Genomic DNA, 1,140,109 nt, shown 5'->3' on the forward strand with positions numbered 1-1,140,109 from the left:
AATAAAAATGCTTTTTGGAAAAAAAATATCATGGTTTATATTGAAATTAAAATGTTAATTAAAAAGTACTGGTAATTCTTCAATGTCAGGCTAAATACAACAGTGGTATCAGGTTCAGATATTTAGTGCCAACGTCATAATTAAACTATTACGCGTAAAGATTTTCAGTGGAAAACCACTTATTAAAAGAACTTGTGGTATGTCGCTGTAATAAAGTGCGTATATGGAACGGGATTTTTTTTTAACTTTTTCTACAGCACCCTTAACCGGAAGGTGAAGGCAGCGAACGTGAATGCGCACTTTGCATGACAAAATTAGAGTCCTTTCTTTCTTCCCGCAATCAGCAAAATCTGCAATTTGTCACTGCCGAAGTCACAAAACTGGAGCGACAATATTTCAAGCAGAACGTGAAATATGCTAGTGGTTTTAATTACAAAGTGACCGTTATCTGGCAACTACCCACCGTCAACTAAGAATGATGGATATCACTCACGATTGTTTTCTCAAGTAATTACTTTCGCTTTCCCTGTTTCGAACGCTCACTAAATGGCAAGGTCGCATAGCTACATTTTTTTCGAGAATTCTTTCTGTAGTGCAAGTTACAGGAAAACATTTTCCTCCTGTGGGCAGAGCTAACTGCACCCGAATTCTTAAGTAAACAGCTTTGTTAGTCTTTCGCCTCTTTTGCTTCTTTTATCCAGCGTTTCTTTACTTCACAGGTCTTTGGTAAGATCACACAACCATCCGTTGGAAATTTCATTTTCTTTCTTTTGTTGCTGGGGCTAACATTTTCTGTTGTCGTGCACACCACCGAATCCTGCCATTCAGGATTTCTTTTACTCGTTTTCTATTAAATTCGCATGTTATTATTATATTGCTTCTCTTCTATCCTAAACCATCACTAATGGCTGCACGTGCATTTGCATACCTCATTCCCGGCCGAAGTGGCCGTGCGGTTAAAGGCGCTGCAGTCTGGAACCGCGAGACCGCTACGGTCGCAGGTTCTAATCCTGCCTCGGGCATGGATGTTTGTGATGTCCTTAGGTTAGTTAGGTTTAACTAGTTCTAAGTTCTAGGGGATTAATGATCTCAGCAGTTGAGTCCCATAGTGCTCAGAGCCATTTGAACCATACCTCATTGACTACGAAAAAAGAGCACAACAGATGTCTTAAACGACTTCCTAAATTGGAAGCAGAGTTAGTTGTACTACACACAAGTCACAGGCACCTATTGGAATAGGAGACATAACTCATTCCAATAACCAGTTCTATAAAAACGTACACTACAGGAAAGGAGGTTCAACTCAGTAGCAATAGTTCACTATCGATAAATCTAGAAACCACTCAACTATAGGACTGTGTTCCGTAAATCAGTAATTAGAACGAGTTGGGACGAATGAAAATTTCTGAATAATTGTTCGAATCATTTGTAATTTATTAACATCACATATCACAAGAAAACTAATTTTTCTCATCAAAAACCAATTACATAAAAATTACCACGGTCAGTAACGTCACAAAACAAGTCACTATTATTGGAATGTTGTTAGCAATAAAAAGACTCACAGCAAAGGGCGACGCAGATAATCGTGTTCAGAAGGTTTTACTCTCTGACACACGCATGAATTTGGTGTAATTTTTGGCAATATTAATGCCACATTGCAATTAAGACACCTTCATTAATTACACCGCAGTGGTCATGGTTACTCATAGATTTGTGTGCACTAAAAACACTGGTACTCTAGGCAAAAATCTACGTGTGATTACACAAATACGGAGCCCATGCTTGGACAAAATTAAAACTGGCAAGGCGTAATGCCTTCTACATCGAAACCGGTTGTGAGCTGAGATCGATACAAACAGGTTTCAGCGACATATGCGAAGTGCTTTTACTAGAAACGCCAACAAGTCGGGAAATGCGCCCAGGAAGCGGACGAATAAATCACTGAGGTGCTCAAAAAAGGAAATCTCAACAAAATACGTTTATGTATAACGTCCTGCCGTGCGTGAGATGAAACCGAAAAGAATACAATGTTTCGGCACGTTGCAGGAGAAAATGGTAATTTAAAACAAACAATAAAAAAACTCCATGCATAGTAGCTACAGTAGAACTGTACTGTTTGTGGTCGTCCTCTTTTTAATTTTCTTTATTTCTACGAAGACATCTTTTTCGGCGTCTGTCTTCAACCTTCTGTCTCTCATTTAGTTTTTACTATGTTGTGTTTTACCATATTGAACAAAGAGAAGATTCCAACAGTAACAGGAAAAAATACCTGCAATCCTGCCAACTAATGAGAAAGAATGAGGCATTTGATTGTCTCCTACAGGCGTGAAGTTACTTCTCGTTTCTGCATAAAACGAAAAATTTTTCACTCTACAAAATACGCCGTGTCCATAATTTTCCACTAGCAGTGCTATCGACGTTTTCAGAGTTTTTGGCATTTTGACTGAGTCATGCGTCTGAATAGGATGCCCACAGACTGCGTGTTTCAAATCTTGGAGCTTTACGTTTTCAGTAATTAATTTATGTTAGTCTGCACCATTGTGTGTGTCACATATTTAAATATCTCATTTATTTCTTTATTTCGATGTCATGGGAATACATTCTTATCTGGCACACAGAGCACAAGAACAAACACATTGCCATCACTTCACACTTTGTCAGTTGTCTGCATGTGAACAACTCTATGAGAGAGTATGAAGTGATGGTGTAGTCATCTGTGTGTAAATACGGATATCAGGCACACAAATAAATATATCTATGAGATGAATTTCCGGCCTAAACTTCGCACTGGAGTTCTTTTTTGTTTAATATTCCGCGATCGTCGGTCTTAGAAATATGTTTTCACTTCCGTTACGTACTTCGGCGCGAAAGTTCCATCGGCAAGGTTTCCAAGATTCAATCGAAGTTTTTCATCGTAACCTGGTGAAGAAGTGCCACGTGCATATTGCGAGAACCTGCTTCTCTGCTTCTATAAAACCATGACGATGGAGCTTTCACTCCGAAATAACGCTTCGGGAATAAAAATCTAAAAAACCGAAATAAAGACAATCGACAGTTATTTGTAATATATATATATATATATATATATATATATATATATATATATATATATATATATATATATATATATATATATATATATTTTTTCAGTGTCTGTGTGCCAAGACCGTAACGGTTTCGTGTGGCACACAGACACTGAAAATATATATATATATATATATATATATATATATATATATATATATATATATTCAGTGTCTGTGTGCCACACGAAACCGTTACGGTCTTGTTTTAAAAAAACTAAATTTTTGTTCGAGAGCATCAGAGTTAAAGATTACGGAAAGAGCCTAAAATTCCAAAATAAAATGATTACTATTGAAAAATAAGAGGTATGTCCAAAAGTAACGACTATTCTTAATTCAACGTATTGTATTAGTCCGATTCGCGAGATTTTTTCGTGTTCGTTTTGGTAAGCATGTAAAAGTGTTTGTACACTGGTAGCAATTTCGGATATTTAGTCTGTTGTCAGGTATCGATCCCAGGCGTGGTATGGTTCACTTCTTAACAGGTCATGGCTCTTGTCCCACGCACTTCAGCCGCGTGAGTCTGAGGCAGACACCAACATGCACATGTGGGGAAGAAGATTTCCAGGACAAGTTGTTTTTTTTTTTTTTTTCTGCGGACGATACACCATCAGATACACAGTACACTTAAACCCCAACAATATTCAAGACATCATACACGCAATGCTTGGACACGAAGACGGATGGACCATGATAAACACACTAACGATATATCCAAAGCGACCTGTAGAGAGTATGTCCGAGCCAGACAACGAGCCTATATGCAAAGACAGGAAGTTATTCACAAGTTGGAAAATAGCACTGATTCCGATATGGAAGTAGGTGATGACACTGATCCCGACATGACCGTAAATGAAAATGAAGAAATACCGTAAATACACAACAGCAAGAAAATCTAGAGTAGATGTTAGATTTAGATGAAGAGCTTTGATTGGCGGTCGGTTGCTTGGTGGACAGTTCCAAGACATTCACCGTCATAACACTTGGTGAAGGGACGTTCTTCAGCTATCATCTTTCCTATCGTCTGTTTTCACTCTTCTTAAAAATATGGTTATGGTTTATAATTCGATTTTCCAAAATTTTGTAAATTTCATAAATGTTTATTACCTTTTATCTATCTATCTTAAATGTAAGAATCTTGTTTATTTTAGAGACAATTTTCTGAATTTATAACACGTATTAACGTTATGTCATAACCTCTTCTCTGTCTTCATTAATGCCTATCTTCCATTCATAAACGCTAATTTTAATATTTTAGTTTCTTAATTACTTTTAAATTTATAAGTATTTAAAGTTGCACTATTACTAATCCTTTTTAAAAATAGGAAATAACAAAATAAGTATCACGTTCAAATGGTTCAAATGGCTCTGAGCACTATGGGACTCAACATCTTAGGTCATAAGTCCCCTAGAACTTAGAACTACTTAAACCTAACTAACCTAAGGACATCACACACCCCCATGCCCGAGGCAGGATTCGAACCTGCGACCGTAGCAGTCCCGCGGTTCCGGACTGCAGCGCCAGAAGTATCACGTTCTGTACATGTACAATTTCGTATTATGAAAGTGCGAGCTGTCTTAGTAACAAGGTGCAGGTCATTCGTAAATGGAAGCAAATAAATAAATAAATAATATCAAGGTGGTTACATATGTTTTAATAGTATCACTGATTATTTACTTTGTATAAAAAAATCAGAATATTTGCCTTACATTTTGCTACGATTATGAAATAAAGCGCTGAATGTTTTATAAATATTAAATATGTCTTCTACGAACAAAAATAAGGCTTACGCATAGATAAGCGTTTCGACAAGGCAGTAAAGAGGTTGAATATGACGAGTGCCCTCGACGCCTCAACATATATCAGCTGAAGAAATCGTCGAGTGAAAGAAATGGCGACCTACCGCCAGTCACAGTTCAGGAACTCGCTACTGATGCTGACATATCAACTGGCTCACAGCATGAAATTCTTTCGAATGTTTAGGGTTTGAACTGTGTGACCGCACTACTTGTTACATATTTGTAGAATTCAGAACAAAAACAGCGGCGAATACAAGTCGCTCAGCCTCGCTAGATGAATTCAACAACGATGCAGCATTAATGAAACACGTCATAGCCGGTGATGAAACATAAGTTTACGGATATGACGTCGAAACTAAGGTTCAGTCGTCTCAATGGAAGCATTCCGTCTAGCCATGCAGGAAACAAGTCGGGCAAGTGCGGTCAAATGTCAACGTTGTGCTTACTGTGTTCTACGATTTTTCCTGTATCGCGCATTGTGAGTTCTTGCCACAAGGTCGAACTATTAATAAGGAGTTCTACTTACAAGTTCAACGCTCGAAGCGGTACGAAAAACAAAACCGCCAAATTTGTGACAAAATAAAAATCGTTGTTTTCGTGCTTTGTTTATAATGTACCTGCTCGCACTTCGTCGTTTATTCGTGAACTTGTGGCCTAAGACAAGGCTACACAGTCTCCATAACCAGCAGACATGGCCCCATGAGAATTTTTTGTTCTAAAAACTTAAGTATATCTTAAAGGGCCATCGTTTCAAAAGTATAGATGAGATTAGAAACGCATCGCTGAGAGAGCTAACAGGTATTTCAAGGAACGATTTCAAGACGTGATTCGGAGATTTGAAAACACGCTGGCATAAGTGAATCATATTGAATGAGAACTGCTTTGAAGGCGGAGAACACTAATGTAGGGGAATATATCAAATTCTTTTAAAAACACAAAAATTCTCTAATTTTTATCCTTTTTTTATCCACCGTGTAGCGAAGCAGCTTAAATCACTTGAAAATGGCAACGCCTCCGGTCGAGATTGATTTGGTAGACTAATGCGAAGAACTGCTACGAAATAGGAGTAGTGAAGCAGCTTAAATCACTCAATAATACCACGTCTTCCGGTCCAGATTGTGTACCAGTTAGGTTCCTTTCACAGTATGGTGATGCAATAGCCGATACTTGACACTCATATTCAGCCGCTCGCTCGACGAAAGATCCGTAACCCAGGACTGGAAAGCTGAACAGGTCACAGCAACATTCAATAAAGGTAATAGGAGGAAGCCACGAAATTACAGGTCCATAGCATTAACGTCGATATGCGGCAGAAATTTGGAACATATACTGTATTCGAACATTATGAATTGCCTCAAAGAGAACGGTCTATTGACACGTAGTCAACACGGACTTAGAAAACATCGTTCTTGTGAAATACAACTAGTTCTAATGAAATAATGAGTGCTGTTGAGAGGAGACGTCAAATTATTTCCATATTTTTAGATTTTAAGAAGGTTTTTGACAGAGTACCTCGCAAGCGACTTGCAGTCAAATTGCGCGCCTATAGGGTATTGTCACAGTTGTGAGACTGGATTAGTGATTTCCTTTAAGAAAGGCGACTGTAAGTAGTAATCGACGTAAAATAATCGACTAAAACAGAAGTAGTATCAGGCGTTCCCGAGGAAGTGTTATAGGTTCTCTTCTGTTCCTGATCTACATGAACACTTAGGAGGCAATCTCAGCAGCTCTCTTGGGTTGTTTGCAGATCATGCTAACAAAAAAAGAAAAAAAAATGGTTCAAATGGCTCTGAGCACTATGGGAGTTAACATCTGAGGTCATCAGCCCCCTAGACTTAAAACTACTTAAACCTAACTAACCTGACATCACACACATTCATGCCCGAGACAGGACTCGAACCAGCGCGGTTCCAGACTGAAGCGCCTAGAACTGCTCGGTCACAAAGGTCGGCTGCTAATATTTAACGTGTTATAAAGTCATAAGGTGATAAAAGAATTGCAAAATGATTTAGACATATATCGGTAAGGTGCGAATAGTGTCAATTGACTCTCAGTAATGGGAAGTGTTAAGTGATCTATATGGCTACTAAAAGGAATACGCCAAATTTCAGTTACACGATAAATCACACAAATCTGAAGGCTGTAAACTCAACTAAATATTTAGGGATTACTATTGCAAATAACTTAAATCGGAACGATCACGTTATTAATGTTGTGGTGAAAGCAAATCAAAGACTGTGATTTACTGGCAGAACACTAAGAAAATGTGACAGGTCTACTAAAGAGGCTGCTTGCACTAGGCTTGTACGCCCTCTTCTGGAGTATTGCTGTGAGGTGTGGGATCCATACTAGATACGATTGGCGGAGGACATCGAAACAGTTTAAAGGAGGGCATCTCTTTTGCATTATCGTGAAGAAGGGAGAGAGTACCATGGATATGATACGCGAATTGGGGTGGCAATCAGTAAAACAAAGATGTTTTTTCGCTGCAGCAGGACCTTCTCGCTCATGAAATTTCACTGAATTTTCTCATTAGGAGAGTACTGAAGGGCGATCTGTTTTAATTGTTAAAAACCATTCAAAAGCCAAGATCGTACAAACTGTTTTTTATTCAAGACAACCGATTTCACACTCTTAGCTGTCATCTTCAGGTGTTAAACATTTTTCTGCAGTAAAACACGTACATTTTACGCTGGACCAGGTCATGTACATGAGGTCCAGCGTATGATGAACATATTTTACTACAAAAAAGAATGTCTACGACCTGAAGATGAGAGCTAAGACTGTTGAAATCAGTTGTCTTGAACACAAAAAAGCATTTTGTGCGATCTTGGCTTTTGAATGGTTTTTAACATGAAATTTCAATCACCAAATTTGTTCTCAAGTATGAACATATGTTGTTGGTGCCCACGTACGTAGGGAGAAATGATCTTGATAATGAAGTAAGAGAAATCGGAGCTCGCAAGGACAGATTTAAGTGTTCGTTTTTCGCGTGCGCAATTGGAGCGTGGAAGAGTAGAGCAACAGCTTGAAGGTGGTTCGATGAACACACTTTGTAGTATTTCTGGCTTAGTCAACCATCATATTAGGCTCCAAGTAGTTGTTCCCAGAGTAGTGGAGATGCAAGAAGTATATAGATGACGAAATGTGGTGTGGGGTACCTGTGACAGATGTTAGATTCGGTACCATTCCAGTGAGCAAGACCGCCTGCAAATGATACTGCTCTGTGATTGGCTGCTGTTTTCGGAGCAAGCGCCACTCTCAACAGCTGACTATCAATCAGTCATTTTAGAATTATTAAAAACAATTTAAATCAAACACAAGAGGCTGACGAAATTGTAGACGAAGCACTTCGGAAGCGTTCGGGTCACGCCTTTTCTGGTATGGGGCGCGAAGTGTTTCGGGCTGCTCGTCACTCTGGATTAGGCAGTCGAGAAGAACAGACATGTTTTCTGTGGTAGGATGTGTTTCCAATTTTTATGTAAGTTCCTGTCGTCACTCTGGATTTGCCAGTCGAGATGTACAGTCATGTTGTCTGTGGCAGGATGTGTCTGTCAGTATTCAGTATTAAAAGATTCACTCCGGTAGTTATGGGGCACAGACACGTGCCACAAATAGTGTAAAGATACATTTTCGTATACATTGTGTTAGATCATGTACTTTGCTGTATCATAAGGTGTTGTATTAAGATCATGTAGTCTTCTCGTATGGTTATATTAAAATACGCGAGTGGCATCCAAAATAAGTGATACATTATTTCAGAACAAAACCTCGCTAAAAGTCAGTTTCAGCCTCAAGATACAGAATCTACGACCTACGTGCTGTTTTCAGCGCTGGCGACATCAACTTGAAGAGAGCAGGTTAGTGAACTATAACAGAACCTTCGTATTCCACACACTGCAGTGGAAACAACTAGGCGCCTCACGTGTACTGCATGCACAGACCAAATGTGCTCAGTGGCACGTCATCTGCAGTAATGCAGAGGAGGTAAAGGAGGATGATCGTTATTAACATCAACAATCAATTCATTCTTCCTTTCTTGCCGCAACTTCCACGCACTATGAACTGCAGAGTAATCATGTAGATATACCTCGCCGTATACTTGATCAACGGGAATATATTTAGAGTAGAAGCTTGTCACTATTCTGACATACGGTGTGTCGTGACCAGTGAAAGAACAGTGTTTGGGTGCAGTGCGGGCACCTGTGCGTGCCCCACAAATAGACCCACTTTATGAATGGGGGTTGGCGGCTTGCGGGTCGGCGGCCCTTGACTTCCCCGGCTGTGGGGCAGCGTGCGCGCTACGGCTGCGCTACGCCTCGGAGGGAATCGCTCGCCCCGTAGGCGAGGGCGGAGGGTAAAGGCGGCAGGGAAAAAAGAAAAATATAAAAGGAAGGCCGCGGCGCGGCGCTGCGCTGAGGAGGCGAAAGCCTGTTGAATGGCCCCGCGCTAGTACGGCCAGGCCGGGGCGCGCGCGCTCCTTCGCTATCCGGCAGCGACCATAGTGCGCGAGGTGGGCGCCGAGCGCCTTGCTCCCTCCCTCCTTCCCCCACCTCCTCACTCCCACCCCGTTCTCCACTCACGATACCTCCGTCCGGGGTTCGATACTTCAATCAACATTCTCACAACAGTGCAGGATTTTGTAACCAAAAGTTGCTACAGTCCGATCGAAATCATTTGACAGTTGACACTACATGCGCTGGAGCTGCTTATATATATATATATATATATATATATATATATATATATATATATATTATTTTGAGCTTTTCCTCATTACAGAGGCTTATCTCCAACATAATAAATTACTTGGAAATTGCAATACAAACAATAAACGTTCTTAAACTATAACCTCAAAATATTTCTCCAGGTGTTTCGATCTTGTGTGTCTTCTTCCTCTGCGCCCATTCTCCTCATTGTGTGCTGTACATTTTGGAGCCATACAACGATGCTAATGATATAGACGCGTTTCATAGACAGCACTAGCCAAACACTACTGCATCCTTTCACACAAGACGCAATTCAGTGTCACATAAGTCCGCCCCTGGTAGCTGAGTGGTCAGCGTGATGGAATGTCATACCTAACGGCCCGGGTTCGATTCCCGGCAGGGTCGGAGATTTTCTCTGCTCAGTGACTGGGTGTTGTGTTGTCCTTATCATCATCATTTCATCCCCATCGACACGCACGTCGCCGAAGTGGCGTCAACTCGAAAGACTTGCACCAGGCGAACGGTCTACCCGCCGGGAGGCCCTAGCCACACGGCATTTCCAGTGTCTCATATAAAGTTATTATAATCAAAGAGAGCGGTTTACTTCAGATAAGCTTCACACTACATTACGGAAGCTGCATACTTGAAGGCTGCAATTCACAGTTGCTAATGGGGCGTCATAGTCGTAAATGATGGTGTTGGATGATGATTGTTTGGATTGTGGGGCGCTCAACTGCGCGGTTATCAGCGCCCGTACAAATTCCCAACCCAACTTTTGCTCAGTCAAGTCTCACCACTTGCATGAATGATGATGAAATGATGAGGACAACACAAAGACCGAGTCATCTCGAGGCAGGTGAAAATCCCTGACCCCGCCGGGGTCGTAAATGCAACAACCTGACACAGCATACGAGGTGTGGCTAGAAAAAAACCGGACTAGTACTGGTGAAACAATAAAACGAATGCAATAAGGCTGAAAGTCGCGTGGCCTGTCACGTGACTCTCGCTCCGCCTACTGCTCGAGTTTCATCTGCCTCCTGCACTCAGTCTGCCCGTGGCGTCTGTTTTAAGTAGTTGACGTTTTGTCTGTGCGTCGGAAAATGTTGAGTGTACAGAAAGAACAGCGTGTTAACATCAAATTTTGTTTCAAACTAGGAAAATCTGCAAGTGAAACGTTTGTAATGTTACAACAAGTGTACGGCGATGATTGTTTATCGCGAACACAAGTGTTTGAGTGGTTTAAACGATTTAAAGATGGCCGCGAAGACACCAGTGATGACACTCGCACTGGCAGACCATTGTCAGCAAAAACTGATGCAAACATTGAAAAAATCGGTAAACCTGTTCGACAAGATCGCCGTTTAACAATCAGAGCAGTGTCTGAGTTAACAGGAGTTGACAAGGAAAGTGTCGAACAAGTTTACCGATTTTTTCAATGTTTGCATCAGTTTTTGCTGACAATGGTCTGCCAGTGCGAGTGTCATCACTGGTGTCTTCGCGGCCATCTTTAAATCGTTTAAACCACTCAAACACTTGTGTTCGCGATAAACAATCATCGCCGTACACTTGTTGTAACATTACAAACGTTTCACTTGCAGATTTTCCTAGTTTGAAACAAAATTTGATGTTAACACGCTGTTCTTTCTGTACACTCAACATTTTCCGACGCACAGACAAAACGTCAACTACTTAAAACAGACGCCACGGGCAGACTGAGTGCAGGAGGCAGATGAAACTCGAGCAGTAGGCGGAGCGAGAGTCACGTGACAGGCCACGCGACTTTCAGCCTTATTGCATTCGTTTTATTGTTTCACCAGTACTAGTCAGGTTTTTTTCTAGCCACACCTCGTACTGCCATAGAGCAGTGGTTAGCGTATAAACCTGTAGAGAAGAAGGTCGCAGATTCGAAACTCTTTAAATAAACCTAAATCCTTTTATTTCTAAATCAAACAAAAAACTTACGTTATCACTTTTATTCGATTAATTGGTTTAAATTTAATTTTTTTATTTATAATATTTTGCCGCATCGTTCTTACATCGTATTGACTTTGACTGTTTATCGATTGGTAACTCGCGTGTAGCCAGTGTGAGGATAGTTTCCGGTAACCAATGACAGCGAGAAATTACAATTTACTTTTAGCGAGGAAGCTCATATGTTTCTGTCTGGAGCTCGCTCTTGGAGATTAGCTTCAATCAGTGTGAACAAAGCGACCGTGATTTTAGTTCTGCCGCAGACTGTTCGCCACCGTTTGCACATTGCACATCACGTCGTTAGTGTAGGACATGAGTTTAAATTCAGGGTTACAAAACGCGTCGCCTGCCGCAATTCTCTTAAAATCAGCTGTCCACAGAGCATCTTGCATTTCCGTCACACATCGCGGTGCGCTATTTCCAACACTGTTCCGCGTTATACATTAACAGCATTTGTGAAGTGACCCGCTGTGTAGGTGTGTCGCCTGTTGGCAAGCGATAGCCGGCAGCCGATGTGGCAACACTACAGCGGCAAGTGACAGACGTTAACTGTAAAGTACTTTTAGTCGGATTAAAGTCATCGGGTTGGCACTGCAGCTTGCCCGTAAAAAAAATGTATGACACTGAGTTTTATTTTCAACATTTCAGTACTAGTCTACAGAATTTAAAAATTAATCTACTCATTATCAGGTTTAAACTTTCGTTGATGGTTTAACACAATACGCCAAGCACTACAATTACAAATTGTGTGTATGCCTTGATGTAGCGTAATTCACGAGGCGTAAAAAATGGTTCAAATGGCTCTGAGCACTATGGGACTCAACTGCTGTGGTTATCAGTCCCCTAGAACTTAGAACTACTTAAACCTAACTAACCTAAGGACATCACACACATCTATGCCCGAGGCAGGATTCGAACCTGCGACCGTAGCAGTCGCACGGTTCCGGACTGCGCGCCTAGAACCGCGAGACCACCGCGGCCGGCAAACGATGCGTAAATCACACATCCAGTATTTGAGAATGATAGCCTTAGCGACTTCCAATGAACTTTAAAAATAAATTTAAAAACTTTTCGAAACTTTTTCTCTCTGACTCCACACACAAAATAAAGAAAAGTTATAAAGTTTGTCGCTTACTACCGGATTGTTATAATTACAGTGCAACTACTACAGAGGTCCAGTGTTGGCTGCAATTATCGTACGACAGCGAAACTAGTTAGATATTCTGATGTGTTAATGCGAAACAGATTTACGCTGGAAAAAATGTAGTCCCAACTTTGGCCACCAGGGGCAAATATGGTGCTATGAATGTTAGAAAGACGTATAGAAAATATGGTTTGATATGTAATGGGTTAGTGAGAAACGCAGAATGTTGATTTTATTATTAACCGCCGCTTACACAGTGTGTTCAATATCAACACGAGAGAAGTCGACGAGATACTGAATAGCGCCAGATTTGCACCTGGTGGCCAGAATTGAAACCAATTTTTTTGGCGTAAATCGGTCCCGCATTATCGCATTGTGATATCTACCAAGTTCCGCTGCCACAGACCTCACTGGAACTCCGTGAGTAGCTTCCTTTTAATTGTAATCACCCGCTACGTTTTCACTGTTCATACATTAAAACTTTGGCATCAGGCATGACGTTTAAATTTATTACTTCTTCACTACTCCGTTCGCAACAGATTTTGCAGATGGTACCCACATATACTACTTAACGCACAAGTAAAATTATATCATTGTACGACATGTAGTTCCTTAGATATGGCATCATAAATGTTGAGATGCCTCAAAAACTATTTGAGTATCTATAACCTTTCTTTTTAATAAAGAAGAAGGAAGCATAAAGAAATGGTCATTATATTACTAATTCAGCCAGCCGGAGTGGCCGACCGGTTCTTGGCGCTACAGTCTGGAACTGCGCGACCGCTACGGCCACAGATTCGAATCCTGCCTAGGGCATGGATGTGTGTGATGTCCTTAGGTTAGTTAGGTTTAAGTAGTTCTAAGTTCTAGGGGACTGATGACCTCAGAAGTCTCAGAAGTTAAGTCCCATAGTGCTCAGAGCCATTTTTTTTTTTTACTAATTCAGCAAAGCAACATAATTAGGGTTTTGCATCTTCAGCCATAAATGTTTTACATGCTTAACGTGAAATACTTAACACATTCACTCATTTGTGAAGTAGTAAGACGTTTGCAGCTATTTTACTCAAGAAAGTTCCATTCTTTAAAGAATCGCGGTTTGGGTGGAGAGGGAGGAGGTGGGGAGGGGTTACTGGCTGGGAGAGAATAAAGAAAATCAGCTGTGCGCTTTCGAGCAATCCAGCACGGCATTCGCTTTTAGTGATTTAGGGAAATCAGGGAAAACTTACATACAGATTAGTGGGCCGGGATTTGAAGTGGCGTCCTCCCGAATACGAGTCGAGTTGTTTATCGCTGCTCCATCTGGCTCGAAGTGAACTGTTGGATGGACGTCACATTGCGAATAACAAGTAGAAAACATCGGTCTCCTTGAATTTGCTGTCTGTGAGTTTCTATTGCCAGACTTAACACGCAATTCAAAAGAACTTTCGAAATAATTATAGCGATAATTCCGATGTCCTGGAGCTTCTGCTGAATAGGTAATCAAATGAACATTGCAAAGAGCGTGCATGTAAAGAAAAAAAGTAGCTCTAGTGTGTCACAATTGTAAGTAGGCTGGTTAGGTTTTTTTATTGGTAACGCCACGTAGCGCTCTGTATGAAAATCACTGGCTGTGCTGTGTGCAGTCTGTGGCTGGTTTGCATTGTTGTTCGCTATTGTAGTGTTGGGCAGCTGGATGTTAACAGCACGTAGCGTTGCGCAGTTGGAGGTGAGCCGCCAGCAGTGGTGGATGGGGGGAGAGAAATGGCGGAGTCTTGAAATTTGTAAGACTGGATGTCATGAACTGCTATGTATATTATGATTTTTCAACGCTATTAAGGTAAATACATTGTTTGTTCTCTATTAAAATCTTTCATTTGCTAACTATGCCTATCAGTAGTTAGTGCCTTCTGTAGTTTGAATCTTTTATTTAGCTGGCAGTAGTGGCGCTCGCTGTATTGCAGTAGTTCGAGTAACGAAGATTTTTGTGAGGTAAGTGATTTGTGAAAGGTATAGGTTAATGTTAGTCAGGGCCATTCTTTTGTAGGGATTATTGAAAGTCAGATTGCGTTGCGCTAAAAAAATATTGTGTGTCAGTTTAACCACAGTCATGTATAAATTTTTCAAAGGGGACGTTTCACAATGAAACAAACATACGCTAGAATATAGGTGCATATGTCATTAAACGCTGTGCGTGTGGAGGCCAAAATGCTTTAGTGACGAGCAATTTCTGTCATTTTAATTTCAAACCGATAAACCGTTTAAAAATAGGCACACCTCGAAAATTTATCATCGTTTCGTATTAGGGAGGGAGTTTGCGCCAGTATCGTTCTCACATTCGTGACGACCGAACGTAGCGAACTGTTCACACTCCGAGTGAGGCCTATGATTCTCGAATTTACGGTTATTTTATTTATTTTTTATTTCTGTTATCGTACGGTGCCTCGCACGCTGCTAAGGCGTTGGTTCTGTGTTACCGATTTCTGTTTCCCGACGCTAACAAAGCGAATTATCTTCTCTTCATATATATTTTGTATTAGTAAACTTAGCTTTAAAACAGTAGAAATCGTGAGATCACATCGCCTCAACCAAGGGTCAAAAGTCTTACTATCCTTAAAAATCGTACCCTTAATGTTTTAACCAAAATATTGTTATAGTTTAACCTATGCAGAGCAGAACTAGGAGAGAAGTGTCAACCACGGCGTTACTTGCGTATTTAATTTTCAAATATATGAGGCCAAAGAGCAAGTTGTATAAGTACCCAACGGGCCGTTAACGTGTAGCAGAAACTCAGATGACAAAGGACATCATTTCATCAACAACACTTTGTGAAATCAAAGAATACGTGGCTATGGAGGTAATCACGACTGTGATGGAGGACATGGTATCCAAGAACGTTGATGGAAGACATGGTATCCAAGAACGTTGATGGAAGACATGGTATCCAAGAACGTTGATGGAAGACATGGTATCCAAGAACGTGTAACAAATTAGCTAACGGACAACCAAGTTGTTACTTTTGCTAGTGCATCTGTTTTACGTTTTGGTGTTTGCACATTAGAATCGCATTTGTTCAGGTCTTAATAATTTGATTTTTCGGTGTATACTGCCAGTTTTTTAAAGTATTTTTCTGTGAAATTGTTTTATCATTTGTTAATATTCTATGGATGGTTAACCAGCCGCCCGCATCTCGTGGTCGTGCGGTAGCGTTCTCGCTTCCCACGCCCGGGTTCCCGGGTTCGATTCCCGGCGGGGTCAGGGATTTTCTCTGCCTCGTGATGGCTGGGTGTTGTGTGCTGTCCTTAGGTTAGTTAGGTTTAAGTAGTTCTAAGTTCTAGGGGACTTATGACCACAGCAGTTGAGTCCCATAGTGCTCAGAGCCATTTTTTTGTTAACCAGCCCAGCATTCGCTTGGACGAGTGATACCGCAAATAAACCACTGTCAGATTGGCAGGCGGAACCGACAAAAAGACTACACAATGATTTCACCTGAAAATAAAGATTGTATAATTCAGTCAATGTGCAAAACTAGATCCGACTGTATCGACTGCTTTCGTTTGGTTGCTATTATGGGGTAAAATGACGAGAAAGGCATCAAGAAATAACAATGCAACCCATACGTGAAACAACAACCGAAGCAGTCAATTGTTTTATAATGACTGACTGAATCGATTGTTTTCATTCGATAGTTCCCATCACTACCAGCTCCAGACAGTATTTGCAGGGATAATATGACACGATCAATGTGCAGAGACATTTCCGTCATTTATGCCGAGTGTTTTAGAAAAACAATGGGAAATGCGAAAGAAGATATCGCGCAGGTGCGGCAACCTGGTTCACGCCGCTCAGTAGGTAATCCATCGCCCACTGTACTAGAGCAAAGCACAGCGCAGGCGCCGATATGTCACTACTCGCGTGCCGTACGCTCCCGCCGACTAACTAATTTTTAGTCCACACGCTTTTACGGCTAATTAAATATCTCCCGAACAATTAGTCACGGAACACTTAGGAAATCGTTAATTTACGTCCAGGTATTAGTCTCCGCGAGGTCCCGGAACCAGAAGAAAGATGATAATGAAAGTTTAAGCACGCTACTGACGGCAGTAACAGAATCCCCGGCTGGCGCGCGGCGCGGCCGGCGGCAAAAAAATGAAAGAATAAAAAAACGAAGCGTGGCCCATCACCTGGCCGTGATGGCGTGAATACAGATTGAGACGGGGTCAGGACCTGACCCGCTCGCCGGGGAATAACCACACTGCCACAATGGATCAGTCTATTACCCTGACATAATGGAGGAAAACTCCTTCCTCGTAAAACGTGACCACGTCGCAACTGCCCTCTAAACGTTTCCCAAAAAAGTGCGCCCGCCGACGAAAATTCGGTCCCACGGGTGGCGCAAGACTCTGTGCGTGAAAGGAAACGTCTCTAAATGCGCCATATTTCTGTCACGCTAGAATGTAACGACGCACGGCAGCAGCTGCGCTCGCCATCCCTGCAAGGCCGCATGCGGGGTACAGCTTGATACTGGTTAACGTTAAGAAAAAGAAGAGGAAAATTGCTAGGTATCTAAGATCGTAAGTTATGCTGTTATCCCGAGTCGGTGGAAGCATCTCCAACGGGTGTAACACATTTCAAACAACATTTATGTATAAAAATAAGGGAGATACAAGTGGCATCTAGAGTGTGTCTAATGACATACAACAGATCTGACGAAATACCTGAAATGTGTGTACGAGGAAGCGATCACTTTGCACTTTTTATTGATGAATTAAGTCAAAATTTTAATTTTTATTGCTTCACAGGTTACTACTTTCACCATATTACCCCGTATGTTGATATGTGATCAAGTAACTACATGTGACAAAATACACTGCATCAGATGACGACCTATAAGAAGACGAGATCACGGCAAATGCCGAAAATAGTAACGCGGGAAATACGTACAGGTAAGATCTCGACTGAACTTATTAGTCAATAGACTCGAATAATAACAACTGCAATTTTATCACGTATACAGATCCCAAAGCTACAAAAATGCTCTGAAGGCTGACTTGCGACATCGTTTTCATTTACTGTAATACCAGTCTCCAATGGAAACACATGTACAGCGAGACACGGGCAAAAAAACTGAAAAAATCATTCACACGATTTGTATCTTCAATATGAGCATGTGATCAAGTATACCTCAGTTCATAGTTACCGGTGAAATGGTGTTGTGGACATGACAAGTTCCTTCTTATAAGGGGCGTTCTTTTTAGAAGATTGGTTTCATTCAGGATTCCAATAACACACTTTCTTCCCAATTCTTTTGGCCACAAAACCCTATTTTTCAACATAATCTCAGTTCAACGCGACGGCCTTACGTCACCTTATTGGGAGGGCTTGTATGCCTCCATGGTACCAGTCTACTAGTTGACGTCGGAGCTAATGTCTTTCCGCACCAATTACCACTCCACCAAGCATATAGTGCTTCCAGTGGAGTGCATCCTTTATTGGCCTTTTATGATCTTCTGTTAGGCGGCGAGGAACTTAAAGGGAGCCGGCCAGAGTGGCCGAGCGATTCTAGGCGCTACAATCCGGAATCGCGCGACCGCTACGGTCGCAGGTTCGAATCCTGCCTCGGGCATGGATGTGTGTGATGTCCTTAGGTTAGTTAGGTTTAAGTAGTCCTAAGTTCAGGGCGACTGATGACCTCAGAAGTTAAGTCTCATAGTGCTCAGAGCCGTTTGAACCACTGTTTACGAACGGCTGTGCGAGTCAGTGTATACCATAAGAATTCTAGCAAAATAATGCAAAAGTACCTAACGAGCGGATAGTTACAGAAGCGATTTTGGAAAGCAGAGGGTCTTTGAAGGTGAAGAGGAAACAAAAAATATCGTTAAAAAAATTAAAAATGGTGACTACACTGTTTCCGAGAAATACGGGAAATACTTGACAGATCTGTTGCTTTTAAAGTAGGAAATATACTGGAGTAGGACAAAAATTGACCATCGTACACGCTGTGGAGATAGATGGCGGTCTTTTGTGGAGCCGGAGATGTCGAGAGGAAGGCAGCATGTACAACTGCAGGAGGCTTCCCGTTCTCAGGAGGTGCTTCGAGAGCCTTTTCCCGACAGTGAACCGCGCAAGGCTCTGACCGACAGCCCGGCCCGGCGTGGCAGCTCCCAACACGTGTCCGAAAAGCGATTCGAGGAGGAATCGACGACCCCGGCGATAGCGCGCCTCGGACGCCGCGGCCAGCCGTCGCGCTCGCGTCGCCGGCCGAAGACGTATTTGTTGGCGTCGGTGGACAGGTCGGATGCGCGTGCGGCCCATACGCAAGCGGCGCTGGCGCCAGGGAGGCGTGCGTGCCAATCAGACCCCCCACCCCGCCGCGCGCCGCCGGGGACGGCCTACCCAGTGGCGCCTCCTCCCGCACGCTTCCGCACCTCCCGTTCCAGCGCGCAAGTTCCTGATTGACAAAGGAATACCAATTCTGAAGTCCAATTCCTGCTTTTTCAGCCCTGCATTTTCCCTGTCACGTTCGCACCTGATTTTAATTCCCGGCTTATACTTTATCACTGGACACTGCATTCAACGAGCCGTACTGCTTAATCCTTTGAGTATCAGTAGTCTGCCTGAAACCATAGAGTAGAAATATCTCTGGAGTGAGCATTGCGTCCTGCGCATGTTGTCAACATTAAACTGGAATTGTCACGTGATCTAGGGACGACGTCGATTGTTTAACGCCAATTCGCGTCCGTCATCAGGTAACGTCACGTCTCGTCACATAACACCAAAACATTCTACAATACCTTTCGAATGGAGGTATTCGCACAGGTCGTCAACGGAACGTCACGTCATTTCACGGTACGTCAAGGTTTCTCGGGAAGTTAACCTATTTTCGCCGCGCTCATTCTCCTTATAATAGTGGATTTTGTACTGTTGTACCTTCATAATCTTTATTTTATAATAGCGCTTTGTTTTAGTGACAGATTGGAGATGTTCCATGACGACTCGGATATTTTATCCACTTTCTTACACAACTGAGATCGTATATCTGAAGGCGAAAAGTTATTTAGGTTTTACAATAACACAACAGCGCTGACGCCCACAATGTATGTGTATAAGAACATAAGTAGACGAAGCAAACACCACCATATGACATTTTAAGCAAAACAGTCAGCTTTAATGAAGGAGTAAAATAAAGTTGTTTATGACGTTATTAATTACGTAAGAAAAAAACATAAGGGATAAGTTTAACAGGCTTCATTAATTCGTTTGAAGCTTTCTTTGATGTCTATGAATGTACATATTTTCCCTAGTAAATAATTGTCGATGTTTTGAAACGTTGTCTCACTTCTCAGTAATTTACCAAACATAATTGATCAAGAACATAGGTTATAAAGTTTGCTTCGGCCATTGACAAATTTTGTCGTTGTTAGCTCCTCAGTTCTGATACTATACTCTAACATTTTATGCATATTAGGGATGGTGACTCAAAACCCCAATTTCAGTACTGTGTTGAGCGACTTGACGAGATGTGACATGAAAGACGTTGTAAATACATGCTGACGTGAAGCGTCTGTGACGTCATGCTCGTTCATTTTGCTCTTCAAAGCTAAGAGCCCAATTTATTTCAAATATCAGACGTAAACTGCTATGGTGCCTGTAAGACGTCTATGCTAAGTCCACAGCACTTACGAAGGGAATCTGTCTTTACTAGCGATATGACAACATTCAAAATTTATAGGACAAATGTCGGACAAATCTACGGCGTCCCGAGATCACGTGACCATTGTGGCAACGTATGTTGATAACACAAAATCAATTCTGCGCTTCTGAATGCTCACTCCAGAGATATTTCTAATTTATGCCTGAAACCATAGAGTAAATCTCTCTGGAATGAGCATTGCGTTCGGTGCATGTTGTCAATATTAAACCAGGATTGTCACGTGTTTTCGGGGCTTCGCTGTGCGTGTGTGATTTTTGCAGCGTTTGAAGTTTATAACAGCAAGAGTTTTTGTTATATTTCACCGTTTGTTGATAGTGTAATAGCGATGGTGAATTACTGTTGTTGCTACGGATGCAAAGAAAAATATGTGAATGGAGGGATAGTAACTTTTCATGGGTACATACCATGTAGCTCGAATTATAGTTATCATATTAGTAAGAGACACTATATATGTTCAAAAATTTCGAGACGCATTATAATTAAGGCTTGATTCTGTAGACCTATTTTTCTACGATTTTATGACTATATAATAGATATTACGGCTCGTACAAAAGCTTACAAACAATCGCTTCCTCTCGTAAATTTGATAGTGGAACAGGAAAGGGAATGGTTAGTTGTTGCTGCAAATACTATCATCCATGCATTTCTCAGTGACTTGTCGATTATGTATATAGATTACTCAGTCTACTATTTATTTAATAAACCGGGAACAAGTACGTAAAATGCGTTAAATAAATACTTCAAAGTGTCACCAGTAAGAAAAATTCCTTTATGTCGCAAAAACGAGAAAATAAGTATGCAGAAATAGCAGAAAAAAAGGACGAATTAGCAGGGATATAATCGCTAATGTGTGGCAAATTCGGTGTTTTTCGGACACTTGCAAAAGTACTAGCGTACTGTCAAGACGTTTTGCAAGACTATCACTGCAAAAATGTACTTCAGGCTATGTAATATTATAAAGTGCCGTATAATACCGAACACTACCAAAAATCGAGTGGATTTGAACTGTGCACCTATCGCAAAGAAGCAGAATGTAATATCACTTGCCCTTAAAAGTTACGTAGCTGGTTTATCCCCGGTATCAAATGGATATTGTTAAAATGTCTGCGCAACATATGTAAATAATCCACGACACGTACGAAAAGAATCCGTCTGAACTAGGGATGTAGTGACATTCTAAATATACAGGGCGCTATACGGACAAACACACGACGTCCCGAGAACACGTGACCAGGCCGGCAATGTATGTTGACAACACAAAATCTGTTCTGTGCATGTGAATGCTCACTCCAGAGATATTTACTCTATGCCTGAAACTACCATTTCATCAATTTTTTAAAGTACTAGCGCTCTTAGCATGTGGTTGCAAGACAGAGACATCTAGTGCTACGCTGAGGTACTTCTACGAATGTAGTGCATTGTAGCAGGCACTACAGGCGTTCAAAGCAACAGTCTACGCGGACATAGTGCTACGCGACTGTAGGAAACTGTGACATACGGTTTATTTTTACAGCGACCATATTGAGATCACAAATAGTGAAACTAAGTATATCTAATGCTGTATCGTTGGTCGGTCTGGTACACTGGTCAGCATGAATGTATGTGATTTTCCACGTTCATGTAGACAAATGCAGGGATAGTTCCCATCTCCACCTCATAAAATACGGTAGACAAACAGTTCAAACACCAGAACACCCATTTCAAGAAATTATGTATATGATGGGAGGAGAGATTTCTGAAACATATTATCATAAAATTTTCGAACGCTTCAATAGTCCTCCAACTCTTCAAACCATTTCATCGTTTATAATGAGTTTAGCACAATCTCCTCTACAGCGGTTGAACTCCATTGCTCCTTTCTTACCTTTGGCCAAGTGTGTTAGGTCGTTAGCATTGCTAACTGTTTCCTTCCAACTTTTAACAGCCTCCTGGTAATGTTGTTCTCTTCCTTTCCTATACGCGAACGACAAACAGCAGTACTGCCTCGATCTTTCTTAATATGAACTTTTTTTTTGTCCTCCACAAGTACTGTATAAAAGTTCCTAGCAGTTGTGTAATACCAACTGTTGTGATCTGCAATTTATTTTATATATTACTGCCAATTTTTGTTCTCGTGTTTATGATTATTTTACCACCATTAAGTGAACTACGCAGTAATTGTTCCGCAACAGAGTAGAAATGGTGACATTTAAAATGAGAAGAAAAGTTTAAAAAATAGCTGGAACTAAAGCGATAACGTGTAATGAAAAAAAGGAAAGCGACAATTTAAACGTCCATTTATGGAAGACAAAGAAGTGAAATTATCCTAACCAAGGAATCTGTAGTAGACAACGTTTCCAATCACAAATGTATTTTTGTTAATAAATTCGACAAGGAAAGAAGAATGAGGCCTACGTCTTGTTAATGACATTGTCATTAAGGGAGGTGCACCAGCATGCACCAGGCAGCGTTAGGGAAGGAAAGTGACTGTGTCCTTTTGAAAGAAGTCATATCTACAGCCCCTTTAAAGCAATAAAGAAAACGTAGAGCCGGGTAGTTGTGACCGAGCGGTTCTAGGCGCTACAGTCTGCAACCGCGCGACCGCTGCGGTCGCACGTTCGAATCCTGCCTCGGGCATGGATGTGTGTGATGTCTTTAGGTTAGTTAGGTTAAAGTAGTTCTAAGTTCTAGGGGACTGATGAACTCAGATGTTAAGTCCCATACTGCTCAGAGCCATTTGAACCATATTTGAAAACTTAGAAAAGATAGAATCGGGATGGTCTGGATAGAGCTTATTTTTTTTATCCTTGACTGTCATGTGCGATTACAAAATAAAAGTTTATTACCCATAAGTGAAGCAAAATACAACTAACTATGCAGTCTTCATTACTGTATGTCAATGAAGAAAGAGGAGAGAGAGAGAGGGGGGGGGGGGAGAAAGAGTATTGTACATGAGGTTGGTTGTTGTGAAAATCCCACTATGTAATCCTTCACGCATTTCTTGCTTGCCATTGTTTTATAGCTACTGTAAACGTATTCTCTCTAAATACAAATTTTTCATACTGGACAGACCAGTTTAACAGTTTGAATTATCGCTGAGATGCTGTCTGGCATGCAATCCTTCAGGCGTAACAGAAGGCTCCCCCATTCTGGCATCGCCGTCACGTATCCTGAAATTACTTTCGCGAAGTCGAGTCGCATCTATCACCCATAAATCAGGCCCTCGCGGTCTGAATGACAACAACGGTAGAATTACAAAACCAGTGGATAGAACGTGAACACAGTTCTTCTCAAGTCTAAAACTACAATTGACTGTAATATTTCGGAGATCAATACTTCAAAGTATACTTAGTGCGCAGCACGGAGAGACATTTGTTGTAACACAAAATAGAAATGGATTAAATACTTACAAAGCTAAAACGATTTCATGGCCGACAGAAATATCGCCTTCACTTCAGATGCAGATAGTTAATAGGAAAGTTCCTTGCGTCTTTAGAACCCTTGCAAACCTTGCATGGTCTTGTTCTAGCAAACTGTCTACTGCTGGAATGGGAAGCACAGACAAGTATTTCAACATAAATTATGCCTCTGTAAATTAGTCTACGCTACTCGTGACCCCAACAGAGAGCCATGAGGTGTAATATTCCTCTGCCTGTCTTCAAACAATCAATCAAATTCCCGGGGAAACGTCTATGCGACGTAAGAACTGGACATATATTACAGATATCTATCTCGAGTTAGCAATTTCATGTTGTCGGACTGTTCACAACTGGAAAGTTGCTAATCATGTTAGTACATACAGTTAACACATCATTCCCAATTTTTTTGGGCAATATTACTCTGCGCTGATTCTATAAATGTGATCTATCAACCCCTCTCCAATATTCCTTTCTACATGAGAGTCCTTACCAGTGTCGAAAGGATTCTAATCGTCCACTGATGTATTGCGATATTTACATAGAAAAGGCCTTTTAAAATTTCCAAAATTTCCATCGGATACGGTACAAAATCCACCCAGTCTTCATGTGGTTACCTTTTTGAAAATCACTGAGAAATTAATCTTGTTATTCCACAGAATGCTCCTTCTGGAAAAAAAACTAATGCAGGGTACGCCACGAAAGACTTCCCATTTAGCTACTACACTGTAACGTTTCTTGTAGAAGACTTCTCTTTCTGTTTCTGCATACAGCCACCTCACTTCCAATCATATCCCCAAGTATCTTCATCCCCACATTTTTCTTGTTATCTTCCATAGAGCTTAGTTCCCAAATGTGTCATAAGGCTACCGCAGCGATTCTCCAACTCCATTTCTGTTTTGGCCATTCTGCCGTAACCTTTATGATTTCCCGAAAAATTCAGGTGATATAGGTTTCAACACTAATGTTGTAGACGAGTTATACCTCCGCCATTACCTAATTAATGACCTAGGATGTGATTAAGTAGCTTCCCCCACCACATCTTTATTTCTTTCGTCGATAATCTTCAAAAGTGGTCACAAATGCATCTGCAGAGAGTGGATGAGAACTGAAGAGATGGAGTATAGTGGAAGTGATCCGTAAGGCGTGTTCGAAACGCTAAACTGGAAGAATGGCAAGCAAAGATCTGATTTAAATCACTGTTCTAGCACACATATGTAACAAAGAAATTTGATAGCAACAATTTATGATAATACCCTGACACATGCTGAGTCTTTTAACGGGTAACCGATGTGTTTATAGTCATCCAGTTTGGTCACTGGTTTCAGTCATATTGACAACCGCCCGAGTATTCACTGGTGGGTGCTGAGAGCAATAAAATTGCAATGTTTTTTCCAAAATGTAGACCCGTTTTATATGTAATCGAGACAGTATATTCCAACACTGATTTTCACATCAAACGAAGATAACATTTAAGGTAAGAATTAAATAATTATGGCAGAACTAAATTCCAAACTAGCATTTTTTTCCTTCATTCACCTTTGGCAATGCATCGTTAATGTCAAAAATGCCATTATTAATTTGTTTGGTTCTCAATTTAAACTGTAGGCACCACTCTCAACTGGATGGACTTGAGAAGGAAGAATGATGATTATGCTTTAATTTCCCGTAAGAGACGATGATCTTAGAGGAGGAAAACAAGCTCAGATTGCGGAAGAAAATCGACCGTGACTTTCTCGAAGGAACCATCTCGACCTTAGACTTAAACAATTTAGCCAAATTACGGAAAACGCAACTCTGGGTGGGTGGACGTGTGTTAGCGCCGCCCTCAGTTTGAATAAAATCCCTTTGAATGGCAGGTCGCGTCGTTATGAAACACTAAAATAACTGCAGCCAGCGTTTCGATCGTCTACGCAGTGGTCGTCTTCAGGGCAACTTAATTATAGTTTATTTTAAGAGGTTCACCAATAACCCCCGCCCCTCTCCCTCCGGCACACATACAGTTCTTTAAAGATTCGAATTCCCATGAACAGCGAAAATGTAGCGAACGATAAACTTTCTTCCTTTCATTATTTTTTTAATGGTTTCATAAAAGTTGGGAATTACATGTAAAATTTGTTAAGTCTCTAAGTCTTCTCAAATACTGCATGAATATAATCTGGAGTCGGCCGGGGTGGTTCAAATGGCTCTGAGCACTATGCGACTTAACTTCTGAGGTCATCAGTCGCCTAGAACTTAGAACTAATTAAACTTAACTAACCTAAGGACACCACACACATCCATGCCCGAGGCAGGGTTCGAACCTGCGACCGTAGCGGTCGCTCGGCTCCAGACTGCAGCGCTAGGTCGAGCGGTTCTAGGCGCTACAGTCTGGAACCGCGCGACCGCTACGGTCGCAGGTTCGAATCCTGCCTCGGGCATGGATGTGTGTGATATCCTTAGGTTAGTTAGATTTAAGTAGTTCTACGTTCTAGGGGACTGATGACCTCAGAAGTTAAGTCCCATAGTGCTCAGAGCCATTTTTTTAATATAATCTGGGTAATTTGCGCCCCGTGAGTTACGCTCCCTGAAATTTTAATACTTGTACTGGATGGTTATAATTAAAGTGCCGCTACTCAAGGAGGTCTAGTATGGACTGTAATTATCGTATGGCAGCGACACTTGGTAGAAATGCTAAAGCGTTAATGTGGACTCTGTTTACGCTGGAAAAAAAATCAGTTCCAATTTTGGCCACTAGGTGTAAATCTCGTCGTTGTCTCCGTTGCTCATGTCGAAAAAACTGTGTAAGCGACAATTAATAATAAAATCAATATTATACCTTTTCCATTTCTTTCAGTTTTGTGCTCACGTTCACTCCTAATCAATTGCATTTAAAGCGCCAGATATGCACCTGTTGGCTAAATTTGGAACTAATTTTTTCCAGTGTAAATCTGTTCAGCATTAACGCATCAGAATATCTACCACGTTTCGCTGCCATAAGATAGTTACAGCCCACACTGAGTCTCTATGAGTAGGTGCACTTTAAATATAACCACCTGGTACTTTACTTATTGTGATAAGCCTTTAACGTAAGATTATACCGCTTAATGAGTTGATTATGACATATTTTAAATTTTTAAAACTGGTCAATAATTACATGAATTATTCGAAATCAAATATTTCTTGCCCCTAGAAGCACTTAGATAGGCAGCCTTAAATTGGCCGTTCAGTAATAAAACACGTAAAGGTATTTTATTCAAATGTGTCGGTCGCGTTGACTGCAGCGCCAGCTCGCTGTATATGCCAGAAGAAGGCAAGTGTGTACGCCTCCGGTTCGATCGTAACTAGTAAAGCACAGTGGCGTTAAACTATCTTATGGCATACGATCGCTTTATGTGAACGCCCGTAAGGGCGAAAAAAAAGTCAGCTCTTGCTCAGAACTCAAAGAGAGCACATTCTGAAAAAGCTACAGAATTTATGTCGAATTCGTCATTATCCCAGCGCGGCGTGCGTTGAGGGAAATCCGAAGCGAAGCGGAACTGTTGCGGCGGTGCGTCCACGCTGGCACAAAGCGACCGCCGATCGGAGGTGAGAAAGCTGGGCTAGAGTAAACCCGGATTTATTGCCTCAGTTCTGTACGCCTGAAGGGCCCCTCTGACAATGGCGCCAAGGTGGGGACATATTTTGTGCCGCTTTGTGCCGCCGCGCTGAACTATGAGCTACAGATGTCGAGCACTATTTCACTGTCTTGCCTCCCCTCGCGCCGAATGCAGCTGTGTGTCAGCGGCGGAGATACGGCGCGAGCGACAGCCGATGGGTCGTCGCCGCGGAGAACCGCGAGCCAACTTCGAAAACTCGGGATGGACGCCACAGTTAAGTCAGACAGTTCCGGGCTCTATCTAGCAGAAGTGGTCCACGGAGGAAGTATAATAACGTCTGACATATATGCAAGTTTCAATGATGATGCAGGCGAATAGGTTGACTCAGTCTTTCTAGATGTCCAGTGGGCGTTCGACACTGTGTTACAATCAAAGACACGATCTTACTGTGTATTTTAGCACACACGTGATTTGTTCGATGACTGACTGACTAAAATAACCCAGTATTCTACACTGGACGCAGAATGTTTTACATAAACAAAAAGTATGTCAGCTGTGCAGCAAAAGAGCATACAGGAACAATCTTTTTACAGATCAGTGCAAAATCTCGCCTCTGCCCATAACATCCTTATAAAGAATGTTGCGCAAACCAAGTTACACACTTCTAGGGGTAATAGAGGGGACTTAGCAGATCAAGTTTTGCGTAGGAACCCTTGTCCGGGAACGTCATCCAACGGCGCTACACAGCGTCGAAGTTATAAGCGCCGGCGCAAGTAAATGTACATATACCGGGTGATCCAAAGGTCAGTATAAATTTGAAAACTGAATAAATCACAGAATAATGTAGATACAGAGGTACAAATTGACACATATGTTTGGAATGACATGGGGTTTTATTAGAACCAAAAAATACAAAAGTTCAAAAAATGTCCGACAGATGGCGCTTCATCTGATCAGAATAGCAATAATTACCATAACAAAGTAAGACAAAGCAAAGATGATGTTCTTTACAGGAAATGCTCAATATGTCCACCATCATTCCTCAACAATAGCTGTAGTTGAGGAATAATGTTGTAAACAGCACTGTAAAGCATGTCCGGAGTTATGGTGAGGCACTGGCGTCGGATGTTGTCTTTCAGCATCCCTAGAGATGTCAGTCGATCACGATACACTTGCGACTTCAGGTAACCCTAAAGCCAATAATCGCACGTACTGAGGTCTGGGGACCTGGGACGCCAAGTATGACGAAAGTGGTGGCTGAGCACACGAGCATCACTAAACGACGCGCGCAAGAGATCTTTCACGCGTCTAGCAATATGGGGTGGAGCGCCATCCTGCATAAACATCGTACGTTCCAGCAGGTGTTTATCAGCCAGGCTGGGGATGATGCGATTCTGTAACATATCGGCGTACCTCTCACCCGTCACGGTAGCAGTCACTGACGTTTCGCTGCCCAGCGCCATCTGTCGTAGATTTTGTGAACTTTGTTTTTTTTTTTTTGTTCTAATAAAACCCCATGTCATTCCAAGCATGTGTGTCAATTTTTACCTCTCTATCTACATTATTCCGTGGTTTATTAAGTTTTCAAATTTATACTGACGTTTTGATCACCCAGTATATAGGGTGATTCCGTGATGACGTTACAAACTTTCTAGGACGGTGGAAAAGGATAAATGTATCAATTTGAGTTACGAGTCCCTGTACCGGAAACGAACAAGACAAAAGTTATAAGCGTAAACCGTTCTGATATCTCTGGCAGTGGATTATATCTGCCGGTACTGTTGTTACTAAGATTGTAGGGTAGCCAACTTTCAGAGGTGGTAGTATGGACCAAAACAAGAAAAAAGTCCAGTAAACATGGGAGCTAAGATGTTGTCCCCTCTGCAAGCTCTGAAACTGTGTATTAGTTCCAATGGCTCTGAGCACTATGGGACTTAACTTCTGAGGTCATCAGTCCCCTAGAACTTAGAACTACTTAAACCTAACTAACCTAAGGACATCACACACATCCATGCCCGAGGCAGGATTCGAACCTGCGACCGTAGCAGTCGCGCGGTTCTGGACTGCGCGCCTAGAACCGCTAGACCACCGCGGCCGGCTGAAACTGTGTAACTTGAATTGTTAAACACAATGTAAATATAGTTGTAAGAACTCGGAAGACAATGGAGAAGGCATTCATCACAAGCGGGATACATGGGACTCAATAAAACCAAAAGAAAACAAAATATATGCTGCCGGGAAATCACGCAAGGAGAAAATGTCACCCTCAATAACACTGGACAACTAACCTTTTGAGAGAGCTGAGCAACCTACATATCTGGGTCGAGAATCTAGTCAAATGGCTTCTCTTATGAAATTAAACAGAGATTAATAGCAGCCAATAGAGTCTATTTCGCTAAAAAGAAGACTATTTTCCTCAAGGATCTTACCTGGCATCTCCAAATTAACGATTTAAAAAATACGTATAGTACCAATGCTTACGTATTAACATCAAAAGATACTGGAATGCTAGATATCTTTTAGAGAACGGTTCTACGAAGAATCATGATCCGAGGCTGTGAAAGAGAAAGATGGAGGATGAGGTATAATTATGAGGTGTACATTGTAACAGCGATTTCTTTCTTTTATTTTTTTTACTTTTTCAAAAGTCGATCGCTTGCGAAATGGAAATCATAATGAAGATCAAAAATGTTTTATGTGCAACATAATCTTCCAACTACTTCTCTACATAACTGCCGCTCCAACTTAAACATTTTCAGAGCGTGCTATTAACTTTCCAATATCCTTGTCATAGAAGACAGCTGCCTGTGCTTTGCGCCAATTCCCTACGCCTGCCTGCTGTTCTTGACTGTGCCAAAATACTGTCATAGACAGTAGTTCATGTTTCATGTGACCAAAGGGATGAAAACCAGAGTGAGCCAAATCCGGGGTGTATTGTGGGTGATCAAACACTTCCCATCGAAAACGCTGCTGGAACATTTTCACTGCCCCTGCAGAACGCGATCGCGAGTTACGTTATGGAGGCTGCATGAAATCAAGCTGACACCATCCGTCCCCGGCAAGAAGAAATCGAATGACAGCACTTGGCGGAAGATTCTATTGTTCTAGGCATCTTAATGTGCTCCATGTGTGATTAAAACTGTAAAATGTGACGTGAAGCGTTCGACGCGCGTACTAGAGACACCGCGCAAAGCTTCATCTGATTTTCAGTATGGTTTTAACTTGACGAGCGATCGGAGCTTGAAAAAAATGTTCCCTTGGTACAATGCTACGAAGCTGTACCTATTAGAAGAATAGCGAAATCAGCCTGATTCAGATGGGCGGAGCACGTGGCAAAGTGAGTGATACGGAAAAAACTAAAAGGATGTTAGATGAAAACCCAAGGGATCAGAGTGGACGGTGTCAATTGATACCCAGCTAGACAGATGGAGTCACAGAGGACCTGCAGAAAATAGGCTGTACAGAATGGAAAGCTGTAGCGTTGGAGCATGATAACTGGTGGAGAGGCTAACGATCACAATCAACTGTACAACTATGGGAGAAGAATAATGTTTTCATGCCGTATACATGAACGATTTGTCGGACAGGGTCAGCACCACCATAAGAATGTTGTGTACGAAAAGTATAACCGTTGGACATCTAAAAGAAATGCAGAAAGATTTGCACAAAATTTTCACTTGCTGTAATAAATGGTAGCTGACTATAAATGTGTATAAATTCAAGAGACTGCCTACAATGAAGAGTCCGATTGCAAGATGAGTGGTGAACATCTTGAGCACGTCACATAGTGTATATAGTGCCAATGCTAAGAAGCGATATGAGATGTGTCTAGTACGTAATATCAGTAGTAAAGAAGGAAAATGTAAGGCTTAGATTCGTCGCAAAAAAAAGTTCTGGGAAAATGCAATGCTCCTGTGCAAAATATCGATTCCAAGACGTTAGTGCGATTAATTATTGAGTATTATTCCAACGTATGGAGGCCTTATGAGGTAGATATGACAAAAGGCATAGAATGAGTTCAAAGACGTGCTGCTGTGGTTTTTTCAAGTCGGTGCAGCCCAGACGAAAGCCACCGTCGTATTTCTCAGTCTTAGAAAAGAAATATCTCAATTACAGTCTAGGGGTGTTCCGTTGGACTATAACTACTGAAATTCACTAGCTATTGCAAGGCAAATACCTCTAAAGGTAATAAAAAAAAAAACGGAGCACACAGACTATTCAGAAAAATAGACGAGAACCACCACAATATGTGACAACTCGAAACTACTACAAGGTCAATAGTTCCTAGGAGATGGTACAGGTACAAAGTGACTAGATCAATAGCAACAAATGGCAACATATAAGATAATATCAAAGTAAAACAGACTCACCATACACCCCTACAGTAGGTAAACCTAAACAATACAGAGGAGACAATGACCCACCTGTGTGGCCAAACTACCTTTGAAACTAGAAATAAAACACGCCTCCGCCCATCAGCCTAGCCTCATATATTTCCCGTAGGGGGCTTGAGGATAACGGTAAGAGAGATGGTCTTCAGGTTGCAATGTACTGACACGAGACTGTCAATGTGCAGAATTATTTAGCAATCGAGGACCGCAGTTAGCCCGCGCAATCGCTGCCTCCCCGCGACTACATCCTTCGATTCGTCCGCTGCGGGCAGTAGGAGGCACTAGTGAACTTTCGTGCAGAATGCAGGGGAATTAGAGAAGCGTGCTCTTGGGCTATGCAGATTAGCCCTAGACAGTAGGCGGAGGCTCACGACGTCTGGGGTCGCGCGTCAATGAACCGCGGAAAGGTGACGGCCGGCACCAAAGATCATTCATCCTCAGCATCCGGCTCAAGAAATTTTATTATTTCCGCAGTCCACGCAACAGTGAAAACAACAACTGTGCCCGATCGTCATACACATATCTTTTCAACTGGCGAAATATGCGACTATTAGCGCTACATTCCGCAGGTCCCCCCCGCCCCCTTCTTCTGGAGTTGCAGAGGAACGCCTCAAGCGGTGCAGGAACACACGACATTTTGCAAACATTGAACATGTAACAAGGTAACTAACCATTTGACGGTGAGCATAGTTGCCACAAACCAATTATGACGATAATATAAAACTTGTTCATGAGTATTTCTGGCCGGTTGCGGTCTTCCACGGTAATATTTAAGTTAACTACGGCCATGCAGTTCAACAAAATTCACCGGGAGTAAGATAATTGTTTTTCCACTAGAGTGACGAGGAACAATAAAAGGAACCAGCTACTATTACTAACACTCAAGCATGTTTCAAAGATTTGCAATCTCGTCTGAATTTCTACATGTCAGGTGACATCAGCACATGTATTTCCGGCAAAAGCTATTCGTCTGGCAAATACAAAAATTGAAGCGAGTTACTGAGCTACTTCGCTATCTCCTCAAGTCCAACGTGGACGAAACAAAGTGAGCAGAAAACTATGTTTCATCATCACCGCGAAGGGAAGGATGCACCCAACCCGCTAGCAATTTTGCCCATTTTCCACACGATTGCAGTGCACACTTAGATGACATAAATACTGCTCTACTGCGATCCGCTTCTCAATCGTTTTCCAGAAATCGAAATTTCACCGACCTGTTAAATACCGTATGGGAGCACCAGCCATCGGAAAGAGACTTTAGCACAACTAGCCAAGGAGACAGACCGGAATTCTGCACGTACTGAGTCCAAATCCCGTCCCTTTTTTTTTCTAATATTCTACCAGAGCCTTGTATCACTATAACGAATCATGTTTTTTTTTCGGAAAGGAGCAATAATAATGACAACGATAATCACAGGCAACGTACACTGAGGTGAGAAAAGTCACGGGATACCTCGTAATATCGTGTTGGACTTCTTTTTGCCCGGCATAGTGCAGCAACTCAACGTTACACGGACTCAACAAGCCGCTGGAAGTCCCTGCGGAAATAATGAGACATGCTGTCTCCATAGGCGTCAATAACTGCGGGAGTGTTCCCGGTGCATGATTTTGTGCACAAACTGACAAGTTCCATGTCAGTCGATCTGGGTGGCCAGATCTTTCTCTCGAACTGTGCAGAATGTTCTTCAAACCAACTGCGAACAGTTGTTTCCAATCTTGTTTGGAAAGATTTTTATTTTATTCGTTCGGCATGTACTAGGCAAATATTACAGTGTCATTACAATCCACCAGGAAATTACAACACTACACAATGCTACTTATAGTTTTGAGCCAATCTATGGCTAGGTCAGGCAAGTAATGTATGTCCTTCAGTTCGCCACTATATCCTACCACTTCACACACCAGTAGGTGGTCCATTGTCTGGATTTCACCACATTCACACGCGGGACTCTCCGCAAGTCCCCACTTATTCATTAGATGTTTGCATCTTCCCACGCGTATTCTAAGGTGATTTAAGGCAACCCAGAGCTTCCGAGGGAGATCAAAACCATTTATCTTCTTGCTGGGGTCATCGATAAGCTTTTGGTTCTTGTGTGTCCCTTTGCGCCATGATTTCCCCCCCCCCCCCCTCCAGGCTAGCTTTGGGTCGAAATCCTGTAATTCCCTGCCAATCTTCCAAAAGGGGGACCTAGATTTTAGCCTGTTGATGGGTGATAAGTCTTGGTGTATAGGGAGTTCTGGATTGTGTACGATCTTCCTATATATTCTTGAGGTCGCCATGGAGCGCCTTATATCAGGGGGTTCTATGTTGGCAAGGACTGGGAGCCAGTCACATGGGGTAGCCCGAAGTGTGCCTGAGATAATTCTCATCGTCTCTTTCAATTGGGTGTCTACTTTATTTACATGCGCACTTTTCGCCCAGACTGGTGAACAATATTCAGCCACGCTGTACACGAGGGCTAATGCTGACGTCCTTAGTGTATTAGCTCCGCACCCCCATGATGTTCCGGCCAGTTTAGACATAACGGCATTTCGAGATTTTAATTTCTGTTTGGTGTCTTCCAGATGGGAGCTAAACGTTAGTGTACGGTCTAATTTTACTCCCAGATATTTGAGCTTATCTTCATGTCTGATATGCCGGTCATTCTGGGAAAGCTGTAGTTTCCTGCTTGAAGCTCTGTTATTAAGGTGCATTATGGTACTGGTCGTTTTATTGGGGTTGGGACGCAAATGCCACTTAAGGTAGTAGGTGTTCAGCGCTTCAAGGTCCGCATTCAATGTTTTTTCAAGATCTTCGAAATTTTTGCTTTCGTATGCGATGGCCAGATCATCCGCATACGCAAATTTACGCGACCTGGTGCTCGGCATATCAGATATGTATAAATTAAAAAGGGTCGGCGCCAGGGCTGACCCCTGAGGCAGGCCATTGTTTATGACCATGCTTTTGCTGCTCTTTCCATGGAGATAGACCTTGATCTTCCTGCCTGCCAGCATATTTTTTAGTAATGTGTACGTCTCCAGAATGAGATTTTCACTCTGCAGCGGAGTGTGCGCTGATATGAAACTTCCTGGCAGATTAAAACTGTGTGCCCGACCGAGACTCGAACTCGGGACCTTTGCCTTTCGCGGGCAAGTGCTCTACCACTGAGCTTCGGTAGCTCAGTGGTAGAGCACTTGCCCGCGAAAGGCAAAGGTCCCGAGTTCGAGTCTCGGTCGGGCACACAGTTTTAATCTGCCAGGAAGTTTCATATCAGCGCACACTCCGCTGCAGAGTGAAAATCTCATTCTGGAAACATCCCCCAGGCTGTGGCTAAGCCATGTCTCCGCAATATCCTTTCTTTCAGGAGTGCTAGTTCTGCAAGGTTCGCAGGAGAGCTTCTGTAAAGTTTGGAAGGTAGGAGACGAGGTACTGGCAGAAGTAAACCTGTGAGTACCGGTCGTGAGTCGTGCTTCGGTAGCTCAGTGGTAGAGCACTTGCCCGCGAAAGGCAAGGTCCCGAGTTCGAGTCTCGGTCGGGCACACAGTTTTAATCTGCCAGGAAGTTTCAATGTGTACGTCTGATTGCATTTGATAATTCGAGTAAGCTTGAGCAGTAGTCCTTCGGTCCAGACAGTGTCATAGACTGATGTAAGATCTATTAATACCAAGCCCGTTTTCAGCTTGTTCTGATAGCCTTTCTCTATATATGTTGTAAGGGACAAAACTTGTTCACAGTTTGGAAAGATGAAGTCCGTGAATGGTTGCAAATGGTCTCCAAGTTGCCGAACATGACTATTTCCAGTCACTTATCCATCTAAACATAGCTCACACCATTATGGAGCGACCACCAACTTGCACAGTAACTTGTTCACAACGCGAGTCCAGTGGTCTAGGGTCCAACCGACATGGCCACGAGCCTAGGAGAGGCGCTGCAGGCGGTGTCGTCCTCTTAGCAAAGGCATTCGCGTCGGTCGTCGGCTGCCATAGATCATAACCGCAAATTTCACCTCACTTTGCTAACGGATACCTTCGTCGTACGTTCCACATTGATTTCTGCACTTAGTTCACGCAGTGTTGCTTGTCTGTTAGCACTAACTTCTCTACGCAAACGCCACTACTTTCGACCGTTAAGTGAAGGCCGTCGGCCATTGTGTTGCTCGTAATGAGAGGTAATGCCTGAAAGTTCTACATCTACATATATACTCCGCTAGCCACCAAGCAGTGTGTGGCGAAGGGCACATTTCGCGCCAAAGTCATATTCCCCCCCCCCCCCTCCCACTCGCGCATCGCGCGAGGGAAAAACGACTGTCTGAACGCCTCAGTACGAGCTCTTATTTCTCTTAGCATTGAATGATGATCATTAGGCGATCTGAAAGTTGGTGGTAATAATATGTGCTCTACATCCTCGGCGAAGATTAAATTTTGGAATTTAGTGAGCAGCCCCTTCCGTTTAGCGCGTCGTCTATCTGCAAGTGTGTCCCACTTCAAACTTTCTATGAGATTTGTAACGCTCTCGCGATGGCTAAGTGTACCAGTCACGAATCTTGCCGCTCTTCTTTGGACCTTCTCAACCTCTTGAATCAGACCCAACTGGTAAGGCTCCCATACAGACGAACAATAAGACTGGGCGAACTAACGTATTGTAAGCTGTTTCCTTTGTTGAAGGACTGCATCGCTTCAGGATTCTACCAATAAACCGCAATCTAGAGTTCGCGTTACCCGTTACTTGTGTAATCTGATCATTCCATTTGAGATCATTTCGAATAGTCACACCCAGATACTTGACTGATGTTACCGCTTCCAAAGACTGATCATTTATTATGTACTCATACATTAATGGGGATTTTCACCTTGTTATACGCAGTAGGTTACACTTACTAATATTGAGAAATAACTGCCAGCCATTACACCACGCATTTATTTTCTGCAAATCCTCATTGATTTGTTCACAACTTTCGTGTGATACTACTTTCCTGTAGACTACAACATCGTCGGCAAACAGTCAAAGGCCGCTGTCAATACCATCAACCAGATCGTTTATGTAAATCGTAAAAGGCAGCGGACCCATTACGCTGCTCTGGGGCACACCTGAAGTTGGTATTCTCGGCACACTCTTGACATTGTGGGTCTCGAAATATTGAAGTCCTTAACAATTTCCCAAATGGAATGTCCCATTCGACTATCTGCAACTACCATTCCGCGTTCGAAGTCTGTTTGTTCTCATCGTGCAGTCGTAATCGCGCAGGAAACCTTTTCACGTGAATGACCTGAGTATAAACGACAGCTCTGCCAATGAACTGCCATTTTATACCTCATGTGTGCGATAGTACCCCCATATGGGTATGTGCAAATCGGTATCCCATGACTTGGTCATCTCAGTGTATGTACACTACTGTCCATTAAAATTTCTACACCTCGAAGATGACGTGCTACAGACGCGAAATGTAACCGACGGGAAGATGATGCTGTGATATGCAAATGGTTAGCTTTTCAGAGCATTCACACAAGGTTGGCGCCGGTGGTGACACCTACAACGTGCTGACATGAGGAAAGTTTCCAACCGACTTCCCATACAAAAACAGCAGTTGACCGGCGCTGCCTGGAAAAACGTTGTTGTGATGCCTCGTGTAAGGAGGAGAAATGCGTACCATCACGTTTCCGGCTTTGCTAAAGGTCGGATTGTAGCCTACCGCGATTGCGGTTTATCGTATCGCGACATTGCTGCTCGCGTTGGGCGAGATCCAATGACTGTTAGCAGAATATGGAGTCGGTGGGTTCAGGATGGTAATACGGAACACTGTGCTGGATCCAAACGGCCTCGGATCACTAGCAGTCGAGATGACAAGCATCTTATACGCATCGCTGTAACGAATCGTGCAGCCACGTCTCGATCCCTGAGTCAACAGATGTGGACGTTTGCAAGACAACAAACATTTGCACTAACAGTTCGACGACGTTTGCAGCAGTATGGACTATCAGCTCGGAGACCGTGGCTGCGGTCACCCTTGACGCTGCACCACAGACAGGTGCGCCTGCGATGGTGTACTCAACAACGAACCTGGGTGCACGAATGGCAAAACGTCATTTTTTCGGATGAATCCAGGTTCTTTTATAGCATCATGATGGTCGCATCCGTGATTGGCGACATCGCGGTGAAGGCACATTGGATGCGTGTATTCGTCATTATACTGGCGTATCACCCGGCGTGATGGTATGGTGTGCCATTGGTTACACGTCACGGCCACCTCTTGTTCGCATTGACGGCACTTTGAACAGTGGACGTTCCATTTGAGATGTGTTACGACCCGTGACTCTAGCCTTCATTCGATCCCTGCGAAACCCTACATTTCAGCAGGATAATGCACGACCGCATGTTGCATGTCCTGTACGGGCCTTTCTGGATACAGAAAATGCTCGACTGCTGCCCTAGCCAGCACATTCTCCAGATCTCTCACCAATTGAAAACGTCTGGTCAATGGTGGGCGAGCAGCTGGCTCGTCACAATACGCCAGTCACTACTCTTGATGAACTGTGGTATCGTGTTGCAGCTGCATGGGCAGCTGTACCTGTACACGCCATCCAAGCTCTGTTTGAGTCAATGCCGAGGCGTATCAAGGCCGGTATTACGGCCAGAGGTGGTTGTCTGGGTACTGATTTGTCAGAATCTATGCACCCAAATTGCGTGAAAATGTAATCACATGTCAGTTCTAGTATAATGTATTTGTCCAATGAATACTCGTTTATCATCTGCATTTCTTCTTGGTGTAGCAATTTTAATGGAGAGTAATGTACTACGACCGTGAAAAAGATGCTTTCCTTGTACGTTTCTAACGGTGCCATGGGAAATCTGTTAGAGAAATTTTGGTTCGCTTCCTTGACGGAGCCAGGTCCCTGTTTCGGCTTTCTAGGAAACTGGGGTGCGACCTCCCTCGCTGGGTGGTCTGGACTCAGCGGTCCGGCCCCTTCAATGGCGCGAAACAGTGCAACGCTGGAAAACGGCGCGGTGCACTAACAAAAGGGAGACAGTGTGTCCACTTGACTCGGCTCGCACCATTGTCACCCTCGGCCGCCGCTTCCCCCGCCTCGCAGTAAATTAGTCTGGCCGTTGTTCGAGCGACGCGTCGCGACGCAGGAGCCGATGGCGCCGGGGGACGCCGCGCCGCTGCAGACGACATTTCTTTCCTCGGGCTTAAAAAGAACCTGGCCGTAATAATTCTTACTAAGTATAATGGCCGCCGGCTGACAGTGACGCGGGTGAAACGCGGGCTGCAGTGACAGAAGGACAGCTGTCCCGGCGTGAGGGGTGCGGGGGCGTGATGGATAGGACAGCACCGCCGAGCCGCGCCACGCCACGTCTGGCGTCGGAGACAGACACCACCTCCCGGGGGAGGCGGGCGGCGGGGGCGGGCGGCCAGCGCAAATCCTCGCACCGGCGTTTCTGACGTGGTCTCACGCACCAGCCAGCCCCCGCTCCTACTTCAACGATACGTATACAGACGCTGTCATTGATATTCGGTCAGCTGCTGTGTTCAATAGTTTACACGTCAGTAAAGACACATGTTTTTCCTGATGATGATGATGATGAGGTCCCATACTCCGAGGAGCGTAGGGGACGATGCGGGAGACCGCACCGCCGACAAGGCAAGGTCCTAGTGGAGGTGCTTTGCCATTGCCTTCCTCCGACCGTAATGGGGATGAATGATGATGAAGACGACACAACAACACCCAGTCATCTCGAGGCAGGAAAAATCCCTGACCCCGCCGGGAATCGAACCCGGGACCGCGTGCGCGGGAAGCGAGAACGCTATTCCTAGTGCGCGAAACTGCAAAATTTCAATACTTTTGCTCAAAATGCGAAACTATTTATCTCAAAGCAAAATAGCGAAATAATGGAGGAAATTGTGTGGAATAACATCATTTGAAGTAAACGCCGGAAATTCGATTCGTGTTATGGCAATCAAATCTGAATATCGACGTCAATCGATTCTTCACCTCATCGATATTGGAGAACAAGAGATCATCAATTCATGTTCTACAATCAAAGATTAGTAACTTTTCGAAGAGCTTTACATTTCTACAGGATACAATTTTTCAGTTTATTTATTTATTTTTTGAGACAGCCTCGGATAAACTTAGTAAACAGCCGAATCAAAGTCAGCTACATTTAAGATCTCGGTTCCAATCTATAGGTAGCGCAAGCCTGATAAAGCTGAACCACTTAATGGAATGTAACACACGAAAGAAATAAACACTAAGAAATATTACATATATAAGGTTGAAATCTCGCAGCTAATGGAGCAAATTCCCATTCTACTGGAACTTTTAACATCAGACTATCTGAAACACACACAGTGTTTAGGGATTTAGTTGCTAGTTCTTGTAGAGAATGTAAAGATGTTTATGTGATTGCTATTCTTCTTTCTCTGAAATCAGAGAATGGGCATTTTGAGTAGTTGCACTGAAGGCTTTGCGGCTCCCAGTCGGTTATGTTGATAGTGAGATCTCATTTTCAACACATTGTAAAACTGTCTGACACGAGAAAAACTCAGATTCCCGCTAATATGGAATTCACGGTACTCCAGTTGGTTTGTTTGTTTTTTTTTTTCCAGACTGATTCGGGCAATATGTACTTGGCACTACTTATTAATGTGGCAGGGTTAATATTTTCGAAAGATTCATGCTTTGCTGCGTATGTTTTCGTTGGATGTTTAATTTCAAAGCTTTTTAAATTTATGTAAAAACAAAAGATGTTTCACCGCAGATGTGCTATCAATAATTTTTGCTTTAGATTTTGTTGCTGGAAATAAAATGTAGTGAAATTATTAACACAATGATATAAAAACAACGAAAAATATTCCGAAAAAGTTTTTTTTAATGACCAAATCAGACAAAAATTTCACCACAAACAGGTGCCTCTGTTCATCAGACTTGCCGAAAAATTCTTGGGACTAGTAGAGAGATAATTGCCACAGTACAAACCGTCACTGAATCACTGTAAAGCCGCGCGGTTAGAGGAACCACGTCACGCATTGCACGGCCCGTCCCGCCGGAGGTTCGAGACCTCCCACGGGCATGGGTGTGTGTGTGTGTTGTCCTTAACACAAGTTATTTTAAGTAGTGTGTGGGTGTAGGGACCGATGACCTCCGCGGTTTGGTCTCTCAGGAATTCACATAGGCTACATTTTTTGGAATCTCCGTAAAGTGTTAAAAACACAGATTAAAACTGTGTGCCCGACCGAGACTCGAACTCGGGACCTTTGCCTTTCGCGGGCAAGTGCTCTACCATCTGAGCTACCGAAGCACGACTCACGCCCGGTCCTCACAGCTTTACTTCTGCCAGTGACTCATCTCCTACCTTCCAAACTTTACAGAAGCTCTCCTGCGAACCTTGCAGAACTTGCACTCCAGAAAGAAAGGGTACTGCGGAGAGATGGCTTAGCCACAGCCTGGGGGATGTTTCCAGAATGAGATTTTCACTCTGCAGCGGAGTGTGCGCTGATACGAAACTTCCTGGCAGATTAAAACTGTGTTCGCAGCAGAGCTTCTGTAAAGTTTGGAAGGTAGGAGATGAGATACTGACAGAAGTAAAGCTGTGAGGACCGGGCACTAGTCGTGCTTCGGTAGCTCAGATGGTAGAGCACTTGCCCGCGAAAGGCAAAGGTCCCGAGTTCGAGTCTCGGTCGGGCACAGAGTTTTAATCTGCCAGGAAGTTTCATATCAGCGCACACTCCGCTGCAGAGTGAAAATCTCATTCCGTTAAAAACACAGCTTTAAAGTAATTAATTTGGAAGGCCTGCGAAGTATTAATCTATAATTCTCGATAATGTAAGAACAGGACTTCATATCACTTCTATAAATGCGCATTTTGCATGATCTAATACAGTCTGTTTCCTCATATCCAATCGCTTGTCAATATTCCGTCCTGCCGCGTGGTCTACGGGGTCGCAACCACACGTAGGGAAACTGAAGCGACGTTCTAATAGCGACAACTCATCTTTCACTGTGCGAAGGATGACGGTCACAGAGATATTGCTAGTTTGTTGAATACACCCAGAAAGTACAGTTGCAGATGTTGTAACCCTCTGTCCCATAAAAAGGGCAGCCAAAGAAGCTGAAATAAAGACAAGGATGGTTGTTAATCATAAGAAATATTAAGTGTAATCATCGATTAAGTGTACCTAAAATAGTCATCTAGCTGCTGTGAGAATTTGGTGAGATAGCAAGTGAAGCAACTGGCTGGAGGATTATTAGAGAGGAGGCGGATGGAGGAGTGGCGATGAAAAAGCCGTTCATGAACAAAATAGACCGAGGAAATAGGTGTCTGTGGGCAAGGGTCCGCGTGAACAAATGGCCAGAATGGTGGAAGTATGTTATACTTAAGAATTGCGTTGTAGAATATACAGTTGCACTACCTTATTTTTATTGAAGACAATCGATTACGCTCCTGCGTCAGACCATCTTCTGACCTCAAAATGCAAATTAGCCATGCACTGTCTAGTTGCAATGTGAAATATAGCTTTCAGAATGTTCCGTTATTATCATTATTAATCGTTTATGGGTAACGGCTATATCCTGACAACATTGTGACCAGTCCGTTTTCTCACTTTGAATTGCTCAGGGCTGAAATCGATTGTCTTTAATAGAAATATAATAGTACAGTGTATATTGTAGAATTCAGTTCTTGAGCTTTCCAACAGCAGTCCTACACAAAATGTTACATTTGTTGATAACAGCATATGCAATGTCTGTCGTACCAAAAGCCAAATGTCGAGGTGCAAGCAAAACGTCTGCTAGCTACTGCAAAATACGGTGGGGGAAATATTTTAGTATGGGGATGTATTTTGTCATCTGGTGGGAGACAAATTACTTTCAACGACAGCACGTTGAACCAGGATTTATATCTCAACATTCTGAAGCAGAATTTGCGCAGAAATGCAAAACAGAATTGGAGATAAGAGCTACATTTTTTCCAACGAAAGACCCGAAATACCTTGTAAAACAATGAAATAACTGCCCCACAGTCACTTAGACAACACGTCGGTCGCCAGTCGATCAACCCGAGCAAAAATCGTCGTTAACTTGCAAGACCGTTTGAAAGCAGCTATAAAGCAGAAGGTGGAACCAACAAAGTATGGGCTTTGCCCCTGCGACGACGATGGAGACAATCATCGGAAGCTTGGGATGTTATCCTTGTTTGATGCGACATGTCAACCGAGAACGTTTTATCCAAGGACCCAGTCGCGAAAGATGTCGTTTCCATATATTATGTGAGACGCGCGCATCGCTGAAATCTTATCACACGATGAAAACTTTTTATTTAAATTTCAGTCAGAGGTTCCTCTAATACTGATAACAATCTTATTTACTTTACCAAACATAATTTAGTTTTCTAGAAACCTCGCAGCAGGTCAAGCAAACCAATCGCCTTCCTAAAACTGGTTTCACGTCTTCATCTATCTCACAACGTTATATCTGCACATTTAAACGCGTGGAGAGCCACCTCAAAAGTGTCTTCGGAGTGGAGGCCACATCTGAAAGTACACAAACTTTATTTTCTCGTATTGTAACGCTGAAACCACAATTTAAATTAAGCAAAATCTGACAAATTGTCAAAAAAGAGTGAAGTCGGGAAACATATACTACTGTAAGCATATATTTCAGTACGATGAAAGACGTCCAAACGTTAATTCATATCGCTATTACTGCAGCACAAACGGCTTATTTCTGTTTCTTTCTTGCAACGTCGAAACTAGTAAACAATATTCATTAGAACTGAAGAGAGTTACGCCCGCAGTGACGGAAATGAATTCTGCGGATTTAGGAGGAACGGCCAGGGAATTCCCAGCCACAAAGTTGGCAGCGCAAGGCACGTTGTAGTTTTACGGCGCGCTGGAAGAACTGCCTCCGTGCGACACTTTATCCCTCCTCCCTGCCCCCTGCCCCTCCCCCCCCCCTCCCTACAACCCAAGCCAATATAAACGATCGCCACGGACGAGTAACGTAGACTTTCCCCCCTCCAAGTCGTATCCCTCTCCTCCGAAATGTCGAGGATCAGAGATGTGCGCGCCGCATGTCCTATACGCGGCCACAAAAGGCTCCTCAAAGACGATGTATTAATGAAAGGAAGAAAATACCGATAACATTATTTTATTTTCAGTGATGCAGATTGTTACAATCATCCACAACCTATCACAATCAACCAATCGTGTCCAATCGTTTGTTTAATCGTAGGGGCATTGTGGCAGTGACAGTCATGATTCACACATCCACGGTAATACTGAAACCAACCCTACTATACTAAGGGGAGTGGGGGGGGGGGACAGAATGTTATATTGTTACTAAACACCCGTAAGTTTTATTGTTGCATGTTTTATTCAGTATAAGATTTCAGTAGAATCCGATCTCGGGGAGGATGAATTTGGATTCCGGAGAAATGTAGAGACAATACTGACGCGAGACAATACTGAGACTACAACTTACCTCAGAACATAGGTTAAGGTTCAAATGGCTCCGAGCACTATGGGACTTAACTTCTAAGGTCAACAGTCCCCTAGAACTTAGAACTACTTAAACCTGACTAACCTAAGGACATCACCCACATCCATGCCCGAGGCAGGATTCGAACCTGCGACCGTAGCGGTCGCGCGGTTCCAGACTGTACTGCCTAGAACCGCTCGGCCACCCCGGCCGGCCATAGGTCAAGGGAAGGCAAACCTACGCTTATACTATTTATTGACTTATAGCAATCTGTGTTGACTGCAATTCTCTCTTTGAAACAATGAACTTAGCAAAGGTAAAATACAGGGAGCGAAATGCTCGTTACAAATTGTAAAAAAACAGCAACTATTATTCAAAATGGCTGTGAGCACTATGGGACTTAACACATGAGGACATCAGTCCCCTAGAACTTAGAACTACTTAAACCTAACTAACCTAAGGACATCACACACATCTATGCCCGAGGCAGGATTCGAACCTGCGACCGTAGCACTCGCGCGGTTCCGGACTGAAGCGCTTAGAACCGCTTGACCGTGGCCACCGCGGCCGGCATCGATGTTATTGTCTGTACGTTGAGCAAGCAGTAAAGGAAACCAAAGAAAAATTTGGAGTAGGAATTAACGTTCAGTGAGAAAACATAAAAACTTCGAGGTTTGCCGATGACATTGTAATTCTGTCAGAGACTGTAATGGGTTCGGAAGGACAGTTGAACGGAATAGACAGTATTTTCAAAGGTGTAAGATAAATATAAACAAAAGCAAAACAAGAGAAATGGAATGAAGTCGAATTAAATAAGACGATGCTGAGCAAATCAGCTTAGGAAATGAGAAAGTAAAGATGAGTTTTGCTATTTGGGCAGTAAAATAACTGTTGATGGCCAAAGTAGAGACGGTATAAAATATAGGCTGGCAATGGCAAGAAAAGCGATTCTGTAAAAGAGAAGTCTGTTATCATCGAATATAGATTTAAGTGGTTCAAATGGTTCAAATGGCTCTGAGCACTATGGGACTCAACTGCTGAGGTCATCAGTCCCCTAGAACTTAGAACTAGTTAAACCTAACTAACCTAAGAACATCACAAACATCCATGCCCGAGGCAGGATTCGAACCTGCGACCGTAGCGGTCTTGCGGTTCCAGACTGCAGCGCCTTTAACCGCACGGCCACTTCGGCCGGCCGTATAGATTTAAGTGTTAGGAAGTCTTTTCTGGAAGTATTTGTTAGGAGTGTAGGCATGTATGGAACTGAAAAGCGGACGATAAGAAGTAAAGGGGAGGTGCTGAATAGCATTGTGGAGAAAAGAAAATTGTGGCACAACCTGACTAGAAAAAGGGATCGGTTGGTAGGACACATTCTGAGACGTCAAAGGACCAGCAGTTAAGTGTGAGGGGTAAAAAATCGTAAAGGAAAACCAAAAGAAGAATACAGTAAGCAGATTCAGAAGGATGTACGTTGCAGTAGTTATTTGGAGATGAAGAGACTCGCATAGGATAGAGTGGCATGGAAAGCAGTATCCAAACAAATGTTTGGACTGAAGATCACATCAACATTTTATTCCAATTAGATCATAATCTACAGTTTATGCACTAGTTAATTACAATTATAAGGTCTCCAATGACATGTCACATCCAGAATAAGTACAAAATGCCGTATTAAACCGTGCACTACAGTATGAAATTGGCGGGACCTGCGAATTTGTACCAACTGCAATCGTAAATTTTTCCACGGTTTAGTATCGCAGGGTTAAGTAACGTTTTCAAAATCTTAAAGTTTCTACAATCTCTACCTGTTTCAATCAGCTGTTGAAAGTTTTGTCTGTAGTTTTGCAGAATGTCGGAATGTTCTCATTTTCCTGAAGAAGCGAAACATAATTTACTTCTTAGATCTGTAACTGTACTGGCTGCCAAAATCGTCGTATTTGCACAGTCTTGGCAACACATCGACACAGTAACTGCTTAAAAGCGTATGGACAGCGCAGCACTTAATAAGAAAGTTGATGTTGATTTTTCGTGGAAACTCCGTCTAGGTGCCGGACGGGTTTCAAAAGAATGTTCGAGGCAAAATAATTCATGCGTAGGCAAACGGCAGTACCGCCAAAGCTTTGCCGTGAAATCTTAGCTTCATCTGCAGAAACTGCAAAACTATGACAGTGTCCCAGGAGCTTAACCACACATACATTTTCAATTCCTTCCCATGTTCTAAACATAGCTGCTTGTCTTAGACGGTAGTGCTGTGCAGGGGCGCCATCGTCCTTGATTTTCGGCGGAGTGCCAGTACATAACGATATAATGAACTGCTCGTCCACTACCACTCTGATGAATACATTTACATTATTTTACGCTTTTATTTTTCGAATAGCACAATGTATCCCGATATTTTGGTTTGTGCTGTTGTATTTCTACAAATAGTGTCAAAGTTAATTTTGTAGAGGACAGATACGTTGGGATAACTGAAACAGAATACCGTCGAGAACAACAGGTTTTCTCAGCCGTATCCTTCCTTGTCACTCACAAGCAGCGAGAAGACGCCACACTGAAAAATGCAAGCGAATGCTGCAGCGTCGCAGCTGCGCTCAAGTTATTTTAGGACACAAAGGTCCATATTACTCGGAAATGCTATAAAATGTGATGGATGTGAAGAATCTCAACGGCTGCCGGCAAGTGGCTCCCTTGCTGAGGAGTAGCTCTCACATCCTGTGTTCCTCGTTCTCCACGTCGTCTCGCGTCTCCGTCCCTTCAAGGGTGGCAAGTCCTTCCTGCGGCAGGCACTCGAGGTAGGGGTGGGGGTAAAGGACGGAGTACTCGCTGAGTCATCGTACAAAGTCCTTTTCTCCACCCGGAAATTTCATAAGCGTAGGGTTTCGGCCGAATTCGCAAATTTGGAAGGTACTAAACGCAGCTGGTGCATGCTAAGCGTCCCATATGAATTACTAAACCGTTGGTTGCATTTTAAGCACTCAACCATAGTCACTTAGTACATAGCTAACAATTTCAATGACATTTCTTGTGCCATTCTATTGCGCATAAAGGACAGAAGAACCACATATGAGTGGAAGTACAAAAGCCTCCATCGATATAGTGTAATGGCGAAATCCCTACACGGACATTCACATTGTTTTCCATCTTCTCTTCAAATCATTTATGGCCAAAAATGACCTTCGAATAGGTCACACGTATCGTCCAGTCCTGCTCGAATGGCCAAACCGTCGATGAGATTTCAAATACTAATTTGCTGTTTTTGTTTGTACGAAATGCCTTAACTGGACCTGCTTAAGACAATGAATTGTGCTGTTGTAAACGTGCGACAAATACGTAATCCTTTGACGATGTCACTTCTTGAAGGACGATTTCTCCTTCGGCTATCGGCCTTATTTCAGATACGTAATGGAATATCGCTGAAATTCAGGGTGGTCCGAAACAGTCTGAAAAGCTTATAAGGGTGCTGCAGGATATATTTTGCTGGGAAACAACTGTTAAGAAAAAACTTCGATATGTTGCGCCTTTTCCGAGTTAATGAACATTGAAGTTAGCCAGTCAACAGCTGCGTGCGCAGAATTCAAACGGCCCACCAGAGACGGTGTAGCCAAACATGTCCTTCACAGGTTCTCTAAAAGCGAACAAGATGCCGATACAAAAACTGAACGTGGGACGGTAGCAAGCGTCGAACCCGAGCCAAAAGCTGAGCAGTCTACGAGAAAAATTGCCACTAAATTTATCTGGCGGTCCGCTTGAATGTGCACACTAAAGGGCCTGATTGGCTAACTACAGTGCTAGTGAACTCGGAAACGGCGCAACTTATCTAACTTTTTTCTCAACGGTTATTTCTCCGCACAGCCTACCCTGCAAAACCCTTACAAGTTTGTCAAACCGTTTCTGACCACTTTGGACATCAAGTAACGGCGAGTGAATTAGATTAGGAAACGAGATACTCAAAGCAGTAGATGAGTTTTGCTATTTTGGCATCACAGTAACTGATGGTGGGCGCAACAGTGAGGGTATAAAATGTGGACTGGATATACCAGTAAAAGTATTCCTGAAACAAAGGAACTTATTAACCTCTACATCAATTTAAGTTTTCTGAAGTCTTTTCTGAAGGTCTGGAGTGTAACCATGAGCGAAAGGGAAATGTGGACGACAAGCATCTCAGACAAGAAGAGAATAGAAGCTTTTGAAATGTGGTGCTGTTGAAGAATGCTGAAGATAATATGGGTAGATCGAGTAACAAATGAGAAGGTACTCAACCAGACTGGCGTAAAAAGAAGTTTATGGCGCAGCTTGACCGTAAGAATGGATCGGATGATACTACACATCCTGAGGCGAGAAGGTATTGTCAGTTAGTTAATGGAAGAAAGTGTGAGAGGTACAAATTGGAGACCAAGGATTGGATACAGCAAACAGGTTCAAATGGGTGTAGGTTGCGGTACTTATGCGCAGAAGTAGAGGCATGCACAGGACAGACTAGAGGAGAGCTTCATCAAACCAGTTGTCTAGCTGACGACCATAACAGCAACAGTGAACCTGGAAAAGGTGGAAAACCAGTGACAAAGTTTGTAACCGGCCTGGAGACGTACTGAGGTAAACTAGCGGTTAAGGCGACTGCTCACCAAAGCAAGAAACCCGGGTTGGAGTTCCAGTATAGCACACATCTGCAATTGTCAATTTGCAATTTTGACATAGGGTGATTTTCAGGTGAAAGATTTCGTGTCTACGCACACATAAAAAAATTTAAAAATTGTGTGGCACACAGAAAAACATTACGTGCCATAGTGAACACGGTTCAAACAGCAGAATCCAACAGCATTACCGCAGCAACTTTACAAATCTCATCAAGCTGCTTTCGTGAGATTTGTTAAGTTGGATTCTCCTGCTCCAGTTGTGTTGACTGTGTGTTTACCTGAAGTCGTACGTCGGCGAGACACCAGCAGAAACTGAAGGGTGGATCCTTGACAGGGTCCCACAACACATAGCATTTGCGAGTTGTTTAAATGATAAAGACTTTTACTGTTTGTTCTCTTACTTTCTTTGGGACCTCATTTCAAGTTCGCTTCTATAGCCTTTTCAAATATTTCATTGTTATACCACGGTAATTAACCACATTGATTGCTGTAGCACACAAGAGTGATTACCATAGAATTATAACGAAATACCTGAAAATGGGTATAGAATCGGAATTGCACCAATGTGCAATAGGCAATAAAAGAACAGTCGAAAGGCGAAAATACTACCATTTAGAGAATTCTATACGACTGTGGCTCCCAAAAATGGGAAAATCATATTCGAGCGAATGTTGGAAAATTTTTTGCACCGTCATAATGGTTGTTTGAACACTTACGGTCGTCATCCTGAATAGTTTCTATGAGCTTAAGTTGTTGCTATGAACTGTACGTTGTTTTAAGTCAGCAAAAAACTAAATATTGATTTCCCACCATTCGTATCAAATTATTCAGTGTTGGACCCGATATCGTTAGTCTAATTTTGACCTTGTATATTAATTCAGATTTACGTAATACTAGCTCTAGTGTCCAGTGTTGCCCGGGATGTTTCATGTCTACAGCACAAAGCGATTGGTCCTATGTCCTTTAGACACACAGACACACACACACACACACACACACACACATATATATATATATATATATATATATATATATATATATATATATATATATATATATATATATATATATATACTCCTGGAAATGGAAAAAAGAACACATTGACACCGGTGTGTCAGACCCACCATACTTGCTCCAGACACTGCGAGAGGGCTGTACAAGCAATGATCACACGCACGGCACAGCGGACACACCAGGAACCGCGGTGTTGGCCGTCGAATGGCGCTAGCTGCGCAGCATTTGTGCACCGCCGCCGTCAGTGTCAGCCAGTTTGCCGTGGCATACAGAGCTCCATCGCAGTCTTTAACACTGGTAGCATGCCGCGACAGCGTGGACATGACCCGTATGTGCAGTTGACGGACTTTGAGCGAGGGCGTATAGTGGGCATGCGGGAGGCCGGGTGGACGTACCGCCGAATTGCTCAACACGTGGGGCGTGGGGTCTCCACAGTACATTGATGTTGTCGCCAGTGGTCGGCGGAAGGTGCAAGTGCCCGTCGACCTGGGACCGGACCGCAGCGACGCACGGATGCAAGCCAAGACCGTAGGATCCTACGCAGTGCCGTAGGGGACCGCACCGCCACTTCCCAGCAAATTAGGGACACTGTTGCTCCTGGGGTATCGGCGAGGACCATTCGCAACCGTCTCCATGAAGCTGGGCTACGGTCCCGCACACCGTTAGGCCATCTTCCGCTCACGCCCCAACATCGTGCAGCCCGCCTCCAGTGGTGTCGCGACAGGCGTGAATGGAGGGACGAATGGAGACGTGTCGTCTTCAGCGATGAGAGTCGCTTCTGCCTTGGTGCCAATGATGGTCGTATGCGTGTTTGGCACCGTGCAGGTGAGCGCCACAATCAGGACTGCATACGACCGAGGCACACAGGGCCAACACCCGGCATCATGGTGTGGGGAGCGATCTCCTACACTGGCCGTACACCACTGGTGATCGTCGAGGGGACACTGAATAGTGCACGGTACATCCAAACCGTCATCGAACCCATCGTTCTACCATTCCTAGACCGGCAAGGGAACTTGCTGTTCCAACAGGACAATGCACGTCCGCATGTATCCCGTGCCACCCAACGTGCTCTAGAAGGTGTAAGTCAACTACCCTGGCCAGCAAGATCTCCGGATCTGTCCCCCATTGAGCATGTTTGGGACTGGATGAAGCGTCGTCTCACGCGGTCTGCACGTCCAGCACGAACGCTGGTCCAACTGAGGCGCCAGGTGGAAATGGCATGGCAAGCCGTTCCACAGGACTACATCCAGCATCTCTACGATCGTCTCCATGGGAGAATAGCAGCCTGCATTGCTGCGAAAGGTGGATATACACTGTACTAGTGCCGACATTGTGCATGCTCTGTTGCCTGTGTCTATGTGCCTGTGGTTCTGTCAGTGTGATCATGTGATGTATCTGACCCCAGGAATGTGTCAATAAAGTTTCCCCTTCCTGGGACAATGAATTCACGGTGTTCTTATTTCAATTTCCAGGAGTGTATATATATATTAGAGGATCGTGTAGAGCTACGAAGTAAGTCGGCCAAGAACTTTTACAGACTTTTGGTAACAATATTTCCTCTTTATATATTACAAACACATATATGATTACGGAATCTTATGCAGGCAGTGTTCTTTCTCTTTTCTTGAAGGTAACGTGCAAAATTTCGTCAAGACTGGAATAAAATTGCAGATTTTTATGAATTTCAAACTAACAAACAAATGGGTGCTCTTATCGCCATATCATTATGTGAGGAGTATGTGGAACGTAGCTGGTTAGTAGCAAGTACAATGACTACTTTCGTAATGTATATTTTCGGAATTTTAATTTTGAGAGTAGTCCTTTTTGCGACACTCAACACCATAATCTACTCCTAGCCTAGACCATAAGAATGCGCTGAGCGCACCAGTGAGACATTAAGCGCAGGTCTTCTTTGAACGTTGCGTGAATCTCGCTAAATAGGAGATGGCGCTCTTCGCGCAGTGTAATCCAAGCACCTACCGCTCTTCTGTGCGTCCTCTGCTATTAGGCCGCGTCTGTTGATGGCAGTGGTGGGAGGAATTAGGCTGGGTGGAGGGGAGGGGGGGGGGTAGGTGCCATGTGGGAAGGACGCCGCCAAGGACGCCTGAAAAGAGCACCGCTGGTAGTGGGGTCGGTGGTGGTGGTGGGGGGGGGGGGAGCTGTGGCGCTGCTGGATGCGGAGAGACGGAGAGGAGGCGTCGGTTTCAAACACATCACGTAAAGAAGACGACAACGATAGTGGCCATCTAATAAATCCTGGTTAGAATGGGAGTGAAGCGGCCGTGGCCGCGGCCGGGGTAGGAGGCCAGATAAACAGAGCGAGAGGGCTGCGCCGATAAGGGCTGCCCCAGACCAGGCGGGGCAGGGCAGGGCGAAGCAGCGAAGGCAGGCGAGGACCGCCGCTAAAAACCTCCACGGGAATTGACGGCCGCTGCGTCGCGTCGCGGTACCTAGCCTAGGCGCCGCGCACCAGAAATGCACGCCTTTATTCCTGGAACGTATCCAAAAGAACACGCGGGCGTCACGGTTTCTCTCTGTTACACACACACACACACACACACACACACACACACATCACACATACACGCGCTCGAGAACAACAGCAAGAAAACTGGCTAAAAGAGGAAGCAACTCGAGGTCCGCCTTCCGTAAATTAAGCGGAGAGCGCAGATGACTGTTTCGACAGAGCCCGTAGGGAAGTGCACTATGTTTCTTAATTTTCTCAACATATAATAAGCGAAATATCAGACAAGGCCAGTACCACACAGATGGTTAGCTGCTAACTAAAAGAGAGTATGGTCACTGGACGACTTTAGGAAATTGCTGTACTGAAAGGCAGGTCGACTTAAATGTGGATCTTTTAGTTATGGTATCTCATCAAAAGAGTGGCCTGATGCAGCTCTCCACGCTAGTCTATGCTGTGCAAGCCTCTTCATATCTGCATAACTACTGCAACCTGCATCCACTCGAGCATGCTTCCTGTAATCAGGCCTTCGTCTCCCCACGCAATTTTCAGTCTCACACTCTTCGCTTCATGACATAATTAACTATTCTTTGATGCATCAGAATTTATCCCATCAACCTGTAACTTTTTTTACGTTCTCATTAAAGCATACTGCTCTTTACTTCCCAGTTTGTTGCTGCATTCCTTCATTAGTTACCCTAACTATCCAACTAGTCTACAGCATTCCTGTAACACTACATTTCAAAAGCTCGTCCTCTGCTCACGTCTGTACTTATAACAGATCACATTTAAGTATATGCACATATGATAAAGGATGTATGCGTGTATGTGTGTTTTCGGCATGTTCTCCAAGAGCACTGGACTGATTCCAACCACATTTGGTGAACACAATACTTATTATCTGGGAAGAAGTACTGCGAGGGTAACAGCCACCTAGCTCCAACAAGGCTAGGGTTAAATGGGTTGGTAATCCCTGACATCTAAGCTGTCCTAAAAGGCAGTCTTGTTATACAGGTAGTATCAGACTGCATTCCAGGGGGTATGGCTGCCCTACAAGGCAGATGTGTTACACAGGGAGTATCAAAATGTTTTCCAGGAGGAATACGTGTGGATGGAATGAGTGAGCAGGGAGAGTGGGGAGGGTAGTGAGAATGGGATGGTGAGATGGGCAAAGAAAAGGGAATGAAGGGGATGTGTAAGAGGCAGGTTGAAGATGGAGAGGGGTGGTGGTCAAGTGGAAAAGAAAAAGGTGGGAGAAGAAAAGGGATGGAGTGGGGGGGGGGGGGATGGACGAGAGAGGGGAGGGTGAGATGGACAGAGAGATGGGGAGGAGGAGATAGGCAGAGAGATGTGGAAAGAAGGAAATGGAAAGAGAGATGGAGGAGGAGGAGATTGAAAGGTCTCTGTTGGATTCCTTTCATGTTAATTTCTTAAATCTGTTGTCATTTACAGCATAAATTCAATTTTACTGTGGTGTTTCTGATTATCTGGGAGGAGACTGAGCAGTGAAACGTGTTACTTTTACACATAAACAAGAACGATCTGTCACACTACTACACTTTAAAACACAGTTTATATGTAATTCATGTCACACAGTCTCATACGGAACCCACATCCGCTTTCTTTTATATACTGTATATGATAAGATACAGTCACCCCCCTTCCCTTCTGTGTGAAAGAATGAATGAGCAAATTATTTCTAAGTGCATGCTTGATGGTAGCATACAAGCCTGTCTGCTAGAGAACAGCAGGACCAACGTCGGAACAGGTAGCTACGCTTTATAAAAGCAGAGAGGTTTCTATTCTTAGTATGGTCCTATCCGTCCCTTGTCACGTTGGTATAGGAAGCTGCCTCTCTGGTCACTTCCGTTCGTATTTGTGAGGCACCCCTCAGGAAGGGACCAGAGCAGTCTGTCCGCGGCGAGCGTCTGAAGTGGTATGATCTCCGGCTAAGCGCGTGTCTGCTAAATCCGTAGGACAATGAATTTCTTAAGTTCAGCCTAACTGAAAATTTAATCACCTTTATTTCAGGTTTAGCTCTAAAATATCTAATGTTATCTTAAATTGCAACGCAGTGTAATTCGAGTGTGAAATTCAGAATATATTCCGGTAGTTGCTTTGTCACTACTTTGTGAGTAAAGTGGAACCACGTGTTGATAAGTAACTCTAACTAGCATCATCAATCTTAAATGCGAATGTGCGTGAGATTATAACGTCTCGTCTTGACAATATTTTTCAATATAGAAACTTTTATTTATGTTCAACCCACGTGGGGTGTACTTTGTGAGACCAGTACCACGTGCTTATACAATTGTTTGACCCATGAGGTTAATAGTAAGACGATAGTAACCAGTTCGAGGTTTTTCTTTTGTAAATTGCGTTTCGATGTAATTTATTTTAATTATCAAAATTATTGTGGAGTTACGCTCTTTGTGTAAACCAAGTTGACCACGTGTAGCATGTGGTGTAATCATCAAAGCAGCCCTCAGCTATTCTTTTCGGGAAGATTTCACAGAGAGTTAGTATGAATTTAGTATACCAGTGTGTGGTAATTTCATGACGGACAGGATTGCGCTATGCACGTAATTTCTTGGGGTGAAAATTGAATCGGTTGGTTGTGATTAATTTCCTCTTGCATATGTTTCAACGTTCTTCGTGTTTTATTTTATGAATGCAGTGTTGTATGTAGTCTCCCAATCTTGGCTCCCTATTTTATGTGTTCCGTAAGATTACAAACACACATTTTCACAATCCTAAATAAGGCACAGCTTAGTTATGATTCAAGTTTAATATGCTGAAATTTCAATGATCAATGTTAAAATAAATTTCCAAATGTAAACTTTTTATTTAAATTCTCGTATATATATATATATATATATATATATATATATATATATATATATATATATGCAGAGAGGCAGGGAGGAGGAAAGGTCAGAGAGATGTGGAAAGAAGGAGGTGGAAAAAGAGATGGACGAGAGAGGGTAGGGTGAGATGGACAGAGAGACAGGGAGGAGGAGAATGGCAGAGAGATATGGAAAGAAGGAGATGGAAAGAGGGATGGAAGAGGAGGAGGAGATGGAAAGAGAGAAGAGGGAGGAGGAGACGTGTGCTATATGTCCTGTTCGCGTCCACAAGCAAAGATATGAGTAAAAGGCGAGTTTCCATATAAAGCTACACTCCATGCAGACTCTTTCAAAAAAAAAAAAAATGGTTCAAATGGCTCTGAGCACTATGGGACTCAACTGCTATGGTCGTCTGACCCCTAGAACTTAGAACTACTTAAACCTAACTAACCTAAGGACATCACACACATCCATGCCCGTGGCAGGATTCGAACCTGCGTCCGTAGCGGTCGCGCAGTTCCAGACTGTAGCGCCTAGCACCCCGCGGCCACTCCGGCTTCAAGAATACACTTTACATTTATATTCGAAAATTTAAATGCTTCAGAAATGTTAACACATTATATCATATGCACATACTACACACATGAAAATGGCCAAAATCAGTTGACTGTGTGTGGCAGGTACAGCCAAAAAAGGATCAATGACTTTGCCTTACAACTTTGCACAGGCTGTGCAGTCCACAAGGAAGAAAATAATTCAGATATCACTTGCATAGATGTGGTCAGTTGCTTCGACATCACAGAAACAGGCAGGAGAAATAATGTTCTTAGTGATTTCGTAGCCCATCGAATATCCTGTATTCAGTCGGCAGAAAAATAATGGAAGAAGACAAAAATAAAAGACAGAAAAAGACAAGCGGAAAGCAGAGACATGTTAATGGCAAGATTAGTAACGTCATTGAGAGCAACTAGAGCTTAGCATTTTCTTTCTGGCTGAAGTTACACAAAAAGGTACAACAAGAAAGCGTAGTAAATCTGCAGCAGTTGACATATTAGCGTGGCCATTATTTCCTCAAGAGGCCATAGAAACGATCTTTTCTGTAGGCAATCGAAACGATTGTGCCGGAGCTCAGGTGTGTCGCCCAGTGGTGACCTAGTCCTTGTGTTGTTTCCGGGTAAAGTAGAGCGCATACCACCTTTTTTTTTTTTTTTTTTTTTTTTAATCTGAGCTACTCGATGCGAGTGAAAGCACTGCAGCTCCTAAACCGTATCGTTATGGCTCAAGCGGCGGGCATAACAATGGAAGGATAAATCAGGTCATAAAACACGTACAGACGTCATGTCGCAGGCCGGTGGTGGGACGTCGGCGCTACGCTGACGGAGAAGTAGGCCGCCGTCGCATAGCTCATCGGGATCAGGCACGCGCGCGCGCTGAGTCATTGCGCGGCTCTATTCCTAGCGCAGGTTCTTAATTACGCGCATTCGTTAGGGCGTCGGTGCGCCTTGTTATTGTGTTTATGTAACGGCGCGGGCGATCGCGGGGCGCTGTGCTGGGACGCTGCCAGGCGTCGCTTGTCCCCCGCCTTTGACACCGGCCGCCGCGACGCCGCGAGCCGTCCGTCACTGTCCGCAGGCTCAGAGCCGCTCTGTGCGCCGCGCCCGAGCTGCGGTGGAGCCGCCGCACACAGACAACCGAGCCTTATGTGCTCCCAGCCCTGTGTGCACCTGCCCAGACGCCGCTCGACAAATCCGTCGAGAAACATCAGTTGTCCAACAAATCTAAATTTTCCTAACTCGGTTCGTACACAGATAACATTTTTAAGTGAGTTTAATAAGTCACCGCTGCAAAATACTAACGCGAATTCTTTACAGAGGAGTGGAAAAACTGGTAGACGCCGATGTCGGGGAAGATCAGTTTGGATTCCGTAGAAATACTGGAACACGCGAGGCAATACTGACCTTACGACTTATCTTAAAAAAAAAAAAAAGATTAACGAAAGGTAAACCTACGTTTCTAGCATTTGTAGACTTAGAGAAAGCTTTTGACAACGTTAACTGGAATACTCTCTTTCAAATTCTGAAGGTGGCAGGGGTAAAATACAGGGAGCGAAAGGCTATTTACAATTTGTACAGGAACCAGATGGCAGTTATAAGAGTCGAGGGGCATGAAAGGGAAGCAGTGGTTGGGAAGGGGGTGGGACAGGGTTGTAGCCTATCCCCGATGTTATTCAATCTGTATAATTGAGCAAGCAGTAAAGGAAACAAAAGAAACATTCGGAGTAGGTATTAAAATCCATGGAGAAGAAATAAAAACTTTGAGGTTCGCCGATGACATTGTAATTCCGTCACAGACAGCAAAGGACTTGGAAGAGCAGTTGAACGGAATGGACAGTGTGTTGAAAGGAGGATATAAGATGAACATCAAAAAAAGCAGAACGAGGATAATGGAACCTAGTCGAATTAAGTCGGGTGATGCTGAGGAAATTAGATTCGGAAATGAGACACTTAAAGTAGTAAAGGAGTTTTGCTATTTGGGGAGCAAAATAACTGATGATGGTCGAAGTAGAGAGGATATAAAATGTAGACTGGCAATGATAAGGAAAGCGTTTCTGAAGAAGAGAAATTTTCTAACATCGAGTATAGATTTAAGTGTCAGGAAGTCGTTTCTGAAAGTATTTGTATGGACTGTAGCCATGTATGGAAGTGAAACATGGACGATAACTAGGTTGGACAAGAAGAGATTAGAAGCTTTCGAAATGTGGTGCTACAGAAGAATGCTGAAGATTAGATGGGTAGAACATATTACTAATGAGGAGGTATTGAATAGGATTGGGGAGAAGGGAAGTTTGTGGCACAACTTGACTAGAAGAAGGGATCGCTTGATAGGACATATTCTGAGGCATCAAGGGATCACCAATTTAGTACCGGAGGGCAGCGTGGAGGGTAAAAATCGTAGGGGGAGACCAAGAGATGAATACACTAAGCAGATTCAGAAGGATGTAGGTTGCAGTAAGTACTGGGAGATGAAGAAGCTTGCACAGGATAGAGTAGCATGGAGAGCTGCATCAAACCAGTCTCAGGACTGGAGACCACAACAACAACAAGCGACTGCAAAACTGTAAGGAGCAATCAAAAAGTTTCTGTTCGAAGACCGTACAGTCCGGAATCAGTACGGCAATCGGGCAAAATCGCCGTGAGCTCTGAGACAATCAACGTACAGATGCACCACGCCAAAGTACCCATTTTGTGTTGTCACTTATTGAAACCACCCCATAGACTTCCGGAAGGCGTTCGATACAGTTCCGCACTGTCGCCTGATAAAGTAAGAGGCTACGGAATATCAGACTAGCTGTGTGGCTGGATTGAAGAGTTTTTAGCAAACAGAACACAGCATGTTGTTCTCAATGGAGAGACGTCTACAGACGTTAAAGGAATCTCTGGCGTGCCACAGGGGAGTGTTATGGGACCATTGCTTTTCACAATATATATAAATGACCTAGTAGATAGTGTCGGAAGTTCCATGCGGCTTTTCGCGGATGATGCTGTAGTATACAGAGAAGTTGCAGCATTAGAAAATTGTAGCGAAATGCAGGAAGATCTGCAGCGGATAGGCACTTGGTGCAGCGAGTGGCAGCTGATCCTTAACATAGACAAATGTAATGTATTGAGAATACATAGAAAGAAGGATCCTTTATTGTATGACTATATTATAGCGGAACAAACACTGGTAGCAGTTACTTCTTTAAAATATCTGGGAGTATGCGTGCGGAACGATTTGAAGTTGAATGATCATATACAATTAATTGTTGGTAAGGCGGGAACCAGGTTGAGATTCATTGGGAGAGTCCTTAGTAAATGTAGTCCATCAACAAAGGAGGTGACTTACGAAACACTCGTTCGACCTATACTTGAGTATTGATCATCAGTGTGGGATGCGTACCAGGTCGGGTTGACGGAGGAGATAGAGAAGATCCAAAGAAGAGCGGCGCGTTTCGTCATAGGGTTATTTGGTAAGCCTGATAGCGGAGATGTTTAGCAAACTCAAGTGGCAGACTCTGCAAGAGAGGCGCTCTGCATCGCGGTGTAGCTTGTTGTCCAGGTTTCGAGAGGGTGCGTTTCTGGATGAGGTATCGAATACTACTTATACCTCCCGAGGAGGTCACGAATGTAAAATTAGAGAGATTCGAGCGCGCACGGAGGCTTTACGGCAGTCGTTCTTCCCGCGAACCATACGCAACTGGAACAGGAAAGGGAGGTAATGACAGTGGCACGTAAAGTGCCCTCCGCCACACACCGTTGGGTGGCTTGCGGAGTATAAATGTCGATGTAGATAGGCATCGTAGCAACGGAATTGCAAGTTTCCATCTGACTCTGGCAGCCGTCACGCGGGGTCTGGTGGACCCAATGGTGCACGCCCACTGAGCCACACCTCAAATGGCTCCGTACCACGGGCGTCCTCTGCCGCCGTGGTATAGGATGGTCGGCAGCAGCGACACAATCCACTTGCTCTTGAAGCCTCTTCACTAAGGGACGCTACGCTGACGCCTCGTAGTAGCTCATCCGTGTTGACACTGACAGCTGACTTTCTTGCTTCAATATTTCTAATAAGTCTTCGATAACAGAATGAGATTTTCACTCTGCAGTGGAGTGTGCGCTGATATGAAACTTCCTGGAAGATTAAAACTGTGTGCCGGACCGAGACTCGAACTCGGGACCTTTGCCTTTCGCGGGCAAGTGCTCTACCAACTGAGCTACCGAAGCACGACTCACGCCCCGTCCTCACAGCTTTACTTCTGCCAGTACCTCGTCTCCTACCTTCTAAAGTTTACAGAAGCTCTCCTGCGAACCTTCCTTTCAGGAGTCCTAGTTCTGCAGAACTAGGAATCCTGAAAGGAAGGTTCGCAGGAGAGCTTCTGTAAACTTTAGAAGGTAGGAGACGAGGTACTGGCAGAAGTAAAGCTGTGAGGACGGGGCGTGAGTCGTGCTTGGGTAGCTCAGTTGGTAGAGCACTTGCCCGCGAAAGGCAAAGGTCCCGAGTTCGAGTCACGAATCTTCGACTGTTTGGAAAAATGCAGGTTAAATAAATCTTCTGTGCACTGTGATTTCTTTGCTAATAACTTCTGCTACGGAACAGCTTTCCAGCGATGACTGTTACTACACCACTACTTAGCCCACTTCTCCTTACTGTTGTGTACGAAGTGATACACAACATGTTTGGTAAAACACCGTGCCCTGTTGTGTGAAGAAGTCCCTAAATGTTGCTGCAAATTCTTGTCTTGACAGGAATCGTCGACCCTTCAAGGCCTTTTCTGACTCAAAGCTTCATAATCGCAGGGGAAGAGATCAGAACTATAGGCAGGTTCTCGAGTATGTTTTACTTGAGTTGGTGTTGTCCGTATTGGATGACGCGGCCTGCATCGAATCGCGACCAGCACGACACTTAGTTGTACTACTCCACAGTTGCTCCACACACATTCTTCATTCTAAAATGCATGTCTATCACAGTTTGTTGTTCGGCAGCCAGTAAAAGAAGAACAGTGTGCTGATCCTGTTTTGACGTATTTGGTAATAACGTCGCCGTAGTTCATGTTTCCACATTTACCACATATACATCAGAGAGACACAAATGCTACACTAATCCCTTGCTTAAATGTCGCTGCTTATATACCTGCAGATTGTGGTATCGGTAACTACGATGCCACGCCATAGGTACAGGTTCTTAGGTTGGCACTACGACACCGACACCGACGACAGCGCCCTCTAGCCAGAGCTGTGCAGCTCTACGAGCGCCGCTCCAGATTCTACCCATTTGATTCCGAGCCGACGACCAAGCAACTTAGCTTCTACTTCATAGGGAGCTACACATTACAGACTTTGTTACTTCAGTTACTTCAATGATAGTTTGTCCAACTACTAGTAGCTGTTAGCATTGATACCTGTACGGCCGCCGCGCGGGATTAGCCGAGCGGTCTATGGCCGCTGCAGTCATGGACTGTGCGGCTGGTCCCGGCGGAGGTTCGAGTCCTCCCTCGGGCATGGGTGTGTGTGTTTGTCCTTAGGATAATTTAGGTTCAGTGGTGTGTAAGCTTAGGGACTGAAGACCTTAGCATTTAAGTCCCATAAGATTTCATACACATTTGAACATTTTGAACCCGTACGGCTTCGCACCTACGTGCTCATCTCAGCCAAAGTTAAGTAACCATTATGCAATCATAATTTTGACCACAGTAAGCTTGTAAAATCTACAAGCAGTACCGAAGTACTTCATCTTTTCCTGCTCCTATTCGCTTCCTATATCCGGCCTACCTTTCAGTTTACAGGAGCGGACCCACCCGCCGCCTATCCAGGCGGGACACAAAACAGATGAGTCGTGCAATGTTGCATATACGCTATAGCAATGCGCTCAGACCAAAACTTTTTGAACACTTCTTACATTTCCTCATACAATCCACTATTGCAGCCGGCCGGGGTGGCTGAGCGGTTCTAGACGCTACAGTCTGGAACAGCGCGACCGCTACGGTCGAAGGTTCGAATCCTTCATCGGGCATGGATGTGTGTGATGTCCTTAGGTTAGTTAGGTGTAAGTAGTTGTAAGTTCTAGGGGACTGATGACCTCAGGAGTTAAGTGCCATAGTACTCAGAGCCATTTGAACCACTATTGCAAGTTCCAGCCCAATGTTCACAAGAAGTGGACAACTGGGAAAACTTCACTTCACTATGTGTCACTGCTTTAATGTGTGAATCTTAATTTTCACAGTACCCCATTCGATTATTACTACATGGCCAAAATTTTAATAGTGGATTTGGCCATTATTCACTTAAGAATTGTTCGTACATGAAGTAAACAGTTAAAAAGTTTTATTTCATTTATCATCCATCAAGGATTCTTATGAATAAATAGTTTTACAGTGAAAGCCTTCAATGTTTTCGTTAAAAAGACATTTAGTTTCCTACATTTAGCTGTCCCACAAAAAAAAAAAAATTGAAAAAATCGTACTCTGGCATTTGGGACTTAGGAAGCTGTCTAGTAGAAATTTCAACCACTCATAATTGTGCGATTACTCTTTCTGAGACAACAAACTTGGCGAGGCTCAGCTATGGCGGTGTAACACTCGATGACAGCAGATTGTGTAGCGTTCATCTTTTATGTGATACTTAAAGCAGAGAGAAAGTGCACATATCTGGGCTCTCCTCCCAAACCCCTAGATCTGCTTCAACCAAATTTGGCACGCCAACAGCCAGCCTCACAAGTATCACCAGGGTGGGTTTATAACCTCCTAGCTCCAATACAGACAGAGACATGGGCTAAATGTGTTTTTCTTGCCTCTGGCGTATAGGCAGTCCTGCACAACAGACATGTTGCGTAGTAGCAGTATTGGCCCGCCTTATCGACCTGCTTTGAAGGGCAGGCTACAGTCAGCGGCAAAAAAAAATTGGAAATTTTTGGTAAGGTCTTATGGGACCAAACTGCTGAGGTCATCAGTCCCTAAGCTTACGCACTACTTAATCTAATTTACACTAAGGACAACACACACACACACACACACACACACACACACATGCCCAAGGGAGGACTCGAACCTCCGACGAGGGGGGAGCCGCCCGGACAGTGACAAGACGCCCTAGACCTCGCGGCTACCCCGCGCGGCCAATCAGGGGCAAACAACAATTTTCGAGCCCCTGATGTGCAGGCTGCCCTGCGCAACAGATGAGTTGTGGGAGTACCACTGGCCTGCTATCTGTTGTGAATGGGTTCAGTGTGCAGTTGGGCATGGTTAGCGAAAGACTGAGATGGAGAGATGAGAGAATGAACAGAGGAAGGGGCTAGTGAGGTGCCAGACAGGGAGAAATGGGGCAGGAAGTGATGGACAGAAATAGAGGATGAGGAGAAAGATAGTGAGAGACAGGGAGAACGAGGCGAGGAAAGAGAGAGGGGAGAATGTGTGGACAGAGAGAGGTGGGTAAGAGGGGATCAACAGAGAGTGGGGGAGTATGACACATATACAGATAGTGGGTTGAAAGAGATTGACAGAGAGTGTGGAGGAGGATGAGGAGATGGGCACAGTGGTGGAAGGCTGATGTAGACAGACAGGGGTAGGAAGACGGGGAAGGAGGAGATGTGTGCAATATATGTGTATAATGAGTATGAGGGCCAAGCCACAGAAAAGTGTGCTTCGTCGACAATTTTAGCAAGTTTCTTCCATTTAAGTTGGTCCTATATGTTATTCGCCATCTGTTGGATTCTCCCTCGGGTCGTCTCGAACACAGACGATCCACTTCTTCACTCTTCCGGCTTCTTTGGAGATGTCTGCTGCCATCACCATCACCCTTCTTTAAATGCGAGTACTCTTATTGTCCCATGTACACCTAAAAAGTGTCATCTTGACCTCCGAAAGCTGCTAAGTTGAATCACTTTATCTTACTGCCATTTTCGATCACAAACTATTGTCGGCATGGAGAGCATTCATCAGAACTTCGGCTACGAGTTAATGTCGATGCACGTCGCACCACAGTGCTGAAACGTGTATGGTCAATAGGTTCAAATGGCTCTGAGCACTATGGGACTTAACTTCTCAGGTCGTCAGTCGCCTAGAACTTAGAACTAATTAAAGCTAACTAACCTAAGGACATCACACACATCCACGCCCGAGGCAGGATTCGGACCTGCGACCGTAGTGGTCACACGGTTCCAGACTGCAGCGCCTAGAACCGCACGGCCACTCCGGCCGGCCTGGTCAATAGGGAAATAAATGAACCGTGCCTTGAATAATGTGGAAATTTTCACCAGCCAATGCATTATTTAATGATTTAGGAAGAAGACTCCACGAGGATTAATAAGTAACGTTACAGTGTAAACAGATAATAAAGAGAACTTGCACATAGGCTCTGTTGTTAGTAAAGCTAATGGGAACTTTTCTGTTACTCGCTCATGTGAACGGGAACGCGTTATGCAGATCTTGGCGTCACTCGCGTCCATCTAGAAAAGTTTTTACTGAGTTTAACGAAGTCGATGTTGGCCTGATATATTCGACAATGCCCTTTGGCTACACTGACTAAAGGATCCTTGTAAGAAATACCAAATTAAGATAACCTGAAGATACCTAAATAAGGCGAAACGCGTAGTTAAAAATTGAAAACTAAAATTGCAACCAAGATTGTTTTCAACCAATACTGTTAAGCACTGGTTTGCTGTATGCCACACATGGATTGGAAGGACGAAATAGTGCACGCTAATGTACTAATCATTGTGGAGAGGGGCAACCGTATTTCGGAACCTCTGTAGCACATGTAGTCCTTGTTTAAGATCTGATGGGTAAGTAACAGTATGATACAACGCATCTGATCGTGGCACAATGCCGCTGAAACGCGTATTGGAAAACAAACGTCACTCAAGCTGAAAATTTTTATTTTATAAATTTGGTACTGCACCTGCAGATCTCAAAGAACTCCATTGATCCTGGACAAACTTAAAAAATAATAATAATATTTTCGTGACATATCCAGCTCCTGATTCAATATTTGGCTCCTACCCGCCTTCGTCTTTTCGCGGCATTTCTGAGCTACGTAGTGACAGCAGCTGGCAGGCCCTTCAGCTCGACACGCTTGCAGACTGCGAACATTTTCGGGGAGCCCCTCCACGCCACGCCGCGAGGCGGCAGACTGGCCGACCTGGCAACCTCCGGGCGGCGGCAGCAGCCATCACGGCCGGCGGCCGGCGCGGCCCCCACGATCAGTTTCCGAGCCGGCTCACAAATCAGCGCATCTCGACAGCGCGCCGCGGCTTAACAGAATTTTCCTTTTCCCCACTCCCCGCGGACGAGAAAAGAAAGATACTACAGGCGCGCCCCGGACGGGACGACGGACGGCCAGACACGACAGAAGAGAATCGAGGTCTAGGACGTTTCTCACGGAGAGGAGGGCAGAAATGAGCATTAAGACGGGGGCTGCTGCTTTGTGTCTAGGACCACAAATCAAGCCGGCGGCCGATAACAGCGGCAGGCAGCGAGGCCCGGCGTGGCCGCGCCGCGGAGGGAGGAGAGAGAGAGACTGGCGTGCTTTATGACGCCTGTTCATCACGTCGTCATAAATTAGAAACCCGAATCTCGCTCCGCCCTCTGTAGCCGCACTTCCCCTCCTGCGGCCGAGAGCGCACTCTGCCGACAGCCGCAGTAGCCGCGCCAGCGACGCTCTTTTCTCTATTCCTGGCCGCCGAGCTGCGGCTTCGGTGAAAGACGGCCACGCAAAGGGCCACTCACCGGTCACCGATCTGACGTATCACACATCCAAGCTACTCTGAAGAGTTAAAGACCACTACGTTTTCAAAGTCTCCCTTCTACGGTCTCATCGAGGTTCCAGTCACGTACTGAGTGTCTAGTATCCGATGAAATGCCTTCCGTTGTCTAGCGGTTAGCGCTATTACCTAATGACGCGATGGTGCCGAGTTCGATTCCTGGTAAGCTAAAGGCCAGCATGTTTTCATATTTCCCAGTACTATGACGTCACCGAAATGGTGAATACAGGTTCCAGCCACGCACCGAGTGTCTAAAACGATACCGGAGAGTATCAGTATTTTTTGTCTCCGTAGTCAAGTGGTAAACGTTATTGCAAGGCCCACTAGAAAGACAGCGTACGTCGCGAAGGTAGGCCTGAGGGCGCTCGCTCGCTCAACTCAGCAGACAAACTATGTTTCTACGTCTGTTAACTCGTAACTAAGTGTGTACGGACAATCGAGAATTGCATCTTCTACTGGAATCCTCTATTATGGACTCTTGCTGTTATCCTACAATGATCGAGAGTCCATAGGCCTACATATAATTTGTTACGGCTGTACTGGGGTACAATAAACTTATAAAGAATGTCAAAATGATAATCAGTTGAGTAAGACACCACTTCTTGTATGAAATGAGGACTTTTAAGCAGAAGAGACTAAATGCTGTAAACCAGCCGTTATACCATTCATATCGAGTACTGATCTTAAATTAAATTTTGTTGTAATACTGTTATCAGTAAGACTTCACAATAGCAGATTCCAGTAGAAGATGCAGTTCTCGTTAGCACGTACACGCCCATCTGCGAACTGACAGGTTTAGAAACGCATTTTGTCTGCTGACCTGAGCAAGCGAGCGAGTTCAGGCCTATCTTCGTGACGGACGCGCCGCGGCCTGTCTTACTCGTGGTTAAAATGGTTCATATGGCTCTGAGCACTACGGCACTTAACATCTGAGGTCATCAGTCCCCTATGACTTAGAACTACTTAAACCAAACGAACCTAAGGACATCACACATATCCATGCCCGAGGCAGGATTCGAACCTGCGACTGTAGCAGTCTCGCGGTTCCAGACTGAAGCGCCTAGAACCGCTCGGCCACAACAGCCGGCTGTCTTTCTCGTGGGCCTCGGTTATTGGCTAGTGACGTGATGCTCCCGGATTCGGTTGCCGATACCAATACAGATTTTTTTGCGATGGTTAAGTTGTGGAATAAGATCTGCTTATTCTCTCGACGCCAAATCGGTAGCTACTTGAATAATAATAATAAACCACCAACGAAACTGACATGCAAGTCGCCATAGTGTCGTCGATCGAAAGGTACGCATATTACGATCTTCCTCGTGTCTCACAGACTTAATATTAGCTTTCCATTTAGGAACATTGGGAATTTCTTCCACTGTCCAACCGCTCGTCGTCTCAGCTTCCGTAAGTATACGAATTCGTTAAGTAGTCTATTAATTTACAGTGTCTTCCTTCCAGCAACTTTAAAGTGCCAAGTCGATATATAGTGAATGCCATATCTACAATGTCTCGTTCGAAACATTTGGCCGGCCGAAGTGGCCGTGCGGTTAAAGGCGCTGCAGTCTGGAACCGCAAGACCGCTACGGTCGCAGGTTCGAATCCTGCCTCGGGCATGGATGTTTGTGATGTCCTTAGGTTAGTTAGGTTTAACTAGTTCTAAGTTCTAGGGGACTAATGACCTCAGCAGTTGAGTCCCATAGTGCTCAGAGCCATTTGAACCATTTTTTCGAAACATTTGATTTACAGAAAAGATTTTATTTCTTTCGGTCCCTGTTGCTGGTTTTCGGAGTATTCTCTGAGCGGTTCTTTTCTTCATCGAAAGCGAAGTCACTTTAGAATAATATATTACTCCATCGACAAGCAGCGTACTTTTGTGAAAAATATGAACCTCTTTGATAACAATACTTTTTCTGGTAATGTTTAATGTCTTGGATTATATCTAAATCAAACTATTTATTCACGATGCAAATAAGTAAAATAAAAAATACTCACGAAATCTTCAGAACATGCCAACGGAGGCAGAGACATATTTTTGCTTCTCCCTCTAATCTTCAGACGCATAATTTAGAGAAATAACGTGTTATCTAAGAATGGATTCGAAGCTAACATATAGTTTCAAGCAAGCCTTCCCTATTGCTGCAGTTGTACGCACATTAAACTATGCGTATAGCGTATATTTCTGAATAATGTTGGCCAAGATAACGTGGTGCAACATGCAATTAATTTGCATGACTGGGTAAAATCATGGAATTACTACATGGAACTAAACAAGTAAAGTATACACGTCAACATTTTGACCGCAGATATGGGTAGGAAATATGTGTTAATGAACTTGGGTAGGAAATATGTGTTAATGACCTTGGGATTACACTGAGCGATAAAAAAACACTGCAAAAGCCAAATCAACATGACTCCCACAAAAATGTAAGCTGAATCTAATAAAACATAACAGATTCACTTATCTACAAACATCTCATTTTAAAGAAATAGAATCTGTCACAAAAGTATTTTCTGGTCTTGAGTCAATCAAGGGTCGTGTAGCTTCTCCCGTAATACCACTCGCAGAAAAATGCGCCGATGCCTATGACTCAGCACTGTTGACTGCCACACTGCACAGCAATTCTTCGGCGAGCGGCGCGGCCTGCTCCAGAGGCTACTATTGTTTGCGGCAGAAGAAATATTGGCATATGGTTACTCATTAATACTTCCAGGTGTCAGTTTGCTCAAGTAGATCAGTTGTGTTCTGTGATCAACTTTTATCGCAGTCGACTTTTTTAAATGATTACCCATTAGAGCCTAGAACGCTACTAGAGACGTAACTACGAACATTGGTCAGCAGAGACAAGATCGATGATAGCAGAAGGCATCTTATTCTTCTTTAGAAAAACATCTCATCAGAAAAAAAACATCAAGATCTCATTTACCTCCATATTTCACAGCTACAAGAGTTGTGTCTGTAAGGGCCAGGCACCCCATTAACTACGATAATTCTGGAATAATGCCGTCTAACTTTATTTGGGATAACTGTAAATCTACCTTCAACTACAAACCTTAAAAGCAACTGTGAAAGTTTCAGCGCACATGGATACTACATTAATCTACATTTCTGATGTTTTCGGCTCTTCCAGAATTCCATTTATCAATAAACCAGCAGGATAAATAACTGGGATTTGAAATATTTGTCAGATGATAACGACTTCTCTTCATTCCAGAGGAATGTTCGGCAGTAGTGCCACTATGGATTCCTATAGTACTCATTAGCTCTTTATCTTGCGCGTATGGCATCTATATCCGAATGCCGTAGCCTGTATAACGGAATGGCATTGACAACTGAGTACACAAAAACTCACTTCCATTCTGGTCACGCCTTATGTAGGACAACTTGCGTATTAATATCTAGGTTCTTGTATACGGCGTCAATGCTCTCTCTCTCTCTCTCTCTCTCTCTCTCTCTCTCTAGTACCTGCTTTTGGACTGCATTGTATGGAGCCAGTTTCTGTACAAAATTTCTGTTCCGGCACTCATCGGTAAAATAACGTGTTATTTAGGTCACAGGATTGCTGGAAAAGATTTGTGATGGTAACATTGTACTCATAATCTGCAAACCTTCGTTGTGCATTAGTCCTAACAAGTAGCACCCTTCCCCCTTTTCCTTCCACTTCCGATTCTTTAAGGAATTGAACTCCCATGTATAAAATATCCATGTCACGCATCTCAATGTTTATTGCGTAATATCTCTTAAATTATGTGTCGTATAATGATATATTTTTGCTTATACTTCAGTGGTATGTGTGGATACAGTATACAAAATATATGTTGCGAACAGAGTTAGCAGTTAAGACGTAATAAACTAAAACGTCATACCCGATGCTGAAGTTCAACTGCATGAACATCGAAAATGTAGCAAGCGCTAAACTTTTTTCCTTTCAGTATTTTGCGTCCGTGTGTTGGGAAGTGGGGAGGGGGCGGGGAGGCTGTGCCACCGAGAAAAAGTCGCCTACTCCACTAATTCTCAAATACTGTATGAATATCGTCTGGTTAATTTGCGCGCCATGAGTTACTGTCCTCAAGACACATATACTGTTTCTAACTTAATACTTGACTTATTATCATAAGCCTTTAAGGTAAGAGTAATCCTCTTAACGAGTGGATTCTGGCAGCATTTTAAATTTTTAAATGCGGTCAATAATTATATAAAATACTGGGAATTAAATTTTTTGTGTCTAGAAGCCGATAGATAAGCAACCTGCAACTGGTGATATCTGACCGTTTTAGCCGTTTAGTAACATAGAGTATGATAGAGTACAACAGTATTTGCTGCTGCCAGCTAAGAACTTACGTCAGGTTGCACTGTGTCCTGGTGTTAGCATTAAATTGAGGTTACCATTGTAACTGGCTGGGTAAGCCAGTTCAAGGATCAAAGGAATGCCTGAGCATTCCATGGTCCATGCCTGTTGCAGTGCCTTGGTGGTTGAACCAATCCTTAGGTTAAGGTGGACTTCAGTTTTCATCTCTCGACGCCAGTTTGTACCTCGCTTAGAAGGACAAAAGGTGTAGAAATATACGCCATTCAGCGATGAACTTCTAAAGGCACATTCGAGTTCAGCGCTTCGGCGTCAATTGCATAATTAATTATGGGAAATTAGCTCAATGGAGTAGGATGAGGAAGTGCTGTTGCCTTTATCGAAGCATCAGCTCAAGTGACAGCAGAACCAAGGGAAGTCTCTACCGCAGTAAATGGAGTGGGATACGAACCGTGATCCGGTGAATCCAGTGCTGTGACTGCAGCGGCACTTAGCTCTGTACAAATGTTGCAGATACAGGATGTAACAGATATAAGACAGATACTTCTACTGGTAACTGAGTACAGTGTACTGAACAACTTCAGATCGTCATTTACACCATTTCCAGGCTAGCTGTTACAAGTCGTGTGTTTTTATGTCGGTTAGCAGCTCCAAGTACAAGTGGAAAGTGGAAGCCTTTAATGTTTACTTTCCCCTGGGCAGCGGGTCAGGTGTCGAACTATGGACACGTGGACGCAAAACAGTTAGCACATACTGCCAGACGTCGTTCACTTGGTGGCCCCGGGACAACATTGAAGAATACACCAGGTCATACAGTTAGCGACGTATTTATGGGAAAACTGTTAGACGCAGAGAAAAACAACCGACGCACTGTTATCTCTACATACACTACTGACCATTAAAATTGCTACACCACGAAGATGACGTGCTACAGACGCGAAATTTAACTGACAGAAAGATGATGCTGTGATATGCAAATGATTAGCTTTTCAGAGCATTCACACAACGTTGGCGCCGGTGGCTACACCTACAACGTGCTGACATGAGGAAAGTTTCCAAACGATTTCTCATACACAAACAGCATTTGACCGGCGTTGCCTGGTGAAACGTTGTTGTGATACCTGTGAAACATTGTTGTGATACCTCGTGTAAGGAGGAGAAATGCGTACCATCACATTTTCGACTTCGATAAAGGTCGGATCGCAGCCTATCGCGACTGCGGTTTATCGTATCGCGACACTGCTGCTCGCGTTGGTCGAGATCCAATGACTGTTAGCAGAATATGGAATCGAAATGTTCAGGAAGATAATACGGAACGCCGTGCTGGATCGCAACGACCTCGTATCACTAGCGGTCGAGATGACAGGCATCTTATCCGCATAGCTGTAACGGATCGTGCAGCCACGTCTCGATCCCTGAGTCAACAGATGGGGACGTTTGCAAGACAACAACCATCTGCACGAACAGTTCGACGACGTTTGCAGCAGCGTGGACTATCAGCTCGGAGACCGTGGCTGCGGTTACCCTTGACGCTGCATCACAGACAGGAGCGCCTGCGATGGTGTACTCAGCGACGAACCTCGGTGCACGAATGGCAAAACGTCATTTTCTCGGATGAATCCAGGTTCTGTTTACAGCATCATGATGGTCGCATCCGTGTTTGGCGACATCGCGGTGAACGCACATTGGAAGCGTGTATTCATCATTATACTGGCGTATCACCCGGCGTGATGGTATGGGGTGCCATTGGTTAAACGTCTCGGTTACCTCTTGTTCGCATTGACGGCACTTTAAACAGCGGACGTTACATTTCAGATGTGTTACGACCCGTGGCTCTACCCTTCATTCGATCCCTGCGAAACCCTACATTTCAGCAGGATAATGCACGACCGCATGTTGCAGGTCCTGTACGGGCCTTTCTGGATACAGAAAATGTTCGACTGCTGCCCTGGCCAGCACATTCTCCAGACTTCTCACCAACTGAAAACGTCTGGTCAATGGTGGCCGAGTAACTGGCTCGTCACAATACGCCAGTCACTACTCTTGATGAATGTTGAAGCTACATGGGGAGCTGTACCTGTACACGCCATCCAAGCTCTGTTCGACTCAATGCCCAGGCATATCAAGGCCGTTATTACGGCCAGAGGTGGTTGTTCAGGGTACTGTTTTCTCAGAATCTATGCACCCAAATTGCGTGAAAATGTAATCACATGTCAGTTCTAGTATACTATATTTGTCCATTGAATACCCGTTTATTATCTACATTTCTTCTTGGTGTAGCAATTTTAATGGCCAGTAGTGTATTAAAGTACCACATGTACAAATATCAACATTTATACCCGTTACATACTCTACGGTTCACTAAGTGTCATACGGTGTCCCGTCGACACAACGTTGTCATTAGTGATGCAGCACAAACTCGAGTGGGGGAAGAATGGGAAAGGGAATCAAACGAATCATGCCGTCATTTCTATAGAGCGATTTGTTGGAACCACGGAAAGCCTCAATCTGTATGACCGGGCGAGGATTCAACCAGCCGTCCTTCAGTGTCTTCACCACAGGTTGCGTGGTAGAAGCTCTAGCAGACACTTGCGGAGTGCTGGCGCGGTAGGGTGGGGGCAGGCAGGTGACGGCCAGGCTCGGCCAGTGGTCGCGATGCGAAGCCGGCCCCAGGCCCCAGGCCGGCCGAGGTGAACGATCTGGGGCCATAAAGTCGCTAACGGAACCCAGCCGCCAGCTACTCTCACTGGACGCCGGACGGGCCAGCACCAAGGCCGCCGCGCCGGTCGCCGCCTCTGCTGCCCTTGCCGCATTCCTGGCAATGCCTCCCCCTCGTAGAATTCGTAAAAATTACACACTTTGATTATCAGAAAGATACACCACAATAGCTGCTTATAATAATTAATCTGTTACACTTTGATTATCAGAAAGATACACCAGAATAGCTGCTTATAATAATTAATCAAATAAAAACTTTGAGGTTCGCTGGTGACATTGTAATTCTGTCAGAGACAGCAAAGGACCTTGAAGAGCAGTTGAACGGAATGGACAGTGTCTTGAAAGGAGGATATAAGATGAACATCAACAAAAGCAAAACGAGGATAATGGAATGTAGTCGGATTAAGTCGGGTGATGCTGAGGGAATTAGATTAGCAAATGAGACAAAGTAGTAAAGGAGTTTTGCTATTTGGGGAGCAAAATAACTGATGATGGTCGAAGTAGAGAGGATATAAAATGTAGACTGGCAATGGCAAGGAAAGCGTTTCTGAAGAAGAGAAATTTGTTAACATCGAGTATAGATTCAAGTGTCAGGAAGTCGTTTGTGAAAGAATTCGTATGGAGTGTAGCCGTGTATGGAAGTGAAACGTGGACGATAAATAGTTTAGACAAGAAGAGAATAGAAGCTTTCGAAATGTGGTGCTACAAAGGAATGCTGAAGATTAGATGGGTAGATCACATAACTAATGAGGAGATTGAATAGAATTGGGGAGAAGAGGAGCTTGTGGCACAACTTGACTATAACAAGGAATCGGTTGGTAGGACATGTTCTGTGACATCGAGGGATCACCAATTTGTTATTCGAGGGCAGCGTGGAGGGTAAAAATCGTAGAGGGAGACCAAGAGATGAATACACTAAGCAGATTCAGAAGCATGTAGGCTGCAGTAGGTACTGGGAGATGAAGAACCTTGCACAGGATAGAGTAGCATCGAGAGACGCATCAAACCAGTCTCAGGACTGAAGACCACAACAACAACAACATAACGACAAATCAAAAGAGGAGTTTAGAGGAGAAATTTCGGAACCATTAATCATAAATACAGGCTTAAGACAAGGTGACTGCCTATCACCATTACTGTTCAACTGTGCACTGGAATACGTAATGAGAGAATGGTACAAGGACAATCCAAAGATGATAAGAATTGGAAGTGCAAAAGATGATATTAGCTTAAACTGCCTGGGATTCGCTGATGATCTTGCTCTCCTAGCCAACACCGTTCAAGAATCCAGGCAACAATTGAACTCACTACAAGAAATAGCAGAGAAAGTAGGCCTCATTTGAAAAAACGGAGATTATGCTAACTGATCCATCACTTGCAAACAAAATTACAATAGGAGAACAGGAAATCAAAATTTTTGATAAATTTAAATATTTAGGTGAAATAATAACATACAATCTAATGGCAGAATAGAATAAAAAAGCTGAACTACGCAAATTACATTACCAAAACTACATACAACAAAAAAGCCTATCTATAGATGCAAAATTAAAACACTATAAAACAGTTACACAACCAGAAATAATGTATGCAGCTGAAACTATCTTCAAAAAAACTAATAAATCAGAAATTGACAGAATGCTAAAAATAGAAAGAAGAATAATTAGGACATGTATAAATAAACAGTATAAAATAAATGGACATTGGAGAATAGCATCAAATGAAACAGTATATACGAAAATAGAACCAGTCATGAGCACAATCGGGAAGAAACGCATCTCATTCTTTGGACATCTGATGAGAACTCCAGAACACAGAATTAGTAAAAAAATAATACAAAAATTGTGGAATAGTAAGAGTGACATTAAATGGATCACAGAAATTAAGCAAGATATAAAAGAACTCCAAATTACAGTAGACGACCTAAAAAACAAGACAGAGAAAACCAGAATACTGCAAGACCCGCAAACCAGACTAGAAATGAAAATCAATAAAAGGAGTACAGGAAGAGTGGTCTCAGATGAAGAAAGAAAGAAAATATCTGAAGGAATGAAGAAATATTGGGCAGACAGAAGAGCAAAACACCTTTCATATAAGAACAGACTCTAGTAATTATATTACCTAAATATCATATTAAGTTACTGCTGAGCCAAATTGTATCCCTGTGTAACAACTTGTTTACAACTTTGCATTTTTGACTAGAGTGGTCCAATGAAGGCCATAAAATAAGTAATAATAATAACGACAGACTGTATCGACGCTTATCGACATTGTCAAGTACTTATGAACACAATTCTGGTGAGACTGTGTATAAATGTGACCGACACTTATCTTTTTCCACCTCCATGGTGAACTGAATATGACTGTTGATGCCACTGAGGTGTTCCAAAAACTCGTTTAGTTTCTCGCGTCCGTGTGGCCAAATGACGAACGTGTCGTTAACGTATCGAAAGAAACACTTCGGCTTCAATGGCGCAGTATCTGCCCATACGGACGCGAGAAACTACACGAGTTTTTGGGACACCTCAATGGCATCAACAGTAATATCCAGTTTACCATGGAAGTGGAAGAAGATAATGCATTGCACTTCCTCGACGTCCTTGTCCACCGTAGACGAAATGGGTGCCTTGGCCACAGCGTCTACAGAAAACCCACCCACACAGACCTGTACCTGCACGCCACCAGCCATCATCGTCCAGCACAGAAGCGCACAGTATTACAAACATTGGTGCATCGTGCAAGAGTAATACGAGAGGACGATAACCTGCCCCACGAACTGAGCCACCTACGCAAGATTTTCAGGAATAACGGGTACAGCACCCATCAAGTGAAAGAAGTGATTTCTCGGAAATATCAGAATAAGGCCACCGACGAAGAGCAGGAAAAGAAACTTGCTTTGCAGCCATTCTGTGGCTCTGTGTTCAAATGGTTCAAATGGCTCTGAGCACTATGGGACTTAACATCTATGGTCATCAGTCCCCTAGAACTTAGAACTACTTAAACCTAACTAACCTAAGGACATCACACAACACCCAGTGGCTCTGTGTCGGGTGACATAAGCCGCCTGTTGAAAAGACACAAGATCAAATCATCTTCAGGCCTCCAACGAAAATCCGTCAATTACTGAGACCAGTTAAAGACGCAGTAGGTCTCAGAACACCTAGAATCTACGAAATACCTTATGAGTGTGGCCAGAAGTACATCGGACAAACAGTGCGCACTAAGGAACAACGCAGCAAAGAACATGAGAGGTATTATCGCCTACACTATCCAGAGAAATTTGCGTTAGCTGAGCATGCATTAGAAAACGGTCACCACATAAAATTTGACGATACCTCCGTCGTGGCTCGCACTGACGGCTTCTGGGACAGTTTAATAAAGGAAGCTATTGAAATGAAAATTACCGCAAACACCCTGAATAGAGACGGTGGCTTGCAGATCAACGCTGCGTGGGATCCAGCGATCGCGCGGTTGAAGAGGGCACAACGAACGCCGACTCAAAACATGCCCATATATGGCAATGTCACGGGCAACAGTGACGTCACAGCCGGCAGCTAGCGTATATAAGGGCGCACCAACAGACCACTGGCAGTCATACCACATGACAATAGCCAAGGAGTGCTTGGCCGAAAGCTCGTGTAGTTTTAAGCAATTGACGCGGTTGGAAACCCGAGAACATTTTATTCAATGTCATCGCCGCGAGACTCTGCATTCATACATGTTTTGCCGGCCGCGGTGGTCTCGCGGTTCTAGGCGCGCAGTCCGGAACCGTGCGACTGCTACGGTCGCCGGTTCGAATCCTGCCTCGGGCATGGATGTGTGTGATGTCCTTAGGTTAGTTAGGTTTAAGTAGTTCTAAGTTCTAGGGGACTAATGACCACAGCAGTTGAGTCCCATAGTGCTCAGAGCCATTTGAACCATTTCATACATGTTTTGACAGTAGTTTCACTCCTTCGACCTTATATATTTATAATGATTATACAGATGGAACATTGATAGTAAATTTTGTCACGATTATCTTTACATGTTGCATATGTTATTTATCACTTAAACTTTCTCGTGTTCTAAAAGTTCAATAACGTTTTTGAGGTAGTATCTCTGTCTAAATTCTATACTGTATGTTCGTTTAATACGATACCTCAAATGCTTTAGTTAACTTTTTAGAAAACAAAAAAGCAAAATCGGAACTAACATCTACAACGACCAAAGATACTCGTAACAAGATTTAGTTAATAAAATAATAATGCTGTTCAATAACGACGTAAAAGCAGAACTGTCAGACTACCGTTAAACCGTAAGTAACGAATTATTTTCAATATATGCACATCATTGACCATGCGACGGAAACACTTGACAGTTAAAGACAGTTCACTAACGCCATAATATGCACGTCACATCATTCTACACGTGAGTACAATATAGTCACTTATATATAAATGATCTTCACAGCTATACACGGTCTCACCAAAATTGTATTCGCAGGTACTTGACAATGGAAATAAATGCCGAAAATTCTCACGTCAATAAGTAGCTATTCTGGAGCATCTTTCAAGAAATCATAGCATTATCTGACATATTATGCTGCTGGCCCTAAAGAAGAAAACATACACTTTGATTATTTCTGTCGTAGTCTTTAGTCCGAAAACTGGTTTGATGCAGATCTGCGCGTCATTCTACGCAAGTTTCTTCGTCCCTGCTAACTACTGCAACTTACATCCTTTAAGTACGCTTACTGTCCTCATGCCCTTGTCGCCTTTTGCAGTTTTTACCCTCCCACACTTCGTTCATAACCAAATGAACCATTCCCTGGTCCCTCAGAAAGTGCCGTTTCAATCGACTTCTGCTATTAAGCTCTTTTCTTCCCGATTCCACTCATTACCTCCTAATTAGTCATTCGATCTACTTATCTAATCTTCAGCATTCTTCTGTGGCGCCACATTTCAGAGCGTTGTCTTACCTTCTTGCTTGTATTGTTTATCGTCCACATTTCACTTCCAAGTAAGGATACTCTCCAGACAAATATTCCCTTAAAATATTTCCTAACAGTTAATTTTATTTTAAAATCATGAACACAGCTGTAACGTACCCTTCCTACAGCAGAAGGTGGGGAAAAAAAGCAGCCAAATCAGTTGCAATAGTACAAGGTTTATTAAAACCACTTGACTTAGGTTTCGACGTCTTTAAAAACGTTTTCTTCAGACCACCAGTTGACATCACAGCAGCTGAGAAGAGTGCTCCACCCACCATCTTCGAAGGATGCCATGGGTCTGATGATGGTCATGTGATATGACCGAAACCGGTCACCTATGTTCTTGTATCATACGTGGTGTGATCAAGACTGAATTTTAAAAAGAAAAATTAAAAAAATTTTTGATCACTGTTCCAAAAATGTTTATTAAAATTATCCATTTATCATTAGCAACGAGGACATAACATTTGGTTCTTCGGAACATAACTGTGGCCGACTCACATCATAACAAATAGCATTTTTATTTTCCTTAGCCCTGCTGTTGCAATAATTGCGTGTGGATTCGAGCAGCGGCACATGTAAGCCAATTAACAAGTTCTTGCTTGAATTACTTGTGATTTTTTTTAAATGTAAAGTAGCGTGGTACAACAAGGTGATAAACGCAGCATGCAGAGTAACAAAGAAGTAACAATCCAGGGATCAGAAAAACAACTACAACATAACAATGATAAATAGTCACATGCAGCACTAAGGTGTAACCAAATTAGATACATTTCTAGAGGTCGTTTCAGCAAAAGCTCTACATTTCACCGTTTCTATATCGAATACACGTCTCGCATATATCAAAGACCACAATATGTAATTGCACGGCCGGCCGGAGTGGCCGAGCGGTTCTAGGCACTACAGTCTGGAACCGCGAGACCGCTGCGGTCGCAGGTTCGAATCCTGCCTCGGGCATGGATGTGTATGATGTCCCTAGGTTAGTTAGGTTTAAGTAGTTCTAAGTCTAGGGGACTGATGATCTCAGATGATAAGTCCCATAGTCCTCAGAGCCATTTTGTAATTGCACGAATATCCTTATGAAATAAAAATGAGAACAGAATTTCACTTCGCCCAGAGATGAGTTTTATTAGCGTTCGCTATTGTTCGATAATCTCACATTCTTGTCAGACACCAGCGATGTCCTCTGATGCTCGCGAGGTGCCTCATCTTTAATTTAATGCGTCACTAACAGATTTTTGCTCGAGTTCATAAGTCGTTTAGTTTGCACATCTTCATGTAAATACCTGTTTGTACTTCACACTTAATTTTATTTAACCGAATACTCGCTCCACGGTTCGATTTAAATGAGTGGAACCTATGCTGTTAACATTTTAAGAATATCACCTACACGTCGCACAACAGTAAAATCGTGTTTGAGCTTCACCTGAATTCAGCTCACATGTGTAGCTTCATTAAAAACCTGTAGATAGACACCGTAATTATTGGCAGAATCACACATTGAAACTGCTGTAGTTAGTTTCACCACCTGCATGTTTATTGTTGCTTAGTGAAGAGGGTGTGATTACAATAACAACAAAACACAGCGAGAAAGGTCGAGGGTCACTTTGAAGCGTTACAGTAAGAGGAAGAAAGAAATGGGAGAGAAGAGAGATTTTCCTTTGTCACCTGTCGACAAGTCACCATTATCAAGCATGAGATATCCTTAGTAGCAACTACTTCAGTGAAAAGAGATGAGTTTTATTAACGTTCGCTATTGTTCGATAATCTCGCATTCTTGTCAGGCAGCAGCGATGTCCTCTGATGCTCGCGAGGTGCCTCATCTTTAATTTAAAGCGCACGTGTTTTCGCTAAAAAGAATGTGACATTGACACAATGCGACAATGGCAGGTGGGGATTTTGTCAAGTCACGGTATGTTGGCATACAGGCCGCACTGTCTCTGACCGCAGGTGTTTCTAATTACGGATGCTCCGGGCGGCGACCATGCTTATAGCAGGGGCTGCGTTGTGGGAGACAAAATACTCTTTAATACTCTTCTCTGAACGAACGTACAACATTATATTTCAAAGTCACGTTTGCGCTAAATTATTTATGACGCCTGAAGGAAGTAAGAATCCGTGTTCCCGATATGCTCTTAGCAATAAGAAACTAAAGGCTGATCCAGCAGCAAGTTCCACTGCTGTGTCAGTACACTTTTCACAGAACTATTGCTATGATGTCGTTTGTAATTGGCGTCGCTATAAGTCCACAGTACGATAACTGATTCACAGTTTATTGTGTTAGTTTGGACAGCAGGATATAATCCCTTTTTCCCGCGCCTGGGTTCCCGGGTTCGATTCCCGGCGGGGTCAGGGATTTTCTCTGCCTCGTGATGACTGGGTGTTGTGTGATGTCCTTAGGTTAGTTAGGTTTAAGTAGTTCTAAGTTCTAGGGGACTGATGACCATAGATGTTAAGTCCCATAGTGCTCAGAACCATTTGAACCATAATCCCTTTTAACGATTCCAGTAACATAACTTCATTATTTTTGGCATCGAGAACTCAGTTGTGCAACTTTTCATATAATGTTTACTTGTATGTTATGGATATACATACGTAGACTGAATATGGTCTGAGAGATCCATAATTATTTCGTCGTGGTGAGGACTGCGATTGTTATTTAAATATCAATAATACAGTTTAGTGCGACATTCACATTTTGATTGTACCATTATGCATTTAGATGGTTCACACCATCACCCTTAGGTCGAAAATTACGTATTTACGGTATTCATGTTAACAAAGAGCACTGACGTCTCTTCACAGCACACTGCTGCCGCTGCTATGAAAAGGCGTCTGTGGTCTATACTAATTCCAAGAAAGTTAACACGAAACCAAGATAATATACCCCGACTGAACGGACGCACACGAAAGGTTGCAGTCTGATGGATCAGATAAGAAACGAAGATATCAGAGCTGAGTTGGGAATTTATTTCGTTAACGAATTAATAAAACAAAAGAGAGTAAAATGAACAGAACATTTCGAAGGATGCCAGAAGGAAGGACGACAAAACAGATACTGAACTACAAAACACAAGGGAAACGAAATCCTGGAAAACCACGGGAGAGTGTCTGAGCCGAACGTCAAAATATGTTTGGCCATTATTTTATAAAATTTTATTGTTGTTCCTTTCTGCACTTTGTTGCCTCGCGTTCTTAGTAACGTACGACACATCACCAGATATTTATTTCATTGCTTATGTAGGTCTCTTTTAATTTACTAGTTTACATCGTCATCTAAGAAGTTGAAACGAGGAACTTGTTCTATTGCATAACCATTTAATTTTGTGACGTACAGGGCCTGTTCCTTTAAAACACTCAATCTTTGTCGTTCTATGAGGAATATTGAAACCGTAGAGCTGGATAACTAGTCCAAGCACTATATTGCCATCAGCAGATAATCCTCACTCTTATTTGGTCGTCGGGGAATATCATGGTGTTTAACCATTTGCCTGGTTCTGTTTTAATGCTTCGTTTTGTATTGGTTTCCCAACGTCTAACAATATCGTCAACACAAATATTAAAAAGTGTGGGCGACAATATACGCCTCTGTTTAATACACCTATTTAATTTTGTGGTTCCAGTAATCTACGCGAGCGTATTTTTCGTGTTTTACTTGTCACATTTTATAAATTTTCTAATCAGCACAATGTGAAGTATATTATCAGATCAAAAGTATCTGGATACCGCTCTGTAATGTGGAATTGACCACTAGATATCACGATAGGCGGATCCACCACTATAAAAGGAAGTGGGGAGTATCACGTTGTCAGCAGAAAAGCAGTAACAGCAAACAGCAAAATGGATCGGCAAGGAGAGGTCAGTGACTCCGAATGTTAACTAGTCACTGGGTGTCGCCTGAGTAACAAATCCATCAGGGAGATTCCAACCCTTCTAATACTGGCCAAGTCGACTGTTGGCGATATGATTGCTGAAGTGGAAACGCGGGGGAACAACCACAGCTAAAACAAGAGCAGGCAAGCCTCGTGTACTAGCGCACAGGGACCGCCGAGCAATGCGCAGTCTACTTGTAAAAAAACAGCATGAACTCGGCGGAAGGAATCATTAGTGAGTTCCAAAGTGCTAGCAAAAACCCAGCTAGCACAATGGCTGCGCGTAGGGTGTGAAGATGAATCGGGTATGATGGTCAAGCAAAGTCGCACATTCCTGTAGTCATTGTTAAATGACACTTGAGGCCGGCCGCTGTGACCGAGCGGTTCTACGTGCTTCAGTCCGGAACCGCACTGCTGCTACGGTCGCAGGTTCCAATCCTGCCTCGGGCATGGATGTGTGTGATGTCCTTAGGTTAGTTAGATTTAAGTAGTTCTAAGTTCTATGTGACTGATGACCTCAGATGTTAAGTTCCATAGTGCTCAGAGCCATTTGGACCATTTGACACTTAAGGTAGTGGATAGCTGGAAACGAGTGATTCGGATTGATTAATCACACTGTGACGATCTGACGTAAAATTCTGGGTTTCACGTACACCTGTCAGAGTCCCGACCTGAACCCAGTGGAGAACATTTGGGATGAGTTATAACGTCGACTACGCTCCAGATTGCATGGTCCAACATCACTGCCTTCTCTGGTTTGAGCTCTTGAAGAAGAATAGGCTGTCATTCCTCCACTGAGAGTCAGAAACCTCAGTGAGAGTGTCCCCAGCACAGTTCAAGCCTTGGTAATGGCGAATGATGGACATAACTCCTATTAGCTTCCAGATACTTTTAATGAGTAGTGTATGTACTGACTCATTCCGTGGTCAAGTAGCCTTAGCTCGGATTGACACACAGAACGTGATAAATAAACAAATAAACAGAAGAAGAAACATATGTAACAGCTTTCACATTTAGGAATAAAAGGAAATGAAACGTTTGTTGTGGTCGCGACTTCGCCCACCTGGCGCACGCGGAACTTCACAGGAGTGGACTGCACAGTCGTCGCCCGCGGGCTCCGCGTCACAACAGTGCAGTTGGCTACAAACGCTGTGTATGGCTGGTGGGCGCGTGGCGTTCAGGTTTCATCAGAGGTGGGCCGAGCGCGCTAGCTGGCCGGTGTTTGCGGGCCGCGCTGTAGATTGGTATCTGCGCCGGTAGCAACGACACGGTTATTAGCGTCACGCCGACGCGGCTGGGGGAAGGGTGTCGCGCGCTTCCATGTCCGGGCCGCGCCAGCCGCGTTTCATTAAGTCCTCGGGAATCTAATTACACAAAGTGCCGAAAACTGCTGACTGCCATCTACTAATACCGGTCTGATCTTAGTGGGCAAAACTGGCCATTCTGTGACACGCCAAATAGGCCGGATGCATAGGTCTAATTCTATGGTACATATTTCGCGTACACTACAGAAAACTGAGGATGTGTCAGATGATGCTCAGCTTGGCTTTAAGAAAGGTAAAGGCACCAGAGAGGCAGTTCTGACACTGCCGTTGATAACGAAAGCAAGACTGAAGAAATATCAAGTCACGTTCACAGGTTTTGTTGATTGGGAAAAGCATTCGACAGTGTCAAATGGGGCAAGCCGTTCGAAATTGACAGAAAAATGAGGGTGAGGTTAGGGAAAGACGGGTAATACAGGGTGTTACAAAAAGGTACGGCCAAACTTTCAGGAAACATTCCTCACACACAAAGAAAGAAAATATGTTATGTGGACATGTGTCCGGAAACGCTTACTTTCCATGTTAGAGCTCATTTTATTACTTCTCTTCAAATCACATTAATCATGGAATGGAAACACAACAGAGCGTACCAGCGTGACTTCAAACACTTTGTTACAGGAAATGTTCAAAATGTCCTCCGTTAGCGAGGATACATGCATCCACCCTCCGTCGCATGGAACCCCTGATGCGCTGATGCAGCCCTGGAGAATGGCGTATTGTATCACAGCCGTCCACAATACGAGCACGAAGAGTCTCTACATTTGGTACCGGGGTTGCGCAGACAAGAAATGGTTCAAATGGCTCTGAGCACTATGGGACTTAACATCTGTGGTCATCAGTCCCTTAGAACTTAGAACTACTTAAACCTAACTGACCTAAGGGCATCACACACATCCATGCCCGAGGCTGGATTCGAACCTGCGACCGTAGCGGTCACGCGGTTCCAGACTGAAGCGCCTAGAACCGCACGGCCACAACGGCCGGCTTGCGTAGACAAGAGCTTTCAAATGCCCCCATAAATGAAAGTCAAGAGGATTGAGGTCAGGAGAGCGTGGAGGCCATGGAATTGGTCCGCCTCTACCAATCCATCGGTCACCGAATCTGTTGTTGAGAAGCGTACGAACACTTCGACAGAAATGTGCAGGAGCTCCATCGTTCATGAACCACATGTTGTGTCGTACTTATAAAGGCACATGTTCTAGCAGCACAGGTAGAGTATCCCGTATGAAATCATGATAACGTGCTCCATTGAGCGTAGGTGGACGAAACTAAAATGAGCTCTAACATAGAAATTAAGCGTTTCCGGACACATGTCCACATAACATCTTTTCTTTATTTGTGTGTGAGGAATGTTTCGTGAAAGTTTAGCCGTACCTTTTTGTAACATCCTGTATACAATATGTACAAGAACCAAGAGGGAACGGGACTTATGACCACAGCAGTTGAGTCCCATAGTGCTCAGAGCCATTTGAACCAGCCAAGAGGGAACAATAAGAGTGGAAGGTCATGAACGAAGTGCTTGGATTAAAAAGGGTGTAAGACAGGGATGCAGTATTTCTCCCCTGCTGTTCAATTTTACGGACGGAGCAAGGGGGACATAAGAAGCAGACTAGCACTAGCAAAAAGGACATTCCTGGCCAAAAGAGATCTACCAGTATCGTACGTATGTCTGAATTTGAGGAAGAAATTTCTGAGAATGTACGTTTGGAGCACAGCATTGTATGGTAGTGAGACATGGACTGTGAGAAAACCGGAACAGAAGAGAACAAAAGCACCTCAGATGTGGTGCTACGGAAGAATGTTTGAAATTGGGTGGACTAATGAGGTTAGTAATGAGGCCATTCTTCGTAGAATCAGCGAGGAATGTAATATATGGAAAACTCTGACAATAAGAAGGGACAGGATTATAAGACATCTGTTAAGACATCAGGAAATAATTTCCATGGTACTAGAGAGAGGTGTAGAAGGTAAAAACTGTAGAGGAGCAAAGAGATTGTGATACATCCATCAAATAACTGAGGGCGTGGGTTGCAGGTAGTACTCTGAGATGAAACAGCTGGCACATGAGAGGAATTCGTGGGAGGCTATATCAAACTAGTCACAAAACTGATGACTCAAAAAAAAAAAAAAAAGCATTGCAGAAATAGACCATGGTCCCCTCATATGATTAGCTGCTCCAGTGTTTGTGGCCTTCATCATTTGAGCCTCACCATATTCCTGCCTATTCATTTGAGGCTTATACTTGAGTGTTATAGGATGAAAATCAAAAAAAGCATCATGATATCGTTAGTTGAGAGACTCTGAATGGTAGGTTCAGATCCCTAATGGGAAAGAGTTTTCTGTCTTTGCGCCAATGACACCTTCCCTACACAAAGTGTGAGAGTTGTGCGTTAAGAATATCTGTCGAATATAGATAACTGTAATGTGTGTGTGGTTTAGAGCTGTAAAACTACCATAGGCTTCCATAGATTACCATAAGTGCAGACTACAGCAGTTTTCCTAGCATCTTTGGTCGGTTAATGCCGTACCCGTGTTACGAGTATGTTGGGTGTGTTGCATACCTATCGGGCGTTACCTCATAACGATTGCTTTCTTCATGTATACGATCAGTGTCTTACCAGATTGCCATAAAAATCGAAAGTAGTGAACGGCCTAGAAACTGTATGAGGATATATAACTGGCCACGTAATCTATGGAACATTTTTGTTCTGCATAATTATCCTCCTATCCGTTATTTGAGAATAAACAATATTTATAGTAAAACTGAAATTGTTAATGTTTAACTCACATTTTATTCGAAAATTCTTGTTTTGTAATGTGAAACAGAGGGATGCTGTAAAAAAATAAAGGAAACAATGCAGATTTATAATATAGTGCTTGCAAACGAAATTTCCTCAGTAAAAAGGTAAAATAAAACATCATAAAACAAAACTATATAAAACATCACTTCAGTACTTTCTAGAACTTATATAAACATGTTCCCGTTATTAGTGAAACACTTTTACGTTTATCAGTTATAATAGAAAATTCTTCCCTTTGACCATGATGAAGAACATTGTATTGAATAAAAAATAACAACAATAATTACAAATACTCTTTATATTTGTGCATGTAAACTGTAGTTGCATCAAAAGTAATTGTTTTAGTTCCATAAAAGCGCAGAAGTTACGGGATCAATTAATTTTTGTTACTTATAATACGCAATTCAATAAAAACACAATTCAATTACTTATAAAACGCAATTCTGTAAGGACATAAAATGCACAATGGACTGAATGATGTGCGGTTCTAATTATGTGCTAAACAAACGACCAAACAAACAAATAAATAAAGAGAAGTCGTCGGCTCCCATTTTCTCTCACACACATTCATTTATGTTTCTTTCCCTTCAAATTCTACCTATTCTAATGGTAATCCTACTATTTACTACATCATTTACACCGTAGAGTACGAAAACTGCCGAACCACAGTTTTAGTAGGTTGGTTGGTTTTGGGAAAGGAGACCAGACAGCGAGGTCATCGGTCTCATCGGATTAGGGAAGGATGGGGAAGGAAGTCGGCCGTGCCCTTTCAAAGGAACCATCCCGGCATTTGCCTGGAGCGATTTAGGGAAATCACGGAAAACCTAAATCAGGATGGCCGGACGCGGGATTGAACCGTCGTCCTCCCGAATGCAAGTCCAGTGTTTAACCACTGCGCCACCTCGCTCGGTACAGTTTTAGCAGAACGTGTCTCTGTCGAAATCAATATTTCGTTGAGTAATATCTGCGAACGATCGATGTTTAGCGCAGAATGGAAGTTGGTTATCAGCCAAAGTACATACTGCGCTCAAGTAAGAGAGAAGAGCCGTTATTGTTTGATTACACTATTAGCGAAAAATCACTCGAAAAATGACAGCAGTAAAATACCTGCGTAAACGTCCAGAATGATCTGAAACAGAACAACCACACAAAACTAGCCTTCGTAAAAGGTGATAGACTGAGATTCACTGGAACAATTCTAACGAAATTTAATTTACCCACGAAATCCGTAGCTTGCAAAAACCTCGTTCGATCGGTTATTGAGTACTGCTCCTTGGTCTGGGACTTTTACCAGGTAGAATTGGTACTAGACATAGAAAAAAATCCGAAGAAGAGCAGCACTTTTCGTACGGGTTCATTTAGAAAGCGAGAGAGCATCACGCACTTCAATGACAGCAGCTACAAGTGGGGCGTTGCCCATAGTGGAGAGCTTTTCAGGTAAAGTTTAGAGAGTTTACGTTCCAAGATGAATCCGACAACTGTTTACTTCGTCCCACATGCGACTTGCGTAATTGCTATGACGGGAAAATACGGAAGTCGTCCACCATTCGCCAACGGAGCAGGGAGGCGGTCGGTACAAGTCCCTTCCGCCACAAACTGTAAAGTGGTTTGAGAACTGTCGATGTAGCTGCAAATAAAAATGAGATAGGAACTAATACTTATAAAAAAATGGTACGATCAACATTAATCTAAAGGGCTTTTTGTTTCACAACTGCAACCCAGAATCCTATATATGACGTACATTACTTAATATCACTTGCTCCCTTTATTGCTTCATACCGGATATCTCGCAGGAAAAACTGAGTTTGTAAGCACATTGTCTAAGGAAAATTGAAAAGCATGTATGCAGCTGGATGTTACTCATTTCGTGTAGTACTGCTATGCTTATCCTTTGAACACCAGAAGGGCGTTTAATTTTGAGCCCAGTCAGTTTATTTAGGAACTTTATATTTTTGAGGTACAGTATCAGACGCGAGGTACTATCTTTTAAGCAAAACTTATTTCTGAACGGTATTACAAGTGTTTTGGACACAGTGCAGCCATGTGGCCAAGGAAATTTAATTCAGATTATGGCTACGTGCTACGAATACTGTCAGATGATTATCGAACTGGAATAGGTAATATCGAAGTGCAGCTAGTTGAAAGGTGGCAAAGTAGGATACTCAGTACATAAGCCTTTAAAAAATTATCAAGCCATATATTCCTTCCCTAAGGAGGCTACAATCTACTACGCGGAAGCCATTGCAGTTAAAGTAGCAGTAAAGTATGGAGCTGTATAGTGGTATTAACCGACTCACTAAGTCTACTGAAGAGCCCCAAAAAACCAAACGGAACAGAAGTGTGTGGCCTATAATTATAGACACTATTAAAGAAGTCGCTACAACTAAGCAAGCCAGAATAGTAATTAAGTAATTGTGGATTCCAGAGCACAGTGGTATCTTTCATCAGGATAGAGTAGACAGAATAGTGAAGCGAACAATGAACATATAAGAAAACTTAAATGATAATTCTATTTTGTCGAAAACAGACATTCTGAGCCCGTGGCTGTGTACAAAATACAGGTTGACTCTCACAGAGAAGACAACAGCAACCAGCCAGTGGCTGACGGACTTCCTTACCAAGAAAGGCTGAGATTAATCAAGGAAGAACTGAGAAACGACAGACAGACGCAACAATGAGATTCGAGAAATATTTCTAAAGTTTTGCTTTCGGCCGGCTGCAACTTAAAATAATATTATCTCTTCGATTTATCGATTGGAATAGAAGCAGAAGATTCGTAACAACGATTACGCGTGTGCGCTTAAACCGAGGTAACTTTCCAACCCACCTGTTCCGAATAGGATTGAAGGAATATCCATTGCGTGATATATGCAATGAATAGGAAGACGTGAATCGTCTTCCATTCTCGTGTACCAGGTACAAGACACAAAATTCTTTTATCCGAGCACTGAGTAACGCAAAGGTTCCCCTTTCAACATCAGCTACAATACTGCTGTCAACCCAAAACACTGAACTAGTATTAAATGTAATGATAAAGAATTTAAATGTGTGTGTTTGTCTAGATATACAGTGCACAAGACGTCTCGATATGCTATGTTGTTTCTTTCTATGGTATAATTACTTTGTTCGTAGTTTCTAGTGGTATAATATCTCAACACTTATCCATGCCCCATTTTGTGTAAATATCAGTTATACATAACATAATAACCGTCTAAGAGTGATGCTTTCTAAATGTGATGCATGGTTGCAGGACAATGACGAAATGGCAATGAAGAACAAAATCTACCTGTAAGCAGATTTATGCACAAAAACAGAGTATATTTAGTCTTCTATAGATGAAACACACGTTCATAGGATCTGTCGACCTGGAAAAAGCGTTCGACAATGTCAAATGTTGCAATATGTTCGGAATCCTGAGAAAACTAGAAGTAAGGGATAAAGAAAGACATGTGATGTACAATATGTGCAAGAACCAAGAGCGAAAATAAGAGTGGAAGACCAAGAACGAAGTGCACGGATTAAAGAGGGTATAAGTCTTTCTATACATTGAAGACGAGACCAGGGAAACAAAAGAAAGGTCCAAGAGCGGGGTTAAACTTCAACATGAAAGGATATCAATGACAAGATTCGTTGGTGACTTTGTTATCCTCAGTGAAAGTGAAGAAGAATTACAGAACCTGTTGAATGGAATGAACAGTCTAATGAATACAGAATATGGAATGAGGGTAAATCGATGAAAGACAAAAGTAATAAAGAAGTATCAGAAAATGAGAATAGCGAGAAATTTAACATCATAATTGGTGATTACAAAGTAGATGAAGTTAAGGAATTCTGCTACCTAGGTAGCAAAATAACCCATTACGGACGGAGCAAGGAGGGCATAAAAAACAGACTAGCACTGGCAGAAAGGGCATGTCTGGCCAACAGAAGTCTACTGGTATCAAACAAAGATCTTAATTTGAGGAAAAAATTGCTGAGAATGTACATTTGGAGCACAGCATTGTACGGCAATGAGACATGGACTATGGGAAAACCGGAACAGAATAGATCGAAGCATTTGAGATGTGGCGCTACAGAAGAATGTAGAAAATAGGTGGACTGATAAGGCAAAGAATGAGAAAAAGGAATATATAGAAAATACTGAGAAGAAGCAGGGACAGAATGGTAGGACATCTCTTAAGACATCAGGGAATAACTCCTATGGTACTAGAGGGAGCCGTAGAGGTTAAAAACTATAGAGGAAGACAGAGATAGGAATACTTTCAGCACATAATTTAGGACGAAGCTTGAAAGTGCTACTCTGAGATGAAAGTGTTGACACAGGAGAGTGAAATGTTATGTGTGCCTCACTGCTTTTTTTTCTTTTAACTAATTTGTGCGCGATTTTATTCTGAGAAGCTCAGTAATGTATGTAAATACCGCAAATGTGAATGTGATTCAAAAAGTACTTGAAGTGAAGTGATGCGCATCTGGACAGCAAGAAATTCTTTAGCGCGCAATCCCCGCAGCCATAGTAGTTGTGAATCTTTGAGTATGGACTCTAAAGAAAATATTTTAAAAAAAGGAGGACTGTTAATCTGTATCTTGTGGAAAGAGGACGTGTTGCTAGGCCGTCGCTCAGAACGTATTGTTACATTTAATGAAAATTGATATTTTAGTGATAAAACCGAGTAAAGTATGTGTAGGAGTTGCCAAACATTTATGTATACAAAATTTCTGGAAGTGAAGAATAGAAATACCTTCTTTTTGGAAAAGAAGGTGAACTTCATTGTCGTCGCCGTCTGTCAATCGACAGAATGGTAAGTGTACAAAGTTCACTAAAATACAGGAAAAGAAATGCATTCTCTATAGTTTTCATTCAACAAAAACAACCTCTCATAATTTCTTAATTACAGTAATTGGATTATGTTCTTGTACAATAGTATGGTGCTGAACTCCACTGACCAATTTTGATGTAGTAGGACGTGTAGTTTGAAGGAAGTTTGTCTGCCAAGCAATCTCCTTTTCTCACGAAAAGCAGATTGCTGTTTGATCTTATTTACTTGCAACAGTGGTCCCTTAGGTATGAAAAGCTATGAAAACTTGGGTTCAAATGGCTCTGAACACTATGGCACTTAACTGCTGAGGTCATCAGTCCCCTAGAACTTAGAACTACTTAAACCTAACTAACCTAAGGACATCACACACATCCAAGCCCGAGGCAGGATTCGAACCTACGACCGTAGCGGTTGCGCGGTTCCAGACTGCAGCGCCTAGAACCGCTCGGCCACTTCGGCCGGCTACGAAAACTTGGGCTCAAAGCTATCCGCAATACGGCCAAGCAACTAACAGAGTCGTATTTTAAACCTTAAAGAACAATAACTTCTTCCAAATTGTAATACGTCACCAACTGGTGCAAAAGCTGATCATTCAAGGAGGCAGCAATCAAAATTCAGGTACCAATTACGACTTAAAGTAAAAATCTCAATCAAAAATCAATCTCTCTCTCTCTCTGTCCAAACACATACATAAATGAAACTTCCTGGCAGATTAAATCTGTGTGCCCGACCGAGACTCGAACTCGGGACCTTTGCCTTTCGCGGGCAAGTGCTCTACCAACTGAGCTACCGAAGCACGACTCACGCCCGGTACTCACAGCTTTACTTCTGCCAGTACCTCCTCTCCTACCTTCCAAACTTTACAGAAGCTCTCCTGCGAACCTTGCACAACTAGCACTCCTGAAAGAAAGGATATTGCGGAGACATGGCTTAGCCACAGCCTGGGGGATGTTTCCAGAATGAGATTTTCACTCTGCAGCGGAGTGTGCGCTGATATGAAACTTCCTGGCAGATTAAAACTCGGTCGGGCACTCAGTTTTAATCTGCCAGGAAGTTTCATATCAGCGCACACTCCGCTGCAGAGTGAAAATCTCATTCTGGACATACATAAATATTCATATTATTAAGATAAGTCATTTTATAAGAGGAATTCGTGTCCGACCGCTTCGAACCAGTCAGGAGACTGAAAGAGGAAAATTCGTTCACTACCAATACATCGACTATAATGAAGAGTGTTTACATGAGGCGAGGCGGTATCCAACAGTGTTGGCATGACATCTCCTGGGGCATGACTAATTTTTTGTCCGGTGAGCTTTTCGGAGTAGCAGAGGCGAAGCTGGAAGCCCTGACTAGGTTGAGGCGGTGCGAGTGTGTGCGACGGCGATCTTGCGAGCGGCAGGGACAGCCAGCCGAGCCCTGCTCCCTGCTCTGCTCTGGAGGGGCGAGCGTCCGGCGCACTTGGCCCTATCTCTTAGCGCCGATCCTTCTATCGAGCTGTCCGTCACCCACAGTGCTCCCATTGTGCCTGCCGGATGATTGAAATCGTCCCTGCCGGACCGACCCGCCGACGACGTCCGTGCTGTGCTGCGCTGTGAAAACACGCCGCCTACAAACAAGTGCTCGGCAGAGCGTAAACAGTGGGCGCGCCACAAAGGTGTCTGTGGAGGGCCAACTCGATCTGATAACTTGCGCGAGCGTACGAGATGCGACCCACAGTGCTTAGTCCCAAAAGTATCACCATTCCGAGTCATAACGTCTTCAATACATTTCAAGAAGTAGAAAGCCGCATATCAACAATATAAAGCATCTCAGTACGCTAGTGACGTCAAAGAGGCTATACACATTTAAGCATGCTTGACCAGCACGCTTGCACAAGCATGCTTGAGCATATGTAGGATAAAGTTGTTCAATCATCAAACTTGTGCAAGCATTCAAGAGTGAGTCTGCGCAATGTGTCTTGTGCCATAGCCAGCGCACTGTCGACTGAGATCGACATTTTCCAGCCTACATACACAGCTCCTTGTGCAAGCATACTTGAGCCATATGGAGGCGAGCGGATTTTGTGCATGCTTGCGCAAGCACGCTTGCCCGAGCGTGTTTGTCAAGCATGCAGTTATGTGCGTAGCCGCTTTAATATCCTTCATTTCCTTCGGCACGGAAGCAACCAGCTCTGACAAATATTGCAGGTATCAAATCAAATGGTTCAAATTACTCTAAGCACTATGGCACGTAACATATGAGGTCATCAGACTTAGAACTACTTAAACCTGTGACCGTAGCAGCAGCGCGGTTCCGCACTGAAGCGCCTAGAACCGCTAGGCCACAGCGGCCGGCTCGCAGGTATCCACAAAGGCGATAGGATGATAGGTTGCCTACAGCGTTGTTGATATGATCACGACGTCGACTACAGAGTCACACTCATTAAAATGTTATCATACCGTGGTCGGATGAATTCTTATTGAAGCGAAGCGAGCCAGGGTGTGCGTCGTTTGTTGTCCGCAGAACTAGATCTCCCGCAGAAGTTGGTACGACACCACAAGCAAAGGCAGTCGCTGCCAGACGCATCAACGAATCGGCGACGTCGGAGTACGCACGCCCTCATCGTCTTTGCACAGATCTGGCTGTGTGCCAGTAAAAGAGTTATTCAGAACTTTATAAAGAGAATTGTACTCTGATGTGAATTTTCATTCTGCAGTGACGAAGTGTTAAATGTTATAAGTGTCAGCAACAGCCTCACATACATGTCATCTGTGTGGACACCAGTTGTTATCAAAGGTAAGTCTTTACCACGTAGAAGTTTTAATGTATTACTAATAATTTGTGTATGTGTGTTGTAGTATCTGGTCGACCTCCTACTGAAGTACTTTAGTTGCTACAATACACCACAGCTCGGACCGTCTAAAAAGCTAAATCCCCCGCTTGAAGATATCCTCCACAGGGGGGGACGAAATGTTCGGTTTCAACAAGAAATTCGTCCGACCACGACATAAAAGCCTGAAAAATTATAATAAAAACTGACGTTTTACAGACTTCAGGGTGAATCCTATTTGACAAGACTAATCTTCTACCTGAATGAAGATAAAAAATTGGGATTGATTTTAAGTTACGAATCGGAACTAAAAGTCTACATTGGCGCCAGTAAACTGCCAGTTCATGTTGTTGCTCGTAGTGGTCTCCCCTAGTGTACCTAGCTCGCTGGCTTTTATACAGGTCACGTACTCAGTTATGCTTGTTAGAAAGGCCATTTCTTAACAATGGCGTACCGTAAGAGGTGTACGGCTCTCTTCTTACACCACTGGCCTGAAAGTTCATTTTTTGTGCGGGTTCGTAGAAGACTGAATGCACTAACTCAGCTTCCAATAACTGAATGAACTGCTCCTCCACATACCAACAGGAGTTCAAATGTGTGTGAATTCCTAAGACACCAAACTGCTGAGGTTCAAAATGATTCAAATGGCTCTGAGCACTATGGGACTTAACTGCTGAGATCATCAGTCCCCTAGAACAAAGAAGTACTTAAACCTAACTAACCTAAGGACATCACACACGTCCATTCCTGAGGCAAGATTCGAACCTGCGACCGTAGTGGTTGCGTGGTTCCAGACTGTAGCGCCTAGAACCGCTAGGCCACCCCGGCCGGCTAAACTGCTGAGGTCATCGGTCCCTAGACTTACGCGCTACTTGACTTATGCTAAGAACAACACACACACCCATGCCCGAGGCAGGACCGGAACCTCCGGCGGGAGGGGCAGCGCAAACCGTGACACGGTGCCTTTAACAGCGCGGCCACTCCGCGCAGCCCAACAGTAGTGAATGCATTATTTCCAGACGTGCTCCAAAAGGGTGACACGAGATTGATAATCGCCTGTATGTTTATCGTGCATCAAGTGGAAGGTACATTGAACATATTTTGAAAAGTATGTGAGCACTTTGATCCTGAGTGTAATTGTAAGTGCCGGCCGAAGTGGCCGTGCGGTTAAAGGCGCTGCAGTCTGGAACCGCAAGACCGCTACGGTCGCAGGTTCGAATCCTGCCTCGGGCATGGATGTTTGTGATGTCCTTAGGTTAGTTAGGTTTAACTAGTTCTAAGTTCTAGGGGACTAATAACCTCAGCAGTTGAGTCCCATAGTGCTCAGAGCCATTTGAACCATTTGTAATTGTAAGTGTAGACACAAGTAAGGGCTGTAACATTCTGAAATCGAATGGTTCTTTTGAAAAATAAAGCCTTGTAGTTCTATGTGTAAGCCAACGGCCTTGCCGCTGTGGTAACATCGGTCCCCGGCAGATCACCGAAGCTTAGCGCTGTCGGGATTGGCTAACATTTGGATGCGCTGTTGGCAAGCGGGGTGCACTCAGCCCTTGGGAGGCAAACTGAGGAGCCACTTGATTAAGAATCAGCGGTTCCGGTCATGAGAACTGACAACGGCCGGTACAGAGGTGTGCTGACCAAGCACCCCTCCATACCTGCATGCAGTGACGCCTATAGGCTGAGGATGACACGGCGGTCGGTCAGTACCGTTAGGGTCTTCCGAGACCTGTTCGGACTGACTTTACATTCAGTTTGGTTCTATACGTAAGCTAAAATTCATCCAAAGTCACTATCTTCATTCATGTAGAAGACACAGTCTTGTGAAACCGGATGAGTCTTTTTGAAACACGATGTAGTTCTTTGTATCCCCTCTGTGCCGAGCACCCACTACCGCACGTTACTGAGTAAGAAGCCCTACAACTATTATGTTTGGTGACGTACAGTCTGACTTCCATAGCCTCAATAACTGCTGAACGGTAATAACTTGGAAGTGTGTGCCGGAATTCGTCTCTCCTCAACTAAGATCTACACTATCTGATCAAAACTAGCTGCGCAGCCTTATGTAACGTGGAAGTGACCGCTGGATGTCAGAGAAGGCCGACCCGCCAATATAAAAGGAGTCTGTGAGTTCAAATGGTTCAAATGGCTCTGAGCACTATGGGACTTAACATCTATGGTCATCAGTCCCCTAGAACTTAGAACTACTTAAACCTAACTAACCTAAGGACATCACACAACACCCAGTCATCACGAGGCAGAGAAAATCCCTGGCCCCGCCGGGAATCGAACCCGGGAACCCGGGCGTGGGAAGCGAGAACGCTACCGCAGTCTGTGAGTCAGTAGAGAACCAGTAATAGCAGAATTGGTCAGTCAGTTAATTAGTCACTGGACGTGAAACGAGTAACAAATTCGTCAGGGGCATTTCCACCCTCCTAAAGTTCACCAAGTCGACTTTGGTGATGTGACTGTGAAGTGGAAATACGAAGGAACAACTACAGCAAGACTAGACCTTATTTACTAGCGGACACGAATCGTCCAGTATCACGGACGGCGACTGTAAAAAATCGCATAAAATCAGCGGAAGAAATCACTTCCGCAAAATGCAACCAGCAGACCAGTTAGCAGGACGAATACGCCTAAGAGTTAAAAATAATGTAGTATTGTGGCTGAGCAGCTCGTAAAAACCCACTCATTTCTGTAGTCAGTGCTAAGGAAAGGATGAGTTGATGTACAGAGCGACATCATTGGACAGTGGGTGACTAGACATGTGTGATTAGGAGTGATGAATCGTGCTGTACCCTGTGGCGATCTGATGGAGCGGTTTGGGTTTGAGGAATAAATGAGAAACGTTACCTGCCAACATGTTTAGTGCTCACAGTGAAATACAGAGAAGGTGACATTACAGCATGGGGGTGATTTTCGAGGTTGTGGTGTGCTCCCCTTATTGCGCTTAAGAAATCGCTGAATGCGGAAGGGTGTAAACACATTTTACAGCACTGTGTACTGCGTACAATAGAGGAACAGTTCGGAGACGGTGAGTGTTTGCATCAGCATGACAGTACACTGTTCATAATGCAGCATCTATCTGGCAATCGTTTGTCGACAATTATAAACCTAAAACGACCTAGCCTGCCCTTAATTCCAATCTGAACCCAGTGGAATATTTTTGGGATGAGTTACAACCTCGACTTCGCTCCAGACCCCAACGCTGAACATAACTACCTTCTCTGGTTCCGGCTCTTGAGAAAGAATGGACTGCCATTGCTCCACAGATATACGGATACCTGACTGAAAGTGTTCTCGGTAGAGTTCAGGCAGCTAAAGATGAAGAGTGGAGGCACTCCATACTAAACGTATCCGAATACTTCTGATCATGTAGTGTAGTAATTATTCCTAAGCATCTGTCTGGGCATCACAGATTTTTCCCAGTTGTCTGTACAATGTGTCCTGCTGGTGTCTGATGCAACGCAGGGAAGCGGTTCGACTAGCCTGTTTCATGTAACTACTGTAACATTCATACGGAGCATTATAAATACTTAGGGCTCTATAGGCAAGATTGCCATTCAGTATTTTCTTCTACTTTTTGTAGGAGGCTATTCATAACACAGAACATTTCCATATCTTACATAATTCTTTATTAATGTCTCAACATGAATATTTATGAAGATTTCAGAAGAAATATGTACATATTTATTTGAAAGTTTGTGAGCAAATACTTGTTTTGATATGAGTAGCAAATTTGGCACTGAATTGTCATCAAATAAAAATATTTATTTTACAACGAACGACATACCGGCAAGCTGTTTACTGTTATAATGGCAACTGCAAATCCGTTAACTGAATTGACAAATGGAAATTCTGCATATAATCCAATATTGTATTCATTTTACCACAATGGATCGGTAAGCTGTTTATTCACTGCTATAATGGTGAGTGTAAAATGATTACTGCAAGATATTCCTTAGCAGTCTGTAATAACAATTCTTGACGTATTCGTATCAATCTGCTTAAAGTATCTTTATAAAAACGTGAGGATGTGGCACTTATTCCCAAAAGTCATACAGAGCTTGTGTGTTACTTGGCGTTCAAGTTTTAGTTCCTACTGTCCTCGATAGTCGTATTAAAACTCGTTACTAAATGGCTGATCATCTCTGAAGTTTTAAGTTTAATGTCATAATGCTATTCTATCTCCTAATTCTATGTTCTGATACATGTTAAAACAAAACAGTAAACAAATGAGGAAGTAATCTGTTCGACTGGGCTGTCAAATGTCTCTGGATATCATACGCCACAAATAAGAATACTCAGGAAGACAATAGACAGTATTCGCCACAATGTAGACTCCCGTAATTTTCTCACAATAGAAATAAAAACTGGTTAACAGCTTGACATTGTGTGCAAATAAACGTCAGGCAAGTATTTCCATCTAGACTTAGTTCGCTCAAGTAAAAAATATCCATTTTCTCAGCTATGAGACGGTAAATATTAGAGGCAGTGCGTCGGAGGAAAGTGAGCCAATCACACGTAGTGCAATTGTTAGATCTTGTACCTAAATTGAGGCGAATAGAAACAATATATTAACTAAAAGAATATTTTAAATACATGTATGTAATTAGGGTGGTGTAACAAAATCCATTTCGACAACCATACAATGGCGGGCAACCGATTATAAGGCGATGTACCCCTCGCAGACCATATGTCACAGACTAGGGCTTGACAAAACATTTGTCAAAAGCGACACAGGTCATTGTAAAAGGCTCGCCTGATTTATTTGGATTGCCGTACCAATAGCAATAAATAATCAGCCGCTACGAAACGAATATACTAATTAATAGCACGGAGAGACATTGCTCATAGTTATTTGACAGCCGAAAAGCGCGGTCGATACGGCACACCGTAATCAGTTGGCTCCAAAATATTTTGTTATTGCCGCTAAAATGCACTTATTCAAGCAACATTGCATTACACGAATACTTTCATTTGAATATTCCAATTAGGCCGTTATTTGCCCGCGTGACATCGAAGTGAAGACCACCCACGTCGGTGAGGTACGCCTGTTGCCGTATGCAAGACAGTAATTACGGGAACCACTAACGAGCCAACAGCGACCATCGATGAACTGCAGAAGTAATATCACTATGTTTGCTGAAGACTCGTGTAAAAACAGCCTCCTGTTGGCTGGCTGGTAACCCTTATCAAAGCACAGAACAATGCAGAGGTTCTTAGCGCAAGTTAACAAGGAATTACGTTTGAAATGAAAAAACAACACTATTCGCGGATTTAAGGCAGTCGCCCTGTTTGAAGTTCAGAGATTACATAAATTTCCCCCGCTTTACATCGAGTCGCGCTCCCGGTGTTTTTATTTGCACGAATCCTGGTGCGCTGTTTGCCGGAGGATATTTATCTGAAGAATATACGGGATCTTGCATTACATTATTGCGCACACACGGGCTCCAAAATCCCGCCCGTCGCCACCGCTGGGATTTCCGCCCGGGGGGAAAATAATTCATACGCTCTTTGTCTGCCTGGCCGTCAGCATATGAGGCCTTATTTAACAAGGAACTATAATTTGCCTCCCGTATGCTCGTGTCCTACTGAACTCGTACATCCGAATTAGCGAGCTCAAACAATATAACAATTGTATATTCAGCAAATGGATTTCGTGACGCAATGTCTGCGCAACTTTACGTAGATGAATTCTGCAAACAGACGTAGCTACAAAGCCGTTCTTCAGCTCCTGCGAATTAATTTCCCTGTAAACAGGAGATGTGTGCCCCAAAATTAACTCTGAATTCGTGTAATTACAGTTCTGTTCCGCAATTACCGAGGTACGACACCAGATGAAACCAGTTAACAACAAGTCATGACAAACTTGGCACAAGAATTGCATTCATTTGACGCTAATCACTTATTTGTCGTGGCTCCTACAAATCCGTGATAGCACTAAAGTACTCTACAACGCCTCACTTTTCACACTGTAAGTTCGGTACACATGTTGGCAAAAGAAATATGACGGTCCCCTCGTCACCAATAGGCAATGTACAGTCGACCAGCAGGTTTCATTTTGTTCGAAGTTAAGCACAGAGGACGATACAATTCAATACGTGACCTCTCAATTATTCTTACATTTTACTTGGTCCCCAACTGCCTCAATTTGTATTACTTTACAATCAAATTTTTGTTTGCAAGTTAACGTTCGGTAGATTCATGTGCAAATGATTATAATTTGATTTAAGATTATGCCACGTGAATAAAGTGACAAATTTTTCTCCAGAACACATTAAACGAGTACCGAAACTGTGCCTTATTGAAGATTATGATCTTTTTGTTCTCCAAGCTTTAATAAAACTAATAGACAAGCTGCTTTGAAAATATAGTTACGAACAACATCAGGAAACAAAAAGCCTGGAAGTCGTACCTTTTCAAATGAAATGCTGAAGGCTACTTGGTAGTACCTTGTCAGCATTTCGTTCCATTGTATTCCATCATCATGCTAGAACACGTTTCTAATGGAGTTTTTCTTCTGCAGAGTACATAGAACAAACGGGAAAATCTGCTCATGAGAAGAAAATAATTATTAATATCATGGCGATGTTAAGAATCAGCACGTACGGTTTGGTGTTATAAAAAAAATGCTGCTATGTTACAACGCAGTCACATACACCTTTATAAGCATGCCAGCACGAGAATGGTGACTGGAATATCTAGTCGCGTTTCCAACGCAATGGTTACTCTTAAGAACAGCACTCATGCACTGTGGAGACGTGCCGGATTCAAATCGAATGATTCTTTTCACTTATGTTTTGCTTAGAGAACAGCTGATACTTGTATTTTCCGTTTTGACCTCGGTAACGCCTGAATACGAGGAGATCCGAAAAGCACTCTACAACATGTTGACAAGAAAATATTGACTGTTCATTTATAAAAAGACCGACCTCTACTGGCAGTGTATGAAAGTATTATCTGGGATCTAGGATATGAATCAGACGGAGAATATGCGACGTAACAAATGCAGAACACTCTCGCGTGCACGCAGAAATATATCAAACGTCTCATAAGACGGAAAACATCGGAGATTTTGCATTAAAAAATCGAGACAAAGATGTGGACATAAAGAATAGTTACGGCGAAGGAGACAGAAATTATTCAGTTAAAAGCAAATCTCTGAAAATTTTCACCAGCGTTGCAGTTTTCTTCTTTCGCTGCCTAAATCTCCTATAGACAGTCTCTCGAAAATGCAATAATACTTAGAAGACATTCATTATGAAATCCATGTTTTCGAAAAGCTGAACTGCAGAAGACAGAAGCACTGTCTTTGGTCTCCCTGGAGAGCAGCATTCTTAGTTAATATAAATTACGAAAAAAATTGTTTGGCTTGCAAACTAACGCATCTCGTTTACAACAAGAATCAATATCCACCATCTAAGTAAGGCACTAGAACACAATGAGGATGCCAGAGGCACATGACGCATCCAAATGTCTTAATTTATAATAAGTAAAAGAAACCATGGAGCTAAGAAAGGTCTAGAGGTGAACACTAAGGAGGTTATTTGGCCCCTTAAAGGAGGGCGATTTTTGGATGAAAGGGCAAAATAAGAGGCTTTACACATGTACCAATGAACTAAAAAACGAAATATTTTTTTTTAAAAGGAATGAAATCTGCAGGGCATATCTATATGACGCACAACAGCAGATTGACCACGAGGATCTGGGAACAAAGCAAGAAATGCAAGACCTACAGGATATGGATGAAAGAAGTTATAGAACAATTGGAAGAATTAGGCTTAAGGACAGGTAACATAATAGATAAATGCGTGTACATAAAAGTGACAGACGTTCATCAAGAGTTAAAAAAAAAGAACCAAGAAACACCACGGTAACTAAAGGACCGAACGAGGAAGGGTAGAAGACAGATGAAGAGGTTTTTGGAGTGAAAATGGTATAAAAATGGAAACCATAGGCTAAACGTGGATTGAAGAAACGGACCTATAAAATGTATGACTGATCAATGATCATGTCAGTTTGCAACGGCGGCCAAGAAAGAGATGTGACTGTGACGTAACGCAGAAGCAGATTTGCCTTATTATCAATGACGCCACAATTATTCCGTCACCGGCCGCAAAAGAAGAATACGACACCGTTAACAAATGGGAAATCTTTCCAAAAAATATGTTCTAAGATTCGCTGCAACGTGTACAGTGTATTAAGGAGGACTTTACAAGCAGGGGTCATGTACGGGCAATGGTAGACAATGTAAAATACCTATCACTTTTTTTATGGTCACGCATGGATGATTAGCAAGTAATATTTTCTACATTAGCATGGAGTTCTTTTATTAAGACAACCCATCATAAAACTGTGCAGCTTCGCTTCGCTACAGCGAGTGCTCAATAACTCTTGGGTATCTGGTTTCTTTTTACAAAATAGATAGTCCGATGGGAAGATGCAAATCCTTTGTATTTCTAGCATTGCCTGGTGGGTTGTACAACAAGACAAAACATGAAAGAGGAATTGTAAATGTGTCAGAAATATTATTTTCAAAGTATCTGTCGACCATCTGTTACTCAGACAGGTCGCTTAAATTGTAGTTAAGTATCTCTCCGACAGCTAGAACATAGAGCCAACATCAGGTTCCAGTAATTAAAGGCTTCTGCACTTTGCTATTTTGTCAGTTTTCTGTGAACACTGGCAGTTGAAGCTTTACTTTTTCTTTCTCTATTGGAAAAACCTTTTAGATATGTTCCGCTGAAAGTGTTAGATATGGCCTAAAAGATGCTGTAGCAGTTAAGTGCATCAGTGAATTGGTAATTAAGATGTGACGAATGTTGAAGGAACGAAAGTAACGTGTCATGAGCAACAGTTCTCTTACCATTTCTATAATTTGCCTCTTACTACTGTGCTTCAGTTCCGCAACGAATTTTGCACATTCTTAACGAATCCGACTAGCCTACGAGTTTTGCACACATTTTTTTAAAAAATGACTTAAACCTATGAGTCAGCAAACTGAAGTGGAATATTATTATTGAAAATAATTAGTATTCCACTATCACACGTCAGCCCTGAAAAATTAAGTCCATAGTTTAAAAAGTTTTGTCTCTGAGCAACTCTGGTCAAAAAAGAGTATTTGTGAAATTTTGAATTTACAAAAAATGTCATTATTATTATTATTGCCTGAAGATTACCAAACAGCAAAAATATATATTTAAAATCCACAACCTGAGTATCAGAGCTGAGAAAACATAAAGGTTGCAATTCGCTTCTGACGTATTTACTTTTACTATCGTATTTACTCAATTATTCCATAAGTCAATCATAATTTTACCTGAAGCGCTACCTTATAGAAGGTGAACAGTCAAGAGGAGTCCACAAGAGTCTTGTAAGTTAACGTGTTGAGCCGCCAAAATGTAATGCTCCTATCGGTATTTTACAAAACCATAACTTGCGAGATATTAGGTACGTGCTGAGCGAAGTGACTTGCGATCCTGCCCCGTTGTAAGAGGTCTGTAGGGTTTTAAAAGCACTGACTGGTCCTGTAGGATGTTACTATTTTCTAGGGTTTTTGGAAAAACCATATGAAATAGCGAATCCTGGTGCAGTCACGCGTTTGTAGAAACTTAGAAACTTGTAAACAAAAACTGTGCTCGGATGTTTCTTAAAGCGGAATAATAAAACAATGTCTTCATTTTGAACCTGATTCGGAAAACCAGGAAATTTCATGGCTAGAAACCAAATTTGCTTTGACGTAGCCAGAACGATACTTGGAAATGTGCATGGCAGAACAGGACTGTTTTTGATAAGCAATGTTTTGAGCTAGGGAACGCCATTTTCAACATGTCTTAACAATACTGAAAAGACCCTAGTTCTTATATATAGATTTCCAATTATCATTCTGGCGGTGTTGTTTCCAAAAAAGTTTATTAATTCTAGTTCATAGTTTTCCATAAGCTGAGAAAAGAAAATGTATTGGTATGAAGAAATTTTGTTGACTCTGTACCAACACAGTTAATAGTTTTCCACGATCTGAAAGGAGGAATTTAATGTCAGAGTGGGCGAACAACTTTGCATGATGGCCTGTCCCTCTTCCTCTTCCAGCGACAGGATCCAGAAGTATGTAGTGATCGTTGATTTCATCATACAGCTGTGCTCCACATTTTAGGAGAATGACTGCTAACGACAGGGCAAAATATAGTTTCGTTAAGCGCATCTTCTATATTTTGAGCTATGGTAATGAAAAAACCTAATTTTGGGAGTTTCTTTCCATTTCATACCTAAAGTGTTAGGGACTGATATGTACTGATATTCAATCAGTGAACCTACCAGTATATTCCGTTTTGGGAATTTTTAATAACAGTTGTCCAATATTTCTACACTGCCCATTCGATTTATAGAACATTTCCTGATCTCCTCTTACTACTACTACTACTACTAGCACCACCACCACCACCACCACCACTGCTGGTATTATAATAAACTGAAAGTCTCATTTTAATGGACCTTGTTAATGCCCGAGTCATTCTGCATTTGTCCCAACAACAGCAACTACTGCAAACTTTGCTTTTCGAGTTCCGCTGAATATGTAATGGTATGGATCACGCACATTATGTGCAAAATGATTGTCTGTTCCATCATCTACCAGAGGCTGAGCACCATACAAAGCTTGTTACATCAAGCAGAGCGCTGTCCCCTGTACGATCTACTCGCTGTGGTAGTTCAAATGGTTCAAATGGCAATGAGCACTATGGGACTTAACATCTGAGGTCATCAGTCCCCTAGAACTTAGAACTACTTAAACCTAACTAACCTAAGGACATCACACACATCCATGCCCGAGGCAGAATTCGAACCTGCGACCGTAGCGGTCTGTGGTAGTTCTCACTATGGTTAGTAAGGCACTGTCATACTCAAACCTACCTCAGCGACAATGCACTTTTCTTATAATTGAATACGGATAGGCATAATCTTACAATTTTGGTTATTTCTCCTCCTCTTCTTAGAGGCAGCCTTCAACTAGAAAGCAAGTACCTCCAGTGTCTTTGTATCCCAGAGGGGCTATGTTGCATGTTTACATATACAACAAAGGTTATGGGTACTGGAAAAAAAATCGCGTCTGTAACCAGCAGTTCCTTGTAGGCAGTGGTTTACTTTCCATTTCAGTTGATGGTATTTCAGTTGTGACGATGAGAGTACAGCGGTCCACGTTTTCCAAAAGTTGCTGATGGTCGCGACTGCCAGAAAGGCCAGAGCCTGTAAAGCAAAGGCGCTAGGGCAGCAGAGGCGGCAACTGCAGCCTTCGGCGAGGATCTTGCCGGCCGCAGTCTGCAGGCTGTCGCGCCTAAGTGGCGCTGTGACCGATAAGGAACGGCGTGATTGATAGCGAGCGCGCCTGTCAGATACGTCAGTGTCGTGAGCGCCAGGCCACGACCAGCCCTCGCCTGCCAAGCTCTTCCCCAAATTTCTAGGAAACACCGCTGTACATAATTATACACACTACTTCCCTGAACCGCCGCCGTAAGATCTCGATTCTTTCGAAAGACAGTCTTACCAAGAAAGAATTATTTCTTTGACAGATTATGCGGAACGCCTTGCAGCCATTACAGCTTAGGAATGTAATTTATTGCTACGGTATAAGGAACTACAGCCACCAGAAAGCAAACCATAAAAAGAAGACAGTTATCGCAATGCAATGGAGACTGTCCATTTATGGTCACGCTCTGTTAGTCTTATACGCCTAACATCACCCATACCATACAAAACTAAAAGAAAACCTCCCTGTAAGTGTTATTTAAATAACTACGTTGTTGCTGTTTACAGCGTCTTTCTATGTGACTAGTTTCATCTTAGTCCTGGCAGGGCATACTAAATATTTATCGTATATGGTACAATTCACTGGCTCTTACTATACTGTGCTAACGTTACATCAAAATAAAATGTCTTCGGAACGCAATGCAATCGTTACAAGGAGTATTGTCTTGAAATTTTCAGGTGCCAATTCACTGCTATATCCACGTGTTCTAGAAGTAAACGCAAGTATCTTTGGAGTTACTTGAGTGTTTTAGTTGCTCATTTTAATGTTAGGGATTGCACTAAAATATACGATTAAGATTTTTTTTATTTATCCACGCATTTATTTCCCTTGACAAAGATTACGGCCTTCAGGTCCTCTCTTATTACATCTAAGCAGACTTCCTCAGTGAGTTAACATTACAGTTTGTATGGTACCTGGGCAATATATAATAATAATAATAATAATAATAGTGACAATATGGTGTAGTAATGAATACCAGTGGCTTAAGAAATGTCGATCTTAATAATATTACGGAATTTATTCATTACGTTCTTGTCGAATGTAAATAGTCTGTCCGCAGCTCGTGGTCGTGAGGTAGCGTTCTCCGTTCCCGCGCCCGGGTTCCCGGGTTCGATTCCCGGCGCGGTCAGGTATTTTTTCTGCCTCGTGATGACTGAGTGTTCTGTGATGTCCTTAGGTTAGTTAGGTTTAAGTAGTTCTAGGAGACTTATGACCAAAGATGTTAAGTCACATAATGCTCAGAGCCATTTGAACCATTTTGTAAATAGTCACATCAGACGCGTGTAACAGCAGTGCAGAAGGAATCACTGTGGAACAGTTGATTGGTCAGACGAAAAGTGAGAAATAATAAGGTAAGTTTAGCAAATGAATAAAATAGAAACAGAAACGAAGATAAAGTTTTAATCTTCTCTTATTGCGCAGCGGTTGTCAATAAGCTGCATGTTAAAGGGAAATTTGTTTCATAGTCGTAGGATTGAAATGCAGAAGGAGACGAAGAAAAATTGCCTGTTGTGCTAAGGTACAGCCAAGTTCAAAATGGTTCAAGTGGCTCGGAGTACTATGGGACTTAACATCTGTGGTCATCAGTCCCTTAGAACTTAGAACTACTTAAACCTAACTAACCTAAGGACATCACACACATCCATGCCCGAGGCAGGATTCGAACCTGCGACCGTAGCAGTCGCGCGGTTCCGGACTGAGCGCCTAGAACCGCGAGACCACCGCGGCCGGCTACAGCCAAGTTGCTACGCATATCAGATATAGTCTATCTATAAAATTAGACGGTCAATATCACGGTTCGATCGCGTCCGCATTGTTACTTAGTGCCAGGAAGGGCTCTCAACAATGGAAGTGTCCAGGCATCTCGGAGTGACCAAAGCTACGTTGTTCGGATTTGGAGAAGGTACAGAGAGACAGGAACTGTGGATGACAAACCTCGCTCAGGCCACCCGAGGGCTACTACTGCAGTGGATGGCAGCTGCCTACGGATTATGGCTCGGAGGAACCGTGACAGCAACGCCACCATGTTGAATACTGCTTTTCGTGCAGCCACAGGACGTCGTGTTACGACTGAAACTGTGCGCAATAGGCTGCATGATGCGCAACTTCACACTCCCGACGACCATGGCGAGGTCCGTCTTGCAACCATGACACCATGTAGCTCGTCGGTACAGGTGGGCCCAACAACATGCCGAATGGGCCGCTCAGGATTGGCATCACGTTCTGTTCACCGATGAGTGTCGCATATGCCTTCAACCAGACAATCGTCGGAGACGTGTGTGAAGGTAACCCGGTCAGGCTGAACGCATTAGACACACTGTCCGGCGAGTGCAGCAAGGTGGAGGTTCCCTGCTGTTTTGGGGTGGCATTATGTGGAGCCGACGTACGCTGCTGGTGGTCATGGAAGACGGCGTAACGGCTGTACGATACGTGAATGCCATCCCCCGACCGATAGTGCAACTATATCGGCAGTATATTGGCGAGGCATTTGTTTTCATGGACGACAATTCGCGCCCCCATCGTGCACATTTTGTGAATGACTTCCTTCAGGATAACGACATTGCTCGACTAGAGTGGCCAGCATGTTATCCAGACATGAACCCTATCGAACATGCCTGCGACAGATTGAAAAGGGCTGTATATGGACGACGTGACCCACCAACCACTCTGAGGGATCTACGCCGAATCGCCGTTGAGGAATGGGACAATCTCGACGAACAGCGCCTTGATGGACTAGTGGATAGTATGCTGCGACGAATACAGGTATGCATCAATGCAAGAAGAGGTGCTGCTGGGTACTAGATGTACCAGTGTATACAGCAATCTGGACCACCATCTCTGAAGGTCTCACTGTACGGTGGTACAACATGTAATGTGTTTTTCATGAGCAATAAAAAGGGCGAAAATGATGTTTATGTTGATCTCTACACCAATTTTCTCTACAGGTTTCGGAACTCTCGGAACCGACGCGATGCAAAACTTTTTTTTGATGTGTGTATCTTCAAGACACCTTTTTAAGTAATATATACAATTGCTTGTACAACAATATGTATCTCAGCTTCGGTATTACTAAACTGAAAATTTACAGTACTGTATATAAAACGGCAGTTGTAGCCTATACCCTGTTTTCAAGTTACTACCGCGATTCCATACCTGCCAACGCAAATGGCACAAAGCGTACAATGATCACTCTTTCCCATAAGATGATGCGTATAATTACGTGCAAAACAGCTTTTGTTACTGTGGTTCCAGTGCGATGAGGCAAAATTTAGATGTAAAATGCGTGACTACCATAAAAATACCAATGATTCTTTAATGGAATTATAATGAGCTTCAATCAAGGTGTATTTTTGGAGTAGAGGTACGAAGAAAACACGTTAGAGCTGATCGCGTAGTTCTCGAGGAGATCTTGAAATTTACTACAGGGGGGGGGGGGGGGGGTGAAACAAGTCAGTGGAATCACTTAGGATTAAGAAGATTTGCAACGCAAAACAAACAGGAATATATCCAGTCGGAGTTACAGCTGGACTGACATGCGTAAGAGGATAGGCTATTTTTGGCTGGTGGGGAAAGCTGGAATATACCTCCCTCAACCCCCACCCTCCACCCCACCCCCGCCCGCCCGCAAACTACAAAAATCGAATATGTAAGCAGCGAAATCAGTGAGCCTGTAAAAGCCTTGTTGATATGCCCACAGCAACCATCGCGATAGATCATATGTCACTTACAGTAAATGAAGCACGTGGAACAAAAGTGACAAAGTAGGTGTAACCTTCTCGCCATACCACAACAATTTCCATGATACCACCCTATCCAGCTTTCACTCCAACTGTACCACTTGTCCTCCCCTCCATCCCCTCCAAACACACACTCTCAGTTTGAACTAAAATAGACAGCTGCATGACAGCCGACACTATTTCTGAAAACATGGGTGACGTGAAATTTAGTACATCAGTTGAGATCTGTTTCATGTCATACAAATACTACGGGTAACATGACAGGGGAAAACGATTTCAGTAGTGGCTGAGACAAGTAGCAGTGCTAGGTCCAATGGTTGGACAGTGGAAAACCCAAGTTCCTCAGCGAAATACGTTTTTTAATGAAATTAACGTTCCATCTTAGTATCGCTGGAAACAGTCACAGAGGTAAACGAGACGGTCAAATACCGACGGGAGTCTGTCCGGAGCTAATTGGTGTGAAACAACCCTATCAATCTATGTATCCAGAAGGCAAGTATCAAACTGAGATCCGTTGAAAGTATACATCCATCCTATACGCAACTCTTGTCCGACTAATTCTCGAGCATTGTTAGTCAGGGTGTTCCTCCGTTAACTCAACAAAATGTAGAAAATTCAAAGAAGAGTTGGAAGACTGGTGAAGGTTTGTTTCGTCACTTAGTCTCCAGTGGGAGTTTCAGCTGGAAGTAGACCATCTGAACGTTTTTTCTTTTTTTTTTTTTCAATTGAATGGGCAGACATTCCAGAATTAGTTAAGAAACAGATACTTTCCTCTCACATACACGTCGTTAAATGACCATGCCTTAAAATTCGAAACAACAGTCTTGTTAACATGAAGGACTATCCAAAGTCGAACTTGCCTCGTCTCCGTGAACGGCATAAGAAGGAGGGGATGGAAGACGATTTCACTACGTACACGAGTGAGAACAATAAAAGCGGAAGGTCAAGAGAAACAAGTTCGTGTTGAGAAAGATACATTTGGGGTACAGATGCCCTACGGATTTCTGTTTTCAGCAATATCCCCACCTCCTGTTCCAAGATCAGAGCTCTCCTGTATGTCTAGAATAAAATTCTGAAGAACGCTCAGCCATCCATTCATCAAGATATTGCGTAAGCAGAACACGAACGCTTGACATAACGGAAATCATCGTGGCTCACAGTAAACTATCTTGTTGTGTCCTCTTCCAGTACCAAACATTCATGGAAAATCCAGTGTGAGCAGTCATCAGAAATCAACGAATATCTAGTTCAGAGCTGGACTTGATCGCCCCAGGCGTCAATCGAGGATCATGAACTGTATTCAAACAAGGTAGATGTGGTTACCTAATGCACAAGTAAGAATGGAATGGCTTTGCAGACTATGACTGTGGTGCCTTCTTACAGCCCGTCCACCACTTCGTTGATGGCTGTCATTTTCCAGCGTAAATAGAACGATAATGGACAATCACCACGCATCGGATGAAGCCATCGAATGGATCAGAAAGCTTGGTTTGGAGATGTACGATTCTACGAGCATTTGATTGTATACATTTGTCTGTACATTTTGTGTATCTATATTTGTTTTCGTCGTACGATAAATAAGTAACCAATGTTGTTCAATTGTACGTCGAAGAAGCACAGAAGAAAGTCAAAATTTCAGAAGTCGAAAAAATTTGTAAGTAGCACATCTGCAGCCATAAAGTAAAGCTGACATAGCACTTCTAGCTGGATCTAAGAATGACTTATATTTAAAAAAGATTTGACAGCATACGTATCAAAGAATATGGTTTACGGATAAACGAAGCAAAGATGAAGGTAATGAAGAGTACAGTAACGACTTGTTTAACATCAAAATTGGGAAAGAAACAATAGAAGCAGTGGAGTAATCGTCATGTCTGGTGAGTAAAATTACACAGATTGGCGGAAATAAGGGAGATATCAGACGCCGACTGATACAGTCGAAGAAAGTTTTCATAATTTAAGGGAGCTACTGGTACCAGGTTTTGATATGGAAATGAGGAAGAAGCTGCTAAAACTGTACATCTGGAGTACAGTACTGTATGGAAGTGATACCAGAACCACAGGAAATCTGGAGAAGAATAAGCTGAAAGCATTTGACATACGACGCATTCGAAGGATGGCAGATAAAGTATTAAACGAAAAAGCAAAAGAAACAACTGGATAGCGAAGAAATCTGTTGAACGCTTTTGTCAGGAGGTGGATTAGATTTGTGGAACATATGCTTCGGCATCCAAAAGCCGTGCACGACACTGCCATCAAAATTTCTTATTACTTACCCAGGGGCATAAAATGTTTGGCAGATGGCAATGTTAAATTTGAAAATAAACTGAAAAAAATTCTCCTCACTAACTTGTACTACGTAGGTCTACTTTTGTAATCTGTAGTAGGTGGTGGGTACGAATTGTCAACATCGGCACAGATTTACACAGAGTTGTTCTAGTCTGGTAGATTATCAAAAAAAAAAAAAAAAAAAAAAATGGTTCAAATGGCTCTGAGCACTATGGGACTTAACAGCTATGGTCATCAGTCCCCTAGAACTTAGAACTACTTAAACCTAACTAACCTAAGGACAGCACACAACACCCAGTCATCACGAGGCAGAGAAAATCCCTGACCCCGCCGGGAATCGAACCCGGGAACCCGGGCGTGGGAAGCGAGAACGCTACCGCACGACCACGAGCTGCGGACGGTAGATTATCGCAGAAATGATTAAAAGTTGACATTACCTTGCAATAACTTCCAAGGAAATATTTCCAGAGCCAGTTTTGATATGGAGGACAAGCCTGACACAATAACACCTGTAGCAACATGAAGATAAGGTTAGACTAATTACACATACACGTAGGCATATTAACAATGTCGGCCGGGGTGGCCGAGCGGTTATAGGCGCTACAGTCTGGAACCGCGCGACCGCTACGGTCGCACGTTCGAATCCTGCCTCGGGCATGGATGTTTGTGATGTCCTTAGGTTATTTGGGTTTAAGTAGTTCTTTTAAGTTCTAGGGGACTGATGACCTCAGAAGTTAAGTCCCATAGCGCTCAGAGTCATTTGAAGAATATTAACAATGTTTCCTTGCACGCTGCATCCGTGATAGTATGGGAGCACGTCTTAACACGAAATTAAAAAAAAAAAAATTCCCTCTGCAACACACTTTATTGAGTCAGCTGTGGACATATGGGCCAAAAATAGAAAAAAAACATTGGATTTTAATCAGATAAGGGAGTAAGCTGGCATTAGAAGTGCATAAAGCACAACAGGCCAAAATCTGTACCAGCAACATTTTAGAAACGAGGTATTCATTCAACTTATGTTTGTATACTGGAGAATGTTTACATAAATGTCACAGCTTCCACTACACTTCATCTGGATAATGAGGAATTCAGAAGTCAGGCTACAAGATGCAGTATCACCAAAACTTTTCTTGGCAGCCCTAGATGAAGTTTAAATTGGGGAAACTAAGAAGAAATATATTTTAATGGAAAACATCTCAACCTTTTTTCGTTTTGCCCATGACATTGTACTGTTTACCTCCATTTCAAGTGAGCTCCAATAACCTAACCTAACCTAGAATATCTTGACGGAGAGAGTTTGAAAGTTGGCTTGAAAAACCGAGTTCATTTAGACTAAAATAATGCATAGTGAATATACTGAAAAGAAATGTATGGTCCGCAGCTCGTGGTCGTGCGGTAGCGTTCTCGCTTCCCACGCCCGGGTTCCCGGGTTCGATTCCCGGCGGGGTCAGGGATTTTCTCTGCCTCGTGATGACTGGGTGTTGTGTGATGTCCTTAGGTTAGTTAGGCTTAAGTAGTTCTAAGTTCTAGGGGACTGATGACCATAGATGTTAAGTCCCATAGTGCTCAGAGCCATTTGAACTATTTTTTTGAAAAGAAATTACTACAATTTAAGAATGAAGTTATAAGAGCACTGGAGACCCTTTCCTAATCGGGGCACACCAAGGCAGCGACTGGGTGGACTGGGAAAGAGGTAAACAGGTGAATAAACATGTATCGGAATTGGTTTTGGTAAAGTAAACACGATTTTCAGAACGAAGCCTCCGATTTTCTGGAAAGGAAAGCTTACGACGAATTTGAGTTGCCGATTTTGATTGATGCCGGTGGGGATTATTCAGCGAGCAATGGTGACATGTTTGTTGAGAATTATTAATAGAGACAGGGAAACAGACAAATGGCGCAAGCAACAAACTGGAGTGTAAGGCATAATTAGGGCCGTAATGCAAATCAAATGAAGGTGGACGGTGGATGTAACAGAGCGACATGGTGGTAAATAGACCGAGATTGGTAGGGAAGACGCAGTATTTTATCCTGCGTGGACAGTCATCACAGATGTAGGAGTGCCACAGAGAAGTTTGTTGAGACAGTACTGTTCATGCTGTGTAGATCTGGCAGACAATATTAATTGTAACTCTAGACCTTTTGCAGATAATTCATATAATAAACTTCGGTCTGAAAAAACAGCATAAAGAGGCAGATATTGACAGAATTTCACACAGGTGCAAAGATTGGCAACTTGCTTTAAACGTAAAGAAGCATAAAACTGTGCACTAAACAAAAATCAGAAACATAGTGTCCTATACAATACCAATGAGTTACAATTGAAATCGCTCAGTTCATGACAACTTGCTTTAAACGTACAGAAGCACAAAACCGTGCACTGGATGAAAATCAGAAATGTAGTGTCCTATACAATATCAGTGAGTTACGATTGGAATCACTCAGTTCATACATTGGATGGGTATATTGAATCAAAAATGAGGAGGAGTTTATGGCTCAATCTGACTAAAAGAGCGGATCGGTTGCGAGGACAGTTTCTAAGGCTACAACAAATTGTCAAACTTGTAATGGAACGATGTGTTGTGGGTAACAATCGAAGAGGGTTTGAGTACAGTAAGCAGGTTCAAGTGGAAGTAGATTGCGGCAGTTACGCAGAGATAAAAAGGCTTGCCCAAATTCGTCTAACATGGAGAACTGCTTCACACCATTCTTCCGACCGAGGATCACAACAATTCGCACAAATACCTGGGGTTTTCAGTTTTCATTGGTATGAAATGGAATCGTAACATAGACTCAGTCGTAGGTAAAACAGGTGGCAGGTTTCAGTTCACTGGTGGGAAAATGCATTCACTCTATAAAGGAGACTGTTTGCAGATAACTTGTGCTTGCTGTGTGGGATTAATACCAAATAGGATCAAGAGAGTACGGTCAGCGTATTCGAAGGAGGACAACATGTATGATTACGTTACATTATTGTTCGACTAATGGGAGAAAGTCACAGAAATGCCGAAAAACTTGAAATTGGCTATCGCATTCGTTACTATGTTTCGATGTGCGTGGTACAGCGCGAAATAGTGTGACGACCCAGAACCGCTTATGAATGTAAACCAATTTTGTTTTGCAATAGGCACATTGAAAAAACCAAGAACAAGCAAAAAGCGGGCGTCATTATTTGTGCTGTATGTCGCATAATGATTGTTTTCCGTGCTTTGCGATCAGTATCATCCTGATTTGCGCAGTGCTCCGTAGATTACACATTCTACTTGTCACAAGGGTAGATACAATAATATAAATAAAATGACTATACGGATTTGATTGAAAGTTCTCGTGTATTCTTTTTCATTTCCAAACTCCTTGAGAAAAAAAACTCTCTCTCCCTTTTTCATGTCAAAGATTAGGAAAATAGTAAATGAATGATTAACTATTCATACTTTGCGCGGTCATAATAAATCTATTCTTAGAATTACGTGGGGTGAAAAAAAAATTAATGGCAGCGAGATTCAATACAGAGACCTCGCACGTATTAAACCAAACCCTTGCTCTCTCGGCTCCGGACTCCTCGAATAACAGCGGTCCCACAAAGTATACAGCATAAGCACGATTACAGTTTTCAAACTCTATTTTCTCGAAAACAGTTGAGACTTGTCTCTTCCTGTTTACATATATTTAAATCCTAGTCGTGCCCCGTCCACACTGTCAATAGGAATCAAATCAATGACGGGAAGTTCGTATTGTGCCCTCGTAAGTACTTTGTGCCATGCACTTCACACTGACCTGCATAGTATGGATGTAGGTGTAGAAGCTCACTGTTAGATTCCAAGAGAAGTTCGAGAAGACGATCTAGAGTGGTTGGATGACGTCAGAAAACATTGGATTTTACAACTGACACTGTGACCAGTCACTTTATAACACTTCTTTAAAAAAAAATACCTTCACTCTTCCATTAGCTACCTTTTCAGCCATATCAGACCATCCTCAAATGGTAGGTATTTACAAAAACTATGTTTTATACCATGAACCGTGGAATCGTGGCACTAGGTGAAAATATTTCAAGTTTATATATATTGTGCCATTTTATGCAAATAAATGAAGGACTTTGGTGTGAACTTATTACTTATACGTTATGTAATTTAATAAGTTGTAAGTTCAGGAATTCAAGGCGTCGCAGTATTCACCAGCGCAGAAAAAACAGCACTTAGATGCACATGGTTTCATAGCTTCTGTACAAACAATCGACTTAAGCGCCAAGGATCACAAGATGTGAGACTTAGCAACATTAAGTTCTTTGGCATGTCAGAGTCACCTGTCGAAAGATATTCAGCATAGTTACGCCGACGTCGTCTCTTGTGTGCTAAAATGAAAAAAGTATATGATGTGTTACCCTAAATGTACGGACAGATACAGTTGGCTTAAGTACTATAATAATGTTCTGGATAAATAAATAGTAAGTGCGAGTTTCAACTAGGTGATCGTGATCAGTACATTGTACTCCATCTCAGGCAGAGATATTCAGGAATGTAAATCCAAGTAATCCACTTTGCTCTTAATACTAATTTTTTTAATATTTACTTTTTAGTGTTAAGGTGTGACATAACATACTTTTTTTTTGCCAACACATAGGTAAAGAAATAATGGGTCACATAAAGGTACAAGATACATTGCAGATATAACAATTGTCATGTGTTTGTAAACTTGATAAGAAGGTAAAAGTAGGTAGCTATGAGCTGATACAACAGGGATCATTTTCTACAGCAGGGGTGTCCAACCCGCGTGTCACAGGCCGCGTGTGGCCCAAAGCAAGTATCAGTGTGGCCCAAGAAGTGTGCATCTGCCAATAAACATAAATAAAATTTCGTTTATGTACAGTAGTGAAAGTAATTTAATGAAAACTCACATATAAGATGTCAAATTAATAGCGTCTTGCTTTTCTAGAACACTTTTTTTTTGTTCAGCTGTTATTGTGAGTTTTAATTACATTACATGCGGCCCAAAAATACTCGTCTTTTTCGAGTGTGACCCAGATAATGTGAAAGGTTCGACACTCCTGCTCTAATGAAATAGTTGTAGAACGAGAGGGAATGACGTACCTTGCAATATATTGACTGTATATTCATCATTAGTTCCACGAGATTTAATGCAATTAAATTGGGACTACTATCGCTGCACTACTGCTTTTATTGGTGCTTCTTTTTGTTTCAGGATCTTAGCCCTATTCTCAACCAACCAATCCTGCCCCCAGCCAGTCCAACTGGCTGTGACCCGGCATCAGCACTGGTCGCAGCCAACGGTGGCCCCTGACGTCTTGACTGCTGACAATGAAAATCAAGTTACAACCACGAAACTAAACTACGAAAGATAAAAAAAATGCAAGAGATACAATAATGTTTCTTACGTGTGTAAACATTCACTAACGGGTCATGCCTTTTAACTTTCTTTTTTTTTTTAGCATCACTATTCCAGCCAGTAGGTTCGCATGGTATAAAACAAAGTTTTGGAAAGAGCCACGTTTTAGTCGAGCTGGAGACGCACAGTAACTGGTGATTTAACGGGTAGCACGACCACAATAATTTCAGAAGAAATTACGAGTTTCGCTATTGTCAATAGTCAAAGTGGTTTCAGCAGTGATGGGAATGAACCATGGCGTGTGTTTTATGAACTGCGAATAGTCGATGACGGCCGAACAGATAATTTCTTTTGAAATTACTGTCGTTGCGCCGGATAATAAATTATTTATAAAATAAAACGTCTTCAGAGTCCTCTTCTGGAATATTTCTGCGCGATATGGGACCCTTACCAGGTAGTATTGACGGAGCACGTCCAGAAAGTTCAAAGCTGGGATGCTCGTTTTATACTATCGAGAAATAGGGAAGAGGGTGACACGGACATGATATGCGACGCTGGGTGGCTATAATTAAAACAAAGACATCTTTCGTCGCGGCGAGATATTTTCACGAAATTTCAATCACCTGATTTCTCCTCCGTACGCGAAAATATTTTGCTGGCGCCCATCCATATAGGGATAAATGACCATCGCAATAAAATGAAAGCAATCAGAGCTGGCACGGAAAAAGTTAAGTTTTGGTTTTTCGAGCGTGCTGTTCGAGAGTGGAAAGGAACAAAATCACTATGAAGTGACAGCACTATCAATACAAAGCATCCGACATATGATCCATAGTCGCAAGTTCACTATGGAAGTAGCATGCGTATAGCTGAAGAAATGAGTGGAAGTGTCTAGAGAAGACCTTTATCCAGCAATGTAACATAGCTAATTATGGCGATGGTGATGGTGGTGGCGGAGGTGACGCCATTGAAATTTGCAGCCCCGGATGTGACACTGGAGACGCAATAACCCTGTTGCTGCTACTGATGTGCTCTCTGCGTTCCGTGCTGAGGGTGGCTTTTGTTGTGGCTGTCCTACTCACCATTTCCTGGCGCCTGTGCTAAGAGATGGAGTTCCAGCCGAAGTGAAATACTTAGCATCCGCTTTAAAGAAAACTGCAGGTATCAACTAAAAAAATTATTTTTGCACATTTTACAGTCCTCTTCTCTCGATGAGTGACAGAATTTATTTCCGTTATCTGCCATAGTTACTGTTCAAATGTGTGTAAATTTCTAAGGGACCAAACTGCTGAAGTCATCGGTCCCTGGACGTACTCACTACTTTAACTAACTTATGCTAAGAACAACACACACACCCATGCCCGAGGGAGGACTCGAACCTCCGGCGGAAGGGGCTGCGCAGTCCGTGACATGGCGTCTCAAACCGCTCGGCCACTCCGCGCGGCTCATAGTTATTGTACTGCATCAAATTAAGCGAAACGTTGCGGGAAATTTTAAAGATCTTCCAGAGATAAAAATGCATTTTGTAAACTTTGCGTATAGTTGACTTTAGCTCATAGATTTCTGTAAATGAGATGTAGATAAAATACCGACATTTTGTTTAAATTTGAAAGCAGAGCGACAGCTTATTTAGTTCTCGAGTTACTGGATTTTATATCCGACGGAGGGTCGCGCGAAACGCCCCCATTCACCTCCTTGCGGACTGCAAATCATGTGGTCATAACAATCGTCATATTTCGTAAACGATTAAAGATATCGAAACGAGGTTTTTTGCAAATGGTAGCACGCAATGTATGGAATCTATAGCTAGGATGCCACGGCGTAGCTGCCAGTTAAGTTGGCACTACGACAGACAACGACGACAGCGCCCTCTAGCAGGCGCTGTTTAGCTCTACGAGCACCACTGTAGATTCACCCCATTTCATCAAGAGCAGACGGCCTGGAACATCGCTTAAACTACAGTGTGTGTTGACTTGCTATTGAGACTTTGTACTACTCAAGACGGGATGTACGCAAAGTTATGTAACCATTTATTAACTTGTTTTTGCCTATAGTAAACATCTAATATTTTAATCGCAATACCGAAGTGCTTGTCCCCTCCTGCTCCTACTCGCGTTCTTCATTCTGCCTACCCTTCAGTTTGCAGGAGCAGATCCACGCGCCGCCTTGCACGCGGGATACAAGACAATTAGGTACATGTCTTGTACGATAAATATTCGAAACTTTCTGATTCGCCGAGATATGGGACTCGCCTGCAGCAGTGAGACATCGACGGTTCTGGATGCTTACAGACGTCCATAGCACTACAGGGAAACCCAGAGGCGCGCATATACAGGTCCACAGCACTTGGGGAACGGGGTTGCAGGATCGACAACAACGAAAGGGTTAAGACTGTCGACGTGGAGACAGGTTGTGCCCACTGGACGTGAGCAAGTAGCGAGGCGAGTGAAGCGCCCGGGTAGACTTGGGCCGGGCCGGCAGGTCGCGTCCTCGGCTGGGCGACGCGCCTCGCTTCCCACCTGCGGGTGGGGCCCCTCGCTCCGCGGCTAAAATTAGGCGCCCTCCGCCGCCCGCCGCCCCCACTCGCTGCCGGCTCCTTTTGATGACACAAATTGTGCCGAACGCGCCAATTTACATCGCACACGCACTCGCCATCGAGATCTTATCTCACGGCGGGGACAACCGGCGCGCGTGTGTTCCTATTAAAATAATTTCCAGCGATGGTATCGGTAGTCAGTTACAGCTAGACTTTCTGACGCGACTGCGAATTACCATTTGACATAGGAAATTTGCTGAACGGCCGTTACGTCTACATTGCTATCGTAGTAAGTTACGTATATTATCACCGAGGTGGTGTGTCCAGGCCCTATGCACGGCGCCTTACACCATTTTGGATGAGATCACTGATCGCTTTCGCTACTCAGTTTCATCGTACGTGAACTTCATATCGTCATGAAAATTAAGCATGCGTTCACAGCCCCTTGCAGGAAGGTTTGATCGAAACTTCACGATCGGTGGGTCCAGCTCTGAATAGACGCTAACGAAGTTAAGAGGTATAACTCTGTAATTTGGGATTTTCGAGTAACTGTTCTTCCATCAGAATAAAATGAAATAATATAGTATCCAGTTCCTGCTTATCCCGTTCATAACATTGCATTTGTGAATTTAACTTCATCTTATGTTAATCTGTTATGTACTAGGTCGGGTCTGTGACTTCACGTGTGTCTCTGTTCTGTTGTGAAACTGAAATTGTGACGTTTCATTTGTGAAGTTTTACCTTTATCTAATGTTGTACGTATGTATGTCGGATGAGCAATAACCCGTGAACTTTTACTTTGTAATAAAAATGGACATGTATTTTTGTGGTTACATAGCCCATTTCCACTGTGACAGATTTCAACTGGTCATATCTTGATAATTTGATGTATGTATATAAACAAAAAACCTTGTATGGAATTTTATATGCTGGTTTCATTGTAACATGTCACTTGGATTTTTGTAAGTTGGGATTGTTGCCTGCGCGTGGGCAAGCAATTTTTAAGTGTTCGTACACTGATACGCACTTTCTGCAACTCTTTCTTAAAAATTTAAATGTAATACTTTCATTGGCCATGAAACTGTATGGTGATCTTTAAACGTGCACCGACACAGTTACGCCACCTAACGTGACTGAGCCTTCATCCCAGGACAAGCGGTGGCACTGAACTTCTGAGGTCATCAGTCCCCTAGAACTTAGAACAACTTAAACCTAACTAACCTAAGGACATCACACACATCCATGCCCGAGGCAGGATTCGAACCTGCGACGGTAGCGGTCGTGCGGTTCCAGACTGTAGCGCCTAGAACCGCTCGGCTACTCCGGCCGGCGAACGGTGCAACTAATGGTACCGCCTATCATTCTGCATATTAGCACTGACGGTATTAGACGTCTACCTCAAATTCTCATATATTAGTATCTAATATGATACATATATCTGTATCAAAAGGGCTTTTGTTTTTGAATATCGTTCTCTTAGAACAGACTTTTATAAAAAAAAATTGCGTTTCTGTAAAATTTGTGACATAGCCTCTGTTACTTTTGACTGTTTATAGTAGGTCATCAGATGATGGGCTACACCAGAAAGGCGTCATTACAGTTAATATAAAATTCAAAGAATACCAGTGGCTGTTTTTAAGCAACCACACAGCTTTTTTAAATTCTTTCCAGTAATTATATCGATGGTAGGCAATGAAGGCCTAGTAACTCCTTTTCGTTAAATTTTGCAGGGGAAACAAAAATAGCTTCTTAAAAGATAATGTTAAGCGATACAGGAAGTTGCTACCTGTGGAACTGTTTAGTAGAAGCCTAGTTATTGACAGATTACATAAATCCACGCACTTTCAAATCTCCCTTTGATTATGGAGTTACTGGTTACCGTAATTACGAGTTTTCACAGACAGATGGAGTTACGAGGTTTTCATTGGCTACCATTGATATTCCTAATGGTTGCATGCGTCTACAAGGATTTTCAGTCTGATTAACGTGTAATTCTCCACATCCTCCAACATACGAATGCCGCCAGAAACCAAAATCAAAACTTTACCATACATCTACACAGTTCCAGGTCACTATCGGTATCACACAAATTGTTTACAAACTTTTCAAAACGTTGCCCAAAATCCAAAAGAATATCTGAGTAGTATTGATGCGTTTTCTGTAGTTTTTGCCAATACTACGAAGAAACATTACCCATTTCATACCGAAACAACAATGTCGGAAGGCAACTTCGTTTAATAAGAATATCAACACGATGGGTACTTTAGTGAATAAGTACAGTGAGGAAGTTACAGGAGCAACACATCTGAATTAGAGGATATGCACAGGTAATCAGCATACGCGGGCTGTTAAGACTAACTAGCAGCACACTATCAGACGAAAGAAGGTTATACACTGATATGATTAGCATACAGCACAAAAAAGAACGGAAAAAGCAATTTATGTAGCGATAAAACCTAGAATGTACATCATTACTGTAATGTCAGGAAACTGCTACGTACTTAACACGTATTTGTTAAATTCCTACATACTAAAATCCTCAAGAATGTCATAGGCGTCTTAATAGCTTAAGAACCGTCCCATCACGGAAGCTGCTAATCGACATGCAGTCTCTTGTACAACGCATGAGGCTGTGACTTCTGTACTTGCACACGTATTCGCCTTTGGCTTTCCAGCATCTACCTTAGGAGAAAATAAAATCTAAGTCGATTCTATGCCTGATTTAGAACGCCGGCGTATAGGTAAACGGCGTTATCGCTAAAATCTGCATAACTCTCGATACGGAGTTAATTAAGTCTTGATCCGTGTTCCTATCGACGCAGAATAAGACATGTGGGGAAAAGCATGGTATGCTTGTAACTTCAGTGACAACCTCAGATCGGTTGTACGATCAGTAGTATTTTCGCAGCTGTTAGCACTACCGCTCGAAGAGGAAAGTTGGCGCCTTCCAAGAGGCAGAAGCGTGAATCTACCAGCGATTGCTTCAGAGACGGGTTTTGCGAAGGCCGTGCATCTGAGTGTCTTTTTCTCTAACTTATCTTTAAGAGACGTGTTGTAAGGTGACTTCCAACGAGATCGATGACATTTCAGTGTAGTGGCAGCCAAGGGCAACCGAAACATAACTTTATCAGAATGTACGAAACCCAGCACTCCAGCTGCTGGTAGTTCAGACAATTAAAACGTTCATTCATACGACTTTTTTGACAGAGCGATGTTGCTATGGAAACAAAGAGTAAGCCAGTTTAGTTACTAGTAGTTTTCTAGTCACAATAATGACAAATGCGTACTTGGTTCCATACAGTTTTCGCATGTGGACCAGACTATAAATTTCCTCTCCAGGACATGTTGCATAATCATGCGAAACACGATATACATACAGGAATAACACCGCGCAACGCATGCACACACTGCACCCACGCATTGGCACCATGTTGAACGAACTTCTCCTTTCGTGGAAATTTGTCAAAATAAATTCAGAAAGAAACAAAATATGAACTTTAAAATAATCTACAAGCTTGAGCGACTTTCTTTGTCCAAGTTGTGGACAGAGATATATGCAAAAGACATTTTTATGTTTCCCGTTATCGTCAAATAAGACAGCATATTTTTAAAAAAATAAATAAATAAAAAAAGATAACTTGCAAACGGTGCACTGCAGATGTAACATTGTCAGCGACTGTCAATGTAAACGTAATGTGGCAGTTTACTATTTACTAAATTGGAAAACTGGTGTTCGGAGAGACCGTACGGTAATACTGCTGTCTTCTACGTAGTTCCTGAATAGAAATAGCAAGAATAAAGTGAGAGAGGGCAGAGGTAAGTCATTCCTTCCTCGCCTTACACACGAATGAAATAGTAGAACAAATCACTAGTACTGGTAGGAATTACCATTCGTCAAGCACTGTGGAGTGACTTGCGGAGTCTGTTTGTAGATGTATGGCAGGAAAAATGTTACCTACTCGCAGTACTCAAAGTAGTCTAGGAAAGAGAAGTCTTAAGCTACTGAAGTAAGCTTTTGTTACTAATTTCTGGCTAATATGCTAATTACTATGATGAATGCAAAGCTACAAAACTTAATAAAAAGGGACAGCGGATACAAAAACGCAGCGTGAATTATAGTCATTGTGAGTTTCACTCTTAAATAAGAAGTTGTTTTACGACAGAATGATGCAAGAAAATATCAACAAATCTGTAGAAAGTGGTGAAGAAGACGACAAAACAGCAATGTAGTCTATGAACAGACGCTTTGATAACACTGATATAAGTATTGCTAGGAAGCTTTTGATAATTTCATAGTTTTGAAAGAAATATCAGAATAGTGTGCGAGGAACAGTAACATGACACTATATTGATGAGAATTAAAATGTATATAGCATCTATGTAATATATAGGGCACAAGTGCAATAGTGAAGTCTGCATGAGATAAGCAGCTCATTGCGAATGTATCAGACTTCAGCAACAATACCGGCAATATGAAGAACACACCCATTAGCTTAGAAAATTAGTTCGAGTACTCAAATGTATTGATGTACTCAAGATGGCAAGTTCAAATCCACTGTCGTGTGTACATCTTTTCTCGCAATTTGGAGCCACAGTCCTTGATCACAGTATTCACCTTCCTGGCAAACACCTAGAAAAGTTAGTATTTAGGCAGCTTATAAGAGAAAAGAAGAATTCAAGTAAACGTGACATTTTATTGCAAAAATAGTTTTGATTGTAGTAACGGTACATGGGTGTAGCATAAAATTCAAAGTATGGCCTGTTTTATAGCCCCTGTTTGGAATGTCTCTTTTTTAATGCTTACGGTTGCGGAAAACAAAACAAAAACCGTAGTGTCCTATGAACATAATTTCAGTGAATCGCAGTTGGAACTGGCCAACTCATAGGAATACCTGATTGTAACATTTTGTGGGGATATTAAATGGAATGATCACATAGTCTCAATCGTGGGTAAGGCAGGTGGTAGACTTCGGTTTATTGTTAGAGTACTGGACAAGTGCAATCAACCTACACAGAAGATTGCCAACAAATCACTCTTGCGATCGGTTCTAAAGTACTGCTGAAGAGTGTGGGATCCGTACCAGGTAGGGCTAACAGGAGATATTGAACGTACACAGAGAAGGGCAGGTTTGTCTGATCTGTGGGAGAGTGTCACAGAGCTACCGAAGGAACTGATCTGGAAAACTCTTCAAGGTAGACGTAAAGTATCGCGAGAAATTATATTAACAAAGTTCGAAGAACTGACTTTAAATGATGTCTCTCTAGAAATATTTTAGAACCGCCTACGTATCGCTCTCATAAGGATCGTGAAGATAAGATTAGAATAATTATTCCACGCACAGAGGCATTCAAACAATCATTCTTCCCGCGTTCCATACGTGAATGGATCAGGAAGAAACCCTAGTAACTGGTAAAATGGGACGTACCCTCTCCCGTGCACATCACGGTGGTTTGCAGAATATGGATGTAGATGTAGATTTGTTTTTGTAGTCTAAATAAGAACTTTTGCGCCAAACCAAGTTCAGAAATATGTAAAAAGGCAAGCAGTATCTTGCAATACTGTCGATATCGACACTTTTGTTCCGATATTATCGAGGTATGGATAGAAAGTTATGCATTACTGTCGATACCAAATATCGTTCCCAATCAGGTACTGTAGCGTCCTTATTAGTGAGGGTCGATTGTCGCGTTGTGAAGGTCTGTAGCCCTGAAGCAAGAAGTAGCGTTTCATTCAGCGACAGAATTACGAAACAGGGCGTCCTCTGCATTCCGCCCCCGCGCTAGGAGGGCGCCGCCACCGTTTGGTGGGTCACTGTGTTTTGACGTCTTTATTCAGTGAAGCCAGCCTGCTTCCAGACGGGGGGAGAATATGCAGCGGGAGAGGGCGAGGAGAAAAGAGTGAGAGCTCTTTGGACAGAGAGAGGCGGAAGGGGAGGAGGCGGAGGCAGAGCGGGAGGGAAACGTCGGCGTGTCCAGCGGGCTGGAAGTGAGGCCCTCGGCGTGCCGGGACGCAGGAATGTCGCCTGGAGCCAGCGGCGCGCCAGGTATGACAGACAGGAAAGGGACGTCGGAGGTGATCGATCCGCGATACCATCTCCGTACTGCACACGTCACCGCCCACTATTTTTTTCTCTTCCTCCTCCTCCCGTTTCTTACCATTTTCTTCCCCCCGCTCTCCCATTCTCGCACCCTCCTCCCCGCGGCTCGGCGGCGGTCTCAATGAGGGAGTCCTCTGGTCTCGGTAGCCGCCGGCCTGCCCACGCACACTTTTTGGTCGATAAGGCACAGCGTGGCGGGCGCTTGTTGAATGAGTGTGCCGCCGCCGTCGAAGAAGAAGAAGTAGAAGAAGAAGACGGCGGCGGCACGGGCCGGCCACAGGACAGTGGGTGGGGGAGCACGCGAAGAAAGGAGGCGAAAGGGAGTCGCCGAGGAGAGGAGAGGACTTTGGGCTTTCAAAGAGCGGCGCGCGCGCCTGCACAGACGGCTCCGGCTGCAGCGTGCACCGCACCGCACCGGCCCCTGTGAGGGCCGAAGGGGGGCGCGATCCGGGCTGCAGGCTGCGTGCACCCTTCTGGTCAGGTACACGGACGCCGCGCGCCATTCACCCACCGGCGCCGGTCTTTAAAAATATATTACGCGGGAACGCCGCGCCACGGGCTGCCACCGGGGAGGGGGGGAAACTGTAAAAAGGCGCGAGGCTTGTCGCTGCCGGGACCCACTTCTTCACCGGGCTAATACACTCGCTGCGACAACACTTTTATAACCGTGAAATGATTCTGCTCCCGCAGCATGCATGCCCCCGCCCCAACCCCCTCCCCACGGAAACTTCTTCACACTTGCTAATCCGTACTGACAAAGGACTCGTCCGAATATCATAACACTATTTCTTTCTTCCCGCACGTAATTTATTTATTTACTGGTTTGCTATTACAAATGCACCCATACATTTTGCAGAGCATACAATGTAGCATAAAATGCACATTGAGCGAGCAGTAAAGGAAATCAAACTGATAGAAGCCGACTTCGGGGAAGACCAGTTTGGATTCCGGAGAAATGTAGGAACACGCGAGGCAATACTGGCCCTGTGACTTCTCGTAGAAGATAGGTTAAGGAGAGGTAAACCTACTTCTCAAATGTTCAAATGTGTGTGAAATCGTATGGGACTTAACTGCTAAGGTCATCAGTCTCTAAGCTTACACACTACTTAACCTAAATTATCCTAAGGACAAACACACACACCCATGCCCGAGGGAGGACTCGAACCTCCACCGGAACCAGCCGCACAGTCCATGACTGCAACGCCTTAGACCGCTCGGCTAATCCCGCGCGGCAAAAACCTACTTTTGTAGCATTTGTAGACTTAGAGAAAGAGCTTTTGACAACTTTGACTGGAATACTGTCTTTGAAATTCTGAGGATGGCAGAGCTGAAAAATAGGGAGCGAAAGGCTATTCACAACTTGTGCAGAAAACATATGGCAGTTATAAGAGTTGAGGGGCATGAAAGGGAAACAGTGGTTGAGAAGTGAGTGAGACAGCATTGTAACTACCCCGATGTAATTCAATCTGTACATTGAAGAAGCAGCCAAGGAAACGAAAGAAAAATTGGAGTAAGAATTGAAGTTCAGGGAGGAGAAATAAAAATCTTGAGGTTTGCTGATGACATTGTAATTCTGTCAGAGACAGCAAAAGACTTGGAAGAGCAGTTGAACGGAATGGGCAGTGTCTTGATTGGACGATACAAGATGAAATGGGCAAAAGCAAAGCAAGGATAATGGAATGCAATCGAATTAAATCTGGTGATGCTGAGGGAATCAGATTAGGAAGCGAGACACGTAAAGTAGGTTTGCTATTTAGGAAGCAAAATAAATAACGGCCGAAGCAGAGAGGATATGAAATGTAGACTGGCAATGGCAAGAAAAGCGTTTCTGAAGAAGAGAACTTTGCTAACGTTACACATAGATTTAAGTGTTAGGAAGTCTTTTCTGGAGGTATTTGTCTGGAGTGTAGCCATATATGGAAGTGAAACACGGACGATAAAGAGCTTAGGCAAGAAAAGAATCGAAGCTTTTGAAACGTGGTGCTACAGAAGAATGCTGATGATTAGATGGTTAGACCACGTAATTGAGTGCTGGTTATACCATTATTTCTATAAATTTGAAGATGCTGGCGCTGATTTTATGTTTAGCACTTGACGATGCCACTACGGCTCCAGTATATTAGGACATGTTTTTATAAAACAGATCTGAAGATGGTCATTACAGACCAAAACAGGTAGTCTGATGACAAAAAAATTGGAACAGTAGATGTAAAGTAAAGGAAATTTATTCTCTATTCGGGTCCTTGTTCAATTCGCGACTATGTCGCACCGTGTGAGACCACGTAATTAATGATTAGGTACTGAATAGAAATGGTCAGACAAGCAGTCAGTGGCACAACTTGACTAAAAGAAGGTATCGGTTGACAGGACACATTCTGAAACATCAACAGTTCACCAATTTATTATTGGAGGGAAGTGTTGGGGGTAAAAATTGTAAAGGGAAACAGTACGCAGATTCAGAAAGAAGTAGGTTGCAGTAGTTATACGGAGATGAAGAGACTTGCACAGGATTTAGTAGCATGGAGAAGTCAAAGCAGTCTTTGGACTGAAGACCATAACAACAACAAAATGTAACAAAACGACGATCCAGTTATTCTACAGTATTGCACCCGTTTTCTCCAGCCAGCACGCTAGTAATATCCGATGTCCCATCCACTGCAGTCATACAAATAGTCGTTTTGTAAGCTCCACACCACCATCATCTGCATCCACCGCCATCTTTATTCGGTTCGTCAACGCCCGTAGCTCTCTATTGAGTTTCGTGCTTTCTCTTTTACAATTTAGGCCACGCTACATGTTAGGTTATGTTTCTTAGGACCGTTTTGTGCCTTGCTAACATCTTCCAATCGCATACGAACAATACACCAAAGAATGAAGAAATTGCTGGACCAAGCCAGACAGTTAAAGCAAACTCAAACTACATTACATGAATATAAATGCTCTTCCGCGATGTTCGACAAAAATGGTATCAATTGGGGCCATTTTTATGCTCACATTCAATTTTAACAATAGCCTATTAGTAAAAACTTATCAGTGCCATAATAGGAATTATTGGAGTAAGGATCGACGTCAAAATCATTGGAGAGGGGATGTAAGCTCAGTTAAAAAAGATGGCAAAAATCGCGGTCGTGACAAACTATTCAGTCATTCGCAGAAGTTACTTGGGGAAACACCGTAAAATAAAATAGTATGATCAGACGGGCTGGCAACTTGCCGTAAAATAATAGCGTTTTGGGTGGCTGTTGAGCTATGTTCGGGAACAATGATACAAAGCACACACACACACACACACACACACACACACACACACGCGCGCGCGCGGAACGCTGAGAAAGCAAACAGACTCTTGGATTTCTGGAGTAAAATCCCACAATACTCCGTATCTCTTACCACTTAAAGCTTAACAAGAAGTATTATTCAAATATTCTTCGTTATTTACATGGAGTAGCATCACAAGAAAACGTTAAATTTTGCAATGTCTACGAGCTTAATAATGAATGCATTCCACCGTCAGCATCATACTGGAACTGAAGTCTTTATGGAAAGTACATTGAAATACGTACACACGATGAGCGGAAAATGATTACTCAAAACAAAGGAGTGTTAGCGTAATATACTGAAGAAGTACAAGAGTAGCATTTTGCGGGGCTTAAAATTGTCTTTCTTTCTTCGAGTAGAATAAATAATTGCGTCAGTTTTGAGCTAATTATAAACTGCTTGCTGTCGTCGACTAAGAAAATCGGAAACAGACTGATGTATCAACCTCTAATATTTCGTTACTTATTACTAGTTTCGAAAGTAAGAAGTACATACGCAAGGGGAAATTTTTGTTTACGTCAAATGGGTCTTCGATACTTTCAATGTACATTTCTGCAAACACTGAATCGCTTGTATTGTGCCCCACATAATGGTTATGTATAACCCTAAATAACTGAAAACGAGGTCAAAATAATTATCTTCAAACATTAACAAATTTACATATTTATTTGCTATGATGTTCTTCTATTTTTTAAATAAATTTACCTTTCTTACGCGATCAATAATGATTAGCAGCGCATCGAAATTATTGTACCAATTCGCTACAAAAAAAAGTAATAATTATGAGTGGGCAAATTCAAAATTTTGTATCCCACTGAAGAACAAGACTTGATCTGTACTCTAGAACAGGGTTTCCCAAACTGTGTTCTGAAGTTCTGAGAGAGGTGAATAAACTCTCCTCGAAAAACTATAAATAACTTGGCGTTTTTTTTCTTTGACATTTGGCCGATACTATTTATTATTTAAAATTTCATTATGGTTTCTGTGTTATTTGCTATGATATAAACTGAAGTAATCATTGCATAAAACTAGTTTTTCTTATTTTTTAAAATTTTATTAACCTTCAAAATAAAAAAAGGTAAGCAACTCATTATAGGAGTGTTCTCAAAGTATTCCGTCAATAGAAAAGTTTGGGAACCCCTGCTCTAGACTTAAGCGGGCTGTGATGTCAGAAATGTCTTCAGATTATTTATTTAAGTTGCTTTTTATTGTTACGATTTGTATGTCATTTTTCTGAGATCTGGACTGTAAGCTGACACGAGGGTTTCGAAACCAATCTCTAGGTACAATTTTTTCACCTTCTGTTCAATATTTTTCGCTTCCTGGTAAAGAGCAAGCAACATGTTTGGAATGCGGTGTAAATCCTTCTGGACGCTGCACAACGTATTTGAACGAGCGTACAAAGAAATATCTGCCACAATTGTCTTAAATTATGACTTTTCCACAGCTTACCAAAGATTCATTGTACACTGTAATCTTGATAACTTCGTCATTAAATCCTTGAGCATTAGCAACGAATTGTAGTTTTAATTGTTTGTCTGTTTTACGATATATATATATATATATATATATATATATATATATATATATATGTATATTAACCACACATTAAATTCTCTGCAAGTGTTACGTTTCTACAAAATTATGTCTGCGCACGACGCTCCCAAAGCTTAAATCCTTAGAAGTTCTGAACTAACAATATTATTTCCATTCTCTCGTAACTGACGATAGCCGGCCGCAGTGGCCAAGCAGTTCTAGGCGCTTCAGTCTGGAACCGCGCGACCGCTACGGTCGCAGGTTCGAATCCTGCCTCGGGCATGGATGTGTGATGTCCTTAGGTTAGTTAGGTTTAAGTAGTTCTAAGTTCTAGGGGACTGATGACCTCAGATGTTAAGTCCCATAGTGCTCAGAGCCATTTGAACCATTTGAACTGACGATAGTAGTGAAATATTTCAGTCCTATTCTGACTCTCCAGAAGAAGCCGAATAATCATAGAAATACCTGACGAACTTCCAAGACGAAATGAAGACGCTGATGTTCGAAATGACAGTGGTGAAATATTTAAACGAAACATCATTTGGTATATTACATGACAGGTTTGCAAACAGTGGTAATGAACCTTACTGTGCGATAATTGAAACCCAAAATATAAATGCCGTTCGAAATTCTGGTCAGACTTACAAACCAGAAACATAAGATGAACAATTACAAGAGGATCTCAGTATATGAAATATTATTTGCAGTTAAAACTAATGGGTCTAATATAGTACGATTTCCACAAAAATAAACTAATCAATAAAGGTGATGAATATACCAGTTGTAAAAGAGACAATGGTGACATGCAAAGTAAAGAAAATCGAGGAAGAGCTACACAGAAAAAATAAAATAGGAATATTTGTTAAACTTTACCGAAGCACTATTTAACACGACCTACAAACGGGAAGATTAGGAAGATTGTACACAATAGCTTCGAGCAGCATTCGCTAAAATAAAGAGTTACTGTACGTTTGAGGTGACTCAATGAATAAGACGAACGTAACCGCTGTATTGTACAGCGCCAATGAAGCTTCAAAACAAAATCAAGAAAATAATAAATAACAGTTTTTGAGAAAAGCTTGTGAAGTTGAATATTTGGGGCTTAGAAAATGTTCGACATTAGCTTATTCATTGAACAGGTTGTTGAATGATGTAATTTGAGTATAATTCTTGATGAAATAAAAATCGTGCTTGCTTTTATGCTGGAAATGTTAGCTTGTTTTAAAAATTCGGAAGACTCATCAACTGATGGTGTTATCCGCAGTAGATTAAAATGTAAAGGTTTGAAAAAAGCTGCAGTACTTTGTAAAATACGTTCAGATGGAGCCTGGTACCAAAATAACAACGTAAAATTTGGATCGGAATCATTCTAGTCATAGCAGTGACAAGGAAGTGCGAAACTCATAAAGTCAGAATAATCGCTACAAAAATGTAATATTTTAAATCTTCGAAAGTTTTCTAATGTTGTTCTTGTTTCTATAAGGCGTAATGAGAAATAATACTTCTGATCGGATCCTTCCGTGATTGTTTCGGTAGCTGTTTTAAAAATCACAATTTTTGCCCTGATTTACTTGTTGTCTACTCTGTAGTTTACTCTTAATTGTCATCATCTGATGATGAAGAAAAAAGCATTTGGAGAGAAAAGTCGACACTGGTCTCGATTTCTTTTCGAATTATGCTCAAATGTTGAATTTTATTGCCTAATACGGAGCTGTTGAGCTGCCTTTTATATTAAACTGCCTTAAAAATCTAATGAGAAAAGATATATCACTAGATATTGCGTTATTAGTCCTACGAGGATGATTTTGTAACCAATATTTTCAAGATTGTCAAGTTCCAGCTTCACAGGTATTAGCCTCAATTTAATTTTATTACTTGAATGGCAATCTGCACCTGCGACTTGTCTTAGTAGATCGACTGAAGAAAGGAAAATACACGTTTATAGCATCTGCAAATTAAGAAAAACTTTTCGACAATATTGACTGGAATACACTTTTCTGGATGTGGCAGGGATAAAACACATGGAGTGGAAGATTGTTTACAGCTTGTAAAAAAAAGAATAGAGTAGCTGAGAAGGGAGTGAGAGAGGGCTGTAGCCTGTCCCTATCTAACATCTGCCGTGAGCAACCAGTAAAGCAGACCAAGGAGAAATTTGAAAAAGGAATTAAAATTCGGTGGGAAAAATTGTATAAAAAGTTATTCTGTCATGGACGGCAAAAGTACGGGGAAGATCAGTTGAAGGAGACGGTTAGTGGCTTGAAAAAAATGTTATAAGATGTACGTCAGCAAAAGTGAATGAGGGTAATGGAATGTAGACAAATGTAATAAGATGGTGGTGGCAGAATTAGGTTAGGAAATTGAAACTCTAGAAGTGATTGATGAGGGTTGGTAGCTGGACAGAAGAAAACTGACGATAGCCCAACTATAGCGGATATCAAATGCTGATTATCAATGGCAAGAAAAGCGTTTCTAAACGAGAGAAATTTATAATATGAATGGAAGTGGAACTTTGACGATAACAGTTTACATAAGCCGAGAATAGAAGCTTTTGAGATGTGGTGCTACAGTTAGATGGGATGCTGAAGATTAGATGTGAGAACAGAAATTAATTGCACAGTTTGACGAAAAAAAAGGGATCTTTATGTCCAACGTTCCACAGATGGTTGTGGGACCTCGACTGTTCAGTACAGGATGTCAAATCGAACATTTTGCAGTCGTCTAAATTTCGAAATTGTTATTTTACTGGACGACCAGTTTCGGCGATACATTAGCCCATCTTCAGGCCCCATGACAGATGTGTAAAAAGATTCACACCTTTGGTCCAGTCAAAGTAGGGGCCCGCTTTCCAAGACCGGTATCCATAGATTTTTGAAACAGTGATCACTTCAAAATCACCTGCCGACAACGGTCTAAAGGTGGTTAACTTGACATTCTGAAAAGAAGGTGTCGGTGATGGGACAGCCCGCATCTCGTGGTCGTGCGGTAGCGTTCTCGCTTCCCACGCCCGGGTTCCCGGGTTCGATTCCCGGCGGGGTCAGGGATTTTCTCTGCCTCGTGATGGCTGGGTGTTGTGTGCTGTCCTTAGGTTAGTTAGGTTTAAGTAGTTCTAAGTTCTAGGGGACTGATGACCATAGCTGTTAAGTCCCATAGTGCTCAGAGCCATTTGAACCATTTGGTGATGGGACAGATTTTGAAACAAAACGGAATAGTTAATTCCTTTATGGAGGGGTAAACATTGTAGAGGGAGACAACCGCCTGACTTCACTACCCAGGTATAAATAGATGTAGGTTGCGGTAGTTATTCTGAGATGCTTGCACAGAAATGGGTAGCGTGGCGTGTTGCATAAAACCAGTCCTACGACTGAAAACCACAACTTGAGCAAACACAAATTCATCATGTTTAACAACAAACGTGTTTCGATGAAGTTTCTCAATCGTCAGTGGCTTCTTTTATCTTCTTAAAAGCCGGCCGAAGTGGCCGCGCGGTTCTGGCGCTGCAGTCTGGAGCCGCGAGACCGCTACGGTCGCAGGTTCGAATCCTGCCTCGGGCATGGATGTGTATCTTAAAAAATCCTCTCTAAAACTCGTGGTCAGACCGCGTTCAGCACGTATTAGTGCCTCTCAGCGATCTCTTCTGCTGTATGACTGTCATAACACTGTAAAGGATACACAAGAGGGACTCCCAATAGCCTGGTGCAAGAACTCACCACCGAATGACCACTCCAAACTTCCTTCAGCAATGTTTTAGCACAGTTTGACTGGTAAGTGTCCAAAAAGCTTTTTCTTATCACTGCTTCTCGGTCTTATTAGATTGCGCTTGCTGCCCCATTTTTTCCTATTTGTGCTCGCCTACGATCATTTAAAAAGAAAATCGGTTCATGTTTGTCTGTAGGTGATTTACAAGAACTCTAGTTTTATGCACGCGGCGGAGATCTTGTGTGTTCTAACTGCACTCCTCTTCTGTCGCGGACCGCATTTTAGCTCTGCATTTAATAAGGAGTCAACATTTTACTCCTCGAGTCTGTCACAACACAGTCTTGGGTGAGTGACATGTTTCACTACACGGCGTTCATTACCACTGTTTCTGCTCTGTATGTTTTAATGTTCAGTGATTTGCTCTTGTTCCTTATGCATTTTTACTGGAGTATGAGTCTCCAATGCCACTGTTTTCGCCTTATATGCTCTTATTTGCAGTGCTTTTCTCTCGTTCCCTAGGTATTTTATTGACGCTTTCGACGTTCGTCTTAGAATAGTGCAAATTCCAAGTTTAGCCATTCGATGATTAGCCTTTTGAGGTTAGGCAATTAATCGATATACAACTTTAATGTTGGGACATCACATATTCTCTCTAGCCTTATGAAGTGAAAGGTTGTCAGTAAAAACCTGTTCCTTTTTCACGCTGTTATATACCAGCAAATTTATAAAAGCACTTTTTGTATTCAATACAGATTATAACCTGAAGATGCACCTGTAATGGTCTGGAACAGGTTGTGTTGCCTAATGAAGGAACATGTATGGAGCAAATGAGGCCTTGAAGAATTTTCATTCATTTTTTTTTAAAGGATGTTTTAATATTGTTTTGGAGAATCAACGGGAATTTATTCACAGTACCAATTTGCAGTACAGTTGATATTTTGTTCTAGTATGTCATATTCTGTGGACTCTGCAATTTCATCCACTACAGGGTATGTAAAACGTGCGTTCAAACACGCACTGTCACTGTTTATCAGTTATTCACTTGCGACGTCTCAAGATAGGACCGTATCTCTATAATTATATGTTAAATCAGACACGGGCAAGCCACAAGATGAAGAGGAGAACAGCTGTTCTACCTACGTATTTTTATACGTTCACGATTTTTCCTAGCGATTTCTATTTTATTATCTTCGCGTCTTAGAAGGTACTAAGAGTGGAGATTGAAATCAGAGGGTGAGAAAGGGAATGACAACAAATGATCTAGGGTGCGGACATGGAAGAAAGCAAAGAGGAGAAGGCAAGAACAGTCGTGTTTTACCGTGGTCGCCGTTTGTCCTAGGACGGCGCTCCCTTTTCCTAAGTCGGTGGCCAACACGAGCGGGGGCGGGCTTGGCCCGTGCTACTAGCCGTGCCGAAAACATGCGGCGGCGCGGTCCATTTCACTTGGCGTGGCGCCTCCGCCTCCACTCCACCTCTCCGGCATTCCTGCCGCCGCTCCATGTAACACAGGCGCCGCTGCACCGCCACGCACCTGCGTGTCGCATCGCTCGCTTCCCCCGCACAGATTTCGGAAAGCCTACGGGCCTTATCTGACTGCCCCGCTCTCCGCCTCTACGCAAACTCCTTGCGCCTCGCCTGCATCGCTACACCAGCATTTTTCCTGCTGGGCTGCGCATCATTCCAAGATTCCTCGTTGAGATTCAAGTTCTTTTATCTGAGCGTGGCAGTGCTTCATGCCCTAAGTGTTAACTGTCAGAGGAAAAATATAAAATTTTACCATGTAAATCAGGGATGTCCAACCTTTTAGCTTATCTGGGTCGCCCTGGATGGTGACGAGTATTTTTGTGCCGCTCATAATATACTTAACTCTATCAATAACCGCTAACACGGAGAAAAAAAATATATCGACCAATGAGAGAAATGCACCGTGTGGCTGGAGTTTCAGACTGAAATTATTCAATTCGTGATAACTTTAGATTACCGGAATTTCATGGAATTTTTTTCCCCTGACGGATTGTGTGATAGATGCTCACTTCTTGGGCCGCATGCTGTCCACGGGCTGCGGGTTGGACACCCCTGATCTAGATGAACTAGACATGAAAGGAAAGTTGGAAAAACGCAGAAGCAAGCAATTTTGCGAACTAGATCAACTGCACATGCTAGGAAGGGACTACAAAAATTGTGCGTGACACAACAGTTTCTTCACGTGTATGTCTCTTTCATTTCAAGACCAAAATATTTCCGCAGATTCTTTCCCTCTGCTTTGCGTTTTATACTTCAGTGACTACTTTCCGTTTTATACTTCAGTGACTAATTTTCTTGTCAAACCTATTAACGTAATACTGTGTTGTTCGTCGAAATGTTACCGCGGCTTCACTTTTACACTATACTATGTGTTATGCTGTAACTGCCGAGAGAGCTGATTCACAGCTCAAAAGAAAGGAAGGGTATACCAATCCAAAATGACCAAAGTAGAAGGTTACATAGTGGCTGACGATTATTTTTCCATTTTCTAATATAATAATGTAATTATGATCGGAAAAGATAAGCAACGAGTGTGGCTTCGAAGGTACATATCTAAGACGCTTTGAAAATGAGACACACGTTTGGCGGAAATTTTACAGTCTACAGCCGTACACTATAAATTTTAAGTGCATGGAATCAAGCGGCATAATCGTAATAGCCTTCATTAAATAATTATTTTTTATTCTGTGGACCTCCGTTGATAAGTTACGTATATTTTAGAAAAAAGCATTACAGATAATTTTTACTTGCTAGCATCTTTTCGTGAACCACGAAAAAATTGTAAGTAATTATAATATCAGAAGTTATCTGCAGAAGTCTGTCGGTCAAGTGATGTTTCATGACGTACCGTTTCATAGCGATATTTCGACTGACAATATGCCAACAGCGCAACAATAGGAGCAGTTTTGTTTGCTTAATATTACTGATTACTTTCGTAAACCACCTACCTGCCATGTAATTCTATGTCATCAGTAAACTAGCAAAATTCCTTGTTGACTACTTTTTGAAAGCCTAAAAAAAGGACACTTCGGTATAGACATGTACGTAATGCATAGTTTTACTGATACACGTTTTGGCGATATTAATTACATTTAAAAATGTAATAGATGCAGTTGTCCACAAAAATTAGTTGCTATAGATATCAGACATTGTTAATTATGACGAAGTTGAAAAGCAACAAATTAAAATACAAACGTAGTGTAAGAAAAATATTTTAAAATGTAATATGCCATATAAATATCTTGTTTTAAATTTTTATTCCCATTTCAAATATGTAGTTTGAATGACAAAAATTATTTCATTAACTTATCTCTAAAAAAGTACATTTGTTTGTACAGTACTTCTCTTCACGACGCATATTGTCAGATATGTTATTTTTAGTGTTAAGAATTATGGAAAAGTCAAATAACATTCGTGAAAACAGAAACAATTGCAGTTATAAGAAGATTAAGAATACATTTTGCATGCCTCTAAGGCTCCACAATTGTTATTGCTAAGAGACTTTGCTGTTTTAAAACAGTAAGTCGCAACGCTGAATTTACCACCGTTGTAAATGTTTGACGTATTTTAATCAAGAAAAGTTCCTTATACGATCCAGCGAGGCTGTCTGTCGTCTAATAATGCTCTGTCAGGTAGTGTGCAAATAAATAACCCCCCCCCCCCCCAATTGCAACCAGTAAATTGCATTTTTTGGAAGAACACGCGTTCTCCGTAAGGCGTTGGCTATGATTTGCATTGTAATGGGAGAATACTTTTTCTAACGTCGAAATATTGAAAATTTCATCAGCGACGTGACGCATAGAGTTCAAATGGTTCAAATGGCTCTGAGCACTATGGGACTCAACATCTATGGTCATAAGTCCCCTAGAACTTAGAACTACTTAAACCTAACTAACCTAAAGACAGCACACAACACCCAGCCATCACGAGGCAGAGAAAATCCCTGACCCCGCCGGGAATCGAACCCGGGAACCCGGGCGTGGGAAGCTAGAACGCTACCGCACGACCACGAGATGCGGGCACGCATAGAGTATTGTCGTATATACGTACTAATAGAACAGTTCACTGAAGAGCGTGTCAAGTAGTGTTGTCTGTAGCATTTACGTCATTACTTGTTTTTCTGTTCTCCTGACGATTCTGGGACAGGACAGAAACGTTACAAAATAACGTCGTTATTGTGCTTTATGTACCACCAATATTGCCAATAAAATAGTATTACTAAACTATGCCACTAATGAGCTTAAAATGGCATTTGCGCCCTTGCGAAACTAAGCGAAAAACCTGCCACTCTACCGCGGCTAGATCCATGCAAAAGCATCAGAATTCCACAGTACTTTTTTACAGAAATTTCCACAGGAAGCTAGTGTCTGTGCAAAACAATTTCTTTCGTCTCCACTCAGCTTACCATTCTTGTACTTTATAATGGATTTGTATAAAGATTATGTTGCCTTAGGTGGCGCGAAGAGACTGAGATATTTGTTTCAAAGCGTTTCTCTCCAGTCTTGGCGATATTTATTAGGCGTGATCGACGTCATAGAGAAGTCACTTGTGACTTATGTGGGCAGGCTAGAATCGATTGCTTCTCTTGAACAAACGTATGTAGTCAATATAGTGTGTTAGAGATATAATCCCTGTCAAGTCTCTGTTGGTGCTACGTCAGAGCAAATAATCTCAATGTGACAAACAGTCGTTACAAACATTTCTCTAAATTCTATTTCACATAACGCACAAATTTACCGTATATTGGCGCTTAAGCACATTCAAGCTGTACGCGAATACGGAAGACAACTTCTCTCTTTCGCACTTGCACGCTTCTTTCCCAGTACAGTTGTGATTTCCCATTAAGCACCGCTTTCTGCGCAGCTGAACAAGGCATCAGTAATTTTATTTGTTCTTAAACGACACTAAAACCTAAAATTTGCTCACAATGCCTGTCTGGAGATTCCTTCAGCACTCTACAATAGTTCCCAGAGTTTCGTTGTACCGGTTCAGAGTACTGACAAAGTGAAACAGTTTCTGTAGCTACTGCTGTAACGACAGCTACACAGATTAGTAAAGGCAGCATTGATAGTCTTTCTACATAATTTCTTTCAAATTTTGGATGAACAGTGGTAAATCACAGACGCGCTTAGGGCTACGATAAGTTGCCTCATTCGTTTCTACTAAGTGCGACATATATCAGTACTTGAGAGGTGACAGCGATGGAAAATTAAGAGCTTCCTCCTATCGCTACTGCGTAGAGTTTACTATAATTAATAATTAATTTCTGTCGTGGGTACAATGGCAAAAATAAACGTGTCAAATTGTATTTTAGATGGTTGCTACTGCTTTATATCGCATCGCGGACGATTTATACTGAAAATGAGTGATATCTTACAGGTTTTAACCATTTTAAGTTGGTATAGATGCGACGAAGTCTTCCACACATTGTGAATATTTCTTCTTTTTCGTCCGGTGTAGCAGTAACTTCACATAACAGTAATGCTCGACCAGCGTTCATGGAATCCGCCAGTACCTTGACTGGTCCTATAAGGTGTAGTACTGATTCAACGTACTGACGATGTAAACGGTTTGCGTAGCTATTGGTGTAATGACATCCAGATAGCAGACAACATTTGCAGTCTCTCTACTTGATTTATATTTAATTATGGATAACGCAGCTGTGAATCAGACGCTCTGGCGGCTGCGAAAAGCTGCCTCTTCGTCTCCATTATGTGCGACGTATACACGGTGATTGGGAGATGACAACGAGGAAAAATTAAGAACTTCGTCCTGAGACCAGTGTGTATGGGGTTTACTGTAATTAAGGTCTGAATTCTGTTTTCGCTACAATGGCAAAAGTACACAAAGTGTCAGATTGCATTTTAGATGGTTGCTGCGCTTTTGTATCGTATCGCAGACGATGAAAGTGAATGATACCTTAAGGGTCTTATCCATTTCACGTTGATAGAAATGTGATCTGTCACACATGGTGATTATTTCTTCTTTCTCGTCCAGTTTATCGATAATTTCACGTAACAGAGTAATCCTCGACCGGGGTCCACCGGAGTCTGCCGGTAGCTTTTGACATTGGCCCTATACGGCGCAGTTGTCACGTATCGCCGGTGTTTCGAACGTCTTGAGCGGGGTCGCCGCGAGGCCCGGGGTTTTTCGCGGCAGCTGGAGCCGTGTTAATTCGGAGCGGCGACAAGAGATGGATGAGGAGCGCCCGCCACAAAGACAGCGGCTGACACCTGATTGGCAGGCGGGCGCGTCTGATGGATGGACATGTGCGGCGCTTATCTGGCGCGGCCTTTTGTCCACGAGGGCCTCCAATTTCACGGCGCGCGTCTTCTCCGGGGGCGAGCAAACAGCCGCCTTCCCGGAACCGACGAGTGGAATGCGTCGCGACCCGCACTAAGTTCTCCGAGTGGCAGGAACAGACCAACTAACAAGGCACTCGCCTCCTCTATTCCACGCCGTGGCCTCCTCAGAAAACGGCAATATTCAACGTGGCATAAGTGGCATTCAGGACGACACGGGAATGAAATAACCATTATCACCTCCTCTCCAAACTGAAAGGAAAATGAACGCGATAATGTTACTTGTTCAAAGACTAGAGCATTATTAGCGGTATCTACGTTATCTTGAAGAGGCAGTCTTCGTGATACAACACAGGAATGCACAGTAGTGGGTAAAAAATATGCGTTTCATGAGGTAAATTATACAGCGATTTGACTGTAGAAAAAGTTGCTGGTAAAGGTATTTATTCCGCAGCAGAAGACGAACTGTACATCAGCGTGAAAGATGAATACCAAAAATTTTAAAAAAAAATCCTGTTTCTTCCAACAATAATCGCTACAGTTTATTTGGCGATGCACTGTAATGGACCAACGATGCTAAAACCCTTGATCTCTTTGAAAGAGCACAAAACTAATATGCAATGACTTGCAGTAAATACAAGCACCAGGAGAAAAGTGTACTTTCATCTGGAAAGCGGAATCATGTATACACTGCGACTTTTTCTTGTGCTCTCAAGAAATCTTACAGTTCTCAATAAAGCACGTATCTGTCCACAATGTAGGTATGATCTGCCTGGAAATATTTTAGGACGCCATAAAATGAAAAGCAGAAGAAAAAAAACTGGTTGAAGTATTCAGCATGAAAAGACGACTGTTTCAGCAGTGACAGAAAACTGAAATTTCCCAGAGATTCACTGGGCCGATGTAGTCACAGGTGTTGGCCTAAAATGCGACAGATGTTGACGGTGCAAGGAAATTCACGAGCAGTTTGAGGCTTTCTTTGCAAGTATTTGCGATCTTAAAGGAGGAAAGGGTGGTGAAAATTTATATAGTGTGGAAATGAGATTTAGTACGTAGTCGTGACGATTTCTTTAGCTACGCACGTTCGAGAATTTTTTGGCATTTCCTCCTAAACTATGTTTGTATTACTACGTATACAGATAGAGGCGGTGGTGAGGTTGCCAAAACTACCTACGAAATCCACGTGGTAAACTTGAGATGATGTACAAACATGAAGGGACAAGGTTGATGACACTTTTTATTTTTATTGTACTCTCACCACGAGGGCGATCACGTGAAGATTCCAATACCTACAGTAAAAAGTAAAATTTTTCCAGAAATATTTTGGTATAAACAAAGGTGAGGTTGCCAATATTGAAACACGACGAAATACGAAATGGGTAACTAAATCTTTTTTTGTTTTTTTTTCTTTTTTTTTAAGGTAAGACTTAAATTGTTAAAATTTTTTGGGATGCTCTATATGTAGTAGGAGCGAAAGTACGAACTTCAACAAAAGAGGACTGGCAAACATTTGTTTAGCTTTTTTTCTGGAAAAAGAGTGTGTATTCACGACGCTGGTTGTGTATCGTAGCTACAGAAAAGGAAAATGCCTTCTGTACGGTGAAACCGTCTCACGTGGCGCGGTTTATTCTGTCGCACTCACATAGTGTAAATTTCCGTCTCGTTGCGGTTATTGCCACCTTTACCTAAGAAAGGAAGTTGTCACGCGTTTTGCATTGGATTAGGGGTTATCTGCTTAAGATCGCAGACGGTAATCGGCAGTTTACGGCAAAGCGAAGCGGTCCCCAACAAATAAATGCGTTCCATTCCCGACTTTATTTTTTGCTATTTGACTAAAACTAATAAGCATATCGCGAGAGTTGCCAGGCATGTTGAGGCGGAATTGGCAATATTGCTAAAATTATTAGTATGTCAGAAAAACAACGATGTAAAAATATTTCGCTTATGAAGAGTAGAGGCGCATTTTTTATAGTTCTTTTTTGTTTGCTTGAAAACGGGAGTATATTCACGATGCTGATTATAAATATCAGTAGCTATAGAAAAGCAAAAAGTCTGTATACAGTAAAACGCCTCATGTGCTACAATTTATTCTGGCCGGTCTCTCACAGCCTAAAATTCTTAGTTGTGGCGGTTATGAAAATGATTGCAATGACGCTTATATCGAATAGACAACGATGTCACGAGGTTTGTGTTGAATTAGGGTTAATTGTGTTACGCAATCCATCACCCTTGCACCTTTTTAGTTTACGGATATGAACTTAGTATATATCAAAATTATTGTTTAAGACTTCTCCATTATCTAATATATGTTTCCTGGAATTTACCTTGCTGTTTCAGTTTTTATAACGAAAAGTGCGTTAAATATGGCGCAAACGTAAACGTTAGGTTACGCTATCGGTCAATCTGTTACAACAACCTATGTTTGGTGATAACATTCGTTGGCTTTGCCAACTCAGAAGTCAGAGCTAACGTAAGCATCGGGCTATGCCACAGACGAGACTGTCATCACAACCGAGATTTCAGGGGGGATCCAATATCAGTATCACCTTCTAGCCGAAACGATGGCAGTGGTAGGGAGCAACAGAAAAGCGAAGCGGTCTACGAAAATAGAACGGGTATATTTATTTTTAATTTGCGAAGTGCATCTTTACAGTAAAACTACCTCACGTGGCTCAGTTTACCCTGGTTGGTTTCATACGACCTAAAATTCTAGGTTGTGACGGCTGCTGAAAGCTTTGCAGCGCCTCAGACGTCCAACAATCAACGACATTATGGGACTTGCTTGCAAATTACCGCGGTTGTCAGCGGTGTACAGAAAACCGAAGAGGTCTTCGACAAGTAAATTGCTCCGTACTCGAATTTATTTTTAGGAATTTGATGGAAATTGCAGGGCGTGTGTAGTGGAGTGCTGGTAAACGTTAGGCTACGCTACAGACCGGTCTTTCTTTGGCATCACAATCGTTGGCTTTGTCAACTAACAAGTCAGAGCTAATCCAGATCTCGGACTATGCTACATATCAGACTATCACCACAACCGAGATTTGAGGGTGGATCCAATATCGCACTCTAGCCAAAACGACGGCTATGATGCAGCTACAGAAAAGCGAAGCGGCCTCCGAAACCGAGAGTACTTTGCTGACTGTATATCGCTGGCAACAGTAATGCCAAATGCGTTTACACAGTAAAACTGCCTCGCATGGCACGTTTCATTCTGGTCGGTTTCGTACAATCTACAATTCTTGGTTGTCACGCTACTGAAAGCTTTGCAGTGCCATAAATGCCCAATAAGAGACGATATCACTCGGTTTGCTTGAAAAGTACCAAGGTGGTCAGCGGTCTACAGAAAATCGAAGCAGTCTACAACAAGTGAATCGCTCCGTATCCGAATTTACAGAAACTGGAGGGCGTGTGTAGTGGAGCGCTGGTAAGCATGCGGCGTGTGGCGTGGCGTTATCGCCGGCGCTGCGCCGCGTCTCCACGTGAGCGGCGGTCCGCACGTGTGCGCGCGCGCTACATTGCATCGACCTGCGCGACCTACAGCTCCCAGCCATGTGCTCGGCGCGCGACAACAAAAGGGCCCGCCCGGTTCTCCCCCGTGGCCCCGTCACTCAAGTGTCACTCACAGCACAAAGAGGAAGCCGGCGGGCGCGCCGCGCCGGGCCGGCGCAAAAATCGAAACTCCGCGCCGGGGAAGGAACACGGGGCCGCGTACTTACATTTCATGCGTTTCGGACAGTCCTGCTTCCTCCTCGGCATGGCTGCAGCGGCGGCGAAGACGACGACCTCCGGCACTCGGGCGGCTGACGGCTGTCGGCGAGCCAGTTGTGACGGCAAGTGTCAGTTTCAGCAGCGCTTCATCACCATGACGACGGACGCCCGCGACAAACACTGAGCTGTGTAATTACTCTTCCACTCTCCCCTACACTATTCGTTTCTCTCTCTCTCTCGCTCTATTTTTGCCCCTTTTCCCTGCCTCTCCTCTAGTTTTCACCGATTTGTCATAGTGACGCCACACATCACGCGTCGCTTCTCACTCGCGCGGGGAAACCCCCCCACTCCGCAGAGAGCGCGGCACGCAACAATCACATTAAAGCACAGAGCGCGCCGGTGGTGGTGGTAGTAGCTCCTCCTCGGTCACCTGCGCGCCGACAACTGAGCGGCGTGGCGTGGCGACGCAACGCTGGCCGGCTGTGGCGGCGGCGGCGGTGGCGACGGCGGGGCGAAGCGGTCAGCCAGCCTCGACAGACACTGACTGACTGACTGACACGGCTCCGCTACAGTAGACAGGCGGCCGGCGGGCGGACAGATAGACCCAGGCCGGCCGACCGGGCGGCGCAATCACCAGCCACTCCGTAGTCCGCGCGCGCGCTGTCTCTCTCTCTCTCCCTCCCCCTTTCTTTCTCTCTTTCTCACTCGCACGCCCTCCCCTCTCCCTCTCTCTCACTCTCGACACTTTCCCCCCTCTCTCGCTCACTTCGTGCTCCCTCACGCTCCGCGCGGCTCCCGCTGTCAACTCCTCGTCACCGAGTATTCCGAAAATCTAAACGTCGTCGCGTAGCAAACACCGCCACCGCGCGCTGCCGCGGTGCGAGTAACCTCATGGGTCTGCTGGTGACGTCACGCGTGCTGGGCGGAGCCTGCGCCAGTCACCGCCCATCCCTTCCCCTCCGCTCCCCACCACTGCGCGGCCAGTCCATTCGATCACAGCGAGAGGGGGTTAATACAGTGCTACGAGAAGCATTTCCCCGACTTTTTCCTGACCTCGAAATCACAGGTAAGTGATACTACATTATTTCTGGTGTCACAGTGATCGTAGTTAGCGTATTTCCTTCCTGTGAATCTTTCTGCTGCTGACATACGTCGTGTGAAACGTTACTCGTGTCATTTCACTCGCTAGCGGGCGTCCATGTTGGGCACCGTATATTGCTCCGCAAGCGAAACAGAAAGCTTCTGATAACCGGTGTTTATCATTTATTCCGACAACAGCAGATCATCAACTGACTTCAATTTTTGCTCGTTTGCCTTGAAAGATGATGGTATCTCTTTTTACGAAGCAGTTAGAGGCAACATAACCTCAACTCGTAGCAGCTTGGGTTGGTCGGAGCGGCGGTAGGCGGCGCTGAGAATACCCGAGCTCCCGCTCGCGAGGCTAGCGCTAAGATTTATGTTGTGTTTGCCGCGCCCGGTGCCAGGTGGCAGCAGCGTCCGAGACAGAAGAACATTTAGAGGCGGGCCCGGGCCAATAGCGGCGCGACGCTCCAGCGGTGCATTGATTGGCGCACGTTTAGATTACGATTGCCTTTTTTTTTTGTTAAGTGCACATGTGTTTTACTGTCACAACAATACACATCTTTCACCAGTATGATTACGATACTGCAGCGAAAGAAATAATTCGTGAATGTCGGAACTGACGTAGTTTCATGTGTAAAAGAAAGTGTGAAAGTTACTACAAATGTGCTTTTAAGCGAAGTGACGTTAATAGTGAGCACGGTGTCGAACTTGTTGGACACTTTCCGAGTATTTCTTCAGTTTTTGTCATTCAGATACAGTTTTCCGTGTGCGATCGGAATGACGTGATCGTTTTTGCGTGTTATTCATATGGTGTATTTTGTAATGTTTTGATTTTCGTTGTCTCTAGTTGTTTAAAATGCGTCGTTATCAGGATGTAGTAATCTGTAAGCTTCGGATTTAATATTTTCGTCACACACGAAATCACTGCAATAATTAAAATCTCTCTTTTAAGAAAAGTGAATCACGCTGCGTCTGTTTGCATTATTTTTGTGTTTTAGTACGTTTGAAAATATCCGCTATTAAGAAAATTTGACTTGGATACAGAGCTTTACCACAATTAAGAAATAAATTCGAATTTATAGTTTCGCGCAGCATCTTCACGTGAGCAAACTTAATACTAATAATATTTTTGTTTTGTTTTCAGAAACTTTTATAGAACAAAACGGGATATGAATCAGATTATTTGTCATGCATTGTAGTGTTCATCGCATTATTTCGTGTAGAAACTGTTTGTATTTTTAATATATCATGATTAGTTTCGCTTCATAGTCATTCTCACATATTAAACGTATGGGGTTTTCCCTTTCCTAACGTTTTTCGTTAAATTTGGATACCAATAGACGTCTAATCAGAATCCTTGACGTGTCATAAATTTAGAAGCATTGCCAACATGCGATAATCGAATCCAAAATATTCAGAGAATGAACCAGTCCTTGTTTGTGAATTATGTTGGTCGATCTTTCGCAGTATAACGTACGGCTAAGAATAAATTATTTGTTACAGCCTAGTTTCCCAAAACCACATGCTCGTGCATGGACCTTGATTAGTACTTAGTCCTTCACGAAAAGAAGTTCTTTCACTGTAAAAAATAAATAATAACATAGCGCGTCAACAGCGAATGCCAACAAGGCAGGTGAAGTTTTTCTTGGAATATTTTGTGGTAAATCACGTACAGATGTGGTTATTAACGCCTTCTGTGAGAACAAACGCCTCAAATTGTAGTGTATATTTATGCAGGATAATCTTGTGGGTAAACTGTATTTTATCAGCGGTACGCGACACTGGTCACGTGTGGAGCGCTTATGTTGAAATTTATATTCTAAGGCTCATAGGGGAGATCTTAATTTTTCTTTACGAACTCTAATTTTTTGCCGTTAGCTTCTTTTGGATTGTAATGTGTTCCTTTTGTTGCCAAACAAAAGGACGTGATTGAAAACTTTAGTATAAAATCTGATGCAGCTCGCTAATTATTATGATTTTTTGTTTGTATATTACTTTGTCTCCCAATAAGGAAACTGAAGCTTTTTCTCAACAGTGCTTTCAATAGAGAGCGCTTGCACGCACTTTTCTATTTCTCAGAAAACTAGACTCTACACGCTTTCTCTCCTTAAATTTTTCTAAATGGTATGGTTGTGTTACAACAAATGTTGCAGATAATTATAACTGCCACTAGACTGTTGTCGAACAGTTCTACGATGGAGGTGGAAATAAAAATATTGAAACAATTTACCGTCTGCATCGAGATCACGCTTGAAGTGAATGCTTACTTCAATCGGTGGAGTTCTTTGCTTCTCAACAGGGGAAGAGCACCACATAGTTGATATCGGAAGAGTGTGTATGATATAAAGATACACTGTTGGTGACAACTCTCAGTAGTCCGTATACATACGGCGATTTTTACTTTTCTAATTAAGCATCGGTTGAATTTTCTTGGTGCAGTATTGCACAGAGAGAATGTTGGGTTATCCGAGTTACACAATTTTATCTCCTGTGCTATTTGAATCATATCTTGGCACCGTCATCGGGCATGGACAGCAAACCAGATGGCTTTCATACCAGAAAAGCAGTTATTTTTAGTGGTAAGAAAATACGGTCGTTTCCCTCTCTGAAGGCACCTCCAGAGGAGTCAGAATAGTATCACATGCAGAAAGTATAGCCTTACTTTTGATATTAAGTATTTACTGCTGAATTAGTCTACGTGGGCTGCACGTACGAAAACAAATTGACAAATTTATCAGTGAAACGGGAATATTACAACAATATATGGTGTTACAAAAATTACAGCTGTGCAGTGAACAGCTGAAATAAATCCAGTTTTTGGTTTACAACGTCGAAGTTTTGTAATAACGATTTCTAATGGGAGGCTGTGTCCGAATTCTTCCATTACAAATGACTCAACATCTGCATAATTCATTTTAATAATGATAAATAGGAAAGCAGTGAATTTTAACTTAAACTGCCGAGTATTTATCTCGCTGCTTATCGTGAAGTCGATGTTTGTCAACAGTTCGGAAGCATTACTGTATTGCTTGCAAAGGGAAACAATTGATACCACTGAGCATTTTATTTTTCACGACTGCGGCAACATTTTTGTTTTCGGTTTGAAATTTGTGGCATCAGTTTCCTGTAGTTTCAAAATAAAATAATATGATTTCTCATTGTTTGAATATGTCGACAAAAATGACTCTGTACCAGGTTTCAGCAAACATATCTGTGAAGAAGAAAGTAAGCTTCCACCAAGACAATTTAGCATGCAGCTACTTCAATAAGCGGCGAGGAAAATATTAAAGGTCTTCGATTTGTTAATTCTGATTTATGTACCTTAAATTAAATTCGAAGAACAAAATATCATCAACAGCCCTTTTTTGTCGGAAGTGTACGGTAACAATGCAAATCATTGGGACAAATCGAAGAGACCGACTTCGTGGGCGAAGATCGACATAATTACGATAAAAATACGCTGTTTTGCGACGAGATTTCTCTAGACGTAAGCATGTTTTTTATGAATGTAGTGCGTGACTTAAACCCGTAATTGTTTAGTGAGAATAGAAACAATAACCAATACAGTCGCCGTATCTTTTATTCATACTGTGTTTCGAATCCATGCTCCATTGTCAAGCCATCATAAGTATACGTAGCAGCATGTAACAGAAGCGGACGACGATGAATAGAATTCTACTTTCATGATCTGTCGACGCGCTATCAATACAAAGCGATATCAAAATTATTTTTATCTCAGTAATAAGCACGAGTCTTACGATGAAATATTTTATTCAGTGTAGTACACACTCTTTCAAATTTCAGATAAGAAGCCCCAGATCTTTATCAACATTCCCTCGACAGGAGGATTGTTCTCCACCATTCATTTCACGCTGCAAACCACCTTGCTGTTATTGTAACGCGAAGTGCGTTTGAGCAAAGGATGTTAGGAAACTGGAAGTCATCGCTGGACAGTATTTCTAGGAAATCACCAACTATACTTTTATGTGGCGAGAGGTACCTGTTTCACAATTTCTGTAAGACCATAGCCAGTTTTTGCGATCGACGTACTGTTTTCCACATTTGCATGTTTTTTGCGGGGTGGGGCGCGCATGCGAGGCACATATCTTGAAGGAGGTGGGAGCTAGTACCGATGCCTTGTGAATTCTTATCTTTCAGTAAAGACTGGAATGCAGTCCTCTCTTCATAGACCTAATTCAGTTGCTATATTTAACAATCGATCAATGAAGAACGGAATAACAACTTAGGTTACATACCAGTTCCGATACTTGCCTAAGTTTTTTTATGTTTAGGCTAGGCTCAGGCCGACACTTCTGCTCCAGATTTTAGCAAGTCTTCACTGTTCAATTCATAACAGAAACTCTCCATCTAGAACTGGTATTGGCATAAAAATGTGCTAATACACAGACTCAAATCTGGTTTTATTAATAATAAAATACATAACTGCCTTATGCTCTACGTTGCTGTGCGCTATATTTTTCCGATCCAAATGTTGTTCTTCTGGTTTTCAGTCCGAATACTGATTTGATGCAGCTGTAGACGTCAAGATGTTCAGTGCAATTCTCCTACATAGCCCGGTGCAACCTACATCAACTTGACCTGCTTACTGCAGTAAAGCGTTGGTCTCCCTCACACTTCCCTCCATACTTCCTTCCATCTATTCTTTGACGCATCAGTATGTATCCTGTCAACCGATCCATTATTTCAATGAAGCTGTACCATAAATTTCTTTTCTCCCCGCCTCGATTCAGTATCTCTTTAATTAGTTATCCGATCTACCCTTCTAATCTTCAACATACGCCTGTGTCACCGTATTCAAAACGCTGTATTCTCTTCCAGTCTGTTTTGTTTACCGCCGAGGTTTCACTTTTGCTTAAGGTACTGTCTAGACAAACACTTTCAGGAAAGACTTTCTAACACTTAAATTTATGTTATTTAATTCTTTGGAATGTCGTTCTGGAAACGTCAGTAATTGTTAAAATGGTTGTTTTGAAACTGACAAATATTTATTTCATCTGTAAAAGCATTCTTACTACTGTCAGCCCGCATTTTACTTCTGGTACTGTCACTTTATTTTGCTCCCCAAATAGCAGTACTTGTCTTCTACTTCCAGTGTCTCATTTCTTAATTTTACTTCCTCAGCACTGTCCGATTTAGCTCGAATACATTTAATTACCTTTGTTTTATTGAAATTCATCTTATTACCCATTTCTAGACTCTCACCATTCCCTAAGTCTTTTGTGGACACTGACAGAATTACAGTGTCATCGCTAAACTAGTTTTTTTCTTTTTCTCCTTGAACTTTAATTCCCCTTCCAAACTGCTCCTTAGCTCCCATTACTGCTCTCTTTCGTGTTCTTCGCATCTTATATCCGCAGTTTGGTTTCTGTACAAGTAGATACTGTTCCGCTCTCTGTATTTCATCTTTAATACCCTTAGGATTTGAAAGAGTGTGTTGCAGTCAACATAGATAAAAATTCTCTTAATTTAGAAATGCTGTAAATGTGTGTACCGAGGGTCAGTACTGCCTTACATGTTACTACATTTCTGCGGAGTACAAATTTTTCCCGAGATCGGTTTCTGTTAGTTTTTCCACTCGTCTGAAAAAAATTTGTGTTAGTATTTCGCAACCATGATGTATTAAATTGACGGTTCAATAACATTCACACTTGCCAGTACCTGGCTTTTTAGGAATTTGTGCTATTACATTCTTGTTGAAGTCTTAAGCTATTTCTCCAGCCCAAGTATTTGTGGTGTTAGTTTGCCGTATTCTGCGTTAGTGTGGGACCCTGAGTCACCTGAATGCAACTCACTACCATCTGCGCATTTCCCTTACATGGCGTGTCTCAGCACCTTTATCTGAAACCATCTGTCCGGTTTGCGCCGGTACTACTGCTGTTGTTTTTGACATAACATTTTTGTAGGTTTAAGCTCTTAATTACATTTTCTCTCCGCAGTGTGTGAAAAGCTTTCCGTGTTGGTACTGTAATTCTGACAGACTGAAGTTGGATAGCATGGAGTTAAAGAAAGTTCCAGCTTTGTAAGCTTATAAGTTTAATTCTACCATACTGCTCACATCCAGTCATTCTTTAATTTATTTGCTCTTATTTGTTTTCAGAAAGTGTTCTAACATTTTAGCCTTTGCAAACAGGTGCCCTCCTGGTGAATGACTTTTCTAAATTGCAGTATCAGTCATAACTGCCCCTTCCCAATTAACCCTACTTGTCGTATTTCCAGCTGCCACTCTTGTTTTCGTGCTCTGCTGGGACAGCAGAGAGGCTCGTAATTAACTGGCATTAAGGTAGGTTCCGGATTAGCTTTTTTTGAGCATTAGTGGGAGTTTTGAGCAAACACGCTATATACACCTCGCAAAAAGTGTCTGCACTCCGTGATTGGCAGGGATTGTCATGACGTGCAGTCCCGCCAAGGCTTACTGTCTTCTGCCCGCCACTACAAGCCGGATTCCGACGTGAGGGAGATGTTCACTGTGCGACGTATGTTTACATTCGTTTTTGGCGTAATCACGTTAAGACATCTTGGATGCTTAGTTTTCAAACATGAGCGTTATTTGGTTCTTCATCAAACGCTTAAACATGCGGGTGGCGTGTATAGTAAACGTTTGATATATATTTAAAGTGATTTTCAGCACGTTTTGATCTACTCCTTATCGAATGATGCTTAACTGAGCTTCTACGTTTAATACTAACTTGATGAGAAGGGACTACGTAAAGAAGACTGGCTAATACAACTGTTTTCTTTTTCTTCCCGTTAACCGATGACATTCAATTATCAAGAGAGATAACGCTGTAGTCTGCACAATGATTTCATTGGGTTTAAATCCCATTTTGCCCTACCGACTACACACAGCCCGAGCTCTACTGATAAAATTTCGGCGGTAGTATAGGGATGTTTTCTGAATATTTTGGTATATGGGACCCGTGGTGTCTGGTGGCTCGTTACACAGTAATAATGTATGGCCAAGTTATGATTTATTGGGTCTTCTGCCCCAGTTACGAAAATTTCTGTGAGAATACTTTCAAAACAGTTAAAAAGCCTGTAGTATGCAGTTACCAAAACATACGACCCAAAATACAGAGTAATGCAACAACCTACAGGCGAAACACACACTTTTATCACAGTATGTTCAATCAGCACCGCAAATGTGCAGTACAGTCGAGACAAATGCAGACCGGTTCCCTTAGAAATATTGTTCACCAGTTGACCTGTCCATACTACCATTCGCTTGTCTGATGAGTTGGGGACCCCTATTTATCTCGAAGGATCGCATCTATTTACATCCATGCATTTTATCTAATAAGCGGGGGCGCGAAAATGATTTTATGGTAGGGTTATGATTATACGAGGGTGGGAACTTTAATAGTGGCGACTATTTATTTACAGCTTGTACAAAATAGACGTGTTTTAAAGTTTAACTGACCTTCAGAGTAGTCACCAGCATTGTGCATAACCCGTTGCCAGCGATGTGGAAGTCGTAGGATACTCTTAGCAGTGCCAGTTGTGTTGACAGTTCGAGCGGCGCGCGCTATTGCCCGGCGAATTTGTAGCAGGTCTGAAGCGAATGCCGTGAAGTGTTTCCTTCAGATTAGAAATCGAGTTGAACTCACGAGGGGTTAACTCAGAGGAGTGCAGTAGGTGGCATAGCACTTAGCAGCCCCATCAGTCAAACAAATCAGTAACAGCTTGCACTGTACGTGCTTGAGCATTGTCTTGCAAAAAGATGGTCAGGTCCTGCAGAAAGTTTCATCACTTCTGTCTCTAAGCTGGTCGTAGGTTGTGTCCCAAAAATGAACAGGATAGAGACAGAAGTGATGACACTTTCTGCAGGACCTGACCATCATTTTGCAGGACAAAGCTCAAGCACGTACAGTGCAAGCTGTTACTGATTTGTTTGACTGATGGGTTGCTAAGTCCTACACCAGCTACTGCACTCCTCTGACTTAAGCCCTCGTAAGTTCAACTCGATTTCTAAACTGCAGGAAACACTTCACGGCATTCGCTTCAGACCTGCTACAAATTCGTCAGGCAATAGACCGCGCCGCTCGAACTGTCAACACAACTGGCACTGCTAAGAGTAGCCTACGACTTCCACATCTCTGGCAACGGGTTATACACAATGTTGGTGACTACTTTGAAGATCAGTAAAACTTTGAAACACTTATCTATTTTGTATGAGCTGTAAATAAATAGTCGCCACTATTTAAGTTCCAACCCTCTTATATTCCTGGCATTGTTTCAGCGTGGGGCGATTTGCAGTAGTGTGGACTCGGAAGAAACTTTCAAACGCCAAGATCGCTACTAAAGCATTTATTAGGCCTAGATAACCGGTTTCGGCAAGGCTATTTCGCCGTCTTCGGATCTTATGTTTTATAACATTACATCATCTGTTTCATCGGCACCTCAGGTGGTGTTACAACACGTACATACGTGTCAGTGTATTACTTTTGCGTTTGACAAGCCGATTTCTAGTGAAGTTCTCCGCACTGACACGCGTATACGTCGTGTAAAACACCTGCAGTACAGATGAAAAAGATGATGTAGTTTTATAAAACATTAAGACCCGAAGATGGTAGTACAGCCTTCCAGAAACCGGTTATCGAAATCTAATAAATAAGTGCTTTACTAGCGATCCTTACATTTGAAAGTTCCTTCAGACTCTATACGGTCGTGAGTGTTACGTACTGTGTTGCTTATTGCTTCATTTGCGGAATATGAAAGATGCTGGTTGGCGTCATTTTGGGAAATTTTGCCGTGGGGTCTGGTGGATTGATTCCATTGTTACGCTTGAGGGTAAGAGGACGGTAAGGGAGTTGTGTTGAAAACTTTTCGTCGCTATGCCTGAATGATGTGAGGGATTTTGTCAGTGTTTACTGTTTTTCATTGCTGTCAACGTACAACTAATGCTTCAGGAAAAACAAAACCCTATGCGGAACCTAGCTGTACTGAATGAACGCTTGAGGTCGAAGAGTAAAGTGACTGGAACAAACTGGTGGTTAAACAAGAGACATAGCGTTTACATTCGACACTTGTACTGTTGTGTAGAAATTTTGAGCGCAGTACGCTTACAAAGGTAAATGGCGTAAGAAATCAAAGGAAATGCAATGGGTCTGAAACGAGCTGCAGGAGACGCGTATTCCTTACGCCAAATTTCTCTGCCTCGTGATGACTGGGTGTTGTGTGTTGACCTTAGGTTAGTTAGGTTTAAGTAGTTCTAAGTTCTAGGAGACTGATGACCATAGATTTTAAGTCCCATAGTGCTCAGAGCCATTTGAACCTTACGCCAAAATAGTCTGAAGATATCACTGAACTACCTCTGAAATTGTATCGGTGGAGTTCGGGCCACACACAAGACCCGTACATACAAAACAACACATCTACAATAACACGTACCGAAAACAAACAGAATAGATACAAAGTAAAACACCAAAATAATTCACGTCAGTATTGCGTACTAGTTTTTGGTGAAGGTCGTGCATGTAGCTTCCCGTCAGATGAGCAATGGAAATGCCACCCTGGCGGCGCTACAAATTACGCTTATGAAGGAAAAAATGTTTTTATCTAAAGCATCGAATAAAATTCTACAGTCCTCCAACGAAACCTTATCGATCCATTATTTTACATCTATTGGGACTAAGCCACGATTCCTATGCTGGTGAGATAGCTATTGACGGGAAAATGCATCAGGTAACAGCAAGTAATTGTAGTAGACCTGTACAATGTCAATAATGGGTCTTGTACTGTCAGTCTCAGTGAGGTAAATGTTTAATGAACAAATGTCGTCGTCATCGTCTCCTTTTCAAGAATTATGCTATTGCCCGTTCCGATCTCACAAACAAACTGTAAAACGTAAAATATAACCAGCCATTTTATAATGTACTGACTGTTGAAATAAACGACTTATGGACTGAAAGTATAAATGTTTCACGAATATTCGATACTTTGTGCTTCATGTTTGGATAACCCTATTATAAAAAATTAAGCTGTAACACTTCGAACTGGAGCTTGAAATTGTGTCTTCGTGTATTAGAAGAATGTAAGGTAAAGTTGTTTTCAACTCCAACGATGGTTTGGTCACCGTAGTACTTTACAAAAGATTGTCTTTTACGAGGTGGTAGGCCCGGAGCCGTTTGGAAGTCCAAGTGACACAAACCGCCGCTTGGGGCGCAAAGTTGGGACGGAGTGACCAAGTACAAGATTTGTGTACAGTGCGTATGGTGATTAGCAGCGAAAACTGGCACAGCTTTAAGTGTAGGAGGGAAAAGGGGGACGGGGGGAACGCCAAATGATAAATCGTTTTTCTGGAAAGACTTCCCGAACCGGCCTTGATTATGCTCTTCTCTTCAAGCGACCTTTGATCTTATTTACTCTGGGGGACCTACAGTTTAACGTGGAGTCAGACCCGTAATGTTACTTTTCATACGTACCAGACATTGGCAGTAGTCAAATAAGTGGTAAGTGATGTAAGGTAATCCCCGGATCGACCGACGACTGAACCGCAAACCTTCCTTATAGAAGTTACACTCACACTCGATTTCTTTCCTACTCATATCTAGATATGACAATCTCCGTAGTGGCTTATGGCTCTCACTGCCAGTGGGGTGTTGAATCTTAATATAATAAATAGTACCTTATGCAAATTGAGTGTTGGTTGTATTAAGTTGAGGAATAAGCTGAGCTAATTCAGTAACATATTGAGGGGATTAACCGATTTTCTCGATAAACAACCAGTTGTAGATTATTCTTACAGTGGAAAAATGTACGCCTACACCGAATAAATGACGGCGTATTCTTGTAACTACTCACTGCGCCTTGTCGGGCAATGTGTATGCTTGTGTGTGTTACGTACAGTCTTGCAGATCGAGAAGGGGCTGCGTTTAAAACGCTGGGTCGGTGTAGGAGACAAGCGCGACTGAAATAACCTTTATTCATCCAGATATACTCGTAATTTTTCCATAATTTCCCTAAATCAATCGAGGCGAATGTCGTTGGGATGGTCTCTGTGAAAATGAAACCGCTGATTTCTTATATCATCCCTTTCCTAACCGAGGTAATGTTCTAACTCTAATGATCTTGATGACGACGGTACTTTAACCCTAATCTTCCTTCCCTCCTCTTTTCAGTATATACAGTAAACCATTCAAACGGCCGGATTTATAAGAAAATTGCCGGCCGGGGTGGCCGAGCGGTTCTAGGTTTCACAGTCTGGAACCGCGCGACCGCTACGGTCGCAGGTTCGAATCCTGCCTCGGGCATGGATGTGTGTGATGTCCTTAGGTTAGTTAGGTTTAAGTAGTTCTAAGTTCTAGGGGACTGATGACCATAGATGTTAAGTCCCATAGTGCTCAGAGCCATTTGAACCATTCTAGGGGACTGATGACCTCAGAAGTTAAGTCCCATAGTGATCAGAGCCATTTGAACCATTTTTTTGTAAGAAAATTTTTGTAGTGCCATTGGGCGCTGTCCCCAATGCGCGAGACAGTGGAAGGAACGGGAAAAGCGCAGTTACGGTATACTGTGGAGGTGTTCTTGCTTACAACACTTGGACGAGTTCACACTGGTTACGTTTTTCGGGAAACGGGAAGAAGGATGAAGTGTGACGACTGAAGCGCATGAGAATAGATTCAGTCTGAGGAATGATTCTGGGCGTGACCTCGTATGCACCCAGGAGCATTGCCGTACGGGATCGTTTTGGTGGTCCAGGTGCTGCTTTATGGCGAGGCATAATGTTCCATGGCTAACGACCTCCAGATGTTTAAACACTGCACATTCACCGGTCAACGTTATTGTCACACTGTGCTCCTTTCCCGTGTGCGTCTTTTCAGGGATGCACTTGGCCTTGACGTCATTTTTATTCATGACAATGCGCGGCCGCAGCGAAGAGCCCAATTCGAGGAGCTCTTGGAACGATACAATACTCTGCGAATGGGCTGACCTACCTTTTCCCCCGACTTAAAGCACATCGGGGGCTTGTGAGGTGCGTTCGGGAGACGGAATGCAGCACGTTCGCCTGCACAAACGACCATCCAGCATTGCCAACCGAGCTGGTGGAGAAATGAAACTCCCTGCCACAAAAACTCCTTACCAACCTTGTGCCCAGTATGAGAGCTCGTTTCAGAGCATGCATTGCTGCCTGTGGTGACCACACAACCTGTTAAGAACCATGACCTGCCTTTCGTAATGTCAAGGGGACCATCATGAATCGCAGTCACTTCAGTGCACTTTTTGTCTTCGAATAACAGTCTCATTTCTGTTCGTTTCATTGCGTATTTTTTGCAGTTACCTTCTGTACTATTCTGTAGCACGTATTTCTATGTATGGTCCAAGCTTAATCGAGCTATATTATTTGGCAGTTGACACATCATGTGAAAGTTCCTTTTGTCCTCAAGTTTTGCACACCTGAGTAATTAAACCTTACTTTTTAGCTCATGTTCGCACACGCCAGCGCAGTCCGACAGAAATATCAATAATTTTAAGTGGTTGTCACTTATTCCATTGTTCTCGTGTGTCAGTAGCTAGCTGCAGATATGCAAACTTACGTGCTAAGCATGCTTAATCATTGAATTTTGCATGTGTATCGACTCTGTAGCAACAACATACTTAACAGTACCAGGATTTTCTACCATACAATAATTGTGTTACTGCAGAGACAGGATAGGGGGCTCTGTAAGAAGAACTACTGCTGTTTGCTCCAAGGTAACTTATGGCAATATGAATTTTTAATTTGTGGTAAGGTCTTATGGGACCAAACTGCTGAAGTCATCGGTTCCTAAGCTTACACACTACTTAATCTAACTGAAACTAACTTACGCTAAGGACAACACACACACACACACCCATGCCCGAGGGAGGACTCGAACCTCCGACGGGGGGAGCCGCGCGTACCGTGACAAGGCGCGTCAGAGCGCTCTTATACCCCGCGCGGAAATATGAAGTTTAACAGATCGCTAATGCGGTAACGCTCTACCGGAAAGCAACCTGCTTTAATGCCATCATGGAAGAAATCCTCATCGCAGATTTTTGAGTCGCATCGAGCAGGGACTGGGAAGTACAGCTGCTTTTCGCAAAAGGAAGTCTGTCAAAATCCTCGGTGAAGCACAAGATTCTTCGCTGTATCTCACGGAGTGAGGGTAGGTGACGAGCCGGCCGGAGTGGCCGTGCGGTTCTAGGCGCTACAGTCTGGAGCCGAGCGATCGCTACGGTCGCAGGTTCGAATCCTGCCGCGGGCTCGGATGTGTATGTGTTGTCCGTAGGTTAGTTATCTTTAATTAGTTCTAAGTTCTAGGCGACTGATGACCTCAGAAGTTAAGTCCCATAGTGCTCAGAGCCATTTTGTAATCAATTACTACTAAACCGGAGACCGCAACTGGTGGTCTGGCGGCCGGGTCGGACATCATCTCCGCTCTGATACTGGGTGTTCGTGTCGCCCTACGGGCCAACAATGTCAGACCACCAGTTTCATTTTCACTGAATCGTATTTAATCAATTTATTTGATCACCTCCACTCCCCCAAGACTCTCCCGCACCCCTCCCCCTACCTCCTCCTGCATCCCACACACCGACATGCGCATACACACATTTCGTCCCGTAACCGAACGGACTATTCCTTGATGGCTGAGGGTGTCAAGAAAGAAAGCCAGACAAGGAAGTGAACTGACCAGTCGCAGCAGTCTGGCAAAGCCGAATGGTTCGGGCGCGTCGTTGACCGTTCTGACTGGAGGAAACCAGCTCCAACGTGTTGTGTGTCAGCTATGAAGTAATTTTAAGCGCCTACATCAACACATTCATTTGCCCGAAGTTAGAACCGAATTGTATTGAACACTGAAGTGAAGAGAAGCTGCTCAAATACATCAGAGTCATCCACTAAATTAATTGATATTATATGCCTGAAATTCTGTGTAGCTAGTGCCCTTAGTAGAGACATTATTACCACGAAGATCTATAAAGAATTAATACATCACCTACCCCTTAACAAGTGAATTTAGTTGATAGAACATCAATAATTATCTGAATATGTGATTGCCGCACCAAGAAACTACGCATGTTTTTTTTTCTACTTTCAGAAATTTTCTCTCAAAACAACAACTGTGTTTTTTACCAGTCATATGTCTTGGTAGTGCTGTGCACTACACACCTTAAATAAAAATTCCTCTGTGCACACATTTCATCTCATCCTTGTGTTGAAAATTATTGATAGACATAATCGGAGCTACAAATTTGTGCATGGCAATAGGACTTGAGGTAGTAATGACTAGAAATTATATGTCAAAGATACCTTTTGGTAAATGTCAGGTATTATCTCTCTTTTTTTTAACTGTTTCATGTTGAATTAAAAAATTCCTGTCAACACTGGAAAGAAGATGAAAGATAAAAACGGGGGAAGAAGTCTGGAACCCTGTCGCATTGGTATGGTTGAGGTAGCTTTTAAATGACTGTTCATCACAAAAAAGTACCAGCTTGGAATTTTAATCGCGGTATTTGAATCATGAGAGTCATAACTGGTTCAGGTTTAATTAAGAAAGATGTCTACATATCTCATTCCGTTCGTCGCAGGCACTAGCTGCTAGAAAATGGTAATTAGACACTCCGAGTTGGAAAGAATTTTAACATAATCTCTGATGTCTTCCAATGCAAGTTTAATCTGTGTGCGCACACTGGGTTTCGGCAGAACCGGTTAGCACAGCGGAGAACATTCTCGCGGCTGCGTTGCGTAGCTTTCGTAGGGGCATGACTTAATGTGCCGCATGTTCAGAAAAATGTTAGGCGACCTTGCTAGTAGCGTAGGGCAACTATTCATATTACTCCATGTGTGCTGATTAGAGGTACAGGGTTTTAAGAGATGATGATTTACCTGTGAAATCTTATTTCTTGACTTCCATACGAAAATAACAGTTTTGTCTGACGTACGGAAAGGGTCATATAATTAGCTTCAGTAGCGAGGTTTTTGCCTTAGAACACTCAGTGATATAACCAGGCTAATTGGTGCCGAGGGCAAACTTATACACTGCACCCCTTCTTTCCTATTTTTTGTTTAATATTCATCGCTGCTTCACCTATTTATTCGCTAATTGAGATCAATGCAATTGTACAACGAATTAAGAGGTACACATTTTAGCAATTCTTTTTTGTGTGATACAGTTTAGGTGCTGACGGCGTTAATATTACAGAACCATAAGTTTAATAAATGAAGATAACAAAATACTAATTCGAAGTGTTTGCAGAAGACTTGTAGAAGTCGACCTCACGGAAGATTAGTTTTGGCTCCGAAGAAAAGGAACACACGAGGCAATACTGGCCCTACAGTTTATCTTCATAAAAGATAAATTGAAGAAAAGCAAAGGTAGCAGGGATAAAATAATAGGAAGCTAAAGGTTGTCTACAGCTTATGCAGAAACCATATTGCAGTTACAAGAATGGACCGACGTAAAAAGTGTAAGTAGGCTGTTGGTAGCGCCATGTAGCGTTCTGTATGAGAATCACTGACTGCTGTGTGCAGTCTGGCTGGTTGGCATAGTTGGAATATTCGCTATTTTAGTGTTGGGCAGTTGGATGGGAACAGCGCGTAGCGTTGCAGTTGGAGGTGAGCCGCCACCAGTGGTGGATGTGAGAAGAGAGATGCCAGAGTTCTGAGAGCGGACGATCTGGACGTATATCCATCAGAAAGAGTAAACTTGTAATACTGTATATCATGTACTGATATATATATGATGACTTTTGAATATTATTAAGGTAAATACATTGTTTGTTCTCTATCAAAATCTTTCATTTGCTAACTACGCTTATCAGTAGTTAGTGCCTTCAGTAGTTATAATCTTTTATTTAGCTGGCAGTATTGGTGCTCGCTGTATTGCTATAGTTCGAATAACGAAGATTTTTGTGAGGTAAGTGATTCATGAAAGGTATAGGTTATTGTTAGTCAGGGCCATTCTTTTGTAGGGATTATTGAAAGTCAGATTGCGTTGCGCTAAAAATATTGTGTGTCAGTTTAGCGATGATCAGAATAAGTAAAGAGAAAACTGTTTGAGTACGTTGAGTTTTGCTCAGCTGTTTGAAAATCGAATAACGTAGAAGTTTACCAGCACAGTCATGCTTAATTTTTCGAAGGGGACGTTTCAAAAGGAAGCAGCAGTTGAGAAGGGATTGAGACATTGTATCTCCAGTGTTATTCAGTTTGCACATTGAGCAAGCGGTAAAGGTAACCAAGGATAAATTTGGAAAGATAATTTGAGTTGAGGGAGAAGGAAGTTGTGGTGTCACCGCCAGACACCACACTTGCTAGGTGGTAGCTTTAAATCGGCCGCGGTCCATTAGTACATGTCGGATTCGCGTGTCGCCACTGACAGTGATCGCAGACCGAGCGCCACCACACGGCAGGTCTCGAGAGACTTACTAGCACTCGCCCCAGTTGTACGGACGACGTAGCTAGCGATGCACACTGACGAAGCCTCGCTCATTTGCAGAGCCGATAGTTAGAATAGCCTTCAGCTAAGTCAATGGCTACGACCTAGCAAGGCGCCATTAGCATTACATAGCAATTGATAGTTATCGTATGAAGCATGTCTCATCAAGAGCGATGTACCACAAGGATGGATTGAAGTTAAGTATTCCAGCAGCTACGTACTTTTCTTTATAGCATTCATTACGTATCCTGTTTCAGACCTATCTCTAGCCTGCGTGAGTTTAACGCGTGCTAATTCTGTCAGAGATAGCACTAAAGTTAGGTGTTCTGTCGAACGGCATGGAAAGAGATTATGAGATGAACATGAATAAAAGAATACCAGAGATACTGGTATGGAACTGAATCAATCTATTCTGAGGGACTTAGAGACGCTGGAAGTAGTCGATACGGTTTTGCTGCTTGGGCAGCAAAGTAATGATGGTAGAAGCAGAAACGACATAAAATGCAGATTTGCAATAGGAAGAGCAGAATTTCTAAAAGATATAAATTTGTTGGTATCGAACATAAATTTAAGTGGTAGGAAGTCTTTGCTGAAGGTATTTTCCTGGAGTGTTGCCTTGTAGGAAATGAAACGTGGATGATAAGCAGATAACAGAAGCTTTTGAAATGTGGTGCTACAGAAGAAAGCTGAGGATTGGATGAATAGATCGAAGTGTAATGAAGCGATACTTAGCTATATTGAGGAAAAAATAAATTTATGTCACAAGCTGACTAGAGGAATCAGTTGATAGGACATATCCTGAGGCATCAATGGGTCGTCAGTTTCGTAATGGAGGGAAATGTGTGCGTGTGTGTTTGGGAGAGGATTCTAGATGAGAGGCACGAAACTTGATACACTTTATACAGTTTGAAACGGACGTAGATTGCATTAGTTACGCGGAGATGTAGAGGCATATACGGAATAAATTAGTAGGGACAGCTGCATAAAACCAATCTTCGAACTAAACACCACAACAACAAATTAAAACACGGAGCAGCACCCAGTTCATTGTCGTAGTGTTTCCAACAACAAGTTCGATTTTCATTGTTCGTTAACGATCAGTGCGAAGCCTTTTTCCGTAAAATCCTTCCGTGTTGTAGGTCGTGTGAAGCGTCATGCGGCCAAACGTTTCAACTTTTCGGCCCCTATGGCAGGTACCCTTCAGCATGATAATATGCAATAATGGGCGAATCGAATAATTGGTACATTTTTGACGCATGACGAAATCTACGGCCCAGATATTTTTAACGGAATTGGTTCCGTCCCTCAAAGTATTGGCCCACCTGGAATAATGAGAGTGACTCCTTCTGAAAACCGAAAAAAGAAACAAGTGTCTCCGTATCGGGGACAACTATGTCTATTGAAACTGTTCTTCAGCACAGTCCACTCCGTATTTCTTCATAATTTTATTTCCCTGCCTTCCTTTCCCTTCTTTTTGTACTTATTCTTCCTTCTCGCTCTCATACTTCTTCCTCCCCATTTTCTTTTGCCCTCCCTCATTTTTTCGCCTCTCACAAAACTACGCTCCCACGCAGGAAGTACACAGGGCGTGTGTACTGGTTGCCATATGCCAGTTATGCTGTTGAGTACACCATATTGCTCCAAAAGAGCCCTCTTCATTTCTGTGATTGTGTACATCTTGTATTGCTTTGACAATATACACTAACATGAAAGATATTTCGCAAGGATTACGATCTTTCCTGAAATCTTCATAATAAATCGAGAAAATGACGAGAGAGTTCTTTCTTGGTCATTATGGTCCACACTTCGGTTATAGACGGGTTTTCAGTATTTGGTCATAGAGCGCAAGATTAAAGACATAGTCCTTCTGTTTGGATGTACCGTACAGTACGGACACGTTGAGGGAAATAACCCACCGTTAACTTTTTAACCTCCCCCTCCGCTCTTCCTTACAGAGGTTATCGCTTTTTTAACGTATTTGCTGTTTCTGATAGTTTGGATATGCTTTCAGTGACGTAACGCCAGAAAGCATTCCTCACCTGCTTTGGAACTAGCTGCTACCTTCTACGCATTTTCTGCGTACTTGTAAAACCCTGTATTGTAAAAACCAGACAGCGATAATTTCCGGACAAACCCATCAAGTCAGAGGTGAAAATGTACAGAATTCGCAGTATTTTCATGCTGATGCCACAATGTCAGGCGCAAGACGTGTACATTCGATTTTAGTTCACTTCTCCAGAAGGACAAATTACTCAATATGTGTACCTTGTTAAATAAACGGAAAATTGTTTTTTCAGTCTACAACAGCAAAGAAGTACTTGTAACATGGTATCTGTATGTAATCACTGTCAGTAATGAAAATTTTCAGAGCCGACTGTTGATAATGGGTTTTTCCAGACGCGACTCACTCAGTTTTATCAGGTTAGGTTCCACATTCAACTGAAATTTTTTGAAAGACATCAATTCTCCCAGGACTCGCATGTATATAGAATAGTATTTACTGAAACCTTGACTTGCCAATTTCGCTAATACAGCCGTTTGCAAGTGGACAAATCCACGAATGCATTCTATCTGATCAAAAGTATTCGAACACATAATAGTGGACATTATTATGGGGTGTGTCCACCCTTCGTCATTATAGCAGCTTGAACTCATTATTAATGAGGTGTCTGAATATCTGTGGAAGAATGGCAACCTATTCTTCCTCGAGAGCGAAGTCGACCTTCAACCTCATCCCAAAGGTGTTCTATAGGATTCAAGTCACGACTCTGGGCAGCCCAGTCCACTTCAGGAACGTTGTCGTCCACAAGCCATTGCTGCTTTATGACAGGGCGCTTTGTCATGCTGATGCAATCACTGTCTTCGAAGTGTTCCTCTACTCTATGCAGCACACGATGGTGTTCATACCCTTCAGCATTTATTGTTTTGTTTGGCACAATAAGGGGACTACACGCTAACCATAAAAACATCACCATATTTTAACACAACGTCCTTCGTGTTTCCCTGTTGGCGCTACACATGGACGGCAGGAATCGTTCTCAGAGCTTTCATCAAATCCAGGCTCTTTCGTCTGATTTCCACAGAGCTTAGCGGAATTCATCGCTCCAAATCTCTCGCTTCCAGTCATTCATTATCCCGTGCCGTTGCTCTTTACACCACCTCAAGCGTAACTTAGCCTTGACTGCCGAAATGTTTGGCTTATGAGGAGCTACTTACCCATTGTACTCCATTCTTTTTAATTCCCTATGCACAATTATTGTGCTAGCTGGTAATTAGTAACGCATGTGATTCATTCCGCCTATTTCATGCGTTTTTTTACAATGACCCTCCACAACGATCGAAGGTTCCTTTCCGTCAGTACATGAGGTCTGAGTGGTCTTGGTGTAGTTGTTGTTTATTCGCCTTTCCGCTTCACGATCCCATCATCAACAATCGACTCGGGCAGCTTCAGAAGGGCTGAAACGTCCCTGATGGATTTCTTAGTCAGATGGCACCAAATGGTCCACGTTCGAAATCACTGTACACTCCTGACCAACACAGCACTCCCCGTGTCCTTTTATACTGGCGCGTACGCCTTTCGTGACACCCAGCGGTCAATTCCACATTACATAGGAGTGTCCAGATATTTTTGATCAGATAATATATATCATACACACCCGTCCATGTAGCAACCAAGCCATCTAATCATTCGATACATTACACAGTATCAATTGCACGTCAAATCATAGGACAATAGCTACCACACATTCCGTAAACGTGTAAGTATTTATATTGCAGTTAGCTCAAGGCAGATAACGTGTAATAACAGATGTAAGTATTTGTTTTGCAAAACTGAATTAGCACAAGTTTTTGGATCTTTCCGGATTTTATAGGTAGGATTTCTGTTTGTTGTTCCTCACGTTGCTTATAATTTGTGCAGTTTTACATCTATATCATTCCCAGAATCATATCTCGTGTCGCAGCCCAAATATTTATAAGGTGACACATATTCAGTTACTTTGTTGTTAATTAGTAATGCATGCTATAGAGTGATGGAACCGATACTATATAAAACAACAATCATCCGGAATATTTCCACCATCAATATGTCCTTTATCAGGAACGATTTATAAACTGCTCGATCTGGTAATTAAATACACTACTTGTTGAATATCATAATCCTCACAAACGCCATACTGAAGCACCACTATTATGTGGAAAAACTGCACAGCGCACCTCCATTTTATCAGTGTACCGCGCTACTTATCTTTGGTTACCCGAGCGGTATGCTACGTACTATGTCGCGGGGTTTCACTGCCCACCAGGATTGCAGACATAACCTGGAAACAAACAAAAATTAATTCCGTGGCTTTTCGAGTTGATAAAATTTTTTGACTGTCTTCCGTATGCAAGTACACTGACGGAAAAAAACCGCAAGACCAAAAAGGTGCAAGTACACTGGCGGAAAAAAACCTCAAGACCAAAAAGGAGATGTCCGAAGTAAACGGAAGTTGGTATGCGTGTCTCTATATTTGAAAGGTGATGTCTATTCAGATTCGCGCCAGTCGCGTAAGAGTGGCGCTGGTAACTCCATTATGAAGATGCAGATCAGGTTTGCTTTAAATACACGGAGTAACGGTCGTGGACATTGGACGTGATCACCTGATGTTAGACAAGAATGCCTTTAAGACGACAAAGACGCTATAATCAACGCTTCACAATTTGAACGAGGTCGTCTAATAGGTCTACGAGAAGCTGGATGTTCCTTCTGCGATACTGCTGAAATACGAGGCAGGAATGTAGCCACTGTACATGATTGTTGGCAGTGGTGGTCACGGGAATGTACGAGTACAGTCGCACTCTGGGCAGCCACGTGGTACTACCTAGAGGGAAATTTGGAAATTTGTGGAAATGTCTTATGGGACCAAACTGTTGAGGTCATCGGTCCCTAAACTTACACACTAAACAGAAATTAACTTACGCTAATGACGACACACACACACCCATGCCCGAGGGAGGACTCGAACCTCCGGCGGTGGGGAGCCGCGCGGACCGTGACAAGATGCCTTAGACCGCGCGTCCTTAAAGGGAAGATCGTTGTTTTCGAGGTGTGGGACTGCTCATAGAATTGCACCTGCAGCAGCAATTTGAGCAGCAGTTGTCAATACCGTAACACAATGAACTGTTACTAATTGGTTACTTCAAGGACAACTCCTAGCCAGACGTCCTGTTGCGTGAATTCCGTTGGTATTCACAATATACATAAATGACCTTGTGGATAACATCGGAAGTTCACTGAGGCTCTTTGCGGATGATGCTGTGGTATATCGAGAGGTTGTAACAATGGAAAATTGTACTGAAATGCCGGAGAATCTGCAACGAATTGACGCATGGTGCAGGGAATGGCAATTGAATCTCAATGTAGACAAGTGTAATGTGCTGCGAATACATAGAAAGAAAGATCCTGTATCATTTAGCTACAATATAGCAGGTCAGCAATTGGAAGCAGTTATTCCATAAATTATCTGCGAGTACGCATTAGGAGTGATTTAAAATGGAATGATCATATAAAGTTGATCGTCGGTAAAGCAGATGCCAGACTGAGATTCATTGGAAGAATCCTAAGGAAATGCAATCCGAAAACAAAGGAAATAGGTTACAGTACACTTGTTCGCCCACTGCTTCAATATTGCTCACCAGTGTGGGATCCGTACCAGATAGCGTTGATAGAAGAGATAGAGAAGATCCAACGGTGAGCAGCGCGCTTCGTTACAAGATCATTCAGTAATCGTGAAAGCGTTACGGAGATGATAAACTCCAGTGGAAGACTCTGCAGGAGAGACGCTCAGTAGCTCGGTACGGGCTTTTGTTGAAGTTTCAAGAACATACCTTCTCCGAGGAGTCAAGCAGTATATTGCTCCCTCCTACGTATATCTCGCGAAGAGACCATGAGGATAAAATCAGAGAGATTAGAACCCACACAGAAGCATACCGACAATCCTTCTTTCCACGAACAATATGAGACTGGAATAGAAGGGAGAACCGATAGAGGTGCTCGAAGTACCCTCCGCTTGCGGAGTATGGATGTAGATATAGATGTAGACACCAAACCACCGCCATCTGCGACTTCAGTCGTATCAAGCGAAAGCTCGTTGGAGGGTAAGGTGGAGGTCTGTTGTTTTTTCTAATGAAAGCTGGTTATGCCTCGGTACCAGTGATGGTTTTGTGTTGGTTAGAACGAACCTGCAACTAACCTGTCTGCGTGCTAGGCGTACTGGACCTACACCTGGGGTTATGGTCTGGGGTGTGATTTCGTATGACAGTAGGCTCATTCTCGTGGTTATCCCACGTGGTCTAACGGCAAATCTGTACATCAGTCTAGTTATTCGACCTGTTGTGCTGCCATTCATGAACAGCATTCCAGGGAGTGTTTTTCAACAGGATAACGCTCACCCACATACCGCTGTTGTAATCCATACGCCCTACAGAGTGTCGACTTGTCCTGGCCGCGTGGAGTAGCAACGTGGTTAGAGCTGCCATGTCACGGAATGCGCCCCCCCCCCCCCCCTCCTCGAAGGTTCGAGTCCTCTCTCGGGCAAGGGTATCTGTGTTGTTCTTAACATAAGTTAGTTTAAGTGGTGTTTAAGTCTTAGGGACCGATGACCTCAGCAGTTTGGTCCCTTAGGAATTGGCACACATTTGTTGTCTTGGCCTGCTTGATCGCCAGATATGTCTCCAGTCGAACACATATGGAACATCAGACGACAACTGCAGCGTCGTCCGCAAACAGCATTAACCGTCCCTGTATAGTTCGACCAAAAGCAAGAGGCATGGAACTCCAGCCTACAAACTGACATACGGCACCTCACAACACAATGCAGGCATGCTTGCGTACTTGAATTCAACATTCTGGCGGTTAGATCAGTTATTAATGTACGAGCGTTTCACATTTGCGATGGCTTATCTGGGGGTTGCTTTAACTTGTGATCTTGCAATGTTAATTATTGAAAAATGTTTCTTAAACAAATGTATTCCTGAAATTTCATTACACTACATTAATAATTTTTTCGTGTCGCTGTTTTTTTCCGTCCGTATAGTATTTGCGAAGATGTCACTCAATAACTACTTTATTAATTACCACTTCGTGCAGGTTATAAATAGATGCTGATTGAAGGCGTACGGAAACAGGAAGGACCACCTGAATACAGTTGGCGAGCGGGATTTAATCAGTGAAGTGCGCGTGTGATACGCGGCTGAAGTGTCTGATAATGAGCAGGTGCTTTATGTAACACGTACGTTGTTGGAACGCGCATGTCTGCAGATCGCGCGCGCGTCATTCCGCGCAGCGAGTCGTGCAAAGCGGGCGCGCCCGTAGGCAGGTAATTAACTCGCGACAACAAGTGCCTTACAGGCGCCACGAATAACATGTTTTTCAATCATCAGCGCGCAATATATTGGTTGGATTTCACCGCAAAGGGAGTCGACATTTTGTTAGACCGTGTTCGCCGTAGCAGTAATCAAAGTGTTCGGCAAATGTGTAACTTGTGATTAATTTTTTACGACCAGCTGAAACAAAAAGCCTCAGTGTTATTGCCAGTAGAACAATCCAATGACCTCCGGTGTATTTCTTTCATCAAAGGGACGAAATTTGATACATTTTAGAGCTTTGAACGTGTATATGTGTTTCCACGTGTCGATATGTCCCCCTCCTCTTTTTTTTTTTTTACTTTTTTTACACCCATACGCGCAAACGCTGTTTGGGACCGAGCTGCGTCTGTTTTGGTACTGACGGCGTTTAATGCATCTGACGCTGAAATTCACAGAGTTTCAGCCACGGGGCATCATATGCTGCCAGTAGCGGCAACATGTTTCTTTCTTGCTTGGTTCTATGGGTTCTTGGTCACAGCTAGCACCAAATATCTGATCATAGGAAGCCGAGTGTCTTTTAACGAAAAAACAACCTATTATTTTAAAGATAAGTGGACCAAAACAATGTATAACGCTTAAAGATAACTTGTACACCGGTGACATATTATTGTTAATATACTGTGAACTTCTCAGTACATAATTTTTTATTGTCCTTCACCGACACTTCGAAAATGGTTAATTCAATATAGAGAGGGCTCGTATTCTTGATTCTGCCATATCTATACAATCTGAAGGCTTGTCTTCTCGTTACTATTATCCTATGCGATCCAGCCGACGAGCAACTGAGTATTATTTGCATTAGCTTCATTAAGTACTGAAAGGTTCTTCCGTATTTACTTACCACAACAAAACGAAATTTAGATACAAACTATGCAAAATAGAAATGTGTTTAAGGTTAAACAGATTTTCGAGACTGCTGTGGCATTATCTCTTTTTTACATCAATCCTATATCAAAGCTCTTTTTACATCAGCTTTACATGAAAGTGATTCTTGCTAGTTGTTACTGCGTTAGTTGATATTTTCGAGCTAATTAATTTACGCGAAGCTGCACCTGCGTAATTAAATAGCAGTATCTCAGAAAATAGTAACTACATCAAACAGTGCTGAAACAGTTAAAGCGAATAACTATGATGTAAATTTGCGGGCGACGGTCAGGTTATATCCCAGCGCTGTCTGGCGCGCCTCCAGACAAATCTTCGCCGGTTATCGGGGTTCAGTTCCCAGCGGGTCTCATCAGTGAAGACAGTGCTACTCCAGTCAATGAGATTCCAGGTCGAAGACGTGTCTCGAGAGGCTCCGGGTGTCAGTGGGGTATGAACCTGACTGTCGCCTGCCATACAGCCGACAACCAGGAATTGGGTTCGATTTGATTTCATTTCATAGCGGGACGCCTTTGGTTGCCATCCGGGACACCCTTACAGCACAGCGGTACGTCGAGCATATTCAACGTCCCGTTTTGTTGTCCTCCATTGCGAGCCATCCTAGCTTACCTTTCAGCAACATAATGTCCGCCTGCGCAAGGCGATTGTCTCTATTGATTAACCTCCTGCTTGCCAGACCCTACCGTGGCCAGAAAGGTCTCCGGATCTAATTGAGGACATTTGGAGCATAATGAGCAGGGCCCTACAACCAGCTCGGGATTTTAACGTTCTAACGCGCCATTTGGACGGAATCTGGCGTGATGTCCCTGAGTAGCACATCCAACAACTTTTTCAATCAACGCCAACTGCTTGTGTAAGGACCAGAGTTTGACTAACGCGTCATTGACTTGCATAATTTTTGAAGCTTTTTCTCTTGAATAAATCATCCAATTTTTGTGATATTATTTATCTGTAAATGTACGTCACATTTACCGACTCCCGTCCCATTGGGATAATTCCTTTCTTTTGCGTCGTTTTTTTCTATCTTTCTTTTTTTAGCGTAGTTCTTAGAATTCAGCAGAGAGGGGAGGGCTGTTTATCGAGTCGGAAGGTAATGGCAATTTTTTTGGGATTGTTATGACGTAATCCTGATAGAATGTTTGAATCAGAAGTAGGCTAAAAACAGTCTAAATTGACGCGGAATAAAATACTCTTTCATCAGAGTTTTCAATTTGCCATTCTAATTTGTATATCAGTCTAGTTGCTCCCAAATTTCTTGCGCGAGCCTTATATGACAAACTCACGTTATAAAAAAAGCCATAAAAGATCAGTAAGATATAAAACCTACATCTGCATCTACGTGACTACCCTGCAAGACACAGATTAAGTCCTGGCAAAGCGTTCATCGAACAACTTTCGAGCTGTTTCTGTACCGTGCCACTCTCGCGCAGCACGCGGGAAAAACGAACACTTAAGTGTTTCTGTGCGAGGTCTCTTATTTTGTTACAGTTATTACTTCGCCATATGTAGCTGGGTGCCAAAAAAATATTTTTGCATTAAGAGGAGAAAGTTGGTTACTGATGTTTCGTGAAAAGATCCTGCCGCGACGAAAACGGCCTTTGTTTTCATGATTACCACCCCATCTCGCGTATCATTTCTGGTGATGGAAACAACCGAATGAAAACAATCGATTCATTTGATTGTTGGAAAACAATCGACTCATTCGGTTGTAGTTACATGTATCGGTTGAATTATTCATTCATTCTGTTGGGTGAAACTGGTCAGTGGGAGCAACCGAATGAAAACTATCCATTCAGTCATATATATTTAAAAAATGGGGAAAGGTAGAAAAGCGCGCTTTGCGGCATGATGTTCATACATACCTAAGGTTCTAGTAGCCGCTTAACAGTGTTCAGTGTGTAAGGTGACCAGATTATCTAGAGCCAAATTCGGGACACATTAAAAAAATGTATATTTAAAAAAGTCTTAATTGAATGTAATAAATGCAAACTATCACTTTAATTGGTTACAAAAATTACATTAATTTATATCTTATTAGTATCTTCTAAGATGAAGGGGTGCGAACAGACATACAGTATTCATCAGGGCTGTCAATTTTCTTCAGCTTGTCTGTATCCTTTAACAGCGTTATGAAAACATTAAACTCAAGTTTCATCATAATACACTCTAGTCATTGACATGACTGTCGTAGTTTCTACAACAATTTGTGTTTTGTCACTGCTTCAGACATTACTCATTTGGGAAAATAACCTTTCAGTAACAGTATACCAATACAGATGAAATGAGCACATAATTCGGGATAAGTCTTTTGATGATTGTTAAATCCAGGACAAATAGGTGTCCCAAATTACTTTCGAAAAAAATCAGGACAGAGCTAGGAAAATCGCGACTGTCACGAAAAATGGGGATACGGAGGGACGGATAGCCACCTCAACTGTGTGCAGCGTCTGTAGCACACAGGTTAGCGAAGCGATACTCCAGTTCCATGTCTGGCCTAGGACGGCCTCATAAAAGTGTGCTATTGCTGAGCAGAAGCGTGTACTGACGAAGAATTAGAAGATTTCTGTGAGAAACTAGATGACACCTTAGAGAGATGGTTATCACCAATAAACCTAATAATTCAACAGTAAAGTCGGCCCTCGCAGTAACGATGACGAAGACCCAGTCGGACCACACGGCTTTGGAACAAGGAACAGGAGAGGAGAAAGAATGCTACAATTTGCTCAAGAACACAAACTGAAAAGAACTAACACCTTCTTCAGCAAAAATCAAAACCAAAGATTGACTTGGCGTTTTTCAGCAAAAATCAAAACCAAAATTGATTTCGCGTTCGCCAGATCGCAAGACGAAAAACGAAATAGATTACTTTCTCACGGACAAACAAAACATAATAAAGAACATCCAAGTAATCTCTCAATTAAAATTTAGCACATAACATAGGATGGTGAGAGCAAAAATAAAAATTCTAAAGAAACGTAGGAAAAGCAAGCAAACCAGAAATAGAAAAACTGAACCGAGGCAATTTATACAAGAACTACAGAAGCAATTACAGCAAGCAAAGATCAGTACAAATTAAAGCACTCAAGAAATGTAAAACGCACTAGAAAAATGCAAATACCAAGCTCACAAGGATACAAGCAAAGACGAGCAAATGAAGAAAAGTCGAGGCAAATTAAGTCAGAGTATCATACAGCTAATCGACCACAGATCGATAATGTTAAAAACTAGAGATATTTCAGAGAGGAATGAAGAAGAATACGCATAGCTGGACAAAATTACGAAAATGTAAATACGGAAAGATATCCGCTAGTACCGATCAGCAACAACGAGACAAATACTGGAAACAAACAAATCAATTAGAAAAGCGAGGATAAGCGCCCAGGGCGGGAAACAATGGATACTAGGAACGAAGAATCAGGCGCGAGAAAATCTAAATACAAGAGAGGATATAATCAAATCAGCAACGGAATTCTACAAGGTAATATACGCAAGTTCTCTACCATACAACGCCACAGACCGCAACCCTGTCGATCCAGACCCAAATACTAAAATCATACCCGCTATAATACACAGCGAGGTTATAACAGTCATGACTGAACTGAAAAATGGAAAGTCACCTGAGGAAGACACCGTATGCAATTAACTCTTAAAAGAAACCCAAGATCTCCTAACACCAATCATCACAGAAGTGTTCAAAAAATCACACAAGCCGAAGACATTCCCGATCAATGGAAAACAAGTACGATTGTACTTTTGCACAGAAAAGGTACGAAAGATTAAATGGACAGTTACAGACCCATAAGCCTGATGTCTGACCTATATAAACTGTTCACGAAAATACTAACAAGGCGATTAGGCGAGAACCAACCCTCAGATCAAGCAGGATTCCGTAAAGGATTCAGCACAGTGGACCATATTAAAACCATTAAACATATAATAGAAAAATTGGAAAATCGCCACCTCAAAATATACCTTGCTTTTGTCGATTACAGCAAAGCATCCGATACCATCGAACACCCAAACATACTTCGAGCACTAAGAAATCAAGGAGTAGAAGCAAAATACATCCAATTACTAAACCACGGCTTCGCTAGAGTTAAAACCGAAAAGGCAGGCCAACCTTTCCGCGTGGAAAGAGTAGTTACTCAGGGGGATCCCATCTCCCCGAACTATTTACCTGCATACTGGAGCACATATTCAGGAAACTAAAACGGGATAAGAAAGACGGACTATGCCTCAACTTCAAGAGACTAACAAATTTTAGGTTCGTTGACGACATAGTCCTCTTCGCCAAAACTGCAAGGGAACTGCGACAATGCTCCAGGAGCTTAACACACAAAGCAAGATGGCAGGACTCACAACGAACAAATCTAAAACGCAAGTAATGACAAATGGACTAGAAACCCCAATATATCTTGAAGGAACGGAACTAATGAATGCATCACAATAGATATACCTATACCAAATAATTTCCTTTAACAACAAAATGGAAAAAGAAATAAAACGAAGAGTTTCTTTAGCTTGGAAAGCTTTCTGGGCCTTAAAGTTCATATCGCTAGACAGAACCCTGAATAGGAGGCTCAAAATGGAGGCATTCGAAAGCTGCATTTTTCCAGTGTTATTATATGGATGTCAGACATGGGCTCTTAAAGCCAAAGAGAGAAACACTCTACAGGTATGCCAAACGAAAATGCAGAGGAAGATCCTTGGCATCTCTCTGAAAGACAGAATATCGAACACCTCGATACACAAGATGTCAATAACAATAGACATAGCAAAACAGGCTACGAAGATCAAATGGAAATGGGGCGGCCACGTAGCGGGGCTACAAGACGACACATGGACAGCACGAGCTACCACATGGGCCCCCTACATCGGCAAGAGACCCCCAGGAAGACCAAGACGCAAATGGTCGGACTTATTCAGAAAACAAGTAGGAAGACAGTGGACCAGCATAGCCAGAGACAGAAAGGAGTGGAAAAAACTAGAACTACAACTAAAAAGTGATCATTTATTCATTGCTGTTGTGATGTGAGCTCACAGTTCGTGCAAGTTTCAAAAAAATTCAAATGGCTCTGAGCACTATGGGACTTAACTTCTGTAGCGCCTAGAACCGCTCGGCCACTCCGGCCGGCGTGCAAGTTTCGCCCGAAGAAAAAAATGTTATGGGATTCCGCAGGACCTGGGTGTCAAATCTGGTCTGTAACAACCATTCCACACTTTGTGCTAACTGCTGGAGGGTAGCCAGTCAGTAATGAACATGGGAAAATAAGGAAAAAAATCAGCTTTAGGTGTGTGTGAATATTATGCCATAAGCCGCACCTTTCTACCTATTGCCATATACGCATCTAAGCGTGCTTGGCGCTGCGTTTGTAACAGATTGAAACGAAGAAACTATCTCCGGTTCGGTCCTCCTTTAATGAATTTTACTTAAAGTTTATTACCATCTATTTTCAATCAATCGAATTTCCACAGACACGGAAGAAGGTCCAGCTTTACCTGGTCAGTTGTATTAAAATTCCTACAGCACGCTTCTGGTCGCCCACAAAATTAGGACCAATCCGGGGAAATCCGCACGTATTGCAGCCCTAACTTGGGATTCAAAGATGAGCGCAATGGTTCTCTGAATAAGAAAGAAATCTTGCCTCGTTTTAGCGACAGTTTGCATTCCTTTTTATAGGCAGTGTTTAACGATGTCGACGAATGCTAAAAAATCATTTGAATATTCAGCCAGTTATTTGTGTGGAAGGTAAATATTTTGTACAGGAAATCATGTCACCAGCTACATACGCGTCCCCGACGTTTTCGGGTTCACAGATAGTGTCATAGCTATTAAAAATTCATAAGCACAAATCTTCAGTGCTACCTGTTCGACGTTATGAATCTGTACGGGGCTAGGAGTGATTGCTTAATATTTATTAGTCCGTTTTAAAATAAACTTCAGGTTTATTTCTTTTCTTTCCAACTGAGTCAACCAATATATTGCTTCCTCATAGGCATGTCGCCAAAAGACCGCGAATGTAACAATGAGAGAGATCGAGCTCCCAGGGAAGCTTAGCAGCAGTCGTTCTTAACTGCGAAACATTCCAGACTGGAACAAGAAAACAGGGAAATCGCAGTGGTACACCAAGTACCTACTCTCCGCCACACACAAGAAGAGAAGGCGTGTTAATATTACATTGTCATCCACTTCTGAGCTAATCTGTAAGTTTTAGTCTATAGCTGATCAGGGAGTTAGTTTAAGATCAATTGTAAAATTTGTACCGAACAGACAGGTAAACAGACAAATAGACCGAAAAATAAGGTACGCTCCGCAACACACCAGAAAGCGATTTAACATTCCAGTGTCATCCAGTTCTCACACCAAGTACCTAGTGTCAAAAATGGTTCAAATGGCTCTGAGCACTATGGGACTTAACATCTGTGGTCATCAGTCCCCTAGAACTTAGAACTACTTAAACCTAACTAACCTAAGGACATCACACACATCCATGCCCGAGGCAGGATTCGAACCTGCGACCGTAGCAGTCGCGCCTCCGGAGTGAGCGCCTAGAACCGCGAGACCACCGCGGCCGGCACCTACTGTCCGCCGCACACCAGAAAAGAAAGCGAGTTAATATTGCATTATCATCCAGTTCTTGGTTAATTTGAAAGTTTCAAGTCTGTAGCTTATCAGGAAGCTAGTTTAAACTCAATTGCAAAATTTGTAGCGAAAAAAAAAAACAGAGAAGAAACCGACCTAATAAAAACGTATTAAACTGGTTAAATCGCATTCTGGTGTGTTGCGGAGCGTACCTTATTTTTCGGTCTATTTGTCTGTCTACCTGTCTCTTCGGTACAAATTTTACAATTGATCATAAACTGCACGCTCCGCAACACACCAAAAAGCGATTTAACCAGAGTTTAATACGTTTTTATTAGGTCGGTTTCTTCTCTATTTTTTTTCGCTACAAATTTTATTATATATATATATATGGTTCAAATGGCTCTGAGCACTATGGGACTCAACTGCTGTGGTCATTAGTCCCCTAGAACTTAGAACTAATTAAACCTAACTAACCTAAGGACATCACACACATCCATGCCCGAGGCAGGATTCGAACCTGCGACCGTAGCAGTCGCACGGTTCCGGACTGCGCGCCTAGAACCGCGAGACCACCGCGGCCGGCTATATATATATATATATATATATATATATATATATATATATATATATATATATATATATATATATATATATATATATATACTGCAGCACCAGATATTAAATTTTTATTTTTAAAACCAACAAAAATTGCTATTTAATGCCACAAGTACGAAAATCTGTATTTCACTAAGTTGATACATACATTTTAAATATACTTTGTTTTAAAAATATACTTTTCTTTCGTACCTCCTTGGAAGAAAATACTTTACTTGTCCCTAACAGGTTGTCAAACCTAGTCGTGGTTCATGTATAACCGAAATGGCTGAAAAGATGTAAGTAAAATCACTAAAACACGATGAGTGGGTGAAAACATTCACATAGCTGACATGGTCGCAGGACTAGTTTCTTTCGGATGTTTCATTCGAGTGAAGAAACCGACCGAACGATAAAACAATCGACTGACCAATCAATTGTTGTAAACAGTAGAACCAAAAAGAATCGACTGGCGAGTCGTCGTTATAAACGATCGATTTTCCCATCACTGATCATATCCGTGGCATCTCTCCTCTATTTCGCAATAATACAAAACGAGCTGGACTTCTTTGAACTTTTTCGCTGTCTCCGTCAATGATATATGACGCGGATCCCACACTACGCAGCAATACTCTAGCAGAGGACGGACAAGCGTAGTGCACGCAGTCTCTTTAATAGACATGTTGCACGTTTTAAGCGTTCTGCCGGTAAATCTGTGTTTGGTTAGCTTTCTCTCACATCATTATCTATACGATCGATACAATTTAAGTTACCAGTAACTGTAATCCCTAAGTATTTAATTGAATTCAGAGCCGTTAGATTTATGTGATCTATTTAGCGGATTCCTTTTGATACTCATGTGTATGACTTCAAACTTTTCATTATTTAGAGTTAATTTTCACTTTTCACGCCGCACACAAATGCCGTTTAAATTAATTTGAAACTCGTTTTGATCTTGTGATGACTTTACGAGACGGTAAATGACAGCATCATCTACAAACAGTCTAAGAGCCCAGGTTGTCTTCTAAATAGTTTATAATAGATTAGGAACAGACAGTACGTAAAACACGTGCTTGGGGAACGTTAGATATCGTTTCTATTTCTCTCGATGGTTTTCCGTCAGTTACGACGAACTTTAGATTAGGGTTAAGAGAGTGCCTATAACACTTGCCTGGGGAACGCCAAATATCATTTATGTTTTTCTCGACGACTTTCCGTCAGTTACTACGAACTGTGACCTTTCTGACAGGAAATCACGAATGCAGTTGGCTGTAGGCACGCTCGTTGTGGTTCTAGACGCTGCAGTCCGTAACCGCGCTGCTGCTGCGGTCGTAGGTTCGAATCCTGCCGCGGGCATGGATGTGTTTGATTTCCTTAGGTTAGTTAGGTTTAAGTAGTTCTAAGTTCTAGGGGACTGATGACCACAGCAGTTGAGTCCCATAGTGCTCAGAGCCATTTGAACCATTTAGTAGGCACGCAATTTGATTAGTAGTCGCTTATGAGGAACGGTGTCAAAAGACTTCTGGAAATAAACAAAATATGGAATCAGTTTGGGATATCCTGTCGATAGAACCCACTGCTTCGTGTGAATGAGGAGCTAGGTTTGTCGAGGAAACTATTGTCTTATTTCTGTGCCTTCGTGTTTGACAGGTTTCCAAGTCGTTCTAGGTTAAACAGTAGTTCTCAAGCAAGACAGGAGCCCACTGAAGCTACATCCGAAAACACTTGTGCTGCCTGTTGCCACATCGTTTTGTACGGAACGCTAACTTCCTGTGCGCAGCTTGTCATTTGCTCACCATTTGTGTATCTCAGAACACAGTGGTCGCACGCGGCGTCTCGTATTTCCTTTCCGCTTCACGCTCCCAGTGCTGGACAATGCACACGGTACATCGCAACAAACGCCAACGGACAAGGCGGCACGATCGCTCGAAAGAAACTACTACACTCCGTAGTTGGTGCATATTTATTAGTCCCGTTGTCACCGCGGCGCTGGCGCACGCAAATGAACATAATACCGTACGCTGTTACCGACTCTCCACATCGGTTCTACTACTGTTTTATGACATTATTTGCGCCTCTACAGTCGCCCGTTGACAGGATCTTTCCCTTCAGTATACAATACGGAGTCCTACTGCAAGCAGTCTGCTTTGTTTCTGTGGCATAATGAGATAGTACACTGCTCTGGTATGCTGGCTTATCTCCGTAACGGACAGAGCTCAACACTGTGAAACCATCACAGAAATGAGAATTCAGTTGCAAAGTAATTAGCATACGAGGAGAAATCAATGAGCAAGGGCAGTTTTTTTCTGTGCTCTCTACGTTGAAACAACTGACTCAACCTTTCTGTTGTTCCTGTGCATTGGTTGCATTGATTCAGTGAATTTCTCCAATCTAATTTCGGAGTTTTTTTTTTTTTATTTTTTATTATGGGGCCCCCGTTGTCCGTGCGCACCACAGGAGAAATGATGGAGTGTTTCCTCTTCTGTACGCTGAACGGACTAAAGTTCGGATATTATTCGGAGAAAGTTCAAATTAAAAAAAAAAAGGTTCAAATGGCTCTGAGCACTATGGGATTTAACATCTTAGGTCATCAGTCCCCTAGAACTTAGAACTACTTAAACCTAACTAACCTAAGGACATTACACAAATCCATGCCCGAGGCAGGATTCGAACCTGCGACCGTAGCAGTCCCGCGGTTCCGGACTGAGCGCCTAGAACCGCTAGACCACCGCGGCCGGCTATTCGGAGAAATCAGCTATAATAATTGTAGTGGTAGCTGTCTTGGTGAGCGAAAAAAAGTGCTGGTGGATAAATCACTTTAAAACTGGACGAGTACCTGTCTTCGACGAAAAGCGTTCGGATAGGTCATCCATTTCGAAAACCGGCCACATCATCGAGACAGTTAAGTGAATGATTCGTGGCCGCGCCAGGATTGATTATATTGACAGGAGTTCAGCAGTAGCTAAAGTTTCCATTTGCTAGCTCCAAAGATATCGAAACTATCATTTTTTGTACTTGTTAGGGGCGGTTTGAGGAAAAAGGCGGATAGTTCATAGTCCATTTCTACTAATGACACAATAACTATACATCTTGGATAATAACCGCTCGACTGCTCTTATAATAATTTATTAACGACCGGTTTCGTAGCCTAGGAACCACATCACAGGTTAAACCGTTAAATTACAAAAAGTGTTCGCTACAGTTTGGGTCGAATTAAAGTTACAATCACTAGTGAGAAATCGAGCAAATTACTTACATGGTCAATCATGAGATTAATGTTGCAACATGGACGGCACTGAACATTCCATGTCTATGCATAAATGATGCAATTAGCAGATCGTCAGATAAGCGGGAAGTATGGGTCCACGATTCCTCCAGCGTACCTAATTTTTTTTAAACTATAAAAACCGATATGAAATATGTGTTTTTAATTTTTGACTGAGTGTTCTATTCTAGAATTGGTTTTTTTGCCGCGTTAGGTTGAGAGGATACTTCATGACGGTTCTTATACCTTTTTTTGTAATTTAACCGATTTAACCTGTTGATGTGATTTCTAGGCTACAAAAACGGTCGTTAAATAAATTATTTACAAGAGCAGCCAAGCAGTTATTATTCAAGGTGTCTGCTTACGACTGTCGTTGTCCCTCACACAAGCCAGTGTGTGGTAGAGCGTGTTGAGGAAAGATCCATCTTCGTCTACAGCATTCAGACTCAAAAGTCAAACTTCTGCAAGAAAGTTGGTGACCATAGTGCGTATTTTGGGGTGTAAAATGTCACACTGCTGATTCATTACACCCCTAATGGTCAAACAATAGTGACAGTTGGTGTGAGCTGCTGCGATATCTGAAACCCAGAATCTGAACGAAGGTATGATTTTGCTTCAGGATAGTGCCCACACCCACACTGATGGGAAAACAATCCAGTGGATTCAGAATCTTGGTTCTGAGCTACTGGAACACACACCATACAGTACTAATCTAGCTGGAAGTGAGTTTCACATTTTCGGTCCGATGAAGGAGCAACGCGTGAATCCAAGTTTTCGTCGCATGACGACGTTGTGGAGGCAGTGCAGGATTGGGTATGACGATGCGACAAGGCCTCTTCCAGGACGGAGTTACGAAGCTTGTCAAGATATCAACCAAGTGCTGGTCCATTGATAGTGACCGGGCCAAATATTTCACGAAATATGCATCAAACGAAAAAACTACAAAGGACGAAACTTGTCTAGCTTGAAGGGGGAAACCAAACCGATATCAACTGCGTTTTTTTAAAAATAAGAACCGTCATTTTTATTACAAATTCGTGTAGTACGTAAAGAAATATGAATGTTTTAGTTGGACCACTTTTTTCGCTTTGTGATAGATGGCGCTGAAATAGTCGCAAACGTATGAGTACGTGGTATCACGTAACAGTCCGCCAGTGCGGCCGGTATTTGCTTCGTGACACATTACCCGTGTTAAAATGGACCGTTTACCAATTGCGGAAAAGGTCGATATCGTGTTGATGTATGACTATTGTGATCAAAATGCCCAACGGGCGTGTGCTATGTATGCTGCTCGATATTCTGGACGACGTCATCCAAGTGTCCCGACCGTTCGCCGGATAGTTACGTTATTTAAGGAAACAGGAAGTGTTCAGCCACATGTGAAACGTCAACCACGACCTGCAACAAGTGATGATGCACAAGTAAGTGTTTTAGCTGCTGTCGCGGCTAATCCGCACATCAGTAGCAGACAAACTGCGCGAGAATCGGGAATCTCAAAAACGTCGGTGTTGAGAATGCTACATCAACATCGATTGCACCCGTACCATATTTCTATGCACCAGAAATTGCATTGCGACGACTTTGAACGTCGTGTACAGTTCTGCCACTGGGCAACGGGACGATGACAGATTTTTTGCACGCGTTCTATTTAGCGACGAAGCGTCATTCACTAACAGCGGTAACGTAAACCGGCATAATATGCACTATTGGGCCGGCCGAAGTGGCCGCGCGGTTCTGGCGCTGCAGTCTGGAACCGCGAGACCGCTACGGTCGCAGGTTCGAATCCTGCCACGGGCATGGATGTGTGTGATGTCCTTAGGTTAGTTAGGTTTAACTAGTTCTAAGTTCTAGGGGACTAATGACCTCAGCAGTTGAGTCCCATAGTGCTCAGAGCCATTTGAACCATTTTTGCACTATTGGGCAACGGAAAATCCACGATGGCTGTGAAAAGTGGAACATCAGCGACCTTGGCGGGTTAAGGTATGGTGCGGCATTATGGGAGGAAGGATAATTGGCCCCCATTTTATAGATGGCAATCTAAATGGCCCCCCCATGAACCATGGACCTTGCCGTTGGTGGGGAGGCTTGCGTGCCTCAGCGATACAGATAGCCGTACCGTAGGTACAACCACAACGGAGGGGTATCTGTTGAGAGGCCAGACAAACGTGTGGTTCCTGAAGAGGGGCAGCAGCCTTTTCAGTAGTTGCAAGGGCAACAGTCTGGATGATTGACTGATGTGGCCTTGTAACAATAACCAAAACGGCCTTGCTGTGCTGGTACTGCGAACGGCTGAAAGCAAGGGGAAACTACGGCCGTAATTTTTCCCGAGGGCATGCAGCTTTATTGGGAGAGCTGCATCAAACCAGTCTCAGGACTGAAGACCACAACAACAACAACAATCTAAATGGTGCAATGTATGCTGATTTCCTACGTAATGTTCTACCGATGTTACTACAAGATGTTTCACTGCATGACAGAATGGCGATGTACTTCCAACAAGAGGGGTGTCCGGCACATAGCTCGCGTGCGGTTGAAGCGGTACTGAATAGCATATTTCATGATAGGTGGAGTGGTCGTCGAAGTACAATACCATGGCCCGCACGTTCACCGGATCTGACGTCCCCATATTTCTTTCTGTGGGGAAAGTTGAAGGATATTTGCTATCGTGATCCACCGACAACGCCTGACAACATGGGTCAGCGCATTGTCAATGCATGTGCGAACATTACGGAAGGCGAACTACTCGCTGTTGTGAGGAATGTCGTTACACGTATTGCCAAATGCATTGAGGTTGGCGGACGTCATTTTGAGCATTTATTGCATTAATGTGGTATTTACAGGTAATCACGCTGTAACAGCATGCGTTCTTAGAAATGGTAAGTTTACAATGGTACATGTAACACATTGGAAAAACCGAAATAACATATTCAAACGTACCTACTTTCTGTATTTTAATTTAAAAAATCTATCTGTTATCAACTGTTCGTCTAAAATTGTGAGCCATATGTTTGTGACTATTACTGCGCCATCTATCACAAAGCGAAAAAGTGGTCCAACTAAAACATTCATATTTCTTTACGTACTACACGAATATGTGATAAAAAATAGGGGTTTCTATTTTAAAAAAACGCAGTTGATATCCGTTTGACCTACGGCAGCGCCATCTAACGGGCCAACCATAGCGCCATCTGGTTTCCCCCTTCAAGCTAGACAAGTTTCGTTCTTTGTAGTTTTTTCGTTTGACGCTTATTTCGTGAGATATTTTTGCCCAGTCACTATCAATGGACCAACCTGTATAGAAGCTGAGGGAGATTGTGTAAAGAAATGTTATTTATAATGCTGTTTTCCTAATAAAAAGCTTTTTTCAAAAAAAAATTTGTTTACTTTCTAACTTGCCGTGTTGCCCTCTTGCTATGCTAATACTCATTCCTTTCGTAATATCATTATTTCTAACCCTGACTGTGCTTTTGAGCTTTTGATTCCACTTAAATATTATTAAATATGGCCGTTTCGTTCCAAAAGTTTCAAACTGAACTACTAACTTCCCAAAACACAAACTTCAGAGCGCAGTCTTTTACGAAACCTTAATCATTCTACATTTTAAGCGCAATGTATCATACAGAATCTGTCGACAGTGTTTTGTGTGTTAGTGTGTAATGTGTTTCTGGTAGCTACAGACATAGACAAGCCGCGTATTCAGTTTATCATTAATCTCCCGTAGTGGCGCTCGGGAACGCGATGCGTGCCGACACAGTTACACATATACGGATATGTGGCAACATTCACTCTATGCGCGGGCCGTTTTCGAGTTGAGTGGGGTAAAGTGACACAGGCGCATTGTACTCACTTCGCCGCAAACTGTTCAGCGGCTTGCAGAATTCAATGTAGGTGTACTAGTCCTTAATTTGAGCGTCGTAGCCGGCCGCTGTGGCCGAGTGGTTCTAGGCGCTTCAGTCCGGAACCACGCTGCTGCTACGGTAGCAGGTTCGAATCCTACCTCGGGCATGGATGTGTGTGATGTCCTTAAGTTAGTTAGGCTTAAGTAGTTCTAAGTCTAGGGGATTGATGTAAAGTCCCATAGGGCTTGGAGCCATTTGAACCATTTTTTGAGCGTCGTAAGTTTGAGAGCAGAGCAGTCGCGTGAATTTTATTTTGTGTCTTTCATCTGTCACTTGTTCTGCCAACTATGAGTGCTGCCACAAAGGCCCACGTTGTCTTCAAGCTGTGACGTCTAGAAATATACTGGGATATGAAAACACAGATAGATAACTAGACAGATAGAGTTGACGGATATTAGAACTTAATTCTCGGTGTCACTGTTATGTCTCAGGCCCTGGAAATAAACTTAGTTAAGAACTTCAGAAGGTAAGTTTCACATGTCAACCCATGCTAAGACAATTGCGCACAAGAATGGTTCATTGTCAGAAAATTGTGCGCGTTCCATGTTTCCTGCAACCAGAGTTATGCTGCGGTACGGATAACGGGTGCATCACAATGTGTGATAAAAATGGCGCTGGAAATGGAAACAGCTGAAAAATGCGGACAGGACGATTCTTGTGAGCAAAACGTCTAAATTTCAAACAGATTCGCTGCGAAAATCTGGCTGTGTATGGACCAAATGCAATGTCGCATCCAGCGTAGTGAAATGCTGCCGACAGTCTGACCAATGTCACACGGCTGATCGGTCCAGATCTTCCACTATGTGATTTCTATCTTTTAGGCAAACCGAAAGAACACCTAGTACGCAGCGGACAGGGGGGGGGGGGGCAGATTTTTCAGTGATGACAACATTCACATAGCTGTGGTCGAATGGCTCCGTCACCAAGAGGCGAATTTTTCCCGTCAACGAACTGGACGACCGATAGCATGTTGCCGGCCGCGGTGGTCTAGCGGTTCTAGGCGCTCAGTCCGGAACCCCGCGGCTGCTACGGTCGCAGGTTCGAATCCTGCCTCGGGCAAGGATGTATGTGATGTCCTTAGGTTAGTTAGGTTTAAGTAGTTCTAAGTTCTAGGGGACTGATGACCTCAGATGTTAAGTCCCATAGTGCTCAGAGCCATTTGAACCATTTGATATCGTGCCAAATTCTGCATAACTGGCGCGTTACATCGTCAAAATCCCGAGCTGGTTGGAGGGCCCTGTACATAATGCTCCGAGCGTTCTCAGTTGGTGAGAGACGTGGCGGGCGACCTTGTTGGCCAAAGTAGGGTTTGGCAGACACAGAGAAAAGCAGTAGATTGACGTATGCGTGAAGGCATTATCTTGCTGAAATGTAATCTTGGAGTGAAGGGCAACAAAATGGCACGTAGGATGTCGTGGGGGTACCGCTGTCTTGTAAGGGTGCCGCACATGAAAACCAAAGGTTCCTGCTATGAAAAGAAATGGCACCCGAAACCATCACTCCTGCTTGTCGGACTGTATGGGGACGGCAGCAGGATGGTATCCCACCGCCGTTCGGGTCGCCTTCAGAGACGTCTTCGGTCTGGAATGTCGCTGACGGGAGTAGAATTGTCTTCACTGATGAGTCCCCCTTCGAAATGAGCCCCGAATACCAGCGAAGACGCATCTCGAGACACCCCGGACCAGTGGGATACCGTCCTGGTGTCTCCCGTGATATGGCGGTATCTGGGGCGTCATTTCTTTTCATAGGAGGACCCTTCTGTTTGTGATCAGCTGTATACCGGTACGTCGACGATATTCTACCCCGTTTTGTTTCCCTTCATTGCAAGCCATCATTGGCTTAACTTTCAGCAAGATAAAGCCCGCTCACACACGTCGTGAGTTTCTACTGCTTGTCTTCGTGCTTGTCAAACCATACCTTGGCCAGCAAAGTCACCGGATCTCTTATCAAGTTGAGAACATTTGGAGCATTATGGGCAAGATCTAGAAACCAGCTGGCTATTGTGAAGATATAACATGCCAGTTACACAGAATTTGGCACGATATCCCTCAGACGACATACAACAATCTCACTGAATACCAAGGCGAATAACTGCTTGCATGAGAACCAGAGGGGCAACAACTTGTTACTAACTTGCTCAATCTGTGAAACTCTCTCTTTTGAATATACACTACTGGCCATTAAAATTGCTACACCACAAAAATGACGAGCTACAGACGCGAAACTTAACCGACGGGAAGAAGATGCTGTGATATGCAAATGTTTAGCTTTTCAGAGCATTCACGCAAGATTGGCGCCGGTGACGACACCTATAACGTGCTGACATGAGGTAAGTTTCCAACCGATTTTTCATACACAAACAGCAGTTGAACGGCGTTGCCTGGTGAAACGTTGAGATGCCTCATGTAAGGAGGAAAAATGCGTACCATCACGTTTCCGCCTTTGATACAGGTCGAACTGTAGCCTATCGCGATTGCGGTTTATCGTATCGCGACATTGCTGCTCGCGTTGGTCGAGATCCAATGACTGTTAGCAGAATATGGAATCGGTGGGTTCAGGAGGGTAAAACGGAACGCCGTGCTGGATCCCAACGGTCTCGTATCACTAGCAGTCGAGATGACAGGCATCTTATCCGCAAGGCTGTAAGCGATCGTGCAGTCACGTCTCGATCCCTGGGTCAACAGATGGCGACGTTTGCGAGACAACAACCATCTGCACGAACAGTTCGTCGACGTTTGCAGCAGCATGGACTATCAGCTCGGAGACCATAGCTGCGGTTATCCTTGACGCTGCATCACAGACAGGAGCGCCTGCGATGGTGTACTCAACGACGAACCTGGGTGCACGAATGGCAAAACGTCATTTTTTCGGATGAATCCAGGTTCTGTTTACAGCTTCAAGATGGTCGCATCCGTGCTTGGCGACATCGCAGTGAACGCACATGCGAAGCTTGTATTCGTCATCGCCATACCGGTGTATCACCCGGCGTGATGTATGGGGTGCCATTGGTTACACGTCTCGGTCACCTCTTGTTCGCATTGACGGCACTTCGAACAGTGGACGTTACATTTCAGATGTGTTACGACCCGCGGCACTACCCTTCAGTCGATCCCTGCGAAACTCTACATTTCAGCAGGATAATGCACGACCGCATGTTGCAGGTCCTGTACGGGCCTGTCTGGATATAGAAAATGTTCGACTGCTGCCCTGGCCAGCACATTCTCCAGATCTCTCTCCAATTGAAAACGTCTGGTCAATGGTGGCCGAGCAACTGGCTCGTCACAATACTCCAGTCATTACTCTTGATGAACTGTGGTATCGTGTTGAAGCTACATGGGCAGCTGTACCTGTACACGCCATGCAAGCTCTGTTTGACTCAATGCCCAGGCGTATCAAGGCCGTTATTACTGCCAGAAGTGGTTGTTCTGAGTACTGATTTCTCAGGATCTATACACCCAAATTGCGTGAAAATGTAATCAGTCGTCAGTTCTAGTATAATACATTTGCCCAATGAGTACCCGTTTATCATCTGCATTTGTTCTTGGTGTAGCAATTTTAATGGCCAGTAGTGTGTTTGTTTGTGTGGAGATGTACGTCACGACTATTGCTTTCTGTCCCATTCGGATAATCACTTCGTGGTTCGTTTATTTTGTCTTAGAGTGTATTCAAGTTGGCATGACTGAAGTGGCTGTTAGGATGCCAGGTACTCTACGAAAGTGGTACCGAACCTCTGGCGGACACAGACGCGGTTTCGACAGGCGGGGCCGAAAAAATAGGAGCCGTCCCTGAGATGAGATAAGGCGAGCGCTGTGTGGGCTGTTGTGTAAGAGCGGCCCTTAATTCTGCCGTTGGCAGGGGCGAGGTAAGGGACCGGCGGCAGCCCCCGGCCAGGCCGATGGCTATCTCCGGCGCGGACGCCTCGCACACCGCCGCGGCCGCCGCCGCCGCCGCCGCCGCCGCTGCCGGCATTTGGCGAGCGGCTCGCACTTTCCCGGCACGCCTCACCTGGTCACGACCGCCCCAGCCCGCCCACGCCCCCATCCCCCGCCTGCCGCTTCACTTCTTGCGACGTCCGCCTGCTCGCCTTGCCTCATTCCTCGCCTCGTCGTACCACCCTTGTCTCCTACAAAGCTGTCCTCACACCGAACGAAGCAGCTAACGTTGACGTCGATGCGAACGTGACATCCGACTTCACGAGCGATAGCGCCGTCGGTACTCTGGACGAGCTGGGTAATGTGATTGGCACTCTGCGGCGGCCGTTAACGGCTTTATTTGGTTCGCAAGCCACGCAGTTTTCTTACGACAATGGGCGCCCGTAAAATAGCTGCGTTAACTCTATTAGCGATTGTCGAAGAAGAGTGGAGAAAATAGCGAAGCAGATTCTAGACTAGTCGATGGCTTGAACAGCGAACTGCTGGCTCATTGTTCAAATGGCTCTGAGCACTATGGGACTTAACATCTGAGGTCATCAGTCCCCTACAACTTAGAACTACTTAAACCTTACTAACCTAAGGACATCACACACATCCATGCCCGAGGCAGAATTCGAGCCTGCGAACGTAGCGGTCGCGCGGTTCAAGACTGAAGTGCGTAGAACCGCTCGGCCACAGCGGCCGGCTGCTGGCTGAGGAACACTACATAATGCTGCAGAGACATCTGAGATACATACTAATAGAAGCTATTCGCTAACTCCACTGAATTTTGATCCCAATTTAGGAAATTCTTATCACATTTTCGGCGAACTGTGTCTGTCAGTTTGCGCATACATAATATCCTTATTTGAGACGTTTTATTGACTACCCACACTCTGAAGTAACATACTTTACCAAATATATCTGAAGATCGAGATTCGTTTCGTTGGTTGGTTGGTTTATGTGGGGGAGGGGAGCAAACAGCGATGTCATCGGTCCCATTGGATTAGGCAAGGATGTTGGCCGTGCCATTTCAAAGAAACCAACCTGGCATTTGCCTCAGGCGATTTAGGGAAATCACCGAAAACCTAAATCAGGATTTCCGGACGCCGTCCTCCCGAATGTGAGTCCAGTGGGCTAACCACTGCGCCACCTCGCTCGGTGATTCGTTTCGTAATTGTATTCGAACGGGAGAGGAGATTTTTCGAACCTGCTCAGCATGATTGAAAAAGATATTCACCGGAAAGATACAAACAAGAGGCAGCGCATAAACCCAAACGTAAGTACATATATTTCACAGAACGTTTCATAAGAACCACTAGGAAAACATTCCAGTCGTTGGCCTTTGTAACGATAATTGCAGCAGATACATTATTCAAATGGTTCAAATGGCTCTGAGCACTATGGGACTCAACTGCTGAGGTCATTAGTCCCCTAGAACTTAGAACTAGTTAAACCTAACTAACCTAAGGACATCACAAACATCCATGCCCGAGGCAGGATTCGAACCTGCGACCGTAGCGGTCTTGCGGTTCCAGACTGCAGCGCCTTTAACCGCACGGCCACTTCGGCCGGCCTACATTATTCACAATAAATAACATCCATTTTTGAGATAATTTTTCTGGTAAATGAGTAAGAAAGACATAGAATCTCTTAGAAAAGGAGAGTTGGAATTTTTTTTTTTTTTTTGGTAGACGGCGCACACGAACTTGCAACGCTGCGCTCTTCAACGCAGTGCTCACGATTCTACCCACTGCGCTACAACAGCAATATTGCAATAGCATCTTCATCTATGATTTACAGCTTGCAAATAGTGTACTGTATCTAGAAATGGCATTATGTTATATTTAATATGCAAATTGTACCAGAAAGACGCGCTTGTAATTGATCATTATTGTGCCGTAGCCTTGCAACGGTATATTTTCGTAGACACAAGTTATAACACTAAAAACAACTAGGAAGTCTATGAAGTTTTCCTTCATTTTATTATGATAAATCATACCTAAAAGGACGCGTTGTCGAAAGATCCTCAATTTGACAATGCTTTGAAACGGCTTATATCCGTACCACAAATTGTGAGAGAAAGAAAATCCGTGAAATATGATGTTTAACGCCATACAGTTTGGCGGTTCCTGTGTTGTACTTGTAACGTAAAACAATGTCGCATCTCATTTGGCAACGTTATTCTCCACGAGGCAAAAATCTGACAAACCAGAGTCTTTATTTCAAGCTCCACAGTGCACTGGAACGTGGAATTCCACGCTGTGACGTCACCAGCTCCTCGTCCACGTGCGTTTTCACGTCCCGTGAGAAGGCGGCTAAAGTCCGTTTGTACACGGTAGGTGATACATCTCGATATATCCCTGCCTGCTTGTATGTTTTAATTTTTTTAGGAAAAAACAATGAAACAGTTTGCTATGTTGTTACTGTTTAGGTATGATGCTATTCTATTGCAGATTTTATCAGGCGAAAAAACCATTTAAATAAACATGAAATTTGACATCTAGCCCTGTTATAAATACATTGAAAAATTTCACATGCACTAAACAGAAAAGCGGAAAATAATTACTGAAATAAAGATTAATTTCAAATATACCATGATTTTAATGTGGACCAAAAGTATAAAATAATTTCTTCTAGCCCCATACAGATTCTGAAACACAGGCAGAGAGTCCTGAAAATTTGTAATTTTGGATTTTTAATAGCTATGAAAACACTTTTAAGAATTAAAATGTGGGACGCTTGCAGTACATACTTGATGCAGCAGTAGTTCACATCCTTACTATTATTTACTGCAAGCACTTCACGTTTTTCGTTTTAAATATTAGAAGTCTTTTCACAACTATTACAAAATTTGTTAAAATTTCACAGTAATCTTTTAATGCCTTAAACGCATTTACAAAAGACGATTTGTTGTGATTAGCTAGTTTTGCTTGTAATTAACAACCATCTTCAGATTTGTAAACAAGCAAAATTAGAAAATCGCCGTAGGGAAACCTCTTTACAGCTTAATATTGAAGATAAAAATGTTTCAAGAAAATACAAAATCCAAAGGTTAAACTTACTACTCTAGTAAAAAATGGCACTCTGTAATATCGTATGTAAAAAACCATCATATATAAAAAAATGAACGGATATCACAACGACTATACAGTGTTACATCGATAAAAGATTTTACAGGTTTTTGATAACACGATGCACATATTTAATACGGGTTGAATACAAACTGGATGTACCAGTAATAATCATCATGCATTTGTGTGGAAAGCAACATGAATAAGAAATTTGTTGTTCAGAGCAACAAGAAAACTGAGATAGGCTGTACACCGGTTTTCTCCATACCACATAATTTTAAATTAAAAAAAAATGCTGTTAAAAACGACTGAAGAATACATCATCTCAGAGCTAAAGTTAATTTTTTTTATTTTTAAAGGAATTCCGCAAAGATGGACAGACTACCTGTGTGGGGCTAGGAGTCTGTATGGGGCTAGGAGACTGTAAGTGGCTAGGAGAAATTATTTTATATTTTTTAGACCAATTTAAAATGTGGTATGTTAAAAATTTATTTTTATTCATATAATTGGTCCCGCAGTACTAGCCTACATTGTACTTCGACAAGGAAACTCTACAACGAATAAAGTCACTGTTTACCACATCGTCAGACACACACACACAAAACCTTTAGTACGCAGTATGCTAGTGATAAACAGTGGACATTGCGTGAAAGCAATACAAATGGAGACTCGATAATGAGACGAAACGTCGCGCGAAGGGCGCCCCACTGCCTTCAAGCGGCCGGCTCACCGCCCCCCCCCCCCCCCCACCACGCCTCACCCAGCCCACCACGTGATGGGTCCCATTTGTTGACTGCGTGTAAATCGAAGAGCAGCGACTCACTTGAAAGCAAAGCTGCATGACGGCCACAGAGGCAGGGAGACGAAGTTTTGCGACTCTTTTGTGAAAGGCCCTATGAGGTTCTATGCACATCTAATCGCTTCGGAGCCCAGAATCAGGCTGCACGGCATCCTGTGTGAACGAGCCCTAAGCCGAGAGGTTGCTTGTTTCCAGTACAGTTGGCTTTAAAAGTCTAGACGAATTTTGCGGAATTGGTAACCTCTCGAAAATATCAAAGTATTTAAAATTTATCATTATCATCATCACTATCGCCATCAGTCGTGGGTCGCATATGCTGTAAAGACTAACTGCGCACCATTTTGTATCTTCCCATTTTTTTCTCACCCTTCACCACTTTTCATTTCGTTCCCTTCCTCTTTAGACTTTACTGTACTCCTTCCGATCCTCTATCCCTCCGTCTTCCTCTCGATCTCATCTTTGACGCTCCATTTCGAACATCCTTATTGATATCTTTTCTCTTTCCACTCTTCTCATGTGTTCATATCACTCCAATATTAATCCTTCTCTTTTGTCTTGTAGGGGTTATCTTCTAATGTGTTCAAGTTCGCCACGATACTGGCAGAGAGCTTTAGTGAGCACATGACTTTTATAAGGCGCGATCAAAAAGCTTCCGTTTGAGGGTGTTGATACAGCCTATGTGCAATGTAGCGCGACTCCGATGCGAGTATATAAGCTCCGACATGTAGGCAAGGGATTAGTGTGGCATTCGCGTCTTTCCAACGTGCATGCGGTAAATGCGGAAACACGAACTTGACGACGTTATTACCATATGCGTCCAATTAGGACCAACGTGCTTTTATTCTTTTGTTAGCTGAAAGACAAACACCGATAGACATCTATCGGAGAGTGGTGAACGTGCATATCTGTCGAAAACCACCGTTGTAGAATGGTGCACCAAGTTTCGTGCTGCTTCATGATAACGTACGTCCCTATAATTGCAGAATGTGGTGCCACACAACGTGGCACTACATAAAACTGGCGCTAATAGCATAGGCACATAGGGAACACACACGACACAGATCTGTAAGTCCACGGCATTGGTGATAACTTAAGAAAACAGTCCCGAAACACAAGTGCTACAAAACGCCACTGTTTCCTGCGCATGTACCCCGACAACAATATGGGATATGATCACCATGCACACATACACAGGCCGCACAACGGGTTGGCATACTCTGGATCAGGTGGTCGAGCAGCTGCTGGGGTATAGCCTCCCATTCTTGAACCAGTGCATGTCGGAGCTCCTAAATTGTCGTAGGGGTTTGAAGACGTTAAGCGATAGGTCGACCATCCCAGACGTGCTCGATGGGGTTTAGGTCTGGAGAACAGGCAGGCCACTGCATTCGCCTGGTATCTTCTGTTTCAAGGTACTCCTCCACGATGGCAGCTCGGTGGGGCCGTGCGTTGTCATCCATCAGGAGGAAGGTGAGACCCACTGCATCCCTGAAAAGGCGGACATACTAGTGCAAAATGACCTGTTACAGTTCCTCTGTCGAAGACATGCAGGGGTGTACGTGCACCAATCATAATCCCACCCCGCACCATCAAACGACAACCTCCATACAGGCCCTTTTCAAGGACATTAAAGGGTTGATATCTGGTTTCTGGTTCACGCCAGATGAAAACCCGGCGAGAATCACTGTTCAGACTATACCTGGACTCGTCCGTGAACATAACCTGGGACCACTCTTCCAATGACCATGTACTGTGTTCTTGACACCAGAATTTACGGGCGCTCTTGTGACCAGAGCTCAGTGGAATGCACCTTGCAGGTCTCCAGGCGAATAAACCGTGTCTGTTCAGTCGTCTGTAGACGGTGTGTCTGAAGACAACTGTTCCAGTGGCTGCGGTAAGGGTCCCGAGCAATGCTACCTGCAGTACTCCGTTACCGTCTGCGGCCACTAATGGTGAGATATCGGTCTTCTTGTGGTGTTGTACACTGTGGACGTCCCGTACTGTAGCGACTGGACACGTTTCCTGTCTGCTGGAATCGTTGCCATAATCTTGAGATCACACTTTGTGGCACATAAGGGCACGTGCTACGACCTGTTGTGTTTTGACCAGCCACCTTTTGCCATAGTATTCTACCCCATTTTCAACATACAGTCACGATTAGCACGTCTGAAAACGTCTGCACACTTAACTCGCTACACCGTACTCTGATATGCACCAAGACACCTCTGCGTATGTGGACTGCTGCCAGCGCCACCGTGCGACGACTGCAGGTCAAATGTACCGCATGGTCATACCCCGAGGTGATGTAAACCGGCAAACCGCCCACCAGAGCGTTGTTTCACCATGTATCAGCATTATCCTTAAATTATGAGCATGAATGCAAATTGCGCATCCTGTAAACTTCTAAATCATCTACAAGTTTAAACATGTATTCTTCAGAACGGCAAACCGCCCACCAGAGCGTTGTTTCACCATTTATCAGCATTATCCTTAAATTATGAGCATGAATGCAAATTGCGCATCCTGTAAACTTCTAAATCATCTACAAGTTTAAACATGTATTCTTCAGAATACGCATCAGAAGAAAAGTTCGTTACTGCAATTTTAACACAGTGAACAGTGGTATCTTTTAACACATTCAATACTGCTATTTTTCCTTCTCGACTGCGGAGGTGAACTGACGATTTTCTACCAAACTAAAACAATATTAACACAATAGTGAAGCATCTTAACCCTATACATTACAGATGAAGAAATGCGCTAGCATATATATGTTCGCGCGTAGTGCTGGTGTATTAGCGTTGCCAATAACATGAATAAACTCCCCCTGAAAAAAGTTTAAAACTTCATAGGTGCATATTTATTTCATTTTTATGGCAAAAAATGATTGCATGTAAATTATACAAAATTTAGTTCCAAGTTGTCAGCTTGAAAACATTTTGATATACAAAGCCCAATGTTGCAGTCTTTGTATACCCTTCTGTTGCCTGTCTTTTTTGCTCCTGCCAGTTTCTTTCTGTTTTCTGTCAAAGCAAACTTTACAGTAGCGCTAGCGATAGCACTAGAGCTATCTTTTGCTTGGTGATATCTTTGTACAAAATGAAACCATTCACAGTAGACTTGGAAAAAGAGAAAGATAAGTTTTTTTTCCGCCGGCTCATTGTTTTCTTGACAATGGATCATAGCTGTAAAGTTGATTGACACTGTCTATACCATTCTTGTTCATGTTAGATTATGAAAATGTTTGGCTTTATTATCCTTGTAAAACCTCCTTTAGAACGTGTTTTGCGAGGACCATATATATCGCGTCTACTTTTCCATTTGATCGCTAGACTAGGATCCTTGATTAAAAGAAATAAGTTAGTAAAAACTGCATTTTTAAAGCCAGTACATTTTGCTTCAGCTTTCTTGTTTTGAAGCTTATTGGTAGGCTCTTTCGGTTCTCAATGACACTCCTACAGCTAGTCTCTGACGCTCTCACAGCATGTTCAATAAAGGCACACTTGTAAATCGACTCTTTCTGCATCTAGCAGACAAAATACACCGCTCTCCCACAGCCGGCAATCGTGTAGCATGCGAAGAAACACATTTAGGCGAATGGAAAAGCTGCGCCCGTAAGTGATACGGGCGCCGTCCACACATCCCATACATGTTGTTCTTGTTGTGGTCTTCAGTCCTGTGACTGGTTTGATGCAGCTCTCCATGCTACTCTATCCTGTGCAAGCTTCTTCATCTCCCAGTACCTACTGCAATCTACATCCTTCTGAATCTGTTTAGTATATTCGTCTCTTGGTCTCCGTCTACGATTTTTACCCTCCACGCCGCCCTCCAATACTAACTTGGTGATCGCTTGATGCCTCAGAATATGCCCTACCAACCGGTCCCTTCTGCTAGTCAAGTTGTGCCACAAATTTCTCTTCTCCCCAATTCTGTTCAATACCTCCTCATTATTTATGTGATCTACCCATCTAATCTTCAGCATTCTTCTGTAGCACCACATTTCGAAAGCTTCTCTTCTCTTCTTGTCCAAACTATTTATTGTCCATGTTTCACTTCCATACATGGCTACACTCCATACAAATACTTTCAGAAACGACTTCCTGACACTTAAATCTACTCGATGTTAACAAATTTCTCTTCTTCAGAAACGCTTTCCTTGCCATTGCCAGTCTACATTTTATATCCTCTCTACTTCGACCATCATCAGTTATTTTGCTCCCCAAATAGCAAAACTCATTTACTGCTTTAAGTGTCTCATTTCCTAATCAAATTCCCGCAGCATCACCCGATTTAATTCAACTACATTCTATTATCCTCGTTTTGCTTTTGTTGATGTTCATCTTATATCCTCCTTTCAAGACAATGTCAATTACGTTCAGCTGCTCTTCCAGGTCCATTGCTGTCTCTGGCACAATTACAATGTCATCGGCGAACCTCAACGTTTTTATTTCTTTTCCGTGGATTTTAATTCCTACTCCAAATTTTTTCTTTTGTTTCCTTTACTGCTTGCTCAATATACAGATTGAATAACATCGGGGAGAGGCTACAACCCTGTCTCACTCCTTTCCCAACCACTGCTTCCTTTTCATGCCCCTCGACTCTTATAACTGCCATCTGGTTTCTGTACAAATTGTAAATAGCCTTCCGCTCCCTGTACTTTACCCCTGCCACCTTCAGAATTTGAAAGAGAGTATTCCAGTTAACATTGTCAAAAGCTTTCTCTAAGTCTACAAATGCTAGAAACGTACGTTTGCCTTTTCTTAATCTAGCTTCTAAGATAAGTCGTAGGGTCAGTATTGCCTCACGTTTTCCAACATTTCTACGGAATCCAAACTGATCTTCCCCGCGGTCGGCTTCTATCAGTTTTTCCATTCGTCTGTAAAGAATTCGTGTTAGTATTTGGCAGCTGTGGCTTATTAAACTGACAGCGGTAATTTTCACATCTGTCAACACCTGCTTTCTTTGGGATTGGAGTTATTATATTCGTCTTGAAGTCTGAGGATATTTCGCCTGTCTCATACATCTTGCTCACTAGCCCATACAGACGCGCCCGTAATGCGTACGGGCATAGTGCCGAAAGTGTTAATGACCAGCAGCGGAGGAAACAATGAGATTTGGGCGTTACGACTCCATCCCCTAGTGTAACGATACATAATTATATTTTGCCATCCAGTTGAGTCGAGAATCCCGAGTGGCATTTGCGGGCTGCACGCAGTGGCGAAGATTCCCGTCAGATACGACTGTCTATACTCTATGTGGTCCGGAGGCTGCTTGTGCAGCTGTGTCTGGCATCCGGCACGTGCGGGGAATGAGCATAGCTTCCGTCTGGCTGGGGCGTGACTGCCCACAGAAAACGCGCTCATCAGACGCCGCGGGCCACGGCAGGCGCCGACCGCTTCGTCTCAAGGCCGGCGGCACATCGCCACGCCTCGCCACACCTCACTTCTGGTCTCCTATCCCTCCTCACCGGCCTCCCACCCCTCCTGGAAGGGTTGCTTCCAGTGTTCCCTCCTATGTGGAATTATCGTATACGACCACCAGCATAGGTTTGTCAGTGTGACCATACTGCTCGAATCAGTTGACGCAGAGAAGGGCGTCAATAGTCATAAAGCTGCTGAGAGGCTCCTATACTCTTACGCTTCATAAATGTCGCTTTTGTCATTTTACTGTTGAGTTCATTCTGCGTATATAGTTATGTCTCTCTAATCGCGCAGCACAGATGGTTAAGATGCGCCGAGTGCTAAAATTACATTGAAGTTTTTATTGGTATTTTTTTGGCGAAATTATAATTATCTGAAAAATGGCCATTTTTGGACCCCTCTTTTTTTTGGCAGAAAAAACTAGACAACATCATAAAAACAAATCGGCTGCGACAAACCGAAGAGAATTCAGTTTGCTTCAAGGGCGACCAAAATCATTAAAATCGGATGAAAATTGTAACGTCGGCGAGGACAATCATGCCGAAAAGCATAGTTTAGAGCGAAACGCGTTTAAAGTCTGACAAGTATTTTTCGTATAAAAAAAGGGCAAAGCTTTAAACTTGCGGGATATTACTGATGTCTCGTCATACAGCCATCGCCCCGGATACTGGATGGCTGCTTTCTACTGCTTTGACCTGACAAGCCCTCATTTTCATCCTCAAAGCCCCTTTCATCGCTGAGCGCGTCGCCGCTGGCGTGCCTATTTTCACTGAATCGGTGCATTTCATTGCCGATTGTGATTTGAAGGGCATTTGCCCCGTGCATTAAATGTAAAAAATACCAAGCAAAATTGATTTTCACTTTACGCCGAACAATAAAAAAAACACACGTCTCTGAATGACGTCGACTGACGCTAACTCGGCCACGAAACAGCTGTCTCAGCGTCTGCCAGGGGCCAACGAGAAAAAAGTAAAAGTTGACTATGTGTTCGTGAGATTAGTAAACATTTGCACCATTGGAATCAGCCCTAAAAATCTCACGGACGCAACGAAGGGAGCGTGAGGGCGGAACCCGTTCTCTAACGCCGAGGCATGCCGTGCATGCGCGGCTTCAAACGCTATAACGCTTTTTGGAGTTCATACATAATATTTTGGGGAATATTTCTTCAATATATGTACATTCAAAATCCGTAATTAAAAAAATTCGAATTTTTGCGACCGTCATCCTGTCGTTCCCCGTTAATCGTTGTTGTTAGCGCTGTCCGCATTATAGGAGTCTGTAGCGAGCTGGGAGTCGTAACTTGCAGTTTATTGCATTCGTGACATGTGGACCCGTCGATGTGTGTCGTGGCACCTTATACTATCGATTATTACTCCAGATAAAATACTCGATAGTAAATCAATTAACTGCGACCGAATTTTGGTCTGAGTTGGTGTTTCAATGTGAAAAATTATCTGGGATTTCGTGACGTTTTGGCAGTTTTCAGACATTTCATACTTCCGTTATTGGTGTTCGTATAACAAACGAGAAAAATAAACTCGAAGTTTTTTATCCGTAATTGGTTATTTAAAATTACGTTTTCTAAAATCTACGTCGTCATCCGATCCTAACTTCAAAATTCGTAGCATTACTGAAGCAATATAATCATATACAGCAAAATACGGACTTTGACCTACTATTTGAGAAAGGATGAGATAAGGTAGGAATAGGGGAAGAGACGTGTGGGAGCGGATGTTACATTTTGATAGCATTATTAAGCTCAGGTGTTATAAGGCATGTTAAGAAAGAGAGGAAAATAATTTGTTTACAATAGTGACAGTACACAAATTGCACAGTATGTAAGTAGTCCACATCCAATATTTAGCTGCGAAGACGAAGATGTAGAGCACATACGTTAAGCATTCGAAAGCATTGATCAATACGCCTCAGAGCAGTATGTGTCCAGCAGGTTTGTGAGGGCTGGGAGAGACCCTCCGTGTGTGAATAGCCGTGTCAGAAAGTTGCTACGAAAGCAAAGACAGCTCCGTCACAGATATGCGTGAAGTCAATGCCAACCTGACAAGCCAACGATGAACGACGACAGAGTGTGTAAGACGAGCAATATGCGAAGCCTTTGACGAACTCGAAATTTTCTCATTAAATTCACGTTTTTCATAAAAGAATAGTTGAAGTTTTATTAAAGTATAATTCCAAAGAAACGATTTGAAGTATTCAGCCTTGAAGTTTGTTCTTAATGAAATCTCAGTACAGTATTACAGCTATGTGCAAAAACTGTCATAATTCTTAATAGTTACTGGCTAGTAGACTTCGAGGGCCAACTTAAGGATTAATTATTGTGCAGATTTGGAATTAACTTTGTTTACATCAGTATTTACATTCCTGTCAATGAAATGTTTTTCTGATAACTGATTACTGTTTGTATCCTCAAGGAGCATTCACTTATTTGTACTATATAATTCAAATAGGACATGTGATACCTGGATCCAGTGTTTGAATATTTCTAGCTGGCAAATGCACTTTATTAATGCTGCAGTTGTACTGTGACATTGAAATCTAGCTCAACAATTAGCATGGGGACCCAGAATCTAATCTGTCAGTACTATAATAAGCAAATAGCTACAACTGTTCAAACTATGCTAGATCTAGGTATCGCATGACCCATTTGAGTTATATAGCAAAAATAAGTGAATGCTCCTTGAGGATACAAATAATAAGCATAACAGAGAAATTTATTATCAGGAAACTATTTCAGTGACAGTGTTTTCCAATAATTAAACTGGTAAAAGAACCTTTTGTCCAAGTTCGTACTTCCCCACCATCAGTAAATCATTTACTTGTAATGATCGTCAGTATGCTGCTTTAATATACAGATAGTAAGTGTTATTGAGAGCTAGTTGTTGCCAAAACGTATTAATACTTCTCCTGTGTAGTTCATTTCACTGGTACATTCCTTTTAAATTGCGCTACTGCGTTATATAATACTTGCAAAACAAAATTTCAATATCAAGTAAAGTCAGTCTTAAAAGTTAACTATCTTCATGAACAGTGTTAGTACTTGACACAACTTTGCCTAAATCGGCTGGCAACTGTTTCCTTCTGCGTAGTTACGGTTACAGGGTGAGTCAAATGAAAACCTTAAATTTGTAATAACAAATCGAAATTTCGCCCCGTTATCCTGTAAGTTGGTAAGCGTGCTACAAACAGCGTGCAGAATGGCCTGCAGGTGGCAGCAGTGTTCTGTTATTCGGTTTTTGCGTAGTGAAGGTGTGAAACCTATTGAAATTCATCGACGAATGAAGGTTCAGTACGGTGATGCATGTTTGTCACAGCAGCAAGTCTACTAATGGAGTAGGAAGTTCGCAAATGGTGTGACTTCAGTGGAAGATGCTCCTCGTCCAGGTCATGCACAACGAGTTTGACTCCACAGAACATTGCAGCAGTTGAAGCCATACTGAAGGAAAACCGCCAAGTAACAATGAATGACATTGCAGCACGTTTACAGATTAGTCATGGTTCAGCACACCACTTTGTGCATGATTTGCTCCAGTTTCACAAAGTGTCTGCAAGATGGGTGCCACGGCAGCTGACTCCTGAACTGAGAGAACGACGTGTTGATGCTTGTGGAGAACTTCTTCTGCGCTTTGAACGAGAAGGTGATGGCTTCCTTGCAAGAATCGTTACTGGGGACGAAACCTGGGTTCACTTCCATCAACCGGAAACGAAGAGAGCGAGCAAGGAATGGCGTCATTCTTCATCACCAAAAATCAGAGAAGTTTCGAACGGAACCGTCAGCAGGGAAGGCTATGCTGACTCTCTTTTCGGACGAAAAAGGCGTCATTTTGGAGCATTACATGAGTAGAGGGACCACTGGCACCAGTATATCATACACAGTTCTCCTAATAAATCATCTGCGGCCGGCAATCAATTCAAAGCGACGTGGATTGCTGTTAGCAGGTGCCCTTTTGCAACATGACGATGCAAGGCCCCACACTGCCCGTATAACAGTTGCAACAATCACAGACCTGCATTTTGAGTGTCTTTCTCATCCACCATACTCACCATATCTTGCCCCAAGTGATTTCCATATGTCTGGACCACTCAAAGACGCAATGGGAGGAAAGAAGTTCCGTTCTGAAGAGGTACGCCACGCGGTGCGTGAGCGGTTGCGAGGAATACAAAAATAATTTTTTCTTAAGTAATTTATGCACTTTGTAAGCGCTGGAGGACTTGCATTGAGCGTGGGGGAGATTATGTTGAAAAGTGATACAGCTTTGTACCACTTCTGCACAATAAATAATATTTAAAATAATATTTAAGGTTTTCATTTGTCTCACCCTCGTAATAGAATCTTCGTTCGATTCCCGTTAGTTTTATTATTGATTTCTTTCAACAGAAATCGTTAGAGAGACTTAAAATAGTCCAATACCTTTCCATTACATACCATCACTGTCAAAAATTAAAATACTTTCACAGGAGGGACATTATCGGTGTATTGCTAAGTCTGTACTAACCGATAATGTTATATATCCAATGAACTCCAGTGGTAGACACTAGAAGAGAAGCGTTGTGCACCCAGAAGAAGTTAATAGTTTAAACTCCTGGAGTGTACATCTCTCGCGAAACGACCACGACGAGAAAATCAGAGAATTTGAGTTCATACGGAGGTTTTCTCGCAATCATTCTTCCCAAGCACCATTCGCGAGTGGAACAGGGGAAGGGGAGGGGGAGGGCAAGATAGGGCCAGTCGAAGTATCCCCCGCCACACACCACAAGGTGCCTTGCAGAATATGGACGTAGGTGTAGCAAAGAATTTTGTATCAGTACAAGAATCTTGCATAGACCAGGCAGCCTTACATAGACTAAGCAGTGAATTATGTCTGACAAGGATATGGTGATCGTCTTATTAACAGAATTATTTTAGTATATTTTTCCAGCCACAGAGTGTATAAATTTTATCATATCCGATTTCGATGTCTTAGAAACTCATTATCAGATGATCTGTTCAAAAAGAAAGAGAAAGGAGTGTAGTAAACTACTAAGAATACGAAGTAACATAGTAATAAAACAACTTTATGAAAAAAAATCGTGAACGTAATGTAGGACGCATAAATCTGTCACTGTGTCCTCAAGGACACATTTGAACAACTGAATTTTTACTGAATTAAAAGGAGAGAGAGATAGTCACGCCAGTTGCTAAATGAACAGAATGCCTTCAGAAATATTTTCTCATCTGTTATGACATCTGTTCTGCCTGTTCATTGCATTTTTCCTCTGTTGCCGTTCTTACGCCGTTTTAGCCTATTTTTGTAGCAGTTTGACTAACAGATGTTTCATTTTGACTGTTTCGTGCACTTGCGAACGCCGGTGGTCACTTTCCCACTCCTGGGTTGTGTCTATAGGCGGGAATTATCTATCACGCTTCCAATGAACGTCTAGCTTACCTACATCAGTTATAACTAATTTCTGTTAATTCATACTTTAAGAAGTATGTATCTGACAACCAGTCTTATATTTTAAATATTTTAATCTTATATTTACGATTTAAGACTTACACTGCTTACGCTATTATATAGTTAAATGTACCCTTCAGTTCATTCAGGGCGCAGATATTTTTCCTTAGTGAGCGCTTCTCTAGCTGTACGTCTTCCATCGTGCTGTACCCATTTTTACACTTTGCAGTTCAACGTATTCATGTGCGTGTTGGTTTAAGCTGTAGTTTAATTTGTTATTATCATTATTCTTTTATTTCATTTAGGCCTTCAGTCGACCACGTCATTGCTAATTCTTGTGAGCTTTCTTCAACTTGGGGAATGAGTGTTTTTACAGTCCTACATCCGTAATTCTCCATTTCGGGAACGCAATTTTACTACTGTTAATGACTGGCGAGAATCTGATGTCCTGATAAATATACTACACTACAGCCTGAATGGTCAACTTTTAGCTGATAAAGGTCTTTCCTAAATAGTCCTGTCCACTTATCGTTAGCCACTTCCCCTCTAGAAACGGTGGTCATAACGTGAGTCTCGGCTTGTCCATCCTGACCTCATGACCGTACAAAATTAGCCTGTTCTTTCTTGTTGCAGTTGTAACGCACTCTAGGTGTTAGTAGAGTTCTGATTCTGTATACCCATCGTCTTTGATGAGACCCATAACTTCTCTCAGAGTCTTTTCTGTTCTGAAATTCTAGTTTCTGAGTTGTCCTTTTTGACCATGTTCAAGCCTTCTCAGGCGTATTGTAATGACGCCTTTAATACGATGTTATAGTTCCGAAGATGAGGCGACAGCAACTGAAACAATAATATCATATTGGCTTTTTTATATTTATTTGTGTATGTTTGCTGTGTATGCCACTTAATTACATAGCTGGTACATTTGATAACAAACACTTTTGTACGGACTTGTGGGGCACATAACAACTATCAATAGATCTTACTAACACATCTTGGTAACGTATAAAACAAATGCATTTCTTTTAGATTATTGCACAACAAAGATACAAAAAAAGTACAAATACACGAGCGGTTCTAGGCGCTACAGTCTGGAACCGCGCGGCTGCTACGGTCGCAGGTTCGAGTCCTGCGTCGGGCATGGATCTGTGTGATGTCCTTAGGTTAGTTAGGTTTAAGTAGTTCTAAGTCCTAGGGGACTGATGACCTCAGAAGTTAAGTCCCATAGTGCTCAAACAGATCCATTTGCTCAGAGCCAAGTACAAATACACTACGTCGCCACGTAATCTCTTAGTCATACGATGGATTATCTAAGCTATGGATTAAACAATATGCAGATATGGCTTTAAATATTCGAAACCTGTTTGTGGAATACATTGTGAAAATGTCAAGCTGCGACGCAATAACGCATGTGAGATGCCGAGAAGATACCACGAGAGCATTTGTTATTTGTCATTGTCTTGCCTGACGTCGCTTCCAATACTGCACGTACGTTTAAGCTCGTGAACCCGGAAATACTTACAGCATATATGTTTCATAGTTTATGAAGACAAGCTCGCTATTAATAATGTGTGTACGTCGACAGTTATGGAGGAGGCTTGTTAGTAAGAGACTATTGATTGAAGCCAATTCGCTTTACAATCTTAACTATTGTCAAGCTGTGTCGTAAATCACCTTTACGTAACGTAAGGAGAAGACGACAGTGCTGATAAAATAACTCTACCCAGACATAACACAGTGCTATTGCATTGTTGGTTAGACACCGCAGAAATTGTTGTTTTCATAGAATATGCCTTTTTGTCTTCACAGAGTGAACACCTGCGGCTACGAGGAAAGCTAATATATTGTCATACATGAGCGTAAGATGTTTTATGTAAGTATGTTTACTGTATCCTGCCACGGCTTCTCATATAGTGGTAAATGAATAAACAGCTGTTTGGGTCTCTACAAGTCGACGCTAAGACACTGAACCAGCATTCGAGAATACGACTGTTCAAATCCCCGTGCGATCATCCAGATCTAGGTTTCCCGTGATTTCCCTAAGTGCCAGGATTGTTCCTTTGAAAGGCCACGGCCCATTACTTGCCTCATAGTTTCCTTATCCGAGTTAGTGCTCTGTATCCAACAATCATGTCATCGACAGGACCTTAAACCATTATTTTCTTTCCTCCTTCGTACCATTCCAAACAAGTTAGGCACGACAAACACACATTGGAAGAAAAAAATCTAGCCCTTCAGTTCTCTGTAGAGCGCGGAACAAGACAACGCCCTGACGTCGATTTAGTAGTCTTTCGTCCACTTAAGCCACAATGATGTCGCCTTCGATGTATCACGCTCCCCAAATAATGAGGCACATAAGCCACTTCGCATATTTCAGCCTGCTGTATGTTAATAGAATGAAACTGGTTATGCCAATGAAATAACGCCACCACTTCCCAACTCGATCTCTGCAGTAGATCTGGAGGCTGTGTTCTGGTTATGAACTGATATACGTTTTTAATTCAGCTTTAGTTAGTTAGTAGCAAGGATATCCACATCAGCAATCATAGGTCGCTACTTTACGGTGTATGGCGGAGAGTGCATGGTACAAGCGTTACTTATCCGTTTCGTCCATTCGTGGAAGCTGTAAATACGGTATATTTGTGAAATACGGTGTATCTCCTACAGTGACGTCACACCTCAACGATTAATTTTACTTGTAATGAACGTAATATCAACATTTACTGCTGAAAACGTCGAGGCTGTTTGGTACAGAACGCGTTATTGGGAGCAGTGGGATACAAAGCTTGCATTGACTTAAGTTTCCGTGTTTTCCCTAAATAATTACAAGGTGACGCCGAGGTGGTTCCTTCTACCGGCCATGGCCGAGTGGTTGCTTTGTAAACCACGCGGTTAGTATCCTTTCACTACCTATCCAATTCAAGCATGCGTTACGGCCTCGCCTTAAATGGTCCATTGGATCTTAACCCGCTCCTTCCCTGCTACTCAAAACCGTAAAAAATATTTTTTTTTAAATATGCAGGTAGCTTCCTATAGCAAGTAAAAAAAATGCAAAAAGCTACCATTGGATTATCTTTTCATTGAAAAAAAAAGCACCGTTACCGATTTAGAACCGGCAAGGTCATCTTCGGACGCTTGTTCACATTTATCTTATGTCATTTATGTAGTGATGACGATATATAGTATCTGTTTCCAGATATGCTGGTGCCTTATAGCGAGCAACAAAATTCGAAAAAGGATTATTTTTATATTTGATTTTTAAAAGGCCAGTTAACCCGTTCGGTTACTTCTTTTGCGCTTATTTCGAAAACGTTGCAATGTTTTTGCGAGGGTGATGTCTGCTGTAGCAAGGCTTCATATTATGCCGAATAGTAGTCCATAGTATAAACAAGCATTATCTCCCTTCAAATCATTTACTTCATCAGTTTCCATATACAATACGGAAGCAGACGAAGAAGTAAATTTCTTAATTAGCTGTACCTGTCTATTTGAAGCAGGTGTACATTAACACATAATTCCGTGAATGATGGAAACACTTAAGAAAATGTTTGCAGATGCGTTGTACGTCATATATAAAGAAGTTTATGTGCAGCATTGCATACAGGCAGCATTATGAATGGTATCTGACTCTTAAAGAAGAGAATACAGCAATCCACTCCTAATTTCCTATTTATTAAGAAGTAGAGCCCTTATAAATACAATAATTTGCAGCAGCTGCTTGCTGTTTTTCCTTTCTGGATCTGTTCCTTGCTTCGTCCTGTGAGTCAACGAGCATTTCGCTCTCATTTAAGTATATGGCCGTAAGAGTCAGCCTTCAGGAAGTGTGAAACGAACCTTGTCGTCCAGGAGTGCGTGCCACAAAGGGCGCAATTCACCACGAGATGGTGAAATTCACAGGCGTCTATTGTCTATTGACGCGTAAGCGCTGTAGTGTGCGAGTAAGACAGATGAGAACCTACGTCATAGGAAAACCCAGTAGAAGAAAAAAATGGTTCAAATGGCTCTGAGCACTATGGGACTTAACATCTTAGGTCATCAGTCCCCTAGAACTTAGAACTACTTAAACCTAACTAACCTAAAGACATCACACACATCCATGCCCGAGGCAGGATTCGAACCTGCGACCGTAGCAGTCCCGCGGTTCCGGACTGTAGCGCCGAGAACCGCACGGCCACCGCGGCCGGCACCCAGTAGAAGGCTTTTGTGGCCAGGGATACGTAGCAGTGTTAAATATGGCGGACGTAAGATCGGCCATAAAGGGAAATATTTATGGAAACTATTTAATTCTGTAGTAATTCAGGGAATCAAGCCGCAGTAATTTTAACCTGCCATCCTCCATAAAAAAATCATGGTGATCCCAATAAAACTTGAATATTGATGATATCTATAATAATATAGGATTTACTGTTAAAGTGTAATTAACAAGTTTTGTAACAAAGACCTGAATACTAAAATCTGAACGCTTTGGTCGATCTTAAGGATCGACATTTCATATAGAAGCGCGCCATTGAAATGACAAACGTTCTAAATATCAACTCTGTAGCTTTATTTGTTTAAAAGATATAGTACATTTAAATTACCAATATTTTCAGTTAAACATCAGATCATCATTTCCTCCACACAAAACACATTGAACGATGACAGCATAACATCTTATTGAATCAATAGTTAATAGAATATGCGTTGCAAAGTTTAGTGCATAATAGTTACTTTTGTTCTTTATTTATTTATCAGAAAGCACATTGGTGCAAGGGTACTGGCCGTGACATTCAAAGTTTTATCTAAAAGAATTTAACGTTTATTAGGTAATGGATATTATTGTTACTTTATTTAGAACGCGAAAGTGATCAAGCTTTGATTATTTAAATATGTTAAAATGTAAAGTAATGCAGAATAAGCTGTAGCCAGTCAGATGGAGGGCTTCAGGAAAGGGAACTGCGCTAGTCAGTTGAGCGAGGATATTCGACGCGCGGGAAACGGGACCGGAGACGGACAGAGAGGGACAGTTCTGGTCTAGACACCAAAGAGTACAGTTCTGGTCGAGAAGCCAAAGGGGACAGTTCGGATGGAGACACCAAAGGGTACTGTTCGGATTGAGACGCGAAAGCGGACAGTCGGTCTTTAGGCAGCTAGGAAGTGAAACGACTTAGAAAATTTCGCGTTGCGTGGTATCGCGGCACGTAGTTTCTGAGCGGTGAGCAGCCGTGCGCCTGGTGTGAACTCTTTCACTTTTCGTGTAAATATCGAGGTGGAGTGCTTGTACTTCGCGATGAGATTGTGAACGATGGAACTGTGTGAAATTGATATGCGCTCGAGTGTAATAGTAACTCTAAATACGACCACTTTCGCTATTAGTTTGCTTTTTGAATAAACATTATTCTAATCAAATCGCAACTGTGTGTCCTACATCATTTACGGGTCGTTAATTTAGCTCCCGATGTTATTATTACTGTTGTTTTATGTTATATTAACGTTGTATGTTTCATAAAATTTCGCAAACTTGCCATCCGCCAGACAATTTAAGCAAAGGGTAACAAGTGTCTAATTTAGGGCGTGTAATGTGACACTTGCGGTTCAGCCCCTAGACGAGTTTGAGCCAAGACAATTCGACGAAGGGGAACCGCATGTTGACCGAAGATGTATGGGATGTTAGCTCGCAGTCCGTCATGGACTATTTTACTTCCAAGGCAGCAGCATTCCTCATCTCTTGCAGGATCCCTTAATTTCACGTTTGACGCTATTTTCATTTCAGATGCTCGTCATTACTTTCCTCTTTCTTCGATTTAATGTCATCCGTGTTACTGTGCTCCTTAGACCATTCACTCCATATAAAATGTCGGGTAATTCTTCCTCACTTTGCCAGCCCGTGGTAGCTGAGTGGTCAGCGCGACGGAATGTCATACTTAACGGCCCGGGTTCGTTTCCCGGCTGGGTCGGAGATTTTCTCCGTTCAAGGACTGGGTGTTGGGTTGTCCTTATCATCATCATTTCATCCCCATCGTCAGGCAAGTCGCCGAAGTGGCGTCATCTCGAAAGTCTTGCACCAGGGTCCGCAGCTCGTGGTCGTGCGGTAGCGTTCTCGCTTCCCACGCCCGGGTTCCCGGGTTCGATTCCCGGCGGGTTCAGGGATTTTATCTGCCTCGTGATGACTGGGTGTTGTGTGATGTCCTTAGGTTAGTTAGGTTTAAGTAGTTCTAAGTTCTAGGGGACTGATGACCATAGATGTTAAGTCCCATAGTGCTCAGAGCCATTTGAACCATCTTGCACCAGGCGAACGGTCTACCCGATGGGAGGCCCTAGCCAAACGGCATTTGCATTTTTCCTTACTTTCACCGAGGTTAGCGATGTCATCAAATACTGTATCTTTTTAAAATGTGGCCGTCGAGTCCCTTTCACCCTCCGAATTCTCCTCGCCTATAATTCATTATACGAGGGGCGATCAATAAGTAATGCGACATTTTTTTTGCATGTTGGTTTTATACAGGAATGCAATACACCATAATATTCTCCACTCTACTGGCCACAAACCCTATTTTTCAACATCACCTCCGTTGAATGCGGAGCCTGTAAGCCCACATGGTACCACTCTACTGGTCGACGTCCTACCGCATCAAAAATATCGTCCACGTACTGTCTCTCGCCGAGTTCTTCCTTCATTCGGCCAAACAGATGGTAATCGGAAGGTGCGAGCTCTGGGCTGTAGGGTCAATAAGGAAGTACAGTCCAATGAAGTTTTGTGGGGTCCTCTCGTATGCGCAGAGTTTTGTGAGGCCTTGGGTTGTCAAGTTCTAAGGAGGAGTTCGTTTGCATTTTTGTGGCGACAAACATACTGAAGTTGTTCCTTCAGTTTCCTGATGGTAGCGCAACACACTTCAGACCACGTCGTTTCGATAACACAGCTGGCCGTTGTGGCCCTGAGGTTCTAGGCACTTCAGTCCGAAACCGCACTGCTGCTATGGTCGCAGGTTCGAATCCTGCCTCGGGCATGGATGTGTGTGATCTTCTTTGGTTAGTTAGGTATAAATAGTTCGAAGTCTAGAGGACTGATGACCTCAGATATTAACTCCCATAATGCTCAGAGCCATTTGAACCATTTTTCGATAACACACTCGAGCTTACAGGAGCCAACCACAGCGAAAGACGCCGAGGACAGTGCTCTTCAAAGTTGATCACTGCATCATGAGGGATGACGTCAAACAGAATAACCGATTCAGAGTCCCAGAAGACAGTCGCCATGACTTTACCGTCGGACGTTGCGGCTTTGAACTTTTTCTTCGGAGGAGAAATTGTATGGCAACATTCCATGAATTGCCGTTTTGTTTCCGGTCCGAAGTGATGAACCCAAGTTCATCGACTGCGAAGATGTTCGACGAAAAACTGTCACGATCAGCTTCGTAACATGCAAGCAATTCCCCACGCATGGTACTTCGTTACTCTTTACAGGCTCCTGTTAGGCAGTGAGAAACCAGTGGGCACACACCTTTGAGTTCCCCAGCTGTTGGACGAGTGTGGCAGCGCAACGAACAGAGACGTCCATTTGAGTAGCGAGGTATTTGATTGTGATACGACCCGTGTGCGGCCGGCCGGCACGTGGGAGATCGGGCGGGTTTGCGCGACCTTGTTGGGATGATGACAGGTGCCTCGCCTAACGACTCACCGTGGTTTTGTTCAGTGACAAGTCTCTGTAGACACTCTACAAGTGTCTGTGAATATCTACGATGCTCTGGTTTTCCGTGAAAAGGAACTCGGAGACAGCTATCTTCTTGGGAGGCACCTCCGTTATTGACGCTATTTGGAAGGCTATGTATAGCACCGCTACCTTTCGGAACATCATGAAGCTGTAGGGGCTGAAGCGGGAATATTCCACCATGTTCCACAGCAAATTTCGCATTTTTTCATTCGAACCTGGCTGAGAACAATACGTGTTGCAAAACTTATTCAACGCCCCTTGCATCTACCCTCCATCTCTCTCTCTCTCTCTCTCTCTCTCTCTCCTCCTCCTCCTCCTCCTCCTCCTCCTCCTCCTCATCTCTCTCTCCTCTCTTCCCCCTCCCCCTCCCCCTCCCCCTCTTCCTGCTTCTCTCCTCCTGCGACCTCCGTTACTGACTTTACTTGCATTTTTAATCAGTTTTCTATAAAGAACAAAGCAGATCGCAGAAACGCTACTGCAGTGAAGCGTGAATTTCTCAGTACGCCCCACCGTGGTCACCGTTCTGTCGACACCCACACGCAATGTAAATGTCCGTGAGGACCTCCAGCAGCGTGTTAGGCATTACGAATAAGCGAAACTCCTCAGTCGTTACTGCAGGAATGATGCTCACGGACGTTTGCGCAATGACGCAAGAAACCTTTTGGAGATCTGATGGTCTTGTCTTATACTGTTCCCTGACTTGTGTTAATGGCAATTTGCCAGTCGTGGCTCGAGAAGAGCCCTTCTACCGAGTGTAAGAATTCGTTTCCGTTCCATCTGCGATAAAAAGTCTGAATATATTGTCGGAACTGAGAACTCGCAACGATCAAATTTATTAAATGCCAAAGCAAACTTCGTAGCTGATATTCTTGATTTGTTGATAAATTGCTGAGAAGTGAAAAACCGTTTCAAAACGTCGACATTGATTTGATAGCGAATATAAATTTACATACTAAGACAACAAGCACTATTTATAAGAAAATACTTACAGCCTGCTTACCTCCTCATTAATTATGTTTTTTCCCACGTAGCAAATAACGTCATAAACGACTGTATTTTTATCTGTCAATAGGAATGACTTTTCCACTTAATAAAAGGTTATTTAATGAGAAGTACTTCATTAATCCGAGTCTAATTGGTTACACTATGATAAAACACTCTGGGCGGATGTGCAAGATACACAGGTGATTCTGTCTGAAGCCGTTAGGAATGTAGACTTGCTACAGGATGCAGTACGTCAAGAAAAAACAGGAAGATTTCATGATATGATAAAACTTATACAGAACTGATAAAATTTGCATCAAATATTGCGAAGATAAGAAAACCCGATGTCGTGAATATGTACTGGCAAAGTGCTCATATACCTGCAGAGTGGAATTTATCCCAGATATGCCCAATTTATATGAAAGTAAACAGATATGAATGTCAACTATAGAGGTATTAGCCTTCTGAATTCATGGTATAAACTGTATGCTAGAGTTTTAACAAAACGACTGTCGCCAATTGCTGAAACTGTACTGTCTGATGCCCAGCATTGTTTTCGAAAAGTTGGATCATGTTCGGACTGTATCTTCACCATGACACAACTAACAGAAAAAAATCGTGAATTCAATGTACCAATTTTTCTTGCATTCATTGACTACGAAAAGGCATTTGATAAAGTAAATCGGAACAAGTTGTGGGCTATTTTAAGAAACCGATGGATTTTATGTCATCTTGTAAGACCTGTACAGAGTTTATATAGGAATGACAAAATACAAATAAAAATAGCTGGCAGCGACATAATACGCCTGAAATAAACCAAGAATTTAGACAAGGGTGTCTCCTCTCACCCACTCTTTTTTAATATGTATATCGACAATGTAACCAGAACCTTGGTAGACAGTACAACATTTTCAAATTAACAATGTGGGTTTTAGTAACCTACTTTTTGCTTACGACCAGTTAATTATTAGTCGGAGTGAAGATGACGAACCAGAAGCTGCCTTTAATTTAAGTAAAATAGCCAGAGAATACAATCTGAACGTCTCCATCACAATGACAAACTCAATTTCACTTTTAGGACGCCAGCCGCTGCGATTTAAGATTGAGGTTGACAGGCAGATCATAGAACAAGTTAACACATTTAAATATTTTTGGTGCATTATTACATACAGGACAAACAATGAAATACAAAATAAGTTAGACCTATTTAACAATTTCTGTGGAACTATTCGCAGAACATTGGAAAAGAAAGTCCACAGAGATACTCTACTAAAGTTCTGTAAGGTTATTGCTCTACCACCACAGCTCTATGGATGCGAAAACTGGACTCTTAAGAAGAGAGGTGGAAAGAGAATAGGACCGTGTGAAATGAATTTCCTTAGGCACATGGCCGGATATACTTTGATGGATAGAAAGAGAAATGTTGGCATCCAAGCTGAACTGAATATGGAAAACACAATTGACATAATAAAACAATATCACTTAGGATGGAAAGAACATATAGATCATATGCCAGATGCAAGAATCACTAAAGCCATAAAACAATACAAACCAAGAGGCAAAAGATCTCTGGGAAGTCATATGAATAGATGGCCAGACCAATTCTGATCAGACCAGAAGGTCCAATTTGTGATGCTGATGTGTAAATTTTTTCGCCTGTTTGTGTTCTTATTTATACACGTTCTAGGTATCAGTTCTGTTCTGTAGTTATAAAACCTACAACATTTTTCGCTCTCAGATTGCTGGCCTCGTGTATGGAAGAATGCTCAATGGGAAAAAAAAAAATCAAACTCATCACTGAAAATGTGAAATTTGATTCGAAAACAGGGTAAAATGATAAAAAAAAGATCAAGAAAAATAAAAGTACGAAATCCAATACTACAACATTGGTAAGTGCGGCGAAATATGTTCAATTCCGATGTTAACAGACATCGACACTGTTCCTCTCACCAACGTCCAAGACAAAACTTCTTTCCCGAGAAACGATGGCGATGTTGTGACGTGACGGATGTGACGCGACGTGACGTTCTGTGCCGTTGGCGTCTTATGTTTGTGACGCCATTCGAAATGCACTGAGCAATGGTTTCATGTGACGTAACGTGGCATGACATTCCGTTCCATCGAGTGTGAATCGACCTTAATTGTGTCCTCAAAAGTACTACATACATTACGGTCTTGATGAATACATGTAAATGTTCCTTAACGTCAACTTTTGAATTCTCCTTGTGTCATTGTCCCGGTGTTTTCTTAGCCCTTCGAATCCGCAAAATAACTTTTTTGATTCCTCTGTCAGACATGTTCTGCTTGGCGCCATTTTCTTTCTATTATGGTCATAATTACGTCTTCTGTAGAAGCCTGTTCCGTGAATCAGTTGTTGGTTTTCTCTGCTTCGTTTAGTACTTGCCAATATTCGTATCTTCGTCTCTGGCCGAGTGTCATAACTCAAAATTAATAATGCATAGTAACTGTATACTTTCTCTCTCTAAATACATTGTTAGATATCTTTGGTCCTTCCTGTATTTTTCAATATTTTACTGTTGTATGTTTGCAAGGAAACTGTTAGTTATATGGAGTATTATTCGAGAGTCAGAACATTCCCTGCCTCTTTTTGGCTTAGGTCGCAGAATATTTTGAAAGCATTCACTTTCTGGTTACAGGGCCGACGTGAAAAGAAAAAACAAATTGAGGTAGGGGTAACAGTATTGCACAGACCCACTGGTCGCCACGTATCGCGGGAAACGCCGAGTTTCCTGCGGGTGCTCCACGTCATACGCGCTAATCATTGCGCGGGGGACACGATTGCCTTTTGTGCTGGCCGAGTAGCTAACAGCACCGGAGCGCGGTGCGCATCGGTAGACTTGGAATTACAAGACTGGCCAGGGTACGGGGGAACTATAAACAGTATCGGATAAGCTGAGTCGTTCTTTATTATTTCCTCCCCCCACCCGTCCCTCTCTCGCCCGTTCTTTTTATTGTACCTGCCGGGTTTCTCCTTTTCACATTGCTCGCCGGCTCGCATACAGACGTCAGGTGCGCCGAATAACGTACGCAGTTCGGCGGGCGATAATGTGCCGGACGCGAGGGCCGTCCGCGCTGTCGCGTTGTCGCCTAAAGTCGAAGAAATACGGCGTCGGCCGCGCCTGGAAAAAGGCGCGAATACCGACCGCTACCCGTTCCGACCTCCGATGCGCTCGCCGTCTTTGTTCTTTCGAGTAATTTTCGCAAACAGGTAGTGCTGTATCGAGGGATAGAGTCGCGGGGGAGGGGGGGGGGAGATTGGAAAAGAGCGGGGGGGGGGGGGCAGGGCGAGCTGTGCCGAGGGGGCAGGGAGGGGGGGGGGGCTGGAGAAGCGAAAAAACCTTTTAGCATGTTTTGTTATCAGCGCGTATAAATCGGCGACGGTGGCGTTGACGCGCGCTCTTAAATCGCGCGCGAGTGGGGGGACCGAGGTAATGAGCTGGCCAGCGGCCGGCTCCCGGTAAATCAGTCGCCAGTCGTTAGCCGGCCGGTCGGTCGTTGTCCGGAGGAAGCTCGCGGCTCAGCCGGCCTCAGCGCCGCGCCCTGGAGCTTCTGTCCGCCGGATAGTTGCTTCCGCTCTCATTACCACAGGCTGCGGAACACGCGCCGAGCCAGGGTTCTGTTCTGTTCGTCATTTGTGATGCTTTTCCGAATATGGTTTTCTTCGCCGTTTCTTTTGGAAGAGTGTGTGTGTCTGGAGAGGGGGGGGGGTCATGTGAGTCTGCTTTTGTTGTTGATCAATATGCAGTCAACTTTTGCTGTCTGTCACCCTCCCCAGTTCACAGATGCCTAGGATTTTTATAATAACAATAATGACTTCCGAGGCCACTGTCACAGTCAATAAATTTTTTCTGGGTTTGTGATCGCATACTCAATATGTAAAACTGTCGACGTTTCGGTCTCTGTTGCAGGTGACATTCAGGGTCACACGTCGGTAGTGTGTGTGAATTTCTAAGGGACCAAACTGCTTAGGTCATCGGTTCCTAGACTTACACACTACTTAAACTAACTTATGCTAAGAACATCACGCACACCCATGCCCCAGGGAGGACTCGAACCTCCGGCGGGAGAGGCCGCGCAGTCAGTGACATGGTGTCTCTAACCGCGCGGCCTCTCCGCGCGGCACGTCGGTAGTTTCACATATTGACAATGCGGTCACAAACCCAAAAAAATTTTATTGGCAAAAATGTAAATATATACTAAGATGGTATCTGTTCTTTTGGACATGTCCGAAAGAACAGATACCATCGGTGACCATGCAGCTCGTTAGAATGAAATTACAATGAAATGAACACCCTTAGCTGCTTACAGGCGTTGACATACGTCAACGGGGACAGATGAAAATGTGTGCCCCGACCGGGACTCGAACCCGGCATCTCCTGCTTACATGGCAGACACTCTATCTATCTGAGCCACCGAGGACACATAAGCGCGACTGCAGGGATTTATCTCTGGCACGCCTCCCGCGAATCCCACATTCTCAACGTATTGTCCCGCACTACATTCGTAATGCCCCCGCCCATTACGCGCTATCCTCTGTGTCCTCGGTGGCTCAGATGTATAGAGTGTCTGCCTTGTAAGCAGGAGATGCCGGGTTCGAGTTCCGGTCGGGGCACACATTTTCATCTGTCCCCGTTGACGTATCTCAACGCCTGTAAGCAGCTAAGGGTGTTCATTTCATTGTAAAAATGTAAATGTTAATTTGTTCAGAATCGTTGCTCTGTAAGTTCTCGAACAATTCCTTTGAAATTTTGACACAATGTTGAATTAAACACAGTCATGTTTTTAGGTGCTTAATTCTAAAGGAAAACGTAGTTACCAAAAATTTCAAAATGTAACTTGCCGATTTACTTCAGATTTTTACACCTTACTGTATTAAACTTTCAGACACATATAAACTACGTGCTTTTTAGAGAAACGTTGTTAGCAAACGGGATTGTTGTATTTATGGCTTATTGGTTTATGAGTAGAATACTGTTACAGAATCTGAATTTGCAATGACAACAAACAAGGCTCAAGATCAGGGAGAGTGGGGAAGAGGAGATGGACAGAGAGATGGGAGGAAATGGACGTGGAAAGGAAGACATGGAGAGGGAGGGCAGGAGCAGATGGAGAGAGAACGGGGGAAGGAGAAGATGGACTTAGAGAGGGGGAGAGAGGGGCCAGAAGGAGATCGAGAGAGAGTGGGGAGGAGGAAATAGAGAAAGATGGGAGGGAATGATGGACTGAAAGAGGGGGAGAAAATGGTTCAAATGGCTCTGAGCACCATGGGACTTAACATCTATGGTCATCAGTCCCCTAGAACTTAGAACTACTTAAACCTAACTAACCTATGGACATCACACAACACCCATTCATCACGAGTCAGAGAAAAATCCCTGAACCCGCCTGGAATCGAACCCGGGAACCCGGACGCGGGAAGCGAGAACGCTACCGCACGACCAAAGAGGTGGAGAGAGAGGGGCAGGAAGAGATGGAGAGAGAGACGCGAGGAGGTGTTGCACTTTAAGAGGGGTAAGGAGGAGGGGATGGACAAAGAAAGGAGGAGAGGAAGGTGGACAGAGACAGGGGAAAGAAGGAGATTAGGACATACATCTAATTCCCATATATATTAGAAACATATGCTTTCTCCTTTCTTTTCCATTTGAGCAGACTGAGCCACAGAAAAGTGTGGCCAGGTATAGCTAGTAAATAAATAAATACATAATAATAATAATAATAATAATAATAATAACAGTCTCTACAGAGTATCAATCAGATTATAGAGAACGTATGGGAAACAGAGGCCTTAACAGAAAGATGTACCTCAGCTGTGACCCATCCTCTTCACAAGTGGGATAGTAAGACCGACCTGGACAATTTACAGAGCCCTATCTCTGATATCAGTCACCTACAAGATTTATTGTAGAGACCTGATAACTAGATCCGCCAACGAACGAGACTCCCAGCTAGGTGAATATCAGGCTGGCTTTCGGATTGGTAGATCTTGCACAGAGCAAATACAAAACCCCAAGATCATCCTTACATACTGAAGTCATGGTGGATAGCCATCGTAGCGAACTTTCAAAAGGCATATTGTTCGGTAGACAGGAAGGCCCTGATCTCCGTCGTACGACAAATGGGCCAAGGTAAGTAGACCATCAGACTAGTCCAGGTCATTCTGAGAAACACCACCTCCAAAGTCAAATTTAGAGGTAAGCACTCTAAAGCTTTCGCCATTCAAACGCAAGTTAGAGAGTGTGATGGCCTTGGCGTGCATGCTCTTCAATTGCGGACTGGAGAAATTATCAGGGAATGGACTCATACGCTACCATCAGGAACTGGAATGAAGAGTGGATACAATAAAAAATGTACATCTATATACACACTCCACAACCTACCGAATGATGCGTGGCGGAGGGCACCATGTACCACAACTAATCATTTCATTTCTTGTTCCACTCCCAAATAGAGCGAGAGAAAAATGACACACTCTATGTATCACAGCCAGAAAACGGATACTTTCTGGTTTAACAAAAAAGACACGAAAAACCCGTGTAAATAGTCAAAACGAACACTATCGTCTAAGTAGGTCCAAACGAGAAGAAGAAGAAAAAGAAGAAGAAAAATAATAAATAACAAAACATACACAAAACTGAGACGTTACAACACATTCTTTAAACCAGTGTGTGTATATAGTGCAGAAACACTCAGAAACGTAAAGAGAGGTATCGAAGAAACCCAGAAGATATATCTACAACTAATTAGAAAAATTTTAGGGCCAAATTATAGGAAAGAAGCAACTTTAGACCAACAGCAAGTAATGAAATCAAAAAGTGTACCTACATTTATTCGGATACAGAAAAAAAGCTAGCTAAAATTGTATGTGTATGTTAAAAGAATGGAAACAAGCAGATTAACTAAGCAGGACGTGGCATTCTGTGAAAGTTACAGTAAAGCGAAAACTGAAACACAAAAATGGATCGATGCAGTAACAGGAGACGTGATTGAAGCAGGAATACCACAACTTGATATACAAGACAGAAAAAATTTTAGGCAGAAAATCCACGACTAGACCTGGCAGAAAAGCCCAAGAAGACCGGAACAACTTGACCTGACGAGTGGAAAAGAGCCCTTTCTAAGAGAATGAATGGAAGGTGGGCACAAAGAAAAAATGTAACAGATCTCTGAGAACATTTTAATGTAATAATAATAAATTATTAATTTGTTCACGTCAATGCCTATTAAATCACTGTAACGTAACTTCGAGGAGTTTTCAAATCAGAGGAATACAGCACTTGGAATTTTGAGACATATGTGAGTCACGCAACTGGTGTAAGAACCATGAACTTTCACAACAGTTACAACATCATAATTTACATGATGTAAAAATCAAAGTGTGCACTCACCGTTATCAGTACTTCACTTAGCGCTACGATAGTGAATACTAGTCTGCGTACATCGGTTTTTAAAGTGTGTGCCTGGGGGAATACTGCTTGTTTCCGTCGTCTCTGATCTCTTTTCGTAGCGGTCAATTTTTATCTTTCCCCCCCCCCCCCCCCCAGTGTAAGGTCTTTCCCTTCAGGTCCTGGTCTGCTCAACATTTTGGTCTCACGAACATATCGCATATGTTCTGGGCTGTAAGTATCGTGAGCTCGCAAATGGGCACCTTCAGCTGGCTGGAACGTCATCTGCAGCCCGTCACGCTGAAAGCCCAACCTCGGGAGCTAGCCCCCAGGGAAGTAACTACAGTGTAACAATTCCCTCTGATTTTCTAGACCTTTAGTTTTCATGGTGCATCATAGTCCATAAGTCGGCTAAAAATTTGGAAAATGTATATGTGAAAATATAAATTGTTTTGGTTGGTTGGTTGATTTGGGGGGAAAGGGGACCAAACACAAAGGTCGTCGGTTCCATCGGGTTAGGGAGGGAAGCCGGCCGTGCCCTTTCAAAGGAACCATCCCGACATTTGCCTGAAGCGATTTAGGGAAATCACGGAAAATCTAAATCAGGATGGTGGGACGTAGGTTTCAACCGTCGTCCTCCGAATGCGAGTCTAATTTCATAACCACTGCGCTACCTCGCTCGGTAATGGTTTTGGTAAATTGTCTATAGGGTGAGGCGGGTTGGCGGTCATCACCACCATAACCTACGTTTCTAGCATTTGCAGACTTAAAGAAAGTTTTTGACAATGTTGACTGGAATACTCTTTCAAAATCTGAAGGTGGCAGGGTAAAATACAGGGAGCGAAAGGCTATTTACAATTTGTACAGAAACCAGATGGCAGTTATAAGAATTGTGGGGCACGAAAAGGAAGCAGTGGTTGAGAAGGAAGTGAGACAAAAAAAATGGTTCAAATGGCTCTGAGCACTATGGGACTTAACATGTGAGGTCATCAGTCCACTAGAACTTAGAACTACTTAAACCTAACTAACCTAAGGACATCACACACATCCATGCCCAAGGCAGGATTCGAACCTGCAACCGTAGCAGTCGCGCGGTTCCAGACTGAAGCGCCTAGAACCGCTCGGCCACACAGGCCGGCGAAGTGAGACAGGGTTGTAGCCTATCCCCGATGCTATTCAATCTGTATATTGAGCAAGCAGTAAAGGAAACCAAAGAAAAATTTGGAGTAGGAATTAAATCCATGGAGAAGAAATAAAAACTTTGAGGTTCGCTGGTGACATTGTAATTCTGTCAGGGACAGCAAAGGACATGAAAGAGTAGCTGAACGGTATGGACTGTGTCTTGGAAAGAGGATATAAGATGAACATTAACAAAAGCAAAACGAGGATAATGGAATGTAGTTGTATTAAATCAGGTGATGCTGAGGGAAGTAGATTAAGAAATGAGACACTTAAAGTAGTAAATGAGTTTGCAATTTGGGGAACAAAATAACTGATGATGGTCGAAGTAGAGAGGATATAATATGTAGACTGGCAAGGAATGTGTGTCTGAAGAAGAGAAATTTGTTAACATCGAGTATAGATTAACATGTCAGGAATTCTTTTCTAAAAGTATTTGTAACGAGTGTAGCCATGTATGGAATTGAAACATGGACGATAAATAGTGTAGACAAGAAGAGAATAGAAGCTTTCTAAATGTGGTGCTACAGAAGAATGCTGAAGATTGGATGGGTAGATCACGTAACTAATGAGGAGGTACTGAATATAAATGAGGAGAAGAGGAATTTGTGGCACAATTTGGCTAGAAGAAGGGATCGGTTGGTAGGTCACATTCTGAGGCATCAAGGGATTACCGCTTTGGTATTGGAGGGGAGCGAGGAGGATAAAAATCGTAGAGGGAGACGAAGAGATGAATACACTAAGCAGATTCAGAAGGATGGACTAGTTACTGGACATAAAGAGATTTGCACAGGATAGAGTAGCAAGGAGAGCTGCATGAAACAAGTCTCTGAACTGAAGCCCACAACAACAATAACAACAACAACACTCCAAGCGAAATATCAGTGACACAGTATCCCTCTTTTATTCTATTAATCCAACCTTTTCTTGTCCTATCTCATACTATAGTCGCTAGTTTGCTGCACATAATTGTATTACTTTAGTAGAGTTGCGAAACTTTTAGTTCGACAATGAGGCGGCAGGGAATGAAGCCTGTATATTAGAATGGTCAGTTACTGTTAGCAAAGTTTGTCTTTAATATCCCGTTTCTTTCACGAACACGTATAATCGACTATACGTAACGTCTGAAAATGCCTACTTCAGTTTCGAGAAATTTTTTCGGACTGAAAATTTACCTCAGGTAAAAAGTCAGACATGAATGAGTAACTGAACATACTGTCTAAAACAATAATCTGATACTGTACTATGACACCCACATCTCATAAGTACTGTCGACCAATTTAAGGTAAGGTCTTATGGGACCAAACTGCTGAGGTCATCGGTCACTGTCGACCAATTGGAACTATGAATTGTAACTCTTACATATCTTCTCCCAGCGCGACCAACAACGATGAACCACGAAACACTGTCGGCAGGCAAATGTTATTCTTTTCACAGTTGAGAAAAGCTTAAGCAAGTGTTGCTGCGTGACTATCGAAACATAACGATAGATGCCACCACAGGACGCAATGAAGTTAATAAGCAACATACCAAAATATAATTATAAATATCTGTGACGTGTGTGGATATAGTACCGTCATAAAGTGTGAACACACTTTCAAGTGGAGAAATTCGCGACTAGAAATTTTGGGGTCAGGTTTGACGGTTCATCAATCTTCAGACTGGTTTGAAGCGGCCTGCCACGACTTGTCCCGCGCCCCCTCTTCAGGTCAGAGGAACACTTAACACCGGACACCCTCGATTGTTTGTTATAGTATTATTTTTATGTATACCAATATCCGTCTACCCCAGCGTTTTCGCCCTCTACGGCTTCCTCTTGTGCCATGGCCTATTATTCATCCTGTCCCCTCTTTTAGTGTTTTCCACATCCTTCGTTCTTCGCAGGTTCCGTGGAGGGCCTCCGCACTTCTATCAGTTTCTGTAATTTTCAGCATCCAGGTGTAACACCACATCTCAAAAGCGTCGATTCTCTTTTGTTACGTTTTTTTTCACAATATACGTACGATTGTCTTCTGTACGGTGCTTTCCTCCAGGTGCACATTCTCAGAAATTTCTTGCTTAAATTGAGGCCTTTGCTTCATTCCTGTAGCCTCAGCGAGGCTCTTTCTCTTTATCTGTTCAAGTATCCTTCTTATACCCTTCTTTCTCTGTGCATCATACGTTATTTTGTTTCTAAGGTAGGCCTAGCACAAGTTCTCGATTTTGTGGGCCCCAATATTTGTGTTAAATTTATGATGAAGCTCACTTATGCTGCCCTGTATTACTTTCTCCATTCTTTGATCTACTCTCAGTGATTATTCTGTGACCATTAGGCTCTTCATTCAATTTATCCAGTAATTTATCCTTATTATTCCTGAGGATAGCAATCTTATCAGCTAATGGTTAAAAAAAAAATGGCTCTGAGCACTATGGGACTTAACGTCTGAGGTCATCAGTCCCCTAGAACTTAGAACTACTTAAACCTAACTAACCTAAGGACATCACAGACACCCATGCCCGAGGCAGGATTCGAACCTGCGACCGTAGCGGTTGCGCGGTTCCAGACTGTAGAGCCTAGAACCGCTCGGCCACCACGGCCGGCGCCTATCAGCTAATGGTATCATTGATACTATTTCACTATGGATTTTAATCCCACTCCTGAAACTTTCCTTTATTTCCATCATGTCTTTTTATTATAGTTCAACGTCGTAGTTGTTGTTCGGAGTGATAACCGATTTCGCTCAGTTACAGAACACCTCCAGATAAGAGCATGGAACACACCCTAACTTCGGGGCGGGGGCGGGGGTGGGGCAACTCGTTAGTTTCATGGAAGGGGCAAGGGAGGAAGAAAATGATGCACTATTTCTTACAAATTGAAAGTCCGCCCCCTTAGCTGAGTGGTCAGCGCGACAGACTGTCAATCCTAAGGGCCCGGGTTCGATTCCCGGCTGGGTCGGAGATTTTCTCCGCTCAGGGACTGGGTGTTGTGTTGTCCTAATCATCATCATTTCATCCCCATCGACGCGCAAGTTGCCGAAGTGGCGTCAAATCGAAAGACTTGCACCAGGCGAGCGGTCTACCCGACGGGAGGCCCTCGTCACACGACATTTCATTTCACAAATTGAAATTCAGAATTATTATAGAGCTGTATTTACTAATCACCGAACATATTAATGTTACCACTTTATAATAAGCCCAGTACTCCCTACAATGAACTTAACCGACAGGCAAGTTTCTACGGCAGTATCCTCCTGGCTTTCTTCATACTGATACTGAAATGATACGCCTTCTTTTGTGGAGGGCAACGTGAATTTGTTTTATGAAAGTAATTTTTTTTCCTGTGGACGACGTGATGGGGCAATAGCGTTCCCGTGGCCCTTGCTAGGTACCCCCTGTCTTATGATAATAGTAACTGCAGAGCAACAAATCATTTTCAGGTGCTGTGTGCAGCTTCCATGACTCACACAGGTCACTTAGGTGGTTCGTGAAAGCTGTACACAGCACCTGAAAATGACTAGCCGCTCTGCACTTACTACAATCTTAAGATATTCTGCGGTTCATGGAAATCGGTTATCACTATGAAGAAGCGTTACTTTCGACTTAATAAACCACATTTCAGTTGTTCTCTATTAATTGGGTTATATCTACAAGATTCGATGTAAGCTTTCACATCGCCCCGGCGGCGAATTAATCGCAAGAATCAAGAATGAAACAACAATGATAAAGCTTGAAAGTGTCAACTGGAGTCCCCAGCCGAGACAGTGCACTAGTTTCCGTAAACATTCAAAAAAGCCACATAAGTAGCGATAAATTACAGTAGTGGTATGCTTAATATGCTACAGGTTAGCCAAAGCGAAAATATAACACAGTACTAATAAAGAAAAAAAAATATTTTGTATGGAAGATAGTCTTCCATCAGACGACACTTCTCTGGTCATTGTGTAGAATGAAATCGTTATCCACGGCACAGCCGTAATGACATACGTAAGTATCTCAATAGATCTGAGGAAATACATATATAGGAACATGTGGAAGCTTGTCACCCATGTCGAGATATTCCACCACTCACAAAGACACTACTTCATCCGAAAAGTATCCCTAAAATTACTTGAACTGTGTCCAGACTCCCACAGATGTGGCGCAAATGTTTTCCGGTATAAGAGTACAAAAGCTGCACCTACTGACCTATCTGATTCTCCTACACATTAACCTAAATGTGATACATAAGATTATCATTGATAGTTCAACATTTCTTTCTCTTGTAGCTGTTTTTGTTCTATCAACATTCTACTCAGTTTAGTACAAACGTGAAAACTAGGCAAACATTTTTGAGATGTTTCTATATGTGGTTCAAAAATGGCTCTGAGCACTATGGGACTCAACTGCTGAGGTCATTAGTCCCCTAGAACTTAGAACTAGTTAAACCTAACTAACCTAATGACATCACAAACATCCATGCCCGAGGCAGGATTCGAACCTGCGACCGTAGCGGTCTTGCGGTTCCAGACTGCAGCGCCTTTAACCGCACGGCCACTTCGGCCGGCATTTCTATATGTATTGAAAGTATTTTATGTACATTCTACATCATATTATAAGATGATGATGTTTGATGAAGTGTAGTGTACCAAGGATAGCTGCACGGTATGCATAATACCAAATGACAAAGAACGGTAACTAAATTCTTGCTCTAGTTACAGTTTGTTTACTTTGTAGGGGCTCCGGCATTTCAGAATTTGTGATGGTGTGCCCATAAGAAGAATTAAGAAACTTATATTTTATTCCAGCAGAAGATATAGACTACCATCGAGCACTGCAGTTGTATTGTGGCGTTATAAAAGTTCCTTTTTTTCGACTACGTTGCAATTTTTATTTGGGAAAAATTAATTATAGAAATTAATCAGTAGTATGCTCTATATTATCTGAGAGCGTCTCCCCAGCCGGGTATGGACAAATTTTCAGTTTTACAAATAAAAACGCTATTGAGCCAGATGGAAAAACAGATTCCTTATCGAAAGATTTCCTTCAATACGTTTTACGCAGAAAACCAAAAGACGGAAACCTAGGGACTGAAGTATAGGAAATGAAGAATCACACGTTAACTAAGCTCTTGGGTACCTGATTTCGCCGTGATAATCGCGTACAAATGTGTAATATTGTACGAGTATTATGGTTTGCGACATTCTCAGTCCAGTGGCCACTCATAGTTGCTTCGCGCCCACGTTAACAACTCAGTCGAGTTTCTTTCAGTGGCGTTGCTACGTATACCTTGTTGCAGGTTCTCAGTTACGTTATTTACAGTTGCTCACTGAGAAGTTTAATTGATTGCTCCAAATAACAGGACCGTTATGTTATGGTCGATTAACTAAGAAAATATACACGCCGCACTGTACATAATGTGTTGGCAGAAGAGCCAACACCGTGTTGCTAGAGGAGGCCGAAATGCACGCGTTTAAGCCCACGCAGACTGGCGTGAGGTCTGGAACAGTTAAAGTAGTTGAGTCTAATAAATAAAGTACGAAGCTCTTGGAATACTTAACTTTAATCCACAATTGGAGAACATCGCTCTTGTTGATACATGAATTATAATCTCAATATAAACTGGTAATGGCGCCTTGCTAGGTCGTAGCAAATGACGTAGCTGAAGGCTATGCTAACTATCGTCTCGGCAAATGAGAGCGTATTTGTCAGTGCTCCATTGCTAGCAAAGTCGGCTGTACAACTGGGACGAGTGCTAGGAAGTCTCTCTAGACCTGCCGTGTGGCGGCGCTCGGTCTGCAATCACTGACAGTGGCGACACGCGGCTCCGACGTATACTAACGGACCGCGGCCGATTTAAAGGCTACCACCTAATAAGTGTGGTGTCTGGCGGTGACACCACATTCCTCCCCCGCAAATCGGCGTACAGTTGTGTTATAAGGCTTCCGCCCGCCGTGGGGAGGACCCCATGTTGACGTATGCGACGAGGTGGGGAGCCTAAGACAGGCGAGGCTGTGCCACCCGCACCCTGCCATTCGGTCCGAGGGGAGCTAGGAAACGCCTGAAAACCTAGTCCAGGGTGCACGCCAACATGCGGTGTATGCGCCCTTAGAGAGACTGGAGGGGCCGAAGGGTCGACCTCCATCGGGTCAGGGCACCCGACGGGCGAAGACGACATCTGGTCCGGAGCGGGCAAGAGTTCCATGTCGGAGGACAGCTGGTCACGGGAAGCGATCGGCGGCACGTGACCCAGGGAAGCACCCGGCGGTTGCAGCGACACGTCCACTTCGGGCGTCGCCGGCGGGAGAACAGGCGGCGGCGGCGGCGGCGGCGGCAAAATGGAAGGCAGCGTCGGTAACACCTGGGGCTGAGGCGAGCCAGTAGATGGGTCCCCAGGGCGCTGACCGGACGGCACCGTCGCTGAAAGCAGACGGGGAGCGTCAGAACCCAGGCGACGACAGAGGCGCAGCTGATTGAGATGCCGACGCACCTCACCAGAGGCCCCCAAAACCAGATACATAGCGCAGCGAAGAATGCGCCCTGCGAGCCAACGCCGTGAACCTCGATAGTTGCGGTAGTATACAACGTCGCCTGGAACAAAAGCAGGTGTCTGCCGCTGCACAGGAACCTGATGCGGCGGATGTAGCAAAGACATCAAGGTTCGAGGAGGACGACCGTGGAGCAACTCAGCCGGCGAGCGACCATCTCGGGGCTGAGAGCGATACGAGGACAAAAAGAGCAATAACGCGTCCTCCCGAGAATGCGACTCTTTCAACTTCAACATCAGTGACTTGAAAGTCCGGACCAAGCGTTCAGCGGCACCGTTTGACTGAGGCTAAAAACGGCGCGGATGTCAGATGTTGAATACCATTGGCCTTGCAGAATGACTGAAATTCTGCGGACATGAATTGTGGGCCATTGTCGGAAACAATAGTCTGTGGAAGACCTTCAATGCAAAAGATAGCGGATAACGCTTGGATGGTGGCAGATGACGTCGTGGAAGACATCCTGACAACAAAAGGAAAATTACTAAATGAATCTACCACAACCAACCATCGAGCATTCCAGTATGGACCAGCAAAATCGATGTGTAAGCGTTGCCAAGGGGAAGTGGCTTTCGGCCATGCAAAGAATTTCCGCGGTGGGGCGGATTGTTGTTCGGCACACGCCATGCAATAAGAGCACATATTCGTAATCGCAGCATCGATTCCGAACCAAGTACAGTGCTGACGAGCAAGTTGTTTCGTTCGCACTATACCCCAATGTCCTTGGTGGAGAAGCCGTAAGACAGAGGACTGTAACGAACGTGGGACCACGACCCTGGACTGATCATTATCAGAACGCAACAGCAAAACACCATGTCGTACAAAAAGTCTCTCCTTGTGAGCAAAAAATCGGCGAACCAACGGATCCTCGATCCGTGACTTTGACAAGGGCCATTGAGTAGCAACAAAACGCAAAACGGTAGCAAGGACCGGGTCAGCAGCTGTGACTGTAGCTACACGACGAAAATCAATCGGAAACGATTCGACCACGTCATCGGTTTCCGCATCAATGAACATGCAAGCAAGTTCGGAAGAATCGAATGCTCTATCCTCAGCAACAGGCAAACGGGACAACGCATCGGCGTTTCCGAGCTTAGCAGTGGACAGATACAAGATATCGTAGCGGTACTGCGAGAGGAAAATAGACCAGCGAATGAATTTCTGCGCTGTACGTGGAGGTACAGGCTTGTTCGGATGAAAAAGCGATGTCAAAGGTTTGTGGTCTGTGATGATGGTAAAGTGACGACCATACAAGAAACCATGAAACTTAGTAACACCAAATACGAGAGCCAAAGCTTCTTTCTCTATCTGTGAGTAATTTCTTTGCGCAGACGAGAGCAATTTGGACGCAAAGGCAATAGGGCGATCATGCGATCCATCTTTGTGCGCAAGCACAGCACCGATCCCGAAATCCGATGCATCTACCAGCAACAAAAGGGGTTTCTGGGGATCGAATGGCGTAAGGCAAGTATTGGAAAGCAACGCCGATTTCAACTGGCGAAAGGCGCGTTCGCATTCCGTCGTCCAGACGAACGGAACACCTTTACGGCTTAAGCGATGAAGCGGAGCTGAAATGGAAGAGGCATGGGGAACATAACGATGATAATAGTTAATTGTACCCAAAACACTCTGTAGCTGCTTCAAATTCTGCGGCAAAGGCAAGTCCTGTATGGCACGGAGGTGCTCTGGACTCGGATGTATGCCTTGTGCATTGATTACATGTCCCAGATAGGGTAAGTCACGAGCAAAAAACACACATTTGTCCTTCCGCAAGCGAAGACCATTTTGTCGCAAGACCTGAAATAATGTTCTGAGATTGGCTAAATGTTCTTCTTCCGTCTTTCCAGAGATCACAATATCGTCCAGATAGTTTTCTGCAGTAGGAACCGACGCACAAAAAGTTTGCAGATATTGCTGAAACAATGCAGGGGCGGATATACACCCGAATGGCAGTCCTTTGAATCGGTACAAACCAAGATGCGTGTTAACCACCAAAACGCGCTGGGAGTCTTCGTCCACCGGTATTTGTAAGTACGCATCTGCGAGGTCCAACTTCGAAAAATATTGACCCGGGCACAGTTTGTCAAAAAGATCTTCCGGGCGGGGTAAAGGAAAAGGTGCAATCACTAGTTGTGGATTCACTGTTGCCTTCAAGTCCACACAAAGTCTCAATTTTCCGGAAGGTTTTGGCAAAATTACTAAGGGTGATGCCCAGAGAGAAGCCTGCACACGTTCAATCACACCTTGTGATTCCAAATCGTGTAATGTTCTTGCGACCTCATCACGCAATGCGTGGGGAACAGTGCGCGCTCTGAAAAATTTCGGTTGCGCGTTTACTTTCAGTGCCAAATGTGCTTTATAGTTCTTAGCGCAACCGAGGCCCGGTGCAAAAACGTCTGCAAATTCTTCACATAGACGAGAAACACTGTCTGAAGGCACAGTCTGGTTCACTGATAGGACCCTTATTTACTATAGACAAGTTAAACAACTGAAATAAATCTAAACCAAACAAGTTCACTGCAGAAGAAGAACGAAGAACGTAAAATGACACAAGTTTTGTTTGTCCCTTGTATGTTGCAAGAAGGCTGCACTGTCCTAACACAGGGATGGCTCGTCCTGAATAACTAGTTAACTTAACATTTGCGGCACTCAACGGAGGAGTGCCCAATTGTTTGTACGTGTCTTTATTGATCAGTGAAACTGCAGCTCTGGTATGGAGCTGGAATGGGATCACGTTGCCATTAATGACGAAATCTACAAAACGTTTATTGTCCTGCTGACGACAAGAGCGACTGTCTTGTGCAACGTGAACAGGCACTGGTACAGAAGCACCTGCGACTTGACGCGATTTCCGGCGATGTCGACGCACACTATTTGTGGGACGAACACAGTCACTGTTAGAAAGAATGGCACTGGGTGGAGTGGAATGAACTACATGAATGTCCATGGGCGAAGGTTCACGAGCCTGAGTATTCTTGGTTCGATTCCGGCGCGAAGCAAAGGGCCTGGAATGGTTGGGAGTGTCCGATCTGAGCTTTTTCTGGCAAACACTTTGAACATGTCCTTTTTTATTACAGAAAAAGCAAAGAGCTTGGCGTGACAGGCAATTCTCACGCGAATGTCTAGTAGCACACCGCAGGCATGACTTTAGCACTGCATTTGCTTGCTGGCGCGGCACACGTTTTGGAGAGCTTGGCGGCAGCTGCGCGGACGGGCGCGAGGGCTGTTTACTGTTCCGTGCTGCTCGCCCGGCGGGCCGGTTAATGTGACACAGAGCTGGCGAAGTTTCAAATGATTCCTGAGCAAAGTCAAGTGTGTCTTGCCTATCCAATATGTCCATCACTTGTTGAAGGGAGGGATTGACTAGTTTCACAATCTGTTCCCTTATACGAACATAGAAACATTCTGTGCAATTGCATCACGTACCATAGTATCTGAAGAAGGGAGTCCACATTCACACTCAAAAGCACAATCCCTAGTAAGGCCTTGCAAAGTGGCAACCCACTCCCTATTAGTCTGACCGGCCGTACGTTTTGTACGATAGAAAGTATACCTTTTTGCAACTACATTGACTGATTCTTTGAAATATGCATCTAATGCAGACAGAATTTCTTCGTAGGACAGAGTTGCTACGTCTCGTCGGGGAAACAATTTCACTATCACACGGTAGGTGGACACTCCTACACAAGAACGCAAAAAAGGCTGCCGCTCAATACCTTGAATTCTGTAGGCGGCGAGATGGAATCCAAATTGGCGTGACCACTCCGTCCAGCTTTCCAGTGCAGCATCAAAAGGACGAAAAGGTGGTGCAACAGCGTGTTGTGGCTATGGTAGCGGTGGAGCGGCGGCTGCCGCATCGTGTTGTATTGCACGTTGACCCTGGACGAGCTGTCCAAGGGCATCCAATAAGGCCTGCGTCTGCTGATTCTTCAAGCGATAAAATTCGGACAGTACATCTGGAGATTGTGGCGAAGCCATGACACAAGTAAATTAGTGCAATGTAAAGAAGAAGACCGTTTTTACACTCGTCGCCATATGATGTGTTGGCAGAAGAGCCAACACCGTGTTGCTAGAGGAGGCCGAAATGCACGCGTTTAAGCCCACGCAGACTGGCGTGAGGTCTGGAGCAGTTAAAGTAGTTGAGTCTAATAAATAAAGTACGAAGCTCTTGGAATACTTAACTTTAATCCACAATTGGAGAACATCGCTCTTGTTGATACATGAATTATAATCTCAATATAAACTGGTAATGGCGCCTTGCTAGGTCGTAGCAAACGACGTAGCTGAAGGCTATGCTAACTATCGTCTCGGCAAATGAGAGCGTATTTGTTAGTGCTCCATTGCTAGCAAAGTCGGCTGTACAACTGGGACGCGAGTGCTAGGAAGTCTCTCTAGACATACCGTGTGGCGGCGCTCGGTCTGCAATCACTGACAGTGGCGACACGCGGGTCCGACGTATACTAACGGACCGCGGCCGATTTAAAGGCTACCACCTAGCAAGTGTGGTGTCTGGCGGTGACACCACAGTACAGATGAGGTCTATCACCCGCCACTACAGATTCTCTCACACCTGATCCAAATAGCTGACACGCAAGTAGCCAACATCAAAATTGCTAAAGAGTATTCCTCTAACAGTCGGTGACAAATATCACAAGCAGCTTGTGATCTAGTTTTCCCGGTCGTTTCTTCTCTACTGCGGCTGAAAGGCATTTGGGTTGGTAAGAATATGACACTGCTTCTCCGATTATCTGTTCGTAGAACTTGGCACGTTTTTTTTCATGCCAAATGCATAACACCATCTTTTATCAACAGAGGGAATGTTTTGTAGGGAAATGTTGTCTTTTTGGCACTGCTCTGTGGTATTTCCTGTTTTTGAAATTTATAAATGATACCATTATTTGTCGCCCGCATCTCGTGGTCGTGCGGTAGCGTTCTCGCTTCCCACGCCCGGGTTCCCGGGTTCGATTCCCGGCGGGGTCAGGGATTTTCTCTGCCTCGTGATGGCTGGGTGTTGTGTGCTGTCCTTAGGTTAGTTAGGTTTAAGTAGTTCTAAGTTCTAGGGGACTTATGACCACAGCAGTCGAGTCCCATAGTGCTCAGAGCCATTTGAACCATTTTTTTTGTCACTGGTAATGTTCTCCGATACACAGAGTCGATGTTGGCTTTTGGCAACAATAGTCATTGCTATACATGAACTAATAACCGATGAAAAACAAGTAGAGACTTACAAAGATACCGCAGATTTTTTATTTTGTCCTTAAAGGACGTGAGACATATAAACGAGTATTTTAACCTTGACCATGAAATGACTGATCAAAATTAGTCATATCAACTAAATAATGGCTTGACCAGCATGAGTCATGATGGTTTGAAATGTTAGGAATGCCTCCTACCAAAAGTGACTATATGCCCGAACGTGGCGTACCTTGCGTTAAAAGCAATCCTTTTAAAAACGATGAAATAATTTTCTTGCTTTTTCCGAAATAGTTATCTCTACAGCCGTCGCAAATGTTTTCAGCGACTTTCTCTATTTTTGTTTACTAATTGCGACAAAACGAAGAATTTGTCAAGAGATTTCAGTTTTCCCTCAAAATACAAATTGCATATATTTTCTTCAGATTTTCAAAATCCATGGTATATTTCTGTGTACTGTGCTCCAAATACCAAATGAGAGACAGTAAACTCTAGGCAATGTGCTACCAACGCTTAACTGTCTAACGGAAATAAGCTTCGAATGTATGCAGCAACCTAATAGTCCAAAATCAACCACAGAAGGCTCGAAATATTGCCCTTTATTACATCGTTTTAAACGAAAGACGTATCGAGACAGACTATACATGGTCTGTATCGGAGATACAGCGTTTGCTGTTACCAACGTAAACAGTAACGGTAAGGGGGTAGAAAATACTATTTAGATTAAATCATAGCGGGGTGCAACTCTTACGAATACGTGGAATTTTGAGCAGAAAGGAAAATCTACAAAACGCTTACCTCCGTTGTGCAAAGCGACAATAAGGTATAGTCAAGGTCGCTGGCGACGTGTGTAAGACAGTCTCGGGGCATTATGAGCCATAACTTCGAGGTAATAGCAAACTTACAGCTCTACATGTTGAGTGGAAACAGCGACGACAACCCACTGAAACATATCGTCCAGTCCCAGTCTATCGGATTTTACGGAAATTTTTGATCGTTCTTCTGGAAAACACTAAGCCTGGGCCTTTGTGAGAGGGCGTGCTGCGGGTGGATGGTTTCCCAGTCGTAACTGGAATGACCTATAGACTGATAAACGGATTAACTTAGTGGACCACTGAGCAGGCCGTTCATCGCAAGTCGTAACAGTTGCGAACGTTTTTCGGCAGCCTGTTTCCAGTAATGATAAGTTGTTTAATGTTAAAAAGGCTACAGATCGAGACACTTTGCAACTTAGTTGTATAACCAGTTTTCCTCACGATTTACAACCCATACGGCATTAATGACACGAGCGTGATCCTATCTCCAGAAAGCGCTCTGTTTTAGCGTAAATCTGTTTGAGAACAGTTTTCGATAAGGAACTGCGCCCAAGTTCTTATGCACACCTACAAAAAGAGCTCTCTCCGTTGAACAGTAAAATACGCAACAAATACCACTTAAACTTTTACCCAAGGATTCCCGATTACGTATATCTCAGTATAGCTTGTTCATCTGAGGCACTGGATATATTGTTCACGACATTACGGAATATTGGGCCAGCTTTGTGACTGGATTTAGGACTTCGCAGCAGAGAGAAGTCCACGCGTCATGCGTAATGGAGCGACATAATCCGGTAAAAGCAATTTAGGTGCCTGCTATGGATCGATGTAGGGCCCTTACTCTTCATCATACACAACGGTGGCAAACGTTAGAAGCTGTCGTCGTCGAGAGGACATCGAATCCTAAGCTACCTTCCCTAGTGAGGCTGAAGCTTCTAAAAAGTAGGAAGTCCTAACACCAGGAAATTGGAGCAAAATGTAGAAAAACATGCAGAGGATCAATGCCTTGTTCGGAAACTGGCAGTTAATTTTCAACGACTTAACTGTAACACATTGCGCAAAAATACGCGTAAAATGCTTGATTGGTCGATTACACTAATGGCGTTCCATCATTGGAAACAGTCAACAACCGTTAAATACAGGGTGACAATTATTGAACTGTTTGAAAAATGACTAAATTATTTACAAACTACGGCGTGCACACACTTTATTCAACATGTAAACGTCACTACAGATATTCGGATTTAGGTTATGACATGTTCAATATGCCTGCCATCATTGGCGATGATGTGGCGCAGAGGAATAGTGAAATTCTGCATGACCCGCTGAAGTGTCGGAACGTCGATGCTGTTGGTGACCGCCTGAATGGCTGTTTTCAACTCAACAATGGTTTTGGGGCTATTGCTGTACACCTTGTCTTTAATATAGCCTCACAAAAAGGAGTCGCATGCGTTCAGACCCGGAGAATATTGCGACCAATAGAGGCCCTTTCCAGTGGCCTCTGGGTACCCCAGAGCCAGAATGCGGTCCTCAAAGTGCTCCTCCACGGCATCAACCACTCTCCTGCTTGGATGGGGTCCAGCTCCGTCTTGGATGAACCACATCTTGTCGAAATCGAAGTCACTTTGGATAATGGGGATAAAATTATCTTTCAAACCTTTCATGTGACGTTCGGTACTCACCATGCCATCAAGTAATATCGCACCGATTATTCCGTGACTGAACACTGCAACCCCACAGAGTCACCCATTGAGGGTGAAGAGACTTCTCGACCGCGAAATGCGGATTCTCAGTCCCCCAAATGCACCAATTTTCCAATTTTCACGTGCACCTGGCTGACAGGAAAGAGGCGTGTGGGCATGCGCAAACTAATTCCCATCATGACCCGCGGCATGTTATGGATAGTCACGTTTCTTCCTTCTTAGCGCAGTATTAATCTGATGTGTGGAGTAACCGTTATCAGAAGTTATGACGATTTTATTTCAAATAAAAATGGTTCAAATGGCTCTGAGCACTATGGGACTCAACTGCTGTGGTCATCAGTCCCCTAGAACTTAGAACTACTTAAACCCAACTAACCTAAGGACATCACACACATCCATGCCCGAGGCAGGATTCGAACCTGCGACCGTAGCAGTCAAACGGTTCCGGACGATTTTATTTCATATAGTTCAATAATTGTCACCGTGTATGTCTATGAAGGATTTCACGGAGCGTGAATACAGTGTAATCTTCGAGAGTGTCTTACTCCATAATATCGCAGTGTGTGCGCGGAGTTTCCGGAAGGCTACTCCTTCTCTTTCCATCTTCCATTTTCGCCAGAAAATGGAAGAACAGTTATCGCCACGCTATGTTCGACGGTCCCTGTCAGTCAGTACATGAGATCTGCCTGATCTTGCAGTAGTTTTGGTTGTTTCTTCGCGTTTCCACTTCACAGTCACATCACCGACAGGCGAACTGGGCAACTTTAGAAGATTCTATAACGTTTCGGAATTGTAGCCGGCTCATGTTGACTTCTTGCCACAGTATTTCGGCTGGCAACCGTCTAGACATCTTCAGGTTAGTGTCCGCCAGAGCAGACTACTAGTTCACGATATTGGCTTTTTAGCAAAAATTTGTGCGGAAATGTATGCGCAATGGCGACTGTCACAGGAGCGTCCTCTATCGAAATCCGCGCCCTCTGCAAATACTGTGCACCCTCTTTCAGTATGCGCCGTCGCATCGCTAAAAAGAAACGCAGTGTCATTATGAATAAAATATTTTCTCTTAGAAGAAATTAGAGACATCACGGGTCCCAAGCATTGTCCAGCTGAAAACCACCGTCACGATGTATCGGATTTTGTACTGGACGTATTTCCATAGATTCTTTAATTAGTGAATCCCAAAAAATCTCGCAGAGGCCAAGATTTTTATGGCTGAATAATCCCCAGTGTGATGATGATGTTTGGTTTGCGGGGCGTTCAACTGCACGGTTATCAGCGCCCCTACAAATTCCCAACCTTTGCTCAGTCTAATGTTTTTTTTTTATCCATCTCATTATGCTGTATATTGGTCGATGAATTTGTTCGTGGCGGACGTCCGATGACAGCCGTTGAGGTTCTTTGTTGATCCGTTCACTCAGTTTTTTTTATTACAGAGGGTAGCTAACCCTCTGGCCGAGAACGCTGAGCTACCGTGCCGGCGCCACTTTGATGAATGATGATGAAAGCACAAACACCCAGTCATCTCGAAGCAGGTGAAAATCCCTGACCCCGCCGGGAATCGAACCCGGGACCCCGTGCTCGAGAAGCGAGAACGCGACCGCGAGACCATGAGCCGCGGACAATCCCCAGTGTGTCCTGTGGTAGTACAGTGCTCAGGTATGGCCGACTTACTGGGCGCCAAAGGGGAGTGTGGCGTTCATGTTCAACGCACCTTTAATGTGATGTGCGTATCGTCTGACCTATGCCACACTGGCAAGGAATTTTGTAAAAAGCTGTATTAATCTTCGCCGGTGACCGGAACATTACGTTAACTTGATGTTTCCTTGGGATCCTGCCTACTTTAGACGAATGGTTGCCGACGTATGGAAGGAACGCCCTGGACTTGAACAGCTCCTTATCTTCTTGATGTTGTGGGTGGTTACGTTTCTTCCTCCTTAGCGCAGTACTAATCTGATATGGGGAGTAACCATTATCTTTGAACGCCGACTGTAGATGTTTTAGCTCCTTTATAAGGCCGGCACCATCAGAAACAACATGAGCCCGATGCACGAACGTTCTAAGGACGCCTGTAGCTTCTGAAGGGTGATGGCAGCTCGACCTTGCAGATAAAGGTTCGTATGTGTGGGCTTACGGTAGGCAGAATGCTGTAATGTCACACCCACTCTCCTTGTGAACAAAAAGTCCAAAAACGGTAAACAACCATCCTTCTCTGTTTCCATCCTAAACTGGATGTTCTTGTGGACTGAATTCAGATGTTGCAAGAAGCGTGACAGTTCTTCATCGCCATGAATCCACACTACAAAAGTGTCATCCACACATCGCCTGAAGACGCCTGGTTTACGTATTGCCGAATCAAGTGTCCTTTCCTCAGAGTCTTCCATAAAGAAGTTTGCTGCCAGAGGGGAGAGAGTGCTGCCCATGGCGACACCGTCAGTCTGCTCAAAATATTAGTTGTTGAATAAAAAGTAGGATGAGGAAATGACATGATGAAAAAGTGCTGTTATATCGGCCGTGAAATTATTGCTGATGAGTGACAAAAAGTCCATAAGAGGAACTTTAGTGAAAAGTGAGATGACATCGAAGCTCACCAGTAAGTCAGTTTCACTGAGTTGAAATGACTTCAGTCTATTGATTAAGTCAGCAGAGTTGCGAGAACCAGCTGTAGACGAGTTGAAATGTACCTGATGGATTTGTTACTCAGGTTGCATCCAATTGAAATGAAATGTCGTGTGGCTAAGGCCTCCCGTCGGGTAGACCGTTCGCCTGGTGCAGGTCTTTCGATTTGACGCCACTTGGGCGACCTGCACGTCGATGGGGATGAAATGATGATGATTAGGACAACACAACACCCAGTCCCTGAGCGGAGAAAATCTCCGACCCAGCCGGGAACCGAACCCGGGACCTTAGGATTGACATTCCGTCACGCTGACCACTCAGCTACCGGGGCCGGACTGCATCCAATTAATAGTCCACGTTCGGAGCTGCGGAGCTCTCCTGACCGACCTACTTCTCTGCTTACGGCAGAATGCTCTTCATGCTGGCGGTCCCGCCTCTCGTCACGCCTAAGGATCAGTTCTGTATTGCAAGGATGCCCGGACACTTAATCAGATAGCGTATATTGCGTGTTGGCTGTTCCAGAAAATTGACAAAAGTGAGTGTGTGTATCCTACGGGTTCAAATGGTTCAAATGGCTCTAAGCACTATGGGACTTAACATCTGAGGTCATCAGTCCCCTAGTCTTAGAAACTACTTAAACCTAACTAACCTAAGGACATCACACACATCCATGCCCGAAGCAGGATTCGAAGTTGCGACCGTAGCAGGCGCGCGGTTCCGGACTGAAACGGGTAGAACCGCTCGCTCACAACGTCCGGCCCTACGGGTTCCTTTTTGAAAGCTGCTTTCCACGAGGAAACAGCGTAATGTAGCGATTGGCACTGTTTTCTATTGCCTCTCTAAATGGATGTTCGTAATAGGTCACTTTTACAAGCTAGTTATGAGGAAGCATAATGGGTCTGTTAGGTGTGCATTACTTGAAGCGTCCTGCAGGTAACTCCTATGTTCCAATTTCCACATCTCTCTTGTTTCGGGAAGGCGTGGAAAACATTTTTCAAGATTTTTTATTAGAGGACATCTTCCACACTCCGTGAATTGCACTAGAAATGTTTATTTGCGAAAACCGGTTTTCGGGTTTATAACCCATCATCCGTGGAATCTGATATACAGTTTACATGTTGTTCTTGTTGTGGTCTTCAGTCCAGAGACTGGTTTGATTCAGCTCTCCATGCTACTCTATCCTGTGCAAGCTTCTTCATCTCCCAGTACCTACTGCCACCTACATCCTTCTGAATCTACTTAGTGTATTCATCTCTTGGTCTCCCTCTACGATTTTTACCCTCCACGCTTCCCTCCAATACTAAATTGGTGATCCCTTGATGTCTCAGAATATGCCCTACCAACCGATTCCTTCTTCTTGTCAAGTTGTGCCACAAACTCATATTCTCCCCAATTCTATTCAATACGTCCTCATTAGTTATGTGATCTACCCATCTAATCTTCAGCATTCTTCTATAGCACCACATTTCGAAAGCCTCTATTCTCTTCTTGTCCAAACTAGTTATCGTCCACGTTTCACTTCCATACAAGGCTACACTCCATACAAATACTTTCAGAAACGACTCCCTGGCACTTAAATCTATACTCGATGCTAACAAATTTCTCTTCTTCAGGAACACTTTCCTTGCCATTCCCAGTCTAGATTTTATATCCTCTCTACTTCGACCATCATCAGTTATTTTGATCCCCAAATAGCAAAACTCATTTACTACTTTAAGCGTCTCATTTGCTAATCTAATTCCCGTAGCGTCACCCGATTTAATTCGACTACATTCCATTATCCCCGTTTTGCTTTTGTGAATGTACATCTTATATCCTCCTTTCAAGACACTGTCCATTCCGTTCAGCTTCTCTAAGAGGTCCTTTGCTGTCTCTGACAGAATTACAATGTCATCGTCGAACCTCAAAGTTTTTATTTCTTCTCCATGGATTTTAATACCTACTCCGAACTTTTCTTTTGTTGCCTTTACTGCTTGCTCAATATACAGATTGAATAACATCGGGGAGAGGCTACAACCCTGTGTCACCCCTTCCCAACCACTGCTTCCCTTTCATGCCCCTCGACTCTTATAACTGCCATCTGGTTTCTGTAAAAATTGTAAATAGCCTTTCGTCCCATGTATTTTACCCCTGCCACCTTCATAATTTGAAAAAGAGTATTCCAGGCAACGCTGTCAAATGCTTACTTTAAGTCTATAAATGCTAGAAACGTAAGTTTGCCTTTCCTTAATCTATTTTCTAAGATAAGTCGTAGGGTCAGTATTGCCTCACGTGTTCCAACATTTCTACGGAATCCAAACTGACCTTCCCCGTTGCCGGCTTCTACCAGTTTTTCCATTCGTCTGTAAAGAATTCGTGTTAGTATTTTGCAGCCGTGGCTTATTAAACTGATAGTTCGGTAATTTTCACATCTGTCGACACCTGCTTTCTTTGGGATTGGAATTATTATATTCTTCTTGAAGTCTGAGGGTATTTCGTCTGTGTCATACATCTTGCTCACCAGATGGTAGAATTTTGTCAGGACTGGCTCTCCCAAAATGGAATGTTGTGTACTCCCGGGGCCTTGTTTCGACTCATGTCTTTCAGTGCTCTGTCAAACTCTTCACGCAGTATCGCATCTCCCATTTCATCTTCATCTACATCCTCTTCCATTTCCATAATATTGTCCTCAAGTACATCGCCCTTGTATAGACCCTCTATGTACTCCTTCCACCTTTCAGCTTTCCCTTCTTTGCTTAGAATTGGGTTTCCATCTGAGCTCTTGATATTTACACAGGTGACTCTCTTTTCTCCAAGGTCTCTTTAATTTTCCTGTAGGCAGTATCTATCTTGCCCCTAGTGATATAAGCCTCTACATCCTTACATTTGTCCTCTAGCCATCTCTGCTTAGCCATTTTTCACTTCCTGTCGATCTCATTTTTGAGACGTTTGTATTCCTTTCTGCCTGCTTCATTTACTGCATTTTTATATTTTCTCCTTTTACCAATTAAATTCAATATCTCTTCTGTTACCCAAGGATTTCTATTAGCCCTCCTCTTTTTACCTACATGATCCTCTGCTGCCTTCACTATTTCATCCCTCAGAGCTAACCATTCTTCTTCTATTGTATTTCTTTCCCCCCATTCCTGTCAATTGTTCCCTTATGCTCTCCCTGAAACTCTGAACAACCTCTGGTTCTGTCAGTTTATCCAGGTCCCATCTCCTTAAATTCCCACCTTTTTGCAGTTTCTTCAGTTTTAATCTACAGTTCATAACCAATAGATTGTGGTCAGAGTCCACATCTGCCCCTGGAAATGTGTTACACTTTAAAACCTGGTTCCTGTATCTCTGTCTTACCATTGTATAATCTATCTGAGACCTTCCAGGATCTCCAGGCTTCTTCCATGTATACAACCTTCTTTTATGATTCTTGAACCAAGTGTTAGCTATGATTAAGTTATGCTCTGTGCAAAATTCTACCAGGCGGCTTCCTCTTTCATTCCTTAATCCCATTCCGCATTCACCTACCACGTTTCCTTCTCTTCCTTTTCCTACTATCGAGTTCCAGTCACCCATGACAATTAAAGTTTCGTCTCCCTTCACTATCTGAATAATTTCTTTTATCTCATCATACATTTCACCAATCTCTTCGTCATCTGCGGAGCAAATTGGCATATAAACTTGTACTACTGTGGTAGGCGTGGGCTTCGTATCTACCTTGGCCACAATAATGCGTTCACTATGCTGTTTGAAGTAGCTTACCCGCATTCCTATTTCCCTATTCATTATTAAACCTACTCCTGCATTACCCCTATTTGATTTTGTATTTGTAACACTGTATTCACCTGACCAGAAGTCTTGTTCCTCCTGCCACCGAACTTCACTGATTTCCACTATATCTAACTTTAACCTATCCATTTCCCTTTTTAAATTTTGTAACCTACCAGCTCGATTAAGGGATCTGACATTCCACGCTCCGATCCGTAGAACGCCAGTTTTCTTTCTCCTGATAACGACGTCCTCCTGAGTAGTCCCCGCCCGGAGATCCGAATGGGGGACTATTTTACCTCCGGAATATTTTACCCAAGAGGACGCCATCATCATTTATCCATACAGTAAAGCTGCATGCCCTCGGGAAAAATTACGGCCGTAGTTACCTCTTGCTTTCAGCCGTTCGCAGTACCAGCACAGCATGGCCGTTTTGGTTAGTGTTACAAGGCCAGATCAGTCAATCATCCAGACTGTTGCCCCTGCAACTACTGAAAAGGCTGCTGCCCCTCTTCAGGAACCACACGTTTATCTGGCCTCTCAACAGATACCTCTCCGTTGTGGTTGTACCGCCGGCCGGAGTGGCCGAGCGGTTATAGGCGCTTCAGTGTGGAACTTCGCGACCGCTGCGGTAGCAGGTTCGAATCCTGCCTCGGGCATGGATGTGTGTGATGTCCTTAGGTTAGTTAGGTTTAAGTAGTTCTAAGTTCTAGGAGACTGATGACCTCAGCAGTTAAGTCTCATAGTGCTCAGAGCCATTTGAACCACTTTTTGTGGTTGCACCTACGGCACGGCTATCTGTATCGCTTAGGCACGCAAGCATCCCCACCAACGCCAAGGTCCATGGTTCATGGGGGGGGGGGATAATTTACACATATGAATGCATGTCACAGCTCTATATTAATATGATCTCAGAAATAACGAAAGATAGGTAATGTATACTGTTCGACCTATCAGTTGCATGTTTACACTATATGATAGTTAAATAAAACGTGATCAAGGATTTTCACTGCCTAAGATTTGACAGCAGTAACATACATGACAACCTGTGTACTGTGTGATAGGACAGATTTCATATCCTATGGTATTAACTGACACGCATGTCATGCTGTAGAGGTACATAAAGTAAATAGACAGCCGTCTGCTACTGAATATGAGGTGCGACAATAAAGTAATGAAACTGATTTTCTTTGCAAGATGTGGCAACCCTGCAGGCTTACGTACGCACAATATCTTTGATCTTGATCTGTAAGCTACTTCTAATCCAAGCAGCACATCGATGCAACTGCTTAGTCCTCAGTTGTGCTGTAATAAGCTAACACGTGTTTGTGTCTCTCGTCACGGAAATGAAACCGCATAATATTGCGCAACGGTATGCCATTTCTTTCGCGTTAAATTGGGTGAAAACGCGACGAAAACGTACGGTAAGCTTCAGAAGGCTTTTGGAGAGGAGGTTATGCCAAGAGCTCAAGTTTATCGTTGGCATAAAATGTTTGGTGAAGACAGAACGAATGTTGAAGATGAAGACCCCAGTGGACGACCATCAACTTCACAGACGAATGTCAACTTGGCTAACGTGCGTGAAAATGATGGCAGAAGAACTGAATATCAATCGAGAAACGGTTCGTCTAATAATAACGGAAGATCTTGGTATGAGAAAGATTTGTGGAAAAATGGTCTCCAAAAACCTCACACTACATAAGCGAGAAACACAGAAAAATGTGGCAGTTGATCTGTTAGAGCAAACGGAAATCAATCCAGAATTGTTGAGCTGTGTTATCACTGGTCATGAAAGTTGTTTTTTTTTTCAGTTCGATCCAGAGACAGAATGCCAAAGTTCGCAAAGGTGCTCAAAAGGAACACCCAGGCCAAAGAAAGCTCGCATGTCAAAGACATAAATGAAATGCATGCTTGTGTGCTTCTTTGATTCCAAGGGAATTGTTCATAAAGAGTGGGTGTCTCCTGGACAAACAGTTAACCAATATTACTACAAAGAAATTTTAGAAAGACTTCGTAAAAAAGTTCTTCGTGTCCATGCCAACATTGCTGATAATAGGATTCTGCATCACGATAATGCACCATCCCATACTGCTCTCTCAGTACAGAAATTTTTAACCTCAAAACAAATTTCAGTACTACCACACCCACCTTATTCACCAGATATCGCTCTATGCGACTTTTTTCTATTTCCAAGAGTCAAAACGGCGGTCGGGGGACACCATTTTCAAACAACACAAGATGTCCAAAAAGCTGTGACGAGGGTCTTGGAGGATATTACAGAAGATGAGTTCCAGAAATGTTACCATCAATGGCAGAAGATCTGAAAAAGTGTGTGCAATCAGAAGGGAACTACTTTAAAGGAGACAACACTAAACTTGACTAAAACGGTAAGCAACATTTTTTTCACATCCGTCACATTACTTTATTGTCGCACCTTGCGTACAGTTGACGTTTTGCAGAAATCGATGTACATAGAATTGTTCGTTTATCAGATGCCGCTAATGATCTGTTGTCAGCCCGAAAACCGGCTTTGACAAATAAACTTTTCTAGTGCAGCTCTATCCTTCAATACATATCTTAAAGCTGCGAATCACCAAATATTCAAGATTTTTATGTTTCGAGATTGAGAACGTCTTAGTTATAACACCTCAGTGAAGTTAAGTGGCCTTGAATTTTCACCTCGCAGTTGCTTTGCAGTGTAGATTCCCTTGGATGTCAGAGAACGAAATAGCTTACAAACGCCTCTACAACCGATTGTAGAGTATATTTCCGTCAGTTTGTCACCCGTAATAGGTAAGTTTGTAAGAGCAGATGCAAAGAAAAGTGGCACGTTTCGTCGCGGTATCATTTTGTAAACACGAAATAGTATTTCAGAGGTGCTCATCACGCTCCAGTGATAAAAGGAGAGGCACCGGGTTTCACAGAAAGTTTGTCGAGAACGTGCATTATAAGAAGAGCCAGGCAACATTGGTTCCTCCCACATACACCTTGCGAAATGACCTGGACGGTAAAAATCAGAAAAATCTGAGCTCGTATAGACTCTTAAACGTCGTTCTTCCTTCGCGCTATACTCAAGTGGAGCTGAAAATGGGAAAAAACAATAATGGTATCACGAGCACTTTCCGAGCCACACACCGTGGCTTCTGGAATAAGGTGTAGATTGTACTCAGAAAAATTCGAGCTCATACGGAGTCTTAACATAGTTCTCTGTTTGCGCTCTTCAGAAGTGGGGGAGAAAAAGGACAAAAAATGATGGTAGTATCAGAAAGACTCTCCGCCACACACTTTGGCTTGCGGAGGAAGAAGCAGATTTGGATGTAGACTCCCCTAAAAACAGAAGACAGAAGCAGTGGAGTAATATTTGTTCGTTATAAAACGCACTGCGTATACGAATATAATTTCGGATACTACTCACAGTATAGGAAGTTACAAACTAAAGACAAAAGACGTAAGTTACGGAAATTTTTTTTACAATTAAAAACTACATAAATGCTTACATGTTGACCTTGACAGGTTTCTACTATTTAGCGGAGTGCATGTTGCGACGAAGTCTTCTGACAACTTAACTTTCGAACCGAGATCGCTGCCTTTCTTGCGCTATCAGTCTCACGGACTGCGTCAAAAAATGATGATATCTTCTAGTTCCTCTCCATATCACCTAAACTTCAAAGAGGCTCTCCCATTATTCCTCAGGATTAACACTAAAGCAAATAGATTAGCCTTAGGCTTGCCATATATCTATTTTTGCCCTTGCAAATTTACGTTCACAGGTACAGTAAGATCTAGAGCAAAATTGGGCTTGGCTCAGCCTGACTGTAAAGCCATGTCGCAAATATCAGCTTCGCATATGCAGCTGGGAATGCAGGCTGGTACTTGCTGGCACACACATGTACTGTGATCTACGGCGACGTTCGTACGTCGTGCTTAACGTAGCAAGGTCCTTAGAATTACCACAGATGCAAGCGTATGTAATGTAATTTGTCTGGCTGCCAGTCTTGGAGGGATAATTACGAGTATATCACGAGGATAGCAGAGAGCACTAAGTCCTTGTCTTCTGCGACGGGAATGCGGGCCAGAGCTGTTTCGATTCGGCTAACCCGAGTAACAATCGATATCTGTCTGGCCGCCGAGGTTGATTGCATTTATTATGCAGTTGTCGATGCGTCTTAGGCAGCTGTGATCTGTTTCTGCCCCAACCCGTGCTACAAATCCTCAGACAGCATGAGAGAAGCAGAGAACAACTCTACGTGTTCGCAGGCCGATGCAGTTAACGCTCATCCCCATCGACAGAGGAAAACGAACATAGGAAAAACGTGGTGAACATTAAAAGCAGGTTACTTTAAATCACGCGAATTAGACAATTTTATGCAGCCGCAGTCGTAAGACGAGCTCTTGTTCAATGAGAATGGCGGTTCCGGAAACCCTTTGGCTACCCAGATTTAGGTTTTCCGTGGTTTTCCTAAGTTGCTAAAGGCAAATGCTGGGATGGTTCCTTTGGAAACAACACAGCCGCACGCTTTCCACGTCCCCCCCCCCCCCCCGCGCATCCTGATCTTGTACTCCGTTTTTAATGACCTCGTTATCGATTTAATATTAACTTAACTCCTCCCGAACAGACCACGAAGGCCCAATGGAACCGACCGGCCGCCGTGTCGTCCTCAGATACAGGCTTTACTGGATGCGGATATGGAGGGGCATGTGGTCAGCACACCGCTCTCCCGGCCGTACGTCGGTTTACGAGACCGTCGACATGATATTAAATCCTAGTTTTCCTTCCTTTCTGTTACATACGTTATGCAAGCTCGGACTGCCGCTTTACAGGCGACGCACCGTGACTGCTTAGCTGATAGCTCGTCAACAATGAGGGTGGAAGTAGCTGCCGAACATGAACTGCAAGTAAGATGGCACTTTCTGTATGGGTAAATATTCAGATGACACTGCAAATTACTGAAGGCGTGAAACACGGGTAAACAATTTTTTTTCGAATTCTCAGTTGCTTGAGATTTTTTTTTACTGATTCTTATTTTTTTTTTATCTGTTGATTTCAAATATGAAATCGGTTTTGCTCTACATGCTCTGGTTTTCATGCAATTCGAACTTTTCCATTCCAGCTGTCTGCGGTTAGATTAATTACTTAGAAGGGAGATGGAACAAACATATGATGGTACACCGTTGCTGGAGTATTAGACGAGATCTCCCAGAAGTTGTTCACAACAGAAGAGTTTGAAACGAAACTGGGTCTTTCCCCATACTTGCAGTTGAAGTGTCAGCTTCTGTCACATTATGTCATAACTCTGTTTATTGCCATAACGTCTGAGGTCTTCTCCAGGAATTATAGATTACATTGTACAGTCCTGATGACGCGTTTATTTATAGACAGTTCAAAAAGCAGTTCATTACATAATGGAAATGTCTGTGCACCTGTTCCGATTAGTCATTTTGTTTATTAATGACATTAAGACTTTGATTACCCCACTAAAATACCAAGAGCACTACTGGACAATATTCGTGGACCTCAAAGTGGTTAATTGGCAGCAAGTCTAACAGAACGGGTTTGCAAAGTATTCCTGCTTTATTTGCACGTAGGAAAGCGACGGACGAGTTAGGCACTGGAGCTAGAAGGAGTAGCCTAGACCTGAAACTCTGCAAGCCGATACACCAAATGCTGTGAATGATCCAATTCTCAGCTGAGAAAAATAAATTTTCCGTCCACTCCATATCGTATTGGGTTTGATTAAAGAGTTTGTTTAAGCATTTGATGGCGACGGTGAGTGCTTACAAAACATGGTCTGTGTTCTTATTGCTTTGTCCATTGAGAAAATCAAGGCAGGAGTGTTTAATGGACGCCAGATTCAGGCACTTGTTCCTCATGAAGAATTTACATCAAGGAAAGGGCACCATCGGTGTCATCGTGGCGCTAATGGAAAACTTTCTTGGTAGCAAAAAAGCTGCTAACCGTGAAAGTCTCATAGCTGATTTGTTTTCAACTTTTCGTCCTACGATGTAATGAGTGTCAAACGCCAGTTCATGTACAGTCATGTAGATAAATTCCCTGATAGGTTAGGAGTCGTCGGTGACGACCAAGGGGAACTGTTCCCTCATGACCTCGCGACAATGGAATGAAAGTATCGTGGGAGTTAGGACCAACATATGAAGGCAGACTATAGCTGGAGTGTTAAACCAGATCTCCTTGTAGTAGTCCACAAACGGAAGAGCTTGAAACGAAACTTCCTCCGTCAATGGAATGTCTTAGTTATAAGTCACTGTTATCTGACTGTAACTTTCTTCATGGTGGTATGCTTTGCAGTTTGTATCACTGAATACATTTAGACTGTGTTTCTATTCGATTTTTATTTAATTTGTGTTACCTATCTACGTTCAAGACAGTTAAATATTTATCCGCCCACATTATGATTTAATGATAGAAATAAAAAATATTGGCATTTGGCGATTGGGAAAAAAGGAGCTTTCAGCAGAAAACCGACCTCAGATCTGAAATAACCACCCTTAAATGTAGTAAGAACAATTACTGATAGCAATGCAACAAAAATGTTGTCTAGTGTAACCCATTGGTATTGCCTCATCTACATCTACATCTACATTTATACTCCGCTAGCCACCAAGCGGTGTGTGACGGAGGGCACAATTCGCGCCAAAGTCATATTTCCCCACGTCTGTTCCACTCGCCGATCGCGCGAAGGAATGACTGTCTGAACGCCTCAGTACGAGCTCTAATTTCCCTTATCTTTGAAAGGTGATCATTGCGCGATTTGAAATTTGGTGGTAATAATATATACTCTACATCCTCAGCGAAGATCAGATTTCGGAATTTAGTGAGCAGCCCCTTCCGCTTAGCGCGCCGTCTGTCTGCTAGTGTGTCCCACTTCAAACTTTCTATGAGATTTGTAACGCTCTCGCGATGGCTAAATGAACCAGTCACGAATCTTACCGCTCTTCTTTGGACCTTCTCAATCTCTTGACTAAGATCCAAAAGGTAAGGGTCCCATAAAGACGAACAATACTCTAAGACTGGATGAACTAACGTATGGTAAGCTATTTCCTCTGTTGAAGGACTGCATCGCTTCAGGATTCTACCAAATAAACCGCAAACTAGAGTTCGCCTTGCCCGTTACTTGTGTAATCTGATCATTCCATTTGAGATCATTTCGAATAGTCACACCCAGATACTTGACGGATATTACCGCTTCCAAAGACTAGGCATTTATTTGGTACTCGTTCATCAACAGGGATTTTGGCCTGGTTATAAGTTGTAGGTTACACTTACTAATATTGGGAGATAACTGCCAGTCATTACTCCACGCATTTATTTTCTTCAAATCCTCATTGATTTGCTCACAACTTTCATGTGATACTACTTTCCTGTAGACTACAGCATCATCGTCAGTCTAATGCCACTGTCAATACCATCAACCAGATCTTTTATGTAAATCGTATTAAGCAGCGAACTTACTACACTGCCCTGGGGCACACCTGAAATTACGCTTGTTTCTGTTGAAGTCACTCCGTTCATGACGACATACTGTTCCCTGTCTGTTAGAAAACTATCTATCCAACCCCATATGTCATCGGATAGGCCGTAAGCGCGCGATTTTTGGAGTAAGCGACAGTGCGGAACTGAGTCGAACGCCTTTCTAAAGTCGAGAATATGGCATCAACCTGGGAGCCGGTATCTAGAGCCTGTTGTATATCATGCACAAAGAGGGCCAACTGTGACTCGCATGACCGCTGTTTCCTGAAAAAGTGCTGGTTTCTACAGATGAGCTTCTCAGAGTCTAGTAAGGTCACTATGTCTGAACACAAAATACACTCCTGGAAATTGAAATAAGAACACCGTGAATTCATTGTCCCAGGAAGGGGAAACTTTATTGACACATTCCTGGGGTCAGATACATCACATGATCACACTGACAGAACCACAGGCACATAGACACAGGCAACAGAGCATGCACAATGTCGGCACTAGTACAGTGTATATCCACCTTTCGCAGCAATGCAGGCTGCTATTCTCCCATGGAGACGATCGTACAGATGCTGGATGTAGTCCTGTGGAACGGCTTGCCATGCCATTTCCACCTGGCGCCTCAGTTGGACCAGCGTTCGTGCTGGACGTGCAGACCGCGTGAGACGACGCTTCATCCAGTCCCAAACATGCTCAATGGGGGACAGATCCGGAGATCTTGCTGGCCAGGGTAGTTGACTTACACCTTCTAGAGCACGTTGGGTGACACGGGATACATGCGGACGTGCATTGTCCTGTTGGAACAGCAAGTTCCCTTGCCGGTCTAGGAATGGTAGAACGATGGGTTCGATGACGGTTTGTATGTACCGTGCACTATTCAGTGTCCCCTCGACGATCACCAGTGGTGTACGGCCAGTGTAGGAGATCGCTCCCCACACCATGATGCCGGGTGTTGGCCCTGTGTGCCTCGGTCGTATGCAGTCCTGATTGTGGCGCTCACCTGCACGGCGCCAAACACGCATACGACCATCATTGGCACCAAGGCAGAAGCGACTCTCATCGCTGAAGACGACACGTCTCCATTCGTCCCTCCATTCACGCCTGTCGCGACACCACTGGAGGCGGGCTGCACGATGTTGGGGCGTGAGCGGAAGACGGCCTAACGGTGTGCGGGACCGTAGCCCAGCTTCATGGAGACGGTTGCGAATGGTCCTCGCCGATACCCCAGGAGCAACAGTGTCCCTAATTTGCTGGGAAGTGGCGGTGCGGTCCCCTACGGCACTGCGTAGGTTCCTACGGTCTTGGCGTGCATCCGTGCGTCGCTGCGGTCCGGTCCCAGGTCGACGGGCACATGCACCTTCCGCCGACCACTGGCGACAACATCGATGTACTGTGGAGACCTCACGCCCCACGTGTTGAGCAATTCGGCGGTACGTCCACACGGCCTCCCGCATGCCCACTATACGCCCTCGCTCAAAGTCCGTCAACTGCACATACGGTTCACGTCCACGCTGTCGCGGCATGCTACCAGTGTTAAAGACTGCGATGGAGCTCCGTATGCCACGGCAAACTGGCTGACACTGACGGCGGCGGTGCACAAATGCTGCGCAGCTAGCGCCATTCGACGGATAACACCGCGGTTCCTGGTGTGTCCGCTGTGCCGTGCGTGTGATCATTGCTTGTACAGCCCTCTCGCAGTGTCCGGAGCAAGTATGGTGGGTCTGACACACCGGTGTCAATGTGTTCTTTTTTCCATTTCCAGGAGTGTATGTTCCATGATTCTACAACAAATCGATGTCAGTGAAATTGGCGGTAAGTATGTGCATCCAATTTTCTGCCCTTTTTATAGATTGCTATGACCTGGGCCTTCTTCCAGTCCCGTGGAACTTTCCGCTATTCCAATGATGTCTGATCAATGATGGATAAGAATGGTGCTATATTTTTAGGTAAGATACAGGGTAGGTAAGATAAGTAAAGAAGAAGTATTGGATCGAATCGGGGAAAAAGTAATAAATTGACTAAAAGATGATAGAACACGGGGGGGGGGGGGGGGGGTTGCAATGCTTGACTACAGTAATTTGCTTCAGGGTGGTGTAGGTTGCAGTAGTTATGAAGAGAGAGAGAGAGAGAGATGCTTGCATAGAACAGAAGAGCTTGGAGAGGTACATCAGACCAGTCTTCCCACTGAAGACCACAACTACAACGTACTCTTTGATTTTGAATGTACCGTGGACTTTGATGGTAGGACGTACTGGTTTATCAAAATGTTCAAATGTATGTAAAATCTTATGGGACTTAACTGCTAAGTCATCAGTCCCTAAGCTTACACACTACTTAACCTAAATTATTCTAAGGACAAACACACACATCCATGCCCAAGGTAGGACTCGAACCTCCGCCGGAACCAGCCGGCTAATTCCGCGCGGCACTGGTTTATCAAAGCTCAGGAGCTACAGTCTTCGACCATAAAGATACTGTGATACGTAAGGGCTTGCTGAGTATGGTACGATTTGTTCGTATTGAGTGACAACTCACATGCTCCACAATTTTGTCTTCTAACTCGGCAATGTTATTTTAAAATGTGCAGGGCGGAATAAATTGAAGTCAAAATCAATTTTTGTTGTTGTGCCAAATATGCTAATGAATTCAGGGTAGGAAAATGGTTACATCTTGGTCTTTTCTGCTTCTAATGCTTTTGTACTGGTTTTCAAGGGTATTGGAACGTATGCAGCGTCCTCTCCTGCCGGAGTTGTTCAACCTACGATGTATTTATCTAGTTTTAAACTTTGACACTTTGTTGAATCTTCGATTACGGGCTGACACCGCTGTGTTTTAAATTTCATGCTGCTGTGTTACTTTGTTAGAAGCATGTGCAGATTGTTTAATACGGACTTTCCGGGTGTTCAGCCGAACTGTCGTTTCCATTTTCTGCGCAATATTTCTACGACCGGCGCAGCTGTCTTCTTCACGTGCTGCGAGTTTTGCTATTATGTGTAACATCTGCGTGGACTCCAACCAGACTGTCAGCTATTGTTGGTCTCGCGCCGCTGTTTATAGCCGAGTTCGATTCCCGACGTCGACTGCGCCCTTTGATGTTCTTTTGTTGGACAGATCGCACGCTGATACTCTGTGAAACGCAAATTTCCTCAGCGTTTTCCGACTCTGATGGATGTGATGGTCAGCGAGCTTTTAATAAACTGAGTGCCAGACCCCGAGAGTTATTTAAACTGAAACCTCTATCCCTGTTTATTAGGTTTACTGACATTTATTTTGATAGACTCCTTAGTTCTGGTGCCCCAGAAAATTGGCGTTTGCGCCACGATGCTGGTCTCATCATATTTCGTGATTACACTCAAGGCAGTGCTCGGCGACAGCTGATTTGTACGGTTGTTTTAGTCGTTTGTGCCGCTACTGTTCCTTGTACCTCTCCTGTTCTGATAGTCTGCCCCAAGTAAGATACGCCACATTGAGACCTAGATCACCTTTAACGTTACAGACAACAGTCTTTATCTTAGTTGACGGGAGCGAAATACACCGGATGCCATGTTCCCGTATGAGTTTCCTTATCTTTCCGGATATTGGGCCAGCATAAGGCAGATATACAGATAATTGAAAATGAGGAAAGTAGGAAAGGATCGAGCCCCTCAGTTACGGTGTAGGAAGGAGAATTAACAGTAACGAAGAAATTATAGTAAGCCGCTTTTCACTACTGACAAGGAGCATCTTGCGCATGCAGACAGAGGGTTGCTCTCCAGCTGAAAAAAATAGAAGCTACAACTGAGAAGGGAGCAAAGAAACGAAAGAGGAAGATCACTTAGAACGAAGAAAACAATTTCGCCGATGCGTTATGATTCCTTATAAATTATTAATTTTTCACTTCTATATAAAGTGCTTTAGTTTCAGTGTACCTAACTTTGATTTTCAGTACTTCACGTGCAGATTACACTATAACTACTCGTGATAGGCTACTATAACTTGTGTACTGCTTCATCAATTGACAGACTTTGAAATGAGCGGAACACTTTTCCGCAACTGTTTCTAAAACTGAATCCGAAAGTATAATGAGTATTTGCGCTTCACATATTTTGTCTCCTTTTCATCGTGTCCTCTTAAATGATTGGATGTAATATCGTTCCTTTTGTCGTTTCTTATGTTGTTATTATTTTGTGTAAATTTCTTTATTCTAATTCTGCAATTTCTCCCGTACAGCTAAATATGATCAATTCAATCAAAGTTATAGGTTTGGGAGCAATGTGAGCTAGATAAGTCATAACTGTTTCTTGTGAGTGCAGTATCCTCTGTTAGTTACAAGTGGAAAAGTTTGTTTTATGCAAATCCCTCAAAAGCAATGATATAAACTTCCCGGTGCCCATGCTCATGTGTGTGTGTGTGTGTGTGTGTGTGTGTGTGTGTGTGTGTGTGTGTATGTGTCTGCGCGCGTTCGTGCTTGCACGTTCTTTTATATTTGCAGAGAGAGGCGATTTACAACTTTAACAGGGAGTCGAGATAGAAGTAGTTCCAGTAACGATTTTTCAGTGCCAAGGTACAGCAAATGTTGGAGCCCTCAAATAAAATTTCTGGTTGTGAAATGGCTGTTAATCTGTTATTATCGCATTCAACCCACATAAGAACGTCTGGAACACAACTCGAAGTTTTGTTCTTCGCAGTAAAAACATGATTGCAGATCGTTACGTTTCTTTTCGTCTCCAGTGCCTTGATTTGATGTTAGTCGTAACTCCAGGACTCTCTTAGCGGCTGCAGTGTCAATGACGGTCCTTAAGCCAGTTAAAATGTATACGGAAATGCCTATTGCAGCTTGATAACAGCGGCGCCTTACATAGGGTCAAATCGTCTATTACATTGAAGATACATGACGTGTCTTCTTGACCCATAGTGAAACATGTCTTCCGGAGTAGCGTAGAAGGTGCAGTATACTCGTACATAATATTGCTGTAGTGTTACGTCAGCGGACTGCGTTCTGTGACACCTTTTGCCAAGGTCATCCTGAGAACTGTAGGTCGGCCGTTGACCGCGATCTTCTGTACTGATGATGTATAACTGTTTCTGTTTTATCCTCTTGTTAGACTTATGTGGCAGTGGTCCACCATTGGTCCAATTTTTTTTTACAAGATCCGACCAAAAATTTTTATGACACCTGAAGTAAAGGAGTCCATTTTACGGGAAAAATATTTGTAGAATGAGTCCGTTACTACCAGTAGGACACCTTTTAATAAAAAGGTAAACATCTTAAACGTGGGCATATACTCGTGACAGTATCATACTAGTTCATATTTCCAACTTGCCATGTGTTGCGTATTACTTGAAGTTTCTGCAAAGTAAACGAGTGCCAACTAATGATTGCAAGGGATAACAAAACATATTTACGCGTTTAAGATCCACTGCTGGATCGATGTTTCATTGAAACATGTTTAGGTATTTATGCAACAAGAAAAACATCTTAAATCAGTCGGAAGATTTTTCTTTTCTTATGTAACTCAGTTTTCAGAAAGTACGACTTGAATGTTAAGCAGAATCGAGACGCTAGAAAAGTTAGATGTTTTCCAAATACCTTGTTATCGTAACTGCAAAAATTTAACAAAAAGGATGTTATCGTATATAATTTACAAAATTAAATGTTACTGTACTTTTCATATCTTGGTTAGATACTTTTCAACAAGCAGAGAAAGAAGCTTTGCCGGCCGGTGTGGCCTAGGGGTTCTAGGCGCTTCAGTCTGGAACCGCGCGGCCGCCACGGTCGCAGATTCGAATCCTGCCTCGGGCATGGATGTGTGTGATGTTAGTTAAGTTTAATTAGTTCTTAGTTCTGGGGATTGATGACCTGAGATGTTAAGTCCCATAGTGCTCAGAACCATTTCAACCAAAGAAGCTTTGGTACCGAGTGCATAACACTATCGAGAAAGAAAGCAAGCCCGCATCTCGTGGTCGTGTGGTAGCGTTCTCGCTTCCCACGCCCGGGTTCCCGGATTCGATTCCCGGCGGGGTCAGGGATTTTCTCTGCCTCGTGATGGCTGGGTGTTGTGTGATGTCCTTAGGTTAGTTAGGTTTAAGTAGTTCTAAGTTCTAGGGGACTGATGACCATGGCTGTTAAGTCCCATAGTGCTCAGAGCCATTTGAACCAAAGAAAGCAAATCAAAGAAAAGCGAATGTGCTGTGACGATCAACAAGTCAATATGTAATTTTAAATGGGGGCATTTTAGGCTAGGCTTTATCGTGACTGTTATTGATATCGAATGAAACAACCAGTTTACTGATACCAGCCACTGTTATTTGTATCCACGACGCGTTTCGAAGGTTCAAATCTCCATCATCATGTAGATTTTCATGTGTTAGAGTTTCATGTGTGTGTGTTGTGTTACGACTTTGGGGTAACTTGTAGCACTGTGTACAGTGGTCACATGTTCGTTTCACTTTCTTAACACATTATCTGCAAAATATATTTTGTAAGCAAAGGTCGATACTGGTTGTTATTTTCAAGTTACCGCATAAATGAAGAATCAAGTAACAATCGGAGGATGAATTCCTCAGTGTTGTGGTACAGGTCTTTGAAGCACACTGCGTTGTCGGTAAAGTAAGAACTGAAGGTCTACGAAGTGCTTGGTAGGGAGCACATACGTTATGAAACGAACATACCGTTATTTGACGCACAGAGCTGAAACTTGTCGCCGAGGAAATCTCTCTCGAGTTTCTTGCCCGTGCGAGTCATTTAAACTCTGTGAAATATGACAACTTCAAATAAAATGAAATGATGGTGTGGCATTGATGGCTGGGAGGCCCCATACTGGGAGATACGGCCGCCGGGTCGCAAGTCTTATTTCAGGTGACGCCACATTGGGCGACTTGCGAGTCGATGATGATGAGATGGTGATGACGACAACACAACATGGTAATCAATTACGTCATCAATCAGTTAAGCAGGTGGAAATGACAGCTTCAAATTTAAATAGCCTGATGAGATCCCATGGGCAAAAGACGGAATAATTTTTTTGAGGTTGGATTCCGTTGGGAACCATCTGCTCAACGACCCCAATATTAGTATTGTAAACAAGAAAATTGGTAGCATGGTCGTAAGACGTTTGGAATCATTTATTATGTCTGACTTTATGTCTTACAGTTTTTTTAACACTGAAGATGGTCATACAGTGACTGAAATCGATTTGCTGTAATAAATAATTTCATACCTCTTACGACCGATGTTGCCAATTTTCCCAATTCTCTCGCTTACAAGAAAGATCATTGTTTTGTCCTGTAGAAGATGCGGTGGAAAAGATCGGAATGCAAGATATGAAGCAGGAAACTGGACGTGACCTCTTCAGGGTATTCATATTAATTTAAACAAACAGCGGAAAATCTAAATCTGAGTGGTCGGACGAGGTCGTAAATCTGCTTCTCCTAGACGCAGTTCCGTTGCCTTCATCAGTGCATTACCCCACGTGGTCAAGCCCTTTGAATTAACGTCATTTTGTGGCTTCAGAAATGCGACTGATGTTTCATTACAGAATAGTCGTTTTAGGGGCCAAGTTTTGCCCGTTATTACCTAGAGAGTAGAGAGAGATTTTTTTTCTCTTACGGCACCTTTTATTTCATTGTTTTATTGTAGTTTTTGTTACTTGGGATTTTTCTTCTTACAGGACTGAAATTTCCTCCTTGGTGTGATGGAGTGGTGAATTGCCCTGACAAAAGCCTGCCAGCTGAGAGAAGTGCACCTTAAAAACCACAGTTCAGGTATTTCATGAGTTGCTTTATTAATACCTTTGTGTTCACAGTGCTCTGGTAACATTCCTTTTTTCATCTTTCTTTCCTGAAGCATGAGAACAGATCTTTGTTCTTCTTAATACGACGCTACCGAGCGTCGAAGTTACAGGAGCCGGTGTCGGACACTAGGCCATCCCTTTGGCAGCAAACGTGACTGTGTATATCAACCGACTGTAGGGGAAACATCTGGCAATGCTGTTTATTATTCAGTGACTGCGAATGAATGCTACGATCGGCAGTGGAGTAGCTGTTGCGTTGACAGGCCGTATCTCCTATGAATTTTGTGCTTCTGTGACTTGATGGGTGACTGTTTAGGACACGGGTTTCCATCTGTAGTTTATTTTTCTCCTGTGTAGCAAAAAACACAGGAGATTTTTAGAGTGAACGATGAAACAATCGACTGGCCTCCAGTTGTTGAAATGAGTCTGTTACCCCATCTCTAACCAATCGCCCTACGACTAAACAAACAGCCTATTCATCAACAGTATCGGGGTAGCCACACGGGGAGAAGGGTTTGCTAGGTAGACGCGTAATGGACCCCTTAGGGAAGCAGCGTTCAGGATTGTGCACTCGGTACATCTGCCGGGTGCCTCATCCGAGATGTGGAAGAGGCCCTGCATGCAGCTACTGAAGATACAGGGTGCAGTCATCTTCAAATTATGGCTCATGTCGGTATCAGTGACTGTTATCGCTTGCTTTCTTAGGTCATCCTCAGTTCGTACAGGAGGCAGGCGGATTGGTAAAGACTTTGGTCCTTGCTCGCAAGCTTAAGTAGAGCTTGCAGTTTGCGGTATTGTGTGTGTGTGTGTGTGTGTGCGTGTGCGTGTGCGTGTGCGTGTGCGTGTGCGTGTGTGTGTGAGTATATAAAGGGTGAACGTACGTTGTATTTAGCAAAAACATCCTAAAGTACTTGACCGATTTACTTCAATTTTTTACACAATACTCTAATAAACATTCAGACGGGCATAGGCCATATATTATGTATGAGTGTAATATTCGAAGGGGGAACCGTTGTTAGCAAAACCCTCGGAGAGTTTTTGACCGATTTACTTCAAAATTTTCACACGATTCTCTAAAAAACTGTCGGACGGACATAGGTGGTATAATTTTTTATACAATGTGCAGGTTTTCTGCTAAAACCGACTGCGGGAGGGAGACTGCAATACTGTGAAAATATGCAGCTTCGCTCTCTTTCATGTAGTTACAAAAACTGTGTACACAACAATGTGCTATTTTGTTTTGCTCCTCGCAGTCAGTTTTAACAGAGTACCTGTATATTATGAAAATTATATGTGTGTCTGATACTAATGCGTATTCTGAATCTTCAGAAACTTTGTGATTCTATCCGTTCGCGGATTGAAACTTGAAGTAATGTCGTTGAAGCTACAATATTGACAGACCCAGCAGCTGGAGAGGTCTCTCTCATACCCCCTATTCTAGTCACTCCTACCGATTTACCCATTCAGTTTAACCGAATCAAGATTTTGGTTTCAGTAACAATAAAGAAGGATCATGGTCGGCCATTCAGATTCGTTGGAATCGATTTACGATAAGAGTGTTTTTATCGTGGCCAGTTTTACGCTGCCGTTTCACTGGTTCGTTGTCCGCCTGCATAGCTGGGTGGTAACGTGCTTATGCAAGCGGGCCCGGGTTCGATTCCCGGCCGGGTTGGAGATTTTCTCCTTTCGGGGACTGGGTGTTGTGTTGTACTCATAATCATTTCATCCTCGTCATCGGCGCTCAAGTCGCCCAATGTGGCGTCGGATGAAATAAGACTTGCATTTGGCGGGCGAACTTCCCCGGAGGGAGCCTCCCGGCCAGCCACGCCATACGCTCATTTCATTTCACTGGTTCACTGGTTGTCACACCGTATCTAAAGCGGAAAAATTGACTGTGTACAAAAAATTTAAAAAACCTTAAAGAGGAAATTAAATATAGTTTGTCTGGAAATACAGGGTGTCCATAAAGTCCCTTTACAACTTCAAAATTTTATTACAACGGCAGTTGTTGAAATTTTTAACAACATTTCTTTTATTGTAATAAGTGTTTATAAAAGTTTTTTTGACAGTGTTTAATGGACCTCTATATGGGCGCCTTTAGTTGCACGAAGCACGTCACGACGATACTCGATTTCTTGCCATGTTCGCTGTAGCATAGCGTCATCAGTGGTGGCAATGACATTACGAATCCTTTGCTTCAAGTCAGCAATGTTCCGTATCTGTGTTTGATACACGATATCTTTTACATACCCCCATAAAAAAAGTCCAAGAGAGTGATATCTGGCGAACGCCGTGGCCAAGGAATTGGCTCATCCCTCACAATCCATCCGCCTGGAAATGTTTCATTGAGGAACCGACGAACATGCATTCCCCAATGTGGTGGTGCACCATATCCTGGAAAATGATATGGTGCTACATATTCGGTCAGAAGGTCAAGGTAACATCTGCACTAATTGTTGACTCATTGAAGAAAAATGGACCACTTATTCGGCTGCACATGATTCCACACCACATGATTCCACACCACACATTCACTTTTGGACTATCCCGGTGAAGGTCCCTAGTGACATGGGAGTGTTCACATCCCCAGTTTCTCATATTGTGTCTGTTTGATGTCCCAGAAACATGAAAAGTTTCCTCGTCTTTGAAACAAACTTGCTGGAGGAATTCTTCATCCTCCGAAAGGCTTCCCAGCATGTTGAGTGCAAACTCTGTCCGTTTTGGCTTGTCATTTGTCTCAAGTGCCTTTAACAGTTGCAGTTTGTAAGCGTACAACCGTAAGTTCTTGTGGAGGACCTTAGGCACAGTTGAACGTGGCAGCAGTGCGGATGGACTTCGTAGGTCAACGAGTGAAAAGGTTTAAAACGAGATCGATATTTTCCTCGGACGTTCTTTTCACCCTCTCCTTCCTTTATCCAACACTGCCCCTGTCTCCATAAATTTTTTGTGCCATGCATGTATTGAAGGGCGCGATGGTGGATCTCTTCGATACTTCGTTCTGAAGTTTCGTTGATATGAACATCCGATTTTTCCTCAATAAACCAGGACACGCATTGTGCCTTCCCTTGAGGAGTTGCCATTTCATAGAGGTTCAGTTCCTTCCATCAACAGAGTGTCTGAAACACAAAAATGTAGTATATATAAAAACTTTTTTAAACAGTGATTACAATGAAAGAAATTTTGTTTAAATATTTCAACTGCCGTTGTAATAAAATTTTGAAGTTGTAAAGGGACTTTATGGACATTCTGTATGTTCTCGAAGCGGCCCTGCCCTGTTTATTATAATTTCGAGTTCCATACCTCAAAATGAGCCAAGTCGCAAGGAGGAGCCGAAATGTATGTCCTGACACAATTCCCACGGATACTCTAGATTAAATCGTATATCCAATTCCCACACATATTTAGCAATTAGCCAAACATTACTGGGTTCGCTAGTGTGCTGTATGACTCAGTCATTATAAAAGCTTTGGAAATTACCACCGCACTGCGTGTACACAGAACTAAGCCGAGTGATCAAAGTCACGTTCCACTTGAAGATGCGTATGACGCGAGCATACACATGGCAGGAAGGCCAGTGCCTTCATGAAAAAATGTTTGCGGTTCGTACGAAATCGTAATTGTAACCGGGCGTGCACCTCTTCGTCTGCAGTAAATCGACGCCCACTAATTCGGAGCATCAAAATTATGGAAATGAAAGGGGGAGAAATCGATTCTGTATGGTTTCCCAGCGAAACTTCAGCAGCGTAGTCGAAGAAACCTTAACAACATGTGGGCGGGCATTGCCTTGCAACAGCATGACGCCGTCCCTCAACATTCTACATCTACATCCATACTCCGCAAGCCACCTGCCGGTGTGTGGCGGAGGGTACCTTGAGTACCTCTATCGGTTCTGCCTTCTATTCCAGTCTCGTATTGTTCGTGGAAAGAAAGATTGTGTGGGCTCTAATCTCTCTGATTTTATCCTCATGGTATCTTCGACACTGGACTCGCATTCGGGAGGACGACGGATCAATCCCACGTCCTGCCATCCCGATTTAGCTTTTCCGTGATTTTCCTAAATCGCTAATCGCTCCAGGCAAATGCCGGGATGGTTCCTTTGAAAGGGCACGGCCGACTTCCTTCCCCGTCCTTCCCTAATCCGATGAGACCGATGACCTCGCTGTCTGGTCTCCTTCCCCAAAGACCCCCCCCCCCTCCTCCCTCGTGGTCTCTTCGCGAGATTTACGTAGGAGGTAGCAATATAGTGCTTGATTCATCGGTGAAGGTATGTTCTCGAAACTTCAACAAAAGCCCGCTCCGAGCTACTGAGCGTCTCTCCTGCAGAGTCTTCCACTGGAGTTTATCATCTCCGTAACGCTTTCACGATTACTAAATGATCCTGTAACGAAGCGCTGTGATCTCCGTTGGATCTTCTCTATCTCTTCTATCAATCCTATCTGGTACGGATTCCCCACCGGTGAGCAGTATTCAAGCAGTGGGCGAACAAGTGTACTGTAATCTACTTGGCGTTTGGATTTTGTGGTGCGCTTCAATTTTTGCGAAGTGTCCGCGTACCGCTGAACGTTAATTATGCCGCCGTGTTCCAGAAAGCCAATTAGCAGCGGTCCCTTTCAGCCAGAGAAAAAGGTCATCTTGATTTTGGCAGAGTTGCATCAGTTTCGCTGTGAAGCCCGTACACGTCCTCCATACACTCCCTATATCTCCCCAAGCGATTTCATTCTTTTTGGTGTCCTGAGGAAAGACATTCGCGGCGATCTATTTCCTCCGGACAAAAAGGTGCACGCACGCCTGTACATAATCACGGTTCCGTAGACAACTGCAAACATTTTTCCATGAAGGCATTGACCGTTCTGTCTCACACTGGGATAAATGTGTCAACGGTTATGGTGGCTACATTTGAAATAATACACAGCTTACTTACTTTTTCCATATATCTCGTTTTCATTTGAATGTCCCTTACAGTACGAGACGATACAGGAAATGTTTATTTAGACATGTAACAGGTTTCAGTACTAGACGGTGCTGTAGAGGACAATAAAATGAAGAGAAATATGTACTATTTGAAGTTTCCAGAGTGAGCGCGCCAAGTTTCCATCACTTCCGACGGATAGCGTAGCTGCAGGACAGTTTCAAAATGGCGTCTGTTCGTGATATACGTTACAAGCAACGTACCGTCATTGAATTTCTCACTGCAAGGAAAGAAATTGTGGGGAATAGTCAGAAACGCTTGTGCGAAGTCTATGGAGCATCTGCTGTCGACAGTACAGTTAGTCGCTGGGCACGGAGGGTGAGGTCATCAAAAGGCGGTTCGGCGGAGCTCCACGATTTGCAGCGGTCGGGGAGACCATCCATGGCTGTCACACGTCACATGTTGCAGCGAGCTGATGCTGTCATTCGCGAGGACAGACGCATTGTGACACGGCAGTTGGCGCTGCATCTGTCAATTAGCAAAGGAAGTATGGATGCAATTATCCATCAGGACAAGGATTGGTACCGACGGGGCTTACACGCCCTTGTTTCGCGCTGGAGGAACGCCATAGAACGGGATGGAGATTACGTGGAAAAATAGGATGTGTAGATAAAACACTGTTCTTTCGTGTGTGTAGATCTCATTATGTTCAATAAAGAATTGTGGGAGAAAAAATGCGGTGCTCTACTTTCTGGGAAACTCTTGTACATTCAACGAATATATGAGGATGTAGAGTGCAAGTGCTGCTGTGAAACGAAGAGGTTGACACAAGAGAGGAATACGTGGTGGACCACACCAGAGCAGTCAGAAGGCCGACGAGTCGAAAAAAAAGTGTCTTAGTAGACAGCATTCACTGTAACCATACAATTGTTGTATATGTTCTTTAAACATTTCCATTAACACTACAAGGCGTTAGTGAGTGGAAGACATCGAGCAATTCTTGCTTCTCAATATTGAGAGACGTTGTAGCCCTACATATAGATACATGGTTTCTCCAGCGTTATGAACGATAATGACTCTAAATACGTGTCGCAGAAGAACTGCTACTTTCCTCTTTTTACTACAGCATTATTTCCAAATCCTGCGTGCAGGGACTTTGTAACGGCCCCTTTGGAAAATTATAAATAACAGTGCTGGAAAACCTCTAAGTTACTTGATTTTCAAACAGCTGAGCAAAACAGAACGTACTCAGACATTTATCTCTTTACTTATTCTGATCATCGCTAAACTGACGCACAATAATTTTAGCCCAACGCAATCTGACTTTTAATAATCCCTACAAAAGAATGGCCCTGACTAACGATAACCTATACCTTTCATGAATCACTTACCTCACAAAAATCTTCGTTACTCGAACTACTGCAATACAGCGAGCGCCAATACTGCCAGCTAAATAAAAGATTCTAACTACTGAAGGCACTACCTACTGATAGGCACAGTTAGCAAATGAAAGATTTTAATGGAGGACAAACAATGTATTTTAAAAAAATGGCTTTGAGCACTAGGGGACTTAACTTCTGAGGTCATCAGTCCCCTAGAACTTAGAACTACTTATACCTAACTAACCTAAGGACATCACACACACCCATGCCCGAGGCAGGATTCGAACCTACGACCGTAGTGGTCACGCGGTTCCAAACTGTAGCGCCTAGAACCGCTCGGGAACCCCGGCCGGCCAATGTATTTACCTTCATAGTGTTCAAAACTCATATACACTCCTGGAAATTGAAATAAGAACACCGTGAATTCATTGTCCCAGGAAGGGGAAACTTTATTGACACATTCCTGGGGTCAGATACATCACATGATCACACTGACAGAACCACAGGCACATAGACACAGGCAACAGAGCATGCACAATGTCGGCACTAGTACAGTGTATATCCACCTTTCGCAGCAATGCGGGCTGCTATTTTCCCATGGAGACGATCGTAGAGATGCTGGATGTAGTCCTGTGGAACGGCTTGCCATGCCATTTGCACCTGGCGCCTCAGTTGGACCAGCGTTCGTGCTGGACGTGCAGACCGCGTGACACGACGCTTCATCCAGTCCCAAACATGCTCAATGGGGGACAGATCCGGAGATCTTGCTGGCCAGGGTAGTTGACTTACACCTTCTAGAGCACGTTGGGTGGCACGGGATACATGCGGACGTGCATTGTCCAGTTGGAACAGCAGGTTGCCTTGCCGGTCTAGGAATGGTAGAACGATGGGTTCCATGACGGTTTGGATGTACCGTGCACTATTCAGTGTCCCCTCGACGATCACCAGTGGTGTACGGCCAGTGTAGGAGATCGCTCCCCACACCATGATGCCGGGTGTTGGCCCTGTGTGCCTCGGTCGTATGCAGTCCTGATTGTGGCGCTCACCTGCACGGCGCCAAACACGCATACGACCATCATTGGCACCAAGGCAGAAGCGACTCTCATCGCTGAAGACGACACGTCTCCATTCGTCCCTCCATTCACGCCTGTCGCGACACCACTGGAGGCGGGCTGCACGATGTTGGGGCGTGAGCGGAAGACGGCCTAACGGTGTGCGGGACCGTAGCCCAGCTTCATGAAGACGGTTGCGAATGGTCCTCGCCGATACCCCAGGAGCAACAGTGTCCCTAATTTGCTGGGAAGTGGCGGTGCGGTCCCCTACGGCACTGCGTAGGATCCTACGGTCTTGGCGTGCATCCGTGCGTCGCTGCGGTCCGGTCCCAGGTCGACGGGCACGTGCACCTTCCGCCGACCACTGGCGACAACATCGATGTACTGTGGAGACCTCCCGCCCCACGTGTTGAGCAATTCGGCGGTACGTCCACCCGGCCTCCCGCATGCCCACTATACGCCCTCGCTCAAAGTCCGTCGACTGCACATACGGTTCACGTCCACGCTGTCGCGGCATGCTACCAGTGTTAAAGACTGAGATGGAGCTCCGTATGCTACGGCAAACTGGCTGACACTGACGGCGGCGGTGCACAAATGCTGCGCAGCTAGCGCCATTCGACGGCCAACACCGCGGTTCCTGGTGTGTCCGCTGTGCCGTGCGTGTGATCATTGCTTGTACAGCCCTCTCGCAGTGTCCGGAGCAAGTATGGTGGGTCTGACACACCGGTGTCAATGTGTTCTTTTTTCCATTTCCAGGAGTATATATATATATATAACATCCAGTCTTACAAATTTCCTTTTTCTGACGGACACACGTCCAGATCACCCGCTCTCAAAACTCTGCCATCTCTCTCCCCACATGCACCACTGCCGGCGGCTCACCTCCAACTGCGCAACGCTACGCGCTGTTCACATCCAACTGCCCAACACTACATTAGCAAATATTCCAAGAATGCAAACCAGCCACAGACTGCACACAGTACAGTCAGTGATTTTCATACAGAGCGCTACGTGGTGTTACCAACATAAAAACCTAAACAGCCTACTTACAACTTTTAACACTCAGCATTTTTAATATACCCTACGACAATATTGAATGAAGCAGTATGTTCTCATTAATTTACAAACGCTAATAAAATCGTTTTGTCGTTGTTAAGACACGTAACTCAACTGTATGCTGTAAACCGGGAACACAAGAGGAAATTTAGAAAAGTGTTGCGATTAATCGAACGAGTCAAATGACGATCTTTCACTTATCTATACTCTAATGTTATAAGATCTAACCGTATGATATCGAACAACTTCGACCTCCGCGTGATTTCTAGTTGAAATTTGAGATGAATACCTCGTGTCGTTAACATAGGGAACTCGGAGTTTAGAACGAAAAACATTTACGTTACCCTGTTAATCGTGTTAGATGGTTTTGCGTCAACATAATATTCATAAAGATGGCATGAGGATTCCAGAAAATAATGGCTTGCTTCTTAACAACACGAGAAACATGTAATTTGAGTTAAATTTTACGCCGGTACTGATAAACATTTCTCGAGCGAATTCGCAGAAAACTGCTAGTGCATTTGAGTACAAAATTACTCGTCATTGCTGCTTTCCCGTAGGTTCAAAGTTTCCTGCGGGCAGCCATAACACGTGTGACTGCGGGTTCCGTTTTCGGCTGCACTGTTTACGATCTAAACAGGAGCAGTAAAATAGTCAATTCCCTCTTGCCGACAGCGGTCGAGCAGTAATTTACACGCGCAACATCAGGTTTGAAACTCGTTTATCCCTTAGCTCATGTGTTCTCTCTGGGACATAAAATGTGTAAGAGTCCATTGGAAGACGGAAATCCAGTGTAGCCAACGTTGTACAATGAAATCCGGCATCGATGTTTAGAGCTCTCTTGTTGGCCGAGACACCCACACTGCTGGTCTGCTCATTTTGAGAGGCAGCATAATATCTGGCACTAAATTATCTGCTGCCCTCATTCACAAGGGGAAAAAAGAGAATGACGCTAAGCACCAGGATTCATTGATCACGATGGCGGAGGACACCACTGAAACGGCAGTCCTGGGCTGCTTGCTGTAGGGTAATGTAATTCAGGCGACAGTTAAAACAGTTATATGAACTTCCTTTCTTCCAGAATCGTGTAATGAACTTAAATTATGTGCATCATATGTCAACTGCGTATTTCACTCACTACTGGTCATTGCCGTTGTAATGCCAGCACTGAAAGTGGTCGCAGAAGAGTATACTGTCCCCTGTGAACGATGTGTGTGTGTGTGTGTGTGTGTGTGTTCCCCTGTGAACGATGTGTGTGTGTGTGTGTGTGTGTGTGTGTGTGTGTGTGTGTGTGTGTGTGTGCAAGCGCGCGCGCGCGTGGGTGCGTCTGTGTGTTCAACTTACAATACCTACTCATTTACGGCGAGGAAAGTGGTACAGTTGTAATTAGAAGATGATATTCTCCACGTAGTAACTCGAAATTTTAAAAATACGTTGGAGTTTCTCCAATCGTGCCTTCGTCTTAGTTCAAAGTATTCGTCTTCTAACGACGTCCCTCTCAATTGTACTTTAACTACTATGAAGACAGAATTGAAAATTCAGTTTTTTCTGTACTCATCCGATAAGCATCTTTGTTCTTTGGATGTTGACGCCCCACGTTTCATTCCATGCCGTGTTCCAGTAGTACGCCGCACCAGAAAGGTCAGAAACGTTCTGTTACGTGCACAGACAAGTCAAAAATCAGTCCTGACAAGGTTAACTGCTATACATAAATGATTATTTCCCGACAGACCGAGAAAAGAATTAAGTGAAAAATTGTTACAAAATGGTATGTAATGTTAAAAAATCGCTTTGCAACAAATATTTTTTGAAATATTTTCCTTTATTTTTATTTCCGTTATCCACAGTGAAGGCATAAAGTGAAAGTCAAACATTAAAAAAATGAAAAATACGTACACTCCTGGAAATGGAAAAAAGAACACATTGACACCGGTGTGTCAGACCCACCATACTTGCTCCGGACACTGCGAGAGGGCTGTACAAGCAATGATCACACGCACGGCACAGCGGACACACCAGGAACCGCGGTGTTGGCCGTCGAATGGCGCTAGCTGCGCAGCATTTGTGCACCGCCGCCGTCAGTGTCAGCCAGTTTGCCGTGGCATACGGAGCTCCATCGCAGTCTTTAACACAGGTACCATGCCGCGACAGCGTGGACGTGAACCGTATGTGCAGTTGACGGACTTTGAGCGAGGGCGTATAGTGGGCATGCGGGAGGCCGGGTGGACGTACCGCCGAATTGCTCAACACGTGGGGCGTGAGGTCTCCACAGTACATCGATGTTGTCGCCAGTGGTCGGCGGAAGGTGCACGTGCCCGTCGACCTGGGACCGGACCGCAGCGACGCACGGATGCACGCCAAGACCGTAGGATCCTACGCAGTGCCGTAGGGGACCGCACCGCCACTTCCCAGCAAATTAGGGACACTGTTGCTCCTGGGGTATCGGCGAGGACCATTCGCAACCGTCTCCATGAAGCTGGGCTACGGTCCCGCACACCGTTAGGCCGTCTTCCGCTCACGCCCCAACATCGTGCAGCCCGCCTCCAGTGGTGTCGCGACAGGCGTGAATGGAGGGACGAATGGAGACGTGTCGTCTTCAGCGATGAGAGTCGCTTCTGCCTTGGTGCCAATGATGGTCGTATGCGTGTTTGGCGCCGTGCAGGTGAGCGCCACAATCAGGACTGCATACGTCCGAGGCACACAGGGCCAACACCCGGCATCATGGTGTGGGGAGCGATCTCCTACACTGGCCGTACACCACTGGTGATCGTCGAGGGGACACTGAATAGTGCACGGTACATCCAAACCGTCATCGAACCCATCGTTCTACCATTCCTAGACCGGCAAGGGAACTTGCTGTTCCAACTGGACAATGCACGTCCGCATGTATCCCGTGCCACCCAACGTGCTCTAGAAGGTGTAAGTCAACTACCCTGGCCAGCAAGATCTCCGGATCTGTCCCCCATTGAGCATGTTTGGGACTGGATGAAGCGTTGTCTCACGCGGTCTGCACGTCCAGCACGAACGCTGGTCCAACTGAGGCGCCAGGTGGAAATGGCATGGCAAGCCGTTCCACAGGACTACATCCAGCATCTCTACGATCGTCTCCATGGGAGAATAGCAGCCTGCATTGCTGCGAAAGGTGGATATACACTGTACTAGTGCCGACATTGTGCATGCTCTGTTGCCTGTGTCTATGTGCCTGTGGTTCTGTCAGTGTGATCATGTGATGTATCTGACCCCAGGAATGTGTCAATAAAGTTTCCCCTTCCTGGGACAATGAATTCACGGTGTTCTTATTTCAATTTCCAGGAGTGTATTTCGGTTGCCTTTTGGTGTACATAATTTAAATACGATGTTGTAATGAGCGAATTTCGAAATAGCAGCGTTTATATTTCACGGTCAGCTACTTCTTCCACATATAATGTGAGGGCTGGAAATCAGGGATAAACTCGAGTCGACGACTACGTCACTAGAGACCAGCACGAGCTCGCCTTGCGAAGTGATGGGTAGGGAAATCGTCTGCGTTCTTGAACCATACCGACTTCAGCCTAAATCTGGATGGTATATTTATCCTTTATGGTATATTTATCCTTTACTCAGTTTGTTTCAGTGAAGTGATGGGACATATTTCACAAAAAATCGAGTTTATTTTCCCATTTTTATATCCTTCAAGATGATTTGCGACGTGAAATTCTGCAATGGTTGGTGTGCAACCTGGAGGGCGTACTGATTGTGCAGAGTCTGTCTCACCCGTTCGCTTTCAACTGTTACTCTTTATCCAGTCAAAAGATTTCACAGAATAGAAATGAGGATTTTTTACTTTGGTGTTAGGTTTATCAAATCAATACCAAACTAAAAATAAAATGTAGAAGCTCTCAATCTGTTAAGATAGCATCTTGTTGCTGTATCATATTAATCACAAAACCAATTTCTATTTGCAGCACATACAGTATAAACAGAGTTGTCGTTTGGAACTTCACACTCCTTCCCACACTCCCACACAATCGCTGTCAGTTTTGCAGATTTTACTTCAAAAACTGCAGTACACCTTACGATGATATTTTCAATATTACTATCTCTCTTCCTTTTGTCTTTTCTAAACCGTCCACTGTCACACTTACACATCTGCGACAGTAAGGAAAGGTTGCAGTAGTTGGGATACCGAACGAGAGCGGTAGATAGATCTTTTTTGGCGATGCAAGTGTTGTAGAATCTGAACTTTAGCTTTTGTTTAGTGGTCCTTGAGTACATCAAAGAGCTACTTCAAAATTACAATGCTGCCTTTCCACAGAAGTCATTAATCCTTAATCCTCATCCATTGTTCCCTCCAGTTGCAAATTTTTAATTAGATTACATGTTTCGATCACTGTGGGTCATATTATGATCCAAGTAGTGGCGTCAGCAACCCGTCTTATCTACACAGAACCATATGTCAGAATACCTGATATATAGTCCTCAGTAGACTTAGATCTGAAGATGTTTCAGAGTGGTAGACACATTTAATCTAATTAAAAATTTGTACAGTGAGAACAAAATACCAACACAGTTACTGAAACTCGCAAGACGATTATGTCAACTGTAATCGTTAGTCTGTCTTTTCCGTAAATAAGTGAGTAATTTAAAACACAATTTTCAGTAAAATTAACGCTAACACTCGTAGTTCAATAAGTTTATTGACTAAAACGTCTCTGCCTCTTAGATTGTTCAAATGTGTGTGAAATCTTATGGGACTTAACTGCTAAGGTCATCAGTCCCTAAGCTTACACACTACTTAACCTAAATTATCCTAAGGACAAACACACACACACTCATGCCCGAGGGAGGACTCGAACCTCCGCAGGGACCAGCCGCACAGTCACTTCTTAGATTAACAAACTACTTTCTAAATATTTGTGATTACCATAGGCATACATCACACACACACACACACACACACACACACACACACACACACACACAAATGAATTACTATTTAATTCCAACGTCTAACAGGAATTTCACGATCAGTTTAAAAATGTCTATTATTCTCTGTGCCAAGAGTATCATGACACTGGAGCGAAACTCTTGTCTTATATTAACCAGCACCGTAAGTGGCCAGTCAGACCCCTTTCTGTGTCTAGAGCAACCATTGTTTATAAATGAGATGATAATTAAATAAAGACCCTAAGTTGCCGACAGGCGTTGATATACACCAACGGGGACAGTTGAAAATGTGTGCCCCGAACAGGGCTCGAACCCAGGATCTCCTGCTTACATGGCAGATGCTCTATCCATCTGAGCCACCGAGGGCACGGAGGATAGTGCGACTGCAGGGATTTATCCCTTACACGTTCCCCGTGAGACCCACATTCCAAACTTAATGTCTACACACTACATTCGTAGTGCCCCTGCCCATTACACTCATTACTCGCGGCAGACAATCTTACCGAGTCCCGTAAGAGTTTGAGCAATGCGTGTGCATCTGCACAGAAGAAGAAGGTCAACGGCCAGTTATCTTTAACTATATGGAAATGGTATCTGTTCTGTCCGAAAGAACAGATACCATCGCAATATTGTATATAAATGGTTGACGTCCTGGATCTTCCCACAGTCACGGTTTGGCGATGGTATTCCGTGGGCTGTAGCGATTTGTTGTCGGGAGCGGGTGCGTTTGAATTTCAATGTGGGTATGGTTAACAGTTCTTACGAACCGTCTCTTGTATCCCTTGCCTGTGCGGTTATCTCACTTTTCAGCGCACCACTGTGCCTTCGGTGTATGTGAGTGGGTTTGTCTGTACCAGGTGCTGTTGTGTAAATGTCTCCCGAGCCTTGTTCCGTTCGCTTTTGGCCATGTCTCTGAATACAGCTACTGATATAGTCGCGGTAAGCGCTGACCACTGTCGGAGAGGCGAGGAGCACGGTAAGAAGAAACGCGGATAGAGATGGCCTTGCAGCACACGTCTCATTGTTAGCGAGCTAAAGTAGACCCATGCTGGTAGGTCAGGCTGTAACATCGGCGTCAATGACCAGCCCAAGCTGCTGCGCGCGCATAATAGATTCCAGCTGGGATTCATCTGTGTTGTACCTCGTTCTTTGCAATGTCCTTTGCCACCTGGTCGGCCTCTCATTCCCGACAATCCCAACATGACTCTTGGTCCATGAATAAGTCATGTTTGTTGACATAGTCAGCATTGGAGACGAGCAATGTGTCATAATTTTTTGTGATACATTAAGGATTAAAACTCCTCGAAGCAACATCGCAAACTAATTTTATTGTCATTGTTAGTTTCACCTACACACGAGCCATTTTCAAATCATAAAAAACCAGTCTTGATCAGTAAAACTGCCATAACGAGTTAACACATCGTCATAAAATTTTAAGTCACAGTATTCATACAGAATGTACAGCTCGAATAATTTGACATATCGTTCATGTACAATCAATTAGAACAAAGATCATAAAATTACGGCATTATTTCGCTAAAGCTTAATAACTGACACACATAATCAGTATTTGTGTTCTAAAAAAAATGGTTCAAATGGCTCTGAACACTATGGGACTTAACATCTACTGTCATCAGTCCCCTAGAACTTAGAACTACTTAAAGCTAACTAACCTAAGGACATCATACACATCCATGCCCGAGGCAGGATTCGAAACTGCGACCGTAGCGGTCACGCGGTTCCAGACTGAAGCGCCTAGAACCACACGGCCACACCAGCCGGCTATTTGTGTTCTCTCGTTGCAGAGATCATTGTGAGTGCGTTATTACAACGTGGTACTGCAGTTGACGGCCAATACAGCGGTCAAGTAATTTATTTATTTGTTCTTCATAACTGCACCTCATTATCTGAAAAGCTAAAATAGGCCATACGAATCACATTTTCTGGGATGGTGTTAAGTGATGTATTAATTATTTATTTCTAATACTCTTCAGGTACTTTCCATATTTTTGATACATACATTCATGTAATATATATATATACTACAACTATTTCTTCTACTACAAAACTACATTAAACACTTGAACAATTACCCAGGTATTAATCTACTACAACAGACATTACATGATTTGTTCTCTGCTTGTTCATGCGTAGTGTGGTACATTTAACTTGTAAATGGTTGTCTCCGCTACTGGATCCCTCTCTCACGCAAGCCCAGTCAACACCCGTAGTCTGCAGGATTCCTTGGGCATCGTGCAGCAGGTCAGCAGCGATTACACTGCAGCGAGTAATTCCACCCATCGGTGTTGCTTCGTAAAGTCCACGCTTCCATGATAACTTGCACCAAAGCAATGTAGATCCTTGGGACAGTATTTCACTCGATGGTCGCCGACTTCAGTTATCTTCTCTCCATCTGCAGAGTATGTTGTCTAGCCTGGATGGCAGCATGATGACTTATGCTTGAAAATACCTCGTGAAGTCTTCCTGTATACACGTGCTGCAGTATCGTTCAAGGTGCGTCAGGTAGACTCGCTCCCTAGTACCTTTGCGATCCAATATCCTCAATACATGACAACCATTACCCGCGGCATCTTCCTAGAACGTGCAGTCCCACAATGCGTATTCTGATGTGCCCACACTGCTGTCATTCATTTGTCTTCTGATTTCGTATAGATACGTGGCGTAAGGGGCATGTCCAGTCAAATGATGTATCAGTCCACTCGATGGCTTAAGAAATCTCATTTTTAAGCTCTCCCTGATGTTAGGGAGATATTCGTATGTTCTCCTGCCTGTGCCTTAAGTGCCCTATTCAAGCCATCAAGTGGTATAACATTTGTAGTACACATCATGTAAAAGTATATCGCCAGGTCTGCAGTGAACAGGAGTTCCATATCTTGGCGCTCTCCAATGGCCGACATCAACCGTGTAAACTGACACCTCTTTCGGTAGATGTAGCTTGGGCAGTGGGCAAAGAAAGATGACCGTTGTGTGTTTCTGTCGCCGCCATGCAAAAGCCGCGTGGTCCGTACCCTTTTATTCTCCCCACTTGTGGTTAAATTGCAATATATAACGTCCTTTCGAAAGCAAGCTACTCATAAGATAAAGCACAGCTCCAGAGTGAAGACTGTGGCAGAAAATTTGCTTTCGTCTTGTTTGAAGAAGCGTCTAGGTGTTCACCAACCCGAATAGGAAAACCACATAAAATTCCACAATAATGCTATCCACTGTCTCAACTTAACTACTACTCAGTATCGGTCATGCATATGCACTGCGTCACGTCTCACTACTAGCTCGGTCATTCAGACACATATTTAGGTAATTTCAAACTGTGAATTACCCTCCAGTATTACAGGGCAGTTCCGACAAAAGTGATACGAGGGAATATCTAAGCTAATTTCGTGAGTACCTCAAAGGGGGCCCGCCTGGTTGGCCGTGCGGTCTAACGCACGGCTTTCCGGGCGGGAAGGAGCGCCTGGTCCCCGGCACGAATCCACCCGGCGGATGTGTCTCGAGGTCCGGTGAGCCGGGCAATCTGTGGATGGTTTTTAGGCTGTTTTCCATCTGCCTCGGCGAATGCGGGCTGGTTCCCCTTATTCCGCCTCAGCTACACTATGTCGGCGATTGCTGCGCAAACAAGTTCTCCACGTACGCATACACCACCATTACTCTACCACGCAAACATAGGGGTTACACTCGTCTGGTGTGAGACGTTCCCAAGGGGGGTCCACCGGGGGCCGAACCGCACAATAACCCTGGGTTCGGTGTGGGGCGGCGGAGGGGTGAAGGCCGGCCGCTGGTGGCCAAGCGGTTCTAGACGCTTCAGTCTGAAACCGCGCGACCGCTACGGTCGCAGGTTCGAATCCTGCCTCGGGCATGGATGTGTGTGATGTCCTTAGGTTAGTTAAGTTTAAGTAATTCTAAGCTCTAGGGGACTGATGACCTGAGATGTTAAGTCCCATAGTGCTCAGAGTCATTTGAACCGTTTGGAGGGGTGAAGTGGAGTGCGGTAGTCGTCGTGGGGTTGCGGACCACTGCGGCTGCGGCGGGTACGGAGCCTCTGCGTCGTTTCTAGGTCCTCGGTTAACATAACATAACATAACATAACCTCAAATGGGTCGATACTGTTTACAGTATACGAAATGATCTAGTATAATAATTATAACGTCTAAAGCTCCATTAAGCTGTTGTCTATTGGAAATTTGTGTCTCCAGAATATTGGAGCGAAATGCAGGAAGACATGCGGAGGATCAATGATTGATGTGCGGACTGGCATTTGATACTGGAGGTAAAAAAAAGTAACATAACCGCGTAAATCGGCGAACAGATCCATTATTATTTTATTACGCTATTGATGGAAAATGCCTGGAAACGGCAATTACCGTATCATACCTACGAGTAGCCGTCGGAAGCGACCTAAAGTGGACTGATCACATAAAATTAATAGTAGGGAAAGGACATGTTAGGCTGACATTAATTGGAACAATGTGAAGGAAAGAAGTGGGTTACGAAAGACTTGTTCGACCGAATCTTGAATATTGTTCATCATTCTGGGACCTTTACCAAGTTGTCAATAGAAGAGTTCCAGAAGATGATACTAAGAGCGGAACATTTCATCAATGGTCCGTTTAGTAAGCTCAAAAGCGTGAAGGAGATGCTTACGAACTTAGTGGCAGACGCTATAAGATAGGCGAAGAGTACCACAGACAAGTTTATAGTTCAAATTCTGATAGCATGCGTTTCAAGAAGAGGCGGGTAACATAGTACTCCACATACGGGTCCAAAGTAACCGCGATCAGTACGGCAAAGAATTCAGAGCTCATACGGAGGTTCATGGATAGCTGTTCTTCCTATCGTCCAGTGATGAGATGGGGAAGGAGGAAAGGGTAGTGTTACCACAAGTACCTCATTATTACTATTAAATGTTAGTGGGAAATGGCATGTTATTTATGAGATTTATGAGGGGGGTGGGAGACTAACTGTGAACCTCTACCAGAACCAAACCCAGGACTCACGATTGATGGTAATGTACCACCCTTATGAACCTAAATCAGTTTGTTGGCTTTCTACTTCTACATCTACATAAATATTCCGCAAGGCACCATAAATAGCGTGGCTGATGGTACCCTGTACCACTTCTATTCATTTCCTTTCCTGTTCCGCTGACAAATAGAGCGAGAGAAGAACGGCTATCTATATGCCTCCGTATGAGCCCTAGTTTTTCGCATCTTATCTTCTTGGTCCTTCAGTATAATGTGCGTTGCGGCAGTAGAATCGTTCAGCAGTTAGCTTCAAATGTTGGTTTTCTGAATTTTCTCAATAGTGTTCCTCAAACAGAAAGTCGCGTTCCGTCCAGGGACTCCCCTTTGAGCTCCCAAAGCATCTCCGTAACACTTGCCTGTTGTTCGAGCCTACCGGTAACAAATGTAGCAGCCAGCCTTAGAGTTTCTGCGATGGTTCAAATGTTCAGATGTGTGTCAAATCTTATGGGACTTAACTGCTAAGGTCATCAGTCCCTAAGCTTACACACTACTTAACCCAAACTATCCTAAGGACAAACACACACACCCATGCCCGAGGGAGGTCTCGAACCTCCGCCGGGACCAGCCGCACAGTCCATGACTGCAGCGCCTTATACCGCTCGGCTAATCCCGCGCCGCGCTTCGATGGTTCCCGCGGACGTCACCTGATAGGGATCCCAAACATCCGAGTGGCAATCTAGAATAGATCGCATCAGCATCCTATATGCAGTCTCCTTTACAGATGAACCACATTTTCCCAAACTTCTCTCAATAAATCGGAGTCAACTATTCGCTATCCCTACCACACGCTCGTTCCATTTCATATCGCTTTGCAACTGTATCAAGTAGGACACTGCTAACGCTGTATCCGAAAATTATGAGTTTGTTTTTCCTACTCATCCCGATTAACTTACATTTTTCTACATTAAGTGCTAGCTGTCATTCATCACACCAACTACGAATTTTATCTAGGTCATCTTGTACCCTCCTATGGTCACTAAACTTTGACACCTTACTGTACAGCACAGCATCATTGCCCGTCCGTTTCGCCAAATCATTTATACAGGGTGGTCCATTGATCGTGACCGGGCCAAATATCTCACGAAATAAGCGTCAAACGAAAAAACTACAAAGAACGAAACTTGTCTAGTTTGAAAGGGGAAACCAGATGGAGCTATGGTAGGCACGCTAGATGACGCTGCCATTGGTCAAACGGATATCAACTGCGTTATTTAAAAAGGAACCCCCATTTGTATTACATATTCGTGTAGTACGTAAAGAAATATGAATGTTTTAGTTGGAACACTTTTTTCGCTTTTTGATAGATGGCGCTGTAATAGTCACAAACATATGGCTCACAATGTTGGACAAACAGTTGGTAACAGGTAGGTTTTTTAAATTAAAATACAGAACGTAGGTACGTCTGAACATTTTATTTCGGTTGTTCCAATGTGATACATGTACCTTTGTAAACTTATCATTTCTGAGAACGCATGCTGTTACAGCGTGATTACCTGTAAATACCACATTAATGCAATAAATGCTCAAAATGATGTCCATCAACCTCAATGCATTTGGCAATACGTGTAACGACATTCCTCTCAACAGCGAGTAGTTCACCTTCCGTCATGTTCGCACATGCATTGACAACGCGCTGACGCATGTTGTCAGACGTTGTCGGTGGATCACGATAGCAAATATCCTTCAACTTTCCGCACAGAAAGAAATCCGGGGACGTCAGATCCGGTGAACGTGCAGGCCATGGTATGGTGCTTCGACGACCAATCCACCTGTCACGTAATATGCTATTCAATACCGCTTCAACCGCACGCGAGCTATGTGCCGGACATCCATCATGTTGTAAGTACATCGCCATTCTGTCATGCAGTGAAACATCTTCTAGTAACATCTGTAGAACATTACATAGGAAATCAGCGTACATTGAACCATTTAGATTGCCATCGATAAAATGGGGGCCAATTATCCTTCCTCCCGTAATGCCGCACCATACATTAATCCACCAAGGTCGCTGATGTTCCACGTGTCGTAGCCATCGTGGATTTTCCATTGCCCAATAGTGCGTATTATGCCGGTTTACGTTACCGCTGTTAGTGAATGACGCTTCGTCGTTAAATAGAAGGCGTGCAAAAATCTGTCATCGTCCCGTAATTTCTCTTGTGCCCAGTGGCAGAACTGTACACGACGTTCAAAGTCGTCGCCATGCAATTCCTGGTGCATAGAAATATGGTAGGGTGCAATCGATGTTGATGTAGCATTCTCAACACTGATTGAGATTCCCGATTCTCGCACAATTTGTCTGCTACTGATGGGTGGATTAGCCGCGACAGTAGCTAAAACACCTACTTGGGCGTCATCATTTATTGCAGGTCGTGGCTGACGTTTCACATCTGGCTGAACACTTCCTGTTTCGTTAAATAACGTAACTATCCGGCGAACGGTCCGGACACTTGGATGATGTCGTCCAGGATACCGAGCAGCATACATAGCACATGCCCGTTGGGCATTTTGATCACAATAGCCATACATCAACACGATATCGACCTTTTCCGCAATTGGTAAACGGTCCATTTTAACACGGGTAATGTATCATGAAGCAAATACCGTCAGCACTGGCGGAATGTTGCGTGATACCACGTACTCATACGTTTGTGACTAATACAGCGCCATCTGTCACAAAGCGAAAAAAGTGGTCCAACTAAAACATTCATATTTCTTTACGTACTACACGAATATGTAATAAAAATGGGGGTTCCTATTTTTAAAAAACGCAGTTGATATCCGTTTGACCTATGGCAGCGCCATCTAGCGGGCCAACCATAGTGCCGTCTGGTTTCCTCCTTCAAGCTAGACGAGTTTCGTTCATTGTAGTTTTTCGGTTTGATGCTTATTTCGTGAAATATTTGGCCCGGTCACTATCAATGGACCACACTGTATATAGAAACAATAACAAACATAAGTGAAATCTCGGTCCGTGTGTGAATTCTATGCGTTGTAACACAGCGAGCGATGAACGCTGCTGACGACGACGGATCCTGGGAGCAGGGCGCAGAAGCGGCGGAGACTGCGTGGGTTCGGCGGCTGGCGGCATCCGATTTAATTGCCAGCTGACGCGCCGCGAGACGAATAAACAGCGTTGCGAAAGCGCCGTCCCGCTGGCCGCCGCTGACTGATGCGCCGCTCACCTGTTGGCGCGTGACGTCACACGGCCGGCGCTGCGCAGACGCGCTATATATAGCCGCGCGACGGCAGCGCCACCGAGGCGGGGGCGTCCGCAAACTCCGATCCTCACTGTTTTCATCCACAAACTGTGGACAAGAAGGGGAAAGATATTTGTAAATTTATCCCGACACTCTGAGCTGCTATTCCTTGCGACACGCGAATTTATGCTTCAGACTAAATACTGGAAGACGAAATGTTCACGTTGTGGAATCAATTTTTATAGCGCCTTCAATTGATAAATCAACAAATAAACAGCTCTCCATTAAAGCCATTTGTAGCAAACGCGCAAAGTACGAGGGACGTTTACTAAAGCCGTCGGCACACGGACCGTGCTGTCGAACGTCAACGTTGAGCGTGCCCAGTTCAACGTGCTGCTGAACGCTCAGGAACGATGCGACTTGTGCATACGGTACGTGGGCCCCAACGTGGTATACGCGGTCGCAACGCACTCCAGCGGCAGTTGAGGGATGTTAGTAGTCCGTAAATCACAGTATTTACTCAACGGGCGCGCGTAAAATTCCCATGTTAGCTCTGTTAAAACGCACATTTCCATATTGTCCACAAAAAGGAAAGTACCATGTCCAGTCAGTAAGGAGACAGGCTTATAAAAGTTCAATTACAAACTGTGCGGTACAAATTTGGAATACTTCTCCGCATAAAATAAACATTATTTTATCATTCCCACATTTTAGTAAAACGCCAAGGTCAGTCTAACTTGATCACTGTTCCTACCTACCATGTGAATTACGAAGCGTAAAAGAAAAAGGAGCAAAATATCTTTATACAAGTAGCGCAAGCTGTCCTGTAGATTAAGCCAATCGAACAAAGTCATCCCCTCAAAAAAAGGTGAACTTATATTTACGTAGCCGGCCGGTGTGGCCTTGCGGTTCTAGGCGCTTCAGTCTGGAACCGCGTGACCGCTACGGTCGCAGGTTCGAATCCTGCCTCGGGCATGGATGTGTGTGATGTCCTTAGGTCAGTTAGGTTTGAGGAGTTCTAAGTTCTAGGGGACTGATGACCACAGATGTTAAGTCCCATAGTGCTCAGAGCCATTTGAATCATATATTTACGTAACATTAAATATAGTATATTCCTGTATTAAACTAATAATAAAGTTTCAAAATCTAATAAAAACGCTAATGTTAGGAAAAAAAATTGGAAGTGTTACGACGCGAACCAACGCCCCAACAAAAACTCATTATTAATCAGAGACGCTACTCACAACGCTTTTTTTTTTTTTTAATCTCATTTTGTTCGTTCGTTGTATGTGCTCTGGGCGGACGTCGAAAGACACTCGTTTCAGTTCGTTGTTGATCCATTAACCGAACACGCTGAGCTACCGTGCAGGCAACGCAAAATCAACAACACTCTCCGTGTACTTAATCATTTTATCTTACTCCTTGCTAAAAACTTTAATCGTAGATAATTATGTTACTAATTGAAATTTAATTATAACAAATTGTACCAAGAACAATGCGTTTTGGGTGGATCTTCAGTGTGTCGCTGCCATCAAATAGCCTACTCTCATAATACACAACTAGGCGCGCAGTCCGGAACCGCGCGACTGCTACGGTCGCAGGTTCGAATCCTGCCTCGGGCATGGATGTGTGTGATGTCCTTAGGTTAGTTAGGTTTAAGTAGTTCTAAGTTCTAGGGGACTGATGACCACGGCTGTTAAGTCCCATAGTGCTCAGAGTCATTTGAACCATTTTAATACACAAGTTACAATAATTGTTTGGCTTCGAATATGATGTTTCTCATTATTTTATTGGATCGAATCACAAAATTAACAACGGGTTTTCCAGTGATTCTCAATTTGCTGGTGCTCAGAAACGGCATATATACACTCCTGGAAATTGAAATAAGAACACCGTGAATTCATTGTCCCAGGAAGGGGAAACTTTATTGACACATTCCTGGGGTCAGATACATCACATGATCACACTGACAGAACCACAGGCACATAGACACAGGCAACAGAGCATGCACAATGTCGGCACTAGTACAGTGTATATCCACCTTTCGCAGCAATGCAGGCTGCTATTCTCCCATGGAGACGATCGTAGAGATGCTGGATGTAGTCCTGTGGAACGGCTTGCCATGCCATTTGCACCTGGCGCCTCAGTTGGACCAGCGTTCGTGCTGGACGTGCAGACCGCGTGAGACGACGCTTCATCCAGTCCCAAACATGCTCAATGGGGGACAGATCCGGAGATCTTGCTGGCCAGGGTAGTTGACTTACACCTTCTAGAGCACGTTGGGTGGCACGGGATACATGCGGACGTGCATTGTCCTGTTGGAACAGCAAGTTCCCTTGCCGGTCTAGGAATGGTAGAACGATGGGTTCGATGACGGTTTGGATGTACCGTGCACTATTCAGTGTCCCCTCGACGATCACCAGTGGTGTACGGCCAGTGTAGGAGATCGCTCCCCACACCATGATGCCGGGTGTTGGCCCTGTGTGCCTCGGTCGTATGCAGTCCTGATTGTGGCGCTCACCTGCACGGCGCCAAACACGCATACGACCATCATTGGCACCAAGGCAGAAGCGACTCTCATCGCTGAAGACGACACGTCTCCATTCGTCCCTCCATTCACGCCCGTCGCGACACCACTGGAGGTGGGCTGCACGATGTTGGGGCGTTAGCGGAAGACGGCCTAACGGTGTGCGGGACCGTAGCCCAGCTTCATGGAGACGGTTGCGAATGGTCCTCGCCGATACCCCAGGAGCAACAGTGTCCCTAATTTGCTGGGAAGTGGCGGTGCGGTCCCCTACGGCACTGCGTAGGATCCTACGGTCTTGGCGTGCATCCGTGCGTCGCTGCGGTCCGGTCCCAGGTCGACGGGCACGTGCACCTTCCGCCGACCACTGGCGACAACATCGATGTACTGTGGAGACCTCACGCCCCACGTGTTGAGCAATTCGGCGGTACGTCCACCCGGCCTCCCGCATGCCCACTATACGCCCTCGCTCAAAGTCCGTCAACTGCACATACGGTTCACGTCCACGCTGTCGCGGCATGCTACCTGTGTTAAAGACTGCGATGGAGCTCCGTATGCCACGGCAAACTGGCTGACACTGACGGCGGCGGTGCACAAACGCTGCGCAGCTAGCGCCATTCGACGGCCAACACCGCGGTTCCTGGTGTGTCCGCTGTGCCGTGCGTGTGATCATTGCTTGTACAGCCCTCTCGCAGTGTCTGGAGCAAGTATGGTGGGTCTGACACACCGGTGTCAATGTGTTCTTTTTTCCATTTCCAGGAGTGTACATATAGGCTTGAAATGAATGCCAATATGGCGCGTCACAGCTCTGTACTGAAGGTAGACGGCGTGCGTGTGACGTAGGTGGCGTTGTTCCATCTCATTGGTCAACGCTCAGACGGACGCTCAGAATATCTGAGATGCCAGATATTGCTCTGCACGTTCGGAAAGACTCCCGAACTTGCTGTTCCACGCTGTCACGTCAGAACTCGGCACGCTCAACGTTCGGATGCACGGTCCGTGTGCCGACGGCTTAAGTAATAGCTATCTCCGTCCGAACAGGTCTCGGAAGGCCCAACGGTACCGATCGGCCGCAGTGTCACCTTCAGCTGTGGAGGGGCATGTAGTCAGCATGCTGCTCTTCCGGTCGTTGTCGGTCTTCGCCACTACTGGGTCCAGTAGGTCCTCAGTTAGCCTCACAAGGGCTGAGTGCACCCGGGTTGCCAACAGCTCTCGGCAGACCCGGACAGTCACCCATCCAGATGGTAGCTGACAGCGCTTAAATTCGGTGATTTGGCGGGAACCTGTGTTACCACTGCGGCAAGGCCATTGGCGTTCAATAAGTATAGCGAAACGTTTTTTTCTGATAGCATATAGGTTTTACTCAGGATTCCCATACACCATACTGTTCCCTCTCATTTGGCTACAAAAACCTATTTCTAAACATAATCTCCGTTCAATGCGACTGCCACGCATGCGCCACATTACTGGGAGGGCCTGTATGCCCGCATAGTTAACTCTGTTGGTCGACGTTAGAGCCAATATCTTATTGCTTCAATACCGTCTCCATCACCCACGTACTGCTCCCCGCAGAGTGCATCCTTCATTAGGTTTCGAACTTTTTCTTCGGAGGAGAGGTGATGTGACGCAACTCCGTGGATTACCGATTTATGTGGTTCTAGGCGCTTCAGTCCGGAACCGCACTGCTGCTACGGTCGAAGGTTCGAATCCTGCTTAGAGCCATTTGAACCATTACCGATTTATTTCTGGTTCTAAGTGATGAATCCATGCCGCATCGCCTGTAACGATGTTCGAAAAAAGGCTGTCGCTTTCAGCCTCGTAACGCACAATCGTTTCCGCACAGATAATTCTTCGTTGTTCTTTGTGGTCTCCTGTTTGGCAGCGAGGAACCGAGCAGGCAAACACCTTTGAGTATCCCTACTGGTGAACGAGTGTGTCAGCATTACCAGCTCTGACGTCCAGTTGTGCAGCGAGTTATTTGACTGTAGTCCGTCGATCGTGCCGGCCAGGGTGGCCGAGCGGTTCTAGGCGCTACAGTCTGCAACCGCGCGACCTCTACGGTCGCAGATTCGAATCCTGCCTCGGGCATGGATGTGTGTGATGTCCTTAGGTTAGTTAGGTTTAAGTAGTTCTAAGTTCTAGGGGACTAATGACCTGAGAAGTTGAGTCCCATAGTGCTCAGAGCCATTTGAACCATTGAACACCCCTCGTAGGTTCAAGTAACGGCATGTACATTCTGTACCGGCTGTTTCACTATTCCTATTACAGGCGTCTAGGAGCTATAGAAGGGACTTAGTAGATAAAGTTTTGACAAGGGACCATCATTACTTAATTGTGATCTGACTCTATATCCGCTCCTGAGCATATCAGAGTTCAAAAATCGCTGAGGGAAATGGGAAGCAAACGACTATTCAACTTGGTGTGTAGATTCAGTGAGACTGGCGAAGCGCTTTCGGAAAAACAGCAACCATACAATTCTGAAGATTATAAGGGTACATAGGTGCGAAAACTATTGCACTATCGGGTTACTATCTCACGCATCCAAGCTGCTGACAAGAACAATATATACATGAATGGAAAATAAAATTCAGGATCTGTTAGATGGCGATCAGTGCGGCTTTAGGAAAGGTAAAGGCACAAGAGGGCGGTTCTGGCCTTGCGCTTCATCTTGGAACCAAGAGTGAAGGAAAATTAAGATATGTTCGTAGGATTTGTCGACTTAGAGAAAGCGTTCGATAATGTGAAATGGTGCAATATGTTCGAAATTCTGAGAAAAAGTGAAGTAAAGCTACCAGGAAAGACGGGTGGTATGAAATATGTACAAGAACCAGGAAGGAACAATAAGATGGAAGACCAAGAACGAAGTGCTTGGATTGAAAATGGAGTAAGACTGTTCAGTCTATACATCGAAGAAGCAATGGTGGAAATAAAACAAAGGTTCAAGAGTGGGATTAAAACTCGAGATGAAAGGCTATCTTCAGCGAAAGTGATGAGGCATTACATAATCTCTTAAATGGGTGAACAGTCTAATGGTTACAGACCATGAACTGAGAGTAAATCGGAGAAAGACAAAAGTCATGAGAAGTAGCAGAAAGGAGAAGACCAAGAAAAACTGGTGGTCACAGAGTGGAGGAAGTTGATGAATTCCAATACCCAGGAAGCAAAATAACCCACGATGAACGAAATATGGCATGGACAATGTTTCAAGTATTAGTCGTGAGGTTCACTTCTATGAGAGGAAGAACGTCTTCTTCAAAGTCGAGACTGCAGCGCGTCCGTGGAGCATTACAGTCAACCGTCCTGGTTGCGAACGTACCGATTCTCGCAGGCATTGTTGTAGTGGAACGAAAATGGTATATTATGTCATGACTGTCTGTTATGATATAATCAGTAATTTTCGCATGCTGAGTGATGGTGAGAAAGTCAGCTGTTGTATGTACAACAACGTCAGCTGCTATCAAGTATGCCGGCCGGAGTGGCCGAGCGGTTCTAGGCGCTACAGTCTGGAACCGTGCGACCGCTACGGTCGCAGGTTCGAATCCTGCCTCGGGCATAGATGTGTGTGATGTCCTTAGGTTAGTTAGGTTTAAGTAGTTCTAAATTCTAGGGGACTGATGACCTCAGATGTTAAGTCCCATAGTGCTCAGAACCATTTGAACCATTTTTTTGCTATCAAGTATCTGGCTGTTTGGGTAAGCATAGCTCGTGATTTGTGCCATTCCCCTACTGCCCCAACGCCCGACGACGCAACACTTACAGCATCGCTGCCGATCGGCCCGTGCAGAGTGGCGTGGGGATCTATACATTATACGATGTGTACATAATGCAACAAATTTAATAATTTTTAACGAAGTCTGTGTTCACTGTTGTAAAAAAAAGATGCCCCATTTGTTACGCCTCCCTATTGGGTTACACTTTTTTTCTGAAGTGAACTATATTCTTCTTGATTGTTCAAGCTATATCCATCTATATTTCATCGAAATCAGTTCAGCTGTTTAGCCGTGAAAACATGACAGAGTTACTTTCGCATTTATAATATTAGTATGGGTTACAGCGCCCGCACGGTTGGCCGTGAGGTCTAACGCACGGCTTTCCGGGCGGGAAGGAGCGCCTGGTCCCAGGCACGAATCCGCCCGGCGGATTTGTGTCGAGGTCTGGTGAACCGGCCAGTCTGTGGATGGTTTTTAGGTGGTTTTCCATCTGCCTCGGCGAATGCGGGCTGGTTCCCCTTATTCCGCCTCAATTACACTATGTCGGCGATTGCTGCGCAAACAAGTTCTCCACGTACGCGTACACCAGCATTACTCTACCACGCAAACATAGAGGTTACACTCGTCTGGTGTGAGACGTTCCCTGGGGGGCGGGGAGGGGGGGGGTCCACCGGGGGCCGAACAGCACAATAATCCTGGGTTCGGTGTGGGGCGTCGGAGGGGTGAAGTGGACTGCGGTAGTCGTCGTGGGGTTGTGGACCACTGCGGCTGCACCGGGGACGGAGCCTCTCCGTCGTTTCTAGGTCCCCGGTTAACATACAATACAGGGTGATTCAAAAAGAATACCACAACTTTAAAAATGTGTATTTAATGAAAGAAACATAATATAACCTTCTGTTATACATCATTACAAAGAGTATTTAAAAAGGTGTTTTTCACTCAAAAACAAGTTCAGAGATGTTCAATATGGCCCCCTCCAGACACTCGAGCAATATCAACCCGATACTCCAACTCGTTCCACACTCTCTGTAGCATATCAGGCGTAACAGTTTGGATAGCTGCTGTTATTTCTCGTTTCAAATCATCAATGGTGGCTGGGAGAGGTGGCCGAAACACCATATCCTTAACATACCCCCATAAGAAAAAATCGCAGGCTGCCTGGCGGCCGATCCATCGCCTCAGGTAGTTGACGTTCAGGTAGTTACGGACAGATAAGTGCCAATGTGGTGGCGCTCCATCCTGCTGAAATATGAATTGTTGTGCTTCTTGTTCGAGCTGAGGGAACAGCCAACAAATGCTTGCTGGATGCGTGCTACATTTTCATCACTCGTTCTCGGCCGTCCAGAACTTTTCCCTTTGCACAAACACCCATCCTCTGTAAACTGTTTATACCAACGTTTAATACACCACCTATCAGGAGGTTTAACACCATACTTCGTTCGAAATGCACGCTGAACAACTGTCGTCGATTCACTTCTGCCGTACTCAATAACACAAAAAGCTTTCTGTTGAGCGGTCGCCATCTTAGCATCAACTGACGCTGACGCCTAGTCAGCAGCGCCTCAAGCGAACAAATGTACAACTAAATGAAACTTTATAGCTCCCTTAATTCGCCGACAGATAGTGCTTAGCTCTGCCTTTTGTCGTTGCAGAGTTTTAAATTCCTAAAGTTGTGGTATTCTTTTTGAATCACCCTGTATAATACATACAATAGGTTACAGCGGAGAGTGATGACGGCGCTTTCTTCTCAGAGTGTCTTCTCAGAGTGGGAGATTTGAAAGTAGTCTGATCTTCCAACTTATTTTAAATCCAGATGGTAAGTTTCTACTAAGTTCCTAAGTCCCCTCTACGACCCTTACACGCCTATAATTGGAAATGTGAAACACTCTATGTATGAGGAAAGATTACGAATAGGGTTTCTCATCTGGGGATCACATTTGAATGTTAGTTTTTTGTGAGAAGATCGTGGTATGGATCGTTTAAGGAGAGAAGTCGTCTGCCAGCACATGGTAGGATTCGATATCGGCACGATCGTTGCCTATCGGCACTGTGGTTTGTCGTTTCACGACATTGCTGCTTGCGTTGGGTGGAATTCCACTACCGTTATGCGTATATGGAATCGATAGGTTCCAGGGGGTAATACTCATAGCCATGCAGCGTATTAATGGCCCTGTGCCTCTAGCGCCAAAGAGGACGGACATTATTGATTGCTCGGCCATGCTGGGTAGCAGCCACGACATGTTCCTCGAATCAGCAATTGGGGTTGTCTGAAGCACAAGTACCCATCCAGACAGCCCGTCCGGCTAGCTGTGCGATCTAACGCGCTGCTTCTCGAGCGGGAAGGCGTGCCGGTCCCCGACACGAATCTGCCTGGCGGATTAGTGTAGAAGTCCGGTGTGCCGGCCAGCCTTTGGATGGTTTTTAAGGTGGTTTTCCATCTGCTTCGGCGAACGCGGGCTGGTTCACCTTATTCCGCCTCTATTACACTACGTTGGGGATTGCTGAGCAAACACTGACTCACTCTCTCCACGCACACTTACGCCATAATAACTTTACCACAGAAGCATTTGGGGTTACACTCATCTGGTATGAGACGTTCCCGGGGAGGGAGGGGGGGGGCACTGGGGGCCCAACCGCACCCTGGGTTCGATGTGGGGCGGCGGTGGGGTGAGTGGACTGCTGTAGCCTGTTGTGGGGTTGTGAACCACTGAGGCTACGGCGGGGACGAAGCCTCTCCGGCGTTTCTAGGTCCCCGGTTCGATACGCAATACACAATACACACCCATCCAGACAGTAAATAAAATGTGGAACAACTGTAGACTGTCAGTAGTGGACACAGGAACTGCTCCATGTATTTTTTTCTCGACACGTCCCCGTTCTGTTTACAGGATCACGATGAATACACCTATGTGTGGAGTTTCCGAGGAGAACGCGTGTTACAAGCTCCCTCTCCTCATCGACGTGATGGCCCAGCACCTGGTGTAACGAGGTGGGATGCCACTGGATACACAAGACGATTACATCTGGTTGGCACAGCCAGTAATTTGGACAGCTGGCGTTACAATTTTGGCGTGACGCAATCTTTCAGAAGGATAACCCAGTACCCACTGATACACATGCCCGTCGTGTCCAACACCCATACAGAGGGTTTGCAGCTGTTTTTCTATCCAAAACTTTCTCCAGATCTCTCCCCCATTGAAAACATCTGGTCATGGGATGGTGAGAGACTAGAATGCCATGACACACCAGCCACTACGACTGATGAACTGTGGCGTTTAATAATGTATCCATATCTGCCATTAAGGCTTAGTTCGACTCTAGAGTGAATTTTCACTCTGGCGGTGATCTGAAAGTTCCTGGCAGGTTAAAATGAGATGCCACACCGGGACTCGAACCTTGGACGTTTGCTTTCCGCAGGCAATTGTTCGACCGATTTTTTAAAATCTCATTTTGTTCGTTATTGTTCATTCTGTTTATTCGGGGCGGACGTCCTATGGCGCTTGTTGAAGTTCATCCATTAACACAGTTTTTTTAATTACGGAGGGCTGCTAACCCTCTGACCGAAAGCGCTGAGCTACTGTGCTGACCGATTCAGCTATCCAAGCACGAGTTATGACCCTTCCTCCGAGCTTTATTTCCGCGGGAACATCATCTACATCCTTCCAAACTTAACAGACGTCCTCCTGTGTACATTGCGAGAGCAGCGCTCCTGTAAGAAAGGATTTAATCTGCCAGGAAGTTTCGATTCAGAGCACACACCGCTGCAGAGTGAAACTTCATTCTGGAAGCATCCCCCTGCTGTGGCTAAGCCATGCCTCCGCAATATCCTTTCTTCCAAGAGTGCTGATCACTCGAGGTATGCGGGAGAAATTCTTTTAGTTTGGAAGGTAGGAGATGCGATAGTAACGGAAGTAAAGCTGTGAGGGCGGGTTGTTTGTCGATAACTTAGTCGGTAGAACATAGAAAGGCAAAGGGCCCATGCTCGTGTCCTGATCCGGCACATCGTTTTAATCTATCATTTCGACTCAATTGCCAGCTGGGTGAGAGCCGTTTCTGCTTCCAGAGGTGACAGCTCTGTGTAGTAAATTCCGCGCCCCCTATACGTTCAGAGCACCTACAAATGTAGTCATGTATTCTTCCTACTGTACTGAACTTAATACATGCACGTAGGTACAATTTCGTTATTTGCTGTCCTTCCTGGCGTTGCATTGTTAATGGGCAGCAGTTTATTTTGTTTAGACCATAGGCAAAATAATTAGATACAGATAAAAATAGGTGGCACATATGAGACGGATGAAAAGTACAGATTACCGCTAAGGATAAAAACGTATCACAGGGTAAAAATAAAATCGAAGGCCGGGGACTACGTAGAATTTAATAAATCTAAAATGTAATCTGTGACTGATGATGGTGGTAGTTGTGGTGGTGGGGGTGGTGCGTCATCACCTTCACTATCATTACCATGATCATCAATATTACTTTACAAGATGGCCAAGACAAGTTGGCGGCGGCAAGTTTTTTCGGCATTTCCCTACAACGTAACCTTAACAGGAAAGAGATCATTAGAAAACTATTCCGAACTGATGTAGAATACAGGAAAGCATTGCGTAAGTGGAAGCACGTAGAGAAATTGAAACGTCTGTTAACTGTGCAAGTCGGAACTGAAAGTGCTAATCTTCAGTTTAGTACGGATTAGTCTGATCACGTTATCTATTGTATATTCAGATGCATCACATGCAGTTAATAAGTAATGCAACGTGTAACTCTAGAAAGTACTGTTTTCTCTGCAGTATGTATTGTCTTACTATATTAATGTCTGTGAATTAAACCAAGCATATAACATGAAGTCACTCCAGATACGCTCGTGTGGGTTCAGAACTTTTTTCACGGGCCCCTTCAACTTACAATATAGTTATGCCAGAGCGCTATCAAAAAGAATCAGCGCGTTACTGTTGTGCATGTGTTTAAATTTCGAGACCAGCCTGCGCGTGTTGAATTCTACTACTGGTTTCTGGATGGATTGGGGCATTTGGACCCGCAGTCTTCTTCAGACCCAAAATCTCATGAATGGATTGTTGCTCTCTGTGATTATAATACAACATATTCCACTCTTAGGGAGTTTACACCATCTAGTCATTATTTAGGTTTTGATGTTCAATTTTCTATTCTTCGACGGTATCAGATTCTTTCGACTTCCGTCTTCGAAATGGTTCAAATGGCTCTGAGCACTATGGGACTTAACATCTCAGGTCATCAGTCCCCTAGAACTTAGAACTACTTAACCTAACTAACCTAAGGACATCACACACATCCATGCCCGAGGCAGGATTCGAACCTGCGACCGTAGCGGTCGCGCGGTTCCAGACTGAAGCTCCTAGAACCGCTCGGCCACCAACGGCCGGCTCCGTCTTCGAAAGGTTCGTTATCATGTAATGTACTATCCAGAAGAACTCTGATGTCTGCTGTCAATGCAAAACGCAATTATACATTATTTGCAGTTAGATGCTGTATGTTGATCTCCATCACTGAACCATAAAGAGAACTCGACTGCTACGGTCGCAGGTTCGAATCCTGCCTCGGGCATGGATGTGTGTGATGTCCTTAGGTTAGTTAGGTTTAAGTAGTTCTAAGTTCTAGGGGACTGATGACCACAGATGTTAAGTCCCATAGTGCTCAGAGCCATAAAGAGAACTATATCGAATTTATGATTGCATAGTATGCTTTCTCTTACGAATTCAGTGGCCAAACAAACGCAGAATAGTAACATAAGAGAAAGCGACGACAAAAATTTCAGCTGTCATGTAAAGGTTACATTAAATAAATCAGCACCTCTCCATAATAAATATGATAACGTCCAAAACCAGTGAAGGAAATAAGGTGAAGATTAAGTACGACGTTGTGTCTGCTTCTTGTAATCCTCTCATAAAAAAACAATAGAAAAAAAATAGCAATTAGCCTACGTACATAACAAAGAATGTTGTCTCAGTTGATACCACTTTCCGCTGACGATCTCCACCACATTGTGGACCAACGTGATTGGTAATGGGCACCAGCACGTTTCCGAAAGTCACATAGAGTTTTTGGAACGAAACTGGACAATTTTTGGAGCATATAATTACGTATACCGCATTGTGGACGGGAAACTGCTTAATAGTTGCCCAAGGGAAACCCCGAAGAACTAGGCTCTAGAATCGGTGGAACTAGGAATTTCAAGCAGCCTCCTTCGTGAAGCAGTTACATTTTCCGAAGATTCTTTCAAAGAATCGCAATAAATTAGGCGCTTCACATGCATACTGATAAATATTTTACGTTGATACTCTTTCCAGTGATTGATTGTCAGTCGTGTAATCGAGCAAGAATGGCTATTTTAGCTTACTTAGCCGATTTTTTTAAAAAAATTTAGGTCATCATTCGTTCGACTAGATCGGTGCTGTCTTCCACCTTTTCCTGCTTTCTGTTGATCTTGTGATCTCTGCGTATCTGTTACACCCAACATCTATATTACTAAACGGGTAAAACGGTCACCAAGAGTCTGTTGCATGTTGCCTATATAATGGTTTCCAGGGACAACAAGAAGTAGATTTTCAGTATTTCACATAATCATTTATCGAAATATTTCAAATGGTGGCATAATCTGTTCATTAACAGGTATAATCTTACTTTAAAGGTTTACAACAGTAGGTTAGGTATTACATCTACATCTACGTGATTACACAGTAATTCACCGTTAAGTGATTGGCATAGGGTTAATTTTATTAAGCCGGTCGGTGTGGCCGTGCGATTCTAGGCGCTTCAGTCTGGAACCGCGTGACCGCTACGGTCGCAGGTTCGAATCTGCCTCGGGCATGGATGTGTGTGATGTCCTTAGGTTAGTTAGGTTTAAGTAGCTCTAAGTTCTATGGGACTGATGACCACAGATGTTAAGTCCCATAGTGCTCAGAGCAATTTTTTTAATTTTATTATGATTATCATTTTTCCCTATATAGGTGGGCTCCAAAAAATATTTTCACATTTTGGGGAGAGAGAAGGCGATTGCTCCTGCCCCAAGGAAAAACGCCTTTCTTTTAATGATTGCCACCCAATTCGGGTATCAGATCCGCGGAACGCTCTCCCCTATTTCGTGATAATACAAAACGAGCTGCCCTTCTCTCAACTTTTTCGATGTCCTCCGTCAGTCCTATCTGATGCGAATCCCATAGCAACAGCGGTACTCCAGAAGAGAGCGGTCAAGCGTAGTTTTAAATAATTTCTTTTGTAGATCTGTTACGTTTTATAAGTGTTCTGCCGTTAAATCGCAGTCTTTGGTTTGCTCTCCCCGCAACATTATCTGTGTGATTGTTCCAACTTAAGTCTTTCGTAGCTGTAGTCCCTAAGTATGTAGTTGAATACTCAGCCTTTAGATCTATCGTGTAACCGAAATTTAGCAGATTCCTTTTAGTACTCATGTGTATGACTGCGCACATTTCATTATTTAGAGCCAGTTATCACTTTTCGCACCATACAGTTTGCAACTGGTTTTTACTCGTATTGTGTGTTGACTCTAGAAGACGGTAGATGACGGCATCATCTGGAAACGAAATAAGAGGTCTACTCAGATTGTCTTCTGAATAGTTTGTGTAGATCAGGAAGAATAGAGAGCCCATAACACTTTCCTAGGGAACACCAGATACTACTTCTATTTTCCTCGATGACTTTCCCTCAGTTCCTGTGAACTGTGACCTTACTGGCAGGAAGTCATAAATCCAGTCGCACATCTTAGACGGTACTCCATAGGCATGCAATGTTATTAGGAACCGCGCGGGGTAGCCGCTCGGTCAGGGCGCCTTGTCACGGTCCGTGCGGCTCCCCCGTCGAAGGTTCGAGTCCTCCCTTGGGCATGGGTGTGTGTATTGTCCATAGAGTAAGTTAGTTTAAGTAGTGTGTAGGCTTAGGGACTGATGACCTCAGCAGTGTGGTCCTACAAGACCTTACCACAAATTTCCAAATTTCCACTTTTATTAGGAGCCGCTTGCGAGGAACGGGATCAAAAGCCTTCTGGAAGTCTAAAAGTATAGAATCATTCCCTATCGATAGCATTTATTACTTCGTGAGAATAAAGAACCAGTAGTGTTTCACAAGAGCGATATTTTCTGAATCCGTGTTGGCTGTTTGTCGATAAATCGTTTTGAAAATGTGTACATGTCTGGAGACATCTAACTCAAGGGGCAAAATTTCCCATATTTAATCATCCAGTCCGCCGCTCGTGGTCTCGCGGGGTCCCGGCTTCGATTCCCGGCGGAGTCAGGGATTTTCACCTGCCCCGAGATGGCTGGGTGTTTTTGTGTCGTCTTCGTCTTCATCATTCATCCCCATTACGGTCGGAGGAAGGCAACGGCAAACCACCTCCGTAGGGCCTTGCCTAGTACGGCGGTGCGGGTCTCACGCATCGTTCCCCTACGCTCTCACAAGCATGGGACTCCATTTCCATATTCATCCAGTATTTGCGAATGAGAGCACTTAGCCACTTCCAACAAACTTTACACATAGTTTAAAATCTTTACGGAACTTTTTCACTCTGTCACCCAGCACAAAAAATGAAAGGGAAAAAGTAACTGGTTGCTTCGTAATAGGAGAATTTCCTCACTTCTTCCAGTACTATGTGGTTCCAATTTTTATATTAAACAGGACTTCTTCTTTCTTTCTTCCTCGATTGAAACCTTTGTTCTTCACTACTCGTCAGTCTGTTTTGAGGTTGTCATTCTTCACTACTGCTCAGTCTGTTTTGAGGTTGTCATTCCACTTTTTCCTTAGATGGCTTATATTTCTTTCACCGACTGGTGATTTATTTCTGACGTTTTTCACACTCTTCCGTTCATCCATCCTGTCTATGTTAGACCCATTTATGCTTTCTCTTATGCACCTAGTCATTAAAGGGGCCCACTTTACATCCTTTTCTAATGCTTTGACATCTCTCTCTATCCCTCAATGTCTTCCCTGCAGCCCTCCGCAGAATTTTCATTTCCATGGTTACCAACAGTTTCAGTTTTTCTTTGAGCTGTGTATGTCATAATTGGTCTCACTATTGTTTTGTATATTCTTTCCTGTGCATCCTTTTTCTTATGGTTCATGTCTTGTCTCTGCTGTGTATATCTTAAGTGGTTTCACTATTGTTTTTTATATTCTTGCCTTTGCATCTTTTCCTATACGCTGTATTTCCAAATGGCTCATTTAAATACCCCGTGACTTTGTTCGCTTTTGCTGCTTGTTCGCTAACCATTGCAGGACAATTCAGTAACAAGGTTTTTAAACGTCATTTCGTACTGAATACTTCTTTAAATTTTTTAAGCGTTCGTTATTGTTCTTTCTACTATCTATCATCGCCTTTGTCTTTGCCCTGTTTATTCTTAAGCGCAGACGGAAGGCAATTTTTATCCCTATTCTGCCAATGCTATTTTACCATTTGAATAGGTACACTTTCTAAAAGAACTATGAGTGATAATACAACGAAATTTTTACTGCATGTATGTAACATATATGCCTCAATTTACAAGTAAAATGCACATAATACTTCTTATGGTTTTGAAGAAAAAAATTATTCTTTCACTAATAAAATTTAACTTTTTATGTACATTAATTATTATAAAGCAGTTTCTGATTGTTTGGTGGTTCTCAGTTTACTTTAAATAATTTATTACCATCTGCATTACAAATTGACCAAATTTCATGTTTCTAATCCCATTAGTTTATCAAATAATGGTACCTGACAGTAAAAAAATGTAGTTTTGTGAAAAATCCATTTAAAGTTTAATATTGCAATTCTGGTATAGTTATTTATGAGAATTACTTACCACTAATATTTTCCTGCACCATATTGAGCATCATCTGAATCATATTGATCTTCTTTTCTCCTCTTGGTCCCTCTTCTTTTCTGTCTGGCTTCTTTTGTGAATTTTAAATTAGCAATATCTGCTTTGCGGATTCTCTCTTTATCTATTTGCACAAAGGATTTTCAGTATTTCCACTAGATTTTATGTCCAAAAATTCCAAAACATCCAGTTTTCTAATTACAGAATCATTGAAGCATAAAATAGCATCATAAACACCAAATTTGAGGGTTGTAAGCTGAACAATACAGTTTTCGGTAACCGGTTCCAAATGACAGTATTCACACATTCGTTTAAATTTTGGGTTTTCCCATGAAGATATTTCTTCAACAAGGTAACTCTACAAAGGTCTCTAAATAAAGGTTTAATTTCATTCATTACTGATGCAGGTAAAGAATGTTTGTGGTCATATCGGGCACTTCTCCTGTACTTGCACCAAGTGTCAGGATCATTCGGGCAAAGACTGTGCATTGGATTTTCATTTGTGGAAAGCTCATGGAAAAAGATAGGCCATACAGCTTTTTTCGTGTTTTCTAAATTCCCTACATTTATTCTTATGGCCAAGCCACAATAATTCTGTAATCTGTCTAATTCAACGTTTGTCAGGCAACGTTAACCACCTATATTCTTACCATCTTCCAGTACTATTTTTGACTTTTCTTGCAGTAATCTTCTCAACCTGGATCCCATTCTCTTCTGGACATGCCCAATGTCCCCTAATTTAGAAACTGTGACAGTAGGACAATACGGTTGTTCTGCACATACCCGGTCATAAGCCTTGCTGTCACCGTCCCCAGATTGCACAGAGCATCAGGAAAACCATCATATCCCACGAAAAAATTGTCTTATTTATGTAGAACAAAAACTGTTTCACGCAGGAAACACCAGGTGTTTCAAATATGCTAAAATCTAAAAATCGAATTTTTGAAGCCCACTTTCCTTCCGTCTCGCCTTAAGCCACACTCCGTGCTAAATATGTTGTCCACTCCTCTCAAAAGTCCTCTGAAAGTCCTTTATATCCAGTCAGAAGCGCTAGCTCATGTGCAAATCTTAGCATTGCTTTCTGTTTCCTTTAGGTTTTTATTCCACTTACAAAATTTTCAACTCTTCGTATTGCTTCTTCGATGTACAGGTAGAACAGCAGTGGTATCTGCGATCATGCCCTCTAGCCTTATTAACGCGACCTATCTTTACGTTACATTTGTTTATGTTGAGGGACCTTCAGTGAAAGTCATTAGCCACTCCATGTTCCATGCTTCGATCCACTGCAGATTCTTGTTCTTTGTACAACAACATCACGTTTCATGAGCTGCTGTTCTGGCTCTGGTACCCTCTATGTTGATTGGGTGTGAAATCTAACATATTTTTTCCGTTCCAGTCACATATGAGGTAGTTTTCATTCTTTGAGGTTGCAATCTTACTACTGTGGTCTTCACAAACATAATAGTAGTCTAGCTGCCCTTGTGCCGTAGTGTGGAGCATATGAGCATCTTGTTGATTGGCTATCACATTAATAGTAAGTTTATCCTTGCAGATCAAGCGAAATGCTGAACCGAAGATGGGAATGTATTGGTCAGATAACTTGCTTCTACTGTTAAAAATTTTAAAATTTATGTATCGTTGGCCATTGCGCAAAAAGGCTCATTCATGAAGGCTTTCATAAGACCATCGACGGCGTGTTATCGGCAGAAATATCTCCATCTGGCATCGGTACTGAGCAGCGGTACTCACTGCAACACAATGGCAAATATCTCCTCTTAGAGCGTACACGTGTGCCAGTCTATGGACGGAGATGTGTACTTGGGCGTTCCGAAGTGACAGTTACGAGTTATAAATTACTGCCCACTCAATTACTCCGATGAGTTGGACAGCCTGAGCAGTGACTGCTGCAGCATACTCCAATTAACTATGAGCGTTCCCTCTTCTTGTGGCGCTCCCACATCGGCCGTCAAAAAACCATTCTACGGAGCGTGTAATTCTTCTGGCGGTGCTAGTGTTATCTTGAAGTCGCTACAACATTTGCTTTCTTTGAAATAAAACATAGTATATCACGATTTACCGCTTACGCGGTGTCAACTGTTGCTCGTAAAACAGCGGCTCATATTTATGAATCGAGACCTAAACGACTAAACTCGAAAATGACGGAAAGGTTTACCGTATCTCAACTACAGCTGTTTTAAGGCTGTTGTCTCTGTTCGCCGGCTAAGAATAATTTTTGACTACTTCTATGCCTTGAGACTGCTTAACGAAGAAATAAACATCCACCGTTTACTTTTATTGTGAAGTCATATCCGTTTCAAATAAAGCAGAGGAGAGAAACACTCATAAACGCTTTATTTCTTGAGGAACAAAGCACTGCTTTAACAACAATGCATTAAGCAGCAAGAAAGAATAGATTTGTGATTGATAGCGTAGTTCATTTCGTCAAAGAAAATGCAGTTTTATGTTCGCTTCTAAACCGAGTGGCGAGTTAGCCATTGGTTTAGTATTTGGGGAACTCATCAGGTTGTCCGCCGTTGGTTTTATTTCTGTTTTCCATAAATTACAGGGTGAAGCCTGATGCTTCCTTCAATAAAGGCAAAGAAGATTGCGGTATCTGACTGTGCCGTTGTTCTTGGTAGAATATTTTATATATTCTCAATGAAGAAACACACGACACAAATGTAAAGATCTACAACATTACTATTTTAAAAACCGGTGTGTGATTGCGAAATTTTTGTGGGATCCAAGATTTTAAACTAGTGCGTCTACAGAGTATCTCAGATCGTTGCCAACGATGACTAGTTACTTTTGGATTTAGGGCTAAAACGAGAGGAATTATTACAGTAAAAATGCGATTTAGAACTATTTATCTTGGATAAAACGCATTAAATATTAAACTACACGAGAAATTACATTTATTCTGAGAAGAGAAATAAGTTTAACGACACATGATAAACTGATATTCCACAGATCCAATATTACAAAGAGGTAAAATATTACAAGTGAGAGGGGCGACTTTTCGAGAAACATCTCTGTAACAATAATCATCACTCAAAAGTTTGAACATCGTCTCTGATTATCAGTAGCGTCAAAATCTTCATTGATCCTTAGAGGGAAAATGTTGCACCTGTGACCTTTTTATCACATGAGAAACTTTCTTTTTATCTCCGCTCAACACTTTAAATTTTCTATATGTAATTTTTTTACACCCTATATGTGGGTCACTTGAAATGTGCGTTCAGTAGAATTCGGAACTTAAGAATAATAAGAATATGGAACTAAACGTAGTTAGTGGTTTACTGTTCTGACAGTATGTGAATAATCTTACACAGCGCTAAATTTGGAACTGTTAAAAGTTATAGGAAGAGAATAAGCAGTTTACTCAAACAATAAGCGGTGTGATGGGCAAAAATTAAGTATGACGTGCATGAAGACTTGTCTTGCGTGGACTGTTATTCGCAGTTGATGGACGAGTAAACCAACGTTTAAAAACGAATCGTTCATACTTTATTTAAAGCGAATGACAAGCTTTTCTAATGAAATCTTTCGGTATGGTACCAACATAGATTCTTTTATGTATTCTGTATTTTATAATTTCATTTTTCTTCTTCATCCAGTTTTCTGTTGCTCATGTCCACAGTTATATCAATCTGCATAGTACGGCAGAGTAAGCTAAATTTAGTGTTTCCACTCTTGACTGATGTTGCCTTTGTATCTTATCATATTTCCGTGTATCAGGAACCACGATTCACATTATGCCTAAAAGCAATGTGCATCTTATTTTGCATTTCAGTTTCGTAAAGCAACTTCGTTTCATACCTAGTAACCTATCAGCAGTTTCTCCTATGAAGTAAAAATATCGTTTTCATGTCAGGAGCTTGCACTAGTATTTTTTTGACTTCCTGCACATGTCTCGTTGACAGAACTTCACTGCACATTAATAACTCAAATCAAATATGGCTGTCAAAGAACATGTCACGTCAGCAAAGGACGTATGCAAGGAAAAATGTCGTGGAAATTATTTGTCGTTGTAGACAGTGCAAGAAATCAGGACAGTCGTATCATTTAACATTCATAATTCCTGGTTTGGGTACTCGAATTTATTTGGCTGGTTCAAATGGCTCTGAGCACTATGCGACTTAACTTCTGAGGTCATTAGTCACCTAGAACTTAGAACTAATTAAACCTAACTAACCTAAGGACATCACACACATCCATGCTCGAGGCAGGATTCGAACCTGCGACCGTAGCGGTCGCTCGGCTCCAGACTGTAGTGTCGAATTTATTTCCATAGTTAATTTATATACAGCGCACGACCTACAGTCAGACTGATCGAACTGTCAGATATCGATGTCGAGCCTTTCGCTGATAAAATAGTCTGGTGCTATCTTAAAACGACCTGATATGCAATAAATTCAGAAAATATGTTTTCTCAAATTACAATAAGCTACAACGAAACGTTCACAGGACACTTTCGCAGTTAATGTCTTTCTTCGTACTTGGTTACGTTCATGTTTCGATCTGCTTGTAAATTCTGATGCGTTAAGCGATTTTTTTTAGGCGAGGCAATTATCTGTACAAAAAAGCAAACTCTTAGCAAACTTCTATATAATTACAGTTGTGCATACTGCCTAACATCAGTGAGGATATTAAAGGGAATCCATGAACACGTTATCGATGCGGGGTGGTTCTCTATTTCCGTTTCGGACGCAAACCGCGCAGAGATTTTACGTAAGAATCCTTAGAATACCTGTTAGATGGGTCAAGTACATAATCCCCAAACTAATTTTATTTATAAATCTGTGGACGCTACATATTAACTGCCTAGTCGTTATATCAGCACGTATCATATGGACCGTTATTCAAAGTTATTCAGATGTTGAGACTGAAAAAAGTAGTTAATTCAATTTTGTGATAAAATATGAAACGCATAGTTACGTAATAAATTGCCCTGTGTAGATAATGTGATTAATATAACATAAATCTCAAATGTCTTGTACGGAGGATTTTTATAGTGAAACATCAACCAGTCACAAATTAGTTGCAAATCCCTTAATTAAAAAATAGCACCGTCACCAATTTTGAATTGCTACGGTTCTTCTTTAAACGACATAAATGCCTTAAGTTAAAAGCTTCATGGTGCTTATTTTTCGCGGTAAACAGAACTATAGGATTTCAAATTTTAATCCAAAAAAGGACGTGCTTGCTTTTGAACAATATATTTTAAAAATATTTCGTTTCGCACTCAAGAATATGACACAGCTTCGTCCTTTTCCTTATTAATTCGTAAATTTTTCTAGATTTGGCGTGTAAATCTCGATATGCTCCAGGATATTGATTGTGTGAAATGTCACACTAGAAGGCAAACAGGCGTGCAAGGAAACCTAAACCAGTTATGACTCTTCGAAACTGATAGTGATAGTTTTTTAAATAAATGATGTAAAACCTTTGAATAGATGATTTTTTTACAATACAAACACTTTGTATAGGACATGAGCGCGCACACCTACACACACTCATATACTACCTCAGCATTTCTTCAGCCTTTGTTTGTGAATATAAAACTTAGTTTTGAGAACAGCCGGCCGGGGTGGCCGAGCGGTTCTAGGCGCTACAGCCTGGAACCGCGCGACCGCTACGGTTGCAGGTTCGAATCCTGCCTCGGGCATAGATGTGTGTGATGTCCTTAGCTTACTTAGGTTTAGGTAGTTCTAAGTTCTAGGAGACTGATGACCTTAGAAGTTAAGTCCCATAGAGCTCAGAGCCATTTTTTGCGAACAATTTATATCAAGTGTTTAACGGCAGCACTCCGCAACTTAGAGGACTGATCGTCAGCTACGTCAGCATCAAAAAGTCATGGCGATGGCCGAATGCTTTATGTACGATGCTCGAGACCTATATAGCGACAAGAAGATATTGTAAATGCATACGCCGTTTTTTCACTGATGGGCCAAAGGCTAATGAGCAAGTTCCAGTTCCGCCTGGACTCGCATTCGGGAGGACGACGGTTCAATCCCGTCTCCGGCCATCCTGATTTAGGTTTTCCGTGATTTCCCTAAATCGCTTCAGGCAAATGCCGGGATGGTTCCTTTGAAAGGGCACGACCGATTTCCTTCCCCATCCTTCCCTCACCCGAGCTTGCGCTCCGTCTCTAATGACCTCGTTGTCGACGGGACGTTAAACACTAATCTCCTCCTCCCTCCTCCTCCAGTTCCGCGATCCTTAAATTTCTTCCTTAAACCTCACTTTGGGGAAGAGTTTGCGCGTTTACGGACCAACGTAAAAGGTCTTACCAATGCTGAAACTAGAAAAGACGAGTTTTAAGTACGAGTGTGCGTCCAGACAATTTCCATTCAGCGTCCGTGTGTGCGACTTGACGCCTCGGTAACTGTCGGCTGATGGTGCCCCTACTGCTTGTTCAATAGCCTCTGGAAGGCATGTCAGGGGCCAGGGCAGCAGCGGCCGAGAAAACGACCGATCGAGGCGGCCGTGAACTGCCGGGTGGGATATAAACACCTGACGGGAACACCAGCACACGCCTGCGTGCCTACATACCGTCTTCTCTGCTTCCGTGGCTGCTCACCTTGTCTTCCCGCTTACTTCCCATGAAAATTACGATACCCCTATTGGCACCGTTCGAAATATTTAGTTCCTTTATTAACCAGTTCGTACGATCAAAAATGTAGACTAGTTTTGGTAGTAATGCTGTAGTTGTGACCTTATGTCCGAAGGATGTTCTGTTCTGTGTAAGTCTTTTCATTTCTGTATAGCTACTGCAACAGACATCCACTGGAAACTGCTTTCTGTAGTCAAGCTTTCGTCTTTCAGACGCCCGCTAAACCCGCTGGGCAGAACAGATGATTAAAGTTGTGGAAAGGGCCAAATAAAGTTGGGGTAAATTTCACCTTAAAATTGTAATTTACAACCAAAGCGGCACATAGCCGAACTTCTACAACTACGAGTTTCAATCTCCAAATCTTTCACGGCTGAAGGCCTCCAAATAAGAAATCTTAAAAATCAACAAGGTGAATTTCAAGTGACTGAAAATAGGCAGTTACAATTACAAATAAAATAATTTATATATGTATCACCACTAGGCTGAAAGCCTCAAGGCAAGGGTGGATAGACAAACATAAACAAGATGCAATACAAACTGCTGAAGGCCCACAGTAAAATTTTCAAGATTTTAAAATAAATTACCATAACCTTTCAAAGGCAGAAGGTCGCAATGTTCAAGCTTGGAATCTAATTTTAAGAATAAGGTTGCAAAGAGCAATGTTTAAGTTTGAAAGTCAATTTTAAGAATAAGGTTCCAAGGCTGAAGGTCCACAATTAATTTTCCAAAATTTTTTTAAAAATATAACCGTAAGCCTTAAGTTTTAAGTAGCTGAAGCCGGACTAAAAGAAAAGACAACACAACGGCAATAACCTTTTAGCAAATATCCACTTCCCGGAATTCAAACTTACATAAAACAAAGTAAAACCAAGAATTTTTCTTTTATCATTGGCTATGATAGATTATAAACAGACAATTAAACACCGCTGAGAAAAACAGTAAAGACGACAGCACTCAGAAGCCTCCAGGGGGTTGGTTTGCCCTCATTCACTTAGGTGAAACAGGTGGTGAGCCCAACTACACTAGATCCGTCGGAACCCAACCAACGGACAGCCACCAATCGGTACATGAGAATTCAAACACAAAATGTTACGGGCGTGATTATTCACTGTCAAATATGTATATGTATTAAGCTGTCAAAACAACACACCGTGTTGGACAGCGACAACAGGTGAGGAAAGGACACTGCCTGAAATCATGTTAGTAGCCAGGGCAGGTAACCGGAACACTAACGGCCACAAGGCAGAAAATTCCGCTGGTGCACTTGAATTGTAGTCAACCAATAATTCCACCGCTTGGTGGCTAAATTTCAGCAATACAAACACTCGGTGTTGCTCACAGGAAAACCTCCTCTACAGCGAACCACCGAAACGAACCGCACAACATGAATGGACGTGGCTTAGGTGCTTGAAACCACTACTCAATTTTGACGTCCTGGGTCGGTGAACCACGAAGCTCGGAGCGGCACCGCTCGGGGATAGCTTCCCTTGTCCGCAGCAACCGACCGATTACCCGAATAACTGTATGCACAAAAGCAAAGATGGTACACGGTGCAAATATCGATACACATCGCTGCTGTCGCACGTAGAAGGAAGAAGAACCATGGCGTAACCGGAACAAGGGCGGGAAACCAAACAATGATAGCCAAGTTCACGATAACGTATAGTTGGGAGTGAGCATGGCTAAGTCTTCCTCTACAATTTTTAATCTCTGTATTTCGTTCCATTATCAAATTTACTATTCCTTGATGCCTCAAGATGTGCCCTATAAGCCACACTCTCGTTTTTGTCAACTTGTGCTATAAAGCTCTTTTTTTCTCTCCAATACAATGAATTACGTCTTCATTAGTAGCTGGGTCTGCCGATACAATGTTCAGCATTCTTCTATCGTACTTCAGTTCAAAAGCTTTTTTCTTCTTGTCTGTAATATTCATCGTCCACGTTTCACTTCCGTATAAGGCTACACTACAGACTAATTTGTTTGTTTCAGAAACGTTTTTCTTACTATTGGCGCTCTGAATTTTATATCTTCTTTATTATTTGCTATCGTTACTTATTCTGCTGCTCAAGTAACAAAACTTATCTACTACTTTTAGCGTTTTATTTCGTAACTTAAATCCCTCAATATGACTTTATGTAACTGGACTATAGTCCAGTACCCTTGCCTTAATTTTGTTGATGCTCACCTAGAACTTCTCTCCAAGACACTATCCGTCCTTGATCAGATTGAGTAACATCGGGGATAAGCTGCGAACCTATCTTATTTTCCTGTCTACTACTGTCTCCCTTCTATGTTCTTTGACTCATATCTGCAGTCTGATTTTAGTTCAAGTTACACCTCAACTTTTCCTCCCTCTATTTTTTCTCTAACAGTATATTCCACTCAGCATTCCCAAAAGCGTGTCTAAATCTAAATGCTATACATTTGTGCCTTTCTTCCTTCAACCTATCTTTCAAAATAAGTGTAGGGTCGTTATTACTTCGCGTCTTACTACAGGTTTACGGAATGCAGATCTTCTTCTACCAGTAGCTCTGTTATTCCTTAGATAATCCAGTAATCGTGTAGAACCAATAACTTGAAATTTGGTATTCATAATACTGGTTCGAAATGTCGCAATAGATATCCAGGAATAACCGGCAACTAAGCCCCAAAATGCATGGTTTGCTTCTGATTTCAGAGGAAATATGTGAGGAAATTCTAGCGTTTGACTCGCACACTGAAACTGATAACCTGAAGTTGGGTTTAGCGAGATTTTCATCTACTCTCCTTCTCAGTTATTTAACCGTCCAACGATTTATTGATCACTCTACAGTAGTAAAATTTCGCTTTTACGGAATTTCCGCGTTAGAAACTATTTGACCTGTGTTTATTGTAGTTAACCCTTTCCTGCCCAAACGATGAAACTCTGCACCAAAGGATTTATTTGGAGAGTGCATTACGAATACAGCTAAAAAGAGAATAGTGCATTGTAATACATTTTTTTGTTTTAATTTACGGACAGAACACAAGTTGAACTTCTGATTTCCGCCAGGATATATTCATCGTATGTGATCGAGTTATACACTTATTGCATTAGTAATATCTGTTTATATTAACTGAAACAATATAAAACCAGATTATAAATCTCAAAACACAATAATGTCCTTTCATGTCAGCAGGACCCGTAAACTCTTATGACGGAAAGCAATACAGCGGTACGACAGTCTATCATTTTTTTTCTATCCTCTGTGGGCAGAGATACTGAATGATCACAGCCAAATAATTTAGTGTGCTACAGTAGAAGTACACAGATGTCCTGATAGGATTCCAGTGTAAGTATTGATCTCCGTGCTGTTTTATGACTCTAGAAAGTGGATGGGATGCTAAGCACTGTCGGGCATGAAAGAATCTTTGCCCCGTAAATAGCGAGAACTGATGTTTTCTGAGCGACTTCGTTCGTGTTGGATTACATTTCCTTATAATTTTTCCATTGAATCTCAGACTGACAGCTTTTTTTCCTGCTACTGGTTTTACGTGGTAGTTCACCTTTAGGCCGCTCCGGACGGATACTCCTTGGTATTTTGCAGTTAATGATTTGAAAAATAAAGCGTTGCGTGAGTTACGTTTTTTCGTGCGTAGCACAACTTGCGTCGGTAAATTGTTTCCATTTTCAAGTACTATGGGAGTGTAGTTGCTTAACTGGTGCAGTACCGACATTCTTCCCCAATATGAGCTTGTGCTTTGTCTTTGAGGACTTCATCGTTGGTGGTATATTTAATCAAAATCATTTTTCATACTCAGCATCGTTTGATGCGTAGCTGCGGGGAATTGTAATGGCTCAAATGGTTCAAATGGCTCTGAGCCTATGGGACTTAACATCTGACGTCATCAGTCCCATAAAACTTAGAACTACTTAAACCTAACTAACCTAAGGACATCACACACATCCATGCCCGAGGCAGGATTCGAATCTGCGACCATAGCGGTCGCACGGTTCCAGACTGTAGCGCCTTGAACCGCTCGGCCACTCCGGCCGGCGAATTGTACTGGAAATGGCTTTCCATGTAAAGCGATTCGAACAGCACTTGGAGGATTTAAAGTGGACATTTAGCTAAATGCTGCTCGAGCAGGAATTCGGCGCAATCAGAAATTTCCGGGCGCTGATGAGCACAATTTGAATAACTACAGTAACTGTGGATGTCATAGGGAACTGTTATAATTTTTGCTGTTTGCGCATGAATCCAGTAGCACTTGAAAATAGAAAATAAATTCTTGGAACACGTTGTCGTGCACATATGAAACGGAACTGGTGATGTACTTCATTATTTCAATTATTAGTGACACCCTCGCACGCTTTCGAAAAAAACCGCGTATGATAGACAAAATTAAATATTTTATTGTTCTTATTATTACCAGTGAATTAAAGCCAGTAGTGTTATCGACCTAGAAAAATAATTTCACAGTGTGAAATGGTGCGAGGTGTCAAAAAGACAGGTCATATGCAATATGTACAAGAACTAATAGGGAACAATAAGAATGGAAGGTGAGAAAGAAGTGCTTGGATTAAAAAGGGTGTAAGGGAGGGATTCAATATCTCTCCCCTAATGTGCTTCGAAGAATCAATGACGAAATTAAAAGAAGGGTTCAGTGATAACATATGCTGATGACATCGCTGTCTTCAGTGAAAATGATAAAGAATTACAAGAGCTGTAGAATGGAATCAACAATTTAATGAACTCGGAATATGAATGGAGAGTAAACCAAAGAAAGACTGAAGTAATGAGGAAAAGCAGGAATGAGTTTAGCGACAAAATTAACGGCAAAATTGGCTACCAAAAAGTAAACGTAGTGAAGGAATTATGCTACCTTGGAAGTTAAACAACGCTTGACATGCATCAGTACTACTCACGGTAAAGCCTAACGTGTTCGCTTTTAGCCTTGGTTTTTCTGAAGGATGCCGAAAATTAGATGGACTGATAATATAACAGATTGGGAGGTGGGGATTCTGCGCAGAATAGACGAAGAGAGGAACCTGTGGAAAACAAGATAAGAAGAAGGAACACGATGATAGAACGTGTTTAAACTCAGGGAGTAACTTCCACGGTAGTAGAGGCAGCTTTAAAGGATAAAAACTGTGCGGGAAGAGAGAGATTGGAATAACTGAGGACGAAAGGTGTTACTCTGAGCTACAACTCAGAGAAGTCATTTTCACGAGATACTTAACCATATGTGATGTACGTGGGTCAGTTTTATTGTGATAGATACATGGTACGAAGTATGTATTTAGCGAGTGGACTATGTGGGGAAGATTATTGTGCTGGACGGAAGTACACTCGCTGGCACAACGGTGGGTTCTTTGGTTTGCTCTGTAAGGAGACGGACTGGAACTATAACATGTAAAATATTAGTTCACTTTTTTACAGTATAGATATGAAGATTTACTTAACTTTGTATAACGCATTTCCACGGGAATGCTCTGGGTATTTACAACTGTAATTGAATATTAAAGTCTCACTTGATGCAGCAATTTTACGACTCTTTTTGGTCATTGAACAACTGACATAATGGTCACATAAATACTGCTTAAGACACTTAATACTCTGGTGGCGTATCTAAGACGATTCTGGCGTCTCGATCGTTGACTGTGAAGACGGGCGAATGCTCCTCTGCTCAGCCGTAAGTAGACCATTATGTGTATTGTACCTGGGACCTAGAAACGACGGAGAGGCTTCGTCCCCGCTGTAGCCCTCAGTGGTTCACAACCCCACAACAGGCTACAGCAGCCCACTCACCCGACCACCGCCACACACCGAACCCCCCCCCCCCCCCCCCAGGAACGTCTCATACCAGACTAGTGTCACCCCAAAAGTAATTATGGTGTACGCATACGTGGAGACAGTGAGTCAGTGTTTGCGCAGCAATCGCTGGCATAGTGTAACTGCGGCGGAATGAAGGGAACCATCTCGCATTCCCCGAGGCAAATAGAAATCCGGATTAAAAACCATCCACAGGCTGGCCGGTACGCCGCCTCTCGACATTAATCCGCCTGGCGGATTCGTGCCGGGGTCCGGCACACCTTCCCGCTGGGCAAGAAGCGCGTTAGACCGCGCGGCTAGCCGAGCGGGCTAAGTAGATCATTGGGTTGCGGTGGCTTTAGCGAAGTTCTAGAAGGCGTGGCAACACCGGTATGTCTCATTCGTCGGTGCGGCATGCAGCGAATATACCTTTATGTGGTTTCCTTGCGAGTTGCCAACCTTGCTTTCGCACTCTGCTTACCATTCGATTACGTTTTACCCCTCATGGTGTAATTAAGCCTAGTTTGGGAAAACTGGCCTAGACGATGAGTGATAACACGTCAGATATCGCCAGAACGACGTGTAGTAAGTCCGTAAACTACGGAGGAAGCGAGAGACGGCATTACCTGTAAATAAAATGGCTCAAATGGCTCTGAGCACTATGGGACTTAACATCTGTGGTCATCAGTCCCCTAGAACGTAGAACTACTTAATCCTAACTAACCTAAGGACATCACACACATCCATGCCCGAGGCAGGATTCGAACCTGCGTCCGTAGCAGTCACGCGGTTCCGGACTGAGCGCCTAGAACCGCGAGACCACCGCCGCCGGCACCTGTAAATACACTGCTCAAAAGAATTAGTGTAACATAAATTTAGCTTCTGCGGTACTCCACTCAACAATAGTTGAGGACTGGATATGTTAACCAAATTATATCTTTATCTTTCACAAATTAATAACGTGATTATATCCTAGTTCATTCGCGTAATGTTCGAAATGTGTCGAAAACAAGATGGAAACAATCATTCAACCCGTCATCCTGGGTGCTTTTCGTTGGAGTTTGAGAGCTTCAGTAACGTGTTTGCCCTTCGTGAGCTTTTATCACCACCTGACACTTGCGTGCCATGCTCCGTATAAGTCTACAGAGGTCACCCTGTAGTACCTGTCCCCCTTCTTAAATGAGAGTCCATGAGAGTTCCTGGAGATCTGTGGCGGAATTAGACGACCACGAAAACGTCCGTCAGGCATGTCCCACACATACGCGGTGAACTTTAGGTCAGGACTCACCGCTGGCCATTCCATCACTTCAATGTGCAGGCTCCGCAAGACATCCCTGGTGAGGCCCGCCACATAAGCCCTAGCATTAAAAGGAAATCAGCGGCACCTCCGTACCCCAATAGGATCTGTCTGATGTATTGCCTTGTGGTAAGGCGACCGCGGACAACGACAAGATCCGCACCGCTGTCAATAACGGTGCCTCCCACGCCATCACAGAACCGTGGCCGAATCTGTCGATTTCCCGGACAACATTCGGCAGGTAACACTCAGCACGGGGTCTCCACACACGAGCACGGCCGTCACCTTGTATCAGAAGAACTCTGGACTCGCCTGCGAATAACTCGTTTCGCCACTGACCAAGTTGCCATTTAACGTGGGGAGGGTGGAACTAAAGACGAGCTGCTACATGTCGTATCAAGCAGGGTACTCGAACAGGACGTCTGGGTTTTAAGGTCCTTTCTTGTAACCTGTTCCTTACAATATGATCGGATACAGCTGCTACAGTGGACCTTCCGTCTAGCAGTGCAGGGTAGTAGCCGTACGACACCACAACCCAGCGATGGCCAGTATGAGTCTTCACGTGGGTGATAATGGGTCGGCGACCTTCTGTACTCACTTGTCTCCCGTAGTGTGTCCGCAATCTGTGGATGACAGACGGAGAGACATTGGCAACTGCAGCAACGTGACGGATGTCCGTCCTGTCTTGGATCAAACAAAATGCCCTTACAACTTGCACTGCATTAAGGTGTCTCATTGCGTGTGTTTGACTGAATACAGTGTCCACAAATGAGAGCTACCGTCCGTGTGCCTCACTAGAGAATCCTGGGGCATCGATGATTCCTTCCTTCTGAGGAGTCACCTGATACTGTAATGCTTAGCACGGACAAATAGATGGCGAATGATATGAATGTGCGGTGCACGCAGAATCCACAGCTGTGATCCATCGTATGTGAACTGAAGGCGGATAGCGGGGAGAAAGGAAAGGAAACGGAGGGGATCATTCCTGTCAACTGCATTTGGACATCACGCGGAACCACAGGCGACGAGTGAAAATGTGCAGCGGACTGGGATTCGAAACCGGGATCTCTTGCTTACCATGCAGGTGCGTTAACCACAGCACCATCTGGGACACAGTGCTGTCGCAACTGCGCGGACTATCTCGGCACGTCACTGCCGGTCGACACTCCCATAGAGCGCCACTTATCCGCAGCCCCTGTCCATATAATTAATTAGCCTAGCTACCCTCAGACTTCAAGAAGAATATATAAATCCAATCCCAAAGAAATCAGGTGTTGAAAGATGTGAAAATTACCGAACAATCAGTTTAATAAGCCACAGCTGCAAAATACTAACGCGAATTCTTTACAGACGAATGGAAAAACTAGTAGAAGCCGGCAACGGGGAAGGTCAGTTTGGATTCCGTAGAAATGTTGGAACAAGTGAGGCAATACTGACCCTACGACTTATCTTAGAAAATAGATTAAGGAAAGGCAAACTTACGTTTCTAGCATTTGTAGACTTAGAGAAAGCTTTTGACAATGTTGACTAGAATACTCTCTTTCAAATTCTAAAGGTGGCAGGGGTAAAATACAGGGAGCGAAAGGCTATTTACAATTTGTACAATAACCAGATGGCAGTTATAAGAGTCGAGGGACATGAAAGGGAAGCAGCGGTTGGGAAGGGAGTGAGACAGGGTTGTAGCCTCTCCCCGATGTTACTCAATCTGTATATTGAGCAAGCAGTAAAGGAAACAAAAGAATAATTCGGAGTAGGTATTAAAATCCATGGAGAAGAAATAAAAACTTTGAGGTTCGCCGATGACATTGTAATTCTATCAGAGACAGCAAATGAGCTGGAAGAGTAGTTGAACGGAACGGACATGGTCTTGAGAGGAGGGTATAAGATGAACATCAACAAAAGCAAAACGAGGATAATAGAATGTAGTCGAATTAAGTCGGGTGATGCTGAGGGAATTAGATTAGGAAATGAGACACTTAAAGTAGTAAAGGAGTTTTGCTATTTGGGGAGCAAAATAACTGATGATGGTAGAAGTACAGAGGATATAAAATGTAGACTGCCAATGGCAAGGAAAGCGTTTCTGAAGAAGAGAAATTCGTTAACATCGAGTATAGATTTAAGTGTCAGGAAGTCGTTTCTGAAAGTATTTGTATGGAACGTAGCCATGTATGGAAGTGAAACATGGACGATAAATAGTTTGGACAAGAAGAAAATAGAAGCTTTCGAAATGTGGTGCTACAGAGGAATGCTGAAGATTAGATGGGTAGATCACATAACTAATGAGGAGGTATTGAATAGAATTGGGGAGAAGAGGAGTTTGTGACACAACTTGACAAGAAGAAGGGACCGGTTGGTAGGACATGTTCTGAGGCATCAAGGGATCACAAATTTAGCATTGGAGGGCAGCGTGGAGTGTAAAAATCGTAGAGGGAGACCAAGAGGTGAATACACTAAGCAGATTCAGAAGGATGTAGGTTGCAGTAGGTACTGGGAGATAAAGAAGCTTGCACAGGGTAAAGTAGCATGGAGAGCTGAACCCAACCAGTCTCAGGACTGAAGACCACAACAACAACAGCTGGCCGACGGATCTACCTTCTTCTGTGCGGTTGCACAAACACGCCCGACCTCCTGTGGGAATCTCAGACCAGCGATCTTGGAGGGAATGGACAGGGGCGGCGTATAGGTGGCGCTAGATGAGAGTGTGCATCGGCCGTGAGGCGGGTCGAGATAGTTCGCGCAGGTGCGATAACGCCGTTTTCCGCGTGGCACATGGTTAATGCACGTGCCTAGTAGACAGGAGATCCCGGGTTCGAATCCTGGTCCGGTACACATTTTCACTCGTCGGCATTGATTCCGCGTAACGTCCCAATGCAGCTGGCAGCAATGGTCCTCTCTCTTTCCTTTCCTTCCTCCCCCCCCCCCTCATCCACCTTCAGTTTACATAACATTGGCGAAAGCTTGTAATTGTTGCCTACATTGAAAGCGAAGATCTCAAGCTATGCAATAAGACAGGTACCGCCTGCACCAAAATAGATTTAACATACCGGACGTTGATATTTGCGTTCCCCTAATTCTTTTGAGCAGTGTATACAAATTTGCCATCTAGTATGAAAAGATGGCGAGGGCTATTTATCGGAGCTCGCGAGCGAGCACCGAGAGGCGCTTTCGCAAACGTGAGCGACCAGCTTAGGCCTGCGCGCTTTAAAGCCGGAAAGCCCACAGCGCGCGGCATTTCCCCCGCAAAAACGGGAGGACTCGAGCCAGCGTGACGGACTGGGACGGCGGACAGCTGAAATAAAAACAAAGGCCGCGTCCTTGGTGCTTTAGCACTTAATTAAAATGTACAAAAGGCAGGTGGCGTGCCGGGGTCAGCTTGTTTAGCGGGCGGCGCGCCGCGGGCTGCGGCCCGCCGACGTGGGGGCGCGCCGCGACAATCTGGCCTGCCTCTGCCGCTGCCCGGCGCGCCACTTGTGAAGGATTAACGTCAAGTCCGGCCGCGGTATTCTTCCGCCTCCTTCCTGGCCGCGGGCGACCCGCCCGCTCCCAGATTGCTGCGCCTGCCGCCAAATAAAGCGGACCGTCTTGAATACACCCGTCCGTCACTTCGTGATGAAGCTCCAGCTCGTCGCCGGGACTTTTACTTTTTTTTCCCTTTTTTTTCTTTCCAGATTCACGTGTGGGGGAAAAAAGTACTATTCTGCTGCTAGCCGTAGTGGCTGTTCTCGGCAAAACTGAGATTGTTAACTGACCAGAAAGCTTAATAATAAACTCCACCTGCTGTCTTTCCAGTAGCGATTTCATTTCGCCAACGCACATTTTGAAGTCACAGCTTCAGGGGTTCATTCACTGTGTAAGGACTTTACTTGTCAACTCAGCATGCCAGGAGCGAGAATCTGCATGTTTTGATAACAACAAGATGTAGTATCGACCTTGAAAACTTTGTAAACACCATGGTGAAATTACTTCATTTGATGTCTTGCGCGACAGAAATCAGCAAAATTTGCAGATACGCATTTGGGGGCTTTAAAAATCGTTATGAAGCATCCTACAAAGGAACTCGGGCCGTGATGAGTTTGACATGTACACTGACGAAGTTAAAACTCTATTGATAAGGCAGCAGGCGCCTTTTTATTATTGAATTTTCTGAAAAAAGTACTGTTAAAAACGACTATGACTACCCATTTTCCTGAGAAATTAAGTGTTTGTTGATTTGAGGAAATTTGTACATGAGCAGGTAATATTTTCACCCTACAGTTTGAGAATATCTTACGCCTATTATTTTTTATTTGTATTTTTGCTACCAGTCACTTTTATTTGTTTTGTGTTTAACATTAACGCGTTTAGAGCACCTTATGACCATTTTTTTATGCGTAGAGAAAATTTTTACTAAAAAGTAAATTGTCTTAAACTAGAGTAACATATAACTTTTTATTACTGGTTGCTGCTGGAGATGTGCAACTGTTCCCGTTGTGTATTACGACTGACGCCACAGCCTGACCTACTAAACAACGAGATTCATCTCCATAACAGCAGAAGATATCTCTGGTCACCAGTTTGAGGCCAGCCACTGTCATCCCTTCTCTCCCTCCATATATCCCAACAGTCCCTGCAACAGCGATGCTACGGTCGCAGGTTCGAATCCTACCTCGGGCATGGATATGTGTGAAGTCCTTAGGTTAGTTAGGTTTAAGTAGTTCTAAGTTCTAGGGGACTGATGACCACAGATGTTAAGTCCCATAGTGCTGCCCGCATCTCGTGGTCGTGCGGTAGCGTTCTCGCTTCCCACGTCCGGGTTCGATTCCCGGCGGGGTCAGGGATCTTCTCTGCCTCGTGATGGCTGGGTGTTGTGTGCTGTCCTTAGGTTAGTTAGGTTTAAGTAGTTCTAAGTTCTAGGGGACTTATGACCACAGCAGTTGAGTCCCATAGTGCTCAGAGCCATTTGAACCATTTTTGAACCCATAGTGCTCAGAGCCATTTTTTGCAACAGCGAACAGTAAATAAAAAGTTCCTTGTTAATTTAGTTCAAGGTCACTTATTTTTAAGTAACATTTTTTTGTATGCATAAAAGCCCGAAGATAGGCAGAACATTCCCGAAACGCGTTGCCGTTTGTTATAAAACAAGCATACGCCACGTAAACTGGATGACGTAGAGTTGCTTCATGAAGCGAGTAAGGGTTACAGCCGGCCGGAGTGGCCGAGCGGTTCTAGGCGCTACAGTCTGGAACCGCGCGACCGTTACGGCCACAGGTTCGAATCCTGCCTCGAGCATAGATGTGTGTGATGTCCTTAGGTTAGTTAGGTTTAAGTAGTTCTAAGTTCTAGGGGACTTATGACCTCAGCAGTTGAGTCCCATAGTTCTCAGAGCCATTTGAACCATTTAAGGGTTACAAACTGGACCTGCTCGAAGAATTAGAGATTTTCAAGCACCTGTCTGAAAAAGATGGTTTTGCTCTTAACGAACAGGTGCAGCTTAGAAACAAATTTTTTTTAAATAGTTTCAAACCCCTCCTTGCTTTAATGTGTTATAGACTGGCTGACTAGAACTTAGTTTTCTTGCACTTTGATGCCGGTGAGATGCGCTTTTCCTGTCTTGTTGGGATTTTACGTATTTTTGATGCTTGCTGTTTGTGGTTTTCGATGTGTACGTGTGGTTAATTGACTGTCACAACGACAGATGGTTTCGTTTTACTTTAACATTTTGGCAGTTTTCGCTAGTATGTATTTTACCGTTTAAGTTACGCGAGGTTCTCGCGCATAACACTAGTGCCCTCTCCGTTAGATATGTTCCGTAGCGCAAGCTTCATCTGCTTGACACTAGGACACAGGTAAATTGGTTTCATATTTTGTATTTTACGTAGATTTTTTTAAATGGTTCTGACATGTTTTATTTATTAAGACAGAAGGTTTGAATTGCACAACTTTTAATAATTTTGATGCGCATGTGTATGTATCCATGGATTTTAATGTGCGCGAGTGTCTAGCACATACCACAAGTGCCCTCTCTCGGCGAAACTATCTGCCCTAGGCCTTTCACACTCTCGTCACGGTAGTTCATAGGCGAAGTACTGATGCTAAGCTGTGTTCGCATCGACCCTCTGTTCATAATCATGTTGTATAAATGGAGATGATGTTTTAACAACTGACGACGCCTTTGGAACAATTGTTTTATTAATCTCCTTTGCAGGATGTAATTTTAGTAAGTGACTAAAAGTTTTTGTGCCTTTAATACTCTGGTAATTTTACGGTTACTTAAGCTATAGTGTTTTTTCTTTCCTCCTTGTTTCCCCCCTCATCTGTCCAGGTCCCCCCACCCCCAACTGCCCTTGGCTATGGTGTGTCATCTTTGTGCCGACATTTTAGTGCAGTGTTTACAGTGAGTGTTCAGTGTTGTGTGTCTTTTCCGAAGTGTTGCGAACGGAAATCATACTGTCGCTGGGTGTGATTTTTATATCTCTTGCGAACAGAAACCAGACTGTCGCCATGTTTCTTTTAATTGTCTGTCTACTATTTTACCTGTTTGCTTCGTGTATTTTATTAGCATTGCCAACCCTTTGTTTTATGTTCTAACTTTCCACAATTTTCCGCCGTTTTACAATTTACGTCACCGTTTTATCGCCTGCTTTTATTGTTTCTTATCTTCTTCTTACGTTTTAAGAAGTCTGTAGGCTGAAGAGCAGCGTACTAAGCTGCTGCCAGCCCGCCCCCTTAGGGGGGAATCGAAATTCAATAAAGGAAAAAACAATTCTTTCTCATTTCCGATGCTAAGTTTTTGCTAATGAAAGTGTCTTCCTGTTAAGGGTATTTTACTTCTGATGAAGGTATATTTATATATACCGAAACCGTGGTCAAGAATTTTAATAAATTTTTATCCTGCAACTGTTTTGGCTGTCATCATTTACCGTGAGTAAATGACCGTGTTTATCGATATGACCACGTCTCATACGAAAATTTATTTGTAGATCATTCGTATCTTGTTTAAAGCCACATTATATTCCTATTTGTTGTTCCCTTGTAGATATCAAATTCGTGTAGTCAGCCTGTTTTTTAAATTCATAATAAATTATTTTCGTCGTGTAAGTATTGCTTTATCGCTTCGCTAAAACAATGGCACATCAACTTGACGACATTCGATCGACCACAGATATTCTTTAACAGTTCTGCTGCGGACCGTTAAAATAGATCACTTTCGATTACTGTCTTCTTATATGTCGATCGATAACTGTTTAGAAACAGTAAGAATTATTCCTCCTCTAAATTTCTGTGTTGACTTTCCCACCACACACCTCTTTAATCACCAAGGTCAAATTTGAAATTGAGTAATCAAACGAAACTATTTAGCTCATTGTTTAGAGTTTGTCACTTTACAGTAACCGAACCTAATTGCTCCGCTTTTCACAAATCTTGCTCTTTGTTCCATCGTGCATTAATTTACAAACTAGTTTTGCCTGTTAAAAATGTCCTTGCAAGAAGTTCAAATTGAATAACGTCATTATGTTTAAGAGATACAATTACTATGCTAATCAGTAGACGTAGTTGACATAAATGTAGTTAACATTCGTTTATATTACCAACGTTGATTATGTGGTATGGTCATACAAGGTCAAGACTTTCATCTAAACTGAAAAATTTTCATATATTCATTTCAGACATCAGTTTTTAACCATGTAGAAAGGCGATGCTGACAATGGTGATCCTATGTTCTCACCATCGCGGACCGTCGGCGCTCGTGTGATTGATGACCCGCACTGCCAATTTGCTGCGTCGGTGCAGCACCTATGAATTACCTGCCGCGATCTCTTCCGTGCAACATGAAACAGACAGAAAACGCCAACATTTCAGTACACACATCGTACATATAAATTTACATAACTAAAGCACACAACTTACCTGATGTCGCTCAAGCGAAAAACAAGGGCGCTGCTGCTCATTATATTTGGAGCACCACAATGATCAGTGAACATGAATAAGTGGGCTCAATACAAGATACGAGCAACACCCCTACAACGTCACAGAACCACCTCCATACAATGTGGTTTAAAACACCTCATTGGCTCGTCCGTGAATCGACCCTTTACGTCATTTGAAAAGAGGCAAAGTCGCGATTAGTTGGGCCGCACTATGTTTCCGTTAAACTACTGTCCAGTTTCTGTGTTATTTGGCCCGTTGAAGACGTGCAATTTTATGTACCGCTGCCATTTAAGAGGTATTCGATTCCAAATATTAATTTCAAGCAAATGTTCTCCCGGAAATGGTTGAGATGGATCTGCATTCACTGTCGGTAGCATTCCTGTTGAGTTTGGAAGCGACTGTTATCAACTAATCGGTTAGGACCTTTTTGCGACCATTTTTCATATGCCACGTTACAGTGTTGCGAGTGAACACCAGTCCTTGCAGGTACATTGGACATTCACGTTGAGGAATTTATTTATGTTGTCGTCAATGACACGTCCATACCTGACAGCGATCTTCTGCTATTCTGTCACGTTTCCACGTATGAGTTTGGCGAGTCCACACATTCGACTGTCACATGTACGGTATTTCACTGCCATGACTTGCGTTAGACTTGGCGGGTCACATGATCACCAAATCAACACTGTTAGGGGAACCATTTTTGCGATTTTAATGTGCTGACTAGTGTTTTGTCTGGTGAGCTAACCATATCGATCGTTGCGTTCATCGACACAGAAAGGGAGATAATTTCTTCAATGACTCATCAGAATTGACAACCATTTCGGCGAAGCAAATAGATTACAAATAAATGCACGTGTTCCGAGATCGGTAAACTGTATAAACATACAGCCCCTAGCTATGTTATTAGACGTACCCGATCTTTTGGCAAATTCATTTATTTATGGAGTTTGATTTTGTAAGCTGGCTCACCAATCACTGTTTCTAGGTCGAATATTGATAAAGCACTATTATTGAATGAAATGAGCGCATTCCTTGTGCTGCAGCATTCTTGTGAGAGCTGATAGTTGATGAACGCTTGCCGGTTACAGTTTGAGGACAGAAAGAAAATGGTTCAAATGGCTCTGAGCACAATGGGACTTAACAGCTAAGGTCATCAGTCCCCTAGAACGTAGAACTACTTAAACCTAGGACATGACACACATCCATACTCGAGGCAGGATTCGAACCTGCGACCGTAGCGGTCGCGCGGTTCCAGACTGAAGCGCCTAGAACCGCTCGGCCACTACGGTCGGCGACGACAGAAAGAACTGACGTCTTTAAAGTGTGAATGCATTATTAACATTTAATATTGTTGGTTTCCTGGTGTATTTACCATCTGTAGCCTCTAATGACAAGGTCTTCTGATAAACGAATGATTTTACATACAATAAGATACGAAAATAATGGGTAAAGTAAGTGATTTGACTCTTCGAAACAATGCAGAGTGAAGGCTGTGATGGCACTAATATGGATTCAAATCGGCAGATTTCTCGAATATTGGGCATATCAGAATCATCCATAAGGCGTGTAAAGAAGAAACTTGATTTTGGTGAAGAATTAATTCCTTAAAGGAAGAACAGCTGTGACAGAAGACCAGTACTCGTATTTTCATTGAGGTCTGAGCACTCCTTGAAAAAGTTATGACGTGAGAACCGGTGTGTTCGTACAAAATAAGTTAAAACGAAACTGGAACACAGCGACGTTACTGCATCTGAAAGAATTCTAAAATGCAGAATTTCACAAATGAACTTACAGGCTAGTAGACCTGCGTGCTAGCCAAAATTAACTACTGCTACGATCACAAAATGTCTTGCATGGACAAAGAAGCACAAGTATCAAGATTTGAACTTCTGTAAATCGGTGAGTATCATTAAACTACACAGTATTTGCCTTCATACGGTAGTGATAAATAAGTTTTCTGAGTTCAAGGGCAATCCTAATGCAAATCTTAATGGTCCTTTTCATTTCGTTTCAGGTTTGCTTTGGTGATGAGTGTACATTTGAAATTTTTGTAAATAAATATCAGTTCGTATGAAGACACGTGGTGAAAAGTACAATCTCGAGTGTATTGTGCAGACTGAAAGCCGGCCGGTGTGGCCGTGCGGTTCTAGGCGCTTCAGTCTGTAACCTCGCGACCGCTGCGGTCGCAGATTCGAATCCTGCCTCGGGCATGGATGTGTGTGTTGTCCTTAGGTTAGTTAGGTTTTAATAGTTCTAGATTGTAGGGGACTGATGACCTCCGATGTTAAGTCCCATAGTGCTCAGAGTCATTTGAACCACTCTCTCTCTCTCTCTCTCTCTCTCTCTCTCTTTTCCAGACTGAAATATGTCACCAAGGTTATACTGGTCGTCTGTACTTGGTTCAGGGAATTGTTCATTAAAGGACAGCCTTTTGTATTTATACAGGACGTAGCTCCTTGCCACACAGCATTGTAAGTAAAAACCTTTTTGCAGCAAGAAAACGTCCCTTTGGTACCCTGGCCAGGAAATCCGCCCTACTTAAACCCAAATGAAAATGTTTGGAAGCTGGTGAAAAGGGAAGATGCAAAGGAAACAAGCACTACAGAAATTCGACTTATTGAAAAGAGAATTCAAATATGGTATCATCACCCACTATGCAGAACACTGTACAAGCCTGTATTAACAGTAGGCTAACGCGAACTGAACCATTAATAGCTGCAAAAGGCGGCGAGACAAAGCTTTAAGCAGATAGGCATCGTTCCGCTTATTGGACATTTTTTAAAAACATCAACACTTACTATTAAAACTGTGTGGTTTATCTGTTATTAATAATCTGTAATATTCAAAGACCTTAAATCCATTTAGACTGCTCAAAATAATCTTTGCAGCATTTTCCCTCCTGAGCTCGTATTATGTTAAAAACTCAAGATGCACCTAATAGTGTGACCAGAGACTGTACATTAATTTCAGTTCGCCACCTTTTCTCAATAAAGCTTCCACCGTTCCGTTTACACTGAGGTGACACAACTCATGGGAAAACCATTAATTAAAATTTCCTCTTGGGCCTTGGCCGAACAGTAGAAATTCTTGCTCTTTAGGTTTCGTTGCCAACTGCGGGTAACATCTTCCCGCAGTTGGCAACGAAACGTCAAGAGGAAGAATTTCTACTGTTCGACCAAGGCCTCTTAGCCCGTAAATTTTAATTAATGAAGACGCCGGCCGTGAGAGCCTAACGTTTTGATCATGGGATATCGTGTTGGAGCTCCTACTGCCCGGGGTAGTGCAGCAACTCGACGTGGCATCAACTCAGCAAGTCGCTGGAAGCCCCAGCAGAAATATAGAGCCATGCTGCCCCTATAGCCGCCAGTAACTGCGAAAATGTTGCCGGTACAGGAATCTGTACACGAACTGACCTCTCGTTTATATCCAGTAATGTTCGATGATAATCATGATGATAATCTGGGTGGCCAAACCATTCGCTCGAACTGCCCAGAATGTATTTCAAACCAACCGCGAGCAGTTGTGGCATCGTGACGTGGCACATCGTCATCCATAAAAATTCCATCATTGTTTGGGAACACAAAGTCCACGAATAGCTGCAAACGGTCTCCAAATAGGCGAACATAACTATTCCCAGTCAATGATCCATGAAAACACAGCCCATGCCATTATGCAGCACCACCAGCTTGCGCAGTGCCTTGTTGACAACTTGAGTCCATGATTTCTCGGGGTCTGCATCACACACGAACCCTGCCATCTCTTACCAATTGAAATTGGGGGCTTACCTACCCAGGCCACGGTTTTCCAGTACACCGATAGGGTCACGAGCCCAAGAGAAGCCCTGCAGGCGATGTCGTGCTGTTAGCAAAGGCACTCACGACGGTTGTCTGCTGCCCTAGCCCATTGACACTAAATTTCGCCACATTGTCCTAACGGATACGTTCGTCGAACGTCCCACATTGATTTCTGCGTTTATTTCACGCAGTGTTATTTTACTGTTAGCACTGACAGCTCTACGCAAATGCCGCTGCTCTTGGCCGTTAGGTGAAGGCCGTTGGCCACTGCGTTGTCCATGGTGAGAGGTGGTGACTGAAATTTGGTATTCTCGGACACTCTTGACACGGTGGATCTCGGAAAATAGAATTCCCTGCCGATTTCCGAAATGGAATGCCCCTTGCGTGAAGCCCCAACTACCATTCCATGTTCAAAGTCTGTTGATCCCCGTCGCGCGGCCATTAGCACGTCGGAAAGCCTTTCACATGAAGCCCCTGAGTACAAATGACAGTTTTGGCAACGCACTGCCCTTTTATATCTTGTGTACACCGCCATCTGTATATGTGTGTATCACTATCACATGACTTCACTGTACATGGTCTTGACGAAAATTCAACCGCCGCCATCTGGGAGAACACTGGGACCGCGGGAGGGGGAGTAAGGGCTCAGACAGAATGCTTGGCGCGTGACGGGTCGTGATGCAAGGTACAGCGGGACCCTGGCCGGCGCAGGGCAGCATTCGGTGGCTAATACGCACCTTGATTTACGCCGCATTCCTGCGCCGCGGGCGGCCACAGTAAAATGTTGAAATATCGTCGGCTGGCAGCTGGGCCTCTGGGAACACGAACCTCTCTCGTCACACGGGCCGCTCCTCTCTCCCTGCATCACACACCGGCGTGTCCTGCGTCGTCCGCTGCTTCTTGTACTCTCCATCACTCCGAAACAGAAACAGTCAAGCTCACTGACAAGGGAAGCATGCACCCAACGTGTCGCGGATTCTGGTCTTCTTTTGCAGAATTGTAGTAAATTTTTTATTTTGTTTATCGTATGACGTACAACATAATACACGTATCGAGTGTGTCTATTAAGAGACATCAGGCTTATTTTCTCCAGTGTAGACATCAGGCTTATTTTCTCCAGCGTTTCGGTAGATATTCGCAGTTTCGTTATTGAAATGTGTAGTTGGAATCAGTTCGTCCAAATACTCCTCATCATGTTTTTCATGCGACGCTCAATGCCGTCGCAAAGCGTCGGTTTGTTCCCGTTACGAACAAAATAATTTTTAACGCGGAATTTTACGCTCCTTTCGATAGACGCCCGAGATTTTTATCGATATGTACTAAGAGGGACAGCAAACCAGGTTACACCAGCAACGACTGAGTGGCGCTGCTGCAAGGCGGTAGCGGACTGCGGGGCAGGGCGTCACACGTGTGTCTACTGGAGTACTGGTAATTCTTCTAGTTTTACTGTCCCTGTTAATATGAATCGACAAAACAAACGTCGCATAAGAGTGTTCCGGGAGCGCTCTATCGAAAGGGAATGAAAAATTCACCTTTAAAAATCATTTTGTTTGTAACGGGAAACAAACCGAAGGTTTCCTTTGATCGCCCGTCTTGTCTACCTCTGCCAGTGGCATCGCTGGATGCGATTGGAGGAGCATGAGGTCAGCCGTTTTGGCGTTCTTGACTTCGGAGACGCTACTTCTCACTCGGTTAGCATCTCAACTGGCATTAAGAGGCTGACTGCACACCATTCCACTCTCCCCACCGTGGAAAAATCCTTGGCAGTACATGGAATCGAACTGGGGACCTCCTGATAGCAGCCAGACCCACTGACCACAGAGCTACAGAGACGGTCGCTCATAGGAGAGATGCCCTGTATATCCATATAACAACGAACTCAACATAGATCACGTGCACGTGTACGCATTATGTACCAAACTTAATTACAAATTCAATCCAAGCATCGGATGTAATCAGTTGCTGCAAGCCATTTTACCTACTTCGGCTTTCACTATCGAAAATATTTCGCATTGAACGGAATCAATTTTTAAATTTACGTCAACCATATCGGTTTTAACAGAGTCAATTTTTGAATTTACTTCACCCGTATTGGTTCTAACACAATCAATTTTGGACCCCATATCTTTTTTAACAGAATCAATTTTTGATCCCAATCCATCATCATTTGCTTTAATTGAGACATCATGTCTCCCCCAAATTCATCCGCCTTGTCTGATTTCGGACTATTTGCCCTACTAAATTCACCGCCGATCACGCTCTCCCGCTCCGACTTCGGGCTAAGCGGCTCGCTACTATTTTCGGACCCACACAAACTGGCCGACTGCTTAAAATTAGCGACGTCTGTTATTGGCGATTGAACTACAGAATCATAAATAATCTCGCTATCAGCGCAGGTACTTAGCTTTGTCGTGCTGGATCTTTCTGCCACGGTATGGCTGCCGATGTTGCAGTTGAACCCGACGCTGAAGATCTCGTAGTCTCTGTTGTGGTACTGCAACCGCCGCTGCGCGATGAATCGCCGTTGAAGATGCCGCTGCTGGCTGGAACCACGTGCTTTCGATGTCGCCTCTTCTTCTGCGTTACTTTTTAATCACTAACTACTGCTAAAACTCGGTGCACACAACTGTTGCAAAATTCGTAGCTCAGAGCCCCCACACAAAGTGCCTAAACTGCCACAGACGTGTGACCTACGTCACAGAATGTCGTTAACCGTCAGAATTACAATTGTAATTTCACAACTATTAAAGAAATCTAATGTTCAGTCTTGAACCGATCTCACACTTAACTTTTGCGACAGGTTCTGCCTATAGAAGTTCAGATAATACTTTTGGAAACACTTTGCGGACATCAAAGCCAATTCTAAGCTTTCCAGAGTTCATATTCCGCAACTAACACTTTCCAAAATCCAATCCTGTCCCAACACTTTGCAGGGTTCTTATCCCTCAACTAGCACTTTCCAAATTCCTATCCCGTACGATCCCCCAATTGCGAGCTAATATTCCAAAGATGTTCGGGCTCACATGCGGTTCCCCTTCGTCGAAATGTCTTGGCTCAAACTCGTGTAGGGGTTGGGCTGCACGTGTCGTATTACACGCCCTAGTTTAGACACTTGTGACCCTTTAGTTATATTGTCTGGCTGATGGCAAGTTTACGAAATACGAAGTTAACATAACATATAATAACAGTAATAATAATATCGGGACCATAAGTGATGTTGCCCACACACTTGCGATTTCCTTAGGATAATGTTTATTCAGAAAGAAAACTAATAGCGAAAGTGGTCGTATTTACAATTACTATTACACTCGAGAGCATATCCATTTGACACAGTTCGATCATTCACATTCTCATCGCGAAACACAATACTCCACCTCGATATTTAAACGATGAGTTCACTCCCGACTCGCGGCTGCTCACCGCTCAGAGAAGTCACCCGATACCACGCAACGCGAAACTTTAGAAGTCGTTTCACATTCTAGCTGACCGATGACCGTCGCAGTCTGGTCCCTTTAATCCCCCAAACCAACCAACCAACATTCTAGCTGCCTAAAGACTGACTGTCCGCTTTCGCGTCTCCAGCCGAACTGTCCCTCTGCCCGTCCGCGGCCGCATTTCCCGCGCGCCGAATATCCTCGCTCAGCTGACTAGGGCAGTTCCCTTTCCTGAAGCCGTCCATCTGTTTGGCTACGGCTTATTCTACATTATTTTGCATTCTAACATATTTAAATAATCGAAGCTTGACCACTTTCACGTTCTGAATAATGTAACAATAATATCCATTACATAATAAACGTTAAATTCTTGTACATAAAACCAATACAATTTCAGTTTAATTTTATCGATATTTTCTTCTTAACTTTGAATCTCATGGCTAGTAGCCTTGCACCAATGTGCTTTCTAATAAATAAATAGAGAACAAAAGTAACTTTACAACAAATATTCTATTACCTAATGGTTCAATGAGGTGTCGTGCTGTCATCGTTCAATGAGCTTTGTGTGGAGGAAATGATGTGATGCTTAACTGAAAATACTGATAATTTAAATTTACTATATCTTTTAAACAAATGAAGTTACAGAGTTCATATTTACAAAATTCGTCATTTTAATGATGCTCTTCTATATAAATGTCGATCGTACTTATTTTCTGATAGCGGCTATCGAGACGAATCCAGTCATGTGTAACAGTAAGGTCTTTGAAGGTCAACGAAGGTCAAAAAGGTGGCATGAACTTCCATTTAGAGAAGGTGTTAAAAGTGATGACCAATGGTGTCAACGCAATGCTGCAATCTTCTTATCAAGGATTGAGTGGTATTCCTTATCACTTAGGCACTTACCGAATACATGCTCGTACATCGTGCAAATAGTAAATATTCGCTGAATACGGAGAATCCATCTAACGTGCCATTGATATGTAAACACCATTCGACGGTTTCGCAATACAACACTAATAGGAACTGTAAGACTAGTATCGTCGAATCAAGCGAATGTGAACAATGTATTTCTTCGAAGAACAAGTGGATATGCTTCCCATTTACGGAGAATGCCAACGAAATTCAGTGAGAGCTAGGGACTTATACGCTGAAAGATATCCTCAACGTACTCACGCTACACGTCGCACATTTAAACATGTGTATGATAAATTGAGAACAACTGGGTATTTAACGCATCGGAAACATATCCGGCAAAGGAAATATACTAACGAGGAAACGGGAATTAGTACTCTTGCCACTATAGTTCGAGATCCTTGTGTTAGTTCGCGTGAAATCGCAATGGAATCTGGAATGAGCCAGAGTAATTTTGTTCGTGTTCTGCATCTCCAAAAATATCACCCGTACCATATCAGTCTCCACCAAGAATTAACTGGTACGGACTGTATGCGTCGCATTGAATTCTGCCGATGGGCTCAACTTAAAATTCAGAGGCAGGACACATTTATTAATTTGATTTTATTTACTGACGAGGCTACATTCACGAACCATGAAAATGTTAATTTGCATAACATGCATTATTGGGCAACTGATAATCCATGTTGGCTGCGGCAAGTTGCACATCAAAAACCGTGGTCGGTGAATGTATGGTGTGAGATTCTGGAGGACACAATCATAGGCCCCTATTTCATCGAAGGAAATCTTAATGGTAGGAAGTATACCACATTCCTGCAAGAAACATTAGGTCTGTTATTGGACGAAATACGTTTAGGAACAAGGAACAGAATGTGGCATCAACACGATGAATGTCCGGCACACTTTACGCTGATGGCTAGAAATGAGTTGCAGAGACAGTTCCCAAATCGTTGGATTGGACGCGGAGGAGATGTGACGAGGCCGGCTCGTTCGCCAGACTTGACGCCTCTGGATTTTCTCATGTGGTAATTCGTAAAAGACATTGTTTATGAAGATGTTCCAACTACACCTGAAGATACGCGAGAGAGAATTGTCAGAGCAAGTGCTTCGATAAGTGTCCATGTGATAAGGAATACCACTCAATGCATAATAAGAAGATTGCAACACTGTATTGATACCAATGGTCATCACTTCGAACACCTTCTCTAAATGGTCGTTCATGCCACCTTTTGGACCTTCGTTGACCTTCAAAGACCTTACTGTTACGCATCATTGGATTCTTCTCGATAGCCGCTATCAGAAAATAAGTACCAAACTATAGCATTCCATTTAAAAAAATAAAATTTACCTTCATATCTCTGACAGGCCCCACCTAGCAACAAAAAACCAACGTCACATTATGGCCTCCGTTGTCCCATGCAACTTTTGTCCTACAAACTTTTCAGCTCCTATCATACTTTCGGAGTTATTCTTGGTGGTAGTAGTTAGTGATTCTCACCGTATAGGAGCTGCTGGCCGCAGCGCCGTATTCTGCCTGTTTACATATCTCTGGATTTGAATACGGATGCCTATACCAGTTTATTTAGCTCTTCCCTGTAAATACTGAATTGCTATCGAGTAAGGTAGCAGTGTAGACAACAATCTCTAAGTTTATTGGTCGATTTTCCTAGGTTAGTCTCGCTCCTGAACAGAGAGCGCACTTCTACAGCTTAATATCGAATATCACAGATCATATTTTTCTCAAACTTACGAGAGTGTCCTAGAATCTGAAAGAAAAGATGAATGTGACAAAAATATGTTTGGGAAGCAGGGTGCTAACCAGCAATCTTTCACCCCGCAGTGCACGCCTCTGTCCAGTACGCCGCAGTTTACGTATGTCAGTTTTAGTCTCTGTGATCTTGCCATGTCCTCAAGGCTTTAATCACCGTTTACTATTAATAGACGTTTGAGTACAGCAAATCGTACCAAAAATGACGAGTTTAGAGTGCTGATATCTTACAGCGGCATACTTTCATACCTCGGAAGTTACAGAACTAAAAGTATCAAAGACGAAAAGACTTTACCACCATTACGCGGTTTCCCTTCACTCTGTTATAACAAACCGTGCCAGAAAAGAAGCGTTTTCAGAGATCCTCAATGTGCTGATTCTTTGAAACGACAGATATTCATAAGATGTAAGTTACAGCATAAACCCAACCAGTTGCAAAAGGCGTAATCAGTACGGCGTCTCTTAAGTTCTGATTATCGTTGACCACTTTTCTCTCAAAGAAACTAAAAACTATTGTGTCTCATTCTGCTTTCCAAGCTTGAAAATGCTCTGAAATATGAAATTATTCGCTTTGACGTCACCATATTCTACAATTTCCTCGACCGCGTTGGTCTCACGTTTCGGGTGAGGACAGCATAACACTTGCATCGCTAAAATGAATCATGTTTCTTCGGAAGGAGCAATAATAATAATAATGAGTTACTCAAATGATTTCATGCCCCCTTCGACTGTTAATTTTTAATAATAATGGTACATTCTTGACGAGAAAATAATAAGGAATCATGAGATTGATACATTCATGCACGTATTAAAAAGTTATCGCCGTGAAGTCTTTGCACATATGAGTCTTCGTCGTCATTGGAAAGTCGACTGCGTTTGGCAGTGTATCTATAATAAAAACATGAAAAAAGTAGTACTGACTTGCACCGAGAGCTGTTTATAAATTTCACTTTCTGACTCAGACACTTGAGTTTTGAATACCGGGGCTGTCAACTGCTGCAGCACCAGAGAGTGAGGAGAAAAGTGCAGTCTTCACGAAAAGATCGTTAGCTTTGGCCCTGCAAGAATGTAGAAGCGTTCTGCAAACGCTTAAGGAAATTTGTGACCGGTTGTGCTAACGCTGATGCTCGACGCTTAACTCTCTCGTATGGTGTTCAACAGGCTCGTAAAACTTTGAACCTTCGAAAGACTTGAAAATCACATCACACCAGAGCAACATTTGTCAAACTAAGAACTGTGTGTATTACAAATGAAGTAAACATATGTAAAACACTCAGCAACATAAGTTTCCTTGACATTTAACAAAATGTACATGAAATAGTCTGATTTTACTTTTATTATTTGGCAACATCTGAACTCAAAAGGCAAGTGTTCAACCATTTTCAAATGCAAGAACAAGGTTAAGTTATAGATAGTTTTGTTCCGAGTGTTAAATTTATGAAATCTTCTCTTACTTTTTAATTGTGTCTGATTCATCACAACAAACTTGTGTAGGGAGTAATTGTATTATGAGGCTGCTGTTAGCATTCCTAATTTTTTAAATAGTTGCCGAAGATGGATACCAGATATTATCCTTCCAGCACATTCCTGTCAACGAATGCGTTATGTCTTTGTCTGGAATTCCCCTAGAAAGTTATTCCATATGTAACCAGTAAATGGAAGAATGCATCGTAAGATAAATTTCTAATACTTTCGTCACAAAAAGCAGCAATTACGCCTATATGTACAACAAATATTGCTGAATTCAAACGTTTGATAACGCCCATAGTAAGTGATTTCCGATTCAACTTCTGATCAATATTCCATACAATACTGTCACACGGATCATCTCGATCATTGAGTACCAAATCAGCTGATCACTTGGCGTTTCTCAGTTACGTGTTTACCACACTGTTGTTCTAAATATGAAAAGGAATGAAATATGTCTCTAGAGTAAGATGTGTCTTATCCAAATAATTTATTTGTATCGGTACTGAATCATGTACACCTCAAATTTTGTTGAAAGTGCTCCAGGATTATTCTTACAAGTCAAAATGTTATCATCATCGCCTCGACTCCCACAAGATAGGTGTGCTAGAAGCGTCTTACCCCTAAAGTATTATTTTCCTAGATAGTAAGCCAGTATGTACTAAGTTTTGTTGAAAGTCCTCCAAGTGTTCTGGAGGTATCCTTACACTTCATCCCCTTACGTTCATCCCCATCCCTTGGAGTTCTGGGTACATTCTAGCCCACACTATGTTTTTTTCTGGGTGGTAAGTCATATGTGTAGCAGGTTTGGCTGAAATTGCTCTAAGCTTTTCAGAGTTGTGCTGGTCCTCGAAATCTATGGACTAGGCAGTAATATTCGTTTCCATTAATTCTACATTTCACTTGTTTCACACATTTTGCTACTATTATGGCTGCACACACACACACACACACACACACACACACACACACACACAGTCTTCACATTTATTTTTAATTCATTTTCCCAACACATTGCACGCGGAATTTCATCGGAACAAAACATCAAAGAACACGTTCGTTAGTGTCACACATCTAGGTAACTACTGCACAAGGAAAGAGTAATTCAATAATCCAATATGCCTGCAGATCTATGGAGTTTCTGCCCTCGCTATCATTTCGTGTTTGTATACTGAAGCAGCTGCTGGAAAACTGTTGTTCTATTTAGACTCTGGCATGAAGTACTTACTTCTGTCTTTCCCGCTTATAGGTAGATAAAGAACGTCAAGCTCAATAATTCCATGAATTCTGGACAGAAATGCAGCACTTCTTTTTCCCTTACTTTCTAAATTTATGGTTAAAGCGCAAAGCAGTAAAGTAAACTTCTACAGTTTAAATCGTATTACTCACGTACCCACTGCTTCCGATGACAAACCCGTTTGAGTGTAGGAAAGGAGCACTAAAAGTCTGCATGTTGATAGAGGCATTGACGAACTAGTGCTTCATAAAGACTTCAATATTCACTTACACAGAGATAGTGATGAGTACTCTGTAAACAATAGCGCTCTTTTTTTTTTAATTTTCAGATAGCATCGCATCTTTGGCGCCGGAAGTCATAATCTCTGATGCTAGCACTGTTTACAGATTTCACTTAATGAAAGCTTGTTAGTCTGTAATATTAGTTTTCAATAGATGCTCTTATGATATCATTAGTTTAATTATTAGCGATACGCTGTTTTGTTAGTACACAATATAATTATCTGTATCCCATGATAGTTAAGCAGTTAAAAATTGTTTTATTAATTATTTCTCTGCAGCAGAAGACTCCTTTTTATAAGCGATGGAAAAAGCTTTCAGCGATAGTCAGAAATTCATTTTGCACTCCGTTTATGACTCATCGCAACGCTTAGTCCTCACATTTTTGCAGAATATGAAGCCTAAAACTAGGCAACTAGGACGCTTGCATGTTACATTTTTATAATAATGCACTCGGTGTTAAATACGTAACATGTGGTTTATAAGACCCGATGACGTCGGTTCATTCACATTCTATTTATCATACCTGTTAATTGGTTCAAATGGCTCTGAGCACTATGGGACTCAACTGCTGTGGTTATCAGTCCCCTAGAACTTAGAACTACTTAAACCTAACTAACCTAAGGACATCACACACATCCATGCCCGAGGCAGGATTCGAACCTGCGACCGTAGCAGTCGCACGGTTCCGGACTGCGCGCCTAGAACCGCGAGACCACCGCGGCCGGCATACCTGTTAATTCTTAGTAGCTTCACATGTACATTCCATACATATTTACAGCAGTAACAAAGAAACATCGGGGGGAGGGGGGAGATGCGAGTGTTCGAGGAATAACATTTCATAAAACATTTTACGCAGTTTTAGCTTATTCTCAGAAAAATCTTCTTACAGTCTGCTTTAAACCGAAGGAAAAAGATGTCTGATATTTTTGCAAGCCTTTACTGCAAGCCGACCACTGTGGCCGAGCGGTTTTAGGCACTTCAGTCCGGAACCGCGCAGCTGATACGGTCGCAGGTTCGAATCCTGCCTCGGGCATGGATGTATGTGATGTCCTTAGGTTAGTTAGGTTTAAGTAGTTCTAAGTCTAGGGGGCTGATGACCTCAGATGTTAAGTCCCATAGTGCTTAGAGCCATTTGAACCTTACTGCAATTACGCAGCGGGTTTGGTTGTGTTTCCGACTGCACCAAGAATCTGACAACGCTATTATTTGTTGTTTATCGGTTCCACAGTCGCTGGATTTGTACATAGCCTAGCATCCTTCGATGCCAGCGGGACGCAAGATATACTTAACACATGCGCCAGCACTGCTAGTAGCAGAGTGAAGGTGCTTGCCTCCTCTCCCCTCCCCTGCCACCCTCCTTTCTCCCTTTCCCTTCCCCCGCTTTTCCACTTCACCTCACAACTCAACACCTCATGTGCTAGGCAGCGATCGCGCGCGTACAAACCCAGAATCCCCCGCGGAATGCGCCGTGTTATATTGTGCGCATAGTAAGTGTCTTTGGTGAACCGAAAATATCTGTGCATGACGCATCCTTCCAGTGAGCGCGGTAGCGCAATGGATTCACATTTCGCAGGAGAGACGTGCAAATGCCCACCTGGCTATCCACGTGTGGGTTTTCCGTGATTTCCCTAAAGCAGTTGCCACACGAGCCGTGGCATCCAAGTGTAACGCGCTAACCTGATCTCTACCGTGCTGCTAAGCGCTCAGACAAAGATTAGCTTTTGCTTATGTTACGTGTGCTTCAAAGTGATATACACAATGGCAGCACGTTCGAGCGACAGGTGTCGCTGTATCTGGCTCGCAAATCGCACAGTTTGTTTACGAAATGGATTCGCTAGCTGTGTGAAGCACACATATCCCGCCTTGTCCATATGCTAGTCATGTTGTTCTGTCTGTAGTACACATAAATATGGACTTCAGTATCCATGACTATGTTATAAGGCAAAAAGGGAGGTTCCATATCCAGTCAGCAAGCACATCAGCTTCTGAAAGTACCATTACAGATAGTGCGATACAAACTTACAATAGTATTCCACACAGGATAAAATTCTTTCATCATTCTCAAATTTTAGTAATACCCGAAGCTTTATAACTGTTTCTATTCAGTATCAGAATCTTTAGAACATGCGAAATACTAGACTTTAAACCAGAAAGTGCAAAATATCCTGTGCAAGCACTGCGAACTCTCTTCTTGATAAAGCCAGTCGATGAAAGACACTGCTGACACCCCCCTCAGATTTAGTTATAAGTTGGCACAGTGGATAGACCTTGAAAAACTGAACACAGATCAATCGAGGAAACAGGAAGAAGTTGTGTGGAACTATAAAAATCTAAGCAAAATATACAAACTGAGTAGTCCATGTGTAAGATAAGCAACATCTAGGAGAGTTCGAGTTCAGGAGCGCCGTGGTCCCGTGGTTAGCGTGAGCAACTGCGGAGCGAGAGGTCCTTGGTTCAAATCTTCCCTGGAGTGAAAAGTTTACTTTCTTTATTTTTGCAAAGTTATGATCTTTCCGTTCGTTCATTGACGTCTCTGTTCAGTGTGATAAGTTTAGTGTGTGTGTTTTGCGACCGGACCGCAAAACCGTGCGATTAGTAGCCGAAAGGACGTGCCTGTCCAATGGAAACCGAAAACATTTGATTGCAAGGTCATAGGTCAACCGCTTCCTCCACAGGAAAACATGTCTGATATATTCTATACGACACTGGTGACGGCATGTGCGTCACATGACAGGAATATGTAGTCGACCCACCTAAGTTGTACACTTGGTGAATGGGCAAAAAGATTCTTCTACCTTGCCCAATTTAGGTTTTCTTGTGGATGTGATAACCACTCCCAAAAAAGTGTGAAAACATAAGAGTTTGTCACATAAACTGCAACAAATGAATGCAACAGTTTCACAGTCGCACAGTTTTGTCTGTGCTCTGTCAAAACATGTTTTTAACCTTTTCAAATTTTTCCGTATGTAGACCGTCAAATCCTGCATATGTCCAAGCAAATCTGAACATGTCCTGGAATTTTGGAGAGCGAAATTGATTTTATGTGAGTGCCTGAACTTTGATAATTGTCTGAAAATAAAAAATTAAAATTTTCTCCCGAGGGAAGACTTGAACCAAAGACCTATCGTTCCGAAGCTGCACACGCTAACCACGGGACCACGGCGCTCATGGGTTTACACCCACCTGGATGTTGCCTATCTTACACATGGACTACTCAGTTTGTATATTTTGCTTGTTTTTTCATAGTTCCACACAACTTCTTCCTGTTTTCTCGATTGATCTGTGTTCAATTTTTCAAGGCCTATCCATTGTAACAACTTATAACTAATTCTGAGAGGGGTTCGATGGGGAGGTTCCCTTGTGAGAGAGAGCGCACTTACATTTACATAATATCGAATATTATTGAATACGCTTCTATTAAATTAGTGAGAAAGTCTCCGAATCTGTTGAAAAATGCGAAGACAAGTAAAAATAAGTTGATATACTGCGATGCGAACCAGCTACACATCATACAACACTTTGTAACTCTATGTCTTATTAATTGCTCTACCCTGAACTTCATTATTATATGACCTTGTCTTGTGCGTTACTGTCTTCTAAAGGCTTTACTCGCAGGTATGTTATTAACTGGAATTTAATCATCACAAATAGTACCAAGAAGAAGGTGTTTTTGATGTATCTTCAATGTGCGTTAGGCTGGAACGGCATTTTTTCCGAATATGCAAGTAACGATTCAAAAGTTCTTTAACATTGATATGACGTTTCCAGTCCTTTGATTACAGCAAATAGTACCAATTACGGACCGGATTTCGCGAGGTCCTCAATCTGCTGGCGCTCTGAAACAGCATAATTCATAGAACGTAAATTATAACATAAAAACCACCAATAATTGGCTTTAACTGAAAGCCAGTCGGCGTCTCCTGTCTCCGCAGTGGAAAAGAAATGGCATGTATGTGGCTTAGGTAGCGTTCTTTGCTCACATTGGTCTATCTTTCATGCTTGATATTCCCTAAGCCAGTGCTCGTCAAACTGTGGCCCAAATCAGTTGTTGTAAGTCGTATTTTATAATAATATGTATCTAGAAACTAAAAGTCGAATCCCAAAAACGTCAACTAACGTTAAGAGCTTCTGAAGAATGCGTAACAAACAATAATACTTACAGCGACCGTAATATTTCATGATTGACTTAATTGTAATTGACGTTGGTGAATCCGGCCATGAGATAAGTGAAGTTCGCCGCTTACCTTAGGTGCAGAATGATAAGTAGCTCGGGCACTGTGAGGTTACAGGATATGACAAGGGGAATGTGTTATTGTTTGTCTTCCAGTGCTGACAATTCGCGGTCGTGTGCGCCTCGTATCTATCAGGTGTTATAGTATAAATTGGAAATGGAAGGAACATACACTACTGGCCCTTAAAATTGCTACACCAAGAAGAAATGCAGATGATAAACGGGTATTCATTGGCCTTGATACGCCTGGGCATTGAGTCAAACAGAGCTTGGATGGCGTGCACAGGAACAGCTGCCCATGCTGCTTTAACACGATACCACAGTTCATCGAGAGTAGTGACTGGCGTATTGTGACGAGGCAGTTGCTCGGCCACCATTGACCAGACGCTTTCAGTTGGTGAGAGATCTGGAGAATGTGCTGGCCAGGGCAGCAGTCGAACATTTTCTGTATCCAGAAAGGCCCGTACAGGACCTGCAACATGCTGATATGTAGGGTTTCGCAGGGATCTAATGAAGGGTAGAACCACGGGTCGTAACACATCTGAAATGTAACGTCCACTGTTCAAAGTGCCGTCAGTGCGAACAACAGGTGACCGAGACGTGTAACCAATGGCACCCCGTACCATTACGCCGGGTGATACGCCAGTATGGCGATGACGAATACACGCTTCCAACGTGCGTTCACCGCGATGTCGCCAAACACGGATGCGACCATCATGATGCTGTAAACAGAACCTGGATTCATCCGAAAAAATGACGTTTTGCCATTCGTGCACCCAGGTTCGTCGTTGCATAAACTATCGCAGGCGCTCCTGTCTATGATGCAGCGTCAAGGGTAACGCAGCCATGGTCTCCGAGCTGATAGTCCATGCTGCTGCAAACGCCGTCAAACTGTTCGTGCAGATGATTGTTGTCTTGCAAACGTCCCCATCAGTTGACTCAAGGATCGAGACGTGGCTGCACAATCTGTTACAGGAAGAAAACCAGCAGAAGACATCACTGATTTCGATTTCTAGCCATACACTGCCCCCCCCCCCCACCCCCACCCCAAATGCTACACCAGCCGCTACAGTAACAAACAATGGACAAAGAGTTCTAGATTAATCTAGTTTAAGACTGTTTCTTTTTAAGTAACATTTCTCTGTATGTATGTATGTAAAAACGCCTGAAGATGAACAGAACATGTTCGAAACGCGTTGTATTATGTTAAATTAAACATAAAATAAAAAGTGACTGGTAGCAGAAATTAGTAATAAATGTATACTCACTAAGTCTCTCTCTGGACGTCTCGCGCTGCGAAAGGTAGTTATTTATACAGACTTTTGACAGGAGGTTGCACGAATTTGATAGATTTTCGCGACGTGCCGACGGAATAAAGTCTTCTCGGGATACTTCAGTAAAACACGGGAAGAGAGACTGTGCGTACCAGGAAATTGAGGATATCCCAAAGATTAACGCGGTAAAAATACCAAAATGTTTTTGCTTCATCAGACAGATAGCCGTTGTTGTGTACGGCGTGAAACGGTACTGGAGTTGCCACTGCTCCACATCTTTGTCGGTATCTTCCGGAACCTCACCGACGCACTTCCTGTACGTCTCGAGCTGCAAAAGGTAGCTATTCAGGCTTTTGGCAGGTCGTCACATTAATTTGATAGATTTTCGCGACGTCCCGACGGAATAACGCCTTCTCGGAATACTTCAGTAAAACACGGAAGGAGAGGCTGTGCAACCCAGAAAACTGAGGACATCCCAAAGATTAATACGGTAAACACCTCAAAAGATTTCATTTATGAAGGTGTTATTATCTTATATTTTCATTGACATTTTGAGAGTAAGGGGAAAAATTCATATTTTTACCGTTAGATTTGACTTTTTATTTGAAAAATTACCACGTTATTTATTTAGTGAAATCAATATAAAAATTAGTGCGCTAAGGGCTGCTATTGTATTTAGTTTTGCGTGGTGCCACCTAGCAGATACAAACCACTCATGACAATAACTTAATCTCTACGGCAATTCTTTATGTGTCCGTATCTACACTCCTGGAAATGGAAAAAAGAACACATTGACACCGGTGTGTCAGACCCACCATACTTGCTCCGGACACTGCGAGAGGGCTGTACAAGCAATGATCACACGCACGGCACAGCGGACACACCAGGAACCGCGGCGTTGGCCGTCGAATGGCGCTAGCTGCGCAGCATTTGTGCACCGCCGCCGTCAGTGTCAGCCAGTTTGCCGTGGCATACGGAGCTCCATCGCAGTCTTTAACACTGTTAGCATGCCGCGGCAGCGTGGACGTGAACCGTATGTGCAGTTGACGGACTTTGAGCGAGGGCGTATAGTGGGCATGCGGGAGGCCGGGTGGACGTACCGCCGAATTGCTCAACACGTGGGGCGTGAGGTCTCCACAGTACATCGATGTTGTCGCCAGTGGTCGGCGGAAGGTGCACGTGCCCGTCCACCTGGGACCGGACCGCAGCGACGCACGGATGCACGCCAAGACCGTAGGATCCTACGCAGTGCCGTAGGGGACCGCACCGCCACTTCCCAGCAAATTAGGGACACTGTTGCTCCTGGGGTATCGGCGAGGACCATTCGCAACCGTCTCCATGAAGCTGGGCTACGGTCCCGCACACCGTTAGGCCGTCTTCCGCTCACGCCCCAACATCGTGCAGCCCGCCTCCAGTGGTGTCGCGACAGGCGTGAATGGAGGGACGAATGGAGACGTGTCGTCTTCAGCGATGAGAGTCGCTTCTGCCTTGGTGCCAATGATGGTCGTATGCGTGTTTGGCGCCGTGCAGGTGAGCGCCACAATCAGGACTGCATACGACCGAAGCACACAGGGCCAACACCCGGCATCATGGTGTGGGGAGCGATCTCCTACACTGGCCGTACACCACTGGTGATCGTCGAGGGGACACTGAATAGTGCACGGTACATCCAAACCGTCATCGAACCCATCGTTCTACCATTCCTAGACCGGCAAGGGAACGTGCTGTTCCAACAGGACAATGCACGTCCGCATGTATCCCGTGCCACCCAACGTGCTCTAGAAGGTGTAAGTCAACTACCCTGGCCAGCAAGATCTCCGGATCTGTCCCCCATTGAGCATGTTTGGACTGGATGAAGCGTCGTCTCACGCGGTCTGCACGTCCAGCACGAACGCTGGTCCAACTGAGGCGCCAGGTGGAAACGGCATGGCAAGCCGTTCCACAGGACTACATCCAGCATCTCTACGATCGTCTCCATGGGAGAATAGCAGCCTGCATTGCTGCGAAAGGTGGATATACACTGTACTAGTGCCGACATTGTGCATGCTCTGTTGCCTGTGTCTATGTGCCTGTGGTTCTGTCAGTGTGATCATGTGATGTATCTGACCCCAGGAATGTGTCAATAAAGTTTCCCATTCCTGGGACAATGAATTCACGGTGTTCTTATTTCAATTTCCAGGAGTGTATTTGACACTTAAGGTCGATAGGGATAATCAGTGTACAATTTACTTAGGCAGGTGTTGAAAACCAGCACTAACACGTATCTAAACTTACTGTCTCAAATAATCGATCACGGATGCAGAACGATTTTTTCATCCAACTCTGATTCGCTCTACTTTCACGAAAACAAGTACTAACTTGTGATTTTAACCAATCTGAAAAGGAGTCTTTGAAATTACGTCTACGACGTCTGTCTTTACGACACCGAAAACTGCGCCTCGAAGTATTCAATCAATCATGACCTTCATTTCAAAGAGGACCAGGGCATAACCTTGTGAAATACCGATAAGACACTTTCACAGTAATGTAAATTTCTGTTTTGAAATTCAATTTATGTGACAGTTTGAGTCTAATGCAACTCGATATCCTTCGTCACACTCTGTGAAATGTTACCATACTGGTCTCTTGCGGGCGAGGCCGATTATTAAGAGCTAGAAGTAGTGAAGCAGGATAAGGATTAGTTTTTTTTAGAACCTGAGCACAACATTAGTGTTGCAAATGCATGTTCATATGATAGGAAATGCTAAATTATCTAAAGAAGTCCGCTACAAACAGAGCCCTGGATATATATCTGGTTACGTCAGTAACGGCTCATTTGGTTTTCTCTTCTGACATATCTAGTGGTCGGGGCGCATAACTTCTCGTTAAATGCAATAGAAATGACTGGGGAATGTGTCAGTTACAGCATGGCTTCACGTCACTTGCCTTCCTTGTTCCTCTGGTCTGCTCACTCTCTCTCTCGCTCCTTCCTAACCTTCCCATCCCCTTCTCTCTCTCTCTCTCTCTCTCTCTCTCTCTCTCTCTCTCTCTCTCTCTCTTTTCCTCTCCCCTTCCCTCCTCTCCTCTCCTCCCATTCACCCACCTACACACACACACACACACACACACACACACACAACACACAACACACACTGATGACGCTGTAGTATACAGAGAAGTTGCAGCATTAGAAAATTGCAGCGAAATGCAGGAAGATCTGCAGCGGATAGGCACTTGGTGCACGGAGTGGCAACTGTCCCTTAACATAGACAAATGTAATGAATTGCGAATACACAGAAAGAAGGATCCTTTATTATATGATAGCGGAACAAACACTGGTAGCAGTTACTTGCGTAAAATATCTGGGAGTTTGCGTACGGAACGATTTGAAGTGGAATGATCATATAAAATTAATTGTTGATAAGGCGGGTGCCAGGTTGAGATTCATTGGGAGAGTCCTTAGAAAATGTAGTCCATCAACAAAGGAGGTGGCTTACAAAACACTCGTTCGACCTATACTTGAGTATTGCTGATCGGTGTGGGATCCGTACCAGATCGGGTTGACGGAGGAGATAGAGAAGATCCAAAGAAGAGCGGCGCGTTTCGTCACAGGCTTATTTGGTAAGCGTGATAGCGTTACGGAGATGTTTAGAAAACTCAAGTGGCAGACTCTGCAAGAGAGGCGCTCTGCGTCGCGGTGTAGCTTTCTGTCCAGGTTTCGAGAGGGTGCGTTTCTGGATGAGGTATCGAATATATTGCTTCCCCCTACTTATACCTCCCGAGGAGATCACGAATGTAAAATTAGAGAGATTCGAGCGCGCACGGAGGTTTTCCGGCAGTCGTTCTTCCCGCGAACCATACGCGACTGGAACAGGAAAGGGAGGTAATGACAGTGGCACGTTAAGTGCCCTGCGCCACACACCATTGGGTGGCTTGCGGAGTATAAATGTAGATGTAGATGTAGACAAGAAACGAGAGGCATACGAGGAAATATGTTACAGTAATAGGCAGTTACATTTCTCTCTCTCTCTGTCTTTCAGAGCTCACAGTCGGGAGTAAGACGGTTCAAATCCTCCTCCGGGCATCCAGATTTTTGTTTTCCATGATTTCCGTATATCGCTCCTTGCAAATTTTGGGATAGCTCCTTTGTAAGGGCAAGACCGATTTTTTTCCTGATCCTTAACAAAAAAGAAACCGCCCTTCTGCTCCAGCGGGACGTTAAACCGTACTCTTCATTCCTTCTCTCTCTCTTTCTGTTCTTATTCTCCCTCCCCCATACCCCACTCTCTCCCTCTCGGGATGGGAAAAACCTATCGGTTAAAACCAGTACCAGTATTTTAGTTCTGAATAATCGGTATTTTTTGATATTTGTTTGGTCTCGGTTATAACAGTTTTTTTTTCATTTTGTACTAATAACCGTGTAGAAAACAGGTATATCAGTTTGCCGCAGCAGCAGTGCTAAAATATTTGGTTTTCAAATCAAACCTTTTTACAACCGAGGTATATAGTATATTCGTAAAGTTTTCATTGCTTCGAAATATTGGGTTATTATAGGAAATGGGTAAAGCGACCAGTGCTATTTTAGTAACGACTCCAACAGTCAGAACCTAGCAATAAGCACATGACTTAAGGATCGGTACAGCATTGCTGAGACAATGATGTACATGTTGCTATGTGACGTGGCCTATCAGACGGTACGTGCAGGGAGCAAGCGCTGTTTCTTACTGTCGTTCTCGGACATCAGTTGCGTTGCAGAGTCGTACCATCCCTAGGTTGGAACCATGAAGTACATTGCTCCCTTTACTCTAAAATATTTAAAACCGGAGGAAGCACAATAAACTTGCGACACATTATAAGGAGAACCCATCCGCAAAATTCATTGCAAGTGAAGGCAAATTTGATCGATGTAACTGTAATTTTACTGCCATGCTATAAACTTCGAATAATAAGTGAACTCTTATTTTGTGGTTGCTTCAGGGCGAAAAATTGATACCGTTCAAAAGTGGTGAAGCAGGAAGGTCACCAACGTGTGTCCTTTCGCTCTCGCTATCGCCTCACCCGTCTCCTTCGTCTTCGCCATCTTTACTGGAGACACTGAGAACGATTTCTGCTACAGCCTCAACCTCATATCGATCCTTCACCTTCATTAGAATTTTCCAATCTTCGTAGGAAGCATATGTGTAATGCTGGAAATAATAGCAATAAAAATAAATCGAAAATCGGTTGTTTCAGAAACCGGTAATTCTGATCCGTTTTAACAGTCAGGTCAAATCGGTGATGAAAAAAATTCTATATAATCGAAAACTCGCTGTTTCAGCTGTAACTGCCACCCCTATCTCCTTCCCTTTGTTAAGACTATCGGTTAACCTTCCGGTGATAATGAAGATATTAGGGTCGCAAACTAGCTTAGTTGGAAACGTATAAGGAAGAAATTGGAGCCAGTGCGGAGTTCGCCTGACGTATTTAAAAGGAATCATGGAATAATTACATAACCGTGGCTATAAAGAACTGTTGAAAGAAACGGAAGGCACAGGAGTACTTAACACACAGTCATGTTTAAGGACCAACAAAACAAAGACGAAAGTGACGAAATACGGTAGAAACGAGAATAACGACGCAGAAGTTAGGCATGAAACCGTGGTGGAAGAATTAGTCCCTCAGAAAGAGATTGGCGTAGACAAATAAATTTTTCTTCAACAAAAATATTCCTCAGATACTGAAACAGAAATGAGGCAGATATTGAAACAGACATGAGGCAGAAGCCCCTGACGGAATACGTTTGGAGCACAGCGTCGTACGGAAGTGAAACATGGAGCGTCGATCATCTGGAGAAGTAACTGGAAATATTTGAAATCTGGCGCTACTGAAAAATGATAAAAATTAACTGTATATACACTCCTGGAAATTGAAATAAGAACACCGTGAATTCATTGTCCCAGGAAGGGGAAACTTTATTGACACATTCCTGGGGTCAGGTACATCACATGATCACACTGACAGAACCACAGGCACATAGACACAGGCAACAGAGCATGCACAATGTCGGCACTAGTACAGTGTATATCCACCTTTCGCAGCAATGCAGGCTGCTGTTCTCCCATGGAGACGATCGTAGAGATGCTGGATGTAGTCCTGTGGAACGGCTTGCCATGCCATTTCCACCTGGCGCCTCAGTTGGACCAGCGTTCGTGCTGGACGTGCAGACCGCGTGAGACGACGCTTCATCCAGTCCCAAACATGCTCAATGGGGGACAGATCCGGAGATCTTGCTGGCCAGGGTAGTTGACTTACACCTTCTAGAGCACGTTGGGTGGCACGGGATACATGCGGACGTGCATTGTCCTGTTGGAACAGCAAGTTCCCTTGCCGGTCTAGGAATGGTAGAACGATGGGTTCGATGACGGTTTGGATGTACCGTGCACTATTCAGTGTCCCCTCGACGATCACCAGTGGTGTACGGCCAGTGTAGGAGATCGCTCCCCACACCATGATGCCGGGTGTTGGCCCTGTGTGCCTCAGTCGTATGCAGTCCTGATTGTGGCGCTCACCTGCACGGCGCCAAACACGCATACGACCATCATTGGCACCAAGGCAGAAGCGACTCTCATCGCTGAAGACGACACGTCTCCATTCGTCCCTCCATTCACGCCTGTCGCGACACCACTGGAGGCGGGCTGCACGATGTTGGGGCGTGAGCGGAAGACGGCCTAACGGTGTGCGGGACCGTAGCCCAGCTTCATGGAGACGGTTGCGAATGGTCCTCGCCGATATCCCAGGAGCAACAGTGTCCCTAATTTGCTGGGAAGTGGCGGTGCGGTCCCCTACGGCACTGCGTAGGATCCTACGGTCTTGGCGTGCATCCGTGCGTCGCTGCGGTCCGGTCCCAGGTGGACGGGCACGTGCACCTTCCGCCGACCACTGGCGACAACATCGATGTACTGTGGAGACCTCACGCCCCACGTGTTGAGCAATTCGGCGGTACGTCCACCCGGCCTCCCGCATGCCCACTATACGCCCTCGCTCAAAGTCCGTCAACTGCACATACGGTTCACGTCCACGCTGTCGCGGCATGCTACCAGTGTTAAAGACTGCGATGGAGCTCCGTATGCCACGGCAAACTGGCTGACACTGACGGCGGCGGTGCACAAATGCTGCGCAGCTAGCGCCATTCGACGGCCAACACCGCGGTTCCTGGTGTGTCCGCTGTGCCGTGCGTGTGATCATTGCTTGTACAGCCCTCTCGCAGTGTCCGGAGCAAGTATGGTGGGTCTGACACACCGGTGTCAATGTGTTCTTTTTTCCATTTCCTGGAGTGTATAAATTTCTAAATGGAGAAGTGCTAAAAAGAGTAGGTGAAGAGAAACTGTAATCAGAAGAAGGACCACGTTAGTGGGGCATGTGCTACCGTATGCAGAAACAGTTAGCGGGCGATGGAAGGTAGTGTCGAGGCTAGAATGCATAACACAAATTATACAGGATGTTGGTCTTAGTAATCACGTTGAGATGAAGATATTAGCACGAGATGGGAAAAGATGGACGACGCTTCAGTCAAGTCGAAAGACTGGTAACTCAAAAAATTACGCCGGCCGGAGTGGCCAGCCGGTTCTAGGCGCTGCAGTCTGGAACCGAGCGACCGCTACGGTCGCAGGTTCGAATCCTGCCTCGGGCATGGATGTGTGTGATGTCCTTAGGTTAGTTAGGTTTAATTAGTTCTAAGTTCTAGGCGACTGATCACCTCAGAAGTTAAGTCGCATAGTGCTCAGAGCCATTTGAACCAAAAAATTAACCAATGAATCTTACCTTCGAACTCGACTGAATGCGAGTAAAATTCATTAGGGCCAAATTGATGAAGGAATTATGGTTCAGTCTCCAGAGTAACTACGTGCGTTGTAATTGTGGAGCGAGAGACAACGGAACTCAGTGGGAAGAAGGAAATCATCGGCTGGGATTTCCAAAAGAGATGCCGAACTGCACACAGTTCCGGGGATACTCCTTGTCTACGTCTACATTTAGATGGACACTCTGCAAATCTTACATTAGTTCTGTATTATTCCACTCTCGATCAGCGCGTGGAAGAATCAACACCTATATCTTAGCGTGCGACCTCTGATTTCCCCTTTTTTCTTATGATGATCGTTTCTCCCTATATAGATGGGCGTCAACAATATATTCGGAGGAGAAAGCTGGTGTCTGAAATTTTATGAGAAGAAACCGCCGCAACGAAAAACACCTTTGTTTTAATGGGTGTCCATCCGAAATCCTGTGTCATGTCCGTGACACTCTCTCCCATATTTCATAGTAATACAAAAAGTGATGCCCTTCTTTGAAATTTCTCGATGTAATCCGTGAATCCTATCTGGTAAGCATCCCAGACCGCGCAGCGGTAGTCCAAAAGAGGATGGACAAGCGTAGTGTAGGCCGCCTCTCTAAAAGATCTGTTACATTTTCCAAGTGTTCTGCAAATAAAACGCAGTCTTTGTTTAGCCTTCCCCACAACATTTTTTGTGCGTTCTTTCCAATTTAACTTGTTCGTAAGTGTAATTCCTAGGTACTTAGTTGAATTTGATTTGATTAGACTTATTTATCGCGTAACGGAAGTTTAACGGATTCCTTTTAGCACTCATGTGGATGGCTTAACACTTTTCATTATTTAGGGCCAATTGCCAGTTTTCGCACCATACAGATATCTGTTTTAAATCGTTTTGCAATTTGTTTTGATCTTCTAATGACGTTTACTAGACGATAAACGACTGCATCTGGTATCTGTTCTTTCGGACACGTCCGAAAGAACAGATATCATCTTCGTGGATAGTTGAGGCTAACTAGTCATTGAACTCTTTCTTCTGTGCTGGATGCACGCGCATTGCCCGAACTCTTACGGGACTCGGTAAGATTGTCTGCCGCGAGTAATGAGTGTAATGGGCAGGGGCACTACGAATGTAGTGTGTGGTCATTAAGTTGGGTATGTGCGTCTCACGGGGAGCGTGCAAGGGATAAATCCCCGCAGTCGCACTGTTACCTGTGGCCTCTGTCGCTCAGATGGATAGAGCTTAAGCAGGAGATCCCGGGTTCAAGTACCGGTCGGAGCACATATTTTCAACTGTCTCCGTTGATGTATATCAACATCCGTCAGCAGCTAATGGTATTGATTTAACTGTAATTTCCCTGTCGTAGGATGTCAGCAGTTGAAAGGCGTGCTAATGAATGAGAAAGAAACGCACGACCTTTCTCATTCACTAGCACGTCTTTCACAGTGTCAAAGATTGTGAAGAAAGTCGTCCTGACTGAAATGTTTTCCTCGGCCACCCACAAGAAACCTGCGTGATTTCAACGCTACGCGTCGCTGATCTGACCTGTGTCGCAGAGGCGTAAAAAGAAGTGGTGAAATGTGGGTAAAAGGGGGTATGACGACCTTCCCATCGTGTGACGCGTCCACGGTGGTGCTGGACTGAATTGTGGTGACGTATGGTGCCAGTGTGACTTCATTGATGCTCGTTACACCTCACATGAGTTTCTGTGCTGTGGTCTTTTTTCCGGATGTGTTGAAGCCTTGCTGTTTGAAGCGTCGCAACGGGAGAAAATCACAGAGTTTCGAAAATGTGACAATTTTATTGTGCTGCGCAGTGTAATTCTGTCAGACACGCCTTGTGTTCGAATACCAGCCACTAGCTTGTAGAGTAAATAGCTGAACAAGTAGCAGAATTTCCGCAAGTACACCTACTCGTGTATGTGCGGCTGCAAAATAGACACCGTCGGAACAGCACATTGCATCTTTCATTTCGGTATCAGGGACAGTACAAAGCGAAATAGATCTGACCATTCTGTTGCCGCCGCGACGTGACTGTGGCGTGTGTCACAGGAAGTTTCCGTGACAGTGCTCCGCAGCCGCTTCAGTCACGGAATGTCTGGACGGCACATTCATCGGCTGTAACGGACTGAATCACCCCTGCGCGTACAGCGTGGAGTAGGACAACAGCCACGTCATCACAGGCTGCCGTCTGCCACCGCAAGGGAAATCGTTTGCTTCAGAATGTAGTGAAATCAGTAGAGCAGTAATGCGCTGGTATAAATTCGCAGATTGAATTAGCAACTGGACAAATGATATAATTTTAACGTCTTTTTTACCTTAGGTCAAATGTTTTGTGATATCTATAGACACTGCCTTACAAAAAAAAAAAATGAAGCACCCAGAAGACACGGTCGGGTGTCAATGTAACCTTCGTGCGCGTACACGTCATCAGTGGGTAAGTAGATTTATAGAGCTGCAGTTTTCTGTGACAGAAAGTTCGACAAAGTGCGTTAGCGTTTTTCGGCTTTAGTATTGTTTTCACGCCTGGTGGGGTATATAAGGGATGTGAACGGTGTTACATGTCGAGTAGTCACTGTGAAGGACACGGAGACATTGCGTACTTGTATGAGACCGCATTACTAGCGTCTGACGGTATCTGAGAGGGGGCCTCATTGTGGGACATCATTTGGCCAGGTGGTCGAGTCGTGCAATATCCAGGCTTGTGGATTGGACAGTTGATATTTGTAAAAATATCGGGAATTCGGTACATCGATATTTATAATCATTATCGGCTCGCGATACATCGAAAAAATTGTCGATACGATACATCGGCGGAAAAAGATTGACGTAGCGTACTACAAAAATATAGGCCGCACATTGTAAATATACTACCAGTTTTAGAGCTGTATATTTAAGTATCGATTTATTATTAGATGTTCTGTACATCAACAAGATGTAGCCTGCCTTTCCCCTTTAGAGCCAGAATAGAAAGGAAAATGATGGACGTTCACTCTTGGCGGTAACCACTTTGCTAACTGTAGTAACTGTATATGAGTGACACGTTAAGAGGTGTCCTACGGGTCCGTCGTTCGGTTTCGCCACATATCGGATTTGTCGGGAACACTTCGTATCGATAACGTTGGAAGCTGAAGAAGTGAATTAAAATTTGTGCTGCGGCCGGGACTGGAACGCGGGTTATCTTGCTTAGTAAGGCAGATATGCTGACCATTACACCACCGCAGCATTATGATTAACATAGCTATGCGAACTACCCAAGTCAAATATCCTCCCCAGCATAACCTCCGGTTCACATCTCTCCTTATATTGTCAATATTATCAGGGCTTTCCGACATTGGAATAGCACTGCAGCATTGGACGTAATGGGGAAGTGCTGTACTACATGTGATCGTATAGATCTTAAATTAAATTTTCCCTGAGCTATTGAAGTTTCCAATTTATCTCCGATAACGTTGGAAGCTGAAGAAGTGAATTAAAATTTATGCTGCGGCCGGGACTCGAACTCGGGTCGTCTTCTTTAGTAGGCAGATATGCTGACCATTACACCACCACGGCATTTCTGTTGCTTCGAACGCCAGTGACGTAGGAGCTGTAGTGTCAAAATTACGTGGTGAAGCTAAACGTTGCAGTCTCTGTTAGTAGCGCGAGCACCGATTACATCAGCGTTTCACCTCATACGTCTCCGCCAACCAGAAAGACCAATCTTATCATTTACAGTTTTGTTCATCATTTTCGGCAACTGTTTTTGGAGAATGCCGATGTGAAGAAATAGCACACTAGTTGCGTTGAAATTGTTTTTTAACGCCACTGGTGCGCTGTTTTGTCACATCGGAAATATCTTTATTCCATTCAGACCGCCAGCCCCCAGGACAATCGGAGTTCTTCCTCTTTTGTACCACATATACTTGCTTCAAATGGCTCTGAGCTCTATGGGAATTAACATCTGTGGTCATCAGTCCCCTAGAACTTAGAACTACTCAAACCTAACCAACCCAAGGACATCACACACATCCATGCCCGAGGCAGGACTCGAACCTGCGATATACTTGCTTCACTCAGTCAAAGTGAAAGATTGGACGTGATGAAAGCTCAAAAAGTAGTAAGACTCCTTCACACAGTGACAGTAAAATTATGTTCTACTACAATTTCTTAAGGAACAACTTCAAATATTTACTGAAGACTGTGAAAAAATATAATGTAAAATAAAAATATTGGCACTCAGTATTTCTATTTTGATATCGATATATACGTGGGCAACAGAGTCGTCGCCATGTTTATTTATTTTCATAGAAAATATCGATATGTCGATATTTTGTCTACAGCCCTTGTTGTGGGGCATTCGGATGCGATAGCGGCTCGAATTTGGGCTAAATGGAGCGCGAGCGCAGGCATATTCGTCGTCAAGATGCATGTCAACTACATTTGACCACCGCCGAATTGTTCACTAGGCAAGTCGTAACTCCTTCACATTGAAATTTCCTACCGATGCAAAAAATTCTGGACTGACGTAAAAAAAGCTAATCATGTATTAGGTAGTAACATTATCCATTTATGAACAATTCTGTTCACTGAACAGTCACTGTTTTCAAACAAAATGTTGACAGTGTTATTTGGGAAGCTTGCTGCACTTAGTCTGTATGCCATGTGCGGCAGTACATCATTTTGTGCTTCTTACTAAAGGCGCCAACGGACGCAGCGAAAGGGGCTCTTTCTACTGCAACTGACGCACTGTTTCCAGTTATTCTCCATTGTAGGCGTCTAAAGAGAAATGTCTCATTTTTAGTTTTAATTTTTGGGTTCTTGGGAAGCCCAGGGATGCGAGTAAGGATTCGACGAGGAATAGATGGTACTCATTATACAACGAAAGAAAATTAGCTTTCAGATGCAAATTTCTATCTCTTCAGTTGACTAGTCTGGGGTTTCACAAAGTCTTAATCTTCAAATTATTGTATTGGGTAACTCCGAAACGCGTATCTGAAGAAATAAAAATTCGCACCCGAAAGCTGACCTTCATTTTTGTGTAATGCTGAAACAAAGCAGGTGCATGATAAGCGCTGAAACCAGTACCACTGCCAATATTCTCAAGATGTTCCGTAGTCCTAATAACTTATACACCTCATGATTCTTACCGAACTCTTGCTCTGATTGAAATGACGCATAGAAGTGTCAGTGTTTCATAAAAGTATGTTACAGAGACGTTCATGCACATCTGTGAGGTAAATAAGAACGCGGCAGCTGCTTTATGTAGACCATTTTACATTTTAACACCATCGGTCTTGAGTCCAAACTTACGCCCTCCACTAACGTACAGCTCGTGGTCAAACACTAAGCACTTGACAAAGTAAAGGTGTGTCCACACGAAGCGTCTTTCGTCGTGAGGAACAAAAGGGCATGCACAAAAATTAGCACGCTGAAAATTTCTAAGTCCGAATCAAGGTCACGCGCAGTAACAACAGTACAGCGCCAAGCGTTGAGACGCGTAAACAGCGACGCGTACAAAACGCGACTCCCGCCCACCGTCCCCACGCCTAAAGTAGATAGACCACCCAATAACACATATACTTCTTTAAGAACTTCTTTATTTGCCTACTTAAGTCACCCTGACAAGGAGACCTCACTTACCGTGAGGCCATTTCATAGGATGGCCTACGGCTGTGCGTCTGAGCAGGACTTTGAGGTTCTTATTCTATTGAGGTCATAACATCTTAACCTAAAAATATACAAACGTTACCTACTTTAAATTAAAAAAAAAAATTTCACTAGCGGTCTGGCGCGACCAATAACCACCACAATCAAACTATAAAGATAAGAATATTTAATAAAGGACAACTATAATACAGAGAGAACAAAAAATCAGAAAACTAAACAATCAGCTCCCCCCCCCCCCCATATTCTTAAAATAAATTTCAGACACTCTCAATAACTCGGCTCTTCCGTTGCCACCTGTGGCTCTATCTCAGTGCTTCCCAACCTAGGATTAATTACCCCGTAAGAGGTAGAATTAAACTTTCTGAGGGAAACAACCAAAATGGGTTCATTGATGATTTAATAACCACTCAGAATGATTTTTTGAAAATAATCGCTGTTGTCACTATAAAGGTACACTCTGATATGTAACGGAGGATGATCATCAGCCATTTGACATCCACTGCTGCATAAGGCTTCCTCTAGATATTTCCATGCACTGCGATTTTGAGCGATACGAATCCTTGCGTCTCCTGATTATTTTCTGTTCCCGACTACCTACCTACCTACCTACCCTCCTACCTACTTACCTTCCGTTTGTTGTTCTCAGTCTTCGGTTATTTTCTTGGAAACCATAAGAGAATTTCGTTTGGCCGTGCACCATCCACCTTCCTGTCTGCTGTCCACCCCACATTTTTCTATCTCTATCATAATTACATCTTCGACTTTAGTCTGTTCTCTAACCCATTTTTCTGCTTTCCTCTCTTTCCCAGAAATAAGCAACGTGCATCTGTCCATGTGTCACTGAGTAGCCCTTGAAGTTTTAATGGTTTTCATATTAAAAGGCTAGGCCTCACTGTAAAGAGTCATTTGCATTCGAGACCATTTTAAATTTCTGTTTATTTCTTTTGCTGTCCATCCAGCGGTAGTAGTTATTGCTCGCCATCATTAATGAATTCTAATAGCAACTAGTTTTTCTAATAGGGAGAACTAGTAAGGAAATATCTGGGTTTTTAGGTCGAATACTGTGACTGACGGAATATTTTCAGACAATGAAATTCGTGCGAAAGCACTATTTCTTGCACCTCGAAAAGGCAATACAAATCTAACAGGTTTCCTTGAAACGGAACAGGTATTAATTTAGCGAAAGTTCGGTTATTAGTAACTATTATTACCGGATGAACTCTGAAGAACACCGATTCCGTTCGCAACATGCATGTGTGAACGTACGTACACCTTCGGCTACGGTAGCAATGGAAACAAAAGCGTAGAACTGAACTAACGTAATTTCTTTGTGCAGTGAAAAATTTAGACAGCATGAGAGTTTCAGTTATTTGAACATTAGCCAGGAATTGAAAATCATTTGTGATTTTCAAAGACGAGTGTTAATTATTTACAATTTAATGTTCATTTACGTCCCAAACTTTGCTCAGGGTATTGGATATCATCTGATCTTGTTCAGGGGTAATGGTCCCAGAAAGATGGGGAAACCACTGCTCTATCTAGTAACATAGAATTTATTCCCTGATGCTATAATACCTAAAGTAAATGCGAGCCACTTCTGTAGCTTACGACTAATAAGAGCGGTCGGAAGTCGCAGCAATGCTTCAACAACCCTACCACAACAAAGGTCAAAAATTAATTATGATTGTAGTGTTGCTCACGCTGCTAAATATTGCATTTTCGGGCAACAACAAAGTTATATTATGTGGCAGATGTCATTAGAGCACAGTTAATAAAGTCATATCTTGAAATAATGTATAAACTACGCACTTATCTTTTCGTGTTTCCCAAGCTGGTCTCGTTGTGAACTCATGGCTCAATCGTCGAAAATCTAGGTAGTGATGATTCCAAGCTCGGATGCAAAGAGGCCTAGGTGTTCTGCGATATTCAAAAGTTTTATAGATGTGTTTCATAAACCATTCTTGAAGATTAAACTTTTGCAAGTTAGGACAATGGTGATGTAAAAAAGTAATCAGCACTCCGAATTTAAGTTACACTTCTTTTTTATTACTTTTGTTGCAATATCACGTAACTCGTTCCAAAACATCACTTCACAATATAAAACATACTTGAAAATATGTCCCTCTCTGTTAAAGTTCACGTTTCATAAACTGACTACAATTTGCGTCTTTTTAACGTGGCGACCAAAGCTTGACTCTAATAACCGCTTACGTGCCCAAAAATCAGAGTTACGTCAAAGATCATAGTGACAAAAGAAAGAATACACATAAGAATAATATCATTGCAATATATACATATCGATGTATCGAAGTACCTCTACATTAATGAAATCAAATCTGAATGTTGTCACAGAAATATGTTAGCTATTTACAGAAACACAGTAGAACATTGCTGGTATCGAGAGATTGAGGTGAGGTGCCGTAATGGTTACGTAACTCAAGTACCATTACATGCTGGAGTACCCTTTATTGTCTTATAATTTTCATTTCATAACGTATCTTCATGTCACCCTCATTCTTGCTTAGTGCTGCTGTTGTTTTCACGAACTACGCTAGATTTGCGGATGAGTAGTGACAGGCCGGAGGAACTCTCTTTCAGTTAAAGTGAACGTGTCGTGTACTGCCTCCTGAATTTCATCAGCATGTGATGTGCCGCGCTCCGATGGCGGGGGAGAATCTCATTAAAAATGGCGGTGTGCTGCCGTGAGGGTCACATCGCGATTAGTGTCTGTTTCCGAAGAGATTAACGCCGAAAGAGATTCGCACTGGCAGGCGGAAAATATTGCGGGACATTGATCCACATTACACTACGTTACGTCGAGCTGGTAGGTGGCTGATTTCGAAAGCTGACAGCTCGCGATACAACCTGCGACGCAAGTTGCGGCGGACGTGGAATCATTATCACGAAAAGCGTCAGCTGCGCCGACCTGACACCACAACAGTTATTTACCAACACATTTCGCATCCTACTACCAGTGTTGCCGCCTCCTGAGATCTGCGAGGTGTAGTTCGTTATTGTAAACGACTGTGATAATAACTACTGACATCTGAATTTTCTGGTTTTCACCTCACTGACGAAGTGGTGTTTATTAGTTTTCAATATAACATTATTGGTTTACAATATAACTTTGTTATTCTCCTTTCGAACAGATTGCACGGACATAGTGAAACCAATCGGTAGTTAGGTCAGTAGATGTGCTGTTTCGAAAATGATGTTCAAAACGAATGGAAACCTGTTGCAAAGATTGAAACCAATATTGTACGCAGCGGGGTTGGTAGAGACGCAGGCGATGGAGTAAGGCAAGGGAGTGGTCACGTGACCAGAACCGTAATTCTAGTATCTACATACAGAAGGGCTCGATGCACCATATACAGCCCACATTACTACAGTTTTAGTATTTACTTCACATTTTAAGACTGTTATAGTGTTTAGTAAGATGAATTATTGGCTCAAATGGCTCTGAGCACTATGGGACTTAACATCTGAGGTCATCAGTCCCCTAGACTTAGAACTACTTAAACCTAACTAACCTAAGGACATCACACACACCCATGCCCGAGGCTGGATTCGAACCTGCGACCGTAGCAACAGCGCTGTTCCGGACTGAAGAACCTAGAACCGCTCGGTCACAACGGCCGGCGATGGATTATTAATGGCTAACTAAACGGTCGAGTCACATTAATGTGGCCGTCGCCCTTGTTCCGTTAAATAACCATTAACAGACGCAGGTGGCAGCACTGACAGTAGAGCGTATATAAAGCTGGTAGGGGGAGGATGTGGAAAACAGTGCAGTCCTCGCTATATTGCTGGTACGGAGTGCGTTATCTGACGTCCAAATGAGCAAAATCATTTCCTTTCTGGCCATGGAAATGTTTCCGAAATGGTAAGTTTGTAAAATGTACTCTTGGCGCCATGGCTGAACTACACTGTTCATGACAAAGTGGCTCTATCCAAAACCGACGCAGGGACGACTGTGGTGTACCACAAGCCATAGATGACATGGGTGAACGACCGCTGCGGAGATGTGTGCGGGTGAATAGACGTGTAACTGATGAGTAACTGACCGCCCACATGAACCTAGAGGCTACCAACAGTGTCTCCTCAACGACCGTTCAGCGGTTGTTGCTGCGTATGGGCCTTCGCAACAGGTGCCTTGTCTTCATGCACCCATGCTGATTGCAGTTCACAGGGACGAAAACTGGAAGTTGCACGCCAGTACCTTATGTAGGCGTCCACTCCATTACCAGAGGTAACCTTTTCAGATGAATCACGTTTTATTCTCCATGGGCGTTAAACGTTCGAAAACAAACAGTCTGCAACAATCTTCTAAAGGCCCCGGGAGGAGGGAGCGTTATGGTTTGGGGAATGTTTTCGTGGCATTCCCTACACGATCTCGTCATTTGAGGAGTCACAATGGATCAACACAAGTATGCATCTATTCAGTGGGACCATGTTCATCCCTTCGTGCAGTTAATATTTTCTTGGCATGATGGGCACCAAACTCTTCGGGATTAAATCCAATCGAATGAGACTACATCTATCGGGCTGTTTGTACCATGGACACTCAACCGAGAATCCTAGCATAGCTGTCCATGGCATTGGGGTTGGTATGGTTCCACATCCTTTTCGGTACCTTCGCTCACTGACTCTCTTCCCTATTTTAACTGTAATTATGCAGCCTTTGTGGACTTGCATTTTAATATGCAACTGAAGATGGGAAACCGAGTGGTGCTTTCCTTTTTAGAATAATTTTTATGACTTAAGCGGATTTTATCGCTGACAATGAATAACAGTTGCGGATGTCCCGTGAAGAGAAGCGTGTGCTACAAACGTGTGGTACATTTTCATTTCTTCGTTTATGCTGTTCTATGCCAAGTTAGGTCAGTATTAATGAAAGTACAATTTTTCCCACAAATCCTCACAGATGATTAAAAAACTGTAATTTGGCGAGCAACCAAGATACCAAAGACCAGCATGTACACTAAACTGACGTTGCAGATAACAACACAAATGCAGTAATCGAAAATGTAACACCCGAGGTTGAAGGTTCCATTAAGATTTGCATCGTGAAACTACAAAGCAAGGTTTTTCTTTGTGTATAAAATTGACTTACTTTCAGTGTTCATATTTATTCATAAAGATGAATTATGGCCGTAATGCTCAGACACATATGGGCCCGTGAGTTACCACTTTTCAAAAACTCATTATCAGTTAAAATGTGCCTTTTTCGGAAGTGATGAATTTACGTTAGTTAAGAAAAAGCGGCGTTTCTTCAGTTTGATGCAACCAAACGAAAAACCAGTTTAGGGACACGGTCTCTGACAGGCGCGCGTTGACTTGATTGGCTAACAACAATGCTAAATGGCTCGGAAAGGGCGCAACCTATCGATTCTTTTCGTTGGCGATTATTTCTTAGCACAGTCTCTCCTGCAACACCCTTCCAAGCTTTTCAGACTGTTTCTGACTGCGCTGTATACAGGCGGCTATACACACTTTGCAGCCAGTACCTTATTAGTTGGTTCAAATGGCTCTAAGCATTATGGGACTTAACATCTGAGGTCATCAGTCCCCTAGACTTAGAACTACTTAAACCTAACTACCCTAAGGACATCCCACACATCCATGCCCGAGGCAGGATTCGAACCTGCGACCGCAGCAGCAGCGCGGTTCCAGACTGAAGCGCCTAGAACCGCTTATTAGTTGCGACGGTAAAAAAAAAAAAAATACTTCGTAAAGAGTTATAGAGCAAATAATAGCTGATGATATCACATTATTGTCGCCGGTAGTAAATGATATTTTTTAAACAAATGGGGACAAAAAGTTCTGAAATCAAATGCTACATAATGTTTTTGTTATTCGATGACTTTTTAAGACGAAGATCGAACAAAAATAGACGAGACATCATCGCCTTTAGACAGTTCATAAGATTGTACGAAAACTGCCCTTGGGAATATGCACTTCATACATGTGCAGCTTGCAATATCTTGTAAATTCCGCGACGATTCTGTAACCTGTCGTATTCCCTGTTGCTGCTGATAACAAACTTTTAAGAAACTAATTATGATTCTGTATGTTTTTATTTTGCGACAGTACTGGTGATGCTAGTGGAAAATTGGTGTTTCAGCTTGGCTAGTATCCAGTTGAGAGTAGCACCACCGCTCAACCGAAAAGATGTGATGATTTAATCAACTATTATTGATGTTGGGTTGCATGACAAGTCGGGGGTCTATGATAACTAACCTGCGGATCTGACTGGGGAAGCTGTTGCTGTGGAAACGTATACTGGTGCTGGATTGGAGTGCAGGTTGCTGATTATGGTACTATCGATCTTCGTGCCGTCGTTTTTCTTCCCATTCTTACAATGCATGCCCTCGCGTTAAGATCACGGATGAAGTTGGATGCATTGAAACCAGAGATGAACGAGAACCGGTTGTGCATTGCATGCTTTGCGAAGAGGCCAAATTATATTTTTTCTTGGGTGCCTTGGCGTGCCTGAATCTGGAGAAAGTTACATTTAGTTGTAGACTGCTGCAGCCGGACTACAATTTGCATTAAGATCTTTTTCAGTGATTTGTTGCCGACAGCATAATCGAATAGAAATGAATCTCTTCTCTTGTTAGTACATAATATACATTTGTTGACATACCGGGTCAATTGCCAGTCCTAACAATATTCATCGATCTTTTGCAGATCTTCCTGCATTTTGCCACAGCTTTCGTACGTTGCAATCTTACAGCTCGATCTGTTTGTCAACGAGAGCCAGAAAGTAATCAATACGGGAGCCCAAGTAAATGCCTCTTCCTTGACCTTCGGAAGGTGTTTGATAAGGTTCCGCGTTGCCTCCTGATGAAGAAAATACGAGCGTACAGAATATCAGACCAACTCGGTGATTCCACTCAAGAGTTTATAGTAAACAGACCACAATATGTCATTCTCAACTGAGAAATCGTCAAACGTAAAAGTAACTTCGGGCGTGTACCAGGGGAGTGTTATAGGACCATTACTTTTCACAGTATACATAAATGACCTAGCAGATAACGTCGAAAGTTCTAGGAGGCTTTTCGAGGATAATACTGTTGTATACAGGGTACTCGTGACGCTAGAAAATTGTTACGAAATTCTGGAAGACTTGCCGAGGATTGACATTTGGTGTAGGGAGTGGCAACTGACGCTTAACATAAACAAATCTAACGTACTGCGGATACAGAAATACCCATTGTTATATGATTACACGATAGCAGAAGAATTACTAGAAGCAGTTATTCCATAAAGTATGGAGCGATCTCAGATGGGAAATTAAACGTAGGTAAAGGAGAAGAATTCTCAGGAACTGTAATCCATCAAGAAAGGAACTGGCATATAAAACACACGTTCGAGCGGTACTTGAATATTGCTCGTCGGTATGGGATCCGTACCAGATAGGACTGATACAGAAAATAGAGACGCACCAAAGAAGAGCCGCGCGTTTCGTTACAGGTTCATTTAATAAGCACGAAAGTGTCACAGGGATGACCAACCAACTCCTTCGGCAGAAGGTGCAAGAGAGGCGTTCAGCATCACAATATGGTTCCGAGAGCGTACGTTCCAGAAGAGTCAACAAATGCTTCACTTCCTCTTACGTATATCTCGCGAGAAGCACATGAAAATAAGGATAAAAATGGGTATTTCTGTATCCGCAGTACGTTAGATTTGTTTATGTTAAGAGTCAGTTGCCACGGAGGCTAACTGGCAATCGTTCTTCCCGCCAACTATTCCCGACTGGAACAGGAAAGGAGGAACTGACAGTGGCACACAAAATAGTCTCTAGAGTATAGATGTAGAGGACAGTATCGCTGCGAATGCCTCACGAAGTTCCGACGACATCTACCAGCTCATTTATATGGTGGGACTTCAAAAAGTAAGTTACACTTTATTATGACAACTCAGCTAACTTTAACTGAATGATGCACTGCACTTCAAAGTGACACGCAGATACATGACTGTATTTTTCTACAAGGTTACCATGTCTGCGCAAACAACGGTCGAAATGAAATTTTCACTCTGCAGCTTAGTGTGCACTAGTATGGAACTTCCTAGCAGACGTTTGGAACATGAGACATGAGGTACTGGCGGAAGTGAAGCTGTGAGAACAGCCCGTGAGTCGTACTTGAGTACCTCAGTCGGTAGCGTACTTGACCGCGAAAGACAAAAGTCCCGAGTACGAGTCTCGGTCCTGCACACAGTTTTAAGCTCCCAGGAAATTTGAACGGTCGGATGTTCAGCCGATCGCTCAGTTTCTCGAAGATGGAAATCCGCTCCACTGCACGGAGACATTGGAGAAGTTTGAAACTTCTTAGTTTAATATTTTTTTATTAAACTACAATAACTGAGAAGGTGAAACTTCTACATTATTTAATTCTGAAACTGCTGAGTGAAACTGGCGTACTGTCACTTTGCTTGTGTTTATCGTTTCATTTCAACACTGACCTACAGAATTTTCTCTGACACAAATACAACTCAAACTTCTCCTATTCATTAATTACCCACAATATTCAAGGATAACGCGATCTGACTGCTTTGAAATTAACTCAAAAGAATAGCCCTGAATTAGAAGAAATCCTAACAATAACCCATACACTTCATAAGTCACTTACCTGACAGAAAAGCACCAATACATCCAGCTAAATAAAAGGTTCAAATGGTTCAAATGCCTCTGAGCGCTATGGGACTTAACATCTGAGGTCATCAGTCCCCTAGAACTTGGAACTACTTAAACCTAACTAACCTAAGGACATCATACACATCCATGCCCAAGGCAGGATTCGAACCTGCGACCGTAGCGGTCTCGCTGTTCCAGACTGCAGCGCCTAGAACCGCTCGGCCACAGCGGCCGGCTAAATAAAAGGCTCTGCTGTAGGCTCTAACTACTAATATGCATGTGGTTAGCAAAGGAAAGATTTTGTGGCAGAGCAAACAATGTATTTAGCAGATTTTACCGTAATCATGTGACATCCAGTGCAGAAATTATATAATCGTCCGTGACGTCCAGTTCCAAAAATTATATAATCGTCAACAAAATTAAATCTACATGACGGATACACGTCCAGACCGTCCGCTCGCGCTAACACTTCAGACCTCTAACTTCCATCACTGCTAACTATTAACTTCCAACTTCCATCACTGCTGGTTATTCACCTCAAACTGAGAGTCCGACCAGCCACAGAGTCTCTTACAGAGGGTGCACAGCGCTGTCAGAATTATTAATGCAGTCTGTTGCGCTGCATAGCGCTGCGATCATGCAAACACATAAATACGCTACTCACGTGTTGTTTCAGCTTGCCGAAAAGATGAAAATCGAATGCTGCAAGGTGTGGGCTGAATAGTGGATCAACATCACCTTTTCTCCCGGACTTACCCGGCCATTTGTGGCCGTGCGGTTCTAGGCGCTTCAGTCGGGAACCGCGTGACCGCTACGGTCGCAGGTTCGAATCCTGCTTCGGGCACGGATGTGTGTGATGTCCTTAGGTTAGTTATGTTTAAATAGTTCTAAGTTCTATGGGACTGATGACCACAGATGTTAAGTCCCATAGTGCTCAGAGCCATTTGAACCATTTTTTTTCTCCCGGACTATTCCAGGGTGGGATGGGATTCGTATCAGATGCGACTGACGGAAGTCACCGAAGAAGTTCAAAGAAGGACAGCTCGTTTTATAGTATCGCAAATTAGGTGAGAGAGTGCCACGGATATGATACGAGAATCTGGGTGACAATTATTAAAACAAAGGTGAGTTTCGTTGCGGCGAGACTTTTCCAAAAGTTTCGCTCACCAAGTTTCTTCTCTGAACGCGAAAATATTTATTGGCGTTCGCCTAAACAGGGAGAAATAATCATCGTAGTAAAATAAGATAAATCAGAGCTCGCACGGGAGGATTTTTCATTTTTGCCGTGCGCTGTTCGAGAGTGGAACGGCAGAGAAACAGCTTGAAGGTGGTTCATTGAACCCTATGCCAGGCACTTATTTCTGAACCGCAGAATAGTCACATAGATATTGATGTAGATGTCTGTCCGGCTATGGTGGAATTGTTGGTACCATTTCACTATTGTTGGCCGTGTCACTGCATTTAGTGCGTAAACCGCGAGAATTTTACGGTGAATCTTACTATTTAGACGTTTTGCTCAGAAGGATGTACTGTTCCGCGTGCTTCAGCCTGAAAGTTTCCAGCAGCCACGCCATTTCAATTGCGCACTCTGATGCACCTGTTATCCGCACCGGAGCAGAGCTGTATCTCTAGGGAATTCGTTACGTGCAGTCTCTTCTGGCAATGCGCCGCTCTTTGTTTTCAGTGGTCTCAGCTTGGAACCACATGTGTAACTTATTTTATAAAGTTGCTGCGTGTACATGGTATCCCAGAAGGAATGGTCACTGTTCATGGATATGATAGGAACGATCATTCGAAGCACTAAAATACATACCTTAAGAGCTGTCAACACTCGTTCATCGACATTCCAATAAACATGAGAGGCACCCACATGCCTTGCTCATACTGTGGCATCAAGCAGTCAGGCCTGCAAGATGAGTGCTCTGCCAAGCGAGTGGATTCATTCTTATTTATCGAGTAACATGAACTCTCGTACTCACAATTAAGTTACAAATTATCCTCCTGTAAAAAATAATACGCAACGGAAACGCACATCTGACTATCAGTAATTTACAGAACTCTGAGTGTTCACTACGCACTGGCAATACCACATTTTCTTTTTTTATTTAACGGCTTTTATCAACACGTGGCCATCGCACTGAATATGAGTGGCGCACACATTATAAATTCTGGATATCATGACAACATACAATTCGAAGGAAAAGGCCACCAATCTTTTTCTTTCCACTATCTTATTTATTCCGATAAATTCTATAACCTAAACACACAAATTCTATAACCTACAACAATAACACATGAGAAATTCCGCCCAGTGGGCATGGCTTTACATTGGTGAATCTCTATCTTATGGTCTCGTAATTATTTAACGCTACAGTGCACTTTCTGGATAGGATGGTGGATCTTTTATTATTTCTCACATTTCGACTCTCACAATCATCATCACGAAACTTTCCTCCAGACCGAGCAGTACAAAAGGAACAAGCATAACCCACTACCTCTGAAACTACCTTGCTACTCTCACATGCAAACCACACATACTTAAATTACATGACATACACCACACTACAACATGAAATACAACACAGGGAATAGTCGCAACATTATCACTTTCAGCTTTCCCACTTCAATTAATATTTATCCCAGTTTCACACGACACTGCCCCACTTCGTAATTCTACTTTCCTACTATGAACTCTGGAGATATATGCACGTCTTCCTGTGCAATGCAAGCCAAGTGGCGTTGCTGGATAGACGGTTGACTCACCTTGTTTCTCTCTCAGAGTATTATAGTTTGAATCAAGCGTCACACGGAAACATATCTCGCAAAGTAATATTAAGAACATATTCATCACACACACGAGTCCTCAACTGATACCATGGACGAGTACTTCTCTTTATCCTTTGTCTCATACACAGATTGAGACTCACACAGTACTCACCACGTGGAAGTACTCGCCTCTAATTTCAAGTCCTGCACACGCTATTTCTTAAATATTTCAACTTATAGTACACACACTAGTAATTCAGCTTAACTTAAGCACACGGAAGTATTTCAACTTATTGCTACACATGGTTTCATTGTGACCGTTGGTCACTTCCGAAGATTACTACGATCCCATTAATATTATCTGCCTGACATTTAATTCTCCCCACAAAAGTTCCTGAAATAGAGAAATTATTATTTCAAACTACTCTTAAATATTCCACAAGCGTACCATGTCTCCACTCTTTTGTCTTTACGGAGCACACCTAAGACGGGTCTTAACAACACAAGATCCAGCGGCAGAGTGCCAAAACATGGCCGTTCTTCAGGTTCTCTCGCACCTCTGCCGAAGTGGGGGAGCACCTCGCTACCGTATTGGTCAGCCACATTTCAGGCACTCAAAGCTCAGGTAAATTTCATCTCTTTGGTCCCACCAAAGGTGGCCAAAGGATCGTCTCAAAGATGATCATATGTTCACATTCACTATCTGCCGTTAGCAGACGACCATACATTCATTCATTTCACAGATCTCACCAAACTGGATGCAGGGATTTATTTTGTGGGAGTGCACATGTGATCAATTAAATAAATAAATTGTCATTCTTTCCCACACTGGTATCCGGCTTCACTGTATTAATTGAAATTGAATTATTTTACAAAAAAATGTGTTGTTCTGACAAAAATAATGAAGTATGTTGTACCTATTTTCAATGTCGGGCGGTACTGTACCCTTTCAAACACATCCCTTCTACTGAACAAGTGCTCACTGCTCTTAAGGTATTTATTTTAGGACCCATGTTTGCTACATATTTATTTATTTTTTATTTTTTTCTTGTCCATACTACCTCCTCCCAAAATATGGAAAGCTAAGAGCTTGTAGCAAAAGAGATTTGTTTCATAGTACGGCAGATAATGAAGTGCTCGTAGGTTTTGAGGTATGCATTTTAGAGCGGAAATTTAATAGTTCTTTTTTGATTCGAATTATCGTCCATGTCATATCTGTGGATACAGATCATTCCTCCAAGGTCGCCCTATACACTGTAAACCAGCGGTACTCAACCTTTCAGTACTCGTGACCCAATTTCCAAATTTTCATTGCGCTTTCCCCACTCGTCCCTCTCGACATCGCTCGTCCACTCAATTACCCCCCCCCCCCCAAGCCCCCGACCACCGCCTCTCGACACCCTCCTCCCCTGCACGAGTCCCCCCCCCCCCCATTAACAGCGGGTACCGTAACAATATAAACATAATAAAGTATTGTGAATATCTTGACGCTAAAGCTATGCAGGCACAAACCTTACATACTACCAGTGACCAAGAATCAGTAAATTTACTATTATTTGGCAACGTCCACCCGCTACATTGACAAACCCAGAATCGATGGCTCTCTATTGCCCTCAGTCTTGGAGGCAGCGCGCAAAATGATGATGGAATGCATCAGGGGAGTACAGGGTTTACAGAGAAGATAGCACGACAGCTGCCTTCGGAAAAGTTTGCTTTGCGAACCAGACCCAAAGGAATCACCAGTAATTACTAAAATAGTTTTGAATGCCGTATTGAAAAGTTAATTACTGAATGCATTGTGTGGCCCTATTTGTCAATGCACTAGCCTAGCGCTCGCGTGAACTGTACTCCATGCAGAGGATTCTTTTGTTTTTACTTAATCGAATTTTTATGTTGTTCACAAATTGCAATACTTCCTAAGCTTTACATTCTAATTAAGGCCATATAATCATGGTCTTCTCCGAATGTACTTGTGACCAAAAAGCGATTCTGGTAGCTTTCGTCCAAAGCTTTCATTAATCATGCCTTTTGAGTTCTGTTGCAAATATTTCCACAGCAACTTTCATCCCCTAACCGAGAAGTGAAACATCAGTTTTTATAAATTTAGCTTTAAATTTTTTTTTACGTAACGAAATATTTACTTAAAAATTTTCTTTCCCAACATCACTCACTTAGGGGTTGAATTTCCAGAAACATTGAAACACGTATTTTTTAAATCTTTAACCGAGAAATAAAATATCAGTTGTCATAAATATAGTCTTGAAAATCCTTTAGTAGTTCTTTACTAATTGTTTATTTTCAAATAAGCTTTCACCCACTATTTTACTTCCTTATTGGTTGAATTCCAAAAATGCCGAAACACGCATTTATTTTCTGACTGAGAAACCAAATACCAGTTTTCGTAGTTCTAGCTTCAAAATTCCGTTAATAGCGACAAAATTTCAAAAAGTCTTTCAGCCCCTATTTGCCCCCCCCCCCCCCCAAATTAGGAGTGGAATTTCGGACAAACCTTTCTGAAACTATGCCTGCAGTATAAGATCCGCACCCTCTCCAAACTTTAAGTTTCTATCCTTAGCGGTTTTAGCTGGGCGGTGATGAGTCAGTGAATCACTCTATTTCACTCCCTTAGGGATTGGATTTCCAAAAACTGTGAAACATGTATTTTTTCGTGTCTATCGGAGAAGCCAAACACCAATTTTCATAAATTTACCTTTAATATTGCTTTTGCAGTGAAATGTTTTCATAAAATGTTTCATCCTCTGTGGGTGGAATTTCCAAAAACAGTGACATGTGTATGTTTTATTTCTATCAGAAAAGCCAAATGCAAATTTTCATACATTTAGCTTAAAATGCATACACAATGAAATACACACAAAACACTTTCCACCCCCATATGGGTTAAATTTCCAGAAGCAGTGAGACATGTACTTTTTTATTTCTAACTGAGAAGCCAAATTTAAATTGTCACAGATTCAGTTTTAAAAATGCTTTCATAATAAAATATTTTCATAAAAAAATCTCATCCCGTATCTCAGCCGCTTCGATGTTCGATTTCCACATACAGTGAACACGTATTTTTTTAATTTGTAACCAAGAAGTCAAATACCATTGTTCATAGATGCAGTTTTTAAAATGCTTTAGTAGTTCCTTAGTAATTATATATTTTTTTAAAAAAAAGCTCTCACCCACAATTTCACCCCCATAGGGTTAAATTTTCAAAAATGTTGAAACACGTATTTGTTTATTTTCGACCGAGAAACCAAATGCCAATTTTTATAGGTCTAGCCTCAAAATTACCTTAATAACGATCTTTTTTTTACAAAAAAACACCTCATTCCCCGCTGCACCCCGTTAGAGAAGGAATTTCGAAAAATCCCTTCTTAAACAACGCCTTCTTAAACAACAGTATAAGATCCACACCTTCTCCAGATCTATCCTTAGTGATTTGAGCTGGACGATGTTGTGTCAGTAGTGAGTCATTCAGGACATTGCCTTTTATAGATGTGCTCTACTTCCCCCCCTACGGCCGGCCGCGGTGGTCTAGCGGTTCTAGGCGCTCAGTCCGGAACCGCGCGACTGCTACGCAGGTTGGAATCCTGCCTCGGGCATGGATGTGTGTGATGTCCTTAGGTTAGTTAGGTTTAAGTACTTCTAAGTTCTAGGGGACTGATGACCAGAGCCATTTGAACCATTTGAACTCCCCCCCTCCGAATTGAGTGTCATTACGCCCCATTAGCGAGGCGCTGTAACACCCCTTTGGCGTACTCCCGAAAATACGTCATCTTCTCGATGCTATCAGTACTAGTTCATTAGTTACCTGATCAAGCAGTCCAGTCTTCAGAATTCTTTTGTAGCACGCCACTTCAAAGACTTTTAGTCTCCTATTACCTGTACTTTTTATCGCCCACGATTCACTTCCGTATAAGGGCCACAATCATAAGATATACTTTCATGAGAGGGTTACCAACACTTAAATTTGTATTTTTCTTTGCCAGAATCGTTTTTCTTCTTATTGTCAGTCTGCACTACTTACTTCTAGCATCGTCGGTTTTACAAGTATGCCTGTAGAGATTACAAAACTCGTATACCAGTTTAGCGTCCCTTTTTCTAATATAATTACTGCAGCATCACCGGACTTAATTCGACACCAGTCCATTACCCTTATTATAATTTTTTTTAAATCTTTAACGTCTTTTCAAGAAATTGTCCATTTCATTGAACTGAATTTGGAATGTCTTTGTCGCCTCTAATAAAATTAGAATGAAAACTGAAACTATTAACATGGCAGACTAAATTTTAATAAGACAAATGATGAAACTTCCTGGCAGATGAAAACTGTGCGCCGGACCGAGACTCGAAATCGGGACCGTTGCCTTTCGCGGGCAAGTTCTCTACCAACTGAACTATCCAAGCACGACTCACGCCTCGTCCTCACAGCTTTACTTCCGCCAGTACCTCGTCTCCTACCTTCCAAAGACGAGGTACTGGCAGGTACTGGCAGAAGTAAAGCTGTGAGGACGGGGCGTGAGTCGTGCTTGGGTAGCTCAGTTGGTAGAGCACTTGCCCGCGAAAGGCAAAGGTCCCGAGTTCGAGTCTCGGTCCGGCACACATTTTGAATCTGCCAGGAAGTTTCATATCAGCGCACACTCCGCTGCAGAGTGAAAATCTCATTCTGAAAAAAAATGGTTCAAATGGCTCTGAGCACTATGGGACAACTTCTGAGGTCATCAGTCCCCTAGAACTTAGAACTACTTAAACCTAACTAACCTAAGGACACCACACACATCCATGCCCGAGGCACATCGGCCGGCCTCATTCTGAAGACAAATGATATTTCCTGTGGGGCTGTCGTGATGGAAGCGTATCAGTACGTTGCAGTCTAGGTGCGTATTCAGTTCCCAAACCCCTAACTTCTGAAAGAGGTTATGTAGACCAAGCTGCCAGTGTAAGTTTTTATGTTACCGGCCTTCGGAACGCACCCATACATCCACCTCAATAGTGAAATGAGAAATACGATGGTACGAACGTGAAGACAACACAACACCCATTCCCCGGGCGGATAAAAATCTCCAACCTGGCCGGGAATCGAACCCGGGTCCCTTTGGCTAGCAATCCGCAGTGTGGACGATGCCAATACCGAGACGGACAGTGTAAGATAATCGCAGGTTTGCGCCGAGTAATTCTGACGAACGTTACCGGAGGATCACCGGACTTAACACCAGTCCATTACCCTTATTATAATTTTTTTTTAATCTTTAACGTCTTTTCAGGAAATTGTCCATTTCGTTGAACTGAATTTGGAATATCTTTGTTGCCTCTAACAAAATTAGAATGAAAAAAGGAACTATTAACATGGAAGACTAAATTTTAATAAGACAAATGATATTTTCTGCGAATCCTGCCTCGGGCATGGATGTGTGTGATGTCCTTAGGTTAGTTAGGTTTAAGTAGTTCTAAGTTCTAGGGGACTGATGACCACAGATGTTGAGTCCCATAGTGCTCAGAGCCATTTGAACCATTTGATATTTTCTGTGGGATTGTCGTGATGGAAGCGTATCAGTACGTTGCAGTCCAGGTGCGTATTCAATTCCCAAACAACTAGCTTCTGAAGGAGGTCATGTAGACCAAGTTGACAGTGTAAGTTTTTATGTTACTGGCCTTCGGGACGTACCCGTACATCCATCACAATAGTGAAATGAGAATTACGTCGATACCAACGTGAAGACAACACAACACCCATTCCCCGAGCGGAGAAAAATATCCAACCTGGCGCACCGAGCGAGGTGGCGCAGTGGTTAAACACTGGACTCACATTCGGGAGGACGACGGTTCAATCCCGCGTCCGGCCATCCTGATTTAGGTTTTCCGTGATTTCCCTAAATCGCTCCAGGCAAATGCCGGGATGGTTCCTTTCAAAGGACACGGCCGACTTCCTTCCCCGTCCTTCCCTAATCCGATGAGACCAATGACCTCGCTGTCTGGTCTCCTTCGCCAAAACAACCCAACCGCAATCCAACCTGGCCGGAAATCGAACGCGGGTCCCTTCGGTTAGCAATCCGCTGTGCGGACGACGCCGCTACCGAGGCGGACAGTGTAAGTTAATCGCAGGTTTGCGCCGAGTAATTCTGATGAACGTTAACAACGAGGCGAACCCGTGCAGGAATTTAATAGGACGCGCAGTAACGCAGACTGCGGAAAGACTAATGCCGATTCGGCCGATCGACGCGGGGCATTCGCGCTTAAAACAAACAGCGGGATACGCGCCGGAGCGCCGCGCGGGTTGACACGGCGCAGATAGAGGGCGCCGCGGTGCGCTAACGACCGAGCAGTCGAGCGTAACCCCGGCCGCGATAAATCGCAGGTGGCGGCGCCGGCGTCGCGACGCGTCCGACGGACAGGCCGACAGGCAGGGCGCGCGCGACGCCAGGCATTATGTCAGCCGTCGTGAATTAATCCCGGCCGCCGTTTTCGCTCTCTCGCCGCCGCCGCTGCGGTTTATTTGTGCGGCTATCCTTGTGATGTCTCCGGAGACTAATTGAAACCGGATTGACTCGTATGCCGCGAAGCCGTTAAAAAAATAACACACACACACACACACACACACACACACACACAGTGCCGTATAAAAAAAAGTGAGGTGAGTGCGGGGGTGGAGAGACTCGAGCCCCGCGTATCAAACGTAATTGATTTATCTCTCTCTTTCGCACTGACGCGGCTCGCGGTGTTGTTTTTAGCGATTCCGCACCCTAATGTCTCGTTAACATGCGAAAATGTATCCTTCCGCGCGCCGAAGCCGCCGGCGGACAATTTCAGGTGGAACTGTTTTACAGTGCGCGTATAATAACTGTAACGACGTATGGCGTTTTATGTCGGAGCAGTTTCCAGCCGTAATGTCCTGACGCGGCGTGGAAAACAAGAACAGAAAATCCGCTGCTGCTGAAATCAGTTGCTGCCGTAGCGGTCGCAGTTCTGAGGACGGCTATACACTTTGCTACTCTCAGCGGGAACGTAGCTTTTTTTTTTTTTTTTTGAAAAGTCCATTACGACCTCGAACTGTTTCCTGGATCTGATAAACGCGCGATAAATAGAATCAACTTTGTAAGAACATCGCGCACTCAGTTTCGTGTTTGTGAGGCGCTGCATGTCCATTTCTCGCATCATAGTGGTCACTGAATCATCCTCTAAATTTCGGCCCACTCTCTTTTTCAGTTCTTTAAAAATGAAATAACTTACGACCTTAAAAATGCTATCCTTGAATATAAGTGTTTTTAATTATTTGCGGTCTTATTAACAAATTGCAAAATTACTTACACATTTTACGGTTACCAGAGAATATCAGTCAACTGCCTCTTTCAAATCTTTGAAAACAGAATATCGTTAATTCGTAGAAAAGAATGTCCAGTTTTTTTTTTATATACATATTCACGATGTCACTGAGAAAGTGCAATAACACTTATCAACGCATTTCAAAATTGACGACGCCACAAAATACTTTTCGCAAATAATTTTGTCTCGTCTGTCAATTTGGTTCTAAACTATTTCCACTAACATAGACTGCAGTGATAATTAACTACTTTCTGCTGCGTCTACTGAATCGTAACCTTTTATGTATTCTGAATTCTTCCTCATATCCCTACCTTTTACTGTTAAAAAAATCAACGATGCTTGCAATTCTATGTATAAACAGTAAAAGTCGTCTTTCGTAATTGTAACTGTACACGCAGTTTTCCCGTAGCTGGGCATCAACATTTCCGGAAACAAAGTTTTTGTTATTTAATACAGAATTTTGCTTTATCTTCACCAACCACGTCCTAACATTGCTGTACCGTCATCATTACATTTTTACACACTGATTACAAAATATACACTGTAAGACAAAAAAAAAAAGCGCGCACCAAGAAGGAATTATCCGAATGCGACGGAAATCGGAAGATTTGATGTACACATAGGTACAAACAAATGACCGTAATTTCAGAATTTCACTCCAGTTGAGAACTTTTGGAGCATTATGGGCAGGTTTCTCCAGCCATCGCAGGATTCTGACGATTAAACGCGCCAGTTGGACAGAATTTGGCGCGATACTCCTCAGGAGAAAGTCCAAGAACTCTTGCAAACTTATAAATCATCCAGTTTTTCTGAAACTATAAAAAAAATGGTTCAAATGACTCTGAGCACTATGGGACTTAACATCGGAGGTCATGAGTCCCCTAGAACTTAGAACTACTTAAACCTAACTAACCTAAGGACATCACACACATCCATGCCCAAGGCAGGATTCGAACCTGCGACCGTAGCGGTCACGCGGTTCCAAACTGAAGCGCTTAGAACCGCACAGCCACACCGGCCGGCTGAAACTATAATTATTTGTTTGTCTGTGCATGCACATCGCATCTGCCGATTTCCGTCGCCTTCGGATATTTCCATTTTTTTCTTAAAATATATTATAAAAATGATCCGATGGTGATACCACAGCATTGACCAACTATGCTTGGTGGAGATGATACGAAACTGTACCAAATGTAACAGACAGCAATTTACAAAATTGCAGTGAGAAACTCTGAAATTATATTGGTCTTCCGTAAAGTTCACGGTCAACATTGACGCGCGGCTGGAGTTCTCGACGTAAACCACACGATATCGCTGATTTAGTGGTGAGCTGTGAACGGCAGGTGACTTATTTGTAAACATGAACAGAATCAAGACAGGTAGCACATACAGGCACTCGTTGATCGTTTTGGAATGAGTTAACGGAAGCAGCAGATAGTCGCTGTCAACTCTTAGAAGTGAAGTAAGACGAGGCCATGTCTGAATAAATCATTCGTAGCTAGGTGCTGTTGAATCGTTGAGAATAACGGGACGGTATGCGAAGCGGACAACTGTGAAACGCATCTGAGGAACCTATGGGATGGTTAGGCCGATGGACCAGGGACTGTAGGTATTCTTATGCCTACATACATACTCCGAAGCTCATTGAGCGAGACGTTGCGGGGGGGGGGGACTTTGTCCTGCGTCCTCCATTATTCAACAAATCAAAGAGCAAGTCGAATATCCGAATTTACTTCATATAGTGGTATCTCGGTTATAAGTCGATCTGCAGTTACTACATACTCCGCAAACCATTCAATGGTGCATGGTGGAGCGAGTCTTGTACCACTACTAGTTATTTCCTTTCCTTTTCCACTCGCAGATCCATCGATGATCGAACCTGCCGATAACAAATCTACTAGCGCACCTCTGAATTCTTTCGATATCTTCCTTTAATCCAAACCGGTACGGATCCCAAATACTCGAGTAATAGTCAAGAATGGATCGCACTACTGTTCTACACACATCAAAAAAAGTTTTGCATCAACCCGGTTCCCAGAACTTCTGAAGATAGACGTTGACTGTGGATATTGTATCATAGACACAGACACAGTCCCTTTGACTGTTCACAGATGTCGCTAAACCCGCCCAAAGATGTACACAGCCGTGCATGAGCAGCGCCTACTAGACAGAGGCGGTCCGACAGCCGATCAGTTCCAGTCATTCCACCAGGAAGGAGCTACACGGCTCGTATTGTCTGTAGTTCAACCAAGCCTAGACGGTCAATATCGCGGTTCGATCGCGTCCGCATTTTTACTTTGTGCCAGGAAGGGCTCTCAACAAGGGAAGTTTCCAAGCGTCTCGGACTGAAACAAAGCGATATTGTTCGGATATGGAGGAGATACAGGGAAACAGGAACTGTCGATGACATGCCTCGCTCAGGCCGCCCAAGAGCTACTACTGCAGTGGATGACCGCTATCTAAGGGTTATGGCTGAAAGCAACGCCACCATGTTGAATAATACTTTTCGTGCAGCCACAGGACGTCGTGTTACGACTCAGACTGTGCGCAATAGGCTTCATGATGCGCAACTTCACTCCCGACTTCCATGGCGAGGTCCATCTTTGCAGCCACGAAACCATGCAGCGCGGTGCAGATGGCCCCAACATGCCGAATGGATCGGTCAGGATTGGCATCACGTTCTCTTCGCCGATGAGTGTCGCATACGCCTTCAACCAGACAGTCGTCGGAGACGTGTTTGGAGGCAACCCGGTCAGGGTGAACGCCTTAGACACACTGTCCAGCGAGTGCATGAAGGTGGGGGTTCCCTGCTGTTTTGGGGTGGCATTATGTGGGGGCGACGTACGTCGCTGGTGGCCATGAAAGACGCCGTAACGGCTGTACGATAAGTAAATGCCATCCTCCGATCAATAGTGCAACTCTATCGACAACATATTGGCGAGGCATTCGTCTTCGTGGACGACAATTTGCGCCCCCATCCTGCACATCTTGTGAATGACTTCCTTCAGGATAACGACATCGCTCGACTATAGTGGCAAGCATGTTCTCCATACATGAACCTTAGCGAACATACCTGGAATAGATTGAAAAGGGCTGTTTATGGACGACGTGACCCACCTCTGAGGGATCTACGCCGAATCGCCGGTGAAGAGTGGGACAATCTGGACAAACAGTGCATTGATGAACTTGTGGATAGTATGCCACGACGAATACAGGCATTCATCAATGCAAGATGACGTGCTGCTGGTGTGTACAGCAATCTGTACCACCACCTCTGAAGGTCTCGCTGTATGGTGGTACAACATACAATGTGTAGTTTTTATGAGCAATAAAAAGGGCAGAAATGATGTTTATGTTGAGTGTTAGAGCAACCTGGCTGAGTACACGTCCTCAGAACACACAGGTATGATCCAATTTTCTGTACAGGTTCCGGAACTCTCGAAACTAAGGTGATGCAAAACATTTTTTCATGTGTGTATATGCGGTCTCCTTCATAGATGTGTCACACTTTCCTAAATTCTCCCAATAAATCGAAGTCGATCATTCGCCTTCGCTAACGTTACACCTACATATTTAGTCGGTGTGAGTCTGTCAAGCTGTACACTACTGATGCTGTATTCTTACATTACGGGCTTGTTTTTCGTTTTCATCTGAACTGACTTACATTTTTCTGCATTTAGAGCAGGTTGCCATTTATCACACCAACTAGAATTTTGTGTAAGTAATCTTGTATCCTCCTATAATCACTCGACGACAACGGTGGCAATGTGCAGTGTCGAACGACTTTCAGAAACTGAAGAAGACGATGCCTGCCTGTTAGCCTACGGCTCGCAAGGTATCATGTAAGAACGATAACACTGGGGCTTCCATGATTAGGATGAAATGGAAGTTATAAAAGGAGGAACACAAATGCATTCAGAACAAATTTTCTCTGGAAGATGATTGGACTTTCACTTTCTATTGAGCTTTTGTTCCTTCTCTAATGACGTCGATATCGACAGGACGTGAAACTCTAACGTACCTTCCTTCTGATTTTTTTATTGATATCACGCAGTCACATCAAGCGAATGCTGGGATGATTCCCTAGTCTTGTCCAGTCAGAGCTTGTGCTTCGTCTCTGATGAGCTGAACGTGGAAGGCAAACTATAATATTCCTTTCCTGTGCATCACAGTAAATATCATTTTTAATATTGCTTTGTTTCATCAAGTCAGATAGCATTAAATTGAAGTTATTTCATATATAGGACATGAAAATTCTGAAATTTGTGAAGTATTTTCTGCACGCTTCATTGTCATGAACACATGAAGATATTATATTATTCAAAGTTACGAGTTGTTGCACTTTTTTTTTTTCAAGCTGACAAGCGCGTTAGTTGCCCATTATGTGAATCTGACCCGGTATCCACTAGAAAGAGATCGATGTATGGAGAGCTTTAGATATCGTAAGACATCTTTGGATGTCGTGCGATATTTTGCAGTTTTCCCCGAAGCAAAGGACAATAGAACATTTACGGAGTCTGCACATATCAGGTCTCTGCCGAGCGAGCTGTGTTGTTTATGGTATGGCCTGTAAAACAGCAAATAACTCAGCTGTTAGCACGGACGTTTCTCTGGGTAGCGAGAAGAATCGATTAGAACCATCTGCTTCGTGAAATTTTTGCTGCAAGTCAAAACTATGTGGCGCATGGGGATTCGATCTCGGGCCTCCTGCCTCTGGCCGTCAGTGCGCTACTAAATGACGCCTACGAGCACGCCTCAAAGACCAGCTGAAATCAGGTGATCCTTTCAATTCGTTCCAAACTCACCAGACTATCTCCCACAATGCTGTCAGATTAACTCACGAGGGAAAGTGTGTTGCTGTGAGGTGGCAGGCTGAAGCTTGGGGTCCGTCCGTGCGATGTATTGTGATGACGCACTGCCAGGGGAAAGTGGGAAATTCGGGTTACAGTCCTGGCCCAACACATAGTTTCAGTTTCGCGTATGCAGTCAGTTTGATTTATATTACGAATAAAGTAAAATATGTTATCTCGCCATCGTTGTTATTATTTCTGAATGCTTTTGAACAACTCGTGCGGATTTATTTACCTACTGACCCTCTTAAAGAAAAATTTTTGTCTGTGAAAGATTACAAACTTTCTCAGGAAGCACTTAACTGATGTTGCTTATTCATACACCATATATGCATTCCATCATCAGACGTATCTGGGAATCCCCTCTTGTTTATATCGAATTATGTACATTGTTTCAATAATTTACTTCAGTAAGTACTGCTTGACTTAACCAAATACATTGCGGTTGCTTGCCTCATACATGTAATGGTCAACAAGGATGGAGAAAGTAAAATAAGGATTCTCGTATTCTGTGAGCACATTTATCCTTGCGCTTATGCGACAAGTAACACATTGTGGGAAGTCGAGGCTGCACGCGACCCAAGTCTTCCGCACAGATATGTGAATGCTCGGATGTCTGCACGACAGAGTGATATTCTACGTAACCAGCAGTATGCTGTGCGCGTGATGTATGCGAACTGCCCAGGTTGGTGATGTGATTTTCATGTGGAAACGCGAAGGAACAACGACAGCTAAACAATGACCAGGTAGACTTCACGAACTAGCGGACAGAGACCGTGGGGCATTGCGCGGAGGGTGATAGTAAAATAATCACATGAAATCAACGGAAGGAATTACTCGTCAGTTCCAAAGTGCTACCAGCACTCCATTTAGCACAACAACGACTGTGTGTAGGGAGTTCAAAAGAATGGGTTACAATGGTCAAGCAGCTCTCATAAGCGTCACACTTCTACAGTCATTCCCAAGTGAGGCTTGAGGCGGTGCCAAGACCGATGCTGCTGGACAGTGAACTGCTGGAAACCTGTGGTCTGGAGTTATGAATCACGGTATACTCTGCGGCAATCCGATGGAAGGTCTGAGTTTGGTGACTTCCTGGAGAACTTCACCTGTTTAAAATTGTTCAAATGTGTGTGAAATCTTATGGGACTTAACTGCTAAGGTCATCAGTCCCTAAGCTTACACACTACTTAACTTAAATTATCCTAAGGACAAACACACAGACCCATGCCCCAGGGAGGCCTCGAACCTCTGCCAGGACCAGCCACACAGTCCATGACTGCAGCGCCTGAGACCGCTCGGCTAATCCCGCGCACTTCGCCTGTCATCATGTGTAGTGCCAACAGTGGACTACAAGTGACGTTTTTGTATCCTGCCTGGAAGGCGGCGCGTGGGTGTGCTCCTGTAAACTGAAGGGTAGGCCGAATGTAGGAAGTGAGTAGGAGCAGGAAAAGGTAAAACACATCAGTACTGCGTGTCAAATTATAGATGTTTACTATAGGCAAAAACTAGTTAATAAATGGTTACATAACTTTGCAATGATGAGCAAGTCATAGACCCGTCGTAAGCAGTGTAAAGGCTCTATCTATATGAATCGAGGGTCCCGGCCGTCTGCTCTTGATCAAATGGTCTGAATCTGGAGCGGAGCTCGTAGAGCTGGACGGCGCCGGCTAGAGGGCGCTGTCGTCGGTGCCGGTGTCGTAGTGCCAACCTAAGAACCTCACCTACGCCGTGGCATCGTAGCTATCGATACCATAGACGTGGCGCTAGAGTACAGTTTGTTTTTCGTCGTAAGGTTGTATTCTCTTTATTGCGCATAAGGAAACGCTAAATACGAAAGAATATGAACACATTTTACAGCACTGTCTACTGCGTGCAACAGGGAAACAGTTCGGAGATGAAGATTGTTTGTATCAACATGACAAAGAGCCCTGCCATAAAGCAGCAGTTGCGAGACAACGGTTTGTGGACAATATCATTCCCCAAAGAGATTGGCCTGTGCATGAACCAAAAGGGACACCTTCTGGATCAATTAGAATGTCATCTTCGGTCCAACATCACTACCTTCTCTGATTTGGGCCCTTGAGGAAGAATGAGCTGCCATTCCTCCACAGAGATTCATACACCTCACTGAAAGGGTCACCAGCACTGTCCAAGCCGTCATAAAGGCAAAGGGTGGAGCCAGCCCATATTACTGTACACTAATAGGGGTCCGGATCCTTTGACTAGGCGGCGTAATATTGTCACTGCTCCCTTTTGTGCAAACGTTACTTACTTTCTGAGTAATGAGTGACCTCAGAAAATTATTCCATAAGGCATTACTGAGTGGAAATAGACACAGCATGTTAGGAGGTTGTAGTAAAGACTAACAATCACACGAAGAGCAAAATTAGCTGAACTCAACTCTCCCACGATTAAAATGTATTTAGCACGTACTTGAAAAATAAAAGGTTATTACTTGTCTTCCTTTGTGATAATTCACTACCAAAAAATTTTTAAGCTGGCCAATTTTGAAAATCGGTGAAGTGGGACAGTCGTGTCTCATGAACCTAACTAGATCCATGTTTTCATGTGAAACTGGCATTTTCACAGTTTAATTTTTGAAAGGTTTTATCAGAATGACGATTAAGGAAAAAACATATAAAAACAGAACCAAAACACATTTATTCTCCTGACAATGAAAAACATGAAGCATCCCACACAGGTTTTCAACATAACAGTTGAAGATAGTTTTGACACACCACACACCAATGTTTTCTACGTTCTATAAAGTTTTCTTGGTGATATATGCGCCGATACATACAAATTATGTACAGTCCAGCAGGATTACTGTGGTATGTAGTAATGTTTCACAACAATGTGTATAATGTACAGGCTGTTTCACATTTTGTTTCTCACTTCGAGAGGTTGTAGAGGGATTTAGTAAGTCAAGTTTTACATAGGAACCGATGTCCAGAAATAGCCGATGCCTGTAAATGTGTGTATAAGCAGCGTGATTCCGTGACGATCTTACAAACTTTAAAGGATGATGGAGAAGGTTAAATACGAGGGTTGTTTTTTAAGTAAGGGCCGTTCGCGCGTATAGTCCCGTAGTTGGCGCGGACGCCGCAACAAGCCACCGCGCCACTTGCCGGCATCCTTCCCGTTCACACTGATGCAAGTTGCAGCTCTGTAGCTGACGTGTACGCATCGCTGTGTTACTTTATAATGTTTACGATTATTGAATCGCCCGCCGCGTGTGAGATACGGTCAGTGATACGTTTTTTGACCGCGAGAAGCCTATCAGCTGCAGAAATTCATCGTCAGTTAACAGAAGTTTATGGCTTGAATGCAATGAGTGGCGTCAATGGGTTAGAGAGTTTAAAAATGGCCGTCAAAACGTCCATGACGAAGAACGCTCAGGCCGGCCCTCTGGTGATCACTGATGATTTGGTGGCTGCAGTCGAAACAAAGATTCGTGAGGACAGAAGATTCACAATTTCCACTCTTTCCTTGGAATTTCCACAAGTTTCAGGATCGGAAAACCTAAACTTTAAGAAACTGTGTTCTCGGTTGGTACCCAGACTCCTCACAGAGGAACAAAGGGAATAGATTTGCCACTTCATTGGACTTTTTGATTCGTTACGAGGAAGAAGGGGATGACATGTTGAGTCAAATTGTCACTGGAGATGAAACGTGGGTATCCCATATCACTCCCGAAAGCAAGCGACAAGCGATGGAATGGCGACACACAACCTCACCCGTCAAGGTCAAAGCCAAACAGATGCTGTCAAAGCGCAAGATTATGGCAACTGTGTTCTGGGACCGGCGCGGTGTTTTGCTAGTGGACTTTATGCCACGAGAAACGACAATGAACTCAGATGCCTACTGTGCAACTCTAAAAGAAGCTCCGCGGAGCAATTCAAAACAAAAGGCGCGGCATGCTGACAAAAGGAGTTTTGCTCCTGCACGATAACGCTAGGCCTCACACCTCTCAAAAGACTCGGGATTTGATTGATTCTTTTGGCTGGGAAGTTTTGGACCATGAACCATACAGCCCCGACCTTGCTCCTAGCGATTTTCACCTTTTCCGGTACCTGAAACACCATCTTGGCGGGCAGCGCTTCAATGACGATGATGAAGTGAAAGCGGCCGTGAACTCTTGGCTGTCGGAGCAGGCGGCCGAATTCTTTGAAGAGGGAATTAAAAACTTAGTTGTACGGTATGACAAGTGCTTAAATAATCAAGCCAAAGTAAAAGGTAAAAGTGTGTAGAATCAGAAAATAAAAGTTTTTTTACAAAAGTATTTGTATCTTTTTTAAAAAATAAAAACGGCCCTTACTTAAAAAACAACCCTCGTATATCCATTTCAGGTAAGGGTCCCTGGTTCAGAAACGAACGAGTGCAAAGTTAAAAGAGAAAATAGTTCTAGTACATCTGACAATACATGTACCGGTACTGTTGTTGCTAAGATTCTACGGTAAGCACCTTTCAGAGATGCCAGAATGGACCAAAACAAGATACATGTTTAGTAAACATGGGCTCTAAAATGTGTACATGAAGAGCAATGGAAACTTTTTCAAGCTCCTCAAGCATGCATTTTGGAGCCCATGTTTACTAGACGTTTCGTCTTGTCTTGGTCCCTACCACCACCTCTGAAAGTTTCCTACAACATTCTTCGGAAATTTGGAAATTTGTGGTAAGTTCTTATGGGACCAAAATGCTGAGGTCATCGGTCCCTAGGCTTACACACTATTTAATCTAACTTACGCTAAGGACAACACACACACCCCTTGGACCTCCGACGGGAGGAGCCGCGCGAACCATGGCAAGGCGCCTGAGACCACGCGGCTACAACATTCTTAACAAAAACAGTATCGTTACATGTATTCCACCGTCTGATGTATCAGAATGATTTTCACTTGTAACTTTCGACTCGTTCGTTTCTGAATTAGGTACCGTCTCTCAAATTGATAGATTTATTCCTCTCCATCAACTTTGAAAGTTTGTAACGTCATCACGGTACCACCCTGTATACAGTATGATTTTTTTCCCACCATGTACAAATTATAGGGATTGATCGTTGAGAGGATACGGAACAAAGAAAGTCTATCCGGAAATTCATGCTAGAAATCATTTATTCAGTCATACATCGTTACAGAGACTGCGGTCGAATACGCACTGTACCAAGTAGCCACAGTTACAGTGTGTGTTAAAAATGATTTCCATGCCCCTCAACGTGTGCGTCTTCGCGCCGTAGTATGTTCTGCCTCACACGTTGACATCGGCCAGGCTACATCCGAACAGTATCAAAGGCAACATGAATACGCTGCTCCAGTGTCTCGGCATCTGGAATGGACTCTGCATACTCGATACTTTTCAGACAAGGGAAGATACTATTGAGATGCGTCCGTACCTTAACGGCGAAGCACTTATCACGTAGCAGCCACATAACCCATCGAATCATCAAAGACACTTCTTCCAGCAGGGGAGGTAAAGTCACTTGCAAGAAACGGCGATAGTTCCGGCTTCTTAGGCGATGTGAAAGGAAGACTGGTCCCAAAATACGATCGTCAGTTATCACGGCCCACACATTCCGGCTACACCGATGCTGATGATTCGCTATCATCATACCATGGCAGTCCTGCGTACTGTCCCAAAGATGACTGTTATGAAAGTTGATGATACCACTCCTCTAAAGGTGGTCTCATCTGTGAACAGGATGGACGACACAAATACCGGAATCGTGGTTGCCTGGTGAAGAAATCAGTGACAAAACTGCTACCGATGTGGCAATTCTATCGCTAGTAAGCCCTGTTGTAAGTGATAGGGTAGTAACAATTGTGAAGGAGAATGTTTCACATGTCGTCTGACTTACCCTGTAGTGGCGGGCCAACTGCCTAGTACTGACACGGTGATCGTCTTCCACCGTGTTAACCACATTTTCGTTCAAGTCTGGTGTCCTGGTACGCACTTCATGATTTCCTGCTCCCTGAAACTACCCTCTCTCAGACAAACGGCGAAACGCTTTTGCAAACATTGAACGCTGTGGTTGTCGGCGGGAATAAGTAAACACCATGTCGGGAAGCTCTCGAATCGATAACGGAATCACTGTATACGATGCTATGTCACATCCACTACAAGGTAAATCGGCAAGAGAAGTGAATTGGACACAACATTACCAGTTGCTATGGTAGGACAGGGTGCTATGTCGTGACGTATGTGAACGGTATCACCCTCTAAGAGGAAACCATTCATACTGTAATTGCGGCTGCATGGTACAGCGCGTATTAGACCGCAGTCCCTGCAGCAGAGTATGATCGAATAAATGGTATCTAGAATGGAAACCATGCATTTCCGGACGTAATTTCGATTAGATCTTTTTTGTTTCGTATCATCTTAACGATCAATCCCTAGAGCTTGGAAAAAATAACCCTGTATACATACACTTACAGGCGCCGGCGCCTATAATGCTGACATTGTATGACGTTTCAGGACAGGGGTTTCTACGTAAAACATGATCTACTAAGACGCCTCTACAGCTTCTAAAAATGTGTAGCATGAATTGTGAAACCTCCAGTATAAGAAAACAAAATGAGTGACTTCAGAAATTCTTGGAATGATCAAGATAGGGATTTGAAGTGATTTCCGTAAAAAAGACACACTACAAACACTCACCGTCCCATTTGATCGCTCACAGCCTTCTATACGTCCACCCCATGGTACCTATTTTTCTCCAATTTCTGACTGCACCTCGCTACATGCTGTCACTAAACGGATATGAGATGTAGACTTCTCAACGCTGAAAACTGCTCATTACTTTAGTGCAGTGGTTCCCCACCCGAGGTAATTACCCTCACAGGGGTAAAATGAAATTTTATAAGGAGTGAAAACTAAACGATTCGGTTCTGTTTCAGTCACGAAACTAAATTATTTTCAAAAGATCATTACTATTATCACAATTTAGAGACTCTAAAATTGATTATATGAGTTATCAATATTTACATTTTCTCAATTAGTAGCATTAATGCGGTGGAGGCCACAGGTTCCTCACATAGTCCACACACCACACACACATGTTGTGCTTTGTCTGGTACATCGCTGATGATAAAAGTGAGACTTGCACGTGACAAGCGCTAAATATGTCAAGAAAATGTCTGCTCCAAGTTGTAGATAGTCCCTGCAGTAGGTAAGAAAATGCTTCATTACTCGATGCGAAACAGGTAAATGAATTAATCGACAGCTTGACACAGCAGTAACTTTGTAAGTACTACTATAGTGCTGTACACACTGTTGTTATTATTATTATTAAGGTTCTTGGACTGGTTATCCACAAAGCATTAACAGCCTGAAGTCGTCCAATTTCTGCCAGTTCAGATGTAACGAGTGCAGCCATCAATTGATTTGCAAACAGAAAGTATTGTACACACATCTGAACTTTTTTTTTGAAATTTTAAATGCAGTTGCAGTGTGCAGGTCAAGCAAGTGCCGCAGTGGACAGGATTAATGCAGGGAAAGTATGTCTTAAAACAAATATCTACCCTCTCTGTGGATAGTTAGCTTTCTGATCTGAGAAAGAGTCACGGGTAGCACTTGCGCTGCACCAAGATTTCCTTTGTCATTCATTCTGACACACACACACACACACACACACACACACACACACACACACACACACAAAATTTCACTCATCTTCCATTATTTTAAAAATAAAAGTGTTCCTAGAAAAGTCTTTATTTCTACAGTGTAGTTAGGTGCTGTAATTGGTGACAATGTGGGGGAGAGGGACGCAACAGACGGTAGGGGGTGGAGGGGGTGGGTGTGGGTACTGACTAATATTTGATTACACTCAGAGTAATGGTCTAAGAAAGTTTGGGAACCACTGCTGTAATGGGACATATGCATTCCATCAACCACGAAAGAGATAATTGTTTGAGCAGCTAATATAGTTTCCGTACACTGAAACACCAAAGAAACTAGTATAGGCAAGTGCATATTCCAATACAGAGATATGTTAACAGGCAGAATACGGCACTGTGTTCGGAGACGCCTATATAAGACAACAAGTGTCTGGCGCAGTTGTTAGATCGGTTATTGCTGCTACAATGAAAGGTTATCAAGATTTAAGTGAGTTTGAATGTGGTGTTATAGTCGGCGCAAGAGCGATGGGACACAGCATCTCCGAGGTAGCGATGAAGTGTGGATTTTCCCGTACAACTATTTCACGAGTGTACCGTGAATATCAGGAATCCAGGTAAACATCAAATCTCTGACAACGGTGCGGCCGGAATAAGATCCTGCAAGAACTTGACCAACGACTACTGAAAAGAATCGTTCAATGTGACAAAAGTGCAACCCTTACGCAAATTGCTGCAGATTTCTATGCTGGGCCATCAGTAAGTGTCAGCGTGCAAACTATTCAACGAAACCTCATTGATATGGGCTTTCGGAGCCGAAGGCCCACTCGTGTTCCCTTACGGATTGCACGACACAGCCGCGCGGGATTAACCGAGCGGTCTTAGGCGCTGTAGTAATGGACTGTGCGGCTGGTCCCAGCGGAGGTTCGAGTCCTCCCTCGAGCATGGGTGTGTGTGTGTGTGTGTGTGTGTGTTGGTCCTTAGGATAATTTAGGTTAAGTAGTGTGTAAGCTTAGGGACTGATGACCTTAGCAGTTAAGGCCCATAAGATTTCACACATGTTTGTGAACTGCATGACACAAAGCTTTACGCCTCGCCTGGGCTCGACAACACCGGCAGTGGACTGTTGATGACTGGAAACATGTTGCCTCGTCGGACGAGTCTCGTTTCAAATTGCATCGAGCGGATGGACGTGTACGGGTATGAAGATAACGGCATGGGTCCACGGACCCTGCATGTCAGCAGGTGGGGGCTCTGTAGTGGTGCTGTTGGAGTGATATGGGACCCCTGATACGTCTAGATAGGACTCAGGCAGGTGACACGTACGTTAGCATCCTCTCTGATCACTTGCATCCATTCATCTCCATTGTGCATTCCGACGGACTTCGGCAATTCCAGCAGGACAATGCGATACCCCACACGTCGAGAATTGCTACGAAGTTTCTCCAGGAACACACTTCTGAGTTTAAACACCTCCGCTGGCCACCAAAATCCCCACACGAAAACATTACGTAGCATATCTGGGATGCGTTGCAACGTGCTGTTCAGAAGAGATCACCACCCCGTCGTACTCTTACTGATTTAGGGACAGCCCTGCAGGATTCATGGTGTCAATTCCCTCCCGAGTCCATGCCACTTCGCGTTGCGGCACTCCTGCGTGCTCGCGGGGGCCTTTTTAGGCAGGTGTACCATTTTCTTTGGCTCTTCAGTGTAGTTCAAGTTTTCATCTGTGTGTTCACTGCACCCAAGGATTAGGGAAGTTTAATACGAAACTTAATATGTGTGATGCGGTAGGTGGGGAGAGGGTTTGCCGAGAATTGTGTGGTGGAGGGTGGCGCCGTCTGTATATCTGTCTCCAATGCTCGTCGGCCTGCTACTGTGACGCAGCGCGAGCCGGGCCTTGCCAAGGCAATGCGGCTCGGGGCCGCACGGCCATTATCGCAGCGGCGTCTCGTCATCCGAGCGCGGGCACGCAAACGCGGCCGTTACTTACGTCCGCTCTGACGTCGCTCTGACTTGTACTAACTTGGCGCTGCTGCCGCCGCCGCCGCCGCTATTTAAAACTTTGTTCTTGCGGACACCGATCCAGACATGCAATAAACCCCGGGCGCGTTCGCAAACCGGCGTCCGGGCCGGTACTTTCATTACGTGCATGCGGGCATTAACTAATCCGACTTCGCCACAGCGGGCGGTCGAACTTTGCGTCACTTGTACCGTATACATTATACGACCGGGCGCTTCCGACCGGAGTACGGTGTTCCAGATCCATCTGCGCGTTTAGGTCGTGTAAACGCGAGAGCGCCAGCGAATGGATTTTTATCGAACGTGTAACTCGTTAATGACTGCCGCAGTATTCTGCGCCTACATTTCGCTGCGTGCGATACCAACTTCGCTCCCGTCTCTTCCGTTACCGATATTACCTCGTCCACTGTTAAGGGGTGTACCTTTGCGTGTCGCTGTGAAACGAAGCGTGTATGAACATCTGAAACGGCGCTACCGCCTGATTCCAGGTCAGTCCTTAAAGAGAACAATAAGGAAAAAGTTAATTTTTACGCAAAAGGATCGCAACACTGTAAGAAGGAGCAGAAAATTAAAAAATTATGCAAGAAATGTCGTGTCGTGTGGGATCTTTTGTTTCGATGCACAATGGTTTTAGAAAATAGTGATTTTGAGGCAACGATTTAGTCATTCTCGCCTTAGAATGTACGAGGGGCGTTCAGTATACGTGGGGGACTTGGAAAATAAGTTTTCCCTGTCGACTGTGGTCAGAGATGTGTGTGAAAGTAAAAAAAAGAGAATTAGACATTAAAGATGAGACATGTCTTTATTTTTCTACATAATTTCCAAGCTCATTGAGACATTTGTCGTACCGCTTTATAAGCTTCAAAAAGCCTTCCAGGAAAAAATCAGGGCGTTGCATACGTAAGAAGCGTTGAACGGCTTGTTTGACGTCAGCATTGCTGCCAAAGCACCTTCCGCCGAGAGTTTTCTTCAAAGCAGGAAACAGATGGAAGTCACTTGGTGCGAGATCCGGACTGTAAGGCGGATGGTGTAGCCGCTCCCAACCAAGAGTTTCAATCTGGTTTTGCGTTGCCGTCGCCGTGTGTGGTCTCGCATTGTTATCCAACAGCAGAACGCCAGATCTGAGAAGGCCAGGCCGCTTTTTCCGAATCACCTCTTTCAGTTTCGACAGACTGGCACAGTACCGCGCAGCACTGATGGTTTCATCCTCCAGAGAGTCCAGCAGCAAAACTCCTTTAGCGTCCCAGAAAACGGTGAGTAGCACTTTATCTGCAGACGGAGTGCTTTTGAACTTCTTTCGGACAGGTGATGACGGTTGTTTCCATTCCATGGATGCGGTCTTCGATTCGGGCATGTAATGGTGGATCCACGTATCATCCCCAATCATAATCCGAAACAGAAGGTCAGTGCCAGATTAGTGGTAACGCACGAGCTGTTCCAGGCTGAACGCCATGCGTTGTTCCACGTGTGTCGGTGTCAGTTGGCGGGGCACCCATGTTGCTGACACCTTCCTGTATCGAAGAATGTCGTGGATGATCTTGTGAGCTCGCTCATGTCCGATTCCAAATTATGCCGCTACTCCATCGATGGTGATACGCCGCTTCGCTTTAATCATGTCATCCACCTTCCTGACATTTGCATCTGTAGTGGCCGTGCGCGTCCGTCCAGGTCTCGGTATGTCCTACACTTGCTGACGTCCATCACTGAATTGCTGGCACCATCTCCGCACCATTTGCCTCGACATCACACCTGACCCATACACCTCAACAAGGCGGTTATGAATTTCTGTACCAGATAATTCACGTGCCCATTCATAGCGGATAACAGCTCTCACTTCCGCCTTTGACCACGACTCCAAAACGCACCTTCTCTGCACAGCTCCGGGAAAAGACTGGGCGGCTGGCCTCCGCTTTGCTTGATCGCAGTCGAGCTGTACCCAGTGGTGTATCGGTGTCTTGCACGTGCGCGTTCACCTGCCGTATCGTCTTTCGCCCATATCATACAACTCTGCCCATAGTCGACAGGGGAAACTTATATTCTAACACCCCCTCGTATAATGCAACATTTTTTAAAAATTAGGTTCGCTTTATTCACGATTCCACTACACCATACTAGTTCCCACGCTTTTGGTTACAGAACCGTGTTTTTCAACATTATTTCTGTTCAGTTCAAAAATGGCTCTGAGCACTATGGGACTTAACATATGTGGTCATCAGTCCCCTAGAACTTAGAACTACTTAAACATAACTAACCTAAGGACATCACACACATCCATGCCCGAGGCAGGATTCGAACCTGCGACCGTAGATTTCTGTTCAGTGCGACGGCCGTACGCCACCTTATTGGAACGGTTTGTATGCCTGCTCTACTACTCGACGTCGGAGCCAACGTTTTGCCGCATCAATAACCTCCCATCATCCGCGGTGTGCATCCCTTATTGGGCCAAACAGATAGAATGTGCGCTATCCGAGCTGTAGGGTTGGTGAGGAAGGACAGCCCAATGAAGTTCAAAATGGTTCAAATGGCTCTAAGTGCTATGAGACTTAACATCTAATGTCATCAGTCCCCTAGACTTAGAACTACTTAAACCTAACTAACCTAAGGAGGTCACACACATCCTTGCCCGAGGCAGGATTCGAACTTGCGACCTTAGCAGCAGCGCGGTGCCGGACTGAAGCGCCTGGAACCGCTCGGCCACAGCGGCCGGCTATGAAGTTCTGTGAGCTCCTCTCGGGTGCGCAGATTCGCTTTTTCATGGAGAAGGAGAAGTTCGTTTGCATTTATGTTGCGACGCACACGCTGAAGTCGTTTCTTCAGTGTCCTGAGGGTAGCACGATACATTTCAGAACTGATCGTTGCACTATGAGGGAGGACATCAAACGGAATAACCCCATCAGAGTCTCAGAAGACCGTCGCCATGACTTGGCCGATGGTGCGGCTTTGAACTTTTACTCCGGAGGAGAGGTGGTATGGCGCAACTCCATGGACTGTCGTTTTGTGTCAAGTTCGAAGTGATGAACCCATATTCATGGCCAGAATATTCTCTCGATCAGCCTCGTAACGTGCAAGCAATTTCTGCACAGATGCCCCGTCGTTGCTCTTTATGATCTTCTGTTAGGTGGCAAGGAATCCAGCGGCACACGCCTTCCTGTACCCCAACTGGTCATCGAGTTTATCGACGCTTCCAAGAGAGACGTCCAGTTGAGCAACAAGGTCTTTTATTGTGATACATCGGTCAGCTCGAATGAGAGTGTCCGCAAGTTCCAACGTTGCAGGAGTCACAGCTGTGTGCAGCCGGTCGGCAAGTGGGAAATCGAACAGGTTTGCGACAAATGCCTCGCCCGACGACTAACTGTGCTTTTGTTCACTGCCAGATCTCCGTAGACATTCTGCAAGCGCCTACGAATACCAGCGGTGGTCGGGTTTGCCGTCAAAAGATACTCAATGGTAGCTGTCTGCTTTGAACCATAGACTTACTAAATAAAAACTAGGCCGCACATTGGCGCTAGTGTCGCGTCCCCGCATTGAACGTGATAGAAACCGCCATTTGCAGGGAAACAGTGCGTAAACATGGTTCGTTCGTGTGCTGCGTTTAGTTGTAACAGTAAGAATGGAAGCAAAGACGAAGACGAAACAATGTTACATTTCACAGGTCACTACTCATTTCTTGTTGTTTGTTACTTTCTGTTACTTGTATATAGTGAAATGAAATGTCGTGTGACGAGGGCCTCCCGTCGGGTAGACCGCTCGCCTGGTGCAAGTCTTTCGATTTGACGCCACTTCGGCGACTTGCGTGTCGATGGGGATGAAATGATGATGATTAGGACAACACAACACCCAGTCTCTGAGCGGAGAAAATCTCCGACCCAGCCGGGAATCGAACCCGGGCCCTTAGGATTGACAGTCTGTCGCGCTGACCACTCAGCTACCTGGGGCGGTTGTATATAGTATTTTCATGGAGAAATAATACATCATGAGCGTTTGCTTTGGTTGAAGTTTCCCCTTACAAATGATTTTCTAAATCGGAAATGGATGGTTGTTACTCGGAGAGAGAACTTCCAACCGACAGCAAATCATTTGCTGTGCTCACTTCATTTTGAAGAGAATTGTTACATGGGAAATTATGTAAATAGACGTCAACTGAAGGACGATACTATACCGACAGTATTTGGATTTCCACCTCATTTGGAAAAGGTATAGTGTTTGCAAAGCCAATCAATGCAAATGCTAAAGGTAGGTGACAGCAGATTGTTCTATACCCTAACCTGATGTCTATATTTACACCTTATACTGTATCTAATAAACTATCTGCTACAAAAATTGCAAGTTACATAGGGAAAAAGTTGCAGTGTTAGATTACAGACAAAGGTACTTTGTTGCATGTCAAGTACTTATATTGTATTTGCATACAAATTACTAAAAATACTAACAGGGTTAATGTACTAAGTTGAACTGAATGAAGAACTAGGCACATGATAGGTATTTAGATTTTTAATCAAATATATATTACGTATGAATCAGAGGTAGGTCGAATAACTGCGTTTAGATACTAAACATGTGTTGTCAGGTGGTGTTTATACTTAGTAAATGGTCAAATATTTGATCAAATGTTGCAAACTCAACCACTTGCAGAGGTGCTATCAGTGTTAAAAACTAATGTGCGGATGAAATTCCTACGGTATTTAAAGTCATATGGGTTATTACAATTAATTATACCAAAATTCGAGTGTAGACAATACTGTGCTAAACAAAAGTAAGCGTGCAAAATGTACACAGTAGTCGGCAAAAAGCAAACAGGACCTGACAGGAAAATTATGTGAATTAAATAATAATCATACTGTCTGCTACTTTCAAAATTTCATGTAATTATCTAATGCAAATAGCTCTATGTAAACTCGCTGCACCTTGTCAGGAAAGAGCCTTACATTCTTAAATTTCGCGTCTCTATGCAGACGTATTTCGGAAATTAGGAAACTGCATTCATTTAAGTATACTTTTAAAATAGACTCGAATACTCAGTATTTTCTTAGACAAACATGTGTTTAAGTTATGCTTCAATTTGCTCTTGTTTCATCTCGTATACTTCAAATCACAACCCGAGTACTAGGATTCATCCCTGCAAATGGCGGCGATCAGCTGCTTCAATTGAGGGACAGTTGCCTCGCTTCTCCGCTACGGCGTGGTAGGGGCGTGGTTTGAACACACCTTCGTTACATATGCTTGCGTCATATGGCTGGGAGGCGTACTTATGCATGGAGAGGCCTGCACGGGGTCTACTTCCTTGGAGAACTGCATCAAACCCCTTTCCTTCTGCCTGTACACCGATAAAGTAGTATGGTGACATGAACTGCTGTGAGTTTGTAGGATTATAACTCACTCAAATGCGCTGCAGATGACTGTTTATAACTGAAATATGGACACGCAAGAATAATTTAAAAAACCATTGGGATTGATACTGACTGCTGTGTTCCTATCCTTCCTTGTAATATACAGTGCTGTGCACGGCGGGTCGGTATGGAATCAAAACCGGTGCATCAAACCAGTTTTTGGACAGGAGACCACAACAGCCACTTCTGTGGTATTATGCAGAATCATGAAGAAATACAGGATTTTAATTAGCACTCTGCGCTCTTGAATCTCAGACTGATAAATTAAAAGCTGCATTGACAGATCGAGTCTCCAATTTCCTTTCCAAGGAGCCTGCACCTTGCATGAGGAAGAAGAGCGACATATTTTATTTTAAGTACAAGTTTTTACTGCACTATTTATTTATTCACACGTAGTGATACAAGTCGCACGAAGAGCTCGTTTTGGTGTTTTGTCCTTATCAAGTGTACCTTCGATGATGGTATAATAGATCCAATATTATCCGTTACGTCTATGGTAGTTTGTCTGTACATATCGCACCTTATGCTTACGACTTTAGGGTATGACGTGGTCCGTATGACATCTTGGAGCATAAATGTCGGTTGTCTTGTTGTTACGAAATGATCATGTCATTTGTATGTTTACATTTTTATTTGGGTGATTTTGTAAAGTTATTTTTGACAGATTCGGCTGCAGCGATGCCGTATGTTTCAGTGGAATTTCTATTTCGCGGAAAGCAAGTGATTACATTTAACTTTTCATAGATAGTATTTTGTAGTTTTCACGCAAATGATGAGCGTTCTATGTTTTCTGTTCATTTATTTACCCTTTCTTGTTTTATAATTCCATTAAAATTTTAGAGTTGATTTAAAAATACCTCGAAAATTTTATCTGCATTATAAAAGCAAAAGGTAAATTATTTGCGATAAACACAAAAAATAGAATGGACATAAAAAAGGAGATGGCACTATAGACCATGGAAGTTTAAAAAAGAAGGGAGAGAGCACTATAGACATATGCTGTGCGTTGTTTTGGAGCCAGAGCGGGCGAAGCCTGCCGCTATCTCAAACAGCCCAAAACATTAGCAGACTACTGTTTACGATTGCTTCTTGTTCATTATTTCTGTCGCGTTCACGCAACAACTCTTTTATACACTAAAACTTACAGTGCTTACACGAATAACGTAGTGTCAGGAATACAATTTCGAACGTTTTACTGTTCTAAAATGAGTATTTGCTCTAGTAATACAACACATTTGGTCTCGTTAATGTAACTTGTTTTTTGTTGATATTTTTCGAACATCCTGGAAGAGAAGGAGGTAATGTGAAACTCATGCTTTCATAATCCATTTAATTCCAATTTGATGTCTTTGAGACGAAAGCAAATGAAGCTGAAACTCCAAAACCAAGCTTGTTTGCTTGATGGTACTGCCTCTTGTTCATAACATTTTCAGCTATCAGCTCTTTCGTACAACAGTTTTAATGTTCCATTTGCAGAACACATACCTACGTGTTCTTTACTAGCCCATAAACGTGTGCAATGAGGAAAGAAGCAAGGTATACTATCGTGTCTCGTGCATGTCAACAAAGAGAACGATTATTGTAAAGTCAGACAAACAAAACTGCTTAGAGGTATGCCTCCATGCAGAATAGAGTTCCTGTTTTATTAGATTGTGAGTGCATTATTTCCACTGTAGTTTACGCATCTTCTCACTTTCAAATCTTACTTACGATGTGTCATTCAGAATCTGACCAATAATAGTGATTTACCAGGTAAAACAGCGATATAATTTTTTAAAACATTTTCCAGTATACTAGAAATATGATTAGGGAAATTGTCTCAAACGCTTAGAGCCCGTAAAATGTATATTTTTCTTTGACAAGTACGCAAATCATTTTTAAAGTAATGATAGCCTAACCCTTGTAACATATAGGCCTACCTTTTCAGCAGTAGACTATTTACTTTTTTGCTGGAATTCTTCTGGCCAGTAAGTCTGTCAGTTTCACAGGAATAACTAAACATATCAAAATTGGAATGTGCGTCTATTTTGATCATCTGCTTCGTTTTACTTTTGGATTTCATTTTGAGGTTCTCTAAGTATATAAATATGTACCACGCTTCATGGTACCAGTAATTACTTAGTAAGTTTGATGTTCCACGTATCATTTGCACGATAACTAGTAACGATGTGGAACGAACCGTTTTATAATAACATCAATTTTTTTTGTAAATATGCCTTCATACTGATCTTTTATTAGTACTTTTGTTTTTTTTAATTAAAGATAGACATGTTAGTCAGGGATTCCTCACCATCCCCATTCATACATTACAGTAACAGTTAGTCTATTGCGGAATAGGAGGAGTTGTAAAGACAAATGTTTTCCGTTTAGTTTCAACTTTTACTTTGCTGTCTGTTAGGGATTTAATGTTACTGGGTAGTGATAAAAACTTTTGATTGCAGCATTGTGAACCCCTCTTTGTGCTACAGAAAACCTTAATGTGGCGTAATGAATGTCACTTTTTTCTTCTGACACTGCAGTAATGTACATCATTGTTCCTGTTGAAGTGCAGTGGACTATTTACAACAGACTTCATGAGGGAATAAATATACTGTGAAGCGGACAGGTTGCTACTCACACGCCGAGCAGCAGGCAGGCACGACGAAGAGAGTGTTCACGTAAGTCTTTGGCCAAACCATTTTCTCAAGGAAACAAAGCACAAACACAAACAAACACACACACACACACACACACACACACACACACACAAAAAATCATGATCACGAAACTCACACACACACATGGCTGCTGTTCTAGCCAGAATACAGTAGTTTTTAAAGATGGAGGAAATGTGAACAATGAATAACTATCGGCCGGAGGAATGAAGGGCATGGATGCTGCACCGACAATCAGCGCGGTAACGCGGTGTTGTGAGGGGACGAGACCGTTACTACAGCGTGACTCGGATTCAGAGGGCTTGCTGTTTTGAAGGTAATGAAAAACACAGGAACGAATAAAACGGCGTAACTGTACTTCATTTATACACGGTGTGTCCGTGCGGTTCTAGGCGCTTCAGTCTGAAACCGCGTGACCGCTACGGTCGCAGGTTCGAATCCTGCCTCGGGCATGGATGTGTGTGATGTCCTTAGGTTAGTTAGGTTTAAGTAGTTCTAAGTTCTAGGGGACTGATGACCACAGCTGTTAAGTCCCATAGTGCTCAGAGCCATTTGAACATTTTGCTTGAATGGCTCCACTTATGAATGAAATGTGATTCCTTTTTAACTGAATGGACTGTGAGTTCTTGGTGAAACATTGTAAACTAACTAAACACACACTATTTCTTGCCTTGTTTCACAAATTGTATTATGATTACTGCGCAACCTAGGTTTCGGGTTATAATGTATAGTACTGCTTTCAAAGATGATTAAGCAAAGATAAACATGATAATAAGGCAAAAATACTCGTCTCAACTTCTTAATGTATCGATCCTTGGCTTAATATAAAATTACTTCAATGACCGTTTTTGACAAATTACATATTTAATTACACAATTCAGTAATTACAATAACATCACTTAAAGTACCTAGGAATAAAGTTTTCATCAACAAAGAACTTTTTTTATCTACTAGTGGACTGAGACCCCAAGTTTTACTTCAGTCTAGGAGTTGTGATATCTAGAAGAGGTGTATAACTGAATAGGGTTTGCTCATTTGATAATATGTGTGGAGATACTTTTTTTTTATTTCTAGAATTTCTAACATTGAGTTTTGGCCTCTTTTCCTCTGTGTTTAAGCATTGTACATCTGTTATTTACCGTATTTGTTATTTTGGTTAAGGCAATGTTCCGCAAAGGCTGAATCAAGCTTCTTCAATCTGCAGCCTCTATGTTGTTCTTTAACCCCAGTCGGTCCAATACAGCAAGACTGACTCTCCCAGCGTATGATATTATAAACCCCACTTTTGCGTTGGCTGCCTATTTGTCTTTTGCATTGAACAACCAACTACCGAAATTCTGAGCGGCATAGAAAAGCGCTGAGAAACCCTTTGCCTTCAAAATGTTAGTTACCCAGTTTGGCGTTTTCCCTATAAAAGATAATCTGCACCGTTTCATTTCCAGTTTGGCTGTGTTGTTCATTGGGAACAGTAGACACCTTGCTTGCTTCTTCATCTTTTTACTTAGAATTTTGTCTATGATGTTGGGCTCAAACTCACTATTTGTGGCTTTTATTTTATTATATTAAGTTCCTGGTCAAATTCTTCCTGGAACATGGGGATAGAAAGGAGACGGTTGATCATGTGGTGGAATGCCGCATATTTATAGTCTGTAGAATGTTGGGAGGGAGCCAGAATGAATGTGTCAGTGAAAGAGTCGTTCCAATAAATTTCAAAGTTATGGCTGCTGTCTATCTTTAAGCTAATGTCCAGGAAATTAAGCTAGGTCACCCTAACTCCACACTGACCTTTATGTTATTGTGCCACTGGTTCATATTTTCCACAAATTTGTGGAGTTGTCTATTGAAGCCTTTCAACATACCAAGAATATCATCAACATATCTGCATCAACATACAATACGTTTTGCCGATGGCTCCTTCTTAAAAATCAGTCTCCCACTTGCCCATGAACATTTCTGCTAGTAAGGGGAATGAAGGTGAGACCATTGCCAGACCACCTGCTTGCTTACAATAGCTCCTTTGAAAGCAGAAATAATTTTGATTTAAACAACATTCCACTGTACTAAACATGCTCAGCTGTTCTTCTGTATTAATGTATTGCGGCTACAATGACTGTGACACAATATCTACACAGTCTTTCGGTGGAATACTTGTCACCAAGCTGTGTACATCAAAAGAGAATAATTTTGCATTTGTTGGAGACTTAACATCTGTTAACTTATTAAGTAAGTCTAAGCTAATCTTAATGCTATATTTCGATTTGAAGTTCAGTTTCTTCTTCAAGATGTTGTTGATCCTTCTGTCAATACTGTGTACCAGAGCTTGTATTGCAGATACCACTGGACGGATTGGCACTTCTGGTTTGTGGAGCTCGGGTAAACCATACAACTAGGGTTCATCTGCAAAATGATCTTACAGGCTGAATAGAAAAGATGTTGGAGCACTTGCTTACTGTCTGCTTAGCCTGATCATTGTAACTAGCTGTTGGATATTGCTGTGGTCTTTGTAGCTGCACTGACTGGAAAAAAATCTTCTACCTCACTTGTGTAATATGTTTTATTTAACAACACTACAGTCCCTCCTTTATCTGCCTTATTCACAATGACATTATTGCTTTCAGTACTAAGTTTCTTCATGGCTAGGAACTCGTTCTTCCCATATTGTGCTTGTTGTTGTTGTTGTTTCTGTGCTTGCTTAATTTCTTGTATACATTGCACTTTCGTAACTATACCTTTCTGTACGGCTAATTCCAGATCTACACGTAGATGGTCTACTAACACTTGGGGTTTTGTTATCACGTCTGGAGCCTTTTGACAATAACTTTTCTTCTGATTCTGAAAGGGTTAATGCTGATAAGTTCGCGATTCTCTCTGCAAACTGGATCGGCATTTCTGGGGTTAGGGTTCTCTTCTTAATAGATAGCAACTGTTCTAACTTCTTCTTTCGACACAAAAACATGTTATAAATGATGTTTGACACTGTTTCTCTGACAGTATTGCCCAACCACATAAATTCACGTGGATCTAGCAAGTGACTAAGCTACATATGTACTAATTTGAGATGCATAGTCACATTATCACGAACACTGTGCTAATTCGACATTTATTGTTTTATCCATAGTTTTCTGCTGCCTTTTCCACATGTCTTATGGATGCTGAGGTCTCTTTGATCTTGCTGAGAGCGTATTTGGCATAATTTCGTAATTTAGGCACTGCTTATTAAACCATATACGAGGGCTATTCGGAAAGTAAGTTCCGATTGGTCGCGACACGGAAACCACTGCGAAAATCAAAAATGTTTTAATTGCAAAAGTTAGCTACACCTTACAGCTGCTTTTCTACATAGCCGCCGCTCCGACTTAGGCATTTGTCATAGCGTTGTACCAACTTTCTAATACCCTCGTGATAGTAGGTAGCCGCCTGTGTTTTCCACCAATCCTCTACGCTCGTCTACAGCTCGTTGTCTGTACCAAAATGTGATGCTCATAGCTAGCGGTTCATTTGAGCAGAGCTGAAACTCAGGAAGACCAAATTACGGGCTGTATTGTGGATGATCAAACACTTCCCATCGTAAAGCTGCAGGAGGATCTATATTGCCCCTGCAGAGTATGGGTGAGAATTGGTATGAAGAACGAAACGCATGACAGTTATGTCATGTGGGCTGCAGGACATCAGGCGAAATCTCTCACCAGGCCCTCATACTTGGCGGGAGACATTATTTTCTATGTATCTTTACATGCTCACTGTGCTCTCAGAATTGAAAAAATGGTTCAAATGGCTCTGAGCACTATGGGACTTAACAGCTGAGGTTATCAGTCCCCTAGAACTTAGAACTACTTAAACCTAACTAACCTAAGGACATCACACACATCCATGCCCGAGGCAGGATTCGAACCTGCGACCGTAGCAGTCGCGCGGTTCCGGACTGAGCGCCTTAACCGCGAGACCACCGCGGCCGGCGCTCTCAGAATTGAAAAGAGCGACGTGCTGCGGTCGACAGGCTTACTAGAGACACGACTAAACACATCTGTGTAAAACTTCGTCAGATTTTCACAGTGATTTCCAGTTTGCCACCGTTCGTAACTTACTTTCCAAACAGCCCTCGTATATTGACATTTTTTCGCCTTCTTAGCTTGGAATCATCTATAAAGCACCGTTAATGTTGATTGGCTTTCTCTCAAAATAATTTTAATGGAATCAACCGCATGTGTTTGTGAAACATTGTAAACCACCTGAACAAACACTCTTTTTGTCGCGTTGCACAAATTTTATTATGATTACTGCACAACCTAGGTTGGGCTTATAAGCCCACTTTCAAGTACATTACTGATTCCAAAGATGGTATGGCAAGAATAAATATGATGATAAGGCACAGATATGTTTCTAAAATAAACATGTCTACTTCTTACTGTATCGATCTTTGGCTTAATCTAAAAGTACTTCAATGACCATTTCTTTTTGATAAATTATACATGGAATTATGCAATTCAGCAATTACGCTAACATGACTAAACATACCTAGGAATAAAGTTATACATCAGCTTAGAACTTTTTTATCTACTGATGGACTGAAGGCTCAAGTTTTACTACTGTCTAGGAGTTGTGATATCATCTAAAAGAAGTGAATAATTGAATTGGGTTTGCTCATTTAATCTCCACATTTATCTCCACATCTGTTATTAAGTGAGCAAACTCAATTCAATTATTCACCTCTTTTAGAGGATATGAGAACTACTAGAGAGATGTAAAACTTGGCGCCTGAGTCGATCAGTAGATGAAGTCCCACGCTGATGATAACTTTATTCCTAGGTATGTTTTAGATATATCTGTGTAATTGTTGAATTGTGTAATTCCATATGTAATTTGTCAAAAATATGATCGTTGAAGTAATTTCACATTAAGCCAAGGATCGATACATTAAGAAGCTGAGATGTTAATCTTTGCTTTATCATCATGTTTATCTTTGCTTTATCACGTTTTGAATCAGTAACGTACTTGAAAATGGGGTTCTGACCTGAAATCTAAGTTGTGCAGCAATCATAATAAGTTATGTGAAACAAGGCAAAAATGAGTGTTTTGTTTAGTTAAATATGATTCCTTTAAACCTTAAATTACGATCGGACCGATTATGATACCCATAAACGACGCAAGCTGGCATTTTTGATGAAACAGCTACGTTTACGTCTCCACACAATCAGAGCACCAGATTCTATTTTAGGATACGACCACAAAAGTCGATAGGTATCCCCAACTGGAGAAACTGGACACATACACGTTAGAGTGACATCGCGGGGAAGTATGACTGCGGTGAGCCATGTAAGTATAAATGCTGTGAACCTAATATTTTGGGCTATGTAAGATTCTGGACGTCGGCTTCAAGTTTGTGACATAATGACAACTCCCTCTTCTTTTACCTCCATGTGTAAAAGCGACAAAATACTGTCTCTGGAAAACTAAATATAATTACTGACTTCCCGTGATATAGAAATTCCATAGTAAACATTTAGTTTCGCTGGAGGCGAAGAAGCTGTCAAAAATAATTTTACAAGCTACGCATGCTTCTAACCAACAGACGACCATCTCTGGCGCCGAGGTAGATCAAGCTTACATCAGAAAACACAACAGATCCCCACTGTCCCCTCCAATGAGCTCTCGCTTGACACCACTGAAGTGGCAAATGGCGGTGGTTTGCACGCTACAGGGCGTCTGGCTCGAAGCTGCTCTTGAAGTAACCAATCTGTAAGAATTCGTTGCGTGACTATGGCGCCAATTGCTGTTCACATTACTGCTGCAGATGGAGGAGGACGCGCCAGAGCTATACCCCGAAGACGGTGGTCTTCCCTCTCGGTAGTGCCATGTGAGCGTCTGGAGCCCAGTCTTCTTGCGACGATACTTTGTCGTGAACACCGATGCCAACAATCAGGTACATTGGCTACTTTCCTGCCAAGTCATCCCGCAGTATTGCAGAAGGAATATCCAGCTTCTCGTAACCCTGTTACTCGAGCTCGTCTAAACTCACTGAGGTGTTTATAATGACGTTTTTTTTCGCCTTAGAGGCATTCTTGGCCAACATCAAATCACCACGTCCAGTCTCAAAGGTACACTACTGGCCATTAAAATTGCTACACCACGAAGATGACGTGCTACAGACGCGAAATTTAACCGACTGGAAGAAGATGCTGTGGTATGCAAATGATTAGCTTTTCAGAGCATTCACACAAGGTTGGCGCCGGTGGCGACACCTACAACGTGCTGACATGAGGAAAGTTTCGAACCGATTTCTCATACACAAACACCAGTTGACCGGCGTTGCCTGGTGAAACGTTGTTGTGATGCCTCGTGTAAGGAGGAGAAATGAGTACCATCACGTTTCCGACTTTGATAAAGGCAGGATTGTAGCCTATCGCCATTGCGGTTTATCGTATCGCGACATTGCTGCTCGCGTTGGTCGAGATCCAATGAATGTTAGCAGAATATGGAATCGGTGGGTTCAGGAGGGTAATACGGAACGCCGTGCTGGATCCCAACGGCCTCGTATCACTAGCAGTCGAGATGACAGGCATCTTATCCGCATGGCTGTAACGGATCGTAGGGCCACATCTCGATCCCTGAGTCAACTCATGCGGACGTCTGCAAGACAACAACAATCTGCACGAACAGTTCGACGACGTTTGCAACAGCATGGACTATCATCTCGGAGACCGTGGCTGCGGTTACCCTTGACGCTGCATCACAGAGAGGAACGCCTGAGATGGTGTACTCAACAACGAACCTGGGTGCACGAATGGCAAAACGTCATTTTTCGGATGAATCCAGATTCTGTTTACAGCATCATGATGGTCGCATCCGTGTTTGGCGACATCGCGGTGAACGCACATTGGAAGCGTGTATTCGTCATCGCCATACTGGCGTATGAGCCGGCGTGATGGTATGGGGTGCCGTTGGTTACACGTCTCGGTCACCTCTCGCTCGCATTGGCGGCACTTTGAACAGTGGACGTTACATTTCAGATGTATTACGTCCCGTGGCTCTACCCTTCATTCGATCCCTGCGAAACCCTACACTTCAGCAGGATAATGCACGACCTTATGTTGCTGGTCCTGTACGGGCCTTTCTGGATACAGAAAATGTTGGACTGCTGCCCTGGCCAGCACATTCTCCAGATCTCTCACCAACTGAAAACGTCTGGTCATTGGTGGCCGAGCAACTGGCTCAATACGCCAGTCACTACTCTTGATGAACTGTGGTATGGTGTTAAAGCTCCTTGGGCAGCTGTACCTGTACACGCCATCGAAGCTCTGTTTGACTCAATGCCCAGGCGTATCAAGGCCGTTATTACGGCCAGAGGTGGTTGTTCTGGATACTGATTTCTCAGGATCTATGCACCCAAATAGTGTGAAAATGTAATCACATATCAGTTCTAGTATAATATATTTGTCCAGTGAATACCCGTTTATCATCTGCATTTCTTCTTGGTGCAGCAATTTTACTGGCCAGTAGTGTAACTAACGGTCACGACCGTCACAGCGTGTATTTAAAGTAGACGTGATTTCCTGATTTGCATTCACATAGTGGCGCTAGTAGCGCCACTCTTATGCAAGTGGCGTGAAATTTTTAGAGACATCATCTTTCAGATGTAGAAACACGCCTACCAACTTCGTGGCACAACTTCTTCATGGTTCTGCGATTTTTGTTCCCGCCAATGTAAATCGGCTTATACAAAAATGTCTACCCGTTGTAAACGTTGTGTATGATCATTATGTTGGTCTCGATACAAATAAATAAGCTGTGGCAGGATATCGCTGTTTTGGCGGCAGAGCGTGGCTTTTCGTGCCTCGGACGCTTTGGAGAGCCAGGGGCCCGGTGTCCGGCGAGGCTCGGACGCATTCCCTTGAACGCAATCCTACTTTTATCGAGTGGCGGGGGCAGCGGCGGCGTCGCAGCGCGGCGCCCCCACTCCGCCGCCTCCGCCGCCCCCGGCGCTCCTCCGCCTCCGCCGCCCCCGCGCCGCCCCTCCCCATTGTATTGCGAGGCGGGCGCGGCCGGGTCTCCCCCTTACAGGAAAGCTATTAAGGTGCGTAATGGGTGGCGAGTGGTAAGGCAAAGCGGCGCAGACACCGCATCGATTAGACGGCGGGCCTCGGCGCGCCGCGCCGCTCACAGCCGAGCAGCGCGGGTCGAGCCGCTGGTCCTCGCGGCCTGACCTAGCGTAGCCGAGCCGGCATCCGCGCGCCCACACCACGCTACACCTGCTGTCTTAAAAATGTACATACCCTAACTTCAGGGTCGCCTTTCCTACCGAGATGCCACCAAGCAGGCGACAGCGGTCGATTAGACTTTTTTATGTTTATTTATTTTATTTATTGATTTACTATAGCAGGGATGGAGGTTGCCGCTGAAACAACGGGTTTTCGGTTATATCGGTTTTGTACCACATCAGTTTTACCTGAATGTTAAAACCGCTCAAGAAAACCAGTTTCTGAAATAACAGACTTTTTTTTTGTTACATTATTTCGTGCAATAAACGCAGAAATCGAATAAATACTGAAAAATCTTGACTTTCAGTTTCAAGATACACAGAATCAAAGTATTAAATTAAACAAACAAATAAAGGAACACTTATTCAATCGTTTACTGCTTTTCTCCCGCGTCCGGCCATCCTGATTTACGTTTTCCATGATTTCCCGAAATCGCTCGAGGCAAATGCCGGGATGATTCCTTCGAAAGGGCACGGCCGACTTCCTTCCCCGTCCTTCCCTAATCCGATGAGACCGATGACCTCACTGTTTGGTCTCTTCCCCCAAACAATCAAATCCAATCCAATCCACTGCTTTCCTCGAAAAAATGGTAAGTGGGTCAATATTACTAACAAGGGAACCTCCCCATCGCACCCCCCTCAGATTTAGTTATAAGTTGGCACAGGGATAGGCCTCGAAAAACTGAACACAGATCAATCGAGAAAACAGGAAGAAGTTGTGTGGAACTATGAAAAAAATAAGCAACATATACAAACTGAGTAGTCCTTGCCCAAGATAGGCAACATAAAGGAGAGTGTGAGCTGACGAGCGCCGTGGTCCCGTGGTTAGCGTGAGCAGCTGCGGAACGAGAGGTCCTTGGTTCAAATCTTCTCTCGGGTGAAAATTTTTAATTTTTTATTTTCAGATAATTATCAAAGTTCAGGCACTCACACATAACCAACTTCACTCTCCAAAATTCCAGGACATGTTCAGATTTGCTTGGACATATACAGAATTTGACGGTCTACGCACGGAAACACTTGAAAACGTAAAAAACATATGTTTTGACAGAGCACAGGGAAAACTGTGCGACTCTGAAACTGTTGCATTCATTTGATGCAGTTTATGTGACAAACTCTTATGTTTTCATCACTTTTTTTGGAGTGATTATCACATCCACAAGAAAACCTAAATCGGGCAAGGTAGAAGAATCTTTTTACCCATTCGCCAAGTGTGCAAGTTAGGTGGGTCGACAACATATTCCTGTCATGTGACGCACATGCCGTCACCAGTATCGTAAAGAATATATCAGACGTGTTTTCCTGTGGAGGAATCGGTTGACCTATGACCTTGCGATCAAATGTTCTCGGTTCCTATTGGAGAGGTACGTCCTTTCGTCTACTAATCGCACGGTTTTGCGGTGCGGTCGCAAAACACAGACACTAAACTTATTACAGTGAACAGAGACGTCAATGAATGAACGGACAGATCGTAACTTTGCGAAAAGTAAAATTTTCACTCGAGGGAGGATTCGAACCAAGGACCTTTCGCTCCGCAGTTGCTGACTCTAACCACGAGACCACGGCGCTCATCAGGTATTATTGTCCTTTATGTTGCCTATCTTCCACATGGACTACTCAGTTTGTATATTTTGCTTATTTTTTCATAGTTCCACACAACTTCTTCCTGTTTTCTCGATTGATCTGTGTTCAGTTTTTCAAGAGCTATCCACTGTGTCAATTTATAACCAAATCTGAGGGGGGTGCGATGGGGAGGTTCCCTTGTAAGAATCATTAGTATCTTCCTATTGATTCTAACTTTTTGAAACACTGTTCAAAACCGATGCTGTAATCGAGCATCTTACTACTATTTGGCCATTACGAATAGTCAGTGCTAAAGGGTGAGAACTTAGGCTGAAGACCTCTGTTTTTCGTGTTAATTTGTCCATTTTCGAGGGCTACAGGTAGATAAAGGCGTTTATGTAGACACAGGCAACAGATTAGCTACTTTCTATTTTTATCGTTACTTCATTGACACGACACTTCGTAAAATACTTCCAAGAGTAGGGGTGGTGCCGTTCTATATTACAAGTAATGTCCGACGACGACAGTGAAAAACTACCGTATAGACCCGACGGGGCAAATCTTCCACACTGTGTGTACACATCTACCATCAAATATACCATGGTACAACGTAACAGGTACATTACTCTCACAGCAACGCTGTACCAAATCTTACGTCATGTGTTTGCTTGTATTAGTATTGTTACTAAAATAACACTGATCGATTTTCCCATTTTCTATTATAACGCAATATTTAAACATTGTTAATTTACGAGTAAAAATTACCCGCTTTTTAAAAATATGTTTATTTAAAAACAAAAATTTTTAACACTGTTGCTGTGAGTAATTGATGTTTCGTTTTTTACGCGTTATTATCGTCGTAAAAAAACAAAAAAAACATTTCTTACTACCGAGGGCAAACAAATACCGAAAAATATTGATCTTCAAAACTAAAATATTTGTTTCGATATTAATCGATCAGTTTTTCGTGTCCCTATACTATAGTCTGATTATAATTACTTTATGATTGACGCATCACACGTTGCAACTGGTTTCCTCCAATTACAGCCTGTGCGTCACGTCTGAACCGACCACTGCCACACAGTTTACTTCCAATTCGTTGTCCGGCTTTTTTTTTTTTCCTTTATGTGTTTGGATCCGAAATCCTGGGTCTGGCCCCTTTATTTCGTATTTCACCGCACATGATAACCACACCAAAAACAACACACGCACACACACACACACACACACACACACACACACACACACACACACACACTATCGCTGCTTACGAAATACACACGTTTCACAAGAGGGATTCAGCGTCACATATACGGTTACCATAATCACAAAGACCGTCTGACGTCAGGTAAGTTCCGCATGACACTGCGTGAAGCCGAATTTTTGAAGGCTGCAGTCAGTCACAAATGCAACTATCTTCTGCTATATAAGGGCGCATCGCAAATGTTAGCGTATAAACGTGACGTGTGGGAGGTCGTTGTTCAAATTTCGTCACATACAATGAAATTTTTAATTTTATAAATCTAGCTAATTGACTTTATTACATGTATTCAATCAATTTGTCTAAATGTAGTTTCTTCTTTCTTACTTTGTCTAGTCATTTTTATCATAGTACTGACTTGATTATTTACTCTTGTCTTTCTTCCTGCCTTCTTTTTTCGTTTGGAATTCGCTTGTGTCGCCTATCATCTACAACTAGATACTATCCAGGACTGTCCATCGGTTGGTAACGCGGCAGCCTGTGTAGTCAGCGTGAGGATAGCTTCAGGTAACCAATGACAGCGAGGAATTACAGTTTGCTTTTACCGTTGAAATGCTCGTAGAGGTTAGCATTAAACGCCGTGAACAAAGAGATCGTGATTTTACTTCTGCCGCAGACTCTAGATCGACGCCTTCTCGGATACGTTGCATAACACGAGGTTGTGCTTAGTTTAGGGCTACAAAAAGCGACGTAAGCCGCAGTTCAATCATTGGTCACCTAAAGTCAGCTGTCGACAGAGGATCTCTCATTTCTGTCATAAATCGCGGTGACCGCTTCCAGCATTGCTCCGGTTACACGTTAAGAGCATTTGTGAAATGAAGTGCTTGTGTGTCGCTTATAACCGAACTACAGCCGACAGCCGAAGTGGCAACACTGTAGTGGCAAGGACAGTCTTCAGCTGTCAAGTAATTTTAATCGGACTATAGCTAACGCTCTACATGAATTACAGTCCCTCTTTCAAATGTTATGCGTTTTATTGGAAGCAGATGCACATACATACGTGTAGGAAATAAATAAAATAATGATTTTTTTCTTCTTTACGTTGTATCTAAATAAATTTATTCAAATGCTTCTGGATATGCGATACATGATTATTATCGTAAATTCACTGTAGCTACGTTAACTGAGATGTTGTCACAAAACTCATGACACACATGTGGAAAAACTCAAAATGTTTTGTATTGTGACAGACGCATATCAGATTAATGCCACAATTCTGGAACAAAATACTTTTCTGGGGGGGGGGGGGGGGGGAACTTTTGGAGAAACGGACACTTTAGGGAACTTGTTGGGGGAAGACAATGTCGGTACTGGGGAAACTGGGGAAGTATCTTTTGTGCAGCCTTACTGCTACTGCCATATTTTAGTTCAAACAGCACATACTCCGTTCTCTAGACATCCACTAGATTCTTCAAATTCATCGGTACACCTTTCGTTTCATGGGAGGCGGTAGGTTCACCGCAGTTATACCTCTCCATGACATAGCTATGCCGTGTACAGGCCCAGTTTCGATCTTTTGAGATGTGTATCGACCTTCGTGGTTGAGGAGACGACATACTGGACATCGTCGTTTGACCTGAAGCTTTTATTTGATGAGTTTTATATTATAGAGTACGCCCTATAAATATATGCTGTTTCAAATGCTGAGTATCTCTCGCAAACGCTTTCATATTTTGTTGCTATAAAATGTAAGTAACGATAGATTGGCGGTTAAGAGACTCCAGAAGATGTAAATAAAAATCATGGACACACTTTTTTTTTGCTTACAGTAGTGCAATGGATACAGCTGTCGAGTTGCGAAGTGAGATCTAGGTGGTGGCTAATGGTAAATCAATAGAATAATGAAAAACCTACGAAGAAAGCAAATGTGGCGTTCCTAGAGCACGTTTTTCTTAATTTTCTGGTCAGACTATATCTTTTTATTTACAAATTAAAAAAGATATAGTTTATGTACTATAATGTTTACGATAATTTTAAGGCTCTGAACACGCAACTACACTTCTTCAAGCTGCCAACACTGTTAACAAATAATAATTTAAAGGAATAGGCAGGTATAAGATATTTCGTGAAAAGTTACTGAAATGGTATAATTTTGGAGAATTCTTTTGTCTGCTGTGGGAAATTTCGAGAACTCAGTCTGAAACGCTGAGCGGAGGAGTAAGCAGTTTGGGAAGATGGTGACAATGTAAGTAGGCTGTTTAGGTTTTTATGTTGGTAACGCCATGTAGCGCTCTATATGAAAATCACTGACTGTGCTCTGTGCAGTCTGTGGCTGGTTTGCGTTGTTGGAATTTGCCATTGTAGTGTTGGGCAGTTGGCTGTTAACAGCGCGTTGCGTTGTGCAGTTGGAGGTGAGCCGCCAGCAGTGGTGGATGTGGGGAGAGAGATGCCGGAGTTTTGAGAGCCGATGATCTGGACGTGTGTCCATCAGAGACAGTAAATTTGTAAGACTGGATATCATGAACTGATATATATATATATATATATATATATATATATATATATATATATATATATATATATATATATATAAAACTAACTCCGTCTACAGGCCGCAAGCGACCCATCGGGACCATCCGACCGCCGTATCATCCTCAGGTGAGGATGCGGATAGGAGGGGCATGGGGTCAGCACACCGCTCTCCCGGTCGTTTATGACGGTTTTCTTTGACCGGAGCCGCTACTATTCGGTCGAGTAGCTCCTCAATTGGCATCACGAGGCTGAGTGCACCCCGAAAAATGGCAACAGCACGTGGCGGCGGGATGGTGACCCATCCAAGCGCCGGCCACGCCCGACAGCGCTTAACTTCGGTGATCTCACGGGAACCGGTGTATCCACTGTGGCAAGGCCGTTGCATATATATATATATATATATATATATATATATATATATATATATATATATATATATATATATATATATAATGACTTTTGAACATTGTTTGTTCTCTATCAAAATCTTTCATTTGCTAACTATGCCTATCAGTAGTTAGTGCTTTCAGTAGTTAGAATCTTTTATTCAGCTGGCAGTATCGGCGCACGCTGTATTGCAGTAGTTTGAGTAACGAAGATTTTTGTGAAGTAAGTGATTCATGAAAGGTATAGGTTATTGTTTGTCAGGGCCATTCTTTTGTAGGGATTTTTGAAAGTCAGATTGCGTTGCGCTAAAAATATTGTGTATCAGTTTAAGCACAGTCATTTATAATTTTTCTAAGGGGACGTTTCAAAAGGTGCAGAGAAATCATATGCTGTGCTTGAAATGCTGATGTGAAAACATCAGTCTGCCGTAACAGTGCGATGACACTTCAGAATAAACTTCAACAAAAATCCATCAACTGCCAACTCCATTCGGCGATGGTATGCACAATTTAAAGCTTGAGGATGCCTCTGCAAGGGAAATCAACGGATGAGGAAACGGTTGATCGCGTGTGGGCGAGCTTCGCACATAGCCCATAGAAGTCGACGAGCAGAGCAAGCAGGTACCTGAACATACCACAACCGACCGTGTGGAAGTCCTTAAAAAAACTACTCAAGCTGAAACCTTACCGCCTGCAATTGCTGCAAGCCCTGACTCCCGATGACAAAGTCACACGTTTTGAATTTTCGGCGTAGTTGCAACAGCTTATGGAAGAGGATGGATTTTGTGAACAACTCATCTGCAGTGACGAGGCAACATTTTTTGTGAATGGCACAGTAAACAGGCACAGTGCGAACATCTGGGAGACAGAGAATCTCCATGTCATCGTGCAGTACGTTCGAGATTCACCAAAAGTTAATGTATAGTCTCTTTTTTTTGTTTTGTTTTATTGTCCCGTTACAGGACACGTATATCTGAACATGCTGGAAAATTGGCGCATGCCACAACTGGAGACCGATAATGTGGGCTTCGTCTACCAATAGGACGGTGCTCCACCCTACTTCCATCGTGATGTTCCTGAATTCTTAAACAGAAAATTGAGAACCAAGGTAAGGGGATCGACGATCACCAATTCACATCATGACTGCACGCTCTACTGACATAACCCCATGCGATTTTTTTTGTGTGGTGTTATGTCAAAGATTGAATGTGTAGGCTCCATCTAACAATAAAGCTACCAGAACTGCGAACTCACATCAAAAGTGCTTTTGAATAGATCGATAGGGATATGCTGCACCAAACGTGGAAAGATCTGGTTTATGAAGTTGATGTCTGAAGAATCAGTAGAGGAAAGAAAGTCAACAAAGTTTCTGAGCTTTTCTATGTGTGTGAAAATCCCTGTGTCAATATGTCAAATAATTAGATACAGCAAATCTGTGAAATCACCTCAATCGTTTATAATAACCCGTATATTTTTGGTTTTTCTGTCTTGTGCAAATTGAGCATGCAACATATAACTGACAATGTAAAAAGCATAGCTTTTCCGGATTTATTCCACTCACCTGAAGCGATTGAAACTTTGCGCTTTGTTCATGGTCATTGAAAATGCTCACGAAGAGGGAACTGTAGTTGTGTGAAATGAAATGGCATGTTGGTGGGAACGATAGGACTACGTGGAATGAGAACATCTTCACCGTTTGACGTACTGTTCATAAGTACTGCTTCAATGAAGTTTGACACAAGTTTCTTGACGGCGAGCCTAGTTCCATTGCACAATCCAGGTGGATTAATGTTAAGCGAAATAAATACCGATGCCCGCAGTTTCGAATGACAATGTATTTGGTGGAACACCAGGAAGATCCAGAGAATACAAATCTCAACTGGATAACTTAAAATACTGTCTGCCTTCAGGACGATGTCAATCGACATGGAAAGAAGATTCGCCAGCACTTCGTTCATGGTGGCCCAATTGATTGCAATGTCATCGGTGTTTGCTTTTGCCAAAATAGTGTGTTCGCAAAACCATCGACACTTTTTAAACTGTCGAGAATTGCAGCATTGTCATTCTCGCAGTTCGTTTTAACGGAACACCGATACATTAATGCTGGAAAATATGCAATTATGTTGATCTTTCCAAGATATTAGGAAGGCGGTATCGCGAAGTCATGTCTGTTTTACAAACACCAGTTTAACCTTACAATAAACAACCGTTTATCGGTTATATCTTTTTTTTTTGTAATCTAGTCAGTTTAATTTGAATTGTAAAACCGATCAAAATAACCGACTTTCGGTGTTTTATTCTCACTATTTCCTGTATAACCGCATAAATCAATCAGATTGAAAAATATTGATTCTCAGTTTCAAGATAGACAGAATCAAAATATTAAATTAAATAGACAAATAAAAGAAAACTTAGCCCGTCTACTGTTCGCCGCTTTTCTCGAAAGAATGATAAGTGACTCAGTATTACAAATAATCACCAGTATTCTGCTATTGATTCTAAATTTTTGAAACTCCGCTCAAAAATCTTGTTGTAATCGAGTAACGCACCACTGTATTGCCGTTACGGATAGTCAGTGCTGAAGGGTGAAAACTGATGTTGAAGACCTCTGTTTTTAATGGTAATATGTCCGTTTTCAAGGGCTACAAGTAGATACAGGCGTATTATGTATAGACAGACAGCAGATCAGCCACTTCCTATTTTTATCGATAAGTGTGAATGAATTGTTAATTTTTACGTTTTTTAAAATCGTTTATTTAAAAACCAAAAATTTTAGCTCTGCTTCTGTGGCTAATTGATATTTAGGTATTTTACCGGTTGTTAGTTGCCGGCCGGAGTGGGCGAGTGGTTTTAGGCGCTACAGTCTGGAACCGCGCGACCGCTACGGTCGCAGGTTCGAATCCTGCCTCGGGCATGGATGTGTGTGATGTCCTTAGGTTAGTTAGGTTTAAGTAGTTCTAAGTTCTAGGGGACTGATGACCTCAGAAGTTTTGTCCCATAGTGGTCAGAGACATTTTTGGTTGTTAGTTACAACGGAGGCCAAACAAATACCGAAAAATACCGGTTACTGAGAACTAAATACTGGTATCGGTTTAACTGGTAGGTTTTTCCTATCCCTACTGTGAAACAACTGCGCTTAAATCGAACCATTGCTATTTGAGATTGTGCGTTCCGAACATACAGACAAACATATATTGTGTGTAGATAAGAATTTACCCTGGTAAGATCCAGGCCAACGGTCCCTCTCTTACATCCAACCAGACATTCTACGTAATTTGTATTAGGTCATGCAGACGCACTCGTAAAGAGACCACAACATGTAGCAATATTTATAACATAAGTAGTGCAAAATTGTAGTATATTTTGAAATTTCCGTCTGCAGAGGAATGTGTACCGATCTGTAACTTCCTGGTAAATTAAAACTGTATGCTAGATCGGTTCTCGAAAAGAACTCCTTTAAACAGCGTGCTCTGTGTAATCTTACCCTCCCACACATCACTAGTAAGGGGAAGAGGAAACAAAATGAAATTTCGCAAGTTGAGAGGCTATGTCATGTTACTTGAGTGATCACAAAATGAAATCAAATTTACAAAGAAATTAGGAGTATGACCACACTTATCAGTGTGACTTTGCACCCGCTCTGCCCTGGCTGCAAGCACCGATTTGGTTGGGTAGGGTGTCATAAAGCTGTCGTACTCTCTCCTGGGGCAAGCTTGCCCACAACTGTTGTAACTGGTCTTTTTCCTGGGTACTAGCACTGAAACTGAGTTGTCATCCGAGCTGGTCGCACATGTGTTCTATCAAAGGCAGATCTGGGGACCACGGGAATACCACAGCATCACGCAGACAGTTCGTAGGCACATGCACCATGGGTGGACGAGCATTGCCCTGTTGAATAATGACAGCACGTTACTGTCGCGTTAGAGGTAACACACAAGAACGCAGGAACTCCATGACACACCGTTGTACCCTCAGAATTCTCTCGGTCACTACCAGCCGTGATCTGAGTTGTACCCGATAGTTGCCCATATCATGACGCCAGGAGTAACAATCGACTCGCGTTCGGGAGGACGACGGATCAAACCCGCGTCCGGCCATCCTGATTTAGGTTTTCCGTGATTTCCCTAAATCACTTAAGGTAAATGCTGGGCTGGTTTCTTTGAAAGGGCATGGCCGATTTCCCTCCCCATCCTTCCCTAGTCCGATGAGGCCGATGACCTCGCTGTATGGTCCCCTCCCCCAAGTCAACCAACCAACCAGTAGTAACACTGCTGTGCCTCTCCAGAACATTCGAAGACTGGAGCTTCTCTCCAGGTCGCCGCCATACTCATCGACGATCGTCATCCTCTGTAGTGCAGAACCGTGAGCCACCACTGAACACAATGCGTTATCATTTATATGCAGTCCATACTTCCTGCAACCATTTGTGTTGTGGTGTTAACAGCGTACTACACATGGGACGGTAATTCGCGATGACCAGCTGCTGCTGGCGTACGGCGATTGGCGTGGGATGACACAGAAGCAGGGAGTATGGCAGGCGCAGATGTGAATGGGTTGGGATACAATTGATGCACAGTACGGCAATACTCTGTTATGGTGGTCGGGAGTGGTCGACAGAAACCTTGGCGATGAGTACGTGTGCTATCACGTTTCCGGTCAGTCCGAGGGCATGATTGGACTAGCCAGCCAAATGGAGATCTACAATGACGCCCCATTCAATTCCTGTCAGGTGTTGATAACGCTGTCTCACAAGAATACGTGGCATTTCAGTGTCCTTCATAGTGATCACTTCACATCTGACGCTTTTCACGCCCTTTATGTACCCTATCAGACGTCGTAACAACACTAAACACAAACAACACTGATGCACTCTGGCGGCCGTTCTACCTGTCACAGAGAACTGCAACTCTAATCATTTACATTCCCGCGATGGTTTGTTCGTATACGAAATTACATTGACATCTGACTATGTCTTCCGGGTGCTTAAGTTCTTTTTATTTCAGACATTTTATGTTTCGAAACTTTTCGAGATCATAGAGGCAAACGAAAGTCTTGCTGCTCCTGGATACTGTATTATCTGCTCAGCTGATATGTAAATCCAAATTTACATCCAAGTTCTTCACAATGTTCTGATGTAGCAATGCGATACCATCGCGAATAATAGGGGGCAATTTTTCGAGGAAGTGATAACTAATTAATGTTTCACAGGATGCTAAAATAACTTGAAACTTCTTCGAATTTAGTTTAAGTCCTAGGTTTTGCTCCCATCTGACCACTGAAGACTGATCTGTATTTATCTGAATAGTGGTAGTATTGGTATGTTCAGTTCTGATACATAAGTAAAGATGCAGGTAATCGGCAAAGAAATGATACAAGAGGACAGAATCGACGAGGTGTCCTTGACGTACGAGAAGAACAATAGTGGACACAGGACTGACCCCTGGGGCACTACAGAGAAAATATGCTTCAGGACGACCTTTCATTCCTACAGACAATACGCTGTTGTATGATTCTCGAGTACTTTTCAAACAATATCAGCGGGATATATACAGATGTAAGCTGTACATTTCTCGGAGCAATATGTCAGAATTGGCAGTATCGGATGCTTTTGTTGAAATCTAGTAGAGTCATTATATAGCCTCACGGTTATCAGTGACATATATCAGTTAAGCGTTCTTAATGAGAGCAATGTTAGCGCTATGGTGTTTCTGAAGACCGGACGATAACTGTCGTATAAGTTTAATTAGCATATGTGTTCAGTAATTTAGTTGTGAACATCGTATTCTAAGCCTTTGGATACAGCCAGTAAGATCACAAGGCGATTGTGGGTTTTCGTTCTTAGAAATAGCTCGAACTATACTTCTTTTCCGTTAATGAGATACTTCCCATTTACAAGGGAAAAATTAAATGAGTCTCTCAAGACTGTCACTAAGCAATCTCCAATATTCTTTATCATGGTAATGCTGATCTCGTCCCAGTCTATCGCTTCAGAAGAGCATACTGACGAAGTGCAGCGTGTGTTAGGTGAGTAGTGGAATGGTTAGATAAGTGATGTGGGTATACTTCTGGTGATGGCGGGGGAAGGGGGGTTTGAGTAACGCGGAAAAAAATTAATGCAGTTTGTCGGCTGAGACCTGAAAATTAGTTTCTAATTTCATCTCACTCATTTACAAACAGCTGAGATACTTAGAATTGCAGACTTGTAGCGCTGTACACAGCGGAAGGAGAGAGCCTGATTTTGAGTGACAAAGCTCAGTTTTCAGCCAAACAGGAGGAGTTTTTCTTACTCGGATTGTATCTATGGCTTTCGGATTAGGATTACCCAAACAAGGCTTAAATATTTAGTCACCGAGTAAATCTATTAACTACGTGTAGTGCTGAGCATTTTTAGTAGATTTCTGACTATTGTTATCGGTAAACTGTCTTAATACATAGCTAAGTAAAATAAAGGCAAGCTACAAATAAGGGCAGCTTTTAACGTATTATTTGTGGAAATAGAAAGGAAGTCTTTTCGCCGCGTACACCCCATCTCCTCCACACACACACACACACACACACACACACACACACACACACACACACACACAGGCAGAAGAGCAGACATTTTTATAAACATCTTGAACTGCGATTTTTTGCATATATTTTTTTACATGTTTTGTTTGCTGTGACACTTGAAGTTAATTGTCGTGGGCCGGGGTACAATGGAATTAATCTAAAAATAGCAAACAAAGGCAGATTCATTTAGTGTTTGACGCTCATAGGAACTACTTGACTTCTCGTATTTTTGGCTGTTCCTGTGTAATACTAAATGTCTCCATCTCCTTCTCTATTTCAGCCATACGACTGTGGAACACACTACCCTATAACTTTAGTCTTATTCAGGAGCAATCTTTGTTCAAGACGTGGTTCAGGTTTTATTTGTTATCACCGGCGTAGCTACCCTGTCAGCAAATCCCAGCTGTTTTCCTTCTAACAGGGTGCCTATGTCACTGTCGCGTTGTAAACTACCTATGCTTTCCTGATGCCCCTGTATGTTTTTTTTAATCCTTCCATCGATTCCGCTAATCTTACCATATTACCTGTCGCAATTCTGACGAGCCACGTTCTTTCCCACATTAATTCCTTGTGTACCTTTGGTACACGTTTCTGTTAACTGTCACTACTCACACTCGACAAGAACATAATGAAGAAATGCTTAATTTTAGTAAGACTAAAATTTTAAAATTCCCTGTATACTCATTACTAATACATTGTTTCATTGTAATAATAATATTTTTATTGTTACTGTAATACTCATGTACTAAACAAATTGTAATTTTGACTCATTAAGCATGTCTGGTTAGATGTGAGAGTGGGGCTGAAGCCCTTACTTTTGATTAGGTGAAAAAAGTGTATAAATAAATAAATACAATGCCTGACAAAAAAGTGAAGCTCCCAGAAAAAGAGAAACAACTGAATGAAACTTTACAGCCTGAGAGGGTATACTACGTTATTTCAATGATTAAACAATCGAGTCCGGTTTACAAAGAACTTTGCAGTATGAGCCCCGTTATCTCTATGATGTTGCATCCCCTATGGTCTGGATGAATATACTGATTCGGTTTTACTGATTCGCCTTTGTACCTGTAATGAGACTAACGGGCCCACAACTGTTCTAACTGATTGTTTATATCCTGCGCACTAGCATTAGAACGAAGTTGACATCCGAGCTGTCCCACACATGCTGTGATGGAGAGCGATGTGGGGATCTCGGTGGCTACGTGAGCACCACAACATCAGACAGACTGGTCATAGAGACACGTGACATGTGCCGACGAGGATTGTGCTGTTGAAAAATGGTACCTCACTACTGCCAGTTGAGAGGTATCACATAAGGGCAGGACGTCCGTGACGTACTACGGTGCCACCAGAGTTCTCTCAATCGCTACCAGCCGTGACCTGAAGTCACATCCGATCGCTCCCCGTACCACGATCCCAGAAGTAACACCGCTGTGCTTCTCGAAAGCATTGGAAGATATTCGCCGACGATGGTCATTCGGGATAGTACAGAATCGCGATTTATCTCTGAACACAATGCGATATCATTCATAAGCAATCCATGCTACATCTACATAGATACTCTGCAAATCACATTTAAGTGCTTGGCTTTCTCCAGCCGTTTGTGTTGTGGTGTCAACAGCGTACCTCGCATGGGACGGTAGTTTGACTTTCAGTGTCAGGCTAACATTGCTTATGAAAAACTTTATTTTCTTATACGAATGTTTTCTATCTCCGTTACTCAAAGCTTTCGGGATGTGAGATCGTGGTCCAAGAAAATCTTCTGTTCCTGTCGTTTCGTCCAGAACTGCGTTGGACATCTTCAGAGGCGCTCCTCCGCTGAGTTTTGCAGACTGACTGGTACGACGTCCGAGAGCGACATATATACTGTAAGAAAGGGGGCGTTGTCGAAGAAACACATGATAAGCAGAGATAATCCTTTTATCTTTGACAAGACGACAATCGATAGTTAAGTTTTATCTTTGACAAGGATTATCTCTGCCTATCACGTGTTACTTCGACCACGCCCCCTTTCTTACAGTATGTATGTCGCTCTCGGACGTCCGACCAGTCAGTCGGCAAGACGCAGCGGAGGAGCGGCTCTGAAGATGTCCAGCGCAGTTCTGGACGAAACGTCAGGAACAGAAGAGTTTATTGGACCACGACATCACATCCCGAAAGGTTAACCAGCAACTATGTCATCCGGTCGTGAAAGCCTTCATTCTATGATCCGTTACTTAAACTTGTTGCATACGTTTGATACGACGGGTGTTCAATAGGTAATACAATACACAACACAGTTTTTTCCCCTGCCACTTTCAAAAAAAATGGCTTTGAGCACTATGGGACTTAACTGCTGAGGTCATCAGTCCCCTAGAACTTAGAACTACTTAAACCTAACTAACCTAAGGACATCACACACATCCATCCCTGAGGCACCGTAGCGGTCGCGCGGTTCCAGACTGTAGCGCCCAGAACCGCTCGGCCACTCCGGCCGGTCCTGCCACTTTCAGTTGAAAAAAAAAAAAAGCCACAGTATTTGTTGTGGAACATCGCGGAATATTTCTGCTTCAGCCTCTATTGTTTCATGAAGTCCGATAGGTGGCGGTGCCATATGTACGCTCCAACTTGGCGTCTGTAACGCAGGTGCGTCGCAAGCAGGGAGCTGTCATTCAGTTTCTTTTGGCGGAATACCAGAGCATGGTAGATATTCATAGTGAGTCGTTGTGCGAGACATCTGTCATGATCGCAAGGTCTCGGAAACCTGACCGATCTTCCGCGTGCCAGCTTGCCGCACACAGGTGTGAGGTGTGACTCCTGCAGTGTTGGAACGTGCGGACAGTCTCATTCGAGGTGTTGCAAACCAACTGTTCCTTCTCCACGACAACGCAAGTCTGCGTATCCGATAAGAGCTCGCAAACTTTAATGGGGCTGTTTCTCATCCACCCTACAGCCCTGACCTCTCACTTACTGAATTCCACCTGTTTGGCCCAATGAAGAATACACTCTGCGAGAAGCAGTGTGTGGATGATGGGCAGGTTGTTGATGCAGCAAAATGTTGGCTCCGGTGTCAGCCTGTTGTGTGGAACCATGCAGACATACAGGCCCTCCCAGTAAAGTATCGTAAGGCCGCTGCATTGAACAGAGTTTATGTTGAAAAACAAGGTTTCGTAGCCAAACGAGTCGGGAATAATATGGTGTATGGGAATCACGAATAAAACCAACCTGCTTTCATAAAAAAGTGTTGCATCACTTATTGAATGTCCCTCATATAATAATATAAGTATGTGATTAAAGACTTAAATTAAAAAACGTAAGATCTCTCGTTTAAAAAGCAATAGGCCTGTGATTTATGTACTTCCAAATTTAATTTTTGAGGCACGAGATGTTCACCTCATCGAATCAGTTGTACAAACAATATCAATGTTAGTAAGTAGTCTCCTCTGCGACAAATTTCTTTGTACGCATGTGAGTACAAAATTTATCAAATCAAATGTGTGTGAAAATCTTATGGGACTTGACTGCTAAGGTCATCAGTCCCTAGGCTGACACACTGCTTAACCTAAATTGTCCTAAAGACAAGCGCACATGCCCATGCTCGAGGGGGGACTCCAGCCTCCGCCGGGACCAGCGGCACAGTCCATGACTGCAGCGCCTTAGACCTCTCGGCTAGTCTCGCGCGGCACAAAATTTATCGACCTGCACTGTCTGTTACACATGCGGGAGGCAGGAATAAGGTTTTAAATATCACCTCAAAAAGGTAAAAATACTTAATTCATCTTTTGTTCGTTTCTTCAGTTCTAGCACACATTGAAATAGGAAGCCGCTAGATGAGGGAATCCAAAATTTTACATCCCAGTTAACGAAGTCCTCTGGCGCGGACTGAAACTGCTGCAACATTTCTGCTGCTGCTGAAAGCCAACTAACACGCGATATACCACTGTACCAATGGACTACGCCATTCCTCATCAGCTGCTATGGTACGGTGACGTGAGTTTTTCTATGTACACTGAGATGACAAAAGTCGTGGGACATTGGGACAGCGTTATGCACATGTAAAGTAAGTGGAAGTATCGCACAGGGCAGTTCATTGGTCGTGTCATTTATACTCAAGTGATTCACGTGAAAGGGTTGCCAACGTACTTGTGGCCACACTAAAGGAATTAACAGATTTTGAGCGTGGAATGGTAGTTAGAACTGGACACGTGGGACATTCCGCTTCGGAAATCGTTAGGAAATTCAGCATTCGAAGATCACAGAGTTAAGAGTGTACCGAGAATACCACATTGCAGGTGTTACTTCTCACCACGGACAATGCAGTGGCCTGCAGCTCTCACTGAACGACCGAAAACAGGGGCGTTTCCGTAGATTTGTCAGTGCTAACAGACAAGGATCACTGCGTGAAATAACCGCAAAAAATTAATGTGGGACATACGACAAACGTATCCATGAGAAGAGAGCAGCGAAGCATTGCCTTTGTTAAGTGCACGACATCGCCTGCAGGCACTTCTCCTTGGCTCGTGACCATATCGGTTGGATCCTAGACGACTGGAAAAACTTCGGCCTGGTCAGGTGAGTCCCCATTTCATTTGGTAAGTCTTGATGTTAGGATTCGAGTGTGGTGCAGACCCCACGAAGCCTTGGACCTAAGTTGTCAAGAAGGCACTGTGCAAGCTGGTGGTGGCTCCATAATGGCGTGGGCTGTGCTTACATGGAAAGGACTGGGTCCTTTGGTCCAATTGAACCGATCACTGACTGGAAATGGTTGCGTTGGGCTACTTCGAGACCACTTGAAGCTATTCGTGGACTTCATGTTTTTATGCATGACAACGCTCCATGTCACCAAGCCACAATTGTTCACGACTGGTGCGAAAAACGTTCTGGAGGATTCGAGCAAATTACTTGGCCACTCAGATTGCCCGACACGAATACAATCGATCATTTATTGGACATAATCGAGAGGTCCTGCAGGAGCAACACTATCGCAATAATGGACGTCTATGAAGGCAGCACGGTTCAATATTTCTGCAAGGGTGTTTCAACGACTTGTGGAGTCCATGCCACGTCGGGTTGCTGTACTACGCTGGGCAAAAGGCGGTCTGATATGATATTAGGATCTGTCTCATGACTTTCGTCACTTCAGTGTATACCAAGACTGAAGACAATTACCTGAAAAAACATTACGTAGCTTTGATTTTTGGAAGTGTACGACTTCTACAGGTAGGTGTAGAATAGAGATGGACAAACTCGTTCACCCTTGGGAACTAGTTCACTGCTGATCGTTCTTTTATGGGAACCGTTCATTTTTACTCGTTCACCGTTCATTTGTGCTTGGTATATGGTTCTTATGAAAAACTGAAAACTAGTGGTGTAGGTGACTGAAGGATGGAGGACACTAAGAGGGGACACTTGCCTCCCTCCTGGAGTATAGAGTTTTTATTCATTACAGAATTCTTACACACTTTTAGAAGTAATTTTTATGATTGTGCAGAATCTTTCGTGTAGCCAACTGTAGCGTTGTGTGGCTGATCGCAGGGAAATAATATAGGGTGGCGCACGGAAAACCGGCGCCGAGTACAGACTGCTCGACAATTACGGACAATGTGTTGCCCGTTACGAGCAGATACAACAAACAGACAAACATGTAATAATTAGGCAGCGAAGAAATAACAAGCTAATGGAAGCAAATGGCTCTGAGCACTATGGGACTTATCATCTGTGGTCATCAGTCCCCTAGAACTTAGAACTACTTAAACCTAACTAACCTACGGACATCACACACATCCATGCCCGAGGCAGGATTCGAACCTGCGACCGTAGCGGTCACGCGGTTCCAGACTGAAGCGCCTAGAACCCGCACAGCCACACCGGCCGGCTAATGGAAGCAACAATGGCGAAACAATCGATGGCGATGTGGAGAGAGCTGGAGAAGAGAACATGAAAATCTCACGCGACGTGCATGGGCTATAGCTCATGTAGTCTTGTAAACCTGTTGGTGGCTGTTTCCCAACTTAATAGACCACATGTGTCTTGTATAAAATTCTTCGTTTCGACTTCCACTACATATCTATGCTACGTTGTAAACAATAATCGTTTACACCCTATATTTACTTCGCGTTGTCTCTGAGTTCGTAGGCGAAGTAGACTTTATGGAAGCATAAAATAAAATGTGGTTTTCTCATCATACTTGCGTAACACGCTTAGTAAAAATTAGGTTTTTATGTTGCATTATTAAAGTTAATGCAGCAATAATAATAATAATAATAAAGTTCGCAGTAGTAAAGTTTTTGGTTTGAAAGCTCCTTCTGAACAAATGTTTTTGAGATAATAAGTAAATACGATTTTATGGCAATCTATGTCTTTTCAAATGGAGAGGCACCGCTTTTCCTACTGAGCCAAAATGACCCACAACCCACTTTTCTTTTTTTTCCCAAAGAAATCAAACTAGCAGGTAACGAAAATTGGAAACAACCAAACTTAAAAATGATTAGAGCCTTCCTAAATATGTTTTGTATATGAAAGATACACGAAAATCGTTTTATATGAATTTTATTACACTAAAAATTAAGGAAATTATTGAAAGCTAGTTGCTACATCAAGTCGATGAAACCAAAAAATATATGAATAACAAAAAAGCTTGCCTTATTATGTCTTCTGCTGTTCATCGATATAATGAAGTGAGCTGATATGCCCTTTTGTTACCTGAAAAGACGTACCTATTAGATACAACGTAATTTTTATGTAATTTATGTAACTATAAAATAATATTTGATTACCGGTCGTGGACGCTGAATAGCCAGAACCAAGTGCAAGAACACTTTGGAACACATGTAAGATGGGCGAGCGAAGTGAACGAAACGAACACCTGGATACTGAACTAACTAGGAGCAGTCGGCAGTGGAACTGAGCCAGGTGGTCGTGTGAAGAACGACGAGTGCGGCCGAGGGAGACCGAGACTGAGACGAGTACGCGACCGAGGCTGGAACGAGAACTGCCGAAGTGACCGCCGCGACCGAAGTGAACTAGTGAACAATGAAACGATCATTCCTCGTTCCCGGGCACAATAAGTAGACCGCCGCGACCGAAGTGAACTATGAACCGATCGTTCGTCGTTACCGGGAACTATAAGTAGACCGCCGCGACCGAAGTGAACTATGAACCGATCGTTCCTTGGAATTCGTTCCTCGGTCCTTTCGTTCATCTTGGTGAGCCGTTCCTTTGCACCCGTTCTTTCGCGAACTACCCATCTCTAGAGTAGAAGTCGTTTTAGGTGTAATTCCTCATCGCCCCAGCACTCGCAGAAGAGGGAGGAGTTGAAACCAGCAGCCCGAGCCACACATGGGCTGGGAGCGGGTGTTTAGCAGGTGGCAGTGGAGGCTGTGTGTGTGTGTGAGGTGCCCCAAGGAGGGGCGGGCAGCTCGGCGTCGCCCGCGGCCAATCGATACACTGAGAGCGGGGCGCGCTGACCCTCCCAGGTGACACGTCGGCGAGGAGCCTCCTTAGCGGCAGGCCACGCCGCAACACGCCGCTGGCCGGGGCGTCGCCACCGGTCCGCGTCGACAGGCGGGCGGCTGGCCGCACCTGTTATAGGCACGGACTGGAGGCGCAGGACGGTGCCACAATTTGGATCATTCTATAGGCCCCCGTAAACGATCAAACAGTTTGTCAAATTTTCTATGTTTGTCAGTTTTTTGACTATGTGGCGCAGTTTTAAATGTTTGTCAGACACAGAGCGTGTTTGAGGAAAATTATGGCTGACGGGAAATTTGACAAGATGGCAGGTGTTGTTTGTGGCGATGTTTCGCTGCATATGTCTAATTAAAGAGAATTCTGTTCCGTTACCTGCTAAAGGCGTGTTTTTTCTATGTTTGTCAGTTTTTTGACCGCATGTGGCGCTGTTTTAAATGTTTGTCAGGCACAGAGAGTGTTTGATGTGTCTGAGGGAAATTATGGCTGACGATACATTTGACAAGATGGCAGGTGTTGTTTGTGGCGATGTTTCGCTGCATATGTTTAATTAAAGAGAGTTCTGTTCCGCTATCTGTTAAAGGCGTGTTTTTTCTATGTTTGTCAGCTTTTTGACCGCATGTGGCGCTGTTTTAAATGTCAGACACAGACATGTTTGATGTGTTTGAGGGAAATTGTGGTTGATGGGAAATTTGACAAGATGGCAGGTGTTGTTGGTGGCGATGTTTCGCTGCATATGTTTAATTAAAGAGAGTTCTGTTCCGCTACCTGTTAAAGGCGTATTTTTTCTATGTTTGTCAGCTTTTTGACCGCATGTGGCGCTGTTTTAAATGTCAGACACAGACGTGTTTGATGTGTTTGAGGGAAATTGTGGTTGATGAGAAATTTGACAAGATGGCAGGTGTTGTTTGTGGCGATGTTTCGCTGCATATGTTTAATTAAAGAGAGTTCTGTTCCGCTACCTGTTAAAGGCGTGTTCTAGAGGTGCAGGACGGTGGGACAATTTGGAACATTCGAAAGACCCTCATAAATGATCAGTTTATCGAATTTTTGTAGGTTTGTCAACTATTTGACCATATCCAGAGCTGCTCGAAATGTTTGTGAAACACAGAGTGTCTTTGAGAGAAATTCTGACTGATGTAAAATTTGACGAAATGGCAGACGTTGTTTGTGGCGATGTTTCGCTGCATATGTTTACTGAAGAAGTTTTTATTCCAATTTATCTCAATGTATCGTAAATTTCCACAACTGTTCAAATGGTTCAAATGGCTCTGAGCACTATGGGGCTTAACTGCTGAGGTCATCAGTCCCCTAGAACTTAGAACTACTTAAACCTAACTAATCTAAGCACATCACACACATCCATGCTCGAGGCAGGATTCGAACCTGAGACCGTATCAGCAGTGCGGGGTCGGACTGAAGTGCCTAAAGCGCTCGGCCTGGCTTGAACTGTGCAGCGGATACTTTCAGTGAGGTGTCTGAATGTCGAGGAATGACAGTCGTTTCTTCCTCGAGAGGGCAAACCAGAGAAGATACTAATGTTGGACGCTGGGATCTCTAGCTTTCTTTGTATGTAGTATTATAGTGGGTGCACATAGGAGGACGCATGGGGGGGGGGGGGGGCGATGTAGAGTATCAAGGAAATAGTGTATCACGTGACAAACCAGCTTAAAGCGTCACTACCGCATATTCCTTCTGCCTGTGCTTCGGGATGTACGTAGAGCGTTTAGCGTTGGTCTATGTACTAGCGTAGGTATGGCGAGGCTGGTTAGGCACTGTGCTGTTGACTCTTGATGGGCCCGGACTTAACTAGTATTAGCGAGAGCGATGGTTTTCGATAGAGTAAGAAGTAGACGAAATATTCCATTGTGGATCACAATCCAGTCATGTTCGAAGCAACAGACATCACGTATATAATTTAGGCGAGGTTGGCCAATGATCCCTTCAGGGCGGTGCACATCACGCTCGAACGCGGGAATCAGCGGAACGCCGCGAGTAATGAGGGTAATGAGAAGGGTCATTACGTCAGTAGTATGTGGATAAGTTGAAAATTAGTGTCTGCCGGGTGGCGTGCTAGGATAGTCCGTTCAGTTGCAATGATCATTGTGTCTGGACGGCATAGCGGTCAGAGCGTCTACCTAGTAAGCAAAAGACTGGCGTTAGACGCCCGGTTCCGCACAAATTTTCAGCTTCCTCATTGATGTAAATCAATGCCCACTAGAAGCTAAATGTAATTAATTTCTCTGGGTCTGCCTCATTGCGTCAGTGAACTGAATGACATTTCCGACTTCACAAGACATTTAATAACATGTTTAGTGAAGCAACAATAATATTTCTCTTTTTCCCTGTTCACAGAGGTTATTCCGTTACAGCCTTCTTTCCAACCCGATATTCTTCATTCCAGTGGTCTTAGCTGGTGTAGTCTACCTAAATTGCTTTCCATTAGAACCCTCCATGGGTATCACTTTTGTACATCCATCAACACCTTTTGTGTCTGCCACTGTTATTATTATTGTTATTAATACAGCAGCGATAGCAGCAGTACTGCTGACTTTAACATTATTAGTTCTTAGAACTATTTATTCACGTTCTCTCGCCATGCATTCAAATCATTTGCAACTGTATTGCTACAAATTTATTACTATATATCATATTATAATTACTGTGGCTGCTGATCGTGCTGCAAGAGGAGAACATTTTCTAAGCGAGGCGGACGTAGTTACTAGCCCGGTATTCACCTAGTCGCATGTGGGAAACCACCTAAAAACCACATCGAGGCTGATCGGGACACCGCCCCTCGTTGGTAATACTCCGGGCGGATTCGAATCGTGGCCGGGGCACCTCCCCGTCCCGGAAGCGAGTGTCTTTTTTTCCCTTCATTTTCATCGTCGTTGTTCTAATTATTTGGCTCGTCCTCAGCTCAGCGTTGTTCTTCAAGTTGAGCGTTGTATTTTTTTTGTACTACTTAATGCTCACGCGTAGCCGGTTGGGTGAAATTACTGTTACTTCTTAGATAACTATGAGGTGAAAAAAGTAGTGTACGTGTGAAACCGTGGCCAGATGTAAAATAAAGGCCCGATGGCCCTAATCTGATCAGGTTAACTAAAACAATCAATCAATCAATTAATTAATCTCTGCGCTACATCGCGCGGTAGAAGTACAGTGAGACCCTAACAAGGTCCGAACTGGACGGACAGAATATTAGGTGTAATTGATCGTCCGCCTCCGGCCTGAATCTACAGGCAAAGTGACAGACAGGTCTTTCACACTTAGCTGAGGTCCTCCCACGCTCAGAGAGCCACTGCCCCTTCGTGCGGAAACAGCAGGTGGGAGGCGCACAGACAGAATGTGCCGGCAGCCGCCTTGTTACCTGCCTGTTTTAATATTAGAGCGAGTCCACAAGTCCGCGGGCGGCTGCTTAATCAAGTCGCACTTAAGTTTCACGGCGTCTCATCGCTTCAAACTTTAATGAAATGGCACTCTCCGAACACGAGTTCGTCTGGAGCCCTACAAAAATTATTAATAAATGTGACTTCCATAATACACTTCAAAAGAAAGTTGCCAGCATTGCGTGTTTACTTATTGCGAGAGAGTGGCCAATATCGGGGAAAAACTGTCAGGGATCCAAAAGCTGTTACCCTTCTGTTTTCATCTCAGATTATTATTGCGAATGGAGTTTGTTTAGTAGTGTTAGATCGCAATTTCAAAATTCGCACATAGTAATAAAATTTTCAAGTTATATACCAACTGTGTTTCAGCTTCTTAGTTTCAAAAAAACATGACGCTTTTCCCAGGGTTACATCGCTGATGGGTGGGCATGAGTCGTATGGACACTTTGGCTCGTGAAAGCATGATTTATAACCGCATCAGTGACAGCATACGAGTGCGTAACTTACGTCATAGCCAACGAACATCACCATATACCATTGCACAACTTCGAGGCACAGCAAACAAGACAGATTCTAATTTCCGGTAACGCGCACTCGTCTACATTGTTTAGTTGGGAAAGTTAATTTCTTCCGACTATTTTTCAGGATGCGCCAGTGATATGTTTCATTTAAAAATACTTAATGCGATGTCAGCGGATTTATTAAACCCACAGTGACCTGAAAGGAATCTTACGGGAATTAGGTACAAATAAATTGAAAACACCTTTTGGCAACTTTTCTGTTACGTGCAAATAAAAATTGTAGCACTTGTCCTGTAGATATTATACGCACTCATGAGCAATTTAATTAGACATTATCATCTTGAGTTTGAAACTCTTCTGTCCTTGCCGGCCGGTGTGGCCGAGCGGTTCTAGGCGCTTCAGTCTGGAAACGCGCGACCGTTACGGTCGCAGGTTCGGATCCTGCCTTGGGCATGGATGTGTGTGATGTCCTTAGGCTGGTTAGGTTTAAGTAGTTCTACGTTCTAGGGGACTGATGACCTCAGATGTTAAGTCCCATAGTGCTCAGAGCCATTTGAACCATCTTCTGTCCTTGTTTGCTTGTAAATAGCTTTGTCTTTTGAGAGGGTCCGCCTTGAGCAAAAGACAATTTCTATTTTTCCTTATATTCCACGGACATGTTTCGCTGAAGTTTCAGCATCATCAGCGGTTTTTTTTTTTACTACTGTCTATAAAACAGGATTGGCTTGTTTTTGGGGAAGGAGACCAGACAGCGAAGTCATCGGTCTCATCGGATTAGGGAAGGACAGGGAAGGGAGTCGGCTGTGTCCTTTCAAAGGAACCATCCCGGCATTTGCCTGGAGCGATTTAGGGAAATCACGGAAAACCTAAACCAGGGTGGCCGGAAGCGGGATTGAACCGTCGTCCTCCCAAATGCGAGTCTAGTGTGTTAGCCACTGCGCCATCTCGCTCGGTATTTGAAACAGGAAAAATGCTTTTTGCTACTTGCACACATGGAAAATTGAGTTTTTTCCGAATTTTTATGTAATTTAATGCATTTTTTTTCTCAATTTGTGCTCTGCAATCATACAGAACTGAATATAGAACAGTTATTTACTTCGACAATTCATGACTGTGCATGTTACGCTCATGCCTACTATTAACTAATACTTGTAGAAGACTCAGTGTGTTTGTGTGTTTTATAATATATTTCACTTACTCTTGCTGGTTTCCCCATTATCTTCACTGTGAAGGCCTGCGCTAAGCAACTTATTATGTCACTGTTTACAAATTGCAGTAGGAAGATGGCGGAGAGCTGTACAGTTGAATGGTTTTTGTGCGGGAGTTTTGTATCTTTATGAGGTGTGTCGTTTAATGCTTTGTGTGTGTGTGTGTGTGTGTGTGTGTGTGTGTGTGTACAGGTGAATGGGTGTGAGTTCATTCAATTTTTTTAAATTTTTATTTCATTATTTATTTATCTGTTGTGTGTGTGTGTGTGTGTGTGTGTGTGTGTGTGTTACTCTGTAGTAGAGCGAGCGTTCCTGCTGCCATGTCGAATACATCAGCCCTCCGTGTAAAGGGAGTAATAAGTCTGCGTGTCAGTAGAGCGTAGGAGAGGCAAGACGGAGATGGGCCACACAAGAGCGTCTGAAGGCGGCTGGATCATGTCCGCCTATATACATGGAATTATCCATCTACGAGGCCGAACATCTATAAGGGGCGTTCAAAAAGAAACGAGCCGGAGGAATAATTACAGAAACTAGTACCTGTGTGTTAGAAGTATTGACCCTGGCTGTTGAGACACTTGTCCCACTGTGACACTAGGCTGTGAATGGGCTGTCGCGTAAAATTCCCGGGTCTGTGATGTTAACCATTACCGCACGTACAGCTGGACGTCGTCGTCCGAGGTGAATCGTTTGCCCCTCAGAGGCTTCTTAAGGGGACCAAAAACGGCGTAATCACAGGTAGAGAGGTCCGAACTCTATGGAGGGTGGCCGATAACGTCCCATTTGAATTTCTGCAGGAGTGCCGCGACTGTGTTGGCCGTATGAGGCTTTGCATTGTCGTCGAGCGGAATGACCCCATGGGTGAGATTGCCTGGTCGTTTTGATTTGATGGCTTGGCGAGGCTGTGGTCAGGGTTTGCGAGTAACGCTGGACATTCACTGTTGTCCCGTGCTACAGGAAGCGAATCAGAAGGGTCCATCTTGGTCAAAGAAGAACGTCAGCATAACCTTTCCTTCACTCGTGTGGACGACGAGGTCCAGCTCTACGTGCGGAACTGGTTAACATCGCAGCCCCGGGAATTTTATGAGACAGCCATTCACCGTGGGACAAGTGTCTCAAAAACCAGGGTCAATACTTCTAACATACAGGTACTGGTTTCTGTAATTATGCCTCCGACTCGTTTCATTTTGAACGCCCCTTATGCATACATTGGATGTCCCATGAGAAATGGTCAATATCCAGGGATACGACAGGAACGATTATTCGAAGCAAAAACGGTCTAGTAATATGGGCTATAAAATGCATACCTTAATAGCTATGAGCAATTCTTCGTCTTCGATACTTTAAGACAAATCTCTTCTACTGCGAGGTCTTTGCTTTCCATGTTTTGGGAGGTGACAGTATGGACCAAAACAAGAAAAAAGGTCTGGTAAACATGGACTCGAAAGTGCATACCTTAAGAGCTATGAGTATCTGTTCATCTTCGCTAGTATGAAACCCACCTCTTCTACTGAACAAAGGCTTATCGCTCGTATGCAAAAGCTAAGCATTTTAGAGCCCATGGTTACTACACCATTTTCTCTTGTTTTGATCCATGCTATCTCCTTCCAAAATATGGCAAAACAAAGAGCTGGCAGTAGAAGAGATTTTTTTTTTTTTTTCGCTGTATCGAAGCCGAAGTAGTGCTCCAGCTCTTATACATTTTAGAGCTCATGTTTACTAGACCTTTCTGCTTCGAATGATCGTTCGTATCATATCCTTTAATACTGAGCATTTCTCCTGGTACACTATGTATACTCCGCAAGGCACCATATGGTGTACGGGAAGGAATACTTTCTATTCCACTTCTCTTGCCCCTGTCTTGTTTGATAAGCGAATGGTCTGCATTGGGTTCAATCTCTCAACCTTACTTCATGGCCTCTTCGCGAGATGTATACAGGAGTAAGAACTATATTGGTTGACTCTTCTAAGAACGTACGCTCTCAGAATTTTGACAGTGAGCTACACCGTGATGCAGAACTCGTCTGTAGTAGCACTGGAGTTGGCTGAGCATTTGTGTGACGCTTTCTCGCTTACTAAACGATCGGTGACGAAACGTGCTGCTCCTTTTTTTACCTTCTCTATTTCCGTTATCAACCTTTTCTAGAACGGGTGCCAGAATGATGAGTAGCATTCATGTATCGGTCAAATGACCCTTCATGTGTGGACTACTTTTTATGATAATTCTTTCAATGAATCTCATTACCTACTATTCGTTTTATATGCTCCTTCTACTTTAAACTGGTCCGTACTCATACTCCCTGAGATTTAGTGGATCTGATTGCTTTCTGTGACTGTTCGGCAACCATGAAATCATACAATTACGGGGATTTCCGCCTATTTATGCGCAATATGTTACTTTCCTTTACGCTGAAGGTCAACTGCCAATCCGATCACCAAGCATCGGTCCTCTGCAGTCTCCCCACATTTAACTACAATTTCCTAGTGTTGCGAGTTACGTATCTGTACACAACAGCATCATCTGCAAAAAGCCTCCTGGAGCTTCCATCAGTATCCGCCAGGTCATTTTTATGAACAGTAACGATGATGTAACACTCCCTTGGGATACGCCCGAAGATACGCTTAAATACTGCAACGGGATAGCCTCCTCTCGCATTACTATTCCTCAACAGTGGTAGTCGATACCAGTATCATATTTCAAAAATGGTTCAGATGACTCTGAGCACTATGGGACTTAATTTCTGAGGTCATCAGTCGCCTAGAACTTAGAACTAGTTAAACCTAACTAACCTAAGGACATCACACACATCCATGCCCGAGGCAGTATTGGAACCTGCGACCGTAGCGGTCGCGCGGTTCCAGACTGAAGCGCCTAGAACCGCTCGGTCACCCCGGCCGGCTATATTTCGAATTTTGGACAGGTCAGTATTATCTCAGCTGCTTTTCTGAAAATTTATGTAATTTTATACACACTACGTTATATTTCAAGCAAAAATTTATGAAAAGGAATTACTTTATTTTAGATGTTGCAATCGATAAGTAAGAGCTTTGAATGTACAGTTAAAATTTTTTTTTTTGGAAACATTTGAAATTACGAATTATTTGGGACATCTCAAATTTCTTTTACTAATTACGCAAACTAGTACTGTTTACTACGTTTATTTCTGTATTAATTTATTAAATAATAATCTACATTAATAGAAATTCATTTGTCAAGAAAAACTGTAAACTCTTTGGAATATGGTTGTTACTGTAGAGTGAGGTAGTAGTAAGCATGCTTCTGATGTGATCTGACGTTTTTTTCGAATTTTGGGCGAACAATATAATTTCGGCTTTGTTAATGTGAAAATACAATAGTCTGTATGATATACTAAAAAGGGACAAAATATAGTAACGTGACAACAAAAATTCTGCAGCAACAATCTTCAAATTTATTTAGATCAATTCAACCATGAGGACCTAAAATGTGAGAATTTCAGCTTCAAGAATCAGACCCCTAGACAAAAGGAACTGGAGCCAACTCTACACGAAAAGCCAAGTAAACTAGAACGTTTATTGAAACTTTTCTGCCAGAAACTCTTTAGGAACTCGTAAATTCAATATGTAAAACTTGTTAGATATTATGTACGCTCGTGTTTTTATTTTATTTTATTTTTTTTAACTCGACGACAGCAATGAAATGCATCTAACAATCTCCAGATGTTAAGGAAAACCATCGATTTCAGCGCCGTTTTCTACTGCCTTCTTGCAGAGTGAGCTTGGTATTATACGATGTTTGCGGAAATCTCATTGGTTACCAAAGAGGTTATAATACGCGAGCATAAAACGTGTCCCAAAAGTGCAGTCTGTCCCGCAACCCCTCTCGAAAACTGGAAATACGTGAACGTTTTTACAGTCAGTAGGAACGCTTCGTTCTTCCATTGACCTACAATAAACTACAAGAAGAGGAACAAGTAACCTCGTGTCAAGGGTGTACCGTGAGTTCTTCGACTCGGGGAAATTCGCCATTACCATAGTCGTGCAGAAGAGCCTGATGCTGACAGGTGTCGCCGCGGCAGTTGAAAGAACGAATACCTTGGAAACTACATGATACAGTGGACTCCGCTTCCCAGAAGCATACCGTTCAGGAAAAAGATGAAATACTCTCGTGTGGACAACGTTTTGTGTGTGATGATATGGAGCAAGTGAGTCTTCTGCATCCTATCTCACCAGTGAACAATACAGGAATTCAATGTACGATCACCTAAAGCTCGCCATAGGCGGCCTATACTTTAGGAAGAAATTACACCACTCCGTAATTCCTGAAGTGTCTCAGAATGGTCTGATGTGTACATAATGAGGCGTGCCTATGACTTGATATGAACTTGGATTCAGTCGTATTAAGTTCACTTAGGTCGCATTCGGACGATATGGGCTCATCTTCGAACTAGCATCGACCAGAACGTGTGGATTGTGTGCGGTGGTTGAGGTTAATCCCAAATGCTATGAATGTCTTCTGAAGTCCGTGCCGCCAAGCCACTGCCACCGCACTCAGCAGAGGGAAAACGGGTGCTACACGGTTCTGGGTAGGTGTCTCCAATTCAGTAACTGAGAAATGAACAACTTTGCATAATTTACGGGAGTTTATAGATAAGAAACAGCTCACAGACCTCTCTCACGAAGATCCAAAACAATAGTCCGTATGGCGAGAGAAGATCCCTGACGGTGAACGTGGCTAGTGACGGCTGCTTCTCGTGTCCGTCGTAACCAATTTTGTGATGCGATTTTGTTTGCGTATCTATGGTAACGTGTCAGTGTTGCGAGGCTCCATGCGACTGTGGTTTACATCGAGTACTGACGGCAGCCTTTTGCGCCTCGCAGCTGAAAGCTGGCGACAGCGCTGCCACCTGTCACGAATAATTCTGCCACTATCCGGAATAACGTCAAGGTACTATTCATTCTGGAAACTGTTTTTTCTTGTTTTCGGTGTCAATCTGATACTCTCCAATTCTTATATTTTCTCTAATTACACACGACACGTACCAGTTTCACTGAAGACCCAAAGAAACTGGTACACCTACCTAATATCGTGTAGGGCTCCCGCGAGCACGCAGAAGTGCCGCAGCACGACCTGGCATAGACTCGACTAATGTCTGAAGTACTGCTGGAGGGAACTGACACCATTAATCTTGCAGGGCTGTCCATAAATCCAAGAGTACGGGTTGTGGAGATCTCACTTTGCAAAGCATCCCAGGTATACTCAATAATGTTCCTTCTCTAGATTGTCGCACAGATGACAAAATGGTAGATATCGAAATAGACGACAGAGGGATAGAGAAACAATTAAAATCGCTCAAAAGAGGAAAGGCCGCTGGACCTGATGGGATACCAGTTCGATTTTACACAGACTACGCGAAGGAACTTGCCCCCCTTCTTGCAACGGTGTACCGCAGGTCTCTACAAGAGCGTAGCGTTCCAAAGCATTGGAAAAGGGCACAGGTCATCCCCGTTTTCAAGAAGGGACGTCGAACAGAAGTGCAGAACTATAGACCTATATCTCTAACGTCGATCAGTTGTAGAATTTTGGAACACGTATTATGTTCGAGTATAATGACTTTTCTGGAGACTAGAAATCTACTCTGTAGGATTCAGCATGGGTTTCGAAAAAGACGGTCGTGTGAAACCCAGCTCGCGCTATTCGTCCACGAGACTCAGAGGGGCATAGACACGGGTTCCCAGGTAGATGCCGTGTTTCTTGACTTCCGCAAGGCGTTCGATACAGTTCCCCACAGTCGTTTAATGAACAAAAAAGAGCATATGGACTGTCAGACCAATTGTGTGATTGGATTGAACAGTTCCTAGATAACAGAACGCAGCATGTCATTCTCAATGTCCAAAGTAAGAGTGATTTCAGGTGTGCCGCAGGGCAGTGTCATAGGACCGTTGCTATTCACAATATACATAAATGACCTTGTGGATGACATCGGAGGCTTTTTGCAGATGATGCTGTGGTGTATCGAGACGTTGTAACAATGGAAAATTGTACTGAAATGCAGGAGGATCTGCAGCGAATAGACGCTTGGTGCAGGGAGTGACAATTGAGTCTCAATGTAGACAAGTGTAATGTGCTGCGAATACATAGAAAGATAGTTCCCTTATTATTTAACTACAAAATAGCAGGTCAGCAACTGGAAGCAGTTAATTCCATAAATTATCTGGGAGTACGCATTAGGAGTGATTTAAAATGGAATATATAGTTGATCGTCGGTAAAGCAGATGACAGACTGAGATTCATTGGAAGAATCCTAAGGAAATGCAATCCGAAAACAAAGGAAGTAGGTTACAGTACGCTTGTTCGCCCACTGCTTGAATACTGCTCAACAGTGTGGGATCCGTACCAGATAGGATTGATAGAAGAGATAGAGAAGATCCAACGGAGAGCAGCGCGCTTCGTTACAGGATCATTTAATAATCGCGAAAGCGTTACGGAGATGATAGATAAACTCCAGTGGAAGACTCTGCAGGAGAGACGCTCAGTAGCTCGGTACGGGCTTTTGTTAAAGTTTCGAGAACATACCTTCACCGAAGAGTCAAGCAGTATATTGCTCCCTCCTACGTATATCTCGCGAAGAGACAATGAGGATAAAATCAGAGAGATTAGAGCCCACACAGAAGCATACCGACAATCCTTCTTTCCACGAACAATACGAGACTGGAATAGAAGGGAGAACCGATAGAGGTACTCAGGGTACCCTCCGCCACACACCGTCAGGTGGCTTGCGGAGTATGGATGTAGATGTAGATGTAGAATGTTCATGTCTAGGGAGTTTGGTGGCCAACGCAAGTTTTCCTGCGAAGGTCATTTGCGTCATTGATGAGTGATTTTGGAGTTCCAGCTCGCCCTGCAATTGCCTCCTTATGGGGCTTTCTTGGCGTTAAACTCACCCGGTATTCACCTAGGCATTGTTTTCAGCTTCGATACGGTGCCTCTCGAAACACCAAATACTTCAGCTCCCTTTGTTACGGAAGCACCCACCATACGAGCACCGAAAATTTGCCTACTTTCGAATTCACTTTGCTCCGACATAATTGAGCCAGATCGCTGGTCGATCATCAACGATCGGTTTGTTATCTTTGGCGCGTCCCCGGGCATGAGCATCTTTGCGTTCTCGGCTGGGGCGCGCGGGACGGCGAGAGGCAGTCGGTTTGAGGCGACCGGTGGGACTGGCGGAGTTGTGGCTCGGGCGTAAGCACATGTGTGATGTCTGTTACGCTGGGGCTGTTTGCTAATCGTGAAACTCCTGCGGCGGTTACTGGTTGCCTGGAAGGCATTTCCTATAAACTGTGCCACGCCTCGCAGTGAGAGGGGAGTACGGAGTTGGTATTGGCCTAGATGTTTGTACAAATTGAGGTACCTGTGTGAGAAGCACGGCGTTGGCCTGTTGGTTGCTTCGTCCTTCTGGCAGCCACCGCAAGCTGATGTCTACAGTCTGTAGTGAGCATAGTGTGAACAAGTTCTCGTAGGATGTGCTCCCAGCCTGACTCTTAGCCTGTGTTATTTGTGGGTGCCGACGCCTTGTCTGTTACTGCTTCCGGGTGTCCTGTAAGATTTCACAGCAAAACTGTGTTTTTGTGGCATTCTGTGTTTCTGGCTCAGCCTCCACCTAGAAAGGGGAAATATTTGTGCCTCAACTGAAAGGGGGGGGGGGGGGGGGGAGTTCGATTGGACATCTTTTGGAATTCCTTAATGCTGTAATTTAAACATACATGAAAAAAATTGTTCTTTCAGAATAAACGCCTGTTTCTTTGGGACACTGCAGTTCAAACAGGAGTGGCGTAATGTTAATGAGTATTTGTTATTCGTCAAATGAAGTGTATTTAATGTCTTGCTGTTTTCTGGGGCACGCAGCTGTGCTATTGAACTCATGTTGAAGTGTTATGTCGGGTGAATGACTGCTCCCCACTTCAGTGTATTCTTTTGAGTAGTATTGTAAGGTTTTTTGGAGATTTGTCAGTGGGGTGTATTGATGCAATTTTGTTTTTCACTTTCTTTTGAATTACGGTGAATTGTTTAGTTTATCTGGTTATTGGCTTAACTCGCGCTTCACCCACTAAATCAGCTGATATTGAAATTGTTTTTTTTTTTTTATTCCTGTTTAATGTCAGACAGATTCAAACGTAACTTCATTTATGTTATTTGAAATAAATGTGTTGGATTGACCTTAATGAATTATGTGCAATCGAAGTAAGGGACCCAGTCCTTCATTACTGCTTAACAGTGGCGTGTGGTTCGGGTTGTGAGCCCCGTGTTCGGACGTATTGAGGACATTGCATAAGCACCGTTCATGGTCAAATAGAAGACAGCAACCTTCAGGCTTGGCTAACATTTACCTTTATGTTGAAGCATTCATTCCTCGCGGTGTCTCCGTATTGTTCTCCAGTCCCTGTAGATGCGATGTACGACACTAGTGTAGAACGATATCTGAGCCGTCTGTTGTAAACAAGTTTGTAGTGAAGATGGCAGCACGATGGAAATTACATATGAACTCGAGTTTCCGAGGCCAACAGTGTCGAGGGGTGTATCTTCAGTATCGGAAAGACCTTGTCTCCATATGCGTAAACTGTCGCGTAGGACGACCACAAGTGTTTGACGATCGGGTGTCACTTCAACTCCCCAGAATCATAGAGGGTGACCGATGGTCTACTCTGTGTGAGTCAGCTCGCCGCCGATGTGAATGTGGGGTGCCAGGAAGTCATTTCCACCAGAACTGCACGGGCACAGTTGCATCGCAATGGTTTCAGCAGCCGGCGACCGGATGTCGGATCCAGTGCGTACCCATGATTTTTGGACACTTGCTGTGAGTTAAATTGCGTTTGAATATTATGCATTAGGAACAGATTTGCTTAGCAAGATTGCAACTAGCTCAGTATCATCAAGAAGTCTACATCTACATTTATACTCCGCAAGCCACCCAACGGTGTGTGGTGGAGGGCACCTTACGTGCCACTGTCATTACCTCCCTTTTCGGTTGCAGTCGCCTATGGTTCGCGGGAAGAACGACTGCCGGAAAACCTCCGTGCGCGCTCGAATCCCTCTAATTTTACATTCGTGATCTCCTCGGGAGGTACAAGTAGGGGGAAGCAATATATTCGATACCTCATCCAGAAACGCACCCTCTCGAAACCTGGACAGCAAGCTACACCGCGATGCAGAGCGCCTCTCTTGCAGAGTCTGCTACTTGACTTTGCTAGACATCTCCGTAACGCTGTCACGCTGACCAAATAATCCTGTGACGAAACGCGCCGCTCTTCTTTGGATCTCCTCTGTCACCCCGACCTGGTACACTGACGAGCAATACTCAAGTATAGGTCGAACGAGTGTTTTGTAAGCCACCTCCTTTGTTGATGGACTACATTTTCTAAGGACTCTCCCAATGAATCGCAACCTAGCACCCGCCTTCCCAACAATTAATTTATATGATCATTCCACTTCAAATCGTTCCGTACGCATACTCACAGATATTTTACTGAAGTAACTGCTACCAGTGTTTGTTCCGCTATCATATAATCATACAATAAAGGATCCTTCTTTCTATGTATTCGTGATTCATTACATTTCTATGTGTATTTGTATGTGTATCAGTCGTGAAATTTGGCAAGAAAAATGTGTCGCTGCAGGAGGTTGTTGCCTAGAGCGCGATGGTGAAAATGCCAGCAGAAGCAGCAGCAGATGTTGGGGCGCCGTTAAAATTGGCAGAATCTTTTTCGTATCGACGCGGCTGCCATCGGACGCGTTCCATCATCTGCCGGCAGCGCGGGCTCCTCGTATAATTCCTTTTCTGCCGAGCAGCTTCGTCGCCGCTCAAGCGGCCATCCAACCTCGCCTCCCCCCCCCCCCCTCCACCCCCGCTCCACCGGTAGATACGAGTGGAAGCAGGCGTCCTTACGAGATGACCGCGAAAACTAATTTCTCCCGCTAGATATATCCGAGGTTTCTAATAATTACCGGCCTGGATCTCCTGACAGGACCAAAGTAATGGATCCATCATCCCGGGAGAGGCTGAGGAGTCGTAAGAAGAGCAACCGTAGAAGGCAGAGAGAGAGAGAGAGAGAAAGAGACAGGAGGAAAAAGGAAGCGGTGTGTCGGCCAGGCCAGGCCAGGCCAGCTGCCTCTGCTGCAGCGCCACTCGGCTCTCTGGCAGCCGATTCCCAGCCAATCAATCAATCACCCGGTGCGGCGGACGCGCCAGCAACAATGGAGAGCGCGGTTCGTCTGCGGCCGCTGTATGGCGACAGCGGTGGCTGGCGGCCCCCTATCCCGCACCTTCTTCATCATCCCTACGACTTGTTTCTTCACCTACTAAACAAGTCCTTTTTCTTGCAACTGTTTCTTCCTCTACACTACTGTTTGTATAAAACGAAACACTCAGCATTAATGGTGTGCAACGCGCCACGATAAGAGGACTTGTAGAACAGCGGAACAGTAATAAGTGATTTAAATGGCAGAGAGGCCGAGCGCACTAGGCCCAAAAGTGCCCTCTTTTGTGTGAAAGGACAACCGGTCAGTGTTACGCAACGCTCAATCGTTGCGAAGCCGTCATTTTAACAAGGGAAGTCTCTTCGCTCGAACAGGAATTCAGTGTACCAATTTCTGAAGAAGAAAAATTTGTTAACATCGAGTATAGATTTAAATGTCAGGAAGTCGTTTCTGAAAGTATTTGTTTGGAGTGTAGCCATGTATGGAAGTGAAACGTGGACGATAAATAGCTTAGACAAGAAGAGAATAGAAGCTTTCGAAATGTGGTGCTACAGAAGAATGCTGAAGATTAGATGGGTAGAACACATAACTAATGAGGAGGTATTGAATAGAATTGGGGAGAAGAGGAGCTTGTGGCACAACTTGACTAGAAGAAGGGATCGGTTGGTAGGACGTGTTCTGAGACATCGAGGGCTCACCAATTTAGTATTGGAGGGCAGCGTGGAGGGTAAAAATCGTAGAGGGAGACCAAGAGATGAATACACTAAGCAGATTCAGAAGGATGTAGGTTGCAGTAGGTACTGGGAGATGAAGAAGCTTGCACAGGATAGAGTAGCATGGAGAGCTGCATCAAACCAGTCTCAGGACTGAAGACCACAACAACAACAACAATTGTATTTAGAAGCTTTACGTACCCCTGTGATTAGGATTTTGTTGCTCTTAGTTTGCCAACTATCAGAATTTAAAACTGTACATGACACTCCTCGACCAAATGAATAAAACAATATGCAGAATTATTAAAGGCACATTTGGTGAAAGCATATCTGGACCATCTGAGTTGTACTGTGTACAGACTGGAGCAAGGCAACTGTTGATTTTTTCCGTGTTTTAGAAGAAGCTAGTCTATAACCAAATCTACATTGATCAGTGTTCCAAATACACTGTAACTACATCGGGAACTTGTTGTTTCTGGTTTACTTCTTCAAAATAAAAGACTCCCTCGATTAGCGAATATGGTGGTCTTCCTGCACATCTCAGGCTCTCATGAAAGCGGTGATGTGTCTATGGCACAATCTGTATTACATGAAGGCGAGGTGTCTGTTCTTTCAAACATGTCCGAAAGAACAGGCGCCACCCATTCATAAACTGATTTGCGTCAGTGAGAAATGAATCCACCACATTCAGTGCGAATGCACTATTACGTCTGATCTCCTGCGGGAATCTCAAAGTAATGAGCTTGGAGGACACGGACAGGTATTGTGGACAGGTGGTGCTAGTTGAGATCGTGGGCCGGCTGGGTGGCGTGCCGAGATAGGCCGCGCAGTTGCGCTAAACGCTGTGTCCGGGTGGCGCAGATTTTAACACAACAGCCCGGTAAGCAGGAGATCCCGGCTTCGACTCCCAGTCCGGACATATTTGCACTTGTCGCCCCTAATGCCGCACAAAGACCTGACGCAACTAATATCAATTGTCGTTTCCATTTCCTTTCATTTCTCCCCCACCTCTTCTTTCCAGTTACCCAACATTCTGTAATCTTTCTTGAAGTTCGTGAGCCACGAACTTGTACCCTGAAAGGTTTAGCAGTAGCAGTGAAATATCCTGAGAAAGACCTTGCAGGATAACATCACTGTAATCAGTAATCGGAAGCATAAGTGTATGTACAAGGGAAAGATCTTCTCAAATTTTTGTGGAAGAGATGGTGGTGCCTTCTTGCACTTTACGGTTATGTGCTGAGTCCAATTTAGATTTTCAGCTATTATTACTCCTAGGTACGTTGCTGAGGGAGAGATGATGATATCTGTCCCATTTAGCGATAAAGAAGGTGCAGATTCCCGGTATATCTGGCTAATGAGCTTACAGTGACCAGCCAGCATCCCTTGGGTTTTGGATGGGTTGAGCTTTAACTCTCTACCCTGCTCCCGTTTTGACAGTGCGAACATGTCGGAATTGAGTTTCTCAGTAGCTGTCTTCAGGTTTACTGGTTTTGCACTTAGATACAACTGGAGGTCATCAGTGTACGTGTGGTGTTTGCAGTAGGACAGAACTGATGGCTGTCCGCAGCTCGTGGTTGTGCGGTAGCGTTCTCGCTTCCCGCGGCCTGGTTCCCGGGTTCGATTCCCGGCGGGGTCAGGGATTTTCTCTGCCTCGTGATGACTAGGTGTTGTGTGATGTCCTTCGGTTAGTTAAGTTTAAGTAGTTCTAAGTTCTAGGGGACTGATGACCATAGATTTTAAGTCCCATAGTGCTCAGAGCCATTTGAACCATTTTGAACTGACGGCACAGCACTGACATACAGTGAAAATAGTATAGGGCCTAATACACAACCTTGGGGAACGTCTGATACTACCTGTTTCCGTTATGAGTTTATGGTGTCAGACATGACGCGTTGCTGGCGAGACGTCTGTTATGAGAAAAAGAATTGCACTGGACTTTGTGAAAAATTTAGTCTGCTCTGTTTAGCAAGTAAAATGTCGAAGCTGCCAGCCTCAAAGGCTTTGCTATAGTCTAAGAAGTACATGATACTCGCTCCTTGTGCATCCATGGCAACCTTCAGGTCATCTGTTATCTTTATTAAGACAGATGCGCTGTGATGTTTATGGAAACTTGGTTGATATTCGTCTAGGAGGTTGCTTGTAGTTACGTCGTTTGTTACGTGCTCGTGGGATATATTAAGGCCTTCGACAGTACAGGAAGATAGGCCACATTGTGAGCCATCAATGAATCGGTTACTTGATAATGGAGGCGTGTCATCATCATCATCATCATTATTTTCGTGGGCCTTTTTCCCACTTCAACGCGGGGTCGGCCTTGTTACTATGGATTTGGCGATGTTAGTGTTGGAGGGTGGCCAGATGCCCTTCCTGTCACCAGCCTGTACCCCCCCCCCCCCCCGGGACGGAATTGGTGTACTGTATCTAGTGTAAGCCAGAGAGAGTGTGAACGTTTTCAAATGTCTGCGAGGCGTGTAGCTGAGGCGAAAGATGGGGACCAGCCTGGTATTCACCTAATGAGACGTGGAAAACCGCCTAAAAATCACATCAAGGCTGGCTGCCACACCGACACCCGTCGTTAATCCGCTGGGCGGATTCGATCCGGGGCCGGCGCTCCTACCCGAGTTCAGGAAGCAGCGCATTAGCGCCATCAGCTAACCTGGCCTGCTAATACCGTGCTGGAAGTCCACGAAATAGTGAGCCATGCTGCCTCTATAGCCGTCCATAATTGCGAATGTGTTGCCAGTGCAGGATTTTGTGCACGAACTGACCTCTCGATTGTGTCCCTTAGATGTTCGATGGGATTCATGTCGGACGATCTGGATGGCCAAACCATTCGCACGAATTGTCCAGAATGTTCTTCAAACGATTTGCGAACAATTCTGGCCCAGTGACATGGCTCATCGTCACCCATAAAAATTCTATCGTTGTCTGGTAACGTGAAGTCCATGATTGCCAGCAAATGGTCTCCAACTACCCGACCATTTCCAGCCAGTGATCGCTTCAGTTGGACCAGAGAATGCAGTCCATTCCTTGTAAACATAGTAGACATTATGGAGCCATCGCCAACTTATACGGTGCCTTCTTGACAACTTGGATACATGGCTTAATGGGGTCTTCGACACTCTCGATCCATACCATGAGCGCTTACCAACTGAAATCGGGCCTCGTATGAACAGGCCACACCTTTTCAGCCGTCCGGGATCCAATTGATATGGTCACAAGCCCAGGAGATGTCGTGCTGTTAGCAAAGGCATTCGCGTCGGTCGTCTGCTGCCATAGCTGACTAATGCCAGATTTCGCCGCACTGTTCTAACTGATACGTTCGTCGTACGTCCCACCTTGATTTCTGCGATTATTTCACGCAGTGCTCCTTGTCTGTTAGAAACGTCAATTCTACGCAGACGCCGCTTCTCTCGGTCTTTAAGTAAAGGCCGTCGGCTGCTGGGTTTTTCGCGGTGAGAGGTAATGCCTGAGATTTAGTATTCTCGGCACACTTTTGACATTATGGATCTCGGAATACAGAATTCCTTAACGATTTCTGAAATGGAATTTCCAGTTGCGTCTAGTTCCAACTACTATTGTACGTTTAAGGTCTGTTAATTCCCGCCGTGCGTCGATAATCACGTCGGAAACCTCTTCACATGAATAACCTGATTACAAATGACAGTTCCACCAATGCACTTCCCTTTTATACCTTGTTTATGCGATACTACGGCCGTCCGTAGGTGTGCATATCCCTGTCCAAAGACTTTTGGCACCTCAGTGTATAGATTCATGTGGATGTGGGTAGCAGTAGTTCTGAAGAGATGAAGATGCGCGAAAGGATATACTAGCATGGAGAGTTGCATCAGACCTGTTTTTGGAATGAAATGAACTGCAACCCGGCCCCCCTCCATCTTCCCATCCAGCCGCCCGAAGTGGCCGAGCGGTTCTAGGCGCTACAGTCTGAAACCGCGAGACCGCTACGGTCGCAGGTTCGAATCCTGCCTCGGACATGGATGTTTATGATGTTCTTAGGTTAGTTAGGTTTAAGTAGCTCTACGTGCTAGGGGACTGATGACCTCAGAAGTTGAGTGCCATAGTGCGCAGAGCCATTTGAACCATAAAACTTTCAACATAGCTACTAAGGTTTAGTGACCGTGTCAGGATTATATTCTTCACTAAAGTACGAGCAGCCCTTAGCGGCTCACCATCTTACTTACAACTATTCATGACGTCGCCTTTCCGGCTCAGATCTTTTTTAATATGTGACTTGTAAGTACTGCATCTTTTTCCAGTGCTATACCCTGTAGCTGGCGCGCACAATTGACAGATCTGTTCGGTGTCACCTGCTCCAGCAACAAACTCTGGGTTCTGATTGCAACCCTGGGGTAATGACAACGTAGAATCCTTACGCATCATACATGTAGATAAGTTACTCGGAGTTACTCGTGGTGTGTCAGACTGTTGACAGAAAAAAAGGGTTAATTACGACGCATGCGCAAGCAGTAATTGCCGTCATTCGAAGCGAAAGAAGGCGGTGCAGCAGTCACGCTTGGGCGTGCTGCGTTCGAGGCGGCGATGTTAGAGATGTAATTGGGAATGGACGCAGCGTCAGCCGCAGACACAGACGGGACACGATGGCTCTCGAGGACAGGGTACCGGGCGGTATCCGCGTGGCAGCGTGTTGGGCTGATTGATTGATGTGCCGCTAACCGGTGACGAGAGCTGCGAGGCGCGCTCAACGACCTCCGAGGGCGGCTCCATCGACAGCGCGTGTCACTCACTGTAGCTGACTGACGCCGGCGCTGTTAGAGTGATGTGCTCCGGGGTGCCGCGCGCTCCGATACATAATTCAGACGCTACCAGTCCGTGTGCACCGGCCAGCTGTGCGCGCGAGCCGCAGAACACTGCGGTTCACACAGAGGTTACCATCCCCGTAATGTGCTCCCTGAATGCAGCACGGCAAGAATTTTATGGATCCTCAGGGTGAGAAAGCGAAACACGAGATACATGTTCCCCTCGAAAGAAACGAAGTTTTGACAGTCTAACTCAGAGTTAGTCTTTCCTTACATATTTACGCTTAAACGTCACACAGTGATGGGTGATTGGCGCAGAGCCAGGTTGTACACGTCTGCATTCTACACTACTGGCCATTAAAATTGCTACACCATGTAGATGACCTGCTACAGACGCGAAATTTAACGGACAGGAAGAAGATGCTGTGATATGCAAATGATTAGCTTTTCAGAGCATTCAAACAAGGTTCCCGCCGGTGGCAACACCTACAACGTGCTGACATGAGGAAAGTTTCCAACCGATTTCTCATACACAAACAGCAGTTGACCGGTGTTGCCTGGTGAAACGCTGTTGTGATGCCTCGTCTAGGGAGGGGAAATGCGTACCATCCCGTTTCCCACTTTGATAAAGGTCGGATTCTAGCCTATCGCGATTGCGGTTTATGGAATCGCGACATTGCTGCTCGCGTTGGTCGAGATCCAATGACTGCTAGCAGAATATGGAATCGGTGGGTTCAGGAAGGTAATACGGAACGCCGTGCTGGATCCCAACGGCCTCGTATCACTAGCAGTCGAGATGACAGGCATCTTATCCGCATGGCTGTAATGAATCGTGCAGCCACGTCTCGATCCCTGAGTCAACAGATGGGGACGTTTGCAAGACAACAACCATCTGCACGAACAGTTCGACGACGTTTGCAGCAGCATGGACTATCAGCTCGGAGACCACGGCTGCGGTTACCCTTGACGCTGCATCACAGATAGGAGCGCCTGCGATGGTGTACTCAACGATGAACCTGGGTGCACGAATGGCAAAACGTCATTTTTTCGGATGAATCCTGGTTCTGTTTACAGCATCATGATGGTCGCATCCGTGTTTGGTGACATCGCGGTGAACGCACATTGGAAGCGTGTATTCGTCATTGCCATACTGGCGTATCACCCGGTGTGATGGTATGGGGTGCCATTGGTTACACGTCTCGGCCACCTCTTGTTCGCATGACAGCACTTTGAACAGTGGACGTTACATTTCAGATGCGTTACGACCTGTGGCTCTACCCTTCATTCGATCCCTGCGAAACCCCACATTTCAGCAGGATAATGCATGACCGTATGACGCAGATCCTGTGCGGGCCTTTCTGGATACAGAAAATGTTCGACTGCAGCCCTGGCCAGCACATTCTCCAGATGTTTCACCAATTGAAAACGTCTGGTCAATGGTCTCGTCACAATACGCCAGTCACTACTCTTGATGAACTGTGGTATCGTGCTGAAGCTGCATTGGCAGCTGTACCTGTACACGCCATCCAAGCTCTGTTTGACTCAATGTCCAGGCGTATCAAGGCCGTTATTACGGTGAGAGGTGGTTGTTCTGGGTACTGATTTCTTAGGATATATGCACCCAAATTGCGTGAAAATGTAATCACATGTCAGTTCTAGTATAATATATTTGTCCACTGAATACCCGTTTATCATCTGCATTTCTTCTTGGTGTAGCAGTTTTAATGGCCAGTAGTGTACTGTTCACAGAACATTCATTTCTAAAATCACCTCGTCGTTAATCTGGAAATGGCCGTCACAAATGATTTCTTCTTCTGACGAAAGAGGAAGATGTCAGGAGAAGGATTAGGGGAGTGGGGGGGGGGGGGGTTGGGGAGAGAGCGGAAGCTGAGGCAAAAGTTCACAAGTCAAAGAGGCACCATGTGTGACTGCGTCCTTTGCAGAATGAATTGCAACGTAGTCGTGAAGCAAAAACACACGTTTGGATGCTTCGTCTTCACATCCTCCTGTAACCTCCAGTAACCTGCTGGTATGCATTGGGCTTCCTGTCTCGTGTATTTGTTCTAGACTGTTCAAAAGAATTAGGGGAACACACGTGTGTCAATGTCCGATGTATTAAAGCTGTATTGATACAGACGGTAACTGTGATATTACTGCATGACTGGATATCTTCGCTTTGAATGTAGGCAACAAAATGATTCGCTATCTGTTGTTATGCATTAAAGTATCAGGTGACCACACATAAGGAAGTTAGTACAATTGTCCCAGTGTTTACTAGTGAGATACACAGATGCCAGTTGTCATTTGTGGGCGTTGCATTCAGTCAAGTGCATGCAATGCGACGTCATAATGCAGTGCAAGTTGCAAGGACGGCCTGTTTGATCCAAAAAGGATGGACTTTTGTTCGTGTTGCTGCAGATTCTAGTACCTCTTCAGGTGTCATCCATGGATTGTGGACACACTACAGGGAGACAGATAAGTTCACAAGGCGAATTGGACAAGGTCGCCGACGCACTACAACCTCACCGCCCTCTGGCCATCTCTACTTTGCCGCGTCATACGGATACCGACAGAGCACTGCAAGACAGTCTCAGAAGGGCTGTGTCCGATCAGACTGTAATGAACAGTTCATGAAGAAGGACCTTACGACCGACATATCCTGTTACGGGTACTCCGTTTGACACGACAACATCTTGCAGTTAGCCTTCAGTTCTGCCGTTCCCAAGTCAGGTGCCACTTTGTCACTGGCGAAACGTGTTATTAGCAGACAAGATTGCCCGTGCGATAGTCTGTAGCGGGGGAAGGAAGGGGGAAGGACGGTACCTGGTGTATGGAGCATTTAAATATTATGGAAAATAAATGGCGACTTATAAGTAGCCATAAAATAGCTCCAGTTGCGGTCCTGTTAAAAGCTACGTAATGCTGAATTTTGAATCATCTTCGTGAAAGAAAAACACCTCATTACACTAAATTTTTCCGTTTCCCTGAGCGACTGTGGGGGAAGGAGGGCAGGCGCCCCCCCCCTCCCCACCCCCACCCCCTTTTGCTCACGGGCAAAGCAGAGTTACTAAACACAGCCTTTTGCAATGCTTTCACTAAAGAAGACGAAGTAATTAAGTAATTATTCCAGAATTCGAATCAAGAACAGCTACCAACATGAGTAACATAGAAGTAAATATCCTCGGAGTAGTGAATCAGCTTAAATCACTTAATAAAATCAAGTCTTCTGGTGCAGACTGTGTATCATTTAGTTTCCTTTCGGAGTATGCTAATGCATTAGCTTCATACTTATCAGTCATATACAACAGTTCGCTCGACGAAAGATCCGTGCCCAAAGACTGGAAAGTTGCATAGGTCACACCAATATTCAAGAAAGGTAGTAGGGGTAATCTACTTAATTACAGGCCCATATCGTTAACGTCGATATGCAGAAGGAGCTTGGAACATATATTGTGTTCGAACATTATGAATTACCTCGAAGAAAACTCTCTATTGACACACAGTCAATATGGGTTTAGAAAACATCGTTCTTGTGAAACAAAACTGGCTCTTTATTCACATGAAGTGTTGAGTGCTATTGACAAGGGATTTCAGATCGATTCCGTATTTCTGGATTTCCGGAAGGCCTTTGACACTGTACCACACAAGCTCGTAGTGAAACTGCGTGCTTATGGAATATCGTCTCGGTTATGTGACTGGATTGGTGATTTCCTGTCAGAGAGGTCACAGTTCGTAGTAATTGACGGAAAGTCATCTAGTAAAACAGAAGTGATTTCTGGCGTTCCCCAAGGTAGTGTTGTAGGCCCTTTGCTGTTCCTTATCTATGTAAACGATTTGGGAGACAATCTGAGCAGCCGTCTTGGGTTGTTTGCGGATGACGCTGTCGTTTCTCGACTGATAAAGTCATCAGAAGATCAAAACAAACTGCAAAACGATTTAGAAAAAATAGCTGACTGGTGGGAAAAGTGGCAGTTGACCCTAAATAACGAAAAGTGTGAGATCATCCACGAGTGCTAAAAGGAACTCGTTAAACTTCGGTTACACACTAAATCAGTCTAATCTAAAAGCCGTAAATTCAACTAAATACCTACGTATTACAATTACGAACAACTTAAATTGGAAGTAACATATAGAAAATGTTGTGGGGAAGGCTAATCAAAGACTGCGTTTTATTGGCAGGACACTTAGAAATTGTAACAGATCTACTAAGGAGACTGCCTACACTACGTTTGTCCGTCCTCTTTTAGAATACTGCTGCGCAGTGTGGGATCCTTACCAGACATGTTTGACGGAGTACATCGAAAAATTTCAAAGAAAGACAGCACGTTTAGTATTATCGCGAAATATGGGAGAGAGTGTCACAGAAATGATACAGGATTTGGGCTGGAGATCATTAAAAGAAAGGCGTTTCTCGTTGCGGCGGAATCAACTCACGAAATTCCAATCACCAACTTTCTCCTCCGAATGCGAAAATATTCTGTTGACATCGACTCACATAGGGAGAAACGATCACCACGATAAAATAAGGGAAATCAGAGCTCGTGCGGAAAGATATAGGTGTTCGTTCTTTCCGCGCGCTATACGAGATTGGAATAATAGAGAATTGTGAAGGTGGTTCGATGAACCCTCTGGCAGGCACTTAAATGTGATTTTTACAGTATCGATGTAGATGTAGATTTGGAGAGTAACCATGTAGATGTAGATGTAGACGCCCTTGTTCACAGACGATATCCTTCGACGCAATATGATGGCCGTGTTGGTGTGCGGAGACAGGTGTTGAGGCGTACTTGCCAAACGTTGGCCGAGAAATCGACAGATTCGGCCAAGGCTCCCTTATGGTGTGGGAAGACATTCGGCCAAGGTTCCCTGATGGTACGAGGAGGTATCAGCATTGAGAGTCGTACTCATCTTGTCGTAGTCCATGGACGCCTTACCGCCAGGCAGTACATCCTTGTTGTCCTTTCATGTTATACTGACGACACTAAACTTAATCCAGTGACCATTTTCAACCACAAAGCAATGTCAAAAACTTCTGAAATACCGCCAGGTATTGGTGTTCACGTAGATGAAAGGGTTGGATGGACGAGGCTGGTATGAAATTACGAGTTAACGGAGTGTGGGAGAGAAGGAAAGGTGCTTTATTGAAGAAGAGTTCTGTTCTTGTTTAGTAGTCATTTCAAACAATCTGTGAAAGAGAAAGTTAGACAGGGAAATAGAGAGCTTGCTGTTAATCTGGGAGGATTTACTTCAGAATTGCAACCTCCTCATGCCTCGATAAATAAACCGTTTAAAGTGTATATGAGAGGGAAACGGAACAAATGGATGGTGAATCCAATCCAACATGAATTCACGCCGAAGGGAGCTTTAAAACGACCTACAATGAAACAAGTGTGTTAGTGGATAAAACAGTCGTAGTCTAGAGTGAGAGGAGTGAGGCGTAAGTAACGCTCTCGGCGGCAGTGAAGACCATCATTTATATGAAGAGGACAACGACGATGACGAAGAGGAAGAAAAAAACAAGAAAAAGAAGAAGAAAGTTCAGATGACAATTTTCACGGATTTTAAAGGTCAGTCCTGTTTTATAAACTAATAATTTTCTTAAATCTGGCTTTGCAGTCTAATGATAAAAATGGTAAAAATGTTATTTAAAAAAATTAATGCTTGAATATTAAGTCCTTGCTAGAGTCCGAAGCGTATTGTAGTCGTTAAAATACGGTATGTACCTACGGGGCTACCGATTTTTTACATGTTTCAAGGATTTTATACTTACCCTGTACTCCTTCAGTTACTAAACTAATTATTGTTTTCTGCGATGTGAACTCATCTATAAATCTATATCTATCAACAGATACGTCTTAAGGTTCGCAAACCGCCGTGCAGTATGTGGCGGAGGGTAACTCATATAGTGTATCAGTGTTATTATTGCTGTTCCCATTCCATTTCTGAAGTTACAGAGTCTAGTTATTACCCGATTTTTGTGTTGAAGAACGTAATATATTCCTTGACTCGTTCGGGAACGTGAATGCTTAGAACTATTTGAGCACGTTTCTCCACGATATCGCGTTATTTCTAGCGACTCCCTCCCCAGATTGTTCATAATCTTTCTGATTCTCCTTCGCTGACGAAACGAACCTGTGGCAAATTGTGCAGACCTTCTTTTGAGGTTTCTTGCCTCTTCCGCTGCTCAAAAATCAGCGATATCTATATACAAATTAAGTTAATTATCTTAATGAAATCGTCTTGGAATGCAAGTCTCGTCATTTCGAAAGCTTGCGAGCACAGAAGTTACACTGAATGACAAAAAATAAATAAATAAATAAATAAAAAATAAAAAAAGATGCCAAGCACCCAGACGGGGGGAACACGAAATGATGACGGTTTGCGAAGGGTAGAAGACGCCATTCCAGTGATTACAAAATATAGTGAAATTAAAAAAAAAAAAAGCTTGGTAGTAGGGGCCCACTTAACATTGGGACCTTACTCTCGCTCTGACTTAGACGCATGCACTAATTCGGTTGGGAAGGGTGTCGTAAAGCCGTTGTGTACTCTGCCGGGGCAAGCTTTCCTGCAACTACTGCAACTATTGATTGGCATCATGGAAACTAGCAAAGGGACAGAGTTGACGCCCGAGCTTTGTCCCACACATGTTATATCGGAGATAGATCTGAGTGTTTCGCTGGCCATAGGAGTAGCTCAGCAGCACGCAGACAGTTCATATATACTCGCATCTTGTATTGAGAATCATAGTCCCGTTGAAGAATGACAGTACGATACTGTCGCATGAGAAGTAACACGTGAGGACACAGGAAGCCTGAGACGTACCGTCGCGCCATCAGCGGGACGTACCGTTGCGCCATCAGACTTCCCTCAACCATTACCAGCTATGACCTGAGATCACACCCGATAGCTCCCCACACCATGACGTCACTGCGCTTCCCCAAAACGTGGGAAGAATGGGGCCTCCCCCCAGGTCGTCGCCGTACTTATCGACGTGAGTCACCTGGGGCGGAGTACAACTTCGATTCATCGCTAAACAGAATGTGATGTCATTCATCAGAAGTCCATGCTTTCTGGGTCACGGCACCATTCCAGTCACAGCTGTTTATGTTGTGGTGTTAACGACAACCAACGCATGGGTCGGTAGTGAAACTAGTCCTGGTGCTATTAGTCTCCCGCCAATGGTGCGGGATGAGACAAAATGTTGCATGGAGTCCATTACTACTTCTTGGATGGCAAGTGCAAGTGGGAAGAGATTACAATGTGACTGGTGCTCAGTACGCCGATCCTCTCTTGTGGTGATCAGCCGTGCTCGACTGGAACCTTGACGTCGAGTAAGCCTGCATTCACTTTCACATCCAGTCTAAAACAGGACCAAAGCCACATCCGAACGCATCGCAATTACGGATATTGTCCGATATGGGCAGCCGACCAAATGGAGACCCGCAACTAGGCCTCTTTGAAACACTGTCAGTTGCTGATTACGCTGTCTCACTCGAGTACGTGGCACCTTCTTGTCCTTCACAGTAGTCACTCAACATCTGATGCTACGCTAAAATTACAGTGATGCCATTAATTTGTTAACATAATAAACTGTTCCACAGACAGCACTATCGTAAGGTATTCGACTTGTGGCTCTACAAGGAAGAAAGTCCCGCCGTTATGGTTTCAGATGGACCAATCGGGAGAGACCGAGCGCCGTGTTATCCTATGCCCATGGCGTCATTCGGCTGCAGTATGGAGTGTCGTTGCGCCAACACATCGCTCTCCCGACCGTTGCCGATTTAGCAGGCCCTGGAGTCGCTACTTCTCATTCAAGTAGCTCCTCATTCGGCATCATGAGGCTGAGTAGACCGCTTCCCAATGCTCGCATCTAGGAAAAACCTCCGATAATACTGGGGAATTAAATGCTAGCCCTCCATATGGCTATGCTGACCACTTACAAAGGAAACTCCCCATCGCAACCCCCTCAGATTTAGTGCTAAATTGGTCCGTCAAAAACTGAACACAGATCAAGCATGGAAACAAGAAGAAGGTGTATTGAAATGTTGAAAAAGAAGCATAACGGAGAAACTGAACGGTTCTAGCGCAAGATCTGCAACATCGAGAGACTTCGGACAACGACGGCGTCGTGGTTCTGTGGTGACGGTGTTGGACTGCAAAGCGGGAAATCAGTGTTCAACTCTCCCTCGTGCCCAATTTTTTTTCACAAACTCATCCGGTCACTGACGTGTCTGTTCTCCTTCTATATTCTTGGCAAGTGTCCTACTATACATCGGTTATAGGATATGAGTCATGTGGTAAGGCTATTTTACCGTCGCAAGAAAATGTGACGAACAGTCAGGGCAGGTGAGATGCCGCATAGAAATGAGAACAACAAAAATAAACGGGTGTGAACTATGTTGCAACGAAGGAATTCTAGAGTCAAAACCTCCTAAACGGAACGCAAGAGTCATAAAGTGTGGTACTTGTATAGAACGAATAGGAGGTACGTACGTCTGGACGTCATTTCGTTGCACGTCGCTGTTGCAAACGGACGTTACACCAATTTGAATACAGCGAACAGACACGTCAGTGACCGGACGGGCAGTTCATAATTTTGTGGAAAAAAAAAATTAGGCAGGATGGATGTGGTATCGATAGCTACGATGCCACAGGTGCAAGTTCATAGGTTGGCACTACGACACCGACACTGATGACAGCGCCGTCTAGCAGGCGTTGTGCAGATCTACGAGCTCTGCTGCAGATCCAGCCCATTTGATCAAGAGCGGACGGCCTAGAAACATCACTTCAACTTCAGAGGGTGTTGGCTTGCTATTGAGACTTTGTACTACTTACGACGGGAATACGGTTTCGCACCTACGGGCTCTTCAGTTGCAAAGATACGTATGTCATTGACTAATATTCTCCATTAAATGTACTTTCACGTAAAAAGCTGTACCTAAAATCTTACCTCACCTGCTCCTACTCACTTCGAACATTCGGCCTACCCATTCAGTTTACAGGAGCAGGCCCTCGCGCCGCCTTCCAGGCGGGATACAAAAATGGAGACCTGAACTCGGATCTCCCCCTTCGCAGTCCAACACCGTCACTACATTATTAAGACGCCACGGCCGTTCAAGAATGTTCGATGTTGCACATGTTAAAATTGGACCGTTCACTGTTTCTGTTTTGCTTCTTTTTTCCACAATATCTTCTTCCTGTTTTATTCTTGATCTTTGTTCAGTGTTTGACGCGTTGTCCTATGGGCTGCTTACCGCTAAATCTGAGGGGGTGTGATGGGGAATTTCCGTTGTTAGGTACGGAGGCGGACAGTGGTACTATAAGGTACAATTTTATTAATAATTAAATCGAAAAGCAACATATTTTAATTTTTGCTAACGTACAGAGAGCACGAATGAATTTCTAGTCTAACAAGTATACTAGATCATAAGTGTGAACGAAGACAGTGATGAAAAAAAAAAAAGACAGGAATTAGATTCTGCACTCTCCTTTTCCTTTTTTCAAATCAAAATTTTGGCAGAAAATGTTCGGAATTTGTGCGTCCAACATCGCTACAAAGTTGATATCGTCGAGGAACAGTTCAGGCTGCCTCCTCCCACTGAGGGACAGGCCAAACCTGTCTTAGCGGACAAACTTCCGCGCTCGTCGCTGATTGGCTCTAAGCACCACGGGTCTTAACATCTGAGGTCATCAGTCCCCTAGACTTAGAACTACGTTAAGGACATCTCACACATCCATGCCCGAGGTAGGATTCGAACCTGCGGCCGTAGCAGCAGCTCGGTTCCGGACTGAAGCGCCTAGAAACGCTCGGCCACAGCGGCCGGCCGTCGCTGATTGGCTGTTGCTTTATGGTTACACAGCGGTGCGTTTCTAAGGTGCGTTTATTTGGAAAATTTTCCTCGATTTGAAGTTCCGTAGATTGTCAGGTTGTTTTTCTCTGACCAGTATGCTTGAAGTGAAGCATAGAACTCGCAGCTATGAGAAGCGTTCAGTAAGTCAAGCAAAACATTTTTTTTTTTTTTGTGAAAGTAGGTTGATTTTATTCGGGATTCCAGTAGACCGTGTTATTCCCACTCCTTTGGCTAGAAAGCCAATTTTTCAACATAATCTCGGTTCAATGCGACGGTCTTATGCCAAATTACTGGGAGAACCTGTATGCCTACATTGTACCACTCTGCTGGTTGACATCGGAGCCAGTGTCTTTCTGCACATATTGTACTCTGTTGCTCTTTATATTCTTCTGTTAGGCGGTGCGGAACCCAATGGGGACATTATTTTGAGCGCCCCAACGGGTGGACGAGTGTGTCAGCTCTACCAACATAGACTCCCCGTTGACCATGAGATGTCTGTCGTCATTTGTTGATCAGCACGAATGAGAGTGGCTGGACGTTCCACCACTGCAGGAGTCACAGCCTTGTGCGGCCGGCCGGAAAACAGAAGATCGGACAGGTTGTCGCAACATTTTAATTTTATCCATATTTTGTAGCTTAAAACGTGACTGTATTCAAAGCATTGGAGGTATGAATTAAACAATGCGTTCAGTCACAACTTCTTCGTGTTTTATCAACTACACGATGCATTTCGGACCCTGTGGGTCCATCGTCAGGTGCACTTTGTCTTAATAAATGTTTTATTTCTTCTCCTCAATGAGGTGAAATGCATATTCCTGTCACGAAAAGTTTTAATGTTAGGTTATGAATTTCGTCATATTCCTGTCACGAAAAGATTGAATGGTTCAAAATGGCTCTGAGCACTATGGGACTCATTATCTTAGGTCATAAGTCCCCTAGAACTTAGAACTACTTAAACCGAACTAACCTAAGGACATCACACACACCCATGCCCGAGGCAGGATTCGAACCTGCGACCGTAGCAGTCCCGCGGTTCCGGACTGCAGCGCCAGAACCGCACGACCACCGCGGCCGGCAAGGTTTAATGTTTGGTTATGAATTTCGTAAGTCGAACGCGGAAAATATGTGCAAAATAGTGGAAAATGAACAGTGCAAACTTACTACATAATCCAAGGAAAGCATTTTCAACGTTTTAGTACCGGCAAACATTCTTTTCTCCGTCGTTTTCGTACATATCACTTCATTCAGGATGTACATTTGCACACACATGTTTATAAACACTTCACAGATGTTTTTGTACATGATGTTGTCAAAGATGAATTTATTCGTAGTGCTAAATATAACTATAAACAATTGACATATGCATGGAGTAACTTTAGAACAGGTCTTTAAAATTACTGAAATAACTATGGCTTGCGAAATCTGTTTGTTCATTTAACATAGATTCTGTTTTTTTGATTTCGTGGAGTCTATCTCTAGTTGTTCTAACAGACTTAGGGTCTTACCATTGGGTTCGTTATGTAGTATTACCAAATTGCTTTCTAGACTGTTGATGACATGTTTAGTGTCCAACTAATGTTGTGCAATGACTGATTTTTCGAAATTCTTGAGCCTGAAAGCATTTACATGTTCTTGAAAACGGGGTCTTGTAGTTTCTGCCTGTTTTTCTTACATAGTAGGCAGGACAACTGGGGCATGATACTTTGTTCACTCCATTGTTGCGATGATGACAGACGTCTCGGCTAACGACTCACAGCGCTTTTGTTTACTGCCAGATGTTTGTAGACATTCTGCAAGCGCCTACGACTGGCATCTCGGTAAAAGACACTCAGTGAAAGCTCTCTGCTTGGAAAGCAACTCCTTTACAGACGTCGTTTTGAAGGCTTCGTATAGCGCTACCACCTGTCGGAACTTCATGAAACGATAGGGGCTGAAGCGAGAATATTCCACGATGTCCCACAACAAATTCCGTTTTTTCAGCAGAAATTGACCGAGAAAAAAAGTGGTTGCATTACTTACTGAACGCTGGCGTGCCCGGTTAGCCGTGCGGTCTAACGCACTGCTTTCCGGATCAAATGGCTCTGAGCACTATGGGACTTAACTTCTGAGGTCATCAGTCCCATAGAACTTAGAACAAGTTAAACCTAATTAACCTAAGGACATCACACACATCCATGCTTGAGGCAGGATTCGAACCTGCGACCGTAGCGGTCGCGCGGTTCGAGACTGTAGCGCCGAGAACCTCTCGGCCACCGCGGTCGGCCTGCTTTCCGTGGACCGGCACGAATCCGCCCGGCCCATTAGTGTCGAGGTCCGGTGTGCCGGCCAATCTGTGGCTGGTTTTTAAGGCGATTTTCCATCTGCCTGGGCGAATGCGGGCTGGTTCCCCTTATTCCGCCTCAGTTACACTATGTTGGCGATTGCTGCGCAAAAACTGTTCCCATGTACGCGTACACCATACTTACTCTACCACGCAAACATTTGAGGTTACATTCGTCTCGTCTGAGACGTTCCCAGCGCGGGGGTGGGGGGGTTCGATGTGGGGCGGCGGTGGTGTGAGTGGACTGCTGTAGCCTGTTGTGGGGTTGTGAACCACTGATGGCTACGGCGGGGACGAAGCCTCTCCGTCGTTTCTAGGTCTCCAGTTCCATACATTGTGTTGTACAACACAATACAATACTGAACACTCCTGTAACTTGCTAGGCACTAGAAAATCGAAACACAAAAGAATTGCTAGAGGGCGCTGACATGGTGCTCGATCTGACCTGTTTCTTCACAGTTACAGGTCTTGCATTGTAAATTACACCTGTGAAAAATTTGGTCTCACAATGCCGGAAAACCGAGACTTATTCCGGAGACAGATGGAGTGTGCCAGTAGTGCAGAAAGAAATGCAGTGAGGACGACGACGCTGGCTGGCTCCGTATCCTGCCAGAGAGCGGCAACCGTGACGTCGCAGCTAGTGGCTCGACGGATGTTTTATGGCTTATTACTTCCTCCCGGCCAGCCAAAACTTCCTGATTGGGGTCGCTGCGCTTCGTGCATCGCCTCGCTTTACAACTATTTCCATATTGTGCTGAAGGACAGGTTCGATCGTAGGACAGTTAGTTATGACAACCTACGTTGGGCAGTACGGTAGGTCTTACGGATTAATCTCTGTGTACTTTGCTGGTCATTAATACTGCAGCATCATGAAGGCGGAATGTATCATGTGTACTACACGCTTGGATAAGCAAATGGCTAGCATTTCAGCGCAACCACAGAAAGCAGGTAGCGGTAACGCCATGTGTATGGAACGAGCAATTACGCAGTGTTTTTCTCATTGATAAGTAGCATTTCAATGTTACTTGTAAGAAAACCGTGCTATGCCTCGTGTAAGAAGGGGCAGGATTGTGGTCTGTTCAAACTGTGGTTTACTATTCCGTGATATTGCTGTTCGTGTCGCGCGGAACGCTTTGACTGTGATGCGAGTACGTAGTCCAGGTGTTCATTAGGGCGATACTAAACGCCATGGAGAATCTCATGCTGCCTCACGCAACCAGCACGCGAAAGAACAGGTATATTATTCTCTCAGCTACCTACAGGCACGTCACTTACCGTGAATGTACATGCACACCTAGGTACAGGGTGACAATTATTGAACAATATGAAAAGAAACGTAAATTAGTTATAAACTACGCCTTACACAAACTTTATTCAACAAGTAAACGTCACTACAGATATTCGGATTTAGGTTATGACATATTCGATATGTCTGCCATCATTGGCGGTGTTGTGGTGCAGACGAATAGCGAAATTCTGCGTGACCCGCTGAAGTGTCAGAATATCGATGCTGTCGTTGATCTCCTGAACGGCCGTTTTCAGCTCAGCAATGGTTTTGGGGTTATTGCTGTACATCTTGTCTTTAATATGGCCCCACAAAAAGGAGTCGCATGTGTTCAGATCCGGGGAATATGGTGGCCAATCGAGGCCCACGCCAGTGGCCCCTGGGTACTCCAGAGCCAGAATGCGGTTCCCAGTGTGCTCCTCCAGAACATCAAACATTTTCCTACTTCGATGGGTCGAGCTCCGTCTTACACGAACCACATTTTGTCGAAATCGGGGTAATTTTGGACAACGGGGATGAAGTCATCATTAAAATCCTTCATGCACCGTTCGGTAACCACCGTGCCATCAAGGGATATCGCACCAATTATTCCATGACTTGACATTGCACACCACACAGTCATCCGTTGAGGGTGAAGAGACTTCTCGATCGCAAAATGCGGATTCCCAGTCCCCGAAATGAGCCAATTTTGCTTATTGACGAACCTATCCAGATGAAAATGGGCTTCCTCGCTAAACCAAACCATACAGGTCATACTAATTCCCATCGCGCCTCGCAGACAACCGTGCAGTTTGAACGTCCTAACGGAAACCGTTCAGAAGTCATTACGATTTTATTTCATATACTTCAATAACTGTCACCCGGTACATACTCCGCAAGCCACCATTCGGTGCATGGCGGAGGGTATCTGTTAACACTTCCAGTCATTCCTTTTCCCGTTCCACTCGCTAACGGAACGAGGGAAAACGACTGTCTGAGTACCTCCGTAAGAGCCCTCATTTATCTTATCTTGCATTTGCGGTGCTTATGTAAAAGTATGATGGTGACATTACACTCATTTTGCAGTCAGTCGCCATATACAGGCTTCCTACAGTTTCTCGATTGTATTACGGTATGTTGATTTTTTTACTTTCGTACCGTCTAATTACAACTGAATGAAACACAGTTTTTGTGTCATGCACTTTTCGCCGTTATTCTTTGCAAGGCATTTTCAGTGGCCTGGAATATGTACATATTTTTTTATACTATTTAGTTTGTATTAAGGACGATGTCTATATAGGTTGTAAGTAGTTCTGGCAGTTTGCATTTTTATGATGTAGTAATAATTTAAAGTTCTACTCACAGGTTCCATGGAGATTGTTCTATAGTGTTTTTGTTCCATTTGTGTGTGTGTGTGTGTGTGTGTGTGAGAGAGAGAGAGAGAGAGAGAGAGAGAGAGAGAGAGAGAGAGAGAGAGAGGGGGGGGGGGGGGAGAGATAGATAGATAGAGAGAGAGAGAGAGAGAGAGAGAGAAAGAGCTGTAACTGGACGCCCAAAACTAAAATTATGTACATGCTTAATGTTGTACGCAACTCAGAACGACAGGCCTACACAAGTTGAAAATATTTGTCGCTAGTGTTTCGCAAAAGAACGTCGTCTTCATTCCAGGGATCCCCCATTGAGTTCTCTGAGTATTTCCGTAATACTAGCGTTATGATCGATCTCACCGGTAAGCAATCTAGTAGCACACCTCTGAACTGCTTCGATGTGTTTCCTTAATTCGATTTGATGGGGATCCGAAACACTAGAGCAATATTCAAGAATGAGTCTCAGTAGTGTTCTATACGTGGCCTCCTTCATAGATGAGCTACAATTTCCCAAAAATTCTTCCAGTAAACCAAAGTCGACCATTCACTTTCCCTACTACCTCGACCATTCGCGTTCTCTACTTTCGACGTAACGTTCTCGTTCAAATTCATATCACTTTCTAACGTTACGCCTATATTTTAATCGACGTGACTGTGCGAATCACCACGTCATTAATACTGTAGTCTAAAGTTACAGGACTGTTATTCTTACTGATCTTCACTAACCTACATTCTTCCATGTTTAGAGCGACTAGCACGCATCAAACCAAACAGAATTACTGTCTGAGTCGTCCTCTATGCTCCTGCTGTCACTCAGCCACGGAGTATTCACGTACTCTACAGCGCCATTAGCGAAAAGTCACAGATTTCTGCTCACCGTGTCTGTCACATCGTTAATGTGTATAGAGAACAAGACCGGCCTTATCACACTTCCCCTGGGACACTCATGACTTTACTCTTCTCTCTGATGAATAATTGCCGTCCAGGACAACATGAAATTGGTTTGTTTGTAGCATGAAGAGTATCCACACGAACAGAGAGCATATAGAGCTTCACGGACTGTCAGCAAGGTGACTGTTGCTGGATTTACACTTTACGTGACAGCAGAAACGGCATCACGACGGACCAGTTGCAGTGTGAAAGCTCCCAGCAGAACGAACGTTAACAGACTGCATTTGTCAACGTGATACGGGCACTGCACCTGGACTGATGGTGTATGGTTGCAATTAGTACACGCTACCACTTTAGGTTTGCAAGTTGGAGAACAGCCGTTACGTTCCTGAAGTGTTAAGGTTAATGGCTGTGCCCTATCTTAGAGATCTCTGTAACATTCTTTCAACAAGGTAATGCAAGATCACATGTTTCCCGTGTTGTCCTGACCCACCTCGATGTAGAGGTTGTTCGACAGTTGTCTTGTCCAGCACGTTCTCCAGATCTCTTAAAAGTAGTTGTTATCTATGGCTGGTTGATCATATGAAGGTGGTTCATAATACAAAAGCAACCTGTGTGCGTGGGTTGCGATGCGTGTGGCTGGCTGAGGCAAAACAATAAAATAAAACTGTCTGCTGACGAGGAGAACACGGCGAGTGCCATAACCCGATTTCCCAGAAACTTCGCTCAGTGCGAGAGGAGCCAAAATAAGCGAACACGTGTTTCGGCTTATTTGTGGTTACTGGACCGTTTCTGAGAAAACGGCCGTCGAAGTTTTCGGCGTAATTTAGATGCTTTTTACCGCCCACCCAGCTCAGTCCAACTGGTGGCATGGTGGCTACTATCGTGGTCCGTCACTTTTGCGTACCATGTTGTTTTGTTTCTGTTAATTTCATTTCATTTTATTTTTTTCTTTATCCACCCATGTCCGCAGAAGGTTACTACTCGAATGTTTCTGATCTAGTTAGGGAGCACAAGGGCGCTATATTAATTGCAAAATTACAACTGGTCTACGCAGCAACTTTTATACATTTATTATATAATTTATGTGTGTATGGTATTTTCAGGAGCTATAATCTTTTGAATTGTCGTATTCTTAAATTTCATTCTTATAACAATTTTTAATTCTTGTATTTTATTCTTATGTTTATTCTTCAGAAAGATTTGGTACATTGCCTTGGATAATACAGATCTTAGAAACATTGTTAACACAGAAATTCCCAACAGCACGAGCGTCACACGAAGGGAGGCTTGCACTGTGACATTTCTTCACTTAAATCTCACTCGTGAAAAAAATATTGTTAACATTTCTGAAGATTTCAAGCGTTATCAGTAATTTTTCGATAAACTGCGCATAAGGATCACGTTTCCAAAAATGGCGTTTGCGGTTGATTATGGACCAAGATAGACTATAGCAATTCCACAGAAAATAATTTCAAATAATTTTTACATACATTTTTTTATTTTTCTGTAATTTGTTCAGCGGTTGGCGAATAAGGACACTGGAAAACATTCGTGGACATGGGTAGATAAATGCAGAACAAAAATAAAAATAACAGTAATAATAGGGTTTCTAACATGGGGCGCAAAAGTATGAAGCCGCGGCGCTAGCCACTTTGACTCCGCTTCGGCCTAACTAATTAGTCGCTAAGAGGTACATAAAGTACCTCGAAAACTTTGAGCGTCGTTTTCTCAGATCCAGTGAAGTATCTACGCATAAGCCGAGACACGTGTTCGCTTCTTCAGACCCCTCTTCTACTGAGCTAAGTTTCTGGGGAATCAGATTATTGCATTTGCTGTGTTTTTTTCGTGAGCGGTCAAGCCATTCATAGCACTCTATGCTATAAGGTCATAACATCAACGATTGAAAGTAAATACCAATACAGCCACACTACAGTCTCATTAAGAAACACTTAAAAAGCTATGCCTCGTTACACCCAACCACATCTAGTAATCTATTGCGACCTCTTCTGGGGAGAAGGAGAGGAAATATAATCTTAATTTATCGATGTCTTATAGAAATTCGTCGTTGCCATTAAAACCATTACCACCTTCAGCACATTTCAAGTAAATCGAGTAATTTCTCAACAAAATATAAGACACTTACTTACCCTATCATGAAATGCGCTTTGGTAATGCTTATGATGGTGTCTATGAAGTACAGCTAAGAAAATTTATGGAAACCATGTGGTGAGACAAATTGGGATGTTTACAATGATCATTTATTTGCATAGAATCTGGCATTAGCATACAAGAAAGAACAACCTAAAACTAACGGTTACTGGTGCCTGATTTGTTCACGAGATCACCTTAAACTGAAATCACTACAGACGCCGAAAAGGGCTTCTGTTTGTTGAATCACATATGACATTCCAGGAAAGGAAAGAATAGACTAGCACACTCATAACTGGATTCATAGAGAAAACATGAAAGATAGGAAGACATTACACCATCACCGTAGACACTCTTATGGCGAAGAGTTTCGTACCGACTAATCTCATATTGACAATAAATAAAACAAGCACAAATATGGGTTGTAATAAGTGTTCCGAAATATATTCACACTCAAAAACAAGTGAAAGAATACACGTGGTTGAATAACTTAACAAAGGTGGCAAGCACATGAATTATCTTAAAAGTTGAAAATTGATTAAGCAACACACGTTCGAGAAAGATTAAGTGAAATACAGTAGTACCAATTAAATAATAAGTAGGGAAAGCTGAGGATTCGACCAGTTCGTAGTAACACGTGGAGCATAGGGAGGAAAAAAAAAACAAGTTTTAGAAACACAGAATCCTGGATTGATTTTACTCGGAAAGCCGGCCCGGGTGGCCGAGCGGTTCTAGGCGCTACGGTCTGGAACCGCGCGACCGCTACGGTCGCAGGTTCGAATCCTGCCTCGGGCATGGGTGTGTGTGATGTCCTTAGGTTAGTTAGGTTTAAGTAGTTCTAAGTTCTAGGGGACTGATGACCTCAGAAGTTAAGTCCCATAGTGCTCAGAGCCATTTGAACCATTTTTTTACTCGAAAAACAGTTTGAAAACTGCATTCATTGTAACGAGGGATTACCACAGGATTTAGGAAAAAATGTTAGAAAAACACTTTAAACATTGCATTCAGCGTAACGAAAGATTGCCATGGGAATTAGGAAAAAATGGATCTGAAGAATCATTGAAGGAACGAGAATATAACTGAGACCAGTGGGATAAAGGCACTGGATAGTGTATACAAAGAAAACTCAAATAAAATTTGAAGCTACTGCATGAAAATAATTACATGCACACACACACACACACACACACACACAAACACGAAGACACAGTTACTCGCATATTCACATTAAAAAGAGTATTCTTCTCACACAACTTAAGTCTCACAAGGTATCTCACAGTTGTCCGCATCTCGTGGTCGTGCGGTAGCGTTCTCGCTTCCCGCGCCCGGGTTCCCGGGTTCGATTCCCGGCGGGGTCAGGGATTTTCTCTGCCTCGTGATGACTGGGTGTTGTGTGATGTTCTTAGGTTAGTTAGGTTTAAGTAGTTCTAAGTTCTAGGAGACTGATGAACATAGATGTTAAGTCCCATAGTGCTCAGAGCCATTTGAACCATCTCACAGTTTCACGTCTCAAAGTTCCAATGGAGCAAAGCAAATCCCTGAATATATCAGTAAGTCAAGGAAATCGTATCATTCCCTACTCTAAATAAAGCATGGAATATGATTCCGAAAACCTAATTGCAAAAGAGGATGATTAAATCCTTCAGTAATAACGAAGACTTATTCTCCCTCATCACGATTCTAAATTACCAAGCTCGTTCTTGACCGACAACGTTCACTCACCAATCCCCAGCAGCAGAGTGCGCCAGCACTGCTGCTGACGTGAGAAGCGCTCCGATACATGGAGGTGACCAAAGAAGTCCCTTCCTCCACCAATCTAACAACAGTTGAATGACTTCCGCACAGAGGACCAAACTCTTTGCCTCGGTCAAGTTACTCGATAAAAACCATTCAAGAGCCATGATCACATAAAATATTATTTATTTAAGACAACCGGTTTCAACAGACTACTGGTTATAAAATCTTTTGTTGTCAAACATGTTCATTGTACGCTGACCTCACACACAGGATGCTAAGCGGATGGAAATAGCACATTATAAAAAGTTTTTAAATATTTTAGCGATGAAAAACCTTCTATAATGTGCTATTTTTATCCACTGGCCATCTTGTGCGTGAGGTCAGCGTAAAATGAACATGTTTTACAACAAAAGATTTTAAGACATGGAGATGACAGCATGATCTGTTGAAACCGGTTGCTTTAAATAAAAACAAATATTTTGTACGATCTTGGCTGTTAAATGGTTTTTAACAATTGAACAGATTGCCCTTCAGTTCTCTCAAAATGAGAAAATTCGATCAAGCTACTCGACGTTGGTCATACTGTCATGGTAGCTGACGTAGAACGGTACACTACAACCTCCTGGGAAATACAAAGCAGGCACGCACATTCACTCAGTCTTTCATGCAAGAGGGGAGGAAAAGTAAAGAACGTAGGGAACATAGGAATAAAAGATACAAGTTATATAAAACAGACGTGTGGTTTACGTGGGAAACAACAGATAATAGCTACACATACATAAATATGTTTTAAACTGATGCACATCAAACATGTCGTTTGCATCATAACGCTATCTATGGTTGAAATAATTATTCCACTGCTCAGTCTTTTCCCAGGTTAAGTTAAGAAGCGCACCGAAATCAGAGGTACTAATACGAGAAGGGATAGTAAGGTAAACCAATCAAAATATCATGAAACTGTTACAGAGGCTCGTTTCATTCTTACCCACTGAAAACATCTGGTCAGGCGTTTCAGAGAGGCTACTTCGTCACCTGTCGCTATCCACTGGGATTGATGAACTATGGTATAGACTTAAAGCAGCGTGGAATGACACGCCCTTATCTTTCTTCCAAGCCCAGTTCGAATCGATGCCCAGACGGATTAGAGCCGTTGTTGCTTCAAGAGATTGCCGCTCTGTCTATTACACTGCACACCCTATAATTATACCTTCAAATCACCCACAAACGTACACTGAGGTGACAAGTCATCGGACACCTCCTAATATCGTGTCGGACCTGCCCGGCGTAGTGCAGCAGCTCAGTGTGGAATGGATTCAACAAGTCGTTGGAAGTTCCCTGCACAGATATTGACCTATACTACCTCTGTAGCCGTCCATAATTGCGAAAGTGGTGCCGGTGCAGGATTTTGTGCACGAACTGACCTCTAGATTATGTCCCATAAATGTTAGATGGGAATCATCTCGGGCGATCTGGACGGCCAAATGATTGTCACGAATTGTCCAGAATATTTTTTCAAACCAATAGCGTACAGTTGTAGTCCGGTGACATGGCGCATTATAATCCATAAAAATTCCATCGTTGTTTGGACACATGAAGTCCACGAGTAGCTGCAAATCGTCTCCTAGTATCGAAACATAACCATTGCCAGTCAGTGATCGCTTCAGTTGGAAAAGGGGATCCATTCCACTCCATGTAAACATAGTCTGCACCGTTATGGAGCCACCATCAACTTAGAAAGTGCCTTGTTGACAAGTTGGGTACATGGCTTCGTGGAGTCTGCGCTACACTCGAAACCTACCATCAGTTCTTACCAACTGAAATCGGGACTCATCTGACCATGCCACGGTTTTCCACTCGTCTAGGGTGCAATAGCTACGGTTACGAGCCCAGGAGAGGCGCTGCAGGCGATGTCGTGCTGCTAGCAAAGGCACTCACGTCGTTCGTCTACTGTCGTAGCCTATTAACCCCAAATTTCGCCGGACTGTCCTAACGGATACGTTCGTCGTCTGTCTCACTCTGATTTTTGCGGTATTTCACGTAGTGTTGCTTGTCTGTTAGCAGTAAAGATTCTACGCAGACCTTCAGTCCGGAACCGCGCGACTGCTACGGTCGCAGGTTCGAATCCTGCCTCGGGCATGGATGTGTGTGATGTCCCTAGGTTAGTTAGGTTTAAGTAGCTCTAAGTCTAGGGGACTGATGACCTCAGAAGTTAAGTCCCATAGTGCTCAGAGCCATTTCTACGCAGACGCCGTTGCTCTCGGTCATTAAGTGAAACCCGTCAGTCACTGCATTGTCCTTGGTGAGATGTAATGCCTGAAATTTGTATTCTCGGCGCATTATTGACACTGTGGATCTGGGAATATTGAATTCTCTAACGACTTCCGAAATGGAATGTGCCAAGCTTCTAGTTCCAGCTACCATTCCGCGTTCGAAGTCTGTTAACTCCCGTCGTGCGCCGACAGTCACGTCGGAAACCTTTTCATGCGAATCACCCGAGTACAAATGACAACGCACTGCCCTTGGAGACCTTGTGTACACGATACTACCGCCACCTGTATATGTGCACATCACTGTTCTATGGCATATGGATATGGTGTCTGTTCTTTCGGACATGTCCGAAGAACAGACGCCATTGATGACCTGTAGCCGTCTAGAACGAAATTAGAATTGTATTAATACCTTCAGCTGCTAACGGGCGTTGATATATATCAACGGGGACATGTGAAAATGTGTGCCCCGACCGAGACTCGCACCCGGGATCTCCTGCTTACTTGGCAGACGCTCTATCCAGCTGAGTCGCCGAGGTCACGGAGGATAGCGCGACTGCAGGGACTATCTCGCGCACGCCTCCAGCGAGACCCACATTCTCACTTTAATATGTCCACACACTACATTCGTAGTGTCCCACCGCAACACACTCATTACTCGTGGAAGACATTCTTACAAAGTCCCGTAAGAGTTCGGGGAATATGCGTGCATCCGCGTAGAAGAAGAAGGTCGTGGTCGGTATTGCCGGAACTATACACTTATAAGGATATGGTGTCTGTTCTGACGGACATGTCATGGGAGACTACGAAAGTAGTGTGTGGACATACAAGGTGAGAATTTGGGTCTCACGGGAGGCGTGCGCGAGATAGTCCCTGCAGTCGCGCTATCCTCCGTGACCTCGGCGACTCAGCTGGATAGAGCGTCTGCCATGTAAGCAGGAGATCCCGGGTTCGGGTCTCGGTCGGGGCACACATTTTCACCTGTACCCGTTGATATATATCAACGCCCGTTAGCAGCTGAAGGTAATAATACAATTCTAACTGTCCTATGACTTTCGTCACCTCAGTGCAGTCGTGTATTCTTCCTACTACATTGTGTACTCATAATAAGTAATATTTCGTTATTTGCTCGCTTCCCTGGTATTACAAATTCAATGTCCGACAATGTAGATAATGTGGAAGAACATGCTCAACTTATAACAGCGCGTTGATGAGGAAACGCTCCAAATGATTGGAAAAAGGCATAGGTCATTCTAGTTTTCAGAGGATGTCCTAGCACATATTCCCACACTTGTAGGTCTAAATAACTGATGTTAATCTGTTGCAGAATTCTCGGATACATTTTAGGTTCGCGTATTAATGTTGCCTAGTCTGTATTACTTGACTTATAGAAGACCATCGATACAGGTCGCTTCGAAAACAAGTAACTCCTGGAATAACCAAGAAGTGCGTTATATGGTCGCTGTTGTTGGCATTGTAGACCGTCAGTTAAAAAAATCGAGACTGGGTTGTTAAAAATATATATATAAACATTAAGATGCTTCTGTCGTTCTTCATAGTATCCCTCCACTTGAGTACAGTGTGCGGAACGTTCATGTAACGATAAGAAAGTGTCCGAAAAGTTCTTCTTTGGGATGTTGTTCAACTCGTGCGTCACATTGGTTTGAATATCTGTTATGTCGTCATAGCATTGACTCCTCATGTGAATTTCCACACTTTGTCGCTTTGTGGTAGGTTCGTATCGGTAACTCCAAGTCTTGCCACCCGTCACAATTTTGACCAGAAAAGAACTGTCCGCGTTTTTTTTTTTTTTTTTTTTTTTTTTTTTTTTTTTATATTTCAGTCAAGTCCTAGTAGGCGCCTAAGCGTCATTGTATTTGTTCGAAAGTAAAGGTGTGCGGGGACAAACTTTGCACACTCTTTTCTCTTCTTCAAAATATTCTGGAAAATGTCACGAACACTTGATTCAGAGATGTTATTCCACTGCAATCTGTGACAACAACTTCGACATACTATGACAGCACGTCCACTGTTTATCGCTGCCTGCTCACAACTGTCTGGTCGAATGTGCATCTGTTGTTTAAAGTTAAGATATGTCTACACGATGCTCTTTCTTCGTGCGCAATTGTTGACGCACGGAAACAAAACGACATCCACAAAAATTAGTGGAACGAACGCACATAGGTATGTGTTATCGTGTTCACACGTTACCTGATTGTGCAAGCAGTCTGCTATACGTAAATTTTTTTGCTCGGCAGTTTGTGCTGCGTCTAGTGTCATGAAAGGCGACAGAAAAAAAAAAAAAAAAAAAAAAAACTTAAGGCGACCCTGGGCAAGGCAGTATCTAAATAACAGAAGTACGAAAAACTCAAAGTGATGGCGATGTTTTGTTTGCCAACTCTAGTAGGAGGTAACAGCGAAATTTAAGATTTCCTGCTTGAGAAATTGCGGTGATAGGTTGACAGTAACATTTCGGTAGCTGACAATCGGCGACTTAAATATAACTTTTCGGTAGTTATTTCGCATTTCGAAACAAAGCATTTCAGCGATTGTTCCCAAAACTGAGAAATACTTACGGCAGTTACTTAGGTATTTTGTGAAGCTTAATTAATTTTCCTAATTTATTTTATAAAAGGTTGTTTATGCAGATTGAATCGTAAGAAATTGCATATAGTTTAACATCCTTGTACTCCACGAATTCGGTAATGCTATAGACCCCAGAATCTGCCAGAATGCAGGTTGTGATTTCCGATTTTGAATTCAATGTCAGTTAATTTGAAATTCCAGTATTTTATTGAGTAGCTCTACATATGCCGCCTTTCCTTTTGTTTAGATGCCAGGCTTTCCAGCTGTCGTGCTATTAAGTCGCCATTTGATGAATGTTCACCCACAGCTTTCATACGCACTTTTGAAGAGCTTATCAGATTCTTCTTCTCTGTTTTTCTACTTCGATACTTATTCTTTATTGTGATAGGTTCGAAGACTATTCATTTAATTCTCGACTCTCAGGGCGTCACATACCAATTTTTTGGTTCAAATAGCTCTGAGCACTATGGGACTTAACTGCTGTGGTCATCAGTCCCCTAGAACTCAGAACTACTTAAACCTAACCAACCTAAGGACTTCACACACATCCATGCCCGAGGCAGGATTCGAACCTGCGACCGTAGCGGTCGCATCCCAATTTTTTATTCAAATCAGTTTTAGAAGCTGTATTTCACATGACTTATCGTTGTCTGTAGTTATCCAGAAATTACGGCATGCTTTCTTTGGAGTCAACAGAAATTATTGCACATAAATCGTCTTATAACATAACCACAACACACTACACAACGAAACACACAATGTTCAAATGGCTCTGAGCACTATGGGACTCAACTGCTGTGGTTATCAGTCCCCTAGAACTTAGAACTACTTAAACCTAAGTAACCTAAGGACATCACACACATCCTTGCCCGCCAGCCGAAGTGGCCGTGCGGTTAAAGGCGCTGCAGTCTGGAACCGCAAGACCGCTACGGTCGCAGGTTCGAATCCTGCCTCGGGCATGGATGTTTGTGATGTCCTTAGGTTAGTTAGGTTTAACTAGTTCTAAGTTCTAGGGGACTAATGACCTCAGCAGTTGAGTCCCATAGTGCTCAGAGCCATTTGAACCACATCCTTGCCCGAGGCAGGATTCGAACCTGCGACCGTAGCAGTCGCACGGTTCCGGACTGCGCGCCTAGAACCGCGAGACCACCGCGGCCGGCGAAACACATAAGGGGCCCAGTTGCCTGTCGTTTACTAAACATTGCAAAAGACTTCCACCCAGCCTCGGAAAAGAATGCGATTGTACGCACGGTCACAGTTTCTAGGAAATCACGCACGCGTAGTTGCGCTGTCGGAAATGTAAGTGCGTGCGGGAGGTTGAATAGAAAAAACCGCATTGGTGGACTAAGTTTTAGTTTCAACTGCCACTGTAGTTACTGCGCTGACGTCCCTTATACGACAGGAACGAAATCAGTCTTGGAACTTTTTGGACGGACGGTATATATAAATGATCAGGTGAACGACGGCAGTTACGTAAGGCTGTTTACGGATGATGCTGTGGTCATACATTATCATGACCAGTACGTTCACAGGCACGTGAAACAATGCATTTTATCACAAGGAGTACTTTTTATTTTCTTTTGAGTCATCAGTCTTCTCACTGGTTTGATGCGGCCACGAATACTTCTCTTGTGCCAACCTTTTCATCCCAGGATACCACTTGCAAACTACGTCCTCAGCTTTTGTTGGATGAATCCCGTCTCTGTCTTCCTCTTCAGTTTTTACCCTCTAGAACTCCCTCTAGTACCATGGAAGCTATTCCTTGATATCTTAACGGATGTCCTATCATCCTGTCCCTTCTTCTTATCAGTGTTTTCCTTATATTCCTTTCCTCGCCGATTCTGCGCAGGACCTTCTCGTCCCCTATCTTACCAGCCCACCTAATTTTCAACAGTGTTCTGTAGCACCACATCCCAAACGCTTCGACTCTCTTCCCTTCCGGTTTTCCCGCAGTCCATATATCACTACCATACTACACTGTGCTCCAAACGTACATTCTCAGAAATTTCTTTCTGAAATTAAAGCCTAAATTTGATACTAGTAGATTTCTCTTGGCCAGGAATACCATCTTCGTCAATGCTAGTCTGCTTTTGGTGTCCTCTTTGCTTCGTCCATCATGGATTATTTTACTGCCTAGGTAGCGGAATTCCTTAACTTCATCTACTTCGTGATCACCAATCCTGATGTTCAGTTTCTCCGTGTTCTCATTTCTGCCAATTCTCATTACTTTCGTCTTTCTTCTATTTACTTCCAGTACATATTTTGCACTCATTAGACGGTTCATTCCGTTCAACAGATCTTGTAATTCTTCTTCACTTTCAATGTGGATAGCAATGTCATCAGCGAATCTTAGCGTCGATATCCTTTCACTTTGAATCTTAATGCCACTCTTGAACCTTTGTTTTATTTCCGAGGTTGCTTCTTCAATGTTGAATAGTTGGGGCGAAAGATGTGTCCCTGTCTTACACCCTTTTTAATCAAAGCACTTCGTTGTTTGTCTTCCAGTCTTATTATTCCCTCTTGGTTCTTGTGCATATTGTACACCACGTCTTCTCTAAAGCTTGCTCCTACTTTTCTCAGAATGTCGAACATCTTGCACCATTCTACATCGTCGAACACTCATTCTAGGTTGACGAATCTTATGAACATGTCTTGGTTTTTCTTACGTCTGGCTTCCATTATCAGGCGCAACGTGAGAACTGTCTGTTTGTTTGCTTTACCTTTCGTAAAGCCAAACTTATCGTCACCTAACTGATCCTCAATTTTCTTTTCCGTTCTTCTGTATATTATTCTTGCCAGCAATTTGGATACATGAGCTGTTAAGCTCATTGTGCGATAATTCTCGCACTTGTCAGCTCTTGCAATCTTCGAATCTTTGTGGGTAATATTTTCCCGGTAGCCTGATGGTATATCGCCAATCTCATACAGAGGTAGCCCGCCTGGTTAGCCGAGCGGTCTAACTCACGGCTTTCAGGAGTGGGAAGGAGCGCCTGGTCCCCGGCACTAATCCGCCCGGCGGACTTGTGTCGAGGTCCGGTGAGCCGGCCAGTCTGTGGATGGTTTTTAGGCGGTTTTCCGTCTGCCTCGCCGAATGCGGGCTGGTTCCCCTTATTCCGCCTCAGCTACGCTGGGTCGGCGATTGCTGCGCAAACAAGTTCTCCACGTACGTCTGTACCACCATTACTCTACCACGCAACATAGGGGTTACACTCGTACGGTGTGAGAAGTTCCAGGGCACCCGGGGCCGAACCGCACAATAACCCTGGGTTCGGTGTGGGTGGCGGAGGGGTGAAGTGGACTGCGGTAGAAGTCGTGGGGTTGTGGACCACTGCGGCTATGGCGGGGACGGAGCCTCTCCGTCGTTTCTAGGTCCCAGGTTAACTTACAATACAGACAAGTAAAAGTTATTGTGTTTTCTAAAGTTCTTCCCTTAGTCGGCGTCAAAGTTCAGATGCATATTTTCAAAGAAGCATTACAAACGCCACGGCCTGGAACAGTACGCTTGCTTCACAAGCGCAGGATGTGGACGTATCACATCATTTTCGGTGTATGTGTACCGTGGTGGTGGAGTATCAATAACCACAGTGACTACGTTCCCGAGCCTTTGCGACGAACTGTTGCATTCCATTGCGTTTTAATCTGCATTTGGACATCGATAACGGCGACACAGGAAAGAACACAGCGTAAAACCAGTGTGCATTCGGAAGAAGACGTGCTAGCGCAGCACGTGTAGGCCGTCGATCCCGGCAGAGGGCGAGGTGACGGGCACCTGCCTTATCTGCGCCGGGAGGCGCCGGCGGTGACGTCTTTCCGGGCGGGCGCCGCCATGTTGCGTCTACGGGCCCTGAGACGGTGACGCGGCCACGTCCGCAGGAAGTCAGAGCCCGGCCGGCGTTTACAAACAATCGGAACCGAACGCGCGCGCCGCCGGCGCCACACCGACTTCTGTCCGCAGCCTGCCATCTCCGGCGGGGCTTCCTCGCACTTCACACAATGCTTGTCTAAACTTTGTTTTAGAATTCGATGTGCGCCGGTTAGGAACGTATTCGAATACAACGGAATAGCCCATAATTCTCCAGGACGTTTATCTAAGCACATTTTGCCTACAATGACTTCTACAACCTGCGACTCACATAATTTGCCCGTGTGATTGCTTAGATGTGCTCACAAGAAGGTAGAAAGAACGAATGCCAGAATGAGAGACCAACATCGTTGACATTGGTCTGTTGCAGTATCCTAAACTTAACATTCCTGCATGATAAGTAACTTCTCTCTGTAAGCACAGGTATGTAAAAAAATTCATTTATTTATCCACGATAAGAAGATACAGATGAACATGTAGATACGGTCTACCCAGATTCCCGAAAGTCGTTCCACACTGTTCACATTTTCGAGTCCCAAGATACGTCCACTGCCTGCATGTTCACACGTACAGTGAAGAGCCAAAGAAAACTGGTACATCTGCCTAGCCCGCCGGAGTGGCCGAGTGGTTCTAGCTAGGGGACTGATGACCTCAGAAGTTAACTCCCATAGTGCTCAGAGCCATTTGAACCATAAATCCATAAGAGTACGAGGGGGTGGAGATCTGTTCTGAATAGCACATTACAAGGCATCCCAGATACGCTCAACAACTTTCATGTCTGGGGAGTTTGGTGGCCAGCGGAAGTGTCCCTGGAGCCACTCCGTAGCTGTTATGGATGTATGGAGTGTCACATTCTCCCGTTGGAATTGCCCAAGTCCGTCGGAATGCATAATCGACATGAATGGATGCAGGTGATCAAACAGGATGCTTATGTACATGTCATGTGTGAAGCCGTATCTAGACGTATCAGGGGTTCCGTATCACTCCAACTGAACACGCCCCTCACCATTACAGAGCTTCCACCGGCTTGTACAGTCCCCTGCTAACGTGCAGGATCCATGGATTCATGAGGTTGTCTCCATACCCGTACACGACCATCCGCTCGATACAATTTGAAACGAGACTCGTCCCACCAGGCAACATGTTTCCAGTCATCAACAGTCCAATGGCAGTGTTGACGGACCCAGACGAGACGAGCTTTGCGTCGTGCAATCATCAAGGGTACACGACTGGACCTTCGGCTCCAAAAAGCCCGTATCAATCATGTTTCGTTGAATGGTTCGCACGCTGACACTTGTTGATGGCCCAGCACTGAAATGTGCAGCAATTTGCGGAAGGGTTACACTTCTGTCACGCTGAACGATTCTCTTCAGTCGTCGTTGATCCCGTTCTTGCAGATCTTTTTCCGGCCGCAGCGATGTCAGAGATTTAATTTTTTACCGGATTCGTGATATTCACGGTACACTCGTGAAATGGTCGTATGGGAAAATCCCCACATCATCGCTTTCCTCGGAGATCCTGTGTCCTTTCGCTCGTGCGCCGACTATAAGACCACGTTCAAACCAACTGTAGCAGGAGTAACCCAGCTAACAACTGCGCCAGACACTTTTTGTCTGATATAGGCGTTGCCGACGGCAGCTCCGTATCCCGCATGTTTACATATCTATCTATTTGAATGCGCATGCCTATACAAGTTTCTTTGGCGCTTCAGTGTACATGACTGGCTCGGTGCATATTTGTCTACTAGATGACAGTACTTTTTTTAGGATAAGACCGCTTCAGCTGCAAGTTCTTTATTTATAAGGGCGACCGGTTAAATTTTTTGGGGGATGAAAGAAAATTTAAGATTGAATAACTGGGGTTTATACCAGTATGTGTTTCAATTCTCCTTAGGGAAGCGAGGGACCGTCAGCAGTATATTTGTACATAATCCTATAGAAGATCATACACGGTCGGTTTTTTATCCCTTTTTCGGTACATGGGAACCCGTGATACCATTTTTTATTAGCAATTTCTTACATTTAGCTTTTGTCCTTTCTATGAGTCACGGTAGCCTTCTACGTTATTTGATGTTACTTTATATCTGACGTCCGCTACTTAGCGAAAAATTGCTGACTATGAACGCTAGGGCATTTCTTTCTCTTTTCTCGAGCGGAACATGACTTGATTTTGTAAGTTTGTTCATCCTGCATTTACTGTAGAATCCAGCACGTTCTGTAGTCAGCAAATGCTGAACAGAAATGTAGGTAACATCGGGGGTGTCCCAATAATTGTAATTCCGCCTTTAATGTTATCAATATACATGGTGTAAGCGGTAACTGTTCACTCCGCACCACGGCGCTGAAGAGAAAGTCGAGGCGAATAATTTGATTCACAATACCTGCTGTATCAAATCAGGAAACTACCTCAAACTGGCTCACATAAATCACTTTAACTACGGCGCATGTACATTGTGCGAAATTTTTAGTATTTTGTAGCTCTCATCTCCTAAAGAAAAAATGAATACGGCTTTTTTTATAGGAAATTTAATGTAGATTCATTTTGTACTGAGATAAGTTTTCGCTAGACGCCGCGATTTCTGATTTATTCAAGAAAAACGTAAAGAGTGACCTTCACAGGCAACCTCTTCACCACACACTCACTCCCCCTCCCCCCTTGCCACCGCTATCGATCAGGATTTCATGGCACTCGTTCCTACCACTGTGAAAAAATTTACGTCTACACGAATTATTTCTCATATTCGATCTTTCTTGGTTCTGACTGACTAGGCTATTATGCATCCTCTTTACTCTTGCACATACAAATTGTAAAATTGGCATTTCTCAAAATTTTGCGTAAAAACCTTGTTTTTCCGGCCTTCGTACTACAAAATTACTGTGCTTCTATGTTTAGATCGAACTGCCAACGGAACTAGTTTTGTATAACGTTTACAAAAGACTTTATTTCTTTCATTATCTTCAAGAGGAAGTTTAAATTAAGAACGTTAACGAAACAGCCGAGTAGTGCGGTCCGTTATAGCCCAATCAGTCAACACCAAAAAAGTTCGAACGTGGGAAATAATTCGTGTAGCCGCAATTTTAATACAGTGGTAGGTGTGAGTGCCTCTTAGGGGGGGGGGGGGGGGGAGGGATTGCGTCTGAAGGTCACTCTTTTACCTTTTTCTTGAATATCTTGAAAACCAAGGCCTCTAACAAAATCGTATTCCAGCATAAATTTGAACTACGAGTTTAATGAATTTCCTACAATTAAAGTTCTACTCAATTTTTTCCTGTAGAACTAATAGTTTGCACCAAGAGAGCGACAGATTTTAGAAAATCGCGGGCGAGGTGCATGCGCTGTAGATTATGTGATTTTTTGCGGGGCAATTTGAGATAGCTTGATAGACCAGAATCGTCTGGTATCAAATTATTGGCCTCGACCTCGGCTATTCCTGTGTGGAACGTTGCAAACAGTTATCGTTTATAGAGCATTTATGCAGCGCGACCAAATTTGTCTGCTGACAGGATCTTTGTTTACAAGGAAGTATCGCGTTGGGCGATCGTAAGGATATACAGAAAGATCTGGACAAAATTTCCGCTTGGTGCAGAGAATGTAAGCTCGTTTTAAAGGTGAATAAATTCAAGACGATGCACATAACTAAGGGAAAGAAACCGATAGCATACGATTATGAGATCAACGGTGAACGCCTTGACAAGGTCACATCGTGTGAGTATTTGAGTGTAATAAAGGAAGTAACTGTTATGCCGTACTAAATTACACTCGCTGGTAGAACGGTTGATTCGTTGGTTTGCTCCGGGAGGAGACTGAGCAGAACTATAACAGATAAAGTATTGGTTCACTTTATTATAATATAAATATGAAGATTTATTTAACTTTGTGCAATCCATTTGTGCAGGAATGTTTTCAGTATTTACAACTGTCTCTGTATATTAAAAGTGTCGCTTGACACAGACAAGTTTACAAGCATTCTCACTTAAAGAATAAGTGACATAACGTTTACAGTGATTTCTGCCTGAGACACTTAATATACTGATGACGAATTTAAGACGATGCTGTCGTACTGGTCGTTGACTGCGAATTGGGTCTGAACGTTTCTCTGCTCAGCCGTAAGTAGACGAGCCTCCGTGGTCGCGATGACAAGTTTTAGGAGGCGTGGCTACAGATGACGTTTTTCATTCGTCAGTGCGGCACGCAGCGATTATATTCTTCCTCGATTTCGTTGCGAGATGCCAACCTTTCTTTGGCACCCCAATAAAAAACGAAATGATCGTATGGCATTGTGGGCCGGGAGGCCCCATCGGGGAAGTTCGGCCGCCGAGTGCAAGTCTTATATCGGTCGACGCCACATTGGGAGATTTGCGTGCCGGTGATGAAGAAGTGATGATGAGGACAAAACAACACACAGTCTACGAGCGGAAAAAATCTCCAACCTGACAGGTAATCGGACCAGGGCCCGCTGCGTGGGAGGCAAGCGCGCTACAACGCAGCTAAGCTGGCGGACGGCACCCCGATATTCGTATGACACCATAGAACCCTAGCTCGAATGACTAAAAGCGAACTTTTTTTAATACGGAGATGCGACTATTGTCTCACCCGTCAAGTTGATTTATCGGTAAAACTCTGCATTTGAGTACAATCGACCTCTGAAGGTGAAAGAATCCCCTAAAATACGGACACAAATTGCTGAAGAAACAATACCTCCTTAATGGCTAATTTCATTCAGCAGTTTCACAAGAGCCACGAATAAGGCTTTTATTAAGACGTTATATTCTCGTGCTATACGCTTATTTTGGTTCCGTGGCTATTTTCGAACTTCCTGAGAACATAACAGAGTTGTTAGTGCATCTATGTATGTCTATTCGTAACAAATAACAGTTTTCTGTATATCTGTTGCAGTACTTATCTCCGTGGCACATCGTTAACACCGTTGGTGTTTAGTACCGTGGATTGCTTCGTTCTTAGGTGTTGCGCAGACATAATTGTTATTATCTAGATGCGTTACGTCTCAGTAGCGGAATTTGTTGCTGAGCAATATTCGCTACAGTCTATTTAACATTTTCGTAAGTTCCAGTGACAGCTGAGTTAACGATATTCATGAGTAAAGACTTTATTACTACCACACAAAGCTCCATAAATAAATAAGCCAACTATGTAACCATATAAGATCGTTGATTTAGCTGTCAGTGGAAACGTAGCAAAATATTAAATATGTGTTAGTGAATATTACTCAGCAAAAAAATTCCAATATTGAGACATTACATAACTACAGAATAACAATTATACGCAGCAATACAAGGTACTAGACATTGACTGCGTTAACGATGTGTCATGGAAGTAAATACTACAGCAGATAGACACAAAATTGTTATCAGTTACGGACAGACAGAGATGTACGCACTAACAACACCATATGTTTGGAGGAAGTTTGACAATGGCCATGGAGCCGAAATAAGTGTATAGCATCAGAAAATAACATCTCAATAAAAAGTCTCTCAATATAGCAGCGTTTTGTCTTAATGTATATATACTGTCCTTTCAAGACATATATAAGACTGTAGGCCCAGAAGAATTTAAAATACAAATGAGGTATTATTTGGAAACGCAGATACTTTACTTCAAACAAAGCATGTTAATAGATGAACTACTTACTGAGTCATATTTCCCAAAACAGGTTTTTTTTTTTTTTTTTTTTTTTTTTTAACGACAAGCTAAGCAGATCTTCAACCAAAGCTGTCCTATAGCATAATTCATAACACCATCTAAATTAACTGGCGTTTTGGAAGTTATTTACATCTCGTGTTCTGCTCTCCAGCGTATACCCTGAAGATGTAATGGAGAAGGTGCATTAAAGAGTAGGATAAAATTTTAGGTGAATAGATGTCAGTGATAACATTTATTTCCTCAGCGAAAGTAAGAAGAATTACAGGACTTTTTGAATGGAATGAACAGTCTAATGAGCACAGGGTATAGACTGAAAGCAAACTAGAAAAACACGATAATGAGGACTAACAGAAACGAAATTACTGTCAAAGTCGATACCAAAATTCTGAACCACGTTGTAGGCGAAATGGAGAAATTATGCTACTTTTGAAGCAATATTTTGTCGAACTAACCATGGAAGATATAAGAAACAGACTAATACAGTCAAAGAGGGCATTTTTCCTTAAAACAAGTCTACTAATATCCAACAGGATTGATTACAGAAAGAAATTCCTTAGATTAAGCATCTCGCGCATAGCGTTGTGTAGTAGTGAACCATCTTCTGTGGGAAAACTGGAACAACGAGAATCGAAGCGCTTGTATTGTGTTGTTACAGAATGTTGCTGAAAATTAAGTGAACTGATAATGTAAGAAATGATTATGTCCTCCACAGAATCGATGAAGAAAGCAATATTTGGGAAACACAGACTACGAGAAGGGAGAGGATGAAAGGACAAGTATTAAGATATCAGAGAATGAATTCTATGGTACTGGATGGAATTGTAGAGCGGAATAACTGTAGAGGGAGACAGGTATTAGAATAAATGCAACAATAATCGAGGACGCAGGTTGTAAGTGGTACTGTCAGATGATTTGTGCATTTTTGGCCAGTCAGGAGCCTGACTAAAGAAAATCCCTAGCTTTACTGGGAAGCGGTTGCCACATCTGTTGTTATTGTGGCAACTCCAATAAATACTCGAATTCTGACGCTGTGGAGATGATATTTTCGAATCACGTGGTAGTTATTAGAGGATAGGAATGTGATGTGCAAGTATATCGATGTTTTCGAACATTGCTACAGTTTAAATGTCGAATTATATGATAAAGTTGGTGTAATACGATATTACTGAACATGACGAGTTATGACTAAACTCGTTTAACAATACAGCTGTTATATATGATTACATGAGTCTATGAACGTTATTTAGAGATTTCGCTGGCTACTACAAAAATCCCAAAGTGACTACCTACGTTCGACTGTGCTACTTCAATCTACGCATGTAGCTTCCACAGAAATGTATTGGACTATTTTACACAGTATGATGAGCACTGATGATAATACATCGTATCGAGGTAGGCACCAAATTTTATTTTGTCGTCTTTGTTGGCTGATTTGGGGAAGGGGACCGAACAGCGAGGTCATCGGCCCCGTCGGATTAGGGAAGGATGGCGAAGAAAGTCTGCCGGGCCTTTTCAAAGGAACCATCCCGTCATTTGACTGAAGCGATTTAGGAAAAACACGGAAAACCTAAATGAAAATGGCCGGACGCGGGTTTGAACCGTCGTCCTCCCGAATGCGAGTCCAGTATGCTAACCATTGGGCCAACTCACTGGGTTTATCGTCTTCGTTCGTGTCTTTTAATGGGGGCTCTTGTCTCTCCTGCCATACTCCAAAGTTTATCTACGAGGTTTCTTCAGACCATTCATTATTTTTTTATTGATCTTATTTGTTTATTTAACGTGACCTGATTAGGGCCATCAGGCCCTCTCTTACATCAGACCAGGGGTTCACACATACGGTACCTTTCTTACATCACAGTTACCCTATGAAATAACAATTTTAATATGGCAATCAGCATTAAAGTGATTTGAGTGTCGAAGTGGCAGTGTAAGTACTTTACACTGACTATGAACTAAAAAAGGTAACACTGACATTATTTGTATTACTGCAGATACAGCCGCTACTAGTGATAATAGTAATAATAATAATTATAATTTTATTTATTTGTTTTGTGGCCTACATTGGACCACTTTAATCAATATTATTAACTAGGTTCTTGTGTTTTTTGTTGATCCAATAATTTCATTTTTTCAGATCGTGCCCTTCTCTCCTCATCCTAAATCACCCTACCCATTCTCTGTTTGTTAATTTTTATTGGTTGTGTGAAATGTTTGTCCTGATGTATCTTGAGTGCGTCTGTCTTGCCTTTCAAATCCTACATCGTAATCTGTAATTTGATCATGTCCTCCTTGATCTCTGCGATCCATCTAATGCCCCTCTAACTATTCCGTAACTTTTCGATTATTCTCCTGCTAATTCTGTTATCTGTTGTCCTCATCAAATGTCCTAGGAAAGAGATACTTTTATTTTTCATTGTACTTGTCATTGGTTCTATTTCTTTATAAACTGTTTCATTTGAAACTATTCTCCACACTCTGCCTTTTTGACATTTTTCATTTACACATGTTCTGATTATCCTTCTTTCTATTTTGAGTAACCTGTGTATTGTTACAGTATTTGTTGTTTTAAATATAGTTTCGACAACATACGTTGTTTGCGGCTGTGTGGCTATTTTGTAGTGTTTCAGTTTTGTGGCTGTTGAGAGGCATCTTTTGTTATATGTTTTCTTGGTAACATAACGTAGTAGTAGTAGCAGCAGTAGTGGCTTTATTCATCTGTAGATCTCTTTTTACAAGGATATAGGACATGTCAAAGTATTTACAAGTTTAGATCAATATAAAATAAGCAAATTCGTATACACATACATTTACAGACTTCTAGTTAGAGACAATCATTAGATTTACTCGTGGTATACAATACTTTTCTTACAAATAACTTATTAAGAAATGTAATGCCACACTGTTCACTCATATCTCACTATCAGTCGCTGCACACACTATACACACATTGTTTCTTAACACTTCACTCACTACACACACACACTGGTGATATCTGGACCATTTTCTGTACGACAACTTCCTGTTTGCTATCCTGAAAAACTGAGTCAGCATCCCTCTATAATGAGTGAGATGTTGAGCTCAAAAAGAGGAAGAGGTGTTAGCATTGTGCAATGCATAGCTTGGGGGTAAGGTTTTCTAGAAAAGGAAAAAATGAGGAAAAAAACATAGTATGAAGGCGTTATGTGGAATATTGGATGTTTTATAATCATTATTATTATTATTTATTTGTATGATTTTGTTTTACCAAACCCCTATTCTGTTTTATCTAAGTAATCCTTCACTGTATAAAATGTATTGCATTACCGGTACTTTTTAGCTGCGTTTTTAAGTAGGTGTGTTGCTGCAATTTCTTTTATCTCTTTTGATAATTTATTGTACAGTTTTATTCCTTGGTAAAAAATGCTGCTTTGAGTGTTATGTTTATTTTTTCTTGCAAATGTAAGTTGAGTCTAGCTCTTGTTTCATGGTCATGGACAGAACTGTTTGTGCAGTAATTACCAATGTTATTTTTGATGTGCACAACTGACTGGTAATTGTATTGACACAGAGCAGCTAAAATCCCCAGTGTTTTGAACAGGTCTTTACAATGAGCTCGACTACCATTTTGGGTTATGATTCTTATGGCTCATTTCTGGAGTTTGAAAATTGAGTTCATATTTTGTGCATTTGTTCCCCAAAAAAGAATGCCATAGCTAAGAATTGAGTGTACATATGAATAGTATGTAACTAAAAGACACTGCATGTTTTACACTGATGATAGGATTCTAAGGGCATAACATGCTGATGACATTCTGTTTGCAAGTAGCTTTGTGTGTTCACACCACTTCAACTTCGAATCAATATTCATTCCTAGAAATGTTGCATTTGTTACACAGACTATAGAGGTGCCATCTACATTTAGTTTAACATTGACATTTTTGCTCTTCAAACTCAAGTTCATGGCATTAACTTTCTTTATGTTCATTGTCACTTTATTGCTTATTGACCAACGATAAATTTCCTTGAGAGCTTCATTTGCTTTCTCTGCAAGGAGTTCTCTTGTTTTCTCAGTGACTATAATATTGCTGTCATCATCACTTTAGCCGTAACGTCCCTCTTGTTTCTGTAACTCATGTTTTTGTAGTCAACGAAAAACTGTAGAGGTCTTTCGTCTTAATTATTCATTTCAAACACAATAATAGACATGAATCTTGCTACGCTTGGCGATAGTTCAGGACTGCCACAGCAAAGGACTGAGAGTAAGGCAGAAACCACCTCTGCACTCACTGCTACCTTAACTCTCAACGGTGCCGCTAGATTGCAGCATAAGCCGCGTCGCATTTCGCTAGCTGCGTAAACTTGCGCGCTACGTGCAAAAGTTCACTCGAATTGAGTCAGTATTTTAGATCTCAACAGTGACTCACATGGAACGCACATATAAACGAGTGAATAGAGTTATAATATGTACGGCGCTAAATTTTCCGCCAAAAACAGGACATGAAATTGAAGTAATTGTTTCAGTGTCTTCGTAAATGAGACTTTCTGTTATCCTGGTTCCCGTAAAATGAGTACGCAGAAATAGAAATAAGCCAATTTGTATGTGTAAAACCCAGGTCTCGGGTATGGGACTGAACCTCCTATTCTGGTTAGGTTAATCAACAACATGCGACTCTCAGAATACGTCTGTGACATGATTTATCTATTTTTAATTCTTGTCAATGACATACGATTATAAAATTCGTCATATATATCGAGAACTCGTAGAAAGAAAAGATTAAAAAAATGAAAAATGGTCGTGTGAAAGGCCAAACTGAGTATAACAATAATAGCAGTTTAACCTGCGCACTATATGTGTTTTCTATGAAATTTATCCCACAATTACCTCCCATTCTATAAAAAAATCTACGTATTACAAAAACTATGCATCCACAAACTGTTCTGCAACTTAAACTGGTATGGTAACCTTTGACTAAACGGAAACTAATTGAACTGAACTGTAACTGAACTGAATACAACATGTCTTTACATTAAATGCGTAACAGAAGTAAAACAATTGTCTTGCCCTAATCAAAATTTCCACTTTACTCGCGTCTGACAACATTGTTGCAGATTTCTCGAAAGCACAACAGCAGACAAGAAGCAGGCAGTTGGTATGCTAGATTTTTATTTCTAAATAAATATTCAAGCTGTTGCGTACCACTTGTTGCAATAAGGTAATGCGTAATTATGAAAGTTCTTTAAATAGTGGAATGGGGAGAGTAACTATTCCTACGAAATGATATTCCAAGACAACGATTTTATAACGAAGTATGTATTCAACAAGACAGAGAAACATTAAGCTTATGTATTAGGGATATTTTAGATCTCGCGACTGTTAATTGCGTGTAAATACATAAAACTGCAACATGTCACTTTTTTGAATAGTTATTTATTATTCCATGAACTGGTTTTCGAACCTTTTCAGGTTCATCATCAGATGGTTGTTTGGAAGTTACGTCACTATTTCTAGCACCAAGCATTATGCTAGAAACAGTGATGTAACTCTCAGAAAACCATCTGATGATGAAGCTGGAAAGGTTCGAAAACCGGTTCATGGAATAATAAATAACTATTCAAAAAAGTGACTGGTTGCAGTTTTATGTATTTACACAGTAAAATTTCGCGTGATCTTAACACATAACACTGGACTGACCAATATTCTGCTTAACGAAACGAACAATGATTTTTAAAAGAGCACAATGTTAACAGCGAATTTCTATAAAAATCAAACAACTTGATCAGTTGCTATTTTGAAGCGTGATTCAGGGAAGTAAGGTGGTCTTTCTCTCAGCTCTGAGCAAGTTAATGAGCTGACAATAGTCATTCCCAGCTGGGCAGTGATGCAGTCTTACTTCAAAATACTGCTCTTCAAAAAATAACATTATACAAAATTTATAGTCTTTTCACCTCCTAACATATACGGTACATTGTATTCATCCTTGCTGTTCTTTTCAGTATATCTTTCTTCATCTAACAGATACAATCACAAGTCAGTGCTGTACTATGAATACGTCCATCACCTCCCACATTTCAACTAAGAAGGTATCAGACTGCGCAGAGGCAAAGACTGTGCCACAACAAAACCAAAGATTGTTTAACATTAATATAACTTGCTGTCCCTCTCACGTGCACATCGATAAGTTTCAAAAATGTAAATGACATGACCACCTTATAGCAGTGTTACTGGGACATACAGCTTAAGAATTTGTTCATATTGTTGTTTCTGAAATTAACACTAAAGCTGGTTTGATGTAGTCCTATCGCTTGTCACCTGTAGTTTTCATAACAGCGTAACTGTACTGCTTACATACTCGTTGTTGTTGTTGTGGTCTTCAGTCCTGAGACTGGTTTGATGCAGCTCTCCATGCTACTCTATCCTGTGCAAGCTTCTTCATCTCCCAGTACCTACTGAAACCTACATCCTTCTGAATCTGTTTAATGTATTCATCTCTTGGTCTCCCTCTACGATTTTTACCCTCCACGCTGCCCTCCAACACTAAATTGGTGATCCCTGGATGCCTCAGAATATGCCCTACCAACCGATCCCTTCTTCTAGTCAAGTTGTGCCACTCTCCAATTCTATTCAATATCTACTCATTAGTTATGTGATCTACCCATCTAATCTTCAGCATTCTTCTGTAGCACCACATTTCGAAAGCTTCTATTCTCTTCTTGTCTAAACTATTTATCGTCGATGTTTCACTTCCATACATGGCTACACTCCGTACAAATACTTTCAGAAACGACTTCCTGACACTTAAATCTATACTCGATGTTAACAAACTTCTCTTCTTCAGACACGCTTTCCTTGCCATTGCCAGTCTACATTTTATATCCTCTTTACTTCGACCATCATCAGTTATTTTGCTCCCCAAATAGCAAAACTCATTTACTACTTTAAGTGTCTCATGTCCTAATCAAATTCCCGCAGCATCACCCGATTTAATTTGACTACATTCCATTATCCTAGTTTTGCTTTTGTTGATGTTCATCTTATATCCTCCTTTCAAGACAATGTCAATTCCGTTCAGCTGCTCTTCCAGGTCCATTGCTGTCTCTGGCACAATTACAATGTCATCGGCGAACCTCAACGTTTTTATTTCTTCTCCGTGGATTTTGATTCCTACTCCAAATTTTTTCTTTTGTTTCCTTTACTACTTGGCTCAATATACAGATTGAATAACATCGGGGAGAGGCTACAACCCTGTCTCACTCCCTTCCCAACCACTGCTTCCCTTTCGTGCCCCTCGACTCTTATAACTGCCATCTGGTTTCTGTACAAATTGTAAATAGCCTTTCGCTCCCTGTATTTTACCCCTGACATCTTCAGAATTTGAAAGAGAGTATTCCATCTACATATAAATCAATACTCCGCATGCCATCTGACGGTTTGTGGCGGAGGGTACATCTGGTTTCACTAAATGATCCCCCCTTCGCTCTTCCACTCAGAATGACACGTGGGAAGAATGACTGTCGGTAAGTCTCTGTATTGGGTCTGATTTCTAGAATTTTTCATTGTGGTCATTTCGCGAGATGTGTGAGGGAGGAAGCAATACGTTGTCAGACTCTTCCCGGAAAGTGCTCTCTCCAAATTTCAATAGTAAACCACACCGTGATGCACAACGCCTCTCATGTAGCGTCTGCCACTGGAGTTTGTTGAGCATCTCTGTAACGCTCTCGTGCGCACTGTGCGATCCCGTGAAGAAACGCGCCGCTCTTCGTTGGATCTACTATATCTCTTCTATCACTTCTACTCGGTAAGGTTACCAGATTGATGAACAATACAAGAATCGGTTAACCAAGTGCCCTGTAAGCCACTTCTTTTGTGGATGAGTTACATTTCCGTAAGATTCTTCCAGAGATTCTCAGTTTGGCGTCTGCTTTCCCTACTGTGTGGCCATTCAACTTAATGTCGCTCTAGACAATTCTTGCCAGATATTTTACGGTGTATACTGTTTCCACCAGTTTGTCATCGATACTGTGGTTTTACAGTAGTGGAGTTCTGTTCTTATGTATGCACAAATGTCACTTTTATTTACGGTACAGGGCCAGTTGCCAGAGACTGCACTATTCATCAATCTTTATGTATATCGTTTTACAAATCGGTACTATATTCTGGTGTTGATACTTTCTTATAGACAACCGTATCATCTATCTACGAACAGTTTCCGACGCTTTCTACTAGAATATTTATATACATTGTAAACTTAACGGTCCTATCACACTACTTTGGGGTACCCCGGAAATTACCTTTACATCTGTCGATCGTGTTCCGTTGAGAGTTATATCTGCGAGGAAGCGGTCCAATAAAATGGCTCTAAGTACTATGGGATTTAACATCTGTGGTCATCAGTCCCTAGACTTTGAACTACTTAAACCTAACTAACCCAAGGACATCACACACATCTATGCCCGAGGCACTATTCGAACCTGCGACCGTAGCAGCAGCGCGGTTTCGGACTAAAGCGCCTAGAGCCGCTCGGCCAACGCGGCGGGCTGTAGTCCAATACTCGGTAATCTTTTTTTTTCCGCTAGACGACAGTATGGGAAGGTGTCAAACGCGTTCGTGAACTCAAGGAACACGGGATGAACCAGAGCGCCATTGGATCTCATGGAGGAACATAGTGAACTGACTTTCGTAAGATCTCTGTTTGCGGACTCCATGTTGATTTTTATACAGGAGATTTTCATTCTCCTAAAACGTCGTAATTATTAAGCCAAAAACATGTTCCACAGTTCTATACCAAACAGATGTCAATGATACAGATGTAAAATGCGCACCTGCCCTACGACCCTTCTTGAAAACGGGAATGACCTGCCCTTTCTTCTAACTGCTAGGTACGCTTGGTTGCTACAGCGAACTACGACAAACTGCTGTTAGAAGGGGAGCAGGTTCTTTCGCATAATCTTTGTCAAATCTTACACGTATCTCACGTGATCCTGATGCTTCTCCACTACTAAGCGATTGTAGTTGCTTTTCTGTTCCGCGACCGGTTTTTCCAATATCTGCCATTTCGTCGAGTAAAAGGACGGACCGTATTACGATTTTCCTTGACGAAACATTTTGGGAAGACCGAATTCAGTATTTGGGCATTCTCTATCTTCTCTTCCGTTTCGGTGCCTGTACGATCACTGAATGACGGAACAGATGATTTCGACCCGCTTACTGATTTTACGTAAGACCAAACAGATTAACAAAATTTTACTTTCAAAGTGATTGAACGCTTCTCTTGCTGGTCTCCGTATGCTCATTTTCGCTTCGTTTGTCTGCTAGGCTTCGACTTCTGTTGAATATGTGATAAGGCTCTCTTTGCTTAGGTAGCATTTTTCTAACACGGCTATTAAGCCACGGTGGGTCTTTCCCATCGCTGGAGATGGTGTGACCCTAAAATTCATTCCTCCCAACATCCTTCTGCTACAGTTTTCAGCAAAAACTAATGCCGTAGTACGGGCCCAATCATTCCATTTCTTCCATTCCTTGTGCTCTATATTTTTTCTTGTTTACTCGTTTGCAGGCCGTCTTCATTTATTACTCAATCAGTCCATCTGATCTTTTATAGTCTTCTGTAACAGTAGATTTCAAATACTCCTGATCGTTTCATCTCTGTCTTCCCCATTGTCACCGTTACCCTACTAAACTGCGCTCCGCTCCAAACGTAGCGTTTTACGGAATCCCTCTCCAGTCTCGGAGCAGCAAACAACTGGCGTTTGCTTGGAATGGTTTAAGGACGTCTGTGGAAGCCCGAATAAACGTGACCGGGTCAGATAAATAAGTCTCATTCCTCTTTACATGCACAGTTTTTGCGGAATGACACAGAAGTGATCTAGATAAGGAAATGGGCTCTCATTAGTGCAGGACTTTTAGGAAATTTTCAGTGTTTGATAGCACTTCTCTGAGACTAAACAATTAACTGATGTAGATTAAATGCATGTTTGTTATAAGAAGAGGTGTTATAGTGCACTGATGTTGTTCCAGTGGTTGCCAGGTACTCCAGAGTAATCTTGTGGTCCGCATTTTGCCAAACGACATTTGCCGCTCTCCGTGCGCGTAACGGAAGCTGTTAAATGATTTTGAACCAAGGATTTCTTTCTTTCACGTTGCATATTCCACTCTATCACAACCCTATTGGTGCTGATAATACTCTACTATTTGAGGTACTTCAGACAAATATTTTGTAGTGGCTATTGTTCGCTTTAAATTACAGAGATGCTGAGCACTAGCTGTTGTGGTTACTAAAGAGTCCATTGTCTTGCACGTCACTTGAAGCGACTGCAGAACACTCCCTATACGGGCTGTGTAGGTTTCCTAGAATGAATCCGCTAAATTTTAATGAATGCCGCCGACTATCTGCTTCCTGTCGTCGTTCTTGTAAACATGAATTAGCATACTAACGACACGTTACCCAGTCGGAATCGTGAGCGTTCTGCCTACGCGCTTCAGAATGACACGAGAAGCTCGTACACGTCAAATGTACATCCGGAGTATGTCACAGATTGTCAGAAACTGATTCTCATTCGTTATTTTCTGTCTGTGGTTCCTTTCAAGCAAAAGGAATAATAACATTTAAAGCTGTGCCTAGTAAAAATGTTCCAACTTGTGCAAACTGATTTAAAATACCAAACGAGTTCTGGCTTCTGAGTACGGTAAAATGTAAGCAAAATATGTATTTACGATGTGCATAGCTCATTCATAAAACAATACATAAAATTTTTTGAACATTTATGATTTGCTTCAGGACGTTCTTACTATAAATCATGAAAACAGGTGTGCATAAGAAAAATACGTAATTTTATATGGACCTCGTGAAAAGGTCGAAGCAGATTCGCGACATTGTTCCATGTACACTGATGCCTTACGCTGCAACGAAGTCTGTATTGAGATTGTAATGTTATGAGAGAAATGCTCCATTCTCACCCCCACACCTCCGTCTCCCTTTGAACAGTAGACGTTGTTTGTGCAAAAACGTTATTCTCTTCGAAAGCAAGGAAGGAACGAAGGAAGATTATGGTTTATCGTCCCGTCGACAATGGGGTCATTAGAGGCGGTATTCTGCTTAGGTAGCCACTAAGTGGTTGTATTAGTGTGAACCATTTGCTTCATCACACGTTTTTTATTCCTGGATACAAAGCTTCAAGAAACTACTATATCCAGTTGAAAACTTAGATGAGATTTGCACCCAGTGTATGCAGACAGAAGGAGTTGACAAAGCTAAATACTTGGTATAACGACTTGCTAATAATTCGAGTTGGTAGGGACATTTCACGAGACTGCCTAAACCACTTATGAGAGTCCGAAAGCGTATAGTACTACTTAAGTATGGTGTTCTCCAGAACGATGTTCAGAGAACTGTGTTCCCTAACTGTTGTTTTTCAGTACATTTACTCCTTAACCGAATTTAAATAATGTATCTGGCTTTCAAATCAACAACTCCATCCACGGAATAAATAGTAGGAATAAAAACTGTCTACATGAAGGTCCTAAGTCACTGCCTTTCACCTAGAAATTTGCCTATTTTTCAAGAACATAAGTTTTCAATAACTTGCACGCAGTTATAAAAAGTTAGTTGCTCATAGAGCACAGTTTAAGAAGAATTAAAAGATTTATAAGAGGTCAGATCCTTCTACTCCTTCTTAGCACGGTTCTAGGCGCTTCAGTCCGGAATCGCGCAGCTGTTACGGTCGCAGGTTCGAATCCTGCCTCGGGCATGGATGTGTGTGATGTCCTTAGTTTAGTTAGGTTTAAGTAATTGTAAGTCTAGGGGACGTATTTTAGATTACCAGATGGAGAGTCCAGGTATCTGCAACAGTTTTTAAAAAAGTGTGACATTTATAAACCATTATACAATAACTTAACAGATAAATCTTCGATCGGTCCATTTACAACTACAGAACACGTTTCTTTCGCAATGTCCTCAATAACTACCATAACACTTTACGCTGATTGATGTTCTTTAACTAAATAAGCAATTGGTATTCTGTCCTAACATTGTATTCAAATATTTACGATTTCATCACTTTACAGCCTTATGGTTCGTTAGTCAATTGTTCTTCTATCCATTACAGTGTACTGTGAACTCGTGATATACTTGTGATACACGATCCGATTTCATTTACTCGTTTGTCGATGCAAAACCATGTCAAAAACAAATGTACAGCGACTGTGGTGGTCATCATTTACTCCATCTGATTTTTACATTAGTTGAAAAAAAATGAATTTTCCTTATATTCACAATTGTAGTGATCGTAGAACTCCAGTTAGCCACTTTGAAAGAAAAGCAATTGAATCGCCTGTAGCAGAGTCCTTATGTTAACTATAAGAAATTCGTTATTGCATTTGTATCAAGGAGGAGGAAAAAAACTCTCTGGGACTATTGACAGGCTTATGATGGCATCGAGACTTGTGAATAGTCCAATGGTTATTGTTACATCATATAAGTGAATATGTCAATCTTCTAATAGAATAGCTCCGATTTCTACAGACTTGTGTCTGTCTGTTTAGTAAGTGCGCTGTACTTTTCCCGTGGAACTAAAAGAGATCTCGATATCGTACATCTTTATATGGAAGAAGCACTGCATACCGCATCTTTTCATAGTAATTCTGCAGAAATGGCTGCAATAGCCATTATCCCGATATGACAGCGAATCGCTGTGAAGAGCTCCTAACAGAAAATCTAATATTCTGTTAGCCGTGCACATCGAAGAAAAACGTCAGATTTAAGTACTGTTCTAGAGGTTTCAGTAGTACCACTCTCAAGACTACGGAAATTTATATTACTCTCCGGAAGTCTTAACTGAATTACACAGCCACTCTGTATTTCCTGCAGTAAATGGCATTGCCATCACTCAAGAAAAATTTCCCCATATCGCGCCACACGTATATTAGTGCATCCAGCCCTTATTCCATGCTGCTAACTAAATATGGAAAGGTGGCGTTATTTCGCAGTTACCTTTATGCAATGCAGTCACTTATTGGGAACCATTTATACTTATTTTCATTTGTAGAAGTGAAGATGCAGCAGTGAACGCTTCTCATTTCCTTCGTTGCTTTTACGGAATACGACACTTTTCAGTATAACGTTTCATTTTCTTTCCGTTGCGATAAAAATTATTTCTGATACCAGTGGATCGAGGTCTTTGCGGAAGTCGTTTTCAAGACTAAAATAGATTTGGAAACTACAAATGCCTTCTGCAGAACGTTAGGAGAATAAGATTTTTAACGGCAGACGAGTATCGTAAACTTAAAGTCATAAAAAACGGATGATAAATGTAGGAAACCTTTTGTTTGTGCATTGGTTTGTGCATGTGCTTGTGAATAGGCGGTGCATTATTGTTGTGCGAATCTGTTACGAAAGACGAGGTTACCGTGGAAGTCGTATTGAAAGTGTAATGCAACAGTTGTGTGTATTCAAAGAAGCCCACACCGGATTTTGACTTTTGCAAATAAGTACCTCTCATTGAAAAAGGATGTGTATTGCAAAGTTAAAATATTTTCAGCAGAAATTGCTTCAAATACGTGTCATCGGTAGCTGGTAAATGCACGTATGAATCCACCAGTTTCGCTGGATGCAATTTGATATATTCGTTTGACAAACAATTTTATTTGCTACTTTTTTTTAAATTTGCTGTGCAAAGGTAATCCATAGACGGATTGGAGAATAATAGCCTAGGCGCTTTCTTTTCATTTGCAAGCTGAATGATCTGTACAACGATCACTCAAGTTCAGCCAGGCACACGTTCGACATGTACGCTGTCTCTGACCCATTGCTGTCGTTTTTGTTATGTTTACGTCAGAATCTTCTACTTGGTGAATTACTCACGTAGTAAGTCCAGTTCCGAAGATTACTGTTTGTAGTACGGTTTAGGAAATAACATACGATTATCATAGGTAAACATCGAGCAGAATTCGTATAAGACATTGAACGGATTGCGTATGCTTACAAAGTAAATTTGCGCTATTGATTCTATCAGTTTCAAGTTTTTTTTCCATATAGAGTTTGGACTGCTCCAGTTACCAGAGCGGGCAAGTATGAAAAGAGAATGAGTTTTTTTAAACTCGAAGTAAGAAATGTTATTATTTAACTTTCCATTGGTATAAATGCTGTCAAGGGCGGAGAAACAACCGACTTTTATTTTTTCTAGCATTTATTCTGTTCATCTGCACAGACATCTTTCTCAGTAATTCTCGATATATTGTTGGAATGTTTCAGGATAATGTTATAGTTGTTAACAACTTTATTCCTGCTTTTAATTTCATTGCATCAATTTGTTATTAGAAGAAGTTGATTTTATGTTATCATCAGTTGTAAAACCTCTGTTTATGTGTTTTACATATCTTACGTGCGAAGAAAATGTTACGCCATCAAGTCCACAGTAAGATCAACACTGTAAGATTTGTTTGGATGCAGGAACTGCAGATTAAAGCTAAAGAAATCGCAAACAAGTAGGACACTGAGGAGAAATATGAATAAATTGGAGGAACTAGAGGATGCAGAGAGGAAAAGAAGACAACAGAAGACGAATAGTTGTCTTTGAGAGTTGAGATAATGAAGGCAGCAGACGATTAATCGATCTATACATCGAGCAAGCAATAAAGGAAACCAAGAAAAAGGGGGAAGAAACAAAAACTTTGAGATTTGCTGAAGACATTGTACTTCTGTCAGAAACGCGCAAAGGACTTAAAAGAGTGGATAGTGCCTTGATAAGAGGTAATAAGCTGAACATGAACAAAAGTTAGAAAGTGATAATCGAAAGTAATCGAATTCAGTCAGGTCAAGCTGGGGGAAATAGGTTAGAAAATGAGACAGTAAAAGTAGCAGGTGACTTCTAATATTTAGGCAACTAAATAACAGATGGCGGCCGATGCAGAAAGGATATAAAAGGAAGACTGTCAATAGCAAGGAAAAAATTTTTGAAAAAGAATAACTTGTTCACATTTAATATAAATTTACGATTTACGAGTTTGGAGGCCTTTTCTGAAGGTATTCCTATGGACTGTAGTTTTGTGTGGAAGTAGAACGAGGGCAATAAGAAATTGAGACAAGAATAGAATAGAAATTTTTGGAATATAGCACTGCAGAAGAATGTTGAAGATTATATGGATAAATCTATTAACTGATGAAGAAATACTGAATCAAATTTGGGGCATCAAGAAATTTATGAATCGACTAAAAGAAGGGATGAGTTGAAAGGGCACGTCCTGCGACATCAAGGAATAGCCAATTTGGTAACGTTGGGAAGCGCTTGGAGTAAAAATTGTGGAGGGAGACCTGGGCATGAAGTTGTCAAATGGATTTAAATGAGTGTAGGTTGTAGCAGTTATTCGCAGGTGAAGACGCTGTCACAGGACAGAAGTGTGTGGAGAGTTGCATGAAACCAGTCTTCGGACTGAAAACCGCAACAGCAACAACAGCGGACATGACTGGAAACGTCCGTGATTAAATCTCGTGCGTTATTGAACTTACATATTTCTTGTATTTATGTACAATATTTTCGTTCACTTCTTTTCGATACCGCTCCTAGTACCTTGATAATAACGGTACTGAAAGAGATTCATGAAAAGCTATGTTTGGAACTGTTGTGAATAATGGGGAAGACAAAAATGAAACGACTGAATCCTTTGAATTGTAATGTTTCAGGAAGCTCTTGAAGATCTGATGGACTGATCGAGCAGGGAATGATTATATTGTAAAATGTATGAATGGTAAAAAAATTGGCGATGAATCGAAGAAATAGAATGTATGGGCACATATTGCTACAGATAGCTGATTAGTGGCAGGACTGGATGAAATGCATCGACCGAAACAGCCAAAACAACCAGTCTTACTACCATCACCAGGAACGGTTTCATACGGGCATTATAAATTCATGAGACAGCTGAGAGGGTATTGCCTTCTTAAGGGACCATTGGGAGGAATTATGGTAGAGTTAACGGCCGCTTCCCAGCAGCTGACAATTGTTTTGTGACAAAAATTTGTTTCGTGGGGGACCTTTTCTGCCACTAGTACAGTAGCAAAGCAGGACGTAAAATGTGGAATAAAGAAGGTCTAAAAGTGTTGTTAATTAACTACACTACTAATGCTTGTGTAAAGTCCGAATGAGATTTTCATTCTTTTCAATCGCTTAGCGTATTAAAATAGAGAAATGCTATTATGTTTGGTAGAAAAAATTCCACGTCAACACTTCTGTGTCCGATATCTAAATTCTAGTCTAAACTGTGTTGACGAAGGAGGTTACGTATATCAACAGCTGGAGCACGTAAGAAGTAGTACACTACTAGCTTTTACCTTGACACACACACACACACACACAAACACACACACATGGTCGTCATTTCTAACTATCGACACCGCTACTGAACAGTCATACCAGTATCAATCTTAAATGGGGTAATTCTGAATTTTACCGGCTTTTAGACGTTCAAGTTTTCGTTTTTGCTTGCATAAAGTGAAGGCCGAGCCCGTCAAACAGCGTTTACAAGAAAAAGCACAGTCTGCAGCTGACGTATCATGCGCGAGACTCTGTCATTACCCCTCTGCCCTCATGAAAGGAATTCTCGTTAATTTTCGTCGTTTCTCGAATAAATACCTAGTAGTATGAAATGAGGATCTTCGATGCATATTTCTGTTAATATTTATTGGATTTTAGATAATTCGTGTCAGACAATCAGGAATCGAACGTAGGATCTTTTCGCTACTGCCAACACCAGGAGTAAAGAGCGGACGCAGCCACTGTGTCATTACGACAGTAACATTATCCTCGACAGAATTCCGGTAATGAGGGGCGTCATCAAATCTCTGTAGCGTTAAACGTGAAAATCACAGTGTAGGTATTTCGATTTGTGCGTATATTAGTCTGTTTACTGAAACTAGGAGCTTCTCGTTCGTCTACATTAAAACACATTTTATCTTAGCAGCATTTTACTGCTTTAGCAGGTATCGCGTCTTTGATGGGCCTCTTTCTGATTAAACCCGGATCAGTCACCGGGTACAGGTTTATTAATCAGGTAAATAGCAAACGCACAGTACATCCACCAAAGTTCAGAGGAAAGGAAGAAAAATTAGACTGCAAGGTTCCGTCGATGGCTACATCTTTATTTATTTATTTAACCAGTTCTGATTAGGACCATCAAGCCCTCTCCTGCATCAGATGACGGTTTCACACATGCAGTAATTTCACACATGCAGTACCTTTTTTACGTTACAGCTGCCTAAGAAATAATTTCAGGATGAAAAAGAGTGGTAAATGGTTTGAGTGTGTACAGTGAGAATCTGAGTAAATGATACTAACTTTTTGTACTACTGCTGCCAGTAATAGTAATAACAATAATAATAGCATTAAAAGCAGAGCACAAGCTTCGATTGTTTTTGTTTTAATTATTGTTGTATTTTTGCCCTCACCTTACTAACCTTCTAACTGCAGGCCGTTCATCTCTCTTAGCCGATGTGATCCACAATGAGGACTGAGGTTGCCATCAAGTTATCCCCATTTCCCCTTCTCAAGCTGCCTCCCCCCCCCCCCCGCTCCGTTGCCCGTCCCTGGGCACTTGAGGCGGATTTTTTTTTCTTTATTCTTTATGTGACACTTATTCCAATTTAATTAACAGAAATACACACGAATTGTGAAATAGGAAATTATAATAGTTGTTTTTAAGAATAGAAAAAGAAACAGATGATAGGATAAAGGATACAACGGAGTTTAATTCCGCCACTTTGGCGTCTGAAGGTGAAACCATCGGAATGTTTCCGCGAGCCATTGACGTCCGGTCTCCTTTAATTTTCCTTTGTTACTTTGTTTATCCTAAGAGTTGTAGCCTAACTGCGTTACTGTGTTTAGAATTGTCAGTATCTAAATCTAATATACACGAGGGCGTACTGAAAAGAAATACCTGACAACTTTTAATGTGAAAATTCTCAAAGCTTTTTAAATTTAACTAACGTTATTAACATTCTACGTCTTTATTCTTCATGTCTACGTATTTCGAGCCCACTGCTGCTAGAGGGCTCCGAATCCTACTTGTAGTGTGTGACATACCGGTGTTTGACGTAACTACGTTCGGTGCGTGAAATACAACGCCCTGTAATCGAGTTTCAAATTCGAAGAGTTCGGCCACACCCTCACCTCTCTCCAGCAATCCTACGCCTTGGGTTCACTGCCGTGGATCATCCTCCATACAGTTCCGATTTGGCCCCGTCCGATATTTACATCTGTTTCCAAAACTTAAAGCACACCTTCGAGCCGGACGTTGTGGCCGAGCGGTTCTAGGCGCCTCAGTCCGGAACCGCGCTTCTGCTACGGTCGCAGGTTCGAATCCCACCTCGGGCATGGATGTGTGTGATGTTTTTAGGTTAGTTACGTTTAAGTAGTTCTAAATCTAGGGGACTGATGACCTCACATGTTAAGTCCCATAGTGCTGAGAGCCATTTGAACCACACCTTCGAGGACTTCACTGTAACACTGTTGAAGCAATGCAAGCAGATATGTGGCTGTGGCTCCGTCAACAAAGCCAAACATTCTACGGTGTTGGTATCGCGAAACTGGTCTGTCGTTGGGAGAAATGTGTTCATCGCAGTGGTGACCATATTGAGAAATAAATATGCAGACATGACGAATAAAGATGTTAAATCTCAATAACGTTTGTTTTATATAAGAAGCTTTAAGAGTTTTTACATAAAAATTCAGAGGTATTACTAACTTGTACTTGTAGGTACAAGTTTTGTAGTGACGCCAAGTACAATACCGGTCGGTACCTATGTTTGGCGTGTACGTCTATTTACACGTTTATAGTGACACTTGGGAACAATAACCGGTCATTGTCTGTATCTAGTTTACACCTATTTATTTACAAGGAGAGACCACGACGTTCGAAGCAGGGATTTACTACAAACTTTATACACTTTTAGTAGTCCATTAGGACAATATAATTTGCATGTAGTAAGGCGTACTACATAGGCGAATTCGAGAAAATCACGAGAGAAGTTTTACACGTCAATGACATAGAGAAGCATTGCTACCCTGAACACGAAATGGCAGTGGTCATGTGGCTCGAGTTACAGCTCCGTAATCGGTAGATCGCTGGATCGAGTCCCGCTCAAGTTACATTTTTTATGTTTTTTCAACGCTAGTCATATTATTTAATAAATATTAAATTTGAAAGGTAATAAGATGAAGCCGGCCAAAGTGGCCGAGCGGTTCTAGGCGCTACAGTCTGGAACCGCGCGACCGCTACGGTTGCAGGTTCGAATCCTGCCTCGGGCATGGATGGGTGTGATGTCCTTCGGTTAGTTGGGTTTAAGTAGTTCTAAGTTCTAGGGGACTGATGACCTCAGAAGTTTAGTCCCATAGTGCTCAGAGCCATTTGAACCATTTTAATTAGATGAAAAGACATGTCTATTTGCGTGAATGTTTATTGAATTCCCAATATTATTTGGTTGTTTGCTAATTTTTATCATCACAAAAAATACTGTAACTATCGACAAGTAGATGACCAAACACACAAAGTTTCCTGAAAATGTATGCCTGTCGTGATTTCTGAAATCCCATAACCTGTAATCGGGTAAGGTACCTAGAATTTATTTTCACCTGGACGCTACGTTCTGCAGGCACAGGTTTCAAGGGCGAAGAACAGACTTGGAAAGTCCAAATCAAACATCAATAAATAAAGATGTAATTTGTTCAGTAATAAGTTAGAGTATGCCAGAAAATGAGGGTAATGTACGATTGATGGTCGGATGCGCTTTCGACATTCCTAGTTGCAAGATGATATTTTTCGTACAAACACAGAAAAGATAAATTAAAAGCGCACGTGCTGTTTCGAATGAATGCAATTTTCCCGTATGAAAAAGAACTCTTCGGAGTTTCTAAGGAAAAACAAAGCTCATTGAAATTTGGAAAATTTATCTTTCTTCCGACGATTTGGATGCAAACCATGCGTAACGCATTTTCGTAAATATCAGTGCCGAAAATTGACGATGTACGATTGACTGAATTTTAGTATCACGTTCACGAGAAAAAATTTCTCGTTCGTTTTCAATCAAATATGAACAAGCTTGAAAATGCTTGATAAAGTTTTTAACTTGTCTACAGAAATAAAAGTCGCATAATATTTGTTGTAGTAATAAAAATTACTAAGCAGCCAAATAACATCGGAAATTCAACGAATGTTCGTGCAAATAGACGTGTCTTTTCATAATATTACATTTCACATGTAATATGTATGAAACAGTGTTGAAAACTGTAAAATAAAAAATTTAAAAAAATCGAGCTGTTCTCGGTTCAGCGATCCACCTATTACGGGGCTTGAACTGCAACCACGTAACGGTCTCCAACTCACGCACAGGGTCTCGACACATCGGTACATCATTGAGCCGTAAAACTTCTCTTGCGATTTTCTCGAAATCGCCTACGTAGTACAACGTCACATTATGTTGTCTGAATGGACTATTAAGTGTACAAAGTCTACAGTAAATTTTTGATCTGAACATCGTGGCCTTGTAACGGTCCTAGGATTAACCAAATTCAACAGGAATGTTTTAGATAATATACGGGAAATCAAAACCTTAATGGCCCGGACCCTGCTATCGCCTCTGTAGCTCAGTCGCCAACATGTGCAACTGCACTGATTGCAGTGCGGAGGACCTGGGTTCGATCCCCGGTACTTGGTGAAAAGACTAGAATTGGGTGCACTCAGGTTGGAGGTGCGTACTGTGGAGATACTTTAGCGAGAAGTAGCGGCTCCAAGGTCAAGCAAACCGACGACAGCCGGGAGAGCCGTTTGCTGATTCCCCCCCCCCCCCCCCCCCCTCCGCCAAAAGCGCATCCCAGACGCCATTGGCAAAGGAAGACACGGCGGTCGGTCGATCCAATTTTGTTCATTACGGCCAAAACCTGGAGCTTCGCTTTACATGTTCGCTACTTCACGTGATCACTGCCTGACATAATGCGCCATTTAGGTCGGTACTGGGAATTGAATCGAGGGCTTACATTGTCGTATCTGGAAACACTGAATATTTGTAACCATTAAAGCAGTCACTTTACATTTACTACGTCACTATAGACCTTAGGAAGTATATATGCTGACTGAAGCGATGAATCGAAATTTGTACCAACTCCGGGATCTGAACCCAGGTCACCCGCTCGCTAGGCAGATACGCTAACCACTACACCACCCTGGCACCGTGGCTTTGCGGAACTGCACAGAATACCCTAGCACATCTCCCTCCTCGAACCAAATTCCCATTCATGCGCCGGCCGGTGAGGCCGAGCGGTTCTAGGCGCTACGGTCGCAGGTTCGAATCCTGCCTCGGGCATGGATGTGTGTGGTGTCCTTAGGTTAGTTAGGTTTAAGCAGTTCTAAGCTCTAGGGGACTGATGACCTCAGAAGTTAAGTCGCATAGTGCTCGGAGCCATTTTTTTCAACCCATTCATGCCTCCATTTTGCATACCCCTGTACACTCGAACATCGTTGCACAGGCTCTCCAACTGTATGGGAATGACACCTCAACATCGAACGAAATGGGCTATCCTGCCTAAAACCCAGACATAGCTGCTTTAATCAAATGGAACTATATGGCTCCAGAGACGTTTTCAAATCTCAGACATCTGCGATTTTCATAAATGTTTGAGACATGAAAAGGTCTCTGGAACCGTGATAGATTCATTTGCATTAGGAAGTCCTCTCAGCACTTTCTTGCAACTGTTCTCACATTTCACGATCTTCCCTTCTCGTGCTGCAGACCACGGGCGCCTCTCGCGTATGTGGATGTGGCAGGGCAGGAGAAGACGGCAGCAGAAAGCCACGGGCGCGAGAGAGTGGGGACCCGCTTAAGCCGGCGTTCCAGCGCGTGATTTCGCGGCAGCGTGTGCAGGCGACAGAAGGAGCGCGTCCTCGCCCGGCCTGCGTGAAATCCTCCGAGCAGTATATTTCACGCCCACCTGCATTTGGTCGTTGCTTAAATCCGGTAGCTCGAATTCTGATAAATAGTCGGCGGCCGATATTTTAATGCTGGCTGGCTGGCTTGGAGGGGGGGGGGGGGGGGAGGAGGATCGGGTCGCGCCGAGGCGTCCGCAGCACTGCGCGGGGCTTTGTTTGGGCGGCGGACAATGGGCGGCGCCGCCCTAATTGTGGCGGCTGAGTTAGGGCGCAGGTGGGGGAGGGGCTGGGGGAAGGGGGACGCCAGCGGCGTGCCGTATCGCGGCAGCCATCTGGCGCGCGGGCTCGCAAATCATTAGGCAAGACGCGCCACAGGACTCGCTCGCCAGCCCGGCGCTGCCTATCTGCGCGCATCGCCGCACCTGCCGTGTGCTCCGCACCCAGCGCTGCCAAGTGCACGACTGCTCTGCCACTGCAAGAGGCGGCTGGCACCTTCCCGAGGACCATACTGACCGAGGTCGTCAGCCTAGTTCTGCACTCACGTCGATGTCCCACGTCAAATTTACATCCGTCCTCTGCAAACGAAAAGTGGAGGGAGGAGGAGGAGATTAGTGTTGAACGTCCCGTCGACAACGAGGTCATTAGAGACGGAGCGCAAGTTCGGGTGAGGGAAGGATGGGGAAGGAAATCGGCCGTGCCCTTGCAAAGGAACCATCCCGGCATTTGCCTGAAGCGATTTAGGGAAATCACGGAAAACCTAAATCAGGAGGGCCGGAGACGGGATTGAACCGTCATGCAAACGAAAAGTGTTCATAGCATCGGGAACTTCCGATCTTACCACGTATCAGGGCGCTCACACACTGGGGATTTGCTCGCGCGATTAACACGACGTTCCCACAAGGTATCACGCACTGGCGATTTGACCGCGCGACGCACTGTGCAAATGGCTCTGAGCACTATGGCACTTAACTTCTGAGGTCATCAGTCCCCTAAGAACTACTTAAACCTAACTAACCTAAGGACATCACACACAGCCATACCCGAGGCACGAATTCGAACCTGCGACCGTAGCGGTCGCGCGGTTCCACACTGTAGCGCCTACAACCACTCGGCCACCCCGGCCGGCCCGCACTGTGCACTCCGCGACTGCTCGCGGTGATCCAGCCGCTTTTTACCCTGGCAATTATTGGAAAATTTGGAAATTTGTAGTAAGTTCCTGTGGGACCAAACTGCTGAGGTCATCGGTCCCAAGGCTTAGAAGTTTCTAATCTAACTTAAACTAACTTACGCTAAGGACAACACACACACCCATGCCCGAGGGAGGACTCGAACCTCTGACGAGGGCAGCCGCGCGAACCGTGTCAATGCGCCGAGGACCGCGTGGCTTACTCTTGTAATGAGAGCGGTTGCAGAGAGCGGGAGTACATACTCGCCGACTCGTGTAGTTGTGTTGCAACTGTCGTTACTTAGCGCTTTGTCAATCACGTGCAGTTTTACAGACTTTTTTGCTCTTTTCTGCTGCAAAAATGACTTTCGACGTGGAACTTATCATCGTTGATGTGGAATGCCGTCCTGTAATTTGAAACTCAGGAAATAAGGATTGCAGCAATAAGACAGAAAAACGTAATGCTTGCAAGGAGATTTGTAAAACATCTGTTCATGGTTTAGAAAATAAACCAACTGATATAGTCATTATTGACAAAATGAATTAAGAACTGTGCTAGATTCTATACATGCGTACGTGAGTATATCCTTCTGCATGAAAAGGACATTGTTCCTCAATTTGCGGCTTCGTTACAGCGACGTCATTTTTGAAACGGCTTTGTTACTCGAATAATGCCCTTTCAATCGTGATCATCTTCGCATGCCATCTATCGGATACCTAACGTGCTATGCGTTACGTTCCGCTTTTCTTAGTTCAGCTGTTGTTATTTCCTAACAACGACGTGAAATGTAAAATGACGTCAAGTATTGAGTTGTAACGTAATGAAAGTAACAAGGACTTTTTATTTTCGGAGTCTGTTGCTATTAATTTTGAAAAGGCTTGATGATCAGTGAAACCACTTTGTTTGTAGGCCTATCTCGATTAGAGTTACCATACTATGAAAAAGTATGAGAAAAAAAAAGAAACAACTTGAAACACTATTAAAAGCGTAACTTGACCATGCGAATAAACAATTCCCTCAAGAAAAGGACCTTCTTCCAACATTTTGGATGTTTTTTTTTTCAAAGTGAATGCAAAACTTAGCAAATGACAAAACATCCATTTCATTCTTTGATTTAAACATTGAAAATCCCATCCTGTTACATGCCATAATTATATATTTTTTTCTCTGTCAAATTATTTCCACTGGGCTGATGTTGCATGTTGTCTTCAAGAACAAACGCTTCATCCCCGACGAAGCAGAATGGAAGAGGCTCACCTGAGCCAGAGAAATGTCGAGACTTTGACAAATTTAACTCAACAAGAGGAAAGCCTCAAAAGGTGATTCTCCTGTAGAATCAAAATGTATGTACATATATTCTTTGATATGCTACCTTTCCTTTCACCGGTAGTTTCCACTAAACCTAGGAGACTGCATACTGATGCAGGAAATGATTCTGATCCTCAGGATTTTCGTATCAAACAAAGGATGACAGAGGAGGAGGGGGCGGGGGGGATGGGAGGGAAATCGTTTCAGTAAACATCAAGAAAAAAATTCATAAAAGCCTGAAGCAGATGAACCTGATGAATATTTTATACTGTTATTATTAGATGATTTGAAATCTGTGCCACAGTATTTGAAGATGAATGCCAAATTTGAAATAATGTAATTTTGTTTAAGTAGAACAGGCCTTACAGTTCACTAGAAAACAAATTTTCAGTTCACTCCACACATAACTGTACCTGCATATTCAAATCCATCCTTCCAACCTCAAGTACATCAAATCGCGATGCCACACTTTCACATACATCATCGGATTCATTCTGGGTAGCGTAAATATTAAAGAGTGGGTGCATCGTATTTTATTATTATACATCGGAACAAATTACTGTTAAACCTACCATAAAATAAATGTATATATAAAACAAACATTTTATTTATGTAGTTAAAGAATTGTACAGAGTTTCCTCCGGAGTCCTTATAAAGTGTAAAAAAACATCTCCGTGTTTTTCTCGAGTGGTCAGCATAGATGAATCCAGTATTTTCGTTGACATCGGCGGCTTCTGTATTTCCTTTTCATTAACAAAGCGAAAAGCAACACTTTCCCGTCAGAATCCGTTTGGTAACTGTGTCGCACAAGCGCACATACAGCTCTTGCCACAGAGATTCTGCCGCGCGGTTCAGCCGCGTGCCCGGCTATTCATCCGCGGCCAGGGGCGCGATAGTCGCGCATTGTAGCGTTTGAACCCCGCGGTTGAATCGCCGCGATGAAGTCGTCAGTCTGAGGGCTGCGTTAAGGGTTTCTTTCCATTGGATCCGTGTAGGAAGCGCGGGAAAGCTGACTCCGTGTACGCTGCAAAAAGTCTATTGAAGTATTCACTGCCCCTACAGGAACAATGCAGGGAGGTCTCTAGTCTATTCCTAGGTTCCTCACTTAATACTGACCAATTCGGGAGGTATTTGCCTGTATGACTATTACCGATGCTGATGCGGCAATTAATTATATTTCAGTTAACTCTCAGTCAGCATTGTCCTCTTCTATCCTACTACTTTTGGTCTGTTTTCGTACCAATTTTATCATGATTACTTATTATTTTCAAATACGTTACACCATGAGCAAACATATTTTTTTCTCTTTTTTTCTTCCAGGACGTGTTTCGCTGACACTGGGCTATCATCAGCGTTTTCTTTATTTTCTTTGTACTTTGGGTTATAGCTGTTTATCTTTTGAAGTTTGCTATCAACAGCCATACAGAACACAATATTCAAAATTTATGACTGCGAATGTGAAAGTGTTGTGGTTAAAATTATTTTATCTGAAACATTTCGTGTGTATGTGTGGCGGGGGCAGGGGGGGGGGGGGGAAGAGGCGCACAATATATTTACACAGGTTTCCATGTTGTCTTCACATTGTGAAACTACATTTTAAAACACTATCTGACACTTTCCAGGTTAGGTAAACAAGGTGGCGAACAGTTTAATGTCTTATGGGCAAGAATTTTGAGCGGCTGATCCCGGCGGAGGTTCGAGTCCTCCCTCGGGCATGGGTGTGTGTGTTTGTCCTTAGGATAATTTAGGTTAAGTAGTGTGTAAGCTTAGGGACTGATGACCTTAGCAATTAAGTCCCATAAGATTTCACACACACACAAGAATTTTGAATCTTGTTTTGCCTTAGCCTTTGAGCGGTCTCTCTCTCTCTCTCTCTCTGGGTGTGTGTTTTTTCGCGTGTGTGCGTGTTTTTTTGGTGTGCGTGTATTTTGGTGTGTGTGGGTTTGAATCGTTTGACAGATGTGCGAGGGCAGAGAACATAGTGTTAAATTTTGGATCTGAATAAGATTGCTATATTAAGTTTTCTAAGGCTGCAGGTGTTTATAAAATGTAAAATACAAACAGCTATGACGCAAAGACCAGAAACCGTCAGAAACCACAATATGTGTTAATAGCGTATCTAAACTTTCTAAATATTTTTCAGATCTGTGAATCCTGTACGTAAGATTGAAGCTTTACATGTACAGCTAGTAAAAATCAGTTCCGCATTGTCAAAATATCCACGGGTGTACTGCCGGTCTACAGTGTCCAACGGGCACAATATTTCGGCGATCATACATGTCGCCATCATCAGGTGAACTGACGGACTGAGCTCCTGTGAACATACCGGCACGGAGATCCGTACGCTATGGCTGCTCAGAGGGAACTGGGTTCGGTCGCGGCGGCGGCAGATTTAAATACCCTCCTCCCGCGGCGCGCTCCCTCAGAGATCCGCGCCCCGCGCCACGGTCGCGCGGTGGAACAGATTGCGACGGCGTCTGAGATGACGTCGGTGTGATGGCTCTGTCCGCCGTGGTCGTCACCACTATACGTTTGCTCGATTTACTCTTGATTAACCCAATCGCTGGTTCCCAAGCCTTGCTAAGATTATAGCCACAGTCACGGTTTATGAGGTCGTCATTGGTGCGAATTTCGATGGCCTCTCTAACAACGCTGTCCCAGTATCTCGACGTCTGTACCAGAATCCTCGTGTGGTCATACTCCATAGCGTGGTTTTCCGACAAACAAAGTTCAGCGACCGCCGACTTGCTCGGATTAATCAGTCGAGTGTGCCTCTGGTGTTCACGGCATCGATCCTCGACGGTACGCATCGTCTGACCAATATACGACTTGCCACATTGACCGGTACCGCCTAGACTATATGGACTCCCGAAGGTTCACAAAGAGGGGGTACCATTACGCCCCATTGACAGCAACATCAGGCCACCTACATATTTGTTGGCCAAATACCTGACGGGAATATTAAGTCCTTATGTGGGTAAATGCTCTCATCACATCCGTAATTCCATGGATTTTGTTAAACGCCTTGATAGCTTCAGGTTGGATGAGTCAGATATCATGGTGAGTTTTGACGTCGTTTCCTTGTTTACGAGGGTACCCCTGCGAGAGTCACTAGAATTGATTAGTCAGAAGTTTGACGAGAAGACCACTGAACTTTTTAGGCATGTCTTGACTTCCATGTATTTTCTTTTTAATGGAGAATACTACGAATAAACGGAGGGAGTCGCCATGGGTAGCCCACTCTCACCGGTGGTAGCGAATTTGTAGATGGAGAACTTCGAGGAGGAAGCCCTGTCGTCATCCGTATGGAAACCTACTTGCTTTTTCCGTTACGTGGACGACACGTTCGTCATCTGGCCACATGGTATGGATAAACTCCTTGACTTCCTTACACATCTAAACTCCATACACCCCAACATCAAATTCACTATGGAGACTGAAACGGAGGGTAAATTACCTTTCCTTGACGTCTTGGTCAAGAGAAGGGCTGACGGCACCCTAGGTCATGGGGTGTATCGGAAGACAACGCACACTGATCTGTATTTGCACGCAGACAGCTGCCACCACCCTTCACAGAGGAATGGGGTACTTAAAACTCTAGTACATAGGGTGCGCACTATCTCTGACGCAGAGAGTCTACCCCAGGAATTGGAACATCTGAAACTGTATTTCGAACAAATGGGTACTCAGAGTGGCAGATTCAACGTGCTCTCCGCCCAACCACTGCAGCACAACCTGTTGAGATGGATGAAGTCACGAGGGAGGAGGTAGGCACTGCATTTATTCCATACACAGGCGCACTCTCGGGGAAAATCGCCCGCATTCTGAAGAAACACCGGGTCGGAACTGTGTTTTGTCCTCCGAATAAAACTCGTGCACTGGTGGGGAGCGCCAAAGATGACCTCGGTTTGAGGAAGGCCGGCGTGTACCAGATTCCGTGTCAATGTGGAAAGTCGTATATTGGTGAGACGATGCGTACCGTCGAGGATCGATGCCGTGAACACCAGAGGCACACTCGACTGATGTATCCGAGCAAGTCGGCGGTCGCTGAACATTGTTTGTCGGAAAATCACGCTATGGAGTATGAACGCACGAGGATTCTGGTACAGACGTCGAGATACTGGGACAGCGTTGTTAGTCCATCGAAATTCGCACCAATGACGACCTCATAAACCGTGACTGTGGCTATAATCTTAGCAAGGCTTGGGAACCAGCGATTGGGTTAATCAAGAGTAAATCGAGCAAATGTATAGTTGTGACGACCACGGCGGACAGAGCCATTACACCGACGTCATCTCAGACGCCGTCGCAATCTGTTTCACCGCGCGACCGTGGCGCGGGGCGCGGACGGCGGAGGGGCGCGCCGCGGGAGGAGGGTATTTAAATCGGCCGCCGCCGCGACCGAACCCAGTTCCCTCTGAGCAGCCATAGCGTACGGATCTCCGTGCCCGCACGTCCACAGGAGCTCAGTCCGTCAGTTCACCTGATGATGGTGACATGTATGATCGCCGAAATATTGTGCCCTTTGGACACTATAGACCGGCAGCACACCCGTGGATATTTTGATTATCAAATACGCCGGGAGAAACTCAAGAACCAGTTCCGCATTATTTAATGTCTAAAAAGATAAAAGAACCCACTGATGAAGCTGTAATTTCGGTGAAACACGTTGCGGTGGAAAGAAAAAAATTCTGTTTGCTCAAATAGGAACCTATCGAAAACCAAATTTATTTGTAAGAAAACTCAGGCAGAAGAGTGAGCTTCAACCTCAAGAGGATTTCTTGTCGTTAAGTTTTATGTTTTACCGCTATATATTGTTGGCTGGACAGCTTGGTGACCTTTCCTCATGCACCACTACCGCTTCAAAATGGTGTAGTAGGCGAAATGCTTCAGTAGTCCAAAATAACAGTAATTACAGGCAAGACATTTTGTACAACTATGGCACCTGCCCGAAAGAAACTAACAGAAATATTTGTTTGTTTAACGTGGCAACATTAAGGCACTAAACCCCCTTCTCTTTTATCTCTCCGGGCTTTCTCTATAGATTGTCATTACATATATTGTCATACCTCCTTGTGGTATAATATCAATAGTGACATCTGTTTTCCATGGGAAGTGGCTGGAGTTCATATGAATACTGCTAAATAACATTAAAACTTCAGACACCACAACCATGTAACAGTTTCCAATCGTCTCGCATTTGGACGACCAAAACATCATCCCGGCTGGTATTCCGCTGACATAAAGAAGTTTGTGACTGATTGGAAGTCGATCGTGAAGTGACTAAAATGTACGTCGACAATTAATATCCATGAAAACGAATCCAAAGCAGACCCAGTTCACGGGACGGTCGGGGCTGAGGGGGAGTGAGTTACGATTTCCAATTTTCACCCACACCTTTAATGTCCTACAGATGCCTATCCATACTACTACATAATGGCAAGTCGTTTATATTGTTAAAACACAAAATTACGCACCGTATTACGAACAGGGCTGACGCCATGTGAAAATGAAGACTTCGGCAACTCATAAATCTAATGTTGATGCCAGTGGCTTTCAAGTAGTCTGTGAGTAAGTTATATTTATCACAATGGTGGAGTACACCTGGAACACTGGTGAGGAGGGAGTAACCTCTGGCAACCAGTTTCTTATTCAAGTCTGATTGTGCAGTCGTGTACTTTAAACATGCCAGTATGCTGTGGTTAAGGTCCGCTACTGCCGTTGTGTCCTTGTCGCAGTGCTCAGACTTGATAATCTTCAACCGATATAGGTCAGCGGGGTAACACCGGTGTCCCAGACTCATGCGAATGACATATTTCGCATAACGTCAACGAAGCTGCGCCGAGGCGAACCATGGTCGAGAAGAGCTGTTCGGTTGTATGGCCACCAGGGGGCCGCCCTTAGAGTGCTGAGAGACATGCCATTCGCAGTTCCAAGCCTGATAAGCAGCCCTCCGTATCGTCGATGTGAGATCCGTATAAGAGATCGGCATTCGGCATAACTGGCCCTCTGTAATAGTCCTTTTGGCAAGGCGGTCAACAGTTTCATTATGAAGAATGCCATGATGTCCTTAAATCCAGAGTAATTGAACGGCAATGCCCAAGGTCTGCGCCTCTCTTATGGCCGTCAAGACGTCCAGAAGATACCTAATGGTCTGTTTATCAAATGCGGGACGTTGCACACTTTGAGAGTCCGTAAGTATCAGGACGAACTGAAATGTCCGGGTACCATAGCGAACAGCTTCCCTGACGGCCAGTAGCTCCGTCGTGTAGATAAAAGATTCAGGTAGAAGCACAAACATTTGGTAGGCGCCACTAGAAGGACAAAAGAAGGCGAATCCCACACTTGCCTCATATTCAGAACAGTCTGCATAGGAGTGAGCGTACTGCGGCCGTCATGTGCTGATAAAGCTCCGAGGTCGAGAGTGATGGTGGTCTCCGTTTGGAAATCGGTTGGCAAGTATCTCACTGGGGCTGGAGTGAAGAATAGAGTAAACGAAAAACGAAAATAGGGGAATTTTGTGTCCTGTAGAGCGAATGGAAAGAGATGGCGCCATTTCTCATAAAACAAGTAAAGGAGTTCCGGTGCTGCATCTAGAACCATCCATAATTGCGAAGCCGGCCGCGGTGGTCTCGCGGTTCTAGGCGCTCAGTCCGGAACCGCGCGACTGCTATGGTCGCAGGTTCGAATCCTGCCTCGGGCATGGATGTGTGTGATATCCTTAGGTTAGTTAGGTTTAAGTAGTTCTAAGTTCTAGGGGACTGATGACCACAGATGTTAAGTCCCATAGTGCTCAGAGCCATTTGAACCATAATTGCGAAAGTATTGCTGGTGCAGGATTTTGTGCACGAACTGGCTTCTCGATTATACCCTATAAATGTTCGATGGGATCCATATCGGGCGACCTGTGTGGCCAAGTCATTCGCTCGAATTGTCCAGAATGTGCTTCGAATCAGTCGCGAACAATTATGGCCTGGTGAAATGGCGCAGTTTCATCCATAAAAATTCCATCGTAGTTTGGGAACATGAAGTCCATGAAAGACGGCAAATGGTCTCCAAGTACCCGAACATAACCATTTCCAGTCAATGATCGGTTTAGTCAGACCAGAGGACCCAGACCATTCCATGTAAACACAGAACACACCATTACGGAGAGACAACCAACTTGCAGAGTGCCTTGTTGACAAAATGGTTCAAATGGCTCTGAACACTATGGGACTTAACTTCTGAGGTCATCAGTCCCCTAGAACTTAGAACTACTTAAACCTGACTAACCTAAGGACACCACACATATCCATGCCAGAGGCAGTATTCGAACCTGCGACCGTAGCGGTCGCGCGGTTCCGGACTGTAGCTCCTAGAACCGCTCGGCCATGGCTTCGGGGGTCTGCGCCACACCCCAAACCTAAACCAACTCTTACCAACTGATATCGGGTCTCATGTGAACAGGCCACGGTTTTCCTGTCGTCTAGGTTCAACCGATATGGTCACGAGACGAGGAGAGGTGCTACAGGAGATGTGGTGCTGTTAGCAAAGGCACTCGCGTCGGTCGCTTGCTGCCATAGCCGACGCGTGTAGCTCCAAGTACCATTCGGCGTTCAAACTCTGTTAATTCCCGTCGTGCGGCTTCAATCACGTCGGAAACCTTTTCACATGAATCACCTGAGTACATACGACAGCTCCGTCAATAGACTGCCCTTTTTACCTTATTTACGGGGTAATTCCGTCGTCTTCATATGTGGATACCGGTATCGCGTGACATTTGTCACTTCAGTGTAGCGAAAAAGCGCGGAAGCTTAGATGGAATGACAATGCCCCGAAGTGTGTGAATGCGACTGCAGAGGCCGGTGTTGTGTTGGCAGTGAGCAGCGCGGATGGAGGAGGAGGACGACGACACGCACCTGTGCCTCAAGTGCCGGGCGACCATCACGGGGCTGGACAACTACGTGCAGCACCGCAAGGCGGGCTGCCCGCCGCGCCAGGGCCAGGAGCTGCGCGCCGACGACTTCTTCTCCTCGCTGGAGCTGCAGAGCTCCGCCAAAAAGGCCGCCGCCGCCTCAGCCACGCCCGGCACCGCCGCCGGCAGCAACGAGCGCGCCGGCCGCGACACAGACGAGGTACTCACCCACCAGCAGCATTCCCTACTGGGACTGTTACCTCTGTTTCTGATCCATTAACAGTGGTTGAGTACGCACTCCTCGAAGCGTCGGAATTCTTCCGCTACCGCGGAATGCATGTCAATTGAGAGCAAACACTGCAGTTGCCAATACTGTTGTAGTTTCCAGAACGAATGTTTCATTTTGCAATGGAGTCCGCGCGCATTTGGAACGGCGCACTCGCCATTGCAGAGTGAAACATTAATGGAAGCAATCGCTTAGGCTGTGGCTGAGCCACTTCTCTTCTGTACCATTGCTTCCAGGAGTGCTAGTCTCGCAAAATACACAGGCTACCTTCTGTGTGATTCAGAAGGTAGGGGAGAGGTCCTGGTGCAAGTGACGCTGTAAGGGCGGGTCGTGAGCCGCGCTTGGATAGCTCAGTCTGAAATGTGCTTTCAGCTTGGAGAAAATTACTGATACGCCCTCTAAACCCGCTGGGCAGAACAGGTGATTAGGATTGCAGAAAGGGCCAAATAAGGTTGGGGTCAGTTCCACCTTAAAATTGTAATTTATTGTAATTTAATAACACATAACACATTTTCAAACTCCAACTGCCTATATGAATGACAGCTAGGCTGAAAGCCTCAAGGCAAGATAGACAAACATAAACAAGATGCAATACAAACGGCTGAAGGCCTACACTAAAATGGGGTAGATGAAATGATGAAATTTGAAGACCAATAGAACAAGCGGTTCTGAGGTACCAGTTATCGACCCATGCTGAAACACCCATATTAGTACGTGATGTAGCCTCCACAGGTGGCAATGCACTAGCTAACTCTAGCATGCAGTCGATCGTACAGTGGACAAATACTGTCCTGGAATGAGTTATGCCACGCCTGCTCGACCTGTTCACGTAGTTTTGTTGGAGGTGTTGGCTGGCTAGTCGCACGACTCACTTCTCGTCCCACCACGTGCTCGATTGAGACAAGTCTGGAGATCGTGCTGACCAGGGAAGTTGCTGCACGTCTTGCGGAGCACGTTGAGTTTCACGGGCAGCGTGTGGCCAAGCAATATCCTGTCGGAAAAACATATCACCTGCCTGTTGCATAAATGCAAAATAGAGGGTCCAACAACAGTCTGCACGTTCCAAACGCTGGTTAGAGTCCCCTCCAGAAACACCAAACGTGAACGAGGGTTGAAGCTTATCGCACCCCAGACCACAAGGCCTGGTGTGAGGCCAGTGTGTCTTGCACGAATGCACTCTATGACACAACGCTCACCAGGTCTACGTCGTACGCTTAAACTACCATCGCTTTCGCACAGGCAGAATCTACTTTCATCGCTGAATACGACATCGCGCCATTTCATATTCCAAGTGATCCTCTGACGGCAACAGACGAGCGTTGCATGGCGACGCTGTGGCGTGAGTGGCAGACGGGCTAGAGGTGTGCGTGCCCATACCCCCCACTGCTAATAACCGCTTTTCAACAGTTCGTGCTGACACGTCTGGCCCACAATCCCTCTTACCTGTGATGAGTTATCTGCCACTGCTGCCTTACAATACGACCATCATGGCGGGCGCCTGTGCTGCCTGGACGTCCAGAACATCGTCTAAGGACGAGAGAATGTTCACGCGTCCACCGACACCAGCGTCGTTGGAAAACTGACGGAGGACTTCCAGCTTGTGTGACAGTTCTCTGAAAGCACCATCTCGCTACTTCGAAGGCCACAAATACTCGCTCATTTGGCTGTAGGAAGCACGAGCGCGTCTCCATGACATAGTTACCTGTTTGCTTCATACATCTGCAGCACACTGAGCATTCTGGCTATGAGCATTCCATATTAAAGGGTAGACGCAGATAGCGTTCTGGTACCTGTGGCACTACACTATCTTTTGGCGGCCGATGTTGAAACAATTATCAGCAGACCTACTATCATCCAGATAGCATACGCCGTCATCGGATCAAAATCGACGTCGTCTTTCCAGACGCAGTACATTTTCTTCGGCATTGTATTTTTTCCGCGTCATGAAAGCACGTTCCTACAGCGGTGGGATTGTTTCCCATTACCTGATTAGTTGCTGCAAAGAGGAAACGTATTTGAGTATTAACTAATAAAATTTTCTCCAGTCACTGAATGTTAGGGTAATGCGTGACTGATAGCTCGCGACATTGTTCAGTGAGCTTTTGACCATGAGACATTCATGAAATTCTTGCACCTTGGGACTGTAAAAACAAAGTTAATATGATCGGACTTGGGCTCACACATAGGTAGCTTCTTACTTTAATGAGTGAATAATTAACGAAAAGGCAAAGATGAGACTAAAATAGTTTAGTCATTGAAGAATGGCGGTTGCAGTCCTTTTGAAAACGGCATCCTATGAAACTTAGTATTGCAAGATAAAATCATACAAAGAATAAATGCTTCAAACATTTGTGTTAAATAAAACATTGCTAAGAAATTTAACTAAATAAGTATTTGGGTTACTTTTTACGTGAGCAACACTTACAATAGCGAAAACGAAGACGAAGAAACAAATGACACCAATCTTATCTTCGTAGCCTTTCGTTGTTTTAACAGATAAATGCTAAACATGTAAACAGCACCTTAGATTTCAGGAACTAATCTTTACTTTACAGTTTCTTGACACTGCGTAATTGAGTAGTGCATTGTGAGTATATGAAGAGATAGGCCGGTAGATCAGTTGCCTGTATAATTGAAACTGTCAGCTACTTTAAGCAGATACGTCGTCTCTACGCAGTGCCGAAGAGAAATTTTCGTCGTTCTGCCGCCGTTGTCAAGCAATATGGTAAGAAAGAACGAGATTTGGCTGAAAAAATAACCGCATCGGGAATATAACATTGTTTATTTTTTTCTTCTTCACAAGTGTTACTTTATCCCCTTCAAAATACTCTTCCCCACGATCCTTACACCGCTCCATGCGAATTTTCTATTGCTCAGGGCAGTGTTGGAAGTTACCTTCTGAAAGCACGTTCATGGTCTCCGTCGCTTTTCCTTTCACGGCCTCTAGTGTCTCACTACTAGTTTGTTTCAGTTTAAATTTTATTTTCGGGAACGGAAAAAAGTCATACGGAGCAATATCTGACTCCAACATAGGGGTCTACATCTACGAGTACATCTATATAGATACTCCGCAAGCCAGTGTACGGTGTGTAGCGGAGGATACCCTGTACCACTACTATTCATCTCCTTTCCTGTTCCACTCGCAAGGAGAGGGAGGGAAAAACAATTTTTTTATGTCTCCGTATGAGCCCTAATTCCTCGTATCTTATCTTCATGGTCCCTACGCGCAATGTACGTTGGTGGCTGTAAACTCGTTCAACAGTCAGCTTCAAATACCGGTTCTCTAAATTTTCTCAGTATACTGTATCCAACGTTGCATAAGCATTAACTTATATTTTTCCACACTTAGAGCTAGCTACCATTCATCACACCAACTATAAATTTTGTCTAAGTCGACTTGTATCTTCCTACAGTCACTAAACTTCGACGCCTTGCCCTACACCACAACATCATCAACAAACAACTGCAAATTGCTGCCCACCCTGTCCACAAGATCATTTACGTGTATAGAGAACGACAGCGGTCCTCTCACAGTTCCCTGGGGCACTCCTGACGATACCCTTGTCTCTGATGAACTCTCGCCGTCAAGGACCACATACTGGGTTCCATTACTTAAGAAGTCTTCGAGCCAGTCAAATATCTGTGAACTTATTCCATATGCTCGTACCTTCGTTCACAGCCTGCAGTGGGGCATCGTGTCCAATGCCTGCCTGGAATCTATAAATATGGCATCTGCCTGTTGCCCTTCATCCATAGTTCGCAGCATAGCATTTGAAAAAAGGGTGAGCTCAGTTTTGCTCGAGCGATGCTTTCTAAAACCATGCTCATTAGTGGACACAATTTCTCAGTCTCAAGAACGTTTATTATGTACGAGCTGAGAATATGTTGAAGTCTTCTGTAGCAAATGGGAGTTAGGGATATTGGTCTTTAATTTTGCGGGTCCGTTCTTTTACCCTTCTTAAATAATGCAGTCACCAGAGCTTTTTTCCAGTCATTTGGCACTTCGTGCTGGGCGAAAGATTCAAGATAAATTCAGGCTAGGTAAGGGACCCATGCTTTACCACAAAAGACACAACAGGCGTCGTGTTCTTGGGAACCAATTTTGAACAAACTTCCCTCATGAAAAAATGTTTATGTGAAGCCTGTAAAACTATTTCTTTGACGATTCTTGCAATAACAGCAACCACACGAATACTCAACCGACGGTCTTTTTGGATTAAACCTCCAATTTCTCATTTTTTTCGTTCTCCGTTGATGCTGAGTGTCGCAAAAAACGGCTCATTTTCCATGTCTTTTTGTCCTCTGTCAGCCCCTTAAACCGCTAAAAAACTGTTGTGGTTGTCAACATTTCCGGTTTTTGGAACAGTGTCTATAAAGAGGCGATTTCCTCAAACCCGGGGTGTACAAAATCCCGTGTCAATGTGGGAAAGCTTACGTTGGCCGTTTTATTCGTACAGTGCATGACAGGTGTGTGGAACATCGCCGTCACACGAGGCTAAAACAGCCGCAAAAATCGACGGTAGCAGAACACTGCCTAAATGAGGGACACAAAATGAAATTTGAGGAAACTGTTGTGGTTGCCAACATTTCCGGTTTTTGGAACAGTGTCTATAAAGAGGCGATTGAAATTAGTTCGGCTGGTAATTTAATCAACAGAGACAATGGGTTTCCTCTTAGCAAAACGTGGAATCCTGTATTATCTCGCATCAAGACTGAACGTTCTTCGGTGCGGCCTTGATTGCGATATATTGTTGCCAACAGGGTTTCACTAAGGGCGGCGCCACCTCCCTGTTTTGGAAGGCAGAAACCGTGATGGGCGGCGCATGCGCCGTGTACTGAACGGTGGCCTATATAGGACGTCGATTTGCAACCTGGCGTCAGTTCTCAGCGGGACTCATCAGCAGAAGCAGCATTTCCTGAAGATGGCCAACAGTTGGAGCGCCGAAAAATCGAGTCAAGTTGATTTTAGGATCCGGCAGCAAACCCGAAGAGACTTTCAAGACTTATTACGCCGGGAAAGCCTACGTAATCACAAATTCAGTACAGTTTCACAACAAGCTCGAACTCTCAAGAGAACTGGTGTCATACCTAATGAGGCTAATGAGCAAGGGCACTACCTAAGTTGGTCGGTTAGTTGATTTGGGGGAGGGGACCAAATAGCGAGGTCATCAGTCCCACCGGATTACGAAAGGAGGGGGAAGGATATCGGGCGCGCCCCCTTAAGGAACCATCCCGACATTTGCCTGAGGCGAATTAGGGAAATCATGGAAATCTAAATCGGAATGGCAAAACGCAGGTTTGAACCGTCGTCCTCGCGAATGCGAGTCCAGTGTGCTAACCACTGCGTCAACCTCGCTCGGTCTACATCAGTAGTGTGTGTTATAAGTTGAGGATTTGGGACTGAGGGATGCGTGATTGTGTCCGCGTTCGCGTAGTGTTCAGCGCATCTGCCTAGTAAGTAAGAAATCCAGGTTTGAATCCCGGCCCAGCACAAATTTCAAGTTGCCCCATTGATATGAATCAGTGTCCACTGGCAGCTAATTATTTAACTCCTTTGTGTGTTGAATAAAGAATGGACCTCTGTGACGGTCTTTCCAAGTTTCACTCTAAATTTCACATTCATATGTTGTTCTTCTAAGTATTTTCGACGGGCTGCGGATACACGGTCTGACACAACAGGAGGCCAGGGTCCGACTGAAGGATCGCAGGTGAATGGGCAGTGGAAATGGAGAGAGGGGTTGTCACATGACGACCGTATATCGTTGGGCCTCGAGGGCAGTACTCTTCTTTAAAAGATGACTACTGTTACTTTTAGCCGGACCCCGTATACGTGCAACTGTAGTGACGTGTTGATGGTTTCAGGAGGAAGAAGAGGAGGAGTACAGTGATGGCGAGGAGTTCGCGGACTTTGAGGAGGAGGGCCCGCCGCGCGGCCACACAGGCGGCAAGTGGCGGCCCAGCGCCTGGGCTGGGGGCGGCGCCGCGTCTCCCCTTCCGCCCCCGCCGCCGCTGGAGCCGCCGCCCTCATTCACCGGCGGCAAGTGGAGGCCGCAGCTGTCACCCCAGGAACACCGAACGGGCTCACCTCCCCATCACCAGCAAGAGGTACGTAACGCAGCCAATTCTAATAAATCACGAATCATGGACGAAGACACACAACGTCGTTAACACCATTCCCTTCCCCCACCCCCCACCCCGGCATCTAACCATCCACCACCAAATACGAGAAAGACAAATATGCCAGGCTAAAAACTGTGTTCCTACACATAAGGAAACGGAGGGGGAAAATCTTATAGGCTATGTCACCAACATGGCGGCCATCTTGAAAGCCAGCACCTTGGAGTCAACTCAGAATTTCTAGTGGGAATGTGGTCATGTGACATATCAGACAGATAGAGAATTTTACCAGAAAAATGATGACGTTGTTATTTTAAACATAGCTTTATGTCGAGTTTTGACTAAATACGCGTGGCATCCGAGATACGGTCGGCAGCGTGAGTGTTACGTACCGAAAATGTATTAAGTCGAAGTTACACACTCCCAAGAGAACACCAACAGTCGCAGGAACGGTTCGACCTGCTGTCCGTTAGGGCAAAGTGTTAATGCCATTCTCCGAACCCAGCGCTAATGGATTTTGAGCACCACATCGTGCAGAATTTGCCCACACCAGTCGATAGTGAGCTGCTGAAGGTGAACCAGATCACATACTTTCATGGCTTAAATCAGAGCTTTGACGTGACCCCACAGATAAAAATCCAAAGGAATTTAATCTGGTGATCGTGATGGGCACTCCACTTCTGGAGGAACTGCACATCCAGATACGTCTGCATACTGCGTCCACATAGCGGTGGGGCTCCATCGTGTTGGAGGATTACCAGAAATGTCCCTTCCTCCGTTAACAGCGAAGGAAACGCTTCTCCACCCAACAACCTCAGATAACTGTAGGCTGTTGATGAACCCTCAATAAGAAACGATAGCATCACTTGGGTATACCCCACACACCACACCAGACCATCACTTTTTGCGAGCCGAACGTTCTAGACGCATCAATCCGGATTTGTGTCCGATCAATATATGTGATTCTGCTTGTTCACCGCACCATTGATAAAGAAATTGTCTTCACCGCTGAATAGTGCCTGATAGGGAAAACGAGGGTTTATCTACAGTTGCTGCGGCACCCATTCCGCGAATTGTACTCGATGGTCTGGGTCATCCTCATGAAGGTGTTGGAGGAGTTGAATTTTGTACGGCTGCCATATTTAGTGAGATAAAATGAAGCATAATTGAGGTACGGCTTTCCCCACATTCTTGTGATAGGCGACGAATGCTCCTTTTTGGATTCTCGCTAAATGATGCCAGCACGCTCACTGTTGTTACTTTATCGGTGGTGGATTTTGGTTTGCCAACTTTCGGTTTATTTTAGATGGAACCTGTTGCCCGAATTTGGTGAAAAGCTTGGCAACTGCACTGTGACAAATGGGTTGTCTGGTCGGGTGGCGGCTGTTGAAATCCTCAGAAAAGAGCCGTGTGCTTTGTTCCCCTGACACCACAGTGATTTCGATGCTTTCTTCTTGTATTAATTTTCGTAAACTGTAAATTTGGAAACAACGGTTAAGGCGTGAGAATGAGTAAATATTACCTAACATTTAAACACGTGCAACAAAACTCCATTTGATGCCTTTTTGGTACATGACACTCACGCTGCCGAGTATATCACTGCTACCAAACATAATTAGTTATAACTCTAGAATGAATAAAACTATGTTCAAAATGACAACGTCACCTTTTTTGTGGTGAAATTCTCTATCTGTCTGATATGTCACACAGCCAGCTTCACATAGGAAATTTTGACTTGAATCCAAGCTGGCGGCTTTCAAGCCAGCCACCATGTTGGTGAAATGACCTGTAAGGTCCCTTCCTCCTGTGTACAGACTGCTACTCCTATTGGATTTTATGAGAGTGTTTCCGAGCTTTTGGACCACCTTGTACAGCGTCACTGTGGTAGCATGAATGTGAATGATGACACGATAGCAAAAATATTTAGTGATGTGGAAGATGTGACTGCAAGTGATGCGTTAGAAAATGTGTATGTGGAACCAGGATCGCCATAACAGTCAGAACCTACAGTTCCACGTAAGTCACGTGCGCGATCAACATGGTTGTATCTCAGCACCTGTGAAAGGGAGCTACGCGTCACAAGAAACTGCGTAACACGTGAAATACAATACAGTCCTGCAAACAGTCCCGTTGCTTTTCTCAGAATGGCTTCTAAAATAGCAGAGGTAGAACGGGAGTGTGCTCTGATGCAATTCCAATCTGTATACAGAGAGTGTCAGGAGGAATGGGTAATATTCAAGAGTATGACAGGAACGATCATACGAAGCAAAAAAGTGCAGTAAATATGGGCTCTAAAACGCATACCTTCAGAGCTATGAGCACTTGTTCATCTTCGCTACTGTGAAACAAACCTCTTCTACTGAACGGGTGATCATAGCTCTTAAGCTATGCATTTTAGAGCCCATCTTCTGGGCCATTTTTTCTTGTTTTAGTACATACTACCTCGCCCAAAACAACGAAAAATTGGAAATTTGTGGTAAGGGCTATGGGACCAAACTGCGGAGGTCATATGTCCCTAGGCTTACGCACTACTTAATCTAACTTAAAGAAACTTACGCTAAGGACAACACACACAACCATGCCCGAGGGAGGACTCGAACCTCCGACGTGGGGAGCCACGCGAACCGTGACAAGACGCCCGAGACCGCGCGGCTACCCCGCGCGGCCCAAAACATGGGAAGCAAAGATCTTGTAATAGAAGAGATTTGGTTCACAGCATAGAAAATAAGGTACTCATATCTCATAAGGTATGCATTTTACAGCTCATGTTTACTAGATTTCTTTCTTAGAATGATCGTTCCTGTTATATCCGTGAGTATTGACCATTACTAACAGACAACAGGCGCATTCGGCCTAGTGTTTCGTCAGGTATTTGCAATTTTGTTCCTGCAATGTGCAGGTGGAGTCAGCACAAACAAATACTGGTCATCACATGTTTCATAAGATGCCCGGTGTCTAAAGCAAGTGGCAGCTTGTTTGTTCCCTGTTAACAACAAAATTATTCTTAAAATCCTGTGCTGAAAGTAGAATTTTACATGCCGATTCGAGAGACCGGTCCAAAATTAGTGTAGTGCGATATCCGTTTCATCGATGTGTATTAACAGCGTCGGTAAAAGAGGAAGAACTACCTCTACTCCAGCAATAACGACGCAGCGTCGCTGTATGGTGGTAACAGGCAGCGCGGGCCGTATTTATTTGGGCTGACTCGGGCTAGGCATTGCAAAGAATAAATTACAGATATCTGCCGAAACACCAGAGAAAATGCGCCTCACAGCTTTTAGGAGGGAGACCCTTCACATACTCGTATACTTTAACAACCGTCTACTCAAGGGGTGGATTTGTAGGGCGTCAACGACAAGGTCGGGTGGAACCCCATCTGGGTAGTATGTACCACAGACCAGGCGACCTCTTCAGTACTACGGGCTAGAAGGATACATTAGCTGGGGATAAGACCCGAGCTACATCGCGCATATGCACCAAGGAAAATATGGCGGGAGGGCGGTTTTCCTTTCCACCTTGTGGGCAGAGCGTTAAGAACAAGGTTTATAATGTTCGTTACTGTTAATTTTATGCATCTAGTATTTACCAGTGACACCCCCACCTATGGTACGTTAAAGACAAGAACTCCTCTGATGCTCTAGTTCTATTGCCTAAACAGGAAAATTGTAGCAAGGGACAACCCTTTTTCATTTCATTGTTTTGTGCGTTGCGTCAGCGAAAAAAAGTTTCGAAAAGGTTTGAAATTAAGTGTAAAATTGTTGGAAGTCGCTAAGCACTGTCATTCTGAAACACTTGATGAATACAGTCTGGGTAATTTGCGCGCTTTTAGTTGTTCTGCCTCATGACATACGCACAGTTTCTACCTTAAATATTTGAGTTATTGTGTTAAACCTTTGACGTAAGTTTATACCTCTTAATGATCATATTTGAACAACTTTTTAAAATTTTAAATTTGGTCAGTAATTATATGAAACACAGTACATAAAATCAAATTTCAGATGCCCCTGGAAGCCGTTAGATATGCAACCAAAACCTGGAATGAGGTGTTTTCAGCCCTTTAGTAACATAGATTCTTCTTTTTAAAATTTCATTCTCTTTACTTTCAGGAAATACTGTACATATATTCCCACAATTAATATTGACAGTAATAACAATTAATATTGCTACTAACAACATTTTCACTAGTACTTTATTATTATTGCTTTTATTATTAGTACTATGCTGAAACACCACTTTCTAGTCAGTTACAGTATGTTAAAGAAAGTTGTAAACACGACATATTATGTTTAAGTAGACAATAACCACGGAAGAAGTAAATAAAAATCTCCACCGTGCGAAAGCTTGAGCGGGAGGAGAAGAGCCATTCGGCAGTCTGAGGATGTAAACAAATGACCAATTGGACAAGTTGGAGAGGAAGGTGTGAGGCTCTCTGTTTCAGGAATCTTCACAGAACTAATCTCACCTGATGTAGTGCAATAAAGCCCTATCTATAGGGGGCTGGGCAGGCGACAAATTAGGACAGCATTCTTCCCATACTCGAGACCCATTCAAATGTTGCTTTCGCCCATGTGGTCCAAGAGGAATGGTGACTACTGAGATGAGCCAGCCGCTGTGGCCGAGCGGTTCTGGGCGCTTCAGTCCGGAACCGCACTGCTGCTACGGTCGCGGGTTCGAATCCTGCGTCGGGCATGGATGTGTCTGATGTGCTTAGTAAGATTTAAGTAGTTCTAAGTCTAGGGGACTGATGACCTCAGATATTAAGTCCCATAGTGCTTAGAGCCATTTGAACCATTTTTTACTGAGATGATATGCGTATGCGTCCTCGACCCAGTTACCAGACGTAATCATCCCCCGAATGACAAACAGACCACCTCTGTGTCCATTAGATTGTGTTAAAAAGAGCTGGCAGCCACGATTTGCCCCAAATACCGTGGTATAACTAGGATACGGCAGCAGGGGTGCCTACCCTCCGTGCCTTTTCCGGGGGGCTTCAATGTGTGTTAGTCCTTAGATTGCAGGTTGTTTGTAAACTTCACAGTATATATTTTTTTTAAAAAATCCCCACCATGACCTCTTCTCACGGCATGGCGTAATGAAGGTTGCAGCTCCCTCGCTCGCCTTCATGCAAGCGAGCTCTGGCTGAGTGAGATCCTAAAGGACGTGCTCCTTCAACGTGGCTAAGGAAACGAGGAGGCTGGATACGTCAAAAGGCAGTGCAGAGTAGTAGTGAGTAGAGGAAACATATGGTATCTGCGCTCTCCGAAACTTCATGCCTTATACCAACTGGCTTCATCTTGGTGAGTGCTGCATGTCCGTACAAGCCCAGCACGCAGCTATGTCATTAGGCGAGGCAGTACCGTTCATCTTCGGGAACTACCACCAAACTATCCGCGCGCGCTGCAGTCGACTCAGCGCCATTAGGGTCGGTCACACACCTGCTGTCCTTAGGCTGATGGTGGGATTATGTTATCTTTGTTGAGTTCCTTCATCACTTGTGTATGTGGGGCACAAAAAAAAAAAAAAGTCGAGATGGAGGTTTGTAAACGAAACCTGTACCTTTATTTCAGAAGTATTGCCAGCACTGTTGTGGTATCTGTCCCACTGCGACACAAGGCGGTGGGTGGCGGTCTTGTAAAATTCCTGGAGCTGCAGTGTGAACCAGTTCTGAACGTACTACTTGGCATGCCTCTGGCATAATCGCAGGAGGACAGATCCGAACAACGTGAAGGGCGACTAGAAACCTCCAATTTCAATGTCTGCAAGAGCTCCTTGACTACGTTTGCTGTGTGGGGCCTTGCATTGGCGTGGAGGAGAATGAACCCACAGGTGAGCTGCCACTGTTGTTTCAGTTTGATCAGTGTGGAAAGGAAGTCGAGGTTTAAAAGTATCTCTGCGATTTTCACTTTTTTTTTTGTGACTGCGGCTTTACATGTTTCCATTGGAGACTTTATCGTTGTGACTCTGATTAAAAGTGACGACACCACGATGAAGTTTTCCCGAATTATCAGCCGAGTCAGGACGTCGATCTGTAGCTATATTTCGAAAAGTTTCGTACTCTTTATCTTCAATTGCGTCTTTGCCTGGAAATGACGAGCAGGAAACTAGTCGAAACGTTGCTGCAGAACGACACTCTGACTCCACTGATAACGCGAGAAAGCTTCATCATCGAGACTCGTCGAGAAAGCTGTATCCAGTGATGACATCATGCCTCGTCTGTATTGACCATCCATGACAGGAAGTCATTGCCTTTCTTGGCATAGCGCTGCAGATGTTCAAGACGGAGAGCCCCATCTAGTAGGCTTTCTGTGCTTGTTGAAGACCCACTGGGGGCGTACTATGGGTAACTTAAATCTGGCCTCAAGGATGGCACAAACACTTACCATTGTAAGTCTGACATCTGCTGTACTGGTAACGCAGAGTGGCATTCCAGACCGTGCATCGTCGGCCAACGACATTTGTCGTTCCCTGAGCTGATTTTGCTGTGCCTTGACCCTTGCAACAAATGTACGTTGCCCTCTGTAGACTTGTTCCATCCTTCGATGAATTTCCGTTCCCCTCGCTCCTCTAGGGCCAGGAAGCGCCTTTTGCAGTAGTCATGTCACTGTTTTAATATGACCGAGTACAGTGGACAGTCGATGCGTGCATGTCCTCATTCTGTCCTCACATGTGTATGTCACCGTGTCCTAGCGGTGAGTTTGGGACCTCAGTACTCTTATAGGGACCTCAACTTCTTCTGAAGGCAATGACATTATGATCCTTTCAGCGGTTTTCATATTACAGCCTCCAGCTCGTTTCTTTTAGAGTGCACCTGTCTTTTTATTTTAAAGGGTCGCTTTCCATTTGAAATGGCAATGTGTTAGAACCACGAGCTCTACCGTCTAGATGTTGAAATAAATAGCAATATTGTCTGTTAGTAGTGTTTGTGTAATTCAGGAAATAAAAACTAGAAAGAAACTGTTGGGACCCTCGCCCATGTCAGTTTGAAACTAGAAGCACGATGAGTCAACTATCTTTGCAACAGTCTTCTTCAGGCAGTTTCAGCCGCCCTGAAGAGAACTGCTCCAAAGAAGGCCGAAGCATCCATTTTAGTGGTGGTTGTACGAGGGGTGTTCAATAAGCAATGCAACAAATCTGTTTGTGAGAGAAAGTTGGTTTTATTCCCCACTCTTTTGGCTACAAAACCCTTTTCTTTTAACATAATCTCCATTCAGTGCGAAGGCGTTATGCCATCTTCCTGTGAGGGCTTCTACGTCTGCATGGTACTACACCATTGGTAGACGTCAGAGCTGCATGAGTAACCTCCCCATCATCCACGCATGCAATTCTGGACAGACGGTCCTTCGTTGCTCTTTGTGATCTTGTGTTAGACTGCGAGGAACCCACCAAGGACATCCCTTTAACTATTCCAACTACTAACAGAGACATCCAATTGTGAGGTGACCTGTTTGCTTGTGATCCGTTTATCAACTCGAATGAGAGTGTCCACACGTCACAGCTGGCACGTAAGAGATCAGGCAGGTTTGTGCGACCTCGTTGCGATGGTGACAGATGCCTCCCCCAATGACTCACCGTCCATTTGTTCACTTCCAGCTTGCTGTAGACATTCTGCAAGCGCCTATAAATATGTGCGATGCTCTGTTTTTCCGTGAAGAGACACTCAGTGGCTGTTCTCTACTTGCAATGCAACTCCATTAAAGACTCTATTTTGAAGGTTACATATAGTGCCTCCACCTAATGGAAGTTCATGAAGCTATAGTGACTGAAATGGGAATATTGCACTACGTCCCACAGTAAATTCCGCCTTTTTCAACCGAAACTGGCCGAGAAAACAAAATGTGCTGTATTACTTGTTGGACACCCCTCGTAGTTTCAAAACGACAAGGTCTAATTTCCAGATATATTTTATTCAAATCGTCGCTGGTTGTGGAATCCTTTACATTTTCAGTTGTACTTTTATACGTCAACGTCGTCTGCAGGCTTCCGGTGGGAGCAGCACCAGCGGTCGGTGGCCAGAGACCGAGCAACCCAAAGAGCAGCAGCAGCAGCAGCAGCAGGCGAGGAGCCGCCAGGAGCCGGAAGACGACGACGAAGAGGAAGAGGGCGGCGGCGGTGGTCCACCGCCGGGGCACACGAGCGGCAAGTGGGTGCCCGGAGGCCGCGCGGTGCGCAAGCAGGGCAGCACTGTGCAGTACTGGTGCGGCGCCTGCTGCCGGCGGCTCAGCTCGCGCGCGCTCTACCAGCGCCACCTGCAGTCCGAGCTGCACTTCAAGCGCACCCTGCTCGAGCGACAGCTGGAGAGCAGCCGCCCGCCACAGCTGCAGCCGCAGCAGAGGCCGCGCGCCAAGCGGGTGGTGCGCCGCACCGCCGCCTACATCAACAGCCACCTCTGGGCGCCCAGCAAGCGCCGCCGCCTGCAGGTACACACTGCTCCTCTCCTCCCCTCAGTAGCTGGCCGAAGTGGCCGTGCGGTTAAAGGCGCTGCAGTCTGGAACCGCAAGACCGCTACGGTCGCAGGTTCGAATCCTGCCTCGGGCATGGATGTTTGTGATGTCCGTAGGTTAGTTAGGTTTAACTAGTTCTAAGTTCTAGGGGACTAATGACCTCAGAAGTTGAGTCCCATAGTGCTCAAAGCCATTTTTGAATCCTCCCCTCAGTACACAAGCATAAATATGCTCTTGGGTGAATCGAAGCTCGATGATGAGGATGATGATGTTTGGATTGTGGGGTGTTCAATTGCGCGGTTATCAGCGCCCGTACAAATTCCTAACTTTTACTGAGTCCAATCTCGCCACTTGCATGAATGATGATGAAATGATGAGGACAACACAAATACCCAGTCATCTAGAGGCAGGTGAAAATCCGTGACCCCGCCGGCAATCGAACCCGGGACCCCTTGCTCGGGAAGCTAGAACGCGACAGCGAGACCGAGAGCTGCGAACTCCCAAGCTCGAGGAAGTATTGGGTGGTGCAAAAGTTCGTAGCGTTTTTCTGTAAATTTACAACAGATACACGTAACAGAGACTTTACTCATCAGTAATAACTTCTCCTTCACTATTTACAACAGTCTGCCAATGTTCTGGTAACTGTGGTTCTGTAACTGTAGAAATCACATGATTTTAAGGTGAAGAACTATTCGAGCCGTATTTGGAAAAAAATTTCCTCGAAGGTTGTTGCAGAGTGGAAAAGGTGAAAATCCGAGGGCGTAAAATCAGGTGAATAAGATGGGTGCAGAATGACTTCCCAGCCCAACTCCTATACAGTCTTTACTGTCAGTCTAACATAATTTGTATGGGCTTTATCGTGGAGTAGCATCATTTCACGCGGTCTTCCTGTACGTTGTATTTGGATTTTGTCTATAAGACATCTCAGTTGTTCACAATAAGTGTCAGCAGGGATGGGTAAATATCGGGGAAGCACACCGTCACTGCTCCATCAGATTCTAACATTATCTTTTGTGGGTGCATGCAGTTCTCTGTATGGGCAGTTGCTGCTTTGTTTGGGTTCAACCATTCCTTTCTTTTTCTTCCATTAGAATAAAGATAGCATTTGTAGTCACTATTAACGATACAGTACAAGAATGGTAGATGTTATTCACGAGCCGACTGATAACGATCAAGTAGAGATCCACATATGGCCACTTAGAGATTTTTGTGATTTTTCTCCCCATACACCCGATTTTTGAATCTTACCTATTACATGCAGATATCACATGATGCCATGCGGGGTAGTCACACGGTCTGAGGCGTCTTGTCACGGTCCTCTCTCGCACATAGGTGTAAGTGTTGTCCTTAGCGTAAGTTAGTTCAAGTTAGGTTAAGAAGTGTGTAAGCTTAGGGACCAATGACCTCAGCAGTTTGGTCCCATAACACCTTACCACAAATTTCCAAATTTCTTTCCTTACCACAAATTTCCAAATTTTTTTCACACGATGGTTGAATGACCACAGTTAACACATTCTCGAGTACACTGAAGTGGATTATTGTCGGTTAATGTATTCAAATGATCTTCATGAAACCCCAAACGTCTTCCAGAATATGGAGAGTACTAATGTCAAAATGATCCCCCTTAACATCAGAAATTCATTTTCTTGCAATACTCTGTCCAGTACCATTATACCCATACATGACACAATTTTTTCGTGCTGCCTCCACTGCTGAGACCCCTGTATTGAACTAACAGAAGGAAATGTCGGAAATGTTCCAATCTCTCCACTTCACGCTCCATTTTCTGGCGTCCACAGTTCTAGTCACTGTCTTCAAATGACAAAATCACAATATGTAAACTCAAATAGCAACTGTGAACTACAAATAAAAAATGACAGTCATTACCCATGGCAACTGGAATAGCAACAGGCAAAATTAAAACCATGCAAACTTATGCATCAGCCTAATATGTAAAGGTATCCATGGTGTTCTGAAATCCACTCTGCTCTGTTTCACACAACATTCCAGACTCGCCACCACGCCTAAGGATGAAATAGCAACTGGACTGTCACAAATCAACTTTTTCCTCTTTTGAATCACCAGTCTTCTGACTGGATGAAAGCAGCCCTCTCTTATGTCAAATCTCAAAGTAGCACTTGCACTCAACATCCTCAATTATTTGTCGTATATATTCCAATTTCTGTCTTCCGCTAGAGTTTTTACCCGCTGCAGCTGGATCTAGTGCCATGGAAGTTATTCCTTAATGTCAAAACACATGTGGTATCATCGTATCCCTCTTGTCACTGTTCTCAATATTTGCCCTTTCTTGCTGCTTCTGTGGGGAATCTCTTCATGTCTTATCGAGCCACCTAATTTTCAACATCCTTCTACAGCACCACATAACAGATGCTTTTGGTTCTCTTCTTATCCGGTTTTCCCACAGTCCATGATCCACTACCATGCAATGCAGTGCTCCAACATTCATTCTCAATCTGTTGTTCCTCAGAGTAAGACCAATTTATGACACAGTTAGTCCTCCTCTGGCTTGGAATTTGGCTTTTCTTGTCTTCCTGGTTTCATCTATCATGTGTTACAAGGGTTGTCCAGAAATTAAGTTCCGATCGGTAGCGAAATGGAAACCACAGTGAAAACCAGAAACGTTTTATTTGCAACAGTTAGGTACACCTTCCACCTACTTCTCTACATAGTCGCCGCTCCAACTTCGAGTTTTGTCGTAGTGTTGTATCAACTTTCCAATATCCTCGTCATAGAAAGCCACCGCCTGTGCTTTCGGCCAGTTATCTGCACTAGTCTGCAGCTCATGGTCTGTGGAAAAATTTTGTCTTCATAAGCAGCGGTTCTTGTGAGCAGAGATGAGACTCAGGGAGAGCCAATTACGGACTGTATTGTGGCTGATCAAACACTTCTCATCGGAAACGCTGCAGGAGCATCTTCATTTCCCCTGCAGTGTGCGGCCGAGAATTGGCATGAAGAAGAAACTGCACGACAGTTGTGTTATGTGGGCTGCATGACACAGGTGAAATTTCTGACCAGGCCCTAATACTTGGCCAGAGACGCTATTCCCTACGCATCTTTACGTGCTCACTGTTCACTCAAAACTGAAAAGAGCGACGCGACACGATCGACAGGCATACTGGAGACACTGCCCAACACATCTGTGCAAAGCTTTACCGGATTTTCCAAGTGGTTTCCATTTCGCCACCGATCGGAACTTACTTTCTCGGCAATCCTCGTATTTTGCTTCCAAGGCAGCAGGCATTTGATGTTAAGTTTATCACTAATTTCATGTCTGCTGTTCCTCATTACTTTTGTCTTTCATTGATTTCCTCTTAAGCCATATTCTCTAATCATTAGACTATTAATTCCATTCAACATGTCCACTTGCCGGCCGGGGTGGCCGATAGGTTCTAGGCGCTACAGTCTGGAACCACGCGACCGATACGGTCGCAGGTTCGAATCCTGCCTCGGGCATGGTTGTGTGTGATGTCCTTAGGTTAGTTAGGTTTAAGTAGTTCTACGTTCTAGGGGACTGATGACCTCAGAAGTTAAGTCCAATAGTGCTCAGAGCCATTTGAACCATTTTGTCCAGTAATTATTCTTCACTTGCACTGAGGATAGCAATGTCATCTGCTCATTGATATCCTTTCACCCTGAATTTTAATTCCAGTCTTGAAGCTTTCAACATAGTGAACCCGAAACTGGATATTCAGTACTAATATTGGTTGCTTCCGTTTACTGCTGTAACTGATCTCAACTGCTAGCAGTGCTTTGGTTGTCTCACATCTATGAGTATAGTATTTTTTTGTGAATACCAATGTATGTGTGTGCCATTTAAGCTTTGAATTTGTCGAGATTATCCAGAGTTAGCACCCAAACTCTTAGAGATGTCTTATCCCGACAACATTTATTCCAGCCAGTGAGTCATACAGTGACCAAGTTTGGTTGCGATTGATTCAGCCATTATTTTTATATTTACTCTTTTTCCAAGGCATAGATGTGCTAGGAGTCACTTAGTATCACAGTATTTGTTTCCAAATAGTGAATAATGTTTTTAAAACGTTTGGTTGGAAATGTTTCAGGCGTACAAAGTTGTGCAGCAACACACACATAGACTTCCATTTTTATTTAGGGAGAAGTAGTTGCCAGCATTCTAGAGTAGCAAAGGACATGAAACTACAATAACGCACTTCATCTGGAATGATGTATCCACTTGCATTACAGTTCTGATGTAAAAGTTAGGAATGATTGCAGTATTTCCAAGTTGAGGTACCAGCCCTAATTAAACCAAGTAACGGAATTAGCGTACATGATATTCATGTCTCAACATGCAGATGGAAACTGCAGTAAAGATAAGTTTTAAGTAGAAAATATCTTAAGCTCACCATGTTTCCAAGGCTGTGCCAACGATCAGGGGAATATGTTGCTACATTAGAATTATTGGGGAGAACAACAACCCGTGTGGACTTCTGGCGTGGAAGAAACAGGTTTTGTTCGTCCCGATTAGAATTTTTCAGCCAGCACTCGATCAGTTGCACTAGTATGGAAAGTAATATGGGAGCAGTATCTACAAGCGAGCCACTCACAAAAAGAGCATGTGCTCCACCTTGTTGACATCAGACCGTGCATTGTGTTGAGCCAGAGGCTGTTACAGTGCTGCATTATTGACAGTCGCTTTCCACCGTACGTAATTTTTTCGGATAATTCGCATTTCATCAATGAAGACATGCCAAATAGGTGCAACAGAGAATCCTCAAGTTACAATTGCGAAGAACCAGATTTGCAGTGAAATTTTTACCAGGCTTTCTCCTGCTTAACATTATTAGTGACCACTGTATCTGCGGTTCATATGCCCCACGTTGTTGGAAGATGCCCCTCTTGATCTTTGTGCACTGATATGAGTCTAACGTATTCGACATTGAGTTCACTTTACACATCTTGTTGTGAGCTCTTGACTCTCAGTTGTTCCTGGGGGGTTATGTAAAATGTCTTGCATACGAGATATGAGTCGAAACTGAAGAAGATTTCATGACACGAATTGTTGTCTGTCTGTGACATTGGCTGAGTGACAGCTGGGTTGCTCATGTAGGTATGGCACAATTTTGTGTGACAGAGTCATTTCTGCATAGAATATGTAGGCTGTGACTTTGATTAGAAGCTGTGAATGTAGTACTTTGTGCAAATTGTGTGAAATTATTGCAAAAACTAGTGACCCACCCTGGCTTTGCACATGTACACTCCTGGAAATGGAAAAAAGAACACATTGACACCGGTGTGTCAGACCCACCATACTTGCTCCGGACACTGCGAGAGGGCTGTACAAGCAATGATCACACGCACGGCACAGCGGACACACCAGGAACCGCGGTGTTGGCCGTCGAATGGCGCTAGCTGCGCAGCATTTGTGCACCGCCGCCGTCAGTGTCAGCCAGTTTGCCGTGGCATACGGAGCTCCATCGCAGTCTTTAACACTGGTAGCATGCCGCGACAGCGTGGACGTGAACCGTATGTGCAGTTGACGGACTTTGAGCGAGGGCGTATAGTGGGCATGCGGGAGGCCGGGTGGACGTACCGCCGAATTGGTCAACACGTGGGGCGTGAGGTCTCCACAGTACATCGATGTTGTCGCCAGTGGTCGGCGGAAGGTGCACGTGCCCGTCGACCTGGGACCGGACCGCAGCGACGCACGGATGCACGCCAAGACCGTAGGATCCTACGCAGTGCCGTAGGGGACCGCACCGCCACTTCCCAGCAAATTAGGGACACTGTTGCTCCTGGGGTATCGGCGAGGACCATTCGCAACCGTCTCCATGAAGCTGGGCTACGGTCCCGCACACCGTTAGGCCGTCTTCCGCTCACGCCCCAACATCGTGCAGCCCGCCTCCAGTGGTGTCGCGACAGGCGTGAATGGAGGGACGAATGGAGACGTGTCGTCTTCGGCGATGAGAGTCGCTTCTGCCTTGGTGCCAATGATGGTCGTATGCGTGTTTGGCGCCGTGCAGGTGAGCGCCACAATCAGGACTGCGTACGACCGAGGCACACAGGGCCAACACCCGGCATCATGGTGTGGGGAGCAATCTCCTACACTGGCCGTACACCACTGGTGATCGTCGAGGGGACACTGAATAGTGCACGGTACATCCAAACCGTCATCGAACCCATCGTTCTACCATTCCTAGACCGGCAAGGGAACTTGCTGTTCCAACAGGACAATGCACGTCCGCATGTATCCCATGCCACCCAACGTGCTCTAGAAGGTGTAAGTCAACTACCCTGGCCAGCAAGATCTCCGGATCTGTCCCCCATTGAGCATGTTTGGGACTGGATGAAGCGTCATCTCACGCGGTCTGCACGTCCAGCACGAACGCTGATCCAACTGAGGCGCCAGGTGGAAATGGCATGGCAAGCCGTTCCACAGGACTACATCCAGCATCTCTACGATCGTCTCCATGGGAGAATAGCAGCCTGCATTGCTGCGAAAGGTGGATATACACTGTACTAGTGCCGACATTGTGCATGCTCTGTTGCCTGTGTCTATGTGCCTGTGGTTCTGTCAGTGTGATCATGTGATGTATCTGACCCCAGGAATGTGTCAATAAAGTTTCCCCTTCCTGGGACAATGAATTCACGGTGTTCTTATTTCAATTTCCAGGAGTGTAGTATCTACAGCCAGAAGAACTGTCCTCTGCTGTTTTAATTTTGTTTACAGACCACAGCATAAACTTATGATTAAAATTCAGGGAGTAGGACTAGTTAACTGAATATCATCACTTTCATATAACTTACACAATGTAAGCAGCAGACACCAGGAAAGTGTTCAGGAGGCACAAATGTTATCTGTTCCATATCTATTCTTGTTTGGACTGACAACTCGTGGTAATGATGGGATCTGTGAACTACCACCTTACACACTCCACCTGAATTCAGCGCCAGTTCAACACAAGGCTACTCACATGGCTCCAGTGCATCTGGTGCAAGCTGAATTTTCTGTGTGAACGTTTCCCGCATTTACCTTCTTACTTGTTAAACATTAACTCCATATCATAATATCTGATCGTATCAGCTCAACATCTGATGTGTCCTGCATTTCAGCTCGTTTAGGATGTCAGCAGTAACTTGCACCGACCTCCCAGCACTACTAGCTCGCACTGGTATGGAGCACCATGTGGCAGCCAACACAATCAGTGGTAGTTGACTCCAGCCTGGAGGTGTAGATGGGAATACTTACTTGATTCCAAAAAGTTCTGCCATTCATTGCTTGAAGGCAACAACATTACTATCACAGTATTGCGGGACTTTAATTCAGCTCAGCCAGTTTGCACAAAATTAATAAATTATTTACACATCCTTTCCTGGTCAGTATATATACACTGAAGCGCCAGAGAAACTGGTATAGGCATGCATATTCAAATACAGAGCTATGTAAACAGGCAGAAAACGGCGCTGTGGTCGGCAACGCCTATATAAGACAACAAGTGTCTGGCACAGTTGTTAAACAGGTTACTGTGGCTACTGTGGTAGGTTATCAAGATTTAAGTGAGTCTGAAGATGGTGTTATACTCGGCGCAAGAGCGATGGGACACAGCATCTCTGTGGTTGCGATGCAGTGGTGATTTTCCCCTACGATCATTTCACGACTGTACTGTGAATATCAGCGATCCGCAAAAATGTCAAATATCCAACATCGCTGCGGCCGGAAAAAGATCCTGCAAGCACGGGACCTACGATGGCTGAAGAGAATAGTTTAACGTGTCAGAAGTGCAACCCTTCCGCAAATTGCTGCAGATTTCAATGTTGGGCCATCAACAAGTGTCAGCATGCGAACCATTCAACGAAACATCATTGATATGGGCTTTTGGAGCCAAAGGCTCACTCGTGTATCCTTGATGACTGCACGAAACAAAACTGTACACCTTGCCTGGGTCCGCTAACATGGACATTGGAGTGTTGATAACTAGAAACTTGTTGCCCTGTTGGACGACTCTCGTTTCAAATTGTATCGAGCGGATGGACGTTTCGGGTATGGAGACAACCTCATGAATCCATGGACCCTGCCTGTCAGCAGGGGACTGTTCGAGCTGGGTGAGGCTCTGTGATCGTGTGGGGCGCGTGCAGTAGGAGTGATATGGGACTCCTGATTTGTCTAGATACGACTCTAATAGGTGACACGTACGTAAGCACCGTGTCTGATCACCTGCATTCATTCATGTCCATTGTGCATTCCGACGGACAAGTGCAACTCCAGCATTACAGTGCGACACCGCACACGTCCAAAATTGCTACAGAGTGGCTCCAGGATCACTGTTCTGAGTTTAAACACTTCAGCTGTCCATGAAAGTCCTCGCCACATCGATTATTGAGCATATCTGGATGTCTTGCAACATGCTATTCAGAAGAGATCTCCACCCCTCGTACTCTTACGGATTTATGGACAGCCCTGCAGGATTCATGGTGTCAACTCCCTCGAGAACTACTTCAGACATTAGTCGAGTCCATGCCACATCGTGTAGTGGCACTTCTGTGTGCTCTCGGGGGCCCTACACAATATTAGGCAGGTGTACCATTTTCTTTGATTCTTCAGTGTATATTCGTGAAACTATAATAAACCCTACAGATTGGCTCAAACATACAGACATAAACCGCAACAGAGCAATTTAATTTATATTTGTGTAGACAGAACATGTGTCCACATGGGTGGTTATCATCATCAAAAGGCCGACAATAAATTTGAATTTCCTCGGTTTTACTTATGACTACTAATTTCCAGGTCAGGTTTTCTTATCAAAATTGTGACATTTGCTGTTCTGCATCAGCCCTGAATGTTTGTGCCATCAATACAAAACGTCCTTCACATTTGAATGCAAATTCTTTGTGTGACTTTATTTTCACACTGTGTTTAAGGTGTGCCATACATTCCTCACTTTGGCCCTTTGTGTTGCTTTTGTGTGATTCCAACTGATTTACGGAAATAAATCTGCATTTCTGCTGCTAAAACCTATAATAATAGATGCAGGTTGGGAAATCAATGAAAATCCAGAACTACAGGACTCTAGGTCTTCTACCATCCCATAAACACCATTTGCAAGCACGCAAGAGCATTGGTTTGAAATAAAAACGTAACATAGTCATGTTACATAAGAGATGTTACCATATGCCCAGAAAGACTCACTAACTACAGGCTAAACAACTGTGTCATTCACAGGTTGTGCCAGTGAGAACCTCTTTTCCATCAAGATTCTAGCACTGTAAAGGACAGTATCTATGGTGCCGACACTTCTGTTCCTGGTCAGGAGATACATGATGACAGCAAATGTTGCGTGCAGGAAGAGGCAGACCGCCAGGCGGCATCGCAAGTCGTGGCCCCCTCGAGCCCCCCGCCGCCTGCCACCACCACCGCCAAGCAGAGGCCAGCAGCAGCTCAGGAGCCGCGGCCGCAGCAGCACCAGCGCCAGCGGCACAAGCGGCTGGCGCAGTGCGAGGCGTGCCGCGCGCGGCTGCAGCGCCACCAGTGGGGCCAGCACCTGCTGTCGCACTACCACTGGCAGCGCGGCGCCGCCTCTGCGCCGCAGCTCCACCGCCAGCTGGTGCTGCGCCACATGCCCGCCATCGCCAGGCTGGCGCCCTTCCGCTGCCAGCCCTGCCACTTCTACTTCAACACTTCCCACAATCTCGAGCAACACGTCCGCTCCCGTGAGCACCGTCAGCGCGACACAGAGGTAAGTCGCTGCAACTGTCGCTTCTAGGTTTGTCTCAAGTTAGTCTTTAGTAAGGCTCTTTCGAAAGTGTTGTGTTAACAATTATGACATAAGAATATTAGCTGCTAATGAATCACCATGTGCATCAGGAGGACAACAGGAAATGTGTGTCCAGGAGGTGCAGAGGTCAACCTTCTATGGGATGTATGTATTGCACTACACAAAATGGACATCATCAACATTCAAGAAATGTTCAAAACAAACCTTTAACTTGCGCCATGAACACTGAATGAAAATTGGCATGCCAGAGGGTGCAAAAGGTTTGCACCATCAAGATCGAAGGCAAACTCCTTGGGAGTTACAATCCACGTAGGACGTTCAGTTAGATGTCCACTCCTAAAGAATCCATATACAGACATCAAAAAAAGTTTTGCATCACCTCGGTTCTGAGAGTTCGGGAACCTGTACAGAAAATTGGAATAGACATCAACATAAACACCATTTCCGTCCTTTTTATTGCTCATGAAAACCACACATTGCATGTTGTACCACCATACAACGAGACCTTCGGAGATGGTGGTCCAGATTGCTGTACACACCGGTACCTCTAGTACCCAGTAGCACGATCTCTTGCATTGATGCATGCCTGTATTCGTCGTGGCATACCATCCACAAGTTCATCAAGGCACAGTTGGTCCATATTGTCCCACTCCCCAACGGCGATTCGGCGTAGATCCCTCAGAGTGGTTGGTGGGGCATATTGTCCATAAACAGCCTTTTTCAATCTATTCCAGACATGATTTATAGGGATCATGTCTGGAGAACATGCTGGCAACTCTAATCGAGAACTGTCGTTATCCTGAAGGAAGTCATTCACAATATGTCACGATGGGGGCGCGAATTGTCGTCCTCGAAGACGAATGCCTCACCAGTATGCTGCTGATATGGTTGCACTATCGGTCGGAGGATGGCATTCACGTATCGTAAGCCATTACGTCGCCTTCCATGGCCACCAGCGGCGTACGTCGCCCCCCCCCCCCCCCATAATGCCACCCCAAAACATCATGAAACATCCACCTTGCTACACTCTCTGGTCAGTGTGTCTGCTAGCCTGGGTGGCCGAGCGGTTCTAGGCGCAACAGTCTGGAACCGCGCGACCGTTACGGTCGCAGGTTCGAATCCTTTCTCGGGCCTTAGGTTAGTTAGGTTTAACTAGTTCTAAGTTCTAGGAGACTGATGACCTCAGAAGTTAAGTCTCATAGTGCTCAGAGCCATTTGAACCATTTGAACAGTGTGTCTAAGGCGTTCAGCCTGACCGGATTGCCTCCAAACATGTCTCCAACAATTGTCTGGTTGAAGGTGTATGAGACATTCATCAGTGAAGAGAACGTGATACCAATTCTGAGCGGTCCATTCGGCATATTGTTGTACTGCGCTGTATCATGTCATGGTTGCAAAGGTGTAACTCGCCATGGACGTTTAAGTCGTAACACGACGTCCTGTGGCTGCATGAAAAGCATTATTCAACATGGTGGCGTTGCTGTCAGGGTTTCTCCGAGCCATATTCCGTAGGTAGCGGTCATCCACTGCAGTAGTAGCCCTTGGGCGGCCTGAGCGAGGCATGTCATCGACAGTTCCTGTCTCTCTGTATCTCTTCCATGTCTGAACAACATCGCTTTGTTTCACTCCGAGACGCCTTGACACTTCCCTTGTTGAGAGCCCTTCTTGGCACAAAGTAACAATGCGGACACAATCGAACTGCAGTATTGACCGTCTAGGCGTGTACCTCCTTCCTGGTGGATGGCTCGAAGTGATCGGCTGTCGGACCCCCTCCATCTAATAAAAGCTGCTCATGCATGGTTGTTTACATCTTTGGGTGGGTTTAGTAACGTCTCTGAACAGTCAAAGGGACTGTCTCTATGATACAGTATCCACAGTCAACGTCTACCTTCAGGAGTTCTAGGAACCAGGGTGATGCAAAACTTTTTTTGATGTTTGTTGAATAATATTGGTGTTACAAAGTGATGAGAAATGATGGCATGCAACCGAACGCAAAACAGTCTATCATGGATCTTATCGTGAAACTGGCTATACTTTAAGGTGCAGCTGTAGATAGTCCGATAATATGTTTCATAGGCATGGAAAAACAAACATCCAGACGCTGAATCTGTCCTAGGGATAGTTTGCTCTCAAGGAGTGTGATGTTTATATGCACTCCAGGATTCAAGCAAAAGCAAGTTATTTTGACCAGCTAGTGGCCAAAAGCAGTGCTCATACCATAGTTGTAGTTCTCTTACTCCTATTTTCCCACTCATGCTTGCTGTGACGTAAGTATTCCGTACTGTGCTTGCAAGATCATGCACATGAGAAAGAGTGGTAAGGGACAGGGAACCACCAATTTCTCACAGCACAATAAATAACTTTGTAGACAATTTACCATCGATATTAACAGTCAACGTAACTCTGTACAGAGGCGTTAAGGCATTGATGTTAGTTGATCTCGATACAACTCTCTTGGTACCTCTGATGTCCAGAGTTCACTTTTTATGCACTTCTATGCGTTTCCTCTTCAAATCCCGACTGGTCGGAGAAGAAACCATATTCCTTACTGAACGATGGGATGAGTTTGTTTATCTCATCTACAAATTTTCGTGCTGATTCTGAAGTTTGCTGTCCATCGTCAAATCGACGCTTTGCTTGAAATTTCTTTATCTTACGTCTCCCAATTCTGTAGCACTATTTGAAGTTAAGCAACCATCCACTGGTTCCACAGAAATCACTGTAATCTATCTTGCACAGTTTGATGTGCACAATGAAGCAGGCCACAGTCATGCACATCCTATAAATTGTATCGAGCACTGCTGACTGACGACTTTATATTTTACCACCAAGCCAGGTCTACTGAAGCTAGTAATAATTTAATTCTTTTAGATGACAGAAGTTATTACGAAGAGGGGGAACATAATCTGCTGTTAATTCCATAGTCAATCGTATCTTTTATAAACCTACGAAACTGAGTTAGACTGAGATTATTTTATCTCATTTCCAACTGAGTGCAGTGCAATATTTTTTAATTAGTGATTGCTGTATGAAACTGAGACACTGATTTATTAGTAGTCTGATGACAGAGCGTTCTTTGCTTTTACAAGCCACACCCAGGGTTTTGGAACTAGAGCGTTGAAGGGAGATGGCAATTCCATTACGCAGTCATATGCATATTTTGGGGCCCCAGTCATGAGGATAGTCTTCGACTATTAATATTTTTAGGGTATTTTTACGAAAAGTTCTTAATGTACAAGTTCACGTGAGATAAACTGTAATTTTTATGATACGCTCTGGAAGTGTAAGCTGAAGTACCTTTTATTAAACTCATCAGGAATTCCTCGAGTGTGAGGTCGCAAAAGGCCAGTGATGTTTACAGTACTCGACGCCCAACATATTGTCTACTTTGCAACAACAATATTGGCGGCTAATGGCAACAGGCGGCGAGACTATACAGGGTGAAAAATATTTAAACCGACAAACTCTGGGAGATTGTAGGGGACATCAAAACAAATATTTTTCCCTAATGTCATTTTTTCCTATGAGCAGTATTTAAATCGGTAGAGGAAGATTTCTCTTTAATTAAACCAACCAACACTTTCCCATTTTTTTATGTCCAAGAGACAACACATTAACACAACCCAATTTCAATTACAGTTGATTTTCAAAAATGCCTCCATTGACACGTAAACAAAGGTTACACCGTCATGTCATGATCTGTCTGACACGGGCATAAACCCCTGGAGTATCCTGAATTGTTCCTGCTGCTGCTACTATCCGGGCAACCAGATCCTCTTGTGATGCAATAGGGGTTGTGTAAACAAGGTTGCGCATCTCTCCCCACACAAAAATGTCCAAAGGGAACATAACTGGGGATAGAGCAGGCCATGGTACAGGACCACCTCTGCCAATCCACGATTCTGGGAACCGTCGGTCCTGGAATCGACGCACACGACAACTGAAATGTGCCGGCGCCCCGTCATGTTGGAGCCACATGCGTTGTCTTGTAGGGAGCGGGACGTCTTCCAGCAATTCTGGCAATGCTCTGGCGAGAAAATTATAATAGTGCCTGCCATTTAATGGCCTAGGTATCAGATACTGCCCAATTAAACGGACCCCAACAACACCGATCCACACATTAACGAAGAACCGCACTTGATGAGCGCTAGTAACTGTGGCATGTGGGTTATCCTCACTCCAAATACACTGATTGTGCATGTTGAAGACTCCATCACGCCCGAACGTTGCTTCATCGGTAAACAACACAGAGGATGGAAATGTAGGATGCATTTCACACTGTTCCAGGTACCACTGTGAAAACTGTGCTCTGGTTGATAATCAACTGGTTCCAGGTTGTGGACACACTGTAAGTGAAATGGACGTAACCATTGTTCTCGAAGGACTGTTCTTACATTCTTTTTATTCATCCTCATGTTACGTGCAATTGCACGAGTGCTGATTGAAGGATCCCACTCCACAAGCTGCAAGACAGCTTCCTCAAATTGCAGCATTCTTACCGTGCGACAGCGTCCCTGTCCAGGTAATCAGCTAAATGACCCAGTCTCACACAGACATTGGTACACAGCAGCAAAGGTCGTATGATGCGGGATACGGTGATTAGAATATTGTTGTTGATAAACCCACTGTGCAGCTCGTCTGTTGTGGTGCGCTACGTAGTACGCACCAACCATATCAGTGTACTCACTCCAGGTGTATCGCTCCATTAGTAAACAGAGAGAAGTGCACTACAACACTGGTGGACAGCAGTTGCCTACAACTGAAGATCGTAATACGCCCTCTAACAACTAAAGATCGTAATACGGCCTCTAACAACTGAAGAGCGCAATAGGCCTCCACCGGTTTAAATAATACTCATAGGAAAAAATGACTTTAGGGAAAAGTATTTGTTTTGATGTCCCCTACAACCTCCCAGAGTTTGTCGGTTTAAATAGTTTTCACCCTGTAGTTATCCAATGGTGAGCACAGAATGAGGCTACGGAGTGTAGTTGAACTGCTTAGTCGACGTGTAACTAACAAAAGTGCTACAGTGCTAGTGGTATTGATACAAAGCAGAGCAACAGCAACGATATACAAAGCAAATATTGCATTGTATCTACAGCAACAACTACAGAAGCTGACATTTTGTCAGAAAGGAATCCAAAGAATTTGGCAGATGAAATATTAGCGTTTCTACAAGATGAGTCACGGAAAGTGTGGTATCGTATACATTCGACTGTGTGAAGATTGTAAATGAGGAGTACAATGATGACAATAAGTGCTCAACAATAAAAGTTATATTGAAACAGGTGTCAAGCCCTGTAGCTCATCGTCCTTGTCGGACCAGGAGCCACATCTCGCATCTCCAGTGAAACACATTAAAGGACAATTGTTGTCCAAGGAGCAGGTACTAAACATAGTTACGTACATGGACGATCGTGTGCCACACAGTAAAAAAAGCCATTATGGACAGATTTCGAATATGTACGCAGCAATATGACCACTTAGTGCATAAGAGTAGCTATGGATATCCAAGGGATGACAAGGTGCACTTGTTACAAAAACAGGAGTTCGAATCCTGCCTCGATCATGGATGTGTGTGATGTCCTTAGGTTAGTTAGGTTTAAGTAGTTCTAAGTCTAGGGGACTGATGACCTGAGATGTTAACTCCCACAGCGCTTAGAGCCATCTGAACCACGCGGCTCTGTATTTGAATACGTATGTGTATACCAGTTTCTTTAACGCTTCAGTATAATTAATGAACTCGGTACTTTTTCTTCACAATATTTTTGTGTGTGCTGAATAAAGGGTTAGGTGGTGACGTGAGAGGGGTGCCGCGCAGTTGCAGGGCGACTACTGGTGCTCGCTGTGCCGCGCCTCGTGTGACAGCGCGGCCGCCCTGCTGGGCCACCTGCGCTCGCAGGCGCACGGCGAGTTGGTGGCGGCGGCCGCCGGCTCGCTGCCCGTCGAGGTTCGGCGCCGCCGCCTGCCGTGGTGCGCCGACTGCGGCCGGCGCTTCCAGCTGCGCGCGCAGGTGCTGGCGCACGCCCGCCGCCGCGGCCACTTCCGCGCGCTGCGGCTGATGCAGAGGGTGGCCAGGCCGTGCCTCCGCAGCTGCGCCCAGTGCAGCCTGCGCTGCCAGTCGTGGGGCGAGCTTCAGCGACACGTCAAGAAGGTAAGCCGCCCCCCACCACTGCAGTTCTAATACAGAAAGCTTTAGATATGGAGGAGGCCTTCGGTTGTGTTTGACACGATGGCATATGTCTTATGTCAAAGTTGTAGGTGGATCAAAACCAGAAACTCTGTGACCAAAATGGTACTGAAACAGAAGATGACAGACTAAAGGCCGAAATACTAAATGTCTTTCTCCAGAGCTGTTTCACAGAGGAAGACTGCACTCTAGTTCCTTCTCTAAATCCTCGCACAGATGACAAAATGGTAGATATCGAAATAGACGACAGAGGGATAGAGAAACAAATAAAATCGCTCAAAAGAGGAAAGGCCACTGGACCTGATGGGATACCAGTTCGATTTTACACAGAATACGCGAAGGAACTTGCCCCCCTTCTTGCAGCGGTGTACCGCAGGTCTCTACAAGAGCGTAGCGTTCCAAAGGAATGGAAGAGGGCACAGGTCATCCCCATTTTCAAGAAGGTACGTCGAACAGAAGTGCAGAACTATAGACCTACGTCTCTAACGTCGATCAGTTGTAGAATTTTTGAACACGTATTATGTTCGAGTATAATGACTTTTCTGGAGACTAGAAATCTACTCTGTAGGAATCGGCATGGGTTTCGAAAAAGATGGTCGTGTGAAACCCAGCTCGCGCTATTCGTCCACGAGACTCAGAGGGCCATACACACAGGTTCACAGGTAGATGCTGTGTTTCTTCACTTCCGCAAAGCGTTCAATACAGTTCCCCACAGTCGTTTAATGAACAAAGTAAGAGCATATGGACTATCAGACCAATTGTGTGATTGGATTGAAGAGTTCCTAGATAACAGAACGCAGCATGTCATTCTCAATGGAGAGAAGCCTTCCGAAGTAAGAGTGATTTCAGGTGAGCCGCAGGGGAGTGTCGAAGGACCGTTGCTATTCACAATATACATAAATGACCTTGTGGATGACATCGAAAGTTCACTGAGGCTTTTTGCGGATGATGCTGTGGTATATCGAGAGGTTGTAACAATGGAAAATTGTACTGAAATGCAGGAGGATCTGTAGCAAATTGACGAATGGTGCAGGGAATGGCAATTGAATCTCAACGTAGACAAGTGTAATGTCTGCGAATACATAGAAAAATAGATCCCTTATCATTTAGCTGCAATATAGAGGCCAGCAACTGGAAGCAGTTATTTCCATAAATTATCTGGGAGTACGCATTAGGGGTGATTTAAAATGGAATGATCATATAAAGTTGATCGCTGGTAAAGCAGATGCCAGACTCAGAATCATTGGAAGAATCCTAAGGAAATTCAATCCGAAAACAAAGTGGGTAGGTTACAGTACGCTTGTTCGCCCACTGCTTGAATACTGCTCAGCAGTGTGGGATCCATACCAGATAGGGTTGATAGAAGGGATAGAGAAGATCCAACGGAGAGCAGCACCCTTCGTTACAGGATCATTTAGTAATCGCGAAAGCGTGACGGAGATGATAGATAAACTCCAGTGGAAGACTTTGCAGGAGAGGCGCTCAGTAGCTCGGTATGGGCTTTTGTTGAAGTTTCGAGAACATACCTTCACCGAAGAGTCAAGCAGTATATTGCTCCCTCCTACGTATATCTCGCGAAGAGACCGTGAGGATAAAATAGGAGCAATTAGAGCCCACACAGAAGCATACCGGCAATCCTTCTTTCCACGAACAGTACGAGACTGGAATAGAAGGGAGAACCGATAGAGGTACTCAAGGTACCCTCCGCCACACACCGTCAGGGGCTTGCGGAGTATGTATGTAGATGTAGATGTAGATACACAAGCTACATTAATCAGATATCCCCTTCACATAATCAAAATTCTGACGTCTTTCTTAGGCAATAGGAAACTTTTTCTTACATCAGACTAGTGAAAAAGTATCATTAAGCCAAGAGAAGAGCCGGCCGGAGTGGCCGAGCGGTTCTAAGCGCTACAGTCTGGAACCGCGCGACCGCTACGTTCGCAGGTTCGAATCCTGCCTCGGGCATGGATGTGTGTGATGTCCTTAGGTTAGTTAGGTTTAAGTAGTTCTAAGGTCTAGGGGACTGATGACCTCAGAAGTTAAGTCCCAAAGTGCTCAGAGCCATTTGAACCATTTTGAACCAAGAGAAGCAGGGGTACCCCAGAGTTCTGCCCTGGACCCCAAACTATACAGTATTTATACTAACGATATCCCAAAGAAAGCAGGTGTTGACAGATGTAAAAATTACCGAACTATCAGATTAATAAGTCACAGCTGAAAAATACTAACGCGAATTCTCTGCAGACGAATGGAAAAACTGGTAGAAGCCGACCTCGGGGAAGATCTGTTTGGATTCTGTAGAAGCATTGGACCACGTGAGGCAATACTGACCCTACAACTTATCTTAGAAGCTAGATTAAGAAAAGACAAACCTACGTTTCTAGCAATTGTAGACTTAGAGAAAGTTTTCGACAATGCTGACTAGAATACTCTCTCTCAGATTCTGAAGGTGGGAGGGGTAAAATACATGGAGCGAAAGGCTGTTTACACATTGTACAGAAACCACATGGCAGTTATAAGAGTCGAGGGACATGAAAGGGAAGCAGTGGTTGTGAAGGGAGTGAGACAAGGTTGTAACCTCTCCCCAGTGTTATTCAATCTGTATACTGAGCAAGCAGTAAAGGAAACAAAAGAAAAATTCGGAGTAGGTATTAAAATCCATGCAGAAGAAATAAAACTTTGAGGTTCGCCGATGACATTGTAATTCTGTCAGAGACAGCAAAGGACTTGGAAGAGCAGTTGAACGGAATGGATAGTGTCTTGAAAGGAGGATATAAGATGAACATCAAGAAAAGCAAAACGAGGATCAAGGAATTTAGACGACTTAAATCGGATGATTCTGAGGGTATTAGCAAATGAGACACCTAAAGTAGTAAAGGAATTTTGCTATTTGGGGAGCAAAATAACTGATGATGGGCAAAGTAGAGACGATATAAAATGTAGACTGGCAATGGCAAGGAAAGCGTTTCTGAAGAAGAGAAATTTGTTAACATTGAGCATAGATTTAAGTGTCAGGAAGTCGTTTCTGAAAGTATTTCTATGGGGTGTAGCCATGTATGTAAGTGAAACATGGACGATAAATAGTTTGGACAAGAAGAGAATAGAAGCTTTCGAAATGTGGTGCTACAGAAGAATGCTGAAGATTAGATGGGTAGATCACATAACTAATGAGAAAGTATTGAATAGAATTGGGGAGAATAGGAGTTTGTGGCACAACTTCACTAGAATAAGGGATCGGCTGGTAGGACATGTTCTGAGGCATCAAGGGATCACCAATTTAGTATTGGAGGGCAGCATGGAGGGTAAAAATTTTAGAGGGAGACCAACAGATGAATACACTAAGCAGATTCAGAAGGATGTAGGCTGCAGTACGTAGTGGGAGATGAAGGAGCTTGCACAGGATAGAGTAGCATGGAGAGTTGCATCAAACCAGTCTCAGGACTGAAGACCGCAACAAAAACAACGTCCCAAAAAAGGCTACATTCATCTCACACTCTTCAGAGATGATACAGCTTTCTATTCCAGTCACCGAAACCCAAATCACATTGTCATGCGCCTGTAGTGGCACCTTGACTAATTACTCAGTGGTGTAACTTCTGGAGAATAAAAATTAATCCACAGAAATGCAACGCTATTATGTTCACTGCCAGGAGGAACTTCCAAACGTCATCTCTCTCTACACAGATGGGACCTCCCTGGTGCGAATTGGTAAAATATGTAGACCTCAAAATTGACCTCAAACTACTCTGGAACTTACACATTACCGATGCATATAATTAGGGTTTCGCTATGTTTCATCATTTAAACTCATCAGCCAGAATATTATGGCCACGGACCTACTATCGACATAAACCTGGTGAGGAATGACTGATAGTCAGCCACACAGAGCACGTTTAGTTCAAAAGGTTCAAATGGCTCTGAGCACTATGGGACTTAACTTCTGAGGTCATAAGTCCCCTAGAACTCAGAACTACCTAAAACTAACTAACCTAAGGACATCACACAAGTCGATGCCCGAGGCAGTATTCGAACTTTCGACCGTAGCGGTCGCGCGATTCCAGACTGTAGCGCCTAGAACCGCTCGACCACCCGGCTGGCAGCATGTTTAGTATCAGTGAATGTGCTGTCTGTGTGGTGGACTGTCCAAGGCATGTGATCTATCTGAGTTTGACTGGTGGCAGATTGTGATGGCCCATATACTCAGCATGAGCGTTTTGGAAACTGGACAGCTTGTCTGTTGTTCGAGGACTAGTGTGATGAGAGACTTCAAGACATCGTGAAATCAAGGTAAAACCACATCCAGACGTCGTGGACTTGGGTGGCCATCTCTCATTACAGATTTCTGACATAATAAGCTGGGCAGACTGGTAAAACAGGAATGGCTGTGAAATGTGTCCGGAACTATCATCAGGCTTTAATGCTGAACAGAGTACAAGTGTGTCTGAACACACAGTGCACTGAACGCTTCCATTGATGGGCCTCTGCAGCCGATGGCCCATTCATGTGCGAAAGTTAACACCATGACATACAAAACTACAGATGAGGTGGGCACATGACCATCGGCACTGGCTGTTGGTTAGTGAGAAAGTGTTGCATAGTATGATCAATCATAATACCTCCTTCACCATGCTAGTGGGAGGACACGAATCCATCATCTCCCAGCGGGACAGCTCCTTGCTACCTGTACCGTGGGATGGAGACAAGCCGGCAGCGGCTCTTTTATGCTCTGGGGGACGTTCAAATAGGCATCCAGTAGAGCTCAGGCAAGGCACCATGATAGCCAAGGAGTATCGTACACTGGTTTCAGACCTCGTATACCCCTTCATGACGATCATGTTTTCCAAAAGCTGTGACATTTTCCAGCAAGATAATGCTCGATGTCACATGGACAGGAGTGTGACTGAGTGGTTCGAGGAACACAGTGGAGAGTTCCAAATGATGTGCTATCCCCCAACTTGCCAGATCTGAACCCTATTGAACACATCTGAGATGTCATTGAACATGGCATCAGGTAGAAAGGCCCTCCTCGCCGGATTTTACGGGAATTAGGTGACGTGTGTGCAGATTTGGTGCTAACTTCCTCCAGAGACCTGCCAAGGCCTCAGTCCTTCCATGTCATGATGTGACGCTGCTGTTGTCTGTGCCAGAGGTGGACATACAGGTTATTACGTAGATGCTCATAATGTTGTGGCTGGTCAGTGTATACGAACTGCTCAAGGACATACTACTTCCCTCTCTACCAAATGGCTGATGCTGTCTGTGTAAGTAAGTGTAGCAAAATTATCTTCTGCTGTTTACTGTTTGTGCATTGGACAGTGTGTGACAATTTTGTTTTTAAATTTTAATGGCAATATTTCATGTATTCTATTTTCTTGACGATTTTTTCATGTGGATATGTACAATTACAATTTGCGTATCTCTTCTGTTGTAAATATGTATTATGCATTTTGTTTTAGAACGTACTCAACGTCTTGGAGATCTCCTGACTATGGACAGGAAAAGCAAATCGATCTCTCGATCTGTATGTCTGTCTACCTATCTATCTATATATCTAGCTTCTAACGTGCACAGCCCGCATCTCGTGGTCGTGCGGTAGCGTTCTCGCTTCCTACGCCCGGGTTCCCGGGTTCGATTCCCGGCGGGGTCAGGGATTTTCTCTGCCTCGTGATGGCTGGGTGTTGTGTGCTGTCCTTAGGTTAGTTAGGTTTAAGTAGTTCTAAGTTCTAGGGGACTTATAACCACAGCAGTTGAGTCCCATAGTGCTCAGAGCCATTTGAACCATTTGAATCTAACGTGCACAGTGTAAAACATATTATACGTTTACTCTACATGTCAATGCGCCTTTCTTCAGAGTTAGGTGTAAATTAGCAATCTCATAGGATAGAAATGTTTTCTAGGATTACATCTTCAGTGAAAACATTTTATTTTACTGTTTTAGTCCAACGTTTTTTGGAACAAGTCCAGCCCTACCATGATAATATTGATTCACGAGATATTCAAGTGTAGACGTTATGTATTCATCAACAGAAATTGGAAAAATCGTGACAAGTAATTTAGGAATATTTTTATTAATAGTACATATCTTCAGTAAAAATAATTCATTTTTCTGTTTTAGTCCAACATATTTTGGAACTTCATATACGATATCGCCATGATAATATTGATTCATAGGATACTCGAATGTGTAAATTATATACGTATCAATATAAATAGCAAAAATTGTGACGAGTAATTTAGCTATCTTTTTATTAGTAATACGCCATATTCAGTTACATTATTTTATTTTCCAACGCGTTTTGGAACAACAACTGCAACTTTAAAATTACAATACTGATTCATAAGACAGTGAAATACATAAATTATGTATTTGTCGAAAGAATTAACAAAAATTGTGACGAGTAGTTTTAGTCAGACACTGTGCTAGTAAGCATGACAAATCATGTGCAAGAATGTAAAAATTTTTTAACGGTCACTGATTTGAATAAATTTATTGAAACTCACCTGTTATGTAAACAGTAATATTACGAGCTCTGATTCTTTAATACACTCTAGATTCACAAATTTTAATGTAATACAGCCGTAAAAGTGTTACATTATTTGAATGTGAAAGTTTTTCATCGATGCAGGAGACAAATATTTCGTGGGCAAATGAACAACTATCATCAAAAAAATGTTCAAATGTGTGCGAATTCCTAAGGGACCAAACTGCTAAGGTCATCGGTCCCTAGACTTACACACTACGTAAACTGACTTATGCTAACAAGGGAACCTCCCCATCGCACCCCCCTCAGATTTAGTTATAAATTGGCACAGTGGATAGGCCTTGAAAAACTGAACACAGATCTATCGAGAAATCAGGAAGAAGTTGTGTGGAACTGTGAAAAAAATAAGCAAAATATACAAACTGAGTAGTCCATGTGCACGATAAGCAACATCAAGGATAGTGCGAGCTCAGGAGTGCCGTGGTCCCGTGGGTAGCGTGAGAAACTGCGGAATGAAAGGTTCTTGGTTCAAGTCTTCCCTCGAGTGAAAAGTTTACTTTTTTTATTTTAGCAAAGTTATGATCTGTCCGTTCGTTCATTGACGTCTCTGTTCACTGTAATAAGTTTAGTGTCTGTGTTTTGCGACCGCACCGCAAAACCGTGCGATTAGTAGACGGAAGGACGTGCCTCTCCAATGGGAACCGAAAACATCTGATCGCAAGGTCATAGGTCAACCGATTCAAAAATGGTTCAAATGGCTCTGAGCACTATGGGACTCAACTGCTGTGGTCATAAGTCCCCTAGAACTTAGAACTACTTAAACCTAACTAACCTAAGGACAGCACACAACACCCAGCCATCACGAGGCAGAGAAAATCCCTGACCCCGCCGGGAATCGAACCCGGGAACCCGGGCGTGGGAAGCGAGAACGCTACCGCACGACCACGAGATGCGGGCGTCAACCGATTCCTCCACAGGAAAACATGTCTGATGTATTCTATACGAGACTGGTGACGGCATGTGCGTCACATGACAGGAATATGTTGTCGACCCACCTAACTTGTACACTTGGCGAATGGGTAAAAAGATTCTTCTACCTTGCACGATTTAGGTTTTCTTGTGGATGTGATAATCACTCCCAAACAAGTGATGAAAACATAAAGAGTTTGTCACATAAACTGCAACAAATGAATGCAACAGTTTCACAGTCGCACAGTTTTCCCTGTGCTCTGTCAAAACATGTTTTTAACGTTTTCAAATATTTCCGTGTGTAGACCGTCAAATCCTGCATATGTCCAAGGAAATTCGAACATGTCCTGGAATTTTGGAGAGCGAAGTTGATTATATGTGAGTGCGTGAACTTTGATAATTGTCTGAAAATAAAAAATAAAATTTTTAAGTCGAGGGAAGACTCGAACCAAGGACCTCTCGTTTCGCAGCTGCTCACGCTAACCACGGGACCACAGCGCTCCTGTGCCCCAATTATCCTTGATGTTACCTATGTTACGCATGGACTACTCAGTTTGTATATTTTGCTTATTTTTTCATAGTTCCACCTAACTTCTTCCTGTTTTCTCGGTTGATCAGTGTTCAGTTTTTCAAGGCCTATCCACTGTGCCAACTTATAACTAAATCTGAGGGGGGGTGCGATGGAGAGGTTCCCTTGTAACACACACATGCATGCCCGAGGGAGGACTCGAACCTCCGGCGGGAGGGAACTACACTCCTGGCCATTAAAATTGCTGCACCTAGAAGAAATGCAGATGATAAATGGGTATTCATTGGACAAATATATTATACTAGATCTGATATGTGATTACATTTTCACGCAATTTGGGTGCATAGGTCCTGAGAAATCAGTACCCAGAACAACCACCTCTGGCCATAATAACGGCCTTCATACGCCTGGGCATTGAGTCAAACAGAGCTTGGATGGCGTGTACAGGTACAGCTGTCCAGACGTTTTCAATTGGTGAAAGATCTGTAGAATTTGCTGGCCAGGGCAGCAGTCGAACATTTTCTGTGTCCAGAAAGGCCCGTACAGGACCTGCAACATGCGGTCGTGCATTATCCTGCTGCAATGTAGGGTTTCGCAGGGATCGAATAAAGGGTAGAGCCACGGGTCGTAACACATCTGAAATGTAACGTCCACTGTTCAAAGTGCCGCCAATGTGAACAAGAGGTGACCGAGACGTGTAACCAACGGCACCTCATACCCTCACGCCGAGTGATACGCTAGAATGGCGATGACGAATACACGCTTCTAATGTGCGTTCACCGCTATGTCGCCAAACACGGATGCGACCATCATAATGCTGTAGACAGAACCTGGATTCATCCGAAAAAATGACGTTTTGCCATTCGTGCACCCAGATTCGTCGTTGAGTACACCATCGCAGCCGCTCCTGTCTGTGATGCAACGTCAAGGGTAACCGCAGCCATAGTCTCCGAGCTGATAGTCCATGCTGCTGCAAACGTCGTCGAACTGTTCGTGCAGATGGTTGTTGTCTTGCAAACGTCCCTATCTGTTGACTCAGGGATCGAGACGTGGCTGCACGATCCGTTACAGCCATGCTGATAAGATGCCTGTCATCTCGACTGCTAGTGATACGAGGCCATTGGGATCCAGCACGGCGTTCCGTATTACCCTCCTGAACCCACCGATTCCATATTGTGCTAGCAGTCATTGGATCTCGACCAACGTGAGCAGCAATATCGCGATACGATAAACCGCAATCGGGATAGGCTACAATCCGACCTTTATCAAAGTCGGAAACGTGATGGTACGCATTTCTGCTCCTTACACGAGGCATCACAACAACGTTTCACCTGGCAATGCCGGTGAACTGCTGTTTCTGTATGAGAAATGGGTTGGAAACTTTCCTCATGTCAGCACGTTGTAGGTGTCGCTACCGGCGCCACCCTTGTGTAAATGGTCTGAAAAGCTAATCATTTGCATGTCACAGCATCTTCTACCTGTCGGTTACATTTCACCTCTGTAGCACGTCATCTTCGTGGTGTAGCAATTTTAATGGCCAGTAGTGTATCATTCACGTCAGCTTAATTGTGTTTTCTCTGAGTCGCTTTTTCGCGGGAAACTAGCGACTATGTCGTAAATTTGCTACTGATTCATTAACTGAGGAGGCTTATATAACCCTCAATTGTAGTCCGTGAGAATGGAGTGATAGTTCCGAAACGCACTGGACTAAAACAGAAAATATTTTCGCTGAAGACGGCATATCACTAATAAAAATACTCCTAACCGGTAAGTTATCTCACGGACAGCCGATGAGGAAATGCCTGTTAATAACGTATGAATCCATTGTTTGACAATGTCGCCCAAGGGGAGGACGTCGTCTCAGGTAGCAGGTGGTATTACCCCTGAAAGCCTAGCATGCAGGTGCCTGTGTGGGTGTGTGCAGGCGCACGGCCGGGAGCTGTTCTTCTGCTCGGCGTGCTCGCTGGAGTTCGGCAGCAGCGCGGAGGCGCTGGCGCACCGCCGCTCCACGCGGCACCGCCACACGGCCATCCAGCACCTGGCGGGCCCCCGCCGCTGCCACTACTGCCCGCTCACAGTGGACGGGCTGCCCAGCCTCCAGCAGCACATCCGCGCCGTCCACCCCAACCTCATGAGCGCGTGAGTACTCTGCACTCTGGTCTCTACACGTGAGTGGGGTCTTAAGCACAGAAGCGAGGGGCGTAACACTTTTTTTACTGTAAGCAGGTTGGTTTCATTCAGGATTCCAGTATACCGTAATACTCCCCACTCCTATGGCTACAAAATCCTATTTTTCAACATGACCTCCGTTCAATGAGACACTCTGATCGACGTGAGAGCCAACGTCTTGCTGAATCAATAACCACCCCGTCATCCACTTTCTGCTTCCAGCTGAGTGCATCCTTCATTGGGTCAAAGATTCAGAAGTCGGAATGTTCGAGATCCGGGCTGTAGGGTTGGTGAGGAAGAACAGTCCGATGAAGTTTTTTGAGCACCTCTCTGGTGCCGGCCTGTGTGGCCGAGCGGTTCTAGGCGCTACAGTCTGGAACCGCGCGACCGCTACGGTCGCAGGTTCGAATCCTGCCTCGGGCATGGATGTGTGTGATGTCCTTAGGTTAGTTAGGGTTACGTAGTTCTAAGTTCTAGGGGACTGATGACCTCAGAAGTAAGGTCCCATAGTGCTCAGATCCATTTGAACCATTTGAACCTGGTATGTGAGGCCCTTTGTTGCCATATAGAAGGAGGAGTTCATTTGCATTTTTGTGAAGACGAAAACGTTGAAGTCGTTCCTTCAGTTTTTTTTTAAGATAGCACAGTACAGTTCAGTGTTGAAGTTGCACCATGAGGGAGACATCAAACAGAATAGCCCCTTCAGAATCCCAGACGACCGTCGCTCTGATTTCACCAGGTAAGGGTGCTGCTTTGAACTCTTCCTTCAGTGAAGAGGTGGTGTGGCGATCTTGATGGAATGTCGTTGTTCCATTGCCTGTGATGATGTTGGACAAAACATTTTCATGATCAGCCTCGTAACATGCGAGCTATTCCGGACAGATGGCCCTTCATTGCTCTTTATGGTCTACTGTTAGGAACCCAGCGGGCACACATTTTGACCCCAACTGGTGGACGAGTGCGTCAACACTACCACCACAGATTCCCAGTTGTGCAGCGAGGTGTTTGTGATCCGTGGATCACCTTGAATTACGGTGTCCGCCGGTTGCAACATCGCAGGTGTCACAGCTGCGAGAGATAGGACAGACTTAAGCGACCTTGTAGCGATGATGACAAACACGTCGCCAACTGCCAGGTCTCCGTAGACATTCTGCATGCCCCCTTGGATTTCTGCGATGCTCTGGTTTTCCGCCAAAAGAAACAGTGACAGTTCTCTGCTTGGAACGCACCTCCGTCACAGACGCCATTTTGAAGGCTACAAAAATGGTTCAAATAGCTCTGAACACTATGGGACTTAACATCTGAGGTCATCAGTCACCTAGAACTACTTACACCTAACTAACCTAAGGACACCACATACATCCATGCCCGAGCCAGGATTCGAACCTGCGACCGTAGCGGTCACGCAGTTCCGGACTGAAGCGCCTAGAACCGCTCGGCCACCACTGCTACTTATTGGAACTCCATGAAAATATAGGAGCTGAGGCGGGAATATTCCACTATGCTCGACAACTAATTTCGCTTTATTTCCACAGAAAAGAAATATGTTGCTTTACTTATGGAACGCTCCTAGCACATCCATGTTCTGCAAACTACTGAGAAGTGCATGGCGGACGGCACTTCCTATTTTACCACTTATTAAGGTTTCTTTCCTCTGCTTTCTAGTAGGAAGCACGAGAAGACTCACTGACTAAATGCCTCTGTGCGAGCTATAATCAAGCTAATGGTGTCCTCAAGACCCCTACGAGAGTGATAATGTAGGGGTTGTAGTATATTCCTAGATTCATCATTTAAAGCTGATTCTTGGAACTTTATAAGTAGACTTTCTCCACATACTTTGCATCTATTTTCAAGAGTCTGCCAGTTCAGTTTCTTCAGTGTCTCTGTGAACTCTCCCACGATCAAACAAACTTGTGACCATTCTTGCTGCACTTCTCTGTATACTTTCAGTATCCCCTGTTAGTCCTGTTTGATACGACTCCCACGCACTTGAGCAACTTTCTATAGTGGGTCGCACGAAAGCATTGTAAGCTATCTCCTTTTGCTGACTAATTACAGTTTGCTAGTAATCTACCAATGAACCGAAGTTAGCTACCTGCTTTACCCACGATTCGGTCTCGGTCCATCTCGTATCCCAAAAAAGTGTTACACCCAGGTATTCATATGAGCTGACCGATTCCAAGTGTGATTCGATGATATGGCAGTCATAGGAGATATTCTTTTTCGTTTTGTGATGATCAGTATTGTACATTTCTGAACATTTTGTTGCGACATCTGCACCACTTGTTAGCAGCAGACACAGTGGCTGCGCCAAAGACTGAGACAGCTTGGAGTTTTACAATTATTTGTTGAACTTTCTTCACAATTTCTCCTTCGTCGTTGCTGCCCATCCCTGCAGATCCCTCCGCCTGGCTGCTGCTGTCTAGATTCTCTGACAATGCGCGCAACGCGCGCCGCTGATCGTACTCGGGAGCCTCAGGCCACCAATGCTCCGCTGAAGCCAAGATACCCCGTGATTGAGATGAACTCGTCGCCGCTTGGCGCCCCAGTATGGGCACGCCCACGGAGCCGCGTCGCCGTGAGGTCAGCTGCCGCCGCCTGCTGCGCCGGTGGCTGGGAAGCCATCAGTCGCGATGTCCGCGAGGTCCCGTCATGGACGGTTGGGCCTGGTTGCCGTGATATCCGGGCGTCAGTCCCCGGTGGCGCCTGTGACGAAGACCGCGCTGCGGCCGGTCCTGCTGGAAGTTCTCGCTGTAGTTAGTCAGCCATGGTGCCGACCGAACTCGGGCCGACCTCCAGAGCTGAAGTTGACATCTGGCGGCAAACGGATGACTCCTGCGAGCTGGAACAGACTTCTGGAAACGTCACCTACGAAGATTGAACATACAGACACGGACCACGTTCGTCCTCAGATCCGAACTGCTTCCTAATGGCTTCTGTCTGTTGCTGCCTGCACTCCACTATTTATATCCGGCAGGAGGACGTTGTTTTACCCTCAGTGGTAGCTTCTGTTATTACTCCCATCTCAGCACTCTCCAGGCTTCGCTCGGCGCTCGGTCTGTGTCCATCCATGCGTCAGCCTGTTGGTAGACTGCTGCTGTCACCCAGGCTATCTGTGCGTGCTTACTTCGCAACGCCTCAGTCGCCGGCGTGCCTCTGTTTTGCCATTCTCCACTGCTTGAAGCAACGCTTACTACACGTGGCTGCAACAATTTAAAGCATGGTACCGATCTTAGTACTAGAATGAAATCTTATCAAGATCTGACTGAATATTCTGCAGCTTCTTTGAGACTAAATTTTACTATACATATCTGCATCGTCTGAAAAGAAGCTGACTTTACTATTAATATTGCCTGCAAGGTCATTAATATACACACTAAGACAAGAAAAAAGACGCACCGCGAAGGAATTATGCATATGGTACGGAAATCAGTAGAATCGATAGATATTATTTACGTGTACAGACAAAGAAATGATGACAGTTTCACAAAAATTGGATTATATGTTCAAGAGAAACAGCTTCATAAGCTGAGCAAGTCAGTAACTCATTGCTCCACCTCTGGCACTTATGCAAGCCGTTATTCGACTTGGCACTGACTGATAGAGTTTTTGGATGTTCTGCAGAGGAATATCGTACCAAATTCTGTCCAGCTGACACGTTAGATAGTCAAAACCCCAAGATGGTGTAGGGCCCTACTCATAATGTTCCAAACGTTCCCATAAGGGGGATAGATCTGGCGACCTTGCTGGCGAAGGTAGGGTTGGGCAAGCACGAAGACAAGCTTTAGAAATTCACACCATGTAGGGGTGGGCATTATATTCTGAGATGTAAGGCCAGGATTAGTCGCCATGAAGAGCGCTACGGTCGCAGGTTCGAATCCTGCCTCGGGCATGGATGTGTGTGATGTACTTGTGGTGTCACAGCCAGACACCACACGTCCTAGGTGGTAGCTTAAATCGGCCGCGGTCCTGTAGTACATGTCGGACCCGCGTGTCGCCACTGTGTGATCGCAAACCTAGCGCCACCACAAGGCAGGTCTCGAGAGACTGACTCGAACTCAGCCCCAGTTGTACGGACGACAGAGCTAGCGCCTAGACGTACGAAGCCTTTCTCTCTCATTAGCCGAGAGACAGAATAGCCTTCAGCTAAGTTAATGGCTACGAACTAGCAAGGCGCCATTAGCCTTACAGTGATTGTAATTAGAGTCTCACTTGTGTTCACCATAGAGATGTACAAGAAGAAATTAAAGATAAGTATATGAGAAACTCCGTTCTTTTCTTCATAGCATTAATTACGTATCCTGTTCCAGTACTTCACGCCCGTCTGCGTTAGTCTCGCGTGCCTTTTTAAGCCACCTCTATCTACAAGGTGTTGGCCCAGCTGCCGACACATCAGTACTTAGGTTAGTTAGGTTTAAGTAGTCTAAGTTCTAGGGAATTGATGACCTCAGAAGTTAAGTCCCATAGTGCTCAGAGCCATTTGAACCATTTTGAGCCATGAAGAGCAACGAAACGGCGTTGACTGATAGTGAGCGTAGAATGTCGTCGACGTACCGTTTTGCTGCAAGAGTGCAACGAGTGACAACGAAAGGGGTCCTGCTATGTAATGAAATGAAGCCCTAGATATCACTCCTGGTTGTCGGGCCTTATATTGGGCGACAGTCTGGTTGGTGCCCCACCTCCGTCTGGAGCGTCTCTGGACACGTATTCGCTGTTCTTTGGGGCTCAGTTCGAAGCGGTAGTCATCGCTAAAGACAATACTTGTTCTGTATATGAGATTCCGGTCCGAAGGTGGTGTGGAGACGCCCCGGAGGGTGGTGGGATACCAGACTGTGTGTCACTTTCCATATAGCCTGAAGTATTGGTCTGAGGTTCCATTCCACTTCATAGCAGGACTATAGCCTACAAGTGAACGGTGTACTTTTATGGTCGTCCGGGCTGGTTCACAACAAAATGTATGCATGATTCTGGTTCTGCAAGGGAACGTTTAAGTTTTGAGTGTAGTGCGCGAGAGATCTTACTGCCCTCTCCTTATTTCACTCCACAATGACGAGACGAAACACAACTTTTTATATAAAAATACTTTGTTCTGTAATTATTATAAATAACGCAAGTCTGTCCGCTGCAGTGCTTGGCTGGCTCAGACGTACTTCCGTGCGCTACGATGTCTCCAGGCTACCTGTGCATCAGCTCGCTGCGGTCGCTCGTCAGTACCTGTGTACACAAAGGAACCGACAGGTTTTAACATTTTTTAAATGTTAAGGATAATAAGTTGCCATCTCTTCATCTAAGAATAGATGATGAATGCAGGTAGCCGCTATCTCTGTGTAATGTCTTGTCTGTATGGACGTGTATCTGTTGCCTTTAAGATCCCCTCACCTTCACACATAAATCTATACAGTAAAGTAAGGGCCTCCCATTTCTTGGCTGATCCGTGATACGACAGGCGAAAAGTTAGACTAATGGAGGATTATTAGTATTATCTCTATTTTCATTCGCTCTCTCTCTCTTTCTCTCCTTTATCTATGTACAGTTTTAAATATAATATTTCATTACGTGAAATCAGCCAAATAGAATCTTTGGTGGAGTCCTTCGTCTTGGTAATCAGCGGCTGGCTTGCTGTAAGAGATCTTTACATTCATTATTACTGTTAAACACTGCATTCAGTCGGGAGAATCAATCGTTTGGACAATTTGTTCCTTTTACGAAAGACTGCGAATTCCAGATGTGTACGAAGCCTTTTTGGACGATTTAACACAGACTCAGTGATTGCGATTTAACACAGACTCAGTGATTGCAGGCTCTCTTCGACACAGCTGAAACTTCCCCACTAATTACAGGGCCAACGTGATCATTAAATGATTCAGGAAAAACTCATTCGTTCATTCACTCCAGAACAAAAACGTCACAAACCTTATTTATGAAGGAAATTGTGTATTAAATCCATCTCCATTACATGTCCAGATCTCCGGTGATTCCACACCTTAATTATTTCTTTTACAGTCTCTTTCTCTTCAAACAAACCGCCGGCCGCGGTGGTCTAGCGGTTCTAGGCGCTCAGTCCGGAACCGCGCGACTGCTACGGTCGCAGGTTCGAATCCTGCCTCGGGCATGGATGTGTGTGATGTCATTAGGTTAGTTAGGTTTAAGTAGTTCTAAGTTCTAGGGGACTGATGACCACAGATGTTAAGTCCCATAGTGCTCAGAGCTATTTGAACCATTTTTGAACAAACCGCTAGCGGCACAAATGTTAATTGGCTCGCTTTAGCGAGAAGAAAAGCAGAATATGTATCTCTCAGAAACACGTCAATCCCTCACCAGATACTCCAGAAGCTGTCCTCGTTACCACCCTAACAACCATGGAGAATGCATATATGCATCTCTGTTATTTCAAAGAATAAACGCACTAGAAAATACTTTGACGTCGTCGAGCTGTCGCCGCATATATTGCGAGAAAATCAGATCAGATAACTTTTCCAAAGTGAGTGAATGTGGATGGTTTGATTGAAAATGATTAATTGGTGCGTGGTAGAGGGTATTTTCTGTGGGGACATTACAAGGTCCCGTTACGCACACTCAGTGTCACATTTTCCGAGAGGGAACACGTTATACTGGACAAGCTGACATGTCCAATTTGCAAAATCCCACTAGATGGCGCTTGAAATGGCAAAGTGGGTTACGGAACTCGACACACTACTTTGGAAAGTGGCGCTTCCTACCAGGATTTTCAGAATTTTATTTCAAAGAGCTGCTGGGAAAAAAAGTTCCTTCATGGGTAAGGCACTAGCTCTTAAGCATTCGTAATATGCACAGACCATAATGGGTTTACAAAGATTGTGGAAAAGTTGACCACCTTCTCCAGCTGCACAGAAAACAGCGCTGGTGTGCACAACAGTAACGGCGACAAGCCGGCCGGCGAACATGGCCAGGAGTGATACTCGTGTATTACAAGCTAGGGCACGCCCTCCGTCAATTTGTTTTCTCGAAAACAAATGACGTTCTGGTTGCACAGCTGGTCGGGCTATAGATTTTTAGTTTTTTTGATATTTTGTCAGAATCACTCTCTTCGTCAATGGTGGCCGCAGAGACAGAATAGAATAGGATATTTTTCACTTTTGAACATGTTTAAATGCAATCGGCGTCGTCGTATAAAAGTTATATACACTTACAGTTACAACATAACAGTGATTTTACATGAATACTTACCTAATTATATTACAAGGCGACTTTTACCCGAGAACCTATTTTAGGGAAGTACGTAGTTATACAAAAGCATGACTCTTTGCAGACCTAATAGAGTAGGCCACAGTGAATCAGCAAGTCACGTTAATATTTTTGTTTCTGTATAATCTGTAAATAATTGTAATAAACTTTATCTCTGTATTGCCTTATACAGTATGGCACAGTGAATGAATATACTGCTCGGATAGGTGAATGAATATACTGCACTAGTAGCTTCATAAAATATTACAATCTATAATTTTGTATAATCACATCTCAAAACTACGACTCATCTATTGTACATTGTTCAAATTCCTTCACTGTATAGAAGGCCTTACTTTTTAACCATTTTGTTATTGCGTCTTTAAAATTGCTGAGGGGCATTGAGTGGACATTTTTAGATTGTTTCTTAAAGTATTGAGACCAAGATTGCGGACCTTTGCTAGTCTGGCATGCGGCTTGTCTGTTGTGTGTCTATGTCTAGTGCTATAACGGTGTATTGACACCCTTAGGTCAAAATTATTCAGGTTTTTTGGTGTATACTAGAAAACCACCATGCGAACATACCTTGAAGGTCCAACGTTACGACCGGCCGCCGTGTCATCTTCAGCCCCTAGGCGTCACCGGATGTAGGTATGGAGGTTCATGCGGTCAGCACACCGTTCTCCTGGCCGTTTTCAGTTCTTGTTACTGATGTCGCTACTTCTCAGTCAGGTAAATCAGGTAAACCTGGAAAAAAGCGCAGTTAATTCCCGTTTTTAAGAAAGGCTGTAAGACAGATCCACACAATTACAGATCTATATCGTTGACATCAATCTGTAGTAGAATTATGGAACATGTTTTATGCTCAAGAACTATGACGGTTTTGGAAAATGAATAGCTCTTCTATAAAAATCAACATGGATTTCGCAAACAGAGATCCTGAGAAACTCAGCTCGCTCTGTTCCTCCATGAGATCCACAGCGCAGTGGACAACGGCTCTGAGGCTGATGCCGTGTTCCTTGATTTCAGTTAGGCATTTGACACCGTCCCGCATTGCCGTGTAATGAAAAAAATACGACCTCACGGAGTATCGCAGCAGACCTGCAATTGGAATCAAGACTTTCTTGCAGGTAGAACTCAACACGTCGCTCTTAACGGATCTAAATCGACAGAGGCAAAGGTAATATCCGGAGTCTCACAGGGAAGTGTGATATGACTGTTGCTGTTCGTAATATATATATAAATGATCTACTAGAAAGCGTCGGATGCTCTTTAAGGCTATTCGCAGATGATACAGTTATGTATACTAAAGTAGCAAAGCCAGAAAATAGTAAGAATTTGCAGAACGACCTGCAGAAAATTGATGAATGGTGCAGACTCTGGCAGTTGACCCTGAGCGTAAATAAATGTAATATATTGCGCATGCACAGGAAAAGAAATCCACTACTGTACAGCTACACTGTTCACGACAAACAGCTGGAGACAGCAGACAGCGTCTGCCGTAACAATCCAGAGCGACCTTACGTGGAATGACCATATAAAACAGATAGCGGGAAAAGCAGATACAATACTCAGACTCATCGGAAGAATCTAAAGGACATGTAACTCATGCACGAAAGAAGTGGCTTATAAGGCGCTTGTTCATCCGATTCCTGAGTATTGTTCATCTATCTGGGATCCCTATCAGGTCGGAATGATAGAGGAGATAGAGAAGATCCAACGAAGAGCGGCGCATTTCGTCACGGGATCGTTTAGCTGGCAAGACAGCGTTACGCAGATGCTAAACTAACTCCACTGGTAGAAGTTGTGCATCACGGAGAGATTTACTATTGAAATTTCGGGACAGCACTTTTCAGGAGCAGTCAGACAACATATTAGTTCCCCCCACGTACATCGCGCGTATTGGCCACGAGGAGAAAATTCGAGAAATTAGTCAATACAGAGGGTTACCAACAATCATTCTTCCCACGCATTATTCGCGAGTGGAACAGGGTTGGAGGGATCAGATAGTGGTAACGAAAGTATCCTCCACCACACGCCATTAGGTATGATGTAGATGTAGCTCCAGCTCCTCAACTGGCATCGCAAGGGCTGAATGCTCCCCACTTGTGAACAGTACTCGGCAGACCCTACCAGTGACCATACCAATTGCTAACCAAGCCCGACAGAACTTAACTTAGGTGATATGACGGGAACCCGTGTTACCACTGAGGGAAGGCCGTTCGCACTTTGGTGTATAGTGGACAACTACAAACATATAAACTAGTTACTGTAATAATATACGATTCCTTGAAGTAGTGTCGGCATGATTCTCCTGGTGTGAGCCCCGCAATGTATATGATGGCCTTTTTTTTTTTTTTTTTACCATTTCAGTACGGTCTTAGATCCAGGTGAGTTTGCCCATAGCAGAATTCCGTATGTCAGATGGGAACTGAAAAAAGCAAAGTATGCATACAGCACGAGAGTTTCATTTATACGGAAAATTTGGAAATTTGTGGTATGTCCTGTGAGACCAAACTGCTGAGGTCATCGGTCCCTAAGGTGGCACACTACTTAATCTAACTTAAACTAACTTACGCTAAGGACAACACACACACCCATGTCCGAGGGAGCACTCGAACTTCCGATGGGAGCAGCCGCGCTAACCATGACAAGGCTCCCCAGACAGTATGGCTACCCGGCGCATCATTTACACGACATCTCAGCTTGTGCAGCAGATATATCACATAGATTTTTGGACAACATGGTTGTGGCGATGAAGCAGCGATTAGTATGATTAATCAATTATTCAAAAACAGTCTTAATCGCATTTGTTATTATTATACCGCCAACCGGTTTCAACCCGACGTAGGGGTCATTTCTGGGCGTTTACACTGTGAAATTACAAGTATCCGTCAGAAAGATTCCATTATGCAACAGCTAAAATTACGTAAATTTAAAATATGTTACCCAAAATATGTTACCCATTGGTCGACTGCTGGTGGTGTCACTCATGTCCACATAACGGCAGGAAACTATGCGAGACTAGCCCTTCGTATGGGCTTAAATAGCGTACGGAGATCACGTGAATAGACGGCAACACCCCCAGCGGCGATCAACGGCATTTAATACAGTTTATTACATGTAATTACTAGTCACCTTGGTTTAACATAAATTTAGGTGACAGTAAATAACAGAAAACGGAACCATTTAAAAAGAGTTACAATTATAGTGTTAATTATAAAATAATAACAAATATTCCGTAGTCAACTCGTAAAAGTCGTAAAAGTATATTACATTATGTGCCATAATATGAAGTAAAACAATTTGTGACACACAATAACTGGTGTTGTCTTGTATTATGATATATCTATCCGTACATTTACGTAGAAAACATTGGGTCAATTTACAAAAACGGCTAATATGGAAGGACTACAACGCCCTCTACTCCTTGTGGTGAGGACGCCGTAGCCATGGATTATAAAGCGTGTATCAGGCGCCCTCTAGTCTGTGTAGCGACTCTTCTCTACCTCCTGTACACAGTAGACGTGCCCCAACCCCCCCTCCAATACACCTCTTGCAATATGCCGATGACATCGCATTCCTCGCCCTCGTTCCTACCCTCCAACCATCCCAACGCCTTCTCCAGAATCACCTTGACCTTTTTGCCTCATGGTGTAACCAGTGGCTCCTGAAAATCAATCCTTCCAAGACCCAGGCAATCATCATAGGTCGTACCACTCGCTCCATCCGGCTCCTGGATTTCTCCCTTACTGTCTACGCCCGTCCTGTCCGCCTCACCTCCACCCTCACCTATCTTGGCCTCACCATTGACCGTCACCTCACCTGGATCCCTCATCTCCGCTCCATCCAATCCAAAGCCCACAACCGCCTCTGACTCCTCACTGGCCTCCACACCTACAAATCCTTAATCCGTCCCATCCCCTGTTATGTCAGTCCCACCTGGATATCAGCCCCCCCCCCCAAATTCTGTAAGTCCCTCCAGATCTGTATACACCTCCCGTCCCCCACGCGGATCCTCTATGACCTCATTCCTTTCCCCCATCTGCTCCTATTCCTCGAACATATCCGCATCCTCTACACCTCCTGCCGCCTTGATCCCCCTCACCCCCTGGTTGCTCCTCGCCTCTCCCATCCCCACCCCCTGCCACGTCGTCACTGTTGTGTCCCCCCTACCCTCCATCTCTACACCCTTCATCTCCTTTCCCAAGGTGGCTTCCACCAACTCCCCCTCCCGGATGATGCCCTCTCTCCCTCCATTTATCCCTCCTATCAGCTCTGATCCTCACTCCCCCTCCTTTCCTCTGTCCTTTTCCCGGGTTCCCTCTCCCCCCTTCCATTCTCTTTTTACCCCACCTCCCCTCTCTCTGCCCCCTTCTCTCCCCCGAGTCCTTTTGCATTTCCCTCCTCTGCCTCTTCTCATTCCCTCTCGCATCTGCCCTGCCCCTCTCCCCCCTTAAGAGTCCTCTCTCTCCTTGGTTCCCCCCCTTTCGTTTTTTCCTCTCCTCCCTCCTTGTTCTTCCCCCTCCTCCAGGTCCCCCCGCCCCCCATCTGCCTTTGGCATGGAGTGTCATCTTTGTGCCGCCATTTTCGTGCAGTGTTTTACAGTGAGTGTTCCGTGTTGTGTCTTTTGGGAAGTTGCGAACAGCCTTCATACTGTCGCTGGGTGTGATTTTTTCATCTCTTGCGAACAGAAACCAGACTGTCGCCATGTTTTTTAATTGTGAATCTACTATGTTACTTGTCTGATTCCTGTGTATTTTATTAACATTGCCAACCCCTTTGCTTTCTGTGTTAGCTTTCCGCATTTTTCCACCATTTTACACTTTAAGTCACCGTTTTATCGCCTGTTTTTCCTGTTTCTTTTCTTCTTCCGTTTTTAAAACAGTCTGTAGGCTGTAGAGCAGCGTACTAAGCTGCTGCCAGCCCGCCCCCTTCGGGAGGAATTGAAAATCAATAAAGGAAAAAAAAACTGTGTAGCGAGAACGCCATATGAACACACCAGCTGCTATAATGACGACGGGCTAGTCTTGCATAGTTTCCTGCCGTTATGTAGACAGGGGTGACACCACCAGCAGTCGACGAATGGGTAACATATTTTAAATTTACGTAATTTTAGCTGTTGTATAAGGGAATCTTTCTGATGTATCCTTATAATTTCACAGTGTAAACGCCCAGAAGATGACCACTACGTCGGGTTGAAACCGGTTGGCGGTATAATAATAATAAATGCGATTAAGACTGTTTTTGAATGATTGAGATATATCACAAGTGAGTCCGTACGTGTATCCCAGCTTAGGCTTTGATTGATACGGAATCCACGAAGAACGACGAGCGCTGTTCCAGGTGCGCCAACCAGGGTGGCCGAGCGGTTCTAGGCGCTACAGTCTGGAATCGCGCGACCGCTGCGTTCTCAGGTTCGAATCCTGCCTCGGGCATGGATGTGTGTGATGTCGTTAGGTTGATTAGGTTTAAGTAGTTCTAAGTTCTAGGGGACTGATGACCTCAAAAGTTAAGTCCCAGAGTGCTCAGAGCCATTTGAACCATTTTTGTTCCAGGTGCGCTATGTGCGGGATGAAGTTCCCCCTGGCGCAGCAGCTGGCCCGCCACGTGCGCGACAAGGCGTGCACGTTTCCCGCGCAGGGAGCTGCTCCAGAGCAGAGCAGGCAGGAGCAGCCGGAAGCAGCGGAGGCGACGTCGGCCGTGGCAGAGGCGAACCCTCCTCAGCAAGTCGCCGAGGAACCTCAGCAGGCCCCAGAGGAGACGGCCGGAGCTCCGCCTCCCTCCGCCGCAGACCGCGACCGCGACCCGTTGTCCACGGCAGTCGCTGTCGAGTCCGAGGCATCGGAGGGGCTGCTCAAAGAACACGCGTGCAGCCAGTGCCCCTACCGCTGCTCCACGCGGGTCGATCTCTTATTCCACACGGTGAGTAGCCTACCTCTGGTCAGCGTTACTCGTCTCTTCTGCCAGCAGTCTGCATGTTGTTGTTGTGGTCTTCAGTCCAGAGACTGGTTTGATGCAGCTCTCCATGCTACTACATCCTGTGCAAGCTTCTTCTGCAACCTACATCCTTCTGAATCTGTTTAGTGTATTCATTTCTTGGTCTCCCTCCACGCTTACATCCAATACGAAGTTGGTGATCCCTTGATGCCTCAGAATATGCCCTACCAACCGATCCCTTCTTCTAGTCAAGTTGTGCCACAAATTTCTCTTCTCCCTAATTCTATTCAATACCTCCTCATTAGTTATGTGATCTACCCATCTAATCTTCAGCATTTTTGTGTAGCACCACATTTCGAAAACTTATATTCTCTTCTTGTCTAAACTATTTACCGTCCACGTTTCACTTCCATACAAGGCTACACTACATACAAATACTTTCAGAAACGACTTCCTGACACTTAAATCTGTACCCGACGTTAACATATTCCTCTTCTTCAGAAACGCCTCTCCATGTCCTTGCCAGTCTACATTTTATATCCTCTCTACTTCGACCATCGTGGGACGTCCTCCCCTTGACGGTTATGATGGCCGATAGATTTGAAGTAGCATATGGATATTCGGTGAGCACCGGTCTCGTTTTTGAAGTACGATACGTCACCCTGACACTGCTGCAGCGGGTGGGCGGTACCGTTTATTTCGCGTCTATAACCGTGTGCGAGAGCTGTATCTCACCACTGCGTCGCAGGTGGACCTCTGCCCACGCCAGTCTGGCGGGCAACGTGATAGCTGAAGAGGCACTGTGCTCTCTACATCTACCGGTTTCTGTGGAACATATTTCACCAGCACCCTCCCACATCAAAGACTTATTGATTGACCTCATTTACTTACCAGTGGACCTTCCGTGGACACGGATGCCCAGCACGTAACATTATTATCGCCTTTACTAACAGCAACAACCCATCAATACGGTCGCTCAACGGCACCCCGATGTTGGCTGGAACACGGCGTGACGTGCGGTCCATGCACCTCTCCTACCTACATCGGTGCGTTCCTTGTGGAACGTGGCTGTGAACGGGAAGTTCGCTACTCGTCAGCGGCTACAGTCCATTCATCTGACGAACGACCCCGTGTGTCTGAGGTGCTCAGTCGTTGATTTGGATGCGCGCCGCCTGACCCGTGACGCGGCTGGCGATTGCTGGTTGCTCACGCCCGGAGTCTGTCTCCCCTGATGATATACTGCGCCCCGTTAACTGGCTAAAAGACATGCCCCTTTACTAAGTATTTCGTGATGCACACAGAAGTTTTGATCCCTGCTGGTGACGATAGATGCGGCTTCCAGCCGCCACCCGAAGCACAGAAACCATTCCGCTAGTTATTTAGGTTCTTTATTTGCGGACCCTCCTGTTCATTGGAGCTTTCCGGACAAGAGACGCTGTTACTGAAGAAGATACCTGGAGCACATTGTAACTAACCTGTTTCTTCGGGTTATTACGTTATTAGTGGGAATGGAAATGCTTATTGATTGTGAAATTAACGTGAGAAGATTAGGGTCGCCACCGATTCTAACCAAGGTTTGGCCGAGTCGGAAAATAAATTAATTTTATCACAGACCAAAAACTCATGACAGTGCATACATTGTGATGTCGCTCATAGGGAACGCGATGTAATTAATAGTATTGCCCGTGCACTGTTCACGAGAATCAAACATTTAAAATAAAATAGATAGTCCATGAACACTGTGCATAAGATCAGCTCCCAGCATCACACCTGAAAATAAGACTTAATCTAAAGCATTTGTTTTATAGTAAAAGGGGAAACTAATCACTGCACCTGTGCGTAAGGAAACGCGTTGGATGTGCTAACGGCAAAGTTAGAAGGTGAGTGGCTTAGGTGCAAGAACGTAACCTCCGAATACAAGAGAAAATTGTGGATAAAATCATTTATTCCTAAGATATGGATGTGAGGCATGTACACAATTCCTGGTAACAATAATTTCTAAAACATTAAAGATAAGCATCGATACATTCACCGTTATAATCTACATCTAAAATCATTGGTGTGAATCATTCATACAACTGCTGTTGCCTGATAAGTGATCGCAATAACTCGTAAAACGGTACACTTTTCGCAGTACACCAGCGTGTCCACGTGGTTTGTGGAGACGCAATTTCTAGGTATTGCCAAATTGCAACAATATCACATCACGCAATCATGAACAGTTAACATGCCTTAAAACAAACATGAGATCGGACAGTTAGTGATGACGGTAGCCCAACGAACTCTAATGTTCAACCACGTGGTTGGCTCCCCACGGGCGAAAGATACATAAAGCAAGGAAAATTTACGAGAAGGCAAAGCTATTAATTATTAGGAAAATAAAAGCTTATACAGGCACAGCTAAAGGCAAACAGACATTCATACAGAAGCGAGTGCTCACTTCTGATCGACACCTTTGCGTGGCGCTCTTCCGGCGGATCCAAGTCTGCTATAGAAATTTACTAAAAATAAAATCTCCCAAAGTTTTGCATTCCTTGCTGCGACAAGGCAAGGCAATCTTTCAGAGTTGAAAAGCGAGACCAAAAGCTAACAGCTCTCCTCTCGCCAAGTAACAACGCGCCACGCGGTCAGTCTAACTCACCCTTTTTCGACTGGAGCACAGCTGTGGACGCTTCCCGTACCGGCGGCGACTGCCTCCCTTTTTCTTCTCCAGCCTGTGCCACCCTCCGCGTGGCCCGGAAAACCCAAAGATGCCATTTCCGCCACCAACCTAACGCAGGTGGATTTCTCACAAGTAGCGCAAACCTCTTTGCCTACTTAACCACTACGAGAGTTGGCTGTTCTGTACAACTGCTGCTGAATCTGTACGACTATCGCAGGCTTTCTTGCAGCAGACTACGCCACCGTCTAGCAAAGTGACACACAACCACATTCATTCAATCACACCACTATGAGAGTTATGAGAATAGGGAAACAAGGAACAGAAAGAGAAATGCTAGTGAAAGTGGGCTACCGGACTAATGAAAGGTGGCTACAGGACCTTTTCAACATTGATCCCCTACGAATGGAATAGGGGGAGAAACCTCACCAACAAACGAGAAGACGGCTCGGACGCTCCGTTGCGGCAGCCGTGACGGCGGGATAGCCAGGCCTCGGGTGTCAACCGCTACCCTACCCACCGTCCTGTTCCAGGAGCGGTTCCCTTTCAAGAAGACAAAACAAAAAAGTTGAAAACAAAAGTCAGTTGAACGCAATTATGCGGTGACAGAGATCCTGAGTTCGAGTTCGAGTCTCGGTCCGGGACACAGTTTCAACCTGCCAGCAAGTTTCATATCAGCGCACACTTCGCTGCAGAGTGAAAATTCCACTGTGGAGTATGACAGCAGTCAAGCACACGCAAAAGCAATAGTAAGCAACGCGTTGTGATACGACGCAGCCCCTCGGCCACTACGGCATGGGTCCCTCGTCTTCTGTTCCAACAAAGTAGGTCCTAAAATTCTTCGTAAGAGAAAAGGAATGAAGCTAGGGGCGGTGCGTGAAGAAACACGAAATTCGAGAAAATAAGGACCGCCCTAGTGTCAAAGCAGTGAGTTCGTGCACTCTATCCAGTTTTTGTCAAGTGCGCGCTTCCATGCATTCATCTGCATCTACATCTACATGGATACTCTGCAAATCACATTCAAGTGCCTGGCAGAGGGTTCATCGAACCACCTTCACAAATCTCTATTATTCCAATCTCGTACAGCGCGTGGAAAGAATGAACACCTATATATTTCTGTACGAGCTCTGATTTCCCTTATTTTATCGTGGTGACCGTTCCTCCCTATGTAGGTCGGTGTCAAAATATTTTCGCATTCGGAGGAGAAAGTTGGTGATTGGAATTTCGTGAGATGATTCCGTCGCAACAAAAAACGCCTTTATTTTAATGATTTCCAGCCCAAATCCTGTATCATTTCTGTGACACTCTCTCCCATATTTCGTGATAATACAAAACGTGCTGCCTTTCTTTGAACTTTTTCGATGTACTCCATCAGTCCTACCTGGTAAGGATCCCGCACCGCGCAGCAGTATTCTAAAAGAGGACGGACAAGCGTAGTGTAGGCAGTCTCCTTACTAGGTCTGTTACATTTTCTAAGTGTCCTGCCAATAAAATGCAGTCTTTTGTTAGCCTTCCCCACAACATTTTCTATGTGTTCCTTCCAGTTTAAGTTGTTCGTAATTGTAATTCCTACGTATTTAGTTGAATTTACGGCCTTTAGATTTGACTGATTTATTATGTAACCGACTTTTAACGGATTCCTTTTAGCACTCATGTGGATGACATTACTCTTTTCGTTATTTAGGGTCAATTGCCACTTTTCACACCATTCAGATATCTTTTCTAAATCGTTTTGCAGTTTGTTTTGATCTTCTGATGATTTTATTAGTCGATAAACGACAGCGTCATCTGCAAACAACCGAAGACGGCTGCTCAGATTATCTCCAAAATCGTTTATAAAGATAAGGAACAGGAAAGGGCCTATAACACTACCTTGGGGAACGCTAGAAATCACTTCTATTTTACTCGATGACTTTTCGTCAATTACAACGAACTGTGACCTCTCTGACAGGAAACCACCAATCCGGTCACATAACTGAGGCGGTTTTCCGTAAGAACGCAATTTCACTACGAGCCGCTTGTGTGGTGCAGTGGCGAAAGCCTTCCGGAAATCCAGAAATACAGAATCGATCTGAAATCCCTTGTCAATATCACTCAACACTTCATGTGAATAAAGAACCAGTTGTGTTTCACAGGAATGATGTTTTCTAAACTCATGTTGACTGTGTGTCAATAGACCGTTTTCTTCAAGGTAATTCATAATGTTCCAACACAATATATATTCTAGAATCCTGCTGCATATCGACTTTTACGATATGGGACTGTAATTTAGTGGATTACTGCTACTACCTTTTTTGGGGTTGGGTTGGGTTGCTTGGGGGAAGAGACCAAACAGCGAGGTCATCGGTCTCATTGGATTAGGGAAGGACGAGGAAGGAAGTCGGCCGTGCCCTTTCAGAAGAACCATCCCGGCATTTGCCCGGAACGATTTAGGGAAATCACGGAAAACCTAAATCAGGATGGCCGGACGCGGGACTGAACCGTCGTCCTCCCGAATGCGAGTCCAGTGTGCTAACCACTGCGCCACCTCGCTCGGTACTACCTTTCTTGATTTTTGGTGTGACCTGTGCAACTTTCCAGTCTTTGGGTACGGATCTTTCGGCGAGCGAACGGTTGTATATGATTAAGTATGGAGCTACTGCATCAGCATACTCGGAAAGGAACCCAATTGGTATACAGTCTGGACCAGAAGGGTTTAAGTTGCTTCTCTACTCCGAGGATATTTACTTCTACGTTACTCATGTTGGCAGCTGTTCTAGATTCGGGTTCTGGAATATTCACTTCGTCTTCTTTTGTGAAGGCATTTCGGAAGGCTGTGTGCCCCGGCCTTGGTGGCCGTGCGGTTCTAGGCGCTGCAGTCCGGAACCGCGGGACTGCTACGGTCGCAGGTTGGATTCCTGCCTCGGGCATGGATGTGTGTGATGTCCTTAGGTTAGTTAGGTTTAAGTAGTTCTAAGTTCTAGGCGACTGATGACCTCAGATGTTAAATCCCATAGTGCTCAGAGCCATTTGAACCATTTTTGAAGGCTGTGTTTAGTAACTCTGCTTTGGCAGCGGTGTCTTCGATAGTATCTCCATTGCTATCGCGCAGAGAAGGGAACACCTGATGAAGACGTCAAGTAATGACGTCGAAATATCGTGTTTGGAAGACGCTGATATCCGGCAGAAAACCCGATTTCCACGAGATGTCAAGGCATTGATTGTTTCTTGCCGCTAGCATACTTCACATACGACCAGAATCTCTTTGGATTTTCTGCCAGGTTTCGAGACAGAAGTTTCGTTGTGGAAACAGTTGCTAAGCGCATAACCGGTATCTCTACTAAAGTTCTTTTCACAGACTCCTAATAGTCCGGAACACGGCGTGTTTGACGGTACGAGTATTCAGTGCCCGTCCTTCGAACTATGACTCTGTGATAAAAACATCAGTGGAGAGATCGGTTATGAACTGTTCGACAGTCAGACATGGCCTCTGTCGACGACGACGGAGGTAGTAGTCGGAAGCTTGGAATTGTACCCGAACTTGACGCGGCTCTCCGCCTGCGCAGGTGCTGCACGGCGCGCCGTCCAAGTCGCAGCTGCAGTGCCCCGAGTGCGGCGCGGTGGTGTCTAAGCGGGCGCTGCGCTCGCACCTGCGCGTGCACACGGGGGAGCGGCCGCTGTGGTGCGCCGACTGCGGCGGCGAGTACCCCAGCCGCGCCGCGCTGCTGGCGCACCAGCAGCGCGCGCACTCCAAGTTCGCGGCCGCCCCGGTCGCGCCGTGCGCCGTCTGCGGCTTCCGCGCCGCCAACGCCGTCACCATGCGGCGGCACGCGCGCCTCCACGCGCCCCGCCCCAGGAACTTCGTCTGCGCTAAGTGTGGCAAGGCCTTCTACGACAAGTGAGTACGCCGGCCTGGCCGCACGCATTTATTACAACATGAAGACCATCAAACTTGTTTGTCAAATTCTTTGTCTGCTATCCACAGATTTGTCAAACAAACGCAGACGTATCAAAAATGTTTCTAAATGTACCCGCATTTTTGAGCAGCAGTCGCCAAGTGCCGGATGATCAAAAAGTCAGTATAAATTTGTAAACTGAATAAATCACGGAATAATGTAGATAGAGAGGTACAAATTGACACACATGCTTGGAATGACATGGGGTTTCATTAGAACCAAAAAAACACAAAAGTTCAAAAAATGTCCGACGGATGGCGCTTCATCTGATCAGAATAGCAATAATTAGCATAACAGAGTAAGACAAGTCCGCAGTTATGGTGAGGCATTGGCGTCAGATCTTGTCTTTCAGCATCCTTAGAGATGTCGGTCGATCACGATACACTTGCGACTTCAGGTAACCCCAAAGCCAATAATCGCACGGACTGAGGTCTGGGGGCCTGGTAGGCTAAGCATGATGAAAGTGGCGGCTGAACAGACGGTCATCACCAAACGACGCGCGCAAGAGATCTTTCACGCGTCTGGTAATACAGCTTCACTAAAAGCGCCTTTCCAGGTAACGTCCACATGCTGCGACTGCTAGCGCTCTCTCTCTCATTACAGCTCCTTTTATACACGATTGTCATGCGCAGTCACTGACGTTTTGCTGTCCTGCGCCATCTGTTGGACTTTTGTGAACTTTTTTCGGTTCTAATAAAACCTCATGTCATTCCAAGCATGTGTGTCAATTTTCACCTTTCTACCTACATTATTCCGTGTTTTGTTAAGTTTTCAAATTTATACTGACTTTTTGATCACCCGCTATTTTGACTAGAGTTGCGCTGCGCCGAAACTACACGTCGGTACGAGGATGAGTAAAATGAAAACCCTAAATATTTTTTAAAATGTTAGTTATTGTGCAGAAGTGGTACAAAGCTGTATCACTTTTCAACATAATCTCCCCCACGCTCAGTTCAAGTCCTCCAGCGCTTACAAAGCGCATAACTTCCTTTAGAAAAAATATTCTTTTGGTAATCCGCGAAACCACCCGTGCACCGCGTGGCGTACCTCTTCATCAGAACGGAACTTCCTTCCTCCCATTGCGTCTTTTAGTGGTCCGAACATATGGAAATCACTTGGGGCAAGGTCTGGTGAGTAGGGTGGATGAGAAAGACACTCAAAATGCAGGTCTGTGATTGTTGCAACTGTTGTAAGGGCAGTGTGTGGCCTTGCATTGTCATGTTGCAAAAGGACACCTGCTGACAGCAACCCACGTCGCTTTGATTTTATTGCAGGCCGCAGATGATTTTTTAGGAGATCTGTGTATGGTGCAATGGTGACAGTGGTCCCTCTAAGCATGTAATGCTCCAAAACGACGCCTTTTTCGTCCCAAAAGAGAGTCACCATTACCTTCCCTGCTGATGGTTCTGTTCGAAACTTCTTTGGTTTTGGTGATAGGGAATGGTGCCATTCCGTGCTCGCTCTCTTAGTTTCCGGTTGGTGGAAGTGAACCCAGGTTTCGTCCTCAGTAACGATTCGTGCAAGGAAGCCATCACCTTCTCGTTGAAAGCGCCGAAGAAGTTCTTCACAAGCATCAACACGTCGTTCTCTCATTTCAGGTGTCAGCTGCCGTGGCACCCATCTTGCAGAGACTTTCTGAAACTGGTGCCCATCATGCACAATGTGGTGTGCTGATGCATGACTAATCTGTAAACATGCTGCAATGTCATTCAGTGTCATTCGGCGGTTTTCCTTCACTGTGACTTCAACTGCTGCAATGTTCTGTGGAGTCACAACACGTTGTGCCTGACCTGGACGAGGAGCATCTTCCACTGAAGTCACGCCATTTTCGAACTTCCTACTCCATTCTTAGACTTGCTGCTGTGACAAACGTGCATCACCATACTGAACCTTCATTCGTCGATGAATTTCAATAGGTTTCACACTTTTACTACGCAAAAACCGAATAACAGAACGCTATTCTTCCCTGGTGCAAGTCGCAAGTGGGGCGGCCATCTTTATACTGATACTGCGACGGTATGTGTGCATCTGTACTATGCTGCCACCTATAGGCCATTCAGGACGCTGTTTGTAGCACGCTTACAAACTTACAGGATAACGGCGCGAAATTTCGATTTGTTATAACAAATTTAAGGTTTTCAGTTGACTCACCCTCGTAGTTTTATTACCCTACATAAATGATGTAGTAAATGGTAGGATTACCGGTAATTTTGGTAGAATGGTAGGAAAACAAATATAAACGAACATGTAAGATAGAAAATGGGAGCCGACGCCTTCTCATTCTTTTTTATTTTTTTTCGTTTTTTTGGTTGTTTCTTTCCATATAATTACAACTTCACGTCGTTCAGTGTTAGTTCATTGCGTATCTTACATCCTTAAAGAATATAAATTGCATTTTATAAGTAATAATAATTAGGTGATCGCGTAACTTCTGCGCTTTTGTGCAACCAAAGCAATTATTTTGATGCATGTACTGTTTACATGCACAAACATGAGAGCATAAATATTTATTGTTGTTATTTTGTACTCAATAGAATGTTCTCATCACTATCTAAAGCAAGAGTTCCCTGACATTATTGATAAATGCAAAAACTGTGTATCAATAACAGAAACATAAGTTCGTCGAAATATTGAATCGATGTTTGATATATTTTGCTTTTGCGGTTTTTTTTAATTTTTTTTGTTGAAGAAATTACGTTTTTTTCTAGCGCTACATGATAATCTGTATGTTTTTTCCCCTTATTTTTACTACAACATCCCTCTGTTACATATTACGAATCAACAATTTTAGAATAAATTGTGAATTAAACATTGATAGTTTCAGTTTCGCTATAAATTATCTTTATTCGTCAATAACAGACAGTAGGTTAACTTTTTAGAACAAAAATGTGACGTTGGTTACTTGGCCCTTTGCGTATTCTCACCCAATTTCTAGACTGTTCACAACTTTGAGTTTTTGGGGGAATGTAGTAAGAGACTGGTCGCATACGTAAATCCGATCGTTATGACGTAACGCCCGACAGGTATGCAACACACTCAGCGTACAGGTAACACAATACGACCGTAACTGACCGAAGCTACTAGGAAAGCTGTCGGAGTCTACGCATACTTATGGCAGTCTAGAGAAGCTAACAGTAGTTTTACAACTCTAATTTTGATGCCAGTGGGAATGACTACGAATGCAGACGAGACATTTTTTGCGTTGACTTTTGCACTGTGTGTAAAGAAGGAAAAGAAAAAAATAGACGCTGGTCCTGTGAATGGTTGAAATTGATATAGAAATATACTCGTGAAAATCTAAACAAAATTTCATCAAGAATCACATGGAGGTAACATATACACTTTCTGATCAAATGTATCCAGACAACCTTATGTTGTGCGGAACTGACTGGTAAGTATCACAAGAGGCAGACCATCCAGTATTACAGAAAGCGGGGAGTGTTGTTTTGTCAGTAGAGAATCAGTAACAACAGCATTGGTCGGTCTCGAGGGCTCAGTGACGTCGTAAATGGACAGTGTCACCTGAGTAACAAATCCATCACGGACCTTTCAACACTTCTAATGCTACCCGAATCGATTGTTGGCGATGTGACTGTGAAGTGGAAACGCGAAAGAACAACCACAACTAAATGAAGACCACGCAGTGGTGGAGCAGCTCCTCATACGCCACAGTTTTCTGTGGTCCACGCCAAGCGACAGTTGAGGTGGTGTAAAAAGCCATGCCAGTGGACAGTGGATGACTAAAGTGGATGACTTGATCGATGAATCACGCTGAACTCCGTGTAAATCCGATGGAAGGGTTTTGGTTTGACCACTGCTTGGAGAACAGTACCCGCCATCATGTGAAGTGTCAATATCGAAGTACAGAGGAGATGGTGTTACGGCATGTGCATATTTTTCGTGGTTAGCGCGTGGGCCCCTTATTGAGCTTAAGAAAGCGCTCAATGTGGAAGAATATGAACACATTTTACAGAATTGCCCACTGTGTACAGTAGAGGAACAGTTCACAGACCATGATTGTTTGTATCAGCATGAGAACGCACCCTGTCATAAAGCATCTGTGAGGCAGTGGTGCGTGGACAATAACAGAGTCCTGAAATGGACTGACCTGCCCAGAGTCGCGTCTTGAACCCCAGGGAAAACATTTAGGACGAGTCAGAACGTCAGCTTCGCTCCAGACCACAGCGTACAACATTAGTACCTTCTCTGGTAACGACTCCTGAGGAACAATGGGCTACCATTCCATCACAGACATTCAGCACCTAGAGCGGTTCCTACCCATTTTCAATTAACACCTTCTCCTCAATCATCAGGTTGAAACCAAGCCTAGTGCTAGTTTGTACAGAGTAAGTATCGGTTAATTAAATTCGTAAGTTGATAAATAATTAAATCAATTAAGAACTACTGGAAAAAATCAAATAAGAACCTCTCAACCACTGGAAAGTTATGTCCAAGATTAGCGTAGAACAGTCATATTAACACACTGTATAAAATACTAAAAATCAAATAGTCGCTGATAATGAATTTGCTCTGAATAAGTTGGATAGAGTGCACTAAGTTACGTTAAGATCACGGTGTAGAAGCCAGTGCGCATTTCTTAAATCCTTCTGAGAAAGAACGTGTGCAGTGTGGCAAGTATAGGTAATGTACAAAGATATGTTTACATGTAACATATCAATTGTAAGTAGCCTGTTCAAATTGTTCAAATGGCTCTGAGCACTATGGGACTTAACATCTGAGATCATCAGTCCCCTAGAACTTAGAACTACTTAAACCTAACTAACCTAAGGACACACACATTCATGCCTGAGGCAGGATTCGAACCTGCGACCGTAGCAGCAACGCGCTTCCGGACTGAAGCACCTAGAACAGCTCGGTCACAGCGGCCGGCTAAGTAGCCTGTACAGAACAGCAGATGGATGCTTTAGTAGGACAGGAGATGAACGTAAGTGAAAACCACAACCATATAGTTGTAAATAGAAAGAGCTAGATTTCTCTGAGCTGCCAACAATCACTACAATTCTCATATCCGTGTATGTATAACTAAATATTTTTCTATGTATTGTAGACCACTGAAGAGGCCTAGCATGAATAGGCGAATCCTGTTTGGTACACACAAATAAATTAAGTGGAAAAATAGGGAATTTTTTTTATCAACATGATAATTTATGTACATGGTTTTCATTATTTTATGCTTGCTGTCCTGAAGTAGTCACAGTTAGGGATTTGCGGCCTACTACCAAGTCGTACATCCCTGCTTTACACCATAAAGTCTGGAGATGTTTCTTCAACCTACAACAGAGTTCACCAAAGCTTTGTCCGCCCCAATAGCAGAATGGTCAGCGTGACAGGAGTGCCGTCCTAAGGGACCCGGGTTCGATTCCTGGCTGGGTCGGGGATTTTCTCCGCTCAGGGGCTGGTTGTGTAGTTGTCTTCATCATCATTTCATCCCCATCCAACGCGCAGGTCGTCCAATGTGGCGTCGAATGTAATAAGACCTCCATCAAGGGGGCCGGACCTGCCCCATAAGGGGCCTCCCGGCCAATGACGCCAAACGCTCATTTCCATTTACCAAAACTTTTAACAGACACACAAGAGAAATTAAAAAGTAAAAAAAGTCTTGTTTCTCGTTAATAATTCAAACAGGAGCGGAATGTTCACGAACTCGACCTTTTTTAAGGGGATACGTGTTATATTTCGAATTGTTACCAGTGTGCAGAAGTCGAGATACTGGGCAATCCGTGTAAGGATTATGCAGAACGGGTCATGACACTTCAAAAAATCGGAACATCACGCTAAAATCGGGACCTTTGACAGCTGTAATCTAATGCCATTGGGCAGTAGGGTTCCTGCGAATAATGTGGCCTGCATGAGCGCAGTCGGAAGGGCAACCGTGGGCAGTGCGGAAGTGGTAGGCGTTACAGGCAGGCGGTCGGTGCGCTGTGTGGGAAATGCCAATCACTGGAGCGGAAGTGCCGTTCTAAACTGAACCCTACGCACATATTTTTCTCTAAATATTAAGTGGAGCATCTCTACGCCCACACTTGCATGGTGACCATTCAAAAACATCTCCTGACTCCCCTGCTTTGGTGAAATTTCGCTGGAAATGCATCAAAAGAAGCAATTTATTTTCACCTGGCTTGTTAACAATTTCTGACTTCCTGAGAAGCGTCATGAGGGACGAATTTTGAGGAAAAAATACATTTCTCTTGTTGCTATGCTAAAATTTGCTTTCTTTGCGAAAACGCACCGGAGTTTGCAAATGTCATTTCACTAACATGTTTATTAAGTGAGGAACTAAGTGCAACTGAGATCAATAGCTTGTGGAAAAACACATCCTCGGCACAAAAATTAACGTGTAATGTCTTCACTAATGGTGTTCTTAAATCCACAGCATTTCTCTTTGGACCAGTTATCGATGTCCTTTAAAAATTACATTCTTTCTTCTGTACTTATTGGAATAACACCAAGTTTCGCTTAGTACCCTTATGGAAAAATACTCTTCTCATTGCGTGGTCATTTGCCAAAATCTCCTTTAGATACCCCAAACCATTTATGTGATACGAGGCTTTATCGCTATCGCAGATGAATGAGCTACATAAGATCAATTTTCTTGAGACTGGTGACAGATGGAAGGAAGGAAAATTGAGTTCAGCATCCCATCGACATCGAGGTCATTAGAGACAGCGCACAAGCTCGGATTGTGTCAAGGATGAGGAAAGAAATGAGCTGTGCACTTTCAAAGGAACCTGGAGCGATTTAGGGAAATCATGGGAAACCCAAACCTGGGCAGCCAAACAACTGTCGTCCTGAATACGAGTCCAGTGTAGTAAGGACTGTGCCACCTCGCTCGGTGGTGAGAGATAGACCTCCATCCAAGTCTAACGAAAAATTCAATATTTTACCTGAGGTTCAAATAGCTCTGAGCACTATAGGAATTAACATTTGAGGTCATCAGTCCCCTAGAACTTACAACTACTTAAACCTAACTAACCCAAGGACATCACACACATCCATGCCCGAGGCAGGATTCGGACCTGCGACCGTAATAGTCGCGCGGTTCCGGACTGAAGCGCCTAGAACCGCTCGGCCACCGCGGCCGGCTATTTTAGCTGAATTTCATACACAACAACATACTGGGTGGGGCAAATAACAGCTCCAGGATACAAAGAAACATGGTAGAGGAAAAGAAATATGGTGCTAACCTGACTATAGCAGATGTTTTAAGTGCCCACTATCTATTTCTTGGCACTTTTGGGCCCTGGTCAGCAATTTGCTGAAAGCAGATCGAAGCTGGACTGCTGGAATTGCTGCAGTGTCATTCGATATGTTCTGCTGCAGTTCTTGTTGCGACAGACCTTAGACTTGCAGGCTCCCCCCATACAGTATAATCACACACTGAGATCATTTGATCCGGGTGGCCAGCTACGGCCGCGACCAGACTGAACTTTGCCAACAACTCTCTCAGGTGTGAAGATTGCGTAAATGTGCTCCGTCTGTATGACCGGTTGCTCCATTCTGATGGAAAATGATAACTTTCAGCAACTGCTGTAGTCAGGTTAGTACTGTATTTCCTTCCCTCCGCTGTGTATTTTTTTCATCCTGAAACTCTGTTCTCTGTGCCATTTATGTTTGCCCTACCCTGTGTTATGTAATATGCACCAAAAGCAGAATCATGTTGTTGTTGTTGTGGTCTTCAGTCCTGAGACTGGTTTGATGCAGCTCTCCATGCTACTCTATCCTGTGCAAATTTCTTCATCTCCCAGTACCTACCGAAGCCTACATCCTTCTGAATCTGCTTAGTGTATTTATCTCTTGGTCTCCCTCTACGATTTTTACCCTCCACGCTGCCCTCCAGTACTAAATTGGTGAGCCCTTGATGCCTCAGAACATGTCCTACCAACCGATCCCTTCTTCTAGTCAAGCTGTGCCACAGACTCCTCTTCTCCCCGATTCTATTCAATACCTCCTCATTAGTTATGATATCTACCCATCTAATCTTCAGCATTCTTCTGTAGCACCACATTTCGAAAGCTTCTATTCTGTTCTTGTCCAAACTAGTTATCGTCCATGTTTCACTTCCACACATGGATACACTCCATACAAATACTTTCAGGAACGACTTCCTGACACTTAAATCTATACTCGATGTTAACAAATTTTGCCTCTTCAGAAACGCTTTCCTTCCCATTGCCAGTCTACATTTTCTATCTTCTCTACTTCGACCATTATCAGTTATTTTTCTCCCGAAATAGCAAAACTCCTTTACTACGTTAAGTGTATCATTTCCTAATCTAATTCCCTCAGCAGTATTTTTCATTGCAAACTAATTTGAACTTCGTGCAGTGTCTTATTTAAATGCGAATCTACATGAATCTACATCATTACTCTGCAATTCACATTTAAGTGCTTGGCAGAGGGTTCATCGAACCACAATCATACTATCTCTCTACCATTCCACTCCCGAACAGCGTGCGGGAAGAACGAACACCTAAACCTTTCTGTTCGAGCTCTGATTTCTCTTATTTTATTTTGATGATCATTCCTACCTATGTAGGTTGGGCTCAACAAAATATTTTCGCATTCGGAAGAGAACGTTGGTGACTGAAATTTCGTAAATAGATCTCGACGCGACGAAAAACGTCTTTGCTTTAATGACTTCCATCCCAACTCGCGTATCATATATGCTACACTATCTCCCCTGTTACGTGATAATACAAAACGAGCTGCCCTTTTTTGCACCCTTTCGATGTCCTCCGTCAATCCCACCTTGTAAGGATCCCACACTGCGCAGCAATATTCTAACAGAGGACGAACGAGTGTAGTGTAAGCTGTCTCTTTAGTGGACTTGTTGCATCTTCTAAGTGTCCTGCCAATGAAACGCAACCTTTGGCTCGCCTTCCCCACAATATTATCTATGTGGTCTTTCCAACTGAAGTTGTTCGTAATTTTAACACCCAGGTACTCAGTTGAATTGACAGCCTTAAGAATTGTACTATTCATCGTGTAATCGAATTCCAACGGATTTATTTTGGGACTCATGTGGATCACCTCACACTTTTCGTTATTTAGCGTCCACTGCCACCTGCCACACCATACAGCAATCTTTTCTAAATGGCTTTGCAACTGGAGGGCAGCGTGGAGGGAAAAAATCGTAGAGGGAGACCAAGAGATCAATACACTAAGCAGATTCAGAAGGATGTAGGTTGCAGTAGGTACTGGGAGATGAAGAAGCTTGCACAGGATAGAGTAGCATGGAGAGCTGCATCAAACCAGTCTCAGGACTGAAGACCACAACAACAACAACAACTGATACTGGTCTTCGGATGACCTTACTAGACGGTAAATTACAGCATCATCTGCGAACAACCTAAGAGAACTGCTCAGATTGATACCCAGGTCATTTATATAGATCAGGAACAGCAGAGGTCCCAGGACGCTTCCCTGGGGAGCACCTGATATCACTTCAGTTTTACTCGATGATTTGCCGTCTATTACTACGAACTGCGACCTTCCTGACAGGAATCTAGAAATCTAGAAATACGGAAACAACTTGATATCCCCTAACGATAGCGGCCATTACTTCGTGCGTTGCACAAGAACGATGTTTTCTGAAACCATGCTGATTACGTATCAATAGATCGTTCCCTTCGAGGTGATTCATAATGTTTGAATACAGTATATGTTCCAAAACCCTACTGCAAACCGACGTCAGTGATAGCGGTCTCTAGTTCGATGGATTACTCCTACTACCCTTCTTAAACACCGTTGCGACCTGCGCAATTTTCTAATCTGTAGTTACAGATCTATCGTTGAGCGAGCGGTTGTATATGATTGCTAAGTAGAGAGCTATTGTATCAGCGTAATCTGAAAGCAACCTAATCGGTATACAATCTGGACCCGAAAACTTGCCCGTATCAAGCGATTTGAGTTGCTTCGCAACCCCTAAGGTATCTACTTCTAAGAAACTCATGCTAGCAGCTATTCGTGTTTTAAATTCTAGAATATTCCATTCGTCTTCCCTAGTGAAGGAATTTCGGAAAACTGCGTTCAGTAACTCCGCTTTAGCGGCACAGTCGTCGGTAACAGTACCATCGGCACTGCGCAGCGAAGGTATTGACTGCGTCTTGCCGCTTGTGTACTTTACATACGACCAGAATTTCTTCGGATTTTGTACCAAATTTCGAGACAATGTTTCGTTGTGGAACCTATTAAAGGCATCTCCCATTGAAGTCCGTGCCAAATTTCGCGCGTCTGTAAATTTTAGCCAATCTTCGGGATTTCGCGTTCTTCTGAACTTCGTATGCTTTTTCCGTTGCCTCTTCACAGTAACTTTGAGCATTAACGAAATAATGAACACTTCATCATGAAGCTGACATTCAAAGCTAATGTAACATATAAATAATTTTTTTTAGCGGAATGGTTTCTGTAAAATCGTTTGAGGAAGATTGCAGGGCATCCACCTCGCTTCTCTTATCGCAACCGGTCGAAAGCAGACAATGTCAGGCTCCCCTTCTGAACAAACGAATGAATATGCCGAGCGCATCGGACGAAAACTGGACACTGCACACTAGCAATCGTATCCTGCGTGGACTCTACGGTATGTAAACAGTATCACCTCCAGCCCCCTCCTCCCCCACCCATCCCTCCACCAATCGTAACGAGTCGTGCGATAGCTCGCGGCGTACAGATGTAATGGTGTAATGGTGGGGCGCTTTTTTTTTTTTTTTTCTTCCGGTGCAGACTGGACGCCACCGGCATCAAGTTTGGGGAAGGGGCGACCGCGTCTTGCCGTCGCAAGGGCGCAGCGACCAGAGACTGCAACGCCTTTGCGGCCGGCTAATGGCGGCGGCACGGATACAGAGTAATGGATGTTGCGTTTTATTTGCCTCGAGCATACTTAACGGCGCTCTGCCCGCGCTAATGTATCAGCTCGATTGCCGGCGCGTCTATAAGCTGCGAAGATCTAGCGATTTATTATTTTGCACATTAGGCCGTAAATAAGGAGACGCTTTAGCCCTGCCCTGCGCCGTGCCGTGCTGCCGCGCCCGCTATCGTTGCCACAAATTACGACGGCGGAAGAAAAGACTCGACCAGATACTAATCGAAGTATCCCGTAGATTCTCCGCGGCTGACTCTAACTCTCGCCAAATGACGCTCCGGCGTGAACGGCTGGCGGTACGGGTGGTCATTAAAGCGGCGACTTGTGGGTGGGAGACGGCGTTCTAACGCGCGCGCCGCCCCCTCCGCCACACACCGCTTTTGCTTTCTGTCAAAGTGAGAGAGCGTAGGACGTAAACCACATCTGGAAATTTAATTTCGATTCACCAAAGCTGCGCTGCATACCAGATAAATGTCGTTCAATTATGTGATGAACTCAAAGATTACCAGGAATCTTTCAACTATTGCCACGCAATAGTGGATCATGATGGTGCTGCTGCTGATGATGAGCTATCGCGAGCACATGGCAGTCTTTACAGGTTGATCAAAGCAAGGGAACAATGTTGGCTTCCTATTATCTTCCCTCCCTGTATAATTAAAATCCGCCTACCAAAACACTTCTCCGTGTACTACGCAGATGTATGGACAGTCAAGGAGGCATTGGAGCATATGAGACTTCTTGGTGGATGGTAGCTTTTTGTCTGCATTGATTCCCTTAGTGTTCTGTTCCCAGCAGATAGGATTTCTCAGATGGTCAAAGTCACTAACCACTTGCTGCTTAGGCACAAGAAAAACGTGGACTTCTGCTGGGTTCCTAGACAAGTGGGAGTGGAAGGAAATGAGGAATCTGACAGAACAGCGAAAGCAGGCTGCCAGGAAAATACCAGAGGTCACCTTAACGTCCTCCAACAGCAGGGCCAGCCACGGCGAGCCAAACGGCACGAGAGTACAGTGCGTACGGGCTGCAGACAATCCAAGGTTTAGCCTGTTTCGGAAGTCATCGATATAGCACGACATTTGCCGGCCGGAGTGGCCGAGTGGTTCTAGGCGCTACAGTCTGGAACCGCGCGACCGCAGGTTCGAATCCTGCCTCGGGCATGGATGTGTGTGATGTCCTTAGGTTAGTTAGGTTTAAGTAGTTCTAGGGGACTGATGATCTCAGGAGTTAAGTCCCATAGTGCTCAGAGTCATTTGAACCAGCACGACATTTCGTATAGTATTGCGGAGTGGCAATTTTCAGCCGGCACAACCTCTGTTCAGTTCGGCAGAATCACAGCGCTGTTTTTTGCTCTTCGCTATTTGATCATTGTATGACGGACGTCCACAGATCTAGTGTCTGTTTGCACAAAAAGAGGCAGTCTAGCGATCTATCGTCACCATCCTTTAGAAATGAATGTGAATGACAGAAGAGAGGGATGGGAATTCGTAATACCTGTTATGCGGTAGCATAATTGATTTGTACTAAGTCTTCCCCGATAGCTGAGTGGCCAGCGTGACGGATTGCCGTTCTACGGGCCCGGGTTCGACTACTGACCGGGTTGGGGATTTTTTCCGCTCAGGGACTGGGTGTTGTGTTGTCTTCATCATCATTTCATCCCCATCCGGCGCGCAGGTCGCCCAATGTGGCGTCGAATGTAATAAGACCTGCACCAAGGCGGCCGGACCTGCCCCACAAGGGGCCTCCCGCCCAATGACGCCTAACGCTCATTTCCATTTCCATCGACCTTTACTGCAAATTTGCTATGATACGACGTTACAGCACCATGCATAGATAATTAAAAGACCTATTTTACAATGAAAGAACAAAAGATTACGACTATTGGAAGATGTGGTTCGTTATTTTGTGCACCAATAAACACTTTGCGCAAGATTTCGCGGGCGTCGAGCACATGAAGAAACTGAGTTTAATTTCTGCAGTCACATGGTTTTTCCACAGTTGCAACACTTTTCGAGGAACTAAACGAAGAGTATGGAGACTTTTTTATGTTACTGCAAAGTACGTTGATTAAGTCAAAGGCATGCCTAGAAAGGCTTTACTGGAAAGTACGTTGATTAAGTCAAGGGGCATGCCTGAAATGATTTTTCGGTTTAAAATCCACTATTGTTTGATTTATGAGAACAAATGGAGAGCAGGAACGAATATTAGAACATCCGGAACGGATTGCAGACTTCGTATTTTAAACGGACTTGAATGGGCACTGCAAGGTAAGGAATAACGTATTCCTGTTATGATGCGAATGCCTTTAAAAACAAAATCGTATTGCACAAGGAACAATTCTAACAAAAATCACAATCCAGTTCTCTCAGCTCACAGACGTTAAAGAAAATACGAGGTATGAAGAATTCATTGTGGCCTTTGTAAGGACACTGCTAACATTACCTCCTTCTCGAATTGTTTGTTGAAAGCGACCCCGTGCTTGTACAGATGTAACTGATGGGTCTGGAATTTGATTCCCCTTTTGAAGACTAATCCTTTTACGTTAAGACTGTCCAGGACACCCATATTGTCTTCCTCAGGCAGAGTTTCGACGTCTCCTTAGTGAGTATGGAAGGTGTTGTTGTTGTGGTCTTCAGTCCTGAGACTGGTTTGATGCAGCTCTCCATGCTACTCTATCCTGTGCGAGCTTCTTCATCTCCCAGTACCTACTGCAACCTTCTGTATCTGTTTAGTGTATTCATCTCTTGGTCTCCCTCTACGATTTTTACCCTCCACGCTGCCCTCCAACATTGTCTCTGTCTTCCTTCATCCCACTCAAACACTTAGCTGCTCAACTGGACGCCTCTATTGGTGGTTCTGACGGTCTTCTGGGAATCTGAAAGAGTTATTCTGTCTGATGTCTTCCCTCATCGTGCTCCAATTAACACTGAAGGGCGTTGTCCTACAACCAGAAAATTGGAGACACGACTTCAGCGTGTTCCTCATTACAAAAATTTAAACGAACTTCACATTCTGCGTGACAAGCACACGAATAAGTATGCGCATCCGAGAGGCGTTCACAAAACTTTATGGACTGTTCTTCTTCATCCACCCTACAGCGCGGATCGTATACCTTCCGACTTCCGTCAGTTTCGCCCAGTGAAGTATGCACTTCACGAGAAGGAGTACGTAGATGATGGGGAGGTTATTAACGCAGCAGGACATCGGCTCTGACGTCGATGAGTAAGGTAGTGCCATGTGGCATCTCTCCCTATAGAGGAAAGACTGCGCGTCCGCTCAGTGACGTCACGCACAGTGTCTGGTGCTGGCACTCGCAGTCGGTTTGGCCACAGCAACACACTGTAAAGGGATCCAGATGTCGAAAATTCGTAAAGAAATCTGATATACCTCTCTCATGAACCACAAGATTTCATTTCTTGAACGACTCAGTACTTTTGACTGTAATTTATTTTATTTACTTTTTAACATCGAGTATGGATTTAAGTGTCAGGAAGTCGTTTCTGAAAGTATTTGTATGGAGTGTAGCCATGTATGGAAGTGAAACATGGACGATAAATAGTTTGGACAAGAAGAGAATAGAAGCTTTCGAAATATGGTGCTACAGAAGAATGCTGAAGATTAGATGGGTAGATCACATAACTAATGAGGAGGTATTGACTAGTATTGGGGAGAAGAGGAGTTTGTGGCACAACTTGGCAAGAAGAATGGACCGGTTGGTAGGACATGTTCTGAGGCATCAAGGGATCACAAATTTAGCGTTGGAGGGCAGCGTGGAGGGTAAAAATCGTAGAGGGAGACCAAGAGATGAATACACTAAGCAGATTCAGAAGGATGTAGGTTGCAGCAAGTACTGGCAGATGAAGAAGCTTGCACAGGATAGAGTAGCATGGAGAGCTGCATCAAACCAGTCTCAGAACTGAAGACAACAACAACAACAACGTTTTAACCTCGACGTAAAGAGTGCTTGTAATAACTTTCACTATCTGAGGCATCAGAACTCCCAAATGAATGGACCGATCTGATTGTAGTTTATTTTATTTTAAAGTTGCTTTAATGGGAATTGTTACGACTCGTTTGATCACAGTCTGGTTAGCCGTTCAAAGATCGTCATCTATATAAACTAAAAGTATTTACCACCAGTGTAATCTTTTTCCAGTATCATTCCAAAACTGTAAGTGCTACATCATTCTCTGTAGTATAAATTGTATATCTTACAAGGACATACCTAAACGTCTGCAACAGTATAGATTTATCTTTGAGGTTGACCACCGTTCACCATTCTTCCGTTTTGTAGTTGCTGTGAAGAACGACTTTTAATGACAAAAATTTTGATTGAAAGCCAACTGCATAAGATTCTCGTATGCTCTCGCGGACTTTCCATTAGGTTTATTTGAGATTTTCAATTAAATATTACATCATTTTGACGCAGGTCTAACGGTGTGGGCGGCGTTTTGTAAAATAGCACACTGGCGGCTAACATTTTACGGACTTTGTTCAGTGTTATTGCCGCTGCTTATTCCTTACGTTACGGAAAGTAGCAAAATTTATTTTAAAACCTGGTCAGAGAACGTGCATGCGAATTAAAAAAAGAAACACGAAAATCGTGCTATGGTGGTCGAGTTATAACAGCATTACCTATTGAGGGATGCTGGTTATAAGCAATTGTATGAGTCGTTTCAAAAACCAACACTGCCGTGAGAGTAATTTTCTACATATGTTCTTAGTCCACCATTCAGCAAGCTTGTATTGACGCTTTTTTAATTTGAAGAAATTTTTCCTGTTAATAGTTTTTAAATGAGATACAGTTGTAATAAATGATTGATATGATTTCTCTTCACAGTTTGTGCACCTTTCAATAAGAAACTTTTTTCCGTTAAAAAAATCTCACTGGCTCAAGATGAATATGTAATGGTATTGCCAGAAAGCTTCTCTAGGCTATTACAAATTTCAATGAATTCTCTTTTCTCCTTAAGTTAACTAAATTTCAATCAATGTATTCAAAAGGTGTTAGGTCTCAAAATACAGATTACCAGGTTAGAATTTCCCTGCTCTAAACTGAATACCTTTGAAGAAATAATGTTTTCTCATTTTTAAAACTGTACTAGGAAATACATACTTCTGAAACAAACTGTTTGCGTGAGTTACATGTAAATAAATTTCAACTACAAAGTTAGCTTTTGTTACATGTGTTAAGAAGTTTTGTGAAGTGCTGTGGCCTGCGATGGGATAATTGTGAAAAATGAACACTTACCTACATTTGGCATCACATTTGGCGTGCACTGAACAGTGGCTTAGATACTTCTTCCTTCCATAGGTTGGGAGAAGGGGGTGGGGGTGGTGGTTCAGCTCTATTTAATTGCAATACGTTATCAGATCATCATCCCAAAATATGTATACTGGTAAACTATTAGAAACTGTTTCATTGTTTAGAAGTGGAACACAAATTGCATCTACTGACCATTCTGATATGAATGAATGCAACTGAAAGTAGAAAAAATCTGTATATGAATGAATTTATTTATTTCTTTTATTGATCTTCCATATACACTTGTTGTCAATAATCACTAACGAATGGAATGAGAAAAATCTTAGAATATAGGGTTTAAAATAGAAAATTATAGATGTACTGCATGAATACTATGCAGGTACAAATTAATTAAGACTTATGGACACTAAGTCAAAACATGAACAATAAGCACATTCTTGAGACAGAAGCTGCATAATTTTAGGAATAATAATGACAAATTTTGAACAACATTAATTAATAAACCGCTATTTTATAATCTCCAGGGAAGTAATGGAAGCTCTTTAAGTAACTGGGACGCTAAAAGAATGCAAATAAAACACTGCAGCATAATGTTTTGTGTAGGAGGAATGCATATGAAAGCACTGTAGTAGAAAAATCGCAATGAATATAGACATTATAGTACAGCACCCTGTAAATTGCAAGTATTCACCATATGAAAATGTATGTTACTTGCTAAAAATGTGTCAAGTGGTGCTGGAATATGCTCAGTAATGCACAAGTTGGATCTGAACACGTTACGTAAATTAGGCCAGTGAAAAGCAATTGTAATAGATTTAAACTTTTTGAATATTCTTTCATAAACAAAGATATTCAAAAGGCCAACAGGAGGGAATATCTGCCAGTCCATCTCATATGTATTCCTTCTCAGCATATATGAGCCAGAAGGAAAGCACTGTATGGCACAGAGCAAGCACTGAATGAAAGAGCTCAATCATTAGTCAGCCTGAGGATTAGTGACACTGAATAGTGCATGTCATAGACGTGAGAGCTGTGTCACAATTACATTACAATTAGATGCGGAGACCTGCCAATCATCATACATAATAAAGGCCATCAAAGAACTGCAAAGCCCTCCCCTACTAGCGTTTCTATTTGTAATGGTAGTAAAATGTTCAAAACCATGATCTACAGAAGAAAATGTTGAGAGAACAACAGTTATAACAGCTGCAGAAAACTAGTAAATTCAAAAAGAAAAAGAGGAATTCGACACAGCATGCACAACTGCACTCATAACAATGACATTGGTAGAAGACAGAGAAACACCACAAACAAGAGGAAACAACAGCAAGTGAAATGTGCAATCTAAAATACAGTGCCTGCACCCCATTTGAAGGAATTTTTATCCAAGAAGGGGAAGCCACCACATTAAGTAAAACTAGATTCTTAACAGTCTTTCAGCAAAACATAAAAGCTATATAAATTAGTGTTTAACAACTAGATATAGAATCAGAATTCCAAACACTAGTTCAGTTCTATGTATCACTGATGACATGCGCAAACAAAAGTATATCAAGTTGTATTTTTCACCTTAAACTCAAAGGTGGTGATTCATGTATTTATATGAGGACAGGTATTTTAATTAAACATAGAAACGCCTGTATTGGATTAAGTGGCAGTAAACATTTTGATTTATCATTTTTGCATATAACAGATCATAGGCTGTCAAAAAAATAATTTTACTTTGGGTGTACTGATACCATAGTAGTAATTTGAACTTTTTTTGAAAACTCAGAATGTAGGCAAGATATCTAGCCCAGACATTAACACACTCATCTGCAGTCATGTAAAAATCAGTGAATTTGTTGAGTTGTGACATATCTCATCACCTTCTAAATGTGGCGCTATATATCTTCACACACAAACAGTCAAGTGAATCATCTCCTTCAATTAAGGGCCTTTATCAACAGTTGTAGACTTAGCAGTATTTTGTGTATTTGCTCAAACTCTACGTGTATTAAATCATTTCTGTCAGATATTAGAAAAAAGTTATGCTGAAAATACTGCTAATTTGAATACATAAAAAGGTCATCTCAAAAAGAAATACATGAAAGTTTAAATCCCAGTTAGGACATGGAGAGTGAGACAAAGTGGGGGCAGTAGCAAATGTGAATAAAATGCTTCTTAAATTCATGTCAGTATTTCAACTAAACTTTAAGTAAGCAGTCCGAGAAAGCCTGTATTCCACTGGATCATAAGTAAGAAAAATATATCGATGACCGAAAGTATCAAAAACCCTCTGAAACACTTAGCTAGACTGCAGAAGTATTTACAGAAATGCACTGCTACTGAAGGCAAAAGCAAATCATTTTGGAATATTACCAAATAGTAGACACCAAATGTCTGTGAGAAACATTTGAATTCACAAATAAAGTATGGATATATTTAAATAAACCACCCAAAGCAATTAGTGAAATATATGGCATCGCTGCAACTGGAAAGAAATTAAGCAGAAATCTCCAGACTCAAAAATCAGATATCAAACAAAATGGTGCTCTTTCCAACAACATAGAAAGATGTGGGATATGTAGTATGATAACTAAACAATGCACATGGCTAGATAAAATCAAAGTTTGTCTACTTGAAGAATACATAAATACTATAGTAACTTCTTCAACAGTAACAATTAATGAATCATTACAAATTAGCAGATTTCTCATATGTGTCGCAAGCTAAAGTAGCAACCTCAGTATACAGAAAAAGGTCATAGGATACAAAACATTATAGACCAGTTTCGCTCTTGTCTTCCATTTCTAGAAGAATGGGAACTGTTGGGAACTGTAATTAACCACCAAAACAAATTAACCTTGTTTGGGAAACAAGTTGAGTCTGCTATAGCACAGTTTTCCGTAAATTGTTCTCAGAGTGATAAAGGAAGGTGATCAAAATGGCATTTTCTTGGTTCTGTCAAAGGCATATTCCATGTTGGGCCACATAACTTTATTACACAAATTAGAAATACTATGAATACGATGTGCAGCACAGAAGTGGTGCAAGCCATACTTGGAAAACCACGTGAAATGATTTTTAGGTTTCACCGGTCCCAGTGGCCGAGCGGTTCTAGGCGGTACAGTCTGGAACCGCGCGACCGTTACGGTCGCAGGTTCGAATCCTGCCTCGGGCATGGATGTGTGTAATGTCCTTAGGTTAGTTAGGTTTAAGTAGTTCTAAGTTCTAGCGGACTGATGACCTCAGATGTTAAATCCCATAGTGCTCAGAGCCATTTGAACCATTTTTGATTTTTAGGTTTCACATAATATAAAAAGATTGCTACTGGACCTCTCTGCCTGCCAAACCGCCTCCCCTGTGCCCTGTATGTATGGTTTGCCATCTAAACTTCAACTGAGAAAGATTCTTTACATTAATTTATACCTTCGATAAAAATTTCAAGTTAGGCTATCACTGTTGAACTGTTGTTAGCTGTTAGCATCTGTATGTTAAAATATTTATAAAACTCTCAGCCATAAGCTGCAATTTGGTAAGTTTTATTGCTTGACTAATTTCAGATTAACCTAAGTAGTTCAGCTTAAGAAACATTTGTTGATATGACAATATTACTGATGACAGGTTTTGTATTAATGATTTGGAGAGACTGTAAGATAAAAATTTCAAAATTACATAGTAGGAATTTGCAGTTTTTGTTGAGTGTTTTTTGAAATTTTTTCCATTAACCTTTTTACAGCAGTTGTTTAAAAATATGATGACAACAACCCAAACAACACTTTTCATTATTGCCTGGGATGCAGCAAAGCCCATCATACAATAAAAAATCATTTTCTGGAAGAGTAGCAAATGATGCTACTCAGGGAGTAGCACGTTGATTCATATGGCAAGAAAATTCTTTGAGAAGTTTGCTGATTACAATATAGGTGTAGGCAATCATATTGAAAATAGTGTCTGATGGGTATTTTAGTCCCCCATGGTCAAGTCTTTGTATCAAAGTAAAATGTTCATTTACTGCCAACTCCTTTTCAATCCCAATTTCATTAAGGCAACTCTCACACTTAAGTTTCTTAATTACCACATGAGCACAGTAGCCTGCAATGAAAGTTAAAGATGTTGCAATACCTTTCACTGAAAGAACACGATCTACATTTACACTGACTTCAGTGTCTAATGTGTCTGTTTCTGCAACTTCAGAAAACATAAAATTTTTTATGGCCCCTACTGTGATATTGCCCTAGGAAGGGGAACAGAATGCGAAGCTTCTTTTATGCTTCATAGGCTTGTGTCACTGAAGCATTGTATTGGGAACCTGCAAGCTGTCTATTTGAAGCTTAACTGTTAGTAAATAGCTCATACCTAGCTCTTCGGTACAATATCCTACACTGGCATATGTTGTATGCTGGATAGCAAAAAATGTTTGTTTTGTAAGAAACCCACTTGACAGACCCTTTGCTTTCCACACATCAAGCCAGTCTAGAAAATATACCAAAAACTGCATAGATACACTATCAATTTTCAACGGATTCATATAAGGATTCTGCTTGTGTTTCCCTTTAAACACGGATTTCGCATTCATGACATCAAACTATTTTGTTATTCCGCTGTTGATGATCCATATCTCAAATCAAATTTATCACTAGCTACCTCAAGGTCCTTTGACACATGTCAGTGGAATAACTGCAACACCAGTTTCACGCTAATTACGTAGGGCAAAGTTATTTGAGAGAAAATGTGTGATAATACTTTACTAAAGAACTGGAATCTATGTCATAAATCTATTTCAGCGTTTTAAAAGAAGCTACAGAAAACTTATTTTTTCCACTTCTTTTCTAACTGGAAACTAAGGATAAAATATATCTTTACCATCATTTTTTTATTCAATCACACGTTTCTTATGCATTTAACAATGTGTATGGCGTCAGTTAAAAAGAAAAGTGGACGATTAAGATCAGATCGATGTCTGAAAACAATATCAGCAGCCTTATCCACGGAAAACAAGGACATAGTTTTGGTGTTGATTTTGTTGTTGTCAGTTACAACACAAAAAAAACCTATAGCATATTAGTTCAAGGCCATTTGTTATGGCCAATAGCACATAATATAATAAATAGCTGAAATGGTTTTGTCGGGTAAACTATGAACAACATCCCTGTATGCAGACTTGACATTCTGCAACATAAATACAAATGCTGAATTTGCAGCATGTGCCGAGATATATTACATGCCCAAAACGCTGCCTCTTCTATATTTCAAATAAAAATTTAGATTAATTTCATCTACACTCAAAACCACATTGACATCATCGTTGTTCAAGTACTGTAATTTCTGTCTTGCATACGACAAGAAATTACTTCCCCCAAGCCTTTCATGAGCTGGATTCACATTAAATCTGCTGCAGATCCTACGCAGAGGGCTTGGATATGGCATTTTCATCAATGAACTGCTACATAAAAGTTTTTAAGCATGAGAGGAAATCGGAAATATCAAACAACACAGTATCATAAATGTAGAGCGAAATCTATGTTTAATTTTTCTGACATTTATAAGACCAGCTTGTTCATATATAAGGTCTACCATATCCTTTTCACACTACTGTACATTCTCTTTTAGCACTCCTGTCCTTCACTATTTGTACAATACTGTCTATACAAGTTTCTGAGTGCCTACAATCTGTCTCTGAAAACACTTGCAGTACACTAATATCATGGATATTAGTTATAATTAGGGGAAAAGACCATTTTCCTAATGTCTTAATTTGCATCTCTTTCTTAAGTAACGAAACATTTAAATTACTGTCTATAACGACAGAATGTGCCATGAATGCTGCTGGTTTTCTTATTATCTTCAGAAAACACACATTATCACTGTTTTTCAATCACACTCCACTCGTATAGCAATTCCACTTCCTTGGTACGTAACATCAACTCTTCTAAGAAACTGAAGCTGAAACTGTCTTTATAGAACTTCTGGGAAGCTAAACTATATTGTAACGCTGCAGCTAACTGCTCATTTTCAAACCTCTGCTTTTTCTCCTCTGAACCTTCACGTCTGCTTCCTTACTTTGAAAGGTAGGAAGGACAGTCTGGGAGTAGTAATGGAACTGTATCTAGTCTCAAATGTGGTATTCCAAGGGGGGCACTTAATGACTGGCCAGTTCTTTCATCCACAATTTGTATCTCCCAAATAACATCATCCTTGCGGATGTGAACATGGCATACCTGTAATTAAAAATGAATAAAAAGTGAAAAAAGTTGCCTACAAATGAATTTAATGACAATACTAATAGTGTGAAAACAAATCATATATATAAAGTTAGTTTCTAGTTCTAAAATACAAATAGTTCCAACTCAAATGCAGAGAAATACTCAAGTAATAAATGTGGCCATGGCACAGTAACTCCATAAAACAGTAGCACTACAAAATCACAACACATGCAGTCACACATCATGGCAACAAGCTCTTCAACAGATGGTGAAAAGAAGAAAATACACAAACATTGACTAATGTGTGTATCATAGTTCTATAATTTTGCATTGATGCTCACATATTCACTAAAGATATGAGATTTTTACTTAGTCTTCTTTTGACTGTGGTAACACACACACACACACACACACACACACACACACACACATGACACCAAACTCACACAGGTGTATTCCATAACAGCAGCTGTGAAACAGAGTAACAGAATAATTCAAAGTAATTCTCAGACTTTATGTATCCTGTAGAGCTATGAAATACTTAATGGTAATGCTTTTTATGAGATAGAGACTGTTTAGCATCTGTATTTCAGCTGCTATTCCCTATTCCATGTATCACTTCATAGCTTACATAAAAACTGACAATATAATGAAGCTATTACATAGCCAGTTATGTTCTGCCCATTAGGATAAACATGAGCACACAATTTTTTTCAAGTACTTTAGTTGTTTATCTGTAAGACAGCAGTGTAGGCCACGGGCATGTATCTGAAATTTCAGACTCAGAAAGTAAGAATTTGTAAAATACACAAGTTTTTTTTTATTTCTTTGTATGTGTTTTCACAGTTTCTTCCTTTGCATTTTCTGATGACCTATTAATCCATTCATGTACTCAATGTACTCATTCATTTCTCCTTTCTATGATTTTAAAGCAAAATATTTATTTGTGCATTTTAACGTCAGAAGCTTACTGTTTTCACTAATAGTACCATTCCCTGCAATGAACTTCAAATTCCCATCAATAATTTATTAAAAATAAGTGAATGAGGCACTGTTTTTTCTTGTTTTTCAATTTCTGGGTATAGCAAATTCCTTGTTTTTGAACAGGAAACTTCCTGAAGACTTTACAGCAAGAAAAGAAACAGACTTGAATACTAGAGCCAGGATACATCGAAACTTGTTTGTATCTAATGTGCATATACTTTAACATAAACCGACTTTTATTCCTAACAACAAACAGCACAAAGAGAAAGTATAAAGATATACTGAGGTATTAAACTGCTTACGTATGACTGTGCTTAGGCTATACTGCTTGAACCTGCAGAATACAGAATTCATATAACTTAAACCAGCTAAACTGTAGAATCGCCAAGACAAGAAAACGAAACATTGTTTTCTTCTGCACTTAATCATTTACGATCTTATATATTAGTGAAAATGTCGCTAACCTTCCACACTGCCTATTCTTTGTTAGCACATTTAACATCTTTTAAGAACTATGCTAAACAAATACTCACCCTTGAACTTGAAGAATGAGTAAAGTTGTCTCTTCGAATACTTGACAACCATTTCTTCGTCGTTGCTTCATACTCCGAAAGTTTAAATACAATTACATTTGGTCCACCGTCGAAATTACCTCTACAATTCGGCACAGAGCAACGAAATGGCATTTTGAAGGAAACTAAATTTTTACAGGCAAGAAAAACAGGTCACCAGTTTGGTGCACAGAAAGTAAACAACAAAATCACGTACACTAAACCAGGAACACCATTAACTATAATAGTAAACTGCACTGTTCGCAAGCACTGTTCCATGAAACTGTTGAAGACTAGTTAGACTGCATGGGAAGCCATGTTGCGACGCCACGCACTGCGTGGGCAGGCTTTCTTTCACATGGGGTACTGCATGCGGGCATACGTACCCTCCCAGCAAGTTGGCGTAAGGCCGTCGCATTCAACGAAGATTATTTGAAAAATAGGGTTTTGTAGCCGAAAGAGTGGGGAATACTAAGGTGTACTGGAATCCTGGATAAAACCAATCTTATTTTAGGAAAAAATGTGTTGCATTACTTATTGAATATCCCTCGTAATAAAATAAAAAAATTTCAAATCCTAAAAAATTGAAAAATTATGTTTTTTAATCTCTTCCATTAAAGTGTAATCCAGAAACGTCAAATCCACTTTTCGACCAAACACAACTAAACACGGTTTAGGGGCTGCTCGACCCATTTTCGTTAGCCAATCACGGAAGGGCAATGTGCTTGTGTCTCTCAGAAAGAGACATGTGGGATTATGTACTGTGATGTTTAGTTCGTAATATTGTTTTACGATGAGCTATAGAGGTTAAGATTATACTTTGGTAGTTGGCGGAAATGACTTGGACTTCAAGAGCCCCTCCAATTACCAGTCGACAGCCCTGCATATTAGTGATGTTTAAGTATGATACGAGGGTGAGTCAAATTAAAACCTTAAATTTGTAATAAAAAAAATAGAAATTTCGCGCCGTTATCCTGTAAGTTGGTAAGTGTGCTACAAACAGCTTGCAGAATGGCCTGTAGGTGGCAGCATAGTGCAGATGCACACATACCGTCGCAGTATCAGTATAAAGATGGCCGCCCCACCTGCGACTTGCACCAGGGAAGAACATTGTTCTGTTATTCGGTTTTTGCGTAGTGAAGGTGTGAAACCTGTTGAAATTCATCGACGAATGAAGGTCCAGTACGGTGATGCATGTTTGTCACAGTAGCAAGTCTACGAATGGAGTAGGAAGTTCGCAAATGGTGTGACTTCAGTAATGTTGAAAGATAAGTAACACAAGAGGACGCAGAGTGTCCGCGACGTGTCATTGGACCGTCAGAGTTCCCTCAGTCATTACCGGCTAAGATCTGAAGTCTTACTGCAGGGCTCCCCACACCACGTCACCAGGAGTAACACCGTTGTACCTCTCGACTGCAGTGGAAGAATGGAACCTCTCCCCATGTCACCGCCATACTCGCTGACGGCGCTCATCCGGGATAGTCCAGAATGGCGTTTTGTCGCTGAAGACAACACGACGCCATTCACCAGCAGTCCATGCTTCCCAGTCACGGCACCACTCCAAACGCAGCCGTTTGTGTTGTGGTAACGGCAGCCCACGCGTGGGACGGTAATCCCCTAGTCTGGTCGCTGCTAGTGTCCGACGAATGGTATGTAAAGACACAGAACGTTGCAGGGTTTGCGATACTTGACCACGGACGTCAGGTGGAGATGTGAAGCGCTTACCATGTGCTTCGTGCGAAGTACGGCGATCGTGCCTTGTGAATATCACAAGTGGTCGACCGTGGCCTTGTTGACCACTCCTTGCCTCACAATCGCATGCAGTCCAAAAGCGGGCCACTGTCACAACCGAGTACCTTTGAAATCTGGATATTGCATGATTGGCCCAACGGGTCCAAATGGATACCCGCAGTGGGGCCCCTTTCAAAGCCTGTCACGTGCTGATAACGCTGTCTCACTCGACATCTCCTTGTCCTTTACAATGCTCATTCAACATCTGACGCTATTCACTCCTCTTACATACCGTACCCGGTGTGGTAACAACACTAAACGCGTACAGTAGTGATGCAATTTGGTGCCAGTTCTACCTATCACAAGGAATTGCCACCCCAATCAATTACACACCCGCCGATGTGTAAGAAGCTTTATTGACATCTGACCATGTCTTTAATGTATTTTACATTAAGCATATGTGTTTTGTGTTAGTGGCACCATATGATGGACGGAAGTCCTAAAGGAGACACTTCCACACCCTACTGAAGTCATTTTGCACCTTTTCTGTGACTCTCTGTGACTGTGTGCTTGAACGGATCTCGTACCCAGAACCTTTCCTTTCAACGGCATTGCATTTTCCGATCGACATATCAAATCACGACTCGCGGCCCGGCAACACAGCTTCAGTTCAGATAATATCTCTTCACCTGCCTTCCATACTTCACAGAAGATCTTCTGCATGCGTTTCTGGACTAGATAGAATTATTGCAAGAAATACTTAACAACAGCGTATGAGTTGTTTCCTGATTGAATCTCTCACTACGCTGTGGAGAGAGCGTTGTTTTCACTCTTCCTGGCAGACTTCTCTCTTCCAAGAGTGTTAATCCAGCAAAAGCGTAGTGGAGCTCCTGTGAAGTTTGGAAGGTAGCAGAGAGATAATGGAAGACGTTAAGCTGTGATTTTTAGGTCTGATAATGAGTCCTATTCCATGCCCAGTCCGAGTATCGACAGAGAGGCGCGTTCAGAGATCTTCGCACTGTGTAGCCACCAGCTTGACGCTCGGTTGCGAGGAGGGGGCAGACGGCATGTGGGGTGGGCGTGGCTGCGAACTTGATGCCGCTGATAAATAAAGCGGCCGGCCGCTGGTCATTCCCTCCCTCGTTTAGTCTGTGGAGCCATTGCCTACGCGCCAAACGATTATTCTGAGCTCGACCTTGCGTGTTCACATTTCTAAAATTCTATTACTCTGTGGACGAGTTTACCATGTTTTCCTTAAGCGTTTGCTGTATTCGATTCTGGTCACTCATTCCATACTCTAACTCTTTCGTTACGAACAACTAGCAGCTTCTTCTTTAATCTCTCTCCAAGTCGTTGACTGTACGAGTGACCTTTCCCTTTGTTTCTACCTACATCACGGTATGACAGCAAACCGTCTGAGAGTCGTACCTGGGCAGCTGTGTCATTTATAGCGTTGACCGCAAAGGCAAAATTCTGAGTTCCTGCCCCACGCCAGCATACGGTTTTGATCTGGCACGCACTGCGGTGCAGAGGGAAAAACTTTTTTTTTTTTTTGGGATGCTTGACAATTTTGGGTTCTGTACTGGTGGACAGAAGATTCACTGTTCCTGCCATATGCTCCAGACAGCCTCCCATTATATGTCGTAGATTAATTTATTTGACATTATGCCCATTATAAATTGTTTTACGACAGTCAGATGCGTATGCAGTCCTGGTCATAAGGATAGCAAAGAACGAAAACGTGGTTATAGTTCGTGTACAGTATGTAAGAAAATAGGATTAATTTTTGTATCTGATTTAGGCGTATACAAGATGTGAATTGGAGTACACAGAGTTGCCACCACTGGAAGCAACAGTGGCTCTAAAGTGTGAAAGCATAGAGTCAAACTGAGCTAGAGTAACAGGTACAGGCAGGTCATTCCATGATGTTTCCACTCTATGAAAGAGTTCATGTGTCACAACGCCTGGTTAATGGTTGGCTGCCAGTGTCTCGCTGACCCATGCACAGATGAATTCAATGGGTGAGAGATATGGAGAATGTGTGGCCAGGACAACAGTCATATAACCACTCTATTGAGCGGGTCGGGACGGTATGGGAACAAGTGGGCTTGCCTTATCATGTTGATGGATAACATCCCGGAGAACTCGACGCTGGGCCCAGCCAACGGGCTCAACATGTCACAAATGTAGCAGCCGCTGTTTAAATTACCATCTATGCGCACCAGAGATGACAGTGTTCAGTATTCACTAGCACGCCATACAATCACACCAGGTATTGTACCAGTACGATAATGACAAATGCAGTCTGGTAACGTTTCTTCTCCCATGGAACCGATTATTCTTCTGGGAAGACCTCGTGGTTCCACTCCTGTGTCCAATGGGACAGTTGGCCCACCACTGTCCGTGCACCTCTTGCCCTGCTGCGATAAGGAAAACCCAGAATAAACGTCGCTGGACTGGCGACCTGTGGTACTCCATACGTCGTCGCACTGTCGGTGTGGGTACTTGGCTTGCTGCAAACAAGTCCATTTGCTGAGTCACGGTGTGAGCGCAATCAAATGGAGACTGGATACCCGCCAAACCGGGACCATGGAGTGGTTCCATTCAAAAATAATCACCACACGCCTTACGAAATTTAACCCACTAGGAGATGAGACGATCAGTTCCTGTTCCGCAGAGCACGGTCGGCCGCTGACGGATGCACAACCGCATCCACTCTTGCACTTTAGTCCGCAGCTCGTGGTCGTGCGGTAGCGTTCTCGCTTCCCACGCCCGGGTTCCCGGGTTCGATTCCCGGCGGGGTCAGGGATTTTCTCTGCCTCGTGATGACTGGGTGTTGTTTTATGTCCTTAGGATATTTCCAGAATGAGATTTTCACTCTGCAGCGGAGTGTGCGCTGATATGAAACTTCCTGGCAGATTAAAACTGTGTGCCCGACCGAGACTCGAACTCGGGACCTTTGCCTTTCGCGGGCAAGTGCTCTACCAACTGAGCTACCGAAGCACGACTCACGCCCGGTACTCACAGCTTCACTTCTGCCAGTATCTCGTCCCCTACCTTCCAAACTTTACAGAAGCTCTCCTGCGAACCTTGCAGAACTAGCACTCCTGAAAGAAAGGATATAGCGGAGACATGGCTTAGCCACAGCCTGGGGGATGTTTCCAGAATGAGATTTTCACTCTGCAGCGGAGTGTGCGCTGATATGAAACTTCCTGGCAGATTAAAACTGTGTGCCCGACCGAGACTCGAACTCGGGACCTTTGCCTTTCGCGGACAAGTGCTCTACCAACTGAGCTACCGAAGCACGACTCACGCCCGGTACTCACAGCTTCACTTCTGCCAGTATCTCGTCATATCAGCGCACACTCCGCTGCAGAGTGAAAATCTCATTCTGGAAACATCCCCCAGGCTGTGGCTAAGCTATGTCTCCGCTATATCCTTTCTTTCAGGAGTGCTAGTTCTGCAAGGTTCGCAGGAGAGCTTCTGTAAAGTTTGGAAGGTAGGAGACGAGATACTGGCAGAAGTGAAGCTGTGAGTACCGGGCGTGAGTCGTGCTTCGGTAGCTCAGTTGGTAGAGCACATGCCCGCGAAAGGCAAAGGTCCCGAGTTCGAGTCTCGGTCGGGCACACAGTTTTAATCTGCCAGGAAATTTCGTCCTTCCGATAGTTAGGTTTAAGTAGTTCTAAGTTCTAGGGGACTGATGACCATAGATGTTAAGTCCCATAGTGCTCAGAGCCATTTGAACCATATTTTTCTTGCAGTTTCTCATCCGACTGAAACCGACCTTCACGAATATGTTTCTTCAGGTCACCAAAGATGTAAATTTCACACGATGAAAGATCTAGGGTGAACAGAGAGTGTTGCAGTGCTTCCAAACCAAAGTGGTGAAGTGTAGCGTTCGTCAGATTGCTAGTGTTGGGGCAACAAGACGATTCCATCCGACAGCATTCTTGGGCGTTTTGACTTTATGGCGCGTCGCAGTTTCGGCAAAGTGTCTTCAAAGCGCTGTGCGTTGATTATGGTTTCACGCTCGAGTAACTCGACGAGCAGAGAGCCCCTGCAGTCGCAGAAGAATGTCATAATGGCCTTAGCGCGTCGTGTGTAGACAGATTTTGATTTCTTTGGTGGGGTAGACGCTGGATGTTACCACTATTGGCTTTGCTTTTTGCCCTCGGGCTGTCAGAACGATCGTCTCCCAGTGGGATAAATATTTTAACACATGTTCTGACTGCTTTTGAATGGAACCATTCCACGATTCTGGTGTGACAAGTGTTAAGTTTTCATTTGACTACCCCTTATACGAGTCGTGCAGCCAGCTCTATCCTCTCTGGCGCTAGTCAAGTGGACTTTTGAGATCCTGCATGGGATTGAAAAGCTTCTAACAAACATCCAACATCCATTGCGATTTATGAGTGAGTAATCCGCTGCGTAATGTTTCCTTATAAACAGAAATTTGATGACTATACGCCCACCTGCTATGTGCGGTAGCACAGAAAGGAGTCATTTGTACACCCAAGCACTTAGTAACCTACATGCCAATTTGACGCCTGTTGCTTCCCGACTTCATGCTGCTGCACTTTTAATGACCAGTTGTGTAGTACAAAGCTGATAGGGTCGGAGGTCAGTCACGAACAAAGTATTTGCCTACATTTGTCTGGTAGGTCCACGCTTGACGTCGCTAACTGTCGCCGACACAATGCTCGCTAGCGGGCACAAGCAGCGTGGCGGCACGCAACGGAAGGCGACGGAGCGCAAGGCGCGGGCCGCACTCGCCGCAGAAAATCCCAGAGTGCGCACTTAAAGCGCCGTAAATTGCGGCACACAAATACTAGCGACGTTTACTGTCTGTAACCGTAAAACGGCCGCTGCACGCCGCGAAGCGCTGAAAGAGATGGCCGCACGGCGCGCGCAAACTATTAACTCGTAATGATTTGCCAGGCGGTGCGGTGCGCTAACAGAGTGCTGATAGCTGCGGTTTAACTGTTCGCTACCTGTTCGCGCCTGCCCACGGCCCCCGGGTTTCCGCTATGGGCGAGTGCGGGGTGCGCCCGCTCTGGCGGGCTGTTAGCTGCTCCCTTAGGATAATATCGCCCGCCGGAGATCTTGGCAGCGGCCATTCGGATTTTACGAGCCGTAGGGTTGTCCCCCAAGGCGGTGCCGGTCCCCAGCGTGCTCCTTCATTGTTGTACGCGAATGCGTAGGCACTGAAGTGTTCATATTCGGACTGGATCGAATGCTGCAGTGTCCTGTATACCAGTGGGTTTCCGCCACACAATTTCAGTGACAATCATTCGCGCGTGTGACCCATCGTAATGCTCCAACGTAAGTCACCAATTACCCCGTTATGCTTCTCTAGTGTGCTGGTGTATACTTCCTGTACACTGAAGAGCTAAACTGGTACACCTGCCTAATATCGTGTAGGGCCCCCGCGAGCACGCCGAAGTGCCGCAACACGACGTGACATGGATACGACTGAAGTCTGAAGTAGTGCTGGAGGGAACTGACACTATGAATCCTCCAGGTCTATCCATAAATCCGTAAGAGTACGAGGGGGTGGAGATCTCTTATGAACAGCACATTGCAAGGTACCCCAGAACTGCTCAATAATGTTCATGTCAAGGGATTTTTGTGGCCAACGGAAGTCTTTAAACTCAGAAGAGTGTTTCTGGAGCTACTCTGTAGCAATTCTGGACGTGTGAGGTGTCATTTGTGCTGCTGGCATTGCACAAGTCCGTCGGAATGCACAATGGACATGAATGGATGCAGGTGATCAGACAGGATGCTTACGTATGTGTCAATTGTCAGAGTCGTATCTAGACGTATCAGGGGTCCTATGTCACTCCAGCTGCACACGCCCCACACCATTACGGGGCCTCCACCAGTTTGAACAATCACCTGCTGACGTGCAGGGTCCATGGATTCATGAGGTTGTCTCCATACCCGTACTCGTCTATCCGCTCGATGCAATTTGAAACGAGACTCGCCCAACCAGGCAATATGTTTCCAGTCTTCAAGAGTGAAGCGTAAAGCCTTGTGTCGTGCAGTCATCAAGGGTACAAGAGTAGGCCTTCGACTCCGAAAGCCCACATCGTTGATGTGTCGTTGAATGGTTCGCATGCTGACACTTATTGATGGCCCAGCATTGAAGTCTGCAGGAATTGGTTGAAGGGTTGCACTTCTGTCAAGTTGAACGATTCTCTTCAGTAGTCGTTGGTCCAGTTCTTGCAGGATCTTTTTCCGGCCGCAGCGATGTCGGAGACCGGATGTTTTACCGGATTCCTGATATTCACGGTACATTCGTGAAATGGTTGCTACCTCGGAGATGGTGTGTCCCATCGTTCGTTCGCGGACTATAACACCACTTTAAAACTCACTTAAATCTTGATAACCTGCCATTGTAGCAGCAGTAACCGATCTAACAACTACGCCAGACACTTGTCTCATATAGGCGTTGTCGACCGCAGCGCCATATTCTGCCTGCTTACGTATCTCTGTATTTGAATGTGCATACCCATACCATTTTCTTTAATGCTTCATTGTATGAGCATGAACCACTCACGTGTGGTCAGATGCAGATCCTCGAGCAATCATGGACATAAGACATCAAAAAATGGTTCCAATGGCTTTGAGCACTTTGGGACTTAACTTCTCAGGTCATCAGTCCCCTAGAACTTAGAACTACTTAAACCTAACTAACCTAAGGACATCACACACATCCGTGCTCGAGGCAGGATTCGAACCTTGGACCGTAGCGGTCGCGCGGTTCTAGACTGTAGCGCCTAGAACCGCTCGGCCACTCCAGCCGGCGACGTAAGGCATCAAGATCGGTTATCACTGTATGGCAGAAAGCGGTTAAAGACTCACAGAGCCAAACACAATACCAAATTCGTACTTATTGAAGGTGGTTTGGTAAATCTGGTAAAAAAGCAAGAAAGAAAAGTTTCTTTAGTAAACAACTCACCTTACTTCTCGACATAGTTTCCTTTGAGGGGTAGGCACTTGGTCCACCTTTTTCATCTCATTGGAAAAATCTGTTCTGTCAAACTCTGCAAAACACTCGTTGACTGCAACTATCACTTCATTTGATGAAAATTTCTTCCCAGCAAACCAAAGTTTCAAGTTAGGGAACAAGAAGAAGTCGCTTGGGACTAAGTCTCGTGAATAGGGTGAACGAGAAACTACTTCTAAACTCAATTCATGCACTTTCGCCATTGTTATCACTGATGTGTGGGATGGTGCATTATCCTGATGAAGGAGCACCTTTTTGCGCGTCAACCTTGGTCTTTTTTCAGCTAATGCAAGTTTCAAACGATACAGCTATGAAGCATAATAGGTTTCGACTTGGTGCTGCCCTTTTCCAAGTAATTAATCTACGAGGATTATTCCTTGGCAATCCCAAAAGACAGTGGCCGTCACCTTACTAGCTGACAAAATTGTCTTTGCCCTCTGCGGTCCACTGTCAGCAGTCTTTGTTTTGACTGCCATTTTGACTCTGGTCCAAGTTTCAACAAAAGTCACGCACACTTGTCCGGTCACGTTTAAGTTCAATAATCAAAAAATAATTGGTCTTCAATGATGGTGCAAAGTCCGCAAGATGTCTTGCAGATTGCGATTAAACATCTCCAGCCATTGTGTTGAAATGTTCTGCCAGATGCACTCGCTCAGATGAAATACCTGTAGTCTCAGATATCTCACGAATTTTAATTCGGTGGTCTTGCATTACCATATTCGTTTTTTGTCAATGCTTTCCTTTGTGGTGACCTCAATTGGACGGCCAGAGCGCTCTTCCATTTTTGTGCTTGTACGACCACGTTTGACATCATCTAATGGCTCTGAGCACTATGGGACTTAACATCTATGGTCATCAGTCCCCTAGAACTACTTAAACCTAACTAACCTAAGGACAGCACACAACACCCAGCCATCACGAGGCAGAGAAAATCCCTGACCCCGCCGGGAATCGAACCCGGGAACCCGGGCGTGGGAAGCGAGAACGCTACCGCACGACCACGAGATGCGGGCTTGACATCATCAGTCTATAGGTAAATGGTCTTCAGTGATGTTGCAGAGTCCGCGTGAAATTCATCCAGTCCTGTTTTGATTTGTGTGGCAGTTGAATCCTTCAAATGAAAATGTTTAATAACAGCACGAGACTCGGTTTTCTCCATTTTCAGTTGCAGTTGACAACCTGACCAACTCAGACAGCTGTCCACAATGAACCGTACACTGTAGATTGCTGAAATTCCTTGCACGATCCTTGGAATAATCAAGCTTATCAACCATGAAGGCGGAACAAAAATGTTGCATTCTTTCGTAGATATTTACCAGAATCACCCTCTTGTATGCACTCGTTTCTCTCACAACTGGATTTATGGGGTCGTTCCGGCTTAAATCACTCCGCATTGATAGTGCTAGACATTTCACGATTGTGACTGTCACCTGTTAATGATCGGTGATGGTGTAATCAGAAATTATAATACAAGTGTTTCGCATCCCATTGATCCCATTACTGATAGAGCGTTACCTTGGGATGGGCAGATACGGGACAAAATTGACCCTAGCCATGAAAAGTATATTTAATGATGCAACTGTACCGCCTGCTAACACAATGTAACGGAATCACACGGCCTAAATAGTTCTGTTGAAATTACAATGCTGTTTTCATTCAAGAAAGCTGTAGCGTCTAGCCGCATAAGACATACATTGTTTTTGCTACGGGAGGCTAACAAAAAGCTTCGTGTTGGTAGTACCGTCAATAAATAGTTCAGACACGCCATTTCAATGCACATATTATTCTAGTCGGAAATTCGTATAGGACGTTTCGATGAAGGCACAAATAATACAAAATTTAGAATGAACCTAGGATACCAATAAATATAAAACTTTGCCTGTACATAGCTCTAAAATGAATTTTCTTTAGTTGGTTCTCTATCAGTTTTGTCTGGTAAATTTAACGATCTTGGTTAACTTTGCACCACAGTGGCTGCCTCTGTAGGTGGATACCCTACTTCGTTGGTATAGGGATGAATAGTTCTGCGTAGCGTCTGAATTTGTTTTGAAATATTAAGAATGGACGGGAGATTTTCCAGATCTTTTATTTTTTATCGTACGACTCTCTTATATATTTCGGCACATTTGCGTCTAAGGATTTTAATAACGTCGCTGATGACGGCACTGTTGAGTATCCCAGTCACACGGTAATCGTTTCCATCATCTGTACAATCATGTTATCTCCTCTGATAAGCTGTGTCTCATGTTACGAGAGAATGACACTGTAGTATTTACAGTGGGTGTATGCATGCCTTTCTAGCTACAGAAGAGATGTATGTTTCTTCCAAGCTCCTCATTTCCACTTAGTTCATTTTTTATTTGTTTAATTCAAGTTAATATGAACTTCTCAACAAATAAAACACTCCACATACTTACTGGTAGTGGTTGCATGCACTGTATTTTATTTTTCATTTAATTTGTAACGTCGCAGCTTAATACAAAACTCCAAAGCTAATATTATCAAAAGAAGTGTACATTAATTAAAATAAAAGCCACAAATTACCTTAAAATAGAAATCGCGCTGAAATAATCAGCACAAAAATTACTAAGGTCATCAAAATATTCCAGAAAATAATTACAATTGCACGTTCCTTCCTGAGAGTATTATGATGGATCATTTCTTTGAATAAAATAAATAACTCACTATTCAGCTTGAGATCTGAATGCAGAACAAGTTTAGTTTGTCCCAGTGGACATTCAGAGGGCAGTAGGACCTACAGTGAACTCCTGTCCCCATGTTCTTTCATATCTTTCCTAGGCACCTTTGTAGTAACCGACACTGTTCACATCGAACAGTCGGACTTCCAATGCGGTCAGCTCCGTTTTATCTGATTCTGGAAGTCAGAACTAACGATGGAGGCTCCACACCAATAATGCAGTAGAATCTTACAACGAATGTGCATGCCATTTTCGCTACACGTATACACTACATACAGAAGCATCGAGCCAGCGAGAGAGAACGCTTGCAATAGAAAGAGCCCGCTGCACTCCGTGGCGGCACTAAATGCTGTCATAGGCACTAGCGGTGTTACTGAAGAATGGCTACAGCCACTGTCTTGCTCTAAAAACATCGTCTTACATGCTAATCTTCGCTAAGACTGTCACCTGACGGTTCCAAGAACACAAAGAGATGGCCAGAATACCGCGAGGTCACATAAACGAGTCTGACTTCCTTCTGTAATGGGGTGGCTAATAGAAACCAGTTTTCGCCATCTTTTAGCGAATAAACAATTGTACGTTGACCATTTTTCTGCTGATGGCTTGTAGATGAAACTTATATGGTAATGATGGCAGAGTAAGAGGTTCACAGTAAGAGGTCGCGATTAAATCTGCAGCAGGGATTAAAGCAGATAGGTGCGAGAGGTATCAGCAAAATTATGAGGCATGTGTGACATGGGGGAAGGTATAATACCAGTGTGAATTAAGTCGGAGAGTGATGGTAATGTTAAAAGCAGACAAGGATCGAAGGAGAGTATTAATTTTTAATTTCTCTTCTGGCTTTAGCTCAGGTGAAGTGAAACAATTGAGTAAAATATTTATATACTGCTGCACAAACATTTGAGCAGAGTGTCGGTTATGGTAGTCCTTGAGCACGAACCCAAGTAAACATCATTGACAATAACACATTGACAATAATACATATGGTCTTCCAAAGCGCCGCGCCACAGGCATGCTGGCGGAGAACTGCTCGTCAGCGGCAGAAGGCCGGCATTCTCTCATCTTGCAGTACCGCCTGTACAGCGAAGCGTCGGGTGGCAGCTGTTACGTGACAGTGTGGCTGTCGACACGTGGACTCCGGCGGCCTCCAGTTCTACATATCGATCTCCAAAGTGCACTCGACGTCGAAGATTTGAACTCAGAAGTCAGGCGCCAGATCTGCCTGAAATACTTGCTGGCTCACAGGGTCCCGCTCTCAGCCCCTGTTTAGCGGACAGGAGCTGACAGCATCGGTGGGTGAGGACAGCATCCAGGTCGTGCATCTCAAGCCTCCAGCAGACGTACAGGATGATGGCGGCCACAGCGCCCCATAAGTGTTGATACGGAAGTTGGCAGTGAAGCAGGCAGCCGCGGAGTCCTTCCAGCCAGACTCGTGGTTCCGTAGACCATTGAATACACCTAGGCGTTTTGAGGGTCGACCTCCCAGTGGATAACTGCAACTGACACGAAGGCTTAGACTATGCACTGGGCAGTCGCCAATCAGCACTCAACAATCCGTTACTTTTTTAAGAAGGGTAGGGTATTTTGCCGCTTCCTATGTGCTCTTCGGCGGTGTGGATGGCGGTGTGGATGGCTTTGACATCATGTGCCCTGGTTTCCCCTCGCATTCAGCTCTTATAGTGACTTCAGACTTTCGCAACTTCACCTTTCAGAGGCTCTTTTCTGCTGGTTTGGCACCTGAAAATTTATTGTTGCGTTGTATATAGCCTTCCTTATGGCACTATGCTTTGTCACTAGCATGACGGTATTTCTCGGCTTCCATGATGTCGCAAGCAGACTTAGTGCACTGTCGTTCACCCTTGCTGTGATAGCTTCCGTGTTTGCAGCAACTTGCTCATCGTTTCTCGCTAGCTTACAGTCTACTGGTTATTGACACAGGCGGAGCGGAATCTGGGAGTGCCAGTATAGAACCTGGACGAATTTTTAGTGTCTGCCGGGGATAATACTCTTGAGCGTAACAGTTGTACGAGTAATCTACGAGAGAAGAAATATGAAAGTGAGGCAGTTTCCCTCGCGGTTCTGACGGCATGGTCGGACCCATAGAAAACTACTGCCAAGGGACTGGCGTAGCGGGTAGTCACAGAGAGAGGAGCCTCACCAGTCCTCTTACTTAGCTCATCAGTCCTGCAGTACTTTTTGCGAGAGATCATTCTCCGGAGGGGCCCCTCCTAAGACGTCCTCTCTGCTTGTCCTTGAGGTAACAACGAGAAATATACGTGATAAGGAACAATCATCAGGCAACATCTTCCATTCTCTTTTTTGAACACAGCAAGGACAAACTAGAACAAAAACTCTCTAAGTACCTGCAGGATATGTGTTTTGACTGTCACCTCGAAAAATAAACTATCGTAATTGATTTTTTGTTTTGTCGTGATACACACACTAGAGAAGGCGAAAAGAAAAGGTTCTGCCCATTCCTAGTTTATCACTTTGATGCGCTATTTTATTTGGTCTCCTCTGACGACGTGCTATGTACTTTTCCGAGAGGATTTCTATGTGTACCAAGACAGCCGACACGCAGCTGCAGTCAAACATAAACACTCCGTCTTCAGGCCACGAGTGGCCTACCGGGACCAGCCGACCGCCGTGTCATCCTCAGTGGAGGATGCGGATAGGAGGGGCGTGGGGTCAGCACACCGCTCTCCCGGCCGTTATGATGGTATTCTTGACCGAAGCCTCTACTATTTGGTCGAGTAGCTCCTCAATTGGCATCACGAGGCTGAGTGCACCCCGAAAAATGGTAACAGCGCATGACTCCCTGGATGGTCACCCATCCAAGTGCCGACCACGCCCGACAGCGCTTAACTTCGGTGATCTCGCGGGAACTGGTGTAATCAGTTCGGTAAGTCCGCCAAACATTAAGAATCAAATACGCAACATTACTTTTTCGAGGCGAAAATTATCACTTTATAACTAATCCTACTATTTTCTGCGTGGATTGTACAATGGTACACAAAACGTAAGATGTGTGACTACCAAGTAACACGCTTCGATGAAACTTGGAACGTACATAGAAAGGACCATTTTATTATAGTACAAAGGTAACCCAATGAAATACGCAATCAGACGAACAGAAATGCGAACAGAAATGTCACCTTTATTGAAAGATAATAGTTGCACTGAAGCCACCCAGTTTCATGGTGCTGCAGTCGACGTTACACAAGGCAGACCATGGCGTAAATAGGGTGTGTGATCAGCACGGACGGCAATGCTTGCTCTGCAATGTGCTCACATGCTGGCCACAAAGGTGGTTAGTAGTTCTTGTTGCATGGCGTTCCATCCCTTCATCAGAGAGGTTGACAACTGTTAGATGGTCGTTGGTGCATGTGAATTGTCCTGCCCATCCCACTCGTGCTCCATGGGATTTACGTCGGGTGAACGAGCGGACCTGTCCGTACGCCGTATGTCCTCTCGTTACAAGGGTCACTCATTGTAAACCATAAAAGTGAAGTTAGGACCAAATACACTTCTGAAAAGACGCACACGGGGAAGGAGTGCAGTGTCACAATAACGTTGACCGGTGAGAGACCTGGAGACCAACATTAAGCCTCCCCACATGATGAGACCTGGACTACCAAAATGGTAATGTTCGACAATGTTGCTAGAAGCATTACGTGTCCCCTTCTCTCCCACATGAGGCTACGTCCAACATTATCGACTGTGGTTGTTTTGGTGATCTAGGTGTTATGGTGCGGGAAGGCATAACATTGAACACGATACACTCAGTGATTAACTTTATTGTGAATCCCATGCAGCACATTTGGGGTGCATTAGGGAAACGTATTGCACGACGTCTGTATGTACTAATGATGATCCAGCAGCTGTCAACCGCGCTGGTGGAGGAAAGGAACGCCCTACCTTAAGAACTACTTAAAACCCTTGTCGTCTGTGTAGGGTGTTGTGCCGTAGGGAAGCAAAGGAATGGACACTGTTATGGGTAGCCAGTATCCACAAGTGCACACATGGCTTAACACGGTCCTTTGTTGGCTTGAACTATATACTTAACTTGAATGCAGTCCATGTTCGTGCTACAAGCTCACCATGCATGTAATATAGATAATCTTGCTATTAGAAACTTTAGTCTCACTGCTGGTCCCGCTATTTCACTAATCTGGTCGCTATGTACTGTCATAGCCTGAGTGAGTCAGGGAATAGAGTGAACTGAGCCCGCCAAGTGGAGTGTGAGTGGTTGAGGCCCTCCGGTGAGTGGCGGCGGCCTAAATACACGCTGTCGAGAGTGCGTTGGCGGCGTGTTGCTTGTCGGTACGTCTCTGGCCTCTCTCATGAGAGGCGCGCTTCATCTCTGCCGACCGGAGTGCTGGTGCCAGCTTACGCCAGCACAGCCAGCACAAGGGCGCAGAGCATGCACTCCTGTCCGTACTGATGACACACCCTATTAAGAACCATGTCCTACCTTTTGTAACGTCCGCCGAGCGGTCTTAGGCGCTGCAGTCATGGACTGTGCGGCTGGTCCCGGCGGAGATTCGAGTCCACCCTCGGGCATGGGTGTGTGTGTTTGTCCTTAGGATAATTTAGGTTAAGTAGTGTGTAAGCTTAGGGACTGATGACCTTAACAGTTAAGTCCCATAAGATTTCACACACATTTGAACATTTTTGTAACGTCCAGGGACCATCATGAATGGTGGTGATTTCAGTATAATCACAGTCTCCGAATAAAAGTGTCCTTTCTGTTCGTGTTACTGCGTATTCCTCTCAGTTACCTTCTGTGATGCACCATACTGTAGTGTAAGAGTTCTCTCGATGTACGGTCCAAATTTCTCAAGCTATACTACTTGGTGGTGACACATCGTGCTAAAGTTACTTTCGTCCATAGGTTTTGCAGGCCAGTGTATGTGACAAATTGAAGAGGTGGGCCAGAATGAGATTCTGTCCTGTCCTCGAAAAACGGACAATGGACTCGAGTCACAGTCTAATGCATAGTGTTATCTTGTACACCTAAGACAAAATTATGGACAGATCACCAGCGTAATTGCCGCGTGGGATTAGCCGAGCGGTCTAGGGCGATGTAGTCGTGAACTGTGCGGCTGTTCCCGGCGGAGGTTCGAGTCCTCCCTCGGGCATATGTGTGTGTGTGTTTGTCCTTAGCATAATTTAGGTTAAATAGTGTGTAAGGTTAGGGTTCAAAATGGCTCTGAGCACTATGGGACATAACTGCTGTGGTCATCAGTCCCCTAGAACTTAGAACTACTTAAACCTGACTAACCTTAAGACGTCAAACACATTCATGCCCGAGGCAGGATTCGAACCTGCGACCATAGCAGCAGCGCGGTTCCAGACTTTAGCGCCTAGAACCGCTCGGCCACTCTGGCCGGCTATAAGCTTAGGGACTGATGACCTTTTCAGTTAAAGCCCATAAGATATCACCCACATTTGAACATTTGAACCAGCGTAATAAGGAAGTGATTTTTATTCCCAAGATATACGAGATAAGAATCCTGAAAAATCATGTGATATTCCTATCACTTTTTCCGTCTCTCCCTCCACCTCCCCGTCTCACTCATATCCAAGCCACCCTTTGCTTATCTTCCACGCGCACTCCGTAACTTGTTTAGTTGACTCATTTGTCTTGCGACTCGCGCTGTAAACATTACGAACAAAATTTATCCGGACGTATTCGTGTTCGTTGTCTTAGCGTGATCGTTATTTATAAAAAAGTGTCCGAATTCAGTCTCCAGATCGCTTTTCCTTATTTCCACATAGTACGGATACTTTTTCCATATAGTATGGAAATAAAGGAAAGCGGTCTGGAAACATAATTTGGACACTTCTTTATTACTAAACGTGTAATATTTGCACCGAAAGTTGCCGGCCAAGACTGACTGCGGGAGATAACGGTAATGGTCTTTCGCGCTCTTGCGGCTTTGCTCGGAAGCTGAATTCCGGCGCGGGACAGAGAGCGGCCGGAGAAAGTGAGTAATGAATATTGTCTCAAAAATAAAAACGTCGCGCGCACTCCTATCGCATTCCTAACTGTTTAAACATATCTCTTCCGAAAAGCTGCCGCGCCCGCTGCCCTCTGCGGTCGCGATATTTCTTACGGAACAACTAGGAGCGCGCGCTGTTAGCGCCGGCCACCTTGGCGGCCCGGCCGGCCGGAACAAAAGCCGACCCGCCAGGGCTGCTGCTGCTGCGATCGCATTAGAAACGCCACGTCCCGCAAGGTGGTGGCGCCGGCCATCGCTTATCGATAACTGCGGCGCGCGTGTTTAGCGCAATAACGCCGGCGACCGCTGCGGGGGCGGGGGAGCTGGGGTGGATGACGCCGCTGGCGGCGGAGGCGGCGGCGGCGGCGGCGGCGGCGGCGGCGTTGGAGGCGGAGGAGGCCGCCATAGATCGCCGCTGCGCCGCGCTGCGGTGGCCGTAAGCCGGAGCGCCTCGCTTTTGTCCTGCTCGCCGCTGCCGCTGTGGTGCGCGGCCCTTAACCGCAAGCCTGTTTTATTATATGAAACGCCATATATCTCCCGCGCGCGCGCGCACGACGGTAGCGTACCGCCGCCGCCGCCGCCGCCGCCGCCGCCGCCGCCGTCGCTGCCGAGTGCCATTCTTTGGCTAACCAGAGGTCCCCCTCTCATTCCCCGTGACGAGAACCCCGCCCCGGGATTTACTACCGCCGGATAGAATATTGCGAGAGCTGTTTGGCTTTAGCGGTTTACTTTATGCCGACATTGCTCCTGTTTCCGCCTAAAATATTGGGCGCCGCTAAATGATGTAAAAAAATGGGTCCCCTCCGGCTCGCAGCGGCGCTCCTCGGCCGCAGCGCCGGCGGCCTTGTTGTTTTTTTTATTTAATCTACCACCCCCTCCCACCCCACCACCCGCACCCCTACCCCTGTGTACCGACGACACACAAGTTACAGTAAGAATGCGCCCACTTGCGCAATGTTTCCGCTGGCCGAATATTGTGCGCCCCTACATCGCGGCGACGCGCCTCGCCCCGTCGCAGTAATAACGTCTGCGCGCACTAAATGAAGGTGGAAAGCTGTCGCCGGTCGGAAATTATTTAGAAAGCACATTTTTGTAATTCCGCCGCGTCTCCAACGTAAATACTTGGGCGCGCGCCCCGCCACCGCGACCGCCTCGCGCGTATCAGCGCCGGCTCGGCGCTGTCGCTGAAGCGCACGTTGTGTGCTTTCGCGTATATCAGTCTCGTACTAAAGTTCCCCCAGGCCTGCTGCGCGTATGTGGAGTGCAGCTATTTCTCTTCCGCAGCGCTGCTTCTTTCTGAACGACTACACCGGGCCGAGGATTCATTCACTTAAATGTTCACTATGTATTTGCTGCAATAGTAAACTGGAACGTTAGCTGATTTGAGACAGCGAACATATGCCTCCTGATGTATTGAGTAAAGCTATCCTGAAACGTTTGTTAAGCTGTACCGTGTTTTCCTGCGTGTAGTTCTATCTACATCGACATAGATACTCCGGACGTGGCGGAGGGTTCCCCGTACCAATACTTACTCTTTCTTATCCTGTTCCACTCGCAAATAGAGCGAGCAAAAAACGACTGCCTGTATGCCTCCGTATTAGCCCAATTTTCTCGTATCTTATCCTCGTGGTCCTTAACGAACAATGTATGTTGGAGGAACTAGAATAGTTCTGCAGTCAACTTCAAATGCCGGTTCTCTAAATTTTCTGAATAGTTTTCCTCGAAAAGAATGTCACCTTTCCTCCACAGACTCCCATTTGACTTCCCGAAGAATCTCAGTGGCTGGCCGGTGTGGCCGAGCGGTTCTAGGCGCTACAGTCTGGGAACCGCGCGACCGCTACGGTCGCAGGTTCGAATTCTGCCTCGGGCACGGATGTGTGTGATGTCCTTGGGTTAGTTAAGTTTAAGTAGTTCTAAGTTCTAGGGGACTGATGACCTCAGATGTTAAGTCCCATAGTGCTCAGAGCCATTTGAACCATTTTGACATCACTAAAAAGGACACTCACACAAGTTTGAAAGAAAAACATAGGTACAAAGAAGGTAACTGCGACGAAACCATGGGTAAAAGAAGAAATACATCTGTTGACTGATGAAAGAAGAAAGTACAAAAATGTTCAGGAAAATTTGGGAATACAGAAATACAAGTCGCTGAGGAATGAAATAAATAGAACGTACAGGAAAGCTAAGTCGAAATGGCTGCACGGAAAACGTGAAGAATTCGAAAAAGAAATGATTGTCGAAAGTACTGACTCATCATATAGGAAAGTCAAAACAACCATCGGTGAAATTAAAAGCAAGGATTGTAACATTAAGAGTGCAAAGGGAATTCCTATGTTAAATACAGAGTGGAGAGCGGATTGGTGGAAAAAGTACATTGAAGGCGTCTATGACGGGGAAGATTTGTCTGATATGATAGAAGAAGAAACAGGAAGTGGAAACAAAACGACTATTACGTTGGTGTGTTGAATGTGTGAGTCTGTCGACATACCGTCTGACTTTCGTAAAAATATTATCCACACAATTCCGAAGACTGTAAGAGCCGACAAGTGCGAGAATTATCGCACAGTCACCTTAGCAGCTCATGCATGCAAGATGCTGGCAAGAGTAATATACAGAAGAATGGAAGAGAAAATGGACGGTTTGTTAGATGATGATCAGTTTGGCTTTAGGAAAGGTAAAGGCACCAGAGAGGTAATTCTGAAGTTGCGGTTGATAATGCAAGCAAGACTAAAGAAAAATCAAAACATGTTCGTAGGATTTGTCGACCTGGAAAAAGCGTTCGAATGTAAAATGGTGCAAGATGTTCGAAATTCTAAGAAAAATAGGGGTAAGCTATAGGGAGAGAAGGGTAATATACAATATGTGCAAGAGCCAAGAGGTAGTAATAAGAGTGGGCGACCAAGAATGAAGTGCTCGGATTAAAAAGGGTGTAAGACAGGGATGTAGCCTTTCACCCCACTGTTCAAACTGCACATCGAAGAAGCAATAATGGAAAATAAAAGGAAGGTTCAGGAGTGGAATTAAAATTCAAGGTGAAAGGACATCAACGATAGGATTCGTTGATGACATTGCTATCCTGAGTAAAAGTGAAGAAGAATTAAATGATCTGCTGAACGGAGTGAACAGTCTAGTAAGTACGGAATATGGATTGAGAATAAATCGAAAAAAGACGAAAGTAATCAGAAGTAGCAGAAATGAGAAAAGCGAGAAACGTAACATCAGGATTGACGGTCATGAGGTACATGAAGTTAAGGAATTCTACTACCTAGGCAGCAAAATAAACAGTGACGGACGGAGCAAGGAGGACATCAAAAGCAGACTACCACTGACAAAAAGGGCATTCCTGGCCAAGAGATGTCTATTAATATCAAATATCGGCCTTAATTTGAGGAAGACAAATCTGAGAATGTACGTTTGGAGCACAGCATTGTATAGTAGTGAAACATGGACTGTGGGAAAACCGAAACAGAAGAGAATCGAAGCATTTGAGATGTGCTGTTACAGCGAATGTTGAAAATTGGTGGACTGATAATGTGAAGAATGAGGAGGTTCTACGGAGAACCGGAGAAGAAAGGAATATGTGAAAAACACTGACTAGGAGAAGGGACAGGATGATAGGACAACTGATAAGCCATCAGAGAATGACAACCATGTTACTAGAGGGAGCTGTAGAAGGCAAAAACTGTAGAGAAAGACACAGATTGGAATACATCCAGCAAATAATTCAGTATGTTGGTTACAAGTGCTACTCTGCAATGAAGAGGTTGGCACAGGACAGGAATTCATGGCGGCCGCATCAAACCAGTCGGAAGACTGATGATCAGAGAAAAAAATGCTAACTGCGATTCATCTCACCAACTAGAAATCTTGTCTAAGTCATCTTGTACACTCCTGCAGCCACCCAACTTCGACACATTACTGGTATAGGCATGCGTATTCAAATGCGATGATATGTAAGCAGGCGGAATATGGCGCTGCGGTCGGCAACGCCTATATGAGACAACAAGTGTCTGGCGCAATTGTTATATCGGTTACTGCTACTACAGTGGCAGGTTATCAAGATTTAAGTGAGTCTGAACTTGATGTTATAGTCGGCGCACAAGCGATGGGACACAGCATCTCCGAGGTAGCGATGAAGTGGGGATTTTTCCGTACGACCATTTCAAAAGTGTACCTCGAATATCAGCAGTCCGGGAGAACATCAAATATCCGACGTCACTGTGGCCGGGAAAAGATCCTTCAAGAACGGGATTAACGAAGACTGAACAGCATCGTTCAACGTGACAGAAGTGTAACCCTTCCGCAAATTGCTGCAGAATTCAGTGCTGGGCCATCAACAAGTGTCAGCGTGCGAACAATTCAACGAAACATCATCGATACGGGCTTTCGAAGCCGAAGGCCCACACGTATACCCTTGATGACTGCACGACACAAAATTTTAAGCTTCGCCTGGGCCCGTCAACACCGACATTGTACTATTGATGACTGGAAACATATTGCCCGGTTGGACGAGTCTCGTTTCAAATTGTATCGAGTGGATGGACGTGTACTGCATGTCAACAGGGGATTGTTCAAGCTGGTAGAGGCTCTGTAATGGTGTGGGGCGTGTGCAGTTGGAGTGTTATGGGACCTCTGATACGTCTAGATACGACTCTTACTGGTGACACGTACGTAAACAACCTGTCTGGTCACTTGCATCCAGTCATGTCCGTTGTACATTTCGACGGACTTGGGCAATTCCAGCAGTACAATGCGACACTCCACACGTCCAGAATTGCTACAGAGTGTCACCAGGAACACTCTTCTTAGTTTAAACTCTTCCGCTGGCCACCCAAGTCCCCAGATATGAACATTGTTGAGCGTATGTGGGATGCCTGGCGAAGTGCTGTTCAGAATAGATCTCAACCCCCACGTACTCTTACGGATTTATGGACAGATCTGCAGGATTCATGGTGTCTATGCTCTCCAGCACTACTTCAGACATTAGTCGAGTCCATGCCATATCGTGTTGTGGCACTTCTGCGTGCTTTTTTTTTGGGGGGGGGGGGGGGCGAGTCTACACGATATTAGCCAGGTGTACCAGTTGCTTTGGCTACTGAGTGCATACTCCCGTACAGGAAAGACATTTTACTTGAAAGTCGCTTTCCAGCTGTCGGCGGATAAATATAAATCGCCTCGATCGGGCTGTTCGCGCTGTTGATCCTCAACCGAGAAACATAGCCCGGCTGGCCACGGCACTACATTCTGCATGGCTCCACATCCCACTCGTACCTTCCAGAATCTCGTTGACTCTCTTCCTGCATGCATGTCCAAAGGAACTTTGCGTTGTAATTCAGAATAATACAGGCACTGCAATATCGTAAGACGATAGGGGTGAACGATGGTTGCGGAAATGTGTACTGGGGTATCGACGGATGCAACTGTTGACAAACTGGCCACCGACATAAACCAAGGGACTACCAACAGCGTCTCCTCAATGACTGTGCAGCGAATGTTGCTGCGTTTACGACTCCTTTGCAGGCGCCTGGTTCGTGCACCCATGCACAGTTGATGACGAAGGCTGGAATTTGCACGCCAGTACCGCAAGTGGACGACGACTGATTTGCGACAGTAGTCCTTTCCAGGTGAATCATGTTTTGCGCCCCGTCGGAAAAATGGTAGATGGCGTGTACGGCGTGAAACGTCTGGAAGCAAACGACCTGCAGCAGTAATGGTATAGGGAATGTTTTCGCGGCATTGCCTGGGTCATCTCATCATTCTCGAAAGCATGAAGGATCACCACAAGCATAAGTCTATCCTTGGAGACTATTTCCATCCTTAAAAGTAGTTAGTTTTTCTTCGGTGTGTGTGTGGTTTGAGGTTTTCGGGCGCTAAAGCATGGTCATCAGCGCCCAAACGCATAGAAACAGGAACACATGCGGTGAAGCGACGAAGACGGACAGCGAACAAGGAGAACGGCTAAAAGACACAGACCTGACGCAGTTCCAAATCCTCACATACAGAGGCAAAACAAGAGGAGAAGAAACGCACTAAAAAAGGAAAGAAAACACAAGGAAAAGAGAACAGAAATCGAAGTGAAACAAGTAGGTAATCGTGACTGGCGGACCTCTTACCTAAAACCTGGGTGAGCCAGTCACCCAGCAGCACATTAAAATCCTCTCCCTAAAATCCGAGGCAACAAATTGGACAGGACACAAAACCGTAACACCTTAACCACAGTCGTTGCGTCGTCTTGCAAAATAGAGGGCGAATGCGGTGGCAAGGAAACCACCACCCTCTGGTCAGAGAATAAAGGACAGTCAAGTAAAATGTGGCGGACAGTAATCTGGACGCCACAAGCACTGCAGACTGGGGGGCCCTCCCGCCGGAGTAAAAAACCATGCATTAAAGGACTGTGCCCGATGCGGAGGCGAGTGAGGAGAACTTCATCCCGCCTGCATGACTGGTAGGGCGTACGCCATGGCCGCGTGGTGGCCTAGACCTGACGCAGCTTATTTTTTTTTCCTTCGGCACGATGACGTCTTCCAACAGGACAATGCAACGTGTCGCACAGCTTGTGTGGTTCGGAGGAGACCCAGGATGAGTTAACCATACTCCTCTGGCTGCCAAACTCTCCCAATTTAAAACCAAACGAGAATCTGTGGAACTATCTCGATCGGGCTATTCGCACCATACCGAGCCGAGAAACTTAGTCCGTCTAGCCTCGACACTGCAGTCGGCTCAGCCCCGCATAACAGTCGGTACTTTCCGGAACCACATTGTCTTCCTGCATGTCTCGCAGCAATCCTCGCTGCAAGAGAGGCTTATTCAGGCTTTTGACGGGTATGGTCACGTTAATGTGACTGGACAGAGTATTTTCTGCCGAAACGTTAAGCTGCTTTCCGGAACCTGTGTACGGTGAGTCAGGCATTCACGCCTCACGAACAGCTGGCAGCGTAGCTAGCGTGACAGATCTGCCATAAAGACGGACGCTGTCACGTCACGTGCGCGAGATAGAAGGAGGTGGCGCCTGGCGGCGGCTTTGCGTGCGTCCGCCGGCCGGATTGATGGCAGGGACGAGTGCGGGAGGCCGTGCCGCCTGACGGACGGCGCTCTATCAATCCGCCTTAGCGTCGCAACGCATCCCGCCCGCCACGGCGGCCGTGGCGTTTCAGGCGACCGGCGCCCCCCGCTGACGCCGATAAAGCAAGTAATCGCCGGCCTGCTCCCGCGCTGTTCAATCCACTGCAGGTGCTTCCTGTCCGTCCAATCTACATCTACATCTACATTCATACTCCGCAAGCCACCCAACGGTGTGTGGCGGAGGGCACTTTACGTGCCACTGTCATTACCTCCCTTTCCTGTTCCAGTCGCGTATGGTTCGCGGGAAGAACGAATGTCTGAAAGCCTCCGTGCGCGCTCTAATCTCTCTAATTTTACATTCGTGATCTCCTCGGGAGGTATACGTAGGGGGAAGCAATATACTCGATACCTCATCCAGAAACGCACCCTCTCGAAACCTGGCGAGCAAGCTACACCGCGATGCAGAGCGCCTCTCTTGCAGAGTCTGCCACTTGAGTTTATTAAACATCTCCGTAACGCTATCACGGTTACCAAATAACCCTGTGACGAAACGCGCCGCTCTTCTTTGGATCTTCTCTATCTCCTCCGTCAACCCGATCTGGTACGGATCCCACACTGATGAGCAATACTCAAGTATAGGTCGAACGAGTGTTTTGTAAGCCACCTCCTGTGTTGCTGGACTACATTTTCTAAGCACTCTCCCAATGAATCTCAACCTGGTACCCGCCTTACCAACAATTAATTTTATATGATCATTCCACTTCAAATCGTTCCGCACGCATACTCCCAGATATTTTACAGAAGTAACTGCTACCAGTGTTTGTTCCGCTATCATATAATCATACAATAAAGGATCCTTCTTTCTATGTATTCGCAATACATTACATTTGTCTATGTTAAGGGACAGTTGCCACTCCCTGCACCAAGTGCCTATCCGCTGCAGATCTTCCTGCATTTCGCTACAATTTTCTAATGCTGCAACTTCTCTGTATACTACAGCATCATCCGCGAAAAGCCGCATGGAACTTCCGACACTATCTACTAGGTCATTTATATATATTGTGAAAAACAATGGTCCCATAACACTCCCCTGTGGCACGCCAGAGGTTACCTTAACGTCTGTAGACGTCTCTCCATTGATAACAACATGCTGTGTTCTGTTTGCTAAAAACTCTTCAATCCAGCCACACAGCTGGTCTGATATTCCGTAGGCTCTTACTTTGTTTATCAGGCGACAGTGCGGAGCTGTATCGAATGCCTTCCGGAAGTCAAGAAAAATAGCATCTACCTGGGAGCCTGTATCTAATATTTTCTGGGTCTCATGAACAAATAACGCGAGTTGGGTCTCACACGATCGCTGTTTCCGGAATCCATGTTGATTCCTACATAGTAGATTCTGGGTTTCCAAAAACGACATGATACTCGAGCAAAAAACATGTTCTAAAATTCTACAACAGATCGACGTCAGAGATATAGGTCTATAGTTTTGCGCATCTGCTCGACGACCCTTCTTGAAGACTGGGACTACCTGTGCTCTTTTCCAATCATTTGGAACCCTCCGTTCCTCTAGAGACTTGCGGTACACGGCTGTTAGAAGGGGGGCAAGTTCTTTCGCGTACTCTGTGTAGAATCGAATTGGTATCCCGTCAGGTCCAGTGGACTTTCCTCTGTTGAGTGATTCCAGTTGCTTTTCTATTCCTTGGACACTTATTTCGATGTCAGCCATTTTTTCGTTTGTGCGAGGATTTAGAGAAGGAACTGCAGTGCGGTCTTCCTTTGTGAAACAGCTTTGGAAAAAGGTGTTTAGTATTTCAGGTTTACGCGTGTCATCCTCTGTTTCAATGCCATCATCATCCCGGAGTGTCTGGATATGCTGTTTCGAGCCACTTACTCATTTAACGTAAGACCAGAACTTCCTAGGATTTTCTGTCAAGTCTGTACATAGAATTTTACTTTCGAATTCACTGAACGCTTCTCGCATAGCCCTCCTTACGCTAACTTTGACATCGCTTAGCTTCTGTTTGTCTGAGAGGTTTTGGCTGTGTTTAAACTTGGAGTGAAGCTCTCTTTGCTTTCGCAGTAGTTTCCTAACTTTGTTGTTGTACCACGGTGGGTTTTTCCCGTCCCTCACAGTTTTACTCGGCACGTACCTGTCTAAAACGCATTTTACGATTGCCAATCGTTCAAGCGAACCGCCAGCCTCAACGGGTAGGCTCTGATTATCTTTGGTCGTCGCTGGTCACTGTCGATTTATATATTCCTTAGCAATGAAGTTATTCGATGGTGCCTTGTACCCATGTACAGAGTACGAGTACCTATTTATAAATCCTGAAAAATGAATTTTTTTGCGAAAAAATTTTATTTCACCAGACAGCTTAACAGAAAGCGCACAGCATCAAGCAGGAACGGAATTGTATTGTATGCATTGTATTGTATGTTAACCGAGGACCTAGAAACGACGGAGAGGCTCCGTCCCCGCCGCAGCCGCAGTGGTCCACAACCCCACGACGACTACCGCAGTCCACTTCACCCCTCCGCCGCCCCACACCGAACCCAGGGTTATAGTACGGTTCGGCCCCCGGTGGACCCCCCAGGGAACGTCTCACACCAGACGAGTGTAACCCCTACGTTTGCGTGGTAGAGTAATTGTGGTGTACGCGTACGTGGAGAACTTGTTTCCGCAGCAATCACCGACATAGTGTAACTGAGGCGGAATAAGGGGAACCAGCCCGTATTCGCCGAGGCAGATGGAAAACCGCCTAAAAACCATCCAAAGACTGGTCGGTTCACCGGACGTCGACACAAATCGTGCCGGGGACCAGGTGCTCCTTCCCGCCCGGAAAGCCTTGCGTTAGACCGCACGGCCAACCGGGCGGGCAGGAACGGAATTAGATAGTAAGAAAAGACAAAAGAATTAAAAGCAGCTGGAGAACACGAACTGGTAGAAAAGAAATTGAAGGGAAGTGCCCTGCCAAAGTTTAGCACTGAGTAGAACTAGATTGTTGCAAACACCTGCTTTAAAAAATCATGAAAGAAAGTTGTGCACGTAGAAAAGAGCTGTAGCCATCAAAGGGTTTCACCTATATCATACGACAATAAGGCAGAGATTACGATAATAGATTTCAAAATACAGAACATTTCCAGTGTGTCATGTGGACTCTAACCATAATTTATTCATTATGCAGATTAAAACTGAAGAAATTCTAGAAAGATAGGAAATGAAGGAGATAGGCTCTGATAAATTAAAAGAACCAATGGGTGTTTACAGAGATTATTATGATACGATTGACCTCTGGGAAAGGAGTACAATAGGAGACGAATGGGTAGCTACAGCAAATGAAATGGTGGATGCATCGCAGAATCAGATAGGCTACAGGACGAGACTTACTACAAATCCTTAAATAAAAAATGAAATAATAAGGAGAAAACATAAAAACGCAGCAAATGAAAAAGGCATAAAGGAATACAGAAGTCTAGAAACGAGAGTGACAGAGAGTACAAAATAGTTAAGTAGTATGGCTAGAGGAGAACTGAAATGCTGTTGAAGCATGTAAAGCTATGGGATAGGTAGATGCCGAGCAAAGGAAAATTGAAGAAACCTTTGGAGAAAAGAGGAGCAGATGTGTGAATTTCTAATATTGTAAACACGGTTCTGACTTTAGCAAACACACTTTCTTCTTGTTTAACACAAACATCTTTTGGTGAAGTTTCACCATTTTTGACGTGTAACACGTAACGAAATTTTGCGTGATAATATATACAGTTTTGAGATTATGAGTTTTACGTTTCTAAAATTATGAACAGAAAAATATGCAGCTTAGTATCACAGTCAGGTTTATGCAGTTATCTGAGATTTGCAGTAATATTTACCAAAATGTTAGGTCTAAAACGAAACTATTGTATATTTCTGCTTACTAATGTTAGATTGTAGTACTGCCATTATATTACATTCTGCTGTCAACACTGATCTGTTGATTTGTTCATTAACTGTGGGCAGTGTATGTAAGTTGAGTATACTAAGTTTTTTTGTTTTTTTTGTGCTTTTTCGTGCCTCCAAAGGGTAGGTAAACCGTGCCTTTTAACACGCCCTGCCACTGTTCACCAGAAATTCACTTGTTCCGGCGTATTGTTTTATGTATTCTGAGCGCGAATTTTGTGTGTGTGTGTGTGTGTGTGTGTGTGTGTGTGTGTCGCTAGAGCGAGTGTAAGTATGTGTGTCTGTACGTGTGTGCTTGTGTGTTTTTTGTGCCTTGATCTTCTGACAGATCCTTCGGAGGCGAGAACAGGTTTCCAATGCATTCATTATTTCTTTTCTTTCTGCTATATGGCAATTTGTATCTATTATATGTTTTTGTGGAGGCCTGTTGCTGCATTTGAGGAGTTTTAGGTCAGTGTTGATATCTGTTCAAATGTCTCTCAGCTCTATGGGACTTAACTTCTGAGGTCGTCAGTCCCCTAGGACGTAGAACTACTTAAACCTAACTAGCCTAAGGACATCACACACATCCATGCCCGAGGCAGGATTCGAATCGGCGACCGTAGCAGCAGCGCAGTTCCGGACTGAAGTGCCTAGAACCGCTCGGCCACAGCGGCCGGCTTGATATCTGTTGATATGTACATGTCCATAAGGTTCTCTGCAGATTAGAACGATTTCTGTTATTGTTACGTTCAGTGCAGCTAATGCTGAAATTTGTACGTGCTTCTCCGATACAAACTGAGTTGCATGCTTGTAATGTGAGTTGGAAGATTCCAGATGTGTCGTGTTTGTCTGTTATTTATCATGTATTTACAAGAATCTGTTATGAGGTGCTATTGCTGAGTTAATAAGTGAGCAGATAAAGTACAAAATGAGAAGCTAAGAAGAGTACGTGATACGAGTATAAGTTGTCTGTAGATGACCCTTACCAGCACTTGTCACTGGTCGGTGGAATGACTGTTACGGCACCCGGTAATAATTAATTTGAACGTAGAAGAAGCAGTAAATGATGATAATAGAAGGAGGGATAGGATACTGATACAATTTATAGAGGATATTGGGGGTAGTAGGTACGTCGATATGGAATGAAAGGCACAGGATAGGACGTCGGTTTTGACTCGTGTCATAATGATCTGACGTGTGACGTCAAACGTGTGCTTACAGAACAAGAATCGAACGCTGGCAATATCTGTTTTTCGTGTATATTATTTTTTTGCAAGTCGGTTGTTATGAGAGACTGATCTGTATACTAGCCCCATATACATACATATGACATACAACAGTTCCGTTCTGAGTTAGCGAAGGCAACGAATATGAACAGCAGATTTTAGTTGAAATGAGAGTCCGGTCTATTGCGTAGACCGAGACCTGCGTTATGTTTCTTTCTGCTATATGGCAATTTGTTTCTATTATATGTTTTTGTGGAGGCCTGTTGCTGCATTTGAGGAGTTTTAGGTCAGTGTTGATATCTGTTCAAATGTCTCTCAGCTCTATGGGACTTAACTTCTGAGGTCGTCAGTCCCCTAGGACGAGTGTGAATATAGAATCTGCATTGTGGATACATACTGATCTGTAGCGTAGCGCGATGTCTAGGTTAAGTTGAAAGGTGGCAGTTCCCGGCGGAGCGGAATCGAAGGCTTCAATTTACCGAAATCCAGCCCTAGAAATAGCGCCATCGCCACGAAACTCGTGCAGACAGCAGAAATCGGCTGCGGGCTGCGCACGCAGCAAAAGAGACGTTTCCGGCGGATGGAGGCGCGCGTACTAACTGCGGAACACCTTTTAATATGCAGCCTTCATATCTCGGCCGTAAGTTAGCCGTGTTAATCTGGCACGCCGGCCGTTTGGTCCGGGGGCGGCCCTGCGAGGCAGCATCGCCCTTAATCGTCGGTGGTGGTTAACGAGGCCGCTAGCTAACGCCGCTAACGGGGATGTACGGCGACGCGGCGGGCGCGTCTTCTGCACGGAGGCTACGCCGGCGGCTGGCTTATGAAGGCGCGCGGTCTCCGGAATTTATGGGGGCGCTGCGCTACATTTCATTTCGACATAATTAGCAGCTGTAAGCGCGCTGTTGATTGGCTGTTGTCATGGTAATGCGTGCCCGCTCCTCCTTTTGTTGCGGCGGCTGCTGCTAGTGAGCTGCTGGAAGAAGCGCTATACCGCCCATATCTGCTCCGTTCCAACTTGCGGCGTGGCGCCCGTCCAAAAACGAGCCGAGCGAAAATGCTCCATTGTTCTCCGTAGCGGGACCTTTCAAAGCGCCCGGAAAGCAGCTGGTAACGCTAGGCGCTGACATATATTGGGGGCTCACATAACGTCGTTCTGAGGTCCAGCAGAAAGCGGAGAAACTGGGCCTCAGACAATACTTACACCGCAAGTACCAAATTATTCGCTATCCTACCCATGACGCGTCGGTACCGTGCCACGACCACATACTCGTGCACACACACTCACACACACGCACACACACACACACACACACACACACACACACACACACACACACACACGACAAAGAGTAACTAGTGAATTATTACTATCTTACCAACAGAGCAAAATGGGCAAGCAAATTTTGTAGCTAATCTCCTGCACTAAATCTATACAAAGCTACCGTAGAGTGTACGGCGGAGTTTGCTTTTTCCCCTTCAATTTACATTCACGGATGACACGCGGAAAGGAACACAGTCGACGCCCCATTTAGTAAGTCTGAATTTCTACCGTCGCGGTCGTTACGTGGGATGTGTTTTGGAGTAAGAAGCATGTTACAAGACTAATTCTGGAACATCGGCTCTCACTGAGGTTCACAGCAACACACACACTTCCGGTAGCACTCGCACGTAACTTTTTTGAGCACATACAATAAACCATCAAAAAATATTCAGGAATTAGTCGGAGGAGAATTCTGTAAGCGACTTCGTTCACGTATGAACACTACTGGCCATTAAAATTGCTACACCAAGAAGAAATACTGATAAACGGGTATTCTTTGGACAAATATATTATACTAGAACTGACATGGGATTACATTTTCACGCAATTTGGGTGCATAGATCCTGAGAAATCAGAACCCAGAACAACCACCTCTGGCCCTAATAACGGCCTTGATACTCCTGGCCATTGAGTCAAACAGAGCTTGGATGGCGTGTACAGGTACAGCTGCCCATGCAGCTTAAACACGATACCACAGTCCATCAAGAGTAGTGGCTGGCGTATTGTGACGAGCCAGTTGCTCGGCCACCATTGACGAGACGTTTTCAATTGTTGAGAGATCTGGAGAATGTACTGGCCAGGGCAGCAGTCGAACATTTTATGTATCCAGAAAGGCCCGTACAGGACCTGCAATATGCGGTCGTGCATTATCCTCTTGAAATGTAGGGTTTCGCAGGGATCGAATGAAAGGTAGGGCCACGGGTTGTAACACATTGAATTGTAATGTCCACTGTTCAAAGTGCCGTCAATGCGAACAAGAGGTGACCGAGACGTGTAACCAGTGGCACCCCATACCATCACGCCGGGTGATACGCCAGTATGGCGATGACGAATACGCGCTTCCAATGTGCGTTCACCGCGATGTCGCCACACACGGATGCGACCATCATGATGCTGTAAACAGAACCTGGATTCATCCGAAAAAATGACGTTTTGCCATTCGTGCACCCACGTTCGTCGTTGAGTAGGCGTTCCTGTTTGTGATGCAGCGTCAAGGGTAACCGCAGCCATGGTCTCCGAGCTGATAGTCCATGCTGCTGCAAACGTCGTCGAACTGTTCGTGCAGATGGTTGTTGTTTTGCAAACGTCTCCATCTGTTGGCTCAGGGATCGAGACGTGGCTGCACGATCCGTTACAGCCATGCGGATAAGATGCCTGTCATCTCGACTGCTAGTGATACTAGGCCGTTGGGATCCAGCACGGCGTTCCGTATTACCATCCTGAAGCCATCGATTCCATATCCTGCTAACAGTCATTAGATCTCGACCAACGCGAGGAGCAATGTCACGATACGATAAACCGCATTCGCGATAGGCTACAATCCGACCTTTATCAAAGTCTGGAATGTAATGGTACGCATTTCCCCTCCTTACACGAGGCATCACAACAATGTTTCACCAGGCAACGCCTGTCAACTGTTGTTTGTGTATGAGAAATCGGTAGGAAACTTTCCACATGTCAGCACGTTGTAAGTGTCGCCACCGGCGCGAACCTTGTGTAAATGCACTGAAAAGCTAATCATTTGCATATCACAGCATCTTCCTGTCGGTTAAATTTCGCGTCTGTAGCACGTCATCTTCGTGGTGTAGCATATTTAATGGCCAGTAGTGTATTATACAGTCCTAGGATGTCGATGTAAAGTTAACTGCGCGAGCACACTGAAGGAGTGTAATGGGGTTGTTGCTGTTTATGATACACATAAGCGATCTAGTGGATAGCGTTTGAAACTGTCTAAACTTGTTCGGACGAGACGTTGTTGACTATAGGAAGTTTCTAACTCCAGAAATCAATAGCGAAATACAGGAAGACCTGCGGAGCACCTATGGTAGGTGCATGGAGAGTCAAATGGTTCAAATGGCTCTGAGCACTATGGGACTCAACTGCTGAGGTCATTAATCCCCTAGAACTTAGAACTAGTTAAACCTAACTAACCTAAGGACATCACAAACATCCATGCCCGAGGCAGGATTCGAACCTGCGACCGTAGCGGTCTTGCGGTTCCAGACTGCAGCGCCTTTAACCGCACGGCCACTTCGGCCGGCGCATGGAGAGTCAGTTTGGTCAACGTAAATAAAGGCAAATTGGTATGCATAACTAGACAAAAGAGATGCATTAGTGTTCGATTACACTATTAGCAAAAAGTGACTGGAAACTACTGTAAATTATCGAGCATCCATGAAACGTGCAAATACCAATTCATGTAGCAAGCGCGCCTTTCCTCTCTTGATCCCTTGAATATCCGTAGTTTTTCTAATGCACTACACGGGAATATTGCTGCGAAATCTGTTCATAACTGTATTTTTGCTACGCTGAGGATGATCTCCCTTGTACGTAATTACGTTTGGTATCCGCTCCATGGACAACGACTGTCCTTTACTAAGTTTCACTGGAGACTGGGTTTGTGGCTTCCTGTCCAACACCAATGATGAACTAGATGTGTCGACACCTGTTTCAGTATCACTTTCATTCGTCATGACCGTATTCCTCAAGTACAATGTCTGCGTAGTTCAACATATACGACATCACACATTCCGCGTACTTATTTTGCAGAACCGCTAATATTTCGTCTGCCAGTTCTTTTTCACTCTGCGAAATTCCGTGGGGTCCGTTCTGACGAAATGTCAACTTCCGCTACTGTTATTGTAGATATAATGTATGTTTGGTTTGTGCATCAGTACCATTGCTGTGCTTTGTCTCAAGACTTCTAGAACTATAGCAGTATTGTGAATTACTAGTCGAATAAGCAGTTGCCGCTGTGGCCGAGCGCTTCTAGGCGCTTCAGTCCGGAACCGCGCTGCTGCTACGGTCGCAGGTTCGAATTCTGCCTCGGGCATGGCTGTCTATGATGTCCTTAGGTTAGTTAGGTTTAAGTAGTTCTAAGCCTAGGGGACTGATGACCTCAGATGTTAATTCCCCTAGTGCTTAGTGCCATTTGACCCATTTGACTAAGCAGTTCAGCTACGAAATGGTTAAGGCTTTCGTGGCCACTTGTTGACAAACTGCCTATTGGCTTCTGTCTCGGGTCCTTCGGCCGACGTTCATCTAATGATTTTACTGACGTTTCGCCAGCAGGAGTTGCTGGCACTGTCAAAGCTTCACCCTCCATGGCAATGGCAATGGAGGGTGAAACTTTGACTATGCCAGCCACTCGTGCTGGCGACACGTCAGTAAAATCATTAAATGAACGTCGGCCGAAGAACCCGAGACAGAAGCCAATAGGCAGTTTGTCAAATTTTACACAGATATGTGCCGCGAAAGTTGTGAGGGATGGAAAAGAAGCACCGTTGTTCGACAACTTGTTAGAAGGCTGCTACGAACGTAAAAAACAATTTCACTGCAAATTTAATCTTAGGAAAAGCCTCATCGATAAACAAAAACGAAACGGAGTAAAAATTGATAGGAAAAAAGCTCTGGTCATTCCTGTTTTCAAGAAGGATGGTCGAACAGACGCAGATAATTTGAGACCTATTATCTCTGACATGGGACAGATGTAGAATTTTGGAACGCGTTTTATGCTCGCGTACTCTGACATTTGTGGAGACGGAAAAATTCTTCTGCAGGAACCAACACGGGATCCGAAAACAAATACCATTTGAGAGTCACCATGCCGTTTTCGCCCACGACATCCAGAAAGCAGTTGAAACAGGCGCCCAGATAGATGCCGTGTTCCTTGACTTGCGGGACGAGATCGATACAGTTCATCACAGCAGCCTAATGAACAAAATACGAGCGTAGGGAATATCACACAAACTCTGTGGTCGGGTTAAAGAATTTCTAGCAAACAGAACACAGCATGTCATTCTCAGCGGAGAGAAATCCTAAGATGTAAAATCAGCTCTGAGCGTACACCAAGGGAGTCTTACAAGAACATTACGTTGCATGAGGGTTTTCAGGGATGCTGTCGCATACAGAGAAGTCGCAACATTAGAAAATTGTAGCGAAATGCGGGAAAACCTGCAGAGGTAGACACTTGGTTCAACATAAACAAATCTAACTGATTGCGTATACGTAGACAGAAAGACCCATTGTTCTGTAATGACACAGTTTCAGAACAATCGCTAAAGCAGCAACTTCCATAAAATATCTAGATGTATGCGTACGGAGCGATCTGAAATGTAACGACCACATGCAATTAATCGCGAGTAAGGCATATGTTAGACTGAGATGCAATGGAAGAAGTTTGAGGAAAAGTAGTTAAAGTGGAATGCCTTGGTTATTTACTTACATTTTCACTTTAATAATATGTTTACGTCGTTTAAAATCGTTGTGAGGCAGAATTACAGTTAAATGGACATTTTCTCAGATCACGTTTTGATTGTAGTGTAGCACCACCACAAGGAAATTTCATCAAATGCGTAAAAAAAAGTGAATACTAATTTACAAAAAGTCTGTTATACTGTGAGCAGTCCATCTGGTGGACCTGTCGCTTCGAAACCAGTGACAGAGCTATTTATATAAATAAATAGCGCTATGTTGCTGTTATCTTCTTTGCAAGAATCATCCTGTATTTTGTACACAGCCAAAGACTCAGAGTTTCAGTTTTTGACAAAATAACACTGAGGAAACCTCAGAGATCAGGAGTTTTATAAGTTAGTGAAGACCTGATTGGAATCTATCCTGACGCCAGCAGTATAAATATTGGATAAACATTGGTTGGAAGTATTGGAATGTGCTGGAGATGGCACTCGATGCGAATATTTCTGCACAAGGAAAGACACTCGCCAGCAGTATACATATGGCTTGAGTGTATTTGAATGTGCTCGAGATGACATTCCACGCAAATAATGTTGTAGACAAATAAAAACTCATCCGGGATACGTGTAGGGACAGCGTTCCATGTTCCTCAGCGATGTTGCTATCACTCTTCGCATCAACTCTTTTGTTCGAGTCATACCGCTGCACCCTTACTTGCTCGCCCATTCCGATCTGTCCGCCCTCACCCTTTCATTTCCTGTTCCCCGTCTCCTCCTACAGTCCCTCCACCCCTCCCCCCCGCCCCCCCCCCCCCGACTCCACCCCCTCATCGCGCGCTGGCGAGCCCCTCCTTCCACGCACGTCCTGCTCCGCTTGACGGTTCGCTATATTTATTCCGTGGGCGTCAATGAAATATCGTTCTCATCATAATGAACCGAAAGGCGGGGGCCGGAGAAAAGGAAAACACAGGCTAGTAATTACTATTTATCACTCGCTGGAAACTATATCGAATCATGCCAATCTGCAGGCGCGAGGTGAGACGAGAAGCAACAACGCCGCCGAGGTAGAGTGGCGGGATTGGGAGGGGGGGGGGGGAGGAAGACTGAAGGGCGGGAAGGGGAAAAAAAAGGCCGAGAGAAAAATCCAAGCAGTGGGGATTTATTGCATACTTTTAAGCCCGAGATGGTCGTAAATTTGGAGGTGGCGGTAGTGGCGGCGGCGGCGGTGCAGGCCGCAAGCGGAGATGAACTGCGCATCGCATCGCATCGCCTCGCCTCGCACCGCGGCAGGCGCGCTTGGCCGGCGGGCGGCGACAAGCATTGTTCCAGCGGCGGGGGCGGGGGCGGGGGCGGCAGCGGTCAGGCGACGCCCCGGCCGTCGGGGGAGCTTCTCCCGACCGCTGTCTCCAGTCGCATTCTTTCCCAGTTTCTCTGGTGCAGAATATATCGCCATGCACGCTACCGCTCTGTTAATTCGCGTCTTCAAGTCAGCCTGTAGAGTACCTGACTCTAGCGTTACACGCCTTTGCCACATTATCTGACTTTTAGAATCTGTTACGTGACTTAACCGAAATATTTAGGTGTCTTTTTGGACCAGCGATTCAATTTTAGCGCTCTATAGAAGTGGTACGAGAGGGACAAAAGTGATGCAAAATATAATGAGCTTAGGCACGCAAGATAATTGTTGGTTACATTAAGTGTCAGGAAGTCGTTTCTGAAAGTATTTGTGTGGAGTGTAGCCATGTATGGAAGTGAAACATGGACGATAAATAGTTTGGACAAGAACAGAATAGAAGCTTTCGAAATGTGGTGCTACAGAAGAATGCTCAAGATTAGATGGGTACGAGAGATCACATGACTAATGAGGAGGTATTGAATAGAATAGGGGAGAAGAGGAGTTTCCGGCACAACTTGACAAGAAGAAGGGGCCGGTTGGTAGGGCATGTTCTGAGGCATCAAGGGATCACAAATTTAGCATTGGAGGACAGCTTGGGGGGTAAAAATCGTAGAGGGAGACCAAGAGATGTTGCAGTAAGTACTGGGAGATGAAGAAACTTGCATAGGATAGAGTAGCATGGAGAGCTGCATCAAACCAGTCTCAGGACAGAAGACCACAACAACAACAACAACAACATTATATTATCCTGCAATGTCTTCCTCAGCAAATCTCATGCCACTTGGAATTGGCATTGAACGCCTATGTGCAATATATCTGTGACGTTTGACTTTTCGATTACAGTGGATGGGAAAAATAAAACTGCCTCAAAAAATATTTCTTACGCCTTACGGTACGCAACCCAACTTAAGTGCTGTTCTCACTGAGGTAATATGATATGCGATATGAAATGACACAATAAACAAAATGAAATTATATGGTTTCCAAGACCTTTTCGAGTATCAAACATCTATGATGTATATATGGAGACGGAATTTGTACCAAGGCCGGGATTCGAACCTCTGTCTCCTGCTCACTAAGCAGGTGTGTTAACCACTACCCCACCCTGGCGCAGTCGCTTTGCAAAATTGCGCGGCCCTAGCATGCATCCCTCCTCAATCTAAATGCCCATTAATGCCTCAGCTCATCTGCTTTTCCTCCTACTGCAATAAAAGTCATGTGACAAGATAAAGTGAGATACTTTCGTTCCCAAATGAGCACTAAACAAGCAGCAAGGTAGAACAGGTGGCGATAGCCTTGCATGTGGTGCATCACTGCCACTCTAGTCACAGACAATATAGAAATACGTCACATACGTACTCGAGAATCCGCAGCTCGTGGTCTTACGGTAGTGATCTTGCTTTACGTGTACGGTGTCCCGGGTTCGATTGCTTGCGGGGTCAGGGATTTTCCCTGCCTCGAGATGACTGGGTGTTATTATCTTCATCATCATCATTCATTTCCATTACGTTCGGAGGAAGGCAATGGCAAACCTCCTCCGATTCGACGTTGCCTAGTCGGCGGTGAAGGTCTCCCGCGTCGTCCCCTGCGCTCCTCGGAGTATGGGACCTCATCATCATCATCATCACATATTCGAGAGTGGAGAGTGGTATGGCTGCCCGAGCGTTAAAAACAGCGGCACTGAACGACCTAAAAGGCACCAAAACTGGCATCGTTTCAAAATATAGTAGTGAAAAGAAAATCAGTTATTATCATGCTGTCATGTCAGACTGTAAGATGTAAAAAAAAAAATTCTTTTTATCCAATATTTTCGTCAGAATCGAATCAGACAAACTACATAACACAGAACACAAACGAATCCAAAAAGAATGTTTTATTTTTTTAAATTTGAACACTAAAATTGAAAGCTTGACAGGAGAACTACCTTCAGAGGCGGATTTAACATTGCTTTATCTACATAAAGCAATTTGTTTTAGGCACATCAAATGACTTGCAGCTTCCCTTCCCGTGTGCCATATGATACAGCTGTGTGGCACAACGTGCATTCCATGCTGTGATGGGCACCAATCCAGAGAGTCATCTTGGTGTTTTATCGCTTTGTTCTTAGTGTGAAACAGTTAAATCGCTTCAACTTCGTTTCCACACAGAACACCAATGCTGATTCCTTGTGGGTCAAACTGCGAGTTGCATCACGCATCGTATCATCCCAGATGCATGTGATGCAAACTGGGTTCCCCATATTAAGACGCATTAAATATTTCTGGGACAATTTTATTTTGGCCATACTACGTTTTACCATCTTATGCACATCTATACTGGTTAGATGCAGAAAAGCGCGGAGATTTCCACACACGTGTCCCCTCCACCGTATTAACAATGTATTCGTATACCATCCCCCATATCTCTACTAGGTCTTAACGCCGTTGTATGAACAACAAACAAGAAACACTCTGTCCCCATCAGAGAAAAGTCCGTTCTCCACTCAATCACTTAGACGCCTTCTCTAAAAATTTACCAGTAGCACCAACTAGACTCTGAAATGGACTCTAAAATGGCCTGAAATAACTAATAACATACGTACTAAAACACGATAATGTCTGCCTTTGTTCTGTACACACCACGTACTCCATTACTACTACACTGATAAGACAGAACATGCCCACCGCGATGTCGGATTCTGCAGATGGCGTTGCGGGCACCTGAGGCGTTAACAGAAGTATGTGAGCGGAGACGGGAGATCACCCTAGCGAAGATATGGGCTGCAAATGGGGAAATCCACTGATACAAGCGACTCTCACAAACGGTAGATTATTACTAAGCATAGCCTGTGAACAAATATCTCAAAAACGGCGAAGCTAGCTGAATGTTAACGTGCTACTGTCGTGCGCATCTACGGAAAGAGGTACAAGGACAGTGAAACTACCGAGACGGGCTAAATGGTTGGACGTCCACTACTCTTCAGAGAACGTGAGTTACGGAGGCTTGTCTGATCTGTATTGTAGGATAGATGATGATCTGTGACATCTCTGCCTAAAGAGCACTATGCTGGTGGCAGCACAAGTGTTTCTGAGCACGTAGTTCATCGTACATAGTTGAACATGGAGCTCTGCAGAAGACCACTCCTACGTGTTCACATGTTGTCCCAACGACATCATCAACTGCGATTACAGTTGACACGGGACCACTGGAGTTCGACCGTCGATGAATGGCAACGTGTCGGCTCTTCGGGTGAATCACATTTTTGCTACACTAGGTCGACGGTCTTCTCCACAAATACCGTCATCGAGGTGAACGACGGCTCGAAACGTGTAGCGCGCCACCAACACAGATTGGTGGGAGCAGTATTATGCTATGGGAGACATTCTCCTGCGCTTGTATGGGACCTGTGGTAGTAATCAAAGAGACGCTGAGAGCTACGAGCCACCTGTATCCCGCGTGACCGCTACGGTCACAGGTTCGAATCCTGCCTCGGGCATGGATGTGTGTGATGTCCTTAGGTTAGTTAGGTTTAAGTGGTTCTAAGTTCTAGGGGACTGATGATCTGAGAAGTTAAGTCCCATAGTGCTCAGAGCCATTTGGACCATTTGGACCACCTGTATCCGTTCAAGCTTAATGTCTTCCACGACCGCGATATCATCTTTCAGCAGTATAACTGTCCGTGACTCGGGGCCTAACCGTGCTACGTGGTTTGAGGAGCATTATGGTGAACTCACGTTGATGTTCCAACGACCAAATTCGCCCCATGTAAATCCTATGGAACCCATCTGGGTCGCTATCGGGCGCCATCACCGCGTAGATGAATCAGCGGCTCGTTGTTGACTCGAATTAAATTACTGCAGACATCTAATGCCGCATACCCTCCACAAACCTGTTAACAAACTGTCGGATCCCTGATACGCAGATTCAGTGATGTATTTCATGCCACAGACGGACAAAAAGCTATTAAGAAGGTGGTCATAATGTTTTGGCTCATCGGTGTAAGTACTTTTCTTGCCAGCCAGAATTCTGTAATTTACTAAAGCTCTCAATTGCTCCATTCTACCTAAATTCCTCTCCCTCAGTACTTGCTGTCAGGAATTATGACTTTTGTACAGCTATAAATACATTTTGTACCTGCTAATATCACTATTTTTACTGTCTGCAGCAGCAGCAATAGCATTATAATGGGCAGCAGCAAAATACATTTTGTACCTGCTAATATCACTGTTTTTACTGTCTGCAGCAGCAGCAATAGCAGTATCAAGCGCAGCAGCAGTAGTACCACTGATGTTAACGCTATTGGTTCTTGCTCAGTATTCACATTGTTATTCACATTGTTATTAGATACATTCATTTTAATTCTATTAATACTATTTTACTACTACTCATGACATTAAAATTACTGCCATATGTGAAGTATCTAAGATGTACAGAGTATTGTACATGTAAAACGCTGGTCCAATGTAAGAGAAGACCTGAAAGTCTTAATCTGATGATATTAAATAAGTAAATAAATAAAGAAATAAAAATACAAGGGTATTACAAATGATTGAAGCGATTTCGCGGATTTACTGTAGCTAGACTCCTGGAAATGGAAAAAAGAACACATTGACACCGGTGTGTCAGACCCACCATACTTGCTCCGGACACTGCGAGAGGGCTGTACATGCAATGATCACACGCACGGCACAGCGGACACACCAGGAACCGCGGTGTTGGCCGTCGAATGGCGCTAGCTGCGCAGCATTTGTGCACTGCCGCTGTCAGTGTCAGCCAGTTTGCCGTGGCATACGGAGCTCCATCGCAGTCTTTAACACTGGTAGCATGCCGCGACAGCGTGGACGTGAACCGTATGTGCAGTTGACGGACTTTGAGCGAGGGCGTATAGTGGGCATGCGGGAGGCCGGGTGGACGTACCGCCGAATTGCTCAACACGTGGGGCGTGAGGTCTCCACAGTACATCGATGTTGTCGCCAGTGGTCGGCGGAAGGTGCACGTGCCCGTCGACCTGGGACCGGACCGCAGCGACGCACGGATGCACGCCAAGACCGTAGGATCCTACGCAGTGCCGTAGGGGACCGCACCGCCACTTCCCAGCAAATTAGGGACACTGTTGCTCCTGGGGTATCGGCGAGGACCATTCGCAACCGTCTCCATGAAGCTGGGCTACGGTCCCGCACACCGTTAGGCCGTCTTCCGCTCACGCCCCAACATCGTGCAGCCCGCCTCCAGTGGTGTCGCGACAGGCGTGAATGGAGGGACGAATGGAGACGTGTCGTCTTCAGCGATGAGAGTCGCTTCTGCCTTGGTGCCAATGATGGTCGTATGCGTGTTTGGCGCCGTGCAGGTGAGCGCCACAATCAGGACTGCATACGACCGAGGCACACAGGGCCAACACCCGGCATCATGGTGTGGGGAGCGATCTCCTACACTGGCCGTACACCACTGGTGATCGTCGAGGGGACACTGAATAGTGCACGGTACATCCAAATCGTCATCGAACCCATCGTTCTACCCCCGGGTTCCCGGCGGGGTCAGGGATTTTCTTTGCCTCGTGATGGCTGGGTGTTGTGTGCTGTCCTTAGGTTAGTTAGGTTTAAGTAGTTCTAAGTTCTAGGGGACTGATGACCATAGATGTTAAGTCCCATAGTGCTCAGAGCCATCGTTCTACCATTCCTAGACCGGCAAGGGAACTTGCTGTTCCAACAGGACAATGCACGTCCGCATGTATCCCGTGCCACCCAACGTGCTCTAGAAGGTGTAAGTCAACTACCCTGGCCAGCAAGATCTCCGGATCTGTCCCCTATTGAGCATGTTTGGGACTGGATGAAGCGTCGTCTCACGCGGTCTGCACGTCCAGCACGAACGCTGGTCCAACTGAGGCGCCAGGTGGAAATGGCATGGCAAGCCGTTCCACAGGACTACATCCAGCATCTCTACGATCGTCTCCATGGGAGAATAGCAGCCTGCATTGCTGCGAAAGGTGGATATACACTGTACTAGTGCCGACATTGTGCATGCTCTGTTGCCTGTGTCTATGTGCCTGTGGTTCTGTCAGTGTGATCATGTGATGTATCTGACCCCAGAAATGTGTCAATAAAGTTTCCCCTTCCTGGGACAATGAATTCACGGTGTTCTTATTTCAATTTCCAGGAGTGTATATTATTTGACATATTGTCACAGGGCGTTTCACTCACACAGAAAAACTCAGAAAGTTTTTTCGTCATATTGCAAGTGCCTATATGTGCCCCTCTACTGATTCTGCAAATATCGAGTCGATAATGAATTTTTCCAACGTTCGGCATAGCATGTCCCTCTCAATCTATTGAAAGACCCTGCTGATGTGCACTCGCTGTTCTGGTAGGCTTGAAGAGGAGATGTAAACACTGAATATTTCTCATAATAACCCCACACACAAACATCGCATGGGATTAGGTCGGGAGAGCATGGAGTCCATGATATGAATTGCTGACCTTCAATCCAACGATGACTGAATCATGTTTCTTACCTGTTTAAGAATTCACCAACATCATGATGGAAATAAGGTGGAGCAACATCCTGCTGGTCTACAGTTGGGGCACGAACCAGTTTCCCAGCGTGTCCAAGTGTCCTGTAACAGTCTTTTCGTAGAAGAGAAAAGGACCATAAACTTTAAACCTCGAGAGTGCACAGAACACATTAACTTTTCGTAAATCTCGAATGTAGTGTGGGGATTCTCTGTACACCCGATTCACACAGTATGCCTGCTCACTGCGAAATTCACAAAAAATGTTGCTTCATTACTCAAGACGTGTTTCTCATGAAAGTTATTCTCTTCCATAAACTGTTGCAACCATGGCGAAAATTCAAAGCATCTAACTCTGTTATTGGGAGTCAGGACTAGCGGCAATTGCAAGCGATAAGGCATCATCTACAGTCGTTTCCTTAAGGTCTTCCAAATGGCCGGTTCGGCAATGTTCATCTTTCTACTTGCTCTGTCCGTCGACTTGTGTAGACTACGTGAAAACCTCAGGTGAAGTTATGAGATCGCTTCAGTCATTTGAAATAACCTTATATCTAAGCTGCAAATACAAACAAAACGACTTTAGCTGCTGTTGTTGGTTATTAGTGTGTGGTCTCAAATGCTGCAACTACACCAGTACAAACAATGGAGAGTGCAATGGTGCGTGCTCGTCAGGCTCAAACTGTCAGGAGCTTTTACCAGCGTATCTGCGAGGCACTCCTAGTAATACTCGTAATATGTCCACTTGACCTACAAATACGGACACAAGCAGCTACCTACTAGTTGAAGATGAACGATTACAATCATGCACAGAACGTCACAGGAGTGCAGACCACACAGTAAAAACAAGAAAGAAACCGGAACTGCCTCCTTTGCCAGGAATGCTGGTATGGCGCGCAAACATCAAACAAAGGCTCGAATTACGACACTTGAACTCCTCAAGAAAGACTTACACTTTCTGACGGACCAGTTTCCATATGCTCCTTACTTGCTCAAGATCAGAAGGAAAGAAAGAAACGAATGTGTCTGTGGAGAAGATGACACTCCAAAGTGTGGGAATGTCGTCTGTATGCGGGCTTGGCTAGTGCCGGACAGCATTCAACATGGGACCCTAGAGGTGAAGGAGACGCTGCCCCATTACTCAGCCTGCCGGAGTCTCGATAACATTGCTGACGCATAAATCAAAAAAGCATGGGAGGTATACCATCATCTGAACCAACACGCTCCCTCTGCTCTGTGAGAACAGTAACGCCGCCGAAGTGCAAGCCTGTGCACCCGTAGAATCCGAGAGACGGAGTTGAAGGGAGCCCCTATGTAACGCGCCCTAAACAGGAGATGCGCATAGGGAGCAGAGGAGGAAACTGGACAGACAAAGACTGAAGTCTGATCTGAAATGGATGAAGATTTTAGATTCCTCCATAGCGTATCCTGAAATTCTTGCGATCTAATGCACGGAGGAGTTAGATAGTGGCCTTTCTGCTGTGTGTGTGTGTGTGTGTGAGAGAGAGAGAGAGAGAGAGAGAGAGAGATTTGCAGTTACAGAACCCACTGATCACACTGGTACTCAATCGCGGAAAATTCTAAGATAAATACACGAGTAAAGTTAATTTCAAAAAAGCAGATAGTTATTATTTACCTCCGCAGAGATGAACATCAAAGAAAATTACCCGGTGCAGGCGAAAACAAAGGAAACACCTGCCGTAAAGGTGCATCCTGAGACACGTGTACGATTAATGTCAAATATCACTTGCACCGTTGCAGGTGAAGGATTAGCAAAAGATACTAGACGTAATTTCTCGCAGAGAGACATTAACGTCCCACATATTACGGAACTACGTGTCATTTTTGCCAGCGGAATAGTGCCGAGCTATAAATCACAATCGAAGTTGAAGTTTTTATCGATGGTCGTGAGCGATCTGCCTTTGCGATCAAAGAGGTAATGGAGAGTACAAGTGACCTTTCAGTTGCAGAACATTGCGTTGTTATGTGTCTGGATGACTCATAGTGGGATTCGCGAGACAACTGCGTGACAACTTCCGTTGCTCGCCACAGACATTTAGATTATATGAGTGCTATTTCTGTCTCCTGCAAACACATCCAAATACTCATAAAACAGTTTTAAGCTATTGCTTAAAACATAGCATGTGTGCTTAAGACCTAAAATGCACAGAGATTGAAAACCTAAATGCTTTACACCATGTTAATTTGTAGAAAGAAGGTGTCACTTTTGTTAGATCTCTACTTAACTGTTTACTATAAAGCGAGGATTATCATAAAGACGATGGAATTACATTTTTGGCATTAATTTTTTGATCTTTTTTAGGACTGATTATATACGTAGTTTTGTCAATATGGTGTGTGTCGTCTGTGATAAAAACGAAAGTTTAGAACCTATCCCTGGCTGTAAAAACACTTGAAAACATAAATTCATGTAGAAGTAAGTTACACTATACGACAGAAACGTTCAGCAAACGGAAGGCATGATGTCAATGTAGCCTTGTAGACGTGAACACCATGGTTGCTTACTTAAAGTTTTAGAGTTACAATTCTTTGTGGTAAGCAGAACGGCTACTAGAGTGCATTGATGTTGTCGGTGTTTACTGTAGTTACTAGGCCAGTTAGAGTATCTAAGGGCGGTGAACAGCATCAGATGTTGAGTGATCACTGTCGAGGACATGGGGATGCCACATATTCGTATCAGACAGCTTTATCAGCAACTGACATTATAATGGGGGTCTCATTGTGGGTATTTGGCCGGATGGTCGAATCGTACAATGTCCGGATTTGTAGGGCATTCGAGTGTGACAGTGGCCCAGTGTTCGACTGCATGGGAACGCGATGGTAGGCATAGTCGCCGTCAAGGTTCCGGTCCATCTCGTCTGAGCACATCGTAACCCCTTCGCATCTGCATCTGTCGTCGAAGAATCATTAGTGGACTGCCTTCAATATTCTGCATCATCGCACATCATTGGCCAGAGGCAAACAGCATGATAACTAGGGAATTACCGTAACGCGCGTAGTTCGTCTTAACATCACAACATAAACGGCTGCATTAGTGACGCGACCGGGCGGCATGGACTGCTGATGAACGTCGTGATAACATGTTCAGCGATGAAACGCAGTCCTGCACGACACGAGTGAAATCGTCAGCGAATATCGCGGCGACCTGGGGAGAGGTCCCATTCTTCTTTCGTGGGGCGCAGCTGTGTTTCTTCTGGTGTTGTGGTGTGAGGAGCTGTCGGGTATGACTGCAAGCCACAGGTCATGGTGACGAAGGAACTCTGGCGGCACATCGGTACGTCACGGACCTTCTCTGTCCTTGCGGCTTAATGCGACAGTATCGTGGGGCCATTTACCATGAGGGTAATGTTCGTCCACACATGGCGCATGCCTCTATGAACTGTCTACGTGATGCTGAGATAGTACCCTGGCAAGCAAAGTCCCCAGATCTATACCCGACATAACATATGTCAGACCAGCTCGGATGTCATCTCAATCGCAGTCGTGGACCAGCTGGCGACTCCAGAGGATACAATGCCTTCACGACACCCTTCCCAATCTATCAAATGCACGCACCCATCGTAGTGATAAATTGGTTCATACTGCCAAATTCTTTGTAAATTTGACTCGATTTTGTAATCACTGAAATAACACCACATACACCCCCTTCGTGAGAAGTTTCATTTCATTTCCTCTTACTGTTCTCGATGCTTTAATTTTGTGTCAGGTAGTGCATATTTTGCAACAAAAAATGAATGTCATCTTGCTCCCAGCTTGTTACAATTTTCAGTTTTGAGACTGCCTCGGTGGCTTATTTACTCAAGGAGCCCCTCAATAGTAACCAGGAACTCTAACGCTAGACCACGGAGGCGGCCAGGAAAAATATTTACACCAATAAAAGGCGACAACCCAGCATTTTTAAGATATAATTTTGGCTTAGCCACAACCAGCTAATGCAAGCAAGATAACGAACGGAAAAACAGGCAGATGGATTTCAGCGCCTTAAGCATGACAAGGAAATGCTGGGTCCAGTGGCGTTCACCGCATTGTCATCAACTTCTCTGACAAGGATCTTGACGAAGTCACCATCTCAGTTCTGAGTAAAGGACTGAATTTTGGTCTAGCTCCACGTAGGCTACCAGTTGCCAAGATTATTAATGCAGAGGACCAACTAATGAGGTATCTTTCTCAGGAAGAGGCCGATGAGGTGAAGTTTGGTGCTAGCCAGATTTTAGCGACAGCCAAGCCCTCTAAGTTCAGTATTAGCAGGGTGGAGAAACAAGGACTGGATTTGTTAGAGAAAGATGAAGAATTAGTCATATTACCTGCTGGCGATGGAAATGCTATGGTTATCCTTGTTACCATAACAAAATGTTCCTATTATTGGAGAATAGGACATACTGGATACTAAATGAGAATCCATATTGACACTGAACACTACTAAAGAACCCTGGCCTTTCCAATGAACATGTGAAGGCCACAGGCACGTAGACCAACCAGGTTGTATGGTCTGCCTAAAATACACAAACTTGAGAACAATCGTTTTTGCTATCGGCTCTCCCAAATACAGGCTGGCAAAGAACTCAATTAAATTTTTGGCAACCATAGTTAGCCACTGCAGACACAATATTAATAAATGTCAAACGTTTGTAGGAGCTGTAAAGCTAATGAGGATAGGCCCAAATGAAATCATGAACAGGCTCTACTTGGTCCCTGTTATTACAAAGGCACCAGTAGAAGAAACATTAACACTATTGACTGATCACTTACCCCCTAATATTTTAAAACTGTTTCTACGTACCATGATGATCACTTATATTTTATATGGTGGAAGTTACTTTGAAATGATCGACAGAACAGCTTTGGGTTTCCCAGTGTCACCAGGCATAATGATTTCTTAAAGGAAGACTTTTAAGATCGAGCATTGATTACTGCCCACTGTTCACTGCCTCAGTCCATCCATCCTGCTCTTTCAGGTACGGTGAAGATACATTTATGATCGTGTCACGTGACAGTGAGGCTCTGAAGCGAGTCATTGATTATATGAATGGTACACGTCCAACCACACGGTTTACAGCGGAGATGAAGAATGTCGGGAGGGTGCCTTTCTGAGATGTGCTAGTCGAACGGAAATCAGATGAATGCCATGGAATTTTATGCACATATGAACCTCTGTCCACCCGGGTGCATCTTTCACCATCCAACCTGCTGAACACGCTACCATAAAGAACCAAGACTATTTCGTATAGCGAACATCTCTTCTCTGACGTTATTCATCTTTCGACGGTGTTCAGAAGGAACGGGATTCAGTCTGCAACATTAGGCAATCTATGTCGAGAAAAGCAAGGCGTAATGTTGTTCAACCAAGCCAGGAGCTCAATACATAGTGCAACTACATTCTACGGTGCATCAAGTAGTATCGGCAGAGTTTTAAACAGAAAAGGAATCGGACCAGTCTTCTGGACACTCACTAATACTAAATTAAAGACCTGTTATAAATAATCTCGATCTGAGAGTACCAGGGATTTATAATATTCATTGCTAGGGCGAAATTGTGTGTGGCAGTCATACCGACTGTTGCCAATCACTGTGTTGAACATCAGTCTAATCAATAAACACAGGATTATGTTTGGACACACGAGGGTTCAAATGGTTCAAATGGCTCTGAGCACTATGGGACTCAACTGCTGAGGTCATTAGTCCCCTAGAACTTAGAACTAGTTAAACCTAACTAACCTAAGGACATCACAAACATCCATGCCCGAGGCAGGATTCGAACCTGCGACCGTAGCGGTATTGCGGTTCCAGACTGCAGCGCCTTTAACCGCACGGCCACTTCGGCCGGCACGAGGATTCTGCCTAACACTACGAACTACTGGAACTCTGTTATTTTTTAGGGAAGCAGCAGAAACTGAATGGTAGCAGCTTGAACAGAGACAGCGGCTACGCACTTAACAACTCATGGAAGCGTGCTCTCGAAAAAGAAAGACCACAGAGGAAGACATTACGCAGTTTATCACCTTAAATCAGTGGTGGCGCGGCAAGCTACGTTGAACAGGGAACAGAAACGTAATCTATCCATGCAGAAGCCGCCACCTCAGCTTTCGCTATTTCCGTGATGTCATCTTAACGTATCCGATCTTTGAGCATAAAATAGGAGCCTCACCAGCTTGACAGCAGTTACTAGCGCAAACTTCTACGGGACATGCCTTCAAAGTGCAACGCCCGGCGCATCCAATGCAGTAGCAACCAGTCGGAACTACGACGCTGGTAGTGCTGCGTTCAAATATAAATACGAAAGGAAATGTTTGAAGGTAGATTTAACCCCTTAAAGTGACGATGGACGCATTCATCAAAAGCCTGGATTTCTATCCTAATCAGATGCGATCATTTAACAAAGAACTTTTTATGCAAATTTTTTGTCTATAACAAGAAAAAAGCACTGGTGCGTAGAAATTAGTCTGTATTTAAAAAAAACTGCCCCAATTAAATTCTAATAAGTCTTCAATAACTGTCATTGTGAATAAAACAAAAAAGAAACAATTTAACAGTTGTTAAGGAAGAACCTGTGACATATTAAAAGTTCCTTATCAGAGGCGAACTATTTAGTTTCACCTGAGTGCTTCGGCAGTTAGGTTTTTAAATCTCTGCGTATTAATCTAATTTATTAGACACATTTCCTGCGTTTTCATCAGGGTCTACAGTAGAGTTCCACAGCACATGCTGATAGTCCATTTATCCGGGTAGTTCAGTTTTCCACGGTCTTTAGTGTGGATAGGGACTGTGATTGTTGTGTGCAGATGCGAGCACGGACGTCCAGCACATCTGAGTCCTCTGATTGGTCCTCATCCTCACTGGTGGCCAGCCCAATTACTGCTCGAACTGAGGTTGACCCCTCACCTGTGGTCGAGTGGAAAGTCGCCCCAGGGCGTAGAAGGCGGCGAAAGACTCCCCAGGGGGCCGCACGTAAGGCCTCCCCAGTTAGTCTGACGAACAGGTTTCAGACGCTGTCTGTGGCTGACACTGTCGCTGAGCCAGATGCCAATGCCTGTCCTGTTTCAGAGGAAAAATCTCAGCCTGCAAGAGCAGGGCAGTCACAGAGGGAGGGAGTCATTCCAGATGTGGAACAAGTCCTTCCAGATGTCATGGAAAGCACAGGGTGCATCCAACTGCAGGTAGTGGCTCACGTCGGTACCAATGATGTGCGGTTCTTTGGATCAGAAGAGATTCTCTCTGGTTTCGAGAAGCTACCACAAGTGGTAAAGGTTGCCAGTCTTGCTTGTGAGATGAAAGCAGAGCTGACCATTTGGAGCATAGTCGACAATACCGACTGCAGACCTCTGGTACAGAGGCTCAGACCGTTCTGCGACCGTTTAGACTGCAGATTCCCCGACTTGCGACATAGGGTGGTTGGGGTTCGGATTCCGCTCAATAGGTCAGGAGTCCACCATACGCAGGAGGTGGCTACACGGGTAGCAGGGGCTGTCTGGCTTGGACTGGCCGGTTTTTTAGGTTAGAAGGTCTCAGGAAAACACAAAAAGGGCTTCTGTCGCAAACGGTGCAGGCCTAACACAGGACGAACGTAGATACAGGTACTGTCGTTATAACAATTGTAAATTGTCGTAGCTATGCTGGGAAAGTACCAGAGCTCCAAGCGCTAACAGAAAACACTGATGCTCGAATCTTTATAGGCACTGAAAGCCGGCTAAAGCCGGAGATAAGCTCAGCCGAAACTTTTGCGAAGAACCTAACGGTGTTCCGAAAGGATAGGCTAAACACGGTTAGCGGTGGCGTGTTTGTTGCTGTTAGAAATAGTTTATCTTATCGCGAAATTGAAGTAGATAATTCCTGTGAGTTGGAATGGGCAGAGGTCATTGTTGGCAACCGCACAAAATAGCAATTGGATCCTTTCACCGACGTCCCAATTCAGATGATACAATTGTTGAAAAGTTAAAGAAAACTTGAGTTTGATTTCAAACACGTACCCGACTCATACGATTGTAGTTGGTGGTGACTTTAATTTACACTCGATATGTTGGAAAAAATACATGTTTAATTCCGGAGATACGCACAAAACATCATCCGTAATTGTGCTAAAAGCATTCTCTGAAAATTATTTCGAGCAGTTAGTTCATGAGCCCATGCGAATAGTAAAGGTTGTGAAAACACACTTGACCTCTTAGCAACAAATTATCCTGAGTTAATAACTAGCATCAAAACAGAAACAGGGATTAGTGAACACAGGGTTGTCGTGGCGAGACTGAATATTCTAACCCGAAATCAACCAAAAATAAACGAAACATATACCTATTCAAAATAGCAAATAAATATTCACTTCGTGAGAGATAATCTTCACTCCTTCCAAATTAATAATATAAGGGTAGACCAGATGTGGTTTGAATTCAAAGAAATAGTATCGGCAGCAGTTGAAAGATTTATACCAAATAAATTAACAAACGACGGAGCCAATCCTCCTTGGTACACAAAACGGGTCAGAACACTGTTGCAGAAACAACGAAAAAAACATGCCAAATTTAAACAGACGCAAAATCTTCAAGATTGGCGATCTTTTAAAGAATCTCGAAATTTAGCGCGGACTTCAATGTAAGTTGCTTATAATAGTTTCCACAACGAAACTTTGTCTCGAAAACTGGCAGAAAATCCAGAGATTCGGGTCGTATGTGAGGTATGCTAGTGGCAAGACATAATCAATGCCTTCTCTCCGCGATAGCAATGGAGAAACTATCGAAGACAGTGCTGCCAAAGCAGAGTTACTAAACACAGCCTTCCGAAATGCCTACACAAAAGAAGACGAAGTAAATATTCCAGAATTCGAATGAAGAACAGCTGCCAATATGAATAACGTAGAAGTAGATATCCTCGGGGTAGTGAAGCAACTTAAATCACTTAATAAAAGCAAGTCTTCTGATTCAGTCTGTACGCCAGTTAGGTTACTTTCGGAGTATGCTAATGCAATAGCTCCATACTTAAAAATCATATACAACCGTTCGCTGTACGAAAGATCGGCACCCAAAGACTGGAAAGTTGCACAGGCCACACCAACATTCAAGAAAGATAGTAGGAGTATTTCACTAAATTACAGGCCCTTATCATTAACGTCGATATGCAGCAGGATTTTGGAACATATATTGCGCTCGAACATTATGAATTACGTCGAAGGAAACGGTCTACCGACAAACATCGTTCTTGTGAAACACAACTAGCTCTTCACTCGCATGAAGTGTTGAGTACTATTGACAAGGGATTTCAAATTGATTCCATATTTCTGGATTTCCGGAAGGCTTTTGACACTGTACCACTCAAGCGGCTTGTAGTAAAATTGCGTCCTTATGGGATATCAACTTAGTTATAAGACTGGATTCGTGATTTCCTGTCAGAGATGTCACAGTTCGTAGCAATTGACGGAAAGCCATCGAGTAAAACAGAAGTGATTTCTGGCGTTCTCCAAAGTACTGTTATAGGCCCTTTGCTGTTCCTTACCTATATAAACAATTTCGGAGACAATCTGAGCAGCCGTCCTAGGTTGTTTGCAGATGACGCTGTCGTTTATTGACTAGTAACGTCATCAAAAGATCAAAACAAATTGCAGAACGATTTAGAAAAGATATCTGTATGGTGCGAAAATTGGCAATTGTCCCTAAACAACGAAAAGCGTGATGTCATCCACACGAGTGCTTAAAGGAATCCGTTAAGCTTCGGTTACACCAGAAATCAGTCATATCTAAAGGCCGTAAATTCAACTAAATACCTAGGAATTACAATTATAAATAACTTAAATCGGAAGTAACACATAGAAAATGTTGTGGGGAAGGCTAACTAAAGACTGCGTCTTATTGGCAGGACACTTAAAAAATGTAACAGATCTACTAAGGAGACTGCCTACACTACGCTTGTCCGTCATCTCTTAGAATATTGCTGCGTAGTGTTGGATCCTTACCAGATTGGATTGACGGCGTACATCGAAAAAGTTTAAAGAAGGGCAGCACGTTTTGTATTATCGCGAAATATGGGAGAGAGTGTTACAGAAATGATACAGGATTTGGGCTGGAAATCATTAAAAGAAAGGCGTTTTTCGTTGCGACGAAATCTTCTCACGAAATTCCAATCACCAACTTTCTCCTCCGAATACGAAAATATTTTGTTGACACCGACCTACATAGGGCGGAACGATCACCACGATAAAATAAGGGAAATCAGAGCTCGTTCGGAAAGATATAGGTATTCGTTGTTTCCGCGCGCTATACGAGATTGGAATAATAGAGAATTGTGAAGGTCGTTCGATGAACCCTCTGCCAGACGCTTAAATGTGATTTGCAGAGTATCCATGTAGATGTAGATGAACTTAACGAGCCACAAATACTTTTAAAACTCTTAATTTTACTACCATAAACGGGCTATCACGCCCTTCTTCAGATGACTACATCTGTTTCAATATACTGTCAGAACTGTCACTAGCATGCCTAGGCTTCTGTAATTTGTTTGAAGGAATGGTGTTTTGTTTCGTTTTAATCCTTAAGCATTTCTGGGAGGAATCACGAAGTGTTTAAAAGTAAACATCAAGCACATATTACACAATTAGCTGTTCAGATGCGTCACACGAACATTTCCCAATATTCTTCATGACAGTTACTGCTTCAGAGATGTGCTTAAATGTAAGCAGTGATAATCTGTTTTCAGAAGCTGGGTTCGAACCGGATGTCTGCAGCTCAAGCGCCATGGCACTAGCGTTAGAAATTTGGAAATTTGTGATAAGTTCTATGGGACCAAACTGCTGAGGTCATCGGTTCCTAGCCTTACACACCTTCCAAGTGTTCTTTCAGCTTGCCGAAAAGATGGAAATCGCACGGTGCAAGACATGAATTTCCCGATTAATATCATTCACGACAGTGCGGCCTTGGTCAAATTGTTGGCACCATTTCGCTGCAGCGGGGCGAGACAATGTATTCGATTCATATACCGTCAGAATTTCACGGTCAGTTAGTGTGCTAAATAAGACGTTTTGCTTCCAAGTATTATCACACTTCTTGCGCAATGGTCTTAGCGTGGAACGGCTTGTGTAATTTACTTTTTGAAATTCCTGCGTGTAATAAGGAATCGTGATGGAAATGTTATAACGTAAAACATAAACAGCACTCCCGGATTTGACGTTAGACCTCTGTGTAGTGGCCGACCGGTGCCTACGCGCCGGTACGAGGAGCGACCTGTCATCGAGGGATGCGTAATCATCAGGTTGCCAATCCCTCCAGCAGTTATTGCCAGCAGATTAATCCTGGTGAAAGCGCTGCTTCTTTATTCAAACAGCTCCTCATTTTGCCTTTATGAGTGTCAAAGGATCCCGTTCCAGACCCCCCCCTACACCAGAACAAACTGGGGAGATACCGGGAATCGAACCCGGGTTTTCCATACCAAAAACAGCTATGCTAACCATTCAGCTGCAGAGTCGATCATGAACATTTATTTATCGCTATACTCACCAGCGTGTAAAACCCATACAACAGTGAAGTCAGACTTACACGAGCATATTTTATGATGGCCGTTTTTTGACACGCACGTCAGGCATTTAATAATGGTAGCGGAAAGCACATCTCATTAACATTTAAAAAGGATGACCGATCAGAAATAATTTTTGGCGAGAACTAAGAACTAAGCGTATTCCAACATAGGTGGCAGGAGGGTCAACACAAGAGAGATTAATGTTGCAAGCAGCATTATACACTACTGGCCATTAAAATTGCTACACCAAAAAGAAATGCAGATGATAAACGGGTATTCATTGGACAAATATATTATACTAGAACTCACGTGCGATTACATTTTCACGCAATTTGGGTGCATGGGTCCCGAGAAATCAGAACCCAGAACAACCACCTCTGGCCGTAATAACGGCCTTGATACGCCTGGGCTTTGAGTCAAACAGAGCTTGGATGGCGTGTACAGGTACAGCTGCCCATGCAGCTTCAACACGATACCACAGTTCATCAAGAGTAGTGACTGGCGTATTGTGACGAGCCAGTTGCTCTGCAACCATTGACCAGACGTATTCAATTGGTGGGAGATCTGGAGAATGGGCTGGCCAGGGCAGCAGTCGAACAGTTTCTGTATCCAAAAGGCCCGTACAGGACCTGCAACATGTAGTCGTGCATTATCCTGCCGAAATGTAGGGTTTCGCAGTGATCGAATGAAGGGTAGAGCCACGGGTCGTAACACATCTGAAATGTAACGTCCACTGTTCAAAGCGCCGTCAATGCGAACAAGAGGTGACCAAGACGTGTAACCAATGGCACCCCATACCATCACGCCGGGTGATACGCCAGTATGGCGATGACGAATACGCGCTTCCAATGTGCGTTCACCGAGATGTCACCAAACACGGATGTGACCATCACGATGCTGTAAACAAAACCTGGATTCATCCTAAAAATGACGTTTTGCCATTCGTATACCCAGGTTCGTCGTTGAGTACACCATCGCAAGCGGTCCTGTGTGTGACGCAGCGTCAAGAGTAACCGCAACCATGGTCTCCGAGCTGATAGTCCATGCTGCTGCAAACGTCGTCGAAGTGTTCGTGCAGATGGTTGTTGTCTTGCAAACGTCCCCATCTGTTGACTCAGAGATCGAGACTTGGCTGCACGGTCCGTTACAGCCATGCGGATAAGATGCCTGTCATCTCGACTGATATTGATACGAGGCCGTTAGGAGTCAGCACGGCGTTCCGTACTACCCTCCTGATCCCACCGATACCATATTCTGATAACAGTCGTTGCATCTCGACCAACGCCAGCAGCAATGTCGCGATACGATAAACCGCAATCGCGATAGGCTACAATCCGACCTTTATCGAAGTCGGAAACGTAATGGTACGCATGTCTCCTTCTTACACGAGGCATCACAACAACGTTTCACCAGGCAACGCTGGTCAACTGCTGTTTGTGTATGAGAAATGGGTTGGTACCTTTCCTCATGCCAGCACGTTGTAGGTGTCGCCACTGGCGCCAACCTTGTGTGAATGCTCTGAAAAGCTAATCATTTGCATATCACAGCATCTTCTTCCAGTCGGTTAAATTTCGCGTCTGTAGCACGTCATCTTCGTGGTGTAGCAATTTTAATGGCCAGTAGTGTAGAAAGGGAAGAGTATACAGACGGCCGAAATGGCCGTGCGGTTCTAGGCGCTGCAGTCTGGAACCGCGAGACCGGTACGGTCGCAGGTTCGAATCCTGCCCTGGGCATGGATGTGTGTGATGTCCTTAGGTTAGTTAGGTTTAACTAGTTCTAAGTTCTAGGGAACTAATGACCTCAGAAGTTGAGTCCCATAGTGCTCAGAGCCATTTGAACCATTTTGAAGAGGACACAGGTGAAGATGAGATGGGAAATATAATATTGCGAGAAGAATTTGACATAGTACTGAAAGACCTAAGTCGAAAGAAGGCTCCAGGAGTAGACTACATTCCATAAGAACCACTGTTAGTCTTGTGAGCGTCAGCCACAACAAAACTATTCCATCTGGTGTGCAAGATGTATGAGACAGGCAAAATATCATCAGACTTCAAGAAGAATGAAATAATTTCAGTTGCTAAGTAAGCAGGTGCTGACAAGTCTGAATATTACAACTACCAGTATAATAAGTCATGACTGCGAAATGCTAATACGGATTCTTTATCGAAGAATGTAAAAACTGCAGAAGCCGACCTCGGGGAAGATCAATTTGGATAGCGGAGAAAGGAAGGAACACGTGAGGCAATAATGATTCAATGACATCTCGTAGAAGATAGGTTAAGAAAACGCAAACCTACGTTTATATCATTTGTAGACTTATAAAAATCTTTTGACAATGTTGACTGGAATACCCTCTTTTCCAACTTCTACAGTAGCCAGACGACTGCTAGAAGAGATGAGGGGCATGAAGAGGAAGCAGTGTTTGAGAAGGAATTGAGATAGGTTTGTAACCTGCCCCAATATTACACAATCTGTACGTTAAGCAAGCAGTAAAGGACGCCAAAGAAAAATTTGGAGAAGGAGTTAAAGTTGAGGGAGATGAAATAAAAACTTTTCAGGTTTGTCGACGACACTGTAATTCTGTCAGAGACAGCAAACGACTTGGAAGAGCATTTCAATGGAATGGACAGCGTCTTCAAAGGTAGATATAAGATGAACATCAACAAAAGCAAAAGAAGAATAATCCAGTGTAGTCTAATTAAATCAGATGATGTTAAGGGAATTAGAATACTGATTTAAGTGTTAGGACGTCTTTTCTGAAGGTATTTGTCTAGAGCGTAGTCATGTATGGAATCGAAACATGAGCGATAATCAGCTTGAACGAGAAGAGAATAGACGCTTTTGAAATGTAGTGCTGCCAAAAACTACTGAAGTTTAGATGGGTAGATCATGTAACAAATGAGAAGGTACTCAATAGAATTGGGCACAACCTGACTAGAAGAAGGGATCAATTGATAGGACACATTCTGAGACATCAATGGACCATCAGTTTAGCATTGGAGGGAAGTGTCGGGGATAAAAATCGTAGATGGAGACCAAGAGATGAATACAGTAGGATGATTCGAAAGGACGCAATAATTATTCTGCAGTAATGTTTCTGAGATGAAGATGATCTCACGGGATAGAGCTGCATGGAGAGCTGCATCAAACTAGTCTTCGGACTAAAGACCACAGCAGCAACAACACGAATATCGGAGCTGTCAATTAGTTCCAGTAACAGGGAATATTGTGGTCTAGATGATGGTGTTTATCTCTACCTTGCAACAATGCAGAAGCATTCTGCAATGGCTTCAGGAAATTCTGACCGATTGCGCTAAGGTCACTGCTAAGCGAGTGGCATTTTTGTACGGTCCTCAACGGGCTGGTAAAACTTTAACCCTCGATTTCTCCAAAACGCTTGAGAATCGCGACGTATTAGAGCCGCTTTTGTTAAACTACGTAGTACCACAATCGTGCGGAAGATGAGCAAAATGGATGGCCTTTTGGCTGCAGCTTCCCTCATGAGAGCAATCCTGTGCACTGTATCGCAGTCTCCAGTGAGGTCCGGTAGCAGAGCGCTAGCAAGTCAGTCTTCAAGGACGAAACCACTGGACTCGGACGAAGATTAGGAGGCGAGATGGGATCGCAGAGATAAAGATGGAGTAAGAGAAGGAAGAAAGCAAGAGAGAGAGAGAGAGGAGGCGGAGAGGGAAAAGGAAAGGATGAGAGAGTGGCACGGTTCGATTAAAAGCTCGCGAGTGATTGGTTAATAAGGGAGCCATTGTTGAGGGGCGTGGACCGCTGAGTTACGGCGCCGAGGTATCCTCGAAGGACGCGCAGGGCAGCCGGCTGTCGGGCAATGCATCACGGGCGGCGGGATTACGGGCCTAAACTATTTATCCGCGTCATTAACAGCTATCATTAGCGCCGCACAGATACTCGTGACACTTGTAATATTATTCTTACTCCCGCCATATTTATTCGCCTTTGCCCGTGGCGCGAGCGCTTACCGGACAAAAAGAGGCCCAAAACTGGGAGCGAGGCAGTCGGAAAAGCGCTCGGCACTGCTTCCATCTCTCCCGGGGCACGACGCGGCTGTCCGCGAGACAGCGCCATATGCCAATAATTTAGGTTAAGCCCCCAATTAAAGGCACGCCTCTTTTTTGTGGCGACGAGATCGGCTTTAAGATGGTATAATAAGAAATAGAGGACCAGTGACAAGAAGAGGTTGCTGGTATGTGTACGGGCGTCTGATGCCAGTACGGCGACGTAAAAGACGTGAGCGGCGTGGGTGGAGGGGGCGAGGGAAGGGGGGGGGAGGGTAAAATTTACGGTGCGTCACGTGCTGAGGGCTGGTGCCAGATGTCCGGTGCAAGGGATGGGAGCACAGGTGCGCGCAGTGCTTCATTTCGTTACGCGTAGGAAGACATCACACCCCTCATTAGTGGAACAGAGCGCTCTTGCACTGTTTCCACAGATCTTTGTGCGGTTTTGTGGAACCACGTTTCTTCTCTCTGTCTCGCTTATCTTTAAGCAAGCATAATTCAGTCTTGATCTGCAGAGAAGACCTCAGTGAGCCCGTGGGGACAATACATCGCCTGAGGCCAGGTGTTGGTAATAAATCTGTTGCGACGTGTAACAGTGCATGAAATAGGGGAAAAAATAAATGACGACTGCACCGCTATGTAGGCGTCTGGGAAAAGAGCACCCTCGGGGATATTTAGTGCGGTCAGTTAACTCATTATGCGAGGAACGAAAGAAGAGAGAGGGAATTGGAGTGAATGGTCAAACTTCTGGAAACGTGAACGCTAAGAACGTGAGAAATGTAATACAGGATACAAAAAGAAATAGCCACTCAAGGAAGAAGAAAAAACTTCATAAGTGCTTTTAGGTGCCATTCAAGTAGAAGTGTATAGCGTCGTATTCCAAAATCTTATTCATGGCCTGATACCAGGCCGGATTGTGAGCGAATTAACGCAACATTTCTGGGACACGGAGAGGCGAGCTGGAGGGGGATCGAATACGCCTTGCGGATTAACGACGAGAGCTGGTGGCCCCAACAGCCTGATGTGATTTTAGGTGGTTGTCCACAGCCCATTAGGTGAATATTAGACCGGTATCCATGTCCCGCCTTAGATACACAATGCGCAAACATTTATAAAACGTTCTCACACTTGCATATGGGATTTACTACAGACACAGAAAAAAGCGGTACACAGATTCTGTCATGGAGCTTGAACAGGAGACTGATGACAATAGATATTTAGTCTCTTTACACCCATAATCATCATCATCTCTAATACATGATTTTCCTGCAACAATCGTTCTTTGCTGTAACTTAGTTTTCCGGTTAGTTGTTAACCTGAGTAATGTACACAGTGTTCCACAACGTTTCGACGATTTCACATAAGAGTAGCAAACAAACTAGTCGTGAAACAAAGTTGAACATTTTACACAACATACACCATTTATTCCATTTTACTCATGACCTACTACACTGATGAGTCAAAAACATTATGACCGCCTGCTTAATAGTTTGTTGTCTGTCTTTGGAACGGAATACAACACTGTTTCTGCGTATCAGGAATCCGACAGTTTGTTGGTGAGTTTTTGGAGGTATGTGGTATTAGATGCCTACGCACAGGTCATATAATTCGCTTAAATAACTGGCCACTGATTTGCGCACTCGGTGATGGCACCCGACAGCGACCGCGATGGGTTCCATAGGATGTACATCACGCAAATTTGGTCGCCGATATATCAACGTGAGTTCACTATACTTTAAATTGTGTGTCCTGTCTTACGGCAGGTCTTGTCATGTGGGAAGCCTCGTCAGAGAGGTCCACCGCATGAGCGTCTAGGGTAGTGATTCCAGTGGTGGTTTCCCGTTGCCTTCCACTGATGATGATGAAATGATGATGAGGACAACACAACACCCAGTCACTGAGCGGAGAAAATGTCCGACCCAGCCGGGAATCGTACCCGGGTACCTTGCCTTTGTATCATATCCGTATTCAGTGATACTGCGACGGCCTTATGATCACTGATACCCGGTTCTGCGCTAAATGAGTCGAATATTTCTGGTCTGTTTGTCACCAGCAGGTCTAAGATGTTCACGAGTCTGTTCTCTGATTAACTGTTCAATGTAATCTTCGAATAAGGCACTCAGAATAATTTCACACGCTTCTCTGTCGCTAATCACTTGAGTCTCCCAGTCTATAGCTGGTATATTGATAGCCCCACATAAAAATATAGCATGACCAGGAAATTTATGCGAAGCATTCTCCAAGTTTCCCCTCAAATGTTCTGCCACTACTGCTGCTGAGACAGGAGATCTATGAAAGCATCAAATGACCATGTTTGATCCACATTTTAACACTTAGCTTCACCCAGATTATTTCCCATTCTGAACGTGTACTGATCGCATTAGGTAATGTCGTAATCTTAGTGGCTGTAAACACGCCTTCGACATCAGAGTTCACCCCATCTCTGCGATATACATTCCAGTCGGAGTTCAGAATTTCATTGGTATTAGGTGTGGTTTCAGTCAGCTTTCTGTCCCTAGTACTATGTAGGCATTATTACCATTTATACGGGGTTAGCAGAGTGTGGCACAAATTGCAGCACACATTCCTCACACCCAGACGAAGCATTTATGCTATATGAACATAGGTCTGTAAACGCTCTGTTTCCGCATTACAACTCGTTTTGTCCAACCCCTCACTCATGGGAAACGCACAGGAACAGAACGTTAGAAGTGTAGGGAAGATAAGAGCTGTTGGGGACGTCTGGTTACGTTGTACACCGACAGTGTTTTGTTTTACAAGTTCTGTTGCCATGCGACGTACATCATTGCTTGTTTACAGGCAATATCAACTGTTTCAGCGATCAGTACGAGCGCTGTAAGCACACGAGTTGCTACGTAGCGTTGATGCGGACTTGGCGCGTGCAATGGCAACATACAAAAAGATGGCAGATGCCTATTTGACGTATGGATTAACTGACAGCAATGGAGCTCGCGCTCAACGTTTCTAACGAAAGAAATTTGCACGAAGAAGGTGTCCGGACAGGAAAAGGTCTGAAGCGGTTGATCGACGACTTACGGAACATGGGGCATTTGAGCCTGCGGAGGCCTAAAAAGATGATATCACCGCAACAGGAGGCACAAATTCTTCATGCAGTTGAAGAAGGCCCTAGTGTCAGTACAAGACATGTAGCTGCAACACACATGACGTTCTGGCGAGTGTTACACGAGGAACAGCTGAGCCCGTACCATTTACGACGTGTGCAGGCAATATCAGTGGCTGATTTTCCTGTGCGGGTACTCTTCTGCGAACGATTTGTTCAACGAAGTTTCAAACCCTAATTTTAGTGCCACGGTGCTGTCCACAGATGAGGCGTCCTTTCAACGAGACCAGATTGTAAATTGTCAAAATCGGCATGTATGGGCAGATGTCAATCCTCATGTAACTGTTAAAGCAAGTCATCAACAAAAGATTTTCTGTCAGTGTTTGCGCCGGCATTGTTGGTGGCTGTTTGGTAGGACGTCATTGTCTTTCACCCACGCTCAGCGGACGCAATTATCATAATTTCGTGCAGAATGTTCTACCTGAACTGTTAGCAGATGCACCCTTAGTTGTGCGACAAAACATGTACTTCATGCACGATGGAGCACCTCCTCATTTTAGTATTAATGTCTGTCGACTCCTAAATAACAGATTCGGAGACAAATGGGTAGGTAGAGATGACCTATTGCCTGGGCTCCAAACTCTCCGGACCTAAACCCACTGGACTTTTATTTTGGGGGCATTTGAAAGCTCTTGTGTATGGAGACCCAGCAGAAGACGTTGAGCGTCTCGTGCTTGTTACACTACTGGCAATTAAATTTGCTACACCAAGATGAAATGCAGATGATAAAGAGGTATTCATTGGACAAATATATTATATTAGAACTGACGTGTGATTACATTTTCACACAATTTGGGTGCATAGATCCTGCGAAATCATTACCCAGAGCAACCACCTCTGGCCGTAACAACGTCCTTCATACGCCTCGGCATTGAGTCAAACAGAGCTTGGATGGTGTGTACAGGTACAGCTGCCCATGCAGCTTCGACACTGTACCACAGTTCATCAAGAGTAGTGACTGGCGTATTGAGACGAGCCAACTGCTCGGCCACCATTGACCAGACGTTTTCAGTCGGTGATAGATCTGGAGAATCTGCTGGCGAGGGCAGCAGTCGAACATTTTCTGTATTCAGAAAGGCCCGTACAGGACCTGCAACATGCGGTCGTGCATTATCCTGCTGAAATGTAGGGTTTCGCAGGGATCGAATGATGGGTAGAGCCACGGGTCGTAACACATCTGAATTGTAACGTCCACTGTTCAAAGTGCCGTCAATGCGAAGAAGAGGTGACCGAGACTTGTAACCGATGGCACCCCATACCATCACGCCGGGTGATACGCCAGTATGGCGATGACGAATACACGCTTCCAATGTGCGTTCACCGCGATGTCGCCAAACACGGATGCGACCATCATGATGCGGTAAACAGAACCTGCATTCATCCGAAAAAATGACGTTTTGCCATTCGTGCACCCAGGTTCGTCGTTGAGTACACCATCGTTGGCGCTCCTGTCTGTGATGCAGCGTCAAGGGTAACCGCAGCCATGGTCTCCGAGCTGATAGTCCATGCTGCTGCAAACGTCGTCGAAGTGATCGTGCAGATGGTTGTTGTCTTGCAAACGTCCCCACCTGTTGACTCAGGGATCGAGACGTGGCTGCACGGTCCGTTACAGCCATGCGGATAAGATACCTGTCATCTCAACTGCTAGTGATACGAGGCCGTTGGGATCCAGCACTGCATTACCCTCCTGAAACCATCTATTCCATATTCTGCTAACAGTCATTGCATCTCGACCAACACAAGCAGCAATGTCGCGATATGATAAACCGCAATCGCGATAGGCTACAATCCGACCTTTTTCAAAGTCGGAAACGTGATGGTACGCATTTCTCCTCCTTACACGAGGCATCACAACAACGTTTCACCAGGCAACACCGGTCGACTGCTGTTTTTGTATGAGAAATCGGTTGGAAACTTTCCTCATGTCAGCACGTTGTACATGTCACCACCACGCCAACCTTGCGTGAATGCTGTGAGAAGCTAATCATTTGCATATCACAGCATCTTCTTCCTGTCGGTTAAATTTCGCGTCTGTAGCATGTATCCTCGTGGTGTAGCAATTTTAATGGGCAGTAGTGTATAATGGAAGCTTTCGGAACTATACGCAGTGCTCCACGGATTCATCAGCGCATCCGAGATTCACTGAGACGGTGGTTTGATGTATGTGTCAGTGCCCACGGATGACGTATTGAACATCTCCTGTTACAAAGAGATACACCTGGTATGCTGGTGCGTTCTGTTTGTGTGTATTTCCCAGATTAATAAGTTTGAGAAAATTAGTAGTAACATGGAAACAAAGCGTTTCCAGACCCATGTTCATATAACATAAATTCTGCGTCTACGTGTGAGGACTGTGTGCTGCAATTTGTGCCATACATTTTTGTTCCATCTTGTATGCGAGAATAAATCCTCGTCCTTTTCGTAGCGCTCCTCCAGTTAACTAATACTACAGCACATTCAACACACATGTACGTGGAACAGAAAGCCACAAGACGTGATATGTTTGAACAAAGTAACAGCTGTACTCCTTAGAAAATATTGAAGGAAGCCCATTAAATGGAAATGTGAGGAGTTTAAGTGCCCTTTTATTATGATATATTAATGGAATCCCGATTCCATACCGTGCTTACGAAGCCATTAACGTACCATCTCAACACAGAAAGCACTCGCTACAGTTCTGAAAACACTGTGAAAGTCACGAAGCCTAGCCTTGCAATACGAGCTAGAAAATGAGCGAACATAAACAGCACGAAGTCTGCGAGTGAACAGCAGACTCTGGCCTTAGTGTTCTCAGATGTTACACAACTATGAAGCATCTTAACGCACGTGGCCACCTCAGGCCACAGCGCCTAACTAGACTCTACAAGACTCTGTCTTTGTCTATTCAAACACACCGTTCTCTCCCAGCCCACCTGCCACGCTCGTTTCTCATTGGCTGGCAGATACAAGGACCTCAAAGAGTTTCCTCATGCCATACTGCTGAACCTGACAAAGACAGTCGTGCTTTCAGGGACAAATGAAATGAAATGATCGTTTGGCAACGTTGGCCGGGAGGCCCAGTCCACGGCCGGATAATGTCTCCAACTCGGCAGGGAATCGACCCCGGGCTCGCTGCATAGTAGGCAAACACTTTAGCACTCAGCTAAGTAGGCGGATTTCCAGAGACGGATAGCTCAGTACAGAATATGTGTTTACAGTGTGTCTGCGGTTTAAGAACACTCGCTAGACATTCAGTATTATAAGTTGTGAGTGCGACAGATAGCTTTCTTTCAAGGTCGCTACAGTCATAAGTTACTGTTCAGAGGTAATGAAAGAGGAAGCCGCCTGGTAGAATTTTGCACAGACCATAACTTAATCATAGCTAACACTTGGTTTAAGAATCATAAAAGAAGGTTGTACACATGGAAGAATCCTGGAGATACTAGAAGGTACCAGAGGTTGTAGAGAGTTTCAGGGAGAGCATAAGGGAACAAATGACAGGAATGGGGGAAAGAAATACAGAAGAAGAAGAATGGGTAGCTTTGAGGGATGAAGTAGTGAAGGCAGCAGAGGATCAAGTAGATAAAAAGATGAGAGCTAGCAGAAATCCTTGGGTAACAGAAGAAATATTGAATGTAATTGATGAAAGGAGAAAATATAAAAACGCAGTAAATGAAGCAGGCAAAAAGGAATACAAACGTCTCAAAAATGAGATCGACAGGAAGTGCAAAATGGCTAAGCAGGGATGGCTAGAGGACAAATGTAAGGATGTAGAGGCTTACCTCACTAGGGGTAAGATAGATACTGCCTGCAGCAAAATTAAAGGGACCTTTGGAGAAAAGAGAGCCACTTGTATGGATATCAAGAGCTCAGATGGAAACCCAGTTCTAAGCAAAGAAGGGAAAGCAGAAAGGTGGAAGGAGTATATAGAGGGTCTCTACAAGGGCGATGTACTTGAGGACAATATTATGGAAATGGAAGAGGATGAAGATAAAATGGGAGATATGATACTGCGTGAAGAGTTTGACAGAGCACTGAAAGACCTAAGTCGAAACAAAGCCCCGAGAGTAGACAACATTCCATTGGAACTACTGACGGCCTTGGGAGACGCAGTCCTGACAAAACTCTACCATCTGGTGAGCAAGATGTATGAGACAAGCGAAATACCCTCAGACTTCAAGAATAATATAATAATTCCAATCCCAAAGAAAGCAGGTGTTGACAGATGTGAAAATTACCGAACTATCAGTTTAATAAGTCACAGCTGCAAAATACTAACGCGAACTCTTTACAGGCGAATGGAAAAACTGGTAGAAGCCGACCTCGGCGAAGATCAGTTTGGACTCCGCAGAAATGTTGGAACACGTGAGGCAATACTGACCCTACGACTTATCTTAGAAAATAGATTAAGGTAAGGCAAACCTACATTTCTAGCATTTGTAGACTTAGAGAAAGCTTTTGACAATGTTGACTGGAATACTCTCTTTCCAATTCTAAAGGTGGCAGGGGTAAAATACAGGGAGCGAAAGGCTATTTACAATTTGTACAGAAACCAGATGGCAGTTATAAGAGTCGAGGGGCATGAAAGGGAAGCAGTGGTTGGGAAGGGAGTGAGACAGGGTTGTAGCCTGTCCCCGATGTTATTCAATCTGTATATTGAGCAACCAGTAAAGGAAACAAAAGAAAAATTCGGAGTAGGTATTAAAGTCCATGGAGAAGAAATAAAAACTTTGAGGTTCGCTGATGACATTGTAATTCTGTCAGAGACAGCAAAGGACTTGGAAGAGCAGTTGAACGGAATGGACAGTGTCTTGAAAGGAGAATATAAGATGAACATCAACAAAAGCAAAACGAGGGTAATGGAATATAGTCGTATTAAATCGAGTGATGCTGAGGGAATTAGATTAGGAAATGAGACGCTTGAAGTAGTAAAGGAGTTTTGCTATTTGGGGAGCAAAATAACTGATGATGGTCGAAGTAGAGAGGATATAAAATGTCGACTGGCAATGGCAACGAAAGCGTTTCTGAAGAAGAGAAATTTGTTATCATCGAGTATAGATTTAAGTGTCAGGAAGTCGTTTCTGAAAGTATTTGTATGGAGTGTAGCCATGTATGGAAGTGAAACATGGACGATAAATAGTTTGGACAAGAACAGAATAGAAGCTTTCGAAATGTGGTGCTACAGAAGAATGCTGAAGATTAGATGGGTAGATCATATTACTAATGAGGAGGTATTGAATAGGATTGGGGAGAAGAGGAGTTTGTGGCACAACTTGACAAGAAGAAGGGACCGGTTGGTAGGACATATTCTGAGGCATCAAGGGATCACAAATTTAGCATTGGAGGGCAGCGTGGAGGGTAAAAATCGTAGAGGGAGACCAAGAGATGAATACACTATCCAGATTCAGAAGGATGTAGGTTGGGAGATGAAGAAGCTTGCACGGGATAGAGTAGCATGGAGAGCTGCATCAAACCAGTCTCAGGACTGAACACAACAACAACAACAACAACAACAACAATTGTCGTCACTTTTTTTCAAATACAATTTTCGTATTTCTGAGCTCTCTTTCATTGCGTTGTATTGTATTATAAATGGAGTGGCCGGAAGTCACTGGAAGGGTTGTCCCGCCTGTTACAGACAGCTGTTTAATGAACGTGGCAGCAAGTTGCGAGTTAGCCCACTTTCAACGTGGTGTAAGAGGCAGGATTCGTAGCATACTGGAGTTTACACGTGAGTTACGAGGTAAACGGTGTCTAGGGTGGATCTTCAGTATCGCAGAGGCAGTGTCTCCGCAGCAGTGTTTGTCTAAAGGACATCACGTTGTCTTCGCAAAGCCTACATGGAGCGATCGCTGATTTACTGTTGATCAGATCGCTGCCGTTTTTTGAATGTGGGGTGTCAGGAACTAATTTCTACCAGGAGTGTAAGGAAAGAATCGCATAGGCTTCACAATCAATGTCTGACACGTAAAGTCAAGTGGCCGAACAGAACCATTTCCAGTCAACGGTCGGAACAATTGGAACAGCGGACGCAGTCCATTCAACGTCAACACAGCCCACACCATTATGGAGCCATGACTAGCTTGCACAGCCCCTTGCTGAAAACTCGTGTCCATGACATAAAGGGATCAGGACCAAACTTAAATCCTACCATCGGCTCTTATCACGATTTTCCAGTCGTCTAAGGCCCAACCGATATGGTCATAAGTCCAGGAGAGGCGCTGCAGGCGATGCCGTGCCGCTGGCAAAGACACTCGTGCCGGGCGTGTGCTACCATAGCCCTTTAACGTGAAAAGACACGTTCATCATAAGTCCCACATTGGTTTCTGCGGTTGTTTCACGCAGTGTTACTTGTCTGTTGCCACTGACAACTGTACGGAAACGCCGCTCCTCTCGGTCGTTAAGTGAAGGCTGTCGGCCACTGCTTTGCCCATGGTGATAGGTAATACCTGAAATCTGGTATTCTCAGCACACTCTTGTCACTGTGGACCTCGGAATATTGAATTCCCACACAATTTTCGAAATGGGATGTCTCATGCATATAGCTCCAACCACCATTCCGCTTTTAAAGTCTGTTACATCCTGTCGTACCGCCATAATGACGTCGCAAACCTTGTCACATGGATGACCTTGAGAACAAATTTCAGCTCCACCAATGCACTGCCCTTTTATTCCTTGTGTAAGCGAAAATAACGCCATCTGTAGGTGTGCATATCGCCATCCCATTACTTTTGTCACATCAGTGTATAAATTGCTGTTGGGTAACATTCAGTACCACATTACTCCACCCAGTGCATTGTAACACGTCTAGATCCTGCTGTCCATGAGCTGGTCGATACACGGCTACTCGACACCGCTACCCTCCCCGGTGAGGCTACTCCTGAGCGCGGTTACGGCACAGTGCAAGTTCCAAGTGGTTACGAGGATGCTGAATCGGGGTCATCTTAGCTGACACCGCAGTCCATACCGTTCAGTTGATTTCTACCTCCTGGAGGAAGGTGTCCAGTTAATGGCTGCGGTGTGCTGCTACATTATGGAAATAAAACACGAACAGATATCCGAAACTTTGACTGTACGAGGTCTATTCGGGAAGTAAGGTCCGATGGGATGCGAAATGGAAACCACAGTGAAAATCCGATGAAGCTCTGCGCAGATGTATTGGGCAGTGTCTCTAGCATGCCCGTCGATCGCGTCACATGGCTATTTTCAGTTCGGAGCGCACAGTGAGCACGTAAAGATGCTTAGAGCATTAGTGTCTCCCACCAAGTGTGAGTGCCTGGTGTGAGAGTTCGTCTCATGTCATGCAGTCCACATAAGACAACTGTCATACGTTTCCTTCTGCATGACAATTCTCGGCCGCACTCTGAAGGGGCTACTGCAGCGTTTTCGATGGGAAGTCTTTGATTACCCACGGCGGCCGAGGTGGTCGTGAGGTTCTAGGCGCTTCAGTCCGCAACCGGGCGACTGCTACGGCCGCAGGTTCGAATCCTGCCTCGGGCATGGATGTGTGTGATGTCCTTAGGTTAGTTCGGTAAGTAGTTGTAAGTTCTAGTGGACTGGTGACCGCAGCTGACAAGTCCCATAGTGCTCAGAGCCATTTCAACCATTTGAATCACCCACAACAGTGCCCTTAATTGACTCTCCCTGCGTTTCGTCTCTGCTCAAATGAACCGATAGCTATCAAGATAACGTTCTGTCACAGACAGCGAGCTGTAGACGAACGTAGAGAATTGGCTGGAAGCGCAGGCGGCTTCCTTCTACGATGAGGGTGTTGGAAAGTTGGTACAACGCTACGGCAAATGTCTAAATCGGAGCAGCGACTATGTACAGAAGTAGCCGAAAGATGTAGCTAACTGTTGCAAATAAAACATTTTTGATTTTCACGGTGGTTTCTTTTGCGACCGATCGGACCTTACTTTCCGAATAGGCCTCGTATTGCTGGGAAATAGGTTGGAGGGTACTGCACAACCTTATGATTACTACCAATTGGGATGACAAGCGTCCGACATCCATACATGAAACCAACTGAAAACATGACCGACCCAAATCCCTACTGAACGCGTGGGACTGCAAGCTGGCTGCCTCCGCACTCTTCAACGAAGATCATCAGGCGACAGGCAAATCCTGAAATCTTTCGTGGCCGTTGTCATTGAAGATAAAATCGAGTCTTCTCCAAGACAAAGCTAACGTATATCATTAACGTCTACACTGCGGAAGCCAAGGAAGTGATGTGTGGCTGTGGCAAAGTGTATATGGGCGAAACGGGAAGGACTGTAAAAGAACGCATTACGGAGGATGTACGCCACGGGCTGTTAAAAGCGAGTGTGAAATCAGCGGTAGAGGAACGTCAGTACAACGGTGGCCAAGACACTGATTTTTTACATCGTATCTGAGGACATGTCCGACAGAACAGACACCACTCATTGTTTCAGTGTGGATGCACTAATATTGTCCGAACTCTTAGGGTCATAAGTAATTTGCGAGTAGGATGTTAATGGACGAAGGACGCTGCATTGCTGCTTGCGATGAGTTGGGAATTTGGGTCGGCCTCAAAGCATCTCTGGACGGCCGAGGCGGTTAGGGCAACCGTTCTAGTGAAGCGGAGCATCCGGGTTCGAGTCCTTGTCTGACAAAAGTTTTTAGATTTCGCCATTGCATACCCAGAGGTCCCGTGCGGTTGAAAGTCACGAGTTTCCCACTCGTCCATTCCCTTTCATTCCCCATTCTCTATTCCATACAAATTTATAGAAGGCAAATACGTTAAGCGATTGAGATTTTCAAGAACAAATGTAGTTTCAATAGGGAACACGTCTGTAGGCTTTCAGCTGTGAAGGAAGTGGATAATCTTTTGATAAGCATCCCCCTCTCTACGTCTGCCGCTTTCTATCCAGTGACGATGGCTTACCAATATTAGAAAGGAGTATCTCACCAGTCAAGCCCCCTCCCCCACTTCTTCACCATAAACGCGGGAAACCCCCCTTTTATAAATGAAAGAGGCACTGGTCTCTGACAGTATTCAGCTAGCCGTGAATGCAAGAAACCCCTGAAGAAGATCCAAGCAGAGCTGTCGAAACATCGATCGTGTAGAAGAAAGATTAATTGGCGTAATAACCTAGAATATTTAACTACAAATCCTGCACTCGCCAGTGAAGAATAACTGACACCATTGCGCGTGGTCCCATTCCACGCGTTCTGTTGACTGTTTTTTTCTCGTGTTGCTTTCGTCTTCCTTCGCTGTACTACCATTCCAAATTCTAGGCTCGTAAGGCTGTTCATTACATTCAACAGGTGCTGAAATTCTTCTTAATTTTCAGTGAGGACAGGAACGTCATCAGTGAATCTTATCGTGGTCGAATTTCAGTCCCACTCTTGTACCCTTATTTTATTTCCGTCATTGCGTATCCAATGTATAGATGGAATAGTAGGGACGAAATACCACCTCCATATTTTCTACCCTTTCTAATCCAAGCACTTCGAATTTGTCTTCCATTCTTATTTTTCCATCTTGGTCCTTGTAGATTAATCTATTTTCAACATTGCAGTCGCAAATCTATGTAACATCGCTGTTAGTGTATATTCAAGGAAACCTTTCTGCAACTATTTGAAAAGCACGTTCACGAAACAGTATCTCCAGTTTATTCAGTATCCGTTGATTTCTCCCCTGAAACGTATTGTGTGTCGTGGTAGCTTCAGCAACGTATTGTAACCATGCTGGAGCATGTGTTGCAGAAACGGTAAAACTGTCATTTTTGTATGTGTTTTCAAGTTCAACTCGCATGCAAAGTCCGTTGCGAGCGAAAGCACCAACCAGTCACAGTAAGCGGGGGGTACAAATAATGAAAGGTGTACAGATGTGAGTTCATTTAGAAATATCGTGTCCTTCCATCATAGCAGTACAGAACGATAATTTGAACTTGGAAAAGGTTTCGTATTTGTTTTACTTTTTAAGGCGACAGTTTATTAGCGCTCGTGAATTAAAAGTAGTCGTGAAACTCACGATGTATTATGAAGATAAGCTTCAACCGCTATATTGGTTCGGGAAGTTACGACCCCGTGCGCTTCGCCGATCACCGGGTAGTATATTCGGCGCTGCAGCGACAGAACTTGTTGAGTAGCGGGGAACCTGTTGCTTATCGGAAACAGGTACGGCCGCTCTCAGAAGCCGAAAATATCCTTCTGAATTACTCGGCGGCTACTTCACGGGAACGCAGCGCGGGGCCGGCTGACGCATTTGAAATTAGAGCTGCCGCAATTTTCAGAGCCAGCGAGAGGGGTCGCCGATACTATTTCATCAGCACGGGGAGTCCGGTAATTAGGCGAAGAAACGTCAGGAGTTTGTTCTGCTATCTTAGATCGCAAAAAATTGTCCTGCGATCTTGGAAGGTAAGTCTACATATAGGCTACAAAATAAGGTACACATAAGCTACAAAATATGGGATAAATTACCAAAACGTAAGTGACGCACTAAGCGCACAGTTTGAGCCACTAACAGTGGCATTTATATCTGCATCTACATCTATACTCCCCAAGCCTCCTTACGGTGTGTGGTGGAGGGTACTTCTGGTACCAGCAAAGTTTCTCCCCTCTTTTGTTCCATTCGCGAATCGCGGGTGGGAAGAACAGTCGCTAAGGGCACCATTTTTTTGTTTATGATTCCATCATTGTCATTTCGCGAGATGTACATCTATACTACGCAAGCCACCTTACGGTGTGTGGCGGAAAGTACTTTACGCATCACTGTTCCTTCCGCCACTCCAGCTTGAGCTCAAAACTCTCTAATTTTACCTTCATGGCCTTTTCGCGGCACATACCTAGGAGGGAGCAATATACTGGCTAAGTCTTCTATGAATGTACGCTCTGGAAAGTTCAACAATGACAAAAGTCATGGGATAGCGATATGCACATGTACAGATAGCGGCACTAATGCGTACACAGGATAAAAAAAGTCAGTGCATTATCGGAGCTATCATTTGCACTCTGGTGATTAATCTGAAGACGTTTCCGACTGATTGTGGCCACACGACGGGAAGTAACAGAGTTTGAGCGCGGAGCTAGAGGTAGAGGTATGGAACATTCCAGTTTGGAATTTGTTAGGGAGTTCAATATTCCGAGAACCGCAGTGTCACGAGTGTGCCAAGAATATCAAATTTAAGGCATTTTCTCTCACCATCGCCAATGTAGTGGCCGACGGCCTTCACGACCGAGAGCAACGGCGTTTTTATAGAGTTGTCAGTGCTAACAGACAAGCAAACCTCCGTCAAACAACCGCAGAAATCAATGTGGGAGGTATGACGAACGTATCCGTCCGGACAGCGCCGCTGTGCGGCTGGTCCTGGCGGAGGTTCGAGTCGTCCCTCGGGCATGGGTGTGTGTGTTTGTCCTTAGGACAATTTAGGTTAAGTAGTGTGTAAGCTTACGGACTGAGGACCTTAGCAGTTAAGTCCCATAAGATTTCACACACATTTGAACATTTGACAGCGCCGCGAAATTTGGCGTTAATACGAAATGGCATCTGACGACCGACCCGAGTGCCTTTGTTAATAGCACGACATCGCGTGCAGCGCCTTTCCTCGGCTCGTGACCCTATCGGTTGGAGGCTAAACGACTGGAAAACCGTGTCTGGTCAGATGAGTCCCGATTTCAGTTGGTAAAACATGATGGTAGGGTTGGAGTGTGGCGCAAACCCCACGAAGTCTTGGACCCAAGTTGACAACAAGGCACTGTGCAAGCTGGTGGTGCCTCCATAATGGTGTGGGCTGTGTTTACATGGAATGGATTGCGTCCTCTGGTCCAACTAAACTATGGGAGACAATTTTCAGCCATTCATGGACTTCATTGTTCTCAAACAACAAAGGAATTTTTATGGATGACAATGTGCCATGTCAACTGGCCACAGTTATTCGCGACTGGTTTGAAGGACTTTCTAAACGGTTCGGGCGAATTATTTGGCCACCCAGATCGCCAGACATAAATGCCATCGAGCGTTTATGGAATATAATCGAGAGGTCAGTTCGCGCACAAAATCCTGCACCAGCAACACTTTTTCAATTCTGCACGGCTATAGAGGCAACATGGTTAAATATTTATGCAGGGGCTTCCAGTTGGTGCACTACTCCGGACAGAAGGAGGTCGGGCACGGTAGTAGCAGGTATCCCATGATTCGTTGTCACCTTGCTTCTTACGTATACTTGTAGATATTGCTGATGTGACTGCTCCCAGTGACTGTCCTGCATAACCAACGAGATTAATAGGAGGTTACAGAAGGGAGGCAATTTCTACTGAACAATAAAACACCTGATTTGGAATAAGGAAGTTTCAGGAAAGGCAAAACTCCTTATGTATAAGAATTATTACTTCCCTATTGTCATCTATGATGGAGAAACTTGGACAATGACAGAAAGGGACTGGAGCAGACTGCAAGCAGGGCAAATGAAATTTCTCAGAGCAGTTAAGGGGAAAAAAAAGAATGGACATAGTAAGGGATGTAGAGATTAGAAAGGACCTTAAACAAGAAAGTATGAGAGAACAAATTGAAAAAAAATATATATTAAGATGGTATGGGCATGTTAAGCGGATGTGTGGGCAGAGACTCCCCAAAAGTATGAAAGATCTAAAGATGGATGGAAAAAGACCTAGAGGGCGCCCAAGAACACGATGGAAAATGGGAGTGAGAATATCAGTGGAAAGGAGAGGTGTGACCTGGCAGCAAGTGGAGGAAGAAAAGTGGTGGGAGGACCGAGCCAAATGGAGAGGACTCGTCAACACCCAGACCCGGCAGTAGCTGGAGCGGGATCCGTATATACACTCCTGGAAATTGAAATAAGAACACCGTGAATTCATTGTCCCAGGAAGGGGAAACTTTATTGACACATTCCTGGGGTCAGATACATCACATGATCACACTGACAGAACCACAGGCACATAGACACAGGCAACAGAGAATGCACAATGTCGGCACTAGTACAGTGTATATCCACCTTTCGCAGCAATGCAGGCTGCTATTCTCCCATGGAGACGATCGTAGAGATGCTGGATGTAGTCCTGTGGAACGGCTTGCCATGCCATTTCCACCTGGCGCCTCAGTTGGACCAGCGTTCGTGCTGGGCGTGCAGACCGCGTGAGACGACGCTTCATCCAATCCCAAACATGCTCAATGGGGGACAGATCCGGAGATCTTGCTGGCCAGGGTAGTTGACGTACACCTTCTAGAGCACGTTGGGTGGCACGGGATACATGCGGACGTGCATTGTCCTGTTGGAACAGCAAGTTCCCTTGCCGGTCTAGGAATGGTAGAACGATGGGTTCGATGACGGTTTGGATATACCGTGCACTATTCAGTGTCCCCTCGACGATCACCAGTGGTGTACGGCCAGTGTAGGAGATCGCTCCCCACACCATGATGCCGGGTGTTGGCCCTGTGTGCCTCGGTCGTATGCAGTCCTGATTGTGGCGCTCACCTGCACGGCACCAAACACGCATACGACCATCATTGGCACCAAGGCAGAAGCGACTCTCATCGCTGAAGACGACACGTCTCCATTCGTCCCTCCATTCACGCCTGTCGCGACACCACTGGAGGCGGGCTGCACGATGTTGGGGCGTGAGCGGAAGACGGCCTAACGGTGTGCGGGACCGTAGCCCAGCTTCATGGAGACGGTTGCGAATGGTCCTCGCCGATACCCCAGGAGCAACAGTGTCCCTAATTTGCTGGGAAGTGGCGGTGCGGTCCCCTACGGCACTGCGTAGGATCCTACGGTCTTGGCGTGCATCCGTGCGTCGCTGCGGTCCGGTCCCAGGTCGACGGGCACGTGCACCTTCCACCGACCACTGGCGACAACATCGATGTACTGTGGAGACCTCACGCCCCACGTGTTGAGCAATTCGGCAGTACGTCCACCCGGCCTCCCGCATGCGCACTATACGCCCTCGCTCAAAGTCCGTCAACTGCACATACGGTTCACGTCCACGCTGTCGCGGCATGATACCAGTGTTAAAGACTGCGATGCAGCTCCGTATGCCACGGCAAACTGGCTGACACTGACGGCGGCGGTGCACAAATGCTGCGCAGCTAGCGCCATTCGACGGCCAACACCGCGGTTCCTGGTGTGTCCGCTGTGCCGTGCGTGTGATCATTGCTTGTACAGCCCTCTCGCAGTGTCCGGAGCAAGTATGGTGGGTCTGACACACCGGTGTCAATGTGTTCTTTTTTCCATTTCCAGGAGTGTAGATAGAAGGGTATAAGACACACAATTGTCTAACACTGTACGATATGCAGTTCAAATTATGTGCAAACCTACAAACAGACAAAAACAAACAGAAGTCTTCGGCTCTAAAATTCTCTCTCACACATTCATTTATATTTCTTTCAATGCTACCAGTGCTACCGGCAATCCTACTATTTACTATCAAAACTACCGAACCGTAGTTTTGGTAGAGCGCAACTCTACCTATATACAACAGCAAACGGCCTCACGAAACTTCCAGTTTATCGGCCATATCATTTCCATATACCGTGAAGATTAGTCACTGAACAGTAATGGCCCTACAACACTCTCCATAAATCACTTTTACATCAGACAATAGCGCCCCGTTGAGGAGGCAGTGCTGGGTTCTGGCTGTTCAGATTCCAGAAACTACTGTCAGAGGTGTTTCGCTTTTCAGGAAGCTCTAATTCTGTTCAAGGAGCGACCATGTGACTCTTTATCGAATAAGTTTTGGTACTTCGGCAGCAAAATGGCCGAAGTAGGGAAGATACAAAACGCAGACGGACAATATCAAGAGAAGTATTTCTGTAAAGAATGAATTCTTTAACACCTAAATAAACTTTTAGCCTTGCGCGAATGTGAAACGCGGAAGATAAGCAGTTCGGAAAAGAAGAGAATAGAAGCTTTTGAAATGTGATTTTGTGGAAGAATACTGAAGATTACGTAGGTAGATCGAGTGACTAATGAGGAGGTGCAAGTCGAATTGGGAGAAAAAAATTGTGGCACAACTTGACTAAAAGTAGGAACCGGTAATACGAGTCAACCTGCGGCATAAAGCAGTCATCAGTTTGGTAACGGAGGGGACAGAGGACGTGAGAGTCCTTTTGAAATGTTTGTGGGTTGCAGAAGTTATTCAGAGATGATGAGGTTTTCAAAGGTTTGATAAGCATGGAGAACTGCTTGAAACCAGTCTTCGGACTGAAGACCACAACAACAGCACGTCAACATTATTTGGTGACGAATACAGGTGGGTTCACCCCAAGATGAATATTATTTGCAGTGTACTACTGCGATGCCCCGTCACTGTTAGACTTCAGTTAATTACTTTCATAGATTTTCGTAATTGATAATGATGATCATAGTTTGTCGTAATAAGCCAGTTTTATAACACATACACTTAATTAGACATGTCTTATTATTAGAACACTAAAATGAGAAACGACTACTCTGTATTTTTGGGGGTGAGTGTTATCCGCCTTCAAACTGATTTGATGCGCCCCGTCACTGCTTGCTCTTCATCTCAGCGTAGCTAATCCGAAATCTTTTATTAGTGGCGCGATCATCATGACACATCGTCAGTTACGGACAACATTTTATATGGATACATATTATGTTTCTTTAATGTTGTGGGGATTTTCTCTGCTCGGCGACTGGGTGTTTCTGTTGTCCTCATCATTTCACCATCGTCATCATCATCATCACCATTATCATCATTCGTAACAGCGGCAAGACTTAACTGTGTAAAAATTGGGTCTGCAGCTCGTGGTCGTGCGGTAGCGTTCTCGCTTCCCGCGCCCGGGTTCGATTCCCGGCGGGGTCAGGGATTTTCTCTGCCTCGTGATGACTGGGTGTTGTGTGCTGTCCTTAGGTTAGTTAGGTTTAAGTAGTTCTAAGTTCTAGGGGACTGATGACCACAGCAGTTGAGTCCCATAGTGCTCAGAGCCATTTGAACCATTTTGAATTTTTGTAACAATTGGGACTTTGTACGGTGGCTGATGACCGCGCAGTTGAGCGCCCCACGAACCAAACATTATCATCATCATGTTTAATGTTGTGGTTTCCATTGCCTTTTGTATCCTCACGCCCTTAATCATAGCTGAATCTTCCGCATTGGTGGCAGTTCCCCACCCCAAGGGCAAGAGGGTGTTCTGAACCTAACATCTGTAGGCTCTTCCGCCTTGTCTGACAAGGCCATTGGCAAAATCAAGGTGACTCCTTATAGAGGAAGTTTTCTGACGCCATTGTTGTTTGTTTTCTATTCGATATGCAATCAGTGGCTGGCTGCGAACCGAGGACTAAGGATATTTTCATTAGTAGTCAAGTACTATACCCCTAGACCTCCGGATTAATGGTTGCACATAAACGAAGTGATATTCACGTATTATACACGTTGGAAATCATACTTTATCAGTGGGCTATATCTTAATGGACACATTGTCTTGAAGAATAATAGCAGGTTCTTTTCTTGCTGACTACAAAATTTTTCGCTACCTCGCTGAAACAACCTCATCACATTCGGCACATATATAGCACAACTTTGGTGACAGCACGTTTGAGATTTTTTGCCAGTAGGAAAACAGTATATATTTGTGTCTAATTTTAGTATTATTATGCCCGAAATTTTACAAATCATTGACCACTCACACAGCATGTCATCCGTAAAACGCATGACTCAGTTTACTTCAAGGTAAATTCTTGGTCGTCTCTGTTTAGTTGTTCAGTCAGCAAATATGAAAAAGCCATATCGCATTTCAGCGGCTGGCCTCATCTCAGCATCCAAAAAAACGAAGACCAAATTTGTTATTGAATAAGGCAAACAATATGTCATCTCACTGCAGTGTGGTTTGCATTGGGCCTAGCTGACAAAAAAAACTGCCAGAATGTACTTTATTAACGATATACACTTTTTACAATTAAAATTGCTCCACCATGAAGGCAGTATGCAACAAAAATCAAATGACATAGTTGAATATGCAAATGATTAGCTTATTACATGTGTGGTGTCTGTTATTTTATATGTGTCAGTAAGAATAGACATAGTTTCTGATTCAGTGGCCACATATTCACTGAGGTGTCAGAAGCCTTGGGATACCTCCTAATAGCCGGCTCGTGTGGCCTGCCGGTTCTAGGCGCTTCAGTCTGGAACCGCGCGACCGCTACGGTCGCAGGTTCGAATCCAGCCTCGGGCATGGATGTGTGTGATGTCCTTAGGTTAGTTAGGTTTAAGTAGTTCTAAGTTCTAGGGGACTGATGACCATAGATGTTAAGTCCCATAGTTCTCAGAGCCATTTGAACCATTTGATACCTCCTAATATCGTGTCGGACCTCCTTTCACCCGGCGTAGTGCAGCAACTTGATGTGGTATGGACTCAACAGGTCATTGGAAGTCCCTTGTAGAAATGTTGAACCATTCTGCCTCTGTAGCCGTCGCTAATTGGGAAAGTGTTACCGGTCCAGGATGTTGTTCACGAACTGACCTCTCGGTTCCGTCCCATTAATTATAGGATTCATGTCGGACGATTTGGGTGGCCAAATCGTTCGCTCGAATTGTCTAGAATGTTCTTCAAACCGGTGGCATGGCGCAATGTCATCCACTAAAATTCCATCGTTGTTTGGGAACATGAAGACCATGAATGGTTGCAAATGGTCTCCGAGTAGCCGAACACAACCATTTCCATCCAATGATTGCTTCAGTTGGACCAGAGAACACAGAACATTTCACGTAAACACAGTTCACACCATTATAGACCTACCGCAAGTTTGCACAGTGCTTCGTTGACAACTTGGGCCCATGACTTCGGGGGGTCTGCACCACACCCATGCCGTACCATCAGATTCTACCAACTGAAATCTGGACTCATCTTACACGCACGGTTGACGGTTCTCCAGTGAAATAGTCAGGAGCCGAGCAGAGGCTCTACAGGCGATGTCGTGCTGTAAACAAAGGCATTCACGTGGGCCGTCTGCTGCCATAGTCCAATGACGCCAAATTTCGCCGAACTGTCCTGACGAATACGTTCTTCGTACGTCCCACATTGATACCATATTTGACGCTGTGTTGCTTGTCTGTTAGTACTGACAGTTCTACACAAACGCTGCTGCTCTCGGTAGTTAAACAAAGGCCATCGGCCATTGCGTTGTCTGTGGTGAGAGAAAATGCCTCGGCACCCTCTTAACACTGTGGATTTCTATAATATCGAATTCGGTAACGAATTCCGAACTGGAATGTCATGTGGTCATAATCACGTTGGAAACTTTATCACATGAGTCATCTGAGTACAACTGGCAGATCCGCCAATACACTGCCATTTTATACCTTGTGTACGCGACACTATCGCCATCTGTATATTTGTATAACGTTATCCGATGACTTTTGTCTCTTCGGTATACACACGCTCTTGCCACTGTGGATATCGAAATACTGGATTCCCGAACGATTTCTGACATGGAACGTTCTATTTGTCTAGCGCCGAATATCATCCCGAGTTCACAGTCTGTTCATTCTCGCCGTGCGGCCGTAATGGCGTCGGAAACTTTTCACTGAATTATCAGACTACAAATGAGAGTACCGCCAGTGCACCGCCCTTTTATACCAAGGGTACGCGATACTAGCACTCCGTCGTCAGGCCACCACGAGTGGCCTACCTGGACCATCCGACCGCCGTGTCATCCTCCGAGCAGGATGCGGATAGGAGGGGCGTGGGGTCAGCACACCGCTCTCCCGGTCGTTATGATGGTATTCTTGAGCGAAGCCGCTGCTATTCGATCTAGTAGCTCCTCAATTGACATCACGAGGCCGAGTGCACCCCGAAAAATGGCAACAGCGCATGGCGGTTGGATGCTCACCCATCCAAGTGCTGGCCACGCCCAACAGTGCTTAACTGTGGTGATCTCACTGGAACCGGTGTATCCACTGCGGCATGGCCGTTGCCACGCGATGCTAGAGTTATCTGTATATGTGCATATCGCTGTCCCATGTCTTTTTTCATCTCAGTGTATTCACAACGTAATGCCGTTAAGAGCATATATACAGGGTTATTACAAATGATTGAAGCGATTTCACAGCTCTACAATAACTTTATTATTTGAGATATTTTCACAATGCTTTGCACACACATACAAAAACTCAAAAAGTTTTTTTAGGCATTCACAAATGTTCGATATGTGCCCCTTTAGTGATTCGGCAGACATCAAGCCGATAATCAAGTTCCTCCCACACTCGGCGCTGCATGTCCCCATCAATGAGTTCGAAAGCATCGTTGATGCGAGCTCGCAGTTCTGGCACGTTTATTGGTAGAGGAGGTTTAAACACTGAATCTTTCACATAACCCCACAGAAAGAAATCGCATAGGGTTAAGTCGGGAGAGCGTGGAGGCCATGACATGAATTGCTGATCATGATCTCCACCACGACCGATCTATCGGTTTTCCAACCTCCTGTTTAAGAAATGCCGAACATCACGATGGAAATGCGGTGGAGCACCATCCTGTTGAAAGATGAAGTCGGCGCTGTCGGTCTCCAGTTGTGGCATGAGCCAATTTTCCGCGGGCTACGCGTGAAACTTGCCCGCACGCGTTCAACCGTTTCTTCGCTCACTGCAGGCCGACCCGTTGTTTTCCCCTTACAGAGGCATCCAGAAGCTTTAAACTGCGCATACCATCGCCGAATGGAGTTAGCAGTTGGTGGATCTTTGTTGAACTTCGTCCTGAAGTGTCGTTACACTGTTATGACTGGCTGATGTGAGTGCGTTTCAAGCACGACATACGCTTTTTCGGCTCCTGTCGCCATTTTGTCTCACTGCGCTCTCGAGCGGTCTGGCGGCAGAAACCTGAAGTGCGGCTTCAGCCGAACAAAACTTTATGAATTTTTCTACGTATCTGTTGTGTGTCGTGACCATATGTCAATGAATGGAGCTACAGTGAATTTATGAAATCGCTTCAATCATTTGTAATAACCCTGTATCATAATATGTGTGTGGTGTGCGTTCATTCGGGAAGTCTGAAAGAGCAGAACCACACGTATACACGTGTATTGACAGCGAATAAAGATACCTTCAGTGAGGATGCACACTATGTCCGACTCTTGCGGGAATTGGGTGATGCAGTGAGGATAATTGGCAATGGACACTATATGTGTAGTCTGCGACGAGTAGAGAATTTGGGGTGGACTGAAAGCGTGCTCGGATAGCCGAAGCGTTTAAGGTCACTGCCGCGTAATGCGGGAAATCCAGGTTCGAGTTCCGGTCGTCCGGCACAAATTTTCACTTGTCGCCACTGTATTTATTTCAGTGTCCGATTGCGAGTGAGGTCTTAGTTTCTCTTACGTCGAATGGTTAGTGTTTCGGCGATACTGCATAACGTAGGTAGATATGATATAGATTTTATGTATAAGGAAAGATTGGCCGGTCGTGGTGGCCGAGCGGTTCTAGGCGCTTCAGTCCGGAACCGCGCGACTGCTACGGTCGCAGGTTCGAATCCTGCCTCGGGCATGGATGTGTGTGATGTCCTTAGGTTAGTTAGGTTTAAGTAGTTCTAAGTTCTAGGGGACTGATGATCTCAGATGTTAAGTCCCATAGTGCTCAGAGCCATTTTATAAGGAAAGATTACGTAATGTGTTTCTCATTCAGAAATGGCGTTTGAATTTTGTTTATTTGTCATAACATCATGTTACGCGTCGTCGAAGAAGGAGAGAAGAGCACATCTCGGAATTCGACAGCGGATGGATCGTTGCCTGTCGAGAGTGAGATTTATCGTTACACGATACTGCTGCTCGCATTTCTGGAGTCCCACGACTGCCATACGAATAAAGAATCACTGGATTCAGGACAACCATGCTCAATGCCATAGATCCGGTGGCTGTGGTCTACCGTCGAGGTCTCAGTGACATTACATTTCATTTCAAATAGATAATACAAATCGCATCTTGCCGTGCTCTTCTGATCTTTGTGGATTCAGAGGGTGTTCATCTGTCACCCTGACTAGCACATTCTGCTGACATCTCAGACACTGAAAATATATCATCAGGCGTTGCCGAGAGAATGTTAGGACACTACTCGCCAGCCATTACGCTTAACATCCAAGTTCAGTGTCGACTCCATGCCTAGCAGGGTTAGAGCCATCATTGCTGCCAGAGATAGGATACATATACACGATAATAGGACAGGCAGCAATGCTACACTATGCAAAAGAGTTCAAGGGTCACTTTTTTCAAACCCCGTCATTTTCCACCATTGTGGCTCAGAAGTGTGAAATTTGGCACCTACAAGCTTCCTCTGTAATGGTGCAAAAGCGTGGCGCCCCGCGACGTAGACTGGGTGTTGTGTGATGTCCTTAGGTTAGTTAGGTTTAAGTAGTTCTAAGTTCTAGGGGACTGATGACCATAGATGTTAAGTCCCATAGTGCTCAGAGCCATTTGAACCATTTTGAACCTGCGACGTAAATCTCGCGCTCGGTGATGCATCAAACACCTAGGTGTCCACACATGTGAAAAAAGTGCCAGAGCTCAGAAGTTCATGTGGTGTGTAAGGTGGCTCCAAATTTCATTCATCTCTACCTAAAGCCACTGTGGACGTCTCACATGATGAGAAAGTCGTCAACTACCCCTACCCCCTCCCCTCATCCCCCGCCTTACCCACATCTCAAAAAAATGGCTCTGAGCACTATGGGACTTAACATCTGAGGTTATCAGTCCCCTAGAACTTAGAACTACTTAAACCTAACTAACCTAACGACATCACACAAATCCATGCCCGAGGCAGGATTCGAACCTGCGACCGTAGCAGTCGCGCGGTTCCGGACTGAAGCGCCTAGAACCGCTCGGCCACCGCGGCCGGCACCCACATCTCACTCCTTCTCTTGACGCCTCTGCAGTAGAGGTCCGAGCCGCGACCCCCAGCGTTGAAATAACGCAATTTTCTCGTAGATGACCGAGGAAAACATTTCAGACACACCACCGCTTATAACAGCCATGCAAATGCTTACGAAGGTGGCATAAAAGCGTCAATGAAACGAACGCTTTCCTTGGGGCGTTCATTTATACATTTTCGCGGTACAAAACGACAATTTGTCTTGTTTTGTGCATCAGAACGACGATTTTGATAGATTTTTACCCTGCTGACACTCCTCGAATGAATCAACACTTCTCTATTGACATCGTGGGGCTGCAACACGCCGGCCGCGGTGGTCTCGGGGCTCTAGGCGTGCAGTCCGGAACCGTGGGACTTCTACGGTCGCAGGTTCGAATCCTGCCTCGGGCATGGATGTGTGTGATGTCCTTAGGTTAGTTAGGTTTAAGTAGTTCTAAGTTCTAGGGGACTGATAACCACAGCAGTTGAGTCCCATAGTGCTCAGAGCCATTTTTGGCTGCAACACCACTGCGCATGATATGACCTCTATGGAGTGTAGTGCGACTGTGAAACGTCCCGTTAGAACAATTATGAATGACTGTGCTGGTAAACTACGTTATTTGATACAAAGACAGCTGAGTAAAACTGAACGTACTCAGACAGTTCTCTCTTTACTTATTCTGATCAGCACCTAACTGACACACAATATTTCTTAACGCAACGCAGTCTGGCTTTCAATAATCCCTACAAAAGAATGGCCCTGACTAACAATAACCTATACCTTTCATGAATCACTTACCTCACAAAAATCTTCGTTATTCGAACTACTGCAATACAGCGTGCGCCAATACTGCCAGCTAAATAAGTTTCTAACTACTGAAGGCACTAACTACTGATAGGCATATAGTTAGCAAATGAAAGATTTTGATAGAGAACAAACAATGTATTTACCTTAATAGTGTTCAAAAGTCATAACACATATATCAGTTCATGACATCGTCTTACAAATTTCCTGTTTCTGACGGACACACGTCCAGATCGTCCGCTCTCAAAACTCTGGCATCTCTCTCCCCACATCCACCAATGCTGGCCGCTCGCCTCCAACTGCACAATGCTACGTGCTGTTGCCATCCACCTGCCCAACACTACGCAAGCGAATATTCCAAAAATGAGTCCAACCAGCCACAGACTGCACACAGCACAGTCAGTGATATTCATACAGAGCGCTACGTGACGTTACCAACATAAGAACCTAAACAGCCTACTTACAACTGCAATTTTTGTTCTGCTACACAGAGTGGAACCACTAGGAACCATTCGTTGAACTATGAAAGTGGTCAGAAGCAGCAAAACCTTTTTTTTTTTTTTTTAATCCACGTGCTCTGCGAGCTTTGGGTTGTGCCATTGACACATGGATCAATAAAAGGGCTAAAGGTACCTCTAAGCTCTCCAGTCTGGCAACACCTTCAGTGCCAGCCATGCTCCATTGTTGGGCACTTGAGAAATGTACTTATGCAAAGACAACACTTGACCGATTCCTAGGCGTCTGCGAGCAGGTAACCCCTTCGACACCCTACAGTTGAGTGGCGCTACACTGCCGGTCTAACGACTGTTTGTGTGTAGGCAGATTCTGAGGACTGTCGATGTGGTTGCCTGCTCATAGGTGCTCAGGAATCGGTGAAGCATGCTCTCTCTACAGGTAACAGAGAGGGTGTTCCCAAACTGAGGGGCCGGCCCCTGTGGCCGAGCGGTTCTAGGCGCTTCAGTCCGGAACCGCGCTCCTGCTACGGTCGCAGGTTCGAATCTTGCCTCGGGCATGGATGTGTGTGATGTTCTTAGGTTAGTTAGGCTTAAGGGGACTGATGACCTCAGGTGTTAAGTTCCATAGTGCTTAGAACCATTTGAACCATTTGAACCCAAATTGGGACGGGGTGGGGGGGGGGTCGGGTTTGAGGGACCCTTCGCCATTTTATTCACGCATGTATCAATGTCGTATGCCTGCACTATCACGTAAAAGGACGGCAAAAAAAACATCGACACCCTTTACTGTTCTGTATCATATTAATATTCTGTCGAATGGTTTTGAGCAATCCAAGATTGTTCCATCCTGCATGCCAGCTCAAAACTTGGGTCACGCTACACTCCAAAAGGGTCCAGATCACGTTCAGTGTGCTGATGCCCTTAGAGAAAGGTTGAATCGTCTGGAGGTGTAAGCAGTATCAAAGGTTGTGTGGAACATCTGTTGCACATTGCACTGCAAATTGCCGTTTTCGACGGTAAAATGTTGTAAATGAAAGCTCCAAGGGGAGGGATGGTTTTACTAACATCCTTTACGCCACTTCGTGAGTCCTTTTCGTGTCGATACTGAGCAGCGGTGTGTCTGAAATATTTTCCTCGGCCAACCATAAGAGCACTGCGTGATTTCAAAGCTGGGTATCACGGTTCTGACCTCCACCGCAGAGCTGTCAAGAGAAGGAGTGAGAGGAGGGTAAGGCGAAGAGGGAGAGGGGTGTCGTTGACGACCGTCTCATCATGTGAGACGTCCACGGTGGCGTTCGGCACAATTTTGATGAAATTTGGTGGCAACGTAATATCAATGATATCCGTTACACGACACATGAACTGAGCTCTGTCTATTTTATCGCATGTGGCGACACCTACATCTACATCTACATACATACTCCGCAATCCACCATACGGTCCGTTGCGGAGGGTACTTCGTACCACAACTAGCATCTTCTCTCCCTGTTCCACTCCCAAAAAGAACGAGGGAAAAATGACTGCCTATATGCCTCTGTACGAGCCCTAATCTCTCTTGTCTTATCGTTGTGGTCTTTCCGCGAAATGTAAGTTGGCGGCAGTAAAATTGTACTGCAGTCAACCTCAAATGCTGGTTCTCTAAATTTCCTCAGTAGCGATTCACGAAAAGAACGCCTCCTTTCCTCTAGACACTCCCACCCGAGTTCCTGAAGCATTTCCGTAACACTCGCGTGATGATCAAACCTACCAGTAACAAATCTAGCAGCCCGCCTCTGAATTGCTTCTATGTCCTCCCTCAATCCGACCTGATAGGGATCCCAAACGCTCGAACAGTACTCAGAATAGGTCGTATTAGTGTTTTATAAGTGGTCTCCTTTACAGATGAACCACATCTTCCCAAAATTCTACCAATGAACCGAAGACGACTATCCGCCTTCCTCACAACTGCCATTACATGCTTGTCCCACTTCATATCGCTCTGCAATGTTACGCCAAAATATTTAATCGACGTGACTGCGTCAAGCGCTACACTACTAATGGAGTATTCAAACATTACGGGATCATTTTTCCTATTCATCTGCATTGATTTACATTTATCTATATTTAGAGTTAGCTGCCATTCTTTACACCAATCACAAATCCTGTCCAAGTCATCTTGTATCCTCCTGCAGTCACTCAACGACGACACCTTCCCGTACACCACAGCATCATCAGCAAACAGCGGCACATTACTATCCACCCTATCCAAAAGATGATTTATGTAGATAGAAAACAACAGCAGACCTACCACACTTCCCTGGGGCACTCCAGATGATACCCTCACCTCCGATTAACACTCACCATCGAGGACAACATACTGGGTTCTATTGCTTAAGAAGTCTTCGAGCCACTCACATACTTGGGAACCAATCCCATATGCTCGTACCTTAGTTAGGAGTCTGCAGTGGGGCACCGAGTCAAACGCTTTCCGGAAGTCAAGGAATATGGCATTCGTCTGATACCCTTCATCCATGGTTCGTAAGATATCAGGTGAAAAAAGGACGAGTTGCGTTTCGCAGGAGCGATACTTTCTAAAGCCGTGCTGATGCATGGACAGCAACTTCTCTGTCTCAAGGAAATTCATTATATTCGAACTGAAATATGTTCGAGAATCCTGCAACAAACCGATGTTAAGGATATTGGTCTGTAATTTTGAGGATCCGTCCTTCTACCTTTCTTATATACAGACGTCACCTGCGCTTTTTTCCAGTCGCTCGGGACTTTACGTTGGGAAAGAGATTCGCGATAAATGCAAGCTAAGTAAGGAGCCAATGCAGTAGAGTAGGGACCTTTCAGCCGAGTTTAAAATTTCTGCGTCGCAATGGAGGAAAATGACAGGGTTTCAAAAATGTGAACATTAATTCATTTGCACAGAGTATTAGCAATTAACGATGTGAACGTTGAATCAGCATATAGAACGATATCATCACTTTTCTTCCAGTGCGTGTATGATATCGTCACCGTTTCATCTGAACGCTGACATACTAAACTGAATGGGCGCAGTGGCTGGCGAACTTGTCACAGAGAAATGAAAGAAAGCTCCACCGAGGTTGAGCAACAACAGGTTTAGAGCACCTCCCGATGGATCAGCATTGGACATGGAGGGCAAAAAAAGTACCGGCACACTCGTGCGAATAAAGACAAGCGCCACTTCCTCTCCCACAGGATGCGTCGCACGCGGTTTACGTTCTGCCCCGTGCGCAACGAGACGTCAGAAATATGGCCCCGCGCGTCCGGATGGAAATGTACGGCGTGTGGGTCACACACACTGCACGCCGTCTGTCGGAGGGCGGCGCGGGCGGCGATGAATGCGCCCTTGCAGCCAGATGTCCGTGTTACTGCTCCTCCCATGGACTGCGCATGCGTGACCACAACCCACGCTTTCATCCCGCGATATAGCCAGGTTCGGAGCACTCAGACTGTCGTTGGCCGATGGACAGGTCTGCAGCTGAGATTCCAACGTTCTTCCTCGCATACTAAATATAAAACTTTGAATTATCATCATTAACAGACTGACCTGAAATACTGGGTGTAGTAGGTCAAAAGAAGAGCAGCGCATATCGTCACAGATTAATTCATAGTATGCTCGCGGGATGAAATTTTAAAATTATTCCCTGAGAAAGGATTTTTGTTTATTTGAGTCTTCAGTCTTCTGACTAGTTTGATGCGGCCCGCCACTAATCCCTCTCCCGTGCCAAACTTTTCACCCTGGAGTAGCAGTTGCAACATACATCCTCAATTATTTGCCGTATATATTTCAACCACTGCCTTCCTCTACAGTTTTTACCTTCTACAGCTTGTTCTACTTTCCTGGAAGTTAATCCCTGATGCCTTAATGAACGTCGTATCATTCTGTTCCTTCTTCTTGTCAATGTTTTCCATATATTCCTATCCTTGTCGGTTCTGCGAGAACCTCACAATTCCTTACCTTGTCAGTCCACTTAATTTTCATTCTTTTGTAGCACCACATCTCAAATGCTTCTAGTCTCTTCTCTTCCAGTTTTGTCACAGTCTCACTGCCGTACAATGCTGTACGTACATTCTCAGAAATTTCTTCTTCAGATTAACGCCTAACAGACTTCTCTTGGCCACGAATGCCGTTTGTGCCAATCCTCGTGTACTTTTTATGTCCTCCTTGCTCCATCCGTTCAAAAATGGTTCGAATGGCTCTGAGCACTATGGGACTTATCATGTGAGGTCATCAGTCCCCTAGAACTTAGATCCACTTAAACCTAAATAACCTAAGGACATCACACACATCCAAGCCTGAGGCAGGATTCGAACCTGCGACCGTAGCGGTCGCGCGGTTCCAGATTGAAGCGCCTAGAACCGCTCGGTCACAGCGGCCGGCGCTTCGTCCGTCATGGGTTATTTTACTGCCTAGGTGGCAGTATTTTTTAACTTCAGCTCCTTGGTGATCAGCAATTACGATGCTAAGTTTCTCGCTACTCTGTTTTCTCCTACTTCTCATTACTTTCGTCTTAGTTCGGTTTACTCTCAATCCATATTCTGGTCATTAGACTGTTCATTTCATTAAACAGATCCTATAATTCTTTTTGACTTTCACTGCGGATAGCAATGGCATCAACGAATTGTAACAGTGATGTTCTTTCACCTTGAATATTAATCCCCCTCTTGAACCCTTCTTTCATTTCCGTCATTGCTTCCTCGACATGTAGACTGAACAGCAGGGACGAAAGACTGCATCCCTGGTTTACACACTTTTTAATCCGTGCACTTTTTTCTTTGACTTCCAGTCTTGTACATACTGTATATTACCCGACTTTCCCGACAGCTTATCCCTAGTTTTCTCACGATTTCGAACATCCTGCACTATTGTAAACCAGTCGAACGCTTTTTCCATGTCGACAAATTCTATGAACCTGTCTTGATTATTTTTTTTTATTTTTTTTTAATATTTTTTTTGCTTCCATTATCGACCGCAACATCACAGCTACCTCTCTGGTGCCTTTGCCTTTCCTAAAGTCAAACTGACCGTCGCCTGACACGTCCTCAAGTTTCTTTTCCATTCATCTTGTATTCATAAGCTGTTAAGATGATTGTGCGGTAATTCACGCACCTGTCGGGAAAATCTTGGGGATTATGTGGATGATGTTTTCCCGAAAGTCTGATGGTGTATCGCCAGTCTCAGACATTCTACAGACTAACGGGAATAACCATTTTTGTCACTTTTCCCAATGATTTTAGAAATTACGATGGAATGTTATCTATGCCTTCTGCCTTAATTGACTTTAAGTCTTCCAAAGATCTTTTAAGTTCTGATTCTAATACTGGATCCCCTATCTCTTCCCAATCGACGTCTGTTTCTTCTTCTGTCATCAAATAAATCATCCATCTCCTCGGTGTACTCTTTTCACCTATCCGCTCTCTGCTGTGATTTGCATTCCCATTGCACTCTTAAAGTTACAGCCCTTGCTTTTAGTTTCATCGAAGATTGTTTTGACTTTTTTGTATGCTGTGTCAGTCTTTTTGACAATCATATCTTTTTTGATTTCTTTACATTTTTCATGGTGACATTTCGCCTTAGCTTCTCTGCACTTCCTGTTTATTTCATTCCCAAGTGACTTATATTTCTGTATTCCTGAATTCTCCTGATCATTTTTGTAGTTTCTTCTTACGTCGATCAGCTGAAGTATTTTGTCCGTTACCCATGCTTTCTTCACAGTTACCTCCCTTGTACCTAAGTTTTTCTCTACAACTTCTATGATTGCCCTTTTTAGAGATGTCCAGTCCTCTTCAACTGAACAGCCTACTGAGCTATTCGTTATCGAAGTATTTAGCCTAAAAGATCTTAAAACGTATCTCTTCATTTCATAAAGCATATTCTTCATTCCTCCATTCCGTACCCCAGTTCTTTGCGCACTGAGTCTTTCTGACTAGTCTCTTAAACTTCAGCCTACTCTTCATGATTCCCAAATTGTGATCTGATTCTATACACGTTACAAATCGGTATCTGATTTCGGAATTTCTGTCTGACCATGATGTAATCTGGCTGAAATCTTCCTGTATCTCCTGGTCTTTCCGAAATATACCTCTCCCACTTGTCATCCTTGAACAGAGTATTCACTACTATCATCTGAAATTTATTGCAGAACTCAATCAGTATCTCTTCTCACTCATTCCTACTGCCAAGTCCATATTCTCCCGTAACCCTTTCTCTACTCCTTCCACTACAATCGCATTCCAATGCCCCATGAATTTTAGATTTTCATCTTCCCTTACGTACTGAATTTCTCGTTCAGTATCCTCATATACCTTCCATACCTCTTCATTTTCTCCTTGCGACGATGGGATATATATTTGAACTGTTGTTGTCAGTGTTGGTCTGCTGTCCATTCTGATTAGAACAACCCTATCACTGTGCTGTTTACAGTAACCCACTCTCTGTTCTATCTTCTTATTCATAATAAATGCTACTCCCGTTATTCCGTTTGCTGCTGCTGTTAATATTACCCTATACTCGTCTGGCCAGAAATCCTTGTCTTCTTTGCATTTCACTTCACTGACTCTCACTACATCTAGATTGAGCCTTTACATTTCCCATTTCAGATTTTCTAGCTTCCGTATCGCCTATGACATTCCAGGGCCCTACTCGTAGAACGTTATCCTTTCGTTGGTTATTCAGTCTTCTTCTCACGCTCACCTTCCCCTTGTCAGTTCGCTCCCGGATATCCGAAAGGGAGACTTGTCCGGATTGTTTTGCCGATGGGGAGATCATCACGACACTTTTTCAATTACATGCCACAGGTCCTGTGGATACACGTGTCTTTAATGTACTGGTTTTCATTGCCTTCTGCAGCCTCATACCGGTGATAATTACCGATTTTTACGCCTTTTAGGGGCTGTTTCTCACCCTAAGGGCAAGAGAGTCTCCTGAACCTCAGGCCACTCCTCCGCCCTCTTGGACAAGGCGTTTTAGAGAATAAGGGTGACTTTTCATGCCGGAAGTCTTCAGTCGCCATTGCTGATGATTTTTATTCAAAACTTAAACAGTGGCGGGATTCGAACCCGGGACCGTGGACATTTCGATTACTGATCAAAGACGCTACCCCTAGTCCCCGTGGCTTCGACAAAAACTGCTCTTGAGCATGTTATATGCACTCAAGATAATATCCACAAATCCTTCACACACTACGAAACAGTAAGCATTCTCACTAGAGATGGTTCTGTACAGGACGCCCAATTCTCGCCGGAACTAATCGAAACTTGCGCACACCTAATACTATACTCCAGACACCAAATACAATTACAGCCTACATGTCGATAAATGGTCTGTTTTTGACTCTTTGAGGTTTTACCAACCTAATATTCGTTACAATACACTGTCCATGAATTGCCAGATGACTCGAATTCCTTCAATTACCTACTAGTAAAGGAACAATATACACTTCTTACTCTTTGGAACCGCTTGAAGTCACTACAGACAGACAGTTTTGGCATGACCTGAAAACCTTTAGGAAGCAATCAAAAACAAGCTCTCAAACTGACTTAACCCAACTCGATTTGGCAACTTAACTATATCAAGATCAATATTGTAATGTCATAAGACCTATACTATTGTTCAGGAACCACTAAAAATTCGACAAACGAAAAAATGCTTTCATCGTGTTCGTTCGGCATCTGCGAAGTGTGTATCGATCAGTTACGCGCTTTGAGTTTACTCTTTGCTGCCACGGAGTTTCATCATAGCTGGCTACTCTCGGCACCCACAGCTTGTAGCATCTTTGTCCCTCCTTTTATCTACAACGTCTACGACATATTTCACACAAATTTTTACATCGAGAAAAATAAAAATTCAATTACGTAACTTATTAATTCACGTAAATAACGATTATCTATTTACCGTTGATCTGTTTTTCCCGCTTGCCTTTTGTCGCTTGGGACAGTTTTTCCCGTGACCTACGTCATGCAGAAATAATAGTCTAACACAAGTACCCTCCAACACACACCGTAGAGTGGCTTGCGATGTATGTAAGAGCTGAAATCAAACTTAATCCACCTCGCTTGGTCCATTCTTGACAGCTTATCGACCTCTGGCACGCCTGTAAGACTGGTGCTGCCCCAGTCAGTTGCTGGAAGAAGTACCATGTTAACTGCAGTGCATATCGACAGTACCATAATTTACTCTTCTGCACTTACCTGCGCAAGATGGTGGCAGCAATCGCTTCTCCTACTGCATAAAACAAGCTAAAATAAGGAGGAGAAATGCGGTTTATAGTATCGCGACATTGCTGCTCGCGTTGGTCGAGATCTAACGACTGTTAGCAGAATATGGAATCGATGGGTTCCGGAGGGTAATACAGAATGCCGTGCTGGATCCCAACGGCCTCGTATCACTAGTAGTCGAGATGACAGGGATCTTGTCCGCATTGCTGTAACGGATCGTGCAGCCACATCTCGGTCCCTGAGTCAACAGATGGGGACGTTTGCAAGACAACAACCATCTGCACGAACCGTTCGACGACGTTTGCAGCAGCATGGACTATCAGCTCGGAGACCATGGCTGCGGTTACCCTTGACGCTGCATCACAGACAGGAGCGCCTGCGATGGTGTACTCAACGACGAACCTGGGTGCACGAATGGAAAACGTCATTTTTTCGGATGAATCCCGGTTCTGTTTACAGCATCACGATGGTCGCATCCGTGTATGGCGACATCGAGGTGAACGCATATTGGAAGCGTGTATTCGTCATCGCCATACTGGCTTATCACCCGGCGTGATGGTATGGGGTGCCATTGGTTATACGTCCCGGTCACCTCTTGTTCGCATTGACCGCACTTTGAACAGTGGACGTTACATTTCAGATGTGTTACGACCCGTGGCTCTACTCTTCATTTGATCCCTGCGAAACCCTATATTTCAGCAGGATAATGCACGACCTCATGTTGCAGGTCCTGTACGAGCCTCTCTGGATACAGAAAATGTTCGACTGCTGCCCTGGCCAGCACATTCTCCAGATCTCTCACCAATTGAAAACGTCTGGTCAATGGTGGCCGAGCAACTGGCTCGTCACAATACGCCAGTCACTACTCTTGATGAACTGTGGTATCGTGTTGAAGCTGCATGGGCAGCTGTATCTGTACACGCCATCCAAGCTCTGTTTGACTCAATGCCCAGGCGTATCAAGGCCGTTATTACGGCCAGAGGTGGTTGTTCTGGGTACTGATTTCTCAGGATCTATGCACCCAAATTGCGTGAAAATGTAATCACATGTCAGTGCTAGTATAATATATTTGTCCAATGAATACCCGTTTATCATCTGCATTTCTTCTTGGTGTAGCAATTTTAATGGCCAGTAGTGTATGTATACGTGTCTTGAAGCAGTTTAACTCACGATCTTCAGGTTACTCAGACTAATTTAATCGAATATTTGAGAATGAGAGCCCTTAGCGACTTCCCAAGCACTTTGCAGATAATTTAAAAACTTTTCGAACCTTTTTCTCAGTGAGACACCCGACAGAATGAAAGGAGAAAAAAAGTTTGTAGACTAGCACATTTTCGTTATTCATGCCTTAAATCTTCAGCATCAAACATGACGTTTCAATTTATTACTTCTTTACTACTAACTCTATTCAGAACACATTCGCTAGATAAGATTCATATGCACTACGAGATCAAAAGTATCCGGACAACCCCCAAAACATATGTTTTTCATATTAGGTGCATTGTGCTGCCACGTACTGCCAGGTACTCCATATCAGCGCCCGCAGTAGTCATTAGACATCGTGAGAGAGCAGAGTGGGGCCCTCCGCGGAACTCATGGACTTCGAACGTGGGTGTCACTTGTGTCATACGTTTGTACCCGAGACCATCACAGATGAATTCCAAACTGCATCAGGATCCACTGCAAGTACTATGACGGTTAGGCGGGAGGGGAGGAAACTTGGATTTCATGGTCGAGCGCCTGTTCATAAGCCCCAAATCACGCCGCTAAATGCCAAACGACGCCTCGCGTGGTGTAAGGAGCGTAAACATTGGACGATTGAGCGGTGGAAAAACGTTGTGTGGAGTCACGAATCACGGTACTCAATGTGGCGATCCGAAGGCTGGGTGTCGGTATGGCGAATGCCCGGTGAACGTCATCTGCCAGCGTACGTAGTGTCAACAGTAAAATTCGGAGGCTGTGGTGCTATGGTGTGGTCGTGTTTTTCATAGAGGGGGCTTGCACCCCTTGTTGTTTTGTGTGGGACTACATTGATATTTTAACCACCTTGTCTCCCACTGTGGAAGAGCAATTCGGGGGTAGCGATTCCATCTTTCAAGACGATCTAGCACCTGTTCATAATGTACGGCCTGTGGCGGAGTAGTTACACCACAATAACATTCCTGTAATGGACTGGCATGCGCAGAGTCCTGGCCTGAATCCTGTAGAATCGACTTCATGCCATTCCCCAAGAAACCTTCCAGCACATGATTGAACGTTTGCCTGCGAGAGTGGAAGCTGTCATCATAGCTAAGGATGGGCCAACACCATATTGAATTCCAGCATTACCGGTGGAGGGCGCCACGAACTTTTAAGTCATTTTCAGGCAGGTGTTGGGGTTGGGTTGTTTTGGGGAAGGAGACCAGACAGCGAGGTCATCGGTCTCATCGGATTAGGGAAGGATGGGGAAGGAAGTCGGCCGTGCCCTTTCGAAGGAACCATCCCGGCATTTGCCTGGAGCGATTTAGGGAAATCACGGAAAACCTAAATCAGGATGGCCGGACGCGGGATTGACAGGCAGGTGTCCGGATACTTTTGATCACATAGTGTATACCACTGAATTTAACTGCAAAATTATATCATTGCACGACGTATGGTTCAGGGTGCATGCGTCATAAGCATTGTGATGTGTGAAAAACTGGTTGTTTTTTACGTAGATTTCGATTTTTAAAGAAATGTGCTTAGGATTATTGGTTTCATCAGGCAACAGAAAACATAGCGGACAGACCCATGCTTAAAGTGCACCCACTTGCATGCGAAATCCTGGTTTCTTCATGGCTATCAAGAAATTACGCGAAGAATGATCGTTACGGAAAACGAGAGCAGAAGCAGCATGTCAGCCGCTACTAGGGTGGTTGGATAAGTCTGGCAAACAAGCAGGAAAAGAATATGTGTTTCGTAAACAACTAAGTTTACTTCTTAACATAGCCTTCTTTGAGGGATATACACTTCGTCCATCCTCCAGCTTTTTCATCCCGTCGCAAAAATAGTTTCTGTCAGAGTCTGCAAAATACTCGTTGACTGCAACTGTCGTGTCCTCATTTGATGAAAATGTATTCCAGCAAAACAAAGTTTCAAGTTGGGGACCAGGAAGAGGGCACTTGGGGCTAATGGTGGATAGGGTGGATGAAGAACCAATTCAAAGGCTAATTCATGATGCACTTTCTCAATCATTATCGTTGATGTGTAGGATAATGCATTATCCTGGTGAAAGAAAACTTTTTTTGCGTGCCAATCTTGGACTTTTTCCAGCCAACGCAAGTTTCAAACGATCCAAAAATGAAGCATGATAGGAGCCGGTTATGGTTCTGCCTTTTTCCAAGTAATCTGTGACTATTATTCCTTGCTAATCCCAAGAAACAATGGCCATCACCTTACCAAGTGACAAAATAGTCTTTGCCTTCTTCGGTGCACTTTAATCTGATACTGTCGATTATTTTCACTGCCGTTTTGACTCTCGTGTATAAAGATGGATCCAGGTTTCATCAGCAGTCTGCGAAGATTAAACATCGCCAGACGTTGTGTTGAAATGTGCCGGGTGCGCCTTTGGTCGACTGTGAGCAATCGCGGCACCCACCTTGCACACAGCTTCTCCATTTAGGATATAACGCACTTGTGCAGTTGAGATGCCTACGTCTCAGCATTCTCACAAGTTTTTATTCGGCGATCTTGTATTTCCACATTATGGATTTTGGCAGTTGCGTCCTTTGTGGTGACCTCAGTGGGGCGGCCGGACCGCGCTTCCTATTCGGTGACTGTCCGACCTCGTTTAACTTCATTATGGGGGTTAGGACGTCAAACGGGCCGAGTTGTAGCAGGAGAGGCACCACAGGACATTTTAATTTCCACTGTCTATACTTTTACAAATAAATTCATAAAACTTTGTAAGCCTGATCAGGAAGGATTCAGAATTCACACTCATTGCAGTGGAAGTTCGAAAACATAACGAAGTAATTTTTTTTACATGTGAAATTTCATCATTTTGTTCACTTATTAATGGCAGCATTTGTTGCTATAGGTACACTTTTCTTCATAAGTAAGAGAGATCCTTTGATGAATTTTGCACAGCATACAAACCATACTTAAAGGTGTATGAAACTCTAGAATTTTCCAAATGTATTAAAAACTGTGGTAAAAATTGAGGTAATTAACTATAAAATTTGTGTTTTTTCTAAACATGAAGTTTAAAATATAACAGTTCATTCGTTTTTTCATAAATTAAATACATTGTAGAGTTTCATACACCTGTGAGTATGGTATGTATGCTGTGCAAAATTCATCGAAGAATCTCTCTAACTTATGAAGAAAAGTGTACCTATAGCAACAAATACTGCCATTATTAAGTGAAAAAATGATGAAATTTCGCACGTAAAAAAAAATATTTTATTATGTTTTCGAACTTCCACTGCGATGGGTGTGAATCCTGAATCCTTCCTGGTGATGCTGACAAAGTTTTATGAATTTATTTGTAAAAGTATAGACACTGGAAATTAAAATGTCCTGCGATGCCTCTCCTGCTCCAAGTCGGCCCGTTTGACGTCCTACCCCCCTTAATCCAAAAGTAAATGGTCTTCAGTTATAGTAAAGAATGCGTGTGAACTTTGTCGAGTTCTGTTTTGATTTGTACGGCGGTCCAGTCCTTCAAATGAAAATGTTTAATAACTGCGCGCAACTCCGTTTTTTCCATTTTCATTCGTGGTTGACACACTGAACAATTCAAACGGCTGTCAACAATGAACTGCACGCTGTACATTTGTGAAATCCTTCATACATTCGTGGAAATAATCAAGCTTACCGAACATGGAGGCGCAACAGAGATGTTACACTCTTTCGTGGAAATTTACCAGACTTATCAAACCAGCCCGATCGCAACGGAGGACGAGAGCAGTAGCTGTTTGTCTGCCGCTAGCAGTGAAGTCCTCAGCTGCGGCGGGCCTCCAGCTGTTTGCTGTGCGCGCTCCTGTGCAGGTGAGAGGGCTGGGAGGGAGACAGGGGGACACACACTCACTCTCACGGCACTCGAACCTCCGCTGTCTGTTGGGGCGGGGCCGATGTAGGCTACCCGGCTACTTATCCCGTCCATACTCTTTTATGATTTGAGACTTTCAATACCCGGACATCCCTATTTAATGTACAGGGTGATTCAAAAAGAATACTACAACTTTAAAAATGTGTATTTAATGAAAGAAACATAATATAACCTTCTGTTATACATCATTACAAAGAGTATTTAAAAAGGCTTTTTTTCACTCAAAAACAAGTTCAGAGATGTTCAATATGGCCCCCTCCAGACACACGAGCAATATCAACCCGATACTCCAACTCGTTCCACACTCTCTGTAGCATATCAGGCGTAACAGTTTGGATAGCTGCTGTTATTTCTCGTTTAAAATCATCAATGGTGGCTGGGAGAGGTGGCCGAAACACCATATCCTTAACATACCCCCATAAGAAAAAATCGCAGGGGGTAAGATCAGGGCTTCTTGGAGGCCAGTGATGAAGTGCTCTGTCACGGGCTGCCTGGCGGCCGATCCATCGCCTCGGGTAGTTGACGTTCAGGTTTCATAACTAACCTTTTTCGTAGGACTCTCCATACAGTTGATTGTGGAATTTGCAGCTCTCTGCTAGCTCTGCGAGTCTATTTTCCTGGGCTGCGAACAAATGCTTGCTGGATGCGTGCTACATTTTCATCACTCGTTCTCGGCCATCCAGAACTTTTCCCTTTGCACAAACACCCATTCTCTGTAAACTGTTTATACCAACGTTTAATACACCACCTATCAGGAGGTTTAACACCATACTTCGTTCGAAATGCACGCTGAACAACTGTCGTCGATTCACTTCTGCCGTACTCAATAACACAAAAAGCTTTCTGTTGAGCGGTCGCCATCTTAGCATCAACTGACGCTGACGCCTAGTCAACAGCGCCTCAAGCGAACAAATGTACAACTAAATGAAACTTTATAGCTCCCTTAATTCGCCGACAGATAGTGCTTAGCTCTGCCTTTTGTCGTTGCAGAGTTTTAAATTCCTAAAGTTGTGGTATTCTTTTTGAATCACCCTGTATAATTGACCACGAGATGTCGTGAGGGGCGAATCCGCCAGTACAAATGGGGCGACGAGAATTGCGTTGTTGGTAGAGAAGCAGTAACATCAGAATGGGTCTATTTGGAGAGCTCAGTGTCATCGAACGTAGACTGTAGTCCGATTAAAATTACTTGATAGTTGACACTCCACGCGCTGGAGTTAGTCGGTTCACACTGTGCGGTCTTTTCTCTTGTTGTGTTTGGATCCTGGATCTGGCCTTTTTATTTCGTATTTCATCACGCAAACACACACGACACACACACACACACACACACACGTGCGCACGCAAGCAACGATGCTAACGATATATACGTGTTTATACACAGCACTAACAAAGAATTACTGGAGTCTTCCGCACTGGACGGGATTCATTGTCACGTATACAGTTATTATAATTACAGATTCATGGAGGTATTTCCGTCTATGCATGTAACTGAAGACAGTTTGCTTATTGCCATACGCGTTTCGCTTCTTTTATTTGTGAAGCATCTACATTGGCCTGTTTCATCGCTTGCATCATTTGTGGGTGAAAGAATGCCAGAAATCGGCGAACCGGAGCATGGAGGTTAATGAACTCGTCTCGAGGACCACACACATGGACTAACAGCGGTGGAAATCGTAAGTAACACCGAACGATAATCTCACATCACAAAATTTGTGCTACAAAAGTTGATTCTAACCTGAAAAGTAAGATAAATAGATAACGAAATGTAACGTTCTAAAATATTGTAAGTACCACTTAAAACATTTATTATATGTATAAAAGGGAACATGTATTACCGGCCACTGAAAGTGCTTCACAAGTTAAAGGAGCGAAACGCGTATGGCAATAAACAAACTACCTTCAATTAGTTGCATAGGCGGAAAACACATCCATCAATTTTGAATCATATAAGGAACGACGGAAAACAGAAAAAATGACTATAATCACAGAGATTAACGTACATCAGATAAGTTCTGCACGACATTACATGAAGTCGAATACCTGATGGCTGCAATTCATCGTTGCTACTGGGGTACAAGAGTCATAAATGTAACACTTTTACACAGCGTAGTGTCGTAGCGCAGTGGTTAGCAACAACATATCCTTTCATTTAGAAGATCGTTGGTTCGAATTTCGTAAATATTTTATGGAGAATGTTTTCATTTCTAAATCTAAAGACTTTCGTTATTATTTCAATTCAGTTAACTGATTTTATTTTTTCACACTGCTGAGACGATCGAAAATGCGGTACAGATTCTGCACAAAATACCAAAAGGTTTTGCAATTAACATTCTTGAGGATTTAGAAATTTATATGTACACGAGAAAATACCCACAGGAAATATTGAACGAACATACAGAATTTAGACACAAATACTACCTTAAAAACTTCATTGAACTTTTAAAACACGAAAATGGATATATCGAAAGTAACATATGCAAGAACTAAAGATAATGTAACAAATTTTAGGTAGTAAAATAATATCGCTGTTACTCTGCACAATCTTTGTAAACATATGGCGTCGTTATAGCGGAACTGTCAAACTGCTCTCACGTCGTAAGCAACATTTAATTTTAACATTTTGACAACAACATTTACGAACTTATTAAAGCAGTGCCAGTTACAAACAGTCCACTAACGACGCAATATGGGCGTCACATCAATCTAGACGTGAGTACAAGACAGCTACTTTAATATGAATGACATTGACATCCATACCTATTCTCACCAAAATTGTAATTGCAGGTAATTGAAAATGGCGATAAAGCCAAAACAGTCTGCCGTAATTGTAAACAAAGCTTACTCATTATAAGCAGCTATTTGGTGTATCTACTGCAACAGTCATTGTTTTTTAGCATTGAAACTATTATTTTTCTGTCTTGAGTTAGCCCGTAGATGTTAGCTTTAATCACCATGAAGAAAGCTACCGTGATTTTAGTTCTGCCGCTAATTGTTGACCGTCGTTTTTTCGGATACATTGCGCATCACGAGATAATGATTAGGTTACGACACGACTTTAAATTCGGGTCTACAAATCGCGTCGGCTACCGCAGTTCAGTCATTGACAACTTAAAATTAGCTGTCTACAGAGCATCTCAAATTTCCGTCATACCTCGCGGCGGCTGTAACATTGCTCCGCATTTCACATTAACAACATTTGTGAAGAGACCTGGCGTGTCTGTGTGTCGCCTATAACAGGGCGGTAGCCGGCAGCGACTCTATAGCGGCAAGTGGTTGACGTCAGCTGTCAAGTAATTTTAATCGGACTGTAGTCATTGAGTGTCACCTGTCTAACACATCCATGAGGGACATTTCAACCGTTCTGAATCTGCCCCAGTTCACTGTCAGTAATGGTATTGTGAAGTGGAAACGCGAACGAACAAACATCCGTGAACCAAGAAAAAGACATGTACTGACGGACAAGGGCCGTGAGGCATACTGAAAAGTCGTTGAAAAAATCGCATGGAATCACTGGAATGAATCACTCATGATCTCCAAAGTGCTAGAAGCAGTCCATTTAGCACTGTGACTGTTTGTATGAAGTTAAAACGATTGGGGTTGAATGGTCGAGCGGCTGCTTATAAGCCACAAAATTGTGCAGTTGTTGCTAAGCGAAGCCTTAAGTGGGGTAAAGAGCGATCCCACTGGATCAGAGGTGACTGGAGACGAGAGATCTGGAGTGGTTAACAACGCTGTACCCTGTGGCAATCTGATGGAAGGGTTTGGGTATCACGAATGGCTGGAGAACGGTACCAGTCATCATGTGTGATGTCAATAGTGAAACAAGTAGAAGCTGGTGTTACGGTACGGAGGTGTTTTTCGTGGTTAGGATGTGTGGTCCCTTCACTGCGCTCAAGAAAACGCTAAATGCGGGAGGATGTGAACACATTTTAAAACATTGTTTACTGCGTTCTGTAGAGGAACAATTCGAGAACGCTGACTGTTTGCACCAGCATGACAATGCACCCTGCCGTGAAACATCCTCAAGGAGGCAGTGGTTTGTGGACATAAACATTCCTGCAATGGACTGGCCTCGCCAGAGTCCTCACCTGAACCCACCAGAACACATCTTTGGTGCACGTCGTCTTCGCTCCAGACCCCAGCATCCAACGTCACTATATTTTCTGGTTTTGGCTCTTGAGGATGTTTGGATTACTGCTCCTACACAAATATTCAGAAACCTCATTTAAAAGAACCACAGCAGAGTTCAAGCTGTGACAATGAAGAAGGATGGACACATCCCATATTGATATCCACCAACAGGTGCCCAGATGCTTTTGATCAGATGACTAAGAGATTGATGAAATGTATGATAAGATAAAAGTAATTATTCAGATAGTGAAGAAAGACGAAAATTTAATAGTCATGGGTGACTGGAATTCGATAGTAGGAAAAGGAAGAGAAGGAAACTTAGTAGGTGAATATGGACTGGGGGTAAGAAATGAAAGAGGAAGCCGCCTGGTAGAATTTTGCACAAAGCATAAGTTAATCATAGATAACACTTGGTTCAAGAATCATGAAAGAAGGTTGTATACATGGAACAGGCCTGGAGATACTGGAAGGTTTCAGATAGATTATATAATGGTAAGACAGAGATTTAGGAACCAGGTTTTAAATTTTAAGACATTTCCAGGGGCAGATATGGATTCTGACCACAATCTGTTGGTTATGAACTGTAGATTAAAACTCAAGAAACTGCAAAAAGGTGGGAATTTAAGGAGATGGTACCTGGATAAACTGACAGAATCAGAGGTCGTTGAGAGTTTCAGGAAGAACATTGGGGAACGATTGACAAGAATGGGGGAAAGAAATACAGTAGAAGAAGAATGGGTAGCTTTGAGGGATGAAATAGTGAAGGCAGCAGAGGATCAAGTAGATAAAAAGACAAGGGCTAGTAGAAATCCTTGGGTAACAGAAGATATATTGAATTTAACTGATGAAAGGAGAAAATATAAAAATGCAGTAAATGAAGCAGACAAAAAGGAATACAAACGTCTAAAAAATGAGATCGACAGGAAGTGCAAAATGGCTAAGCAGGGATGGATAGAGGACAAATGTAAGAATGTAGAGGCATATCTCTACAGGAAAATTAAAGAGACCTTTGGAGAAAAGAGAACTACTTGTATGAATATCAAGAGCTCAGATGGAAACCCAGTTCTAAGCAAAGAAGAGAAAGCAGAAAGGTTGAAGGAGTATATAGAGGGTCTATACAAGGGCAATATACTTGAGGACAATATTATGTTAATGGAAGAGAATGTAGATGAAGATGAAATCGGAAATATGATACTGCGTGAAGTGTCTGACAGAGCACTGAAAGACCTAAGTCGAAACAAGGCCCCGGGGGTAGACAGCATTCCATTAGAACTACTGACAGCTTGGGAGAGCCAGCCCTGACAAAATTCTACCATCTGGCGAGTAAGATGTATGAGACAGGTGAAATACCCTCAGACTTCAAGAAGAATATAATAATTCCAATCCCAAAGAAAGCAGGTGTTGACAGATGTGAAAATTACCGAACTATCAGTTTAATAAGTCACGGCTGCAAAATACTAATGCGAATTCTTTACACACGAATGGAAAAAGTGGTAGAAGCGGACCTCGGGGGAAGATCAGTTTGGATTGCGTAGAAATGTTGGAACACGTGAGGCAATACTGACCCTACGACTTATCTTAGAAGATAGCTTAAGGAAAGCCAAACCTACGTTTGTAGTATTTGTAAACTTAGAGAAAGCTTTTGACAATGTTGATTGGAATACTCTCTTTCAAATTCTGAAGGTAGCAGGGGTAAAACACAGGGAACGAAAGGCTATTTACAACTTGTACAGAAACCAGATGGCAGTTATAATAGTCGAGGGACATCAAAGGGAAGCAGTGGTTGGGAAGGGAGTGAGACAGGGTTGTAGCCAATCCCCTACGTTATTCAATGTGTATATTGAGCAAGCAGTAAAGGAAACAAAAGAAAAATTCGGAGTAGTAATTAAAACCCACGGAGAAGAAATAAAAGCTTTGAGGTGCGCCGATGATACTGTAATTCTGTCAGTGACAGCAAAGGACTTGCGAGAGCAGTTGAACGGAATGGACAGTGTCTTGGAAGGAGGATATAAGATGAACATCAACAAAAGCAAAACGAGGATAATGGAATGTAGTCGATTTACACGGGCTGATGCTGAGGGAATTAGATTATGAAATGAGACACTTAAAGTAGCAAATGAGCTTTGCTATTTCGGGAGTAAAATAACTGATGATGGTCGAAGTAGAGAGGATATAAAATGTAGACTGCCAATGGCAAGAAAAGCGAGTATAGATTTAAATGTCAGGAAATCTTTTCTGAAAGTATTTATATGTGTGTGGCCATGAATGGAAGTGAAACATGGACGATAAATAGTTTGAACAAGAAGGGAATAGAAGCTTTTGGAATGTGGTGCTGAAGATTAAATGGGTAGATCACATAACTAATGAGGAGGTATTGAACAGAATTAGGGAGAAATCTGTGGCACAACTTGACTAGAAGAAGGGATCGGTTGGTAGGACATGTTCTGAGGAATCAAGGGATCACCAATTTAGAATTGGAGGGCAGCGTGGAGGGTAAAAACCGTAGAGGGAGACCAAGAGATGAATACATTAAGCAGATTCAGAAGGATGTAGGTTGCAGTAGGTACTGGGAGATGAAGAAGCTTGCACAGGATAGAGTAGATGGGGAGCTGCATCAAACCAGTCTCTGGACTGAAGACCACAACAACAGTGTATGTCGTTTTCCATGAGGATGGTACCGGTGCTAGGAGAAACAGGTGACGCTATTTAAAGAGATATAGTGGCCTCATCGTCCCCAGATGACGCCCTGGCACAAAAACTGCGCAATAGGTTCCTTTCCAGCTGTATACCCATCCATCTGGGACCTTCAGAGAAAGGCTCAAGACGCTAAGCTCTCCATGTTGGCTCTTTGTTACCTTGACCTGTTTTGCCCTGTTGGATAATGAAAAGTGTCTACAAATAAATGCCTGAAACTCTCCATTTCCTATACTGGTAATGGTCTTCACTACGAGGATACCAGTTAAGAACTGCAGCAGGCCTCATATTTGAATTAAATTACTTGTGAGTTAAACATATTAGAAGTTTGAATAAAGAAATAACTGTAAGATGAAGAGTAAGAAAGTATTTAAGTTTGCCAATCGCCGTAGTCGACGACAACATCCATACAATTAATTTCAACCAGAGTAGTCCAAGGTATCTTCTAGTTGGGCAACATCTTGCTTCTGTCACGAAAACCAGTCGCGGTTCTACATGCATGTCAACATCTGTAGTCTGCAGACCACTGTGAATTGCATGGCAGAGGGTATTTTCCTGTTGCATTCGCGTTCGTAGGTCGGAAAGAATGATTGCTTAAATATTTATCCTCTCGTAGTTATTAATGTAATGTTGTCTTTGAGATCCATACGAGAGCGGTGCGTAAAGGTTGGAGTATATTTTCAAAGATTCATCACTTGAAGTAGGTTATTGGAATTTAACCACGTAGCCTTTCAGGGGATAATTTGCGTCTGTCTTCAACGGTTTGCCACTTCAGTTCTTTCAACTTGTCAAACATTGCTAAGTATGTTACACGTTGCAGGATTTTCGTCATATTGAAATTATGCGTTATCAATTGCTCTGTGAAATTTGAAACTTCGTTAATTCTTAAAGTACACTGAATGTCGTATTTTTTTAAAATAAAAATAGTCCCATCAGTCCCAGACTGGATTTATGCCACAGTAGACTTGGAATTAAGCGATTCTCGGATGGGACGAGGACGTGGAAATGGACAAGTTCTGTGACGTTACGTTTCCACTTTGTCAAACTTGAAAGGCAGAATGAGACACTTCAAATTTTTCTTTCGTGAAAAGGAACGTGACCAATGAGAAGCGTGATTGTTTTCCACGTCACAAGTAGAACTTGTGGCTATATTGTTCCATATTGGCCATATTGGGCTATATTGTTCATAGTTGAAGCCTGTATTTTATGGTATTTATATTATAACGTTGGTGCTACGAATGTATGCTGTTTCAAAACCCTGGCACATTGAGAACCTCTCGAGAAAGCTTCGTTTTTGGTATGACTTGTAGTTAAATGTTAGGTAAGTACATATTGGCATTTAAAGCCTTACGGACATTGTAAAATAAAAGATAAGGACTCATATAATAACTTCTGACTACATAGTAGTAGATAGCGGTGTGCGTTAGGATGTGGAAGCGTGCTGGTCTAATTTCTGCAAATATTTCTTATTCTCAGTCCCGTTTTCTAAATGACTTCTTTATTAATTAAATAGAAGAATGTTCTGGAATGTTCAACTTTGGTCATAAAGGAGAGTGCTCTCGGTTCAGGAGTGAGTGTGTTCGAGTTTGTGACGCCAGGGAACATGGATCAATATACTACAGAACTGGTGTCTACGCCAGTGGCTGATGCCTCTCAGTTCTGTACTGTGTACGCTACAGACAGAATAGTGCAGTTAGCATGTGGACAATGGGGCAAATTAACGTTTTAATCAAAGACAGAATACTCCATCTCTTTGGTTGCAGGAGCAATGTTTTTACAGTAACAATTACCACAATAAGTATTGCCGAGCCGAGGCGTTTTTCCACGTATCTGGAATTTATGACTCCCAAGGGAAGCCAACGCAAAATTTTAAATATGTGCAGAAATTCGTTGGTCAGTCCGTCGACCTGTCCGCAATCCCTTCGCTATTTTCTTCGCTTATCTACGACTGTCTTTAACACAACTAATGTAGCTAATATACGCACTCCTATTTTTGTAAACCGTGTGGTTTGCGCACCAGATATAGCCGATAACTGCTGCTGGAGAAAGTTGTGAAGCTGATGGACATGTTCCGTGTGATGTACCAGCTCGTTTCTGAACGTGCACCAACTACGTTTGGCAAGCTTCACGATGGGTAGCACGTCCCATCTGAGGACGGGTTCAGTACACTTGCACATAACTTTCAAGAAAATGATACTCACCCATCATATGAAGAGTGAAGCCGAGATCAGCCTGTTTTTTGCTTAAGATTTCTTTTTGAAGTGCTCGGAATATTTTTATTAGTGATATGAGTATCTACAGTGGAGGTAGAGACATTGTGGAGCGTCCAAAAAACTGAAGTTGTTAACACAAGTAAGATGTTTACATCAATCTAAAAGACTTCTTCCCAAACTAATGGAGACGCTAAAGCATAAAGTTAACACGATGTTTTAGAGCTACCCTTTATGGCCTGCACTGAAGCAAACGTTCGAGGCTACTTCGCTTCATGGCATCATACACCAAAGCCATCATATCAGGCAGTATAAAAGTAATGAGTAATTAAAAAGGTTTATAACATTTGCGTGTCGTGCAGGTTATTAAATTAAGCTGCGTTTACGATGTCGGCATATTTATAACTCAATCTTTGAAACAAAATTTGGGGGCCATTCCAGCAGACGATCGTAAACGAAATGCGCGGTGTGAAGGCTTAGTACTCTTGGTTGAGGCCTATGCATAAAAGCAAGTAGATTACGTTACTTAAAGAGTTAAAATACACCGCCTAACAAAAAAGGCGAGCACCCAGAAAACATCGTTCGAAGTCAAAGTAGCTTCGTATACGTGCACACAACTGACGGGAACGTAAGAAAGAGAGGTATTCGGAAAGTAAGGCCCGATCGGGCGCGAAATGGAAATCACAGCTAAAATCCGACGAAGTTTTGATTTATTGGGCAGTATCTCTAGTATGCCCATCGATCGCGTCATGTTGCTCTTTTTAGTGAGAAGGTAAAGATCATAGATAAATAGTGCCTGCTGCCAAGTATGAGGGCCAGGTGAGAGATTTTGCCTGATGTCATGCAGCCCGCATAACGTAGCTGTCATACATTTGCCTCTTCATGACAATTCTCGGCCGCACTCTGCAGCGGCAATGAAGATGCTCCTGCAACGTTTTCGGCGGGAAGTGTTTGATCACCCACAATACAGCCAGTTAACTGGCTCCTCCTGAAGTTCAGCTCTGGTCACATGAACCGCTGGCTATGAAGACAACATTTTGGCACAGACAACAACCTGAAGATCAGCGTAGAAAATTGTCGGAAACCACAGGTCTTCGGTGACGAGGATATTGGGAAGCTGGTACAACACTACAAGTGTCCAAATCTGAGCGGCGAATATCTAAGGAAGTAGCTGGAAGGTGTAGCTAATTGTTGCAAATAAAACATTTTTGCAACCATCGGACCTTACTTTCCGAATGGCTCTCGTTATTAGAGGTGCAATTCTCCGTGGCAGGTAAAACTGCCAGCACAATGCATTAGTATTGTTATATGTTGTTACCAATCCCGGTAGGACATATAAGGGGCATGGAATGTAAGATGCTGCGTGATTACTGGGGACACGGAGATGCCACCTACTTGCCTGATGATGATGTTTCGCTTGTGGGGCGCCTGTACAAATTCCCAACCTTTGCTCAGTCCAATCTCGCCACTTTCATGAATGATGATGGAATGATGAGGACAACACAAACAACCAGTCATCTCGAGGCAGATGAAAATCCCTGACCCCACTGGGACTACTTGTGTGAGACAGAGTTATCGGCACCTGGCACTGTTTGACAGGGGCCCCATTGCGCCTCGCCATTTGGCCGGCTGGTCGAACCGTGCACATCTGTGGCGCACTGACATGTGACAGTGATCCGATGTTCAAGTGCATGGGAACGTAAGAGCAGGCCTACTCGTCAAGATTCTGATCAACCCCACCTGACCGCCACAAGGAAGGATCGCTGTGTTGTGCTCCAGCCAGATCGTAACCTCCTTCACATTTGTGCCTCCCATTCGACAACAACTAACAGATGCCCTGCAACATTCTCTGCCATACCGCACGTTGGTCGCAGACTTGCAGCAACCAGACTAGGAAATTACTCTACCTTGCGTTGGCTGAAGTTGATACCACAATTACGGCTGCATTTTAAGTTACGCCGGTGATGAATGGCGACGCAATCGGGAAGCATGGACGGGTAATGAATGGCGTCACATCGTTTTCAGCAGTGAATCGAAATTCTGCGCCAGCCTGGATGGCGGTCGTCAGCAAGTATGGCGGCGACCTGGCAAGAAATCCCATTGTTCCAACGTTTTGCAGAGGCACTGCCTTGTTCCACCTTTCGTCATGGTGTGGGCAGCCAGTGAGTACGATTTCAGGTCACGGATGGTAGTGATTGAGGGAGCCTGCCGGGACAGCGAGTGGGGCGGCGGGTGGATTAAATCTATTCGTCGCCGAGCGATGGAGAACATACTGACCATAATCTCTAGTCTGCAACTCCAAATTATTATTGTGCTCACTGAAAGAAAATGTTCCTACTAGCTATTTACTCAGCGGCATCAGACACTATGGCTATAAATAGAAGTTTTGAATTATAACTGCTTACTAAGTTCAGTAAAAGTTCACACGCACAAACATAATAATATTCCTGATAATAATAGTGAGGTCCCTATCAGAAACAGCACTATTAGTAGTTCAGAGGCTATCTCTACGGTACGTTCCAAGAAAAAATGTCTTCTAATCATCAAAGTTACTTGCCCGCCACAAAAGTGGAAAATAATCTCGCTACTTGCCACGCTGTTTTGTCAACATTACGGGCGGCACACAAATAATTACATCGGCGAAAACTAAGCGATCCAGGACGGTGTACAGTTTTCGCTAGTTCACTTCCCACTTTTACCGAAAACATGCGTTTGGCAGGTGCCTAGCACTGACGTCATCCGAAGCACAGCGTACGCCGGCGTTTGACTGACGCGGGCAGATTGATAGCTCCGCGCCAAGTGTCTCTTCTACTGCCTTTCTGGGCGTATTGATATGCGAGCACAGCGGACCGCCGAACGGAACCTCTGCTATCAGTCGCTGTAGGCGCAGGCAGCAGCATCTAAATGACCACTTTCTCGGACACTTACTATTTAATAACTGTCGTGTAGCGATCTTCATAATTTTTATATAATTAATGTTGGGTTTGCTTTAGTTACTGAGATAGTTTGAGCTCAACTGCATTTAAAATTTGCCGGCTAGAATTTTTGGAACGGAATCGAAAGCAAAACATGACCTCAGAACTACCTCTTTAAGAGTCCTTGTATTGATTGTTATTTGCACTAAAGTTTTGACCGAGCGAGGTGGCGCAGTGGTTAGCACACTGGACTCGCATTCGGGAGGACGACGGTTCAATCCCGCATCCGCCCATCCTGATTTAGGTTTCCGTGATTTTCCTAAATCGCTCCAGGCAAATGCCGGGATGGTTCCCTTTGAAAGGACACGGCCGACTTTCTTCCCCATCCTTCCCTAATCCGATGAGACCGATGACCTCGCTGTTTGGTCTCTTCCCCCAAACAATCCAACCCAACTAAAGTCTTGAAACTTGGTACAGCTGTACTATTTAATGAATGTAATCAGGTGCTGTAATTAGAACTTTCTATAATACGAATTTTCGTCTTTCTGAGTCTAATATTAACCGCCTTCAATTTTTCGTAACAGCGCCGATTTTGACCAAAATATTGAACCGATCCAGTTGAAACTTGTAACTTTTGACTGTGACATGCATTTGAAAATTCTGAACAATTTTTGGCTTTCTAGTTGCATTATTTAGCGCCACTTATTTTTTCTTAAAATAATATTTTCAACGAAACATATTCATTAGATTATTCTGATACTTAACAGTGTTAACACTGATATACTGAAGCACACACAAAGTTTGGGAAAGTTACTTCAACTTTTAGTTTCACGCTTAGATTATGGCGCAATATTCTGTATGCTAGCGCAGGCGCGTTACGATGACCTGACGCTAGTAGCAGTCAACTGGGGTATGTCCGGCACACTCGCTCGCCTCTGTACCTCTCACAATGACGCAGTACTTGTTTCGCCACAAGCGGTACGTCGTGGAGATTCAGAGTCCTCATGTGTTAGCTGTCATGCGACAGTACAGTGATGCCGTTTTTCAAAAGGAAAATCCTCGTCCACACATGGCACGTATCTATATGAAGTGCCTGCCTGCGTGATGGTGAGGTTCTCCTGAGGCCAGAAGATCCACAGTCTGTCCACAATGGAACCTGTATGGCACCAGCTCGGAAGTGAACTCCGTCTGAGCACCAGCACCCAGGATATCAAGTACGATTTACAACAGTTGTGGGCTATGGGCTACCTTGCCTCAGGAGAAGACACGTCAGCTTTTTGACACCTTTCCCAACCGATCGAGTGCATGCATGCAGGACGGAGGGGATATAACATCGTACTGATACCACCAAGTACTTTACAAGTTCGACTCGGTTTTTTAATCACTGCAATAATATCCCATACTCCATCAGCGCGTGAAGCTTGATTTCGTTATCCGCTCAGCTTCTGTGTGCTTCACTTTACTTTTTTTTAGGCAGAGTATAATCCGCAAGAAACTTGCAGGTATCTAAATATCTGTTGCCCTGAGTACTGCGAGATATTAGGTTTATAGGACCTACGATAATTCTGAACTACTCTCGGGTATTCCACCCTATAGCGGCAGACAGATGTAACGATATTTCGGCAGCTGACTTGCGCATTGGTTAATGCGGTGGTCCTCAAATTGCGGCCCGAATCAAATGTACGGCTCGCGGTTCTCAGCCGTATGCTATGATAATATGCATCTGGCAACTAACAGCAGAATCCTAAAAGGTCAACTGACGTTAAGGGCTTCTTAAGAGTGTATATTTCCCGCTCAGTAACAAACAAAAATACTCAAAGAGAGAGTAATGTTAATTTTAATTAACGGTGGGAAATTTGGCTGTGAGCTAAGTAAAGTTGGCCGCTTACCTCATGGCCGAGAGACACGTAATGCAGCCATTGCAGGGTTCGAGAATGCGAGAGGGAGGAATGCTTTATTAGAGGAAATGTATTCACGGTTATGAATATGAACCACCTTCGGTTGTATACTGGAATATCGACAGTCAAAAATTTTTTCGGGTCGGGATTCAAGTCTTCATTTCCCTTTTTACGTGAGTATAGGCAAATAAACACGAAATTGCAGTGCCTCTGTTATTAAGAAGTACGATGCAATGTTCATCTTAATAACGCAGGCGCTGCCATTCGTATTCGAATGTTGCATTGTTTGTCTTCCAGCAACGATAACTCACGGGCATATGACACTCGTACCGATCAGTTGCTACATTTTCAATCTGGTGCCCTTGTTTGCAACTCCTGAAAATCTAATGCCACCCATGTTTATTTATTTGCTTCTTTCGAAAACTTTGACAGTGATCTGCAATTCACACTTCCATAAAAGAGAGTTTTCAAACATAGAGTAGTAGAAAACTATAGTATTTCAGAGGACTTGGTAGCATGTTTTTGATTTCCTCTGAATTGTCTGCGTGTCCCCCATAAATATCTCAAGCTGTCCTCTCCCCCCCACCCCCCCCACCCCACCACAACCACATGGGGTTGCGTCTGCTCCTCCCTTCCATCTTGGAAACCACTGGTATAAATTTTGACACAGAATTATCATGGATTTGTGAATTCTCATTACAGAGATGGTCATCTTCAACTGCGGTACCCATTTGGCGCAAGGAGCAACTAAATAATTAAGGTTGTTGTAATAGAACGCAGTGAGCAGTAGGAAAATAACATTCAAAACATTTTGTAAGCATTTGTGATTATGTCTAATAGTGCATAATGCATTGAAATATAAGTAAAATTACTGCTATTAATCAGCATCTCCTAACAACATAGGCAACATAACAACACTTCATCAGGCAATTACAATGCCACAACTTTGGGGTTTCTGAGGGTGGCAGAAATCTGAAACAGAGATCAGTCGTCACGAAGTGTTCCGACTGTGTGCGACTTTGGACGATCAGTACTTGATGTAGGACCAATTTATCACCCCCTCACTAGAGCTAGTCTATTGGAGGGTCATAACATACTAATTTATGTAACTTATCAATTGGATGTAATATCGATACATACGCGGCACGAAGTGCCGACCCACAAATTCAGCATTGGCTCTTGAGCTGTTCGACGACCCCTGAATTAAGGCATAGGCTTCATTCCGGATACAGCGGTGTGAAATTCCCTCATTATGTTTTCCACCATTTCCTGTAGATCACTGAAGTGGAAAGCCGTGATTCCTCTTTACAAAATGCTGCGCCGATTTTCTGCCCTATCTTTCTCCATTTCGGCTCTCGTCCATCTTCAGTAACATCTATAGATGAGTGGCAACACTTTTTTTTCTTAATTTTCGCAAATCTATTATCAGAAATATGCTTTGCGAAACTGTCTTAGTCACTCTTCACCGACAAAAGGTGACTGAGAGGACAGTAGTGCGAATCTAGATAGTGATGGTCATTTTCATTGTCGATATTTTGAATATATCGGACGCTAGCGCAACCTGTTGTTGAGTACTGCTTGAGTGTTTGGGATGCGTACCAGTTCGGATAAAGGAAGACATCGAAGCAGTTCATAGACGGGCTGCTAGATTTGTTACTGATAGATTCGAGCAATACGCAAGTGTTACGGATGCTTCAGGAACTCAAATGGGAATCCCTGCAGGGAAGGCGATATTCTTTTCGAGGAACATTATTGAAAAAATTTAGAAAACCGGCATTTGAAGCTGACTGCAGGACGATTCTGTTGTCTCCAACATACATTGCGCGTAAGGAAGAGAAGATACGAGAAATTAGGGCTTATACGAAGGCTTAGAAACAGTCATTTTTCCCTCGTTCTGTTCTCGTGGAACAGGAAAGGAAATGACTAGCAGCTGTACCCTCTACTACGCACCATAAGGTGAACTGCCGAGTATCGATGTAGAGGTAGATGTAGATGGTCCGCGATAAGAACAATTGCATGTCATTGGTTTTTTCATCAATCCTCTGACTAAGTAATTTCAGTTATCTCGGAAAGTTCCCCCTTCTGGGGCAACGCTTACTGTAAACCGTTTGATTATATTATTTTATCAGTTTTCGCTGCTAATTTTGATACACCCTGTGTTTGGTAAAATTTCAAGTACCCTCTGCCATATGCTTATAAAGACTCACAGACTAGACAGTGACGTCGGGAAATATTTACTGCCGGCCGCGGTGGTCTAGCGGTTCTAGGCGCTCAGTCAGGAACCGCGCGACTGCTACGGTCGCAGGTTCGAATCCTGCCTCAGGCATGGATGTGTGTGATGTCCTTATGTTAGTTAGGTTTAAGTAGTTCTAAGTTCTAGGGGACTTATGACCAGAGCTGTTGAGTCCCATAGTGCTCAGAGCCATTTGAACCATTTTTGAAATATTTACTTGTTTCGTTGCTGATGCTTCATTTGGCGCACTTTCTGAAACAAGTGATATAGTGTCAAAATGAAACAACGAAAAAGCTTAAATCGAGAAACTAAACCAGACGATCGTACAGACCGAAATGTTATCGAAAGTGACGTCCCAAATGGAGCTTCTGAGGTTCGGACAAACCCTCGCTGCTGTTGGAGGTGAAGAGAAAAGGGTACGAGCCTAGAAGTGTGGCTAATCCGCTCCCAGAAACCGAGAAACTGCCGCCTAAATGGTGACCCTTTAATCCTGTTCTCGGGAAGGGATAAAGGACGAAAGGTCTGTCTCCTCCTCGGTGTTTAAACCTCCTCTCCCACCGGCGAGCCAACAGCGGCCAGTGTTGCGGGTTGCAGGAGCTTTAAATGTTCGTCGGCTTCTTCACGAGGGAAGTGAATCTCTCTGCGGAGGTAGCGTCGACAGCATCGCCACAAACACTTTACATATGTGATAGTGCCGGCACTGCTGCGTCATTTTGATTTAAAATTAAAAGACCGCATGTTAACGGATTAAATGCGATAAGAAATTGTTGAGAGAAGCACCTGGATTCCGTAGCAGATGTCACATTAGCCTGCCGCTTCTTTTATATAGTGTTTCGTATTCTTCCTCTATTTAGTAGATTATCATGCCCACGTAATTTTTAAAATTCTTCGATACACCAGCTTTCAAATACTCATACATATTTCTTTCCCTGATTTAAAATCTTTCACATCTTACCGCCATAGAATGTTGTGCTCAAAAGTCTCATTTTCCTGTCAATACAGGGTGAACATTAATAAAATCAACAAACTGCAGGAACGGATTCCTGATTGGCAATGGAGATAAAAAGACCCTATGAACATGTGTACAGAAATGGCCCGTGTACGTGCAACGACCACAAATCATCTCGGAAAACACTGCAGAGCTGCATCGCATCCATGTCACGACAGACTAATAAAGTCATCAGAAGATCAAAACAAATTACAAAACGATTTAGAAAAGATATCTCAATGGTGCGAAAATTGGCATTTGACCTTAAATAACGAAAAGTGTGAGGTCATCCACAGGAGTGCTAAAAGGAATCCGTTAAACTTCGGTTACATAATAAATCAGTCAAATCTAAAGACCGTAAATTCAACTAAATACGTAGGAATTACAATTACGAACAACTTAAATTGTAAGGAACACATTGAAAATGTTGTGGGGAAGGCTAACCAAAGACTGCGTTTTATTGGCAGGACACTTAGAAAATGTAACAGATCTACTAAGGAGACTGCCTACACTACACTTGTCCGTCCTCTTTTAGAATACTGCTGCGCGGGGGTTGGGGTGGGAGGTCGGGGAGTGGGGATGTCCTTACCAGAGAGGATTGACGGAGTAAATCGAAGTAGTTCAAAGAGGGGCAGCACGTTTTGTATTATCGCGAAATATGGGAGAGAGTGTTACTGAAATGATACAGGATTCTGGCTGACCATCATTAAAACAAAGGCGTTTTTCGTTCCAACGGAATCTTCTCACGGCCGGCCGGTGTGGCCGAGCGGCTAAGGTCGCAGGTTCGAATCCTGCCTCGGACATGGATGTGTGTGATGTCCTTAGGTTAGTTAGGTTTAAGTAGTTCTAAGTTCTAGGGGACTGATGACCTCAGATGTTAAGTCCCATAGTGCTCAGAGCCATTTGAACCAATCTTCTCACAAAATTCCAGTCACCAACTTTCTCCTCCGAATGCGAAAATATTTTGTTCACACCGACCTACATGGGGAAAAACGATCACCATGATAAAATAAGGGAAATCAGAGCTGTGTATTGCACATTCTCAAGCAGCCCAACCAGAGCATTCTGCAGGAATCCAGGTACGTTCTCCTGTCGAGGCGTTGTGAAATAATAACCGGTCCAAGTATGTGTTCGCCAAGAATCCCTGCCCACACACTGAAGCCGAACCGATGCAGCTGAGACTCCTCAACCATTCCCCGAGGATTGTCTGTAGCCCACAGACGACGATTATGCAGATTGATGATACCAATTCTGATAAAGATTGCTACGTCGGAAAGAGGACAGATGGCAGAAGTCCCATAATTGTGATGGTTTGGTGCCAAAACCATCGGCAGAATCCTTCCCGTACAGGAAAATCCGCTGCTGACAATGCCTACACTCGTTTCAGGTGATAAGGGTAGCAACGGGTGTCATGCGGGATACACATAATCTTACTTTAGCTTACACCATGTTGGCGAGCCACTTGCCTGGTGCTCGTACTGGGGTTCGTCTCCATATCCTGTATAATCCGGTCCTCCAGATCTGGTGTACGTACAGACCGGCGCCTTCCTGCTCGTTCATCTGTCTGTACGATGCGTCAATCACACTGCCAGCAACACACGAGGAAAACATGGTGTGGTGTCACCGCCAGACACCACACTTGCTAGGTGGTAGCTTTAAATCGGCCGCGGTCCATTAGTACATGTCGGACCCGCGTGTCGCCACTGTCAGTGATCGCAGACCGAGCGCCACCACACGGCAGGTCTCGAGAGACTTACTAGCACTCGCCCCAGTCGTACGGACGACGTAGCTAGCGATGCACACTGACGAAGCCTCGCTCATTTGCAGAGCCGATAGTTAGAATAGCCTTCAGCTAAGTCAATGGCTACGACCTAGCAAGGCGCCATTAGCATTACATAGCTTGTATCTAAAGAGTCTCACTTGTATCGTCAAGAGCGATGTACCACAAGGATGGATTAAAGTTAAGTATTCCAGGAGCTACGTACTTTTCTTTATAGCATTCATTACGTATCCTGTTTCAGACCTATCTACTAGCCTGCGTGAGTTAACGCGTGCCTTTCGGCTACTTCCAAGTGGCGTGGTTGTCTTACTACGCCACAACACATGACACGTGGTCAGAGGAACTTCTATTCGTCAGCGCCATCTACCGTGCCAAGATACATTTCCGGACACATATTCATAGGACCTTCTTTCCCTTATTTCCAGTCACGTTCCGTTCCTGCAATTTGTCGCTTTTATTAATGTTCATTCTGTAGATCAGGGTTTCCCAACAAAATTTTCTCGAGGACCCCCTCATTGAGCATGATTGGTACCTTGTCATATCACAGTATCAAGTACCTAAAAAAGCCAAATTAAGAGTCTTTTTATACGTTTTCTGTTTTTGGTACTTAAAAAAAAACATTGACATATTCAATACTGAAAAAATATTGAGCTTAAAAGTTTTCAATTTAGCCATCATTTTATTGTTAAATTTGTGATTATTGCTCAAAATCTTTGTCTCCAAATCTGGGTGTTTAGTATAACAAACTCCTTAAAAAAATAAAAATTGAGTATGAACTGAAAATGACAGGAAATAATTAAAACAGTGTATTGGTCTTTCAAGTGTACTGCACTTGAGACTGCATTGAGTAGACATGTGTGAAAAATAAGAAAACACTAATTTCATACAAGGTATTATTTATTTGAAAAAATACAGTTACAACAGAGTACTCCATCAGTATACAGTTAGTTTTAATTTTCAGTTCTTAATTAGATGAGTTCAATCTGACCTTTGAGTCTGAAATATTAGGTTCCAAAGTTGAAACTTTCACCGCATGTCGAGCCGATTCGTATATTTGTTTTTCATTAAACACATGGAAGAAAATGCTTGCTCACACCGATATGTGGTTGCAAATGGATCTTCTCATTGCCTTATCTCCAAGTTTCTTGTAGTCTTTGCGTGCTGATGCCCAGAAGTCTGTAATTTTATCACCGATGAAAATGTTTATCATTGTACCACAGCTGGACAGATCCACAAGTTGATCTTGCTCTTCTTCAGTGAGGCCTTGGATTTTGTCTATTTCCTCACAGCTGAAGGGATTTCGAATCCATCTGCCGTCAAGATCAGGTACAAGGAAATACTCTCTAAAAGTGGTGGCTAAGCTGCGTAGATGCTCAGCTACATTGATCTTGATCTGGTCAGGCAAACTCCCCTCTGATGACTCCAAGAATTGTTTTAAAGTAGAAATGTTAGTTAGTGACTCGCTTTCTATCCTTGACGCCCAGATCTGACATTTTTTGACCATAGCACTAATCTTATCCTCAACTTTGAACATGTCTACATTTTTTCCTTGTAAACTCAAGTTTGACACATTCAAGTGTTCAAACACATGAGCTAAGTACGCAACTGAGCAAAGTCAAGAGAAGTTAGCGAAAAAATCCGCGTACTTTGTGTCAAGAAGGAAGACACGAACCTCGTCTCTAAATTCAAAAAATCTTGACAAGATCCTACCTCGAGAAAGCCATCTTACTTCCGTATGAATAAGAAGTTGCTCATGCTCACCGCCGGTCTCTTTACACAACAAAGAAAATAATCTGGATTGCAGATGACGAGTTTTAATGTAGTTGATGATTTGAACTACTTCGTTAAGTATCTTTTGCAAAGGTTCAGGCAATCTTTTGGCTACTAAGGCTTCACGATGGATGCAACAGTGAGTCCATTTCACCTCAGGGGCTACTTCTTTGATACGAGCTATAAGTCCTGTTTTTTTTTTTTTTTTTTTTTTTTTTTTTACCAGCCGTTGACTTTGCTCCATACGTCGACAAGCCTACACATTTTTTCCACGTGACGTCGTGTTCATTGAAATAATTTTTTAATGCAGTAAAAATATCGTCTGCTGCTGTATGCAGTAGTTCGCATGGAAAAAGAAAATCTTCGAATACCTGGTCCTCCCATAAGAACCGTGCGAACACCAACATTGCAGCTGTTTTTGACATGTCTGTGCCTCCATCCAATTGTAGAGCGTACATGTCACTGATACAAGTGTAGCCAGCAATGTTTCTTCGATGTGAACTGCCATATCAGTAATTCGTCTTTGAACAGTATTATTTGAGAGCGGGACAGTTCCTATTACCTCAGCAGCTGCATCACCTAGCATTCTCTTGCAAAATGGTATTTGCTGATGGCAGTATAAGTTCTTCAGCAATTGTGTAGTTTTTTCCACATTTAGCAACAAGCTGAGCCACCTCGTAAGACGCAAGGGTTGCATTCTTATTTACATTTGCACCACAGTGTTTGGTAATTGTTTTACGAGATGTTTTCAACTCTCCTAATTTATTTTTGAAAAAAATCTAATAACATACTTTTGTACTCTGGGTGCTTTGTTTCAAGATGGCGCTGGAGTTTTGCTGGTTTCATACAATCATTCGGAAGGCTTTCATAGCAAATTACACATTACGGATTAGTCTGTTACTCAGGTCCAGTGAACTTAAAACTGATTTTCAAATAATCAGAGTTATATTTTCTAATTTTTCCAGTAAGCTTAACACTGATCTAGGAAGGGTTAGGTTCAAGGGACGCCGACGATTTAGGTTCAATGGACACTGACAACTTCGGTTCGAGAGTCACCGACTTACTTGCTTGAATATCATATGCATTATCTTCCTCTTCATCTGTAGGCCTTTCTAGTTTTAACGAACCACTTTTTAACCGACGGTCCATTTTTAACTACGCGAACTGTAGCTTCCGCGAAAAACAGCGCTTTACAAACACTACTGTTTTAATACAGAATATTGAATATGTAAACAACACGGTCTGTAAAAGCACTGGCAATAAATTAACAATGGCCGATTGTCGTCTGAAATGCGAGTTTCTGTGTAAACTGACTGTCATATGTCAGCTGCAAAGAGGGAGCGCGTGCAGTCTAGCGGCTTACAGCAGAACTATTTGCCTCTATCTAATTCTAGTTTTGCGCTAGACTGTGCCAGTGTCAGTTGGCTCTAGGAAGACGCTAGACGCAGAAGTTAGCGTTCGCTAAAGCTCTGCTCATGCAGGAAGCGTACAAAACAAACAATCTGTTATCATTCGAAATATGCTTAATATATTTTTTATTCTAATAGCATCTTGCGGACTCCTCTGGCATATCTCGCGGACGCCTGGGGGTCCGCGCACCACCTGTTGGGAGCCACTGCTGTAGATCACCTTTTTTTTAAGTAATTGGTGTTACCTGCTGCTCTCCATATTTTCCTGTTTGTCCTAATCTACTCATTTCTACCTAACATCTGTGATACTAAATGGATAGAAACGTCTCCTGCCCTAGTTGCAGTCTGACGGCTTCTAGGCCGGCCGGGGTGGCCGAGCGTTTCTAGGCGCTTTAGTCTGGAATAGCGCGACCGCTACGGTCGCAGGTTCGAATCCTGCCTCGGGCATGGGTGTGTGTGATGTCCTTTTTTTTTTTTTTTTTTTTACTTAGCATCGCACAAGGTTTGAACTCTTCACTTTTCGTTTAGTAACCCAACACCTTTTTTTTTCAACTTTTTTGTACGCTACCTTTTTTTTGTGGTACTATCGCATAAATAGTGTCTATAAAGTCCCTATGTTGACAAATAGTGGCTAATGAGAAAATTAATTATTTAAGGAAATGAATAAAACTGAAAATGCCCAAATGAAAGACATGAAGACATTGCGGATAGTACAAATACAAAAGAAACATGCTCCTGTAGCAATGAAATGAAATTCGTGTCGGGGGCGACATCTGCTCACGACCCGACGTTCGATAAAGCAAGAGAGCCATCTATCGACTCGTTCTCCAGACGTTGGTGTAAGACTGGGTCGTCTTCTCGAAATTAACTAAGGGTCCGTAAGTGTGATCGATGTCTATCTCGGCTTCTTCGTCTATCTCATCTCTCACCCGTCACACCCCATCTGGCCGGCGGGTCGGTAAATGTATGTCGCAAGTAATTAGCGAAGTCTTGCCTATATTTCTTATGCTGTTGCAGCTTCGTGTGTCCATCCAGGAGAAAATGCCAAAAATCAATTTTGTCCTTGTCCGATTCGTTATATACGTAGCCCACCACCATTCCCCGCACCCATGTCACCGCATTGGTTTTTTGGACCGGGAAATAAGATTCTTGGGGGAAAAAAAGTGTGTCTGATGAAATTGTGTGAGGGGCGGAGCGTAACAGGAACGCCAATATCTGTTGTGCCAAGTGCCGCACTGGAGCCGTCCCACTACATACTAAACGATGTTCATCAGTGTCCACTGTTGCGCAGCCTAAACATAGTGGTGTGTCTGCCAAATGATTCGCGTGCCGCCGTTGATTCGTTGCGTACTTCCTATTTATCACCACATACCATGTTGAGCGTACCGACGTTGGGAGGTAAACGTTCCGTATAACGCGCCAGATCTGTCGCCAGTTCTTGTCTGGGTACTTCTTTTCCAGGGTATTCCTGGGGCACCGGCGCAGTAAGAGTTGGTATACGTCTCGCGTCGTCGGTAGTCGTGTTGTTGGGAAGGAATCTCTGACATAGCTAAGCTCCAAAAAAAAAAAAGACTTGAAATGTGACAGCTTCGGTGAAATATGGCCCACATTGACTGGGGGCAGCATTGAAGTGGGCGCTAGTACATCGGCCAACGCACCCGAGATATTGCGAAATTGACCGCGCCACTGTCGGAAAATCGTACTTACGAATAACGCCCGTGCCTTTTCATACACGTTCACGAGACCAAGTCCACCCTCTCCAGGTGGTAGCGTAAGCGTTGTGTATCGGATCTTAAACAGGTGTCCCACACTCACGTAGGTTCCGAAAGTTGCTTGTATCCGTGATGCCATTGTGCGCGTTAAAGGCAGGACATGCGCTACGTGAGTGAGTCTCGGTGCTAGGTATACGTTAACATAGGTCACCCTCTGAATCATATCAAACGCTCTTAATTTCTGTAACAGCACCATTGTCCGCATCAGCTTCAATATGCGTCGGTAGTTATCCGCTGCTGTCCGCTGCACATCCGTGTGGAACGTAATACCTAGGCATTTGATGGTCTTAACTAAGATGAGCGGGCCTTCCTCCCCCGGTTGTAATCCTCGACCGACGTTCATGCAGCGTGATTTTTGTAGATTAAGCACGCTTCCTGCCGCCATCCCATATCGCTGTATCCATGCCAACGCCGTACGTACTTCTTCGCCTGTCCGTGCCACCAGCATCACATCGTCAGCATAAGCGCGGCAATGAAAGGTCAGTTGTGGCAACGGCACTCCCTCCAACCGTCTTCGGAGACCATATAGATATCATCAAAAGGGGGCAACCTTGACGAACTGACCTTGAAATAACAATGTAGTCAGAGCCCCGCCCATTCACCGAGACCTTAGATCGTACGCCGTGTAACAGTCGCATGATCACTAGGATGAAGGCCTGCGGGATTCCCAATCTGTCCATCACCGCATGCAAAAAGGTATGATCCACTCTGTCGAACGCATGATCGAAGTCAATAGCGACGAGTGCCCCACGCACTCGGCATGCCGCTGCTAATGCGATGATATCTCGGTAGTCACCGAGCGCCGTATGTACGTTACTCTTACCGCCGAGGCAAGTTTGATCTCTGAGGAGTCTATCAGAAAGTGAAGACCGCAGGCGAGCCCCAAGGATGCGCGCGAAAATCTTATAGTCGCAGTTCAAGAGAGTGAGTGGTCTATAATCTCCTGGCTTTCTGCCACCGCGTGGTTTGGGTATTGGGATGATGATACCCTCCGTGAATTCGACAGGTATCTCAGTCTGCGGTAACAGGAGTTCGTTGTACATCTGAATCCAGGTCCGTCCCATGAGGTATGCAAAGGCGCGGTAAAATTCAATTGGGAAGCCGTCCTGTCCTGGGGACTTGTTCGGTGCCCCCCTGGCAATTGCGTCTGTCAGCTCGTCCTCTGTTATCGCTGTGATGAAAGTTTCTGCATCCAGTGGTGGTCCTCTATCTGGCATTTCCGAGATGACATCATGTAGTGTCTCGTGGTTCACATGTACAGGTCCATATAACTGGCGGAAATAGTCGGTAAACACATGCGCAATATCACGCTGGTGCACAACTTGCTGGCCAGTTTCAGAGATTAGTTCCCTGATCAATGTCCTGCGTCGTCGTTGGCGTTCACGTACCACGTGGTGCATGGAGGGGGTTTCGGCAGCAACTGTGTCCGCCAATCTCGCCCGGACCATTATACCTTCCATTCTTAGTCTCGTCAGCTGTAATAACTTGGCTTTTATCCTGCGCATGGCCGTGTGCCTTTCCGGCGATGGTTGTTGGGTCATCAGCTCCCTCAGGGCTGTAAAATAAAAATCAGCCGTCGTGCGGTTCCACTGCGATTTGTCCTGCCCGTATCGTATCAACGTTCTCCGTAACGTTGGTTTTGCGCATTTAATCCACCACTGGAGAACCGAGGTGTATGCTCGTTGGCGGCGAACGCAGGTCTCCCAGGCCGCCTCTATCGACCGGTGACATTCAGGGTCACGTAGAAGTGCACAATTCATTTTCCAGTGACCTTTACTCCGCCATATCTTCTGACGCGTTAGTGAAATCGTACAAACGTACGCCATATGATCCGTAAAAGCCGCTGGCCAGATTTCGGCATCCAGTATCGCCGTCCGTAGTGCTCGTGTCACATACACCCTATCAAGTCTACTCGCCGAGTGTCCCGTGACAAACGTATAACCCGGTCTGTCACCATGCTGCAGTTCCCAGGTATCCAGAAGCGCCAATTCGGTAATCAACGCACGCAATTCCATGCATGGCACATAATGAGGTACTTGGTCCTTTTTGTCGACGACACAATTAAAGTCGCCGCCCACTATATAGTTATCAAAGCGTCCAGCGAACAACGGTGCTATCTCTTCGGTGTAAAAAGTCGCCCTTTCTCTTCGTTTTGTGGAGCCAGATGGTGCGTATAAATTGATGAAACGAACGCCGTCGACAGTGATCGCTATGCCACGTGCCGAAGGGAGAGACCTGACGTCCTCCACTCCTATTCCTTCCCTGGTGAGAATCGCTACGCCGCATCCACTTTCATCGTGCACTGAATAATGTGCCTCGTAACCGTAGAACTCTGGCGGCGATGTGAAACGCACTTCTTGTAGGAGTACAATGTCCACGTCCGCAGCGCGTAACATATCTTTCAGCATTTGAATTTTAAGCGGTGTCCGTATGCCATTAATGTTTATCGTGGCAATGCGGTACGCCTGGCTTGTGTTCATCAGTTGTAGGGCGGTGTCATTAAGCGGCCATCTGCACCCCCGGCGCTCCTCAACACACTAAGTTGGTCAACATTTCCCGACCCCTCCCGGCCTTTGGCCAGGACTATCCTCAATCGTCGCGTTCGTATTTTCATCCTGTTCCTGTTGGTCCATTTCTTGCGCCCAATCCCCCAGCATATTTCCGGAACAGGTCGAAGGATGGGAGGTAACGTTGTCATCGCTCTGATTTTGGACAGTTGTCATCTCCACTTCCGTCTTCCGGTCACCAGAAGGAGAGTTCAAGTTATCGTCGCTGTGTAGTTCCTGCATCGTCATCTCGGTATCTGTTGAAGCCACTGGTCTCAGGTCGATACTGTCGTTGTCGTCCACTGTCCCCTCGGGACTATGGCTATCGTCAGCAGAAGTCAGTCGACGCTTCTTTCTTCTCTTCGGCGAACGCTGTTTCCGTTGCCTTGCTTCCGCATCGGCTGTCTGGGTTGCGTATCCTCCGTCTTGGACCTGGCCTATCACGCTCTCGGTGGAAGCACTGGCAGCCACCACGGATGAGCCTGGAGCGGCCGTCAGCTGCATCTCTTGTGTGGTGTCCTGTGTCTGTTGTGGTGGAACCGATGGTCGGAGTTCCAGTCCGTTGGTGTCCATGTTCTCTAGAGGGGGCAGCTGCTGGTGCCCATCGGAAATCTCCCTCACGTCGCCTCTCAGGGCTTCCACAAAGGTCAACGGTAAGACAGTCGTCTGTTGTGGCGCCTGAACGTCATCCCGTGGAGTTTGCACTAAACGTCGCTGGAGGCATTCCGAGCGGACGTGACCTTCTTTCCCGCACCCCGAGCAAGTGCGAGGTTGCCCATCATAGATTATAATCGCTCGACAACCTCCTATGTACAAATAAGAGGGGACGTGCTTGCGCAGTTCTATCCGTATTTGTCTCACCCCATTTAAAACGGGATACGTGGTAAAACTCGTCCATTTTTCGGCCACATGGGATAGAACTGTACCGTATGGCCGAAAGGCGTCGGTAACAAGTTCAGACGGGACCTCAAAAGGAAGTTCGAAGACTCGTATAGTGCGGATCCCCATTCCCGCGTGATCGACTGTAACCGCACCAACATTCCCGTCGGCATGACAGAAACGATACCCGTTCGGTGATCGTTGTAGAAGTCTGTCGCAAGCAGCCTCGTCAACAAGCTTGACATAGACGACGCTTGAAACGAGCGATAAATTGATTCCCACGATTTCCTGTGCATCGATTTTTACCTCTTCTCTGAAGAAACGTTCAATCTCGTGTGCCTTTGGTCGTGTATAGTCGTTCGCAAAACTGAACTTCAAAGTCGTTTTTCTGTACGAGTGTGCCATCTCGTTCTAGACTCACAACACCGCACACGCGAAGCTGCTCCGGCGTAAACAAACAGGCGCGCGCACCACAGTGCGGCCGGCTGGCAACACGGTCCGCACTGTGTCACTGCCGAAGGCAGACTGCGATGTCCTTAGGTTAGTTGGGTTTAAGTAGTTCTAAGTTCTAGGGGACTGATGACCTCAGATGTTAAGTCCCATAGTGCTCAGAGCCATTTGAACCATTTGACGGCTTCTAGGGTAAACAAAAATCAAATTTTCAGATTTTCGTGTAACTATTGGCGGAATTTAAATATTTAATGTAGTATCATTATCCACGCAGCAAGAGGCATAATATTACGTCAAAGAATTAACGCAGTAAATCAAATATTAAAATAATAAACTGCTTATACAGGGTGTAAGGGGTATAAGTGCAGATATTTCTACTGATGACTGAGGACAGTGTACTGAACAACATTACATCAGTAGTTATTTCATTTTCAGACTAATAATTATAGCTGTTAGGAGTAGTATGTTTCTAGGTTGGTTAGTACCTGCAAGTACATATGGCAAAAACAAGCCATTAATGCTTATTTTCTCCTGGAGTGCAGGCAAGATGTTGATGTTTGGATAAGTGGATTCAAAAGGGTTAGTCTATACTGACAGACATAGTCCACTTACTGGTGCAGTGACGGCCTTGCAGAAAACATCAGGTCGTAAAGTTTGTGGGAAAGCTTTTTGCTGCACAGAAAAAAAAAAAAAAAAAAAACGAACTCACTGATGTGTCTACATATTGAGGTATCACATATGAGAGTGTCTGCGCTTATATCCGTTACACCCTGTATGTTTTGAGGCATCATGACATGATGCACAGCCGGCCGTGGTGGCCGAGCGGTTCTAGGCGCTACAGTCTGGAACCGCGCGACCGCTACGGTCGCAGGTTCGAATCCTGCCTCGGGCATTGATGTGTGTGACGTCCTTAGGTTAGTTAGGTTTAAGTAGTTCTAAGTTCTAGGGGAGTGATGACCTCAGAAGGTAAGTCCCATAGTGCTCAGTGCCATTTGAACCATTTTTGAACATGATGCACACATTATGGAGACTATATTCACCCAGAGTTTGATAATGAGAACGGTTATCGACTTTCGATAAACTTTACACATAATTCTGACCATATCGAAATTTTTCCAATTGACACCCTCACCCCACGAATTAATGAAAGAGGGAAAGTTGTTCAGTTACTGAATTATCGGTGTTCATTCAGTAAAATACAGCATCTGGTATGACGTTATAATTTACGAGTATTTCATCTTTACTATTAACTATATTTGCAACAAATTTTGCAGATGTTACACACTTGTACCATTGACTGCACCTGTAAAATTTTATTAGATATGACGTCGTAAACAGTGAGATGTGCGAAACACTAGCTTTGCTTACAAAGGAGCTGTTTTATAAATAAGAACGTGGGCAGTCCACAGCAAGTGGTGGGCAAGATTTGAAATTTGTTGCTTTTGATACCAAAAACTTGAGCAATCTCTCTTGATTGCTGGTTCAAATGGTTCTGAGCATTATGGGACTTAACATCTGAGGTCACCAGTTCCCTAGAACTTACAACTACTTAAACCTAACTAACCTAAGGACGTCACACACATCCATGCCCGAGGCAGGATTCGAACCTGCGACCGTAGCGGTCGCGCGGTTCCAGACTGAAGCGCCTAGAACCCCTCGGCCACACCGGCCGGCAATTGCTAATTAAAATAACTAGCAAATATGTCTCTATTTAATACTCCTCGAAGGGAAGAAAGAGAAAATAAATTTTAGAAATGGTTATTCAACTTTTGCCGTGTATAACATTGTTTGCTTGATAAATTTAACATCTGACCACGTTGTTGGATTTATTCCATTTTCATGTCTTCTATTTTTGAAAGTAAAGTGACATAATTAAAGTTGAATGTTTTAAAGATTCATTTTTTGTTGTTCGTGTAATGTGTAACCCAGGCCAGCATTCGACGAGATGAATGTGAGAAAAATCCAAAAACAATCACAGATTGTCTTTTACAATCTAGTTTTAATATCCTAGAACTGAACCAGGGTGATAGCTTGTTGTGCTGTGTTTCACCACCTGGAGTTCGAGAAGACCCAATTTCTTGCAGTGGAGACCTTCACCACCTTAATTTTTCACACTTTTTCCTTTCTTCTAGTACAGAAAATACGATTTTTCTCTTTTCGATTGATGTATTTGGGTCCATAGCTTAAATATTGTACTCCTACGATATAGCAAAGCAGTGTTCTTCAGAGTCTGCTACAATCGCTCTTCAATTGGACGACTGAATGTTGGTTCAGTACACAGTGACGGTTGTCCTTTGACCACAGACGAATGGTAATTTTTAATAAACACTTGTGATTAAGTCGTTCGGCAGTAGGATAAGGGCCGGCCGAAGTGGCCGTGCGGTTAAAGGCGCTGCAGTCTGGAACCGCAAGACCGCTACGGTCGCAGGTTCGAATCCTGCCTCGGGCATGGATGTTTGTGATGTCCTTAGGTTAGTTAGGTTTAAGTAGTTCTAAGTTCTAGGGGACTAATGACCTCAGCAGTTGAGTCCCATAGTGCTCAGAGCCATTTGAACCATTTTTAGTAGGATAAGGGAATGTCATTGTGGGAAATGGGGACGGATGTTGGGCAGGTACACTTGGTGCGGGAATTCACGCGTCAGCGTGTTGGAACACAGTAGTGGGAATCAGTATAAATACATGGATATTTGTAGAAAAATTAACATTGTCATCTGAAGTAGTTGTGCACTGCGTGCATGCAGTAATAAGAGCTCCTGTATACCGACAAATGCAGTCATATGGTATCGCATTTGATGTCAGAAGTACAGTATACAGGGTGTTTGGGGAGGAAAGGTCAATATTTTAAACAGTGATAGTATAAGTAATTCTCAACAAAAAATGTTATATGAGCAAAGGTCCGCAAATGCTTCATTACGGAGATATGGGTATTGAAATGAACTTTAATTCTGCAAAATTGATGTGCACAACGCGAACGTATACGGAATACAACTGGACCGTAACGTGATTATCTTGCAAACAATGGAGGGGTACATACCATCTTTACGCTATGCAACCTACCACGTATAATCACCCGTTGATTTCGAGGTTGTGCCATGTAAGCCACATTGTGTAGTGTACCTGCGACGGGTCGGTTAGCTGTGTAGTGTATGGTGTTAACTGTGTTCGTACAAGCGCTGCTAACAATGCCACATGTCTACAGTAATGAGGAATACGCACATATGGTGTACGTTTATGGCTTCTGCGACGGCAGTGTACCGCTGCAAGAGAAGAATACCACAGGCGCTTTCCGACTCGACGATTACCTGATCGCAGGGTGTTTACCGAAGTGTTTATCACTTTGCGTGCAACAGGTTCTCTTCTAACAAGGGAACCTCCCCATCCCACCCCCCTCAGATTTAGTTATAAGTTGGCACAGTGGATAGGCCTTGATAAACTGAACACAGATCAATTGAGAAAACAGGAAGAAGTTTTGTGGAACTGTGAAAAAATAAGCAAAATATACAAACTGAGTAGTTCATGGGAAGATATGCAACGTCAAGGACACTGGGAATGCAGGAGCGCCGTGGTCTCGTGGTAACGTGAGCAGCTGCGGAGCGAAAGGTCTTTGGTTCAAATCTTCCATCGAGTGAAAAGTTTAATTTTTTATTTTCAGTTTATGTGACAAACTCTTATGTTTTCATCACTTTTTTGGGAGTGATTATCACATCCACAAGAAAACCTAAATCGGGCAAGGTAGAAGAATTTTTTTACCCCTTCGCCAAGTGTACAAGTTAGGTGGGTCGACAACATATTCCCGTCATGTGACGCACATGCCGTCACCAGTGTCGTATAGAATATATCAGATGTGATTTCCTGTGGAGGAATCGGTTGACCTATGACCTTGCGATCAAATGTTTTTGGTTCCCATTGGAGAGGCACGTCCTTTCGTCTACTAATCGCACGGTTTTGCGATGCGGTCGCAAAACACAGACACTAAACTTATTACAGTGAACAGAGACGTCAATGAACGATCGGACAGATAATAACTACGCAAAAATAAAGAAAGTAAAATTTTCACCCGAGGGGAGACTTGAACCAAGGACCTCTCGTTCAGCAGCTGCTCACGCTACCACGGGACCACGACGCTCCTGAGCTCACTTTGTCCATGATGTTGCCTATGCGACCCGTGGACTACTCAGTTTGTATATTTTGCTTATTTTTTCACAGTTCCACACAACTTCTTCCTGTTTTCTCATTTGACCTGTGTTCAGTTTGTCAAGGCCTATCCAATGTGCCAATTTATAACTAAATCTGAGGGGGGTGCGATGGGGAGGTTCCCTTGTAAGTAGACATTTATCGTCCGAGCGTACACGTCAACAAACTTTGCAAGAACAGGAAGAAATTATCGCAAGTGTTGAGCGAAGTCCCAACACGAGCATACGAAGAATGTTCCTGCGTATGAATGTCCCACAGATACGTGCATGAAAACATTACATGCGGAAAACCTGTATCCATTTCAGATACAGCGTGTCCAAAGTTTCCACGTTGGCGATAATGCCCAACGACTTTAATTCTGTCACTGGGTAATTGAGAAGCGTCACTTGCTTCCATACATACTATCCACTGACGAAGCCCAGTTTTCAAGACATGGAATAAACCTATATACGCAATAATCATTGATGGTCATGGGAAAATACACAAACTTCAGTGGATAGCAATTTCCAAGTTCGTTTTGCCATAAATGTTTGGTGCGTCATGATCGGTAACGTTTTGATAGGTCCATTTATTATCAACCAGCGATTGACAGGAGAGAGGTACCTGCATTTTTTGGAAAATTCATTTGTGGAACTATTGGAAGACGTTCCTTTAACCAAGCGAACTGGAATGTACTTTCAACATGACGGTGCCCCTCCACATGTTATTTTATGTGTGAGGGACCATCTCAACCGTGCCTACCCTAATCGCTGGATTGGCCGTGGCGGTACTGTTAACTGGCCTCCAAGATAACCCGACCTTACACCTTTAGATTTCTGTTTATGGGGTTGGGTGAACTCAGAGGCGCACAAAGTGAAGGTAAATACACGAGATGAAGTGCTTCGTCGCATCATGGGCACTGCTGAGTTGATTAGGAACCAACCACAGGCAACTGAACAAGCAACACGACATGTTATCGCTAGAGAGCAAAAGCGCATTGACGTTGATGGTGGGATGTTGGAAACTGTTAAGTGAACTGTACAACATCTGTACGATAAGTGTTAAAGCCGCTTGTGAAAGATGGGGTACGTCTTTTTCAACTGAATAATGTAACATTCATGTTGTAATGCATTATATACTAAATGTAACATGACTGTGGTCCAGTTGTACTGCGTATACGTTCACGATGTGCACATCAATTTTTCAGAATTAAAGTTCCTTTCAATACCCATACCTCCCTAACGAAGCATTTGCGAATCTATGCTCATATAACATTTTTTGTTCAGAATTACTTATACTATCACTATGTAAAATACTGGTCTTTCCTCCCCAAACATCCTGTATAATAAGACATCAACGATTCAGGTGATAGGGGGTGGAACTCGGTTCAAAGGCAGTCGGCTCTGTGTGGTGTTAGTGTGTTCGTATGTGCCTTTACTGACACAGACACAGACACAATTAGTGACAATTCATGTTGTGTACATAACCCATAATTGTGACAATACCACACAAATAGCAATTATCATGAGATGGAAAAGCAAAAATCAGTGCGTACAACCAAACGGGACTCTCTAATCGTCAAATCGCGAAGAAGTTGAATCGTTCAAGTACAGTGACTGATAATTTTGTTGTACTGGGCTCACGATATGGACAGACTAGAAAATTATTTGAGGCACTGAAATGGTTCTCTTTGCTGCAAACTTTTATTCTTCTTATCTTGTCGCCGATTTACAGTTGTCAGTAACTGCCGGACGTGTGCGACAAATTGTGTCAGGTGACAAACATCTTACATTCAAGAACCGACTGCAGAAACGCGCTCTAACATTCAAACTGAAACAGTTTAGATTGGAGTTTGCTGAAAAACATATGTCATTGTCTTTAGAATGGAGTAAAGTGACATTCAGTGGTGAAAAGTTTACTTTACGTGAGCTGGATGGATTCCAATATTATTGGCATGCCCTGAGAATAGAGCAGCAGGTAAGAATGTGCAGAAATTTTCGTGTTGGGAGTGTTATGATTTGGACAGCCTTCTGCACTGAAGGTATATGACGCATTGACTGACTGAAGGCTACAACGAACTCTTTTAGACTGAGATGCTAGAGGCAGAACTAATTAGAATGTACGAGGACCTAGGGACCGAAAGTTTAATGCTTCAACAAGATAACGCATCTGTGCGTGTTTCTGCTACGACAAAAATTTGTTTGAAGATAAAGATATCGTTGTTTTTCCCTGGCCTGTACGTTGCCCGGCTATGGATCCTGTAGGAAACCTTTTGGGGAATATTTCCAAGGCCTGTTAATCGCACTGGAAGGCAATTTAAGGTCGGATGTGAGCTGAAGAGTGTGATATGAGAAGACAGTTTCAATGCAAGAACTACAAACGCCAACAAAATCAATTCCGAAGATACTTTTTGTCGTAATTACGAAAAACTTCGGTTGGAAAAGTACTAATAATGCTGTTACACAACAGGACGGTGAGTGCTTTTATACCAACTTCCATCCAGGAAATGCAAAAGCCTTTTTGGTTACTGTGTTATGAAAGGAACTTTGTAATTCAGTTATGATTGTTTGTCTCTTACGTATATCTACTACTTTCAAAATAAATTAAATACAGTATGCTATAGACATTGTACTGTCACTTTCGTGGGAGCCCTGCCTTTATACTATTTCTAATACTGTAGTCCTTTTCTGGACTTCAATTACGAGTGAAGGAGTATATGAGGAAGGGAAAGAGAACAATTTGATGACCTATTGTGCCGATAATCTGGAAAACTTCACATCCGCCCTGAATGCAGGACGATCGCAAGATCACCCCCATACTGAAGAAAAGGCTTAATTTACCATATACTGCCTGTGTGAGAAGTCTGTACCCGGATTCCAGGAGGGGTCAAGTGCACCCTCATGTCTCTCCTCCCCCCCCCCCCTGCCACCCTAGCAGACGCCTAAGAATGGAATTGTCATTCTTAAAAGAACCGTGAGGTGTGTGGGGTAGCGGAGGGGTACTGGTTCTTTATTGTCTGTTTTGTATAATCTAGTCATGGTGTGCCTCTCTCTGCTCATTCCGGCGCTAGGTTAACTTTTCTTGGACGACATAGCAGTTTTCCCACTAAGTTGGCGACTCTTCTAGTGTTTTCATGAATCATTTTCTCTTTTTTTTCCTTTTATATTGTTTTTTAGTGCTTCTCCATTTCATCCTTTACATGTGCAGTTAATTTTTATTAGCGTTCTTCGAAACCACAACGCGTTTAACACTACCAGTTTATTCTGCTCCAAACTTACGACGATCCACGATTCACTTCCATGCTGTGCTCCAGCTGTACACTCTCAGAAACGTCTTCGTAATTTCCATAACAATATCTGATACTAGCAGAGCTTCTGTACTGAAGGAATATTTCTTCTCCTGTGCCATCTGCTTCTGATATCTTCCTCAATACGGACCTTCCACTAGTGTTCACCCCCAAATTCGATGTTAATTAAGTCGCTCTCCTCTTTTCAATTTCTCAGCGTCATCTCCGTCTCAAGTTTACTTCGTCTCGACCGATATATAAATTACTAAACGCCTAAATCGGTCACCAACCTCGAGTTGCAGATTATCCGTGTATAACGACTTTCAGGGCCAACAACAGTTTGATTTTCAGTATTTCATGTAATTATTGACCGAATTTAAAAATTTAAAAACCTGTCATAATCTGCTCATTAAGGGACATTATCTCACCCAACTTATGCAACAAACTGCAGAGAGCGGTCAAAGTTTCAATATTAATTGCCTGTATTACGTAATGACTAGTTTCGAGCCTATGCCTATTATCAAATCAACCAATGAGCTATGTGTTGTAGTTAAACACATCTTTAGTATAAAGCAGTGCAGGGCTGAATTTCATTAACCTGAATGTTACGTGAATGAATTTCAGTACTGTAGTGCTTCATGTTAAAGATGTGTTTAACAACAATGAGTATTCAGTTGGCTGTTGAAATTCATGTCATTCCATACCTTATGGGCTGATTTGATAATGAGCTTAGTCTTGAAACTAGCCATCAAGAAAATGTTGCAACTTTGATGGTTCTCTGGAATTTATTGCATAATTTGGTTAACCAGAATAGTTGCTAACATAATGCTTTCCAGAATGCTGGAAATTAGTAAATACACTACTGACCATTAAAATTGCTACACCACGAAGATGACGTGCTACAGACGTGAAATTTAACGGACATAAGAAGATGCTGTGATATGCAGATGATTAGCTTTTCAGAGCATTCACACAAGGTTGGCGCCAGTCGCGACACCTACAACTTGCTGATATGAGGAAAGTTTCCAACCGATTTCTCATACACAAACAGCAGTTGACCGGCGTTGCCTGGTGAAACATTGTTGTTATACCTCGTGTAAGGAGGAGAAATGCGTACCATCACGTTTCCGACTTTGATAAAGGTCGGATTGTAGCCTATCGCCATTGCGGTTTATCGTATCGCGACATTGCTGCTCACGTTAGTCGAGATTCAATGACTGTTAGCAGAATATGGAATCGGTGGGTTCAGGAGTGTAATACGGAATGCCGTGCTGGATCCCAACGGCCTCGTATCACTAGCAGTCGAGATGACAGGCATCTTATCCGCATGGCTGTAGCGGATCGTGCAGCCACGTCTCGATTCCTGAGTCAACAGATGGGGACGTTTGCAAGACAACAACCATCTGCACGAACAGTTCGACGACGTTTGCAGCAGCATGGACTATCAGCTCGGAGACCATGGCTGCGGTTACCCTTGACGCTGCATCACAGACAGGAGCGTCTGCGATGGTGTACTCAACGACGAACCTGGGTGAACGAGTGGCAAAACGTCATTTTTTCGTATGAATGCAGGTTCTGTTTACAGCATCATGATGTCGCATCCGTGTGTGGCGACATCGCGGTGAACGCACATTGGAAACGTGTATTCGCCACCGCCATACCAGCGTATCTCCCGGCGTGATGGTATGGGGTGCTACTGGATACACGTCTCGGTCACTTCTTGTTCTCATTGACGGCACTTTGAACAGTGGAAGTTACATTTCAGGTGTGTTACGACCCGTGGCTCTACCCTTCATTCGATCCCTGCGACCCTTCATTTCAGCAGGATAATGCACGACCGCATGTTGCATGTCCTGTACGGGCCTTTCTGGACACAGAAAATGTTCGACTGCTGCCCTGGCCAGCACATTCTCCAGATCTCTCACCAATTGAAAACGTCTGGTCAGTGGTGGCCGAGCAACCGGCTCGTCACAATATGCCAGTCACTACTCTTGATGAACTGTGGTATCGTGTTGAAGTTGCATGGGCAGCTGTACCTGTACATGCCATCCAAGCTCTGTTTGACTCAATGCCCAGGCGTATCATGGCCGTTATTACGGCCAAAGGTGGTTGTTCTGGGTACTGATTTATCAGCATCTATGCACCCAAATTGGGTGAAAATGTAATCACATGCTAGATGTAGTATAATATATTTGTCCAATGAATACCCGTTTATCATCTGCATTTCTTCTTGGTGTAGCAATTTTAATGGCTAGTAGTGTATAATATTACATTGCAGGTTTAACACAAGAAGTCAAGTATTAACATTAGGAACTTTACATGTTCTGATCAGCAAGAAGATTGTGACAACCGACCTACTGTCGATAAAAATCCGTCCAGGTGATTGTAGTGTCACCTGGAGAGGAATGATTGCACGGTGCATTTAGTATAAGTTAGCGTGCTGTCCGTGTGTAGAATGGAGAGGGCGTGCGATCTATCGGAATTTGACCGAATGCAGACTGTGATGGCCCGGATTCACAGCTGTGTGCGGCCGGTCGGCAGGCGGGACATCGGACAGGTTTGCGCTACCTTGTTGCGATGATGACAGACACCTCGCCAACGACTCAGCGCGCTTTTGGTCATTGCCGAGTCTCCGCAGACATTCTGCAAGCCTCTATCAATATCTGCGAGGTTCTGGTTTTCCGCCTAAAGAAACTCAATGACAGCTGTCTGATTAGAAGACACCTCCGTTACAGATGCCATTTTGAAGGTTACATACCTGTCGGAGTTTCATGAAAATACAGGGTGATTCAAAAAGAATACCACAACTTTAGGAATTTAAAACTATGCAACGACAAAAGGCAGAGCTAAGCACTATCTGACGACGAATTAAGGGAGCTATAAAGTTTCATTTAGTTGTACATTTGTTCGCTTGAGGCGCTGTTGACTAGGCGTCAGCGTCAGTTGATGCTAAGATGGCGACCGCTCAACAGAAAGTTTTTTGTGTTATTGAGTACGGCAGAAGTGAATCGACGGCAGTTGTTCAGCGTGCATTTCGAACGAAGTATGGTGTTAAACCTCCTGATAGGTGGTGTATTAAACGTTGGTATAAACAGTTTACAGAGAATGGGTGTTTGTGCAAAGGGAAAAGTTCTGGACGGCCGAGAACGAGTGATGAAAATGTAGCACGCATCCAGCAAGCATTTGTTCGCAGCCCAGGAAAATCGACTCGCAGAGCTAGCAGAGAGCTGCAAATTCCACAATCAACTGTATGGAGAGTCCTACGAAAAAGGTTAGTTATGAAACCTGAACGTCAACTACCCGAGGCGATGGATCGGCCGCCAGGCAGCCCGTGACAGAGCACTTCATCACTGGCCTCCAAGAAGCCCTGATCTTACCCCCTGCGATTTTTTCTTATGGGGGTATGTTAAGGATATGGTGTTTCGGCCACCTCTCCCAGCCACCATTGATGATTTGAAACGAGAAATAACAGCAGGTATCCAAACTGTTACGCCTGATATGCTACAGAGAGTGTGGAATGAGTTGGAGTATCGGGTTGATATTGCTTGAGTGTCTGGAGGGAGCCATATTGAACATCTCTGAACTTGTTTTTGAGTGAAAAAAAACCTTTTTAAATACTCTTTGTAATGATGTATAACAGAAGGTTATATTATGTTTCTTTCATTAAATACACATTTTTAAAATTGTAGTATTCTTTTTGAATCATCCTGTATAGGGGCTGAAGCGGGAGTATTCCGCGACGCTCCACAACAAACTCCTCTTTTTTTCAGCGGAAATTGGCAGAGAAAAAAATAGGTGTTGCACTACTTATTGACACTGTGAGCGTTACTTCTGTGTGTCGGCTTTTCCTTTAATAGTTCGTTAAATTAAAAAATGGCTCTGAGCACTATGGGACTCAACTGCTGAGGTCATTAGTCCCCTAGAACTTAGAACTAGTTAAACCTAACTAACCTAAGGACATCACAAACATCCATGCCCGAGGCAGGATTCGAACCTGCGACCGTAGCGGTCTTGCGGTTCCAGACTGCAGCGCCTTTAACCGCACGGCCACTTCGGCCGGCCCGTTAAATTAAACCCTGTAGTGTTCTGTCAGAGGTATCCAACCAGAGAGTACTAAAATTTCATATTCTGTCGCCACGAAAAGACAGTTTTAACTTGTATAAATCGAAGAATGAGACGAAATTTGACAACAGATGCGGAAAGCTAGATTATGGCGCCACTGTGCTCGCCTTGATCTTTTAGCGATGCCAGGACCCTTTCATCACGAATGTGCTGAGCCTGAAGTCGAGTTTCGTCAACTGCGCACGCAATTTACTATTCAGTATCGTTCGTATATTGCTGAGTCTATAAGGCGTCATTAGCTGACAGTAACAACGTCGTTTCACTTTTAAGCCGCCATGTGAATGGCGCCTTCGATACCTGCGGGACACATTCCAGATGCCATTAACGAGTTTTATGCGCCTATTGCTCGCTAACGTCTGCGGGCTCACTGTAGTGCCACGCTGCCCTCATAAATCTGCTTAGGCAGGCGGAGCAGTCGCGAGGCGGATTTAACAGGCTTCATTAGCCACTCTTTGTCCTCTGTACCATATGCGTGCCCGATCTGAACTTGCCGTTGTTAAGTAGCCAGTATCTCTCTGTCTCTGATGGAACAATATGCTTTCAACTTCTTATAGAGCTGGTTAATAAATTAATAGGTATTTACCACAAGTGACTGACACACACACACACACACACACACACACACACACAGAGAGTGAGAGAGAGAGAGAGAGAGAAAATCCTACTGTCCTATTTATGTTCACAAATGCCAATTTTTTAAAATGCTTACATGCGTACAGTGTTCTTTAGGTTATCTGTGGCAATCAATACTGCACAGTCAAAGTTTCATATTGGAGAACCTGGTATAAAAAAAAAACAAGTAAAATACACTGGGCAACAAAAGTAAATGATCACTTTTTAGAAAACCAGTAAATTTCTCCCTTTGCGACGCATCAGTCTGAAATTTCGCTAAAAAGTGCCTAAACCGTTCCTCTGCAATGCTGCAAAAGCGTGGCACCCTGTGACGTCATCATCTGCCTCGGCGGCGCTTCAAACAGCAGGGGGCCGACACAAGCGAAAACAAAGCCAAAACAAGAGCTCAGAAGTTCATTTGAGATGTAAGGTGATCTGATGGAGTCACGTTGGCTCTGTCCAACGCCACCGTGAACGTGTCACGCGATGGGAAGGACGTCAAATCCCCTTTTACACACATTTCATCCTTTCTCTTGATGCCTCTGTGATGGAGGCTAACTACGGTGCCTGGTGTTGAAATCACGCTGTTTCCTTATGGGTGGTCGAGGAAAACGTTTCAGACACACCTCTGCTCAGAATTAACACGAAAAGGCCACAGGGGGTGGTATAAAGGGCGTCAGAGACGTCTCCTTCCTTTGGAGCGATGATTCCCACACATTTTACGGTCGAAAACGACAGTTCACAGTGCTACAGGCGACGACGTTCTTGACAACGTTCAACACTACTGCCAACTCCTGGACAATTCAGCCCTTCTCTAATGACATCGTGAGGCTGCAATCCCACCGAATGCGATGTGACCGCTTCCGAATATTGCGACTGCAATGTTTGCTCTGGATACAGGGTGGGATCACTAGGGACTGTTCAAAACAATTAGACAGTATTTGAAAGTGATTCCAAGCAGCAAAGCGCGTTTATGCTTTTTCAACCCTATTATTTCACACCTTCCTGTGGTGTGATGACATTGGGATGCCACATTAAGATGTGCATCAATAAAACAGCAGAGTGTCCCTTTAGGACACCCCAGTTGGGCGATAACCTCAGTGCCACACAGACACACCTTTCTTGAGCAAATTAAAAATGTGCCTGTATGAGATTTCAACACCCATACACCCTTATGAGTGCTCTAGCGCCTAAGGGCAGGCAACCCCAACTAAAGGCCGTCGAAGCGGTTGCCTCCTTGTGTGTTGTGTCACCCCACGGTGCCAGGTGCACCCTCTGGCCAGACTTGAACGCTAGAGCACTGCTGTCCTGGCCGGGTGGGCAGGAGGGAAGAAAAACATGCTGCAAAATTCAATTTCATTACACCATTTCAAAACATTTCTCCCATAACAAGGGTAGTTTCTTAGTCTAAACTCAAAGTAGTCATCTACATTACAACGAAATAATAAATAATATGAGTAATTACACAATATTTCACATTGCAGCATCGTGAACATTCACACCACTACATGTTGCTTGAGTAACCAAATACTAGTGTTAGCAATATGCATGCACAGTTTTAAATACACTGCCTGATTTTAAAAAAAATTGAAGTACTAGGAAGAGGAGGAGAGAACAAAAATAAAACTTCGATAGTTGAGAAGTGTGTATTATTTCAGTGATTATAAAGAAGATTTACAAACAACTTGGCAGTTTGAGCATACTTATCAGTAAGACAGTGCATGCCCCCTGGCTTGGATGCAAGCACTGATTCATTTGGATAGGGTGTCGTAAGACGGTGGTATTCTCTCCAGAGGCAAGCTGACCCAAAACTTGATACCCTGGACACTGTCACTGGGATGAGCTGATATCTGAGCTGAGCTGGCCCCATATATGTTCTATTAGGGTTACATGTAGATATCGCATTGGCCGAGGAAGTACCTAACATCACGCAGACAGTACATGGGATCACATGCCATGGGTGAATGAGCATTGTTTTGTTGAAAAACGGCACATGATACTATCGCATAAGAGTCATCACATGAGGGTGCAAGAAGTGCCGTCACAGTTGCCTCAGTCAATACCAGGTTTGATATGATGCCATACCCAGTGCCTCCCGACATAATGGTGGCAGGACTAACACCACTCTACCTATGCAAAAGATTCGAAGAATGGGACCTATTCCCAGGTCGTCGCCATATTCGCCATACTGGGGAAGTTCAGAATCACGATACACCACTGAAAACAATGTGACTCCATTTATCAGCAGTCCATGGTTCCCAGTCATGGTACCGCTCCAAACGTAGTAATTTGTTTTGTGTTAATGGCAGCCTACGCATTGTAGTTAATTTCCCAGTCCAGCTGCTGTTAGTCTCCGTCCAATGATGCAGGATGACACAATGTTACCGGGAGTCCATTACCTATTCTTGGACGTGCTTATTGAAGCCGTGATTCTCTCATGTGCCTACATGATCCAACATCAGCTCACGGCCGTATCTGAATGCCCAACAAAGATGATTACTGCACGATTCCACCCACAATAAATTCGTTTCCAACTCTCAGGCCCTGAGTATTCTGTGGCATTCCAAGTCCTTCACAGTGATCACCCAACATCTGAGGTTGTTTGCGCCCCTTATGTACCCAACCAGGCCGAGTACCAATACTAAACATGAACAAAATGAACTTTGGTGGCCGTTCTACCCATCCCAGAGGAATGCAGATCCGATCATTTACATATCCGCCTATGATTTGTACGTACATATAGTCCCACTGACATCCGACCGTGTCTTCTCGGAGCTTCACCTTTTTGTCGGGCAGTGTAGCCATGGAAGGTAATGCGATGCAGCCAGCGGGCCCAGCCTGCTACATTATAAACTGCTTTTCTGTCATCTTCTGTCTCCTCCCCCTCCTCCGCTTCTTCGTATTCTTCTTCTTCTTCTTTCTCCTTTCCTGCTTTTTCTTCAATCACTTCTTCGCCTTCCTTTTCCTCGTACTGCACGTTCTCCTCATCCTCCTCTTCTTCTTCTCTCCCCAATCCTGATTTTTCCGTTTCTCGGCATCCTTTTTCTTGTTCCTCCTCCTCTTCATCTTACTACTCCTATTTTCTTTTTTCGTACATGTTTAGTCTTCTTTTTCTTCTTCTTCTTCTTCTTCTTCTTCTTCATGTGTTTCTGGTTGTTCATCTTCCTCTTCTGTTGCTTCCCCTTCTTGTCTTCTTTTTCTTCTGTTTTCTTATTCTCCTCTCCTCCTCTTTTTTCCTCTCCTTCGTCTCCTTTTCCGTTCCGCTTTCTTGCCATTTTGTACCCCCTTCTTCCATGATGAAATGAGAGCTCCCTTGTACTACTGAAATCCTAATCATTGTACGTTACTGCGTACCTGATGAGTGCGTTTCACTCATACATGTTCTTACTTTCATAAATGTTATATCAATGGGTTAAAAGAGTAATTTTTTTCCGATCTCGCCAGTGGCTCTTTCCAGCCCGCAGATTGCAAACTACAGGTGTAGAAAACTTTCACTAGACCGTGGACACTTGTGGAATGCAAGACTGGGTCTTTTCCCTTAACAGACGTTCCAGTCTCAGGTCGTCTAATAGAATGGTGCAACTGAAAACATACAGTACTTGACTTTCATTGTACTGATTTTAAAATGTCTGTTTTGAAGAGATACGCTGACTACGCTGATGTACAAGTATGCTGGTGTGGTGGCAAAACCCACATGTGGGTTGCACTCTTTTTTGATCTACATATCTAACTTGATATCCGAGTTTGTAATACCCATACCTACCATAGTCGTATTACATTTCTATTAGAGGGTCCATTACGTGTCGTTGTTTCCACATTGTTGTATGTATCAGGATGTGATGTCGTTTGATAATGCCTAAGGGAGCGAAATTAGTTAATCGAAAATGAAATGTAATTAAAAATCGGTCTCTCGCAGGAAAATTTCTTTCACGCTTCATATTTTTCTCAACGTTATGGACCCATGAGACTCACGACCAACCATTGTCCAACCTTGTGATGCATAGCTATGGGACTAATATTTGTAATTAGACAGTATTAGAGCAGCACAACAATGGAAATTTGTGGTAAGTTCCTAAGGGACCAAACTGCTGAGGTCATCGGTCCCTAGGCTTACAGACAACTTAATCTAACTTAAACTAACTTACGCTAAGGACAACACACACACCCATGCCCGAGGGAGTACTCGAACCTCCGACGGGATGGGGCCGCGCGAACTATGGCAAGGCGCCCTTGACCGCACGGCTACCCCGCGCGGCAGAGCAGCACAGTGAAGTTAAAAACCTTATGATTGTTGAACTAAATATAGATAGTGGGAGGTCACAGAGGTGATGCCATAGTCCTTGAAACAGCTGCCTTTTAGCGGTGAGTGATAATGTGCGCATTCAGAACGTATCCAGATGACGAACACATATGCAAATTACTAGGAACGTTTGGTAGATCAAAGGAACTCCCTTGGCTGGAATGTGCCAAGAGACGCTGCACTATAGATCCTGCTCATCGCCCAACCCTTGTGGGCATCTCACTCGCACTTGATGGGTATTCATGAGCGAAAACGGCTCGTTAGCTACAACGAGGAAACGTATTTCATTGTTGGTGGATAAAAATGTCTACAACGCTGACGAGTTACGAATTAAGGGGAGTAGGACGTCAAACGGGCCGACTTGGAGCAGGAGAGGCATCACAGGACATTTTAATTTCTAGTGTCTATACTTTTACAAATAAATTCATAAAACTTAGTCAGCATCACCAGGAAGGATTCAGGATTCACACTCATTGCAGTGAAAGTTCGAAAACATAACAAAATAATTTTTTTTACGTGTGAAATTTCATCATTTTTTCACTTACTAATGGCTGCATTTGTTACTATAGGTACACTTTTCTTCATAAGTTAGAGAGATTCTTCGATGAATTTTGCACATCATACACTCCTGGAAATTGAAATAAGAACACCGTGAATTCATTGTCCCAGGAAGGGGAAACTTTATTGACACATTCCTGGGGTCAGATACATCACATGATCACATTGACAGAACCACAGGCACATAGACACAGGCAACAGAGCATGCACAATGTCGGCACTAGTACAGTGTATATCCACCTTTCGCAGCAATGCAGGCTGCTATTCTCCCATGGAGACGATCGTAGAGATGCTGGATGTAGTCCTGTGGAACGGCTTGCCATGCCATTTCCACCTGGCGCCTCAGTTGGACCAGCGTTCGTGCTGGACGTGCAGACCGCGTGAGACGACGCTTCATCCAGTCCCAAACATGCTCAATGGGGGACAGATCCGGAGATCTTGCTGGCCAGGGTAGTTGACTTACACCTTCTAGAGCACGTTGGGTGGCACGGGATACATGCGGACGTGCATTGTCCTGTTGGAACAGCAAGTTCCCTTGCCGGTCTAGGAATGGTAGAACGATGGGTTCGATGACGGTTTGGATGTACCGTGCACTATTCAGTGTTCCCTCGACGATCACCAGTGGTGTACGGCCAGTGTAGGAGATCGCTCCCCACACCATGATGCCGGGTGTTGGCCCTGTGTGCCTCGGTCGTATGCAGTCCTGATTGTGGCGCTCACCTGCACGGCGCCAAACACGCATACGACCATCATTGGCACCAAGGCAGAAGCGACTCTCATCGCTGAAGACGACACGTCTCCATTCGTCCCTCCATTCACGCCTGTCGCGACACCACTGGAGGCGGGCTGCACGATGTTGGGGCGTGAGCGGAAGACGGCCTAACGGTGTGCGGGACCGTAGCCCAGCTTCATGGAGACGGTTGCGAATGGTCCTCGCCGATACCCCAGGAGCAACAGTGTCCCTAATTTGCTGGGAAGTGGCGGTGCGGTCCCCTACGGCACTGCGTAGGATCCTACGGTCTTGGCGTGCATCCGTGCGTCGCTGCGGTCCGGTCCCAGGTCGACGGGCACGTGCACCTTCCGCCGACCACTGGCGACAACATCGATGTACTGTGGGGACCTCACGCCCCACGTGTTGAGCAATTCGGCGGTACGTCCACCCGGCCTCCCGCATGCCCACTATACGCCCTCGCTCAAAGTCCGTCAACTGCACATACGGTTCACGTCCACGCTGTCGCGGCATGCTACCAGTGTTAAAGACTGCGATGGAGCTCCGTATGCCACGGCAAACTGGCTGACACTGACGGCGGCGGTGCACAAATGCTGCGCAGCTAGCACCATTCGACGGCCAACACCGCGGTTCCTGGTGTGTCCGCTGTGCCGTGCGTGTGATCATTGCTTGTACAGCCCTCTCGCAGTGTCCGGAGCAAGTATGGTGGGTCTGACACACCGGTGTCAATGTGTTCTTTTTTCCATTTCCAGGAGTGTACATAGCATACTCACAGATGTATGAAACTCTAGAATTTATTTAATTTATGAAAAAACGAATGAACTGTTATATTTTAAACTTCATGTTTAGGAAAAACACAAATTTTATAGTTAATTACGTCAATTTTTACCATAGTTTTTAATAGATTTCGGAAATTCTAGAGTTTCATACACCTTTAAGTATGGTTTGTATGCTGTGCATAATTCATCGAAGAATCTCTCTTACTTATGAAGAAAAGTGTACCTATAGCAACAAATACTGCCATTAGTGAAAAAAATGATGAAATTTCACATGTAAAAAAAATTATTTCGTTATGTTTTCGAAACTTCCACTACTATGAGTGTGAATTCAGAATCCTTCCTAGTGATGCTGACAAATGTTTATGAATTTTTTTGTAAAAGTATAGACAGTGGAAATTAAAATGTCCTGTGGTGCCTCTCCTGCTCCAAGTCGATCCGTTTGACGTTTACCCCCCTTAACTAATCCGGTAAGTCCGAATATATATTTGTTTTCGTAAAGAGATATGAATAACCCTGTGTATACAGGGTGTTACAAAAAGGTACGGCCAAACATTCAGGAAACATTCCTCACACACAAATAAAGAAAAGATGTTATGTGGACATGTGTCCGGAAACGCTCAATTTCCATGTTATAGCTCATTTTAGTTTCGTCAGTATGTTCTTCCACCTACGCTCAATGGAGCACGTTATCATGATTTCTTACGGGATACTCTACCTGTGCTGCTAGAACATGTGCCTTTACAAGTACGACACAACATGTGGTTCATGCACGATGGAGCTCCTGCATATTTCAGTCGAACTGTTCATACGCTCGGTGACCGATGGATTGGTAGAGGCGGACCAATTCCATGGCCTCCACGCTCTCCTGACCTCAACGCTCTTGATTTTCATTTATGGGGGCATTTGAAAGCTCTTGTCTACGCAACCCCGGTACCAAATGTAGAGACTCTTCGTGCTCGTATTGTGGACGGCTGTGATACAATACGCTATTCTCCAGGGCTGCATCAGCGCATCAGGGATTCCATGCGACGGAGGGTGGATGCATGTATCCTCGCTAACGGAGGATATTTTGAACATTTCCTGCAACAAAGTGTTTGAAGTCACGCTGGTACGTTCTGTTGCTGTGTGTTTCCATTCCATGATTAATGTGATTTGAAGAGAAGTAATAAAATGAGCTCTAACATGGAAAGTAAGCGTTTCCAGACGCATGTCCACATAACATATTTTCTTTCTTTGTGTGTGAGGAATGTTTCCTGAAAGTTTGGCCGTACCGTTTTGTAACACCCTGTATATGTATCTATACATATGATCACTGTTAACTGGGTTAGGTTGGCCATATTCTCCTTCTGAAGTAGAAGTTTTTATAAATGTTGTAACCGTGGTGAAGGGGTATAATGAACCTTCCATTTTGCAACTGGTTGACTGTTTTAATATTTCTACAAGAAGATAATTCTCATTTATTGTTGCGTTGCAGTTGTACATTTTTGATTAGATTACGTATTTCTGTCAGTCGGGATCATATGCAGTTGTCTAATCGGTGGTTGTAAGTAGAGATTGCGGGTTGTTGACGCAGCTACTTAGATCTGAAGATGATCCTGAGTGATCGAAACATGTAGTTAAAAATGAGCAACTGAGACGGAACAATAAATGAGAATTCTTGCCGGTCGAGTAGTGTAGCCACATTTGGTTCACATGTTTTATGAGGTCGGTGAGTGTTTGAGATCTGAAGATGATCCTGAGTGGGCCGGCCAAAGTGGCCGTGCGGTTAAAGGCGCTGCAGTCTGGAACCGCAAGACCGCTACGGTCGCAGGTTCGAATCCTGCCTGGGGCATGGATGTTTGTGATGTCCTTAGGTTAGTTAGGTTTAACTAGTTCTAAGTTCTAGGGGACTAATAACCTCAGCAGTTGAGTCCCATAGTGCTCAGAGCCATTTTTGATCCTGAGTGATCGAAACATGTAATTAGAAATGAGCAGCTGAGACGGAACAATAAATGAGAATGAGAATTCTTGCCCGTCGAGTAGTGTAGCCACATTTGGTCGACATGTTTTATGAGGTCGGTGAGTGTTTGTTTATTGGTGTTGTCCTTTATAACGTCCGCGTCTGCACTGTTGGGACAGGCGGAGGCGGACTGGAGCCGGAGTTTTCTCAATACAGATTCAACGCCTTAACGCTGACTCAAGTCTCCCCGCCTCTAAATTTAAGCCCGGGCGAGTCAGTTGGCGAGTCGGAGCGCGAATATATACGTCGGCCGCGGCAGATACGGGGACAGCCAGTACGCCCTCGTCCGCTCCGTCCTCAGAGCAGACGCGGCCGCGTCCGGCGCTGGCGGGCGACGCGCGATTGCGCATAAACGTCCGCGTGAGTTACCGGCAGGCGAGCGTATTTCACCGGCTCCGTAGTCGTCAATTAAATATGCTAATGAGTGGGATTACACTCCTCTGTACGTCTATAAGTTAGCGGCAGCGGCGGTCGCCGGGCCGCGCGGCGCGGACGAGGCGGCGGCGGCGGCGGCGTCAGCCCGTTTCTTATGGAATGGAAGTCGTTTGGAAGTTGACGTTGACGATGTGTGTGCTTGTCCTATATATCACCCGGATATATGCGCCTGCTTTAGCCGGGAAGGAGAAAACCCTTCATGTTGGAAATGAAATACATGATATAGGTGAGATGTAGTTGTATACGTTATCCCCCCCAGTCAGAGAGAGCACGGGGGCGGTGTCAGGGGCGGGTGGTGGGAGGAGACAGAGTGGGGGGGGAGGGGAAGGGAGATAAGTTTGGGCCGCGGTGCTTAAGAGCGGGCGCCTGTTTTTCAGGCGCTGGCGGGCGGGGAACGCGCGTCCCATCCGTCATGGAGCGGTCTCCGCGAGCGGCGGGGCAGCAGTGCGGGCCCGGCGTAGCAGGGCCGCAAGAAATCAAGGCTGGCCGCGCGGCCGTGGCTGCCTGCTGCCTCCGGCTGGCCCGCGCTCGCTCTGTGGGCGGACGCGGCCGCCGCGATGGATATATGCAAGCCCCGCTTCGCGCCGCGCCGCGCCGCCCGCGCCGTGAAGTATTGGCACGTGCCTTCATAAATTCCGGGGAGGCGTGAGCCTTTAAAACCAGCCGCAGGAAACTAAAAGGCTCTGCCCTGCTCTCCTCTCTGCTCTCCTTTGCCCCAATTCGTTTTTTCTGTATTTATTTGCCGGCATTACATAATATTTTCGTATGCTGGGACGGGCCGCCGCGTATTTTTGCCTGCGCGTTACCTTTGCCTCCTCCCTTCTCAGTTTTTCGTGTCGTGCTTTCGTCGCTTGCCAGGAAAGAGAACTGTCCCTCCGATGGTATTCGTCGTTTCTGTAGCCGGCCGCGGTGGTCTAGCGGTTCTAGGCGCGCAGTCCGGAACCGCGCGACTGCTACGGTCGCAGGTTCGAATCCTGCCTCGGGCATGGATGTGTGTGATGTCCTTAGGTTAGTTAGGTTTAAGTAGTTCTACGTGACTGATGACCACAGATGTTAAGTCCCATAGTACTCAGAACAATTTGAACCATTTTTTTTTCGTCGTTTCTGTTTTCGCTGGGAATCTACATCTACATCTACAGCCATACTCCGCAAGCCACCTGACCGTGTGTGGCGGAGGGTACCTTCAGTACCTCTATCAGTTCTCCCTTCTATGCCAGTCTCGTATTGCTCGTGTAAAGAAAGATTGTCGGTATGCCTCTGTGTGGGCTCTAATCTCTCTGCTTTTATCCTCATGGTCTCTTCGCGAGATATACGTAGGAGGGAGCAATATACTGCTTGACTCCTCGGTGAAGATCTCGAAACTTCAACAAAAGCCCCTACCGAGCTACTAAGCGTCTCTCCTGCAGAGTCTTCCACTGGAGTTTATCTATCATCTCCGTAACGCTTTCGCAATTACTAAGTGATCCAGTAACGAAGCGTGCTGCTCTCCGTTGGATCTTCTCTATCTCTCCTATCAATCCTATCTGGTACGGATCCCACACTGCTGAGCAGTATTCAAGCAGTGAGCGAACAAGCGTACTGTAACCTACTTCCTTTGTTTTCGTATTGCATTTCCTTAGCAGGGTGTATACGAGCCGGGACAACCGGGAGATCCGGGAAAACCCCGGCAATTTTTTCATCCGGGAGAAAACCGGGAAAAACCCGGTATATTTTTAGTATTCCGGGATTTTTTCATTGTTTGAGTTTCCGTAATTTTGACTGGAAGAACCGATACTCTAACAAAGGATATTACTGTATCCCGCTACTGCAGAATAATACTCAACAATAAAACATAAACGAGAGAAAAAAACAAAAATAACTTAAATTGCAAAGGATATGCGCCATTTACGAAAACGACACACAGTACTCATGCAAGCGTCTGCCAATTGTAAATGTGTCAAAGGCTTTAGGAAGACTATGCAGTGCTTCATAACAACAAATTGCCTCCAATGAGCGTGAAGTCGCAACTGTTTACATTCAATTTGTTTTAGCAGTTACGCGCAGGCTCATGCGCATGCGCAGTTGAGTCACGTTTGATTAGTAGATTCTCTCGTTTCTGTCTACAGGAATATGACTGTTGGCTGTGCAAGCAGTCTCAGCAAGCAGCTAGATGCTACCGGGAAAAGGGTTCGCCAAATTCATATTCTTGAGGGAAAAAAAACTTGTTTGACAAAGCGCCTAGCATCCAGCGCACGTTTGTCTATCGAGTATTCATATGATTTTGAAACGCTTCGCTGTTGGTTTTTGAACACATTTTAAGTTGATTTCTGAATGAATCATAAGTTGACTTTTGAATGCCTGCATAGCGTACGTGATGCCTCTGTCAGGAGAATCCTCGTCACATCTAGAAATAAACTTTCCGCAGACAAAAGGGGGCGGGGCAATACGAGCTGAGGGAGTAAAGCCGAACGGATGAATGCCAATCGCTGTCTGATTATGTGGTTGATTGGGTTTGCGAATGATCAGAATTGTTATAATTACTAGCGAAATCCTTAGATTCAGACTACCAGAATGGAAATAAACGACTAACAGGAATAACAAGTGAGAAAGATTACGTATTATCTTCTCGGTGTATCCAAGAAAATAAAATTTTGACAGAAAATTTTTGGCTAGATCGCTACACTAGTAAGGACCAGTTGTACAGTTCCCGGCTAGCAGACGCGTAAGTTCTATTCTGGAAGCAACGCGGAAAACGTGTTGTTCGAACACGTAGTAACGCCTAACCGGAAAATAATCGCGGGATAACTAAACCTGTGATTCTGACACGGTTAGTGAAGTTAATCGGCAAACAAATATTGACAATGGCAGCAATAGCTACAGAATTGGTGATGACAGGATTGTTAGAACGAGGGAGGAGAAGAAACGGGGACATCACACAAATTATGGAAGAATAAGACGATTCCAAATTTATATAAAAATTTCGTAATACTACTTTTCGATCTCATGCTTGAAGCTGGTGCGTATGAATGAAATGTGAAATTATTTCCTAACATAAAGCTTTTTGCTTGTAGTACGCCTAATAGGCACTTGATATTGGTATTTCGTGGATTATATTCTGTCGTGTTATAAAAATGTCCATTTGTGTTTATTTGGCGTGTTACAAAATTGCTGCCTTATTAGAAAGGCCTATTTTGTTTTATCTAGCAGACAGTGACAAAACAGACGTAATCAGATCGAGAAACCACACTAGTCTTGTGTATTATTTGTATTAACAACTTTTTCAGTATCAGATAACGACATTTCGATTTTTCATGTAGCAAAACGTTTGACGAACTTTGATGAGGTAATAGATTCTTTCGCAGAAAGGAAAGCACGCCATGTAAAGCTGTAGCACGATTAGATAGAAAAAATTCTAGGAACCAAGGTTTGAAGAAATGTGTAATTTCTTGCTTATCTCTTGTCAGTATTGGTTTTATATATCCTATATTTAATTTTATGTTACACAAAGCAGCAAGTTATTAACTAATAGGCAATAAAGAGTTCAGGTTTCCTGAAGAGTTCTTGTTCTCTCGATTGCAAATAATTCCATCCGCTATTAATTGCTAGAAATTTTTTAAGATGGGCAGGCTGTCAAACCGGCCGACTGGGAGCAGGAGAGGCACCACAGAACATTTCAATTTCCACTCGCCTGAATATAGTTTGGACGTGGGGTAGAAAAATGCTTTATGAAGAGGCGTGGCACTGCACTTTGGCATACTTAAGACCAAATAATATGTCTTACATTTCCTCGAATACGTATGTTTTATGTTTCAGACTTTTCAGAAATATGTGCGCTACAAGATGAACATATTTTGAAAATTCGATTTTTCTTTTTTTTTTAATATTGACTCGGTTCGCAAATGTCGTAGATCCGGGGCTGATGCGCAGAGCAGTCTTAGTTATAGTGGGTAGTCTCCACATGACCCTTGTTTACATTTAGTGATTTTGTTGTTTCCCCTTCGTTCACTCTCACGTCAAATGAAAACAAACCGGATATCTGTGGCCGGGAGCTATCAAGTGAATTAAAACACATTCACATAATTACGAAAGGCTAAAATATGTCTTTAGTTTCAGATTTTATTTTATTTCCACCTTTCTGACAGACAAGCATTAATCGCCTTGCGGAACAATGAAGTTATTTTTGTCCGTTCGCTAAAGAAATTTGACTTCTGTTAACCTTTTCCGCAGAGGCAGTCAATGTATTTGAAACGAAATGTTTAATTACACAGTACTGGCTAGTTTCAACTGTTAGCTGCATTTCAAGTGCACTTTTTCAATTTCTAGCACGTATGGCATTATGTCATAATAAAGAACCAAACATGATATAATACGGTACTGGTGCTCCAAGAAAATTTACATTCCGAAAACCTCACTGAAAAGCTTAATATCAGGTCGAGGTATATTTCATTGGGAATCAGGACATACGAATGTGCACTTTAAGTATGCACCTTAAATGTGCACATTTTAATATTGCTCACGAAATTCCGACGCTCTTGCAGTATCCTCTGATGTCTTGTTTCTTTTATAACATAATGTATGATCTTTCAATGCTTTACACGTACGTACATACGGGCTTCCTACGTCATGATACCTACCCAATCGCGGAGTCGCCTGTTATCTGCGCTTTCTGGCAACTACTGAAACGAACCTATTTCTAACAGGTCGCGGAAAAATATTGCGAATAGTGGTTTGAAAAGTGTTACTTTCAAAGTAAATATCCTTTTACGTAAGTTGAACTATGTGCAAGAATGTACCATGAATTTATTAAATCACAGAGTGTTTGACTCTCATTTAATAATCAACTCTTTGATGACGCGCCATTTAGAAGAATTTCGAACCCTGAAGATCAGACATTTATGTCATTATTAACAATTTTACTGGCACAAAAAATGGCTCTGAGCACTATGGGACTTAACATCTGAGGTCATCAGTCCACTAGAACTTAGAACTACTTAAACCTAACCAACCTAAGGACATCACACACATCCATGCCCGAGGCAGGATTCGAACCTGCGACAGTAGCGGTCGCGCGGTTCCAGACTGAAGCGCCTAGAACCGCTCGGCCACTCCGGCCGGCTTACTGGCACATTTGTGTGATATATCTTAAAGTGAAAAACGCGCAAAAAAGAGCAACAGTATATGCGGAAGCTTAGCTTCTCTTGCAGCTTGAGAACAATATTGTATGCGAAAACTTTGCTTTTCTTGTAGCAACACTGTGTATATTGTTTTAAACTATTAACTTTCCCTGTTTGTGTGTTCGTGCTACTTAACAGTGATGTTGCTGTTGGCTGACTACATCACGTGTCCTGCGCTCTGAATATCCGCTGTCATCGGCTGGCGAGATCACGTGACATGAGCTACGAACGGCCTACAAAAGCGCATCGAAATCTCGATTTCAATGATTCGGAAAGCAACATGCGGTGTTCGGTGGAATTCCAGTGCATACTTTCGTAATACGAAAATACGCAGCGTACATGTTGCTGCACATCAAAGATGTTTCCAAAACGTGTCTTTTTCCCTGAGTTTCGTTTGCTAAAGTGCCGGGAAATTGTACCCCCGTGTATATGACCATAACCATTTAAAGGATTGATAAGGGAAAATATACTGTCACCCGGGAGAAAGTGTATTTTTAACCGGGAAATCCGGGAAAAATCCGGGAATTTTTTTTTCCTTGTCCACGTATACACCCTGCTTACGATTCTTCCAATGAATCTCAGTCTGGCGTCTGCTTTACCGTCGATCAACTTTATATGATCATTCCATTTTAAATCACTCCTAATGCGTACTCCCAGATAATTTATGGAATTAACTGCTTGCAGTTGCTGACATGCTATATTGTAGCTAAATGATAAGGGATCTTTCTTTCTATGTATTCGCAGCACATTACACTTGTTTACATTGAGATTCAATTGCCATTCCCTGCACCATGCGTCAATTCGCTGCAGATCCTCCTGCATTTCAGTACAATTTTCCATTGTTACAACCTCTCGATATACCACAGCGTCATGCGCAAAAAGCCTCAGTGAACTTCCGATGTCATCCACAAGGTCATTTATGTATATTGTGAATAGCAACGGTCCTGTGACACTCCCTTGCGGCACACCTGAAACACTCTTACTTCGGAAGACTTCTCTCCATTGAGAATGACATGCTGCGTTCTGTTATCTAGGAACTCTTCAATCCAATCACACAATTGGTCTGATAGTCCGTATGCTCTTACTTTGTTAATTAAAAGACTGTGGGGAACTGTATCGAACGCCTTGCGCAAGTCAAGAATCACGGCATCTACCTGGGAACCCGTGTCTATGGCCCTCTGAGTCTCGTGGACGAATAGCGCGAGCTGGGTTTCACACGATCGTCTTTTTCGAAACCCTTGCTGATTCCTACAGAGTAGATTTCTAGTCTGAATCTGATTCTCTCTTAATCCCATCTTCTCATTCAGCACTGAGACGATACATCAGAATTATCGGCCAAGATGAAACGAATTGTCTCTCTCTCTCACGGTTCACACAGTGTTATGTCGTGCAGTGATAATGATGTGAATCTTGAACGTTTTCCGGCAAGGAAGAGTATTCCATATAATTTCGGTATTACAGACGGAGTACGTTGAATTCTTTCCACGATGTACATCTACATCTACATGAATACTCTTGCAAATCACATTTAAGTGCCTGGCAGAGGGTTCATCGAACCACCTACATCTTTCCGTACGAGCTCTGATTTATCGTGGTGACCGTTCCGCCCTATGTAGGTCGGTGTCAACAAAACATTTTCGCATTCGGAGGAGAAAGTCGGTGATTGGAATTTCGTGAGAAGATTCCGTCGCAACGAAAAACGCCTTTCTTTTAATGATTTCCAGCCCAAATCCTGTATCAGTTCTGTGACACTCTCTCCCATACTTCGCGATAATACAAAACGTGCTGCCTTTCTTTGAAGTTTTTCGATGTACTCCGTCAGTCCTACCTGGTAAGGATCCCACACTGCGCAGCGGTATTCTAAAAGAGGACGGACAAGCGTAGTGTAGGCAGTCTCCTTAGTAGGTCTGTTACATTTTCTAAGCGTCCTGCCAATAAAACGCAACCTTTGGTTAGCCTTCCCCACAATATTTTCTATGTGTTCTTTCCAATTTAAGTTGTTCGTAATTGTAATACCTAGGTATTTAGTAGAATTTACGGCTTTTATATTAGACTGATTTATCGTGTAACCGAAGTTTAACGAGTACCTTTTAGCACTTATGTGGATGACCTCACACTTTTCGTTATTTCGGGCCAACTGCCACTTTTCGCACCATTCAGATATTTTTTCTAAATCGTTTTGCAGTTTGTTTTGGTCTACTGATGACTTAAATAGTCTATAAACGACAGCGCCATCTGCAAACAACCGAAGACGGCTGCTCAGATATTCTCCCAAATCGTTTATATAGATAAATGGTTCAAATGGCTCTAAGCACTATGGGACTTAACAAAAAAAAAATGGTTCAAATGGCTCTGAGCACTATGGGACTTAACATCTGTGGTCATCAATCCCCTAGAACTTAGCACTGCTTAAACCTAACTAACCTAAGGACATCACACACATCCATGCCCGAGGCAGGATTCGAACCTGCGACCGTAGCAGTCTCGCGGTGGGACTTAACATCTGAGGTCATCAGTCCCCTAGACTTAGAACTACGTAAACCTAACTAACCTAAGGACAGCACACACATCCATGCCCGAGGCAGGATTCGAACCTGCGACCGTAGTGGCAGAGCGGTTCCGGACTGAAACGCCTAGAACCGCTCGGCCACACCGGCCGGATTTTGGTTAGATAACGAAGAGCAAAGGGCCTATAACACTATCTTGGGGAACGCCTGAAATCACTTCTGTTTTACTGGATGACTTTCCGTCAGTTACCTCTCTGACAGGAAATCGCAAATCCAGTCACATAAATGAGACGATATTCCATAAGCACGCAATTTTACTACGAGCAAGCTTTTGTGGTACAGTGTCAAAAGCCTTCCGGAAATCCAGAAATACGGAATCGATCTGAAATCCCTTGTCAATAGCACTCAGTACTTCATGCGAATAAAGAGTTAGTTGTGTTTCACAGGAACGATGTTTTCTAAACCCATGTTGACTGTGTCAATAGACCGTTTCCTTCGAGGTAATTCATAATGTTCGAACACAATATATGTTCTAAAATCCTGCTGCATATCGACGTTAACGATATGGGCCTATAATTTAGTGGATTACTCCTACTACCTTTCCTGAATATTGGTGTGATATTTCGGCTGACAACCATTCAGCCATCTTCAGGTGAGTCTAGTCTAGAACGAACAGACAGAGGTTTATCAATAAAGAAATTAGTAAATTGGTCCTCGTGGCAGCCTATGGTTCACTTTATCATGAAGGTGCGATAGGCAATTACATCCCTGGGTGGAAAATTCTCCAAAGTCGTAGCCAGTGAACGTAAAGCTGAGTCAATAAGGACAATAGTGACGGTAAGCCGTACTTGGTCAACGTCGACAGAAACATCACTAAGCTCAAAATCGACACGTCCGCCACGGAAAAGAGAAGGTCCATATAGAACGTCGATTTTCTTGGCACGATCAACATTCATACCATATTCGGTCTCGATGTCCACAACTCTTTATAGATCGTAGGTCGCCGTCGATACACACGATGTCTGGGAGGGTGTGGCGTTTTGCTGACTGCTGCCGTCCAACCAGGATCATCACTTACATATCAATGCGCCCATTGGATGGCGTCAGAGACTGATAACTGACCTAGAAACTTCTCGCGGCATCAGAGGTCTTATCCCTAACGCTTGATGTAGTGATGCATATAACTTTATAGCAAAAATTGACCCAGAGACACATGCGCTAAGGCATCCGTCACATGGGCGACCTCTGTCGAGTTTTGCGCTCTCTTCGAATATTGCTCCATGTATTTCGCGCAGGCGCATGCGTACTGGCGATACTATATGTGCTCTCTCTGTCGAAATGCTGGCTTGCTATGTTATAAATTCAGATGTCAAAATGAAAAACATTACCTGTCGCTAGACGTGGCACCGACCTTAAAATGATTTCACCAGATCCCACGCTTTGTCCAGCTGAAAGCCGCCATCACGATTACTAAGATGTTGCGTCAAACGTATTTTCAGCGATTTCTTAATAACTCAATCCCAGATGGATTTCGTAGAGGCCAACATTTCCGTAGCAGAATAATCCATGGAATGTCCCGTCGAGATGCAATGCTCAGCTGTGGCTAACTTACTGGGCTGCGAGAAATGAGTGTGGCGAACATGTTCAACACATGTTTCACGGGCTGTGCGCGTCATATGGTCGGTGTAGGCTTTGCAAACTGGCAAGGTATTCTGTAAACCCCAGCCCTCCGCAGTCCCAGATCATCGTTTGCCGAAACGAGAAGAGCAGACGTCTCTGTAGGTGGGAGGAAGGTGATTGTATCCATAAGATTCTGCCTAATTACGACGAAATATTGCCAACGTACGGGAGGAACGCCCTGGACTTATCAAAGTCGGAAACGTGATGGTACGCATTACTCCTCCTTACACAAGGCATCACAACAACGTTTCACCAGGCAACGCCGGTCAACTGCTGTTTGTTTATGAGAAATGGGTTGGAAACTTTCCTCATGTCAGCACGTTGTAGGTGTCGCCACCGGCGCCAACCTTGTGTGAATGCTCTGAAAAGCTAATCATTTGCGTATTACAGCATCTTATTCCTGTCGGTTAAATTTCGCGTCTCTAGCACGTCATCTTTGTGGTGTAGTAATTTTAATGGCCAGAAGTGTATATTTGGCACGGTGAGCTTAACATCTGCAATGTCTTGCTACCACGAGACCAATATGAAGCTACCTGGGCGATGTTTGTAGTGGAAGCGAATGATCCGGCTACTTGCCGGTGCCTGCTTTGCCCCTGCAGTTGCATATCATAGCACTGTGTGATAAAAAATATCCGGACACCAGGCTGAAAATGACTGACAAGTTCCTCCATCGGTAATGCTGGAATTCAGTATGGTGTTGGCCCACCCTTAGCCTTGATGACGGCTTCCACTCTCGCAGGTATACGTTCAATCAGGGGCTGGAAACTTTCTTGGGGAATAGCAGCCGATTCTTAACGGAGTGCTGCACTGAGGAGAGGTATCGATGTCGGTCAGTGAGGCCTGGCATGAAGTTGGCGTTCCAACACATCCCAGAGGTGTTCTACAGGATTCAGGTCAGGACTCTGCGCAGGCCAGCCCATTACAGGGATTATATTGTCGTGTATCCACTCCGTCACAAGCCGCGCATTATGAACAGGTGCTCGATCGTGTTGAAAGATGCAATCGCCATCCCCGAATTGCTTTTCAGTGTGGGAAGCAAGAAGGTGTTTGAAACATCTATATAGGCCTGTGCTGTGATAGTGCCTCGCAAAACAACAAGGGCTGCAAGCCCCTCCATGAAAAACACGACCACTCCGTAGCACCATCGCCTCCGAATCTTACTGTTGGCACTGCACACGCTGGCAGATGACGTTCACCGGGCAGTCATCGGACCCACACCCTACCATCGGATCGCCACATTGTGTACCGTTATTCATCACTCCACACAACGTTTTTCCACAGTTCAATCGTCCAATGTTTACGCTCCTTACACCAAGCGAGGCGTTGTTTAGCATTTACCGGCCTGATGAGTCGCTTATGAGCAGCCGCTCGACCATGAAATCCATGTTTTCTCACCTCCCGCCTAACTGTCATAGTACTTTCAGTGGATCCTGATGGCAGTTTGGAATTCCTGTGTGATGGTCTGGACAGATGTCTGCCTATTACACATTACGGCCCTCTTCAACTGTCGGCGGTCTCTTGTCAGCCAACAGACGAGGTCGGCCTGTACGCTTTTGTGCTGTCCGTGTCCCTTCACGTGTCCACTTCACTACCACATCGGAAACAGTGCACCTAGAAATTTTTAGAAGTGTGGAAATCTCGCGTAGAAACGTAAGACACAAGTGACACCTAAGCACCTGACCACGTTCGAAGTCCGTAAGTTCGCCGAACGCTCCATTCTCCTCTCTTACGATGTCTAATGACTACTGAAGTCGCTGTTATGGAGTACCTGCCAGTAGGTGGCAGCACAATCCACCTAATATGAAAAACGTATGTTTTTGGGGGTGTCCGGATACTTTTAATTACGTAGTGTAATATTCTCCAAGAATTAACTGAAACCATTCCGTCGGATTGCCACAATGTATAGCATGATTCACCAATTCAAATCACCTGTTTCCAGTCATCCACTGTGTACTGGCGTCGTCCTTTGCGGCTTATACCATCTCAAGCATCGCTTAGTATTGACTGAAGAAATGTGTGGCTTACGAGGAGCTGCTCCTTCATTGTACGTATGTTTTAACTCCTTAAGTACAGTAACGGTGCTGGCTGGAGTGCTGGTAGCACTTTGGAACTCATGAGGAATTTCTTTCGCTGATTTCATCCTATTTCTTTACAGCCTTCTTCCTCATTGCTCGACTGTCCCCGACCGTCAGCACATGGGGTCTACCTGGTGCTGGATTAGCTGTGGTTCTTCCTACGCGTTTCCGCTTCACAGTTACATCACCAACAATTGACTGGGGTAGTTTGAGAAGGGTTGAAATGTCGCTTATGGATCTGTTACTCAAGAGACATCCAGTGACTAGTGCACGTTCGAAGTAACTGAGTTTTCCTGACCTACCAAAGCACGAGGTCCCGGGTTCGATTCCTGTCGGGGTCCGGGATTTTCACCTGCCTCGAGATGACTGGGTGTTTGTGTTGTCCTCATCATGTCATCATCATTCCTGAAAGTGGCGAGATTGGACTGAGTAAAGGTTGGGACTTTGTACGGGCGCTGATACCCGCGCTGTTGAGCGCCCCACAATCCAAACATCATCATCATCATCAGCTGACCGACCATTTGTGCAGTTGTTGTCCTCTGTTGACAGCACATTACTCCCCACAACCTTTTATACTGACGTGTCCGCCTCTCGTGATCAAATCCACATTTCACCGTGGTATCTGAATACCTTCGATCATGTAGTGTATCTTTAACTTCAAGCTTCATAGAGCAGGCCATAGCAGCTACTTGTCTGTCAGAAATTACTACATTACTGGCCATTAAAATTGCTACACCACGACGATGACGTTCTACAGAAGCGAAATTTAACCGACAGGAAGAAGATGCTATGATATGCAACTGCAGGGGCAAACCAGGCACCGGCAAGTAGCCGGATCATTCGCTTCCACTACAAACATCGCACAGGTAGCTTCATATTGGTCTCGTGGTAGCAAGACATTGCAGATATTAAGCTCACCGTGCCAAATATACACTACTGGCCATTAAAATTACTACACCACAAAGATAACGTGCTAGAGACGCGAAATTTAACCGACAGGAATAAGATGCTGTGATACGCAACTGATTAGCTTTTCAGAGCATTCACACAAGGTTGGCGCCGGTGGCGACACCTACAACGTGCTGACATGAGGAAAGTTTCCAACCCATTTCTCATACACAAACAGCAGTTGACCGGCGTTGCCTGGTGAAACGTTGTTGTGATGCCTCGTGTAAGGACGAGAAATGCGTACCATCACGTTTCCGACTTTGATAAAAGTCGGATTGTAGCCTATCGCGATTGCGGTTTATCGTATCGCGACGTCGCTGCTCGCTTTGGTAGAGATCCAATGACTGTTAGCAGAATATGGAATCGGTGGATTCAGGAGGGTAATACGGAACGCCGAGCTGGATCCCAACGGCCTCGTATCACTAGCAGTCGAGATGACAGGCATCTTATCCGCATGGCTGTAACGGATCGTGCAGCCACGTCTCGATCCCCGAGTCAACAGATGGGGACGTTTGCAAGACAACAACCATCCGCACGAACAGTTCGACGACGTTTGCAACAGCATGGACTACCAGTTTGGAGACCATGGCTGCGGTTCCCCTTGACGCTGCATCACAGACAGGAGCGCCTGCGATGGTGTACTCAACGACGAACCTGGGTGCACGAATTGCAAAACGTCATTTTTTGGGATGAATCTAGGTTCTGTTTACAGCATCATGATGGTCGGATCCGTGTTTGGCGACATCGCGGTGAATGCACATTGAAAGCGAGTATTCGTCATCGCCATACTGGCGTATCACCCGGCGTGACGGTATGGGGTGCCATTGGTTACACGTCTCGGTCACCTGTTGTTCGCATTGATGGCACTTTGAACAGTGGACGTTACATTTCAGATGTGTTACGACCCGTGACTCTACCCTTCATTCGATCCCTGTGAAATGCTACATTTCAGCAGGATAATGCACGACCGCATGTTGCAGGTCCTGTACGGGCCTTTCTGAATACAGAAAATGTTCGACTGCTGCTCTCGCCAGCAGATTCCCCAGATCTATCACCGACTGAAAACGTCTGGTCAATGGTGGCCGAGCAGTTGGCTCTTGATGAACTGTGGTACAGTGTCGAAGCTGCATGGGTAGCTGTACTTGTACACGCCATCCAAGCTCTGTTTGACTCAATGCCCAGACGTATCAAGACTGTTATTACGGCCAGAGTTGGTTGTTCTGGGTACTGATTTCTCAGGATCTATGCACCCAAATTGCGTGAAAATGTAATCACATGTCAGTTCTAGTATAATATATTTGTCCAATGAATACCCGTTTATCATCTGCATTTCTTCTTGGTGTAGCAATTTTAATGGCCAGTAGTGTATATCATGCTGAAACGTGTGCGAATGTCTTTGATAATTGCCCTCTCTCTCTCTGTCTCTATCTCTCTCTCCCTCCATACTTCTTCCCTCACTCTGCATGTATTTCCTCTTCCCCCACTTCCCATCTACTCTCCCTCTCCTCCTCCCTCTCCAACTTCCTTTTCTCTCTCTCTCTCACTCCATCCCCCATACTCTCTCCTTCCCACTGCCGCCTGTGCACCTTAACTGTTCTTAATCCCTCCTTCTCTCTCCCTCCTGTGGTGTGTGTGTGTCACAATGAAGGTTTCTCTGTCTTCACAGGACGACGCTGCAGCAGCACGAGAAGGTGCACTCGGGCAAGACGGTGCCCTGCGACCACGCCGGCTGCATGTACCGCTGCCGGTCGCTCTCAGAGCTGGCCTTCCACCGCCGGACGCACTCCGACGAGCGGTCCTTCCACTGCGACGGCTGCAACTTCTCCACCAAGACCAAGTCGCAGCTCGTCCGGTACGTGCTCTCCGGTGCTGGCCGTGCACCCTGATTACCACTCCTGTCCACGCCTTTATCTGCCACTAATACACGAATTGAAAATTACCCTGTAGATATGCTGCAGCTTAACGTAGCGCGCATAGCTCATCGAGGCCTAGAGACACATATACTCAGGTGACAAAAGTCGTGGGATAGCGATATGCACATATACAAATGGCAGTAGTATTGCGTACACAAGCTACAAAAGGGTTGTGCATAGGCGGAGCTGTCTTTGCACTCAGGTGATTCACATGAAAAAGTTTCCGATGTGACTAAAGACACGGGAATTAACAGACTTTGAACGCGTAATGGTAATTGGAGCTAGATGCATGTGATATTATATTTCGGAAATCGTTAGGAAATTCATATTTTAAGATACATAGTGTGTGCCGAGAATACCAGATTTCAGGCATTACCTCTCACCACAGACGACGAATTGGCCGACGGTCTTCACTTAACGTCCAAGAGCAGCGACGTTTGCGTAGAGTTGACAGTGCTAACAGACAAGGGTAGAGCTGAGTGAAGTAACAGCAGAATTCAATGTGGGTCGTGCAACGCACGTATCCATTAGGGCAGTGATGCGAAATTTGGCGTTAATGGGCTTTCACGGCAGGGGACGATATCGCCTGCAGCGCCTTTCCTCGGGTCGTGACCTTATCGGTTAGACCCTAGACGAATGGAAAACCGTGGCCTGTTCCGATGAGTCCCAATTTAAGTTGGCAAGACTTGACAGTAGGAATTGAGTGTGGCGCAGCCGTTCATGGACTTCGTTCCCAAAAAACGATACAATTTTTATGGACGACAATACACTATTTCACCGGGCCACAACTGTTCGCGATTGGTTTGAAGAACATTCTGGACAGTTCGAGCGAATGATTTCCTCGCCGATCGAACATTTATGGGACAGAATGGAGAGGTCACTCCGTGCATAAACTCCTGCACCGGTAACATTTACGCAGTTATGGGCGATAACAGAGGTAACTGTCCGCCCCCGGTAGCTGAGTGGTTAGCGCGACAGAATGTCAATCTTAAGGCCCCGGGTTCGATTCTCGGCTGGCTCGGAGATTTTCTCCGCTCAGGGACTGGGTGGTGTGTTGTTCTAGTCGTCATCATTTCATCGCCATCGTCACGCAAGTCGCCCAAGTGGCGTCAAATTGAAAGACTTGCACCCGGCGAACGGTCTACCCCACGTGAGGCCCTAGTCACACGACATTTCCATTTATATAGAAGCATGTTGGCTCATGATTTCTGGACGGGCTTCCAACGAGTTGTTGTGTCTTTGCCACGTAGAGTTGCTGCACTATGCCGGGAAAAAGGAATCCGAATGATATTTGGGGGTGTCCAGTAACTTTTGTCACATAATTGTATACCTACCACTATAATTAAAGATGGTAGGTATTCTCCTTGAAATTCAAACGGTTTCAGAAAATACCTTAACAAGCAGAACTTGCTGCACGGTAATTGCAAAGAGAAACAGAACACCACAGATAGGAAGATCAGATGTAAATCGAAACAGAAACTACCACGAGAGTAGCTTTCAGTAACTACTGTAGCAGGCTCCTATCATAGCATCGCTCCCAAATATCTAAGAAAATTTGGTCGTGTCGTGATACTATATTTATTTTATTAGGAAATTAAGCTAAATATATAAAAAATCCTGCCTCTAGATTTTCTGTGTAACTCATAGACAAGAGTGAAACGAATATTTCTTAACAATATTCCTACTTACTTTTGATGACGAACTGCAGTTTCAAACATTGAATTTATTCCTGAAATTCGACTTCACTGTAATAGGAATAGCAGTACTACCTAAAGTGACACACGAAAATGTGTGCTGGACAAAGGCTGAAACCCGGACTTCTCGTTACCGCGGGCGCTCGTCTTACCATTTAAGACTACACGAGCATGCTCCCGGGACTGACCCAAACTTCCATATGTCATACGTCTATCTATTTGCTTTCACCTTTCAGATGTGTGAGTGTGGGTAAATGAATTAATGTCTATGAGAAGAAACAGATATGTGACATTTTGAGGAAGTGTGTTCGGATATCCTATGTGGTAAGGCGATCCATCGTGATAAAGAGAATCTGGGTTGGGGCCCCACTGCAATACAAATTTTCATGTGTCACTTCATGTAGTACATGTTTACCTATTACAGTTAAGTTCAGTCTCAGCAATAAAATTTTTCCATACACAGAAGAGTAATTTTGGGCCATGTTAAGTTTTAGGCGAAGTCATTCAAACTGCAGTTACTGGTGGTCACTAACATGGTAGTGACTGTTGGAGAAGCTCCTTGATTTGGAGACTGACGCCGGGAGAGGAGTGGAGGGATACATTTCTGGAAGGTAGTTCGCAGTTAGGACCAGCCAAGTAATGACAACCTAACAGATCTGGGGAGTTCCCTCAGAACTCTCTGGTAAGAGAGGCACAGCTCTGCTATTTTGTTGCTGGGGCAGGGTCGCTCAGCCTTACTTCCCCTGTGTCATGCAGAATTTAACACATACCATCTGCGTCCATCACAGAGGACCTCATGGATGGCTACCGACCACCATCAGCACAATGCGGTGAAATGCAGCGGCCTTCAAGTTAGGCAGTGCGCAGTTATGCTCACTGTTGCTTCTCATTGCTAACATTCCTCTCTCCAGCTCGTCTCAGTCTTGTGGGGGTTTCATTGATTAGATCTTCGTAACTTCTTTCTAATTGATGCTCGATAATATGTGAACTTGATATACAACACTAGTGCTCTCTTTCCTCCCAATCTTGGTGCTCAGATGTTCAAATGTGTGTGAAATCTTATGGGACTTAACTGCTAATGTCATCACTCCCTAAGCGTACACACTACTTAATCCAAATTATCCTAAGGACAAACACACACACACACATTCTATTTATAATTTTCGTGTATTAGAAGCTATCTGAAGAGATGATGCCCAGAGAAGAAATAAAACCTGTATTAGCTGTCTGAGGCATCACGTTTACAACAAATGTAAATTGTATGTTCGTAAAAAAACTGTTCTCTGTGTTCGAGCTGTAGCTCCTCAATAGATCGTTGGTGATATGCTGGACTGTCATACTGGAGATAGGATGGGCATCATCTCCGGTAGTGTAGGTCGCTGCCGTGTATCACGTGGCAATTGGAAACCTGCATTCAGTGGATTCCTGATGTTGAATGCCATTCTGATACTGCCTATTGTCACATTGTAGTGCATCTTCAATACTTTTTTCCTGTACAACAGAATGAATTCATTCTTCCTCGTCCCAATCACTTTACCGGTCGCCCTTTGAATCTGTCTGGAATTTAATTTTTCGGTAACTGGCTCGTCCCACACATAACAGTCGAACGACAAAACAAGAGCTGAAACGAGAGCTCTCATAGAAACTATCTGCAATGTCACTCATCAGGGATTGAGCCTGTTCGTTTCGATGCCAATGTATGTAGAGGTTCTTCACTATGAACTGCCTTTAACATTATTGTCTCTCTCCGTATATGTTACTATTTATCCCTGTACATTTATTTTTCATTTTTCTTCCTAGTTTGATGCAGTTCTCCACGACTTAATCTTTTGTGCGATCCTCTTTATCTCGTGCACCTACGCTAACCTCTCGCTAATCTGGCCCTCAATCAGTGTAGCCAACTCATTTTCAATCACATCACTACACGACATGCGGAAATCCCTACGTTCACCTTGAAATTTTCTACCGACGCAAAAATTCTAGACTGACGTAAATAAAAAAAATTGGGTAGGGACATTATCACTTTAATAACAATTCTGTTCACTGTACAGTCACTGTTTTCAAACAAAACATTCACAGTGTTATTTGGGAAGCTTGCTGCAGTTAGCCTGTATGCCATGTGTGACAGTACATCATTTTGTGCTTCTTACTAAGGGCGCCAACGGACGCAACGAAATGGACCCTTTCTACTGGAACTGACGCACTGTTTCCAGTTATTCTCCATTGTAGGCGTCTCAAAAGAAAAGACTAATTTTTAGTTTTAATTTTTAATTGTTATGTCCATTTTTAATTTTATTTTCTGTTTCCTTTATCTAAGACTGTCGGGTACTTGGGAAGCGCAGGGATGCGAGTAAGGATTCGACGAGGAATAGATGGTACTCATTATACAAAGAAAGAAAATTAGCTTCAAATGTTCAAATGTGTGTGAAATCTTATGGGACGTAACAGCTAAGTTCAAAAATGTTCAAATGTGTGTGAAATATTATCGGTCTTAACTGCTAAGTTCATCAGTCCCTTAGCTTACACACTACTTAACCTAAATTATCGTATGGACAAACACACACACACCTATGCCCGAGGGAGGACTCGAACCTCCACTGGGACCAGCCGCACAGTTGGTGCTCAGTATTCGTGTTTTGCTGGTTTGTAAATCTTGAATATGGACTGCATCACAATTAAGGAGTCAAAAAGGGCTCTTCCCATTGTTGTTATATCGGTACGGCCCTTCCTGTTCACCTACATCCCCATGATTAGCTACGAATCGCCAGTGTTCAAAGTGACTGCTTAATTAACACCTCTAGGCGCGCAGTCCGGAACCGTGCGACTGCTACGGTCGCAGGTTCGAATCCTGCCTCGGGCATGGGTGTGTGTGATGTTCTTAGGTTAGTTAGGTTTAAGTAGTTCTAAGTTCTAGGGGACTAATGACCACAGCAGTTGAGTCCCATAGTGCTCAGAGCCATTTTGAACCATTTGAATTAACACCTGCAAGTAGGATCATGTCAGCTGCTTCCAAAACCACGCGGTTTGACGTCACCTTCATTGGGTTCCATCTGTTAGCTGAAGCAGTGGGCGGGCGAAGTGTAACACCACATTGTGAAAGAGCTGCGAGAGAAAGAAAAATTCGTGTTGGGGTCCTCGGTGAAGACTCAGGTACCGATATATACAATAACTAAACTGAAGCGAAAATGTTGATTCTGGTCTCAAAGAGTGCCGTACAAGGGAGAATCAAGGCCGTAAGTGGAAGTAGGAATGTGTGGAGGTATGAATGATGTGGAATGATCAAACACGCATAGTAGTGGGTAAAGAAAATGGACGTCTGCTGTTTATAGTGATGGCAATGGCAACTTGCAGTTTGTCTACTGAAGATATAGCTTGCAAAACAAAAGCACGGCACATACTGTAATACTGTTCAGGTGAGTGGAATTTTTAGAGAATACTACAGAGGGTTGTAGGTGTGGTCGCAGGTATGCTGCAAAGGTCACAAGTTGGAGATTTACTTACTAGTCTTGCCTTCTTCGGGACAGTTGCAATAATAGTAACCGTGATCGAGGGAGTTCATCAAAACAAATAAAAAGTATTACTGTTATCATTATAGTTATTACTACATTCATCTACGCAACCGGATAGCAGAGGGTGCTAAATCGCATGCTTCCAGGACACAGGGAAGCGAGCCGGTGTTGGATCAAATCTGCCTCACGGATTAACAACGAGGGCTGAGTAACTGACCAGCCTTAGCAGGAGGTTTGCCACACCTAACTAAGTAAATACTGTTGCTGTTTGCTAACCGCCTAAAACACAACAGATGATAACACACTGACTTAAAGTGGTCAGGCGAGCAGTGGAGAGTAATCCACGGCCTGTCTTCTTCAAATCCGTAAGTCTTCTACGCACGGGCGGCTCGCAGGTGCAGAGCTGTGCTGAGACGAGCGGCCTGCGGGTTTCTGCGCCTCGTGTCTCATACGCATGAGCATCTCTCGTGATGCCCTCATTTCAGGCTATACCATGCTGTATACTCGTGCACTTAATAGTCGAGTTCTTGACAATCCGACAACAATCTTCGTGGTATAAGGAACTGTTTATACAAATGACATGAAAATGAATACGGAAGAAAGTAACTGCAGCATTATGTGAGTAAATGTGGCTTACTTAGAAAAACCCGGAACCCACGTCACTACTCCGTTGTAACGACAGGCTGTGGAGGTCCGCACCGGCAGGGAACCACGCTGGCAGCAGACTTTGCTGCCGCCCCAGCGCGTCTCATTCGGGTAATGAGGTCGCCTCCTCCAGGAACACGCCAAAAATTGGGACTCGCGGCTGCGCGCTGTCTGTGCCTAGCTGGTGGCAATGATGCTCGTTGAGTATACTTGCTGTGCTGTGCACTCGCGAATGTGTGTATGCTGCTTTTAAGTACGCTACCAGACAATCTCGGCTACCAACGTCAACACTTACATACATTAATATGGTCAACAATACTGGATGTAGTCATAAAATCACCTAGAAAAAAATCAGTTTGCGACCTTGAAATATGGTGATAGTCCTCCGCCACGTGTTGACCCTTCAACGCGACTCATTTTTTCCAACGATGAATGATCCGATGGAGACCTGACAGTAGACGGTAAACCAGTCTGTCAACGGTCAAGTCTGAAAATACCCATCGTCAGTTTCTTACACCACGTCAGAAATTAATTCAGGAAATATCATCAACTTAAAGGGACGTACTCTCCGAAGAGGAGAACCTTTAGCCTGTAGTAAAATCCACTGGGTTACTGTCCGCAGGGTATGACAGGGAGGCGGTGATAGAGAAGAGTAGACCACAGGTCATAGCTGGCCTGATATGCCCACTGTCCAGAACGGGCTTCCCCAGATTCTCGCCGTGCGAGGTAGCCGCGAGGTCTCAGCCGTCTTGTCACGATCCGTTCGGAAAACTTCGTCGGAGGTTCGAATCCTCCCTCGGGCATGGGTATGAGTGTTGTTCTTAGCGTAAGTTAGGTTAAGTAGTGCGTAAGCTTAGGGACCGATGACCTCAACAGTTTTTAGTCCCATAAGACCTTACCATAAAACTCCAGTTTTCCCAGATTCTCACCCAGGTCGCTTGGAAGTTATAGTGTACTCCTACTACAATGCTCGTTTTCCGGTTTTTGGCATGTTAAAACTGTGTGCCAAACTGGGATTCAAAGCCAGAATCTTGCCTTTCTCGTTTAATGCTCTTATCAACTGGGCTGTACAGGCCCTCACATCCCACACGCCTTACCCGCAATATCGTTTCTTGGAGGAGTGCTAGTACCACAAGGGGAACTGTGATGTCTGGACGGTAGCCGATATTTGTCAGAAATAAAGGTGAGAGGTCAGATTTTGAGTTGCGTATGGACAGCTCAATCGGTGAGAGCAGTGCCCGTCGAAGGCGAGGTGCAGGCTCCGAGTCTCTGCCCGGCACACTGTTTTAATCTTCCAGGAAGTTTCAAAACAGCGCACACTCTACTGTACAGCAGAAGATTCATTCTACAGTATTCGTGTTGGCGAGACTTACTTCTCTGCACTAGATGTTATATTGTTATTTTTATGGTGTTTTATGGTGTTAAGCACAAAATTAACATGCATTCTTGGTTTCCTAACTGTATATTGAAACGTCCATAGAAACTAAACTCGCCTTGTGTGTGTATTGTCGGGTGGTAATGTGTCGGTAAAGAGCTGTGGCAGATTTCTTGCTGTGCTCTTGAGTCCATTGAAAGTTTATTTGCAGTACTCCTCTCCAGCGTCTCTCCAGCTCCACGTCGACGTAGGGTAGCTGAAACTTTCTGCAGTAATTAGGAGGATTAGAAAGAGTAATATTTACGTTCGAGGCTCACCTCATTGTTTATCAGAGATGAGCACTCGTTTGTTTCTTTCTCGAATACAACTTTTACTCTTACTGTCGAGTTGCAATACGTAATATTCATGTTCAATTATCTAGAATATTAGCACTAGAGCATGTGTCAACTACTGTTTCTTAACTCTTCCTATTTTTAACAATCGTACTTTTGTCGTGTTCTTTTTCATTGCTTTTTATTACTGTAATGCTTTATATACGTTATTAGCTCATTACAGACATGAACTATTGTATCCCCTTTTATTTTCGCTGTGCAATTAATTATTGAAAACTAGTGTATGCCGACATTAGCGACATCTGGTGAACTTCCAACACAAACTACTTGTGGCTACTGTACGAAAAAATGGCTCAGAGCACTATGGGACTTAACTTCTGAGGTCATCGGTCCCCTAGAACGTAGAACTACTTAAACCTAACTAACCTAAGGATATCACACACATCCATGCCCGAGGCAGGATTCGAACCTGCGACCGTAGCGGTCGCGCGGTTCCAGACTGTAGCGCCTAGAACCGCTCGGCCGCTACTGTACGGCAGCTTGTGTTGAACAGTAGTGCTACTGACAACACGACTCGTGCATATGATGTTATTTACATATATTTGACGATGCTGGTGCTGATTCTGCATTTAACATTTGACGATGCCACTATGGCTGCAGTACATTACGATTTTGTTTTTATAAACAGGTATGCCTCTTCATACTTAAAAGCACACACATGCATATATTTGTCAGTACTACTTTTCATTATGGTCTATGTATTGTTTTAAAGCTGTAGACAATCGGCGAGTATATTTATGTTTTCCCATTTTTGCAGCAGATCTGATGATGGTCATTATCGATCGAAACCGGTAATCTGTTAGCAAAATATTTGTGATCATAGACGTAAATTAAAGGAAACTTACTACATACGTGGTCTGGCGCCTCAAACGCCTGTCATAGATCGCACCGCATACAACTCTACTTGCATATTGACCCACTCTCTAGAAGCCGTGGAGGGTCATGCGTGCTTTACAACTGTAAACAGTGCAACAATCAATAAGTAATCGTAGAATTACTTTCTCAATTACAGTATTAATTTTTCAACGTATGTGATGTTTCACAGACAGGCCTCTTTTTTACTGCAGCCAGACACGTGTTGCGCGTACGCGGATGGAGATGGACTTACGGCGATAGTAGGAAATCGAGGTACTGATAGTAGTAGTAGTAATGCAGTACAACAATTACAAGAAAAATGATTTACAAGCTGTTTTTATAAAGCAAATAAGGAAAAAACCTACAATAATTGCAAGAAACATGGAAAACAATAAGCTGTTATTAGAGCAGAAATATAGAAACCTGTTAACTAGTGATAGCGTAATCAGTAGGCTTAACCTACACACATTGTATCTGAAATCAGCTCTAACCATACCCCCACTGTGATATGAACATCTTAGACCAATGTCCACCAACACCTCAGCGAGAACGAAATGGACTTACTGATAAATGTATTGATACTTGCACATCACGTACATCGATTCAGCACTTGGCGATCTTCATTCGCACCATCAAGGCCGCAGTACGAATGTATTTCGCTGCTATCCCGTTGCCTCCCAACTTGGCGTACAGTAAATTATGCATTACTTTCGTCGTATTAAAGTCATCGAGAAAATTAAGTTCGTTCCACCACGCAGAAATTTCTTACGAATACCGAGTACTCAGATCAAAGTAAAGTTCAAAACAAACATGTAACTCAGTACGGGAAACAATAAGGTCTCATACCGTATATTGTGCTGGCGTTCAGTGATTTTTCCGGAAATCACATAACCAAACAAAGCAAGCACCGATCGTATGGTACCCAGCTTGCTCTGTTCGTTCATGAGATCTACAAGGCAATAAACAGTGCTCACGTGTACCCTGTATTTCTTGGCATCCAGAAAATCTTCGACACACTTACGCACTGTAACCTGTTAAATGATATACGTACATACGGCATGTCCGATCACACAAGTGATTGTACTGAAGACTTCCTAGCAAACTGATTGCCGTTGTTAATGGAGAGGCATCGTCATAAGCGGTGGTCACGGTAGTGTCATAGGGCCATTGTTGTCTACAATACGAGTAAATGACCTAACGAGTCACATCTGTACCCTGTAAGGTAATTCACAGACGATGCGATTGTGTACCGGGAGGTGACGTCATTGGTAACCTGTTTCGAGACGCAGAGGAACTTACTGATGATCAGCGCCTCGTGCAAAGGTTGGCAGCTATCTTTCAATGGAAGAAGATGTAATTTAATACACGTAAATAATCGAGAACTCCTGTATCGTTGACTGGGCGATCGGCGATCAGTCACTGAATTCAGCCACAATATTCAAGTATCCAGGAATAACTGTCAGTAACAGTTTAATACGGATGTCGACATATAAGAGACAGGGGAAATATCTTCACATTTCAAGAAGAACGTAATAATTCCAGTTCTAAAGAAGGCAGATACTGATATGGGTGAATCTTACCGACCATCACGGTCACAAAATATTAAAACGAATTATTTATAGAAGAACGGAGAAATTGGCAGAAGCCGACCTCGGGGAATATCAGTTTGGGACCCGGAGAAAATATGAGGCAACGTTAACCACATGCCTTATCTCAGAAGATAGGTGGACCAAAGGCAAACCTACATTCACAGCATTTGCAGAATTAGAGAAAGCTTTTGACAATACCGACTGGACTACAGTCTTGAAGTTCTGAAGGTAGCAGTGGTGAAATACAAGGGGATTAAGTTGTTTACAACTTTTATAGAAAGCAGTCTGTGGTTATAAGGCTCAAGAGACATGAAATGCTAGCGGTAGTTATGAAGGGTGTGGGACAGGACTATCCCCCGAGTTATTCAATCTGTATACTGAATAAGCAGGAGATGAATTTGGAAAGATAATTAAAGTTCAGTGAGAAAAAATAAAAACTTTCTATCAGAGCCGACAAAGGAGATGAAAGAGCAGGTGAACGGAGGGAGTAGTGAATTGAAAAAAAAAATATGGTGAGCATCAACAAAAGTAAAAGAAGGGTAACTGAACGTAGTCGAATTAAATCAAGCAATGCTCAAGGAATTATATTAGGAAATGAAACACTAAAATTAGTAGATGGGACGTGCTGTTTGGGCAGCAAAATAACTAATGATCGTCGGAGTTGAGAGGTTGTAAAATGTAGACTGGCAATAGCAAGGAAAGTATTTCTGAAAAAGAGAAAATTGTTATCAGCTAATGTAAATTTAAGTGTTAGGAAGTTTTTTCTGAAGGTACCTGTGTAGAGTGTAGCCTTGTACAGAAACGAAACGTGGACGATATGCGGCTGGGAGAAAAAAATAGAAGCTTTTGAAATGTAGTGTCACAGAAGACTGATGAAGATTGGATAGATATATCGAATAACTAATAAGGGGATACTGAATGGAATTGGGGAACAAAGGAAATTTATGGCACAAATTGACTGAGAGAAGGAAATGGTTGAGAAGGCACATCTTAAGGTATGAAGGAATTGTCGGTTTGAAAATGAAGCATGGGCAGTAAAAATTGTAGAGGAAGACGTGACATGAACACAGTAATCAGGTTCTGGCGGATAAACGTTGCAGTAGTTATGCAGAGATGAAAAGGCTTGCACAGGATGGTCTAGCGTGGAGAGCTGCATCAAACTATTCGTCGGATAGTAACATCAACAATAACACACTCACATAAACCTAGCGGTGGAGAGAGCAGATAAGAACTCATACTTATTGTGAAAAGTCTAAGGCATTCTAGTTTACGCACGATAGAGCTGACTTGCAAAGTCATTGTTCGCCCAGTTCTTAAATATTGTTTGTACGGATTGGACCATTACGAAGTAAGATTAATTGAAGAGATAGAAAACATGGAAAGAAGAGATGCACGACTTGTAACGGGTTTGTTTAGCCTTCGTGAAAGTGATAGAGAAATGCTCCACAAACTGTAGTGGGGGAAGTTACAATAAGTAGTCTGTGGATTGCCACACAAAGTTGTGAGAACCTAGAAACATCGATGAAACGCTAGACTTGTACTTCACAATAGTAAACTGACACCTGAGATATTGTGTTCTGTTACTTTCCGTTCTGCCCGGAGAACATTCAGAGGTTAAAATTAGAAATTCGGCTTCAGCGTTGACAGAAAACTGGCAGTGAAATAGACACATGTCTCTCACGAATCGTACTACCATCTGAAATATTCTTACCTTTTTATGTTTTAGATCACGTAAATCAAGTAATTATTTTTGGCAAGCTTCCATGTGGCGTTTAATTTGGGATATCGTATTTTATATTCTAGAGTTGACAAGCATGACTTCTTTGTGCAGTGAGAAGATGTGTAAGACATTAAGGCAGTAATTGCACAACCGCGTTTCTTTGATGTATGTAATGAGCAGTGGATGTCGAGAAATTTCTAGCTTTGAGATTAATACGAAGACGTTAATATAAAACGAGCTGTTTTCTTTGAACTACTGGACGAAGTATCAGCAGCTGCGTCAGCTCCGTGGGCGGGGATCGCGAGGGAAGGGGTGAGAGTGGGGGAGGAGGGTTATCTACGACTGCATCTCTATCCTTGTGGCCAGCAGATATAATCGCTCCACAAGTGACTGCAAATGAGATATGCATTTTCAGATGCTGCAGTCAGAAAAATTAATTGAGAACTATTTCTCTGAAGACGTATCTACAGTGACATTCGTCCAATGTCATTCTGCCTAGACGTCTTCGAATGCGTTACAATGACAGTGCTTAGTTTGGAAATACACATGTTTTATACTGGGTGGTTAGAAACGGCCTGAAAAGTTTCTAAGATTGTTGCAGGGCAAATCTTGCTGAAAAATAACTATCAAGAAAAAAAATCGGTACGTTGTGCCGTTTCCGAATTAATTAGAACGGAAGTTAGCCAATCAGGCCGTTGTGAGCGCAAATTCAAGCGGCCTGGCAGACACAATCAGTTGTCAAAAATGGTTCAAATGGCTCTGAGCACTATGGGACTTAACATCTTAGGTCATCAGTCCCCTAGAACTTAGAACTACTTAAACCTAACTAACTTAAGGACATCACACACATCCATGCCCGAGGCAGGATTCGAACCTGCGACCGTAGCAGTCCCGCGGTTCCAGACTGCAGTGCCTAGAACCGCACGGCCACCACGGCCGGCTAATCAGTTGTCCTCGTGGCGTAGACGATAGCGCACGAGACTGCCCAGCCTTTGGCTAAGGTCGATCCTTACTGTCGCTCCCTCGTTCGATTTTAGTAAACAAAACGAAGAATGCGTGTAGCCCCATCGTCTCTGGCTGATTTTCAATCCTAATTAATGGGAAACGGCGGAACTTATCGAATTTTTCCTTAACTGTTATTTCTCAGCACAAACTACCCAATAACACTGTTTCTGACCACGCTGTATAACCTACGGTTAACATCAAATCATTTTCCGTTCCTTCTTCATTCCAATCATACGTCTGTGGAACAACCGAGTAAAATGCGTATTCAAAACAAGACGAAAGCTTTCCACGTTGTTACTGACGCAGCTTCCCGCCGTAGCAAATCCAGCATTCCCTCCTTAATTAATCTTGCTACCAGTAATGACCTTATTCACTCAAAACATCTTGCAGTATTCTAAATATTCTATTAAATAAAAGTGAAATCTGGCGAATAGTGTTAAAGAATGGTGAAGAAACATGATTTCTCACTAATGAAACTAGTAAAAATATGTAGTAGTTAATAATGGATCAACTAAAAAATATATGAAAATTGGCTGTTCTCATAAGTTACCGAACTGCAGTCCCACTTTGAATATAATAATAATTAATAGTCATCGATACAAGCTGACAATTTCCCTGTGTGACTCTGGACTACTGAAATATGTTAAATTCTTCTATGAAGAGAAACTATATTCAGCACGAAGTTATCCAAGTTAAAGCTTTCCCGCCGTCAAAACACGGTATCAATTAAAATCCATCTACTCTGCTCCGATTGGACGAAGCTAACTGGCTTAACGGTATCCACTTCACGCGTTTTATTAACGCATCGAATGAGATGTTGAATAAACCACTGCAGATTTCACTAAACATATCAAAGAAAGAACAAAGTGCACGGACACTGTTGATACTAATTTATATGTAACACGATAAAACAAAATAACAAAACGGAATACTTTATACTACTGTAGGTAGCAAGTACTATTACACAAAATATTAATACACGAATTTTATATATATATATATATATATATATATATATATATATATATATATATATATATACCGAGAGATGAAACTTCCTGGCAGATTAAAACTGTGTGCCCGACCGAGACTCGAACTCGGGACCTTTGCCTTTCGCGGGCAAGTGCTCTACCAACTGAGCTACCCAAGCACGACTCACACCCCGTCCTCACAGCTTTACATCTGCCAGTACCTCGTCTCCTACCTTCCAAACTTTACAGAAGCTCTCCTGCGAACCTTGCAGAACTAGCACTCCTGAAAGAAAGGAGTGTGCGCTGATATGAAACTTCCTGGCAGATTAAAACTGTGTGCTGGACCGAGACTCGAACTCGGGACCTTTGTCTTTCGCAGGCAAGTGCTCTACCAACTGAGCTACCCAAGCACGACTCACGCCCCGTCCTCACAGGTTTACTTCTGCCAGTACCTCGTCTCCTACTCCGCTGCAGAGTGAAAATCTCATTCCGGAAACATCCCCCAGCCTGTGGCTAAGCCATGTCTCCGCAATATCCTTTCTTTCAGGAGTGCTTGCGAGTTCGCAGGAGAGCTTCTGTTAAGTTTGGAAGGTAGGAGACGAGGTACTGGCAGATGTAAAGCTGTGAGGATGGGGTGTGAGTCGTGCTTGGGTAGCTCAGGTGGTAGAGCACTGGCCCGCGAAAGGCAAAGATCCCGAGTTCGAGTCTCGGTCCGGCACACAGTTTTAATCTGCCAGGAAGTTTCATAGCAGCGCACACTCCGCTGCAGAGTGGAAGTCTCATTCTCTTTACCGAGAGATGTTAAGATAACACTTTAAATCCAAATCTCTCTCTCTCTCTCTCTGTCTGTCTCTCTCTCTCTCTCTCCACCTCCACTACTTCTTTCGTTATTTCTACTGCAGACTATTATCTACCATTTTCGCCGTTCCCCGAGCCAGTGTACTTCTTCTACGAGTACATATGGAGTACATATGAGATTCTATCGGCACTGCTGCCATCCTTTCTTTTAGTTTATAGCTTCCAATTGACTGGAAACTCATACTATCGGAAATGTTCTTAACACAATGTTAATGAGACTAAAGTTATGCCATAATTATGTCGATTACTCTAACATCATCTTAATAATTCTTATTGTTGTTATTATTATTTGTGTAACTCATTTGCTTTCCACGTTGTAGTCTAAACAGAATCCGAACCACACCTGGTCGGATGTGAGGGGGTGCTTGAAGGCCATAATCTTACCAGGTAAGGTGTCGACTGTTGACCACCGGGTTACGCGGATGGATGTGCGAGGGAGCGCGTGAATGAATGGCGGCGAAATTTGACTTAAAGATTAGTGTTTAACGTCTCGTTAGCGAGACCAGTACTCCCCCTCCCTCCCCCATGTTGCTTGGGCATCATTGCTGAACCTAGGACTATCCAGTCTGAAATTATTCACCCGACATTTCTTTGGCCCACTTGCAACTCAACAGCGCTGTTCTGTTACGCTGACTATACTAAGAGCAGAAACAAAATATTGATATTGCTTATCTAATGTATAAAAATCAATGGTTATTTGTTTGTTCGTATTTTATCCGCTGCCATACCGTTAATTCGCTTGCAAAAAAGCTTTGTCAACTTATTGCTTGCACTTGCGCGAAGTTTATAGGCACAGCGCAATTAAATTACATTAGGTGGCGCGCGTGATGTATTTGAAAGAGCATGGAAGTAGTGAGATGTTTCAGTGTGACAGAAACAAACAGATCAGTGTTTTATTTTGCCTTTCGCATCTAGATGCCGATAAATTTGAGTTATATCTAATCGAAAAATAGGTGTGCCAATTATTCTCTTTCGTAACATTAATCCACCCCTATTGTGTAATGGAACAAGACCCGCTTTGAAGGACGTGATGCCGAATGTCATCAAGGCAGCTATTCTTAATGGAAAGTCGAAAGGAGAAGATGTCCTTACTCCATGCATACCATAATTCCCACAGAAATGCCAGTGATTGAATCTAGAAAACCCATATTTTTCGTATTGCCAGTTGTATGTAGATTTTAATTGGTAGAGTGTTTAAACAGCGGGAAAGCTTTAACTTGCATGCTTTCGTGCTGAGAATAATTTGTTTACATACACGAGTCGGACAGACAAGGAATCTATATGTTTTTGCTGAGGACGGAAAAAAATATTGTCTACCTTAAAGCACTTCAATAATAAGGCCAACAAAATAAAATAAATAGCATTTATACTTCTCCATTATATATCATTCTATCTGAATAAATGTATTCATTATCGACAATAAAGTAAATATCGTTGTACCACTCCTAATTAAACAAGATGACTCTTTCAAAGTTCCACAATTATTTCGTCTGTCGATGGGCCACCTAAAGAAAATGTGTAATAAAATACTTGGATATTGTAATAAATGTTTTATTTTCGATGTTACTTGAAGATTGTCATTTAAATTTCAGTGTGGTAACAATAAACACACAAATATTCATTTTTAGTGACATATTTCAATAATAAACACATGTGTCATCGATCCATTCAAGGTGGCTGATTTTTTTCATTGAGCCAGGCAGTTTTCATGAGAATGGCTTACAGCGAAATAGCTTTTGAATACCATACACATCTAATTAATTTTAAATACATTTCAGTTTTTTATTTTTAGGTGTTTTTGTTGGAATCTAAAACGGAACAACACGTATTCGACGCCAAGGAAGCTAAAAGTAGCATTTCCCTCTTCGAAGGTAAAAAAGTGCATATGATTATCAAAACAATTACAAACTAAGTATTAGGAAAAGTATAATGAAAACATTACTTAAAGGTTGTCCATAGTGGCCTGTTTAGGCCTAATATTAGACAAAATTCGAAATGGCTCAGTCAAGGGAACTCGCAAGGCATTGCTTAAAGCACCTGATCTCCGTCCGCAGAACTTAACTTTGAATTGTGAATATGACAAAATGGTGTTAGTTGCTTGCACTTTTCAATGATGAGTCTAAAAATTTAATCAATATTACTATGTCAGTACGACGTTTCAATCATTAATACTTATTAATTACAAGTACGTAGTGCAAGTCTTACCTTCTTTCACTGTTGCTTTTGTCTTCGTGGCACTACTCACTACTAAAATGGCGAATATCTGGGAACATGAGGTAACTTAACGACTGCTGGACTGCACGTATTATCAGTATCTACAGAGAAATCAACGGACCCATCGATGGATCCGGTGCATCGATAGCAACCTTTTGAAGCTAAAGACGGAAACATTACAAATTACAAACAATAAGTAAATTTACTGATATTTCGCAACACCGATCCGCTACATTGATAGCCGCGCGGGATTAGCCGAGCGGTCTCGGGCATTGCAGTCATGGACTGTGCGGCTGATCCCTGCGGAGGTTTGAGTCCTCCCTCGGGCATGGGTGTGTGTGTTTGTCCTTAGGATAATTTAGGTTAAGTAGTGTGTAAGCTTAGGGACTGATGACCTTAGCAGTTAAGTCCCATAAGATTTCACACACATTTGAACATTTTTTCGCTACATTGATAAAATCGGTGGCCCTCTACTGCTCTCTGCCTTACATGTAGTGCGCGAAAATCTCCCCGAAGATCCCCCTGCTTCCGAATAAGAAATCTTCATAGACTTCATGGCAAATAGCGAAGTCAAAAGATAATTTAATAATCGCTCTTTGAATTTTTGTTATGGTTGGATGGTGTTTTCTGCACTGAAAACAAGAGCACGTCGTACCATTTTCAACAGCCTGCCGTTGCGAAACCGGATTCTCCGCGTTGGCTGCACTGACGACAAAATGCACAGCGTAGCTAAACATGAAAAACGTCCTCAGAGTGTCTATTTCTAATATTAAGCCCTTTCCGATAAATTCTGCTCTGAAAGCTAGGCCCAAGGGAATCACTAATAAATACTAAACGTCACAAATGGATTACAGACATTGGCTGCGAGTGGATATTGATTGAAATCAACGAGAAAAGTTGAAAATTTGTGTTGGACAGCGATTCGAACTCGGGTCTCCTGCCTCTTAGACGGTTGCTCTGACAACTTTTCTTTTCTATTTTGTTAATGATTGTTCGTTGCATTTGGTATGGGCATGGGCGGACATCATTTGACACACGTTGAAGTTCACCAGTGATCCGTTCAGTCAATTTTTTTCTTACAGAGGGCAGCAAGCCTTCTGACCGAACACGCTGAGCTACCGCGCCGGCTATCACTAAGCCATCCGAACGCAGTGGTCATCGAAGCTGCACGGACTACTTTAGCACAGTACGTCATAAAAAGTCTGGTGATTCGACCTGTTGTGGTGCCATTCATGGACAGCATTACAGGACGTGTTTTCCAACAGGATAACGATCGTCCACGTAGCGCTGTTGTAAGCCAATATGCTCTACAGAGTATCGATATGTTGCCTTGGCCTGCTCGATCACCAGACGTGTCTCAGTGGAGCACATATGGGATATCGCCGGACGACAATTCCAGCGTCATCCAGAACCAACATTAACCGTCCCCTGTGTTGACCGACCAAGTGCAACAGGCATGGAGTTCGATCCCACAAACTGACATCCGGCACCTCAACAACACAATGCATGCACGTTTGCTTGCTTGAATTCAATAATCTGGTTGTTACACCGGTTTTTAATGTACCAGCATTTCACATTTTCTGTGGCCTATCTCGCTCTTAAATTGACCCGTGATCTTGCAATGTTAATCACTTAAATATGTTAGCTAGACAGATGTATTCCCGACATTTCATCACTCTACATCAATTATTTTTGATTGTTACTACATTTTTTTCGTCAGTGTATTACTATCATCAGTAGAATTAGGTACACAACCAAAACGTCAAGTCAAAAATCATTCATAAGCCAAGATCGCACAAAATATTTTTCAATAGAACGAAAACCAGTGCAAGTTCGGAATTTTTATTTTCTGTTCATTCGATGACAGTTTTAGGGCCGAGACTCGTTTTCATATCATCAGAACATAGTCGAAAATGGCATTTCCGAAGATATCGAATAGGTGCAATGAACCTTTACAGTGCATACATCTTCGAAAATGCCGTTTTTGACTATGTTATCATGGTTCGAAAATGGGTCTCGGGCCGAAAATAGTCATCGAATGAATGAAAAGTAAAAATTTGCAAGTTGGACTGGTTTTTCGTTCTACTGATTAAATGAAGTTGCTGACCCATGCTACTCCATAATGCTGAAAGTTCGCAAAATATTTTTTATTCAATACAACCGGTTTCAATAGTCTTAGCTGTCATCGTAAGGTATTAAACTTTTTTTTTCGTGGTAAACCATTTTCATTTTTTGCTGGCCCTAATGCACAAGAAATCAAGTGGATAAAACGCCGCGCCCGCATCTCGTGGTCGTGCGGTAGCGTTCTCGCTTCCCACGCCAGGGTTCCCGGGTTCGATTCCCGGCGGGGTCAGGGATTTTCTCTGCCTCGTGATGGCTGGGTGTTGTGTGCTGACCTTAGGTTAGTTAGGTTTAAGTAGTTCTAAGTTCTATGGGACTGATGACCATAGATGTTAAGTCCCATAGTGCTCAGAGCCATTTTTTGATAAAACGCCACACATTATAAACTTTTGCCATCGCTAAAATATTTAAAAACAGAAAGCACCTTGTCCCAAAGGCCATGTCCATATACATATTGCTCACACATGCTTGTTACATGACATTGTTTGGACAAAGTGCTTTGTGTTTTCCAATATTTTAGTGATGACAAACGTTTATAATGTTCTGAGTTTTATCCACTTGACATATTGTGCATGAGGTGAACGTAACACGAACATATGTTACTACAAAAAAAGGTTTAAGACTGTTGAAAGCGGTTGTATTGAATAAAAAATATCTTGGCTTTTCAGTGGTTTTTAATAATTAAAGCACATGGCCCTTCAGTACTCTCATAATGAGAAAATTCAAAAGGTAAAGACTGTGGGAGACAGAGAAGGACTGCTCACAGCAAAATGGCGCTGCCTTTATTGACTAACGATGCTGAGACGTTACCTCGAGTGCCTCGAATCGTGGTAAAATTCTCATATTTGCGCTGAAATACTAATAGTTTGTATGTAGCGTCCACAGTTCGTGGTCTGGCGGTAGCGTTCTCGCTTCTCGAGCAGGGGTCCCGGGTTCGATTCCCGGAGGTGTCAGGGATTTTACCTGTCCCGAGATGACTGGGTGTTGTTGTGTCGTCTTCATCACCACCATTCATCCCTATTACGGTCGGTGGAAGGCTACGGCAAACCACCTCCATTGAGACCTTGCCTAGTACGGCGGTCTCCCGCATCGTTCCCCAGCGCTCTGTCAAAAAGCATGGGACTTCATTTCCATTTTGTATGTTTATTTATTTATTTATTTGTTTACACGTCAAGTTCTGTAGGACCAAATTGAGGAGCAAATCTCCAAGGTCATGGAACGTGTCAGTACATGAAATTACAACATGAAAGTAATAACAGATAAAAATAAATGTTCATGAACCTGAAGAAAAGTCAGTCCGTAAGTTTAAATAAACGCTATCAGCAGTACGATAAGAATCAGCTTAATTTTTCAAGGAACTCCTCGACAGAATAGAAGGAGCGACCCAAGAGAAAACTCTTCAGTTTCGATTTGAAAGCTCGTGGATTACTACTAAGATTTTTGGATTCGAGTGGCAGCTTATTGAAAATGGATGCAGCAGTATACTGTACACCTTTTTGCACAAGAGTTAAGGAAGTCCGATCCAAATGCATGTTTGATTTCTGCCGAGTATTAACCGAGTGAAAGCTGCTTATTCTTGGGAAAAACTAATATTGGTAACAAGAAACGACAATAAGGAATATACATATTGAGAGGCCAATGTCAAAATACCCAGACTCGTGAACAGAGGTTGACAAGAGTTTCGTCAACTCACACCACTTATTGCCCCAACCGCCCGTTTCTGAGCCAAAATATCCATGTAGAATGGGAAGATTTACCGCAAAATATAATACCATACGACATAAGCAAATAAAAATAAGCAAAGTAGACTAATTTTCGTGTCGAAGTGTTACTTTTGATACCGTTAGAACAGTAAAAATGGCAGTATTAAGTCTTTGAACAAGATCCTGGACATGGGCTTTCCACGACAGCTTACTATCTCTCTGAACACCTAGAAATTTGAACTGTTCAGTTTAACTAATCATATGCCCGTTATGTGAAATTAAAATGTCAGGTTTTGTTGAATTGTGTGTTAGAAATTGTAAAAACTGAGTATTACTGTGACTTAACGTTAGTTTATTTTCTACAAGCCATGAAGTGAGGTCATGTACTGCACTATTTGAAACCGAGCCAATGTTGCACACAACATCCTTTACAACCAAGCTAGTGTCATCAGCAAGCAGAAATATTTTAGAGTTATCCGTAATACTAGAGGGAATATCATTTATTTAAATAGCCGCGCGGGATTATCCGAGCGGTCTCATGCGCTGCAGTCATGGACTGTGCGGCTGATCCCGGCGGAGGTTTGGTTGGGCATGGGTGTGTGTGTTTGTCCTCAGGATGGTTTAGGTCAAGTAGTGTGTAAGCTTAGGGACTGATGACCTTAGCAGTTAATTCCCATAAGATTTCACACACATTTGAACATTTCTACGCCATGTCCTAATGTGATAGAGCCGTAATCGCATCGTCAACACATATAAATACGCTCAGCATAGCATCGTCATATAGATCTAAAATATGGTGTAAAACAGGCCACAACGTCCATACAGTCATTTTGCAACTGGCGTTATTGCACAAAACTTATTTCAGTGCACTAGCTACCAGAAATCTGGAGCGGCAGCAACACTGATTCCCCCCCACTTGACAGTACCCCGCTCAGATCCCACATCACAGCCGTTATCAACATTGTGAATAATGACCTTTTGCTGCCTGTTGCTGAAGTAAGAGGTGAACCAATTGTGAGTTACTCCCCGTATTCCGTAATGGTCCAACTTCTGGAGCAATATTTTGTGATGAACACAATCAAATTCCTTAGTTAAATCAAAAAATACGCCAAGTGTTCGAAACTTTTTGTTGAGCCCATCGAGTAACAGAGAAAAGAGAATGTAGCATTTTCAGTTGTTACACGACTTCTAAAGCCGAACTGTACATTTGCTAGCAAATGTACATTTGATAGCAAATGTAGCGCACTTCTTGCGAATTTGACGTTTGTTACATACCACCTTCACGGTGTTGCAGAGCTAGCGGTATAGTTGCAGGAATAAAAGCAGCGTAGGTGGTATATTTAGCGCATTTTAAAAAAAGATATCGATGCGTGCTAGTGAATGATTCGGCAGCCACACAAGGTGGTTGTCAGATGCGTTGTGACGTGCGTGTGTTGCGTGTGAGATGCGAGGGCACGGCCAGGGAGTGGAGCAGAGACAGGGCAGGCAGCCCCAGCCAGGGCGCTCCGTCACGGCTGCTGAATGTTGCAGCGGCCACGTGCCGCATAGATAACAATTAGCCAGCAGCAGCAGCAGCGGCTGCAGGAGCGGCAGCGGCGGCGGCGGCGGCGGCGGCGGCGGGCCCAGAGCACCTCGCGAATAATTACGGCCGAGACGCGACTCCGGACTCGCCAGCCTCCGGCCGGCTGAGCGGCGTGTGCCGGGCGGGGGCCGCCCCGGATTCCGACGTCTGCGTCATGCCGTCTCTCCTGTGCAGTGATCTACATCTGCATACTCCGCAAGCCACTTTGTGCTGCGAGGCGGATTTTACCTTGTCCCACCATCTTTCCTTTTCCACTCGTAAACAGACCTAGGGAAAAACGACTCTCTATATGACTCTGTATGAGCCCTAATTTCTCGAATATCTTCCTGGTCCTCACGCGCAATTTACACTACTGGCCATTAAAATTGCTACACCACGAAGACGACGTGCTACAGACGCGAAATTAACCGACAGGAAGAAGATGCTGTGATATGTAAACAATAACCTTTTCAGAGCATTCACACGAGGTTGGCGCCGGTGGCGACACCTAAAACGTACTGACATGAGGAAAGTTTCCAACCGATTTCTCATACACAAACAGCAGTTGACCGGCGTTGCCTGGTGAAACGTTGTTGTGATGCCTCTTGTAAGGAGGAGAAATGCGTACCATCACGTTTCCGACTTTGATAAAGGTCGGATTGTGGCCAATCGCGATTGAGGTTTATCGTATCGCGACATTGCTGCTCGCGTTGGTCGAGATCCAATGACTGTTAGCAGAACATGGAATCGGTGGGTTCAGGAGTGTAATACGGAACGCCGTCCTGGATCCCAACGGCCTCGTATCACTAGCAGTCAAGATGACAGGCATCTTACACGCATGGCTGCAACGGATCGTGGAGCCACGTCTCGACACTTGAGTCAACAGATGGGGACGTTTGCAAGACAACAACGATCTGCACGAACAGTTCGACGACGTTTGCAGCAGCATGGACTATCAGCTCGGAGACCATTGCTGCGGTTACCCTTGACGCTGCATCACAGACAGGAGCGCCTGTGATGGTGTACTCAACGACGAACCTGGGTGCACGAATGGCAAAACGTAATTTTTTTCGGATGAATCCAGGTTCTGTTTACAGCATCATCATGGTCGCATCCGTGTTTGGCGACATCGCGGTGAACGCACATTGGTAGCGTGTATTCGTCATCGCCATACTGGCGTATCACCCGGCGTGATGGTATGAGGTGCCATTGGTTACACTTCTCGGTCACCTCTTGTTCGCATTGACGGCACCTTGAACACTGGACGTTACATTTCAGATGTGTTACGACCGGTGGTTCTACCCTTCATTCGATCCCTGCGAAACCCTACATTTCAGCAGGATAACGCACGACCGCATGTTGCAGGTCCTGTACGGGCCTTTCTGGATACAGAAAATGTTCGACTGCTGCCCTGGCCAGCACATTCTCCGGATCTCTCACCAATTGAAACGTCTGGTCAATGGTGGCAGAGCAACTGGCTCGTCACAATACGAGAGTCACTACTCATGATGAACTGTGGTATCGTGTTGAAGCTGCATGGGCAGCTGTCCTACGGCCAGAGGTGGTTGTTCTGTGTACTGATTTCTCAGGATCTATGCACCCAAATTGAGTGATGATGTAATCACATGTCAGTTATAGTATAATATATTTGTCCAATGAATACCCGTTTATCATCTGCATTTCTTCTTGGTGTAGCAATTTTAATGGCCAGTAGTGTATGTTGGCAGAGTAGAATCGTTCGGAAGTTAGCTTCAAATCCCGGTTCTCTACGTTTCCTCAAGTGTCTCTGGAACAGAACATCGCCTTCCATCCATCGATTCCCATTTCAGTTTCCGAAGCATCTACGTGTCACTTGCCTGTTGTTCGAAGCTACCGGTAACAAATCTAGCATTCTGCCTCTGAATTGCTACGAAGTGTTCCTTTAATCTGTCCCGGTGGGGATCCCAAACATTCTAACAGTACTCAAGAATGGGTAGCACTAGCCTTCTATACACTGTCTCCTTTATAGAGCTACATGTTTCCAAAATCCTCCCAATAAATCAATAATTCGCCTTCCCTGCTACCAGACTGAAGTGCTCGTTCCATTTCACACCGCTATGCAGCGTTACACCTACATAATTAAAGTAACTGTGTCAAGCAGCTCACTACTAATGCTGTATTCAAACCTTACGGGATTGTCTGTCGTTACTTTGGATCAAAATGGTTCAAATGGCTCTGAGCACTATGGGACTTAACATCTGAGGTCATCGGTCCCCTAGAACTTAGAATTATTTAAACCTGACTAACCTAAGGGCAGCACACACATACACGCCCGAGGCAGGATTCGAACCTGCGGCCGTAGCAGTCGCGCGGTTCCAGACTGAAGAGCCTAGAACCGTTCGGCAACAGCGGCCGGCCGTTACGTTGGACAGTAACTCTTTTATGATGTCTGCGGCCATGTTTTGGCTCAATAACACACTCTTGTCTTGATCGCTATATACAAGGTGTTTCCATAAGAGTGCACAAAAATTACTAGGGCATAGAGAACTCTCTACTGAAGAATCTGAGGTACGAAACGTGGGGTCAGAGGAGCCAGGTTATGGAGATATGGAAGTAAAATTGCCTACCGCTTTGTTTATTTACATGTACATTCTTTATTTCCTGCAAGGAAACAAGCAGTTGCCAGAATTGTATCTGCCTGTGATGTGATTCGAAACAGGGATACTTGTCAGGTTGCGTCAGAATCTTGTTTGCCGATGTCACGCTTGTATTGAGGTTGGCGGCCGTGAGTTTCAGCACATTTTGTAAGATACAGTACAAATGGTACGTTGATTGTGTCAGTGACAGTATTTGCGGTTAAGTATAACTAAAGTAAAAAAAATCACAGTAATGTGTTTTTATTTGTCTCCTTAAGTTGGTTTCTCCAACCCCAGGTTTCCTACATTAAATTTTCAGTGGAGCATCCTCTATGTCCTGTCGCTTTAACAATTTCTTAACATGAGATCTGTTGTACAGAGAACTTACATTAAAAAGATGGAACAAACTTTTATGTAAACAAATATTTAGAATAATTGTAGTGACACGTAAAGTGATCATATGTCTCGTGGATACATAGTGTTTATCAAACTTTAAAATGTCTTAGTTACCATCAGAAGTCGGACCGGCTTTCGCCGTGCGGCGCGTTACAAAGTAAAAGTATTCGGACACCAGCTGGATGTAGCGTACGGCTTATAGTAAATATGATTTCTCACTTTAATTTTTAATGTGAAACAATTACTCCCCTCCTTAAATATTCAAACTACAGCATGCCCATGACATTTTAAAATTATTTTGTAGTGGTTTTTATCATGCGTCGAAAGGTGTGCGACTTTAATCATGTGACGTTGCATTTACAGAATTAACTTTTAAGAAGCAAGACTGTAATTGTTACATGTGCAGGAGAAATATACGAACATAGGATTAATACGTAATTATAGCTGGCAGTGTTACCTGTATAGAGGTCTGGAAACGCGCAGCTGCTACGGTCGCAGGTTGGAATCCTGCCTCGGACATGGATGTGTGATATCCTTCTGTTAGTTAAGTTTAAATAGTTCTAAGTCTAGGGGACTGATGACCTCAGATGTGAAGTCCCATAGTGCTCAGAGCCATTTGAACCTCTATAGAGGAGAAAGGAGCTCTAGTTAGAGGCCGGGAGAGGAAATAAACTTTGTATACGATATCTTAGATATGGGATCATACAAGAAACAGTTATGACAGTAACAGCATAATGATCATATGACAGTAAAAACCTCTGGTGACATTACATCTACATCTACATGACTACTCTGCAATTCACATTTAAGTGCTTGGCAGAGGGTTCATCGAACCACAATCATACTATCTCTCTACAATTCCACTCCCGAACAGTGCGCGGGAAAAACGAACACCTAAACTTTTCTGTTCGAGCTCTGATTTCTCTTATTTTATTTTGATGATCATTCCTACCTATGTAGGTTGGGCTCAACAAAATATTTTCGCATTCGGAAGAGAAAGTTGGTGACTGTAATTTCGTAAATAGATCTCGCCGCGACGAAAAACGTCTTTGCTTTAATAACTTCCATCCCAACTCGCGTATCGTATCTGCCACACTCTCTCCCCTATTACGTGATAATACAAAACGAGCTGCCCTTGTTTGGACCCTTTCGATGTCCTCCGTCAATCCCACCTAGTAAGGATCGCACACCGCGCAGCAATATTCTAGTAGAGGACGAACGAGTGTAGTGTAAGCTGTCTCTTAGTAGACTTGTTGCATCTTGTAAGTGTCCTGCCAATGAAACGCAACGTTTGGCTCGCCTTCCCCACAATATTATCTATGTGGTCTTTCCAACTGAAGTTGTTCGTAATTTTAACAAAAAAATGGTTCAAATGGCTCTGAGCACTATGGGACTCAACTGCTGAGGTCATTAGTCCCCTAGAACTTAGAACTAGTTAAACCTAACTAACCTAAGGACATCACAAACATCCATGCCCGAGGCAGGATTCGAACCTGCGACCGTAGCGGTCCTGCGGTTCCAGACTGCAGCGCCTTTAACCGCACGGCCACTTCGGCCGGCGTAATTTTAACACCCAGGTACTTAGTTTAATTGACAGACATTAATGACAGTATACTGTATTAACAATATTACGTATGTGACACACCTGTAGGTATTGTCTAAAGTCCAACATTATTGTGTGAATTCATATGTATTACACATAACATTCTACACAGATTGAAACCATAGTTGATACACAACCGAAATTACTTGTAATAATAAGAAGTCTTCGAGCGATTCACATGTCTGGGAACCTAATCCAAACGCTCGGACCTAGTCAATAGTCTGCCGTGTGGCACCGTGTTAAACGTTTTCCGAAAAAATAGGAATACACAGTCTGCCTGTTGCCATCCATAGTTCGCAGGATACCGTGCGAGAAAAGGGCAAGCTGAGTTTCGCACGAGCGATGCTTTCTAAATCCGTGCTGGTGTTAATATTCATACATACGTGTCGGTGCAGGTAATACTGGCTGTGTTATCGGATACCACGTACATGCACCGGCCGCTGTGGCCGAGCGGTTCTAAGCGGTTCATTCCGGAACCGCGCTGCTGCTACGGTCGCAGGTTCGAATCCTGCCTCGGGCATTGCTGTGTGTGATGTCCTTAGGTTAGTTAGGTTTAAGTAGTTCTAAGTCTAGGGGACTGATGACCTCAAATGTTAAGTCCCGTAGTGCTTAGAGCCATTTGAACCCCGTACATGCTTGCGCCCATAACAGATCAGCGTCTTGATCGTGACGAGTCACAAGTAGCCAGGATTATGTGAAAGCAGTCAAAGTTCTTTGTTGCCCAAGTGATATAATATTACTTTACAGAAGCTGCATTTCAAATATTTTAATATATTTTTTTTTCACCGATTCTTAGTTACCTAAGATACAAAGGGACCGTTTTGAATTTTACATTGCATTGTTTCCCATTTGCAGCAGATGGCGCTACAACCGACAGATATCAAGTGTACCTGTTTCTGCAATTAAGAACAGACGCAAACTTCCTGGCAGATTAAAATTGTGTTTTCGGACCGAGACTCGAACTCGGTACCTTTGCTTTTGTGGGTAAGTGCTCTACCAATTGAGCTACACTGTATGACTCACGCCCCAACAGCTTTACTTTCGCCAGTACCTCGTCTCCTACCTTCCAAACTTCACAGAAGCTCTCCTGCGAAACTTGGAGGAAGGATATTGCAGAGACATGGCTTTTCCACAGCCTGGGGGATGTTTCCAGAATGAGATTTTCAGTCTGCAGTGGAGTGTGCGCTGATATTAAACTTCCATGCTTGGGTAGCTCAGTTGGTAGAGCACTCGCCCACGAAAGGCACAGGTTCTGAGTTTGAGTCTCAGTCCGCCACACAATCTGCCAGGAAGTTTCATATCAGCGCATTCGCCGCTGCAAAGTGGAAATCTCATTCTGAGAACTGACCCATCATTTATGATGCAAATGTAAACCTTTGTGTTCTAACAGTCAATACTGATATTCAAACGTTACCTGAGTGTTGCAAAAGTGATTGTACACTACAAAAATATGGCTAAACATTGACATTTCTGGCAAATAAGCCACTCTTATGGTAACGTAGTTTTCTGTATCCTACAGCGTTGATTGTGGTCAGTCCGCAAACCAACGGAATGCTCGATTTCGGTGGCTGCCCTCGAACTAGGGCTGTTGATATTTTTAATAAATGTGGTATACGATATATCGATATTTAAAGAAATAAGATTATCGTTATTTCAATACATCGACGGAAAAATATCGACTGCACATTGTAAATACACGGACAGTTTTAGAGCTGTATAGTTAAGTTGCTGATTTATTATTAGATATTTTGTACATTATCAAGCTAGCAGCCTCCTTATCCCCCTTAGAGGAATAATTGAAAGGAAAACTTCGCTAACAATGGTAACTGCATGTAAGTGGCACGAACACTTCATCTCGACTTCCCTGTTTTTTTCATTTCTGCAAAAGCCAGAGACTTAGCACTTCTAGTGTCAAAATTGCGTGGTGCAGTTAAATGTTGCGGTTTCTGTTGGTAGCGCCGTTTACGTCAACATTTCCCCTGAGACGTCTCCGCCCATAGCAAAGACCAATCTTGTCATTTAGATCTTTGTTCATCAGTTTCGGCAACAGCTTTTGAAGAATGCCGATGTGAAGAAATAGCTCAATAGCTGCGTTAAAAATTGTTTTTAGTGCAATTGGTGAGCTGTTTCTTCACATTGGAAATCTTGTTATTCCGTTAACGCCGCCCCCCCCCCCCCCCCCCAGTACAACCGGACTTTTTATTTGTGCCACCTATACTTCCTTCATACAGTCAAAGAGAAAGACTGGACGTGATGAAAGCTCAAAGAGTAGTAAGAATCCATCGCACAGTGAAAGAAAAATATGTTCTACTACTATTTCAAAGGAACAGTTTCAAATATTTACCGAAAATTGCGACAAAGATATAATATAAAATAAAAATATTGGCACTCGATATAGCCTTTTCGATATCGATATATTGATGTAACAGACTATAAGTTTCGTCAATACGTACTGATACTTTTTGATAGTTCGTCGATGTATCGATATTTAATCAACAGCCCTACCTCGAACCCCACCTTCAGGGCGACTGATTTCGGTGTGTTCCCATCCAGCCGCCGTAACTGTCTTGCTGGCCGCTACCCAGCTACCGGCGGAATACAAACCACGACTGTTGTAATAAGGTGAAATGACCGTGAAGTGATAAAGACGCACGCACCTACTATAAATACACACATATCGTGTAAACACTCACACACTCACCGAAATCAGGCTCGCCAGGAGTGAGAGGCAAGGGGACTCACTGATACCAAACATCCCGATGGGAACAGAAACCTACTGCATAAACGTCGTTGTTCCTTGATCACGCTAAATGTAGTTTCTGAGCAGACATCGAAACAGCTAACCATATTGTACTGTACAATCAAATTTGCAACATTGAAGTATATTTGGAACATTAATGTCAACTGTTTGAACACAAATCTTGAATTTACATCGCAAATGAAATGTGAGTCAAATTCACTGATTCTTAATAGCAAAAAAGACACACTAGATATTTGTCGATTGGAGAGCCATCTTTCATGAAAGGGAAACAATTGTTTAAGTAAGCGGTACGTACTTTTAGGCGTAGATACAGGAAACATAGAGGATTCAATACATAGCAGATCTTATCCTTACGAGTTCATTTAATAAGCGCGAATGTGTATGTAGATGTAATCATTACTAATTTACCTATTACACTGCCCTCTACCAAATATGATAAATTATTTTAATAGTAATAAAAGAGAACTAGTAATAATAAAAGTTAGAGAGAGAGAACGGAAAGAACAATAGAAATGAAAAAGAAAGAAATTAGTCGTAATTAGAAAAAATTGTGGAGAAAGTGACAAGACTGTGACAATTTCTGGGTGATCTTAAGTAATCTCAGTGGCTGTCGTGCTGGACATTAATTTCCTTTTCTCATTAGCTTTAGGTTCGTGGTGGACAGTGTACTAAAGTATTTCCCGTTTGAGCACCTGTGTGGTAGCTTAGGTACTGAAGGTACAGTTTTCCTTTTAGAGTCGCCTTCGGTTCAGAAGACAATCTGACGGTTTAGTACGCCTGTTTTCCTTCATGGATACCTGGTATCTACCGTGCTCTCACTCCTCCCCCCCCCCTCTCTCTCTCTACCGTCCCCTTCTCCCCCGTCACGGCACGTGGAATCATTATGCGCCTCAGGGGGTCAGTGCAAACTTCAGTAGCTTCTTACATACACCACAAAGAAGAGCTTGGTAGGCCACATAAGACGGACAAACACTCACAATGCCTCATGATGTCAGCGTCTGACATTTCTTTTCTTTTCTAGCCCGATAGCGTTCCGGATAGGTCGTTAGTAACTGCAAAATCTTTCTTCCTGTACATAGAGCTACAAACTGGGCCATTGATTTACCGCTGGGAATAAAGCCCCAAGTAAAGCGCATATAGCGTATAGGTCGACATAAATAACAGACCATCGCCAGAAATGAACAGGACTTTGATATAGGAAATTTAATGTAGTAAATGAGACCGTAGTTCTCAAGTTACTCAAGAAAAACAAACGAAGGCGACCTTCAAACGAACACCGACGCCCACATTCAGCCCCCACCGGACAGGATTTCTACTATGTTGTTCATGTAACTCTCTCTTACCACTGTGGAAAAATTTGCGACTGCCTGAATTATATCTCACATTCGACCTTTTTTTGGACTTCATTGACTGGTCTTATTATGCCACCGGCTTAGTCGAGTATTTACAAATAATAAACTTGTCGTTTTTGTAAATTTTACCTAACTATTTTGTGAATTTTAACAGCATAAAACAAACAATTACATCGTTGTACTCGTCAGGCCTTCTGACTACGCAACTACTATGCTTGTAAGGGTTAAGTTTGCATCAAATTATGAGCGTAGTTAGTTTTAGCGTGAATTTTACAAAATTCACTTTTCTTTTAATACCTTCACGGTCACGTTTAAATTAATAATGCTTACGAAATAGCTGACCAAACAGCTGGCGTAAAATTTGTGGTAAGATCTTATGGGACCAAACTGCTATGGTCATCGGTCCCTAAGCTTATACACTACTTAATCTAACTTAAACTAACTTAGTCTAACGACAACACACACACCCATGCCCGAGGGAGGACTCGAACGTCCGATGGAATGAGCCACGCGGACCGTGCAAGACGCCTTAGACCGCGCCGCTATCCCGCGCGGTAAAACAGGTGGTGTAATAGTCCAAACAATAGAGACCGAAAAAGATCGAATATCGGGAGTGGTTCGTGTAGTCGGAAATTTTTGTGAGTGATGGGAGGAAGCGTCACGAACAACATACTAGAAATTCTGACTGATAAGGGATGGAGGTACATTTGAAAGTCATTTTTATACGTTTTTCTTGAATAACTAGAAAACCGTGGCCTCCGCCGAAAACGTATCCCAGAACAAAATTTAACTAATTTAAATTTCCTGCAGAGAGGTCCTCTTTATCGAGCGAGAAAATATGAAAATCTCGCGCGTGGTTTTGAAGGCCAGATATAACGTTGCAGGTTGCATAAAACGACATTTGTAGGAGCAGTTGAATCGCCTTGTACTATGTGATTGTATTCCACAAGCCACTATCTAGTGTAAGGTGACTCGACAGTAAAATTTCCACTGCATGTAACGCACTGCCTTCACTGACAACGACATCGATGCCTTTTTTTATTGCAGCAGCTTTTCAAAAGTGCATCTGTTTGTGGGATCGAGCCACAAGCTGCTTGCAGTTTGACTCTTTATCTCTTAGAATTACTTCACGTGACCACACATGAGTACTCAATGATCACTTAGTTCCCTTGTGTTTTCTGAGATAAGTTATCAGCTGTGTTCTGCATGATTTTTTTCTAGGGTTTAAGGACAAATGATTGACAGGATCGCACTTGGTGGCAAGGAACTTCCACGAAGGCGAGGCGAAAGGCCCCTCGTATCGATTCAGTGTTTTCGTCTTCGACAGCCGTCGCTATCATTAAGTTGGGTCGCATATTTACGGCCCCATTGCTGTAAACTGTAGCGGAGCCGATAAATAAGAATTCATTGGAGGCCCTTTTCCTTTATGGAATGGCGTCCAGACACGAATTCTTCGCCTCGCTGTCCTAATGTTATTGAAAATCGACACAAACGCCCAGTGCTGCGAATGTTTACTGACGCGGCTGTATAAAAAAATTACGCTGAATTCGCTCCGCTGGTGGGCGGAGAAATTTAGTTTTGTCTCGGAATTAGGAAATAAGTCCTCGCGGTTATTATGACTACCAGTGAGATAACTGCGGAAACGGCGGCGCTTTTTATTCCATTTGGCATTTATTGCTAGCGAAAACTTCATCGTAGTCGACGATAAATATTTAGTGGAAACAGTGTGCAGAGAAATACTCGCAAAGCGGGCTCGCTTAAGAATTGCGCTGGAAGTCGCCGCTGCACATCATATCTGTGTCAGTTCAGCTGAGCTGTCGTCGGAATTGAGAGTTTACAAGAGAGCAACTCAATGAAAATCTGAAGTTACGTTATTTGACGAAAAATGTTGGCTTCTATTTTATCACTGTATTCGTAACTTTCTCTAATGTTTCCTCTTTCGCACAGGAGCTCGGAAAAGGTAATTAATATGGCCCATGTAAGTTTGAAAGTAAATCGAGACATCTTCATTCCTTACTTGTTAAACCCATCTGATTTTCAACCTCTTGTTGTAGCTCCAAGTTTCAAAAGATTTCTAATCGTTTCATTTCTGTTTTTCCCACAGTCCACTCACAGAGAGCTGTGCTCCAAGTATAGCTTTCGTGAATATTTTTCCTCATCAGGACTTATGTTTGTTGAAGTTAGCAAATACTTATTTTTCATATAAAACACCTTTGCCTTGTACAGTATTTGCTACTATGTTTAACCTGCACATTCCTTCTTTAGCTATTCTGTTTCACAGGTAGCAGAATCCATCCACCTGTTCGAGGGTCTCTTCTTCACGACTGACACTGAGCCATCCTGCATTCTTTATGTTTACGTGGGTCTTATAGCCATCAGCTAAAGCACTTTCATTTCATTAAACAGCCGACACAATTTTTCTGGGAAACGTATCATGCTGATTTTTGTCCATCACAAACAATAAACAACGACGTCATAATCTTTCAACAACAGGACTGGTGTGAAATAGTATACCTGTTTCAGATGTGACGGATTCTAACAAAACAATGGACTTGCTGTCATCTATTCCTTTTTCTCTTTCTTTGTCTTTTTCTTAATAAGTCTTCTGACGTTTTTGATCGAACTGACAACAGACCGACCAGAGAAGTAGGTTCTCTCCACCACTGTTTAATGTTTTCGGTATTTGTTTACGTAACAGTTAACTTAGCTAACATTCACATTTATCAACCAACCTGTTTAGTCATACTTATGTGTTATTAATTCTGCTGAAATAAAAACTGGCTTCTGAATCACAGAAGTCGTCACATACGTTTCTTCTCACCCAAAACTTATACCCATATATACTGGAAATTTCAAAGCATTTGTAAGCTGGTGTACATTTATGCGCCATTCAGAAGCTACTGTCTACCGACTGGCCGTCTCCCTCTGACTACAATCACATAGCCAGTACTCTATTTCTTATTCTGACTGATCTGCAGTAAGTGAGTGTGTATCGCGTTCAAGGCAATAAGAGACGCACCTAAACAAGTATATGCACTGCTACCAGCACTGCATTTCAGCATACAGGTGTGTTGTGTTTCAGGCAAGTGAAGATGCGTCTGAATGAGATCGCGCACCACTGCCAATTCTACTCTTTCAGGATGCTGGTGTATTGCATTTCAGGCATGTGAAGATGCGTCTGAATGAGATCGCGCACTGCTGCCAATTCTACTCTTTCAGCACGCTGGTGTATTGCGTTTCAGGCATGTGAAGATGCGTCTGAATGAGATCGCGCACCGCTGCCAATTCTACTCTTTCAGCACGCTGGTGTATTGCGTTTCAAGCATGTGAAGATGCGTCTGAATGAGATCGCGCACCACTGACAATTCTACTCTTTCAGCACGCTGGTGTATTGCGTTTCAGGCATGTGAAGATGCGTCTGAATGAGATCGCGCACCGCTGCCAATGCTACTCTTTCAGCACGCTGGTGTATTGCGTTTCAGGCATGTGAAGATGCACCTGAACGAGCGCGCGCACCGCTGCCAGCACTGCTCGTTCAGCTCGAGGGTGTCTTCCCACCTGCGCAGACACATGCGGGTTCACACCGGCGCCAAGCCCTTTCGCTGCCCTCACTGTACCTTCACCTGCAGCAGCCTCGTAAGTACCCTGTAGTTTAGGCTGATTTCTTGCCAACCAACATGTGGCAGCGACAGATAAGCAAGCGCTTGTTGCCACATCAGCCGTGTCACATCCTGTTCCACACACGTCACAGCAACTGACACCCATTCAGTACATCCTGTGGCTGCTAGAAAATGGGTAGGCTGTAACTGAACGATTTCTGATTTTAAGTGAACCATATAAGGAGCTACCAACATAAGATATAATGTATATCATATGAACAGAACTGGTAACCAGAGAGCTAATTTATATTTCTTTAACGCAAACTGAAAGGTTATTCGGGTATGTGGATCAATTATTAACTAAAATTTATCAGAATTTATTGTCGTGCTGCTGATATGGCTTTTTTGAAGTTACCTGTATTCCTGGCGCACACACGTCATTCCCCCTCTGTCACTACCCGTTATCTCCACCTATCCTGTGAAAATGGCCCATAAGCTGTAGTCTCAACAATTTTACCAAATAACTCCATCTCTTCTGGATAAGCGCGGGGAAACATCATTTTACAAGGGAACGCAACACTGATTTTCGAAGGTGTTCAGCCATAAGAAGACCCCAGCAGAGCCGTCACAACATTGACTAGTGAACAATTTTGAAGATCAACATGACGCGGCCTAACAATCCACATGACCTTACCTTCAGTGATAATGCCGGCGAAAGATTGCAGCCTAAAAAGAAGATCAGTTATTTCTGATTTAAATAATGAAAGCTGCTACATTTACTTATTTTTTGCTGCTTAGCACAACGCGTTTCGAGAACTGATTCTCAGTTTCAAGTGCATTTGTTTTCATGAATATGTTTCGTGTTGTTTGCAAGCGTGATTTTCTACCTCTCTTGTGTCTTTTAGAAATTAGATTGCAGTCGGAAAATCGGACACAATGAATTTTTGAAGATTTTTAAATGCTGATGTTAGGAATAATGTTTTTGATTGTTTACTTACAGGTGTTGCGTCTCGTCCCTAATACAGAATATCACTCACACGCAAATCATCACTTACTCTGGTTGTTTACAAAACATGTTAGAAAGATTTTATGACACTATCGCCTCATAAAGAGTTTGTTGTTACAATATCTTGGCTTACACATACCCCGTGGTAATCAGATGGATACGCTTAAGAAGATGCGCTTAAGAAAACGCTAAGTATGGAAGGATATGAACAACTTTATGCATGGAGTACGGAGACTACGATTGTTCTTATCAGCACGAAAATGCACCCCGTCATAAAGCAGTGAGGTAGTGGTTTGTGAAAAAAGATATGTAAGACAGTGGTTTGTGGAAAAAAAGTCCTGAAAATAATTGGCCATACACGAGTCCTGGCCTGAATGTGACCTCACCTTAATGCCTTTGGGCTGAGTTAGAACATCGATTTCGCTCCAGGACCCAGCTTCCAACATCAGTACCTTCTCTGGTTTCGGCTCTCCAGCAAGAACGCGTTGCCATTCCTTTTCAGGCATTCGGACATCTCACTGAACGTGCCCTAGCTTCCTTCGAGAGGTTATAAAGGCAAAGGGTGGACACACCCCATATTAATATCCACTAATAGGTGTTCGGATAGTTTGTGTCACACAGTGTAGGTCCGCGTGGGAGTTTTCCTACTCCCTGTAGACAATACGGCGCTGATAACTGCATAGAGTAGGAGATACGATAATTCCAAAGTTACGGCCTTCATGAGCTTGGTTTATTGCTCATACTTTTCGTACATTTTGCGAGTAAGGTGTTAAGTTTAGACGAAGCAGCTGCAGGGAATATTTTTAATGTGGTATGTTCACGTCGAATTAATTTTATATTCTTCCGACGTGTCATTTGTGAGCTACAGAAAAAAGCGACAGCTCCATAGATATTGGTTTGCTTAAGAATTGGTATGTAAAATATCGATTTCCTTCAGCATTACTTGCACATTGTCTAAGTTACGCATCTAAAAGTCAACCCGTGTATGTTACTCACAGTGAAATACTGACTTTTTCCTTTTTCCTCGGTTGTTTACCGAGAATCTCTTTTGGTATCCTCTTCTATATTGGAAGATTGGGATTGTGAAGAATACGGGACTCGACACTTAAGAAACGAGTCTTCCCGTGACTCTAAGAAAATATTTTTTTACTGTATTAACGAGCGGCTCTTTTTCCATCTTGACATGTGTCTTAACGTTGTCACAAGCCTGATCAACATCGATCAACACACTGGCAGAGTGCGAGTAGTTAACTGCAGACGTAGTCTTGCGCTCTCGGGAAAAGTACTGAAAACGAGAGCTGATGCAAAAAAGTTTACTTACCGGACAGATTGATTGCTAGTGGCCTTCAATGTTATAAATTTACGGTTTAATGACGTGTCGACAACAAGCCCATTGGAGACAGACCACAACCTAGAATTGGTGAAGGACAGGGAAAAGAAAGAACAAGTAAAGTCCTTCCTTTCTGAACCTCGGAAGTTTAATGACATGGAATGGAAACTGTAAAGAAGAAATCAAGTGGAGGATATGAATGGGAAAGACAGCATTTGAGAAGCAGTTACAACTAGAAGAATTCTTGTGGAGCTGAGGAAAAAGATTTACTACATGTTGTGACTAGAGTGTAGTGTTCAACAGCAGTCAGTCATGGACAGTTAAAAAGAAAGAAATTTAGGAAGTTTTAAAATATGGTTATGGAGAAAAATGCTTAATGTGAAATGGATTGACAGACTTAAGAGTGAAGAAAATATGGGAAGAAAGAAGGCTAATGGTAGTGATGAGAAAGAGAAAGAAGTCTTGGCTGGGACGTATAATGGGCAGGTATTATCTGCAACAAATAATTATAGACAAAAATGTGAACGGAATGAGAGAAAGAGGTAGGAGAAGAACTGGAATGATGGATAGTGTTATAAGAGAACGAATATACAAACAGATGCGAAGGATACTGCTGGAGTGGCCGAGCGGTTCTAGGCGCTACAGTCTGGAACCGCGTGACCGCTACGGTCGCAGGTTCGAATCCTGCCTCGGGCATGGATGTGTGTGATGTCCTTAGGTTTGTTAGGTTTAAGTAATTCTAAGTTCTAGGGGACTAATGACCTCAGCAGTTAAGTCCCATAGTGCTCAGAGCCATTTACAGCCAAGGATACTCAGAAACGACACGTTGGAAAGCTTCCAGTTGAAACATGTCATAAGACAGATACACTACAGAACAAAAGAATATATAGAGAAATATGGATGACAAGACCGTGATTTAAATCACTGTCCTAGTGAATGCGAGCCAATTGTTTTAGCAGTGCACCACCACTTCGGTACCTTCAAATTAGGAGCCATCTGATTTTCATTCGTTCCTTGCGCAATATTTGGGTGTGTCGTTTTCCGTGAGGATGCATACGAGCTCCGCCAAACTTTTCCATCCGGCTGAGTGCAGGAACACGTCTATTTTTAATTACTGTTTCATTGCCACTGAATAGCTAATTTTAATGAACCTATGAACGATAAAGGACACTGTTAGAGATCGGAAAAATAGGTGGCACATAAATACTATACGACAAATAGCTTACACTCTTAGTAACGTAAACATTTTTTATCTTTTGTAAGGGACCAATGAAAACATCGAGCTAGTGTGTGTGGATTACTGTCTACAGTACTGGTAAACCCACCAGACAGCATATTAGCTACCCCTAAAATTGGAACACTCGTTGCATTGGTGTGCTGTATATGGTGTAAGAGTGGCACCAGACAGTCACGTGACTGTCTACTGCTGACGTACGTCATGGGTGTGCCTGATAAAATGATATAAGGGGCTATCAAAAAGTTCCAGTTTGAGGGCGTTGCTACAGAGTATATGCAACGTAGCACGACTCCGATGCAGCTATACAGGGTGGTCCATTGATCGTGACCGGGCCAAATATCTCACGAAATAAGCGTGAAACGAAAAAACTACAACGAAACTCGTCTAGCTTGAAGGGGGTAACCAGAAGGCGCTATGGTTGGCCCGCTAGATGGCGCTGCCGTAGGTCAGACGGATATCAACTGCGTTTTTTAAAATAGGAACCCCCATTTTTATTACATATTCGTGTAGTGCGTAAAGAAATATGAGTGTTTTAGTTGGACCACTTTCTTCGCTTTGTGATAGATGGTGCTGTAATAGTATATAGGCACTTGTAAAAGTATTATTTTTTAATCATAGGTAGGTACTTTAAGAAATTCTAAATTTTATTGTACAGAGGGGGGAGAAGTATAGTTTCTTGATACAGTGAAACGAATTTTTATTAATAACTTCGTCTATCATTTAACAAGTATTCATTTTGTGTACTTCACGACAGGCGTGTTTTAGTAAAAACATTATTCTTTGAAGGTTATGTTACTTGTCCAGGTTCCCTCACAATGACCAGCCCGCTATAAAAATGTCCTAATTGTCACTCGTTCTACTATAGCTACATAAGAAACGGGGATAAGTGTTATTTAGTTTGTGCACGTATGTTTATAATAACGACGTATAAATACACCACAAATATTCCTGTTCACTTTGTCAATTGCGAAAGTATCTCAAGAATATAAAAATTTTGAGACTAACTGCAGTTTTCGACAGATGGAAGAACCGTAATTGCATATTATTGGCTTCATTTTTATAACTACTTTTATTGGCGTATATTTACTATACACAATTGAGCGCCAGGTTCTGGCCCAAGTTCTGTCTCCTCCCGTTTACGGCACAACATTTCCTTCGTTCGGTGTCGCTTAGAAATCTGAACGTGCGAAATAGTTTGTGCGTTTCACAGCTGTGTAGCCACCTATATTTCTGACGTATAATTCAGTGCATTTAATTAGAAATTTCGACTCGCATCGTGAATCGTATGTAAACATACACGGAAGCGCCAAAGAAGCAGGTGTAGGCATCCGTATTCAAGTACAGAGGTATGTAAACAGGCAGAATACGGCGCTGCGGTCGGCAAGGCCTATATAAGAAAACAAGTGTCTGGTGTAGTTGTTAAATCAGTTACTGCAGCTCCAATGGCAGGTTATCAAGATTTAAGTGAGTCTGAACGTGATGTTATAGTTGGCACACGAACGATGGGACACAGCATCTCTGAGGTAGCGATGAAGTGGGAATTTTCTCGTACTACCATTTCACGAGTGTACCGTGTACGTCAGGAACCCGATAAAACGTTAAATCTCCGACATCGCTGCGGCCGGGAAAACATCCTGCAAGAACGGGTCCAACGACGACTGAAGGTAATCGTTGAACGTGACAGAAGTTCAACCATTCCGCATTTTGGTGAAGATTTCAATACTGGGCCATCAACAAGTGTCAGCTTGCGAAACATTCAACGAAAGATCATCGATAATTGCTTTCGGAGCCGAAGGCCCACTCGTGTTCTCTTGATGGCAGCACGACACGAAGCTTTACGCCACGCCTGGGCCCTTCAACACCGACATTGGGTTGTTGATGACTGGAAACATGTTGCCATGAGTCTCATTTCAAATTGTATCAAGCGGATGGACGTGTACATGTATGGAGACAACTCATGAATCCATGGATCCTGCATGTCAGCAGGGGGCTAGTCAAGCTGGTGGAGGCTCTGTAATGATGTGGGGCGGGTGCAGTTGGAGTCATATGGGACCCCTGATACGTCTAGATACGACTCTGACAGTTCAAAAAAAAATGGCTCTGAGCACTATAGGACTTAACATCTGACAAGGGAACCTCCCCATCGCACCCCCCTCAGATTTAGTTATAAGTTGGCACAGTGGATAGGCCTTGAAAAACTGAACACAGATGAACTAAGAGAACAGGAAGAAGTTGTGTGGAACTATGAAAAAAATAAGCAAAATATACAAACTGAGTAGTCCATGCGGAAGATAGGCAACATCAAGGATACTATCGGCTCAGTAGCGCCGTGGTCCCGTGGTTAGCGTGAGCAGCTGCGGAATGAAAGGTCCTTGGTTCAAATCTTCCCTCGAGTGAAAAGTTTAATTTTTTATTTTGAGACAATTATCAAAGTTCAGGTACTCACACATAATCAACTTCGCTCTCCAAAATTCCAGGACATGTTCAGATTTGCTTGAACATATGCAGGATTAGACAGTCTACACACGGAAAAATTTGAAAACGGTAAACACAAATGTTCTGACAGAGCACAGGGAAAACTGTGTGACTGTGAGACTGTTGCATTTATTTGTTGCAGTTTATGTGACAAACTCTTATGTTTTCATCACTTTTTTGGGAGTGATTATGACATCCACAAGAAAACCTAAATCGGGCAAGGTAGAAGAATCTTTTCACCCATTCGCCAAGTGTACAAGTTAGGTGGGTCGACAACATATTCCTGTCATGTGACGCACATGCCGTCACCAGTGTCGTATAGAATATACCAGAGGTGTTTTCCTGTGGAGGAATCGGTTGACCTATGACCTTGCGATCAAATATTTTCGGTTCCCATTGGAGAGGCTCGTCCTTTCGTCTACTAATCGCACACATTTGCGGTGCGGTCGCAAAACACGGACTTTAAACTTACTACAGTGAACAGAAACGTCAATGAACGAACGGACAGATCATAACTTTGCGAAAATAAAGGAAGTAAAAATCTTCACTCGAGGGAAGGCTTGAACCAAGGACCTTTCGTTCCACAGTTGCTCACGATAACCACAGGACCACGGCGCCACTGATTCTAGAATATCCTTGATGTTGCCTATCTTGCGCTTGGACTACTCAGTTTGTATATTTTGCTTTTTTTTCATAGTTCCACACAACTTCTTCCTGTTTTCTCGATAGATCTGTGTTCAGTTTCTCAAGGCCTATCCACTGTGCCAACTTATAACTAAATCTGAGGGGGGTGCGATGGGGAGGTTCCCTTGTGAGGTCATCAGTCCCCTAGAACTTAGAACTACTTAAACCTAACTAACCTAAGGACATCACACACATCCATGCCCGAGGCAGGATTCGAACCTGCGACCGTAGCAGTCGCGCGGTTCCGGACTGAGCGCCTAGAACCGCTCGGCCACCGCGGCCGGCGACTCTGACAGTTGACACGTACGTAAGCATCCTGTCTGATCATCTGATCACCTGCACCCATTCATGTCCACTGTGCACTCCGATGGACTTGGGCAATTCCAGCAGGACAATGTGACACCCCACATGTCCAGAATTGCTACAGAGCTGCTCCAGGAGCACTGAGTTTAAACACTTCCGACGGCCACCAGACTCGCTAGACACGAACATTATGGATCTGGGATGCCTTGCAACGTATCTCCACCCTGTCGTACTCTTACGGATTTATGGACAGCCCTGCAGGATTCATGGTGTCACTTCTTCAGACATTAGTCGAGTCCATGCCACATCGTGTTGCGGCATTTGAACTTGCTCGGGAGAGAGGGGGGGGGGGGGGGCTACATCCTACGTGATATTGGGTAGGTGTACCAGTTTCTCTGGCTCTTCACTATATATATAACTGTCCTATATTTTGGGGAAAACACGGCTCAGGTTATAGGAGTCCTAGTCATAGCTGGATGCATCCGTGACCTACGTAGCGAGGAATGCGCGCGAGCCGACAAGTTGAGATAGGCAGGCGGCTGAGCCACCACCTTGCGATGCAGCGGGCGGCGGTCTGTAGGGCCGGTAGCCGGCAGCGACTGGACGGGACGATACGGCGGACAGGTTACACTCATTAGGCGGCTGACGAGCCCAGCCGAGAAATACAGCCGCGGGCCGTTTATTAATTGCGCGCCGTGCGGCCGCGCTCTCTAATTGGCCACCAAAGACGCGGCGGCTGCCGCTGTCGGGTCGCCTCTCCTCGCCTCGCCTCGCTGCTCCCCCCGTCAGCAAATCAGCGCCAGGCCGCCTTCCGCTGACTGCCTGCCTTCGCCGTCTCCCGTGACGGCAGGCGCCGCATTACTGCGCCATTTCCATACTGCTGGCGCCGACCGGCGGAAAGAGAGCGCAACTACACGACGCCGCAAATTACAGGTAATTACAAACTGACTTGCAGGGAAGTGTGGAGTACAGAACCATTGGCAAGTTGAATGCACTCATAAGTGTCTAACGAAACTAACTGACCTTCGACATCTGTACCTAACAGCGAAACAAATGAAACTTTCTGGCAGATTAAAACTGTGTGCGGGACCGAGACTCGAGCTCGGTACCTTTTCCTTGCGTGGGCAAGTGAGCTGCCCAAGCACGACTCACGCCCCGTCCTCACAGCTTTAATTCCGCCAGTACCTCGTCTCCTAGCTCTCCTGCGAACCTTGCAGAACTAGAACTCCTGGAAGAAAGGATATTGCGGAGACATGGCTTAGGTCGCGAGTTCGAGTCTCGGTCCGGAACACAGTTTTAATCTGCCAGAAAGTTTCATATCAGCACACACTCCGCTGTAGAGTAAAAATTTCACTATAGAAACAACCCGCAGGCTGTCGCTAAGCCATGTCTCCGCAATATCCTTTCTTCCAGGAGTGCTAGTTCTGCAAGGTTCGCAGGAGAGCTTCTGTGAAGTTTGGAAGGTAGGAGACGAGGTACTGGCGGAATTAAAGCTCTGAGGACGGAGCGTGAGTCGTGCTTGGGTAGCTCAGTTGGTAGAGCACTTTCCCGCGCAAGGCAAAGGTCCCGAGTTCGAGTCTCGGTCCGGCACACAGTTTTAATCTGCCAGAAAGTTTCATATCAGCGCAGACTCCGCTGTAGAGAGAAATTTCATTCTACAAACGAAACAAATGCCAGGAGTGCACACAGTAGTCCACACACTGTCTCGATGGCCTGCTCCCTGAAAAGCAAGGAAAATGTGTAAGAAAAAGCTCTCATTTCTGTGGAAGGAGGCGCATCTCCCAAAAAAAAATTTCCTCCCAAGAGACATCAGGCCTGTTGACAGATAGCGGGTGCGCTGGAGTGCCTGTGTGATCCCACAGTGGTGGTGCCGATTTGGCGGGAACGGGACAACTGGGAGTGAGGGTGTCGCATTCCTACGTGTTTTTTTCCGTTGGAGCGACCGCTGGGACACGTGCGAGCCAGTCTCCCACATGCCAACCCTAGAGGAGAGAGAGAGAGAGAGTTCCAAACGGAATTTCTTAATCGCGGGAAACTAATCTGGTAGGAAACTCCAGTGTTCCTACATATTAAGCCGACCGCGGTGGTCGAGCGTTTCTAGGTGCTTCAGTCCGGAACTGCGCGACTGCTACGGTCGCAGGTTCGAATCCTACCTCGGGCATGGATGTGTGTCATGTCCTTAAGTTAGTTAGGTTTAAGTAGTTCTAAGTTCTAGGGGACTGATTACCTCAGATGTTAAGTCCCATAGTGCTCAGAGCCTACATATTAAAGTTTCATGCTCAGTGATCGCTCTAACTTAATAGCTAACAACACAGAATCCAGAATATAGATGAATAAGGAAAGTAGATGTACATCACATGAAAAAAATTAAGTTAATATTGAGTGTAGTATAGGGCAGCGACGGCCAAGAATTCGGCACACAATCCAGGCTATGGCTCGCGTGCCACAGCTCTCCGCCTGGCTGCATATTTCCCCCACCACCACGTCACGCTGCCTGAGTGTGAGGAGAGTCAACAAGGGGAAACGGGAACACACCACATTTAAATGGCAGTGCTGTCGCACTGCGTACATCCTGGTTTCAGATTTCGTATTTCCTAACAACAAATAGTACTGAAACAAATTTGCAGCATGATTCAATTATTTTTGGCCCGCAGAAGACAGAAATTTTATCTACAGAGTGGCGCACGAAATGTGTTACCATTTTGTTTTTGAATATAAACTTTATTGTCAATATAATCTCAAAGGAACATATACTACAATGAAGAGCCGTCCATGGAGATTTGTTCTAACTCAGCACATGCTCAATATGTCCACCATTTCGTTTCCTAACTTCCTTCAAACGAACACTGAAGTTAGTGATTACCCTACGGCACATGTCTTCCATAATTTCACGGCAAGCTTGAAGAATAAGTCTTCTGAGCTCCATTAAATCAAGTGGACGTTTCGGGAAAATTTTTTCCTTTAGGTACCCCCAAAGAAAAAAGTCACATGGCTTGAGGTCTGGACTATTGGTGGGGGGGGGGGGGGGGGAGGGGCAATTTTGTCCGTCATTGAAGCGACCTTGATACCTGAGTGAAATGATCCGCATGTCGAAATGCTCGTGTAAAAACTCCAACACAGTGTTTGCAGTATGTGGCCTTGCTCCATCTTGCATGAACCACTGCGTGTTGAAGGGCAAGGTAGTAGCATGAAGCTGTGGAATGAAGCTCTTGCGAAACATGCTCCAATAACGCTCGCTGTTCACAGTTTCTTCAAAGAAAAAGGGTCCAATAAGTCCGTGACTGGAAATTGCTGCCCACGCTGTAATCCTCGGACCATAATGTTGTCGTTCATGAAGCACTTGTGGGTTTTCAGTGTCCCAAAAGCGTACATTTTGTTTGTTAACCACACCGTCTAAATGAAAATGCGCCTCGTCTGAAAACCAAACGTTGATGCAAGTTTCTTCCCTATCCTCCGCCCACTGAGCAAACAGTAGTCTCTGTGGCTTGTGTTATTCAGTGAGCTTCTGTGCACAGGTCATCTTGTGTATGGGTACATATGGAGGTCACTTTTAAGAATGCGTTGAACGGAGCGTCTGGATATTCCCAGTTGCACTGCTGCCTTTCTACACGATTTCCCGGGACTTCTCTGTACAGCAACTCGTACCACTTCAGTATTCTCCGGCGAACAAACAGGCTTAGGCCCAGGTCGCTTCGCTTCCAATACTGTTCCTTCCTGTACAAATTTATCGTACAACCTGTGGATGGTCTTCTTGTAAGGGACCCATCATGTGTTAAACTGTTGTCGAAAACACCTCTGAGTCACAACAAGGCTTTTCGTTTCATGAAAAAGTAACACAATATCCGATCGTTGCTATGTCGTCAGTCTTCCATTGTCAGCCATTGCTGCTTACTAGTCTCCTAGCGGCAGTATCGTGAATTACACGTTTTTCGTAACTCATTTGTTTTTCCAAGCTCTGCTGGTCCTGCTGCAGAGATCCCAGCGGGATATCTAATGTGCGTCGTAAATTGTGAAAGAAACAATTGGTAACACATTTCGTGCGCCACCCTGAATATATGAAGATGGTATCTGTTATTTCGGACATGTCCATCTATATTGACCGGCCATTTGACCATCTTCTTCTTTGCGGATGCACAAACAGTGCCCGAACTCTTAGGGGAATCGGCAAAAAGCCGCGGGTAATGAGTACGGTAGGCAGGGGCACTATGAGTATAGTGCGGTACAATAAATGTGGGAATGTGGGTGGCACGGGAGGCGTGCCAGAGATAAGTCCTTGCACTATCCTCTGTGTCGCTCAGATGGATGGAGCGTCTGCCACGTAAGCAGGAGATCCCGGGTTCGAATCCCGGTCGGGGCACACATTTTCAACTGTCCCCGTTGACGTACGTCAACGCCTGTATGCAGCTAGGGGTATTCATTTCATTGTAAGAAATTTTATCTGTTACAAACTATTGGCATACGGATAAATGCAGACAGTTTCACAGATTTTCGTATTCCGGCTGCCATATAATCGTGACATATGTAGTTCCATGTTCAGGAAGAGCCTTCCAGACACAAACGTTGATCGAAATATTTTATCACGTTTGCAACCTTATTAGGGTGACAAGAAAATTCCTCGATGGTAAAACAACGTAGTCCTCCCACATAGATTTAACGTAAAGGAGCTTGTCTGTTAAACTGGAATTACACTACAAATCAGTTAGTTCCACTACACATGGGCAGGAGCACTTTCAACTGAAAAAGCATATGTTCTCGAAAACAGAAAACATATACATTAGTTTGGTGCATAAGTTCATAGCGTTTTTGTTTTGCATGTTGGTATTCCAGTTGCTGTGGGATGAGCTGCCGATTAACATTTTTTATTTGTAAGTCATTGTTGCTATGTGAGTTTACATTTTGTCATTTTCTCATTTGGAGATAGTGAGTGGAGCTGTGGACGCTAGAAAAATGAAATGAGCGTATGGCATCGTTGGCCGGGAGGCCCCGTACGGGGAAGTTCGGCAGCCAAGTGCAAGTCTTACTTCAGTCGACGCCACATTGGGTGACTTTCGTGCCGGTGATGAGGATGAAATGATGATGAGGACAACTGAACACCCAGTCCCCGAGCGGGGAAAACCTCCAACCCGACCGGGAATCGAACGCGGGCCCGCTTGCATGGGAGGCGAGCACATTACCACCCAGCTAAGCAGGCGGACAGGACGCTAGAAAATGGAGAGCTATTCCATTTGAGTTTGGTGTAGGGGTGACAGCAGTGGTGGCAGCCAGAAATATTTGCGCTGTATATGGGGATAATGCCGCTGCACAGAGCACGATAAGAAAATGGTTTTCTCGTTTTAAGGAGGGCTGTTTCGACATTAGTGATTCTCCACATTCAGGAAGAAGTTTGGGGTTTGATGGAGATCGTTTCAACGCATGAATCTCCAGAGATTCACGTCGGTGTACTCGAGAACTATCAAATGTGATGAACTTGATCATTCCACCTGCATGCGGCGTTGCATGCAATGGGGTAAGTTCAAAAATCGACTGTATAGGTACTGCATGCTCTTAAGCCAAAATCACAAATATCAGCGGGTGACGTATGTGCATCTCTGCTTGCTCATCTTCAATTGGCTCATGAACAACACCAACCTGTATCGTTACTGGTGACGAGAAATGGTGTATTTATGCTAACATAAGCAAAAGAAAGGAATGGCTCAGCCAAAACAAAGCCGCAGCTCCCTGTACTAAGACCTGTGCACACCCACAAAATAGTGTTACGCATCTGGTGGAACAGCGACAGTGTGGTGTACTCCGAATTGCTTCCTCGAGGTGTAACCATCTCTACTGACAGCTACTGTCAGCAACTGAGACGTCTTGCAGACGCAATCCAAGGCTGCGTAAAGTGATGTTACTCCACTATAACGCCCTCCCGCATTCAGTTAGACGGACAAAAAGCACTCTACAGGAGTTGGACGTCATTCGGCACCCACCGTATTCACCTGATCTTGCGCTTTTAAATGTTCACATTTTCCTTCAAGGAACTTCTTTTCAAGATGAAAGTGCGCTCCGAGTTCTTCACCTCAAAACTACGTGATTTCTACTGTCGTTGGCAGAGTGTTGTAAGTAGTGAAGGAGGATAGACAGCCTTATTCTAAATGATGGACCCATTTTCAAAACTTCGTATTCATTCAAGCACAAATCTAAAATGAACAAGCTTTATACCAAGAAGTTTCAAAGTTTTTTTTCATAATGTTTGACATCAATTTAATAAATTTAATAATTTGTAATAATTTCTAATTAATTAGTTTTTAATACTTATTTAATAATTATAAATGTGATAAATGTTATAAATATTCAATGTGGCCACCGTTGGCTGCACGTCAGACATCAACGCGGCACCAAACTCGTCCCACACACGCGCAAGCGTACCTTCTGGTACTGTAGCATTGATCCGGTTTTGCAGATCATTCAGAGTGGGTGGTAGGGTCGGGACGTAAACAGCTTCCTTCACATAACTCCATAAGAAATAGTCGCAGGGTGTGAGATCAGGATATCTCCGTGGCCAGAAGTGCAGAGCCAGGTCCTCATGCCCCCTGCGACCGATCAAGCGCTGAGGAAGGGAGTCATTTAAAAAGCCTCGTACATCACGATGGCAATGGGCCGGAGCTCCATCCTGTTGGAAAATGAAGTCCTGGTAGTCCTCCATAACTTGAGGGGACAGCCATTGTTCCAACATGTCCAGGTACGTGATTCCCGCTACATTTCTTTCCACAAAGAAACAAGGTTCATAAACATCTGTACTGGATGTGGCACAGAACACGTTGATCTTTGGTGAGTCTCTTTCGTGTTGCAATGGTCGATGTGGATTTTCCAAACACCATATGCGAACATTGTGTTTGTTGAATTTTCCACTAAGGTGGAACGTCGTTTCATCGCTAAAAATTACACGCTGCAGAAATGCGTCATCCCCCATCTTTGCTAGCACATAACCGCAAAATGCGAGACACTTCTCTTTGTCCTTGAACTTGAAAGCCTGCACCAGTTGTAATCAGTAGGGCTTGTACAGGAAATGCCGTCTCAGAACTTCCCACACAGTTGGTTAGGGTATTACAGGTTCTCGGCTGGCTCTATTGGTAGACTTACTGGGACTGCGCACAAAACTCTTTTGAATCCATCGGACATCATCCTCTGAAACGCGCGGTCAGCCTGTGCTTTTTCCTGTGCACACACTCCCAGTCTGTTTAAATTCTTTAAACCAACAGCTAATGCTTTTGCGAGTTGGTGGTTGAATACCGAATATGGCACGAAATGCCTGCTGCACTACAATTTCGCAAACTCAAGAAAGCAGAAAACCTTATGCTCCACAGTCGCCATTTCACTCACAACTGACGGCACTATTGCCGGGCGAACTCTATCGGCCGCTTCTGAAACCATCACCGCTCGCCCGCCGCCATCTTCGAAAAACTTTGAAACTTCCTATTTTCATTGGTATAAAGCTTGTTCGATTTGGATTTGTGCCTGAATACATACGAATTTTTGAAAATGGGTCCATCATTTAGAATAACCCTATATTACTGATAACTAAAGTCTCTGTTTAACTTATGGAAAAACGCTACGAACTTACGCCCTTGTCAGAATTTGTCTCTTTCACAATGCGGTTTTCTTTTTAGATGCATCCCCATCAAATCAGAAATAAGTTGTTTGTCAACTTACAATGTCTTACAGTGGGCTGTGTGCAGTCAAATCCACTTAAAATGCGAGGGATGCAAGCCATGCTGGATGTTTTAGTTTTTACACCTGCTCATTTTTCGTTCATAAATTCAACAATAACACGTTTTAAATAGAAAACTTATTCCAAACATGCCCCTTAACTCAACCATCGTAGTTCGGAATACTATACAAAGGCTCCATATCCTTCGTTCAGTTTGTAAGTAGGCTGTTTAGGTTTTCTTATTGGTAACGCCACCTCTATATGAAAATCACTGGCTGTGCTGTGTGCAGTCTGTGGCTGCTTTGCATTGTTGTAATACTCGCCATTGTAGTGTTAGGCAGCTGGCTGTGAACAGCGCATAGCGTTGCGCAGTTGGAGGTGAGCCGCCAGCAGTGGTGGATGTGGGGAGAGAGATGGCGGAGTTTTGTAATTTGTCATGAACTGCTATATATATGATGATATCAAGGTAAATACATTCTTTGTTCTCTATTAATATCTTTTATTTGCTGACTATCCCTATCAGTAGTTAGTGCCTTCCATAGTTTGAATCTTTTATTTAGCTGGCAGTAGTGGCGCTCGCTGTATTGCAGTAGCTTGAGCAGCGAAGATTTTTGTGAGGTAAGTGATTTGTGAAAGGTATAGTTTAATGTTAGTCAGGGCCATTCTTTTGTAGGGAATTTTGAAATTCAGATTGCGTTGCGCTAAAAATATTGTGCGTCAGTCTAAGCAAAGTCGCGTAAAATTGTTCAAAAGGGGACGTTTTAGGTTACATCGAAATCTGTTGCAACTGACAGCGGAAGAATGCGTGCCACTTCACAAACTTTACCATTCATCCCTCTAGTTCCTTCGCGCTGTGCATGCTTATAAATTTACCACAAAATGCTTCTTGATGTAAAGAACAATGAAGCCCCTCTGTCGATCGTTGTAATTTTTTGCTCTTTCATTGTCAATTACGGCTTTTTTGCATTGATATAGACGTCCCTCTCTTTCTTACGATTTTAGGTAATTACAGTCCAGACATGTGTTTAGGTGAATTGAGAAGTACAAAGTTCCAACGAAAGTGAGATCCATGAAGGATATACAGCCTGAGGCCGAAGTTTTTAAAACTCACAGCAGTCGTATCTCTGCTGTGGCTCTCGTACTGATAACCACCGACGCACTAATAAATTTGCCTGTTATTCTGTTTCGAAGTCAACAAGATTTCTTTAGCACCTGCTTGATTTTCTTTATCTTGGAGAGTGCTTGCTCCTAATTTTCTTTCTTTGTGTCTGTATTGTCGTCGTCGTTGCTGCTCGCCAGACCATTTTTCCATTTTAGCTATTGCTATTTAATTTTTATTTGCACCTCAGACTGAGCTGCTGGGTGAAGGTGCAGTGAGTGCTGTGCGGCTCTTTTACAAAATCCTCAAAATCCGGTCCGCTCACATCACCCTTTCCACCGCCAACATGTTCAGGATCGAGACTCACTCTTTCAGACGTACTGTGGTGTTAGAGTTTCCTGTTAGGAACGCAACGGTTGTTAAGTACCGCAAACGCCTGTTCTATTGCCTCTCTCCTCAAGGGAATACGCAGTTGTGTCATTGAGCCCCAAACAATCTGTAATCCCTCCTGCATCCAGAACTTCATATGTAAGCAGTAACTATGAGTTGTCCATGATGCATGGCATACTCTGAGCAAAGCGTCTAATTCAATCACATAACTAATAAATAACACCTTTAAAAACTATCTACTCATTAACAAAAAAAAAAAAAGACCAGGCGCGAGTAGGATTCGCGCACTGAGAGTTCCGTAAAAAATTAATTACGTATATAGACAATTCATCCATTCGACAATGTTTGGCTTTTTTCGACACTGGTGCTGGCAAGATATCAGTCCCACGGATTCCAAGACCTTTCAATTTCAAGTTTGAAGTCGGATAACAAATAACAATTTTTTTGTTTGATGTAATTACAAATTAACAATTTTCGGATTTTTTTCCTTTGTTTGTACTGTGAGAACCTCGCTTCTAGACAAATTTCACGATTCTAGATCCACGGGAAGTACCCTATAAGTTTTGATGAGTGACTTTCCGAGTATCAAAGTATGTGACATAAATTACCGTATCTTTACATTTCATTGACTTCGGAGCTTGCATTTATTACACCGCCAAGTGACTGTAGACCTTTGTATTTGACATAAATTTCTGTCTGATGCGTCAACCTGTTTCTGAGAAAAAGGGGCTTGTTAGACGAACGGACAGACATGCAGTCTGATAACAAATGACAATTTTTTTTCGTGTGATGTAATTACAAATTCACAATTTCCGGATTCTTTTCCCTTCACTTTTGCAGTTAAACCCCTCTTCTTGTCAAATTTCATGAATCTAGGTTTCGATAAATCAGTTTGCGAGAATAAAAGAAAGTAACGTAAATAGCCATATCATTTGCTTGTATTGACTTAGAAGATTACATTTATTACACCACCAAGTGACTATAGAACTTTGTATTTGACATAAATTTCAACTCCGCACGTCCACGCGTTCCTGGGAAAAAGGAGTTTTATAGACGGACGGACAGACTGACTGTCAGATAACAAATGAGAATTTTTTTTCAGATGATATAAGAACAAAGTCACTGTTTTAGCGTATTCTCCTTAACTAGTACAGTGAAACGTTGCTTCTTGCCAAATTTCATGATTCTAGGCCTACGGAAAGAACCTATATGTTTTGATAACTGAGTTAGCGCGTATCATAAAAGTGACGTAAATGGCCGTATCTTTTGATTACATTGACTTAGGAGCTTCACTTTTTCACATCGCCAAGGCACCGTAGACCTTAATATGTGACGTAAATTTTAACTTGTTACGTGTACCCTTTCCTGCGAAAAAGGGTTTTGAACAGCTTGAACAGTCGGAGAGGCAGACAGACAGACAACAAAGTGACGCAATAAGATTTCCGTTTTTACCGATTGAGGTACAGAGCCCTAAAAATGATTCTGTTTGCGTGACTTCCTCTTTTTCAAAGTGTGCTGTTAATGTCCTGATACATCTTGAGAGTTTGAGTACACAACAAGTATGTTAATTGCGTAAGATAAATAGTGTTCATGACAGGAATAGCATATTTATGGTGAAACTAGAACAGCGACTGGAACCACATCATGCATTCTGTCGTTTTTGTATTTTGCCACAGGGAAACCTCAAAGGCCCTGTTTTCATCAGCGATTATTGTATGGAAAAATTTAAGGGACGACAAACCAAGTGATAATTAATATGCTCACATACGCTTCAGGTACGCGAAGTGAAGGAAGAGGAGCGTATATATATATATATATATATATATATATATATATATATATATATATATATATATATATATATATGTGTGTGTGTGTGTGTGTGTGTGTGTGTGTGTGTGTTTTTGTGCGTGTTGAGAGACAGAGAGGGGGGCAGGTGTTGCTCGTCTTCATTTACGAGATACTTCCACATCCTATTTCGGACGCTGCAGAGAATTTCAAACGCTGGAGTAACGTGAGAAACAAGTCACCATCTGCGGGCAGTAATAAGAGTTACGCCGATTAACTATGCTGAGGGCGCTGCATTTCTATGCTGGAAACGGCAGAACAATCCGTTCCGGTTGCCATCCCCAAACATTCTACCTTCCTTATGACGTTCCCGCGTGACAACAGAAGGAATAAAGAACTCGATGTATGGACTTTGTGAGACAAAAATTCTCCCTCTTAACTTTGCCAAAACCTGGTCGGCCTGAAGGTCCTGCTTGAAAATCAGTGGTACAATCGTCATTTACGACGGAATTTCACGTTGCTTCATGTCTTTCCAGATATGCCCACACATGGAGGAACCGAAGTTACATCAAGCAGTAGAAAATAAACGAGGATTTAAAAATGTATTCCTGAAGTATTTTAAGAAATCATGAATCTTAAATTCATGGTTTCTGCTCGTCATAGCTACCTCAAAGTTGAAAATATTGCCTAGATACCGCGCTGAACATACGACTTAGCATAATGAGGACAACCCAGTTACGCTTGCTACGTCAATAATTCGCTTTTTTTTGAGACGCTTGTTGTAGTTTTCCTATTGTTGTTTTTAAAATTTAAGATTTTTTTTTCAGTGCTACTTATTTTGCTTTACACAGTAACAACGGTACAAAAGATTACGAGGATTGTCTGAAAAGTTAAAGTACGTACGAAAAACAAACATTGCATCACCATAGTTACGTATTAACTTGATATGTTCTCAGTCGAATATATTTTTGGTTATCTCTCCACGTTATCACCACTGGCGTGTGCACACTCTGAAGTCAGGAGACGTTCTTTTTTGCAGAAGCGTTCCGACTCTTTTCTCAGTCCTTTATCATTACTTTCTGAACCTCATCCTAGATGTTTACGTCTTTCTACGCAGGTACTATTCCAATTCTGGAAACAAGTGTAAAACATCTGGGCTGTAGGCTGAAAGCGCGTGAATTTCCCGTCTTAAGTACTGTAATATCTTGTGCTTGGGCAGTCTGTGTGCAGATGGACACTAGTGTATACAAGAAAAGAAGATCACATCAGGTGCGTCATCGAGCAAAAAATCAACGATCTGTACTTTTCTGCCTCAAAATATCTTTCCCAATATTCTGTGGAGTGTTACGTTTGATTATTTTCTTTGGTGTGTGTGTGTGTGTGTGTGTGTGTGTGTGTGTGTGTGTGTGTGTGTGTGCGTGCGTGCGTGCGTTTGTGTTTGCGTGCGTGCGTTTATGCATTTCCACCATTTCACTGCTACGAGGGCAGTTCAATAAGTAATGCAACACATTTTTTTTCTCGGCCAATTTTGGTTGAAAAAACCGGAAATTTCTTGTGGAATATTTTCAAACATTCCCGCTTCGTCTCGTATAGTTTCATTGACTTCCGACAGGTGGCAGTGCTGTACCGAGCTGTTAAAATGGCGTCTGTAACGGATGTGCGTTGCAAACAACGGGCAGTGATCGAGTTTCTTTTGGCGGAAAACCAGGGCATCTCAGATATCCATAGGCGCTTGCAGAATGTCTACGGTGATCTGGCAGTGGACAAAAGCACGGTGAGTCGTTGGGCAAAGCGTGTGTCATCATCGCCGCAAGGTCAAGCAAGACTGTCTGATCTCCCGCGTGCGGGCCGGCCGTGCACAGCTGTGACTCCTGCAATGGCGGAGCGTGCGAACACACTCGTTCGAGATGATCGACGGATCACCATCAAACAACTCAGTGCTCAACTTGACATCTCTGTTGGTAGCGCTGTCACAATTGTTCACCAGTTGGGATATTCAAAGGTTTGTTCCCGCTGGGTCCCTCGTTGTCTAACCGAACACCATAAAGAGCAAAGGAGAACCATCTGTGCGGAATTGCTTGCTCGTCATGTGGCTGAGGGTGACAATTTCTTGTCAAAGTTTGTTACAGGCGATGAAACATGGGTTCATCACTTCGAACCTGAAACAAAACGGCAATCAATGGAGTGGCGCCACACCCACTCCCCTACCAAGAAAAAGTTTAAAGCCATACCCTCAGCCGGTAAAGTCATGGTTACAGTCTTCTGGGACGCTGAAGGGGTTATTCTGTTCGATGTCCTTCCCCATGGTCAAACGATCAACTCTGAAGTGTATTGTGCTACTCTTCAGAAATTGAAGAAACGACTTCAGCGTGTTCGTAGGCACAAAAATCTGAACGAACTTCTCCGTCTTCATGACAACGCAAGACCTCACACAAGTCTTCGCACCCGAGAGGAGCTCACAAAACTTCAATGGACTGTTCTTCCTCATGCACCCTACAGCCCCGATCTCGCACCGTCGGATTTCCACATGTTTGGCCCAATGAAGGACGCAATCCGTGGGACGCACTACGCGGATGATGAAGAAGTTATTGATGCAGTACGACGTTGGCTCCGACACCGACCAGTGGAATGGTACCGTGCAGGCATACAGGCCCCCATTTCAAGGTGGCGTAAGGCCGTAGCATTGAATGGAGATTACGTTGAAAAATAGTGTTGTGTAGCTAAAAGATTGGGGAATAACCTGGTGTATTTCAATGCTGAATAAAACAACCCCTGTTTCAGAAAAAAAATGTGTTGCATTACTTATTGAACTGCCCACGTATTTCCTGTCAGGAGTGTGACGAGCTAGCCAAGAACTACCTTTCGTTGCAGAGTCTTTCTTTGACACAGCAGAACATTCCAAATCTCACAGTGTTTGTAATCGACAGGGTCACTCTGGTCGCACAGTTTGCACCCCGAAGTGCTGTAACTGAGGTCTGATGTGCTGTAGCACAAGTAATAGAGGAAATGGTAACGAAGGAAATGAAATACATACATCGACTTTTAGTTGGTTCAAATGGCTCTGAGCACTATGGGACTCAACTGCTGTGGTCATAAGTCCCCTAGAACTTAGAACTACTTAAACCTAACTAACCTAAGGACAGCACACAACACCCAGCCATCACGAGGCAGAGAAAATCCCTGACCCCGCCGGGAATCGAACCCGGGAACCTGGGCGTGGGAAGCGAGAACGCTACCGCACGACCACGAGATGCGGGCCGACTTTTAGTACTCAAGTTTTTATAGTGAACGGGGACATTTTTCCGTCCCTAACGATGGGCCCGTTTGAGATATAGCCTATTTTAAAAATTGATTCGCTTCAGTCTGTTCCCTATGAAATGCGATAAATCGAGAGGGATAAGAACTTGGGAATATTCCGTGCGGTTTACCCATTCCAGCATTTGCGTCACAACCGAAGGAAACCTTTGTCCGTGCCAGAAGTTTGAAAGTTATTTTTAATTTGTTTTTGGGACATACTATTGAAATCTAATGTATGTTTATGTATGTATTAATGTGTGTAATTAAGCTAATGACTTTCTCGACACGCAGTGTTGTGTACCTTGATTGGGAAACACCACGTCTTCAGCAGCTCTTCGGCTTCGCACATGACTTCTTGTGAACTATGGGTGAAGGGCAAGAGGCGGCTTCCATATTCCTAGATTTCCGTGAAGGATTTGACACAGTGTCACACTTCCGACTGTTAACGAAGGTAAGAGATCCGGAACAGGTTCCCAGCTATGTGAGTGGCTCGAAGACTTCTTAAGTGTCAGAACCCTGTATGAGTCCTCGACGGCGAGTGTTCATCAGAGACAAGGGTATCTTCATGACTACGCCAGGGAAGTGTGATAGGACCGCTTTTATTTTCTATGTACATAAATCATCTGGCGGACAGGATAAGTATCAATCAGCGGTTATTTGCCGATGATGGTGTGGTGTACGGGGCAGGGTCGACATTGGGTGACTATAGGAAATGTAAGTTAACGTAGATGAGCAGGAATCGTAAACCCATAATGTTCAGATATACACTACTGGAAATTGAAATAAGAACACCGTGAATTCAATGTCCCAGAAAGGGGAAACTTTATTGACACATTCCTGGGGTCAGATACATCACATGATCACACTGACAGAACCACAGGCACATAGACACAGGCAACAGATCATGCACAATGTCGGCACTAGTACATTGTATATCCACCTTTCGCAGCAATGCAGGCTGCTATTCTCCCATGGAGATGATCGTAGAGATGCTGGATGTAGTCCTGTGGAACGGCTTGCCATGCCATTTCCACCTGGCGCCTCAGTTGGACCAGCGTTCGTGCTGGACGTGCAGACCGCGTGAGACGACGCTTCATCCAGTCCCAAACATGCTCAATGGGGGACAGATCCGGAGATCTTGCTGGCCAGGGTAGTTGACTTACACCTTCTAGAGCACGTTGGGTGGCACGGGATACATGCGGACGTGCATTGTCCTGTTGGAACAGCAAGTTCCCTTGCCGGTCTAGGAATGGTAGAACGATGGGTTCGATGACGGTTTGGATGTACCGTGCACTATTCAGTGTCCCCTCGACGATCACCAGTGGTGTACGGCCAGTGTAGGAGATCGCTCCCCACACCATGATGCCGGGTGTTGGCCCTGTGTGCCTCGGTCGTATGCAGTCCTGATTGTGGCGCTCACCTGCACGGCGCCAAACACGCATACGACCATCATTGGCACCAAGGCAGAAGCGACTCTCATCGCTGAAGACGACACGTCTCCATTCGTCCCTCCATTCACGCCTGTCGCGACACCACTGGAGGCGGGCTGCACGATGTTGGGGCGTGAGCGGAAGACGGCCTAACGGTGTGCGGGACCGTAGCCCAGCTTCATGGAGACGGTTGCGAATGGTCCTCGCCGATACCCCAGGAGCAACAGTGTCCCTAATTTGCTGGGAAGTGGCGGTGCGGTCCCCTACGGCACTGCGTAGGATCCTACGGTCTTGGCGTGCATCCGTGCGTCGCTGCGGTCCGGTCCCAGGTCGACGGGCACGTGCGCCTTCCGCCGACCACTGGCGACAACATCGATGTACTGTGGAGACCTCACGCCCCACGTGTTGAGCAATTCGGCGGTACGTCCACCCGACCTCCCGCATGCCCACTATACGCCCTCGCTCAAAGTCCGTCAACTGCACATACGGTTCACGTCCACGCTGTCGCGGCATGCTACCAGTGTTAAAGACTGCGATGGAGCTCCGTATGCCACGGCAAACTGGCTGACACTGACGGCGGCGGTGCACAAATGCTGCGCAGCTAGCGCCATTCGACGGCCAACACCGCGGTTCCTGGTGTGTCCGCTGTGCCGTGCGTGTGATCATTGCTTGTACAGCCCTCTCGCAGTGTCCGGAGCAAATATGGTGGGTCTGACACACCGGTGTCAATGTGTTCTTTTTTCCATTTCCAGGAGTGTATAATAGGTAGTGTGCTGCTCGACACAGTCACGTCGATTAAATTTCTAGACATAACGTTGGAAAACAATATGAAATTGAATGATTATGTAAGGGTTGTGGTAGGGAAGGCGAATGGTAGACTTCGCTTTATTGGAAAAAAATTAGGGAAGTTTGGTTCGTCTGTAAAGGACTGATTGTTGAGCACTTCTCGAATGTTTGGAATCCGCACCGGTTCGGATTAAAGGAAGATATCGGAGCAGTTCAGAGGCGGTCGGCTGGTTTGTTACCGGTAGATTTGAACAACGCGCAAGTATTACGGAGATACTTCGGGAACTCAAATGGGAATCGCTGGTCTGCCGCCAACGTAAATGTCACGTAAGGACCACAAACATAAGTGAAATTAGGGCTCGAACGTATTCATATAGTTTCATTTTTCCCTCGCATAATTTGCAGGTGGAACAGGAAAGTAAATAATTAGTAGTGGTACAGAGTACCCTCCACCACCCACCATACTGTGGCTTGCGCAGTATCTATATAGATTTAGATGTATAAGACACTACTAATGCAGACGACTGCGAGGACGCCGGCCGCTGTGGCCGAGCTGCACTAGGCGCTTCAGTCCGGAACCGCGCTGCTGCTACGGTCGCAGGTTCGAATCCTGCCTCGGGCATGGATGTGTGTGATGTCCTTAGGTTAGTCAGGTTTAAGTAGTTGTAAGTCTAGGCGACTGATGACCTCAGATGTTAAGTCCCATAGTGCTTAGAGCCATTTGAACCATTTGACTGCGAGGACAAAGGAACTGTCATCGCCTCCATATTACGAAAGCCTTCACTTTTAAGTTCGAGTCATTAGCAGTTTTGACTATTTATGGTACTTTCTCATGTGACTCATCTGTTTGCTAGTACTGCTCCTGATGGGATAGGATATTTGTTGTATCGCATTCGGGAGGACGACTGTTCAAATGGCTCTGAGCACTATGGGACTCAACTGCTGTGGTCATTAGTCCCCTAGAACTTAGAACTACTTAAACCTAACTAACCTAAGGACATCACACACATCCATGCCCGAGGCAGGATTCGAACCTGCGACCGTAGCAGTCGCACGGTTCCGGACTGAGCGCCTAGAACCGCGAGACCACTGCGGCCGGCGACGACTGTTCAATCCCGCGTCCGGCCATCCTGATTAAGGTTTTCCGTGATTTCCCTATATCGCTCCAGGCAAACGCCGGGATGGTTCCTTTGAAAGGGCACGGCCGACTTCCTTCCCCGTCCTTCCCTGATCCGACGACACCGATGACCTCGCAGTTTGGTCTCTTCTCCCAAACAACCCAACCCATATTTGTCGTTTTCATTCGCGTCCTGTTTGTGAGGCCTATACGTATTTACATTACAGAGTAATGAGTTCATCATCAGTATGAGTACAACTGCATTATTTCTGCGCCTGTCCATTTATTCTAGAGTCTGGTCGGGTTACTAACCGCTAACATTTTACTTACCTGCGCATATTACAGGCCAATCGAGAGTGTACACAGGTGTTGTGGCACTCAAATTTTGTTAAGGTAAGAACTGTCATGGGTTTCAGAATCTAGGAATATAAGCAGTCGGAGCATTTGGCCGACGGAAAGTAGAGCGAGCGTAACAGTCAACACACAGCCACGCTCGCTGCCAGGGTGCTGACACATCTGTAAGCAATAGCAGTATCCGCAACCAGAGGGAGGAGGAAAATGGTAGGAAGACTGTTTGATATTAATTGACATTAATTTTCAATCGAGGGTTGATGTTTCCAGAAATTATAAAGACCTTTTGGTAGCATCAGTCGAAAGCAACGCTGCTAGAGAAACTCACTCAAAAAAATAGTATATGAATGACGAGCGCACAGGACCAAGCCAGTCGCAGTTGGAGTCAGTACCATGGAGGAGTGGCCTCAGGGAAGCAGCCAGCACAACAGCCGAGTAGTCGGGAGCACTCACAATAGAGACACAGATTGATCCTGATGCAGTAAAAACCATGAGAAGTCTGTATACAGTCGAGGGAGGAGAGCTGAGTTTCCGACAAGTATCCAGCAACAGTTGTTATCTTGGGTTTTCTGCCTGTTGGTAAAAAACAAAGTCCATAGATTTCGTCTCTAGTAGTAGCAACGAGTAATATTTGATATTTGCTTTGTGTCAGGGTATTGGAAGGGACAAGCGCCGTCTCGCACTTGTCTCACATTGTGAATGAACGTGTGAGCCACAACAAATAACAGGAAGTATTTTACTTATTCGAGGCATGCTGCCAAAGAAAGGTAGGTCCGCAACTATTCACTACTGAGGAAACTGGATAAATGTTTTTTTTTTTTTTTTAAATTTCGTCCACCTCTATTGCATTGATACAAAATTCAGCTGTAGTGGTTACAGGTTTCGGACTGACACGCCCATTCTCAAACCACACACCTGAAAGTTAAGACATACAATAACGTGGAAAAATGGTACGTATGTCTATATCATACGTACTCATATGCTTATAACACCTTGCTGTCAACCGCAATTATACAATATGGTGCCAAGACGTACAGCAGCTCCTGTACAGCGAAGTGCACAGTGGGCAACATGTGTGTCCGTTGCAACGGACTGACACAACCAAATTGACAAATAACATAGCGTCCAAATGAAACATAAAAAGTCAGGAGACGACGATGTACCGCGCCCTTCTGTTTACAGCCCCGTATTTTTGCAGCAGGGTGTAGTACCAAGCATTGCTACGTTGCATATCTTAGGTTTTAGCGTTGGATCCCTGTATGCAACATTGTAGGAGGAGCCGGCGCTCACAAGCTACTGTTTATGAAGCTATTGACAAAATTACTTTTACTACAGGAACTGCCATTACGAAGAATAAAGTGAAGTGGCAAGGCACTGGGTCTTTCGCCTCTGTGGGGCCATGTGTTTTCGTAGGAGTATTGAATTTTAGTATTAATAAAGCAGATTTTTATTCACGTTCTAGCATTTGGATGACTGCTGCCCTTGTTCGCTGTGGTGATATTGATGAAATTAGTTGCCTTGAAAGTTTCAGTGATAGTGATGTAATTACTTATCGTACTTTTAATGTGTCTGAAGTGTATAATAGAGACAGTGACCCTGGTATCCGCACCAGGTGCACACAATTATAGACCTATATCGTTGACGTCAATCTGTCGTAGAATTACTTGCTTTATGCTCAAGAATTATGACATTCTTGGAGAAGGAAAATTTTCTGTATAAAAATCACCATGAATTCTGCAAACAGAGATCCTGCGAAATTCAGGTCGCTCTGTTCCTCTATGAGAACCACAGTGCCGTAGACAATGGCGTTCAGGTTGATGCCGTGTTCCTTGACTTCAGGAAGGCATTTGACGCCGTCCCACATTGCCGTTTAGCGAAAAAAATACGAGCTTATCGAGTATCGGAGCAGATTTGCGACTGGATTCAAGACTTCCTTGCTGACAGGTCTCAACGCGTCACTGTTAACGGGACAAAATCGACAGATATAAAGCTAATTACTGGTGCACCCCAAGGAAGTGTGATAGGACCGTTACAGTTTATAATATGTATACATGGTCCAGTGGAAAGTGGCGGATGCTCTCTAAGGCTGTTCGCAGCCGATGCGGTTGTCCATAACAAAGTAACAACACCAGCAGAGGGTAACGATTTGCAGAATGACCTCCAGCGAGTCCGCAGCTCGTGGTCGTGCGGTAGCGTTCTCGCTTCCCACGCCCGAGTTCCCGGGTTCGATTCCCGGCGGGGTCAGGGATTTTCTCTGCCTCGTGATCACTGGGTGTTGTGTGATGTCCTTAGGTTAGTTAGGTTTAAGTAGTTCTAAGTTCTAGGGGACTGATGACCATAGATGTTAAGTCCCATAGTGCTCAGAGCCATTTTGAACCTCCAGCGAATTGATGAGTGGTGCAGGCTGTGGCGGTTGATCGTCAACGTAAATAAATTTAACATATTGCGCGTACACGGGAAAAGAAATCCGCTACTGTATAGCAACACTATTGATGACAAACCGCTGGAAACAGTACCTGCTGTAAAATATTTAGGAGTAACTATACGGAGCGACCGTAAGCGGAATGGTGATATAAAACAAATAGTGGGTAAAGCAGATGCCACACTCAAATTTATAAGAATAATCTTATGGAAATGTGACTCATCCATGAAAGAAGTGGCTTATGAGGCGCTTTTTCGACCCATTCTTGAGTATTGTTCCTCTATCTCGGATCCCTTCCAGGTAGGACTGATAGAAGAAATAGAGAAGATCCAACGAAGAGAGGCACGCTTCGTCACGGGATCGTTCAGTCGGCACGAGAGCGTTACGGAGATGCTCAACAAACTCCACCGCCAGACGTTACGAGAGGCGTTGGGCATCATGGAGAGATTTACTATTGAAATTTCGGGAGAGCACTTTCTGGAAGGAGTCAGTCAAGATATTACTTCCCATACATACGTGTCGTGTAATGACCATGAGGAGAAAATTCGAGAAATTGGAGCCAATACAGAGGCTTACCGGCAATCATTCTTCCCATGCACTATTTGCTAGTGGAACAGGGTGGGAGGGCTCTGCTAGCGGTACAAAAAGTACCCTCCGCCACTCACCATTAGCTGGCTTGCGGAGTATAATGTAAATGTAGATGTTGCCGACGAGGTATATCTGCACTTCCTGTGGGTGATGCTGCCTCCACCGGCCACTGTGGCCGAGCGGTTGTAGGCACTGCAGTCCGGAACCGCGCTGCTGCTACGGTCGTAGGTTCGAATCCTGCTTCGGGCATGGCTATGTGTGATGTCGTTAGGTTAGTTAGGTTTAAGTAGTTCTAAGTGTAGGGGACCGATGACCTCAGATGTTAAGTTCCATAGTGCTTAGAGCCTTTGAACCATTTGATGCAGCCTCCACTGCTGGAAGAAGTGCCTTTGGTGGTACAACGGGGAGGGTGGCTACTACATGACGATGCTCCATCTCACTGCCCTCTTGTGCTTGGAGCTAAAACACTAATATGGACAGAACATTACCAGTTGCCTGGTATTAACTCAAGTGTACTTTCAACCATTGGAATCCATACTGTGAAAGATCTATTATCTCCACCTTGAAGCGGATGTGTGTCCCTTGAAATCCAGTTTCAAATGGCTCTCAGCACTATGCGACTTAACGTCTGAGGTCATCAGTCGCCTAGAACTTAGAACTAATTAAACCTAACTAACCTAAGGACATCACACACATCCATGCCCGAGGCAGGATTCGAACCTGCGACCGTAGCGGTCGCTCGGTTCCAGACTGCAGCGCCTAGAACCGCACGGCCACTCCGGCCGGCTTGAAATCCAGTCCCGGCTATATGTCGATATGACATTGTTTTTCCTCTTGCAGTGTATTGTAACCTACCAACAGATAAAAAATATAATATATCATACAGATTTATTGTAACCTCCCAACAGTAAAAGAATAATTATATATTGCATTCACATTCAGCGTAACCTACCAACAGTTTACTTCCGTAACCTTGGAATAATAAAATGTGACTAACCAGTCAATTAAAATTTTGGCTTCCTTATAACCTTTCAATAATTAACTGAGTGTGAATCTAAACTGGTAAATTTGGACCTCAGCAGTGCTGCGTCATGGCCCTGAAAGATCATTCTGAATAAATTGAAAATTCTTACCTAAATAAGGTCGCCCGATAACGCTTATATATCTGCTCGTATAAAAAAATTTTCGGGCACAGCCCAGCGCAGTGCTGGCCGATAGATTTTCATGTATAAAAAGAAACAACTGATTTTTCTTTACAGTAATCGGGATGACCATGGATTGGAGAAATTAGTAAATTCATTAAATTGAGATGGCCGGCTTGAGTGGCCGAGAGGTTCTAGGCGCTACAGTCTGGAACCGCGAGGCCGCTACGGTCGCAGGTTCGAATCCTGCGTCGGGCATGGATGTGTGTGATGTCCTTAAGTTAGTTAGGTTTAAGTAGTTCTAAGTGCTAGGGGACTGATGACCTCAGCAGTTAAGTCCCGTAGTGCTCAGAGCTATTTGAACCATTTTTTTTTTAAAATTGAGATGAATGATTGTCAAAAGTTGATTTTTATAAGAAAGATTATTATTAAGATTGTAACGTTGTTACTTTAATTTGATCTGAAAGTGGTGCTGATTGACAATAAAAGCGGGTTAAAAGCTGTGAGCTGTCTGGGGAAGTTAACCTTGCATTACTGCGCAACTGTTTCACCAGGTATCCAGTCTAGCTTACCAAATTCCCAACCAGACTAACATTAATTATAATCTTTTAATAGTCATACGACAACCGGTGATATATATATATATATATATATATATATATATATATATATATATATATATATATATATATAGAAAATTTAAATAAAAAGAAATAAATCAGTTTATATTTGAAAATTTATTTTAACATTGATCATTGAAATTTCAGCATCTTAAACTTGACTCATAACTAAACTGGTGCCTTATTTAGGATTGTGAAAATGTGAGATTGTAATCTTACGGAACACATCAAATATGGAGCCAAGATTGGGAGACTGCATACAACATTGCATTCATAAAATAACACACGAAGAACGTTGAAACATATGCAAGAGAAATTAACCACAACCAACCGATTCAATTTTCACCCAAAGAAGTTACGTTCGTAGCACAATCCTGTCCGTCATGTGATTACCACACACTGTTATACTAACTTCATATTAACTCTCTGTGTGAAATCTTCCCGAAAAGAATAGCTGAGGGCTATTTTGATGATTACACCACATGCTTCACGTGGTCAACTTGGTTTACACAAAGAGTGTAACTCCACAATAATTTTGATAATTAAAATAAATTAGATCGGAAAGCAATTTACAAAAGAAAAACCTCGAACTGGTTACTATCGTCTTACTATTAACCTGATGGGTCAAACAATTGTATAAGCACGTGGTACTGGTCTCACAAAGTACACCCCACGTGGGTTGAACATAAAGAAAAGTTGCTATATTGAAAAATATTGTCAAGACGAGACGTTATAATCTCACCCACATTCGCATTTAAGATTGATGATGCTAGTTAGAGTTACTGATCAACACGTGGTTCCACTTTACTCACAAAGTAGTGACAAAGCAACTACCGGAATATATTCTGAACTTCACACTCGAATTACACTGCGTTGCAATTTAAGATAACATTAGATATTTTAGAGCTAAACCTGAAATAAAGGTGATTAAATTTTCAGTTAGGCTGAACTTAAGAAATCCATTGTGCTACGGACTTAGCCGACACGCGCTTAGCCGGAGATCTTACCACTTCAGACGCTCGCCGCGGACAGACTGACCTGGTCTCCTACCTTAGGGGTGGCTCACAAACACAAACGGAAGTGACCAGAGGGGTAGCTTCCTACACCAACATGACAAGGGACGGACAGGACCATACTAAGAATAGAAACCTCTCTGTTTTTAGAAAGCGTAGCTACCTGTTCCGACGTTGGTCCTGTTGTTCTCTAGCAGACAGGCTTGTCTGCTACCCTCAAGCATGCAACTAGAAATACATTTGCTCATTCATCCTCTCACACAGAAGGGAAGGGGGATGACAGTATCTTATCATATACAGTATATAAAAGAAAGCGGATGTGGGTTCCGTATGAGACTGTGTAACATGAATTACATATAAACTGTGTTTTAAAGTGTAGTAGTGTGACAGATCGTTCTTGTTTACGTGTAAAAGTAACACGTTTCACTGCTCAGTCTGCTTCCAGATAGTCAGAAACACCACAGTAAATTTAGAAGAGGAATTTATGCCGTAAATGACAACACATTTAAGAAATTAACATGAAAGGAATCCAACAGAGACCTTTCAAGATATTTTTAAAAAAAAATTACATGGGACTTGATGTAACAATTGTACATATGCGTGAGGTTGCTTTTGCCTTATACTACATCGCTCAGGCACGTCATCGCTCCCCACGACCGGCCCAGCCAACTCCATACACCAGACTGCAAGCTACGTCTTACTTCTACTACTACTGACACAGCTCTTACTGCATACAACACTGCTCTCTGGTCTGAGATTCTCTTGTAGCTTACATATCGCAGGCAGCGCGTGAGCAATCCATCGAAATTACATCTGCTCGAGTACGCTAGCAAAAAATTCCTTAGTCATGGGCCTCTTACAATATCCCCAATTAGCAAAACGACTCTGTAATGCACAGAAGTGACGACTATAAATGGCGAAGTGCATGTGATTGTGCCTATGCGTTTCATACGATACGGCGAACACTGCATGTGCTCTCCTACACAGCTGTTCTCCCTGCTCCCAGCCATTCCTGCAAAGTTTCTGCAGCTGTCTCTGGCAGCAATCGTGAAGGAGCGTACAGTTTTCCTCTGCTGCAGCGACACTAAACGACGCAGCGGGACCATAATTAAGCTCACACCGAGTGTCCCGATTGAAGCACTCGGCGCGCAGATAGCACGGCATGTTCCTGTAGGGGCGGGGGGGGGGGGGGGGAGAGGAGGGTACGCGATGCGGGGCGCCCCTGATATATTGGGCTGCTACTGCGAGGCTCCGGCGGTGGCGGCTCCACCCATGCGACGACCGGCGGATGTAATCAGATCGTTTCATTAACGCTGCTGCGGCCGCAGTTCGCGACGCGGGACAGGTTTATACGTCGGTCGGGCCCTCCCTCAAGGGGTCCGCGTCCGTCTGTCCGAGTTACGACCCCGGCGCTGAAATCGCGAAGGACGACACCGGGCAGCGGGAAAAAGGCGGGATCAGTTAGCGGCGACGTAGGCCGGCGGCGGGCTCTCGTTACGGGGAGGGGTTGAGATACGGCGCGACACGTGTAGGCGAGGCGGCGCCCAGGCGTCTCGCGTGTGGGAAAGCGGCGCGCTGCGCCCCGCCCAGGCGCGGCGACGTCGATTTAAGGCGGCGCGCGCGTCATTACGCAGGCGGCCGGAGCAAATCAAGCCGGCAATTAGCAGGCGCGCGGCTACCGTGCGGGCTGGCGGCGCCGCGGCCGCGGCCAGCGCCTAGCTCAGCCTAGCAGCCCCGGCTGCAGCCGGAGACTCGTTAGCGCGCCGCCAGGGGTCGCCGGGTCGCGCGTCGTCGCCGGTGCAGGCGTCTGCGCCGGCCGTGTTTCTCCTCACCTGTCCGCCAGGTCATTACCAGCCTCGGCGGTCCTGCTGAGATTGGGCCTGAAGATGGCGCGCGCCGTCTCCGTGTCTGCGTATACCGGAAGCGTTTCTGGGGCACTGAGGAACATTACGTTGCAGACGTCTGGCTTGAGTTATGTAGGTATGCTCAAACTGCAGTCGAGCTTCTCGGTATTCTCCATACCGTACACAGGCGGGTGTTCGAGTAATCTCCTCAGTCCTCAGATAAGATTTTGTGAATGAAAAGTTTATGCTTGTCATCAAAGCGTGGCAAAAGAGACTAAATACTATGAAACCTCCCCTTACAATGAAATCTCCCCATCGCACCCCCCTCAGATTTAGTTATAAGTTGGCACACTGGATACGCCTTGAAAAACTGAACACAGATTAATGAAGAAAACAGGAAGGATTTGTGTGGAACTAAGAAAAAATAAGCAAAATATACAAATTGAGTAGTCCATGCGCAAGATAGGCAACAACATGGATAGTGTGAGCTCCGGATCGTCGTGTTCCCGCGGTTAGCATGAGCATCCAGTGAAAAGTTTAATTTTTTATTTTCAGACAGTTATTATCTGTCCGTCCGATGCGAGGTAACTGCGCCATAGTATGGGGACGCTACACCTAAACAAACATCGAAACACACGACGTCGGTCGACCACAGCGCACGGAAGAGAGAGTATTCCTGCTAACGAGGCTCCCTGGCTGGCAGTTGACTGTTCGCTACTTTGGACGAGAGTGCATTAAATACACTCCTGGAAATTGAAATAAGAACACCGTGAATTCATTGTCCCAGGAAGGGGAAACTTTATTGACACATTCCTGGGGTCAGATACATCACATGATCACACTGACAGAACCACAGGCACATAGACACAGGCAACAGAGCATGCACAATGTCGGCACTAGTACAGTGTATATCCACCTTTCGCAGCAATGCAGGCTGCTATTCTCCCATGGAGACGATCGTAGAGATGCTGGATGTAGTCCTGTGGAACGGCTTGCCATGCCATTTCCACCTGGCGCCTCAGTTGGACCAGCGTTCGTGCCGGACGTGCAGACCGCATGAGACGACGCTTCATCCAGTCCCAAACATGCTCAATGGGGGACAGATCCGGAGATCTTGCTGGCCAGGGTAGTTGACTTACACCTTCTAGAGCACGTTGGGTGGCACGGGATACATGCGGACGTGCATTGTCCTGTTGGAACAGCAAGTTCCCTTGCCGGTCTAGGAATGGTAGAACGATGGGTTCGATGACGGTTTGGATGTACCGTGCACTATTCAGTGTCCCCTCGACGATCACCAGTGGTGTACGGCCAGTGTAGGAGATCGCTCCCCACACCATGATGCCGGGTGCTGGCCCTGTGTGCCTCGGTCGTACGCAGTCCTGATTGTGGCGCTCACCTGCACGGCGCCAAACACGCATACGACCATCATTGGCACCAAGGCAGAAGCGACTCTCATCGCTGAAGACGACACGTCTCCATTCGTCCCTCCATTCACGCCTGTCGCGACACCACTGGAGGCGGGCTGCACGATGTTGGGGCGTGAGCGGAAGACGGCCTAACGGTGTGCGGGACCGTAGCCCAGCTTCATGGAGACGGTTGCGAATGGTCCTCGCCGATACCCCAGGAGCAACAGTGTCCCTAATTTGCTGGGAAGTGGCGGTGCGGTCCCCTACGGCACTGCGTAGGATCCTACGGTCTTGGCGTGCATCCGTGCGTCGCTGCGGTCCGGTCCCAGGTCGACGGGCACGTGCACCTTCCGCCGACCACTGGCGACAACATCGATGTACTGTGGAGACCTCACGCCCCACGTGTTGAGCAATTCGGCGGTACGTCCACCCGGCCTCCCGCATGCCCACTATACGCCCTCGCTCAAAGTCCGTCAACTGCACATACGGTTCACGTCCACGCTGTCGCGGCATGCTACCAGTGTTAAAGATTGCGATGGAGCTCCGTATGCCACGGCAAACTGGCTGACACTGACGGCGGCGGTGCACAAATGCTGCGCAGCTAGCGCCATTCGACGGCCAACACCGCGGTTCCTGGTGTGTCCGCTGTGCCGTGCGTGTGATCATTGCTTGTACAGCTCTCTCGCAGCGTCCGGAGCAAGTATGGTGGGTCTGACACACCGGTGTCAATGTGTTCTTTTTTCCATTTCCAGGAGTGTACGTGAGATGTATTCCGTGGGCAATATGAATCCAGCAAATATAGCTTGAGACTTCAATAACAAGGTCAATGATAATAACTGTCTGAAAATAAAAAATTAAACTTTTCACTCGAGGGAAGACTTGAACCAAGGACCACTCGTCCCGGAGCTGCTCACGCTAACCACGGGACCACGGCGCTCCTGCGCTCACACCATCCTTGATGTTGCCTATCTTGCGCAAGGACTACTCAGTTTGTATATTTTTGTTATTTTTTCATAGTTCCTTACAACTTCTTCCTGTTTTTTCGATTGATCTATGTTCAGTTTTTCAAGGCCTATCCACTGTGCCAACTTATAACTAAATCTGAGGGGGGTGCGATGGGGAGGTTCCCTTGTTAGAACAATTTATGAATGATTGTGCTGATAAACCCCTTACGTTATTTGATTTTCAAACAGCTGAGCAAAACTGAACGTACTCAGACATTTCTCTCTTTACTTATTCTGATCATCACTAAACCGACACACAATATTTTTAGCGCAACACAATCTGACTTTCAATAATTCCTAAAAAAAGAATGGCCCTGACTGACAATCACCTATACCTTTCATGAATCACTTACCTCACAAAAATTTTCGTTACTCGAACTACTGCAATACAGCGAGCGCCAATACTGCCAGCTAAATAAAAGATTCTAACTACTGAAGGCACTAACTACTGATAGGCATACTTAGCAAATGAAAGATTTTGATAGAGAACAATGTATTTACCTTAATAGTGTTCAAAAGTCATAATATATACCGGGTGATCAAAAAGTCAGTATAAATTTGAAAACTTAATAAACCACGGAATAATGTAAATAGAGAGGTAAAAATTGACACACATGCTTGGAATGACATGGGGTTTTATTGGAACAAAAAAAAAAAAACACCCCATATTGCTAGACGCGTGAAAGGTCTCTTGCGCGCGTCTTTTGGTGATGATCGTGTGCTCAGCCGCCACTTCCGTCATGCTTGACCTCCCAGGTCCCCAGACCTCAGTCCGTGCGATTATTGGCTTTGGGGTTACCTGAAGTCGCAATTGTATCGTGATCGACCGACATCTCTAGGGATGCTGAAAGACAACATCCAACGCCAATGCCTCACCATAACTCCGGACATGCTTTACAGTGCTGTTCACATTATTCCTCGACTACAGCTATTGCTGAGGAATGATGGACATATTGAGCATTTTCTGTAAAGAACATCATATTTGCTTTGCCTTACTTTGTTATGCTAATTATTGCTATTCTGATCGGATGAAGCGCCATCTGTCGGACATTTTTTGAACGTTTGTATTTTTTTGGTTGTAATAAAACCCCATGTCATTCCAAGCATGTGTGTCAATTTGGACCTCTCTATCTACATTATTCCGTGATTTATTCAGTTTTCAAATTTATACTCACTTTTTGATCACCCGGTATATATCAGTTCATGACGTCCAGTCTTACAATACTCTCTCTGATGGACACACGTCCAGATCATCCGCTCTCAAAACTCTGCCATCTCTCTCCCCATATCCACCACTGCCGGCGGCTCACCTCCAACTGCGCAACGCTGCGCGCTGTTCACATCCAAATGCCCACCACTACAATAGCGAATATTTCAACAATGCCAACCAGCCACAGACTGCACACAGCACACTCAGTGATTTTCATACAGAGCGATACGTGGCGTTACCAACATAGAAACCTAAATAGCCTACTTACAACTAATCTTAAAAAAATGTTTCGAGTAACTAAAATATTGGGACACATAGTACGTGGTCAGGAAAGTGCTCCTAATGGAGCGCAAAAAAAGGTGGATATGCTTCTGTTTAAAAGACATTGAATGAAAAGTGGGATACCAGGTGCCGCAGTCTACCTTCCTCATCACTTCCAAAAATTTGCCCACAAATTTTGGCATGGAAACATAAAATGGTTCAAATGGCTCTGAGGACTATGCGACTTAACTTCTGAGGTCATCAGTCGCGTAGAACTTAGAACTAATTAAACCTAACTAACCTAAGGACATCACACACATCCATGCCCGAGGCAGGTTTCGAACCTGCGACCGTAGCGGTCACGCGGTTCCACACTGTAGCGCCTAGAACCGCACGGCCACTCCGGCCGGCATGGAAACATATTTGCACTCTTTTTAAGTTGGCCTCTCACTCATAAGCTTCCCTAACTATAACTCGCTAACACCCGCTATTCCATTGCTGTAAGTTGCTCATACTCATCCACTCCCACTTGCTCATTCTGTTGTGGTTTGGCAGGAGACCAACCCACTAAATTGAAAGGAAGCCGAAAGGCACGCGTTTTAAGCTTACGCAGGCTGGCGTGAGGTCTGGAACAGGGCAAGGAAATTAGACTAGCAAAAAACGTACGTAGCTGCTGGAATACTTAACTTTAATCCATAAATGGTGAACGTCGCTCTTGACGGTACATGTTTTACAGCATCAATAGTAACTGGTAATGGCGCCTTGCTAGGTCGTAGCAAATGACGTAGCTGAAGGCTATGCTAACTATCGTCTCGGCAAATGAGAGCGTATTTTGTCAGTGAACCATCGCTAGCAAAGTCGGTTGTACAACTGAGACGAGTGCTAGGAAGACTCTAGACCTGCCGTGTGGCGGCGCTCGGTCTGCAATCACTGATAGTGGCGACACGCGGGTCCGACGTATACTAACGGACCGCGGCCGATTTAAAGGCTACCACCTAGCAAGTGTGGTGTCAGGCGGTGACACCACATTCCTCCCCCGCAAATCGGCGTACGGTTGTGTTATAAGGCTTCCGCCCGCCGTGGGGAGGACCCCATGTTGACGTATGCGACGAGGTGGGGAGCCTAACAACAGGCGAGGCTGTGCCACCCGCACCCTGCCATTCGGTCCGAGGGGAGCTAGGAAACGCCTGAAAACCTACTCCAGGGTGCACGCCAACATGCGGTGTATGCGCCCGTAGAGAGACAGGAGGGGCCGAAGGGTCGACCTCCATCGCGTCGGGGCACCCGACGGGCGAAGACGGCATATGGTCCGGATCGGGCAAGAGTTCCATGTCGGAGGACAACTGGTCACGGGGAGCGATCGGCGCCGCGTGACACAGGGAGGCGACGGCGGTTGCAGCGACGCACCCACTGCGGGCGTCGCCGGTGGGAAAACAGGCGGCGGCGGCGGTGGCGGCGGCGCGTCGCCATGGGGCAAAATGGAAGGCAGCGTCGGTAACACCTGGGGCTGAGGCGAGCCAGTAGATGGGTCCCCAGGGCGCTGACCGGACGGCACCGTCGCTGAAAGCAGACGGGGAGCGGCAGATCCCGTGCGACGACAGAGGCGCAGCTGGTTGAGATGCCAGCGCACCTCACCAGAGGCCCCCAAAACCAGATACACAGCGCGGCCGAGGCAGCGAAGAATGCGCCCTTCGAGCCAACACCGTGAACCTCGATAGTGACGATAGTAGACAACGTCGCCTGGAGCAAAAGCAGGCGTCTGCCGCTGCACAGGATCCTGATGCGGCGGATGTAGCAAAGACATCAAGGTTCGATGAGGACGACCGTGGAGCAACTCAGCCGGCGAGCGACCATCTCGGGGCTGAGAGCGATACGAGGACAAAAAGAGCAACAACGCGTCCTCCCGAGAATGCGACTCTTTCAACTTCAACATCTCTGACTTGAAAGTTCTGACCAATCGTTCAGCGGCACCGTTTGACTGTGGCGAAAACGGCGCAAATGTCAGATGTTGAATACCATTGGCCTTGCAGAATGACTGAAATTCTGCAGACATGAATTGTGGGCCATTTCGGAAACAATAGTCTGTGGAAGACCTTCAACGCAAAAGATAGCTGATAACGCTTGAATGGTGGCAGATGACGTCGTGGAAGACATCCGGACAACAAAAGGAAATTTACTCAATGAATCTACCACAACCAACCATCGAGCATTCCAGAATGGACCAGCAAAATCGATTTGTAAGCGTTGCCAAGGGGAACTGGCTTTTGGCCATGCAAAGAATTTCTGCGGTGGTGCGGATTGTTGTTCATATTCGTAATCGCAGCATCGATTCCGAACCAAGTACAGTGCTGACGAGCAAGTTGTTTCGTTCTCACTATACACCAATGTCCTTGGTGGAGAAGCCGTAAGACAGAGGACTGTAACAAACGTGGGACCACGACCCTGGACTGATCATTATCAGAACGCAACAGCAAAAAGTCTCTCCTTGTGAGCAAAAAATCGGCAAACCAACAGATCCCTGATCCGTGACTTTGACAAGGGCCATTGCATAGCAACAAAACGCAGAACGGTAGCAAGGACAGGGTCAGCAGCTGTGGCTGTAGCTACACGACGAAAATCAAGCGGAAACGATTCGACCACGTCATCGGTTTCCGCATCAATGAACATGCAAGCAAGTTCGGAGGAATCGAATGCTCTATCCTCAGCAACAGGCAAACGGGACAACGCATCGGCGTTTCCGTGCTTAGCAGTGGACCGATACAAGATATCGTAGCGGTACTGCGAGAGGAAAATAGACCAACGAATGAAGTTCTGGGCTGTACGTGAAGGTACAGGCTTGTTCGGATGAAAAAGCAATGTCAAAGTTTTGTGGTCTGTGATGATGGTAAAGTGATGACCATACAAGAAATCATGAAACTTTGTAACACCAAATACGAGAGGCAAAGCTTCTTTCTCAATCTGTGAATAATGTCTTTGCGCAGACGAGAGCAATTTGGACGCAAAGGCAATAGGGCGATCTTGCGATCCCGAAATCCGATGCATCTACCATCAACAAAAGGGGTTTCTGGAGATCGAATGGCGTAAGGCAAGTATTGGAAAGCAACGCCGATTTCAACTGGCGAAAGGCGCGTTCGCATTCCGTCGTCCAGACGAACGGAACACCTTTACGGCGTAAGCGATGAAGCGGAGCTGAAATGGAAGAGACGTGGCGCACATAGCGATGATAATAATTAATATTTCCCAGCACACTCTGTAGCTGCCTCAAATTCTGCGGCGAAGGCAAGTCTTGTATGGCACGGAGATGCTCGGGACTGGGATGTATGCCTTGGGCATTGAGTACATGTCCCAGATAGGGTAAGTCACGAGCAAAAAACACACATTTGTCCTTCCGCAAGCGAAGACCATTTTGTAGCAAGACCTGAAATAATGTTCTGAGATTGGCTAAATGTTCTTCTTCCATCTGTCTGGAGATCACAATATCGTCCAGATAGTTTGCTGCAGTAGGGACCGACGCACAAACAGTTTGTAGATATTGCTGAAACAATGCAGGGGCAGATGCACACCTGAATGGCAGTCGTTTGAATCGATACAAACCAAGATGCATGTTAACCACCAAAACGCGCTGGGAGTCTTCGTCCATCGGCATTTGCAAGTACGCATCTGCTAGGTCCAACTTCGAAAAATATTTACCCGGGCACAGTTTGTCAAAAAGATCTTCCGAGCGGGGTAAAGGAAAAGCTTCAATCACTACTTGTAGATTCATTGTTGCCTTGAAGTCCACCCAAAGTCTCAATTTTCCAGAAGGTTTTGGCAAAATTACTAACGGTGATGCCCAGAGAGAAGCCTGCACACGTTCAATCACACCTTGTGATTCCAAATCGTTTAATGTCCTTGCGACCTCATCACGCAATGCGTGGGGAACATTGCGCGCTCTGAAAAATTTCGGTTGCGCATTTACTTTCAGTTCCAAATGTGCTTTATAGTTCTTAGCGCAACCAACGCCCAGTGCAAAAATATCTGCAAACTCTTCACACAGACGAGAAACACTGTCTGAAGGCACAGTCTGGTTCACTGATAGGACCTGATTGACTATAGACAAGTTAAACAACTGAAATAAATCTAAACCAAACAAGTTCACCGCAGAAGAAGAACGAAGGATGTACAATGACACAAGTTTTGTTTGTCCCTTGTATGTTGCAAGAAGGCTGCACTGTCCTAACACAGGGATCGCTTGTCCTGAATAGCTACTGAGCTGAACATTTGCGGCGCGCAACGGTGGTGTGCCCAGCTGTTTGTACATGTCTTGATTGATCAGTGAAACGGCAGCTCCGGTATCGAGCTGGAATGGTATCACTTTGCCGTTAATGTCCAAGTCTACAAAAAGTTTACTGTCCTGCTGACGACAAGTGCGACTGTCTCGTGCAACGTGAACTGACACTGGTACAAAATCACTTGCGACTTGACAGGATTTCCGGCGATGTCGACGCACACTATTTGTGGGACGAATACAGTCACTGTTAGAGAGTGGCACTGGGCGGAGTGGAATGAACTACATGAATTTCCATGGGCAAAGTTTCACGAGCCTGAGTATTCTTGGTTCGATTCCGATTCCGGCGCAAAGCAAAGGGCCTGGAATGGTTGTGAGTGTCTGATCTGAGCTTTTTATGGCAAACACTTTGAACATGTCCTTTTTAATTACATAAAAACCAAATAGCTTGGTGTGACGGGCAATTCTCACGCGAATGTCTAGTAACACACCGCAGGCATGATTTTAGCACTGCATTTGCTTGCCTGCGCGGCACACGTGGCTGAGAGCCTGGTGGCAGCTGTGCGGACAGGCGTGAGGGCTGTTTACTATTCCATGCAGCGTGCCTGGCGGGCCGGTTAATGTGACACATGGCTGGTGAAGTTTCAAATGATTCCTGAGCAAAGTCAAGTGTGTCCTGCCGATCCAATATGTCCATCACTTGTTGAAGGGAGGGATTGACTAGTTTCAAAATCTGTTCCCTTATACGAACATCAGAAACGTTCTGTGCAATTGCATCACGTACCATAGTATCTGAATAAGGGAGTCCACATTGACACTCAAAAGCACAATCCCTAGTAAGGCCTTGCAAAGTTGCAACCCACTCCCAATTAGTTTGACCGGCCGTACGTTTTGTACGAAAGAAGGTATACCTTTTTGCAACTACATTGACTGATTCTTTGAAATATGCATCTAATGCAGACAAAATTTCGTCGTAGGACAGAGTTGCTACGTCGCGTTGGGGAAATAATTTGACTATCACACGGTACGTGTGCACCCCGACGGATGCTAACAAAAAAGGCTGCCGCTCGTTACCTTCAATTCTGTAGGCGGCGAGATGGAATCCAAATTGGCGTGACCACTCCGTCCAGCTTTGCAGTGCAGCATCAAAAGGACGAAAAGGTGGTGCAACTGCATGTTGTGGCTACGGTAGCGGTGGAGCGGCGGCTGCCGCATCGTTTTGCATTGCACGTTGACCCTGGACGAGCTGTCCAAGGGCATCCAGTAAGGCCTGCGTCTGCTGATTCTGTAAGCGATAAAATTCGGACAGTACATCTGGAGATTGTGGCGAAGCCATTACACAAGTAAATCAGGGCAATATCAATAAGAACGCAGAAAATCTCGTCGCCAAAATGTTGTGGTTTGGCAGGAGACCAACCCACTAAATTGAAAGGAAGCCGAAAGGCACGCGTTTTAAGCTCACGCAGACTGGCGTGAGGTCTGGAACAGGTCAAGGAAATTAGACTAGCAAAAAACGTACGTAGCTGCTGGAATACTTAACTTTAATCCATAAATGGTGAACGTCGCTCTTGATGGTACGTGTTTTACAGCATCAATAGTAACTTGTAATGGCGCATTGCCAGGTCGTAGCAAATGACGTAGCTGAAGGCTATGCTAACTATCGTCTCGGCAAATGAGAGCGTATTTTGTCAGTGAACCATCGCTAGCAAAGTCGGTTGTACAACTGGGACGAGTGCTAGGAAGTCTCTAGACCTGCCGTGTGGCGGCGCTCGGTCTGCAATCACTGATAGTGGCGACACGCGGGTCCGACGTATACTACCGGACCGCGGCCGATTTAAAGGCTACCACCTAGCAAGTGTGGTGTCTGGCGGTGACACCACTCATTCTCACTCTCTCAATCGGCACAACTCATTGTCATTATCTCTTTCTGTCTGTCTCACTGTTTCTGTCTCCAGCCTCACAGCCAGTCTTCGCTCTGTCCTACTACTAAAGTCTTATCTCACCATGTCTCTCTTGCTCTGTCCTCCCCATTGCTGCTGTCTACATCTACATCTGCATGGATACTCTGCACATCACATATAAGTGCCTGGCAGAGGGTTCATTGAACCACCTTCACAATTCTCTATTATGCCAATCTCGTATAGCGCGCGGAGAGAATGAACACCTATATCTTTCCGTACGAGCTCTGATTTCCCTTATTTTATCTTGGTGATCGTTCCTCCCTATGTAAGTCGGTGTCAACAAAATATTTTCGCATTCGGAGGAGAAAGTTGGTGATTGGAATTTCGTGAGAAGATTCCGTCGCAACGAAAAACGCCTTTCTTTTAATGATGCTCATCCCGAATCCTGTATCATTTCTGTGACACACTCTCCCATATTTCGCGCTAATACAAAACGTGCTGCCTTTATTTGAACTTTTTCGATGTACTCCGTCAGTCCTATCTGGTAAGGACCCCGCACCGCGCAACAGTATTCTAAAACACGACGGACAAGCGTGGTGTAGGCAGTCTCCTTAGTAGGTCTGTTACATTTTCTAAGTGTCCTGCCAATAAAACGCAGTCTTTGGTTAGCCTCCCTCACAACATTTTCTATGTGTGCCTTCCAATTTAAATTGTTCGTAATTGTAATACCTAGGTATTTAGTTCAATTTACGGCTTTTATCGTGTAACCGAAGTTAAACGAATTCGTTTTAGCACTCATGTGGATGACCTCACACTTTTCGTTATTTAAGGTCAACTGCCACTTTTCGCACCATTCCGACATTTCTTCTAAATCGTTTTGCAGTTTGTTTTGATCTTCTGGTGACACACTATCTTGGGGAGCTCCACAAATCGCTTCTGTTATACTCGATGACTTTCCCTCAATTACAAGGAACTGTGACCTCTCTGACAGGAAATCACAGATCCAATCACATAGCTGAGACGATATTCCATAAATAAGCACGCCGCGCGGGATTAGCCGTGCGGTCTAAGGCGCTGCAGTCATAGACTGTGCGGCTGGTCCCGGTGGAGGTTCGAGTCCTCTCTCGGGCATGGGTGTGTGTGTTTGTCCTTAGGATAATTTAGGTTAAGTAGTGTGTAAGCTTAGGGACTGATGACCTTAGCAGTTAAGTCCCACAAGATTTCACACACATAAATAAGCACGCAGTTTCACGACAAGCCGCTTGTTTGGTACAGTGTCAAAAGCCTTCCGGAATCGATCTGAAATCCCTTGTCAATAGCACTCAGCACTTCATGTGAATAAAGAGCTAGTTGTGTTTCACATGAACGATGTTTTCTAAACCCATGTTGACTGTGTGTCAATAAACCGTTTTCTTCGAGGTAATTCATTATGTTCGAACACAATATATGTTCTAAAATCCTGCTGCATATAGAAGTTAACGATATAAGCCTGTGATTTAGTGGATTACTCGTACTACCTTTCTTGAATATTGGCGTGACCTGTGCAACTTTCCAGTCTTTGGGTACGGATCTTTCGTCGAGCGAACGGTTGTATAGGATTGTTTAGTATGGAGCTAATACACCAGCATACTCCGAAAGGAACCTAATTGGTATACAGTCTGGACCAGAAGACTTGCTTTTATTGATTTAAGTTGCTTCACTACTCCGAGGATATTTACTTCTCACTGTCACTGTCTCATTTTTCCTCGTTGTCATTGCCAAATCCTGTGTCTCTCACTATTACTGTCTCTCACCAACTTGCACTTTCTGCTTCTCCTTATTGCTCTTCCGCTGCCACTGCCTCCAGCACAGTTTTTCTAGCCCTGTTCTGTCACTGTCAACGATGTTCCAGTGCCAGTGTGTCCCTCTCTTTCCCACACACTGCTAATGTCGTCTTTGCTCTTTCTATACAACAACCACCGTAAACTGTCTTCCAGTATTTGTTACTTTTCCGCCTGTTTCCACTGTTTTCTCCTATCTCTTTATAAAAAACCGCGAATATGTTTCTATGCCAAAATTTGTGGGCAGATTTTTAAAGGTGCGGAAGACGACAAAATGAGGCAGCTGGTACCCCACTTTTCAGTCAAAGTCTTTTACACAGGAGCTGTTCCCCTTTCTTGTACTCCGATAGGAGCATTTTTCTGCTGGTTCCATCCTTTTCCCTTCCATTGCAGGGAATGTCACTCGTATGAAAAGAATTTTAAGGCTCAGTAAAATTTGAAATTGAAATAACGCAAAATTATTTTTGCACCTCTGACCGAATTTTGTGTGCACATAAATATTTGATGTGCGTCAATAGTACGACATGAGGTTCCAAGAACCCTTCTAGCGATAACGGAAATACTTGACAGCATATTTCTCTGTGATACGTCACTTTATAAATTACGTTTTCGCCTCACACCGGATTTTACGGGCACTAGTAGGGTAACTTTGAACCTCTGTGTACCCCACGGATTCACATATCACATATCAATAAAATTTTCAGGGTTGTTCGACATTGGTATCACAGCAATATATAGCAAAAATTATAGCCATTTGCTTTGCATAGCCGTCTTCATATTCGCTGCTCGGTTTTGCGACGAAAAACGGCAAGAAAAGTTTTTTTCGTGTTGAAACTTGTTCATTTAGAGTGTTTGAGAACCAGTGACTGTTTATTCAATATAGATACAGAAAACTGCAACCAAGTCACTTTTTTGGAATAGTTATTTATTCTGTAATCGATTTTCGAACCTTTCCAGACTCATCTTCAGAGGGTGCACATGACTGTTTCATAGAGTACTGCCGACTACTGGCTCTGTGACAACAAGGTGGCCATGAGTAGTGTTTTTATGGCAGTTTGGATCCAAATGTGCGACTGCTGTGAATTATTTCCTCGACTGCCTCACCTCTCACTCTCACAAGCTCCTGTAACCGTAACTCGGTAGGTATCCGGAACGCATTTGACAAGGTTCCTGATTTCCGGTTATTAATGAAGGTACGGGCATATGAAGTAAGTTCACAGATATGTGAGTGACTCGAAGAATTGGGTTGGGGTTGGGTTGTTTGGGGGAAGAGACGAAACACTGAGGTCATCGGTCTCATCGGATTAGGGAAGGACGGGGAAGGAAGTCGGCCGTGCCCTTTCAAAGGAACCGTCCCGGCATTTGCCTGGAGCGATTTAGGGAAATCACTGAAAATCACAATCAGGATGGCCGGACGCGGGATTGAACCGTCGTCCTCCCGAATGCGAGTCCAGTGTGCTAACCACTGCGCCACCTCGCTCGGTACTCGAAGAATTCTTAAGTAATAGAAGCCAGGGAAGTGTGATAGGACAGTTGTTGTTCTCTATACACTCAAATGATTTGGCGGACAAGTGGGCAGCAATCTGCGGATGTTTGATGATCATGCTGTGGTGTACTGTAAGGTGTCAAAGTTAAGTGACTGTAGGAAGGTACAAGACGACTTAGACAAAATTTCCAGTCGGTGTAATGAATGGCAGCTATATCTAAATGTGGAAAAATGTAAGTTAGTGCAGACGAATAGGAAGAAAAAACCTGTTATGTTCGGATAAAACATAGCTAGTGTCCTGCGTGACGCAGCAAGTCGTATAAATAACTGTGCGTATTGTGAAATAGAGCGAGCATGTGAGAATTGCGGTAGGGAAATGGAATGGTCGACTTCGGTTTATTGGGAGACTGCATATAGGACACTAGTGCGACCTATTCTTGAGTACTGCTCGAGCGTTTGGGATCTGTACCAGGTCGGATTGAAGGAAGACATCGAAGCAATTCAGAGGTAGGCTGCTGGGTTTGTTACCGGTAGGTTCGAACAACACGTAAGCAGTGAACACATAGTGTGTTGTGGGGCGATCACTCTGTTTTAGAAATAATTCCAAAGCCAAGATCGCTTAAATACTGTTTACTGGATGACCGGTTTCAACACACTAAAGGTGCCATCATCGGATCTGAATGTAGCTTAACATTTAAAAACCATATGGATATAACGATACATGAGGCAGGCAGATGCTGACCGTTGTTAGTCGAGCAGCGGTCAGGTACCAAATAGTTTTATCTTGTGACTTCGGTTGTACATATCTGATGGAATAGAATGACCATGAGAGCAGTTGTTTTTTTTTTATTTTTTATGCTGTCTGCCTCATGTATCGTTATATCCAAATTGTTTTTAAATGTTAAGCTACATTCAGATCCGATGATGGCACTTTTAGTGTGCTGAAACCGGTCATTCAGTAAACAGTATTTAAGCGATCTTGGCTTTGGAATTATTTCTAACACGTAAGCGTTAAGGAGATGCTGCGGGAAATCAAATGGAAATCCCTGGAGGGAAGGCGACGTTCTTTTCGAGAAACACTGTCGAGAAAATTTACAGAACCGGCATTTGAAGGCGACTGCTGCGTGATTCTACTGCCGCCAAAATACGTTGCACCTAAGGATCACGAATTTAAGATACGAGAAATTAGGGCTCATACGCAGGCATATAGACAGTTGTTTTTCCCTCCCTCTCATTGCGAGTGGAACAGTAAAGGAAATGGCTACTAGTGGTACAGGGTACCCTCCGCTACACACCGTACGGTGGCTTGCGGAGTATATATGTAGATTGTCGTCTGTGGCAGATGTAGATGTCGATGGCCCTCCGTCCAGAGGAGCATCACCCTCGTCTTTGCGGTCTTGTTCAAATTGTTGGCACCTTTTCAACATGGCTGGACACGAGAGTGCATTTGGTCCATTTACTGCAGAATTCTACGGTGAATCTCTGTGCAATTTAGACGTTTTGCCCACAGGAAACGTACTGTACTGCGTACATCAATTTCGGAGTGCGTTTCCAGTTGCTGTGCCGTTTCACTCCCACAATGTGATGCTCCCGCTAAGGGACGGCAGCAAAACCAGAATTGGTACAAAACACTCACTCACTCAATATGTACTGTATTCTGAGAATACGGCACCAGTTTTGCGCATGATCTTAGCGTCGGACATGCGTAACTTTCTTTTTCAAGTCCCTATGTATATAGACCATTGTGCTATTTTTTGTGAACTTACAAAAAACAGTTCCTTTTTTCTGTGAAACAAAGGAGCATTTTGCATTTAGTGCATTGTACAATTGTGTAACCCTTACATCCCTGCAAACCACATCTAAAAAGACTTTTCTGGCTTTTAATCATCGTTTCAAGTAGATACATGGAATGCAACGTCTTTGCTATTGGTGATGCCACAGGGTTTGGTGTTCTGGGGCGTTTCTTCATTGGCAATGTATAATTTTTCTCATCATATTCCTCATTTTCTTCTTCTTCTTCTTCTTTTTCTTCTTCTTCTTCTTCACTCTCTTCTTCCTCTTGTAATGTTGTTTGTGAATGTGAAACTGTAGGTCGTTTTCGAGTGTAGACTCAATGCTACATCGAAAAAATATTTCGCCGTGCTATTGTGAGGAAACAGTCATTTATTCGATAGGGTAGGCTATATTAAGATATTATCGCATGTTCCAAACACATTCTGGTCCGAAATTTCTAGAAACGATCACAAATTTCACTACTGGCCATTAAAATTGCTACACCAAGAAGAAATGCAGATGATAACGGGTATTCATTGGACAGATATATTATACTAAAACTGACATGTGATTACATTTTCACGCAATTTGGGTGCATAGATCCTGAGAAATCAGTACCCTGAACAACCTCCTCTGGCCGTAATAATGGCCTTGATACGCCTGGGCATTGAGTCAAACAGAGCTTGGATGGCGTGTACAGGTACAGCTGCCCATGCAGCTTCAATACGATACCACAGTTCAGCACGAGTAGTGACTGGCGTATTGTGACGAGCCAGTTGCTCGGCCACCATTGACCAGACGTTTTCAGTTGGTGAGAGATCTGTAGAATGTGGTGGCCAGGGCAGCAGTCGAACATTTTCTGTATCCAGAAAGTCCCGTACAGGACCTGCAACATGCGGTCGTGCATTATCCTGCTGAAATGTAGGGTTTCGGAGGGATCGAATGAAGGGTAGAGCCACGGGTCGTAACACAACTGAAATGTAACGTCCACTGTTCAAAGTGCCGTCAATGCGAACAAGAGGTAACCGAGACGTGTAATCAATGTCACCCCACTCCATCATGCCGGGTCATACGCCATTATGGCGATGACGAATACACGCTTGCAATGTGCGTTCACCGCGTTGTCGCCAAACACGGATGCGACCATCATGATGCTGTAAACAAAACCTGCATTCATACGAAAAAATGACGTTTTGCCATTCGTGCACCCAGGTTCGTCGTTGAGTACACCATCGCCGGCGCTCCTGTTTGTGATGCAGCGTCAAGGGTAACCGCAGCCATGGTCTCCGAGCTGATAGTCCATGCTGCTGCAAACGTCGTCGAACTGTTGGTGCAGATGGTTGTTGTCTTGCAAACGTCCCCATCTGTTGACTCAGGGATCGAGACGTGGTTCCACGATCCGTCACAGCCATGCGGATAAGATGCCTGTCATCTCGACTGCTAGTTATACAGGGCCGTTGGGATCCAGCACGGCGTTCCGTATTACCCTCCTGAACCCACCGATTCCATATTCTGCTATCGGTCATTGCGTCTCGACCAACGCGAGCAGCAACGTCGCGATACGATACACCACAATCGCGATAGGCTACAATCCGACCTTTATCAAAGTCGGAAACATAATGGTATGCATTTCTCGTCCTTACACGAGGCATCACAACAACGTTTCACCAGGCAACGCCGGTCAACTGCTGTTTGTGTATGAGAAATCGGTTGGAAACGTTCCTCATGTCAGCACGTTGTAGGTGTCGCCACCGGGGCAACCTTGTGTGAATGCTCTGAAAAGCTACTCATTTGCATATCACAGCATCTTCCTCCTGTCGGTTAAATTTCGCGTCTGTAGCACGTCATCTTCGTGTTGTAGCAATTTTAATGGCCAGTAGTGTACCTTTATTTCTCGAAACCAAGCCAACTCTGCGATGAACAGCTTTCTTCAGTCAGTTGCTGAAACCTACAGGCAGCTTGCAGAAACGAAAACAAACGATAGACAGAAAGAACATAGCGTAAAGTACCGTTATAGTCAGGCACAGTAAGTTTCGCTAATTGGCTGTAGTATATATGATACATGAGAACTGATGAGGATGAAGGCAGACAAGGAAATAGAGGGATAAGCCGTGCCGAAATCGTCCATAATTTTTTACAGTAACTATAGCTGCTGCTGTTGTTCTAGAAGGACGAACACCTGTCAAGTAATAGCGCTAGCCTTCCACTAAAGCTCTGCACTGGGAAAGTAAGGCCACCCTTTTCCTGTCCATCTGTTGGCGTGTGCAGTTTGCGATTGGCTGAAGCGGCGACATGTCACACTTTTGTCAGTACTGGGCTCTCCTGTTACGTTCGTAGCATCATCATCATTCACTTAAGTCAGGGCTTCACAACATACGTGCTCGCGGAGCAAGCTGTGAGCAGCAAGGCGCGAGCACGGAGCAGCGCGAGCACGCTACCCCCACTACAGGACCAGAGCGGAGAGTGGGGAGCGTCACGTGGGGCACACAACAGCTGCCGCCAGTCAATGTAAATCCGCGGCCACCTGCAGGGATATCACTCACGAATTATACTGCGACAAATGAAACAAATAAAGGAGAATGTACACGTGCCACATTATTTTATTAGCTTAGTGTATACCTCTGCATTCGTATTAATTTGTGAACTGTTACACAATAAAAGGTGTCACTGAAGTGTGGGATTCTCGGTTATCTTGTACTTTTTGCCCTTTACAATTGCGTCTGCGTTCGGAGTAATTGTTATTGTGCATTGTAGGCGCAGCGTGCAGTTTAAAATCCGATCAGACTATGCGTTTCTCAGGCGCTGGTGGCCGAGCGGTTCTGGCGCTACAGTCTGGAACCGCGCGACCGCTACGGTCGCAGGTTCGAATCCTGCCTCGGGCATGGATGTTTGTGTTGTCCTTAGGTTAGTTAGGTTTAAGTAGTTCTAAGTTCTAGGGGACTTATGACCTCAGCAGTTGAGTCCCATAGTGCTCAGAACCATTTGAACCAACCGAACATTGATATTATTGTAGCCGCCAGTTTGTGCAAACGAGGAAATCTATCCTGAGGGAAGTGTCTGTAGAATTCCAAATTTTTTTCTTGTTCTGAAATTTGTCTCTGTATTCTCTGTCACACTTCAGGTCAGTAATTTCTAGTTCCAGCTCAGGACGAATCTCTTCAATATTCGCTGAATATGGAGAGGAGAACAGATCAAAATCACTGTCTAGTGCTGTCAGATCTTGAAAGCGTTGATCAAATTCTTCCTTAAGGGCAACTAAACTATTTGAATAACGTTCACAGTCTTTGTGAACATCTTGCATGGATGATAATTTAGGAAAATGAGCTAGATTTCCTGTTTCCAGCTGACTCACCCAAAGTGTCAATTTCATTTTAAAAGCTCGTATTCGATCTATGAAATGAGTAATTAGCAGATCTTTACCTTGTAGTAAAATGTTTAAAGCATTCAGATGGCTAGTTAAATCTGCTAAGAACGCGAGATCACATTCAAACGTGCGCGCGCATTTCCCCTCCCTCCCCTCCCTCCCTACTCCACGACCTTGCACCTGCTCGCGAGCACGTGCCTGAGCAGACGCGAGTACTCGCGCTCAAAACCGACCAGTTGTTAAGCCCTGACTTAAGTCAACGCTTCGTTGTTGTCCTTTCTTACCATTTGGTTGTAACTTGTGTTTATTCCACTGATAACACTTTCTAACACGGATGTTTTAGGCCTGTCTTGTGATTTTCTTTTTTTCCCTTTTGTTTTTTTTTCCTTGTGATTTTTTTTTCCCCCCTTCTTCAGTGTTCGAAGATATTGCGTTGAATTAGATCACCAATTAATTGAGCTTTCCTCCTCTGTATAATATTAGTCACTGTTCTTTTCTCTTTAATTTCTTTTAGAATTTGTTCATTGCATTTTCTTTCTGTCCAGGATGGTTCTGTGGTTTCTATATGAAGGTGGTTGTATTGGTATCCATTACACCTCTGTCGTCATCTCATATTCTACATCTCAAGCAGAAAAATTCTTTTACTTGGATTAGTATTGTATTACCTACCTTAATATTTGCCCTTACTTTCCTGTTGTGTCTTCGCCTTATCTTTCAGAATTACTTTAGTATTTGTATTCAGTTTTTGGTTGTCGAAGGTATTAGACAAATTTTTGAACATATACTTCACGTCCTTTTCATAATCTTTTAAGATACTGTATGAGCAAATCGAAGACATTGTACACTGAAGAGCCAAAGAAACTGGTAAATCTGGCTAATATCGTGTAGGTCCCGCGCGAGAACGCAGAAGTGCCGCAATACGACGTGGCCTAGACTCGAGTAATGTCTGAAGTAGTGCTGGACGGATATGACACCATGAATCCTGCAGGGCTCTCCATAAATCTCTTCTGAACAGCACGTTGCAAGGCATCCCAGATCAATAATGTTTATGTCTAGGGAGTTTGGTGGCCAGCGGAAATGTTTAAACTCAGAAGAGTGTTCCTGGAGCCACTCTGTAGCAATTCTGGACGTGTGGGGTTTCGCATTGCCCTGCTGGAATTGCCCAAGTCCGTCGGATGCACAATGGACATGAATGGATGCAGATGATCGGACAGGATGCTTACGTACGTGTCACCCCTCAGAGTCGTACCTAGACGTATCAGGGGTTCCATATCACTCCAACTGCACACCCCCACACCATTTTGGAGCCTTCAACAGCTTGATATGCAGCGTCCAGGGATTCATGATGTTGTCTTCATAACCGTACACGTCCATAATTTCGATACAACTTGAAACGAGACTCGTCTGACCAGACAACACGTTTCCAGTCATCAACAGTCCAATGTCGGTGCTGACGGACCCAGGCGAGGCGTAAAGCTTTGTGTCGTGCAGTCATCAAGGGCATATGAGTGGGCCTTTGGCTCCGAAAGCCCATATCCATGATGTTTCATTGAGTGGTTCGCAGGCTGAAATTTGTTGATGGCCAAGCATTGAAATCTGCAGGAATTTGCGCAAGGGTTGCACCTCTGTCACGTTGAACGATTCTCTTCAGTCGTCGTTGGACCCGTTCTTGCAGTATGTTTTTCTGACTGCAGCGATGTCGGAGATTTGATGTTTTACCGGATTCCTGATATTCACGGTACACTCATGAAATGATCGTACAGGAAAATCCCCCCTTCATCGCTACCTCGGAGATGCTGTGTCCCATCTTTCGTGCGCCGACTCTTAACAGCACGTCCGAACTCACTTGTTTCTTGATAACCTGCCATTGTAGCAGGAGTAACCGATCTAACAACTGCGCCAAACTCTTGTCGCGTTGGCGACCACAGCCCCGTATTCTGCCTTTTTACAAATCTCAATATTTAAATAAGCAAGCTTATACCAGTTTATTTTGATCTTCGGTGTATTTGTGCCACATTTTCATAAGTTTCCACTGAAGTGGTGCCACGGTGATGTGCTTTTGGCTGCAAGCCAGAAATGACCGAAATTTTATAAGATTTCTGTTGAAGTTAGAGATGCAGCAAGAAGAATATTTATGCATTAATGTAAGTCATATCAGGATCTGAGTTACGGTATATCATGTAGCAAAGAGATACATTGTGTTAACTTGAACAAATTCGTGATCAGAGTTCCCACATATGATGTGAGGTTAAATTCCTGACGTACCAATGCTTGTTATTCGACTGCAGATTGTTGAAATACTCAAACAACGACGAGCTCTAAATGAACCAGCATATATAATTACTGTATATTTTACTTTCGTAGTTATTGTTAAATTCATGAGGACTGCTGCATGCTTTTCTCAGTTGCTTTCTGTTATGTAACGTATCGTTACAGTAAACAAAGAAAGATAAAATAGGGAAAACATGAAAGACAAACAACGGCAGCCGGCCGTTGTGACCGAGCGGTTCTAGGCGCGTCAGTCTGGAACCGCGCGGCCGCTACGGTCGCAGGTTCGAATCCTCCCTCGGTCATGGATGTGTGTGATGTCCTTTGGTTAGTTAGGTTTAAGTAGTTCTAAGTTCTGGGTGACTGATGACCTCAGATGTTAACTCCCATAGTGCTCAGAGCCATTTTTTTTTTGTTACATATTCTTACAGAACGTTCACAACCTAAATACGTTAATCTGCACGTGAATTATTAATCGGCTGCACTCTAATCAGGAGATGCATGCCTGGGCTGATAACTACCAAGCAAGGATTTGTGAATGCTTCAAGCTTGATTGCTACATCTGTTCAGTTTATACTCCACGCCCATTATCCGTAAGGCATTTATGGTTTGCTCAATACTTTGCTTCACTAAAAATCTTTTGACATAAATACTATACTGTTACTACAACCATGGTATATAATGCACTGTGATTCGGTCTCGGTAATAAAAGAATGCTTACGAAAGCACTGCAGTAAGGTACCTTGCAGGAGAAGATCCGTTAATCTGAACTCGTAAATAAAAATTTTCAACTGAAGGAACGTAGTTTCTGTACTAATAAATTAACTAGTTTCTTTTAAGTTTCGTTAACGAAAAATGCTACAGAAATGGTGTTTGTTCTACGCCTTTGATTTTCCCTTGTAAAAACGATACTTAGGGTCTAATACTGATTTCCTTTTCCTGCTGCTGTTGCTATTATTAGCGATTTGAGTTATTCCACTTTAAGTAAATTACAACAACATTCACTAACGTACCGTGAAACGCGAAATCTATCGCTGTCGCTGCTCATGAAGATGAACGGAAACTCGAGTTCATCAGAAAACATACTTCTCAACATGTTGTGCTTACATTTCTTCTTGCTTAGGTTTCAAGAGGTACAGACTGACGCTAGTACTCTACCTAAGCAACATCAGAAGTACTTGAGCTCGCTTCTTTAATAATTACGGCTAACTGTACCGTAATGGTCAATGTGTGAGCAACAGCACTACGTCCCCAAAAGCTGCCCCATCCTTCCTCTCTCTGTCGTTTTCTTGTCATCAGTCTTATGACTGGTTTGATGTGGCCCACCACGAATTCCATTCCTGTGCTATGTACTGTTCATCTCAGAATAGCACTTGCACTCACCGTTCTCAATTATTTGTTGGATGTATTCCAGTCACTTTCTTCCCCTACCCACTGCATCTCAATCTCGTTTCGTAGAAGTTATTCCACGATGTCTTAACACATGTCCTGCCATCCTGTCCCTCCTCCTTCTCACTATTTTGTGCATTTTTCTCTCCTCGCCGGTTCTGCGGAGAACCTCCTCATTTCTCATCTTATCAGTTCACTATCCCTATTAGAGCTTTACCCCCCGCTGTTGAAATAGCCCACATAGCTGTCGAGATTGTATACACAGCAGTCTGTTACTTACAATGATAGTAGTCAAAGCACGCTCATTGACAGAAAAAGGTAAGCACTTAGAAGAGAGAAAGAGCAAAATAATACTTCACACACATGGTTTAATTTCAGTGGTTTCGAAATCAAGTTAGAAGGGGCACACAGCTGGCCCTTTGTCATCTGGATGCTAAGCCCTCTTGCACCTATGATTCAGAAGACAGGGTGTTGTACATCCATTGTATCCACATCTATGATAAGGTGACAAATATTGGTAGTAACTGGCTCTAGATTTGTGAGTGTTGTCAGAGTGATGGATTTGATGTCAGAGCTGGTCTCACAACTGTGTATAACAACAACAAAAATGGTAGTAATAGTAATAATGATAATTATTATTGTTATCCTTATTATTAATGTAACTGTTGTTGTTAAGAGATCTGTTGGGTCACACATGCAAACAAATTTTTCTTTTAAATTTTGGATTTTGCTGATCTAGAATCTAACGGTGTATGTATATGTCACAGTCATAGCTCTTGATCATTGTAGCAATTGTCACATGTGGTGGACACAGAATTAATGTTGTAGCATGCCCCTCCATATACACTGGAACACACCCTCACTCTGAAAAAATGTTGAGTACAAGGTCTCATTCTGTCAACCAACCATTTGTTACAGACGTATAACCAAGCTACAGCATTATCCCAATGTTTTAGCACAACTGGAATAACAGAACTGCAGAGTCCAAAAAATATTCCTAATTTCACCAGCAATAAGAATTAAAAGTACATATATTTTATCATATTGTGGTAATTAATTACCAATTTATTGCCATTTTAATTAATTTAAAATATTAATATTATTATTCGACAAATGTAACCACCAGCGGCCTGGCACAAAACTAACGTCTTAATATTGTTGTCTAATGCCTGAGGCTAATTGGCTCTGAAGACACCACTACACCAAATCCGTCCTTCTGAAGGCTGGTAATCAGCTACATACTTAAACCCATATGCGTGAGAAATTTTGCAGGTATTTAAAGATATTCACAAGTGTTCTGTAGTATACTTATTGTATTGGCGATCTTAACTATATATGAAGCAGAGTGCATATGTGTATGCGTGTATGTCCGGGGTCACCTCCAAAGTCCCCATATCGATTTCAACCAAATTTTCAGGTCTCACAGGTATCACTACTGTGGTATTTATAACTTCCTAGTTCGAAGAGGAATGGAGATATTGGCAGAAACATGTTTTTCCAGCCTCTAGCATACAGACTGCCCTGCACAACAGCATGTTGTATAGGAATGGCCTGCTTTGCGGGGCAGCCTGTTACAAAGCAAGCCGGGATATTTTCATTTCCCCTCCTGTTTTGTCATGTGCCTTATTAAATTCGTTTTTTCACTTTTAACGAATTACAATTAACATATGTGAGTATAGTTTGCATTTCATAAAAGAGAAAGGTTGGTCCTCACTTTTAAAGAATATAACACCAGATCTAATTGTGTGCTTAGTTTTATGTACATAATTGATTTTCTAATTTATTTTGACCATTCCTAGTTAGTATCTTTTGTTATAGGGTAAAATCAGTAATTGTTTCATAACTTAAATTCTGTTGTTGGCATATAAACAAACATAAATTCTGTACTAATTATTATTTGGCTCTATTCAAAAACATGTTAGCAAAGCTGGCTCCTAATTAATTCCAAAGTAATTGACAGTTTTGTCTGAAGTATTGTTTGCGTTCTTATATTTGTTAAGTTCATGATTTAAACAAATAATTCGTCATAACTCTTCTAGTTAGTAAATAATTGTAAAATTACAAAATGATATTGTAAATGTGTTAAAATATCTGCTCAATTTCACCGAGCTGCTGGTGATCCTAAGAAGTACTACCATTGCCAATTTTCGTCGTTCATTTCTCTGAGCGGTGCTAACGTTTCTTTAGTAAGCGACAAAGTTAACTAATTCCTCTTCTATATAATTTTATTTCACACAAATCTGAGGAGTCACCCATTGCTGTGTGGAAACGTAATTTCTCGAAAGACACTCCAAGGTATTCATATGTTAATACGTGTCAGAATATCGCTGTTAATGTGTGGCGATTATTGTTTGTAATTGACTGAGCGATTTGGCTTGATTGTTAAGTTAGTGGAAGAGATTCAAATCCCCGAGTGGAAATTTAGATTTATGTTTTTCGTAGTGCCCTAAATTGTTCAAGGTATTCCTTCTCCACCCTATCCCAATTGGTCTTGTGCTCCGTCCCTGACGATCTCGTCGTAGACGGGACGTTACGCACTGTTCTTATTTCCTTATTCTCTTCCTTAGTTGACATAACAGCTGCAACTGTCCCCAGCTGCGCCCTTTTTACTGCCGGTACGTAACAGATAGCGAGAGATTGACAGTGAATAAAATCAGATCTCACATCAGCGGAGGGGTAGTAATTCCTCGCGTCCTGATGACGGCCGTACTGACTTGCTCGAATGAGAATGTCACCATCGCTGTCAGTAGTAGAAGACCAATCGTCAGCGGTAGGGTCGTGAATCTGGATAACTTTTGGCTCATCACGTAATAATCTTTGACGTTTAGTTAGGGCGCTGCTTGATTTTAGGGTCAGGACAGTAGAGAAAGTCTGTGGGTAATGGCAACGAGCGTATTCTCACGCTGCCTCGAGAACTGGCGAGGTCTCCTCCCGTGGGAGCAGGAGACCTGCGACGATAAACTTGGCGTTGAGCCGTTAGGAAAGAGTTTCTTATTACCGCTTCAGTCACAGTCGTTTCCCCCTAGCCTATAACGATTCCTCACGTGTCTCACTCGTGGCGCGTCGGGCACCGTCTTCTCCTGCTTGGTGTCGTATGTCGTGTCTCGATAAGAACCAACATCACGGCGCCGCTCCGTACTTAGGAGTAACGAACTGTTGGCAGTCGCGCGGGAGATTTCTTGACTAGCCGCGGCCGCGGTACTTGAGAAATTCTACTTACCGATATACTCAATTTGTTTGTTGTGTCGGAAATACCCACGATTTGCATGAGGAGAACACGTTGGCGCACGGAACAAAAAGAGCGCGCGTACTGGACGACAACGAAATATATTCTTATTACGTTATTGCAGTGTCTGTAACAGCTTTATCCTCGGCTCTCCGAAAAGCAAGTGCTGCGGAAAACTGCACGGCACATCTGCGGCGGAGTTAACTGCTGAAGAAGGCCCCACACTGACCTGTATTTCACTTTAATTGTCATCGTCTCGGAATGTGCATTTTTATCGCGCTCTGCAATTACCGACCTGAAGAGCAGAATATATCTCGTATGCCTTTTTAGTTGCTGAAATGCATTTGTGGCAAAGCTGACGAAGACCTGAAAGTGGCTAATGTGCTCTCGATGTCGCCTCTACGTTTCCCGAAAAGAAAAGATAAAAATCTCTTTGCATAACATGCGGTAAGTTATGGCAGGACTTTAAGAATATTCCGCAAGGGCGTTTAGCTCCTCCTTTTCTTTACTTTTTGTCGGCAGTGTAAATGATATTCGACAGTATTCCATAATTACTTCCCTTTTATATCTCGTTGCATCCGGTAGCACAAGGAGGTACGTAAAAATGTTTAGGTTACTATTTAACTAATGTCCATAGTGAATCAGCTCTCATGTCACCTTTATGCAAGAATTTTTAATCCTTATGTATATTCGTCTTTCGAACTATCAGACTCTATGTTTTCAGAACTCACGTCGTTTCTGTGTATGTCCATCTTTTCAAAGATGGTTGCGGGACTCGGTTGTTCGGTACAGGATGTCAAATCAAAGACCTTTCAGCCGTATAATTTCAAAACTGTTATGTTATTTGACTACCAGTTTCGGCGATTTACTACGCCACCGCCCCCTGACCGACGTGTGGGAAGATTCCAACCTCGGTTCCGATCAAAATACCGGTATTTGAATGCTGGCTCCTACCGGGTGATCAAAAAGTCAGTATACATTTGAAAACTTAATAAACCACGGAATAATGTAGATAGAGAGGTACAAATTGACACACATGCTTGTAATGACATGGGGTTTTATTAGAACCAAAAGAAAACAAAGTTCACAAAATGTCCGACAGATGCGCGTCGTTTTGTGATGATCGTGTGCTCAGCCGCCACTTTCGCCATGCTTGGCCTCCCAGGTCCCCAGACCTCAGTCCGTGCGATTATTGGCTTTGAGGTTACCTGAAGTCGCAAGTGAATCGTGATCGACCGACATCTCTAGGGATGCTGAAAGACAACATCCGACGCCAATGCCTCACCATAACTCCGGATATGCTTTATAGTGCTGTTCACAACATTATTCCTCGATTACAGCTATTGTTGAGGAATGATGGTGAACATATTGAGCATTTCCTGTAAAGAACATCATCTTTGCTTTGTCTTACTTTGTTATGCTAATTATTGCTATTCTGATGAGATGAAGCGCCATCTGTCGGACATTTTTTGAACTTTTGTATTTTTTTGGTTCTAATAAAACCCCGTGTCATTCCAAGCATGTGTGTCAATTTGTACCTCTCTATCTACATTATTCCGTGATTTATTCAGTTTTCAAATTTATACTGACTTTTTGATCACCTGGTATTTTGAGCGGAACGGAGGTTGGAATCTTCCCACACGTCGGTCAGGGGGCGTGAAGATGGCATAGTAAATCGCCGAAACTGGTAGCCAAATGAAATAACAGTTTGGAAATTAGCCTGCTGAAAGGTGTTTGATTTGACATCCTGTCGTTTCATCCAATTCCCTTTCAGGATAGTATCTTGCGATAGGTGTCAGACTTAACTAGGATAGTACACGGATTCCTCCGCGCTCAAATGCTTGCAGCAATATTAAGCTTTACTGTATCAACAGCTACACACAGCGCTTGGAACTATATAATGGAAGATTCTGGGGAGGAACAGATGTCTCCGTCGCACCCCATAGATGCGCGTTGGGACTGGATCTCACGAACACAGTGGTAATACCACTGCTTAAAATTCGGCAGAGTGATAATCAAATTAATTCGAGCATCCTCCTCCTTCTGAGATGGTTCATAATGTGTACGAGCACAGTCATCTGTGATATGTCACGACTTACGACATAAACTTTGGTTTGCCGCATGCTTTACGATTTATGTTCTTTCATTGGTGGTTCGTTAGAAGTTGGAGTGCTGACACATAACTTGGGAATAACAGGAATGTACAGGATGTTCTCAGATCTCTGATACAAACGATGTGATCTCTCCGTGCATCCGTGCAACTGTTCATTTCTGTTTGACGCCTGACAGTTACATCTCCAGTACGGTGGTTGATGTTTTATCGGTCACTGTATTCTGCTTGTGTAACAAACCATTATCCTTGTTATACTACCGACAATTTTTTCGAAAGACGTCCTGGCTCTTCATTTCAGTCTGTGTGGTCAGGAATTCATTCAAATGTGTCTTTGGTGATTTAATATAGTATTAGTATGTTGGTATACAGCTCATTGTCAGTAAAATATTGAATTCCACACTTGGTCGGCGAAATAAATAACATCTTAGATCTATCCCTTTTTTTAGGAAGTAATAATTTCTTCTCCTTATTCCTGACTCATCCTAGATTCGTGCCATACGCTGTCGATGCATGCTTTTGTTACATTCTTAATGTAGCTCTTGAACGCATTATTTCATTCTTGCCCTCTTCGCGCTTTGTTGAGCTAACATAGTTCACCACTCGTTTTCATTGCCCAGCGTACCTGTACAATTCTGTACGCGCCTTTGAAGCCCAAGAGTACCTTTCATTGCATTCAGTGAAGAACCTTTTATTGCTTTTATCGTCTCGTAGCCCACAGTTACGGTAAAGATTGCTCCGTGATTTATTTTTATTATATTCCGGGACACCTCAAAGCTTCTTTAACCAGTTGATACTATTTTCTTGACGACTTTAATGAGCTTCCATTGAAAGGTAAGTATGGGAGTTGTGTTCTTCGTCTATCTTTATACCAGCTCCGATTGTGAATTATATTCCTCTCACCTAGTTTCCTTTTAGTAAAATGCAAACTGATTTATGTATTCTCTAGTTGTTATGATCATTATCTTTAATGTTGAATTTGATGACTCCTGTCACTTTTCAATTACCTTTTGTATTTCATCACAACTGCTGCAACACATATCGTTGTGTACGCTTTTTTCAACTTGTCCCTACAATTCCTTCCTTCCACTATTAATTCAACTACTGTTTCTGTTTTCAACCGCGACTCATATCTAACCACTAAGGGAGGCTACTGAACTCGTACAGAGAAGGGCAGCACGGGTGGTCTCACAGGCTGGTTCTAGTCACAGCGAGGGGCTGGGGGGTGCGGGGGAAGGGGGGGGGGTTGTGAAAAAGTTTGAGCTGTCAGATGTTCGAAGTCAACTATATGGCCTCGCGAAAGCCTGTCTACAAGGTTTCGGAAACTGGTATTAAGTTAGTAATCTAGGAATTGCATCAGCTCCTACTAATCGCTCCTTAGGTGACGTTAACTGCAGCGCGCACAGAAACATTGAAGCGTTTATAATTGCCACGTTACGTACGCGAATAGAACGGGATGGAATTCCACTACATGTTCCTATGTAAAGTAGTCTCTGCCATGTCCTTCGCACTCGTTTGCAGAGCATGGGTGTAAATGTCTTAATATATGCCAAACCATTCTATTTTTCCTTTCATTATGCTCTTTTTTAGGCGCTCCTTACTTTGCCGATCATTCTGTGCTTCTAATCGCTATTTCCTTGCTTCCGATTTTAAATTTCGCAACCATACAGAGCTCTGCACCAAAGACAGCTCGCCTTGAATCTTTCTCTGGTATCGCGTTTTATATTTATGGGTGTTAGTAGCTGTTCTTTACAACAGAAAGCGTTTTTACCATGCGCAGAACTTGCTGCTGCGTCTTTCTTGAATCTTCCTTCAACAACTGTTCTACTTCCAAGATAGGGAAATTTGTTTCCGATTTCAAGAGCCTGCTGCTAATTTATTGTCTCCACACCAGCCGTTTAATGTGATGAGAACTTGCTGTTTTCGTCGCTACCAAGAGTTACAATGACAACTCTGTGCAACGTAAAAGACTGAACTACTGACTGTGTCGGGCAAGATCAAATCATCGCTGTTAAAGATGATACCAAAAAATCGTCGAGCAACTCTGCTACTTTTAACATGAAAAATTCATCTAAATCGGTAGTATTCAGCCTGGTCTCTATCGCCTATTAGTGGGCGTTCTAACTTTTGTGGTAAGCAGCAGGCGGAATGGGTTTTTGTAAAACTTTGCTGTAAAGTATTTGGTAAGTAATTCTTATTATATGGTTTAACTTGCTTTAAGGTGGCTTTATAAATTTTATAATGTAAAGTTACTTATAAATCACATTTACTGTGGAACCAGTGGGCGCTTAGAGATTTTGGAATCGTCCGACGTACTGGTGGACGCAGGTCATTACTGACGGACGCCCCTTTGGCAACCTGTGTATGACATGTCTTGAGTGTAGCTGTATCGCATTTCTGTTGTTGTTGAGGATGGTGTAACCTGTTGGTGGGATATAGTCCATTCCTCTCAGATAGCAACTGAGATTAACGTCCCCACACGACCTATGGATCACTTTCAATAGGCCCATGCCTTCACTCCACGAAACACTGCGCAGAGGTTTCCGATTTAAACCAGGAAAATGGTGTAGAATGTGACGATGACGAACGACGACGACCACCACCACCAAGACTACAAACAGTTATCGTCCCTAGGTCTGTCAAACACTGACAATGAAAATGTTGTCAGGATTCGAGCCTGCTCCTCCAAATCAGGCCCCTCCGGACAACCATGCGATAGCGATGCCGACTACTGAGTACCGGCAGGAAGCAGTGGCAGATAACGTGATGCATCATCGGAATTTTAAGCTTCGCATCGCAGCGAAAGAATTTCCCGTGCTTTACCTTTTTGTACTATTTATTACGTTTCTTTGTTCTTCTTTTTCCTGTCAGTGTTCCGTCGCGGGTGGAATTTTACCGCTACTACCTCAGTTGGGGACCACTCCGCGTTCCTTGGTAGTACTTCGGAGGAGCGCTGTCCGATTTCATGTTTCCTCCAACAAATTTATCGTCATTGGAAGGAAACTCATTTACAGCTGCCCACGAGGAGCGCAGCAGCTCTCGGAGCACCAAAAGGAGGAAAGTAGCGGCGTGAAGCTCGCGCGGGCAGCGGAGTACCGACGCGCCGCCGCCCCTACCGTCGCACCTCGGCGAGAAATGCCTCGGCCGGCGCCATTCTTCCGAAGCACTTAGGCCGCGTACGTGGACAGCTATCGCAGTTTCAATAATCATTCCGTGAGGTGCCGTAAAGATAGTTAGCGACGGGCGCGCTCGGAATAGTTTACGTCAGCGGGGACAGTAACGGCCCGGGGCTCCTCTTTTTGTCACTCGCGGGACATGCTAATTGGCCGATAATTCGTGGAGCCCAGCCGCCGGGGAAGCCGCCCACATTAGTCAGGGCCGACACCCGCCGACCTGCCGCCACCGCCGCCGCCTCGCAGGCACGCCGCAGGTGCAGGGGTGGCCGCCTCCATAGCAGCAGCGCTAATGGGGGCGCCCCTCCACCCAGACTTTACGTGTTCACTGTCTCCTCACCTTATGATGTGCGCACAGGTTGCAAAGTCTCAGAGTCACCTGCTCACTATTGGAAGCAGGTGGCAACGCGCAGTTAAAAAAAAATGGCTCTTGTCTATCTCTGTTGACTGCCATCACCACTGTCTTGGTCTTGCTGATGTTGAGGTTATATTTCTGGAACTGAGATTTCCATTCATCGAGTATGATCTGTACTTCCTCTGCAGTTTCACCCCATATCATGATGTCATCAGCAAAGGCAAATGCATTCAGTTCACCTGACTTCTCTTGACGTTCTTCATTGCAGTATCCATAACAGTGATGAATAGTAGTGGGTTCAGTGCACTTCCTTGCTGATCTCCACACTTGGTCTCAAACCATGACGATCGGACTTGCCCAATTTGTACACAGCCGATACAGTCTCTGTACAACATCTGAATTTTTCTTATTAGTGGTTCAAATGGTTCAAATGGCTCTGAGCACTATGGGACTTAACATCTTAGGTCATCAGTCCCCTAGAACTTAGAACTACTTAAACCTAACTAACCTAAGGTCATCACACACATCCATGCCCGAGCCGCGATTAGAACCTGTATCCGTAGAGGGCACGCGGTTCCAGACTGAAGCGCCTAGAACGCGCAGTTTAGCTTCAAATTTTGGATGGACAGTCTTCGATAGAACTAGAGTAGAGCGTTGATTACACTGGACAAGAGAATGTAACTTTTTTGATGCTTCGGAAACAAAAAACGAATTTTCTAATGAAATATTGGCTACTGAATACGAAAATGACAAAAATGCTGGTCAGAGTTTAAATAACTGCAAAGGGTCAGTATTATGTAGTGTTAATGAGAAATAAATAGAATTGCTCAAAATGGAATCGATAAAAATGCAGCGGCGCCATTTTGACTTTCGTTTGCATTGTGGGTCTGGAATATCTTCACCGATCATCCAGCAATAATCAGCGAGCCCAATAGCTCCAATAGCCCGGATATCGTTTTTCCATTGTATATATCACTTGCTGTATATGTTCCCCTTGTTCGTCGCTGATTGCTCTGTAATTTTCCGAAGTCTATGCTAGAGTGTAACATGTGTGTTTGTAGACACATCTCATTCGCACAGAAGCACTAATATTTTGTGCAGCCGAGCTGGAGGCCAAGAAATATGATAACTTTGAAGCCGCCACAAATATTCCAGTTGTATTTACTATTATTGCTTGGTACCATGGTATAAGGTGCTCCACTAGGACCTTATAGTTCTGTGCCCTTGCAGTCTTCTCCTTATATTGTGACAGTGCATCAAATTCAGGATCATTGAGGAGTTCTCGAGTTTGTGTTCCAGTAAATATTGCCTCCCTGATTTTACTTTCAGTAATTCGTGGAAATTTAATCAGAATGTATTTTAATGCGTTTCTGCCTTGGTTTATAGTCTTAACAAATTTCTTCATTAAACCTAGTTCAATTTGTAAAGGAGGAGGCAAAACCTTGTTGGAATCTGTCGAAGGAACGTGTAAAACGTTCTTTTTTCATGGTTTGAACGGAGAGGACAATCTTTGGCTCAAATGGCTCTGAGCACTATGGGACTTAACTTCTGAGGTCAACAGTCCCCTAGAACTTAGAACTACTTAAACCTAACTAACCTAAGGACATCACACACATCCATGCCCGATGCAGGATTCGAACCTGCGACCGTAGCGGTCGCGCGGTTCCAGCCTGTAGCGCCTAGAACCGCTCGTCCACCTCGACCGACGACAATCTTTATTTACGTAATGGGAAGCCTTATCTCGGCAATCCCATTCGCACAGAAAGCAGTAATATTTTGTGCAGCCGATCTGGAGGCCAAGAAATAAGGCCAGAACTTTGAAGCCGCCACAAATATTCTAGTTGTATTTACTATTATTACACTGATCACAGAGAACATTATGATCAGCCACCTAATAGCCGGTTGGCACGGACAACAGCGGGAACCCGTCGTGGCATGGAAGCTATGAGGTCTTGGCAGGGCGCTGGAGGGAGCTGGTACCATGTCTGCTCACACAAGTCACCTAATTCCCGCAAATTCCTGGGATGAGGGGGATGAGCTCTGACGCCACATTCGATCACATCCCAGCGAACTGCGTCACCAGCACATCAATTAGAACTCGTCAATATTTTCCTCGAATCACTCCATCACACTCCTGGACTTGTGGTAAGTCGCACTATCTTGTTGAAAAATGCCACTGCCATTGTGAATGGGTGTTGGTGGTCTGCAATCAGTGTACGATACTCCTTGGTCGTCATGGTGCATTGCACGAGTTCCTATGGATGCCCAAGTGAATATTCCCCAGAGGATAATGCAACCACTTGTCTATGTCCTGCAGTACAGGTGTCAAGGAGCTGATCCTCTGGAAGAAAATGGATTCGCGCCCACCCATCAGCATGATGAAGAAGGTATCGAGATTCTCATCAGATCATGCAACACTCTGGCACTGCGCCAACGTACAATGCCGATGGTCACGTGCCCATTGTAATCGTACTTGCCAATGTCATGGTGTTAACATTGGCACATGCATGGCTCAGCTGGGAAGGCCCACCGTTAGGATTGTTCAGTGTAGTGTATGTTCATACACGCTTGTACTATGCCCAGCATTAAAGTCTGAACCCATGATGTCTGGACATGGTTTCACCTTGGTTTCTCCACGTGATGAAGACACTAACAACAGCACTCCTTTTATACTCGACAAATTTCTGAAACGCTCATGCTGAGGCTCTGGGCCATCACAATCTGCTGTTGGTCAAACTCAGATCGATCGCGAGCCTTTTCCATTCAACACACAGACATCCCACTCACTGATACTGCATGCACCGTGCGTGTGTATGACTAGCAGTTATTCCTCGCCAGGTGACGTTGCTATCGCCTGGAAGGGTTTATATCGATAGTAAGTCGATGGTCATAATGTTCTGGCTGAACAGTACATAGCTCACAACAGTTTTTCCATGCTGGCATATGTCTCCTTCAAGTACACTGCAAAACCCACTGGAATTGGTGGCAACACACTTCCATTGCACAGTAACACAGCTTTCAGCTTTGATGCATCTACACTCCTGGAAATGGAAAAAAGAACACATTGACACCGGTGTGTCAGACCCACCATACTTGCTCCGGACACTGCGAGAGGGCTGTACAAGCAATGATCACACGCACGGCACAGCGGACACACCAGGAACCGCGGTGTTGGCCGTCGAATGGCGCTAGCTGCGCAGCATTTGTGCACCGCCGCCGTCAGTGTCAGTCAGTTTGCCGTGGCATACGGAGCTCCATCGCAGTCTTTAACACTGGTAGCATGCCGCGACAGCGTGGACGTGAACCGTATGTGCAGTTGACGGACTTTGAGCGAGGGCGTATAGTGGGCATGCGGGAGGCCGGGTGGACGTACCGCCGAATTGCTCAACACGTGGGGCGTGAGGTCTCCACAGTACATCGATGTTGTCGCCAGTGGTCGGCGGAAGGTACACGTGCCCGTCGACCTGGGACCGGACCGCAGCGACGCACGGATGCACGCCAAGACCGTAGGATCCTACGCAGTGCCGTAGGGGACCGCACCGCCACTTCCCAGCAAATTAGGGACACTGTTGCTCCTGGGGTATCGGCGAGGACCATTCGCAACCGTCTCCATGAAGCTGGGCTACGGTCCCGCACACCGTTAGGCTGTCTTCCGCTCACGCCCCAACATCGTGCAGCCCGCCTCCAGTGGCGTCGCGACAGGCGTGAATGGAGGGACGAATGGAGACGTGTCGTCTTCAGCGATGAGAGTCGCTTCTGCCTTGGTGCCAATGATGGTCGTATGCGTGTTTGGCGTCGTGCAGGTGAGCGCCACAATCAGGACTGCATACGACCGAGGCACACAGGGCCAACACCCGGCATCATGGTGTGGGGAGCGATCTCCTACACTGGCCGTACACCACTGGTGATCGTCGAGGGGACACTGAATAGTGCACGGTACATCCAAACCGTCATCGAATCCATCGTTCTACCATTCCTAGACCGGCAAGGGAACTTGCTGTTCCAACAGGACAATGCACGTCCGCATGTATCCCGTGCCACCCAACGTGCTCTAGAAGGTGTAAGTCAACTACCCTGGCCAGCAAGATCTCCGGATCTGCCCCCCATTGAGCATGTTTGGGACTGGATGAAGCGTCGTCTCACGCGGTCTGCACGTCCAGCACGAACGCTGGTCCAACTGAGGCGCCAGGTGGAAATGGCATGGCAAGCCGTTCCACAGGACTACACCCAGCATCTCTACGATCGTCTCCATGGGAGAATAGCAGCCTGCATTGCTGCGAAAGGTGGATATACACTGTACTAGTGCCGACATTGTGCATGCTCTGTTGCCTGTGTCTATGTGCCTGTGGTTCTGTCAGTGTGATCATGTGATGTATCTGACCCCAGGAATGTGTCAATAAAGTTTCCCCTTCCTGGGACAATGAATTCACGGTGTTCTTATTTCAATTTCCAGGAGTGTATGAAACATCACCAGTCAGTGGGATTATGTTCTATGTTAGGTTTACTCATAAGATCAGTTACATTTTTTACACTACACTAGATTACTTTCCACTGAAAAATAAACTTCCAGAGTATTTTGACGTATCTGAAAACGTATACCTTAACGTCTTCACAAGAGCTCCATTTCTGCTCGAATCTAGATGTCATCAGTTCTGCACCACTTTTTGTCAACCCCAGGTCCCTTACAAAATCACTTAATTCATATTGAATTGTCATATGGCGATTAGCTGTGAACTCAGCATCAGAGGATGACGACGAATGTACAACAGCGTTTGGCATAAGTACGTCGAGTTTGTCTGGGTCTTGCTTTACATCAAATGAACCGCTGGAGTAAGGTTTGGGAGGCTGTGGAGCAGGTAGTTTTTTAGAGTGTGGCACAGGACGAATAGCTCAAGGGATACTGGGGTAAGTCATACTCAACCTTTTTCTGGATATGCCCTTAATTTTAGGAATTGTGCAAACATATCAGTTTGAAGAATGATTACTCGGCTCTCCTTATCATGGGTGCAGCAAACAGTATGCTTGATCTTTTTCTATGTAGCCAGTTCCACAAGTTTGTAGCAAACATATTACAACTAACGTATGTTGCTCACTTCTTGTCCACATCTCCCTCTTTACAATCAAAATACAAGTAGTAGGCTTTCTTAACGATTGGCGTGAAATTCCTTTTTTGATTGGAAAATGTTACCTCACCACAGACATGACCAAAATTGTCCATACTGTCCATACATTTACGTGACACATTATTCACAAGTGCAAACTCTCACTGCAACCACTAAAAACACAGAATTTTGATAGGCCTTTTTTATGGGCAGGAAATTACTTTTTTGATGGTCTAGTGTCACGTCAGTGCAAACATAAACTTTGTGTGCAGTGTTAACACATTTACGCGATATGTGTCACAACACAATAACCTACTATCTCACCACGACCATCTCTGGTAATGTAAATCGTAACTACAATAGAGCTCTACACAATATGTTTCCTCTGGCAAAGTTTTTAATGCAAACTGAAGCATGACTTTCAATTTTGCTCATTAATATCAAGCGAAACCACCAAAAGCTGGTAAAAAAAATGATAACTTTCACATTTTCAATGTAAAGAAATATGTTTTTCCCCTTAGCAACTATTTAAGAATATGCTCAACTAGCATATAGTCTACGGTAACGACAGAAACTCAGGAAATGGATGAACTAAAATTCGTACCACATCCAGGACCTAATACAAACTTCAGTTAATGTCTTCAGCTTAGGGAGGACGTTGGACTACCTATACTGCTGTGACGATGTAATGGCTAGCACACGTGCATAGTAAGCAAGGAGACCTGGGTTTAGGTCCTTGCCATTGCACAAATATTAGTTCATTTCCTCAGCTTCTATCATCATCACAGATAAAGTTGAGACTCAAATGTCTCACGGACACATACAGAGACCAACGCTGTGATCTGGATAAAAGGCCTCTCCATCTCTTATTTGTTCTGCGAAGGTGATACGAGTGTTCTTCATTCCTGGACGTTCCTGCAAGATCGCTTTACTTTTCTCGTGCACCATCCGCGATACCGTCAATACTATGTCAAATTTTTGGGTAGTGCCTTCTCCGATCCCCCCTGCAGCTGGGGTGTCCCAGGTATGAGAAGGTGATTTCAGTGAGATTGTGTAATACCAGGACTCGGTCCAATGTACAGGCAAAATGCAGTATTCTTCGTGAAGACGTGCCTGGAACATGCCTGACTGCCTTGGGATTCAGTGTGCGTCTACCCACAAGTTGGCGGGACGCCGATGCCATTTTTTCTGTTCTGCCAGGAGCGCGTTTTCTTTAATTTCTTTGATTCTCCTTATATTTTGTTTGTTATTGATGGTAATTACACATAATTGTTTTTCTCCTGGAGGGCGTCCTATGTCATCTCAACAAATATATAAAAAAAAAAAATAAATTAGTATGATACATGATCTGAAAACAAAAAACCTGATCTCGAAAAAGTATACTTACTTACAAGAAATATTTTTATTTTATTTTATGCAGAAGGCCGTCATTTATATTAGAAAAAAGAAGTTGGTAGAAAATAGAAAAGTGGTTAACAAAAAAAGAAGAAAAAAGGAAAATTTAATTATATCAGATCAAAAAAAAAATCAACGCAAATTTAGGAATATTGTTCCCACTGAGGAATATTCCAAATCCACTAGATTTATTGGCAACACTGTTAAGGTTATTAATTTTCCTTTATTAGCGTTATAGTGCTAGCGATAAGAATAGCGATGTAGCTGACAGCCAAACGACGGATATTTATTAAATAAGCAGACAACTGTAGTTGTCCTGAACTCTTATTTGCGCACTCGGGCATATCCGTGAGAATGTACTTCCTTGAAACCGGAACCAGTCTTCAAAAACTAATGACGTATTCGTTATCACTCTAGGCGCTCAGTCCAGAACCGAGCGACCGCTACGGTCGCAGGTTCGAATCCTGCTTCGGGCATGGATGTGTGTGATGTCCTTAGGTTAGTTAGGTTTAAGTAGTTCTAAGTTCTAGGGGACTGATGACCACAGATGTTAAGTCCCATAGTGCTCAGAGCCATTTGAACCATTCGTTATCACTGCCATCAAATGAGTAAGAAATTGTTACTTTTATCGGTGAAGCGTTTTGACCGTTGAGCAGTGTTATCCGAACGCAGGTCAACAGAGCGACAGCTTAATAGAACGCTTGCCAGCGCATGCCGCAGTCCCCTCGCTATGGTCCCCCGCTCCGCACCATTACCGAGTTACCGACAGTAGTAACTGTTTACGATCTGTTACTATCACTTGTGTCAATTTTGCCACCTAAGGTAAACTTGCGATATACATTACCTAAATGTAAACGTCTTTTTTATGAGAGATAAATACGAGATTGATAAAAGTTTAGAGAAGGTACATCTACAACCAAGTTATATAATGAGTACAAGGTTGGTAAATCTAAGATCAAGGATACAAGAAAAGAAAAAAAAAACTGAGCACGAGCATCACAGATTTTATATCTAATCTTGAGTCTAATGATATGTCATCACGTTGTAAGACTATGAAGCTCGCCACGTACACAGATCTGGATGATGCTGTTTACAAGTGGTTTGTACAAAAAGAGATCGCAGAGAGAACCTGTCGCTGGTCCCATTCTATGTGAAAAGGCGATTAAATGTAACGAGAATCTGGAGAGCCGTCGAATTTTAAAGTGAGAATGGGGCTTGTTAAAATTCTTCAACTCAAGACACGGAATTCCTGAGCTTCAAACACAAGGAGGAAACTTGTCTGCTGATTCTCCAGCAGCTGATTCTTTCAACATTAAGCTAAGGGGCTTACTGAGGGAAGAAGGTTATGCTCTCGAAAATATTTAAAAAGTCGACGAAACTGGGCTGAATGAGACATCTCTGCCAAGAAAAGCTCTTACTTCACACCGTGGATTAGCAGCACCTGGTCCTGAAATAAACTGTAGCTTGTCCTGATGCTACTGGTAGCCATTGGATGCTTATGCTCATCATTAGTTGAAGTAAGAAACTGCGTTGTTTCAAACACATTAATACTTGTGCAATGCTTATTGTTTACACCTCACAAAAGAGCGCCTAAATGAGGAGTACGATTTTCTCGGAAAGGGTTATGGGAGTTTTTGTACACTCTGTAAAAGCTTGGCAACGGCCTTGCAGCAGTGGATACACCGGTTCCCGTGAGATCACCGAAGTTCAGCGGGTGGCCGGCACTTGGATTGTTGACCATCCAGCCGCCATGCGCTGTTGCCATTTTTCGGGGTGCACTCAGCCTCGTGATGCCAATTGAGGAGCTACTCGACCGAATAGTAGCGGCTTCGGTCAAGAATACCATCATAACGACCGGGAGAGCGGTGTGCTGACCCCACGACCCTCTTATCCGCATTCTCCTCTGAAGATGACACGGCGGTCTGATGGTCCCGGTAGGTCACTCGTGGCTGAAGACGGAGTGCTGTAAAAGCTTATCAGTTAAAGAATGGCAAAAGTAGAGGTGGGATGCGGAAGGGAGACATTACTGCTCCTCAGCGTCGCACCAACTAATCCATCATGAGATATCTTTAACAAAAAGGACGAGTTCATACAAGTGATGTTTCTTCCACCCAACGAAACCTCATTATTACAGCCCATGGATCAAGGTGAAACTGAGATTTTCAAATGGTATTGCAGACAAAATTTTTAGAAAGAGAAGAGAAGTTGGCTTACGAAGCACACTGTGACCCAAGGAACCCTCGTCTTTTCCGCGGACCTAAACATCTAAGAACGGGAGATCTGCGTTTTTCTCCCTTTCCATGGAGAAGCGAGTGGAGGGAATTAAGGCGGTCCAGAAATGCAGGAAGCGTAGCTGTCCCATATGGATATACTACAAAGGTGCTGTCCACAAGCCGGCCGAAGTGGCCGTGCGGTTAAAGGCGCTGCAGTCTGGAACCGCAAGACCGCTACGGTCGCAGGTTCGAATCCTGCCTCGGGCATGGATGTTTGTGATGTCCTTAGGTTAGTTAGGTTTAACTAGTTCTAAGTTCTAGGGGACTAATGACCTCAGCAGTTGAGTCCCATAGTGCTCAGAGCCATTTTTTTGCTGTCCACATATCTCCAGAAGCATTTAGGTTTCAACACCTCTGGCTGAAGACTATAAGCGCCAGTTCCACTACGACTTTATCGGCTGCCTACAATCCATAAGGAAGGCGTTCGGCTTCGGCCATTGTGAGCGACAGGTGAGCCATTCGACAACCTCTACCACTAAACATTCCCGAATAGCCGCTAATCCTAGGAAGTGTTAACATGCCGACCACATGAAGATCTGGGATAAAAGTCAGAAACAAAATAAGAATAAGAATTTTCCAGGCGGAAAACATACGGTAGGATCGTGGACATCAATAAAGAGACAATAAAAATCTCAGCTCTTAGAATTGTCCAGCGTCGATACTTTCGCGCTGCAATCAGCCCTTTCTGGCAGTCACTTGTATTATTTATTTACCTGGTAAATATTTATAAGAACTTTCATAGGGTTTTCAAGTTTTATCCATTTTTTTGATAATCACTCGTGTTTCATGTTTATGTATTGGACTCTGTACATCGAGAACTTTTTGAGCCATTCGGAAACCTGGGAACATAGTTCCAAATTCGTACCACTTTACTGGTGCCGAACGATTTTCAGAGATCCAGGAAGACAGGTTGCACCTGTTGGCCTGAATCACCAAACTGGTAGATCTCAGTTTCAAAGAAATTGATCTGCATTTCAGTTACTATTATTCAGTAATTATGAAAAAAATTACGGAGCTTACCAAATTTCGAACGGATCCAAAGAAACTAGAGATCACTCGCAAACATATGGGACTTTATTTGGACTCTTGCGTAAATGTTATCTCTCCGCATGGTCTGAGCCACCCATCGGCCAAGAAGTATTTATGGGCTATTGGAAATGACCTATCAGTGGAAATCGATGTAACCATTAAATTAGTTATTCTATTATTTGACAGCGATAAAAATTAATAACTGAAAGTAAGGTACTCGCTGCTTGTCCTTGACAACATCACCGCAAATCCGAACTCGTTGGTTCAAATGGTTCAAATGGCTCTGAGCACTATGGGACTTAACTTCTGAGGTCATCAGTCGCCTAGAACTTAGAACTACTTAAACCTAACTAACCTAAGGACATCACATACATCCATGCCCGAGGCAGGATTCGAACCTGCGACCGTAGCGGTCTGGCGGTTCCAGACTGTAGCGCCTAGAACCGCTCGGCCACCAGAACTCGTTGTCCGTTGGTACAAAAAATGTTCAAATGTGTGTGAAATCTTATGGGACTTAACTGCTAAGGTCATCAGTCCCTAAGCTTACACACTACTTCACTTAAATTATCCTAAGGACGAACACATACACCCATGCCCGAGGGAGGACTCGAACCTCCGCTGGGACCAGCCGCACAGTCCATGACTGCATCGCGTCAGTCCGTTGGTACATAACGGCAATACACTTTCTGATCAAAAGTATCCGGTCACCCCTATGTAATGTGGAACTGACCACTACATCGCACAAGAGGCGGACCCACCAGTGAAAAATATTACGGGGAATGCCGTGCTGTCAGCAGAGAAGCAGTACTAGGAGAATGGCTCGGTCAGGAGAGCTCAGCGACTTTGAAAATGGACTATTCATTGCATGTCACCTGTTTAACAAATCCGTCAGGGGCATTTCATCCCTTCTACAGCTTCCCAAATTGACTGTTGGTGATGTGATGATGAGGTCGAAACGTCAAGGACCAACTACAGCTAAACCAAGACCTCGCAGACCCCATCTACTGAGGGACACGGACCGTCGAGCATTGAGGAGGGTCGTAATAAAAAAATCGCATGAAACCAGCGGTAGAAATCACTCGTGAGTTGCGAAGTGTTACCAGCAGTCCGGCTATCACAGTATATGCTTCGGGAGTTAAACAGAGTGGGGTACACGTCTCTGTAGTGAGTGCTAAGCGAAGCTTGAGGAGGTGTAAAGAGAGACGGCCCTGGACAGTGGATGACTAGAAATCATTAACTAGCAGTGTCCTGTGGCGACCCGATGGAAGGGTTTTGGTTTGGCGAATGCTTGGAGAACGTTATCTGCCGTAACGTGCAGTGCGGGCTACCATTCCCCCACAGACATTCATTGAACGTGGCCCCAGCAGGACTGAAGCCGTCATAAAGGCGAAGAGTTGACATCCTCCATCCCGTATAAATACCTGCTAATAGGTGTCTGGATATTTTTGATCAGAAGTTATATACATACTCATGTGTGTAGCTATAATTATATCTGTTTATAAACACACTCTAGCACAATTAACGATTCTTTTAAACCATCAAGTTACCTTCGATTCAGAAGCCTGTTGCATGCAGCCACTCTTATATTGACTTGTAAAAAATAGATTTCAGCTATCAGCCGTCCTTTTTAAATTTTATTGGCAGATCTAGATTTCAGCTAGAAACTAGCGATTCTCAATGCACTATCTTATTCAATTAACTGTGGATAAAGCCCTACCAAAAGGCATTACATGCATTGATCAAAAAACGATAGTGCATTGAGAATCGCTAGTTTCTAGCTCAAATCTAGATCAGCCAATAAAATTTAAAAAGGACGGCTGATAGCTGAAATCTACTGTTTACAAGATTCTTCTAAAATCTGCACACACACACACACACACACACACACACACACACACACACACACATATATATATATATATATATATATATATATATATATATATATATATATATATACAGGGTGAGTCACCTAACGTTACCGCTGGATGTATTTCGTAAACCACATCAAATACTGACGAACCGATTCCACAGACCGAACGTGAGGAGAGGGGCTAGTGTAATTGTTTAATACAAACCATACAAAAATGCACGGAAGTATGTTTTTTAACACAAACCTACGTTTTTTAAATGGAACCACGTTAGTTTTGATAGCACATCTGAACATATAAACAAATACGTAATCAGTGCCGTTTGTTGCATTCTAAAATGTTAATTACATCCGGAGATATTCTAACCTAAAGTTGGCGCTTGAAACGTCCGACGTTCAGTTACGTGTTGTAACAAACACGGGCCACGGTCGGCGAGCAGCATCTGCAGGGACATGTTTACGATGACGACCGTGTTTACGAGTGTGGCTGTAGTGCACTGTTGTGGTTTGGTCTAGCTGTCGCAGTGTCCGTATGTAGCGCTTGCTGCTATTGTTATTCTGCATTCGTCTCCGCACGCAGACCAACTGGAGGAGGAGGAGATTAGTGTTTAACGTCCCGTCGACAACGAGGTCATTAGAGACGGAGCGCAAGCTTGGGTAAGGGAAGGATGGGGAAGGAAATCGGCCGTGCCCTTACAAAGGAACCATCCCGGCATTTGCCTGAAGCGATTTAGGGAAATCACGGAAAACCTAAATCAGGATGGCCGGAGACGGGATTGAACCGTCGTCCTCCCGAATGCGAGTCCAGTGTGCTAACAACTGCGCCACCTCGCTCGGTCCGCAGACCAACTGTAGTACACCGTGTTACCAGACGTTTGTGATAGTGTAGTGTTGTAGGAACTGTGGCCATGGTGTTTTCGAACTCTGAAAAGGCGGAGATGATATCTATGGCGAGTGTCGACGAAATGCAGCTGAAGCCTGCAGGGTGTATACAGAACAGTACCCGGACAGAGAGCATCCAACGTGCCGCACATTGCAAAATATCTACCGCCAACTGTATGCAACAGGTATGGTCGTAGCACGCAAACGGGTCCGTAACAGGCCCGTCACAGGAGAAGTGGGTGCAGTTGGTGTGTTAGCTGCTGTTGCCATGAACCCACACATGAGTACACGGGACATTGCGAGAGCCGGTGGACTGAGTCAAAGTAGTGTCATGTGCATACTACATCGTCACCGCTTTCACCCGTTTCATGTGTCGCTACATCAGCAATTACATGGTGATGACTTTAATCATCGAGTGCAATTCTGTCAATGGGCATTAACAGAGAATGCGTTGCAGTTCTACCTGTTTACCGATGAAGCGGGTTTCACAAACCACGGGGCAGTGAATCTACGGAACACGAATTACTGGTCCGTGGACAATCCTCGCTGGCTCAGACAGGTAGAGCGACAGCGACCCTGGACTGTAAATGCATGGTGCGGAATCATTGGCGACCACCTCATTGGTCCTCACTTCATTGGAGGGGCCCAAACAGCTGCAACATACATCGCGTTTCTACAGAATGATCTGCCAACGTTGCTCGAAAATGTCCCACTGGAAACGCGTCGACGTATGTGGCATCAGCATGATGGTGCACCTGCACATTCCGCAATTAACACTAGGCTGACCCTTGACAGGATGTTCGACGGGCGTTTCATAGGACGTGGAGGACGCATAAATTAGCCAGCCCGTTCTCCTGATCATACACCTCCGGACTTCTTTCTGTGGGGTACGTTAAAGGAGAATGTGTACCGTGATGTGCCTACAACCCCAGAGGATATGAAACAACGTATTGTGGCAGCCTGCGGCGACATTACACCAGATGTACTGCGGCGTGTACGACATTCATTACGCCAGAGATTGCAATTGTGTGCAGCAAATGATGGCCACCACATTGAACATCTATTGGCCTGACATGTCGACACACTCTATTCCACTCCGTAATTGAAAACGGAAACCACGTGTGTACGTGTGCCTCACCCCTCATGGTAATGTACATGTGCGTCAGTGAAAAAGACCAATAAAAAGGTGTTAGCATGTGGACGTTATGTGCTGTTCCAGTCTCTTCTGTACCTAAGGTCCATCACCGTTCCCTTTGGATACCTACGTAATTCGGTGCTCTCCGATACACACGATCGAACAGCGGAGGAGTGGTACAGAAGCGTCAACTTTAGGTTACAATATCTCCGGATGTAATTAACATTTTACAATGCAACAAACGGCACTGATTACGTATTTGTTTATATGTTAAGATGTGCTAACAAAACTAACGGGGTTCCATTTTAAAAAAACGTAGGTTTGTGTTAAAAAACATACTTCCGTGCATTTTTTGTGGTTTGTATTAACCAATTACACTAGCCCCTCTCTTCACGTTCGGTCTGTGGAATCTATTCGTCAGTATTTGATGTGGTTTACGAAATATATCCAGCGAAATATATCCACACACACACACACATATATGTGTGTGTGTGTGTGTGTGTACCCACAGCTTTCATTTGAAGAGACATCCGTAATTGCCTTTGTAGGCAAAAGAAAAATTTGGCGTACGAATTAAAATCCATAGAGAAAAAATAAAAACTTTGAGGTTTGCTGACGACATTATAATTCTGTCAGAGACAGCAAACGACCTGGAAGAGCAGCTGAACGGAATGGATAGTATATTGAAAGGAGGGTACAAGATAAACTTCAGCAAAAGCAAAACGAGGATAATGGAATGTAGTCCAATTAAATCAAGTGTTGCTGAGGGAATTAGATTAGGAAATAAGGCATTTAAGGTAGTAGATGAGTTTTGCTATTTGGGGAACAAAATAATGATGATGGTCGAAGTAGAGAGGATATAAAATGTAAACTAGCAATGGCAAGAAAAGCGTTTCTGAAGAAGAGAAATTAGTTAACATCGGGTATAGATACAAGTGTCAGGAAGTCTTTTCTGAAAGTATCTGTATCGAGTGTAGCCACGTATGGAAGCGAAATATTAACGACAAACAGTGTAGGTAAGAAGAGAATAGAAGCTTTCGAAATGTGGTGCTACAGAAGAATGCTGAAGATTAGATGGGTAGATCACGTAACTAGTGAGGAGGTATGAAAAGAATACTGAGAAGAGGAATTTGTGGCACAGCTTGACTAGAAGAAGAGATTGGTTCGTAGGACACGTTCTAAGGCATTAAGGGATCACCAATTTCGTATTGGATGTAAGCGTGGAGGGTAAAAATCGTAGATGGAGACCAAGAGATGAATACACTAAGCAGACTCAGAAGGTTGTAGGTTGCAGTAAGCTTGCACAGGGTAGACTAGCATGGAGAGATGCATCCAACCAGTCTCTGGACTGAAGACCACAACAACAACAGCCAAAAGTAGTTGGACCATGCAGACTAATTATGTTTCCAAAACCATCCTGACGATTTGAAAAAAAAAAAAAAGTTTCTTTTTACAGGAAAACATCTTGTCACGTCTAGGAAGGCCTTTGCCTATTACTGTATGGATCACTACGGATTTCGTCACTTAGAAACCACGATTCTCTCGTTCGTGACGTTAGTAAGACTGTAAGGTTTCGGGAGAGCGATATACAACCGGCAGCAACGAGGAAGTAATTACCCTCTTTGCACCACCGCCGCCAGAGGTCAACGAGAAACAATTTCTTCGTACACTCCCGTGAAGTCCTCTCTGGCGCGATTTTTCTTTTCTTGTGAAAATAAAAGAGACACCCCTGTGATATGTGACACGGGGAACCTGTCTCCGCAATCAATAAAATTACTTTCCGTAATCAGCGCGGACCGAGAGGACGCGAGAATAAAACAGCCCGCCCGCCCGCCCTAACGTATCTTCGAGCGGCGGCAATAACTTTGTGATATGAACTTTACTACCTACTCACTGCCAACTTGTTTTTCAGGCGCGCCAATCAGTAAATCGTAGCCTCTCAGTTTAATTGGCAGTAATTCTGGCGCCGGCTCGTAACTCGCGGGCCCTCACGGTTCCGTGCCTGTACCAAATATAAGTTACCTGCCGACGCGGCGTGGCGCCAGAGGCCGGCCGCGCCGCCGCTGCCCGCTGGTGCAACAGCGGCCGCCCGACTTCCGATCCGCCCGCGCGTAAAGCCTCGCGGTTTTCCTTTGTAAAATTAAGGCCGCCGCCGTATTTACGCGCCGCGTTCACGCAGGCGGCTTCGGCTGCTCGCTCTGCTAGAGCGGCGCGCGGCGATGGACGGCGGCCGCCGGCCCAGATGTTTAGTGCGCAGGCGCGCGCCTCGGCTCCACCGTATCTCGCAGGTAGCCGCGCGACTTCCCAGCCCCGCGCACTTTGTTATTCGGACAAACGGGCCGTGCGTGAGGCCCGGGCCAGAGGCTGCGTGCGTCGCTGCGCCCCTGCCACACCCAGTTCGGACAGTCTTCCTGGACGTGTGTCTCGCGGAACTTGATGCGCTTCCGAGCACCGAAAGACGTAAGTTGGAGAAAGATCTCTGGGGTAGAGGACATTAACGCACAGCTGTTGAGACAACCATGACAAAATTATTCTATCTGATGCGCAATACTGCATTTTTCTTTCTCTCTTGCTCTTCCAATGGTCCAAATGGCTATGAGCACTATGGGACTTAACATCTGAGCTCGTCAGTCCCCTATAACTTAGAACTACTTAAACCTAACTAACCTAAGGACATCACACACATCGAGGCCCGAGGCAGGATTCGAACCTGCGACCGTAGGAGCAGCGCGGTTCCGGACTGAAGCGCCTAGAACCGCTCGGCCACACTGGCCGGCTAACCTAAGGACATCATACACATCCATGCCCGAGGCAGAATTCGAACCTGCGACCATAGCTGTCGCGCAATTCCAGACTGAGGCGCCTAGAACCGCTCGGCCACCCCGGCCGTCCTCTCTTGCTCTCTCTCTCTCTCTCTCTCTTTTATTATTATTATTAATAAAACAAATTTTAATAAAACAAATTTACTAAGTGCAAATCGGACTTGTGCACTGAAGGTTCCGTACAAAGGGTCGACAGACTTCAAGTTGCTGCCTTGGGTTGTGGTGCCTTCAGGGCACTTGAGGCGAATGATTTGGCGCCTCTTGAGCTCATTGCACTGCCTGGGTCCCCTGATACCACTGCGCCCTCCCTGCTGATCAGCACGGAGGGTGAATGTCGAACAGTGGTGGAGTTACGAATCTCTGGAAAGAAGGCGAAAGTTGATTCCGGCCACAAGACCGTCCCCTTACGCCTCAAAAACAGGTTCGAGATATTGCCCACTGCTGAAAAAATAACGGAGCCAACGCAGGATGCTTCGCATGTTGGGGCTCGACCAATCATCCCGAGAGGTCTTCTGGAAAATAGTGAGCAGGGTCAGAAAGAAAGCCAGTGTGCACTCTTCTTGCCTGCGGGGGGGGGGGGGGGGGGGGAGGACGATGTCTCATCAAAGTCGTGAAGGAAGGTGAAGGCTCTGCTGGGGGAAACTGAACGTACTGGATGCATCTGGCTGCAAATCGTTGCTTATGTTGGCACGCCTTGTTTCGGAGGCCATCCTCAGTTTATACAGGCGGCTGGTTGATTTGATGAAGACAGCTACCCTCGTTCGTGGAGTCGACTCAGAACTACCTTTCTGTACAGGTAATTTTTTTTCTGAAAGCATGTTGGTTTTATTCAGGATTCCAATACACCATGTGATTCCCCACTCTTTTGGCTACAAATCTCAATTTTTTTAACATAATTTCCGTGGTACCACTAGTGGTAGTCTACGTCGGAACCAAAGTCTTGCTGCATCAATAACATCCGCACCATCCACGCACTCGTTCCCGTGGAGGGCATCCGTCATGATTATGGTCTTCCGTTAGGCGGCGAGGAACCCAGCCTATGCGGTGGATGAGTGTGTCAGCACTACGAACAGAGACCTCCAGTTGAGCACCAGGATGTTTGATTGGGATCCGTCAATCACCTCGAATGAGAGTGTCCGCACGTTCCAACACTGCAGGAGTCACAGCTGTGTGCGGCCGGCCGGCACGCGGGAGATCGGACAGGTGTGTGTGACCTTGTTGCGATGACGACAGACGCCTCGACCTGTGACTCAGTGGTTTTGTTCACTTCCAGGTCCCCGTAGACATTTTGCAAGCGCCTATGAATACTTGCGATGCTCTGGTGTTCCGCCAAAAGACAGCTCTCTGCTTGTCACGCACGTCCCTTACAGAGCCACTTGGAAGGCTGTGTATAGCGCCATCACCTATCAGAACGTCATGAAACTATAGGGACTGAAGCAGAAACATTACATGATGTCAGACGACAAATTCCACATTTCTTCAACAGGAATTGGTCAAGAACAAAAAATATATTGCAGTACTTATGGAGATAGCTCATCGAACGTAACGGAATTGTAAGCCGTAATCTTGGTATTCCTTTTTTTATTCTTTTTACTGTGGCAAAACAGAATATGATCGGAAGGTTTGTGAGAAATTTTTGAAGTCTGCTATATGGTTTAAATATTTACGGATAAAATGAAGAAGCGGTACCACACGGGACGAAGATACAAAATCAGCAGTTTGGAAAGCGAACATAAGACGCTGAGTTGTTCGACTGATTTTGCGAAAGTGCATCTCTAAAGCTAAACAAATTCAAGACGCCAGAGCACGGGACACATCTCCATCCTCTGGCGCCCTTGTCAAGTAGTCATGACAGTAGACGAACGAATTCACAGATGTGCTTTCAGAATCGTAACATAACGAAAATGCTACAAAGATGTTCAGCAAAATGAAATCTTCGCCAGACTGCCTTTTTGTTCTCGCGGAAATCTATGGGTAAATGAAGGAAACAGCTATTCGAGGGAGGCTGTTGGACAGTTCTGCTACCACCAGCGTACATCTCACCTAGGGATGATAAGAAAAAAGGAAAAGGAGATTAAGGCGCGTGCAGAGACGTAAAGGCATAAACTTTATCCCGTTCCATGCGTGAATGTAATAGTAGAGAAGATAGCCTAACATTGTTACAAAGCGCAGTCTGTCACACCATGTATAGTGACTTGAAGAGTGTATGCAGGATGTATCAGAACTGACAGCGAAAACACAGGTGTAAGTATGCGGTAATAGTAGGAAAAATGGTCCGGTAAACTAGGATCGAGGAACCAGCTGTTTGCTAGATGATTGCGATTGTGCGATTGCTCATTCAGTATGAAGTATCGTCCTAGTTAGTACAAGTTTATTTGAAATATAAGCTTTTCGATTGAGCTCAAATTTCACCCGTGGCCTACCTTACCAAGAAATGCAATACTACTTTGACCATGTTACATGCTAAAACTTACTGTACACGCGTACGTAGTAAAGAAGATGCTCCGCCCGTCGTCGTCGCTTTTGGATGAAATATCGCACTTGTCTCAGCAGTAAGGTTTGAATTATGTCAGACACATCCGAATAATCACGCAATACTGACAAACGTTGCCAGAGAAAATCGTTCTGATAGTCTAAAAGTGGAATACGCGTACCGATACTATTGTTACTAAGATTGTATGGCATGAACTTTCAGATATGGTAGTATGGACCAAAATAAGAATAAAAGTCTGGTAAACAAGGTCTGTTAAATTCTTTCCTTAAGAGCTGTGAGCGGTTGTTCGTCTTCGATATTGTGAAACACATCTCTTATACTGCAGGCTCTTTGGTTTTCACATTTTTGGAGGAATTAGTATGGACCAAAACAAGAAAAAAATGTCCAGTAAATATTGGCTCTAAAATGCAAACTTTAACAGATCTTCAGTAGAAGAGATGTGTTTCACAGTATCGAAATAAACTACTGTTCATAGCTCTTTAGGTATGCGTTTTTCAGCCCATATTTACTAGACTTTTTTTCTTGTTTTGGCCCACACTACCAACTCCGAACGTTGCCTACCCTACAACCTTAGCAAAAACAGTACTGGTAGATGTATTCCACTGTCAGCTGTTCGTTTATACCTTTCGACTCAATCGTTTCCGGACCAGGGTCCCTTGCCTCAAACTGATACATTTACTCTTCTCCATCATCACTAAGAGTTTGTAACATCATCACGGAATCACCCGATATATTTGATAGGAGCTGAGTGTGCCAGTACTGCTAATGTCGTACATATATGATTCGAGGTTTTCTTATAAAAGCTAGCGACTTGGCAACGTGATGTTACTTATAACGCTCCGAGCGGTTTGTAGTATTGTTATTGGTTCCTGGATGTGACTCAGATGTCAAAAATGAGACTTCTTTGGTCTCGTGGCTTGCTTTGCATTGTTTCATTGTGTTTTAAAATGTGCAAATTCGTGCTGTCTGACTAGAAAATAGAAAGTATTCTTGTGGAAAGTAGCAAGGAGAGTGAGTTTTCTGTTTCTTCGTCTGAAACGGAGGACACTGTGCCTCCTTATTCTCATCGCTTGACAACTCAGCAGCCCGAAAGCTGGTTTCTTCATTGCATACGTCCGCCTTCCTGAAGTACGCACGACTGACATCAATAAAGAAGATGGTCACCAAGGAAGGAAGGCGTCAAGAGTTCGTCGACCAGACGAAGAGAATCCATCGTGGCTTGCAAAAAAGTTACTTTCAGAGCGCCATTGAATCGTCAGTAACACCGCACGAGGCTATAAGAAGTTGAATAGTATACAGCAAGAAGAAAAAGCTGAAGGAATGAGGTTGAAACAGTAAACAATGTGATGTGGGACTGTGTGTTGTGCGTTGTTTCGAAATGTATCACACACACACAAAAAAAAAAAATCTTTCTGGAAGATGTTTCTCTTTAATGTTACACAGTTTTAGGAACTCCAAAAATACAGAATAGTCGAAGTACACTATACTTTAATACTTTGAGTACCATCCCATTAATATTGCGGGCTGTGTTCCTTCCTGATTCAACTGTTAAATATAGTGAGTAATATTAGCCATCCAGCTGATATGAGCACATACCGGGTGATCAAAAAGTCAGTATAAATTTGAAAACTGAATAAATCACGGAATAATGTTGATAGAGAGGTATAAATTGACACACATGCTTGGAATGACATGGGGTTTTATTATAACCAAAAAAATACAAAAGTTCAAAAATGTCCGATAGATGGCGTTTCATCTGTTCAGAATAGCAATAATCAGCATAACAAAGTAAGACAAAGCAAAGATGATGCTCTTTACAGGAAATGCTCAATATGTCCACCATCATTCCTCGACAATAGCTGTAGTCGAGGAATAATGTTGTGAACAGCACTGTAAAGCATGTCCGGAGTTATGGTGAGGCATTGGCGTCGGATGTTGTCTTTCAGTATCCCTAGAGATGTCGGTCGATCACGATACACTCGCAACTTCAGGTAACCCCAAAGCCAATAATCGCACGGACTGAGGTCTGGGGACCTGGGAGGTCAAGCATGACGAAAGTGGCGGCTGAGCACACGATCATCACCAAACGATGCGCCCAAGAGATCTTCCCCATTCTGATAATACAGCTTCACTAAAAGCGCCTTTTCAGGTAACATCAACATGCTGCGACTGTTGGCGCATCTGATTCTCTCTCTCATTACAGCTCCTTTTATACACGATTGTCATGCGCAGCCACTGACGTTTTGCTGTCCAGCGCCATCTGTCGGACATTTTGTGGACTATTTTTTTTTTATTCTAATAAAACCCCATGTCATTCCAAGCATGTGTGTCAATTTTTACCTCTCTATCTACATTATTCCGTGGTTTATTAAGTTTTCAAATTTATACTGACTTTTTGATAACCCGTACATACTCCTAGTACACGTTTCGGCCAGTTTGGTTCACGAAAACGCAGTCCGATAGTTCAGACAATGAGATTAGTTAGATGAGTGTAAAACGCCACCGTTAGCGCATTGTGTACTCGAAGCAATATGTCTGACAACAGCCCACTCACTGACATGGAGATTCTTCGCATACTCAAAGAGTCTCAAGGCGATTGTAGCGATTGTTTAGATGCTGATGACACGGATGAAGAACCTACTTACGATTTATCTGATTAAAGTAGGGAAACACTCACCCTTGACGACATTCGAAATTTTATTCAGTCATTTTGCATATGAATGTTAGGGAGGGAGCGACCATCAAATGAAGGATCACATTTTATTTTATTTTATTTTATTTTATTTTCGAAATTGAATCATTGCTACAGCCCGATTCAGACTGATCATACGCATCTGTTTAGAGGCTAAAACTGGAAGATAACCAAGCGAGTCCATAGATATTAGCATTCGAAGTTTTGTTGTAAGGAGAAATGACCAGGAAGTCAATAAAAATGTTAGATCATGGAACGCAAGGAGAAGGATAGAAACACACTGAAGATTTCAAGGAAATGACTGGAGCATCTAAATGTAGGTTATTCCCTTTCCCTGTAGTCCGTGTTAATCAAAAATGATGGTAGGCTAGAAAACACAGCTAGACTCAAAGTGCAACGGCAAAATGTAGCCTATTAAGATAATATTATCTGAAGTCAGTCTCTGCCGAATACTGAAATGTCGAACGACTTATAGCAGGGGAATGCGAACTGGCATCATGAGGGCACCACGAAAATGTCGACCAATCGATGGGCTGACTGAACTGCTCATACCTGCTTATCTCCGCAATTCCATAAATATCCAGTGCACGATATCTTTGTAGCTATCTTCTGTTTGCAGTAATCTGAATCGAACAATTTCGTTCTTTATTCCGGGTCTCCTTCCAATTTACAGATTTTTAAAGTCTAATTACGTTTACTGTCCTGCTGCTCCGAAGCTCTTCAGTAGCTACCCCATAACTACATACAGTGAGGTGACAAATGTCATGAGACACCTCCTCATATCGTGTCGGATCTCCTCCTGCCTTACGTAGTGCAACAGCTCGACATGGTATGGATGTCCCGTGCAGAATTTTGATCCGTGCCGTCTTTATAGCCGTCCGTGACTGGGAAAGTGTTGCCGGTGCAGGATTCTGTGCACGAACTGACCTCTCGATAATGTCCCATAAATTTCCGGTGGGATTCATAGGCGATCTGGGTGGCCAAATCATCCGCTTGTATTGTCCAGAAAGTTCTTCAAACCAACAGCGAACAGTTGTGGCCCGGTGACAAGCCGCATTGTCATCCATAAAAATCCCACCGTTGTTTGGGAACAAGAAGTCCACGAATGGCTGCATATGGCCTCCAGGTAGCCGAACATAGCCATTTCCATTCAGTGAGCGGTACACTTGGACCAGAGAACACAGTTCATTCCATGTAAACACAGACCATACCATTATGGATCCACCACCAGCTTGCACAGTACCTTGTTGTCAACTTGGGTCAATGGTTTCGTGGGGTCTGCGATATGCTCGAACCCTACCATCACGTCCTACCAAGTCAGGTCGGGTGTCATCTGACCAGGCCACAGTTTTCCAGTAGTCTAGAGTCCAACCGATACGGTCAAGCCGGCAGGAGTGGCCGAGCGGCAGTCTGCCTTCGGCGGTGCTACGGCACGGACGTCTGTTTACGTCCCTGTCGGAGACGTTCGCGCTCGCGCAGTTGTTTACCTCTTCGGCGTACTCGCGCGTTTAGACGACTCGATATAGAATGGCACATGCATACCGAAAGTCGACTCTCAAGATTAGTTTTTCGAATGAATATGCGAGACCGAAAGCCTACGAAATAGAAAGGTTCCTACGAGACGAAGTTAAACTTGACTACAACGAACTTATCGGAATCCACCTCTCCATAGTGAGCAGTGTTGTTTACGTCAAGCTGATTAACGATGCAGTATGTGACAGAATCATCCGAGATACTAAACATGGACTCAAATTTCGGCACTCTGATGGACATGTTGGAGAAGTAACTATTGATCATGCAGGACTGGGCTTACGAAACATACGTATTTTCGAACTTCCCTTCGAGGTTCCGTCTGACTTGGTCGTTGATGCCTTACGCCCATATGGAAGAGTGCTTAGCCACGTTGAGGAAAAATGGTCCAACTTCACGACTTACCCGGTTCTCAATGGGGTGCGTCAAATCAGAATAGAACTGACACAACATGTACCCTCGTACTTGTTCATCGGCGGATGCAGAGCTATAATCATATACGATGGACAACCCAAAACATGCTCAGGCTGTGGGAAAGAGGGCAACGTCCGTTCCGAATGTATGCAGCGGAGGATAGTGCAAGTTCCAAACGGCGAACCCGTACCTCCGTCCACGTTGACGCCGCTGCCACTAACGTATGCGGACGCATTTCGAACGGATCCCATCCCGAAGAATGACCAGCTACCAAATCCTGACAGTTTCCGGCAACCGACTGCGGCGGGGACCGCCTCCAGTGACGAAACGACGCACACCTCTGCAGCTCCGGCGCCGTCGACGCACTTAACCGAGCGGAAAGGATCGGTAGGAGAAATGCTGTTGTGCCGACAGCTGCTTTCGTCCCTGAGCACCGGGAGTCACTTCCGCACTCGGATACGGAGGCGCACACGCGCAAACAAAGATCGCCGAAGCGCCACAAGAAACGACGGTTAGCGCCGTCGGATACCTGCTTACTGCAGTCCACGCCAGACGGACTTGGGTGTAACGTCGATACAGTGCATCCGGATGCGCAACGGGAGGTTCTACCTCCCACACAGCAGTCCGACGCGAATTATGCTCCACAGGGGTTGAATACAGACACACCGGACGGAAAGCCCACGGAAGGAGTCCCTCCACCCACCGCAGCACCGCCACCGCCTTCGGTCAGCCCGGCAGGAGAGACACGACGGGAGCTGGACCTCCAGCACAGGAACTGGGCCGACGACTCCGATACTGACCCCCACACCGACGACGCACCCACAATGGCGAGTGCTGTGTCCACAGGATGTTAACCGCGCAGAAGATGCAGACTGACGCACAGACAGCATGTCACCGGGCAGAAGCACACAAATTACCATAAGCGTTCATGTGCGCTTTACGCACTGAGGAACAGCGGCAGGCATATCGAACAGCCTCTATTAATATTAATACGATCAGAACGCCTGTCAAATTGCAATTATTACGAGACATGTTGCATGCGTCAGACGTCGACATCGTTTTGCTGCAGGAAGTATGTGTTGAGAGCTTCCCCGACCTCTATGAGTACGATACGTACATTACACCTACGACTGACGGCGGCAGCGGAACAGCGATACTTCTACGTAGCGGCATAGTAGCCGAGGACGTGGTGTACCTGCCGTCAGCGCGAGGACTGGCGCTCACAGTGCTGGGAGTACGGGTCGTTAACATTTACGCACCGTCGGGGTCAGACAGACGGCGCGACCGATCCCGATTTTATGCAGAGGAGATTGCAACACTATTCTTAGGTCGGTATGAACATGTCTTATTTGGAGGCGACTTCAACTGCGTGCTCGCACCAAAAGATCAACATCCACGTTATACTTCGTGCCCGGAGCTGCGGCAACTCATACAGGACATGAATCTCATTGATACATGGGAGAAGATACATGGCGACAGACGTGGATACACCTACGTCACGAGTCACTCTGAAAGTCGTCTCGATCGCATCTACGTAACACGTCGTCTCGAACCTGCGATCCTCGATGCGGAATTGTGGCCTGTCGCCTTTTCAGATCACATAGCATATATATGCACGGTCTCCTTGAGTCGTCAACAAGTGTGGAGGAGTCGCAGTGTTTGGAAACTGAATACAGCACACCTTAGGGAACCTGAGTGCAAACGCTTAGTCGAAGACACTTGGCATGTGTGTGAACGACGCCTCCCGACGTATCCGACGACGTTGCAGTGGTGGCTGGAATGCGTTAAGCCTGCATTGCGCCGAGCGTTAATTGCATACGGAAGGGAGCAGATGATGTGGCGGCGATACACGACGGAATTTTATTTCACGATGCTCCGCGAACTATCTATACACGCACCTTCACAGGAGCGTCGTGCAGGTATAAAACGAGCACAGGCCCAAATAATTTCCATAACGCGCCGCCGACTGGAGGGTGTCGCAATCCGTGCAAGGGCCTTTGAACGAGTCCGTGGAGAATCCCCGTCGATGTATCACGTTATCAGAGAAAAACAACGTAGTCGCAGAACCTTAATACAGACGGTCGTACTGCCAGATGGTCGCCGCATGACAACGCAAAAAGACATTGCCAACGCTTTCGTGGAACACTACTGTCATCTCTATGAAGAAGCGGAACACGATCAGGCAGCCTTTCATGAGGTCCGACGAACGCTCTCCGCGTGTCTCGACGAGTCGGCCAACCTGGAGTTAACAGGTGAAATCACAGTTGACGACGTAATGGAAGCGATTGATAAGGGAGCATCGCACAAATCGCCGGGGCCCGACGGGTTTCCGTTAGAGTTCTTTCGTACATTTAAAGATCTCATGACTCCACGATGGACTGCCATGTGCTGCGAATTGATGTCTCCCAACGTGCCTCTTCCGCCCACCTTCGTGGAAGGAATGATCATCCCCATCCACAAACCATCTGGCGGCACAGGGATACAGGCCTACCGGCCACTGACCCTTCTTAATTGCGACTACAAGATCTACGCCAGGATACTTGCAGCACGCTTTAAACGCGTGATACGCCAAGTGATTTCACTCGACCAAACCCAGCTAGGAGGTGATAGCAATATACAAACGGCACTCAGCGACTACCGCGATGTTATCGCACTGGCTTCAACATGTCGTCTCCGGGGTGTATTGGTATCGATAGACTTCGATCGCGCATTTGACAGGCTGAGTCATGCTTATCTCACGGACGTGATGACGAAAATGAAGTTTCCGGAAAGTTTTGTCACCGTCGTCATGAGACTACTCCACGGAGCCGCATCCAAAGTGCTCATCAATGGACGCTTGGTGGGGCCCATCACCATCTCACGATCGGTCAGACAAGGGTGCCCGCTGTCAACGATATTGTATGCCATCGCTGTCGAGCCGCTGCTTTGCGGGTTCCGGAATCGACTCCAAGGAATGACGATAAGGCACAACAAGTTTATATGCCGAACATACGCAGATGACCTAGTGTTTTTAGCACGGTCAGGCGACGAGGCAAGAGCGGCCCTGCATTGGATTAATTTGTATTGTATGGCTACGGGAAGTCGCCTGAACATGGCAAAGTCGGGAGCGATGAACATCGGGAGAGGACTCCCGACAGGAAGTGTAGCACCATTACAGCCGATCACCACGATGAAATGCCTAGGAATTATCTTCACTACAGACGTTCGACGCACGGCGGCACTGAGTTACAGACATCTTCTGCAAACAATTCGTGCGAGTGTCCGAAGTCACAGGTTAAGGGCACTGGATATGATACAACGAGTCACCTTTGCCAACACTTATCTAGCCTCTCGCATCCCCCACCTGGCACAAGTTCTTCCTATGCCGGTGGTGTTGGCCCGCCGAATCCTGGCGGCACTAGGATATTTTGTGAGCACAGGTCTGCTTTTTAAGGTAGGATACGAAACCCTCACCCTTCCTCGTAGTCGTGGAGGTCTTGGACTAGTCCACGTACGCGACCGAGCAGTGGCTATTTATGTAACCACGATGATAAAGATGTGGACACGACACCAGACAAGTCTGACGGGCAGCTTGATAGACGAACTCGCTCCACCTTCTCGTTCGGCTCCGGTAGCGGTGGCTCACATCTCACCATCGCTTGCCCATATGCGAACCTTCTTTGTGGAACACAGTTATGTACATATGGAACTACCAACTACCAGGACGGCAACGGCACGTGATATATATCACATCTTGACTCGACGACGGCCGAATAATGCCGTAGAGCGCCGCCAACCAACGGTTACGTGGTCAGTGGTATGGCGTACAGTGCACTACCCACACCTTGATACGGGAACGCGCGCACTGTGGTATCAGGTGGTCAATGGGAAATACGTGACTCGTTCCAGGTTGCATACAATTCATATGGCGGACGAGCCACTGTGTCCGCAGTGCAATGTTATAGACACTGAGGAGCATCGCCTGATATGCGGTCCTTCGGCGGACGTATGGTGTTTGGTCAAAAAAATGATCGCCTTCCTCCTTCGGGTGGGGCCGCAAACAATAGAACCACGCACACTACTTCTCCCAGATAGGACGTATTATCCCCGAACGAAGACAAACGCAGTGACTTGGATTCGAGGTTTGACTGTGCGTTATCTTTTCCGAGACGGCAGTAAGAATGTGCTTGACTTTTGGGCCTTACTACAGGAACACCACTCACAGCTTATGAGACATCCGAGATATCGATCATATTACGCAAATTTTTTAGGGAGTGTCTTGCTTGATCCCCCACCCAGTTGGGGTGTCCCGGGTAGGAGAATGTAATTATAGTCTATAAGTAGCAGAACAAGAAAGGACCAGGACAGTGGAGAGGATCCACAAACACACGTGAAGACGTACCCGACACCAACGCGAGGTATGACGGGATTAGCGAGGTACGCGCCTAAAAGAGGAACGTCGAACGTTATTGTTTTGTACTGACAGAAGCAGGATATTTTATTTTATTTTTTTTCACTATTATGTACAAAAAAAGTCCACTTATTTACGTTTCCCAGAAAAATTTTATTTTATAAAGTCATCGTCTTATATATTTACAGAAAAAGTGCTAGAAGCAGTTTCTGTTTGTTATTGTTACACACAAAAAAAATAAATAAAAAAATGGTAGAGCACTTGCCCGCGAAGGGCAAAAAAAAAAAAAAGTCGGTAGAGCGCTTGCCCGCGAAAGGCAAAGGTCCCGAGTTCGAGTCTCGGTCCGGCACACAGTTTTAGTCTGCCAGGAAGTTTCATATCAGCGCACAAAAAAAACAAAAAAAAAAAAAAAAAAAAAAAAGCGGTTCTAGGCGCTACAGTCTAGAACCGCGCGACCGCTACGGTCGCAGGTTCGAATCCCGCCTCGGGCATGGATGTGTGTGATGACCTTAGGTTAGTTAGGTTTAAGTAGTTCTAAGTTCTAGGGGACTGATGACCTCAGAAGTTAAGTCCCATAGTGCTCAGAGCCATTTTTTGATACAGTCAAGACAGCAGCTCCAGGCGATGTCGTGCTGTCAGCAAAAGAACTCGCGTCGGTTGTCTACTGCCATAGCCCATTAACGCCAGATTTTGCTACAGTGTCCTACAGCGTATGTTCGTCGTATGTCCCACATTGATTTCTTCGGTTATTTCGCGCATTGATGCTTGTCTGTGAGCTCTGACACCTCTATGCAACCGCTGCTGCTCTCCGTCGGTAAGCGAAGGGCCTGCGTTGTGCGTGCTGAGTGCCAATGACTGCTATTTTGTATTTTCGACACGCTCGTGACACTGGATTTTGGAATATTGAATTCGCCAAATATTTCCGAAATGGAATGTTCATTCGTGTAGCTCCAGTCACCATTCCGCGTTCAGTGTCTGTTAATTCCCGTCGCGCAGCCACAATCACTTCGGAAACCTTTCCTCACGAATCATCTGAGTAGAAATGACAACTCTACCAATGCACTGCCGTTTTATACCTTGTGTACGCGACTTTACCGCCATCTGCATACGTCCGTATATCCATGCCAAGACTTTTGTTACCTCCAATCTACATGTGATATGAGTATTACCACTGTATTATCACAACCAGAAATTTGTTTAGTCGGTTATTTCAATGTAATTATTGCGTCTGTTTCATTTTGACTTTCCTTTTCTTTGCCCTTACAGAGTGATGTTTGACCACATTTTTTGGAAATTACTTGATTCTGGATACAAACTCGTTGCCAATAACGCTATTTTGACATTCGATACACCCAAATCGTTTAATTTGTCAAATAAAAGTTATTGTATGTAACATTGCTGTAACCACAGGTGAAATATTGAAATCCCTTTTCCTCGAGTTTCGTAAAAAATTGACTTGTCTGGGTTTTGTTCACTGCCCCTTTAATTGCAAAGCACAGGAGCACAGATGCAAATACGCCGAAGCGTAGACAAACTGGTGTTTCGTGTGGAACCAAAATCCTAGCTCTAACACACACTATTTGAAACAGTAAATCATTCTCGTAATAGTCCGCGGCTCATGGTGTTGCTGTAGCGTTATCGCTTCCCGCGCAAGGGCCGGCCGCGGTGGTCTCGCGGTTCTAGGCGCGCAGTCCGGAACCGCGCGTCTGCTACGGTCGCAGGTTCGAATCCTGCCTCGGGCATGGATGTGTGTGATGTCCTTAGGTTAGTTAGGTTTAACTAGTTCTAAGTTCTAGGGGACTGATGACCTTAAGGTGTTAAGTCCCATAGTGCTCAGAGCCATTTGAAACATCCCGCGCAAGGGGTCCCGGGTTCGATTCCCGGCGGGGTCAGGGATTTTCTCTGCCTCGAGATGACTGGGTGTCGTGTGTATTTCATCATCCTTTCATCCTCGCAACTCGCCGTAGTGGCGTTAAGGAACTTGTGGAGCGGTGGCCGAACCGCCCCGCGCTGGGTCTCCCGGCCACCAAGGCCATACGCTCATTGTTCATTATTATTCTCGTAATATAGTCCTCCTTTCATTGTAGTCGTATATAGTAAACATTTTTTTTTCAAAGGCAATGTCTTCGAGGCTGAGAAGTTTAACAGACGTACAATATAACTGACATACATTTAAAAAGCTGTTACTGTGGATGACATCGGAAGTTCACTGAGGCTTTTTGCAGATGATGCTGTGGTGTAACAATGGAAAATTGTACTGAAATACAGGAGGATCTGCAGCGAATTGACGCATGGTGCAGGGAATGGCAATTGAATCTCAATGTAGACAAGTGTAATGTGCTGCGAATACATAGAAAGATAGATCCCTTATCATTTAGCTACAAAATAGCGGGTGAGCAACTGGAAGCAGTTAATTCCATAAATTATCTGCGAGTACGCATTAGGAGTGATTTAAAATGGAATGATCATATAAAGTTGATCGTCGGTAAAGCAGATGCCAGACTGAGATTCATTGGAAGAATCCTAAGGAAATGCAATCCGAAAACAAAGGAAGTAGGTTACAGTAGTCTTGTTCGGCCACTGCTTGAATACTGCTCAGCAGTGTGGGATCCGTACCAGATAGGGTTGATAGGAGAGATAGAGCAGCGCGCTTCGTTACAGGATCATTTAGTAATTGCGAAAGCGTTACGGAGATGATAGATAAAATCCAGTGGAAGACTCTGCAGGAGAGACGCTCAGTAGCTCGGTACGGGCTTTTGTTGAAGTTTCGAGAACATACCTTCACCGAAGAGTCAAGCAGTATATTGCTCTCTCCTACGTATATCTCGCGAAGAGACCATGAGGATAAAATCAGAGAGATAAGAGCCCACACAGAAGCATACCGACAATCCTTCTTCCCACGAACAATACGAGAACTGGAATAGAAGGGAGAACCGATAGAGGTACTCAAGGTACTCTCCACACACACCGTCAGGTGGCTTGCGGAGTAGATGTAGAAATTATAGTGAAAATGCTCGGAACTGGATGAAGCACACGGACACAACAGAGTGGCACTGCGGTAAGAGGATTTATATTAGTGATTGATACTCAAAGTGTTAAGAATTTATTGGTGAGAATAAATACGCAAGTAGGTGCTGCGGTGGCGGCAAGTGATGCAGCACTCGGCGCCGTATAGCGCCCAGTGCGGGGGGCGCTGCGCGTGGATCGGGCCCACCGCACACGGATACGCGCACTGTTAACGGTACATGCAGCAGTGGAAGCACTGAAGGATCAACTCCCACGTACCACGTGGAAGTCGCTAACTGGTGTCATTGTCAAACACTGGATGAATGAAGTCTCCAAAACTTGTGCTCCATTTTAAGAAGAGCTACTTTTTCACGCATCTCAATATTTATATTATCGTATCACGTAAGCTGTCAGTCGTACAGTGACATAATTTTGCAGGTACACTTAGTGGTTTATGAGGATACTGTCTTCAAAATGTGTTGCGAATATAATTACTAACAAAGAACAAATAAATTAAAATGACGTACCTGACGCTGAAGTGTGACCATGTTGTTGTTGCGCTCTTCAGTCCTGAGACTGGTTTGATGGAGCTCTCCATGCTACTCTATCCTGTGCAAGCTTCTTCATCTCCCAGTACCTACTGCAACCTACATCCTTCTGAATCTGTTTAGTCTATTCATCTCTTGGTCTCCCTGTACGATTTTTACCCTCCACGCTGCCCTCCAGTACTAAATTGGTGATCCCTTGATGCCTCAGAACATGCCCTACCAACCGATCCCTTCTTCTGGTCAAGTTGTGCCACAAACTTCTCTTCTCCCCAATCCTATTCAATACTTCCTCATTAGTTATGTTATCTACCCATCTAATCTTCAGCATTCTTCTGTAGCACCACATTTCGAAAGATTCTATTCTCTTCTTGTCCAAACTATTTATCGTCCATGTTTCACTTCCGTGAATGACTACACTACATACAAATACATTCAGAAATGACTTCCTGACACTTGTATCTGTACTCGATGTTAACAAATTTCTCTTCTTCAGAAACGCTTTCCTTGCCATTGCCAGTCTACATTTTATATCCTCTCTACTTCGACCATCATCAGTTATTTTGCTCCCCAAATAGCAAAACTCCTTTACTACTTTAAGTGTCTCATTTCCCAATCTAATTCCCTCAGCATCACCCGGCTTAATTCGACTACATTCCATTATCCTCGTCTTGCTTTTGTTGATGTTCATCTTATATCCTCCTTTCAAGACACTATCCATTCCGTTCAACTGCTCTTCCAAGTCCTTTGCTGTCTCTGACAGAATTACAATGTCATCGGCGAACCTCAAAGTTTTTATTTCTTCTTCATGGATTTTAATACCTACTCCGAACTTTTCTTTTGTTTCCTTCACTGCTTGCTCAATATACAGATTGAATAACATCGCGGAGAGACTACAACCCTGTCTCACTCCCTTTCCAACCACTGCTTCCGTTTCATGTCCCTCGACTCTTATAACTGCCATCTGGTTTCTGTACAAATTGTAAACAGCCTTTCGCTCCCTGTATTTTACCCCTGCCATGTTCAGAATTTGAAAGAGAGTATTCCAGTCAACATTGTCAAAAGTGTGACCATATGAAAGGCGAATGAATTGTTTTTCCTTCACTTGTTTTGTGAGGGGGCCGTCAGCGAGAAAAGTTTCGAAAAGTTTTCAATTTACGTGTGAAGTATGCTGGAAGTCGATAAGTGCTCTAATTCTCAAACGTCAGATGAATACAGTTTGGTCTGAAAAGCTAGTAAGGTGTTGCAGGGTATGTTGTGCTCAGAAATAATTGTTACAAAAAACTGATACGTTACGCCATTTCCGAGTTAACTAGCACTGAAGTTAGCCAATCACACAGTTGCGCGCTCAAATTCAAGCTGCCCGCCAGATGCAATGACTGTCTGCTGTTCTTATAGTGTAGATGATAGTACACGAGACAGCTCAGGCTTTGGATCGGGTTCGATCCTTACAGCTGCCCCATGTCCAATTTTCGTATCGCTCTCTTGTTCGGTTTTAGGAAACCAGGCAAAGAGCACTTTTGGCAACACCCTCTGTGGTGGGTCGTTTGGGCTTACACGCGCATGCTAGTTAACTCGGAAACGACAGGACGTATCGAATTTTTATCTTTCTCAGCATAGCCTACCCCGTAAGTCCCTTACAGTCTCTTCAGACTTTCTGACCACCCTTTATACAGTTTCTAAATTAAATAAGTGCCTTATTGTCTTAAATACTTTCATTGTAACATTATAGTACTCCATCTGCAGGCCACAAGTGGCCCATCGAGACCATCCGTCCGCCGTGTCATCCTCAGTTAAGGATGCTGGTAGGAGGGGCGTGTGGTCAGCACACCGCTCTCCCGGTCGTTATCATGGTTTTCTTTGACCGGAGCCGCTACTATTCGGTCGAGTAGCTCCTCAGTTGGCATCATGAGGCTGAGTGCACCCCGAAAAATGGTAACAGCGCATGGCGGCCTGGATGATCACCCATCCAAGTGTCGGCAACGCGCGACAGCGCTTAACTTCGGTGACCTCACGGGAACCGGTGTATCCGCAGCGACAAGGCCGTTGCCATCGTAACGTTATACCTCTTAATATTTTTTTTTTAATTCGATCAATAGTGGACCCTTGAGACATGTAACCTGTAACTGGGATTGGGTGGCCGGCGGGAGCGGTCGAGCGGTTCTAGCCGCTTCAGTCTGGAACCGCGCGACCGCTACGGTCACGGTTCGAATCCTGCCTCGGGCATGGATGTGTGTGATGTCCTTAGTTAGGTTTAAGTAGTTCTAAGTTCTAGGGGACTGATGACCTCAGATGTTAAGTCCCATAATGCTCAGAGCCATTTGAACCATTTTTGGGATTGGGTGACTCAAGTTGTTTGGTAATGTAGATAGCAAAACGAATCAGAAACTGAGTATGTGAATACGGATTGCATGGAGGAATCTCTCCTTTTGTTGCGCACCTTGCACGCTTTAATAAGCCACGTTGCAAAGCGGCGCCTCGACCGAGCAGCCGCGTCGGCAGAGAACGGCCAGGCCGTAGCGTCTGCGCGGAGCTACCCCTCCGCGTGTCTGTGTGTGTGTACAGGTGATTCAATCCCCAAGTTATTAGGTAATTCTCAGATTAAAAAGATTTATAATAAGTGTGGCGGAAATGCGGAGGCGCGGATGATGCTTTGAAAATGCAAAGTAGGCGGCGGGCGGTGGTTTATCGCGCCCTTAGCGCCGGCGCGAGACGCCTGCCTCTGCGCTGCTCCCCGCTTCGCCTCGCCTCGCCTCTCAGGGCGGGGGTTGGGGCCGCGAGATTAACAGCGCGCCGTGCCAGCCATTTCGTTAGCCGCGCGCAGCCATCGGCAAACCGCCGACGCTCTTACTAAATTCCTTTCTGGCAGCCGTATGAACACATCGTTATGGTTGTCGTTAATGAAATTTACAGTTTCAATATTGAGATCCCTCGCGCGCCGATATTAGAGTCGCGCGCCTCCTCGCGCGCCAGATACGGCACCGCGCCGCGGGCATTCTTATGCATGAAAATACGCTGTTTGACTTTGCCCGCCGAGCAGCCGTCGCGATACCCGAGTGCCTGCCGCCGCGGGCGCGCCCCGACCACACCTGCAGTCGATTCGCTCGTCAGGTCGACTTGCGCTCGCGACTGCAGTGTCGTACAGCAAACCCCCCATTTGACTTGTGCTCCTCTGCTCCTAACACCTACACAGAAATTCAGATTCTCTTGCTCCGTGTAAAGAAAGAAAACGCTGTAAAAGTTGAAAAATTTATGTTATATTATTGCATCTGGGAGACACAATATCGAGGATGGCCTTGAGTGGGGTTTGGTCACAGAAGCAGTATTCGTTGATCTCTCCGCAGCTTATGATACAGTGCAGCACAATATCATGTTGCACAAACTATATCAACTAACGACAGGTTATGAATTTACCAGCTTCATAGGGACTCCTCTTTGGATTCGTAGATTCTATGTCGAAATTGACGGCAAGAAAAGTAGATGGAGAATACAAAAAAGCGGCCTGCCCCAAGATAGCGACCTAGCACCAACATTGTTTTTTTATTATCTATTTTATGGCCTTCATTGGACCACTCTAGTCAAAAATACAAAGTTGTAAACAAGTTGTTACACAGGGATACAATTTGGCTCAACAATAACTTAATATGATATTTAGGTAATATAATTATTAGATTCTATTCCTATATGAAAGGTGTTTTGCTCTTCTGTCTGCCCAATATTTCTTCATTCTTTCAGATATTTTCTTTCTTTCTTCATCTGAGACCACTCTTCCTGTACTCCTTTTATTGATTTTCATTTGTACTCTGGTTTACGGGTCTTTAGTATTCTGGTTTTCTCTGTCTTGTTTTTTAGGTCATCTACTGTAATTTGGAGTTCTTTTATATCTCCCTTAATTTCTGTGATCCATTTAATGTCGCCCTTGCTATTTCACAATTTTAGTATTATTTTTTTACTAATTCTGTTTTCTGGAGTTCTGATCAGATGTCCAAAGAATGAGATGCGTTTCTTCCTGATCGTGCTCATGACTGGTTCTATTTTCTTATATACTGTTTCATTTGATGCTATTCTCCAACGTCCATTTATTTTATACTGTTTATTTATGCATGTCCTAATTATTCTTCTTTCTATTTTTAGTATTCTGTCAATTTCTGCTGTATTAGTTGTTTTGAAGATAGTTTTGAAGATTGTTTAACATCTATAGTAACAGTCACAACCTCTTAACACAAAAATGGTGCGCCCCCGGTAGCTGAGTGGTCTGCCCGCACGGTAGCTCAGCGTGTTCGCTCAGAGGGTTAGCTGCCCTCTGTAATAAAAAAAAACTGAGTTAATGGATCAACGACGAACTTAAACGGATGTCTTACGACGTCCGCCCCGAGCAGATATAACGAACGAAAAATGCCAGCACGGTAGCTCATCGTGTTCGGTCAGAGAGCCGGTTGGCCTTTGTAATAAAAAAAAAAAACTGAGTGTAAGGATCAACAAACGAACTTGAATGGAAGTCATGTGACGTCCGCAACGACCAAACACGACGATCAACAACGAACAAAAGGGAAAAAAAAGTGATCAGCGCGACAGAATGTCAATCCTAAGGGCCCGGGCTCAATACCCGGCTGGGTCGGAGATTTTCTCCGCTCAGGGACTGGGTGCTGTGTTGTCCTAATTATCATCATTTCATCCCCATCGACGCGCAAGTCGCCGAAGTGGCGTCAAATCTAAAGACTTGCACCCGGCGAACTGTCTACCCGACGGGAGGCCCTAGTCACACGAATTTTTTTTAACACAAAAAGCTTCATCCATGCTGACTATCTGGAGCTAATATCTCAAACCAAAGACTTCCAAACAGTAGCTAGACATCCAACAAATGGACTGCGCGGCATAGTAGGAAAATAACTACCTGAAACCGAATCCGGCTAAAACTCAAGTGTGCGCCTTCCATCTATGAAACAAAGACGCCAATAGAAAATTAAAAGTCGTATGGGTTGGCACGGAGCTGGAGCACTGTCATGATTCAAAATATCTGGGGATCACTCTGGTCCGTGCAATGACATTTAGGAAGTACGGCCTAAGCACTGACTAAGAAAACTATCCGCCCGCAAAACATCATCAGAAAGCTCACAAGTACTCAGAACATTGGCACTTGCATTATGTTACTCTGCCGCTGAATACGCCTGCCCCGTTTGGTGCAGTTGTGTTCATGCCAGGCATGTTGATGTTGCCCGCCGGCCGGAGTAGCCGAGCGGTTCCACGCGCTACAGTCCGGAACCGCGCGACCGCTACGGTCGCAGGTTCTAATCCTGCCTCGGGCATGGATGTGTGTGATGTCCTTAGGTTAGTTAGGTTTAAGTAGTTCTAAGTTCTAGGAGACTGATGACCTCAGCAGTTAAGTCCAATAGTGCTCAGAGCCATTTGAACCATTTGATGTTGCCCTCAACGAGACATGTAGAATAACATCAGGTTACCTGAGAGCAACGTCTACCTACAAACTCTACAACCTAGCCAGGACAGCACCACCAGATATAAGATGAGAAGTTGCCGCAAACACAGAGAGAAGCAAAGCGGAACTAAACGCTGCTCACAGCTGCATGGACACCAACCTCCTCCAAGCAGGCTTAAGTCTAGGAAGAAGTTTTTAAAAATTGGCATTAAAGACAGTACACCACCGTCAATGGCACGACAAGACCTGTGGATAACCAGAAATACAGATATCGCATCATGGATCCCACCTTCGGAGGCCCTCCAAAATGGTTCAAATGGCTCTGCGCACTATGGGACTTAACATCAGAGTTCATCAGTCCCCTAGACTTAGAGCTACTTAAACATAACTAACCCAAGGACAGCACACACATCCATGCCCGAGCAGGATTCTAACCTGCGACCGTAGCAGCGCGGTTCCAGACTGAAGCGGGAGGCCCTCCCTCCCCATGCGAAAACCTGCAATGGAAAATGTGGAAGTTCCTCAACAGACTAAGAAGTGGTGTGGGTAGTGTTGTGGCGTAACAAGACAGCCACGCCACTCGGAAGTAGCCGAAAGGCACGCGTTAACTCACGCAGGCTAGTAGATAGGTCTGAAACAGGATACGTAATGAATGCTATAAAGAAAAGTACGTAGCTCCTGGAATACTTAACTTTAATCCATCCTTGGGGTACATCGCTCTTGACGATACAAGTGAGACTCTTTAGATACAAGCTATGTAATGCTAATGGCGCCTTGCTAGGTCGTAGCCATTGACTTAGCTGAAGGCTATTCTAACTATCTGCTCTGCAAATGAGCGAGGCTTCGTCAGTGTGCATCGCTAGCTAAGTCGTCCGTACAACTGGGGCGAGTGTTAATCCGTCTCTCGAGACCTGCCGTGTGGTGGCGCTCGGTCTGCGATCACTGACAGTGGCGACACGCGGGTCCGACATGTACTAATGGACCGCGGCCGATTTAAAGCTACCACCTAGCAAGTGTGATGTCTGGCGGTGACACCACAGGTAGAACAAAGGATAATATGGCCAGACGGAACTACCTTGGAGATCCATCAGCTGTATGCGAATGTGGAGCCAAACAAACCACCAAACACCTGTACAATTGTCCTCAGTGCCCAGTTTTCTGCACACTGGGGGATCTGTCGTGGGCACTGGACAATACTGTCGAGGTCTCTAATTTTGAGTCTGGCTATATTAGCGTTTGTAATCTATTTACATATATTATTGTATGGCTCTATTTGCATTTCCTTTGCATTTATTAATTTTATATATTTCGTCTGCTTTTCTCTTTTAGACTATTTTTATGCAACGCTTTTGACACGAATAAATAACATGGGAGTGAGGTCGCTTCTGTCAGCTTTTCGTGAGTTTTTACCGGGACATTTCACGAGCACACGCTGAACCCCCTGATGGTATATGCACAACTGTCTTAAAATCATTCACAGTGCGGTGCGCTTTCGTTAGTCACCACTGTACTTGTTTACTGCAACGTCACCGCGAGTTTCCGATAAGGGCCGCGGGACGCCAAGTATAATAATATCGTGGTCGGGTAGAGTCCGCGCGGGGTAGGGTGGCCGGCGCGGAGTGGCGAATTTTCGTCCGAAGCGCTGCGGGAGTTTATTCGTTTGTGCGGAAGGGGCGACCGACATTGTTTGCCCGCCTTCGGCCAGATACGGTGACAGGGTCGAGGCGCACCCCCTGCAATCATTCTCAAACGATTTTACAGAAACTACACGGTAAAAAAAAAATCTATTTTGCATTACTTGCAGCTTCATATGTCACCTTCACGATGATGTGCCCATAATTTCGTTAAGGGGAGGTTTACTGTCTTCTGGTTCATTTTAAATTGCATTTTTGGATCCATAAAAGTGTTTAGAGTCCACCCCTGAAACGGTTTTTCCGAATACGGAACGGAATGCAAAAATGATTTTTTTCACCGTATAGTTTCTGTAAAATCGGTTGATCAAAAAAATGCACCTGCCTGAAATCGGCCTTTTTCACGCACCAGTTTTATAATTTGGAGGATGAGTTTTTGTACCGGTGCTTGGGAGGAAACACTCAAAATTCAATGAACGTTTGAACGCGTGTGTTTGGAAATTAGCCACCAAGCATTTGCAATCTGGCGCGAAGACTGTGGAGATTCCGACTTTCCTGGCAGTGAGCAGCTTCAACGAAGGGTATTCAGCAATTCTGAAGACCATGACAATGATGGACGTCACCCTGGGACTCTATTCGACGCAGTTCGCCAAGCACTCGGAGACCCGCTTGGCACCGGCCGTAAGAGCGGCTATGGAGCAGCGCAGGATGGCCCAGATCGAGCAGAACGCCCTCTATGAGGAAGAAGAAAGACTAGTTTATGGACCCGGAGTAGCAGATTGAACGTACGTTGCATAACATTGCATTTATATGTAGTCAAAACGTCAAACGTGTTTTTCTCGAAATGACGTTTCTTTTATCGCGCAGTATGGTAACTTCAAATGTACTGAACCGATTGGCATGATTCTTTGTTTCCAACGAAGCTAACTAAATTGTCTAGGACTTGTACCACTTTTATTCCGATTCATCAACTATGAATATTTTTACTTGGCCGACGAATCGAAAAATCGATGAAAAAAACCCTTTTTTTTTAAATGGTCGCAATTTTGTTTCCTATGGTCCAAATAACTTAAGCGAGGTACAATTCCTAAAGAATCTTATATACTTCGCTAACGTCAACTCGATTTTGATTTCAGACGGGCCGGCTGACCTGTGTCATACCGCGCGTGGAGGTCTACATCGAAATTTTGTTTCGTTCCGATGGCACTTCCGCCTTTGGTCTTTGACATTTCCGGTTGAAAAAATTGTAGTTTGTAGAGGAAATATCAATGAACATTTTGAGCAAATATGATATTGATATCTATAACTCATCCCGAGAAAAAAATTTACAAAGAACATGCTTTTTTCGGGCCAAAGATAGTGAACCTCCCCTTAATGGTCATAGTTATTGCGACATTTGCAATTATGTAAGGCACTGCACTGAATTAGAAAAAATTTGCAGTGAAAAATAGGTTTCGCTATAATTTTGCATATTACGTAGTATGTTTCTGCATGTGAAATTTAAATAAGATCCTGAATTGTTCTTTACAATTGGGTGGACATCTCTTTCCGTCACCAATCTCGAGAAAACTGACCTTATCCTTATGCAACTCACCCATTTGCGATCGCGTTAAAGCCAGAATGAAATATGCGTAGCATTCCTCATATCTCATAACGATGGTAGGCAATGAACACCTTGTAACCTCCTTTTGCTTAATTTTACAGGAGAAATAAAAACAATTTCTTAAAAAATATATAAAGTGATACAGATAAACTTGCTACATGTACGACTATGTAGTATAAGCCTATTTATTGACACATTAGAGGAATCTATGCACTTTCAAATCTCTCTTTGATCATCGAGTTAACTGGTTACTGCAACTACAAGGTTTTCACAGACAGCTGGAGTTACGAGGTTTACATTGCCTACCATCGACAAACCGTTTGAGATATCTCCTTTCTTTCAGGAGTGCTAGTTCTGCAAGGTCGCAGGAGAGCTTCTGTAAAGTTTGGAAGGTAGGAGACGAGGTAGTGGCAAAAGTAACGCTCTGAGGACGGGGCTTGAGTCGTGCTTGGCTAGTTCAGTTGGTAGAGCACTTGCCCGCGAAAGGAAAAGGTCCGGACTTCGAGTCTCGGTCCGTCACACGGTTTTAATCTGCCAGGAAGTTTCATGCTAGCGCACACTCCGCTGCAGAGTGAAAATCTCATTCAAGATTTTGACAAATGATAGCATGCAAAGAGGAGTGTATTTTGGCAGATGGTTATTGTGCGAAACTTCACTAACTATAGCCCTTTTCTGCGAAAGTATGTGACTTTTAGCGGCCACCGATTCCTGGTCAAAAGAGAAATGCTGGGGATTTTGGAATAACATAAATGAAGACATTACACGTTTATTTTTGTACCGAGGATGTAGTTTTCCATAAATCTTACTTGTCCTCTCTTCCTCTCATAATAAACCGCTGCTTCAGAATTCACCACCGAGCTAGATGGCACAGTGGTTAGCATACTGGACTCGCATTCAGGAGGATGGCCGTTCAAACTTGCGTCTGGCCATCTTGATTTTGGTTTTCCGTGTTTTCCCTAAATCGCTTCAGGCAAATTCTAGGATGGTTCTTTTGAAACGGCACGGCGGACTTCCTTCCCCATCCTTCCCCAATCCGATGTGCGACTGCACATGTTAGTGAGGTAACATTGTGTGAACTCCGATGTGCTTTGGCGAAAAAAGCAAATGAAATGTAGGTATTACATAAAATTTGCCTTTCTCGACGCTTGTGTGAAACTTACAAATGTTTACCAAGCCAAGTGAAAATAAATCGATGTTTTTGTTGCAGTATCAGCTGAATTCTGTTTAGATATTAACCAAAGCAGTGGTAACAATACATTTTTATGGACGGTCACCATACACTGTGGGCGTGGAGATGCTCCACTTAATATTTATAAAAAGTATTAGCGCAGGCTTCAGTTTAGAGCAGCACTTCCGCTGCAGCTCGCCGACCGCCTGCCCCTAACCCCCACCACTACTAGTCTCCGCGTGCTTGCCACAGATGAACTACTTTTTGATCTAAAGTGAGTGTCGAAAAGCCAGGGGAATTGCTGTCCCATTTAAACACGTGCCGTGTATGACGCCCGAATGTTGCAGCTAGAATGTTAAGAGATACAACGCAGGGCAGCGAGATTGATTGGTTGATTTCGAAGAGGGGACCAAAACTGCGAGGTCATTCGTCCAATCGGACTATGGAAGGATGGGGAAGGAAGTCGGCCGTGCCCTTTCAAAGGAACCATCCCACATTTGCCTGAAGCGATTTAGGGAAATCACAGGGGTAGTCAGGGTAACGCTCATGATGTCATACGAAAGGCAGCTTATTTGTGCAACATCGACAGATATCTCTGTGGTCACGTTATTGTGATCCTGCAGCAGCTCGTTGTATCGTCATGTGGTACTTCCATTGCAATTTTCGAAGAGTAGCTTGTTTGTTTTTGGCTTCACAGAGATCGAAATTAAACAAATAAATGAGTTCCGCTTGTCTTCCCTACCATCAAACTGGTACCTCACTTGACGTTCTGCTGCTCTCTGGACGGTTATGGCGTCAATTTCTTCACCCACAGCAGGGATTTCGATTGCCGATTGTCATTAATTGATTAATGAAGAGAACAGAGGGAGATTACAGACCAGTACCAGACAGCTAAAAGAAGAGCGGGTATATCCTCGTAAACACGTGGAAATGAGAGACAGACGCGATACAAATAGCCAGTCTACAATTTCAGACTACACAGGCGATATGTGGGCCAAGTCGCAAGTACGTAAAAAGACATAAAATACGAACCAGTCCATAGAGAGAGCTTTGACCCAATGAAAACCGAGAAAGGTAGGAAGATCTTTCTGTTCAGCAAGAGAAACACGAGACAAATCTCATATTGTCTGACAGTTCAACACTAAAATTTCAGCTCCAATGTTGAGCATCAGTAGGAAAGTTCAAGTGCACCGTACAAAGCGCTTCAGACAGGTTCTCCACACGATAGCGGAGGCCCAGAAATTTGCGTCGAAGATCGTCACAGAATTGTCTGGGTTTCTGGTTAAACCCTTCCACTCAGTTCCATACAAGAAGACCGCGATCGTTTCTGGGAATGATGCTACAAAATGATAGTTCTGCTTCCACCTTTTGAGCTTCATCAAATCAAACAGCTCCCTGCAGGAACTGAGGATGACCGGTGAACCCAGCTGGCAGCGTCATTCGTGCCAACATGAGGCACGATGTACAGTTGTGTGCATCAAGTGCACTCTATTTCTGCCGGCAGAGCCTCCTCCACGTCTCGGATTAGTTCCCCCTGCAAGCAGCATAAACACTAGTCTGCTTTCCCACCCTGTGGGACTCCATCACCGGCTAACATTGGAGCTCCTAATGACAAGCAATCCCATCCTCTGTACTTGTCTGGACCTCTCGGAAATATCGACCAAGATCCCAACGTTCAAGGTGTCCAGTACTGGCTCAGATGTGTTTGCAGCAGGGCAGTACCTCGAATCTGATTCTGGCGCGTAAAGGACAACCATGTGGCTGGGGCCAACGTTCATCTTCCTTCCAGAGACTCGCGACACTGTTCGCCATTCACCCTGAGGCAAGTGTTGACCAGCAGAGAGATGTGACTCGGAAGGCGCAGCGGTATCAGGGATCCCAGGCAGAGCTATAGGCTTCAGAGGTGCAAAAGCATTCGTATCAGATGCCTGAACGCCACCGTAGCCCATGGCAGCAGCCTGATGCCTGTCGACCGTGACCAACACAGCTTCAACCTGTTTACAGACAGTGGCCAATTCCACATGATGCGTACATAACAGGCCCTGTCCCTGTCCGTCCATAACCAGTTTTTGTCTTTATTTCAAGTAATGTAATACTAGAATGAGATTTTCACTCTGCAGCGGAGTGTGCGCTGATATGAAACTTCATGGCAGATTAAAACTGTGTGCCCGACCGAGACTCGAACTCGGGACCTTTGCCTTTCGCGGGCAAGTGCTCTACCAACTGAGCTACCGGAGCACGTGCTCCGGTAGCTCAGTTGGTACAGCACTTGCCCGCGAAAGGCAAAGGTCCCGAGTTCGAGTCTCGGTCGGGCACACAGTTTTAATCTGCCATGAAGTTTCAATGTAATACTAACTCAAGAAGTCACTGGGAAAAATGTGCGTTGTGCTGCTACGCTGCCTTTAGTCCACACTACCCGAGAAAGTCGACTCACACACAGCCAATGCACTAAAATTTACGCAAATCTATACAGTAAAATACACAGCTACAATTGTCTTATTCGCAGAAGTAGGCGAAAATCAGAAACTAATCTAAATTACTGTGTATTAGACAAACTGCCACAGCTACAGGCGCCTCCTCTGATTTCCGTGATTGCCGCTAACTACCTGTTGAAGCATTGTATCCAAAGATCAAGAAATTCAAAGTGGGTCAAGTAACGTGGCGCTTCTGGTGGCGGAAAATTACACAAAATAATTGCCTCACACAAAGATGTGCACTAAAATGTACGCGGAAAGACTAGTCTAAACAGTAAAACACAAAGGCATAGTTGACTTCCTCACAGACGTACATGGAAAACAGCGGTTGAACTAAATTACGATGTATGAAACAAGCTGCTACAGCTGCTAGAGCAAGAAGAATGTTACGAAACGTTTGCAGTTGTGCTTAAAGTTTACTGGAAATCGCCAACCGCTCTCATTATGAAATGCCGGATGAATATAATCTGGATATTTGCGCTCTGTTTTAAGCAAAAGCTAGTTTTTCAGGCATCCCAGTGTTTGTGGCGTCCTTACTTCCTGAGCTACGTGTCACACTATTTTAAAATTTTACACATACATTCCAAGACAAAAAAGAAAAAAAAAGACAGACAACAAAGAAATTATCAAAATAGGACGGAAATCGGTAGATGTACATGTGAGGACAAACAAATGATTACAATTTCAGAAAAATCCGATTATTTATTCAAGAGAAAGAGCTTCACAAATTAAATAAGTCAATAATGCGTTGGTTGACCTCTGGACAGTTATTCCGGGCCGGTGTGCCCGAGCGGTTCTAGCCGCTTCAGTCTGGAACCGCGCGACCGCTACGGTCACAGATTCGAATCTTGCCTCGGGCATGGATGTGTGTGATGTCCTTAGGTTGGTTAGGTTTAAGTAGTTCTAAGTTCTAGGGGGCTGATGACCTCAGATGTTAAGTCCCATAGTGCTCAGAGCCATTTGAACCATTTATTGTCCGCAGCTCGTGGTCGTGCGATAGCGTTCTCGCTTCCCGCGCCCGGGTTCCCGGGTTCGATTCCTTGCGGGATCAGGGATTTTCTCTGCCTCGTGATGACTGGGTGTTGTGTGATGTCCTTAGTTAACTTAGGTTTAAGTAGTTCTACGTTCTAGGGGACTGAGGACCATGGATGTTAAGTCCCATAGTGCTCAGAGCCATTTGAACCATTTTTTGAACCATTTATTCCGCTTCACTTTGACTGATGAAGTTGTTGGATGTTCTGAGAAATATAGAGCCAAATTGTGTCCAACACGCGCGTTGGATCGTCTAACTCCCCAGATGATTGCGGGGCCGTGCTCCAGGCGTTCTCAGATAGGAAGAAACCGACAACCTTGCTGGGCAAGGTAGGGTTTGGCAAGTACGAGGCAAACAGTAGAAACTTTTGCCTTGTGCCGGCAGCATTATCATGTTGAATTGTAAGCTCAGGATGGTTCGTTATGAACGACATCAAAACGGGGCGTGGAATACAGTCGAGTTACCGCTGTGCTGTAAGGGTGCCGCGACTGACTACCAAAGGAATCCTGTTATGAAAAGAAATGTCACTCCAAAACAGCACTCCTGGTAGTCGGGCTGTATGGCGGCCGACGGTTATGTTGGTATCCTACCACTGTCTGCGGCGTCTCCAGACATGTCTTCGGCCCAGAATCTCATTGACTGGTGTGTAATTGTCTTCAATGATGAGTCCCGCTTCAAAATCAGACCCGAAGACGAGCGAAGATGTGTCTGGAGACGCCCAGGACAGTGATACGATACAACCCCGACTGTCGCCGAGCATACAGCACGGCAACCAGGAGCAATGGTTTGGGGTGCCATTTCTTGTCGTAGAAGGACACGTTTGGGTGTCATCCTTGGCACGCTTACAGCATAGCGGTACGTAGACGACATTGTAGACCCCTTTTGGTGCCCTTTATGGCAAACCATCCTGGGCTTACATTTCAGCAAGATAATGCCTGCCCGCACCCGCACACGCCGAGAGTTTCTACTGTTTACCTTCGGGCTTGCCAAACCCCACTTCGGCCAGCAAGGTTGCCGGACATTACTGCGCCAGTTGGATATAATTTGGCACGATATCCATCATGAGGGCATCTAACAACACCATCAATGAATGCCAAGTCGAATAACAGCTTGCATAAGGTCCAGGGGCCTACCAACACGTTATTCACTTGCTCAGTATGGGAAGCCCTTTCTCTTGAATAACTCATCGAATTGTTCTGAAATTGCAATCATTTGTTAGTCTGCGCATATACATCACATCTACCGATATCCACCCCGTTTGGATAATTTCTTTGTGGTGCGTCGTCTTTTTTGTCTTAGAGCGTATATTTAGCGATACATGTAAACATTGTGTGCAAACTATGTCGGTAGTAAAGAACTAACCAATTAAAACGCCATATCAGACAGTGAAATTTTATTGCATGAATAGTGAAAATACAGTAAGCTGTAAACTTTTCCCCTTGCGTCAGTTTGTGTATCGTGGGGCGAGGGGAGGAGGGACGAAGGAGGGGTATCAGCGAGAAGCAGTTTTGTAATGGTTTGAAATTATGTGTAAAGTTTGTTGGAAGACCTAAAGTTCTCTCTTTCTCAGATACTGGATCAATAAGGTCCAGGTAGTTGCCTGTCCTCTGGTACGCTTCCTCAAGGCAAATCACACAGTTTCTAACTGTATTATTTGTTTTATTGTGTCAAAATTTTAACATAAGATTAAACTTCTTAACGAGATAAATTTTTAAACTCGGTCAGAATTACGCTAGGTATTCAAAATCAAATTTTTATGCTCCTTGAAAGCCGTTAGATAGGCAACGTGCAACTGGTATTGCGTTCCGGGATAGCTGTTAAGTAATACAGAGTACCGTGTGATCGAAATTAGCTGATCGTGCTACAGAGTAAAGTATTTGGTTCGAAGCAACAGACAACCTGTACGGAAACACGACTTCTATCACTAGATGAACGAACCTAAATGACGCTTGCCGGGTGGTGATTTAACCCCTGCACCACTTCGCGCAGAGGAACAATAGATACGAAGGTGTTATGTTAAATGTAAATGTGTGGTAACCGGTTTAGTTTTCTATCCCGTTACACGTTTAGTTTGTTGTTTTTTCACATCCCCAGGGAGGGGGGGGGGGGGGAATCATAACTTGTTTTGTTTCTTCTTCATGACTTTCAGCCAGTGTTTAAACAGACAGAAATCTAGGGGCTTGGCTGCCTTGTCGCTAGTTCCATTAATGGCTTAAGACTCGTTTTGACAGATGTAATGCTATCTCCCTCCGTCTGAATCGACTGTCGAACGTGTCAGCTTCCGTATCACAACTACACGTCTTTCACAGCGGCAACTGTAGAGCTTCACTGATGCTGTCTCACTGCAGAGCGTCACAGGTTGTGTTCAAGTTTTTCAAAAAGAAGTCTCAGTAGTTTTGTCCTATATAAGCTCATATTTCGTCTTTAACCTTCGTACAAAAAAATCAATAGTATAAATAAATTGTACGGAGAATTTCAAAAATGACAGGCGTAGATAAGTGTGGCATTAAAGATTTATTAAATGTACAAGTAGTAACAGAGGTATACCTTCCAATTATCAAATGAGATCTGATAAACTGCGTGTATAGTAGGTACGGTCATTCATCTGAAAGACGAATCTTCACCCTGACGTCATTCATAGAAATTAGATCGTCATAAGATGCTCTCCAAAAAGGACCAAAAGTTGACGACCGCGTATCGTGTGTTAAAATTACCAGGAAATTTTGTATTGGCAGTAATTACCTAGTTCTGAGTCAGCATACTGATGGAGTCACGACTCATAGTGAAAGTTGTTTGGTAATTATTTGTGGACGTTTTATCCCAAAAAATAAATGAGGAAATATGGTGATCACTCCCAGTTGCATTTCAAAGAAAATTATAATGAGAAATAGGCGGTGCGTTGTAATGGTACGTAACATAGCGTGTCCCGTTCAGTCGTTTTAATACAGCCAGTGACGTCACACGTTTTGTAGACAGTTACCAGACAGCGATGAAACAACCTGACGCATCACGAGAACGACATACAAAAGTAAGACTACTGGTCTTCCTCGAGATTACGGATGCAGATGAAAGAAACAATCCTACGAGGGCGTGCTGAAAAGTAATGTCTCCGAATTTTTAATGTGAAAAATCTTAAAGTTTTATAAATAGAATAAAATTCTTAACATTCTACATCTTTATTCTTCATGTCTTAATATTTGCAGCCCTCTGCTGCTAGAGGGCTCCAAATTGTAGTGTGTAAGATGGCGGTGTGTAACGTAATTTTGTCAGTGCGTAAGAAACAGCGTGCTGTAATAGCGTGTCGATTTCGAGAAGTTCGTCTGTGTATGGAGCGCAGTCTCCTCCATCATGACAATTCCAGACCACACACGGGCGTTGAGACATCTGCAACAATATGATGCCTTGAGTTCACTGTCATCGATCATCCTACATACAGTCCTGAGTTGGCTTCATCCGATTTCAAATTTGTTTCCAAAATTTAAAGAACACCTTCGAAGACTTCACTTTGATAGTGACGAAGAGGTGCAGACCGAGGTGAGGTTACGGTTCCAGCAGCAAAGCCAAACATTCTACAGTGACGGTATCAACAACTGGTCTCTCTCTGCTAGAAAGGTGTTCATTGCCAAGGTGACTAAGTTGAGAAATAAATATGTAGACAAGAAGAATAAAGATGTAGAATGTTGATAAATTTGGTTCTTCATTTAAAACGCTTTAAGGGTTTTCACGCAAATGTTTTGGAAGCTTTACTCAAAAAATGGTTCAAATGGCTCTGAGCACTATGGGACTCAACATCTTAGGTCATAAGTCCCCTAGAACTTAGAACTACTTAAACCTAGCTAACCTAAGGACATCACACACACCCATGCCCGAGGCAGGATTCGAACCTGCGACCGTAGCAGTCCCGCGGTTCCGGACTGCAGCGCCAGAACCGCTAGACCACCGCGGCCGGCGGAAGCTTTACTTTTCAACAAGCCCTCGTAATTAGATAATCGATTCACGTATTCGTACTCCTTGTATTCTATAGAGAATCGTCACCAAGATGCATTTCTGTGCTAGCTCTCCGTCTCGTAACAGTATGTTTCAGTCCTGGCGATTAGAAGTACCTTTCCTCGCGCATATTTGGTTGGTAACGGATCGTTGGACTATGCTTTCATATTTTGAATCATCTCTCAATACCTCTGCACAATTCCTCGAGCAATGAAGCAACGTGTTACTGTTCTTAATCTGACCTTTGGATAGGGAGGTTGCGGTGCCCCCCTTGGTTATATTCGAGAGGATCAGGCTGTGCATAGCCGTGCACTGTCACCCTCGTTTCTTTTGTAATCATCATTAACACCACAGTCTTATACACTTTAATAATTACACTTAAGACACAACATCCGCGTTTTGCGAGGTAAAGGAGCAGAGTTTTTCAAACATACCTCTCGTGGTCTTCCAGTCAACCTTGTCGTGAAGTTTTTACGATGTTCGTTTACTGCCAAAGTAAGCATACAGCTATTAAAAGCTATTAAAAAAATAGAGTTCGTCGAATAACTCTTCATCATAGTCGTGAGGAGCTTTCCGATACCCAAAACAACATGCAATCAGCTATACTTTCTTTCTCTACCATACTACGGTATTTTCATCTAGCATTGGTGAGACATCATTAAATATCTTTAAAATAGGGTGTAAGGATCAATCTGAATTACATCACGGTACTGTCCTTTTATGACTGAAGGAGTCGAGAGAAGTAATTCTGTTCTCACTAAAAGAAAAAATGTTACGCCTTATCGCTCTAAAAGAGTAGAGGATACCACTTGTGCTTAGAAGCAGATTTAAATTAGTATTTAGTTTTGTGCTTCACCGGCTGATTAAAAATGTGTGCCGAAGCATCGACGCAGGAATCTTCCCTTTTTCTGGCAATGCTTTAGCCGACTGAGGTACTTTCAGAAGTATCGGACACTCCGACGCAGGTCAAAAGCTTCATTCTTTAGTTACGTCTTCGATAACGAATCTTCATCTTTCTTTCTGTGGAAGATCTTTTTCATAAGACGAAACGGTTACATGGAATGTCCGCAACGGCATCCAAGAATAATTAATTTGGTACACGAAGAGACAATAGAGAGGGTAAATCGTAACAACTGTCAAAAACTAGAAAGAGATTATTATCGATATTTGATTTCGTATTCCCTGACCAAAGGCGCAGAAATCCAATGAAATAAAAATAAAATATGCAAAATAAATGATTATGGGTGGGTATCGTACGTTAACAAATATAGAAAAGATCCAATCAACCTAACTACTGACGTTTTTAATAAAAATCTGTAGTCTTCAGATCATGCATTCATTAATTAGACGTGTGTTCTTGGTTTATTCAGTAATTTAATATAATTTGAAATTTTATGTTACTGCAAGTGTGAGATATTCGACGGCGTGCTGAAAGCTGATGCCTCCGAATTTTTTACATGAAAACTCTTAAAGCTTTTTAAATAAAACAAACTTTATTAACATTCTACATCTTCATTCTTCATGTCCACATACTTATTTCTCATCATAGTCACCATGGCGACGAACACATTTCTCCCAACGAGAGACCTGTTTGACACCGTCACTGTAGAATGTTTGCTTTGTTGGCGGAGCCACAATCTCACCTCTGCTTGCATTGCTTCATCACTATTAAAATGAAGTCCCCGAAGGCGTCCGTTATGTAGGTCGGTACCATAGGGGGAGGGCTACTCGACGACCGTGAACCCAAGGTGTCGGATTGTTACACATCTCAATGTGCTCGTGTGTGGCTTGGCATTGTCGTGCTAAAGGAGAGTGTGATCCGTGTGGGGACGAACGTTCGTTTGCTGCGTTTAGAAATCTACGAAGGTGAGTCAAATGAAAACTTTAAATATTTTTTAAATATTATTTATTGTGCAGAAGTGGTACAAAGCTGTATCACTTTTCAACATTGTCTCGCCCACGCTCAATACAAGTCCTCCAGCGCTTACAAAGGGTATAAATTCCTTTAGAAAAAAATTCTTTTGGTAGTCCGCACAACCACACATGCACCGCATGGCGTACCTATTCACCAGAACGGAACTTCTTTCTTCCCATTGCGTCTTTGAGCGGTCCAAACATATGGAAATCACTTGGCACAAGGTCTGGTGAGTATAGAGGATGAGGAAGACACTCAAAATGCAGGTCTGTGATTGTTGCAACTGTTGTACGGGCAGTGTGGGGCCTTGCATTGTCATGTTGCAAAAGGACACCTGCTGACAGCAATCCACGTCGCTTTGATTTGATTGCAAGCCGCAGATGTTTTTTTAGGAGATCTGTGTATGATGCAGTGGTGACAGTGGTGTCTCTAGGCATGTAATGCTCCAAAATGACACCTTTTCCGTCCCAAATGAGAGTTAGCATAACCTTCCCTGCTGATGGTTCTCTTCGAAACTTCTTTGGTTTTGGTGATGAGGAATGGCGCCATTCCTTGCTCGCTCTCTTCGTTTCCGGTTGTTGAAAGTGAACCCAGGTTTCGTCCCCAGTTACGATTCTTGCAAGGAAGCCATCGCCTTCTCGTTCAAAGCGCCGAAGAAGTTCTTCACAAGTATCAACACGTCGTTCTCTCATTTCAGGAGGCAGCTGCCGTGGCACCCATCTTGCAGACACTTTGTGAAACTGGAGCACATTATGCACAATGTGGTGTGCTGACCCATGACTAATCTGTAAACATGCTGCAATGTAATTCAGTGTCACTCGGCGGTTTTCCTTCACTATGGCTTCAACTGCTGCATTGTTCTGTGGAGTCACAACACGTTGTGCCTGACCTGGACGAGGAAAATCTTCCACTAAGTCACACCATTTGCGAACTTTCTACTCCATTCGTAGACTTGCTCCTGTGACAAACATGCATCACAATACTGAACCTTCATTCGTCGCTGAATTTCAATAGGTTTCACAGCTTCACTACGCAAAAACCGAATAACAGAACGCTGTTCTTCCCTGGTCGCAAGAGGGGTGGCCATTTTTATACTGATACTGCGACGGTATGTGTGCATCTGCACTATGCTGCCATCTACAGGCCGTTCTGCACGCTGTTTGTAGTACGCTTACCAACTTACAGGAAAACGGCGCGAAATTTCGATATTACAAATTTAAGCTTTTCATTTGACTCACCCTCGTATTACAAAAATATGGCTCTGAGCACTATGGTCATCAGTCCCCTAGAACTTAGAACTAATTTAACTAACCTAAGGACATCACACACATCCATGCCGGAGGCAGGATTCGAACCTGCGACCGTAGCGGTCTCGCGGTTCCAGACTGTAGCGCGTAGAACCGCTCGGCCACCCCCCTCGTATTACAGCACGCTGTTTCTCACGCACCTACATAGTTACATCACATACCGCCATGTTACACGTTACATTTACATTCTCTCTTCTAGCATCGGGTTGCAACTTGGCGTCAACGAATCGCGTAAGCGGACCGAGTGATATGCATGTAGTGTAATACCTCAACCGATATTCAGAACAGAATAAAAAATTCCGGAGGCATTATTTTTCAGTATTTAAAACATGAACTGAAGTTGTATGTTCCGATCAGTATTGGATGACGATGTAGCGTAGTTAAATTAAAACAAACCATGCTGAGGGGATTAGACTAGGAAATCAGACAATGACGGTGGTAGTAGAGTGACAAGGCAGAAGTATAGAGGGTATAAAATGTAGACTGGCAATAACAACAGTTCTTTTCCAAAAAAGATAATTATGTTAATATTTAATGTACACTGACGAACGTGGACAATGTTACACTATGAAGCACCATTCTCATATTAATCAAACTTTGTGGAGATGTTCATTACGTAACGAGTATTAAATCATTAAACTCTCATTCCTTTCTGTACTAATGTGCATCATCAACATGACAATGAGGGGTAATGCTCACGGGCATGAAGAGTCTTGTATTCGTTGTGGTATGAGTGGGAATGACTTGCCATTCCTGAATCACACAGCTGGTTACAGGCTGGTATGAAAGTATGTCTTCCCATCGATTCCCGCACGAGCTCAAGTAGTGACAAATTAAGGGGCCAGGCAAGCCGGTCAAGGATCCGTGCGTTCCTCAAGGCTTGAACTGCGTTGCGGGGTCTTGCATTATCCTGCTGGAATATGCCATTAGGTATCTGGTCATGTAGGGTATGACAAGAGGGTTTGTCATTCTGGTCAGCATTCAGCCTCTCTCTAACAAGTACAAACCGTCACATCCAATAGCTTCTTACACCATAGCTCAATGAATAGGAGAGGTATGGTCTCGAGATGCGCTGCTTTTTTTGACCTTCCACCAGATCGTCTACGGACACACTGCCGTCGATCTGATCAACACAAGCAGAAGCGAGACACCACAGAATGCCGCTCAGTGTTCCATATGACTTGACTCAATCCCAAGCAAGTCACTGTTGTCTGTGGTGTGGTGTCAGCAGTACGCAATGCATTTCAATTCGAGATATCAACCCAGTTTCTACTAACCTGTTCCCGACGGTTGGAAAAATACTGCCTGCAGCCTCTGCCCGGAATACAGCTGTTGTCATCCATCTATTCGTGAGGGGCAGTCCAACTATGCCACGATATTCTTGGAACGACCCGTGTCTGCCCTTGTTCTTCTGAGTCCATCTCGTCACCAAACGTCTGCAGCCATTGCAGTACATTCAGTGATGAGGGCGATCTGACGGTACGAAGCTTCCTTTTCATACTCATGCCAATAATCTGACCTTTCTTAAAGTTCAAAACATTGTTATAAGCTGCAAGTGCTCGTCCTCTGGGTATGCTTTGTGGCGATCTCCACCTGAGAAGCTCCAGTAACTTTAGACACACTCAACACCCATCGTGTAGTGACACTACTCCCCAGTAGTAGGAATGTTTCTTTTTACAAACTGAAAATACTGAAAATAAACTCACATAAGGATGGAAATTTAATCAACATATCACACATGCATGAAAATACTGGAGTAGCAGATTGGTAGCGTTCATTAATAATGTTCATTGTGTAACATTTCCCATTTCCACCAGCATAAGTTTTAGTGGTAGAAAGTCTTTTCTGGACGCGTCTGTCGGGAGCGCAATTTCATACGGAAGGGGGAAATGGACTATAAACAGTAGAGACAAGAAAAGGTGCTGCAGAAGAGCGCTGAGGATAAGGCAGGTAAATCAGGTAATTGATCAAGAGATACTGAAATGAACTGGGAAAAAAGAGGCCTTCTAGTGGGACACATTCTGAGGCATCCAACCAGACCTTCCTCATTTCTCAATAATCTTAGCTTGAGGAGTCTCTTTAAATTTTATTTCCCCAGAATTCGCTATATCAGAAAACATCTTTTATGTATAAGTTCTTTTTATATCTGCCACTATCATCATTGTCATTATTATTACTATTATTATTATTTCTTTCTTTTCTCAGACGTTATGTCTGGTCAAAAATGGAAAGTGACGCGGACCTTGATCAAGCGTGACTTCCTTTTAACTGTATGGTATATGTTATATTGCATTTAGGAACTTTCGGGTAATTGAACATGTATCAATAATTACGGATTTCTGTAGTTGTATATATAAGTTTGGATGTAGCTGTATTGCATTGATGTACTGGTGGATATTGTGTGGTATGACTCCTGTAGTTGATAGTATAATTGGTATAATGTCAACTTTATCCTGATGCCACATGTCCTTGACTTCCTCAGCCAGTTGGATGTATTTTTCAATTTTTTCTGCTGTTTTCTTTTGTATATTTGTTGTATTGGGTATGGATATTTCGATTAGTTGTGGTAATTTCTTCTTTTTATTGGTGAGTATGATGTCAGGTTTGTTATGTGGTGTTGTTTTATCTGTTATAATGGTTCTGTTCCAGTATAATTTGTATTCATCATTCTCCAGTACATTTTGTGGTGCATACTTGTATGTGGGAACATGTTGTTTTATAAGTTTATGTTGTAAGGCAAGCTGTTGATGTATTATTTTTGCTACATTGTCATGTCTTCTGGGGTATTCTGTATTTGCTAGTATTGTACATCCGCTTGTGATGTGATCTACTGTTTCTATTTGTTGTTTGCAAAGTCTGCATTTATCTGTTGTGGTATTGGGATCTTTAATAATATGCTTGCTGTAATATCTGGTGTTTATTGTTTGATCCTGTATTGCAATCATGAATCCTTCCGTCTCACTGTATATATTGCCTTTTCTTAGCCATGTGTTGGATGCGTCTTGATCGATGTGTGGCTGTGTTAGATGATACGGGTGCTTGCCATGTAGTGTTTTCTTTTTCCAATTTACTTCCTTCGTATCTGTTGATGTTATGTGATCTAAAGGGTTGTAGAAGTGGTTGTGAAATTGCAGTGGTGTAGCCGATGTATTTATGAGTGATTGCTTTGTGTATTTTGCTAGTTTCTGCACGTTCTAGAAAGAATTTTCTTAAATTGTCTATCTGTCCATAATGTAGGTTTTTTATGTCGATAAATCCGCTTCCTCCTTCCTTTCTGCTTAATGTGAATCTTTCTGTTGCTGAATGTATGTGATGTATTCTATATTTGTGGCATTGTGATCGTGTAAGTGTATTGAGTGCTTCTAGGTCTGTGTTACTTCATTTCACTACTCCAAATGAGTAGGTCAGTATTGGTATAGCATAAGTATTTATAGCTTTTGTCTTGTTTCTTGCTGTCAATTCTGTTTTCAGTATTTTTGTTAAACTTTGTCTATATTTTTCTTTCAGTTCTTCTTTAATATTTGTATAATCTATTCCTATTTTTCGTCTGTATCCTAGATATTTATAGGCATCTGTTTTTTCCATCGCTTCTATGCAGTCGCTGTGGTTATCCAATATGTAATCTTCTTGTTTAGTGTGTTTTCCCTTGACTATGCTATTTTTCTTACATTTGTCTGTTCCAAAAGCCATATTTATATCATTGCTGAATACTTCTGTTATCTTTAGTAATTGGTTGAGTTGTTGATTTGTTGCTGCCAGTAGTTTTAGATCATCCAAGTATAGCAAATGTGTGATTTTGTGTGGGTATGTTCCAGTAATATTGTATCCATAATTTGTATTATTTAGCATGTCGGATAGTGGGTTCAGAGCAAGGCAGAACCAGAAAGGACTTAATGAGTCTCCTTGGTATATTCCACGCTTAATCTGTGTTGGCTGTGATATGATATTATTTGAATTTGTTTGGTTATTAAGTGTGGTTTTCCAGTTTTTCATTACTATGTTTAGGAACTGTATCAATTTAGGATCTACTTTATATATTTCCAATATTTGTAGTAACCATGAGTGGGGTACACTATCAAAAGCTTTTTGGTAATCAATGTATGCGTAGTGTACCGACCTTTGTTTAGTTGTAGCTTGATATGTCACCTCTGCATCTATTATCAGTTGCTCTTTACATCCTCGTGCTCCTTTGCAACAGCTTTTTTGTTCTTCATTTATAATTTTGTTCTGTGTTGTATGTGTCATTAATTTCTGTGTAATGACTGAAGTTAATATTTTGTATATTGTTGGTAGGCATGTTATGGGGCGATATTTAGCTGGGTTTGCTGTGTCTGCTTGATCTTTAGGTTTCAGATAAGTTATTCCATGTGTAAGGGTATCAGGGAATGTGTATGGGTCTGCAATGTAACTGTTAAATAATTTAGTTAGATGTGAATGTGTTGAGGTGAACTTCTTTAGCCAGAAATTTGCTATTTTATCTTTTCCAGGGGCTTTCCAATTGTGAGTAGAATTAATTGCTTGGGTGACTTCATGTTGCAAAATTATCACTTCAGGCATTTGTGGTATCATCTTGTATGTGTCTATTTCTGCTTGTATCCACCGTGCATGCCTGTTATGTTGTACCGGGTTTGACCATATGTTGCTCCAGAAGTGTTCCATGTCTGTTATGTTTGGTGGATTGTCTATTTTAATGTGTGTGTTATCTATTGTCTGGTAAAATTTCTTTTGGTTTGTGTTGAATGTTTGGTTTTGTTTCCTTCTATTTTCACTTTTTTTGTATCTTCTAAGTCGTTTGGCCAATGCTTGTAATTTCTGCTTCTTTTCATCTAATTGCTCTATCGCTTCTTGTTGTGAGATTTTACCTAACCTTTTTCGTTTTTTTTTCTGACATTTCATTTCTTATAAATTGTGTTAGCTGTCCGATGTCTTTTCTCAGTTTTTCAATTCTGATCTGTAGCCTGTGTTGCCATGCTGGTTTTGTGGGTTTCTTCTGTGTGTTGGTTGGTTCTGATCTCTGCCTAGTGTGTATATTTAGTGTAGTGAGTGCTCCTATATAAACCAGTAGTTGTAACTCTTCCATAGTTGTGTTTTCATTTATTTCGTTGTGTATGATTGTGTTGATAGTTTTTATTGTTGTTTCGACTTGTGGGTTATTTTGCGGTCTATGCAAGAATGGTCTAATGTCTGTATTTGTGTCTTTGTATTCTATATATGTTAGCTGAAATTTTTCTTCTATATCTAACATGTGTGTCACTTCGTGTTCTATTTGTGCTTGTTCTGGTGGCTGTCTTAAAATTTCGTCTTCCTCTGATTGTTTAATTGGTGCGTGTTGTTCTTTGTTTGTTTGCTCTGGGATGTTTGAGTCCATTACTGTATTTTCTTCTTCTTCTGATTGCACATTATTTTGTTCCAGTATTTGTTGTACTTGTTGTTTGATGTTTTCTAATTCTGACTGGGGTATCCTGTTATTTTTGATTGCTACACGGATCTGATCAGCTAGTCGTTGTTCTGTTAAAAATTTTAATTCTGGGTATCTGGTAATAAATGTTGTGTATGCTTGTGATCTGTATCCAGTTGTGTTGGTTCTTAGGTTTGTTGCTTGGTAATAACAGAACATGAGGTGTCGATTAACTTCATCTGACCATCTCATCCTCTGTCTTTGTTTTCCTTCTAGGGTGGTTGCAGGAAGCATATCCTGCAAAACACCTCTATTTGGATTTAAATCATTTTCCAGTTGGCTAGCAGTGTCGTTACCATTGTGGGCGGGCGTAGGGTTCAAGCGTCGCCCCCGACCATGACGGCGCTTGTACGAGGCTTCTCTAGTTCTGTCCTGAACCAACTAATCACACTAAAAGGGGGGTTAGCCCTATTAGTGGTTTGTTCTTTTCGTCCCCTTTTACGACTGGCAGAACATACCGGAGGCCTATTCTTTTCCCGGGCCTCCACGGGGTTTATTATTATTACTATTATTATTATTAGTGGCAGCAGCAGCAATGGTAGAAGTACTTCCAGTATTAACATGATTAGTTCATAGCAATATTATTTATTCAGATTGTCACTATGGAAATTCAAATCATTTTTAAACCATTTGTCACATTAAAATTGTTATTTGTTAGGTAACTATGATGTAACAAAGTACTGTATACGTGAAACCATGGTCCGACGTAAGAGAGGGCCTGTTGGCCCTCATCAGATCAGATTAAATAAATAAATAATTAGTTTAATAATGTAGCGAAATGAGTATGTATGGGGGAGGAGTTTGGGGACATTTTAGTGGGAGACCAAGACTTGATTACAGCAACCAGGTTGAAATCGATGTAAGTTGAAATAATTATGAAGACGTGAAGAAATTCGCGCGGCGTTGACTGAAGAGGTGCATCAAAACATTTTTCGGACTGAAGATGACCCCGCCCCACCACCACCACCACCACAACTACAACAACAACGAAAAGCCAGAATTCAGTACAATATTACGCCTTTTACCAGTACGCCTGTCTTGAACTATTATTTGGGCAACTTTGACAGATGGGTCGAAAAAACTACACTTCCACATTATCGTACCTTTTACCATTTGTACGTAGGTCTTCCCGAGTTTTTAGTGGTGCAGAGGTTGATGTGGAATATGATTTACGTTTCACTTGAACGTCAGAAAAATTTTGAAACACCAAAAGTACAGCGCATTAGCGTGCTAACACGCTCTAGGACACCAGCTGGTTTTCAGAACAGCTTCCAACCGTCTCGAAATACGTAAATACATAAATAAATGTCCTGCATGGTTTTCAGTCGAATTTTATACCGTCACGCACCTTTCTCTCCAAAGCAGACGACAAAGTCTCAATGCTAGCCAGGGAAGAAGCGAAAATTCGTCCTCGTGCTCAGAACACCAGTACGGGATGGCGAGAGCTGTGTGAACAGGGTACCTGTAGTTTTGGTACACAGCGCCACCACTACGGACTACCCACTGTACCATGGGATGGATGTGTCAGCCAAATGGTCACATAAACCTTGGCAATGACGTGAGCTTGCAGAGTAACTATGGGGCCATGGAATAGGAGGACATGGCTGCTCCAATCGTCACCCTTCCCCCTCCGTGTTTCACTCTTTCGACGTAAACTCGGCTACAAGTTGGACACAATGTAAAACGAGACTCATCCGACCAAATAATATTCTTCCATTGCTCCATAGTCCCGGTTTCTTGGTTTCAGCACTACCTTTCACTGTTAGAGTAATTTGCATCACTAAACATATATGTCGTGTGACTAGGACCTCCCGTCGGGTAGACCGTTCGCTGGGTGTAAGTCTTTCGATTTGACGCCACTTCGGCTACTTGCGCGTCGATGGGGATGAAATGATGATGGTTAGGACAACACAACACCCAGTCCCTGAGCGGAGAAAATCTCCGACCCAGCCGGGAATCAAACCCGGGCCCTTAGGATTGACGTTCTGTCGCGCTGACCACTCAGCTACCTGGGGCGGGCATTTGCATCACTGGTGAGTGGTTTTGGAATCCCAGCGCGCCATGCAGTTCCCTGCTTGTGGAACTCCCTCCGTGTCGTTCTGGTGCTGACCATGATGCGACTGCAACACTCACGTCTGCAGTGACTTTTGCAGCCGTGGTTCTCTTGCTTTTCTTCACAATCCTCTTCAATGACCGTTCGTCACGAACACTCAATACACACTCTGGTCCGCCTTGTGACTTAGCGGATGTTGTTTACCCGTTTTCGCGGTATGCGGTGTAAGTCTTCGGTACGGTACCTCTTTAAACACCGAACACTTCTTCCGTCTTGGTTACGGTGCCGCTCACTATAAAGCACCAACAATTCGCCCACGTTCGAATTCACTTAGTCGCTCCGTTATATTTCATTCACCAATTCACAGAACCCTATTCTGACCACGACTGGCACTTGCAACGTCTTGAAGACACAGCACTGGTGCCGTTTGCTGTCAGATACAACAGCGAAACCTGCAGGCTTGGTTACCATTTGCATTTATGTTTAGGCACATATTTCTTACCGTGTTCCGTATTTTTGTCCAAACCCTGTAGAAGTCAGTAACATTATTATAAAGTTATTGTTAATGGTGCAATGGCGAACGCCATCGAGGCGTAGGAAGATGGTAGGTGCCATGACATCCTTTCCTGCCCTCCCCTTCAGAAAAGAATCTTCGGTAGCCGAATTCATATCCCACCAAACACACTGCGATATCTATTTGAACAAAACTAATGTGCTTTTTTTTTTTAGGAAATAAGGGGGCTGAGCCCCTCCACGCCCTCACCGATGTGGTGACCTTTTAAAAGATCTACCACCATCTCTGTATTTCTTGGTTACTAATCGAGGATGTGGGGCCGTGATGTTATCCGTGCACCGGAGTAGGATTACCCTCTAACACGGTCGCATTGAGAAGATACGTACTGGACGAAAAGCGAACGAAGGGTAGCGGTTTCAAGGGCAGAGGATAAAAAGTTGGTATCAACGTTCGATACCACACTTGTTAGGGGCTGCAGTTATCGACCGCAGTCTGTATTAGTATCGTTGGACCCGCGAGTCGCGACCAGCGCCGCTAGCGCTGCTCCGCGGCTTGTATCAAGTTTCTAGCGAGCTCTCGTCACTCTTGCTCGGGGCGTCAAGTAGTAAAGCAGCATAGCCCTCAGGTGATAGGAAGCAACATCTGACAAGGCGCTTGGTAACGTATGGCCTAAGTGAGGCCTTAATAGCTATCTGTTTATAATTATATGTATGCAGCTAAGAAGAATTCTGTACAACCAGTTATGTACAATATATATTATTTTTTACCAACGACTTCTAATTATTTAAGTTGTTGCAGATCCAGGCCATGCAGCCAGCACCTTATCGACGTTACTGACAAACCTGCTGTGGTTTATATGTTTCTATTTAGCACTGGCCACCAGTCAACATTGGCTACGACTCGTTCGTCGTCATCATAACAAACAGCCCCAATGCAAGCACCAAGAGAAAAAAACCTCTGCGAAGTCTGGTCGGGTAGAAAGAGCAGTAGCGGTTTCTTATTATCTGTGACAGATCATGCAAGGGTAGGGTGATTGTTAGTTTTGGGTATCGTGCAATGCTTGGTACCGTTGTCATAGATTAAAAAAAGTGTCAGTTCTTTCTAGCAGGAGTACTGCTGGGTTGGGCACCTGCAGAGTCTCCTGGGCCAGCTGCAGCGTCTGTAACTGTAACATACCAAAACTGCTACATGAGTGGTCGATTGGTCATAAATAGATTACTGTGTACGAGTTTTGGTTGGATTTGTTTGCCTTTAGTATGCCGGCTATTGTACACCTGGCGGTGCCAGTTAATTTTGCTGTGCTGCATGGTTTCGCCAGTATTTGTCATATTTGTGAGTTGGTGTTATCCATAGGTGGTTAATTTTCCCTAACTAGTAGTGTCTTTGGACGGATGAGTTTCCACTGGTGGTTGTGATTGTAGTTACCCAGGTATAAGATGAAAGGATTGTTCGAGTGTCTCGCTTTCTTGTACATAGGTTTGGCTAGTTTTTTGAATACCTCCATGAGAGTCTCAAGACGGTATTCTGTGTGAAGGTCTACGGTACGTGTGTATCGTGGACCGCTGATTATGATGCGTAGCACTTTGTTCTGTATGATCTGCAGGCAGCGCAGACGTGTTGGAGCTGCGTATCCCCAAACTCGAGATACCGAGATATCTGACTTCCTTACAGAAACGTATTGAGCGTGTGTGTAGTGTTATTTGTCTGCAGTCAGTGTTCGTGCAGGTGTTTCGGCTTGCGTGTAAGCAGAACAGCTTCGCACTTGTCGACGTTTACTTTAACACACCATCGTTCAAACCAAGGCTCGACAGTACCGAATGCTGTCTGTAGTTGTGAATTAACGAGTGGGTACTGACTATGAAGTATACACTACCAGCCATTAAAATTGCTACACCAAGAAGAAATGCAGATGATTAACGGGTATTCATTGAACAAATATATTATACTAGAAATGACATGTGATTACATTTTCATACAATTTGGGTGCATAGACCCCGAGAAATCAGTACCCAGAACATCCACCTCTGGCCGTAATAACGGCCTTCATACGCCTGGGCATTGAGTCAAACACAGCTTGGATGGCGTCTACAGGTACAGCTGCCCATGCAGCTTCAACACGATACCACAGTTCATCAAGAGTAGTGACTGGCCTATTGTGACGAGCCAGTTGCTCGGCCACCATTGACCACACGTTTTCAATTGGCGAGAGATCTGAATAATGTGCTGGCCAGGGCAGCAGTCGAACATTTTCTGTATCCAGAAAGGCCGGTACAGGACCTGCAACATGCGGTCGTGCATTATCCTGTTGAAATGTAGGGTTTCGCAGGGATCGAATGAAGGGTAGAGCAACGGGTCGTAACACATATGAAATGTAACGTCCACTGTTCAAAGTGCCGACAATGCGACGAGAGGTGATCGAGACGTGTAACCAGTGGCACCCCATACCATCACGCCGGGTGATACGCCAGCACGGCGATGACGAATACATGCTTCCAGCGTGCGTTCACCGCGATGTCGCCAAACACGGATGCGACCATCATGATGCTGTAAACAGAACCTGGATTTATCCGAAAAAATGACGTTTTGCCATCGTGCACCCAGGGTCGTCGTTGAGTACACCATCGCAGGCGCTCCTGTCTGTGATGCAGCGTCAAGGGTAACCGCAGCCATGGTCTCCGAACTAATAGTCCATGCTGCTGCAAACTTCGTCGAACTGTTCGTGCAGATGGTTGTTGTCTTGCAAACGTCCCCATCTGTTGACTCAGGGATCAAGACGTGGCTGCACGATCCGTTATAGCCATGCGGATAAGATGCTTGTCATCTCGACTGCTAGTGATACGATGCCGTTGGGATCCGGCACGGCGTTCCGTATTACCCTCCTGAACGCACCGATTCCATATTCAGCTAACAGTCATTGGATCTCGACCAACGCGAGCAGCAATGTCGCGATACGATAAACCGCAATCGTGATAGGCTACAATCCGACCTTTATCAAAGTCGGAAACGTAATGGTACGCATTTCTCCTCCTTACACGAGGCATCACAGCAACGTTTCACCAGGCAACTCCGGTCAACTGCTGTTTGTGTATGAGAAATCGGTTGTAAACTTTCCTCATGTCAGCCGTTTTTAGGTGTCGCCACCGGCGCCAACCTTGTGTGAATGCCGTGAAAAGCTTATCACAGCATCTTGTTCCTGTCGGTTAAATTTCGCGTCTGTAGCTCGTTATCTTCGTGATGTAGTAATTTTAATGGCCAGTAGTGTATATTCATACTGAAGCGACGAATGGAAATTATTACCAAGGCCAGGATTCGAACCTTGCACTCCTGCTCACAAGACCCAGGTTCAAGTCCCGGCCCTGGTACAAATTTTCTTCGCCCTTTCAGTCTGCATCTACACATAATAAATATTTGGGATTTGACAAGGTCTCTGGAACCGTTTAGTTTCGTTTGATATTGACTAGTTAGAGGAGCACCCAGATCCTGCTTCGTCTTCCACCGTGGAACTAATTAGAATTGCCTTCCCCTGTCCTCCTCCCCCGGCCAGGTCTTCGGTACGCCGTTGAAAGCGAATGATCGTACGTTTTAATTGGAAGGTCAGTAGGATAATAAGTTTAGAAACTGGTCGTAGTATTTGTTTCTTTAGGCGTGAAACATGCGCGGCGGACGCTGGCAGTACTTTGCTCGTGAGTGGCTTCCCACACAAAGGAGCGCACCGGAGGACGAGTAGGGGTCATTGCCGGAGACAGAGAGGAGTGTGGGACTGGAGATTTGTCCAGGGCAGCGACTGCGGCGACGGCGGCTGCGGAGCGGCGAATTTATCTGCAGCCGGCGCTCCGCCGTCTGGAAAAAAATAAACGCAAATAGAATGTATATCTCAGGTTGCCGCAGGAACGCCGGTCGCAATAGCCATTATGCTAATAAATGGTTGACGCGCCAAGGTAAATGGGAGGTTTCTCGAGGCGTCAATACTATAAAGTCCATCGGCGCGACGCAAATGCGCCGGCTGGAAGGATGGCCGCGTCGCTCGCTGGCGGCCCGAGCCCGCTATAATGATGAGTAAAGGACAGCCGTGGCAGCGCCGGATTACACGCGAAACGCTCAGAAAACTCCGGCGATAAAGCGCCACGCCGCGCCTCTCCTGCCCCCGCCTACTCCCTCTCCCTTCTCGCCGTCGAGTTGTGTCTCCGAATACCGAATGTTGAGTTGAATTGTTTAGATGTTTATGTCTCGTCTCTGTAGCCCTCCGTCCTTCCCACTCTCTCTCTCTCTCTCTCTCTCCTCCCTCCCGGTACGTTCTCGCTTGCTTCGTAATCTACCTTCCATTTTTCTCAGCACCATCATTTCTATCAGAAGCGAAAGGACAGAAATCACTCTCGAGGCTAGAATTATTCACGCCGACTGCACATTTTCCCATTCGGAATTCATTTACTTTTGGCAAGGTCGGTGCTGTAACTCTGGCACTTTACGGGTCGTTTCTTGTCAGCCGCGAGCCAAAACGAAAGCGCGTAAGAGCGCTGCTGTCTGGGGACAACGATTAGCGTTGGTTATCGCTCCGAGTCTATACGTTGCGCCGCGATAAGTATCCCTCCCCCCTTTCCCCCTCCCTCATGTGTAGTGGATATGATCTGGTGTGAAATCATTATCGATGTTGCAAACTAGGTGGGTATCTATGCGACAATAGACTTTCCAATCGCTTCGCTTCTTTTTTATTTTATTCTACAGGTCCAGTTCCGCAGGACCAAATTCAGGAGCAAATCTCCAAGGTCATGGAACGTGTCAGTACATGAAATTACAGCATAAAAGTAATAACAGATAAAAAGTTTATGAACACAAAAAAGACAAGCCATGTGTTTATGTAAACACAATCAACAATATAATACAGCCGGCGCGTTTGGCCGAGCGATTCTACGCGCTCCAGTCTGGAACCGCGCGACCGCTGCGGTCGCAGGTTCGAATCCTGCCTCGGGCGTGGATGTGTGTGATGTCCTTAGGTTAATTAGGTTTAAGTAGTTCTAAGTTCTAGGGGACTGATGACCTCAGATGTTGAGTCCCATAGTGCTCAGAGCCATTTGAACCATTTTGAACAATATAACACAGGAATCAGTTTAATTTTCCAAGAACTCTTAGAGAGAATAGAAACAGTGACCCATGCGGAAACTCTTCAGTTTCGATTTGAAAACGCTTAGAGTACTGCTAAAATTTTTGAATTCTTGTGGTAGTTTATTGAAAACGGATGCAGCTGTATACTGCATGCCTTTCTGCATAAGAGTCAAGGTAGTGCGATCAAAATGCAGATTGGGTGTCTGCTTGGTATTAAATGACTGAAAGCTGCTAATCCTTGGGAAGAAGCTGATACTGTTAACAAAACTTAACACCACTTATCGCCTGAATCACCCGTTTCTGAGCCAAAAATATCCTTTGAGAATGTGAAGAGTTACCCGAAAAAGTGAGCAATGTAGACTGCTTTTGGTGACGAATTATCACTTACTTCAGATACCTTTCGAATAGTCGGAGCCTTAAGTCTTTGAACAAGATCCTGAACGTGAGCTTTCCATGACAGTTTACTGTCTATCTCAACATCTAGAAACTTGAGCTGTTCAGTTTCACTAATCATATGCCCATTCTATGAAATTAAAACGGCGGGTTTGGTTGAATTGTGTTTTAGAAGCTGTAAAACCAGAGTCTTACTGTGATTTAGCGTTGGTTAATTTTCTACAAGTCATGAACTTATGTCTCGACTGCACTGTTTGAAACACTGCCTACGTTGCACACAACATCCTTCACTACCAAGCTAGTGTTATCAGCAATCAGCAAACGTAAATATTTTAGAATGACCTGTAATACTGGAAGGCATATAGTTTATATAAATAAGGAACAGGAGTGGCTCCAGCACTGATCCGTGAGGCAGCCCCCTCCACCCCATTTAAGGGTGGTGGGACGTCAAACGAGCCGACTTGGAGCAGGAGAGGTGTCACAGGACACTTTAATTTCCAGTGTATATACTTTCACAAATAAATTCCCAAGACTTTTTCAGCATCACCAGGAAGCATTCAGGATTCACACTCATTTCAGTGGAAGTTCAAAAACATAACAAAATAATTTTTTTACGTGTGAAATTTCATCATTTTTTCACTTACTTATGGCTGCCTTTGTTGCTATGGGTACACTTTTCTTCATAAGTTAGAGAGATTCTTCGATGAATTTTGCAGAGCATACATACCATACTTACAGGTGTATGAAACTCTAAAATTTATTTAATTTATGAAAAAACGAATGAGCTGTTATATTTTAAACTTCATGTTTAGAAAAAACACAAATTTTATAGTTAATTACCTCAATTTTTACCACAATTTTTAATAGATGTGGGAAATTCTATAGTTTCATACACCTTTAAGTATGATTTGTATGCTGTGCAAAATTCATCGAAGAATCTCTCTTATTTATGAAGTAAAGTGTACCTATAGCAACAAATGCTGCCATTAGTAAATGAAAAAAATGATGAAATTTCACATGTAAAGAAAATTATTTCGTTATGTTTTCAAACTTCTACTGCTATGCGCGTGAATTCTGAATCCTTCCTGGTTATGCTGACAAAGTTTTATGGATTTATTTGTAAAAGTATAAACAGTGGAAACTAAAATGTCCTGTGGTGACTCTCCTGCTCCAAGTAGGCCCGTTTGGTGTCCTACCCCCCTTAACCACGTCTCGCTCAGAACCTACACCATAGCCATTCTCAACACTGTGGATAATGGCCTTTTGCTGCCTCTTATTAAAGTAAGAGGTGAATCAATTGTGAGCTATTCCCCGTATTCCATAGTAGTCTAAATTCAGGAGCAATATTTTGCTATCAATACAAACAAACGCTTTAGTTGAATCAAAAAAGATGCCTAGCGTTCGAAACATTTTGTTTATTCCATCCATTACCTCACAGAGAGAAGAGAATAAAGCATTTTCATTTGTTAAACCACTTCTAAAACCGATCTTTACGTTTGATAGCAAATTAAGTGAAATAAAATGATCAGTTATCCTTACACATACACAGCCTTTTCAATTACTTTAGCAAATACTGATGGCACAGAAATAGGTATTAAATTGTCTACATTATCCCTTTTTATACGGCCGCTTTACTAGTGAGCACTTTAATCGTTCAGGGAACTGACCATTCTTAAAGGAAAAATTGCAAACATGGCTAAGTACAGGGCTAACATGTGCAGCACTGTACTTTGATATTCTGCTAGGTACTCTTCCTGTAGCATCGACACTGTTGTCAGTGTTTTACTATTTCTCTGATATCAGTTTATGTCGCATTGCAAGAGCCGAGAACTACTTCTCATAATAACAAAAACGTTCACCTGTGATACATAAGAGATGCCAGGTATGACTTGTTCGTTATAGATTAACCACTACGTGCTACGATGTCTGACTGTGGGCGAGGGCGGAGGATGGGGGGGGGGGGGGGCGTAAAGGGGGAGGGTAGTGGAAGCAGATGAGACAGACTATTGCCAAATCGACGCGCTGCATACTTTAATTGAAACTGTTGCTCTCCGACAATTCTGGTTTCCAATGGCCTGTATACGAGCAGTAAGAGTGCTAGTGCGTTTTAACTGGGTTTTGCTACGTCATCAACCGGCTATGTACAGTCGTCAGTGCGTACCCTGTGGCACGTATAAAAGGTGGCTCTCCTGAGACTCGTCAGGCGCATTTCCTTTGGAGTGTTAGCATATTTTTGCAATTCCTTTCTTGAACTGTGTAGCTGTAGTCAGCCGAAACAAATACTCCCACAAGTACTCTTCATCGCGTCTTTCATGCGACACCCAGTGTCGACCAAAAGCGTTGGTTTGTTTTGCCTTACAAACAAAACGATTTAAAAGTGAAATGTTATTTGCCCATTCAATAGAGTGGTCCGATGTTAGTCTGCCTCGATATTCGTTTTATCGGTATTTATTAAAAGGAACAGTAGAACACTAGGAATAGTTAGCGCGCTGACTGCTACCGCCAAGCATGCAGCGGTATTTTAATTAAAACGGTTTGGAAAGCGCTGATGTCAATAGTAGTTTCCTCTGTACATATACCGATGGTTCCAAACCTCCGCAGGAAGAGTATACCCGGATGTGCATTTCTCTGTCCTCAGAGTTAGACCCAGAAACCCTTCAAACTGCCCCAAAGCGCTTCTTTATTTAATGTGGAGACAGTGTCACTTTTGGAAGGTCTTAAGTTTGACTCTTCCACTTCCTTCCCCAAGATATTAACCGTGTCTGACTCTCAAAGCGTCCTTCAGAATATTCAACACCGGAGATAGAACAAAACAACTAACCGCTATATCTTGGATGTGGTTTCGTAATATATTCGCAGCACACGGGTGGGGCCGACAATCCGTTTGCTGTGGGTGTCTTCCCACGCAGGTATCCTATATAATGAGGAAGCTGATGCACTAGCCAAGAAGGCTGCGTCTTTACTGTCCTGGATCTGAAATTACCTTACACAGATTACTTAGATGAAGTCAAGGGCCATGCAAACCAACAATGACAAGAGATGTGGAACATTTCCCAGGCCATTATTACGCAGTGCTCCAACCTCAGAGTCCTTCACAGCCGTGGTTCATGAGGACACATTTGAACCGATACACGATTTCTGCTAGCATACGACTTCGCTTAAATCACGCCTCTTTTCCTCAACACCTACATCGGATCAACGTTTACGCTTCGCCAGCATGTAAGTCTAGTACTGAGTCGGAAGCTGATGTCAACCACATCTTGTGTGTCCCGAATTTGACTGCGAACGGTTGGCCTTTCTGAAGACATTGCTGAGGATGGGATTCCACCTTCCTCAGTCAGGTCTTCTCTATTAATTACCAAAGACATTCACCTTTATAAAGTGGTTGTTAAGTTTCTTAAGAGTTCTGGGCACAGTCTGTAGGTTTTAACGGTGTACATATTCTGTTTCTTGTCTTGCTTCTAAAGATATTCAGCAATGGTATGAACTGTAGCGCAACACAATTTTAACTACCATTTAATCTAATTGTTGCAAAAGTGTAGTGAATACAGCTGCGACGGTTTGAGCTTTCTCTACTTGCAAATATGCATTTCTGTATTCTTTTATTCAATTCTATGTACATTGTAACTATGTGTTATTGATGGCTAAATCGAGTTGCTACTCGGAAGGCGAAATAAATAAATAAAGCATGTAGCGCTACTGAGTCTATCCTGGATTGCTGTTTATCCATCGTGTTTTACTGTTCCTGTTCACACGTATCGATTAAACAAATCTCGCAGTAGAGTAAATTGGGACCGCTCTATCGAATATGCAATTAAAATATTCTGGTTTAAAAATCATTTTGCTTGTAACTAGAAACAGACAGACGCTTTCCGTAGACACCGGACGTCGCATGAAAGACGTGATGAGGAGTGTTTGTTTCTGCTGACTCCAGCTTCACAATGCAAAAACGAAATTGCAGGTATGTACTGAAAATCAGAGAAAATGTGCTTGAGTATTCTTAGGGGAGACAGCTTCTATAGCTGGTTGCATGGAAACTGTAAGCTGCCAGATAGCACAATTTTTGTTTATTTTTTTAAAATCGCGAATGAGGGAAGACTTGCACGTAAGCTTTGTAAGTTCACTTTTATAACACATGTTGTTGTTGTGGTTTTCTGGCCCTGCAACGAAAGAAGAATAGAGTTTAACGCCCCGTCGATAAAAGATCACGTTAGTAAAGGACGGGGAAGGAAATAAAAAAAAAATGGTTCAAATGGCTCTGAGCCCTATGGGACTTAACATCTGAGGTCATCAGTCCCCTAGAACGTAGAACTACTTAAACCTAACTATCCTAAGGACGTCACACACATCCATGCCCGAGGCAGGATTCGAACCTGCAACCGTAGCGATCGCGCGGTTCCAGACTGAAGCGCCTAAAACCGCTCGGCCACACCGGCCGGCCGGAAGGAAATCGACAGTGCGCTTTAGCCATGTGGTACACAATTTTTACTGCAGTGAACAGGACAGTTTTCAATGGTCACTTCTTTGGCGTTTTCAATCAGTCACGAGGGTGCGAATGCATTGCATGCAGGGCACACCACTAGTAGGGAGTGCCCACTGCAGTGGGCTGCGTACATTTGCAGCTTGAGGAGTGACTGAGAACGCCAAAGAAGCGCCCTTAAACAGCTGTCCACTGCAGTGGACACGGAGCACCACCGATTTAAGGGAATCACCACAGCATTTGCTTCAAGCGATTTAAGAAAGCCACGCATCACAAGACTCTAGACGGCCGCACGACCATTTGAACCACCACCCTCCCAACCACTGCGCCGTCTTGCTTGTTTGCAATTAATTAAACCAGCAGCACATGTATCACATGGTCTTCAGTTCGAAGAACTACCTCGGTATTCTCCACTAGGATCCTAACAATTCGAAAATTAGGACGTCCTTATTCTGAAAAACAGTTCACGTAAAACAGACCTTTCATTATTCACACAAGACATCCTGCAAATAGTAGATAGAGGTGAGCAGATACACTCTGCCTTCCTGCATTTTCGGAAAGTCGTCTTAACTTTGACACATCTACACTTATAAATTACAACAGCTCACGCCGAGTTTTCTGTCTGTAAGTGAGAGATAATCTGAGAAATTAGTATAGGGATTTTGATATGGTTTTTAGTAAGGAGAGACTCATTCGCGAGGTAGCTTTGTGTATGTGAGTTATAACTATAGTAAAGATGAGTGTGTAATATGTCTGTTGTTATCTGTCCCATATTTAACTGGCGTTTGGAGTGCCATCTCGTGTTAACTCACCACATCCAATCTCAAAGGTAACTACCGCTCACAACCGTTACAGTGTGTATTTGAAGCAAATCTGATTTACATCCTCATAGTGGCGCTACTGGCGCCAGTCTTATGCAACGGGCACGAAATTTGAAAAGACATCATCTTTTAAATACAGAAACACGAATACCAACTTTCTTTTTATGACGCAATGCTCCTTTTTGGGTTGCATTATTTTCCGTAAATGTGTTTGGGGACCCTATTACTAAGACACATGAAAGGGGATTAAAAGGTAAAATCTATAGTACGGAATCTAATGGAAGGCTTTGGTTTGTCGAAAGGATACTGGGGAAAGGCGGTGCGCTTGTAAAGAAAATCCCGTAAAAGCCGCTAGCGCACCAGGTATTAGAGTTACTATCTACTTGATAAGGAGACATCTGAAGAATTCAGAATGGCGTTTGAAGGATTGCAATAGATATGTGTCTACTTCTTCTTTTTCTTTTGCCTGTGAGCAGCATCAGCGCAGCAACGTTATTAACGTATTGGGCATGGTTAATTTAACGGGCGGCCGGATGCGCTTCCTATCACCATACCGTTACCTTCCGGGACGGAATATTTATACTCCAACGGTCTGCCTTTAAATCTATTCATGTGAAAGTGAGCCAAATGCCTGCTTGTAAATGAAGCGGGACTTGGGTATCAGCCCTGTATTCAGTTTCTGGGACGAAGGAATGTTGTTGTGGTATTCAGTCCGAAGACTAGTTTGTTGCAGCTCTCCATGTACTCCATCCTGTGCAAGCCTCTTCGTCTCGGAATAACCACTGCAACCCACATCCTTCTGAATCTGCTTATTGTTTTCATCTCTTGGTCTCCCTCTACAATTTTTATCCCCCACACTTCCCTCCAATGTTAACCTAGTGATACACTGATGTCTTAGAACGTGGCATATCAACCGATTCCTTACATTAGTCCAGTTGTGCCGTAAATGTCTTTTCTCGCCAATTCTGTTCTTTGCCTCCTTATTAGTTACCTGACCTACCTATGTAATTTTCAGTATTCTTCTGTAGATCCACATTTCAAAAGCTTCTATTCTCGTCTTGTCTGAATTGTTTATTATTCGCTTTTCACTTTCATACAAGTCTGCACTAAAGGCAAATATCTTCAGAAAAGATTTCCTAACATTCATGTTAACATTTTCTCTTTTTCAGAAACACTTTTCTTGCCATTTTCAGTCTACATTTTATATTCTCTCTGCTTCAGCCATCGTCAGTTATTCTACTGCTCAAATAGCAAAACTCATCTACAGATTTCAGTGTCTTGTTTTCTACTCTAATTCGCTTAGCATCGCATGATTTAATTCGGTTACATTCTCTTATTCTTGTTTTGCTCTTGTTGATGTTCATTCTGTATTCTCTTTCCAAGACACTGTCCATTCCGTCTAACTGCTCCTCCAAGTTCTTTGCTGCCTCTGACAGCATTACAGTGTCGTCGGCACTCCTCGAAGTTTCTCTCTCTCTCTCTCTCTCTCTGAACTTTCAATTCCTGCTCCAAATTTTTCTTTGACTTCCATTACTGGTTGCTGAATGTACAGATTGAATAACATCGGGGATAGGCTACAACCCGTCCTCACTCCCTTCTCAATCATTTCTTCCCTTTCATTCCCCTCGACTCTCTTATCTGCCGTGTGGTTTCTGTTCAAGTTCGAAATTGCCTTTTGCTCCCTGTATTTTTCCCCTCCTACTGTCAGAATTTCGAAGAATATGTTTCAGTCAACATTGTCAAATTCCTTCTCTATGTCTAATGCCATAAGCATAGGTTTGCCTTTCCCTGACCTATCTTCTAAGTGAAGTCGTCGGGTCAGTATTGCCTCGCGTGTTTCTACACTTCTCTGGAATCCAAAGTGATCTTCCCCGAAGTCGGCTTCTACCAGATTTTCCATTCTTTTGTAAATAATTCGTGGATGTAGAAAACCACCGAAATTATAACCACCCAGGCTCGCCAGCACACCGGCCCTCGTTCGTAATCCGCAGGGTGGGTTCATCCCGGAAGCTGCGCTTTAACACGGACAGTTATCCGGGCAGGTATCGTCACAGGCAGGCACAGAACATACAAAAGTGTAACAGAGATCTTCAGGGAACTTAAATTGAAATCATTTGAAGAAAAGTTCTGTTGTTCTCGATAACACTTTTTACTAAATTTAGAAAATGGTTATTCGTGGAACACTGTAACGTTTCCAGTGCTTGTATTCTGTATCTTCCGTAATGACCACGAAACTAAGATAAGATATATTAACGTGTGTACGGAAGCATATACAGTATACGTATAGGTTTAAGGCATTATTTGAATCCTGTTGCTCTCAAAGACAAGTTGCATGTCGAAGCCACTGTAATGGCTCAAGTTCCTGAACGTGTGGAGCAGATATTGGCAAATGACAGAAAGAGAAGCTGGACTAATGTGGAACTGAAGGATTGGTGGTATAGTTTCGAAACATCAACAGTATTTAGGTGGAATTGGCGGGGAAGTACTCCGTGAAAAGCGTTTGCCACTAAAGCATTCCAGACGACCGCTATTCATTCCCGTTTGCGCGTACAGGTTTACGTTTTCCGCAGTTAACTCCAAATCGATTAAGAGGAATTGTGGTTCCTTTGAAACGGGTAGGGAAATTTTATTCTCTATCTTTCCCCAATCAGTGCTTGAGATCCGTCTCTAATAACCTCGTCATCGACAGAACGTTCGATCCTAATCTCTTTTCCCATATTTCTTCTACGACGTAAATGTACAATTTGGTGGGAGGTATGAAAAGACTTTTGTTTGTAGATTATTTGTATTTAGAGGTAGAGCTAGATGGGAGAAACCGTAAAGAGAAAGAATCGTCGAATGCATCGGGCAAATTATTGATACTGTTGCTGTTCGTGGTACGTCTATTCAGGTGAAGACAATACGTCATCCGAGAAACAAGAGGATGGCGGAATCAAATTAATCGTGGCGAAAAGAGAGATCGGATTCATCTCCGAGATATTCTTTGCCACAGCTGGGTGAGATATGTTACATGGGTAACGGATCTTTCAACTCGAGTAAAATACGAAAGCTGCAGTACCAGACGGGATCTCGAGAAACGCGCACAGCGTAAAACGTACGGCCTGCACGTCGCGCAGATTTCACATAAACATCATCTGAGGCGACCACAGGCGTCTCCGCCAGCAATGTACTGTCTCCTTCGAATCAGATAGCCGTGTTCCTTGTGACTGGAATCTGGACACGCGAAACTGCCGCCGATGCAGATTTGTGGCGGCTGTGAGAGATGCCGAGCGAGAACGGGTCTGGGAGACCTCGTCTCCCGCGTCGCGACCTCGCTGCGTCGCGATGTAGCCTCGTCCGACGAGCGATACAGTCACTCACATTAGTTGGACTGAGTAACTGCAAGCCAGTTGCAGCTTGCACTCAACTGCCTCCTACAGTTTCCCTAAACGCGTCTTACAAATACAAGATACAGTAATTTCACTGTAACTACACTACTGGCCATTAAAATTGCTACACCACGAAGATGACGTGCTACAGACGCGAAATTTAACTGACAGGAGGAAGGTGCTGTGATACGCAAATGATTTGCTTTTCAGAAATTTCACACAAGGTTGGCGCCGCTGGCGACACCTGCAACGTGCTGGCATGAGCAAAGTTTCCAACCGATTTCTCATACACAAACAGCAGTTGACCGGCGTTGCCTGGTGAAACGTTGTTGTGATGCTTCGTGTAAGGAGGAGAAATGCGTACCATTACGTTTCCGACTTTGATAAAGGTCGGATCGTAGCCTATCGCGATTGCGGTTTATCATATCGCGTTGGGCGAGATCCAATGACTGTTAGCAGAATATGGCATCGGTGTCTTCAGGAGGGTAATACGGAACGCCGTGCTGGATCCCAACGGCCTCGTATCACTAGCAGTCGAGATGACAGGCATCTTATACGCCTGGCTGTAACGGATCGTGCAGCCACGTCTCGATCCCTGAATCAACACATGGGGACGTTGGCAAGACAACAACCATCTGCACGAACAGTTGACGACATTTGCAGCAGCATGGACTATCAGCTCGGAGACACGGCTGCGGTTACTCTTGACGCTGCATCACAGACAGGAGCGCCTGCGATGGTGTACTCAACGACGAACCTAGGTGCACGAATGGCAAAACGTCATTTTTTCGGATGAATCCAGGTTCTGTTTACAGCATCATCATGGTTGCATCCGTGTTTGGCGACATCGCGGTGAACGCACATTGGAAACGGGTATTCGTCATCGCCATACTGGCGTATCACCCGGCGTGATGGTATGGGGTGCCACTGGTTACACGTCTCGGTCGCCACTTGTTCGCATTGACGGCACTTTGAACAGTGGACGTTACATTTCAGATGTGTTACGACCCGTGGCTCTATCCTTCATTCGATCCCTGCGAAACCCTACATTTCAGCAGGATAATGCACTATCGCATGTTGCAGGTCCTGTTCGGGCCTTTCTGGATACAGAAAATGTTGGACTGCTGCTCAGGCCAGCACATTCTCCAGGTCTCTCACCAATTGAAAACATCTCGTCAATGGTGGCCGAGCAACTGCTCGTCACAGTACGCCAGTCAGTACTCTTGATGAACTGTGGTATCTTGTTGAAGGTGCATGGGCACCTGTACCTGTACACGCCATCCAAGCTCTGTTTGACTCAATGCCCAGGCGTATGAAGGCCGTTATTACGGCCAGAGGTGGTTGTTCTGGGTACTGATTTCTCAGGATCCATGTACCCAGATTGCGAGAAAATGTAATCACATGTCAGTTCTAGTATAATATATTTGTTGAATGAATAACCGTTTATTATCTGCATTTCTTCTTGGTGTAGCAATTTTAATGGCCAGCAGTGTATAATGTCTAAATTGCAAAGGATACCAAATCCACACTGGAATTGTGGAGGTAAATTGGGCGGAGTTCCATCGACATACTTCTACGTTTCATCCACTTGTAATCTTTTTAATATTCTCCTGTGTCCCTTTTCCCATTTTTTCTCCCTATCCAGACTCTCTTTATTCGCCTCTGCTTCATTCGTAGCCGGCCGGTGTGGTTTAATTAGTTCTAAGTTCTAGGCGACTGATGGCCTCAGAAGTTAAGTCGCATAGCGCTCAGAGCCATTTGAACCATTTTTTTTGCTTCATTCGTGCTTTCCTCTCTCACACTTCCGTGTGTGACTGTTCACCTTAGTCATTCCCACATTCAATACATCTGATCGCATCCATGAAAAAGCGAAGGCGTATAATGCATTGAAAGTGGCAAGTGGACCCCATTACTCTGAGCTGACAAGAGTCGTGGGATAGCGATATGCACGTATCAGGTGGTGGTAGTATCACGTACACAAAGAAAAAAAAGGTCAGTGCATTGGCGGGGATGTCGGGGCATGTCATTCATGGGAAAAGGTGTCCGACGTGATTATGTTTCAAATGGCTCTGAGCACTATGGGACTTAACATCTGTGGTCATCAGTCCCCTAGAACTTAGAACTACTTAAACCTAACTAACCTAAGGACATCACACACATCCATACCCGAGGCAGGATTCGAACCTGCGACCGTAGCAGTCGCGCGGTTCTGGACAGAAGTGCCTAGAACCACTCGGCTACCGCCGCCGGCGACGTTATTATGGCCGCGCGATCGAAATTAACAGACTTTGCACTTTTTTTTCTTTCTTTTACGTGTACCGCTTTTCCCGCGGATACGCAGGGTCGGCTTGGTTAACCGGATGTGGCAATGTTAGTTGAAGGGGTGGCCGGATGCTCTTCCTGCCGCCACCCCGTACCCCCTGGGAAGGAATTAGTGTACCCCAACTGTCTGCGACTAGTGTAATCCATGGAATAATGTGAAAGTGTTCAGATGTCTGCGAGCCGTGTAACTGAGGCGGGATGTGGGGACCAGCCCGGTATTCACCGAGGGGGATGTGGAAAACCGCCTAAAAACCACATCCAGGCTGGCCGGCACACTGGCCCTCGTCGTTAATGCGCCGGGCAGATTCGATCCAGGGCCGGCGTGCCTACCCGAGTTCAGGAAACAGCGCGTTAGCGCGCTTGGCTAACCTGGCGGGTCAATTAACAGACTTTGAACGCGGAATGGTAATTGTAGCCAGACGCATGGGACATTCATTTTCGGATATGGTTAGGCAATTCAGTATTTCGAGATTCACAGTGCCAAGAGTGCGCCGAGAGTACCAAGTTTCGGTATTACCTCTCACCGTGGTCAACGCAGTGGCCGACGGCTTTGACTTTACGACCGAGAGCAGCGGCGTCTGCGAAGAGTTGTCAGTCCTAGCAGACAAGCAACATTGCGTGAAATAACCACAGAAATCAATGTTGGACATATGACGAATGTATCTGTTAGGACAGTGCGACGAAATCTGGCGTTAATGGGCTATGGCAGCAGACAACCGACGCGATTGCCATTGCTGAGGGCACACTGCCTGTAGCGACTCTCCTCGACTCGCGACCATATCGGTTGGAAAACCGTGACCTGGCCAGATGAGTCCCGATTTCAGTTGGTAAGACCTGATGGTAGGGTCTGTGCGTGGCGCAGATCCTACCAAATCATGGACCCAAGTTATCAACAAGGCACTGTGCGAGCTAGTGGTGGCTCCATAATTGTAATGGCTGTGTTTACATGGAGTGGACTGTATCCTCTGGTCGAACTGAACCGTTCATTTACTGGAACTCGTTATGTTCGTTTACTTGGAGACTATTTTCAGACCGAGCGAGGTGGCGCAGTGGCTAGCACACTGGACTCGCATTCCGGAGGACGACGATTCAATCCCGCGTCCGGCCATCCTGATTTAGGTTTTCCGTGATTTCCCTAAATCGCTCCAGGCAAATGGCGGGATGATTCAAAAAAATGTTGAAATGTGTGTGAAATCTTATGGGACTTAACTGCTAAGGTCATCAGTCCCTAAGCTGACACACTACTTAACCAAAATTATCCTAAGGACAAACACACACAACCATGCCCGAGGGAGGACTCGAACCTCCGCCGGGATCAGCCGCACAGTCCATGACTGCAGCTCCTTAGCCCGCTCGGCTAATCCCGCGCGGCGGGGATGGTTCCTTAGAAAGGGCACCGCCGACTTTCTTCCCCGTCCTTCCCTAATCCGATGAGACCGATGACCTCGCTGTCTGGTCTCCTTCCCCAAGCAACCCAACCCATCTGTTTTCAGCCCAGTCATTTATGGACTTCATGTTGGAATTTTTATGGATGACAGTGCGCCCTGTGACTTGTCCACAATTGTTCGCGATTGATTTGAAGAACATTCTGGATAATTCGAGTGAATAATCTGGCTATCCAGATCGCCCGGCATAATGAGAGGACAGTTAGTGCACAAAATCCTACACCGGTAACACTTTTGCAGCTTAGATGGCTTTAGAGGCGGTATGGATCAGTATTTCCGCAGGGGACTTCCAAGCACTTGTTGAATACATACCATGCCCGGTCCGACAAGATATTAGCAGGTATCCCATGACTTTTGTGCACCATGCTCCCCCAAGAAGATTTTGATTTACGGATTGGATATCTAACTTATGAGAAGGATCGTCCCCATCACGCAATGTGCCCAGTCTTCTCCAGAGTGTAGGCCGCAGAGACACAACCCACCCCCACCACTCTCCTAAAACTTGTTCGTGCGACTCAACAGCAGAAGGTGATTTAAGGGGCTCCAGAACGCCCTATACTTGCAATGTTAAAATAACGCTTATAAATTACATCTTTCCTCACAAAGTATTTGAGGTAGGAAGTTGAACTTTTTACAGATTATGTATTGGAATATGGGCTACAACTTAACACAGGGATTTTACAAAATTTTAGTTCAGTTATTAAAGATGATTTTTTTTTCAATTGTAATGAAGATTCACAACATTTGTTTGCAATTTTTTATTTATATATTCAAAAATATACAGTTTTTTGGAAAAAGGCTGTGTTAAATTATGCAGAAGGTACTGTGTAACATTTACTGAAAGTTTGAAACAAATATGTTTGGAAGATCCTTAGAAAACATGTAATTAGTATGAGAAAATAAAAGTTTTGGGAATCGAGCGACAAAGATTGGATTAACTAGTGCATTCCAGGTCCATAGGATGGATTATCTTCATCCTCTGCAAACTCCTCCTCCAGCTTCCTCTTGTTCCTCCTCCTGTTTACTCTTGCTTGTATTTCTAGACTCTTTACAGCCCTGTCTGCAGCCCGAAGGCGTTCCTTGTCTAAAGCAAGCATCGCTCGTACCATGTTAGAACCTATCTTTATTCCCATATTTCTAAATACCTTTGGCTTTCCAACATTTCTCCTTTTCTTAAAAGCCTTCAGAGGATTTCTAATAACTTTACTTTTACTCATTATTATACTTCAAAAAACAGAGACTCAAGAAACAGAATTAATTACGAATATTTTCGAGATAACGACAGAGTAAATAAACATGAAACAATCGACAATCACACCAGCGATATATATTGAACCATCACAGATTAGCCACAACACATACTTTATCTCACATCACTAAAATGTACCTGATGAACACGGACGTTAATAATAACACCATTTGACAGCAGTTTAACAGCGCCACAGTGGGTCACGCCCATGTAGAACACATTTTAAAAAAAATTTAAAAATAGTTGTAGTCTTCGGAATTGAATAAATTATATATCTATTAAAAGGTAATAGTCTGCAGATTCAGAAAACGCAAACCAGTAAAAATTGAACTTTTCATGATTTTGAGCCTTTCCGGAGCCCCTTAAGTCACACATCGTTTTCGTGTGACTGGTACAGCAATTAGCGAGTAACCTGTTCAACAGACTGAGAGAACTGAAACACAAGTTTTCCACTAATATTACGAATTTCTTCGCTTCAAAATTATTATAGGAGTACTCAAACGTGCAGTATACTTTATACCATTTCCACGTTTGTTGTACACCGCTTTCGTAGATTGGACAGCAGTGCGCTTCCTAAGCAAATTAGAGGAATACGAACGTCAATCAGTTAACAATTCGAGTGAAATACCGTCGGCGTTTTACTGCGCAGCAATCAGTCACCTACCAGCTACACGAGGGGAGGGAGTCAGCGTTACCTGACGGCTGCATTTACTTTGCGTTAGGTCCTAATATGCGAGCGCGCGTGCTGCGTTCGGCGATATTAAAAACTGCCGGCGCGGCGCGTGCGAACACTGGGGGAGAGAAACTGCAGTAAATCGTTAAGGAAAATTGGCTTTCCCGCGGCGGAAAGCCGCGGCGGCCGCGTCTTTGAGCGCCCCGTGTCTTGTAAATAAAATCTGTTGCGAATAAACTGGCGGAGGCGGCGCGAGATAAGGAGTGATGCGGGTCGCGTGCTGTGGGGCGTGTTCTGCGGCCGGCTTGTGGTATGCGTCTGCCTGTACCTGTGTCTGCCCGCTCGGCGTTCATAAGGCGCTCTGCAGCCTGAGAGACGCTCGAAATACAAGAGCTGCGTGTCCTATTAACGACGCCGATTAAACGCACTTTTTAAATTATTCGCTTCATTCCGTCCCACAGGTGGCGGCGAGGGAGGACGGAGAACAAACATACTGCTTCTCTCCAACCTCATGATACTAAAATTTGTCATATAGTTTTGTAAAGTTTAAAAAGAATAAATAATGCGATTAAAATACATAGAGAAATTATTTATTTTTGTGATCATCGTCGTCGTCGGCTGATACTCGTAGTCGAGTTTTCATTTTTCTCCACCATTTCCACCATTGCAGCGCAGTTCAGGTATAAAGACGCCTATGTTGGCTTAGAAGACTAATCCGGGCACTAAACATGCCGCCTCGTACGTTACACATAATAGACGGTGGCGGGCGTGACTGGACCAGGCGAACTTTGCATCTCTGACGTTTTACATTTTCCTGCCTCCGACATTCCAGCTCAAAATGTAAGACAGCGGCTGAAAAAGTTGTGCGTCAATGTTTACGACCTGCTGCAACGCTCCAATTAATGGGGTTTAGACTCTTTAGGTTCTTATTGAATAGGTTCTTATAGACCTTCAGAGAAGCACCACGGCCGGCCAGTGTGGCCGAACGGTTCTACGCGCTTCAGTCTGGAGCCGCGCGACCGATACGGTCACAGGTTCGAATCCTGCCTCGGGCATGGATGTGTGTGATGTCCTTAGGTTAGTTAGGTTTAAGTAGTTCTAAGTTCTAGGGGACTAATGACCTCAGATGTTAAGTTCCATAGTGCTCAGAGCCATTTGAACCATTTGTCTTCTCAGGAACAGTGATGTTTGATACGGAGTCATTCCACTTGATGTTTATAGTGTATCTAAGCTTCTGTTGGTTGAAGCGCTCTATTTCTTAAGATCACGGATATGCTGTGTCTAGGTTTCGCAGCCACAGAGCAGGGTAGAAATATCAACTGCTCTACACAGCATCAGTTCGGTGCATAGTTTCAGATCTTTATTCAGGGAGACCCGCTGTAGGAGACGTCGAAAAGAAACATGTGTTGCATGCATCCTGTTCTCCACGTACAGGGTGTTTCAAAAATGACCGGTATATTTGAAACGGCAATAAAAACTAAACGAGCAGCGATAGAAATACACCGTTTGTTTCAATATGCTTGGGACAACAGGACATTTTCAGGCAGACAAACTTTCGAAATTACAGTAGTTACATTTTTCAACAACAGATGGCGCTGCGGTCTGGGAAACTCTATAGTACGATATTTTCCACATATCCACCATGCGTAGCAATAATATGGCGTAGTCTCTGAATGAAATTACCCGAAACCTTTGACAACGTGTCTGGCGGAATGGCTTCACATGCAGATGAGATGTACTGCTTCAGCTGTTCAATTGTTTCTGGATTCTGGCGGTACACCTGGTCTTTCAAGTGTCCCCACAGAAAGAAGTCACAGGGGTTCATGTCTGGCGAATAGGGAGGCCAATCCACGCCGCCTCCTGTATGTTTCGGATAGCCCAAAGCAATCACACGATCATCGAAATATTCATTCAGGAAATTAAAGACGTCGGCCGTGCGATGTGGCCGGGCACCATCTTGCATAAACCACGAGGTGTTCGCAGTGTCATCTAAGGCAGTTTGTACCGCCACAAATTCACGAAGAATGTCCAGATAGCGTGATGCAGTAATCGTTTCGGATCTGAAAAATGGGCCAATGATTCCTTTGGAAGAAATGGCGGCCCAGACCAGTACTTTTTGAGGATGCAGGGACAATGGGACTGCAACATGGGGCTTTTCGGTTCCCCATATGCGCCAGTTCTGTTTATTGACGAAGCCGTCCAGGTAAAAATAAGCTTCGTCAGTAAACCAAATGCTGCCCACATGCATATCGCCGTCATCAATCCTGTGCACTATATCGTTAGCGAATGTCTCTCGTGCAGCAATGGTAGCGGCGCTGAGGGGTTGCTGCGTTTGAATTTTGTATGGATAGAGGTGTAAACTCTGGCGCATGAGACGATACGTGGACGTTGGCGTCATTTGGACCGCAGCTGCAACACGGCGAACGGAAACCCGAGGCCGCTGTTGGATCACCTGCTGCACTAGCTGCGCATTGCCCTCTGTGGTTGCCGTACGCGGTCGCCCTACCTTTCCAGCACGTTCATCCGTCACGTTCCCAGTCCGTTGAAATTTTTCAAACAGATCCTTTATTGTATCGCTTTTCGGTCCTTTGGTTACATTAAACCTCCGTTGAAAACTTCGTCTTGTTGCAACAACACTGTGTTCTAGGCGGTGGAATTCCAACACCAGAAAAATCCTCTGTTCTAAGGAATAAACCATGTTGTCTACAGCACACTTGCACGTTGTGAACAGCACACGCTTACAGCGGAAAGACGACGTACAGAATGGCGCACCCACAGACTGCGTTGTCTTCTATATCTTTCACATCACTTGCAGCGCCATCTGTTGTTGGAAATTGTAACTACTGTAATTTCGAAAGTTTGTCCGCCTGAAAAGGTACTGTTGTCCCAAGCATATTGCAACAAACGGTGTATTTCTATCGCTGCTCGTTTAGTTTTTATTGCTGTTGCAAATATACCGGTTATTTTTGAAACACCCTGTACTTTTCCGATGAGAAAGTAGTTCCTAATATACTTCCTAGAAAGAGAAAGTGATATACTCGTTCCAAAGGTATGTTGGAAATAGAGATGTTTAAATCTCGAAATGCAGTTTCAGGAGCTTTTTGGATATTGAGGGTCAGGCCCAACTCTTTATATGCAGTACAGAAACAATTTATAGACAGTTAAAGCTCTGCGGGTGTATGAGATACAGAAGCATTGTCGTCAGCGTACTGTAGTTCAGTTACCTGAGTGAGACTTGTGAACCTTTGAGAATTCAGTCTGGACTGATCAAATAGCCCTCCGTTTACAGACAATGCCTCATAAAGCATGGCTCCTAGGTACCGAGCGAACAACGTTGGCGCCTGGACGTATCCTTGTTTGAGCCCATCACTGATAGGGAATCTGTGAGACGTTTCATTCTGGTATAGATCTTGCTCAGACATGTCATCCTAGAAAGCGTGAATGACTGTTCAGGGTAGGCAAAACGTTTCAAGATTTTCCACGTGGCTCCTCTGGGCACCGTATCAGTGGCCTTTTCTGGGTCATAGAACACAAATAGCGAAGGCTTATGTTGTACCGTGCACTTCTCTTGCAGTTGTCAGGCATATATCGTATCAGTAATTCCTCTGGAGAGGTGAAATCCGCACTGGTATTTTGTGATATTACTGTAGAAAGACATATGGCGCTGATGTGGCTTATGCAGTGATGTAGATGCTGTTGCTGCTTCTGGCAAGTTCATGGAGGTCAGCTTTTAGTAAACTCTGTACACCTGCAACAACTGGAAAGTTGGAAATAGGAAGGATTGGGAGCAATACGTTCGGATCGTCAACTGTAGGGGAGGAAGGGGGTCGGGTATTAGGGGATTTCCTATGCATAAAAGCTGTCTGGAACAGAAAGGAGCAACGGTGGGCCTTGAAGCTGGTGTGTGTGTGTGTGTGTGTGTATGTGTGTGTGTGTGTGTCTTGGAGGCTAAATTGAAAAAGCAAGGATACAACATGCAGACTGTATCTATAGCTGGCTCACTGGGTAAATGTCATCTCGATGTTCTTGGTTAAGAAGAGCAAGCCTACTTATGTCTCCTTTGTTACGTAGGTGTAGCGGTGGAGGGAGAAGTGGGGGCATGTTCGTATAGGATTGGCAGCATTAAATGTGCTTGTTCTAGCAGTAATCTTTTCATAGTAAGTTCAGATTAAAGCGGATGTACAGACGCTACACAGATTTTTCAATGTTCGTCTCCTTTGGGATGCAGGACAGCCTAAAGTATACTGTACATGATTCATGTAAGTCCTGAATATTGATCACACAGAAGCTGATATAATTGCTTGAGAGATGCTCGACGAGAAAGTAACGAAATTTTGACCCAAGTTCACGCATTACACAAGAATACTGAATGGCACTTGCGCTTATGTTCTTCATACGTTAAAATGTTGTAAGCTAGGGAGTAGACTTGTTCCACCGGATGTCATTTTTCCTTCAGGTATTGTTCTCCTTGCACCACTGAATCCATTTCTTTACTTCATCTGTTTTTACAGAGCTTCATCGACAGCAACTGTTTCATAATTAGTTTGTTTACGCAGTTGTACCACACATTTTGACTTCTAAACGCATATTAAATTTAACACTTAGAATCATGATGATGGACTTGTTACAGGTAACAATCATGTGTGAGTCTCCCTTGTCTCTATTCGTAAGTTTATCTACGCGAAAGTTTCTTTCTACTGATGTACAACCTTAGTTAACCTAGTAGACATGAGTTTGTTCTTATGGATGCATCAACACAAGCTACAAGCCGGCCGCTATGGCTGAGCGGTTCAAGGCGCTTCAGTCCGGAACCGCGCTCCTGCTAGGTCGCAGGTTCGAATCCTGCCTCGGACATGGATGTGTGTGATGTCCTTAGGTTAGTTAGGTCTAGGGAACTAATGACCTCAGATGTTAAGTCCCATAGTACTCAGAGCCATTTGAACCATTTTTTGAACACAAGCTTCCTTGAACGATTCATTACATTTGACTGGCCAGCTCTGATTCTTCGCCTACCCAATGAAATTATGTGTAGCAGCTTTTATTCGCATTTCGTAGTACCCTCTTTCCCTATGTTATTTAAAAATGTTCATTCTAAATGCATTCCAGAACCATGCTTAGTTTACTGATATCTTCAGAATCAACAGCCTTCATCTTCTGACTTGTCTTGTTTGTCTTCAAATTTCCCCCGTTGTCCAGTAGCATTCACGTGTCGGCCAGCCTTGGGTCCGGATGCTTGGAGCTGCAACTACGACAGTGCTCTTGGGAAGGCCTCTATGGCAGTATCCGGAGAGATTGCGTTCTCTCCTGTGCTTTGATATCTTCTTGTGCGGACCAGTACTGATAAAGTGTGTCTCGTGGACGTCAGCATGTCATCATGCTAAAAGGCATGTGTTCAAGCATTTTATTTATTTAACGTGATCTGATTTACATTCAGGTTGATAGTATTATTCAAGCACCACCGGTTCGTCGTGAATTAACAAGACGACAGCTGAGTGCTGCTATGTTACTCTGTACAGATATGTAGGTGAGGGATGAAACTCTTTCTGGCAGAGACTTCGTTTTCAGTATCCACGTGATGGTCGTAGAGATTTTGAAAGGCCGTTCTCTTTTAACCTAGAGTGACCTAAAATGCGAGGGGAATAGCAGAGGATGGAGTGACTAGCTAGGAACCGCTTGGGACTTTGTGATGGAGTGTTGGTTGGTTCGTTGATTTTGGGGAGGGGACCAAACAGCAAGGTCATCGGTCCAATCGGATGAGGGAAGGATGGGGAAGGAAATCGGCCGTGTCCTCACAAAGGAACCATCCCAGCGTTTGCTTGAAGTGGGTGGTGACACCTATTGTGGTAAGTTGACTGATATGGCTTGCTTACGGATTTAGTAAAATTAGACATCATTTCAATGACCAATTTCTGATCGTGATTCAGTAGGACTTTCGTCTCCGACAGTAGGTACTGGGTTGCATACGGTCTTTGTTGGACACCTCCCAACGCATATGGAAATTGTCGCCTTGAACTGTTGGTTCATTCCTCCTGCGTAAAGGCTTCGCATCAACTGGAAGGTTACCTTGCTCCAACCTCTCCTCAAAGGAATTTGTCACTTAATAGAGGAAAGAGACCAGTGCCGCCAAACTTTCCAGTAAGTTGTTGCATATCATTCCACTAAGCAGGAGAATGAAGCAGGTGTACCCTGGGATATAGACAGAATTGTGATAGGCGTACTATGCGCCTATTCTGCATGTTGTCTTGTGATTCTGAATACTACGAGCTCATAGCGTACGAACGTCTAATGTTGCATGGGCACTCTGAGACAGCTTCTTTAACCACAACGGTCTTTAATGGACACTGCGAACGAGTAGGGAACAGCGAAGAATTCTCTTACGATTAATTGATACACAACTGCTAAATGTATTCCCATTATTCGGACAGTACCACATAGACGGGCAATCATTTAATGAGGTCTTTACTTTGGTGACGCCGCGTGAGTGAAGCGGCGTTTAAGTCAGTTGACCCGTATTGGAAGGCCTAGGATTCAAATTCAAACGCGACCATGGTGATTCAGGTGTCCCTAAATCCATTTAGACAAATTTTAAGAGTAATTCTTCGAAAATGGCAGGGCCCTGTTCTTGTACTTACCCGAGTCTTGTGCTCTTCGTCGACCCTAAACTTCCTTCCTTCCTTTTGTTTCGGCTGTGGAGCAAGAAATTGGATATTTCGCACTCTGTAAGATGAAAACATTTTAAGCAAATACTGCGATGGTAAGCCCAAAAAACGGGCATATGCCACGATTTTTACCATAATATACTTTAAAGATTGGATTGTAAACAAAAATTCAATGGAGACTGCACTGATAAGCCCAAAAAACGGGCATATGCCACTATTTTTACCGTAACATATACTTTAAAGATTGGATTGTAAACAAAAATTCAATGCAGACGGTATCCTAACAACCCTCATGTTTGCAGACGGCATGGTGTGCTAATTCAGACCTGTGGCTGATTTCGGATGGCAGGGTAAGGTGCCTATATAGTTCAAATAACAACAAAATCCGATATAACATATTTCGTAACGTAAAAATTATATATATGTATGTATTTCATAAAAATAAAAGAAAAATATTTGCAAAAAGGCGGTTCCATCCTTAATTCATTATTATTTCCTGCAAGGACGCGAACTGAGCTCAAAATTCAGATACGATAGTATTTCCTGATGTCTTAATATATTTCTTATCGTCGTGTCTCTTCTTCTTGTCAGCGTTTTCCATATGTTTCTTTCTTTCCCGAGTCTGCGGAAAACCTTCTCATTCCTTACCTTATCAGTCCACCTGATTTCCAACATTCTTCTGTAGCACCACATCGCAAACTCTTCGATTCTCTTCTTTTCCTGTTTTCCTACGGTATGCTTAGCCATGACATATTCTGCACCAAGACCATCAATGAAAAAGTGTGGGAATACAACAAGAATATCCAATGCCTGTTCATAAACTTTCAGAAGGCCTACGATTCAGTGCACAACGGAGCGGTATAGGAAATCATGGCAGAATACGGAATCCCTGAGAAACTCTTCAGCCTGGTTAAAACGTGTATTGAGAAGGCGGTAAGCAGAGTGACGTACTGCGGCTCGTTATCGAATTGCTTTGAGAACAAAACTGGACTGAAGCAAGGTGATGCTCTGTCCCCACGTATCTTCAACCTTGTCATGGGAAAAGTAGTGGGAGAAACCAAGCAAGCAACAAATGGAAGCATCACAGATAAGCAACCAAATATAAAATATACTGACGTATGCAGATGAAAAACTTTTAGTGGAAAATAACAGTGGTGAAAGTCAAACGCTGTTCAAGAAACTAAATGAAACCACTCAGAAAATAGGTTTAAAAATTAATGAAGAAAACAGAGGATAGATGGTCATAGAAAGGGAGACTACAAAACAATGTCATGACCTTCATATACAAAATTACACTTTCAAGAACACTTCCTGCTTCAAATACCTTGGCGTATGTACACGGTCCAGTCAAATTAATGTGACTTCCGCCTATGTTCGAAGACAACGTGCACTAACCACTTACAGACGGCAGGTAGCAGCAGTTGCAGTTCGGCATAGAATAAAAAGCGTGGAAGGGGGACGCGGAAAATAGTGCAGTCGTTGTCGTAATGCGGAAACAGAGCGATATATCTGACGTCCAAACTGGCATTATCATTGGCTTTCGGGCCAAGACTGTAGGCTAACAGTCATAGGACGGGAAAACATGAGTACAGAACAATGCCATTACCTTCACACATAAAACTAACTTTGTAAACTGTTCCCATGCTGCCGTGGTTGAACTGTACTGTGCATGGCAAAATGGAGCCATTCAAAACCGGCGCCGAGGGACATCGATGACAGGGGTGATCGACGGTTGCGGAGATGTGTACATTATTTATTTATGATGGAAGACGTCGGAGATGTGTACAGCCGATTAGACGCTGAGCAACTGACAGCCAAAATGAACCATGAGCCTACCAATAATGCCTCCTCAACTAATGTTCAGCAAACTTTGCCGTGTACGGGCCTTCGCAGCAAGCGTCTGGTACATGCATCCATGCTGAGTGCTGTTCATAGGCAACGTAGGCTGGAATTTGCTCGCCAATAACGTAACTCGACTTCTACTGAGTGTCGATAGGTGGTCTTTCCAGACGAATCACTTTTTGTGCTCCATCGGACAGACAGCAGACACGCTGCAACAATCGTCTGAGTGTCCAGGCCAGAGGAGGGAGCGTTGTGGTATGGGGAATGTTGTCAAGGCATTCCCTGGGGTGATCTCGTCATCATGGACTGTGCGGCTGGTCCCGGCGGAGGTTCGAGCCCTCCCTCGGGCATGGGTGCGTGTGTGTCTGTCCTTAGGATAATTTAGGTTAAGTAGTGTGTAAGCTTAGGGACTGATGACCTTAGCAGTTGTCCCATTAAGTCCCATAATGTTTCACACACATTTGAACATTTTTTTTTATCTCGTCATTATGGAAAGCACAGCCGATCTACATCTACATCTGCATCTAAATGGTTACTCTGCAATTCACACTTAAGTGCCTGGCAGAGGGCCGGCCGCTGGAGGCCGAGCGGTTCAGGCGCTACAGTCTGGAACCGCGCGACCGCTACGGTCGCAGGTTCGAATCCTGCCTCGGGCGTGTATGTGTGTGTTGTCCTGCGGTTAGTTAGGTTTAAGTAGTTCTAACTTCTAGGGGACTTATGACCTCAGCAGTTGAGTCCCATAGTGCTCAGAGCCATTTGAACCTGGCAGAGGGTTCATCAAGCCATTTTCATACTACTTCTCTACCATTCCACTCTCGAACGGCTCGTGGGAAAAAGGAACACCTAAATCTTTCCCTTTGAGCTCTGATTTCTCTTATTTTATTATGACGCTCATTTCTCCCTACGTAGTTGGGTGTCAACAAAATATTTTCGCATTCGGAAGAGAAAGTTGGCGATTGAAATTTCGTAGAGAGATCTCGACGCAAAGAAAACCGTCTTTGTTTCAGTGACTGCCACCCAACTCGCGTATCATATCAGCGACACTCTCACCGCTACTGCGCGATAACACGAAACGAGCTGCCCTTCTTTGCACTTTTTCGATGTCCTCCGTCAATCCTACCTGGTAAGGATCCCATATCGCGCAGCAGTATTCCAGCAGAGGACGGACAAGTGGCTTTGTGGCATCTTCTAAAGTGTTCTGTCAGCAAAGCGCAGTCTTTGTTTCGCCTTCCTCACAATATTATCTATGTGGTTTTTGCAATTTAAGTTGCTCGTAATTGTAATTCCTAGGTATTTAGTCAAACTGACAGCCCTTAGATTTGTGCGATTTATCATATACCCTAAATTTATCGGATTTCTTTTAGTACCGATGTGGATGACGTCGCACTTTTCTTTGTTTAGTGCCAATTGCCACTTTTCTCACCATACAGAAACTCTCTCTAGATCATTTTGTAGTTGGAATTGATCGTCTGATGATTTTACTAGACGGTAAATTACAGCGTCATCTGCAAACAATCTAAGGGGGCTGCTCAGATTATCACCTAGATCATTTATGTAAATCAGAAACAGCAGAGGGCCTATGGCACTACCTTGCGGAACGCTAGATATCACTTCTGTTCTACTCGATGCTTTACCGTCTATGACTAGAAACTGTGACCTCTCTGAGAGGAATTCACGAATCCAGTCACACAGCTGAGACGATACTCCAAATGCACGCAATTTGATTAATAGTCACTTGTGAGGAACAGTATCAAAAGCCTTCTGAAAATCTAGGAATATGGAATCGATCTGAGATCCCTTGTCGACAGCACTCATTACTTCGTGGTAATAAAGAGCTAGCTGTGTTGCACAAGAACGATATTTTCTGAATTCGTGTTGGTTATGCATCAATAAGTCATTTTCTTCAAGGTGATTCATAATGGTCGAGTGCAGTATATGCTCCAAACTCCTACTGCAAATTGAGGTCAGTGATATGGGTCTGTAATTCAATGCGTTACTCCTATTTTATTTCTTGAATAGTGGTGTGACCTGTGCTACTTCCCAGTCTTTAGGAACAGACCTTTCGTCAAGTGAGCGGTTGTATATGGTTGCTAATAAAGGTGCTATTGTGTCTGCATACTCTGAAAGGAATCTCACTGGTATACCATCTGGACCGCAAGACTAGCCTTTCTTAAGTAATTTGAGTTGTTTCGCAACACCTAAGATATCCTACTTTTATGTCACTTATGCTAACAGTTGCTTTGGTTTCGAATTCAGGAATATTTACTTCGTCTTCTTTCGTGAAGAAATTACGGAAAACTGTATTTAGTAACTCCGCTTTAGTGGCACCATCATCGGTAACACAAGTATGCATCTGTCCTTGGGGACCATGCCCATCCGTACATGCTGTCCGTTTTTCCTCGGCATGACGGCATCTACCAGCAGGATACTGCAACATGTCACACAGCTATCAGTGTACGTGCGTCGTTCGAAGAGCACCAGGGCGAGTTTGCCTGGATCCTCAACCTGGAAACCTAGCACAGCCGCCACAGCACTGAGGTCGACATACCTCCACATCCCTATCAGTACATTCCAGAACCCCCCTGACTCTCTTCCTGCACGGCTCGCAGCGGTTCCTGCTGCAAAAGGTTGTTGTTGAATCTTTTAATAGGTGGTCAAATTAATGTGACACGTAAAAAAGTATACTTTTCCTTCCAAAAACTTCTGTTCTCCAAACTCTTGACGGGAAAAACAGACCTGAAACTCTACAACACAATCTTCAGGCGAGTATGCTGTATGAAGCAGAAGCATGAAGCATGGCTTAAAGAAAAGAGCTCCAACTCTCAGTCCTTCAAAGTAAAGTGTACAGAATAATCTTGAGGCCAACGTTTGACCAAGCAATACAAAGGTAGATTTGGATGTCCACTGAAGGACTAGTTAAGCTAGCCGATTATCTATAGGCAGTGAACACCGCCAAAGCGAGACGTTTGCAATAAACAGACCATGCTCTCAGAATAGACCCTGGCAGAATAGTCCGTCATATACATGACACAAAGATGGAAGGCTCAAGACCCCTTGAACGACCAAGAAGCAGATGGCAAGTTGAGGTAAGCTCAGACTGCAGAGTATTGCGTATCCCTGAATGGAAGGAAGCGGGACAAGACATGGAGAAGTGGGGGCACCTAGTGTGAGGGGCGCTGGATAGCCACGTCCAAAAGAAGCCAACGGAGCGAGTGAGTGAGTGACAGAGCGACGATCAATTCTCTCTACTGTTGATCAATATGAGAGAGAGTTCAATAGTATCATTATTGACGTAAAAAAATGGCTCTGAGCACTATGGGACTTGACATCTGAGGTCATCAGCCCCCTAGAAGTTAGAACCACTTAAACCTAACTAACCTAAAGACATCACACACATCCATGCCCGAGGCAGGATTCGAACCTGCGACTGTAGCAGTCACGCGGTTCCGGACTGGAGCGCCTAGAACCGCTATTGCCGTAAATCCGATACACATACACAGGGAGAGAGAAAGAGAGAGAGATAGAGAGGGGGGGAGGGAGGGAGAGAGGAAGTGAGAGGGAGAGAGAGGTAGGGAGGAAGGAAGGAGGGAGGGAGACAGGTAGGAGAAGAGAAGAGGAGAAGAGACAAAGGTACGACAAAATACTGTCCAATTATTTTTGGCCCCTTAAGGGGAGGTTTACTATCTTTTGGTTCAAAAAATCGATTTTTTTTAAACTGCATTTTTGCATCCATAAAAGTGTTTAGAATCCACCCCTGAAACGGTTTTTTCGAATACGGAATGGAAATGTTTGTTATTCGCGGTTGAACAAAGAAATGCACCCGTCCGAAGTCGGCCTTTTTCAAGCACCAGTTTTTTTCTTTCGGAGGACGATTTATTGTACCGGTGCTTGGGAGGAAACACACAAAATTCTAATGAAAGTTTGAACGCGTGAGTTTGGAAGTTAGCCCCCAAGCTTTTGCATTCTGTTGCGAAGACTGGATATTACGACTTTCCTGGCAGTGAGCAGCTGCAACGAAGGGTATTCAACAATTCTGAAGACCATGACAACGACGGACGTCACCCTGGGTCTCTATTCGACGCAGTTCGCCTAGCATTCGGATGACCACCGGATTCAAGCGGCTGAAAACCGCTTGTCACCGGCCGTACGAGCGGCTCTGGAGCAGCGCAGGATGGCCCAGATCGAGCAGAACGCCCTCTATGAAGAAGAGGAAGGACTAGTTTATGGACACGGAATAGCAGAATGAACGTACGTTGCGTATTATTGCATTTATATGTAGTTTCTCGAAATAGCTTCTTTAAAAAAAAAATCACGCGGTATGGTAACTTTAAATCTACTGAACTGACTGGCATGATTCTTTGTTTCAAAGGAAGCTAACTAAATTGTCTAGGAGCTGTACCACTTTTATTCCGATCCATCTACTACAAATATTTTTACTTTGGCCGACGAACGTTCTTTTTTCGGGCCAAAGATAGTAAACCTACCCTTAAGCCTTAGGAAACTTGGCGGTTATTCGACTAGCAGGTGATACCGTTGTTTTCAGATAGTCATCTGTCTGTGCACGAGCAACCCAGCTCAGCCATACAAGTGCAGCTCCAGACTCAACCTCCTCCACAGTGACAAAAATCTGTTGCCAGCGCGTGTGCTGTGCGGTACAGGTTCGGTTAAGGAAAACCTCCCTCTTTTAACTAGTTAGCCTCAGAGCCCGGGACGCCAGATATACATTAAGCGGCCTGTATCTGGAACGATAAAGTAATAAACTTATACTCGACGCCGGCCGATTGCGATCGTGTGGGATCCCAGAGCGGCCGCGGCGCGTCCACGTCCAGCGGCGTGGGAGGATGACTTACGCCCCTCGCTTGCCTGCGAGGCGATTGTCGTCCGCCGCGGATATATACATTTGAATGGCGAGTATATAATTTCTTGTTACTGCTTGTCTGATGCGCAGCGCCGCGTTAAAAAATTATTGCCCAGTGATGTCAGCCGCTCCTCGAGGTCCAGGGAGAACCGGCGGTAATCCAGTCACGCTTACATTAATCTGAGGTACAGTCCAAGCCAGCGTCTGGCCGCGGGATCTGCCGCGACCGCGTCGCCAGTTTCAACAGCGCTGCCGCTGCTGGTAATGGTTTTATATAAGCGCATTATTAGGCGCTTGCTGTTCGATCTTGAGGATGTCATGAGCAATCCCAATAATGGGAGTGAGGGATGCTCTGACGTCGGATGTGTCATTGGAGACACAGCACTAGCTGTGAACAGTTTCAGATCCAGTGTTCGGTTCATTGGGGGAGAAACAATTTGCTAAAGTAGCTCTCTCTGCCCCTAAATTTAATTTGTGTCTCAGCAGGTGCACTGTTTTTGGGCTTCTTGATGCCAGATCCTCTTGCATCACGATGCCTGAGGAGATGGTGTAAGCAGGATAGTGAAGGAAATGGATCATCGACTGCTGTGACACATCCTGGTTATCGCCGAGCCTCATTTTCACATGCGTGTTTTACTTCGGCCAGTGCGCACTCGAAGAGGATTAAATGACCTCCATGTTGGCCACGACGGCTGTTTCCCGGGGGTAGCTCCTCTTTTGGTAGTACCTAACCACTTTTGGCTCTTCCCCCAGAATTAACTGGTACGGATTGGATGCGTCGCATTGAATTCTGGGCTCAACTTCAGATTCAGAGGAATGACACATTTATTAATTTGATTTTATTTACTGACGAGGCTACATTTACGAAACATGAAAACGTTAATTTGTATAACATGCGTTATTGGGCAACTGATAATCCATGTTGGCTGCGGCAAGTTGCACACCAAAAAACCGTGGTCGGTGAATGTATGGTGTGAGATTCTGGAGGACAGAATTATAGTCCTCTATTTCATCGAAGGAAATCTTAATGGTAGGAAGTACACCACATTCCTGCAAGAAACATTAGGTCTGTTATTGGAAGAAACACCTTTAGGAACAAGGAACAGAATGTGGTATCTACACGATGGGTGCCCGACACATTTTCCGCTGGTGGCTAGAAATGACTTGCAGAGGCAATTCCCAAAGCGTTGGATTGGACGTGGAGATGTGTCGTGGCCGGCTCGTTCGCCAGACTTGACACCTCTGTATTTTTTCATGTGTGGATTCGTAAAAGACATTGTTTATAAAGACGTTCCAACTACACCTGAAGATATGCAAGGGGGATTTATCAGAGCATGTGCTTCGATAAGTGTCCATGTGATAAGGAATACCACTCAGTCAATGATAAAAAGATTGCAGCACTGCATTGATACCAATGGTCATCACTTCGAACTCCTCCTCTAAATGGTCGTTCATGCCATCTTTTTGATCTTCGTTGACCTTCAAAGACCTTACTGTTACGCATCATTGGATTCGTGTCGATAACCGCTATCAGAAAATAAGTACCAAGCTATAGCATCCAAAGTTGACCTTCATATCTTTGAAGCGACCCTACCTAGCTACAAAGAAACCAACTTCATATTATGGCCCCCGTTGTCGCATGCAACTTTTGTCACACAAACTTTTCAGCTCCTGTCATACTTTCGGAGTTATTCTTGGTGGCAATAGTTAATGACTCAGCCTGTATAAGAAAGCACCAATGCCAGAAGACAGTATCGTATTGCAGAACGGTCTGCGGAGGATTGATGAATGGTGCAGGGGCTCGCAGTTGTCTCGGAACGTAAATAAATGCAACGTATTGTCCACACATAGACAAAGAGATCCACTAGTGTACAACAACACTATTGATTATATATATATATATATATATATATATATATATATATATATATATATATATATATATATATATACTACTGGGCATTAAAATTGGTACACCAAGAAGAAATGCAGATAATAAACGGGTATTCATTGGACGAATATATTATACTAGAACTGACAATTGTTTACATTTTCACTCAGTTTGGGTGCATAGATCCTGAGAAATCAGTACCCAGAACAACCTCCTCTGGCCGTAATAACGGCCTTCATACCCCTGGGCATTGAGTCAAACAGAGCTTGGATGGCGTGTACAGGTACAGCTTCCCATGAAGCTTCAACACGATACCACAGTTCATCAAGAGTAGTGACTGGCGTATTGTGACGAGCCAGTTGCTCGGCCATCATTGACCAGACGTTTTCAGTTGGTGAGAGATCTGTAGAATGTGCTGGCCAGGGCAGCAGTCGAACATTTTCTGTATCCAGAAAGGCCCGTACAGGACCTGCAACATGCGGTCGTGCATTATCCTGCTGAAATGTAGGGTTTCGCAGGGATCGAAAGAAGGGTACAGTCACGGGTGGTAACACATCTGAAATGTAACGTCCACTGTTCAAAGTGCCGTCAATGCGAACAAGAGGTGGCCGAGACGTGTAACCAATGGCACCCCATACAATCACGCCGGGTGATACGGCAGTATCGCGATGACGAATACACGCTTCCAGTGTACGTTCACCGCGATGTCGCCAAACACGGATGCAACCATCAGGATGCTGTACACAGAACCTGGATTCATCCGAAAAAATTACGTTTTGCCATTCGTGCACCCAGTTTCGTCGTTGAGTACACCATCGCATCTGTGATGCAGCGTCAAGGGCATCCGCAGCGATGGTTTCCGAGCTGATAGTCCATGCTGCTGCAAACGTCGTCAAACTGTTCGTGCAGATGGTTGTTGTCTTGCAAACGTCCCCAACTGTTGACTCCGGGATCGAGACGTAGCTGCACGATCCGTTACAGCCATGCGGATAAGATGTCCGTCATCTCGACTGCTAGTGATACGAGGGCTTTGCGATCCAGCACGGCGTTCCGTATTACCCTCCTGAACCCACCGATGCCATGTTCTGCTAACAGTCATTGGATCTCAACCAACGCGAGCAGCAATGTCGCGATACGATAAATCGCAATCGCGATAGGGTACAATTTGACCTTTATCAAAGTCGGAAACGTGATGGTACGCATTTCTCCTCCTTACACGAGGCATCACAACAACGTTTCACCAGGCAACGCCGGTCAACTGCTGTTTGTGTATGAGAAATTGGTTGCAAACTTTCCTCACGTCAGCACGTTGTAGGTGTCGCCACCGGCGCCAACCCTGTGTGAATGCTCTGAAAAGCTAATCATTTGTATATCACAGCATCTTCTTCCTGTCGGTTAAATTTCGCGTCTGTAGCACATCATCTTCAAGGTGTAGGAATTTTAATGGCCAGTAGTGTAATATCTGGAAGTAACTGTTCAGGGCGACCGTTAGTGGAATGACTACATAAAACAAGTTGTAGGAAAAGCAGACGCCAGACTAGGATCCATAGGAAGAATCGTAAGGAAATGTAACTCATACACGAAACAAGTGGCTTACAAGGTGCTTGCTCGACCGATACTCGAGTGTTGTTCACCAGTCTGTGACCCTTGCCAGGTAGTACTGATAAAGACAGACAGACAGACACAGAGAGAGAGAGAGGGGGGTAGGGGGAGGGAGGGAGGGAGGGAGAGAGAGAAGATCCAACGAAGAGCGGCGCGTGTCGTCACCGAATCGTTTAGTCGACTTGAGAGCATTACCAAGACGCTCAACGAAGAGATAGCAACGTATTATTTTCCAACATTCATCTAGCGAAATGACCAAGATGAAAAAATTGGTAAGTGAGAGGCTTATCGACAATCATTCTTCCCACACGCCATTCTCGAATGGAAAGGGGAAAAAGGAATAAATCTGGTGTCAGAAGTACCTTCCGTCACAAGCCGCCAGGTTGGCTGCGGAGTATCGATGTAAATGATGTGGATGTAGAAAGAGGAATGATAATAATAATCTTAATAATGATAGTAAAAACACAAATTTACACGAAATAACTGAGCTACGAAGCCGCTTTTTATAGAGGAATAATAACATAATGCATACATCAGTGGTTAGTACACTTGTTAGCATAATTTCTAAGGAACTGGAGTTCAGAGAATACAACGTTTGAAAAGCATTCGGCCAAATAATTGAGATGTAGGTGTGTTACACAGTTGATTTTAGTAATAGCAACAAGAAATTTTCGTAGCTTTGCCATCAGGTTGTACATGTATACAATCGAAGTGTGAATTCAGTATTTCACTTAGCAGAGACTGTGGCTACGCGAACGTACATATGGGAGGAAAGCTGCTGCTTTCAGTCATTGCCGCCTGCGTTCCGAACGTCAGTGTTTGTGTTTTCATTTTCTTAGTAGGCGGATAGGGGGGCGGGCGTTCCCTCTCCTCTTACCGCTTTTCCTGTTGAATGTCGATCCTACTGGTGGACCCCCTAACCGTATCGGATTTGTTCTTGGTAGCAGGTACTGCCGTCATGTGGATGTACGCCTTCACCTGTCTGGAACGTGGTATCGACGCAGCGCCATCCATGTGGGCAAGAAACTGGAAAGTATCCTGTGTTAGAAGCATAGCTGGTAATTTTCTAGAACTACTTGCCGTTTTCGAATCTCTTTGATTTCATGTTACTTTATTATTCGACAGTTACATGAAAAATGTGAAAAGTGATACGTAAAAGTATAAACGCTGTTACGAAAATGTGTTTTTGTGTGTGTGTATGTGTCGAGGGAGGGGGGGGGGGGAAGGGTGAGGTCTCATACCCACACGATAACGCTCCCCTCCCGTTGTCAAGGGGACACGTACCTAAACCACGAAAATATTTAATCTGTGTAGTCAGTCGGAGTTTTGAACTTCATTCCACCGGAATGCGAGTCTGTTGACTACCGCCTCACTTCGGTCAATGCATTTTTAAACTCAAGGCGCGCGGGATTAGCCGAGCGGTCTCAGGCGCTGCAGTCATAGGCAGTGCGGCTAGTCCCGGCGGAGGTTAGAGTCCTCCCTAGGGCATGGGTGTGTGTGTGTTTGCCCTTAGGATAATTTGGGTTAAGTAGTGTGCAAGTTTAGGGACTGATGAGCTTAGCAGTTAAGTCCCATAAGATTTCGCACACATTTGAACTTTTTGTTTTTAAACTCAACTATTATCGTGTGATTTGACTCGCCCTGGTTATAGAGCTGTGGCACAGGGAACGGTGGGAGTGGTAAGTGGCTTGTGCCTGAGGGGACGTAAAGGCTTGTCAGTTTTATTGTTATTTATTAATAACAAAATTCCGAGCTTAAATAACACAATAAAGAAATCCTTATTTGCGCTCAAATCCAAAAAATAAAAATGAATATTGACGTATATATTCAACTAAATCTCAGTTTAACAAACTCTTGAGACCTTAAATAATCGTTGGTTTGCAATAAAAGGGGCCACAAGGCAATTATTCATACCTACAACTAATTAAATGTACAAAATGGACAAAGAAATAAATACATAAATTATATCATTGGTCACAAAGTGTAGTCACAATCCTAAATAAAATGCAAATGAGAGCTGCTAAAAAGCACCCATAAGCTAACTTTAATTTTGCCAACTCACTAATGGTAGCAAGAAGTAGACATTTTAGCAAGACGCAAAAAGTCGACATCGAGCATCTTACGCACCAGTTCTCAAACGTGCGATTACGTTATCCAATTATAAAGTGCCAAAAAAGCAAGGAAACAAAACAATATATCGCAAAACTGCACGTACTGAGGACAATGTAAATATTCATCTTGTCATGTATCGTAACATTTTTTAGAGCTTCTGTGACATTAGGCACCGTCAGAAGTAAAAGCTCTGTAGCAAACGTGAATTGTCAGACATAAAACTCTTCGTAGGGCATCTAATGTTGGCAGGTTACATTCTCAAGGCACAGCTCTGAACTAAAGGCAGAAGACAGTCCTTTTTTGCATCGCGTATGTCTCAGCCTCAGCGATGTTGCTATCTCTGACAGAATCTGTGATCATTATATGTCAAGCCCTAGTAAATTATAACATAGGTTTGGTATCCGTTTTTAAAATTTACTAGGACTTGACATATATGTTCACAGATTTTATGATAGTAGCATTTTTAAGGCTGTGACGTACGCGTTGCAGAAACGTGATATCTTTGGTAGGTGAAGGCAGCTGCCTTTAGTTTTCAGCTGTGCCAATATGAGATGCTCTAGGAAGAGTTTTGTGTTTCACGACGTATGTTTCAGCTGGCTTTTACTTTTGACGGTGTGTAATGGCAGCTTCAAAAGCTTTAAAGTATGTTGTACTGAAGGACGATATACTGACAAGGGAACCTCCCCATCACACCCCACTCAGATTTAGTTATAAGTTGGCACAGTGGATACAACTTGAAAAACTGAACACAGATTTATCGAGAAAACAGGAAGAAGTTGTGTGGAACTTTGAAAAAAAATAAGCAAAATATACAAACTGTGTAGTCCATATGGAAGATAGGCAACATCAAGGAAAGTGCGAGCTCAGGAACACCGTGGTCCCGTGGTTAGCGTGAGCAGCTGTGGAATGAGAGGTCGTGGGTTCAAGTCTTCCCTTGAGTGAAGAGTTTAATTTTTTATTTTCAGATAATTATTATCCGTCACCAGTGTCGTATAGAATATATCAGACGTGCTTTCCTGTGGAGGAATCGGTTGACCTGTGACCTTGCGATAAAATGTTTTCAGTTCCCATTGGAGAGGCACGTCCTCTCGCCTACTAATCGCACCGTTTTGCAGTGCGGTCGAAAAACACAGACACTAAACTTGTTACAGTAAACAGAAACGTCAATGAACGAATGGACAGATCATAACTTTGCGAAAATAAAGAAAATAAATTTTTCACTCGAGGGAAGATTTGAACCAAGGACCTCGCGTTTCGGGGCTGCTAAAGCTGACCACGGGACCACGGAGCTCCTGAGCTCACGCATTCCTTAATGTTGCCTATGTCGCACATGGACTACTCACTTTGTATATTTTGCCTATTTTTTTCATAGTTCCACACAACTTCTTCCTGTTTTCTCAATTGATTTGTGTTCAGTTTTTCAAGGCCTGTCCACTGTGCCAACTTACAACTAAATCTGAGAGGGGGTGCAATGGGGAAGTTCCCTTGTGAGGTGTATGTCGTATTACGATGTATTGACTAGTTTCCGCCGGCCGGTGTGGCCTAACGGTTCTAGGCGCTTCAGTCTGGAACCGCGCGACCGCTACGGTCGCAGGTTCGAATCCTGCCTCGGGCATGGATCTATGTGATGTCCTTAGGTTAGTTAGGTTTAAGCAGTTCTAAGTTCTAGAGGACTGATGAAAAAAATGTTCAACTGTGTGTGAAATCTTATGGGACTTAACTGCTAAGGTCATCAGTCCCTAAGCTTACACACTACTTAGCCTAAATTATCCTAAGGACAAAGACACACACCCATGCCCGAGGGAGGTCTCGAACCTCCGCCGGGATCAGCCGCACAGTCCATGACTGCAGCGCCTGAGACCGCTCGGATAATCCCGCGCGGCCGGGACTGATGACCTCAGATGTTAAGTCCCATAGTGCTCAGAGCCATTTGAACCATTTTAGATTAGTTTCCTTCTTTTATGGCATTCGATAGCGGGATAGCGTTGTTCGAAATATGTTGTTGTGAAAATATTACACGTTTGACAATCGCTGCGTAACGCTTTCAGTACCGATTCATGAGATAGTTATACAATGGCTTTACGACAGATAACACACAAAAATTCCTGCACCATGTTAGAATATGGACGAGATAGACAGGATCAGCAAATTGTAAACAGCAGGCCAGCAGATTACATATAAGAAAGGTTAATCTAACCTGTTAACATAGCTTACCAATAGAATAAGAACACATCTTCCCCCCCCCCCCTGCTCGCCCCCCCCCCTCTCTCTCTCTCTCTCTCTCTCTCTCTCTTCCTCTACTGCTAGCATAGCGTGAATGTGAATCTCAGCCAGACTGTTCAACCGATGTTTCCGACAAGCACCACCGCCACGACACTCTTCTTGCGCACATCCGTTCCAGAGCACACACCACGGGCAACATCCACTTGTGCACCGTCAGCAAGGTCTTCCCTGCAGCCAAGACGCCAGGGCCAGGAATCGGCGTCTCCGTGTTGATAGTAAGTTGTCTCTAATTGAGGCACAGACTTTACTGCGCTGCCCCGCTGCCGGCCAAGCGAGGGCGTAGCTCAGTCCGTACTGATCACATCGGTCTCTGTTGTTCGCTTGTTGTCCTTCCTCATTAGTTCTCCACCACGGACTGGCCTGTTTCTCCGACTGAAATTCTGCACTGCTCAAGCGCGGCGACGTTGTAGAGTAACTCCCACACTTGTCGTGACTTCTGGACGACCATCAAATGCTTGTCACGCCCATCACACTAGGCGGGGATTCAAAAATGCTGTAATTGAACGAACATAGTTCTTAGGGTTCCGCACGTCATCGCTAAAAACGGAACCGTTATAGGACCACTTTGTTCTCGATTCGTCTGTCTGTCTCTGCGATTGTTAATACCCTTTTTTTTCAGGATTACGTTGAGGTATCAGCGAAATTTTATGCCACATGTCAAGGTCTACGGACCTTTAACGGTGTGAAAAATTTAATTTTATGAGCCAATGTGATCAAAAGATACGGCCTTTTATGTCACGTATACTCGCAAACTTTCTCAGCAAAACATATGCAGGTTGCTTCCCGTTGACTTAGAATCATGAAATTTGACAAGAAGAAAGGTTTTATAATACAAGTAAAGGAAAAATTCCGTAAATTGTTAATTTTTAGTTATATTGCATAAAAAATACTTCTTTTTCCGTTTTTTGTCCATCTGTCTTGTCTGTCAGTTCAGACCATTATTCTCAGGAACGGTAGAGGTATCAATTTGAAATGTATATCAAATACTAAGGTTCATGTTTGCGTAAAATATTTAAGCTTGTAAGTCAATCCAATAAAAAAATACGAACCTGTATGTTACATATTTTGACATTCGTAAACTTACTCATCAAAAGTTGGACTGTAGATGAATTGTCTACATACACGTCGGGCCTCGTGGTGCAGCGGTAAAGCTCAAGCCTGGAAATGCAGAGGTCACAGGATGGAACCTCGGTCGGGCCGTAGGCTCTTCAGTGTTCATTTTAACCTAGCCCTCATCTCTCAAAGATGTGAGGAGTCACCAGAAACAACACGTGGTCCAGATTCCACGTTGAACTGTAGATCCTCTTTTTCCGCTTGAATAACTGGGGGAGATTTTAGAGACACACATGTCACCGAAGTACCGTCCAATAGAAAGCCTATCACCAGGTCATAGAACCAACGATATTGCTATTATTATTATCCATATACATAATTAACTTTCAACAGTACCCTCAGAGCACAAGTCATACTCGCAATTGTCCGGTTTTTTTGAGAAGCAAACGCTGAAAGAGGAAACTATACAATACCAATAAGTAATGTGCCAGGATAACTCTTATAAAAGCGCATATGCAATTCACTCGCTACTGGTACAGCCGAGATTTATTCAGCGCCTGACAAAAACAATAAAGCACGCAGAAGGGGACGAGGAGACTAAATGGAACTACACAGATTGAAGGGTTATGGATATAATTTAAGTGATTACAAAATCGACCCAAATTTATAAAGGACTTGGCAGTACGAGGCCACTTTCTGCTATGAAGTTGCACTACCTGTGGTCTATATGCACATACTAACTCAAATGGAAAGCGTATCATTAAGCCGTTGTGTCCTCTTGAAGGTATTTTTCTTCTGTTGTTGCAACTACAAAAATGCATCATTTTTTTTTCACCAGACGCGTTTCTCTTTACTGAGGTAAAGCATCGTCACTTGTTATTTACTTTTTGATTTGTTTTTAGATCGAAAAACAGTTCGTCGAGGATAAGTTGATTTGTACTTACGGTGATTTTCGGTTGATTTCTCGCTTACATCTTCTACCACATCGTTGTTTTTCTGCGTTAGGCACTGATAATTTTGGTCTAATTTTTAGTTGTTCTGCAGCACTATGCATTTCTTATGTTTTTCACAGCACACTTTCATGGCACACCGCTGTATTCTGTTTGTTTTCGTACTTCAAGTGTGTGTTGTGGTTTGTGTTTTGTAGGGTTGCCAACATAACCCTTCCATTAATTTGTCTTTGACTTACAACTCTTTTTTTAATTAGATTGTTGTGTGCGTGTAGTTGTATTTAATTGTGTTTCTGTGTTTATGTGCTGTGTAAGAGTGGAGAAGGAATAGCGATGGAGGGAATTAGTTTCGCAAGAAGAGCGTCTCAAAACAAGTTCAATAACCTAAATTCACGTCTGTTTAAATTTATGTTTTGCAACTATTCGTGGGGATTCGGAAATCAACAGCAGCTGCCGTTACACATAGCAGTTCGATATCCATAACAAAACTTCTCGTCACGGTGACGTTCGTAGTACCGATTGCAATTGCTCTGCAAATTGCTCGTGTGTGGGGCCTCGAGGCGAGCGACCGATCTCAGGCGATATCGCATGGGACGGATCGCTGCGATTCGTCGCTCTTATGTGGTCCTCTTAAAAATACTTGCGTCCTACGGTCAGTTGTTTCTTCCAACATCTGCATCGGTTATTTTTGAGTATTAAAGTTTTTGACACATAGCGAGTGAATTAAGGGGGAATACCTTATTACAAAATTTATATCATAATTTTGTGAAATTGAACAGCTTTATTGTGTTTTGGTCAGCTTCCATCTGTGTGTCACGACGAGTTCATCTGCAGTCAGATTTACATCCAATCTCTTACAAACCACTGTGAAGTGCGTGGAAGATGCCGCTTCGTATTGAACCATAGATTAATGTTTCTTCCCATTTCATTCACGTATGAATGAGTGCTTAACAACAGCCGTGCCAGATGTAATTACTCACTGTACAGCAGAGGTAACTAGAATAATTGGCTGTAGTTTATTCACTGACTCCTCGCCTAATACCAGTTCCAGGAACTTTACAAGCAGGATAGTCGTCTCGCATCTTCAAGTGCCTTCCAATTCAGGTACTTCAACATCTCCATGATGCTCATCCGTCAACCAAACAAATCTGTCACCAATCTTTATGCCTTTCTTTTTATGCGTTCTATTTGGTATGGGTCCCAGACTCTTCAGAAAAAGTCATTTGGAGACAGCCTGTATTTTGTCGGTATACTACCAGTGTATCAATACATTTCCATTTCATATCCCCACAAGCTGTTATATATATGAGTCGACTGATTCCAATTGTACCTAACTGCTTTGGTCATACGATACTATGTTTTTGGATCTTGAGGACTACGCAAATCTACAGTTCTGAACATCAAAATGCAAACTGCCAGTCTTTGCACCACTTGTAGTGTTATCGTTATCTGACTACATATTTGTGCTGTTACTTTCAGATAGTATCTCATTGTAGATAACAGCATCACCTATAAAAAATCGATGGTTACTGTTAGTATAACCTGGCAGCTCATCAATATTCACATGCACGCTGCCGTCACCAGATGCCCTACGTATTGTTAAAACGTTATTGGTGCAGTACTCACTCCTATCAAATGCAATGTTTCTTTCAGGTGCACCAAAAGTGTTCGTTACGCGGTGAAGTACCGGCTTTGTTTGGGTAAGATTAATACAAATTTCTCCTTATCCGAAGCGACTAATTTCCTTATTTGGAAATAAAATCATTAACTTCCGTGTTAGACAGCAACGTCTTTTACGTTCAGGAAGGAGAAATTACGGGCTCTAAACATTCACCGGATTTCGGAGAGTGAAACGCAGAGGGACTCGTCTCCCTCGGTTCCATTTATTTTATTAACCGAAGTTTGTGTGGCTCCGTTTGTCAAACCAAGTTTATACTGATATCCTCGTTATTATCGTTACTATGACAAATAACGACAACATGCAGAAGAAACTGTTAAGATAAGAGCAGCGTGGGGAGTGAAGTTTAGCAAAATTTGCGAAAAAACTACAGACTCGGTGGTCATTCAAAAAATAAACTTTTCGTAGTAGTATTTTTAAAGTCATTCACAGTATTCGCCAACTTACGTTACTGTAAATGAGTGGCTTCGCAGCAGTCTGAGCAGAAGAAATAGCAGGTAGAAAATTTGTGTCCTGCTTTGCTAGAGCAGCTGATAGAAATTGTTCCAGTAAGTGGAAACTGTCTGGACTGATTCCGTAGTATTCGCGGAATTTGTGTATGTGCTGAGAGACTTCACAAAAAACCTCAGCCGAACTATGTTCGTATAGTATTGTACTGGTGCACCGAGTACTTTCTTTTATTTTTCCCGTTGTTTGAGCTTCAAATAATGATAAGTCACAATAATGTTATCTTCAGAAAAGCTCACGATTGCGACTGAAACTGTAACAGAAACGTGATTCGTGCTGTCTTGTTGCTTGTCATCCGGCGAGTCGCACTGCACGCCTGTCTCATATCATATCGTTCCAGAGGGGACACAAGTGTCGGACCGATAAGCGTCGCGTCGCATGATTTTTATTGCAATGTGTCGTATCGCATATCCATAGAATCAGTGTGCACCACGGCTAACTAGGCAGGGCACTGCCACGAACCATGAAATGTGTCGAACACAAGATCGACACTAATTACATAGCCCGAACTGCAGAAGAATGCTGTCATGTCGATTGTAAGTAATATGAACAGTAATCAACATTGACGAATGTAAGTCAGAGTCGTCGTAACTACATGTAATCCAAAAGAGTTCCTAATCAAAATATATGTCCAGAAGGCAAGGTAACTGATTCGAGAGTCGGCGTATCTATGCCATTGATCGATACGAACTCCGCGTTCCACCCGCCGTAGGACTGCGGCTGCTGATGGCGAAAGTACGAGCCGTATGAACAATATCGCCGCGACTATGAATCCATCTCCTTATCACTCAAGCGGCAGATTATTACACTACTGGCCATTGAAATTGCTACACCAAGAAGAAATGCAGATGATAAACGGGTATTCAGTGGACAAATACATAGAAACTGAGAAATCAGTACCCAGAACAACCACCTCTGGCCGTAATAACGGCCTTGATACGCAAGGTCATTGAGTCAAACAGAGCTTGGATGGCGTGTACAGGTACAGCTGCCCATGCAGCTTCAACACGATACCACAGTTCATCAAGAGTAGTGACTGGCGTATTGTGACGAGCCAGTTGCTCGGCCACCATTGACCAGACGTTTTCAGTTGGTGAGAGATCTGGAGAATGTGCTGGACAGGGCAGCAGTCGAACATTTTCTATATTCAGAAAAGCCCATACAGGACCTGCAACATGCGGTCGTGCATTATCCTGCTGAAATGTAGGGTTTCGTAGGGATCGAATGAAGGGTAGAGAGACAGGTCGTAACACATCTGAAATGTAACGTCCACTGTGCAAAGAGCCGTCAATGCGAACAAGAGTGACCGAGACGTGTAACCAGTGGCACCCCATACCATCACGCCGGGTGATACGCCAGTATGGCGATGACGAATACACGCTTCCAATGTGCGTTCACCGCGATGTCGCCAAACACGGATGCGACCATCCTGATGCTGTAAACAGAACCTGGATTCATCCGAAGAAATTGAGTTTTGCCATTCGTTCACCCAGGTTCGTCGTTGAGTACACCATCGCCGGCGCTCCTGTCTGTGATGCAGCGTCAAGGGTAACCGCAACCATGGTCTCCGAGCTTATAGTCCATGCTGCTGCAAACGTCGTCGAACTGTTGGTGCAGATGGTTGTTGTCTTGCAAACGTCCCCATTCGTTGACTCACGGATCGAGACGTGGTTGCACGATCCGTTGTAGCCATGCGAACAAGATGCCTGTCATCTCGACTGGTAGTGATACGAGGCCGGTGGGATCCAAAACGGCGTTCCGTATTACCTTCCTGAACCCACCGAGTCCATATGCTGCTAACATTCATTGGATCTCGACCAACGCGAGCAGCAATGTCGCGATACGATAAACCGCAATCGTGATAGGCTACAATCCGACCTTTATCAAAATCGGAAACGTGATGGTACGCATTTCTCCTCCTTACACGAGGCATCACAGCAACGTTTCACCAGGCAACTCCGGTCAACTGCTGTTTGTGTATGAGAAATCGGTTGGAATCTTTCCTCATGTCAGCACGTTGTAGGTGTCGCCACCGGGGCCAACATTGTGTGAATGCTCTGAAAAGCTAATCATTTGCATATCACAGCATCTTCTTCCTGTCGGTTAAATTTCGCGTCTGTAGCACGTCATCTTCGTGGTGTAGCAATTGTAATGGCCAGTAGTGTAGATAAGTAGAGTTCAAATAAACTGACCGAAGAAAGGTCGCGATACCTAAAGAAGTTGTGTGACATAAACAAAAGATTGTAGGCAGGCGTGTTTCTACATGTGAAAGATTATGTCCATTCAAATTTCGCCCCAGTTGCATTAGAGTGGCGCTAGTAGTGCCACCACAAGGATGAAAATCACGTTTGCTTTAAATACACGCCGAAACGGTCGTGAGCTTTAGTTACCTTTGAGTTTGGAGGTCAGTCAAGAATGCTCTTAAGGCGACAAAGATGCCATTATGAGTACCTCACTGAGTTTGAACGAGGTCGTGTAATACGGCTACGAGAAGCTGAATGTTCCTTCTACGATACTGCAGAGAGATGAGGCAAGAATGGAGCCTTTGTACGTGATTGCAGGCAGCTGAGAATGAGCAGTCGCAACAAGACCGGACGCCGAATGGCCACGTGGCACTACCGGGAGGGAAGACGGTCATGTTCGGCGTATGGCTCTGATGCATCGTACTGCATCTGCAGCAGCAATTTGAACAGCAGTTTGCACCACAGTGCCACAGCGAACTGTAACAAATCGGTTACTTCAAGGTCAATTCCGAGCCAGACGCCCTGTAGCATGCATTCCAGTGACTACAAACCAACGCCATTTGCGATTTCAGCGATATCAAGAGAGAGCTCATTGGAATGCAGGTTGGAGGTCTGTTGTGTTTTATGGTGAAAGCTGGTTCTGTCTCGGCGCCAGTGACTGCAGCGTTTTGGTTAGTAGGAGCCCACTAGAGGGCCTGCAAACAACCCGTCTGCGTGCAAGACACAGTGGACCTGCGCCTGGAGTTATAGTCTGGGATGCGAACCCATATGACAGCAGGAGCTCCCTCGTAGTTATCCCACGCAGCTTGACTGCAAATTTGTCCGTCAGTCTGGTGATTCGACCTGTTGTGCTGGCATTCATGAACAAAATTCCAGAGGGTGTTATCCAACAGAATAACGCTCGCCCACATACCGCTGCTATAACGCAACATGCTCTACATAGTGTCGACATATTGCCTTGGCTGCTCGACCACCAAATCTGTCAGTAATCCAGTACGCATCGGATATCATCAGACAACAACTCTAGCATCATCCACAACCAACATAACCGTCCCTGTATTGACCGATCGTGTCCAACAGGCATTGAACTCCATCCCACGAACTGACATCCAGCACCTGTACAACACAGTGCATGCACGTTTTCATGTTTGAAGTCAACATTCTGGTGGTTATTAAAGTACGAGAATTTCGCATTTGCAACGGCGTATTTGCACATACATTAGCCTGTAAACTTGGAAAGTCAATCTCTTATATATGTTACCGAGACAAACGAATTCCCGAAAATATACATTAATCATTTTTGTTGTTGTTTGGTGTTTTACGCAGATAGCGTTCAGCAGGATGCCCAAATTGTTTTGGCAAGATGTCTTTAATTTTAGTAATCGCTGTGTTTAATTTTTGTTTATGGTACTGTGATCTATTACCACTTGATACTAGAATATCATGATACGTGTTCAAATGTTTGGCCTATTCTTGCACTGATCTCTCAACCTTAACTGTTTCTGCTCGCAGGAAAACCTACGTAAACACGTACTGAGCACCGCGAAGCACCAGGGGAAGTACATGTACCAGTGCCACCTGTGCGACTTCGGCTGCAACATGGCGGCCGACTTCCGTGCCCACCTGGTGGTAGCGCACCCCAACGCCTTCCCCGACAGCGAATGCGCCGCATCGTACGCCACGGGCATCTACCAGCGCGCCGACGACCCAGTCTCCGTCGACCATCCACTCGAGCGCCAGCCGCGGAAGCGGAAGAGGCAGACCAAGTCGGTGGGCAGCTCTGAAGACCCGCCAGTGGTGAACCCAGCCGCACTACCCACTGTGCAAGAGCCTGAGAGCTGCGTCGCTTCTGGTGGATCTGCCGACAACCTCAAACAGCTGCAGCCTGGTGAGCTGACTGCCCAGCCAGCCAATGAAGAGGTCTCATCTGTGAAAGTGAAATCAGAGCCCACAACACTGCACTCTGACGATCGGACTCTGTTGGAACCCGAGGAACAAACAGTGGTGCAGTCCCCGCCCAAAAGGAAACTGCAGTCCTCGACATCGAAGTCAGCTACCTCAACAGCTTCAAACTGCTCACCGCAAGGGCTTCAGACAACATCCCAGACGGCACAGGCGAAGCATAGAACACACCTCGTGACTGCGACAAAGTTGGCAGCACAGCATCCCGTTGGCAGTGTTCGACAACTGACTCCTTCGGTACCTCCCCCACTCCAAGTTTCTCCACTGTCTATTCAGATCCCAGTGGTACCGACGGTGACGACACAAATACAACCTAAAATAGCCATTCCAGCCATCAGAAATTCTACAGCTGCTACAGCTGCGCGTCCACTGGTTGGAGTGTCTGTTCCTCAGTTGCAGACATTTCGGGCCACAACTGGCTGTCAGGTGCCACAGCTGCTGGTACAGCCGGCACCATTAGCATTCATTCTGTCACAGCCGGGCAACGTCCTTCAGAAGTCTTCAGCCATCATTCAGCCCAAGGGTACTGCTAGTCCAGCACTAGTGACAGTACGTGCCGAAAGTCCCAGGCCCCTGACACCTTCTGTGATCCAGCTCTCACCATCTGTCATCGGTACTCCACAGCTACAGTTAGCATCCAACGTTTCTCTCGGTAAAACAGTACGGCCTTTAGCCTTGACGACATTGTCCTCAGTACCAGGAGCCAAAGAATCTTTGATCACTCCTGCTACGATCTCTTCCAAAGCCCAGACTCAGGCAAAATTTACAAGAAACGTTGTAGTAAAATCTCAGTCACTTCAGAATGCCGTCCAATTAAAGAAAGCAACAGCATCAGTTCCAGCAACAGGAAAAAAATTTCCACCACTTCTGAGACCTGCTTTGGGTGTGACGCTCCAAAAGACAGCCCAGTCTTCAGTGACAGCTACAACATCAGTGGCCTCGCTGACAACACAAATGAGTGGAACGCCAAGTGATCATCGGGACTATATCAGTCAGACAAGGTACTGTTCCACAGAGGTATCATCTAATCAAAAGTAATTTTATTTTTTTTTCTTATTAGATACTGCAGTTGTTACTGGTATCGCCAGATCCATATATTTTGAAGTCCTTGAGGATGCAGGATGCGGCAGGTTAAAAAGCTGGATGAGAAAATATTGACATGTTCTTATAGCTGATAATGAAGGATACCAAAGTTTTAGACTAAATTTATTAAATAGGATTGCACGGTTAGCAGCTTATTTTGAAGAACGAAATTTTTCGCCAGACTGTGTACAATTTCTTTTTTTATTTTTCATACTACCAGTTTCAGGCACTGCCTATCTCAAGTGTGTCTGAAAACATAGCAACACACAGTAGCAAAAACCAGTTGAACAAAGATCACGTAACTAATTGCATGTACCATTACACAACGCAATATTTACCACGAGTAACGTATGTCGTTACATTGTCGTCATTAATTTAAAATTCGCGCGCCATTTCGTCATCTAAAATATAAAGGTGCATGAGATGAAAGAGCTTATGAGAACAAAAGTACTTCCCCGTTATTTAAACTTCACATCCAGCCAGAAGTACTAAGAAAACAAACCTTGCAATATTTCTTAGGAAACATACTGTTTGCACTCACTCAAACGAACTGTCAAAAGTGCAGTTCGCATCGGAAATTTTGAACTGTCACTCAGAGAATAAAAGTACACGCATCTTACAACTACTGATATGATTTGGTGGGTAGGGGGGGGGGGGGGGGGGGGAGACCTCCACCTTGCTGCACTCACTGGACCGTGTGTCTAAGGCTTTCAGCCTGATCGGGTTGCCTCCAAACAAGAATCCGACTATTGTCTGGTTGAAGGCATATGCGACACTCATCGGTGAAGAGAACGTGATGCCAATCCTGAGCGGCCCATTCGGCATGTTGTTGGGTCCATCTGTACCACGCTGTATGGTGACGTGGTTGCAAAGATGGACCTCGCCATGGACGTCGGGAGTGAAGTTCAGCATCATGCAGTCTATTGCGAACAGTTTGAGTTGTAACACGACATCTTATGGCTGCACGAAAAGCATTATTCAATATGGTGGCGTTGCTGTCAGGGTTCCTCCGAGCCATAATCCGTAGGTAACGGTCATCCACTGCAATAGTAGCCCTTGGGCGGTCTGACCGAATCATGTGATCGACAGTTCCTGTCTCTCTGTATCTCCTCCATGTCCGAACATCATCGCTTTGGTTCACTCCGAGACGCCAGGACACTTCCCTTGTTGAGAGCCCTACCTGGCACAAAGTAACAATGAATCAGAGGCTGAGACGGTTCTGCGACCATGTGGGCTGCAGATTCCTCGACTTGCGCCATAGGGTGGTGGGGTTTCGGGTTCCGCTGGATAGGTCAGGAGTCCACTACACGCAGCAAGCGGCTACACGGGTAGCAGGGGTTGTGTGGCGTGGACTGGGCGGTTTTTTAGGTTAGATGGCCTCGGACAAGTACAGAAAGGGCAACAGCCTCAATGGGTGCGGAGCAAAGTCAGGACATGCGGGGACCAAGCAGCAATCGGTATTGTAATTGTAAACTGTCGAAGCTGCGTTGGTAAAGTACCAGAACTTCAAGCGCTGATAGAAAGCACCGAAGCTGAAATCGTTATAGGTACAGAGAGCTGGCTTAAGCCAGAGATAAATTCTGCCGAAATTTTTACAAAGGTACAGACGGTGTTTAGGAAGGATAGATTGCATGCAACCGGTGGTGGGGTGTTCGTCGCTGTTAGTAGTAGTTTATCCTGTAGTGAAGTAGAAGTGGATAGTTCCTGTGAATTATTATGGGTGGAGGTTACACTCAACAACCGAGCTGGGTTAATAATTGGCTCCTTTTACCGACCTCCCTACTCAGCAGCGTTAGTGGCAGAACAACTGAGAGAAAATTTGGAATACATTTCACATAAATTTCCTCAGCATGTTATAGTCTTAGGTGGAGATTTCAATTTACCAGATATAGACTGGGACACTCAGATGTTTAGGACGGGTGGTAGGGACAGAGCATCGAGTGACATTATACTGAGTGCACTATCCGAAAATTACCTCGAGCAATTAAACAGAGAACCGACTCGTGGAGATAACATCTTGGACCTACTGATAACAAACAGACCCGAACTTTTCGACTCTGTAAGTGCAGAACAGGGAATCAGTGATCATAAGGCCGTTGTAGCATCCCTGAATATGGAAGTTAATAGGAATATAAAAAAAGGGAGGAAGGTTTATCTGTTTAGCAAGAGTAATAGAAGGCAGATTTCAGACTACCTAACAGATCAAAACGAAAATTTCTGTTCCGACACTGACAATGTTGAGTGTTTATGGAAAAAGTTCAAGGCAATCGTAAAATGCGTTTTAGACAGGTACGTGCCGAGTAAAACTGTGAGGGACGGGAAAAACCCACCGTGGTACAACAACAAAGTTAGGAAACTACTGCGAAAGCAAAGAGAGCTTCACTCCAAGTTTAAACGCAGCCAAAACCTCTCAGACAAACAGAAACTAAGCGATGTCAAAGTTAGCGTAAGGAGGGCTATGCGAGAAGCGTTCAGTGAATTCGAAAGTAAAATTCTATGTACAGACTTGACAGAAAATCCTAGGAAGTTCTGGTCTTACGTTAAATCAGTAAGTGGCTCGAAACAGCATATCCAGACACTCCGGGATGATGATGGCATTGAAACAGAGGATGACACGCGTAAAGCAGAAATACTAAACACCTTTTTCCAAAGCTGTTTCACAGAGGAAGACCACACTGCAGTTCCTTCTCTAAATCCTCGCACAAACGAAAAAAATGGCTGACATCGAAATAAGTGTCCAAGGAATAGAAAAGCAACTGGAATCACTCAACAGAGGAAAGTCCACTGGACCTGACGGGATACCAATTCGATTCTACACAGAGTACGCGAAAGAACTTGCCCCCCTTCTAACAGCCGTGTACCGCAAGTCTCTAGAGGAACGGAGGGTTCCAAATGATTGGAAAAGAGCACAGGTAGTCCCAGTCTTCAAGAAGGGTCGTCGAGCAGATGCGCAAAACTATAGACCTATATCTCTGACGTCGATCTGTTGTAGAATTTTAGAACATGTTTTTTGCTCGAGTATCATGTCGTTTTTGGAAACCCAGAATCTACTATGTAGGAATCAACATGGATTCCGGAAACAGCGATCGTGTGAGACCCAACTCGCGTTATTTGTTCATGAGACCCAGAAAATATTAGATACAGGCTCCCAGGTAGATGCTATTTTTCTTGACTTCCGGAAGGCGTTCGATACAGTTCCGCACTGTCGCCTGATAAACAAAGTAAGAGCCTACGGAATATCAGACCAGCTGTGTGGCTGGATTGAAGAGTTTTTAGCAAACAGAACACAGCATGTTGTTATCAATGGAGAGACGTCTACAGACGTTAAGGTAACCTCAGGCGTGCCACAGGGGAGTGTTATGGGACCATTGCTTTTCACAATATATATAAATGACCTAGTAGATAGTGTCGGAAGTTCCATGCGGCTTTTCGCGGATGATGCTGTAGTATACAGAGAAGTTGCAGCATTAGAAAATTGTAGCGAAATGCAGGAAGATCTGCAGCGGATAGGCACTTGGTGCAGGGAGTGGCAACTGTCCCTTAACATAGACAAATGTAATGTATTGCGAATACATAGAAAGAAGGATCCTTTATTGTATGATTATATGATAGCGGAACAAACACTGGTAGCAGTTACTTCTGTAAAATATCTGGGGGTATGCGTGCGGAACGATTTGAAGTGGAATGATCATATAAAATTAATTGTTGGTAAGGCGGGTACCAGGTTGAGATTCATTGGGAGAGTGCTTAGAAAATGTAGTCCAGCAACAAAGGAGGTGGCTTACAAAACACTCGTTCGACCTATACTTGAGTATTGCTCATCAGTGTGGGATCCGTACCAGATCTGGTTGACGGAGGAGATAAAGAAGATCCAAAGAAGAGCGGCGCGTTTCGTCACAGGGTTATTTGGTAACCGTGATAGCGTTACGGAGATGTTTAATAAAGTGGCAGACTCTGCAAGAGAGGCGCTCTGCATCGCGGTGTAGCTTGCTCGCCAGGTTTCGAGAGGGTGCGTTTCTGGATGAGGTATCGAGTATATTGCTTCCCCCTACTTATACCTCCCGAGGAGATCACGAATGTAAAATTAGAGAGATTAGAGCGCGCACGGAGGCTTTCAGACAGTCGTTCTTCCCGCGAACCATACGCGACTGGAACAGGAAAGGGAGGTAATGACAGTGACACGTAAGGTGCCCTCCGCCACACACCGTTGGGTGGCTTGCGGAGTATGAATGTAGATGTAGATGTAGAACCACGGTATTGACCGTCTAGACATGGTTGAACTACAGACAACAGGAACCGTGTACCTCCTTCCTGGTGGAATGACTAGAACGGATCGGCTGTCAGTCTCTCTCCGTCTAATAGGCGTTGCTCATGCATGGTTTTTTATATCTTTGGATGGGTTTAGTGACATCTCTGAACAGTCACTGTGTCTGTGATACAATATCCACAGTCAACGTCTATCTTCAGTTCTGGTAACCGGGGTGATGCAAAACCTTTTTTGATGTGTGTAGTTGCCGGGTAGTACATATGATTTGACAATCAGCAGCTGTATGGAATATTATTCCAGTTTTCATAACATCACCTGCAACAGATATAAATGTATTACCCAACTTTGGCGTATTAAAATTTGTGCCGAACGGGGTTCAACCCGGATTTCCCACTTGTTGCAACATTCCCCTCCAGCTTTTACACTCCATTCGTCAATCTTTTTCTTATTTTCTGCTTCCATATTTTCCATTTCCTACGTAAGAGATTCTACTGTATTTTCTACTGTAGTCTGCAATGCTTTAAAATCTTTAACTTCAATCTTTAATTCTTTTACGGACTCAGGAAGACTTTCATATTTTCTGTTTACTTCGGCTAACTTATTGTGAATCTGTTCCAAATCAGCAAAGATTTTCTGGGCTCTTTCAGCTAATTTCCTACCCCATTCCGCTTCGAGTGCGACTAATCTTCGATCTCGTGCGGCTTAATGTTCGACTTGCTTCCTATTATTTTCTTATCTCTTTTCTCCAATTTCATTAAAATGGCGGCAAATGGATCGGAAGCTATATACGAAATCGGTACATTATCTGATTTTTCGGCAATTCCCTCAGTTTCATAGGGTAATTTATGCAAAGTACACTCGCAACCTGCATCACTACATTCTATAGCCGATGCATTCATCGAACTTTGATGTTTCACTGGCAGTTACTTTATTTTTTACAGGCATCGAAAATTTTCAATGTCAGTTTCGTCCAAATCTGTTAAATTCTTTCTTGGTCCTACATCGAGTAATCTATCTCGATTTTTCCTTTCCTTGTGTCTACCATTTCAAAAATGAATGTTATTCCTACAATTACAAATGCTGTTACTCGTAATCACAAAATCCAAAACCACATTAAGGAAATCTCTCTAACAAAGTCCTTATCAGAGAATCCAACACAATACTCCTAACAAATGCTTTCAGAACAGTCTGACTATAACTACAAGGACCAGTTACTATCTCGCCTTATTTAACACGAACCATTCTACAGTGCCTAATAACTGACCATGTTGAAGTACGGCAAAAGGCAGTTGTCCGAATATTACCTTTGGTACACGTGGCCAGATCAGCTCAACTACCGGTCATTATTCAGTTAGGTCCTTACTAAGTGAAACACATTTAGTGAGTCTCGTTTGGTTCACAAATCAAATATACGGGGTACATGAAACAGATAAATTGCACATAAGTTACATGCACATACACGTGTAAATAAACTCTAATTAGAAACATTAACTTAAATATTTCACAATAATTCATAGTCCACAAATTGCTTTAAAATGAGATGCTTACGCTGTTTCTGAGAGCTGCATCAAACCAGTCTCTGGACTGAAGACCACAACAACAACAACGCTATTTCTTCTTTCTTGGTTGTGAAGTCTCCTCAGGTGCTGCCTGTGCGAAGTGTCGCTCAGATTACTTAATTCCTGAACTCTGATAAATATAGTCACTTCTCGCTATTGATCAGATTTAAAAAGTGTTTTAGTATATTTTTTCAAGTTTCAGTATCATCAGAAACAATGCTGGTCAGAGATATCACAAGAACTCGAGAGTCGGCAATCTAATGAGACAAGTGAACTCCGTATACATTGCGTAGCGTAAATTTATCAGTTAATATTGTTTAAACTTTCACTTAATAAAATCATTGCCTATAATGCCTATAAATGCCCACAAAACTGTTTCAAATTATTTCTCCTTTTTCACTAAATCCCTTTATTTAAGACTTGAAAATATTAATTATCTGTCCATTTATATTCAAAGGTTTTCGCATGTTGATGCTTTGTCAAATGAAACACAATATTTTCTCCCTTTGCAATGTATTACCACAGATAGGAACTTTTCCAGTACAGTAACAGATCTCATTGTTCCCCAGAGCGACACTCAGGCACACGAGGAACAAGTACAGGGAGAGAGAAAAACAAAGGGTTACATCCCTATTTATAAGAAAAGGGAAACAAAAAATGTCACATACTTAGCTTCCGTAGCCTAATTTTTCCAATATTAATACTACAGGTTAAACATTTGTTAAACTATATGAACTAATTATTTTTTATTAAAAAATCTTAAGTTACGAATTAGAGTGCTTACAACCATAGGAGATAATTTCGCACTTGAAATTCTACATTGTGTGATTTCATTTACCTTAGTCCGCATGAGCGTAAGGGTATGCACCCCCTATCGCAGTGTAATGCATGATCTTCTACATCTTCTATGAAGAAGGATGATCCACCCTTCACAGAACAACTCTCCGTTTATTTACAGACGAAGCGCTAACTTTTCCGAGGTTTCTTTATAAGGACCAAAAACATGGTGATCGCAGTAGGCGGGTGACCCAGAAACCCACATCAAAGCGAACGAATGCAGGGCGTAGTGTGTTGCATTGGCAGCATGCGGCCTTGCACTGTCGTGAGGGAATCATCAACCTTGTGACAGTAGGTAGCATTTCACAAGTTCTTCTCAACTGCATGTTGTCACCAGCTCGGCTCTGCTACCAGCTCGTGGACGAGTTATAAATATTCCCGATGTTACTGGCTTGGTCTCTGTTTCTCTTTACCTAACCTTACGTTATTCTTAGAGCGTTTATTCATAATTATTATTTTGGCACTAGTTAGAAAATTCCAAGGTACTCCTTCCATATTTCACTCCCTCTTCAGAAAGAGCTGAAGTTGCATCATTACTGCAATGAAATTCTGAATCAGCTGAGTACTGCATTTCCATGTACACGAATTTTGTTGCTAACTTGAGTGTATAAATACAGTGAGTGTGCCACAAACTGGGAGACAATCAATTAGATATCCATTTGAAACAATCTGAAGCGCTCAGTTATTATTAGTCGTATTACATACTAAGATCTAAAAGTTACAAATTACAGATAAAAAAAGGAAACAAGTTACAAATCACAAATTTTACAAAGAAAAATTACAAATAACAAATGTGACAGAATAAAATCTAATACAAATGAGAAAACTACGAAAGATATAGAACTCCTCATTCACAGGTCTACATGTTGTGCCAAAAATATTGCGACAACTTCGAAGGGCTGTAGAGGGTGTCTTGAGGAACAAATCGAGGATAGGAATCCGTGTCCAAAAACGTCATCTAACGACAGTGCAGTGCGCCGAAGTTATAGCCTCCGGCGCCTGCCAATAGGCCATCCCTCCGGAAGCAAACGTGACTTTTGGTACTGACAGACTGTAGGCGGAGCGTCTCGTAATGTTCTTCGTTATTCTTTGATAGCGACTGATTGCCACGATCGCCAGTGGAGAGGGTGGAGCTAGCTGCTGCGTAGACGAGCATTGTCTCCTATGAATGCGATGCTCTGTTACCTCAGTGGATGGTGGTTTCAGGCATGTGTTTCCATCCACAGTTTATTTTCCTCCTGAAACCTTCTAAATTCCCCAATGTTTTTCGGTACACAGGAGAAAAATAAGCTGCTTACGGAAACCCATGTCCGAAACTGTCATCAAATGGTTCAAATGGCTCTAAGCACTATGGGACTTAACATCTGAGGTCATCAGTCCCCTAGGCTTAGAACTACTTAAACCTAAGTAACCTAAGGACATCACACACATCCATGCCCGAGGCAGCATTCAAACCTGCGACCGTAGCAGCGGCGCGGTTCCAGACTGCAGCGCGTAGAACCGCTCGGCCACAAACCGTCATCCACCAAGGCAACAGAAAACATTACGTTCACAGTAGACAAGGCCTGTCTACACAGCTCGTGCTCCACCTTCTCCACTGCCGATCATGGCAGTCAGTCGCGATCACTGAAGTGCAAACAACCTTTTATGACGTTCCACATCCGGTCCGTCAGAATACAAAATCGCGTTCGCTGCCGAAGCGGTGGCCCAGTGGCAATTGCCGGCATCTAAAATTTTGCGGCTTTGAAGCCTCGTTGTAAGATGTTTCCTGTGACCGAGCGGTTCTAGGTGCTTCAGTCCGAACCGCGCTGCTGCTACGGTTGCAAGTTCGAATCTTGCCTCGGGCATGGATGTGTATGATGTTCTTAGGTTAGTTAGGTTTAAGTAGTTCTAAGTCTAGGGGACTGATGACCTCAGATGTTAAGTCCCATAGTGCTTGAAGCCATTTGATTTGAAGACGTTTCTGGAAATGGGCATTTATTCTCAAGATACCCTCTACAACCGCCTGCAGTTTATCACAATATTTCTGGGAGGCCCTGTATATCAACATTCGATGTCCAGTTAACAGCTTCGCTGTAGCTTGCTGGGCGTCACCCGAGTTCCTAGAGACTTTTCTCTTGGAGTTCTGTTGGACGATGCATTCCGCCATCTGCCCTGTTGCTCTGCAGGGCTATAGACGGTGCCATATGTGTGTAGCGTAGACCTCATTCTGGCGTCGCGTGTTCAAATCCTGTTCAGGCGGCACCAAATCTTCTTCGATAGTTCGCACCATAGCGTTGGCTTGGGGAGGTCTTCGTGGCCGTTTCAGGCAGATCTCTGTTCGTCTTCCGTCTCTCTTTCCAAGTTTCAGCATCTACCTCCGTATCTTGAATATGCAGTTCATACTGAATATTTTGCCAGAGAGTGCACACAACTTTCAAACTCTTTGTCTGCCGTTCCATTCTTGAACAGAACATGCGAATAGTAAACCTCTAAATCTTTCCATGCGATCTCTGATTTATTTTACTGTCTTACGATGGTCATTTCTACCTATGTAGGGTGGAGTCAACAGAGTATTTTAGCATTTGGAGGAGAAAGTTGGTGATTGAAAGTTTGCGAACGATGTCGCCTAAACTAAAAATGCATTGTGGTCTCTAATGTTTTCTTGGAGCTCCCGGATGTTTGTTGTCTCCATTTTCTGCACAATATTTCCACGACCGACACAGCCATTTTTTTCAGGTGGCGCGAGTTTTGTTTGCTATGTGTACTCGCCGACTATGTGTACCAGACTGTGAACTATTGTTGGTCACTCGCCACTGTTTATAGCCGAGTTCGATTCCTGACGCCCACTACGCCTTATGACGCTGTTTCATTTCTCACAGCTCGCATTGATATTCCGTGCACTGCAAATTCTTTCAGCATCTTCCAATTGTGTTGGATGTGACGACCGATGAGATTTTAACAAATTGAGTGGCGGACTCCAATCGTTATTTAAACTGAAACTGCCGTCCCTGTTTATTACATTTTTTTTCGATAGGCTCCCTAATTATGCTGTCCCAGAAAATTGGCATTTCCAGCACGATACTGCTCTCATAGTATTTCATTTCATGGCTGTTTTCGAGGAAATGCTAGGCGACAGCTGATTTGCTTGGTTCTTTTAGTCGGATCGTCGCTGATGTTCCTTGGATCTTTACTCGACCGTTCTTGTAGTCTAGCCCAAGTAAGAAATATCACATTCGCATAAATACGATACACACCCGACTTCCGAAGACCTAGATCATCTTTAACATCACAAAGAATACTTTTTAACCTATTTTAAGAGAGCAAAATACACTACTGGCCATTAAAATTGCTACACCAAGATGAAATGCAGATGATAAACGGGTGTTCATTCGACAAATATATTATACTAGAACTGACATTCAAGCAATTTGGGTGCATAGATTCTGAGAAATCAGTAGCGAGAACAACCACCTCTGGCCGTAATAACGGCCTTCATACGCCTGGGCATTGAGTCAAACAGAGCTTGGATGGCGTGTACAGGTACAGCAGCTTCAACAGGATACCACAGTTCATCAAGAGTAGTGACTGGCGTATTGTGACGAGCCAGTTTTTCGGCCACCATTGACCACGCGTTTTCAGTTGGTGAGAAATCTGAAGAATGTGCTGGCCAGGGCAGCAGTCGAACATTTTCTGTATCCAGAAAGGCCCGTACAGGACCTGCAACATGCGGTCGTGCATTATTCTGCTGCAATGTAGGGTTTCGCAGGGATCGAGTGAAGCATAGAGCCACGGGTCGTAACACATCTGAAATGTAACGTCCACTGTTCAGAGCGCGGTCAATGCGAACAAGAGGTGACCGAGACGTGTAACCAATGGCACCCCACTCCATCACGCCAGGTAATACGCCAGTATGGCGATGACGATTACACGCTTCCAATGTGCGTTCATCGCGATGTCGCCAAACACGGATGCGACCATCATGATGCTGTAAAAAGAACCTGGATTTATCCGAAAAAATGACGTTTTGCCATTCGTGCACCCAGGTTCGTCGTTGAGTACACCATCGCAGGCGCTCCTGTCTGTGATGCAACGTCAAGGGTAACCGCAGCCATGGTCTCCGAGTTGATAGTCCATGCTGCCGCAAACGTCGTCGAACTGTTCGTGCCGGTGGTTGTTGTTTTGCAAACGTCTCCATCTGCTGACTAAGGGATCGAGACGTGGCTGCACGATCCGTTACAGCCATGCGGATAAGATGCCTGTCATCTCGACTGCTAGTGATACGAGGTCGTTGGGATCTAGCACGGCGTGCTATATTACCCTTCTGAACCCACCGATTCCATATTCAGCCAACAGTCATTGGATCTCGACCAACGCGAGCAGCAGTGTCGCGATACGATAAACCGCAATCGCGATTGGCTACAATCAGACCTTTATCGAAGTCGGAAATGTGATGGTACGCATTTCTTCTCCTTACACGAGGCACCACAACAACGTTTCACCAGGCAACGCCGGTCAACTGCTGTTTGTGTATGGGAAATCGGTTGGAAACTTTCCTCATGTCAGCACGTTGTAGGTGTCGCCATCGGCGCCAACTTGTGTGAATGCTCTGAAAAGCTAATCATTTGCATATCACAGCATCTTCTTCCTGTCGTTTAGATTTCGCGTCTGTAGCACATCATCTCCGTGGTGTAGCATTTTCAATGGCCAGTAGTGTATGTTGGACATCATGTTTCTGCAGTAATCTACCGATCATTGGCCCTGAGCACTATGGGACTTAACTGCTGTGGTCATCAGTCCCCTAGAACTTAGAACTACTTAAACCTAACTAACCTAAGGACATCACACACATCCATGCCCGAGGCAGGATTCGAACCTGCGACCGCAGCGGTCACGCGGTTCCAGACTGTAGCGCCTAGAACCGATCGGCCACTCCGGCTGGCTCTACCGATCATTCTGGATATTAGGCCAACATAAGGTAGAAATGCGACCTTCGCATTTTCTTCCTCGTTCACACCAGTCTCAACCTTTTTCTCAGGCGTTCTTTATATTGTTTGTATTACGTCCAGCCTTGTGGTCTAATATGGGGTGTCTAGGAATCCTTCCTACTCGGTTCCCTAGATAATCAAATCAAACAAGTCGTATTAATGAGTTTTACTATAAAAGGAAGAGAGACAGTACTTAACTTTGACAATCACACAGAAATGTCACAAGCAAAGGGCGACATACACAATAAGCAATCCTCTTCAGTATTACGTATTCCAAGTCTGTGGTACATAGAGCGTACAAGCGAAGTAACCAGGGTTGACGCTTCTATACAAGCCGCTAGTCTTGAGGCTGTTATTGAACTGGGCGTCGCCAGTCTTTCGTGGCACTTATGTCCTCTTCTCACAGGGACCACTGCTGTCGCGGAAGCAGGTCCGGTCAACGTACGATTGGCCGACTTCTCACAGCCATCTCTTCTCTATCGGTTCCGACTGACGTGCCGCCAGCCGAAGTGGCCGTGCGGTTAAGGGCGCTACAGTCTGGAACTGCAAGACCGCTACGGTCGCAGGTTCGAATCCTGCCTCGGGCATGGATGTTTGTGATGTCCTTAGGTTAGTTAGGTTTAAGTAGTTCTAAGTTCTAGGGGACTAATGACCTCAGCAGTTGAGTCCCATAGTGCTCAGAGCCATTTGAACCATTTTTGACTGACGTGCCAATGCTTGACTTCACGCCGTAAAAGATTGCATCATCCGTTCAATTTGTTAATGATGGAGCGGAACATGTTCAACAGTCCCTGGAACATTTAAAATCCATCAATTGTAACATAAAACTCACGATGGGACTTTAAAAAGAGAACGTGTTAGTCAAGAGAATAACGGACGGGTCCCTAGGCCACGGTTCATATAGAAAACCTATGCACACTGACCTCTGTGTCTTCGCTTCGAGCCATCACCATGCGCCATAAGGAAATTCGGTGCTAAAGACCTTAGTCTATAGAGTTGGAACACTTTCAACCAAGCGAACCTCGCCGAAGAACCTACGAATAGTGTTCCGAAGAAATGGGTTCTCAGATCATCGAATTGAACGGGCGATGCAATCAAAATCAAGAATTCTTGAGAATGTCCGTGTTTGGGATAAACTGTAGTGTCCGAACCCACTCATCGGCTTTGGGCAATGAATTCATACCAGTGGCAAGGACGCGACACAAACGGAGTCTTTGAAAATAGTGAATGATATTCGTAAACAAAGGAATGTAGCATACAATAAAATTACAATCACAATTAACGCGATTATTTCCACTGATGAGCCAAAACTTTATGATCACCTGCTTAATAGCATTTTTGTCCGCCTCTGGAACGAAATACATCACTGATTCTGCGTATCAGAGATCCGTTAGTTTGTTGGTAGCTTTGTGGAGGTATGTTGCATTATACGTCTACCCACAGATGGTTGTGTGAGTGAGTGAGTGAGTGATGTGAATTCCTAAGGGCCCAAACTGCTGAGGTCATCAGTCCCTAGACTTACACATTACGCAAACTAACTTATGCTAAGAACAACACACACACCCATGCCCCAGGGAGGACCCGAACCTCCGGCAGGAGGGGCCGCGCAATCCGTCACATGGCGCCTCTAACCGCGCGTCCATAACGCGCGGCGCACAGTTGATGTAGTTTGCGTAAACAACGGGCCGCTGATTTGCGTATGCGGTGTCTCATAGCGACTCTGATGGGTTCCATAGGATTTACATCAGGCGAATTTATTTGCCTCAGCCGGCCGCGGTGGTCTAGCGGTTCTAGGTGCTCAGTCAGGAACCGCGCGACTGCTGCGGTCGCAGGTTCGAATCCTGCCTCGGGCATGGATGTGTGTGATGTCCTTAGGTTAGTTAGGTTTAAGTAGTTCTAAGTTCTAGGGGACTTATGACCACAGATGTTGAGTCCCATAGTGCTCAGAGCCATTTTATTTGCCTCACATCAATGTGAGTTCACTATAATTCTCCTAAACCACTGTAGCACGGTTCTGGCTCAGAGACACGGACAGATATAGTGCTGAAAGATGATATCGCCATTGGGGAAGCTTCGCCGTTTTCGAGATACTCGTTGACAGGCTCTGCGTAACAATAATCTACCCTTTGTCAATGTCGCTTACCTCAATGCATTTCCCCATCAGCAGGCCGGCCGCTGTGGCCGAACTGTTCTAGGCGCTTCAGTCCGGAACTGCGCTGCTGCTCCAGTCGCAGGTTCGAATTCGGCCTCGGGCATGGATGTGTGTGATGTCCTTAGGTTAGTTAGGTTTAAGTAGTTCTAAGTCTAGAGGACTGATGACCTCCGATGATAAGTCCCATAGTGCTTGGAGCCATTTTTTTAAAAAGTCAAGAGTGCTCAGTCGTAAACTATGCATATTTTTTAATTCCTTATTGAATCATGTAACTGAACGCTACCAACAGTAACATATGTCTAACGTTTTTTATTTACCGTCTATGTATGCAGGAGTGGCGTTGCGACGATCCTTACCACAATCGACAACGCGGAGCGTCCTGTCACGGCATCAAGCAGTGAGACACAAGCGACCAGCAGCATCAAAGTGGAAGACAGCGATACGGCCGAACCAGCTGACCAGCGGTGACGTCACCAAGCTGCGGACAACCTCATCGTGGGAGTGACGTTGTAATGCGAAGTCCCCACGTCACGACGCAGGTCGCAAGAGTATGTGCAGTGAAAGACAATCCGTTGCTTTATTTTCTTCGTTAACACGCGAGGAAATGCGTCAGTCAGTACGAAACAGAAATATCTGGGAAACAGCAACATAATCAGTCGAGCACTTACTACAGCCGACAGCAGCGTGTATTAGTTTTATGTGAGCGATATTTCAAATCCAGCCTGTCTTCTTAAAAAAGGAGACGTGAAGCTCCGCAATGAAAATATCATCGATATTAAATAAACTTCGTTGAAAGGGATTGGCTCTGTAAATTTCTTCTTTTTTCGCAACTGAAGTCGTTGTTTGGATCGGTCATTTCTGCATCAGAAACAGGGAAACTCGTGTGATTTCCGTGGTTCATACAAAAGATTGACAATTTCCGTCACTTCTCTCAGAAGCGGTTTTATTTAAAGACACTGCCATTTGCGTGATTAGTTAGGTGTAAAAAGGCATTCCAACAGATTTGTTGGTGGAAGGCCAGAAATACGACGCACTTAAGGATTTTAAATGATGTCCTTCGCAGAATACCAGTTAATTTGGTTTAGAATCACCATTTATAATTCTTTATTGAGATCAGATTTGCTAGAAAAAGACACTGGTATTGGTGACATTTAAAACCAATTACTTTTCCCCATTACAAAAATTGTAATAATAATTTCGTTGATGCAAATCATTCACTGTGCGTAAAGGTTGATATAACGCTAAAATCTTCCAGTGATGAAAGTGCTGGAGGTAATAAATGATTTTATATGACTATATTAATGCTTTATTATTAAAATATAGGCTTTTTACTTGCATTCAGTTGTCTGTGCTGAGTTAGTTTTATACTCTGCTAGTCTGCAACAACACAGTCACTCTGATGTGTGTTTCGATCAAAATGATGCAAAATTACCCACGAAAGCCACCATATATCAGGTGTGATGGGTCATTTAAATGCAGTCCTCTACGAAACCTGTTATGTCACTATGAATTGTGTGACTTCCCGGTATCCAATAAACGTTATTATTATTTGGCGCGTACACGAAACTGAGAACTGGACGCAAAAATTCCGCTGACTCAGAGATATTAACGCGAGTAGGTGTACTTAGTATATCTGTTATTAAATGAATCAGAAAAATACAAAAAATTAAGGTCTTGACAGTACTATGTTGCATGAAATCGAAATCTGGCTGAAATGTTAGGTAATTTTTCGTTACGTGTCAAAGGCATTCAGTTATAGGTTTTGTGTATGCTGTCGATCTACTATCCATGAAACTCAGAAGATAATTCGTGCTACATCAGAAGATACTCAGAACAGAGATTTTATTTATGTTCGCTGCCAGAAAGTCTCGTTTGTCTGTTATTGTGTGTAAAAATGGGGGCATAAGTTAGAATGGAAGCGCGACAACATGGCATCAGTCAAGAATCCATTTCATTCATCGATGAGCACAAGCTATTGACCTTCGTTGTTTTACTACCTCGATTCCTACAAGCAGCAGCTACCCCTTCCATATGAAATGCTCTGGGAGGGAAGTAGGTGCATATGAAACAGCAGATGTTTGATTTTCAGGTATCAAAACGTAGAAGTGTTATATATGTATCTGAATGTCGTTCAAAAGACGTTGATCATTCGAATGTGTGTTTGAATTTACGATAGTAAATATGGTTATGAGGTAGTGGTAAACAGGTTTGTTTTATAACGCACAGCCTTAAGAAAAGTGTTCAGGCGGAGGGAGTAAAGTTCGTTTGTGAATATCAGAGGACAACTCAGACTCTGTTCCGAAATGTACATCATTTTGATATCTTCAGAATTGCACATCGTTGTTAAAAATGCCGCTAGTGTTTATAAACTCTGCTTTCAAAGTAAACACAAGTTATTATCCTTGATATTACCTGCGAAAGAATGGATTTTTGACGCTGTTCTCATTTTCCCTGTTGTGGTTAATCAGCATTCGGGCAGAACTCCACGTAATATATATTCCATCGCCGTCTTTGTAATCTCTTTTATTCATAATAGTATAGTCTGCATGCTGGCTGCTCATAGGAACGCATCTACTACAAAAATTCCCTGAAGTCGTCACTGCAGTTGACAGTTACAAACAACTGCGCTTCAGCCTTTCTAGTACTGCTTCCTGTCTAAAGCTGTTTCTCAGAAGTGTTCCAGCGCTGGAAGAAGCAGTGGCCTTTCAGCTTCCACCGAGAAGACATTCCAGTAGTGATCAACAGCAATGTACGCCGTGATCCCTGTTACTTGTCGTCGTACGACTATCGCCAACTAGCCGAAGTGCAACACAGTCCAATTGAAAATAACATAACTACCTATTTTGTAACAGTTCCACCTTTAAGTATTGTATCTTTCATACTGCTCGTTATTCATTGCTATGAAATGTAGAATTTTGTGAATAAAACGTTTAAATACATTGACTACACGTCTGAAATATTAATTTACTTTGCCGTGCCTAATCATTCCTAAGAACTGCTCTGAAAATTAAGTAATATAATAAGATTTTCAGAATATAGGTACCTGATTTACGAGATTTTTTGGCGGGAGTTTGTTAGAAGTTATTTTCGAATATCTCACCATAATGCAGATCCATCTACACCCAAACACACACACTACATAGGTCGCTGTACAGTGCTATTATTCACTTTACTGTTCACTTTACTGTTCCACTCACAAACGGAGTAAGGGAGAAATGATTGTTTGCATTCCTCTGACGGTGCCCAAACCTCTTTCGTCTTGTCTTTACGATCATGATGCGCGATGTGCGTCGACGCAGTAGGACAGTTCTGCAAATGTTAATTCCCCAGATTTACTCAACAACGTTTCGCGAAAAGAACTTCATACACGCTTCCAAGAATTAATATTTTACACAAAAGTTTTGTATTTTAAGTACGCTCATAGTCTGCGAAGAAAGCAGCAAGTTTGTGGGGAAAAATAACCTCATTATTTAAGCATACACTAATCTCTGTTTACTTTTTGTTTAATAAGCAATATTTTGAACAGACTCGCCCATGGTAGCTAATTCTGGCGGATTTCGAAGAAAAAGCGCTCAGTTCTGTCGTTTTAAAACCAACAGTGATATGTCGATGACTAATTGATGGAGTTTCTTGAGCATCTTGACTCCATTCATGGAAGTATCAAATTTACGATGGAACAGGAAATGAGTGGCTTTCAGCCGTTTTTGGATGTATTAGTTCGACATAAGGAGACTTGATTTTTAGGGCATTACGTATGCCTAAGTCCACCCATATCGACTTATACTAGCAGGCGTCTAGCTGCCACCGTCCTTCGCAAATTATGTGTGTACTTAAAACTTTAGTATATAAGGCTCATGTGGTGTTCGAGGCTGACAACCTACAGGGAGAACTGGTACAAAATGGTTCAAATGGCTCTGAGCACTATGGGACTTAACATCTGTGGTCATCAGTCCCCTAGAACTTAGAACTACTTAAACATAACTAACCTAAGGACACCACACACATCCATGCCCGAGGCAGGATTCGAACCTGCGACCGTAGCGGTCGCGCGGTTCCAGACTGAAGCGCCTAGAACCGCTCGGCCACCACGGCCGGCAGAACTGGTACACTTGGAACAGATATACAATAGCAATGGATGTATAAAACAACAAATTAACATAGGTCTGTATGCGAAAACGCCAGACCAACCAAAGGAAGAGCAAGAAGAAAGAGATGTAAAGCCGACGGACTTCCTACCGAATGTGGGAAATATTTCTTCAAGAATGGACAGAATAATGAAAAAGCATACAGGGGATGTGATTTTCCTCACACTGGCCAAGACTGCAGCTCTCCTGAAATCTGTGAAAGATGATCTCTTTTACGGGAGGTGGGTATATACGAAATTCCTTGTGAGTGTGGTATAGAGTACATAGGACAAACAATACGCACTGTACAGAAACGGTGCATCGAGCACCAGCGATACCCCCGTCTACAAGATCTGCATCGCTAAGCACTGTATTTGCACTGACCATTCTGTGTATTATGAGAAAGTCAAGATACAGGCGACAGCCTTATCCGTTAGGATTCAGTGGCGAAGAAAGCAGTGGAAATAGAATTAGCGTAGGACCTACAACCTGCTCAAACCAGACTAGTGTTTCCAGATCGACGGGTGGTGGAACCACCTCATTTGAAGCCTGCGTACTCAGGGAAGCTATTGTTCTGAGCCTTCACTACCTGGCATTCCAACGTCTACCATCCATAATAGTCAACTGCATAATTCGTAAATACTGTGGATTACCTGTCTCTGCACTTGATAAGCTTCATTCTTATACCATTAATGTTGTATTAGTATTATGCGGACACTATATCGTGGCAGTTTTAGGTCGGGAGTGTTTTGAACTGTAGTTGCGTAAGATGCCGGTAGAGGTTAAGCCTGAACTACCACCACTGCCAACCGCAGCAAACTATTGCGCCGTAGCCACTACCAAACGCTTTGGGTCCTCCAGTGAGCTTTGTGTTGTGTATTGCATTTTTTTTAATGAATGAAGAGACTAATCCTGGTGCATAAAGGGATTTGAAAGCGACTCTCACCACAACAGAAGGAATAAACGATCCCTATGGCCGTTACGTCAGTTCTGCTTTCGTAGAAGCACAGAAGGCGGACGTAAGATGGCAGCCCTTCGAGAGGGAGGCAGGGCTTATTTCTTCGCACTGCTCCTATCCCCTCGGGCAGCCTTAGATCTGATTTGTTTACAGCCGCGGCCGACTGCCACGATATACTATCCGCATAACAACTGACACTGTTGTTACCAACAGTATACCTCTGACGCACACGCGTTTACTCCACGGTATTGCGTAAAGTTGTTTAAATCCTGCCAGTGACTCACCTTAAAGATGGGTTTGAGGTAATCATTCGACATTTCGGAACTAGGAATAATACTGTCCAGGATGCACACCCGAAAAATTATGGAATATGAATCTCTCTTCTACTATTTGACTCGATGGGTAACAAATCTGGCAATGCACTTCAGAACTAATTCGATGTCTCACTTTGATCCGACCTACTGAGGACCCGTAACACTTGAGCATTACTCAAGAGTGGATTGCACAAGCGTTCTGCATACGGTCTGTTTTACTGGTGCATTACATTTTCCAAGAAGTGTGTAATTTAACCAAAGTCGGTAATTCACCTTCCCTACAACTGTGTGATCGTTCCATTTAATGTTGTTTCCCAACGTATCGCTACGCCTAAATAGGAAGGGACTAAGAAAAAGGAACACCGTCCGAAAAGGCCTTGAGAGCCCAACGGCACCGACCAGCCGTCGTGTCATCCTCAACCCTTAGGCGTCACCCGATGCGGATACGGAGGGGCATGTGGTCAGCGCACCGCTGTCAGGTTTCGTGACCGATGCCACCGCTTCTCAGTCAAGTAGCTCCTCAACTGGCTTCACGAGGGCTGAGTGCAACCCGCTTGCCAACAGCTTTCGGTGGATCTGGACGGTGATCCAGCCAAGTGCTAGCCAAGCCTCACAGTGCTTAACTTCTGTGATCTGACGGGAACCGGTTAAACAAAATAAGAACTTCTTTATCTGAGTTTGTACAAAATGGAGGTTGTCCACACTTAACGTCAAACGTGCCGATCATAGTCTACTAAATATATCCTCGTCTCTCATGCTCCGGTAAATCTTTTGAAAAGACAGTTATGTCGTCGAGATAGACAAGTTTTTCGCTTGAATCCTCTCAGTACCCTATCTAACAGCCACTGGAAAGTTGCCGGTGCGTTCTTTAGTCCAAATGGCATGCGTTTATAATGAAAATGTTCTGCTGGGACGATAAACAACTGTTTTCGACCTATCTTCAGGCCACCTCCAATTGATGTTATTCACTCCTGAGGTCCATAATTGTGAAGAACCTACAGCGTCCCAGAGTATTCAAAGTTTCCGTGATGTTTGGAATTGGATAAGGATCCGAAGTGTTTCGCGCGTTTAGATACCTGTAGTCATAGCAAAATCTGTATTTCCGTGTCCCGTCCACCGACGACGATAATATTTGCGCTCCAGGATCTATCACTCAGTTGTATGATCCCATCCTGTAGCTGCTGTTCAATAAATTTTTCTACCAATGGCCGCAGCTGCTTTGCTCTACGGTATGGCTTCCTATAAACTGGTGCACTGCCCCCTGTCGATATGTGATGTTGCGTCAGCGGGGTTGTCGGTAACCATCCGTTCGCACAAAATAAATCACCAATCCTCAACAACAAGTTCTCCATAGACATTCGATCACTGCACCTCAAATGACCTGCTTTCCCTCGTAACACTTCCGTATTGCTTGTGGCTTCTCTCAAGGCTCAAGCTATCGAAGTCCTCATCTTCCACGACTTCCAGAGTAGCTACTATTGCACCCTTTGACAGAGACACTTCCCCTCTGCCAAAGTTATCCACACTAACCGGAACCATCTGTTCCCAATTAATGTCACTCACGTGCGCTAAACTTCTGCGGATAAAACAATGCGAACTAGCCAACTCTTCACTGCTTGAGAACGATTCAATCACGTATAACGTTTCCCACTGCAAGTCGCTATCCACTGAAACCCACACCTCTTTCCCGTACCTGGTGGTATTTTATCCTGCTGATCGATCTTTACTGAAAATATACGCAGTTTAATTGGTCTTAACCTCGTGATAGGTGAACCTTGCGCCATTGTCCCAGCTGCAACTGTCTCCCCCAGTTCAGACAAAGTCCCACTAAGTTCCACTGTGCGTTGCAAAAGATCAAACGTGATGTTTGTCGAAAAAGTCTAGCCCGAGAATCACTGAATAACCTTAGCCTACGCATGGCAACACATACAGGCGTTCGCCGAGCTTAGTTTTCCCGTCTGAAAACTCCAGTACTGCTGCACCCAATGATTCCACCCTATTATCGCCAACTCCACGTAACCTATACCGTGGTGGGCCCACTCTCCTCTTTCCAACGAAGTCCAGACTGACAACAGATACATTCGCACCTGTGGCCACCAAAAATCTCTGTTGGCTGACCGCGCATGGTAGCCGCACGGTCTGGGGGTCCTGTTACGGTTCGCGCGGCTTCTCCCGTCGGAGGTTCGAGTCCTCCCTCGGGCATGTGTGTGAGTGTGTGTTGTCCTTAGCGTAAATTAGTTTAAGTTATATTAAGTAATGTGTAAACTTAGGGACCGATGACGACAACAGTTTAGTCCCATAAGATCTTACCACAAGTTTCCAAATTTCTGTTTCCTGCCATCCACTAAGCCCCCTAAACTTCATTCCGTCTGTGCACTAACTTGAGCCGAGTTACGGTCTACCAGGCCTGCCTTCCGACGGTTGAAGCAATCCCGTTTGCGTTTAACATTTGCTTCCCTTGCTGGTACTTTACACCCTTCCTACCTCTACAGTCAAGTGACCGGTGGCCCACTATCCCACACGCATAGCACTCTCGCCGCTTAACACTGCTTTCTTACATGCCCTTCCCGACCACATCTATAACACTTAACTTCAGAAGCGAACACGCGGTGGTCCACTTTCTGCCCTTGTGGCGTTATACACCTCCTCTATAAGTTTTGCGATCCTAAGAGCTGACTCTAATTCCGCTAGGTTCTCTATACGTACTCTCCGTGACATTTCGGCGGATATGTCTCGCAAAAAACCATCCACTGCTCTGTTTTCCACCTCCTGTAACAGTATACTATTAGCTTCTTCATTCTGGGTCTGTACGAATTACGTCTTTGCATTAGCTTACGACCGAGCGAGGTGGCGCAGTGGTTAGACATTGGACTCGCATTCGGGAGGACGACGGTTCAATCCCGCGTCTGGCCATCCTGATTTAGGTTTTCCGTGATTTCCCTAAATCTCTCCAGGCAAATGCCGGGATGGTTCCTTTGAAAGGGCACGGCCGACTTCCTTCCCCCTACTTCCCTAATCCGATGAGACCGATGACCTCGCTGTCTGGTCTCCTTCCCCAAACAATCCAACCCATTAGCTTACGGATTATAACCGAGAATGCTTCCACAAACTCGTTGCGCTGCATCGACAACGTACTTAATTTCTCCCGAAAAAATCGCGCACTGTTCTGCTTTTGGTGCCGCTGGCACAATCCAACGGCCCACTCCTGGAACGAATGTGCTTTATTTAATGTTTTGTGGTAGACAACATATCCTTGGCGTTCCCCGCCAAACACATATTAGCAACATACAGGGTTACTTCATCTGACCACCAATGCACTTCCCCAACGTCGCTAAGAACCTTAACGAAAATGGTCACGCCCTCCGTTGTCTTGCCCGAGAAGGAATTAAGCAGTGCAACCACTGGCAGGTCAAATGAAACAGAAGCCAATCTCACTCCAGATTTACTCTCCCGTTACACTGATTGTGACTGATCATGACTCTCCTTACGGCCTCTGACTCAAGATTAAATTCTAAATTTCTCACCTTCATGCTCTCAAACTGCTCTGTTAACATTTGCCCTTGCCGAGTTAAAGCAGCAGCTGCATGCGAGGTAGTAGCACGTGTTTCCACCGTTTTGAATACATTACTTCCATCTTAATTCAACTGATTTTTTTTTCTTATGACAAATACAAACTCCCATTTTACCCTACAAAAAAATGTAATCACAAATTAATTCCTCCCGTGAATCATCGCTCGTCTACACTGAACACAACTATTAAGCAGATGAGTACTACGCCTACATACAGAACAAACATCTGGTACAGCTCTGGTACATGGCAACTCGTGCCCAGACAAATTGCAAAATGAAAACCTCACTGGCACTAAATTATCACGTCCACGATTACAAAGGTAACACCGCCGGTTCATGTGGATTCTCAAAAGCATCTCTTAACATCTTGCACCCTAGCTCACACAAGTGACTCAGACAACGAGAGCTAACATCAAAAATAACATAAAGTACCCTTAGACTCGCCGCACTACATTATGCTGAGCTGATACCTACGTCAAGTGACACTGCGCCACTCACCACTCACCAAAACCAACTCTATCACGAAAACGTAGTGCTTGACGTGGAGGGACTCTTTCCGACACAACGTATTGCGTTGGAAAGCGAAACGACCACTTCCTGACACCAAATTCTTGCAACCCCTTGAGCTCACTAGGGATATTTGGAAAGTAAAAAAATGGTTCAAATGGCTCTGAGCACTATGGGACTCAACATCTTAGGTCATAAGTCCCCTAGAACTTAGAACTACTTAAACCTAACTAACCTAAGGACATCACACACACCCATGCCCGAGGCAGGATTCGAACCTGCGACCGTAGCAGTCCCGCGGTTCCGGACTGCAGCGCCAGAACCGCTAGACCACCGCGGCCGGCTTGGAAAGTAACATACGATTGATCGCCAAATGGAAACCACTTCGAAAATCAGCAACATTTTATCTACAACCGTTAGTTACAGCTTCCAGCTACTGGGCTACATACTCACCACTCAGACTTAGACATTTGTCGTAGCGTTGTACTAACTTTCCAATACACTCGTCATAGAAGGCAGCCGCCTGTGCTTCCTGCCAATTCTCTACGCTCATCTATAGCTCATTGTCTGTGCGAAAATGTTGTCTTCATAAGCAGTAGTTAATGTGAGCAGAGATGAAACACAGAGGGAGCCAATTACGGGCTGTAGTGTGGGTGATGAAACACTTCCCATGGAAAACGCTGCAGGAGCATTTTCATTGCCCCTGCAGATTGCGACCGAGAATTGTCACAAAGTAGGAACCGTATGACAGTTCTGTAATGTGGGCTGCATAACTTCAGGCGAAATCTCTCACCAGAACCTCATACTTGGAGGGAGACACTATTTTCTGCGCATCTTTATGTGCTCACCATGCGCTCAGAACTGAAAAGAGCGAAGTGATGTAACCGACAGGCATACTAGAGACACTGTCGAACACATACGTGCAAAGCTTTATTAGATTTTGACAGTGGTTCCCATTTCTTGACCGATCGGAACTTACTTTCAGAATATCCCTCGTATGTGAGAACGTTAGAGAGGTACGATGTGGGTGAGAGGGGTTAGGCACGCCGAAGCGTGCGGAGGAACACCGGCAAGTGTGTCATCGAGGGTACACAGCGGGCCAGCCGCTGAACTCGGCGTTGGCGCCGCGCAGCTTGTGTGCGTGGATCAGCGCCAATGCAAATGCCGGAGTCAGCATTGTCGGCGTTTGGTTGGGTCGTCCATCCTCGCAGACATAGCGCTCCTCCTCAGGCCACGGCTAAGTGGCTGCCGCTTGTGTTGGTTGCCCCCCCACCCGTGGTCCGGAACACGGCTGACTGATCCCTCAGGCGCGGCTGCAGGACCCAATGTAGATCGTCGCAGAGAAACGGCCGTCATTGTAGTGAGCCTTAGCAGATCCGACCGTACACCCCGGGCAAAGCTGTCAGTGACCGCAGACAGCTCTGCAACAGTGTGGCCTCGAGATCGTGTCCCGGCCCCGCTCCTGCAGTCGGCAGCTTGCAACCCGTCGGATGACGTCACCTAGAGAGAGGAGGCCAGCAGTCCATTCGCTCCTCGCGCCGGTGCAACTTAAGGGGCTCCGGAACGCCCTATACTTGCAATGTTAAAATAACGCTTATAAATTACATCTTTCCTCACAAAGTATTTGAGGTAGGAAGTTGAACTTTTTACAGATTATTTATTGGAATAAGGGCTACAACTTAACACAGGGATTTTACAAAATTTTAGTTCAGTTATTAAAGATGATTTTTTTTCAATTGTAATGAAAATTCACAACATTTTTTTGCAATTTTTTATTTATATATTCAAAAATATACAGTTTTTTGGAAAAAGGCTGTGTTAAATTATGCAGAAGGTACTGTGTAACATTTACTGAAAGTTTGAAACAAATATGTTTGGAAGATCCTTAGAAAACATGTAATTAGTATGAGAAAATAAAAGTTTTGGGAATCGAGCGACAAAGATTGGATTAACTTTTTAGTGCATTCCAGGTCCATAGGATGGATTATCTTCATCCTCTGCAAACTCCTCCTCCAGCTTCCTCTTGTTCCTCCTCCTGTTTACTCTTGCTTCTATTTCTAGACTCTTTACAGCCCTGCCTGCAGCCCGAAGGCGTTCCTTGTCTAAAGCAAGCATCGCTCGTACCATGTTAGAACCTATCTTGATTCCCATATTTCTAAATACCTTGCACCTTACAATGTTGCCATCATTGAAAGTCGCAACAGCATCATACACACCAAAGCGAAGTGTTTCTATTCCAACAAATACAGTCTTGGGGATTCTCGACCATATAACACTATTTACACTTTCATTGGGGTTTTGAGTTTTTCCGTGAATACACTTTTTCAACAGTTCAGGTGCTGCTAAGTCTCTGAAAATAGGTTTTATCACCTCCATTATTGCATGAGGCAGACTATGCTTATAAGTGTACACTTCACCAGTTAGCAATCCTTTGTTATATTTACACCAACTGTCTTCTTCTTTGGGACACAAGCTATGTTGGGGATTTTCATCGTCTTTATTGTTTACAGTAATAACACATACCTTTGGCTTTCCAACACTTCTCCTTTTCTTAAAAGCCTTCAGAGGATTTCTAATAACTTTACTTTTACTCATTATTATACTTCAACAAAACAGAGACTCAAGAAACAGAATTAATTACGAATATTTTCGAGATAACGACAGAGTAAATAAACATGAAACAATCGACAATCACACCAGCGATATATATTGAACCATCACAGGTTAGCCACAACACGTACTTTATCTCACATCACTAAAATGTACCTGATGAACACGGACGTTAATAATAACACCATTTGACAGCAGTTTAACAGCGCCACAGTAGGTCACGCCCATGTAAAACACTTTTTTAAAAAAATTTAAAAATAGTTGTAGTCTTCGGAATTGAATAAATTATATATCTATTAAAAGGTAATAGTCTGCAGATTCAGAAAACGCAAAAAAGTAAAAATTGAACTTTTCATGATTTTGAGCCTTTCCGGAGCCCCTTAAGGTGTGGCGCGCCCCTCCACAGCTATGACGCACCCGTGCAGCGGAGGTGGGAGCTAGTTTCAGCGGCCCGGTTGGCAGCCGATATCCACCACCAAAATGTCGTCGTGGTTGGCCCGCAACTTAAACAATCATCATTCTCTCCAGTTCTAGAGGCGGATAGAATGGCAACACGACTGCCTGATTTGAGCCTCCGAGCTATCTTCTCGGCTTCTCGTATATCTCTTCCCAATGCCTTTGACTTCTTCTGGAGGGGACAAGTGGAGTGTTCTTTAATAATTACAACGTCAGCTTTCCTCAGCCAGCTTGGCACCTACACTCAGGTTACTAGGCGCTGTTGTAACTGCGACTTACGGGTTCTCCACAGCACGTCAGTGCCCTGTGCTGCCCTGATTACTTCACACTTGTATACAGTGACGCCGGGCCGTGCCTTGTTGCCTGTGGGCGGTGTCGTATACCTGCCTCGCAGAATCGTTTGCAAAATATCAACATTGCCCGTGCCTGCCATCCGATGTGCCAATCTGTCCCTTAACTACTACCTGCCAACCATAGCTGCGCAAAATTTACAAGAATTCCCCAAATCCACGCCTGTACTTATTCTTGGCGCAGTATTCGGGAGGACGACGGTTCAGTCCCGCGTCCGGCCAACCTGATTTACTTTTTCCGTGATTTCCCTAAATCGCTCCAGGCAAATGCCGGGATGGTTCCTTTGAAAGGGCACGGCCGACTTCCTTCCCCAATCTGATGGGACCGATGACCTCGCCGTTTGGTCTCTTCCCCCAGACAACCCAACTCCATCGTTTAGGCGCAACAAGTTGATGGTAGGGTTCGAGTATGGCGCAGACCGCACGAAACCACGGATCCAAGTTTCCAACAAGGCGCTTCGCAAGCTGGTGGTGACTGGTGGCTCCATAATGGTGTAGGCTGTACTTACATGGAATGGGCTGGATCCTCTGGCCCAATTGAACTTATCAGTGACTGTAAATGGTTACTTTCGGCTACTTGGAGACCATTTGTAGCCATTCATGGACTTCATGTTCCTACACAACTATGTCGTGTCACCAGAACACATTTGTTTGTGACTGGTTTGAAGAACATTCTGGACAATTCGAGAGAATGCTTTGGCCGTCCAGGTTGCCCAACATCAGTCCCATCGAACATTTATGGGACATTATCGACAGGTCAGTTCGTGAATGGCTGTAGAGGCTGGGGAACTTCCAACGACTTATTGAGTCTATGCCACGTCGAGTTGCAGCACTTCACCAGGCGAAAGGAGGTCGGACACTAAACTACATTAGGAGGTATCTCATGACTTTTGTTACCTCAGTGTATGGATGATAGAACTCGCTATACATCCCCGCCAGGATTTGTGCCAGTGTCATTGAACCGTGGATTTACTTTCAAAACATTTCTTAAGAATTTACTTTATTTACTAACGATTCATCAAGAACATTAACACATTTAATCACACTATGTGAGCGTGGAAGTAGTTGCCAGTGGGTAACTGATGAAAACAAATTAAATTTCAACAAATAGAAATTTTATTCCTAAAAACCCTTTCTTTTTTAAAAAAAGATTTAAAAATTATAATCAGAAAGCACCCTCTAAATATCAAGTTACAGTTTATTCAGAGACAGAAATAACTTTTTTTTTTTTTTTTTTTTTTTTTTTTGTCAGTATGAGCTTTCGGGCTGAGAAGTTTGCCGCTCCCTTTTAACACGGCCGTAGTCACGACCGCTCACAACAACCTCTGAAGGACTACACTGTTGCAAATCTCCAACACACCAGATTACTTTAAACTAAAAATTTTAACATCTCACACAAACACATAAACTATGCACCCGGTAGGAGGGATGGAAATGGTACAAAACATTCACATTAAAAAAAATTACTTGCCACCGAAAGTGCAACTTGTTTTTAAAAGAAAACTCTTACGGTGGAAGGGTGGCAACTTTATATACTAAAATGACGATTTAAATAAAAACCCATGAAATACAGTCTTACATAAAATGTACAAGCATGCTCTACATTACACATATACCGCCTCTCAAGATGATATGCAAGATAAAAACATATTTCAGGAATTCGGCCTTTATACCTTAAGCAACAAATTCGTTAACACCGAATCCGACAAACATGACAGAGGCAGCTATTAACGTATAGCAAATTGACAGGGGGATTACTGAACAACCCGAACCGCGGATTGCTCTAACCCGCCCCTACTGTACAAGGGAAAAACGGACCACCAAATTCATAAATAACCGCCTTCCCCCGGCCAGCCCGATGTCGTGGTTTGACTCCTGTTGCTCTCGTGTCGATCACGAAGCCACTACCACTTTCTATACTGCGCGGCCTACTGGACTCACGTGGGGACCTCACATGCGCCGCCGCTCAAGGCGGACGAGTCATCTTGTGTCTCAGTGCGCGACCGACCAACCGATCGATCCAACCGCAAATGACTCCAGCAGACTGGCGGCCTAACGCGCAGACTCAGATGCGCCCGACTGGGCGACCACTAGCTGAGTTCTGCTACTGGCCGAGAGGCAAGACTCTCATTTTGGCTTTACAGTTTGATCCGAACGACAGACATACTAGCACTCCGACGACAGACAGACACTAACTGCCGCACAAATGCGAACGAGAGACAGACGCGAGACTGACCTAGCCTCACTCCGACTGACCAGCTCCCCTGCCGAGCTGATAGCGCCCCTTAAATGCACGTGAACAGGCAACCTTTTCCATTTCCCACCAGAGGGAGACACCAAAGCTGCGATTGCCACAGCGGCGCCACCGCCATAAACGGAGGGCGACTGCTTCACTCTACGCGCTGCTGCGCGCTCTTCAAAACAGCAAATTTTACCACGGCTCAGTCATGACTTGCCGCGCAGGATTAGCCGAGCGGTCTAGGGCGCTGCAGTCAGGGACTTTGCGGCTGGTCCCGACGGAGGTTCGAGTCCTCCCTCGGGCATGGGTGTGTGTGTTTGTCCTTAGGATGATTTAGGTTAAGTACTGTGTAAGCTTAGGGACTGATGACCTTAGCAGTTAAGTCCCATAAAATTTCACACACATTTGAACATTTTTTTTTCAGTCATGACTTAATGAGTGTGGTTTCCTTACGTAACGTTGAAGGTAAATTCTGGAACATGACAGACATGAAAACACTCCATCGATGGCTTGGCAGAAGCACGGCGAGCAGTGAGTGCAGACAAATTGGCATGCTGTGTACATCAGACTGTTCACACACGGCCGCTCCACGGAAGAACCATATCTTCTTCAGTCGTTCCATGCTTCTCTTGCTCCATGGTTTATAGTCCATTGATAATTTAGGTCTTTGTTTCGGCGCACGAAGTACATTTTCTCTCTGTTTTTCTTTGTACTGGATTGCGCTTTTTGATTTTTAGTTGCATCCCTTATTGTTTCCTTATTGCTTTCTTTCTAGTGCAACCTTTCACAGATCCTAGAAATTTCATTTCTGATGCTTACAGTTGCTGTGAGTCTTTATTTCCCAGTGTTCATCTTTCTTTCCAATATAACAAAATGGGAACTGCCATGACATTATAAAATTTCAGTTATATTCTTTCCTTGTTTTACGCTCAAGCGTTCTCCTTATTGTGCCACTTATAGCCTGGTAACTATTAAATTTTTCTGTACGTCCATATTTTGTTCATACGATACGTCACGGCCGAAATATCTGAAATGGGCTACCTGTTCTCGGGACAGATGTTTAAGGACTCCTCTTTCTTCCATTATCGTCCATAGCTTATCTCCGTGAATTCCGCCAAACCATTTTTCATAATCCACAAATTCTGGGTGAATTTCCACCTAGGTGACGGCATATCTTGGTGGAAACTCATCTAGCATTTGTAGGTTATGGAAAAGCATTTAACATAGTTCACACAGATAAGCTGTGAGTAACAATGGAAAAAAGAGGAGTCCTTAAACATCTTAGCCAAATCGCAAGAAGACTGTATATCAATGCCAAAATTCTAATTGACACGGGGAAAGACATAACACCTGAAATACAAACAAATTATGGAGTAAAATAAGAGCTTACCCTGTCACCAACATTATGCAATATCTATACAAACAACATGATCAGAATCTGGAAAAGAGACAAAATACCATCAGGCATGAATAATGAGAGGAATGTACATGGTAACACAATGTTATCCGCAGATGATCAAGCTATGAAACAAGACAGAGAAGATGAAATGCAAATGGCATGACATAAGCGCAGGCTTGAGTTTGATTATATACACAAATAAGACTGAAACCGTGGCCTTTTCAGGCATTCACCCAGTACGAACAAAAATAATTCTGAGTAAAAAAAGGAGTGAACTAATACAGCAAACGCATGCAATACGCGGTTCGTTTCACAGCACATGGAGTAAATTCAGTAGTAAAATAACATAAGAGATGGGTTGGAGGTAGGCTATACGAACCACAGACAAATGTTTCTATGTATTCTTGATTACATGCTTAGTGGCGCATGGAAACGGACGCTCGACGCTGAACTATTACAAGGAAAAAAGCTGAGTTGCCTACCGCATAACGGAATACAAATCACTACTAACCTCCCTCCATCACAGTCATCGACATAATCTCTGTCCTGAATGCCTGAATATACAAACAAATATGAGGCGGTAAAAAAAAATCAAGACATATTTCTCCAAGAGTGTCTCCACATAAAACTACGTTCTCATCTACATACCATATGTTTTCATTTGAAGAACTGTACCCTGAGGAGACACAAGTCATGGGACACCTCCTAATATCGTGTAGGACCTTATTTTTCCCGGCGTGGTGCAACTCCTCGACGTGGCATGGACTCACGAAGTCGTTGGAAGTACGCTGTATAAATGTTGAGCCATGATGCCTCTATAGCCGTCAATAATTGCGAAGGTATTGCCGGTGCAGGATATTGTGCACGAAATGACATCTCGATTATGTCCAATAAACGTTCGATGTGATTCATGTCGGGCGATCTGGTTGTTCAAATCATTCACTCGAACTGTCCAGAATATTCTTCAAGCCAATAATGAACAGTTGTGACCTAGTGACAGGACATCGCTGTGTGGGAACGTGAAGTCCATGAACGGCTGCAAATAATCTCCAAGTAGCCGAACATAACTATTTGCAGTCAGTGGTCGGTTTAGTTGGACCATTGGGCCCAGCTCATTCCATCGAGCCATCACCAGCTTTCAAAGTGCCTTGTTGACAACTTCGACCACAGTCGAACCCTGCCGTCACCTCTTACCTACTGCAATTGTGTGCCATCTGACCAGACCACGGTTTTTCAGTCATCTAGCGTCCAACCGCTATCGTCACGAGCCCAGGAGGGTCACTGCAGGCAATGTAGTGCTGTTAGCAAAGGCTCTCGCTTCTATCGTCTGCTGCCATAGCTTATTAACGTCAACTTTCTTCGCACGACCTACGCTCGTTGTATATCCCAAATTGATTTTTGGGTTTATTTCACGCAGTGTTGCTTGTCTATTGGCACAGACAACACAACGCAAACGCCGCTGCTCTGGGTCGTTAAGTGAAGGCCGTCGGCCTCTGCGTTATCCGGAATTCAAAATTCCGAGATCCACATTTTCAAGAATGATCAATGTAGTCCCATAGTTACACTCGTGCGGCCATAATCACGTTATCTACAGGGTTATTACAAATGATTGAAGCGATTTCACAGCTCTACTTTATTATTTGAGATATTTTCACAATGCTTTGCACACACATACAAAAACTCAAAAAGTTTTTTTAGGCATTCACAAATGTTCGATATGTGCCCCTTTAGTGATTCGGCAGACATCAAGCCGATAATCAAGTTCCTCCCACACTCGGCGCAGCATGTCCCCATCAATGAGTTCGAAAGCATCGTTGATGCGAGCTCGCAGTTCTGGCACGTTTCTTGGTAGAGGAGGTTTAAACACTGAATCTTTCACATAACCCCACAGAAAGAAATCGCATGGGGTTAAGTCGGGAGAGCGTGGAGGCCATGACATGAATTGCTGATCATGATCTCCACCACGACCGATCCATCGGTTTTCCAATCTCCTGTTTAAGAAATGCCGAACATCATGGTGGAAGTGCGGTGGAGCACCAACCTGTTGAAAGATGAAGTCGGCGCTGTCGGTCTCCAGTTGTGGCATGAGCCAATTTTCCATCATGTCCAGATACACGTGTCCTGTAACGTTTTTTTCGCAGAAGAAAAAGGGGCGGTAAACATTAAACCGTGAGATTGCACAAAACACGTTAACTTTTGGTGAATTGCGAATTTGCTGCACGAATGCGTGAGGATTCTCTACCGCCCAGATTCGCACATTGTGTCTGTTCACTTCACCATTAAGAAAAAATGTTGCTTCATCACTGAAAACAAGTTTCGCACTGAACGCATCCTCTTCCATGAGCTGTTGCAACCGCGCCGAAAATTCAAAGCGTTTGACTTTGTCATCGGGTGTCAGGGCTTGTAGCAATTGTAAACGGTAAGGCTTCTGCTTTAGCCTTTTCCGTAAGATTTTCCAAACTGTCGGCTGTGGTACGTTTAGCTCCCTGCTTGCTTTATTCGTCGACTTCCGCGGGCTACGCGTGAAACTTGCCCGCACGCGTTCAACCGTTTCTTCGCTCACTGCTGGCCGACCCGTTGATTTCCCCTTACAGAGGAATCCAGAAGCTTTAAACTGCGCATACCATCGCCGAATGGAGTTAGAAGTTGGTGGATCTTTGTTGAACTTCGTCCTGAAGTGTCGTTGCACTGTTATGACTGACTGATGTGAGTGCATTTCAAGCACGACATACGCCTTCTCGGCTCCTGTCGCCATTTTGTTTCACTGCGCTTTCGACCGCTCTGGCGGCAAAAAACCTGAAGTGCAGCTTCAGCCGAACAAAACTTTACGAGTTTTTCTACGTATCTGTAGTGTGTCGTGACCATATGTCAATGAATGGAGCTACAGTGAATTTATTAAATCGCTTCAATCATTTGTAATAGCCCTGTATATGCATGCATATTCTATCCCATGTCTTTTGTCGCCTTAGTGTATAAAATAACACAAAAGCTTCTCGGTATGTCTGTACGATAGTGCCCTGTGAAATTTATGTATACATTCATAGCTGCAACATAAAATAAGCCAACCAAGATGCACACGAAACATAGGTGCGGTTGTCGTTATGCTTCTATTCAAACACAAATGTCATGTAAGGGATTTGTTAAAACGGCTAGGGAAAATAGAAAATAATAAACTAAAATTTGCCTGTACACCTTTAATACTTCATTTAAAACTGTAATACAAATTTATATAGAGAAAGAATTCAACTCATGTTGAAATATGCCACTGAAATTTCTAACCGACGGATTATTTTAAAATAGGTGCGTCCACCTTTTTCTGAGAAGTGTAACATACGCGCACTGTTGACTTTTTCTACTGTGAAATACTGAGCACTTTTATGCGAAATAATGAGTTCAGAAAATACACGAAGGACAATTTTCAGAGCACAAAAAGTTTCATTAACTATACATAGTCGTAGTCACTTCCATATGTTAATTTAACACTACTGTTGTGAGACGCAGAGCTGTGTGTAAAATCAAACTACACAATTTGAAGTCACAAATCTCTGGGGCAAAGTGGACATCTCTTCCAAGAACGTGTGGAACTCTGCATGAATGTAGATGTGACTGACAGCAAGAACGTTGTTAAGAACAAAGGATAAGAGGCAACATTTATTACGCAATTATCATGACAATTCTCCTTGAACGCTATTGACAGAGGTCCTAACATTGCATGGTGAACGTGTTGGTCGTCCTGTTGGAGCTTCTCGAAAGCAATATGGAGGAGGGGGCCATAGAGGAGGGGGTAAGTTAAGGGACACATTAATGAGAGACTAAATGCCTCTCCAAACTTCTGTCGTTATAGTGACTTGAAATTTTTGTGGTAACTTTTATGTCGATCTCTTTCGTGTTTGCACATACCAATATCCCAATAAAAATTTTGTATTTGCACGAAGGGGTAAAAGTCCTAATGAGCAACATACATTTTCACTATAAATGGGGTAAGTGTTGTAGAACATGTATAGTTTCCTGCGGCACATAGACTTCCACCCCACAATTATGGGAATTTTCACTGTGTTTGTGACCGGCTGGTCTATCTGATTTTCGGCGGCGATCAGCTAGCCACATATAACTGTGGCGGAGTAATAGGCTTTTCATTAGCGGTTTTTTCTTGCATCAAATTTAATTGCGTGACATGTTTGTTTAGTCGTCTCGAAGCGCCAAGGAAACTGGCATAGGCATACGTATTAAAATATAGAGAAACGCCGGCCGAAGTGGCCGTGCGGTTAAAGGCGCTGCAGTCTGGAACCGCAAGGCCGCTACGGTCGCAGGTTCGAATCCTGCCTCGGGCATGGATGTTTGTGATGTCCTTAGGTTAATTAGGTTTAACTAGTTCTAAGTTCTAGGGGACTAATGACCTCAGCAGTTGAGTCCCATAGTGCTCAGAGCCATTTGAACCATTTTTATAGAGAAACTTGGACAGACAGAATAAAGCCTATATAAGACAAACAAGTGTCTCGCGCGATTGTTTCGTCGGTTATTGCTGCTACAATGGCAGGTTATCAGGATTGAACGTGGTGTTATAGTCGGCGCACGAGAGATGGTACGCAGCATCTCCGAGATAGCGATGAAGTGGGGATTTTACCTGACGATTATTTTACGAGTGTATCGTGAATATCTGAAAACCGGTAAAACATCAAATCTCCGACATCGCTGCGGCCGGAAAGAGACCCTGCAAGGATGGGAACAACGACAACAAGATATTCGTTCAACGTGACAGAAGTGCAACCCTTGTGCAAATAGCTGTAGATTTCAATGCTGGGCCATCAACAAGTGTCAGCGTGCGAACCATTCAACGAAACATCATCTATTTGTGCTTTCGGAGCTGAGCGCCCACTCGTGTATAGTTGAAAGCTGCACGGCCCGTCAACACCGTACCTGAGTGAACATGGGTTGCAACCCACTGAGGTACGAGCAGCCCTTAGCGGCTCGCCATCTTATCTTACTTACAACTTTTCATGACGTCGCCTTTCCGGCTTAGATTTTTTTAGAATGTGCCTTGTAAGTACTGCATCTCTTTCCAGTCGGTACACACTTTAGTTTATTAATGTCTTATATACCTATTATGTCTTAGAACAGTTAGTTTAATTCTGAAGACGACGCTCATAGTAGCGTCGAAACCTGGTCAATTTTGACTTAATATTTGTGTCCGAGGGCTTATTTGTTCTAATATAATTTTCGAGAATCGCCTCATGTTCGATGTACTGGCGCCATCCGCGATGGCGACTTTCGTGTACGCGACTGATCTCCTACGGCGTCCGTAACACATTACCTGCACCTGGTACAGTTGCCCAGAATCTCTGGATACGATCTGTGTGCTCACCACCATGACCCTACAAGCGATAAGGTGAAATACCAAAGCGGGCTTCTCACTTGCGTGAGTGCTCTCCCAAGACCTCTGTAAACTCTTGTGTATATTACAGATTCTCTTGACACGGCCTCTGCGCCGGGCAAAGCTCCCCCATTCACGATGCTGAGACCACCCACACTCGCGATATGCCAGTCAGAAGCCTCCAGGTCAACGCCATTTTCCTTGCTGTTCCGCATACAGGAAAAGCTTTCTGTCGATGACTACGCCTCAGCTCAGCCAAAACTAGCCAGATACCACAAGCTAGCCCGTACGCAGTTAACAGAAAATACAGTCTAAGGTAAAAAAAAAAGCAACGCACTACGAAGGTAATATCCGAATGGGACGGAAATCGGTGGATGTGATGTGCATGTATAGACAAACAAATGATTACAGTTTGAGAAAAACTGGATGTTTTATTCAAGAGAAAAAGCTTCACAGTCGGATCAACCTCTGGCCCTTATGCAAACAACTGTTCGACGTGGAATTGATTGACAGAGTTATTGAATGTCCTCCCGAGGTATATCGTGCCAAATTCTGTCCATCTGGCGCGTTAGGCCGTCAAAGTAGAGAGCTAGTTGGAGGACCCTGCCCATAATGCTCCAGACGTTCTCAACTGGGCAGAGATCCGCCGACCCTGCTAGCCAGGTAGGATTTGACGAGCACGAAGACAAGCAGTAGAAACACTCACCCCTGGTTGTATGGTGGCTGACAGGTAGGTATCCCCCTCTTTCTGGAGCGTCTTCGGTCTGGAATCTCATTAACTGGATTATAACTGTCTTCACCGATGATTTCCACTTCCAATTAAGCCCCGTTTTGTTTCCCTTCATGGCAAGTCATCCTGTGCTTATATTTACGCAAGATAATGCCTGCTCACACACGGCGAGAGTTTCTACTGGTTTTCTTCCTGCTTACCGAACGGACCTTGGCCAGAAAAGTAGCCGGATCTCTCCCAACTGAGGACGTTTGGAGCATTACGGGCAACTCGAGATTTTGACGAACTTATGTTTCAATTGGACAGGATCTGGCACGATATCCCTCAGGAGGTCATCCAACAACTCTGTCAACCAAGTCGTATAAATGCTTGCATAGGGGGTGTCCAGAGGAGGACCAAGACGTTATTGACTTGCCCAGTCTGTGAAGTTCTTGCTTTTGAATATATCATCCAAGTTTTCTGAAACTCTAATCATTTGTTTGTCTGTACATCTACATCACTTATAAAATTTTCCGCCTCATTCAGATAATTCCATGGTGGTGCGTCGGTTTCTTTGTCATATCAGTGTATCATTTCTTAAATGGTGAGAACTTGTTTACTTTCCACGCCCACAGGGGGCAGCCAACGCATGGCCATCTTGAGCCGATCGGTCGAGCTCGCCTCGTTATCCGTGAGCTGGAGTGAATCGGGACACTTATCACGTGTGGGGGGTTAGGCGTGGTTCATTGCGACGTTGCTCTATGCTCCGACCGAGTGAGAAAGTTCTTGGCGCGTTTCTACTTCCAGGGCGTTTCCTGTAACCCAGGCCTGGCTGTTAACTTAGTGGAGCACCTAAAAAGGAAGTTAACCGTGAGTGGATTAAGTTTGGCACACGATATCGAAGACGATATCAGAGGAAAATTATTCGGTGAGAACTTTGTATTAAGCTAACACCGCTCCGGATCTCACCCGAAAATTACCACTGATCTATCTTTCTTGCTTAACAAAGTCAATATTTTCCTTGTGTTTTTATCAATATACACTGAAGAGCCCACAAAAACTAGTACACCTGCCTAATGCCGTGTAGGGTCCCCTCGAGCACGCAGAAGTGCCGCAACACGGCGTGTCTGAAGTAGTGATGAAGACAATTGACACCATGAATCCCGCAGGGCTGTCCATAAATCCGTAAGAGTACGAGAGGGTGGAAATCTCTTCTGAACAGCCTGTTGCAAGGCATCCCAGATATGCTCAATAATGCTCGTATCTGGGGAATTTGGTGGCCAGCGGAAGTGTTTAAACTCAGAGGACTTTTCCTGTAACCACTCTGTAGCAATTCTGGACGTCTGCGGTGTTGCATTGTCCTGCTGGAATTGCGCACGTCTATAGGAATGCACAATGGACATGAATGGGTTCAGATGATCAGACAGGATGCTTACGTACGTGTCACGTGTCAGATTCGTATCTAGACGCATCGGGGGTTCCATATCACTGAAACTGCACACGCCCCACACCATTGCAGAGCCTCCACCAGCTTGAAGAGTCCCCTGCTGACAAGAAGGGTCCTTGGATTCATGAGGTTGTCTCCATACACGTACATCTCCATCCGCTCGATACAATTTGAAACGGGAGTCGTCCGACCAGGAGACATGTTTCCCCTCATCACCAGTCCAATTTCGGTGTTGACGGACCCAGGCGAGGCTTAGAGCTTTGTGTCGTGCAGTCGTCAAGGGCATACGAGTCGGCCTTCGGCTCCGAAAGCACATATAGATTATATTTCTTTGTATGGTTCGCACGCTGATGCACTTGTTGATGGGCCAGCATTGAAATCTGTAGCAAATCGCGGAATTATTGCATTTCTGTCAAGTTGAACGAGTCTCTTCAGTAGTCGTTGGTCCAGTTCTTGCAGGATCTTTTTCCGGCCTCAGCGATGTCGGAGATTTGATGTTTTACTGGATTCCTGATATTGGCGGTACACTCGTGAAATGGTCGTAGGGAAAGTCCCCACTTCATCGCTACCTCGTAGATGCTATGTCCCATCGTTCGAAAGCCGACTATAACACGACGTTCAAATTCACAGAAATCTTGATAATCTGCCATTGTAACAGCAGTAACCGATCTAACAACTGTGTCAGACATTTGTTTGTGTTATATAGGCGTTGCCAATCGCAGCGCCGTATGCTGCCTGTTTACATATCTCTGTATTTGAATACGCATGCCTATACCAGTTTCTTTGGCGCCTCAGTGTAATTTGAACGTCGGTGTGAGTGATGGCAGTATAAGTCTTGTCTTTCTCTAGATTGGTCGCTAAATGTTGAGTACCGTGTTCAATATTTTTAATTCATTACCTCTGCTGAGGGCCTTTTATAGTTACTGTTTTTCTAAAGTTTTGTGATTATTTCGGGAGTGCCAACTCAGAACTTAGTTTTAACAACACTTAATCACAACTCTCTCTTATTTATATTCTCCTGTAGCCGTTTAAAAGTTTTCAGAGCATATCTGGTTTATTAACTCAGTACAGCACTAGTGGCTGCCGCATCGCGGTCGCGAAGTGGGGCCGAGGCAGTTCTAGATAAATTTTATAGTCTGACGATGATTTATGGATTTGTAGTTTTAGCTTGACGATGTCCACTATGGACAAACGCTAGTTACTGTTATTCCGAAGAAAGTTGGTTCATCCCGACTGAAAACTAGGTAAATTCTAGGTAAACGGTGCAACTGAGGCTGTTAATTATTAAAATTAAGATTAATATTTACACAGTTGCTGACAGGGCCGCGAAATGTTAAAGATATTTCATATTTCACTTCGTCATTATTCTCAATGAGAGCTCTTGCATTCTAAATACGCCTTCTTGCTCAATGACGCCTGGACTTGCGGCTGGCGATCGCTTCCCTCTCTATGACATCGTGTGTTGATCTCACCTCCCCTCCCCGCCCCCCCCTCCCCCCCAACAGCATCCACCCCACTCTTTTTCTCCATTTTCGATGACTGATTTCAGTTTGCTATAATTGTTGTAAAACTTAGTAGTAGCCCGTTATTTCAGATATTTTTAACTATTAGTCTTGCCAGCTCTCTGTCAACTGATTGACAGTCATCGATGTGAGTACAATTTTCGGATCCTCGGTTTGCTTGGGCTTTATGCACTTTCGTTTCCCGCGATCTCAGACTGGTCTTGCGCCGACGACGATGTTTTCCTACTGCCCAGAGCACATGATGTCATACGCGGATGTTTTAGGCAATTTTAATCTTTTACCTTTTCCTCTAAAATAGGCATGACGTCTTTATTCCATCCGTTTCAGTACTACCTGCTTGGACAATGCTACAACTGGACTCAGTAACATTGGATGAATTACAATTTACAAGTAATTTCTAACGAGAAATAAAAACGCTATCCAGCCATTGCTGAAGTTAATTTTATTCAGAAGCTGTTGAGAAGTCTGTATAAGGTCATGATACTACATTTTTGTGCATATCAACCCGCTTTCCGGGAGGAATCTAACATTTACTTACAGAGGGATAGAACGATTATTTAAGGAAAGAAACAGCCTAATGATAATCTGAACTCTTGCAGTAATGGAAGCAGGTGAATGGAAGTAAGTTATCACATACAGATTGAGCCTATCCCGAAAGTTGTTCCGAGTAAAAAGCAGTATAAAGGTAGCTGACAGTTGTTTTTAGCATTTGTTACGAATTAAAAGCTTTAGACACGGAGATGGGCAGGAGAGAGGGCAATTATGTTGAAGCTTATGAGTAGCCATCAGCGTATATTACTCCCACGTCGCGGACGCAGCCACATCGTATACCCTCCTAATGGTCGAGCAGGGACGATAAGGACAAGACGTACAGTTGCGTAAATGAATATGGGGCGTACAGGACGGCCGAACACGCATGTTGATTCTGACTTGAGTTACTGAACAGGTTTGTCCGCGCGGGAAGAGTTGGCTTCAGCATTTCACCGACCTGGGCGACCTTGGATCGCCTTGCGCTGCAACGTGCATAATGTGCAGGAGCTGGGCGAGAGGACGAGGAAAAAAAAGACGCTGTGAGCGACGTGTTTGTGGTCTGAAGTCTTTGTCTAGTGGCCAAGGTCAACGAGATCGAGCGAAAATTGTATAGAGGAGAGGGCATCACAGAGAAACGAAAATAAAAGAACAGTGCGGTACCGGTGACATCGGAATGCACAGCTGAAGTAAAGTAGCAGTACGCAGGCACCGTTTCTCGCCTGACAGCCAGGCTTTTTAGAAACACAGCCGCAGTGACCAGCGGACACACTTCGTCGTATATATCTGAAAATACGACTGTTTTCTTAGACAATGATAAGCAAAGACATGCAGTCGTGAGGATTTTAAATGGACTGCGAGTTGGGAAGGAGAAATAAGCTATCGATTATTTAAAATGGTTACTATTTTAACGAACATTCAACAATATTATTGCACACTGCGTCGATATCATGATGTTCTCAACTGGTACAGGGACAGTTTCTGTCTCGTTTATGCCAAGTGATTGCCAAGTAATACAACATGTTGACATCCTGTGATAATCCATCTTAGGCGGCTCCGCAGTGTTGTGGAATATTGCTCTAGTTCGGTCCCATACACTTCCTTTTCCGCGGAAGATCGTGTAACGATGCGGGCGATATACTAATACACACGGTGTCCCAAAAACGGTCACAAACTGTGGACGATTCTACACTCGTTGTTGTGGCCTAAAGAACCAGTCAAGAGCATCTTCATAAAGAGAATGAGAAGGGCTGCCGCCCTGCGATTATGATCTTCACACCTCGAACAAGCTTCCTGCCAAGCCACACAGAAATACTGATTCTCATTTAATACAGCGAGTATCAGTTTTGAGAAAGCGAGTACATGAGAAAAAATATATACCGGCTAGTAGCTTAGGAATCGACCGTTGTGGCCAAGCGGTTCTAGGCGCTTCAGTCTGGAACCGTGCGACCGCTACGGTCGCAGGTGCGAATCCTGCCTCGGGCAGGGATGTGTGTGATGTCCTTAGGTTAGTTAGGTTTAAGTATTTCTAAGTTCTAGGGGACTGATGACCTCAGAAGTTAAGTCCCGTAATGCTCAGAGCCATTTGAACCAGTAGCTTAGGAGCTACCAGGTGTAGAAGTATGAAACCGGAATTTCCCTATAAATGGTGCTAGCTGTCAGTGTAGGGCACGAGACACCGCGTCTGCAGCGTCATCTGCTTCCTGTAACGGCTGACGATAAATGTCAACACTCAGTAGCCCAAGTTTCGTACATGTCTGTTTCAAATCCGTAAACATGTCGACTTTTCTGCCTACGAACTACGATTTCCGGACAGCATTGGTTATCTGTTACCACTTCAAGAAAACTGCTGCAGAATCGCTTCTAACGCTTGTCGAAGCTTTCGGCAAACATTCTCTTGGGAAAACACAGTGCCGGCCGCTGTGGCCTAGCGGTTCTAGGAGCTTCAGTCCGGAACCACGCTACTGCTACGGTCGCAGGTTCGAATCCTGCCTCGGGCACGGGTGAGTGTGAAGTCCTTAGGTTAGTTAGGTATAAATCTATGGGACTGATGACCTCAGATGTTAAGTCCCATTGTGCTTAGAGCCATTTTTTTTAAACACCGTGTTTCGAGTGGTTCAAAAAATTCATAAGTGGTGATTTTGACGTGAGAAACGAGGAGCGCGAAAAACCACCGAAGAAGTTCAAAGACAATGAATTGCAGGCCTTATTCTATGGAGATGATAACTCAAGAGGAACTCGCGGAACAATTGAATGTCACGCAGAAAGCCGTTTCTCTTCTGTCGAAAGCTATGGGAATGCTGCAGAAAATGGGAAAATGGGTTCCGCATGAACTGAATGAAAGGCAGCAAACACATACAAACACCATTTGTGAAATGCTGCTCGCCAGATACACAGCAAAATCGTTTCGCCATACAATAACGACAAGTGATGAAAAATGGACATATTTTGAGAACCTTAAGCGTCGTAAATCATGGATGAATCCAGGCAAACCATCGACCTACTGTAAGACGAAGTCGCTTTGGAAAGAAGACAATGCTCTGTGTATGGTGGGATCAGAAGGCTGCTGAAACTTGGTGAAACCGTTAACAATGATTGCTACCAACTGCAAATGATCGATTTAAATCGTGCATTACGTGAAAAACGATCGGAATATGGAAAAAGGCAACACAAAGTGTTTTCACAACGAAACCTTGTCTCGAAACCTGGCAGAAAATCCAAAGAGATTCTAGTTAGATTAGATTAGATTAGTTTTTCGTTCCATAGATTCGTGCTGAGGAGACCCTCTTGGATGTGGAACATGTCAACTTTTTTTTAAGCTGAAATAACAATACTAACAGTATGAATATATACAATACGTCATTTGTTTCTATCAAAAAATTCGTCATTGGAGTAGAAGGAGTTGGCCACTAGTAAGTCTTTCAGGCTCCTTTTAAACTAATCTTTATTTGTAACTAAATTTTTTATGTTTGCTGGCAAATTATTGAAGATGAGTGTTCCTGAGTAGTGGACCCCTTTTTGAACTAAAGTAAGTGCTTTTAAGTCCTTGTGCAGGAATTTACTCCACAAATAATACGTATTACACGCTTTTGGACTCTGAAAACTTTTGTTTGACTTGAAGAGTTACCCCAAAATATTATACCATATGACATTATGGAATGAAAGTAGGCAAAGTATGCAAGCTTTTTCATTTTTATGTCGCCTATGTCTGCTAACACTCGAATTGCAAATACAGATTTGTTAAGGCGTTTCTGCAGTTCTGTGGTGTGCTCTTCCCAACTGAATTTATTATCAAGTTGTAATCCCAGAAATTTAAGACTGTCAACCTCTTCTATCTGCTCTTCTTCGTATTTTATGCATATGCTAGGTGGAAACCTCTTACAGGTTCTGAATTGCATATAGTGAGTCTTTTCGAAGTTTAATGTCAGTGAGTTGGCTTTAAGCCATTTATTAATATCCATGAAAATATCATTAGCAGATCTTTCCAGAACTACACTCGACATACTATTTATTGCAATACTTGTGTCATCTGCAAACAAAACGAACTCTGCTTCTGGCAGTGTAACTGATGGGAGATCATTAATGTACTCAAGAAAAAGCAATGGCCCTAAGATGGATCCTTGTGGGACACCACATGTAATTTCTTCCCATTCTGATGATGACTGATGACTTAATTCACTAGTCCCTTGCACTGACACCCTTTGTTTCCTGTTAGTGAGGTATGACTTGAACCATTTTGCAGCACTGCCCGTGACACCATAGAATTCTAATTTATTTAAAAGGATGTTGTGGTTCACACAATCGAATGCCTTTGACAAATCACAGAAAATACCTGATGCTTGTAACTTGTTATTTAATGAATTAAGTACATTTTCACTGTAGATGTAAATAGCCTTCTCGATATCAGAACCCTTCAGAAATCCAAACTGTGTTCTTGATAATATGATATTTGTGGTCAGATGGTTGAGAAGCTGCCTGTACATTACTTTTTCTAAAATTTTTGAGAATGCTGGCAAAAGTGAAATCGGTCTGTAGTTTGATGGTATCTCTTTATCCCCTTTCTTGAATAGAGGCTTAACATCTGCATGTTTTAGCCAGTCAGGAAATGTCCCAGTTATAATTGACTGGTTACACAAGTAACTTAGAAATGTACTAAACTCACAAGAACATGCCTTAATGTGCTAGCTGTAAGACCTAGTAGATAGTGTCGGAGGTTCCATGCGGCTTTTCGCGGATGATGCTGAAGTACACAGAGAGGTTGCAAGCATTAGAAAATTGCAGCGAAATGCAGGAAGATCTGCAGCGGATAGTCACTTGGTGCCGGGAGTGGCAACGGACCCTTAACATAGACAAATGTAATGTATTGCGAATACATAGAAAGAAGGATCCTTTATTGTATGATTATATGATAGCGGAACAAACACTGGTAGCAGTTACTTCTGTAAAATATCTGGGAGTATGCGTACGGAACGATTTGAAGTGGAATGATCATATAAAATTAATTGTTGGTAAGGCGGGTGCCAGGTTGAGATTCATTGGGAGAGTGCTTAGAAAATGTAGTCCATCAACAAAGGAGGTGGCTTACAAAACACTCGTTCGACCTATACTTGAGTATTGCTCATCAGTGTGGGATCCGTACCAGGCCGGGTTGAATGAGGAGATAGAGAAGATCCAAAGAAGAGCGGCGCATTTCGTCACAGGGTTGTTTGGTAAGCGTGATAGCGTTACGGAGATGTTTAACAAACTCAAGCGGCAGACTCTGCAAGAGAGGCGCTCTGCATCGCGGTGTAACTTGCTGTCCAGGTTTCGAGAGGGTGCGTTTCTGGATGAGGTATCGAATATATTGCTTCCCCCTACTTATACCTCCAGAGGAGATCACGAATGTAAAATTAGATTCGAGCGCACACGGAGGCTTTCCGGCAGTCGTTCTTCTCGAGAACCATGCGCGACTGGAACAGGAAAGGGAGGTAATGACAGTGGCACGTAAAGCTCAAAAATGGCTCTGAGCACTATGGGACTTAACATCTGTGGTCATCAGTCCCCTAGAACTTAGAACTACCTAAACCTAACTAACCTAAGAACATCACACACATCCATGCCCAAGGCAGGATTCGAACCTGCGACCAGAGCAATCGCGCGGTTCCGGACTGAGCGCCTAGAACCGCGAGACCACCGCGGCCGGCGGCACGTAAAGCGCCGTGCGCCACACACCGTTGGGTGGCTTGCGGAGTATAAATGTAAATGTAAATGTAAAACAATGCCTTCTCTGCCGGATAAATGGATATAATTTAAATGACAGTGCTGCTAAAGCATACGTACTAAACACAGCTTTGCGAGATGCCATCACGAAAGAACACGAAGTAAATATTCCAGAATTCCAATCAAGAACTACTGGCAACATGAGTAACGTAGAAGTAAATATCCTCGGAGTAATCAGGCAACTTAAATCAGTAAATAAAAGCAAGTCCTCAGATCCAAACTGTATACTAATTAGGTTCCTTACAGAGTATGATGAAGCATCATATGCAACTTCTTGCTCGACGAAAGATCCGTACCCAACTACTGTAAAATTGCATAGGTCACACCAATATTCACGAAAGGCAATAGGATTAATCCACTAAATTACAGGCCCATATCATTAACGTTGATATGTAGCAGGAGTTTGGAACATATATTGTGTTCGAACATTATGAATAACCTGGAAGAGAACAGTCTACTGGCACACAGTCAACGCGAATTTGAAGAACATCGTTCTTGTGAAACCCAACCAGCTCTTTTCTGACATGAAGTGTTCAGTGCTATCGACGAGAGATTTCAAATTGACCCCGTATTTCTTGGTTTCCAGAAGGATTTCGACATCGTACCTCAAAAGCGGCTTGTAATAAAACTGCGTGCTTATGGAATATCGCCTCAGTTATGCGACTGGATTCGTGATTTCCTGTCAGAGAGGTCACAGTTCGTAGTAACTGACTGAAAGTCATCGTGTAAAACGGAAGTGAAAAATGGTTCAAATGGTTCTGAGCACTATGGCACTTAACGGCTGAGGTCATCAGTCCCCTAGAACTTAGAACTAGTTAAACCTAACTAACCTAAGGACATCATACACATCCATGCCCGAGGCAGCATTCGAACCTGCGTCCGTAGCGGTCGCGCGGTTCCAGACTGTAGCGCCTAGAACCGCTCGGCCACACCGGCCGGCAAACGGGAGTGATTTCTGGCTTTGGTTCAAATGGTTCAAATGGCTCTGAGCACTATTCGACTTGACTTCAGAGGTCATCAGTCTCCTACAACTTAGAACTACTTAAACCTAACTAACCTAAGGACATCACACACATCCATGCCCGAGGCAGGATTCGAACCTGCGACCGTAACGGTCACGCGGTTCCAGTCTCTGGCGCCTAGAACTGCTCGGCCACCCTGGCCGGCTTTCTGTCTTTCCCCAAGGTAGTGTTACAGGTCTCTGCTATTCATTGTCTGTATAAAAGATTTAGGAGACACTCTGAGCGGCATTCGTTGGTTGTTTACAGATGACGATGTCGTTTACCGCATAATAAAGTCATCAGAAGATTAAAAAAAACTGCAAAACGTTTTGGATAGGATTTCATAATGGTGCTAAAATTGGCAATTGACCTTAAATAATGTAAAGTGCGAGATCATCCACATGAGTCCTAAAAGGAATCCGTTAAACTTCGTTTACACGATAAGTCAACCAAATCTAAACATATAGGGATTACAGTTACTAGCAACTTAAATTGGAAAGAACACACAGAAAATTTTGTGCCGAAGGCCAACCAAAGACTGTGTTTTATTGGCAGAACACTTCGAAGACGCAACAGATCTACTAAAGAGACGCTTGTCCGTCTCTTTTGGAGTACTGGTGCGCGGTGTAGGATCCTTACCAGACAGGATTAACGGAATACATCGAGACAGTTCAAAGAAGGGCAGCACGTTTCGCATTACCGAGAAATGGGGGAAAGAGTGTCACGGACATGGTACTGAATTTGGAGTGGACATCATTAAAACAAAGGCGTTTCTCGTTGCGGCGGGATCTTCTCACAAGAATTTCAATCGCCAACTTTCTCATCCTATTGCGAAAATATTTTTTTGAACCTGAGCTACCAATGGGGAAACGATTATCATAATAAAATAAGGAAAATCAGAGCTCGAACGGAAAGATATAGATGTTAGTTTTTTCCGCAGGCTGTTCGAAAGTGGAATAATAGAGAATTATTGTGAAGGTGGTTTGATGAAACCTCTGCCAGGCACTAAAGTGTGACTTGCAGAGTATCCATGTAAATGTAGACGCAGATGTAAATGTGTCATTAGCGCGCATTGTGCGTCTTCTATGTTCTTTCGTCAATTGAAATGTATACTTCTTTTTCTCTATTGTCATTTCATTCCCCTCGCCCCGTAAAAAAGAGGTGGAGGATGGGCTCTCAGCCGATAAAAGTCGCCGCTCTTCAGCCACGTGAGAACAAGGAGTTTAAAACATTGTATTAAACTAGACATGGCAGTTGACAGAATGAATGTTTAATTTAATAAAAATACATAGATTCATTTACTTAATTTAAAATATAAAAGGTTTATTAGTTGATTAATTGAAAGATTGAGAAAAGATGAAGCGTCAACAGAATTTTTAACAAAAGATGAAAGACAGAGGAACAGGAGCATAACTTATCATCATCATCATCATCATAATCATCATTCAAGACTGATTATGCCTTTCAGCGTTCAGTCTGAAGCATAGTCCCGCTTATAAAATTGCTACATGATCCCCTATTCAGTGCTAACATTGATGCCTCTTCTGATGTTAAGCCCATTACTTCAAAATCATTCTTAACCGAATCCAGGTACCTTCTCCTTGGTCTACCCCGACTCCTCCTACCCTCTACCCTCTACTACTTGCTTCTCCCATGCGTGTAACATGCCCCCACCATCTAAGCCTGTTCGCCCTGGCTGCTACATCTACACTCCTGGAAATGGAAAAAAGAACACATTGACACCGGTGTGTCAGACCCACCATACTTGCTCCGGACACTGCGAGAGGGCTGTACAAGCAATGATCACACGCACGGCACAGCGGACACACCAGGAACCGCGGTGTTGGCCGTCGAATGGCGCTAGCTGCGCAGCATTTGTGCACCGCCGCCGTCAGTGTCAGCCAGTTTGCCGTGGCATACGGAGCTCCATCGCAGTCTTGTAACACTGGTAGCATGCCGCGACAGCGTGGACGTGAACCGTATGTGCAGTTGACGGACTTTGAGTGAGGGCGTATAGTGGGCATGCGGGAGGCCGGGTGGACGTACCGCCGAATTGCTCAACACGTGGGGCGTGAGGTCTCCACAGTACATCGATGTTGTCGCCAGTGGTCGGCGGAAGGTGCACGTGCCCGTCGACCTGGGACCGGACCGCAGCGACGCACGGATGCATGCCAAGACCGTAGGATCCTACGCAGTGCCGTAGGGGACCGCACCGCCACTTCCCAGCAAATTAGGGACACTGTTGCTCCTGGGGTATCGGCGAGGACCATTCGCAACCGTCTCCATGAAGCTGGGCTACGGTCCCGCACACCGTTAGGCCGTCTTCCGCTCATGCCCCAACATCGTGCAGCCCGCCTCCAGTGGTGTCGCGACAGGCGTGAATGGAGGGACGAATGGAGACGTGTCGTCTTCAGCGATGAGAGTCGCTTCTGCCTTGGTGCCAATGATGGTCGTATGCGTGTTTGGCGCCGTGCAGGTGAGCGCCACAATCAGGACTGCATACGACCGAGGCACACAGGGCCAACACCCGGCATCATGGTGTGGGGAGCGATCTCCTACACTGGCCGTACACCACTGGTGATCGTCGAGGGGACACTGAATAGTGCACGGTATATCCAAACCGTCATCGAACCCATCGTTCTACCATTCCTAGACCGGCAAGGGAACTTGCTGTTCCAACAGGACAATGCACGTCCGCATGTATCCCGTGCCACCCAACGTGCTCTAGAAGGTGTAAGTCAACTACCCTGGCCAGCAAGATCTCCGGATCTGTCCCCCATTGAGCATGTTTGGGACTGGATGAAGCGTCGTCTCACGCGGTCTGCACGTCCAGCACGAACGCTGGTCCAACTGAGGCGCCAGGTGGAAATGGCATGGCAAGCCGTTCCACAGGACTACATCCAGCATCTCTACGATCGTCTCCATGGGAGAATAGCAGCCTGCATTGCTGCGAAAGGTGGATATACACTGTACTAGTGCCGACATTATGCATGCTCTGTTGCCTGTGTCTATGTGCCTGTGGTTCTGTCAGTGTGATCATGTGATGTATCTGACCCCAGGAATGTGTCAATAAAGTTTCCCCTTCCTGGGACAATGAATTCACGGTGTTCTTATTTCAATTTCCAGGAGTGTATATTCCCAGTTTTTCTTTGATTTCCTCATTGTGGACACCCTTCTGCCATTGTTCCCATCTACTTGTACCTGCAATCATCCTAGCTACTTTCATATCCGTAACCTCAACCTCATTGATAAGGTAACCTGAGCTTTCGCTCCCATACAACTACGTTGGTCGAAAGATTGAACGGTGCACAGATAACTTAGTCTTGGTACTGACTTCCTTCTTGCAGAAGAGAGTAGATCGTAGCTGAGCGCTCACTGCATTAGCTTGGCTACACCTCGCTTCCAGTTCTTTCACAATGTTGCCATCCTGTGAGAATATGCATCCTAAGTACTTGAAACCGTCCACCTGTTCTAAATTTGTTCCTCCTAGGAATTCAATGTGTTCTAAATTTGTTCCTCCTATTTGGCACTCAATCCGTTTATTGAGTGCCAAATAGGAGGAACAAAGTTAGAACAGGTGGACGGTTTCAAGTACTTAGGATGCATATTCTCACAGGATGGCAACATAAGCATAAGTTAATGGAAGCAAAAAGCCAGTGTGAAGTGGAGTGGGCCTAGACTGCTAGAAAGAGAGGTTTCATGGGGATGTATCAATTGGAGAAGTGCTAAACAGGGTGTCTGTGTAGGCGGAGGGATAAAGGAGGAATTCGGGAGAGTGAACAGAGATGCCATTCCGGACAAAGGCTTAGGATGTGAGTGAAGAGGAGCTGAGAGGAAGGACGCCCTGACCGGCGGAGGTGGGATGGGTTCTTTTAGATCTGGAGGATGGGTATTATCAGGGCAGATTTCATGGTCAGGCAAGGGATAGCGATTAAAGTTTCGTTGGGAGAGGATGTGGTGCAAAAAAAAAAAAAAGTGTGTGAATTCCTAAGGGACCAAACTGCCGAAGTTATCGGTCCCTAGACTTACACACTACTTAAACTAACTTTAACTTATGCTAAGAACAACACACACACCCATGCCCGAGGAAGGACTCGAGCCTCTGGCAGGAGGGGCCGCGCAATCCGTGACAGGCGGTGTAGCGTTGTGGGGATGTTGTGGCAGAGGGAGCAGCAGAGTAGAAGGAGCGGAGAGCAGGGGAGAAATTAAGGTGTGGATAGTGTTGAGTTTAGAATATCCGAAGATGTTCAAGATGGAATACGAGGGAGGGAAATTTTATAAGTTGGTGGCGGATGTGGGTGTGGCAGGGTAAGTGGACAGCAATATATACGCAAAGTAATATGTAAGATTCCTGTTACCATGTTCCATATGGGTAGTGAAACCAGCCTGAGACCTTTAGAATAGATAAAATATATATTTTTAGGCTACTCTTGTAAATATGCTGTTTAGGTTCTTATGCTGGTAATGCCATGTAGCGCTGTGTATGAAAATCGCCGACTACGCTGTGTGCAGTATGTGGACGGTTGGCATTGTTGGAATATTCGCTATTGTAGGGTTGGCAGATGGATGTGAACAGCGCGTAGCGCTGTGCAATTGGAGGTGAGCCGCCAGCAGTTGTGGATGTGGGGAGAGAGATTTCAGAATTTTGAGCGGACGATTGGGACGTGTGTCCATGAGAAAAAGGAAATTTGTTTAACCGGATGTCACAAAATTATATATATATATTATGACTTTTGAACATTATTAAGGTAAATACATTGTTTGTTCTCTATCAAAATCTTTCATTTGCTAACTATGCCTACTATCAGTAGTTAGTGCCTTCAGTACTTAGAGTCTTTTATTTAGCTGGCAGTATTGGCGCTCGCTGTACTGCAGTATTTCGAGTAACGAAGATTTTTTTGAGGTAAGTGATTCATGAAAGGTATAGGTTATTGCTTGTCAGGGCCATTCTTTTATAGGGATTCTTGAAAGTCAGATTGCGTTGAGCTAAAAATATTCTGTGTCAGTTTAATGATGATCAGAATAAGTAAAGAGACAATTGTGTGAGTTCGTTCAGTTTCGCTCAACTCTTCGAAAATCAAATAACGTAAGTGTTTTTCCAGCACTGTCATTCATAAATTTTCTAAGGGGACGTTTCGTACTCTGTTATAAATAATTTTTTTCATCCTGTCCCCTTCCTCATATCATCACCTAGAAACCTGTATGTTGTGAACAAATGAAAAAATATGTTATGACACGAAGCTTACAACTGTTATCGCTGACTGTACTGTCCCTGATTAGTACACAGGTGATCTAAAACTTGTGAACTATTTTCGCACCAACGGCCTTAGTTTACATGTTAACAGTGCGCTAGAACATCGATTTGTCACGATTTACGTAAATGAAGTTAACATTGATTACATTTCACGTCATATATATCATTTCACGATGTACAGAACTTCGCATTCGTCCGATGTCACTGTATTCCTGCGGTGAAAAGGCTTGTTTCCGGAGGATGGTATGTAACACATCCCATCAACGCTCCACCTGCACGTCGTCTCCCAAAGTAATTTCAGCCATCTCTCTGTCTCAGATCATGAACTCCACCCCGAAAAATACCACTGCTACCAACTCTGAATCAGCGTCCCCCTTCACCCCCCCCCCCGTCCCTCCCAGAAGCTCCCTCTCCCTCTTCTTTCCCCTCCCCCTCCACCTTCATTTTCCCCTCCCAGTCGGTCACCACTCCCCTTTCCTTTCAAATTCGCACATCCCAATGCCAAATAACCTTCCCTCCCTATCCCCCAAAGCGACCTCTACGGCAATGTCATTACCACCTCTTACTTGCCCTCAGTTCCCATCCCCATGTTGTAGCGAAAGAGTGCAGTGCTTCGTTTTAATGGTAAGCGTCTCTTCTGTGTTGTTCGGTGTTGTTCCACTGTCTTTTCGAGTATAGTGTTCGTCATGTGTTTTTTAAACTGGTATCTGACCATATTTTTATCAGTGCTTTTAAACCACTCAGCCAGCCTTATTACGTTAGTCTTTCATGATTCTCATATTCGCCACTATTTTAAAATCGTTGTCATTATGTCTTCACGTTCATATGTTAACGCCAAAGTATGTATAGTGCCCTGGCTGAAGAGCGAGTTAAGTGTACCGCTGCCAAACTATCCCCGCCCACGTGTGGTGAGGGGTTTCAAATGGCTCCGAGCACTATGGGACTTAACGTCTGAGGTCATCAGTCCCCTAGAACTCAGAACTACTTAAACCTAACTAACCTGAGGACATCACACACATCCATGCCCGAGGCAGTATTCGAATCTGCGACCGTAGCGGTCACGCGGTTCCAGACTGTAGCGGCTAGAACCGCTCGGCCACTCTGGCCGCTGTGGTGAGGGGTGATGAAATCACAATAAAGAAAATAAAAAAGAATGGTATGTACCTGTATATATGTCGGAGGGTTGTAATGTCGACATGTGCTGAAGCATAATGTAAGTAATATAATATTTTCAACATTTTTGTAATGTAGCACTGTCTACATAACATGCTTGTGTAGTTCTTGTACACACGAGTACACTCTGTGCTTCATTTTTGTATCCTTTTAGGCCCGCCACCGTGGCCGAGCGGTTCTAGGCGCTTCAGTTTGGAACCGCGCTGCTGCTACGGTCGCACGTTCGAATCCTGTCTCGGGCACAGACGTGTGTGATGTCCTTAGGTTAGTTAGATTTAAGTTGTTCTACGTCTAGGGGACTGGTGGCCTCTGATGTTAAGTCCCATAGTGCTTAGAGCCATTGCAGCTGTGAAATAAATAATTTCTATAATCGAGGATGAGTATGATGTCCTTTAAACAACACCTACAATGTCTCAGCGTCCTGCGATGTATTGAGCCCGCACTGCCCCAATAGGAACACGTTCGGTTTAATTGTAACAAATCGTCATAAAAATCGGAATATACCAGCTTCAGCCACAACTAAGATATCGAAGTCGACACCACGAGGAGAGGCGACAGATTTCCTCCAAGGGTCCACACGCGACGTCACGCAGAAGTATCGCCGCGGTGCGGCTGACGCCTGCCAGCGGGCAGGGCACTTCGGCTCCTACCGGGTGGTTGGCGCCCAGGCGGGCCCTGATTGCACCTCGACTACGGCTGTCCGCCGCTCCGCGCCGCGCTGCCACCGGCGTAGCCGCAGCCTAATGAACACACGCCGTATATTACAGCGGCTGTAAATTTTTGTTAAGGAGCTCTGGGCGCCCATCAATATAAATCACACGTTCGTTAAAACTGCAAGAATGAGGCCCGCCGGGGGACGTCGCGCCCCGCTGCGGGGCCCTCTCCGTCTTTGTTCCGTTCGCCGCCCCAAGCTCTCCAGCCACGAACATCTGTATCGCTCTCTACTCACGATACTATAAAATCCATACATATTATAAACATACACTACTGGCCATTGAAATTGCTACACCACGAAGCTGACGTGCTACAGACGCGAAATTTAACCGACAGGAAGAAGATGCTGTAATATGCAAATGATTAGCTTTTCAGAGCATTCACACAAGGTTGGCGCCGGTGGCGACCACTTCAACGTGCCGACATGAGGAAAGTTTCCAACCCATTTCCCATACACAAACAGCAGTTGACCGGTGTTGCCTGGTGAAACGTTGTTGTGGTGCCTCGTGTAAGGAGAAGAAATGCGTACCATCACATTTCCGACTTCGATAGAGGTCGGATTGTAGCCTATCGCGATTGCGGTTTATCGTATCGCGACATTGCTGCTCGCGTTGGTCGAGATCCAATGAGTGTTAGCAGAATATGGAATTGGTGGGTCCAGGAAGGTAGTACGGAACGCCGTGCTGGATCCCAACGGCCTCGTATCACTAGCACTTAAGAAGACAGGCATCTTATCCGCACGGATCGTGCAGCCACGTCTCGATCCCTCAGTCAACAGGTGGGGACGTTTGCAAGACAACAACCATCTGCACGAACAGTTCCACGACGTTTGCAGCAGCATGGACTATCAGCTCGGAGACTATGGCTGCGGTTACCCTTGGCGCTGCATCACAGACAGGAGTGCCTGCGATGGTGTACTCAACGACGAACCTGGGTGCACGAATGGCAAAACGTCATTTTTTAGGATGAATCCAGGTACTGTTTACAGCATCATGATGGTCGCATCCGTGTTTGGCAACATCGCGGTGAATGCACATTGGAAGTCTGTATTCGTCATCGCCATACTGGCGTATCACCCGGCGTGATGGTATGGGGTGCCATTGGTTACACGTCTCGGTCACCCCTTGTTCGCATTGACGGCACTTTCAACAGTGGACGTCACATTTCAGATGTGTTACGACCCGTAGCTCTGCCCTTCATTCGATCCTTGCGAAACCCTACATTTCAGCAAGATAATGCACGACCACATGTTGCAGGTCCTGTACGGGCCTTTCTGGATACAGAAAATGTTCGACTGCTGTCCTGGCCAGCACATTCTCCAGATCTCCCACCAATTGAAAACGTCTTGTCAATGGCGGCCGGCCGAGCAACTGGCTCGTCGGAATACGCCAGTCACTACTCTTGATGAACTGTGGTATCGTGTTGAAGCTGCATGGGCAGCTGTACCTGTACACGCCATCCAAGGTCTGTTTGACTCAATGTCCAGGCGTATGAAGGCCGTTATTAAGGCCAGAGGTGGTTGTTCTGGGTACTGATTTCTCAGGATCCAAGCACCCAAACTGCGTGAAAATGTAATCACATGTCAGTTCTACTATTATTCTCTGTTACTGAATTACTGCTGTGTTACCAGCTCTGTTTCCAATAAACGACGCAGACAATATCTACATATGCCGCTAAATGTGACTTACAAAATTATAATATCATGGTACCACACATAATTAAAGAAATATGACGTCATAAACAATGAGATGCATGAAAAACTAACGCATAATGCAGGGTGTTTCGATTTATCATTCTTTTACTGTCCGCCCCGATAGCTGAGTGGTGAGCGCGACGCACTGTCATGCCAAGGTGCCCGGGTTCGATTCCCGGCTGCGTCGGAGAGTTTCTCCGCGCAGCGGTTGGGTGCTGTGTTGCCTTCATCATCGTCATCTCAGCCCCATCGACACGCAAGTCGCCGAAGTGGCGTCGACTTTAAAGACTTGCACCAGGCGACCGGTCTACCCGACGGGAGGCCCTAGCTATACGACGTATCCATTCCCACTGCTTTACTTTGCAAAGTATTTCGCATACAATATCCGCATATGCCGCTGAATCTACCTACACAAATATTTCATTGTATGACACAGAGTTCAAAAGCTATGACATCATAAACAGAGGTACTGAAAAATTCTACAACATACATGGAGTTTTAATACATATATACATTGCTACTAAGGCACTCTTGCAGCTGTGTCAACTTACGGAAATACCTGACACCCAGCAATGCTTTCGACAGCTTTCAAGTGCGAAGCGGACACGGCTCTAGGCGAAAACAGGGGACGTTTACAAAATCGCGTTATACACACGCCAAACAGCTGCGCCCTGCGTACAGAAACTGCCTGGGATCATATAACGCTAAGTCTACTGCGTAATTTCAGAGATATTTTCACGAACACATGGATATAAAATTTTTTCAATATTACACCGAAAACACAAATGAGTACCCGGAAAAATTCCGGGTTTATCCGCTTGTAGTTAATAAATCCTCCAGAAGCAGAGACAAAGACCTACTGTACGTCTGAACGTACGTTTACTCTACACGGGATTTGTCTTGCTAAACGGTTGGCCGCGTGGGGTAGCCGAGCGATCTAAGGAGCGTCTAGTCACGGCTCGCGCGGCTGCCCCCGTCGGAGTTTCGAGTCCTCCCTCGGGCATGAGTGTGTGTTGTCCTTAGCCTAAGTTAGTCTGAGTTACATTAATTAGTGTGTAAGCATAAGGGCCGATGACCTCAGCAGTTTGGTCCCATAAAACCTTACCATAAATTTCCAATTTCTAAACGGTTTTTGTTTCGTGGACAGTTCTCTCTCCGTTTCACTTGTACAGATCGAAAATGCAGCATCCTCTTTCTAGGTCTACATACACACTGCAAACTACTGTGAAGTGCATGGCAGAGGGTACATCCGACTGTATCTGTTGTTAATGCGTCTACTCCGTGCATTAACGTGTAGAGTGTGCGAAGAATCATTACTCAAGCGCCTCTGTGCTTGCTATAATTAATCTAATCATGCTAGCACGATCTAAGGGCGCTGTACTTAGTGGGCTGTAGTATATTCCTAGATTATCACTCAACACTGGTTCTTGAAACTTTCAAGTTTCCACTGGATAGTTTGCGCCTGTCTACAAGCCTTTTCAGTTATTTAGAATATCTGTTGCGAGTCAAACAAAAATTTAAACGTTCATGTTTCCATTCTTTCTATATACTTGTAATCCTCTGCTATTGTTATTTGTTACGTGCCCCGTACACTTGAGCAATGGCCTAAAATGGGTCGCAAGAGTGTTTAGTAAGCAAACTTCTTCGTAGAATGTCAGCATTTTCCAAGTGTCCTCCCAATGAACCTGTCTGCTTTTACTACGACATAGCCTACGCATTATTTCCATTTCATCTTCCACTTGTGCTTCTTATTTTCATTAATATTTATCCCGTCTAGTATGGGATTCGTTTTCGTCTTGATTTGTCCATTACTTTTATTACGAGGGTTGGAATTTTAATGTTGTTGTTGTTGTTGTTGTGGTCTTCAGTCCTGAGACTGGTTTGATGCAGCTCTCCATGCTACTCTATCCTGTGCAAGCTTCTTCATCTCCCAGTACCTACTGCAACCTACATCCTTCTGAATCTGCTTAGTGTATTCATCTCTTGGTCTCCCTCTACGATTTTTACCCACCACGCTGCCCTCCAATGCTAAATTTGTGATCCCTTGATGCCTCAGAACATGTCCTACCAACCGATCCCTCCTTCTAGTCAAGTTGTGCCACAAACTTCTCTTCTCCCCAATCCTATTCAATACCTCCTCATTAGTTACGTGATCTACCCACCTTATCTTCAGCATTCTTCTGTAGCACCACATTTCGAAAGCTTCTATTCTCTTCTTGTCCAAACTAGTTGTCGTCCATGTTTCACTTCCATACATGGCTACACTCCATACAAATACTTTCAGAAACGACTTCCTGACATTTAAATCTATACTCGACGTTAACAAATTTCTCTTCTTCAGAAACGATTTCCTTGCCATTGCCAGTCTACATTTTATATCCTCTCTACTTCGACCATCATCAGTTATTTTACTCCCTAAATAGCAAAACTCCTTTACTACTTTAAGTGTCTCATTTCCTAATTTAATTCCCTCAGCATCACCCGATTTAATTTGACTACATTCCATTATCCTCGTTTTGCTTTTGTTGATGTTCATCTTATATCCTCCTTTCAATACACTGTCCATTCCGTTCAACTGCTCTTCCAAGTCCTTTGCTGTCTCTGACAGAATTACAATGTCATCGGCGAACCTCAAAGTTTTTACTTCTTCTCCATGAATTTTAATACCTACACCAAATTTTTCTTTTGTTTCCTTTACTGCTTGCTCAATATACAGACTGAATAACATCGGGGAGAGGCTACAACCCTGTTCACTCCCTTCCCAACCACTGCTTCCCTTTCATGCCCCTCGACGCTTATAACTGCCACCTGGTTTCTGTAGAAATTGTAAATAGCCTTTCGCTCCCTGTATTTTACCCCTGCCACCTTCAGAATTTGAAAGAGAGTATTCCAGTTAACATTGTCAAAAGCTTTCTCTAAGTCTACAAATGCTAGAAACGTAGGTTTGCCTTTTCTTAATCTTTCTTCTAAGATAAGTCGTAAGGTTAGTATTGCCTCACGTGTTCCAACATTTCTACGGAATCCAAACTGATCTTCCCCGAGGTCCGCTTCTACCAGTTTTTCCATTCGTCTGTAAAGAATTCGCGTTAGTATTTTGCAGCTGTGACTTATTAAACTGATAGTTCGGTAATTTTCACATCTGTCAACACCTGCTTTCTTTGGGATTGGAATTATTATATTCTTCTTGAAGTCTGAGGGTATTTTGCCTGTCTCATACATCTTGCTCACCAGATGGTAGAGTTTTGTCATGACTGGCTCTCCCAAGGCCATCAGTAGTTCTAATGGAATGTTGTCTACTCCCGGGGCCTTGTTTCGACTCAGGTCTTTCAGTGCTCTGTCAAACTCTTCACGCAGTATCTTATCTCCCATTTCGTCTTCATCTACATACTCTTCCATTTCCATAATATTGTCCTCAAGTACATCGCCCTTGTATAAACCCTCTATATACTCCTTCCACCTTTCTGCCTTCCCTTCTTTGCTTAGAACTGGGTTGCCATCTGAGCTCTTAATATTCATACAAGTGGTTCTCTTCTCTCCAAAGGTCTCTTTAATTTTCCTGTAGGCAGTATCTATCTTACCCCTAGTGAGACAAGCCTCTACATCCTTACATTTGTCCTCTAGCCATCCCTGCTTAGCCATTTTGCACTTCCTGTCAATCTCATTTTTGAGACGTTTGTATTCCTTTTTGCCTGCTTCATTTACTGCATTTTTATATTTTCTCCTTTCATCAATTAAATTCAATATTTCTTCTGTTACCCAAGGATTTCTATTAGCCCTCGTCATTTTACCTACTTGATCCTCTGCTGCCTTCACTACTTCATCCCTCAGAGCTACCCATTCTTCTTCTACTGTATTTCTTTCCCCCATTCCTGTCAATTCTTCCCTTATGGTCTCCCTGAAACTCTCTACAACCTCTGGTTCTTTCAGTTTATCCAGGTCCCATCTCCTTAAATTCCCACCTTTTTGCAGTTTCTTCAGTTTCAAACTGCAGTTCATAACCAATAGATTGTGGTCAGAGTCCACATCTGCCCCTGGCAATGTCTTACAATTTAAAACCTGGTTCCTAAATCTCTGTCTTACCATTATATAATCTAGCTGATACCTTTTAGTATCTCCAGGATTCTTCCAGGTATACAACCTTCTTTTATGATTCTTGAACCAAGTGTTAGCTATGATTAAGTTATGCTCTGTGCAAAATTCTACAAGACGGCTTCCTCTTTCATTTCTTCCCCCCAATCCATGTTCACCTACTATGTTTCCTTCTCTCCCTTTTCCTACTGACGAATTCCAGTCACCCATGACTATTAAATTTTCGTCTCCCTTCACTACCTGAATAATTTCTTTTATCTCGTCATACATTTCATCTATTTCTTCATCATCTGCAGAGCTAGTTGGCATATAAACTTGTACTACTGTAGTAGGCATGGACTTTGTGTCTATCTTGGCCACAATAATGCGTTCACTATGCTGTTTGTAGTAGCTAACCCGCACTCCTATTTTTTTATTCATTATTAAACCTACTCCTGCATTACCCCTATTTGATTTTGTATTTACAACCCTGTATTCACCTGACCAAAAGTCTTGTTCCTCCTGACACCGAACTTCACTAATTCCCACTATATCTAACTTTAACCTATCCATTTCCCTTTTTAAATTTTCTAACCTACCTGCCCGATTAAGGGATCTGACATTCCACGCTCCGATCCGTAGAACGCCAGTTTTCTTTCTCCTGATAACGACGTCCTCTTGAGTAGTCCCCACCCGGAGATCCGAATGGGGGACTATTCTACCTCCGGAATATTTTACCCAAGAGGACGCCATCATCATTTAATCATACAGTAAAGCTGCATGTCCTCGGGAAAAATTACGGCTGTAGTTTCCCCTTGCTTTCAGCCGTTCGCAGTACCAGCACAGCAAGGCCGTTTTGGTTAATGATACAAGGCCAGATCAGTCAATCATCCAGACTGTTGCCCCTGCAACTACTGAAAAGGCTGCTGCCCCTCTTCAGGAACCACATGTTTGTCTGGCCTCTCAACAGATACCCCTCCGTTGTGGTTGCACCTACGGTACGGCCATCTGTATCGCTGAGGCACGCAAGCCTCCCCACCAACGGCAAGGTCCATGGTTCATGGAGGGGGGAATTTTAATAGTGGCAACTATTTATTTGCAAATTGTGGAAGATATTAGCTCTACAACTTTCCTTCCGCCGTTTTGCAATAGACGGCAGTAGTGGAAAGCAATGGTGCAAGTCGTTCGTCGTAAGTGTCATAGAGTATGCTTAGGCATTTGAGAACATAACGCCATGAAAATATCAGTCGATTTTTGATTGCATCATAAAGTTATTTTCGACTGAATACGTCAACTTATGAGCCCAATTCTCGTCAACTGCGGGAGCTTTTAAGTTTCTGCTTTGATATGAAGAAATCTGTGGCTGAGGCTCATAAAAAGCTGGGTAAGACCTACGATAAGACGCCTGTTAGTGACAGAATTTCGCAGAAAATGGTTTCCATGTTTCAAGAATGGTGATTTTGACGTTGAAGACAGTCATGGTTGTTAAAGAGAGAATGCATTCGATGCCACTGTAACCAACGGGAGCAATCACAGGAGATCGTTATCGAAAGCAGTTAATGTATTTCAGCCGATCACTGAAAGACAAACGGCCACACTGCAGCGATAGACGTAAAAAATGATTTTGCAGCATGCAGTGCTCAACCCCATGTCGAAAATCCCGTCAGAACATACTTGGAAACGTTGAAATGGGAACTTCTACCCCACCCGCTGTATTCTCCAGATATTCCTTCCTCTGACTCCCACCTTTCTCGATCTATGACACACGACCTAGCTGACTAGCACTATCGGTCATATGGAAAAGTGCAAAATTGGATCGATTCATGGCTTCCCTCGACAGATGCGGGATTCGTATGTTGCCCTAAAGCTAGGAGAAAGCTGGGGCCAACGTTGATGACCAATACTTTGAACCGTAAATTTTTTGTAAGTTTTTCACAATAAAGCCTCGAACTTCGAGTAAAATGGCGGAAGCAAAGTTGTAGACCTAGTATAAACATGTTTCAAAGTGTTACTGTCCTCACATTAACCACCAGCATTGCGTATAACCCGTTGCCGTCAATGTGGAAGTCGTAGTACATGCTTTGCAACGTCAGTTGTGTTGGTGTAGTTCCAGTGGAGCAATCACTCGCCCGACGAATCTCTGTAACAGTTTTGAAGCGAATGCCATCAAGAGTTTCCTGCAATTTAGTCACAGGGCCTTAAATCCTTGGAGGGTGATGTGTGGTACAGCACTTCCCAGCCCCATCGATCGAACAGATCAGTTACAACTTGTGTCACATGCGTCCGAGCATTGTTCTGCAAAATGTTTCTTTCTCTAAGCTGTTCATTATCGGAACACAGCCTATGACCAGCTTGGAGAAAGAAGCTGGGACAGTTCCTCCAGAACCTGCCCTACTCCTGGTTCATTTCTCCTGCGCGACAAGCAACGACATATACTCTACGTCAAACGAGAAAATCGAGGCACCTTCTTTCGGGCCCAGAACCGACATCGTTCTGCACAGCTACCGTTACGCCACGGAATAGTAGAGGATAAAAACTAGAAATTTTTTGGCTGAAACTCGTTCAGATCGTCACAGACAAATTGGCAAATTGAAGTCATGCCAGAGAGAGAGAGAGAGAGAGAGAGTCGGAAGCAAAAAGCGAGCCACTATGTCACAAGCGGGTCAGCTCGACCACACAATACGGCACTGTCTGCCGAGTTAGGTCATGCATTCAGCAGAAAGTAGACTGCGACAGAAAACCGAAGGAAGCGAGACGAGCATATTCGTTAGCTCTTGAGACATGTTGCAAGAAACTCTATCTCTTTCATAACAGCATATAGCGAAGGACCGCTACAGCATTTAACGGTCTGTTCAGTGAATATAGTAAAATAAGAAGGAGACACTCGGTAATTACGAACTAAGCCTTGCGTCATAGCTCCACACTAGTGACCTTCAAATACTCCAGCTCTCCACTTCTCGTCATGAGTTGGCCGTTGGGCTCGATGGCATTCATAGCAATAGCACCCGATTCCATGATTACGATACTTTAGCGAATCTATGCCCTAGACCCTGCAGCATAGACTATGAAACAGGCAAAGATACACTCAAGATTATGGCAGCTTCATGCTGCTCGCCGCGTACCATCTACTGAGGGAGAAATTGACTATCTTTCCGCAACACCACACAGCAAAGTGCTGCCAGTACTGGACTTCAACTGAAAGCCAACAAAAGAGCTTCTTGTCGTCCACGTTCCTATTCGACAATCAGGCGCCTGCAGGTGCTGAAACCTACAAGAGCAGGTGGATTGGTCGTCGAAGCACCATACCATGGCCCGCACGTTCACCGGATCTGACGTCCCCGGATTTCTTTCTGTGGGGAAAGTTGAAGGATTTTTGCCATCGTGATCCACCGACAACGCCTAACAACATGCGTCAGCGCATTGTCAATGCATGTGCGAACATTACGGAAGGCGAACTACTCGCTGTTGAGAGGAATGTCGTTACACGTATTGCCAAATGCATTGAGTTGACGAACATCATTTTGAGCATTTATTGCATTAATGTGGTATTTACAGGTAATCACGCTGTAACAGCATGCGTTCTCAGAAATGATAAGTTCACAAAAGGTGCATGTATCACATTGGAACAACCAAAATAAAATGTTCAAACGTACCTACATTCTGTATTTTAATTTAAAAAACCTACCTGTTACCAAGAGTTCGTCTAAAATTGTGAGCCATGTATTTGTGACTATTACAGCGCCATCTTGTCAGAAAGCGAAAAAAGTGGTACAACTAAAACATTCATATTTGTTTACGTACTACACGAATATGTAATACAAAATGGGGGTTCCTATTTAAAAACACGCAGTTGATATCCCTTTGTGGTCAAGCGGTTCTAGGCGCTACAGTCTGGAACCGCGAGACCGCTACGGTCGCAGCTTCGAATCCTGCCTCGGGCATGGATATGTGTGATGTCCTTAGGTTAGTTAAGTTTAAGTAGTTCTAAGTTCTAGGGGACTAATGACTTCAGAAGTTGAGTCCCATAATGCTCAGAGCCATTTTTTTATATCAGTTTGACGTATGGCAGCGCCATCTATCGGGACAACCATAGCGCCATCTGGTTTTCCCCTTCAAGCTAGACAAGTTTCGTTCTTTGTAGTTTTTTCGTTTGACGGTTATTTCGTGAGATGTTTGGCCCGGTCACGATCAATGGACCACCCTGTATATGCATATATATATAAAGGGAAAATATTATTACCAAAAATGTCAAAATGTACCTGTCAGATTTACTTCAGATTTTCACACGTTACGGTAATAAACGTTTAGACACACACTGAACTAGTCACCCATAAATATAGCTTTCTGTTTGCTAAAGTTTCACTTCTTACAATATCTGAATCTGCCGTAATAATAAACCAAGTTCAACGTCAGAAAGGAAAGGGCAGAAAGGTGGAGGCAATTGATTTAAAAAATAGGACAGAGGGAGGGGGCAGGAGGAGATGGCAAAAGGCAGGGGAGGAGAAGATGGGCTGGGAGAGGGAAGGAAATGACAGACAGAGGGAGAGGGAAACAGGAGGAGATGGACAAAGAAAGAAGGAGGGGGAGATAGGCATAGATAGGAGAAAGGAGATTACTATATGTCCAGTTCCCACAAATATAAGAAACGTGTGCCTTCTCTTCTCTTTCTTTTTCATTTAAACAGACTGGCGACAGCAATGCGCGACCGGGTGCAACCAGTACACTAATACAATAAAAGATGGAAATGCACTTCGAATTGAAGCAGTTAACATTGTGGAATGTTTCGGCGTGATGCAGTGACCAGTGTGGATCGAGCTTTACGAGTAAGTCACGGGTTCAGGAGCAGATCGGCGGCGGCGCAAAGTTTTTGGCGGCGTCGTTTTGTGCGGCGGCGAGGCAGGCGGGCCCTGAGGAATGGCCGCGGCACGTCCAGGCAGCGGGCAGCGGCAGCAGGTAGTCTGGTAGTCCGGCTCCCACGCGTCGGCCCGCGCCGCAGCGCCTAACGAACGGCGTTCGTTAGCGGCGGCCCTGCGCGGCGGGCCCGCCGTGATTAACTCTGGCCGGACACGGCGCGTCTCCGCCGACGCCTCCCGCCCTCCGCTGCCGCCGCCACCGACGCATAAATTATGCCCGCGGCCTGGGCCACGGCGCGCTGTCTCACCCCGAGGTGAGCTGACGCCGGCCGGGCCGAGGGTACGATCTGCAGTGTCCACAGTCACCGTGTGTGGAGTGTCGTGGGCCCGCGGAATAAAGCCAGGGAAACAAACGCCGTGCAGTCACCTACGGCCGCAGCGCCACAGGGCTGCTCCTCTGTAGCCTTGTAACGTACCCCATTCAACCGGCTTCCTGCTAAATCTACATCTACATCTACATACATACTCCGCAATCCACCATACGGTGCGTGGCGGAGGGTACCTCGTACCACAACTAGCATCTTCTCTCCGTGTTCCACTCCCAAACAGAACGAGGGAAAAATGACTGCCTGTATGCCTCTGTAAAAGCCCTAATCTCTCTTATCTTTATAATCTCTCCGCGAAATATAAGTTGGCGGCAGTAAAATTGTAGAGCAGTCAGCCTCAAATGCTGGTTCTCTAAATTTCCTCAGTAGCGATTCACGAAAAGAACGCCTCCTTTTCTCCAGAGACTCCCACCCTAGTTCCTGAAGCATTTCCGTAACACTCGCGTGATGATCAAACCTACCAGTAACAAATCTAGCAGCCCGCCTCTGAATTGCTTCTATGTCCTCCCTCAATCCGACCTGATAGTACTCAAGAATAGGTCGTATTAGTGTTTTATAAGCGGTCTCCTTTACAGATGAACCACATCTTCCCAAAATTCTACCAATGAACCGAAGACGACTATCCGCCTTCCCCACAACTGCCATTACATGCTTGTCCCACTTCATATCGCTCTGCAGTGTTACGCCCAAATATTTAATCGACGTGGGCCGGCAGGGGTGGCCGAGCGGTTCTAGGCGCTACAGTCCGGAACCGCCGGCCGCTACGGTCGCAGGTTCGAATCCTGCCTCGGGCATGGATGTGTGTGACGTCCTTAGGTTATTTAGGTTTAAGTAGTTATAAGTTCTAGGGGACTGATGACCTCAGAAGTTAAGTCCCATATTGCTCAGAGCCATTTGAACCATTTAATCGACGTGACTGTGTCGAGCGCTACACTACTAATGGAGTATTCAAACATTACGGGATTCTTTTTCCTATTCATCTGCATTAATTTACATTTATCTATATATAGAGTTAGCTGCCATTCAAATGGCTCTGAGCACTATGGGACTTAACTTCTGAGGTCATCAGTCCCCTACAACTTAGAACTACTTAAACCTAACTAACCTAAGGACATCACACACATCCATGCCCGAGGCAGGATTCGAACCTGCGACCGTAGCGGTTGCGCGGTTCCAGCCTGTAGCTCCTAGAACCGCTCGGCCACTCCGGCCGGCTAGTTGCCATTCTTTACACCAATCACAAATCCTGTCCAAGTCATCTTGTATCCTCCTACAGTCACTCAACGACGACACCTTCCCGTACACCACAGCATCATCAGCAAACAGCCGCAAATTGATATCCACGCTATCCAACAGCGGACCGACCACACTTCCCTGGGGCACTCCAGATGATACCCTCACTTCCGATGAACACTCACCATCGAGGACAACGTACTGGGTTCTATTACTTAAGAAGTCTTCGAGCCACTCACATACTTGGGAACCAATCCCATATGCTCGTACTTTAGTTAGGAGTCTGCGGTGGGGCACCGAGTCAAACGCTTTCCGGAAGTCAAGGAATATGGCATCCGTCTGATACCCTTCATCCATGGTTCGTAAGATATCATGTGAAAAAGGGCGAGTTGCGTTTCGCAGGAGCGATGCTTTCTAAAGCCGCGCTGATGCATGAAAAGCAACTTCTCCGTCTCAAGGAAATTCATTTTATTCGAACTGAGAATATGTTCGAGAATCCTGCAACAAACCGATGTTAAGGATATTGGTCTGTAATTTTGAGTATCCGTCCTTCTACCCTTCTTATATACAGGCGTCACCTGCGCTTTTTTCCAGTCGCTCGGGACTTTACGTTGGGCAAGAGATTCACGATAAATGCAAGCTAAGTAAGGAGCCAATGCAGTAGAGTACTCTCTGTAAAACCCAATTGGAATCCTATCAGGACCTGGCGATTTATTTATTTTCAACCCATTCAGCTGCTTCACAATCCCAGGGATGTCTATCACTATGTCCTCCATACGGGAATCTGTCATTGCCTCTGTTGTGGTTTTGTAGCTAAAGCATCCATTATGACTTCACTCTTTATGAAGAAGTATCCTATTCTCTGGCATTTTCCATCTTTAGTTTCATGTCAAGCCACTCCCACCCCTACCAAGGCATCAGGGGTGAAATGTCATCGGGACTGTCATCAACTTCGCATCGTTACGGTCACCCACAAATTCTAAACAAATATTTTTTGAGCTAGTAAGTCACACACTCAGACAAAAAAAGAGACACATCACGAAGAAATTGTCTGAATGGGACGGGAATAAGTAGATACGAGTTGTTGGATGTGATTTTGTAACCTTCCCGTATAAATAAAACAAAAATTAAATTTGGATACTTAAATTCTGACGTATGAAAACTGATTAATCTGAACTCATGAAAAACATGAATTTTGACGTAAGCAGCGCTACGCCATGGCCCTGTGAAATCAATCTGAAACTGCCCGTGAGAAGTAAACTCCAAATTCTTATCTCGTGATGGTGTCGCCGGATAACGCTGTCTATATATCTGCTCATAAATGGCACAGCTTAGTGCAATGCTGGCCTGTCTATTAATACTGGATAACATTTGTCTGAGATCTGAATTACGAGAAAAACTGACTTTACTTAGTGATACAGCTGCACAGCTGGTCGTCTGATTACTAAAGAGCACATGGCTATAATCTGACAAAAATTCTGGAATATTTTAATTTAGATAAATGACTGGATCGGGACTGGAAATGACTTAAGTGGAAATTATACTTTTGTAGTTGACTGACAAAAAAAAAACAACTATATTCTGAAAATATTTTTACGTTATTGATTAAGATCTACAATCCATTACAAGGGAAAATTGAATATATTACAAATCTGGGTCAACTAGTGCTGACGAATCACAAAAAAAAGATTGAAACAAATTCTCAGACAAGTAACTAAGTACGCGCATTCCAATGAAAGTAATAAAATTTACCTTACAATAGATGATTGACTTAATTACACAGTTGATTTTTCATTATATATTATTCATTTGTTCATCATCATCTCATTCCATGGTATCATTTAGCTTTGCGGCTGGTCACAATTATTATTCAGTTCCATATAATAAAATTTTTCTGTTTATTCTGCACTATGACTTCAGCAACTACTAACTATAATCTGCGCTGTACCAGCGACAGACTACGACTACACTGTAGCAGCGAGCGACTGCAACTGCGGCAGAGACTGCTCTGATCTGCGACTCTATTGCAGCTCTCTTTTGACAGGGGCAAAGATATTTTATGTCTCAGGCAGCGCCTGTGAATTGTCGTTTTAGCAAGTGAGCAATACATCGAGATTACATTTACTCCAGCAGGGTGGTGAACCCCTTACAAGTTGTCCAATTGGTGCGTTGAATCCCCAAAGTCCAGAGAAGGTTGGGTGGCCCAGCCCATAATTATCGGAACGTCCTCAGTTGGGGAGAGATCTGGCGACCTTGTTGGCCAAGGTGCGAAGACAACAAGAAGAAACTCTCGCCGTGTGCGGGCGGCCATTATCTTGCTGAAATGTAATCCCAAGATGGCTTACCATGAGGGGCAACAAAACGGGGCGTAGAATACCGTCGAAGTACCGCTGTGCTGTCAGGGTGCCGCGGATGACATCGAAATGGCAGCCCACTGCATCACGCCGTACGGCGTGCGACAGTCAAGTTGGTATCCCGCCACTGCCCAGCGGGTCTCCACACATGTGTTCGCTGGTCATCGGTCCTCATTTCGAAGTGGGACTAATCATTCAAGACAATTCTACTCCAATCAATGAGATTCCAGACCGAATGCGCCCCACACCATTGCGGAGGTCAATGGTAATCGTCACAAGAGGCGCCGTGATCTCAGCCCTCTTTCTGTGAGCCGCCTATTAATCGTCCTTGGGATCACTGAAGGACAAGTCGCACGTCGGATCAATTATAATGGTGGAACCGGGGCTCTGAGTGGCTCTCTGACAATTTCTCTGTCCTCACGTTCTGTCGTCTTCCTACGTCGACCGCTTCTTCCTTGACGTTGTGTTCGGCTACGATTCACCCATTCCTGCCAACATCATCGAAGAGTTGCAACGTCCATCTACAAACGTCGAGCGATTCGCCCATTACTCCAGCCTTCCTCTCTCAAATGCTGACATCTGCGAATATTGTTCACAAGCCTATCTGCGAGGCTTAATTACTGTCCAACTGAAAATGAAATTCGCTAAGACTTTATGCCGTGGTATCGACATGTCCCTTGTTTATTATCCTTGACGGTTGCGCGGTGAAATTACGCTGCAGCGTTACACATTCATCCATTGACCACCAAAGTTTACAATTTTGCGTTTTCGGTCGATAACTACAGTATATGAATGTTAGTTTGTAGCCACTTTCCACAACTCTTTCGTGGTCCGTCTTTCGTTTTCTTTTTTTTTTTGTTTTTGTTTTTTTTTTCACATGGCTAGCCGTCCTGTTTCTTTTTTTTCTCAGCGCTCCTCGCATGTTCCTTTCTTTGTCCAGTCTACGTAGAACCTCTTCATTTCTTACCCCACCTAATCTTCAACGTCCTTCTGTGGTACCACATCTCAAACGCTTCTATTCTCTTCTTTTCGAGCTTTTTCACAGTCCAAGACACTGTTTCATGTAATTCCGTGCTACAAACGTATTTTCTCAGAAATTTCTACCCCAAATTAAGGCACTCGTTTCATACCAGTAGACTTCTTTTGGCCCAAAATGTCCGCTTCGCCTGTGCTGGTCTGCTTTTTATGTCCTTCTTACTTCATCCGTCATGTGTTGTTTTGCTTCAAAGGTAACAGAATTCCTTCATGTCGTCAACTTCGTGGTCACCAATTCTGGGCCGGCCGAAGTGGCCGTGCGGTTAAAGGCGCTGCAGTCTGGAACCGCAAGACCGCTACGGTCGCAGGTTCGAATCCTGCCTCGGGCATGGATGTTTGTGATGTCCTTAGGTTAGTTAGGTTTAACTAGTTCTAAGTTCTAGGGGACTAATAACCTCAGCAGTTGAGTCCCATAGTGCTCAGAGCCATTTGAACCATTTGAACCAATTCTGGCGTTAAGTTCATCGCTGTTGCCATTTTTGCTACTCCTTGTTACTTTCGTCTTTCTTTTGTTTACCCTCAATCCGCATTCTGTACTAATTAGACTATTCATTCGATTCAACAGGTCACGTAATTCTTCACTTTCAAAGGAGATAGGAATGTCATTAGTTAAACTTATCACGCGGTTGCTACGGTCGCAGGTTCGAATCCTGCCTCGGGCATGGATGTATGTGATGTCCTCAGCTTAGTTAGGTTTAAGTAGTCCTAAGTCTAGGGGACTGATGACCTCAGATGTTAGGTCCCATAGCGCTTAGAGCCATTTGAACCATTTTTTGAAACTTATCATTTTACCACGAATTTTATTCCGTATGTGGTTTGAATAGCAGAGGGAAAGTCTGTAGCCTAGCACTTTGTTCTTGGGCTTTCATTCTTACTGTTCCTCTTACTTCTTATATACAGGGAGATAGGGATATAAATGCAGATTTTCTATTGATGACTGCCGACTGAACAACAGTACATTAGTATTTACTCCATTTGCAGACTAATAATAATAGCTATTATGAATAGTGTGTTTTTAGGTTGGCTAGTACCTGCATGCGCCCATGGCACAAGCAAGTCATTGATATTTATTTTCTCCTGCGTAGCAAGGCGGGTATTGAAGTGTAGATGCTTGGACGCAAAATGAATAGACTATATTAACAAGCATAGTGCACTTGGTGGCGCACTTACGATTAATGTGGAGAACATGTAGTCAATTATGTGATGTGTTAGCGGTAAGACTGTTAGACGCAGAGAAAATAACAACACACTGAAGTGGGTGCATATTAAGGTACCAATTATTACGATATCTGTACTTCTACCCCTAACACCCTTGTATTACACTTTACCGATATATCCCTATAGCTTACACATATTTTCCTGAAAATTACGAACATCTTGCACCATTTTACATTGTAGAACGCATATTTTCTAGCTCGACAAATCATATGAAGTCTGCAGATTTTCTTTGAGTCTTGCTTCCACTGAGCGCAACGTCAGAACTGCCTCTCTGGTGTCTTTACATTTCTTGAAGGCGAACTGATCATCATCGAACAGATCCTTCATTCTCTTTTCCATTCGTCTGTGTATTTTTCTAGTCAGCAACTTTGAAAATGAGCTGTTGAAGTGAATGTACGAAAGTTGTTGAACTTACCTGCCCTTGCTACCGCCGAGATCGTGTGAATTTTTCCGAAAGTCTGATAATGTATCTTGTGCATAAGCTATTTCATGGCATACTTGTATTCCCACCTTACCCAGTAATTCATACCAGTGCAGATTACGTCCTCGGGTCGCGACAGAGGGCACAAATGTCGTTAATTTTGTACATGCAACGCTACGTTGACATTAGCTGTGTCACACCAACTGGCAGTTGCGCGATCGGTACAGAATCGACCAAAGATTCTCAGAGCCAGCTCCGGGTGGCTACGGGAGGCAGCTGACAAGTTTGCGATGCGTCGCAGGGGGTCTCGCATTGGTGTCATGGCCCACGATGTGCCGGTGTCTGTACTGTTATGTGTGATGGAGGGCGGCGCCCACTGATAGACGTAAGGCAGCCATGTTATAAAAGTTGGAAGTACGGAGCTGGAACGGCATCTGGGACTGGGAGCTCTCACCGAACCACTGAGGGCAATGGCTGACAGGTTTCCGTGTAGCGCCAGGAGCCGTGCATGTCGCGCCAGCTGATTTGCATCGACCTGCCTAATCCATGTGGTTGCCACAGTGAATGTAGTTCTGTGTAGGTGAAAGTTGGATATAGTTGGAATTTCCTGGTAACTAGTGTGTATTGTTGCAGGTTATGCTGAGTGTCCCTTATCTAAAGTTAATCCCAGCGGGATGAAATAGTTATGTTGAAAGTCTAGCCCCCTTAGCTGAGTGGTCAGTGCGTCTGACTGCTATTCAGAGTGCCCATATTCGATTACCGACCGCCTTGAAGATTTTTCTCTGCTCAGGGACTGGCTGTCGTGTTTTCATCACTACATTATCATCGACACACAAGTCGCCCAACGTAGCGTCAACTGAAAAGACTTGCAACTCGATGGCCAAAGTGAGAGAAATCTCCATCCCCGCCGGGAATCGAACCTGGGCCCGCTGCGGGGCAGTCAGACACGCTGACCATTCTGCTAAAGGGACTAGTCAGCCAATGTGACTATTTCATTCCACTGAGATTAACTTTAGAAACGGGGCACCCCGTGTAACCTGCGACAATACACATTTATCACCAGCAATATATAGACGTAGGTTGAAACTTAAATAGTGGCTACACTGCTGTGGAGACATTATGCAATGGAATCTACTGTTGTTGCTGATAGCACACGTTGCTGGCATAGCTACCTTACCTCCGAGCAAATGGACTCGTCCGTCCCACGTCACCGGCGTGCGCACAATCGAGGGAAACACAGTCACTTGGGAGCGAGCGGTCTAACGTAGCGGTGTCACTATGTTTTCGAAACAGGAACAACGGAGTTGGATCAAGACTGAATGTGCCAGAGGTCGTACAGAGCGACAGTGTCATCAAGGTCTTCAAGAGGCGTGAGGGGAATTGGCATTGACATACAGAATAGTGGAACGTTGGGTAAAAGCCTTCAACGAAGGTTGGCAAACTGTGGCAGACATGCATCGGGCAGGTCGTCCTAGCGTCTCTGAAGCAGAAGTGCATGCTGTTGCAGCGTTCGTGGACAGTGATCGACGCCATACCATTCGTGAGCTCGCCCACGAAACCGGATTAGCGAATACGACTGTGCTTCGCATCCTGAAGGAACGCCTGGGCATGGCAAAAATTGCAACACGATGGGTTCCGCATCACTTGATGGAAATGCAGAAATGGGTGCGTTACTACGCTGCTCAGACGCACTTGGTGCGCTATGAGCGCGAAGGAGAGGCTTTCTTACCCCATATCGTAACACTGGATGAGACATGGGCCACATCGTACGAGCCAAAATTGAATCACCAATCCAACGAATGGCGTCATTATCGGTCGGAAGTACGCCAGAGCCCCAGTATGGTGAAAGTTATGGTGATTCTCGTGTACGATTGTGATGGTGTATCCTAACGCATTACGTTCCTCTACGGCAGACCGTCAGTGCACAGTATTACTGTTCGTTTTTGGAGCATCACCCGCGACCAGCTTTGCGAAAGAAGCGGCGACTCTTTCTGCACAACCCACCCATCATTTTGCCCGACAATGTGCGTGGTGGCTGCTCTGTTCGGTCGATGGGACTGAGAAGCACTGTACCATCCACCATACTCCCCGGACTTGAGTCCTTGTGACTTTGATTCCGAAGATAAAGGAACCATTTCGTGGCACTCGGTACAGAACAGTTCCACAGATTCGACAGGCAGTAGACCGCTCTATTCGCACCATCAACAGAACAGGCTCTGCTAACGGTATACTACGCCTTCCATATTGCTGGCAACGGGTTCTACACAACGCTGGTGACTACTTTGAAGGACAGTAACAGGTGCAAACATGTAACTCTTTTGTATTGGTTGTGAATAAATAGTTGCCACTATTTAAGTTCCAACCCTCCTGTATATATCCGACCTTCGTATACAGGGTGAGTCACCTAACATTACCGCTGGATATATTTCGTAAACCACATCAAATACTGACGAATCGATTCCACAGACAGAACGTGAGGAGAGGGGCTAGTGTAATTGGTTAATACAAACCATAAAAAAATGCACGGAAGTATGTTTTTTAACACAAACATACGTTTTTTCTAAATGGAACCCCGTTAGTTTTGTTAGCACATCTGAACATATAAACAAATACGTAATCAGTGCCGTTTGTTGCATTGTAAAATGTTAATTACATCCGGAGATATTGTAACCTAAAGTTGACGCTTGAGTACCACTCCTCCGCTGTTCGATCGTGTGTATCGGAGAGCACCGAATTACGTAGGGATCCAAAGGGAACGGTGATGGACCTCAGGTACAGAAGAGACTGGAATAGCACATTACGTCCACATGCTAACACCTTTTTATTGGTCTTTTTCACTGACGCACATGTACATTACCATGAGGGGTGAGGTACACGTACACACGTGGTTTCCGTTTTCAATTACGGAGTGGAATAGAGTGTGTCCCGACATGTCAGGCCAATAGATGTTCAATGTGGTGGCCATCATTTGCTGCACACAATTGCAATCTCTGGCGTAATGAATGTCGTACACGCCGCAGTACATCTGGTGTAATGTCGCCGCAGGCTGCCACAATACGTTGTTTCATATCCTCTGGGGTTGTAGGCACATCACGGTACACATTCTCCTTTAACGTACACCACAGAAAGAAGTCCAGTGGTGTAAGAGAACGGGCTGGCCAATTTATGCGTCCTCCACGTCCTATGAAACGCCCGTCGAACATCCTGTCAAGGGTCAGCCTAGTATTAATTGCGGAATGTGCAGGTGCACCATCATGCTGATACCACATATGACGACTCGTTTCCAGTGGGACATTTTCGAGCAACGTTGGCAGATCATTCTGTAGAAACGCGATGTATGTTGCAACTGTTTGGGCCCCTGCAATGAAGTGAGGACCAATGAGGTGGTCGCCAATGATTCCGCACCATACATTTACAGTCCACGGTCGCTGTCGCTCTACCTGTCTGAGCCAGCGAGGATTGTCCACGGACCAGTAATGCATGTTCCGTAGATTCACTGCCCCGTGGTTTGTGAAACCCGCTTCATCGGTAAACAGGTAGAACTGCAACGCATTCTCTGTTAATGCCCATTGACAGAATTGCACTCGATGATTAAAGTCATCACCATGTAATTGCTGATGTAGCGACACATGAAACGGGTGAAAGCGGTGACAATGCAGTATGCGCATGACACTACTTTGACTCAGTCCACCGGCTCTCGCAATGTCCCGTGTACTCATGTGTGGGTTCATGGCAACAGCAGCTAACACACCAACTGCACCCGCTTCTCCTGTGACGGGCCTGTTACGGACCCGTTTGCGTGCTACGACCATACCTGTTGCATACAGTTGGCGGTAGATGTTTTGAATGTGCGGCACGTTGGATGCTCTCTGTCCGGATACCGTTCTGTATACACCCTGCAGGCTTCAGCTGCATTTCGTCGACACTCGCCATAGATGAGTATCATCTCCGCCTTTACACCATGGTCACAGTTCCTACAACACTACACTATCACAGACGTCTGGTAACACGGTGTACTACAGTTGGTCTGCGTGCGGAGACGAATGCAGAATAACAATAGCAGCAAGCGCTACATGCGGACGCTGCGACAGCTAGACCAAACCACAACAGTGCACTACAGCCACACTCGTAAACACGGTCGTCATCGTAAACATGTCCCTGCAGATGCTGCTCGCCGACCGTGGCCCGTGTTTGTTACAACACGCAACTGAACGTCGGAGGTTTCAAGCGTCAACTTTAGGTTACAATATCTCCGGATGTAATTAACATTTTACAATGCAACAACCGGCACTGATTACGTATTTGTTTATATGTTCAGACGTGCTAACAAAACTAACGTGGTTCCATTTAAAAAAACGTAGGTTTGTGTTAAAAAACATACTTCCGTGCATTTTTGTATGGTTTGTATTAAACAATTACACTAGCCCCTCTCCTCACGTTCGGTCTGTGGAATCGGTTCGTCAGTATTTGATGTGGTTTACGAAACATATCCTGCGGTAACGTTAGGTGACTCACCCTGTATATAGCGGATGGGAGAGGCATTCGTAAATACGCGGATTTGACTTTTTTACTTAACTTTTGTATTTTTTCTACGTAGGTGACGTACGTCCGTTCCACATTATATATATATATATATATATATATATATATATATATATATATATATATATATATATACTGACTGTATATTCATTTGTGATCCATTAAGACCTGCATTAGTATTGTGGGCGAAAACTTATTTTCGTGAAATTCTATCTCGTTATATTATGTATTGAGTCACTTGAAAAATAGAGTGTTAACTCCTAGATTATTCTGTCTTATGCATTGTGCGGTTCACTACTATTAATAAAATTAAACTGCAGCTTGTTAAGAGTCCATGCTAGCACAACCCTAGCCAAACTCCACTCCCACTGAAACCTTGCGCCACTGTCTCCAGTCTCATCGACTCTTCAAACCGACGTGAATAGATGTTTGGTTGTAACTTTCCCCAGTGGCTTTACAAATTTCGAAGGAATGTTACCCATGCCTTCCACTTTATTTGATCTCATATCTTCCAAAGCTCTGTACAACTCTGACTCTAATATTAGATCCCCAATGTCTTCCACAACGACTGGCATTTCTTCTATCATATGACGAGACAGTTCGTCCTCCTCGTACTGGCCTTCATTGTCTCTTTACATCTATCTACGCTCTCCTCTGCGTCTAACAGTGGAATTCCCCTTGCTCTCTTAATGTAATCTCCTAAAGATTTTGACCATATGCTCAGTCAGTCCATCAGACGATCATTTCTTTTCCGATTTCTCCAAATTTTTCGTACAGCTATTTCGCCTTGGCTACCCTCCACTTCCGATTTATTTCATTCCTAAGCGATCTCTATTACGGTATTCCTGTCTTTGCCTGGCAATTTTTTACTCCCTTCTTTCGTAGATACACTGAAGTATTTCCTCTGTTACTCAAGGTTTCTTCAAAGTTACCTTCCTTGTACCTGTATATGTGTGGCCAACAACCCCCGCCGCCGGAGGTTCGAGTCCTCCCTCGGGCCTGGGTGTGTTTGTTGTTTTAAGCAAAAATTAGTTTAAGGCAGTTTAAGTAGTGTGTAAGTCTAGGGACCGATGACTTCAGCATTTTGTTCCCATAGGAATTCACACACATATGAACATTTGAATATTCTGGCCAACAACTGTGATTGCTCTTTGTACGGATGTCAATTTCTCTTGAACTGAACGGCCTACTGCGGTTTTCATTGTCCCAGTATCTACAGCTGTAGAGAACTTAACGCATCATCCCTCAGTAGTTGAGTATCTCATTTTATTCTACGCTGATTCTGCCAGAGAGTCTCTTGAACTTCAGCCTACTCTCTGTGAAAGGGTACAGTACTGCCCGACATTGAAAATAGGTACAACATACTTCATTATTTTTGTCAGAACAACACATTTTTTTTTGTAAAACTAACTCAATTTCAATTAATACAGCGAAGCCGGATACTAGTGTGGGAAAGAATGACAATTTATTTATTTAATTGATCACATGTGCACTCCCACAAAGTAAATCCCTACATCCAGTTTGGTGAGACCTGTGAAATGAATGAATGTATGGTCGTCTGCTAACCGCATATAGTGAATGTGAATATATGATCATCTTTGAGTCGATCCTTTGGCCACCTTCGGTGGGACCAAAGAGATGAAATTTACCTGAGCTTTGAGCGCCTGAAATGTGGCTGACCAATACGGTAGCAAGGTGCTCCCCCACTTCGACAGAGGTGTGAGAGGACCTGGAGAACGGCCATGTTTCAGCACTCTGCCGCTGGATCTTGTGCTGTTAAGACCTGTTTTAGTTGTGCTCCGTAATGACAAAAGAGTGGAGACATGGTATGCATGTGGAATATTTAAGAGTAGTTTGAAATAATAATTTCTCTATTTCAGGAACTTTTGTGGGGAGAATTAAATGTCAGGCAGGTAATATTAATGGGATTGTAGTAATCTTCGGAAGTGACCAACGGTCACAATGAAACCACGTGTAGCAATAAGTTGAAATACTTCCGTGTTCTTAAGTTATGCTGAATTACTAGCGTGTGTACAATAAGTTGAAATATTTAAGAAATAGCGTGTGTACCATAAGTTGAAATATTCAAGAAATGGTGTGTGCAGGACTTGAAATTAGAGACGAGTACTTCCACATGGTGAGTACTGTGTGAGTCTCAATCTGTGTATGAGACAAAGGATAAAGAGAAGTACTCGCCCATGGTATCAGTTGAGGACTCGTGTGTGTGATGAATACGTTCTTAATATTACTTTGCGTGATATGATTCCGTGTGACGCTAGATTCAAACTCTGAGAGAGAAGCAAGGTGAGTCGGCCGTCTATCCAGCAACGCCACTTGGCTTGCATTGCACAGGAAGACGTGCAAATATCTCCAGAGTTCATAGTAGGAAAGTAGAATTACAAAGTGGGGCAGTGTCGTGTGAAACTGGGATAAATACTAATTGAAGTGGAAAAGCTGAAAGTGATAGTGTTGTGACTATTTAGTGTTTTGTATTCCATGTCGTAGTGTGGTGTATGTCATGTAATTTGGATATGTGTGGTTTGCATGGGGGAGTCGCAAGGTAGTTTCAAAAGATTAGTGGGTTATGCTTGTTCCTTCGGTACCGCTCGGTCTGGAGGAAAGTTTCGTGATGATGATTGTGAGAGTCGAAGTGTGAGAAATAATAATAGATCCACCATCCTATCCAGAAAGTGCACTGTAGCGTTAAATAAATTACGAGACCATAATATAGAGATTCACTAATGTAAAGCCATGCCCACTGGGCGGAATTTCTCATGTGTTATTGTTGTAGGTTATTGAATTTGTGTGTTTAGGTTAGAGAATTTATCGGAATAAATAAGATAGTGAAAAGAAAAAGATTGGTGGACTTTTCCTTCGAATTGTATGTTGTCATAATGTCCCTAATTTATAATGTGTGCGCCATTCATATTCAGTGCGGTGGCCACGTGTTGACAAGAGCCGTTAAATAAAAAAGAAAGAAAATGTGGTATTGCCAGTGCGTAGTGTACAGTCAGAGTTCTGTAAATTACTGATAGTCAGATGCGTGTTTCCGTTGCGTATTAATCATATAGGAGGATAACTTGTAACTTAAGTGCGAGTACTAGAGTTCATGTTACTCGATAAATAAGAATGAATCCACTCGCTTGGCAGACCACTCATCTTGCAGGCCTGACTGCTTGATGCCACAGTATGAGCAAGGCATGTGGGTGCCTAAATTGTGATCTGAATCTCTATCTGCTCCTGGGCTCGCCTGTGTGATTTCTAGTGCTCTGTCTCGCCACAATGTAGTCCAGTTCGAATCTTTCCGTGTCTAGAGGCCTTTTCCAAGTATACCTCTTCCTCTTACGGTATCTGAACAGTGTATTCGCCAGAACTAGCTGAAATTTCTAGCGTAACTCAATTAGTATCTCTCTTCTCTCATTCCTACTACCGAGTTGACATTCTCCACTAACTTTCTTCTATTCCATCCACTATTACAGAGTTCCTTTCCCCCATGACTATTACATGTTAATCCCCCTTTAAATACCTTATTACCGTTGAACGTCCTCATATACTGTATCTATCTCTACGTCTTCTGCTAGTGACGTTAGCATGTATACTTGAACTGTTGTTATTAACTGGTTTGCTGTGATAAGCCTCTCGCTGAACTGTTGATAATAATTCACTGTCTGTCCTTACTTTCTCATACCGATTTCTATTCCTGTTATACTATTTTCTGCTACTGTTGTTATGATCCTACATCCGCCTGACTAGAAGCACTTATCTGATATTTATTTCACTTCACTGACCCGCACTGTATACTGAGCCTTCGTATTTCCATTTCCAGATTTTCTGGCGGCCCTACCACGTTCAGATTTCTAATTTGTTGAATGTTATCTTTTGGTTGGTAATTCACTCTTTCTCATGATCATCACGCCTTTGGCAGTACCCTCCCGGAGATCCGAAAGGGAGACTAACACGGAATCTTTTGCCAATGGAGAATCATCATGACACTTCTCTTTAAATTACATGCCACGTGTTCTATCGATACATATTACTAATCTTTAATGCGGTGGTTCCATTGCTTTTTTGTATCCTCATGCAGTAATACAAATTATTCTGCCATTTAAGGGCGGTTTCCCACCCCCAGGACCAATAGAGTGCCCTGAACCTCTGTTCGCTCCTCCGCGAAAAAGCCCTTGGTTCAACGAGGGTGATTACTTGTACCACAAGTCTTTGCCGCCATTGCAAATGATTTTTATTCCAAATCTAAGCAGTGACTGGTATCGAATCCTGGAATTACGGCGCGTTGACTACCAGTCAAAGACGCTATTCCTCGACCATACTAACCAAATACAATCGGTGAAAGTTTCGTCCACCACCAGAATTCTAACTCGAAATTAGAATGATGTATTAATACCTTCAGCTGCTGACGGGCGTTGATATATATCAACGGGAATTGGTGAAAATGTGTGCCCCGACCGGGACTCGAACCCGAGATCTGCTGCTTACATGGCAGACGCTCTATCCATCTGAGCCACCGAGGGCACAGAGGATAGTGCGACTGCAGGGACTAACTCGCGCACGCCTCCCGCGAGACCCACATTCTCACCTTTTATGTCCACACACTACATTCGCCGTGTCCCTACCGAACACACTCATTATTCGTGGAAGACATTCTTACCAAGTTCCGTAAGAGCTCGGGTAATATGTGTGCATCCGCACAGAAGAGGAAGGTCAAGGCCGGTATAGCCAGAACTGTATACTTATTTGGATATGGTGTCTGTTCTGTCGGACATGTCCAAAAGAACAGACACCATATCCATATAAGTATATAGAATTCTAACTAGCTACTACAAAATAGATCGCCACAAGACAGCCTTGCGTTAGTGACCAGCTTGTAATAAGGCAATATTTTGTCTCCGTAGGCCTACATGTAATATTATACCAATTCGTTCCCATATCTTGTTCGATATGTCACTGCGATTGACGACAGGTGATCAGATAATTGACCATTTCTTTGATTAATCCTGGGTAACACCACGTACTAAGATGTTTCTGAAGTGTTGCATGCCTGACGATTAATTTGAGCAGAACGGTAACAGCATGGAGCACTGGGCCTTATGCTTTCCTGTGAAAGCGACGTAGAGACAACGGAGTTCAGGAGAGAAGTCGTCTTGTTTCAAGTGAGAGGGATGTTTTATTGCTCTAAAGAGAACAAAGGGGAGGCAGCGACTTTATAACCCTGGGGACCTGTGAACTGACGCTAGACGTACTCCTGTCTCTGAAAAATCGGCGAAAATAGCCAGGTACTGAAAACTGGGGGTGGAGAGCGATAGCATCTTACAAGAGAATGAGGCATCCTTCGAGTAAGAAATGTGAGGGGCTCACGAACGGCAAAAACGAGATGACCTTTCGCATATCTTCTGACGAGTGGCGGTGAACCACGTTTCCCACCAAAATGCAGAGAGTGCATTTGATTGGTGGAGTCCACAGTCGTAAGAGGAGTTTCATTAGAATGTTCTAGAATAGAGTTCTACACGGAGTATGAACTGCAGACGATTGGCTGGCAGCTTCACGGTCCATGTAGCGGGAAGCACTGGTCTTGTAACGGGCATGGGGATTCATTGCAGAGAGCGCACACGCGGACCCTGCGAGCCTTGTTGGGAACGAATGAGTAAAATGGGACTCTACTGCGAGTGTCAAAAGGAGACACATCGCTCGGAGGACATCAGGGAAGAGTCTCACTGTTAGCATTTGCAAAGTGTCGAGTTTATCACTAGGAGCGAGTTAAATCGTTTCTCTGTGAATAGAGTGACGATTCGTTGCTTCTCTGTAGAGTCGGAGGCATACTGAAATGCTTTTTCTTTACGAATGAATACTTCAGTGAGTTTCCATTCCTGGCTTATGTGCACTCAGAAATCTCGACTCAGGTTCTGTGTCTTACTGAAGTAGTTTCAGCGCTAGGGGTTTGCGAACGGTGTCCTACGTCCACTTTGTAGACTGAATTCAGAGGTACGCAACGTACATCTTCTATACGGCAACCAACGGCACTAAGTAGATGACGCTGCAGACCACGTCCCCCGCACTGTAATCGGTGATGGACGCACCGCGTTTCGGTAGATAGGGAAGCAATCACAGTAAACGTGTTCAGTTCCTTTTGCTTGTTCTCTGTCGGCCGGAGTGGCCGAGTGGTTCTAGGCGTTACAGTCTGAAATCGCGCGACCGCTACGGTCGCAGGTTCGCATCCTGCCTCGGGCATGGATGTGTATGATGTCCTTACGTTAGTTAGGTTTAAGTAGTTCTAAGTTCTAGGGGACTGATGACCTCAGATGTTAAGTCCCATAGTGCTCAGAGCCATTTTTTGCTTGTTCTCTGAGCTCTTTACTGTCAGCCCCAGTAGGGTGGAGGTCTGCTGTTTCATGTGGCTAATCAGTATCTACCAACTTAGTGAGTCTGTCTCATAAAGGGGGCGCGATTTTGCGGGAAATCACAGATGTTCTCCCAATGTAAAAAGTATATTATGAGCAGACTTAACATTCTGCATACATTTTTGTATTTTTCTACTGTTTGAAAATAAATATTTTTTGGTGCTTAGTCGTATCAATTCTAGTGTGATATCTATTCAGCACTACCGATCTCCTAAGTAACCTAGAGTAGAATGTCATGACGACTAGATATGTCATCTAACGTATTCCTCTAGATGTTGTTTGTCGATGACTGGCCGGTTTTTAATTCACTTATATGTGTGATATTTCCGTTGCGGACACAACGTCAGACAACCATATGCACACACCCCATTTGCACACATAAACAAAGGGCGTTTTCAAGCGGTTATTTTTTTAAATTTTATTTATTTGCTGCTTTTGACAATGTTGACTGGAATACTCTCTTTCAAATTCTGAAGCTGACAGGGGTAAAATACAGGGAGCAGAAGGCTTTTTACAATTTGTACAGAAACCAGATGGCAGTTATAAGAGTCGAGGGACATGAAACGGAAGCAGTGGTAGGGAAGGGCGTGAGAGAGGGTTGTAGCCTCTCCCCGATGTTATTCAATCCGTATATTGAGCAAGCAGTAAAGGAAACAAAAGAATAATTAGGGGCAGTATTAAAATCCATGGAGAAGAAATAAAAACTTTGAGGTTCGCCGATGACATTGTAATTCTGTCAGAGACAGCAAAGGACTTGTAAGAGCAGTTGAACGGAATGGATAGTGTCTTGAAAGGAGGATATAAGATGAACATCAACAAAAGCAAAACAAGGATAATGGAATGTAGTCGAATTAAATCGGGTGATGCTGAGGGTATTAGATAAGAAAATGAGACACTTAAAGTAGTAAAGGAGTTTTGCTATTTGGGGAGCAAAATAACTGATGATGGTCAAACTAGAGAGGATATAAAATGTAGACTGGCTATGGCAAGGAAAGCGTTTCTGAAGAAGAGAAATTTGTTAACATCGAGTATAGATTTAAGTGTCAGTAAGACGTTTCTGAAAGTATTTATATGGGGTGTAGCCATGTATGGAAATGAAATATGGATGATAAATAGTTTGAACAAGAAGAGAACAGAAACTTCCGAAATGTGGTGCTACAGAAGAATGCTGAAGATTAGATGGGTAGATCACATAACTAATGAGGTGTTGAACAGAATTGGGGAGGAGTTTGTGGCACAACTTGACTAGAAGGAGGGATCAGTTGGTAGGACATGTTCTGAGGCATCAAGGGATCACCACTTTAGTATTGGAGGGCAGCGTGGAGAGTTAAAATCGTAGAGGGAGACCAAGAGCTGAATACAGCAAGCAGATTCAGAAGGATGTAGGTAGCAGTAGGTACTGGGAGATGAAGAAGCTTGCACAGGATAGAGTAACATGGAGAGCTGCATCAAACCAGTCTCAAGACTGAAGACCACAACAACAACATTTATTTGTTTATTTTTTGTCCCCACTCCAGATTTACGCTCACTATAAATACAAGTTCATGGCGCCGGCCGGGGTGTCCGAGCGGTTCTAGGCGCTACAGCCTGGAACAGCGCGACCGCTGCGGTCGCAGGTTCGAATCCTGCCAGGGGCATGGATGTGTGTGATGTCCTTAGGTTAGTTAGGTTTAAGTAGTTCTAAGTTCTAGGGGACTGATGACCTCAGAAGTTAAGTCCCATAGTGCTCAGAGCCAAGTTCATGGCGCAAGAGTATACCCTAAGTTAAATTTCTTCGCACGGAAAGTGACGAAAGGCAACGTCCGTGTTGTCCAAGGTACATTTTCTGAAAATCAAAAAAAATCCTTAAGAAAGAGTAATAATAATAATAATAATAATAATAGTTATAATTTCACGATATAGTTGCAGTAATCATTTCAGATAAACATAAACCGATGGAGGTGGGTAACCTCTTGGGATGTAGAAGTACCTGAGCTCTGTTTTCATTTTTGCAGCGTCATCATCCTGTTCCCTCCTCATAACCCTCACATCAACTCTTCCAGTGTAGTGAATACTCACTACAAAACGGAAGGACTTCTATCTATACATCAAGAAGTCAAGGTTGTAGAGAGTCTGTTAATGATCAGAAACGAGAAACTCATATCTCAGTGACGCGACGGATTTTGACGCAAAATCGAAGACGGGCACATCCGCTGGAATAATGACGAACCACTACATCAACTGTCGTCAGTGCATCGACCAACCAGCCGTCCGGGGCCTGATTAGGCCGGAGCGTTTGCGCCGGTGACGGAAGACAGAGGCGGCCTACGCAGCGCTGACACACACACACACACACACACACACACACACACACACACATGTAGGACTCTGCGGCGGCGGGCGCTGATGAATGCGCGGCCGACATGCTAATCGCGCACGCGCGGCCGTCGCTAAAACTTTGTCCCGATAACCATCGCGGCCGCCTGGGCGCCGTGCCGTCCCCGCGAGTCGCCGGCGTTAATAAATTCGCCTAATTAGGGCGCGGCCGTAAATCAGCGGCCGTGGCGGCGGCGGCGGCGCGCCTGTCCGTCGCGTCCGTCTGTCAGGCGTCGCGCTTCCGCGGGCCTCTCCTCCGCCCCCGCGCCGCCAGTCGCCAGCCGCCAGCGCACTGGCGCCAGCCCCAGGCGCCGCGCGTGCCAGGCACCGCCCCCCGCGCGATACTCGCGGCCCGCAGCCGCCGCCGCCGCCGCCGCCTTTTCACTCCCAACTTGACGCCCGCCAGAGCCGCTCAGGCATGCCAACTTTGCGCCGTTATTTGCTGCCTTAATTTCGCGCACGGCTCCCAGGACGCCTACTTGCCGCTCCGCGCTTCATTTCGTCGGGACTGACGGCCGCGTGCGGGGGTTCTCTGCCAGGCAGTGTTCTCAGACACGCGCGCGGCCGCGTGGTGCGCGTGGCAGTCGACATTGTTTCAATCTTCCCAACCAGATGCGAACGGGCGTACCTACGAAGGGTAGGCAACAAGTTTTAATTATCGTCTCAAAAAAATCAGTGAGCAAGTATGAAACTAGCTGACGGTGTTCGTCGTTCACCACATGTATAAATGCATGCTCTCGCGGCTGTATGAATTAATAAAATCTTCTCGGGCTCCCAGCCGCGCCATGTGATTAACATCCTACGAGGTTTGGACCCAGATCTCCTCGGCCACTGTCAAGTGGTAAAACGTTGCCGTCACGCCTTGTCCACGCTGTTAGGGAGCAAGACTCATTCTTCGCGCGGACAGTAAAATACAACGTGTTCCTCCTAAAGCTCAAAATGGCTCTGAGCAGTATGGGACTTAACATCTCAGGTCATCAGTCCCCTAGAACTTAGAACTACTTAAACCTAACTAACCTAAGGATATCACACACATCCATGCCCGAGGCAGGATTCGAACCTGATACCGTAGCGGTAGCGCAGTTCCAGACTGAAGCGACTAGAACCGCTCGGCCACAACAGCCGGCCCCTCCTAAAGCCCCCAAGGGTCCGAAAAAGGAGGGGATTCGTTCTACATCTGTTTCTACGTAGATTCTCCGGAAGGCACCGTACGGTGCATGGCGGAGGCTACCCTGCACCACTACTAATCATTTCCTTTCCTCCTCCACTCGCAAATAGAGTGAGGGAAAAACGACGGTCTATATGCCTCCCTCTCTAGATTTCGCACAGATGACAAAATGGTAAATATCGAAATAGGCGACAGAGGGATAGAGAAACACTTAAAATCGTTCAAAAGAGGAAAGGCCGCTGGACTAGATGGGATACCAGTTCGATTTTGCACTGAGTACGCCAAGGAACTTGCCCCCTTCTTGCAGCGGTGTACCGTAGGTCTCTAGAAGCGCGTAGCGTTCCAAAGGATTCGAAAAGGGCACAGGTCATCCCCGTTTTTAAGAAGGGACGTCGAACAGATGTTTAGAACTATAGACCTATACCTCTAACGTCGATCAGTTGTAGAATTTTGGAACACGTATTATGTTCGAGTATAATGACTTTTCTGGAGACTAGAAATCTACTCTGTAGGAATTGTTATATCCTAGCCAGTAATGCCAACCGAGCTCGCTGCCAAAAAGGTTGGCAGCATCAAAGTCCGGACGCCGTCCGCATAAGCAGCGCCAGCGATACAGGAAATCGCCGCAAGTCTGCGCGCGCCACCGCTGGCTTCTGGCTTCTTAAGCGCTGGAGTCGCGAGCGCTAGGACAGTTCTGGATTCGCCGCTCAGTTGTATACTCGCCACCGAATTGTGTACCTGCTAGTCAGTTGTGTGTTCATCGCAGCAGAGTTGTTGTTTGTCGTCAGCCGACGCTGAGCAAGCCGCTCCGACTCGAACTAGACAGATTTCTGTAGACCATGTTCACCACTGTGTTCTGTATCGTCGTTAATAAAGATAAGTACCGACTTTCATTTAATCCGAGTGTTTGGGTTTTCATCTTTCTGTTCACTGTTCCAGCGGACCGGTCGGCCCGCTATTGAAAGTGTGGCGGTGACTTCGTAGGCCGTTTCTACAGCGAAGTGTTGTCGCTACGAACGCCGCCACAAAAGGAATCAACACGGGTTTCGAAAAAGACGATCGTGTGAAACCCAGCTCGCGCTATTCGTCCACGAGACTCAGAGGGCCATAGACACGGGTTCCCAGGTAGATGCCGTATTTCTTGACTTCCGCAGGGCGTTCGATACAGTCCTTTAATGAACAAAGTACGAGCATATGGACTATCAGACCAATTGCGTGATTGGATTGAAGATTTCCTAGACAACAGAACGCAGCATGTCATTCTCAATGGAGAGAAGTCTTCCGAAGTAAGAGTGATTTCAGGTGTGCCGCTGGGGAGTGTCGTAGGGCCGTTGCTATTCACAATATACAAAAATGACCTTGTGGATAACATCGGAAGTTCACTGAGGCTTTTTGCGGATGATGTTATGGTATATCGAGAGGTTGTAACAATGGAAAATTGTACTGAAATGCAAGAGGATCTGCAACGAATTGACGCATGGTGCAGGGAATGGCAATTGAATCTCAATGCCGACAAGTGTAATGTGCTGCGAATACATAGAAAGAAAGATCCTTTATCATTTAGCTACAATATAGCAGGTCAGCAACTGGAGTAGGCATTAGGAGTGATTTAAACTGGAATGATCATATAAAGTTGATCGTCGGTAATGCAGATGCCAGACTGAGATTCACTGGAAGAATCCTAAGGAAATGCAATCCGAAAACAAAGGAAGTAGGTTACGGTACACTTGTTCGCCCACTGCTTGAATATTGCTCACCAGTGTGGGATCCGTACCAGATAGGGTTGATAGAAGAGATAGAGAAGATCCAAGGGAGAGCAGTGCGCTTCGTTACAGGATCATTTAGTAATCGCGAAAGCGTTACGGAGATGATAGATTGACTCCTGTGGAAGACTTTGCAGGAGAGAAGCTAAGTTTCGAGAACACACCTTCACCGAGGAGTCAAGCAGCATATTGCTCCCTCATACGTATATCTCGCGAAGAGACCATGAGGATAAAATAAGAGAGATTAGAGCCCACACAGAGGCATTCCAACAATCTTTCTTTCCACGAACAATACGAGACTGGAATAGAAGGGAGAACCGATAGAGGTACTCAAAGTACCCTCCGCCACACACCGTCAGGTGACCTTCGGAGTATGGATGTAGATGTAGATGTAGATATGAGCCCTAATTTCTCGTATCTTATCTTCGTGGTCCTTACGCGTAATGTATTGTTGGCGGCAGTAGAATCGTTCGGCAATCAGCTTCAAATGCCGGTTCTCTAAATTTTCTCGACAGTGTTTCTCGAAAAGAACTTCGCCTTCCCGCCAGGGATTCCCATTTGACTCCCCGAAACATCTCTGTAACACGTACTATTCGAATCTACCTGTAAGAAATGTAGTAGGTCACCTCTGAACTGCTTCGATATATTTCTATATTGCGACCTGGTATGCACACAAACACTCGAGCAGTACTCAAGAACAGGTCGCACCAGCATCCTATATGCAGTCTCCTTTACTGGTGAACCACGCTTTTCTAAAACTCTCGCAATAAACCGGTCGACCATTCGCCTTGCCTACCACAATTCTCACATGCTCGTTCTATCTCAAATCGATTTGCAACGTTAAGCCCAGACATTTCAAAGACTCGACTATGTCAAGCAGGACGCTAGTAATACTGTATCCGAACATTACAAGTTTGATCTTCCTACTCATCCGCATGAACTTACGTTTTTCCACATTTAGGGCTGGCTGTCATTCATCACACCAACTGGAAATTTTTTCTAAGTCGTCTTGTATCTTCCTACCGTCACTCAACTTCGACACGTTACCGTACACCATGGCATCATCATCAAACAACCGCAGATTATTCTCCACCCTGGCCGCCAAATCATTTATGTATACAGCGTGGTCCATTGATAGTGACAGGGCCAAATATCTCACGAAATAAGCATCAAACGAAAAACCTACAAAGAACGAAACTTGTCTAGCTTGAAGGGGGAAAACCAAACCGATATCAACTGCGTTTTTTTTTTAAATAAGAACCGTCATTTTTATTACAAATTCGTGTAGTACGTAAAGAAATATGACTGTTTTAGTTGGACCAGTTTTTTCGCTTTGTGATAGATGGCGCTGAAATAGTCACAAACGTATGAGTACGTGGTATCACGTAACAGTCCGCCAATGCGGCCGGTATTTGCTTCGTGACACATTACCCGTATTAAAATGGGCCGTTTACCAATTGCGGAAAAGGTCGATACCGTGTTGATGTATGACTATTGTGATCAAAATGCCCAACGGGCGTGTGCTATGTATGATGCTCGGTATCCTGGACGACGTCATCCAAGTGTCCCGACCGTTCGCCGGATAGTTACGTTATTTAAGGAAACAGGAAGTGTTCAGCCACATGTGAAACGTCAACCACGACCTGCAACAAATCATGATGCACAACTAGGTGTTTTAGCTGCTGTCGCGGCTAATCCGCACATCAGCAGCAGACAAATTGCGCGAGAATCGGGAATCTCAAAAACGTCGGTGTTGAGAATGCTACATCAACATCGATTGCACCCGTACCATATTTCTATGCACCAGGAATTGCATGGCGACGACTTTGAACGTCGTGTACAGTTCTGCCACTGGGCAACGGGACGATAACAGTTTTTTTGCACGCGTTCTATTTAGCGACGAAGCGTCATTCACTAACAGCGGTAACTTAAACCGGCATAATATGCACTATTGGGCAACGGAAAATCCACGATGGCTGCGACAAGTGGAACATCAGCGACGTTGGCGGGTTAATGTATGGTGCGGCATTATGGGAGGAAGGATAATTGGCCCCCAATTTATTGATGGCAACTAAATGATGCAGTGTATGCTGATTTCCTACGTAATGTTCTACCGATGTTATTACAAGATAAGTCACTGCATGACAGAATGGCAATGTACTTCCAACATGATGGATGTCCGGCACATAGCTCGCGTGCGGTTGAAGCGGTATTGAATAGCATATTTCATGACAGGTGGATTGGTCGTCGAAGCAGCACACCATGGCCCGCACGTTCACCGGATCTGACGTCCACGGATTTCCTTTTGTGGGGAAAGTTGAAGGACCCACCGAAAACTCCTGACAACATGCGTCAGCGCATTTTCAATACATGTGCGAACATTACGGAAGGCGAACCACTCGCTGTTGAGAGGAATGTCGTTACACGTATTGCCAAATGCATTGAGGCTGACGGGCATCATTTTGAGCATTTATTGCATTAATGTGGTATTCTCAGGTAATCACGCTGTGATAAGTTCACAAAGGTACATGTATTACATTGGAACAACCGAAATAAAATGTTCAAACGTTCCTGTATTCTGTATTTTAATTTAAAATACCTACCTGTTACCAATTGTTCGTCTAAAATTGTGAGCCATGTGTTTGTGACTATTACAGCGCCATCTATCACTAAGCGAAAAAAGTGGTCCAACTAAAACATTCATATTTCTTTACGGACTACACGAATGTGTAATAAAAGATGGGGGTTCCTATTTTTAAAAAAAGGCAGTTGATATCCGTTTGACCTATGGCAGCACCATCTAACGGGCCAACCATAGCGCCATTTGGTTTCCCCCTTCAAGCTAGACAAGTTTCGTTATTTGTAGTTTTTTTCGTTTGACGCTTATTTCGTGAGATATTTGGCCCGGTCACGATCAATGGACCACCCTGTATAGGGAACAACAGCGGTTCTATCACACTTCACTGGTACACTCCTGACGTTGCCCTTATCTCTGATGAACACTCGCCGTCGAGAACAGCATACTGGGTTCTATTATTCCTCCAGTTTAAAGCAGGTAGACGCATATTTCGCAGCTGGTGACGGCCCTCCTGCGCATGGGGCGAGGAGATCGGAGTGTTCTCGCGCCGGCTTTTACTGCCCAGAAAACGATGCTTATCCCGGCCCACTCTTCAGTCTAATGCTTATGAATACTTTTGCTAGCAAAGCTTTCCACCATATGTGCGTGTAGTAGAAGTTGTAAAACTTTTTCGCATTTGTCATGAGCATGGTTAAATGTGACATGTGATTTCATTTTTTTTGCTCGTAAAGTTTCACTAGACCCTATAAACACCGTAAAACGGCTGGATATCACAGGAACTGGCTGAAATTTATCCTAGGAACTACGAGACACAATAAAAAGTGTGTTCCATGATGATATTCTTCAATTTAGATTGGAAAGTGAAGAGATTGCCACTAACATCATTGACAACTCGGAGTACATTACTGCAGAGTGAATGATAGTTGCTAATTCTTGGGAATCAGCTCATGTTGTTAAAAATAAACATCATTAAAGAAAATGCATGGTATAATACCCGATCATTAGTCCTTATCCACGGCTCAACATGAGGAGGCGAACTTTTTCACACCCCAAAAATATTTACATATTTAATTTTTTTTTTGTACTTTTAAATATATTTACAGCCTTTATTTATTCCCAATTTGCACATTATAAGCCAAACATTATGACCACTGCCAACGCGTCGGGACGCCGTAACAATAGTATATAAGCGGAGCAGACACGGACGGGGGATCATCCTAGCGAAGATATGGGCTGCAAATGGGGAAGTCTATTGAGATAAGCCACTCTGACCGAGGGAAAATTATTATTACGCAGAGCCTGTGGACCAGTATCTCGAAAACGGCGAAGCTGGTCGAATGTTCACGGGCTATTGTCTTGAGCATTTACGGAAAGAGGTGAACGGACAGTGAAACTACCACTACGCGCCAAATGGTTGGACGTCCACGACTCTTCACAGAACGTAGGTTTCGGAGACTTGTCTGCCCTGTAAAGCAGGACATATGGTGATCTGTGGCATCTCTGTCGAAAGAGCACAATGCTGGTGCACGCATAAGTGTTTCCGAGCATACCGTTCATCGTACGTCGTTGTACATGCAGCACTGCAGCTGGCCTTCCTACGTGTTGACATGTGACCTAAGCCGCAGGTCGTCTCCATAACCACCGTCATGAGGTGAACGGCGACTCGAAACCTGCAGCGCGCCACATATGCAGGCTGGTGGGAGCAGTATTAAGCTATGGGAGACATTCTCATGCGCTTGCATGGGACCTGTGGTAGTAATTGAAGATACGCTGACGGCTGCGAACCACCTGCATCCCTTCATGCTTGATGTCTCTTTCCCGACGGCGATGTCAACTTTCAGCAGTATAACTGTCCGTGCCTCGGAGCCAGAACCGTGCTACTGTGGTTTGAGCAGAGTTATAGTGAACTCACGTCGGTGTAACGGCGACCACATTCGTCTAACGTGAATCCTATTGTGGGGCGGCGGTTAGAAAATTTACGGTGGTATAAATGTTTGTAGAATGTAGAAACACTGCATTTCCCGGCCGATGCACCATATGTGGGGCGGCTGGTGGACAATATTATTTACTGTTGTATAAATGAATGATTGTTTGTTTGAATGTTGAAACCAGTTCCTATTATTTAGAATGTTATTTATGCTGTCTTTCGCCATTCTCAACACTGGCTCTCTAACTACAATATTGGCAACCAGAAAGTGATTAGCAAAACGTGAAGCCTGTAATTAGAATTCCTAGTGCCCACTTCATCCGAGAATACACTTATAGTTACAGCTTATAGCTCTGAGGAATTAGGAGATTGTCCGGGATTTCTAATCAAAAACGGTCGTGAAAAAAAAAAAAAAACGTTCTGTATTCTGAAAGTCACAGATGAAAACAAAAGAATCCACACAATCTAACTAACAGAGCAGTTCAGAGTCTAATGCGCTGATGCCACTATAACTGTCCAAATTGAATATTTAAATGAATGCTCGCCATAATTTGATGATTACGTTCATCAAACGCTACGCTAAATAATGGTAGAATGTTTGTCCCGCGGCGGCACGTGAAAATACGACAATACGCAAACTGAAGATCGATAATTAAAGTCATCCCAGAATTAACACTTCACTCGAAAATGATTTCATGGTTACACGTATCCCGAGTAACTTAATACGGCATCCGAGGCTATTTGTAGCAATGATACCGAGGCGACGCGACTCCCGACACATATGGCGTGCTATTCAGCGTCTAGAGAGAACTGGGGCCTTCCTTCCTCGCGCAGCATTCTTATATATAAAGCCGCGGTACGGACGGCTAAGGGAACGCCTGATCAAATCGGCTCTCCCGACTAGCCGCTGGGCTAGTAATACACCACTTTAAGTTACCTAGCTTCTCTTGCTGATGGCCGATGAAGCTCTTAATTTAAATGTGCATTCAGCACACAGGTAAGTATTGATAATAAAATTTTGACGTGGCTAAGTTAAATATTTTGGGCGAGAGAATTAATTTAATTACACTGCACGCAGTAGACGAGCTCTGAACTGGCCCTTTGGAGATACGCTATCGCTATGGTTTTATAGGTATTCAAATGAAACTTCTCACATCCTTATGGTGATAGCGGATCTCCATTCTACTTAAATATAAACATCCTAACCTTATTTATTAGCCTACTTAATCTATCTTGCTTCCTTAAGTTTTAAGATGAAAACCAGAAAATCATGAATTTCCACTAAAATTTTAATTTGTGAAATCCAAAGTACTTTTTTTATTAAATTATTATGAAAGATGAATCTAAATATAAATTTTTAACTTTCTAGCTCTTTTCTGTTGCGCCAATGATTTTTACAGAAAAATGTCCAAATTTCTAAAATGGCTAAAGTTATCGAACTGATATTCAACACATATTAATTTAGTATTACACCTGACATGCTAGAAACATTTTAGGTTATTTATTTGATTTTTAAAGTATTGCACAACATTTATGACGTCAGAGCTAGTTACAGCGGACTAGGCTGGCACACAATGGAAAGACTGATGTGAATTTATTACGGCGTGAGTAGGCTGCTTCCCTACACTATGAAAGCCATTTAGGTCGCTATTGGTCGCCATCAGCGGGTCCCGTTATTTACACGAATCACTTGACCTGTGCGTAGACATACCTCCATTAACCTACCACGAAACTGTCGGATTCCTGATATGCAAATACAGTTATGTATTGTTGGTTTGATTTTATGGGCAACCAATTTCATTTACTGAAATCTGGAAATATTCCCAGCTTATATATTTGTCACTTGCTGCATGTTGAATCTTTACAGTTTCTTTCCATTTTCTTGGTTTTTGACGAATTTATTGCGATTTTGGGGTCGAGTTGAATTTGCTTCATCAAATGTCCGAACTGTAGGAGTTTAAACCGACTTCTATATTTGCATTGGTGGTTCGCCATCTGTTGCAGCTTAGTTCTGCTAACACAGATGGAGTTACGAGTGCAGTTTCTTCCACATAAATTTCCAGTAAGTAACCATAAAACGCTTGCCGTTTTTCCGAAGCAGGCTTCGCTGACATGAAGTGCTCAACAAAACATTCACAAACCATATCAGGACCCAACATCGGCAAACCAAATATACAGAACCGAAACCTTCCAATTTCATTTCTTGCGTATGTTTGTATTCTTCGCCACCACATCCGGGTTAAATGAAATTTGTGCCCTTGGATTCTTAGATCAGTTCATACATCAATTTCAGCTTTCATTATACTGTCTTCGAAATCTGAAAACATCGTTGATGTAGAAAATTTCAGACCAAGATCATTACATATATTGGCAGAGCTGTTTGATCGACATACTGTTTCATAGAAGTTTTCTTGTCGTTCAGTAAAGAAAAAGAAAGCATTGGAATACAATCTCCATTAACCAGCTCGAGTATTGTAAACCCTTGTCCACCGTGCTAAAGTTGTTTCAGACACTGAAAATCTGCCACTGGAACTAAGCCGCCTTCAGGAAAATGGCTGCAATCACAGACAGGTATCACAGGTTATTTCTCATGAGACACGTAATAAAAATAGCACCAAAAAAAGACAGCAAGAAAGTGCATTTTTGCCTTTTTGTGGCACAGTATCGGGAAAGATTAGCCGGATTTTTAAGAGACATAACATTTCATTAGTGTTCAGGCTCCCAGCAAAAATACAACAGCTCATGAGGCGTGTGAAGGTCGGCCTAGGGCTCAAAATGCCTGGCGTGTACAAAATTCTATGTCAGTATATCTGCTACTACGTCGGCCAAACAGTATGCACTGTGATGTAACGCCGAATGAAGCAAGAGAGGTTCTTACGCATACGCTACACGGAAAAATCAGCCGTGGCAGAACACGCTTTAGAAAACCGACACCGAATTCTGTTCGAAGAAACGTCTGTCAATATGAGGACGAAGGGATTTTGGGATAGCGTTATAAAAGAAGCGATAGAAATAAAAATATCTGAAAACATCTTTAGTAAGAAAGGCAGCTGCAGCTCAGCCCAGCCTGGAACCCTACCATCACGAGACTGAAGCGGGCGCGACGGACACGAGACGAAAACATTGCCACAGTTGGCGAGGAAGAAAGCACCAGTGACGTCACAACCAGCAGCGCGGCTATAAAATAGAGATGGGGCCCCTCCACGCCCGCACCAGCATGGTGACCAAACCAAAAGTTCTACTGTCGCCTCCGTAAAACATGTTAGTTATCTAGTAAGTGGATCACAGGATGCTGGGCTGTGATGTTGTCCGTGCGTCTGGGTAGGACTACGCATTAACACGGTCCATCAGGTGATAGATAGTGGACGAAACGCGAGTGAGGGTAGCGATTTGAAGAGCAGAGGGAAAAAAGTGCCATGGCTCGTGCCGTGGGAAAAAAACCTCTGCGACAGTGGGATAGGGAGTAAGAGCAGTAGTGGCTTACTAGCTGCGATAGCTCATGCAAGGTTGTATTTGTTAGTATAGGTATCATGCATCATTATCGTGACAAGCGATGGCGATGTGTCCCAGTTGCTGCAGCTGCTACATTCCTGGAACAATCAAGATCGTTATACAGTAGTGGGAGATCGGCCATAGATCATCTCACTGTGTGGGGGATGTGTGGAGCTTGTTTGCATGCAGTGTTCGGTACGGCTTCCCTGTGTGGTGCCAGTTATTCGGCGGTGTATTTCAGCTGGATATCCAGTAATGGCGTCTGATTAGCAGGGGCTCGCCTGTGCCGTTATGTTTGCGTATGCTTGGCCATAGATGTTATGTCCTTACAAGTATGTCTTTTGGTCTTTTATGTTTCCATCTATGGTTGTGGTCGTAGTTCCCCAGATTCAGAATAAACGGGTTCTGCGAATGTCTGGAGTTTCTGTATAGTCTTGTGGTGAGTTTGTGGATTACCTCCGTGAGAGTCCCAAGTCGGTATTCCCGGTGAAGGTCCGCGATGCGTGTGTATCGTGGAGCATTGCTTATGATTTTGAGTACTTTGTTTTGTATGAGCTGCAGACGGCGCAGGCGTGTAGGCGCAGCGTATCCCCAGACAGGAGCTGCGTACGTCATCAGGGGTCGGATAAGTGTCATGTACATGGGCCTCGACACCCTTCTGTTCAGTGTGCTACGCCTGTTGAGCATAGGATAGAGCTGTTTGAGCCTCGCGCTAGCTCGGTTGGTCATGTGTTGTATGTGGTCCCCCCAGAGTAATTTCCGGTCCAGCCAGACACCGAGGTATTTGACTTTCTCGCGGAAACGTATTGGACGTGCATGTAGAGTTATTGGTCTGCAGTAGCGGTGTTTGCGCAGTTGCTTCGGTCTTCTAGTGAACAGAACGGCTTCGCACTTGTCGACGTTTACTCTAACACGCCATTTATCCAACCAAGGCTCGGTCACTCTGAGTGCAGTCTGTAGGCGTGACGTAATGTTTGATGGTTTCCAATCTTGCGCAAGGATGGCTGTGTCATCCGCGTAGATTGCCATCATTGTGTTGTGTGTGGTTGGGAGATCGTTTATGTAGAGGTTAAACAGTAGGGGCCCTAGGATGCTTCCCTGGGGTACTCCCGCATGTATACCGTGTCGTGTTGATTGTTTTCCCTGCACGTCAGTGTTGAAACTCCTGTCTGTGAGGTATGAGTGTATTAGACGCAGCAGCCCGTCGGGGAATCCCGCGTCGCTGAGTTTGCGGATGAGGCCGTTGTGCCATAGACGGCGAAAGCCTTTTCGATGTCCAGGAACACTGCCCCTGTAGCTTTGTTTATGTTGAAGCCATGTGTTATATGTTCAACGACCCGTAGGAGTTGTTGTGTTGTGGAGTGGTGATTCCTGAAGCCGAATTGCTCCGGTCTCAGGATGTCATTTGTTATGCAGTGCCTAGTGATGCGTTTGAGAATCACCTTCTCAACAATCTTACTGAGCGAGCTCAGAAGGCTGATGGATCGGTAATTTTGTGGGAGGCTGTGGTCTTTCCCCGGCTTCCTGAACATCAGGACCTTGGCCGTCTTCCAAAAGGCGGGGAAGTGTTGGTGTTTTAGTATGGCGTTCGTTATGTGTACTCCTGGAGGACACGGTTTTGAATGCCATCATGACCAGGGGCTTTCCTAGCAGCGGAATGCATTATAGCCCAAGAGACTTCGGCTGTGCTAGAATGTCGAATGTCGTCGCGCGATGGTTGGGCTAGAATGCGTGTAACCTCTTGGTCAGTAGCAAGTGTGAACACTGGATCTGATGGTACCAGGTTCGGTGTGAATGACGCTGCGAGTGTTCGGGCCATTAGTTCTGCTTTCTCTTCCGCTGAGTATGCAGGTCCGTCAGGCCCTTGAAGCGTTGGGGTGTATATTTTCTCCCTGGTGAAGTGTCGGGCTAGTTGCCACACGCCAGGTCGTGCGGTGTCCAGCACTTCGAGTTTTTGGTTCCACTGTTGTGTGCTACATAACGGTGAAGTCACGGCTACACGTCATTTATTTACCACTTGACAATGGACGAGGAGAGATCTTTCGAAAGCTCGTGGAATTTTAACCACCTAACGCTGTTGAAAGCCCGAGAATATTTTATTTCTTCTTTACACATTCACCGATGCGACACCTTTTTCTTCAGCTGCTTACTTACTCCGCAAGCCGCCATACGGTGCTTGGCAAAGGGTATCTTGTACCACTGCCAGCCCATTCCTATTCCTGTTTCACTTGCAAGTGGAGCAGGGAGAAACTACTGTCTATACGCCTCTCTACGAGTCATAATTCCTGTTGTTTTCAGGGTACTTACAAAATGTACAACGGCGGCGGTGGTACCGTTCTGCAGTCAGCTTCAGATGCAGATTCTCTAAATGTTTCCCGAAAAGGACTTAGTCTTTCCTCCAGGGATTCCCATTTGAGCTCATGAAACATCTCCGTAACACGTGTTGATCGAACCTACCAGTTTTAAATCTAGCAGCCCGCCTCTGAACTGCTTAGATGTTTTTCTTAATCCTTGTGGATTCCCAAAAACTCGAGGACTACTCAAGAATGGATGACACAGGTTTTCTGTAAGCTATCTGCTCTATACATAAGTTACACTCTCCTAGAAATTTTCACATAAACCGAAGTGTACCATTCACCTTCCCTACTACCGTTATTTCATTCCCGTACCATTTCATATTGCTTTGCAGCGTTTCGCCCCGATATTTAATGGACGTGATTTTCTCAAGCTGCTTATCACTAATACTGTATTCGCACACTACAGGTTGTTGTTCCTTCTCGTCCGCATTAACTAACATTTTTCTACAATTAGAGCAAATGCTATTCAACAGACCAAATGGAAATTTAAGTCTTTCTGTATCTTCCTACAGCCGTTCAATGACGATACCTTCTCTTATACTACAGTGCCATCAACAAACAGTCACAGATTGCTGCTCGCCCTGTTCGTCAGATTGTTTAGTGCGTGGAGAATAAGAGTAGTTCTTTCCACAATTCCCTGGGGAACTTCTGGCGATACCCTTGTCTCCGGTAAACAGCCGCCGTCGAGGACAACATGCTAGGTTCTATTAATTAAGAAGTCTTTGGGCCACTCACATATCAGGGAAGCTATTCCGTAAGCTCGGACCTTCTTTAATAGTCTGTAGTGGGCCACAGCGTAGAAAGCTTTCCGAAAATCTAGGAATGTGGAATCTGCCTGCTGTCATTCTTCCATGGCTCGTAGAATATCGTACGAGAAAAGGTCAAACTGAGTTTCAAAATCCGTGCTAATTTATAGAGAGAAACTTTAACTGTCTCAGTGAAATTTACTGTAACATTGGAAGCTGAAGAAGTGGATTAAAATTTGTGCCGCGGCTGGGATTCGAACCCAGGTCTACTTACTTTCTAGGCCGCAGTACAAATTTTAATTCACTTCTTCAGCTTCCAACGTTATCGTAGATAAATTAGAGACTTAAATGTCTCAGGGAAAATTTAATTTAAGAAATTTACTGTCTTCGAACTTGGAATATGATTGCGAATTCTGCAGCATGCCGATATTAAGGAATGGGTCAATAATTTTGCAGGTGAGTTCTTCTACCCTTCTTATATACAGGAGGCACTTGCGCTTTATCCAGTCGCTTGGGAGATTGCGCTGGGCGAGAGATTCGTGATAAACACAAGATAAGTAAGGGGCTAGTGCCGTACAGTACTCTGTGTGTAACAGAACTGGGACTTCGTCCGGACCCGGCGACTTATTTGTTTTTAACTCTCTCAGTTGCTTCTCAACGGAAGGGATGCCTGTTAATATTTGCTCCATACGAGACTCTGTGCAGTATATAATTGTATATCTATGCGACCCTCCTGAGTGAGTGATTTTTTAATCGTGAAATTCAAAACGTCTACTTTACTTTTGCTCACTTCCATTGTCACAACAGACCAGTCGATGAGTGATTGGATAGCAGCCTTTGACCTGCTTAGTAATTTTACGTGGGACCAGAATTACCACGGGTTCTCGGAAAGATCTTTTTCACAAGACTTTGTGACCGTATTCCGTGCAATGAATCCGTAGAAGTCTCATTGTATACTCGCCAAATTAACAGTCGCTTCCAACTAATATTACACGCTCGGAGTATTTCTGCGCTAGCGAGCGTAGACTTCCTTTGAATGATTCTGCAACTGTTACGGCGGAACCGGGTAGCATCCAGTGATTAACTTGAGTTCCGAGGCCTTATCGGTCTATCTAATTTTCAAATCCTTGTATAATAACGCATCACAAATGCTGGAACTTTGATATGTCGGCTTGTGTTGGGGTATTCGTTGAAATTTGCGTCCTGAGCTAGTATTTAATTAGTTTGTGTCTTTCTCGTTGTTCCCTCACAGCATGCATAATTATTGACGGTATGTTTCTACTACACGGTCTTGTGCCCTTCTTTTACTGTAAAGCTACAGACATTCTAGGAGGCATAGGAGTTTATCCTTTTTTCTGTTGTACTAGATACTGAATTTTGGATAATTGAGCGCTGGATATTTTATTTCTCGTAATTACCGGACATGGTCAGTGTAGAGAAAGCGAGCTGTTATTTCAGTGAATACTGACGTTTTTGTAAAGTCTTAACCAGCCACAATCCCATATAGGGAAATAGGTAACTAGTTTTAACTGCTTCCTCCCATCTCCAGATCGGAATATAAAAAGCCGTGTCTAAGATAAGGGCACGTTTTTGTCAACTGACTGTTAACAATTCCCTTGCGTTGTTAACAGCCAATTGACAGAAGTGTCCTGTTATCTTAGACACGGCTTTTTTAATTCTGATCTGGAGACGTCCAGAAACGGTAGAAACTACACCACGCATCAGAATTAAAGGATCACTTTTTCGAAAACCTGTAATTCCCACACATTGCTTAATTTTGAAATTTGGCTCAAAGGTACGTACAAAATTCTTCTGTAAAGGTGCAGGAACGTGGCATCCTGCGACGGGTCACTTGAGCACAAAGACGCTTCAAGCAGCAAGATGTCGAAACACTGCGAAAAAATGGCCACAGTTCAGGAGCTGATGTGATAAGTAATGCTGTTTATTGACGTCACACTGGCACCAAACTTCAGCACAATTCTGCCCTACGCAACCATGGCTGTGTCGCACGGGTTATTACAGCACCTCGTATCCACATTTCGTCCCTTCCATTCACGCATCTGCGGTGGAGGTTAGAACTGCGACTCACAGCATTGCAATCAGGCGGTTTTTTTACCAGTGGCCGAGGAAAACGTTCCACATACACCGCCGCTCAGAATCGACCGAAAAGGCCTCAGGCATAACTGACCTCAATGAAACCACCCTTTCCCCTGGGGCGTTGAATTCCACTCATTTTGCGGTCGAAAACGACAATTCGCAGTGCGATCAACGGGAAGACGTTCTTGACAACCTTTGACACTGCTGCTTCAACTATTCTTTATGCATATGCACCTCTTCGGAGCGCAGAGAGACTGCAATATGTGCCCTCGTGTACAGAGTGGAATCTCTAGGAAACGTTCAACGTCATTCGACCAATTTTGAACGTGATAAGAAGCAGCAAAACGTCGTGTTTGTGTGTTTATGCTTCTATGTTGCATACTCCTCTGGCATGGTCAGGGAGGGGGGGGGGGTTGTTGAAATTGAAAAACACCAAAGGGTCTTGTAAGACGCCCCCGCCCCAGTTCGGCAGAGAGCCCTCAGTGCCATCCACCTGCCTGTATTGAGCACCTTAAAAGTGCACCTTTACTAACTGAACCTGTGTGAGAGTACTTGGCACCTGCAGGCAACCTACACTACCGCCCTTTGAATCCATTTCCAATTTCATTGTTCTTAATTCTGTAGGGAGCACATTGTGCTCATGTGGGAGCGATCTAGATGATTGTAAAAGAATAAAATGGTAGCCGAGATCGCAGAAGTTCTTTTTATTCCATGATTACCGGTTTCGGCGATACTAAAGCCGCCATCATCGGATCTAGGGAGTACAGAAAACACTATAAAAGTGGGCTTGGATTCCACTTATATAACATGTATACATATAAATTTTGTTACATACCTTAGGACACGCCGGCAGGTGTAGCCGAGCAGTTCTAGGCGCTGCAGTCTGGAACCGAGCGACCGCTACAGTCGTAGGTTCGAATCCTGCCTCGGGCATGGATGTGTGTGGTGTCCTTAGGTTAGTTAGGTTTAAGCAGTTCTAAGTACTAGGGGACTGATGACCTCAGCAGTTAAGTTCCACAGTGCTCAGAGCCATTTGAACCTTAGGTCACACGCAGATGTGCAATTGTGTAGGTCTGTAGTTTTCATAAGTTTGGTATATGTTTACGTGATACAGCAATCTCTAGAATTATGTACAAGCCCTAATGACGTACGGTTACCACACACGCAGAGCCTGTTATGACGCGAGCTGTGACATTCATTGGCGCCTCTTCTGCTAGCGCCATCGCGCGACGCGGCCTGTAGTGAAAGAACAGAGCCGGAGTTGCGGTAGTACCAAGCATGCGCTTGTATGTCATGGAGACACTTAACATTTACAATGTCATCTCTCTTGGATGCCTATGTGCTACTTACGACAATTTTGTAAGGCCTCCGTGTTATAGGCAACTATTACTATCACCATTGTTTGCCTTGATGTTGTAACCTGTATGTGTCCTAAGGTATGCAACTAAATTTATATGTATTCATGTTATGTAAGTGGAATCCAAAACCACATTTATAGTGTTTTCTGTTTTCCCTAGATCCGATGATGGTGGCTTTAGTTTAGCCAAACTGATAATCAGAGAATAAAAAGAATTCCTGCGATCTTGGTTACCAGTTTATTGTTCTTAATTCTGTCTAATCTGCTACTTTCTTTTATAGCTCTGAGAAATCAATATCTTCTGCATGATTTCTGCTTTCCTGTTGTTCATATGTGAACCACAACTGACATCCCTACAATAAATTAGATCTTATACACTGAAGAGCCAAAGAAACTGGTACACCTGAATAATATCGTGTAGGGCTCCTGCGACCAAACAGAAGTGCCGCAAAACGACGTCGCATGGACTCGACTAACGTCTGAAGTATTGCTGGAGGGAACTCACACCATGAATCCCGCAGGGCTGTCCGTAGATCCATAAGGATACGAGAGCGTGGAGATCTCTTCTGAACATCAAGTTGCAAGACATACCAAATATGCTCAACAATGTTCATCTCTGGGGAATTTGATGGCCAGCGGAAGTGTTTAAACTCAGAAGAGTGTTCCTGGAGCCACTCTGTAGCAATTCTGGACGTGTGGGGTGTCGCATTATCCTGCTGGAACTGCCCAAGTCCGTCGGAATGCACAGTGGACATGAATGGATGCAGATGATCAGACAGAATGCTTACGTACGTGTTACCTGTCAGAGTCGTATCTAGACGTATCAGGTTCTCATATCACTTCAACTGCACACGCCCCACACTATTACAGAGCCTCCACGAGCTTGAACAGTCCCCAGCTGACAAGCAGGGTTCACGGATTCATGAGATTATCTCCATAACCATACACGTGCATCCGATCGATACAATCTGAAACGAGACTCGTCGGACCAGGCAACGTGTTTCCAGTCATCAACAGTCCAATGTCGGTGTTGACGGGCCCAGGCGAGGTGTAAAACTTTGTGCCGTGCATTCATGAAGGGTACAAGAGTGGGCCTTCGGCTCCGAAAGACCATATCGAAGATGTTTCGTTGAATGGTTCGCACGCTGACACTTGTTGATGGCCCAGCACTGAAATCTGCAGCAATTTGCAGAAGGTGTAACCTCCCCCTCAGTTATCGACCTTAATGACAGTGAAAAATGAAACCGCGTGTACCTAATGGGAATTTTGGAAAAGCAATCGTCACCGAAGTTAACCTGTCGGTAAAGAGGGAGGAAAGGGTTACATCTAAATGAAAGGAAAAATGCAAATGAAACTGGTGGAAATTAATTTTGAAATAGGGGTAAAGTTAATAAAGAAAGTAAATGTGCGGCCGTTACATTAACAATCAACTAGCGGTAATTAGATATTTGAGATTTGGGGGAAATTACGGTCGCCAGTCCTAAGGACAATTACTATAGTAACTGAAAAGAAAAGGTTATTACACATATAATTAGCACTAGAAGCGTGGCAACTGAAGGTTGACACGTGCAGTGTGAAAACTGAAAGTTTCTCAGAAGTAATAAATTTCGCTACACTCTGACTTAATTTAGCAAAAGAATTAATAAAACAGGAAAATCGAAAGTTAATTTAGTGACTGAAGTTAATAGTGAGCTTTCTTTCTGAAGCACATCGAAATTCAGTAAAATACAGTTAGTCTTGGACTACCTCAATAATCATTTCAAAAGCTACTTGAATCTACGCAATTTAGAAATAAGAGATTTAACTTTGAACTTGAATTAAATGATTCTGAACAATTAACAATAGTAAAATTTAGTACGTACCAAGCTGAGCTGCAGTCACAGGTAAGCTAAAATATGGTAACAAAACTCGCACTCTTAATTTGTGCTTGTGTAATCTAACTATTGTAGCCAGCTATGAATACTTAAAGTGAACTTTGAAATTAAAGCAGTGAAATGGAATTATGCTGGCGTTTGAATTTCAACGACACTCGGGTTCATTTCGGAAAAGGAAGGGACCCTGCTTGGCAATGCATTTGGGACAATGAGCAACAAAGGTTCATGCTAAGTTGCTGTAATTTTGCGAGGCAAATGGAACAATTTGAAAAGCTGAGGTCTGCCATACAGTTCTGAAACTTTACGTGCTTTTAGTCTTCCTTGTTGGTTGATTGAAGGTTTGAAGCCGTCGATCGAGGAGGTGGCGACAGTCACTCATTGTCGGCCGTCGCTGTTACAGAAGCTGGATGTTGGCGCGCCCTCTTCTCGACACGGTCACCAGGCGAAACGGGCTCTTGATGTGCGCCAGCTAATGCTTCCCGTCCGCGACACCATGTCAGAAACTATCATCGCGAGTCGAGCGCAATTACATGCTGCCAAACCCCGAAAGCGCGGCAACTCGCGGGAGCGTCACACAACACACCTGCTCCACTCGCTACTCCAGCCAGACTCCAACTGCCCTGCCCGCGCTCCACGCGGCAGAGTTAACACTACCAAAGATCCTACACACTTTGATTCTTCACACGACCTATCGATGTAATCGTTCGATAGCAGTTTTCCCTAGGCAAGAAAAAAATGGCTCTGAGCACTATGGGACTCAACTGCTGTGGTCATTAGTCCCCTAGAACTTAGAACTACTTAAACCTAACTAACCTAAGGACATCACACACATCCATGCCCGAGTCAGGATTCGAACCTGTGACCGTAGCAGTCGCACGGTTCCGGACTGCGCGCCTAGAACCGCGAGACCACCGCGGCCGGCCCCTAGGCAAGACCCAGCGTAAAAATACAAATAATATTTACGAAACAAACCAATTATACATCGACATAAATGCATATATATATATATATATATATATATATATATATATATAGTAAAACAATTACAATATGTAAAGACACAGAAATGTCATATATTCAGGTAACAAAAATAAGGAAAACAAATTATAGTACAATAGATGGAAATAGGAGGATATGCATTTCCGGCGTTACACGTGCCCCACATTGTCAGAGGATTTTCGTGTAACGTAAACAGACTCAGAAAATGTCCAAAAAAAAAGAAACAGTGGAAATGCATATGCTCAAAACATCAACAAAATTTAGCATTCGCCTAATTAACCATAAACCAATTTTTAGACGATAATAATTGAGTGGAGACACTCCTAATCTTATTCCACTCTGTCATCTTGATCAAAATAAAACAGGTTGACAACATATTAAAATTCATAGAAAACATAGAAAATGGTTTAGCTATTCTAAAAATCTAAATTCCTAGCAGTATCAAGAAATGGAATACTATTTACAAAATTAATCAGATTACATGGTCATAGAAAACAGGTATATCAAAATACGCAAATTAATAATTAATTACATAGAATACGTATTTTATATAAACTTTTCATAATTAATATTCTCGTCATGAGTGTGCACTTAACGCTAAACAAGAAAATAATATACAGCAGATCGACAAAAACATAAATATTGACAACAGAATTCTTTCAGCTGTCCAGGAAGAAAAACAATTCCGCCTTCCGTACTCGCAAGTACAAAGAATGCCGACAGCGGCACAAGAGCCGACAGCGGCAGAAGAGCCGACAGCGGTTCCGCCCCGCCAGTATTGTTGCGCCCGCCTGTGCGGCACGCTTGATCTCTCTCGCCCTTGTAACGGCATTTCCAGAACGTCCGTTTCACTGAATTCTTTCGGTAAAACTCACTCCCGAGTAATCTCAAGGAGTCCATTAATACTATCACAGTGGATAACTCAACACTGTCCATCATCACACGCATGTACTAGCCTGAAACTTAAAACAGCGTCTAAGTACATCGGCAATGACTAGTAAAACACACATTAATGAAATCTGACAGCTAGTTAAAAAGCATATTTACATTCCTTAATCTACTGTGACTCAGCTGAAAACTTAAACTAGCAGCTTGGATTTTTCAGATGATTACTAATCAGTTCCTCTTAAATCATGCAGTCAAAATTAATTACTTATTAATTACAACTTCTTTAATGTCCCCTTGGTCAGGTAAAAGCATGGCAATCTAGCAAACCTTAAATCTTACACTCTATATTTACATACTGTACAAATTACCCATTCTGTGGTATTAATCAACCCTAGGTTGGTACAATTTCAAGCCTACAATGTTCCTTATACCTAATAGTTTTCCAGAGCTTGGATACTCTAAGCAATAAGCATTTGTGTGAGGTATACCAATGACTTTATATGGACCATTATAAACAAACTTAAATTTAGAGATTTCATTGTCTATCTCGCTCGATTTCTCATGAGCTTTTACAAGTACTAAGTCTCCGATTGCAAACTTAGCAAAACGCGCTTTAGCGTCATGACGACGTATGCGAGCATCGGCTTTTAGCTTCATTACTTCTCGCAAACGATCTTTTTTCACACCAATACTAATGTCAATCCGTGGAGGGAATTTGATTATCTCTTCCAATTCACTTTCTACACTATTGTCAATGCAGAGATTCCTCACATTACAGTAGTTCAAATTAATACCTACATCAATACCATCCGGCCAGTTAACAATGTGTATAGGCTGGTATTGCCTATGCACACCGTCTCCTGCCTCGTCAAAACTAACTACTATTGTTTTATCTTGTGACGTACATGTCAAAGTTTTGCTTTCGCAATTAATCACTGCACGGTACTTTAATAGCCAATCTAACCCGATAATTACTTCCGTAGTCAAGTCTGGCACGACGACAAACTCTTGTTCAAATCGTGCCCCACATATCTCGAAGTTGACAAAAATCTGTTTTGTGACCGGTTTACTGGCCTTCCCAGTAGCACCGATAATTTTCACTCCTGTTACTGGCATAACTACGATGCCAGGTCTGTCTTTCAGTAACTCAAATATTTTCCCAGATACAGCACTCAATTCTGCACCGGTGTCAATCAACACGTTTAGTTGTAGGTCGTGCATATTAACAGACACTACTATCTGTCTACACTTGTCCTCGACTGTTTCTTTATTTTCCCACAGTAAATCCTCGTCTATATCCAGGTCATTCCAGAAAAAACCATCCGGCTTTGATCCTAAAACCGGCTTATCTGGCGGCTTTTTCAGCCTCTGTTCACATACAGTTTTAATTTCAACACGTTTGTCCTGAGGCTTAGTCTGTAGCTTCGCCTCCAATACCGAAACCTTTTCCTGTAACTCGTCACCTAGTGAGTGTTGCTTTGCTATCATTTCACTAATTGTCACCTTCGTCGATTCCTCTTTGGCTAGATTGATCTCATCCGCCAATCTACCTGGAGGAATGTGCCCAGGAGTTTCTGCAATTACTTCCGCTAGATCTGCGCAACCCACACTGCTATCGTCTGACCGTATAATGTCAGCTCTAACCTCATACACGCTGTAATCCACATGCTTTTCTACCAATCGTGTCCGGCTATCACTAAAATTTTCGCAATCTTTCTCCTTAATACTTTCGCAATGTTTAAACTGGAGGTTTGCGTCGGATGGGTCGGCTACTTCTACCACTACAACTTTCGGTAAGGTCTGCCGGTTAGGGCCAGAACTTTCCGTTACTACTTCAACATCTAACTCCTGCGGGACGAAACACGACGAATCTTGCTCGTGCTCCCCATTAACATCAACTGTTTCTGGTAAAGCCTGCCGGTTAGGGCCAGAACTTTCTATCACTTCACAAATACTATCTTCCTGTGGGACGAGACGCGGCAAATCCTGCCCGCGCTCCCCATAAAAACTTTTCCCATACAGACCCCTATAATCTCTTAGTTCGTCGTATAAGCGACCGAACTGCCTTAACCAGACCTCATCCCTCTCTGCATCCCCTCGCTCGATGACGGACGTTTTATCCGACATCTGATCTTCTCTCAACACTTGCGAATCATTCTTAAACTCAATCTCCAGTTCCGCTGTGGGTATTACAGCTGCCACTTTATAATCGATTTCCGGAACACTACTTAAATTGTTCTCACTGACAGTGAATGTACTTCCTACTGCCGTGTATACAGCTGATCTACTACTTGTGGGCGCACTCCTTTCTCCTAACGCTGGCACACTCTCCCGCCGTTGATTATTCCACATGGAATTTTCATAACGACGACACCTGGGTTTTCTCCTGTTATTGGGCCGCCAAAATTTCTCCACGCCCGGTCGGCCCCTCACCGGCGCGGCTAATGGTTTCCCTGTCTCGTCCCAGCAGATACGCTCCCCGGATGCTGCTGAGGCGGCTGATCACACCCTCTGCCGTTATTACTATTCTGTGAAGCCCGTATCACGTTAGTATGATACTGGTTTCCGTCATTCCTGTTATTATTTGCATTGTACCGATTGTTATTACGGTCCGAACCATTATTGTTATTGCTGCCATGGTTGCGGTATGCATTATTCCCATGGTTATCGTTGTTGTGGTTGCTGTGGTACCCGTTGTTGTTACCACGGCCTCTACCACTGTCGCGATTATTGCACCAATTGTCCTCGTCCTCCACTCTTTCCAGGAAATCATTTATTGTCCTGTAATTGCTTCCTACGTAGCTTTTTGTATCATCTGGAAGCTTTTTGTAGAGTTCCCAGACTATTTCGGATTCCGTGCGGCGATCACGCAAATATTCCAACTTGCGGATCCAGCCCTCACAAAACTCCTTCATCGAACCGCGAGAATTCGCATCGAAAGGCCTCGATACGACAAATTCGCGCCAGACACTTTGACGTTTTTGCTCTGACCAGTATTCAGCCAGAAACAAATTTTTAAATTCGTCAAAAGTCAGGTTCGTAACGTTGAGGTTTAAGCCCCAACGCTTGGCATCACCAGCCAACACATCAATAATCGCATTAATTTTTCTCTCATTAGTCCATGATCTGGGTAAAACTCTTTCACAATTCTTAATGAAATCCGTCGCGTGTATACCGCCTTTTTTCAAGGGGTCGAACCGCTCCTCTTTCGTCAACAATTCCGAACTATGTGCATAGATTGGCACATAGCTCTGTCTTTCGTCAAGTTTCTTTTCTAATTCCGACACTCTCGTAATTACTTGGCAAGTGGTTGTCGCAAGCGTTTCTACTTCCCTCTTTTTCTCTTCGCAGGTATTAGCCTGCTTCGTCACTTTGGTATCTACTTCGGATACTAAAGCCTTTAAAGTTTCCACCTTCTTTTGATCCTCTTTTTTAACTAATTGAATTTGTTCCGTCATCTTATTCTCGATGATCGGAGCAACTGATTCTCCTACACATTTCTCGATTCTGCTAATTTCGGAATAAAAACGAGTATTTATGCTCGCAATTTCCGCCTGAACGCCTATCATTTCCTGTTTAAGATTACCGATTTCGGTATTAATCACAACAATATCTTCTTTGATTTTATCAACTTTTGTGTTAACAACTCCAACATTGTTGTTAACAACATTAATAGCTTTGTTGTGACTGTCTAGCTTTCGTTCAATTTTTTCAGACTGAGCTTCTTGCTTGGCCGTTTGACTCTTGATTTCGTTAATCAAAACATTCAATAAATCAGTTAAATTCCCGGAAACTACCGGTTTTACTTCCGTAGCGGCTTCCTCTTTAATTGTCCCCCCGTATTCGCCATCAAGGGATTCACATTTGATTTTCACTTCCGACTCCGAAACATTTTCTAAAGTGTGGAATTCCATTTCTGCTCTTTGTTGCGTTTCGGCGGTCGCGTCTTTCATGCTAGCCGCCTGTCCCTGAACAATGGGTACCGCGGTGCGCGTTCCCCACTGTTCGACCGATTGTTCCTTATCCAAACCTACCAAATTTTGGTAATTGTTGCCTTCACTCATTTTAATAATTTTCAATATAAATGCCAAATCTCAAATCTAATTAGGATTCCTCACACTAATATTCTCGCTGACGTATCGACCATTTCGTAACCAGTACTTTGTTACGAGATTTGCACAATGGAAAATTCGTGTCCAGAACAACCTCAAATTTGAAGATTGTCCATTCACCAGGTCGCCACGTGTAACCTCCCCCTCAGTTATCGACCTTAATGACAGTGAAAAATGAAACCGCGTGTACCTAATGGGAATTTTGGAAAAGCAATCGTCACCGAAGTTAACCTGTCGGTAAAGAGGGAGGAAAGGGTTACATCTAAATGAAAGGAAAAATGCAAATGAAACTGGTGGAAATTAATTTTGAAATAGGGGTAAAATTAATAAAGAAAGTAAATGTGCGGCCGTTACATTAACAATCAACTAGCGGTAATTAGATATTTGAGATTTGGGGGAAATTACGGTCGCCAGTCCTAAGGACAATTACTATAGTAACTGAAAAGAAAAGGTTATTACACATATAATTAGCACTAGAAGCGTGGCAACTGAAGGTTGACACGTGCAGTGTGAAAACTGAAAGTTTGTCAGAAGTAATAAATTTCGCTACACTCTGACTTAATTTAGCAAAAGAATTAATAAAACAGGAAAATCGAAAGTTAATTTAGTGACTGAAGTTAATAGTGAGCTTTCTTTCTGAAGCACATCGAAATTCAGTAAAATACAGTTAGTCTTGGACTACCTCAATAATCATTTCAAAAGCTACTTGAATCTACGCAATTTAGAAATAAGAGATTTAACTTTGAACTTGAATTAAATGATTCTGAACAATTAACAATAGTAAAATTTAGTACGTACCAAGCTGAGCTGCAGTCACAGGTAAGCTAAAATATGGTAACAAAACTCGCACTCTTAATTTGTGCTTGTGTAATCTAACTATTGTAGCCAGCTATGAATACTTAAAGTGAACTTTGAAATTAAAGCAGTGAAATGGAATTATGCTGGCGTTTGAATTTCAACGACACTCGGGTTCATTTCGGAAAAGGAAGGGACCCTGCTTGGCAATGCATTTGGGACAATGAGCAACAAAGGTTCATGCTAAGTTGCTGTAATTTTGCGAGGCAAATGGAACAATTTGAAAAGCTGAGGTCTGCCATACAGTTCTGAAACTTTACGTGCTTTTAGTCTTCCTTGTTGGTTGATTGAAGGTTTAGCCGTCGATCGAGGAGGTGGCGACGGTCACTCATTGTCGGCCGTCGCTGTTGCAGAAGCTGGATGTTGGCGCGCCTTCTTCTCGACACGGTCACCAGGCGAAACGGGCTCTTGATGTGCGCCAGCTAATGCTTCCCGTCCGCGACACCATGTCAGAAACTATCATCGCGAGTCGAGCGCAATTACATGCTGCCAAACCCCGAAAGCGCGGCAACTCGCGGGAGCGTCACACAACACACCTGCTCCACTCGCTACTCCAGCCAGACTCCAACTGCCCTGCCCGCGCTCCACGCGGCAGAGTTAACACTACCAAAGATCCTACACACTTTGATTCTTCACACGACCTATCGATGTAATCGTTCGATAGCAGTTTTCCCTAGGCAAGACCTAGCGTAAAAATACAAATAATATATACGAAACAAACCAATTATACATAGTAAAACAATTACAATATGTAAAGACACAGAAATGTCATATATTCAAGTAACAAAAATAAGGAAAACAAATTATAGTACAATAGATGGAAATAGGAGGATATGCATTTCCGGCGTTACAAAGGGTCGCATTTCTGCTATGCTGAACGATTCTCTTCAGTCGTCGTTGGTCCCGTTCTTGCATGATATTTTTGGCCGTAGTGACGTCGGAGATTTGTCGTTTTACCGGATTCCTGATATTCGCAGTACACTCGTGAAACAGTCGTAGGAGAAAATCCCCACTTCATCGCTACCTCGGAGATGGTGTGTCCCATCGTTCGTGCGTCGACTATAACACCACTTTCAAGCTCACTTAAATCTTTATAACCTGCTATGCAGCAGCAGTAACTGATCTAACAAGTGCGCCAGACACTTGTTGTCTTATATAGGCGTTGTCGACCACAGCTCCGTATTCTGCCTGTTTACATATCTCTGTATATGAATACTCATGCCTATACCAGTTTCTTTGGCGTTTCAGTGCAAAAGATCTTCTAAAATTTCATTTGCGTGTCTTTCCATATTTTGTTTCTTATTAATAAAGAAGTTTAGGAAAAAATTGAACTTACGTTTAAAGTTTGTTGGAAATCGCTAAGTGCACTCAATGTCAAACACTGGATGAATAAAGGCTGTGTAATTTGCGTCCAGTATAAGGAAAGCTAGTTTTCGTGCATTTCAATGAATATAGTGTCATATTATCAGAACTATGGCACAGTGACGTAGAGTGACATAATTGTGCAAGGGCACATTCAATGGAATATGTGTATACTGTCTGCAAAATGTATTACGAACAGAATTAGTAGTAAAGAATTAATATATCTAAACTCCGTACCTCATGCTAGAAGTTTTACTGTATGAACAGCAAATGTAGTAAGCGATGAACTATTTTCCCTTCCATTATTTTGTGGAGATTGTCAGCGAGAAAAGTTTGGAAAAGGTTTGCAGTTATGTGTAGAGTTTATTGTACGTCACTAAGCGTTCACTTTCCAATTACTGGATGAATATAGTCGGGGTATTTGCGTGACGTTAGTTACGCTGCCTCAAGAATATATACATTTCTAACTTGAGTGGCCTACCTGATGTATTGAGTTAATGTAATATTATGTCTCTTAACGAGTAGATTAGGCAGAAATTTTAATTTTTAAATTCGAATACTACAATCCAAACGGGTGCGGTAACGTTCAGTTGGGTTGCAGGCCCACAATGTCCTTATAGAAGGACTGAATCGTCCAGGGGCTGACAGCAGCATATCAAATTTTTGTTGTTCGTGGAAGCTGTGAGACAGGCGTCTTACAAATCGGTCTGTGGGATAGTTTTATTCGCTTAATAACACACATTGATTGCAGTTGGCTTAACTGCGTTTTCGAGATGAACTAGCTCCTGCCAGCCGACGCGAAATGGAAGGGTGGTCGAAAGGGATGCCTATTACGGCGGCGCCTAGTGATCAGTGAATGGCTGTCTCTGCACAGTTATATTTTTAAAAAGCTCAACAAAGCTGCATGGATGGCACCGAGGGTGTTGTTGAACGGGGAGGTTACAGAGGGACCCTCTGCCGTTTTATTCACACGTGTGTCAACGTAGCACTCCCGCTCTTCCCCTCGTGGTCACGCCACAGGAGGGCGTGAAACGGAGGGCCTCAAAAGCATAAATATCCTTTGCTGCTTCGGATCACGTTCAAATTTAGTTGAATGTGTTTGAACGTTAGCTAGAGGTTCGATCCCCTATATCAGAGCAAAAACTGCCGTAGCGCTACACTACAGAGGGTGCGACCACGTTCAGTAGGATTGCAGCCCACAGTGTCCTTAGACAAGGACTGAATCGTCCGGAGACTCACAGCAATATAATCAAGAAAGCCGTCCTGTTGGCTATTGCTCATCGCACTCCAACTGCCTTTCGACGGCGAGATCTGTGGGAATCAACATCCGAGGGGAAGGGGTGTTTTCAAAAAAATGGCTCTGAGCACTATGGGACTCAACTTCTGAGGTCATTAGTCCCCTAGAACTTAGAACTAGTTAAACCTAACTAACCTAAGGACATCACAAACATCCATGCCCGAGGCAGGATTCGAACCTGCGACCGTAGCGGTCTTGCGGTTCCAGACTGCAGCGCCTTTAACCGCACGGCCACTTCGGCCGGCGGGTGTTTTCACTGAAGCCCATTATGCACTCCATGAGGCCTCTTCGTGTCGGTATTGAGCGACGGTACGTCTAAAATATTTTCCTCGGCCACCTATAAGAAAACCCTGTGTGTTCAACGCTGTGCATCGCCCATCTGACCTCCATCACAGAGGTGTCAAGAGAAGGGGCGAAATGTGAATAAGAGGGGTGAAACGACCTTGGCATCGTATGACACAACCACTATGCACAATCATGGTGCAATTTTGTGCCAATGTGACGTCATTAACCTACCTTACCGACCTCACATGAACTTCTGTCCTCTGGCTTTGTTTTCGCATATGTCGACAGCTTGCTGTTTGAAGCCTCGCCGAGCCCAAGGGTGGTGTCACAGAGTGTCACGCTTCTGCAACATTACAGAGGAAGATTGTAGACACCACCTCTCAGCCGAATTTCTAACTTCTGCTTCGCAGTGGAAGACAATTACGGGATTTCGAAAGGTGACCTTTCATTTATGCTGGACAGTGTAGCATGGCAGGGAATACTGTTTATTACTGACTAAATACGTTTGACACATATAAGAATGTCAGCTGTACCTTCACTTACTAGCCATAGACCCAGGCACTTCACATTTTAGGCTGTTGGTTACACATCACCTTGTAGAGCAATACTTTATACACTCAGTCCATATTCGTCACTGCTGGTATTGAGATCTCCTTCCAGCCAACACGATAATAACCTCCACGTTCTGTGTCAGAGGCGCAATGAACTGTGAGTTTCCCTCCTTCCTGCCGTTGTTTCCACGTTATGAATAGTATAACATTTCTCTGGACGTCATACGCATCTTTCATCATCGTTCTCCGCTAGCACAGCGGGAAGAAGAAGTTCTTCGTCAACTCAGAGTAAGCTCGGTGTCTTGCGACGATTTATACTAACTACTGTGATGAGAAAGTGACCAGATTAACAGCAATTTGCCCCTTTTGTGTGCACAGACATTCTTGTCCACATCTCCAGATCGTTTCATGTCCCAACGCAGATACTCCAGGCAGTATTCGGGCAGTTTTCGATAAACTAATACAGAGCTTTCGATACCGATGACCTACAATAAGGATGAATAATTATTCTGGGTGCAGAATAGTGAAATAATATTTTAAGAGTGTATCATGGATTTCATCGCTATTTAACTTCCTAGCGGCAAACAACTTACTTCAATGGAAGAAGTACACATGAACTCATATGAACCTCTCAACACAATTTCGTACAAGATTATTTATCCGATTTACATTAGACTCTAGCTTTTCCTATAGTTTCCTCAATAAATTTCTACGCTTATTTACTTATGGATATCGAAACGCATTACAAACGTCTGCACTCCCAAGCACCGCTACGAACCTTCAGTTTCCACCGATGTAATGTCTTGGTAACACAAAGACCTACACAGTGCAGCGCAAGTTCAGCTGCCTGCTACAGAAAGTCAGGGCTGTGACACATTCCACAATCATGCCAGCGCACTTTCACTCCTCGCTGCCCACACCTGTTATTAGCAAAACTATATTCACGTTACTGTATGCCTGAGCCAGATTCGCTGCCGTTAAGCGAAGGTGTCTGCGTTGTATGTCAATGACAGTTGACAGGCTACAAGTATAGTTGCGTATTAATGATAACTTACGAACGTTTAATGCATAACGAATACACCTCCGTTTTGTTGTGTATCTCCGAAGAAATGTAAAAATGTCCTTGATCGAGAATGTTTTGCGCAGTCTTGCTTGTCTCCAGCTTCGGCAGTAACATTCGTAATAATTGAACAGTAGTTTATTTTGATCTGTGCTGTCTAGACAGAAACCGGTTACAAGAGCAAATTCGAAGAAAGGTAGTGCGGTTAAATGTCGAAACCTGTAAGAGTACTCCAATCTAATGGCTTCCAGGGGAAATACAAATTCCATTTTCAACACGTGATTTGAAATGTAGGGAGCTTCAGAAAAATTCATACGATTTCACAACATTATATCTTTTACATTAAAGAAAATACCTACCTGGAAAATGTTTGAAGCATGAGACTACAGTATTATTTCGAATTTTTTATCTTTATGTTTATTTTCAAATGTTAAGCATAGGACTACAATGTGTCTTTTTCAAACGAACCGTCCGATTTTACAAGGACATATATTTTACAAGATGCACGTACAGCCTTAGAGCACTCTTACAGTTTCATTTAGGATCAAAGTTTCTCTTTACCTTTCACAAATGCTCACTGTGCCCTTCACTGCAGCCGCGACGGTCATTCAGAGGGTAGTCATAGCTCCTGCGCTCACTGCTGTTGCTGTACAGCGTCACAGGTTACCAGAGTTGCTGAAAGGGGAGGCACATAGACGGAGGAGCCCTTCATAAACTCTCACAAAAAGCACATATGTCGAAATTAGACAAACATGGAGGCTAATGGCGCACTGCGAGATCCGTACGTCTCTTGCAACAGATCGGTCTTTGAAGCAGCTCATCTATAGGGTGGGTCAAAAGTCACTATCCACCGTAACAAATACTAAACAAACGGTACAGTTGCGGCTACTGACATGGCGCGATAATGTGAGCTGCATCATCACTACAAACCGTCTTAAAAAACAACTCATTATCACATTCTCTTAATTCATTCTCTCGGAAAATTGAAGCCTTCGATCCGAATCGTCTACGAGTAGCCCATGTATGAGTCTAGGCATGTAATGTTTAAATTTGGCCTTACGTAAAATTCTCCGCACAGAATTTCCAGAAGTAGCCTGTTCGAGAGATGGTGTATGAGCAGACTCTTTAGGGCTCTGTATAACTGCTTGTAAGACTTTTAACGTAGTTTCATCACTTGTTGACGATCTACCAGACCTGTGGGAATCTGCTGCAGATCCACTTTTTTCAAAGCGTTTCCGTAAATTGTAGACAGCCTTTCTTGTACGTGTAACAGTGTTGAAATTATTATTCTATTCATTTATTATTAAGTTACAGCCACCTCTGTACCACGTTTTTAAAGTGAAAACATTTCCACGGCAGGTTAAAATCAACAATGAACAATGTCATTGTCTTTTTATCAATAATTATTTGAAAAAAAATGTAGCAGTGTACTCAGCTGTTTGTATCTATAATAATCACAGTCAGATTACCTTAATAATATCGATGAGTTACAATGGGTAGAGACTTTCGGCCTACCCAGTATATTAGTAAGCGACTATCTAGGAACCCGGAACCCAATATGAGTTGCAGGTTGGATACCTAATGGCTTCCAGGGGAAATACAAATTCCATTTTCAATATTTCACGTAATTATTAACCGAATTAAACCATTTAAAATACTGTCATAATTTGCTCATTAAGATGTATAATCTTCAGTTAAACGTTTAACACAATAAGACAAGTTTTACAGTTAGAAATTGTTTGTTTGTCTTCAGTGACTGACGGCTCGCAAATACTTTGACTTTATTCACTCAATATTTGAGAATCAAAACACTTACCCGCATCCAACAAACTTTATGCATAATTTCAAATATTTACGAAACATTTTCTCACTGATACCTCTCCACAGAATGACGAAAGGAAAAAAGTTAATCGCCTTCTACATTTCCGGTGCTCGCGCAGCAGAACTTCCGCACCAGACATGACGTTGAATTTATTACTTCTTTACTACCAACCCTAGTCGCAACACATCTTTCAGACGGTATCCACATATACCACTGATTTACCTGCAAAATTATATCACTGTACTACGCATAGCTCAGGAGCTATGACGTCGTAAACATTTAGATGCGTGGAAAACTATGATCTGCGTAAAATGGCGCGCAGTAAAACTTTAACATCACGCACGACGTTTTAGTTCATTACTTCTTTACTACTAACTATGTTCGTAACACACTTTGCAGACAGCATCCGGGGGAAAGTGGAGTAAGACAGGGTAGTAGGGTAAAACAGAATGGTTCAAATGGCTCTGAGCACTATGGGACTTAACAGCTGAGGTCATCAGTCCCCTAGAACTTAGAACTACTTAAACCTAACTAACCTAAGGATATCACACACATCCAAGACCGAGGCAGGATTCGAATCTGCGACCTTAGCGGTCGCGTCCGCAGCTCGTGGTCGTGCGGTAGCGTTCTCGCTTCCCGCGCCTGGGTTCCCGGGTTCGATTCCCGGCGAGGTCAGGGATTTTCTCTGCCTCGTGACGACTGGGTGTTGTGTGATGTCCTTAGGTTAGTAAGGTTTAAGTAGTTCTAAGTTCTAGGGGACTGATGACCATAGATGTTAAGTCCCATAGTGCTCAGAGCCATTTCCGTAGCGGTCGCGCGGTTCCAGACTAAAGCGCCTAGAACCGCTCGGCAACACCGGCCGGCGGTGAAATAGAGTAGCGTGTCTTTATTAATGTCCTCTTGTTGAAAGAGACAGTATCACACTTCACTTGTCAAGATGAAAGAGCTACTGTATTGGCGTGTTGTTGCTGTTCAGTTCACTGCCTCTGTGAAGGTAAGTTCGTTGTACATTATCAAGTGAGTAACGTTCTTTTCTGTTTAAACGTCGATTATTCCATCCTCATTACACCTATAAAAACGCTACTTAGTCATGTATTTGACGTGGTTAGTAAGTATTTGTACAGTAGCAATCAATAAGGATTTGGTTAAACAATACCGAATTTTTCTTCTTGGTTTTTATAACCGCTGCACTCATTGTCAGACTAAAACAGGATACGTTGAGTGGGGACAAGACCGGACAGTACCCAATCAGCCCTTCGACAACGATTCTATGGATTAAGACGACAAAAGCAATTCAGACGTCATGAAACTTCCTGGCAGATTAAAACTGTGTCCCCGACCGAGACTCGAACTCGAACGGGCACACAGTTTTAATCTGCCAGGAAGTTTCATATCAGCGCACACTCCGCTGCAGAGTGAAAATCTCATTCTGAAAACATCCCCCAGTCTGTGGCTAAGCCATGTCTCCACTATATCCTTTCTTTCAGGAGTGCTAGTTCTGTAAGGTTCGCAGGAGAGCTTCTGTAAAGTTTGGAAGGTAGGAGACGAGATACTGGCAGAAGTAAAGCTGTGAGTACCGGGCGTGAGTCGTGCTTCGGTAGCTCAGATGGTAGAGCACTTGCCCGCGAAAGGCAAACGTCCCGAGTTCGAGTCTCGGTCGGGCACACAGTTTTAATGTGCCAGGAAGTTTCATATCAGCGCACACTCCGCTGCAGAGTGAAAATCTCATTCTGGAAACATCTCCCAGGCTGTGGCTAAGCCATGTCTCCACTATATCCTTTCTTTCAGGAGTGCTAGTTCTGCAAGGTTCGCAGGAGAGCTTCTGTAAAGTTTGGAAGGTAGGAGACGAGATACTGGCAGAAGTAAAGCTGTGAGTACCGGGCGTGAGTCGTGCTTCGGTAGCTCAGATGGTAGAGCACTTGCCCGCGAAAGGCAAAGGTCCCGAGTTTGAGTCTCGGTCGGGCACACAGTTTTAATGTGCCAGGAAGTTTCATATCAGCGCACACTCCGCTGCAGAGTGAAAATCTCATTCTGGAATTCAAACGTCAGTTACGTGGATTTTAACGACGTATTTTCAAACTCAGAAACAGAATGTTCGATTCGATGCGGAAGATGTCTATGCTGGACCCACAAAAACTGCATTGGAGCAAATGATGGAGATTATCACTTTACATGTGAATATTGTGAATAATATTGTTGATTAAATTATCTTTCTATAAACAGTTCTGCTGCTTTTCCACCGAAAATCTTGTTATTCTACATTCCCATAAAGTTATTGTGGTTACCCGCGCTTACCACACTAGTGGCGAAAGGCCGGATGATTCAGCTTTTTCTGTAAAAGAACCTCTCACTAAAAAATTACTGAAGCTAAGGCTTTTCAAGACAAATGTATTGTACCCTATTAAACGATTATTGTTTTTACTAAATCTGACAATTTCTATGTTAAGCTCTAAAGGGTCTTGGTGTGTTAACTTCACTATATTATCCCACTTTCCCCTACACGTATCACTGGATGTTCCTGCTAAATTGTATCACTCTAAGTAGTTCAAGAAGTATGACGCCACAAACATTGAGATGCGTGAAAAATTTACTTTTTCCTAGAATGGAGCGCAAGTTACCACACTGTATTCATCTAGTGTTTCATAATGAGGGCATTTAGCGACTTCCAACAAACTTTGGGCCTAGTTTCAAATCTTTTCTAAAATTTCACTCGATTACTTGTTTAACGTCAAATATTTAACATACTCGTAAAAAAATGGTTCAAATGGCTCTGAGCACTATGGGACTTAACTTCTGAGGTCATCAGTCCCCTAGAACTCAGAACTATTTAAACCTAACTAACCTAAGGACATCACACACATCCATGCCCAAGGCAGGATTCGAACCTGCGACCGTAGCGGTCGCACGGTTCCGGACTGTAGCGCCTAGAACCGCTCGGCCACCCCGGCCGGCTTTGAAGGTCAACGAGGGTCACAAAGATGGCACGAACGTCCGTTTACAGAAGGTGTTCGAAGTGCTGGCCATTGGTATCAATGCAGTGCTGCAGTTTTCTTATCATGGATTGAGTGGTATTCTTTATCACACTTATGGAAGCACAGTCTCTGACAATTCTCTCTCGCATATCTTCAGGGGAAGCTGGAACGTCTTTTTAAGCAAGGTATTTTACGAATCGCCACAAGAAAATATCCAGAGGCTTCAAGTCTGGCGAACGAGCCGGCCACTACCCGTCTCCTCCGCGTCAATTCCAACGATTTGAGCATGGTCTCTGCGACTCATTTCTAGACATTAGCGAAAAATGTGCCGGACACCCATCGTGCTGATACCACATTCTGCTTCTCGTTCCTAAAGGTATTTCTTCCAATAACAGACCTAATATTTATTGCAGGAATGTGGTGTACTTCCTACCATTAAGATTTCCTTCGACAAAATTGGGTCCTATAATTCTATCCTCCAGAATCCCACACCATATATTCACCGACCACGGTTTTTGGTGTGCAACTTGCCGCAGCCAGCATGGATTTACAATAGCCTAGTAATGCATGTTATGCAAATTACCATTTCCATGGTTCGTGAATGTAGCCTCATCAGTAAATAAAATCAAATTAATAAATCTGTCATCCCTCTGAATCTGAAGTTGAACCCATCGGCAGAATTCATTGAGACGCATACAGTGCGTACCAGTTAATTCGTGGTGGAGACTGATATGGTAAGGGTGATATTTAGGGCGATGCAGAAAACGGACAACATTACTCTGGCTCATGCCAGATTCCCTTGCGATTTGACGCGAACTAACACAAGGATCTCGAACCACAGTGGCAAGAGTACCATTTTCCGTTTCCTCGTTAGTAACTTTCCTTTGCCGGATATGTTTCCGATGCGTTAAAGTCCCAGTTGTTCTCAGTTTAGCACACACATGTTTAAATGTATGACGTGTAGGGTGAGTACGTTGAGAATATCTTTCAGCGTATAAGTCTATAGCTCTCATTGAATTTCGTTGTCATTCTCATTATATGAGAAGCACATCGACTTGTTCTTCGAAGGAATACATCACTCACATTCGCTTGATTCGACGATAGTAGTGGTACCATTCCTATTAGTGTTGTGTTGCGAAACCGTCGAATGGTGTTTACATGCAATGACACGTTAAATGGATGCGCCGTATTCGGCAATATTCACTATTTGCACGATATACGAGAGAGAATTGTCACAGCATGTGCTTCGATAAGAGCCGAAGTGATAAGGAATACCACTCAATCCATGATATGAAGATTGGAACACTGCACTGATACACCTTCTCTAAATGGACTTTCATGCTACCATTTTGACCCTCTTTGACCTTCGAAGACCTTACTGTTATACATTACTGGATTCGTCTCGATAGCCGCTATCAAAAAATAAGTACTAAACTAAGGCATCCCTTTTAAAGAAAACAAAGTTAACCTTCATATCTCTGACGCGACTTCACCTAGTAACAAAAAGCCAACGTCACATTATGACCCGCGTTGTTCCATGCAACATTTGTCCCACAAACTTTCAGCTCCTATCATACTTTCGGAGTTATTCTAGGTGGCAATAGTTAGTGACTCACCCTGTATAATTTCATGTCACATTTTGAGATCTACTGTTCAAAGCTGACGCTGTAGTTGGCCTCCTCAAAATAGCAGTTGGTACTTTCGTTATACGCTTAACCCAGCACAGATCTGTAACAGCTACGAGTTCTAAGCGAACCGGTTTAAAATCTTGCACTGATTAGTGTGTACAGGTATGGAGCTACGGAATATCATACGTACAGGAAAGCAGTTTCCCACTGACGTCAGAGCTTGAGTGTTGACAATTATTTTCATGTCGAAGACGTTCACGATGAGGACAACTTAGAAATTTATTGTGGCGGCAACCGTTTCTGTGGCTATGTGGTACGCGTGTGTGAATGTGAGACATCTAGAAAGAGCTTATCCAACAGCATCCAACCACCAAAACCTGGAGACATATCTTTCAAAGTCGCAGAGGTTGAAAATACCGCTTCAGTTGTAAATTACTTTATTTTCAGACGACCGGTTTCGGACTGTTATAAGCTCATCCTCAGGTGTCGTAGCTGTGCTGTGGTCCCCGAGCGCAGCGTGTACCAGGCGCGTGGTGTGCTGCCTATGAGCGAAGAACAGGGATATAAATCACTGTATGCATGAGATGGGACCTGGATAAACTGAAAGAACCGGAGGTTGTACAGAGGGAGAGCATAAGGGAACAATTGACAGGAATGGGGGAAAGAAATACAGTAGAAGAAGAATGGGTAGCTTTGAGGGATGAAGTAGTGAAGGCAGCAGAGGATCAAGTAAGTAAAAAGACGAAGGCTAGTAGAAATCCTTGGGTAACAGAAGAAATATTGAATTTAATTGATGAAAGGAGAAAATATAAAAATGCAGTAAATGAAGCAGGCAAAAAAGAATACAAACGTCTCAAAAATGAGATCGACAGGAAGTGCAAAATGGCTAAGCAGGGATGGCTAGAGGACAAATGTAAGGATGTAGAGGCTTATCTCACTAGGGGTAAGATAGATACAGCCTACAGGAAAATTAAAGAGACCTTTGGAGAAAAGAGAACCACTTGCATGAATATCAAGAACTCAGATGGAAACCCACTTCTAAGCAAAGAAGGGAAAGCAGAAAGGTGGAAGGAGTATATAGAGGGTCTATACAAGGGCGATTTACTTCAGGGCAATATTATGGAAATGGAAGAGGATGTAGATGAAGATGAAATGGGAGATATGATACTGCGTGAAGAGTTTGACAGAGCAGTGAAAGACCTGAGTCGAAACAAGGCCCCCGGAGTAGACAACATTCCATTGGAACTACTGACGGCCTTGGGAGAGCCAGTCCTGACAAAACTCTACCATCTGGTGAGCAAGATGTATGAAACAGGCGAAATACCCTCAGACTTCAAGAAGAATATAATAATTCCAATCCCAAAGAAAGCAGGTGTTGACAGATGTGAGAATTACCGAACAATCAGTTTAATAAGCCACAGCTGCAAAATACTAACACGAATTCTTTACAGACGAATGGAAAAACTAGTAGAAGCCGACCTAGGGGAAGATCAGTTTGGATTCCGTAGAAATACTGGAACACGTGAGGCAATACTGACCTTACGACTTATCTTACAAGAAAGATTAAGGAAAGGCAAACCTACGTTTCTAGCATTTGTAGATTTAGAGAAAGCTTTTGACAATGTTGACTGGAATACTCTCTTTCAAATTCTAAAGGTGGCAGGGGTAAAATTCAGGGAGCGAAAGGCTATTTACAATTTGTACAGAAACCAGATGGCAGTTATAAGAGTCGATGGACATGAAAGGGAAGCAGTGGTTGGGAAGGGAGTAAGACAGGGTTGTAGCCTCTCCCCGATGTTATTCAATCTGTATATTGAGCAAGCAGTAAAGGAAACAAAAGAAAAATTCGGAGTAGGTATTAAAATCCATGGAGAAGAAATAAAAACTTTGAGGTTCGCCGATGACATTGTAATTCTGTCAGAGACAGCAAAGGACTTGGAAGAGCAGTTGAACGGAATGGATGGTGTCTTGAAGGGAGGATATAAGATGAACATCAACAAAAGCAAAACGAGGATAATGGAATGTAGTCGAATTAAGTCGGGTGACGTTGAGGGTATTAGATTAGGAAATGAGACACTTAAAGTAGTAAAGGAGTTTTGCTATTTGGGGAGCAAAATAACTGATGATGGTCGAAGTAGAGAGGATATAAAATGTAGACTGGCAATGGCAAGGAAAGCGTTTCTGAAGAAGAGAAATTTGTTAACATCGAGTATAGATTTAAGTGTCAGGAAGTCATTTCTGAAGGTATTTGTATGGAGTGTAGCCATGTATGGAAGTGAAACATGGACGATAAATAGTTTCGACAAGAAGAGAATAGAATCTTTAGAAATGTGATGCTACAGAAGAATGCTGAAGATTAGATGGGTAGATTGCATAACTAATGAGGAAGTATTGAATAGGATTGGGGAGAAGAGAAGTTTGTGGCACAACTTGACTAGAAGAAGGGATCGGTTGGTAGGACATTTTCTGAGGCATCAAGGTATCACCAATTTAGTATTGGAGGGCAGCGTGGAGGGTAAAAATCGTAGGGGGAGACCAAGAGATGAATACACTAAGCAGATTCCGAAGGATGTAGGTTGAAGTAGGTACTGGGTAATGAAGAAGCTTGCACAGGATAGAGTAGCATGGAGAGCTGCATCAAACCAGTCTCAGGACTGAAGACCACAACAACAACATGCATGAAAAACAAAACACCACTTTAAAAATCAGTAAACTGCCAGCACGTTGCTTACTAAAATTGAGGCTGATCACGGATGATACCAAAGGAGGTCCGACACGATACTGGGAGGTATCCCTTGACTTCTGTTACCTCAGTGTATAGGTAACGTGTACGTAATTGTTTAAATCTATCTATCTTTATGGCTTAAAATTAATACTACGGCACAAAAACCTATTTCATCATATTTATATTTTAATGTTTCGGTTTGTTGATTTGGGAGTTGTTTCCATGCTGTAGGTCACTGAAGAATAGATGGTAGTAGAAGTTACTACTATCATCTACTATGTTTAAAAAGATTCTAAAAAGTTATCTTAGCTTCTTTATTGGCTCTGTTGTGCCCGAGATTCCAGTTGTGCATAAAAATTTTAAGTTCTTCGCAGAGGTTCAGTTTGTGGTCTTTGATTAGTTTATGATATATTATTAGATTATAATCTATGTCATCGAAAGCATGTACTGTGTCGTCAACGTGAATAACCACGGCCGGTTTATTGGGCGTGTTGTACACTATGTGATCAAAAGTAAGCCGATACCCCCAAAAACATACGTTTTTCATATTAGATGCATTGTCCTGCCACCTACTGCCATGTACTTCACATGAGCGACCTCAGTAGTCATTAGACATCGTGAGAGAGCAGAATGGGGCGCTCCGCGGATCTTACGGATTTCGAACGTGCTCAGGTGATTGGGTGTTACTTGTGTCATACGTCTGTACGAGAGATTTCCACACTCCTAAACATCCCTTGGTCCACTGTTTCCAAGGTGATAGTGAAGTGGACACGTGGAGGGACATGTACAGCACAAAAGCGTAGAGGCCGATATCGCCTGTTGACTGACTGAGACCGCCGACGGTTGAACATGGTCGTATTGTGTAATAGGCAGACATCTATCCCATCACACAGGAGTTCCAGACTGCATCAGGATCGACTGCAAGTACTATGCCAGTTAGGCGGGAGGTGAGAAAACGTGGATTTCATGATCGAGCGGCTGCTCATAAGCCATACATCACGCCGATAAATGCCAAACGACGCCTTGCTTGGTGTAAGGAGCGTAAATATTGGACGACTGAACAGTGGAATAACGTTTTGTGGAGTGACCAATCACGATACACAATGTGGCGATCCGATCGCAGGGTACGGGTACGGCGAATTCCCGATGAACGTCATCTGCCAGCGTGTGTAGTGCCAACAGTAAAATTCGGAGGCTGTGGTGTTATGGTGTAGTCGTGTTTTTTATGGAGGGGGCTTGCATCTCTTGTTGTTTTGCGAGGAACTATCCCAACACAGGCCTACATTGATGTTTTAAGCACCTTCTTGTTTTTCACTGTTAAAGAACAACTAGGGGATGGCGATTGCATCTTTCAACACGATAGAGCACCTGTTCGTAACTCATGGCCTCAGGCGGAGTTGTTACACGACATTGACATCCCTGTAATGGATTGGCCTGCACAGAGTCCTGACCTGAATCCTATAGAACAGCTTTGGGATGTTTTGGAACGGCGACTTCGTGCCAGGCCTCACCGACCGACATCGATACCTCTCCTCAGCGCAGCACTACCATTCCCCAAGAAACCTTCCAGCACCTGATTGAACGTATGCCTGTGAGAGCGGAAGATGTCATCAAGAATAAGGGTGGACCAACACCATACTGAATTCCAGCATTACCGACGGGGGGCGCCACGAACTTGTAAGTCATTTTCAGCCAGGTGTCCGGATACTTTTGATCACATAGTGTACCTAGATGCATTTGTGTGTTCCTTAGATCTGGTTCCGAAGTTTGTCCGGTCTGATCCACATACTGTGTTTGGCACTGATTACACTTTGTCTTCTACATAAGAACAACGCATTCGCAGGAGTTCCTAAGGAGAAGTTATACTGGTCCCTGTCTGAGTTATAACTTTTGGCATTTCAGGGTTCAGAATAAAAGTATCAAAATGAAGCATTAGACAAGTAAACATTGGAACTGTCGGTGTTATTGTGCTTCACATGACGCCATATAATTGTGTACTAGCCTTTTAGGAATTATAACTACCTTAGAAAGTGACTAATTTAGTTTTTCAGGCCACGGTTAGTTAATTAATACTGACTGCTTAAAGTACACATAGTTCTGAATTTATATTGCATTAGTGTTTATTGTGTTGTTCTTCGTGCAGTGTACTGCTCAGTACTGCGTCATGGTTTCTTTTCACGATCTTCCGATCAGGCAGTAGAGCGAACGTGATTTCCTTTCAGCTACCGAAATGAATGCACACAGTCTGTGTAAAGGTCGCGGTAGCCGAAGAGCGAGCGTTGCCATCGACGTCGTAACAGAGTCGGCGAATTTCAGCACTGCCGCTGACCAACGCCCGGATAAATCGTCTGTAAGATTTACGTGAAACGCATGCGTGGCTCTCAGTTTCCCCGAAGGCCGCTGTTGGGCGGCGTACACCTGACTGCAAAGCGAACGCCTCTTATGTGGTTTCACGTCACGGGCCAGGAGGTTTCTGGCTAGCTCGCTTCTCAGAAACTCAGAGCGATGCTGATGCAGACGTCGGCGATCGCGGCGTGTCACAAGAGGAGCCGGTCGCCTGTAGCACTCTCGTTATCTCCTCTCCATGCCTGGGCTACAGCCGCTCGTGATGAAGCCGCGTTTCTCGGAAAAAGGTGAAAGCAACGTTATTGGGGCAGTAATAAACTGAGTGGCCGAAAGTCGCGGGGATTTTTGTTCCCTTTGAGAATGTGTGATGTACGACGAGCGAATGTTGCGGCCAGATGAAGCGAATGGCGCACGTGTAGACACGCTATCTGAGCAGTGTAGGTAGTGAGCATGAAACGTCATGAGTTAGGTAACTCTGAAGGTCGGGTGATGATGTAAGAAGCAGTGAGCATGAAACGTCTTGAGTTAGGTAACTCTGAACGTCGGGTGATGATGTAAGAAGCATGGCTCGTACACTGTGTGTCTTAGTTCTGTTAGGACTGTGACTATGAAAAATAAAAGTTACGGATTATGTTCACAAAATCACGGTATTTATTCAAAACAGCTTCCCCCTCAAACAATGTTGTTGTTGTTGTTGTTGTTGTTGTTGTGGTCTTTAGTCCTGAGACTGGTTTGATGCAGCTCTCCATGCTACTCTATCCTGTGCAAGCTTCTTCATCTCCCAGTACCTACTGCAGCCTACATCCTTCTGAATCTGCTTAGTGTATTTATCTCTTGGTCTCCCTCTACGATTTTTACCCTCCACGCTGCCCTCCAATACTAAATTGGTGATCCCTCGATGTCTTAGAACGTGTCCTACCAACCGATCCCTTCTTCTAGTCAAGTTGTACCACAAGCTCCTCTTCTCCCCAATTCTGTTCAATACCTCCTCATTAGTTATGTGATCTACCCATCTAATCTTCAACATTCTTCTGTAGCGCCACATTTCGAAAGCTTCTATTCTCTTTTTGCCTAAACTATTTATCGTCCACGTTTCACTTCCATACATGGCGACACTCCATACAAATACTTTCAGAAACGACTTCCTGACATTTAAATTTATACTCGATGTTAACAAATTTTTCTTCTTCAGAAACGCTTTCCTTGCCATTGCCAGTCTCCATTTTATATCCTCTCTACTTCGACCATCATCAGTTATTTTGCTTCCCAAATAGCAAAACTCCTTTACTACTTTAAGCCTCAAACAATACTCTGCTGAAATATTTTTAAAAGTGTTTTGGAACAGTCACCGTAGTCCTTTTCTGGAATTGCATTTAGTACTGCAATACAATTTTCTTGGCTGCCCTTAATACAGTGAGCCTTCATTGACAACTTCCATTTGGGGAACAACCAAAAGTCAGCTGGGGCCAAATCCGGCGATTACGGCGGCTGGTCGAGCACTGTGATCCGTTTGCTGGTCAAAAACTCGCGCGCGATCTTCGGTTTTTGGGATGAAGTGTTGTCGTGGAGGAACATCCAGGAAGCTGCCTCTCGGTATTCGGGTCGAATTCCACAAAATGTCTCCCACAAACACAAAACTTAAAATAAAGCTTGATGTGCTTCGCTGCTTTACCACCATTTTGCAATGAGTGTCAGACACGTACTGTTACATTCGCGGCTAGGACGCCTGCTGCAGAAACGCTTTGATCTTCTACACGGCAGCGATTGAAACTTCAGGGATCGTACTGCCGCATCTCGCCACGAGACAGCATTACAGGTTTGAATGTCACACAAGCTGTCCTAAAGGATCTGGGACATACTGTGTAATATATCAGAAATGACACAAAAATTTTCATTTCTTAGGCCACCAATAACAATGGTGGATCTTCATTGTCGCAAATAGTTCCACACGCAAAAACCGTTGCACAGTACGACCACAAGTATTTGACGAAAGGACGACACGTCGCTTCCCTAGAGTCATAGAGGATCTCTCGAGCACATTCCTATCGGGACTGAACGGATACAAATTCGCCGCATATGCTTCAGTAGCCGACAAACTTCATCACTTCTGTTGCCATCTGACGACTTTTGGGCACTATATACAAGGTGTCCAAATGAAACGTGATAAAACATTGAGAAATAAATAATTGTGACTTGCGGCAACAAATGAAGGATTCTGAATCTTTTGTACAAGAAATTAAAACAATTCTACCATGGACACCTTTTGTAGCTCATAAAATGTATAGGTGATATTCTATTTCAACCCGTGTCACACAATCACGACTGGGGTGATGGACGCTATTGCGTTCGCAATTCTATTTTGGAGACCACCAAGGTCACGAACAGGCTAGTCTCAATGTCTCTCACGTAACAACACAGTAAGAAATTCAGGTTGGTGATGTCCGGCGATTGCGATGGCCACTTGATTTATCCATCACGTCCCATCCATTGCTGCGAGATTCTTCGGTCCAGCAAATAAAAGAACATGTGAACTTCAGAGCAATAATGCACCGTCCTGCTGCAAGATCACATTTGGCCATCTACACTAAACTTTTTTCAGTTACTTCACATGATGCAGCAAACCGAAGGTATCTATGTCTCATAGTTTTCAAAAAATTCCATTTGAAGATCAGGAAGGTTTCATGTGGAGACGAGGATTGTATTCGCGCTGTTCCTTACACTCGTACATTCAGTTTACTCTTCTCTTATAGCACCTTAGCATTGCCAGTCAAAATTAACATACTGAGACTCGTAATGCGATAAAAACCATACTTAGTGCAATCCATAAGTTTTCAGACAACCTCCTAATTACTCTCATTATTGGACGACTATGTATCTTGAGCGCTTTCGCCGGCCGAAGTGGCCGTGCGGTTAAAGGCGCTGCAGTCTGGAACCGCGAGACCGCTACGGTCGCGGGTTCGAATCCTGCCTCGGGCATGGCTGTTTGTGATGTCCTTAGGTTAGTTAGGTTTAACTAGTTCTAAGTTCTAGGGGACTAATGACCTCAGCAGTTGAGTCCCATAGTGCTCAGAGCCATTTGAGCCATTTTTGAGCGCTTTCGAACAGTCAAGTTGAGAGGCACCGTCTAGCAGTGGTTGTTAAAGTGTGATAAATCCCGCTCTTTTCTTTGTGTGTCCCTTAGATCTGGTGTGAGTGTTCGAAAAGGAGGAACAGCAGGTAACATCCGAATCTCGTTAATAAGCTGTGTTTTCGGAGAGGTCATTTGAACTGAAAAGTCCTGTGAGCCGGCACTAGGTGGGATTACCATTTGTAACTGACGGAAATGATTTCGTGAGAACGACAAATTCAGTGGTCAGCATATAACAGCTCAGACCAACGAAAAGATCGTAACGGCCATCAAATAGTTTGAAAAAGATTAGAAAGTGTCGCGTCGGATGATAGTAGAGACACTATCACCAGCACAGTGGTATTGCTGATTTTAAATGAAGATTTGAACAAATGGGAGCTGTGAGCAAATTTCGTCTCACGTACTCTAAAACGAGGGAGCTAAAGGGAAGATCGAGTTGGATCTTGTAAACATTCGTTATTTGTAATTGATAGTGAAGATAACTTTCTAAACAGATACTTGACATTTGGCTCCTAAGTCTGAAACAAAATATCAGTGTTCTGAATGGGTAAAAAGAAACGGAAAAAACAGTAAATGAATGGGACCTTCATTCTAGGAAAGCTGAAACACTCACTAACGCGAATCCAACGAGTTCTCCTAACCTCTTCACTCTCATGACTTCTTTCAGACTGAGCGACGACAGCACGGATCATTCGGTAGCAATACATTCCAGTCCCTCCGTTGTTCTGACCACCATATTCAGCGTATTTGCTACCTCCAAATTATTCTGTTTGCACAAAGTCAAGACACTTCGCGTGAGAATAACGCTAACACAGAAGATGAAAACGAATACTTCCAGAATGAGATTTTCACTCTGCAGCGGAGTGTGCGCTGATATGAAACTTCCTGGCAGATTAAAACTGTGTGCCCGACCGAGACTCGAACTCGGGACCTTTGCCTTTCGCGGGCAAGTGCTCTACCAACTGAGCTACCGAAGCACGACTCACGCCCGGTACTCACAGGTACTGGCAGAAGTAAAGCTGTGAGTACCGGGCGTGAGTCGTGCTTCGGTAGCTCAGTTGGTAGAGCACTTGCCCGCGAAACGCAAAGGTCCCGAGTTCGAGTCTCGGTCGGGCACACAGTTTTAATCTGCCAGGAAGTTTCAAAACGAATACTATTTAGAAAAGAACGGTCAACTGTGCGAACCTGACGATACAACCATACCAACTGCAAAAGCTATCATAAGTACACGAATATAAGGTTCGAAGAAATTTCGAGCTTGCAGCTGTACACTCCACAGCGTTTTGAATGGAAGCCTTCCGATCAACTTCAGGTGACCCATCGTAGAATGACAAAGACATCCTCCGTTCCACGACAAGAGGCGGGCTGTGAGTATTCCACGCATGCGGCAAAATCAGGTTGACAGACAGACCACAGTACCCGGTGGCAGCGTCATCCCTGGTGGAGCTACGGAACTCATCTGTCCTCAGCGTTATCGCAAGCCAACCCATACCAACTAGCCGAGATGTTGTCACCTGTCCCAAACTACGAGTGTGCTTAAAACGCTTATACACAGAGCTTACACAATCTCAGTTGCACTTAGTCTGCCTACAGAGCTCTTGCACCTAAAGCCGGTGTTAAGGGAAAATGGGTATTCTACTTGGCTTATTAACAGGGCTCTGTCAGTTGAACCCAACCAAGAACAAGGAAGTGGATCCCTCTCCACTCTCCCCCCCCATCACTCATCCAAACATCCAGCCACGCAAACTCCCTCCTACACAATGACCTTAAATGTTACGTTTCTATGATATCCTTCTTCCTGGCAGTCTACATCCACTCAGACATCTTTGTATCTCTTTTAATCAGTCACACATCGGTCTTTCCGTTTTACTTTATGTAACTGTCTATCTATTTTTATATCTTCTGTGCGACACTAATTTTTCATTCATCTGTGTCTTTATTTTAATTTATCACTTATCAACCATTTATATTTTAACTTATGCAACTGCAGATCCGTCTTTTTACTGTACAAAACGTTACTTGTGTCAAGAGCTATGTGCAACTTTTATGTCATGTTTTTTCTTTTTTTTTCTTTTCCTCTCATGCGGCTGAAGAGCAGCTAAACTGGAAAAAATGGAAGTAGATAAAGGGGTGAGCACGCCTGCAAAATCTTTTGCTGTTCTTCCTTTCGTTGGCAATATTTCGTTTAAAACAGAAGGACAACTGCGCAACTTCCAGGTGAAAGGCACAGTTTCCAGAGTGGTATGGTTTATACAAGATGGTCACAAACACTCTGAAAAAGGTGTTGCAGAGTAGGATGTGCTGAGAAATAAGTGTTAAGAAAAAATTCCATACGTTGCGCTGTTTCCGAGTTAATTAGCATTGAAGTTAGTCTGTCAGGACGTTGCCCTTCAGAGACTGTGTCGCCAAACGTGTTCCTTTCGTTTCCTAAGACGGAACAAGAGAGCGACACAAAAATTGGATATGGGACGGTACTAAGGATTGAAACAGGGTCAAAATCTGAGCAGCTATCATCTACGCAGTGAGAACAAATGACATAGTATATGGCGGGCCGTTTGAATTTCAGCGCACAACGGCCTGATCAGCTAACTTCAATGCCAATTACCTAGGAAACGACGCAACGTATCAAACTTTTTTCTTAACAATTATTTCTCCGCACATCCTACCCTGCAATACTCTTACTAGCTTTTCCGACTTTTTCTGACCACCGTGTATAGGACACACCTCACGCGCTGTGGAAGAACTCTTTCCGAACATCAACGCCACACTCGCCTTTTGGAAGCAAGCAAAATTGCACCCTCACCGGACGTTCGATAGAGTATGATAGAACATTCGTGATTCACACAGCGGAAAATCTGATGAGTAGTGACAGCGGCTACTAGTTGGATAATGTGTGGATAACTATCATCACCACAATTTTCTCAAACGGAGGACGATAAAGCCGATGGCCCTGCCGAGCGGCAACGGTGAGGACAGCTAAAGTTCCGCAGTTCCTCCAGCGAGGGCGCTGCAGTCGATTGATGTGGCCTGTCTGTCGACGTGATTTTGACACATGCGCGGAATACTCACAGTGCGCCTTCTATTGCGGAACGGAAAACGCCTTCGTCAGTCTTCGACGACTTACCTGAAAATGACTCTCAGGTGCCCAGTCGAAGTATCGTGGTATATTGTTGACGACTACCTCTGTTACGACGACGACGAACGAATCGTCGCCAATGTGAATGACTGGTGGCCAATGCTAAACAGAAACATACAAATCTCTTCTTTGCATATACAGCAGGTTTGTCAATGAAGTCGATAAGGAGCTGGCTACATGGTCTGGGTCTACAACGACTAAAATAATTAGAAGTCGTTGGTAAAAAAAAATATATTGTATTTAACTGGTGCTACAGGAGTCTTCATAGTCAGGAGGAATATAATTACAAGCAGAGAGCTATAGACGCATCACATAGGCCATACTTTAACTAAGCGCGTTAGAGGTTGCTTCCTATCAGCTGAAGGCTATGCTGCGTAACTACTTGACGTCCCGAGCAAGAGTGGACGAGCGCTCGCTAGAGACTTGTTACAAGCCGCGGAGCGGCGCTAGCGACGCTACTCGAGACTCGAAGGTCCAGCGATACTAATATGGACCGCGGTCGATAACTGCAACCCCTAACAAGTGTGTTGTCGAACCTTGATACCACAACTGCCTGCAGGCCCGAAATTTCTTCGAATTCACCTAGGAAATTTTGAAATTAATTTATACAAATTGACTTAGACTAGACTTACACTCGAAACCAGAATAAATGAGACACACAAAGAAATGCTTGAATATCTACATGCAGACACTCCGGTCTCCATCTCTCAACCCTCCTTACCCTCTCCCACGGTGGCTTCCGCCAGCTCCCCCTCCCTGATGATGTCCTCCTCCCCTGCATCTACCCCTCCTATCAACTTTGATCCTCCCCTCCCCACCTCCTGTGTCCTTTCCTTTAGGCACCCTCCCTCCCCCCCTTTCCCTTCCCTTCTCTTTCCTTTCCCCCCTCCCTCCTACCCTCTCCCCCAGGCTTCCCCTCCCCCTTCCTCCCTCCCCCTCTCTCCTTTGCCCATGGCATCTCTGCTCTCCCATTTCCCCTTCCTCCTCCTCCACCTCCTCTCTTGGCAGGTCCCCGGACTCGTACACGCTCAGTGAACATTCGCGCGCCGGAGATCATCGCCATCAGTGTTTAGTGTGTGTGCATCGTTTTGTGTTTCGTGCAGTTACAACTCAACTGTTCACATGTGCCGTCGCCGTTCTCCGTGTTTTGTGCACCGTGTCTCCAAGTGTTAGTGTTTTTTTCGTCCAACGTGAACGGCTTCTTGTTTCTTGTTTTCTTTGTATCTCCATTTTTTGCCCGCCGTTTTTTGTATTGTATATATCACCTCTCTGTCATGTTAATTGTTCCACTTAAGGCTGAAGAGCAGCGTACTATGCTGCTGACAGCCCGCCTGTATAGGTGTTTAAAATTACAATAAAGGAAAAAAAAAACATGCAGACACTCTATCTTACCATCTATGGCCGTCCTATCACCCTCACCCCCACCCTTAAGTACCTTGGCGTCACCCTCGACCGTCGCCTCTCCTGGACTCCCCATCTCCGGACAATCCAAGCCAAGGCACGCTCCCGACTCCGTCTCCTCAAGCTCCTTTCCGGCCGTACGTGGGGTCTGGACCCCTCCACCATCCTCCACACCTATAAATCCCTCATCCGCCCTATCCTCTGTTATGCCCATCCTGCCTGGATCTCCGCCCCCACCCCCTACCTTTTACAAATCACTTCAGACCCTTGAATGCCATGCTCTCTGCCTCGCCTATCGCATCCGTCTCCCCTCCCCCACGCGGATCCTGAACGATCTCATTCTGTTCCCCCACCTCCTCCTTTTCCTTGAACAGATACGGATACTGTATACCTCCTGAAAACTCGACCCTCCCCACCCGCTTGTCTCCCCCATCCTCTCCCACCCCTGCCTGCTGCCGCGCCTGTATTCCCACGTCCCACCCGGTCTCCATCTCTCCACCCTCCTTACCCTCTCCCAAGGTGGCTTCCGCCAGCTCCCCCTCCCTGATGATGCCCTCCTCCCCTCCATCTACCCCTCCTACCAACTTTGATCCTCCCTCCCTCTTCCTGTGTTTGCTCCTTTGGGCACCCTCCCTCCCTTCTCTCCCCCTTCCCTCCCTCCTCCATTTCTCCCCACTCCTCCCCCAGGCTTCCCCTCCCCTGTCCCTCTACTCCTCCTCCCATCTCCTCAGCCATTGGTATCTTTTTTCTCCCCTCTCCACCCCCCCCTCACCCTTCTTCCCCTCTTGGCAGGTCCCCGGACTCGCACACGCTACGTGGACATTCGCGCGCCGGCGATCATCGCCATTAGTGTCTCGTGTGTGTCGTCGTGTTTAGTGTTCTGTGTTCACCGTCACACTCCATCGTTCACCAGTGCCATCGACATCTTCAGTGTTTGTGCGTCGTGTCAACAGTTTGTAGTGTGGATTGTCATCGAGTGTGAACGGCTTCATGTTTTTTATGTTCATATATATGTCTAATGTTTTTCCCCACCGTTTTGTTCCAACTCATGTGTCTTCTCTGTTTTACCATTGTAATATCTTGGGCTGAAGAGCGGCGTATTGTGCTGCTGCCAGCCTACCTGTTTTTATACGGGTATTAAAATCACAATAAAGAAAAAAACAACATGCAGACACTCGGATACGGATCCCTTACACCTCCCGTAAACTTGATCCCCCTTACCCATTTGTCTCTCCATCCTTTCCCACCCCCGTCCACTGCCTCACCTGTACTACTGCATTCCACCCGCTCTCCATCTTACCACACTCCATACCCTTGCCCAAGGTGGCTTCCGCCAACTCCCCCTCCCTGATGATGCCCTCGTCCCCTCCATCTACCCCTCCTACCAGCTTTGATCATCCCCTTCCTCCCCCTGTGTTTTTTCCCCCAGGGTTCCCTCTTTTCTCTTCTCCCCTCCTCACTTCCTCCCATCTCCTCTCTCCCTCTCCTCCCCCCCTTCCTGGGCTTCCACCCCCTCATATCCCCTCCCCTCCTCCTCCCTTTCTTTTCTCCCACAGGCATCCTCCCCCTCACTTCTCCCCTCCCCTCTTCCCTCTGGCAGGCCCCCGACATTTTCGTCCAAACAGTATGTTTTAGTGCGCCGAAGTTCGTCGCCACTGTGCTAGTTTTTCTCTACCCATCAGTTCATCGGTGTCTCTCCTTCAGTGCTCTTACGTTCACGTGTGCAGCTCAGTGTCTCCGTTTGTGTATAGTGTCGAACTTTTTTATACAACCAGTGCATCTGTGAACGCCTTCCTTTATTTTAATATGTATGTCTTCTGTTTTTATCCTCCATGTCTGTTTGTTTTTATGTCTTCCTGTTTAATGAATGTTTTTCTATGGCCAAAGAGTTGCGTAGATAGGCCGCTGCCGCCCTACTTTTATATAAAGGTTTGAAAAGAACAATAAAGGAAAAAGAAAAAAAACATGCAAACACTACACTTAGAGCCACCACCATCGGATTTCTGATATGCTGGTAAGTCGACTGCGTCTATAATTCTGGCGGTCGACCAGTTCTTTGTTTAATACTACTGTATGTGCTGTCTCCCCTTCCCTGCTACATACCCGTCTGTTTTATAAGCTCCTCCTCCTTTTGTAATATATGTCGAATCCAGTTTCTTTTCATCTTGTTATTACACTCAACAATTGCCTTCGCTCTCCCATACTTCTCATTACCTCTTCATTCTTCATCCAATCGATGAAATTTATTTTTTCCTTTCTTCGCCACGTCCAAATGTCAAAAGCTTCCAGTCTTTCTTTGTCGTTGTTCCCCATTGTTCACATATAAGCACTATACAGGAGGACACTCCACACAAAACACCATGTCAGTCTTTTCCTCTAATCTTTGGGCATCTTGCAGCAGATCTCTTTTTCTTACAAAATGTCTCTTTCGTTATTTTTGTCCTCGTTTTAATTTCTGTGTTGCACATCCAGCCATTTGCTTGCTTTTCTGCTTCCTAGGTATTGTGCATGTTTCACCATTCAGCATTATCATTATTCGCTTGTTTCCTACTATTGCCATTACCTTGACTTCCTTTCTAATGGTTATTATTCTGTAGCTTCAGTGGCCTCCACTGTTTCCTGCAACTCTTTCTCAACCGCTGATGGGACGATCAGGTCATCTTCAAACTTTAAACACATTTTCTTCTTCCTCAAATTTTTACCCTCTTGTCATTTAGTGTGTATTTTTCTATGGTATTCTCTAAGTAAGGATTATGAGATATACAGCAGCACTGTCTTAGTTCTTTTCGTAATTCAGTCAGTTTGACACTTTTTCCTCTCATTCTCACAGCTACTTTTTGACTGTACAGCTTCGCACGAGTAGCAGCTATCTATAGCCGGAAGACTAGTATGGTACAGCAGTAATAAATTGTTTAAACAAACGTTCCACCGTCAGTCTATTAGTGAAAAATGCTCTCTCACCGTCCAAACAAGCGTTGGAAGTCCCAATGGTACCGAAAGGTCGTCATGCTCAGCCGATAGGCGTCACCCGATGCAGATGTGGAGGGGGATGAACTCAGCACACCGCTCTCCCAGCCGTTGACAGTTTTCCTGACCGTTGTCGCTACTTCTCAGTCAGGTAGCTCCTGAATTTGCCTCACAAGGGCTGAGTTCATCCCTCTTGCCAACACCGCTTGACAGACCTAGACGGTCGCCCATCCCAAGTGCAAGAAGAGCCCGACAGTGCTTAACTTCGGTAATCTGGCGGGAACCGGTGTTACCACGGCAACAAGGCCGTTGGCCTATTAATTAGTGAAAGCCATGTCAAAATTCCTACAATAATTCCTGTGATTATCCGTCGCACACAGGCTAAAAAAGGTTAAAATCGTTTCCATTTATTGTATACCAAAAGCACATGTAAAAAGTGTATCAGCTTAGAAGTACACCCACAGCCTTTCTTTTTCTTCTTCCCAGTGTTATCGATAGTCACATTTCATTTCATGATTCAGCAATAATTTTTTTTAGCTTTGAGCCGCCATATTCTACAGTTAACCCAAGGGGATTATGATGATGTTGGTTTTTGAGGCGCTCCACATCGCAGTCATCAGCGCCCGTACCAATTCCCAATCTTTCCATTTCCAGTCTCGCCACGTCTCGAATGATAATGAGATGATGATGAGGACAACACAAACACTCAGTCCCCTGGCAGAGAACCGAGGGGGAGAAATACGTGTCCACTACATGTTTGTGCATCATGCAAACATTGTTTTGTATGTCATTGTATTTTACCCGTTCGTTTATCGTATTTTTCGAGGCGGAGACCGTCTAAAACCGTCTAAAAATCACGTTCAGGCTGGTTACTGTACCAGACCAACAGTAATCCAGTACGCAGATTCGATCCAGGTCTACAAAAGGCCAATGCACATCAGGTCTTGTCTATAACAGAGTCAGCCATCGCGTGCAAATCTGCATGAATCCACAATGTGCGGCACGTGTGCGATCCGAGGCTCAGGCTGTCTCTATTGTACTCGGTACGTCTCGGATATGCTCGGCTCTTCTCGGAAGTATTCGTTACAGCGCGGCATTTCATTTAACAGTGTGGTGCGGAGCCGGCCGGTGTGGCCGTGCGGTTCTAGGCGCTTCAACCTAGAACCGCGTGACCGCTACGGTCGCAGGTTCGAATCCTGCCTCGGGCATGGATGTGTGTGATGTCCTTAGGTTGGTTAGGTTTAAGTAGTTCTAAGTTCTAGGGGACTGATGACCACAGGTATTAAGTCCCGTAGTCCTCAGAGCCATCTGTGGTGCGGAATTTTTTGATCGGCGTGACTTTCTTCAGTTCGGCAGAATCGTGGTACCAGCGCTGTTTTTACTACACTGTTTGTTTATGGTATAAAGGAAGTTCACAGGTCAGGTAACTGTTTACGCGAAAAGAGGCATTTCAGCGATGTATTGTCACAAGCCTTGAAAAGTGAATGGCGGGGTCGGGGATTTTCTCTGCCTCGTGATGACTGGGTGTTGTGTGATGGCCTTAGGTTAGGTAGGTTTAAGTAGTTCTAAGTTCTAGGGGACTGATGACCATAGTGCTCAGAGCCATTTGAACCATTTTTTTGAAAATTGAATGGGAATCACAGAAAAGAAGGATGAGGATTCTCAATATCTGTTATGCAGTCGTACAGTCGATGGATCCTGCTAATCTGCTGTGGAACTACAGTCCAACAACGTGTGGTAAGAATTTAAGTATTTAGTTGACTGTTAAAGAGTAAAAAATTACAACAACCGAAAGACGGTTTGGGATTCATTGTCCTGTACATCAAGAATCATTATGTACCAACTTGCAAGCATGGATCATTCTGATGTAATACGCATTATTACTCTGTCAGTTGCAACCGTTTTCTATGGAACTGAATGAAGAGTATGCAGACTTTATATATTTACACAAAGAACTTTGGTCAAGTCAAGGGGCATGACTGGAACGATTTTTTATTTAAAACCTGCTGTTGTTGAATTTATGAAGGAAAAAGAAGAGCAGGTACGAAAATTGGAACATCTGGAATGGATTGCAGGACTATAATTTAAGTGGACTCAAGTGCACAGTACCCATGGAAAGAAGTTGCGAGGTGAAAACAACTTATTTCTGAGTTTATGGGGATGCATTCAAAAATAAAACCGCATTGTGGAAGATTCTAACAAAACGCACTGTCCATTTCCTTAAGCTCACTGCCGTTAAAGAAAACGTGAATGTTGAAGAATTCAATGTGGTGCTGAATGAATTACAAAGCTAGTTTTCTAAACGTTTCGAGGAAACTGCCAGTCTTACACTGGTTTTTGGACTGTTTTCAGGATCGTTTGCCGTTTCAGCTGAAAGCGCCCCTGTGCATGTGCAGATGGAACTAATAGATCTGCAGTATACTTCCCATTTAAAAGACTAATTCTTTTACATTAAAATTGTGTAGGAGGTTGCAAATGTGATACTATATTTTGGTCAACATAAATGTGCGTGAAAGATTTTTTTCAGTTATGAAACTAAATAAGTCATGATTACGTGGCAGCCTGAGTGACGAAAATCTGCGGAATTGTCTCCATTTGTTCGTTGCTTGTCCAAGCAGAAGAAGATTAAATCCCGCAGTGTGATTGCAGTATACCGAAACATATCGTTTGCCATAGTGTCAGCTATTATGGTCTAAAATTGGCGACTGGAAACAATTTATCACATCCGTTTCAGAGATTCTCCAGACCTGGTGAAACTCGGGCTTGAGTCTGTGAAGTAATCAACGTCGTATTTGTCCTTAAGTACATGTTTCAGATTGTAGCATTGTTATATTATAAGCAGCTGAATAAAAGTAAACAGAAATCGCGCTATGAATTGAATGGGGAAGGGCGCATCGTGTCTTATTTAGCAACGATGCAGGTCGGGTAGTAACTTTTTACTATCATTTCGTACCCGAAGTATCCTCTGCTACGCACAGAAGCATAAGTGTATAAGGGGCAGTAAAAATGAGTAAACTGGAAAACAGTAAATAAACTGTTTATTATTTCAAAAGTAATCACCGTTACTGCTAATACAGAGTGACCCAAAAGTCAGTTAACATTTGAAAATACAATAATTCACGGGATAATGCAGACAGATGGGTAATAATTGACTTACGTGCTTGAAATGACATGAGAACAAAATGACCTATAGATGGCGCGTCAAATGATACAAAAGCAACAACCAGCACAACAATCGATTTTTAAAAAGGCCGACTGGAATGGCCGAGCGGTTCTAGGCGCTTCAGTCTGGAACCGCGCGACCGCTACGGTCGCAGGTTCGAATCCTGCCTCGGGCATGGATGTGTGTGATGTCCTTAGGTTGGTTACGTTTAAGTAGTTCTAAGTTTTAGGGGACTGATGACCTCAGATGTCAAGTCCCATAGTGCTCAGAGCCATTTGAACCATTTTTTAAAAAAGACGATGTTATTTATAACAAATGCTCCATATATCGGCCGTCATTCAGCAACAATACCTACTTTTGAGGTACAATGTTTCAAACACTAACTGCTTTTCAGCAGCACCCGCATTTCCTTGAAGAGAAAGGGTACGACCACGATTGATGTAGTAAATCCACACACAACCCATTGACTTTCTCGTCAGGCAATGGGGTTTCCACGATAGTTCTAGGATTTTCGGTAGCCGAAATTCTGCAGTTTTATACACGACTCTCGCGTGGCGTCACTGTCCAGCGCCATCTGTTCGACGATTTTTGCACTCGTTTTTAGTTTCGATAAAATCACATCTGATTTCAGGTATGAGTGTCAAGTTTTACTTCCATAATTACCTTATTCGACGAATTAGTGCATTTTCCAATGTTAACGGACTTATGGGTCACCCTGTAGCTTTATACCACTGTGAGACAAAAGAGTAAATGCCTGCATGAAAATATTTCCTGTTGCTTACAGAACCATGATTGCACCCAAACGTGCATCTCTTAGTCGGAAGCAAATCGATGGCCACGAATATCTTTCTTCAGGGCTCCAAAAATATGGAAATCGTATGGGGGGAGATCTGGACGCTATGAAGGATGTGTAAGGGCTTCCCAGCGAATCTTCTGAAGTGTAGTCGAAACAACCTTGGCAACATGTTGGCCTGCCGTCGGTTTGATTCAGACTGCACCCCTGTGTACAATAACTCTTCTGTATGAAAAAGCAAACATTTTTCCATGAAGTCATTGACGGTGTCGCCTCACAACGGGGTAAAAGTATAGACAGTTACGGTTGAAATAACAAACAGTTTACTTGCTTTTTTTCATCTGTCCGTTTTCATTTGACTGCCTCTTATAAATTTCAGCTGTTTTCGTACTGTTTGAGTTTTCTTTGCCGAGTTTTTACGTTGTGGTACATCTTCGGGCACGGGTATAACCGTAGTAGTAATGAAATGGATGGAAGTTATTTGCGAGTGAATAGCAGCCGTTTTGTGCAATTGGTTTGCACGTTAACTGGCTGTGTGAGATTATTTTATATACTGAAATTCCAACAGTCAGTGGGAATATAGATACACACTATGATCATCTCTCATGGTCTGTTCAGCTGACGAGTTACAGCGTAACGTATTCAGGTGCGCATAAATGTGTAGGGAATGTAGTTTGATTTTCAGTTTAGTTCACTACTATAGCGTTATACTATTCCTCTTTCTTTCTAAACAGGTCATCTGATGATCAGTTACTAAGAAGTCAAAACTAGGAATCATATTTGTGTGAGTCGAGACTGAGAAACGCAATAATGAAATTTGATTACAAAATGGTCACTGTGTGTCCTATAGGCAGTACGCCTAGTCCGAGTTAAGCGTTTAAATTTATGCGACTGGACAGTACTGTCCTTTAAATTATCATACAGCTAAAGGAGTTTGTGAACGGTAAATGCCAACATCAAACAAGTTTATAAATCCTTTTTGTAAGAAGTGACTATAAAATTTGTAAATTACTTTACAACTAACACCAGCGAACCAAAAAGCTTCCACGACCGTCCGATTTCATTTTCGTCTAAAAGAGAATAAGATTTCCCACGAATTACTAAATTAGAATAAGTGTCGAGAATTATTGTAGACCCCCTACGTTAATTGCACTTATGACGGTTGTTGGTGTTAGTGTACTGCAAATGTCAATGAGTAGTAACAATAAGTGTACTTCTAGTTAAAAAGCATATTTCTCAGTTGTTATGGATAATTCAATTCAAAATTTACAAATGGAATATTTTAAAGTGCTAGTACTATACATATGGACTAACTACAATGTATGTATTTTAATTGGTAGTACAAGTAATTCAACCTCAACAGTGTAGAGTAATTATCCCCAGTAATAATTTCATTCAAGAAACGTTGTTGACATATGAATGTCCCAAAGAAAGTGGTTTAATGGGTGAACTCTTCGACGCCAATAAAAAAACGTTAAAAAGCTTTTATCCTGAGACTTCCTTCTCAGATATTCGAGGACGCTTATTCAAGTAACAGTTAACGAAGTGAATTCCGCAACCTGCATGTAATTTCCCGCCAAGCCCTGAGCAGGTGTTTACTGAGCGCAGTTAGCAACGGTCTCAAGTCCATAACGCAGGAGCTGAGACTCTTCAACCCTATTTCGAGGGTCAAAGCAAGTTATTTAAACAATTTTACGGACAAAGAAGTGACAAAGGTTATCCCAGATCCTTCGTTAACATCTTTTTATTTTAGGAGTACTTCGTCGTCAAGTGTTAACGTCTTCGAGAACATTTATTAGAGTCGAGCCATTCCGTTTCGGAGTTTCTTGAACCATTTCGGCCAAATGGTAAAGCTGTTTATTACGAAATATAACGATCTATTCCTTTCCCAGTCGCAATCAAGTAGTGGCGAATACTACGACTGTAACGTCATCTCTCTCAACAAAGAAGTAGCTGGGAGACGAATGACCAGCAAGAGGCCTCGCTCATTGTTTAAGTTATGACAATTGTTCAGCTCCTCCAACCCAAACGAGGAATGCCATTTGATTTCTCTGTAATTAAATTTATGTGGTCGTTACTTTTCATGTCGCCTCCCATCGTTACTTTACATTTCTGACCACCTCGGGTGATTTTCGTCACGCTTTAAAAATATTGTAATCAACAGTAAACGGCTATTTATGTTTCTTTCATACCGATATCTTTTATTTTGGTGCAAGCGTTTCCCTGTCGCGAGCCTGTTACAGAGAGAATGTCTTAAAGAAGTCTCTCTCCCACAACACTCCAACACACACAGCAGCTTCGCCTGTATGGTGCTGAGACAGTTGATAAAAGGGGGTATTATCTTAAATTTCTTCCGGCAATATATCTGTGAATAAAGATGCGTCATGGACACTTAAATGCCGAACTCGGTGTGGTGATAAGTCCGTAATGCAAAGAAACATTGAACCACTTACCCCTTAAAGCCGTCTGCACACGGGCCGTGGCTTCGAACTTCAACGTTGAGCGTGCCGAGGTCAACATTCTTCTGAACGCTCAGAAACGATGAGACTTGTGCACACGGTACGTTGGTCTCAACGTGGTGTGCGAATCGCTACTCTCTCCAGCGGTTGTTGTCGTCTGCATTTGGCTCGCAAAGCATACTGTTTACGAAATGGACGGGAGTAAAATTCCAGCGTTATCTCTATTAAAACCTACATTTCTCTCTTTTCCATATGCCAGTCGTGTTGTTCTGTCTCTGGTATCCATAAATAGAAGTTGGTAGGTTGAACCGAACAGCGAAACCCATCAAATTAGGGAAGGACGGGGAAGGAATCCGGACGTGCCCTTTCAAAGGAACCATCCCGGCATTTGCCTGAAGTGATTTATGGAAATCACGGGAAATCTAAATCACGAACGCAGGTCTGAACCGTCATCCTCCCGAATGCTAACCCCCTTGCTCTCTATCCATAGTAAAAACTTCAACATCCATGAACATGTTACACTGAAAAGCCAAAGAAACTGGTACATCTGCCTAATAACGTGTAGGGCCCCGCGAGCACGCAGAAGTGCAGAAACAGGACGTGGCATGGGCTCGAATAATGTCTGAAGTAGGCTGGAGAGAACGGACACAATGAATCCGGCAGGGTTGTCTATAAATCCGTAAGAGTACGAGGGGGTGGAGATCTCTTCTGAACAGCACATTGCAAGGCATCCAAGATATGCTCAATAATGTTCTTGTCTGGGGAGTTTGGTGGCAAGCGGAAGTTTTTAAACTCAGAAGACTGTTCCTGGAGCCACTCTGTAGGAATTCTGGACGAGTGGGGTGTGGCATTGTCCGCTGGAATTGCCCAAGTCCGTCAGAATATGCAGCGGAAATAAATGGATGCAGGTGATCAGACACGATTCTTAGGTACGTTGTCACCTGTCACACATCTACATCTACGTGATTGCTCTGCTATTTACAATAAAGTGCCTGGCAGAGGGTTCAATGAACCATTTTCAAGCTGTCTCTCAACCGTTCCACTCTCGAACGGCGCGGGAAAAACGAGCACTTAAATTTTTCTGTGCGATCCCTGATTTCTCTTATTTTATCGTGATGATCATTTCTCCCTATGTAGGTGGCTGCCAACAGAATGTTTTTGCAATCGGAGGAGAAAACTGATGATTGAAATTTCATGAGAAGATCCCGTCGCAACGAAAAACGCTTTTGTTTTAATGATTGGAACTCCAGTTCACGTATCATGTCTGTGGCACTGTCTCCGCTATTTCGCGATAATACAAAACGAGCCGCCCTTCATTGTACTTTTTCGATGTCGTCCGTCAGTCCCACCTGATGCGGATCCCACACCGCACAGCAATACTCCAGAATAGGGCGGACAAGCGTGGTGTAAGCAGTCTCTTTAGTAGACCTGCTGCACCTTCTAAGTGTTCTGTCAATCAATCGCAGTCTTTGGTTGGCTCTAACCACAATATTATCTATGTGATCGTTCCAATTTAAGTTATTTGTAATTGTAATCCCTAAGTATTTTGCTGAATTTACAGCCTTCAGATTTGTGTGACCTATAGCGTAATCGAAATTTAGCTGATTTCTTTTAGGAGTCATGTGAATAACTTCACACTTTTCTTTATTCATGGTCAATTACCACTTTTCGCACCATAGGGATATCTTATCTAAATCATTTTGCAATTCGTTTTGGTTGTCTGATGACTTTACAAGACGGTAAATGACAGCATCATCTGCAAACAATCTAAGACGGCTACTCAGATTGTCTCCTATGTCGTTAATACAGATCAGGAACAATAGAGGGCCTATAACACTTCTTTGGGGAACGCCGGATATTATTTGTTTTACTCGATGACTTTCCGTCTATTACTACGAACTGTGACCTTTCTGATTGGAAATCACGAATCCAGTGGCACAACTAAGGAGATATTCCAGAGGCACGCAGTTTGGTTGGAAGACGCTTGTGAGGAACGGTGTCGAAAGTCTTCTGTAAATCTAAAAATATGGAATCAATTTGACATCCCCTGTCGATAGCATTAATTACTTCATCAGTATAAAGAGCTACTTGTGTTTCGCACGAACGATATTTACTAAATCCGTGCTGGCTATGTGTCAACAAATCGTTTTCTTCGAGGTACTACATAATGTTCGAATACAGTATATGACCCCGTTAGTGATATGAGCCTGTAATTCAATTAATTAGTCCTATTTCCCTTTTTGGGTATTGGTGTGACTTGAGCAATTTTTCAATCTTTTTAGGTACGGATCTTTGTGTGAGCGAGCGGTTGTATATACAGGGTGTTTCAAAAATGACCGGTATATTTGAAACGGCAATACAAACTAAACGAGCAGCGATAGAAATACACCGTTTGTTGCAATATGCTTGGGACAACAGTACATTTTCAGGCAGACAAACTTTCGAAATTACAGTAGTTACAATTGTCAACAACAGATGGCGCTGCGGTCTGGGAAACTCTATAGTACGATATTTTCCACATATCCACCATGCGTTGCAATAATATGGCGTAGTCTCTGAATGAAATTACCCGAAACCTTTGACAACGTGTCTGGCGGAATGGCTTCACATGCAGATGAGATGTACTGCTTCAGCTGTTCAATTGTTTCTGGATTCTGGCGGTACACCTGGTCTTTCAAGTGTCCCCACAGAAAGAAGTCACAGGGGTTCATGTCTGGCGAATAGGGAGGCCAATCCACGCCGCCTCCTGTATGTTTCGGATAGCCCAAAGCAATCACACGATCATCGAAATATTCATTCAGGAAATTAAAGACGTCGGCCGTGCGATGTGGCCGGGCACCATCTTGCATAAACCACGAGGTGTTCGCAGTGTCGTCTAAGGCAGTTTGTACCGCCACAAATTCACGAAGAATGTCCAGATAGCGTGATGCAGTAATCGTTTCGGATCTGAAAAATGGGCCAATGATTCCTTTGGAAGAAATGGCGGCCCAGACCAGTACTTTTTGAGGATGCAGGGACAATGGGACTGCAACATGGGGCTTTTCGGTTCCCCATATGCGCCAGTTCTGTTTATTGACGAAGCCGTCCAGGTAAAAATAAGCTTCGTCAGTAAACCAAATGCTGCCCACATGCATATCGCCGTCATCAATCCTGTGCACTATATCGTTAGCGAATGTATCTCGTGCAGCAATGGTAGCGGCGCTGAGGGGTTGCCGCGTTTGAATTTTGTATGGATAGAGGTGTAAACTCTGGCGCATGAGACGATACGTGGACGTTGGCGTCATTTGGACCGCAGCTGCAACACGGCGAACGGAAACCCGAGGCCGCTGTTGGATCACCTGCTGCACTAGCTGCGCGTTGCCCTCTGTGGTTGCCGTACGCGGTCGCCCTACCTTTCCAGCACGTTCATCCGTCACGTTCCCAGTCCGTTGAAATTTTGCAAACAGATCCTTTATTGTATCGCTTTTCGGTCCTTTGGTTACATTAAACCTCCGTTGAAAACTTCGTCTTGTTGCAACAACACTGTGTTCTAGGCGGTGGAATTCCAACACCAGAAAAATCCTCTGTTCTAAGGAATAAACCATGTTGTCCACAGCACAGTTGCACGTTGTGAGCAGCACACGCTTACAGCAGAAAGACGACGTACAGAATGGCGCACCCACAGACTGCGTTGTCGTCTATATCTTTCACATCACTTGCAGCGCCATCTGTTGTTGAAAATTGTAACTACTATAATTTCGAAAGTTTGTCCGCCTGAAAATGTACTGTTGTCCCAAGCATATTGCAACAAACGGTGTGTTTCTATCGCTGCTCGTTTAGTTTTTATTGCCGTTTCAAATATACCGGTCATTTTTGAAACACCCTGTAATTGCTAAATATTGTATCGGCGTACTCTGAGAGGAACCTGACTGGGATATAATCTGGACCAGAGGCCTTGCCTTCATTAAGTGATTTAAGCTACTTTGTTACATCGAGGATATCTACTTCTATGTTTCTCATCTTCACAGTTGCTCTTGACTGGAATTCAGGAATATTTGCTTCGTCTTCTTTGGTGAAGGAATTTCGGAAAACCGTGTTTAATAAGTCTGCTTTAGTGACACTGTCATCAGTGACTTACCGGTGTTATCGCGCAGTGAAGGTATTGTTTACGTCATGCCACTGGTGTGCTTTTTGTATGACCAGAATCTGTTTGGGTTTTCTGCCTGATTTCGAGACAGAGTTTCGTTGTGGAAATTATTGAAAGCATCTCGCGTTGAAGTACGCACTATATTTCGAACATCTGCAAAACTTTGCCAATCTTGGCGATTTTGCGTTCTTTTAAATTTGGCGTGCTTTTTTCGCTGCTTCTGCAACAGCGATCTGAAAAGTTTTGTGTACCATGGAGGTTCAGTACCATCACTTATTCATTTATGTGGTATATATCTCTCAATTGCTGCCGATACTATCTCTTTGAAATCATTCCACAACTTTTCTATGCTTACATGATCAGATAGGAAGGATTGCAGACTGTCTCTTAAAAAGGCGTTGACAGCATTTTTATCAGCTTTTTTTTTAAATAGATATACTTTGCGTTTCTTTTTGATGGTTGTAGGAGTTACGGTATTCAGCCCAGCAACTACTGCCTTGTTGTCGCTAATCCCTGTATTCGTCACGATACTCACTATTTTCCAAGATTATTTGGCGCTGTCAGAGTCGTATCTACACGCATCAGTGGTTCCATATCACTCCAACTGCACACGCCCCACACCATTACACAACCTCCACCAGCTTGAACAGTCCCCTAGTGACATACAGGGTCCATAGATTCACGAGGTCATCTCCACACCCATACTGGTCTATCCGCTCAATATAATTTGAAACGACACTCGTCCGACCAGGTAACTTGTTTTCAGTCATCAACAGTGCAGTGTCGGTGTTGTCGGGCCCAGGCGAGACGTAAAGCTTTGTGTCGTGCTATCATCAAGAGTACACGAGTGGGCCTTCGGCTCCGAATGCTCATATCGATGATGTTTCGCTGAATGATTCGCACGCTGACACTTGTTGATGACCCAGCACTGAAATCTGCAGCAATTTGTGGAAGGGTTGCACATCTGTCACGTTGAACGATTCTCTTCAGTCGTCGTTGGTCCCGTTCTCGCAGGATCTTTTTCCGACAGCAGCATTGTCGGAGATTTGATGTTTTACCGGATACCTGATATTCACGGCACACTCACGAAACGATCGTACGGGAAAATCCGCACTTCATCACTACCTCGGAGATGCTGTGTCCCATCGCTCGTGCGCCGCCTATTACACGTTCAAACTCACTTAAATCTTGACAACCTGCCATTGTAGCAGCTGTAACCGATCTAACAACTGCGCCAGGCACTTGTTGTCTTATATAGGTGTTGCCGATTGTAACACCGTATTCTGCCTGTTTACATGTCTCTGTATTTGAATACGCATGCCTATACCAGTTTCTTTGGCGCTTCAGTGTATAAGGCAAAAAGGAAAGTACCACGTCCAGTCACTAAGGACTTTAGCTTATTAACGTCCCATTACAAACAATGCGATACAAATTCACAATAGTTCTCCACATAAGATAAAAGTTATTTAAACATTCTCGCCTTTTAATAAAACCCTAAGGTTATTCTTGCTTGGTCACTGCACCTTGTCAGTAGCAGAATCCTTGCAACATGTGAAATACAAAACTTGGAACAAGAAAGTGTAAAATATCTTACTGCAATCAGTGCAAGCTGTCTTGTAGATACAGCCAATCGAACAGAGACAACCCACTTATATTTACATAACATCTAATACTACAGAATGTACTTCTATTAAACTAATAAGAAAGTATCAGAACCCATTATAAAACGCGAAGGTTAGTAAAAAATATATTTGGACCCAGTGGGACGCAAACCAGAGACATATCTTTACTCATTATGCTATACCGACCATTTATGGTACACCGCCATTCTTTGCATCTTACATCTCCTGAAAGCTGACATTTAATTATAACAAATTGTACTAATAACAGTGCATTTTTTATGGATCCTCAACCTGCCGTTGCTTTGAAAGGCACACTTTCATCGTATCCAAGTTATAATAATTTTTTACCTAACAATGTGACGTTTCCCGAAATTTTATTTCAACAAATGGTACAATTAACGACAGGTTTTCGAAACAGCCTCATTTTGCCGGCGCTTAGAAACGGCTTGTATAACATATTACATAAGGGCTTCAACAGGAAGCCAATTTGGCGTCTCGCGGCTCTGTACTGAAGAGAGATGACGTCATGTGACGTAGGTGTCGTTCTTACACCTCACTGGTCTACGTTCAAAGGCACGTTCAGTACATCTGACATTCTAGATACTGCTCTCCACGTTCGGAAATACTCACAACAGGGACTCAGCTTTGACTATGCCGTGGATAATGGAGACAAGAAAAGATAGGATTTTTCGACCTAGAAAAAAACGTCAAACAATGTAAAATAATTCAATATATTCGAAATTCTTAGAAAAATAGATATAAGCTGTAGGTAAAATGAGGTAATCTATAATATTTATATGAAGCAATTTGGAGCTTAAGGTGGAAGCTCAATCGAGAAGTGCTTGTATTAAAAGGGCTTAAGGCAGGGATGCAGCTTCTCTCCCCAAGCGTTCAATCTGTACATCCAAGCGAAGTATCAATGACGGAAATAAAACAAACGTATAGGAGAAGAGTTAAAACTTGGAGTGAACAGATGTCAACGAGAAGATTCTCAGATGACACGCCTGTTTTCAGTGAAAGCAATGAATATTTACAGGACATACCGAACGAGTACAGAATATGGACTGAAAGTGAACCGAAGAAAGACGAAAATAATTAGGAGTAGCAGAAATGAGATTATCAACAAAGTTAGTACTAAAAATAGAGACATTATTGTAGACGAAGAAGAACCATCTTGAAAGCAAAATAATTTATGATGGACAGAACAAGAAGGATATAAGAAGCAGACTAGTGTATGTAAAGGGGGCATTTATAGCTAAAAGAATACTAGGATCAAACGCAGGCCTTAATTTGAAGAGGAAATTTCTGAGAAAGTGTGTCTGGAGCACAGAATTGTATGAAAGTGAATTATGGTGTATGGGGCAACATTATAGCTATTTGTTAATGTTGTTTCATGATAGTTGTCCTTTTTTAAATTTCCTTATCTTTAAATTAGTTTTCTGTCTTTATATTAGTTTTTTAATTATTAATTTGTGTTTGTATTTACATTGTTATAGCTGTTCTTTGCGCCATATTGAGGACGCATAGCTTGGCACTGGGTTTCGCTGGGCGTTGTCTTGCTACGTTCACTTGTGTTAACGTGCCACAGCAATGACTCGTCCGCAATATTGGTCGCGCCAGACCGCCCGTGAGATTTTTTTTTTTTAATTTGACTTAAAGGAGGTTAACATGTACCTCATGTTTAGGTTAAAAGAGTATAGCCTCAATAGATTAAATACCTCAAAGTCCTTCTCAGACACACAGCCGAAGGCCATCCTAGAGAATGGCCCCACGGTAAGTGAGGTCTCCTTGTCAGGGTGATTAAATTAAACACCGGAAGTCATTTTTCCGGAATTATTGCTTATCAGCGCCGTAATCTCCATAAGAATAACACAGGGCAGAAGTGAATTGTAGTGTTACAAATGTACACTCCTGGCCATTAAAATTGCTACACCAGGAATAAATGCAGATGATAAACGGGTATTCATTGGACAAATATATTACACTAGAACTGACATGTGATTACATTTTCACCCAATTTGGGTGCATGGATCCTGCGAAATCAGTACCCAGAACAACCACCTCTGGCTGTATTAAAGGCCTTAATACGCCTGGGCATTGAGTCAGAGCTTGGATGGCGTGTACAGGTACAGCTCCCTATGCAGCTTCAACACGATACAGCAGTTCGTCAAGAGTAGTGACTGGCGTATTGTGACGAGCCAGTTGCTCGGCCACCATTCACCAGACGTTTTCAATTGGTGAGAGATCTGGAGAACGTGCTGGGCAGGGTAGCGGTCGGACATTTTCTGTATCCAGAAAGGCCCGTACAGGAGCTACAACTTGCGGTAGTACATTATCCTGTTGAACTGTAGGTTTCGCAGGGATGGAATGAAGAGTAGAGCCACGGGTCGTAACACATCTGAAATGTATCATCCACTGTTCAAAGTGCTGTCAATGCGAACAAGAGGTGACCGAGACGTGTAACCAATGGCACCCCATACCATCACGCTGGGTGATACGCCAGTATGGCGATGACGAAAACACGCTTCCAATGTGCGTTCACCGCGATGTCGCCAAACACGGATGCGACCATCATGATGCTGTAAACAGAACCTGGATTCATCCGAAAAAATGACGTTCTGCCATTCGTGCACCCAGGTTCGTCGTTGAGTACACCATCGCAAGCGCTCCTGTCTGTGATGCAGCGTCAAGGGTAACCGCAGCTGAGCTGATAGTCCATGCTGCTGCAAACGTCGTCGAACTGTTCGTGCAGATTGTTGTCTTGCAAACGTTCCCATTTGTTGACTCAGGGATCGAGACGTGGCTGCACGATCGGTCACAGCCATGCGGATAAGATGCCTGTCATCTCGACTGCTAGTGACACGAGGCCGTTGGGATCCAGCACGGCGTTCCGTATTACCCTCCTGAACCCACCGATTCCATATTCTGCTAACATTCATTGGATGTCGACCAACGCGAGCAGCAACGTCGCGATACGATAAACCGCAATCGCGATAGGCTACACTCCGACCTTTATCAAAGTCGGAAATGTGATGGTACGCATTTCTCCTCCTTACACGAGGCATCACAACAACGTTTCACCGGGCAACGCCGGTCATCTGCTGATTGTGTATGAGAAATCGGTTGGAAACTTTCCTCATGTCAGCACGTTGTAGGTGTCATCACCGGCGCCAACCTTGTGTGAATGCTCTGAAAAGCTAATCATTTGCATATCACAGCATCTTCTTCCTGTCGGTTAAATTTCGCGTCTGTAGCACATCTTCGTCGTCTAGCAATTTTAATCGTCAGTAGTGTATCATGAAAATGGAGTAGACTGATAATATATGGAATTAACTTCCATGGCAGCGCACAGAGCTGTTCAGGCTAAAAACTGTGGGAGAACAGAGACTGAAATGTATCCAGCCAATAAACAAGAACGCTGGGAGTAACGGCCTCTTTTAGAAGAAGAAACAGACACAGGAGAGGAAGATGATGTGGGCTGCATCAGAACAGTGAGAATAACTTAAAACAAGAAGTCCTAACCGTTATACCAAGCCATAAAATTGATACCGCCTCAGTATGTTATTTATATTTATTTATTAATGTTTTGCTGTTCTCGTGAAGAAACTGGGCTGTCAAACCAGTAATGTGTATCGAAGAGAAGCAATTGCTCTCTAATGAGTCTAAATATCTTTCCGACACAAACACAAACTAGGAGGAAACTTATACCTCACTGTGAATCACTTTCATTACGTTGTGACAGTTTTTTATAGCTCTGGTTGTAAACCAAGTAGGAAACAGAAGTTCACACAGTAGTTTCTATTCTCTAGAGACAAACTTTTTTTCTAGCATCTATGACAGACCTCACTCCTGAGCCAATGTCCTTTGATGTCGATTTTCTTCTTTCTCTTTGTTTAATTTTGTGTAATCTATATTTTACTTCTCATTTTCTTGTTGCATATCATATTTCATGTCTTTAAGTGCAAGGTATTCTCGGTCTAAATGGAATTTCGGTTCTGTCAAAATAATCTTGAAAGAAGTTGTGTCCTAAATATAAGGATTAAATTAAATGAAATGATGAACTATATTAAAGTAACCGTAGCCAAATAAACAAAATATTCCCTTAACTGCTCAAAATTGGCTGTTGTGAAAATGAAAAATCAAACCACTAAAATTCAGGGAACCCAACTTTATCGAAATCCATTTCCACAGACAGATTAATGCAAACCAAGCCTATCCCTCACGCTCCGTTCGATAAACCAGAACACTAAAATATCACATTCGACCGTGCTACCTCACAAACTGGATGGTGCCACCCATTTCATTGTAATGGACTTTTTTATTTCGAGTTTCAAGGAATATTCTTATTCACTTAGGTAATACACAAGTGACGACGATATATCAGAACTAGAAGTGGAAACTGCGCTCAAGAAGAGACGCATGTGGCTCAGTAAGAAACAAACAGAAATGTTTAAAGAGACTAATGACATTGGCTCTCTCACGTCGAAAGCGTTTCACAACATCGGTCGTTCGTTCTGCAGGACACGAACTGAAATGCTCATGTCCTTAAGGATTTCATCAAATTTAGTGTGTCGATAGCCGAACCAAGAGGATATGTCGCATCTACAATGCCGTCATAAATTGGACCGAACAAAGAAGTCGTCTCTTAGGACGCTCAGGAACACCACAAACATTGGAACATAAAACAATTGCGTCCATAGACGAAAACTCGGCGTACGTTATTCGCTATACGACCGAGATAACGAGACGGTTTCGTCGCCTGTGCAGCATATATTCCTAAATAACAGGCGACTCGTCGCGTTAGTTGGACGTGTCGCGGTGATAAGTAAGGCGCCTTGTTACTCGCTCACGCAGCACGCATGCTCGTCTGACGGCGACGCCGACAGACGCACAAATCCCGACGACTAACGGTGATCGTCATCCCACGCCGCTGAGCTGAGGCGTCGCGCCACTGTGTTGCCATGGAAACGCATATTCGCTATTAGGAGCGATCAGAGGTATTTCTCCGAAAAGATAAGAATGAAATACTTGAAGGAATGCATCAGAGATACGTAAACGGAAAACAGCGTGCGTTTTTCAAAGTATTGTCTGCGTTTTTGGTCACATAAATTATTTGCTCATCTCAGTTTACGATAGGGAGCAGTTATTACAACATTAAATTCAGGAAACATTGTCGTACGATTGCAGAGATGTTATGTTGGTATAACAGTTTGTGTACGATTAATTAAGTGCATCATTTTTAATGTTTATTCTGTAGTTTGAGAACTACCTATTAACAAAAGTCATTTTTTTTCCTTTTTATTTTCGGTTGCTTTTATTTCTGTATCATTTAATATGACTGCAAAACCTAGAATGTGCGACATGCGATATTTATTCATGAGCACTAAATCCCATATTCTTTACTTTAAACCGTGTCTTGATCTGTTTCTGGAGTATATCAATAATGTGCTCTGTTTTACCTGTATTATGATGGCCAACCCTTGTTGACTGCGTCGCTAGCTTCGTGTAACGTCACTGTAAGTTGTAGTACACTACTGGCCATTAAAATTGCTACACCACGAAGATGACGTGCTACAGACGCAAAATTTAACCGACAGGAAGAAGATGCTGTGATATGCAAATATTAGCTTTTTCAGAGCATTCACACAAGGTTGGCGCCAGTGGCGACACCTGCAACGTGCTGACATGAGGAAATCGGTGGGTTCAGGAGCGTAATACAGAACGCCGTGCTGGATCCCAACGGCCTAGCAGTCGAGATGACAGGCATCTTATTCGCATGGCTGTAACGGATCGTGCAGCCACGTCTCGATCCCTGAGTCAACAGATGGGGACGTTTGCAAGACAACAACTATCTGCACGTACAGTTCGACGACCTTTGCAGCAGCATTGACTATCAGCTCGAAGACCATGGCTGCGGTTTCCCTTGACGCTGCATCACAGACAGGAGCGCCTGCGATGGTGTACTCAATGACGTACCTGGGTGCACGAATGGCAAAACGTCATTTTCTCGGATGAATCCAGCTTCTGTTTACAGCATCATGATGATCGCATCCGTGTCTGGTGACATCGCGGTGAACGCACATTGGGAGCGTGTATTCGTCATCGCCATACTGGCGTACCACCCGGCGTGATGGTATAGGTTACACGTCTCGGTCCCCTCTTGTTCGCATTGAAGGCACTTTGAACTGTGGATGATACATTTCAGATGTGATACGACCCGTGGCTCTGCCCTTCATTCGATCCCTGCAAAACCCTTCATTTCAGCAGAATAATGTACGGCCGAATGTTGCAGGTCCTGTACGGGCCTTTCTGGATACCGAAAATGTTCGACTCCTGCCCTGGCCAGCACATTCTCCAGACCTCTCACCAACTGAAAACGTCTGGTCAATGGTGGCTGAGCAACTGGCTCGTCACAATACGCCAGTCACTACTCTTGATGAACTGTGGTATCGTGTTGAAGCTGCATGGGCAGCTGTACCTGTACACGCCATCCAAGCTCTGGTTGATTCGATGCCCAGGCGTATCTAGGCCGTTATTACGGCCAGAGGTGGTTGTTCTGGGTACTGATTTCTCAGAATCTATGCACCCAAATTGGGTGAAAACGTAATCACATGTCAGATCTAGTATAATATATTTGTCCAGCGAATACCCGTTTATCATCTGCATTTCTTCTTGGTGTAGCAATTTTAATGGCCAGTAGTGTAATTTTTGTGTGAAGATGATAAAATTAAAGAAGAAACCCACAGTTAGACTTTCTTTTAGTTGTAAATTTTTATTGTTTACTTTCCTTCTCGGCAATAACTGTTAACGAACAAAATTGGTACAATTGCATAACATCGACCTAACATATACGTTTCGTGAAGTACTGAAATAACTTCTGTACTTGTTTTATTATTTTACTATTAATACTCGCCTCTTTCTTGCACCCTCGACGTTCTATACCAAATGTTAACTTTATCGGCTCTTCTCACGCGTTCCGACGACATCCTCTCACTGCCACCGTCTGACTCACACTGACGCGGCAGCTCTTCAGCCGGGTGCCTCTGCCTGCTTTCCACAGTGTGATCGAGTGCACAGTACGCAGGTGTGACTACGACAAAACTTGAACCTTTGACGTGGTCGTCGGAGAGTGCAAACCTCTTCAGAACAATTACTTTTATTTGCAGTAATTTTACAACTAAGCAGCTACGTTAAATGGGCACTGAGTGCAGAGGCAAATTCAAATATTCATTTGCATATAAATAACTTTAATCGTTTGTAGAAATTAACGAAAATTTGACCAATAGATGGCGCTATAAGTGGCAGAATATGCGCACCAACAGACGCGCGTCGTACAGCTGTTCCTCAGTTTGCGTCCGTGACGCCGCGATACTCGTAAAGCTCCTGCACAAGAACAGTGACTTTGCGCCAGTAGCCCCACAGAGGTTGCGGGACACTCACGGAGGCGAAGAAAGGCGTCGGTCCGATGTCTGCTAAAGGGTCTGGAGAAAAGATTTAAAAAAGTCGAAAAGGCAGGTTCCTTTGAAGAACAATGTGGCAGAGGGAGGAAAGCAGTTGATCCGACGTCTGTGGCCACAGCATTGTTGGACGGTTGGAATGGTGGTGCGCAAACAAACATGCAATGCACGGGGAAATGCCTACTTTTCCCGTTCAAACTTTCTAACTTTAGCTGCAATGTGGAATGATAATTCGTCGAAATATCGGAGGCAATGGAATGGAGTCTCGCTTTGTTAAGAAATGGAGATATGTAAATCTGAGTGATATGAATAACAGTTCTGCGTCATTCGAGATATGTAGGACCACCGCCAGTAACCGAATGACACTTCACAAGTGTTCTAGTGAATGTAATCGCCAACTTCATAAGCGCTTTTGCAGTGTCGTTCAAATAAAATCAAGGATATCTATTCTCAATTGACACATTGTTCATTATAAAGCACATTGTATTTATGAAGTGTACCCATTTGTAACTGCGTGCAGCTTTGTGAATCCGGTTTTGTCTTTTGCTTTAATTTTTACCCTCTATTGTTCCCTCGATTGCCATATTGCGCAGTTCCGTAGATAGAATGTGGTAAACTTCTAAACATTTGCGCTATGTAATTCTTCTTCGTGTGTCTGTTGAGTGCACAACACGATCACCTCACGTTATCATAGCTGGTAGTTTGGACAGCTGGCGTTAGATTTCTGAGTTGTTGAGGCCGGTGGTTGTACTCTAGTGTCCGTGATGTCACCTTTCAACAAGATAAGGCAAGACTGCATGCTGTCCGTGCTGTCCTGTCCTAACTCGATACAAAAGGTATGGCCATGGCAAACACATTCTCCATCTTTTTCACCCATTGGAAACACCTGGTCGTGGGTCGTCGAGAGGCTTGCATTCCACACGCCAACCGCTGCGATATACGAACTCTGCGACAGAGGTGGATCAGCATGGAATGACGTTCCCGTCTCAGTCCGCGCGAATTGAATAACGACTCGATGTCCACTCAGGTTAGAGACATTGTTGCTACCAGAGGTGGCAGCTCTATGTATTGAGATTCGCACCCTGCATACACCCAAAATATTTACAAATTTAATACTTTATACGCACAGTTTCCACTATAAGTGCTATCCTTCTTGGCGTTGTAGTTTTAATGATCAGCAGTTCAGTTACACACAGAAGCGACAAAAGTAGTAGGATAGCGATATTTATACAGGGTGTTTCAAAAATGACCGGTATATTTGAAACGGCAATAAAAACTAAACGAGCAGCGATAGAAATACACCGTTTGTTGCAATATGCTTGGGACAACAGTACATTTTCAGGCAGACAAACTTTCGAAATTACAGTAGTTACAATTTTCAACAACAGATGGCGCTGCGGTCTGGGAAACTCTATAGTACGATATTTTCCACATATCCACCATGCGTAGCAATAATATGGCGTAGTCTCTGAATGAAATTACCCGAAACCTTTGACAACGTGTCTGGCGGAATGGCTTCACATGCAGATGAGATGTACTGCTTCAGCTGTTCAATTGTTTCTGGATTCTGGCGGTACACCTGGTCTTTCAAGTGTCCCCACAGAAAGAAGTCACAGGGGTTCATGTCTGGCGAATAGGGAGGCCAATCCACGCCGCCTCCTGTATGTTTCGGATAGCCCAAAGCAATCACACGATCATCGAAATATTCATTCAGGAAATTAAAGACGTCGGCCGTGCGATGTGGCCGGGCACCATCTTGCATAAACCACGAGGTGTTCGCAGTGTCGTCTAAGGCAGTTTGTACCGCCACAAATTCACGAAGAATGTCCAGATAGCGTGATGCAGTAATCGTTTCGGATCTGAAAAATGGGCCATTGATTCCTTTGGAAGAAATGGCGGCCCAGACCAGTACTTTTTGAGGATGCAGGGACGATGGGACTGCAACATGGGGCTTTTCGGTTCCCCATATGCGCCAGTTCTGTTTATTGACGAAGCCGTCCAGGTAAAAATAAGCTTCGTCAGTAAACCAAATGCTGCCCACATGCATATCGCCGTCATCAATCCTGTGCACTATATCGTTAGCGAATGTCTCTCGTGCAGCAATGGTAGCGATGCTGAGGGGTTGCCGCGTTTGAATTTTGTATGGATAGAGGTGTAAACTCTGGCGCATGAGACGATACGTGGACGTTGGCGTCATTTGGACCGCAGCTGCAACACGGCGAACGGAAACCCGAGGCCGCTGTTGGATCACCTGCTGCACTAGCTGCGCGTTGCCCTCTGTGGTTGCCGTACGCGGTCGCCCTACCTTTCCAGCACGTTCATCCGTCACGTTCCCAGTCCGTTGAAATTTTTCAAACAGATCCTTTATTGTATCGCTTTTCGGTCCTTTGGTTACATTAAACCTCCGTTGAAAACTTCGTCTTGTTGCAACAACACTGTGTACTAGGCGGTGGAATTCCAACACCAGAAAAATCCTCTGTTCTAAGGAATAAATCATGTTGTCTACAGCACACGTGCACGTTGTGAACAGCACACGCTTACAGCAGAAAGACGACGTACAGAATGGCGCACCCACAGACTGCGTTGTCTTCTATATCTTTCACATCACTTGCAGCGCCATCTGTTGTTGAAAATTGTAACTACTGTAATTTCGAAAGTTTGTCCGCCTGAAAATGTATGTTGTCCCAAGCATATTGCAACAAACGGTGTATTTCTATCGCTGCTCGTTTAGGTTTTATTGCCGTTTCAAATATACCGGTCATTTTTGAAACACCCTGTATATACAGGTGCCGGTCGTATCGGTTACACACGGTTCAAAAGGGCAGTGCATCGGTGGAGCTGTAATTTAGACTCAGGTGATTCGTGTGAAAAGGTTTCCGCCGCGATTATAGCCACATGGCGGGAATTAACAGGCTCTGAGCGCGGAATGGCAGTTGGAGCTACACGCATGGGACATTCCATCTCGAAAATCAGTAACGAATTCAATGTTCCGAAATCCACAGTGTCAAGAGTGTGCCGAGAATATCAAATTTCAAGCATTACCTTTCACCACGAACAACGCAGTAGCTGACGACCTACTCTTAATGATCGTGAGTAGCGGCGTTTGCGCGGCGTTTTCAGTGCTAACAGACAAGCGAAAGTGCGTGAAATAACCGCAGAAAGCAATGTGACACTATGACTACGTACCCTTTAGGACAATGCGGCGGAATTTGGCATTAATGGGATATGGCAGCAGGCGATCGACTTGAGTGTCTTTGCTAAAAGCACGACATTGGCTGTAGCACCTCTCCGGGCCTCGTGACAATATCAGCTGGTACTAAAATGTAGACTTTCACGGGCGGAAATGTCATGTCCATTATAATTATCCGGGCTGTTATGCCGTGGTCGGTTGATGAATTCTGTGTCAATTCCCAACGTTTCGTCCCCGTCTGCGGAGGACATCTTCAAGGGGGGCTGTAGCTCGAAGGAAGGTCCAACACACCCACTGGCTACTGTAGCGAGCCAGTGGGTGTGTTGGACCTTCAATCGAGCTACTTATCCCCTTGAAGATGTCCTCCGCAGACGGGGACGAAACTTTGGGAATTGACATAGAATTCATCAACCGACCACGGCATAACAGCCCGGATAATTATAATGGACATAACAATATCAGCTGGGCCATAGAGGACTGGAAAACCATAGTCTGGTCACGTGAGACCGATTTGAGTTGGTAAGAGCTGGAGGTAGCGTTCGAGTGTGGCGCAGACCCCACGAGATATGGACCCAACTTGTCAACAAGACAGTGAGAAAGCTGGTGGTGGCTCCATAGTGGTAGGGGTAGTGTTTACATGAAATGGACTGGATCCTCTGGTCAACTGAACCGATCATTGACTGGAAATGCCTATGTTCGGCTACTTGGAGACCATTTTCTGGCATTCGTGGAATTAGTGTTCCAACAACGATGGAATTTTTATGGATGACAATAGGCCATGTCACTGAAGTCAAAATCTTCTGGGTTATTAGGCCGCGTCATGTTTCTTCTAAAATGATCCACGTTTCGACCCCTCTGCTGGAATCTTCGTCAGGATCTTCTGGTGTCCACTACTGCTAGAACCCCGTCAGAGACGAGTGTCGCGTCCTCTTATAAAGGGGGAGTTTTCACGCGTTCGTGCTGGAGTAATGCGCCATGCCACCGGGTCACAACTGTTCACACTTGGTTTGAAGAACATTCTGATCATTTCGAGCGAATTCTTTGGTCACTCAGATCGCCCGACATGAATCCCATTAAACATTTATGAGATTTAAACGGGATGTCAGTTCGTGCACAAAATCCTGCACCAGCTACACTTTCGCTATTATGGACGGCTATAGAGGCAGCGTGGCTCGATATTTCTGCAAGGCACTTCCAACGACTTGTTGAGTCCATGCCGTGTCGAGGTGCTGCACTACGCCGGGGAAAAGGAGGCCCGATACGCTATTTGGAGGTGCGACTTTTGTCATCTCAGTTTATGTGTCTCAGCAGAAAAGTTTATAACTGCATTTGTGTGTATCCATTTTGATACATTTTGCAGTCATTGTCAGCAATGCTGTTCCCTGTAAACTACTTTCATCCGCTGCATCTGCTACTCTGGAGCTGATAGTGGCTTCCTAATAATGCATTGTTAACCATGCAGATCTGTTGTCTGGCAACAGACAAGCATTATGTTTCGTGTGCGTTACGTGGCGGGGACGCTCAGTAATATCGAATCTAAACTGTAGACTATTTTGTGCGCATTGAAGGACTAGAACATTTCTGTACAATGGTATGGAGCCTGCACTCTTGTGGAACATAGGTAAGAGGTATTATTGCCGTCTCTCAGTCTCTGAAAGTGTCTGTTTTCTGGAGCATGAATATATCATAGTGTTTATCTCGTTGTTTTTAACTCAATGCTTATCACTCACCATTAGTAAGTCATAGTATTGGTTATTAAAACACTAAAAAATATTGGACTCGTAAATTAATTTAATTTTCTGTTAACCTCATTCGGTTTAGGTTTCATATAAAGTGGCTAAGCAGAAAAGCAATCTACTCTGATTTATTTAGTTCAATTTATTCAAAGAAATTATCACGTACGTTCCATGTAGATTACGAGAGAAAAACAAGCAGATGTAAAATTATAGTGCACGAGATATCAATAATGTCATATTCGATCATTAGCATTGCTTGTGCGTTTAAATCACTGCTCCTACGTTTTTCTTATAACAGAAACGTTTTGTCATTCAAACTGCTTTTTTTTGCGTTTTTGGCATGGTTTTATAGTTGCATATCTGTACATATTTCCCTTACTTTGTGGATGAACACAATGCTTCCGAAAATTCCTACTTAAGTTGCGAATTTTACAACTAAATATTTTTACATCTTTTTTAAATGTTGTATAAAAATATCCGAAGATGAGCGTAAACTTATTTCTATTTGCTTTTCAATGTCTTCCTTACCTAACGCTTCGTGGCTACATTTTGTCATGCAATCAATAGTCTAAGACAGTTCTCTTGACATTATCTGGTGCTACTACTGGAATGCGTTCGAAGAACTATCAACACTACAGAGGAAGAGTAAGGTGTAACCGTGTCTTTGTCGTGGTGTTTGCAATGTAATATCATGCTGCAGTTTTCACTTTATGGTGGAATATTACATAAAATTTTTAAGTAATATGTTTCACATTTTAAATTATTCGATAACCTGAAAAACACTAGCGATAAATAGGTTTCAACAATCATATATTTCCAAAGTTTCACTGTTGCTCCAGTTTTAAATTGGAAACGCTCATCGTTTTGTCTGTAGTGTGTACTAATTAGTGCGGTAATTAGATTCGTACCGTTTATGTTCAATGTTCAAAATGAAAACAAGTGAGAAATATAAATTAAAAGATACTTGTTGGCGAGAAGGGGAGGTGATAAGGACAAATGTCAAATTTCTTTAACGCCGTGGACGTAAAAAGCAACTGACGGTGAGAAATCTTTTGCAAGAATTTCAGCGTTTCAAACCTACGAAAAGCTACGAGCACGTTAGGGACAAAAAATCCGTGAAAAATAATCTTAATGATAAATTATTGTTAAGATTTCTAATAGCATTTTTCCGCAGTTCTATTTCTTATAGTGGACAGATATTGCACTGAGGCACTTAACTTCTCTTTTGAAAATAAATTTCATATAGTAATGTACGCTATTCACTGAAAATTCTTTTTCTTGCACTGTGGCACTTAACTCGTCCTGTGAAGGGAAATTTTAATGATAATGAATTCCTAAACAGAAATGGACCTAGCCGATCATTGTTTGCGTTTTAACAGCTTCATATTTAAGGAAAGAAGTAGTGCATACTCTATAGTTTTTGGTCAAAAAATGTCTACTTTTTAGAAAAAAGATTCAATTGAAACTTCCTGGCAGATTAAAACTGTGTGCCAGACTGTGGATCGAGACCTGGTCATTTGCATTTCTTGAGCAAGTGCTCTACCGGCTGCACTATCCAAGTACAACTCATGACCGGTCCTCACAGCTTTACTTCCGTCGGCACCTCATCTTCTACATACCAAACTTCACAGAAGTCCTTCCGCATACTTTGTGGTACTAGCACTCCTGGAAGAAAGGATATAAGTTAGGAAGGCAGGTGGTGAGATACTGGTGGAAGTAAAACTGTGAGGACGGGTCTTGAGTCGCGCATTGATAGCTCAGTCAGTAGAGCACTTGCCCAGGAAAGGCAAAAGTCCCAATTTCAATCTTCCAGAAAGCCTCAAATCAGCGGATAGCCTGCTGCAGAGCAAAAATTCGTTGTAGAAAGATTTGATTGCTTGAAAGTAATGAGAGCAATTAAGAAAAATTCGCCAGGCAAGATCCTATAGTACGCTTCAAAATTCCAAGCTAAACATTGATCTTTAAATTCTTAACCGGAGCCTCATTTGCTTTCTCTTGATAATAACAGAATATCCATCGATATTTAAAAATACTATTTTTCATTCTTTCTGACCAAACCATGAAAATAAAAAAATTAGAAAAAACGGGCACGTGTTTAGTGAAATGAATTGTCTGAACGTAAGAAATAAAATATGTTAGACAAATATTCGATGCTCAAAATCACGTACAGCAAATTGCGACTGGAATTTTAAAGTTCAATATTTCTCTTAGAATCAGAGACTTTTAGAGAATACTAGAACATTTTTGCCTCTTGGATTATGTAGACCGTGCAGTCTGCTGCTGTGTGGCTTCATGTATTTCAACCACCTATGCCCGAAGGTGTAAAAATGTTCCAACAGTTTCTCTGTCTCAAAAATTTTTCGATAGAGAATCCTTAAAACATGAAAAGAGGAGAATGCGTGTGTCGCAGGAAGTAATGTCTTCCCAACAAGTGCTGTCGACATCACTGTTATTGCTTACTTACTCTTCCCGATAAAATAAATGAATATAAAATTAGAATAAATTGTAACTGCAGATCAGAGAGCAGTTGCAACCGAACGGCCGATTCTACTTAGTGCTCTCTCTGTGTGACTAACGTATGATTTTTCCAGCCGCTGCGGTTCTTTAAATGTGATTTTAAAAGTTTAAATATTTGACTTCGCAAAGGAATGTCAACCACTGTTTTGCTTCAATGTCCGAATTGCTGTACATAACATTGAGCATCATTGTTTCTCTAATCTATTTTATTTCTTACTTTTATAGAAATCATTTCACAAAACACTTGACCATTTTTCTCTAAAAGTTTTTAGAAAAATAGCAAATGCACCAAATTTGGCTGAAATTGCTCCAAATGTCTCAGCACCCCCATTCTAAAAGCGCAAACTCATCTCATAGTTACGCTGGAAACTTTCTCGTAGCTCAAAACGGAATTTAAATTTGTTCTAAGGGGCACCAAAAAAAACGAAGCACTTTGGAGAAGTATCCCGGAGCAGAATGCAAATTAATACCTCCAGTTTATATGTCTACGAACATTTACAGTTAAGGTCCACTTTGATGTATGTACGAGTATATTATAACGTCACATTTAGTTCATTTAGAAGCTGCTGATGGTGTACAGTATGTGCTTGATATCTTAGCTCTGTCAAACCAGATTCTAGCCTATTGACTTTGTTTCAGTGAGCGCATATCTCTCCGGAGCTCATACATTTCATGAACAAATGATGCCACTGTTACTTCTTTCCCTAATTTAGATGAATGTTTACTTCTTTCCTCACATGAGAGAATCGTTAACAGTTCGACAGTCTTTCATAAAACTGGGGCTGGGAATCCGACATTACGTCTTACTACGTCTTCGATCGTGTAATAGTACGTTAACATGAAAGACGTGACAAGATGCCTTAGTGTGGAATTACGTCAGAAGAAAAGAGACGTTGTCCGGATAGCGGTCTCTGAATACAGTAAGCACTTTGTGCACTGTTAACTAATCTCCAGCGGGGAAGCCGAAACTCCCAGCTTATACTAAGCTCCCTTGCTTGGGTGGGTAAGTAAGGAACAGGTTACAGTTATTTCGCGCTGTCTCAGAATGTCGTAATCCTTTGGAACAGAGTAAGCCGCATCACTAACAGAAGAGTTCCACTCTCGCCATCTCATCTCAGGTCGTTAGAGAGAACTCCTTAACCACTTTGCCGGCCACGGAGCTAGGAGTCAAAAGATGAAATAACAGTGACAAAAGCGCATCAAATGCTGCTACACACGGTGGACTTAAATTAGCATTTACAGATTCAGAATCTACCTCCTCCACGAAATTTGTGCACCTACGTGCTGTGTTTCTGAAATAATCAAAGTCTTATCCTTGTGACCCTGATTCTTGCAGTGTTTCTTGCATCTCAGAGCATAGTTACACAATGTTTACAACTGGATCCACCATTTTTCGCAGCAGTACAAATTCTTCTTGAATTCGTCATTCCTAAAAGTTTCGACACTTCTGCACTATCTTGAATGAACCTTCATTTGTTATTCAGCACTTTAAAGGAGTGTTTGAAAAACAACAATAATATTGTTGTCCCCCAGATATTAGACCTTTACTTTTTACAAACGTAAATTTAAACGTTTTTCATTTTATCTGCGATTTTATTTTGGTTAAAGGACAATTATGCATGATTCGCCTGTCAGTTACCATAACGAGGGTAGGTGAAAAAACATTACATGCGGAAAGTGTCAAAGATGTATGAGTCTTTTGGTGGTGTTCTTCTCTTCACGTACACTTCCTGTCATTTTACTATGACCTGCACAAACCAATGTTTTCCCACATGTGCAGCTGCAGCAGACGATTTTTCTCTCCTTTGTCTGGCGTATCATTGAGTGTCTGTCCATGCAACCAGTTCAGTGCATTTAATTTGGAACGGTACCCTTTCCATTTACTTTAGTGGGGAAGAAGGATAATTCTGTTTGGTAAGTTTTTCGTACACGCTGTTAGAATGATATCCCCCCCCCCCCCCCACACACACACACACAACAAATCTATATCACCGCAGCAAAGAACGTGTTTTCTACTTTTCTGAAATTATTAATTAACCTAAAACGAAGTTCATGTTCACATGCAAACTAGCATAGGTAATAAATTAATTTTTGTGCGTCTTTACGTTTTTACCTTTCATTATTGGAAACTTCGAGGAGTAGGCAAAAATATGGAAAAACCGCGATAAATGCAAGCTTCAATATAAAAGCAGATGCTAGATAAGGCTGTAGGTTGCGCTGTTGTATTTGACGACCAAAGGCAACTGTGCAATGTCCTCAAAACGTTGCAAGTTATGAGAATAGTGTGCAGTCGTAGTTGTGACTGTATTATGTTGCAAAAAAAAAATGGCTCTGAGCACTATGGGACTTAATATCTGAGGTCATCAGTCCCCTAGAACTTAGAACTACCATTACCGAAGGACATCACACACATCCATACCCGAGGCAGGATTCGAATTTGCGACCGTAGCGGTCGCGCGCTTCCAGGCTGAAGCGCCTAGAACCGCTCGGCCACACCGGCCGGCCATTATGTTGTAGCTCAGTGCATGTGAGAGTGGGCAAATTGTTCTTGCTCGTATGGTGGGTACTTCTTACCAAGTTAGCCGAAGTGTTTGGTGTTCAAGAGGTATACCGCACACAGGGAAAGCGGAACCGGCCAGGGTGGCCGAGCGGTTCTAGGCGCTACAGTCTGGAACTGCGCGACCGCTACGGTCGCAGGTTCGAATCCTGCCTCGAGCATGGATGTGTGTGATGTCCTTAGGTTAGTTAGGTTTAAGTAGTTCTAAGTTCTAGGGGACTGATGACCTCAGAAGTTAAGTCCCATAGTGCTCAGAGCCATTTGACCATTTTTTGCTCTTGAACTGTTGTGCCAACATTTCATTTCCGCGGCTTGTGACAACGAGAGTGGTTTAAGGGTGACGTGGAAGTCCGCCATAGTTTAACTAGAATTTTTATGTCTTTCAGTCGAGAGAGACGGTCAGAAAAGGACAACTAGAGAGGGTTTTGCGATTATAAAAAGTGCGCGAGTCTGCTCGGTAGCAGACCATGGTGAGCGGATAGCGTTACCTTGTATTCTGGAACGAAGCAGCAATAAACAGTCTGGAATGAAGTCACGAGCTGAGCCTGCATGAAGAATGATTTTCCTTGCACCATTTAATATCTGTACCTTTGTTGTTCCTTCGTTTGTGTAGAGCGTCCAGACTATCCCCAGGACATTATGAGGGACATTCAATAATCAATGCAGCACCTTTCTTCTCTCGGTCAGTATCGGTTGAAAAAATTCGAAATTTGCTATGGGGCTTCGTGACATATTCTCGCTTCAGCCTCTATAGATTCAAGAAATTCCGATACGTCGCGGCGCTATACATAGTCTTCAAAATGGCGTATGAAATGGAGGTGCTTTCCGAGAACACAGCTATCATCGAGTTTCTTATGGCGGAAAATCAGAGAATCGCAGATATTCATAGGCGCTTGCATAATTCCTGCGGAGATCTGGCAGTGATCAAAAGCACGGTGAGTCTTTGGGCGAGGCGTATGTCATCATTCGCAGCAAGGTCGCGCAAACCTGTGCGATCTCCCACCTGCCGTCCGGCCGCACACAGCTGTGACTCCTGCAGTGTTGGAACGTGCGGACACTCTCACTCAAGGTGATCGACGGATCACAATCGAACAGCTCGCTGCACTTCGCTGTTCGTAGTCCTGAAACACTAGTCCACCAGTTAGAGTACTCAAAGGATGAACCTACTGGATTCCTCGCCCCGTAACAGAAGAATATAGAGAGCAACTAAGGACCATCTGTGCGGAATTGCTTGCGCGTTACCATGATTATCGTCACAGTTTATGTCGAATATCGTCACAGGCCATGAAACATTAATTCATCACTTCAAACCGGAAACAAAATGGCAATCCATGGAGTGCGCCACGCCACCTCTCCTCCGAAGAAAAAGTTCAAATCGCCATCCACAGCAGTTAAGGTCTTTGAGAAGATCTTCTCGGACTCTAAAGCCGGGATGGTTCCTTTGAAAGGGCACGGCCGATTTCCTTCCTCATCCTTCCCTCACCCGAGCTTACGCTCCGTCTCTAATGACCTCGTTGTCGACGGGACGTTAAACACTAATATCCTCCTCCTCCTCCTCGGACTCTAAAGGGGTTATTCTGTTTGATGTCCTCCCTCACTGTGCTACGAAAGTGGAGTATATTGTGCTACCGTCAGGAAACTGAAGAAACGACTTCAGCGTGTTCATCGCCACAAAAATGTAAACGAACGTTTCCACCTCCATAACAACGCAGGCCTCACACAAGTCTGCGTACCCGAGAGGAGTTCAGAAAACTTCATTGCACTGTTCTTCCTCATACACGCTACAGCCCTGATCTCTCACCTTCCGACTTTGATCTGTTTGACCCAACGAAGGATGTACTCCGCGGGAAGCAGTACACTGATGATGGGGAGGTTATTGACGCAGCAAGCCGTTCGCTCTAATGTCGACCAGTAGAGCGGTACCATGCGGGCATAACGCCCTCCCAGTAAGGTGGCGTAGGAGCCCGCCAGGTTGGCTGTGCAGTCTATCACACGGCTCTCCGGGCGGGAAGGAGCGCCTGTTCCCCGGCATGAATCCGCCCGGTGAACCGGCCAGACTGTCGATGGTTTTTAGGCGGTTTTCCATCTGCCTCGGCGAATGCGAGCTGCTTCCCCCATTCCGCCTCAGTTACACTATGCCGACGATTGCTGCGCAAACAAGTTCTCCACGTATGCGTACACCATCATTACTCTACCACGCAAATATAGGGGTTACACTCGTCTGGTGTGAGACGTTCCCTAGGGAGTCCACCGGGGGCCGAACCGAACAATAACCCTGGGTTCGGTGTGAGGCAGCGGACGGATGATGTGGACTGCGGTAGTCGTCATGGGTTTGTGGACCACTGCGGCTGCGGCGGGGACGGAGCCTCTCCGTCGTTTCTAGGTCCCCGGTTCACATACAATACAATACAATACAAGGTGGAGCAAGGCCTTCGCATTAAACTGACATTATGTTGAAAAATAGGTTTTTGTAGCCAAAAGAGTGGGGAATCCTGAATAAAACCAACCTGCTTTCTGGAAAGAAAGTGTTGCATCACTTGAACGCCGCTCGTATTTGGGATACGCTAATTTTCCCTGCCGGAATGCAAGCGCGTGAAGACAGTTTGGAAGAGACGAATTACTAAATAAAGTTCCTTGTTAGAAATTAAAAAGTAATTTGTTTAACGTAGGGTACTCCTTCCGATAATAACAGCCAAACACTAGTCTACGTATTGCATCCTGCTGAAATTCACCCAGCTTGGTTACCAGTCTGTCGCAACTCCTTTTTCTGTCGGATGTTTCCAGGAGAGAATGAGATAATGATGCTTCGCCTCCTTTTGTTCTGTTTTACACATACTTTTCTGTTTGTTTTGCACATAATTGGAACCGCATAACGTTCAGTACTAGTCCATTGGATATTTATACCATTAAAAACATAAATTGCATTTTATAAGTAATAAAAATCCGCACTTTTATGTAACCAAAGCAAGTACCATAGATGTAGATACAGTTTACACACATCAACATAAAAGAATCTATATAATTGTGATCAAAGGCAAGAATTTCCTATTTATTATTGATAACAGAGAAAGTTGTCTGTAATAACACAGATATGTTTTATCTAAGCTCGACGAAACAGTGAAACCATGTTTGATGTTTTTTTAAGTGAACTGCGTTTTCTAGCACTATGTGATAAATCTATATTTATTTTTTTATTTTTACTACAACATCTCTCTTTTTCACTTTAAAAATCAACAATTTCTTAATAAAACCGGAATTAAACATTGAAAATTTCAATTATGCTTTAAATACTGTTTATTTTTAAGTAACAGACAGGAGAATGACTATGTAGAACAAAAATTTTCTGTGAGTTACACCGCCTTTTATACAGGGTGATCCACAATTCATGTTACATACTTCTAGAGGTTGTAGAGGATACGTAGTAGACCACGTTTTGCGTAGTAACCTATGTCCGGAAAGGTCACCCAACAACGCTACAGAGCGTCGAAGTTATAAGCGCCGGCGCCTGTAAATGTATGTACAGGATGATTCCATGATGCTGTTACAAACTTTCAACAAAGATTGGGACGGATAAATTTATCAATGTTTCTCTACCGTGAAGCACATCTCCTCTACTCAACAAGTGCCCATAACTCAAGATATGCATCTTAAAGCCCATGTTTACCAAATATTTTTTTCTTATTTTGGTCCTTACTATCACCTCTCAAAAATTCCCTACCTTACAGTCTTGAGAACAACACTACCGGCATATGTCAGGGGCATCAGAATAGTTTTCGCTTGTAACTGCCGACTCGTTCTTTTGTAGTACAGGGACTCTTACCTCAGAATGATACATTTATCCCTTCTCCATTGTCCCTGGAAGTTTGTAGCATCATGACGGAGTCACCCTACACACAGTGTTTCACAACCCCACGACGAGTACCGAAGTCCACTTCACGTCTCCGCCGCCCCACACCGAACCCAGTGTTATTGTGCGGTTCGGCCCCCGGTGGACCCCCCAGGGAACGTCTCACACCAGACAAGTGTAACCCCTATGTTTGCGTGGTACAGTAATGGTGGTGTACGCGTACGTGGAGAACTTGTTTGTGCAGCAATCGCCGACATAGTGTAGCTGAGGCGGAATAAGGGGGACCAGCCCGCGTTTGCCGAGGCAGATGGAAAACCGCCGAAAAACCATCCACAGACTGGCCGGCTCACTGGACCTCGACACGAGTCCGTCGGGCGGATTCGTGCCGGGGACCAGGCGCTCCTTCCCGCGCGGAAAGCCGTGCGTTAGACCGCACGGCCAACCGGGCGGGCAGGTTGAATGTTAATAAAACAGAGAAACTGCAGGGACGGATTCCTAACTGAAGGTCTTACGAACATGTGTCCGGAAATGCATCGTTGCCACGGTAGATGGCGCCGACGAATCAAAGTTCCTCTGCCCACGTGCGGTGTATTCCTTGCGTGTTGCAGGCTGTGTGATTGACAGAAGGAACAGCTACCGTATTCCTGTCGGGAACAAGGCGAAGTGGTTTATGTGTACGGCCAAGCAGATGGAAACGGTTAAGAAGCAGCACAGCTGTATCAAAACAAGTACCTTCACTTACACCAACTACATTACACAATATTTCAAGCCCTTTTTGGCGTTTGTGTAATCATGGGTCGTTTCAGATAGATAATCGTGCAGGGAGGCTCCGGACTGTGCGTACACAAGATTTTGAGGACTGGGTTCCGCCTTTTGACAATTTCCATACGCTAGGCTGTACACAAACGCTATCTCGGCTTGTTTCCGACACGAATACCCAACCACTCTGCAGTAAGCTGCGTCAATCACACAACATGCAACACGCAAGGAATGCACGATAATGTTCAGAGAAACTTTCATTCGTCAACTTCATCTACTGTGGCAATGATGCCTTTCCAGATACATGTTCACAGTACATTCTTTCGACTATTTCCAGTGAGGGATCCCACGCTGCAGTTTGTCGGTTTTATTGATGTCCACCCTGTATACTTACATTTATTTGGCGCTAACGCCTACAACTTTGACAATCTGTAGAGTCGTTGGATGACGTTTCCAGACATGGGTTCCTAACTAAACCTGACCTACGAAGTGCCCAAATGGCTCTGAATACTATGGGACTTAACATCTGAGGTCATCAGTCCCCTAGACGTAGAGCTACTTAAACCTAACCAACCTAAGGACATCACACACATCCATGCCCGAGGCAGGATTCGAACCTGCGAGCGTAGCGGTCGCGCGGTTCCAGAGTGAAGCGCCTAGATCCGCTCCGCCACACCGTCCGGCACGAAGTTCCCTCTACAGCCTTTAGAAGTATGTAATATGAATTGTGAAATACCCTGCATATCCTTACTCAGTTTCTAAACAGTTCACCGTTGCCTAGTAAGACACCAATCACTCGTGTAGATGAAGCGATGGCAATGAGGTAACGCCCGATAGCTATGCAATACACCTAACATACAGGTAACGCGGTTACTGTTTTAACTGACCAAAGTTACTACGAAAGCTACCGTAGTCTACGCAGACTTACGAAAGTACACTCTAGTTGGGACATCACTCGAGGGGGGGTAAGTGGGAGTGGGTTCGGACCAGGGTCAGAGGAGAAGACGAAGGCGGCGACGTGGGTTCCAGTTCCTGAGTCGTCGCGCCGCCCACTGGCGACAGGCTGTCACCTATAACTCAGCCGCTACAACATAATTAACGCAAACAAGCGCCAATTAAAAACGCCCGCCACGGCTTTTGTTCGCCGCGACGGACAACTCGGGCTCGCTCCTTCGGTCCACCACACTTCCCTCTCTCGCTGCTCCTGTCTCTGTCTGTCTCTCTCTCTCTCCGAATCTCCATGTCCTCCTCCTTGCTCGCCGTTCGTGCAATATCCGTTAGGGCGGCGAGGACAGGCGTACGAAAGCGCGTCCTTAAAGGATTTATACGTACGGGGCGCGCTCGGGCGCGCAGCGGCGCCGGGGACGGGCGTGAAGCGCAGCTGGTCCCTCTCGGTACAGTTGTAAATTCGGGCAGTATAAATTACGCCTAATGAAGATATGGTGTCGCGGCCGGCTGGTGCGGGCGGCAGAGCCGGTGGCGCCGCCGCCGCGGCCGTATTGACAACCGGCGCTGCCCGGGCCCGCAGCCGCCTCAATTTGAATGAGTGCTCGTCTCGAGGTGGGCGCGCCCATAAATACGTCGCCTAATTGAAGTAATGATGAAATAACGTCAAGTTAACGATCGCGCCAACTCCTGCCGGCGCCGCCGCCGCCGCCGGAGCAGACTTCTCGTCGCTCGCCCGTCGCCAGCAGCTTGCCCCCTCCCCTCTCCCCCTAGCGGGAAATGTTTCAGACCGATCTCGCGCCGTGAATTTTCCTCACTTTTTTTCCGTCCCGCTTCCTCCCCCCGCGTGACCCTGCCTGTGCTGGCTGGCGGCTCGCCCCGTCTCTTCTTTAGCTCCCCTCCCCCCTCTCCGGGTTTTGAGACTGAGCAGACTCGTCATAAGCGCCGTGTTTTAAGGGCGCCGCTGGGCTGTACTGGTCCTTCCAATTAGGAGGAGTGCGACGGAGCCACAGCGCTCGGCGCGCCACACCGCTGTGTGTCTTTGTAATCGCTGCGCTGCCTAGCTGATAGGCTGCTTGTGGTAGACTCTAAAAAATGTTCAAACGTGTGTGAATTCTTACGGGACTTAACTGCTAAGGTCATCAGTCCCTAAGCTTACACACTACTTAACCTAAATTATTCTAAGGACAAACACACACATCCAGTGCCCGAGGGAGGACTCGAACCTCCGCCGGGACCATGGTAGACTCTACTCACGTAAGATTTATTGATACATAACCAACACGGATTCAGAAAATGTCGTTCTTGTGCAACACAACTAGCTCTTTATTCCCATACAGTAATAAGTGCTGTCGACAAGGGATCTCAGATCGATTCCATATTCCTGGATTTCCAGAAGGCATTTGATACCGTTCCTCACAAGCGACTATTAATCAAATTGCGTGCATATGGAGTATCTGTGAGCGCGTGGGTCTATTCTGTCATTCTGCGCAACGGATCAATCTGAGATGTACCCTTTACCCTGTGGCTCCCGCAAGATGCAATTTCCACCCCCACACTACTACAGAAGTCAGGCAGACGCTCCTAACGTTCTAAAGAGAAATGCCTGAAAAACCTTCAGCAATAAATATCTTCTGGAGTCGTCTGCTGTAAGGAAATTACACAAAAATTCACAAAATTTCTTACGTAACTAGTGGGATATTTGGGTACTGGAGTAGTGCTAGTCAGTGTAAGAAAAACATGAAACTAACGAAAACTGTTATTTTGTTTGCAAAAGTTCTGAGAAATCACAATGGCACTTTTAGTTATGAACTGAACAAGTTATTTCCGGATTCTTTTCGGAATGTGAAGTTACCTCTCAAGGATAGGATTCGCTAATGAAATTTCTATAGAAAGTTTAAGATTGTTATTGACTTGGCAGAATGGCTGAGAGCCGCATCTACTCAACTTGAATAATTATTCGTTAGAATGTTGCTAGGTACGGTCGAGGCTGTCACGTGTGAAATGCAGTGAAGTGTACTGTTGTGGAGGAAGTGTGGGGCTCGCAATAGCTGTAGCGCACAATACCGTAAGCTGCGATGACTGCTGTCTGCGCCGCTCGCTGTTGACAAATAAGATAACTCTCGTTCTATCTGGATTGACCTTCGCCAATTAAACTCTCCCTACACCCTGATGAAGTCAAGGACTCCTATTCGCCCCTAGTCTAAGTATAGGCGTGGTACACCGGTCAGATGGTCAGATAACCAGTCCACCACGATGCCACTCAAAAGTTCGCTCGCAGACGTTTAACTATAGCTCTGTCCGTTCACACTGCACAATAAGTGTGGTGGCCAACACAGTCAACAACGCATAATCGCAAGGACTCAATATAGAGACGCACTCCGATTCGCTCTCGACAGAGGTGCTCTCCCAGTGAAGTACTGAGGAGAGACTTGTTCCTTGCTCTCGTTACGTGTTCTCGCTCCAAGAGCGACAATGGAACGGCCCCTCTCCACACCAGACGTGAAGGGGTATATCTTTTGGTCTCTTCCATTACTCCTTCAGCTCAAGGCATCAGGAATATCGCCCTCCAATCAGCATTGCTCTTCTAAAATGGGAAAATGACGTTTCGTTTAAGGCAACCAATCCGGAAATCTGTAGCCTCGGCGTTTGGCGTTTGCTCCCACACAATGTAGCGCAATTTGCTTTTAAGCCCAACATGGGGTCGTTCTTCCTTTCACTTGGGCAAACGCTGCCTGCTTTATGGGCAGTCGCCGGCCGACATGGGCTGGGTCGTCCTCTGAAGGGACCGGCGTCCCATTGTGCGGTTTCTCTCATGAACTAAAAGCTTCTGTGACCATCATGTCTGGAATGTATGTGTGTACACCAGCCTCGAGTATTTCAACCACGGTGCGCATACTTGTTAATTGCATATCGTTTACATGAATTCATACAACATTGACTTTATCTTATCGAGTTTGGGTTCGAATGAAGCGTCTTGATGTGTGGAATATGATTGTGAGAGCGGAATATGTAAGCAATGAAGGTCAGGAGACCACATCTTACATATCATCACAGTTGTGTGACTGGATTCGTGATTTCCTCTCAGAGAGGTCACAGTTCTTAGACAGTAAATCATCGAGCAGAACAAAAATGATATCTGGAGTTCCGCAAGATAGTGTCATAGGCCATCTGCTGTTCCTGATTTACATAAATGATCCACGTGATAATCTGAGCAGCCCCCTTAGATTGTTCGAAAGATATTGAGAATATCGCGTGTGAGGGGCCCAGAAAGCGGCAACCTTTGGTGATAGTCTATCGAGTGACAGACACTATCTCGGATAGAGAATTTCTTGAGTGTCTATACGACCAAAATCTCAGTGATGATTTCACAAAAGACGAATTCGACAAAGACGTGAAAATCAGATTCCGCACAGGGCCCAAAGAAAAAGGATACAACCATCAAGGTTGGAAGTCACACCCATAATTTATTGGTACCTCACCAAAAAAGGAAGGGTGTACATAGACTTCCAATCCCTATCTGTCAAAGACTTTACGTCAGTGAGCCAGTGTTATAACTGTTGTGACCTTGGCCATACAAGCAAATCCTGCGCAGACACAGGTACGACCTGTTCAAGGTGTGGCAAAAAGGGCCACAAATGCGCGGGCTGTCGAGCATCAGAGCCCATCGATTGCATTCCGTGCAGGAACAGAAACCGAATTTGCAATAAGAGCAAGAGTGGCGTCTGCCAGACCTACAAACAGCTGCTTGATAGACTAATTGACAGTACTGACTATGGAAACTGAACACCCCCCTGAGTCAACCAACATGCTCCATAAATCAACCCCTGAAAAAACAAGATCATACAATTCACCATCCACCAGGCACAGAAACCATCTACGTGTAATACTCTGGCGTAAGAGGCAAAAACTATTACCTGACGACTACCCCAACAATGGTCACATTCCAGGATTGATACACAATACAAACCTGGAGGACAGCCATCATGCAATCACTGAATAGATAGACGACCTAACACTCACAGGACAATTGTCACCAGAAGCCGCCAAACTAATCAAAAGACAAATAATGTACTGGATGACATTCCATACGACCCTTATGAACAGGATAGACGAACTCGAAGACGAACTACTGAGAATAGACATGATAACCCCAAATCCTGATACCGACAGACCAGAAAACCATACCACACATGACCAACCAAAGCAACTGCACAAAACAGCTTTACTAACGACTCAAGATCACCCATCCACTCCAGCACAACGACGCACATACGACACTACAAAATGCGAAGGACGCATCAAACCAATCATATTCATACAAGGTGAGACCTTGAACCCAACGGTGTTAAACACAACCGTAACGCAAGCCAGCACAACTGGAGCCCAAACGGAAAACATGGACAAATCAGACACCTCAGACTGTAATCAAATCAAACGCAAAATAACTCTCTCTGACTCACTGACAGAGGAAGAAGACGACGTCTATTATTGCCCTTACGCCAGAGATTGTAGTGTTCATAACAATGATATTCGAAACCGTAATACCAACCTTGAACAGGCCACAGCGCCGGCAGACACCACGAATGCCACACAAAAAGCCGCAGCAACAACCGCAACAAAAGTCTGCGGAGGGTCTGGCAACAGAGGCGACAGTGCGCATAACATACCAAAAGCTGTTATGTCTGTCACAGACAGCGTAGAGGAGCAGTCAAGTGGGAACCAAATCACGCCAAATCAATGCAGAATGGAGGCACAAACAACCAACACATTTTATACACATCAAGACTGCACAAATGAAACACACACACAAAACAAACGAATCATCACAGCCTTTAGGAAACTAAAACCGCATAGAAAATCCAAACAGCGTAAGAGAGTCAAGAAAGTGAAAGCGTGTGACGACCAAACGCGGCAATCGCAGGCTGCCTCAAAACCTAGTGATACGAAAGTGCATACCCCTGATGATACCAACACCTTAGCAGCCTCCCAACCAACAACCTCAATGCCGACGCCCAAGGAAACCCCCACAACAACCAACGAGGAAGCCAATCCAGCGACCCCGGCAGAGGTGCACAGCAACGCCACTACACCATCACGACACGTCACGGCTGCAGAGACGCCAACACACGCCATCGACACCGATAGTTTTAGTTACGACAAGCTAGATATAAATGTAAAATTAAGTAGGCTAGAAAAAAAGAGACATCTTAGAGACGGCACAGCGGATGCTCATCCGCAGCCTACACCCGTACGGCCAATCTGTTCGTTTCCGTACATCAGAGCAAACCGATAGACTGATTCTCAAAACGGAGAATATTCCAACAGATCCAGACAGCCTACTAGACCTGCTCATGCAGGTGTACGCCCGCAGGGAGGAACGATTCGATATGGACAAGCTTTACAAGGATCACGTAAGGGCTCATGGGAGAACATACAAGTCACACACAAGGGGGATACTTGGATCATCGCGTCGCTGTACGCCCAATTCTGTCATTGCGTCAAACCATACGCAGACCTCATCAGAGATGTTGCGCAATACACTGGCAACAAAAAACTTCTCATCTGTGCAGACATAAATGTCAGATCAACCCTGTGGCATTCAGACAGAACTGACGACAGAGGTAGAATAATAAATGACATCATCCAAGAAAACAGACTACACGTACTCAACAAGGAAGGACATCACCCGACTCACATCGGACACAACGGTCATTCATCAAGCATAGACATCACCCTCGTTAATAATGCCGCCATCAACCACGTACGAGACTGGACCATACATGATCAGATCACTGCTAGCGACCACAACATATCACACTAACCTTAAGTGGTACACCAAACGTCAACACAGAAACACTACCAAAAAGACTATTATTTGACAAAATAGACTGGGACAGGGTCAGACAAAAAATACATGAGCATATACCGCAAGACACACCGGCAGTGTTGATTACAGAGCACATATGCTGACAGATATCATCACACACACACAAAATGGTTCAAATGGCTCTGAGCACTATGGGACTCAACTGCTGTGGTCATCAGTCCCCTAGAACTTAGAACTACTTAAACCTAACTAACCTAAGGACATCACACACATCCATGCCCGAGGCAGGATTCGAACCTGCGACCGTAGCAGTCGCACGGTTCCGGACTGCGCGCCTAGAACCGCGAGACCACCGCGGCCGGCTCACACACACACAGAACACATGCATACCCACACAGAGAGTGACAAAACACCAAAATATTCCCTGGACTACACAATTAACACGACTCAAACAAGACTCAAAACGTAAACGTAAGCTTTACCAACGAGCAATTTCAGATAGAGAAAGACAATTACGACTACACGACTACCGGCTTGCCAAGGACAAATATAAACTTGAGCTGATTAAGACCAGGAAAGACCATTGGAACAGCCATGTAGCAGCACAAACACAACTAAACATTTGGGGGGAACCATATAAAATCGTGACAGAGAAAATTAAGAGCCCACTGGTTCTGGGAACGCTGCGACAGAAGGATGGTGAGATGACTAAGGGCTGGAGACGCACAGCGGAGTTCCTGCTGAGCAAACTCCTGCCTGACGACATCGCAGACACAGACACACCACAACATGCAGCACTGAGACGCGAAGTAGACACAGTATACACCACACCAACCGTCACCGTCACCTGTTCATTTGGCCGGCCGGAGTGACCGAGCGGTTCTAGGCGCTACAGTCTGGAACCGCGCGACCGCTACGGTCGCAGGTTCGAATCCTGCCTCGGGCATGGATGTGTGTGATGTCCTTAGGTTAGTTAGGTTTAAGTAGTTCTAAGTTCTAGGGGACTGATGACCTCAGAAGTTAAGTCCCATAGTACTCAGAGCCATTTGAACCTGTCCATTTGCGCAGGAAGAAGTGGCGACAGCGATCTCAGAACTCAAAAACAAAAAGACGCCTGGACCAGATGGTATCCACTCAAAGGTACTGAAACAAATTGCACCGCAGATCACCCCGTGTCTCACAACGTTGTTAAACGATGCATTAAGGCTGGGCCGTGTGCCTGCGGTGTGGAAGACCTCGAAGGCGGTTATCATCAAAAAGGCTCCAGACAAAGACCCATCAGACCCCAAGTCATACAGACCAATTTTCCTTATCAATACACTCGGTAAAGTACAAGAAAAACTACTCTGCAAAAGACTACAAGCACACCGAACACTACGGGGACTGACACCACACCAATACCGCTTCAGGGAAGGGAAATCTATAGACGACGCAATTAACAGAGCACTCCAAATAGTACACGACACACCCTCCACATACACACTTGCAACTATGATAGACGTGTCAGGTGCCTTCGACAACCTCTGGTGGCCGGCCTTGTTCAAGAGGCTCAGACACCTGCAGGTACCGGAGTCTCTGTATAATAGTTTCATGGACTACTGCAGAGACAGAACGGTCGTTTGGCAAATGGACAACCAGAAAGTGATTAAACGAATTACAAAAGGCTGTCCACAAGGGTCGATCTGCGGCCCCATCTTCTGGGACATAGTTATAGAACCGCTCCTACAGTTACTAGAGGAGCACATCTTGACAGATGGAGTTGTCGCTTATGCTGATGATGTACTCGTCGTAGTTTCAGCAAACAACCGTGCCCAGCTAGAAGAAAGAGCCAATGGAACACTTAGGACAATAACCCAATGGTGCACAGATAATAAATTAAAGATAGCAGGAAACAAAACAACTTATACATTGCTAAAGGGTATCCTGCGCAGGAACCCAATAGTCTAAATCGGGGACACAAACATAAAAAGACTAGCAGTCACACGCTATCTAGGAGTATACATTGATGAACGATTGAACTTCCACGAACACATGCGAATATGCACAAACAAAGCAGAAAAGCTACTACACAAACTGGCTAGGCTAAATTCGGAACAATTCAGACTACCCCTGTCAGTGACACGAACATACCATTGCGCTCTCTTCGAGTCAGTACTATGCTTTGCTGTCAGTACGTGGGCCCACAGGTTAAATCTCTCAACCAACAGAACCATTGTACGTCGAAGCCAAAGAAGTGTTCTACTTCGACTAACAGGGGCATTCAACACAACATCAAATGACGCTCTATGTGTCGTCATGGGAATCTTCCCCATAGATATCACCATCAGGTACCGCGCAGCAATGTACTGGCTTAGGATGGGGAGAATAGACCAGGTTCGGCAGATCACTGGTGTACAGATTGAGACAACACGCCAACTCAGAGCATGGCGAGTGGATACCTGGCAGAGCGAGTGGGCCAACAGCGATAAGGGCCGCCGTGTATACAACTTCTTTCCTGACATCCGGGAAAGACTAAAACTAAAACATATTGATCCCAGCCGCGGTATGGTACATTTCATCACAGGACATGGCCCTTATCCCACGCACCTGTACCGCGTGAGTCTGCAGCAGACTAATAGATGCACATGCGGGGAAGAAGGTTTCCCTGAACACACTGTCTTCTTCTGCGGACAACGCACGAACATAAGACACACAGTACACATAAATCGACTGAACACACAGAACGAACTACATGCCATAATACGCGGCCCGGAAAGGTGGACTGAACTCAACTAACTAACGGACGAAATCTCGAAGATCCAACAAATAGAATACTTGCGCAACAGACCCTACCGAAGGCAAGTCGGTCCAAACAGACATCACGATGCCCAGGGGGACACAGATATGATTAGCACCACGAGTAATGAAGAAGAAACAGATACAGACCAGGGCACCAACACAGATATTGAAGCGTCCAGCGCGGATGATCCATAGTGTCAACCAAGTCAAATTCAAAGAACAGAGTGGAACAACCGACAAGAGGTGCACAAGTCACACACAATCCTAAAAACAGATTGCACCTTATATGTAAATAGTTAACAGCATCTCCATGTCTAATAAGAGCTTAAAGCTAGGCACCTCTTCAAGGGACCTACGCCCCTCTGGTAAAAGGCGGCGCACGTCCTGGATGGAAGGATCTTAATTGTGGTTCCTCTCTTTTGAGCCCAACCCGACGGATACCTATGGTAGATCGGGTAAAACCACCGTTCAGGCTGTGTTGCTGGCGGGGCCGGAAGGTGCTAACTGCCACGCCACGTATCATTGCAAGTCTCATTGGCTCAGCGTGAACTGTTTGTACAACCAACCTACACAGCCTATACCTCAACCTCCACTACACTAACAACTTCTGATCTGAAGCTTAAAGTTAGGCACCTCTTCAAGGGACCTACGCCCCTCTGGTAAAAGGCGGCGCACGTCCTGGATGGAAGGATCTTAATTGTGGTTCCTCTCTTTTGAGCCCAACCCGACGGATACCTATGGTAGATCGGGTAAAACCACCGTTCAGGCTGTGTTGCTGGCGGGGCCGGAAGGTGCTAACTGCCACGCCACGTATCATTGCAAGTCTCATTGGCTCAGCGTGAACTGTTTGTACAACCAACCTACACAGCCTATACCTCAACCTCCACTACACTAACAACTTCTGATCTGAAGCTTAAAGTTAGGCACCTCTTCAAGGGACCTACGCCCCTCTGGTAAAAGGCGGCGCACGTCCTGGATGGAAGGATCTTAATTGTGGTTCCTCTCTTTTGAGCCCAACCCGACGGATACCTATGGTAGATCGGGTAAAACCACCGTTCAGGCTGTGTTGCTGGCGGGGCCGGAAGGTGCTAACTGCCACGCCACGTATCATTGCAAGTCTCATTGGCTCAGCGTGAACTGTTTGTACAACCAACCTACACAGCCTATACCTCAACCTCCACTACACTAACAACTTCTGATCTGAAGCTTAAAGTTAGGCACCTCTTCAAGGGACCTACGCCCCTCTGGTAAAAGGCGGCGCACGTCCTGGATGGAAGGATCTTAATTGTGGTTCCTCTCTTTTGAGCCCAACCCGACGGATACCTATGGTAGATCGGGTAAAACCACCGTTCAGGCTGTGTTGCTGGCGGGGCCGGAAGGTGCTAACTGCCACGCCACGTATCATTGCAAGTCTCATTGGCTCAGCGTGAACTGTTTGTACAACCAACCTACACAGCCTATACCTCAACCTCCACTACACTAACAACTTCTGATCTGAAGCTTAAAGTTAGGCACCTCTTCAAGGGACCTACGCCCCTCTGGTAAAAGGCGGCGCACGTCCTGGATGGAAGGATCTTAATTGTGGTTCCTCTCTTTTGAGCCCAACCCGACGGATACCTATGGTAGATCGGGTAAAACCACCGTTCAGGCTGTGTTGCTGGCGGGGCCGGAAGGTGCTAACTGCCACGCCACGTATCATTGCAAGTCTCATTGGCTCAGCGTGAACTGTTTGTACAACCAACCTACACAGCCTATACCTCAACCTCCACTACACTAACAACTTCTGATCTGAAGCTTAAAGTTAGGCACCTCTTCAAGGGACCTACGCCCCTCTGGTAAAAGGCGGCGCACGTCCTGGATGGAAGGATCTTAATTGTGGTTCCTCTCTTTTGAGCCCAACCCGACGGATACCTATGGTAGATCGGGGTAAACCACCGTTCAGGTCGTGTTGTCGGCGGGGCTGGGAGGTGCTTGCGCCTGATGTACTCTACTAGGAGCCTTGTAGGCTCAACACAAACCGTTAGCCTCATTACCTTATTACTTTTACCACAAGAACCCTTTCATTAGCAACTTTGAGCCAAGCACAAAATCAGTTACCTCTCTATTGTATATCGTAAATAGTTTAGCAGGCTGGACATGGAGGTCTTAGTCTTAGTTTCTAGCTTTAACGTACCCTAATCTCTTCTAGTTAAGTTAGTTTTTAGGATGGTAGACGTTAACGGCATGGTGAGCGACGGCCAGCGTCTTGAGGGTCATTCCAAGACCCGAGCCGCAGCCCACAACCAGGTGACGGGCAATATTATACCTATCTCTTCTCTATTCAGTTCTCTTCCTTCCTTCTTTCTAAATATTTAATTTCGTTTTGTTCATTAATATCTTACTTGATTTTGTATTAGTTATAAATTTTTCTAATGCTGCACAACAACAACAAAAAAAAGATATCAAGTGGATCTAAACAGAGCCCGCCTCCACGTGGCGGGACACGGGCAACGGTGTGAGTGGGGACGGGAGCCGGGGTGGTGTTACTTTCAGTCACTCCGGACCCCGGACCCAGTCACAGCGGCTAAGTGGCAACATACGACCCACCATAAGAAATTAGACGGTGGGTCATAAAATATAAGCAGCTAGTGAAAAAAAAAGTGTTCGCAGATGATGCTGTACTTTACCATCTAGTAAAATCATCAGACAATCAATTCCAATTACTAAATGACCTAGATGGAACTTCTGTATGG

At 44.1% G+C, this 1,140,109-nt stretch overlaps 1 protein-coding gene and 1 non-coding gene across 2 annotated transcripts; both read left to right on the top strand.

The window, feature by feature from the left end:
- The first annotated feature begins 143,414 nt into the window (after nucleotides 1–143,414).
- Nucleotides 143,415–973,578, top strand: LOC126227854 (zinc finger protein 628). The gene is made up of 15 exons (XM_049942260.1): nucleotides 143,415–144,041; nucleotides 254,714–254,807; nucleotides 502,126–502,380; nucleotides 508,309–508,551; nucleotides 516,540–516,980; nucleotides 526,328–526,411; nucleotides 526,442–526,720; nucleotides 532,581–532,913; nucleotides 542,857–543,071; nucleotides 555,863–556,229; nucleotides 562,449–562,780; nucleotides 747,711–747,896; nucleotides 782,379–782,532; nucleotides 955,318–956,768; nucleotides 970,965–973,578. Exons 3-15 carry the CDS (start codon nucleotides 502,138–502,140, stop codon nucleotides 971,098–971,100), a joined length of 4,464 nt encoding a protein of 1,487 aa, XP_049798217.1. The 5' UTR covers nucleotides 143,415–144,041; nucleotides 254,714–254,807; nucleotides 502,126–502,137; the 3' UTR covers nucleotides 971,101–973,578.
- Nucleotides 454,502–454,585, top strand: Trnap-ugg (transfer RNA proline (anticodon UGG)). The gene has a single exon. It is a non-coding gene; the product is annotated as a tRNA-Pro (tRNA).
- Nucleotides 973,579–1,140,109: the final 166,531 nt, after the last annotated feature.

Source organism: Schistocerca nitens, chromosome 1 (genome assembly GCF_023898315.1).
Source record: "Schistocerca nitens isolate TAMUIC-IGC-003100 chromosome 1, iqSchNite1.1, whole genome shotgun sequence".
In the NCBI taxonomy this organism is placed as follows: domain Eukaryota; kingdom Metazoa; phylum Arthropoda; class Insecta; order Orthoptera; family Acrididae; genus Schistocerca; species Schistocerca nitens.

Bases quoted from the DNA above. Each gene is read 5' to 3' on its own strand.
- LOC126227854 (XM_049942260.1), top strand. From the start codon at position 502,138: ATGGAGGAGGAGGACGACGACACGCACCTGTGCCTCAAGTGCCGGGCG. The intron at 502,381-508,308 runs GTACTCACCCAC...TGATGGTTTCAG, and splicing joins CCGGCCGCGACACAGACGAG to GAGGAAGAAGAGGAGGAGTA. The intron at 543,072-555,862 runs GTGAGTACTCTG...TTTTTGTTCCAG, and splicing joins CACCCCAACCTCATGAGCGC to GTGCGCTATGTGCGGGATGA.